General features: G+C 43.6%; 6 protein-coding genes across 10 annotated transcripts; 4 read left to right on the plus strand and 2 right to left on the minus strand.

Moving 5' to 3' along the window:
* Positions 1-17,271: 17,271 nt before the first annotated feature.
* Positions 17,272-205,017, minus strand: ANTXR2 (ANTXR cell adhesion molecule 2). Of its 3 annotated transcripts, none has more exons than XM_090036914.1 (17): positions 203,100-204,990; positions 201,659-201,730; positions 197,743-197,814; positions 189,128-189,209; positions 187,074-187,181; positions 186,899-186,967; positions 186,114-186,194; positions 159,078-159,138; positions 157,684-157,779; positions 146,833-146,902; positions 119,042-119,117; positions 109,942-110,037; positions 98,567-98,608; positions 96,186-96,284; positions 91,907-92,074; positions 88,405-88,485; positions 17,272-19,131 (listed from the first exon to the last, which is right to left on the minus strand). In XM_090036914.1, the coding sequence occupies exons 1-17, from the start codon at positions 203,216-203,218 to the stop codon at positions 19,093-19,095; spliced, it is 1,431 nt and encodes a 476-aa protein (XP_089893040.1). In that variant the 5' UTR covers positions 203,219-204,990; the 3' UTR covers positions 17,272-19,092. The 3 variants fall into 3 exon arrangements, with proteins under 3 accessions (XP_089893040.1, XP_089893042.1, XP_089893041.1); XM_090036916.1 differs by lacking the exon at positions 203,100-204,990 and adding an exon at positions 201,876-201,897; XM_090036915.1 differs by lacking the exon at positions 109,942-110,037 and having other exon boundaries at positions 203,100-205,017.
* A 65,402-nt stretch (positions 205,018-270,419) lies between these two features.
* On the plus strand, positions 270,420-292,627 carry PRDM8 (PR/SET domain 8). 2 transcript variants are annotated; one of them, XM_090036917.1, is made up of 6 exons: positions 270,420-270,674; positions 272,785-272,937; positions 282,734-282,803; positions 286,971-287,191; positions 288,142-288,370; positions 289,039-292,627. In XM_090036917.1, the coding sequence occupies exons 2-6, from the start codon at positions 272,923-272,925 to the stop codon at positions 290,235-290,237; spliced, it is 1,734 nt and encodes a 577-aa protein (XP_089893043.1). In that variant the 5' UTR covers positions 270,420-270,674; positions 272,785-272,922; the 3' UTR covers positions 290,238-292,627. The 2 variants fall into 2 exon arrangements, with proteins under 2 accessions (XP_089893043.1, XP_089893044.1); XM_090036918.1 differs by lacking the exons at positions 270,420-270,674; positions 272,785-272,937; positions 282,734-282,803 and adding an exon at positions 284,787-285,008.
* A 37,477-nt stretch (positions 292,628-330,104) lies between these two features.
* On the plus strand, positions 330,105-357,298 carry FGF5 (fibroblast growth factor 5). Its single transcript, XM_090034759.1, has 3 exons — positions 330,105-330,631; positions 343,793-343,896; positions 354,872-357,298. Exons 1-3 carry the CDS (start codon positions 330,394-330,396, stop codon positions 355,223-355,225), a joined length of 696 nt encoding a protein of 231 aa, XP_089890885.1. The 5' UTR covers positions 330,105-330,393; the 3' UTR covers positions 355,226-357,298.
* Positions 357,299-378,967: 21,669 nt separating this feature from the next.
* Positions 378,968-878,342, plus strand: CFAP299 (cilia and flagella associated protein 299). 2 transcript variants are annotated; one of them, XM_090034761.1, is made up of 6 exons: positions 378,968-379,137; positions 389,155-389,285; positions 584,956-585,046; positions 808,342-808,484; positions 867,943-868,072; positions 878,215-878,342. In XM_090034761.1, the coding sequence occupies exons 1-6, from the start codon at positions 379,027-379,029 to the stop codon at positions 878,269-878,271; spliced, it is 663 nt and encodes a 220-aa protein (XP_089890887.1). In that variant the 5' UTR covers positions 378,968-379,026; the 3' UTR covers positions 878,272-878,342. The 2 variants fall into 2 exon arrangements, with proteins under 2 accessions (XP_089890887.1, XP_089890886.1); XM_090034760.1 differs by lacking the exon at positions 878,215-878,342 and adding an exon at positions 873,965-874,134.
* A 17,952-nt stretch (positions 878,343-896,294) lies between these two features.
* On the plus strand, positions 896,295-929,522 carry BMP3 (bone morphogenetic protein 3). Its single transcript, XM_090036919.1, has 3 exons — positions 896,295-896,913; positions 910,910-911,820; positions 921,478-929,522. Exons 1-3 carry the CDS (start codon positions 896,628-896,630, stop codon positions 921,667-921,669), a joined length of 1,389 nt encoding a protein of 462 aa, XP_089893045.1. The 5' UTR covers positions 896,295-896,627; the 3' UTR covers positions 921,670-929,522.
* A 15,356-nt stretch (positions 929,523-944,878) lies between these two features.
* Positions 944,879-1,016,656, minus strand: PRKG2 (protein kinase cGMP-dependent 2). Its single transcript, XM_090036920.1, has 20 exons — positions 1,016,520-1,016,656; positions 1,014,433-1,014,529; positions 1,011,039-1,011,578; positions 999,891-1,000,057; positions 998,580-998,693; positions 992,972-993,077; positions 990,753-990,816; positions 986,669-986,746; positions 984,367-984,461; positions 977,696-977,764; positions 971,610-971,708; positions 967,083-967,233; positions 957,741-957,877; positions 957,505-957,594; positions 955,691-955,832; positions 954,695-954,858; positions 953,904-954,026; positions 952,882-952,944; positions 949,533-949,599; positions 944,879-948,656 (listed from the first exon to the last, which is right to left on the minus strand). Exons 3-20 carry the CDS (start codon positions 1,011,563-1,011,565, stop codon positions 948,561-948,563), a joined length of 2,352 nt encoding a protein of 783 aa, XP_089893046.1. The 5' UTR covers positions 1,011,566-1,011,578; positions 1,014,433-1,014,529; positions 1,016,520-1,016,656; the 3' UTR covers positions 944,879-948,560.
* Between the last annotated feature and the right edge of the window lie 127,118 nt (positions 1,016,657-1,143,774).

A 1,143,774-nucleotide genomic window follows, 5' to 3' on the forward strand; every position in this document is an offset into this window, starting at 1 on the left:
AGACCTAGCCAGTGGACCTGATCTGGCATGCAGGGCAGATGTAGTGCAGGTCTAATACAGCTACACAGGGGGATATAGAGTGGCTTGACTCTGAATGAGCCATGCTAGGCTTGAGAATTTGGCAACAGGGGAGGGGTAGCAGTTTTAAATGTCACTGCTCCCCCAACACTAAATTTTCCAAACGTTGAGAAGTCCTGCAAGCTGGAGATTGAACACCCAGGTCTTAGTGGGAAGACAAATAAAAGACAGCAGCACACTCTTCCCTAAATTATTAGCTTTAAAGGGTCGATTGACATTAAAATTTTATGTGAAGAACAGAACAAAGGAGCAAGATGTCAAATCTAGTTAAAGCAAGAACATGGTTTTTTCCCCATTTTTTGCCTACCAAACCCATTGAGTGCTTTAAAAGTAGCATCCAACATATTCATTCTCATCCTGATGAGTTTGCTCAATGAGCATGATTTAGGGAGAGTAGATCACATGGTCTAGTGGTCCTTCTCATCTAATATTCATACCGAGACCACAAAAACGAAAAAGATTTTCCATATGTATTTAAGAGCTGAGATTTAACCTTGGCAATTTGATGTTCCCAAAATGAAATGAGCACTCATTTCTGATGAAGGAGAAATGTCAACTCTTGGCATCAGTATGAACATACTGAATCCTCTTCTAAAATACTGGCACAGTCAATGCCAAGGCTGTTATTTGTAAGAAGATCCAATCAAATGAATGTGATGATTAGGGATATATGGCAGTGAGATCTTCAAATGTCCTCCGTGTTGACCTAACTCAACTCCCATTGAAGTCAATGCTAACTCTTAGATGCAAGTTAATGCTGACAATGTTATTAATCCAATCAATACATATTACACAGAAGATACTGATCCTCTGCTACGAGAGCTGCAGAATGGTGGTAAGGGAACAGTAAGACACTTGACAGCTTTCTCACTCTCTGAAGGCAGCAGATAGTCTTTCCACACAAGTGCATTAGGAAGGTGGGCTAGGTGACTTACTCAAGTACAAAGCTCCCACGGCCCTGCTCTGCCAGCTATAGGGCATGACCAGCTTCCCAGCAGCTTATACACATTTGCCTGTGTAATATGATGCTGAACACCACATACCATTCCATTTTAGAGCAATAGGATATTGCAAACAGTAGCTCACCTCCCAGACCTTCTTCCTCCCCTTCCCATGGAATCCTGCCACCAGATGCCACTGCATGCCCCATCGGTCCACCGTGCAGGCTGGCTGGGCTAGGGTTGGCCCTCTGATTACAATTGATTCATATTGCTGCCACCAAACCACACTGCATATCCCCCAAAATTTAAGGGGTTAAATGCTTTCAACTTGGTCTATTGATAATAAAGGATGATGTCTATGGCAGCAAAGTACTTTGCACCTGGTCCCACTAAGAGAGTCCTGGGTGCAATTTGAGCATTTGACACCCGTAGAGGACCCAAGACACTTTGATGATTTTTATAAACTAACAGAAATCTTAGAAAAGTAAGGAGGTTTTCCCAGGAAAAAAAAAAGGGTTTTCAGGGCAAGCTGAAGTGTTCAAGAACATTGCTTTAAAATAATTTCAGCTGCAGTTAACGTGGAGCAAAGAAGAAAGGAAAACCCAAGACAGAAAGGATAATTAATTCTGAGTTTGGACTGCAATTTGAAAGGACTATATTGTGAAGTGACCCTTTACCAAATTATAACTGAATGAGATCTTCATGTAAAACTCTCATTCAGATATAACTGCAGTGTTGCTCTGTGTTTAGAACATATGACTGTTCTCTTCCAACATTAGGAAGTGACCTTGAAGCCAAATGCATCCAAGAAAAGCTGTATATCAAAGTAACACACACCTCTTAGATATCACTGGAGTGTTCTTTTGTAATAAAAGCTCTAAATTGCCCTCTGGTAGTGCAGGTAAAGATGAGATAGGATCTGATGTATGATCCACACAATCAAGCTTCCTGCCACACATGCATGCCAGGAACCATGATTTTGGGATTGCAAATTAGATCCCATCATGCCTTTTGGTCGGTGCAGGGAGAGTCCAAGATCCCAGGCTCCCCCTGCACTGGCAAATAGAAACTCCCATGACTGAGAGCTCCCTCAGCTGACAGGACTCCCCATCCATGGAGGTACACCAGACACCACTACAGCTAGGAAACTGCAGGTCATTCTGTCTCCAACCACATGGGTGCATGGAGCATCCCTAAAGGTGGAAGCCCACATCAGCTACAGCTTCCCTGAGGCTGGGAGCTCTGTCAGCTGTGAGCTCCCAGGATCTAGGGTGCACAAGAGCCTCCAACTGGGAGTCCCAATCAGCTGATGGGGTTCCTAGCCACATGATCAGTTAATGGTGTGATTGTAAGGAGCCACAAAATTATTACACATGTTCTGTGAAATAATTTTGTGGTTTATTTCTCCTTTGATCATGTCATTAATTAATTGAATGTGTAGCCAGGTGAGAATTTAAGATGTTAAATCGTATCTTAAAGTGTAACATGTAAATGGAGCCTCAAAGACCCAGTCTCTACTCTGGACAGTACTCTTTCCCTAACAGAAACTAAACAAACTACAGGGCTTTGGGGTGACAGGGTGTAACACAGTGTCACTCCCAGAGCATTCCTCCTTTTGTAGAGCATGGTCCTACAGGATCCCCAACATCTTCGGTTCCTCTCGATTCTCCTGTGGCCCAGAACACTTGAACTAACACCCTCCGCCCCTTCAGTTAATAAGTCTGAATGGGAAAGCATCTTTGACCCTTCAGACTCAAACCCTTCTCCCCTCTTAGAGACAATAGTGTCACCCTTACTCCAAGGCTTCAGTTACCTCTCTTCTGGGGAGCTCTTCCAGTTAAACTGCAGCCCTCAATCAGTCTTCTCTGGAGGTACCTTATTATCTTCATCCTTGGATTTAAAATGGCTAAGGATCCTCATAATCATCAGAGAGCTGTACACTTCTTCAAGCAGGTCTTTTAAGCCCATTCCAGAGCCTCTTGTCTCTACAGGCTTCCTGTTCAATCCCCACTTGGCAAACCAACATATCCACATGACCTGACTGTTATATAATTTGGTTAATTTTTTCTACCTGGGAAAAAGAAGAGAGAGAAGCTTAGTGACTCACAAGTGAGAGTAGACCCATCACTCCTCCATCTCTTGGAGGGCAGAGAAAAAAAACAGATCTCTTTTCTCCACTGGGTTTGAGCTCTGCTCTGTTTGGGCTGAGTGGACGGAAGAGACAGCAGAAGGCCTGTTGTGTCTCCCTGAGACTGTGTTGCTTGGTTTTGGTGTACATAAAAGCAGCTAAACTTCTGCATCAGCTTGCACCATTGAGACATCTTGCACCAGTAGGGGATAAACTGCTGCTTTGCCATTCCCTGGGCCCCTTCTATCTCTGATTCATCTATCATTAATTTCTGCAGGAACCTGTATACATATATTATGCATTGAACCCCCATTGATTGAAGGGGGGAAATATTGCATCTAAAACAATATTTATTACTACATAATTAGAGTCTTTTTTAAAAACACATATTCCTTCTGCTTGCTCAGCTAACATGGAATCAAAATAAGGCCAGAGCTGTAATGAGATTCACATTTTGGACATCACATTAGTACAATAATGCATTTCACACAGTTGTTTCATAATTTGCCTAATCAAATAAAATGAGATCAAGCATTACATTGTCCAACCTCTCTATTGCAACAAGGTAACAGTGAATGCATCAGTTTTGTAGTTCAATTAATTTCCCTTACACAGATATGTTGGCAAAAGCACATAATTTAATCAGCATTTTACAGTTCTGTCAATAGTTCCAATATATCTAAAGCTTTGACAGAATATCTGTGCAGCTATTCTAAACAAAATAATTGAAGAGTACATGGGAAGAGCTTTGCTGAAGCAGGGGGATTATTACAGAATACTGTAGGTTAATGTTAAGGAAAAAATAAGAAGCTGGTATATTTTAATGACATAGCATTTTGTTGTATCGTTTTTTTTAAAATACCTTTTTCAAATGGACGCTAACCTTTGAGAAGTACTTTAATATAGAATTGTAAGCACATCAAACACAGTTTCTGCATAGCACACTTGGAAACTGAGCACAGAAACAAGTTATTGGGATATTCTTTTGTTACTACATGATGGATAGAAAAAAATGTTCTTTAGTTTACATAATCTCAAGTATGTCAAATGCCACTGATTTGTCAAGGGGCAATAAGGTCTAGTTTCCAGGTAAACTAAAGAAGCACATCCATCTCCGCAAATGCCTTGAAAAGTGATAAGAGAACATGGCATCAGCCACTGAAATTCCTGTTTCTTGCTTTCACACATTTATTTAGAAGAGTGGTGGCTAGCCTGCAGTGTGTGTGCTGCAAGTGGCAGACATAACCTCTGTGTGTGGCCCAAAGCAGATGGAGGAGGGAGCAGGAACACAGTGGCAAATAGGACAGTAAATAGAAAGCAGAGCAACAGATCAGGCAGTAGAAGGGGATCAGAATGGCACTGTGGTCTATATCTGCTATGAATGCACAGCAATAAACTGCAGAGCCTATTGTATTATGCGTTGAACCCCCATTGATTGAAGACTGTATCTAATACAATATTTATTACTCTGCTCTGCAGCTTATTGCTTCTGGGAAGCTCCTGTGTGCACAGTTCACATGTGCACCTGGACTGCAGCACATTAAGCTGGGTTGCAGCAGCCCTGGCTGGCAGGAGGCCTGAAGGGTCAACCTGCCAACCCAGGGCTACTTTAGCTGGGCTTGATGTGCTGTGAAGGAGCTGACTGGGGTATAAGGGTGCTTCAGTATAGGGCTAGCTGACAGGCAGCCCCTGCACTGAAGCACCCTTTTGCCCCACCTAGTTAGCCCAGTGTCTACTTGTGGGCTGCTGTACACAAAAAAACTCTGCAGCAGGTTAGTACTTGCATTTACAAGTACTACCCTGATGCAGAGTTTATTAGTTTCATGCACCCTAATAGGGGTGCACATGTAGGTACTGAGATGTTTACTGTGTAATTAGTTAACTGAGCAGTAAACATCTCATGCAGACATGCCCAGGAAGGTTGTGGAGGTTGTGGCACTCCTGCCCAAAAAGGTTTGCTTTTGTGTTTTAGAAGGTCCCATTTTAAGACTTTAGGAAACTGTTGGAATTTATACCTTAAATCAATGGTTATTGTAACCTTTTCAACCAATGCTTTCTTCTCCTGGGAAACAAAATTAATTTCCCGCGTTAGTTTATAGCAACATAGTTAGCTGTGTTAGTCTGAAGTCAAGTAGAAGGCAGGGTAACTTTGCACCTTAGAGACTAACCAAAGTAGATAGGTAATGCTTTTGTGAGATGAAGCTTACTTCATCAAAATGAGGAAAGAGAACTTTAATGGTATCAGAAATGGGAAAATCATGACCATGTCACCAAATATTAGAACTGTGAGGTGTGCAAACACTAGGGCTGTGTGAAATTTCACTAGCTGTTTCATTTTGACGCTGCTTCAATTCATTCTGAGCTCAAAACAGCAAAATCAAAAAAAAAGGAAGGGCTGCGAAACAGCCTTGAAATGAAATGAGGGCAGACGAAACATTTCAAAAGGTTCAAAATGTTTTAGTTTCAAAGCTGAAGCTGGGCTTGCCTACAGAGAAACAGAAAGTAAGGAGAGGGAGGGAGAAGAGAGGGGAAGGACAGTCAGGGTGTGCCTTAACACACACGCTGGAGAAGAAGCTCCTGCAGGAGAGGAAAGAAAGGCTCTGATATGGTTTGGCTGCCTGAGATGCTGCTGGTGCTGCTGCTCACTAAATTATTATTTTACCTGTTGTTAGTTAAAGTGATAGGACTGAGGCTGTAGGGAAGGAGGAAACATCAATAGGGCACACTACCATGTCGTGTAGCGGCCTCAGCGCCAGTGAGGACATGCCTTAACACACACACAGTCACACGTCATAAGTTTTGCTTGTCAGCAGCTTGAGGTGCAGTTTCCCAGAAATCCCTATGCCTATCTCCTTGAAAGCTGGCATGCTTCATTGCCTTAACAGGGGCTACCATGCCTACAGTTTTCACCCCACTGTGCCTTCACACTTATGTGTGACATGAGTTTTGCTTTCAAGAATTTGAGGTGCATTTTCCCAGAACCCCCTGCACCTATCTCCTTGAAACTTGGCAGGATACATACCTTCAGAAGAGGATACTATCTCTGCTGTTTCTATCTAAATATGCCACCAAATGACAAAGCTATAGGCAGTTTTGTGCTTCCCCATTATAGCCTATGGGTGAAATGTTGAAACAGCATCGAAACAGCAAAACAGTTTTGACAAAAAGAAACAGAACAGTGCTTTCAAAACTAAACAAAACTCAAAATGGAACACTGTCCTGCCAAAATGGTGAAGCAGAAGTTGAAACAAATGGTGCTGTTTTACGCAGCCCTATCAAACATCTACATGTGATTCACAAGATAAATGTAGAGATTTCAAAGAGAAATCCATAGTGTCATAAACGTTTTGCTGTGGTCTGAGTTCTTTGTAATAAAAGAACAGCTGTCTTTCCACAGTCAAAAAAAAGAGTGAAAGCTAAAAGCTAGCATTTTCTGAGGCATGCCTTGAGTCTTACAAGGTTAAGGAACACTACTCTAGAAGCTTAAGTTCATATGCCACTCTGGACTTGTGCCAAAAATAGTCCTCAGCTGACCCAGCTATCAATGGGAACCAGGTCATTTGGGCTGGGGAATCAAAGGCAACTGGGTATGATGCTCCCTCTGTGTGTCATTGGCTAAGAAACAAATGTGCCTTCACCACACTAACACAGCGGTCTGTGGGTTTGGAACTTCCACATTACTGGATGTAATCTTTCTGAATATATTGTAATATATATGTGGTTTGAGTTAAATAATTGTCTAAGATCTCCTAGGAAAAGGATTATTCAACCTGTTTATATTAGATATCTTCACTCAAGATTATACTGTATCTACTCAAATGGACTACAGTACTCTGATTATATAATAGGACCCCTCTAATAATTAGATCCTATAAATGAAAAAAATTATAAATTTTCTATAATTTTCCAGGTACAGAATCTAATTATTGGAGGTTTGCCTTGAATTTGTCCCCTTCCCCCTGCTACAGCAGGGAAAATAAATCTGGGGAGTCTGGTAACCTTTTGCTCTCTGCTTCCCCTCAACTATTTTGCCTGGCAGCTGCTTCCCCCTCTCCTTACTATCAGACCCTGCTCTCCCTGAGCATACAAAAGTGAGGAGCTAATATAAAAACAATAACCTTGAAACTAAACATGGCTGTAGTAATTTGCATATACAGTAAAGCTCTGTTATCTGGCATCCCCTGGAAATGGGGGATGCTGGATAACAAAATATGCCGGTTAATTGAGCGGCCCCACCGCCACTTCTCCCGCTGCATCTGGGGTGTCTTTCCGTCCCTCCTGTGGCATTGCCACCCCTCCCGCCACATCACTGCCCATCCTATGGGCCCATCCAGTGGGACAGGGAGGTAGACCCTGCATGGCCCTGCACAGCCTGTTACGCCCCCAGGCCGCAGGGACTCAGCAGCACAGACTGCTTTGCCCGGGGCTGTCGGGGTTCAGAGAAACCAGAAGTGTAAGATAAAGCGGGCACTTCTGGTTTCACTTTATTTTGCAAGCTGGCATGCCAGTTAGTGGAGCATCCTGGCTTATAAGATGCTGGATAGTGCAGCTTTTACTGTAGTAGCCATGCACTTATTGTATATAGCATTAACACGTTACCTTTTTTGGAAACTGCTGGGCGTTTTAGCACAGGCACTCTATAAACACACTTTTGAGCAGTGCTTTGGCACCTACTTATTTGTAGTACAAAATATCCATGATATTAGTCCAAAAGCAAAGGCTCATGATTTACCACATAGTTCATTGGGCTGGGCCCCACCAGAGTCAACAGCAGTTCAAGCCACGGTGACCCCACAGCTCAGCATTGCTCAGTATGTGTGTGTACTCCAGAGAAGCCCCCACAAAGGATCCATGTACTAAGTAGCTTCTGGTCATGACTGGAAGCAGGTGCCCTCACAGGGCAACCTGGTCTGACTTCACCTCATGGAGGGTGGGGCTGGGGCCACACTAAGCATATGAACCAGGCTGAGAGAGGGGCCAGTGGTGAGGGGGACTCTGCTTAATGGCAATTACCATATGTTTTATTCAGACAGACTACATTAATCTATTCCTGCGATAGGTTTCCACCAACATGTTTGTCCAATATGGGCTATGTGGTTTATTGTCATGATCAGTGTGGATGAAGCTCATACACCCAATAGTGTTGGCTATATTTAATCAACTTCATAGTCGATTTCCATTGTTGAGTACATGCTGCTTTTGGCATCAGTGTAATATAGATTGGGTGTGTCTATACATTCATTAATGTGCCTTGTTTACAGTGCATTAAGTTTAGTATTTGGATAACCAAATATTAAATCAGCGTACAGTAATTGGGACTACTGCACAATAGGACTGGTGCATGGGTCTTTACAGATGCTAAGTGTTCAGTAGTCTAATACTCCTGTAAAGTAGTGTATTAATACGAGTTTTGCCTGACACACTACTGCACAGTATTATTAGGCTACTGTGCAGTTAGCGTCTCATGTAGATGCACCCACAGTGTATTTAATGAGATTTTGTTGTATCCAGTTATAAGACTTCTTTTCCTACGCCAACTGGGGGAAACGCTCATCCTTTTGAGTAAATATGGTCATTCTTAATACAGTATCTTTGCTCCTGGAACCAAAGCACAAGAACATTGAAAATAGAATAAAAAATGGAAAGCAATCAAACATCCATTTTTTTTAAGTCATTTTCTTTTTATGATGTTGGGAAGGAATGTCCTTGTTTATGACATTAATAGTGCATATGTGCATTTTCTTGATATTTTCTCCACAGTTATCAGTCAATTTTACCCTATAATGCATGACACTATACTTTGACATCCAAAAATTTTCAGATAAAAGATATAAAGGTGCCTAATTTGCTAAAAAAAAATTGAAAAACTTGTCTATTCTTTCAGATAGCTACAATAATACCCCTCTTAAGTGATGACAAATGCTATGTAAGCCACCCCTCTTGTCAAAATAGGTTTTTTTATATATACATCACTGTAATATCCGAGGCACAACTTCAAAGGTATCCATGACAGTTAGATATCTATCTTTGAGGTTCTGAACCTGAACACTTTTGCTAAGGCTCTTGGTTGTGACCAGTAATGCTATCTTTCTCGAGTGCTTTTGCTTTGTGAACAAATGTGACTTAGCAGGAGATACTGATTTTTTTGTCACTTAGATCAGAATCTGCAAATATAAAATGCCAGTTTATCATTTTGAAAAGATATCTATCACTTAGAGCTCTATTACTCAAACTGAGTAATGCCTGCCATGGTAGTACTCATGGAATAAGGAACCATTCAGCAAATTGGACCTCTTTACGAGCTAGGAGATAGAACCACTTGGTCAGGGCAGCCTACATATTTTATTTGACCAGAACAGAGGACTTCAGTAACAAATGATTCACCTCTGTGGAACAATCATCAAAATCATCATGGTCCTCCAAATATTAAGCTCCAATCCTGCAAATGTTTATATACGTGTTATAAGACTTTAAGTCGTTGTAGGCCCAAGGTGCTATATGAAAGTAAATTATGTGCAAGTCCGTTGAAGACACTGGACTTACAGCCAGATAAAACTGCTGTACATGAGAGTACAATCTGTCCCCAGGATTCCATTTATGAAAAACAAGTTTGGAAAATGAAGCAGAATAAACAAATGAAAAAAAATAAGTGAGAATTAAATAACATAAATGTGTTGCAAACATGTAGATCAACTGTTTGCTTTTGCATAGGATATGGAGCCATCCATGTAACACGATAGGAATTATTGCAATTTTTCTGCCAAAAAATAAACCACAAAATATAGTGAGTCTCTTGTATCCAAAGCCTCCCATTATATTTAAATAATTATTACAGCAGGAAATTTACAAGTGCATCACAGGACCCACTAGTACCATTAAACAGATGGCACCTACACAAGACCCAAAAATATATAACAATTTTAATTGAGCCAATGCAAAACAGATTTGTGAAATAAAATAGTGCATGCCAGGTCTAATAAGGCACTTACTACAAATTATCACATAAAGTAATTCTACAACATCACAAGAGGTATTTAGGAAACATTCATTAGCAAATGTAACATTGAATTTGCTTGCTCAGATTAATCTCTTAAATTCCTGATACGTACATTTCTACCTGTTTTTATTTTTCTTGGTTGATTTAATTTTTCTCACTTCTTAAGACATTTTATGTCATTTTGATCACATCTTTTTCAGATCCAGGTCTTTGGACTGGATCATTTTCTTTGTTGAAGTCAGTAGCAAAAACACCTATTGACTTCAAAGGGAACCACCTGGGAGCCACCCTGGAGCCTATATCAATAGGTAAATGGGCTTACCATGGGATTTTCAATTTTGTCTTAAAAGAGAATCCAAGGAAGACAATGGGACTGGTTTTGTGGTCCTCTTGTTGGTAGAATTCCCACTGAGGTAAAAGAGGAATTTGGAACCATTCAGTATTTGGGATGATATACAGCGTGGCTCTTACCAGAGCCATTTCAGACCATGTTCAGTCATTTGAGTCATTTTAGTTTTTATCTTGCATCCATTCTCTCAGTTTTCTGCACTTTTCCCTACATGAATTAGATCGTTTGGTGAGGGAAACTTTTGTCTAATTATGCTGCTAGGGCCAAACTGTCTGTGTGATACAACAGTAAAGTCTATGGGTATATAGGTCATAGATCTGCATTCCTTTTTTTGCTATTGACTTCTATACCTCACAGATATTTCAAAACCTAAAGGGTCCCATGACAATCTTCCTGGAATCCCCTTACTCATGGAACAGTGGTGGCCCCATTCCTTCCAACATCGCTCCATTAGAACCATGTTGTCAGCAGTTCTCCTAAAGTTGCCCGCACTACTCCTTCCGCAGGAAAATGAGTCACTGAAATGCATTAGTGCCGCAGGGAATCTGCTGTCAGAACCAGAACAGGAAGAATATAGCTGCTCTTCCCCAGCATACATATACTTAATGTAGAGACACGGATGGCCAGAGAGGAGTTCTCTTGGAACAAAACTATGCCGCCCAGGCCTTCCCAGCCGACCCAGAGCCGGTCGCGGCGCACCGCCACGGTGGAAATGCGCCCGACGGGGGCCGGGGCCGTCCGGGCGGCGGTCCCCAACCGCCCCGCCCCCCCGCAGAGGGGGGGGAGGCGACGGGGATCCGTCGTCCCGGGCCGGCCAACCGAGCCCGCCGGGTTGAATCCTCCAGGCAGACTGCGCGGACCCCACCCGTTTACCTCTTAACGGTTTCACGCCCTCTTGAACTCTCTCTTCAAAGTTCTTTTCAACTTTCCCTTACGGTACTTGTTGACTATCGGTCTCGTGCCGGTATTTAGCCTTAGATGGAGTTTACCACCCGCTTTGGGCTGCATTCCCAGTAAAGGGCCCACAGTAAACTTAAGCCCCACTTGTGGCCACTTATCCAGTAAGATTTGTGCTGACTCTCTGAACAGGAGGAGGGGACTGGGGGGGGGGGGGGGAGGGAATGGATTTTGTGTTAAGTGAGTGTTTAAAGGCCATCATTACCACTGTAAATTCTGAATCACTTTATTGACTTTCAGTTTACACCCAGTAAATCTAACTCCTTGTCTTTGACCATACTTTTAGCTTGCTAAACTGCACATAATAAATAACTGTAATAAGCAAAATATGTTATATTAGAGATGAGTCCAATCCACACCTTGAATCTAAAGGCTCATAAAGTTAAACATGCTCAAAATTCAGATTAGAATTTTGACTCAGATAAAATAATAAGAAATAGAGATTGATTTAACTCAGATTCTGTGAAAGCCAACTTTTGAGTGGTGGTTTTCATTTTAAATTTTCAGTGGTGACTGGGATTTTCATTTTCTTGGCTTTTTGTGTTAAGAAATGATCTATGCTATGGGCTCACAAATCCTCACTTGGCACCTACCAAAACTGATTAGCACCCCCCAAAAAACTGGTGGTCTTCCCCTGCTTAGTAGCTAGTGCTTTACTATGTTTTATATATGTAAATCTTCATTACTGCTACAACTACAGTTGGAGCTAGTTAGAATACTTAAGGACATCCTTAACCCTACTCAGAGAGGCATAGAATATCATACTTAACTTGAGATGTGCCAAAACACGTTGACTCCAATGGGACTATGCTTTACATTAGGGGTGTGCAAAGCGGGCTCTATTAGATTTAGATTCAGCCTGAATCAGGGACAGTGATTTGATTCATTGATTCAGATCAGTCTCCAATTTGATTCAGCTGAATCTGAATCTGAAGATTCAATGCTGATTCAGAGAATAAGTGACTCAGACATAGGCACAGCTTTAAATGTTTTTTCTACATAACTCATGGTATCAGGTGCAGCTCGTGAATGCTGCAATGCTGGGGTGGATGAAGTGTCCCACATGAGCGTGGGGGGGCTCCCCACGTGCTTAGTGGTGAACCCAAAAGTGGACTGGAAGTATTTCTGGTCCATTTCCAGGTCCACCAGGGAGCACACAGAGGGGTCCCCCTAGACTCCCTCCTGGCTCAGCAATCAGCTAAGGGGGGACCCCAGGTGTCCCTCAGACCTAGGAGGCACCAGTCATCAAGCTGGGGGTGTGGGAGAGAGGGGGCCCAGTGCACTCTCTGGTGTACCTGGAGGTGGACTGGAACTGCTTCTGGTCCACTTCCAGGTCTGCTACTGAGTGCGCTGAGGAGCCCCCTGTGCTTCTGTGGGACACTCCATGTGCCCCAGCATTCACAAGCCACCTAGAGGTATGGAGAAAAAACATTTAAAGCTGTGTCTATGTCCGAATTGCCAATTCTTTCCGAATCTCCCTGAATCAATTGGAAGGGTTCCAATTTGATTTGGAGAGATTAAAGGGTCCTCTGATTCAATTTGGATTCGGAGTTTTGGCCACTGAATCGAATCAGGGACCGAAGCTTCGCACAGCCCTACTTTACATGAAATATACTTAAGTACTATCCTTAATAGAAACATATTCCTGAACTGGAACCTAAAGCATTGTACTTTCCCTCATTCTCATTCTCTGTGGTAACAACGTAAAGTGAACTATACATACCAAAATAAATGCTCTAAATATGCATTAAGTTATGCTTTAACTTTAAATCATGGCCTGAGCCATAACCTGTACTCAATGTGAAATATAGATGCACTTCTTAGGATCATGCCCTTAGGGCTTAATCCAGCTCCTTTCTGAGGGCTCAAACTCAACAAAGCACTCAAGCACATGTTTAATGTTGCTCTGGAAATGCAATGGAAATTGGGAACATTCAACAATATGTGGGAGGCACTTTGGTACCTTTCAGAAATGGGCACTATATCCCTAACCTGGAAACTGCAGTATCCACAGTGGGTATCCCAGCCATTACTGTGAGGTTTGACTGCATTTAGAACTTTAATTAAGTAGCACAATATAAAGCCTGTTTGTGGTCTTACCTCCGCTGCTTGGCATTGGTCTAGAAAAAGAAATAAAACAGTTCCACAGAAAACAAGATTATGCCATTTCAGCAATGAGGTAGGTAACATTTAAAACTGCAGGAGAAAACACATTCTGCCTTTCCACTTGTAAAAATATGATCAATATTATCCATGGAGTTTGTATTCTTCTGTAGTATAAGCAGCAATGAAATACAGGTCACAACAGAAGAAATATTCTTCCTGCTGCAGAAAAATTATACTGCAGCTAAAATGACAGCAAGCGACCTCTTAGAGACTGTATTTCCTCACAAACACATGGAAGAGGCAGACGAGGGCAGAATACAACTTACTAGTAGCTTTCCTTTTTTTTATGCATCAAGTAGATCTTAATTACTGGGATATGTTCAAAAGTGAGAAAAAATACAGACAGTAAAATTTTGTGTCACAACTAAATTTGAATACAGCTAGGCACTGGTGCAGTTGTAGTCTACCAAAGTCACAGGAAGGGTATGTATGTATACATGACAGAAAGTGGTCTGTTTAGCAAGATTCTTAATTCTTTCATTTAAACAGAATACTTTTCCAGTTAAAGATTACTGAATATTTTATTTCAAAATCCTTAGGTTAATAGTGTTATTTTTTTAATGAGGCAACATAAAGCAAACTTATATCATTAAAAATATATGTTGGTGTGCTGCTGCATGAAGGGTGGTTGGAACAAAAGAAATAAAGAGCAATCAGTTCACAGGAGGAGAAAGATCATTGCAGATTTATACCAATCACGCTTGGTTTTCATGCAGTATTTTCAACCAGGGATGAACTTGAGTGGTAGCAATCGAAAAAAATTCCCTACCTTTTTACCTTATAAAAGATCAGCCTGAACTGTCTCTTTTTGTTTAAGACCAGTGGATTAATGTTTGATGAAAGCCATAGTTCTTGTTAAATTACAAACGGACTGAAGCAGAACACTTTCAAAATCAGTTTAATTTTATTTCAGATTATCCCCAGCCAATTAAATCCTCCTATCATCAAAATGTAGCAAATAAAAACAAACGCCTCACATTTGGATGTCCTATTTATCCAAAACAAGGCTTTTTATTTTTTAACTATGTGTATAGGTGCCATGATTGTTTATTCAGTTTGGCGATGATAAAAGCCCCTAAAGGACTAACTAGCTGGTCACATTTCTACCTGCTCTTTACATTACTCACTGAAAACTGATGTGCTTTTTTCTTGATGACATTCTCATATGTGTTGCAGTTACTCTTTCTACCTTTTTCAAGACTTGGTCAAAGGAGCATTTGTAAAGTTTGACCCTTTTTAAAAAAATCAAACAGTTTTACTATACAGTGCAACATATGCAGCTTCCAGATCTAGTTTGTTTAAAAACTTGCAACTTGGGGTCTTAAGTAGTCATCTACAGGGAGGCATCATTTATTAACACATTATAGAATCCAACAAAAAGACCTTGATCCCAGCTTTCCATTTTCCTAATATTGTAATTGTGTCCTAACCTGGTATTTCAAATCTGAAGCAATTTTCAATTTTACTGGTAGCATCTGTGTAAGAAACCATTTAGATTTTATTTCCTGTCCCCTGGAATTGGTCATCTCACTGTGTAATTACTTTTGTATCATGTTATACACCCTGGGTATGTTGTAACACTGTTTGCGTAACCAAAGTGTAGAGCATTTGCAAAACCTAGTACTGAGGCAGATTAGCAATTACAGTTATAATGAAAGTAAAATGGATGTTCAGTGTCTGTGCAAAAGGAGGTTACAGGCAAGTGTAATAACACAGAAACTAACATAAAAATAACAAAAATATGAATTAGTCTTTCAAACCTTTACACTGAAATCAACATAGACATTTAAAAATATTTTTAAAAGTTTTTGCCTAATGCTACTCTTGCTGTTTTGCAACATGTAATAACTGACCTTTTTTAATATGTAAATAAAGCCTAAACACATGCTTTAAGTATACATTTCACTTTCTTTCAACACCAAAATACTACATCTCAAATGCTGACTGTGGTATCTAAAACATAATGTATACTATTTAGAAATCTGCACGCATTTTTAAAGTGCACATTAAAATGTCATTCTTATGATCTGTCCTCTGAGTCATATAATGGAAACCCAACGCATACATCCATGGATAAGAGTGCTTCATCTTGAAACAGGAAAAATTACTTAATTACTGACCTGCTAGAATTTTAAGAGAACCCTCAGAATAAATGTGTAAAGGGTCTTACCACCTAATGTCTCTAGCTATGCTGTAATCTATATTTTCTTTTTTCATGCTTCAGAAATAAGATATTGAAACAACAGTGTGCATCTTCCCAAGCAGTTCCCCCCAATGGCATTTTTACACTTCTGGCTAGGCAGTTCAATTATCTTCCTGAGATACCCGTGCCTCTCTTACACAGTTAAAAATAAGTATTAGGTCTTTGGTAACTGGGTCCTCTGTTTTTCAGGAAACGCACAAGGTTTACCTGTAGTAAGCTACACATGGTGTTAAATCTATTGATTATTTGGGGTGGAGGGGGTTCTGAATTATTTTTTATGAGAATATACTGTGAATACTTTTGGGTAGCATGCCCCCAAATTTTATTTTTGGTATTTCAAAAGCAATGCATCTTTAAATTTAAGTTATCAATTTCTTCTCCCCCTTCTCTGTTCAAGACAGGTACTTCACCTAGCATATGAAGCTCTTAAAATTTTCAAGTAAATGAAAAAAATAAGGTGTTATAATACTACTTATAAGAGGAAATCAGTATAGATATTTTAAAATATTTTTTGCTCAGTATCAACTGATCCATGAAAAATTATTTTAATGTGTGTAGTGGCTGGAGTCCTTTTTAATGGCCATGCATATACCACTGTTGAGAACAAGATGGAATAGAATAAAAAACAGAAAACAATGGAGTTTATATGCATATAGATATGTTTGTTAAAAAATATTTTAGACAGGGGAGCTCTGTAGTAGAAAAAATCCTCTTAAATTATTTGGTTTTGCCACCACCTGGAACATGCTGCTTGAAATACAAATGGAATTTTTCACAAGGTAAAAATAGCTTTTTACGTGCACTGTTGTTGGAAAATAAAGACGACCATCATTTGTGCATCTCAAAGTAGATGTGGAATTTCAGTAGAAAAAAAGAAAAAAAATCTGGGAGTATTTTAAGTTTTTGTCTGATTGAGCCAAAAACTTCTGTCTACTCAATTTCGACATCTGGGAGCTGGGTTTGGAACAGCAACTCTGTCTGTTTAGTTTGGTTTTCATCTTAAATTGAAGGCAAAAATGATATACATTTAACCAGAGGCTGAAATAAACTTAAGATTTGCTTACGGTTGATCTACATGAATAAAATCACTTGTACATAAAGATGGTAAATCACCACCCCTTCTCCAAAGAAAACAGGCCTCCCATAGCATTGGGATCAGCGCTGAAATTGCATTTCGGCCAAAGACTACAGAAAGCTCTCTTGGCATTTTCCTGTTGTATTTAAATGGTTAATGCTACATACTAGGGAGATTGGAGCATCTGACAAAGTTTAGATAATTATGGAATACATAGAGCCCACATGACTTAGCTTGTGCCGTGCCTTCTCGGAACAATGTGTGATGGCACTGGAAGGTGGGTCTCTTTTGAAGCTGATAGTGAGGGAGATTGTAAATCCAAAAAAATATCACTTTTAACCTGTGAAAAGAAGTTGAAAAAGACAAAACCACACAAACTTGGATAGGACTTTTATTTATAATCTATGTGCACACATGGCTGTAGATGATGATGCTACCAATGACATAAATAAACTCAAGCGAAATATGTAAGCAAGTGAATATATGTAAAGGCTTCTTTGGGCAGTGCCGCAAATTTGGACATCGACCAAGAGGATTATTTATGTCCCTTGCAATTTCAATGAAAAGCACAAAGGGGATAATTAAACCAGGACGCTTCGCATCGCTCTTTCCATCTTGCGCACATGCATGCCCACCAAATGTGAAATGTTCGCCTTTTCCCCTCAAATGTGATGGTTGTTGAACTTATTTTTAGTGTCATTTGATAAGCCTCCCTGCTCACAGAGAGACATCCCACTGACCCAGCCACTGGTCATTGTCTATACCAGTTCACATCAAAGCAGGCGCGCTTTGTCAGGTTTCGACTCGAATATCCATTTTGCATCTGAAGTACAGTATCGAAAGTGACTGGATCATTTGAGCCTTTTTCTTCAGCTGCTGCCTCCTTCCTCCCCCACAGTGTTTCCGCTCACGCTAACATAATTTGGCATCGTCGACGTGACACGACGCTGGTTTTTCTAAAAAATTATAATACATACATTGTCAATGTTTTCTGATGGCCAGCGCTCCTGTAAATTTAATTTATAAATTGATGAAAGGAGGTCTTTTTTCCACTGCTGAATCTTCACCAATGCACCATGCCCCCTCGAAAACCGAGTAATGCGCATATAGTAATAGGTCATTCAATGTCAAAAGGCATAAAAAAGATGAGCAAAATCTTCACAGGCTGCTGCTTGCTGTTGCCTTTAATTATATTAATTAAACTTTGAAATTCTCATGCAAAGAGAGTTGCTGGCTTGTGACGCTGAAGAGCCCTTGGAGATTCGGGGGGTGGGGGGGGGGAGGGGGACCCTGAGATACCAGCTTTGTGGCTACCGCTTTTTTTAATCTAAAAAAAAAATAAAAAAAATACATAAGCCTAGAACTGCTAGGTATGTTTATAGATGATGATGTTTTATGCGCTACTGAACTCTGAATGCAGGAAAGGGGAAAAAACCACCAGCCACAGTGTCAAGGTCTTGAAGCATCAGTCCCTCAAACTCTGCTCAAGATCTCTGGTTACAGGCTGTCTTCCTGTAGAATAACGCTCTATTAATTTTCTTCCTGTCCCGGGTGCATAATGAAAGAAAGGTGTCTCGAAAAACTAAAGGGCAAAGTCTTGCTTGCTACCAATACCTTGAGGCACCCTGTCTACATTTTGTCATGCGTGTGCACTTTTCAGTGTTAGAATGACAAGATTTCCAGTCAGAAGGTTCCCGTAAGGCACAGTGCGATGGGATACTCAGAAAGATTTTGTGATCTGACATCGCTGTAAGGCAATGAACTTTTGCATTTGCTTAGCCTGGTGGGAATTTTTATCCTCTGCCTATGGCTAATAGTCCCTATTTAAATAACAAATGCTATCTTTGCATCTGAGAGACATCATATCTCAGCTAAAAGCATATTGTGTCCTGAGAACTGGAAGTCTTTTTTTTTTTTTTAAATGATCATTTTTGGTTGTTTTTTCCTCTCCCCACACATGCATACTGGACTCTTTCAAATTACAGGCATGAAAGTCAATGCTCCTCTTCATGTCACTGTTACAAATCACAGAGTGTTAACGTAACGTAGAAAAACATTGGTATGGTAATACTGGCTTGTGGAAGAATCCTTCTCAGCTGAGAATCTGAAGTTAATCCAAGAAATTCAAGGAAATTCTCAGTTGTCTTTGGCAGGCAGAAAAGTGGTAATGCGGCAGTATTTCATTCTTGTAGCCTTCTTTACTGACTTTGAACTCGGGTGAAGTTAACACATCGGCCCTGGAAGAAAAAATAGACAGTAACTTATTGGTGGGTGAAGTAATGAATACAAAGTAAAAGATCCTGAAATGGAAATGTTAACACATTAAATAGAAATAAGTATTTAAAATTAAGAGTTTTGTAGAAATAGCATTGCCATGAAAAAAAATGTTGAATTTAGTATAATGAACGTCATCTAAAGCAGTACATCACATTTGATTTACTAATTTATGATATGGTTTCATAACTGAGAAAAATAAGACGATAGATACAGTCTTCTGAAAACACCTCTTTTTGGTGATTATGATATGCAAGTCTTTTAGTTCTGAATAACTGCTCAATATGTAAACCCAATTCATTTTCTTCTGTTTTGCAAACAATAGAACAAGATTTTGCTCAAAGTTGAAGAGATACCCAGGGACAGACAGATTTCCCATTAAACTTGCTCTGAGTAAACAACATTATTAATAAAGCACTGCTGTTGCTTGTGTGACAGAAGTATTTTATTAATACAATAATGTAATAACCAGAGCAGTGCATCTACCTTCTTCTTGGGGCATTAAATTGAAATGGTTCCCCAAATATCAGGTTGAATTGAATCAAAATATATCAGTGGCCCAATTCATTCTGAGAGTAACTCCATTGACTTCGATGGTGCTAAACCAGGGATGAATTTGGCAAAATCAATTAAAAGGAAAATGGGACTGAGCACGGGGAGGACACAGATTGGTTTTTGTAAGCTTTTTTTTTTCTCTTTTTTAAACTTTTTAATTCAAAACCATGCCCAGAATCTGGTCACTTATCAAGTTGGCTGTACTTTTCACAGAACAGTGGACTTTAAGCAGATCTCACTTTCAAAAAAGCAGTGACTTCTGGTTCCAGAAAGGAAAAGTGAAGGTTATGGTGAAAGTTTGTTCAGGACTCTGTTATAGATAACTTAAATATTCTCTGAAAAAAATAAGGTATCATTAATACTAGTTAGTCACTGCATGGGTTATTTCGTCTCACAGTCCTGCATTAACAACAAAGATATTTTTCTTTTCATTTACCAATTCCTTTCTTTTGGGTAAACTGTAACATAAGATCATAATATAGTTCTAAAATAATGCCTTTGAATCAATTTCAGAGACTTTTAAAAACAGGATTCTAGGCCAACAGAGGTAGTCTGGGCACATCTACATGTACACTTTAATACACAGTAGCCTATTTTACTGCACATTAAAGCACTGCATAAAAACTGTGCAAATACACTAATGTGCAGTAACAGGCTACTGCACATTAAGCTTCAATAAAAAAAAAGCATGTGCTTTCACTACTGCATATTAGGGCAGCCTAATGCACATTTAGGGTGTTTATACATGTGCTTTTGGGGTGTATGGGGGGGCACTTTAATTAACCAGTCTAATTAAAGTACCCAGCATGGCTCATGTATCAGCATCCCTGCACTTCAAAATGGTGGCAGGAGTACTTTATCCAAAGCTCACTGATATCTAAAGCAGGGGTGCCACCATTAGATAAAGCACCCCTGCCATCATTCTGAAGTGTGGGGACATTGATACACAAAATGAGAGAGGCTGCTGCAGCATGGTAATTACTATACTCCAGCAGACTCGATTAATTGAGTCTGCTCCAGTGCACTGTAATTAGCGTGTAGGAGCAGCCTCCCTGCTTGTGTATAGGCACCCTTATTTAATACCTTACATTGGAGGTCCTATATTTAATATGCATTAGGAAAAGTGCATTAATGCATATGTAGATATGCTCCCTTCTGGGAGTAAGCTGATGTACTTCTGCTTTTAAAGACATATTTGATTAAATTATTACTCTTTTACTATTTAATAGAATGGCAAGTACTGGGTTATCAAGGACAATTTGAGTGAAAAATCTGCATTTCTTTATCGTTTCAAAACATTTTTGCTAAATTCCTTTTTACAATAAACATTTAGGAGTATAACACATACTGGGGTGGTATTATTTGGCACCATTGAAGCAAATATGAATGACTGAATAGAATGAGAGGAGTCAATGTCCTCCAAACCAACTGGAAGAATAAATATATAATGCTGCAGAGAACAAAGCAATCTTGTTTCCATAATGCTTTTCTAATGATTCTATGTCCTATCAAAATATATTTGTTATGATAAAATATAAAAAAGAAAATACAAGATTAGATTAATTGTACTACTCCCTAGCTACTTCAGTGTAGATTATGAATGCAGAGAAGATGCAGAGAGATAACCCATAAATGTTCAAAGATGCCATTAAAGGTAAAATAGAAAGGCACTGTTCCTTTCTATATTATATGCTTTTTAGAAATTAAATATAACAAAATGAATGTTGTTACAGAATACAAAGTGTGTCCTGAGCATAAGGAAAAAACACTCTAAACAAATCTAGCAATTTCCACAATGAGACTGACATTAAATAATGAGAGCAAAGGCATTCACAACGAAGTATGATACAGTATAGGCAAAATGCAAGTGAAATAAAATAGCTGCCAAAAGTAGCAAATGGAGGAACCCCAATGTGCCTAGGATGACATGAATCATTGCTATTTACCCTTCATTGTGAAAATCTTGCTTCTGATTGTTTTATGTTGTAGCAACATAGATCTTTAAAATATATTTACTGGTGCATTAATTTATATACATTTTGGATAAATGCTTAGAATATTTTTCCATTTTACATCTGCATTTACCATGTAACTTAAAATATAGTCCAGTAGGGATGATTCTTGTTCAGGTTTTAAAATGTGTTTAAACAAACCAGGTGTCTACTTAAGGTGTAAAATTGCTGTATAAGGTAAAATATGCCACTACAGGACTGCTTTCCTGGAGTCTGGGAGTAAAAAAAAATTAAGACCTAGTGAAACAATTAAAGTATTGTAATGAATTAACTTCATCAGTTTTAAAACCAAAGCAACTCCTTAGTTACAAGGAAGGATGTACTACTGAGTCATAAGAGAGATTTCTAGCTTGTGCGCCAAGTACAGTAAACATGGGAAATTACTGTCTTCTGTGCTCAGTGGGGCAGAGGACAGTTGAGTTTCCATTTCTATTCTCATTAGGATCCCATCAGGAAAGTTTGATTTACCTCTCGTCATGGCTCCATTAGACTTCTGCCAGAAGTAACTTCTGAGAGGAGCTGCTATGGCAATGGGATATCTAATGCAATACCGATTTTGGATTGCTGTGACTCCCTCTAGTCTTTCTTTTCCCATCCTCCACGCCTCGCTGTTTATGGACTCATGGTAGCTGAGTAAAACTGGGTCCATTTTTTGGCCAACACATGACCCTCTTTATACCAATAAACTGAAAGCATGGCCAATTAATACTCTGTCTAAAAACAGCTGTTCTCATAACTCAAAAAAGTATGTAGCTGTTTAAAAAAAAAAATAAAGCAACTCTTTCTCCAAACTAGCACAGAACACAAAATTCATAACCAGTGGATTTGGTTACAGAATTCCTAGAACCAAACTTCATGGAAATTGAAATGAAAATTGAATTATCCAGATATGGAGACTGTAAACTCCCTCTACAGCCAAGCCTCATAGCTTTTAAGCCAACCATAAGCAATACCTAGAGAAACTGCTTGAGTATTTCCCCTCCCACAAGCTTACAATTCTGGCCCATGCTTTCACACTGGGATTTTAACAGATAAGGGATTTGTTAAGCATGGCAGCAAAGTGGTCAAGACATCTTGGTATAGTTACAGTCATGAGCCTGCTCTGGGCTTATGCCAAAGGCCAGTCTCACTGATTCAGCTGTAAATCAGCAGCTAATTATTCAGGCTGGAGTAGTCAAGAGCAGACCAGACAGATATGATGCTGGTCCCCTTGCTCCCTTGTATACTCTTGGCTACAGGAAATTGGTAGGTTTCGGCTATGTTAGCTCAACTGGTTGAGAGGCTCGGGAGAAGCTATGGGCTTTTGTATCTAATTTACGGCATTTGGATCTGGTAAGTTTAGCCTCTGCCTAGAGAACATTTCACAAGCAAAACTATCCTTCCTTAGTCTAAAGGCCTATGCTGGGTTTCTGAGCCCAGAGATGATAGGAGCTTAAGCTACTGATTCTCAACCAGGGTGCCACAGCAGCTGGGAGGTGACATGAAATCTTTTTTAAAACTAATGCACAAAATTAACATTGTTAAATATGCAAACAGTTACAAGTGATTCACAAGAAACCTGAAGATTTCCAATCAGAATTCACAGAGTCAGAAGCATTCTGCCCTGCTATAGTCTTTCTGAGTTCTTTGGAACAGAAAAGGTAGTCTATTATTTTTCCATAATCAAAAAAAAAGTGAAGCTAAAAGCTGGCATTTTTCAAGGGGTGCCCTGAATCTAACAGAGTGTACCTTGAGCCTAAAAAGGTTGAGAACCACTGCTAATGCTGTCATCAAGTCACCAAGCTAGCTGGTATAGTTTATGTATAATCAGGTACTTGCATCCGAAGTAGTAACTTTTGTGGATTTATGTGCCTGTAATTTTATTTTTCTTTTCTTATAGGGAAATTGGTGATTACGGGATTTTAAATGAAAAAAAAAAAAATCAATGTTTTGTGAAAAGTATGATGCCCATGTAAGACAGCTGAAATCAGGACGTTGGAAAACACATTGAAAGTGCTAATTACTTTGAAGGTCAAGAATTCTGTACCACCATTAATGTAACAGGAAATGCTCCATGCCAACACTGTGCAGAACAAGCTTCATGTTTGCGTAATAGAAAGTGACAAGGTGCACAGCTTTATACTGTAGTACCCAGACACTAAGGACACATTAAAGGTACTGCATTAGCCAACAGTAGTGGCTTATAACTGTTGAAGTTTTGTTGTGATTGAATGCTTTTTGCTTGTATTTTTGCTATCTGTTCTTGTCACATTACTGCTATTTGTCAGTAAAACCATGAAAGCTAGCAAACCTGTTTTTTAGATGGGCTGAAAATGTAAAACATATCTGTACTTGCTTCTTCTGAATGTTGTTTTACAGGGCCTTTTCCCCCAAACAAGAAATGGTTGTTAAAAGCAGACTATCATTAATATAGATGTAAGGAAGAATAAATGTAAAGCATACAGATACCCATGTTTGGGTACACTGAAAAACAAAGATTGAATCTTCAGCTGTCACTAACATACAGTCCGAAAGGTTTTCTGGATGGGGCCTGTGCATTATACATACCACTCTGCCTTCATTAACATGTAGAGTCCCCTTGTAGTGGAACCAGAGCTAATTCTCTGTGTTAAGTATGGTGGAATTTGGAGAGCATGGCTAGAGACTTGATTCTACAGTATCTTTCCAAATAGCAGGACAAGGGGGTTGGGGATACATGAGGCGACCTAACCTGTTGTTTAGTATGTAGTAGTATCCTTCAGATTAGTTCTCCTTCATCCTAATGAGATGCAGGAGCCAGAAAGGTTGTAGTAGTTTCTGTGAAGTAGGTCTATGTCTAAGTCCTCCCCCTATTTTCAATGTTGAGACCCCTGTGCCTAGCAAGATGCTCAGGCTGGGTGCTGGGAAGATACAGCACCTTTCACTACAGGATCTCAAAGCACTCAACAAGTTCTAGGTAACTATCAGAACATTCCAGGGCTGCAAATATTAAATAGGAACAAATATAAAGAATGGTATCATCAGAGCCATCCATTGGGGAGAGCAAATTGGGGCTACCACCCCAGGCCCCATGCTTTGGGAGGCCCTGTGGACAGCACCACTGGCAGGTGCCGAGGACACCATTACTCTGCATGGCCACCACACGCTGCCAGCTTTGCACACTGGCTGCTCACCACCCTCCCGATCCGCAGTTCCTTGCCACCCCCTCCACAGGCTATGCCCCAGGCCCCAGACATCCCTAGGGTCAGCTCTGGGTACCGCAGTGCTTATATTACAAACAAGCAAACTTCTTTTTCATTTCCTTGGGTGACAAAGTCTTTAGCAGAATTCACAGATTCCCTGGACTCTGACAGGGCCGTGCGTTCTACTGTGACCTCGAACTTGCAACCTCTGGGCTGTCAACCATGCTTCCTTAGTACCCGCACTTCATCCCCCAATTTGAGTAATAAGAAAACTGAAGCATATGGAAGGTAGAAGTCAGATTCTCAGCAATACTGAGCTTTCATAACTCCAAGTGAAGCTAAAGTGAGTTGCAGGTACTCACCAACTTCGAAAAATCAGGTCTTGTGCATCACATAACAGGCTGAAGCTTCCAAACACTTGTCCTAAACCAGAAGCTCTTTCCTTTAATGGCATGCTGATATTTATTTCATCATTAAAACAAGACTTAAAACATTAAGTTATTTTGACCAATTTGAATATTAGTGAAAGTATATAAAACATAATTTATTTTTGGAAAGCCGCTTTAAAAGCATTCTTGAATGATGGACCTAATAAAAAAGATGAATTATCAATATAGCTGTATTACCACCATCAGCCAGTTTGGTGGTCTAATGTTACACTCATGTCCTCATACCCAATGAAACAATCAATACAACTAATTTAAATTCATAAGTATCATGGCTTGTAAATCATTGGGTCATAAACCTTAACAATACCAACATGTAGCCAGTAAAAAATTGAACTAAATTAGTCTTAGGGCTACAGTAATTAAAAATGAGTAATATTTTCCTGTGGGAGATGGAAGTGGTCTGGATGCACCAGATTCAACATTAAAAAAAATAAAAAATAATAAAGGCCTGACCTGCTCTGTAGATGTACTGAAGGAATTGTAGAAACAGAACACAATGAACAATGAAAAATCGGAAGAGGGAGAGATTTAGACCTAGAAGAACTTTGTGAGGTAACAGATCATTTTAACTGACGTAAAAACAAATGTAAAGTTTCTTTTTATCTGCCTGAGCAATAAAGCTAAATTCCTGTCCTTGCAAGCACAGGGTAGACACACACATTTTATAAACATAGGTATCAAGGTGAGGCATTGGTGCCTTAAGTACCAATGCCAAAAAGTCAAAGCAATGCCTATTGCAACAGCTATATTCCATCTTCCTCTGGGACTCTGTACTATTGTGGCAGATGCGGCATACAATGTAGTTAGTGTTTTGGGGGAGCAGTAACTTTTGGACTGCAACATGTTACACTTTTGGAACTCATCTGTTGACTGGCTAGACAGGGATGAAGACTGCTTTGCTTTTTCTCTCTGTAGACTAAATATTCATTAGCTTCCAAAGATTCATAAAAGTAATACTTCACATTTACATGGTACATTTCATAGCCAAAACTCCTCACTGGAAGAAGTGGATGTAATTCCATTTTGTGGAATTATACCAATTTACGTCATTGAAGAAGTTAGCTCTGTATGCCCAAAGCACTGTAAAAATATTGACTAATTCATCCTTATTATATATCCTTATGAAGTTTTCAGTGAGTTTTCTGCTCTTCTTCATATTTGATGATAAGCTACAGAATTTCTGCCCTTCTGGAATTTTTATTTGTGTAGTACTTTCATTTGTGCCACAATAAAGTTATGGCCTGGACAATCATTTCAAACATGATGTGTCAGTGCTTTCTTTCAAGCATGCCATGGATAATGCCAAAAAAGGCTTTTGCCTGAAATGTGATAAAATCATTTCTAAAGGCTCTTATGAAGTCACACAGCAGCAAAGCCCATCTTCCCTTCCACCCCACCTGGCACTTGAAAACAGCTTTGGGAGGGAAGGAAATATGAGGGTGGAGAATTGCTGGAAGGGAAGTGGGATTTAAATGTTTGACCTGTTAGGTTTGCTCGTAAGAGGTTTATTTCATTCCACTACTGTACTTTTTTCAAGTACATAAAAAAAATAGCATAATTTATGGCTGGGCATCCTTTTTATTATTTTGTATATGTAAAAATATGCATACAGACTGGGAATTCCTTGAAGCAGAAAGAAATGCTTAAATTGGAGACACCTGAAAAATGTTTTGATGGGCTAGCTGCCAAGACAATAATGGCTGACAGTACATCCTGCCTGGATACTTCTGAGAAAGAAGTATTATTAATGCAGATTCTCAGACTGAAGGATCTTGTCAGCTCATTCAAGTGAGAGTGCTGTAGCCCGTGGGTTCTAGACGAAATCCCCAATTCATCTAGGTTCCTAAAGCAAGCCTGGGATATTATATTAAGATTTCCAGGCTCCCCGCTCGGGTGTACCTGTCCATCCCCAGGTTTTCTCTTTCTTGTTGTTTAATTTTGGCTTCTTTACTCTCAAGTTAACAAGATGACATGTAAGGTACTGAAGAAACTGGCTAAGAATTTCAGAACCATAAGCTAGCCTCTTTGAGAACTTGTGGAGGTTAGGTGAGGTGCCCATATTTAAGAAAAGAAAGAAGGAAGATCTGGAGAATTACAGATCAATTAGCCCCACCTTGATACTTGGAGCAGGTACTCAAGGAGTCTACTGTGAAGCACCTAGAAAACAAGGTGATCAGGAACAACCAGCATAGATTCAACAAGAGCAAGTCAGGGCTGACCACCCTAATCTGCTTCTATGATATGCTGACTCACTCAGTGGATGGGGAAAAAGTAGTGGATGTAATATACCTTCAGTTTAATAAGGTTTTGACACCATCTTTCACAACATTCTCATTAGCAAGCTAAAGAAATACAAATGAAATAAAAGTACTGTAAGATGGATACATAACTAGTTGGATCATTGTGCTCAGTGAGTAGTCACCAATGGCTCAATATTTAGTTGGGAGAAGGCATCAAGTGAGGCTCCCCAGAGGACTGTCCTAGGTCCAGTACTGTTCAACATCTTCATTCATGATCTGAATGATGGGATGGAATAAATGCTTAGCAAATTTGTGGATGATATCAAGTTGGGTGGAGTTGCAGACATTCAGAAAGGCAGGGATAAGATTCAGAATGACCCAAATAGACTGGGAAAATGGTCTGCAATGAACCAGATGAGATTCAAAAAGTTGAAAGTTTATATTTGGGAGAGAATAATTGCATTCACAAATACAAACTGAGCAATGATTGGTTAGGCTGCAGTATTGCAGAAAAGGATGTAGGGGTTAAAATGGACTACAAACTGAATATTAGCCAACAAGATATTCTTTTTTGCAAAAACAGCCAACACTAGGTTGTATCAACAAGAGTGTCACTTGCAAATCAAGTGAACTGATTCTGGAGTGACCCTCACCTGGAGTACTTGTGTCTAGTAGAATAGGCTACTTTTCTTGGAATCTTTCAAGAGCAGGTTGGACAGACACTTGGTAGGTATGGTTTAGTCATGGACAATTCTGCTTTGGAGCAGAAAGCTGGAATAGATGACCTTGTGAGGTCCCTTTCAGCCCTACTATCCCATGATATTTACTCCACTCTTCAAACTGCTCTGATTAATTTTTTGTTAATGGTTTTCTTTTTTTCCACAAAAGATTTTGGTTTCAAATTATTACTATGGTATTGCATCTAGCATGTGTTTCACAGAAGACTAACTCACTGATTTTGATCCTCCACCCATTGAAATAAATGGTCAAACAAAAAACAATTTCAAAAGGAGCAAGACTGTAACTTCAGAGTCTAAATTCGGCCACCTTTCTCATCTCCACAGGAACTGAGCACACTACACATCTCAGAGAAGGTGCTCAAGCTCATTTCACATCACATTTTGGAATGCCTCTACTATGCTTTAACTTTGTAGATACGTCTTTTTAAAAAAACCCTGTTCTACAATGTTACTGGAGTATTCTTCATGTGTGAAAGGGCACATTTAAACTAGCACTGTTAACTCTGAGTTTCAAAACCTAGATATTGTAAGCCTACACAAGTCTCTCTCTCCAGTTGTTTAGAACAGTCTACATAGTTCACTATTGCTATGGTAATTTTTATCAACTAAGAATCTGCTTTCCCTCCTCCCCCCACATACATTTTTTTAATAGCACCCTCCATTTCACTTGCACAATACTTGGACTCAGTTTCACTTTCTGGGTGGCATCACAAATAGGACAGTCTAATACACCCCAGAAGCTTCCAGATTCTAACTCTCCTAAAAAAGATCTGTGTTTTTAAGTCTCTTCCTTCATGCAAGACTCAGAGTATGCTGAATGGGAAGCTTGTTGCTACCAATATCTTTTTGACATTGTTAACTTTTGGTATGTAGCATAACAAGAATAATTAACTGTTAGATTTAGGCTAATATTCAGTGACAACAACCTAAATGCCTTTTAAATAAGTCACGGTGGCAAGTATATAAGTTAGGTGCTGAGATGACTATGTTAACAAGCCCTTCCTCAGTGACCCATAAAGGACATATCTACACGTGCATTTAAGCATGCCTAAATTTAATGTGCATTGAGCAATTTTTGGCAGTCGTCTACATGTGCAGAGACTTGGCACTAAAGTTAGTGCCAAATCTCTGCAGCCCTGTCATATGCTCCTAGTGGCTGGGCAGACCTGGCACTAGCGCTGGGTTGTATCTACACATGCGTTAAGGTGCTTAAACTAATTATGCCTACATTTGATACCTGCAGGTATCAAATTTAGGTGCAAGTAGCCTTCTTTCACCCTTTTTAAGGCACATTAAGGGCACATATGTGCAGACGCATGCCTGTAATGTTCATTAAATTAGGCTAATGTGCATTAATGCGTCTTGTGTAGATATGCCCAGTAAGTGCTAAGGGCAGGAGGCATTTACTTACTAGAAAAAGTCCTCTTGCTTTCCCATGGCAGAGTACTATATCACAGAGCAATAACAGGACAACAGTGTGTACTGACATATCTATTTCAGGTTAAGTTGCCAGACCTTAGCCAAGTTACAGCATTTAGAAACTGACATTGCTGATCCTCCCTAACTGCACCCAGCAAAAGCACATCAAGAAGAACTAGTGTCATGTTGCTTGTTCTACTAGGCATTAAAATTATATAGCATTAACATTCCTGTGCTTCTCTACTAGCACCATGCACAGGATGTATTTCACTGCTAAAACTGTTATAATATTACACTCGCCTCATAAATATCTGTTGACAAGCTGGAGCATATAACTGCAGTTTAGTTTATATTTTTTTAGAAATATAGATAGTTGATTTATATATTTACTTTGGAGAGGGGTTACTAAGCACCCATGTTTTATACAATGGTAAACAGTGCTCAAAGTTTTAAATTCATATTTTTCTTTCTTGCTCTCTCAGACTCTCTCTGTCCAATAAAGTCCCTAATGTAGATGGCTGACAAAGCGGGATCACCATGTAACTCTGCTTCATAATTCAATGGGATAAAATATATATGTATACTGCACAAGGTTTGTTGGTAAAACTGCGCCCCTGAAGATGTGTACTGCTATAAGCATGTATGTTTCGGATGCAGCCGAATCACTTAACATGAGATATGTTACACTATTTGGAGTCCCTGCACATACTTTATTATTACATTAGGACTAGGTGTAGACATTTAAAAAGCCAAAGGCAGAAACAATCTAAGCTATGCAGTTTTCTATAAGCTGCATAGTTTAGATTAGTAATGAACAGAACACATATTTAGCCTCGGGCAAATCTCAGATTGGGTTCCACCATTTTTAAACCAGTCTGTGTGCCAAGCTTTTGTTTTGTTATGGGTATAGACTGGTATTGTGTGCTGAACTTCTGTTCTATTATAGGTATAGACCGGTTTCTGATCACTTATACCAGTAAAAGTGTAGTGTCTGTACCTGACCACAGCAGATTGTTGACAACACTCTTCAAGCACCATGCCTGCCAATTGTTATAGCTAGCAATAAATATTTCCTAATTAGAAGGTTATAGAATGCAAGTAAGTCACAAACTGAAGACCCAGTCAGGGCCTAAATAATATTCCATGGACCACCATATTTATGTGAACATTTTGACACTAAGCATCATGTGAAAAGTAAATTGTCATACCGTGTGGCACCATTTTTCACAGAACAGAGCAGCAATAAACCTGCTGTAGTAACAATCATGTTGAACTGTTCAAAGTTTCCAGGATTATTACTCCAGAATGTTACATATAGATTTCACAGATTTCATAGGCATTAGGGCTGGAAGGGACCTCATGTCTATGAAATCTATATGTAATATTCTGGATTGATAATCCTGGAAACTTTGAACAGTTCAATATGATTATATAGTAAAAAAGCTACAGATAACCTTTTCTCTCAAAAAAAGACATAAGGGAGGAAGGAAATTAATTACTGGCTGGAATGTCCCTAAGCACGATGAGGTAATTTTTAATCCTGTTAACAGATTACAGGTAACCTTGTGGGTAGGCTACTGATAAAAGAGGCAGAAACAGGTCTACAGCTGAACCTTTTCTTCACTTGTACTTTAAAACACAAAAACAAACATTTATCCCAAAGTCTATCTGGCTGCCTACAACAGCACAACATAGACTCTCACCTATACAACCCCTGGTGGCAGGACACCACGTGGCAGAAGTGGAGGGAGTGTGCAGCTGAACGCTCTGAGTGGGGGTGGGGGTAGGCAGCACACAGCTGAATGCAGAGCGGGGATGGTGCATAGTCGGGCATGAAGTAGGAAGGTGGGGACTGTGTGCAGGTGGGCAGGAATGAAGTGTCACTGCCTCTCAGGAACAGGGCCGGGGTGGGCCAGGGAACCTCGCTGTGCTGGGGTGAAGGCAGCCGTTCCCCTCTGCAGGGCAGGGAAGCTCACCAGGCTGGTGTATAGCAGTGGCGGTAGCCACCGCCATGTACAAATTTCCCTACTCTACCCTCGCCCCGGCTCTGGTCCTGGAAGGCAGTGGCGCTTCATCCCCGCCTGCCCACAAGTACCCCCTAGGACCAGTCCAAGTACACCCAGGGGGGTACACGTTCCCCCGGTTGACAGCCCCTGATATAATGTATATGTCTTATTTAATGTATGGTCCTCTCATCTCTTTTCATGCCTTGTGCTTTGTTTAATTGTGTTTCATGGCTTCCTTTATTTACTGAACAAGTTAGTTGTCACAGCTGCAAAAGTTCACATTACAGTCACTCAGAAACAGTCGTTGGGGTTTTCTGTTTAGCAACATTTTTGCCACTTGGCCTAAGACCCTTGAAAATGGCCAAGCCTGGCAACAAGCCCTAACAGCAATGCTTGCTACATTTTTTATCTAAATTAAGAAACCATCAAAAAAGTCTTTGTATAACTACAAATTCCAAATACAACTGAACAGTGCTGCTTGTTTTTTCTATAAAAGTGGTTTTCAACCTTTTTTTTGTGATCCCTAAAAAATTTCGAATGGAAGTGCAGAACCCTTTGGAAATTTCAAATGGAGCTGTAGACCCCTTTGAATAGTAAGTGTGGGTATTCACATACTTTTGACTGATTGTAGTCATCTTTTGTGGACCCCTTAGATATAGTCTGTGGACCCCCATGGGTCTGTGGACCACAGGTTGAAAACCACTGCTCTATAAAGGATTTTTTTTTTTAATCTAGGATTTTTTTTGTAAACATGAGTTAGCTGGAAGGACATGTAACTGATTTATTAGCCACTGTGGAATGTGGATGTATCCCACAATTTCTTCACCAAATCTCTGCCCTATAGTTAAAGTTCAGAAGTTTGGGGTTTTTTTAATGAATGTCTGAATCAAAAGAAATGTAGCTTCTGGATCAAAAGTAACAGCATGCAACTGTCATGGACAGAATATGATAGCAAACAGCAGCACCTAGATGTGTTAGCTCTGATTTCATTTCTGCAATATTATTCGAAATACTCCTTTCTGTTTTATGGCTCAAGCAGACAAATACAAGGGGCAGAGAAATAAAGAAAATGGAGATGCTGAAAGTTGTAGAAGCTGTTTGAATATGAGTCTTTGAATACAGAGACTCCTTATCTGAGCCTTTTGAGTTGCAGTGTCAGAAAAAAATATTTCATACAAGAAAATATGCAGCTCAGCTGCAGTCATCTTATCTTAAACTGTTACATTAATTCAAATTTAATTTGATCAATCTATCTTTGGGGAGAGTAGCACTGGTGGGCCCAATTCTCCACTGCCTTTAGCTTTCATAGTCACTTAAGAAAGAAAAATTAAAATGGGCTCAGCTGTCAATCTCTGTTCAACAAAGCTCTAATGCATGTGCTTAAACCCCATTAAAGGGAATGCGACTTTGGCACATATTTAAAATTAAAGTACATGCTTACACTTTTTTTGGAATTGAAGCCTTTCACCTGTGCATCTACATGTGCACCCAACTGCGTAGTTGTTACTGTGCCGTCATTTAGTACTTGCGTTAGCACAATAACCAAGTTACTACAGTAACCAATGACTGCACAGTAACCATCATTACTGCACAGTCCTGGTGGTACACAGGTCATTTTCGACCCTACCATGCAGTAGTGTTGGCGTCACAGTTCATGCCTGCAAATGTTACATCACTGTAGCTTAATGCTATGGGAACATAGCATCTCTTGTAGATAAGCCCAGAGAGTGCAACACAGGTTGGGGGAATATGTTAGTATTCCAGTCTTAGAGTGCTTTATATCTACTTTACTCAGATGTAAATGACAACACTCTATGTTCTACAGTGAGGAATCAGAAGCTTTATCCATAGTATTTTTAGTATGCTGGCAGCTTCAGGAAAATGCTATTATTAACAGCAGATTTTCACCCTACTAATAATGCTTATTTTGTAAACTGGACATATGGACATTTCGACACTGTGACTACAGTGTATAAAACCCTCAAGTACATGTTTATCAGTGGTTTAACCCTGTGAAAACCAGGACTGAGAAGGTTTTGTAGCTCAGTACATCATGCTACACCAAACTCAGAGCCCTTGAAAAAATCCTTACTTTAAAGAGGCAAAGAACTGTTGTATTTTTTAAATGATTCCCCCCTTTCCATAACTCCTTACCTTATACTTAACAGAAAAAAAAGATAAATTTCATCCAGTCTCAAGCACCATTTGAGACTCTGCAGCTTTTCTTCCCACAAAGAGGGTAGAAATCATTGGGACTGTTGGGAAATGTAAATACCTGCCAACGTGAGAATGGTTGCAGCCAACCAGAGAGTGAAGTGAACTCCATCTATTAATATTTACATCCGTTTAGCCTCTAGTGGCCAGCTTTCTTTGGACCAGGTACTTTATGACATATAATAAAAAGAGATGATTCCTGCCCTGATGAATTCTTGATCTAAGTTCAAGCTGATATACTTTATGACTAATCAGCAGATGTACACAGATAAACAGAGGATTTAAGGAAACAATGTGATGGAGCAGGGAGAGTATGATCAGATTATGTTTTGCCTCTATATTCTTGCCTGGAGAGGTTTTTTGGTGATGAAGAAAGGAAGCATTTCTTTTCCTCTGCCACATTTTCTGCAAGTGCTTTATTCAGCAATTCTCCAAATAATCTGCTGCCTTGAAGGGGAACAGTTGTGACAAGCTGCTTCTCTTGTGAGTCAACCTTCCAGGTCTGGATGACGAAATGCAGAATTGGTTGCCTGGGCCCTGGGGTTTGGGGGGGGGGGGGCGCTGGGGGAGGAATAAAACCAGATCTATTTACAGCATCTGCTTCCAAAGGAGATTGCAGCAAATATTTTATTCAGCAGAGTTGGAGGTCTCCTGTCTCTAGAGGGCAGGAGTTTGTTGATTTCCTCATGCCAGGCAAGAATTGTTTATGCAAAGAAAAAGATGAGAAAATATCTTGGAAAGTCCTTGCTTGTGTCTCATCGTTTCTTCAGGGTGAGGCCTCCATTTTCCCATCCATTTGATGCCCTGGCAAGGCATCTACCTCACATGGAAACCCCTTTGGTTCTGTGAGACTATTCAATACTCTGACAAGACTGGGAATCTCTTTTACAATGCATGCAGTCAGTACTTCATCACCCCTTCAAATGGTTGCTACTCCACTTCAGATTTAATTATGGTCTAGCCACCAGGTTAGACCAGGTTCCTTCTCACTGCCAGTTAGAAAAAGTATCTACTTACTTCCTCCAGTATACAAGCTAAAATGACTGAGAAGGAACTGAGAGCAGAAACACCAGACTACCTACTCTGCAGAAATCATTTTATAGTCCTTAGGAAGCACACCCAACTCAGAGTCCCCAGGGCTGGGAAAGGGCACAAGAACATGAACAGATAGATTCACTTTCTGTTAGAAGTTTCCATGAAAGAACCAGCATAGATATGGTGACCATATATCCTGGGCAAACAAAGCTGGTCCCAGCTTCCATAGGCCAGTTCCAGCCAGTTGGTCAAAAACCCTGAAAAGGAGTCTGGTGAGGATGCAGAGGCAGGTACCACTGTTGCTACATGCAAGCAAGACGGGCTGACTGAAGAGTTTCCTCCAGACTCTGTTCTGCAACTTCTGATCAATGGACCAGGACCAGACTGTGAAAGCCAGGACTGTCCTGGTTTGCCAGGGCTTATCGTCACCCTAAGGGTAGAAATCATATGGGAAACAGATAGAAAGTACTGATTCACTTTTCCACCTTCCATTTGTTTATTTCCACCCTGGAATACTGCAGCTCTGTGGAGTTTACTATAACCTTATATGCAAAGGCAGAATGTTAGGAAGTGTGAGATTGTGAGTTATGAGATAATGGAAATTCAGTAGAGACATCATATACATCATAAAAAAAAAATCTTTACAAAACTGACTGGTCACTAATTCCTCATATTCATGAGTACTTCCAGTTTTTGCCAAAGGAAGAAAAGAAATGAGTGTTTCCTTTGGTGCAAAGTGGTCTTCTTAAGTCTACACTGCAAACTAACTGTGGCCTGGCAATAGCACAATCAAGCATTCTGTACTGCTTTTTGCAGGTTTCCTCCTGAACTGGAAGCAGTGTAGCTGTGTCTACAAAGTGTTGCAGGCAGGTCAATAAGCATATGGACAGGCTTACTGGCACTGCCACTCAATCGAGCCAATTAAGCCCATACAGAGCACTACGCAGAGGCAACTGTCAGCTGCCAAGAAGAGCGCAATTTGTTTGAAGGCTCTGCTGCTGGCCACATGAAGTTTGCATTGAGACATGCCCTTTCATTAAATTCAAAAGTTAACTAAAACCAATTCCAACATGTTCTTGTAGGAAACAAACACATTTCCTATTCCCATAACATGAGGTGTCCTGCAGAATTGTAAGGTAAACCTGCTCCAAAACCCGCTGGAGTTTTTCCATTGACATTGATGGAGTGTAAATTGGACTACATCTGTTCTTTTCTAGAACTTAAAAGTGGCAAATAGGTCACACGGGAATGTTTCTCAGAGCTAATACCTCTAGAACAGATCCTTAACAATTTTTTCCCCTTCTTACCCACTGCTTGTGAATACTCCTCTTAACCCTTTACTTTTCTATGCCTTTATTTCCCCAATGACATTTACCCCTCCTTTGAAAAGCACTAGATAAAAGCTACATTGCTACAATTTCTCATTATCTTTCTCCCCTTGTTTAAGATGGTCTCTCTCTCTCTCTCTCTCTCTCTCTCTCTCAGCTATGGATGCACTCACTTGGCCTTCAAATCCAGGAACATCTCCCACATCCTCCCTCTTCTCAGCTCTCTCTCCACATCCCACCTTCCTAAGTCTCTTTACTTTGCAAGACTTAAAGGTTTCTTAATGGTAAATCCAAAAAGCCTTTGCTCAAGAAAGTTCTTCTGGAGTAGGTCCACAGAAGTAAACAAAATAATTTACATTAATTAAAAATCTGGAACAAAATATGTGATAGTATCTGATCCCTATAAATGATAAATGTCTTAAGCAGAGACCGTCTTGTTATATATTTGTAAAGAGGCATGAGCTTTTATGATGTTAAGTAGACCATTTTTAACAAACACTGTAAATTGAGAAAAGTGAATTTTGATAAATTTGGGGAAATGTGAATCCCCTGCACAATGTGCACAGTGTGCAGATGAGTTTCCTTTTTAAGGGAGTGATTTACAAACCTGCCACCACATCAGGTAAAACAAAGCTGTATCATGGTTCTAACAGCTCAGTCTTGGATTGCTTTGTAGGTGGAAAAACAGGCTCAGCAGAAATCTTACTCAGCCGCACAAATACATGCATGCATACTGTATATATATAACAGCCCTCTAGATGCCACTGTGATCCAGCTGTCACTTCACCAACCAAAGCCTTTTGTGGTGATATCCGATAGCTGGATTCTTTGCAGTTATAATGAATTCCAAGTTAATGACATTGACCACTGGGTCTAGTAAAGAATCTGAATGCCAAGCTATTTCTCTACCTCCCAACCAGTGTCAGCTTCCCTAGTACAATGAACACATGTCAAAGAGTCAACATGCCCTCCTAGAATAACCACAGACTAAACCACAGGATGCACAATTAGGCATGTGTTTTAATCCAACTGGATAAGTAATCACAAACTTCTGTATCTGAGGTACAGCCACTATTTGAGTACAAATATTCTCTCTGTTCAGAGCTGTAATGAAAGTAGCAACTTTAAAATCCTTTATGCTTGGGCCAAAGCCTCAAGTCCTTAATATAAACCCCCTTGGAAAGCCACATTTAAAATGACTGTGGAGTAGAGTCCCCCATGGCTGACTAATCTTTATGTATAATTTTCAAATGATGACTAATAATTTCATAAAAGAGGAGGATTTATAAAACTACAGTGATATCAGTATAATACAGCTAGGTATTGTGATGCCTCACACACATCTGTCAGTGTGGTCCCAGTAAGCGTGTTAAATTACTTTGCATTAAATTATGCAACTCTGTTAAATTATTTTGCATTATGTTTATTTGCATTATTATAGTTCCTGGAGCCCTCCTCATTGACTAGTACCCAGAGAGTGAAGTTACACTATGCTTAGACCATACTGGGGAATGCTAAGAAGTGTTAAAATAAGACCATATTGGGCACATCTACATAGTCATTACCATGCTTCCCATGATCCCCTCTTGGCCAAACTGCCCAGTTGTGGCCTTGGCTCCACCATGATCCGCTGGCTGGGAAATTGGCTTTGTGGTCAGACCCAGAGGGATGTAATTGATGGCAGTCACTTATCGTGGTGCCCTGTGACCAGTGGGGTCCCTCAAGGCTCTGTCCTGGGACCCATCCTGCTCAACATCTTCATTAATGATGTGGACATTGGAGTCAGGAGTGGACTGGCCAAGTTCACTGATGACACCAAACTTTGAGGCAAAGCATCCACGCCAGAAGATAGGCGGGTGATCCAGGCTGACCTGGACAAGCTCAGCAAATGGGCAGACGAGAACCTGGTGATGTTTAACACCGAAAAATGCAAGGTTCTCCACCTTGGGAGCAAAAACCTGCAACATCCTTATAGGCTTGGCAGTGCTACATTGGATAGCACTACAGAAGAAAGAGAGTTGGGGGTCATCATTGACCACAAGATGAACATGAGCCTGCAATGCGATGCTGCAGCTAGTAAAGTGACCAAAACGCTGGCTTGCATCCATAGATGCTTCTCGAGCAAATCCCGGGATGTCATTCTCCCCTTGTACTCGGCTTTGGTGAGGCCGCAGCTGGAGTACTCCGTCCAGTTTTGGGCTCCACAATTCAAAAAGGATGTGGAGAAGCTTGAGAGAGTCCAGAGGAGAGCCACGCGCATGATCAGAGGTCAGGAAAACAGATCTTACGATTATAGGCTGAGAGCCATGGGACTCTTTAGCCTGGAAAAGGGTAGGCTCAGGGGTGATTTGATGGCCATCTATAAGTTTATCAGGGGTGACCACCAGGATCTGGGGGAACGTTTGTTCACCAGAGCGCCCCAAGGGATGACGAGGTTGATCAGTCACAAACTCCTGCAAGACTGTTTCAGGCTGGACATAAGGAAGAATTTCTTTACTGTCCGAGCCCCCAAGGTCTGGAACAGTCTGCCAGCGGAGGTGGTTCAAGCACCTACACTGAACACCTTCAAGAGTAAATTGGATGCTTATCTTGCTGGGATCCTATGACCCCAGCTGACTTCCTGCCCTTTGGGAAGGGGGCTGGACTCGATGATCTTCTGAGGTCTCTTCCAGCCCTGATGTCTATGAAATCTATAAAATCTAATGCGCATTAAATGTAGTACCTCCATGTGCCTATACATGAGCATGGAGACTGCAATTAATTGAGTCTGTTGGAGCACAGCAATTGCTGTGCTCCAGCAGCCTCCTGTTTCTCATGTATCAGCGTCTCTGCACTCAAAAATGGTGGCAGGGCTGCTTGAACTAAAGCTGTCAAACGACCTTTGTTCAAGCACCCTCAGTGCCATTTTAAGTGTGGGGATTTTGACACAGGAGATGCAGTGGTGCTTTAGAGTGGCTCTGAGCGCTGCTCTAATTCAAATGCCCCCCTCTCCACCCTCAGAGCATGTGTAAAAGTTCCCTCCATTGTGAGATACTAGAAAAAAGCACATTAGCCTATTTTAATGCACATTAGTAAAAATGCATGGGGTTTTTTTCATGAAGCTTTAATGCACATTAAAATAGGTGTGCATCAAAGTGCATGCATCCACTGTGAGAAGTTAAACGGTTAGAGTTAATACCATTTCTGCCTGCAGAGCTCTGACTTGTAATTAGAGGGCTGATGAGCAGAGGCATGGCTAGAAGCCAGGATGAGGCTCTATCCCTGCTCTGGGGATAGAGTGGAAGCTGGGAACAGTGCATCCTGGGATGCTGGAGGACTGCAAATTGCTCATTTTATCTCCATGGGCAGACTAAAATTACCCTAACTCGAGCTAGAAACCACAGCCCAGAGTGAGCGCTTACCTGAAGTGGTGTAACTTTTGAGACCCTCAAAGAGCACTTAGCGCAAGTTAATGAACTTTAATGTACAGACACTCGCATATAAAAATGCTCTTACTATGGTCTCAATGTAATGTGGAACTAGACCCTCGCTGTGCTAAAGACTCTTCAAACACAGAAATAAAATGGTCCCTGGCTCAAAGTATTTCTAGGTCAGCTGTGAGTTTGTGATGCAAACAAATGGAGAGAAAGGTGAACTTACTAAATTCATTTTCACCTATGACTTGGCACTGGGTTTTCAATTGAGAATTAAAAGGGTGGTGTATTTATCCAAGCTTTCCCTGAGGGATTTGGCCCCTTTTGTTTAAATAAAGTCACTTTTCATCTGCCTGGTTTAGAGGGGGGCATACAGCACTGTCTTCTGCACTCCTCTCACTGCATTCTCCTGATCCCTGGTAATTGCAACAGCCTCCTGCAGGCCCTGGCTCAAGTCAGACCAGCCTTTAGATTGCTGTTTTTTATGCTAGAAGACTTAGATTAATAAACAGCCAACAAAGAGTCTGGGAAATGGTAAAGGTAGCCTACCTTTGTACTCCCTGGTCCTCAGCTGTACTCAAGTAGGCTCAAGACTTTTATACCCTTTGCTTGACAAAAACAGAACACCACAAAGCATCAGAAGATGCTTCATTGCAAAAAATACAGCATATTATGCTGTATTACTGGAAAATTATAATGGGATTTTGTAACTGAGGATGGTATTGTAATGACACATACAAAAGGGTTGCATAGACAACCTCAACACTGTCATTTTCTGACTTCTGAGAGCTCAGCTATACAATGTGAACACATATTCATATAAAAACAACTGTTCACTTACACAAGGCATCATAATTGACTATAACAGCCTGTCACAGGTATAAACTCAGCCTGTAGTGTTTAGTGAAAAAGTGGTCGTGAAGTGACCATGAATACTGGCTTTGTCCAATAAACCTGAATACACAGAAAGAATGAAGGTAGCAGGAGGATCAGAAAAAGAAACATTTCAAAATTAATGATAAGTTCCTGTTTGATTTTTCACAGCAACTTAAATCCAGAATCTGCCCCTTGCTAGTACATGGGCCACTCCCATGGAAATAGCATGACTGCAGTAAGAGCCACATATATATCCAGATACTGAATTTGGCTCTTAATACTTGTTCTCCCCTAAAAACAAAAAACACTGGGTTGGACTACAGTAAAAAAAATGCTACTACCACCGAGTACCACCACACATTTCCAGTCTGCAAAGTGCATCTCTATTACCTATCCTTAAGTGACTGAGCTAAATTCAGATTTGGTACATATTTGTGGCCAATTATACCACATTTAAATTTAATTCATTCCCTGCCTGGAGCCCATATTGCTAAGAAGAAGGGACGCACAGGCAAAAAGTAGTATGTCAGCAGAGATACAGAGACTCTATGTTCACAACAGAAAAGTTTTCCCTGACGTAGCAAGATGGGAGATAGGTAGTATATCCCTGTAAAGCAAGCCACAGTTCCTGTGTATCGTGCCTCTGGCATGTCCTAATTCAAAACCCCCTTCCATCTCAGCATGTTGTCAATTACACGTGGATATAGCGCAGTCACATTAGAACTGCTGAGCTGACCTATCACGCCAACCTGTGGTCTTACCAGTATGGGCAGTTAGAGAATTTATCTGAAAAGACAGTTAAATGTGCTCTGTTCACCTTTGAATGACATCCCTGATAAACAGCCTTCATAGAGCTGTGCAAGTTTCTACACCCAGAGATGTCAGGGATTGGTCATTTTAAATGCACATCACTGCAGTTTTTCAAAGGAGCCCAGTTAATGGGTTATTTAAACAATTCAAAGGTTGAATTTATAAACTAATGAGACAGAGAACCCCCTCTGCAACTCCAAAGTTGGACAATTGGATCACCAGTCATATACATGTCTATGATTTCTATGATATAGGCTGCTCTGACAAGTTTGATGTGCTGAAACCATGAAGCAGATGTTCATTTTCTCCAGATCTATTAAAAGTTTTATGTCCTGAAATTATCTTCAAATTTCTTTCTTTTCCCCCCAAATATTATAGACACAGAAACATTCAAAAATGGAGAAAACATTTTTGTAGGGTGGTCTTCGTGAAATTTTTTTTTTGTCTACTACTAGTTTTAAATATAAAGTATAGCATATATAGCATATGTTTAACACATAGCATATGGAAAAAAGAAAAATCAAATCTTGAATTCCAGGGAAAACTGTCTTGATACAAAAGCTACCACACAGAGAAACTGGTCACTGGAAAATGAAAAAGTAATATATAGAGGTCTTTATTTCTCCTCCTCCTAATCCTGATATAAATCGGGATAACTACCCTGAAGTCAATGGGATTGTATTGTGTAGAACCAGTGTAAATCAGACCTGAATCAGGTTTGGTAGAAAAATGCTTAAATTCATTGGCCATTCTATCGTTTCATTATTTACATTCTTATCCTAGGAGTCAGCAACACAGTGGAAACCATCTGTCTAAGAACATCTGAATAAAAGAGCTCTTTCATGACAAGAGAACAAATATAGTCGAAAACCTGTTAAAATGGACTGTTGTCTGATCAAGGGAGGGGAATTACCCACCCCTTCTAAAGCTGTCACGCACAAGTGTCATGTGTTTGGCACTGTACAGGTTTGAGGGTGCAGTGTTCCTTGTAGAAAACTCATACCAACAACATTAACGTCCAATATGCATTTTCAACCACTCTCCAGAGGCTAGGCACATGGTAAATGCAAATTTCAGTCCATCTTCCAAAGAGGTTTTTTTAAAAATTTTTTTACAGAATAGCATGTTTTAGCTCAGTGCCTTGAGAAATGACTGTCAATGGTATAGGAGTCACCTGTCAGTAGTGAATTCATTGGGTGAAAGAAACCAAATGTCTCACCCCAGACTGCTATGCTTTTGCAGAAGTGTCATCTTACAAAATGCTTCAACAAGATGGGAGGAATGTGGATGAGGGTTTGGCTACTCCTTAATGGGTCAAGAAAAGCTAAGGTCATTGGTATTAGCATTATTTATATTATTACAGCATACAGAAACCCCAGTCAGGGACTAGGACACCTCTTTGTTTGTTTAGCACCTTGCAGACAATGAAAAAACACAGTCACTACACATTATGTTTATGGCTTAATTTTAATCTGATGAGAAAGATTAGCTTAGCTGACAGGAAGTAAATATTTGTGATAGCTCCTTAGTGCAAGGCTGGCTGTGTAAACACAAACGGGTTGATAGTGAGAACCTGTGGCTGGAGATGGACAGGTCTATGTATACCACAAGCTATTTTACTTGGAGAATGTCAGGTCATCAGTAAAAGCACTGGAAATGGAGGGCACAGTGATAGGTATATGTGTAATATGGTCAATAACCAAGCAACATTTCTTGCCAAGAGGTATTGTTGTACAGCCATCCTTATTTTTGAGAGGCAAGGGAAGGAAATGATTAACTTATGAGAAAGTGTGCCAGCGTTGATGAGAATATCTGTCTGGACAACCACAAGTACAGATCCCATTGTAGAGTGCAGCGCTTAATTGATTGGTCTCGGTAGGAATGGTATTTGATTCAGAGATGACTCCTTAGCCCATCTGCCAGTGGTGCTCATATTCTTTCTTTTTGTTATTAATGCATTTCAGTTTTAGAGAGGAGTCTATGTTCCTTATGTTTCGTCTCCACACAGAAGTTAGTGTTTTATTTAAATATTTTTTTAAACCATGTCTAAATCCCTTTGTGGAGGTACTTATTTTTATTAACAATTACCTTATTTTGATTTAACTGAAATCTGTTCCTAGATTGTTTAAGATAACATAGAATATGTCAGACTTATGTCAGTGAGAGCATCCGGATCTACCTTTCACATGGGTTAAACCAATTTGATTTTAAATCATAATTTAGTTAAATAGGTAAAACTTCGCTCATCTATAAACCTGCAAATGAATGGACTATGTTTATGTGACTAAGGGAGCTAAGAACAATTTATCTTAAAGTGTGAATTTCTTAGAATCGTTTATCTGCTTTTGAAAAAAAGTCAATCGGACCCAAATATTGAAAAACAAATATAGCTCTGTAGGATGACTGCTGTAAATAAGTATGCATGTATACAGATCTAGAGCCTTAATATTCCCAGCCTTATCAGGGATTTCCTTCACTGCGAGGTGAGTTCCACTGATTGATACCGAGTCCCTGCTAAGACGACATTCCCTCCCTGGAGGACAGATGGGATTTGAAGGCTCAGGGCCTGTTTACATATAAACATACAAAATCATGCCTCTGCCTTAATAGAAAGTCTTGAAAAGGAAATACATAGCTTGACTACAAAAGAGAAGCAGCTCAGGATGATGCAGGACTGGGTGAAGGGCACACAGATCCTGATCAATACAGAAATTTGCTGTGATGGACTTCCATGGGCAGCTGCAGGATAGGGGTGAGAGTAGATAGAGGCTGGTCCCGACAGGATCCTGATCCCGAGCCTTCCCCCATATGGTATGGTGATCATATATTACATGAGGACATAAGAAGGATACTAATGAAGGTTTGGATTATGCAAAATGGAGTCTCTCAGGAATTCCCAAGGAAGATGATTATGTTCCTGTTTATCATTCTTCTTTATCTTTTACACTGGGACACAAGCTAGTTTTGAACAGATATTTCACAGCATACTAGAAATCAGCAATTTTAAGTTGTTTAAAATAGGAATAGACTAACATGCATATCCTTTTACCTCTTCCATCAAAAATAAAATCATCAGACCATATTCCACTTAATTTTTTAAACCAACAGATTATTCTAAAAGGGAAAACAAAATAATCCCCAAGACACGTGGGCTACTGCATATATCCATATATGTAAAGATCCTTCAATATTAACTGACGAATTACAAGCACAATTGAGCCCACATTAGTCATAACATCTAAACTAAAGTAATGAAACAAGGATATATTAAATAAATATACACCCTTTGCATGGCAACTGATTTTTCTTTAAGACCTTGCCAGTATATTCCTTCCCTTAAAACCTGTGGGTGGGAGATGGGGAATTTGTTTGTGTACCAGGGTAAAAAGGAATATCTTTTATTCAGAGAGAGACTCAGGAAGAGTGCAGTTGATTTCATCAACAGCTGAAATGAGGGACAGCAGCTGCAGATGTTTTGTGCTCACCGGTGGGCCTTCTTTCCTGAGTTCCATTACTGCCAGCAGCAAGCAAAAAGCTCTAGGTACTATCTTTACTCTCCCTTTCTCTCTCTCTCTCTCTCTTTTTTTGAGAGCACTTCCAGATAAATGCCAGTCATTTGGCCAGGGCTAACTCACAGAAGGTACAGCAGGCACAGATGGTACTAATGCATAAATGTAATCTAGCAAAAGGATGCCAACGCCAACCCAGAAAAGGTTCCAAATAGCTGCCGTGCACTTACAGGAATATAGTGATTGGCAAGGTTAAAGCTGAGATTTGCAAGAGCTTACTGTTCCCAAATCAACAATAGACATTCTAAAACAAATGAGCATATTTATTTATTAATTTATAAAATGCACCTAATACCAAGATCTCTGGGCATATGCATAATTCTGAAAAAACACCCTTCCCCAAAACCTACTAAACAAATAATATTGATCAATGTAAAAAAATAAAATAAAAGGCCCTTTTTCTATAAAAGAGACAGATTTTATTCTACCTATTAGGTGGCTAAATAAATTTAGGTGCCTGATTATGATCCTATTCCATCCTCCTCAAGTCCATGAAAAACAACCCAAATGGTGACTAGGTTCTGCTTGTTGTTCTTTGTAACTTAAGTCTTAAGAATAAGATAATGTGGTGGTACAATCGTAGGCATGTTAATGTTTTTTCAGACATCAGAACACTGTGGAAAAGGACCGTACTTGGGCATCTAACAGGTGAAATGGGATCTGGCCCCTTCATTCCCAAACACCCAAGAGTAAAAAGCATAAATGAAAAGATGGATCTTATACAGTAGCCTAAAAGTCAATGGAACACGTCTGTCTGACCAGCAAAGGAAGTTAATCCCAGGACAGAAAGCCCCCATCATAATTGCTCTGCCTTTCCCCTGCATCTCACCTGACTTAATCTGTGGCAGCATTTCTTAATGAGGGAGAAAACATTTCAGACAGCAAGAACTAATTACTTCTATCTTATATGCATTGGACTTAGATGACCTACCTAATGCCTGGAACATACAACATATTTGAATGGATCTACAACTTTTGACCAGGGTTACTTGGCCAAATCTGGTACAGAATTATTTGGTTAAAATCTGGTGTAAAATTACAGCAGTGTAATTTACGCCGGTGTAGGTGCTGCGGGTTTACAGCTGTTCAGGAGTAGCCCTTTGCTCAAGACAAATTGGTTAGTACCTTTTCCCCTGCCATCTAGTGGCCACACACTGTAATGCTACCTGCTACTTTCAACTACCAGGACCCAGGGTCAGAAAGAAGGTTGTCATCCCACTCCGGATCCAACTGTAATTTACTTGGTGTACAAAACTGATGTAAATTACACTGGTGTAAACATGTCAGGACTTTATGCTGCTGGATAGTACACTGGCTGTAGTGCATGCAGGGCAAGACCTAAGCTGTAAGTCTGGAATGGACTCTGCTTTAATTTGTAAAGCACTTTGGGACCTAGAGATGAAAAGCGCTATGCCAAAGCTCAATATTAGGGTCATTCATCGATACGTTTAGAAAATCCAAGAACATCTGAAGACACTAATAGTCAGTTGTCTCCTTCTCAATAATGTTGTCCAAAAAAGGAGTTTAGCAGGAAGATGATAACTGTCAAGGTAACCGTCACCCAGGGAACAAATGGGCTTATCTCTCTACTGGCTTTCAGTTTTGGGGGGGTTTTTTGTTTGTTTTTTTTTCAGATGTGCTAAGCAGGTGAAAAGCTCCTTCTGATTAGGTGGCTTTTTAGATGCATTTGGAAAGGGTATAAATAGCTGCACAAGGTTCCAGGCTGTTGAGAATCAAGGTCAGGATTTCTTAAAAACATACCCAAAAATCACTTGTTTGCTAAGAAGGCATTAAACCCAGTCAACAAACCCTGTGATTCTTGTTTATTTTAGTAACCAAAAGAGAACACTCCCAATTGTCAACCTTCAGACAGCAGAAACACAAGCTGATAAGACAGATTCAGTGTTAATTCTTAGGTGGTTAGAAAATAAAACACATAAACAAAAACATTACATTTAATTTATACTGAGCATCCAACACAAAGCATCTTGACTTAGATCTCTGCATGGAGCTGGCAACAGCAACAAAAGTAGTCGATCACATTGAATGGATCGCATTCCCCATGCCACTTCACCTCCACCTCATTCCTATGCTGACTGTCTATACCCAGGGTTGTATTCTGCAGCAGTTTTCCACCTCCATGGTGCACCACAGAGTTGATGCCAATTCTTCAAGTCAGAAGAAATTTGTTACCTGCAGTACTTAGTTCACAGTCAGATCCTGCCGACTCTTACACAGGTACATGCTCAACCTTACCTATGTGACTAGTTCCCATGACAATGGGATTCTTGATTAGAGCAGGAGTCTGGACTAACAAATCCCAGAGTGAGATTATTCTCAGTGGATAAAAGGCTTCTTAAAGGCATTAGGAGAAGAGAACAAGTGTTTCAATGTATTTTTACGGTGAAAACACTTACTTCATTATTCTGCTTACCCAGAACCAGCCAAGGAACTGGAATTTTTAAAATTAGTATTGTATATTTAAAAAGATCAGAATGATAAGGTTCCTATTAAATTTAGGAAAATGTTATAGTGTCTTGGACTGAGAAAAGATTTTAAAAAATAACCATGCTAAATTTAATTTGGTGAATGTAGTTAAGGAAATGTGGTTTGTAGATTATAATGTAAAAATCAAGTGCTCTGACTGTTGCTATAGCAACTACTTGTTTATTGTACAGCAAACTAAATTGTGAAAATGTGCTGCCTGAAAAGACTTTAAAGTTCACGCTCTCCTCCCTTTTTTTTTTTATTGTTTTAAATGTTTTCATGAGTGTTTAACTTCTGCATATTCAAGGGGAACACCCCCTCACCCATTAAGTCTGTATCAATATTTTAATTTTTATGAAATTACTAGTAATTTAGAACTTGTCCTCTGAAATTACCTGGTAAATTACCACAGCAACATTTAGAAGTAAAGAGCAATGAGGTGTGCACAATTATCTTCTAAAGCTGGAGACATGCATACACTTAAACATGAATTTAATTCTAATCCAGGTAGTTCAGTGACTTTTAAAAACATTACCTATAAATTGTTGCTGAGGATGAGAGCGCTGTTTGCAGCTTAAACCATAATAAAATTAAAGTTGAAAATTAAAAAAAAAAAATCAAACCAATATACTTGTGCGTAAAAACATACTTGCAAAAAAAGCAAGTAGGTTTAATTATATCAATTTCAGATAAACCATTATATAATTTAGCAAGATGTTTTTCATTCACTCATTTTCAAGTACAACAAAACAATGGATATCATTACTCTTTTTTAACAGGGAAACTGAGTCACAGAGCACTTAAATGACTAACCCACATACACACAGAACAGAGCCCTCCTGAAGGCTAGGAACACAGTTCTCCTGACACACAGTCCCATGTTCTACTGCTTGGATTATACTACACTGGTTCTGACTCCATTCTGAGACACATCACCAGCTTTGTTCAAAAGTTCAGCCTTGTTCAGTACTTGTGTTATATAGTGTTACCAAAAGGAGTATTTGTCCAAAAGGAGTTGGTGATTTACAGATAAGCAGGATGTTTTCTTTGGTGAAATCTGTGTTAAGTAACTAATAAAAAGAAGTCCTAAATAGCCACATAACATTTGTCTACTCCTATTAGCTTTGTCTAAAGAATTCTGCTTTCAGTTGCACCTGGGCAAGCCAAGTAAGGTTTTAAATTTTGGGGGGTTGCATACATAGTATGAGTGGTAAGATCTGATCCATAGCTGATATACCATACCCATTAAAGCACAAACAGGTAAATACTTAACACTGTCTACTGGGTTTAATATTAGCAGGGTCAAGACCTTTACATTGCTTCTATGATAGCTGGGCTCTAAACCATGAAAATAATCCTGGATCCAATCAAAATGAGCACATTTTATGTGAAAACCACTGTCAAAGAAAAATCTTTGGTTTCAGATGCCGATGGCAAAAAGGTCAAAGGCTAACCTAACATATTTCGTCATTATAGTTCCGTATCCAAACCCCCCCCCCCAGCTTAAATGTAAAACACATGCACAGTCAATCTCACTTGAAACCTAAAAACACACAGAGTCTGTTCACAGTCATGATTTGCAGTCCTGTAATTATTCATGCCTAGCGTGTTATAATAGGCCACCCTGTAAGCTATAACTTTGGAAAGATTTCCGCCTTCGGTGGAGACCTCCATGCACGCCCAGGAGATATAGTCAGTGATCTGGCCAGTCGCCGACCTCTCCCCGCCGACGGTAAAAGTTTTGAGGTGTATTCGTTTTTGCCGGCTCGTCCGTTCTCGACAAGAGCTCACGAAAGTCTTTAGACCAAAGTTACCTGTATGCTTTGCTTAAAATCTGCACCACGCAGTTTGTAATCTGTGCAACAAAAATAGCTGCATGCTGAGCTGAATAAATCAACTTCTCTTTCTACACCACACGACCACAACTTCCTTCCTACACTGCAATCTCCTGTAGTGTAAGTACCACAAACCCCCTTTACATCCTAATTATTCTGTGAAGGTGTCAAATAAGAGAACAATCTGAATAAGCCTTTTAGCCAAGAAAAATTAAAGGTGGGCATCAATGAGATTTTTGTCTCAGTAAGGTTACAGACAAACTTATTACAGTAAGTTATGAGACTAGAAACTTACTACACATCACTTGCTCTGCAGCAGCTGCCTGTGTGCCCACTCTTACTCTATACTAAGGGAAAGCTAACATAGAGTAACTTAGCTCTGAGTTTAGCTTCCAGTTGCCCTGTCGTAAGAGCAGGCATATGGACCATTACCATGAAACAGCTGCTATGTAATAAGTTCCACTTTCTTTTAACTCAATGCAATTTGTTCATGTGAGCATACCCTAAATTTTGCTGAATCAACAAGCCACTTGAAGGCACTACTGAGCTAGGGTAAAGGCAGCACCACTGGGCTGTGTATGGAATTTAGTTAGTGTTACAGTTCACTAAAAAGGATAAAATGGAAGGGCTCAGAAATAAGTCTAGTGAGGTAAAACTCTGTGGCAGAATAAATCTAGAAAGCCAGAATAAAAAGAAAAGCAAGGCAGAAGCAATGTGGCCACTTTCCATGCTATGATATTATGGAACCAAATTTGATCCCTAACTAAGGACTTCTTAAAATAAGAACATTCCTCGGAAGCTTTTGCAAACCTACTACTAAAGTGTTGTGTAAACACACAAAGTGATATTAACTAGAAAATAGCAAACCAGTATTAAGCATGTGATTTTTCAAAGGAGCCTGAAATCGTTAAGTATCATGGAAAATGGAATCCGAGTGCTAACTCATTAAGATGCCTTGAAAAATCACAGCCTCATTCTACTGCAGCAAAACAGCCAGGTGTGATGGTAGAAAGTATATTCTTCAACAGCACTAGATGGAACTTACAGGGACAGATTCTCTTTCACTTGCACAGAGATAAAACTGGAGTCACTCCACTGAAGTCAAAGGAAACACTCTGGTGTAAAACCAGTGTGAATTAGATCATAATCATGCCCAGTGTCCTTACCTTGCTTGTCTTTTGTATATAGGTATGCCAGAAGTCTCAGACCAGCACATGATGTTACATACCATATGTGCTGTAATACCTATGCACAGGAGGATGAGTTAAGGAAAGAGTGTCAGCCTTAATTGGTGTAAGCTGTCAGGATGGAGATGGACTTGCATGTTTGAAAGTCTGCCACTTGGACACTAAAACAATCATGTGACGGAACTCCTACTCTCCCAAAGGGTCAGATACGTTAAACTCAAATGATAAGGTTAATGTAGAAAGAAATGTTTTTGGTGATGACTACAAGAGACAAGCTGTTTAGAAAAGCTCTCTCAACAAACAGCTGACTTGAGCAAAAGGACCCCTCATTTTTAAACAAGCAAAATCATGAAATCACATTTTTGCATTTTCTGCAATTCCACAAAAATACCGATGATACAGAAAGCTATTTCCACTGAATTCTGAAAGAAATGGACACAAATTGCATCACAATAGAAATACTGAAGTTCAGCTGTAGCTCCATTTGAAGTCTTTCTCATGGGACACACTGTGTCCTCATCCAAAACCTTTAGCTGTATCCAAGACAGGATGGGCAGATGGTCTGCCAGAAGAAATGCTATACTTTTGAGGAGTATATCTACATAGTCATTAGAACCCAAAAAAGGACTGGCTTGCTTTTTTGCCACAAAGTGCAACCTTTGATGGACAAGGATAAAATACGGTCAAAAGTGAAATTAATAGGTAGCACAATATGAAAACCAAACCAAGCCATTTCTTTTCTTTATGGAAAAAATGTGATTTAGTTTAGGGACAGCAGCATTTGATATTTTGAGGTACTTTAGTACAAACTCATAATTTATATGAAGAAAACCTTCTAATCTGGTTACATTTGTGCTGAGGGAAATGCATTTCTTCTGGCACAAATATAGAGAGTTCAAGTGATTTTGAAAAAACTGAAAGCATTTCCAACAAGGAAGAGTTTTCTTCTCTTGGAAAAGCTTGAACATCTGTATGCTCCTGAGGACCCCCAGTGCTCCATTCTCCACCTCTTGAAGGGTACGAGAGACAGCACTGATTCCCTGACAGCCTGCTCAGACGGTGAGCTTTCAGGGAGCCCTGTGGGAACCCTGCTGTGTTCTCACGCCACTGAACCTGCCTTGGACTGGGAGCATCCAAGCTGTGCAATGCACACAGTTGTGGGTCACCCAGAGCTATGAAAGGGGCAGGAGAGTGTTTCCCACAACCAGGACGGTTCCCACTGTGCTGCCTCCTTCTGATGCCCACATGGTATCAGCTAGAAAAAGCCTGTCTGCTACAGGAGTAGGAATCACGGAGCAGCTCTCTATCGCTTCCCTGGCTGTGAAGCATGCCTTTGAGGCAACTTGGTTGCTCTTCAGCGAGAGGGCTGCAATGTTTGAACATGCCTCTCCTCTTGCCACATTTTCTAATACCTGAAATTTTAAGTGCTGGAATTGAACACTTGTCCCTAGTTTCAGCTCATTCTATATCTTAGACTCTGGCTGTCAGTTTATAGGGTAGACTAAGAACATTTTTGAGAATTTCCTGACTTTTTGGTATTTGACTAGAATGCACGATAAAAATCCTATACAGCATTTGTAGGAAGAATAAATTCTCATCTCCCCCCCTTTGATATCTCTACCAGGATATTCTCATTAAAGCTTCACTCAGTACAGATCAGGAAGGAATGCTTATTGTCTCCACCCTGTTTTTTCCTTTCCTCTCACAGACAACTGATTTGACTACACCTAATTAAAAAGTTTTTAAAAGGTGGCATAAGCTTAACTAAGATTTTAATTTAGTTACATAGTATGAGAATCAATCACTACAGACTCAGTGGTGACACTAAGAAAATGCAGTGCCTGTTCCTCCTCCTCCTAGTAATAGAGATAATTACTAGGGATGAGAAGAAGAGATATTGGGAAAGTGTTTTGCTTAATTTTGAACCCAGTCAAGCATCATGAATTCACAACTGGGCTGCAATACTTGAGATAACTGGGCTCTAAGGATGTTTATACATGTGCTCTGGGAGGCATGGGGGGCAAGGGGGAATGCTTTAATTAGCACAGCTCTGAATAAACTCTAGTTCAAAGCATCCCACTGCAATTTTTGTGCTCGGAGATGCTAATACACGTAATGCTGGAGGCTGCTGGACCATGTTAATTTCCAGACTCCAGCAGACTCAATTAATCACATCTGCTACAAAGTGCTGTAATTACAGCATGTCAGAGCAGGCTCCATGCATGTGTATGGGAGTCCTAAGTGCCAGGTTGACATTTGCATTTACCTATGTGTTCAACATGGTTAAGACTTTCAAGAAACGTGTTTTTGTTTTTCAAAAGGTGGAACTGGTTTCTGGTGCGATTGCTACTCAGATTGCTGCTGTCAGGCTAGCTATGCTGATATAGCATAGTATGGGAAACGGGGAAGGAGAAATAAATCAAGAGAAAGGGCACAAAACCAAGAAGAGAAAAATCCTTCCAAAAGCACACAGCTTCTTTAAAAGGAGTAGAAATGAGATAAATGTTTTTTAATATAAATTAAATGGAGGTTGGGCAAAGAGCTGAGACAGTGTAAGTCAACACAACTTCACTCTGTTCTAGGGAGATGCACTAATTTACACTGGCTGGAGAGCCAGAACTCATCCAACAGCTTTATGAGGAGAAGGACAGGTCAGAAATTTTGTTGAAGACTGGAATTCTGTAAAGGCAAAGGTCCAGATCCAATAAACGTTGCAGTGCCTAAGTTTCAGACGTCTAGCTCCCAAGTGAAGTCCAAACCACAGATGTAGGCACATAGTCCCCTTGTACAGTGCACAGGCATCTCAGAGGTAGGCAACTTGGAAGGAGAACCCAAAAATCTGCATGCTCAGCAGGGAGCTTACCAGTTGGAAATGTGATTAAACTCCTGTCACTCTCCAGTCTTCTTCAGATCTTGAGTCAAGGTTAGAAGGGAGACACTTCTATCCACTCAGAGCCAAGAACCCAAGCCTGTGAGTAGATGCTTTCAAATAGCTTTTTTAGGCTAAATATAGTAAAAAAACCTGAGGCTCAATTGATTTAATTTTCACAGATTAGGCTAAACTGAATAAATTGAACTGATAAGCAAGTGAACAGACATGCACTTTTGATTCTGGAAATGCAGCTGCATACCTGCAGTGGTCCAGGCCAGAAGCCAGGAAGTGCTAGATCCCACCTCCCTGGTTGGCTGGAGCAGACCACCTGGGTCAAGGCTAGCCCACCCCACACTGTAGGGGAGGTGGCAAAGCATCCTGGGATGCTAGGGGACTGTGAATTAACTTGAATCTGGAGGGGATTTGGGACAGGAGTTCAATAAACCAATTTAACAAAAATCAGTTAAGTTTGATACTACATCCCTCCAGTACCTTAAACTGGCTTTGGCCATTTTGAAAGCAGTTTATATGCACTGAACTTCTGTTGCGTTACAGATTTGAACCAGTTTCCAATCACTTATACCAGTTTGTGTGTAATTTGTCCCTAGCCTTAAAGAACTAAGCAAATCTGCTGTACCTATTACAATCATCCAGGATGCACAGCATGTTTCTCCTATGCACCTGGTCAGTTCTGCTCTTTATGTTGCCATGTCTTGGGTCTCAGGTGGTGCATCAGGAATGCAAGAACTGCACTGTTCCCCAGCAAAAAATGAATTGGTGCCTTATGCTCATTTGTTCCTGCTCTCTCTCTTCACCCTTGCAAGCCATGGGGGGGGCAGGGGAAGGGAAACTGGGGGGGGGGGAGGAGGAGGCAGTGCACAAGCTGGCTCTTAATATATATATCTCCACATACATTCATTACTATTTTTTTGAGTTCTGCAACTGTGTACCTCAAAAACCTCCAAAGATAGAGAACACAGGTGCTGGGACACCTGTTCTTTCCTACCTGTCATTATTTAATGCACTATCAATTCTAAAAACACTTTCAAATCACTTCATAAAAGCCAGAGCTATTGCAAAGCTACAAAACTCTGAACTCCACCAGGATTAAACATCCAGTCCTTTTTGAGATGGTATGCATATTTTGGATTAGCTTCCAAGAGTTTCAAGACTTCTCTGAGCTATCCAAACCTCCTGTATTTGTTTATAAAATTTGGATTGAAAATCTTACAAATTCAGGTTTTCTTACATTAGTACTGCTGCTGTTATTTCTGGTGTCCTAGCAAGAAGCCGGAAGAATAAACATGCATGGATCTAAGAAGTCATTTAAAATAGTTCAGCTATTTTTTTGGATCCTGGAACATTTACTGAAATATGGAGACAAATATGACTCCCAACTGATTCTTATTTTATCCCAAGAATACTAGCCAGTAAATACTGCTAATTATCACTGCAACAATTAAACACAAACTTTTCAACAGCTTGGCAAGTTGAACATTAGAGAGAAGCAAGTGGAAATGAAACAAAGGCAGCTTCTCTTGTGGAAGCTGGGAACAAACAGTGTCACTCTCATTTCTGCCTTTGAATCAAGCTAATTAAGACCTGCCAGCGGCTTTACAGATATTGAACTTCCTTGCAGCAGTGCTGCTTGTACAAATTATAAAATATTTTACTCTAAAAGGTCTGAAATATTAGGCGAGTATTTCTACCACTTGACAGTATGAAAAAGAATAACTTCACCCTTCGACTTAAATGAAGTTTATGAAACAAGCCACATACTCAGCACAACTTTCACATAAAACTCTCAACTGTCGATTCTGCCCTTGCAGAGAAATTAACACACTGTTAAAAAAGAAAAAAAGTGGCTGCTGTATTGTAAGTGTTACTTCTGCATTATTCACGGTGCTTAATATATTGAGCACTATACAGAAATAATTACTCCTATTACAATCATTAAAATTATTAAATCACACGAACATTAAAAATGCTGCAGTAGGAGAAAAAAGTTGAGAATTTTACAGTTTTGCATTTCAAGGCAAGTCTAAAGGAAAAAAAAAAAAAGAACAGGCCCACTAAAAAGAGACTTGATATGACATAAGTTGTGCACAAATTACATCTTTTTCCCCTCCTCTGAATGACAAATTTTATAACAATTTTATCAAGGAGAGAAAAAGCCTTTTGCACTTGTGTGAATGTCACAAAGGCAGACCTACCAGAAACTTGAAAATGCAGTTCACGTGACTGTGGTAAATACGCAAGATTTTGGCACAATATGGGATACATTTGCAGTTTAATTTCAATAGGCCGTTAAGCTCTTAAACACATTAAGCATATCCACCACTGCTGGCAAAATCTTTCATGTCTTTGACTCTACCACTTTATTGCAGACTGCTCTCTTCCCAGACTTGGAGGCCCCCATGGGGAGTTTGACATGCAGTCAGATTGCAAGTCACTAATAACAGCCTGAACATTCAGTAGTTCTTTTACGCAAGAAGAAAGATGTTTTTATATATATATTAAATATATATTATATACAATGTTTGCATGCATTTCTCTTTTACAGAAAGACACATACACACACACACACACACATACACACACACACATATACATATATACACACACACCCACACCTTTTTTTATACACGCACACAAATGAATGTGTGTGTGTGTGTCTCTCTCTCCATATCTATATATATCTATATATATAAATTTCCGTTATATATAAACATTTCTATTCTGTCTCATATAATATATGGTATAATATAATATGATATAACTGTGTGTGTGCGTGTGTGTGCGTGAGAGAGAGAGAGAGATGAGAGAGAGAAATTTTTATTTCAACTTTCCTAAGTGTTAAATGCACTCCAGCATTAATTGAAAAGTCCACTTTCCTGTCTTTTCCAGACTTTTCAAAAATGCAAAATTGAATGATATAGTTGTTTAAAACTTTGCATTGTTGGCTCAAATGTTATAAATCGGCACTCCTCCACATCTCTAATTTTATGTTTATGTTTCTTATGGTGTGTCACCAAATGTCTTCACAACGAGGTTGTAAACTGGTGTTCTGCTGATGATCAATTATATCTGTCAGACAGACCATGTTTTCAACCTTCACATCTATTTAAACTGTTTCTAAGATCCCCTACTGTAATCACAAAGCCTGATCCATTTCCATTTCTGCATGTGAATCTGCAGATCAAAAGGTTAGCAAGCCAGTGCTTCCCTGCTGTACACTTGTATAATCAGCGTGGACTTGTGGAGAATTAACAATGGAACCATAGTTAAGGTCTATTTCTCATCCTCATCAAGGTACAAGGAGCCCAGAAAATAACAAAATGCAAGTGTGTACACATTTCACATCACTTTTGACAACAACAGACATGATGGTAGATACATCAAATGTAGTAATAAAATCAGTATTTTTAAATGTGCATAGCTTTCCCCCTTCATCTTGGAGAAGCTATTAAAATATGGATTAACAGAAAAGTTAGGCCAAATCTGGTTTACCTCTTGCAGCAAAATATAAGGCTAAGAACCAGATGAGCACAGCAGAAAATGGAAAATTGGAGGAAGGAAAAGCATTATTAAGTATGCTAAGACTATATTATCTGCACCTGTAGGAATGATTAGAGGAAATAACACCCGATTACTAAATGCACATCATTCTATTGTGACACCCTGATAGCTTCTCATTAACTACTGGTATGAAGTTATGGGCTCATATTAACCAGATAAAACTAAAAAACAAAAAAAATGGAAGAATTTATGTGGAAAGAGGTTCTTTGAGCCTTCCATTGCAAAGTGAAATAAATTCATTCTCTTTACATAAAACAAAATACAGCACAGATGAATTTTAACTCAGCCAACCTTTGGATTAGATTAGAAATGCCAAAGATCAAACTCATCCTAGGAGTTTCAAGACTTAGAGAAAGAAAAAAGCAGCTCTAACCTGTATTCAATTAGAAATGCAATAAACTTAAATCATGCTGAATTGTATGTCAAAACAGAAGAATTGCATTAAAAAGATTATGTGGGGAAGGGTGGATGTCAACTAAATTGAACCCCACAAAACACCTTTCCCCTCCTACCATTAGCTAAAAGACTGAAATCTATCTTCTCAGTTGCACTTTCAGTGTGAGGTAGTGAAGCCACAGACATTGGCGATGCATAGGGGGTATATGTGCATCCCTTGAGCATGGCAGTGCACCCCGTGCGAAAAGGCACTGGTGACACTGCTGACGGTGCCTGTGGGTGGTCACCATTCAACACCCCCAAGCCCCCTGGCTGCTGACACTGCCAGTAGCGTCTGCGAGCAGTCCATGATCGCTGCTGGCCACTGCCACCACTGCCACTGGTGTCTGCAGGTGGTTGCTGACCACCAGTTGGCGCTTGCCAACCCCCTCGCCTCCGACAGTGCTGCAGCTGCCTGCGGGAGCTTCCCGCTTGCCGCCACCAGGCTTCTGCCACTGACAGAGCCACTGCCACCTGCAGGAGCTCACTGTGCCCCCCTTACCCCCCCAGCCTCCAGGGGCATGCAGCATTCATAAGCCGTAGATAATTTGTACATTTAACAAGCAGACCTGTCACTTACAGTGCCTGATGATGTGCAGAATGCCTGCTTTGATGCGCTGTAATTACAGCGCATCAGAGCAGACTCAATTAATCAAATCTGCTGGAGGATGCTAAGCAGCACAGTCCAGCCATCTCGGCATCTCATGTATTCAGCATCCCCATGCTTCAAAATGGTGGTGGGGGCACTTTAACCAAGGTAGTTTTGAAGTGCGGGATGCTGAATACACAGGTACTTTAATTAAAGCAGCTTGCTCCCCACCCCGGAGCATGTGTAAGGACACCCTTAGCTAGTGAGTTTAGATTTAGGGATACAAATTGAAAAATTTTAGCCAAAGTACAAAAATAGGCAGACAATTTCCTTCCAAAAATATATTTGTAACAGATTTTCATCCATTATTCCTCCCTGTCTTCTCCCATCACTGCTTTATGTTTTTATAACCCTGGACCTGATCCAGGTTCCTCAGAAACCAAAGAGAAATGAATCAGCAGGGTAAGGATCAGGGCCTCACATTTAATTAAATCGATTTAGTGTTTAAAAAAAAATGAACTGTAGCATTGTCAGTGAATACTGCCTATTTTAAAACTGCACTTTTTCTTCTAGAATCAATACAACTACAATTTTAGTTACATTTTATCTACCTCAATTGTATTTCAAATCCTCAGCCCCCACCCCCTTTTCTTTGTTGCAAAAAAGGTGGATGGGGGTTGTTAAATCAAGATGACCTAACTTTCAGAGATGCTGAGAACTGACAAGTCCTAGTCTTTTGTAGTAGAGTGTTGAGAACCTCTGTGGAGACTTTTCCACTTATAAACAAAAATAAAGGGTCAACACCTTCATACCTAATTGGGCACACCCTGATATACAGGTCGGCAATTTCAACCTGAGGAATTTTAAACTGTAAGTAACACTGCATCATTGAATAAGCATACAGCAGCACTGGATGGCTACAGATAGGGTGTGGTTATATAGCTAAAAGTGCAATTACATTGTCAATATAATTAGGAGCCTAATTGTACAACTATGCTTCGCTGATATATTTACACATATAAGTATGGTAATCATGACTGATTTTAAGGCTCATTGGCTGAAATGGCATGTTCTCCTATCTGACATGCACATCCATTTGCTAAAAGGAAGACTTGCATTGGATCATCTCGAAATTCTTTTCCCTGGGTTTTATTTTATATTAATTGGCTAGTCTACGATTTTGTTTAAAAAACAGACTAGAGTTCATGAGAAATAAATAACAATTAAAAAAAGAAATAAATCCCAAATGCAATATTCTACAAGTCCAAAGAGAACACAGTATAAATACCAGAGGGGAACCATTTGTCACCACCAATGGGGGAATTCACCTCCAAGCAGAGGATCAACATAAGGACTACGCACCTTTTAAGGTCCACTTAACAACACAAAACTGGGTTGAGAGTCAATTGCACACAATATGAACATGTCCCAGCACCTACTAAAGTCACTAGAAATGTGGGTTTTTTCTTGCAATGTGTGCTAGATTGGTGCTATATATGAACAATTCTTACTTTATTAAAAAGTACATATGTAATAACTTGATTTTAAAAACAAAACAAAAAGAACCTTATAGACAGCCCCAAATGAAAATCATATCCCATAGCCAAAGTTAATATGAAAAAGGCAAGGCTGCCTTCCAGAGGGAAAAGCCTGGTTTCAATAAAGACAGAAAAGCTTATGGACTTTTACAGCATAGGATTTCACTACTATGTTTTGAACATGTACATGACAAATTAAACAGAAGAATGGAGTCTAGGCATTCTTCAGTCAGTCTATCAAAAGAACTTGTGTATCTTGCTGAAGCACACTTTAGGGAAATCCAGTGCAAAAATGTAGGCACAACAGTATAATCCTATTCTTGTCATTTGAAAGCAAAAGCCTGATTCTACACCAGTAACATCAATGGGAGATGCATGGAAAGTGGAGCATAAAATACTTGAAAGGATGTCTGCAACTCTGAAGGCAAATAGGCCTCTAAAATAGCAATGCTGCTCATTCAAGTTAGCCAACAAAATCACCATAGCCAGTACTACCTTCAACTAAGATATAACAACTGCAAACCAAAATATTACTTGCTTTGCACAGAAGAGTCAACTTTTAAGTCTATTTAGTACCAGTGCATTAAGTATTGAGCAAACCCATTGTATGATATCAACATAATATGCTTTACATTTAGGAATTCTGACCTGCATGTAAATGAAAGAGATGATTAATACATTAATTTATCACAAGTTATTCAATTCAATTTATTTTAAACAAGCTATGAAAGACTACCAGCAATAAGTCTGTTGTCTGTCATCACCCACCACTTGAAAAAAAAAACCGAACAATACAAAAATGCACATTTTGGGTGTGAATTAAACTTTTTTTTCTTTTTGCTTGAAGGTAATTAATTTTTGCAAATCCATTTTAATGCAAATCTACTTGAATCCTTGACTATTATAAAACTACCGTTTAACATACAGCTGACATAATATGGCATCATAAAACACTTGGGATTTGCAAGGATAAGTAGCAAGACAACCACACCCATAATATACATAGCAATGTGAAAATGTTTATTATTTCCCTTCAGTGAGACACTTCCTAGCCTACAGTATTTAATCATCCTTTACTGTGTACGATGTCAAAAACACTTACCGTACAAGCAGAGATCTGTGTTTCTTTTGCCACAGACAATAAATCTTTAGTGTCTTCTCTTGATACGCCTCACTCCACTTGATCTCAAGAGGCATTGTACATTTCTCTTTTCCTTTCCTTCTTCTAACAAGGACACTTTCTAGCAACTATACAACTTTTCCAGAATGTATGGACATGTTCAATTATTAATATCTGCTGGTAGTTACTTCCTGGGCTGTGGTTTAAAACTCTAAATACAGGCTTTTTTTAAACCTATGTCTTAAAGTGGCCATAAAATTAAATGTAGTCATTCAGCTGGAAAAAAAATCACTCTCAAAAAGTTAAATTCATGGAATCAAATTCACCACTAAAGTTAATGGAGTTGCATCCACTTATATCTAACTTGGTACTTCTCTCCTACCCCCTGCAATTTTATTTCTTATATGAGACTGAAAAATTGTCCACAATTCCACTGACTTAATCAGATGCTGACACTGTAACGTAAAGATGAGTATATTCACTTCCCTTGGCTATGTCAGTATTCCAGGTACATGCTTCATAGTCAGAGCAGTAGCATACAAAGAGGTATTAGTAGCGATAGTTGTAGTAGTAATTATCATCATCATCATCATTATTATTATTAACAACAACAATCATAAAAACTTCCCTCAATCATGGATTCCACAAGGATAGATAATGAATCACAAATGCAGTGAGGTATCCTAAACTGGAAGGTTCACTGAATACAGAATGCAGATTCATTGTCACAATCCTCATGTCTTCTTCCACTGATCAGCCCATAATGTCATGGTAACTTCCTGATCAGATAATCTCATGTAGAACTAACGTTTGACAGTACCACCGAAATTTGTTCCTGGGAATGCACAGAATGGACCTCATTATTAACACAACACATAGGCCGCTGATAGATGTTTATTTAAAAGGCATGAGAGCATCTTATCCATGATCCCAACAATCATGCTTCATGCCATGTTGCACATGTGTGGCAAGACGTCCAATTTGGGGCTTGCAACCTACTTCAATGAAAACAAGATAAGGTCCAGAGAACCATGAACATCTTGGCTGCTTTGGCTTCCTGCACAAGTACTGGGCATTAGCTCATGAAATTGGCATGTCACCTGTTTTCTCAGAAAGAAATATGTTACCTGATTACAGCATTAGTTAACCAATATTAAATTGAGACTTACTCAGGGCACAGCACTCTGTCTTCCCATCTACGAACATGTTGCTGCACCATTAGTCCCGTTTCAAACAAGTAGCCTCATTTGTAACTGTAAAGGAAATGCTTCAAAGACCAGCCGCTAGGGTGTGCAAAAGCACAGCTGGTGCCTGTTCCATCTCCACTCCTAACTGTTGCACTCATTATACCTGTGGTTCACTGCATACCTAAAATAACCAGTAAGGAAGTTTTATATAACAGTGCCCATAACAGACAGCAACAGCTACTGGATTTCAGGTTATGTTGACATCTCTGTTACAGATCACTGCTTTTAAATGATTTACTCCTTGGTGAAACAGACCACAAGTGGTGTTAAGGAAGTGGATGCTTCTCCCAGCTGGCATCCTTAATAGGTAGATCTTCTCCTTCACCTGTGGGTGGAGAGCCACTGACATGGCACCTTCACTACTGGGATCTCTGAATAGCCCAGGAATGTTAACAGAGAATAAATAAGGGGGTAATAAGGGAAGACATGCCTATTTTCTTCCAACAAGACAGTCGCTCCATAACTTGCATGGCCTACTCTTCACAACGTGAGAAAGTGTTAAGAAAATCCACTGAGCAAACACCCCGCCTTGGAAGTAGAGGGGGCCAAGGATCTCTAGGAATGGGTATAAAGGTAGAATGCCTTCATATGGAGAGACATGTATTGGGCCTGAGAGGTGCCAAAAGACCCAGGATCTGTAAAAGCTTCCAGAACATCCACATCCTGGGCATGGGCTTATTTCAAATCCAAGGGGGAGAGGGGTAACTTCTTCCTTTCTCCTTGAGTAAAGCTACATCAGAAGATCCTTTGAGTTTTTTGCCTTTCTGACCCACGCCCCGCAGTACAACAGAGTCTTGGACTACTGAGGGACCTTGTAAAGAGAATTCAGATCTGCAAGAACTGACTTTAGTGGGAGAAAAACTGGGTTTATAAGATCTTCAGAGTGAATTAAAGATAGCGTGCCCTACCTCACTCTTCTAGGTTTAACTTAGCGTATCAGTGTAAATCCAGTTTACTGTAATATTGCCCAACTCATACACAAAATACATATATACACACAACACTGCAGAAACTTCCTTAGCCTGATGAAGGGTTTTTGAACCTGAAAGCTTAATAATTGTTTTCCAACTATTTAAGTTGGTCTAATAAATCAGATTCACCCAAAGAACCTTGTCTGCCTATGTCCTTAGACCAACACAGCTACAACCTACACCCCTATTATACATATATACATTTATACACACACAAGCACATACAGACAGACAGATCAGCAGTCAACATTAGTTTAGCAAATGATCACATGTCACTTATTCATCTGGACTGACTAAAAGGAATATGTCTCTTAAATAGAGAATGACAGGTAGTAATTATTGTAATGCAATACATCCTACTCTAAACAAGGACGGCTGGGATGAGGTGTCAAATGCAGGTCATTAATGCTGACAAGGGCTGGAGCCAGCTGTAACAGCTGTCTCCCTCCCAGGTGGACTGACCCATCTTGCCATAATCCCATCTCCAAAGAAGCCTAACTGGTCACAGCTCAAGCCCAATGCAGAAGGTAAGATAGACATGAATCATATTAAGTATTGTTTAGAACAAGGTAAGCATAAAACCTTCTTGCCATAATACTCTGCCTCAGGGCATCATCCTTTTTTTTTTTTTTTTTTTTTAAATAAACAGGACTTTTCATGGTCCTATCTAGCCTGGAGCAAGATCATTTCACTGGATTTCATTGGGCACAAGGTGAAATTATTCTACTCAATTGTAAATATAAATGGATTTATTAATTAGGTATTTCCATAGTGCTTATTGTCACAGTGCCAGAGCACTATGCTCTCCAACAGGGCTTCTAAAAGCATCTCCTGTTTGTCTCTTGCTTTTTGCAGTATTTTCCAACTTTATACCAGTATTAACATCTACATCATAGTTATGGAAAACTGAGACAGTGATGCTGATACTACCTTTGATTACAAATCCCACTTAGCTATACACAACAGAGCTATAGTAATATGCCAGTTTATACTGTGGCTCTTTTGCACCAAGACTGCCTCAGCTGTTACAGTTTAATTTTCATGTGTTGTCTCAATGGAGAGAGAATCTAAAGTCTCCTCTAAGCACTAATAACCTCCTGTCCCCAGATATTGTGCACAGACCACATAAAAGAGCCCCTATGCTAACATCTTTTTCTGGGCTGTTTAGCCTTCATTAGTTGCTGTTTGCTTCATCCCTCTGAAACCGTCAGATACCATCACTGACTTCATTCTTTATCACTTCCTCATCTTCAGACAACATAACCCTTAGAAACCTGCTGCCCCTCTCTCTTGTGTCTTAATTATTACCACTGTCACTTTGGGAAAGGCCAACTGCTTCAATAGGAAGAGACATGCAGCATTTAGTGAACCTGTAACTTCTGTCTGTGGCACCAGTCCAGCTGTGGGAAAGTGCCCAGTGGTAAGCTAAAAATAGCCATTAGAAGCACAGCTCAAAGCCATTCCTTCCATTTACCTTATTTTCTTCTTTCTTGCCTGCATGTATAAACTTATATTCCCCTTCTCTACTCTGTGAGACTACCTGTTTCATGGGGACAATCTACTGCAAAGTAGGCAGAGCATGCTAAAAGAAAGCAAAGGTTTGGATGGAAACAAAAGCAAAACCCAAGCTATACATACAAGAAACACAAGAGGCAGGGGCATCTTCAGATGATGTTAATTGTCATACAGCCATTGTGAAAATTTACTCCCCAGATACAACATTCTAGCAGTCACTGCTTAACATGTGCTCCCATGTGTGGCAAGCCTACCCAAATAAATACAGGCGATATTAAGATAAGTTCTCCATAATACAGTGAGCTTAAGCTTTAATAACTAACACTGCTCTTTCTCACTTAATAATTGTTAAATAGCCCTTTAACTAGCATTATATTATTTTATGATGTGGGTTATGACATATTGCAAAATGGTTCACATGGTAATCCTTCCCTTTCATAATGAATCCCCCTTTTAACAGGGCAGATTTAATGAATTTAAGAACTGTACTCTACAACTGGGAAATGAAATAGTACCAAAAATGTAAAAATTGTGCTTAATATTATTCTACAAAAATCATTATTGTTTTGGTAATATTTTAAACAAGGGGTGTCAAAGATATAGCCTATGGGCCAAATTCAGCCCAGACTGCTGTATCATCCTATCTGCAATGCTCCTAGAGGGTCTGGGAATTTGGGAGAGCAAGCAGAGGCAGCAGGGACTTCAATCCCTTCATGATTAACGTGAAGTCTTCTCTCTGCTATTTAGCTCAGCCTACATTTGCCTTATTCTTAGATCTGAGGAAGGGTACTTGGTGCCCAAAAGCTCATCCAACAGATCTCCCAAATATACAGCTGGTCCAATAAAAGATATCACAAAAACCCTTGCCCTCTCAAAGATTTATTAAAGCTTGTCCAAAACAGGGCCTAATAGTACAAAAGCTACCAGGTCCTTCAGTTGAGAGAAACAACTGGATATTTTAAGTAGGGTATTGATTGATTGATTGATTAATTGATTGATTCTGAGACCTTAAGAGAGTAGTGTGAGATCCAGTGGGAGTTTGCTCCTCTGGAAAACCAAAGGCTCAATTTTTAGCTGTATTTAGGAAAAGAAGAGACCCAGGAAAATGGCTGGGGGATGTCAGAATGCCAGAGCCACAGCCACTGCCTCTGATTGCACCTGTGAAGTTTCTATCCAGGCAGGACTACTCACCATTGAGGCTTCCACCCAGGTCTGGTTTTGGCACTGTGAGTACTGCAGTTTGCAGGTTCCTTCCAGTGATGGCCAGGTCAGGGTATGATTGAGGTGTGAGCAGTGCTTCCGGTGGTATCTCTCAGGGAATAGGCAAGGGAGTTACAGGAAGAGATGGCAAGGCTCTGTAGCATCCTCCACCATAAGGAGTTCATCATTTGATGCTGGAGGAGACCTCCAGGACTGTGGAGGAAGAATTGGCAGAGGCAGCACTAGAAAAGAGAATGGACAAACTCCCAGGACAGTGGAAGCTGGAAGTCTGTGACCTCTGACAGCAAGCAGAAATTTCCACCTCCACCTGCAGCAGTTTGTCTGGAGAACAGATATGCAGGCCTGGCAACAGAGAGGGAGGACCACGTTCCATTAGTGGAGGAGGACAGGCCAGGCTTCACCAAGGTGGGAAGGATCAAGACAAACACCACCAAGAAGTGATGGATGATGGTGGTTGGAAACTCCTTTCTGTGGGGGATGGAAGGATGCATCTGCTGACCTGATCTGTTGCCTCAGGAAGTCTGCCACTTGCCCAGATTCCAGATGCAAACTGTCACGGAGGGATTACTGAGACTCATCCAGCCCTCTGACTACTGCCCCATGCTGCTCATCCATGTGGGCACCAATAATACTCCCAGGAGACACCCTGAGAGGATTAAAGGTGACTACAGGGCTCCAGGTGCAATGGGCTCAGGTCATGTTCTCTTCAATCCTTCCAGTCAAGGGAATGGGTCCAGGCAGGAACAGGTGCATCCTGTAGATCAACACCTGGCTGCACAGGTGGTGTCACCAGCAGGGATTTGGCTTCTTTGACCATGGGATGTTGTTGCAAGAAGAAGGAATGCTGAGAAGAGATGGTATCCACTGGATGAAGAGAGGGAAAAGCATCTCTGCAGACAGGCTCACTAACCTAGTGAGAATCGCTTTAAACTGGGGGATGGAGACCAAAGCCCTCAGGTAAGTGGGAAAGCAGGGGGCCTGGAGGAAGAGCAAGCAGGAGGGGGCAACAGGAGAGGTACTCTCATACTTCTTGAGAAACCAGGGCAATCAACTAGTTACTTCAGCTACCTGTACATGAATGCATGGAGCTAGGAAACAAGCTGAAAGAATTGGAAGTCCTTGCACAGTCACAGACCTATGAAGTGACTGGAATACCAAAGACTTGGTGAGTTAGCTCGCATGACTGGAGCACTGTCATGAATGGATACAAACTGCTCAGGAAGGACAGGCAGGGGAGAAGAGGAAGACGAGGATTTATACTTTATGTAAAAGTGCCATATGATTGCTCAGAGCTCCAGTATGAAATTGGAGATAGGCCTGTCAAAAGTCTCTGAGTTAAGGTTAGAAGGGAGAGCAACAAGGGTAATGTCATGGTGGGTGCCTGCTATAGACCACCAGACGAGGAGGAAGTGGTGGATGAAGTTTTCTTCAAACAGCTAGTAGAAGTTTCCCAATCACGAGCCCTGGTTTTCATGGGGGACTCAATCATCCTAACATCTGGGAGGGCTATACAGCAGTGCAAAGGCAATCCAGGAAGTTTTTGTAGAGTGCTGGGGACTACTTCCTAGTGCAAGTGCTGGAGCAGCCAACTAGGGGCCATGCTCTTCTTAACCTGCTACTCATAAACAGGGATGAATTGGTGGGGAATGTAGTAGAAGATGGTAACTTGGGCAGCAGTGACTAGAAGATGATTGAGTTCAGGATCTTGAAGGAAAGAAGGATGGAGAGCAGCAGAGTAAGGATCCTGGACTTCAGAAAAGCAGGCTTCTACTCACGCAGGGAACTCATGGGCAGGATCCCCTGGGAAGCCAATCTGAGGGGGAGAAGAGTCCAGAAGAGATGGCTGTACTTTAAAGAAGCCTTACTGAGAGTCAGAAAGATACCATCCCAATGCACAATAAGACAAGCAAGTATGGCAGAAGACCAGCATGGTTTAGTTAACTGAAGAGTTCTCTGCTAAGTCGCAAAAATGAAGTTTATACTAAGTGGAAACTTGGACAAATAAATAAGAGAATTGTTCGGGTATGCAGGTATAATTGGAGTTGCACAGGATGCAGAAAAGGCTGAAGTGCTAATGTCTTCTTCACTTAACAGGCAAGGTCAGCTCCCAGACTACTGCACTAGGCATCACAGTTTGGGGAGAAGGTGAGCAGCCAACAGCGGTGAAAGAACAGGCTAGAGACTATTTAGAAAAACTGGACATATACTAGTTCATGGGGCTGAACAGGATGCACCCGAGGGTGCTGAGGGAGCTGGCTAATGAGATTAAAGAGCCATTCACCATCACCTTTGAAAATTCATGGTGATCAGAAGAGATCCTGGATGATTGGAAAAGGGGAAACATAATGCCCATATTTAAGAAAAGGGAAAAAAGGAGGATCCAGGGAACTACAGACTAGTCAGCCTCACCTCAGCCCCTGGAAAAATCACAAAGCACACCTCAAGGAATCCATTTCTAACCACTTGGAGAGGAAAATGATTAGGAACAGTCAGCATGGATTCACCACGGGCAACTCATGCCTGACCAACCTGATTGCCTTCTATGGCAATTACTTCGGGTGGAGGGCCGCTTACTTAGTTTTGGCAAGCCATCGAGGGCCACATGACAGGCAGCCAGGGGCAGATAGATATTAATTTTCTAATTTTTTTTTTAGGGCTGGATAGAATGGCCTGGTGGGCTACATCCAGCCCCTGGGTCGTATTTTGCCCACCCATGTTGTATGAGGAGAGGACTAGCTCTGTGGATATGGGGGAACCAGTGGATGTGGTATACCTTGATTTTCGCAAGGCTTCTGATATGGTCTCCCACAATATTCTCACAGGCAAGCTACAGACGTACAGGCTGGATGAATGGACTGTAAGATGGACAGAAAACTGGCTGGAGCTCAGAGTAATCAATGACTCAATGTCTAGTTGGCAGCCAGTATCAAGTGGAGTGCCCTAGAGGTCAGTCCTGGGGCTGATTTTGTTTCATCTTCATCAGTGTCCTGGAAGATGGTATACAGTGCGCCCTCAGCAAGTTTGCAGATGACACCAAGCTGGGGGTAGTAGTAGATACACTGGAGAGTAGGGCTAGAATTCAGAGTCGCGTAGGCAAATTGAAGGATTGGGTCAAAAGGAATCTCATGAGGTTCAACAAGGACAAATGCAAATCCTGCACTTAGGATGGAACAATCCCGTGTAACAGTACAGGCTGTGGGCTGACTGGCTGGGCAGCAGCTCTGCACAGAAGGATCTGGAGATGAACAGTAAGGTGAATATAAGCCAGCCAACAGCGTGCCCTTGTTGCAAAGAAGGCTAACAGCATACTGGGCCGCATTGGTAGGAGTGTTTCCAGCAAGTCAAGGAAAAGTGATTATTTTCCTCTATTCAGATGTGGCCTCACCAGTACTGAAGTACTGTGTTCAGTTTTGGGCCCCTCACTACAGAAAGAATGTGGACAAATTGGAGACGGTCCAGGGGAGGGCAACAAAAATGGTTTGGGGGCTGGGACACATGACTTATGAGACGCTGAGGAAACTGGGTTTATTTAGTTTAGAGAAAAGGAGACTGAGGTGGGATTTAATAGCAGCATTCAACTATCTGAAATGGGGTTCAAAAGAAGGAGATAGCTTATTGTCAGTGGTGGCAGATGACAGAACAAAAAGCAATGGTCTATGGAGCAAGGGAAATTGAGTTTAGATATTCGTAAGAATTTTCTCACTAGTAGGGTAGTAAAACACTGGAAGAGGTTACCCAGAGAGGTGGTGGAATCTCCATCCTTGGAGATTTTCAAAACCCAGCTAGACAAAGCCTTGGCTAGGAAAATCTAGTTGGGGATGGTCCTGTCTTGGACTAGATGACCTCCTGAGTTCCCTTCCAACCCTAATTGTCTATGATTCTAAGAAATGGGATGAAACTTGAGATACAGAATACAAAAAAAATCTACGATCTGTTGGAAATGACTGAAGTGGAGAAAGACAGGGGCATTGCTATTTAAAAAAAATACATGAGAGCTTTATCAAAATGCCTCAAAAACATTTCATGAATGGGCAGCTCTGTCTATACACTAATTTCCTCCTTGCATCCACTTCATAATCTTATTTGATATAGTCCCAAAAACCATCTGCAAATTTTAAATACCAGCTAAATCAAGCAAAAGAATTCTTACATTTTTAAGGGACTGCCTTCAAAATACTCAGCCCCCAAAATCAAGCTCCTTCAGACTGCCACATTCAGATTCACATTCAGCTACTTCACTCTGGACAAACCTCAGAGAATCTGCTTTTTGCAGCATATATTGAAAATCTCAAGATTTGTACTCCAGCATAACACGATGGAAATTAGATCTAAGCTAGGAAGCCTGTACTATGGGCAATCTTCAGCTGGCCCCATTCTGTGTATACCAAGAGTGAATGTCTCTCATGGCCATCTGGAATAGTATGTGCCAGGAGAAAAGTGGTGTCTCAGACATTTTAGACCCAAACGATCCAGGCCTTTAAAGTTCAGGTCCTTAAATGTTACTTGAAAACTGAGTCACAGCTATAATATTTACAAGGGGTATGTGAAGTGGGCCCTATTCGATTCAGATTTGGCCCGAATCAGGGACAGTGATTCTATTAGATGATTCAGGTCACAGTCCCCGATTCTATTTGGCCGAATCCAAATCCAAAGATTCAATGCTGATTCAGAGAATCAGCAATTTGGACATAAACACAGCTTTAAAAGTTTTTTCTACATACCTCAAGGTAGCAGGTGCAGCTCATGAATGCTGCAATGCTGGGGTGCATGGAGCATCCCACAGGAGTGAGGGGAGAGCCCCCCTCCATGTGCTCAGTGGCGAACCTGGAAGTGGACCAGAAGTACTTTCAGGTCTGCTGCTGAGCACACTGGGGAGCCCCCTGTGCTTCTGTGGGACACTCCATGAGCCCTAGCACTGCAGCACTCATGCATGCCCGCTACCTGGAGGTATACAGAAAAACCATTTTAAGCTGCCTCTATGTCTGAATCTCTAAATCTTTCTGAATCTCTCTGAATTGATTCGGAGGGTTCCGATTCGATTCGGAGAGGTTAAAGGGTCCTCTGATTTAATTCAGATTCAGAGATTCAGCCACCGAATCGGGCCAAATCGAGTCAGGGTCTGAAGCTTTGCACAGCCCTACTATTTACCCATTAAACAAAAATGCATTGGTTTGGCTTTTATTTGGTCAATAATGATAATGACTAACTTGTCAAGATCTTAAATACTAATATGGCATAAGAGACCTTTATTTCCTATTTGGTAGCTTGGTAGTTTGGCCAGGCCCTTCAAAAACACTAAATGTTGTGTTGAAAGCTGTATATGAAAGTAGATAAAGGATTTAGAAAAAAGAACACTACTGATAGTGGAATTTGGGTTTCAGTAGGTCTTTTATGTGGATATAGCCAGCTGCATGGGGACCACCTGTGACTCTTCAGTTCAGGACCTTCAGAGCTAGAGCATGAGTCTCTACTACTTGAGCTCTGAGACTTAATTCAATAGCAAGACCCAGCTCGAGTGACTTATTTATCTGTGACTTTAAATCACTTTCATTGTCATCACAGGGGGGACAATAAAATACACCCTGCTTGGTCTCTTTGGATACGTGTGCATTGCCTCTGAGAAACAAGCCCTGCCTACTTGCTTCTGTGCTGCACTCTGAACAAATATCATGGGATCTCAGAATTGCTAAAGGATTGCTACAGACATACCTCTTGTGTGGATTATATATGCACACCATTTTTCTTCACATACTGTTTGCATATTACTGTCATACAGGTGTGGTTCTTGATAGTCAGAAAGCTAGCAAGCCATAGGCACATGGCTATTATCTTTTTTGTTCTTTTGGGGGTTTTTTGCTAGATGTACATAAATTTGCATGAACATATGAAATTCAGGCCATTTTTTGAGCTGATGAGGAGATAACTAGCTTTGAAATACATGCCACTGTAGTTCTGTTCCACAGAACAGAGGCTACAGAATTATGCTTTCATCACTGAGCCTAATTCTGCCTCATTTTCTTCTGTTAAGTAGCATCATATTCCCCGAGTGGTTCCTTTTGCCAAGTATGGCACAAGTTCTCCCACTCTTTATATTCTTTCTAAAGAAAAGGCATGAAGTCAGAATGTCTGAATTCAACATCTTTTACACAAACTTACTCCATATTATTCTGCTCCCTTAAAGTCTTCCCCTGTCAGTTCATTATTCATTTTTGTTATTAGAGAGAAAAATATATGTAGTTGCCATCACAATCCTAATAAAATGCCCAGGAAGTTCATTAGTTGCACATGATCTCTGCCCAGAGGTGGATCCAAGGGGAGCAGTGATGCAGACATCCCCTCCCCCTTTCAGTTGACCTCACCATGGAAGCAACAGCTGGGGACCTTTTCAAGCCCCCAAAGCAAAAAGGCCCCCTCCTTTGCCCTCCATGCTCAGCAGCACATCTCCTCCCTTCTTCCCCATCCTCACCCACTGCTGCTGCTGTTCCTGGGGATGTGGGGGTGGGGAGAGAAGAGGCTCCAGATGTGCTCTTGCCTGCGCTATTAGTCTCCATGCAGAGCCAGACTCAGCCAGTGACAACAGCAGCAGCAGCTGCCCTATCCCTCTGGTGATCCCTGGCAGCCCAGGAGCAGACACAGGGGAAGACAACCCATCCACTGCCACTGTTGTTTCTAGTCAAACCTGGTTCTAAGTACAGCCCTGATGCAGCAGGGCAGAAGTGAGTATGTCACTGCTCCTGCTCCCCTCTTTCTGAATTCCTGGATCTACCCATGTCTCTGCCCATATGCTTAGGTGCATTCATGTCACATTATCTAAAAGAACCCATGTCTGCTAATGTATTGCAGCTTGACTGTTAAATCTGTGCCTGAATTTCATTATAAAAATGGTCTCACAACTGACGATTTCACAAGTGATAGTCATCCCCATCACCTTCCCAAAACTCCACCTGGCCACTCGTCTGCACAAACATTTCTCTACTTTGTTTTGTTTTTTAAAGTCAATGAAATCCAGCTAAATAATCTGTAATTATTTGAGATAAAGCAGAGACCAAAAAATTAAATCAGCAAGCCTGTTAATAAATATCCCATATTATAGGCATTTTACAAAAGGAAAAGATTTTTAGGATATTTTACTGGACCAACTATATTGTTGGGAGAGCTGTTGGACAAGCTTTCAGGCTTCAAGTGTCCTTCCTCAGGTGACATATATAGACATTCACACTGGAATTACTGAAGGGAATAAGAGAGACTTAAGGGGCGCACAGAAAGCAAGAAATTCAGTGGGACTTGGTGTTTAGCTTCTTTAGGCTGTTATGCATATCCCTGTCCTAAAACATTAACAAACTTTCTTCTGGGATCATTTTCTACAAGTTCCTAAAGATATCTGCCCGTCGTTTTACAAGCATCCCAACTTTTAGCAGGTTTTATGTTGTGCTATAACACAACATAAAATTATTTCATCTACTTTGGCATGGCATGATATAAAATTATCGACTGCTACCTTGCATTTTCCACGTGCATTTACCCTCTCCTGATCAGTCAGGAACATTTTGCATTAAACAAGGAAATTTACATTTTAAAAGGTTAAAAAGGGTTATGTTTTTCAGTTGAAGGAGCTATGTTAATGGATCCCAAAAAAAAGAGCTAAAAATTCTAACCCCTAAAAATAGTCAAACGGATTTAAATTATAGGGTGTATATTACAAAAACGAGTAATAAAATGATAACATTATGGAAGGCAAATACAGAAAGAAATCTACATCTGTGTAGATCAACCAGAAAGCAATTCTAAAGTACAAACCAGGAACACTAAAACCTAGGAAAAAAGGGAATACAATACTAATGAAACCACTGTCTTCAGAGGGTTTTCTTAAAAATATTCAAAGGCTATAGGTCAGTAAAACTGTTACTTATCATCTGGTTAGCTGTCCAACAATGGTTATTTAATAAAGACAGTGTACTTAACCAATTTAAATTAGAGCGATTGATTTTCACTTAGCATTTGTCCACCACAGTTAGTGAAAGTTGCAAAATTCATTTCAGAGTGACCCCACAGGAGAAGAGTCAGCATATGTAGCCACATATATTTAGTGACAAGAAGCAGCATTAATACTCCATTACTTGTAATTGAATTATTTCTCTTTTTTTTTTTAAGACTATATTTAAATTACATTAAGGTTGTAACAACTATCAAAAGGCAAAATATTCAACATTAAAATGTTACAGCTGACAACTCCATTATATTGCACCACGGGGAACAACTACAATAATGCCACAGCAACATAGTTTTGCTTAAAGATGAGATACCAGCTTGAACTTATTGGGCTTGGGCAGTTTATAGCACAAAAAATTATCTTAGCACAGTTCCTCTTTTTAGAAAATAAATAAAAAGACAGCATATGCCTTTCCTTAAAGATTTAGAAGTATAATCTGAGAAAGTCCCAAAAACAAATCTTCAAGATGTTAATATAGTGCCTATGATAAAATATTACCAAGCACAAATACTCAGTAATTTCAAAATTCTCATAATTCAACTGTTTATTTTTTTCTTAATTTTTAATGGATCCATTAGTTCATTATGGAATACAGACATGCAAAAATTAATTGCCAAAATAATAAAATAATTTAAATTATAGTACAATAAATGCATCTCTTCTGATATTTTTAACATTTTTTTTGCTGTCCACCTGAATAACCACCATGTTCATTTGCTTTCCACTTCCTGTCCTCAACCTTGTCTGTTTGTGCTGCCAAAGCCCTGATTCTGTGATGAATTCTGTGACTGCCACTGAACACAGTAGTCCTAATCCTACTCTTATGCAAGTCAATAAATGCCCATTATACACGTGCCCACTAACTTTCCTTCATTTCCGAATATGAGAGAATATTTGAAGAACATTTCACTGGGTTCCAGTGCTTCCATTCCCTATAGCATTATTTCAAAGGTTTTTGCCTTCTGTTGCATATCTTTGGTGCAGGAGTATTGCCTTCACTTTGCAGCTCAGGGACACTAGCAGACAAGATAAGTATGGCAGTGTGGTAATGGCATTACAACCTTTTTTGCCCAAGAATTTCAAGGTAGGACTTAAGTAAAAGAGAGTATGTCCTCCTCCAAGGTCAAACTATAAATGGCACATTCCCAGTCCCATCTTGAAGCAACCTGGGCTCACTTGCCAACCTAAATGCAAATATATTGTCTGCCAAGCCACCAAGATGTTGTTGCCTTCTCTTTTTTCCTGTTCTTACTAAGTAAGAATGTCTCAGAAGCCAAATGCAGAATTGTAGCTAGTTTCACATGAGGTTAGGTTAACTGATACAGGACTAGATTTTACAAACCCTTGCCTACCTAAGTAAGACAAATTAAGTCACCAAGTCTACTTATGAGACGTGTGACTGCTTGTAGGCTGCAGGATTGGTCTCTCATGCATCAACTGTTCCAATTCTTCAACAAATGATATCTCATTACTGAATTATTTCACCAATGAGTCAATATTAAATCACTTCTTCAGAGCTAAAATGTTGCTTGTATGCCAGCAGAAGATTCCTATGAAACACCTATTCAAAAAGGAAAAATATGCCAAGAACATAAACTGCAATTATGGAATGCATATATGGGACATGCCTGCATGCCCCAAATAGCAGTGAATTAGTTTTCCAGGTAAGGAAAACAGATTGCAGTTTACTGTTTGGATCAAGAAAAGAAAAGATCTGAACAGTTTTAAGTTCAAAGGTTCATTACAGCAAGAATAAAAGAGGCCTATTTGGTTATCTGGTAAGCTTCCCTAGCAATACAGCCGTCTACAATATGACTACTTTTATTATTTTATAAATTCTAGATCAAGCACCCTGTGGTGACCTGAGCTCCTTTCAAGGGTCCCATGGGGTGCCACACAATGTTAGCACTGTTGAGTGTGCAACATGATTCACAAGATAAACCCAGAAATTCAAAGTAGGAACCCACAGTGTTAAAGGCAGACTGGTTATGGTCTTTCTGAGGTTTTTCTTGCAAGGGAAGAATCGCTCTGTTATTTTTCCTGTAGTTAAAAAATAAATGAAACGAAGAGCTGGCATTTTCCAATGGTGCCATTAGGCTCAATGCCTTGAGCCTAAAAAGGTTGGAAACTACAGTTCTAGATCTTCTAGTGTTTCCATTGTGAGGGGACTATGCCACTTCCTGAAATATCTCATTGTCAGGAAGTTTTCAAGATATTCAGCCCCAATTTTCCCCTTTTCAATGACTTTCTATTATCACTGTTATACCCTACAAAGTCTGAACCACCTTAAATAGTTTCTTACTATATGCTTCTTTTTTTCTGTTCTCCCTAAATCCTTTAAGAATGATAATGGACCTTGCAGCTGTGTGAATAACCACGTGGTCAATATCTCAAATGACTCTCACGTTATTTTGAAAAACAGCACTACAACATTTTGACACACTTGCCCACATGCAAAAACAAACAAGGATTCTTCTGGCACACAAACACAGTAAAGATATGTTTGCACTGGAGAGTAGTAATATTCTATAAAAGGAGATTGCCTTACTTTATGGTCCCATTTATTTTAATCAAAGTAAACAGATCATGTGTAAATAAATGAAAGATTTTCAAGCAGGAGAAATCTATAATGCAGTCTGATTCAGAATAAAATCCAAATGCCAAGACTATGTTACAGAGTTTTCTATTCTTGCCTAGTTTATACACTCAGTACATAATTTAATATTTCCTCCTGCATACAGGAGTTTGGTAAACATGAAAGCAATGTTGCTGGGATTTACTGCTGATCCTATATCTAGGGATGTATTATTACTTGTCTAGACAATCTAACTGGCCTACAGTAACTTGTTTAAAAAGATGGAAGAAGGAACATTAACTCAAAGAAACCACTGAAGATGCAAATGAAAATGTTTCTGTTTGAAGTTGGTATGATATAGATGATTATCAGATGCTCTTTTGTGAAACATGGTACCAGCTATTGATCTTATCTATAGACAACAGATCTGCAGAAGAAGAAAATATATTGATATTTTGATAAACAGCATATTTAATAAAAAAGTAATGACAGATGTATATAATTTGCTGTCTACAGGTACACACACATATTATCATAAAGAAATTTAGTGTGTGCCCATATATATGCCACAGTTCACAAAAGAACTTGATGCTTGTAAACATATACATATGTCTACTTACATACATAGATTTCATACAGAAGTGTGTGTGTGTGTGTATGTGTGTGTGTGTGTGTGTGTGTGTGTGTATACACACATACACGCGTAAGATGACCCATATAGCCCAAAAAGAGCATTTGATGCTCATATGCAGACAGCACGTTAAGGGCCATCCAAATTAATAACCCAGATTAAAACCTCTTGGCAATCAATTAAGATTAATGACAGAAGTCATTTTCTATCCCCCGACACCCCCATCCCAGGCTGTGAAAACCCTGGGTCGTGAAACCTTAATCCTGTTATCTGCTGCCTTCTCCATCTGAAAAGCCTATAGATTAACACAGCAGACATTATCGAATTTACAACCAGCCGCTCGGACAGCTGCCCTACTTTCAGCAGTTAATGGAAAAGGAACTAATCTGGTTAAGAGCGTAGGACTAGTTCATAAATCTGGACGCACAGGACAGTTAAAGCTGTCACGTCTCTCCTGGAGAGAAGCAACTGAATTAAACTGTCAGCTTTCTACTTGCTGTTTCTTAAGGGTAGTCAGCCTTTCTGCAAACTGGACTAATGAGATACTCAACATTAACATAAACCACATCATCCTCCACTGTACATAACAGCAGTGCCCAAGATAGGGTATGCATTTTATGATCGAGTATGGTTAGATATATATTGCATAGTCTTCAGTCCCTGGAAGCCGTGTTCTGATTACATATAACTTTTTTTGTTGCAATCTACTACATAAAAGATGCTTTGAGGAAACACAAAAACAAATGTAAGTTAAAGTAATAAACCTAAACCCCAAAACAAGACAACACAGCAACACATGTTCAGTCTGAAACAATTATTGACCAAACCAAAATTGAAAAAAATAAAATGCTCACTTCTACATGCAGCTTAATCTTACAAAAGCAGCCCCTCAAAAAACCCAAACAAAAATAAAACCGTATAACACAGATACAGTATTTGATGGCTGTATAACACATTCACATTGCATTTAGGAAAAGACTAACTTTGTCTCTCTCAGATAGGGCTGGCAAGGCAGTCAGTTGACCAGTCAAATACTGTCCACTGACCAGTCAAACTGACTGCAGAGTTTTTGACTGGTCAAAAATTATAGCAGTCTTACCAAAAAACTACATTTTTGTAGTTTTCTTGACAGAAATATGATTTTTTTATTTTTTTTTACATTTCTTAATGGAAAGTGTTTTCTTTTTCTGTGTATTTGGACTGATTAGCAATTTTTTTATTATTTTAATTTTTTACAATTTTGGACCAATATTTGACTGGTCAAATACCCAGCCCGACTTTCAGTAGGCTTTATTTCCATGTATCCTATGCAAGAGTGGCACTGATACACAGCATGGTCAACTGACTGCTTCCCAAAAATGATTAGCTTCCCCATAAGTTGTTTATAGTACAGTAACTTTAAGATGAGTGCATCCCAAGCTTTAGGGTGACAGCACTGTTGTCTGGACCACTGAGGCTTCAAAATATAATCTATTGTTCTGTAACAGAAGCTGTAAAAGCCCATGTGGCCATAAGAAGTCCACTCTGATTTCAAAGACCTGCTCAAGGACCAATGAAGGCAGCAGTGTTTCCCATTTTTATTATGCAGGACCATAAGTCAAACTGGTGGAAGCTTCCAAAACTGTGATGACACCAAAATGTACGTGTCTATTTATTTAGGTCAATTTTTCATATGACACTTAGAGATGACTTCTGAAGGCTGATTTTAAGCCTAGCTACAGCACTGATCAGCAAAAAAGGTAACATATGCCAAAGTCACAATACAGGCACATTCAAAATTCTCCATAAGATAAAGAAAAAAATGGTATCTGTTAATAAACATTGGCTTTTTAATGGAAAGCAAAAGGCAGAAGATATAGTCCTTAGTGACTGGCAGCTAAGAAATTATGCTGCTTGTATTCTCAGAATTACTTATATAGTACAGGCTGTCTTCTCAAAGACTGAGTGCTGGTTTTTCTAACTATAAATTCAGAGAAGAGGTGCACATTAAGAGCTTACAGGACTGGATCCTAAGTACTAAAATAAAAGGATAAAGTTTGGACAAAGCAACACAATTTACAGTTATGGGGGTTTCCCTCTTAAAAATTGTAGTCGTCTAAACGGACTTGTTTGAACACATTTCTTCTGCAGCAGTTGATAAAACAGTCCTGAGCGGATAAAACATGCCAACAGTTGGCAACACAATAGCTAATTCTTAGTTAGCAATTACTTGTTATGGTTCTTGGAAGTACTTCGCAAAAGGAGACAAGTACTGTTACAGGTACAGAAATAAAGGTATAGATGTGGGAATTGCCCAGGAATAAAACAAGCCGTGGCCAAGCCAAAAATACAATGTCTCCTGAATTTTAGCTGAGTGCCTTACCCACGGAGACACATGACTTTAGGTTTGATAACAACGTCAAGCTCAAATCTGAAAACCTAGGGAAGGATGCAGCAACCTAATTCCTATTGCCATATTCTTGAACACTGAAGTGTATTACCTGGAAATATTTAGATAAGTTGCTGATCTATTTTTGAGGTCTCAAAGAAAGAAAAAAAGAAGTTTAGACCTATATTTTGGATATATAGCTCCCACTGGAAAACAATGAAAGCCCTGAAAAGCCTGTTTTCCTCTGAAAACAATGGAAACCCCAAAATGTAAAATGTTAAGAGAAAGTTTAAAAAATGACAGAAAACACACGCAAGAAAGGAGTGTGCATCTGTTAATTCCCTTTTATTGCACACAATTTTATAACTGTTTTAACAATTTCAAAACATCACAGTCCCTCAGATCTAAAATACAGATAACAGTGTGTTATCCAAGTAAAGGAATATTTAAAATTCTTTTAAAAGAATCTCAGTTAGCATTTGTGAACATGACCATTTCTATGTTTCACTAAAACATATCAGACCTCCCTGTGTACTATAAAAATTAGCATGGCAGAGCCCATCATGCACATACTGAAGTCAAGGATAAAAAACTGTCCGCTGAATTTAATGTTGCAGGATCTGACCCAGCGTCAATATCATCTATTTAAAACATCATTGGTTATGGATATTATTATTAGTAGTAATAATTAAATAAGCATAATAACAATCTAATTATGATTATTTTTCTGAGTCAATCTACATTATTAATATCGCTCAAAATATTATCCACACAAACAAAAAAAACACACATGTATTTTGTACATGTACCAAATTAAAATGTTCCAGGTGATTCACTTCTAAAATAGACAAGAATAAACCAGCAAACTCTGCTGCCTCCAAAGCTTGTCCTTGATATGAATCCCTCTATTAAAAGAAATGTCCTGAGTCTGTTACACCTTCTTCCCTAAAAAAACAGGCTCTTAATTTGCATGTTGGCAGACTCAGTGGCACCACTGTTAAACAAGATGATGAACTGTCCACAGAAACATGCTGGAGTATTATGTAGAACAGTAAGTTATGGACTGAATAGTCATTAATGAATGATTGAAATGAGTGCATCTAGGACTAATCACACTACAGACCAGGGCCTGCAGTTTACTACATCATTGAGAAGAACAACATTCCTGACATTATTCACAAGTGAATATAATGGTACAGTAGACTATGCCCTACAGCTGTGATTCTCAGCCAAGATGCCCTGAAACCCTAGGGTGCCATGAAATAAGATCCTTTTAAGGGTGATGCATATTGCAGGACAATATTAGCACCTTTAGCTATGCAAACACCAACATGTGTTTGATAAACCCAGAGATTTCAAATAAGAATCCATAGTTTCAAAAACATTCTGACCTGTTGTGGTCTGAGTTTTTGCAATAGAAGAGCTACTCTATAATTTTCCATTAAAAAACAAAACAAACAAACAACCCTTCCCCCCTCCAACCCCAAAGCAAAAAACAAATGGAAGTTAAGATCTGGAAGTTTCTGAGGGGTACCTTGAGTCTAATGATGGCTGCCTTGGATAAGAGAGAACTATCTTTTTGTCAGTTTGGAGACAGGTTTTAAGGGGAATGGTGGAGGGGTAGGAATGGAGTTAGCTCTCCCCAGATCACCCTGAAAATCTTTGGAGTGAAACATTTGTTCAGCTTCCTCCCTGTCCTAGTTTACAGTTCTGTATCAGGAGTTGTCAGCTGGAATGTGCTCTAGGGAGTGCAGTCTCTATAGAGTTTTACACTAATTATCAGTCAGGGATGAACGTAGCTAACTGGAGTGGGCAGTTAGGCAAATACAAACTCAACTCTTGCATGACCACCCCCGAGTGGGGACAACTACTCAGGATATGAATAAGCCTCTAGAATTATAGGGCTCCTACAGACGTGCATGGTGCCTGCTCCGATCCACTGGAAATCCAGCGAGTTGGAGCAGGCTTGATTAATCACAGAAACTGATGCACTCCAGCAGCAAAACTGATGCACTCCAGCAGCCTTCCACATCATGTGCGTCAGAATCCCGGTGTGTCTCCATGCTGAAAACATGGCATCAGGGCTCCTTGAAATAAAACATGTTCAATGAGCTTTAGTTCAAAGCACCCTGCTGCCATTTTTTCAGCACCGGGACACGCAGGGACACTGATACACGTGACAGGACAGTGCTTTTGTTTAATGTGGCTCACTAATTAGAACACCCAGTTCTACATCCCAAGCCATGTGTAAAAATGCTCATAGATAGCTTCCATGTCATAGAGAACCATAGTCAGAATCTGACCCAAAGTGTACAAAGACCCTACGATACAAGGTAGTGCTTTTCAAAGAATTCCAGAAACAAAGACATGTCTCTGCAAGCAATTTGCAATCAAAATAACACTCTAATTTATCATTTTAAAACTCTTCAGAAATTAAGACCCCCATTCAAAGCAGACACACTGTTTTAAACTAGCTTAAATATAGGATCCAAATGCACTGTGGCATGCATCTTCCAAAGATGCTGTAACTTTATGGTAATCATCTGCATCAGAAAAAATGACCTGTCCAGCAATGTACAATTTTTACACGTGCAAATGTAACTGGTAAACATAATCATCTAATGTTTCAATTTTTTTTTTAAATAAATAATCTCACTATCTTTCTCTGCCTCTCATGTTTCAATAAGATATTGAAGGGAAGTGAATATATATTCTGTGCAAATATACAATATATAATTGGGCACAACTGTAGCCCAGCCTTGTTAAACAGTTAGGCTGTTTTAAGCAGAAGTCTCTATTGATGCTGATGGGGAGTTCTACTAGGGCTGTGCAAAACAGCACCATTCCGATTTGACTTCCCTTTCAACGATTCAGTGGAACAGTGTTTCATTTAGAGTTTTGTTTAGTTTTGAAAGCACTGTTCCGTTTCTTTTCATTGAAACCGTTTTGCTGTTTTGCCCACAGGTTATTTATGGGGAAACATAAAATGCAGCAGGCAGGCAGATCAGGGGCTCGCCCACACCTCTGGGATGGCTGTGGGGGCTGTGCAAGCCCTCGATCCCCCTGCCAGATGAGAGAAGCCAGGTGCTGCCACCTAGGACGAGTGCCACAAAGATTGCTGCTGCTGCCAATCCCATGTGGCAGCACCTACTCCTCTCCTCCAGCAAGCAGACTGGGGGCTCACTCACACCCCTGGGAGGGCTGCTGCGGCTGTGCTGGAGTCCTCCTGGGAGTGGAGGCACCCGATCTGCCTGCTAGATGACAGACTGGCATTGGGCATAGCCCACACCCGGTAGGATCGGGGCGGCAGGTCCCTGCACAAGCTGATATGCCCTGACCCTGTACAGAAGCTGGCTCAAGGAAGGTGTGGGGCCTGGGGCAGATCAACTAGTGCAGGGACCCTCCCCTGCCCTGGCATCAGGGTGGCAGGTCCCCACACAAGCCAATGTGTCCCGGGCCCCGTACCAGAGCCAGTCCAAGGAGGGTGCGGAGCATGGGGTAAATCAGTTGGTGCAGGCAGGGAGGGGGTAGCAAGCAGCCAGATGCGAAGCCAGCAGCAGCGGTGGCACAGAGTCCGGGGTGGTCTCCCCAATTCACCCCCTAGGTGGCAGCACCTGGCTCCTGTCAGGCAGCAAGCAAATTGGGGGCCTACCAACATCCCTACGAGGAGTGCTGGAGTCCTCCTGGCAGTGTGTCCCCCCAATCTGCCCGCTGGGTGACACGAGCTGGGCACTGCTGGGGCCAGCAGCAGCACCGATCTTCTTGACGCTGGATGGGGGCTATGCCCAGTGCTGGTCTGTCATCTGGCAGGCAGATTGGGGGCCTGCACCCCTGGGAAGACTCCAGCACAGCCCCTGCAGCCTTCCTGGGGGTGTGGAAAAGACCCCAATCTGCCTGCCAGATGAGAGGAGTGGGTGATACCGCGTGGGACTGGCAGCAGCACCGATCTTTCTGGCACTGATCCCAGGCAGCAACACCCAGATTCTCTCATCTGGCAGGCAGATTGGGGGCTCACACCCCTGGGAGGACACTGGCACAGCTCTCGCAGCCCTCCCGGGGGTGCAGGTGAGCCCCTGATCTGCCTGCTTGCTGCATTTTATGTTTCCCCATAATAACTTATTGGCAAAACATTAAAACAGCATTGAAAACAGAAAAACAGTTTCAAACAAAACAAAATGGAACAGTGCTGTTTCACATAGCCCTAATTTCTACTTTAACAAGGGCGACACAGTCTTTCTAATTATTTATTACTTACTTCCTGTATTGTCCACAAATGGTGCACAAATACAAGGGGAGGAAGAGGACAGTCAGTCCCTGCTTCAAAGAGCAGATATTCCGAAAAGCGTTTCAATAAGATTGCTCTTGGCAGTAGGTTACATGATTTTAATATAATTATTGTACTGATGATGACTTATTTGTGAGACCTAACAGGCAGCTGTTCACAATATAGTATCATGTAAATATACATTACCAGTACTGTAAAATTAATTCTGAAGTTTTATCTTGCATACTTGTTCTATGCGACACGTGTTAGCATTACCTTCCCTTACAATAAAAGTATTCTAAACTAAATGGTGAAAATATCTTCTAGCTTTGAAGCAGGACTATGTTTCTTATTCAGACTATATACTCAGACTAAGGATGTTATACAAGCCTTCAATGCAATTGTTTTTATTACATGACATGCATTTTTATGCCCTTATCTCTTGAAGGACTTATGCCAACATGTAGTCCCAATGAGTTCAATGGATTAACCATGTGCATAAAGTCAGTGCTGTGTATAAGTTTTTCAGTGAGTATGAACCTTGACAAAATAGCAAGGTCATTTGAAGCATGTGAAAAACCGTAATGATTTTACATTATTAATAAATACCTCAAAACAGGAATTTCAGAAGAGAAACAATGGCAAGCATACTAATCCACAACGGTACTATCAAACGGTACTATCAGCTTTGCTTAAAGGCTGAGAAGGGTGATGACGTGGTCTGAAGGTTAACATAACCTCCGTTAAAACCAAGATGGTTTTCTGGTAGCTAATTGGTTTGCGGACTAACCCCCACAGCACTGTGGTTCTTTCTTCTCTACCTCTTTATTTCTTTAAAAAAAAATAAATAAAGTATGAATGTAGGGTAATGCATCATTTATAAATTACTTTGTTAGTGTACAAAACAAAACACTGCTTTGAAAACAAAACAAACTCCTACTGTGGACTCCAACATGTTTGATGGAAGCCCTTCAAAAGAGTTCATGGCTTAATGGAGGCTGTTTATGTGGGGACTTTGATCTGTACCTGCTGTCCCCTGTCACTCCCTGGAAACTTGGCGGCAGATGTTGCTGCGTTAAGTTGTCTCTGAAGTGGCTCTCTGCCCTCGTCTCCCAACCACAACAGAGTCAAACTATATTAGATCTCTTTATTTGTGCCCGAGGCATGTTTAAGAGCGCAGCTGTGTCCACCCCCACTCTACCTTTAGTGTTTCAGCCCCCCAGGCGGCAAATGTGAGACCAAAACTGTTCTGCCACTCTTAACTACATCTGCTGACAATCCAGCAGCCTCGCTGCAGGCTGGTGAGGACCTGAGCCTCTGCTCTAAACAGATGTCGGCGACAACCTGCTAACTCACACCTGTACAAGCTTCCCTAACCTTGTGGATTGCTAGCTAAAAAATGTATGACTCTGAGGAGTTCCAGCCACAATCAAAGCCTCTTGGCTTAAACTGTTTGCAGCCCTCTAACTGGGCCACCCTCAGCATTAGCTGGCAGTGCAGAAAAAGCAGGCACTGAGGCTAGAGTGGGGGAAGAGAAAGCTTCCTCTGCTTTGATATTTCATGCCTAAATTTCAATTACTTGATCAAGGACTTTAATTCAGCAGTGAATTCTTCTGCAGATAAGAAGTGCTAGGTTCTTAAGCAATAAAAGAGAAAAAAATCCATTTGTTTGCCTGCTATTTAGCATAACAGCACTTCATGTGCGCGCGTGAGTGTGCGCGTGCGTACACGTGTGCTGGTTTGTTTACTGACTGGAACTCACAAGAGGTAAAGCAACAGCAGATCTGCAGTCAATAACCTATGAATAAATAACAGCATGATTTTCTTTTCTGGCTATAAAACATGCTGCTAGCCAGACAGATGCTGTATTCTGCTGTTCTTAGGTCACAACCTAATGATGATAGCTGTATTTTATGTTTCACCCATCAGTTTAAATTTCTACCACTTCTCTCAGCCAATAGAAGTTGAGACAGATCTTTTTCTGCTTCTTGCAAAGGAAGACATCAGTCACCATTTTCGTGTCAAGCTCACAGAAGACGGAAGTTCAATTTCCTGCTGGTTCTAAAAATTGTCTGTATTTTTCTATGCTGGGAAAGGTTTACAAAAACACCCTTTTCATTCTTTCTTTCCCTCTTTCTTCACAACATCCTTGACAACAATAATACACTTAATTTCCAGCCTGCTCAACTACCATTTAAATTATCAGGACCTCTACTCAACTGTACCCCACTTACCTGGCAAATTATCTAGTTTAGACGCACAGCTGCATTTACTATATTTAACATAGTGTTTCACTGAAAATATTCATATATGAAACTATGAATGGTTATGAAAGAGACATCCCCTAACTCCAGCTCTCCATTCCCTCATCCCACTCCTTCCATTATTACCTCTGCCTCCATTCCAGGTAAAGTATTGTATTGCTTCATTTAAAATAGTTCTAAACATCATCCTTTACTGTCAACAATGAGGTCCATATCTATTCATCTCACATAGCGTTGACATCAGCTTCCTTAATTCTCATACTGCCTCCTTTGGGTGTACTTTATATGTTTCTGGCAGGACCATCTTCCTCACCCTACTCTCTCTCTATCACCTTAAGTATCATCACTTCCACAAGATCCTGTTTCCCTTTCCTTCTCTCCCCCATTAAGCTTTACTTTCCGTGTATTGCAGAGCCCTGGACTGAGTACAAATCCTTAAGTGGTGCAGAATTTACTCTAGCTGAGATTTTCCTCACTTGCATCCAGTTTCCCTTCACCTCCCTTGCTGTACATGTGGGGAGCAAGCTCAACACATCATGGTGTTCTGCTTGTCTTCCCTTCCCACATGTGACTTTATCCTGCCATGTAGATGTTCCCTCTGAACCCATATCACATGAACCAGAAAAAACACACTCTCTTCCTTCAAATACCCCTTAAAAAACTCATTTCTCATAGCTAGCTTTTCATCAATGATCTACATTAGCCCAAATGTTAGATATATTCAATTATTTAATAAACAAAACAAATCAGAATGACTAGCAGTTTTAATAGTTTCAACTTTGACAGAGAACCAGATATGCATCACTGAAACTTCCATGTAAACCTTATTTTGAAAGTTAAGTGATGCACAGGACTTTTGTTGCACAGCAGTGAATCTCACCCCAAAAGCATACATTACAAGAGGCAACTATCACAAAGTCTCACTGTTGTAATCCTTAACTTTTCATATTAACCCTGGACCCTTTGTTCATGACCAAGCTTGTACTATGTTATCTAGAATTTAAACTGTCAACTTCCTGAACAGCTGCCTGCTGGTCTTATTGTCATGAAGTGTCAGGCACCTATGGCTCTCTACAGTTGCTCTTTATTTATAGGCAGTTCTTGGGTGCTCAAGTCTTGTCTTATGTATCTGTGAAGGGAAATAAGGGAACATAAGCCCCTCCCCCTTACTCCAATTATGACAACTACCTTAACAGGTTGCAGCACTGTGTAAAGAATAACTGAGTTACAGCTACTCTTCCCCTGACACTGAGATAGGAATAGCCAAGGCAGGAGGAGGAAAAATATGGTTCTGTTCTACTCCCACAATACACACTAGCCAGCACAACTAAGCCAGAACAAAGCAGGAGAACTAGTCACTACCAGCTAAGGTCTACAACAGATACTTTCTCTCTCTAGAGTAATGAAGGAACCAGAATCTCAACTGGAACTGCTTCTCACAGAGCACAAATACATGGTACTCATTATTCAAGGACAAGTTATTTAAGTCAAAGTCTCATAAAATCTAGTAATGATAGTAGACCAGTGAATATACAATGAGTATGTAATTAAATAATGGTGGGGGTTGCATATTTTTAATCATCATCAAGCACAGCTAATTCAAGGAATTTTACTACATAGGCTTCCTGTTTAAGCAAAAAATCCCCCCTCCCAATCCCTACTTCTTTAATCTGTCAAATCAAAGTAGGATAGATCTACTAAGTTAGTGAGCTATTAAGAAAAAAATAAGAAGCTGTGTCATTTTAAAATAACAGTCTGTTAAAGATAAAGAAATGTGGTATGTAATTAATGGTGCACAACATATTTGAACTGCCGGCAGTTATCTGACTAGGAAAAGGAAAGTTAACTAGAGTTCAGTGCCCTTGTATCATGTGTACTGTTATGCACATAGAACTGAAGACCAATTTAGTCCTCATGTGCTTAGTTCTTGCAGTTGCTACAAATATTCATTTTTCAGTTTGTTTTTTGTAATTAAGAAACTACTGCTGATACCACATGTAAATAACATGCACCTCCATGAAAAAGTGATGCACAAACTCTTGTCTTTCTGCTGCCGTAACGTTTTTTCTGTTGACAGTCGCAGCCCTGGGACCACACCAGAGAGTGTTAAACTTGCTCTGGTGAGGTTGTGTGGCTGAGACCTCCAATCAGCTGACTGGTTTCGGCCCTGGGACTACACTAGGACTAGCTTTCCCTGCTTCTAGAGATGCACCCCAGAGATAACCCAGAGCACATTTCTACAAACACAGAACAGGTTGCCCATTGTCCCACACAATCAACAGGCAGAACAACAGGTGATGACTAAAGCAGCACAGCTGATCCATTTCAACTGGTGAGGTCCATTTATACCCTAGATCAGGTACATTTGTGAGGTACGCTTTAGGTCACTGGGAGGAAAAATCTATGAACAATGTAACGTGTTTCAGATTCTATCCAATTTAAAATTTTCAAAATAGTTACAAAATTTCAGTTAACTGCTGCAGGAGACAAAGGGTCTAGAGCTTTCCTTGGTTTTGGTGTTTAATGTTTTTATTTGTCTTCTTTTAAACGTAATACTGTAAAGGAATTGCACAAGTTTTCTTTAGCTAAGGGGAGAACATGCCCAATGTCCAGCCTTGCTTGTAACTAAAGTCCTGGTTTCACAAAATCCCCTAATGTGCTTATTAAACAAAACCCGGTCCCCTCACCACCTTCCACACTCCCACAGAGACACACACAAACCTCATCTCCTTGCTGGGGTCGCATCAGAGAAACTCTGTCATACTGCCGTCGTAATAGAGCCCACAGTGCATCTAGTCGACCCTGTAACAAGGGAGCAAGTTTACTTCTAGTGTTACAGTGTACACTGGTTCATTAGGATGCATTTATTCAAGAGAGCTACTGTTCTGGGAAATCTCCCAGGGAACTGATTTCCCAAAGTCATGTAAACATGCAAAGTTATACAGGCATAATTTCAAACCACTGTTAAATTGATGCAAAAACCTATGAGGACACCTTTCGTTTAAACCTGTGGTGCTCAAACCCTGCCCAAGATCTGGCAGCCAGTGCTGTGTCATCTGACCCACAGAGCTCCCCCACAGGTCCATGGAGAGCTCTCTGAGCTGTGGCCCTGCACATGGGGCCTGATCCCAGTGTGTAGGGCTGGGCAGAGGTGGTGCAGAGTCCCAAGAGCCCAATCCCCACACACAGGACTGGAAAGAGAAAGATTGAGGACCCCAGAGCCCAATCTCCACATGTGGGACCAGATAGAGGTGGCACAGAGACCCTTGAGCCCAACCCTTGCACAAAGGACTGGGTGAAGACAGTGGAAGGCCCAATCCTGGTACACGGAGGCCAATCTGACACAAGAACTAACCGCAGGCCCATCATCTGGCCCATGAGGACAAAAGGTTGAGCACTAGGCCTGTGTGAAGTAGCAAGTATTTGCTTTGGATTCAGCTGATTTGGAGAACAGTGATTCAATTCGGAGATTTGAATCACCATCCCAATTCAATTTGGCTGAATTGGATCCAAAAGATTTGGTACTGCTTCAGAGATTTGGCCATAGACTAAACAGGCAGCTGACACAGCTGCCTCCAGCTGGTAAGTCTGCTAGGGTTGGGGGACGGATTGGGGCTGGGGCTGGGCCTGGGACAAGCTGCCCAGCCGGAGCAGGGGCGCATTACTTGGGGAGAGGGGCAGGGGGGCCCAGGATGCAGGCGTGGCAGTGCTGAGTGGGGGCTCTGCCCTGCTGCTGCTTGCCAGCTGGGGTGAGGGGCTGGTTATGGGTGCGGCTCGCTCCAGGCAGAAGGGGGCAAGCGGCAGCAGAGCAGAGCCCCCACTCCCAGTGCTGCCATGCCTGTACCAGCACTACATCCTGCTGCCACTTGCCCCCTTCCGCCCAGAACAAGCTGTGCCTGCATCATGCCCCACCATGCCAGCTAGGCATAGCCCCTGCTTCCATCACTGCCACACCCACATCAGCACAGGCAGCAGGGACCCTGTCCTGCCGCTGCTTGCTAGGGGTGGGGGCTCAGACAGTAAAGAAGTTTTTCCTTATGTCCAGCCTAAAACGGTCTTGGAGGAGTTTATGACCATTGGACCTTGTCATCCCTTGGGGTGCTCTGGTGAACAGGCATTCCCCCAGATCCTGATGTACACACCTTAAATATACTGCACGCCCCCCTCCCCAGCCCCAATTCTTCCCTCCCCCATGCCCCTTTCCTCTCCCAAACTCAGACTGACTTACCAGTTAGAAGCAGTTGTGTCAGATGCCTGTTTAGTCTACAGCTGAATTGATGAATCTTTTCTGAATTTTTTTCCCCAAAATCAATTCAGAGCTTTTAATTGGTCCCCTGATTCAATTCAGATTCAGAGATTCAGTCCCCATCTTGGGCTGAATCTCCTCTGAATTGAATTGGCTACCAAAGCTTTGCACAGCCCTATTGAGTACCCCTTGTTTAAAACATGACTAGTTCAGTGTAGATGAAATAGAATTTTAAATACATTTTGAAGCTAAATCAATACATCATCCTTAACACAAGAGTGTTGCAACAGGAATTTGTACCAGCATAATTAAGCAAATACAAGTACACATGTGTGGACAGTCCTGTAATGACAATCAAAGAGAATTCCTTAAATGGGTCAGTGTAATGAGAAATTTGCAGTGCTAAAAGTCCTAGTGAGGGCGGAGAGCAGCCAAGCATTTCAGCCTGCAGCCATCCCCTCTCTCCCATACACAAACTGGGGCTGAGCTCTGGTCTTGGGGAATTAGAACCCTTGCCTTCCTTAGACTGGGGTCACCCAGGTATGGGGAAAAGCACAGGGGGCACTGGTTACATGAGTAAAAGGTAAGGTGTGAATTTAAATTCCTATACCTATGCTAGAATACTTATTCTAAAATAAGAGGCCCCATACGGCAAGTTACATCAGTATATAAGCACAACTGTACATTTTATAGTGTGTGTGTCACACACACACACACAAAGTATGTACTAGTCATCTGGGTGAAAAAAAACATGATGAAGAGAAGAAATGAAATGACCTTATTCTTCTTCTTCTTAACCTTGCCTTCATTAATTTAAAACTTTTATGGTCCTTAAAGATTTTTGCTTAACCAAGGTTGGTGTTGAACAGAGCATCCACCACATCCTTCAATAGCTGTATTAGCTCAAGAACTCAGAACTTAAGCTTATCCACTGAAAAAGTTTATCTCAAGTAAAATGACCACGTCAATACATATTCACTATTTTAAATCCATGCAATGGCTAGCAAAGGAAACCATGCTGTCAAAATGGAAGATTTAACTCTGACCCACAATTAAAAAGAAGAATGTCCTTTAAATCACATTTGTTTATTCAAATGATCATATTCCAGGAATAAATGCATTTTAAATAGTTTGTGCAGATTTTGTAAACTACATTTAGTATTTAAAATTTATTTAGTCCTCTGAAAATGAGATAACAAAGCCATGGTGACTTCATTAAGGCTATGATTAAGGCTACTGTCAAGGAGTATTCAAGTGCAAAGGCCAAGGGGACAAAGCCAGGAGATTTCAGTTCAGTTTTACACCCACTGCTCTTGTAGATCTGAGCATATAAATTAGACCACAATGCAATCAGGATGTTTTTTTGTCCAGTAGTCAGATATCTGCCTGCCATGAAAGTATATATATCCAACTTTTGAGAAGTTGCTTACTGTGGCTTTCAGTTTTTGGAGGAAAATCTCTATTTGATAATACTGCCATTAGCAACCACTTATTTTCTTCTCTTTTAGTCAGGTTTGTATATTCTTTCACTCTACCCCTTTACTTCATGTTTATCTTTTCTAATTCATAATGTCTATTAAAGACTATTTAGCAAAATCACTGCAAACTGTATACAGGAAACGCTAACATTTTTAAAGAGTAGACAGCTGAATATTGAAGTAAGAGCAAATGCCAATAAGAGAGATTGATTCTGCTATTCTTATGTTGATCTGCACCCTACTCTAGGAGTAGTCTCATTGATTGAAGTGGTCATGGTGTAAAATACTATTAATTTGAAGAAATGGTATCAGATTCTGGACTAGATTAGCAAAGACTAAATTTAAAGCTAAAACATGAGTAAAGCCTTCCCCCCCAAATAGTTCTATTTATGTTAATGGGATTATTTGTACAGGAGTAGTATTACTAAATGACACTCTGGTCTTTAAGCACAAAAACATAGCAAAGTTATGCATAGCCACTTGAAGATTAAAAGATTACCTTAATTGGAGTGTACCACTTCTCCTGAATAGCTGGTGAGGTAGGCTTGGATTTAGGAGGTTTGGGTTGAATGGGAATATCTGGTTCTTCTGGTACTGTCACCACAGCATTTTTGGCTTTCTCTAACCTAGCTCCTTCTTCAGTGGATCCTTTATCACCCCAGCGAACCTAAACAAAATGAGTTAAGGGGATTAGAGTGGACATACAGAGCATACCAGATAATAAAATTGACTGAAAAAGCTGTGCATTACAAAATATTTTTTAAGGAAAAGAAAATCATTAAAATGTTCACCAACATTTTCCTGTTTTGCAATAAGCTTTCCTTGAAACATTGTAAAATATCTTTTGTTAGTTCCCAATACTAGAAGAAACAAAGACATTGCTAAAAAGAGGTTGTACCATATGTCAAAGGACAGCTGTGACAGGACATTTGGGAAATCTTCCCTTACTGAGGATATAAAAATATAAGCTCAAGTTGTGCTGAATTTTGAGATAACAAATTTTGAGAGAACTTAATCCTGGTGTTGGTACAGTACACTACATATTACCCAACCTGGACCTGAAGACCACTGTAATTATTGTAGAAAATCCTACATTTTGAGGAAAGAAAGAATTTTCAACAGGATTTAACAAGAGCTGTTGGAACCTGCTCAGAGGCTTAGAAACTTAGTCATTCAGTGAAAGATAGGTGGACAGAATACAGATGAGGTAGTAAAGCATGCATGATAAATGCAATGTATATTGGTGTTTCCCCAATTCACTGCATAGTTATCACCATGATATCAAACATAGAATACATAGGGATATTTTAAATAGGAAGAAAAGTAGTATTACTGCTGATGGTGAAAACAGCACCTATTTGTTTCACAGTGTAAAGCTGCAGAGAATGCTTTGAAGAAACAGAACAGCAGAAATACTGGCTATTCAAATACAACTTCTTGCATCACTATAGAAATCACCATTTATATATTTTAGTGGCAATTTAAATAGTTGTGTTTACTGTACATGACCAAAACAAACAAAAAAATCAAACCATGTGGTATTTTTTCATCATGTTTTCTGGCTTTACTACATTGTACATTTACTGCACAGTAAAGTAGCCTAGTTTACTGAACAGTGGGCATGTCTACACAAAATGCTTAATGCCCAGTGGACTAGAAAGCTGAACTAAGTGCCCATTGGACTAATTCTACTACAATTTAGCAAAACTGTGCTAATGCATAATAGATTAGTCCAATGGACATTAAGTGTCATACAAAAACCATTCACCTGTCCCACATAATACAGTGCAATAACAATCTCTGATGATAAAGGATTCCTCAGATTGGAGACATCAGCTGGAAGAGGGACAAATAAAAGGGGAAAAAAGCAGTTCTCTTCCTTGGGTAAGTAGCTGCAAGCCAACACGCTGCATACAGCTTAACTAAGTTTTAGGGACACTAAGTCAGTTCTGTAAAAAAATCTGGCAAACTACCACTCCTAGCTAGTGTTGGTCTGAATGCCAAAAAAAGAAACAAAGAAAATAACTGAGGCAAGATGCTCAGTGTGCAATCCAGCACTAAACAATTATGCTATACCTGGAGCAGGGAGCTTATGAACCGGGAGAGTTAAAATAATCCTCTTGGTCAGCTTCTCTTGGGAAGAAGCTAGGTCCATGTCTCTTGCTATTCACACTCTGACATGATGGCATCACTATGGCATTGAAAAAGTTGCTGGTGCCAAATCAGAGCTCCATCTAGACTCCTCCCCTGTCTCACCATGGTAAAGGCTCTGAACAACCTGCTCCTTAACCTTCAGCATGATCGGGATGCAACCAGAAAGCACATCATGTAAAATAAGTAAGGTCACCGTAGAGTCCCTTTTCTGCTTTGTACCAATGTATAAAGAACAAGCCAGAATATGTTCCTATTGAAGATAAAAATGTTTGATGAGCATGTTACTTAAACATAGGACCAGTATTTTCTACCACTTACCTCAATGAAGCCCCATAGTTGTCAATGAGGTATTATACCTCATCTGGGTAAAATATAGACTACTGTATCTTGGGAAGGGGATTATTTTAAACCTTTCAGTTAGACTTCCTTAGCTATTTTCTCTTCTCCCCCAAGAATATTCTCACTGGGCATGTCTACACGTTCATTAATGTGCTGTAATTATGGCATATTAAGGTTAATACCTGTAATAACAGGTACTAACTTAAAGCGCTGTAATCAGTGCTACTGCACATTAGCACAAATTAATGCTTTTTTGCGATGCTTAATGCTCATTGGACTAATCTACTGCACATTAGCATAATGCCAGCTGCACTAATATGCAGTAGAATTAGTCCAAAGGGCATTAAGCCATCTCGTGTAGATGTGCCCACTGTAATATTAGAATGTGCTTTCATTTCCAAGTAGACCCTGCAGAGTCATTAAAAAGTACCTGTATCTTTCACTATGATCCTTGGTATTTTCACAGTGTTTTTATAAGGTTGTTAAAATGTATTTTAAACACTGTTAAAACCTTTTAGAGCTAAATGGTGGTTTCCTTATTGAAGAAATAACCTTCTCCTTCAGCTTAAAAGTAGCTTTGCCTATAAGAAACTGAAACTTGTGGACTTTGATGACACAAATATAATATTAACATCCTAAAATCTGTCATGGGTAGAGCAGGCTGATGCAACAACAGAAAGCTTTCAGGCAACTGTAAAACCCAAAGTTATCTAATGATGACTAAACTCTGCCATCATCATGAAGGTTGTGAAGGCAACTTCTTTTCTTAGCTTCTACTGTATTCAGCTTTTGGGCACCATACTCCAAAAAATTCATAGCCCAGTGGGGAGCAACACAATGATTAGAGTTCTAGGAAATACAACTTATGAGAAAAGGTTGAGAAAAGTGAGATTATTTAGCCTGAAAAAGAAAAGACTGAGGTGGGATTTGATAACAGTCAGATACTTCTTTCTGTGACAGCAGGGAATAGGAAAGAAAGTAAACAGTTGTTAAAACTTATGTTAGGTATTAAAAAGAACTTTCTAACCCTGAGGGTAGTTAAGTATTGCAACAAGTTAGCTACAGAGGTTATGGAATCTCCATCCTGTTAAGTTTTTAGGAGCAGTTTATACAAATGGGACAGTTTCAACAGGGTTCATTCATCCTGCCATGAGCAAGGGGGTGGACTAAATGACCTCCCGAAGTGACTTCTAGCTCTGTATTTCTATGATCCCATAAGCCATTTTACTCATTCTTAGGATAGGAAATATTGTTGCATGATAAATGTAATTGTTTTTAAAGGTAATCAGTAGTATGAATGTTTAATTGTTTTTTACGTTTCTGTCTGACTGGAAAATGGAAAGTGCCCTGTCTCCAAGCTGTAAAATTTAAAGACAGCAAATGTGTAGTCTCGCCACAAGTCCATTTAGGAGTCCAGGCCCACACTTTGCAACTTAATTCATTACTGTGTAAAGCACTCGGGTATCCTAGGTTAGAGAAGTGCTACATAATATATATTTTAGCTTTACACTTCTAAACTCTAGGGATTTACAACTAAGGAAAGAAACGTGATAGTCCTATTCTGCTCTCACTTACACATTTACAAACCTACTAGATGTTAGGAACGCAGGCAAGACTGGGCCCAATATGCATTTATATTTCCTGGCTGGGTCTACCTATGAAGATAGATTCTGGGCAGATACTTTGGATATCAACAGTGTTCTAAAATAAAGTTAAAATGCAGGGAAAACTGCCTTGTAAATTCCATAAAGGCTGACTTAATATAAAATCTGACATAAGGACATGCCCATAAGGACACACATTTTTCATTCTGTTTTAATTAACATGGTGCTATCATGTCTCTTCAAAGACAGGCACTGTTGTAGCTGTGAGTTCCTTTGGGATCAAGCCTCTCCTTAATGTCACTATTGTCAGTGTGTCTGGCTGGCCCACAGTTGGAGTACTTATGTTACACTGTAATTTCTTCCAAAACATTCAAAAAGAGGCTCTCACCCTCCTTTTCTCATTAGTTTGATGGAATGAGCATGCCTTTATGCATCCATTTAAAGTTCCAAACAAATGGAACTAATGAAATCAGGTCTTTCATATTTTACTGAGATATGGTTAAAATTACTGTATAGGGTAAAAATGTTAGGAAACTGATGTCACTGGGAAGCAAGCAAACTTGATACAATTATATTTCCAGCATACTTAACAGTCTTTGTTTCCATCAACTTTAGTCACAGAAATCTAATGTTCCAATGCAATAGTATTCTTTTTTTTTTTTATTTCCAAAGAGTACAAACCTCCATTCTTTTAATTCCTCCAACTCCTCGTCCACCATAGTAGGAAGCATCCACTGTTGGCCATTTTTTGGGAGGTAAAGGATCTTCTTCGTCTTCTTCCTGCATATAAATACAAAGACTGCTTTTTTAAAAAAAGGATATACGCATTGCATACAATTATTTTCTAATGTGGGGTTTTATTAGTGCCCATAAATAAAAAAAAATCATAATCTTAAATAGAGAAAGATAAAATTTTAAGGTCACACATGATGAGATGTTTTCCTTGTTACACATGATGTCTGACCATAGTTGAAAAATATCAGACTTTTGGCTCATGGGAAAATGTTACTGATCATCATTAGGAAAGCCCCAATACCAGCCAGAGGTTCTCAATCCACTTGAACTGTACACTGCACTGATTAGAACTCTGTGGTCATGCTGTTCTCCTTTCCAGCAAAACAAACAGAATTCAGTGAAATAAACATCTCTTAAAACATATTGTACTCAGGGACAAACCACAAGTGACACCCCCAGTGAAAAAGGTTTGGATAGCCCCAGTCCAACAGGAAAAGGGGTTGAGAGGTAGATTTCTAATCCCCAGCATATAGTAAACTAAGCATAGCAGATAAAAAAGAAAAAAACAGAGTATAGCTCAAAAGGTCTTTTCCTCTTCCATATGAAATTAGGCATGTGTTTGAACAAACATTTATGAACTTATGTGAATAAGGATATGTGTTCAGACTCCAGAATGCCCAGTTTCCCACTGCTGAGTGATCTGGTCCTCTATACAGACTACAGGGGATTACAGAGTCTTCCTACAAAGGTTCTCCAGAATTCAGAAGCAGTGGAAAGATTGTTTTAGGCTGCAATGGTCTTGAGAATGTGCTGCTAAAACCACCCAAACTCCTTGGTTTTCCTGTAGGCATGAGAAGGGCCAAGACTTGGTGCATGTGAGGATAAGGAGGTAAGGGGATGGTAGAATATGGGGTAGGTGATAATATTTTAGGATTCTATCTACATATCTAAGATCTAGTGGCCAGATTGTAGGAAAATATATTTAAAACAGTACAAGACATTTGGAACAGGGAATAAATGCAAACTCCTGGGTTTGAATTTTGAAAGGCATCTAGGAGAATTATGCACTTAGCTCCCTTAGGCTGCTTTGAAATCCCAGATTCAATAAATATCATACAAATTATTAAATTGAAATAAATACCATGTCTGTGGACATGGTGAAGAATGGAACATAGTGAATACAAAATACACTTTAGCACCTTCAGGCATTATAACTTTCTAGAACGTAGATATTTTATTAATTACTACAGTATGACAGCAATGGCTCCATAGATAAGGTTTCAAATGGGTTTCCATTATGTATCCAAATTAATTCTTCAACAGAAATATCCAGAAACAAGAGAATATCAGACTTAACATAGGCATTTTAAGACTTAAAATAAGATGGCATTTGTCTACCAAATTTGAAAGCCATTAGAACAGAACGCTCAGGAATTATGACAGCTTGAAATAGTGTTTCACAAGTCAGCTAGCTTTCTTTGCTCTTTTAAAAAGAAGGCAAGAAACAGAAATATAAGCATGGTTTACGTAAGTCATATCTAGTATCTAGGAATAAAGATTTATTGATTAAACTCACATTTTAAAGTGTATTATGATTAACTATCAATTTAGACCTTGGAGGATGGAGAGTTTTCCCACTAAACCTGTAATTAAGCTCTGCCTGTAAGGTGAGGTGCATCATAAATAGTGGTGGTCTCACAGGAATTTCATTTAGCAGTGTTTCTTTTTTGGGTTAAGAACAGAGGGTTGAAGATTATTAGCAATTGTTGAACTGACCCAGGCTATTGGAGACACAGGCCTGTTTACCATCTAGCCCAATTAGGTTCAATACCAAGCCAAGGATACTGTCTTACATACTCTCCAAGGCAGTCACTACATGAAGCTCTATTCCTCTGCTGCTCCTGAAGGACTTGACCCACCTATGAAGCTCAGGATGCCCAAAGGACCAGAAGAGTATTTCCTCTGTGATTTGCTACCACTACTGTCACTTGACTCTCCCCATTTCTATCCTACCGCCTCACAAGTCATCAGTTTCTAGGAAGGAACTTCTGCTCCAACATGCATTCACTTCCCAGCTGGCAGATTTGCAGGAGGGTGAAAAAGGCAAGCTATATTCCTGCAAGTTTCAGTAAACCAGTGGGAAGGCAGTGCCTGTCCCCAATCCAAGTCTTCCTCCTGTCTCAGTCACACATCATTTAAAAAGCAAGGAAAGTTTCTACACAAAAAATATGTTGCTAAGGTAGAATTAAAGGTGTGGGTATAATGTAACTAATGTGACTGTTGAAAAGTATGCAATTAACAGGGCCAGAAAGACCCTCATACTATACCTCTTTTGGTGCTGGGGGTGGTGGAGGAGGATCCTTTATGACCTAAAAACAATAGAAATAAATGCATGACTGACAAGAATCACAGTTTCAAATCTCAGAGAATTCCACTGCAAGTTACCCATATTAGTTCACCAACTGGGAACTGCTGCTACAGTTCCCTTGGCTATTGATCAAATCTGCATGGAAAGTAGCCCCAACCCTCTAATAGGAAATAAGATCAACTTGTTGACAGGCACTCTTTGGACAAATGTATCTATCCATTTACTTACTAACTGGATGAGGTTCAGTCATATTAAGTAACTGCAAATGATTTCATCACTGGCTATTAATTAGTTGGTACGGGAGGAAAGGCAGGCCAAGGCTTATCTGAAGACTGGCTAATTTTGGACCAGAGGTGCCTGCCCCTTCATGCCATGCTGCAAGAGAATTTCTGGCCCAATGACAAGCATGAGATGCCTTCTAGTAATTCAAGATCACCTCTAGCCTTCCAGCTTATTTATGTGGCTCTAACATTCCAGATCTATCATTTAAAGATGTAGCTCCCTGACTCTGCTTAAAACAGGATTCCTATGTAGTGATGCAATATGCATGAACATTTTTAGATCACTGCTGGAAAAGGATCTCTACTGTTAAGGTGATTCATTACTACTCTGTACTTATTCATGAGGTTTCTGGCCTATGGATGTTAACAGTCTGAGTTAACACTAATAGGCTGAAGTACATGGCAGAGCATTCTCATGTTATTAAGAAAAGCTTTCTATTACCCTACACAAGGCTTTTCCAATCTTGTTTCAACTTAGTGGTGGCCTTTAATTCAGTGTTATGAATAGAGGGTGCTTGTAGATGTGCTGGGAGGCTGCTCTGACATGCTGCAATTGTAAATGCATTGGAGCAGACTCAATTACTCAAGTCTGCTGGAGCATGCTAATTAGTGCACTCTAGCCAGCCTCTGTGCCTCGTGTATCAGCATCCCCGCATTTCAAAATGATGGTGAGGGTGCTTTAACTAAAGATAGTCAAATGAGCTCTCAAATAGATTTTAGGTACTCAGACCTCCCCTGCTCTTCCTTTCTGTTTTCTTATTTGCATGCATATCATGAATCTTCAAGAGACCCCTCTCTCCCCACAACTAACACCATTAAACTGAAAAAGTTGCCAATACATTATTAGATGAGGGTAAACAGTCTAAATGTCTCAAGCTAAAGTTGGACTCTTTGTAAGGCCAACCTAACAGCAAAAAAAATAAATAAATGCTTCACTATATGGAGAGACCCTATTTTTGGTATGTCCAAATTGTATAGAAAACCAAATAAATACTTGACTGATACAAAGACTAGTTTTCTGTCATGGTACTAAACACTTTTGATTAATATTGGAGGCCAACCTCATAATAATCCCCCACTGTAAACAATCCCTACATAAACTGAATAACCTTATTACAGCATATACTCCACACCCTAATGAATTTCTCTGTCCCACAGTGGTTTGTTATGAGGATTCATAATGAGGTTGTACCACATATAAAATGACTGATCTATAAAACCCCTTAGTAGCGAGTTAAATATGTAAAATACTACATGCATATTATTTCTTCCATCTCCTTTAATTACCTTTAACAGTACCTGCAAATATCCTGAATGAATTCACAGCATCATATGTACAAGAAATACAGATATATTTTTATATCTTGGCCAGTTTAACTTAAATGTTACCACACTCATTTCAGATCATAATGCCAGAATAGCTCTCGTCTTCAATAGATTGCAAAACAAAACATAGGTTTTTATCTAAAAGACAACTCTTCAGGTCCAGAAGCAGTGCTTACAAGATGTGCCAAAAATGATATTTTCCCTAAATATTTGTAACTTAAGGTTGAATTTTTCTATATTCTCTCTCACAACAGGAAATTAGAGCACTTTATAAATATTTACGAGTTAATGCAGGTTATATCCTCAAGAGGCCATAAAGAATTACTGCCTCTACTTCTCAGATGACAAATTGAGGAAACAAAAGGGTTTAAGAACCAGACTTTAAACATATTTAGGTGCTTGAAGATGCAGACATAAATCTAGTAGGACTTACAAAAAAAAGCATCTAGGTACCTAACTCCCAATAAAACTAATCAAAAAGTCAGAACTGCTAAGACCTTCTTTCAATATTACAAAGCGTGTCTAATCTTGATTATTGTAACTCTCATCCCCCTTTATGCTATATTTGCTTTATATGTTATCTTAACATTTATATATGTGCCTGATAAAGATTACAAGCTTTTCAGGGAAGAATCTCTAAAAAGGTTGAGTGCTATTTAAATATATATTAAGTAAAAACAAATAATAATTCTGCCATTCCACTCGTTATAGTTCTACAGTTTTATATTCCTGAATCTCTCCTTGTTCAGACCAGAATCAACTTTATGCACCAAAATGCATATTAGTTTCAGGATGCAGGCCCAAATTCCCATCCATTTTAATGGGATAGGCAGCTAAATTCCACTGAAATCAAGGCAAAAAGACCTTCTTTACTTCAGTGAGCTTTGTAAATCTGTGAGCCATTGCAAGTCTTTCTGCTGACTTCTTGGACAATGGCTCAGACCCTGGAGTAATGCTGCCTTGTAGAATAAACTAGGGATTTAGCTAAAACATTAATTAGATGCATTTCCTAATAGCTTCAGAAGACGAAGCTTGTTTGAAAAGAATCCCATTATTAAGTGACAATAGTGTGAGAAAATAATCTGCCTTGAGTAGCAGATATTTGGCCCTGTTGACAGAAGTGGCACATAAATGTCTGCATCCTTATGTTTCAACAGGCTCCTTGCATGCTTTGTCTCTCTCTCTCTCTTTCTCTCTCTCACACAGAGCATTATCAATACTTCCTTTAGTTTCAATGCTAAAGGTCAGTAAGGTCAATAGAAAGCTGTCCCGATATCTAAATTTTAAAAATTGAGAAACCTAGGCTTTTTTGTAAAATAAAAATTTTTTTCAGATATTTTAAAGGACATAATCAAAAGGTTATTATTTTATTTTACTATTAAATCCTGAACTAAAGAGCTGGGCAAATGTTTCTGCCTTACTAACCATATGTACAGTTTGATTCATTTCCAATTTTGTTTTGTTTTGTCATCACCAACAACCTGAAAGACTGCATCTCATTCATTTCTTTAGTTGGAAAAAGAGAGAGAGAGAGCGCCAGCAAGAAGGAAAGAAAGAAAGAAAGAAAGAAAGAAAGAAAGTTAATAGCTTCAGGCAACAGGCCTTTTGATCTGCTCATTAACACTTTTCAAACGTTCTAGTGATGTGGGCATTAGGAAATGTCAGCACTAGAGCCTGAAGCCAGCTTGATGGAATCATATGTTCTGATATTCAGGGAAGAGTGAAAGAACTGTCAACAGTGAACTGCCTTTAAAAAAAAAACAACAACCTGGTACTGTTCATGGACTGCGGATCAAGTAACATTTTCAGAGCTGGCTCCTGGCAATGATTACACAGAATGCCCAAGTCATCTAAACTGTTGAAAACCAACTGCCTGCAGATAATAGAAAGCAAGAACTTCTGCAATTCTCAGACATTTCTTTTCATTCAGTCTCCAAGATCTTTATCCTTTCTTGTTCTAATTCAAATGATGTCACAGTTTTTTTTCATTGGGTGTTGCTGTTTTTTTGCCCTCTCTGTTGCTCTGTCCCATGAAATAAGCAGATCTGAATTTTTCCCCACCCCTTCTCTAATATTTGGAAGAAGTGATCAATGGTCAAAAATATTTGCATCAAAGCCAGTAAGTAACTAGATGGAAACAGCAATAATAAAAACTGCTAAAATGCTGGATGAGGAGAAAAAGGAAGGATTGAGAGAACACATCATAACAAGTTAAGGAAATGTCTGTCAAAACAAAAACTATGGAAGAGTGTATTTGTTAACATGTATAGTGTAAATTAATGTGTGTTTGGCTCTTGGCATCATTGTAGCAGTAAGTCCAAAGACAACACTTTCAACATTTCAGAAAGGAAACAAATAAACAGCATCAATGGATAGTAAAAGCACATTATATTAAAATGTAAAGCATTGTTGTTTTATTGCTCACGCAGAAATCAGGCTGTTTTGGTTTTTTTGCTTTTACAATATCACATTAATATGCATCAAACACCTTCCTTCATAAAGGGCCAGATTCTCATCCCCTAATTCAGTCTGCACAATACTTTATTCCACAAATATCTGCACTTAAGTTAATAGGTCTTAAAACAAAAGTTCACCACATACTAAAACAGAGATAGACCTCAGCTTCCACTAAGTACTTTGCTAAATCAAAATCTTAGTGGCTGCAGTATCAGTATTTCAACCTTAATATATCATCATGATAAACCACCTTAGTTGCCTTTCATCAGTGGGAAAGGCAACAGGAAAAGAGAAATAACTCATCATCAGCAACTGAAGTTCTTCAGGATTTGGCTGCAAATGCATGTGCACCTCAAGCACCTGAGCTCAGGCCCTAACAGCTAGTGCCGTAACCTACAGAACACATGTACCCCACCTCTCCCAAGGGTGCACAAGGCAGCTTGTGTTTTCCTCAATTTCCTCTCAACTGCAAAATTCCAGAGTGCCAGGAACTTCATGGCAGTGGACAGGAGGAAAACACTGGCAGGCAACTCACCCCCAAAGGACTCAAATTACTGGTAACTACTCTGTTCTCCTTCAAGCACTTCCTGTAGCTGGATCAGCCTCTGAGAATGGTTCTGGCACCCCTTGGTGGCTGAACTACTTCTGACTTCTCACTGCTGGTACCCCTTCACTGCTTTGGCTGCCATGCCTTGATGTAGGCTTTGTATGTGGGTTTTAGGAGGGTGCCCCTGGAGTCCTAGATTGGGCCTGATGGTGCTGCACTCAGCCTAACAAACTCAACTCACTTAGCTTAGCTGGGGTCCTTCTTGCCACTGGAGCCACAATCCATTAACTAAAACCATTTCATGCCTCACTGGGAGTAATCATGGCCTCCAGCCTCTCCTGTAACCACACCCATTCCTCCTGGGTCTTATTCTTTGCAGCTGGCCTCAACCCTGCTTCAATTCTCTGGGCCCCTGACCCTGTCTTGACATCAACTCACCAGGCACTTTTACATTTTTAACATTCCTTGGCTTCAGTCCACTCAACCCACCAGGCCCCTGGGTCCTTGCAAGGCTCTACCTTGGCTTCATCTCCAATGCAGAGTACCTCACTGGTACCACTCTGTGGCCTTCTTCTCCACTTAAGCCACACTCAAATCCTGCAGTTAAGCCAAAACAAAAACACAACCCGACCAGTCTCTAACTCAAGCCTTCAACCCTAACCCGGACTCTACATTACTGGAAAATCCTATCCGCAATAAGATGGCTCCATCCCAACCTTCAAGGTACCTTTCTACATCTGTAGCTTCCTTTCTAGCAGCTTATGCTGACAGAAGCTATTCCTCTACAGCGCTCAGGGTCAGACCGAGTTCTCTGGCTCCAGAGCTGGGTTTATCTGCCCCTAGGCTCCACCCCTTCCAGTCACCTGGCTCTGGTCCTCAGAAATAAGCCAGGGGTTTCCACTCAGAAAATTAATATGAGGAGGACAGTCTTCCTATAAATAAGGTCCAGAGATGGTTGATAAGGCTGATCTGAAATCTGTATGTTTTCAGACATGGTAAATAGTTCTGGAAGGAAGGAATAGACCCTACTGATGATGGGTCACATCTCTGTCACTTTGTCTTTCCTATCTATTCAACTCCATAGAAAAACAAGTTTACTCAAAATGATCAATGCCTTGTCATACATCATAGTATCATTGGGGATTATTCAGTGCTAAAATCTTCCAAGTACTGATGTTAATGCTGCATTTCTTCAGATTGGCCTTCAAAGTGACTTTGAATCTCTTCTCTTGCCCATGTCTAGAGCAGTGATCATTGGTGAGTTGGAAGGATAGGATCTGGTTGTCAAGCATCCTCAGGACATGCCCTGTCCAACAGAGCCGGTGCTGTATATACATTAGGCCTGTGCAAAACAGCATTGTTCCATTTTGACTTCTGGAACAGTGCTTTGTTTCGAGGTTTGTTTTGTTTCATTGAAACTCTTTGGCTGTTTCAATGTTTCACCTATAGCCCCAGACAGCAGCAGCAGCCTCCTGTGATCCAGAAGGCCCACACCCCTGGAAGGACTTCAGCACAGCCCCCGCAGCCCTCCCAGGGGTAGAGGAGGAGCCCCCAATCTGCCTGCCGGATGACAGGAGGCTGGTGCTGCCAGGTGGGGCCAGCAGCAGCACTGAACTTCTCGGTGCTGGATGCAGGCTCCCAGACAGCAGCACCAGCCTTGTGTCATCCAGCAGGCAAAACTGGGGGCTCCCCCACACCCCCAGGAGGGCTGCAAGGGCTGTGGGTTCCCAATCTGCCTCTTGGATCACAGGAGGCTGGTGCTGCCACCTGGGGGAGGGGCCAGGTCCCCAAAAGGAGCTAATTTGCCCTAGACCCCACACCCTCCTCGGGTTGTGTCTGGTGCATGACCCAGGGAAAAATCAGTTTGTGCTGGGACCTGGCACCACCCTGATCCCAAGGCGGTTCCCCGCACAAGCTGATTTACCTCGGGCCCCACACCAAAGCTGATCGGAGGAGGGTGCAGGGCCCAGGGCAAATCACCTCACGTGGGGACCAGTTGTCACCTCGAGATCAGCTCTGGTGCAGGGCCTGGGGAAAATCAGCTCATGCAGGGACATGTCAGCACCTTGGGACCAGGGCAGTGGCAGGCCCACACACAAGCTGATTTGCCCAAGGCCCCACACCCTCCTCTGATTGGCCAGCAAAGCATTACACAACCCTAATAAACATGTTTTCAATAATGGTTGCATTTTCTTGAGCAAGAACACTGGCATTTGTTCTTCTGTCCTTCCAGCTTATATGGAGGAATTTCCAAAGATATTGCTGTTGGTAACATTCTAAAGTTTTCAAATGTTTCTGACATGTCATCCACGTTTGACACCCATACAACAGAGAAGGGATGACAACAATTTAGTAGATGAGAAGTTTGGTTTAGGACCTGATGTATAATCATTGAAGACATGATTTCAGAAACATCCAAAGGCAGTACTAGCAGATTATCCCATTGGAATATTATTATGTTTACTTTTTGGGGAAGTACCAGAATTGGAGAAATCCTCAACATTCTCCAAGGACTGTACTCTAACTGTAATATTTGGAGGAGCTGCTGGTTGGTTTTGATGTCAGTTGGTAAAGGATCTTGGCTTTTTGAGGTTGATGAGTCCAAACTCAACCCACTGGATGCTTCAAAGAAGCAATCAAGAATGACCTGAAGCTCGTGAGGTACACACAACACCATCATCAACATACTGAAGCTCAGTAACACAGATATTAGTTATCTTGGATTTGGAGCATAACCAGTTAATGTTAAAGAGATTCCCATCCATGCAATACTGGATGCCGACTTCCCAGATGGAAGTATAGCTGTGATACAGATGGAAATGAGTGTTGGTGCAATCACACATCCTTGCTTGACTCCAGTTCCAGTAGCAAAAAGGCCCACTTCCAAGCTGTTTCTTAAGATGGCTACTATCAGATCATCATGATGAAGTCTTGGATGCTCACCAAAATTTGTTAATATCAATCTCATCAGGATTTTCCATAGGACCTCTCTGTTGATTGAATCAAAAGGCCTTAGTCAGGTCAATGAAGGCCATGAACAGATCTGTGTTGCTCATGACCGTTCTCCTGCAGCTGTCTTGCAACAAAGATCACATCTACTGTGCTTCTGAATGGTCTGAAACCATACTGGGATTTAGGTACAATCTCCTCAGTGAGGGATATGCATCTACTGAGGAGAATGCAGACACAGATCTTCCCAGCTATGGACAGGAGTCCAATACTGTGATAACTGCTGCACATCTATCTCCTTTCTTGAACAAGAAAATGACTACGGAATCTTTGAAGTTGCGGAGAATCAGTTTATGTTTCCAGATTTTCAAAATGATGTAGTTGGTAAGAGTTTTTACTACCTTGTTTATAAAATTTCAGCTCGTGTTCCAACACGATGATGTATTGTTTTTCATCTACTTAATGACGTTTAAGGCCTCTTGGTAAATTGGTGGATCGGCAAGGTAGTCAGTCCTTAATGGGGTGTTGTGAGATGGCTTTGATGGTACTGTCTTCAACATCAGAATCTCAGTTCAGGAGCTCTTGAAAGTGCCCTTTTCACCATATGTTGATGGTGGAGCTGTCTTTAAAGAATGTCCTTGGCCCAAATACAGCTTTTGTTGTATTGCTGAAACTACACATATCATGGCTGTTGGCAAACCTTTGAATCTCTTTTGCTTTGTCTTCCCACCACCTGTTCTTTTACTGAATTTTTTCTCTGGGTCTCAGCTTTAATGTGACCCTATCATGTGGATCTTATATTCTCTTAAAATAATCGGCTAAAAGCCCCCTGTTATACTTATCCATGTACACATTACACTATGGAACTACAAATAGACATTGTACTTGTCCTGGGGTAAACCATTTTTTTCCTGGGACAAAGTGCAAAAATTCAGATGTCCACATTGTTATCCTAGGATAAATTCTGAAAAGGCTTACAAAAAAAAAGTACTAACAGTTTATCCCAAGACATCACAAACTGCATCTGAACAGTTGTCCTAGGATTGCATCGTTGAATCAATGGCAGAAAAGGGGCAGTGCATTCCAATACTCACTAAATCCTGGTAAGAACAATGATATATATATGCATGCCAATCCTGGGATACCCCTGTTTCAGGACAGAGACATAACTTGTCCAGGGACAAATGCAAGATCTGTTCTTATACTCTGTGACTCCAAATCAGTACCAGGTCCACCTGGAGGTAGGACTTGGAGTCCTAGGTGAACAGCACCTGGAGGATTATTTGCTGCAACCACAACCTATAATATTTTGAGTGAGAGTGGCCCTGGTGCTGGGCTTTACATGAAGCTCAACTGCATCAGAGTGAATGGGGAATGCTCTGAGCATACCTAATGATATGGCCTTTGCTGGGAGACAGGCAGTGTTTAGGTGCCTCCTGAGCTCCATTCTGGAAACAAATAGAGCTTTGGCTATTGTGGGGTGATCAGACCCATAAACATAGTTACAACAGCTCACATGTATTAAAGATACTGCCACTACTTACTGCTCTAACTAAAGCAAAATACTATAGCAGGACAGCACTGTAAGCTGAAGCTGACTTTCTAATGCTGACCATTGGAAAAAGCATTTCTCACATTTTAAGTGTTGCAGTAAGTATGCAAAAGCATAACTCTGAAAAACATCAATTTGGCAAATAGTTAGTGACATGTGTAACTGAATCTGATGTGATATGCATCTCCTTCAATTGAAAAAGATTGATTCTGGGTTTATATAAATAAGAGGTGAATGAACTCTATTCTGACTGACATCCACATTCAGCTAGTCACAAAAAGTTAAACAGCTCTGAGAGCTTTGAAGACCTAAAGGAACATTAGGGTTTCCTGATGTCAATCAACTCAAGGATAAGTATGTTTGTCTTTTAAATAAAATAGAAAGCTTGAAAACTCAGGAACAGGATGAGAGTCAACAGGCCTCTGTTAGAGAAGGCAGCTGTCGAGAAAGGATGTGCTGAACAGTTGTCCTAGGATTGCATCGTTGAATCAATGGCAGAAAAGGGGCAGTGCATTCCAATACTCACTAAATCCTGGTAAGAACAATGATATATATATGCATGCCAATCCTGGGATACCCCTGTTTCAGGACAGAGACATAACTTGTCCAGGGACAAATGCAAGATCTGTTCTTATACTCTGTGACTCCAAATCAGTACCAAGTCCACCTGGAGGTAGGACTTGGAGTCCTAGGTGAACAGCACCTGGAGGTGCTGTAAATAGACTGTAAAATAGACTGTAAATAGACTGTAAAAAAACCAACAAAATATAACTTGAATGTAATCATATTTTTAAGAATCCTGCTCACTAGGGATCTTGCAAGAAAATTCACACTTCAAGTCAACAAGATTTTTTAATTTATACTTTTTTAAAAGGGCTAGACTTTGAAGCCTGGAAAATTTGGTTTTCTGTTGGATGCGAAATGTAAAGTCTGGTGGAAGGTCACAACCATCAATCCTCTCTGCATCATCGTATCCCACATAATACTGTCTTGGAAAAGACTACTTACAGACCTGACACTATAGTTCATACCACTCATTTGAACAGGAATGACGCAATTATTTTAAAAATGAAGGAAATAAGAAACCTTTCTTCATGCTGTGGAAAAACCCACAGGCTAGAGGCTTCTGAAAGACTAAATGACGAAAGGATGCCTTCCTCGAACAATCCTATGAAAGTGGGATGAGAGGCATTCTTTCATTACAGATGGGTTCTCAAGAACCACAGAGCACAGTGGTTCTACTGAAGGTGGAAGCCTTCCGGCTCCACATCGTGTTTAAGGCCTTGCACCTATTTCATTGTTGAGGCTTCACCAGCAGTTTCAGAGAATGCATGGAGAATGGTGATTCCTTCACGGCAGCATTTCCTCTAAGCTGTGCAGTGTGTGCGGCCATGCAGGTGCGCAACACAGCTTAGAGGGAACACTGCTTCATGGCCTTCCAGTAGACACCAATCCTAAACCAAGACCAAGTGGAGGGAATATTATGCTAGACTGCAACATATCAGCATGTCCTTAGGACTGCAGACCAACTGAACGGATAATACCCTCCACAAAAATAAAACCCCTGATGTGAGGAAATGAAGGGAGACCTATTGAAGCATCATTGTTGACTGCTGCTGAGATAAAGACTGTTCATTATTCAGATGAAACTAGATGTAACATGTGCAGGATGAAAATTTAATTTTTTTGCAAGGGATTAATAGAAAAATAAAGGATTTCCAACTTAGACTTCCATAATGGACTACAAATATCAATTTTATTGCTGGTGCTTTTACAGTGGTCCTTGATTTCATGGTAACATCTGCCCACCATTATAGTCTGCAACTATCAAATAAAAGAGGAAAGGCTTTTATCAAAGATTTCACTGAAATATAGCACATCTGCTCATTTAGGAGAAAGCCAATAGGAGATGCACCCATCCTCTCCTTGTTCATCTCTACTTAGATTTCTGTCAGAGAAGCCAGCACTGTAAAAAGCACAGTTACTTGCTTATGTTGAAACTGACCTCTTCTGGGGTTTACAATATACCAATGATAAACCCTAAACTTGTATCTGATATTATATAAACTTTTATATAGCCCATTCTAAACAGCTATCATGCTGGTTTACTACTTATTTTCAAGAACTGTTTGAAAAAATAATCTATACTTCAAGAAAATGTTGATTATGTTTTGTAAAATGATATACCAGCTAGATATTGACATTTTTTTCTTTTTACTTACCACTTTGCAACAAAGAGGCCAGAACCACCAGAAGAGACCAAGAGCCACCAAAAGTAACAGTATAAGAACAGCGATAAGTGCTGCTATACCATTAGACTGTGGAGAAAGGAGAAGTAAAAAAAGACACTGTCATTGGAGAATAATTCTTTTTCAGACATAGCTACACATAGATTTCCATAGAGAAAGTGACTATTCAGTGGGCCCATTTCCCACTGACCTTACTCAGACATAGCTCCTTCAGACACAAGTAGGATCAGGTTCATTATAAGCTGAATTAATGTGAGAGTCAGCTTCAGACACCCTGCAATTTCCCTTTTCATCCATGGGCATCACTATGTCACAAGAGACCCCTAAATAAAGACACAGCATAGACTAGCAGAATTGCACAGATAATGCAAGCAACTACAAAACGGGGAAGATTAGATATTAAAAAGGTATAATTGGTATCCTTTTATTTCACAAACTTTCTTGGCTCTGGAGAATATCAGTACATCAACAGTGTTAAGGATACAACCTCCAATATGCCATATATCTTAATTTGAAAAATTCAAAACTCTGAAAACTGTGTGTTTAACTCTGCATTTTTTGGACCAGGGTTTAAAATAAGACAAACAGTGAGACCAATAGAGATAACAAGCCTGAGTCTCCTCTCACTTACATCAGTGTAAATCATAGTATCTTCATGGAAATAGATGGCATATGTGACAAGAGAATAAGGAATAACATGGAGGCAAGAGGGGTCAGTGGCCTAAATCAAAAGGCATCTACTGTGAAAGTAATTGCTGGGTGCATACATGTGTCCCTACAGCACCTTTGTTACTGCGCTGACATTTAGTACTTCCTTTTGGAAATACAACAACTCTATTATGGGCTTTTATGTTCTAAAAATAAGTCACCTTAACATTCAACCTGTCCTGCAGGGGAGTTAATAAAAAAGAACATAGGAACTGCCAGGCTGGATAAGAATGGTGGTCAATCGAAGCCAGTGCTCTGGACTTCCTAAACTGTCCCTGACAGTGCCAATACTAACCGTTTCAGAGGACGGTGCAAATACTCAGGCCCCCTCTACACGTGAAGCTAAAGGCATGATGGGATCTAATGTGTGAGTCACAAAATCGCACGTCCTACCATGCCAGTGCCTGGCAGGAGATGCGATTGTGGGATTGCACATTAGATCCCATCACACCTGGTATAGGGGGAGCCTGATTCTGGACTCTCCTACCTGCATCAGGAAGCTCCTGCAGGTGGGAGCCCCACATTTCCCAGTTGAAAGGCTCCCAGCCATGGGGGCACCAAATATACCCCTGAGGCTGGAGGAATTGCTGCTACAGCAAATCTGAGTGATCCCTGTTTTCTGGGGTTGCAGAGAAACTCCTGGGGCCAGAGGATCACTGCAGGGGAACACGAGGAACACACATATCGCTGCAGGGGAGTGTTCCAGGATCACCGCAAATCTCTGGTCTTGGGGATTTCCCACACCCACACAACAGCTGCAATCCTCAGGGTCCAGAGGTTTTCTACACTCCAAAGCCCTTGCAAGCAAGCGAACAGGAGAAGCAAACAGGAGAAGCAAACAGTTCAAGTCAGTCCACAGGTTAGTTTGCCCCCCTCCTCTTGAAGGGGAGCTTTTCAGGTAAGCTCTTTCTTTAATTAAGAGAAGCTAACCTACATATATTTTGTCTAAGTAGCTAAAACTCAGCAGTTAGGCCAATACTTAATACTTGTTTACCTAGAATCTAGAGCAAGGGGGAGTTCACTAAGGAGTTTGCCTAGAAACTTTCTCACCTTCTTCCACTGTAAACTTGGTGAAAAGAAGCAGGTAAGCAGGGAAAACAAAGCCTTTCAGGACCAAGGAGCAGTGAACAGGCCAACTTACAGGGGAGTTTAAGGAAGGCCTGCTTGGAAGAGGGTCAGGAAGAGAGAGGCGGAGGATTAAGAGAACCAAAGAAATGTGCCAGAGCCACTGCCAGCTCTTCCTCTGCTTGCACCAGTGAGGTGTCTGTCCAGGCTCACAGTTGAGGCTTTCACCCAGGTTCTGATTTGGTGTTGTGGAGACTGCAGCTTGCAGGTTCCTTTCAGCAACAGCCAGGTGAGGGAGTGTGCAATATGAGCAGTGCCTTATGGTGGTGTCCCTCAGGGAGCAGGCAAGAAAGCTATAGGAAGAGGTGGCAAGGCTATGAAGTATCCTCTACCATGAGGACTCCATCGATTCATGGCTGAAGGAGACATATAGGGCAGTGGAGGAAGGATTACCAGAGGCAGCGCTACAGAAGAAAGGTGGAAGTTGGAAGCCTGTGACCTGTGGCAACAAGCAGAAGTCTCCACTGGCAGCAGTTTGCCCAGAGAACAAATACAGAGCCCTAGCAACAGAGAAGACGCATGTTCCATTGGTGGAAGAGGCCAAGCCAGGCATCCCCAAGGTTGGGAAGACTAAGACCACTACCATCAAGAGGAAGTGACAGGTAGTGGTGGGTGGAGACTCCCTTCTGCAGGGGATGTAGGCATCCATCTGCCAGTTAACCATGCCTTAAGTGGTCACCCAGACATGTGTTCAATCAATTCAGGGCATGATAAAAGGAGAAAATCCAAAAGGTGTAATAAGTTTGTAGCTACTTCCCATCATGCCATTAATTGAATGTGTGGCCATGGGCCCCCATGGCTAGCAGACCTATGCACTCCCACAGCTGAGAGAGACCCCCAGCCACAGGAGCTTGCTTCTTGCTGGTGTAGGGGGAGCCTGGGATCGGACCCCTCCTCCACCAGCAGTAAGTAGGGGTCTGTTCAATTCACAATTTTGCAGAAGTTGCAAGATCTGGTATTGCCTGTAAAATCAACTTAAAAAAAATTTAATAAAAATAAAAAGCTGCCTCCCCAACAGGAACCAGTGGTCCTCATTGCCACAGCTGGCCTCACAGCCCACCTGGGGGGAAGGCATCAGCTGGTGGGGCAACACGAAGGGCAGCAGACAAGATGGCAGCTGCCCCCTCATCCCCACACCAGGACCTCTCTGCTGATCAGTGCTAGGGAACAGAGCCGGTAGAGAACATCTGAGAAATGTGTGAAATTAGTTCTTCATGCCATGACCAACCTGCAAAAATTGTTTAATCTTACCACAATTTAAATGGGTCCCTAGCAGTAAGGCATGATAGAATCTGATTTACAATCCCACAATCCTGCCTCCTGCCACATACTGTGCAGATAATGCATTAGATCCCATCACACCTTTACCTGAATATATAGAGGGGCCCTTAGGGCCAAGTGTTATTTTATCTTTACACCGCTGTTACCTACTTAATTGCATAATGCATGAATGCAGATAATGCAATGCATAAATGCCCCTTTTTTGCACCTACTCAGATTTTATATTCTGTTTCCCCCTGTGGTAAAGAAGAATCATCCAAATAGGTTCCTAACTGCCAAAAGAAACAGAGCAAGAGGAGAAGCCAATGGCTTTTCTGAACTCTGTATTTAATATTTGCTGGATACAATGGATAAAACAGCAGCTTAACAGTTTCTATCCCATTTCAGGGCAGTAATTGTCTCACTGAGCCACAATCCCTCTCCTGCTGGGCCCTTCAAACAAAAGGTAAGAGAAGACACATGTCTATGGGCTATAATGTGCTGGCTTATAGCCTGGTGGTTTGAGCAGCTTGCTGCAAAGCTGGAGGTGCAATTTCTGGGAAGCTGGGGTTCCCCTAGACATGTGCTCTAACCACAAAACTATTCAGCTAATAAATACGAGGGTCACCCTCTTCAGCATTTTTTTTTAAGCAGTTATGCACCTGAGTGATCCCAGCCCACCACAAGGGGGGAAACAGAATCTAAAATCTGTGCAGGTGGTTACAGCCTCATTTATACAATGGTAAAATGCAGCCGCTGGCAAACTCTGCTAACGTGCATGAGACAAGCAGAAATTTTACCAACACCAAGGAGAGAAAAAATGGTGGTGTGTTTTTTGTGCATAAACTCTGTTCAAATTCCAATCAAGGAGAAAGAAAATGTAAAGAGATATGGCTAGATTTCCCACACTTGTTGATATAAAACAAGAGTAACTCTACTGAAGTCAAAGAAGTTACACTGTGGAAAATTTGGTATAAATGGCAACAGAATCGAGTTGAACATTATTTACAACCCATGTTATATAAAGTGACCATTTAAGATGCTAATATTAAGAACTAATGTCCAGGCCTAGCTGCCACTCCTTGTTTTCTCTGCAGCAATATCTGTTTACTGGGGGAGGTTATAAACTTTTAACTCTCTTGCACCAGGCTAACCATCAGCTGCTCAGCAATTAGAATTAGCAGAACAATTCTAGCAGTGACCCATTTCCAGGCAGTTGCCCATCTGCTACTATGGAAACACGAGTTCTACTTGTGTAACACTTCCTTTACTGCAGTGTGTTTAAAAAGACAAAAAGGATGAGCAGAAGTGCTGGCTTTCTTGTCACTGCACATCTGTAGCTATTCTGTTTCCTGTTGGATCTTTGAACCACAAAGTAACAACATGTAAGTAAAGGTGAGAATACCTATTAAAGGAATCAGTACTGTAGCTCTGGGGGTGTAATTTAACAGTTTGCTTTTTCTGTGCACTTTTTATATAGGGTAAAGGTAAATTTTTGGTTTTAATACAGCTGTCCCTTCACCTACATGAGAAAGAGGAAGATAAAGAGAACACCAGTACATTTCATATCATGATGAAGCACTTTCCTATGACTGCTGTGTCTTTAGATCATGGAATCAAGATGTTGCATTGCCAGACACTGATACAAGATTGGGAGATAGGGTTAAAAAAAGAAATAAGTAAAAAAAAAAAGAAAAAGAGTTGCAAATCTTAAAAAGGTTTTGTCTAAGTACCACAATGTGAGCTCCGCTGAATCAGAATCTGCCTGACTCCAAGCAGATTCAGGCTCCCTTCCCTAAAATTTAGTTTGGTTGGACATAACATCAACACCCAAAATTGTTCAAACTCTAAATTTTTCAAGAATTGAAATATACATTTCTTCACCAAGTTAACTGGCTGCAGACATTAATATCTCATTGGAAATCACATGCAATAAGGTCAGCCAAGGAATAAAGTCATTGGCAAGTCAGATGAACTAGCTTGTACTTTGCAGAATATTAATATAATTCACATTACTTTTCTCTCCCTTCAACAAACAACCCCCCCGCAATTCTGCCCTCTGTCTTCACAACTCCATCTGATTTCAGCAAGATTTGAATGTTTAGAAATATAAGAGTAACAGATTCCACTGTTCTTTATATTTACAAACCTGAAAATAAAGTTACACTAAAGCCAAGTTTTAAGATTTAGAGAAAGTTTTAGAGAAATTTAGGATTTTTTTTTCCTTACAAAATATTCTGAATGCCCTTGATACTGCGCATAGTGACCTAGCAAAAATGTATCTTCCTACAAGAACTTAAGTGTTCTCTCGTGCACAGCCACTACTCGAGTTAAGGAAACAAGTCCACACTCTAAATACACTTGTGCCATCGGACCAGGTTCTAATTTGTTTTTTCCTTGTAACCCAATTAGAACACGATTCCAATCAGTAGGATCGAGACCAGCACAGTCTTCCAACACCTGGTTAAAGTCTTGAGATTCCGTCTACACAGGTTCAGGCAGATTGTGCGCCACCACTGTGGTCCCACCTACGCTATTAATTGGAACCCTGTTGTCATGAGTGGATCTAGGATTTTGAAAAAGAGATGCAGATAGTGTGGAGCATCATCACCATGAAGCCTGGTTTTTCTCTGTTAAAAAATCCTAAATTCTCTGATTAAAACCCTCAAAATATGTGTTTTTCTGTGATTAAAATGAAACACCAGTATATATAAAAGGATCAGTTGAAAACTATGTTTTATTGGTATACTTACCATTTTAAAGAAATTTGGAAGCCTACCAGTTCCTCAATCACTATAATAAAATAAATTCTAAATACCTATATATTTTGCTGTTTGATTTTGGTTCCTTTATCATGGAAAAATCACAGCTCCCCCTGCCTCTGCACACCAGGATGTGGATGTAGCTGTGGTTGTCCCCCCAGCTGCTTTGTGGTGCTGAGAAGCCCTGATATGCCAGTGCCCTGCCCCTGCTGGTGCCCCTCACCCCCAAGCCACAGCCCCACCAAGCCTTGCTGCTGACCTTACTCTCAACCCAAAGCCCCTTGTCCCCACTGGTGCCACTCACTCCTGACCCCCGCCCCCCACCAGTGCTTCTCACTCCCAACCCACAGCCCACTGGCCCTGCCAGTGCCCCTTACTCCCAACCTACAGTCCCCCCCCCCCCTCCACCACTGGTGCCTCATTTCCAACCTGCAGCCCCTTGCCCCCCACCAACCCTGCCAGAGCAGGCCCCCAGCTACCAGGGCTACAGGACCCAGAGGCTGCATCCTGCCCTAACCCTACTCTCTGCCCTTGTGGGTGCCAGCCACAGCCAGCCAGCAGCACCTGAGCCCCAGCTACCACACATGAAAGGCAGCAGCTGCTGTAGTTGGGGTGAAGGGAGAAGCACGGAGCCTGGCCTCGTCTCCCCTCTCCTGCCAGTGGATGACATGGCCAGAGTGGAGCTGAGCAGATCCCATGGAGAGTGAGGGTGGGAGGAGGATGTGGGCTGCCCACTGTGGGGCTTGGGGCTCCCAGCCCTGCTGCCCTCCCCCCTAGGTGCATCCACAGTCCAGCAGGTGGGATCTGGCATGGGAGGGCAGCATGGAGCAGGGAGACTTGATGCTGCTACTGCCACTAGAAGCCCTGTGCCAACCACACTGCCATGGTGAGGCACCACCTGCTGGGCAGGCGGGGCATGTCACCTTGGTGGTACAGCTGGTGAGGAGCTCCCAGCAGTGGCGGCAGCAAAACTGAATCTCCCTGCCCCGCTTTGCCCTTCCACGCTGGGTCCCGCCTGCTGGACTGCAGAGGCAGCCCCTCTGTGGTAGTCCAGCCAGGATGCAGCCCTATGCCCTGCTGTCCATGTAGAAATCTGGGGAGGCCATGCTGCCCTGATGCATTACCAATGGGCATGCCTGGACTGTACCCAAATGGTCCCCAAGGCCTGGCCCTCCAACTACCCCCTCCCCCAGTCCCACAAATTTATCTTTATCCAGCTGCCAGGGCTGCTACCACCACCCTGCCTGGCTGTACTGCCAATGACATGTGTGTGAATGCATACATGAATGTGGTGCCTTCTACCTCCCATCACCCTTCCCAGCTCCTCACAGCCCCAAGTAGCCTCTATTCTGGCAGCAGTGAGGGAGAAAATTGACTTTGTAGCTCATTATAATCTACTGGTTCCTTCTGAACTCTTTGTTCTGTAGGTGTTAATGACCCTCTCTCCTTTTCTGCAGTTCTGCTGTCTGTTAGCTGCTCTGCCAACCTACAAGGGAAATTCATGGTTTCTCACTTTAAAGAGGAAAATCCACATTTTTTCATGGGAGATGGAAAACCCGGATCCTTGATCATCATATAACACAACATACATTAAAGGTACGTCTCTTGTTCATATTCATAAAACAAAACAAAAAACAAGCTTCCTAGAGCATCTGGATAGCACATTGAAAGTTATTTCTACATCTAATGTTTACCTGAGTTAACATTTCCATACCTGATTAATGTTTCTCGTTAGAGTAAAAAAAAAAAAAAAAAAAAAAAAAATCTGTTGGACTATGAAATGGGAACTACATTACTAGGAGCAGCTAACAGACAGCAGAATTGCAGAAGAGGGTCATTAACACCTACAGAATCAAGAGTTCAGAAGGAATCAAGTAGATTATAATGAGCTATGAAGTCAATTTACTCCCCCCGTGCTGCCAGTATAGAGGTGTCATGGTCACTGCCAGGCACCAGCACAACCCCTCTCCAGATCTTCCCCCTGGATGTTGTAACTAGATCAGTGAATGACTATACCACAAATGTCTCTTTTGATGTAGTTGTATTTATACCTGCTCTGGAGGGCAGGTCCCTACAGAGGTGGAAGCCACCCAGTGGCCTCAAAGCTATAGTTGCACATTGTAGCAACTATAATGCATCGCAACATACTGAGGAAATAATAACGCAGACTGACAGGCACTGCACATATGGAAAACTTAATTCCATTTCCTGACTGACAGGGTATGGAACATTTAGAAGCAGCAAAAAGATTGGCTGGAGGAAGAGGGGGATTTCCCTGGTTTCCCCTTTATAATTAGATTTTCTGTAGAGAATCTAACTTCAGCAATTTCTGAAGCAATTTTGAAAAGAAGAAATGGTGATGAAAAAAGGAAACCCTGTATATATATTACAGAGCACTGCCAGTCAACCTTTTGGCCCCACAGGCCAGATGAGTGGTGCAAAGCTGATCCAAAGGCCCCAAGCCACCTCCACCCAGCTCTGCCTACTAGGATTGAGCTCCAGGGCCCCAAACCACCTAGTATGCTTCTCTGCACACTAGGATCAGGCTCTGGGGACCCACATTGTCCTTGCCTGGTCCCACATGCTGGGATTGAGTTCTGGGGCCCTGTCCCACCCTTATCCAGCCCCATGCTCCCAGATCAGGTCCTGCACTGCCCGGTAGGCCCAGTCTAATGAGCAGAGCCAGATCTGATCCACAGGCTAGGGACTGAGCACCCCTATTGTCAGGAGACAAGGTTATCCATTTAATCATGCTGGGCAAAACGTGATTTGTATATTATTTGGAAATTTAACATAATATATATGGAAATGTTCTTTCAGCATAGACTCATGCACAGCAGAATGCTAACTAAACATACTGTTGTCTGCCACTTTTAACAGGAAACATTAAATGAATCATTTGACATATAACTGCAGAAAAGTCTGTTCATTAGCATTCAGTTTATCAAGGACAGACAGTCAGCTGAAGTTTCTTTGGGAGCACTGAATTTCTATACGACAAAGAATCTACATTTATCTAGAATGGGGACTTAGGAGATATTATTATATATCCCTACATTTAAATGTAGTTTTACAGTTCTGTTTTTTAACATATTATTGAAGAGCTATAGCTCTTCTTTAAGATTTTCACACCCACAAGGTTATGTGAGGATAAGGTTATCTATACAAGTATCAAACTTTCCACAGTCCACATTAAGTTATGTCCATCATTTACTTACACATTCTGAAGCAGTAATTGTTAATGAGTCAGTGAAGAAAGACTGTCCATTCCAACTCACTTGAACTTTCATTATTCTGGAAATAATAACAATAAAAAAACCACAAGTAAATAAATCAGAAAAGCTATACATAGCAAGGAGGAATTTTCCATCAGTCACTCTTGCTTAAAATAAAGCAAGAAGTATGGTACACCTAGGGTCTGGAAAAAGGGTCTAGACAAAGTTAAAAAGACAACTATTTCCCATCAAGACCCAGAGCATTAAAAGTAGGGGGCACCCATTGAAATTTAGTCGGACACAATTAAAACTAACATGAGAAAGTACTTTTTTAAAAGTAATGCACAGTTAACTTGTGGAACTCATTACCACAAGAGGTTGTAGAAGCAGATAGTACAGCCAGGTTAAAAATGTATTAAACAAAAAGCATGGACATTAGATCTATTAATAGCTATTACAAAGAACAGTCAGATCTGTATCCTCTGGTTGGAGGCATCTCCAAACCAATGACAGTGGATTCCAGAGAGGGTAATGAACAGGGGGTAGATCACTCTAGCTGTACTCAATTCAATATTCTCCCATTAAAGCAGTGGAGGCCAACCTTTTTGGCATGCCTGGCAAATATTAAGCCCTGCTGTCTCCCCAAGTGCCTGCCAAACCCCTTCCCCCACCCAATCTTCTGCTTTGTTTTATTATCCCTACCCTATCTACCACTGTGCTGCCAGTTTCATCCCCAATCTGCCACATGCCACAGACAAAGGCTGCCTGTGCCACTTATGGCACATATGCTGCCAGTTAACAGCCACTGCTCTAAAGCATCCATTCCTGCCACTGTTAGAAACAGGATACTGAGTTAGATGGACCAGTGGTTTGACCCAGTATGGCACTTCTGCAAGGCCACATAGTGCCACAGTGCATCAGAAGTCACAAAAGCAAAAGCATGCACAGTTCTTAGAAAATTCCATAGTGCATTTGCTTTTAGTTAGTTCACATATTTAGCCGTTCAGCTAATATGGAGTTAGCTGCCCAGCTTAGAGAACCAAGCATGGTGCTTTGGGTTAACTTACCTTTGCCTTAGTTTATCTGAATGTAAAATGAGTCTCTTAATAATTAACTACCCATGTAGAAAAGGTCAATATTTGAATCCCAGTTAGATATCCTTGAGCAAGACAGTTATCTGCAAGTATTAATCACTCCACACCCCAAAAAACAAAAAAACAAAAAAAACCAAAAAAAAAATCACACAATGTTCTGAAACAAATTAAAAATTGCCAATAAAAACAACACCATTATCTCTGTTCAATACAAATGTCTTTAGTAATATGTAGCCAGCATAGCTAAAAATGCTGGCTAATTACAAGTGGTCAAGGCTTTCTATAAATAGTGTATAAATATCATAGCAATACACATGGTAAGTGGTTTACATTTTTCAGATTAAGCCTAGAAGAAAACAACACATGGTGAATATTAAATAGAAGACAACTCTTCAACTTCTCTGGATCTGATTCATATGATTCAGACAGTTCTTAAAATCATGGATATAATTAAATAAAAATGTAGATAGCATGATTAGTCATGTATACCACTTACGTCATTTTTTTTGTACTAGCACAAGCATTTTAGTTGATGTTGAGTTTGAAACTATTTTAGCGGATTTCTGTTTCAGGTTTTAGGAAAATTGTATTAAGTTCTTTCTATTACAAAAATGTATTTTAAGTGGTCTGTTTTATGAACTGTGCTGCCAAGTGAAACGAAAAACCTTCAGTTTCTTTATAAACTGGAATGGTTAAACTAGTAAAGAAAAAATAAAACTTGAATTTCCAAAAAGGAGGACTCCTTCACCCCACTCTCTCCCACCTTACACACACTATCCTTTTCCTAAGAAAAGCATAAACCCATGAGTCAAGACATTAAGAAGTACTGTTAACTTTTTTGTTGTTGTTTGTACCTTTCCAGTTTTTGGTACTTTTAATTTTGTTCTGACAATTCTTTCCCGTTCTAGATACATTCAGAAAAGAAAGCACTGAAATACATTCTTCTTATAATATTTCTAAACCATTCAAAAATACACTAAGGGCGCATCTACATGTTCATTAATGCACCATAATTACTATGGATTAAGTTAGTAACTGTAATAAAAGTTACTAACTTAATGCACAGTGCATATGAATGCCGCTGCACATTAGTGCAGATGGATGCTTTTTAAGTGACGACAATGCGCATTAGACTAAATCTACCATGCATTAGCACATTAGTACGGTTTTTCTCAGCCACACGAAAGCACAGTAGAATTAGTTTTCCATGCATTAAGCATCTTAAGTGTCCTAAGAGTTTAATGAGAAATCCTGTAAGGATTTCCAACAAGATCTGCATTCTGGTCTCAAAACCAAATCTGCACTTGGTTTAGGTTTGTATAAGTTTATAGGAGCCAAGGCTTTGATTCACTATTGTATTTAAACCTGTGATTAACTTCTAAGAACAAACCTTAAAGGTGAAATCATGGCTCCCAATTAAATCAAAGGCAAACCATCAACTGTTGTCAGTGAGCTAGGATTGTACCCTAAATACTCAGCTAAATGGGATTAGATTTTGCACATCATAACATGAGCTTTGACCTTAATACACACAATCAAAGTTTGCTCTCCAGGGTCTGGGACAGAAGTTTCATAAAAAGGTTTGACCCAAATCAGTTAAGTTTGATACTACATTCAACCAGGTTTATCTCAAACCAGTTTCAGCCATTTTGAAACTGGTTTATATGCACTGAGCTTCTGTTCTGTTACAGATTTAGACCAGTTTCTGATCACTTAAACCGGTTTGTGTGTACTTTCTGTCCCTAGCCCTGGTCACTGAGCCAAAGGCTCCTGAAGTCAACGGAACATCTATAGTACTTACTTACTGTGCCAAGCAATGCCATGCTAAAATATTCTCCACTGCTCCATATACACAACTTCCCGGACTGGAAGCAATGTAGCCTGCTACATCCAGTCTAATTAGCTCTGCTCAAAGATGCCCCAATTAGCCTGAGAATGCTACACTGCTTCCAGGGGTACTGCCTTGCATGGGTACAAGCATGTCCATAGAAATTATTTTCACTGACTTCAACAGGTTCTGGATCAAGTGCTTTTATACCCCTTTAACTCTATTGGGTTAAAGATGGTTCACAAGCATAACTGAGAGAAGAATTCAACCCACAAATATGAATTAATTGCACAGGATCCTTTATGGCTTGTAATTTTAACTGAAACACATTCAAAGAGGAAAGATAATCCCTCACATTTTCATTTTTTCCTCTTTTCTGGTTTGCCTACTTTAAGCATGAGTCGCACAGTAACATGTGCTACAGAACATAAACACTCCAGGAAGTTCTTCCCTTAGCTACACCCAAGAAAATACATTCATTTCAGCTGTTTCATGAACATAAAAGATGATTTGTCCCTTCACATTTTACAAAGATTTCGTGTAGCAGTAATAAGAATAGGTAGTTAATTCATGGAGGCTTTGCTGCTTTATTTTTCCAGATCTTACTGTGCCCTGCACTCCAAGTTCTGCTGCCAGTGGTTTGTTTTGTGATTTTGAGCAAACCATTTCACCTCTCAGCATCAGATTAAAATGAGTAAAATAGAGATAAAAACATTTACTCTGTCTGCTTTACAAAGAGTTTCTGTTTATTTGTTGGGATAGCGTCTTGATCATATGTGGCATTATATAAGTACTCTCAAGTAGTCTTATTCTGAAAGAAAATCAAGTATATTGTAATTACTTACAGCACATCAGCTAGTAATATAGTGACAGTTCTTATCAAAAGGCACCGCTTCAGTGAGAATGTACCTAATCAAGCAAACTCAGGATTCAGGCCGGTAAGCAGAAATCAAATCAACCTCTCCAATCTTCAGGAGTAAATCAATTTGATAAAACATCACTTTCAGGTTGATGTTGGATTCTTATACATACATTTGCAAAAGAGACCGAGAAAACCTCTACTTCAAAGGAGACGGTAGTTGGCTTATCCCTATTTCAGACATGAAGTTACAGTATGAAGTAAACACAATGCCGATACCAGTTTTTGAAGTTATCATTTTTTTTGTTTCAAATGATGACATTTCTAAAATAGTTTATTCTACATGCATTATGATTTTTTTTGTTTGATTTTTTTAAAAATACAGTGAATCTCTACCTCCCATTCAGAATTAGGGGCACAGAAATCTGTAAAGGAGCAATTATCTTATTCTAATATTTAAAATGAAACCTTGGCTCCATTTAATTCAATAGCAAAATTTCCATTTTCTTCACTGAGGTCAGGGTTTAACCCAGGGAACAAAGTTCTGTAACAGGGGTTAATGAACTTCAGTATCTATACCAGTGGGGCCATAAGCAAGGGGTTCACAGATTGGCTTAAAATAGTGTTAAAATAAGAACCCATTGTAGCTACAGTGATCAATTTTCAAAGGCCATTCATCAAGTAACATGAATTTTAGATGCAAAATATTAGGTTTTAAAAAATCAGAGACCTTGCATTATAATATACACATGGAAACAGGGTTGTTTTTGTTTTTTGGTTTTTGTTTATCTCCAGTGATGCCTGAAATTTATTAAAAATTATATTTTTGGTGCTTTCTCAGCCCTTCTCTACAATTTGAGCCAATCCCACAGTCCTTTGTTGGGTAAAGTGCTCACTGAGGCAAACAGGATTTTGGCCTCACCACTGAATGAGAATGGCTGAATCTGGTCAACAGACTGCAATTATCATTTTCATTGCATCGTACCAAGTTATGGCTGAAAATTCAAACCAGTTTTAGTTGCTCATTCTTCCTATCACTCATTTTGCTTATTTTCAAAATGTGGACATGAAAGAGAATCCGTAGGAATTCCAGGTTTTTCCATCTTGGCAGTTCCCTGCTGGTACTTGGCAATGCTGGCCTTTCTACTGAAACACTTTGTATACATCAGGGCAGTAAAATTTTCTAACATTATTTCATCATCTTCTGTTCCTTTCTGGCAGTTAGTTGATTTGTTCAATGTGCTACCAGCAGTCCAAAACATACAAAACAAAAATGGAAAATGTCTCAGTGACTAAATGCCACTGCCAGATGTAGTAACTGAAAGGTCAGTTGTGTATTCAGGTTCTCCTCTTTTTTTTTTTCCTCTCCTTTCTTTTTCAGCTGGGCTACTGGAAAACAAAACACATCAGCAGCTATGCAGGCAACTGAACTTTTTAGGGACATATTCTCCATTAGGTCTGCAGAATGACTCTAACTCCTAGGAATGCTTACTCACATAGTAATTCATCCACTTTTAATGCTGTATTCCAAACATCACAATGCAAGGCTCCCTGTTTTAGGATACACATAACAGAGCAGAACTCCACCTTTTCACAGCTCATTGTAACACTTACTATCCCAAATCTCCCCATTCTGCTCCCATACATGTTCATTTGCTCCTCTGGGGAAGCAAGAACTAGCTACCTTTGGTAGCATATCCTGAAAGAGTGAACTATTAGCTGATGCACCTAAGTTGAGGTTGTTCTAGCACCACACATGGAGAGACAGCTTCATCAACTTATTAAGCATAATATTTTTAGATTTATCTGAAAACTCCAGCTGTTAAGTTTAAGACTACCCAACACCTTATACGTCCCACTGCTACTGAGAAAGGACATTTTCATCATTTAGTTCTTGAGGCCACAGGAATTTTCCACCTATTCTTTATATAGGATCATTCCATGGTGTGGTGTTGAATATTTTTTAATTTGCCAGAAGTTGGAGGGGTCAGATATTTGTATTTCTCCTGAGACATGTCATTATTTTTTCTAGCAGCAGTTTTTTTGGCTTCTATATTAATGCTGTTCCTCAGGCATGTTTTCCTAGCTGGGACCTGGTACGTCTATGCTGAAGCATAGTAGGCTTGTACAGTTTAGTTAATTACAACTGAAGCTCTGTTTTGTGTTAATAAGCCAGTGTCACAGAAACAACTCTGGAACTTCAGGCTTCCAGCCATGGTTTCTGAACACTGTGCTGCAAACCACCACCTGCATCAGTCATACTGCATATGAGAAAATACTTAACAATGTACAGAAGTGGGAAAATGGAAGTTATTAAATAAAAAGCATCCCTTTTTTGTGGAACCAACACTGATGAAGCTACTTTCACTGTAATTAGGATTTATCATACTTACTTGAATCTAAGATGAGGTGCTCCCCCATCAGCATGGGGGGAAGCCCCTAGTCTTGGATTTGTATATAAAGCAGAGCAGGGAGAAAAGGGGGAGGGGGTAGGCAGCTGCTGCACTCTGACTTTGGCCCCAAGCCCAGGTCAGGGCCAGAGTCAGACCCACAACAGCCTCCTGCCCCCTCCAGCTTCTGCCCACCCTCACCACCTCATTGTCAGACATGGCTTGGCTTAGGCGCAGGTGGGGTTCCCTTGTGGCCACAGAGCACATGAAAACCCAGTCCCTGCCTGGCAAGTCAGCAGCACCAACACTGCTGTATGGCCCAGCAAGGACTGAGCTTCCATGTACTGTGTTCCAGGAGGGAGCAGAGCCCATCAGCATCTGACAGTAAAGGGAACAGAGAGGGGACAGACTGTTGGGATCTGGGTGTAGGTGGGTAGCTGCTGGTGGCAGGAAGCCTGCAAGGGGGAAGAATGGCAGGGCAGAGAGCAAGAGAGCCATCAGACCACCCCCTCCCGCCCAGCTACTATTTTCCCTACTGTAGCTGTATAGTGGGTTGAAGGGGGCAAATTTTAAACAACCCTCAATAATTAGCTTCTATCCCTGGAAAATTATAACAAATGTATAAATTTTGCATGTATAGACTCCGATTGTTGGGGAAATGTCTTAAATTCAGGGTTGACTTTAATTTGAGTAAATGTGGTAATTCTGTTCCCACTGAAATATTAAGACCGCCTTATACCACTCTTAAAACATATATAGAATATCCATATGTCTAAGTGAGAATCGACCCAAAGGTAAAAACTCCCGCTGATATCAGCAAGAGCAGATTTAGGTCCCTTGTGCCATTTGCCAAGTTGGTATTATCAGATTGCATGTTCTCCCAACCTTTAGCTGTCAAATATTGTGACAAAAATCTCAAGCAACAGGCTCACTGAACACATCAACTATCAACTCAAATATAATAAACTAAGGACAACCAATTTCTGTATCAGCTTCCATTTTGATACACAGCTGCAGGGATAAGCCATTTGAGATTTTCATAGGAGTTGATCATACTCTTTTAGTTCCAGAAGCTATAGAGTGAACTCATACAGATAATTATCTCATCCTCAAAACGATGAACATGTCAAAATACAAAATCATTTCTTTCCTGAAATTGTCATGTCTGGAGGATATGAGAAATAGTTTATTTATTTTGATTTCTTAGTACCTATGTATTGTGGGCACTCTGTACTTCACTTGAACTAAATATAGTCTTTAAATTTAAAGTAAAAAAAAAAATGCAGGAGGTATGTCCGTAAACTGCCAGTCCATGGTGATACTAGGAATCCTGCAAAATACTTCCCACATCTTAAACACCCTACTTTCTCAAATACTCAAGAAAAAAAAAAGAGATTTAGAAATATATTAACATTCACCATCTATTAATAAGTGTTTAAAAAAAATAACATGTCTTAGCTTATAACAGATTTAAACACCAATAATGCACCATAACATGCTTTTAAAAAATTACTGTGACTTTTGAAAGTGGGTAGTGATTTTAGGTGCCTTGATTTCTGATTGCTAATTTTCAGATTAGGCCCTTTTTCAAAAGGGTCTAAAGTTGGACACCCTAAGCAATTGGTTATTTTTGAGAATCTCAGCCACAGACTGATAATATGAACTGTTTCTTTCCTTGGACAGACTGCATGACTAAAACCTAAATGTATTTTAGACTTCAAACTGCCTGGAACCAATCTTTAGAGCTGCTCTAAAAACATCTGCACGCAACAAATATTTGGTTGCTAGGGCAAAGTGGTTTTGTAAATCTACACAAATACATCGATCTTCAAGTGACTATTTGCTTCTTTAAAACACTGCCCACAACATGCTAACTGCTTTACAAACACTCTAGGAGGTGGTTTGATCTAGCATTTTCACAACTTTAAGACATCTAAATATATCCAGTTGACTAGCTGTGCATTTAGAAGTCTCTTTAAGAATGCTGCATCCTTTAAAAAGGATGCTGTGTATTTCTGATGTGCGCTGTTACCCATTCATTGATCCAAGTTACATACTTCAGCACAGTTAAAATTTCTTCCCAGACATTTGGAATCTCTCTTTTGCTCAAGCCAAATACCCCTGAGCTAAAGTTGTAAGTATTTACCAAATACGAGCCAAAGCAAAACAGATGAGAAACTTCTGAACAGACCACTGCATAAATTACCATACAGTTGCCAAAGAGCATATAAAAAAACCCCACAAGATTCATTCAATTATAAATAGGAGACCAAAAGTGAGTCAGGTCTTCAACTGGTGTAAATCAGTATAACTTCACTGACTTCAATGGATCTAATCCACTTAAGCACATAGTTGATCTGTCCCACAGTCCCTATAAGTGACTGCAGTAACAACAGTGTTAAGATTACATTAATGTGACATCAAAAATTGAGCCAGTCAGAACATTTTAGGTGAAATAAAGTTCTCTCAAAATGCACTGTTTCATCAAAGCCTGGGAAGAAATGTTTTTCACAGAGAAGACAAGACAGGGTGGAGCAGGCATAGGGGAGCTCTCTATCATTTAATTGTTAGGGAACTCACTAATTTGGAATATATGAAGCCTGCATTCAAGCTGCTGTCCTGCTTGAATAAGAGTAGAACTCTCTCATTTAAATCTGCTCATGCATCCTAGGATGCTGCCCTAACTACCAGACTACACTCACAACACCTCTTCCTAAGGTGGCACACATTTCCAGTGTGAGTAAAAACAAGTTCTCAAAACTTACAAGTTGCAGAGAAACAAAACTGCATTCTTGGGTCAATTCCTGTTATAAACCACAAAGACTCAGGAAACAGAAATAATGAGGTTGCTGTAGTAACATAACAATGGCCTTCATTTGCCCCCTATAATGACAGGTCCAAAATGCATTAAACATCCTGCATGTGTTTTATACAAGTAGGAGAGAAGCAGTAGCAAGAGATAATAAACAGACAACTAAGCTTTGCCGGTTCTGAGCTCAGATTTCAAGGGCTGATTTCCTCCAAATACTGCTGGCTTCTTGCTGTCCGGTGCAGCAGCTGGAATGAGCCACCAAAGGCTTAAGGAAGAGCTATTAGAGTCCCTTCAAGCTTGTTTCTATTATATGTAGCTTGAGGACTCAACAGCAACCATCCCCAATCTTCCCACAATGCCCTTCCCTAGCAATTCTATGCTTGTCTAGTCAACTCCCCCTCAACACAAGCCCATGGGACTTCAGGCACTTAAACTTGAGCCACTGTTTATATACAATTAACTGGTATATGTATCCACCACAGTCTAAATATCACTTTTAATTCTAGTATATAAGAGTTTTCCAGTAGATTAGATTTTTGTAGTTAGTGTTCTACAATAGTAGTATAACATGTAATTTTTCACCTCCCATACCTAAAAATAATTGGTGGTATTTTACTTGTACTTTTCTTTAAAATGTCACTTTCCAGCCAGCGGCCAACCATGAAATTTCTTTTCTCTTTTATTTTCAGGTATTGATGCCCAACTGAAAATATGAGATTATAATAGAACATGTTTTACCATTTGAAACTTCAGTGACCACTATGATAAAAAAATTACCAAAAAATGGATGTCAAACAAGTTCTAACAGGCCCCACTCTTTCTGTTCTTTATGTCCAGTGCTGTTTTATTGTTACAGAAGAGGAATATGGCCTACTGCCATATGTCAGTACAGCTCTGGTCTAAGGAATTTCATACTCTATGAAATACAGCTGACATTTCAATCCACAGTAACCTATTTGCAAAGTATTCATTTGCTCCTTTCTTTATGAGTATCCAATAAAAGATTGCCATTTTATGATCCATTAAAAAAGATGAAAAAATTAAATAAAATTGTGAAAGACATTTGCTGCAAGTAATAAATAATTTACCTCCAATTTTCACGCACTGAAAATTAAACTGGCAACTGCTCAAAAAGTTATTAAAATTATGGTGACTAAAGATATTTTGGAATCAAATGCCAGCATTAAAATAGCTAAAATCCTGTTCACAGCCTTAGGAAAAAAAAATTGTGGACTTATGCATTAATAGAGTGAAATTTGTTTCAACTAATACATCAGTAAAGATCATGTCATTTTAGTCCAGATTTGATACTGGTAAATCAAGAATGCACTGTGTATGCATGTGTATAGATTAGATGGTTATATATCAACAGCACCTGAAGAGTTTTACCAAAATCTTCTCATCCATGAAACTAAATGTTATTTTCTGAGATAGGTACTGACTTTTTGGCATGTTCCTGGAACACATTCATTTAATGGTGCAATGGAATCTGATCCCAACAACCACAGAACCTTACATGCCATCATGATCCTGGACTCCTTTTGCACCAGCAAGTTGAGAGCCAGGTACCCACATCCCAGCACAAACCATGCAGTCCCAGGGCCAGAACCAATGATCGGTTGTTGGGTCCCAGCTTTGAGAGTCTCAAACTAGCTCCATCCCAGGACTGAAACCAAAAATCAGCTACCTTGCCACAAGTTTGATTTAGGTGCAATGGAACCCATCTATAAAAATATTTCAAATATTTTGTGGCCTATCTTTGTGTCTGGGTTCACATTTTGTCATGCCATTAACTGTCTGAGCAAGTGGCTGGTTACTAGTTATGGCACAATTAACAGGTTAGTCACATTGCAAGTATAACATCTGTCCAGGGCCTAAGAGACTACCTTCACCTTATGACCCATCACGATCCCTAAGGTCAGCTGAGAACCACCTCCTGCAAAGACCATAAATGTGCCAAGCCCACTTGGCACAAAGTATAGGAAGTTGTTCTCATCAGTTGCTCCTCAGCTCTGAATGCCCTCCCTCTTGAAACCTGCCAGAGCCCAAGCCTAGGTATCTTTTGGAAGCACTGTAGGACCTTCTTATTGTTTAGGAGGTTTCTATCATATGCTCTCTGTAGTTCCATAAGCTCTTTTCTTATTTTTTAAGTTATTCTCTTCTCCCATTTTAGACTGTCCTGAACATCTCTTGGAAAGGGTGGATTACAGAGCAAATAAATACAATGATAAAATAAAATAATATTCAGCACATGCAGCCATTTTTCTCTATTACAAAATGACATCCCTGCCCCAGGCCTCTCCACCCCCAAGTCACACCATTCTGACAATCTGTGATTATAAAGTGATAATAAATTATAGCCACAGTCCTTTTTTTGAGCTGCTTTACATTGTTAGGGGGATGTAAATGGGACTGAATGGGTATGTTAACATTGCCCACAGATTTTTACCTATGAACAGATATGGAATGGACAAAGTATTGATCTAAGTCAATATTATGTTCTTAATCCTACATTCAAATTTATGGTAGCATAAAATCCATCTAGGTGCATCCAACTTCAGAACAAGGACATACCTTAGTAAATAACACTTGGCACAAAAAATAGCCCTAGTACAAAGAAACTCATCAGTTGCATACTCTGCCACTACCTCCTCCTCTACACTTCTCTGCATTAACATATGAACAAAATATTTTTTCCTTAGTGTAAAAAACAAGTTTTTTGTTTTCTGGTTTTTTTTTTAAATATGCATTTAATAAAAATTTGGAAGATTGTTTCTTACTAACACTGCCTTGTATAGTCACATTTGATGTCCTTTGACTAGTTAGAAGTCACTTTTTTACAGAGGAAACATTGTTTCTTATGTCTATGTAAAACCGGCTCAGTGAAAAAAAATTACAGATTGAAATGTTCCAACCTGAGTGGCTTAACTGAGTACCTAAACCTACATTGGTATCTGAATTAGTGGACTGATTTTCAGAAAAGTGGACTCCTTTCACTAAAGTCTTTACAGTACATGGGTATTCAAAACCTAGGAGAATCAGACCAGTTATTTAGATGCTGATGGGAACAACAGTGACCTTTATAACAAGCCAACAAAGAAGAGTAAGTGTGTTCAGGCACTTCTTGACTTCTCTACAAAAGTGAACCATCTTGCAGGTTTTTAATATTAAGGAAAAGCAGCCTTGGTGGAGCTATGATTATCTTCTCTACAAAGGCTGACAAATGTGGGTGAGAAGTGGTGTTAATAAAGTGGTCTGTCCCCTTAACAAGCAGCAGCCAGCCCTGTGGTGGAACTGCTAATAACGGAGTGATTCTCAGGCCAGGTTGCTGTGCTGGGGGACCAGGTAAATGGGTTTCCCTCCTATTGTAATAACAGGGTTTAGTTTTTATTCATTTGCCTATTTGCTTCCAATTCCTGAGGAGCTCCTCACAGAGTAACACCCCACCTCCCACTGCCTGCTGCCAAAGCCAGCAGGCTAAGCAATCTGAAACAAGCGGATGGAGACTTTGGTCCACTGCTCAGGCTAGAGACCAAAATGACACATAAACCATTAAAAGTAATCAGAAACCAGTTCAAATTTACAACACAGCAGAAATTCAGTGCACATAAATTGCTTTCAAAATGGCCAAAACTGGTTTACAATAAACCTGGATGGATGTAGTATCAAACTTAACTGAGTTAGGTTAAATTGCTTTATTGAACTTCTGTCCCAGAACCCTTCCAGATTCAAGTTAACTCAGTCCCCCAGCATACCAAGATGCTTTGCAACTCCCCTGCAAACCTTCCCTCACAGTGTAGATGGGCTAGCCTTGGCCCAAGCTGTCTGGTCTAGCAAAGCAGGGAGGTATACACTAGCCTTCCCCAGCTTATGGCCTTAGCCACTACAGGCAAGTGGCTGCATTTCCAGAATCGAAGTGAATGTCTGCTCACTTGCTTCTCAGTTCAATCTACACAATTTAGACTAACCTGAAAATATTGAATCAATTCAGCCCCTGACTTTTTTACTGTTTGAACTAGCCATGGCACAAAGAGGGCCATAATCAGTGTTAACCTATAGGCCTTGAGTAGATTACTTTCCCCTGAAGCCCATGGGGGACCTGACACCACATTATGACTCTCTGGGTGCATCTACACAAGATGTTTACTGTGCAGTAGACTAATTAGCTGCACAGTAAAATGTCTCAGCAGCTACACATGCACCCTTATTAGGCTGGAGTAAACTAATTAACTCCATAGCAGGATACTACTTGTAAATACAAATACCATCTTGCTACAGAGCAAAAAACTCTACCACAGAGCAGGTATAGACACTGCCCCAACTGGCTGAGGCAAGAAGGTACTTTATTGTGTGGGCTGCCCGCCAGGTAGCCCTGCACTGAAGCACCATTGTGCCCCAGCCAGCCCCTCCACAGCATGTAGAGCTGGGGTGAGCAGCCCTGGGCCAGCAAGCTGACCCCCACCAGATCCCCTAACAGCCAGGGCTGGTCCACCCCAACTCAGCATGCTTCATTTCTGGGTGCACATTCAAATGGCAATAAACTCTGATGTTTCACATTATTGCTTCACATTAATTGTACATTTAGACATGCCCCCTGGGAAGTACAGAGTGTTATTCCTTAACCAGTGCTTATTACAAAGCCATCCTTAGTCCTGAGTCACAATATGGCTTCGGATGCCTAACTTTAGACAGCCAAGTTTGAAAATGTTGGCAATCATCTGCAATGGTTCAGAGAAACATTAACACATAAATCCCCACACAGATGCCACAAATTTCCCTTTTTGTGTTATGGATGACAACATTTAAGATAGAGAGAGTCCTTACCATTCAGCAAATACGGATAGATCTTGATTCCAATGAAAGAAGGTGCTGCACAGATATGATTCATGAAGTAAGGGACATAAAGTAATATTTGAAGAACAGAGCCTCTCAAAAGCAAGTCTCTCAAGAGAAATGGAGGGAAGCAGAGAGAGAAATACTATATTTCCACAGCTCCTTGAAGGCAAAAAATGCTCCACAAATTGCTTCTGCAGCTTTAATGTGGCAGATGCTTCTTCTCTTGCTGCCTTCCTCTGACCCAGGTAAGACTGGTTTAGAGGACCATGCAATCATATTTTAGCAGAAGCTTTAGCTGCAGCAGGGCACAACGAGCCCCACAGAGCTGTGTTTTAGAACATGCCAGAACTCTGGTATGGGTCTACTGTGCCCAGGGCCACCTGTGCCTAGAAAATTTGTTACTCAATAGCAAACACAATCGGCACCACAGATGGTTAATATTCTACAACTGTGATATGTTTGCTCAGATTCTTGACAATGCAGTGGTTATAAAAATTAATATTGTATTTTTCCCCAAAACAAGATTACCAATCCCATATGCAAAGCCAGTTATTTTATTTTTTTTAAGGAAATAAAAACAAAATTCAGTCTTTTCTTAATCCTCTTTGTTTAGCAGCACATAAAGCTATACCAAAATGCAGGTGCCTTACAACTCCCTATCAGAGTCACAGCATCAAAATCCCTCTACAGACTGTGATGTACTGCATATTCATCTTGTATTTTCTGTATGGAATTAGTAGAAGTATAAAGGGTCTTAAAATATTTCACTGCCTGGCAGCACTGTGAACTTAAGACAGGGAATTGAAAGACAGAAGTGCAATAGCTCTGATCTCATGGAATCATGGGAAACTGCAGTACAATGCTATGAAATGTCATTATTATGTTAAATTAGTCTATTAATTCAGTTCCAAATACTATGGCCACTGCATAATATTAAGCACTTAGTTCTGCTCACGCAGTCTTTCCTAATGCACTGGGAACACTGTGTGCCCTATTGAGGAAAGTGAAGGACTGCATTAGAAATTACTAGTGATCTTAACACAAAATCCATATGTCTTAACAGCCAGTATGCCTATACAAGTCATTGAAGATGTTTCCATCTGTGAATATTTCCCATTAAAATCTAATCTCATCAAACCAAATGTGTTTTTAAAATATTTCTTAAGTTAATATTTATAGTAGACATTCACCCCAGTACTACTGCTTCTAAGTGGTAAACTTCCACAGCCTTCCAATTCAAAATTCCCAAAGTACTTTTTTAAAGACTTTCAAAGTTTTTTGTCCTCTGCGGTCACATACTACAGAGATGGCCAACAAGGAAAAAAGCTGGTAAGGCACTGGTGATGAAGTCACGTGCCAAGCTGATGGATGCCAATAATGATGATGGTGCCTCTAAAAGCACCTGCAGGGACCCAGAAAGCAGCAGCATTGCAGGTGCCCGACAGTCTGGTTAGTCTGAACGGTCTCCACTGAATAATACGTGGAAGGGAAAAGTGTAATTTAAAGTAAAGAGAAGTGTTGGCACAAGAACAATTAGATATAAACTGGCCATGAATAAATTTAGGATGCAAATTAGAAGAAAGTTTCTGACCAGCAGAAGGAGATTCTGGCCTTCAGTGAGGAATAGTAGAAGCAAAAAATCTACCTGGTTTGAAAACAGCTTGAGACGTTTCTGAATGGGATTACTGGTAAACAGCAAGGTTGCCTGTGATACCAGGAAAGGATGAAGAGAACAACTAAAACATCCCTTCGCCTTAAGCTTGTTGGCAGCAAGGAAACACTGCTCTACAACCTAGGAATGAAGCCTTTGTCCTTGATGGACAGTGAGGACCAGCACAAAAGTGACAGATCCATTATCAGTGAAGGTTGACACCATCTCCCTTCAGCATGGCACAACACCTGCTTGTCATAAGGAAGCACATAGACTGCTGCCAAGGGAGCCACCTCCTGCCTTGACAGCCTTGCCAATTATTGACTTGCATTTAGCTCCTTTGTCTGAGAAAAGTGAATGAGTAGGTTTTCAATACACAACATGAGATAAGGCGTGCTGCAAAGATTTAAAAAAATGGATGCTTACCCACTCTTGAAAGAATAAATAAGTGGCCTAGTATGCAAAGGCACTGAGCATTCAATAGCTCACACTGAAGCTAATGACGAGTTTTCTTCTGTGAGCGAGCTTAGACCCAGAAATTAGGAAAAAAAACAAACCACGCTCAGGCTAGGTAAACTTAATTCATCTAGCAAAGCAAAAGAAATTGAACAGCAGTGCAGCAGTTCAGAGCAGGATAGGAAATGCTGAGTGCCTCTCAGAGAGCACTTATCAGCACCTCTATGATTCAACAGTCCTCAAGCCACAATGACAAATTTCATCCGGCTCTTGAGACTTAGCCTCTGAACTTATAGTATGTTCGTCACAAAGCTTACTCTTCCAGCCTATGAAAAAGTGAGGCGTGTTCAAAATAGTACCATTTAAAACAGACACTCCAGAAGTAAGCCTAGTAAAAAACACTAGCTTTCTTTTGCCTCTGATCTTCAGCCCTCTTGTTAGGCTGGAAAAAATAAATAAAAATATACTAAGATAAACACACAATCTTAACTCCAGGCTATTAAATATACTGGGGTCAGGTTTTCTGCTCATGTTAACTAGTGCAGCTCTAAATAAGCTTCACCCATTAATACTACAGAGAACTTTGTTCACCAGTTAGTTATCTAATATGTTTATCATTACACATATAAAATAGTTTGAATGTATGTATTTGTCTATTATATCAATATATATCGTTTGCTGTATCACTGATCTGATTTTTTAAATATATATTAGGCTTTTTTAATAAGTTAAGAAAGTCTGAAAATATAATCTTTGTATTCTCTGTCCATCTGGTGTATGGAATGATGAAATATAAAGACTAATTTTAACTTATAATTGTCATTACGTTCCTAAATAATGTAGCATTGAAAGGTCACTGTGAAGGATGTGTACTGCAGTGTGATTTTCAGCACTTTAATGCATGCATTGATGGTGATGGTATTGTTGAACTGAAAATGCATGTGTTAAAGGAAAAAGAAATGTGCAAGCTTAAAAATAAGTTAATTACACTTTCTACGTAGAAATATAAGTCTGCTCGTCATTCACACACAATACCTTACTCATACATACTTCCCAAAGCATTCACGTCTCTTTTGAGAGAGCAAATGATACTGTATCAGCTTCATTTTTATTTAGCTATTTATTTCATATTTGCTTGAAGAATCAGGCCAATGTTTTTGAAAGCACATTTAACTATACCATATGCCTACTTAAATCATCCCTATCAAACAAGTTGTAGGATGAGGCACTGGTTCATTCTGTTCTGTTTTCCCTCCCTTCACAATGTGTTTATGTATATTTATCCAATTTGTTCTGTTCTTCTTGCCAAATTGCAGGTTTGAGATCTCAACTATGCAGGGGCAGCTGTGCTATTGTTAATGTCTTACAAAACAAAGGTCACAGACTGAGCCCATATCACTAGCACTAATGACAGCTGCATGTTAACCATTATGATGTGGCCCTGGAACGATCAGAGTTCGTGGACCTCCAAAAGTAAGAATAAATCTTACCATGCCCTTTGGGCAGCATGAATTTAAGTCTTATTTTAAGCAGTCATTTTTATGCAAATCAGCCTATTGCAACATATATAAATTAAATAAACTGAAAAGTGATCGCCCCCTCACCCCCAACAACCTCCCCAGTTATTGGCAAACAACTTCAGAAAAACCACATATGAAAAATGAAAATATTTGCTGGCCAGGACTAATCATGTGTGTGAGTGAGTGACTGAATTACACATACATACACACGTTTTGCTCTTAGCTGTAATTGATAAGAATTTCCAGCTGTTCCAGAGTGGGTAGCCATGTATCAAACAAAGAAATATGCTAACACAAGCTGCTGCCTCTTCCAGAAGAAGGTTGTTTCCAAACTCATCTCAGCAACTCCAAATAATGAAACATCTGGGCGGGACTAGTTCAAATGCCTTTTCTTTAGTACAAGGAATCAATCTGCAAAGCTTGTGAATTCAGGCCTATCTGCCCCATGGGTGGCCTAATATATATCCCCTCCTTCCCTGCTGCCTTTCAGACCAGAAGCCAAGAGTCCAAAGTTATTTAAAAGAATGTTTCTTAGGACGACACGTAATTGTTGAAATACCAAAGAGGGAATGCAATAGATGGAGCAGGCTAATGAGATGAGGCACAGGTCCACAGATACAGCTCTGAGACTATACAGCTGGCTTTGAGACTGTCTGTCTAGGGCCACTTCACCAGTGTGTTGTTAATTATTTAAAAGAGAGAACTGGGGAAATGACTGCCACATCTGTCACCCACACACAGGCAGAACCTTCACTCATTGCAGGACCAGATGTGTTTATTCGAAACATATACTAACTAGCTACTTAATGGGTTAGAAATCTTAGCCAGAAGTTAATTAGGCAAACATATTAAACATCAGTCACCTTACAGGACAGCATTGTTGTTGTTGTTGTTATTTTTCTTTTACTCTGAATCAGGTTTCATAAGAGGTCTTATCAGCACCTCGCCCACCAAAAAGAAAACATTAACAAAAACAAAACTATCCTGTGAGCTACTAAGATATGAAGATATGCTTATAAAATCTAGCTACTAACTTTTGTGTCAGTATTACACAAAAGTAACACCCCAGTAGGTCACTGCTTCAAGGATAAGAAATAAGTGGTTGTGCCAATGTTTTAAAAAATATACCAATGTATAGAAGGAAGAAAGGTTCCACCCTTTGTATGTGCTTGCAAAAGTTATTATTACTCAAATACTGCAAAGAATTGGGGCGGGGGGAGGTTTATTTAGCAGAGTCAAGTCAGAAACTCAGAAAAGGAGGATTTGTTTTAGTTTAGTATATGTTATACATATCTCAAAAGATACAAACATTACTACAGCATTTTGCCTGTGTATTGAACGTAGAAATTTTACTGGCCAATATAGCATGTTGTTTTGCACAGGAGATTAAATTTAGAAGTAATTTTAACATTCTGACTTTTAGACTAATGTCACTGAAGGCAAAGAAATGGGGTACAGAAATAATATGTTCTGTATCTCTAGGAAAGTCCACGGGACTAGAAAAGGGAAGTTACTCTCTTTCAGTAACATTAGTTCTACCAGCTATTTTATAAAACACCTTTCAGATTATCTTGAATGGGGAACTCCGTCTGTAAAATGAATTTGACTGGTGACAGTACCAAGCACCTCAACGCCTGCAACTCAACTGTGTATGAGCAGTGTCCCTTTTCCCCTTCTCTTCCTCTTAAATTGAATGCTGGACTTGAATAAAAATTATATTTCAAAATCTGAAAGTGAGCCTCAGAAAACCCATACAATTTCATGTAACACTTTTCATTATCAGGTTTCAACATACTTAAAGAAAGGAAGTACAAAGCAGCAATGCAATAAGGGTGTTGTTCTTTTGATTGTTCAAGGACATTAAAGTTTGGTGCATAAAGCTCTACTTCATTTTTTTGGCAGTGGACCCTTGATTGAATTTTTCCTGTAGGTTTTGTTTTTTCTGCATCTTTACTTTTATATAATGTCAGTAGTGGTCAGTGACAGTCCCTTCTTTATGTACATTATAAAATTGCACGTAATACATTTTAAGCAGACACTCCCAATTCTTCTGTCATTTTCAGCTGACGATTTTCAGCAGTAAGCAAAGCCAGAATAAAGTCATGACCACACAGAACAACTTGGTGTGCTGCAAAAACCCTACAGCCTAGGAGTCATTTAATTCATTCAGTTTTTTCAGGCAGATAATAAGGTGAGACGCCTCCATCAAGACATGTTTTCACTTTTCTTAGGCCTTGTAACAGGGTGGTCTGGCCCTTTAAAGGAAGGCAGACAGCCCTGCAGTAGAAGCCAAGCTGTGGATGATTAGCAAACCATTACAAACCCAAGGGGAGAATGAACAAGCAGCTTGAGCTGGGAAGGAGTATTTGGTTGACTAGAAGAAGACTAAAACCCAGGAAAGCTTTCATCTAGGAAAGGCCAGAACTAAAAGGTTGCTCTTACTGTCTGGGAAAGGGCTAAAGATTTGTCTTACTTGTTTGTTTCGACCAATGATTTTTTTTTTTTTAGGTTATGGGGATTGGCTGATGGGCTCCTAAGTGAACAAAGCCAGACAACAAGGCTGCTGGAACCCAAGCTTGCTCATGGACTACTGTGCAGACTTTTGGAAGTGCTCTTAAAGAGGCAAAGCCCATCTGCATAGCAGCAGTTGCACTGACCTGCTTACCCACCCCAATTCATAAGAGCTCTTAAGCACATTTTAAAGCATGTACTTAATTTCCATTAATTTCAATAAGACTTAAATGTGTGTAGGTGCCCTTTCTATATAGGGTTGTTCTTCTGAATGAGAGGCTGAGTGTAAAAAGCCATACTATCTACTTTGCTTGCCAAGAGTTTGGCCTGTAAACACACACACACCCCGGATTCATCCGTAAGAAGATGGTGTCAAGTTATTAAACAGAAGGAAGAGGGAAAATGAAATGGAACTAAATGACTCCATATAAGGCACACACTTGACAGTTCAAGAGAGTAAAAGTGGGATGTGGAGCTCTCCAGCTCTTGGTCACCAATTTAAATCCTACCTAACTCAGTAGAAGAGAAAAAGTACTGTCACATTGTGACTATTTGGTGACCTTCATAAAAACAAACAGATGTTCTCCACAGTTTTTTGTTGTTGTTGTTTTTTTAATGAGGCAGTGTACAAATCACTCCCTTCCCCGCTTCCCAAAAAAACCACCCAAAACAAACTCCACGCACATACAAGAGTCCATATTAGTGGAGAGGCTGAAGACTAAATGAAATAGAGCCTTAAATACTCTCTCACCCCTCAACTCCCTAAGTCAAATCAGCTAAGACAAATTTTGGTGAATTAATGAGCAATGCATCTGCAACTACTGCTAAATCTCCCAGTTTTGCTATGGGTAAAGACTGAGACCCAGGACATCTAGGTAAAATGTATGACTCACCAACAGTCAATGTGTGTGGCCTTGGAAAAAATATCAGTTAAATCTCTCCGTGCTACTGTTCCCCACCTGTGAAATCGAGGAAACAATACATCCCTTCTCCTGCCCTTTCTCTGGCTTGCTTATTTAGACTGTACGCTCCTCATGGCAAATACTATTTTGATTCTATGTTGTATGAAGCCTCCCATAGTGTGGCCTCACTACCAACTGAAGTCCCACTCAGTGCTGCCAAAATACATAGTAATAATATACTAAGTTATTGCTTTGGACCCTTTCACTAAAACTAAATTTACATGTTTAAACTTCTGGAGAATTGACTCAGAGTGACAAAAGTCAGGGAAAAGCTTTGCTCAAGAGCTGTTAACTCTTCCTAGATTATAGTATGACTGTTACAAACTTTCAAAGACTGAGAAAAAACCATATGGGCACCTAAACTATCATATGTTACCAGAAAAAAACTAAAAGAAAGTGGGTATACAGGTCTAGGCTGCAGGACAAACTGTTTAAGTGAAGGAGAACAGAGACAGACTAAGAAGGAGCTTAGTGGAACCTTAAAAAGAGGACCTCCAATATGGTCCTTATTCAGTCTAGAAGGATTCTATAGGGCTTAATCCCCAATAGGCCCAATAGAAATGAGGAGCAATAGTTACTTCCACAAAGTAAAATACTAGTAGTTTCATCTGGAATTTTTTTTTTTTTAAATTTAGAGAGATAAATATTGTGCCCTGGAAACTGACAAAAAGATTAGCTTTTTAAGTCCTAATTCAGATGTTTTCCAAAATCCTCTGTTTCAAACTACTTCAACCTATATTTTTCTGTATTAAAAACAAATTAGAAGCCTTGTTCCAGATTTTTCACACATTCCCCATGATTTTTTTCCCCCAAAATGCTCAACGGACAAAAACTGAGTTGCAAAGAAATGGTGCAAGGATATAACAAGTGGCCCAGAAGAGAGAAGCATTAAAATGTAAGGACCTAAGGAAGGGTCGTATAAAAGACACACAATGCTGTTTCTGTTTCACAGGTCCTTCTGAACTTCCACAGCATTCACACTGAGTGCAAAACAACTGAAGCAGATGTTGTCAACAGGAAGAACAAAGATTTCAATAACACAAGCTCCTCTTGTTAGCAGTCTGGTTAATATCCAACTAGAAGCATATTCAAAAGTGGCATTTTCAGTTCAAGAATATTTAACCAAGTATACTTTAGCAACATGTAAGATAATTTTCCACTGTTTTTTTTACCCTTTTAGGGCAAGTGGCCATCATAAAAGTTTTTAAAAGAGCTCATTGCTAGTTATCTTCAATGTTTTACAGGATATACATTTTTATCCTTTCTCCTTAGAAACTGATTGAGACAGCAAGAATCCAAAATACATCTAAAATATTTTACCATGAAAATTATATGGGCCCTTTCCAATGATCTTTAGACTGTTCACTATATATTACAAAAAGTTTTGATCTGCAAGCATTGAAAGCTTCACTTAGGGAAACTGAAATGAACCACATTTGTTCCACCCTGTTCCACACTGAACAACTTTTGTTGCACATGAACTTTGTTTTTGAAAAGTGGAATAATGAAAGGACGCTCTTTCCTTGAAAATACCTGTAAGTATGGTATTTTCACAGGAAAAATACAGGCAGCTCAAGTAGGGCAGGGGAGCAAAAACCTATGGCTGCTCCATTAACACCCTAGCTGCAGGACAAAGCAGGCACCACCAGCTGAGCTGAACTCCCCAACCCCTCTTCTCTTCTTGATTTGGGTGTGCAGTCGGGAATACCTGCCAGGTCAGCTGGGAGCTTGAGCCCAGCCAGCATCCAGCTTCAGAGGAGTCTGGCAGTTCAGCTGCAGCAGGATCAGACCCTCTGCTTCCTGCTTTTCATTGTTTACAATACACCCCAACTTCCAGCAGCCAATTTTTGAAAAAAAAAAAAAAAAGACATGCTGTATTTGAGTAAATACAGTGAAACAGAGGTTGTTAAAGTACAGCTAAACTATCATTTCAGGGGCACCCACAATGTGGCACTCTAACCTTCCTAACCCACCAAAACAACAATCACTAAATTTTCTTCATCCTGTGCCTAATGACAGACATAGCCCCACACTAAAGCAAACTTGTGCTGTAGCCAGCCCCTCCACAGCACACTGAGCCAGACTAGAGTAGCCTTGGCCTGGCAGGCTGACCCCCCCAGGGGTCAATGCCAGCCAGGGCTGCCCAGCCTCCAAATTCCTTCCCTACTGCATATTTGCCAGTGTTGTGTTCCAGGTGATGGAACTTCCTACTACATCTCTTGAGCAATTACAGCCCAAGAACTCTGATTTTAAGCAAAATATTTGTGTCAACATTTCTTTTTTTTAAAAAGTATCCCTTCAACTCCTGGTTAGAACTCCTTTCATCAACCAAAATAAATCCACTTTCCATTGGGTGTTTATCCACATAAAAGATTCTTCATCTCTTAGCCAAGTCACACACTGAGTATTTTCAACTTCTCATAGATTTTTCCCTTGTTCTTTCCTGAGATCCCTTTAGCTTGTCTTATATAAAACTTTTGTTAATATTTGAACAGAGGAGCTTAATGACCCCTTAGTTCCTCACTTTTATTTCTGTCCATTCATTACAGACACCCAATGTATATGAGTTTGCATGCATATATAGTCCATGCTCAGCAACATACTTGAACCATGGTCCGTTTTAGACCTACAAGTAATATTGTGAACTCATTGTATTTGAAGTTAGGGATTTCACTTGATCAGCCAGGCTATGTACAGACAGCCCACATCAGTTCAAAAACAGAATGTGTAAAGCAAAGTATCTGCTGGGAAACTGATCAGTGTCATTATAGCTGTATTAAGGGAAGCTCTATGCTTCCCCAGCACACTGTTTTGATTGCAGCAATTCTATAACCTCTGATTCTTCCAAGTTAAACAAAAGCCTCAAACTCTTGTGTCATGGACCAAAACATCCTTGCTTCATTTACTGGAGTACTGGCATAAGGCAAGCAGAATTTTAGCTTTCAGTGCTCATTCCTTCAAAATCTCTTTCTGTAATAGCCCAGGAAAAGACTATGGTATGCACAGAACTCATGCAGATCAGGAGAGGGAACCTTTTATTTCAGTAAGCGTTTACTGAGATTAAAGTTAAATAAAATATATAACATCTGGTGCCACAGTTAAGATTACAAAGTGGTTAATCTTATTATTGCCATCTACTGAGCCAATGTGGCAAATGAAATATAAAATGGAGTCGTAACTAAATTTAAATGGGTGTTTTGGGCATTCTGCCCAAAAATATTGCCGACCCCAATCTAACACAACTGAATGATGAAGGGGAAATCTGCTCTGCACTAGTGGCTCACAATCACATACAACTGCAGCAGGAGAAGCTCTGAGAAGAATGTTCAGACTTCGACCATAAATAGAAGAGTAAATGGTTTTCAAATATTTTATTTTCAAATGTAATCAACTTTTCACAGCATCAACTGTAATCAGTACCTTTACCAGTTCACACATTTGACAAGATTGAGGATCTACACTAGGTTTCTTATCTAGTTTATTCCCACCTATTTACTGCACCCAACTCCATAGTATGCGAGTGGTTTCCAGGAACACAGTAGATTATGTGACAAACATGTATCCTGCGTTTCTCTCCTCACCTTCTTCCCAGGGGTGTGGTATGCACAGAGGAATATTTCATTTTGGATTTTATAACACATGCACACAACCAACTAATGTATGTCTATCCATAGTTCCTTAGGAGTAAAAATTCTCCAGAGGGTAAAGGAAGATACTCTCTCACATAAAGAATATAATCTCCACTCTCCAGGAGGCTCATGGGAGACCAGTACAGTGCAAGTCTGCTGACAGCTAACAGTAAAACAGGGAAGAAGGGAATCGCTTAAAACTTCTCTTGCTATGGAGCCCACACAAGACACAAGCTGTCTTTCATACAGAAATTCCAAAGTTAAAGCAAATGGCAATTTATGCCTGCTGCTGAATCTGGGATGAATAATAAAACTCCACCTTCTTAAACTAGGAATAAGCCTAGTCTTTATTTAGTTCTTATTTGATGTATGTAAGTATGGCCCATATCTAAATCTTCATAGAGTATTTTCTGCATAGGCATGAGTTTCACCCTGAACTCTTAGTTAATGATATGACAACAGCTATGTACTGCTTAAAAATCCCAAGTACTTTCTAGCTTTTAGTAAATGAGATATCTACAAAAAGAAAAAGTTAATTTAGGGGACTAAGGTACCTAACAATTTTGCCTCTCATGAATGTTGTGATGAAGAGGCATTTTGTATGCAGTAAGCGGCATCAGTACACTGCCACATCACCCTTCAGTGCCACATCAGCACATGGTGCTAGCTAAAAAAAAGTATTGTTTTGTAGAAAATGCCAAGCTATAAATCTACAGGCAGTATTCTGTAAGTATCTAACAACTGCAGCCAGCAGCTGGATAAAAAGAGAAGAGAAACATGTTGTGGCATTAATCCAATAGAACCAGTGGTTTGCCAGCCATGCTAATTTACTTTAGGTAAGCTCAATGTAGTTGTTGTACTTTTAAGAATTCATCAGCCTACAAAAATAAAATTGTACAGATCTCAAATAGCACAGATATGATAGAAGCTACCATATGCATACATTTTGTCATTCATTTAAATGGCAACTCACAAGTTTTAGAAATTTCAAAATTAACTTGGTCTAATATTTGGTTGTACTTACTACAGTCCTGTTAAAAAGAACACCAAAACAATCAGCTTCCTGATTGCTGCTACTTTAGCAACTAACATTAGCTCCGCTATATGAGGAATTCCTGGGAGGTATCCAGCAGTAGTCTGAGTTGTGCCAATGGAAAGTCAAGAGTTCAAGTACGTACATTTCTTTCATAGCTGTCAGTCTTCTAATTTGCCATGTACTACTTATCTTTAGGCTAAACCCTGTGACTGCTTCAAGCACAGTGTTTTGGAAGTACATTTTGTATCAGTATATCTTTTGCAACATGGCATGTTGAGCCTGTATGTATTTAATCTACTGTAAGGCATGCATTTGCTAGGAACGTTGCTGAAAAGAACTACCCTGTAATTAGGTAGTTTCTCTGGATTGCAATTACAATATGGTGCGCTGTCTACTTCAGTGACACTTCACAGGCCAACAAGCACTTCTCAGAACAACAAAAATACCGCCTGTTCAAATAATTTACACTGTGTATTAATATATATCAATAAATATTCTGTGCATTTCTTGCTCATTTGGCAGGCTATGCAATTTGCATAGTCTCAGACTAACACTATGTGGTGGTAATTAGCTACAGGTTCAAGATTTGCAGTGTTTATCCAACATTGTGGGCCTGATTTTCAGATGTGTTTTCAACCAGTGTATTCCCACTGAAATGTTTGCTGGGGAGGGAAGGAGTAATGAAACCAATTAACTCATATCTTCCTGATGATAATAACATTTTCCTCATAGCTAAGACAAATCAATGCCATGTACAGCTAAGATAGCAGTTTATGACAGTTATTTTGCTCCAGCTGTAGGTTCACCACTTCAGTTCCACAACTGTATGCCAGCAAACTTCCACTGAACTCAATGGTATTGCACTGGAAAAACATCACCGCAGAATAGTTCTGATGCACTGCCATATCACTCAAGACAAATCAGCATTGTATATATGGATGTAAAAGATTATTTTATAGTCTGTAACGCCTGACACTATATATAGTATAAAGCCTCATCCTCTCTCCCCCAGAGATAACTCAACACTTTTTCCCTCTATTACATTACTAGGTCCCTGGTGATCCAGTCTTTTTCAATGTAAAGGAGGATATAGTGTCAGCCACTAACTGTACATCTCCTTTGAGATGAACCACTCCTCATCCCTCCATTGGGGTTAATCACTTAAAAGTCTTTTAATCCATTTATTTCCAACCCTCCTCCCTACCATGACTATTAAGTATACAAAACAGATGTGCTTCCAATGCTTCACTCTCAGGTTATAGCTTTATAGAAGCTATCAGTTGTTAGTGAAAGCCCTAACTCTGGAGAGCATCTCTGTTCAGAAAAACATTTCCAGTACATGCTTAGCTTTAAGATTATGACTATGTCCCAATTAACTGAATGCACTGAAACGCTTTCCTGAATCAGGGGCCAAGGCAAAGGGAAGTTACTGGGCTTTTTTAGCAATAAAAATTCATCCCAAATCCCTCTTTCCTGATATAATGGTTACTCTCCTCAAGGCACAATAGGGAAGAGAGTCTTCTCCTTCCTCCAGAGTAAAAATGTGACAGCGAGGGGATCATTTCCAGATATTTCTAATTCCTGATTTGTCTGGTAGAATTAAGGAGGAAACTCCTCTCATAAATGCAAGAAATTAAGTTTAAGCTAAAGTGATCTAAAAAGCCTAGGGCATGTTTGATTTTGGGAGGTGAAGGGAAGTATCAGTTCTCAAGGCTGTAGAAACAATCTGTAGCCATGGCCAGTGACACGTAGAATAAGGCTAGAGCTGCAGTTATTCATGATGCTGTTAAGAGACTGCTGCAGTTGCTAAATTAGTGCCTCATTTTATCACTACATGTTGAGCAGTGGTACACATTTTGACATACAATTTCAATAATAGCTTGTAAGTGTCAGAAATAATGTAATACATTTAATAATGAGCACAAAGATTATCTAGAACAGAGCATATTATGCCCTGTTAAAACATAGCTAAGCTATGTAAAACTTAGGACAAGCCAGACCTTTTCAGTGTTTAATAAACTGGTTAAATCTTCATTTTTAGGGCATCATCCAAATCAGTTTGGTCACAGATAACTATTTAAAGCCCATTCCAACATTGGCAAATATACCAGGAAAATAACCCAGGGGGCCTATAGCCAAAACCCGACATGATTACACTGAGCATCAATGGGTTTAATTCTGTCAAAATAAAGTTTTCTCCAAGTACTTACTCGCCACCGTTACGCAAGACAGGTGCTGGACAGAGAATAAACTTTGATTCCACTTGTATTGCTTTTTCATCTGCAAAACAAAGCATTACATGAGCTACATATATTGCACTGCTTAGTCAGATGAGAAACTAGAATGTCTGAATATGATGCAGCCCAATTTTCTTCAAAACACTTTGCCTACTGGTCTGGTTCAAAGTTCATCTGACTTCTAGGCCTTAAAAGCAACTAAAACTCTAATTCAAGAAAGCACTTAGGTGTGTTTATATCCAAATCTCTACAAGACAACAGACAAATCATAACTAAACTGTAAATATAAGCTGAATTCCCATTAAGTTTAAGTATCCTTCAGGATAGTGATAATTTCCCTAAATCACAGCTTTAATGAGAAGGTGCTTTTGCTAATACTGTATTGTTAGAAAGTCACTAATAATTAAAAGACAAATGGCTGCTTCTAACGAGCAGGTGTGCACTCCTAACCTCTACACATTATATTCAATAGGAATTACAGCAACCACCTAAAATGTCATACATTTCTGTGGCATTTCCCATGTTGCAACATCTCTAAGCACTTTCAAAAACATGGCTATTTTATGAAGCACTTATTTTTATCCCAAACCAAAGCTCACTACCATAATATCAGGCTGTTTCTTGCTGGTCTGCAAGAGGAACACAGAGAGAAGACACAAGAAATCCCCTGAGCATTTGTGTAGGAACAGGGTGCAACTGTGGTCCTTCTATACACCTATCTGCATGCCAAAGACCCAAAAGTTTGTGGGAAGGGGTAGAAAAGACTGTTGCTCCAATCCCCATACATGCTGCCCTGAGGCATGCAGGCAATAGGTACTAAGAACTCCAGGAGAGATTCTGACTCTTGAAAACAGTCACACTCATTCCACCTCTCTGGCAATCCTGTTCATTAGCCACGGAAGTACTCTCACACTGGGAATGTTGATTAAAAGGTCCACAAACAGGCAATATCCATTCTGCTGTGGTAAGCCCAGGGCACCTCTTTCCTGCACTTAAAAGGGCCAGATATGCAAGTGCTTAAGAAGCACATTTGGGAAAGGAGTTGTTAAGCCATGGAGATTTACTTTTCCTCTGTATATGGTTCTTTCTTTGCCAACTTGTAATGCTAGAAATGAGTTAGTAGTTGTGTATATGTGCATCTCAGTTGGAGAAGTGGGGTGTGCACTGCCATACGCTTCTGTCTTAATGGTAATTTACATAGATTGTTTTTTATTCCACTGTTATGTCTGGCAGGTTTACTTTTCAGCATTTGGTAATGGTTCTTTACAAATGTTACATAAGACATCTGCCAAAATACAGTATCTAACCCCAAAAGAACCTACAAGCTTACTGCTTGCGCTGCAACCACCCTGACAGGGAACTCCAAGTTAACAGAGGCTGCCCCATACCAAGAGCTGAATTTTATCACTGCTATTCCCACTGAACAATATGCATTAGATCCACTTGGCTTGCAAGTGGTGGGACTTTACTGAGAAAAGTGCTTTGTTCTCTTCTGGCTTTTTTATTTAAAAAAAAAAAAAATCAGCTGCAAAGCATGTGCCAGACATTTTGGTGAAAGTGTGCATTTAATGAAAGAGGACAAAAGGAAAAAGAAGGAAAAATGATAGTGGGATAAAAAGCTATTGGGGCATAGCTGCCTGTGTGATGGGTCCCTGGTAGCATCTTTAATAGGACTGCCCTCCTCTTCTTCTAGCTGCCCATGCTCAGAACACTGCCCCCAGGTTTTAGATTGTCATTCTCTTCTGCTGGGTTGTAGTTTGACTGACTGTCCCTCATACCTCTGATAAAATTAGGTAAAAGGAAAGGAGCCTTGACCAGAAATTTTCTAGCAGATTCTGCCAAGACTTCTGGATGGAGGGGTTTACTGTCTGTTATGCTGCAACCTGTGCTAACACTGACACTGCGGCCACTGGCTGCATCTACACAAGTGGCGGACTGCACAGTTGTTACTGCGCATTTAGTACATGCATAACCAAGTGTAGCATCCCTGGCATGGATTTATTCAGATGCAACTACACAGTAGCTCATTACTACTGCACAGTAGCGTTGCATTATGGTTAGTGCCCACCGACACTACTGCGTGGTAGTGTCTCATGTAGATACACCTAGTGGGATATAATATGCTATTACATTCTGTTTTAATAATATTTTCCATCTACTTTGCAGAGGTATAAGCAATGACACAATATGCAAGGCAGTTGGTGTCAGAGTCCTGCTGTTTAATGGTGGTTTGATAAGCAGCTGGTAATTCTAGAAGAGTTATTAGGATCTGATGACAGGAATTAGTAGTATTCAAGCCACTGCATGTTGGTAGCATTGTCAGCAATAAATACTAACTAGTTAGCTACAGCATTAATCCCCAAAGAAAATGATGAACAATGTGAAGATTGCAAACAAAATTTTGAAATATCTTCATAATCACAAAATACACACAGGTCCCTACTTATTAGCTTCCAAAAGAAATTTTCAAACCACTGTATGACTCTTAAATAGAATCACAGAAGTAGGATCGTAAGGGACCTTGCAGATCTTCAAGTCCGACCCCCCACCTAGGCGGGAGAAAAACTGGACTCAAATGAGTCCAGCCAGGTAGGCATCAAGCCTCTTCTTAAAGACCTCCAGGGTAGGAGCCAGCACCACTTCCCTTGGAAGTTGGTTCCAGCTCCTAGCCGCCCTGACTGTGAAGTGGTTCTTACAGATGTCTAATCTAAACCTACTCTCCAATAATCTGTGTCCATTATTCCTTGTTATGCCAGGGGCGCTAGGGGAAACAAGGTCTCCCCCAAACCCTTCTGGTCCCCCCTAGTGAGTTTATAGACAGTCAGTAAGTTACCTTACATTTCTTTAAGGTAGGAAATAGTTGCTACTGTTATTTTAGAGATGGTTTAACTGAGAGAGAGGGAACTTACATGAAGTGTTAGTGGCCAAAAAATAAGTCAACAGCATAGTGGAAATAAAACCCATGAGTTTGGATCACTAGCAACTATATATACATATTAGGGCTGTGTGAAGCTTCGGTCGCTGATTCGATTCACTGGAGATTCAGCAGCCAAATCTCCGAATCTGAATTGAATCAGGAGACCCTTTAATCTCTCCGAATCGAATCGGAACCCTCCGAATTGATTCAGAAATATTCAGTGATTTGGATATAGACACAGCTTAAAACAAAACAAAACAAAACAAAACAAAACAAAACAAAACAAAACAAAACAAAACAAAAATGTACATACCTCAAGGTACCAGGTGGCTCATGAATGCTGTGATGCTGGGGCGCGTGGAGTGTCCCATAGGAGAACAGGGAGCTCCCCACTGTGCTTGGCAGAAGACCTGGAAGTGGACCAGAAGCATTTCCAGTCCATTTCTGGGTCCGCCGGGGAGCGTACGCTCCTGCCCCACCCCGGCCTGGCAACTGGTACCTCCTGGGTCTGGTGGTGCACCCAGGGTCCCCCAAACTCAACTGGCAAACTGGGTGGCATGGGGGCCCCCCTGCACACTCGGCACTAGACCCAGAAGTGGGCCAGAAGTACTTCTGGTTCATTTCCAGGTTCACTGCCGAAAATGCGGGGGGCGGGGGGAACATGCTCCTGTGGATACTCTATCCACACCAGTATCATAGCATTTACAAGCTGCACCTGGTACCTCGAGGTATGTAGAAAAAACATTTAAAGCTGTGTCTATGGCCAAATCACTGATTCTCCAAATCAGCATTGAGTCTACACATTTGGATTCAGCAGAAAAACTGAACTGGGGACAGTGATCTGAATCAACAAATTGAATCACTGTCCCCAATTCGAGCCAAATCTGAATCTGAATCTGAATCGAATATAGCCCATTTCACACACCCTTAACAAACATCAATATCTGAACCCAGGTTGCCCAAATTTCAGATTATTCAGCCTTCAAATATATTTCTTCTTAATCCAAAAAATTGTGCCAAGGGTAAATAAAATGTATTTTTAGGTAAGCAAAATGTTTTAGGAATTAAAACATATCCTAATGAATATTAGATAACTGTCATTTTACCTACACGCAACACCCATATGTGAAAGAATTACTCCACCAATTTATGAACTGTGGCCATATGTACTATGGAACACAGCAACTGATTTATATAGTCTGGGCAAAGCAGCACTATAGTTCAAGACAGGAAATGAGAAGATCAGTTGCAAGTGAAGGAAAATTTAATTACCCAGTTTGACTTTAGCCAGAACAACTGGGGTAGTACACTTGCTCTCACAAGCACTTCTTGAAGATCTTTAACAAACTGCAATGATCAGCACTTCAGTCCAGGCACAGATTATTTGCAACAGAATAGTGTAAGCACACATGGTGTGTGGTAAAATTGGAATTTGGGAAAAATGAGTGCATTGTATAAATTAGAAACTACTCCAATTCCTTTCGTTTTACTTTTTTATATCCATTCTTAATTCATTTTGCAGCCATTTTGTTTATCAAGGCATTTACTACCAGAGGCAAAAAAAATTAGATGTAAATCTACTTGCTTTTCACTGTCCCTTGAATACTAAAAACAGGAAATGTTACAACAAAGGCTGATTCTCCAATGTCCTGTACCACGTGGAGTCACTGTCATTGGAGGAAAATGAACATGAAACACAAGACCAAATTAAAATGCCAGTCATTTACACTAGTGCAAAATGTGTATGAAAGGCAAGAAAAGGAAATGTGTGCAAGGAGAAAAGCAATGCAGGGCACTGCTTATACTCAGAGCTACTACCACCACTGATAAGGTGGCTAAGCCTCCTGCTTTATGCATAACCTACACTAACAGGAATTTTCTTCCACACGAGTTGCCCCAGCTCCCCACTAAGCTCTGCTGGCAAAAGCCTTTACCAGAATTACGCGGCTATAGGGTATGACCTTTTCACCTCCCTAACCAATACACCATATCTACTCAAATACAAGATGACCATGAATATAAGACAACCTCCCAATAATTAGATTCTATATGTGGAACATCTATAAATTTGTTACAGCTTTCCAGGTATAGAACTGAATTATTGGAGGTTTGCCTTGAATGTGTCCCCCTCCCACTGCTACAGCAGGGAAAATAAAACTGGGATCAGGTAGCCCCCTTACCTTCTGCTACCCTGCAGTCTCTTCCCCCCCCGCCCCCTTTACTATTACTTCAGTAAGCTCAAGGAGAGCATGCTCTAAGGAGTAAAGCTGAAAACATTAACCTGGAAATAAACCTGCCTGTAGTAACTTGTAATGATTTTCCTACATGCAAGTGCCTATAGACTTAGTTCATCCAGAAATGATGCATTTTGTCTCTTTTGAAACTGCTTCAAGGTTTAGCACAGACACTCTACAAACACACTTTTAAGCCACACTTTTGTACCTACTTACAGAGAGTACAAACTATGTATAATATCAGTCCAAAGCCAAAAAACTCATGATTTACCACATTGTTTACTGGTCTGGGCCCCAGCATTTCAATTATGTGCGTGTATGTCAGATATCTCTCACAAAGGATCCACATGCTAATTAGCACCCCCCACTCACGACTGGAATCAGGTGTTCTTGTCACAAGTCCTAGGATCCTCCAAAAATGTATATGCAGATGAGTCCCAGGGCAGCCTGCTCTGCTTCCACCTCAGGGAGGGCAGGGCCACACTAATCATGTGATAGGCTGAGAGAGGGAGTCACAAACAGATTGTAAGTCAGATGTTTGGGACCTCGTATGGTGATGTCTGCCAGACATTTAAGGATAGTTAAAAACAGGAGTCACTGGAAATGGGAAAGGAAGGCACAGCTTAGCTGCAGGAGTAAAGACGAAGTTGAAATGCAGTCAATGTAGTAGCTCACCATGATTGAAAAAGAGTCAGTGCTAAGGTGGACTGGATCTGTAAGCTGGCAATGGGGGTAAAGATCTTACAATCTGTAAGATATTTTGCAGGACACCTCCTGAGATCATGGCAGGTGTTCATGCTGACCAACAGAACACCATGGATTGTGGACCAATCCTGGTTCTACAATATTCTGAATGAGTTCTGCAGCATGTACGGGCTACAGAATGGCGGCCCTGTGACTATCTCTAACCACAGAAAGATACAAGAGGTGGTGAGAGCTAGGAGTATACTGTCACCCATGGACCTAAGCCCCACTGATGGTTGCCAAGCTGTGTAGGAGCAGATTTCCTACAAGGACCTGCAGAAAGACCACAGAGACTTGAAATGGCTGAGAGCCCACTGAGCTGTCCCAGTGAGAGCACAGAGAGGTAGGCCAGCTGCCCTAGGGCAATCTGCCAAGGTGCCACAAAAACCATTGAGCACTTCTTATGGATCTACTCATATGCCAAGGAAGTATGGAAAAAGGTAAATCAACTCTGCAAAATGATGGCAGGGGTCGGTCAGATGGATGACAAGAGAGACAGCACTGTATTGCCATCTGACTAAACACCAGGAGAACCCAACAGTCAGTTTCAATCCGTTCATGTCCTGTGTCAGGAGCACCCTGTGGAAGTCCAGGAACCTTTTGATGTACAAGCACATGAATCTTGAGGTGGCAGATTGTGTTAAAATGGTTCTGAGTGAACTCCAGTCCTACTATTCGAAATCAGTGGAAGAGCATTGGAAGGATGCAGCCAACACCGCCTGGCAAAGGGAGAGTTTGCACAGGCTCTTCAAAGAACCCTTAGAAGGGAAGTGGACAGTGGTAATCAAGAGGAAAACATGGCAACTGGCCCAAGTGACCACTATGATGACAGCAGCAGTTGAGTCAACAAGAAAAGCAACAATGACAGTGAATGAACTGAGATTTTAAACTCCATAATCAGGGCTAGGACTAAGAGATGGCATGACTGGGTCAGAGGAAGGACTGCAGATAGGTGCATGGGAATGCAAGTCCGTGGGTACGCTTATTGTAATGGGTGCACGGGTTTTGAATGTGGATTAAGGTATGTGAAAAAAAATATGCTAGATGATGCGCGTATAAAACTTTCTATGTAAATATATATAGACATGTGTTTTTCAAAAAAAATAAAAATAAAAATGTATTTTAGACTAAGAGTCTCCCCCAGCTAAGATCTAGTGTAGTCTCCATCCTCAGCAGGGACCTGTCCATTGCACTGAGGGCAGGCACCCCTATAAGAATTTGCTATAGCCTCCCAATGGGTGGATCTTGGGTACACAATTTATGGTGATGGAGGACTGCTCTCTGACTCTTCCTCTAGATTGCTCCTATGGCCTTTTGGCTAGGGACAAGCAAGACTACGGGGCATCTGAACTCATCTCTGGGCCTGAGGCTTGCATGCAGGATGCCTGCCCTGAATTTTGGGAGTAGCTGAAGCCCCAGGCTGAAAAATCGGAGAAGTAGCATACTTGCCAGTGGTAGTGCCACACAGACTTGAAAAACTGATGTCTGCTGCTCAGTTGATAGAAATTAGGAACGGAGACATGAAATTATGTATTTTAAAAAATGCATTTACTCATCGTCGATTATAAAGATTGTACCAACGAATGAAAGAAGTGGGGAATTAGGAGAGGGATTTGGGACGGCGGGGGGAAGGGAAGGAGTCATAAAGGTGGTCCTTTGAGTGATTGTGGTAGCTAAACGTGAAGGAGACAAGCACACAGGAGTGCACTACAGTTATTGTAATGGAGATGAGGATGGTGTAGCTGTGGTGTAGGATGGTGTAGCCTAAAATTTATGTTCTCTTTTCCTTGTGATATGTTTCAGAAGTGAAAGTATGTGTTAAGTCCCTGCTACCCAGACCACCCAGCTACACAGGGTTCATTTTTCACATTGTTGAGCAGAACTTTCGTGCAGGCATCAAGTTATTTTTTACCATTATTAAAAATTTTATAGCAGAGCATCCACAAGTCTTCTTTATCAGCCATTATTTCTGTAAATGGTAGCAACAATAAATTAATGGTTTATACTACTGTTCTTTTATTATGAACTCTGATATGCACCTAATATTTGGGCTACAATTCTAACATTTCAGGTATCTTCAAAAATAAAACTAGTATCATAGAACCTATGAGCCATATCATATTCCACCCAGTAGACCTTTAAATAAAAAGTAAGCATCATTAACCACAAGATGAACACGAGCCTGTAATACAATGCTGCGGCTCTTAAAGAGATCAAAACGCTAGCTTGCATCCATAGATGCTTCTTAAGCAAATCCTGGGACATCATTCTCCCCTTGTACTTGGCCTTGGTGAGACCACAGCTGGAGTACTGTGTCCAGCTTTGGGTTCCACAATTCAAAAAGGACGTGGAGAAGCTTGAGAGAGTGAAGAGAAGAGCCACACGCATGATCAGTGGTCAGCAAAACAGAGCTTACGACTACAGGCTGAGAACCATGGGGCTCTTTAGCTTAGAAAAGCACAGGCTCAGGGGGGATCTGATGGCCACCTATAAGTTTATCAGGAGTGACCACCAGTTTCTGGGGGAACGTTTGTCCACCAGAGCACCCCAAGGGATGATGAGATCAAACAGTTCTAAACTACTGCAAAACCATTTCAGGCTGAACATAAGGAAGAATTTCTTTACTGTCCAAGCCCCCAAGGTCTGGGACAGCCTGCCATCAGAGGTGGTTCAAGCACCTACATTTAATACCTTCAAAAGTAAATTGGATAATTGGATACTTATCTTGCTGGGATCCTACAACCCCAGCTGACTTCCTGACCTTCGGGCGGGGGGCTAGACTCAATTATCTTCTGAGGTCCCTTCCAGCCCTAATGTCTATGAAACCACAAGTCTGTTCCACTGTGTTCAAGTCCCTTAAAACCAGTAATGCCAAAGGTGTCTGGGTCCCCTTCTTCAATGTGTTTTGTGACTTGTCTAATCCTTTCATCTTTGCCTGAAGATGTCAATGATTTGTCAAGAATTTCAGCAAAGTGGAAGAGGATCACACTTTGAGACTCGGATGTCTAGGCATTCAATTAAATGGGTGGTTGGTGTAAAGGGATCTGGCCCTATGCATCAATATACCCATCTGTAAGGTATTAAAAATTGTATACATTAATATGTATGTATACATATGTTGGTATATGTCTATACCAACCATACAGTTGGACCAATAATAGATACCATCCACAAAAATCCTTGTCTTTTGCATGCACATGAATCAATTTTGCAACATTCCCCAGTTCTTTCTTTGCTAGTTTTCTTAGGCCTGGTCTACGCAGTTTCAGCAACATACTTATTTTGATTATGGATGTGCTTTTTAGTAAAAGAGCACTAAAAAAACCCCATAGTGTAGACACTTTGATATCAGTATGAATGTACCTTATGCCAGAATAGCTTAATCTGCTTCCTGATCAACAATACAAGTGGGCTAGAAAGTATTCTTATTCCAGTATAACCATGTTCATTCTGGGCAAGAGGTCTGACACTTTAGCTAAACCAGTTTACTTCAATCAGCAAAACATTCTAATGCAGACAAGACCTTAGTACATTTAGGTCTCAATTCAGGGAGAGATTTAATCAGAAGCCACACTTCATGGCTTCATACATGATTTCATACATACAATACACACCTTCTTTCCAAAAAACAGTTGCTGAAAATTGGAGTGCACATTATATGTGAGAAATACACTAAAGGCAGTTTCTGCCACTTACAAGGCAAATATGAAAGTAACTCTGCACACGATCCACACAATCCACTGCTACTCAGTTACTTACTACAAGGAAGATCTTTTGTCCTTCACTCTGCCCTTCCAAAACAAGGTATGAACCTTATTCTAGGGCACATTATGCAAGAAAGTATTGTACTTCCACCCCTACCTGAGGAGAGATGTTCCTGCCATTGAAAGGTGTTACAGGAATTCTTTCTGAAACTGAATTCTTCTCACTGGGTTACCTCCAGGGAACCACTGTTCTCCCTGAGTAGCCAGCCACATACTAAATAATAGGCCTGTGCGATGCAGCTAGTATTCATTTCGGATCTGGTGGATTCAGGGGACAGTGACCTGATTTGCTGAATCCGATCAGAGATTCGGCCGCCGCCAAATAGGCCGAATCTCTGAAAAAAACACGTCCAGCTCTCTGCAGCAGTGAGTGGGGACTGCCCAAGTCTCCAAAACTCTCCGAATCAATTTGGATCTTCTAATTGGTCTCCCAGTTTGATCCAGATTCAGAGACTTGGCTGCCGAATCAGGCCAAATCTCCTCCAAATCAAAATCAGCACTCAAAGCTTCGCACAGGCCTACTAAAAATCTCTACAATGAGGCCAGTTCAGGGTGAGTGGTGTTTAAGTCCCTAGGCCCCTAAGCAACCACAATGACTGGAGGAGACACCCATCAGCAGATCCCCATCTATGCCCCCAATCCATCCTCGCTGCTCTTTACACACATCTCAGCACACTGCTATGCCAGAAAGCCACAAGAGATCTGCTCAGTGTCATGCAGAAGCACACACTCAATGTCACCGAACTCTGCACAGAATCACAGTAATTCCATTACCAGGTGAGGATGCCTGATGCTTTTATACAGAAAGTGGGTTTGCTACTGTATTCAAACTGGTGCAGCATTGACAGTGATGGGACAAACCACCAAAAAAACTCAAGTGTGGCCTAGAATAGAAAGGGGAAGCCTCCAATTTTCAGTCTCTTTATAGAGAATACCAAGAAATCTGTCAATTGAAATGAATTGTGGTGAAGTTTCTAGGCATTATATTCGATTACTAACCTCTGAACCATTCTAGTTCCTTCCTTTATTTTTTTGCTTCTTTATTTTCCTATTTGTATAAAATGGGGAAAGCATGAAAATTCACATCTATAAAAATAAGCATATTACACAAGACCTTTTGCTTATCCTGTATTCACCACAATTTATCTCAGATTGTAATACTTACTAATTATAGTGCCATTTACAGAGTAGGTGCAGGTAACACTATCCTTGTTTCTGCCCAGTTTGAGGCCGCTTCCTCTGAGGACAACTTGAAACTCCTCTGAAAAACAAAAATCATCTGTCAGTGCTTGTGAGAGGGGCCAAATTTAGATTAGCAGAGTCATCAGGGGTCTAGTCACAAAATAGGTTCAGCACAGGTAGTAAGACTTCACCATTACTCATGCTACCTTGTTAACAGGTCACATCTGTGCCTCACACTTGAGATAACTTTTGGAAAGGACTAGAAAGAACTTCATAATGTATAGGCAATCACTTTAGATGGAAGGCTAGTCCCACCTAGCAGCTGCAACGTAAGTGATGAGCCTATCCTGAAATATACGGAAGCTGGATCTTGTACAAAGTTCAAACCTCATTACTTCAATAAGTTTTGGGTCACACCCTCTGACAGCGCTGGATAGAGACTGTCTTTAAAAATCAGTGTGGACGATAACCCTTAAGTTCTCTTGAGTCAATACAAAGTCTAAACCACTGGTTTGATCAAATAACTCACTAAGCTTTGTAATATTTTACAAAACAGCTGAATTAAAATTTTGCAATAACCTTATTTTGGTTGGTTTCAAAGAATGTGTAGATTGCAAAACCATGAAGAGGAAGAGGAAAAAAAACTGATGGGCTGCAAGCTTGAGCAACTTTCTTTATTAGTTGCATAATTTCACAGAATATATAAGCCCATCTCTAAAGAAAAATGCAGCTTTCCAGCTTTGTCCACCATACATAGCAAACGTCAGATAAACAAATAGTGCTAGGACTATATTTTACTTTTGAAAAAAAAAATTAACATCACTGGAAAGACAGAATTATCTTTATCTGCTGTAAGATATATATGTAACTTTAAACACATACTTTGATCTACTGCATTTGACAAGGCAGAAAACTGGATAATATATAAATAAATTAGGTTTGAGACCAGCATGATACATATAGTGTAACACCACACGGGGATATCACTGCAGTATATTTATAAATTGCCTAGGACAGTAAGGTTCAGAACTATAGCAGGAGCTCCTAGGGACTATTACAGTACAACAAAGTATTATTAACAACAATACGTATGTCTGAAATACATGAGAAGAGGTTGAAAAGTTGCTTGCTTGCTACAGCACTGAAAGTTGGTGTTGTCTCAAAGATGTCACACAGCACAGATCACCAAGACTTTAAGGAGTCAGAAAAAAAATTCCCTTGAGGAATCCAAATAAATAAAAAGGACTTCCTGATTCTTCTGTAATTCCTCTTCTTTTAGTTGTTTGATGGAGTTTGATTTCCACATTGTACACAAAAAGGAAAACAGCACTATAACTACTTCTTATATACCTATTTTCCTATTCTAATATCACTTACCTCCTACACAAACACTGGATGGTTCCAAGTGCAATACCTCTGTGCATGACTGTTCCAAGATCTATTGGAGAGAGAATATACAGACAGGAATATGATTTCTGAAGGCAATATTAGCTAAGACCATATCAAATAGTAAAAGAAGGAATAATACACCTGTTTTTCTTAAATCAATGTGTACACTCATAAAATATTGCAAGTGGATGTCAGAGTAAAAGTTTCATCAACAAGAAGGCCTGATCTTGCAAACTTAGACACCTACATAATCCATACATTTTTCTAAAGATTTCTAGAATTTGAGTTAATATGTTACCTTAGGACTCTAGTCAAACAAAATTAATGTCTGGTTTTAGCCTCGGAATTTCTGTATAACCTCCTAACCTAACTTCATCTGGAACCCAGGCCTAGGGTATAAACTAACAGCTACACACAGAAAGACCTGATCCAAAACTCATTGAAGTCAACAGAAGCTTTTCATTGAGCCTCGGAGCAAGGTCAAAGCACATATTCCAAGTTTTGGCATCCTTTCCCACATGGAGTAGAGCAGGAATTCGCAGCATTTTCACGTATACTGGATTTGGTGGAGGCTTTTTCATTTCACTTGAATGACACAGCCACTCATACATGAAACCACTCATGTCATGTTCTACCAGTGGTGAAGGAGACAATGTTCTTTCTATCTATTACCATTAAGCTTAGGAGATGGGAGGCAGAAGACTAGTGGTTCTGGGCTCAAAACCCTTTTTATCAGGCAAAGCTTCAGACATTATCTTACAAACAAGTCAAGTACTATTTCCCCATTTTAGAAGTATGTGAATTTACCAGGCTACAAAAGGTCAGCAAAACAGAGCCAGAAATAGAATGCACATCTTTACTACAGTAAATTCCAGTTTTATCCACTCAACCACACTGCCTTCATAATGAAGGTATCAAATATTTTGGCTAGCCTGAATGCAACCACTGATCTAAACACTCCCAGAAGCAGGTACGGCTTTAACGATGTTTGTGTTTGCACACTTTGGTGGTGCATTGCTCAGTAAATCCAGCCATTGTAGCAAATTCCATGGCATAATGTGCCTTAAATGACCTAGGGTGCAGCAAATTAAAACTTCTGTGAGGATTTTTAGTTTGCTGCCCTAGAGCCGCGGAGTGAAGCACTGAGCTCTGTGCAGCTCACAGGCAGCCTGGCAAGGCAGGCTCCACCCAAGGAAAAAAAGAAAAAAAAGTGGTGAGCCTAATTCCCTCCCCTACAGCCTGGAGCCTGCCTGCCTGAGCTGCATGGGGTCCCTGTGCCTGCGATGGCCCCTGGGACTGTCCAAGCCAGGTGCCTGCAGGTGGGTGCCAACTATCCTTCCATCCTTCCCCCCACCCGCCCCGCAGCCTAGGGTCCACTCTGCCCACCAGCAGTTCACACTCCCTTCCCCACTGCCAGTTCCGGTGTCTGGTATGTGACACAGGGGTTTAAAGGGCCCAAAATTGAAGTGGTGTTTTTAAAAACCCACCGCTTCAAATTAGGGCCCCCATTTCATCTACACATACCCTAAGACTCTAAGTCCCCAAAACTCTCCTGCAATATAGCAAATAGTCATGTAACCCACTGCCAAAATGTTAGTCCTGTTTAGGTACGGTTGCAGTGTTGTGGCCATGATGGTCCAGTAAATATGAGGAGTTGGGGAGGGTTGTGAAAAAGGGTGCTTCATGCTCAGAAGCTTCCATAGCATCTTTCCTAACACAGTTGGTCCAATAAAATATATCACTAAAAACTCTTGCCTCTGGGCCCACTTCAGTTAACTGGATTACTTGCCAGCTTATAATGGATCCTGGGAAGGTCAGGGCAATGATTCAGGAACATTTTCAACTGTGTTCAACTTTGGCCTAACTCTATTCCCATTAGAGTTAATAAGTTTATTACTAAAATCATAAGCAAAAGCAGACTTAGGCAAACATACCACACTTTTCTAATTCCCACTATATATCAGTTTGTGAAAATTAATGTATTTTGGGCTGGTAAGCTTGTTTGTGTGCTCTGTATGGATTAAGGAATGCAAGTTTCTCATCAACTTTTCATCCTGTTAATTATTTCTCTTATTGTTTCACCCGTGTGCTGCTGCTTTCTATTGCTGCATCTCCAGGTCCACTACAAACTGACAATTACAACACTGTTCATGTGCCAATTTCCTTTGTTCTTAAAAGAAAACCAAAACAAACCCCATAAAGAGCAGAAAATATGTGGCTTAACATTACTTATCACTTAACGTGAACAAAAATGAGCTCTGTAAAGAGTTTAAGGTTAAATTCATCCCTTTGGCACCAAGACGACCACAATTCCAGGAGCAAATCTTGGAAAAAGTAACATCAAGTATGAAAAGTGTTTTGGGTTTGTTTTTTTTCCAAAACTGCTATTAAAAATAACAATTGCCTTGATACAAACTTTCCATATTTTAAACTATTTTCATCCTTGACTTGGCTTGAGAAAGCTCCACAAGATCTCCAAAGCATCTTGGAAAAGACAAGGGTCTGGACCTTTGTGATTTCCAGCTGGATTACTTAGCTTATAATAATAAGTGAGTTCACTGATAAAACTTACACAATTCATTTTGGCTCAGAAAACAAAGATACTTAACCCTGCCCTTCTATAATATCCAAAATACTTTCTTCCAAATATTCAAACATCTCCAAAACCCAATGGCCTGTGTTAAGGTAAGATGCAGTAAAACCCATTCAGTTAGGTTTGGGCACCCCTTGTGAAGACAAGGATTTGCAAATGTGTGAGAGTCTGCAAAGAAAAGCTGAAGCCAACAGCTGCACAGGACTATTCACGTGCTCCAGCTGACTCCTACACATCTCAAACGACACTGTTTTTCCAGTGAACTATGAAGGAGCATGGCTACAGCAATAACTGAATGGTTCATCCTTAATCCATCAACCTGCTACAAATGTAACAGGTGCAAACCACCCAGATGCAAGAAATCCATCTTCTCCTCCAAAAGCCACCTTTCTCCTCCTTGAAGCTCCTTCTGTATGTCAACAATCATTTTTCAAAACACACACACAGAGCACAGTGACACAAAAGAAAAAAGAAATAATCAGTGATCATTTGAAACTAGTATTCTTAGGAACCATAATGGGAACAGATTTCTCACTCAGCTGTCTCTCTTAAGAAATAAGTTTCATCTTGCTTTAGTTCTCTAATTTTACCAGAAAACTGAGTGATCCATCAAAGCCATCCTTAAAAACAGGACTCATTTTCCATCAGCTACTGAGTGGAGATAACAAATACTGTCCATGCTATGCATCAGCACATAATGCCACTGAGTTCAGTGGCTTTTCTCAGAAGGGTAAGGCACTTGGGACCATCATGAGAAAATACGAACAGTCTCACAGACAGGAAGTTACAGCCATTCTGTCACCCATGGGAGATGCAACTTATTTTCTACTTTAAGAGGTGTACTGGTGGTTCTTATGCTCATTACCTCTCCAACTCTCTCTCTCTCTTTTTTTTTTTTTTTAAACATTCTTCTCTCTTTCTCCCTCTTTTCCAAATACTATCCCTTACAAGTGAACAAGGTGCACTAAAGCTCCAATAAAAGGCTCAGACCTTTCCTTTTCAAAAATTTAAACACAGTCAAACTCTGATCCAAGTTGTATGTCAAGGTAGCTCTCTGGTGTCACACTCACTGTTAGCTATGCATTTAGGACCTGACCCAACGCACATTAACTCCCATCGACTTCAGCAGGTTTTGAGTCAAGGCTTTTGGAAAATACATCCTCCTCTGCCATGCCAGAAATCACAGAAAGCCAAAGCCTGATGTACCCCTCAGCCATATGCAATAACTATGAAAATTTCATGAACAGCTGATCTATGCTGGCTTTGCTACCTCTAAATTCCTCTGGAACCAAAGAGGAAAAATGGGGAGGATTTGCCCTAGAGCAAACCTGTATTTTCTTGCATACCACACACTCCCAAATAACAGACGCCTTGTTTTTTGGAAGGCAGTATGTAGAAATTTTTGTTTTCCCCAGATATATGACCAACAGTGTGATATGTGATAGAGTAAGTCTTCCCAGAAACAGTGTGTCCAGGAAATATGGCATCCCCAGAGGCAGCAGGAGCCTCTTAGTATAACAGGACAGCAACAAGGCTAGGCCCCAGACCCTTGCAAGGGCAGTAGTAAGATTGTTTCTGTACTGTAAATAGTTTTTATATAAGTTCCTGTAAAAAATAAAGTGTTATTTTCATACCACATGCCTCATTAAGATACTACAGACTGCCTACAGCAGCTCATTTGCCCTGAGCCAATTCAATTGCTGCTTTAGGCACAAGCTACATGGCTCAGACAATAGTAGCTGTGAGAGAATTAACACTGGGCTCCATCCCTGCTGTTTGCAGAGCCAGAAAGAAGGAGCAGCAATCTTGGGAGCCATCTACACATGCTATTAGAATGCAGCAATAAACTCCGGTACATACTGTGCCAGAGTTTATTGCTCCCAGGTGCACCATTTGAACATGTGCCCAGGACTGCAGCACTTGGAGCTGGGTCAGAGCAGCCCCAGTTGGAAGGGCCCAAGGGGGTCAGCCTGCTAGCCCGATGATGCTCTGACCCAGCTCAATGTCCTGCAGAGGGGCTGGCTAGGGTGGAAGAGTACTCTAGTGCAGGGCTAGCCAGCAGGCACCCCCACACCGAAGCAACTTCATGCACCCTCATGTCCAGCCAGCCATGGCAGTGTCTATATGTACACTGTTGCACACAAAAAAATTCTGCAGCAGGATAGTACTTGTATTTACAAGTACTACTCCGCTGCAGAGTTAGTTTCCTGCAATCTAATAGGGCTGCACATGTAGATGCAAGACATTTACTGTGGAGCTAATTAGTGTTCTCTGCATAAATGTCTCGTGTAGACATGGCCAGGGTCTGCCTATTTCTGTTCCAAAAAAAAAACAAAAACAAAAAAAACAAGCTACCCCACTTATGACAGGCACCTTAATTTTGGAGGACTTATTTGAAGGGGGGAAAGATATACATAGCATGCAGGATAAATATGGTAAGTGACAACCATACATGTGCCTCTTCTGCATACCATTTCAGTGACTGAAAAAGAGCTAAATAAATCAGCATGTGAATAATTTCAGAATTTTCTCCCTCTCCTTTTTTAAAATCTAACTTTAAATGCACTTGTAGTGAAAACCTGGGCCTGATAAAAAGTGCAGTATGGCAACAAATCTGCCATGGTAATGTTAAAAGGCAGTCTGTAGCTCTGAGTTCCAATTTTCTGTGGGCCAGGACTACCAGGGAGAATGATCTGGCACTGCAAATCAGCTGGGGCACCTCAACAGTCATTACTGAGAGAAACCTACTTTCTACAAGTTGAAATAATTACTATATAAGGCCATCCTGGAATACGACAGTTGAGTACACTGCTGACATATAATAAATTCAAACTTGATTGTAAACTTACTTAGTAAAAAGCATGCAAGGAAAAGATTCAAGGAGTTGATGTCATCTATTTTATTTCCAGTGTTTCAAGCCAAACAGAGGGGGCTGTTCTGCCAAGCACAAAAACGCTTCCCTTCCAGGAGCTTCCCTGGCTGCCAACTGCCCCAGAAACACATATTTGAAGGGCAGAATCTACTGAAAACTGACTGCTCCCTTCAGCCTCTCTTGCTCAGACCCTTTATCTTTGATGGAAAAAAACAGTGTAGTAACAATGGCAAGTTCCACCAGGCACCAAAGGGAGAAGTAAACATGGCCTGTAGGCTCCGGTTTTGGGGGGCGTTAATTCTGTGTCTCTGGCCAAATCAGTTCTGAATTCTATCAACTGAACATAACTCAATTGTTCAAGGCTGTGTGGTGCTACCACTGACAATTATCCTACCTCCCAGATTCTTCAGCCTGGGGCTTCAGATTCTCACAAACCCATGGCAGGCATTCTACTGGGGGCCCCAAGCCCAGAGGCCTTGTTGTTCAAATGCCCTCTGGTATCTCCTGTTCCGAGCCAAAGGGCCAAAAGAGCAAGCTAGAGAAAAAGTCCAAGAACAAACACTCATCACCATAAATTGTGTAGTTGAGATCCTCACATTGGAGGTATTATAGACTCTCACATGGATTAGTCTGCCCACAGTGCAAGGGACAGGCCTTCACCCTCTAACTACACCGAGTCATTCAAGGTTGAGAAAAAGGGTACCTCCCCTGCCAGGCAAGCAAAACCACCTGTGCCAAAACCATCATCATGGTATCTCCCCTGCCAAGTATACATGCTCAGTTACTCCAGCCAGTATATATGGGCATGAGCTTTCATCTGCTTATCAAAATGGAGGGGACTACGGGGCGCTGCAAATACCAGAACTGGGACATGAAGCCTCACTTCATATAAACACATGGGCGACTGGTGCCACCTTAGTCGGGGGAGGGGGCCGTGACCAATCTCACCGACTGGGGAGGTCCCCCCATGGCTGATCATGCCGCATGGGAAGTGGCCACAGCACTCTCAGAACTGGCCACAGTGCTCCCACTCCCTGGCCACTGACCTAATGTTAGAGAAAACAAAGGACTTTGGTCTCCCTTAGCAAACTTCTTCATTTTCCCTTGTGCATAACAGAAGGGCTCTTTTTCCTAATATATAACTGTCACTCAAGCCAGAGGGTTATGAAGCAGTTGTAGTTAAAATCAGAATCAGGTCTTCCTAAGAAAATTGTGAGAAATTAAAAAAAAAATAATAATAATAATTGCCACTTGTCTGGTGTTGAGGAATAGAAAACTTTCTTTAACAAGTGGGCATCTTAATTCAATTTCCACATCATTAAATCTTCAGTTTTGAAAACAAATACATTTTCTAAAGTCTTAGACCTAGAAGATATCTTCCTACCTTTTCTGAATCTGAAAACTGTAACAATACTTGTATATGTTACTTTCATGTGTAATCCAAATGGCCACTCCAATAAAATTAACTAGACCCTAGTCAGCATCATGCTGCTACAAGGAGAATCATACCAGTTTCACTTTACTGCAGCATGAGAAAGCAATAAGCAGCATCCCATTAAAGTAAAGAAGCTATTCATGACAGACGGACACAAACATGGGGGCTGAAAGAGAGATACTACCAAAGTTACTCAAATACAAGATGATCCTGAATATAAGATGACCTCCCAATAATTAGATTCTATAAAGTCAATGGGAGTTAATAATTAGATTCTATAAAGTTTATAAATTTGATATAATTATCCAGGTATAGAATCTAATTATTGGAGGTTTACTTTGAATGCATCCCCTTCCCACTGCTCCAGAAGGAAAAATAAATCTGAGGTCAGGAAGCCCCCTTGCCTTCTGATTCCCTAGCTTGTCCGGCCTACAGTCCTCCCACCCCCTGCCCTCAAGTTCTTCCTACAGCTCGTTCCCCCTCTCTTTACTCCCTCTGCTCTCCCTGAGCACATTGAAATCACAGGCAAACTTGAAAACACTGATTTTGCAATAAACATTCCTGGACCCGTAGATTTGATTCATCCAGAATTGAAGCAAACTGACCTTTTTTTGAAACCGCTGCAAGTTTCAGCACAGTACTCCATAAACACACGTTTAAGCAGCACTTTGATACCAACTTAAAGACAGTACAAATTATGCATGACATTAGCCCAAAGCCAAAAGACTCATGATTTGATTTATCATATTGTTCATTGGGCTGGGCCCCAGCACAGTCAACAGCATTTCAAGCCATGGTGACCCCACAGCTCAGCATGTGTGTGTACTTCAGATATGCCCCCTACCTCCTCCACCTATTAGCACATTAGCTAATTAGCAAAAGATCAATGTGCTAATTATCCCCACTCATGACTGGAACCAGGTGTTCTTGTCCCAAGTCTTCCAAAAATGTATATGCAGATGAGGCCCAAGGCAACCTGGCCCAGCTCTACCTCATGGAGGGCAGGGCCACACTAATATGCAACATTTTGAGAGAGAGGGCAACAGAGGGATTCTGAGTGACCTGTTTGGGGTCCTGTTTGATGTTTGCCAGACATTTAAGACCAACAAAGAAACAGAAGTTATTGGAAATGGAAGGAAAGGCACAACTCAGCTGTGGGAGTGAAGAAGAAAGTCAAAATGTATTCAATGTACTGGCTCACCATGACTTGAAAAACAGTCAGTACTGAGAAGGACTGAGCACAATGTATTTCAAGCCCCTCCCCAACCCCCCCCAAAAAAACCAAACAAGATGTGGTAGAGTCCTATCAGTATGCTAGCTAGGGATGTGTGAAGCAGGCCCTATTCGATTTGGACTTGGCCCAAATTGGGAACACTGGTTTGATTAGTTGATTGAGATCACTGTCCCTGATTTGATTCAGCCAAATTTAAATATTCGATGCCAATTCAGAGAATCGGCGATTCATACATAGACACAGCTTGAAATGTTTTTTCTACATACCTCAAGGTACCAGCGCAGCTTGTGAACACTGTGATGCTGGGGCGCTTGGAGCATCCCACAGAAGCGCAGGAGGCTCCCCACTGTACTCAGCAGCATACCTGGACGTGGACCAGAAGCACTTCCGGTCCAGTTCCAGGTCCACCGGGGAGTGCGCAAGTGAGCACCTCCCCAGTTTGGGGAGACCACAGGGGGACCACGGGTACTCCCCCCACCCAGACCCAGGAGGCACCAGTCTCCAAGCTGGGAGACCAGGGTGACCCTGCGCACTCCCCAGTAGACCCGGAACTGGACTGGAAGTCCTTCTGGTCCTCTTCCCAGTCAGCTGCTGAGCATGGTGGGGAGCCCCCTGTGCTTCTATGGGATGCTCCATGCACCCCAGTATCACAGTGTTCACAAGCTGCCTGCTACCTAAAGGTATGTAGAAAAAACATTTAAAGCTGTGTCTGTGTCTGAATTGCCAAATCTTTCCAAATCTCCCTGAATTGATTCGGAGAAATTAAAGGGTCTTCTGATTCAATTCAGAGTTGGAGATTCAGCCACCGAATCAAGCCAAATCTCCACCTAATCGAATAGGTTACCAAAGATTCGCACAGCCCTAATAGTCATACTCAAATGTTGGCTAAATGCAATCAACTTTATAGTTGGTTTCCATTACTGAGCACATGTTACTTTTGGCAGCAATTTAATGATAGACAATTACTGAATGAGGTTGCCTTGTATGCAAATATAAGATGAGGAGCTTTTTCCCTCCCTCCCCATGTTGACTGGATGGAAAAACCTTGTCTTATATCTGAGTAAATATGATATTCAAAAAGAAGCCTTTTATTATTGCTACCTTACCAGCAAACAGCATTAATGCATCACAAGTTCAGTATAAAGGGACACACAGCAGAGCTTTTGAGTATAAGCTGAAAGCAACCAAACCCTTGGAACTCCCAGGAAATCGTATCTTATGACCATTAAGTGAATGGATAATCTACAGCTAATTTTCATACTCAAAAGCATTTATTAGTTATGAGAGCCAAACACTTGAGGGTTCAGACAGACAGTTTCCTAAAGTAAAGATGCATGAGATATCCTATGGGCAGATGAGAGCAACTTCATCCCTGGTGTAATGCCACCGACATTAACAAGACTCCATTAAGACTGAATATAGCTAAAGACTTCTTTGCTTAGGAAAATAATATGTAGAACAGCTGCTGAGCACATACTCAGTGGTACTGAAATGGCTAAATTCACTTTTTCCTCTTTGTTGGCTATCAAAACACTTATTCACACACTTGATTTAAAGCATATGGAGCAATCCTAGCAACTTCAGGGAAGCTTAAAGTTAAGCACACACTAAAGAGTCTTGCTGGATAAGGACCTTAACCATAGCCCTACTGCAAAGATTAGGTTCAAATTCAGTTCACCACAGCAGTGCAATACTTGGGATTACTCAACTTCTAGAGGCAGTGTCCTTCATACATGTCTCTCCATAATCATTCTAATATCAGGATAAGCCTGTTGGATTTGGCTTTACCAACTCATTAATACATGGCTCTCTATAATCAAGCTCTTTTTGAACTATAACACATTTTCTAGCTTTTGACCTCTCACTTTAAACACTTTTTATGTTTCAGAAAGTTGCAATCCTATTTGCTTTTTGTTAGCGCCACAGTTCATCATTTATTCATGCAACTGAAACTGCTTAAGGGAACAAGTCATAGTTGTTCATGTATTTCAGGGGCATCTGAAACTCATTGAAAATTTAGAAGTAGACGTTATTAAAAGTATCAGGAAGAAAGCCCCAGCAACTATATTAGTTCCTGCATTTGGGGCCAGTTTCCATTTACTTTTTATTCAAGCTGACTCTACATGATTATTAGGAATGCATGTCTGTGATATGTATCTTGTAACACTTTCTGCCAGAATGCTTCCTTTCTGTAAGCTCATGTAAACTTCACTGCACACTTCATAAAGTATCAGAGTAGTTAGACACGTTATTTAATTTATACAAGATTTAATTCAATTAGAAGTATATTACATAAATACTGTGTGCATCTACATGTGCAATTAATGCACGGTAAGGTTACTGTGCAGTAAAATAAGGCACAGTAAACTGTGCCCAGGAATGTGTCTACACGTGTACCCTGCTGGGTGCTGATTTGTTCTCAAAAGCAGCAGCCTGGTCCAGGGCTGCTCCTGCTCTGCTCCCCCTGGACCATCCAGGGAGAGCTCCAGGCTCCCCCAGGTGTGAGCCAGCAGGCTAACAGGAGGCATGGGGCCAGCCCCAATGTATACAGAGCTGGGAGGGCTGTGCCAGCTGCAGGGGCTGAGAGAGCCATGTGGCTGCAGGGTAGATTAGTCTACTGCTCAGTAAAGCATCTCATGTAGACACTCCAACTGTCAGTTTCTGATCCTGTACACTGAACCCAAAGAAGTTAAAAGCTAAGTAAATTAAAAAAATCATGTTGCGTTAAAAATATTTAAACTGAAAAAACTATACACCTACACTAATAATCACACTCACATTTGCATAAAAAGCAGCTGTCCTTGCAATGAACTGCCAAAAAAAAAAAGCAGGAGCAGCTTAAGTTGCAGTGTAACTTAATGATGGCCCTTGTGTCTAGGCTCTCTGAACATTCCTCTCAGCCACTTCTGATTTCGCTACTGTGGCCTCATATCCATCTTGTAACATATATTTTGTCCTTTTTGTGCAAATATTTTTGCCTTAGGACCCCTGGGTGTCAATGACAACCTTCTAGTTGCCTCATCAGCTCTCTGGACCCAATTCTGTTTTGAAAACAATATAAAAATCAAGAATAATTCCACTGGCATCCATGGACAATGTTACACTGGTCAGGCATCTGGGAACTATGACCATTTTTTTTTCCATTTCAAATCCTAGTCAAATACCTCATTTTTCACAGTTGCCAATCCCTCTCAACACCTTCTTCCCCTATTATTATTCAGAATAAAACTATATGCTCTATAGTAGCTTTACAAGCATGCTGGATACAATTCAGATACAAAATTAATGTAACTGAGCTGGATGGTATTTCATACAGACATAAAAATATTTTTCCCTTCCCACATTTCAGTGCATGGCATGTTCAGAGGCCTTATGAAAATAATACATACTAGTAATGACTTGTGATCGACATAACTGTACATTGTCAATTAGCAAAATATGTTAAGTGTCAATTCATTTCCTGGCATCATTCGATTTTGCTTAGCCCCAGTATGCAGTTCAAAAGTTTTTGGCAGTAGTTAATACCATCAATCATAACTCTCTCAGCATCTGTTCCTCCCACAGAACTGTACTCTAAGTTCAGGATTCTGGGCAGGTCATCATTAGCACAGCTGGATTCTCTTCAGAACAACTGTATAAATGTTCAAGTCTACTTAATATTATGAAAACAGTAAATGGGGTGAGAATTGAATATATCCATTTCCTGAGAAAGGAACAGAATTATAGATTATTGGAGATTTTAATCAAATGGACCATATAAACATTTTGAACAATGCAGGATTTTCAGTGGGTGTTACTCACGACAGATTTATTTCTAATATACATTTTAATTTGTCTTCATTATTGCTGATTGGAAAGTGGAAGCAGTTCCCAAGGGAAATGGGCCTTGACTTCTTTCCAAAGAAGCCAAAGACATACCAAGAAATACTGCAACTTTACTAAGACACTGTAAGTAAAGTTATGTTACTGCAAAAAAGTTCACTATCCATTTCTAAAGGCAAACAAAATTTAGAAATTCTTAAAAAGGACTTAAATACTTCTAAACTACAAAATGGTAAAACATGCAATAGTGATATTGATGCTGCTGTATACTAACTTTCACCGAAAACAAGTGTAGCAGTTGGAGTATGGAAATGTATTTACAGCAATACTCCTGTTCACTGCACTAAGCATTTGGGAACCTGCAGCACTACTTAGTTATATGCTGCTTGCCAGTCCTGTGTACATTCACCAAAATGTGTGTCCAGCAAAATTCTAAACCCTCCCCCACAAAATAAAATCCTCAACCTCCTCTCCCTACCAGAGAAATACCTGAAGCAACTGCATTTTAGTACAATAGGATTTCAAAAAGGGGAAGAGCTCTACCAGGAATTCTTAACTCAGCTCATGGAGGTAGGGAAATCAAAGGATGTGGTAGTCATGGGGAACCTGAACTTCCCGGACCATCTGCTGGGAAGAGCAGTCAGCCAGATCTGACTGCTCACGTAGGTTCTTAGCCAGAATGCAGGACCTCCATCTAACCCAGGAGGTGCACAACCCCACCAGGGGAGATGCCTTGTTGGACCTGGTGCCGACCACAGGAGATGGCCTGGTGAGGGGGCGGCGGGTGCTCAACCACCTGGGCGACAGCGATCATCGCCTGCTGGAATTCACCATCCAGAGCAAGATGGCAAAGGCCTGCAGCAAGGCAGCAGCCCTAGGATTTCAGGAGGGCGGACTTCAGTGAGCTAAGGAGAATAGTCAGGGAAGCACTGAGGTCCCGGAGGGGAGGGGAGCCAGGTGTCCAAGAAGAGTGGTCGCTCCTTAAGGAGACGATCCTCCAAGCCCAAAGGGAGGTAATCCCAACACAGATCAAAGGGAGCAGGAGGGCATACAAGCCCCCATGGCTCACCAAAAGCATCTGGGAATGTCTCCTAGCTAAAAGGGAGGCGCACACCCAATGGAAGGGAGGGGACATCACCAGGGAGGATTATACTGCGGTTGCTCGGGGATGCAGGGGGGCAGTCAGGAAGGCCAAGGCAGAGATGGAACTGGGACTAGCGACCCAGATCAAGGACAACTAGAAGTCCTTTTTGAAATTCATAGGGGGCAAGAAGAAGGTTCCAGGTAACGTGGGGCCCCAGCAGGACACATTAGGAAATCTGGTCTTCACACCAGATGACAAAGCCAACATATTTAACGATTTCTTTGCCTCCATTTTCCTAAGAAGGGACCGGAACAGTCACCCCCCTGATGGGCCCCCCTCAGGCCCCAGAGGAGGCACACCTAGGTCAAGGGTTAGTGAGGAACTAGTTAGGGAACTTCTGGAGGGACTGGATGTATTCAAGTCAGCTGGTCCGAACAATCTCCACCCTAGAGTACGTAGGGAATTGGCTGAGGTCATGGCAGGACCCCCGGCACGGCTTTACAAGCACTCGTGGTGCTCTGGTGTGGTGCCAGAGGACTGGAAGAGGGCCAAAGTAGTTCCCATCTTCAAAAAGGGGAGGAAGGAAGACCCGGGAAACTATAGGCCAGTTAGTCTTACCTCAATGCTGGGCAAGCTTTTTGAGAAAATTATTCTGGCACATATGCACAAGGGCCCAGCAGGGAAGATTATGCTTAGGGGCAATCAACACAAGTTTATTAGCGGCAGATCCTGTCAGACCAACCTGGTGGCCTTCTATGATCAGAAGATGCAGGGGTAGCAGTGGACATGGTCTTCCTGGACTTTCAGAAGGCCTTCGACACTGTCTCTCACCCTGTTCTCATTAAGAAACTGGGGGACTGTGGTGTCGATGCCCACACAGTCAATTGGGTCGCCAACTGGCTGGAGGGCCACACCCAGAGAGTGGTGGTGGATGGGTCATTTTCGGTCTGGAGGGATGTGGACAGTGGGGTCCCCCAGGGCTCGGTCCTCGGGCCCGCACTGTTCAACATCTTCATCAGTGACTTGGACAAGGGGGTAAATAGCACCCTGTTCAAATTTGCTGATGACACTAAGATGTGGGGGGATGTGGGCATGCTAGAAGGGAAAAATAGGCTGCAATCGGACCCAGACAGGTTACAGGGGTGGGTGGATGAGAATAGGATGGGATTCAACACCGACAAGTGCAAAGTGATGCACCTGGGGAGGAACAACCAGCACCATGCTGACCGGTTGGGGAACTCCATTCTTGTCAGTACAGAGGCGGAAAAGGATCTTGGAGTCATCATTGACTCCAAAATGAACATGGGCCGGCAGTGTGGGGATGCAGTCAGGAAGGCCAACTGCACCTTGTCATGCATCCACGGATGCATCTCAAGCAGGTCCAAGGAGGTGATCCTCCCCCTCTATGGGTCAGGCCGTACTGCGCCCAGTACCGGAGTACTGCGTCCAGTTCTGGGCGCCGCACTTCAAGAGGGATGTGGATAACATGGAGAGGATCCAGAGGAGGGCCACCTGCATGATCAGGGGACAGCAGGGCATGTCTTATGAGGAGAAGCTACAGGACCTGAACCTGTTCAGCCTCCACAAGAGAAGGCTGAGGGGGGATCTGATGGCCTGTTACAAACTAGTCAGAGGGGACCAGCAGGCATTGGGGGTGTCCCTGTTCCCCCGAGCTCTACCAGGAGTGACCAGGAATAACGGTCACAAGCTGGCAGAGGGTAGATTTAGGCTAGATATCAGGAGGCACTACTTCACGGTCAGGGCGGCTAGGATCTGGAACCAACTTCCAAGAGAAGTGGTGCTGGCTCCTACACCGGGGGTCTTTAAGAGGAGGCTAGATGTACACCTTGCTGGGGTCATTTGACTCCAGTACTCTTTCCTGCCATGTCAAGGGATCAGACTAAATGATCTACTCAGGTCCCTTCCAACCCTAGAAACTATGAAAAAGTAGCCAACGTAAGAAAATTCACAAATGCAGTGGATATTATGTTCCAAGGGGATGGTATCAACACAACAGAGGGCAAAATACTGCAGTGTTAGTACATCTATACAGCTGAAAGCAGATCCACAAATTGTGACAGAATACAAACAAAACAAAACTATTACAAGGGTTTTCATCCTGTTCATAATCTCACATACACAAAAGCAAAGAAGCATAGAGCTCAAATGCAACTCTTTTCCTAACCTACCATGCAGAGCATATATTGTAAAAACAAAGATAATTCAAAAGCAAAGAAGCATAGAGCTGAATCACAAACTGAATTTTCATGTGTCAAAGGGTACATCACACCCTTCTTGGGGGGCTGGGGAACCTACACATTTTAATTCCAAATAAAGCATAGAATAAGCCACACAAAAAGGAGATGGGGCAAATCTATAGTTCAATCCGTTTGAAAAAAATGCACATGGCAAGTCAGTGCTACTAAGGTAGCAGATAATTAATCCTTGCATTCCCATTATCCTGCAGCCACTGTGGGTTGGGCAGGTTCTGTAGAATAAGCTGGCTGATTGAAATTACATTGACTCCCCAAAGGCCAAAATGCCAATTGGAGAGTGGTAGGACACAGGGAAGCCTCCGTACCCTTCCTTTGCTCCACTCATATTCCATACCCTGGCAAGCTAGAAAGCTCACGAACACAGGATTTGAAGGGGCCTCCTGGCTCTTGAACCTTGTCCTTTGCATTCACAAACAACCACTACCAAAGATTTTGAAACATTATCTACTCCAGGAGTCAGTAACCTATGGCATGTGGACCAGATCCAGCCTGTGGAACCTTTGGATCCAAACTGCAGACATGGGTCTTTGGCAACATTTGGCAGGGGGGCACTGGCTGTGGGCACTCCAACAGGCGATGGGGTTGGGAAGCGGAAAAGCAGTAGCGGTGGCAGGATCCTAGTACCCTCCCACCCATCCACCTTCAGAGAGCGGGGAGGGTCTTTTCAATCCACAGCTAGAAAATGTTGCTTACCCAAATCTACTCTAAACCTTCAGACACTATAACCACAAGGCACAAAACCACAAACAACAAAAACACCCTATAATATGCTACAGGTAAAAAGCAGGACAGAAAAGTGAACTGTTAATGACCTGCCACTGCAATGGCAGGTAAGTCACTGGATAATAGGGGCTCAGATGGTCATGCCCCATGCTACATAGGAAGGCAACCGCCTCCCCCTGCAGTCCTTAGAAATGTGATTTGTGGGTAAAATTCCTTCATGACCCCAAATTTAGGAACTGGTTTGACCCTGAAGGTTGGTGTAAGAGTAACAGAGTCAGTTTTACACCACAGGAGGATCCACCAGTAGCTGGCTGAATCTATATGAGTTGCCTGGTTTTACTGGCAGCGCAGCACTGAGCCACTACACTATATCCCAGAACCTGTCCTGAAGTTTAAAAAACAGAAATTATAACTGCTACTACTACCTTTCTCCAGCACCTCATCCTCTGCTAAAGCATTTGGTTACAAGAATGCTGTAAAATTAATATCTTCTGAGCTTCTGCTCAGCTATGACATGCAAACTCTCCAAAAGAATTACGAAGTATTGTATTGTATTTGTTTTAGTCTGACCAGCTAGAGCACCTCAAGCCAAACCATATTCGAGCCTGGTTTTACATGATTCCACAATGGTTCTATAATGACTAAATCTCCTCCTCACTGGTTGGTTAATTAGGATCATGTTTAAACCGTTGCCATGTGGTATTTTTATGAGTCACCAAAAGTCCCATCAACAGCTTTTTTTTTTTTTCCCCAAACTAACTTAAATGATATTTCCTCCCACAACTCTTAAGCTGGTAAGAAGAAAAGAAAATTTAAAATAAGGGAAAGGTGTTATAAAATGGAACAAAAATGTAATATGCTACCTTTTTCCCTTAGAGACCTGGACTTTGCAAGGACTTGCATAGAGACTTTTACATTTAGACTTTTCATAGAATCATAGAAAATTAGGTTCAAAAGGGATCTGAGAAGGTCATCTAATCCAGTCCCCTACTCAAAGCAGGACCATCCCCAGCTAAATCATCCCAGCCAAGGCTTTGTCTAGCTGGGTCTTAAAAACCACCAAGGATCACTAGATCTGCAAAGGAAAATATATATTCTTATATAATAAATGGCTTAGTTTGTCTGTCTGTCTGACCATAATGCTCTTGGAGCACTCTGATTGGTTAGTGAAACAACCAATCAGAGTGCGGAGCACCGCCATGCCAGCTGGCCCCCCCCCCCCACTCTCATGGCGGTGCTCCACCGCCTCCTAGGAGCAGGGCCCAGGATAGGGAGAGGGGGGTGAAGCCAGCGGCACTGGATGTGGCTCAGGGTCCTGATGGAGGGGGACAGAGGGGACGGCAGGGCAAGCTTCCCTCCCCCCCTCCTGTGATGCAGTAGTGCGGGGTAGTGGGTAGCAGCACTCTGTCCCTGCCCGCCCCCTCCCCCTATCATTCTTAATGGGCAATCCACCAGTTCTATTATAAATGCCTTTGCTTTCACAACTTTAGTTAGAGTTCCATCTTTTTATGTCATTGTAACATTTGGCTTCACAGATAAAAATTCAATGTTCAGCAAAATAGCAAATGTATACAGTGGTCCGCTTAACCTAATTTTTCACTCTCCAAACTCATTCATACTCTAGACTTGTAAATGTAAGTATACACTAAACATTGTAGCAAATCCTGTTCCCTAGCCATTCATTCCACAGCTAGAAAATGTTGCTTACCCAAATCTACTCTAAACCTCTTCTCTATTCCAAGTAAAACTTTATCACCAGAAAGCAAAATATCTGACTTCAAAGTAAAATCTTTGCTTCTTCAGCACAGGTTATTGCCAAGCCAAGATCAGTCTCACTCAAGCTCTACTAAAAATGTGTGTCAAATCCACGGGGTCAATGCAGGATGAAATACTGCACAGCTTCTATGTGGCAGGCAATGATCAGATGTCCACACACTGCTAATGTATGCCCCAGTGTTTCCCATTTTTGCTCAAAGTGTCTTTCCTTTCCAAGAAGGTAGCAAGTAGCAATCAGACGACATAAGTGCATGACACTAACTGTTAGACATTCAATCTGAATTAATTTGAAATGTATCAAGTGCACTCATGGTGAAACAACATTTTGACATTGTGCTCAAGTGAAGCTGTAGAAGAGTAACCACAGAAGTTACATACACCATTGAATCATCTTTTATCTCCTGCCAAACATCTGTACTCTCAAAAGGCACAAAATACTCAATACAATTCCAGCTACTTCCCGAGATTATTTTACTGTAGCCTGTAAACAAAAAGGAAGACAAGAAGAAAAAAACCTGCCACCCCCTTCCCGACCTAAATCAAAAAAAAAAAAATCTATGAGACATATGGTCTTGCATAAAATCACTAGTGAATGGGAACATAATGCAATCTAAAATGAGTGAGAATATTATAATTATGGAGTGTCTAAGTAATGCCTTATTTGCAATCACCGAGGACAGCAAACAATAGATTACAAAACTGCACATGCTTATGGCAGTTTTTTTTCCTCCTCAGCTTGTAAAATGCCTTACTTATAAAATACTACAAAGGTCAAAAATAAAAATAAAAACACAGTTAAAACATTAGGAAAAACACTGATAACAATTAGTCAGAAAAATCTAACTTAAGAAAAAAAAATCACCATTAAGGAAACACTAACTATAATTCAGAAGTTCATCTGAGCATTTCCTTTTGTTAAAATAGTTTACAGTAGCAGTTATATAATGTAACTGATAGCAGTTTAGTAATACCTGACAAGTCAAATTCAAATCATAAGGCACGCACACACGCATATACACACAAATTGGAACCTTGTCAGTTATGTTGCTAGCTGATCAAGCTCACTGTTCTCCTTGAGAATGTTATATGATTTGTAATATGTCAGAGGATGTCAAATTAAGGGCTGCACAAGACTGAAGGGTAAAGCAGAAAGCATTCTATTCCAGGCCATTGAGTCTCTTTAACAACTACATACAATAATTCCCAAAACTATCTACTCATAGTCTCAATCACGTGGAAAAACATAGCACAATATTAGTTCTAAACCTTGCACCAAGTACAGCTAGAATATTAGACTATCCATGTGCATTAGAGAAGAAATTGATATATTCAGAATAATTTTTTTAATGATAACTTGTTGCTTCCCTCTCTCCAGTGTTCAAACATTTAATAGCTTGCTTCCTGGATGCCCACTACATAAACGAACCATATTTTCCTCCTACAGGAAATGTTCCAATTACAAAGGTTTGTAATTGGTAATCAGCCATTTCTTTAAGTTGATTTTGCTCTTGAAAAATGTTTCAGGACCATAGAACGTCAAGGCTATCCCTTCACTGGCATGGACTTCACTTTGCTGACCCTTTATAAAATCTGCACTTTTCACTCATCTGTAACCAAGGCAGATAATTTGGGTGTAGGGGGGAAGCAGGGAGGAAACCATTTAAATGTCCCTGGAGTCAGCAGATAAGCAGACCAGGGAGTGGCATTTCTACAGGGATGTGTTTGTTTATGTCACAAATGACAACTACCTTGAAAAAAAAAATCCTCCTTCTACTTGCTGTAATTGATGTTACTCACTTAACTAAACCATCATAACTGTACCAGTTAAATGCAAACAGTTTAAACATAAATGATTCTGTGCAGTCTAATGATATGCATCAAATGTAAGAGCTCCTGCAGATTTGCCTTTTATTTCAACCAACATTGTGCCAAACCATTTCAACTGAGTCACCTCTTTTGATACCTATCCCATTGGCTTGGCATGTCCCTCATTAACCAACTGATTCCAGGAAGTTTGGAAAGTTGACAACAGTGGAAATTCAGTAATAAATTAAATTCATTTACATGAGTTAAGCCACCAACACTCAATCACAAAAACAATTTAGATTGAAAAGGCTTTGCTTGACACAAGTTTCTAGATGTGTTGAAAGCAAATCTGGTCCAAATGTGGCTTGTAACCCAGATAAAGTGGTTGGAGCACTTTTGCATGTAGATCAGAGGGGTTTAACAAGCATTCTAGGGGTTAAACTTGTTCTTAGAAGGCTATGTTTCTCTACCCTACACCAGCTGGGAGTAGACCTAGGGTAGAGCAGACCTACTCCCAGCTCTGCCACTGACTTTAAGCCAGTCCTTTCATCTCTCCATACCTCTTGTTTCCTTTCCCATCCTTTGTTTATCCTGTCAATAAAGATCATAAGCTGTTTAGGACCTGGTTCTCACCATGTTATTTTTTACAGTGCCAATAGTGTATATCACCTCTGATATCACTATAATCCATGAGTTAACTAAGAATTATTAAATAAACAATATTTTAGACAACTGTTTTCCTTCAATGTCACCAGCCTAGAATTCACTAATCTGTATTATTATAACTTAATGGTAGAGAATATTTTTGAGGAAAGACTAGGAAGAGCATGGGTGGAAAAATGCATTCATTAGACATTCTTTGCTATTATTCATATGAAATTGAATTACACGCAGGGGTTTTATTGACTGATCTTTGCAGTCAGATCAGGCTTTATCCCCATAATGAATGAGGGTTTTACTGGGAAGAGCTTCTACAATTAAGCAGTAAGATTTTATAGCAGTGCCTGCTAATACCACTTTAGCTAAGAGTCTGTCAGCATGTCCATTATGAACCCAATTTTTAAAAGGACTATAACTTGCCTATAAAATTTTGCTCTAAAAAGAAGAAGTTGGCAAATAAGATCTCAGCCTGAGGAAGCATCTTATTAACATCTTTCAGTAATAGTAAGGATGCTTTAAATATTATATTGTATATATCTGTTTATCAGAACCTTGAAAAATTACCATAAAATGTTACCAGTCCAGGCACAAGAACTAGTCTTGTGTCTTTTACTGTAATTAAAAAATTTAAGAATGAACTAAGGACATTATACCAACCCATCAAAAAATGAACAGGCAAACAAATATTCATCCTGAATAAGCAAGTCTTTAACTTAACATTTTTATTCTTTATTATGTCCATCTTATGACCCTAATTAGTTCTTTTCAATTCTTGAGGTTTCCACCAATAAAACTGTTATGCCTTCTCTTCTCCAATTTATCATTTAGCCAGGTTATCATTTTGCACTAAATTCTAATATAGCTAGTCACATAGGCTGGCTACTGACCAGCAAGCAGCCTAACTAACTGCAATGGGGTTACTCACAAAGTAAGATACTACCCAATCTGAGTAGAATTACAAAAATCTTACCCACATTCTAACAGTCCATCTTTGATCAATCCCTCCAGCCCCCAATCATGTGTATTGCTCTTCACTAAAACTTCTTCTAATTTCTCAGTATCATTCTAGAAATGAGACATACACAACTGAATGTAACATAATATTCAAGGTTCAACAGCAGTAGAGATGTATATAGTGCTGTTAACCTCTTGATACCCCTGTATATGCTTGGTGATCCTAACTTTGCATATTTGTAGTTTATTTTTAACTGTGGTGTTAATTATGAATTTCTAGTCTATTTTTTGTGTTTTCAAAGAAAGTTACAACTTATTCCGAAGGAATTATTTTCCCCCTACTTAATAGATACAGTAAAGTAAAAACCTTGGAAGCTGCACACATTCAGATAAAAGTTATATAGTGTAACTGCCCCATTTGCAGGATTTGACAATCATATTACTTTTAAATGTGCATTTTCTCTCCTTTCTTGCATGAAAGGTCCAGAATGATACTACAGAGAAAACCGTAAAAAAAGACTACGTATAAAATAAACAAAAAAAAGAAAGAAAAAGATTTCCATCTCTGCTCTCACTCAGTTGTCATGTTCTTAGTTACTGTAACTAGCAAGAGAAGGTAAAACATTTTAGACAGAGGTGTTTTTATGCTGGTTTAAGTGCCTGGTATATATCAACTTCCTGTTATCTTATCTGATAAGTGTGTGGGGTTGTTTTAAACATGAAATATTTTCTCACTTCCTATATCATGCACTGTTAACCCATTTTAATATGAAAGCTGAGTGATGTTTATCTATAACTGACCACATACATTAAATGCAGTAATTAAAGAGGAATCCACATTTTAAAATAAATGGTACTTTTTAAAACACATGCAATTCCAATTCTAACCCTCTATTAAAGCCAGGCAAAGTTCACTGATCGCAACAAAACGATAGTTTTAATCTATACCCTAATGACAGAATTGTGAGCCTTTTCATTGGTTTTGTTTTCAAAACACTACACATTCAAGCTACATGCTTAACTGTACAAAATGTGCATAACGAAACATTACAGAAGAAGGCAAAATGCAAAATCTGAGCCTAATTTGGAACAGGGTTAGAGTGATGCAAAGTTTGGAATGCAGCTTTCCAGTCATATGAACTACAGAAAGCTCAAGGGACTACTAATCCACATACACCAAAGCAACATAGATTGTTGCCTTCTTGTTGGTCCCCTTCTCATCCAGGGTGAAAATGACTGCAAAGCAGTAAAGCAGTAGATTGGAATCTATGGACAACACATATGCTATGCAGAAGAAAAGAGGGATCCTTGCAGCAGTTAATGGTGTCAGCAAACCGGTTTGATGTGCAACTGTATATCTACGGTGGAAACAACCAGAAAGGACATTTCCAAGAGTGCCTATTCCCCTGCTTGCTCCAAAAAACACGCTCACAAACTTCTCTATGGACACCAGAACTTGGGAGATGGATTCAAAGGGAAGCAGCATCTGGCTCCCAAGTCTGTGCTGTAATCTCTAGAGCCTGCTGTTGCTTCTCACTAGACTGCATCTTCAAGCATGATTAATGCACAAACAGTGTTACAAGTTCCAGTTGTAAACAGAACAGGAAAGCTCACTTCCTCTTCAAGAACAAGCCTGATTCTTAGACTATGTCATGAAAAAGTTTTACTTGTCATTCAGATTTGATCTAGATCAGAGGTGCTCAATCTATACAGCCTGAGGACTGCGTCTGCCCCTTAAAGTGACTGGATCCAGCCTGTGGCATAGGGGGGGTGGGGAAATCAGTACCAAGCATATCACCTCCTCCCTGCCCTGCACCATGCCATTGATCTCCTCCACAGCCCTTCCTACTCTCTCCCTCTGACATTGGCAATCTCTATCTTCCTCTCCCTTCCATGTCCTATACCCCAGGGAAGTGGTGGTCCGTGATGCAGTCAGGTCCCAAGCTTCCAGCCTACTGCTCTTGAGCTCCACAGATAGATGGTTTTGAGACTCTAACTACTTTCCATTTTAATGGAAATGAGGAGCCCAGAAAAAACCTCCTCAAAAAGATCCCAGAATACGATGACTCTCTTTGAAAAGCGTTCTGCGCTCTTACTTCTCTGTATAATCAGCCAGAGCTTAGCATTTCACAAGGGGTGCTCAGCAGCTTGCTAGACAGTCACTAGAACAGTGATTAGTACTCTAGAACTAATTATTACTCTAAATTATATGACACAAAATGGCGTTTTATTAAAAGAAAACTCTTAATTTCACCTATGCACATTAAAAAAGCAGGATTCCATCTCTTCACACGGTGCCAAAATCTCACACTGTGAAAGAAATTAGATGCTCTAAAGCCCTTGTTTTTCTGACTGCCACTGTACTCATTCCGCTTGCTCATGAAGCCATGTTTCCACATAATTATCAGCCAGACTAAATCAGTAAACCATTCCTGATAGGATAACTAACTTGCCTTCAGCATTTTTCTTTTAAGCTACTAGACTTTCTGCTGAGAGATTTATTCATTCTGACAACTCTGTTCATTTAATACTTTGTAAAGTTGAATATTAATAGCGCCAGAAAAGCTAACAGAATTTTGTAAGAGTTATCACTGAACAGAAACATACAAAAATAAAATGCATTGTTTTCTTCAAATGAAACATATCAAAAGAAACTCAGCAGGGGCAAATATATATATGGCCACATCTTTACCAACCGTATAAAGAGTTCTGCTTGGGTAAGGAACATCTCCAAACTAAGTACGGACTACAGAATTTGGGTTATAATTTTTTCTATAAATTGGTCCCCAACTTCACTAAAATTCCTGACCATCATTCTCAGTAACTGCATGTGGGGATCATTTGATCTCAGCAGTATTCCTACCCAGAGCAGGGAAGGGTTGGACCTGATCTTTCGAGGGCCGTTCAAGCCCTTAATTTCTGTGATTCTGTGCTAAAAATCTAATGGTATTCAAACAACTGTTAAGTCCTCAAACACCTGAGAACCAAGTAAGAGCTGAATGTTCTAAATTGTGCTTTAGTTTTCATTGATAAGTAAAAGTTTAAGAGAAGGCCATATAGATTTGCAACTCTCAACAAGTACAAAACCCATCAGGCAACAGACCTTATAGCAGAGAGAACTGCAGAGGCCAAAATAATCATAATCAGGTGTTCAAAAGTGTTCATCAACTAGTAGCTCTGATGAAAAACAACCTCACCCCCATTGAAGTGATTTTTTTAAAGTAAAAATATCTAAAAAAAACCTGTTCAACAATACTTCTAGAAAGAAAGTTCAACAATTATTTCTTTGGTATCATCATAGCCAACTCGAATTATTTTCACAGCAATACCCCAGATGTGTGACATTAGATCATTTATTTTGAAATTTGGTCTTCTCTCTTTTTTCTGACTGCACATATTTTCAAGAGAGAGGAAGACAGGATGCCAACAGATCATGCAGCTTATATCTCAAAGCATTTGAAGCCTGGAAATTATTAGAGCCAATGTGGCACTTCAGGATTTTAAGGGGAAAAATTAAAACTCTAAAACCTTCTTGCCATCACCAAATCCCCAATCCTTTTTTTTTCTTTATTTACCTACAAAAACATAACTGAACTGGCTAAGATGGTGAACTCATTCAAATGAAGTGTTTCACAGTTGAAGTGAGCCACAAATAGCTACAGCCATCTCTTAATCTTTTATTTCTTGATGTAAGTATTTCACAGGGACTCAATAGCCTCAACACAAGTTTTTTTATGGAAAGAAATATGCAATAAGCTAAATCTTGAAATATTTGTTCACACTGCAGTCAGAATGAAAATCTACACAATTCAAGAGCTCGGTTACAGTTTAAAGGAGCAGTCAACCTGTTTAAGCTCCAGAATAGATCTTTCTTAAAAAGTAAAAAGATTTTCCTTAAAAACAGCAGGGGGGGTGGTGAGTTTCTTACAACACCAAACACCTTGGATCTTAACAGCAGTTTAGTACTGGCCTCCCTTAGGATATTTTGAAGAATCTGGCCCTGAAAAACTAAGGACTAAATTACTCTGGGTTTACATAAGGTGCTGGCGAAGAGAGAGGACCCAGCAGGGGTTGAAAACTCTTGGGCAGAAAATGATGGCAAGAAAGCCAATCAAATGGGCTACCAGCAGCAAATGCAACCTCAAATAATTTTTTCTATTTGCTACAGAAATGTTGTGGGCATGGCTGCTAGGAGACGTGTCAATGATCTGTACATCCTAACTGCACCAACTGTAAGCTGAACTCCTAAGGGAAATCCAAAAAACCCTTATGCCTGTCTTTTTTTTTTTTTTTTTTTAATTCCAGAGCTGAAGGAGAAAATGATGGAAGCACCCCTGTTGTCCCTCATGGCTGAACTCCTGGGGCACAGCAGCTTTTGCTGGAACAGAAAAATGTACACTGAGGCTCACTGCACCCAAAGCTCCGACTCAAACCACAGTTTTTACATGCTGGGATTCTTGGAAGCCCAACAATCTAAGCAATTAGGGCCAAATCTCACCTTAGCTCCAATGACTTCAAAGGGGCTATATGACATTGCACCTGCAGAACAACTGGCCCCAAATGCTTTAAAAAATATATGCTACGGTACATGGAAAAAAGGCATTGTCCTAGGCTTTGCCACACAGTACTTACTATCTCTGAAGGAAAATAAATGAGGGGGCCTGCCTGAACATGGCAACTGGCTGTCTCGAGAACATACAAAGAGTCTTCTGAAATGAAAATACGTTAAACAGGGAGTAATTTCCATGGACAAAACCCAGCATTCAAGGAAAAAGAAGTGATAGGTTCATGATTTCATATTCATCCAGTTATAAGTGGAGCCCTTTGTTAAAAAAAATAAAAGGGGGCAGGGCGGAAATAAATAGAAGTGGGATCTATCTTGGGAATAGGATTTCATTCTGCAGTGTATTTATAACCTTACATTTGACATTCAATTTGTACTGCTTTTCCTTCATGAATATAACAGCTGCATTAAACAGCATATGGAGCTTAAAGCATTTACAGCAGCGGTATTCTAACAATTATCCCAAACACATAACATTTACTCCAAATCAAACAAGTAAATTGGTTCCATAGATATGAAAATGTCTACTTGACAGAAGCAGCTAAAATATACAGCCAAATTTCTCATCATATCCAAGCATGAAGTTTCTCCTGCTTTTATCCTTCTACATCCCTTTAAAAAAAGTCACTAGTCACTTAGGGGATGCTTTGGTGCAACATTCAAGTGCAAGAGCAACAGAGGGAACTCAAAGACTGGGTATTTAGAGAGTGAGAACAAGGGGCAAGAACAGAAACTCAGTGAGCCTTCCTAAATACTCCCCTACATATTTCTGTACTCAGTGATGGTTAGTACCATAATTTATTAAATCAGATGTTTCAAGCCATCTCTTTTCACACTTTTCTGAAAAACTGTGCCAGTTTACCAGACCAAAACCATACCTTTAAAAGTCAATCTCTACCCCATCTCCTTGAATTATGTGTATTCCCTTGCACTTGGACTTTACTAACTCCATTCTGAGTCACAGCATATATAATTCAATGAATAGCAGGCCACAGAAATGTATAGAAAGGTACTACTAAGGTAAGAAGATAAGCGCATTATATGGATACCACTGACCTAGGTACAAATTATGCCCAATAAATAAGAGCTGAAGGCTCTCTGTTGTCCCCATCCCCCTCACCCCCCCAAACAAAAACAAACACAAAAAAAAAACCCCACATACTCCTTTTTGGGAGGGGGATTGGAAGTGGTTTAGGAGGCTCTCAGCTCATTACTGAATACTCACAGAATTAATTATTCCTTTCAGTGCTTGGAATCCTCCGGTCACAGGGAAGACCTGATCTTTTGTATCAGCAATTTTTTCAAGCTTCAGGGAAAAAGAAACACAAATAATCTGGCACACCAAACTTGTTATGTGCTGCCTGTCAGCCTTAGTGTCAAAATTCTGTCTTAAAAAGAAAGAGTTAGCAAAATAATAAAACTCTAGAATCCTGCAACACCCTTGCCCTTAGCTTTCCTGTCTGCTTCATATTTCATTGAAGAAGCCTTTCTCCAAATCCTTACTATAAGCTCCTTTATGTACACTTTCCCATTTAAAGAACAACTCTCCTACTTCATTTACATATAATCCCTGGTACTAATTTTGTTAATGATTAGAACACAGCTTACATGAGCACAGCACCTAAAGATTAACTTTCAGTTGATGGCAGACAATAGCCCTTCTTTTGTTTTCTATTACAAAGACCATTGTCCCTTCTCAATTCAAAGATTATCTATAACGACTACTGCAATCTGTGGTCTACGCTGGTTAACATTTTAATAGAAACTTTACCTATATCCTCGGGGTGAGGCAGCTACCAATAAGTGAAATTAATTTCTGATAGCTCTTTTCTCATAATAAAAAAGTGACACCCAGTCATCATTTCTATGTAATGTACATATGTATGAGTATTTGCTTCCTATTCTAGAAATGTTGCACAGTCCCAAAAATAAATTAAATACAAATGACAGCAGCCTTATAAAAAGTTGTAATAAGGCTCTGATAAGTAATAAAGACAACAGTGCAATTACCTGATCTTGTCTAAAATCAAGGACTCCAACACAGTAAACTCTAGCTCCCAAGTTTCTGGCCTTATTTGCCTGTCCCAGGAAAGAATGGAGAAGATAATATATTATTCATAATATGCACATGAATACACAAAAAACCTGAGCTGATTGTAACAAGCAGCTTCTGTTTGGAACTCACCTCTTTTTCTGCATACAAGGGGATCTGACCTTCCAATTTACCATCTGTCAGTGCAATTATTGTACTAGCAGACTTTGAGCCCCCCATTTGTTCAATTTGGATATTAGCCTGAAAATGAAGAATAAAGATGCAAGTTACAATCATTTCTGAATCTATCAACAAGATGTTTCTGATAAATAAATTCAGAAGTCTCACATAATCCAAAAAGCACAAAATAATCAAATCCCTCTCTAAAACCTCCTTCTTCAAGCAATGGCCTCACCACAGCTACCCTCTCATTACTAATACGGAATCCTTTCATTAGCTTTAATGGGAGTTAAATCAGGGCACTAGATTGTAATGAATATAGGCCACTGGAGGCCAACCTTTATGGCAGGCATGCCACAAAATAGCCCTGCTCTCTCTCCAAGTACCACTCCAATCCCTCTGCCCTGCCAATCTGCTGCTCTGCTTTCTGCCTTATGTGCCACACTGTGCTGCTTGCCTCCTTCCTGATATGCCACTTGTAGCACATGTGCTACAGGTTAGCCACCCCTAATTTAGGCTAAGGAGTATGGCCAACATTTTGAATTCTCCAAACACAGACGCCTTTACAGGGGCAGAGTATTCTGAAGACAGATACTGGGAGCATCTACATGCAGGGTGTGAATTACGAGGGAGTTTGGAGGGTCTACAATTTTATTCGGGCATCGTAATGGGCATCCCAATTTTATTTTTTTTCCAGAGCCCCGCCCCTCAAGAGTCAAAGTGTAATTCAAACCTTGGCTACATGAGATGTTTTAGCTCCACAGTAAAATTTCACCATGTACATGCGTGGCCCTAGTAAGCCACAGTAAACTAATTAACTCTGCTGTAGGTTAGTACTTATAAAACACAAGTACTATCCTAAGGCAGAGCTATTCAGCACGCAGCAACATGTATAGACACTGACAGGTCTGGCTCGGGCACGAGTCTGCCAGCTAGCCCCACACTGAAGTGCACTCATGCCCCAGCCAGTCCCTCCGCAACACATTGAGCCAGGTCAGAGCAGCCCCTAGCTGGCAGGCTGACCACTCCCTCCAGGATCCCCTGCCAGCCAGGGCTGCTCCAATCCAGCACAACGTGCTGCAGTCCCAGGCACACATGTAAACACAGTGCCCAGGAGCAATACCGCACCAGAGTTTATTGCAGTATCGCACATGTGCACCCACTGTGTACTTTTTCTGAAAATCATGCCCTTTAAAGAGGCCTCAAGGTCAGCACTGGCACCCCCAAACCATCAAAACTCATTAGTCAGTTCCCAAAAGATGAGTTTGACTTACAAAATCATGAGCAGAAATAATACAAATAACTAGTTATTCTTTTTATTTGCCTTCTAGTTCATCAACTTGTAGGTTTATACTCTGATCACATTTTCAAACTTTTCTCCACAAGCATGAGAACCAGAAATCCGTGTTTTTGTTTCTGTTTTATTTAAAGGAAGCTAAGATTTTCATTTATTCCCTAGTGTAAGGCTTTAAGTAAAATATCAAATATTATTAAACTCATACTAAAATAGCAAGAATTAGTGATACTGCTTCTGGACACCCAAAATTAAGGTAAACAAAATCATTCACCAATCCTGAAAACTTTGGCCTGTGAGTTGTTTTTGTGCTTGTAAGCCAACATATAGATTTATGATGCTCTATTAATATTTTGTAGTACTAACAACAACACTACAAAATATTATGTATATACATACTTAGTTAAGTGTTCTCCTGCATTTATTACTCCTTCCACAGGGAAAAACAAGAGGTCCGTGCATGAGGCCACAGAAATAATAGAAAAGAATCTCCATAAAGCACATCACATGGGATTGCTGATCTCCTACATGTGACTTTTTCATACCTAGGCAATCTTTGCCTGAGTAAAAAAAAAATCACTCTATTTAGATCTTAAAAACTGTTGGATGTGAAAACTAGTTACACAAAATGCAATTAAACTGTATTTAAAGCATGTTGCCTTGTTTTTCTTTCAATGAGGCTGTATGGCCACAAGACCTTTACTGCAACTGTATTGAGAGCATTAAAACTTACTTCTTTTAATCCTTCATGTATGTATGTATCACCTGCTGGCTTCACCTTACTTAAAGCCTCAAGGCCTTCTGTGATTTTGTTTCTGGGGACAGTTAGAAAACAAGATAAATGTTTCAATAATAAACTAAACTTAAAAAAAAATATCACTCCAATAATTAAATGTTTTGCTGTTTTTGTCATTAAATGGTTCTCTCATGACCATAAAATTAAAACATGAAAAAATAAATCATTTTCATTCACGTACACTCTGCATATAGATCAATTTAAAACCACAGTGCAAGCTGTACTGTAGGTATACAACAACAGTCATTCCTAAGTAACACAATATGCACTGATGATGACTTAGAAAGGGTCAAATCCAAACAAAATGTTTCAGATGGAACTTCTATTGCAAGCAAATGGCCAGGTACCAACACAGTCCCTTGGAAGTTATGTCATAAGTTAACTTGCTTGCTTTAAGGTAACTCAGCTTCCAAGAATACCTAAATTGAAAAACCTGATCCATTGAAACCACATATAATCTCTATAAGAAGAGTCACTGAATTATTTACTTTTATACGTAATTAACTGAGACAGAAGCTGGAAGCCATTAAGAGGATGTTACAATGATTAAGTCTTGCTTTCAGAAAAAATTAAAAGTTGATTTTTTTCAGAATGTGCAAGACGGCTTTGTACTTAAGGAAATGAACTGGGATATAAGAGATCTGAGATCAATTTTTTTGGCTCTCCCACAGATTTTGTGTGCGACTTTTGGCAGGTCATTTTACTTCTATGAAGTGGCTTATTTTTAAACTGTTTCTCTATTTTATAGAAGTGCTATAAGATAAATCTATGAATAATTATGAGACACTCAGTTGTTATGATAAGAGGGAAAGAGACAGGGGTAAGAGAAGTATTGTCACAGCAATCTGTAATACCAAAATAAAAATAATATTAAAGAGGGACAAATCCTGAGGTTCCTAGCATTTACTTCGTATTTAGCCTCTGCTAAAACACATTCCTTCAAACCAAGTAAGAAAATAAAATTTGGCCCAGAATATATAGCATATACACATGACAAGGGAAGTCTGTGAAGGTACAAATAAAAAAGTATTTTCAGATTGCATCACACCCTTTCTTGGGGCTAACAAAGAAAGAAAGAATGCATATGCCCCTTTGCCTGAATACCACCCACAAGTCATTTGTTCAACTGATTAGGTTTCTCTGTGTTTGGATGTGTTATTCCATGAATGCAATACATAGATGTAATTTTCAATTTGCAATAAGCAATGGATATCCATGCCGACAGTTAGAATTGCAAAGGAAGAATTTCTTTGTTAAATAAATGGTAGAGAACAAGTTACGTAAGATAATACAATCTGTTTGATCCAAATATTTTACATTCAGCATCTATAGAAACAACTTGAAACTGATTATGTACAAATGCAGATTATAAACCACATACTTAGTGCTTGCCAGAAATGAGTGGCAGCATGTCCACAGGCATTAATGTTCTGCTGCCAGGAAACAAACAGCAACTGAAGTCCCAGTTTTACAAAACAGATTTCATTTTGCAAAAAATAGCTCTTGTACAATCAGTTCAATTCTATTTATCCAGAATGTCTCATGACCAGGCCCCATAGAAATCTCTGGCATCGCTTCTCTGCAATGGCTCCTGGTGAAATCTTTGGCAACCAAAACTGTAGTTTCTGCAGCAGCAGGGATGGGTCACTATCCATCTTTCAGCATGCCAGCAGCCATAGGCTAGTCCTCTCAGAACCCCTCCCAACTATCCACGGCTCTGGTAATCCCCCAAGTTCGGAGGAGTGTATATAGTCACAAGACTGTAAACTCTTTAGGGCATGACTGCTTTTTGATGCATTTGACCTGTACATAATGAGGCCGCAACCTCTGAGTGGCATGCTTACGTACTACTACAGTATAAATAAATAATCACTATAATAATAAATCCTGGAACTCTGTAGGTTTTGCTTGTGATTTAAGTCAGATGGGGGGCGGGGGGGAGAACCCATCAGTAACTTGCAGCCTGCCTGTGTTTGGGCTGAATGATTACAAATATAATATCTCTTCTCAATTCAACATATGTGCTACATCACACCTCTGTCTTTTAGAAAAGGCACATTTCATCTATAATAGCTACCCTGTCTGTTCTTCCTTTTTAGTTTAATAAATATTCCAGATATTCTTCCACAAGCAGAGGCAGGTAAATAGAACCAAACTAACAAGTCCTGCTTCAGTCTCTTCTAACCTTGTTTATCCATGAGATTAGACCAAAGACTATAGGTGAAATACCACCCTTACTGAAGTCAAAAGGAGTTTGACATTAAAATATTTCATAAGACCAAGATTTTACCCCATTTTTTTGTCCTCTCTGGGCCCTTATATGTCTTATCCATTCACAATGAATGTAGTACCTACTTCAGAAGTATATCCACTTATTTCAAAGGGGTTACTCTCAGAGAAAGGGGTTATTACTGGTTCAAGTACTATGGAAGGCAAGTGGAACTGCAGACAAATATGGTTTCCTACGTGGAACAAACCCTGCATTACCCCCATGTACCTCCCCTACCCTCTTTGGAGTTGCATAGTATAAGAATAAAGTCAGAATTAAGACCAGACTATACAACAAAACAGTATCAGAAAGTAATGCAGGCTGTGATGACAAAGAAGGACCTCAGCTAAAATAAATTATAATGTATCAGCATCAGGTATTGACTGAGCATACACAGGAATCAGGATTTCCCCCTTTTCTTAGTCAGCTATGACAGCATAGCTATGACACCTAGAACAGCTATGCAATTTTTAATATGTTCATGTACTAAACTAGTATATGAATGCCATTTATCACCATAAGCCTGGTCAGAGATGGATATACAAATTTTCCCAGTGTTAACTCTGTCTGTTCAGTTTAAATACTCTCAGCAAGCTTAAATGCCCTCACATAGGCCACCAATGCTATTTGCAATATTGGGGCACTTTTAAAATCCCCTTAAAAGAAGGTTAATTGACATGGAGCTAAAAGCAGTGTCGGTAGGCACATGATCTGACAACTCCTAAAGTTATTAGCATGATAGGAATGGGGTAATTTATTTTTAAAAAGCTGTAGGCAGCCTTCTCTTTTGGGATGCAACCCCATCTAACAGCTACGCAAGACAATGGAAAGATCTGTACTAATATGAAAAGAAACTATATCAGTCATTTCTGTATTCAATGCCTGTAATTAAAGGCATATAAGCATAGGTCATTTCAATTTTCCCAAGGCCCTGCTTTCCTGAAATCCTGAGCACTGTTGCATGTATGTGTATATATCCTTCATGGTAGGTGTATTGTGAATGAAGAGAAAAAGGCATAATCTTCAAGAAAATAGTCTTGGAGGATTAAAAACTGAATGGATTTGGTACAAGTTTTTCTACATTGCTGCCTGATATTCCAAAGAGCAGAGCAAATGGCACAGAGAAAGGAATTTCCTTTGCATTAAAATGGGGAAAAACCGTATGTCAGACGCACAGAGATGAGGGAAGAAAATCCACCTGATTCTGAATAAGAGTATATTTAAAAAAATGAAGTGAAGTAACTGTTGAACACCAGTTCCTTCTAGTGAAAAAATATTTATCCTCATAAATCAGTGCAGCTGAAGTCAGGGTTGGCTGCAACTGTCGCAAAAACATTAAGTCACAGAAGTTCAGCTAGACAGAGAATGGGTCTAACTTGTGAATCCAAATTTTTATAAAAAGCTGTGAAACTTTTAGTACTGGCATTCATAGTTCTTTGGACCAAGTTACAATTTTGCACTTACTTTCCACCCACTCAGTATCTACTGAAATCTTGGCATCATTTCTCAGTATAGTTTTGAGTACAGCAAGGCCAGGAACAGGCCTCTGGAAGTAGATTCTGATTGCCAATGACCTTGGCTTATTGATGTGGGAAAAATATGTGGGATTTTTAGATGATAATATTGCTATCACCAAGAAATGTATTAAGAGGTCCATGCATAGTTGGTGGGAAAAATATAATTGTGCCATTTGATTAAAAAGGGGGGGAGATTTTTTTTTATCCAACTTCACACGTTACTTAATATTAGTGAGGCACATGTACAGTACCTCCTAAACAGGGAACTCTCTTTCAACATGTAATTTTTCATACTTCTTTCCGCTAGCAGAGAGGACAAATTCATATCCATACTAGATCTCCTTAACTGGTAAGTTTTAGGTGAAGTGATAACAAACCATCTAATCCAAATGTTTGTCTAACTTGCTCTTAAAAACTTTCAATAATGAAGACTCCACAAGCTCTCTAGGTAGCCAGTTCCAATGCTTAACCACCCTCATAGTGAACAAACTCTTCTTAATAGATAACTTAAATATCCCTTGTTGCAGCTTAAGACCATTAATCCTTGTCCCATCTTCAGTGCCACAGGATCTATCAGCATCCTCTTTAAAAGCACCCTTTATATATTTATACACCCTTCAGATATTTACACCCTTTAGGTATTTATGGTATGCATGTATAAAACATGATTATTAAAAGTGACCTATTTTAGACTGGACAGCTACAAGAAAACGTATACTATAATAGATAAAAGAACATGCAATGACCATGACCCTGATCCTGGAGTCCACTCTCAAACAAAATACTCATTAACTTCTGATAGGAATTCTGTTTGATGTCAGCAGGATTAGACATTACACTTTTATAGTCATGGGTAACAAGTCAAATTTGGCAGAAGCAAGGACACAAAAAACCCACCTATTTGCCAGCATGTAACCAGCCAAAGAAGTACACAATAAATCTTAAATGTTACATGGTCAGCAAAAACACACCTTTTCCAAGCAACACCAAGTACTTTTTCAAGTACTTATACTTGCTATTAGGTTTTAATAAAACTTTTTCTTCAAACTGAGATCATGATTGAGCCTGAAATCCTGACAAAAAAAACCTCACTTATCGGATCACCCCAAATTTGCCAATCAAATTCTAGAACTACAGAGGAATCATTTTTACTAGGTGCACAAGCAGCCCACTCTTTTTGAGAAAAGTTATACTGTGCATTAAGGCCACTTACACACCTGTGGTGGAGAGGCTGCTCCAATGCACTGGAAATCCAGCGTGTCAGAGAATACTCAATTAATCGAGGCTGGTGGAACACATAAATTGATGTGCTCTGGCAGCTTTGCGTGTCGTGTGTATCAAAGCACAGCACACATCCATGCTGAGAAAATGGCAGCGATGTGCTTTGAACTAAAGCGCACAAAAACTTTTTTAGTTCAAAGCACACCACTGCCATTTTCTCAGAACAGAGATGCGCTGCACTGCTGATACACATGACACACGGGTGCCGTGCCAAAAGCACATGTAAAAAAGCTCTATGGTACCATCACTTTAAGGTTAGGTATTTAGCTCTAGAATGTGTTCACATGTGTCAATATAGCTGTGATATGCTGGAAAAGACAGTATGAACTCTATCAAACAAGCAGTAAGAATGTCAACCTTTCCAAGCATAGCAAAACCTGACTAACTTGAATTGATGGCCACAAACTAATTGCCATTTCCTAAGATTTGTGAATAAGCAAGTAATCAAACAAACTCAAACAAATCAATGAGATCACATCATAAAATGGTGCTGTTTTCATTAAAACCCTTCCTTTAGCATGGGCTGAGTAACCTTTTCTACTGGAACTTGCAAAAGTTGCAAATCCTAAACTGCTCATAGCTGTGAGCCCCTTTAATAAATATTTAGAATCATGGTTGTTCAAAGCATGTGTGTACAAAGCATCTTAGCCACAACCATCTATACTTAGTCATGTATATATGGTTACTGTTACTACTATCCACCTTCTTCGTCCTCTTTAGCAATCCCCAGTGAATCACAAAAAGGGTAATTTCCTTTCCACTATTGCATTCACTACTGCATCAGGAAACATTTTGTGACAAAAATGAAACAGAAAGGAACTCAACAATACATGTGTTCCTCCTGTTTTGTGAACAGATTTTCATGAAGAGACAGTATTTTATTTAACTCCACATGACGTAAAAAAGTATTACACAGACTCATGGCTGTGGTGCCAATATTCCAGCTATCCAAACAGAGTGAATTTTACAAATTGTGACCCTTGGTGTCCAATAAGAAACAGGCTACTGAAGACACTGAAAGCCCAACAAAATCATGAGAAAGACTTTAATAGGTGCTGTGGCAGAAAGCCACCTTGGTTTCTCCCCAAAAATCTCTGCCCTGTGACTAAAATCTCTGAGCTGCAACCATTTGATTAGGGTGGGCCCTGCACACAGGGGACAGCACCTTCAGCCTGTCTATTTGGGTAACTTGAGCTGACTGCATTCCTGAGGGAGGGGGAAAACCTGCTCCCTCTGCCTACATGACTTGCATCAATTACCTGGGTGGGGAGTTTCTACCTGGGGAGCTGGAATCTGCCTGGTAACAGGTGATGTATTTCCAATTGGTTGGCTGACAGCCAACTGGGGCTGACCTCCACTGGACCAGGTGAATGAGGTCACAGGGGCTATATAAGTTTGGACAGGGAAGGAGGCAGGCTCTCTCTTCCGCCATGAGGTGAAGCAGCAGCCATGCGGGGGACACAGAGGAGCTTTACCATCTGAAACTAGCTCTCTCTCACCCCAAAACTCATGAGCAAGGAACTGCCTGCCCCCAAAGGGAAACTTCACCTGCCTTTGGAAGATGCTTGTGAGTAAGCTACTCAATCTGATTAGATATTTAGCTGGCAGTAACACAGATGTGTAATCAAAAGGCTACCTCAGCCACACTGTTTGCTCTTTAGGATTTCTAAGATATTGCTCAATCCTGTACCCTAGTTTACCCTACCCCTTGTAATCAATAAAGTTCTCCTTCTTGACTGGTGTGGGAGACTTATTGAGGGGTGGGTCTAAATTATGCCTAAGAGACCCCTTAGGTCTGCGGACTAAGGGAGACTTTACTTTTTGCCCCCTGACTTGGGGAAGTGCCCCAAGTGCCTGTACTGGGTCGAGTACCCATCGGACTATTAGGCCTGTGTTTCTCTGAGGACACAGGGCCAAGACAGTCCCTTCTCGGGGTGGTGGCGGCGCCACGTTACCCCCAGACTAGCGAGTGTGCTCCGGGAGAGGGGTCGGCCAAGCGTAAGGCGCCCCTAGGGAGGCATTCGGAGCCTGGCAGGTGGTCGGGCGCAAGGAGGTGGGCAGCTCAACGCAGGAACGCCCCCTACTGGCCTGCCACAAGTGCTAGAATGGGCTTGAAGCATCTTATGCCACATTCTCAAAAGTCAGTTGGAGTTACGGTTTATAACTTTACCCACCTCTGCATTTGTTCACAGAGCAGATCAAACCTTTAATTCAGTGAGAACTGCATAGTGATTAGAGTTCTGAAAGTCAGGACACCTTCCAAAACAGGCACACAGACATTTAACTTTAAGTATGTATTTTCCAAGTTCCTGTACTTGCCATTATTTTTTAATAAAAATAATAAACCCATTAGGATAAAGTAAGCCTTCATGTTAAACAGTATACTCACTTTCCAGTAATGCGGAAAGACAGAAGTGCCTCACTTCAGTCACCCCACAGTTACTTCACAAATTTCTCAGAAACTGAGAATGTTTTTCATGATTTAAAGTAATCTACCTGTCAGGATGTTATGAAGCAACTTAGCTATTTTTTGAGGGTTTTCATGTTGTTCTGACATGACCAAAACAGTGTTCAGTACATCATTTGTTTGACAGAACAGGGAAAAAAAAGAGTCCTCACCACTGAAAGCAATGCAATTTTTCTCTGCAGGAAGTAACAGTATAATGCAAGATTTCCTCATCATTCTTATGTGACTTTTTCTACTTCATAACAGTCTACACTGATAAAGATGACTTTTGCCTCTTCTCTTTCCTATTCCCTTCTCTGCCCTGGCTCACCACAGTCAGTAATCATTTTTTTTTTTTCTCCAGTCTCTGAAGACAGAGCAAGCTGGCTTCTCTGCCACCATTATTACTACCCAAATCAAATGGACAAGAGTTGTGACAAGGAACTTTCTCAAACCAGAGACCATGAACAGCAAGTCAAAGGCAGATCAGGCTTCTGCTTAAATCATGGAGGTGCCAACCTCCAAATCTTTCAGTTCCCCCTGAGTTTACCTTCTCAAGATTTTGAAATAATAAGGCTGTTTGCTGAACGTTAATAAAAAAATAAAAAATGGTTTCACTTAGCTTGTCCCTATAAAATGTCTGAAAATATTAATTTAGGGTCAAACAATTTGTCTTGAATTTACCATTTTTATTGGACTTTTCCCCATGTATGAATTTTGTTTTATATTAGGGAAAAAAAAAAAGAGCAAGCATCATTATCACCATTGTACAAATGAGGAAACTGAGGTAGAAGGAAGTGAAGTAACCCACCTATGATCACACAGCAAGACAGTGGCATACTTGAGATCAAAAACACAGATCACTTGACATCTCACTCTTATACCTTCTTACTGGACTGCTCATGAGGAAGTTCACAAAAATAGCTCTTATGTAGATGCCTTAAAAACCTTAAGTTTCTATAGCAGCTACCACTTAAAGCCATTAACCATTTTCCTCTGATTTAGGAAGAACTTTAAAGAAAAGGAATAACGCACTAACCTGTCTCCAGTTAGTGGCAGAATGACCTCTGATTTTGTGGAAAACACTATATAGGATATTCTCATCCGGGGGCTTTAAATAAAAAAAAAAAATGTACATTTTAGACAAAGGAAGAGGAAGCTTTGCACAGTATATTCACTCATAACCTTTTTGTCTTACTTTATTAGCTTTGTTTTTATCGTCTAATTTCTAAAGAATATCCTTTCAAACTATAAATGAAGAAAGTGCAAGAATGAAAAATGAATTAATGGGCTTTTAATGCATATATTTCTTGGCCTGGTATTTTGTAAAGTGAAGCAGCAACATTACTGTCTTCTTCCTTGCTTTCTGGGACTCTAGACAAACAAGTTAATCTGAAGGCCATTTAAGAATCAATGCACTTCAATCAATAGTACACTTTGCAATACACCAAGGCTTATTTTAAGTATAAATACACTTGCCAAATTATGAATGCATAAATATCTCAGAGAGCTAAACACCTTTTTTAAATGTACAACTCCAGTCCATGCAAACACAATTGGCTGATTTAGGCATGTTCAAAATTGAGTTTTTGGGTTTTTTTGTGGTGTTTTTTTTTTTGGAAGTTAGGTCCCGGCACCACTTAAAACATTTGAACCAAATTTAGACGTAGTCTAATTGTAGTGCAAGGGTAGTTGCACTGCAATTACATGCAAGAAGTTGCACCCATTCATCCCAGCTCTGAATGTAACTGTTTCATGTATAACCAAGTTCTATGTCCAGTTTCACTCTGCACATGCTTCAGCATCCTTCAGTCTTGAAAGACAGCTCAATCATTTTTTTCAAAAGGAAATGGGTAAGTATATGCCATAAGAAAGCAAAATAGCATTAACATGCATTTACTAAAAGATCACATTCTTTTCTCCCCTGATTTCCATGCATATCTCCCACTCCTGTTAAGAGGAATTATACACATTATGAATGGAAATCTAATACCCTGAGACTAACTGATGCTGTGGCTGGTCAGGCCAGGAATTGTTATGATTCACAAACTGCAGAACTACAAGTATGAGAGAACTTAACATTGTTATTATTGTCATAAGATTGATAATATTGGCATACATATGGTAACTAAATAGGTTAATGTCCCTAACAATAAAAATCTGTGAAATCTGTATGGCTGTATTTCTTCAGTTTGTGGATGTTAATGAGCAATGACAAAAAAAATTTAAAAATAAGTATCAGAGAACTGATAATGTGAATATGTAGCAGATTGCCTGTAGGTTACTCTGAGGCCTAGCCCCTCCATTTAAATTTTGTCTAAAGAAAGGATGAAAAATCAGAGCTCTACTCCTTTTGCTTGCCTCAAGCAGTTACCAAACAATAATCTAGTACTTGCTGTCTAAAACCCTTTGGCTTACACTAGTACATAAAACAGGACTGCAAGAGAAAGCTTCTTATTTGAGAGGCAATTGCTACTAAATGGTTCCCACAAAGTTACAATGCAACTATCTGAATAACCTGTTCACCAAACACATTTTAATTGCATTATCAAAGGGCTCAACACTAAGGTGATGGGTCAGGCCCCATTAAAACATCAGATGGACCAGATCCCATTACATATCATAAGTCTGAAGCCATTGCAACAGTAAGTGTGATTGATACTGCTGTTGCAGACATACATCCTACTGGCCAATCAGAATAGAAAGCAGATGCACATATCACACTAGAATGAACCAATCCTCAGAATGAAACCTGCTCAAATGTTTTCACCACATGCTGAGCCAAACAGCCTCAAATAAGTCTTGGACAGTTCTCAGCTGTTCTTTTCAGAACTAATTTGCTTTTAACTTCAAGGAAAAAAAATAAAGAGCAGCCAGATTCTCATTTATATTAAAGATTCACACCTGTAACAACACAAAGGGGCCCTAAAGCTGATGTAAATGATTTATATTTACAGGGAGCTGTACCTTTAAGAGGCTCTCAGAAGCATCAGTTGAAGCCAGCTGCTGTGTTCATATTGCATAGTGCTGAAGAGTTAGACTGTGGGTGTGGGTAGAAGTGATTTTTGAAACATTTCCAAATGGGCTTGGAAATGTTTCAGCAGGGTTTTGTTTCAGCTGTGACACACATCCAGTCCCTGTGGCATCCCCTTCCCTAGAGCATTTCAAAATTGCTGCAGCTGCATGTGGCCACAGCTCCTCAGCCAGAAGGCACTAGTTCCTCTCTCCCCTATTCCCCCACCATGGAGAGAGAGCAGGGAGCACTGCAGTGCAGAAATAAGCAGGGGTCTAGGAGGAAGCTTCCACACTGCTGAAATCCCAGCATTCCAGTTCCAAATATCCTGTGTGGAACAGACTCCCAGCAGAGATGCTTTAGGCACCTACCCTATAGATCTTCAAAAGGAGACTGGATGCACACCTTGCTGGGGTTATTTGACCCCAGCAGTCTTTCCTGCCCAGAGCAGGGGGCTGAACCCAATGACCTCATGAGGTCCCTTCCAGCCCTGAACTTCTGTGAATCTCCTCTCCTTCCTCTCAGCCATAAAGAGGTAACTGGGACTGGGTCTGGACAGCCCAGCTCCAGCAGTGGCAGAGAAGGAGTCAGAAACTGCCAGGACTCTGGCAGGGAGGGCTGCACCAGCTGCAGCGGGACCCAGCAGCTAGACAGCTAGCACGCTGCCAGCCTCCTCTGTAGGGGCAGGGTGGGGAGGAGAGAGCAGAGCACGGTAGGGTCCTGGAGGACCTATGCTCCCCCATCTCTTTGCACAAGTTTAAAAAAAATGAAACACCTCAAAACAGTACTATTTTGAAGTGCTTCAAAGACATGTACATTTGTACAGCTTACCCTTTGAAACGTTTCAATTGTTACTTCTTTCTGAGCCCAATGAATGAAATAGACTCATGCCAGACTTCTTGGCCCTGAGTGATTACTGAACAGCATTCAGCATGAGGGCCCTTGAGATACATGAGATTCAGGCCTTACATAGTTAAGAATCCCACTTTAGTTGACAGAGTCACCCCAAATATTGTAAAAAAGGAATGCCTCTGGCTGCAAAAGATGGTGCTCTGATGGGTTCATCAACGACAAACAACCATCCTTTTTCTAACACCAAACTTATTTTTTCACCATTACCAGAATGGAAAAACTACTGAGGCCTCATCAGACTTTTTCTTTTAAAGAAAAAAAAGTCAAAATGAATTTCAAAAGGTTTTGTCATCCAGGCTTGCTTTACATAACATTCTGGCCTTTGAAATAATGAAGAAATATTTAACTGTGCAACACTTGTGTCCTCTCCTCATCAGCTAACCCAGCTCAGAATTGCCTAGTGTATAGTTCATTTTCCACTGGAAAAATTAAACTACCACAACATTTTGTGTCTGCATGATATTTTTGTTGAAGGCAAGCATTTCATTACAGTAGTCCCTAGTTATTTTTCAAGAGTAGAGCAGGCCAACATTTTAACATCAACACGTGTTAGAGAAGAAAAAAAGGTTATTTACAAGTAAACTTAACTGCATGCATGCACCAGAAATTCTTAGCCTGGCACAAGCTTTGTCAATACATGCCTGTGCTTGAAAAGTAAATATTTTCCCTTGGTTTTGGACTGGATCACGTACTCACTTCAAATTTCCTGACTTCTTTTTTTATCATGACTATTAACCAATACATTCAGAGAAATAATATATGAGAAATTACTTGTGTTGTTTAGGGGGAGGCAATGATTAAAAATCTAAAAAGATCTAAGAACAAATTAACAAGCTGAAATAAATATTTAAAGATGTACATGTCCTACTATTTTAACTAAGTTCCTGACTTCTTGAAATTAAGTGGGACTTTATAACACCAGAACTAAAATATTCTGGGTTTTTTAAGATTTACAATTAATCACCTCACAAAAAAGTTTTTGTAATATGTTATAATATTGATTAAACAAAAGCCAAAACACAACACATACCTCACAAATCTTTCTGTGAGTAGTTTTACAAAATTATAGATCTCAAACCAGTTGTCTGCTACGCTCCCAGATCTGAAAAGAAAACAAAACAGAGGAGTATATCTAAAATCAGAAAAACACAACAGTAAAGATCAGCTTCAATCTTCCTATACAATCTAATGTTTTCAGGGGATATGGGGGGGGGCAGCTCAAGCTCATCACTGTAAGCCACTCTTACATTATTTCAAATAATCTTCAATAGGATCCCACAGGTCCTGCAACACCATCTTCCTGTCACAGTCTAATGCATGACTTTATACATGTAACATACAGCTGCAGAGAGTAAAGTTTTCCTGTGACACTTAGGGTTACAAATTAAAACAGACGCACTCCCCCTTGCAAGCCCCAGGCCTGCATCTTCTCCACTCTACCCTGAAACTTTGCAAGCGCTCTCAGCAGCACACTCCAAACAAACTTTATCTGCAAACGGGAGGACAGAGACTGCACATAACTAGAGCCGGAGGGGGTGGGGGCTGAACGATTTTCAAGAGACTTCTGCTCTTCTCGCAGTAAACACTGTTACTTGAAATGATTAGCAGGCATTTTTGTCTGTTTCAAACAATTTTTTTTTTTGGCAGGACAAGGCTAAAATCCTCTTGCTCAGTTCCTTTGGCTTTGACAGCATCAGAACATTTCATTTTGATGAGTTAGAAAAACAACCCCAGCCTTTACCACGATGTGAAACAAAACAAACTAAAACGGCACCAGTTAAGTACAAAGATTATATTTAAAAAGCTAGGCCAGGGCAGGAAGTTTGCTTGGCATCAACACAAAATGGTTTCTAACTCATGAGAATGAAAGGTTTGGAGGTCTGCAATGGGAGGGCTTGGGGGACTGGGAGTGGGGGAGGGTTCTGCTCCCTGAGAAATGTCGAGTCCCAGTTCCTATTCAAAACCAATCTGGAAGCATCAAAATCTGGGGCAGAACCAAAAGTATCCAGCGCCTCCCTCCCCTTCTTTGCCCCCCCCCATGTGCTCCAGGCAGAATCTTCCTCCTCTTTCATCCAGAGCCGAGCCAGCTCTTGGCAAAAAGGAGTCTGTTTTGAACTGCAGGGCCACATGGCAGAAATCTCCACCCAAGCCAAAGGCAGAGCAGGCACTTGAGGACACAAGGCACCAGGGAAGGAACCTGCCACCACACACCAGCCCTGCTAGGGTAAGGGCGGGAGAAGCTACCACATAACCCTGCTGCCTCTCCACTTGCTCCCGTGACCCACTGACACACTGACCCGGCGGGGCGTCACCTCCGCGCACCCAGGTGCCTCCCCAGAGCCCTGAAGCCCAGCTACCCCCTGCAGCATCCCGCCCACGGCCCGGGGAACCCTGCGCGGACACTCCACCCCCTTCTCCCGAGCCCCAACCACTGGGGGGGGGGATTAGCCCTCCCGTGCCCCCCCGCTCACCTGTCCAGCACAAAGTACAGGTCGAAGGCGCCGTGGCAGGAAGCGTCCTCCTGGGCTGGAGCCGCTAGCGGCCGCAGCAGCAGCAGCGAGAACAGCAGGCAAAGCCCCAGCCGGGCCATGCTGCCCGCAGCGCGGGCCCAGCTGCGGCGCGGCCGGCTCCCCGGCTGCGGAGTGCGGGGCTGCGGCCGGCCGCGGCGGGGGAGCCCGAGCACAAAGGGTGTGGCTGCAAAGTCCCGGCCCGGCGCGGAGGCGGCAGCCCGAGCCCCGCGCGCCGCGCCGCGCCGCGCCGCTCCCCCGGCAATGGGCGCGGCCTGGCCGCGCGGCGGGCGAGGTGAGCTGTGTCTGGCTGCCTGACAGCTGTGCGCGATCTGAGTGTGTGTCTGTGATTGTATGCGTCTGAGCTGTGCGATCTGTGCGTGAGACGTGTGTGTGTATGTGAGAGAGCGAGCTCTGTGTGTGGTCTGTGTGTGTGAGAGAGCGCCCCGTGTTCGCCGCCCTGTGCACTTCCACGCGGGCTCCTGCGCGCCGATCCGGGCGCTCCCGGCCGAGACTCGCCGCCTGCCTGCCCGGCCTCTCACCGCGTAACTAGAAGTAACCCCGCCGCGGGCCGGGCTCTGCCTCCCGGGCAGGGAGCGCGGCAAGGTCCCGCCCCGAGAGCCTCGCTGGCAGGGGTGGGGTGAAGTGCGTGAGCCCAGCTCCCATGCACTTACAAGGACTCACTCGGGAATCAGCAGAGCGACGCCTGGCTGGGACTCAAGCTGCTGGGCTAATAAACGTATCTAGCCGCCACCTCGGATGGGATGTTCGCCCCCCCTCCCTATGACTCGGCTTTTGTCACTGGCCTCCAGGCTGGGCCTTGCCCCACCTCAGAAACCCAGAATCAGCTCGTTGCCCTCTCAGCCAGAAGTAAAAGCGTGTTTCAGCCAGACGTAGAAGCCAGGCTCGGGAACAAACTGGGTTTTGCTTCAGACATCACCTGCCCACTGAACCAAAGAAGGGCCTGAGCCAGTGATTCTCAACCAGGCGGTCTGGGGAGCTTTGAGGTCTTTTCAAGAGTGCCATACAAGGTTAAACACTTTTGAGGTGTGCAGGCACCATTCACAAGGTAAACCTGTGGATTTCAAGTAGGAAGCCAGGTGTCAAAAACATCCTGACCTGCATACAATGAACTGTGCCAAACACCTTTAGCTCTCCTATGAAATACGAACTTTCATTTCTACCTGAAAGACCTTTTACAATTTTTTCTCCTATGCCTGAGAAAGGGTACTTGTGCCCAAAAGCTTGCAATTCAAGACATTTTTTGGCAAAAATCTACTAGGTCTAATAAAAGATATCACCTCTACAAGTTCTAATTCCTAACCTGTTGTGGGCTTTCTGAGACCCTTACAGCAGAAGAATTGCTCTCTTAATCTTTCAGTAGTCAAAGACTTGAGTGCAAATTTAAGAGCTGGCATTTTCTGAGTGGGGCCTCTAGTTTAAAAAAGCTGAAAGCCACTGACTTGAGTGCTCAGGTTTAAACAGAGGAGCACTCCTGGGTCCATGCAAGTGCTTATGTTTGAGCACATGCTCATACAACTTTGCTGAACCAGCCTGGAGCATCCAACATCCTGCTGCATGCACTCTCTCAAAGCACAGCTGAAATCTGAAAGCCAGTGCAATGTTATGGGACACTGCACTGAAATAACCTGTGATTGACTTCCTACCCCATTGTAAGTGACAGTTTCCCTCTGTCAGCCTCAATGAAGCAAAAGTGCATCTTGACGGGAAGAACTGACTTTGTTTTCTGTTGTTAAAAAACCCAAAACACAAAAATACAGTGCTAAAGGGCTGACATAGAACTGTCAAAGCCAAACAACTGGAAAAAATCATTACATTAGAAACAATAATAGTTTATTCTTACTTGCTTTTTGTTCAAATTTAGTCATTTTTGAAGAGTTAGATAAACATGCTACATTACCGTCGCAACAACTTCCTTGTCAGTGTTGTGCATTTAGTCTAGCTGACTTGTAGATCAATAAAAAGTGCCAAAAGTAGATCCAAACTCTGTTGCCTTGGTTCTCTTTAAACTATAACCACCAAAATGTGATAACAAACAATAGATGGACTTATCAGAGCTAAATATAGAGAAAACATTTGGAACATAAGCTGAAGGCTTCAGTGAACATCAGGCAGTGTAAAAAGCGTCATTTTATACCACAAGAATGTTATGCTTCAGATTTTTCCATCTGTGGTTTCAGATTTTCACAGGCAGTTCAAACATAGTTTATAAATCATAAAATATTATAGAAAGGCTAGCAGGACATCTGAATTATATACTTCAATTTGGTGGAAGATTCTGGCCACTTGATGAAAACACCAAACCAGAAAAGGGACAGGAAAAACCAAAACAGTGGCAGACATGAAAAATCCCTGACCTCAAATTCTTTGTTTCCTCTCCTTGAAATTTCAGCACAATGCTGCACAGCAAAGGCTCAAGAGTCTTTGAAGCAAAAAGAGCATATACGTCTCAGAAACTCCATATGCCACATTATTGAAAAAGCAAATTCCTTGACTTCTTTTGATGTAGACATCAAGGCAAATTCAGCCACAGGTGCAAGCAAACAGAAGACTCTCACTGGCCCCTATAGATTTTGGGTGAGGAACAACCAAAATGAATGTTACCTCTTATCATATATGAAATCATGCCATTCTAGCAAAGCATTGGCTACATAACCCTGATTTTTAATATCAATTTGCTATAACTGTTCAGTAAATTTACCAAAATCCTGACTTCAAGTGAAACACTATCTAAAATGAACATTCAGTTAATAAGATGTATCAGGCAATTGCAGCTATAAAAGGCATATGATACAGCTCAAGAATCCCAAAGATCAAGTGACTTTAATCACCTGACAACTCTTCCCAAATAGAACTGGTCAAATGTTACTTGTGAGTAATTTACCAGATTATTTTTTCCTATCAAGTGCCAAATAAGTTATTCATGCATACACCCTTGTCTTTGTGTAGAAGCAATTTTAGTGCCTTATAGCTATTATGAAACTGAATTTGTATATAAAAATGAATTTAATGGAAAGTATAGATTATGCTCCTTGCAGTCACTCCATGTGTTCCCAGGATGTCAAGTCATTTTACACTCAAAATATTTGATTCCTAAGACTGATGAACACAATCTTATTTTATTTTCATTTCAATTTTTTTTTTGTTCTACTTGGATTTTCTCAGGTTGTTCATTTTGTCTTCAGTGCTTATTGGTGGAAATGATCTCATACCCATTTTTCCCATGGCAACTGTGGCAAAGTGGGGCTCCCCAACTAGTCACCGTGCTAGTTTACCCTCTTGCCTTTGGGCACACCTGCCATGCCTTGTTAATTAATTAGGATATTAAGGCGAGAGGCTGCCCACTCTTGCCCCAATGCCAGGGGACGCCATCTGTGGCTCCGTTCCTCCCCTACACCACAGCCCAAGCCTCACAGATGGCATCCAGATGACAGTGCTCCCGGCCTACAGCCGGACCAAGCTTAGCTCTCATTGTCAGGCCTCAGACATATTCACATTCATACCGCCTTCCTGTCACTAGGACCTCTCACACTCCACCCTCTCTCACAGGGTCTCTTTCATGTGTCAACAACTTGTACTACCTCACTCCCTCTTGGAGCAGGCCCCTTAGGCCATAGGCTTTACCTAGTTCATACCTTAGGTGGCAGACGTACTGTCTTTTGGGCCTCTCCCGCAACCCTCACTGGGGTCGTGGCCAGCCAATTACCCAACCGGGTCTAAGTTTGCCCTGGCCCCTTCCAGGGCAACTATATACACTGTCACACTCTGGGCTCTCAGCCCTCCGGTGGTTCTTCCCCACCACTGGGGCTCCTCATCTCCGCCCCCTTTCTGGGGCCACCCTTCACCGGGCCGTTCTTGACTCGCACCATGACTGGTGTTCTAGGGTCTCATGGGTCTGCTCACTCCCACCATGGACCAGCAGGTCATTGGCTTTATTATAGCTCTTCTTTTCAACCCATACTCAGCCTCCCAGTGGTGAAGGACTTACCGGGGTCACCCTTATCTCTCGGACTCAGCCACCTTACTCAGCCTCTGGCCCAAACTACAGCCTCAGGCATCCAAAGACATACCTTGGTCTACGCCCCTCACATGGGGCCACCCCCTTACTGAGACTCCACACCGTCCCCTTCACTGGGGCTCTGCCTCTCACACTGCCTCCCCTACACTGGGGGTCCAAACCACTGCCCCCTCACTGGGGATCCTCATCTCTGCCCCTCCTCACTGGGGCCACGGGGCTTCCTTCCCTGGTGGGCTTAGGTGGCTGTAGCTTTGCCCGGCCCCAACTACTTTTCCTCGGGGTCCTACACCCCACAGGGCTCAGTTGCCCGCAGCCATGCTTGGCCCCATTACCTCTGCTGTTACATAACCCACCTGAAGGTGAGGGTTGGGGTTAAGGCACCCTGACCCACCTTTCACCAGGGTGATCACTGGCCTGGCATTTCCTGGGGGATCCTGCACCATTGAGAGCCCCACCAGGCCACCCACTTCCAGCAGGGTCTAGTTTTAGGTCATACCCAGGACCAGGAGCCTCCAAACCATGCCCTACAGTTCCTCCCTTACCTCCAGGGTGTTGTATTCAGCCTAGCAGCCAGGCAATGTTGCTGCCGCTGTTTATATGGGCGGCCAGAGATCTAAAGTGGCCTCTGCAATCAAGCACCTGCTGGCTCCTTGGCTCTGCTCTTGAAGTGGCAGGCACCAACAGTGCCCTGCCACAGCAATCCATTTGTAAGTTCTTCCTTTGGTGTTTTTAACTTTCTTTCCTCTAAAAAGCAAGGGATTCTCTTTGAAGAAATACCACAAGCCAGGTAAACACATGTATCACTGACTACTTCAATAGGGCTAATCACTATAAATAATGGCAGATTTTAGCCCCTAGGGCCACATCCAGACAAGCACAACTGTGTGGCATGTAGTGCTGCACATTCAGGCATTCCCTGTGCTGCTACCTTGCAGCGTGGAAGGGGATTTTTGACCCCGGCAAATCACATTGGGCCACCCTTCAGATAATAAGACATTCATACAAGGATGTGAAACATCATGGGTCTTTGATTTAAAAAATATATATATATTTCTCAAAAAAAAAATCAAATGAAAAACTTATCATTTATACCTCTCTCTAAAATTAAAGTGATGTGGCTGGCTATTATAAAAGCATTGTTTACTGCAAGCATTCACAATGGGACTTCCATTATAAACACTGAGATGTAACTCAAGAGAATCCAGACAGTATGAGCACTTAGATAAATGTCACTGATATGAGATAAATATATTGTACCACGGACTGATATTTTTATCCTCACTGAACCTCTAGTCTTTGAATTACCATCTTTCTTGTTCGTACATGATAAAATACAAGAAAAATCCTGTACCAGTCACACCAACGATAAGCTAGCAAAGTTGATATCTTTAACATCCATCATTTCCTTGACACTTCTAACAAAATGGTTTCCCACACTGAATTGATCGTCAAAACAGCAGGACTTCACACAGAATTTTAAATCATTTCCTTGTTAGATGGGACCACAGCACAATTCCACTCTTGTGAGATCAAACAAAAATTTCTGTTTTCCCTGATTTAGTCCTATGAGCTCTATGCAGCTATTTTAACAAATATTATTTCTTATAAAAAGAATGACTCAAGGCTTGCAAGTTATTGTCAGACATTCTCATGTGTCATCACATGCTATAGATTACACTAAAAACCAGGCTTAGTGCCCCGGGGAAATACATGAAACAGCCCTATAATAAGCATATTCTCTTCCCCCCACAAATTTCTTTATTGAGCTTTCAGTACAAATGCAACAGTAGGGTAAGGGACTATATAAGTTAGGAATTTAAAACAGAGTGATGATAATTAGATTTAATTATTCACAAGGTACAAAAATAAAATGTACTTATGACCCAGCCCTGCCGTATTTCTGTGCCCTATGCTGGAATTTGGGTTGTACAAATAGTGAAGAACTGACGTCAGTAACCCAATCTGTTTTCCAATACATGTATACCCCATTGATCTCCAAACCATGTTCAAGATCCACTAGCATCTTCCACAGCCTAAATACTATATAATGATAGCTAGCCCAGACATGACCCCTTGTACTCAATGTAAAGAACGATCTGTCTGTCTCTCTGCTGACCAAAATCTTTGCCCACATTATACCTGGATACACAAATGGCTTTCCCTAGATCTAGGCATGGTTATAGAGAATATGGATGGTCAATAGGAAGACTGTGTGTGTTCATGGCCAATAGGAAATGCACACATAATCCTCCCTCCAGTCCCATAACTCTTCTATTAATGTACTCACCAGAGCTACACTGACAGGCTCCAATTACAAATGGCATACATGGCAGTGTTACCAGATTTGCCCATCACTTTGGGGTGTGCTCATTTATGAGGGATACATTTCTAAGGTCTTTGTAATTTTATCAATGTGCTGCTTGTGTTACTTGTGTTTCTATACAGAGCTGTATATCTCCCTTCTGCAAGTCTTCACCTCCAATGGAGCTATCTTACAGGACTCAGTTTCAATGGGGCTGGGTTCTTCCAGTCACCAAATCAGTAATACACACACAGATTAACGTGACACACCTGACCCAGCCCGATTGATCAGCATGGACAGGCTGACCCCCTCATATGCCAGAAATCAACTGGCAACAATTAACTGCAGTCAGACACAAGCACACAGGTAAACAGAATACCTCTGAATCCAGCTGGGTGTCCAGCTGACACCTGCATGGGCCAGCATTCAGTTCATAAGGGCATGACTGAGCTAAACTGGGTCAATCAGCCTGTACAAGCTGATCCCCTTTTGTGTTTCATACTCAGCACATCCCAATCTTTAGCCTCTTGATGAGCAGACCCCACAGTATTTCTGGGCTTCACAGGGATCTTTAGCTTAGGTAAAAGAAGCATTGCTGCAGAGCAAGTGGGGAAGGAAAAGCAGAGAAGGAAAAATATACTCAGTTACTACCAGCTTGACTATAAAAGTTATTTATTGCTAAGTATATGAAATGTGTAATGGTACTAGTAATAATAGACATGCAAAGGAAAACAAACACAAACAATTACAATACTACCCTAGTTTCATTAAGTATTTGGGGAAACTTAGCTCAAGCTTAACTGATACAATTCAGGTTCATAAATCTATGCCTAGAGAGAAAAAAAAGAAAAGAGAGAGAGAGAGCTGGGATTTCACCAGTCCAAGGCACTCAGATTCTAATACTGACAGGTAAAGTTCTTAGCACAATTCTTGAAGGGAGATGATCTGTTTCTTCCAGCTTCTCGGGAACAACAGTGGATGGTGTCAGAAAAACTTCTCCTCTTGAAGCACTCTTTGCTGCTTTTTTTTACAGATTTTTATAGCCACAGTTCGGCTTCTTCAAAGCATTTTTTTAATAGTGTAAATAATTGTCTTTTCTATTGACAAGGGGTTATCTGGTTTGGAACTTCTCAAGAAACTGATTAACAACCAGGAAAACCATAACTTTTTAAGGGGTAACCAGACACTTAGAAGCCAGCTTGAAATTCCTGTGGATAGCAGATGTACTGAATGGGATACCTCATTGTTTCTTCAGAAACCATAGACAGCTTGCAACATCAGGGTTTGGGATTTTTACCTGTTGTGAATAAACCTCAGCTTAGCATGACTTTTCCAGATCTTACTGTAGTCTTTTAAGAGACTTAAGGCAATTATTGGAGTGTTCATAAACTTTCGTGAGGAGGACTTTCACCAGTCATCCCGGGAAAAATATGACATTTGTGGTCAGGGCTTCAATGGGCTGGATGCTATGATGAACCCTTTACCATTGTTCAAATGTTGCCCATACCCCCTCTGACTCGGTCTTTTGCCTCAGCATTCCCTAACCCAGTGACCGAGTTTTCCTCAATCAAGTTTAAATAGGCCTCCCATAGTGGGACTGGGGAAATGTATGGCCCAAGATGCCTATTAAACTTTACTCCTGCTTAGTTCTGGTTAGATGAGGTGTTGGGGGTGGGGAGGGGTGGGAAAGGTCCTTTTAGAATTGGTCTGATACATGCTGAGCTGGGTGTATGTAAATGTGGGTTGATTACTATTTGGAGCACAGATTCCCCATCATGCAGTGCTCCCCTGCTTCTCTGATCCCAGAATTCACTGTGGTCTTTGCTTCAGGCTTTCTGTTCTCCATCTCTCATGTAAATGAATTGTCATCTGGTTCCATCTTGGATGCAAATGAGACCTAGGGCAGTTGTTTCACTTAGCTGGAGGGCTTTAGGTGCATCTCCTACTGCATCTTCATTGTCTTTCGTAATCAGTTTTTTGTTTAGGTGGCGGGGAGGGGAAAATTCTTTGTGAGTCAGACAGGCTGCATCCTGTGCCAGGGTTCCCCAAGAACATGGAGCTGAGAGGTAACCGCAGAACCTAAAGGGATTGACAGTGGATCTTAGCAGATACAACTTTCTTATGAAATCATGGGGCCTCTACGCAAGCAAGCCATGTGTTTGTCGGGAGAAGCAAACCAGGGATCATCTCCTGAGATGCCCTGTAGCACCACAATGCAACCCACAAGATTTGGCAGCACCAACACCAGAACCAGTGGCCTATGCAAAATACTGGGAGCAGATCATATAGAAAGGTTGGACTGCAGACACGACAAAGACTAACAAGTCACAGGATACTTCTAGAGACTCAGACCTGGCTTTGAGGCAGAAGAAGCTTACAATTGATCCCCCAAGATGTGTATGGATCCTGCAGGCTCTGCATAGAGGGCAGGAGCAGTCTCTTCCACAGAGATGGTAAACAGTTGTTGAAACCATTCTAACTTCTTAGAACTTCAATATTATAGACCAGAATGTTGAAGTGAAGTTGTAGCCATAATGGCCCAGGAAATATGCAAGAATTTTTCATAGATTTAATAGATTTCATAGACATTAAGGCTGGAAGAGATCTCGTAAGATTGTCAGGTCCAGCCCCCTGCCCCAGGAGCAGGAAGTCAGCTAGGGTCAAAGGATCCCAGTGAGATAAGCATCCAAATGTTTCTTAAAAGTGTCCAGAGTAGGTGCTTGCACCACTTCTGCAGGGAGTCTGTTCCAAGCCTTGGGGGCTCAGACAGTAAAGAAGTTTTTCCTTATGTCCAGCCTAAAATGGTCTTGCAGAAGTTTGTGACCACTGGACCTTGTCACCCTTGCAGTGCTTGGGTCAACAGGCATTCCCCCAGATCCTAATGCACATACCTTATGTACTTCCAGGTTGCTACCAAGTCACCCCTGAGCCTACGCTTCTCCAGGCTGAAGAGTCCCATAGCTTCATAAGTCCTGTTTGCTTGCCCTCTGATCATGCAACATGGCTCTCCTCTTGACTCTTTCAAACTTCTCCATGCTTTCCTAAACTGTGGACCCCAGAACTGGATGCAGTACTCCTGCTGCGGCCTCACCAAGGCCAAGTACAGTGGGAGGATGACATCCTGGGTCTTGCTCAAGGTGCATCCATAGATGCAAACCAGAGTTTTGCTCACTTGAGAGCTGCAGTATCGCATTGGTGGCTCATGTTCATCTTGTGGTCAGTCATGACCCCCAAGTCTCTTTCGGTCATGGTGCTAGCAAGTATAGCACTGCCAAGCCTATAAGTATGATGCAAGAGCACCTTGCATTTTTCCATATTGAATACCATCAGGTTTCCATCTGCCACCTTGCAAGCCCATGGAGATTGGCCTGGATCACCAGCCTATCCTCAAATGTGGACACAATTCCCCAAAATGTGGTGTTGTCAGTAAACATAACCAGTCTGCTTCTGACACCAGTGTCCAGATCATTTAAGAAGACATTAAAGAGTAGGGGGCCGAGAACGGAGCCTTGGGGGACACTGCTAGTCACTGAGTGCCATGTTGATTCAGTTCCATCAACTACCACCCTCTGGGTCTGACCTCAAAGCCAGTTCCCCAGCCATCGGGCTGTGGAGTAGTCAAGGCTGCAGTTGCCCAATTTTTCCATGAGGGCATCATGGGACATCAGGTCAAAGGTTTTTTTAAAGTCCAGATGTATGATATCAATCTCTTCCCTTTTGTCTAGGTAATATGTCACCTGGTCATAGAAGGAAACAAGGTTGGTTAGGCAAGACCTACCGACAAGAAACCTGTGCTGGCTATCACTCACAGTGTTGCCTTCTGTTAGCCTGTCAAGAATGGTTTCTTGATAATTTTTTCCTAAATTTTCCCAGAGATTGAAATCAAATTGATTGGCCTGTAGCTTCCCAGGTCTTCTTTTCTCCCTTTCTTGAAGATGACAACTACATTGGCCCTCTTCCAATCTTCAGGTACTTTGCCTGAGCACCACGAGTTCTCGAATATCCTTGTCAGCGGCCACACTATGATGTCTGCCAGTTCCTTTAGCACTCTTGGGTGCAATCTATCTGGACAAGCTGATTTGTGGGGGTCCAGCCTCTCAAAATGCTCCCTTCACAAGATCCATTCCAGTGGTGGGCATATATTCATCCTCACCCTGGTCAGCCCACATCGGTCCTGGGGCCTGCGCTGTTCAACATCTTCATCAGCAATTTGGACAACGGGATGAAATGCAACCTGTTTAAATTCACTGATGATACCAAAATTTGGGGTGAGGTAAGCATGCTAGTAGGGAGGGAAAGACTGCAACAAGACCAGGATAGGTTACAGGAGTGGGCTGACATAAACAAGATGCGTTTCAATACTGACAAGTGCAGGGTGCTGCACTTAGGCAGTAGAAAACAGCACCACACTTATAGAATGGGAAACTCCCTTCTTGAGAGCACCGAGGCAGAAAGGGATCCTGGAGTCATTATTGACTCCAAGATGAACATGAGCCGACAATGCAAGGTCTTGGTTGGCAGGGCTAACCGCACCTTGTCGTGCATCCGCAGGTGCATCTTGAGTAGAGCCAGGGAGGTGATCCTCCCCCTATATGCGACGCTGGTCAGGCCACAGCTGGAGTACTGTGTCCAGTTCTGTGCACCCCATTTCAGGAGGGATGTGGACAACATTGAAAGGGTCCAGAGGAGGGCCACACGCATGATCCGGGGACTACAGGGCAGACCCTACATTGAAAGACTGTGGGACCTGAACCTGTTCAGCCTTCACAAGAGAAGGCTGAGGGGGGACCTGGTGACTGTCTATAAACTCACTAGGGGGGACCAGAAGGGTTTAGGGGAGACACTGTTTCCCCTAGCGCCCCCTGGCATGACAAGGAACAATGGACACAAGTTATTAGAGAGTAGATTTAGATTAGACATCCGCAAGAACTACTTCACAGTTAGGGAGGCTAGGAGCTGGAACCAACTTGCTAGGGAAGTGGTGCTGGCTCCTACCCTGGGGATCTTTAAGAAGAGGCTTGATGACTACCTGGCTGGACTCATGTGAGTCCAGTCTTTTTCTCCCGCCCAGGCGGGGGGTCGGGCTTGAAGATCTACAAGGTCCCTTCCAACCCTACTTCTGTGATTCTATGATTCTATGATTCTGTGTTAGGCAGGGTCATCACTTTGGGCTGGTGAAAAACCAACACCAAGTAATCATTAAGCCGAATGGCTTTTTCCTGGGTGCCGGCAGTCAGCTGCCCCAGTTGGTTTAGCAGGGGTCCAGTGTTGCCCTTGTTTTTCTTTCAATTCCCCACATATCTGAAGAAGGGCTTTTTATTTTCCTTGATTTGTGTAGCCATTTCGAGTTCAGTTGCAGCCTTGGCTTTCCTAGTTCACTCCCTGAAGGTGCAGACCAGTGCAGAACACTCCTCTTTAGTGTTATTTCCTGTCTTCCATCTTTTATAAGGCTCTCTTTTTTGACATAGAGGTCCATAAGTTTCTTATTGAGCCAAGGAAGTTGTTGAGCCCTTTTACCACCTTTCCTGTGGATTGGGATGAACTCCCCTTGTGCTTCTAGGATCGCTTCCTTAAGGAGCAACTACTCATCATGAACTCCCCTCCCTGTGAAATCATGGCCTCTCAGGGCCTCGAGAACAAGCCTCCTGAGCTTATGAAAGTCAGCTTTCCTAAAGTCAAGGACTATTGCATTGCTGGCCTACTTGCCAGCTTTGCGACTGATAGTGAAAGTGATCAACTCACGGTCACTATCACTCAATTCTTAGGTTGCTGATTAAATCATCCCCTTTGGCCAGTACCAGGTCCAGTTGTGCTTAAACTACTTATTTTGCAGGCGATATATTTTATTGGACTGAATGCATGGTTGGGATTGTCTGAGACAAGCTTTCAGGTATCATAATACCCTTCATTGGGTCTCTTGCCTCTTTCATTGTACAAAAACAAGTTTATAGAGATTTTCCCTTCTGGGACTTCCTGTTACCATTTTTCATGTGGGCAGTGTCCATCTGACTTTCTCCAGAGAAGGCTGGAAAAATCTGAGAATAGCTCTCAATAAACATTTAAGATGGAAGGCCAGATCCTTGGCTGATAAAAATTGGCATCAGTCTACTAAAGGCAATGGTGTTACATTGGTTTGCATCAGCTGAAGTTTGGCTCCAAGTTTATAGGGTTTTTAAGCCAGCAAGAAAGGTTAAACAAACTGTATTGTACATTTTCCAGGGACACAGAAAGATTAAAAAAGATTAAGCCCTGACTAGCCTGTGTTTTATCAAATGACCAACAAAAGACAGGCATATTTTAGATAAATATAGATGGCTTCTTAAAATTAATTAAATATAAGAAATGATGACACAACACTGGCCTTTATCTTTCCAGATGCATTACAGTCAACATCTGATGTTCCAGAGAATGCCTATCAAGCATTACCATCAAACGATGCTGAAAATCAGTCGTTAGCACTAAAGAAGTTAGAATCAAGCCAGTCTGAAGCCCTTAGATTTTTGTCTGGTCTGTAAATATCTGTCATATTATCCATCTGGTTAGGAAAGTTGCATGTGACCATCCATATTTTTGAACTGGCTTTGCCTGCCAAGTGTAGATTTATTATAGCCATGGTTTGTTGTTTTCTTGTTTCCAAGTATGTGAACATTCTCATACTCTGTTGCTTTTTGCTGAAGTGGCACATGACTCAAAGAAGTTTTGTTGAAGTGGTTGGAGAAGGCAACCACGTATGTGCACAAGAATATCTTATGACTATTTATGTTCATTTCCTCTGAGGTCCACAGAATGACCTGCCAGCCTTCTTTTTCATTCTAAGAATTTATTAAATTGTTTCTTCCTCCCTCCCGATAGATTACTTGGAAATTCTGAAAATTCTCTTACACAAAAATTTTGAATCCATGAAGTTCTTTTAAATCTTAAAACTGCACCTGTCAGGGCAATCCATATGCATTTTGTGGGCTTCACTTAGGATTTTTGCACATACTCATCACAGATTTGGGGCTAAATTCTGAAGTGATATAAAATAGTATGTATTTTAGACTCCCTTGCAGACACTTTTAGTGGTATTTATACCCAGTCTAAGCTGGTGCAACGTATGTACCAAAGAATCAAAAATGAAGTAGGAGCATGGTTAAGAAACTTGACTGAGATTTAGCTCTACCACAGATTTTCTACATGATGTGGGGCAAATCACTTAATGTCTCCATGCCACAGCTCAATTCCTGTACAATGGGGACATTAATGCTTTCTTTCTCCCATGTTCTTGTCTGCTTACAAAGTGAGCACTAGGAGGTAGAAACTTGCTCTTACTCAGAATCTGTAGATAAACTTTCACAGTGAAGCCCCGATTTCCACTTTGCCTTCTATTTGTAAATAAATAAGATATATTGAACAATTAACAAGGTACATTTTTATCCCTTTTCCTCAACAAGTGAGTTAAACTCATTTGGACATCACTGGACATTAGCAGAATGATTCCAAAGTATTCTAATGGAGATATATACTCTTGTCTGTTAGTTCAACAGCAGTAATTGGAGCTGAATGAAGTCTCTCTAGTTGCTCAGTTTTTAAAGTCAGATATTTTCTGAGTATTTGATGAGAGCTCCTTGACTTCTGTGTACCACCCTCGGAGATTAGCAGGTGGTCAGATCTTCAAAACCCAGGACCCACTTTCCCAGAGCAGAAGAAATTGTCTGTGTTCAGTATGGCCCAGCCATTGGCCTTCTAAGGGAAATTAAGGGCACATACATAATTCTAAAATAATGGGAAGTGATCAAACTTGCATCATCCTAGATATTGCTTCTGCATATGATCTCATATCCTTAAGTATTCATAATATTATTGTGAAATAATTATTATTTAGCCATGTGTTTTAAAACTTTGTTCCTATCCTTATTCCTTACAGGAAAGATGGGAGGCTTCATCTTTTAAACAGTTTTCTAATCAAGTTAGAAACGGAACTAGAAGAGACCTCCTAGGTGATTGAGTCCAGTACCCTTGTATTCACAGGCAACCATTTATGCAAAAGGGTCCACTAGAATATCTACTCTGGTACCTCTTACACATCATAGCCATAAAGCACCCTTACAGCATGCCACAGGTAAAAAGGAAAGGAGACAATGCCTTGCAAGCATAGTCTCCAGAAACTGAAATAGAAACACATAGGGCAAGCACTCTATTCCTATTACTTCTCGGTCATGATCTTGACTTACAGACCCTGCAGTAGTCACCATTGTGGAACAGATAATTTATATGGAGAAACAAATTCCTATTAATGACAGTGAAGATACTGCCAAAGTATTGTTGCTTGTGACAAAACTGAGAGAGAAACTGTAACTGCTCTAAAGCGAAGTTCAACACTTTTGAATGTTTGATTAAAGAAGGCACCCAAACAAATCTACACCCCACTAGTAAAATCCTGGTCCCTCTGAAGTCAATGCCAAAACTCACATTGACTTTAATATGTCAGGGATTTCACCCTTTTTGTTCACGAAGTGGGGTTAGCTACCTTGTACATTACTGTTTTTTTCTGTTTTAGATCAGGTTGGAAAGAGGTGAAGAACTCATCATATTTTGATATTTTTGTTTATATTCTACTGCCAAAACAGATAAATGCAGAGTGGCAGCAAAGCAAATAATGTTTAAAAGCAGGGTAACTGAACTTTCCCAGATTGTTTTAAAATTTATTTTAAAGACATTTTGGTTCATTATTTGTTTAACCACCCTGGACCACTCTTTTTTTCTTGTGACTTCCTCTTTTCTTGTGTAGCTCGAGTGTACACAGGTTTGTACTGCCCTCTCCAATTGAGGGAATTATTGGCAGGGCAGTGTGCTGCAGAGGGACACAACAGTCCAGCGGCCTCCTCCGTCCCCTATAGAGTCAGGTCCAGTCAATCAATTACTTAACTATATACAGAATTTTATTATTATAACAAAACCATTAAAGGATAAGGACAGAGATTATATACATGTACAAATTTACAAAACAATAAACCCTATAATAAATAAATACACACACACACACACACACACACACACACAGATATACACATACCCAGTTATCATTTAAAATACAGATGAACCAGACCAAAGTATATTGATTGGGCAACCTTATAACTTTATTCATATACAAACTATTACATCAAATTATTCACATAAACTGTAAGGTGCAGTCCACAAATATAATCAGCAGTCCTTAGACTACCTGGGTGCCATCCAGGGTAGGGGCCCCACTCCTAAGGTACACTATAGGAAAGGAGGTGGGGGGAAAGGAAAAGGAGAGGAAGATACCAAAGACTCCTAAGCTTCCCCACTATCAACCAGGAGCAGCCCAGGTGGTGCCCTTTCACAACCCTTGGGCATCCCTCCCCTGTGGGGATCCTCTCTCCAGGGTAACTTCCTACTCCATAGTCCCAGAGGGTTGCCTTTCGTTCTCCAGGTCAAGCTCTGTCCCCTCTGGGTTTTCCTGCCACCTGACTATGCTGCCACGGTCCTGGTTTAGGGCCACATGCACCACTATATGTAGTGGGCACTTTGCCTTGTGCTGGGGGTTGGAGACCTGGACAGCCTTGTGCAGCACTGGGGCTCAGTCTGTTCCAGGATCTTCTGGGCAGCGTCATCTGCACTGAGCTGCTGTCCCATGTCAGCAGCTGTAGACCTGAACTACCTCAAGCGGCTCCTAGGGTCTCTCACCCTCCTGCACTGAGCTCCCAGCCTCATTCTGGGGGCTCAGGACCTGAGTCACCCCAGGGACTCCAAAGATCCTGCTCTGTGCACTGGGTCTCTGGCTGCATGCCAGAAGCTGCAGACCCGAGCTGCCTCACACAGCTCCCAAGGTCTGGATGCCATACGCCATGCTGCACACCAAGAGCTTAACCACTGGAGCCGTGCCACGCTCCCTGCTGATAGAAGTCTTCAGGGGCTCTTCCTGGGCTACTGCTTCACCCTGTTGAGCAGCTATCCTCAGCTCTTCTAAGCCCTGCTCTTTTCTGTTCCCGATGAGCACAAGTAGTACCCAGGTAAGAGATAGGGGTCCGGATAGTCCTGGGATTAGGGGGGTGATGCATACACCCTCAGGAGGCTTTAAATGCCTCTACACTAATGCACCTAGTATGGGAAACAAGCAAGAGGAACCTGCCCTCCTGCTAGCTAACACAAACCCAGACATAGTAGGGCTGACTAAAACTTGGTGGGATCAATGCATGACTGGGTGGTAAACATCAAGAGCTATAGGCTGTACAGGCAGGATAGAACAGGGAGGAAAGGTGGGGGTGTGGTGTTCTACATCAAAAAGCAATACACATCCTCAGCAAACAGCACTGGGTCAGAGAAGGGGCAGACTGAAGTGCTCTGGGTCAGAATACAAAGGGGTCGGGGGAAAGGGACTTAACAGTGGGTGTCTACTACAGACCACCCAACCAGGGGGAAGAGCTTGACCGGGAATTCTCAGGTCACCTCGCAGTGGCATTTAAGTCAAGGGATGTGGTCATCATGGATGACCTAAACTATCCAGACATCTGCTGGGAGGAACAGTCAGCCAGGTCGGACTGTTCCAGGTGGTTCCTGGCTGAGATACAGGACCTCCACTTAATTCAGGAGGTGCACTGTCCCACCAGAGGAAATGCCCTGTTGGACCTGGTCCTGGCCACAGGTGACGACCTGGTAAGGGGCCTCCAGGTTCTTGACCATCTGGGTGATAGTGATCATCGCTTACTGGAATTCACCATCCAAGGCAAGGTGTCAACGGCCTGCAGCAAGGCGGTAGCCCTAGACTTCAAGAGGGCCAACTTTAATGAGTTGAGATTAGTGGGAGAGGTGCTGGGGTTCCTGAGAGCAGGGGAACTCAGTGCCCAAGATGAGTGGTCATTCCTTAAGGAGACAATACTCAGGGCCCAAGGGGTGACCATCTCAACAAGAAGCAAGGGGGGCAAGAGTGCCCAAAAGCCCCCCTGGCTCACCAAGGGCATCCGGGAATGTCTGATTGCCAAAAAGGCAGTGTACATCTGGTGGAAGGGGGGGTGCTGTCTCCAAAGAGGAGTATACCTCCTCTGCTCGGGCCTGTAGGGGGGCTGTCAGGAAAGCTAAGGCAGATGTAAGGCAGCTAAGGCAAGTCCTTTTTCAAATATATAGGGAGGATGAAGAAAGCACCAGGAAATGTGGGGCCCCTGCAAGATACACTGGGCAATCTGGTGGTTGTGCCAGAGGAGAAAGCAGACCTCTTTAACCAATTCTTCACCTCCATTTTCTTGGGCAGGGACCAGGCCTTCCCCACCGTGATGCAAGATGGACTCAAGGGGAACGCCTCCAGACCTCAGGTTGGGGAGGACCGGGTTAGAGAGCTTCTGGAGGGGCTGGATGTGTTCAAATCAGCGGGTCCAGATGCTTTCCATCCCAGGGTGTTGAGGGAGCTATCAGGGGTTATTGCAGGGCCCTTGGCACGGCTTTACGTGCTCATGGTGCTTGGGCCAGGTGCCAGATGATTGGAAGATAGCCAATGTGGACCCCATCTTTAAAAAAGGGAAGAGGGAGGACCCGGGCAACTATAGGCCCGTCAGTCTTACCTCAATCCTAGGGAAACTCTTTGAGAAGATCATCAAGGAGCACATCTGTGATGGGCCGGCTTCAGGGATGATGCTCTAGGGCAACCAGCACAGTTTCATTAGGGGCAGGTCATGTCAGACCAACCTGATTGCCTTTTATGATCAAGTCACAAAAGCATTGGATGCAGGTGTCGCCGTGGACGTAGTCTTTCTGGACTTCAGCAAGGCCTTTGACACTGTCTCCCACCCCATCCTCTTTAAAAAACTAGGCGACTATGGCATTGATGCCTGCACAGTCAGATGGATTGCAGATTGGCTGAAGGGTTGTACTCAGAGGGTGGTGGTGGATGGGTCATATTCGACCTGGGGAGAAGTGGGCAGCGGAGTCCCCCAGGACTTGGTCCTTGGACCCACGCTGTTCAATTTCTTTATCAGCATTTGGACGATGGAGTGACAAACAACCTGTTTAAATTTGCTGATGACACCAAAATTTGGGGTGAGGTGAGCACGCTAGTAGGGAGGGAAAGACTCCAGCAAGACCTGGATAGTTTACAGGGGTGGGCTAACAAAAACAGGCTGCGTTTCAATATTGACAAGTGCAGGGTGCTACACTTGGGCAGTAGTAACCAGCAGCACACTTATAAGATGGGAAACTCCCTTCTTGAGAGCACCGAGGCAAAAAGGGATCTTGGAGTCAAAAATGACTCCAAGATGAACATGGGCTGACAATGCGAGGTCACAGTTGGCAGGGCTAACCGGACCTTGTTGTGCATCCACGGGTGCATCTCAAGTAGGGCCAAGGAGGTGATCCTCCCCCTCTACGCAACACTGGTCGGGCCACAGCTGGAGTACTGTGTCCAGTTCTATGCACCCCACTTCAAGAGGGATGTGGACAACATTGAGAGGGTCCAGAGGCGGACCACCTGCATGATCCGGGGGCAACAGGGCAGACCCTACAATGAGAGACTGTGGGGCCTGAACCTGTTCAGTCTTCACAAAAGAAGGCTGAGGGGGGACCTGGTGACCATCTATAAATTCACTAGGGGGGACCAGAAGGGTTTGGGAGAGAACTTGTTTCCCCTAGTGCCCCCTGGCATAACAAGGAATAATGGCCACAAGTGGTTGGAGAGTAGGTTTAGATTAGACATCCATAAGAACTACTTCACAGTTAGGAACCAACTTCCAAGGGAAGTGGTGCTGGCTCCTACCCTGGGGGTCTTTAAGAAGAGGCTTGATGCCTACCTGGCTGGAGTCATTTGAGCCCAGTTTTTCTCCTGCCCAGGCAGCGGGTCGGATTTGAAGATCTGCAAGGTCCCTTCCAACCGTACTTCTATGATTCTATGAAAATTATCCAGGAGCACATCTGCAAGGGACCAGCAGGAGAGATTATGCTTAGGGGCAATCAACATGGGTTCATTAGAGGCAGGTCCTGTCAGGCCAACCTGGTAGCCTTCTACAACCAGGTCACAAAATCCTTGGATTCAGGTGTCACAGTGGATGTAGTCTTTCTGGACTTTAGGAAGGCCTTCAACACTGTCTCTCACCACATTCTCATTAAAAAAATTAGGCAACTGTGGTGTCAATGCCTACACATTCAGATGGGTCACAAATTGGCTAGAGAGCCACACCCAGAGAGTGGTGGTGGATGGGTCATTTTCGACCTGGAGGAATGTGGGCATTGGGGTCCACAGATGCATCATGAGCAGGACCAAGGAGGTGATCCTCCCCCTCTATGCGACATTGGTCAGGCTGCAGTTGGAGTACTGTGTCCAGTTCTGGGCACTGCACTTCAGGAAGGATGTGGACAGCAACAAGACGGTCCAGAGAAGGGCCACTTGCAGGCCCTATGAAGAGAGGCTAAGGGACCTGAATCTGTTCAGCCTCCACAAGAGAAGGCTGAGAGGGGATCTGGTGGCCATCTATGAACCAGCCAAGGGGGACCAGCAGGCAATGGGAGAGTCCCCGTTCCTCTGAGCACTACCAGGAGTAACATGGAATAACGACCATAAGTTGACAGAGAGTAGATTCAGGCTAGATATTAGGAGGCACTACTTCACAGTCAGGGCAGCTAGGATCTGGAACCAACTTCCAAAGGAAGTGGTGCTCAGTCCTACCCTGGGAGTCTTCAAAAGGAGGCTGGATAATCACCTAGCCGGAGTCATTTGACCCCAGCATTCTTTCCTGCCCATGGCAGGGGGTCAGACTTGATGATCTGCTCAGGTCCCTTCCGACCCTACCAACTATGAAACTATATGCTCCCCCCCAGGAGCAGATTTGCTCCTAGTGGGAGCAACCAGGTTCAGGGCTGCTTCCACCCTGAGTGCTAGTTCAGGGGTTGACAACAGGACACAGGGCTGATCCCCATGTGCACAGGGCCAGGGGAGCTCTGCCAGCTGCAGTGGCAGCTGTCTCCTGTCTCCATACTTCCCTGCACAGCCCAGGGCTAGCCAGGAACTGTCCTGTTCAGGGGCAGATCCCAGTCAGCTCTGGGCTGTGAGGAATGTTCTTCATGCAGCCTGGGGCTGGCCAGGAACTGTCTCGCTTCTAGAGTAGGTCTCAGCCAGCCTTGGGCTGCATGGGGAACTCTCCACATGCAGCCCAGAGCTGACTGGGATCTGCCCCAGAATGGGCAGAATTCCTAAATAAAGTACCAACTAAATGCACAGTACATAAAGTTACTGCACAGTAGCACCGGTACATGGCTATTTAGTGACACTTACTGCATATTAGCCTTATAACATTGCACAGTAGGCTATAAGCAAGGTGACTTTACTGTGGAGCTAATTAGGCAACTGCAATAAACATCGCATGTAGATGCTCCCAGATATGGGTAGTAGTAAATAGTATAATTTTAAAATTGGAGTAAAAATCTCTTCTTTCTTTCTTTATTTGTACATAACCCTCTTCCACCCCCTCTAGGATGCTTGTCAATACAAGTCCTAACAAAACCCAATGGCATATTATTTAGCAATGCAAGACACTTCGTTGCCTCCACTCTCAAGCTGGCTCAAATGAGGGGAGTTCATAAGAAGTGCCATACTGGGTCAAATCGATGATCCATTTAGTCTAGTATCTTGTTCAACATCATTCAGGCCCCAAAATCAAATGAGTTGATGAGAGATTTTTTTTCTAGTTGTCCTGTGAGAGGGGTGCTTGACCTGGCTCATGGGCCAAATCTGGCCTGCAGAGCCAGCCATGCCACCCAGCCTGCAAGGATCCCCACAGCTCAGGAAATTTAGCAGCAGGGAAGCTATGGAAGCTCCATGCCACCAGATCCAGCCACCAGATCCAGCCTCATCAAGGCCATTGCCATACAGCAGAATCAGTGCCAGGCCCACCCCCTGCCCTTCTGAATCAGGCCTGGCTGCTCAACGTCCCCTTGCCCCACACCCCTGCCAGTCCAAATTGGAGCAGGGCACCTCCCCCCCCACCCCCCGCTCAGCTGAATTGGAGCCATTCTGTCCCATCATGATGCCCTCCCATCCCCATGCATCAGGATTAGGACTGGGCTGCTTCCCACCCCTCTGGGCAGCTGGATTGGGCTTGAGCTGTGCATCCTCTCCCCTCCCCACCCTCCCAGCCAGATCAGATCCTACCACACCAGTCCCATGTGCTGGATTGAGCCCACCAGCCAAACATAGCCTGCAGGTAGACCTGGCACTGTCCGTCCAGCCCACAGTGTGAAGAGGTTGGCCACCACTGCCTCATGGAATATAAACTGAAAAAAAGTGTGGTTTGTTCCTCAATTCATTTCTTGTATACGACAAATGTAAACAAGCAACAGAGACACAAATTATTTTCTACAGGATTTATAAATAGAGCCAACATTTTGCCCATGATAAACCCAGCTTTTGAACAAGGTCATAATTGTAACTAACTGTATGTACTGAAAGATCAGATTTGTCATTCTTCTTGAGACCCACTTCATAAGAAGTACAGGTAGAGGAAGAGAATGAGATGTGATGGGCTTAAAGCCAACTTCTGTCCCTTTGGTATTCGAGACACTTCTGTAGCATGCTTTCCCCTTAAGGATGCTCCTACCAACACTTAGCTGGAACTGTTCCCATGAGGTGATTTTGGGAGACAAGAATTAAAAACACAACATGCAGTGGCCACACACCATGATTTTCCTGATGCAAGGGCTGCAAGAGGAGGAAAGGCAGGCAGTGGAAAATTTTTCCAACAACTCTGCCTTGCCGTGATGTGTATTCAGTGGTAGCCAGTTCTATCACCTACATGAAACCTTTCATCACCACAGGAGAATTTAAAATCTGGACCTAAGTACCTCATACCAAACATCTTCCTTGTTCCATCACAAGTACTACCTCATCAATGCTAAAGTCTCATATCCTGGAATGGAAGAATAGAAACCAGGATGATTGCAAGAGTTATCAAAAATAATTGCTGACAGGATGATTAGTAATAAAAAACCTTTTATTTTTCATTTACAGTTGTAGCCAAATTGTCTCCAGTCGTTCTTTACCAAAAATAAATAAATCAATAGAGCTAAGTAATGCAGGAACTCTGAAATAATTATGTGTGTATTACATGTATCATCCAGATGGAAAATATCTGTCTAGACAAAACTGAGCAGTTATGCAAAGCACTAAATTCCTGAGTAATCATTTCTATCAGATATTATTAAAAAGTGGTACTCTTATGTTTATGACAGTCTGTTCTACTAATCCATGCTACTGACAGTCCATGCTACTGGTTGAAAATATACACACATACCCCTTAACTAAAAGCAACTAAAAGCAAAATACACTGCACAATGCAAAATGTTAGTAATATGTTTGGACAATGAGAAAAATTTATGAAAGTCATCCAGACACCCTGGACATCTGAGAACTGTGAGGACACTAAGTGTGCGTGGTAAGCAGCTTGCTTATCCTCCCCATCACTCACAATACTTTTTATATACTGGATTATGTTTGGTCCATAAGAACAGATTATGATCTGTCTCACAATCTCACACAAAGTAGCAAGGGTGCAGAAGGCCCCCTGGGTGGTCCTGTGTGGGTTACATCACAGAGGAAAAAGCAGCCTCTATAAAACTGCTACCTTACATTGTGCTCCAGGGAGCAGAGAGTAGGAGGAAAAAGGAAATAATTTACTACTGTCTTTTCAGTTGGTTAGGACATACCAGAGTTAACTGCTAACAGGGTTTCAGTCATTGTCTGGGAAAACCCAGGAAGAAGCTTGGATCCTGAGAATCTCAGTTCCCTTTTTGGTCTGCTCAAGTTGACAACTGGGACTCAGCATAACTTCTGAAGGGACAGCCTAGCTTTAAAGAATATTCTTAACATTGGAACAAGCCTGCTGATCTTTCTCAAGAGGAGATTAGCTATATGGTCTAGCAAAAACCCTAACGGACAGTAGCTCCCCAGAAGGAATAATATACTCCACAAAAAAGGCAACTACATTTCCAAAACAAGTAAGAGACAGCTGAAAAGGAAAAATGCTGAATAGTCAAATACCAAGTCCGACTCTGTATTAATTGGGAGTTTTGTCATTGACTTCAGTAGAAGGGCACAGTTAGGTCCATCAAAAAAGCCTAGAGGCTGAACTCTGCTGTACTTTGGATTATGCTGAATACACAATGTACTAGAGTTCATTTAACTTGACCTCTGAGAGAAAGCAGCATTGCAATACCATGTGAGGGCTTCTTTCCCAGGATTGGGATAAAGAGGGAAAATTACACATGGGAGGAAAACTGTTAAAAACAACTGCTTCTACCAATGTTTGGAGGCAATTGTGTAAATATTTATGCAAAGACAGCTTTGCAGAACATAGCAAGCTGCATCCGAGCTCCCCTTGCCAGTGCGTACATTCAGCAACACAGTTGGATCAACAGCCTGAAAAGCAGATGTGCCAATTTCCTGTATTTGATGATGATGATTCCTAATTACAGCAGAGCTGTGGCAATGTCCTATCCTTGTATGACTCTTAATTTTGTTTCACGACATCAGCTGTGCAACTTTCTTCCGGTGTGCAATCAGTGTTACGTTGCAGTCACGAAAACCTTTGGGCCAACTAACAACACTATTTTGCAACTGCTAACAGTGCTTATTTGGGAGCATTGTTTTTATGTGACAGCATGAAGTGTAATTGAATAATCTGCATACAACAGAGATACCAACTCACAATATGGTTGTAATTATGTTTGCAGCCTGAAATTCATTCCTGCACAGAGAGCCAGTACCAAAGTATTTCTACCACTCACCTGCTTAAAATAGGGCTTAATCTGTGTGCTGGTCTCTTCCCAGCCCTTCAAATCAGCCTGAGAATTTCATCTATATTTAATTATCTAAGGTTCAGTTTTATAGTATGAGTGGAATTTTCTCAGCAGTGATGATTTTACTAAATCCTGCTAATTTCAGGGCTTGACCCAAAGTTCACTAAAATCAGTGGAGAAACTGAGTCTGAAGTCAGTAGGATTTGGATCTGCCCTTTAGTGTTATTTACTCTCTCCTGCCAATTATTTTGGCACTGAACATAAAGATATGCATATCTCTTAGCAGATAGGCCCAGGAAAGTCGGGGTGGTGCCACATTCTACCAACTGATTTATTTGAAAGGTGTTATAAATTGTTCAGCAAGATCCAAGAGTCTCTTAGCAACTGGTGCTGCAAAATCTAATTAAACTTTGAAACACATTGTTTAGACAAAGACCATAGTATGCAAAATGGATAGTGATTCCTACTCCAAGCAGTCTTTCCTTCCCTGCTTTGTTATAATGTAGGAAGGACACCATAGCAGTAGCCATAAGCTATGTGATAAACAAGTTCCTGTTGAGTTGTTTGCAGACTGAGCACTAATAACCACTCCGACATAGAACCCATAATCTTACTTCATAGATTTCATAGATATTTGGGCTGGAAGGGACCTCAGAAGATCAGAGTCCAGCCCCCTGCCCCAGGGGCAGGAAGTCAGCAGGGGTCATAGGATCCCAGCAAGATAAACATCCAAATGTCTCTTGAAGATGTTCAAAATAGGTCTTGAACCACCTCCAGCAGCAGTCTATTCCAGACCTTGGGGGCTCGGACAGTAAAGAAATTCTTTCTTATGTCCAGCCTGAAATGGTCATGGAAGAGTTTGTGACCATTCGAATTTGTCATCCCCTGGGGCGCTCTGGTGAACAATCGTTCGCCCAGATCTGGGTGAGCACCCCTGATAAACTTATAGGTGACCATCAGATCACCCCTGAGCCTGCACTTTTCCAGGCTGAAGAGTCCCATAGCTCTCAGCCTCTCATCATAAGGTCTGTCTTCCTGACCTCTGATCATGCGCATGGCTCTCCTCTGGACCCTCTCAAGCTTCTCCACATCCTTTTTGAATTGTGGAGCCCAAAACTGGATGCAGTACTCCAGCTGTGGCCTCACCAAGGCCGAGTACAACAGGAGAACGCCGTCCTACGATTTGTTTACCAGCATTTTGCTCGCTTTACTGGCTGCAGCATAACATTGATGGTTCATGTTCATCTTGTGGTCAGTCATGACCCCCAAGTCCCTTTCATCCGTAGTGCTAGCCAGCGTAGCACTGCCAAGCCTATAAGCATGCTGCAGGCTTGTCTTCCCAAGGTGGAGAACCTTGCATTTTTCGGTTTTAAACACCATCAGGTTCTCATCCATCCATTTTCTGAGCCTGTCAAGGTCAGCCTGGATCATTCTCCTGTCCTCAGGTGTGGATGCTTTATCCCAAAGTTTGGTGTCGTTGGCAAACTTGGCCAGTCCACTTCTGAAGATGTTGAATAGTACAGGCCCAAGGACAGAGCCTTGAGGGACCCCACTGGTCACAGGGCACCACGATGATTGACTTCTGTCAACCACCAGCCTCTGGGTCTGACCACGGAGCTAATTCCCCAGCCAGCGGATAGTGGTGAGGCCGAGGCCACAGTAGGCCAGTTTTGCTAAGAGGTGATCATGGGATACCAGATTGAAAGCTTTTTTAAAGTCAAAATATATGACATCAATCTCTTCTCCCTTGTCCAGGTGATAGGTCTTGGCTATATTCCTGGGAAAAGTTTCACTGATTATATAAGATAAGGATTTCGGGTAAACAAAACTAGTGTCTCTGTGTACCCAGGTGGTCAACTGAAGAAATGACATAGAGTAATTTAGCCTATGCAGAGCTCTAGGCTATCATGCCAAGGCTCCTTCTGGTACTTGTGGTAGCTTACCTAAAATTAGCTTGGACATCACGTTGTATTATGTATACATACCCTGTGATCCCTTTATAGTCTTGTGACAGCCAGAACCAGAGGGATTAATAAGCAATATATATGTGCTTCTTGGAGCCATTTGGTATTTTGCCTGAACAGGTAATATTAGCCGATATAAAGCTTGTACATTCATAACCTGCAAATGTAATTTGTCTGTCATAAGTTTAACCAAAATGATAAATTAACTGTTTGTGGAACTGACTGGGCCCCATAGGCAAAGCTGTAGCTGCAAGATTAGCTGACCTAATGTTTTTTTGCTCAGGGTTCAGCCTTGATGATAAAACTGGATCCATCCACCTGGCACACCCAACACATTCCAGGAAAGCACATCCCAAGAAAGCATATTCAGAGAAACCTAAAAGGGTTGGGCTTAGGTGGAGCAATGTCAATTTCAAACCTAAAGGTGCTGCATTGTAATTTGCTTATTGGATAAACCCAGGTCTGGGTAATAACTTTTTATAATCATTTTTAATACCTTTCAATCCCATAGGGTAACAGCTATAGGGCAAGATTGTGAGTGGCTCTAAAAACAACAGATTAGCGTAAGACTAGGTACAAAAAGTGCATGCATCAGGTGACCAGCAGAAAGGAGGGAACAGGACGGTAATTACTTTTCCAAGCCTGGACCCGGACTCCCAGTGTAAGTGAGGATCGGATCCTGATCAAGGGACCTTCCCTGGTAATCCCTCTGCCAGCATCAATCGGGGATGCCTGACTTCACTGGAATCACCTGGCATGCATCTGGCTTTGAGGGACTATCGATAAGTTGCCAACCCATGTCTGTCTATCTGTTGTTTTAAACAGCCCAGTGGCTGATACCCTCACAGTGCCCAGTTGGCCTGTGACAGATTGATCTATTTATCTGTTGTTATTATTTAGTATTGGCTCTTTAATACTGCATCATCTGCTTATTGCATTTTTCTTTCTGTTAACTGTTGGGTGTGTAAACTATAATAAATTTGCCATTGCTTTACTCCCAACTCTGCCTCCTTGATCCCAAACCAAACAGCCCCGTGGCTGATACCCTTGCAGCACCCAGTTGGCCTGTGATAGGATTAATACACTCACAGTGCCCAGCTGGCCAGTGACAAGTCTTCATTAATACCTTACATATTTGAAACTTGAGCATTATATATGCATCTGGTCAAGTTTTCAGGACACAAAATGTAAAATATTGAATGATTGTCTTTGGGATAGAAATGTATTTTAGCTGTTTAATATTACCCATAGCAAAAGACCATATGCATTACATAGTAACTTTAGTATTGTGATATTTGATTAGTAATAGCAAATTAATTCACAATCTTCTTTCATTTTACAAGAAATAAAGCTAATTTTATTTAATAGAGATGTTCTATATTTAAAAAAAAAAACTATTGAGGATCGAGATTCTACAACCTCTTTAAGCACTGGAATAAATTACCTGTAGTGATTGTGAAAGCTCCTTCCTTGGTAGATTTTAAGAGTAGGTTAGACTGGAAACTCTTTGGGGCAGGAACCTCCTCTCATGGCTTAGCCTACTGGGGTTTTTATCTCAGTTGGACCCCATCCACAAATATTATTATAGTGTAAATACATAACAACATGCCATGTACTGCATGGAGGCTCAGAGCCTTCCTATATGCTTGACATCTCCCACACACATCAGAAGCCTTGGTCCCAGTTTTACATATCCTAAATGAAATGTATACTGCCACTTAACTGCTGAACCCACACCCATTTGCAGGTACAAATCCTGATCCTAAAATCACACCCATGTAAGAAGCCTCACTGAAATCAGTGCAGGTGTCTTCACAGGCAGGAAATATATTTAATTGGCTATTGACTAACCTGAGTTTTTCCATTTTTTTTTATGTGGAAGCAGCTTTTCTTGTTCATTTCAAAATTATCACTACAAGAAAATTTGACATATATAGTATTCTAAATGTGGGTGATCATATTTCTCAGAAATCCATGCATCTCAGCAGGTGTGCTTGGCAGTATGGCTGCTGAAACAAAATAAGAAACTATTAAATCATTATCACATTCATCCTCTGAGTCAGAAATGTAGGGTGATTAAATCTGCATTCACCTAGAGAAGACATGTTACTTAGATATAAACAAGGCTTGTTAAAGCCAGTTCAAAATAGTCTAGAGGAGAGAAGACTGAGAGGGGATTTGATAGCAGCCTTCAACTACCTGAAGTGGGGTTTGAAAGAGAATGGAGCTAAACTGTTTTGAGTGGTGGCAGATAATAGAACAAGAAGCAACAGTCTGAAGCTGCAGCAAGCAAAGTTTAGGTCAGACACTAGGAAGAATTTTCTCACTAGGAAGGTAGTAAAACACTGGAACAGGTTACCTTGGGAGGTGGTGAAATATGCATCCTTCGAGGTCTTCAAGACCCAGCTAGGCAAAACTTTGGCTGGCGTGATCTAGCTGGGGATAGTCCTGCTGTGAGCAGGGGTTGGACTAGACTAGATGACCTCCCGAGGTCCCTTCCAACCCTAGCTTTCTATGATTCTAAGGTGCATTTATAGCCAGATAAAGACAAGTTTTGATGCACAGATCCTAGAAATGTCCCCTACTTGCATCAAGCCATAATCTTAGCTTCTGCCTGTATGATTTCCTTTTCCAGAAGAACTGCCCCCTTTTTTGATCGATTAGACCACACAATTCCCAGTTCCCGTCCTTCCAAGAATCCTTGGAGCCTATTGCTACTGTGCTTTGAAAGATGATCTGCAGTCACCTTAGAAAAGAATTCTGAAACTTGCTGTGTTACATGTTAAAAAGCAACATTACTTGGCTGGAGAGAAGACATAAGGTTACAGCTAAACTAAATTATCTGGAACTGAGCTACTGATCAGTGACCAAGATTGTCCCAATACTATTTCAATAGGGGTCCCATTCATCAACAAGCTAATGCCTAAGCCTTCCCCCATAAGAAATGAATGATAATCTTTGTACATAGGCTTTCCTTATCATTATAATACATAGAGGTCTCTAATTAGATTGGGGCTCTATTATATAAAACCATACTTTAAGACCATCCCATAAAGCTTACAGTTAAAATGAGCTAGATAGACAAAGTGAGAGACATGAACTGTTATTTTTCTAATGATGGTATGCAAAAGGGACTGAGACACAGAGAGAGTATATGATTTCCAGTTGATAATCTGTTACAGAGCCAGGAACTGAAGATGTATTTTCTGAATTCCAGCCCACTGTCTTACCCCAAAGCCAACTTCTGCAACTCCCGTTATCTTAGCATTGTGATAATAATCAGTATATGTAGCACAGTTCATACAGCACATTTTACTAACTTAATATGAAACAGACTATATAGAAAAACTGCTTTGTTCATCAGTGAAATACAGCTATGTTTGAAGTAAAATGTACAACTATTCTCTGAGAGATATAACTTGTGCACATCTTTAAATGCAGGATGTAGAGAATAACTACAGGAAATCACCTACCATAAATCCACTATGACTAATATCCTACTCTTATGAGCTATGTCATGAGAACCTTAATGAACAAGTGAAAGACAAAGCTGAGTCATCACCACCTTATTGCCTGTCTCTTGAAAAAAACATTTGTGTACACTGACAGCAAGACGACAGTTCTTTCATCCTCGTTTATCTGACGTGGGACCTACCAACACACAACTGCTCCCAGATTCAGCCCATTATATCCATCTGGACAGAGAAAGTGTGACAGGAGTGTGTGGGTGAGACTGTGTGCGCACATTGTGATAAAAATTTAGCAGGGATACAGTCTTCTGAGAGGTAGTGCGAGAAAGAGAAAATGGACTGTGAACATGTACTGTGAAAATAGAAGACTACCCCAAATCCTGACTCACAAGTCTGCTTACTTTCCTCTCCAACTACTTGATTCACTTAATCGTTATGGTGCAAGAACTTTTCAGTCAAGAAGTGCAGTATAGATGACAATGCCTTTTGGCTATTACTGAATTGTCAGGTATGTACATAACTGCCTGAGACAGACAGAAGCATATATCTTTGACAAGACTAGACCTGCCATTCAATAGCAGCCATCAGCAGCTGGCTAGTCTGCCTCCACTCCAGCTTTTCTGTACCACTGCCTGGTGTCCCTCCTGCTGTGCCTTGATGGAAAAACTACTATAGAAGGCATCCTGAGCCTTGAAGTAATATTTTTTTCCTCTTTGGGCCACCTGGCTCCACCCTTTGTTTTTGTCTAGGCCTCAACCATCTTGGTTTTCACCTACTTACAGCTGGACCTCTACGTGGCCCTTTCACTCTCTTCTTTTCTGGCCTTCAGGGCAAAAGGAAATTAAAATTTGCTAATTGCTTTCAAGCACATACAATGTAGCCTCCAAACCTCCACTCACAGCCACTCCTGGTCCTTTGGTCTTTTGAATCATAAAATCATAGAAAGTGAGGGTTAGAAGGGAGGTCAGGAGGGCATCTATAGTCCAACCCCCTGCTCAAAGCAGGACCACCCCCAGCTGAACCATCCCAGCCAAAGCTTTGTCTAGCCAGGTTTTGAAAACCTCCAAGGATATAGCTACTCCCACCTCCCTGGGTAACCTGTTCCAGTATTTTACTACCCTCTTAGTGAGAAAAGTCTCCCTAATATCTAACCTAAACTTCCCTTGCTGCAACTACAGACCATTGCTCCTTATTCTGTCATCTGCCACCACTGAGAATAGTCCAGCTCCATCTTCTTTCAAACCCTTTCAGGTAGTTGAAGGTTGCTATTAAATCCCTTCTTAATCTCCTCTTCTCTAGACTAAATAAACCCAGTTCCCTCAGTCTTTCCTCACAAGTCATGTTCCACAGCCTACTCATTACTTTTGTTGCCCTTTGCTGGACTCTCCAATTTGTCCACAAAACTAAACACAGTACTCCAGATGTGGCCTCATCAGTGCTGGATAGAGAGGAATAATCACTTCCCTTGAGCTACTTTCAACACACCTACCAATGCAGCGCAGGATACCATTAGCCTTCTTGGCCACAAGGGCACACTGCTGGCTCATATTCAGCTAATTGTCCACTGTAACCCCCAGGTCCTTTTCTGCAGTCCTGCTATCCAGCCAGTCAGACCCCAGCCTGTACTGGTGCACGGGATTGTTTTGTCCCAAGTGAAGGACTTTGCACTTGTCCTTGTTGGACCTCATGAGATTCCTTTTGGCCCAATCCCCCAATTTGTCTAGGTCACTCTGAATCCTAGCCCTACTCTCCAGCATATCTACTGCCCCTAACCTGGTGTCATCTGAAAACTTTCTGAGGGTACACTTTATGGCATCTTCCAGGTTGTTGATGAAGACATTGATGAACAAAGCCAGGCCCAGGACCGACCTCTCAGGCACTCCATTTGATACTGGCTACCAACTAGACATTGAGCTATTGGTTACTAGTCTCTAAGACCGATACTCCAGACAGTTATCAATCCACCTGACAGGCCATTCATTCAGCCTGTATTTCCTTAGCTTGCCTGGGAGAATGTTGTGGGAAACTATATCAAAAGCCTTGCTAAAATACACCACATCCATTGGTCTCCCCAAATCCACAGAGCCACCCATCTCTCATCATGGAAGGCAATCAGATGGATCAGGCATGACTTGCCATTGGTGAATCCACGCTGACTGTTCCTAATCACCTTTTTCTCCTTCAAGTTCTTGGAAATGGATTCCTTGAGGATCTGCTCCATGATTTTTCCAGGGATTCAGCTGAGACTGGTCTGTAGTTCTCTGGATCTTCCTTTTACCCTTTCTTAAACATGGGCTGTATATGTTTGCCCTTTCCAATCATCCAGGACTTCTGATTGCCATGAGTTTTCAAAGATGATGGCCAATGGTTCTGCAATCACATCAGCCAACTCCTTTAGCACTCTCAGGTGCATCCCATCCAGCCCCATAGACTTGTACGTGTCTAGCTTTTCTAGGTAGTCCCTAACCCTTTCTTTCACCACTGAAGGCTGCTCACCTCCTCCCCAAACTGTGCAGCCAGGTGCAATAGTCTAGGAGTTGACCTTGCCTGTGAAGACTGAGGCAAAAAAGGCACTGAACACTTTAGCCTTTTCCGCATCCTCGGTCACTAGGTTGCCTCCCTGATTCAGTAAGGGACCCACACTTTCCCTGATCCTTCTTTTGCTACCAACTTACTTGTAGAATCCCTACTCTTCATGTCCCTTGCTAGCTGAAATTCCAATTGCACTTTGGTCTTCCTGACTAGTGCCAGATTTAGGCACAAGCTAAGAAAGCTGAAGCTTAGGACCTCACATTATGAGGGGCCTCTAAGCCAACCCCCAGACTGGAAATGACCACTGACTGGCAAACCATGGCCCTGCAAAGCCGGATAGAGAGGCCATGACTCCTCCCACAGGGCCCACTGCAGCTGTGGTTTAGGTGTGTCCCTGCCTCCACCTAGGGGTGGAGGTATCTTTACCTGTGTTCCAGCCAGAAATTCTGGCTGCGGGACTCTGCACGGTGGTACGCAGTTTGCCGAGCCGCAGCCACTTCTGGACTGAAGTTTGCCGGGCCACAGCATAGAAAGGTTAGGAACCCTTAGCTTAGGGTCCTACCCTGCCATAATCCGGCCCTGTTCTTGACTTTATCCCTGCATGCCTGACAAATGCTCTTATATTCATCCCTAGTTATTTGGTCACGTTTCCACTTTTTATAAGCTTCCTTTTTGTGATTTAATTTACTAGAGAGTGTCCTGCTAAGTCAAGCTGGTCTTCTGCCATACTTACTAGTCTTCCTGCACATTGGGATGGTTTGTTCCTGCACTCGCAGTAAGGCTTCTTTAAAGTACAGCCAGCTCTCCTGGACTCCTCACCCCTTCAGATTGGATTCCCAGAGGATCCTGCCCATGAGATCCCTGAGTGAGTCAAAATCTGCTTTTCTGAAATCCAGCATCTTTACTTTGCTGCTCTCCATCCTTCCTTTCCTCAGGATCCTGAACTCAATCATCTTGTGGTCACTGATGCCAAAGTTGCCAACAGCTACTACATATTCCCCATCAATTTATCCCTGTTTGTGAGCAGCAGGTCAAAAAGAACATGGCACCTAGTTGGCTGCTCAAGCACTTGCACCAGGAAGTTGTCTCCAATAGTCTCCAAAAACTTTCTGGATTGCCTGTGCGCTCCTGTATTGCCCTCCCAGCAGATGTCAGGGTAAATGAAGTCCTACCATAAGAACCAGGGCCTGTGATCAGGGTGTAAAAGTCTCCAGCACACTTACAGGCTGGGAAATGACCCTCTCAGTGGCACAGAAGTAGAAAGACATCTCAGAGTCCTGGTGGACTCCAAGATGAATGTAATTTCATCACACTGATGACTCAACAGCAAAGTAAACTGCACTTTATCATGCATCAGCAGATGCATGACAAATAGATCCAAGGAGGTAATACTTCCCCTCTATGCGGCATTGGTCAGGCCACAGTTGGTGTATTGCATCCAGTTTTGGCCTCATGCTTTAAGAAGGATGTGGATAACCTCATGAGGGTCCAGAGGAGAGCTACTCATATGGTTAAAGGTTTGCAGGCCAAGCCTCTGCAAGAGGAGGCTGAGAGGTGATCTTGTGGCCACCTACAAATTCATTAGGGGGGCGCAGCAGGGAACCAGAGATGCTCTGTTCACCAGGGCACCTCTTGGGGTAACGAGGAACAATGGTCACAAACTGACAGAGAACAGATTTAGGCAAGACATTAGGAAGAACTTCCAAATTCTGGCTACCCTTAGCATGAAGAATGGGCTTCCAAGGGAGGTGGTGCTCTCCCCTACCTTGGGGGTCTTTAAGAGAAGGCTGGATAGGCATCTGGCTGGGGTCATGTGACCCCAGCACTCTTTCCTACCCAGGTCAGGGGGTTGGACACAATGATCTGTTGAGGTCCCATCTGACCCTAGCATCTATGAATCTGTTATACCAATTGCATTTTAAAATCTTTCATATAGATAAATACAATGGAAGCTAGAAAACAGATCAAAAGAGAACTTAATACAGTGAGGGGTAACCAGCAGCAGATCCAGGTATGTGGGAGGGGAAGTGAGGCTCCCTCACTTCAGCTGTACCATAGAGATGCAGTGGGGTCTAAGCTCACTGCTCAGTTAGAACAGACTCAATATGAGAGCTCCACATGAGTAGTGAACTCACCAGCTGATCAGGGTGTGGGCTGGCTGAAGCCCCTGCTTTTTCATGGCTCTGAAGCCCATGGGGGTGAACAGTATGGATATGCACCCTCCCCTTTTTTCATCCTCCCCATTCAATTCAGTGTCAGGGGAAAGGAGGGGATGAGTGGCTTCACCGTCTTGGCCCCAGAGCCCTGAAAAAGCACGGGGTTAGACTAGACTCTCATGCCAAGACCTTACATTCAGCATAGCCAAAGGGCAGTGCTGCTGTGCTGGCACACCCTTTCTGGATCTGCCTGTGGATGTGACCTTTCTGATAGGCACGCCACATGCTAAGTGCCACTCTCTCCATGAGTGCCATTCCAATCTTCTCCTGCATGATCCATTGCTCTGCTCTCTCCCGTGTCTTATCTGCCAGATTTGCCGTGTGCTAAACAAAGCAGTTAGATATGCCACTTGTTGACCATCTCTGACTTAATAGATATTCCTCTTTTTCACATGCTACCGTATTACTATACAAAGGGAACCTTTTTCTCATATTCTCAGAGGATGTTGTCTTGGCCTTTTTCTTTTCCTTTCTATGATAGTGCCTGTCAAATAAAAGTCATGATCCTTGAGCTCTTCTACTGCCACAGGTTCTAATACTTTCCTATCTTCCTGGTATCTCTTCCTTGTTGTCCCACCAGTTCCTTGAACTAAACCTGTCAAAAGTTGACCTTCTTCTCTTTTCTTTTTTGAGAGTTGAGGGCACTCAGCCCCTTGTAGAAAGTGTTCCATGTCTTGCTGGATGAGATATTTTGTTATTGTGTGTATCTGATCAATATAGAATGTAATTTAAAAGCTCATTAGAGATCATAATCACAGTGGCAGATGTTGGTGAGAAATGTGAATTAATTACAAGAAAAAACATGAAGCTATCTGCCACCAAGAAGTTTTTAGTTTGAAAAGACTGTAGGAAAACAAAATGATTTAGGGCACAATTTTCAAAACCATTTTAAGTCAGGTGTTGGCAACCTACAGCTCACAGGCCAGATCTGACCCACCAACCAATTCCATCTGTCTGCAAAGCTGAGATATCAGCGGCAATCTGGCCATGAGGAAAATGGCAGCCAGGTTGGAAGCACATCTGCAGTAATTTAGCAGTGCAAGGAACTGAGGTGGCCTCATTACAAACTGTGACCCATCTTCAGAGTGAGCTGCTCAAATTTATGTTACCACTCCTTAAAGTTTCCAGCCCTTGATCTAAGTGATTTAGGAATCTTAGGCTGACTTTCAGTAGTTCCTAAGTGCCTAAGGACGTGTCTACATGGTAAAATACCATGACCAGGAGCCATGTCCTGATATAGTTGGTATTGTTCTATGCAGGCTGCCATCTAAGCCAGAACTAAGGGCTCTGCATCCATACCGTACTTTGGCTTGGGCTAATTGACTTAGGAATGGACTAACTGGCCCTATCACTCAGCAGTGCTAATTAGCCTGCCTGAGGCATTGTCTAGACGCAGCTATGCTGCTTCTGGTTTAGGAAGTAGCCCACATGGAGTAGGATAGCATGCTTGAGAGTGCTGTTACTAAGCATACGAAATTAGTGGAGACAGGACCTAAGGGCCTTGATACATGTTGCACATCAAGCTGCTTAAATGCTGATCAATGTTACTGCTAGCTCAAATTTGGAGCAGTCACACCTTAAGGCTAAAAACCTTCTCTGATTGTCCCCCACTTGCACAGCTGTGAGCTGCCACTACAGAACTGGTGAGCTGGGATAGGCTTCTACCCTTGCTGTAGGAAGGGTATGGAAAGATATAGGCTTGGGGAGGGTGGGGGATGGGAACATGAAGCTGGAGAGTTGTGGGCTGAGTGTGGATACTGAAATGGGAAGTGGAAAGGAAGTAGGAGTGGTAGAAGGGTGGAGAAATGAAGAACGCCAACCACTGATGAAGAAAAAAAATAGAATTTAAAAAAAAGAATTCAAGAAAAGGAGAAGTAAGTTAAAGATGGTCTCCTGTTTAATGAATCGGGATTTGGGTTTGGGGCGTGTTGGTTGTGTTTCCTTAGATGGCTGGGAGGTGGGAGCAGTGAGAGAAGGCACTTTTGTGGGAGCTATTGGCCCTGTGCTGGGAAGGAAGCCCCAGCTCATGGGGACCCAATCTGGCTCCCTACCTTGTTCCTCTTCCATACCCCCTAAACCCCACTCCTGGACTTGTCCAGACCCTGTGACCCGGCTAGCTGGCCTGTCCTCTGTAGGCTGTTTGCATGAAGTTGCACCCCCCAGTGGCAGGAAGGGGGTTGGCTTGGTGCCAGAACCACCCCCATGATGGTAGAGTTTGGGGGTGGGAGGAGTTTGTCTACGCAGAACAGAAAGATGGAGGAGGGGTTGATCCTGGGATGCTGGAGGATTGAAACTTGGGTGACTCATCTTTCAAGAATGGCCACACATTTAGTGGAAAATGAGCTAGGTAACACAGATCAGATAATAAACTGGCCCTGGAGTGGCTCAACTTTAAGCTGCCTAAAGCATGCTTACAACTAGTTTCAGGTGTTAATGTGTGGGCAAACCAAGGGTTAAGAGCTTCAGGAGCCACCTAAAATTAATGTGTAAAGGCCTTGTTACACAGAATGTTTAGGTGGCTTCTGGAGTTCTTAAAGCCCTGGACTGGCTGCACATTAACACCTTTTAACTGACTTAAAACACTCATTATTCAGTTTAAAGTTACATCACTCCAAGGCAGGATTATCTTCAATCTGCCTAATTTTGCTCATGTTCTATTAATATGTGGCCACTTCTCATGTCCATTCCACCCCAGTTGAAGTCTGCCAGTATCCCAGAATGCAGAGGCCCCTCCTAACTCAGGGCAAGCAGGGACACTGGGGCACAGGGGGCTGGGCATGGTGTCTTCCCCCGTGGATGTCAGGCAGAATGAGCGCCACAACCCCAGAGCACCCTGCAACTGTGGTGCCTCCCACTGCCACCCAAAACAGCTCTGCTCCTGTGGGGTTGAGCACAGCTTGAGCTCCAAAGAAAAAAAGGAAGAGGCCCCTTGGAGCTCAGAGGGAGTGAGCTCCAGGGCTGCTGGCCCTGCTGAAACTGGCACTGTGGCTCCTCACTGAGCCCTGACAACCCTGCTCTCAGCATGGAGCCACCACAGCTCAGTGAGGCCAAAGAGCCCTGGGGAAGCAGCCTGGTCTTGTAGTTCTGTGCCCATTCTGCATTGAGACCAGGTCTGCCAGGGCTTGAGCCTGACAGCCCCACCCTCAGTGCAAAGCCACTGTTTCAGTTGCAGTGAGACCAGAGAGCCCCCGGAAGGCTTCTTCCCTGGGTCTCTCTGGTCTCATAGTTTCATAGTAGCTAGAGTTGGAAGGGACCTAGGTAGATCATCTAGTCCAACCCCCTGCCTTGGCAGGAAAGAGCACCAGGGTCAGATGACCCCGGCAAGGTGCTCATCTAACTTCCTTTTAAAAATCCCCAGGCTAGGAGCCTGCACCACTTCCCCTGGAAGCTGGTTCCAGGCCCTAGCTGCCCTGACTGTGAAGTAGCGCCTCCTAATATCTAATCTAAACCTACCCTCCGCCAGCTTGTGACCATTATTCCTGGTCACTCCTGGCAGCACACGGGGGAACAGGGACTCCCCCAATACCTGCTGATCCCCCCTGACCAGTTTGTAGCAGGTCTCACTGCAAATGACATGGTGGTGGGCTCACTCTGCTTGTGGTGGGAGCAGGGAGTGGGTCCTGCTCCTAGTCCTGCCTCTGCTCACCAAGCCTCTAGTGGCAATCACACTTGTGCAGGTGAAGGACAGTCCAGGCAGGTTTTTCCCCTCACCATGTGACTGCTCCACTAAGCCAGATCATCGCTAAGCTGATTAACATTTGTGCAGCTTTCAGTGCAAGATGCAACAAAGCCCTAAGGCTTCTAAGTAACTTAAACTTCAGGAGTGGAGGCCCCTTCCAGTCCTATCTCCCTAAATACTTTTTATAAAGATTATTACTAAGAAATACTTCCAAGGCAATGTCTGGGGGGGAAAAAAAAACATGTTGTGCCTACATTTTTAGCCCCTAATGCCATTTTTTACACATAGTTGTAACTCTACTAATAAGCAAAGGAAATATGTTTGCACAAAAATGGCGTGACAGAGAATCAAGCCCGTTCCACTGATGTTTGAGTGACAAACCAGGGGACTTTACCATGGGGAACTTTGTCTGCACGCATTCTAGAAGCCAAGGTAAAAATAACATCAGGTTTGGATTTCTGCTTTTAGTACAGGAACTACAGCTGGCTCTCAGAAGTGATGCTACTCTACCAGTTACTGTAGTAAAAATTAAGTCATTTAAATCTAGATTTGAAGACATGCACGGTTCCTTCGTGTTACACATTTCCTTCATGTTGCATCATCACATCATGTTACAGTAATAACTCACTGTCAATTCAGAATTTGGCTCCTTGTCAATTACTACAGCTTTGTGTTAAGAGACAGCAAAAGATTGCTTTTGCTGCCTATAATTTTAGAAGCATATATTAAAAAGTGGTACATTTCTCATGCATATTTTTGCAACAGACAGCAACACACAGGGTATGTGCTTGTAACTGTATGGTGTGAATATCCGCATAAATATACATGACAAAAATGTAATGCAATGGGTTCCATTGAAAAGGCATACACACTGGTGACTTTTTCTTAGCAAGTTAAATCAGACTATTCAGCTTTTTGCCAATGGTACAAATTTGGTATTACTGGACAACCCTAATCCTCAGGAATACAGGACGAGGGTCAGAGGCATAACTAAAAATTTCTGTACCCTGGATGCAGTGGCACCAGAGGCGGTAGCAGCAGCGAGGCCAGTGGCATCAGGAGCTCTCACTCTCTTACCCCTCGTGAGTCAGCACCCAGGAATGGTACCCCTTTCATCCACCTCTAGTTACCCTATTCATCAGGATCTAAAATTAGCCATGTTATAGTCCATGCTATTTTGCAAGTTCTATGGGGCTGAGTCTGACACATTTGCCCATGTTATGAAGTATAGACTCTCACTACATAAAATGTTTTGAATTAAACTGCTCATAATTATGAACTCTTTAATATAAGATTGGTAAAATGAGGCCTCATATTTGTAGACAGTAGCCAGAAACTCTTAGGGCAGAAGCACTCAAGCTTTTTGCCTTGCAGGATGGTCCATGGGCTGCATCAAACCCCATGAGCCAAGATTCATAGATTTCAGACATTTGGGCTGGAAGGGACCCCGGAGGATCATCAAGTCCAGCCCACTGCCTCAGCGGCAGGAAGTCAGCAGGGATCATAGGATCCCAGCAAGATAAGCATCCAAACATGTCTTGAAGGAGTTCAAAGTGGGTGTTTGAACCGCCTCCGGCGACAGTCTATTCCAAACCTTGGGGGCTCAGACAGTGAAGAAGTTCTTTCTTATGTCCAGCCTGAACCGGTCACAGTGGAGTTTGTGACTGTTCAAACAGAGCCCACCTCTGCCCCTACCTGGCCCCACATCCTAGAATTGGGTGCCTGATCCTGTGTGCAGGGTCTGGGGCTCTCCACATGTCTGGAAATGTAGCAGTGAGGAAGCGGTGCCACCACATCTACACTGCAAAATTTCCAAATCCATGGGAAGCCGGCAGGCTGGATGGCATGGCGCCTCTGGCTGGATTTGGCCCATGGGCCAGAGTTGAGCACCCCTGTCCTAGGGATACAGCAATTAGAATTTGAAACCATAGATCCTTTTTTGTGAAGTGACTGATGAGAAGTCTTTGTACAAAGCCTTTCACTTTCTGAAAGATACAGAATCTTTAACCACAACTGACCACATGACCCCATGTCCCAGGTTGCAGATGAGATGCAAACAGATAGGACTTTAACCTGTTGTGGCGTTGTCTTGATCCTTATCACTATCATGAAGTAGAGCAGCCTCAGGATAGCGGTACTTTATGCTCTCTACCAACAGCCTCCAAGGGGCTGTTCAGTGGGATATAAAGTCACTTTGACCACATTCTGTTTTACCAGAAACATACCTTGTACTGAATAACAGAAGCTGGGGTGACAGTAGCTCTGCACCACCCAGAAATTCCTCCCATTGGATGTGTCTAGACAATGCAATGCAATGCATAGACAATTCAGGAACACTAAACCATACCCAGTCACACATCTACACATGTGCCCATGTCAGGCACAAATCTGGAGCCATCCAGGGCTGCTCCTGCCCTTCTCTGCCCTCCTGCAGCAGCCAGGGGAAGCAGGCTGTGTCTGCAGCTGCCCAGGTGCCAACCCCAGGCTGGCATGGGGCAGGGGGGGGACAGTTTCAGGATGGCAGGGGTCTTTAGGGGCAGCCTCAAGCTGGCAGAGGGCACCAGGGAGTAGGCTTGAGCTGGCTGGGGCCTCTAGGAACAACCTCAGGCTGGCAGGGGGCACGGGTGGGTAGCTTCAGGGTAGCAGGGAGCTCTAGGGGTGGCAGGCTTGAGCTAGCAGGGGGCTCCAGGGGCAGGCTCGGGACTCTGTCCTGGGAGCCTGTGGCCAATGCACCATGGACGCTCTTCCCCCTCCACCTAGCAGCAATGACCAGGGCATCATGCCCCATGGGTGACTAGTGCTACCTTGGTCAGGGAGGGCATGTGCCCCCCCAGTGGCCAGTCAGCAACCAGAGAGGGTCCCCCCACAGCCAATCTCACCAACCAGGGGGACAGCTAATTGCATCAACCAGGAAGCAGCCATAGCAGTCCTGGAAGTGGCCACAGTGCTTCATCCAGTGCTCCCACTCCCCAGCCGGTGCTTGCAGTGGGGGCACTGGCATTCCCGCCTGTCACCTAAGCGGGGAGTGTGGCCTGTCAGGGGATGCACCAGCATTCTCAAAGGATGCACATGCACCCCTATGCACCGCCTATGCAATGCCACTGCTGTGTCCAAAAGGTGCTTGCTGACCACCTCCTCCTCCACCCACCACAAAGTGCCTGGGTGGCAATGCACACTACAGACAATTTGCAACAAACACAGAACTTCCCTCCATCACACAATAACAGACACCCCCCTCACAACACCAGACCCCCTCCTTCCCTCCCTCCCCAACAGCACACTCCTTCTCTCCCTCCCTCCCAGCAAGGCACCCCTCCCTAATCCCAATATACACCACCAATAAAGGACCTGCACCCCATGCATGTACAGTCAGCTGGCAGGGGGAGAACAGTGAGGTGGAGGTACCTACAGCATGAATCCCAGGTAGAGGCACCCAGTACCCTGCCCTCTGCAGCCACCACCTTAGGTGTGGATGTCACAGCAAACCCCGCTGGCTGGAGGCCCAGAGGCAAGAGCAAGCACTGCCCAGCCCACTCAGCCCTCTCCCCCTTCTCCTTCATGGGGCCAGACCCAGCAGGGCCCTTGTGGGGAGCTAGCCCAGCCAGCTTGGGGGCCACACAATAGTAGGGCGAGCAGCAAGCAGGACCCTGGCAGGGGGCCAGGCTGCTGGGGGACCAGGAATGAAGGCAGGGGGCCTTGGCCTCTGCAAGTGGCATTGCACCTCCTCCCATGCTAAGCAGGGAGCTAGACGCTGGCCTGCAGGGAGCTGCTAGGTGCCAGAGCTGGAAGCTGGATGGTGGGAGGCACGAAGGTGACCACCAGGGCAAGCACAGCGTCTAGGATGAAGTAACCCTTCTTGGTCACTTACACCACGCAGTGCACCAGAGCACTCTGGTCCTTCTCAGCCTCGACCAACCACTCCAGGAGGGTGAGGTGCCTCTCCTAGAACGTGAGTCCCCCTCCTTGAAAGCAAGGTGTGCCTGGTTCCTCTCCTGCTCCCTCTCCAGGTCCTAGGTTCACCAAGCCTGAGAGTCCTCAAGGCACTCCTGCCCAACAGTGACTAGCCACTCCAGCAGTGCTGTGCAGTCCTGGGTCCAGTGCTGACAAAGCATGCAGAAGGCACCTGCAGATGGTGGTGGCATCCTTTGGGCCCCATCTCCACCCATGGCTAGTGGGTCTCCCCAGCGTGCAGCTGCTGGTCCCGCAGAGAGGGGACAGAGGCTCTTTGTGAGACTTTACAACAGATGCTGACCTGTGTAAGGGCCCACCCAGCCAACTTGCCATGGTCCCTGGGCACCTATGCATGCACAACCCATGAACAGAGGGTGGCTGCCCACAGCCCCTCAGTACAGTGCATATTATTTCTGCCCAGTGTGGGCAGGTAGGCTGCTTGCCACAGGTAGCCTGCCTTCCCTGTAGCCTACCTAGGCTGAGCCAGGGCTGGCCCCGGCTCGGAGCTGCCACAGTGGCTCCAGACCAACTCCCGACCCCACTTTTCCCTACAAGCCAGGCAGTTTGCTCCTATGCCCCTGGGATGATGGTGCCTGGTTCTGGGGGTAAGGGGCTCCCACCTAACTAAGATCCAGAGCTAGTTTTTCCCCCTTTCCCTGGCAGTCATCTCCAGAGAAGCACTCCAAGCCAGCACCCGCACCGTGCGTGGCCTGTGCCCCAAGCATGCTCCTGGCCAGTCACCCAGGCTTGCTCAGATGAGCTGTTTCAGCAGACTAAGGGGTGCCAGACCCACTACACCCTACTATTGCTGATTGGGATGGTTCCCTGGGCACAACGTAGCATGGGGCCTTCATCTTCAAGGGTGCCCCAGGAAAGCTTGCACTTTCCTGCAATGTGTGCCACCTGGAGGAGTATCACTGCCTATGCTGTGAGTGCCTGACCCCCGCACCTGAGGAGATCACAGTTGCCATCGGTGAGTTCCCTTGCATGTGACAGGCCCCTGGCTGTCTAGCGGGAAGCATGCAGGGCACTCAAAGACCTGAACTGCCTGCTGCCTCCATGTGTGGTGAGGGATGGGAGATTCCAGCAGACAAGGGGGAGCTTGGCCAGGCAAGGTAGGGAGGGAAGGGCCCCCCCCACCGTGTGGGGTGCCTGGCTCCAGGTGTGCAGCCCAGGAGTGGGCAGGTGAACTGGCATGGGCATGGGTAGCCACAGCACCCCCTCCCACCTCCTGGCCCTGGTCCCTATGTGGGGCTTACTGGGCAGATGTGGCAGACACTGCCAGCAGTTGGACTCAGTCCCTGGCTGCAGTGAAGTGGTCCAGTTGACTGCAATGTCCTGGGATATCAAACCCTGGTGCCTGGCCACCTGGGCACTGGCCCCCTCTGGGCAGGAGCTGGAGCTGCATAGTGATGGGGCCACTTGTGGCTTGTCCTCAATGCCGGGGGCCCACTGGTGGAGTAGCTGGGGTAGGTGGTGGCCCAAGCTGCCTGAACTGCTGGGTGCAGCCAAGGGTGAGGACTGTGCTGGGACCTGGTGCTGGTGTCCCAAGCAGCCCTGCCCCTGCCCTCCTGTACTTAGTGGGCCCTGGCACAGGCTCCGGTGCCCTCCCATGCTAGAGGACATGTGGCATGTCTCACCAGGATCTGTTGGGCCTAGAATGTGGTCCAGCTCACACGGAAAAGGAATGCTCCTGCATGCTGATGGTCTGGTGGTCCTGGACATGGACCCACTGTGCCTCAGGGCCTCCATCTTTACTTGGCACTGCCGTCTACGCTCCTGCATTTGCATGGCTCTAGCTGTATAGATGTGCAAATTGGCTCTTCTTGCCCTACTGAATTGCCTCTGGACTTCCATGTCCCTCACAAATTGCTATCATATCCATTATATCTTCCTAGGTCCAATTTGGCCTCCAGGCCTGGGTCTCTACTGGCAGTAGGTGCCAGAGGCCTTGGATGGTCAGGCTAGGGTTCTGGGTGGCACTGTCAGGTGGCACATGCCTGCTGGCTTGGGACATGGTGCCCAGGAGGTGGACTCCACCCAGCAGGAGTCATGGGCTCGGGCTGGGAGATCATTGTCTTCCAGCAGTGGCTCTGCAACCATGGGGATGCTGCTGGGAGATGTTTATCTTCTACCATGTGCCCCACAGTCAGGGAGCTCAGGCTGGGACTCCCTTTGGGCAGTCCCCAGCTAGCCATGGGGCTTAGAAAGAGCTGGAGGGGTGAGGCAGGTTCCATCCCCTTTCTGCCAGTGGGGCAGCTAACAGCAACTTAGCTGCTAGCTGCCCCACTGGCAGATCGGGGAAGGGGGCAGGGACCTGCCCCTCCCCTGCAGCTCTTTCCAAGGCCCATGTCCCTGAGGGAGTCAGGGCCAAGAGCAGTAGCAGGCAGCTCCGCCCCAGCATCAGGCAGCTCCTCCCTCCTCCCAACTGTCTCCTGGCCCAGTTCTCCCTGCCAGCCTCTGGTCTAGCACCCAGGAGGAGCCTTGACCTCCACCCAGTGGTGGCAGGGGAACATTGCAGGGCTGCAGGGAACTGGGAGCAAATCTTCTCCCTAATGTATAGACACCTACCCAAAACCCTTACTATGCAGTATTTTACTACACAGTAAAAATCTAGGCTGGAGTAAATGCATGTGCAGATGCACCCAATATGCAACTGCTATATACTACCAGATTGGTACAAAACAGCCAGGGGCACTGTGGACTTGAGGCTTGGCATGTGAACACATTAGCATCTACTGAGAGATAGGAAAAGTATGCTTTCCCTTCCCAAAGGGCTGTTCATCTGAGGTCTCTTGTCTCTTCCACAGCATCAACTGATTACTGCACAGAGGTGTTACAACTTTCACAGTGTTTAGCATGATGGGGTCCAGGTCTATGACTAGGGCTCCCAGGCACCATGTTAATATAAGTGATAAATCATAATAATTCTCATTTCACAGATGGAAGCACATTAGGTTAAGGCCAACATTTTCAGAAAGCCCAGATGTTTTCAAACCCCTCTGCTTAAAAACTAGACTGGAAAGGCAGCATGGGCCTAGTAGGCAGGTCATTTCTCTAGAGTTGTACTGTATGGCCTGAAGGAAGTGCCCATATCTCTGTGTCACTACTTTGTCTATTTAATTTGTATGTTCTTTCAGGGACTGTTTCATACAACATGCATGAGTTGGAGCCCCAAGGCATTACTATAACACAAACTACACCATGATCTATCACCACCTTGGCCTAATATACCATATTTTCTCACTTACAACATGACCTAGAATAAATATACACCTTGTTTTTGAAAGGCAGAGTGAAGAAAAAATATTTGTCCAGAGTTATGGCTGCACAGAGCAGGAAAAGAGCCTAGTTCAACTCACTCCCCCTCTCTTTCCTGCTTAACTAAAAACTGAAACCCTAGCTGCTGCTGAAGACTAGTCTCAATGTGTGGATCTATGATTTTGAAAAGAGCTAAAGAGTCTCCAGGGCTGCAAAATAAGAGGAGAGATACCAGGAGCAGCTAGCAGACAACAAAATTTCCTTAAGAAAGGTTAGCTTGAGACATGGAACATTAAGACTATTAAAAAGGAGAGATGATCATTAACACCTTTAGAGTGAAGAACAGTTAAGTCAATTGACTCCCTCAGTTGCCTGAATAGTAATGCCACTGCTGCTGCATTGTGGGGCAGGAACCCCAGAAAGGATGCTTCTATTCTGGGCAAAAAATCAGATTCCCTGCTTAATCCACACACCCCAATTTTGGAAAGCTGCTTTTTGGGGAAACTGTGTGTGATATGAAAGTAAATATAGTATGTATTCTCCCACAAATGTAAATACTGACATACATATGCAAATAAGGTATTAAAACTGTGGCAGGCTAGCTGGTGGGCTCACCAGCACCCCAGGTTGTTGGCTTGAGCTCGAATGGCTCAGGCCAATTGGTGGGGGCATTTCCCTCACCTACCAATCAAGAGGCAAGAGGCAGGCTTGACCCAGGGATGAAATGAAGAAGAGGACTTTGAGGAACTAATCCCTCAAGCTTTCTCATTGGTCTGTTTTCAGTCTGGGAGTAGAGCCTTCAGAAGGGATAAAAGCCCCATGCCCAGCTTCAGCAAGGGACAAAGGGCTGCAGAAGAGACAGGGGACCTGACTAGCGGGATGGAGCTATTGCCCCAGAAGCACCCTGAAGATGCCTCCACTGAGAGGGAAGCAGCAGGCTGCTGCATCTGAGCCCCAGCATCAGTGCACAGAGTCCAGAGGAAGCTGAAGGAACCTCATGGCTTCATGAGACAATGCAGGTTCCCCCTCCCTGCAAGAAGCATGAGCCCCACGGTGTACAGAATGGTGCCTGGGAGGAAGCTCAAAGGACCCTGCAGCTGTACAAGGCAAAACCGGTCTCCACCCCTGCAAGTGGCAGAAGCCCCATGGTGCACAGAACTGGGAGAGAGCCCCACAGTACACAGAGTGGTACATGGGGCCTGGATGGAGCTGAAGGGACCCCATGGCTGCACAAGGCAGTGTGGATCCTCATCCCTGCATGGAGTCCCTCAGTGCACAGAGCGGTGACAGGCCAGGTGAATGCACAAGGCAGCTCAGGCCTTTCTGCAGCAAGCAACAGCAGAACATAACGACCATCCCAGCAAGTGGGGAAGCCTCCGCAGCCAACCTACCAACAGAGAGACAAGCCAAGCCCATCAAAACTGCTGGGAGTCATAAATTACCCAGGTAGGGGACTGCAGCTCCAAGGAGGAAGAAAAGATGATTTCTGCAGGTCCTTCCCCTTTTGGTGATCAAAGGGGTGGGTGGGGGAGACACAGTTTTGGCAAGCAGGAGTTAAGGGCCCTGTTCATCAGGGGGTGGCTTCATGGTCACTGAGCCATTCTAATCATGAGGGCTAGAGGTGGGTAACAGTGTTTCTTTATGTTAATCTGTACTTTTTCCCTGGCATTATTCCTTCCCTTTGGGCACAATTGCTGTACCATTGTTGTCGTCCTTGTTCCTTATATTGTTGGGACCTTCACTGTAAACTTGCATACTGTAATGTTGTATTATGAGATGCTTATGAACTGCCTTGTTCTGCCTACTAGTGGATCAGTTGCTTAAGGGCCTGCTACAGCATCCCTTATTCAATATTTGCTTTCATTGTGTTTGTTATCCTAACATATTACATTTTATTAATGTCATCTCACTTATGCATGTTTAAACCATTGCTTTATCCCTACCAGGTTTCATCTGCTGACCTATTGTTTAACTTGTATTTTACTGCTGATTGTTTCCTTGCCTGCTACCTGGAAGACCTGCTGAGGGCAGGGGAAAACACTAACTGGAAGACCACTGAGGGTCAAGACCTGTGATGATATAGTGCCTTCATCTGCCATACCCAGCTGAGATTGCCCGACTACAAGTTTAATAAGAGTTACCGTCCTTGTAAACTTACATCTGTAAATAGTATATATATGTACATTTTTAATAAGTTTTATTGATACTGCACTGTAAATGAAATATGTAAATAGTTAAGCATCACTGGGTATCCCTGGTCTTTGCTCTGCAGGGGAGGGAGGTGAGCTGGCCTAATGCTAGGTAGTCACACTCCCACACCACATTCATGCCCTCTAACATCCTTTCAGTTGAAGAAGGGGTACCAGCCACCTACCACCCAGGCAACAAAATAGTCGATACAAATGGCTGAACATCTGTGGACTTAATTGGTTTATCAAAAGTTTATTTAAATATATGTTTGGTCAAATTTTCTCTCATGAATACCTTGTTTGTTACCATGGGAAATTTCAGGTAAGGAAAGGAAGAGCCATCTGTTTTATTTTTGTGAAAAAGAACATGTACAACAGAATGGATTTTTTCCACTGGTCTTTTTTCCACTTCCAGGTTAACAGCAAGTACTTGGCCATTAGATATATTTTCTCCTGCCCTCCATAAACACCTCTCCATTAGAGGGAGTCAAAACTTGAAAGGAAGGTGAGACAGACCAGAAAGGAAAAGGATAATCTATGCCAGCTAGCAAAAGGAAAGTGGCACCAGCTGCAGAATGGAATGAATTCATTCACTTTGCAAGGAACAAATATTGGAGTTCTCTTTCTCTCGGTCTTCATACAACTTACTCCACCCTAGTATTTGAAGATATCTTTACACCACATCCTCAGCACTCTTGCAAAGGAAGCTTTTGAGAATGTTCCACCCATCTGCTCCTGCTTGCACCTAGAAAACCCAGAAATACAGGGCTGAAGCTACTCTGGAGGTATCCATAGTTTCTAGAGTAGCCATGGGAAAATTCCTAAACCAACTTCATCACTGTATTTCAGGTTTGGCACATGTGAGTAGGAGCAGGTAGATGGGACATGCTTGAGTGCAGTCTTCTTTGAAAACACCAGGGACAATTTGTAGGACCCATACACATTAATGTTTTGGGCCTCCATACACATTAATAAAACTACTCTCTGAACATCCCTAGGAAGGAAGGAACTACTACTACCCCTACTACACTAATGGATAGCTGAAGTGCAGAAATATTGAGGTGCTTTGCCCCAGATAACCCAGGAAGCCTATGGCAGTACAAGGAACTAAAATTAGATAGTCTGTGCGCCCAGCTACAAATGAAGAGGGTTGGGTTTGCAACAAAAATAGAAAGAATCACATGTGAAATGTGTTAAAATCTTAGGTGTAAAAACAACATGCAAACTCACAAGATTTGTTTAGCCAACTCCATGAAAACACAGAAGACTGGACTTCAAGTCTAATCTGGATTTTATAGAATAAGCACATGTTGCATATAACAGGCATCACAATTATCTTCTGAGATGAAGGAAAAAGTCTTAGTCTAGAAATAGATATCACCAAATAAAGTGGATCACCTGTGATGGGATATGCCCCATCACAGCTGATCCACTTCATTGGGCGGAACACACATAGCTTGTTGTCCTATCCATTGACCATGCAGAAAAAAAGGACAATATGCTTTCCTGGGAATTAAGGGGCGCAAACCTGCATATGCTGGGAATTCCCATGCAATATCAGCCCCCTCAAATCATGGGAATACCTGTCTCGCTGTCTTGCTTGCAGAAACATATGCCTGGGAATTGGTAGGATGCACGTCCATAAGCAGGCAAAGTCAGGGTTTCCCCACTTCCAGAAACATGCCCCCAGGATTTCCAGGGTGCATCTCCAAAAGTAGGGAAAGTCAGGGCTTCCCTGCTTCTAGAGATGACACTCATGGGATCTCCAGGGTGCTTCACTGTATGGGAATTACCAGGGTACACAGGCCAGGACCCCTCAAGCTATGGGAGAACATGTCACCCATTATCCCACAGGATTAATTCAGGAGGCAAATCATGTTTTACCCAGTCAAGCAAAGCAGCTGTGCTAGGATACATCCTATCACAGATAATCCACTTTATTTGGTGGCATCTATTTCTAGCCTAAAACCTTCTTTCTTCCCAACAGCTAGTTGTAATGCTGACTACATGCAGCATGTACTTGTTCTATAAACCTAGGCAGGTATTTCCAGGACTTAAGAGATGATATCGGAGCTCTCAAACCCTGAAGCACCTGCCTGGAGTGGCTGGGCAGCTCCAGGCTGCCAGTACCCTCCTACCAGAAAGTAAACAGACACCTGCTTCTAAATAGGAGTACAAACTGATACCACATTTGTAAGCCCAATGTGACAAGAGATGCAGATGCCTGTTTGCTTGACCTTTGTGCCACCAGAAAATTTTTTATGGTGGCACAAAGGCTACTAAAGGGAATGTCTGTTTTCACCCTTAGCAATTCATTTACAAACACCAAGATAAGATAGCAACCTCCACATTAAATTATTAGCCATTTTCTCTGCCACAGAAAATCTTTTGTACAGGAGGTGAGTCATGGACATAGTCTGTGTATTGTGTGTTAGGAAAGGTCATGCTAGGCCATCTATTTTCAAACACATGCCCCTATTTAAAGATGTGGGAGAGAGAAAACAAGGCAGTTCATTGGGACACTGTCCAAAATGCAGAGGCTTTTTTACCCTTTATGTTTACTCAACACTTACCTAATGCATCATCCTATGTCATTACTGTATGTGCTGCTCTTTATAGCTCCCCATCCTGCATTATTTATTATTTATTTATTATCATGGTGCAGGTGTTATCCAGTACGACCCAGATGCACCAGCAACTGTAACTCACCTCTTTAAGAACCCCCATATGTCTGTTACCACAACAGCCACACAACCAACTAGAAGCATTGTCAAATTTGCTCCCTTAAGCGCAACCAACAATTGCCACTTATATTTATGCTTTGTAAGGGACATCCCTGAGGCAAGTCAGTTGTATTTGGATCCTGCCACCTTTATTAACAGTCCTTCTGTATTCTTAAGTCATCAGCTAGTCCAGGACTAGTCATATAAGATTTACTTATGCAGGTAGTAAAGGACAATACCTCTCATTTACCATATACACCAATATACAAGGTATGATTCTTTTAAAATGCTCTCTTTAGCCATCCTCCCTTAGTACAGTGTATTTTATCAGGTAGCTACACACTTGCCAGTTTATTTTGCTCCCATTTTCACCCTCCTTTGTCTTTATTTTCTTTTCCTCTCTCTTATGATTGTGGTTTAGCTCATTCATGTTGTGGAATGTAAAACATGTTGTTTATTAGTCTACTTTTGTTTCCTCTTTGTTCATGATGTTTGCTTTCAGGCAGAAAATGCTTGGGGATTTTTTTCTTGCCCCAAACATTTCTTATCACCTTTAAAAAAATTAATCTTGCATTTGTTTCATGACAGTTTCATGCCTCATTAGGGGACACGATCATGACTTTCTCTGCTGGCATTCTTGAGTCGTTTGTTTACTTTATTCTGATACGACTTTCCTTTTGTTGTTCCCCCCCTACCACATTATTCCTAATCCTAACCCATCTTGCTGCCATGTACTGGTAGAACAGATTGCAGATAGCAACAGATTCTTAGCAAATCATTCCCTTGTTAATGAGTATTACCTCCTCAGATGCAGGCAAATATCAATGGTACTAGAACAACTCCGACATCCATGAGACTACTCGTACAGGTAAATGTTTACTGGAGTGAGAGAAAGTTCCATAAGGGACAGCAAGACAAGAGAACTTAGAGCTGAGTGGTTTCATTCACGTTTGGAAGAGATTAGCAACACAAAGGCCTGCACGCATTTCATTCTTGTCTATTTATTCAGTGCGTCTTGCTGGGGTTCCCTACCTTCAGCTTTACCTGGTATAATTCTCTTGACTTTAGGTGGAGGTAAGCAGAGTCTTGTTTTACAATAGCATGAAAGGAGAAGCCAGTGGTTTACAAGTCTAGACCTGTTGCACATCTTTGGATATGTGGACAGCTTATTACCACGGATTTGCATACAAAAGTATTCATCTATGAACAGCTACATCCAGGTAGCAGAATAGTTGTGTCTGACCTCCAGTATTTGAAGATAGCTATAGAAAAAAGCCTGCAGCAGCACCACTAAGATCAGTCAATGATATTATATAATATGTTGTACAATATTGCAGTTAAATACAGATGAGGAAAGGAAATTCCAGGTGCTGACATCTTGAGAATGAGTCATATGATGGCCTATTTTATTATGTCTGGAGATGGCTTAAAGCTTTGCATTTTTTAAATGGGAGATGGGGACATTTCTGAAAAATGTTCTCATGAAAAAGTAATTGTGATTTCCAAAAAGGAATTTTCATGGAAGTTTTGTAAAACGCTTCCTTGATTTTCCACGTATATTTTCAAATATACTTGGTTTACCTAGGTGAATCAATAACAATATCGCAGAACTAAAAGCTGCTATTGAGTCTTTGAAACCCTAAGGTTGTACAGAGAGCAAGGAAGCCACATGAAGAATGGAGCTTCATGTTTGTTTTTTTCATCCATCTAATAAAAAGGCAAATAATTTCCCCCAATAAGAAACAAAGTACCATATAAAACACAGACTAGAATATTACAGTCAGGAAAACTCCTTCTCCAAAACCTCAAATTCAAAAGCAATCCATCTCACTTCACTCCAATCCACTCACCCGTCTCTGACCCGATGGAGCCCCTGGCCCATACCAGCCTCACCTTCCAACCTCATTCTTTATCTCCAAAGAAAAATAAATTATTTCTCCATATTCCATCCCATCCCATCCCACATCCACTCCCTTTTCATTGTTTCTCTCTACCAAAGAACAATGCTGAAGGATGACCCAGGGCAGCTCACAGTCTTTATAAAGCCTGTAGCCTGGCTAGACCCCTCCCCTTTCCAGCTTAGGGAGTGGTGCCCACTCTGTGGGCCAGTCCTCCGTTCTGTCCTTGGCCCCCAGAGTTGGGGGTAGGGCAGCAATGTTAACAACCCCCATTTGGGGAGACAGTCATTAGAACACTCACCCAAGATGAGGAGGCTGCAAGTTCTATTTCCTCCTGTGCCCAAAGGGAATCACATCCACATCTCCTGCTTCCTGCCCAAACCACCTGGCTACAGGCCAATTTTAAAAGCGAGCGGGAGGGAAGAAACTCTCCACCTTTCTTGTCAAGCTGTAACACTTTGCAGAAAAGAATTTAAACATTCTTTGGGCCAGAAGAAGGAAAAGAGAGGGAGAGAAAGACATGCAAGAGTTAGAATAATTGGTGTTGCCTAGCAAACTTACTTGTGAAAGGTATGCATAGGTTCCAGGCCCTGCTTCAGTTTTACACATTTTATGCACAACATCTACTGGACTTCTGAATAAGCAGCTCTTGCCTAACTTTTAAGTGTTCCACATGCTCTTCAGACCCAATCTCTTATTTCCAGTCTCAGCTTGAAGGCAACTAATTAAGCTTGGTTCTACTTGTGACTTTCCCCCACAAAAAAGCTTCCAGTAGGGTAGATCCCTAGGGAATCTATCATAGCTTGTTGCCCAAAGCAAAAGTATTTTTGTTAACAATGGATGACAGTTGCGGGGGATGAGATTATTAAAAGGAAGAGAAAATTTATGATTCCACAGTCATAGAAATCAGCAGGGACAGACATCATCCATATAGGACATGGTTGATCAGGGCTAAGAAACATGTAAGAACCATGTTCTTACCTGGAGAAGATAGGAAGTGGAGGATCATTTTGATTTAACACAGAAATCCATCAAGTTGCAGAGAATTCATTTTGACCCAGTGAATTTGGTTTATACAATACTGAATTTGGTTTATACAATATATTCCTGCTGAACACAGGAAAAGCTGACCTTGACAGGTTGCAACGGTGGGCGGATGAGAATAGGATGGGGTTTAACACTGATAAGTGCAAGGTGTTGCACATGGGGAGGAAGAACCTGCACCACACTTACAGGTTGGGGAACTCCCCTCTTGCCAGCACGGAGACGGAAAAGGATCTTGGAGTCGTCATTGACTCCACGATGAACATGGGCCGGCAGTGTGGGGAGGCAGTCAAGAAGGCCAATCGTACCCTGTCATGCATCCACAGATGCATCTCGAGCAGGTCCAGGGAGGTGATCCTCCCCCTCTATGCGGCACTGGTCAGGCCGCAGCTGGAGTACTGCGTCCAGTTCTGGGCGCCACACTTCAAGAGGGACGTGGACAATATGGAAAGAGTTCAGAGGAGGGCTACTCATATGATCAGGGGTCAGCAGGGCAGGCCTTATGAGGATAGGCTACGGGACCTGAACCTGTTTAGCCTCCACAAGAGAAGGCTAAGGGGGGACCTTGTGGCCTGCTACAAACTGGTCAGGGGGGATCAGCAGGTATTGGGGGAGTCCCTGTTCCCCCGTGCGCTGCCAGGAGTGACCAGGAATAACGGTCACAAACTGGCGGAGGGTAAGTTTAGATTAGATATTAGGAGGCGCTACTTCACAGTCAGGGTGGCTAGGGCCTGGAACCAGCTTCCAGGGGAAGTGGTGCAGGCTCCTAGCCTGGGGATTTTTAAAAGGAAGTTAGATGAGCACCTTGCCGGGGTCATCTGACCCCGGTGCTCTTTCCTGCTAAGGCAGGGGGTCGGACTAGATGATCTACCTAGGTCCCTTCCGACTCTAGCTACTATGAAACTATGAAACACCTATAATCATACATGCACTTTCCATTGTCAGAGGCCATGGATACATCCACATAACACGTTGCCCTCAAAAATAGGGGAGTAGCTCAGGTAGAGCTCTGAACCAATACAATTCATGCTGCTTCCACTGCCTGAGGTAGCTCAGGTATCTCCACACAACACTATGTCATGGTAGCAGCCCTCCCCGCACCGGCCTCTCAGAGTCTCACCCTGCTGCTTTGCCAATTGTAATTGTTTTAAGGAAAGACTGCCTTCCAAGGCCAATGCACTCCAGGCCTTCCACCTAGTTCTGCTCCTCCTCAGGCTCAGCTCTGCCCTGAACAGGACTCCTCTTTTTTCTCAGTTTTGGCCCACTTGACTCAGGGCTCTAACCCTAAAGTACACAGCTTCTGTCAAGGACTCTGACTCTGCTGGCCTTAACTACCTTATGGGCTACAGTCATGGCCTCTTGCTACCCCTGTAGCCACACCCATACCTCACAGATGTTACTCTGTCTTCTTGGGCACCTAGTCCTCTAACACTGCCCTCTCATGTTCCAGGCTCATTGGCTCTAGTCTACCCTGAATCTCTAACACTGGGCCCCTGGCCCTGTAGTAGGTTCAGCCCACCCTAAACCCCCAACTCTACAGAGCTGTTATCTCCCACTGCTTAGCTTCAGCCCCACACAGCCCACCAGATCCCGGTGTCCCTTCTTTAACAGCATAGGATCCACCTTCAGCAAGAGGCAGAAACAGACAAAGCTCTTTAGCTTAGGAGCCAGGCTTTTAGTATTCTGAAGTGCCATCCCTTTTGGTCACATGACTCCACCTTGCCCAGGGGTTTCCAATCAACCCAATTCTCCTCTGATTTACTGCAGTTTAGCCACTGAGCTGCAGTTATCTCCCTCTTACCTGCTTGAAGCTCTTTCTGCTTATACCTGTGCGGTTAGCATTCCTGAAGTCCCCCCATTGCACTTTAACTCCTAACTGTGGCTTCCCCTAGCTGTTTACTTTGCAGCTGAATCTTGCTCAACTACCTATTTGATTGTAACTCTTTGGTGCTCATTTCCTACTCTTCAAGTAGCAGGGGCTATGGGACACTGCTACAGCTATGTAGATACAACCTATATAAAAGAAACAAAAGACACAGCCAATTATGATTGCATCCAAGCTGACCAAACAAGAATTTATGAACATTTGTGATAGTCAAAATTTCAATACTGAAGTTTGAAGTTAAATAGCAAAATTCTGAGATATTTTGAGCAAAATCCCAAATATATTTGATCAGTTGTCTTCTATTTGTATAAGAGGAAGAGCATAATATCATTGGGAGTCACCACTAGGTAGTATTTCTTCCTATTACTGCTTATTTGCTACCTACATGTTACACCCAAACAAAACTGGACCGGAAGAGGGCCAATGTGGTTCCCAACTTCAAAAAGGGGAGGAAGGAGGACCTGAGAAACTATAGGCCAGTTAGTCTTACCTCGATCCTGGGTAAGGTTTTTGAGAGAATTATCCTGGTACATGTCCACGAGGGGCCAGCAGGGGAGATTATGCTTAGGGGCAACCAACACGGGTTCATTAGAGGCAGATCCTGTCAGACCAACCTGGTGGCCTTCTACAACCAGGTCAACAAATCCTTAGATGCAGGGGTAGCAGTGGACTTTCAGAAGGCCTTCGACACTGTCTCTCACCCCATTCTCATTAAGAAACTGGGGGACTGTGGTGTTGACACCCACACAGTCAAATGGGTTGCCAACTGGCTGACGGGCCGCACCCAGAGAGTGGTGGTAGACAGGTCATTTTCAGTCTGGAGGGATGTGGGCAGTGGGGTCCCCCAGGGCTCGGTCCTCCGGCCCTCACTGTTCAACATCTTCATCAGTGACTTGGACAAGGGGGTAAAAAGCACCCTGTTCAAATTTGCTGATGACACTAAGATGTGGGGAGATGTGGGAATGCTAGATGGGAGGAATAGGTTGCAATCAGACCTGGACAGGTTACAGGGGTGGGCGGATGAGAACAGGATGGATTTCAACACTGACAAGTGCAGGGTACTGCACCTGGGGGGGAAGAACCAGCAGCATACCTACAGGCTGGGGACTCCCTTCTCATCCGTGCAGAGGCAGAAAAGGATCTTGGAGTCATTACTGATGCCAAAATAAACATGGACCGGCAGTGTGGGGATGCAATCAGGAAGGACAACCATACCTTGTCATGCATCCACGGATGCATCTCGAGCAGGTCCAAGGAGGTGATCCTCCCCCTCTATGCAGCACTGGTCAGGCCACAGCTGGAGTACTGCATCTGGTTCTGGACACCGCACCTCAAAAGTGATGTGGACAGCATGGAAAGGGTCCACAAGAGAAAGCTGAGAGGGGATCGAGTGGCCTGTTACAAACTAGTCAGAAGAGACCAGCAGGCATTGGGGGAGTCCCTGTTCCCCTGACCACTACCAGGAGTGACTAGAAATAACAGTCACAAGCTGGCAGAAAGTAGATTCAGACTAAACATCAGGAGGTTCTACTTAACTGTCAGGGCAGCCAGGATCTGGAACCAACTTCCAAGCGAAGTGGTGCTGGCTCCTACCCTGGGGGTCTTTAAGAGGTGGCTAGATGTACAGGTTGGTGGGGTTGTTTGACCCCAGTACTTTTTCCTGCCATGGCAGGGAGTTGAACTTGATCTGCTCAGGTTGACCCTACCAACTATGAAACTATGAAAACATTACACTGCAGCAAACTAAACAATGACAGTGCCTCTGATGCTTGCTATAACCTCAGTAATGCCAACTCTCACAAAATAGTTGCAAGACTCCCGATTTCCAAATTAAATTAACCCTAACTTGCAATCTCAGGATACCACCCTCAAATCTCAGGATTTTCCTTCTGGCACATGTAGAAAGCACCCACCTGGTAAGTCTGTGGAGGGGAAGAGGCTAGAGGGAAAGGGAAAGGATATGCAGGAGGGCAGATTGAGGCCCCCATGGTGAGGGAGGGAGGGAGTGGGGAAGGGGCTTGGTTGAATGGGGCCCTGGGCTGGAGTGGGTCATGAGCAGGCAGCTCATCTGGAGAGTGGGGGGCAGGGGCAGCTCTGGCCTGTAGTGCGCACCCCTGGGGGAGACATGGGGGGCATGTGCCCCCCAGATTTGTGTGCAGGGCAGAGGCAGACTGCCCACACTGTGGGCTGGTGGGCTGTGCCCTGCTGCCTTTGTTGCCCTGGGAGCTCAGCCATACAATACCATTGCCACCTGCTGGGTGGGCAGGGGACATAGAGTGCACTGGCCACACAGTGTATTCTCTGCCCACCCAGCAGCAGAAAACACAGTGGTGCCACATGGCTGAGCTCTCAGGGCAGAGCCCCGAGCCCACAATGGGCAGCCCATCTCTGCCCTGTGGGCAACACATGCCTGCCATACCTCCCTGGGGTTGCACACAGCAGAGGGGATCCATGCCCTCCCCCCATCCCCCGCCCATGCCTCTGGATGACCCACCCTGGCACTGGGGCTACATTCACCCCACCTGTGCTTCTACCCCGCTCCCTCCCTCACTGTGGAGACCTTGATCTGCCCCCTTTCCCCGCCTGTACCCCTCCACTTACCATCTGGGTGCTATCTGTGTGTCTGTGTCTCTGTGTGTCTGTGTATCTACTTCTTACTCCCAAGCCACAGCCTCCCCCAGCCATGCTACTGCCTCTCACTCCTGGCCCATAGTACCCTACATCCTGCCAGGGTGTGCAGGGGCCCCCTCTCCCCAGGCTGCAACCTCCCCCCCCCCGACACACACACAGCTCCCCACACTTTCACAAATAACTCCCCTGTACACACACACTTCAAAAGTAGCATCTCATAATTTACATAGCAATCTCTTGAATTTTTTAAGAGTTTGTCTCATGATTTTTGACATGGTGGGGTTGGCAATACTATAACCTCACAATCCTGCAGGCGGCTCCTAATGTTACACCAAGGATTCCAGTGTCAATATCAGTGCACCACTTTGAAAGCAGGCCAGACAATGTCTCTGACTATACCAATGGATTACATCTCTGTTGCTTCTCTGGAAGTGACTGGACAACTTTAGAAGAGATTCCAGATTTAGACTGGAATTGTACAGCTCTGACCCATCCCTTGAAAAGACCTTTGAAGTCATATATTCCAGCACAATGATCATTTCTCCAAATAAATTTTCAGGAGATTTTTCTTTCCAGTAACTTAAAATGAGCCAAGCAGTGGCACCAAACAGCAGCTTCCCTTGGAAGGCTATTCCCCAGTTTCACCAATTTCATTGCATAGAATTTTTCATCATATATATGTCATTTCCCTTTCTTGTTTCATTGCATTACTCATAGTTATAATGAGGGCTCCCAACTGATTGCAACAGTGTGCTGCTTTGTTCCATTGTTAGACCAACAGATAAACATATAATCCAAGTAAAAATGATAAAGCTCCCCTACTAAATCAAATAGTTTTAAAGTTACTATTTAACATTAACTGCTATGAAGAAGGAAGTAAAGTAATGAGAGGAGCTCAAATATTATGAAAAACCTTTAAAAATTAGAACTAAATTAAATATGGGTTAGTAGTTGTACTAGTTACAGAATGAACAGCATATTGTATGTGCTGTGTTAGAGGTATGTTATGAATAACAAAAGCACTGGAGCATTTACATATTTGTTTTCAGAAATCCTGGCAGTTGGATTTCACCATTCTGTGCCTCTTAGCCAGAATCACTAAACAGTGGTACATATGGCTTCTGAAGTACCATATGCCATAAAAAACATTAGCTGATGCCTATACAGATACAACATGCTATACTCCTTATTTAGATTTTTTGCAGTTTTGAACAAAGAATATTAGATCACACAAAACATTGTGCAAGCAGTATGCAGTAAAGTAATACGGTGCAGTCAAAGAAAGCCAATTAAAAGGAATCGAATGATAGATTCATGAATTACAATGCAAACAGTGTGATAATCATATCAAACAGTGATAGTATTTTTCTCTTTATTACAAGGTGGCAGTGTTTCCTAATGCTTAAAGCAAAAAAAAATGGTTATAAGAAAGTTTCTTTTGCTGCACTATTCCCAGTTCCATTTTCTTGCCAAGCCCCAATTCAGAAAAAACATTTACGCTTATTTTTATGCTTCTGCTTAAAATTCCATGGAGGTCAGTGGGAGTTTAGTACATGTGTAAGCATTTTTTGCCTATCTGAGGCTTCATTTTAGGAGCATTATTTAATCAGTTAATCTCCTAAAATGCTTTAATCTATCTGTCTGAAAAATGGGAAAAATAAATAATGTTCATCTCATGGGAGTATTAAAAATTAGATTCAGCATTTTATACATAAACTACTGTATTGTCTTGCATGCCACACACCTACAAATATGAAACACGACTTGTTTTTGAAAGGCAGAATGTAGAAAAAAAAGATTTTTCTAGAGTTGTGGCTGACTCTGGGCATGTCTACATGTGAACATTAATGCAAAGCAATAAATTTCACTGCATATCATTCCACAGTTTATTGCTCCCAGGCACCATGTTTACATGTGCACCTGGGGCTGCAGTATGTTGAGCCAGGTCAGACCAGCCCCAGCTGGCTTGGGGGGTCAGCTACCCAGCCCAGGGCTGCACTGACCTGGCTCACCATGCTGTGGAGGGGCTGGTTGGGGCATGAGGGTGCTTCAGTGTGGGGCTAGCTGGCAGGCAGCTTCTGGATTGAAGCACCCTCCTGCCCTAGCCAGCCAGGTCAGTGTCTACATGTGGGCTGCTACACACAAAAAAGCTCTGCAGCAGGATAATACTTGTATTTACAAGTACTAACCTGCTGAGCAGTTTATTAGTTTCCTGCAGTCTAATAGAGCACACATGTAAACGCTGAGATGTTCATTGCAGAGCTAATTAAACAACTCCACAGTAATGTTTTGTGTAGATGTGCCCTGTGTGACAAAAACTACTCGTGGAAACATAGAGTGTTCAGGAAGTGTGGTTTCCAGGACTTCCTGGTATCACAGACTTTCCTGTGATGCCACATTTCCAGGATGGTGTGGGCACATCTCCATATTGCCCTATGGTGACATTGTTACTGTGCCATGCTTTAGTACTTCCTTTTGGAAGTACCATGGCACATAGTTACTTTAGCTGTTACTTCACCATAGTGGCACACTAAAATGGGGGAGCATGCTGCTACTGTGAAGTAGCTGCCGGGCATGTATAGACTCACATGATCACTACATCACCATAGCACACCATATGGTGACATCGTGCTTTGCTACGACAATGTAGGGCAATGTGTTAACATGGCCTATGTTTCCAGTAGGACTTACATAAGGCCCCCTGACACTTGCTAAGCCTGTAGTAAATGTTTTATGTCTTTACTGTAAATAGTTCTTTATATAAATTCTTGTAAATAACAAAATGTTGTATCCACACCGCCTTCATCAGGATAGCACAGACTGCATGCAGCAGCTCACTTGCCATCTCAGGCACAATCAACAGAGCTCAGGCTATAAGAGGGTTATTTAACACTGAATTCTGCCCCTTGAGCTTACAGGCTCACAGAGAAGCAGCATCCTTTTTGAAACAAGCAGACACTGCGCTTTTATGGCTGCCTATTGCCCCTGCCTTTCTTCCAGTAAGGAAAAAAGAGCCTCCCCATTTAAGACATACACCACAATTTGGGAGGGCTGATTCTGGCAGGGAAGATACATGTGGCATCCATTCAACCCAAAATGCTTCAATTCCATGTAATACTTTGAGATCTTCAAATGAAATTTTCTATCTACATGCTTAACATCAGGTTGCAAACTAGACAGCAGGGGCACTCAACTCATTTGGCCTGAGGGGCTCGATGAATGCCATAGTGTCAGTCTGTGGGCCAGATAAGTGGCATGGGATTGGTCTGCAAGCCCTATCTGGCACACAGAATTGGTCTTTTGGCTTAGTCTGGTATACAAAGCTACATGATGCAGCCTGTAGGGCTCCCTACAGACCCAGAAATGTGATAGGAGGATGAACACAGGCAATATTAACTGCCCCAGATCCAGAAGCAGGGGCACCTCTGCTGCCAAGTTCTGGACCCATAGGAGCCCTTCAGGCCAAATGATACAGTCCCATGGGCCAGATGTTGGTCACCCCTGCTATACAGAAAAAGGAGCAATGGTCTCAAGTTGCAGCAAGGGAAGTTTAGGTTAAATATTAGGAAGAACTTTCTCACTAAGAGGGTAGTAAAACACTGGAACAAGTTACCAGAGAGATAGTGAATTCTCCATCCTTGGAGGTTTTTAAGACCCAGCTAAACAAAGCCTTGGCTGGGATGATCTAGTTGGGGATGGTCATGCTTTGACCAGGGAGTTGGACTAGATGACTGCCTGAGATTCCTTCCAACCCTAATTTTCTATGATTCAATACTATAAGTTATGAAACAGAAATCAAAACTGAAATCACTTTAGACCATTTATTCACTGAGAAACACAATCCTGATTCATTACATTCAGGGGTGGCACACATATGCCCTGCAAGCTGAATCAGGCCTGGGAAGCTTGTGTCTGGCTTGTGGAGCTCCTAAAGGGGTTGGGGAGTTGGGGGTAAGGAAAGTGGGGGCAGGGCCTGCTGCCAAAATAGCTGAATACAGCCCTCTTGGTGCCCCATGTCAGTGATGGGGTTGAGCAACATCTGTGTTAACCTCTGCCACTACTACAAGATCTGGCCAACAAAGAGCCCTGCAGTCTGAATCCAGACCAGGAGGTTGGGTTGTGTTGAGTATAATACCCTTGATCATATCTCTATGATATGTCTGAAATAGACATGAAAATTTAAAAATCATCCATAAATATAAGCCCCGATCCTGCAAGCAGTGATGCAAGAAACGTGAGGGCCTTTCTCTGTATGAATGGCCACTAAGCTCATGGTGCCTGTTCACATGCATAAAGGACTGGACATTGATCCCAAATATGAGAAACTGATCCCAGATCAGCAGCAATCAGCTTCCTGACCAAGGCTAATGTTTACAAACTGTGCAATTGTAATGGTCCCCAAACTCACTAGCCACCCACTGCCACTGCTAATAGCAGTCTAACGAGTATTTAGGACACTGTCATAGATTGTTATTTACTCTTCATACTCAGTTCTTTATTTTTTCCTTTTCTTTCTTTTATTCCAGTTATACTCCGTTCTTTTCTGCTTTCCTATTCCTTCCTCCTGGAATTTTGCCTTGTACTCAAGTTGCTGAACTAAGCTATTATATAAAACAGCTGGGGGCACCAGCTTCACCATCAGCATGTTAAAAGATTCAATGACTGCATGTTATGAGGGACCTGATGGTGTCAGTGTTTGTATTAAGGGAGCTTTGAGCACATTTACTAGGTCAGATCTCTCAGGAGACTTGGGAGACTGCAGTACCTAGTTTATGGGTGAGCTAGGTGCCAATCTGCTTAGACCAGGACTGTCTTGGGTATGCATAAAAAAAGAGAACTGCAAACATCCAGGGAATTTCAGTCAAAAAGAGACACCTAGTGAGACAAGGATGGGGTGATTACTGAGACCAGGGGTATTTTGGATAACAGTCTTGCATCTAAAATCCATTAAGTCCTATTCTAGTTACTTTTCTTTTTTCAGGGGGGGAAAGGGATCTGGCCCCATTGATAACTGACAAAATTCTTTTAGAGCTTTACAAGAAATTCCCACTGTTGGTATTCTGCTCTCATTAGAAGCACAGAACTCCAATTATAGCTAGAGGTTGGATGAAATGTAGCAGGGACATTACTTATTGACCAAAAAATATACTTTGAGTCAGGCAAAAATATTTGTGGATTTGTGCTAAATTTGGCAAAGTTTCAGCTGAAGAAAAATACAAATTGGATATTTTGAAATGTTCTGTTTCAATTTTATCAAAATAAAATATTTTGATTTTCCATTTTGAAATGATGCTGTTGTGGGACTACATTTATTTAAATCTACTAAACTAATTTTTAAAATGTAAAAATAACTTGAGGGGGAAATTAAACAGTTCGTTTCAGGTCAAATGAAATATTGCTTTCAACTGGAAACAACGTTATTTTTCAGCTTTTTTGGCAAGACAACAATTTTGTTGTGTGTTGAGCCAAAACAATTCTATTTTTTGATATTCTGTTCATCCAGGGAACCAAAAAAACAGTTATTCCACAGCTCGCATTTGAACACCATGGAGACAGAGTAAAAAACTATCGTCAAATAGTATCAAGAGCATCTTCAAAGGGAATGTTGCCTTTAGGAAAGAGAGCTCAATAAACCATTTCCCAACACTGAAACTCTTCTTCTGAAGTGTATCATTCTACTTTCTTTCCTTTCTCATTGGTCCATGTAAACATAGACCCCAACCATGCAAATGCTAACATATATGCTCAGACCAAATCCTGCCAGAACAATTACAGCTCATGGTGTGATCAGAGCAGCAATCCTCCAAAGCTGAAGTTACACATGAGGATTCTCTACAGTTGGCCTAGACAACAAAATTCCGGGAACTCTTTGTCAAGTCATCATGAATGTAACAACGGGACATGGGAAAGCAGGTGTTTTCTTGAATACATGCTTTGTACGACTTTTAAGAGTCACTTACATCTTGAATTGGATCTAGAATGAAAGTGTATGCAACACAAATTGTATGTCCTAATACCCAGTATCCCCTGTAAAGTGCATACAGTGATTTAGATGGAAATTCAGAAAGGCTTGGATAACTACAACAAGACCTACACTTGTTAGGAAAGGCTAATATCCTGACTAGCTGCAAACATAAAAAGGCACTTCAAGCCTTCGCTCTTCTCTGTGGGGATATCCAAAAGTAGTGAAAGACAACAGGAATCTAAGTCTGCAGTTCACAGTTGCCTTTGAGGCATGGACTTCATATTTATCTGTCTAGGCAGCCCTGGCACACTGTATGCACTACTATTTTGATTTAACAGACATAGAAATAGCAGCCAAAAAAGGAGGAGGAAGTAAGAATTCACTTATGGCATATTTGAAGGCAAAAGCACAATTCCCCTCCTTTCTTTTGGTGCATCTTCCAACCAGCATCATTTGTCAACTGGTCTCAAACAAGTCATTCTTGCCACTACACAAATCTTGATTACACACAACGGATGGCAAGAGATTTTAATTCAGGGATGGCCAACCTGAGGTACGAGTGCCACAAGTTGCATGAGCAGCCCCTATGTGTGACATGTGGCACATCAGGGAGGGAATAGACAGTACAGCAGCAGACAGTGCAGGGAGCGGAAAGCAGAGCATCAGATGGGGCAGGGAGCACAGGACAGAAAGCAGGAAGCAGAGCAGCAGATAGGGAAGGGAAAGGGATTGGATTCAAGCTCGGGGAGGGCACAGGGCTTAATTTGTGGCACTCCTGCCAGACAGACTGACCCTCACTGTTTTAATTTGTAATAGGTACAGTATAGTGCTTTTGGAGGATTATGAACTGACAAGCCCAAAGACTAACAATTTCTAATCATAAAACATGGTCAGTGTGTGTGGCAGAAGCATGAACTTCTTCAAAGCTGACTCCCATCTCCTATCTACAGCGCACTCAGCTGTTGGCCCTTAGATATGTGATAACAGTTCAGACTCTTCTATCACCTTAGTGCTTGGCCTCTCTTTTAAGACTCCAAACAAGGATGCCAAATACCTAAATGAAGCCATTGAAATGTCATAGAAGTCAAGACTTTATCAGGATTCAAGCAAAGGTTGGCCAGACTTATGAAGAACAGGACCATTCAGTTACATTAATCAGCAAAGGTTGCTTTTTTAATGGAAGTGATATAAGCCCCCAGATAAACCACTGACTGATGGGAGTTAAGCAGTAAGTTGTCCAACCCAGATAAGAGTATCTTAAAACTACTGGAACAGCTAGTACACTGATTCTCAACCAGGGTGCTGAGGCACCCAGAGGTGCCATATGATCCTTTGAAAGATGCCCCAAGGTGTGAGGAGATAAGCCAGGGGTAGATATATGCATGCTCAGGCTCTTCTCTGCCTGGCCACTGCACCTCCCCAACTGCCTGTCCTTCTGCAAGGAGGTAAACACTGTAAAAATAAGGTTGTTTTTGAAATGGTGTGCCACTCAATTCCCAAAAGTTATGGAAGGGTGCTTTGAGTCTATTGAGGGGTGCCTCAAATCAAAAAAGGTTGAGATCCACTAATCTAATACTAGCTGACATGGGAAACAGGATATGGGATCAGGTGGAGATCTGTTCTGATAGAATAGGACAATTCTTCTATTTCTAACAGTAGCAGTAGGTTTGGTTTGGTTTGATAATATGGCATGTAGTTTTGCTTGAAGTTTACCTTATCAAGGTGCTTGAGAACTGTCTTCAACTTGCATGTGGGCAGCAAATGATTGGGCAGACTCTGCAGGAGTAGTCCTAATACCATAAGGCCACATACTGATGGAAGTACATGCTGCAGAGGAAGTGAGGGCTTATGGATCCTCATTAGTTTACTGAAGAACTCCAAGTGTTTGGGAAGCCCTTCCAAGTACCAAGGACACAGTTGTTGCAAGCATGCCTCCCACCTCCTTCAAAAGGTCCCATCCTTTTATTTTCTATTCTAGATTTGAGACATTTCCTAGACTTGGCCTTTACATTGCATTCCCAGAGTACAAGGAGGAAAGTTCACTGGAAAAACCCTTTTTTGATGTTATTTCCAAAATCTGAACCATCCCAAAAACAAATCTCTCCAAGTTCTACACAGAAGCCAAGGTCACTGCTTCCTCCCCTGAAACTACCACAGTTGGAAGGAAGGTCTATAGTTAAGATGGCCAGGTGCCTGATTCAAAGCCTCTTCATGTTGGTTGGTCATATCAATGAGTTTTAGATCAAGCCCTGAAATAAGAAGAAAACAGAGTGCCTGAAATAGTCAAGGTAGGAAGAATCCATTTTGGAAATCTGAAACTCAGCACACAGAGAGACCTAGCCACAGGAATTTGTTGTTGAGCAAGCTGAGAACTGTTGCGCAAATGAAACAACTATGCTAGTATGTGGCAGGGGTGAGCAATCAGGGCACCAGATCCTGAAACCCATAAGGAAGGCACAGTACCTGCCTGTTACAATTCTGAACTGTACTGTAAGGGAACCTCTAATCATCTATATGCCCTCACTGACTTCTTTACTTTTTTAACTAATATTATATGGTCCATATGGTCACATGTCAATGTAGGACCACACACATGCATGCAGTCATTTATCTACCAGTGCACTGCAGCTACAAAGGATGTTAACCCTTTCCTTCCCCAGTTTCAGACAAGCTTCACGTCTCTCGTGTTTCATTACCAACTTCATCCCGCTTCTGCTACATTCTGCTTGCAGCCTCACATGTGCAGCTTAACTTTTGTCTCCAACATCTAAACACAGTGTTTCCTATCTTTCTGGTGCCAGTGGGGAAAGAAGCCATTTTTGAATCAGGCTTGCCTTTGGACTGGCAGCAAACAAATGATTGGCACCGGGGTCCTACTATGCCCTGGACTGTGGCATGCCATTTAGTAGAAAACCTTGGCTAACGCCCACCATCCACACCTAGCAGATGTGCCACTGACAGGCATGCCAGATCTTTTACATAATACAGCTCTGCTGGATCCAGTGCTACTGGGTGGGGGGGGATCCAAAAATAAAAAACAAAGCATGGCATGACTCTTGCCTTTAATGTAAAATTAAAACTAGCTCAGATTTCTGCAGGAGAAACAAATTCATGCAATGGAGGGTAATAAAAGTGTTATCTCCCATTCCCAGGCCCATATTTTATATCTGAGAATAAATCAGGTGGTGTCAGTTTCCCTGCCAATGGAAGGAGGGATATGCCCGGACTTCCCATCTCAACTCCAGCTAATGCTTCAAATCCTAGACCCTTCCCTGTTAGCATGGGGCTTCCCGGGTCCTTCAGGTGTGCCTCAAGTTTGCAGAGCGATGGAAAGAAAAACCCAGGCAAGGAAAATGGATTCAAGGGGTTACTCTGAGGAGAAACTATGGCCCCCCACCCCACTCTTCTCCCCCCACCTGGAAGCCACGCCGGCGGCAAGGAAGGTGCCCACAACCTAACTCGTCCCCTTTGGCAGCTTCTTTTCTCCTACTTGGTCTTTCCTCTTCTGCCCTCCAATGGAAAGAAGGGGACATGTATCCTGAGGAAGAACAGCGCTGCGCGGGCGGAGCCGGCCCTGCCGGCCGGCGCTGTACACGGGACGGGGCAGAGAGCGGGGGGGAGGGGAAGGGAGGGGGGGTCCGTGTGTGTGTGGTCTGTGTGATCGACGTATGTGATCTGTGTGTGTCATCTGTATACGTGTGGTCTGTGTGTGTGATGTGTGTGTGTCTGTGTCATCTGTGTGATCGAGGTGTGCGATCTGTGTGTGTGCAAGCAAGCTTCCCCCTCCCCCCCATACACACAGCCCGCGTCCAGCTCAGCGAGGCCGCCCCCCGGCTCCTGATAACGTGGGGGGTCTCCCACCCCGCCAGGGCTCCCAGCCCTGGCCGGGCAGCTGCCCAGAGCCGACCCCGCGGCCCCCCGCAGCTGCAGCGGCGCCTCCAGCGCGGATGAGGCGGCTCCAGATGGCGGGTCCTGCGCCGCCGCGCCGGCCGGCTGCACGGGGCCGGCCGAGGTAAGCAGCGGGCGCCCCGGGCGGGGCCGGAGGGGAGAGGGAGCCCGGCTGCGAGCGGCGTCCCCCGCGGCCGCCCCGTCCCCGGCTGCGGGGGTCCCGAGCCGGCGCGTGACGGCGCTGGTGGGAGCCCCCCACAGACCCGCTGCACCAGTCTCCTCCCCCTCGTTCCCGCGAGCGCCAAGGCATCGTCCTCTCCTCAAGTGCCAGAGCCCACGGCAAGCAGGTTCAGCTAATACGTCCCAGCACGCGCACACCCCCCGTCGTGCACCCACGTAGACACACACGGCACGCACACACGTAGACACCTATACACACAAGCACATAGGCACGCACAAGCATACAAACAGATTCACATAGATAGACACACACACACATAGATGCATATGCACGCACACAGGCATGCACATAGGCACACAAGCACACACACGAACAAGTGCACACAGACACATACACAGGCATGCATACACATAGATACATATACACACTAACACACAGGCACACACAGTTTGGCACACACACAAGTACACACAAGGGACACACAAACAGGTATGCACACACATGCACACACACAGGCACATACACACATACACACACAAACATGCACACAATCACACACACCGGTATGTATACACGGGTGCACACGCACACATGCACACACCCTCCAGCAAACAGTAATCAAAATGGAGAGCGAATGTAAAATATGTCCCCCTGCCATATCTGTCTCCCTAATCCTGAGAGTAATTCTGAAAAGCAGCATTATACACTGCCTTTATTAATCCCTTACATGGGTAAATGGCATTGCTGACCTACTCCATTGGTTTGTTGTTGTGACATGGTCTTTTCAGTCTGATTAGGGAAATATACATATGCAAAAAAAAATAAAATAAAAATGATGAGGGGCTGCAGGGAGGAGAGACCATTAACATAATCTGCAGTGTATTTCAACCAAACAATTTTCTCTTATGGAATCAAATAACTCCATCATTAAGTCCATAATTACCCCGGGGTAGGCAACGGGTATGCCTCTGACTCTAACATAAGGCACAGAGCATGATCATTTACAAAGCCTTCCCAGGGTAGTGGCCTAATTCGGTGCTTGACACCACTAGATGAATCCCAGCATCACCAGGCCAAGGCAACAAGTTGGCATTTGCCCACCTCAGGAGCTGTTTATCTTACTTGAGATTTCTACCCTGTGTCATTAAATTAATAATTTTTTCCTCAAATTCAAAACCATCTTCCATCCCCTCATAATCGTAATATGCTTTTTATTTTATTAATTAGGGGACCAACAAAGATAATGGAGGGCCAAAATAATAAATTACCCCATGGAACAAACTCATGTCCAGGATTGCAGAATTCTGTAATAGGCCCTGGAGCCTCCTGGGCTGCAAGCTGCCAAGGGCAGGAAGGGGTTAACCAGCATTGTCAGAGATAATTGTTGGCATCAGAGTAAAACTATTAGGGTTGCATTTCAAAACAGGCAATCTGAATGTGTATGTATTTCCTGACTGCTGGGAATTATTCATTGATCTTCTCCCATTTTGAAACATCCAGTTGCCATCAGTTAGCTGGAATGCCATGCCTTTGTATATCCAAAATCCATGTGGCCAGTGAGGAATCCTCAGAATTATGTTTAATTATTTTTCCCCTTATGGTAGTGTAAGAGTGATGTTGTAACATGATAGTACAGAAATTATATGAGAGACATAATTTCTATAGTTAAAATTTAGTTTGAAACAGCTGTTGATGAAACTTAAAGCAGGGTGGGGGGTTCTGTTGGAGTCTGGATATTTTGGAGGAACAAGAAGGAAAGCTTTCTGAGGGGGCCATTTAGGAGGGAAAATCATGTTAAAAAGTATGTGACAGCATTAAATTGCTCACATACACAGAAGACTAATGCAGAACATTTTGCCACTCTTCACACTTTTCCCTCAACCTCTTTATCTTTCAATTGAAAACCAATTAAAGGTTTCTATAAATCTGTTAGCATCCCTTTTATGTAGGGCCCTCTGATGCATGCTATATTGCCCTTTAGATGCCTCTTCCTTTTTTTGTTTTACAATTGTTGTATCAATATAATGCTTCCTTTCTTTCTCTGTCTCTATAGATACAGATATACAAGGAAAACTAAAGGTTTCAAATGCTATTCAGTGCCTCCTCATTTGTCCCGGAGCCCTAACAGTGGTGCCCTTTCTCTTCTGGCTGCTTTTCCCTGCTTCTGGAGCAGCAGTTATGGTAGAAGCAGATGGCTACTGATTGGGTGAGCTTTGTGGCTTTAATACTGAATACTTTATGGAAAAGGACTTTATCATGCTTGGTTGCTCAGAGGAACAACGGGATGAGATTTATGACTAGAGAAAATAAATCTTTTTAAGTTTCAGGCTCCTTCACAACCCATGTCAACTTGTTCTAGCAAAGCCAGCACTAGAATCCTCTGCATCATCTTCTCCTTCTTTCTTTGTATTTTTTTCTTTTTCTTTTTCTCCCAATGCTTAGCAAACATCTATCAGCATTATAAACATTCAGTCACTGAAGCAGCTGAAGTTGTCTCAGTCTTAAAGCCTGCAGTGGGAGGAAAAATGAATTGCTAACAAACAAGCTTCATTGTCATAGCATATGATCAAAATATGTTCAGAACTCAGAGACTCCTGCACAGGCTAGCATATGTGTTATGGGTAATCCTGAAAATTACGCCACTATAAATCCATGTGGGGGAAGGGTTCTGATGATATCACAATAAACTTTGCAATGCATGTGAAGCAGTGTAGCTACCAAATTCTGCTCAGGGAGAAGTGGCAGCCAACCTGCCCTGACTTCGGGGCAGATAACCCAGGTGTGAGACTTTCAAAAGAATTTAGCATTGGCCTCACTCTGATCCCATTTAAGTCAATAGGAATTTTACTATCAACTGCAATGGGGACAGAGTTAGGCTGCAGCCCAGTGCTTTTAAAAATCCTGTTCCTGAAAAGTACAGCTATATCAGTGAACTGGCTACACACAGTTGTGCACTCGGATAATTAAGCATGACTACTGTTGATAGGGTGGGGGAGTAGATGTTGCACACTGAAATAATCCATGCATTCTACTTTTTAAATTGCAGTAGTAAATGTTGTCCTTAACAATTCTTCTCTTTCCGTGCCCCCCACAATTGTTATGCTACATAAGCCACTGTGTTGGAGACATTCCCCAGACTGAAAATTACACTGTCAGTTAACATTCCTAAAACAGGTAACAAACAGGTGACCATTTTGTGTATATCAAACTGGATATCTCTGCCCTAGTAAATGTTTGGGATACATTTTCAAAAGAGATGGGTGATTTGGGACATCTTAATTTTTGGCACTCAATTTGAGATACCTTACATGGAGCCAATTTTCAGAAAGCAAACACTTACTAAAAATGTTAACTATTATAGGAACCAAAGCCCAGGTGCTTAATCACTTCTAAAAGACAGATTCCCATGTTTTCCCTTCTCAGTTCAAGACAATGATTTAAAAATGTTTTAACTGTATTTTCAGGCATTTCTTAAACATTTTTCTAGTGCTCTAGTAAACTCAACTTTCATAGATTCTGAAGCACTTCACCGGTAGATGGAGGCTTTAGATTTAGCAAAGAAGAGCCCATGGTTTGGATTCTTCTCTGAATCATTTGAACCAGAAAGGGCTTTAAGAAACTCTCATGAGTGTCTAAAGTGCCTATAGACATTACTGGGAGAAAGCCTGAGTCTATGCAGATGGGATTTGGAGATGCATTGTTTTCAGATGAAAAGCAGGGAAAGTTTTGTAAATATCAGTGACCAGAGGCTACTAATGAAAAAGGAAATACAACAGGGTTGAGAATGCCTGACTTGTCATGGAAGCGGGTTGTAAAAAAGGTGAGGAGAAGGGCTAGTGCTGTGTGTTTGGGACTAGTCCCTTGGGAAGGGGGAAAGTTCTAAGAAAGCACAGGACATTATTTAAAATATGTCCATAATGGTTTGTGGAACTGGTAAATGAGTAGTGACTTTTGTGCCTCTGTTTTCCTATCTATAAATGAGGATAATTATGTTGACCTCCTTTTAAAGCACTTTGTGAAATACTGATGAAAGCACTGGATATTACTTCTTAATATGCATTCTTCACTTGAATAATTGGGTATATGTGCGTACTTATTAATATACTGGGGACTTGCTTGTAATGTTCCTTCATGGCCCAAGTGATGTATTTCTATGAGCAAATGCTAGAGGAATGCTTTCTATTTTGGCCTTACTTCCCTCCCTTTTTATTCTCCCAAATTTCCATTTTATGTCCTCACCTGCCCTGTCCTCTGTCACTGAGATACTTTCCTCAGCTATCCATTTTGCCCCAAAAGGTGACCACATTTTCATGAACAATAGATTTGAACAATAGTAGATGAACATATTTTACCCAACAGCATGGCCTGCGAACTGGAACTTCCTTGTTATGTTGTTCCAAGAAAGCTAGCATGCAGGGCCAATGAGTTGGGGGTGCACGGGGGTGCACATGCACCCCCTGAGAGCACCAGTGCACCCCTTGTCAGGCCGCATTCCCTGTGTAGCCAGTGGGCAGGGGGGCAGTGCCCCCCCCATGAGTCCTGGCCAGGGAGCAGGGCCACCAGAAAAAGTGGCCGCGGTGCTTCCAGAAGTGGCCATGGAAGTTTCAGAGGAAGTGGTGCAACTGCTTTTCCAGTGAGTGAGATCAGCCATGGGGACTCTGCCCTGGCCAGTGGGTTCGGCTGCCGGCCCCCCGCCCCACCACTGACTCAAGAGGCACAAGACACCCATGCTTGCAAGGCCAATATATACTTCATCAGGCCTAACATAAGGAAGTAGTGTGGCTGGGATAAGTTGTTTCTTTAGGCTTAGATGGATTTTTGAGGTGACTTTTCTCAAATATTTTTATTTTAAGAGTTTAGATAGATATAATAATTGTATAGGGAGGATTTCTGGCTGCATGTTTGACCAAAGGAATAAATAGAATTTCAGGTCTCCATTATTCTCCCCTCACTGAAAAGTGAAACAGCAAACCTGAAGGCACCATCTCTCAGTAAGACTCCACTTCCTGGACTCAAGAATTGAAGCAGCACAGGGAATCTTCCTCCACATGTTGGAGCAGAGATGTTGAGTTGCAAGACTCATGTTCCCTATTTTTTTAACTTTGTCCAAGAAAGAGATGGAACAGGGAAAGCCTCTTTAGTCCAGTTCTGAAAGATAAACTGTAGCTCAGCTTGAAATGCAAGAGGTTATGGGTACTGCTATGTGGTAACTATTACACAGGAAGTCAAACTAGAGAGTTCTAATGATCCCTTCCAGCTTTAATTCCTGATGATTCTCTGAAGGAAGAGATCTCTGTCACTACAAGTCTAGGTACAATTAACCTGCAAAAATAGCATGAATAAGGACAAGTGTTCTATGTGGCTGTTTAGTTTGTGTACCATAATCATCCCCATGGTAACTTATCATCTAAGGAAACACTTTTTATTTAATTAAATTTGCCATTTTTAAAGGCAGTTAATGTTTAGGTATGCAAACACCACAAAGACAGAGAGAGGAAAGCAAGCAAGCAAGCAAGAAAGAAAGAATTTCTTCTTAGTTCTCAGGTCTGCCTCTCTAGGAGAGCAAAGTTAGCCCTAGAGAATTGCCTTGTAATTCCTTCTTTCTCCTTCTATCTATTTCTGCTTTCCTCCCGTCAGTAAGCTCACACTCCTTCATTATGCTTTGCCTTTCTTTCAATTACTGTATATTGTTCACTCATATCTGTGTCTATGTTTAATCCACATCTACATCCACATGTGGCTGCTATTTATGTGTATGTCTCTGTTTACTGGCTGTGCACACATCCCCTCCATTTCCCATCCTGGGGCACTGTCTGATATTGATTAAAGTTTAATGCATATGACAATTTGCCAATAATAATTATGTGCTTGTTTCAATAGACCTGTGCCCTGTCGCTGCTCTTTTGCTCCTAGCTATATTAGTTAGCAAATCAGTCCCATTTAGTTCCACTTTATTGTCCAGTTGTCGTTTGAATTTATTGTTAAATACCTTACTAATGCTCCCCCCCTCCAAAAAAAAAAAAAAAAGAGGATGTCAAAGATCAGGCAAAGAAGCACAATCCCAAGCCTCACAGGGCTGGGATTGAGAGTAGCCTGGATACAGCCCATTGCTTGAGGGTTGTTTTGAAGCAGGTTTCCTGGAGTGGAGCTTCAGTGCCAGATCCAGCCTTCCAACTCTTTACAATGTGGACTAAAATTCCCAGGAAGGACTGAGCTTTGCTCAAACACCACTGAGATGTCAGAGGTAGGACACAGCAATCAACGGGACTAAAGGGAGGGGACAGCTTGCCCAGTCCAGGAGCTGAAAAGTGTCTTGCTTGATAACTGTAGAACAATTCGGGCAGTGTTTCTTCTGGACTCTCCCTTGCTTCCTCCCAAGCTCCAGTCGATCCATGAGGGCTTTGAGATAATTAAGCAGGATTCAAACAGCAGCAAAGAACACCAGTGCAGCTACCTGATTAGGGACTAAGCAAAATGCCATAAAAACCTGAACGTGTCAGGGCTGGTTCAGACGGGCACTGCTGCTTTCCAGCAGGGTGTTGATTTCTCCGGGTGTGACAAGAGCATGTGATTGCATCGCTGATGCTCTAGATTGGGACTGCTTATTTTGGTAGAGAATGGGTTCCCATCTCCACCCCCCGCCTCCCCCTGCCAACAGACAGAATCACTCCCTCGAGGGGCTAGTTGAACTGGCCCTGTGAGACTCACTTTATGATTCTCTGATTCCTCCATATAGCTGTCCGCAGACCCTTTGTCCCATCTTCTAAGTAAAATAACACACGCTAAAATCAAGAAGGGAGGTGTTTATGTATATATGCCATATGAAATATGGAGATTTTACTGGCTTCTAACCCACCTACGAAGTATCTGAGATCCCCCTCCCCCTCCAACACATGTCCCAGATTGGCACACATTTATTCCCGAAGTGCTGGTGCTTGATCCTAGCCTGGGTTAAGCAGCTACGGCAGCCACAGCGACGGCAGCTGGAGGAGCCGCTTCCCCGGCAGACTGGTTTTCTTTGACTCGTGTGTCCAGGAAACTGGCTACACTGCTGTTCTCTTCCTCCGTGAAACGGCACTGCTAAAGCTAGACTGGTGCTTGCTTATTCTCGAGCTAAACCAGATCCACACACCAGGCTAAGCAAACCCTCAGTGACCACCTTGGGAATACCCACTCCTGGCTGTCACCCCACCACCCACCCCAAACACACCTGGGGACCAGAGAGATGTCCACTAGCAGCTACAACAGCAGCACTTGAGCCAATTTCCTGCCATCTAAAGAATATGCACATGTAGGGTGTCCTGACTTCTCCCTCCTCTGAGCCTTAGCCAAGGAGGTTTGTTCTTGTGGCTTCCCAAATCTTGACCGCTGGCGTTTTTGAGGCTCGTCAAGGTACCACTAACTCTTTTTTTGCCCTCTGTGACAACCTTTTATTCCCAGCTGGGCTCAGGCACCCAGTCACCTCCCCAAACAGTCACAGCTCCTTCCACACCAAGCGGGTGTCCGCTGCTGGACCCCAACACAACTTTTATTCTCCAGTTCCCAGGCTGCCTGCAGAAGGGAAACTTTTCTCTGCAATGTCAGCTGGGGTGAAGGCAGGGGGCTCTCGACTGCGGAGTGTCAAAGTGGGGATTGGACAGTGGCAGATTCAGCCTTAGGAAGTTATTATGTATTAATTATTATCGCTCCAGTTCATACAGCAAAGCACTGTATCACTTAAGCAGCGCATCGGATTTAGCAGTGTAAGCTTCCACAGCTTACTTTCCAGGACGGGGAGTATAAAAGCCTGACATCTAACAAATGAGCGGGGCCGCATGTATATTATTATTCAGATACTTCATTCAGACACACAATTGCAAGAGCTCCCAGGCTTTTAGACCCAAATACAGCCTCGCCCTACAACAGGCCATTTCAAGAAAAGGTTTCCGAGAGCTTTGACTGCAGCTGAGCTCTGAACTTGTCCTGAGCATGAGATCCGGGGTATCCTGGGCATTCCTGCTGAGGCCGAAAGGCATTAGGCACAGAACTTGGGGACCTGATCCTTTAGGCTTACTTACAGAAGTAAGCTTTGCTGGCACTGTAGCACGGTGGCACGGAAGCCACAAGAACAAACCTCCTCGGCTAAGGCACGGAAGCACGGTAGTTTCTTTCAGGAGTAAGGCTACACATCAGTCGTTCAGAATCGCTCCCTCTGTCTCCTCTAGAATACCTCCCCTCCGCCCCCAGGATTTACTTTCCCTTTACAGGACATGTAGAAATCTAGACAGCAGAGCAAGGGGCTCAATACAAGGAACAGCTCCACGCGATCAGCTGCCTTGTTCCTAACCCATCTCTGCACAGCCCGCTGTCTCTTGCAGGAATCAGGGAGACCGACCAGCATTAGCTGCAAGGAAGGTTTTTACCTCTTTCCAAGAAGGGAGGGGGTGGGCGGTATCCTCTACAAACCAGAGCACAGAGCTCTTTGCAAATAGTCCTCCCTGCTCCACACCACCTTGGGAGTACTATATCAGTCCAGAAATCTCCTTGATGAAGCGCTCGTTTAATTGTATTCCTCCCAAAACCGTGGCTCTCCTGATAAGCATAGAGCTTCACCTGAACACAGGAGACAAAGCCGCTGTTCTTGCCTTCCGGGCTGGTGCTGTGCTGCAGTGAAGACGCGCCTGAAACCCGCAGTGCGTTTGGGAGGTGGGCACCTGCCCTGTAGTTGCCTCACAATTAGTTACAAGGAGGTTGCTTTTCCGCATGATACTCTGATGGCCTTTACTAAGTGATTCTCTCCTAACTCCCTAACTGCAAAAAATAATCTACTACTGCTATTGAGTCTGCAATATCAAATGAACCTTTGCGAGTGAGTGCTGCCTCGACAGATGTTTGTGAAACGCACCAAACTACCCGACGGTAGGTGATCACTATGATCCATACAGGCATTATGTGTGTATAAATGGGTGCGTTTATATGTGTGTTTGTGTATTGCCCTATACACACACATGCTCATATGTATACGGACATACGTTTATATACACATAATGCCTATATGCATATATGGATCATAGTGGTCAACTACATCCCTGATACATTTATAGTGCACACACACATATGTGTATATATAAATGTGTATGTCAATGTATGTGTGCATATACATGTATGTGTATGCACGTGTTTGTCCTACACACACATATGCACACAGATATAGATATATAGACATAGATATATAAATATATGTATATATCTGCATACCTTTATATGGGCTTTATAACCCATATAAGCCTTCTTTGCACACCCCCATGTATACATACGGTCTAGTTGACGTGTATTAAAAGTAATGAGAGCAGTTTTATAACTGAACTCCAGCCAGACCCTCTTGATGTAACTTGTTCCAGCTGCCTAGTTCAGTTTTAGGCCTTACAGAGCATCCCACCCTGCAGCAGACTGGAAGTAAAACCATGGCCAGTCTCTCTGTTTCTGTGGCAGAGTCAATTGCCCACTATTTGATGTCTCCTTTAGTGTCAAGAGCCGTACTTAGTACCACCAGTTACCTAATCCGAGCACAGCTGGACTGTAACCGGATTGTTCTTCGTGTTGCTCAGAGGAAACAGAATAATACTCCAAGACAGTTCCCAGCAAAACCAACGGGTTATTTAAATGTCGCCTCTCCATATTTTCTATATCGCCGTGTATATGGGAGATTCTTTAGTCAACTTTCTTTTAATCAAGATTATCTTCTGCGGTCCTTGTCATTACAGATACTTTTTTTTTTAATTTGTCACCTAAGCCACATCATAATTTCCATCACGGTGTTCTGAGAATACTCTTCTTACTTCATGAATTTATAGGAAATGCTCCTCTATTTTTCCCCTAAGATTACTCTTGTGAGTAAAGTAAGTAAGACCTATCCTACTAGGCACAGTCTCATTCGCCCTCTTTCTCCCCTTTACGATAAATTAGCATTGATCATTTTCTGTCCCTTTCATAAGAAAATCAAGTTAATCCCTGGAAATTAAAAATTGTATTTTTGTTTTGTGGAGCTCGTAAGCTTTTCAGAAAACATCCCTTTGGCGTTTGTTGCTAAGGTTAAAATAAACGGAGTTTAAGGGACTCAGATTAAAAAGGCTATTCCCCCTCCCCCCCATAAATGTTCCATTTTCAGTAATTTATTCTTTCCTTCTGTGTTTTTTTTTATATTTTAAGACATAGGATTATTACAAATTAAGGGTACCTTCTAGCATGTTACTTTAGAGTCTTGTTTCATTTTATTTTACTGGCTCTTAACTATCTTAGACCAATTCCTCCTGTGGGAAGTTTGCTAGAATAAGGCATACAGGATCGCTTCCGAGGCTTGCCTGGGTGGAAACTCACCTGCTGAGCTCCAGAGAAATGGCTGGGCAATGTCCTTTGACAGCTCGTGCAGTGGGAATTTCATCGCGAATATTATCATAGATGAGCACATTTCTCCCGGTTCTGGATTTGGGCCCGATTCTACTCCTTGAGAGTTTTACCACTGACTTCAGTTTTGGAGCAGGATCGGCCCCTTCAATGCAGAAACACCCCTTTTCTCCCAGAAATCTTGTAGCGTCTGCCCCTTTAGTCCAGGAACATCAAGTCTCTCTTCGAGCAGTGGATATTGCACCTTCCTTGTTTTTATCCCCTGGATTAAAACCCAATAGGGTACTGCAGCGAAGGCATTCGACTTTTTAAAGCCTGGAAGTTGGTTGCTTTTCTCTGAGCTTTTCTCCTTATTTTTTCATGTCTTTAAAAAATCAGTTTATGTGCATCAAAGTACTACTTTGAGAGACTTGGATGATTCTGTTGAATGGGGTTCACTCTGATGGGAGCTTCGGATGCTGAATAAGTGCCCATAAATGTCTTAACAGTGCTTTTTTTTCAATGTGAGGAAATTTCGGCAACTGATATAAAGCCGAAGCAATTTCCACTAGTTTATGTACCGTGCTGTCCCTTCAAATTCTTGCGAATAAAAATAGCGTGTAGATCCCCCCCACCACTTTAATGACTGTCGTTTGGACAATTTATATCACAAAGCAAGTCCTGCATCATTTAAAACCAGGAAGGTTGGAGTTGGGGGGTGGTATCTGAGGCAGGAATTAATGTCTAAATTTTACAGACTCCCATATTTTTAATGTGATGTCAGTCCCTTATTTAGGAGACGGTGGGTTTTGTTGAATTAATAAGATAAACAGTGAGAGCATATTATAAGGCAGCCTTTAATCCTAATGCAAAGAACATCATAATTATGGGGAGGATAAGTGAATCTGAAAGCAGACCTTCCGAGTCCCTGACTGCAGGCTCCACTAGGGCAACAACCGCTGTGTGTCTAGTTTTTAGCTCCCCTGGGCTGTTTGAGTGGCTGGGGGGAGGTGAAGAAGGGAAAACCCCCCAGACCCTGGGCTAAACTGGATACAAGCAAGAGAAGAAAAAGAACCCCCCCCTCCCCCCCCCCCACACACAGAGTTTCTTTTAGCCCACATGTGCCAAACTTCTTGGGAACTATTTTGAAGAAGGTTTGGAGACTGGTGGGGTGGCTTTCCTAGTGCGTGCAGGGGTTCGGCAAGGTGTGACCTTGGCAGTGAGGGCCAAGATCTCCCCTGGCCTCAAACTGCAGCCCCAGGAGGCCCTTTCCAAGCAGCCCGAGGCTCCGGGGGCTCCTTCCTCTTGCTGCTGCTCGGTCCCAGCCGGGCCCTTCCCCAGCGCCTGCTGGCACGGGCAGAACCCACTCTCCTTGTGCAAGACTCCTTGTGCCTTCTCGCTGCCTCGGCTGGGCTCTCCCGGGGTCCCTGGGGGAGGACGGCTCAGGGTACTAGGAAGCTTGCCCGGCCGGGCACCCCGAGGTGAGGCAAGGCAGGGGCTTGTCGTGCCCAGGGTGGGTTGCGGGGGTGGGAGGGTTCGGGCATCGCCAGGGGGAAGGCGGGGAGGGGGGCATAGCCCTCCCCTTTCCAGCTGTTTGATCTCCGTCTCTGTCTCTGTCTCTGTCTCTGCCTCTCCCCCAGGGGCTTCCACCTCCGGCGGCTGCAGCGGCGCGGAGCGGGCGCTGTCCGATCAGAACCAGGCTGCTCTCGGGTGAGTGCTGCCCCCCTCCGCACCCGTGGGTGCGCAGCTCCCCCCTTTGCTCCCGGACCACAGGCTGCAGCTTCAGAGGCGCTGGGAGTGCCCCTTCCCCCGCCCCTGCCCCAGCGGGGTGGCGCCGGCACTGGAGGGCCCAGCTGGCCTTGGCCAAGGGGCGGGGGTGCTCAATACATGTCTTTCTTACCACTACTTTCAGTGCGCGTCACCTAAACCGTATACCTGGGGGTGAGCAAAGAGGGCTTGTAGGGGTTTTGGGTAGGTGCATATGCAGAGATATAGATACATATATCTATAGATCCATGTCTATATATCCATAGCTGTGTGTGTGATAGGCGCATATGCAGAGATGTACCTATCCTTATATTTATAGATCCGTGTCTATATACCTATATATGTGTGTAGGACAAACCAGCCTTGCCCGTGACCTGGGAAGACCCCGGCTAGGCCTGGCGAGCAGGTCCGGGCTCGGCCTGGCCGTGCAGGGAGCCTCGGTCCCGTGGCTGCAGGGCATGCGACCTCCCCCGGGAGCCCCGGCGGTGCGGCGGGAGGGGGGCTGCGGCGCTAGGCAGGAGGCGGAGGCGCTTCCCGGGCGGCGCTGGCGCGGGCTGCAGCACGGGGCAGGGCGCCAGCGAGGAGGCCGGCCCGGAGCGGGCTGCACACGTGGGCTCCTGGCCCGGGCCCAGCTCCCGTGCCTCTCAGCACTGCCAGAGAAAGGTCCCAGAAGCCCTTCAGCCGCGGCTCCCGGCCCAGGGACAGCTTCCCAGCCGCCTCGTGCCCAGCTGCGGGCTGCAAGCTGGGTGGCAGCTCTTCTCACCACTACTGGATTCAAGCAAATAGCCAGGATTTGGGTTTTTGAAGCACTCCCTGGCGCTGGCAGGTCAGCCTTGCAGTGTGGTGTCCCCCGCCCGCTGGGGCCCCTGGGCCACACCGCCTTTTTTTTGCTGTGACCCCCCCACCTCCAATTAATGACAATAATCCTAAAGGGGAGGGAGGAGGAGGGGACAACATATAATACAAGAAATAACATCAAATGAAAAACAAAGGAAATAAAAGAGAAAATGAAATAAAAAAGAATAAAAGAATGAAATGAAGTGAAATGAAATGAGAATAAAGGAAAACTCAAATAAGACAATAGAAGAAGAAGAAAATGAACTCAAATACGATTTCAATCAAATCCAGTCAACATAAAAAATGAAATTAATAGAAAAATACTAAATAAAATGAATTAAAAAATCAAACCCGAAATTAAAAGAAAAAATCGTATAAAAATAAAAATGGAATTAAAAGAATCAAAGCAAACAGAAATTAAAGAATGAAATTAAAAGAAAGAAGCTAATCAAATAAAAATTTAAAAAGGAAATTAAAAGGGAAAACCTAATAATATGAAAATTAAATTAAAAGAAAAAATCAAATCAAATAAAAATTAAAAGACGAAATTAAAAGAAAAGCTCAACTCCCAATGAAATGAAATTCAGAGAAAAAGCAAATCACATAAAAGTAAAAATTGATATGAAAAGAAAAAATCAAATACAAATTAAATAAAGAGAAAAATCCAATCACATAAAATAAAAATTTAAATGGGAAGAAAAATTCAAATTAAATAAATATAGAAATTGAATTCAAAGAAAAATCAAACAAGAATAAGATAAAATAAAAAATGAAATGTAAAATAAAAAAGAAAAGGAGGTAGAATCAGATCTTAGAACATCAAGGCATGGGAGAAGATGCTGAAGCGAGCTGAGGCTCAGGGCCGCGGCCCCGTGGGAGCGGGCAGGGGCAGGGGCAGCCCCCAGGTCGGGGCGGGCGCGGGCGGGCGGCGGGTGGTGGGGCAGCCCCTGCAGGTGGCGGGGAGAAGGCAGGGAGCTGCAAGCCCAGGAAAGAGTTAAAGGGAGGGGACGTGGGCTGTCACGCGTCATTGGGCAGATTATGTGCAGCAAACAAAAAGTGTGTGTCTGTGTGCCAGGCAGTCACTGCATCGGGTCCATCTGTACAAGTCCTGCTCCCGCGCTCTCCCCGGCGCTCCCCCTCTCCCTTCCTCTGCCTCGCTCCCTCCATCCCTCCGCGCGCAGGACAGCAGCACGATCCTGCCATGGAAATACACTGATCCAGGCGGGGGGAGGGGGGGGCAAGGCGAGCCGCTCATCCTTAGCCACTTTCTGCCTCCCTCGCGTTTCGGATTATTTTCTGCCCTCCTTCCTGGTGAGTACATTTGCATGAAGGGGCTGGGGGGCGGAGGGGGTCTTTTCCTCTCTCCCTCCTTAGCTAAAACAAGGAAGATGCAACCAGATCCATACAAAGGAGTCTAAGGAGAGCATCTAAAACAAGAGGGATGGAGAGGAGGGGCTGGCGGCTCGGATCGGGCGCGGACAATGCCTCGGGAGAGCCGGGCAGGGCCAGGCCGGGCTGGGCTGAGCCGGGCGGCCGCCGTGGTGTCATTGTTGCGGGCAGCGCGGCGCGCGGAGGAGCCCCTTCCCAGCATTGTTGCCTGGGATTGCATTTTAATGACCGCGTTCCCGCTGATGCCCGATGTGCCGCTGCGACCTCCAGCACAATGAGGAGCTTGTGGGGAAGGGACTTCTTTAAAGAGAAGACATTAACTCAGACTGGAAGGGCTGGGGGATACCACTGGGAAATGAAAGGCGAGGGAGAAAGATGCATATGGGGCGGGGGGCGGGGGAAGAATTCTATATTCTCCAGGGTTTCTCCCCCCACAGACACACACTCTAAAAAAAGTGTTTTTTCCTACTCAGCAAGTCACTTGCTGGAGGCTCTCATTTTCCTCGCACAAAAATCCACCCCTCTGAAGAGGAAACTTTGCGAGGCACAGGGTGATTAAAAAAAAAAAAAGACAAGTTGCAGGATCGCCCTGCTCATCCATGCCAGGAGGACAAATAAGTCCTAGTAATAATATTCTTCTCCTGTCACCCGTTTTCAATGCTCAGGAAGAATCTCTCCTTCCTGCTCCTTTCAGCGCTGGCTGGGGAGGAGATGGGTGACTGCGAACTCACGGTGGCATAAAGGAGTGGTAAAGGAGGGGGACCCATCGGTAGGGTTGTGTGTAATCCATCTACCCATGGGTTTTTTTAAAATCAAATAATAAACTAAATGCCACTTAAAGGAAAGAAAAGGAAGAGAATAAATGCATCTGATTTTAAATGAGGGAAAAATTCTCTCGCTCTGTTGCCTTTGCTGGCTTTCCAGGCAGCAGGGTCAGCAGGCTTTCTTGGAAGAGCCTGATTGAAAGCTTGAAAGGGGGAGAGAGAGCCCTCCCAACAGAAGCGAGGCAGGATTTTCAGGAGAAATGTCAGGCCGGGGCAAGACAGCATCCCCACAACTCCTGCCACAAACGGCATGCCTAGGCGGGGGAGGGCGGGGGGGACACTTTTTCCCCTGCGCGTCCACTACCTGCACACTTGGCAAGTCACATTTGACTGAATCTCTCTCCCCTTGTTTAACAAGGTAACTGGGATTCACCCTCATCCATAAACGAGCGTGTCGAGGTAAAAAATAATTACCTCTGCTTGCTGCTTTTAATTAAAGTCTCGGAGGGAAAGGGGTGGATTATGGTAATGAGCAGACATACGTTCCCTCTTGTAGACGGGAGCTAAAGGTTAGCTGACATGAAATCAGTGACATTGACAGTCCACTTGAAATCCATTCGCCATGCTCTTCTGTCACACTGAGCCCCGGCCCTCTCTTTAGAAGGAGGGAAGGGGAAGGGGGGGGGAGGAATCCAGCCCTCTTTGCTCTGGAGTATCGTGGATAGCATGGGCCTCGTGTGTGTGTGTGTGTGTGTGTGTGTGTATGTGTGTGTGTGTAAGTAACTCCTTTCAAGTTGTTCCTGGATCCATAGGCTGATCCCCCCCCCCTCCTCATTCTCCTCCTCCTGCATGCACAGAAACCTCCACCTCTGGCTTTCTGGTAGCAGGGACTCTTCAATAGACCCCCAAGCGTCTCCATCTCAATCCTTCCCCGATGGATTTGCACGCCAGCTCCCTCGGGAGAGTGGCAGCGAGCTGCCCGGCAGCTCCCAAGTTCTTTCCATTTGGGAGGATTGGGGTGCGGTAAAAGGCAGAGAGAGGGGGGTGTATCCCACCCTCCAGACCCCTTCAAACAGGGGGCCAAGCTGGGTAAGATAAAGGCGGCTCTCTCGGCCCGCAGGGATGGAGGACGCCGCGGTGGCGCGGGGCATCTGGGACGGGGATGCCAAGACGGTCCAGCAGTGCTTGACTGACATATTCACCAGCGTCTACACCACCTGCGACATCCCGGAAAATGCCATCTTCGGTCCCTGCGTGCTGAGCCACACTTCCCTGTACGACAGCATCGCGTTCATCGCGCTCAAGTCCACAGACAAGAGGACGGTGCCGTACATATTCCGGGTAAGCGGGGCTGCCTGCGCCTCTGTCTGTCCCGGCTGTCTCCACGTGCCCCGGGATGCCCCCGCCGGGCTCCGGGCAGAGGAGCAGCTGCGAGCGGGATGCTTTCTGTGGCAGGGGTGGGGAAGGGTGAAATCACGGCCATCCCTACGCCTACAACCACCACGGCCGCAAAGCTTCTCCGTGTTTGACCCGCATCGGGCCGGATCCTGTTCGCTTTTCTCCACGCTGCCAGCTCCTGGAGGGACTGGCCATGCTGTGGGATTCAACTCGGGCATCACTGAATGACAGCACGTGCATTAAATACCTCTGATGCCCCCCCCCACCGCCATCCACTTCACAGTTGCCAATGTTTGCAGGTGCTACTGCCAGCACCCCAGGCAGCGCTGCTGCTAGGTCTGGTTTCTACGTCCTGTCTTATACAGACGTGATGCATCAGATCAGCCTACATTTCTAGACTAGGAGCAGTACAGAAAGATGAGCAAATGGCTGTGTTTTGTTTTAAATACGTGAACGGATTTACCCAGACCTTGGTCTTTGGGCAAAACTTCCTACATTGGGATTCCAGGCGGGAGGAAAAGTTCCCTGGGGCATCCTAGATGGCGTTTTCTTCTTTCCAGAATCTGGAGCTGACCTGGTTATTGTACATGCTCATCCAAAGGCACTGGGGAGGGCTGTGTGTGTGTGTGTCGGCACCGTGGAGCTTAGAAACGTGCGTATGTGCATGTGTCTATGCGTGCAGGCACCGGAGAACTTAGAAACACGTGTGCGTGTGTGTGCGTGTAGGCACCAAGGGGTGTAGAAACACGTGTGTGTGTGTCACACCAAGCACAGGCGGTGTTTCCCTGCGAGGAGGGAGGCTGACAGTGACGTAGCCGGGCCCAGCGCCTCCAGGCCGGGCGGTGGGCCCAGGGCCCCGGCTCCGCGCTCACGGCCGCCTGGCTCTGCCGCAGGTGGACACTTCGGCGGCGAACGGCTCCTCGGAAGGGCTCATGTGGCTCCGGCTGGTGCAGTCGGCCCGCGACAAGGAGGAGCAGAACCTGGAAGCCTACATCAAAAATGGACAGTTGTTTTACCGCTCCCTGCGGAGGATTGCCAAAGACGAGGAGTTACTAGTGTGGTACGGGAAGGAGCTGACGGAGCTGCTGCTGCTCAGCACCGCCAGGCACAGCAAGATGAACGGTAGGCGCCGGCCGCGTCGCCTCGGACGCCGGGGATCTTCTCTCTGGGGGGCGGCGGGGGCGGGGGTCTCTGAAGTTATGTGCGTTTGTGATTCACTCGGGGAAGAGGTAACACAGCCGGAGAGGCGAGGCGAGGGCTCGAGTGGGCAAATTAGCTTGACTAAATGTTCATTACGCAGCCCACAGCCTTCCCTATTCTGGAACATATTGGACGAACACGATTAGATTAGGGGCTACAATCTGTTAAGTTTCCACTCCACGGGTTCCTAAACAAGAAAGGGCACAAAGCAGCCCAAACAGGGTGGTCGGAGCCGCAAACTGCAGGGCTGGGGCAAGGGGGATAGATAGATAGATAGATAGATAGATAGATAGATAGATAGATAGATAGATAGATAGATAGATAGATAAGGAAGAAAGGGAGAAAGAGAGGAAACAAAGCAGGAAGGAAGGAATGAAGCAAATAAGGGAGGGAAGAAGGAGAAAGAGAGGGAGCAAAGCTGGAAAGAATGAAGCAAGCAAGAAAGAAAAAAGAAGGACAGGGAGAGAAGGAAAGCGTGTATATTACTTTCAAAAGACCTGGGAGGGGGGTCCTGGAGGGCCGGGCGGGGCGGGGCGGGGCGGGCGCTGGCGGTGCTAACGCGGCGGCCGTGCCGTGTGCCCGTGCTGCAGGCTCGACGCCGTACAGCTGCGCGGAGTGCGGCCAGCGCTTCCAGTTCGAGTTCCCGTTCGCTGCGCACGTGCGGTTTCGCTGCGCCAAGCGCCCGGCCGGCCTCGACGGCGGGCCCGACGCGGGCCGCAAGGACAAGGAGGCGGAGGCGCCCAAGTACGGCAAGCCGCTGGGCGCGCACTACTCGGGCCCGCAGGACGGCGGCGGCGGGAAGCCCTCCACGGACTTCCACAACCTGGCGCGGGACCTGGAGAACTCCCCGGGCGGCGGCGCGGCGGCCCCGGGCAAGGCCAAACGGAAGCTGGCGGAGGAGCGCCTGCCCTCGCCGCCCGCGGAGGAGCTGGCGTGCACGCCGCAGCAGCCGCCGCCGCCCTACCGCGGGCCCTACTGCAGCCTGGACGACGGCGGCCGCCTCTTCGCGCCGCCCAGCCCGGAGCCGGCCGAGGCCAAGCGCAGCGCCTTCGTGGAGGTGGTGAAGAAGGCGGCGCGCAGCCCCGACCGGCCGGCCGACGACAAGGAGCGCGGCTCCCCGCCCGGCGGCGCCCGCCTGCGCCTGGACGGCGGTGGCGGCAGCGCCTTCAGCACGCTGCTGGGCGAGGAGCGCAAGAGCGCCTTCTCGCAGCCCGCGCGCTCCTTCGCGCCCCTGCCGCTGCCGCCCAAGCTGGGCGAGCCCTGCCACCCGGCGCAGGAGCCCGGCGGCGCGGGCGGGGGCGCGGCGGGCGGCGCAGCGCGGCTCTACCCCGCCGCCGACCCGCTGGGCGTCAAGCTGCAGGGCGCCGGTGAGATCAACGGGGCCGCCGCCGCCGCCGCCGCCGCCGCAGCCGCAGCCGCCGCCGCCGTCGGGGGAGGGGGCGGCGGGCTGGGCAAGCAGAGCCCCTTCCTCTACGCCACCGCCTTCTGGCCTAAGGGCTCGGCGGCGGCGGCCGGGCCCCTGCAGCTGCAGCTGCCGTCGGCGCTCACGCTGCTGCCGCCCTCCTTCACGTCGCTGTGCCTGCCGGCGCAGAACTGGTGCGCCAAGTGCAACGCCTCGTTCCGCATGACGTCCGACCTGGTCTACCACATGCGCTCGCACCACAAGAAGGAGTACGCGCTCGAGCCGCTCGTCAAGCGCCGCCGCGAGGAGAAGCTCAAGTGCCCCATCTGCAACGAGTCCTTCCGCGAGCGCCACCACCTCTCCCGCCACATGACCTCGCACAACTGAGCCCCCGCACGCCCGTGCACACGCGCAGCCACACACACACAGGCCCACCCGCGCGCACACACCCAGGTACCCACATACTCTCCCCCCCACACGAACACCCACACCCACAATGCCCGCCTGCCGCACTCATACAACCCCCCCCACACACAACACCCGCAATGCATCCCCAGCCGCACCCACCGCACCGACCCACACGCACACGTCCACCCCCACCCAGCCATACACACCCCCACACATGCAGACTCACCCAGCTACATACACACTACCCCAATCATCCACACACACACATTCACACTCACAAATACTCACTCCACACCCATACACACAGACCCACCCACCTACACCTCCACACGCCCACCTCCACCCATGCAGCCACCCACCCATCAGACCCACCCACCAACACTCACACCACCCCAATGCATCCACATACATATACTCCCACATACACCCACCCACGCACACACATTCACACCCACAAATACTCCCCAGGGACCCATACACGTACCTCCCCATACCCACCTACCTACACACACCACCCCATTCATCCATATACCCACCCCCATTCACACACTCATCCACCCCATACACACGTCCACACCCACACATACAGACCCACGCACCTATCTACACGCACACGCCCACTAACACACACATCCACCCACCCACCCACACCACCCCAATGCATCTACACAAACAGCTACTCATACACACATCCACCCACCCACACCCCCATACACAGACACCCCCCCAACACACACCACCCCAATGCATCCACATACACCCACACATAACTCCCCCCGCCCTCCGCGCACACACGCGGTGCATCGCAGCCGGTGGCTAAAGCTGCCCCTCCTCCTCTCCCCAGGCATCACTCGCTAGGCTGATTTCTTTTCCCCCTACACCAGGAGCCTCAGTCCCCTCAAGCTGATTTTTGGCGATGCCTCACTGCTGCTGCTGCTTGGGTGCGGCCGATGTGGGACGCCTGGGTGCGGATCCCCCGCTCTCCCCCTCTCTCCGGCATCACTCGCTCTCAGGTGGAACTAGGACACTTTACACCCGCTCAGGGTCCGGCCCCTGAGCCACGCCGGCGCTGCGGGCTGGCCTGCTGTCCAGGCAGCGCCTCTGCGAGTCTGGGCTCGTGCTGAGGCTTCTCAAATTGGGCACACGTTGAAGCATCTCCGCCCCACCCCCAAAAAGAAAGAAATAGAAAAACCTCTCCTCACTTTGGAAAGTTCAGTCCCTTGCATACATTTCACTGGCGAGACACCAGACTGAGAGGGGCAGGATTTATTCTCCCCTCCCCTCCTTTTCCTTTCTTTTATGTTTCGATGCACGCATTTTCACTTTCCAAAAAATGAATAAATAAATAAAAATAAAAGGAAAATAAAAAGAGAAAAAAGTAAATGATTAAAAAAATACATTTTAAAAAATGTCATATATTGCAGCATATTGATGCATTTGTCATACGTTTCTACTTAAATTATTAAGCACTTATGGTTTAGATGTAATAATAATTATATGTAAGGGTAAATTTTTATTTTAGATATAAAGTAAAAAAGACTGAAGGAGGATGCAATGCTCTCTGCATTAATTGATGACAGTTTGTGTTCTTTCCAAAAAACCCCCCCCAAAAAACAAAACAAAAAGCAAAAAAAGACAAAAACACAAAAAACAAAGGACTTGAATCCATTTGAATTTCCAAGAGGGAAGTGCATGTATCATGAAATGATTATGGACTTCAGTGCAGAATGTCACCGATTCTGTAAATATGTATTTCCTTTTAATACAAAGTGTAATTTTGTGCCAGTGAAATGAAGTCTGAATAGTTACGTGTTTCTTTCATTTCTTTTCTTTTTTCTCCCCCCTTGAAAAGATTTATTAAACTTTATAGTTTATCTGGGTATGTTGGATGCTTTGACAATAAATGACTTTATTTTCTTCAAAGCACTTGGATGTTAATCAGTCCTTTTTGGGGGTTGGACTGCGTTCTGGATTGAAACAGGCCAATGTTATTTCGAGCTGGAGGAGAAATGGATGGATGGTCTCAGAAACAAACAAACAAAAAAAGGCATGCGAGGTGCACTGCTCTCCCTTGGTTTCTGAAGGCAGCGTCTTTGCCCGTGCTAGGAGCAGCAGCGTTTCACCCGGGCGCGAGGATTCAGCTCCTGAAAGCAGCATCTGATTCGCATTTTGAAACATTGTGCTGATGTGTTGGGTTTCATGTTCAGAGGACAAAACGTTTAGACAAGCATGCCTGCCATTTAGCTGACCCTTCGATGTCAGCTTTCTTTTTTCGGCAGGCAGCGATGCAATTAGCATCTGCACAAATGGCTGGAGACAGATAATTTATATAACTGGGTCTATACGGGGAATGTGAGGAGAGTTGAATTGTTTCGTGGCACGCGGGGAGGACTGTCGCATTTGTGTCCCTGGAACATCAGCCGTGAGAAGCCAGGGGGGAAAATCCTTTATCTGAAGGCACAACATCCATAGGTGTTTAAGCGGACGTCTGCTCCCGTGGCTGTGCCATGCCGTTTCAAAGAGGCTGCTGACACTGACCCTGGCACATACAGGCCAGGCAGGCCACCGTGCTCTTGTTTAAACAGGCGCTTTTCATAGATCCTGAAAAAAAAGAATATGAAATCGCCTTAAATACAGCCCACAGACAACGCTCTGAGGCGATTTGCAATGACATCGAGTAGCTTTAAAACCTTGTGAGCCCGGGATTTTTTCTTTTTCTTTTTTTCTGTGTGTGTGTGTGTGTGTGTGTGTGTGTGTGTGTGTGTGTGTCTGTAGGAAAAAAATCTCGGGTCGGAAGACCGGGCTAATTCAGCAAATGGATTAATCGAACTATCGAACTGATGGAATCAAGGTGAATATGATAAATACACACGAACGTGATTGTCACAGCAGCCTTCACACTTCCATGCATCCAGCCCCCCACCCCCCACGCGACTATCCATAGTGTAAATAAACAGCCAGCTGCCACTCCTAGTGAAGTCCTCAGCTAGAGAACTGTCTGTGCACGACTAATACGGCTACAACCTGGATACCTGACACATCGGTAACACTAGGAGCTTTTCCAGTTTGGACTAAAAAGGTAGTGCAACGTCATACACTTGTGATGTCACGGCCTTGGATGCTGCGCCAGCCTCCACTGGACACCCATGCACGGGGCACAGCCAGAGCCGAGCCCACCGCCGGACCTCCGCGGGGCGGCTGCCCGAGAGCCCTTCCCTTGGGGCTGGGAAGAGATCGGCTCGGGGAAACTGACACAGAAGTCGGGACTGCAGGCGAGCCCGGGCGCTGCTGGCTCTCTCTGAGCAGGAGGCATGCCGATCAGATGGAGATTTTAACCCAGCGATACATAAAAAGGAAGGGTTTAGAGATGCCTTTTCCCCTTTCTTTCTCCATGGTTAGTTAATGATAAAGCCCCCCTTCCCTCTCTTCCCTTCCCTTCTCCGTTTTTCTCCTTTGTGTACTATTGTGTCTGCACTTCGGGCTCATGACCCCTCCCCCCCACAAGTGTTCTGCTTTGTGCTCCCCCATCCGAAGTTTTCCCTCCGGACACGTCTGTTTCCCTGAGATCTCCTCCTCCACCCCATCCCAAGCGTTTCCAAGAAGCTGATCCGCAGCTGAAAGCAAGGAGCCCTCTGGATCTGCGTGCAGCGGCTGGTCAGTCTCCTGCTGTCTAACGCGGGGGAACAAGAATCCATCCCGCACTAGTTTTGGGGAGGGGGATAGCAGGGTTAAAACAATAACTAAGAACATCCCAACCTCCCCAAACACACGCGCATATACACACATACACTTGCCTGTGGCTGAGGTTACAGATTCGCTTTACCAAACCTGTGAGTATCCCGGACTGGCAAGTCTCCCGTGGAAAGACCCCGGCTTGAGTGGGACCCACGCTCCCACTGCGTGTGTGCAGCAGCTTGCACACCTTTTACACCTGTGCAAAGGGCACACAGCGTGTGCATAGCCCAGGGTTATCCCTTGGGCCGAGCCCGTTATTCCCAGCTCAGCCTGACCTCTGCCAGGCAGATCTTCCTCTCTCGGGATTACAAAGCAAGGAGTCGATCCCGCAGACCCCGCGAGCTGGGGACCTGTGTTGCTCGCGCCAGTACAGGTTTGCGTAGCTGGACCTGACATCCCACCTTCTTCCCAAGAGCTGGACGCGGAGAGAAGTATGGAGCTCCCTCTTCCGCCCAGCAGCAGTATCCTGAGGCCAAGCCTCTTCCCCAAGCAAACATAGGAGCTGAGTCCAAACGCCTCTTCTCCCCACTGCGGGGAAGTTTCTGGGTGAAATCCTGCCCCGTTGCACTCAGCTACACTTCTGCTGCAGTGAGCGGTGTCAGGCGGATCTCACCCATCACAGATCCATTTCTCCCCAGATCTAAGAAACAGCTTCTCTCTGCGGGAATAATAACTCTTCCTTTACAGATACTTTCTCTCGCGCCCCACACACACACACACACACACACACACACACACCCTTTTCCCAAGCCTGATTGTTCCCAGAGATAGATCTAGCCCCAGCCCCTCCATTACCTGTTGCAAGTCCCTTCCCTTCCCCACTCCCAGCACTGCATAAGCTACTCTCTCCGCAAACCCGACAGCTTTTCTCCGTCCCAGCCGGGTGCATGGTGCAGGAATACATTCCCACCTGTGCAGCTGATTTTTCCCCCGTCTCCTTCTTCTCCCCATCCCTGGAGCGTCTGTGCTTTGGGGTATTTTGTTGAAACCGGGTGAAAACTATTTATTGGGTGTACTCTCTAGCCCTTCCCTCCACAGAACAGTTTTCATGATTGGAAAAGAAACACTGAAGGGGCTGCTGTAAAACAAATTACTCGGATCTAAACAGCAGCTCGGAAAAAAAAAGAAAGAAAAGATCTAACCCGAACATCCCGAGTCCACCCCAAACTCAATTGCAATTAATAACGATTTTTCTCGTCCCTCTCAGATTAAGCCCGTTTGCTTGTGGTCCTGCCCTGTACACACCCGTACCCCAAGCGACATAGACAATCTCGCCTTTCCTAATCCAAACACATCCAAGCAATGAGCCAGCTCAGTCCGCTGGAAAGAAGCAGAAATCAAAATGAGAAACTGGGAGCTCGCCTCTGGAGGAGCTGTCTTGGAAAAGTCTTGACATTTTCCTGGAAAAAAGGAGTTGGGGGGGGGGGGTCGGGGGACAGGGGGTGGTGGTATGACCAGTAAATTACAGCCCAGGTATCATCCCTTTTTTGGTGCTTCCCCTTACATTTATTTTTGCTTAAAGAGGAGAGCTGGGACACTGAATTTCCTTCCTTTTATGGTCGTTTCCTTACGGATCATCCTTTCCCCAGCCCAGGTCCCACGGGGCTGTTTTAACTCTGTCTTCTCTGTTAAGCACATGAACTCAAATGTGAAGGACCAACGAGTTATAATAGAATCACAAAAAATTAGGGTTGGAAGGGACCTCAGGAGGTCATCTAGTCCAACCCCCTGCTCAGAGCTGGAGCATCCCCAATTAGATTATCCCAGCTAAGACCCTGTCTTCTCGTGTCTTAAAAGCCTGCAAGGATGGAGATTCCACAACCTCTCAGAGCAACCTGTTCCGGTGTTTTATTACCCTCCCAGGGAGAAAGTTTTTCCTAATATGTAACCTAAACTTCCCTTGCTGCAACTTGAGCCCATTGCTCCTTGTTCTGTTTTCTGCCCGCACTGAGAACAGTCCAGCCCCATCCTCTTTGGAACCAACCTTCAGGTAGTTGAAGGCTACTATTAAATGCCCCCAGTCTTCTCTTCTCCAGCTAAAATAAGCCCGGTTCTCTCAGACTCTCCTCAGAAGTCATGTGCCACAGTCCCCCAACCATTTCCAATGATCTCTGTTGGACTCTTTTCCATTTGTCCACATCCTTACTGTAGTGGGGGCCCCCAAACTGGACACAGGACTCCAGATGTGACCTCACTAGTTCCCAAAAGAGGGAAAGAATCACCTCCCTCCATCTGCTCCTACTAATACAGCCCAGGATGCGGTTAGGCTTTTTCACACTGTTGGCTCTCTGTAACCCCCAGGTCCTTTTTTGCTGATTAGCCGGTGGGTCGGTCCCAGCCTATACTGGTGCATGGGGTTGTTCTGTTCTAGAGTGCTGGACTTTGCACTTGAGCTTGTTGACCTTCAGATTTCTTTTGGTCCCATAAAGTTCTCAAAAGGCACTGTCTTCCCAGTGCAGGTGAGCCCCAACGAAGCCCAGTCTCCAACTCGTGGGGCACCCAGTGCGTGCGTGCGTGTATTGCAGAGCTTAGGGGAGGGGGGTGGGGGAGAGAGAACTGAAGCAAACTTCTCTTTTTGGTTGCTGGAAATCAGACCCGGCACGGAGAGCAAGAAAGGACTGAGAACACGGGTTTCACGCCAAGAGACGGCGTGTGGGCACACACCTGAATGGCTCGGGAATGAAGGCATAGAGGAAGGCAAGGGGCAAAGGCTGAAGCCAGTGTCACATGCCAGCCTCTGCCCAGGGGTTCCGAGCTGGTTTGCTGTGCTTGGACCCTCTCGCTGCCCTACGCCCAAAGGGAAATGGCCATAAACTTCTTTGTCATAGTAAAGACGGTTCATGTCTTTAGAAGATGGGCACTGAGGGCTGAAATAAGTTCCCAAAGACCATCTGTACATTTAGGCAGTCTGAGAGCGAGTAAGAAGCTAAAGGGAAAGCTACAGCGAAGCCTGGGGGGGACGGGCAGAAAGCTGTGGGGAAGGAAGGTTTCAGACCAGGCTCTCAGCTCACCTCCAGCCCCCGCTTCTTGTTACTGACACGCGCTGCCTAAAACGCTAAACCAAGACAAAAAAAGATGCTTTAATCAGGGCAGACCATCTACCTGGTCCCACCCTCATGGGAAGCATGCGGATGCCTGTTCGTAGCCAGGACCACAGAAGGTGCGACTGACTCTGGGTAGCGCTTTGAGATGTATGTGGCTCCTCAATCTGGCCTAGGCATGGAGATTCAGTGTAGGCGCTGACAACTCCCAGCATTCAAAATCAAGCGTAATCCCCCATGATACCGGCGTCCTTCTGTATTTATTTAGGAACAATAATACACCTCAGGTGCCTTTTCTTTCAGACACACACACACACGGACACACGCGCGCGCACACACTTGCCCAAAGGGGAGCCTCGCTGCAGCCTCTCCGCCCTGCCCTCGGGAAGTCTGCTCCTTGGGCACCGCTGCAGGCTGCCCCGCCCCATGCGGTTCTGGTGCTCCGGCCCAGCCACGGCAGGGCATTGCCACAGGCACCTGCGGGCCGGTCCCAACCCTATTCCTAGAGAAAGGAGACCTAAGTATTGGGGTTCCCCCACGCACTTTTTCTCGGTCTCTATTTCTAGCCGGTTTGCTCGTGACCCGAAGTGCCCCATGCTCCGCCGGCAGAGCTCCATGCCAGGAGCAGGCGGCAATGGCTTTCCAAGGGGCCACCATTATAAAGCGCGCAAGAGGAGTCTGCCCCCGGCCCTGCCAACCCGTTTTCCTTGCACCCTGCTGCTCGTCCCGCTCCCAGGCAGCCTCAAGGGGCTGCAGATGAGCCGAGTGGGGCTGCCCCGTGGGCGTGGAAGTTAAAAGGGTGAAATCCCCGCGGAGCTGAATGGCAGCGCGATGCCGCCGGCCCGGGCTGGCCCCGCCGCCCCGCCTGGGCAGCCCTGCCACCGCCGAGACAGGGTTGCGAGCCGGGGCAGCCCTCCCCGCAGTACATAACGACCGGGCACCTAGAAGTTAGATGAGCACCTTGCCGGGGTCATCTGACCCCGGTGCTCTTTCCTGCCAAGGCAGGGGGTCGGACTAGATGATCTACCTAGGTCCCTTCCGACTCCAGCTACTATGAAACTATGAAACATCCTCATTAAAAAGCCCGATCTGAGCGGCGACGCCCCCGTGACGGGCAAGACAAAGGTGCTGGAGCTGGAGATTTCCTATGCAGGCCCGTTTCTTCCGAGGGAGTGCTGGTGACACCCCAAGGCTGAGCATCCTGACGTGAGCTCAGGGGCTTGGGATGAGAAGGAGCAGGAGAGGCCTCCGGCAGGGCAGTGAAGCACTGGAACAGGCTACCCAGGGAGGTGGTGGAGGATCCATCCTCGGAGGGTTTGAAGACACCGGGACACACAAGGATGATCTAACTGGGGATGGTCCTACTTTGAGCAGGGGGTGGGATGAGATGCCCTCCTGAGGTCCCCTCATTTTCTATGATTCTCTAATTGTAAGAAAGTGACCAGCCAAGTTGCTGTGCGCTGTACCAGGAGTTCTCAACCTTTTTTTGGACCAGGACACATTTGTAAACATCCATGGCCAGTCCCAACCCAGTGCCCCTCACTCCTGACCCGCTGCCCCCAGTCCTCAGTGTGTGGAGCAGGGGGTGGGGCATGGGGGTCCCCAAGCAGCCCCTCACAGGCTGGCATTCTGCCTGCCTGCAAGGGGAAAGCCACTGTTTCTCACTTTTTTCTCTTTTAAAGGAAAATTCATTTTTAAAGTTTGATTGCAACCCTTTCAGAGTTTCTTGCCACCCACAGGTTGAGAAATATTGTTGTATAGCCATAGTGACTCTGTAAAGTTCAGTAACTTTCTCATATTGCTCCCACCAGCCTTGCCTGTACTTACTCCCTTTCCATTGCCCTCTATCAAAGCCCTCCCCTCCTAGTTCCTAGCCCACTGGGAAAATTGTTCTACCTCATACACACACTCCTTCCAACCCAGATTAGTGACTCTGATGGGTGATTTGAGGGTTGGGGGGGAGTAGTTGTGGGCTCTGAAGTTCCATAGAAATGAATTGTCATAACCATGTCCCTGGATATGGTGTGCCCCTACCTTCCCCCTCTCCAACAAGTTTGGCACAGGATCTGCTGGGTCCCACCCACAACCTTTCCCCAGAGCCATTCCAGGAGACTGCAGTGCTGAGTCTGGAGGGGCTGCAGGTTCTGCCCTCTAAGTCTTGTTTTAAGCCCAGGGACTCTGGTGTTTGAATCAACCTCCAGGGAGGGCCAAAAGGCAAAGCATCCCACCCCCCTACAGTCTCCTGCAGCAGGCTTGGTCAGTTTGGGTGCCTCTGCCCCTGTGCTGTGGGCTGGGTCAGCTCCAGCAGGACTTCAGTGTGGATTGCATCCCTCAATGTGATTACTGGGATTGTTTTAGCAGGGAATCAGAGGTGAGATCTTGCTCTATCCATGGGGGATGAATCAGGAATTGACCCATTCCCAGTAGTGGTTGGAGCCTGGATTACTCCCGGCAGGATCTGATTTACGACATCTCAGCATAAAGAAAGTAATCCCTTTCCCTCTGGATTCCTTGTTCATATGTGGGAAGCCCTTCTCCCTCTCCTCAGTGTACCTAAAGAGAAACCCAGAACATGTTTGGCTTTAAGCAGAAAGTGGAAGAGATCGGGAAAGAGCCAAAAATAGCCAAACAGCGACACCCAGCACAGGAAAATGTGTAAATCACCCAGATGGGAAAAGCCTCCTGGCTGTGGAAAGCTGCCAGCGCAGCCAAGCTGGAAAGGAGAGTCAGACCTTACAAAGCATGGCCAGTGAGCATGGGCTTGTAGCCCTGTCTGCAAAGGGAGAGATTTAAACACATCAGAATCAGTCATCTGCATACACATGGGTACTCAGGCCAAGCCTTTCCCCTTAAGCAAAATCAAGCATTGTACCAGCTGTTTTCCCCTTGTTACCAAAGCTTTGCAGCACTGTCAGGCAGCATGGGGCATAGAGAATAGGTCAGCCTTCCCAAAGCCCTGGGGATCTCAGGGCACCAGGCTTCATCAGACTTCATGTTAGGCACAGGAAGATTCAGTGTCTGCTTCCAAGATTAGTCAGAACCAAAGCAGTCCCTGGGTGCAAGGAACTCACCTATTGGTCCACTTCAATGTTGCAGGCCTCTGAGCAAGCTGTTATTCTGTTCTTGTTCGGAGGATTTATTGTAGTTCAAAGTCTATCTATCTGTCTGTCTGGAGAAACAACTCAATGTGAAACCTCACCTAGTTAGGACTCTGACCTCTCTTCTCTGCCACTGATTTGCTCTGTAACTTCTGACCATGTCACTTAAGTCACAATTTCCCCATGTGCCACAAGGGAACAGGACTGAGGCCTCATTTATTCATTCTCTAAGCTACTGATCTGGAGATCCTGGCTTTGCCTTTCCTGGTCCGGATCATGGACAGTTCTATAATTTTGAAAAGGAGGATGCATTATCACATATAAACCAACACACATTTTCCTAGAGTTAAAAAGAAACTAGAAGCTTTATTAATATACTAGGGGCTCAGGGCTGTATTATTCAATTTAAGATTAAGGCAAAAACAAATATAACTTCATTGGAATGAGTTAAAAAAATCTGCAGGGCAGTAAAATAGGAGTTTCCCCAATAGGAGCAGCTAATAGACAGCAGAATTGCAAAACAAAGGATAGCTTGATTGGTGGAGCAGCAAGAGTTTATAAAAAAGAAAAGGTCCTTAACATCTGTGGAATGATGAGTTTAGAAGGATTAGGTAGATTATAATAAGCCATGAAATTAATTGACTCCCCCAGCACTGCCTAACCAGAAATGCTGCTGCCACTGCCAGGCAGTTGGTTTTAATTTTTGGGTGGAGCAGAAATCAAAGTCGGGAGCAAGTGCTCACCCGTCCCCACCCTTCACCCCCTTCTGATCCATCCCTTGTCCTGACCTTTGTCCACTTGACATTCGGGATTTGATTTTCAGAGTTTCATTCTGCTTCTCTTTTGTACTATGTATTACAGTGTATAGGTTTTACCTTTTGCCAGATATGTTTTGGCTGTACTTCTCTGCCTATGCTTTTTTGGTGCTGCTTTGGGAGATAGGTTGTGCCTCTGCTTCTGCATATTACTAGATATGGATATTTTTTCCATTGTGTATGTATTCCTATTGTGCAAATAGCAAAGATGTCTGGTAGAATGGTTGCATAATTGGTTTCAATACATAACACAACAAGCTGTAACTTGTTATTTGTTGCTTATATTGTAGCCAACATCAGTTATGTGCATAAATGGTTTTAGTGCATAGCATCTTTTGGCTGTACTGTATACTTTGTAAACTAATTGTGCCCTCTTTAACTAGTTATTTCTTAAACTGAATAAGAGCTGAAATACTTGGTAGTGTCAACTTCAAGGCTGCTATTAGAGTCAGAAGTTCTCTGCCAAGTAAGGTAAGGAACTTTAATGAGATGCAGTTTGCTTAGCAGGTTGTTCTTGTAGGGGATGGGCCTTCTTTATACTGATTTCTTTTAAGTGCATGGTCATTTTACAGCCCGAAGGGAGTACATTACATTGGGTGTTTGACTTGAAAATAGCCTGATATTTAGAGGCGTTGAGCACCCAGCTGAAAATGTTGGCAACTGCAGGGCTTAAGGTGACTCAGTGTGGTACAAAACACTGAGTGACCAAAATAAATGGAAACTATGAGAATTTTGGCCATAATCTTTCTTCTTAAAAATGGTTAACATGAGGGAATAAAAATCCTAAATTAAGCTTCTCCAAACCATGATATTGATATTAAAATAATAATTTTAAAATATAACGAGGCTTGGTGTTTGAAACTTTCTGGTAGTTGAAACTTTTGGATGCAGTTGGATTACATTTTTCAGCTTTTGTTTTTGCAATTTTGGGGGTTATATACTTACTTTCCTTTTAATGAAAAAGTGAAATTTTCTCCCCCTGCAGAACTCAGGGATTTAGGAAAACACCAAATACTTTGAGATGTAAAATAAAATTGCAACTGATAATCCCCCCAAATATTCCACTATAAAAATCATGCATGAGTCCACCTGCTTTGATTCTACCTACACAAGTTAATTGCAGAACTGGTCTCTACTGCCACAGGGCTGTTCTACCAATTAATAAATGAGTGTGTGTACTGCTCTTTGACTATGTAAAACTCTGCTCTAAGTAGACTCATAAAATAATGTGTCATAAAATAGACATAATCATTCAATCATCATCAGGGAATAATGTTTTATATTGTCAGGCAAACTATGTAAAAATGCCTATATAAAATAAAGAAATCTAGAAGGGCATTTTCAAATTTCCTGTAGCTTCCACACTATCAAAAGAAGTTTCTTAGGGAAAGGAGACCAATCAACAAACAATTCAATTTGCAAAGAAAAACACCTAGTGCCACCTAGTGGAGAACAGCCAGCATCTTGTTATAAGCTCCGTTGCAATAATAACAACAAATACTTGTAACTCACATTTAATATCAAAATTTGAAAATAAAAATAAAATGCTTATAAATGTCAGAACACCATTTTATTTATCAAATCAAAAGTGCAGTTTGTTGCCATGTACTATGCCACTTTAGACGGAGTGTTTCAGACTTTAACATACAAAATAAAATTAGACCTTCAAAACACTGAATAGGAAAACTTGGAAAAAATCCCTGGGTGCTGGTGATTCATTTGGTAGTGCATTCAACATGGGACCTGCAAAGACTTACACATGAGACTAATTTTATGTACTTTGAGAAGTCCCATTAAAGTAAATCCCTAAAAAGGAAAAGGTCCAGCAACATAAGCTGCAGTGAGTTTTTGAGACCATTGATGTTCTTGAAGATTTCTAACTAATGGGAAATCATACAAGCAATCTAATTCTGGCTACTGGGTATGGTTTGGTTCAACCATGCTCGTAGTATGGGAAACAAGCAAGAGGAATTTACCCTTCTGCTGGCTGACACCAACCCAGACATAGTGGGGATCACTGAAACATGGTGGGACCCAACATATGACTGGGCGGTGAATATCAAGGGCTACAGGCTGTACAGGTGGGACAGGACAGGGAGGAAAGGTGGGGGTGTGGCACTCTACATTAAGGAGGAATGCCCATCCTCATCAATTAGCAAAGAATCAGAGGAAGGGAACTCTGAAGTGCTCTGGGTTAGAATACAAGGCAGTCGAGGGGAAAGAGACTTAATGGTGGGGGTCTACTACAGACCACCCAACCAAGGGGAAGAACTAAACCAGGAATTCTTAAGCCAGTTCACAAGAGGTAGTTAGGTCAAAGGACATGGTCATCATGGGTGACCTGAACTTTCCAGACATCTGCTGGGAAGAGCAGTCAGCCAGGTCTGACCGCTCATGTAGGTTCCTAGCCCAAATGCAGGACCTCCATCTAACCCAGGAGGTGCCCAGCCCCACCAGGGGAGATGCCTTGTTGGACCTGGTGCTGGCCACAGGTGATGACCTGGTGAGGGGGCTGCAGGTGCTCGACCACCTGGGCAACAGAGATCATCGCCTGCTGGAATTCACCATCCAGTGCAAGGTGGCAAAGGCCTGCAGCAAGGCAGCAGCCCTAGATACCAGGAGGGTGGACTTCAGTGAGCTAAGGAGAATAGCTGGGGAAGCACTGAGGTCCCGGAGGGGGGGGAGCCAGGTGTCCAAGAAGAGTGGTCGCTCCTTAAGGAGACGATCCTCCAAGCCCAAAGGGAGGTAATCTCAACATGGATCAAAGGGGACAGGAGGGTGCAAAAGCCCCCATTGCTCACCAAAAGCATCCGGGAATGTCTCCTAGCTAAAAAGGAGGCACACACCCAATGGAAAGGAGGGGCCATCACCAGGGAGGACTATACTGTGGCTGCTCAGGGATGCAGGGGGGCAGTCAGGAAGGCCAAGGTGGAAATGGAACTGGGACTAGCTTCCTGGATCAAGGACATCAAGAAGTCCATTTATAAATATATAGGAGGCAAAAAGAAGGTTCTGGGTAATGTGGGGCCCCTGCAGGACACGCTAGGAAATTTGGTTGTCACACCAGAGGACAAAGTCAACATATTTAATGATTTCTTTGCCTCCATTTTCCTGAGCAGGGACCAGATCAGCCCCCCCGCACCAGGCCCCCCTTAGGCCCCAGGGGAGGTGCACCTAGGCCAAGGGTTAGTGAGGAACTAGTCAGGGAACTAGAGGGACTGGATGCATTCAAATCGGCTGGTCCGGATGATCTCCACCCCAGAGTGCTGAGGGAATTAGCTGAGGTCATGGCAGGACCCCTGGCACGGCTTTACGAGCACTCGTGGTGCTCTAGTGTGGTGCCAGAGGACTGGAAGAGGGCCAACGTGGTTCCCATCTTAAAAAAGGAGAGGAAGGAGGACCCGGGAAACTATAGGCCAGTTAGTCTTACCACAATCCTGGGCAAGCTTTCTGAGAAAATTATTCTGGCGCATATGCACGAGGGCCCAGCAGGGGAGATTATGCTTAGGGGCAGTCAACACGTGTTCATTAGCAGCAGGTCCTGTCAGACCAACCTGGTGGCCTTCTATGACCAGGTCACCAAATCCTTAGATGCAGGGGTAGCAGTGGACATAATCTTCCTGGACTTTCGGAAGGCCTTCAACACTGTCTCTCACCCCGTTCTCATTAAGAAACTGGGGGACTGTGGTGTCGACACCCACACAGTCAAATGGGTCACCAACTGGCTGAAGGGCCGCACCCAGAGAGTGGTGGTGGATGGGTCATTTTCGACTTGGAGGGATGTGGGCAGTGGGGTCCCCCAGGGCTCGATCCTCGGGCCCGCACTGTTCAACATCTTCATCAGTGACTTGGATGAGGGGGTGAAAAGCACCCTGTTCAAATTTGCTGATGACACGAAGATGTGGGGGGATGCAGGCACGCTAGAAGGGAGGAATAGGCTGCAATTGGACCTAGACAGGTTACAGGGGTGGACGGATGAGACTAGGATGGGATTCAACACTGACAAGTGCAAGGTGATGCACCTGGGGAGGAAGAACCAGCACCATACCTACAGGCTGGGGAACTCCCTTCTCGTCAGTACAGAGGCAGAAAAAGATCTTGGAGTCATCATTGATGCCAAGATGAACATGGGCCGGCGATGTGGGGATGCAGTCAGGAAGGCCAACTGCACCTTGTCATGCATCCACAGATGCATCTTGAGCAGGTCCAAGGAAGCGATACTCCCCCTCTATGTGGCACTGGTCAGGCCACAGCTGGAGTACTGCGTCCAGTTCTGGGCACCGCACTTCAAGAGGGATGTGGACAACATGGAGAGGGTCCAGAGGAGGGCCACTCGCATGATCGGGGGCAGCAGGGCAGACCCTACAAGGAGAGGCTATGGGACCTGGACCTGTTCAGCCTCCACAAGAGAAGGCTGAGGCGGGATCTAGTGGCCTGTTACAAACTAGTCAGAGGGGACCAGCAGGCATTGGGGGAGTCCCTGTTCCCCCATGCACTACCAGGAGTGACCAGGAATAATGGTCACAAGCTGGCAGAGGGTAGATTTGGGCTAGATATCAGGAGGCGCTACTTCACAGTCAGGGCAGCTAGGGTCTGGAACCAACTTCCAAGAGAAGTGGTGCAGGCTCCTATCCTGGGGGTCTTTAAGAGGAGGCTAGATGAACACCTTGCTGGGGTCGTTTGACCCCAGTACTCTTTCCTGCCATGGCAGGGGTTTGGACTCAATGATCTGCTCAGGTCCATTCCGACCCTAGAAACTATGAAACTATGACATTAGTACTGTGCCATGTTTTAGTACTTGCTATGCATAAGTACTAAAACATGGTTCAGTAACCACTCATACTGCAGCGTACAGTCGGTGCACACTTAGATTCACTGGCTACAGTGCTATAGCAGCATGCTGTAGCCAGGGAGTACGCTGCTACGGCTCTGTAGCTGGCAATTGCGTGTGGACCCACACGATTGCTACATTGCTGTAGCATACCATATGGTGTCATAGTGTGGCACTACATCACTGTAAGGGGACGTGTACAGACACCCACTATGTATACAATACTGTGGCCACTGCTGCTGACAAAATTGTATCTGACAGGCCAGAGAGAAACACTCAATCTTCCTTGGCAATTGCTTGGATTGAATTTACCTTGATAGGGTTTGGAAGTGTGATTACTGGAGAGCACATTTAAGTGCTCTCCAGTATATATGCATCCATTGTATAAACATACATTTGATCCTCTTTATTATTTAGAAGTATTTTTAGAGCCCTTATTATTAAGGCAAGGATACATGGAATATATATCTACTTCATTGTTCTACATGCAGATAGTCGAGTTCTGGTTGTAGACATCCAGGGACCCCGGCTGTTCCGTATTCCTTTGAAATTACTTGCAGAGGTCATATTTAATCTTTGCAATTTGCTTACAGGTTCAGTTCAGCATGTGATAAGTTAATCCTTAAGATCTGTCATGATTAAAATACCATCACAAAGGACAAAAAAAAAAATTCTAGCATGTATTCCTGGAGAGCACATACATTTATGTGGCTTTTCTACACAAGTTCAGTAGTTTAAATACATCACTATGCTAAGGCAACCTAACGTGCAGATAAGGGTGCTAGATTCTTTTTCTGGTATCTGGTGGCGGCAGTATCTGGCATCAGCATCGTAAGTATTCATTAGCCAATTATACATCCTCATCATACCATTCAGACGAGCATCATGTAAATATATACATGATTGGCAGTAGTGTGTTAGGATGTTTGACTGAATTGCTGAATAGGAATTTCTCTTTGACTGATAGAAGCGTTTGGTCATGGACTAAGACTGTTGCTTGTTCACGCTCTCTCAGTTGCTGATTTTGATCTTTGTCTAGGATGTCACAGTGGGTCTGACTTAAGGCTACAATGTAAGTGTCAGTCTTTTGAGGGGTGTTCAGTGAGGTGAAAGGGCTGTGTGGTTTATGTTCAGGTCAGCTTATTTTTTAATTTCCTCAGTGTTTGCAGTGACAGCAATACATTTTAACTTAACAATGTTTTTATGTGCAGCTCTACAATAACAACAACAATAGGGTTGGAAATACACAGATTTTTGCATGGCTGACTGCTGCTTTAAGTTATCCTAAAGAAGGAAGTCCAGGATTCATGGCTTCTTGTTGCAGAGGACTTTTTTTTTTTAAACCACTGAGCTTCTTTAAAAATGTATAATTTGAGCAGCAGTTATAAAAGCGTGACATTTAGAACTTGCTTGGATGATTAATTGTTAGAAATGTAACAATAAGTGGTGGCTAGCTTTTTAACCTTCATGCAAAGTATGAAGGGCAGTCAACAAAATATTTACTCTGCAGTGAACAAATGTATGTGCCACTTAAATACATATGCATTATATGCCATATACAGATAATGAGATTTACTACCACAGCCTTGTTTATGATGTGAATCCTGGCTGCAAATGCACAGTAGAGACTCCTTGTGGAGGGGAACTTCACTGATGTAAGTCCAACAGAAATATCTCCCACGTCAGCCACGTTCATGAGGTCCCCCAGATGGCCCTAGGGTGACACTCCACTGGCTTAAGTTCCATATTCTTATGCAAGTGCAATAACCTAGAGCTTCCCCAAGGCTGCCCTAATTCCAGTGTTAGGGCAGCACAGGAAAACGGTCTCCCTGAGGATAGTTTTTTCCCCCCTTTAGAGAAAGGCATGTCTTGTCATTGGGGTCTCAGATGCTACCCCAATACAAATCATTTTTATTAATAATCAGTAACGGCATGGAATAGTGATTAAATGAAGTAGAGATTTGAGCACTTTTTCAGTAGTAGTTTGAAGGAAAGTCCAAATATCTCCCCTTTCAGTATGGGTTGGTAGTATGCACAAGCAAAACTCATATTTTCACAAATAACAGCAGTGAAACAGCCAGCAGGAACAATCAAGCAGTTTAGCAAATCTGCACTTTCAAGTGCAAACCAGATGATTGCCTTAAGGCCCAATCCTGCTAACACTGAAGTCAATAGGAACTTTGCCTCTGGCTTCGAAGGGAACAGGTTCCCTTCATTAGTAAGCTTCCCTTTGAATAAACACAGCCTACCTTCCTGGCTCCATAAGGACTGTACAACAGATATAGTAGACCTAAACAGCTTTGCTGACAGGGCTTTATGGAGTGCTTATTTCTAACATGCATTCTCATTTATATATACATATTCATGTCATCTCTTGTTTTATGCCAGTAACTAGTAGATGCTGGATATACCAGAGGCAAGATTTGTCCATTAAAAGCCATGTACATGTTTTCTAAAAAATCTGTTGCTTGGATTTTTATTTAGTCTCCAGGAGGATTAGCAGTTTGTTTGCATGTCAGAGGAAAAACACAATCAGTGTTCCTCTTCCATCACTACAGTAAGAGGTCTGTCACCACTTCCATAACAAACCATCATTTTTATAGTATTTTATTCAGGATGTAAAAAAAAAAAAAAAAAATTTACTCTGTGATTGAACTTACAGTTCCGATCAATTGTCCATACTTTGGACAACACTTTTTAAAAGAAAAAAAATAATCAAAGCTATTAATATTTTCAAATCAGCCATTCTGCTTCACAGTAATGTTGTTCATAATACATACCTTTATTACCATTGTAATAGTCAAGACTGATATGCTATGGCAGTGATCATTATCATATTAAAGTGGCATAAGGTGGTCATTCTTCATTTAAAATGAATTTGCATGCTAATGTTTTCCACAGGAAAACCTAATAGATTCAAAATATTTGTTACAGACTATGGATTAAACATCAAAACACTGAAAAAAGAAAAAATTCTCAATTTAAGGTGTTTGGGATTGGCCCTTGACTCACTGATGGTGTAGAGTTCATTAGAGGTGGTTCTTCTATTATTATTTTGCACCACTGTAGTGTTGCTTTCCTCCTCTCTGTCCATCAGTCCTCTGGCTATTCTGTCTGTTGCTCAGCACACCAGGATTGTACCGCTTAACTGATTTAGAGTCTGTGGGGGAACTCTATCTCCATTATGGAATGAAAACATATTTCAAAACCTCAGAAGTTGTTGCGAAGTGGAGTTGTTGTTCCTTGATGAGCTTTTCTCAGGATCTAATTCAGGGTTTTCTTACTACCCAAGATTGGTGGCACAGCAGGAGAGGAGGGACTGGGATGTTATTCCTGCAGGGTTGCTTTTGAAGAACTAAGGGGATGTATAAAGCTAATTTGCATATATTCCTTTGCACAAAATTTCAAACCACTTGCCATTAGAATGTCTTCTTGCTCTCCACTGCACACAAAACACAACCATCCTAGTAGTAGACAGCTAAGAAATAAGGGGGCTGCCATGCCCACAGGTGGACATGATTTTTTTTTTTTTAAAAATACAACTGTCCCCTCAAAATAAGAAAGTTTCTTTTTTTCCCCGCCCCCGAAGATTTTTTAAACTAACCATTTTAATTGCATTTTAAAAAATTAAAACAAACCTACAATGATATTTTTCTGTTTTGATATAAAAAAAAATTACTTTCTTGAAAATATAGTGAGATTTTTCAAACCCGAGTGTGATTAAGCTAATCAATTCACATTTGTAATAGATTTAAAACCTGAAAACTAACATATGGAGTAGATGGAGTTTTCATCATGAAGTGGAATACTTCTCAAATAATTGTAAACATTGGATTTAATCTTTGTTAGAAAATTGAAATGTAATCTGAAAGAAAAAGAAAGATTCTAACCAGCTTTGTTTACAGAAGGTTGAGACAATATTAGTGTATACTGGGCAAAAATCTTAGCTTGTCCAAGAAGTTTCTTAACTTTGTTCTTTTGTTATCCCCATATGAGAGAAATTCACAACAAAAAGAGTGACCTCCTTATTTAACCTAAACCAAATGCCAGGAGTGCAAAAGATACAAACAAGAAAAATCAAAGCTACAGCTCAAATTTGCCCCTTCCCCCTATCCCAGTGTTCCAAGTTTTTTTTTAGTCAGTCTGATTCTTCTCTTGCATTGTGTTGCACTGGTGTAAAACCAGTTGGTTTCAACTGAGTTACTTCTGATTTACACCAAGTTGAGATAATTATCAAACCTACTGTTTCCACCTATGAAGGGCTTGATGTAGAAGGAAACAGCTGCTAGTCTGTGGAAGCTCTACAAGGATAGTTGCTGGCTGCATAACAGCTGGTTGTGTTCCCTGTTCCCTGTTGTTTTCTTCTGCAGAGCACAGTCTCTTCCTCTCCACCTGTTTGGAATGTAGTGAACTAACATGTAGCAAAAGAGGATTTCAGGAATATGGAGCATGTTCAGGACTTCCCCCTCCCCTGCCAAATTCCTTGACCATCAGGGTATGCTCCTTCCTGGCTGACTGGACACCAATCAGGCAAGAAAGAACTTTGCATTGGTCAGCATTAGAGGACTGTAGGTGGACATTCTCTGGTTGACTAGTGCAAAAGAACACAATACTTAAATTTAGTAAATATATAGCTCTAGGTGTCATTTGTCTGAGTAACCATACACTGGTGAAATATTTAATATAGTTAAGTATCAGTAGTCCTTGACCAAATTTCCAACTGCATTGTAACTACAATCTGTCCAGTGGTAGGAATGCTAATGTATACTGTAACAGGGGGCCTTCCTGGGGCTGGTCTGCCATTGGCCTGCCCACCTGTTTCTGCACCATCTGCTCACCTCACTCTTTTGCCACACCTTATTGTTTCTTAATTGCTTCCAATTAGGTGGGAGGCTGCCTGTTCTTGCCTCAATGCCAGGGGGTACTATCTGCAGCTGTGTGTGTCCCATATACCACAGTCCAAGCCTCACAGATGGCATCCAGGTGACAATACCCCTGGCCTACAGCTGGGCCAAGCTTAGCCCTTGTTGTCAGGCCTCAGACAGACATGCATTCATACCACCTCTCTCATGAGGGCCTCTCACTCCACCCCCCCTTTCACAGGGTCTCTTTCATGCATCAAGAACTTACACAGCCTTGCTCTCTTGGAGCAGGACCTTTTGGCCAGAGGCTTTATCTAGTGCACACCTTGGGTGGCAGATATACCGTCTTTTGGGCCTCTCCCACAACCCTCACCGAGGTAGTGGCCAGCCAATTAGCCAGCCAGAGCCAGGCTTGCCCTGGCCCCTCCTAGGGCAACTCCACACCAACTCTCACACATATTGGGTTCCCAGCCCTCTAGTTTTCCCCCTTACAGGGGCTCCACATCTTTACTCCTTCACTTGGGTCTACCCTTACTGGGTCTCCACATCTTCTACCCCCTCACTGGGGCCACAGGACTTCCCTCCTGAGTGGGGGCTCAGGTAGCCATGCCTGGTCCCAACTGCTACCCAGAGTGATGTGGGAGCTAGGGGTTATTGAGGCACCCCAACCCACCTTCTGCTGGGGTGGTAACTGATCTGGTATTATCCTGGAGGCTCCCACTGGCAGCCCCACCAGGCCACCCACTCCCAGGAAGGTGCAGTTTTAAGTTAGGCCCAGGACCAAGAGTCTCCTGCTCCTATCTGTAGGTGTTCTCATACAGCAGCTCAGCCAGGTGATGTTACCTACCTAGCTGCCAGCACCAAATTATTCTGTCTAAATAGGCAGTCATGGTTCTAAAGTGGCCACAGCAATCGAGCACCTGCTGGCTGCTTGACTTGGCCCTTAAAGTGGCAGGTACCAATAGTGCCCTGCCACATATAGCATTCTAAATTATTTCACTTGAAGACTTCAGTGTCCAAACAACTATGGTACCATTTACTTACTACCGTTTGTGGCAAAGTGGGGCTCCCCGCCTAGCCGGTGCTAGGTTCCCCATTTGCCTTTGGGCATGCCTCCCACCTGTCTTGTCCCTCACACCTTGTTCTTATTAGTTAGGATGTTAATCAAGTGGGAGGCTGCCCTTTTTTTTGCCCCAACGCCAGGAGGCATTATCTACAGCTCCAAACCTTTCCTACACTGCAGCCCATGCATCACAAATGGCACCCAGCTGTTAGTCACACCAGCTCCACACTGGGCTCCAGAATCCTCCTGTCAGGACCCCCCTTTGATCCCTCTGCTCAGGTGGCCCACTCTGCCATCATTTGGGCTACTGAGCTCCCTGTAGCTATCTCCCCTCTCAGGCGTGGTCCTCCCAGGACCTTTGGCCACAAAGGCCCCAGCCTCACCTCCAAGGCCAGGTGGGACCCCAGGCCCTCAGCTCTGGGCATCCTTTGCAGTGGGTCCCTGGCCCCTTTTGACCTTCCTGATCCTGGCCCCAGCATCACAGTCGAGGGGGTACTCTACCTCCAGCTTCTCTCACTAGACCCACTTCTTCCCTCATCCTTCCTGGATGTGGGAGCTGGGGTACCATGCACCATGACTGTGCTCCAGGGTCTCACAGGGGACTCTCCCTCCCACCCCCGGAGCAGCAGGTTGTGGTGCTCCTTAAGATCTTACTTTTAACCCACACTCGGCCTCCCAGCAGTAAAGGACTTACCAGGGTCAGGACTTACCCCTCTCTTGGGCTGAGCCCCCTTTATAGTATCATATATAGTTATTAGGATCTGGAAGGGACCTTCCAGATCATCAGGTCCAGCCCCCCTGCATTGGGCATGAAAGACTACTAGGATTGGATCACTCCAGCAAGATGGGCATCGAGACATCAGTGTCCTTGAGATGAAAAATGGTGGCAGGAGTGCTTGAAATAAACTTGTTCAATGAGCTTTAATTAAAGCACCCCTGCTGCCATTTTTCAGCATGGGGATACTGATACATGTGATGCTTTTAGCACTTTAATTAGAGCAGCTCTCAGAGGATTAATGGTTGTTTGTGAATGCAAGGGATTCAGTGGCCCAAGAGGTCTTCTTAAGTCCTGTATGCCTACACCAAACCTTCACCCAATGAGTAAGCATCCTGAATAATGTGCTTCCAGAAAGTAAAGCTTGATCTCATTCAACCTAGCAGCGATATGTGGCCACCAAGCTCTTAAAAATAGAGGAAAGTTAGACTCCTGCTTAAAGAATATCACTGATTTAATACTTAGTCACATTATCTTATGACTAATTTCTTGCCTTGTAGAAGGCATTTTAAGAGCAAAGTGTTATTTACTTGGCTTTTGGCCCAAACTTCAGCCTCAGGCATCTGAAGACCTACCTGGGCCTACTCCCTTCACTCAGGGCTCCACACCACCCCTTCCACTCAGAGCTACTCACCTCTTCCCCCTTCACTTGGCTACCTGAGCCTGCTGGGGATGCCCCAGTAGCCACCACCATGCTTGGTCCCAGCTTTCCCTCTCAGAGTCTTACACCCCTACAGGGCTCAGGTGGCTGCAGCCATACCTGGCTCCAACTGCCTCCAGTTTCATGTAACCCACCCAAAGGTGAGGGCTAGGATTAAGGCACCCCTACCTACCTTTCACCGGGGTGATAAATTAGCCTGGCATTTCCTGGAGGCTCCCATGCTACCAAGAGCCCCACCAGGCTACCCACTCCCTGCAGGGTGCAGTTTTAGATCATACCAAGGACCAGGAACCTCCAATCCATCCCCTGCCCTTGCCTCCAGGATGCTCCAGTAGCCTTGTAGCTAAACACTATTACTACCTGCCCAACAAGTAGGGAACTGAGCTCTTTATATAGGCAGCCAGAGCTCTAAAATGGCTGCCTTAATCAAGCACCTGCTGGCTGCTTAGCTTTGGTTTTAAAGTGACAGGCACCAACAGTGCCCTGCCACACTCTTTTATGAGGCAAGCTCCATTTTCCTTTAGAGGACAAATATGGATGACTCTACTGTGGCCTTGTTCAGTATGCAAAAGTGAAATAAAAAACAGCTGCTGAACAGGAAACAACTGAAATCAGTGGAGCACGCTGCGAACAAATAGTGTTCAGTCATTTCCATATAATCCTGACATTCTCGAGACAACATCTACTTCTTTACAGCTAAATATCGTGTACTGTGTATTTTGTCCATGGACGTGCATATAGTTTATTTTAAGCATGCAATTCATGCAGTGATTTTGCACATGTATCTGAAAGAAAATTATGGTTTATTTATATTGAAGTCTCACCCAGAGACCCCAAGTGAGATGAGGGCCTCATTTGGTTTCAGTAAGAGACAGTTTTTGCCTTGTGATTTAAATGGAAAACAAGGACACTGGGTGGGAGAAAGCAACCATAATTATCTCCGTTTGATGGATTAGGGAAAGCAAGGCACAGAAGGATTAAGAAACTTCACCAGAGACAGGGTCACACAGGGAAGTTGTGGTGCAGCTGAGTATTAAACCCAGGTCCTTAGGCTGGTGTCTCACCACAACAATATTTTTCTTCTGATCTGAATAGCTTAACACAGCTCTGTTTTTATTAGTGGATCAGATAGGTTTATTATGACCACCTTTTTGCATGTTTCCTGGTTTTTCCAAAAAAAAAAAAAAAAGGTTGGAAGAGAAACAATAACTAAAATACGTTAATATCACTAAAAGACTCTACTTAATTTTTTCTTTTCTGTATCAGCTTGTGTGCCAATTAACTGGGATGTTACAAAATATTATGGTTTATTATGCTGTAGACATAGAGTAGATCCTAAAGACATATGCTGTTCCATTTCAAAGGGTAGAGGCTGGGGGAAGGAAGCCTTCTGCTTACATTTGCTTTAAGAAATATATACAGATAATGTACCATAACACAGTTTACAGTTCTGCTAGAGAGAAATCTAACCATCCACTGCTCCCATCCTGCTAGACATTGGTGGTATGGGGAACAGGAAAAAGACAATGTACACATTTTAATCTTAAACTAGTAAGTTCAACCGTAGCCCTCAGAGACACAGTTGTTTTAGTCAAACTTAGTGAATTTTTGTATAGATGTTAGTCAGCCTGAATGTTAATGCTGCATTTATATCCTTACCATTTAAGAATGGAATACTTAACACTGACAAATTATGTCTGGTATTGGCTAGCATTGATACCAATGCTGTGGAAGGGTCTCAGCATTAAAATGCTGACCTGTGGAGGAATATAATATCCCATCCCACAAGCTGAAGGCACTTTGCCAGAAGTGCTCACTGATATCAGTGGGCACTGCATCCAGACTTATAAGCGTCCTGCCTCTGTGTGACCTTTTTTCTCCCACTGTGACACAGCTGGAATAAAAGTGCTCAAGCCAGAACAATCTGAGTTTAAAAAGAGAGAAGTGTGGCTGGATAATCTTCCTGAGGGGCCCTTGGAAACCATGGAACTCATTATTTCTAGGTCTGTCCTCGGAAGAGAAAAGCTGGAAAAAACAAATCCCAAAAGCTCAGACATTAGCAAGGAAACAAAAGAACCTAAACTATTGACACTCTTGGGCCTTTGTGGAAACCGGAGTGGTGTATAGTAGTCAGATGGAGTACTCAAGCACCAGTGTGTGGTAAGTGATGCTGGCAAATGCCTGGTTGTATATTGCATAATGTGGATTGAGTTATTTGGACGTCATTTTTGATATGCTTATACTTTTGTGTTTCGTCATGTGTCTAAATCTTGTGAACATACTGAGACTGCAAGATGCGTGTATCTCTTACGAGGTAATCCTATCAGATGGGTCTGTAGGTGCAAAGAAGGACATAGCACTCAGTATAGTGCTGTCCTTCTAAAAAAGATTTTCAGTATGCTGCTGTTAACCTACAAGAACAGATAGTTAAAATTCATCTGATATTTATTGAATTTAAGGATTAATATTTTCACAAGTATGCCAAGGGTTTTTTTTTTTTTGCAATATCAGATGTTTCAATACATAACATTTTTGTTAAACACTTGTGTTCTATACTAGTCAACCCAAAATTCATGCTTAATCTGATAATTCTAGATAGTTACCAGCCCCCACACCTGTTGCGTTGAATCCTAAGAATTCATTACTCATTGTCTGATTTCCCCAGTGAACTATTAGTGCTAGGTTTTGAACATTGTTTTACAAAGCAGTACCTTTCACATGCTAACTGCTGATGTACTTTGCATGTGCACAAACAGAAGGACATTTTGTCATTTTTCATTCTCCCATGTGGTTTTGACTGTTATAAATATGTTTACAAACATTCTATGACTCTGTTAATATTATAAGATAAATCCAGTTGCACATAAAAATAGCATTATAAACACAGTGTACCTTCTCTACAAGGCCATCTGTTATAAGGTTACTGTCACCTGGCTTCCAGTTGAATTGAGACCTATTATAACATTGTAAACATGCATAATGCTACAAACCAATTGTTTTTGCTATAAACAAAAATCTTACAGTGAGCACATTGTGGCTGAAATTAAAATCACTGATGTTACACACAAGCTTTTTAATAGAGTGGGGTTTTTTGTTTGTTTAGATCATTTGGATTCATCTTTTTTATATTCGAATAACATGCTGTATTTCTTTAAACTTGAATTTAAGATTCAGTTTAACTTTAACATTGCCAGATTTTCTCTCAATTTAAGGGAAAAAAACATCAAAATAAAACATTTACAAAGATGCAGCCTCTGTATGGTACATGTAAGACCTTTTTATTCTTTTTCCTCCTAATACTTAAATTTAAGAAGCCAGCCTTTTTAAAGAAATATTTAATTTTAAAAAGTGTCTCTCTTCTATGCAAATAAATATGATAGTGCTGGTGTGTAAAGAGCAGATGAATAATTCCTTCCACTCTAAGAAGTCAGTTCTATGGTTGTGTTTTTCAGGTAGTTCAGACTAGAAGTTGTGATACTCATCCCTTTTGACCTTGAGCTATAATAATTTTATTTTAAAAGGCTAACTTTCACAGATTTATCTTCTCATTTACTAAAAGTTTCTGCCATATCCAGGTTTGGAATAGTTCTGAATAATTTAAAAGTAGTCTTAGGGGTTTCCAAAGTTACTTAGTATCTGGGCAGTTACAGCTATATCCAGCGAGCATTGAAGCAAGTTGAGGATTTGAAGCTGTAGCTTAATTTAGCTTCTGTTTTTATTTTTTAGTGTTGTTTTACATCATATCTATACCTGAAAGATTTTTAAAATAAAGTAAAAATACTAAAGCAACTGATGAACTCCACTGGTAACAAACAGAGGGTGTCTGACTGACAGCTTGGAAATGTACTTCATTAACATTTCATTGTGAAGACAAAAATATCAAATGTGCCTTGGCTGTGATTTGATTATGTTGTCTCAGCCATGGTGGGTTAGGTCAGGACACTGAGGATGGGTGTCCTTCAAGGACATCCTTCAAGTGCTGTAAGAAATGGCATTCATGAATCATTAGGTGGCTCTTCCCCGTGTTTCGGTGGTGAACAGATACTTCAGCAGCTGGTTGGGGTGATCTGTGCTGCAATTAGTACCGTCTTCGAAACAGCCTGTAGAAAAAAGCCCCAATCACTTTTGATCCTGAAAAAGTCCCTGGTACTTTTATCAAAGATCAGGAAATTAAATCTATCGGGTAAGTAAAATCTCTGTCTAAATTCCTTCTGTGTTTTTTACTGGATACAACCTTCTTTTTCAACTTTTTGTCATAAATTCTTGACTACCGTTTATAGTGATGCTGAACCCTTATTACTATCCATTCTAGGAGTGACTGCATTTCAGTTTCTTTTTTTTTATAGGCCTCAGTTCAGGGAATCACTTAAGCACATGCTTCAGATTTAGTGCATGTGCCATTCCCCAGTACAGAGGCTTTCTGGAATTGGGTCCTTAAGGCCCAATCCAACCCCATTAGAGCCAGCGTAAAGATTGTACTGGGATTTAGTTCAAGCCAAGAACATGGAATGTGCTGCGGAATCCTTCAAGGTTTGAAATTTGAATTGCATTATATGTACACAAGATACATTCTTTGTTCTATTTTCAAAGTTCAGCTTCAAAGTTCAGGAGTTCAGTTTTCTCCTGGGTGCCAGTAACCAGCTCTCCTGAGTTTCATAGTTAGTAGTTAGTAGGGTCAGAAGGAACCTGAGCAGATCATTGAGTCTGGCCCCTGAGCTATGGCCCCACACTCCCATTTGTTTTCCTCCTGTTCCATATGTACCTAAAGAAGGACTCCTGTTGTCCTGGATTCCCATTGCTAATCTAAGTTCGGTCGCTGCTTTAGCCTGTTTTATCTGTTCCCTGCAAATGTGGGCCATCATGGAATAGTCCTCCTTAGGGCCTTCCCCAAGCTTCCACTGTTTATAAGGCTCTTTCATTTTTCTTAAGAGGACTGTGATTTTCCTGTTTAGCCAAGAGGACTTCCCAGCCCTTCTGTTACCTTTTCTCCACATGGGAATGGACTTCTTTTGTGTTTCAAGGATCATGTTCTTAAGGAACAACCACTCTTTGTGCACACTTTTCGCCTTCAGTCCCTAATCCCACAACTCTTGCCCTATTAGTGACCTAAGCTTTCTGAAATTATCATTTTTGAAGTCCAAGACTTCAGTCCTGCTATCCGATTTGTCTGCCTTACATTGGACAGTGAACATGATCGTTTCATAGCTGCTATCCCCTAGACTTCCCTCTATATTTAAGTCAGTCACCAGGTCATCTCTTTTGGCTAGGACCAAGTCTAGCAGAGCATCACTTTTGGTTGGCCCATGCACCTTCTGAGTCAGGAAGAGCTTCTTGACACAAGTCAGGAAGGCTCATGACTGACCTATTAGAACATGCATGAGTGTATACCTTCATCTGGAACAAACCAAAAAAGAAAAGCTATGAGTGAGCAATCAGAAAATGATAGAATTTCCACATTTGTTCACAGCTAAGTTGCAAATGCAGCTTTCTTATGAGGAAAAAACAGAAGATGCTACTGAATTCAAAACCCTAGTGTAATTTTTTCTTAACATGAAGATTTGTAGCCTAAAGCAAATAAAGTCTTCTACTGCAATGTCCATTTCCCAGAGAAGCCCAGCTTGCTCATCCTGTTATACTGCTCTGAATTCAGGTTTCTGCTTTCATACCATCACTGCTGTTTGCTTTGAAAAGGATTATGATTTGCTTATCTGAGGCAAGATGTTGGCCCTGGCATCTGGAGGGATGGAGAGGTCCACACTGTAAGCAGAACCTTCAGGTGGAGTTCCACATGAGTCAATAAATGCAGACAGCACAGCATTGTGCCCAGCCAGTGGTTAGGCAAGAAGCAGGCCCATTTTCCCAGCTTTATCCTATCTCTCCTCACCTACTTTTGGATAGCTAGCTCTGATAGAGGCATGGGATCAAGGTCTGTTTGAAGGACTGGTAACAACCTTTGTGCTTGTGTACTGGTTAGGTGACACTGGGCACATCTACACATATATTAATGCACTGTATTTACTGAGCATTAAGTTTACTACCTGTGATAACAGGCCCAAACTCAAATGTGCAGTAATCGCTGCTATTGTGGAGGAGCACTGACACCCATCTTTAAGTGACACTAATGCACAGTAGATTAATTATACTGAGCATTAGTGTATTAGCATGATTTTTGCTGTGGTATGCTAATGCGCAGTAGAATTACTCCACTGCACTTTTAGTGTCTCCTGTAGGGACAGCCACTCTTCTACTTTTCTGCCCAGTCTGACATCAGCAGTGAGTCTTCATTACCATCAAAGGCAAAGAAAAGGAAAGGCCTTGTGGAATGCTGCACATTCTGTTTTAAGATCCTCTAACCTTTTTTTATCTTTCAGCTTCTAGAAATTGGTGTGTCTGCTTCAGAGCTGGAAGCCTAGAGGGTAAGAGTAGAGTGCCCTTCTTGGACCACTGTGTTCCAGAGTGTTATTTTGAATGCACACTTTCAAGGGAAATCTAGAAACAGAAAAAAATGTATTCTCATTAGCCACTTGGCAAAGAGATTAGCTAGGGCATGGTAGGTCTTGAAACAACTGACTAATTGTGTAACTGAAGTGAAGTTCTCCTTCGGAGATCTATTCCTTTAGTTAGCTTAAGGTAGTCACAGAGTAGATTTTAAACTAGGGTGGTGATAGATGTCCTGCTGTGATAAGTTGATGTAAGTGCCTCTTCTAACTTTGTCAAATATTTCATCTAAATACCATCAAGATGAATATGAAAAATGAAGGAAAACAATCATGTGCTTTTATTTTTCAAATATAGTAGCCCTGGTATAAAATCTATTTCTAATTAAATAATAATTCATAGCATTTCTATAGCAACTATTAATTACTCATGAGCGAATCTCATTTACAGCAGTAAGATTAAAATATATTCTTCTAATATTTAAAGTCCACAATTCGATTCAGGAGTGTGTGGCTTGGCATGCACATTTAAATGGATTAATACATTCTGTAATATGACAGTGATTATTTTTATGACTATTAATAGAAAGCATTCAGTCTGAAGCTAATGCAGACTACACCCGCAGTACTTGTACTTAATTACAGGCAAATTGCATTTTATAAAAACCAGCCACTCTGCATTATTCGGCAGAAGTCTGCAATAACGTTCTGTGACGATATCGTCAACAGAACTGAACAGTATCCCTGCTGGAACACTGCTTGGTAGGACTCCAAGAAACACCTTCCTGATCAGTTCAAGTTTTCAGGGTTTTTTTGTATTCTTCCCGCATTCCACATGATTCATAGACCTGGCAAGGAACAGCTTTGACAGCTTTCAGTTCACATGTATTGAAGCTGAGGAACCTTGAAACAAAGTCCCATTACAATTTCATCCTATCACTTGTACAAACTTGCATTGGCTCTAAGGGAATTCCTAATGCAGGGCTTAATATTGCTAAGCTTGGCTGTGTTATTTATCTAAACACTGAAATCTGTAGAATTAAGCTAACTTATACCATGTGAGGATCTGACTCAGTGTTTATATGAGGGTCTGGCCAGGATGCAGGTGGCTGAGGCTGTGGATAGGACCTGGGGGACAATATGGAGGTTAGCAGGGCAGGGGCACAGGTTACCAGAGCCAAAAGGAGCGTTCCAAAAGACATAGCCTGAGATGTAAGCCAAGGTCAGAAACCAGAGGCTAGAGAACGAGTGGTGAGTTCTAGGGAAAATCCAAGATCAGTGTCAAGGAAGCCAAGCTGAGTCAGAATACCAGAAAAACCAGAGAGAGCAGAACCAGTGCCGGAATTTAGGAGAGACAAAAGAGGAGGGTCAGAAAAGGTTAAAGGCAGGTCAGAAGTCAGAAGAACCAGGGAGAGCTGTGAACGCAAGGCTTGCCAGAACAGACTGAGGCTGTGTGAAGGTGTGCCTGCTGCAATCTATCATCTGGGGTTCCACAAAGAGACCGCGGGTAATGGCAGTGGGCCGAGAGGTGGTGCACCACCATTGTTGGGCCAGGTTGCCTGGCTCTGAGTCAGGGCTTCTGGCCAGGGGTATGGCTTCTGTGACTAAAGAAGTGATATGAAAAGGTTAATGACTTTAGGAAGTTTGAAAACCACTGCTTTACAGAATTGGGACCTGAGCCTGGAATTACCATGAGTCCTCGTCTTGAAGCAATAATGAACAAAAGTAGTCTCATATGTTCTCATTGTATTGTACTCACTGAAGTAATTGAAAAGCATAAAAGCATCTTCCATAAATGAAGGTTGTAACCTTGAGCCCTAAGAGTCCTTAAAAAACACATAGGCTTCATTTATTGTTTATCCCTCTTGTTTAACTTTCAAATTATTTACATACTTCCCTTGGTTTCCACAATATCCCATTGTGATGGCATCTAACTCCTGCTCTTTTAAAATATGTATATTTTTGATGGAGTATTTTCATAACTTGAGTAGTATCTTGCAGCATAGTGAACTAGGTGAGGTACAGACATGCCAGACTCTTTCTCTAAGTATAGAAATCAAGAGATGATGCTGGACAAGTCCTCAAATACCTGGCCAGCTTTCAGTTTGTACTAATAATGGACCATTGCTTTAATAATGTATATAATAATATACATTTACACTAATGTATGTTAAGAATATACTTTAATAATAATCCACTTCTGCAGAGTGTGTATACGGTGCAACCAGAGCTGTGAGCACAGCAATCTGGGGAGGATTTGAATAAGCCACCACCATACAGCTTTCTCCTCACAAAAAATGTAAGCATATTTCATCTTGCATATTTCACAAGTAGTTAAAGTGGGAGGATGGGATCCTGGGATCCTATTCTTTGTAGGTTCTCTGTAGGATATCCGTAGGATCCCAAGGCAAGAAGCTTTTTCTCCAGAGAAATGCAATGTGTGTTTTTCTCTCATGATAAAACTTTCAAAGAATAGTGATCCAGACTAATTTGTTATATTGTCTTGATCATTTTAGAAAAGTTCCAGTGGCAGTTGTTCCTCTGAACTTGCTGTCAACCTCCACACACACACACTGAATTAAAGTAGCCATTTTATGGAAAACATATTAATCAAGTGAGAAGTTGAGAATGAATAATGATTTTTGTTCTGAATCACAATGGATCTATATGGCAGCAATAAATAAAGCAGAATAGCTTGCAAAATCATTCAGCATTTCATGTCAGACTTCTCATAGATGGCAGGAAACACAGTTCATATGAAAAACTGCTTGGGAGTATATCTGAGAGCATGGTTTTAGAGCACTTAATAGTTGGACAAATCTGTCCACAAATCTGATTTTTTTATTAGTGTATTGTGCACACTTGTCTGCTTGACTTGCAAAGGTTCTATCCAGGGTCTTGTGCTGTAAAACCAAGAATTGTTTTACTATGCAGGACTGTGCCTTTGCAAATTTTACATTCAGTTTTAGTGAAGCTGGAATTAAAGAGCTTGTATTTGAAGAATAATAAAGAACTTTCTTTCAGATCTTTTTTAGCAAATATCCTTCCTGTACAAGTTTAAAAGTTGTCACCAAATATTCTACATCTGATCCTGATCTCATTTCCATGTATTTTAGACCAACATACTACCAATGACTTCTATATGACATACCTATTTAACATCTGTGTATGTTTGTCAGTATTTAAGTACTGTTAAAAAGACACCAGGCCACATCTGCATGTATGCATACATGTGCAACTGGTGCATGAATATATGTATATGTGTATGCACAACATGTTTATATGTGTAGGTATATCTATTGCTATATATGATAATCTTTGTTTAAAATAATAATTTAAATAAATTCATTAAAAAGGACCTCACAATACCACACTTTGCAAGTACCTCAACCTGGGGTGTTGCCATTTCTTATATGCTAGACTTTCACCTTCCTATTTAAATCCAATTACATTGACACACACTTTTGCCTTATTGCTCATGCAATTCATAGTGTGTGGACAGTAGCTCTGAGTCACTTAACATAGAGATTAGGCAGCATTCATGACACTCTAAGACAGTTCAACCCTGACTCAAAGCCCATTGACGACAAAGTGAATGTTTGGAGCAGGCCCCAAATGAAGCATGGTAAAGAAATAAGACAGTTACAATCAGCTTAATCAAAGAAATAAACAAAGGTTCTTAAATCAAAGCTGAGGCTGTACCAGTAATTATACTGAGCATGATTTTGTACCTTGGCATGCCAAGCCAGTTCTTATGTGCAGACAACAGTAGCAAAGTTGTGATCTAGACATAGGAGCTGTTACCTGCTTTAAATCTGGGAGAGTGTAAGAGCAGTTATAATAATGAACTTTTTTTGGCTGAGATGGTCTAGTTCAGGATTTCCTAATGTGAAAAGAACTTTCTGTCTTGGCTTTAGTAGAGGCAAAAGGATCAGCAAACTGTCTTAGAAAGGGGAGAATATGTTTTGTGCTCTATCAGCCTGACAAATGGAGTGTCACTCTGAGGTCTCATTCTGCACCATGGCACTACATGACAGTTGCTTTTGTTATATGGAAGAAATATGGCTGCTATCACTAGTGAAGCACATGATGCGAGTGGCTGAGGGTTATTACTCTAGTAATGGGAGAACAAGGGGTGATCATTATTTCCAAGCCTGCAAAACTTCAGCACCATTGTGTTCAGAAAGGGAACCTGTCACTGCCCTATGCATCAGCAAATGCAATCACCTCTGTTAATTTATAGCTGTGGCTGTCCCTAGAGAGTCTGATGGGCCTGATCCATTGCCCACAGGACTTTCCATTGACCTCTGCAGGATTCAGATTAGGCCTTTGATTCTTCAACTAAAAGAGATGTTTTATATCTAAAGGGATCTTTTCCCCTCACACCACATGCTAGCACTGAAATAACTTTGTCTTTTGCCCAGATGGGTATACCTTGGTGAATTATGATGGGAAAGGGAGCAAGCTCCTTTTGCAGCTGCTGGCTATCATCTCTCCTAAAAGCTGGCTTCCCCATAGCCTATAGATTTGCAATACAATATCTTTCCTCCTTGCTAAATGTTATAGTCAAGCTCTGCAAAGCCCTGGTTGTAGTTAAGGCCAAATAGTTCATTATGCGACGGCAGCAGTAAGGCCAATAAAAAGGTATTCTGTAATGGTAACCTGAAGCCCAGACGCAGCTAATTTGTTTCAAAAGCATAGACAAGTTAATTCTCCAGATTTATACACCCTGAAAGCCCCAGCACCTGTTGCAGGACTTTTTGAGTCAGAGGAGATGACACTCCAATGACTCCTGTTGTCTTAAATACTCTCAGCAATGACAAGAATCACTTGGTTGGAGAAAATAGTTGAAAATGCAAACCTATGTTTGGTATTTCAAAGCATGTCTTAGTTTGGGGACTCCTCCCTCCCCACCGTTTCTTCAGGCTGGCTAAATTCCCAGTGTTTTCACAACCAGTTCAAGTCTGTAAGAGTTCTGCTTGCTTCAAGACAGTAGCATTTGCCCCTTAAATGCATTTGCTTGTTCAATTTCTGTGTGGGTTGGTGTTAGCTGGAGGCAATTCCAGTTCACAATTGTATCTGATTTAGGAATCACTTTTCAGACCCAGATTCTTGTATATATGCAGTCAAAACAGAATCTTACAATAGAAGATTCATATGTTGAACAACTCATGTCCTTAAATCATGCCAGTTTATTCTCTTATCTTCTTAATTGGGCAACATTAAAGGAATCAAGATTAACCATTAATAATTAAGTCAAAATCTCCTTTTGCTTCTTTCCTGTTGGCTTAAATCAAATGTAACTGCATTAATTCTGATCTTGCAAACTCTGCTGTGCTTGCACCACAGGACAAATTGCTGGATGTAATCTAAAAGACTGGTGTAAAACTGCTTGAGACCACTTCAAGATGCTGCTTAGTTTTCTGTAAACAGATGGGCAGTGTTGTGTGGTAGATTTCCTATCCCATCCTCTGCTATTCTGCACCATCCACTGGAGATGTGTTATGTCCTAAGCAGAGCAAGACCCGGATCAGGGATGTGAGGGGCAAAGGCAGGCTGTTCAGGGAGGGGATTTACACAGGGATTTGCAGTTCCCCTTCCTTAAAGCATCAGCAGCTGCAGCAAGGGGGGAAGGTGCGCTAGGAAGGCTGTGGAACTTGATCCACTCTCTTGCATCTTTTAAAGACAGAGCTCTGTGCACCTGACCTTCAAAGGGGCCCAAGGTCTGAGGGGTGCTCTTCAGCAAGCAGGAGGCCCAGTTTGCAATCAGCTGGTCAGAACTATTTGGTATGCTTTCTGAACTCTCTAAAAAGGCTTTAAATAGCCAGGGCAATAAGGCTGCTCTTTAAGTTTATTATTGCTATTTTTTTTCAGAACCATGCATGTACAGACAGAGAGACAGACAGAGCAGAGACATAGATGAACAGAATGCTGGGTAGGTGACAGAGACAAGTGAGAAAGAAGTAAGCAGATAGCTAGAAAGACAACTAAGCAATTAGACAGAGGCTCTGTCATTATTAGTTATTTTATTGGTTATGCTGCTGCTGGATAATGCTTAGGCACTGACCAAGAGCAGTCCCCATGGTGCTAGGTGCTGCACATACAAGACTCTATGCTGATTGGCAACTATGGTCTTCTACTAACCATACATTAATATTCTGGAAAACTCTAAAGTAATAATAACTATCTGCCACCACACAGCTTCTGATAGTTTAAACTAAATTCTTTCTAAAACCACCAGCTCTTCCCATATTTAACAAATGCTGGTCATGAGTCAGGAAGCATATTACCAGGCTAGAGGACTGTGGTCTGTTTGAGAGGATATGTCCAATCTGGTGAGATGCTTGCCCTTCTTGCCAGGTGTTGCATGTCTCAGCACTCAGGCTTTGGTAGGGAGGGAATCTTGTATTGACAACTTCTGTCAGGAGTCAATAAGCTGTCATTCAGTCGCCAATAGCCCCAAACAGGTGTTTGCTGTCAATAGGAAAGTCTCCCAGGCTTTGCTTATTGACAGCTCCCATGTCACTACTTAGTGTTTCCATTGACAGGTGTTTCTCTCTATAACCAGACAACAGGTGTTTCCTTGTGTATCCTGCCAAGCGCAAGGGGATCACAGTGGAAAACAAAGCCCATTTGCTGAAACTGATGAGTGTAATTAAGGGCTGGAAAAGCCTGCAGGAGGGGGTAGGAAGAGTAAGTAAGGGAAATTATAGGCAGCAAATCACTGGGTAGCAAATGTAGTTTGAAAGGTGGAAGAAAAAGAGCCACAAGCCTTCTCTGTTTTTTTTTTTAAATCAGCATCCAGCTAAGGGGCTGGGGCAAAGAAGGAAAAGGGAATTTTTGCTTGTTTGTTTTTAATAGATCAGGATTGTTTCAATCTCTTTTCAGAGACCCTGTTATCAGCTGCCTTTGTGTAACACCAGAAACCATGCTGAGCACAAGACTTCTCTGAGATGATATCCAGCCTGATCATGACAAGGGAGGGACATGGGGCTTGGTTCTTTTATCGGCTTCAGTGGGGTTAAACTATGTAGCTTTTATTTATTCTAGCAGTTATGGGAGTTCCAATCTGGTTCCCGCAGAAATTAGTACGAGCCTTACAACTGACAGCAGCATAAATGTGTATGAAAGCAACTCCATTTGCCTTGAGAATCCTTGCAGGCAGAGCTGGATGCCATGGAGCAAACCCAGAGATTTTTTTTTTTTTTCCTGCTGCTAAAACTGATCATTGCAGGAAGCAAAGCCTAGCTTTGCTGGGGCACTGGCTTCTTTAACATTAGTGGAAAATTTTAGATCTCAGCCCTGCTCCTTTGTACCTTTCTTCTCTTAAGAGCATAAAGTTTACTAAATCTTAGAACTGAAATGAAAATAGGCTTTGTGTATGTGTGTGTGTGTGTGTGTGCATGCACAGATGCTTTGTGAGACTGGTTTTCACCAGAGATGACAAACGCAGTGTAGGGTAGGGGAGAAAAAAATAGTGAAGTGTTATAACAAACCACCCATGGTACGGAGGCATCCTGGAGCCATAAATATTTGCTGGGTATCAGGCCAGACTCTTTGACTACCTCTTCCCATACTCACAATGTGCCTGTGGAGCCCCAAAGGAGTGGGCAGGTCAATTACTCCTTCAAGCCCCAGGTCGAGTTTTGGTGGGTGAAAACCAGCAAGGCTCCATCCTGTGAAGGCTGTGGCACTATGCTGCTTTAAATCAGAGGAAGATCTGGCCCTGAGGCAGCACTAATCCATGGGCAGTACCCGTGTATCTTACAATCTGCTTCAGCCCCCTGTCCAGACCCCCAAGCCCTATCCCAGCCACCACCAACAGACCTGTGCACACCAATGTAAGAGAGCAGGGAGTTTTTCCTTCTTGCTCTGTGAAACACTGCTACTCCTGTCTGCACCCCTCTGTACTTCCAGCAGGTAGATGAGCAACTGGGTCCTACCTCTTTTCATGGGAGGAGAAAATGACTGCTTTGATTGTGTGTGTACCTGGGCTATGTACATGAAGCTGACCACCAGGGAGGTTCCAGCTTGTGGGACTGCTAGGCCTGGCAGGCTCTAGGCTCCAGTACCTCCTGCTCTGGCTGGTGCATGCGGCACTGATGCCTTCACCTACCAACTGGCCCGGTAGGAAGTGTTTGAGGCCAGACAGTACCTCAGAGCCAGGTGCTGGGGAAGCCAGGCCAGAGGCAGGCAATTCTACCCTTAAAGGGGTGTTAAGTATGTCCAGCCAGCAGAGCCAGATGCAGGCATGGGTGAACCGGACGGCTGCCTGGGGCCTGGACAGAAAGGGGGTGAAAATGTTTTTTTTTTTCCCTGTTGTCCAATTATTATTATCATTATCTCTGGTGAAGTGGGGCCTGATACTGAAAGTTTGCTAGTGCTGCCAGGAGTCTATATATGGTACTGCCAGCCAGGGGTGTGCCAGGGAGCATGGGCAATGCCCAAAGCAAGGCACAGAGCAGATGGCAGGAGGAGACCTGCTAGATATCAGACACTGGCTGGGAGACAGAGTGGGAAGGACTGGGTTCTCTTCTCTCTCCAGCCCAGCCCAGGAAGGAAGGAAGGGCTGCCTCTCTCACTGGGTGCAGTGCTCAGGGAGCTCCCAGGAGCCAGCCTTGGAGAGCAGGAGGGAGGTGTGGTCCTGAGCAGTGGGGGTTGCCTCTCCATGCTAAGCCCATTGCCCCTCCTAGCTGTTTCCTGCTGCTAGCCCAAGGCCAGGCCAGCTGCACATGAGTGGGACCAGTGGGGTCCCTGTCCCCATCACCTCAGGGCCTCATCTAGCCCATTCCCCACTTCTACCAAGGCAGGATCCCCCCGCCTGCACCATCTCAGCCAGCAATAGATGGGGGCTGAAGGGTGGGAGTCAAAGCCCATTCCCCAGCTGCATTTTCTTCTCTTCCAGCGGGTTTCAGGCCGCTCTCGTGGAGCGGCCGGACCTGCCTCTGCACTGGCAGACAGGGAGGGGCTAGCCTGGGAGTGTGGGCCTGTGCAGATAGTATTGGATGTGTATATGTGCCGGTCTGTGCATCTGCATACGTGTTCACATATACCGGTGTGCCCGTATATCTGTAGGGGTGTGCGGACTGGTGTGTGCATGCATATCTCTGCACATGTGTATCTGTGCTTCTACACATATGCAATATATATATGTGTATGTATAAATATCCATACACACATTTCCCCATGATCTCTACCTACCAACAGATAAACATATCCCCAGGACCTCCTGATCCAAAACTACACCCTGCCACACACATGTGTATGTGTGTGTGTATTGGAGCTGTAGACAAGCATATACACACAAAGAAGCATACAGACACATGTATATAGGGGTGTGTGTATATATACACACACACACATACTCATATATATAGTGCATGTATATATATGTGTGTCTATGTATATATACACATACACGTATAATGCATGCATGAAGAAGCACAGATGCACATCTATGCACACTCATATTGCATGTGTGAAGCATAGGCATAAGCATACACACACAAATATATATAGTATGTGTGAAGCACACGCACATGGGTACATCGATGTGTTTGTGTACACAGACTGTACATACTTTGGTATGCAGGTATGTGCAAACATGTATACATGCAGAGATATACATCTATTTCTGTATCTACATCTACCCACAAATGTGCCTGGGTGTGTCTACACATAAATGCATAGGTATCTCCAGACAAGGTTCTTTGCGAATCTGACATCTTTTATTAGACCAACTTAAATATCTCCAGGCACGTGGGTGATGTGCATACAGCGCCCGCCTTCCCTACACACAGCCCTGCATTAGGCAGTAAAAGCGGGTGCCGTGCACAGACGCTATAGCCGTGCTGTCGGCGGAGGTACCGGCCAGGGAGCCTCGCACAAAACTCCCACTCCTGTCTCCTGCCGTAGTTCACGCCTCAACTCCCACGGATGAGCGCGGGCACCAGAAGCGCCGGATCGATCGGGCTAATAAAAGCGATCACATCTACACACACATCTGCCCGAAGACCCTGCCTGCCTCTGTCGCACGCCCACCAGCCCGGGCTGAGCCCGGCGCTCGCGGGGCCGCACCGCGCACACGCAGCCCCTCCGAGGAGCAGGCGGCAAGGCCAAGCTCTGCTTCTCCTGGAGGTCCGGCTCTGCCCTGCGCTTGTCCTTCAGGGCGGCGGCGGGAGGGCTTCCAAGGGGCAGGCGCCGCGTCTCCGCGAGGCGGCCTGCAGGGGTGCCGGGCACGGCCGGGCTGCGAGGAGCATCCTCCCGCGCCGCGCCGCGCCTGCACCTGCTCTCCACCCGCCGGCCGACGAGCCCTCCGGAGACACCGGCGGCGGCGGCGGCGGGAGCTCTGCCGGCGGCACATCCCCACCTCCCTCGGCCCCTCCCTCCCTCCCCACGCACAGCCCCAGCCCTCACCCCTCCCTCCGCACCCGAAGGCCCGGCCCTGCTCGCGGCCCCCGGGCGTCACCGTGAAGGGGAGGTCAAAGAGACAAACAAACCAACCAACCGAGCAACCTCCCCGGCCCGTGCCCCCACGTGCGCCCGGCAGGCGCTGCCCCGCCCGGGCCCCGCGCTGGGGCGGGAAGAGCCGGCGGCGCCACCGTGCCCATGGGCGCCGCGGCCCCTCCGCCCTCCCGCGGCGGCTGCCGGGCACGGGCGAGGGGGGCCTCCCCTGCGGGCGTGCGCCTGGCAGTGAGCTCACTCGCTCCGTTATAAATATCTCGGTGCCAGCAGCGCCGGCAGCCCCGCGGCGGGGGGCCTGCCTGCGGAGCGCGGCTAGGCGGCAAGATGCGCCGGGGAGCCGGGCCGCTGCAAGGATGATGAGCCGCGCCGTCCTCTGCCTCCTCGTCCTCAGCCGCCTCCTCCCCGGCGCCTCGGCCCGCCCCGACGCGCGGCTCGCCCGGGCTGCCCCTGCCCCCGCGCCCGGCGGCACCTTCCAGTGGAGCCCCTCGGGCCGCCGCACCGGCAGCCTCTACTGCCGGGTGGGCATCGGCTTCCATCTCCAGCTGCACCCGGATGGCAAAGTCAACGGCTCCCACGAAGCCAGTCTCTTAAGTGAGTTGCCTCCTCTCCCTGCCCGCGGCGGGAGGGAGGCTCGAGGCCGGGGCGGGGGAGGGAGGGAGGTGCCAGGGGGCTGGCACGGGCGGGCAGGTGGGTTTGGGGCAGCCGGCCCCTGGGGACGGGGCGAGGGGAATCGGAAGTCGCGCTACCGGGGTGTCTTGTATTAGATATTTGCAAACCAAAGTATTGATTCGATTTGTCCTAGGATTTATTTAACGGCTGGAAGGCACCTGGAGGGACCTAGCGGGGCTCTTCTCCCCCTTTGCCCCCCAGTATTCCCGCTGATCCTTATGCGTATCCCCTGGGTCCTTATTCTTTCCACCGACCCCCGGCCGCTCCAGCGGGGCGTGGGAAGCACGTGGGCCGGGCTCGGACCTGCCCGGCCGGGGGAGCCGCCTGTGGGGATCTCGACTACGCCCGGGCAGGCAGAAAGTTTTCTGTGCGCTCCCCACGCCGAGCCCCGGAGCGGCTTGCCCGTGTGCTGGGAGGGGGTCTCTGCCTGCTCTCCCCTCCTCTCGGCCCCTGCCGCCTCTCCTGGGGCTTGACACTCACACTCTCTCTCTCTCTCCCCTGTGGATCCCGGGCCTTGGAGCAAACTCCCAGCCCACGGGGGCCCTTGTGCAGCACTTGCTCAGCTGATGTGGGCTTTTGGGAGGGCAAGCTTTCACCCCTGAGCAAACACTGATTTCTTTCTGGTGTCTGCAGATCAGATGGGAACTCTATGGGCTGAGAGTGTAGGGGTACACATTGGAGGAGACTAGATAGGTGAAGGTTGTACCAGCATCAATTAGATATAGACTATGTGGGCTAAAAGTCTAGATGTGTATAAGAGAAATGTCCATTAAAGATATAGATGGATGGATAGACAGACAGAACTGTGGATATATGCTATCTAGGTATGAATTATGCAGTGTGTGTGTATATATTAAAACCAAACTATGAGAGAGAATTTACTTCAAGACCATGTGGGTCTACATTTGATACAACCATAGAAATATATATAGCCTCTCTGGGTATTTGCTACATGAATATCAACTGAGCTGTGTAGAGCTATTTTCGATGAAGACAATGTGGAGATACAGTAGACACAGACTGTGGGTATACATTAGAGACTAGATCAGTGGTTTTTAACTTGTAGTCCACAGACCCGCTTCCTCCCCAGGGGGCGGGGGGTCTGCAGACTATGTCTAAGGAGTCCACAAAAGGTGACTATGATCAGTGCAATGTATGTGAATACCCACACTTACAATTCAGAAGGGTCTGCACCTCCATTTGAAATTTCCAAGGAGGTCCACACCTTCATTCCAAAGTTTTTAAGGGTTGGCAAATGAAAAAAAATTGAAAAACACTGGATGAGATAAACATGTTAGGTATGGACTACCTAGGCATATGCCATATGTATGCAAATTAGACTACAGTACATAGATATAAACTATGAAATGTATTTTAGAGAGTGATTATACGGATCTAGTTGAGATCCAGACTGTAGGTATGCACTAGATGTAGATGATGTGAATATTTATTTTCTAGAACTGAATGAGCTATAGGCTCTACATGGCTCTGCATTATACCTGGGTTACCTAGATTCAGACAAGACAGATATATGTGAGATGCAGACAACATGGGTATATAACACTGTGGGCACAGTGACACCTGATACCCCACATGTACAGTATGCACCTGTCCCCATGCCCTGCCAGCTCAGAACAGGAGCTGCCCTGCTCCACAGCCGGGAGTGTCTGACTGCTCCTGGATGTTACAAGCTGGCATGACCCAGGGCCAAGGTAGGTCCAGGAGTGGACAGACAGGGTAGGTACCTGCCAGCCCCACTGCGTTCCTAAGTGGTAGAGGGCAGGGCAGTGATGGGATCACTCCATGACCCTGCCCTGGTTTCTCTAGTAGAAAGCAGCCAAATTCTCCTCCTGCAGGTTTTAGCTGGGCACAGATTATGCCCAGGGCCAGGCTGAGGGGCTGAGGTAGCAGAGAGAGCTGTTTAGGGTGGCTGCAGTTCTGAGCTTGCTGCAGCTGAACCTGACACTGGGCCTGGACAGGTAGGGTCCTTCAGGAGGCTCAGTGTCCTCCTGGTCCTCACTGGCTTCTGTGACACTGCTGGGCATGACTCTCCCTCTACTTCTTGCTGGTTGTGGTAGAATGCCCATAAGGCAGCTTGCAGTTTGCATCTCCTTACGTACCTGTATGCCCAGGGCTCCCTCACCACTCGTACCCCAGTCAGCGAGGGGCCCCAGCAGAAGCACCAGCCCTCCACTCTGCCTCGCCTTCCTCTGGGTTCCTCTAACCCATAGTTTCTTGCTCCTGCTATTGATAGCCCACTCCTATCAGCACATACAAGCTCTCCTTCCTGGCCTTGAAAGCCTTGGTAGGGACCTGACTTCAGATCTAAGCAGTAGCCAAACAGGGTGGAGTGAGCCCTGCAGAACAGCTCTGCACTCACAGAGCAAAGACTGAGCCCTTAACCAGCCTTGAGAATCTATCCAAACAATCACAGAGGAGACAGCTGGCACAGAATTTGGCCCACAAAGGGGAAAAAGTCTAGGAATAGAGGGTGGGATTTTTAAAAATGGCCCATTTTCTCCCAGTGAAAATCAGTGGTGAAATTTCCCCTTTGCTTCAGTGAGAGCACAATCAGAGCAAAGTGAAGTTCTTTGAGAACCGTCACCACTTCCTGTAGATAAGCTTTCTAACACAGCATTTTCCTGTTGTAGGACTGGTACTTCACTAAATCCAGTCGTGAAATACTTTGGGGTTTCCATCATGTTTATTAAGAGTTTCTAACAGCATACAGATCTTATTTTCAAGAGCACTTATTTATTTTTTACCATAACTCATGTATTACTACATTTTTCAGTCTCTTAATTTTCTTTCATGTCTCTCTCCCACTGACTGCCTATTTAGGATCTATTTACTTCAGCTGACCAGGTGGTAAGAGTTTACCTTTTACAGAAACAAACCTCTAAGTTCATTTCTATTACTGTCCACAGTTTCATCCAGTTCATCTTCCATTTTCATGAGTTTGCTGTCTGTTCTATCATTCATATCATTAACAAAAAAGTAGGTAAGATAGGATAGATAAGATAGGACAGTAATACTTTGCACATCTGTAATAGCATATACGAGGTTTGAAGCTTAGAACAGAGTATTTGACCATGCTGGATCTTTATGGAGAAGCCTATCAAGCTTTGGGTTTCTCTCTCAATATTTTCCCTACCTTGGTGTAACCACTTCTCTCAGAGAGTGAACATTGAGGAGGTGATCCAGTACAGGATTTGGTGCACAAGTGCCTGCTTTGGGAAGTTGCTTCTGCAGGTACATAGTTATGCAATCTCCAGAATGACACCAAGATCCAGGTCTACAATGCAGTCATCATCATCCTCTCCCTCTGCTATGGATGTGAAATGTGGGTGACCTACCATAGTTATCTCAAGAGACTGGGGAGGTATCTCTAATGGTGCCTCTAACTAATCCTCCACATCAAATGGGAAGATTGGCACAAAAATGTCAGTATCCTTGCTGAAGCCAATGCTACCAGAATTGAATTAGTGAACCTCAAGCACCAACTTCACTGAACTGGACAGTGTGTGAAGTAACCTGACTCTGACTTCTAAATAAAGTGCTTCGTAATGGTCTGAGCTCTCATGATGGCCAGAGGAAATGCTGCAAGGAGATACTGAAGGTTACCCCAAGAAAATGGATGCTGACATCAGGAGCTGGCTGCCAACCAATTCCAATGGCTCTGCAACCTCAACAGTGTAGCAGCCCATTTTGAGGTAAAGCGTCTTCTCAAAGCCGAGAAGAGAGGGTGGAGGAAGGAAAAGGAGAGAAATCCCAGGCTACAGCCTACTCTCCCCTGCAGGGAGAGGGTTTGTGGCTCAAGAATTGGACTCTTAAGTTAACTCAAGACCCATCAATGAGCTGTGGTAGAGATCAACCTCAAGTCGAGGGACTATGGCTCTGGAAGACCTGAGTTCAAAAACCTCTCTTCAGACTTGTGCGCACTGCTGCATCCATTTGACTCACCTGTATATGGGTACCTGGTCATGCAGGCTGGGAAGTCAAATATGAGTGGACATAATGCTTCCAACATCACTGTTTTGTGTGCTCTTGTTTATAGAAATGGATGCGTCTTTGCCTCATGGGATTTTTTTTTAGCCCCTGGCTCAAACAGCACTGATACTTAGGGTCTGAGCCAAAATTATTTGCCTGTTTTTTTTTTTTCCTTTCTCTTTTCTTTCTTAATTTCCTACCCTTAACTTGGTTGTTGTTCCCTACTTCATATTTCTATTGTTTGAATGAAGCAATTAGATACTTTTTGTTTAAAAATAATAATTGGAAGAAATGCTAATACTACTAATCAAGTAGAAGTGGTAGCCGGACAAGAGGGAGGAAGTTCATTTTTTACTAACAGAGGTTTTGAGTACAGGTCAGACATGCCATTCTGGATATAAAAATGTCAGAAAGGGAGGATGCAGTTGTGATCATGATTTTAACATATTGGCTCTGATTTTTCTCAATTCTGTGGACAATCTGGCCCATGGCAAATAGTTGCATCAGCTTGAGGCAAGTATGGAGAATCTATCTGGCCATGGTTCCTTGTCTTGCATTGCATTGGCACTCAGTGTAAACTTCCTAAATGAAAGGACAATTATGCATTAGTTAATAACCGAACTATTATGGACTGGAAACTATGTTAATATATCTCATTCTGTCATCAAGTCGTCATATTTTATTATTGTTATTCCAACCTTCCAGCTTAACTTGTGAATAGGTCTCCAAAAAAGAATTATTTAATTTTGTACACATGACCACAACAGCCATACTTCCTTTAGACTCAATCCATTTAGTCTTTTCAAGTATTAGTGTTTGTTATGCCTTCTTGCAAGATTATTTAGTCATTGCATCACAAACCAAACCATGGGCCAGCACCATCCTCACACTCTTAAGCATTTAAAAATATGAGGATAGTGCTGCAAACACATGTACAGGACTTCCCTGAGTTGCTCAGGCATGCTTGCAAACTGCTACTCAGCAACATTTCTGGGCTTGGGTATCTTTGGAGTGAGCATGGGTCACTTTTCTGAAAAGTATTACTTTGTGTTTCCTAGAGATGATATTCTTTACGATGATATTGGTAAGGTTTGAGGCATGTTTCCTTGTCCTACATGCATAATTGAAAACTTCATCATATAAGATGGGAGCAGCTGAAGTAGTCATGGTCAAAGAGATGAAAGTCATCAGTAGGGAAGTTCCATATTCCAGTTTGCTTTCCTGCAGCATCTTGAACAGGGGTTAAAAGAGCAAGGTTTGTTACAGAGATATGACAAAGATAAGACTGGAACTCGGGAGACCCGCATTCAGTTCTTGAGTTAACCACAGATTTCTTCTGTGAGATTGGACAGGTCCCTTATACAACCATTTTTCCCAGCTTCCATTTTGAAAACTCATTGTAGTATTTCTTTACATTATGGTGGTGTTGTGAGGCCCCATCATCATTGGCGTGCTCAGATTCCTCAGTAATGACAGTTACAATAGTCCACAGATTAATGGATGGATACCGTCTGTATCTGAAAATGGAAGCATCTCCTTACTACACTAGATGCATCCACCATTCTACATCATACAGGTTGCAATATTTAGGCTGAAAAAGGTTAAGGATGAGACATGTGTATCTGAGTATTTTTTGGATAAAAAAACTAGGTAGTCCTGTTGACATGCATTCCAGGGACCTATTCTGACCACTTTTTAGGTCTGCCATTGACTTCAGTAAGAGTAGGACAGGGCTCCATGTGAGCCATACATAGTGTTCTGAACAGCCACAGGGTATTCTAATACTAAAGTTGGAGGACAGATTGCTGCTGTGCTTATACTTGTCCTGAAGTAAAAAGAGTTGTGGATTCTCTGCAACTGCCAGGTAAGGTGGGAACATTCATGATATTCTAACATAGTATTTGAATATTTCATTTATTTTTTCTCTTTCAAAAGCAGAGTGGAACTGATGTAATTTCATGGGCAAAGTTTGTTCTTACACAGACAGGTGAAGCAGCAAGCATAACACTGTCACAACTTTTTAAATATATGTGTGCATAATATTTCTGTGTGCAATTTCCTCTGGCACAAACTGCACTAGAATCGATTGCGCGGCTTTTCATTCCATATGGTCCTGCAACAAATACTTTGTTTCAAGATAAAACTTAAAAACAATGACTTTTCAGTGAAACCTGTTTTTGGGGGGTGGGGTGCAGACCGTCATCTCATTTAGTCAGTTTTATAGTGATATACCATACCTTCCTGACTGAAGGTACTCCTGGTTTACAGCAGTATAAGATCAGAATGAGCCCCCCCCTCCCATCCCCTCCATATAGGAAGTCAAAATTTGGTTCAATCCACTGAGTTAAAGACAATGGTAGATTTTTGCAAGTATCTGAGGACAGAATTTGACCTTATAGCTTTAAAATGAAACATTTTCATCATTTTAGGAATGTTTGTCATAGTTAAATTAGTATAACTAAGCATCAGCTTTGGGTATTGAATTTGTAAAAGGCATTTCTGGCTTTATTTTGCACCAGTTGCATGGAAAATCAGTAAGAATAAACATTCTCATATTGTTGTTAGGGAGTACAATTTTTCTCTCTCGCTGTCATAATATTCCAACTAACATCAAGGTCTAACCTCTTTTTTGTGGTCTTACAATATTGAGAAGAGAAAAAAGAAATCCTGTAAAAATCCTATTTTGTGTTTTACTATCTCATTAAGTGGCTTTACAAATGACATGTTTTGGATCTATAACAAATTGAAAATTACAATTAAAGGTGTTACTTGATTAATAAATTATGGAGGTAAGTCCCCAAAGCATTGATATCCATTTGCTCTTATTCAAGCATAATTTGGCTCTATTAAAATACACTGGGGTCAGATCACTTCATAGGAAAACCAGGCCCTGACTGGTGGAAGGTCCAGGTGAAGAGAAGGTGAAAATCACAGCTGTACAAGGTGCCTATAGTCTCTGTCCTCCTGGAGGCCCAGTATTGTTTGTCCCAGGTCAATAGGAGATGTTGCAAGCCAGTGGGGGGGGCAACCTTTTTGGCAGTTGTGCGACAAATTAGCCCCACACCCTTTCCAAGTACCACTCTGATCCTTTTCCCTTACCCAGTCTGCTACTTGGCTCCCTGCCCTATACTCCCTGACCAAACTGCAGTTCTGCTTACTGCTAGCAGTTTTGTGTCCCCTACCTGATCTGATGCTCTGCTTTCTGCTCCCTGCCCTATCTGCTACTGTACTGTCTGTCCCCTCTCCAGTCTGCTACATACCATGCAGAGGCTGCCTGTGCCACTTGTGTTATCTATGCCACAGGTTGTACCCCCTTCCTCCCCACTGGATTTTGGGCAAGGAGGGACCATAGGTAGGAGATTCAAAAGACTGACTTATTTGGTCATTTCCAAGACAGCTGGTGAGGTTCCTGTGGAGCCATGACTGTAAATTAAGACTACTTTCCCCTGACAATTTTTCCCACCCTGCACTAGGGATAACCCCTCCCTCATCCTCCATCTAGCACAAGGGAACCAAATTGCAACTTTCTGAGCCAGCAGGAGTAATAAAATTAAAGTAGCAAAAAGGTTCCAACCACAAACATTATGTCTTTTTTTTTTAAGCAATTCTTTGTTTTAATCTGGGGCTGATTGAACAAAACAAAAGCAGAACTAACTATGAAACCCAGCTGAAGTCAGTATGTCTACTTGTGACAGTCTAATAACGCTGATTTTAACTTTGCAGAGCTCTGTCAGTATAGGGAACCCTACACAGCCCTAAGTCATGAGACAGCATCCTGACCTTCCTTTATTTGAGCTGTGACATTGTCTTACTGCAAAACAATGTCATCCTGTACTGATGCAAAGCAATGAAGCAAGCATTGCAATAAGGTATCAAGAGAGGATTCCAAGGCTTCTCTGAGGCTTTTAGTGAAGCCATTCCAAATAATACCTCTTTTGTCTCCCTACTTTCCAGATGCTTGAAGGGACAATTAAATACCTGTCTGTTTACTTGACATGCATTGTGCTGTGTCTCCTGTGGCAGCCCTTGTAGCACTCTGTGGGTGTATCTACATGTGCAATTAACTCATAGCAATAAACTCTGGAGTTTATTGTTTCCAGGTGCAGCATTTACACATGTGCCCAGGACCACAGTACCTTGAGCTGGGGAGGACCAGCCCAGAGCTGATCTGACCCTGCTCAGCATTCTGCAGAGGAGCTGGCTGGGGTACAAAAGTGCCACAGTTCAAGAATACCCAGTAGGCAGCCCCCTCACTGTAGCTCCCTCATATCCCAGCCAGCCCTGGTCACTGGCTACAAGTGGACTAAATTTAGTTGAAGCACACTAGATAACTCCACTGTAAGATGGTACTTGTCCCAAACAGTACTATCCTACAGCAGAGTTAATTAATTTAATAGGGGTGCATGTGCAGATGGTGATTCTTTACTGCAGAGCAAACTAGTCCACTCTGCAGTAAAGCACATATGTAGATACACCCTGTGTTAAGCATTCTGGCAATTCTGCCCACAGTCAGTCTCCTAATATCTCATTTAGACTTCAGGGCTAAATCCAGCCCCTGCCGTTGATTTCAGCAAGAATTGGGCAGGACTGGACTCCACATGAACTATGCACAGGGTCCTGAATGGTTCCATGCTGCTCCACAGAAAAATCCTGGGGATTGCCATTTTAGATCTTTAAAACAATTTTTGGATACCCCTGTTTTGGCAAATAAGTTTACAAAATGCTTCAGCTCAGTAGTAGTAAGATGAATGGTTGTTTCAGGTAGTGGATATGTACTTTAGAGAAGATTCACAATCAAAACACTGGCTCTTTGCATCCTCCATGTTCAAAATGTGGGTCCAGATTTTGAGTTTTGAGCCCTTAAGTATTTCTTGTATGTAGAACTAAAACGGTTTTTGTGTATATATAACTGAAGGTGCCTGGGGCAGCTATGACATATGCGGGCAGTGGCAATTTCTGACTGCTGATGATTGTGTGGCTGCGAAGGCAGTGTTGTTTTGTTTTTTCTTCCAGCCCTCTCCTATGTTAGCTCCTGATGTGCCTGTCCTGGTTGCCCCACCCTAGTTACTCTGCCAGTGGATCCACTGCAAGCCAGCAGCTGTTTATTTTCTTTACATTACCTATTATGCAGGCTCATCTTACTGCATTTGGGGCATCTATCCTATGCTGCTGTAGCAAGAAAGTATGCTTGGATGACCTGCCCTCTGAGACATTGGGCTACGCCTACTATAGCTAGGAGGAAAGAGAACCAGTGAAAGGAGTTACACAGGCACAGTTAGGGTGATATACATGCCAGTCAAGGTTTCTAGAAGGGACAAACCACTGTCATAGTTGTTAACCACGTGGTGTGTAGACTTAGATGGGATTTAAAGCCAGCCATGCCAATGCCTAGTTACTTGCTCAAGTCTTCTAATATGTTGTCACGGCAGTGGCGGCATGATGGTGGCTAGGCTGCTGGCAGTGGCTATAGCAGCTGGGCTGGCAGTGGTGGTGGGTGCCATTCCTGAACCTCCTCTAAGCTGGTACTCAGGGTTGGTGCCCTGGTCACCCACTCCTAGTTATACTACTTCCCTGGAAACATCCAGTTTAATGCTCAGATGAACAGAACATTAAGGTGAGAATTTTACTGATTGCCATTGGATTTAAGCATATATATATGCTCAAGTGCTTTGCTGAATAGAAATGGGATTACTCACCTGTTCAGCTGCAATGCAGATCAGCCATGACATTTCAGTAGCAGAAGGACTGTGCCCATTATATTTTTTGGCCTGCCAAGGTCAAGCTACAGTGTGATGCATTGTGTCCTTATTCACAAACAGGAGTCCAGTGCCGTGGAGACAGAGTTCCACTGAAGTCAAAGCGAAAAGATCCATTTTTAGGGAAAAAATGCATCTGATTCACTTAGTGTAGTGGTACCCAACCTTTTGATCCTGCAGGCCAGATTTCATAGACATTTGGGCAGAGGTTCATCGAGTCCAGCCCCCTGCCCCAGGGGCAGGAAGTCAGCAGGGATCATAGGATCCCAGCAAGATAAGCATCCAAGCATGTTTTGAAGGTGTTCAAAGTGGGTGCTTGAACCGCCTCGGGTGGCACAGTCTGTTCCAAACCTTGGGGGCTCAGACGGTGAAGAAGTTCTTTCTTATGTCCAGCCTGAACCAGTCAGTGGCGTTTGTGACTGTTCAATCTTGTCGTTCCTTGGGGGGCTCTGGTGAACAATCGTTCGCCCACATCTGGGTGAACACCCCTGATAAACTTATAGGTGGCCACCAGATCACCCCTGAGCCTGCGCTTTTCCAGGTTGAATAGCCCCATTGCTCTCAGCCTCTCATCATAAGGTCTGTTTTCCTGACCTCTGACCATGCACGTGGCTCTCCTCTGCACCCTGTCAAGCTTCTCCACATCTTTTTTTAATTGTGGAGCCCAAAACTGGGTGCAGTACTCCAGCTGCGGCCTCACCAAGGCTGACTACAGCGGGAGAATGACATCCTGGGATCTGCTTGAGAAGCATCTATGGATGCAAGCCAGTGTTTTGCTCGCTTTACTAGTCTCAGCATCACACTGAAGGCTCATGTTCATCATGTGGTCAACCATGACCCCCAAGTCCCTTTCATCTGTAGTGCTAACCAATGTAGCACTACCGAGCTTATAAGCATGGTGTAGGTTTTTTCTCCCAAGTTGAAGAACCTTGCATTTTTCAGTGTTGAACACCATCAGGTTCTCATCTGCCCATTTCTCAAGTCTGTCCAGAACCACCTGGATCACCCTCCTGTCCTCAGGTGTGGATGCTTTACCCCAGAGTTTGGTGTCGTCAGTATTAATCAAGGAAGCTAATTTTCTGCCTGGGATAGTAGCACCCTGCTTTGATTCCTGCTCCACAATGCAGCAACTGTGTTGCCATTCAGACAGCAAGGGAAGGGGATCAAAGTGGCACTCAGGGAAGATGCATAGTTTACCTTGTGGAACACCTGCCAAAAAGGCTGGTCCTCACTGCTATAGGGATGCAATTATTTTGTTTTAAGCTACACTAAGGTTCTATCATCATTGATCACTTTTCTGTAGCTCACATCACTACTGTTTGTATCTTTGTATTTGAAGCATAAAACTTTGTGGGGCAAGGGACCAGTTTTTCCTTTATGCTTGCACAGGACCTACCCACAATGGCTTTCTCCTTCCAGATGAGTGCTCAGTTGCCACCACTACCCCATATTTTGCTCTCAATTTTTCTAACAATAGCTTCAAGGGAGCTCCTAAAAAGCATAAAGGTTCTATACTCAGATGCGTGGTGAGGAGTCGGTATGCAAACTGGATTCATTCTGTTGACCTCATTTGGCTCATGGGGCCAGATGACCAGTGTGGTGTGCAAGATCAGTTTGAGTGAGGCCTGATCTGGCATGCTGGGCTGGGCTGGGCTGGCCTGGCTAGGGCTCAATGCGGTGCCTGGCTCCAGCCCCATGTGCTGGATCAGGTACTGTAAACAGGATCCAGCCCCATGTGCAAAGCTATGTCATCTGGTCCATAGGGCTTAGAAATTTGGCAGTGGGAGAGTGGTAGCAATCAGCACTGCCACCACTCCCTCGCCACCAAATTTCTGGACTTGTGGGGAACCCCGTGGGCCAGATGACATGGCTCTGTGTAGGAGATCAGGCCCACAGGTTCGTGTCATGATTAGGCAACTTGAGTCATTCCTTATGCCACAAAAAAGTCCCAATGAAATCAGAAGGAGGATCTGAAGTCTAGGATGCTACTCAGTGGGTAACGTGCTACAGTGATGTAGTGTCGGTGGCCATGAACTGTGACACTGCAGCTACATTGCCATAGCAACACGCTCCCTTGCTACAGCATGTTGCTACAGCGATGTAGTGGCTAAAAATAACTCTGCATTGCCAGCACGGTGAAGTCTGGGCTGTTTACTGTGCTGTCATTTAGTACCTTCAAAAGGAAATACTAAATGATGACACAGTAACAGTGGCACTGTAGGGGCATGTGTAGATGTGTCCAGTGTGAAGTATAAGAGCTTGACCCATCGGAACCTTCCGAAAACATGCGAGTCATTTCTTTAGTATTAATCAATATTTGTTCTAACTTTATTTTCATAGTGTATTGTATGGGTGTACAAGGAGGCTTTCATTTTCATGAAAAGGTTTTCATTTTTGATTAAGTATCGATATTTAAAATGCTCAGCTTTCATCTCCTTTTTTTTTTATCCACATTTTCCTCTGCCTTTGTTTTGGTTAGGATAAAATTATAGATGTGTCCAAATGGTGTGACATGCTAATACATGTTATTCAGCTTCTCTGTACTGGAAAAAATCTGAAATTGCCATATTTCATCCAAATCAGAATTTGTCACCCAACATTCATCTCAGTCCTCCTATCATATTTCTGGTGTAAATCATTTGCAGCAATAACAGCGAGAGACTAAATCCATGTCGACTGTAAATATAGTTCTAAAATAAGGGACAGCATTTGAAACCCATGACAGTCGGGACCCTGGAGCAAGAGGTCTCCTAACAGCTTGTGTTCTTACATAAGAATGATTGGTGCAGTGACAGTTGCACATCTTATAAGCCACATGGTTGAAATTCTTGGCTTTTACTGGTTTGTGTTACAACCTACATGAATAGAACACAGGGTTTTGTGTTCTTAGGAAAAGAGGCCTGTTAGATTTTGTAGAGAAATAGGTTTTTGTTTGGATAATTAGCCTTGATCCTGCAAAGACATAAGCATGAGCTGAACTCCAGGTAGATGAGGAATCCCCAAAACATTGGTAGGACTTCACATATGCTTAAAGCTATGTATGTCCTTAAGTTTTTGTAGGACCAGAGCACAAATGAAGGAGAGATGCTACATGTTTTAAAATCAGTTGCCAATCATTTGAAAATATCCTAAGGTTTTAAAAAAAGCCATCTAGGAATAAACATATATTTTCAATAACCAAAGTAGTATTCATTTAAACATTAATTAATTGTTTAAAACAAAGAAGGTGAAAATCAAGAGTTGGGGGGGAAAAAACCCTGCAGTTCATAAGATTTATTTTTTGTCACACTTATCTGAAAAAGAATGGTGATTTATTTTGGGATTTCTGTCATCCTAGGTATTTTGGAAATATTTGCTGTGTCTCAGGGGATTGTAGGAATACGAGGAGTTTTCAGCAACAATTTTTTAGCGATGTCAAAAAAAGGAAAACTCCATGCAAGTGTAAGTAGAAACTGAATTACCAGTATATATTGTTTATTAAAGGCATTGTGGCGACTTCACCTGTATATTACAGCAAAAAGAATTCTTAGGAGCTTGGCCTTACAAGATGCTCAGCATACCTGTGCCATGATTTCAACAATAAGTGCTTACCGACTTGCAGGATGGAGCCTTGAAAGGTAGAAAGACAGACACTTAAGTGACTGGTAGATATACAGTCTTGAAGCTCTGTTTATATTTATTATAGATAGACCACAGAAGATTTTTTTTTTGTAACTGAGTAGTTGTCATCAAAACAATATGCTCTCTGTTCAATAATATTTTATTGTTATACAGGGGATATATACACACATACATTTTACATAATGTTTTATCCACATGTTCCCTTGATAAAAAGATGAAGGAATACAGACTTCGGGACTAATCCTGTGCCACCAAAGCAAATGGAAATAAAAATGCTGACTTGGCATTTTGACTCAATTTGCTGTGATGAGGGAATGGAGATACCCCATGTATATAAGAACACGTAACAAAGGGGAAAATGGAGAAAATAAAAAGAGGAAAATGATAAGTGTATGTGTATATAACACTCTAGTTCTAGAAAGCACCCATATGCCCTATTCAGGAAGATAAGCAACTTAACCCTTAAGCATAAGCTTAACTTTAAGTACAGCCTGAAGTCCTGTGGGATGTATTTTCCTGAACAGTAGTGTACTTGCTGTCTGCCCCTAATTTGTGGCTGGGGAGTGCTATAGAACAACTTCAGTAGGCAGATGTTCATAGCTGCTTCTTCCACAGCCTTCCCAAAATCTTCATGCAACCAGGAACTTAAGTGGTCCCTCTTGTCCCACTGAAACCAATGGAAGTAGAATCAGGACTTTGCTGAGTGCCCACTTCCAAGTTGCTGTGTGAAATGAGATTCTGATAAGATTAACTGGAATTGCGGGTGCTGGGATTACATCCTGGGAATTTGAGCCTTGGGCCTTTCCATGAGCTGCAAGATCCAGCATGGAAGTGTTACTGCTAACATTTAAAATCATAGCAGTGTTTAACTATTTGGTTTTATTTAAAAATATATTCCCTCTTGTTGGTTTTTCTACATATTGGCCTTCCTGCGGGTTCAAATATGTATATTTTCAATGAATCTATACTTTAAAAAAAAATCAAGGGTACTCTGTCCTTTTTTGTTTTTATTATAATTGGGGATAAGAGGTTGGTCATTAATGCATAGAAAAATCGACACACTTGCTATGCTGATGTTGAAATAACTCCTGCTAAAACTTATATTCTAAAAGCTAAATCCTAAATTCTTTCATACGGAAGTGTCAAACAAACAAGCTGTGATCCAGATTAAGCCCATGTTATGCAAATATTCAGGCTGCTTGGTATATTCAGAATTTGCAGAATCTAAGCCTTTAACAAAAATCACACTATTAGCCCTTATAGTGGTAAAGAAAACATGCCAGATGTGACTGTCACTGAACTGGTTACACTGCCTGTAGTAGCAGACAGCCTAAAACTTTGGGATATGTGAACACCTTTGTTTCCCATTAAACCCAGTGGAGTGTGAGTGCTAAAACCTAATGGTGCCAAAAGTGTAAGCATTTAATTTCTCATTTTAGCAAATGTAATGGGTTTGGGAGTATAACCTTCTGTGGATGGTTAGATAACTTGGAGTTCTGATAGGAAGGAAAATACGAAGGGAAGACAGGAGGAGGAACATGAAGTGAGGGAACAGTAAGAGAAACTTGTGAAAAGGAAGAATGTGCAGTCTCCTAGAGGAGAAATACTGATTTGAATGATGTGGATTTCAAGGAAATGGTACTGATCAAATCATGAAGAATGATAATGGCTAGAAGGCTAGGTACAACATTGGGGCCAAATTGCATATCCAAATATGCTATCTCCACCTTTGAGAGAGTGATGATTAATGGATAGGAGTTCTTAAATTTCACCCCAGCCAAGTCATCTTTTATTAAAATTGAAATTTGACCTTCTCCACCAAATAAGTTTGCCCAAATATAGTGCAGAGGGTAACAGTGGGAGGCAAGAACAGCATATTTCCTCTTGTGAAATGCATGTTTTATGGCCAGTTTTTTGTCAGTGTGTTCTCTGAAAAGACAATAGAAACAAATTAATAACTCAGCACAATGCAGATGAGGAATTGATGCATCATTGGCGTTCTATAGACTTTTAGTAGAAGCAAGATGCTCCAGTGGTATCTAGAACTTGCCATTGCAGTGTACAAAGGGTTGGAATCTAATATATGTATATGGTGCCCATCACTCTAGTATTGGAGCAGTTCTGCTAGGGAAATGCTCTTATCCAGTGTTGTAAATATGGAAGTGAGGCCCACAAGCCCAGATTCTCAGAGGCAGTTTATATTACATATTTTGGGTTTATATGTCAGACAAATTGGAAATGTGCCCATATGGGGTGGGCAGTGAGTCCTACTATGTTTACTGATTTCAAGGTCAGAATTTGAACCTAAATAACTTGCTCAAGATACCATGGTAAGTCCTAGGAATAGGCCTTGCCCCCAAGCCTCCCAGTATGTAAGCTAACGTCCTGACCAATGAATCATCCTCACTTTCTATTCTGTCACCCTCATTCAAACTAAGTGTGAACAGCTACACACAGAGTAAGGTGTAATACAGCATGTGTAAAAGTGACAAAAATATGTCAGAGTAGCCCAGAACTATATTAATTTAGGGTTCACAACTTACATCTGTCCTACCCTAGGGGAAAGAGTGTTACTGCTTCCTCTCCCTATGTGGGGTACAGCCTGGCTTGAGCATAGAAGTCATGCAAATCAAGCCCTGGTCTTTTACCATTTGTAGAAGGGGATACTTGCTACCTATTGGGCTTCTATTTTCTCTTTTTATGAAATTGCAGTAGACAAATGCAGTATGCCTCAGGAAAAACATACCAAATGGTATGATTTCTTTCTATATAAGAGTTGGCCCATTGCTTTAAGCACTGCACATACACTTTGGAAAAATAAGAGTCTTTATAAAAGAAAGATAAAAGCAATTAAATTTACCATAATGGGTTTTCCTTAATTGCAGCTTCAATGCTAAGAGGAGGTAGAAAATAATATTCTCAGAAAGCTCTCAGGACAGGCAAGTAACCACAATGTACAATATATTTAAGAGTCTCTCTCTCCTTTTTTTTTTTAGTGGCATACAGTACATTTCTTGTTCCATTTGAAGTTTGATTTATGTCTCCACACTAAAAAAAATTGAATCAAAACCTCATCAGTGTATGGTTAATTGTCACCAAAAAAGCACGGTGTTATTAATGGACAGCAATTAGGCAGGTCAGACTGAAAGGTTAAGACACATGATTCCTCACTCAGTTGAAAGCAACAAATTTGTAGAAACTTGACCCAAATGTCTAAAGATTGCTGGGCTAAATAATGCAGATAATGCAAAACCAGCATCTGTTGTTCTTTCCTGTCTTGGCAGGATAAAGTTATTTCATGGCCTAATGAGTTTTAAACAGTACAAAGGGAATCCTGTGCCTGTCAGTCACTGCAGCTCTTTGATATAAAAGTCATTCTGATGACTTTGAGCTGAACTGTAGATAAAAGTAATTCCTACAATTATTTGGGGGTCCTTCTAAACCAGTTCTCTGGGTCCTGCTTTCTCTTATCTGAGCAGAGTGCTTTATATTAGTCCCCTTTCTTTTCAATGGTAACATAATTAAATTATAAAATGGTTCATTTTTAAGGAAACTGGATTCAGAAATAGTAATAATCCCAGCAATTATCAGTTCCATGCACAGATGGCTTCCTTCTAATTTTTAAACCCTCAGTTACATTTTTAAATGTTATTGTCATTAAATGGTTGAGCTTTGGTTTGGTCTTGATCTCAAAAGAGAGTCTGGCATTAGCATAAATACAGAAATATTTTTCTATAGGGGTTAAGGTAATTTTCCTTTGTCAAGAATTGTTCTAAATTAATAATTATGGGCCAAATGCTTCAGTCCTCATTTGGGCAAATCTCCACTGAATTTAATTTTAAAATATAATTGCCTTCAGGATTGTTCCCTATGATTGTATCGATATTTCCTGTGGAACACTTTCTGAACACAAGCCAACATTCAGTGACTAGATAATGTGTAAAGCAGAGAGGAGTGGAGCTGGTTGTAATATTTTAGATGAAAAGTTTTATAGTTTCATAGTTGGTAGGGTGGGAAGGGAGCTAAGCAGATCACCTAGTCCGCTCCCCTGTCATAGGCAGGAAAGGATGCTGGGGTCAAATGACCCTAGCTAGGTGGCTGTCTAGGTGTAAATGACCTTTTTTACAAAGCTGAAAACGTAAATAGAACATGAAAATAGAAAATATTCAATTTTAGTGCATTGAAAAAGGGAAAAAAACGGAGAACAAATGACAGTTTTTTGAAAAAAAATTATTGCAAACCCTGCCGAGTCAAAAAAAGCATTCTTCATGAAACTGAGTTTTTCTTCTTGACTGTCTTTTAAAGATACATGTTCATGTACTTTGACAGAGAGAGAGATGGGTATGTACTTGGATAGGCTACTTTCTTGGGAAAGTTTCTGTTGTCTTTTGTTGATGAGATCCTTACTGTTTTACATTAAGTTATTCATAGGAACTCCTTTTGAGGCTGTGATAAAATAAGCAACCTGACATACTAGCTAATGATGTAATCATTTTCATTTGAAGGCCTGAGATGTAATGGTGGTCATAGACTAATTCTGAAGGGAAAGCATTACTATACATTTAAAAATGCCCCTGCAGTTGGCACAAGCTGGCACCCTTTATAGGAATCTTGCAAAAGGGGTACATGGATAAGGAGCATGAACTACAGCATGAGATATGGAGGAAAGGAAGGATATGATCCTATGGTAGAGGTACCAGACTGGGATGCAGGTGATTTGGAGTTGAGATGTGTCCATGTATGCTTTTGGGCAAGCCATTTAAATGTGCTTCAGTGTCCCCATTGGTAAAATGGGCATCTTAACAATTCCCTAGCTCAAAGCGTATTGTGAGAGTGAATTCATTAATACTTGAATGGTCCTGAGATACTATGAGACAAGTCCTTAGCTGGGATCAGCTGTCATAGTTCTCTTGAATTCATCAGATGAGCTAAAATTTATAAAAATTGACAATGTGCCTTGATGGTCCCATGGATCATGTAAATATTGGGATAGACAGCAGTTTGGGGTTTGCTTGGGCAGACTCTGCTCTAGAAGCAGACAGTTTAGAACTATTAACTAAGTCACTGATGTACAGGGGGACCTCCCTTCCCCCCTCCCCCCCTCCCCCGCTGCTGATGGCGTTTGCGGGTGGTCAGCGGTTGCCGCTGGCCGCAACCAACGCTGCTGGCGTTATCTGCAGGTGGCCGCCAACCCCTAGTCAGTCCTCACCACCCTGTCCCCCCTCCTGCCAATAGTGCCAGCGGCATCTGAGGGAGCTCACTGCTTACCACTGCTGCGCACCTGCCACCGCCATGCCCTTCCAAGCCGCCAGGGGCACGTGTCATTTATGAACTAAGCAACTTCAAAGGGTACAAAAACCACTTAAAAATTAATCCTGCTACATTCTTCCTGCCTTCTTGCTTTGCTCACAACATGGCTGCACCACCAACCCATAAATGGGGTTGAATTTCATGATCATTTTCTCTTAGACTTGGGACAGACATTCAAAAAGCCTGAGCCTGAATTGATTCAACCATTACAGGTTAGTCTAACCTGGCTAAGCTGAACTGGTTTGTAACTGGGGTAGAGCAGGGGGAAGCCAGGCAGACCCTTATCTGCTGGAGCTCTGCCCAGGAAGCAGGGGGGCAGGACCAGATCTACTGTGGAACAAAGAGCCCCGCCAAGCCCAGAGAGAATGCTGGGATGCTGGGGGAGTCTGGTTTATCTGGGACAGACATTGCATAAACTGAGTTGAGCCAAATCGGTTAAGTCTGGTACTACATTCAACCAGGTTTATCTCAAACCAGTTTCAGCCATTTTCAAACTGGTTTATTTGCACAGAACACCTGTTCTGCTACAGGTTTAAATCAGTTTCTGATCACTTAAACCAGTTTATGTGTAAAGTCTGTCCCTAGCCTTATTCAACTTTCAAAAATCAGTTCAAGCATATGGATTCCACCTTCAGTCTATAGACTGTCATGTAATATTACAACTAACACCACTAGGCAGCTGGTAAACAGGCCAAAATTGTTGTATCTGACCTACTTACTTCATCTGGAGGAAGACCATCAAGTTGCATTATTTATCTTCATACCTATTTTGTAAACCAAGAATAGGACTCAAAAGTACACAGCCTTATTCTACCCTAATGGAAATCAAAGGGAGTTTTACCAGAGTTTCCAATAGCAGGAGAAAAAAAGGGTTGGAAATAACTAGAAAAACTGAAAAATCAAATGTATGATTAATTTTAAATGAAAAAATGAGGTTTTGACATAGGCTTATTCAAGTAGAAAGGTGTTTTGTTATTGTTTGGAAATATTTCACTGAAAATTCAGAAAGGTCAGCAAAAAATCCCAAAGAAAAAACCCCCAATATTTTTCCTAGAAAATACATATATTTTTAAAGCTAACTCTACTAACCCTTCCATGTAATCTTGCGAAGCATTAAGGGCTGGCCTATAGTGTAGTTTTAGGTAGCCAGAAGGGCACTGTAGGCAAGTCCTAAAAGGAAACAATGGAAGTGCTTTGATAAGACCCAGACAGATAGGTAGAACATTTTATATCACAGAGATTTCAAATGTTTTTCTATACAAGATAGATACACTTAGAGCAGTGACTTTACAGGTCAAAATGAAAATTATAATATGTGCTGCAGCAACACCAGACTGAACAATATAAATTGTTGTACTCTGAGGGAGGATGCTAGCAAGGGCAGTGGTAAAATTCTTTCCCCTTGCTTTCTAAGTGGTAACCAGGTGTTACTTGGGAATCCCAATTCTCTTGGGTTTCCCAAAGGAATTCCATCTCAGATTCCAAAAGACCTAAGGACCCTGTGATCTTTAAATTTCAACTAACTAGTTTCCGTAGGACAGATTTAATTAGCCAACTTAATTATTTTTGTAAAGACAAAACTTCTAGCTATGCAGCCTCTTCCCATTTCTTTGCCTCATGACTAAGGTTGAATACTTTAAGTCTTTTTTTAGCTTTACTGGGCATATGCCTTGAAAGTATTGCTGTAAAACCTCACACTTAACAATGAAATTGTAAGCTTGAATTTCACTTGTTTATGAAGATACATATTAGCTTGTAATAAGTATCTATCAAACATTCACAATAACTTGTATAAAGAAAACTAAGTCCATTAAAAAAGACCTCCTTACTTCAACATCACGTTGTAAAGATGCTGTCATCATTGATTCCAACAACAGTTGAGCAAATGTAATGTCCTAAAACAAAAAGAGCTTGTTCTTTCCATTGATCCAAATCTTGGCAGGAAGCAAAGGACCTGCTTCAGTGCCCTCATACAAGATCACATCAATACTTTTAATTTTTTTGTCTTAGTTTGATGGCCAGATGTAGATTAAGAGGGAAAAATGAAATTCTATGACCTTCAGAACAGACATCCCTTGTACTGAATGGAGCCATCTTGAATCCTTTCATGGGGTCTATCCCTTGAGTGAGGACAGCATTAGAATAACCATAACGTGTGCTTCCAAACCTTGATGTCCCTGCTAGGAAATAGCAACACCTTAACAGAATTGTGAAGTCCAGAAAAAAGTTTAAGTTGAGGGGGGAAAAAATGATAATTTAACAGAGAAGAATATTTCAGAATGCTAAAACATTATGAATACAGGAAGAAAAATGCCCCCCATGCCAATTAAAAGTAAACTTAATTAAGGGCTTAAATCCAGCTGTTTGTTAATTTCAAGCAGTGTTTTCTCTATGTGATTAGCATCAGTGCTTTTAATTTATATGTGAAGCCAGAAACAGAGTAGGAGTCAGATTGTATTGCTACTGTTACTAGGTAGTACTGCTTACCTTTCCCAGTCCAGAGGGAGGTAGGAGGGGTTCTGGTTGTAGGCTAGTTTAGCTGAGTACAGCAAAGCTGTGGGGAATGGGACTGGCAATGGTGAGCAGGGAGCTGAGGGCTGCTGAGTGAGGATATCTAACAGGTGGGCAATATCCCACATCATGGATTCCTAAGGCCTGCTGTATATGTATATGGACCTCATAACCTTTTCTCTGCAGTGCAGGGCAACTCACATTTGTTGACAGTGCAAAGTGGGGAACACAGTGGAAGGGGAACTTGCAGAAATTACTTCTCCCTGAGATGCTTCTTTACCTTAAAAGGTTTTACCATGATGAAGGGTAATCTGGGTCCCTCTTTTTCTCTCCCTTTAGAAATCAGCAGCAAGGAGGCCTCATGTCTCTGCAATGGCTATGGGGCCGCATGAAGTCAGTGGGCACTGCCAGGATTTGCCTTGCTGATAGGGGAACCCAGAATTCAACATCAAATGGTGCTTCCATATAAAAATTGGTTCAACCCAAGAAAAGCACTCTTTAATGTCCTAGGGTGGGATTCACAAGCACAGAGCCCCTACACCTCTTTTCACTTGAAACCATCTGCTTTGAGACACATCTATCCAGAAAGAACACTCTGCTCACAAAATCCTTGGAGACTCCTCCAATGGAATTTGTCTTCCTCAGAAGACAAGAAGCTATCATCTGTGCAGCTCCCTAGACTTCAGTGGGATGCCTCATGCCAGTAGGAGATTCAGGATTGAGTACTTGAATGGCTAGCTAGGAATTTAGCTCCAATCTTTATTTCTGGGAGAAGAATATTCATTCATGTATGACACATCATGGTGGATAATGAAGACAGAGAAAGCAAAAATGCATAATTAAAATGATTCTTCTTTCAAGCAAAAAGCTAAAGGAGATTAAAGTAAAATTGTTATGAAAAAGGTGTCTTACTGGGTCAAGGGCATTGTCATCTGAATTCTAGAAACTCAGCATTCTTAATCAAGATATAGATTTAATGCAGTAATACCAAGCAGGACTGAGTTTTCCAATGGGTTATAAAAATTGTTTCTTTTTGCTTTCCAGTGCTTCAGACTTTGCACTTAGAAACCATTTTAGATGATCTCAGGACACCAATTAATGCTCTCATTATTCAGTTCAAGAAGTGGTGAATCCCTTTGAGCTGGTGTTCAAGAATACCCATTGTTACAGTAACACACTAGCCATGCACTTTGAGGGCTCTGTTTTCGTATGCATTACCTTTTGTCAACAGAGATAGGTGTCCACGCTTTACAGTATTCAGCTCTTCCGTTAAGGAAAATATACTGTGTTTCCATCCAGGCTGATTTCCTTGGCATATGTTTTACAGAGGGCCTGACATTTGATCATAGCAAAACTCCTTTTTACTTTTTGTGGAAGATTAATTGATCTTAGTTCTGTGCTTTTTTTAACAAGTGACTTGTTTTTCTTGGACAGTTTTTGAGAGCAGGTTTGATATTCAAAATTGCTGAGGCTGATTTCCACTCATCATAATAGGAGTCAGTGACCAAATCTTCTCTATATACTTTGAAAAATCTCAGCCCCGCTCTTGAAGGCCTTGATTTTTGCAAAGACTTATACTGTGAATAGTCCATGTGTAAGTCTTTGCTGGATCAAGGTCCAGGGGAGAAATTTTGTTGAACAGGTTCTGGGCTTTTACGCATCACACAACTACTTTTATATATTTATTTTCTGGAAGAGAACAAAAATGCCTCTACACAGGTAGAGTGCAGTCTTGCAGTCCGTACTGAGTTCAGTCTTGCAGTCATGCTAAGACCAGGCATTGAATAGAGTAATAGCAGACATGGATATTAGAATATATTATTTGATATCAACAGAGGTTTAATACTTTAAAAAATACTGTTATTATTCAAATCATTATTATTATATCAATATTATTTCAAAGCATGATTTGTTAATAATTATCAGAGATTTTATAAATGTATCTGACTCTGGCCAGTGCAGTCCAAAATAATGTAGACCTTCAGTAGGATTTGTGCATGCATGAAAATCTATGTGGTCTTACACAAGGCTAGTGTGAATGGATAGCACACAATTTGCATCTCAGGGCACATCTACATGTGCACTTTAATGTTCATCAGCTTATTTTAATGTGCATTAAAGCATCGCAAAAAACATGCTGTTTAGCTAATGTGCATTAAAATAGGGTAATGCACACTTTTCTAGTACTTCACAATGGAGGTACTAGATTTAATGCACATTATCTAAAATGCATTAATGAATGTATAGATGCACCCACTGGGATGTTCAGATTTACTCAGGCTGGCAGTAGGTCTATAGCCACTAGGTTCCATGGGAGTCCTTAGGGTAATAGCAATACTCCAGTGCTGTTTGTAAGGGAAAATGCTTTTGGACTAAAAATCAATTTTTAAAAGGATATTAGGAGACAAAATGCCTGAAGTTGAAAAAAATACAATCAAAACTGTGCTCAGTGAAGCAGTGAAAATCTGCATGCAAATTGCTATTCCAGATTATTAAGCAATGATAGAGCCAGAAAGCAATATGTGTAAGGGCAGGAAATTGGACACACTACAGAGCAAAAAGTAATATTCATTGACCGAGCTGCAGTAAAGGAGATAAAGTGGTATATTATATTTTGTGGGGGATAGGGGAGGAACAGAAGAATGGGAAGGTTTTGTTCCTGAGACAGGTAATACAGTCAAGAATTTCAATAATGGAAACCTAAGGCTTCGTTCTTAACTGTAGAGTTAGAATAAGTGGCTTTGGTTTTTAAAAGCACCAAACATCCTACAGCATCAACAGGAATTGCAAGATGTTCTTCAGGTTTGAAAATCAGGCCACGCAATTAGGCCCCCATCAAAAAGATTTAGGGGATAACTTTTAGGTACACATTGCTGACAGTCTTGGCCCCCAATCCTTACCAGGGTAAGTTCTGGTGACCTAGTAAAATAAATACAGATCTTTCAATAAGCTTCTATTGGTTTTGTTTTCTTAGGCCAAATTCACAGAAGACTGCAAGTTCAGGGAGAGGTTTCAAGAGAACAGCTATAACACATATGCCTCAGCGATTTATAGGACTGAAAAGACTGGGAGAGAGTGGTATGTGGCTTTGAACAAAAGAGGCAAAGCTAAAAGAGGCTGCAGCCCCCGGGTGAAACCCCAGCACATATCCACCCACTTCCTTCCAAGGTTCAAGCAGTCTGAGCAGCCAGAACTTTCTTTCACCGTCACAGTTCCTGAGAAGAAAAAGTCACCTGCCTCCACTCCAGCAAAACCAAAGGTTTCATTGTCTGTGCCTCGGAAAAATCCCAACACTGTCAAATACAGACTCAAGTTCCGCTTTGGATAGCTGTGCACCTGGGCGAGAGCGAGGAACACTTTTCTCAGGAGCTGCTGCTGCTGGTGTGTGTGTGTGTGTGTGTGTGTGTGTGTGTGTGTAGGCATGCGTGCAGGACTGTGGGCGAGTTCTTAGCCTATGATGGCAGAGAGGTCTGTATTGCACTTAACTGCATTAGGAGGTCAGACAGGGAGAATCCCATTTGTTTCAGTTTGATCCCAGACAAATTGCTTTTTGATAGTTAAGAGTGTTAACTGAACTGGAATTCTTCATCTAGCCCCAGGGTGAAGAGCATTATTTCAGTTCAGATGAACATAAAGGCTTTAGTTTTTGCCTTAAATACCATTCTTGTTTTTTCCTACTCTCCAAAGCATTGCAGTGGTACTGTACATTTTGAAAGTATACATTGGAACATTTTAACTTTTCCTTTCCAAAGAAGATACTTTTAATGATAAAATATTTAATGGACTTTTGTGGTAGTTGAAAGAAACATTGAACATATTTTTCTTACTTTAACTTTTTCAATTAAGAACACTTTTTACAGTCATCTTCATATGAGGAATTTGTTCAGAGTCAACATATATGGATTTCTTTTTCCGACTTCTCTTTTTGCTGCACTTTTGACTTCTGACTATACCTCAAACACTGTACATTCAAGTCTGCATTTTTGAACGTTTTATTTCCCTTCTTTTTACAACTCAACTTATTTAAAAAAAAATCTTTACATAGTAATTTATATCAGGATGTTAAATCTTCTTGCTTTTATTTGTAATGGATTTTTTCCTTTGCTGAGGAAGATAATAGGTTTCAAATTTGGGGAAGAGAGCTCTTCTTTTACAAATGACCCCAATCCCTGTTTCCTCTTCTACTCTTTCTTGAACAGCTGGAGGAATAAGTCTTATTCTGTCCATCAAAGTATCACTTGGAAGTCTATGTTTAAAATACCTCTGTCATGACCCTGTGGCATTCCTGCTATTATAGGTCCACAGGGATGGAGCTGCTTTACAGGAGAAACAGAGGGAGGCCAGACCCACTCCATAGGTGTATCAGATAACAGCCATCAATGGCATGGCCCATTATCAAACATTGGCATCATTATATTCATCAAGTAAAACCCTCTCCTGAGACTCCTATTCCAAAGGTAAATTGTTCCTGTGACTACTTCTTCCTTCTATAGCAAAACAATGGGTTTAAAGGCCAGTTATGTGCTTCAGGAATTGATACTAATCGAAGGATGCATGAGCTGTTGCTGACATCCAGCTAGTGGTCCAAATAGTGTTGCACAGGTGTAACTAAAAGCAGAATTGGGTTCCTTGAGTGAGTCCTCAGCTGTTGTAACCTGGGTTAGCTCCATGGACTTCAAGGGAGCTACATTGATTTACACAAGCTGAGCATTTGGCCTGTTATCACTCTACAGGGGACATAGTTCCACAGTGTTTTAATTCATGTGAGTTACACAATGTATTTATTTCATTGTCTAATTGTTTATATACACATCCTACTGAAAAAATGTTTTATTTGAACTTTAAAAAATGGAAATGTGGCAATAAACAATGTTATAGTTACTTGAACCTTTGAAAGTATTTTTTCCCATTAGAGGTAGAGTGGTGTAACTTTTAGAAATCAATAATTATTCAGTTAACTTGTTTTCTATTAACTAATTATGCATATAAAAATACTCACATTTAGCTGTGTTATGTATGTAAAGACAATGCTAGAAATGAAACTCACCAATTAAGCCTTAATAGATTTTAGAATGGCTTGTGTTAGTGAAATTGGTACTTTTGTTAATTGTAGTAACATTTTAGCTGCGTATCAGCAATAACAAGGTCATGCAAAACAGTCATCAATTTTACCAAAAATTGATAAGCATACACATTGTTTCCATTTAAGGCATGGTCTTTCATCCACCATTACTCTGAATGAGCCGAGGGCCTTTTTCCAAACCTTTCATTCCATACAATAAAAAAACCAAGCACACGATGTAGTATTTCTTTTTCTAATAATGGCAATAAAAAGATTTTGTTTAAATGTATCCACTATATGTACTGCTGGTACATAATGTAATGGTGATTCCATAATAAAATATAATTGTGTTTAATTTTAAACCATAGCTGGATGATTTTCTTTCCTTTAGTCGACTCTCCAAGGATCTTCTTACTGAATATGAAAAATGGATGCTGCTAAATTAGCCACTACACATGTTTTTTGTAAGAGGGCTTGGCACACATGAGATAGTCAGTAAAGATTGGAGCAGAATTAGTGCACATGCTTTTCTTGTGCTCCATGCTCCACATATTTCACATCAACACAACCCACTCCCAATCAGTTATCTTGTACATTTATTTTGACTTGATTAGCTGCAGTAAAGTTAAAGCAGAACAACAGTGTATTATGCATACTGGTCCTCATTAATTTCAAAAGCAAAAGCCAAAGTAAAATTTAAAAAATTCAAATTGCACTTCTTATCTCCAGTTTACCAGCCATCCACAATTACATGTAATTAATGCTCAGTGAAGCATAAGGCTACCTAAATTAACTAATTGAATGAGCACATTTGGAGATGACATATAATACAACACCTTCCTAATCCCTAGAACCCAAGGGGTCTAAACCCACAATATGTGGGTGGTTATGTGCAATGTCAACAACCAGTGCTCTATGCACAGGTGGAACAATAACAAACAAGATATATTCAGGACTTTTATTAAATGTAATTGTATTCTAGGACAAAAGATATAAAAAGAAAAGATGCTCAGGCAAGAATGTTTGCAGATACTTGGCATATATGACAAATTACTTTCTTTCTATGTATCCACCTTTATTTCCTCTCCAAATAAATTCAGAATTCACCTGTAATATTTGTGTCAAGTTTTAGTTGCAGTAGGTTCAGAGAAAATGGTTTCTGTGTTCCTGATGTGATAATATATTTAGAATTCAGAGATCACTTTCCTGTCCTTCCCGCTTCTTCCCCCACCCTCCCACCAAGTTTACTCATGAAGACTCCAATCCAGTAAGCACTCAGGCAGCACTTTACTCATGTGATGTGTCCTGGGGAGGTAGCTATAATTTCTACTGAAATAATGCCTAATACTCCCTGTGCAAAGAATTGCTGTTCTTATGGGTACAACCCCTTCCCCTTCCTCACAAAAACCCTCCGGACTTTATTTCCAAATGAATGTTAACTATTGTGCTCCTTCTTTCTTGATGAAATTTCCATCCCTTCATACATCTGGATTTATGGTTAAGATTCCGTGTAAAACACCTTGGACATGTCTACACTAGACCATCACCATAGTGACAAACTACAGTGTCATAGTGTTGGCGGACACTAACTGTGACACTGCTGCTACTGTGCAGTAGCAACAAGCAACTGTGATGTGGCTCATTGCTACGGTACAGTAGGATCAAAAATGACCCACGTGCCATGAGGACTGTGCAGTATCTGCCAGTACTTGCTAGTACTAAATGCAAGTATTAAATGCTTGTACTAAATGTATTTGCTAGTAAGGCTGTGTGAAATGGCACCATTCTGTTTTGACTTGCATTTCAATGGAACAGTGTTTCATTTTGAATTTCGTTTCAATTTGAAACTGCTGTTCTGTTTTGTCAAAACAGTTTCTCTGTTTTGATGTTTCACCCGTAGGCTATAATGGAGAAGCTTGAAACAGCCTATAAGTTCTTCATTTCTGGTCTGATTTAGATGAAACTTGCAGGACTGGTAGCCCCTTCTGTGGGCATGAAGTCTGCCAAGTGTCAAGGAGATAGGTGCAGGGGCTTTAGGGAAACTGCACCTCAAATTCTTGGAAACAAAAAACTCATGTCACGTGTATGTGTTAAGCCACATCAGGGTCAAAACTGCAGGCTTGCTAGTTCCTGTTGAGGCAACAAAGCCTGCCAAATTTCAAGGAGATAGGGACTTTGGGGAAACTGCACCTCAAGCTGCTGACAAGCAAAACTTGTGACATGGGTGACACTGTGTGTGTTAATGCACAGTAGGGTGAAAGCTGCAGGCCTGCTAGCCCCTGCTGAGGCCACGAAGCCTGCCAGCTGTCAAGGAGATCAGTGCAGGGCTTCTGGGTTCTGGGTCCCTGCACCTCTGGCTGCTGACAGGCAAAATTCATGACATGGGTGGGTGACACCGTGTGTGTGTTAAGGTGTGCAAGGCAGAAAGCATGGTAGTTCAAACAATGCTGCCTTTTATGCAGTTTTTCCATCCCTCGCCCAGAGCACTGGGATTGGAAGGGACCTCAAGAAAGAATGACAGTCACTGGCCAGCTACACAGTCAATATGAGAGCAGTCCTTCCCTCCTCTTCCCCCTCCCTCTCCTTAATTTAGTTCCTGTTTCCCTGCAGGCAAGCCCAGCTTGAGCTTCAAAATTCAAAATGTTTAAAACATTTTGAAACATTTTGACTTGCCTTATTTCATTTTGAGGCTGTTTTGAAGCTCTGTTTTGTTTCATTTTTGCTGTATCGACCAATTGAAATTACTGAAATGAAACTGCCAGCAAAATTTTGCACAGCCCTAACTTGCTAGTACTAAATGCAAGTACTAAATGACTGTGCGGTACCAACTGTGCAGTCTGGCACATATAGATGCACCCCTTGTTGTACAGAGGTAGCCAATTTATAAAAGGCAATTTTTATTCATGTACTATAAAAATCATGTTAGGCCACAATCCTTCCCAGATTAAAGCATACTAATTACTGTACTTCACTGCACTACTCATGTGATGAAATGTGGGGTTGATACATCACCTGTCAAAATCTTTCCATAGACTTTAATGGGAGATGGATTGAGCCATCAAGAAGTCTCATACCAATGAAAATTTTCTCCTAAAATATGGAGGTAAGTTTGGGCCCATCACCATCAAGACATCTGCTTTGCTATATTATGAACTATATACAATGGTTCACTGAGACTCAGGAGAAGTCAGAAGACATTTAATGTTAATTTGCTGGTAGATATAGTTTATTCTCCTTGAAACTCTCCCTCCTCCTCCTGCCATACACAGAAGAAGGCATCTCTACAACCCTCAGAGAGATTAGCAAACTTGTAATCTCATAGTTATAAGCCTAGTTCAAATGTGTTTCCCATTAAAGCCTTTGCTAGTCTCTCTGTGGGAAAGTGGAGAATTTATCAGATTTCAGTGCAGTCAGGTAAAATTCTGCTGAGGAAGCAATACAATGCTTCTTTTCTCTCCAGGGTACAATTAAACCAATGCTTCCCTAGCAGTATTTTACCTTACCGTAGATTTTTTTTTCTAGTGCATTTCAAGTCCATAGAGTTTAGGGCCTTTTTAATGGATGACGTTTGACTGTTGTTGTTCCCCTGGCCCCATTCATTCAAAATTCATATGGGATTACAGATGGGTTTTTATTAGATTATTAAAAAAGAGTTTAAGTAAAAATGCTAAACTCTTTGCAAAGTATTAAAAATAAGCTGGTAGAGTCTAAAGAAGGCAGTCCACATGGAGGATGAGTATCTTCACACCTTGGTCTTTAGGGAGCCTGGCTGCCTTAGACAGTCCAGCTGCCAGGGTTTTTCCTGCATGCTGGCTGGCTTCAAAATCCCTCTCCGAGGAGGGTGGGTGTTCTCTGCACAACAATGTAGCCTCAGGAGAAAGATCCACTCAAAATTCATTCCCAACCTTGAATAGGATTTTGGATGCAATGACCAGCAGCAGGGACACAGGCTTCAGCCTTAGCTATACATCACCTAATTCAGCACTTCTTTGCCCTATCCCCCAGCCTGTCCCATCCTTACCCCTTTCCTTGTAGGTTTCCCAAGAGCTGAATTCCTGTTGCCAGGACCCCTCTCCACCTCCCATTCTAGGCTGCTCCCTGTTGCCTATTGAGGCAGTTGACAAGCTCTCATTCTGAGCGAAATCTTTACAGTGCTAGTGCTTAGGTGTCCTGTGTAGAAGTAGGATGTACCCTTGGTTGTAGAGGCATTAAAGTTATAGTTATGTGAAAATAGCAAGGACACAGATTTGTCTCAGGAGCTGAAACAATGTGTAGTGCCAGACTGAGCCCTTGTACAAGCACTAATTCCAGTGGCACCAACTTACACTAGGCCTTAGGGTGGCCCATATATAGGGCCATTACAAACTAGTTATATGTGATGTTGAATAAAGGGATGCTTTTACCAGTAGCAATGTATTAAAGAGTCAGGAACAAGGTTTACAGTGTCTTTCAGTTTTGCCCTCATCATTGGTCTGAAGGTACACATTTCCAAGTATTATTGCAGGTTTAGCTTCTGGGAGGTGTTTACAGAGGTCACTGTCATTGAGTGAATTAGGCTAGGGACAGACATTCAAAAATCTTGAGCCTGAATTGATTCACTCATTGCAGGTTAGTCTAAATTGCACAACTTAAACTGATTAATAACTGGACAGACAGTCTCTGTTAAATCAGGAAATGCAGGCACATGCCTGCAGTGGCTCAAGCCAGAAGCCAGGGGGCACTAGCGCATGCTTGCCAGCTACTGCCAAAGGGTTCACACTAGTTTGCCCCTCTCCTGCTCTCTGGGACACACGAGACTGCAGCCAAAGCCAAAGCTGATACTACATTCAACCAGGTTTATCTCAAACCAGTTTCAGCCATTTTCAAACTGGTTTATGTTCACTGAACATCTTCTCTGTTATAGGTTTAAATCAGTTTCTTATCACTTAAACTAGTTTATGTGTAATGTCTGTCCTGAGCCTTTGTGAGCAAGCCTGCTATCTGCCTTACATACACCAGAATGAACACTACTACTTCCTGGAAGAAGGAGAAATTGCAGATCCAGATGAATGCTGAGGGTGAGTATAGGATATCAAAGTGAAAGGGAAGGTGTTTTAAGGAACAGCAAAGAGAATGGGGCATGGAATTGCACTAGAAGAGCACATGGGGAAGATGAATGGGTAATGTGGCTTCTTTTGTGATCAAGAGAGTCTGAATCCACTCCTGCTAGCAGAGCTTCAAATAACAGCTCTAATGGTTCATGGAAGCCTGGGCACCTCCGAAATGTGGAAGAGGCCAAACAATTAAGTCAGTGTCACAGAGCACTTAGGTGTCCTGCTCCTATAAAGAGTGGAAACTGCTAGGGAAAGAGCCCTAGCAGTGAGTGAGGAGCCCCAGCTGATGGTTACCAGGGCAACCAGAGGGAGCTAGTGGTCCACACCTGCTGGAGGTCAGCTGACCAGAAGGGGGTGGGGCCTGGCCCACATATAAACCCCAGGGCTGAGGCTAGAGTTCAGTTCCCTGCCAGCAGCTAGGGGGGAAGGAGCTGTCTTAGAGTAAGCAAGAGGCCTGACTGTGGGAGCAGCTCCTGATACTGTTGAGGGATGGACTATTCCCTGGTATGGTTTGAATGATATTGTAGCTGGGCAGCTTGGATTTATGTTATAGCCCAGGGGCTTGTGTTTTTTTTTTTACTGTTGTATAAAACACCAATGGCTTGGGTGAGGTTATTAGGGGGTGGAGGAGGCCTCATAGGGGACCCATGGCAGCGTGGGGACCCCGGCACCAGGGAGGATGCAGCATTGGATGTGTACCAACCCTGAGCACTGGGGAAGGTGCAGAGCAAGACTGGGCCTTAAATGGCCTGAGGGCCAGATTGTGATAAGGCCCAGACTGAACAACATCAGTTCTATCTGTGAGATTTGGGGCGTGGTAAAGGGGTAGTTGGAGCCATGCATAGCCCATAAGGCTAGGGTGCCCCAGAATACCCATTGCAGAACAGGACCCACAAGGGGTCCAGGAGCCCACAGGGTCAGAGAGTACAGCCAAAACATGTCCAAGAGAATGTAAAGGCAGCCTTCCTATTATATATTTACCATCAAAGATGAGGAATTGAGGGTGCCCTCAGGGCCAACTTGGCACGGGAAGCAGGCCTTGAGGAGATCATGGCCATCCTGCAGGACCCTGCACCATGACAGTCAGCTTCAAAGTATATACTGCATCAGAGAACGCTGTGGGCAGTATTAATTGTTAATCAAGATTAGTAGTTCATGCACAGTAAGGTAGCCTCATGTTTGAAGACTACACTGAAACAAATGTTAAAGAAATTCATGGTTGAGAGCCCTCAGAACTGGGATAAAATGATACCGCTTCTTATTTGCCGTAAGGAGGGCACCCCAGGCCTCAACTGGGTTTTTACCCTTTGAACTACTCTTTTTACCTCACCTGCTGGCAGGCCTGAGCCTTAACCCCTACCTGACTGGCTGGCTGTGACCAGAAGGTTCTAGATTCCAAGGGACCGCCCTGTCTCTTGGTAACAGTGCTAGGATTCCCTGTTACATGTGGGCTAGGTGCAAAATAATCAGCACTATCACAGTCACATCCTACTATAACTGAGCACTCATTATCAGACCGACTGTAACTTATCCCCAATGAATTGTGCCTGCCTTGTTCCAAGACAGCAGTATATAAAGGCCCTAACAGATGTTATTTGTGGAATTTATTAACTGTGTCACACATTCAGGCAATTAATGGTATCATAAAATGAGAAACCCGTCACAAGAATGTTCTATGTATAATGCTGTAGGCTCACTGTGCACTGGCACGTTGAAAGGGTATCATAGGAAGTATGGCATCAGGGACCAATCTGGGTCCTCGATATTGAGCTTTTTACCCATTGTGTGACAGATGTGGCATGGCAGAGCACACAATTTCTGGGATCAAGGAGAAAATTAATCACATCACAATCATGCAAGTTAATTAACATTACCTGGAACCTAAGAAGTCTAGGGCAAATTGTCACACCACATGCTGCTCAAGTTTGGCTGCAAAGATCCATGTTTCTCAGGGTTAGAGGGCAATACCAGAGTTTCCAAGGCCTTATATAAAGGTTAATAATGTTTTTCTCAAATGTAAGATAGGCCTAAAAGGCTATCCTTTCCTTCCCACCCAAAGGATGCCTGCCTTCTCAGTCCTGAGTACCTCCATGCCACTTGTCCCAGCCAATGTAGCTATCCACACTGTTCCTATATTCCAAGCATGTTCTTCTCACTGAACCTCCATTTCATTGACCCAGTCCCCAATCCTAGAAAGCTAACAGTCTACCTCCTTCCTTAAATGTCTTCCTCTATAGCTCTTTTCTCTGGCTCACATTCTCTAGGACACTGATCCTGAGTTTCCTACTCTCTGTTCCTTTATTTGAGAAGTCACCAGGCATTTGGCAATCTAGTCACTGATTCTCCTAACCCAGAGTACTAGGATACACACTGGACTTTATTTAACCTTGCAATCCAGCCAGCTCTGAGCAAAGCATAATTGCTTAGGCAAAAGTTAATTAGCAATGCAGGGCACAAAGTATTCCATGGCCAATGAAAACTGAACAGAGGGATTTCACTGGGCAGAAGGTAGTAGAACTGTATAAGCCAGAATCAGGGCCCACCTTTGTAACTGGGGCCTTGGGCTTCTCACTGACCCAAGTGGGTAGCCCCTCAGCTGTTACAGATCTTTCAAAAGAAAGCAGCACTTGTGGCTGCACCTTGGCCTTCTCAGAGGATGGCACATCCACTCCCATGAGAAGTGCTTTTCTGGGTGAACTCGTATTTATATCACAAAGGAATCAGACAGAAGTACCTGATTAAAAGAGCAAGGTATAATGGGAGAGGTGTTAATAGCTCTGCCAGGTGTTAGAACTTAAGCTATACTGTAGTTCAATATTTATATGAACATAATAACAGGACTGGTTACAGGCTGATAGGAAAAAGGGAGCTCTTTTGGGAGCCCCATGGGAGGAGCTCCAAGCACTAATGGTATTTGTACACATGGTTGCCCCACAGCACCAGGTCCTTTTAAAAGCGACTGGTGCTGCGGCCCGTGCATTTGTATAAATGGCGAAATGCACATCAGCACTGAGAAAATGGTGGCATCATGATTTTGAACTAAAACACATCAAAGGGACCACCCTGTCTCTTGGTAACAGCGCTAGGATTCCCTGTTACATGTGGGCTAGGTGCAAAATAATCAGCACTATCACAGTCACATCCTACTATAACTGAGCACTCATTATCAGACCGACTGTAACTTTTCCCCAATGAATTTTGTTCAAAAGCATACCACTGCCATTTTCTCTGATGCACATTTCGCCGTTTATACAAATGTGTGCGATGCAGTGCTGGGTGCGATTAATGCAGTCTGCTCTGATGTTCTGGAAAAATGGCAGTGGGGGTGCTTTAACTAAAGCTCATTTGACAGGCTTTAGTTAAAGCACCCCTGCCTCCATTTTTCAGTGCAGGGATGCTGATGTATGAGATGCTCCTAATGCTTTCATTAGAGTGTCTCTCAGAGCTGCTCTAATTAAAGCGCCATCCCTGCAACACACAATCCTAGAGCATGCATATATATGCTCAAGGTGGAGACCTCATAGAATGATTAACTATGCCACATGTGGCATTCTACAGGAAGAAGGGAAGGGTTTTTTTTTTTACCTGGTTTAGGGACCAAAAAATGTCTTGGAGGTTTCAGGGCACCACCACCAGTGGTGGAGAAGAAGGCTGGAAGTAAGGGAATGCAGCCATACCTGCAATGTGGGTTGCAGGTACACTCACCTTTGAGAAATCCTGGATCCATAACTATCTGTCCCCCCCTTTCCAGCTGAGCTGATCACATACAGTCTTTTTATAACATCTGATGAAGTAAATTGTCTACAAAAGCACATGCCATTGCAGGTTACCTCTAAATCATAGTAAATCTGTGAAATGTTAGGCAGTGCTCCAGTTAGAACAGTTAAGAGCAGTCACAGGTTAAGGCTTGATGCCACCTCTGACCTGCACAACTCTGACTTGTCACTAGATGCCTTGGGAAGCAGGGATGTGGCCGGGAGCCAGGACTCTGTCCCTCCTCTAGGAGCAGACCCCTGGACTAGGTACAGAAGTTACACACAAACTGGTTTAAGTGATCAGAAACTGATTTAAACTTGTAACAGAACAGAAATTGAGTGCACGTAAACCACTTTCATAATGGCCAAAACTGGTTTAAGATGAACCTGGTTGTATATAGTAACAGACTTAACTGATTTAGGTCAAGCCAGTTTATGGAACTTCTGTCCCAGACCCCTTTCTGGTTCAAGTTAAATCAAGTTCCCCGGCATCCCAAAATGCTTTGCAGCCCTTGGCTTGGCTGTGCTGTCTGCTCCAGCAGAACAAGATTGGCCCTGCCTCTCTGGTCCCTAGTCAGGCCACAGGGTCGGCCTGGTGGGGGTGGAGCAGCCCCTCACAGGCTTTTTCCCTGCTTGCTGCTGGGGTGGAAGGTGGGGCATGGCCAGACCCCGGGCAAAGCTGGCAGAATGAAGCAGAAGGGGGAGGGGGCTTAAAGCCCCCTCCTTCATGAGCATGGGATATCTACTGGGGCCTGACCGGCGATGCGTAAGGGGTGCACGGGGGTTCATGTGCACCCCCTGACAGGCTGTGCTCCCCACTTAGGTGATAGGCAGAGGGAGCAGGCAGAAGCACTGATGCCCCCCCTGTAGCGCTGGCCAGGGAGTGGGAGCATCGGATATAGCACCGCGGCCACTTCTGGGAGTACCACAGCTGCTTCTGGGAGCACCACAGCTGCTTCCTGGTTGGTGAGTCCTGTGTGGACAAGAGAGGGGGTTTAAACCCCTCTCCCTCCCTCCACCTTAGCCTGCTAGCCCCAGCCAGAGTCTGGCCATGCAAGAGCCATAGGGGAGTGGTAGCACCTTAGTTGGGGGGGCACATGTCCCCCCAGCGACCAGTCAGTGACTGTGGCCAAGCTCACCAACTGAGTAGGGGAGTGGGGGAACAGCTCAAAGATAAACCTTGCCTGGAGTGACATAACTTTGAAATACTTAAAGAATATAGAGCACAGTTAAACACCTTTAATGAGGGACCACTCTCATTTTAAGTGATTTCAGAATAGTTTAAAGCAGTGCTTTTCAACCCATAGGTCATGACCCAAAAATGGGTCACAAGAATATATGTTGACAGATGGGTCCTGGTACAAAAAAGGTTGAGAACCACTTGTTTAAAGGTAACCTGTAACACCATCCTTAGTCTCTACCTGCTGCCTGGCTCTCCCTTATTTCAAGCTAACATGGCTAACCCTCTCTCTTTGTTCCTAGGTGAGTGTTTTTACCTGAGTAGACTATAACTAGGCAGGCAGGCAGCTCTTCTATTGCTATGTTTTGAGAGAAGACCACTGTGGCTGCTGTACTTTACACTGCATGCAGTGGTGATGCTGTACCTTTGCAGGATTCAGAGCATGCCTAATGGAGCAAGCTGTTTTGGAACCTGGGCAGAGTTTAGACACTATTTTGCCTTCTCTCTAGATAGGGCTTAAGCAGGAGCTAGGCAGTTAGCCCCTCAGACCCATTTCAGTGCCTAGTTTACCTTGGCTCTAGGTATATAAATACCGTTGAGGTTCTGAGCCTGAATAACCCATGAATATTTCTAGATTCATCTTTGCATCAACCCTGTAGAGCGATCAGAACTGAGGAAGATAAAAATTCAGCAGCCTCAGATCATCTTTCCCTCCCCTATCACCTCATTTTTCTATGACCCAGTAAAGATGATAATATTTAGGGGTCTGTGACAGGGAGTAAAAGCACCTTAATGTCTATTTCTGGTCTTATTTTATTTTGAGAGGAGAAAGTGTGCTGCTTTTATAGTTTTATTAGTTTATAAATGTGGGTGAGTAGAGCCCAAGGACCTCTACCTGAGAAGCAGAGATAGTTCCCTGCAGCAGCTGCCATGGGGGTATAGTGAGTCAGAAAAGGAGATGGGAGGTTAACTGGTATGTAATCGGTATTGTTTGGACTTGCTAGTGAGGTGGTTAATGCTGATTTTATGGAAACACTGAGAGTGTATAGAGGTGGCCGGTCCTTTCCCCCCTCCCTTCTTCCCTCCCACCAGGTTGTACATAGATGTAGATAGTAAAGAATGTTTAGTCTTTGAATGAATAAAGCGGTGTTTCTCAAATCGGGGTACATAGCAAACTTCTAATGGGTATTTGATAGGAAGGAACAAGACAGCAAAAGTATGTACTAAGCATGCAGAAACTGCTTTAAAGTGTAAGAGAAGTGTCTGGCATTTAAAGTACTTTAAAAATGGCAGATCCCTTTCTAAATTAACCCTTGATGGATGTGGTATTAGACTAAAGTGATTTATGTTAAAGTGCTTTATCAAATAGCTGTACTACATCCATTGAAAATTAAGGTAGGCTGCATTTCCCCCAGAATCCCAGAGAAGCCCCTCACTGGACAGCTCGCTAGCCTCTGCCCAGCAGGCTAGCACCAGCCCAGCCCCCCCACAAACTGGCTGTCACAGAAAGGAGACAGAAAAAACTGTCTCTTCCCTGTGAGGTTGGTTTGGGTGAGCGTGTGTCTTGGGGGGAACAGATTCCCCCCTGCTGCAAGAGCCCCCCTGCAACTTGCTGACTCAGGGTTGGAAGGGAGGTCGTCCAGGTCTGGAGTGGGGGAGAGGGGGCTCCATTTCTCTCGCTCGCTGCAGTTTCTTGTGCAGCTAAAAGCTGGCCAGGCTACCCCATGCTATCAGGCTGCAGCTGTCAAGAGGCTGGGATCAGGGGGTAAATGGAGCCACTCCTGCACATGGGCCTCCTCACAGCTTGCTGTCTTGGGGCTCATGGGGGGGTGAGCTGGGTCAGCACCCTTCCCCCCAACAGCCTCCTGGCAACACTTCACGCAGAACCTGAAGCATGGGGCTGCCCATCTGGCTTTTAACTGCACTGGGAACTGTGCCTGGAGGGGAATGGAGCCCCCATGTCACATGGCCCTGGCTCAGCACCCCACCCCCAACCCCTGAGTCCACAAACTATGTGGAGGCCCCTGTGGCAGGGAGTTCACAACTGCCAGTTAGTGGAGGGGGTGGAGCTGGGGAGAGGGGCCATTCCAGCAGCCTCCTAGGAGGTGTACAGTCAGGAGTGCCTCCCTCCAGCTGGCCTTGGCCAGTGCAGGCCATTTCCATGCCCCCCCCCCTGCCCCTTTTCCCAGATGAGTGACCCTTTCTTATGTTCACTCCCACACTAATCTAGGCTGGTGAAAAAAGACATGAAAAAAGAAAAAAATTCAGTGCTTTACTAAAAGAAGAAGTGCATCAGTTTGACCTGGCTCCCCAGCGCCTCTAAATATTGGGAGCTTCAGTGGGGCTTTTTGATGTTTCTATTTAAGCGGGGCAGGTAGTCAAACTAGAAGATCTACAAGGTCCCCTCCAACCCTACATCTATGAATTTATAAAGGTGATTTAATCAGCTATTGGATAAAAGCACCAAAAAGCCCCACTGAAGCACTCAATCTGTGCAGACACTGGTCAAACTAACGTGATGCCTCTTCTGGGTATGCACTGTGCTTGGTGTGGGGGCATGCCAAGCTGCAAGTAAAGCACTGTTTTTTTGTTTGGGGTTTTTTTCATGTTTGTAACCAGTCCTAGAGCACTTTGAGTAAAGCACAATACTTAGTGCTTCCACCTTGGGCTTTTTGAACATCTGTACTTAGCCAGGGTTAGCCTGTAGTAAGGATATGGTCATGATCAACTTTGATCTCTAAACAAGGAAGGGATCAAATGCTTGTGTTTTTCATTTGCAATTATTGCAGCTCTCAGAACCCAGGAGTCAAGAAGTTAGACCCAGAAATACAAAAATGAAGCTAGGTTTGGTATTACAGAACGTTAAGTGTAATGGTCACAAAGCATGACGATATTTAATATTTATTGATTAAAATTTCTGGCCCATATAACTTTTAATCATATGAGATCATAGTACCTTCATTGGATTTTTGTGGGAAAACAATGAATAATGTTCCTTCCTTACTAAAGCTGAACTCCTAGTAACTTTTGATGTGAAATGTACTGCCTTAAAAGAAGCTGGACTAATATCTTTGGTTTGTCTGAGAGTCACATTTTAAGAACTGTAATTTAAAAAAGATTGGCTTGTTATGACTGAGCCTGAGATCAAGGAAAAACATGAAAAAGTAGCTAAATTCCCTCTAGTCTAAACTGGTCTCTTGATATAATTCTAACTGTGATTCAGATTAGATGTGTTGGAGACTGTGGGGTGTGGGGGTGAGAAAATTAATGTTCTGGGGAATGAGATGTTACCAGCTGGAGAATCATAGAGTAACTTTATTATTCTGTAAGAAGTGCCCTGAAATAGTAGTGGAATCTGGGATGTGAACAATAATTTTGTTCTAATGTGAGGACTCAACCGATCTGGGCTACTAGATAGTTAGTAGTGTGCAATTTAACGTACTCCTAGACATAAACAGCAACGTTAGGAAAAGTATTAGTTCATTAACTATCCTGTGCATCGCTGTTAAAAAAAACTTCCCTTTTTTATTATTATCAAGTTATTTACAACTGTTAATTAACTTGACTTAATTAGGCTTAGTTTGTCAGCACACAGGACATAACACTAACTTACAAGAGGGCTTGCCAACTGTTCTGTGGCTGTAACAAAAGGCTTGATAATTGCTGAGAAAAGAATCATAGACCCTTATGTGTTGCTTCAGTGAAAAGTGAAATTCTTCTTGACCTTCTAACCATGCCTCAAAAAATATGGGAGGGGGGAGTATGTGACAAAAACATTCAAATATCTTTTCCTGTTTCATGCTTGATATTGTTGAGTTTGATCTTCTGAAAATGGTTGGCATGTAGTCAACTCTGACAATAACTTTAGGATTAATGTATAAAGTATTTAGAGCTAAAAGAGATGATATTAACATGAGAAAAGAGGAAAGAAGTAGGTACAAAACATTAACACAATATAAATTATATACCCACTTAGGTGAGAATTGCTACCTTTGGTTTTGGAGTCAGAAGTGAGGACTAATTGTTAGACTCCTAAACAGGTGGTTTTAATTTCTCTTTTTTGTAAGCACATTTAATAACACCCCCCCATATTGCCTTGAAATGTTGTACACAAAGAAAAAAACTATACAGTAAGCCTAATTTATGAATACACAAGGATAGTGCTTGGGTACTGTTACACAGGTTATTTAAATATTCAGGAACCTAATTATTCCTACTATTGTTATACTGGCAATTTAGAGGTCTCAAACAAGATCAGAACCCTGTGCTAGCTGGTGGACAGAGACAAAGGAAGAGGCTGTTCTTGTCTTAGTAGAGCTTGTGGCCTAAATAGGCAACACACATCAAATGGGAGAAAATGTTTACAAACTGATAAGTCCTACATCCAAGTGTGGGATTCCAGCTATAGAATCTCTCCTATATACCGCTGGAAAGTTTTCCAGAATATACTTAATATTCAGAATGTTGATGGTACCCTTATACTTTAAAAAAAAAAAAAAAAGAGACAGAATGTCATGTAAATATAAAGGCTGCTTTGATTTACAATGCTCAAAACCAAAACAACATGAATGACCAGGCTATAGATATGTTATAGCTGGTATCTGGCACACACAGTTCACTTATGTTATATATAACAACAAAGTAAATAAAAATTGAAATAAATTCAAAGTAGAACTACTTCAGCGTTGACACTGAGACAGGATACTTCTACCTTGAGACAGAATAAATCAACAGACCAGGTTTGTGCTCAGCATTTCACGGGAATGAGGATCTAAAATACCAATCCTGCCATTCCCTCTGTGTTCCTTCCCCTGCATTTACTCTACTTCATCACCTTTAGGGTTTAAGCGTGTGATAACATTAAAACCCAATCTGTCCAGGGACAAGTGCAATGTTTCTTCCTAGCCTAAAAGTATTTAAAGGGCTCATTGGATTGATGAGAACTGCCAGAAACTCAGCAGTGGAGAGAATGAGGAAACTAAGGTCTAAATTCATGTAGGGTAAAATTCTGGACTTCACTGAAGACCATGAAGAATCTTGTCATTAGTTATGAAACTGTTGATCAAGTTATGCGTGTACTGAATAATTAAATTGTGGCAGGCATGCAAGTAGCAGCTCAGCTTGCTGACTCAAAAGGGCCTTGAGCCGTTGGTGGGACACTTCCACCAATCAGGTGGTGGTGAAGGATAGACTGCCCCGCCCCTACTCAGGGCGAGGCAAAGAGCCTGGACCTGGGTGAGGGCTATACTTCCCCTCAACATGATTGGTCCTCTTGCAATCTGGGGGCAGAGCCTCCAAAGGGCATAAAAGAACAGAATGCCTGGCACGTGGGCACGCTGCATCAAGGGATGAAGAAGAGAGTGGGACGAAGAGGAGCTGGGAAGAGCTGCCCAGCAGGGCAGAGCAATAGCCCTGAAGAGACTGAAGACCTCCTCACCAAATGGGAGTGAGGAGCAGTGCGGCCCACAGCTGCACCACTGAGAAGCACAACGGTGGTGCACAGTTCAGTGCATGGAGCCAGACCCTGGGAGAAGTATGAGGCAGCTTGGGTCTGCACCCCTGGTGTGCAGCCAGGATTTTGGTGCACAGACAGTGCAAGCGTGGTCAACGTGGGACAGAGGCTCTGAAGCCACATGATGTAGCTTGGGCCTCCAACCCCTGGCAAGAGGCCAGGAAGACTCGGCGCAGGCAGTGCTGCACAGAGGATACAGGAGCAGACCCAGGTCTCAGAGCCGCATGGAGCGGCTGTGGTCTACAGCCCCCCTGGCACGAGGCTAGGCATTTAAAGCTGAAGACTTGCATGGAAGGCTCTGGTCAAAACTGAGACCCTGGAAGGCGGCTTGGGGCCCCAACCCCGAGCAGAAGAGTAAAGCACGCAGTGCACACAGCCACCAGCAGCTGGTAGGCCCAGAGGGAGCCAGAGACAGCTGGAGCCTCAGCAAGAGAGGCGGTAACTCACTGGGAGAGAGACAAGGACCCTCCACCCAGATCCCTGGAGTTGTGAGTTCCTGGGGAAGGGGATTCCCACAGGGAAGGGGGAATCCACCCGGGTTGGAGAAGCGAACCACTGAAGGGGAAGCCCTAACAAAGCTCCCCAAGTTTAAAGTTTGTATTTTGGGTTAAAGGATGTTTTGCCTGGGCTGGGGAAAGCCTGAAGGGCACCGGGGAAGCTTCTCCCTCCCCCAAGGCTTCAGAATACCATAGGCCTTGGGGTTCCTAGAAGAGTTAATTATATTCAGGGGTGTTGTGCCTTATATTTTGTGAGTGGGTGCAGGTTATTCTGTGGTTTATATTTCATGTTATATAAATGTAAGTTGATAAAGTCTGAAATTATTGAGCTATATTGAAATCTTTAATCTAATACATTTCATAGACTTTCATAGATTTCATAGATATTTGGGCTGGAAGGGACCTGGAGGATCTCCGAGTCCAGCCCCCTGCCCCAGGGGCAGGAAGTCAGCAGGGATCATAGGATCTCAGCAAGATAAGCATCCAAATGTGTTTTGAAGGCATTCAAAGTGGGTGCTTGAACTGCCTCAGGTGGCAGTCTGTTCCAAACCTTTGGGGGCTCAGACAGTGAAGAAATTCTTTCTTATGTCCAGCCTGAACCGGTCACAGTCGAGTTTGTGACTGTTTGATCTTGTCATCCCTTGGGGGGCTCTGGTGATCCCCCCACCCCGATAAGCTTATAGGTGGCCATCGGATCACCCCTGAGCCTGCACTTTTCCAGGCTGGATAGCCCCATTGCTCCAAGCCTCTCTTCATAAGGTCTGTTTTCGTGACCTCTGATCATGCACGTGGCTCTCCTCTGCACCCTCTCAGGCTTCTCCACATCCTTTTTGGAATTGCAAAGCCCAAAACTGGATGCAGTACTCCAGCTGCGACCTCACCAAGGCCGAGTACAGTGGGAGAATGACATCCCGGGATCTGCTTGAGAAGCGTCTATGGATGCAAGCCAGCATTTTGCTCACTTTACTAGCGGCAGCATCACACTGAAGTCTCATGTTCATCTTGTGGTCAACCATGACCCCCAAGTCCCTTTCATCCGTAGTGCTAACAGCGTAGCACAGCCGAGCCTATAAGGATGCTGCAGGTTTTTCCTCCCAAGGTGGAGAACCTTGCATTTTTCAGTGTTAAACACCATCAGGTTCTCATCTGCCCATTTCATGAGCCTGTCCAGATCCGCCTGGATCACCCGCCTGTCCTCAGGTGTGGATGTTTTACCCCAGAGTTTGGTGTCATAAATGTTTTGTGTATGTGTGTGTGTATTCTTTTAATCTTTTTCTTAATTTATATCGTAATATTTATAAACTCATACAGTTAAGTTATAGAGTGTGTTGGTCTGGTTCTCTATCAGGGAAAGAAGAAACTGCATGCTGCCAGCAGTTTTCCCATACATCACACCTGCTCTGCCAGAATCCTTCTTCATTTGGAGAAAGGAGTACACAACCAGGTACACCCGGGTTATACAACAATTTGCATTTTGTGTATCAGGATTCAGGGAGGAAAGTACTCAATATTATATATATATGCACTGGGGAGACCAGGGGGAATACTCTTCATAGTGCAGCCAAGTCACTTGGCTTATCTGCTGGAAGTAAGGGTTGGAAGTGGTTTGGTTTTTTTTCTTCCCCTCCCAGCACAGTATGGGATTTCTGTTTTCATTAGGATCAACTGAGTTTTTGGGCTCTTATCAAATGTAACTGGGAGTCATCTGAACTCCTAGACCCCATGGGCTTTGGACTTGCATATAGGATGCCAGCGCAGTAGAAAATATGGCCTGTGGATACTTATAGCCATGGTTATTGAGCTTTGCTCATCTGGATTTGGAATTAAAAAAAAAAAAGGAAAGGGAAGTATTCTAAATAAAAATCATGATCCAGAACTACAGCTGCCTTGAGAACCAGCATGAATACTTGCTGAGGCACAAAGCCTTCTCGGGGTGGGGGTGGGGAGGGGATTGTGAGAGTGTGTGTGTGTCTTTTTGGGGGGGGAAGAGATATATATATATCTTCCCCCCCCCAAAAAAAAATATATATTGAGATTATAATATAAGTTAAAAAGTCAGATGCTAATTTCATATGGAACTGTTCAGCCTTTCAATAGGTTGCTCTAAAAATACATATTTTTATTATGATCTTTTCTTTTCAGTCCATAAAAGACTCACTTCAAGGTAGTGTCAATATAAGGTACCTGGTTTGAATGGCCACAAAGGATATAAAATGGATCATGGGAATGAACCATGGAATACTTTCTTCCCTCCAACACCCTACCTAGCAACCCTTGTCTAAAATCAACCTTTTCTAGGACGCCTTCTGTCTATATAATTTCCACACAAAAATTCTGCTTAAAGACCAGTTTCACCCCAAGTCATATCTAACGCATCTTTACAGCATATGTATTTTTAGACTAATGTGTTGAAAGGCTGAACATTTCAGTATGAAACTAGTATATGACTTTTTAACTTGCCTCTGAACTTTTCTTCTTGTAATTCTAAAAGCCTGTGTTAATTGTACAAGAATCTATTTCTATAGCTCTACAAAACCAGTGGGGGGGGAGGGCATCTAACAGTCTACTATATACCTTTCACTCTATCTTTTCATCTTGGATACTTTTGACATGCATTAAAAGAGTGTTGAACATTGACAATGGGAAACACAAGAGGAGAGATGGCAAGTCTTCTGCAATCCAACTATTTTGGTGATAAAAAGGCCAGTACAAATAAAACCTATAAGATTATTAAAATCCCTCTGCACTAGAGAGCTGGTATCCTATTCTTTTGTCAACACACTTTTCACCTAATATCTGTCAGAATATCAATAGTCTTACCAGCAGGGCAGTTGTTTAACTTTCACTGACATCAATGTCCTTCATCTCTTACCATATCTTTCCTGGAGCAAACTCTTTATTTGGAATCAGCGGGCATCTGCCTGAATAAGAAATCCATATCTTTTAATTTGAGACAAGTCTGGTTGATGCTGTGGCTAAATAAAACCCCATGGCTGCTGCTAGCTTGCCTGCTTCATGGCTTTGACTGCTCTGATGCTCTGAGCTGCATTAATTGTCAAATAGTGTGAAAGAGTAAGAAACAGACATGTAGACACCTCTGAAGAAGGCAATATGGTCAGACCACAGGACTAGACAGACCAGAGTATTCTGGATAGTATAAAGGAATGTAAGGCAAGAGTCATTAAGACCATAGAGGCACATTCTTGAATACAGTAGTAGCCTGCTACTACATTTGTGAAAGAACTCTAATTTAGGGGTTGCATTATAATACAGCACATGTAATATGCTTCTTGTCCCTAAATTCTTCTCTGTCCTCTTGCAAAAATTAGAAGGCTTGTGGTGATGCCCGTGTTGTAGGGTTTCAAGAACAGTACTTGTCTGGCAGTTTCAAAAGATTCTTCAGTGAGAAAGGAAGATTGCTAGTATTGCGAAGCTCAAGAATAATTGCCTTATCAGCTTTATGTGAGTTTTGAAATCTTTTGTGGCACTGCTCTTTTTTCAAAAGTTTCCATCCTTTTAAGCTAATAGTAAGAAAGATCTAAGAACTTGGTGTGTTGGGTTACTTTTAGCATACTTTTGGAGACCTCCATTCAGTAGCATAATCTTTTTTGATGCCCCTTTTCAAGGAACACTTAATCTAATTGACAATTCCATCTGTTTCTTGAATGATTTGCTGGTGATGTGTGTAATGAGAATTTCCTTCTGATTATTGAGGTTTTAAAATGTCATATTGATAGCTTACTTCCTAGAAGTGCCTGAAAGGTGAATGTTGGTACTGAAACAGTAAAGGAAGTAACTTTTTTAATTTGTATGTTTTATCACAATGTTGAAGAGATGGATGGAGGAAATGTCCTTTTAAATTTTGATAAGATGTCTGTCAAATCTCCCTTCAAATCCATGTTTATATGGTGATCCTCTCCTCCAGCTAATAATCCACACAACCAGCACTTCCTGGGCAAGATCCTCTGCTGGTGTAAATCAGCATTCCTTCTAAGCTGTGTGGAGTGTGCAGCCACACAGGTGCGCTCATGCCGTATTGCCAGGCACGCTTGGGTGGCCACGCACACCACACAGTTTAGAGAGAATGCTGGTGCAAATTGATACACTCTGAAATTGGTGGAGGCTATAAGCACAAATTGGGACCTACAAATGGGACTTCTTACTTGCTGATTTTCATCGATAGTTGTATTAACTCCACTTTGGAATCTGAGCCAAGGCGAGAGACCCAGTTAACTGTCACAACAAATCTCTGTTTACGGCCTGTAATCTCTGTTTAAAGCCCTGTTATCTCTGCAATTTCTGCTTAAAGCCTGTTTGCCAAAATATTTTGGTTTAATGGCCTACAACTAGGTAGCTCCAGTGTAATTAAAATAAATTTAATGTATGGGCTAAAAAGTATGGGCAGTTTGAGGTAGACAATGTTTTATATAAAAATGCAAGGCCACCTCGAGGTCTGCTCCCATGTAGGGAACAGATGCGTATCTGGTATCAGAGATAATCTTGCCCTGGAGTGGCATAACTTTGAGCTGCATAATGAATGCTTAAAACTAGCTGCTGGTGTTACTTTGCAGACAATCCTGTGTTAAAAGCTCCTGGAGCTACCCAGAATTACCATGTAACCAGGTTCAGGTATCCACGTTGTAGCCGTATTGGTCTAGAGCGGACGTTTTCAAACTGTGGGCTGCAACCCCTGAACATCTTAAAAGGGGGTCCAAAACCCATGTGCCATGTGCCACCGGTGCTTCTGCCTTTGCCATTGCATGCTGCCGGCACTTCCGCTTTCGTCACTGCGTGGGAGACCTCCACTCGTTGATTGCCCGTCAGGAGTTGTGGTATCACAAAGTTTGAGAACCCCTGGTTTAGAAGCAAAGGGAATCAGAACTTGTGATAGAGCTGATATCTTTCATTAGACTAACTAGATTTTTGGGAAAAAAAAAGAGGTAACAAGATTTACACTCTTCTGGGGTTTCCTGTGCTGTGGTCACTTTTATTGCAATTTGATGAGTAGCAGTAAAAACTGTTTGTTCCCAGGACAGTAAAGACCTCCAAAAAATCCAGGTGATCCCTGGAAGGCCTATACTACTCCTTTTTCCACAATCAAATTGTAAATAAAATGTATTCTTAATGGACTGTGTAACTTCCCTCCCTATCCCTAGCTTGTGCCTCTGGGCTAGCCTTTGCCTTTTTAAAAAAAAAGATGTAGATAATTAGCAGATTCCACTTAAGTTGATTGCTTCCAGGTTGGAAGTTTTCCTGTGCTATCACATGGGGCTTTACTGACATCTGGACTCCCATCAAAACAGGGCCGGACAGTCATTCACACAGGCAGCTTGAGTAGCAATAGCCTTGAATAAGCCTCGATTGATCCTGGGGTCAAGTGTAAGGGCAGATATTTAAAATGGAAGGATGAGCATGGAGGCCTGCAGGATCCCAGGATCAAATACTTTGTCCGGGGGTGACCTGCCCCTACAACAGCTGGTTCACTCCCAGGCTTTTCCCTAGCTTAATGCTACCCGTTGTCCCGCGGGAAGACAACCCGCTGCAGGGAGATGAAAGGGTGAGGAGACATCCGACTATACAAAGCGGGGACTGATCTACAGCTTCGGTAGGTAAGTGCCAGGATCTGCCAGACCGGCACCCCGCAGCAGCTCTCGTGACTGCCCCGCCACAGAGCAGAAGGGCGGGGCTTGTGGCCGGGAGGGCGGGGCCATTGGTAGGTACGCGCGGGGTCCAGCCTGTTAGCGGTTGCCTTGAGTCTAAGCTGCAGGGCATCTACTCCCATCTCCAGCGCGGGACAGATAGGACGGGGTGGGGCTTGTGAGCGGGTGGGCGTGGCCTCTGGCGCATAGTACTCAGCTGCTGGTGGGTGCGGGCGGTGCTTGCACTCAGCCACACGTCCAATAGCGCGGGCCAGTAGGAGAGGGGCGGGGCTTGCGGCCGGGTGGGCGTGGCCCCGGGGGCGCCGAGCGGTTGTTAGGGACGCCGGGCAGTTGCTAGAAGCGCCGGGCAGGCCGGGCTGGCGCCACTGGGATGGAGGGGGATGACGCGGACGCCGCGCTGGACCATGTCGTCACGGCGTTTGGCACGTACGAGGAGTACCTGGACTCACACGTCATCACGCAGGACCTCTACTACCTGGAGGTCAGCGCGGACGTGCCCCTCCACCCTCCCCGGGGCAGGCAGAGCGGGGTGGGGCCTCTGGGCGGGGCGGGATTCTCGCCTGCTTGAGGGCTTCAGAAATCTGTTCCCAGGACAGGCTTGTTTCCAACCTACTAAAAACACCTTGTTTGTGACAAATACCAACTTGTCAGCCTCAAGATGAAATATCGATCTGTTATTCCTCAACCCAGTTGTTCCCAGTCCATTAAAAATAACACTAACACTTAAATACTTGAAATAATAAATACAATGCTAAGTAATACATTAAGAAGCATAAAACTAAGAATGGAACTTAAAAGCCCCCATTAAAATGACAAAAATAACTAAATAAAACTTAAAAGCAGTTAAAATAACAAAAATGCTAAACAAAACTTAAAATAACTAAAGACAAAAACAAAATAAAAAATAAACAATAATTTAAATAACAAAAATGAAATAAAACAAAAAGTTAAAAATAAATACAATAATAAGACCTAACAATAATGATGATAATGAATAACTAATAAAAACCTGAAACTTGTATCAAGCTGTGTCACTTTCAAAGTGAGCTTGTCAACCACAAGCAGATTTGAGGCAGATGACTAGACCTCTTACATGTACACCATGATCCAAGAGGATCATCATATAGGATGGTTGCCTATATTATTATTATTATTATTTTTATTATTATTAGGTTTTATTAACAATAATAATACTCCTTGGTGAGGCCGCAGCTGGAGTACTGCGTCCAGTTCTGGGCTCCTCAATTCAGGAAGGATGTCAAGAAGCTTGAGAGAGTCCAGAGGAGAGCTACGTGTATGATCAGAGGGCAAGAGAACAGGCCTTATGAAGAGAGGCTGAGAGCCATGGGACTCTTCAGCCTGGAAAAGCGCAGGCTCGAGGGGGACCTGGTGGCTGCCTATAAGTACGTAAAGGGTGTACATCAGGATCTGGGAGAACATTTATTCACCAGAGCGCTCCAAAGTAAAACAAGGACCAATGGTCATAAACTCCTCCAAGACCATTTCAGGCTGGACATAAGAAAAAAAATAGAGATTGGAGACCGGTTGTGTTCTGTTGTTTTTCATGGACAGATAGATGGTGTGTGCTCATTCTGGTGCACAATTGTTGCTTGGTAGCTCCGCTTGGTGCCCTGATGGAGATATGTATTGTAGTGTAAAGATATCTCCATACTGGAGATGTTGTACGGGAGGCTGGTGCTTCCTTAGTCGGTGGGGGGGCACATGCCCCCTCAGCAACCAGTTAGCGACTAGGGGGGTGGTCCCCCCACAGCTGGTTGCTGCGGCTGCTTCCGGAAATGCCTGTGCCCGCTTCTGGGAGCACCACAGTGCTCCATTCCCTGGCTGGTGCTTGCAGGAGGGGCACTGGCGCTTCCACCTGCCCCCCTGTCCGTTGCCTAAGCGGCAAGTGCTGCTGGTCAGGGGGTACACCAGTGCTCTCAACGTGCACCCCCTACATGTCACCACTGTATTGTAGGCAGGTTTTGTGCATGATACCTGACTCCCCAGGTATCTCTTCGCTTTCACCTGTGATGCTATATCCTCCCCCCACTGCCAGTCTGTCCCTCATCCCCTGATGCCTCCATTTCCATTTTCACTGACTGGCTGACTCACATGCCAGCCTCTGGCTTCTTTACTATTCCTTGCATCCAGGAAGAGCACACACACCAACTGCAGGTACTTCCTCAGCCTGACCAAGGGCTTTTCAGCCTGAAACCTTGCTATGATATATTTTTGTAACTATTCAGTTGGTCTATTAAAAGATACCAGATTAAATTGATCCAAAGAACTTTGTATGTATATGAATGCACAGCCTGGCTGCTGCCGCTGTTGATGGTGTCTGGAAATAACTGTCTAGAAGACACCATCAGAAGATGGATAACAATAAGCATCAATAATGTCCTGCCTAATTCTAGAATTAAAGAACTTTGTCTGCTAGTGCCATGTCCTTAGACCAACACCCCTGGCACCTGTCACCGGTCAGCTGACTGGAAGTACACAGGGCCCTGGGCACATCTAAGCCCCAGGGCTGGGGCTGGCAGGGAGAGTTCTCTGGTAGTTGTTGGAGAAAAAGCTCCTGCAGGAGAAGAAAGAACGGCTCTGTGACAGTTTGGCTGCCTGAGATGCTGCTGGTGCTACTGTGCTGCTTACTAAATTGTTATTGCCCATTGTCATTTAAAGTGGTGGATTGAGATGAGGCTGTAGGGGAGGAGGAGCCCTCATTGTGGCACACTATCATGTCATGCAGAGGCCCTAGCGCCAGTGAGGGGCACGCCTTAACACACACAAAGTCACACGTCACAAGTTGTGCTTGTCATCAGCTTGAGGTGCAATTTCGCAGAAACCCCTGGACCTATCACCTAGCAGGCTTCATGGCCTCAGCAGGGCTACCATGCTTGCAGTTTTCACCCCGCTGCGCCTTAACACACACACAGTAGCACATGTCACACAAGTCGCACAAGTTTTTCTTGTCAGCATGTTGAGGTGCAGTTGCCCAGAAACCACAACACCTATCTCCTTGGAAATTGGCAGGCTTTGTGTCCACTACCATCTCTGTAGGTTTCATCCAAGTCTGCCAAAAAATGACTAAGTTATAGGCAGTTGCATGCTTCCCCATTATAGCCTATGCGCAAAATGTTGAAACAGCGTCAAAAACAGTGGAAGTTTTGACTAAATGAAACGGAACAGTGCTTCTGAAATGAAACAAAACAGTCCCTTTGAAATGGCGAAACGGAAGTCAAAACAAAATGGTGCTGTTTTGCATAGCCCTATCATATAGGATAGTTTGGATACAAATGATTCTGCCTCAGGCAGGAGATTGGACTAAATGACTTGTGGAGGTCCCTTCCAGCCTGACTTCTCTATGATTCTAGGAACAGGCAAAGAAATGGCTGTGTGGTTATTGAGTTAGCTACACTGCTATAAGGTTCCAAGTTGTATTTTTAGAAACTGCTAGTTGTGTACAGCTATTGAGTTTGATTTGAGTTTACTGGCAGTGAATTTAGGGCCAAGAGGTAAACTGGTTACTGAGATCCCTTGTATTAAGCAGCAGTAATTTAAAACTGATTCAAGAACAAATCTGAATCAGGTTCAACGCTGCTTAAAATGAATGGCAAACCCCCTCCCATTACTGGACATGGTAAGAAGGTAGCTACATTCCATCTGGTTCAGGAGGCAATGTGTACAACACACTTTTTGGAAGCCTTCCCTGATTTGATCTAATGCAGTGCAGACATGCCCAATGGATCCTGCCCAGTAAGACCCATTTCAAACCCTGCACTAAAACACAGAGAAATGATGCAAAAGATCAAGCATTCCTCTGCAAGATTTCATGCCATTTGAATGGTACGTTTTTTTCCCCTTATCATTCATTAATAATGTATTTGCTTTGAGAACTCAAAATTCATCATTCGTCATAAGGATCATTTATGTTTAACTTCTGCTTCAGGTGAAGACTGTAAATCTAATTGCAGCTTCAGTAGCATCAAAACTTGTCCTCCCATAGAGAAAGGACTTTTGAATAGCTGCATGGTAGAACAATAAGCAATCTTTTCAAAGCATCAGCAGTGTCATCATGAAAGAAAAGACAGTCTTTCAAAGATTTCCTATTATTTTACCAGGAACAGCTGTTTGATGAAATTCTAACTTTCTCAGTATCTTCATTTTTTGATACATGTCATAATGCCTGCCTTTTTTTTTGCATGTTTCAAGGCATGCAGGTTTATTAAAAGCAGAGAAAATGTCAAAATACTTCTGAATTAGTCAAAAAAAGTTAAAACGTTTTAAATAGCAGAAATGAAGCTCATTATTTTTTTTAATTCCAGGATTATAGGCAGGACTTTATTGATGCTTATTTTTATCCATCTTCTGATGGTATCTTCTAGACAGTTATTTCCAGACACCATCAACAGCAGAAGCAGCCAGACTGTGCATTCATATACATATTATCAAGCATGACAGGCTAAGATTTGTGCAGCTCCAACGTTAGAGTATGATAGAGCTGAAATTGCAATCTTTCGTTGATTGCCTGTCTAAACAGTTGACACTTGGACGAAATGGTTCCAGCAGCTTGTACACAGCAATGACTGTCATTTTAGAACATCTCTCTAGGGTAGGTCTGTGCTAGAAATGTGTTGCTTCTCTAAGTATACTATATTGACATAGTGCTTCCAGTATGCACTCAGTTTGTCCTGGTAAAACTGGGGCTATTCCATGACTGCATGTTCTTTAAACGAAGCAAGTCATCCTGATAAAAAGGCAAGTCTGCTACTGTAACTATAGCTCTGCTGGCACTGCTATGCTGGGTAGGAATCAAATGTCCTTGTACTCTGAATTGATGTAGCTATGCTGGCAGAAGTCTGTAGGGCAGATGAAACCCCTCCCCCTCCCATCTTTCTTTGGGTCACTTTATCCCATCATTAGCATGGCTGTGTGTCAGGCCTGGTTTAAACTCAGTTTTTATGTGTAATTAATTTGAGTTAAGGGTCTTATTTAGGAGCAGATCTAGGATTTTGAAAGGGGGCGCAGTGGAAAGTTCCCTGTACATGCACTACAGTTGAAGTGAATGCACTCCCCCTGGTCTGCCCTAGTTTTACTGAAATCATTTTGCCAGAATGTTCCCCTATACTCTAGTATAGCTTATTATTGTAAATCATGTTCAGTACAGTTAAAACTGTCCTCACAAGTAGGGTTATCTCAGTATAAAGTTACAGTTAAAACAGTACAGTTTTTATATGTAGGGAAGCCCTAAGGATAGCACTGAGGCTTGTCAGGTCAGGCTTTGTGAATCAAAGTTAGGAAAGAAGCAGTGCAAAGCAGCACTTTAATGACACTTCCTTCTCATTCGTCAAAATGAGTCTGATATGGAGTTAACTAAAAACAACAGTCTGCGCAGTGCTTAACTTTATGGAGCAGATCTGGGCCAGAAATCGTTTAATCTGAATAGTTAGTTTTTATGTAGGCCCTCCATTAATGTTAATATCTAATAATACTGCAGGGAGAAAAATAGAAATGTGCTTTTAGAGTTTCAAACTGAGATGAAAACTCCAAGGCTGACTTCTGCAGAAATGTGTTCCAATGTGTAAGATCCTAACAAGCAGATTCAGTATGCGAATAAGCCTGAATCATGAACAGTAGATCTTGATCATGTCCAGTGCATGAGATGCTTTAGGGTAGATTTTAGATGCCTTAAATCTCCTGACTTTCAGTGAGGCAGACTGGAATGAAGACCTCCAGCAATTATATTAATGAATTATTTACTTGTGTGTGTTGGGGAATTCTATGCAAGTTTTTCCACCTTGTGCTTAGTAGGGGTGTGCACCCATAGTAAGGGTGTATTTGATTTGGATTCGGCCCAATTCGGGGGACAGCGATTCGATTTGCTGATTTGGATCACTGTCCCGATTTTTGAATCAGCAAAACCTGAATCTACAGATTCGATTCTGATTCGGAGAATCAGCGTTTTGAACGTAGACACAGGTTTATATATTTTTTCTACATACCTCGAGGTACCAGGCGCAGCCCGTGAATGCTGTGATGGTGGGGTGGATGGAGTGTCCTACAGGAGCGGGGGGGGGAAGGGGGTGGCGGAATCCATTGCCAAGCACATGGAGTACTCTCCCGCATCCCTGTGGGACGCTCCAGTAATGGTGGGAGACCTGGACCTGGTACCTTGAGGTATGTAGAAGCCAAATCGTTGAATCTCTCAGAATAGATTAGGAGGCTTCTGATTTGATTCAGAGAAATTAATGGGTCTCCTGATTTGATTCAGATTTGGAGATTCGGCCGCTGAATCAGGCAGAATCTCCTCCGAATCAAATCAGTGACTGTAGCTTCACACAGCCCTAGGCTTAGTATGTGGTCCAGAGCTGTTGCACTTGCTTCCAGATTTGCTTTGATTTTGAAATCCAAGTAAAACCTGGCAGCATGCTGGCCATCTCTGAAAAGCTGGCAAGGGTATTTGATTGAGATGGAAGACAAATGTGGTCTTTCCCTTTGCAGTTTACTTGCCAGAGTCTATCAAGTGCCCATATTTAAAAAAGAACTGCTTCCATCTCTCAGATGGCTGGCTCCTGCCTGGCACAGATCACAGTAATGTTTTATAGGTGATAGGGTGGCTTTCCTACATAAGTGCTATTTTAAACATTGTTCTGAGGAGTAAATTAAGTCCTTGAGTTTTTCTTGATTTAAACAGCTAGCCCAGACATGGCCTAGCTACATACAGAAAATGAAGACTCAAATCCTGGGGCTGAGGAACGAAGAGGCTCATGCAGAGATTATTTTCTCTTCTGTCTATGCATTTCAAGCTGTTCTTTTCTCCTGTACTATATCAGAAATGCCATAGTAGTAAATACAGTACAATTGCAACTTACGTGGGGGTTATGTTTCCAGGTCAGCATGTATAGTTGAAATCGCGTATAGCTGCAATCGCCAGGCTCGGTGCTGAGCAGCCGCCGCTGCCACCGGGCCCAGACAAGGCGGCCACCTGAGCGTGAGCCCCCCCAGCCATGCCGGGCATGCAGGCAATACCATGTGGTGCCGCGCAGTGCCACACTATGCACCATTTCCCGGCCAGCCCCAGCAGCTGAGCACATAAAGCTGAATTCGCGTAAGTTAAATACGCGTTAATTGTGACTGTACTGTATGCTTGTTTGTGCCCAAATTAGGCCCCAGTGTGCTGGGTATTACACAAACAACAGTCCTGCCCTGGGAGTGTACAATATGCTGAGGTATTTCTGGGCCTGTTGGAGTTCTGCTGACTCTAGTAGGACTCTGTCTTCTGGGTACAGCAGTTTTCCTGCACATTTATGGATTTTTTTCATAAGATCAGAAGGAACCATTATTGTGATCCTGCAAAACAGGCTATAGAATTTCACTCTAATAATTCCAGCAACTAGCTTGTAATTCCTGATTGAACTAGAGGCCATCTTAAAAGTTCCCTGCTGTAGAGGAACTAAGATAAAAGAAGAAATGGAAGCACCAGACTTAGTCTGTTGAGCACATGGGCAGATCCAGGATTTTGTAATGGGAGTGTGTGGAAGCAGTGACTGGTGCTGCAGGGGAGGTTGCACCCTTGCTCCCAGCTTCTCCTTCCCTACAGTCAGGGTGGGCAGATAGTGCTGGAGCAGTAGCTGGGGACTTTTTTAAAGTACCTGGACCAGGTAAGAATTCTCCCGCTCCGCACCCCTTCCCTCCCCCTCTATATTTGGTGGCACCTTCCTTCCTTTTCCTTCCAATCCCTGCCCCCTCAACTGCTGCTGGCACTTCTTCAGATACTTTGGGCAGGGAGCAGGGGTGAGCTCCTGCCCTGTTGCTGCTGAGCTGTGTGGGGAGCCAGGATCAGCTGGGTACAGCAGCAGCAGCAGTGGCTGGCTCCCCCTTCCTAAGCCTGCTCCCAAGTTGGCGGGGATCACCTAGAGTGATTGGGTATGGAGAAGAAACTGGTCTTCTGCTGCCCCTGCTGTTGAGCCTGGCTCCCTGCTCAGCCCAGCTGGAGTGGGACAGGATCAGCTCTGGATTGCTCCCCCACCCCTGGGGAAGCTAGAGACTGTGAGAGTAGCAGACTGGGAAGGGGGGAGAAGAGGGTATGTGCAACTGAGTGTGGAGGAGAAGAAAATTCTTACTTGATTCATGGAGGGTGCAGCCATGCCACTGCATCCCCTCTGGATCATCCCCTGGCTAAATCAACATGTTGATCCCAGGATGATGTTAGTTATGTCATTACCAAAGGTGGAAATGAGCTGTCTTATTTTGGAAACTGTATGGTTACATCTACAGAGACTAACCAGGTGGAATAAAGCACTGTATAATCCATGCATTATAACAGCAGTTACTGAGTAGGAGCTACTGACTTTTTCCAGCCTAATATGTCAGACCATGGAGGTGTCAAACGTGCGTAGATTAATAAAGTAGGAAACAATAATAAAACATTAATAAGATCTATATTACAATCTTATCTAGGAAGAAAACTTTTACTTGTGATTTCTGAAAACTTTAAGCTTTGGTGGTTTTTTCCTTATGCTTGAAGAAGAGTCAAAAAATCTTTAAAATCTATACGTTGGGGTACCTAGCCAGTGCCCAGAGTGTAGCCATATCCTCTTGGATGCAGGGACTAGTTTATAGGGAGAAAAATGAATAAGGCAGTCACTTCCCTTCTTGGGATTCTGGACCTTTGATTCCCTCACAGGGATGGATTGCTATTGCATGCCACCTGAGGGCGCATCCCAATATGCAGGTGTGTGTTTCCAGTGGCACACAATTGTGCCACTGCTTTGTGCCTTAGGGCATGCCCCTGCATGTGCTCTTTAGTGTGCACCAAATTGTCCTGGATGGGGTAGGAGAGGGTGGGGACAGCACCTGTGCTGGTCCCAGCAGCCTTACCTAGGGCCCTGGGTGCCTTCTGGGGCAGCAGCAGTACTGATCCAGCTGTACCGAGCCTGGCCAGCAGCCACAGCATGGCTCTGTATGGCCAAGCTCTATTTCTGGTGGCTCACTGCTGCACAGATTTGTAGAGCAGAGCACAGTTGCACATCTGCCTTGTGTGGTTTGTGGTGCCACAAACAGGTTTGAGGCACTGCAGACCACACGTGCGCGCTCATCTGGACATGCTCTAGGAGTCTGCAGTCCAGCTTTGTGGCTCATTCAGCTTCTACACAGATGCCCATCTCTGCACTATGTCTTGCTCTCCCCTTTTCTTGTCAGATCACCAGAAAAAAGTGGCACAGTGGTTAGGCTGTCCTGCCAAAGCGAGTAAGAGACAGAAACTGATGTGAGGAGCAACCCTAATTTCCCAGGGGAATTCCACCCTATATGCTACTTCTTTCCTATGTTACCCCTCAGCCATATTTCATTTCCTTCCCTCTGAACTCCAGAAGGGAGGGAAGTATTTGACCTGTTGTGACTCAAACCTGCGGAAGATGCAGTGAAAGTTTGCTCTGGTCTTTTGCCACTAGGTGGAAGCATTAGTTCACTTTTGTGGAAAAGGCCACACTAGGAAAGGAAAACTTGCACATCAAAGCGGATGTAGGATGTGGTTATGATGCTTTACATGACTATATTCTCAAAAGCTAAAGACTTTAAGTAGAAGCTTCACCTGTGTAATGAATGATTAGGATGTACATGCTTTTATTTTCCTTGTTGCTCCCCCCACATGTCTCATACTAGTACCACAGTCCTGGAGGTTAGAAGGGGAAATAAAGGAGTCAGGGAACAGCTCAGGGCACTTCATTATGCTCTTTCTGAATGTGAATAACTCCCAAGCTGCTCCTGATCAGTTCAGCAATGCTGTCTCTTCCTTACACGGTTATAAGCAACCCACAAAAAAAGTTTTGGGCAGTATAGTATTTTGTTGCTGTTGCAACATGGGCAGTTAAAGGGCCTGGGGAGAGACTCTGGACCACTTCCTGATTGCTCTTTTGCTCTGTAGGTGTCTGGAGAGCTACACAGATATCAAGGCTTCTGTATGATCGAGGGACTAACCTCCCTGCTTTTCCCACCATGGGCACCTTTCCCTCTTACTCCCTGACCCTTAACAACCAGCAGGGATACATTTTAGTACATACATTTTGTTGCCAGCGAAGGAGCCACATTAAAGGAATGATCTGTATACAGAATTTTCTCCAAATAAGTTTTTTTGGTTACAGCTTTCCATGAAGTGACAGCAGCTCTAAGTGAAGAAGCTGATTAAGCATGACTAGAAGTCTTTACTTGCCCTTCAGGAGAACCTATGTTTTCTTAGGCTTCATGTGACTCTGCTGTGTTCTTACCTATAGTGGGGATGGTGGTGTTATAGGAGGAAAAGAAGTGAAAGTGCCACACGCAACAACTGCTGCCAGAGGAAGTGGCTGTTAACCTGTAATGATATTTCTTTATTCTTCTCTGGCCACTGTTGAATGGAAAGATACTCCCACCATCACCCCAGCTTGGGATGTTTATTTCTGGTGGTTGGGAAATGGATGCTGTTTTTTTCAGAGTTGAAGCTGACCTTTTCTTGCTCCTACAGAATGAAGAGATGGCTCGCCAGCTGGTGGAGCTGGGATTCCGGGGAAGCGGTGAGGTGCTGAAAAGGGAAGAGTTTGAAGCAAGAAAAGCAGCTGCAGAAGCTTCAAGGCTCTCTGAAAGAACCCAGCAAAAGTGAGTGAATGCTGCAGCTGTATCGGAGGACCATGTTTTGTAGAGTATCCTAAGAATAGGATGGGCTGTACATTGTTTGGGTGAGGTCACATCTTAAGTTTGTATGTTGTGAAGATTAGGAGCTGAAATAAATGTGCTGCAAGATGCCTGCATTTGACAGGTTGCATTTGAATAGCTAATTTCTGAAACCTAAACAGTAACATATTATGTTGGGCCCATCAATCAATTGTAATGAATGACCAAGCAGTATAGCTTTTCCTTACTTGTATCCTTATAACATGATGAACTGGAAAGGGCTGATCTTTAACTTCACCCAGATGTTGTCTGTAGATTGAAGTTGAAGTAAATTGATTTACCTGCTAAAGTAGGGCCCAGCTGCCTTTTCAAGCTGTGGGCTAGAACAACCCAGCTCCAGGCTGGTGTGGGTTGGGTGGCTTCAGTGGTGCATCAGCAGTGAGGGGGTTTGTCTGCACCCATGCTGGGGCTAGGCAGCTGGGAGTTGTACTGGCACAGCTTTTCCCAGTACCCTACATGAGCACAGCTTTCAGCTGGAGGGCAGCTGTGCTGGGGCCAGGCAGGTGGAAGCTGTGGCTGCATTGCTGCTGCTGCTTCTTCCTGTCACCCTCACCCTGCCAATCTTCTTTCTGGCTACAGTACAAATGCAGCTGGAAGTTGCATGGCCCCGGCTCAGTTTCCCATTGGGTGGAAGCTGCGTCTGCACTACAGCCAGGGAGTAGAGGGCTGAGAGAAGAAGCAGCAATGTGGGCAAAGCTGCTATGCGGGCAGAGGCAAAGCCTTGCAGCTCTGCAAGCCAGACCCAGTGGATCCACAGGCCAGATGTAGCTTGCCGGCCATTTGTTTTGGACTCCTGCATGTGACCCTCCTGGGTTTTACCAAAGGGAGGAAACAAAGTCCCTCTCCATTCATCTGCCACAACTTGATTAGGCAATAAATGTATGAAAAGGGAGGCTCCAATAATGCATGGTTTCCTTCCTTTCAAGAGAGGTGTTTCTCCTTTTGGTGTATTTCTTGGGGCTCCACCTCCCCTACATCCATTCCATATGCCAACTGTGTTGTTAAACAAGTGAGGTTTCCCACTGTGAGATCAGTGATTATAGCCTGCGGCCATCAGTATTGGGCCATATGCAGGACCATAAAGTTAAATTTGTAAGTGTCAAGATCTCGGCTATTCCTCTTTAATGTCATATTAATGTCACCAAGTTTAGAGTGATAATGTTATGGGCAAAGTCCAAAAGTCATGTGACACTCTCAAGTTGGACTAATTTTAACTAATGATTGATGTATACTAACACACTTCCAGCATGTCTGATCCTTAAGTATAAAACCCCTCCACGTGAACAAAAGTGCTCGTTGTCTCGCAGCACTCTGTGTCTGGCACTATGCAAGGTTTGGACTCATGTGACCCATTCAGATTGCTGCCAACAGGTCTGCAGTCCTGCAATTCTCTTAACTCTTCAGGCTTGTCCACCCTGTGAGTGAGGACTCCCGAGTCCTCCCTTGACAAGTTTCCTTACTCAAACTCCAGAGCCTCTTGCTTCTCAGCTTACTGGAGCTTGGTGTATTTTCTGTGGTCTCCACCCAGCTTTGCAGCATGGGCTTGGGTCCAGGTTGGAGCACAGAGGCTCTTTGCAGCTGCCTCCCTCCCACTTCGGCTCCTGGTGGTCTTTTGCCACCTCTAACACCTGGCTTCCCTCTGCCTCCAGGTGCTTCTTTTCTGTGTTACTCCCTGCACATCCTCCAATGAACAGGGAGTATGTGCTTTTAAAATGGCATGATGGCAGTGCATGCTGCTCTTGTTTCTCTGCTCCAGTACCTGCAGGTAAGTTTAACTTGTCAGTAGCCCTTCCTGGGCTACTTTTCCTCATGGGCTGGGGCCAATTTGGGTGGAAACTACCCAACTTCCTAGGTAAGTAGCCAGTTGGTTGCTCTGACCGGTGACACTGCACTAAAGGAATTACTCTTAAACAGAGTTAGGACTCCATATTTCATTGCATTTCAGTGATATGGGGTAGCTGTTCTTGTGGACTGAATGTTTATTTCATTGCTATCTGCAGTTTTAATACTAGATTTAAGGACCCAGATGATTCCTTTCTGTGTTAGGTCTCCAAGTCCTGTTGAACGTTGGAACATAGCTCAATTTATTTTGAAAATCCCACCCTTACACTTACTTTGCATGAACAGCATTTAAGCTAGATGGTACCTCCTGATAAGATATCCAGGATTTGTGGAAATAATTTGCTTTAATGCTAGCATCTATAATATGGATCTGAATTAGTTACTGCCTTTAGATAAGTGGTGGCAATCATTTTGACTGTAGGGCTGTTTAATGAGTTTTTGTGAGCTGCCGAGGGCTGCAAGGGTAGTCCCCTTAACAGGTGCTCCACCCCCTGGTCGGACCAGAAGTCCGCCCCATAACCCCTCACCTTTGCCAGTGGAAGTCTCTCCCTGTTTCCCCTAGAAGTACTCTGTCTTGGAACCAGAAAAAACCAAATTGTATACTAAAAGTCAAACACCTACTATAAACATATTTTGATTTTATTACAAAAAATATTTTTGTCATGATTTGTATTTGTATACTGTATATAGAAATAATTGCATAATAACTCAAAAATAAAGTTTTACTCTTGTATACTGTGGGGGTGTAGAGTGTGGTTGGGTGTGTATGTATGGTGGGGTGTAGGGTGATTGTGAGGGTGTGTGGCTGTGTGTGTGGGGAGTCAATAGGGTATGTATGGGTGTATAAGTGGGGGGTTGTGGGGTCAGGGTGTGGGTGTGCTGGGTTTGTAGGGTGTAAAAGAGGGTGTGGGGACCCTCCATACACTCCCCCTCATTGCCACGAGCACTGACCACTGGCGGTAGCAGCAGCAGGGGATCAGTGCTTTTGGCCCATGCAAATGCTACTGCATGGTGGTGCACAGCTCCCACTAGCACTGAACAGGATTACAAGGAGTGCAGCCTGGCTGGCCTGTCTCTATCACATGGGGCTCTGCATGGCACATGTGCAGCTCCTGGCTCTTGCGTACCACTGAGGGAAGCACTGTTCTGTGGAGTTGGCTGCCTTCCTCACCCCCTGCCATGCGGGTCCTAGAACTCCGACAGAAGTAGAGGGGAGTCCCACCCCTTCCTTCTGCCTCCCAGCAGAGTCCCTGGACTTGCATGGCAGGGGGCAGGGAAGGCAGTTGGCTCCATTGTGCAGGGCTTCATTTTGTGGCGTATGAGTGCTGGGAGCTGCACTAGCACCCCGGGGAGTCCTGCATGATAGAGACTGGCCAGCCTGGTCGCGCTTTTTGCCACCATGTGCAATGCTAGCTGGAGCCATGTGCCACTAGGTGGCAGCACCTACATGGGTCATGAGTACTGGCCATTGGTTTTGGGGACTATGTGCCATGGGGGGGAATGTGTGGGTGGTCCCCACATCCCCCACCCTCCCTCACAGCCAGACCCTGCCCACCCAAGCGCCATGCTCATGCCTTCCCCTGGGTGTAGGCTCTGCACTGCTGTTAGCCTGAACCCCACACTATGTACTCCTGCCTAGCTGCCTCTTCCCCTCCCCCTGCCCATGCCACTTTCCTACCTTGTGCCTAGGGCAAGTGGGATGCCAGGGAAACTGAGCAGGTCTCCCCATGGCTCCAGCAGTGGTAGTAGCAGCCCAGAAGCTGCGTGCTGGTTGGGCCAGGGCCTTCTGCCCCTGAGGCTGGGAATGAGGCACGTGGGCTGGATGGGGTACAGTTAGTTGGTGGTGCCCAGATGGCCAATTGAAATTGCCTGGCTGGCCAGATTCAGCCCACAGGCTGTATTTTACCTACCCCTGCTTTAGATATTCCTCCATCATTAGCATCTTAAATCCATGGTTTTCAGCCTCATTAAAGTTGAGGCTCCTAGCTTTTGCTCATTTTTGGACTACAGGAAAATAATAAAGCAATTCTTCTGTTGCAAGAAATCAGAAAGAACACAATAGGTCAGAATGGTTTTGACAGTATGGATTCTTATATGAATTTTTGGCGTTTATCTTGTGAACCATGCACAGATGTTCACGCAGCACCTTAATACTGCTCTTGCACCCAGGTTGAGAATTACTGATCTAAACTAACATAGCTACTAGGGCTGTGTAAAATGAAACATCTGTCAACATTTCAGTTTCAAAGCTGATTCAATGTGTATCAAGCTTGAAACTGCGAAATCGAAATCAACGGCCTTGAAACAGCTTCAAAATGAAACAAGGGCACTCAGAACATTTAGAAAGTTTCAAAATGTTTTGAATTTCAAAGTTTCTGGTTAGCTGCAAGCAAGCCCAGCTAAGGAGAGGGAGGGGGAAGAGGGGGAAAGGACTGCTCTGATATTGACATGTATAGCTGGCCAGTGACTCTGATCCTTCCATGAGGTCCCTTCCAATCCCAGTTCTCTGGAGGAGGGATGGACAAACAGCATAAAAAGTTGCATATCATGAGTTTTGCTTGTCAGCACTTTGAGGTGCAGTTTCCCAGAAACCCCTGCACCTATCTCCTTGAAACTTGGCGGGCTTTTTGGCCTCAGCAGGGGCTACCATGCCTGCTGTTTTCACCCCCACTGTACCGTCACATTGACAAGTGAAATGAGTTTTTCTCTGAATAGTTTGAGCTGCAGTTTTCCAGAAACCCCTGCATTTATCTCCTTGAAACTTGACAGAGTTTGTGGCCTGCACAGGGGCTACTATCCGTGTTGTTTTCATTCGAGTCAGGAAATAAATGACAAAGTTACAGGCATTTTCATGATTTCCCATTATAGCCTATGGGTGAAACATCGAAACACATGAAAACAGTGTTGAAACAGTTTCGATGAAATGAAATGGAACAGTGCTTCAAAACAGTGAAGCAAAACACTGTCCCTTTGAAATGGTGAAATGGAAGTCAAAACGAAACAGTGCAGACCTAATAGCTAAACCATAAATATGTGAAAAAAACCACCAATGTGCCAAATTGTGATGAGTCAACAACAGTATTCTCCAACCTTTTTAGGCTGGAGATCGTTTTTGGAATTTAAGAGGAACTGAAGATCGACCCCAGCACCCACCCCTAGCCCCACACCTTCCCTCACTGCTGGGGTCTCGATCGCTAACCCCCCCATGGCAGTGAGGGAGGGGCAAGCTCTGCACAGCTGGGGGGGCAGGGGACAGAGCTGTGAGCTGGGGGGGGCACGGGGAGGGGGGGCATGCAGCCCAGGGTGGGTGCGTGCCCCTGGTTCTGCACATGGGGTGGGCTGGGCTGGGGCCAGGGCAGTGCCAGGCTCTTTCTGGTTTGGGGGGAAGGGGTGGCCAGCCCCCATGTCTTTGAGTTGTGGGAAGGCTGCGCTGGGCTGTTCCCACTGGGCCTGGCCTGTGATATACTCGGCAGTGGCACTGAGAGTGAGGATTGGGTGAGCTACAGCCTCCTCCCCCCTCCCCCCCCTTGCCCCGTGTGCAGATCCAGGGGTACATGCCCCACTGTGCCCTCCCGGGCTGCATGCCCCTGCTCCCTGCGCCCCCTGAATGAGTCACTTGTGGTTCTGTCTCCTGCCCCACCCTGGCTGTGCGGGGCCTGCTGCCAATCCCCAGCCACCGGCACTGCCCTGCATTTGGTGGGGACACGTGCGCCCCTGATGTGTGCATGGCACAGGTGGCTGCTGCTGTGGGCTGGGCTTTGCACCCTGAGCCCTTCTGCATGTGCCCCCTGGGCCTCTGCCCCTTCCCTCCCTGACCAACTGACCTGCTGGACTGGTGGGGTAGGCTGTGCATGCTTAGTCCCCCAGTCCAGGATTGACTTCATGAGGCTCTGGGATCCACCGGTTGATTGCGATTGACTGGTTGGTGACCACTGGTCTACAGAGTGAGAAATGGCAAGAGGTTCCTTTATCAGAACATTGACGTTCGAACATACTAGTCTTCTGTCAGTGCTAAAACATTTTAACACAAGGACAGCTACCCTGCAGTGCTCCCTGTGAAATATACAAGCAAAAAACCAAATTTGCCCCTAAAGAAGGGATGTCAGATTTACCTGTCCCCATGGGCTGGATGAGTGGTAGCAGTCTGGTCCACAGGCCAGATCAGCACCTTGGACCTCTACTCTCTCTACATGCCAGGTCCACTGCACATGGCTTCTGTTTTGGGTGCTTTCAGATTTGTACTGCAGAGTGGTCAGATTAGTCAAGGTGTGTGGCTTGGACCTTACAGTGGCTGGAACAGGCACTGCCTATGCCTCAGTCCAGGAAAGGCAGGTACTGCATGTAATATAGATCCTGGATCAGCCAGAGCTCAAACCCTGCTGCATGTGGTACCCCTTCCAGGATCTGTGCCACATGTAGCACTCCCCCTGGCTCTCCCCAAACTGGGCTAGGTCTGTACTACATGCATCTCCCAGTCCGGGGCAGCACTGAGGGCCAGATGATGGGGCTCTATGGACCAGATTTTTGACATACCTGCCTTAAATCATTGTAGGAACAATACTTTGACTTCCTCCAAGTATTTATAGGGAGACTAGACTTCGATAGCAGAGCTAACTCACAGGTTTTTAGGTAGGTAATAAACTTGCTCTCGGAATATAGTCCCTTGTATTTGACAGTGCAGAGATTCTTCAGTGGACATTTAGGTTTTAGAATAAATACAGTAAGACTTTTTATTACCATAAAGAACAGCCAGCTTTAACTTCTTCCCACCAGCTGGATTTGTTTTCTAGCACAAACTAAGGGCTCCTATGCAAGTGCAGGGAGGCTGCTCTAGCACACTGGAATTCTAGCACATTGGAGCAGACTCAATTAATTGAGTCTTCTGGAGCGTGGTAATTACCATCCTCTAGCAGACTCCGGTGTCACATGCATCAGTGTCCCTACACTGAAAAATGGCAGTGGGGAGCTTTAAACTAAAGCTTATTTGATGAGTTCTAGTTCAAAGCTTTCCACCACCATTTTTCAGCACAGGGACGCTGATACATGTGATGCTCCAGGCGCATTTAATTAGTACAGCTCTTAGAGCTGCACTAATTAAAGCGTTCCTTCCTCTGCTTCCTGTAGCACGTTTATAAATGCCATCAATGTCCAAAAGTCATATCCCAGTATTTTGAAGTTCTTTTTTAAAAGTTTGAGCTTTGATTTTGTGAGAAAAGTCTCTTTTACTTTGTTTCAAAATTCTGCTCAGAACCCTGGATATGAGTTGAAGGGAACTTTACTTTTAATATAATCTCTAGTGTCTTCCTAGGCTCTTTCATGTAAAATGATTTAGGACATTTGAGAAGACATATCTTTTACATCTGTGATGTTTGGTGCCCTCTTCCCTCTCCTCCTCTCCGTCACAGCTCAGCGTAACAGGTTTTATTGGTTATTGTTAGGAAGTGTGAGACACTTTTTTGGCTCCTACTTCAGATGTGATACCTGTGTGCAAGGGCCTGGGCACCAAGAAACGTAAGGCAGATGTAGAGCAATAGTGCTTTTAAGGCCCAACATGGGAGTGCTTAGGTGCTCCTTTTCTCTCAGTAGTGCTGAACAAGGTTGTCTCCATTTGCAGCTGATCTTTCCTTCAGATCTAGGGCACAGGGATGACTGGAAAGTTTAATCTCCTAAATAGCAATTGGAGCAAATTATGCTGAGCTTTACAAAGACTATAGAAACAGTGTGCTTCCAACAGAGGAGAGATATTTTAGAGGAAATATTTGAAAAGTATTGAAATTTATGACCATTCTACCACCTTTTTTCATGTTATTGTATTTGGGTATTTAAAGATTTTAAAGCAGATCCCCCTCCCTTTAAGAAAAAGCTCAAAAAACTGTAGAGTAAAGCCATCTAGCAGGAGAAGTTCAAGTCTGGACACAGCTTTAATTCATTTTTTGCCCTGTCATGACTATTGCCTTGGTTTGCAAAGTGAATGTTGACATCTGTCTTCGAAAGAAAGCCCTTGGGTGCAGGTTGTTCCTTTTGTTTTTGTTTTGTTTTACTTCACTTTCTTCACTTGGTTGGCTTTATCATTCTTCAGTTTAACCCCCTTTTAACTTTTTTTGTATTACTTTAAGGAAAAAAGTATAAGACAACCTTCTCTTGGAATTTGTTGACATTATGATGTATTGCATAAGTTAATGTATCATTGTTCAAGATAGCACAAAACTTCACTGTCCACTTAATTGTTCATTAGAGATATCAAAAGTAAAATGGATTTGCATTCGTTATGACCAAATTAAAGCATTCTTAAGGTACTACACTTTAATGGCTTAAATTGCTGTAGTGAAGAAATATGCCAGAGATAAGTTACAATATGCAAGTGGAATGCTAGTGTGTGATAGATGTTTGGGATTCTTTTTTAATGTGACTAACTAGAATTTTCTTGCTCTGAGTATTTTGCTGTAGGTCCAAGTGGTGCCTTTGTACAATAATGCCAGAAATGAAATAAACAGGAAAGTGCAAATTCCCAGTGTGATGGTTTTTTGTCGTTGGCAATTTTATTTAGTACTGAAAGGAAAAAGTGATGTTTGATAAATTTACTGCCAAAACATTAATCACCATTTTTATAAAATCTGTGGTCTAGGAACATGTGCTGCATACTTTACACTAGTACTGCACTTCATTCAGTATGGTGGTCCACATTGGTTCCTTGAAGTTTGGGCTTAGAATTTTTTTTTAGTATACTTTTCTTAAGAACATGAATTGCTAGTTGTTTTATATTTGGAGCAATCTACTTTTTCTGGATCAGGGAGGGTTTTTAATATTAAAATAAAAATACAACATTCCTTTAATTTTCTTCCATGTAGCCCATTAAGCTTTTAACTGTCTCCATCATATACTACCACTCACATCAGAACCAGTGAAGTACAGGGAGACACTCATTGACTTCAGTAGATTCAGGATCGAGCCTAGTGGTCAGCCTGTGTTCATTCAGATCTTTCTTTTAAAACTTGTGCGTTCCCAGAAATCATTCAGAGAGATTAAATAAAAGTAGTTTAATAGATTTCTTGTTTTTAATTTGTTAATTCTGCATCTGTGGCATTTTCTTCCTGTCTCTTCTCTGCCTCATACTAAGCATTCTAAGCCTTATACAGTTTTTCACCCCCCAGAGGCCTGTTATACTATGGCTTTTTTGTTTCTTTACTGTTTGTTGTGCCATACATTGGGTTATATACCCTCTGGTGGTGACATTGGGCCCAATTCTTGATTCTTATATGACTGCTTTGCATTTTTCTGGTTGTGCAGAAGAAGTGGGATTCTACTAGAGACATCCTTGCTCATGATTCCTCTGGAGCAGAATCATCACTGTGTAGTGTAGAGCCAAAGCCATGGCTCTGCATTGTTCTTTTCAGTGTCAAAGCTTTTCTTGGAGGATGGGGTATGTTTGTTTCCTGAAGATTCTTTGTTGGTGTTTGGGACTTGGATGTGAATGAAAGTAATTTAGATAGGATCAGCTTTATTTAATTTACTACTTGACAGATACTGATTACAAGCTGAGAATGCTTTTCTGCTGCAATGTTGTCTGCGTTCCATATATGGAATTATTCTCCTGAAAACTCTTGACATTATCAGTAGACAAAACTATCAAGGAAAAGCATAGCTCATACTGTTTTTCCTCAAAACACCAAATTTGGTTGGATACAGCGTCTAAGTGTATGTACTACTGCAAGATGATTTTTCTAATGACCTGAGTGTAAAAATATAGAAACCTAATGTATGGAAACTGTAAGGAAACTTCTTGTATTGATAACTAGAATGGAAATAGAAGTGAGGTGAGGAGAGAGAAATTTTTCTGCATTGTAGGAATTATAACAGGGATTTTCACTTTGATTTCCATTAGGAGTTAAGTGTATGCCTTTAAACATTTTGAAAATCTCCACCTATGTGCATGTCACATTGTTGGCTTAACAGCATTTTGTTCAGCCCCATGGAAGAAGTGGTATTGAGAATGACCTTTAGATTCTGGAAGGTAATGTCAACATCTCTTAGATTTTGGTTCAGTTGTCTGGGGGAAAAAGGCCAGGGGGGGATAACATTTTCAGCCCTAGCAAGAAAATCATTATAATGGTTCCATTTCTCAATACAGAAATAGGTTGTAGGCAAAGCTATATGGAAGTACTTGTGCCTCGAAGAGGGGGACAACAAGAAGTAATACTAGCCAAAATGGAAGCTTAAAAAGATGACTGAGGCTGAACATTTTCTGAGTTTCTCATCTGGTTTTGTGGCCATGAAGAACACCTGGCTTTTAGTATGAAAACAAATGTAGAGGAAAACTTTGTCTACTCAGGGAAATTAGTGCAAAGTAAGTAAACGAGTGGGTAGCATAGGATGCCTAGCACACTAGCTGCTCTGTGTTAATTCCCATGTGATGTGGACAGTGTCACACCTTCACTTTCTGTGTAGTCACACCCTAATAGGAGTGTTGAGAGTATAAAGGTTTACCTCTGGTAGCCCCTGTTAGCCCCTAGCTGGCAAACTTATCTGACCTTCTGATAAAAGTTCAAAGTGCTCACAAAGTTTTGGTGAGCAGCAGGGGTTTGCCTTTTTATCTGGGCCTCCTGGTGCCATCAAGTATCATTAAAGGTGAAGTAGCACTGAGGGAGAGAGACATTTCAGAGTCAATGCGTCACAGAGAGAAGATATGACACTATTTTTACTCTTTCATGGTACTACAGATTCAGGAAGACAGCCTTCCAAATGTGAAGTGATAAGTCAGAATCCTAACATTCCTTTAAGCAGTTTTCAAATTCTGCAAAAGTATTTGGTAGAGACAAACATGCCACTAACAAGGCTACGTTGGTTGCTTATCACTGACATGAATGAGTACATTTACCAGGCCTTGCAGCTGGTTTCATTAAGAAGTTGTACTAGATACATATTACAAGATACATCCACCTAGGATCATAATTTTTTTTTCTAATTGGATTTCCAGTAGGTTGAAGATTGTGCCTTTTCATAACTTAAATTAGGGAAGCTGTCAGTTTCTTCTGTGTGATAGTCCTTGTTTCTCCCCCCACATCTTCCTCCAACTTTTATTAGGAGTAATGGGATATCTGGGGTACAACAAATGCAGTATTGGACCCTGCTTGACTTTTCAAAATGGTACACATCTTTACAACACAATGCAGAAAGGGAAATGGGATATTTGCTTTATTTTTTTCATGTGCTCCATCAGTGTTCTTCTATACGTGTCACTTCTGTACCCAGTTTTTGCATGTGTCATCAAAACATTGTACCTTTGAATCTGGCTGCACAAAAGATTGTGCCTTTCTGTAAGTGTTACGTTTGTCCTAGAGGCTTGATAAATAAATGACTTTACAGCCACAAGTATGGGAAAGTGCTGCCAGACTGACAAGCACAGAATATATCGGAAACATAACGTAAAACTATACCTGTGTTGGCACTAGCAGATTCAACAGAATGTAACTTCAGATTCACATGTGCAGATTCAGCACATTCACATATCTCACACTAAGCTTCCTTTGTATCTGAGTTCAAGGAAAGTTTTTCCTGTTGCAGCAAAGTTCCATAAATTCTGTGGCAGCAGTTTTCCATGTAGGTTTACCTGTTAGGTGGAAAGAACCATTTTTTCCAGTAGAGAAAGATGTGTTGAGCTTTTAAATTCATTGCCTTTGATCCTCTTTCAATATTCTTATTAGGAACTTGTAATTCATCAAGATGCTATGCCATTGTTTTGTGTGTCATTGTAATAATTTCTTTCTCATGCACGCACACACCTTCTTCTGTCCTCTCTTCTTAATCAAATGGAGAGATGATGTCATGTGGGGATGGCTTAATCAGATGATCCTGCCTTGAGCAAGGAAGTTGACTAGACAGCCTCCTGAGGTCTTTTTCAGCCCTAGTTTTTATGATTTTCTCTTCATTTCTCCATTGCCTGTCCAAAGGAAGGAGAAGTTTGGATTTTAATGTCTCTACAGGGGCAGGTGAGACAATTGGATCTAATGTATGACTCCACAATCATGCCAATTGCCATGCATGTGTGGTTCCCCCTGTACTAGCAAGAAGCAGGCTAACATGCCTAGGAGCCTTGTCAGTTGAGAGGCTGCGAGCTGCAGGGGTACCCCACGCACCCCCACAACTGGAGATACAGCTGCTGCTATCTTCCAGCTACAGGGGAGTATGAGGTGCCGAGGGCTGGGAGATTCCAGTACCTATGGTCTTCCAGTCCTTGGGTATGCAGGGAGCCTCTGAGGCTGGAAACCACAGCAGCTTTAATGTCCCAGCCCAAGGGGCTCCATGCACTCCCGGGGCTGGGAGATTACAGCCACAACTACTGGAATGCAGCCAGCACCCAGCACCAGGAGACGTGTTGCCAAAATGCAGAGCTGGCACCTGTTGGGACCAAGAATCCCCTTAGTTGCAGGACTCCCAGCTCGGCCTAGGCATGGTGCATCCTTGTGGCTGGAAGCCCACAGTTGACAGGGCTCCCAACCACAGGGAAGACCCTACTACATATGCAAATTAAAGCTTGATGGCAACCAGCTGTAAAGTTAGTAGAGGTGTGCAAAGCAGGCCCTATTTAATTTGGATTTGGATTGGGCCCAAATAGGGGATAGTGATTTGAATTGTTGATTTGGATCACTGTCCCTGATTTGATTCGGCCGAATCCGAATCTAAAGATTTGATGTTGATTCAGAGAATCAGCAATTTGGACATAGATACAGCTTTAAAAGTTTTTTCTACATACCTTGAGGTAGCAGGCATGGCTCATGAACACTGTAATGCTGGGGTGCATGGAGCATCCCACAGGAGTGCAAGGGGAGCCCCTCCATATGCTCGGCGGCGAACTTGGAAGTGGACCGGAAGTACTTCCAGTCCTCTTCCGGGTCTGCCAGAGAATGCACTGGGCTGCCCCCCTGCCATGGCTCCCTGGCTTGGCAATCGGCCATGGGGAGATACTGGGTGCCAGCCCCAGACCCAGGAGGCACCAGTAGCTGATCCAGGGGAGTGGGGGGGGAGCAGGGGGGAGACCCTGTGTGCTCCCTGGCGGGCCTGGAAGTGGACCGGAAGTGCTTCTGGTCCACTCCTGGGTCTGCTGCTGAGCATGCTGGGGAGCCCCTTGTGCTTCTGTGGGACACTCCATGTGCCCCAGCATTGCAGCACTAATGAGTCCCTGCTACCTAGAGGTACATAGAAAAAAGATTTAAAGCTGTCTCTATGTCTGAATCTCCAAATCTTTCCTAATCTCTCCGAATTGTTTTGGAGGGTTCCAATTCGATTTGGAGAGATTAAAGGGTCCTCTGATTTGATTCAGATTCAGAGATTCAGCCACTGAAGTGAGCCAAATCGAATCAGGGTTTGAAGGTTCACACAGCCCTAAAAGTTGGTACACATTTTTGAAGTCTAATTTTACATCTGGTTGGAGCTTTTTATGACATAAGTACTTTAGACATGTCGCTGATCTCAAGGTAATGACACAATTAATTACCCAGGTAATTGCGCAGTACCTGTAATGGGTAGAGGTAGCCTCATGCGTTGGCTTAACACTCCAGTTAATTTTAGTGGGAGTTCCGTAGATTTCATCGATATTAGGGCTGGAAGGGACCTCATAAGATCGAGTCCAGCCCCCTGCCCAAAGGGCAGGAAGTCAGCTGGGGTCATAGGATCCCAGCAAGATAAGCATCCAATTTGCTCTTGAAGGTATTCAGTGTAGGTGCTTGAACCACCTCCAATGGCAGGCTGTTCCAGACCTTGGGGGCTCGGACAGTAAAGAAATTCTTCCTTATGTCCAGCCTGAAACGGTCTTGCAGTAGTTTATGACCGTTCGACCTCGTCATCCCTTGGGGCACTCTGGTGAACAAACGTTCCCGCAGATCCTGGTGGTCACCCCTGATAAACTTATAGGTGGCCATCAGATCACCGATCACCCCTGAGCCTGTGCTTTTCCAAGCTAAAGAGCCCCATGGCTCTCAGCCTGTCGTTGTAAGATCTGTTTTCCTGACCTCTGATCATGCACGTGGCTCTTCTCTTGACTCTCTCAAGCTTCTCCACATCCTTTTTGAATTGTGGAGCCCAAAACTGGACGCAGTACTCCAGTTGCGGCCTCACCAAAGCCGAGTACAAGGGGAGAATGACGTCCCGGGATTTGCTCGAGAAGCATCTATGGATGCAAGCCAGCGTTTTGGTTGCTTTACTAGCCACAGCATCGCATTGCAGGCTCATGTTCATCTTGTGGTCAATGATGACCGCCAAGTCTCTTTCTTCCATAGTGCTAGCCAGCGTAGCACTCCCGAGCCTATAAGGATGCTGCAGGTTTTTCTTCCCAAGGTGGAGAACCTTGCATTTTTCGGTGTTAAAAACACCATCAGGTTCTCGTCCGCCCATTTGCTGAGCCTGTCCAGGTCAGCCTGGACCACCCGCCTGTCTTCTGACGTGGATGCTTTGCCCCAAAGTTTGGTGTCGTCGGCGAACTTGGCCAGTCTGCTCCTGATTCCAATGTCCACATTATTAATGAAGATGTTGAACAATATGTGTCCAAGGACAGAGCCTTGAGGGACCCCACTTGTCACAGAACACCATGATGAGTGACTGCCATTAATTACTACCCTTTGGGTCTGACCACGGAGCCAATTTCCCAGCCAGCGGATCATGGTGGACCCAAGGCCACAATTGTCCAGTTTCGCCAAGAGGTGACCATAGGATACCAGACTGAAGGCTTTTCTGAAGTCAAGATATAGGACATCGGTCTGTTCTCCCTTGTCCAGGTGATAGGTCACCTGGTCATAGAAGGAAATGAGATTGTTCAAGCAATACCTACCCGCAACAAACCCATGCTGGCTATCCCTTAGGATGTTGGCGTCGGCCAGTCCATTAAGGATGGCCTCTTTAATAAACTTTTCTAAGATCTTCCCCGGGATAGAAGTCAGGCTGATGGGCCTATAGTTAGCTGGATCCACTTTCCTCCCTTTCTTGAAGATAGGGAGCACATTGGCCTTCTTCCAGTTTTTGGGCACTATACCAAAGCACCAGGAGTTTTCAAAGATCCATGCCAGGGGCTGGGCTGGGCTATGATGCTCACTAGCTCCTTGAGTACCCTGGGGTGTAGGTTGTCAGGGCTAGCAGTATCTAGCTTCTCAAGATGTTCCTTCACGAGGTCAGCATTAATGGAGAGCAGGGGATTTCCCTCGCTCGGACCTCCCTGTCCCATAGTGAGCATGGGCGTCCCATGGGACTGATGAAAGACCGATGCAAAGTACCCATTTAATATGTTGGCTTTTTCCTGGGCGTCACTTGCCCCATCTGCTTCAGCAGGGGTCCAGTGTTGCCCTTGCTTTTCCTTCAGCTCCCCACATATCTGAAAAAGGACTTTTTATTGTCCTTGATGCTTGAAGCTAGTTGGAGTTCAGTTGCAGCCTTGGCTTTCCTGGTTTGCTCCCTGCAGGACTGGATCAGTGCAGAATAATTCTCCTTGGGGGTGAATCCCATCCTCCATCCTTTGTAGGCTTTTCTTTTTAGCCTTAGGAGGTCTGATAGGTCCCTGGAGAGCCCGGGAGGCTGCTGTGCCCTCTTGCTGCCTTTCCTCCAAGATGGAATAGACTTAGCTTGTGCATTGAGGATCACTCCCTTGAGGAGCAGCAACTCTTCTTGAACTCCCCTCTCCTTGGGTTCATGGTCCCTTAGGGCCTTACTGACAAGCCTCCTGTGCTTGTCAAAGTTGGCTTTTCTGAAGTCAAGGACTTCTGTGTTGCTGACTAGCTTGCTGGCTTTATGGCGGATGGTGAAGGTGATCAGCTCATGGTCGCTGTCACCCAGCTTCCCATTGATCACTAGGTCGCCGATTTCGTCTTCCCCAGTAGCCAGTACCAGGTTGAGCACCGTTTTGCCTCTTGTTGGCCCATAGACTTCTTGAGTCAGGTAGAGGTCATCATTGCATGAGAGGAAGTTTTGTGACTGCTTGGTTTTTGCTGAGTGGTCCTCCCATGAGATGTCCAGGTAATTGAAGTCACCCATGACAACCATGGTCCTGGAGCATGCGGCCTCATCCAGTTCCTGGGCAAACTCCTGGTCAAGCTCAGGACTTTGGATGGGAGGTCTGTAATAGACTCCCACCGTTGTGTCCCCTGTGCTGTGTTCCCCATGGATTTTAACCCAGAGGGTCTCCAGTCATCCACCCTGGTCACCAAGATCAGCTTGCAGGGACGCTTAGCTTTCCTTAACATAGAGCGCTACACCCCCGCCTCTTTTAACTACACAATCCCTCCTGTACGGGGTATAGCCATCTATACCCAAGTTCCAGTCATGGGTTGAGTCCCACCATGTCTTCGTTATCCCTATGACATCATAATTATTTGCATTGAGCAGAAGGACAAGTTCCTTCTGCTTGTTTCCCAAGCTCCTGGCATTTGTGTACAGGCAGGCAGGTGTCCCCTTGGGGGCTCTTGCCTTGCCCACAGATTGTACTAGGGCTCCCTTAAGTGCCTTGGCCCGCTGGCTTTGCAAGGGTTGCTCAGTGGGCCAGCAGTGACGGTAGTCCCCCTGTCCCTCAATGGGCTTAGTTTAAAGCCTAGTGGAGCAGGTCAGCCAGTCTGGCTGAGAAGAGCCTCCTCCCCAGGGGAGAGAGGTGGAGACCATCTCTTCCCAGCAGCTCGCTGCCTCTCTTGTGAAAGAGTGGGCTGTGGTCATGGAAGCCAGAGCCTTCCCGATGACACCAGCACCGCAGTCTTTGGTTGACTATGTGGATCCTCCTGTCCCTCCTCAGCCGATAGCCTGAGACTGGGAGGATCGACGAGAACACCACCTGTGCCTCCAGACCCTTTAGCCGTGCTCCCAAATCCCTGTAGTGCCTCATGATCCAGCTGGGAGCGCTCCAAGCCGTGTCATTGGTGCCCACATGAATAAGGAGCATAGGATAGTGGTCTGTGGGCTGGAGGAGCTTTGGAATCTTCTCTGCAATATCCCAGATGCAGACCCCCGGGAAGCAGCAGACTTTCATACGTTTCATAGATTTCATAGACATTAGGGCTGGAAGGGACCTCGGGAGATGATTGAGTCCAGCCCCCTGCCCAAAGGGCAGGAAGTCAGCTGGGGTCATAGGATCCCAGCAAGATAAGCATCCAATTTACTCCTGACGGTGTTCAGTGTAGGTGCTTGAACCACCTCCGCTGGCAGACTGTTCCAGACCTTGGGGACTCGGACAGTAAAGAAATTCTTCCTTATGTCCAGCCTGAAACGGTCTTGCAGGAGTTTGTGACCGTTCGACCTCATCATCCCTTGGGGCGCTCTGGTGAACAAACGTTCCCCCAGATCCTGGTGGTCACCCCTGATAAATTTATAGGTGGCCATCAGATCACCCCTGAGCCTACGCTTTTCCAGGCTAAAGACTCCCATGGCTCTCACCCTGTTATCGTAAGATCTGTTTTCCTGACCTCTGATCATGCGCGGCTCTTCTCTTGACTCTCTCAAGCTTCTCCACATCCTTTTTGAATTGTGGAGCCCAAAACAGGACACAGTACTCCAGCTGCGGCCTCACCAAGGCCGAGTACAAAGGGAGAATGACGTCCCGGGATTTGCTCGAGAAGCATCTATGGATGCAAGCCAGCGTTTTGGTCGCTTTACTACCCGCAGCATCACATTGCAGGCTCATGTTCATCTTGTGGTCAATGATGACCCCCAAGTCTCTTTCTTCTGTAGTGCTAACCAACGTAGCACTCCCGAGCCTATAAGGATGCTGCAGGTTTTTCCTCCCAAGGTGGACAACCTTGCATTTTTCGGTGTTAAACACCATCAGGTTCTTGTCCGCCCATTTGCTGAGCCTGTCCAGGTCAGCCTGGATCACCTGCCTGTCCTCTGGTGTGGATGCTTTGCCCCAAAGTTTGGTGTCATCGGCGAACTTGGCCAGTCCACTACTGACTCCAATGTCCACATCGTTAATGAAGATGTTGAACAGGATGGGTCCCAGGACAGAGCCTTGAGGGACCCCACTGGTCACAGGGCACCACGATGCGTGACTGCCATCAATCACAACCCTGTGGGTCCGACCACGGAGCCAGTTTCCCAGCCAGTGGATTGTGGTAGAGCCAAGGCCACAACTGGCCAGTTTGGCCAAGAGGTGATCATGGGATACCAGATCAAAAGCTTTTTTGAAGTCAAGATATATGACATCAACCTCTTCTCCCTTGTCCAGGTGATAGGTCACCTGGTCATAGAAGGAAATGAGATTGGTCAAACAAGACCTACCCAGAAAAAACCCATGCTGGCTATCCCTTAGAATGTTAGCCTGGGCCAGTCCCTCAAGGATGGCCTCCTTAATAAACTTTTCTAGGATCTTCCCCAGGATAGAAGTCAAGCTAATGGGCCTGTAGTTAGCCGGATCCACTCTCCTCCCTTTTTTGAAGATCGGCACCACATTGGCCTTCTTCCAGTCTTCGGGCACTACACCAGAGCACCAGGAGTTTTCAAAGATCCGTGCCAGGGGCTGGGCTCTGACGCTCGCCAGCTCCTTGAGTACCCTGGGGTGCAGATTGTCAGGGCCAGCTGACTTGAAGGTATCCAGCTTCTCAAGGTGTTCCTTCACGAGGTCAGCATTGATGGAAGGTAGGGGATTCCCCTCACCCAGATTTTCCTGTCCCATAGCAGGCATGGGCATTCCGTGTGACTGATGAAACACTGACGCAAAGTACCTATTTAATAGGTTGGCTTTTTCCTGGGCGTCAGTTGTCAGTTGCCCCATCTGGTTTAGCAGGGGTCCAACATTGCCCTTGCTTTTCCTCCGGCTCCCCACATATCTGAAAAAGGACTTATTGTTGTCCTTGATGCCTGAAGCTAGTTGGAGTTCAGTTGCAGCCTTGGCTTTCCTGGTTTGCTCCCTGCAGGACCGGACCAGCGCGGAGTAATCCTCCTTGGAGGTGAATCCCGTCCTCCATCCTTTGTAGGCTTTCCTTTTAGCCACAGGAGGTCCGCTAGGTCCCTGGAGAGCCAGGAGGGCTGCTGTGCCTTCTTGCTGCCTTTCCTCCATGTTGGGATAGATTTAGCTTGTGCATTGAGGATTGCTTCCTTGAGAAGCAACCACTCTTCTTGAACTCCCATCTCCCTGGGGTCATGGTCCCTGAGGGCCTGACTGACTCCCTCTTGAGCTTGTCAAAGTTGGCTTTTCTGAAGTGAAGGACTTCTGTGTTGCTGACTGACTTGCCAGCTTTATGGCGGATGGTGAAGGTGACCAGCTCGTGGTCGCTGTCACCCAGCTTCCCATTGATCACTAGGTTGCCGATTTCGTCTTCCCCCATAGCCAGTACCAGGTCGAGCAGCGCTTTGCCTCTCGTTGGCCCATAGACTTCTTGAGTCAGGTAGAGGTCATCCACGCATGAGAGAAAGCTTTGCGACCGCTCTCATTTTGTTGAGTGATCTTCCCAGGAGATGTCCGGGTAATTGAAGTCACCCATGACAACCAAGGTCCTGGAGCATGTGGCCTCAGGCAGTTCCCGGGCGAACTCCTGGTGAAGCTCAGGACTTTGAGTGGGAGGTCTGTAATAGACTCCCACCGTTGTGTCCCCTGTGCTGTATTCCCCACGAATTTTTACCTAGAGGGTCTCTAGCTGTCCATGCCAGTCGCCAACATCAGCTTGCAGGCACATGTAGCTTTCCTTCACATAGAGAGCTACACCCCCGCCCCTTTTGTCTTGGACTTCCCGGACTAAGGGGTCAGAGTGGCAGATTGCCTCCTCAGTCCCCTTCAGGATGGAGTCTCCCACAACAAACACCTTACGTTTTGTCTTGGGGAGAGTGGGGACGGTAGCTGCAGTTGAGCCTGTGTTGTCTGTGGGAGCTGGCAACTCACCAGGCTCTGCTGGAGCAGCAAGAGGTGCGTACCTGTCACCAGAGCATATACATTAAGTTGGCTACTTATTAGAATGTTCTCTTGAAAAAAATTTATATTATAAAAGCCTTAGTTTGTCTGTTCATAATGCTTTATTCATGCTCTGATTGGTTGTCTGAAACAATCAATCAGAGCCCAAGCTTTGGGACAGGAATTGGTGGCTGTGCTGCTATGATGGTGGTGATCAAGTGGGGGGCCTGAGGCGATAGCGATGGTGGATGGTTGGGGGGTGAGGGCGCAGCCTGAAGAGGTGGGGAGGGGGACTAGGCCCAGGGAGGGGCAGATGCAGACCTCTGTCCCTGGTCGTTCCCTCTGCCCATCATTCTTGATGGATAAGAGTCATTCTTGCTGGCCTCACCCCCTACGTCGTGTGGTGACAGTGACAACAGATGCAGGGGGGGGGTTCAAGGCCCTGGCATCGTCCTAAAGCAGTGGGGGGAGGAGGGGGAGAGTGACCATGGGCGCAGCCCTTGTCCTGGCCTGAAGCAGCGGGGGGGGGGGGGGGGGGGGCAGGCGACCGGTTCTGGGGGGAGGGGGAGACCGAACCCAGCCTGGCCCAAAGTGGTGGTGGTGGGGTGAAGCTGCCCTGAGGACTGGACAGAGGGTTGGGCAGTCAAGACCAGCAGCACTGGCCTTGGCTCCCCCACCCTGCTCCCTGAAAGAGGCAGAACAGCAGCATGGGATGTTAGGTGGTGGCACTCCATCCTAGCCCCCTCTCCCCCCTATCATTCTTTGTGGGCAATTGACTAGTTTAGTTATAAAGTTACTTATCTTGGCATTGCCAATTATGGTCTATATCCTCTGTACAACATGCAAAATAACTTTTTTCACATCCCTGCATGAGTTCCCTCATGAAGAGAGAAACTTTCCATTTTGTTGAGTTGGTTGGATGCTTTCTGAATTTCTGTGATGACAGATCAAATGTTTGTTGCGTCTTGTAAAAGAATGCACCTTGTAAAGGCATGTGCTTCTGGTAAATGTTACCATTTCTTGTGGTAAACAGGCATGCAAAGACCGAACGCTCACAATGCAAATGTCCAGTCTGGTGCCAATATGTTAGGGCAGCTTGACAGAAACTGCTGTCTGGAAGGAAGCATCAAAATACCCAGCCCATAAAAGAAGCTCTTATTATGGTAGGTCTTTTTGTAGCTATTTGTAGAAATTTGTAGCTATTTGTAGAAATGTCTGATTGTTTCTACATACAGAAAGTTTTTCTGAAGGCCTGGACTTGAGAGCAAAGATTTCAGAAACCATAGATCACAATTCTACGAGTAGGGTGTTTTTTGCATCTGGAAGTTTGTTCTGTGGCAAAGAAATTTTCAGAACTAATTTTCCTTCAGGACATTATCACAGAGCTAAGGAGTTAAAAGTTACTTCTCCAGCTATATGATAGTCCTCTTTCAAAGCCAAGGGGTTAAGACAGCTTGGCTAAGTGGATATGATTTTGTAGGTAACCAGGTCATGAGTGAGGTAATCTATTTGAATATATTGGAGCTTACTTAACTAGGGAAGTGGGTGCCATTGAAGTTATCTGCACTGTACCTTTGCATTAAAGCTATATAGCTGCTATGTGGTGTTCAAGCTGCATATTTACAAATCGTTCTTCTTTCAGTGGGGCATCATGAGAAAATGCTGGTTTGAGGAAGGCAGTGCTTTATTCATTATTTTAATGACATATGACTACTTCAAGCTATGGTAGACTCCTGTAGCGTGGCTCTCCGGAGGCCATGTCATGATCAAGTAAAAGGAATTACTCTGTGGTATGGACAGACATTTGAAACGTTTCAAGCAGTCTTGAAATGCCTTTGATACATTTCAAAAGGCTAATGTACAGGTTGGATAAAATGCTCTTAAGTGGGACAAAAATGTACCGAAAGCGAGCAGATACTTTTTTGTACTGTTTTGTTCTGCCTTTATGTCTGTATTGTAGGTCAGTCCTCCAGCATCCCACAGTGCAGTGCTCTTCCCCACCCCCACTTCCTCATGGTCCCCTGCACCCTAGCTACTATCCCTACCTTCACCTCTCCTGCTGGAACTAGATCTGATGGTCTTTGGTTGTGTGCAGAGCAGATCTGTAGGTCACTGAGGCCCCCTGTCTTGCCCCTTGACTAGAGAGCATGCTCCTGCTATATAGTTCTGGCAATGCTGAAGCAGTTCCACCAGAGGCAGAACAGGAACTATATGACTGTACACATTAGAAGCTATCCATTATTTGAAATGTTTCAAATGTTACCTCTGTCCTCACCCATGGTAACTCCTCTTTTCCAAATGTATTGCCTCCACAAGGCATGTTGATGCACTGCTTCAGAGCCCAGCTATCACTAGGGCTCTTGAGGTAGAAGCATTTGTTTGTATTCCAAGTGCCTAGTACTACTCAAAACTGGCTTTGTGAGTGCATTTCAAAGCATGCACTTCCTACAGTGAGACTCTAATAGTAACTTGGAGAATAAGAGTAACATTGGTAAGAGCCTTCCTCCTTTATGTTTGTGCAGCATATGATTCTAATGGTGTTAGAAACATCTGTAAGTTGGTAATAATTGGAATGGTGAGTTTGCCACAACCAGAACACTTCCTGTCTGTGTTTTTGATTATCTAAACACTAACAACCTGCTTCATTTAATATACACCAGAAGCATTTTATTTTAACTTCAAGTCTTTGCTGAAAATAAATCAATAGGCATAATCAATTATCCATGTTAAATTTCAGCCACATGATGGGTCATTACTTATTGTTTCCTGCATTGTTGCTTGTTTGGCTTTGAAATTCCATTGGCCATAATTTTTATATTAGGGATGCATTTATAAATACCTTTTTTAAAGGTTAGTAAGCTATTAATTTTGTAAACAACATGTTGTACACCAAATCCCCTTATGGAAACTATGTGGGTGAAACTAAACTAAAACCATTCACCAGAATGAATTATCTTAGGGAAAAGATTGAAGACAGAGACATATGAATACATGTAGGAGAACGCTTTTCATAGAACAACCACTCCCTTTGTGACCCCACTAACCTCATGCTCACGGGGAAATTTACAAAATATCATCAAAAGGGAATCTGGGAATAAACGTTCATAAGGTGCCTGGACACTAGAAATTAAGGGCTGGACCCTGATATTGACTTCCTGGCATATTTTAATATATCTGACTTCAGATAAACTTTCTTCATGCTTCAGGTAATAATGACCCTCTCCCCTTTTCAAAGGTCTTGATCTTCCACCAATCAAACTGCCCTTTCTTCTGTGATTTGCTTGTCCTCTACCCCTAGAAATTTCTCTCTTTTCCAATTTCACAGCCAAGTAGACTGTTTTTAGTCTTTTGTGGTACCTGCTTTTTTTTCAGACTTGAAGAAGAATGTCTTGCATTAAAAAAAATTGTCTAAGTCTATCCTATCCACACAAATGGTGTAATAAAAGATATCCCTCACAAAAATCCTTGCCTATTGAATATGCAATGCTGCAGTACATGATCTTTGGCTAACGGGTTTTTTACCTTCTTTGGAAGGTTTGTGAATTAAAGCAAGTGCACTTGAAGCAGCTCAAATAGAAGTGGCACAAATTTGAGCCAGGGCTTTTTACTTCAGCATACATGTCTGTACATACACTTTGGTGTGGAGTAAATTGTGCTACTTGGGGCAAAATAATCCTGCCTGGCTACTCACTTTCAGGAGCTTTTTGGGGAGGAGCCTCTGGGAGGAAGATGGCCATACCCCTTCCTGTCCCAGGCTGCTGCTGCTGGTTGCTGCAAATTTGGTCTCAGGAGCTTCTGTGGAGAAGATAGCCAGGCCCTTTCCTTCATGTGGCTACTGCTAGCTGCTGGCTTGGTCTCAGAGCTTTTGAGAGTAAGTTGGCTGCACCCCTTCCTGCCTTGGGCTGCTGCTGCTGCTGTTGTTGCTGCCCCCTGCATGGGGGCGGGGTCCACTGCACTGCACCATACCCCAGCAATGCACCCCCGTTTCTGCACCCCTGTTCCAGCCTCCTGCCCAGCCCGCCGCCAAGCTGCAGTTGGGGGACAGCCTGGGGAGGGACCCCTCCTCCCTCACCATCACTGCTGGAACCTAAAGGTGCCTTGCCTGCCCCAGGTGCCTTGGTAGGCTAACTCCCACCTTCACCTCCACTTTCACCAGAAGCACACACTGAGTGGCTGAACTGGATGGCTGTTGCTGCTGCCGCCGTTGTTTCTGCTGCTGCCCCCCTCAGGAGAGAAGGAGATTCCGTGCTGCATCACCGGACACCACACCTGCACTGGATTACTTCCTAATTGACTGACTGCTCCTGCCCTCCCCCACAGCTACCTCACAGCATCTGATCCTGCTTTCTTTGCCTGCCTACTGCTGACCACCAGGCTGGAGGTCTGAGTGGCTTCTGGACAGATCTTCAACAAACAAAGCCCCTCCACTCCTCCATCCATCTTTTACATCTGCCTCAGCAGCCTTTCCTGTGTGTCCTTGCCCTTGTGTGGTAAATCCTGTGGTCCATTCCCTCTGCCCTGGTGTTTGTTGTGTGGCTGAGTTAAGCCAGCTCAAGTTTCCCCAGCCCTTGTGTGTGTATATGTGTGTGCGTGTGTTCCCTCCCCCCACATTCTTAAAGCATAGGCCTCCTGGTTTTTTTCCTGTGGGGCTGTAGTTCAGTGAGCTTCAGCCCCCTTCCTACCCCACTTCTCCCCCGGAACCCCAGCTTGCCCCTATTAGATTCACCAGCCCCACTGGATATTTTGTTTTTCTTCTTTGTCTTCCCTGTCCTCATGTGAAGCAATGGCAGGGCAGGAAACTTCTGTGGGGGCTTGCCCCCACAGAGTTTCCTTTAGCCCCCACTGTGGGTGCATATTCCAGCCAAGCCCCTAAGGGGATGCGTGCCTCTGCAGCCTCTACCCTGGAGGCAGAGTCTGACCAACCTCTTTTGAGGGTAGAGAAGCCTGCAACCTCTGCTGCAGGGGCAGGTGGGACTCCGATAGGGCCAGGGGGTCTTCCCTGGCCAGCCCCGCCCCCCCTCGGAGGGGTTCCCAGGCCCCCTCTTCCATCATCATGGACCAAGGGCAAAGGCAGTGGAAAGGGCTCCTTTCCAGCCTCTTCCACAACTAGAAGTGGGAAGGGCAAGGGCCCTGCTCCCAAGCCTAGACCACCAGTGCCTGAGGGAACCAGGTGCACTACACCAGCCAGCACACCCACTCAGCCTGTCCCTGGTCTTAGCCCCGGCCACACCAGCATGGCCCCCCCACAGGGGGAGCCACAGCTATGCACAGGTAGCTGCAGGGAGACCTAAAGCTGTGGGGCCTGAACCTTCCACTGCCAGCTCTTCCAGTTCAGGTGGCAGGGCCCCCTTCCCAGCACTCACCTGCAGGCATGGGGTGAAGTGCCAACTGCCCAAGCTGGAGAACCTGCACTTTGACACCTGGGTGCAGGCCCTGGCTCAGGTAGTGGGGCCCCCCAAGATTGTGGTGGCCTCCCACTTTCATGGCAAGGGAGTCTTTTTCCTTGCCTCAGAGACTGATGCACAAAAGGCAGTGGAGAAGAGGGCTCATGTTGGAGGGTGAATACGTCCCCCTTGAGCCACTAGAAAAACTGGGGACCAAGGTGGTCTTGAGCTCTGTCCCTCCCTATATCTACAATTGGAACCTGCTCCCCCAGCTCCAAACCATGGGGAGTTATCTCCCCGGTGTTGGCCCTCTCACTGGGGTGCCGAGACCCTGGCCTCCACCACATGCACTCTTTCCGACGTCAGGTTATGATCCAGCTGACGGCGGGAGCACAGCTGGAAGCTGAAGGGTGCCTGGCAATTCCTTATCAGGGAGCCCTGGTGAGGATTTTCTATACACTGGGGGACCTGTGGTGCTTCCTGTGCCATGCCCCAGGGCACCTGCATCATGAGTACCCGATGGACCAGGCAGGAAGGGCATCCACAGGTCCCACTGGCAAGAAGGGTGCCCCTACCATCAGCACCCCTCCCCCCCCTCAGGTTTACCTGGCACCCCAGCCACAACTATGAGCCCTTCCCCTGCCCCCCCTGCTGTGAGCTAAAGGAACCCTACCACCTAACCAAGTTTGGCAGAGTCCTGGGGAGGACAGCAGCAACCAAGGCAAGAGGGTGCAGGGCTGCCCCACTCCCCAACCCTCACCTTCTCCTACTGGAGCCTGTCTACCTGAGGACCATCCCATTTCTGAATAGGTGGAGGTCTCCTCTATGCATAAAGGCAAGAGGAAGGCCTGGGCACAGCTGGAGCCCTCTTATGTGGAGGATTCCTTTCCCCCTCCGAAGACCACCACATGGGGGGAAGGAGTGGCCCGGTCTCTGGGGCCGCACACCCCACCCCCGGAAAAGATTAAATGGGTGATGCCCATGGAGGGGGCTTTAGGGCTGCTATATAGCCCCAACAGGAGCCCATGGAGGAAGCCCCTAATTCTGTTGACCAGGGCCTACCCCATGAAACCATGGCCTTGGCCTACCCAAAGGAAGGCCCAGCAGTGGAGCTTCCTCCCTCTGATCTGGGGGATACAGAGGCCCTGGGGCTCACCCTGGTGCCTTCTGAGGGAGGAAGTCCCCTTTCCCAGGACCCCGAGGCCTCAGTGTTCCCCTCCTCTATCCCCTCCTTGATGATGGAAGATGTGTACTGCTCCTTAACATAGAGAGTTACACCCCCACCTTTTTTCCTACTCTGTCTTGCCTATACAACCTGTACCCCTCAATGCCTACCGCCCAGTTGTGCATAGAGTCAAACTATATTTCAGTTAAGCCGACTAGGTCATTCTGTGTGCTAACAAGTAAGAGTGTGAGCTCCTCCTGCTTATTCCCCATACTCCTGGCACTTGTGTAAAGACATTTTAGCCCCCCATGGGGGCTTTTGGTGCCCCTTTGCCTTGATGATTAGTGTGCCCCTTAGTGCTTACCTGGTTAGGTCCGGTGCCTTGTTTGTGGCTCACCAACCCTGGGTTCTTGTTGACCACTGGTTCCCTGTCCCCCGTTGAACCTAGTTTAAAGGTCTTTGGAGGAGATCAGCCAACCATCCTGATGGACTACTCCCTGATGGACATCTAGTGTGCCTGTCACCCTACCGACCCCCCCTGTCTTCACCTATGTGAGGGTGGGGGAGGAGCAGGCATGCCACTCCTGGTTGAACCGGGTTTATATCTCTTTGCTGCACTTTGCCTGGGCCCACTCCTCTGGCATCCAGCCGACCTCTTTCAGTGATCACCACCTTGTCTGGGCCCAGGCCATGCTAGGGCCTGGGTGTCCAGGATCAGCCTACTGGCATTTCAGTGCTAGTCTGCTGGAGGATGTGGACTTCAGGGAGGCCTTCTGGGAGTTCTGGCTAGCCTGGCAAGAGCAACAGACAGCTTTCCCCTCAGCTTGGAGATGGTGGGATGTGGGGAAGGTGCGCATCCGGCTTTTTTGCCGCAGCTCCACTCTGGGGGGGGGCCACACCCGGCAGAGAGAGGTGGTCTGGGAGCAGGTTGAGTGGGAAGTGTGAGAGCTGGAGGGGTGCAGAGAGTGTCAGGAGAGGCAGGAAGAGTTTCGTGCTCTGGACGGTCACTGTACCTGCAGTGTGTTTTGTCTGTTCGCGCATCCAGCTCATTCAGGAGATGGACCACAGGTCCTGCTTCTTCTATGTCTTGGAGAGGAGCTGGGGGCCAAGAAATACCTCACCTTGCCTTCTGACGGGTGATAGCACCCCCCTCATGGATCCAGGTGAGATGTTCAAGTGCACGCAGGCCTTCTATGAAGAGCTCTTCTCCTTGGATCCAACCAATGCCAAAACCTGTCAGACCCCATGGGAAGGACTCCTGGAGGTCAGCATGGGTTACCAGGATCTGCTGGAAGCTCCTCTCACTCTGGCTGAGTTTTCGGCCCCCCTCCACTTGCTGCCTGGCAACAAGGCACCAGGCATTGACAGGCTGACCATGGAGTTCTGCTGGGCTTTCTGGGATGTCCTTGGCCTGGACCTTATCATGGTCAGGGCCAGATCCGAGGGAACTGGGGAGCTACCTCTGTTGTGCCAGGGGCTGTGCTGACCCTCCTGCCGACAAAGGGGGGATCCCCACTACCTGAGGAACTGGCATCCCATGTCCCTCCTCTGCACAGACTACAAGGTGGTAGTGAAGGCCATCTTGCTGCATCTGCAGTCCGTGCTGATGGACGTGATCCATGCTGACCAGATGTACATGGTGCCTGGACATTCCATCTTCAACAACCTGTACCTAGTTCGGGACCTCTTGGAGCCAGTGCGCCAGGAGGGCCTGTTTTTCATCCTCCTATTCCTTGACCAGGAGAAGGTGTTTGACAGAGTGGATAATGGGTACCTCACAGGCATGCTGCAGGCCTTTTGGCTTTGGGCCCCACTTTGTGCAGGGTTTCCAGGTGCTGTACACCTCTGCAGAGTGTTTGGTCAAGCTCAACTGGACCCTGACAGAGTCCATCCTGTTCAGGAGAGGGGTGCATCAAGGCTGCCCAGTGTCAGGCTGGCTCTACACCTTGGCTCTGGAGCCCTTCCTCATTCTCCTGCGGAAGTGGGTGTCAGGGTTGATGCTCTGGGAGCCGGCAGTGCAGCTGGTCCTGTCAGCATATACTGACAATGTACTTCTCATGGTACAGAATCGGGTGACCTGGTGTAGGTGGAGGCCTGCTAGGCATTGTACTCAGCAGCCTCCTCTGCCCAGATCAGCTGGGTCAAGAGCTTTGGCCTGGCAGTGGGTGATGGGTGGAAGGTGGGCTTACTCCCACCTGCACCCCATGGGATCCACTGGAGTGCGGGCTCACTGCTGTACTTGGGGGTCTACCGGTCCACCACAGACCCCTCCCCACTGGAGAACTGACACCAGCTGTAGGCAAGGGTGGTGGAGCAGCTCCAGGCATGAGTAGGGCTCCTGAGATGTCTGTTCCTGCATGGGAGAGTGCTGGTGCTGAACCAGCTGGTCCTGTCCATTCTCTGCTTACACACCGTATCTGTGCCCCCTGAGGTCCTGGCGGGACTCCAGAGATAGGTGCTAGAGTTTTTCTGGCTGGGACTGCACTGGGTCGCTGCAGAGCTCCTGAGCCTCCCCTTGCAGGAGGGCGGCCAGGCCTTGGTTTGCCTGCGCAGCCAGGTCTTGGCTTTCCGCCTTCAGGCCCCGCAGCGAGTGTTGGTAGCAGCACAGTATGGGGCCAACTGGGGCACGCTCCTTGGATGCCTTTGAGGACCAGTGGGTGTGGCCCAAGGAGCTCTGCTCGGTGTCCCCTCCAGAGAACTTCTTTTCACATTTTGAACCTATGACCACCACGACACTTCTACCCTTTTCTTCCTTTGTTGTCCCACCAAAAAAACCTGCCAAACAAACAAAAAACCCAAAACAAACAAAATGCCCCCCACAAATTATCAGTCGTATGTTTCAAACTCTGGCCCCACACAATGGGGGCTGTTAGTTAATTAGGTGGGCCTTAAGTCCCATGATCTATGGAAGATACAAATAGACATGAGCTTTTGGGGCCTGGCCAGTTGGTACCTGAGGACACTACCCCTTGTGCCAGCTGGACTGCTGAAGCAGCCCTGAGAGTTCCCTACACCCTCTACTCACTCCAGCAGTCTGGCAGTGGGGGCTGCTTCCTGGCTGTGACCTGCTGTCATCTGTGGCAGCATGTGGCTCCAAGGCTGCATGCCTGCCAGACCTGGGTGGGGACTGCATGGCCATTAGAGGCATCTGTACCTCTGGGCCAGTTACCAGTGGGCTGTGGCAGCACAGTTGGCCTTTGTGTGGCACTACTGCCATGTGTGCCACTGCCCAGCCATCTGGGAAGCTATTGCCTGGAAGATGTTCTTGGTATGGTGGCCTGCTTTGAACTGTCAAAGCTTGTCCTCCTGGCCCCAGTTGGGGTCAGGAGGTCATCTACCTCCAGCTGGGGCCTGCCACTTGCCTCACTAGCAGGAATTCTGGTGTTGCCATTTAAAAATTACAAAATCCCCAAATCACTCTTTAAAATACCCCCAAATTTATGCTTTTCCACAACTAAAACAAAAGACTTCTAGACATACACACATAGATAGCTATATCTATATATACAGAGAGAGAGAGATGAAATCAGCTGGGTAATGTTTTAAAGCAATTTGGAAGCCTGCCATTGCCTCTGTCATCATAATAAAATACATTCTAAATATCTATAGTTTGGCATTGACTTTTGGCTTTTTTGTTATAGAAAAATTGCAGCTGCCCCTACCCCCTTCACTCACCAGGATGTGCAATGCTGAGCAGCACTGATATGCCAGTGCCCCTAACTCCTGGCCCTGTATGTGGGTGAGCGGTTTGTGGGGGGACATATGGGGGCACTGCTCAGGAGGGGTGGGTCCCCTGCCCCCTGCAGGGCACAGCCCCCCCACAGAGCTCACAGACTGCTCCCTCCACAGAGCCACAGCCCCAAAGAGGGGCCAAAGTCCCCCAACAGGAGCCCACAATCCCTCACCAGATGTCACATGTCCCCCCACAGGGGCTATCACCCCCTCCCCTGCAGAGCCCATGTGCCCCCTGCCTGACTCCAGCCCCTGCTACCTCCCGTGCTCCTGCCCCTGCTCACTCCCCCAGTCCCCCCAGTCATTGCCCTGCCTGGCCCTGCACTCACCGGCCGCAGGAGCGGCTGTTGGGGCCACTGGGGCCTCATAGTACAGCCCCCCCACACAGCACAGAGGCATCCCAGCTTGGCAAGGTGCTTCAGGCTGTCAGACAGCTCGGGGCCACTGGGGCTGAGGAGTGTGGGCTGTGGTATAAGGCTCTGAGTGCTGCTGGTAAGTTTCAGCCATGTTGGTGGGGGTGGGGCTGGGCAGGGAAGTGATTGGAGAGCTGAGGAGAGATGGGGAAATGAGGGAAGAACTGGGGAGAGCAGGGGAAATGATTGGGGAGCAGGAGAAACGAGGGGAGAGCCAGGGAAATGGGGGTTGCTTTTAATTTTCAGCATGGGGAATGTTTTTTGGTTCCTACACGTGTGTCTTGCAGCATCTCAAAGGGGTTTGAGATGCTGCAAGAGGCACGTGCACGCTCATCTGGATATACCCTTAGTGTCTGACGAAAAGCCAAGTGAAATCAATGGGGCATCTTCTATGGATCAAACCCTTGGTTCTAAAAGTGTTTCTGGACAAGTGGAAAATAATTTGTCATTTTAGTTCAATTGCACACACTGTAATTTTTATGCATCTCTCCATTGAGTTCTACACAAAAAAGGCAATTTTCAGCATCAGAAAATAGTTTCTTGCTGAGAGTAAGGACATTTTCCTAGTTGTAAAAAGGTTCACTATGGACCCATTGGATTAAAAAAAATAGTTGAAGTTGAGAAAATAGACATAAATTACCATAAGATCTTTAGGGCAGAACATTTGTATCTGTGTTTGGTGCTTAGCACAGTGGGGTCCTACCTTTTGATAGCCCCCTAGGCACAACCAAAATACAAAGGAAAAGTCATCATAATGCTATACAAAACATTCTAAACATAGGAGAGGACCAGATCTGGCTCATGGTCCTACTTCCAGATGTGCAAAAGCATTAAGAGTTGAAAGTCTTTGACAATCCTCAATGCCCGTATTTAATTTCCTTAATGTTTTATGCTGTGGACAGGGGTACATCTTAAATCCTGCTGTCCCCTGAAACCTATAGAACTTACAGGGGGTATGAACACTTCCTATAGTAAAGAGTGGACTCATGACTAGCTATCTTAAGCCAGCTGCTTGCAATGGGCACTGCTAAAGTGCTAGGCCCACTAGGTGCTGGGAAGTAAGTTTAAAATGAGAAGATTTCTGCTCTGGGATGAATGTGATTAATGTGTGGCTGCGCAACTGGTGCTCTGCTATTTTACATGTTCGTAGAGTTGCTCCTGAGTTTCTAAGGGGTAACTTTCCCCTGAAGTGGAACAACTCACATTAGTATTAAGGTATTTGTTGTATGTCTACTCCACTCCTACACTTCAGTAAAGTCATCTCCAGAGTACAGATGTCGAGGGTCTGCATCCTCAGCTCTCCTAGGAGGTATTTCTTCCAGCCAGGAGTTTCAGCCCTTGAACACTCTTCTCCTGAAGACAGATATTTAAGCTCTTTCATACCAACCCCTCCCAGACCCCATATTTTAGTAAAATACATATGGAAGAGGACGTACTGGTACTTCCCTTTTATGCAGCTGTTCAGTGGTAGAAGTACTCATCAAGAGGTGCATTTACACATGCGATTAATGTGACTGAATATACTCTGGCTCAATTTGAGCTGCAGTAAACTAATCCCAACGTTACTGTCTACATGTACACTTAAACACAGTAATTTACTACCTGTGTCTGATGGGACTTCTATCCTGGAGTAAATTAACCTGTGCACTAATTGTGTGCATGTATAGATGGTGATGCTTTACTGTGCATTAAATTAGTCTAATGTGCAGTAAAGTGTACATATAGATGAGTAAATTCAATTTCCTCCCCTACCTAACAGGATTCAAACCTACGCTTCCCAGGAGAGTGCTTTAACTACCATGCTCTGGGCTGTTCTGGGATCAGGGCTTTCAGACCCTCCAGTGGAAAGGGTTCAGTATACAGGGAATAATTATATATGCATTGATCCAAGTTGAGTGTAAGCCTGATGCTGTAGCCTAATATTTAGGGCATTTGCCTTGAGGGGGAGGTCCTGGGTTCTAGTCACTGCTTGAATGGCTGTTTAATGTGAATTACATATACTTGCTACATACTAAGTAGCCATTGGATGGAACACAGAAGTAGCTGTTGGAACTGGGCCTGGAATCCAGGACTTCTCCCTCTGTAATGACTGTCTTAAATATTAGGGCAACTACTTATGCTCTCACTCTCCCATTCTCTAGGCCAGTGAATTTTTAGCTATACCATGCAAAGTCAACCAAACTTCAAGAGGAGGGTGAAGAGTCCCCAGATTACCCCAAAACAGCCTGGATCCTGCTTAGAAATGTAGTTTTGAAACTCCTCAGGCATAGGAGAGAATTAGACTGTGGTCTTTAACATCCTGGGTGGGTGGTCTCTCAACTGAGTTATTGGTTAAAAGCAGGGACTTGGGTTTTCCATTTCCCATGGAAAAATGTGGAAAAAAACTGATTTTCCCTTTTAAAGAAGAAAAACGTGTATGGGTGGCAATCATCCTGTCCTGCGCCATGGGCCAAGGCCAGGGTGGTTGCATGCTGCCTCATTTCTCTGTGGCTCATCCCATTTGGGCTGGGGCTGGAGACACTGCCCACTTGGGGTGGTACTGGCAGCAGCTCAGTGCAGGAGGGAGGGAGGGAGAGTGTGCTGCACCCCTGCCCACCAGGCCAAGCCACCCTCTGGGTAGGGTTGGGAGCTGGGATGGGGGAACTGCCCAGCTGGGGTGGTGCCTGGGGCCAGGGCACTGTGGGTGAGCATTGCCCATCTGCTGTGCCGGTGGTTGCTGCCCCACAGCTAACCACACTGCTGCACCATATCCCACTAGCCCGTGTCTGCAATGGCTGTTGGCAGCTCTGCTGGGGGGGGGCAGGTTGGCACTGGAAGTGGTGGCTGGGGGCATACTGTGTGGGAGAGTGCAGGGAGGGGAGGGGAGGGGAGGGGAGAAGAGGAACAGCACAGCTGCCCTGAGAGCCTTGCCTGGCCCAGGGGGTCTTGCTAGACTTGCCTGCCCCAGGATGGGCTCCTGGTTCCAGGAATCACTCAGGGGGATTATAATGGGCTGGTGGGGAGAGCTGGGGGTGGCAGCAGAGTCTATGTGTGCGATGGGCTGGGGGTGGCAGCAGGGAGGACGTGTGTGTGTAAGAGAGTGAGAGAGAGAGAGATATGCAGGGGGGAGGGGGGAAGGTATGTTCTGGGTAGAAGCAGCATCCAGAGCTAGGCTTGGATCCTCATTGGCCTGCTAAAGCAGCCTGTGCAAGGGGAAGCTGGCCTGGAAGGGAAGAAGTTTGGCCAGCCAGAGGTAGGCCCAGCCCAGTCTCTGATCTGTAGCTGGACCTATGCCCTGGTGAGTGAAGCAGGCAGGGAGAGCTCTGATTTTCTATGATAAAAAAAAACAAAATCAAACACCAAAATATATATGTATTTAGAAAGTATTTTTTTATAATGATTGAGGCATTGGTAGGCTTCCAGTTTGCTTCTTAAAATTGTAAATATATCAATAAAACATTGTGTTCATTTGATACTTATATATATAGTCTGTTTTCATTTTAATTGCAGAAAAACACGGATTTGGAGTTTTTAAATCAGAGAATTTGGGATTTTTAAACAGAGAGAAGCAGGATCCCTGGTTATAAGGTTGCCATTTTTTGTATCTGCTTCTCCTCTGAGGACACCCACTGGATTGCATTCCTCAGGCGATGGGAATGACCTACTTTGATCTGGACTGTGCTTACATGTGAGGTAGGTATTAAGCTGCTCAGACCTATCAAGACTAAGGTTCCTTTTCTAAGCCTAGAAGCAGAACATTGGCACATATGGAATGTTAGTATAGAAAAACAAAGTGCCTCTAGAATAAGGTGGTTTGGAATATGAGAATTACAGTTTGGATTTGGGCACTTAAATGTTGTCCAAGTCCATTATTTTGGACCTGGATATGAATCACCAATAGAGACAACTTTGAGGAAAAACTTCTTATCTTCATGATTCTTGCTCATGTGTTCACAGCTACTTCCATGTATATTAGATGATTCTAAAAATGCAAAATGTGCCATCAATTTCCTCTTAAAGAAACAAGTAGGTTTAATAAAATTCTGCATATGGATTGCATAGAAAACAAATGTATTTCTACATAGGTTAAAGGTAGTTCCTTCTCCTTCCTCTACCTCATTTATTCAACCTACATAAACGAAACTTAAAAGGGAAAAATAATAATGTTGCTTTATTTCAGCATTATGTTGTATTTTGGTATCGTAAATCCTCCCACTAAAATATAATGGAAAGAATTAAACATTTATTAGCATTCTAATTCTTTCCATGTATTTTGGTGGCTGGAAAGACAGGAAATGCCAAATCTCAAAGCAATTATACTTGTATAATGTTATATGGAACTTCTTTAAGTGAAAAAATGGGTTTTAGGGAAGGAAAGTTCGTGTGTGTGTGGTTTAAAATCTGTTCTTTCACAACAAGGAAGGAAGAAAGAAATGGAATTACTGGAGGTCTTTAGTGGAGATTCAGTCTTTGAATTTACTCTTTGACTGTCTCTTTAAATTTTCCTTCTGGAATGGAAATTGGGGCTGTTGACACATGAACAGTGCTGACTACACATGCTCAGTACTAAATGCAGCTTGCTTGGTGTCTGCTCTGGTTCCTGGGGGAGATTTTCAAAGGCCAAACAGACACCTACTCTGACGTTCGAATGGCTTTTAAAATTCTTTCCCTGTATGAGAGTCAGATTGTGGCTGGTTATTAGTGGGAATGGTTCTTCAGGGACAGGCAATAAGACAGGGGCTGGCAAAATATGGCCCATGGGCTGGATCTGACCCACCAAGCACTTTCATTCAGCCTGTGGTGCCCACCAACAAATTGTGCCCCATCCAGCTATTCTGCCCGTGAGTGTGGGAGCAAGGTGATTATGTGTACACATGCCCCAAACATACTGTACTGCACTTTGCTCTCCCCAACCGTTGCGGGCGGAAGGGCCTGGCCAGGCCAGCAGACCACTTCCAGGTGGGGCTGCTGCTGCAGCCCTAGGGGACCCACTCTGCTTCCCCTTCCTCCAGGTTGCTCTGGGCACCAGACAGGGAAGGAGCAGGGGTGGGGCTGCAGCTGGGTGGGGGCAGGGGCCATGGGGCTGGGTTTGGCAGCAGTACGAAGTGCGCACCCGGCGTGTTGGTGGCAGCATAGAGTTCAGCTGGGCATCACGGTGGGGTGGAGCCAGCTGCCTTTCCCACCAGGGCTGCGCTGCACGGGAGGGAAGCCTCAGGAGCCTTCCCCTGCAGGGCAGAGAAGGCAGCCGGCTAGCACTGCACATCACAGAGAGAGGCACAGACCCTGCTGGGCAGTCTGTATCGCTGGTGCTCCCCACACTCACATGGGAGGGAAGTCCTAGTTTTTGGAGCCACCTGCCTTCTCGGCCCTCCAGAAGAAAGCACCTGCAACTTCCCTCCCATTCAGTGCAGCCCCAGTGGGGAAGGCAGCTGGCTCCAGCTCCTGGTGCTTCCTTCCCATGTTGTGAGATTGTGAGGAGTGCCAGTGATACAGACTGGCCAGTGGAGGCTATGCCTCTTGCTGCGATATGCAGTGCTGGCTGCAGCTGCATCCTGCCGAGCATGAGTACTCTGCCTGCTGCTGCTATACCATGAGGGGAGTGCGGGGAACCCCACACAACCACACCCTACCCCCTACACAGCCAGCCAGACCCCCTTGCAACTCCCCCCCACACACACCCAACACCTCACCATACATACATACACAGACACACCTCCCCACACCCCACCAGACAATCTCCCACAATATACAAGACTAAGAATTTATTTTTGAGTTATTATATAATCCCCTCTATATACAGTATGCAAGCACAAATTATGGCAAAAATATTTTTTATATTAACTTAAAATATGTTACAATGGGTGTTTGACTTGTAGTGTATGATTTGGGTTTTTTCTGGTTCTAAGATAGTTTCATAGTAGCTAGAGTCGGAAGGGACCTAGGTAGATCATCTAGTCCGACCCCCTGCCTTGGCAGGAAAGAGCACCGGGGTCAGATGACCCCGGCAAGGTGCTCATCTAACTTCCTTTTAAAAATCCCCAGGCTAGGAGCCTGCACCACTTCCCCTGGAAGCCGGTTCCAGGCCCTAGCCGCCCTGACTGTGAAGTAGCGCCTCCTAATATCTAATCTAAACTTACCCTCCGCCAGCTTGTGACCGTTATTCCTGGTCACTCCTGGCAGCGCACGGGGGAACAGGGACTCCCCCAATACCTGCTGATCCCCCCTGACCAGTTTGTAGCAGGCCACAAGGTCCCCCCTTAACCTTCTCTTGTGGAGGCTAAACAGGTTCAGGTCCCGTAGCCTCTCCTCATAAGGCCTGCCCTGCTGACCCCTGATCATACAAGTGGCCCTCCTCTGAACTCTTTCCATATCGTCCACGTCCCTCTTGAAGTGTGGCGCCCAGAACTGGACGCAGTACTCCAGCTGCGGCCTGACCAGTGCCGCATAGAGGGGGAGGATCACCTCCCTGGACCTGCTCGAGATGCATCTGTGGATGCACGACAGGGTACGGTTGGCCTTCTTGACTGCCTCCCCACACTGCCGGCCCATGTTCATCGTGGAGTCAATGACGACTCCAAGATCCTTTTCCGTCTCCGTGCTGGCAAGAGGGGAGTTCCCCAACCTGTAAGTGTGGTGCCGGTTCTTCCTCCCCATGTGCAACTCCTTGCACTTATCAGTGTTAAACCCCATCCTATTCTCATCCGCCCACCGTTGCAACCTGTCAAGGTCAGCTTGTAGCCTATTGCACCCTTCTAGTGCACCCACATCCCCCCACATCTTAGTGTCATCAGCAAACTTGAACAGGGTGCTTTCTACCCCCTCATCCAAGTCACTGATGAAGATGTTGAACAGTGCGGGCCCGAGGACCGAGCCCTGCGGAACCCCACTGCCCACGTCCTTCCAGGTCGAGAAGAACCCATCCACTACCACCCTCTGGGTGCGGCCCTCCAACCAGTTGGCGACCCATTTGACCGTGTGGGCATCGACACCACAGTCTTCCAGCTTTTTGATGAGATGGCAACCCCACTCCCAAAAGCAGCATTTCTGTGGAGGGGGAGGGGAGGGACTTCCAGTAGCAAAGATCAGGGCATGGGAGGGATGCCAGTTGCCTTCCCCACCAAGGCTGTGCTGGATGAAAAGGAAGACCCAGGAGCCTTCCCCTGGGGGGTGGAGAAGGCCAGTTCTAGTGCCTGGGGCTTCCCTCTCATGTCATGCGAGTGCAGGGAGTACCGGCGATACAGACTGCTGGGTGGAGGCTGCACCCCTCGCTGCAATGTGCAGTGCTGGCTGGAGCCACACCCCACCAGGCACCAGTGCCTGTGCTGGGCACAAGCGCCCTGAGTGCCCCCACCTGCTGCTGCTGCCGCCAGTGGGGGTTGTCCACCATGAGGGGAGAGCAGGGGGAGTCCCCACACCTCCCACCCTCCCTCACACCTATATGCTGCCTACCCAAACTCTGCACTACTGCTGCCGCCGCCCCCTCCCCCGGTGCACGGGCTCCATGCTGCTGCGAACTTCAGGCACCCCTGTTGCTTCCCTATCTGCTGTTTGGAGCAACCTGGAGGTAGGGGAAATGGAGCATGTTCCCCAGGGCTGCAGTGGCAGCAGCAGCACCCCACCTGGAAGCTGCCTGCTGGCCTGGCCAGGCTCTCCTGCCCACAAGGGTGCAGTAGGGTGTTTGGGGTGCATGTACACATGGGCACCTTGCTCTTACCTTTGATGGGCAGGAGGGCTGGGCAGGGCACAATTTGTTGGTGGGTGCTGAGGGCTGGATGGAAGTGCTTGGTGGGTCAGATTCAGCCCATTGGCCATATTTTGCCTGCCCCTGGGCTAGCAAGGCACGAGACCTACGTACTGCCTAAGGTGAGGGGTTCAGGAATGGAGCTAGGTAGATGCCTCACCCTCCCATTCCAGCTCCCTCCTGGCACCTTCCACGAAGTGGCTCTGGCTTCAGGTCTGTGGAAGGCAGATCAGCAGTGATGCTGTGTCTGGGTGGCTGTGGCACATGGTGCACGGGCAGTGGCTAGCAGTAATAGGAAGCTGTGGGGGCTATGTCTTGCAGAGTCATTAATCCTCTCAACTTTTTGCCAGCAAAAGTCAGTTTTTAAGTTGCTGCTCGCCACCACATAAGTGGCAAAAAAAGGAGGCAACATATCTCCCAGGGTGCAGAACTGGCCAGTTCCACTTATGCTCGGATGGGTGCATTGGTTCAAACAGGGTAGAGACAGCATGACCTCTTCCCTTGGCCTCTTCCCCCTCCATTTTGGCCCACACATTTGGTTGGCCACATGTGCAGGAGCAGACTGTATAATTTTATTCTAAGAATGTGATACTTTGTGCGGTAACCTTACAGTATTATTACACATTACAATACATACATGCTAATTCTGAGGAAGGTATTAAAGTCAGCATGTATATGAGCACTGCACATTAAGGGTTAGTACCCTCACTAACATGCACAGCTCTGATTGCCACTAGAGAGCTGGCAAGCTGGAACATGGCTAGGAGCTGCCAGGTCTGGCTGATGGCTGTCCAGCTCCTTGGTTCTCTCCACCCACCTCTTCCTCCCTGCCATCCAGTCCCTAGTCATCCACAGCTGCCTGGGTCCACAGGGGGGTGGTGTGGGGGAGCTTGGAATGGTGCATCCTGGGATACTGAATACTGGAGGACTACAAATTGCTGGTATTGGCCCCATGGAGCAGACTGATGTTACTGGAGCCTGAGCTGCCTGACATCATCTGGAGATAATCCTCACCTGAAGGATGTTCAGAGGGTGTTTAGTTCATCTTTTCATGCCTTAACCTGCAGATACTCCCATCTTAAGAGCATTTAACACATGGGAAAGGTAACATCTAACAATACCCTTAGACAGTGACCACCACAAAATCCTAGGCATGGGCTGGTGTCTTAAAGACACAATTAGGCTTATAAGGACATTTTGCTTTTTTGGATTTTAGAGTTTTGTAAAGTATGGGTATACCACACTTGTTCACTGAGGTTTGAATTTTGAGAGGAAACTTAAGGGAATTGGTTGCCTATCTGTCTAGCTCCCTTATTTTCTTTTGAAAAATTAATATGTAGCATATAAAACAAGATCACACCCAATCTTATTTCCTGGCCAAGTATCCTTGAAGAACTATTACTAATCATGAATTGAAACTTTTTTATTTTGCAGTTTTGGAGAAGTATGGTTAATTATTTTCCATCTTAACACATCTCTACACTTTAAATTCCTGTTGGGACTAGAAGGTGAAGAACTGCAGTCATGCACTGAGTTTTTCTCATGGTATTTTTGGCTCAACCTGAAAGAAGAAGTCCTTGAAATGTCACGAGAGCCTTCTAGAGTTTTCTAACCCACTTTGCACTCCTATGGATAGCTTTATATATACATGGATAGTTTCTTTGATCTGAAGTTCTTGAGTTTTGCTTATTGCTGGATAAATCTAACTCGGGTAAATAAAATCAACTGCTAAAGCCTTTGCTTAAAAAAAAAATCAATAGCCATTGTGGCCCAGTGAAATAACTTGCTTGAAAAACATATTTCACTTCTGTTTAGCTTCCACCTACTTTCCTGCTCCTGTAGCTTCTTGAATCAGTTAATAGGAAACCTATTCCTGAGCCTCAAACTTAATTGCAAATAGAGGCAGATTTTTAAAAAGCTCATTAACAGAAAAATGGAATAACGGTCCAAAAAAAATGTCAAGAGCCATCTGTATCTCAACAACATCATACAGACTTAGAATATTGAGAAGAGATGGAAAGGTTATAACTCCTGGTTGCCTTTGATTACCAGACTTTTCACATGGTTTCTTATGCTGTTTCTACTTTATATATATAAAATAATACATGTGCTAAAGTTTTTTGCTTGTGTTGCACTTGTTCTGGATTGGGGAACTTCCATCTTCTATGTAAAGCCAGCTTTTTGCGTAAGATATTAGAATGTAGATCAGTTTTGTGAAGCTCTCCAATAAAATTTCAAGAATAATCAGAACTGCCAGAGATTCACTTTCTACTTGAAAGGTGTTAATGCTCTGGACTGTTTCTCTCCAGTGTTTTTAAACTCTTTTTTCCTGCATCTGATTTTTATAAAGCTAATGTAACCTGCTCCTAAAGTGTTTCCCAGACCTGAAAGCTGAGGCCCTCTCTGGGAAAATGAATCTGATCATATTTCCCTCGAACTTCTGCTGCTTCACAAACATTCACAATTGTCTAGATCTTCCTAATAATATTCCCTCTCCTTTCTTACATGCTTTGATCAGCATCAACGTAGTTAATAATGCTGACATCAAGTATCCTTGCCATTTGTGTTAGCACTGTTTGATTTGAAACAGGCAGTTTAGAGGGTGTATTTCACACTCGTAGCAAACTCAAGCAAATGTGTTTGTGATCTGAGTAGAACTGTTGCATATCCAAGGTTTTCTCCCAGCCTTTATTAAATAGACACTCTAATTAATAATAATAATAGTAATAATAATAATAATCTGAAACTTTGAAGAACAGTTTAATGTCTGATTTTTGTCCTGTTAGGTGGTTGGGAAACAGTGTGCCAAACTCTCTTTTCTGCATACACCATCTGAAGAAATGTGTTTTTGTTCCTTTCTACTGGGCAAAGGGCAAGAATTATTTGGGTCAAGAGTGCTCAACATTTTTAGCCTTCAGGCACCCTTTGGAAAATGCCAGTTCTTAGCTCTCATTCATTCTTTGACTATGGGAGAATAATAGGAGCAATTCTTCTGTCTGAAAAGCCACACAAAATATTTTTGACACCATGGATTCCTATTTGAAATCTCTGGGTGTATCTTTTGAATCACATGTAGGTGTTTGCATGCCAGCACTGGCAATGTTGCACAAAACCCCACTGCACATTTAAAAGGATCTTATGTCTGTCCCAGCCACCTGTGGAGGGTTCGGGATTGAGAGTGTGGTCGAGGGTAGAAAGGAAGGAAAGGTTTATTGATTTAACAAAAACACAGCTATCCACAGATAACAAAACAACAGACAGACAATAATAATTTGCATCAGCAACTTACCAGCAGTCCCCTCTGCCTGATGTGTGACAAGTTTTTCTTCTGCAAAGTTCAGTGAAGTTAGGCATCCCCGATCAGCGCTGTCTGAGAGGCACTGAGAATGACCCTGGTATGCAGTTCTCGGGCTCCTCGAGATCTACTGTCCCACTGATCCAGGTTAGCAGCTAATTAGTAGTCCCTTTCACAGAGCTTCATCTTCCTTCTAAATGATTTCTGGATGTGCCAGCCAATTTATAACTTCTAAGCTATGCTGATAACTTACAGCCATTCAGATTCTTTTTACTTCAACTGTCCTTAGACTGACCAATAGCAGTGAAAGCCTTGCATAAGGCTTCTGATAAGGTTAATTTTAACTACGTCACAGGGCCTACCATCGCTCCTTCTATAAGGCTTTGCTCAGTTTACTAGGCCTTTTGCTACATACAAGGCCTCACTACATTTTAGATTTTAGTTAGGCTCTTAGCAACAACATATAGCTTAATATGAGGAGGAGCTGGTGAGCGTCATAGCTCAGCCCCTAGCACAGATCTTTGAAAATGCCTGGCGCTCTGGTGTAGTGCCTGAAGACTGGAAGAAGGCCAGTGTGGTGCCTATCTTTAAGAAAGGGTGGAAAGTGGATCCAGCTAACTATAGGCCCATCAGCCTGACTTCTATCCCGGGGAAGATCTTAGAAAAGTTTATTAAAGAGGCCATCCTTAATGGACTGGCTGACGCCAACATCCTCAGGGATAGCCAGCATGGGTTTGTTGCGGGTAGGTCTTGCTTGACCAATTTTATTTCCTTCTACGACCAGGTGACATACCACCTGGACATGGGAGAAGAGGTTGACATCATATATCTGGACTTTAAAAAAGCCTTTGATCTGGTGTCCCATGACCTCCTCATGGAAAAATTGGCCAACTGTGGCCTCGGCTACACCATAGTCCTTTTATGACCAGATGACCTATCACCTGGACAAGGGAGAACAGATTGATGTCCTATATCTTGACTTCAAAAAAGCCTTCGTTCTGGTATCCCATGATCACCTCTTGGCGAAATTGGACAGTTGTGGCCTTGGGTCCACCATGATCTGCTGGCTGGGAAATTGGCTCTGTGGTTGGACCCAGAGGGTAGTAATTGATGGCAGTCACTCATCATGGTGTCCTGTGATAAGCCTCAAGGCTCTGTCCTTGGACCTATATCGTTCAACATCTTCATTAATGATGTGGACATTGGAGTCAGGAGCAGACTGGCCAAGTTCGCCAATGACACCAAACTTTGGGGCAGAGCATCCACGCCAGAAGACAGGCGGGTGATCCAGCCTGACCTGGACAGGCTCAGCAAATGGGCGGACGAGAACCTGATGGTGTTTAACACCGAAAAATGCAAGGTTCTCCACCTTGGGAAGAAAACCCTGCAGCGTCCTTATAGGCTCTGCAGTGCTACGCTGGCTAGCACTATGGAAGAAAGAGACTTGGCGGTTATCATTGACCACAAGATGAACATGAGTCTCTAATGTGATGTTGCGGCTAGTAAAGCAACCAAAATGCTGGCTTGCATCCATAGATGCTTCTCGAGCAAATCCCGGGACGTCATTCTCCCCTTGTACTCGGCCTTGGTGAGGCCGCAGCTGGAGCACTGTGTCCAGTTTTGGGCTCCACAATTCAAAAAGGATGTGGAGAAGCTTGAGAGAGTCCAGAGGAGAGCCACGCGCATGATCAGAGGTCAGGAAAACAGACCTTACAATGACAGGCTGAGAGCCATGGGGCTCTTTAGCCTGGAAAAACTGAGGCTCAGGGGTGATCTGATGGCCACCTATAAGTTTATCAGGGGTGACCACCAGGATCTGGGGGAACGTTTGTTCACCAGAGTGCCCCAAGGGATGACGAGGGCGAACGGTCATAAACTACTGCAAGATTATTTCAGGCTGGACATAAGGAAGAATTTCTTTACTGTCCGAGCCCCCAAGGTCTGGAACAGCCTGCCATCAGAGGTGGTTCGAGCACTGACATTGAACACCTTCAAGAGTAAATTGGATGCTTATCTTGCTATGACCCCAGCTGACTTCCTGCCCTTTGGGCAGGGGGCTGGACTCGATCATCTCCCGAGGTCCCTTCCAGCCCTAATGTCTATGAAATCTATGAAATATCTCAACAAGTGACAGAAAAACCCTTGGTCTAATCTTCATAGAGCCTTCAGCAAGCACCTTTATCACACAGACATAATTTTCAGCTGTCACAATGTCACCCTGATTTGAGAACCACTGATTTAGTCTGCTGGGATTTTGGTTTTAGCCATGTTGGTCTAAGGACAACTCAGGCAGGCAAGGTTTTTTGAGTAGATGTGATATCTTTTATTAGATCAACTGAGCAGTTGGAAAAAATGTCCTTAGCCAGCTTTCAGGAATAATCACCCTTCTTCAGGCATAGGAAGTCTCTGCTGTCCTTTAGGAACGACCACCCTTCCTGGACTCCTATTTCCTATCCTTACCTTTTGTCTTTCTAATTTCTACCTATTTACATTCTCACTGACATCCTGCCACACTTTTAGTTTCTCTCATTCCTGGGACTGGAGATCCATGGCCTGGTGCCAAGGTAGAGCCACTTAAAGTTCTCTTGACCTACTCATCCAGGGAGGGCTCCTGGTCCATGTACATGAGGAGCTACTTGGCCAGGGCTTTGCAGATCCAGACAGCCTGCCACTGTACAGGACTGGGGCTACCAACATCAGCAGGAAAGGAGGGGATACAGGTATCTGGAGTGTATACAAACACAGACGCACAGAGAACACAGGCAGCCGGGGTCACCCTCCCCCCACACACACACACACACTTTGCACTGGATGGCCATGCTTAGGATAGCCAGCTGGTGACTTGTGGCCATGAGGGCACATGCCATAGCAAGCCACTGCCATATCAGGTCCAGGTGGGTGGCTGTGGTGTCCCCCAGCCTCCAGAAAGACTCACAGTGGGCAACAAGCAGGACCTGCCTCGGTTCCTGGGTCTCTGTTTGCTTGGGTGCGGAGGCTGGAAAACAAAGGCATGTGCAAGTCATGGTGGCAGGGGATTGAGGGCATGATGGCCCATGCCCAGCCAGTCGGGGCCCATATCCATCCCAATCAGGGGTAGCTTGGCCATTCAGCTCTATTCAGAAGTCTTCAACAGCCCGGGGAGCCCACAGGGCACACTGGGATTCATGCGAGGGTCACCCTACTTGCTGAGCTCAGCTTGTGCAGGAAAGCACTGGACCTCACCCCACCAAAGGGCTAACGCCTGTTTTATCCTGTCTCAACCTAACCTTGGCTGCTTAGAGTAAAGCTCAAAAGTTAGAGTGCTTCTGCCTTAGGCTTCTTGAATGTCTGTATTTAGCCCATGCTTTCTGCATAGATACAATAAGTATGACTTTTCAGAAATAGTTTTCTTCCATAGAACTGAAAATACATACATGTTTTCATTTTATACTGAATGTTTGGAGAACTAAAGATGCTTGACCTCCAGTGTGAATGAGCTAACACAAGTTTCTGAAATAGGAAATTAGAAAAGCAAATAAAATGTAAATGAATCACAGTTTATGTGGAGCAGAATAGGGGCCCTTCAGTTCATGACACACAAACCATAATATGTGAAGCTGAGTAGCTGTTTGATGAATCTAAGCATTATGTCCATAATATGTTTACTTTAATATAATATTAAATGTTTTTTGTAAAGGCCCAGGTGTGTTTAGGCAGCTTTTCACTGTAAGAAGTGAATTTGTTACATTAGCAGAAATGTTTTTTCACCTGGAAATGGGCAGTGACAATCAACATTCTCTGCTTAAGAATGAATCACTCCTGTTTGTTTCTTCTCTGTTTTTTATATTCTGAATAGTTTTGGGAAAAGCCTTTCAAATAAATAAATGACGTGTTTAACTAGGTGTTGCAAAATATTTCTTTTTTGTAGGGATTGTTTGTTTTTTTGCAACAGTTTAATCTTCTAGCAAATAAACCAGAGTCTAGGAAGTGATTTGCCTATGGATTCTTTCAGCTTACAATTCTCCTGCATGGTTTTTTATGTCCAAAATGCTCCCCCTTACTCTTTCCTTTTCAAAATTGCTTTGATAGTGGCTTCTTTTGTGTACAGAGTTGCTAAAGCAGCAAAGCTCAAAGCAGTAAAAATAACTCAGTTTTCCTATTATACCCCACCTGAACCAGCATCTTCAGAGAGAGTTGGAATTCCATAACTGTTTATAGTAAAAAAAAAATAAATGGTGAAGCACACCCCCTACTCAAGCGTATCGAGGACTTGAACTTCCTCCGAGAGTCCAATGTGGAGCTAAAACAGTCCAACTAGGTGAAGTGAAATCGGAAGGGCAGGTGTGTACTGGTGGACTGCATAAGACTTTGTCCTTCACCAGTGAATGGAGCTACTTCCATTTATGCTAGCTGAGGTAGGGTTGCGAACCCTCCAGATTTGTCCTGGAGTCTCCAGGAATTGGATATAAATCTCTAGGAGACTGCTGAGAATCACCTAGCAGATAAATGAAAGGGTATTCATTAAAATAACTGTTAAATGTTGAATTTGATTTATACAGTAGTCCAGGAAGTTTTTAAAATGTAAAAGTAATATGCATAAGCCTTCTTGACATAGAGTCAATGCACCATAATAATCCATAACTGATATACATAAGCACTCAGGCATGTTTGTGTTGTGTGTTGTAGGCACATTGGCATTCTGGAAACCTCCCAGAATAGAGTCAAACAGAGTTGGTAACCCTAAGCTGAGGATCTGGCTAGGGCTACTTACTTGGACACATGCTTGAGAGTAGTTCTTTTTGGTTGTCCTGGCTGTCAGTTTTTGCTAAACACAGCTCTAGCATACTTGAGCATCAAAGGAGTAGGGGCTTCTTTGCCCACTATGCCACTCCTCTTTCATATCTTTATGTTGGAGGTTCTTGCTGTGTGAATTATAATTGTATATTGAAATTCTCCTTAAAGGGGAGCTGACATCTACTTGGCACATTTCCATACAACTTCCATAATGCTGGAAACACTGGTTCTATGTGTCATCAAAAGCAGAGAATGCTATATGCTATGTCAGTGCCTCCTGACCTGAGAACTCATCTCCCTCCTTCCCACTGGTTAGTGCTGCCTACCAGAACAGGAATGGGGGTTATGTGGTGTTTTCATTTGTCCACCAAACATACTGACTGCCATTGAATCCAGATATACCTGCTTTAGGGAACCATTTGGCAGAGATTAGAGTCTTGGATGTAAGCAACCCCTATTAGGGTGACAATATTTAGATCTTGGGGAGCACTGGATTTGCAGCTGAATAAAGCTGCTGACCACAAGGTGGAATGATATATTAAAAATAACATTACAAATGCTTAGGCAAGCAGTTTTCTAACAAGGTCATAGTGTTGTAAAGTATAGAGCCCCTTGTGTAAGAAGAACAAGATGTAGCCCACCAGCTATTGTCAGGAGATAAAGCAAAAGCAAGATCTTGGAGATGAAAGAGTCAGCAAGAAAACAGAAGAAACCAGCAAGTGACCGGAGGAAGCCAGGGTCAAAGTCTTGAGCGTGAGCAGAGAGGCATGTAAGTGAATGAAATGCATAGGCAATTCCATACTAATGAAGTAAACAGAGGTGGAGCTTGAGATGGGAGGAGAAATGGATGGAACAGAAGGAGGGATAAAGGTGGAGTAAATGTTAATGAACATGAACCAAGGTGTATAAAATGTGAAAAGAACAAATATTCAGTGCAGGTCTCCTGGTTCACGGGCTGTGCGTCTGTGAGCGACCTTTGCCCAAAGCTGCCTCCATTTTGAACAAAGCTGTTGCGAGCAATATGTGCTGATGTTTGATCCCTACTTGATCTGGCTAAGGAGTAACAGGATCCATGAGCAATTGGATCGTTGCCTCCCTAGTTGTTGGGCACTGCATAGAGTTGGGGTCTAACAACCCCCATCTTTCATGTTCTTTCTCCTGTGTACCTTTTAGCAGCATGTGTGCATATCAAGTGGAAGAATGGGGCTAAATTCTGGTCTTGCTTATACTGCCATGAAATCCCATTGGAGTTAGGAGAATTCTGGAGAGTGTTGGAGAAGAATGGCCTTCATCCACAGTGTGTGGTGCTGGGGTGTATTTGTAGCAAGATATAGTAATATGCATTGCAATCAGAGAGAGATGACTTTTAATTCATTCACATGATTTAGTCTGTGGGTATACAGCTGCTGTTCCTTATCATCTTTCAGTAGCCTAGGCAACTATGTCTGAATAAAAAGCCACCCTTTTTTTTATTCTGAGTCCCAAGCTAAAAACAAAGATTTAGGCTACTTGGGGAAAACTTGATGGTCTGTGATATAAATCAGGGATGTTCAGCTGGCAGCCCATGAGGGGTTAATGTATGGTCCCCAGGCTTCTACGCAGCCCCTGGTCCCCACCCAGCCACTGGTCCCCACATTGCTCCAGCTGAAGCAGCAGCTAGGATCTTCAGGCTCCTTATCCTTTGGTTTCCAATTTCTGCTTCTGCCTCAGGGAGCTGGGGAAACCTGTGGCTCAAGATACGTGTGTGGCATAGTACAGGCAGGGAGCCTGGGACTGGGGAGCAGAGGGAGAGGCCAGCTTATATCTGTGTGTACTGCAAGGAGGGAGGGGGGGATGACACACCCATGCAGCCTGTATCTTGGAGATCCCATGGCTTGTACTGGTGTGGTCCCCATTAGTGTGGCCCATGGGATATGCGGTCTCTTTGTGCTTAGAAATTGGACAGCCCTGATCTAGATGATCTAGTGGTCCCTTCTACTTCTAATTTCGAAGAGGCCATCAAGTCTAGTTGGTGCAATGTTTAGATTCAGTTCTTGTAGGGAAAGAGTGACATGATGAGTACTGAGGAAGAGATGTGTGGAATCCTACAGTAAATGGGAGAATTCAAAGGGAGATAACTCACCACCAAGAAGCATAGAGTTAGTTCTGGTGGAGTTTTGTTTGTTAAAAATTCAGATTTCTCAGTAAAGTTATTTGGGAAATTTGGTGGTCACACCAGACAAAGCTAACATGTTTAACGATTTCTTCGCCTCCGTCTTCCTAAGTAGGGACCAGAACAGTCACCTCCCTGCTGGACCCCCCTCGGTTAGTGAGGAACTAGTTAGGTAACTTCTGGAGGGACTGGACATATTCAAGTCAGCCGGTCCAGACGATCTCCACCCTAGAGTTCTAAAGGAATTGGCCGAGGTCAATGCAGGACCGCTGGCACAGCTTTACGAGTACTCGTGGTGCTCTGGTGTGGTACCAGAGGACTGGAAGAGGGCCAACGTGGTTCCCATCTTCAAAAAGGGGAAGAAGGAGGACCCGGGAAACTATAGGCCAGTTAGTCTTACCTCAATCCTAGGCAAGCTGTTTGAGAAAATTATTCTGGCACACATCCAGGAGGGGCCAGCAGGGGACTGCATGCTTAGGGGCAACCAACACGGGTTCATCAGTGGCAGGTCCTGTCAGACCAACCTGGTGGCCTTTTACGATCAGATCACCAAATCATTAGATGCAGGGGTAGCAGTGGACATAGTTTTCCTGGAATTCCGGAAGGCCTTCGACACTGTCTTTCACCCTGTTCTCATTAAGAAACTGGGGGACTGTGGTGTCAACACCCACATAGTCAAATGGGTCGCCAACTGGCTGGAGGGCCTCACCCAGACGGTGGTAGTGGATGGGTCCTTTTCAACCTGGAAGGACGTGGGCAGTGGGGTTCCGCAGGGCTCGGTCCTCGGGCCCGCACTGTTCAACATCTTCATCAGCGATTTGGATGAGGGGGTAAAAAGCACCCTGTTCAAGTTTGCTGATGACACTAAGATGTGGGGGGATGTGGGCACACTAGAAGGAAGCAACAGGCTACAGTCAGACCTAGACAGGTTACAAGGGTGGGTGGATGAGAATAGGATGGGATTCAACACCGACAAGTGCAAAATGATGCACCTGGGGAGGAACAACCAGTACCATACCTACAGGTTGGGGAACTCTCCTTTTGCCAGCACAGAGGCAGAAAAGGATTTTGGAGTCATCATTGACTCCAAGATAAACATGGGCCGGTAGCGTGGGGAGGCAGCCAGGAAGGCCAACCGTACCTTGTCATGCATCCACAGATGCATCTCAAGCAGGTCCAAGGAGGTGATCCTCCCCCTCTATGCGGCACTGGTCAGACCACAGCTGGAGTACTGCATCCAGTTCTGGGTGCTGCACTTCAGGAGGGATGTGGACAACATGGAGAGGGTCCAGAGGAGGGCCACTTGCATGATCAGGGGACAGCAGGGCAGGCCCTATGAGGAGAAGCTATGGGACCTGAACCTGTTCAGCCTCCACAAGAGAAGGCTGAGGCGGGATCTAGTGGCCTGTTATAAACTAGTCAGAGGGGATCAGCAGGCATTGGGGGAGTCCCTGTTCCCTTGAGCACTGCCAGGAGTGACCAGGAATAACGGTTACAAGCTGGCAGAGGGTAGATTTAGGCTAGATATCAGGAGGCGCTACTTCACAGTCTGGGCAGCTTGGATCTGGAACCAGCTTCCAAGAGAAGTGGTGCAGGCTCCTGCCCTGGGGGTGTTTAAGAGGAGGTTAGATGAACATCTTGCTGGGGTCATATTCTTTCCTGCCATGGCAGGGGGTCAGACTAGATGATCTGCTCAGGTCCCTTCCAACCCCACAAACTATGAAACTAACTATAAATATGCCGTGGTTTTTGCCTTTCACCCAATCAATGGTGAGCAGTGGAGCTGCCGGGGCCCCTCAGCCAGTCAGCAGCAGGGGAATCCTCAAAAAGAGGAAGATTAAAGGAGCTTCTGTGCAGCACACTTCCAGTGTAGTTTATGGGTTTAGATCAGGGGTGGGCAAAATACAGCTCATGGGCCACATCTGGCCCACAGAGGGGCTTTCTCTGGCCTGCAGCAGGTCTCTTGGTCCCTCCTGACCAAGGCATTGCCTGGTCATGGCGCATCCTGCTTCTCCTTTGGCGCACAGCAGGGCTGGGGCAGCTCTGCCTTTCTAGGGGTAAAAAAAACTGCAGAAAAAAACATGAAGCAGTGTACACTCAGGCAGCATGCACTGCTGAAAAACAGCTGGGCCACACAGAGCTGCACTGCAGCTGCTAGCCAGGTTCTGCCTGGTAGGATCACCATGGCTGCAGCTCCTAGAGGCCCCCAGCACCCCAGGTAAGGCTGCTGGGACCAACATATTGCTGGCTCCAGCCTCTCCTATGCCACCTGAGGCAACTTGATGCATGCCAAAGTGCACATGGCACAGGCATTCCCTGGGGACACTACTTGTCCCTGTGGAACCGAATGTCCACACATGTCTGGACATGCCCACTGAGACACTAGAGGTTTTAGGTCTTTTGAGAGGAACCCAATTCCTTTGGGAAGGTTTTGGAGGTGAAAAAGGAGGTTGGATTGCAGACCTGGCAGTTGGGAAGTTAGACACTAGGCCTGTGCAAAGCGGCAAGTATTCAATTCAGGTTTGGATTTGGCCGATTCAGAGGGACAGTGATTTGATTTGGTGATTTGAGTCACCGTCCAACTTTGATTTGGCTGGTGAATTCGGAGATTTGGTACTGATTCGGACATTTGGCCATAGACTATAATGGGGAATCGCTAAACTAGCTACAACTTAGTCACTTTGCCTATTCAGATGAAAACAGCAGGGATGGTAGCCCCTTTTGAGGGCATGAAGCTTCACCAGGGCCCCTCTGCCAATCAGCACTTTGGGGGGGAGCACATGGTGAAAAGAGCAAGATTAAAGGGGTTACTGAGCAGCACACTTCCAGCACAATTTAGGTAGATTCCTACCCACAACCATAAAGCAGTTTGGCGGAAATAGACTTTCAAGGAGATAGGTGCAGGGGTTTCTGTGAAAGTGCCCCTTAAACTGTTGAAAGAAAAACTCATATCAAGATACATAACATTTCTGGAGCTGTAGCTATAAGATCCAGGAGTGGTGATGGTTCTGTTCTGGGGGTATTGTGGGGGTACTGGAGATATATTGGCAGGTTTTGCATTTCTTGTCATGACATGGTGTGGATACATTTGGTGTGTTTTGGGCTGTAGGAAGTTTGCTTCTGGTGATGAGGTTAGCAAGGTTTGGTGCTTGTTTGAATTTAGAAAACACTTTTCACAGACTAGCCTATGAACTTCACTTCATCAGCCTCCTGGATACAAAAACTTATGGACTCAATATAGACATTGGATTTATGACACACTATAACCTGCCTGACATCTGACTCCCTAGGTACCTCTCTACTTTTACCTGCTACATCCCCCTTCTCCCCCACTCCTTCCCTTCCCAGCCTGTCTCTCACCCCCAATGGCTCAATTTACATTTTCACTTACTGGCTTTCTTGCATATAAGCCCAGCCTCTTACTTCTTTACTATTCATTCCATCCAGGAAGAGCACACACTAACTGCAGATGCTTCCTTAGCCTGACAAAACATTTTTAAACCTGAAAGCTTGCTAAGGCGTATTTCTCCAACTGTACAGTTGGTCTAAAAAAAGTATCAGATTGACCCAAAGAACCTCATCTGCCTTGTGTGTGTTAAAGCAGAGTTGGATGAATGTAGCAGGAATGGTAGCCTGTAACAGGGGGCCTTCTCCATGCCAGTTATATCATGGCCTGCCCACCTGTTTCTGGGCCAACTACTCGCCCCTCTTTTGCCTGCCATGCCTTGATGGAAAACCGATTCAGATGTTACCAAGTTGGGAGGCTGCCCATTTAGGTCCCCGATGTCTTGGGGTGACATCCATTTTGCAGCTCCATACCTCTCCTACACTGCAGCCCATGCTTCACAGATGGCATCCTTCACCCCTTCCAACTGTGGTCCCCTCTCTGGGACCTTTGGTTCCTTCTTAAGCTATGGCTCTGCATTCAGGCCAGTTGGAATCCTGAGCCTCTTTCTCTGGGTATTCCTCACAGTGGGGCCCTGGCTCTTCAACCATGTTTGTAGTGGCTGGAGGTTATCAGGAGCCCCCTACATGCCTTTCACTGGGGAGGTTAGTGGTCCTGGTATTTCCTGGGACTGCTGCACCACTGGCAGTGCCACCAGGCCTCCCTACATTGGCAGGGTAGAGTTTTAGGTCATTCCCAGGACCTGGGGTCTCCTCCTTCCCCATCACCCCAGTCCATACCTCCAAGTTCATTGTGGCATGGGAGCTCAGCAGAGAGGTGTTTTTCCTCTGCTGGCTGGTGATAAACTAAACTGTCACCTCTGGCTCTGAGAGTTGACCATTAAATGGGTTGGAAAGCAACTATAAAAACAAAATAGGTGCAGGGTGAAGAGGGTGGCACTCATTCCGTTGCATGTGGAGGTTGGGGAACCCCAGCAGTAGGAGGTTCACCTTTAGGAACACCAGCTGCTCCACCAAACCAGGATCCAAGGTGGTGCTGTGGGGTGTCACAATATCAGCAGCAGTACTGAACACCCTCTCACTTGGAACAATGGTTGGTGTACAGGAGAGGTGTTCCTGGGCAACCATGGCTGAATCCTGCCACACCTGGCTGCAGGTTGCTCAATAGGCCAAGTGGTTGCAGTGCAACAGCTCCACATCCTTGGTGAGATAGGTAGCCAGCGAGGCCTCTACACTACCTGCCTGAAGGTGGGATCTGGTGCCCCTGGACATAAATTAATGTACGTTCCAACATTTAACCTCTAACACTTTTGTGTGTTTCGAGAAAGTTAGTTCTGAGAGAGAGAATGGTTTAGAGTGTGAGCTGGTGTAGACTGGCATCTCTTAGTTAACTTCAGTGGACTGCGCCATTTTTTACAGCAGATGGTCCAGCCCAGAGGATGTTGAGGGAGTGGGGGAGGAGGCCCGGTCCCCCCTACCCCTGTTGCTGCCATGTCAGGCCAGGCTGGGCTGGGCCCGCTGCACCCCCTTCCCTCCCCCCACTGCCACCACCATGGGCCAACTTCTGCTCCCACCTGAGGCTTGCTTCTCCTCCCCACCCCCACATCGGACCTAGGCTGACTCCTCCCTCCAGCCACTACCACCACTTCATCATGCCCACGCCTCCTCCCACCACTGCTGCATTGGCCCTGTAGTCAGTGATGATGAAAGGGGGGAGGGGTGGGCAGAGGACAGCATCGGTGGCCTCATCTACCCCACGGCATCCCAGCCTCACTCCCCACTGCACTATTGCCGACACCGCCACCACCTCCAAGGAGCAGGGGGGTGAAGCCACCCCTCTCCATTCCATTGTTGCCGCCTGCAGGGAGTGGGGGATGCTGGCCTCACCTCCCCCCAACACTCCGTCTTCTGTATCCCCACCACCATGGCAGCACTCTGCCACACTGCCACCTCTTGTTTGAATGTTTATTTGAACTCTGATTGGCTGTTTCAGTCAGCCAGTCAGAGTGCAAATAAAGCCTTATGGACAGCCAAATTAAGGCTTTTACAATATTAGAATATTGCAAATAGAATTGTTTCTCTTAGAAAAGAGATGAACAGGGAATCTGATAAAAATACATAAAATAATGGACTTGATAGGGAAATAGGGCGATTCTGTTCTTATGTTCTCAATATAGTGAGTTGATCAAGTATTCAGTGTTCTGTTTTGTGCATGTTCAGGGTGACCTGTAGACCTTGTTGGGAACAAATAGTTTCTTACCTGTTCCTCAGAGCCTGTGTTCATTCAAAGTGAATGTCTGTCTATTCTTCCTGGTGGAAGCTTTGTGTTGAGTTATATCCATTAAGGAGGTTCTGAAGTGTTGCTAAATCTTGTGGGGGGAAGCTTGCAGGGAGTGGGGTTGTAAATATGGTATAGTGTGGTCAACATTTTTTTCTTTTGCTTTTACCATTTTCCCTTGGTTTGAAAATATAGACATGTAAGAGGTCTACCTTGCCCTCATTGAATTAGGGCAAAACTGAGGAAGTGGAGGCAAAATGATAGGATTAGGCAGACAAGTTTCTTTGGGTAAATATGATATCTTTTATTAATCCAACTGAATATTTGGAAAAGATTGTTCTTTGCAAGCTTTCAGGAGCAAACATACTTCTTTAGACATAGGGAGAGTCTGCTGGTGTTTGTGTACTCTCTTAGGTGCAATAGAAGCCAATATACAAAATGCAGGATTGTGGAAATGTAAATGCGTGGCAGTGGGGATCAGAGGCCATGGGAGACCATAGGTACGAGACAGATGGGGGGAGGGGAGGAATGTTGACTTGGTGATAGAATGTAGCTGGTAAAATGCAGACAGGTTACCTAAGGTTATCAGATGGCAAGCAGGTTATAATGTAAATCCAATATCTACATTTAGTCTGTGAATTTTTTGTATCCAGTAGATTTATGAAGTGAAGTTTATAGGCTCGTGTATGAAAGGTGTTTTGTAAATTCTCTTTGAGGATTATAAATGAGAGATTGGAGAGACAGTGGTTGTCTTGTGAGAAGTGTGTATCTACAGGTAATTGGGTATTTTTGTCTGATAGATTTTCAGTGTGCATTCATTCTGGTATGCAGTTATTGTTTTGTTTCTCCTACTATTTTGCACCAGGACATTTAGTGCACTGGATGAGATGTATCACATTTCTGGAGGTGCAGCTGTAAGATCCAGGAATGGTGATGCTACTGTTGTGGGGTGTAGTTATTGTGGGAGTGGTGGAGATGTGTTGGCAGGTTTTACATTTCTTGTCCCTGTATGGTCTGGATCCATTCAGTGTGCTTTGGTCCATAGGAAGTTTGCATCTGGTGATGAGACTGGTGAGGTTCAGTTCTTGTTTAAAGACTAGGATGAGTGGTTCTGGAAAGATCTCTTTAAGAAATGGGTTTTCTTTTATCAATGGGTTGCAGTTGTTTGAGGATTTTCCACATAGGTTCCAGGGAATACTGGTATGTCACAACTAATGGTGTGTGATTTGTAGGGATTTTCTTTTTGTACTGCAGCAATTCTTCACGTGGTATCCAGGTAGCTCTTCCAAAAGTGTGATCTGTCTTTCTGGAGGAGTGTTCTTGTTGAGTGAAAGCCCTTTTGCGATTTGCAAGATGATGATCATGGGTGTTCTCAGTGCAAATTGAGTGGTATCGGAGGGCTTGGCTGTATGTTACAGCCTTCTTGGTGTGTTTAGAGTGATTGCTGGTTCTGTGTAGATATGTATGTTCGTCTGTGGGTTTCTTGTATATGGTGGTTTGTATTGTACCATTCTGGATATTGATCATAGCGTCTTAAAAAGGAGATGTTGGTGCTGGAGTATTCGAGAGAGTCTGATGGAGGAGTGATGGTTATTGAGTTTGTGATAGAAATCAATCAGAGATTGCAGGTTTTCAGTCCAAATGATGAAGATATCATCTATATATCTTAGTTATAGCATGGGTTTGATGGTGCAGTTCTTGAGGAATTCTTTTTCCTGGTGGCCCAAAAAAAGGTTGGCATATTGTGGGACCATTCTAGTGCTCATAGCTGTGCCCATGGTGTGGAGGAAGTGTTAGTTTTTGAAAGTGAAGTTCTTATGTGTGAGGATGAAGTGTGTAAGTTCAGTAATATCTTTACATCTGTACTCCAAGTTGTAATCTTGCTCTTGTAGATATGTAAGACAAGCTTGGTGTGGGATGCTGTTATGTAAACTGGTAACATCTATAGTGGCTAGGAGGGTATTGCTGGGAATGGTCTACGGTTTTAAGTTTCTGTAGAAAGCCTGTTGTGTCTTGGACAAAACTTGGTCTTTGGGTGATGAAGTTTTAGGATGGATTTGATAAAACCTGGTATTTCCTCAGTTAGGGTTCCATGGTTGGATATTGTAGGTCTGCTTGGAGTCCCTTGTTTATGGATTTTAGGGAAAATGTTAAAAAGTCCCTGTGTTGGGTAATGGTGGATCAGTGTCTGTAATTTTTCTTGTAGTTCTGATGGAAATGATTTTGATGGTAGTTTTGAGTTTTAAGGTGAAAAGGGGAGTTGGATCTTCCTCTAGTTTTTTGTAGAAGGTGGTGTCGGATAGCTGTTTGTTGTCGTCTTTTATGTAGTCTTCACAGTTAAGGATAATCTATAGCTCCTTTATTTGCTGGTTTTATTACAATTTGGTGGTTGGATCTTAGAGATTCTATGGCCCTTCTGTCTGAGAGGGAGAGGTTGGTGGTGTTGATTATTTCATTGTTCATTCTTTCCTTGAAGCAGTCAATATAGCAGTTGAGGTTTGACTTTCATCTACTGTGAGGTGTCCAATCTGATTTTTTGTTTTTGGGGGGTTTATCTTTTCCTTGATGTTGTCATAGGATCAAGTGTTGTTGGATGTGGATTCATTTTGTTTGGGGAAATATTCTTTGAGACAGGAGTCTGAAAAATTCTTCTAGTACTCTACATTGTAGTATACTATTAGGGTATTTTTCCAGATAGAAATTAAGGCCTATAGAGAGGACAGATTTTTCGGTGTTGGTAAGTATGGGTGTGGAGAGATTGATAATATTTAAGGGTTGACTGGTTCTTTCAGTTTCATTGAGTATGAGGTTGGAATGTTGTAAAGTATTGGTGTTGATTCTCTGATGGTTGTTTTGTGGTTGGGAAAATTGTTTCTGTAGTAATTGGTTCCATTTCTTCTTTTTATGTTGGATGGATGTTGTAAAAAATCTTTGGTAGTCTTTTTGTAGACACTGTATAATGTTTGGGAAGATATCCAGATTTATCTCTCTTAAATTGTTTTAGCATGTGTTGATTTCCTTCTTGAGTTGATTTCTTTTGGAGTAGGTTATGTGAAGGAGATGATTTATAAGTTTTTCTGAAGTCGTTCTGCATAGTTGTGAAGCATATTTGGAGTTGTGTGTAGTAGTCAGAGGACTGTAGATGTTCATTCTTCTGGGAATGATGTGTTTCTTGCATAGGCTTAGAAAATATATCTTGCTGTTGAGTTTGGCTTCTTTCTTCTTCATGTAGGATTATACATCTATTAAGAGACAAACAGAATCCTTGCATAATCTACTACTGGCTGTGAAGGCACTGAAATCTGTGATTTAACTATACCAGTGGTCACCAACTAGTTGATCTCAATTGACTGGTTGATTGTGGAGCTTCTGACAGTTAATTTCAGTCTGTCAGAGGCTCCATGATCAAAAGCGGCAGGATGCACGTAGCTGGGCTGAGTCACAACCCCTGCTGCCTGGGTCAGGCTGGGTGAGTAGAGTCAGAGCCCAGGGGGCTTGTCCAGGGGTTGGGGCTGGGCAGGGCAGGGCAGGGCAGGGGTCGTAGATCCTGGGGTGCCCTTTACCTACAAAAAGTCATCTTCATCAAAAGGTCGGAGACCACTGAGCTATATAGTCCATGAGAGGCAACGTAGGCTCCAAGGGTTATGTTTCGAGTCAACACAAATAGGAAGCAAATCAGACAGTACGGGGCCCCACTCCCAGATACAAGGAAGCCAGCAACGGGTTCAGCGGGGGGGGGAGAAGGGGTGCTGAGTGGCCAAACGCGCCGATTTGGTGGCGGATTTGGCAGTGGGGGTGTCAAGTGGTTGGATGTGAAGCTGGCAGTAGTGTGGAGTCACCACAGCTCTTCTACTCAGCTCCATGGGGCCCCCCAAAAGTTTGGGGCCTGGGGTGGTCACCCTGAGATGCCCCCACTAGGGATGACCATGCCCCCTTCTCTGCTTGCTTGGTGGGGGGGCAGGGCTAGGCAGCACCTGATGCTGCCAAGATCAGTTGACAGTCTTCATGGCTATCATGCTTCTGTCATCCCATGTCAGCCAAGCTAAGCAGGGTGAAGGGTGGGGGAGCTCAGGCTCCCTCCACTTGTGCTTGCTCGGGTCTTGGGCAGGCTGGGGCCAGGCCCAAAGAGCATGAGCTTCTGCTCCCCCATCCCTCACTCCCACCCCTAAGCAGCTCAGCTGACAGTCCTGGAGTAGCTCTCAGCCCCAGGTCCTGCCTGCCCATGGCAGTCAAGTTGGGCAGTGTTGGTGGGCAGAGAGATGCAGAGCCCCCACCCTGTGGGCCTGGCCCTAGCCCCCCCAGACCCAAGCAATTACAGCCGGGGGAACCCTGTGCTCCCCTGCCTCCCTTACCTTTCCCCCTGCCCTGCCCAGCTTGGCTGACACAGGCAGGCAAAAGCAGGGCTGAGAGCCGTGTGGGCTGTCTGCTAAGCTGGGCAGTGTCCAGGGTGGGGAGCAGAGGTTCTTGGCCCCAGCCCTGGACCTCTCCTTAGACTTGAGCAAGCAGAGCTGGGGAGACCTGCATAGCAGGGGCCTCTGCTCCCGCAACACCTTCCCTCCCACACTGCCACTGGTAGTGTAGCATGAACTGAACTAATGTAGCTGATGTTAAAGTGTAATAGTAGTAAAATGTAACCATGTTAGTTTTGTCCTGTAAGTAACTTGAAAACTCCATTTTGTATTCTTTTGTTTGACATAAGTGAACTCTGTATGCCTTTTTGGAATGAGTGTATGTGAAAGGGTGAATGGTGAGAATGCCATAAAGATGGGAGAAAAGATTTAACTGTTTATGTAAGCAATAAGGAAGGCACCAAATGTAAGTTACTGGTCAGTAAACTAATTAATGAATGGCTGAAGAATCCCTTTAAGGCCTAGAACACAAAAAAGATAATGAGGAGGAGGAATGCACCCATCCTGCCAGATGGGCAGCAAGGCTGAGATACCAACTGTGGGAACCAAACTGACCTTGGGCTGAGATAAGCTGAAGATGGAGAAAAACAACTGCAAAAACAAAAGCTGGGTATGGAAAAACCCCAAAGCACTAAAACAAAGGATACCAACCCCTATAAAAGAAGACTTTGAAAATGGCAAGTTGGGTGAGTCTCTCTCTCAACTGCTGTTTCATCAGAGCACAGACATGTCTGTTTCACCCTGCTCCAAAGCTGCTACAGAATCTTTCTCTCTCTCAATAAGGCCAGGGGTTGGACACCCAGTGCCATTATTGAACAACTGCAGCTGGTAACTATAATGTCTGAATGAAATGGTTATTTTGTGTTTGTGTGTCTGTGTGTAATGATGGGCATGATAATGTGTGTGTGTCTATATAAGTGGTGTGTCTAAACCTCTATGTCTAATTCATGTAATGAATAAATGTGGCATTTTGCCTTTTCCTCCTGTATAAGGTCTCGCTCTTAATTTGGCAATTAAAATTTAAAATATCAGTAGACTCAGGCAGGACACAGGGCTGGGGAGCAGAGGCTTTGCAGTCTTAGCCATGTGACAGCCCAGAGGGTAGGGTGGGGCTGGCCTGACTCTGGGGAGCAGACAGTGCAGGCATGCAAAGGATCATGGGATCCTGGAGAACAGTGAGGTAACTTATGTTAAGAGAATAGGGGACAGAACTTTGATAAACCGGTTTAACCTAAATCAGTTAAGTCTGATACTACATCCATTTTGGTCCATCTTAAACCAGTTTCAGCCAGGTTGAAAATAGTTTATATGCACTGAACTTCTGTTCTGTTACAGAGTTAAATTGGTTTCAGATCACTTAAGCCTGTTTATGTGTACTGTCTGTCTCTAGGCAATAAGGACAGTAGAAACAATGCTGTTCCCTGACACTAAATTGTTTACTTCGCACACTAAGTTTGCACTTCCTCTTTTTGTGCTGGGCTTCTGTGTGAACATACCTTCCAAAGCCTTCTGCATCATGTACTCAATACATTCTCCTTAATTAGTCCCATACTAAAAAATCTCATAACAGAGAAGCATTCATATTCTACAAGGCCACTTTACAAAAGCACGCTGCTAAACATTACCTGGCATTTATGTTTGTTGTACCAAAACAGAATTATCTTTGTGGTTTTCAGAACCCTAATATATCTAGCACGCTCAGATTCTTGCCTGGTATGAATCTGCATTGATCCATTGATCTTTCTTTTCCTGATGAAGGAGCAATCCATCATTTTCAAACAGATTACAAGTGTCTGAACAAATTTCTCAGCAGTCACAGATGAAATTCAAAGTGAGGATTAATGATAGACAGAGTCTTTTGGTTCAAGTTGATATCTTTTATTAGACCAACTTGGAGGTAGGTTGATGTTTCTAGCAAGCTTTTGGATAACACAGTAGTATCCTTTTTCAAGCCAAGTGGAGTGCAGAAGGGGGTGACTCCCCCGTGTATACTGGGGAATCTGTCAGTAGTCTATGCAAGTTGATATGGCAGTTGAAGTACTCTGAGGCCAATCATACATTCTGCATGGGGGAGGATTTTTTTTTGTGGGTTATGATATGGGTATTCAGTATGGTTGGGGTTTAGGTAGACTGTAGTGAGGAAGATAGCTTATGTCTCTGTTCAGTCCAAGATCTTTCATGTCCACAGTGGTGATGATGTTGCATTCATGGGCACATCTTTTGACGGTGTTTTGTAGATTTTCTTTGAGGATAAGGACTTAGAGATCTGACAGACAGTGGTCATTCTGGAAGAAATGTGCCCCTACAGGCAATTGTGGGTTTCTGTCTTTGATGGATTTCCTGTGTGCATTCTTCTGTGACCGCAGGTTCTGGCTTGTCTCTCCCATATACTGTACTTACTGTCTGATCATTTTATGCATTGGATGAAGTATATCACATTCTTTGATGTGCAGGTATAGGATCCAGGGATGGTGATGGTTTTGTTTTCTGGTGTAGATATTGTGAGGGCTATGGAGATGTGTTCACACATTTTACATCTCTTTTCCAGGCATCGTTTGGATCCATTGGTGGTGATTTGGGCTGTAGGAAGTTTACCTTTAATGATCATTCTGATGATTACTTCTGGCAGATGTAAACTTCCCACAGCCCAAATCACCACCAATGAATCCATACCATGCCTGGAAAAGGGATTGCCTTCTAGTAGTTCAGAACTGGAAATTACTCTGCCAAATTCTCAAAACCACTCAAAAGTGTAAAAAAAAAAAAAAAAAAAAGGGGTACCTTTTCATGAAGCTACTAGTAACATCCTCCATTGGGCTTTCCATTATAGGATACTTGGGATTTTAAACAAGAGACCTCTAAGATTTTAGCCAAAGCATAAACAGAAGGTTCTGCATTGAAAGCTCCCTCTGTAGGATACATGCCAGGTGATGCCGAATTCTTTTGTCTGTGTGGAAAAAATCAATGGGATATTATGCACAAATTTTCCTAATGTCAAATTTCCTGAAAAACCTGTCTTTCCCTGGCTAATACTCCTGATATTTTACTTTGACTCATAGGTCTTTGCTTTTTCTTCCCTTTCATCACACCTAAAGAAAGTGGGGGGGAGAGGGATGTTCTGCTATATGCTCAACTCCTTCTGTAATCCATTTTTTCTTGTTTTTGCTCCTGCTTTGATACTGGTTATTACTTAACACTCTTTAGCATCTAAGTGTTCTCCTCCAATGACTGACTTCTGTTTCTCTGCCTTGCCTCTTTTCCTGCCTCGGGGATTTAAACATTACTTATAACTCATGTTTTTATTTTCTTTTATCAACAGCTTTTCCAATTTAACCCTATTCTGGTGTATTTTTACTTTTTCTTCCCTGGTCCTGCCCTTCCCTCCATTCCCCCCTCCACATGGGCAGGAAATTTCACGAAAATCTGTGTGTTGGTGGGTGGGGTTTTTTTTGGTTTTTTTGGTAATTTACTCTATAGAATTGTAGGCAGAGGAGAGAAGAAAAATACCCCCCCCCCGCCCATCCCTGTAAATTTCAGTTTTGGACTCAAGGCAGGCTTCTGGTTTAGTAGAAAACTATAATCAATCATTACATACTTTATATGAGGAAAAATAAAATGTATAGCGACACAATCTATAGCTTAGGGGTGCTAGATCAATTTACACTGTCAGCAGCAGGAGATGTACTTATTATGGTCCTTATTTGACCACATGGAAGTTCAAGTGGCTTAGCATGGGACTGTTTTAAAGGACAGTTCTCTACAGAAACCTTTCATAGGGGTTATTTTAGTGTTGGAGACAAAAGGAGAAATCATGTTTAGTCAACAGACAAAGCAAGCTGTATCTGTGTGAGATGACTAATGTGTGCAGAGTGCTTATATGCAGAATGAATAGGAAGAGTGACTTGTTTCATTTTATTTCATGCCACGTGTTCCTTCAGCCAGTGGGAAAAGGACAATTTCATGCCCATACTCATGGGAGCAGGGAGCTCCAACCTACCCATTACCTTCTTGCATCTTCTCACAGAGCAATCGATCCAAAGCAGGGCAAGCCAGCTCTACAGTTCCTTAGGGAGGTACTGTCCTATCCAACATGAACCAAGGAAAGGCATAGATAAAAAAAACTCAGGATGTTATCCTGCAGGCACCTATTCATCAAAGCTCCTTACTTTGTTGTTGTTTTTCAGGAATCTCCTCAAGCACATGCTTAAATTCCACTGAAGTCAGTGGCACTTGAGCATGTGCTTGGCTGACTCAAGGCAGTAGCTGGTGTCTTGTTTTAAAATGATTTTCAGCATATTGGAGGAGGGATTTGGAGCCTTGTGTTTCATACAAATGCTCGGTCTTTCCCCTGTTTTACACATATGCAGTGTTTTGCACATAGTGACACTGCTTATGTTTTCACATGTGCAAAGGACAAAAAACATTTGCTGCCTCTGACAGTTTTCTGTCTTGCCCTGTAATGTGCTGCCTTCCTTGTACTGTGTTTTCATTTCAGATGCCTTAGTGAACTCTGATTCATACAGGGATACACCCGATCTGGGGAAAAAAAAGGCAAAATAAAGTTGCTTTGCTCTGTTTTTCAGCCTATACCACAAACAAAGAAAGGATACTATGACTGATGAAAAATACAAAATGTACTGTTACTGAATTATGTGGTTAAGAATAAGACCAGCTGCTTTCAAACTCTTTTGCCCCATTTAGTTGGTGTAACCTCAGTGCACAGAGTGCAAAATCACTCCCCAGGCTACTCGTGTTTAATTGGTAACACCTTTTAACAAACAGCTTAGGAATAAAGCAAATGTTTTGAAACAGTGTAATACATAATAAGGCAACATGTGATTAAAATTCAGTACATTATCTCTCTATTTTATTACCACAGGTGCACAGCAATCACTGATCAGAGGCATGCTGTGGGCAAGATTGCAATTAATTGAAAGCAATTCTATTTATACACCTGCACTCAAAAGATCTTGAATGTAAAGACAGGATGCCAGGTAGAGACACTGAGAAAACAGCTATCGCTACACCAACACCATTGTAAATTAATAGCTTCCTCAGGGGAAATTCTTTCAAAAGGTACAAACAATTCTCAAAACAATTTTGCTGTTACCCCAGAGATCCAGGTGTTCAAAATATTTAAAGGAACTATACAAATAGCAGCAAAGGCTTTCCTCACTGGAGTCATGTCATTCTTTCAATGATTTCAGTGATCAGACCAGGGTGTTTTTGCTAAGAAATAAGGAAAGAAGGCAGAAGAAGTGCATTTGGCACTGATGAATTTTTTTGGAAAGGTTGTGTTTTATCAGAAAACTTATTTTTATTTTGTTTTCTTAAATCATTTGTTATATATTGAATCTTTGACTTGTGTTTCCTGGAGATAAGAACTAGAGCACACATCTTGACAGTATAATAGACCTAAGGCTGACCCTTGTTAATGCTTTTAAGTGGTGGTAGAGACATTAGCAGCTTATGCTGCTTTGAAATTGCTATCCAGGTTAGGATTCCAGGGTGTTGGAGCACATCATGAGGGGAGTCATACTTGGTTGTATATGCTGCATTCTGCTGTAGGTGCAGTAGGCAGCACGGGCAGCATTGGGTCTTACTCACCAGCTTCAACAAAGAGCTCTCTGAAAGCCATGGGCATGACTGCTATTTGCATGTTGCCGGTAGCGTAACTAGGATGGGAACTGGAGCAGCCCCTGTAGTCACTGACTTGGGGTTGGCAGTGCAATTGGAAGTGATCACTGCCCATATGTGTAACAGCTACGCTGGGTGCCCAACTGCCTTGTTAGGCCTCTGGTAGTTACTTCTTTCTTGGGCAATAAAACAGGCTACTTTATTGTATATCTTCAAATGGTCTCCAGCAGTTCTAAAAATCTGGAGTTAGAAAAGATGAAGACATGGTGGGAGGAAGCAGCTAATTAAAATGGTTCAGGTAATTTGCTGCTTTTCTGATGATAAAGAACTAGTGTAAATGGGAGGCATTTGGATATGTTTTCCATGGAGCAAAAATTTCCATCCCACCCCAGATTTCAAATAGATAATCACCAAGTGCACATTACAAACCTGGAAGGTTTTCTAGACCCCAATCTTGCAAAACCTTAAAGATATGCTTAATTTTAGCACTGTGAGTATGCACACGAAAGTCAATGGGATAGATTTGCACATGCTTATGTGTACCAGTATATGAAGTATCTTTAAACAAAAACTTAAAAAAGAAAGTAGAGTCATACATTTGTACAAGACTTGGCAGGGATTCTTAACCCCTGACTTGCAGGTCTGATCCGGCCCCCAGCACTATTATCTGGCCCATGGGGCTCCCCACAAATATGAAAATTTGACAGTCAGGGACAGGACCTATGGGGAGCTCTACAGGCCAGAAAGCATGGCCCTAAGTGTGAGGTCCTGGGGCCAGATCTCAGAGGCACCTGATCCCAGCATGCAGGGGTGGTATGGGGCCCTAATCATGGTGCACAGTGCTTAAGCTAGCCCATAGACTGGTCCTACAGTGCTCAGTTGGCCCATAGGGACAAAAGATTGAGCACCACTGGACTAGGATAATAAATCCTGTATGGATGGCATTAATATTCTGACTGTAACACATGCCTTTCTCTAGTCTCTCAGTTCTAATGCTCAAAGGGAATTTACAAGCCATCTTTCATAGACGAGCCTACAGACTTCACTTCATAAATCTACTGGATACAAAAAATCATGGACTAAATATAGACATTGGATTTATGGCAGAGAGATGGCAAGCAGGTTATAATTAGGGGTGCACCAATAATTATCTTGGCTGATTATTAATTAGCCATATCGGCTGATACTGATCCAATACCAGAATGAATGTACACCAAAAATCTATCAAAGACAAAAAAAACAATTACCTGTGGGTGGACACTTCTCACAAGACAACCACTCAGTTCTAATCCTCAAAGGGAATTTACAAAACACCTTTTGTAGCTGAGCCTATGAACTTCATTTTATAAATCTACTGGATACAAAAATTCATGGACTAAACACAGACATTGGATTTATGGCACTTTATAACCTGCCTGCCATCCAATAACCCCAGGTAACCTCTCTACATATTACCCACCTACATTCTGTATTCAGGTCACCATTCCTCCTCCCCTCATCTACCTGTGTTACACCTATTTCCTCCCATCGCCTCTGATCTTCACTGCCACATATTTGCATTTTCACAGACCTGCATTTTGCATATTGGCTTCCATTTCATCCTGGGCTAGGGACAGACATTATACATAAACTGGTTTAAGTGATCAGAAACTGGTTTAAACCTGTAACAGAACAGATGTTCAGTGCACATAAATCAGTTTCAAAATAGCTGAAACTGGTTTGAGATAAACCTGGTTGAATGTAGTGTCAGACTTAACTGATTTGGATCTAACCCACTTAAGCAATGTCTGTCCTAGACCCCTTCCTGGTTTAACTTAAACCAGAGTCCTCCAGCATCCCAGATGCTTTGCAGCCCTGGGCAGGGTTGTCTGCTCCAGAGCAGGGCTGGCCCAGCCCTCTGCTCCCTCACAGCATGGGCCATAGCCAGCTTGTGGTATGCTAGCTAATGCTGAGAGGTGTCTGTGTAAGGCAGACAGGACAAAGGCAGACAGGACAGTGTCCGCTTAGGGCTTTTTGGAGCTAATCAACAGATCAGCAGGTAATGTCCCTCCTTTCCTTCCTTGGAAAAAGTTGTTTAAGAAGAGCTTGAATTAATGAGAGAGGCTTTTGTTTTCTTGATGAGGTGCTAAATGCTGTGTTATCAGCTCCCTGCTGGTTCCCTTCCTGGTCAGGAGCAGTGATGGAGGGAACCCCTCCCTAATCAGAGCATCCTGCCAGGGCCTAGCCACACCCCCACTCAGCTCAGCACTATGGAAGAGAAAGGAGGGCTGCTCTAGCCCCCACCGACTTCTAGCCTGAGGCACTGCAGGCATGTGCCTGTATTTTTTGAGTCCAGAGGAAATGTCTCTGCACTTGCAGACCAGTTCAGCCTAGCCAGGTGAGACTAACCTGCAAAGATTGAATCATTTAGCCTCAAGGTTTTTTGAATGTCTGTCCCTAGCCCAGGAGAACACAAAATAACAATAGACTCTCCCTATGCCTGAAGAAGGGTGTTTGTGCCTGACAGCTTGCAAAGAACAATTTATTTCCAACTACTTAATTTGTTTAATAAAAGATGTCACATTTACTCAAAGAACTTTGTCTGCCTATGTCCTTATACCAACATGGCTATGACCAACACCCCCAACTATCCCCATGCACCTAGGAACCTAGCACAGTATTCTGGATGCTACATCACAGGCCCCAAAACTGGAAGTTGGGCACAGTAATGTTTTACTTCTAGGCATCTTAGTCCTTCTAGCATCTAGCACTGAGTAGCTTTTCGTTAAAATGATTTGGAAACATTGCAGGAAAGATACTATATGAGTATTAGAAGCCAATAAGATTAATGTACAGGATGATCTCAGCAACGCAAATATAGAGATCCTAGCAGATGTTTTACTCTGCAATTAAGATAATCACATTACTATTAACAGTGCTACATATTAAATTAAATTGATAGCACAATAATGTAACAGGAGATCTACAAAGATATTGTATATATAACATGGCATGTGTGGCATGTCAGGATGAGTGATTTTTGGGATCCAGCATAAAATTTGTCAGATACTGGTCTTTCAAGTAAGTTAACATCTGCCAGGGACCTAAGATGCATGTATCTCTGTCTGGGTGGCCTAGCACCAAATAATGCATGTTTCACTAGTTTATTTTCAGTGTAGCCTAGATAATGCCAACTTTAAGTTCTGTATACCAAAATAATGCTGTCCATGTGGGAGTATCTTAATGCTTGTGCAGAAACATGAACACATACAAAGACAGAAAGCCATATACTCTTTCCTCACATGCGCCTTTGTAAATGTACAGGAACCGTACTTGCTTTTGTGCAGTAGTTTCAGCTTTTTAGTGCTGTCTGTGAGAAACAAATAGGCCCAAGCTTGTGTATGGTATCTTGAACTTTATTTAGGGTGAAATCCTGCAGCCTCTGAATTCAGTTGGAGTTTGGCCATTGGCTTTAGTGAGGCCAGGATTTCCTTCTTGGTGGGTTTTTTTGTTTTTTTTTTGTTTTTTTGTTTTTATTTTTTTTTACACCTTTAATTATAGGATATATTCCTTTGCATTGTCTTGGGCATTTCTTGGAATTGCTATCTGTAATTTCTATACATTTATTGTTTTAAAAATAAACTTTTTTTACCTTATTTAGTATGAATGCTAAACAAGGCAAAACATTAATTTATATTAAAGTTGCATGCAGCACATGCAAATTGTTTATTGTCAACATAGAAAGCCAACATACTGTACCTATTGTCATTTTTATCTTCAAGCTGATTAGATATGGGGTTGCTCTTCAATATAATTAGGACATTTTCTAAGTCTAAGATAAAATTAGTGTTGCAGTTTGGCACAACAGCTCCTTTTGTATTTTCTCTTTTACAAATCAGCCATCTGGAGCTGAATTAAATACTTTCAGAAAGTTTCTGCAGCTGTCTTGCTATACAAAATTCACTTATAAATACATAGTGCATTACACTACAGTTTACAACACAGGCCTTGATTTAGGAGCACATTTAAATACATGCTTTACCATATAGCTTTAGGCTTAGCTCACATATTTTTTCTGAATCGGGGCCTAACGGAAATAAAAATAGATATTCTTTTCATATGTATATCTAGTTTTCCTTATACTCATGAGGTACCTGGGCCAAAGGTATCTAAGCTGTTGGCTGTTGTACTTAAACTTAATGTGTCTGCAGGCTTTAAGGACCCTGTCAATCATGGCTGGGTCTGCACTTAAATAGACATTGTCCTGAAAACAATATTCTGTGCCCCACCTATTTAATATTCTGTTCCTTATGATACGCCATGAGGTTTCTGTGGAAACCAAAACAAATAAACCTGTATGGTTCAACCTATGTCAACCACAGAAACGTATTTCAGATTGTTTTGCAAAGCTTTTTATCTGAGTACTTTATCATTTGGACTGTTTTAAGGTCAATTGGAGCCAAAGCAAATATTCTTGTCTGAACTTTACCCTTAAATAATTTTTCTGAAAAGTTTTTAATAATGTTAATTATGTCTTGCACTATTTGAAAGACATCTTGGAGCCACATTTTCAATCTCTGGTTTTATATTCCTCAAAAGGTACATTTACAGTGCATTGCAGTCACAAGCACTAGTAGTTAAACATCTACCTGTTAGTGATCAGATATCACCTATAGTCATTATGGTGTTTCTATGCATAATTTATGGACACTAAATTCAGCTTTTCTTTACACACTTTATACCTTTAATCAGCTGAACTGATTTTTTCTTTTTACATAAGCTGCAATCACACCTTTGCTTGCTCAGTAAAGATGCTCCTTAGTGACAAACTCAGGGTAATCGTAGGGAACACAGCTTGTATGATTTGATACTGCCATGGACATCTGTGCTTGAAGGGAGAAATTCAAACGCAGAAGAATTCTGGCTTAGGAGAACTGTTCAGATTCCAGTTGGAATTTCGAGCCTGGTTTTTTGAAAGTTGATAGGTGCCTGGAGAGGAAGATGCCTAATGGGATTTTCAGAAGTATTTTTTAAAAATCCCACAGGCACTTTATTATAGAAAGTGCCACCTATAGAGTAAGATGCCACTCTGCCCTGTTTTCTGTTTTATCATAGTAGGAGTTAGGTATGTTGAAAATCCTACTGGATGTCTATTTCCACTTTTAGATTTAAAATTATGGGCCTTAGCATAGAATTTCAAAGTTCCATGTCTCCAAGATGCCTTGCTGTTTGAAGCTAATGCTTATCTTCCAAATTTACCCACAGTAGGAGTCCACACCTGAAATATTTAAAGCAGGAAAGATTTTTTTGTTTGTCAAAGTCAACCTTTTAAGAGAAATCTGACTAGCTGAAATTCATTGCTGAGTTGTTCTGGAGTAAAGCGCTGAGGTTATTCCATCTTTTGTGTTAGCTGCAGGTATGATACCACTTTTTATAATATGGGAATTAATGCAAGAAATCCATGCAGCAGGGTATATATCGGGATGTAAATGTAATGCTACCATGTTAAAAGGGCTTGTCTTCTTATTTAGGAACATATCTAAAAAGTAAAGTTGTTTCAGATTGGCAGCTTGTTTTGTGTATTGTCTGTGTTCTAACTGATTACAGCCAAATATGACAGATTGTGTTAGCAAGGTTATGGCCATGGCTGCTTATGTGCAAAGACAAGCTTGTCAGAGTGATAAGGCACTCTCAGTTGCACAGCCCTCAAACATTCTGAAGTTCTAGAATGGGACCTAAACCCTGAAAGGGTTTCTAGTTGTCCTCACTTTGAATATGATTCTTTCCGTTTATACTGTATTTCTCTGTGGAAAATACTTTTCAGTCAGAAAATAGGTTGTCATTAGGGCTGTGTGAAATTTTGCTGGGTATTTTGTTTCGATGCTGTTTCAACTCGTTTCAAGCTCAAAACAGCAAAATCAAAATGAAATGAAGGACTTCGAAGCAGCCTCAAAAAGAAATGAGAGCAGTTGAAATGCTTTGAAACTTTCAAAATATTTCGAGTTTCAGAGCTGGGCTAGCTTGCAGGGACACAGAAAGTTAGGAGAGGGAGGGTAAAGAGGAGGGAAGGACTGCTCTCATATTGACATGTGTAGTGGGCCAGCAACTGTCATTCTTCTCAGGTCCCTTCCAATCCTAGTGCTCTGGGGGAGGGACGGAAAAAACAGCTGTGCCCTAACACACACACAGAGTCACAAATTTCACAAGTTTTGCTTATCAGCAGCTTGAGGTGCAGTTTCCCAGAAACCTCTGCACCTATCTTCTTGAAACTTGACAGGCTTTGTGGTCTTAGCACGGGCTGTTTTCATTTGAATCAGGCAAGAAATGACAAAGTTATAGGCAGTTTCATGCTTCCCCATTATAACTTATGGGCAAAACGTTGAAACAGCGACAAAACAGCAAAACAGTTTCAACAAAACGAAATGGAAAACTAAACAAAACTCAAAATAGCGAAATGGAAATCAAAGCGAAATGGTGCTGTTTTCCACAGCCCTGGTTGTCATGGCTTATGCGCTGAAAAGCAGAACAGCTTCATACAAAAAATGCTTAGAGATTTAACCATAAACTTAAATCTTGTTTTGTTAGGATAGAAATAGTCTCATGAAGAAGGTCTTCAAAAGATCCTTTGGCAAGTGCAAATTAGTGTGTGGTGCAGAGTAAGAGAACCATCAATTTGTCTCTGCCTATCTTCATTCACGGTGCCTGTTGCTATGGCCGTAGAGTTATATTGTGATAGCATCCGATTTCATTTAAAAAAAAAATAAACTCATGATAAGCCCCATAAAGTAAGTGGATGATATAGTCCAGGTTGCCTGTGCAGTCTTAGCTCTGCCCATAGTGTGCTTTCATTATGACAGTCTTTAATTATAATATCACGTGCCGTTTTTCAAATAGAATAGTATAACATGCTGTATTTTCTGTCTGCAATATAAGCATGTAAACACATAATTTTAAAAATCCGTATATGTGTGCATTGTTGTAAAGTTCCACTGTAGATTTGGGCTAAAATTTTTAGAAATAACTGAGTATTTTGGATGTTCAATATGTTCAACTTTACAGAAGCCTGATTTTCAAAAGGTTGAATACTTTTTGAAGACTGAACTCCTTTAAGGTATATCAAGCTGGACACAGAATTGTTGGTCATTTCTGAAAAATCTTAGCCCAAACATTTTTATATGGTTCTCTTATTCTTATATGTGTATAATGTAGTCATAGAGCTATATTATCTATTTTTTATTAAAATAAGATCAGAAAATGATGCAACTGCTGTCACGTGTGCAGTAGTACTGTTTTCTGCATCTTCTCCAGTGTGGCATCTTTATTTTCAGTCTTTATTGAATCAGCGTTTGTAGCCTTAGTAGCCTTGCCACTAAAATTGTCTTTTTCTCAGATTTAAATTCCATACCGAACATCTCCTTGTTTCTGTATCAGTTTTCTGCATTTTACTCCTGCACATTTTTTCTTTGGAAAAGGGAATCTTAAGCAAAATAGATCTGGAATGAACCTCAGGAAGTCATTTAATTTATATTCCTCTTGAAAGCAGGATCACCCCTTTTTAAACCATCTCATCCAAGTGTTGAGCCTAGCCTACTCTTAACTACTTTTAGTGATGGAAATTCTACAACCTCTCTGGATATTGTGCTTTATTTTGTTTTATTTTGTTATTTGATTTTATTGATTCTAGTTGCCTTTTACATTTTTCTGTTACTCTAACTGTAAGCCATAATTAGTGCAACTGAATATATTCTGTCTCAGTTTCAGCCAAAGAAAACTAATCCTGATGTCAGTCTACACGTGTGTTTAAGCGCAATAATTACCTGCATTCACAGATAGCCCCATCAGATACAAGTGGTATCTGGTAGTGAAGTAAATTAGGCTACTGCACCCCAATTGTTGTGTAAGTGTAGACAATGATGCTTTACTCTGCAGAAAATTAGTCTGCTGTACAGTAAAGCATCTTGTGTAGATATGCCCCCTGAGTCTTTGTTGGGAAGGGTGACATATACATGGCATAACTCAATCAATCAATCAATCAATCAATCAATAATTGATCTGTTTCAGTGCTTAAGTATACTCATAGTTAGAAGGTTCTTCCTAAAATCCAACATAAATTTTCTTAGGAACTCAGAGTCCCAAGAATCTGTATAACATTACTAAGTGGAAACTTTGCCATGTATTCTTCTACCTTTAAAGACCATGGCTTAAGCAGTATTTTCAAGATAAAGTTCTTTCAACTGTTTTGAGTTCAGTTAACAAGTAGCAAATGAATCTGGATCTGAGTTATTTAGCAATGTTTAGCTCATCCAGAGTAAAACAACCAAGGAGATTTATTCTTTTTATTTTACAAAGTTGAAACTACTTTTATATGATTTTAAGAAAAAGTTACACATTACAAACAAAGATGGTACAAGGGGGGAATTTAAAAAATCATCAGGTTTTTTTCTTTTTCAATTTGAATTTTGATATTTGAAAAAAGTTTTTCTTGCTAGATATTGTATTGGGAAATAAGGTGTGGCAGAGCATTTGCAGTGCCCGCCACTTTAAGGGCTGAGTCAAGCAGCCAGCAGGTGCTTGATTGTGGCAGCCATTTTTAAACACTGGCTTCCTATATAAATACAGCAGTTTGCTGCTAGCAGGGAAGGCAGAAACATTGCCTTGCTGAATTGCAGCAGGAAAAACCAGGAGGTAAGGGCAAGAGCTTATGAGGGTGGCTAGGAGGCTCCTGGTCCTGGGCATTACCTAAAACTTCACTCTGCTGGGGATGGGTGCCCTGGTGGGGTTCCTAATTCTATGGAAACCCCCAGGAGATGCCAGGTTAGTTACCATCCCGGTATCGGGGTGCCTTAACCCCTAGCCCGCACAACACTGTGGGAACAAGGGGGCCAGGCACAACTGTGGGCACCTGAGCCTCCACAGGGGAGAGAAACTCCAGAGCCCCGAAGGAGAGGGTAGATGTGTAACGCCGGGGGGGGGGAGGGGGTGATAGTGAAGGCCTGGAAGTAGGTTGAGTAGGACTGAGGGTAAGTCTGAAGGGCAACCCAGAGAAAGTGTTCTGAGTAGGGCTGTGGGACAGCCTGAAGAGAATCACAATGGCCAACCCCTGGAAAGCAAGTTGAGAGAAGTGTGGAGCCCCAGAAAGGGGGAACAGAGGGCTGAGAGCCCATGCATGGGGCCTGGGGCCCAGTGTGTTACAGAGGGCTGGGAGCACAGTGTGTGGGGCGAGGGACCCAGCATTTGTTTCCGTATGTCTATGTAAAGCTGCCCCAGGAGGAGCTAGGGCAAGCTTGGCCTAGGTCAGTAACTTGGCTGTGCACTACCTGTGTGAGGGTCACAGAAGGGGCCCAAGAGACTGTACATCTGCCACCCAAGGTATGATCTGGGTAAAGCCTATGGCCTATGGAAGCCACTCCAAGAGGGAGCAGAGTGGGTCAAGTTGTCAATGTGAGAAGGAGACCCTATGAGGGGGGGTGGAGTGTAATAGGCCCTAGTGAGAGGAGGGTGGAGTGAATGTGTGTGAGAAAGAGGCCTGACAGTGGGGGCTAAGCTTGGCCTGACTCTAAACTGGGAGCATGATGACACCCTGGATGCCATCTGTGAGGCATGGGTTGCAGTGTAGGGCAGGTTCGGAGCTGCAGATAGTGCCCCCTGCCATTGGGGCATGTCTCCCACATTTTTACCACCCATTTTGAGAACAGCAAAGTTATGGCAGGAAAGACTGGGTGGACTGCCCCATAGACAGGTGGGTGGGCCGGCATGAGACCAGGCCTTGAGAGCTGCCCCTTGTCACATAAGGGGGAAAAAATAGTCTCCCCCCCACACACACTTTTCTCCTTCATGATCTTGAAAAGACAATGTTGACTGGTTGTAGTTATAATAGAAACCACATTTTTATTGTTTGCCAGGAATTGCTAACAAAACCAAACACAGTAACTGAACCAAAAACCTTGATCCTTTTGTAAACTATGGAAAAAGAATCATAAGGTATGAAGTACTTTGTAGGCAGGTCATCTAGCAATGGTGTGTGATACCAGTGCTCCAGAATCTGCATTGGCAACCCATTGGTGTCTAGGTAGAAAATAAAGTGTTGGTCTACATCTGAAAGACCTGGTACTTGCCTACCTGGGAGATTGCCTTTTCTGTAGTAGTAGTGCAAAGCTTCATCTGTGAGTCAATAAGAAAATGGCATAGAGTGCACCCTCAGCAAGTTTGCAGATGACACCAAGCTGGAGGGAGTAGTAGATACATTGGCGGATAGGGTTAGGATTAAGAGTGAGCTGGACAAATTGGAGGATCATGAGGTTCAACAAGGACAAGTGCAGAGTTCTGTACTTAGGATGGAACAACCCCATGCACCAATACAGGTTGGGGGCTGACTGGCTGGGCAGCAGCTCTGCAGAAAATGATCTGGGGGTTACAATAGCAAATAAGCTGAATATGAGTCAACAGTATGCCCTTGTTGCCAAGAAGGCTAATGGCATATTGGACTCCACTGGTAGGTGTGTTGCCAGTAGGTCAAAGGAAGTGATTATTCCCTTCTATTTAGCACTGGTGAGGCCACATCTGGAGTACTGTGTTAAATTTTGCCCCCCCCCCCCCACAAAAAGAATGTGGAAAAATTGGAGAGAGTCCAGCAGAAGGCAACAAAAATGGTTTGGGGGCTGGGGCAAATGATTTATGAGGAGAGGCTGAGGGAACTGGGCTTATTTAGTCTAGCGAAGAGAAGACTGAGTTGGAATTTAATAGCAGCCTTCAGCTACCTGAAGGGTGGTTCCAAAGAGGATGGAGCTGGACTGTTCTCACAGGATAGGGGTAGGGGTTCTGCAGCAGTAGAAATGATATGAAAGGATTCTGGGGGGTTTCATTGTGGTGGCAGATGACGGAACAAGGAGCAATGGTCTCAAGTTGCAGCAAGGGAAGTTTAGGTTAGATATTAGGAAGGATTTTTTCAGTAGGAGAGTAGTAAAACACTGGAACAGATTACCCAGAGAGGTGGTGGAATCTCAATCCTTGAAGATTTTCAAGACCCAGCTAGCTTCAGCTTTGTCCTGGATCATCTAGTTGGAGATTGTCTTGCTTTGAGCAGGGGGTTGGACTAGATGACATCCTGAGGTCCCTTCCAACCCTAATTTTCTATGATTTCTATGCCTCTGTGACTACAAACAGATGTCACATTTGTAAGTGGATAAACCATTTTGTCCCAAGACAAAGTGCAGTTGTTCAGATATGCATGTCCATTGTCCCAGGATAAATCCTAAAAAAGTTGAAAGAATAAATACTAACAATTTAGCCCAGGACATTGCAAAATGTGTCTGAATGATTGTCTGAGAACTGAATCATTTAATGAATGGTAGAAACGTGGCAGTGCATGCATGGCACCAATTAATTCTGCTGCAAATTGCAGATTCTGATAAAATAAATATTCCAAATACAGAAGGTTTACTGTAATGAATGCCTAAATCAGCAGTTTAATGTACTGGATTTTAATAGAGTTGTTTAGATATACACTGTTCTAGCAACTACAGCATTTTGCACTAACATTTTTGCACTAATTTTGCATTTTACACTAACATTTAATTAGCCATATTCTCAGGTAGTGTGCACTAGCCGTGACTCAGTGTAACTGTTTTAAACCAAGAAAGAGAAAAAAAGGAACATACTTCTCCTGTGGTAGATCATGGAAAATAAGCCTCAGGCGCTTTAACTGATGTCCATAAGAATGATCCTAGTTCTCCTCCTTGTCCAAAACATGGAAAAGTATTTTGCAGGTTCCATGTATCAAATGATCTGATTGACATAGACAGTTTCTCTTCCAAACTTTCAACCAGTTAATATGGGAGGGGGGAGGGACCCACTCCTATTCTATCCTTGCAACTAGAGGTTCTGTTACGAATGTATTAGTTATGGAAGTAAGAGCCAATACTGACAGCTGTCATGCAACAGAAACCGAGACATGACATAATATTTGTCAGGGACAACAAAATCTCCCAGAAATTTAAAGAGAAGATCTGCTGACATTTTCAAAAAGCCTTTTTAGCATTAGGAGCATTGGCATATACAGTACACGAGAGAAATGTTGTCCAACCCCTGTCTACATTATGCTTGAATCTAACCAATGCCATGAATCTCATACTTCCAAATGCATGAAAAATATTCTAAATAAACTGACTAACCCTGAACCAGTTTAGCCAGAAGAGCAATTCACTCATTTTTGTGCTACAGATCAGTAGTTTTCAAACTGTATTCTGCTGAACCTTGGGTTCCATGATAGGTCATTTGGGGTTCTACAAAGAGGCTGGAGGTGATGGCAGTGCGCCACTATTGGGCTGGGTTGCTTGGCTTTGTGTCATGTCACAGGATAGGGGTAGGGGTTCTGCAGCAGTAGAAATTATATGAAAGGATTCTATGAAAGGGGGTTTTCATTGTAGCCGTGTGGTCTAAGGGTATAGGCAGGCAAAGTTCTTTGAGTAGTTGTGATATCATTTATTTGACCAGCTGAGTAGCTGGGAAAAAATTCTTAGCAAGCTTTTGGGAACAATTATCCTTCTTCAGGCATAGGGAGTCTCTTCTATTCTGAGACTCCAAGGAATGAGAGAAGCTAAAGGAGTGACAGGATGTTACATTCTTACTGACATCCTGTCACACTTTTAGCTTCTTTCATTTCTTGGAGTCTCAGAATAGCAGAAACTTCCTATGCCTGAAGGAGGGTGATTGCACCTGAAAGCTTGCTAAGAACTTTTTTCCAATTACTCAGTTGGTCTAATAAAAGATATCACATCTACCCAAAGAACCTTGGCTGCTATGAAAGGGCTCTGTTATTTTTAGGAACTTTGGAAAACCACTGCCACAGATAAATGTTTATGCTCATCATTCTTCTATCTTAGTCCAGAATGGTTATTTTTCTCTTCCCTCTAAACAGGGGAGGCAGAATTTAAGATCAGAATTATGATGTTGCTTCTTTATCAGAGATCAAAAGTTACCAGGCTGTTTGCTTTCTGTCTTCAGGTGAGATAACAGCACCTGTCAAAATAGGAATATTTATCACTGCTGTAAAAGGAAGAACCGTATTGTTGTTACCTTAGAACCACATATGGTATTCTTGCTGGTTTATATCAGGCAACACTACTTCCTAGCAACACATCAGCTCCTCTGCCCACTATGCAAACTCCTTTCTAGCCACTTTCTTTGGGCCTTGCAATAGCTTTCAGAACAAAGTTCTTCCCTTTAACTTTCTTCTGTGTTCTTTTGATCATGTCTTCTTACTTTCTGAGGTCTTCGAACTTGTATCCGTTTCTCCTTTTCCATTGGAACCTGTCCTTCATTTCCTTCTCTCCTTTATTCTGTTCTTCATTTCCTTCCTGTATCTTGACTAGCATTTCTCTGTGACTCCTTTTCATCTGCCTTCCAGTCAGTTGTAATTTTCCCCCCATCTTAAAAAATTCTCCCTTGTCCCTACCTCCCTTCTTAAATATTCACTTTATCTCAACTTCCCTTTATGCATATCCCCTGAGCAGATTAAGGATTATTGGAACCTTGATTTCTCCAACCCCTTGGTTTCTTTTGCCCCATATCCTCCTGTGAAACTATCCCTGTTGCAGTTTCTAGTTCCTTTCTAAATGTAATACCTGGTCCTCCATTGCTTTTCCCAATTCTACTAACAAGTCTTCCTCCCTTTATAGCTCACTCTCTGTATTCTCTTGATTCTGTTGTATCCTTTTTCCCCTCTTAACTTATGCTCATCTCTGTTCTCATGTTTGCTATTATGATTTTAATACTAGCAGCTTTCAGATCTACCTCTTGCCTCCAGAACTCCTCACCCTCTCCTCAACCTTTCCTGTCTCAGAGCAATCTCCCTGGATGTTGTACCACTTACTCAAAATAAATACATCATATTATCTAACCCACTATGTTTCACCCTTCTTTCTTCACCCCCTTTGAGTGGATGAACAAGAGCTGTCATTCACAACTTTATGGTAATCTGGGCTGCCTCTCCCTCTTTGACTTTGTTAGAGCATATCCAAATCTAGTCTCTTATTCCTCTACATTGTTTCTATTATATGCTACTTCCTCACCACAGACCACATAACTGCTTGCTTTGAGTCCTCCTGTTGACTCTTCTTGCATGTATCTTTTCCTGCATTTATTATTATTTTATGAGTGTTCTGGTTACACCTGAAGTGCCCAACCAAGATCAGGGCTCCATTGTGATCCTATCTGAAAGAGATTAGAGTTTAAAACCAGAGAGATGAAGACAGATAAAAAAACTATTTGATATTTAGTACTTGTATGTGTTATTATGAGGTGGTGCTCTCCACCACCCTGGAGGTTTTAAAGAGGAAACTGGACAAGTACCTGGCTGAGGTCATGTGACCTCAGTGCTCTTTCCTGCCCAGGGCAGTTGGCCAGACTCAATGATCTACTGAGGTCCCTTCTGACCCTAAGAATTTGTGAAATCTATGAAATGTCAGACCCAGTTTTTCTTTCTTTTGGTGTAGCATGGCATTGTCTTAATTGCCTATATCTTCCTTTTTCTCAATAACACTTGCATTTAAAAGCAGATTATCGTGGCAAGAGAGAGAGGGGGAGAGAGAATATGGATCCACAGTAATCAATTATGTAGCTCTCTGCAAGTTTCTTTCTCTGATAAATCCCTATTTGGGCTCAGTATTTTAGCTATGCCTGACATTACTACTGCCTTTCTAGGGGTTTATAACTTGGCTATTAAATTTGCTTGAGGCTTAAACTTGGCATGTAATTTCCCAGCTTTAATGATTTTTTAAAAAAAGGCAAAAACCAGTTTGCCTATTATTTAGTTAAAACCAGCCAAGAACTACAGTCATTTGGCTGGATCTTGGGTAATTTTTTGGTGTGCTATTCTAATTAAAAAGCAGTTTTGCATTGAAAAATGAAAAAAAATTAGGGCATTTGTGCTCAATTAAGTCTAGGTCCCTTTTGTATTTTATGTCTATGCATGGGATAGAGCTCAATTTTCTTAACCTAATAAGAAGACAGGGATCCAAAGCTATGTGTTCAGTGTCAATCACATTATGTAGTCTTCTGTTTTTAATTCTGCACTTGACATATGGGGAGAATTGCAGCACTCAAAATGTGTTCGGGGGTAATACACATGTTGCCTCCCCAGTGAATTAACTTTAAAGCTCAACTGTGTCTAAATATATCTGTGCAGGTTTCTCTCTTGGAATTTCAATGATCTTCTTTTCTTTAGTCCTTCATAGGATGAAATCTTATCCCAGTGAAATCACTGCCATTGATTTAATTGGGGTCAAGATTTTACTGAGAGGCTGAACCTAACATTACTGGGCTGAGGGGTGAATGCAGGGTGGTCCTTAGAGTCTTACTAAGTGTATTGGACTTCGGATCAGATCTTTACTTTTGTACTTGCAGGCCACCATTTAAAATTAACAAGGACAAATGTGTAGGATATATAGAGACGTATCTATTGTATGTATCAGTCCATATAATACAAGTTGTTATGATCAAACTGTTAAGTCTTCATGATCTTGTACAGTAGTGCAAATAGGGATGGGTAAGTGGGGCACCAACACCACATGCCAATTTGGAGCGGGGCACAAGAGTGACAGCTGCTGTTATTGCTGGCCTGGCTGCAATAGGGAACAGAACTTCCTAGGTACACCTCTGATTCTGTAGTGATGCAACTATAGCAAAACCATTGTAACTTTAATGTTGTTTCATTCAGGATTACAATGATTACTAAAGATTGTAACAGGTGGATCAGAACAGCTGATATATGCTTCTGAGCTGCAGCTGTCCCTCCCCTTATAAAGTGGTTAAAAGGTATGTTTATCCATTACCCTTACATGGCATAGATCTCTTTTGCAATATTTATGTCAGTTGTGCATAACAATTTTATCTTAATTCTGTAGTCTGCAAGTGATCATGGCACAATAAGTTAGGGCTAGAAGATAATAATGGCAAAGATAAATTTAAAGACTTGTAAATTTACTTGATGTCACTGACTTAAGTTGGTACCTTAATTTTCCATCACTATACCTTTTTTGATCCCAATTAATTTTACAACTGTCTGCCTTGATTAGTTTCAGTAGAGACATTCTGGATTTTATACCTAGTATAGCATTTTATTAAAATCTCATTACTTGTATTTTGCACCAAAGCTTGAGTCGGAATACTTCCAACATGCAGGGAATTTGGATGTGATTTGAACTATATGGCTCAAGCCCATCTCAATTTTATTTTTTATTTTTTCAGTAACATCTGACATCTGTATAGCATTTGCTTAGGAGTTGATCCTGATCTGTTGAGGTCATTGGGGATTTTGCTTCTGACTTCAGTTGCAAGATGACAGGGCCAAATATCCAGAAGACTCAGTCCTTTTGAGGACTTACAAACTTTTAGCAGGCAAGACAAGGAAGAGGAGGACAAAGAGAATAGCAAGAATGAGGGAGAGAACAGAATATGATTAAAGAAAACAAAGCTGCCTATAGATGCCCAGTTTCAAAGCTCCTGTAAATCAGTATTATTCCAGTGATTTTTCTGTAGAGCATCACTGATCTGGAATGCTTTTGGAATAAAAACCATTATACATATTAATAATAATGACAATGACAAAAGCTTAAGCATCCATATTACTGCCAGTGGTTAAAATACATGGAACTTTTCACAATCTTTCAATCAACAAAAACTATATATCATCATAATCATATATGTAGAAAATATTAAGCCACTTGAGATTTAGTAAAATTGGATGTTAAAAAAATCAGCAGTATTAATTTAACCTCTGTATAAATAATCCTTGTTACATGCCAGTAGACGAGGTGGTGGTAACCTCGGGCTACTTAGCATGAAAAGAAGCCTTTGGAAGCGAGAGCGGTCACTCCATTTCAGCTTTCCCCCAAACAACAAAAAATGGACAAGACATGCTACAGGAATAGACCGCTGCTAAGCTAAAAGAATCTGCAATTCTCTAGATTTCAAAATTGTAAACATATGAATTTTTAAAGCTGTCTTTTTGCTCTAACTCCCACATACAAAGTTGAAAGCATAACTGCCTGTGTTTCTTTAGTTGCTAGCTAGATAGGGTAGCCCCACTCACTTCTTTCCCCACCACCTGTGTTTACATTGAGGCCTTGGCAGTATATGACCTTGCAGCAGTCCTTCACTCACAGCTTTCAGTTTGCTTTCAGCCATGGCAAGAAACTCTGTCCCTGCACTTTCACTAGCTAGTACTGTTCAAGTGTTGATTTAGGAGTCCTAAGCTTGGAATTCAGTATAAATCAGTTTGCTGGACGCACTCTCCCACTGGAGAATGTTGCAGAGACATCTACCCAGATCAAAAACTGGAATTGATTATGTCTGGCAAATGCTGTTAAACTTTGTAAAGGGATTTTTTTTTTGTTTTCATACAATATTTCCTTTTAATGGTCTTACATCCTTGTTTCACCATTCCAATCTGTCAGTCTGATGAAAAGCAAAAGATTAACATTATAAAAGTATTGAATTATTCTATAAATTACCCAGCGAAAAAGGCAGTCAAATCTTCCCTCTGGCCCTCTGGAAAAGCTCATAGGAGAGGAAAACTGGCTTGAAAAACTCCATGAGAAGAGCCTCACAAAACTGCTGCTGCATTCACTCCTCCCAGTCTGAAGAGAAGTATTGGCTGTTTCACATAGAGGGAGGAAAGTATTTTTATAAATGTGCAGATCCTAAAGCTGGAAAAGTTCCTTCAGTTCCTGCAAAGATGCCTTTTCCCTTCATATTGTTTCTGTGTCTATTCTCCCCTTGTAACCTCTCTCTTTGAAAAATCAAGCTGTCATTGGCTTCCTCTGCTGCACCTGCTCCATCTTCTCCCTGTGAAGGGAATATATGGCAGAGGCATAGAAGTTGATGCTGCCCTGGGCAGAATAAACTCCTACATTGACTATATCTGGTGATCTGCCAGTTTTGAATGCTGCATGCTCAAGAGCATCTCACTTTGTAAGTTCATGAATCTGTAATCTGCAGACTCCTGGCCATTCAGTATTTCATTGAAAGGGATTTTTGTAGGCTTAGTTACACTTTTCTTTAAAGCTCCTGCTCTACTTTCTGCTAGGTTTAGAGTTTTTCTGTTGCATTTATCACATTTGTTTTCAGAAGTAGAATCAGAATTACTTTCCTCTTCTGAATAAAGTGTGGCAGTGGTAGCAGAGAAGTAAAAATGTCAGAAATGGAAAAAGAAGGGATGGGCTTTTTCTAATATGCTGGGTTTGCAACCATACAAAATGGGATACTATAAAAGAAAAGATCAGAGGAAATCAGATAAAATAATTATGTAGTTCAACAAGTATAAGTTTAATTTTTATGTGCTTTCAGTTGACAAGATTGTGCATATGGTTAAATTATCCATTAACCTCTTAGCAAGGGTGGGACCAAAACTCCCACCATTGAGCACTGATGCATTAAAATTAGTGTTGAAGTTGTTCTCTGAGGCTAAGAGATGGGATTGTTTTCCTTCATTGCTGTGATTTGGTACACAGTTTTTCTGAGAAACATCACAGCATCAAATGAGTTTATCATCTAAGCATATCAAATTATTTTGGTTGATATAAATGAGCCAATTAACTCTTGAATGTTGGAAACTGATTCTGTGTGCAGCAGCAGTGGATCCTAGTGGGGGAACTTCTTACCAACTGATACTCCTGTAGTTTTGAAGCATTGTGGCATTTACTAAGTTTGCTCCATTTGCTCAGTGCTGCTCTACTAATGGTGAAACAAAGTCCCAAATAGTTGCAAACATCAATTGTATACTATGCCCTTCTTTCTAATACAGTTTAGATTGTTTAGATTTATATTGAGATAAATATTTTATAGTCTTAGACAGAAACTGTCTAGCTACATTTTGAGGAAGCCTTACTTTGTCAGTGTGTGCTAGCCTGCATCTATGAGCTTCTGGTCTATTGGCCTTCCCTTTCCAATCATCTTCAGTCACTAGTGGATCTGTGATTTCAAAAAGTTGGATACAGATAATGTAGTAGAGTTTGAGCTGTGGGTAGCACACTTTTACTTCATCATAGATTCATAGATTTTATGGGGTTAGAAGGGACCTCGCAGATCAGCAGGTCCAGCCCCCCTGCTTTAGGCAGTAAGACAACTGGGGTCAAGTGACCTCAGTGAGGTGACTGCCCAGTCTCCTCTTGAAAACCTCCAGGGTAGGTGATTGCACCACCTCTGGAGGGAGTTTATTCCACAGTCTGGACACCCTGGATGTGAAGGAGTTTTTGTGTTTGTGCCCTGTGGTGCTGGAAGGGAGGCAGGGGAGTTTGAGGCTCTGGCTGGGCAGAGCAGAGTAGGGGCAGGATGCCGCTGCAAAGTGTCACCACCAAGGGACATATTAACCCTTTCTGGCTCTGCAGTCATTGCAACCCTGCCACCATGGCTGCAATTGAGAATTCGAAGCCCTTAATTTGGCAGTGGCAGCTGCAGAGGCAAGGAAGGGTTAACTTGGGTTTTGGTGGCAACACCTGACACCTCCCCTCACATCAGTCCTGTCTTCCATGTGGAGCAGAGATGAGAGGCTGACAAGAGGACTCCTTATTCTGCTCCATGCTGCTGGATCCTCAAGCTCCCATTCTTTTGCCTCCACTTTATTGAATGCCTGGGCTTATGCCCTGGGTCTCCACCATTGCCTTTGCTACTCAGAGGAGGGGGTCAAAGGAAAGGTGCAACTTCTCTACCACAGTGCCCCTTCTTTCTCTTCCTTGCCTGTCCCCCACTCTCCCCGCATGGATTAGTCGTTGTTTTCAGTATTAGAGTTGAGAATTAAACTGAAGTCAGCAATCTTTCCCATGTCCAGTGCTCTGCCTCAGAGACACGTTAAATGATACTCTATTCAGACAACTGGATCCTCATAACATATTCCTTCCCCAGTCCTCACCCCAGCATCTCAGCCTTTTAACTTTCCCAAGACCTCCCGTCAGAATTACCATTCATTTTGTGGAAGCCTGTCTCGGGAGTCCTCCATATCTCAACAGGTCTTACAAATATATGAGCTATACCTGAGTTTTTGTTTATAGTGTCTTTTTTATCTTCCTCCTTTGTTTCACCTTCCCCTTATTCACTTTATTTTCTTGCTCAAGATGTTATTTCCTTTCTCACAGAAAATCCTAAAGTTATATTCAGAACCAATCCATAAAACAACAAATACGGCTTACTTTGACTCTGATCACATTGCTTTTATAGAAGAGTGGTTGCTCCTCAAGGAAGCGATACTCCATGCACAAGCTAAATCTATTCCAACACGGAGGAAAGGCAGCAAGAAGGCACAGCAGCCCTCCTGGCTCTCTAGGGACCTAGCGGACCTCCTGTGGCTAAAAAGGAAATCCTACAAAGGATGGAGGATGGGATTCACCTCCAAGGAGGATTATTCTGCACTGGTCCGGTCCTGCAGGGAGCAAACCAGGAAAGCCAAGGCTGCAACTGAACTCCAACTAGCTTCAGGCATCAAGGACAACAATAAGTCCTTTTTCAGATATGTGGGGAGCCGGAGGAAAAGCAAGGGCAATGTTGCACCCCTGCTAAACCACACGGGGCAACTGACAACTGACGCCCAGGAAAAAGCCAACCTATTAAATAGGTACTTTGCATCAGTCTTTCATCAGTCCCATGGGACGCCCATGCCTGCTATGGGACAGGGAGATCCGGGTGATGGGGATCCCCTACCCTCCATAAATGCTGACCTCGTGAAGGAACACCTTGAGAAGCTGGATACCTTCAAGTCAGCCGGCCCTGACAATCTGCACCCCAGGGTACTCAAGGAGCTGGCGAGCATCATAGCCCAGCCCCTGGCATGGATGTTTGAAAACTCCTGGTGCTCTGGTGTAGTGCCCGAAGACTGGAAGAAGGCCAATGTGGTGCCGATCTTCAAGAAAGGGAGGAGAGTGGATCCGGCTAACTACAGGCCCATTAGCCTGACTTCTATCCTGGGAAAGATCTTAGAAAAGTTTATTAAGGAGGCCATCCTTGAGGGACTGGCCCAGGCTAACATCCTAAGGGATAGCCAGCACGGGCTTGTTGCGGGTAGGTCTTGTTTGACCAATCTCATTTCCTACTATGACCAGGTGACCTATCACCTGGACAAGGGAGAAGTGATTGATGTCATATATCTTGACTTCAAAAAAGCCTTTGATCTGGTATCCCACGATCACCTCTTGGCCAAACTGGCCGGTTGTGGCCTTGGCTCCACCACGATCCGCTGGCTGGGAAACTGGCTCCGTGGTCAGACTCAGAGGGTTGTAATTGATGGCAGTCACTCATCATGGTGCCCTGTGACCAGTGGGGTCCCTCAAGGCTCTGTCCTGGGACCCATCCTGTTCAACATCTTCATTAATGATATGGACATTGGAGTCAGGAGTGGACTGGCCAAGTTCGCCGATGACACCAAACTTTGGGGCAAAGCATCCACGTCAGAAGACAGGCGGGTGATCCAGGCTGACCTGGACAAGCTCAGCAAATGGGCGGACGAGAACCTGATGGTGTTTAACACTGAAAAATGCAAGGTTCTCCACCTTGGGAGGAAAAACCTGCAGCACCCTTATAGGCTCGGTAGTGCTACGTTGGTTAGCACTACAGAAGAAAGAGACTTGGGGGTCATCATTGACCACAAGATGAACATGAGCCTGCAATGCGATGCTGTGGCTAGTAAAGCGACCAAAACACTGGCTTGCATCCATAGATGCTTCTCGAGCAAATCCCGGGACGTCATTCTCCCCTTGTACTCGGCCTTGGTGAGGCCGCAGCTGGAGTACTGCGTCCAGTTTTGGGCTCCACAATTCAAAAAGGATGTGGAGAAGCTTGAGAGAGTCCAGAGGAGAGCCACGTGCATGATCAGAGGTCAGGAAAACAGATCTTACGATGACAGGCTGAGAGCCATGGGACTCTTTAGCCTGGAAAAGCGTAGGCTCAGGGGTGATCTGATGGCCACCTATAAGTTTTATCAGAGGTGACCACCAGGATCTGGGGGAACGTTTGTTCACCAGAGCACCCCAAGGGATGACGAGGTCGAACGGTCACAAGCTCCTGCAAGACCGTTTCAGGCTGGACATAAGGAAGAATTTCTTTCCTGTCCGAGCCCCCAAGGTCTGGAACAGTCTGCCAGCGGAGGTGGTTCAAGCACCTACATTGAACACCTTCAAGAGTAAATTGGATGCTTATCTTGCTGGGATCCTATGACCCCAGCTGACTTCCTGCCCTTTGGGCAGGGGGCTGGACTCGATGATCTCCCGAGGTCCCTTCCAGCCCTAATGTCTATGAAATCTTTCCTTGTTACCCCGTCATTCATCATTTGTTTTTTTCCTTCTGCGTATATGCTTTTTGGGTGAGGGGCTAAGCAATGTCACGTTTTATAATTGTATGGCAGCTAACACAATGAGGTCCAATTTTGTTTGAGATGTGGGCTGCTTCTGCAATTACATATATACTGTAGAAAAATATTTTGAGGGTGATTATATTATTCTGTGTATCGTATAACTTTTTCATCAGATCATGATTAGCAGTGTGATATGCACCCGTAGGGATTTCACTATGGCATATTGCAGTGCTGTGTAGGGATACTTCAGGTATCTCTGGCACTGGAAATAATCTAACAGTGTTAATAGAGGGCTCTGTCCAGACTGTTTAGCTTTACTGGGAAATGGCATGTTAGTCTGGGTAGAGCATTGTGCTTACATGACCATATTTATTCCAATACTCACGCTAGCTTCTGTTTTGTACTGTGTAGACAAAGCCTAAAGTAGCCCACAGGAAGCCATATGTCCGGAGAGGTTTTGGCGAGCCTGGCAAGAGTTCAACAGCTGCTGCTAAACCCAAATGTGATTTAAGTATGAATGATCCTTCATTCTGCTCCTTGGAATCTGTATCCTAGATAGGTACCTGAACCAGACATACTACTGTTGTTGTCACATTGAGGAGAGTAGTTGCCAAAAACATCAGGATTGATGGCTCTTAAGCAAATACATGTTACCTGCCAACCATATGCTAAACATCATTTCCATGTTCTTGCCTATTACGGCTGTAACCAGCTGTGTCAATTCACTTGTGTCTATGGCTTATCCCTGGGTAGAAACTAGCTGATTTTTCCTTATTATTAAGCAATCACATGCTTGCTTGTGAGGGACAGGGTGTGGGGCAGTAGGGACTGCAAGCAGAATGATCAAGCTCAGCAACATCTTGTTGTTGTTTCTTACCTCCCCTATTAAAAGGAAGTAAAAATTCCCATTAGCATGTTGTGTATCTTTGCATGAGACAAAATTTGTCCAGATCTCAAGATAACTGCATAATTTATTTATTGAGTCATTACTTGACTTGTCTGTAGATAACTTTATCTCTGGTATATTTGCTTAACTTTTGATGGAATTTCTGTGGTATTCAGAAGACCTTTTTTGATTGAAATACAGACAAGAAGCTTCTGTAAAAATAAATATATTGCACTGTTATACAGGTTGCAAATCAAAACCAGTGTGTTAACACCTCTATAACAAACACATAACTCGTAAGTATTGTACAATAGCAGGCAAACAGATGGGCATGGCTATAGGTAGCCAAAATATAATTGCATCCTGTGTCCATCAAGTATGGCTGGTGAGGGCAATAGGCCGAGAGGAATATCAAAACTGCAGTTCTGCACTGAAGCTGTATACCTGTGGTTAAAATAATGAGTTACTGCTGTTCCAGTTCTTAGCTGGAGTAACTTAAAAATGAATAGAAACATAGTAGTTTCTGTGGATATATGCAATGATGTTGTGCTCATACAGAATAGTGTATGGTACGATATAAGAAGGGTGTAGCTGTGAACACATACTTTAAATAAAAGAAATGGGAGGGAGAGATAAAGCATCTCTTTGAGAATTGGTAAGCATGTGGTTGGGAGACAGAGGATAGAACTAAATAGTATAACTAACAATTCAGAAAATGGTATTTTTCAAAATTAGCAGGTCCCTAATCTAGAAACATAACCGGTCCCATTAAAGTCAACATGATGATACATATGCTTATATATACATGTACTTATGTAGCTTGCTAGATCAAGGCCTTAAAACATTAGGCTTTTCATAGAATCATGGAAAAATACAGGTGGAAGGGGACCCCAGGAGGTCATTTATTCTAGCCTCCTGCATCTGGCAGGATCATCCCTGTTTACACTATCCCAGTCAAATGTTTGTCTAACCTTACTAGCGTTGAATAGAAAGTAAGAATGACTTTCAGGTGATCCTCCTGTTAATACACTGAGTGAACCTATTCAGCCAGTTACATATCCACCTTACAGAATTTTCATTTAGACTGTGTTTCCTTAGCTTACATATGAGAATGTTATGGGAGACAGTGAGAGAGTCTTGTTCAAGTCAAGGTATATGAAATCCACTGTTATCTTTTTATACACAGTGCCCATCATATTATTGAAGGAAATCAAGTTAGTTAAGTATGCTTTTGACAAATTCATATTGCCTGTTTTTTATCACCTTGTTATCCTCTAGGTCAGGAGTTCCCAAATTGTGGTATGCGTATCCCTGGGGGTATGCAAGACATCTCTGAGGGATACACTGGAGAAATTACGTAACGGAGGATTAAAGTTTCATCATAATAATAATTGGAATTAAAGGGGTTAAAATATAAACTGGTAGGGGTGGGTGGGCAGCTGGTAAATATGGCAGGGAGTATGCAATAAGAAAACGTTTGGGAACCTATGCTCTGGGCGCTTAAAAATAGACTCCTTAATAGGGGTGCGTGAAATGGACTGTATTTGATTCACATTCAGATTCGGCCTGAATCAGGGACAATAATTCGATTAATTGATTTGGATCACTGTCCCTGATTAGATTTGGCCGAATCTGAAGATTCAATGCTGATTCAGAGAATCAGTGATTCGGCCATAGACACATTTTTAAATGCTTTTTCTACATACATTGAGGTACCAGGCATGGCTTGTGAATGCTCCGATGCTAGGGCAGATGAAGCATCCCACAGGAGTGTGCCCCCACCATGTGCTCAGCGGTGAACCCAGAAGTGGACCAGAAGTAGTTTTGGTCCACTTATGGGTCCGATGGGGAGTGCTCTTGGGGCCCTCCTGTGCCCCCCTGGCTCAGTGATCAGCTATGAGGGGACCCCGGGTGACCCCCCAGGACACCCCAGTCACTGAGCCGGGGAGGAGGTGGGGGGGGTCCCCTGTGCACTCCCTGGCAGACCTGGAAGTGGACCAGAAGTGCTTCTGGTCCATTTCCGGGTCTGTTGCCAAATGCGCTAGGGAGCCCCCTGTGCTCCTGTAGGATGCTCTATCTGCCCCAGTATTGCAGCATTCATAAGCCACCTGGTACCTTGAGGTATGTAGAAAAAACATTTAAAGCTGTGTCTATGTCCAAATCTCTGAATCGATTCAGAGGGTTTCAATTTGATTTGGAGAGAATAAAGGGTCTCCCGATTCAATTCAGATTTGGAGATTTGGCCACCGAATCAGGCTGAATCTCTGCTGAATCGAACCAGGGACCGAAGTTGTGCACAGCCCTCTTCCTTAATGTTATGCTCCACTATTTTTCCATGTCTCATGATTAGACTGACTAATATGTAATTCCCTCGGTCCTCCTTGCTCCTCTCTTTTCAAGATGGGCACAACATATCCCCTTTTCCAGTCTTCTGGAACCTTACCTTACCTCCATGGAGTCTCAGAGATAATACCCAATGCCTTTACAATTGCCACAGACAATTTCTTTACAATTACCATAGCCAATTGTACCACAGTACAATTATCAGTACTCTAAGATGAATCTCATCTGACCTTGTTGACTTTATAAATTCATCTTGAATTCTTCCCCCCAACCACTGCAGCAGGTCAAGCAGTATCAGCGGGGTAGGCATTAGTGGGGAGCAAGCACAGGACAGGGTGGGGGTGGCAAGTGGTGTGGGAGAATCGGCATCAGGGGACAAGGGGCAGAGGTATGGCCACTTGGTCAGGATATGACTTCTCTAATATCTGCCTCTCCTGCCACTGCTTTCTATGATGAATTAGTGGGGAGAGTGTGTGTGTGCGCAAATTTAAGATGACCCCCAAATAATTAGATTCTTTACATGGAAAATCATAACACAATGATAAATTTTCCATGTAAAGAATCTAAATTATTGAGTGGTCATCTTAAATTCAGAGTTGTCTTGGATTTGGGTAAGTATGGTATACTTGTTTTTCCCTAAAGCTGATTTTTATTGTGAAATAGCTTTGTTCCTAGATGTAGTCCACTCTAAAGATTTTTCAGGACTCAATCAATTTCTCTCAGAAAATCAGTTTTCTCTTCAGGATGCCAGTAGTCAACAGGCAAGGCTTGTAAGATTTCTGAGAATTTGATCAGAAGCTTGTATTAGAGATAAGAGAAGCTTTGCAGTGGAATTAGCGCACAGTGAGAAATGTAGTGGAAAATTGGATAGTTGTACAATAACTAAATGAGCAGAAAAGGTTGTAAAATGGCTCAGTAACCACACAGGTGGCAACTCTATCTGGAAATATAGAATTTTAGGTTGGCATTTATGATTCATGAAATCCTTTTACCGTAATTGTCTTGTATTGAGACTTAGGCTGAAGGACATGTTTCAAACATAGGTAGTATTATGTCATGGCTAACTGTTGTCACTTTTTGTGGTATACATTGGAGAGGATATTATATACTTTCAACAGAGAAGATTTTTTTTCCAAGAATATCATGGCCTGTGCTCTTCTTTTGAAAACAGACTTAATTATTCTTTGTTTAATCCAAAAAGAGCCTATGAAGATTTGTCATGTAGAGATGTTTCATCTAAGGTGATAATCTACAGCTCTTAAAAATATACCTTATAAGATGCCCAAAGTAGCTAAAGTATCTTAGCACTGAGCTTATTGAACACAATCTGCATAATAAAAGTGACCAAAGGAAATTAATGCCGTTGGTTCTTAAAGAAAAATGATGGTAAAGGTTGATATTTTGTTTGTCCAATAGTTATAATCAAGTGCATGCCACAAAAAAATTAAATTTTGTTGGAGTCACACTTTCTGTGGGATCTGCCAGGTTTCCTGGTTCTTCCAGCTGTGTATTTAATTGTAAAACAAGTTCTTCCTAGCAAACTGTACTTATTACCCATGTGATCAAATTACTGTTTAAAATGAACTTTCTTTTATTGTCCCATCAGTCATATATTTAAAATGTAGTCATATTACTTCTCTATTACTCTGGATACCTATCTACAAATTAAAAATCACAAATTAAACAACCCTCAGAAATACTGGTGTCTTCCTATGTCTTCTTTACCAGCCTTTGAGAAATGGAAGTGCAGTAGGGCAGTTTGACCCTTTAAGAGGAAATAGTCATCCCTTTTGAAGAAGCCCAGCTGTGGGTCATTTGGATAATGAGGGAATGTCCCAAGAGAGAGAGCAGAAAGGTAGAAGAATGTGGGGGAACAGTCTGCAAAGCAGAAGGCAAACTGAACAAGCTTGCAACATGGAGGAACCAGGCTGTATTGCTGGGTTCAGAGCCAAAGGGCTCGCCTCCTAGTGCTTTGGGTGGATGAAAGGAATGGCATAGATATAGTGTATCTGCACTTTAGCATGGCTTCTGACAAGGTCCTGCATAAATTTTGTATAAACAGATTGGAGAAATGTGGGCTGAATAAAACTGTTATAAGGTGGATAGACAATTGGCTCAATAGCTGCAAGCAAAGGGTCATTCTTAACGGGTCCATGTCAGAATGGCAGGAGGTTTTGAGCAGAGTCCCACAGGGATCTGTCCTGGGCCCAGTGCTGTTCACTGTGTACATTAATCATTTGGATGATGGAATTGAGAGCTTCTTGAGCAAGATTACAGATGACATGAAACTTTGCAAGCATTTTGGGGGACAGATTAGGAAACCTGGGCTGGAGATAACACAGTGTGAAATTCAGTGCTGACAAATACAAGGTGCTAGACCTTGGGAAAAGTAATTAAAAATACAAATATAGAATGGGTGACACTTGGCTGGATGGCAGCACTGTGGAGAAGGATCCAGGAATCTTGGTAGATCACAGACTTAATATGAGTCTGCAGTGTGACACAGCTGCACAAAAGGTGACTGTGGTTTTGGGATATATCAGTAGAAGCTTTAGGTACAGCACACAGCATGTGCTCTCTACTCAGCACTAGTTAGGCCTCATTTTGTGCATTTTTGGACTCAAAATTTTTAAAAGGGATGTGAAGAAGTTAGGGTCCAGGGGCAGGGACAAAAATGTTAACGGGCTTGGAAGGCAAGTCATGAGGAGAGGTTTAAGGAAGTAGGTATGTTCAGCTTGCGGAAAAGGTGTTTAACAGGAGACATGATAGCAATCTTCAAATACTTGAAGGGCTGCCATAAAGAAGATGGAAAATGCCTTTTCTGTCTCTTGCTGCAGAGAACAGGACATGGATCAGTGGCCTGAGGGTGCAGCAAAGTAGGTTTAGATGAGATATCAGGAAAAACTTCATTATTAGAACAGTGAGACAGTGAAATAGACTTCCTAGGGCAGTTGCGGACTCTCTATCCCTGGAGCTGTTGAAGAGGAGGTTGGATAGACTCTGGTCAGGCATGGTTTAGGCGTAGGTATGCCTGTATTCTACCATGGGTATTTCCTACACTCAGGGTCAGACGGACCACCATATTTGTGGTCAGGAAGGAGTTTGATGGTCAAATTGGTATGAGCTGGGAGTTTTTGCCTTTTGCTGTAGCTGTGACTATGGTCCTCATCCTGGGATCTCTAGAGAATACATCAGCAACCCTTGCAGCAGCAGGACCTTGGTAGCCTTGGTCCCCCTGCTTTACCTGTGGCAGATTAGGTTGCTATGTCTTGTTTTGTGTCAGGTTTGACTATATAGTTTTGCTAAGAGGTTAGACAGTGGATTTATAGATGATGTTTTGAATAGGGATGATCGTGTCTCAGGCAGGGGTTGGACTAGATAAACTCTTGAGGTGTCCCTTCCAGCCCTGCTTCATTATGATTCTGTGACTTCATCTTGGAACTCAGAGAAGTTCCACTTAATACCACAGGCTTTGTCATTTCTGCCTTGGCTTCTGCTTTTGAATGGCCTCAAATTGGAGCCCCATGGAAAATGTGTTACAGCAAGCTAACTTTGAGGTGACTCCAATGTGGATAATGATGGCAAAGGCTTGTTTCGGATAGAAAAGATTGCACTTATCTTGCCAGGTTCAGGCAGTAAAAAATGTGTTCTTGAATACATCTGTTACTTGAGAATCCTGCTGTAGCTCAGGAGTACCTGTTCCACCAACATGTCCTACTGCATTCTTTAGACTGCCAAAATTACCTGAGTCTTATGCAGATTGTAGCCAGCTGCTCTCATCCAAACCAAGTGCTTATCAAGGCACCAGATTGTTTTTCCCTTTGCCCTGGCTGGGTCAGGTGGGAGGCTGACATTGTGCTGGCTGTTGCCTACATACAAAGTACGCTGAAGAACATGGGCTCACGATATTGAACAAGAGAAGCAATGTTAGAAATTCCTGTGGCACCCCACAAAAGAACCTGACCCTTTGGGGAAAAAGAGCAATTCCTTGCAACTGTGTTTTGGATACCGTCAAAAAGGTAAAGAACAGAAGTGCCAAATGGTAGTTCTGTCCATCTGTGCTAGTGTCCACCAATTAGCTAACCAAATATTATGGTCAGATAAATCAAAAGTTGTTGACAGATCTAAAGAGATCAACATGGGCACTCTATATTCATCTATTGCTACAAGTGTGTAGTCACAGCCTGTCCCTGTTCCACTCTCTTGGCAGTCTCTGAATCCGATGACTTACCACTATTCCCATTTCTTGGTGTTTCAGGTACACTTCCTGGTGAAGATTCTGCATCTGACACCCTTCTGGATATTAAGAAATCACATTCCACTGGTCCAGACTCCTGAGCCTGCAGTTGCATACTGTGCCTGGCTATCAGTGGTCTGGTTTCCTATTTAGAGCCTTCAGGGATAATGTGGCAGTTAAGCAAGGAAACCCAGGCTTAGCAATGGAATTTCTTATGTACACATACTTTACTCTCATAAAAGCACATGAGATTTACAGATATCTGGGAAAACAAACTCCTGAACACAATCCCTTAGCCTGGCCTCTTCATCCCTGTGAGTCTTGGGTTTGGTTTGAGTCCTTAGTCCAGGTAGCTTTTCTGGATGTCTTGGCCTAACCAGCTTGCTTCTGGTGACATAATGGCCCTTATTTTGAGAAAAACAGCTGCATTAAGAGCTCTCTCCTTCAGTTAGGTAGTGAGGCTGCTCTCTCACCTGGACTATACTCTATACTATGAAGTTTTGTCAGGAGAATTCCCATGCTTCTCACTGATTGCAATGGTGGACTCAACAGCTTTTGCCTTCTTGCAATGGGGAAAGCAAAGGGTACACTGTGCTCTGGTGGCATAGCTGATTAGTGGAACTGCCAGAATTCATGGAAATGAACACACTTGGTTTACAGTCTACATGTACGTTTGAGTGCATGTAATTACTCCACTGTAGCGGAGTTAATTACTTTACTGAGCCCTAATAGGGGTACACATGTAATCTGTGATGCTTTACTGCAGAGCAAATTAGTCAGCTCCACAGTAAAGCACATGTGTAGATGTATCCACTGTCAAAAATAGGCTGTCCGTATTAGGATTTGACTGGTTTTCAAACTCCCCTGAATGTCTTCTGTCAAACTGTGGTCATCAGCTGACAATCAGTTTAATATCAATCTCAAATCCTTCCTATAATCGTATAGAGCAGGGTCAAGGAAATATGAGCACTTGAGAAACTGGGGGTGCATCTACATGAGATGCTTTACTGCATAGCTGACTAATTAGCTCTACTGTAAAGCATCACTGTCTACACGTGCGATGCTATTAGAACATAGTAAACTAATTAATTCCACTGTAGGATAGTACTCCTGACACAAGTACTGTCCTACAGAGTAGTTACATGCGGCAAAATGTACATGTAGATGGTGATGGGGCTGGTGAAGGTGCTACAGTGTGGGGGCTACCTGCCAGCTAGCCATGCACTGGAGCACCCTCATGCCCAAGCCAGCCCGTATGCAGTATGTTGAGTTAGAGGGGAGCAGCTCTCGGCTGGTAGACTAAGCCCCCAAACTGCCTGCCAGCCAGCACCGAGCTGCTGTGGCTTAGCATGGTGCGGTCCCGAGCGCACATGTAAATGCTGTGCCCGGGAGCAATAAACTCTGATGCAAACTATGCTGAAGTTCATTGCATCACATTAATATCACATGTAGATGCATCCTGTCAGAGTACTTTGACAGAAACTTATTTTGCCTATAAATAGTGCATTTACTTTGGGACATTATAACTGCAAAAAAGATCTAAGATCAATAGCAATTAAGACCATGGCAAGATACTATCTATTCAATCAAAATCTAACCAGGAAAATAAGATGTTAAAGGGAAATATTTGTGCATCCCTTTCCACCTTTGTGTTTCTTAATACCTTATTAATAACGCCATCAGCAATCTATGTGGTTTTCACTTCTGTATACGGCAGGTACCCAACAGCAATATGGAGATCTTAAATGTGACCTCTTATGCTTTATATGGATTACGTTGGTACAGCACATCTGACTCTCATATGCTCCATGCATTTGGGAAGTTAATTTACCCTAACACTACTGAGGCCAGTTTTTTGGAATCTAATCCTGGCTAATGGTTCCAGTAGAAGCATATGGTTTATAATGGCTAGAGATGAGTTAACCCAAATTGAGTCATTCAGGCAGTGTAGTGGAGTGGTTAAGATTTGCCATTTTCATATTAGAGATCTAGTTCTCCACTAGCTGTAACTAAAAACAATGTATGGGACCTGGTTGACAGCTTTTTCTGATCTTCTATGTTATGGCAGACTCCTACAGTAATAATAGAATCCTAGAATCATAGAAGTCGGGTCGGAAGGGACCTTGTAGATCTTCAAGTCCAACCCCCTGCCTGGGCAGGAGAAAAAACTGGGCTCAAATGATCCCAGCTAGGTGGGCATCAAGCCTCCTCTTAAAGACCCCCAGGGTAGGAGCCAGCACCACTTTCCTAAAAAATAAAGAAAGTGAGCTGTATGGGAACTCAAGTAGCACGTGGATGGGAGATTTGAACTCAGATTTCATCTTGTTTAACTCAAGGAACTTTCCTCTAGTGCTTAGGCAATAGGGTGATCTCTTTCTGATAATGTACTCTACCTGCATATAATTTATATTTCAGAAGTCATCAGGTGAAATGTAATAATATGGTTACAGGACACAACTTTTGATTTCTTTCCTCCAATTTTGGACAGGCCTCAATGGGCCTATCAGTTTGTACAAAAAATGTATTGGGTCCTCTCACTAGCCATATCATGAACTGAGATGCCCTTCATTATGACTGAGATTTCCTTGGTGGAAACAGCAGGAAAATTATTGCAGTTGACTGCTAAATGGCCGTTCTGGAATCAGAAGCCATAGGTCTTTCTCCATGCATCTTTTCCTCTATAAAACAGGACAAACTGCTGCAGACTGATTCTGTCAGGCTGGCCCTTCTGGCATAGGCTCAAGGATTTATTTTCCTGATTAAGACCTTTCTATAAACAAGAATCTTTCCATTGCAAATGATCATAGATCAGGGGTTGGCAACCTAGGTCCCACAGGCCAGATCCAGCCCCTAAAGGGAAGGGATCTGGCAGATGGTAGCTCAGATAATCAGCAGCATGTTCCACTCACAGCTGCAGAAGAGGGTCCCAGTGCCAGCTGTTTCAGTTTATTCTCTCTGATGCAGCAGAGGGAGAACCCCAGGCTTTGAGTGCCTGCCTTTTTCTATCTATTCCCCTTGTAGCATATGTTGATCACTACTTGGTGTCTGGCTCCGGCCATAGCAAGGGCTGGGTCATAACCAGCAGCCTGTGATGGCAGAAAGGTTGCCAACCCTGTCATAGACCAAAACTTTTACTATCCTTGGAAGTAATTTAAAACCATCATAGTGTTTGAGAATTTTACTAGGAGTAGACTCAGTGATCATTTTCTCTGTTTTATTTCTATGAGTAACTTAAACACATGAGTAAATACCTACAGGCAAAAACATATTCATTAATAATTTTAGTTTTCTGTATATCTTTTGGAGAATCTGACCCTTAGCTTATATATTAGTATAAAAACCTGAAGAATGTGTTTTTTTTCCCCCTGTTTGAATAAAAAATAAAATATTTTGATAGTCACAAGCAGTTTCATAAATCAGGCATTTAAAGGATTATTATAAGACCTGTGTTTATTCATTTCCAGCCCCTTTATACAATATCTCTGGTGGTTCTTGGACAACATTTTTAATGATTTAAAGAACCTTTTGATCTCCAGTGAAAACATTACAATGCACTTTAATAATTAGTACACTTTAATTGACTGCTTGAGTTGCTGTGTTACAAATACAGTATCAATATCAGTGTTTGCTTTTTTTGTCCCAGTATCAAAAGTTGTAGGCCAGATTGCAGTTAAAAGCTATCTGGCACAGTTAAAAACATTCTTTATATTCTCAGTGGTACAGAAGGTTTGGTTTCTTCAAGTACTGGAAATGATGTCAAGCTATCAGTCACTTCATCTTTTTAGTACATTAAAGCACTTCCTTTCAAACAACAGTTTTCTTGCAAACACTTCATGAACATTGCAAATTAGGGTTTATATTTATGAAATATTATTGTTGAAGTAGCTTATAGATGTTTCACAGAATTTTATATGATTTTGTGTGCCCAATGTACAATGTCATTGATTCTCTTGTTTTATTGTCCCTCAGTAAAGTGTCCTTTCCATAAAAGTAGATCACAAACTTCAGGGTTTTTTGGGGTTTTTTTATTTTAATTCCTAGAAGAAATTGAAAGTCTGAATCTAAAATGTATGCAGCAGTGTTAAAACAGTAATGTATTTAGGTTATATTTTAATATAATCTTGCTTTATCTTCCAAATGAAGTTTTAGCTGTGTGGTTATATGATGTGGTACATGAAAGGGAGCTCCTTTTGGAACATGTCTGGAACATTCACCTGAGGGTGTGAAAACTATGTATTTGCTTCCAGGCTTATGTAATGTGGAACATCACCACCTTGGAGTTCACAAATTCAATTCCTGAATTATCTTCTATCATAGGAAAGGAAATGTTTGGTGTTTGAATAGCACATTGCAACACATACACCACAAGTTTTGCTGTGGAGATAATTATGTGGGACAGACAGTAAAGGTCTGCACTGTTTCTCAGATGTATTTTAATTTTTTTAAATGCATAGTACCCTGAACAATGGGATAGTGTGAGAACACTTACTAGTTTCTGCTTAACATTTGTGTTCTTTATGAATACTTTCCTTGATTTGTGGGTGTTTCTGTCATACCCATCTATGAGCTAGTCTTTTTGAGGTCTTTATGGCTAGGGATAGACATTCAAAAAGCCTGACCTTGAATTGATTCAATCTTTGCACGCTAGTCAAACCTGGCTAGGCTAAACCAGTTTTGTAACCAGACAGACATCCCAGAAATGCAGGCAAATGCCTGCAGTGGCTCAGACTAGAAGTCAGGGGGCAGTAGAGCAGCTCTCCCTTCCTTCCACAGCATGGAGCTGATGAGGGTGTGGCCAGGCTCAAGTAGGAGCTCTGATTAGCCCAGCAGGGAACTGATAATAGTATTTATCACCCAATTAAGAAAACAACATAGGGATATTACCAGCTACTTGTTGATTCTACCTGTCTACCTGTTGATTCAGGACCGTCAGCATGTGGTCTGCTAGCTAATACCTCCTCAGCAGGGCAGATGGGAGGGTGGAATTCCTGCTTAGCAAGGAGTGGTGAGGGGAGCAGGGAAGCAGTGCACATTCTCTGGAGCTCCAACCAGGGAGCAGAAGGGAGTGGCCAGTAGGGCTGTGTGAGGCTTCAGACAGAGCTTTGGATCTGGAGAAGCTTTGGATGCGTTGGCATCCGAAGCAGCATGTCTGGATTGAGGCACTGGCTTTCCGAAGTGGTTCAGAGCTTCTGAAGTGCTCCAGAAAAGCTTTGGAGCCAATTTGGAGATCTGGCCATAAGGTATAATGGGGAAACAATGAAATATCTATAACTTTGTTGTTTTTTGTCTGATTTGGATAAAAGTTGTAGGGATTGTAGCCTATGCTGAGAGTATGAAGCCTGTGAAGTTTCAAGAAGATCGGTGCAAGGATTCAGGTTGAACTGCATCCCAAATTCTTGAAAGCAAACCAGATGTCACGTGTATGTGTTACATCATGGGGGGGGGGGGTGAAGACTGCATGGATGTGGCCCCTGGTGAGGCCACAAAGCATGCCAAGTTTCAAGAATATCGGTGCAGGGGCTTGGGGGGCACTGCATCCCAAATTCTTGAAAGCAAAACTCATGTCACGTCTATGTGTTACACCACAGGGGGGTCAAAACTGCAGGGTGGGTGGCCTCTTGTGAGGCCAGAAAGCATGCCAAGTTTCAAGAAGATTGGTGCAGGAGTTTGGGGGGAACTGTACCTCATGCTACGGACAAGCAAAACTCATGACATGGTGACACTGTGTGTGTTAAGGCACAGCAGGGTGAAAGCTGCAGGGATGGTGCCTGCCAGCTGTCAAGGAGATGGGTGCAGGGGTTCTGGCTTCTGGGGCCCTGCATCCCTAGCTGCTGACAGCCAAAACTCATGACATGGGTGCTTGTGCAACTGTGTCTGTCTTGGGGCCTGGGAGACACTACTGCAGGCCTGGCTGCTAAGCTACTGTGTTACCAGTTACCAATCAGTCATGATTCATGCAGGGACCAGCTCAATACACAGTAGCTAGCTAATGTAACCAGTTATTTACCATCAATTAACACCTACAAAATCAGAGAGTAAGGAGAGGAAATAATCAATACAGACAATCAACTGCCCCAAGACAGAGACAGTCAGTTGCACAAGCACCCATGTCATGAGTTTTGTCTGTCAGCAGCTAGGGGTACAGGGCCCCAGAACCCTCCTGCACCTGTCTCCTTCATAGCTGGCAGGCTTTGTGGCTGCAGCTGGGGCTACCATCCCTGCAGCTGTTACCCCGCTGCACCTTAACACATGCAGTGTCACCCATGTCATGAGTTTTGCTTGTCCGCAGCTTGAGGAGCAGTTCCCCCCCAAGCCCCTGCATTAATCTTCTTGAAACTTGGCACGCTTTGTGGCCTGAGCAGGGGCCACCATCCCTGCAGTTTTCACTCCGCTGTGCCATAGCACACACAGGGTCATCTATGTCATGAGTTTTGCCTGTCAGCAACTTGAGGTGCAGTTCCCCCAAACCCCTGCACTGATCTTCCTGAAACTTGGCAGGCTTTGTGGTTTCACCAGTGGCTACTTCCCCTGAAGTTTTCACACCCCTGTGATGTAGCACACAGATGTGACATGAGTTTTGCGTTCAGGAATTTGGGGTACAGTTCCCCCAAACCCTATACTGATCTTCTTGAAACTTGGCAAATGTTATTCTCTCAGCAGAGGCTACCACTCCTGCAAGTTTCATCCAAATCAGAAAAAAACCAACAAAGTTATAGATATTTCATTGATTCTTCATTATATCCTATGGCCAGACCTCCAAGGCGGCTCTGAATCTTCGGAGCTGCTTTGGCTGGATCGAAGCAGAAACCCGGTCCAGAGCTCTGGATCAGATCCCTGGCATCCGAAATGGCCGGATCTGAAGCTGGATCAGATTGCTGCCGATTTGTACAGGCCTAACAGCCAGCTCTGCTGAGCAAAGAGCCCTGCCCAATCCAGTGAGCCTGCTGGGATGCTGGTGGTGTCTGGTTTATCTTAAACCGGCATGGGGTCTGAGACCGACATGGCATAAACTGGTTTGAGCCAAATCAGTTAAGTCTAATACACTACACTCTACACTCAACCAGTTTATCTCAAGCCGGTTTCAACTATTCTTAAACTGGTTTACATGCACTGAATATCTGTTCTGTTACAAGTTTAAATCAGTTTCTGATCACTTAAACCAGTTTATGTGTAATGTCTGTCCCTAGCCTATGGGTACTATGGGACCTGTCACAATTATTTCTTTCTTCATAATTTGCCAGTGGTGAACAGTGCTGTGACAAAGAGGATAAAAGCTGTCTTGAATGAGCTGAGAATGTTTTAAAGCAGTATCTGTCCCAGTACAGTAGTAAAGGATTATCCATATACACATTCTGTTTGTAACAATCACAATGTAAAGAGTAGCCGATTAATATGGCAGGCTGTTTTAGCTTGAATTTGAATTCCCTAGGAATAAGTCTGTTTCTATTGTCCCTAAATTTGCTAGATATTGTATGCCTAGTAAGAACCACTTTCTTCATTGGTTCTTCTGAATGGGTCTCAGCACAGTTAACTAGAATATATCTAGGAAAAGTTATACCTAGTGCTAGCAGGCCAAATTCACTGTTGGTGCAAACCAGAATACTTCAAAGGAAGAATGTCAGTTTTGCGCTCTAAGGATCCGACGGATGGCTTTTCTTTAGATCTGGTGGTGTATATTTTTACTGCCTTTTGTTGAACATGTTACTTGTAGATCTAGTTGATCTGACATGCAAGGTGCATCTGTCCTGCCACAAACAAGTTCCCTTTTAGGCTATGTCTTTTTATAGTCCTGGGTATGACAGTAAACTGCATTTAACTGGAGGGCCTGGTGGCACAGTAGTAGGGCTAATTGTGGCAGAGTAGATCCGTTAAAATCCTACAGTGTTGCAGCCTCCAGCGTACTGTATAGTGAGTATAGGGTATCTCAAAATCCTAGCGCCCACCACCTTGTGGCTACTCCTTGGGTAGAGATAGACTAAAAGACATCACTCTGACAGAAACGCACCTTCGCTGAGGTGTTAGGTAGTCAGCAGCATTTCTTATCTGTTGCTGTCTGGCAGAAGCTACAGCTGTTGAGGCACTGAACATCTGGACTCAGTCTAGCGTTTGGATCCTGTTTTAGTGGTCTAAAGGAAGGATGGTAGTTCTTGGGCAGCCTTCACTCCTCCATACTCTTGCCTTTGCGTATGCATTGAAGGTCTTGGTGTGATAGTTGTAAGACTCTGTACAAGCAGGTTCATCAGGCACCTGACTCGACCTCTCATATATATGTGTGTATATATAGTAGTTTTCTCTTATTGACATAGGATACTCTACTTGAAAGTTTATAAAATCAGAAGAAATGCTAAAAACTCCAGATTAATTAATTTATTCTGCTGAGATTACATCAATTCCAAATGGCTGCTTTTAATATTATTAAGGCAAGCAGTTATCAGAGAAGCAAATGACGAACCCTGCTACAGAAGAGGCTTTTCTCTGCATTAATACTGTGGGGCCAGTGTTTAAACAGGGCTTTTCAATTGAAAGTGAAACTTTTAAAGTTTTGCAATAAATGTGGGGATGTGTTCCCGCTCAGGAGCTAATCCAAAATGGTAGCCAGGAGTCTGTAGTTCTCCCAGGACTCTGCAGAAACCTGTACTGACTTTCACTTGTATTTTAAATGATAGCACATTAGGAACACTGCAAGTTTGCAAGGAAGTTAGGAACTCTCTTGAACCAACTTACATGAAGAAAGTAAAAGGAGAGGGAGACTTATGCAAGTGGGCATCCACAGAATTGGTTCTATGCATAATTTCTGCAGTTGGCATTTGTATCCAGTGTGAAGAAGTACTAACAAAAAATGAAGATGAAACAGCTGAAAAAGAAATCAAGCTGGGAGAGCAGTGGTTCAGGAGCAGCTGCTCCCTGCATATAAAAGAGCCTGGGGCAGGACTGCACGGCACGGACGCGGAGATGGGAGTGAGAGGCATCTCTTCCATGAGAGAGAGTGGAGAGAGGACTATGGAGTTGGGGAGATTCCAGAGGTCAGTGCCGTATGCCAGAGAAGGCTGGATGAAGGAAAAAAGCTAGGAGTCTCTGGAGTATGGAAGTAGACTTGAAAAAAAATCACACAGAGAAGAAATAGAGGTGCGGGGAAGAGAGAAGTTGCGAGAAGCAGAGGTGGAGTGGATGCTCCAGAAAAAGAAAGCAAGAAGTGAAAAACAAACAAACACACTGGGAGATTCTGGTTTTGATTTTGGTTTTGTTTTCTTTATTGACTGTTCCTTGAGGGGGTTTGATTGTAAAATGAGGAATAATGCAGGAGTACCCACACAAAAAAAAAGAGAGAGAGAAAAATTAAAAATTGAAAGTCAAAACTTCTGGATAATTCAAGAAATGAATTAAATCAAAAAGTTAAATCAAAAGTTAGTTTGATTATGTTGTATATCAGTAAAGAAGAAACTGCATAGAAGGTGTTTATGAAAGACTTAAAAAACAGTTTATGAAATTGTTCCTTTACACTCACAACTAACACAAAGGATAATAAAGAGAATCGTTCAACTACATAATACTGTGGTTTGAGTAATAATCTAAATTTGGGTGTTGGGCAAGAAAGACATTGGATAGGTTGGGCCACTAATAGAAACTGAAAACTTGCCAGTAGCCTACTGTGGCAATAATACCTCCCGACTAATAACGTAAAAAATAATAAAGACATGGAAGGCGAGAATCGGACTCAACGCAGGAGAAGATAACCAGGGCATCTGGAGAAACCATCACATGCAGCAACACCTTGTAAGAGCAACTGTCTCTTACCAGTATTTTGCCTGGGAAAATTTTCCATAGCACACGTTGTGATGACACTCCCTATAACAGCAACTGCTACATAGGAGCAACATCACATCTGAACACTGAGTTCTTCTAAACAGGTCATAATCGAGCCAAAATGTAGACATTTTTACCTATCATTACTTCTCATTTGCATAATCTTTTGTTGACATCAGTAGAAACAAAGGATAGAAAAATATGTCACCAAATTAAATGGATTCAGTGCTGGGATATGTTCCACCATAGCAGATCTGTTTCATTGGCCAAAATACACATTGCCTGTTCTTCTCCCCATTGATGCTGTGAGACAATGGGTGACATGTTCTCCCAGGGTGACAAGGGGCATTGACATCTGTTTGCTTGGCTTTTGTGCCAGCATAAAAAAAATTATCGTTTCCTTGTATGTGAATGTAAGATGGGGAGCTTTTTCCCCTTTAGTGATTGGAGGGGAAAACCTTGTCTTATATTCAAGTAAATATGGTATTTTTAAATATATAGTAATCATTGTTTGCTGGGCAAGGGTCATAAGTGCTGAAATCCTTCCCTTTTTTTCTACAGATGATGGATACAAAAATAGACCTGATGGTCTTGGAAAGTGAAGGGGTTTATTTCACATTGTCATTTTCCCTTCCCTTTGGTTACTGTGGAGTCAAAATCCAGGATCCATTTGTTTGCATATCCTCATTTCTGTTGCTGAAGGGACCCTGGCTAGTTGTGATAACTTCAGCTTTGGGATAGGTTTTTTTTTTTTTTTGCTGTTGCTTAAGTTCTCCCATCCACCCAAAGAAGAGAATGTTCAAGGTCACTCACTTCTCAGCTCTGGTGTGTCATATTGTAATGTAATGCCCTGTTAGTCTAGCCCCTGTGTGACCCTACTTCATACCTCGTTCTGTCAAAATGTATACATAACTGAGTGTGAAAAGGCAGAGAGAAATCAAACAAGCGTATTAATGACAATGCTACATTCAAATTTATAAAACTGAATTTTTTATATGAAAAGAACTTGAAGGGTTCTAGATTAATAATAAGAGACAAAATTATGAAGATTTCACATTCCTTAACCATTTATTTAAAATTTATTAGGAGACAAAGATAAAATATTTGAATTGCAAGAGGTTTACACTTGCACTTTATAGCCAGGTGGCTTGGATTTGAATTCTTGTGGTGGCAAATATCCAAAATTGAACAGATATAGCGGAGTATATGTAACTGTAGCTGCTCAATGTTACAATGTAATCCCTGAAATGGTTTCACCTAATCAAACATTTTCCCTCTTTTCTTAATAGAAGCTTCACTGCACCATAAACATATTAATTTTTATTCACTTACTAGCATTTGCTTTTAATGCATTTAATGCATTAATCAGTTCTGATCAAAAACCACAATTTTCTCCACTAAGAAATCTTATTATATATTTGTAACACCTGATATTTTATGAAAAGCATTTGAGTTATTGAGATTGGTCTGGATTTTATAAACTGGTTGTAAAAACATGTAAAATCTCTTAATTTAAGATATATTTAAGTTCTGAAAATTAAGTTATCAAGCTGCATTTTGATTGCAAAGTACTACCTTTTATATGGTACAACTTACATTTTTTTCAGGATTAATTCTTGTAATCATAAATGACTTCATTTTCTGTGACAGCTGAGACATGGAATAAAGTAGTGAATGCCTTTCCATTGCAATCCAGAGGTATCATTGCATCTCATCTAGACATTAGCTTCTTTAAAATACTCACCTTCAGGATTGATGATAATGTAGCTATTGTAGCTGGAAAATAAGAATTTTTCCTGCAGGTATTTTTTTGTTTGAAATTTACCCAGTAAGAAATAAGTTTTCCCACAAAAATACTGAAAAAAATGAAGTGTGAAAGAACCTAGTTTTTCCTCCTTTTTTAGTCCATTGTACCTGAGGGATTTTTACTAGTTTTATACAGTATGACTCTCCATTTACACACTTTTTATTCCAAGATAGCTTATTACAGACAGCTTGAACTCCCTCACAATATATGCAGACTTAATGCAGTAGTCATACCAGAATATGAATATCTATATAGGAGGTTATACCGGTATAACTGTAACTGTATAATTTGAAACCTTGTATTATACAAAAATACCCCCCCAAATAAACCCCCAGATCCCTTGCTTGGGCAGGTTAGATTACTTAGGCAGGTCCAACACCTAGGATGGAATAGTTGTATCTACAAATACAGATTGGTGAAGGACTAGCTTGGTTGCAGTACTGCAGAAAAGGACCTGGTGGTTACACTGGACCATAAATTGAATATGAGCCAGCAGTAAGCTTTTGTTGCAAAAAAAAGCCAACGGCATACTGGGTTTTGTTAACAGGATCATGGCTTGTAAATTATGAGAAATGAGTCTTTTGCTTTATTCAACATTGTTGAGGCCTCTCCTGGAGTACGGTGTCCATTTTTGATTATATTTATGGGAAACATGATTTATGAGGAGAAACTGAAAATTAAGATTATTTAGTACGGAGAAGAGGAAGAAGGAATTTGATAACAGTTTTCAAATAATGGAAGGGTAATTAGAATATGTAGGTAGACAGTTTTTTGTGGCTGTAGTACAAAAGACAAGAGTAATGGTCTTAAATTGCAGCAAGATATATTTAGATTGGAGAGTAGGAAGAAATTTCTCACTTTGAGCATGATTAAGCACTGGAACAGGCTACCCAGAATGGTTCCAGAATCTCCATTTTTTGCACACCTTAAGGAACAGGTTACATATACACTTGACTGGGATGGGTTAGTAAGGGACAATCTTGCCTTGAGTAGGAGATTGGATTAGATCTCCAAGTATCTGTGAGTAGCTTTTATAAATCAGCATTTAAAAACAAAAATACAAAACAAAGCTGTGCCTTGGATGTCAGAATGTTCCTTTGCATATCTATGCAAATTCCTTAAGAGCATAAGAAGGCAATATCTTTTTTTCCAGGCAGTGTTTATGATCTCTATAGGACATATTAAAAATAAGTAGTCTTTGTACTGATGCAATTTACACTTGAACCACTTACATCTTGAATCATTCCAGATGCAGAAGGTGAAAATAACACATGCACATCTGGGAATTCCTTCCTCTCCTAATTGCAGATGGTAAATGGGGAAGGTCCTATTGCTTCTCACTTTCAGGGAAATTAAAGCTTCCAGATGAAGGTTGTATAGAAAACTGTTTCCCTTGTCAATAAGAATTTATCCCATTTATCAGGATCAGGGAATCATTTAAAAAGAATAAGCAGCTTTACTTTACTTTAGCTTTTGTTATGTACAATGCAAATGAAGTAAGTCTGGTTCATATGGGCAATGTGCTGAATACCAACAATGCATATTCGCTGTATTAAATTATCTCCAGTTCTGTTTTAGGAGTCAAAGTGTGGCGTCATTAGCAACTTTCTTTTCTAGAACCCAGAATTCCTTTTTTGGTGTTCTTTCTAATTTCATGACAATTGGGATGTAGTCAAGATACAACTGGAGATGATGTAACACTGGGACTATGCATTGATGATACTTAGCAGGAGTGTCTACACGAGATGCTACGTCACCATAGTAACAAGCCGTGGTGACGTAGCTTCTTGTATGGCAATGTAGTGTCGGCAGACATGAACTGTGATGCTGCAGTAACAATGAGTTACTGCACAGTAGCTTGTTGCTACTGCACAGTAGGGTTGGAAGCATAGTACCAACTGCACAGTGGGGTGCACATGTAGATGTGCTCAGCAAGTCACATTTCCTATAAGAACTATTACAGTCTAACATAATCTTGGAAATTTATTTCAAACATCCCGTGTCTGCTGTAAGCAATGTTTTTAGGTCACAGAATCTTCTTTCTTCAGATTGAGGTGAAAACCTCTGCCAGATCCTAAGCTATCTTTTGGTTGGCACTCTGAACTTTTACATTTGTTAACATTCAGCAGGCAGTTAAATGAGTTTCCTCAAATGGCAGTGTTTGCAGTTTTAGCTTCCATCCTCATATAGCTGGGAAAACCTCCTCACTCATCTTACAATGCCCATCTTATGGAATGATTTCTTTTTGTACCAGTTGGGTTACTTGAGTTACCTGCTTTGCTTTCATGGCTTCACTGTAGGAATCTGGATTTAGTTATAGAATTACACACTGTAATGCCACAAGTACTTCAGGGGATGTATTAATTTAGCTTTTAAGTGTTCAGTTAATGCTTAAAGGTGAAATGTTACTTTTAAAAGTGAAAGGTAACACTGATTAAAAACGTAAGGTGTTATTTTCTCTCTAACTTTTTAACTTCCAGTTCTCCCATTTCACTTTTCTAGGGGAACATAATGAAAAACTGTGAGAAGAAAATGTGGGCATTTTGCCATACTTCCAAAATGTTGAAATTGCCAACATATTTGTGTGTGTGTGTATGTGTGTGTGCGCGCGCGCATGTTCTTGAGACATTTAACTTTCTTTTGAAAAACAAGCAACCCATTTAAAGTAAAACAATATACTTGAAAACCTTTACTGTTGAACACTTATTTCTGACTGAAAGAGTTTTGTTGAAGAAGACTAGATACATATCTCTAATGTAGAACTCTTCACAGGGGAGGGCTGAATAGGCACATATGTTAGTTCTGGATGAGTGAACACTGCTTCCCCCTTGCTCCCAATGAGTGCTTCTTGTGTATATCCTGCTCCCACTCCACATGTAGCACATCCAGAAATGAAGTGGTAGAGCCACTCGAGACCATGGGGGAGGGAGAATGAACATAGGCTACTTCAGATGGATGGCTAAAGTAGCAGTTTCTCAAATGACCTTGTAGATACTTCACAGCCTGGAGAGTATACCCATCTTTGAGGTTTAAGTGGTACATCATGAGACACGCACACAAATTTAGGTTTGTGTCAAGTTTGCTTTAAGAACTTCTGTCACTGGGGAGGTCCTGACCATTTGAGAAGGATTTTAATAGTTTTTCTCATACTCATCAAATAGCAGTGTTGACATTAACATCTTCTGTCACTAAGGATTTCCAGCTCTCCTTCAACTATAGATCAGGGATTTTTTTCAGCTTAAAGTGTCCTCTATGTATGTGTAATTGAATTAAGATTTCAATAAATCATACTGTTAATCTTTTTTCCCCTTAATCAGTCCAACCTTTACTTTTCAATGTTTGTGAAGAATGCTATGATTCTGTTTATGATTTAGGCATGTTCCTACACTTCAGTCTAAGTTGCTTGAAGGAAAGATGAGAGCCTTCATTCTTTTGAACCATGCTGTGTTTTAGCTTTGAAAGAGGAGGTCACAGTCCTCCACCTTTTAACTATCTATTTTTTAAGTCTAATTTTATGTCCAAGATACAGTTGAACTATGTGGGTTTACTCTTACCTTCAGTTGGATGATTTTTTATACCATATTATAGGTTGAAATTTTCCCTGTCTTGAGACTGAGGGCTGGCTTAGTAAAACAACTGCATCTTATGATTAAAGTATGCATTTCCATGTTTTTGTGGGTGATGGACAGCAGTATCTGCCCCTTTTATTTGTGGATTTATTTAATTTGTCACTTTAATCACCAAACTCAATGAGAGCCTTTTTATTCTTTGTATTGTTGACCCTCAGATGGATTCTGAGAAGCAAGGTTCAAAAAGCCCAGCCCCACCAAAATTAAATATTCACAATATAAAAATATTTAAAATTATAATAGCAAATTCAGTAACAAAATACAGAAAAGATATAAATGACTAAACAGTGCAGATAAGGAAAGGATCAAAAATAATAAAATGCACTCTTATCTTAAGGCATGCAAATCTTATCAGTATTTGAAAGCAATTTAATCTTAAAGTGTCTAAGTCCTAAATCTTTAAAAGCCTTTAACAGTCTGTTAGAGAAACAACGCACTTACCTAGGTTTAAAAGATGATGTTGCTAAATAGTGCTAACAAGGCACATTTGCAAATGGGCAATTCAGCAAGAACTGTACTTCAAGACTGAAAAGCAAAAGCCCCAAAGTGGACCGAGTTTGTATATTCTATTGCTTAGCTAAAATATAGAAAAACTTATTCAATAAGGTAAAACAAATGTAAAAGGATTTCTAATAGGTACTATTCTAATTAATAGTTAAAGGGCTACTATTCCCTATATATTTCCTATATAAGGTTTATCTTATCTAAAATTAGCCTTATCTATCATCAGAGTACTGAATGTACTTAAGGCAACCTTGCAGCCTTTACCTCAGCTTTGTTCTACATAGTTAGTTGAGTTTCCTTGTGACATGCTCTTGCCTGAGAATTTCCTTTACCTGTTCTTCTCGTAACAAAACTGTAGTAAAGTCACATAATTTGATCTATTCTATCCTATTATTAAGCATCTTATGAGCCTACTATAGTCTACAGTATTGAAATAAAACATATCCCCCCCTGCTCTTTTGCACTCTACTCCACTTCTAAATTTTGGTACAAGCTGTTCTGAAATTCCAAAAAATCTACTCCACAATCTATTCCCAATGCTTACTGCACTGAGATCAGGAAATACTGGAAATCTTGTGAAAGAATCTAGTTACATAAAGGATCCCTTCCTGTATCTTGAAGCTATATAAACTATTGTTTAAGTTGTAGAAAGAGTCCTGAGCACATGATTCTATAGGAGTACTGGTGTTAATCCTGGTGTTTAGGCAAATTTCAGTTTAGGTAATTATATCCGCGTCTCTGAAATCCTCTATAGTTACAGTTGGATACAGTATTCTTTACTTCCTGTTGTAAACTGGTGCCTAGAGTTAATATGTAGTGTGAAATAGATGCCACATGTTTCCCCAGAGGTTGTTCAATGTCAGCTTCAGTGATGGGTGGAAAATGTAATCTCATATTTGCTAAGTTTATCTCCTTTCAAGTGTATGCTTTCCTTTATTTGTAGGTAAGCTGTGAGAATCAATAGATATTTGTGTTTTAAGATACTTTAATGAAAGTTAGAGTAGAAATATAAAATTCATCATTATTTATTTTTACAAGACCAAAAAGATTTGGAAAAGCATCTGGACTTTTGGAAGCTTCACAGAAATGAATCTCTTAACCTGTTAGAAGCTTACATCACTAATGCTCATGCATGTTAAATAAATAAGGGACCAGATCCCTCTGTTGTTTCTCAGTTTTTATTCAGTTCTGATTTAGGCGAAACTTGCAGTTGATAATGAAGACAATTCTATTTATACCAGGAAATAGCAAGAAACTGTAGGGACAAAATCAGGAGGGCAAAGATAAAGAACAACCTGCATCTGGCAGAGGAGGTTAAGGACAAGAAGAAGAGGTTCTGTAAGTATGCTGGCCAGAAAAGAAAGACAAAGGAAGCCGTGGGTCCCTTGTTAAATAGCATGGTAAAACTCTTAACAGCATATGCAAAAAAGGTGGAGCTACTCAACAGCTACTTTGACTCAGTCTTCACACAAAATGTAAGCTGCAACCAGACACCTAATAAGGATTATTTGGATAAGGAAGGGGACAAACTGAGGGATAAGATAACAAAAGAGACAGTCAAAGAAGTTTTGATGGGTCTGAATGAATTCAAGTCAGCAGAACCAGATAAGCTTCATCCTAGGGGTCCTGAAGGCACTGGCAGAGGAGATCTTGCAGCCATCAGCAAGTATTCATGATATTGTGGGAGCGGGCTGATGTACCAGAGGACTGGAAAAGGGCCAACCTATTGCCCCTTCTTAAAAAAAGGTAAGAAGGGGGACCTGGGGAACTACACACCAGTTAGCCTCACCTCAGTACTGGTGCTGGGAAGTTACTGAAGCATATCCTAAGGAAAGCTATTTGCAAGCTCTGGAGGAGGAAAGGCTGATTGCAAATTGCCAGCATGGATTTATGAAAAACAAATTGTCAAACAAACCTGATCTTTGACAAAAGTAACTAAGTGGGTGGATGAAGGGAATGCTGTATATACATTGTATCTGGACTTCAGCAAGGCTTCTGATAAGGTCCCACATGATCCTCTCATAAAAAAATTGAAGAAATGTGGGCTAGATAAAACTATTATAAGGAGGATAGATTACTGGCTCAATAGCCACAAACAAAGGGTATGTATTAATGGGTCCATGTTAGAATGGCAGGAGCTGTCTAGTGGAGTCCCACAGGGGTCTGGCCTCAGCCTGGTGCTATTCAACATGTTAATTAATGATTTAGATGCTAGCATAGAAAGTTTCTTGAGAAAGTTTGTGGATGAGACAAATTGGGAAGGATTGTGAACACATTGGAGGATATGAGTGCAATTCAGAAGGATCTTGAAAAATTGGAAAATTTAGCTAGATCTAACAGGATGAAATTCAGTGCAGACAAATGCAAGGCACTACAACTCATGAGGAATAATCAAATCACAAATATAAAATGGGTGACAAATGGCTAGATGGCAATTCTGTGCAAAAGAACTTGGGCATCTTGGTAGACCACAGACACAATATGTGAGTCTGTAGTATGATTTCAGGAAAAACTTCTTCATGGTAAGTGTGGCCAAAATTTGGAATGCTCTTCCCTACCTTGAGGAGTTTAAGAGACGGCTGGATAGGCATCTGACTGGGGTTATCTGACCCCAGCACTCTTTCCTGCCTAGGCAGGGGGTCGGACTCGATGATCTGTTGAGGTCCCTTCCGACCCTAGCATCTATATAATCTATGAATCTATGAAAAGGTGAATGCAGTTTTGGGCTGCATGAATAGAAGCAGTAGGTGTAAGACATATGAGGTGATAGTGCCTCTCTACTCAGCACTGGTTAGGCCCCATCTGGAGTATTGTGTGCAGTTCTGGACTCCACATTTTAAAAAAGATATGAAGAAGTTAAAGAGGGTCCAGAGGTGGGAAACAAAGATGATCAAGGGCTTGGAAAGCAAGTCATACAAGGAGAGGCTAAAGGAGCTGGGCATGTTCTGATTGTGGAAAAGGCACTTTAAGAGGGGACAGGATAGCAGTCTTCAAATACTTGAAGGATTGCCATGAAGAAAAGCAAAGATACCTTTTGTCTTTTGATGCAGAGAGGAGGACATGGACTAATGGCTGAAAGTTGCAGCAAAATTAATTTAGATTGGATATCCAGAAAAAAACTTCATGGTGAGGCAGTAGAATAGCCCATCTAGGGAAGTTGTGGATTTTCCATTTTTGGAGGTGTTCAAGGAGAGGTTGGACAGCCACTGGGTGGGGATGATCTAGGCATAGCTATGGCTATGTTCTACTATGGGTATTTCCTATGCTTCTGGGTTTTGCTGGTTCCTAACCCCCACCCCCCCATCTTTTTTCTGCTATGTGTCAGGGTGTTTGGAAAAGGATGAATTTTAATCTTGATGATTGGTGTTACTCCCCGTTCAGTGGTGTTGTGCTAGGGTGACTTGTTAGTGCAAGGATATTGGGGCTCCACCTCCCCTGCACCCCACCAAGTGCCAACCCATTGTTACTCTGGTGTTGCACGGTTGCAGTATTGTTACCAGTTGTCATCTTCCTCTTGAATTGTAGGTCTGCTCTCTCTGCAGCCGGATTTCCAGGTCTCTCCCTCTGGTAAGTATGCTGACTCCTCCAAATCATTTTGTGGGAGCAGCTCCTCACTGGGAGGCTGCCACCAGCTGTCTCTCCAGTGATCTCCGTTCCCACCGCAGCATTCCATTGGCTGCCGGGGACTTACTTCTGGTATTCCAATTGGTTCAGAGTGTGGGGCTTTTATCTCTGTCCTGCTGCCCCTGCTGGCAAATCGGCACCGGGACATGCTTACAAAGTGCATCATGTCAGCTTTTTTCTTCACTCCATCTCCGGACTCCTGTTGCCTGCAACATGGGACACTGCAGTTTTTCTGGTACGTTTCATTGCCTGGTGAATCTGCTGCCAGTGCCATGCTTGGGGTCTTCAGCAGGTTGGGTTACCACTGATGAGGTTTGCAGCACAGCAGTCTTGCCCTTGCCACCCCATTCCTGTGGCTCTGTGTGTTGAGGGGCTGCTGGCGGTGCTTGCGGTGCAGCGATCCTGCTGCTGCCATGCTCCCGCAGCTTGGCATGCTGCGATGCTGCTGGTGAGCTCTGTGGTGTGTGGTTTTTGCTGTTGCCTCTGGGTCCCCATGGCTTGGTGGTTCCCTTGCCCCTGCTACATCCTGCTAGGAGCAAAGCCTGAGGTACCTGCTAGAGGGTCTTGCCTCTTTGCCCAGGGTCAGGCATGGTCCTCTACCCAGGACTTCTTGAGTGTAGATTGACAACCTCTTACAGAAGCAAGACATTGGCTGCCATAGTTCTCCTGCTTTACCTGTGGCAGGTTAGGGTATTAGGTCTATGTTGTGTCAGGATTGACAGTAGTTATATATAGAGTTTAGATTATGGTTTTACGGGATGGTTTGGAGAGGGATGATCCTGCCTCAGTCAGGGGGTTGGACTAGATGAACTCTGGAAGTCCTTTCCAGACCTATTCCTCTAACTAACTCCTGAGGTCCCTTTCTGCACTATTTTATATGATTTGAAGTTGTACCATTTCACTGCCTTACCCTTTTTTTCTGATTTTTATCCTAAAATTATTTGAAAACTTAAGGAAGGAGATTGTTCTATTGAATAATCACCTTCAACGTTTAGCTTAATTTCTAATATAAATATTCCTGGCTCCAGCTTCTAGTTATTAGTTCTTATTTTGCCTTTCACTATTAGATTAAATAGTCCTGCAATATCTGGTATTTTCTCCATGTAACAGTGCTTATATACTGTAATCAAATCACCTCTCCATCATATTTTTATTAATTCGAGGTCTACAAAAGATAACATGCAATGGAAGGTGGGATTATATATTCCTGAGAAAAGGGGACTGAGAGTCGATTTGAGACCCTAGCTATCAATACCCATATATCAGCCTCTGAAACGCATCTTCCAGGCATCTGTCTGGAGTCATTGTGAGGTACTCTAACAGTTGCTAACTTGTCAATGGGGATAATGTAGAATCTGGCCACACTGAAGATGGCAATGTTTTTTCACTCCCATCCAGTACTCAGTAATGTTATAGTATTAATACCAAGTTCCTGCACAAATAATTTATGTATTTTGGTTAATTTTTGAAATACCTCTCCCTGGCTTTAGGTGATTTTATAAGTGTTGACAGTAGCCAAATACAAAAGTCAAAACATATGCCAAAGCCATTGTATTAGGTTGCTCATGTAATGCACTGTGGATCTGCTAACATCTTTCCTAATGCTACCAAACTATTTGTTATCCATACACAAACATGCATACATATGCACCATGGAGAAGGCAGAGTGTTGCTGCGCTGAGAATATGTATGTAGCTGAGCTCCAGAAGATTAAGACTGGGAAGCAATTTCTGACCCTGTACAATTTAGCTGAGTTTCTCCCTGCAGAATGGACATCAAGACAGGTGGTAGATTAAGTGGGCGGGTCCCAAGCCATACACAGTTCTATAGAGAGCCTTGAGCAAAACCCTTTTTATAGAAAGAAAGGTATTTTTCTAGGTAGAAACATATTATTTGCTGTGTGATCTGTATTAGAATTATGAAAGGAATTATGTGTATCTTATTACACTTGTCTCTCAGAGAAATTTTATTTTGGATTTAGAAATAAATTTTACATCTTGCCAATTACTTTAACAATAGCTTGCTTTCCAATGTTTCACTCATCAATAAATTTCTTTAAATACACACATTTCCTTTTTCCCACTTCAAAACCTATTGCACTTGGGTCTCATTGTGTCAGTTTAATGGTCTACACCAGTATGAATAAAGAACAGAGATAAGGTTAAGCTACCTTGTCAGATACATGGGATACTACACATAGTCCTGAATTAAAGTACAAGTTGTGCAGAAGCAAAAATAAAGGGTTTTTTTGTTTTTTGCCTCACTGGATCAAAAGTGATATTTTTGCCTATGATGATAACCTGTTGTAGAATGTGTCCACGTAACATCATAAAAATAAAATGTAGGAACAGTTTGTTCAAACACTAGGCCTCCTGAGGTTAGGAACATTCTCTTTCTAGATACTTGTTCATAGAAGAATTTGTGAAAGTGTATGGAGTCAGCTTCAGCATACATACAGTTATTAATTTATCTGATCAAGACTAATTGGAATAAACAGAGTGTTTAATCTTTACAAAAAAAGCTAACTGCTTGAGAGAAAAAAAATTATGTGGATAAACGGAATACTTCTTGTTTGTTAACCTAGCCTGTTATTTTGTTGGAAAGTGCTGTCACTGCAGCAGTAAATTTTGTTCTTCTGGAAACTGTTTAGTTTTTGTGGCATCTGGCAGCATCTTCAATTGCATATGATAGAAATATAATTCAATTCCATCTGTTTCACACGTGCATTCTACTGAAAGCAGGGCACAGATGCAAGTTTATTTCCGATGCTCATAAATAAGATACCAACAAAACCCACAATATCAGGGCAGTCTCTTCTGGAATGAATTTTACCATCTTAACCACAGGAAGCAATTGAGTTATTTTTTTCTTTATTTTTTTTCCCGCCAAGTCGCCTACATACTCATTGTGGTACATACATTTTTTGGGTTCCTTTTAAAGCCTTTTTTAATTTACTTGAATAACCAGATGAAAATGGATCATAGTGACTTAAAAGAAAACAGGAAAATTACTGACGATAACGCAGCTGTTCAATTCTGTTCATGCTATATTTGAGAATATTAAAAGTCTTCTATTGAAGAAATGCAAAAGATTAGTTTGTAGAAGTATGGCAAGCAGTGTTGTTACCAGGATTAATGCATTTTTGCTTGGAACAGCAGCCTAGTATCAACTATTCCCCAGGAGGTTTAACCCCAAAGGGGAAGGCATATTTAAAGGTGTGCAGGGCTATGTAAAAACCTGACTGGCAGAGGTGATGATCTCACAGTGAGATTACCAGGTAGACATCTGTACCTGTGTGAAACCATGTTGTCTTCAATACGGCTCAGCATCAGTGAAGTGGGGTACTCTATTTGAATGGAGCTTGTCATAGAACCAAAGTTTTAGTGTGTCCCTGGTTATGCTCTCTTTCCTAGCAGCCTCCTAGTTTTGGTGTTGTGCTTGTTGTTTCTGGAGCACAAATGACAGGCTGTTTCCAGTGGCAGAACGAAAAAATTAATAAAATACATTGTGGTACCCTTTATCTCTGTAAAACAAACAAAACAAAACAAAAAAACAAATTAAAACAGTAGACAATTCATCATTGCTGCTTAGATGAATAACTAGTAGTATTCTAACCTCTGCTCCCTGTTTTTATTCACCTGGTTTATCCTTTGTGTCTTGAACTACATGTCAAATGGACCTTTCAGCCTAGCCAGATCACAGAGCTCATTAACATAGTCCTCCCTGGGAACTGCAGACCCAGTTAACTTCCAGGATGTTTTATACTGTTTTCAGCAGTGTTTTCCTGGGCACTAGCTAATAATATGTTTACTGTTTACATGAGAAAATTCTAATGTTAAACTGGGATAGGAGCTTGTTTTACAAACTGTCACAAAGCCTCTGCACTGCTTATGTCACAAATGCTGCTATTTTATCCACAAGCTGCTTGCTGTTGCTGAGAAATCCTGATTTTAATTTTCATTGTGTTTTTAACATGGCTCTCGCACTGATGTTCTAATCCTATGATTATGCAACAAGAAATTCTCATCCTGTAAACATTGCTAGTTCTTTGCTCTTCAGAGTGCTTTGAAATAAAAGATCCATCATTAATGGATCATGTCCCAGCTGTGTTAGACACAGAATTGCAATCTATGAACTGCTGCAATAATTGCATCCCAGCAGGGCAAGGTAAATAAACCAAGAATTTTATTTTTTGACATCCCTTTAGCTACAAAATCTTTCCCAAATCTTAATCCCAAATGTGAAGTTCATGGACACCTTTTGTCATATACTGTATTTACTCAATTGAGGTTTTTCCCGCCATTTAACAAACACACTGTGCCAGGTAGCAGCGTTTTCTTATACACTATGTTCTTCCCCGTAAGCTACTTCCAGCACTGGAATCAGACTAGCTGTGTTTGTGCAGACTGATTATACCACCACTCAGCTGTGCTAATTGACCTACCTCTAGCACGGTGTGATTACAACTGCACTGCTTTCAGTTCAAGGCATGGTCCTCATGTGAGCACTGCAATGGATGCAGGGGTGCTGCTGTCTGGCACAGCAAGTTTGTGGTATAGAAATATCTCATATATCAGGTCTGTGATTCCATAATTAAACTGCTCTTTGAAGGTCCAATTGCAGAGTCACAAAAAGACAAACCTGGAAGGGACATCAAGAGGTCATCTAATCTGTCCCTGCCTCAGTACAGAACCAGTGGTACTCAGGCTCTGGCCCCTGGAGCTATGGGGCTCCTCATGGATCTGGAAATTTAGAGACAGCAGGGGCATGGCAGCATGAATTGCTGTTCCCTGCTGCCAAACTTCTGGATCTGTGGGGAATTTAACAGGTCAGAAACTGGCCTTGTGCACTAGATCAGGCCAATGTGTGGGGTCACTCTGTGACATCTCCAGGCATTCAGGGGCAGGTTGGCACATGACCAGATGAGGCATGTGGGATTGGGCTGGTGTGTGGGGGCTTGGTTGACATGCTGAACCACACCTGCAGACTGACCCTACATGGGATAAAGCCTGTGGACTAACCCAGCACCTCATCCAGTCCATCAAGCTGGGAAGTTGGGCACCACTAACAAAACTCTTTTTGTTGAGTTGCTGGTGTAACAAAGGTCTGCCTCAGTGGTGGCTGTGATTACCCCTTGGTGGCCACTAAGCCTTTGTTTTCCCTGATTCCTAGGGCATACTCCCATTCCACGCCTTGGTACAAATATGTATTTAGAAACAGGAGGTTGCCAGGGATTCCTCAGCAAGATCTCATCTGCTCATGAGCTATAGTCTAATTGTTCACTGCCTCAAGGACTAATCTCATGGTCTCCTCATATCTCCTCCTAGCCATGCCCAAGCCTCGCAGATGTTACCAGTCAGTTATCACCAATCTGGGCCCTGAACTCTCTAGCCTCATCTCAGCTCCTCTTTGAATTCTGGGCTTCCTATCCCCATCTTTTTAGTGTGCTGGCCCTCTAGTCCCATCCCTGCCCTTCTCTGGGTGTTGGGTTCTTTATTCCCATCCATCTTGGCCCCTACCTGGGCCTGTGGCTCCTTAGCCTCTTCTCTTCCCTACTCTTGAGCTCTGGCCTTACTCCCAGACCTCTTTGTCCTTCCTCTGCCCTGTTCCTAGGTTCTGTTCTTACTCCCAGGCCTCTGGCCCTGCTCCTGGGCCTATTGGCCTCCACCTCAATATAGTCCTCACAACCACGAATTGCTGGGACCTCCACCTCCCCTTAGTCTCACCCTAAAATGCCAATGTTACCTCAGCTCTAAGGCTCTATTATCCACAGACATTCTGCATGTTCCACCGTAGTTAGTGTCTGTAGCTTGCACAGTAGCTCATCCTTCCATAGCTTACAAGGCCAGACTGCCTGCCTCAGCTCAGCCCTGAACTTATACTTTCTAGGCCTGGCCCCCATTTGATCAGGTGCCTTCCCTTCAGTGCCACCTGAGCCCTGTCTGCAGCCTTTCTCCCCTTAAAGTAACAGGAGCACTTAGTTCCCTGTTACAGCTTGTCTATCAAGTTCTTGATGCAAAATATTGCGGTTCGTTTCTTTTGGAGGCTCACAAATAATAATTCTCAGGCACACACTATTAGCAGCACAAAAGGTGTATTTGCAAATAGGGTCAGAGCACAGACAGAAAATCTCAAATTGCTCCACCCCCGAGGAAATCTGCAGCAGGTACTATATGCTCTCCCTCCTGGGCACGTGTGCAGAAACAGGAACTCTTACAACTCATTTCCGGTTCATACAAACATACATGTGATCACGTCACTTCATCCGTCGCATGTATATTATAATTAACTACTTAAGTATGCGGGGCGGATAGGCATATATGCATCAGCTAATTACGCACGCTCAGAAAGCTCTCTAGGTCACCAAGAGTTGAAATTCCCCCCCCCCTTTCAAGGACACAGTCAGTTGAATTCCAGCTTCTGTAATCTGCATGTGAAAGTAAGGGGGAGAGAAAAAGGGAGTGATTCTTAGCATAAAAGGTCCTTGGTAGTGTTTCTTCTTATCAGGTACGAGATGCAAACTGTGCAGTTCTAACAATACTCCATTTACAATATTTCTAACATTCTTAAAAACCTCCTATGATGGAGACAGGGTACATCTACCTACCCATTTGCTGCGGCACCAGTTTACTCACAAGTATATTATTCAGGAGTAAATGGTGCTGGGCAGGTGATTACACATGCAAGGAAGTGGAAGCAGATTTGCTGCCAATCTGCTCCCATTTCCCATTGCTTCCACTGGGGGGAGCTCCAGACTCCAGTTGCAGCTGACAGCCCTCTTTAAAAACCAGCCCTGTTCACTGCTTTCTGGCCAGCCACTTCCCTGGTCAGTAGCAGCATGTGCAATGCAGGAACAGCACATCCATCACAGCTTCTGCCTCCCTGCACCTTGGCTGCTCCTGTACCTGACTGATGACCAGTGCCCTGTGACCCTGCTGGCAACTGCGCTCACCCTGTTGGCCCACTGCGCTGACCACCAGCTAGCCCACAGCTGTCTTACAGCTCTCAGATCACCTGCCCACCTGCTACGTGCTGTCCCAGGGCTGTGGCCATGCCCCTGTCACTTCAACCCCATCCCCCTGGCCAGACCCTGGCAGAGATGCCAATAACAGGTTCCAAGATGTCACCATCAGGGCTGCTGTCACCTTCCTGGGCCTCCACCCTGCCATCTCTGGGCCTACCAGGCCAGCCAGGACTGGTGATAGCATGTTGTGCAGCACACCTGGGATGACAAGCAGTGGTTGGAGGCCTTCAGGATGACCCAGGCCACCTTCTGTGATCTCCTGGAACAGCTCTGGCCACACCTGGAGCAGCAGGACACCGCCCTGAGGCCCCCCACCCTGCAGACACCTGGCTGGTCCTCACTGCTAAAGCTGCCTGTGCCCACCAACCTGCAGTATGTTGGCCACCTGTTTGGTGTGAACAAGGCCACTGCCATGGAGGCCATCCTGTAGGTGTGCAGCACTCTCCAGGACGTGCTGGGGGACACAGTGCTCCACGTACATGATCCCCTGGCAGTGGTGGCGGGATTCCATGCCCTGGGATTCTTCCAGTGCATCAAGCCCTGGATAGCAACCATATTCCCATCACCTACCCAACCCATGGAGACCACCTCGATTACAACCAGAGAGGCTTTCACTCTTGGATCACCGAGGTGCCTTCACGCATGTATGAGCCCGCTGGGCAGGCAGTGCCCATGATGTCTGCATCTTCTGGAACTCCAGCCTGCTGGGCCTGGTAGAGAGTGAGCTCTTTGCACAGGGAGTGCTAAATCTGCAGCTGGGTGCTGTAGTAGTCCCATCCTTCTTCATCAGGGACCTCACCTACCTGCTTCTACCCTGGCTCATGTGACCTTACACCAGCCACCTAGGCCCTGACCAGGCTCACTTCAACTGATGCCTGGGCTGGACCCATGCCTTGATGGAATGCATCTTTGGCCACCTCAAAGAATGCTGGTGCACCATCACAGTCTGCCTCAAGTTTGCTGTGGACAACTTCCCCTATGTCATCATCACAGCCTGTGTGCTGCATAACATCTGCGAGGCCCAGAGGGACCTCTTCCATGAGACCTAGGCAGAGGAGGTGTGGTGCATGGAGGATGCCTGGTAGCAGGAGGACCACCTTCAGTGGCAGCAGACGTCCCCCCTGCTGAGGCCACAAGAGAGCCATGCACCTACCAGCTGGGGCCAAGGCACTGGGTGCGGGAGGCACTGGCTGACCACCTCCTGCAGCACTGCCTGCTCTAGCCGGCCTGCCTCACTGCCCAAGGACCCTCCCACCCCCCTGCCCACCCCCAGCACCACACTCACTGCAGACACATCTCAGAAGAATAAGTGTTTATTTCCCTCACATCAACCAGAACCCCCTTCCCCAAACAACCAAAGCCCTGCCTCCCTCTCCCTCCCCTACAAACAGAGCCCCTCCACTACCTACCCACCCACCAATGATTTAATAAAACCAAACTTCTTCCCTATGAAAAAGATGTACAATGTCCTCTATATGCTATGCTGGGTTGGGGGGCATGGGGTGGGGGCACCTAGTGGGCAGAGCCTGGAGACAGTTCACCAGTACCCTGGCCTCTGGCCATTCTCTTGTGGGTGTGCATGCTGCAGTGAGTGTGATGTGTTGGGGGCTCACCCAGGGGTGATGGCAGCTGGTGCTCCCCTGGCATGGGTGGTCTCCCCCTTTGGCAGGCAGTATTCAGGCTCAGCACGGCTAGCATGTAATCCTAGCCCCACATCACCACCAACATAATGAAAGGAGAATTGTACAACTGTTATCAGAGCACACAAGATAACATTCAAAGCAATATGGCATATTTTTGATAAATGAATTCCTTGTATGGTTGTCCAGTTCAAGCAAAGGATTAGATTTTGATATCATTGACTAACTTTCCAGTAGCATAGCTGTCAGTCAGAAATGTGAAGTGGGACTATAAAGTGGGAAGGAATGCGGTGAAAGAACTATTAGTGCATTTGCCAATGATTGTCATTCTACTTCAAGAATTTGTGGAAGAACACTCCTGTCAAGATACATTCAAATACTGGATGAATTGTTTGGAAATAGTCAATACTCTCTTGTGCTTTATCAGGACTGAATGTGAAGGCAACTGGCATGAGCATTTCCATGCCTTTGATGAAACGCTTTCACTGATAGCTGTACATGATCATACCGATTACATGAGCTGGGGTCCAGTCATGTCTTGAATGTATGAAAACTATGAATGTATGAAAGCTGAGAACTGCATGGACATTTGGAGATTTGGCGGATTCCTTTGTGCAACAAGTGTTTGCCATCTACTCCAACATGTGCAGTCAAGTCACCATTGTCTTCTATCTATCAATACATGTAACCATTCATAAAGGCAAGCACAAGAATATTAAAGACTCAAACAGCAAGGCTGATCCACAGATTAGCAGTAGATCTCTTCTATTACCAGCATCATGGAGTAATTTCATATCCTTGCCAGAAAACAAAGAAAACCTAGTTAATTTTCTAAGTGAGGAGCTTCTTAAAGAATCATGCCAATGTCTCTGAAGTGAACAAGTGCTCATTGTTGGTGATTTCACTGATAGAAAAGCAGAGCACTCCAGTTTATGTGATGTTTTGTAATTGCATTCAATTCACAGCAAAAGAGGCAGACACAAGAATGCTCTTACACTGCAAACATGCTGTCAGCCAGGTATACTCCTCTCTAGTATTCTGTGATGACACAGATGTACTGGTTCTTCTTCTATGGCATAAACATGTACCTAAGGTTTGGATTAAGAGAAGAAACCCAGTAAAATTTCAGGTCATGATATTGTATCAGAATTACCCGAGCCAGTCTGTGCATCTAGTTGGAGTCCATACTATCACTGGTTGTGACACCACCATCTAGTTTTGTGGTCATGCTAAGAAACCTGCTTGGAAAGTGTTCATTCAACATCCATATCTATTGGCAGGCTTAGAAAGTAGGCTTGATGTTGATAAGGATTTGTACAATTATGTAGAAAAGTTTGTTGTGTTGCTGTATCAGCCATCAACATCTTTGATGATCCTTCTTGATGTTAGGGTGAAATTATTCCACCAAGGAAAAGCTCTGGATAAACTTCTACCTACATATGACTCCCTTGTGCATCATGTATGTAGAGCCACTTATCAAAGTTGTCATGGGAGACTTCAACTATCCTGACATCTCATGGAAAGAGAGCACTCAGCCAAATCTGATTGGTCACAAAGCTTCCTCACATGCATGGACAAGCTGTACCTGTCTCAAGAAATTTACAGGCTGACAAGAGGTAAGGTGCAGCTGGACCTGGTATTGACCAAAGAGGACGATCTAGTCAGTGACTTAAGAATCGAAGGGAAGCTGGGAGACAGTGACTGCAAATTGATCACTGTCAGTATCCATTACAAACCTGGCAAGTCAGTCAGCAATGCAGAAGTCCTCAACTTCAGGAAAGCCAACTTTTATAAGCTCAGGAGGCTTGTTATCGAGGCCCTGAGATGCCATGATCTGACAGGGAGGAGAGTCCACGATGAGTCGCTCCTTAAGGAAGTTATCCTTGAAGCACAAGGGAAGTCCATTTCAGCCCACAGGAAAGGTAGTAAAAGGGCTTGGCAACCCCCTTGGCTTAATAGGGAACTCATGGACCCACTGTGTCTAAAAAGAGAAACTTATAAAGGATAGAAGACAGGAAACACAACCAAGGAGCAGTATTCAGCACTGGTCCGCACCAGTAGGGAGTAAACTAGAAAAGCCAAGACTGTAACCCAACTCCAACTGGCTACATGAATCAAGGTCAATAAAAGGTCCTTCAGATACAAGGGAAGTTGTAAAAAAACCAAACAAACCATGATCTTGTGGGGGGATTATTTATTTTATAATAAATAAAATCGTTGTGGCCTTGGCTCCACCACGATCCGCTGGCTGGGAAATTGGCTCCCAGAGGGTTGTAATTGATGGCAGTCACTCATCGTGGTGCCCTGTGACCAGTGGGGTCCCTCAAGGCTCTGTCCTTGGACCCATACTGTTCAACATTTTCATTAATGATGTGGACATTGGAGTCAGGAGTGGACTGGCCAAGTTCGCCGATGACACCAAACTTTGGGGCAAAGCATCCACGCCAGAAGACAGGCGGGTGATCCAGGCTGACCTGGACAAGCTCAGCAAATGGGCGGACGAGAACCTGATGGTGTTTAACACCGAAAAATGCAAGGTTCTCCACCTTGGGAGGAAAAACCTGCAGCATCCTTATAGGCTCGGCAGTGCTACATTGGATAGCACTACAGAAGAAAGAGACTTGGGGGTCATCATTGACCACAAGATGAACATGAGCCTGCAATGCGATGCTGCGGCTAGTAAAGTGACCAAAACACTGGCTTGCATCCATAGATGCTTCTCGAGCAAATCCCGGGACGTCATTCTCCCCTTGTACTCGGCCTTGGTGAGGCCGCAGCTGGAGTACTGCGTCCAGTTTTGGGCTCCACAATTCAAAAAGGATGTGGAGAAGCTTGAGAGAGTCCAGAGGAGAGCCACGCGCATGATCAGAGGTCAGGAAAACAGATCTTACGATGATAGGCTGAGAGCCATGGGACTCTTTAGCCTGGAAAAGCATAGGCTCAGGGGTGATCTGATGGCCACCTATAAATTTATCAAGGGTGACCACCAGGATCTGGGGGAACGTTTGTTCACCAGAGCGCCCCAAGGGATGACGAGGTCGAACGGTCACAAACTCCTGCAAGACCGTTTCAGGCTGGACATAAGGAAGAATTTCTTTACTGTCCGAGTCCCCAAGGTCTGGAACAGTCTGCCAGAGGCGGAGGTGGTTCAAGCACCTACGTTGAACACCTTCAAGAGTAAATTGGATGCTTATCTTGCTGGGATCCTATGACCCCAGCTGACTTCCTGCCCTTTGGGCAGGGGGCTGGACTCGATGATCTCCCGAGGTCCCTTCCAGCCCTGATGTCTATGAAATCTATAAAACAAATGGAGCAGCTGATAACCGACACCCAGGAAAAAGCCAATCCCCTTAATGATTATTTGCATCAGTCTTTCACCAGCCCAGAGAAATCACCCTGCCTGACAAGATTCAGGATGACCAGGGTAAGGGCAAACATACGCCCATCATTGGCATAGATCTTGTGAGGGAACACCTAGAGAGGCTGGACAGCCACAGATCAGCTGGCCTGGATGGATTGCATACAAGAGTACTAAAGGAACAGGCTGACATCATAGCATGATCACTGGCAAGAATATTCAAGAACTCATGGTGCTCAGGTGAGGTACCTGAAGATTGGGAGGGGGCCCAATGTGGTGCCTATTTTTAAGAAAGAGAGGAAGGAAAATCCAGGGAACTACAGGCCAATTAGTTTGACCTCAGTTCCTAAAAATATCTTGGAAAAAATCATCAAAATTGGGGAACTGTGGCTTTGACAACCTTATGGTCTGAATTTGGACCCAAAGAGTGGTAGCTGATAGAACTGAATCAACATGGCACATAGTAACCAGGGGTGTCCTCCAGGGCTCCTTTCTTGGACTTGTACTCGTTAATGTATTTAGAAATGATCTGTACTTTGGTGTTACAAGCAGACTGGCTAAGTTTGGTGACAACACCAAACTCTGGGTAAGTGTGGTCACACTTGAGGATAGGCTGGAAATCCAAGCTGGTCTTGACAGGCTCGCAAGGTGGGCAAATGAAAACCTGATGGCAATCAACATGGTGGAATCCAAGGTACTCCCCCTCAGGAAAAAAACCCCACATCATACTTATAGGCTCAGCAGTGCTACACTCGCTAGTACCATGACTGAAAGAGACTTCAGGGTCATGATTGACCACAAGATGAACATGAGCCACCAATGCAATACCACAGCTGGCAAATGAACAAAACCCTGGCTTGCATCTACCAATGCATCTCAAGCAAGACCCAGGAAGTCATCCTCCTGCTGTACTCAGCCTTGGTGAGGCTGCAGCTGGAATACCATATCCAATTCTGGGCTCCTCAGTTTAGAAAGCATGTGAACAAGCTTGAATGAGTCCAGAGGAGAGCCACACACATGATCAGAGAGCAAGAGAGCAGGTCTTATGAAGAGAGGCTGAGAACCATGGGACTCTTCAGCCTGGAGAAGCACAGGCTCGGGGGTGACTTGGTGGCAGCCTGTAAATACATAATGTGTGTGCATCAGGAACTGGGAGAACATCTGTTCACGAGGGCACCCTAAGGAAAGACAAGGCCCACTGATCACAAATTCCTGGAAGACTGTTTTAGGCTGGACATAAGGAAAAAATTCTTTACTGTCTGAGTCCCCAGAGCTTTGAAGACTCCCCCCAGAGGGGGTGTGAGCACCTACTCTGGACACTTTCAGAAAACACTTGAATGCCAGTCTTGCTGGGATCATTTAACCGCAGCTGACTTCCTGCCTCTTGGGCTGGGGGCTGGACCTGATGATCTTGCAAGGTCCCTTCCAGCCCTAACATCTGTGAAAGTCTCTGTCATGGGACAGGGTCTTTAAGGATGGTGTGATCGCTTAAGGCCCCTCAACAGTGTCAATTTGGACTGCTGGGCACCCTCAGTTCTCTCCCGCCATGTCTTTGATGGAAATATGAAAATAGGAAAGCTTCCTTTGGTCTGAATTTGGACCCAAAGAGTGGTAGCTGATGGAACTGAATCAACATGGCACATAGTAACCAGTGGTGTCCTCCAGGGACACGGTTTGATGGACTCTGACCCCGTGGGTTCCCGGCCCTTTGTGGATCTCATTTTACAATGGGTATTTCAGGGTACCCTAGCCTATGGGCTATATGCGTGGCTCCAACCACCCCTTTACCATGCCCCAAGCCTCGCAGGTGGTACTGGCATTGTCATGCCCAGGCCTCATTATAATTTGGTCCCTTGTCCTCACTGTGCTCTCCACAGCCCATGTCTCTGCGGCCCTCGGCGCTGGGCTCTGTGCTCCAAAGTGCTGCGCCTTCTCTGGCGCCGGGGTCTGTGCACCCCAGATGCTGCACCTTCTCTGGTGCCAGGGTCCCCACACCACAGTGGGCCCCCAATGAGGCCTCCTCCTTTCCCAAATAGCCTCACCCAAACCACTGGTCTTATAAAACGGCAAACAAAACATAAGCCCCTGGGCTATAACACAACACAAACTACATAAAAGTGTGCTCAGCCCCTCTACATTACCTGGAGCAGAACCCAGTCAGGCCTCATCCCTCCACTTACTACAGGAGGGCTCTTTCTCCCTTGGCCACCAGCAGAGAATGGCCTCTTAGTCCCTATCCTGGGGTTTATATGGGCCCAGGGCCCTGCCCCTTCCAGCCAGCTGACCAGGTGCAGGTGCAGGCTAATTTTCTCATTAGCTGGTTGCCATGGCAACCTGCACCTGGGCTCCTGTAGAGGGAAGAGCCCTCTTTGGGCTCTTCCAAGGCAGTTTCTGGTCTTTTAAGAGGAGGCACCTAAGTGCCCTGTAACAGTCTAATTTGGCAAAGTGTGCTTGAACCTAATCCACCAGTTTCATCATCTGACCAGTGTGGTTGGCAAGCTGAAAATGACAGTTATGCTGCTGTCTTAAACATACTTGAACCATTATCAGCAGAATACCTTTGGATAACAGGTTGCAAGTGCAAGACAGAATGTGCACTAGAGCTGTGTGAAATTTCTCCGGCACTTCTGTTTTGATGCTGTTTCAACTCATTTCAAGCTCAAAACAGCAAAATCAAAATGAAACAGAGAGCTTCAAAACAGCCTCAAAGTGAAATGAGGCAAGTTGAAATGTTTCAAAATTTTTTAAATGCTTCAAGTTTCAAAACTCAAGCTGGGCTTGCCTGCAGGGAAAACAGGAACTGAAGTAAGGGGGAAGGGGAAGAAGGGAGAAGGGATGGGGAAGGACTGCTCTCATTATTGACTGTGTAGCTGGCCAGTGACTGTCATTCTTTTCTGAGGTCCCTTCCAATCCCATTGCTCTGGGGAGGGAAGGAAAAACTGCATAAAAGGCAGCATTGTTTAGACTGCCCTGCTTTCTGCCTTGGTGTCAGTTGAGTGAGGGCGCACCTTAACAGACGCAATGTGTCATCCACCCATGTCACTAGTTTTCCCTGTCAGCAGCTAGAGGTGCAGGGCTCCAGAACCCAGAAGTCCTGCACTTATCTCCTTGACAACTGGCAGGTTTCATGGCCACAGCAGGGCCTAGCAGGCCTGCAGTTTTCAACCCCCAGTGCCCCAAGACAAACATAGACTCACAAGCACCCATGTCACGAGTTTGCCTGTCAGCAGCCAGAGGTACAGGGCCCCAGAACCCAGGAGCACCTATCTCCTTGAAAGCTGTCATGCTTCATGGCCTCAGCAGGGCTAGCAGGTCTGCAGCTTTTATCCTGCTGCACCTTCACTTACACACACAGTGTCACCCGTGGCACAAGTTTTGCTTGTCAGCAGCTTGAGGTGCAGTTTTCTTCGAACCCCTGCATCTATCTCCTTGAAACTTGGCAGGCTTTGTTGCCTTAGCAGCGGCTAGCAAGCCTGCAGTTTTGACCCTGCTGTGGCTTAACATATACATGTGACACGAGTTTTTTGCTTTCAAGATTTTGAGGTGCAGTTTCCCTGAAATCCCTGCAGATATCTCCTTGAATCTTGGCAGGCTTCATGCCTTTGGAAGGGACTACCATTCCAGCAAATTTCATCCAAATCAGGCCAGAAATGACAAAGTTAAAGGCTGTTTTGTGCTTTATAGCCTATTATAGACTATTGGCGAAACGTCAAAACAGCAAAACTGTTTCGATGAAACGAATTGGAACAGTGGTTTCAAATCAAAATGAAATTTGAAACATAATGCTGTTCCATCAAAATGTCGAAACACAGGTCAAAATGGAACGGTGCCGTTTTGCACAGCCCTAATGTGTGCTCCCAGCTGTGAGTGTTATGAGAGAGCATGTTGCAATCTGTATAATAAATACAGGTATTCAGAAATGGATTTAGAAACAGAATCAGATGATGAAGAGATCTGGAAAACTGCAGTTACCATTGTATTACTGTTGTATTAATGTTATATATACCATTGTATTACTTCTATATTACCATTGGATTAGACTATTGCATTTTCTTATCACCTCAAGGCAAACATATGTCTGTATGTTTTATTGCCATTGAGTTACGTATTATTAACATCCGACTTATCTGCATTCTGAAATAAAAAATAGTATTATTTTATTCAGTATAACTCCAACAAGTAGGCTAGCCTGAGTTATATTTTCAGTACTGCAGGCCTGCTATGAAATTTGTAGTGATAGAATTTGTGAGGTTTTAGTATTAGAGTATTGTTTACTAGGTTGTTAAATTACATTGAGTCAATGCATATATGCTAATGTGTCAGTCATGTTGGAATTCAATATAGCTACCAGGATGGAAATTTTATGATTGATTCTCTTGGTTCCTACAATGTTGGTTTCATCATTGGAATTAACTTTCTAACTATAGCAGGAGCTAAAATATTGACCAAACCATGAACTCATGGCAGCCATTTTGGATTCCAATATGACAAAATTACGTTGTCAATCTGTCAGGTAGTGTGTGTATACTACTTGACAGATTGACAACATAACTTTTCTAACAGGAGTAGTCCACCTCTATCTGAAACACACCGTGGCTGCTTGTGGCATTGAGTTACCTATGACAACAAAATCTAGACAGGGGTAGGCAGCGTTTTTTAGCTGGAGTGCCAAAAAACACCTCAATGCCTACCTTGGAAGGTGCTGGAGTGCCAGCATGCCAAAAAAACAAAATGAGGGCAGGGGGTACATGGCAGGATGCCTTGCTTGTGCCTCTTGCCCCCCACCCAAAGTCTCTTCCCCCCCAGTCCTGCTGCCCCTTGCCCCCCACCCAAAGCCCCTGCCCCCTAGCCCAGGCTCTGTGGCTGTAAGCAGCTGCCCAGGCTGCTCCCAGCAAGGCTTGCAGCATTCCAGCAGTCGCTGCCAGTATGGATCTGATGCTGGTGCTGTGGAGCCTGGCACGGCTGTTTGCAGCCTGCCTGCTGCTTGCTGAAGCTGCCCAGAGCCCAGGCTGGCTACAAACAGCTGCACCGGGCTCCAGAGCCCAGTCTGTCCGGAGCTCTGTGCCAGAAGCAGGGGAGAGACCAGGGTTGTGCTGCCTCAGGCCCCTCCCCCACTGCCTGCTCTGGGATGTGTGTACCTGCACCGGTACAGAGTTGATGCCAGGGGTCTGGAGCCTGGCACAGCTGTTTGCAGCCTCCCAGATGCAGCCAGCCCTGGCTCTGGGTTGCAGCCTCCCAGCTGCTGCCAGCTGGGTAACTGGGATGCTGCAAGCCCTGCTTGGAGCAGCCTGGGCTCCATCGCTGGCAGCAGCTACCCAGAGCTGGGGCTGGCTGTGGTGTGCTGAGCAAAATGGCCTCACATGCCATGTTCAGCGTGTGTGCCAGGGTTTGCCAACCCCTGATCTAGACCTTATTGGTCAAATTATACCCTCTGTAACAGGGAGGCCTGCTTGGGGCTGGTGTCCGCGTGGCCCACCCACCTGGCCTTGGGCTAATGGTCTGCTTTCTCATCTGCCATGCCTTGATCTTAATTGATTAATAAAGTTGTTAATTAAGTGGGAGGCTGCCCATTTTGTGCCCTGCTGCCAGGGGGCGCTATCTGCAGCTCCATTCCTCCCCTACACCACAGCCCAAGCCTCGCAGATGACATCATCATGATGTTCTCTTACACGCCAGTCCCACACAATGGGGCCCAGAATCCTACTGTAGGACCCACCTAGGTCCTACAGTAGGACCCTTCAGGCAGACTCTGCTGCCATCATACTGGGCCACATATCTCCCTGCAACTGGTTTCCCTTTGGGTGTGATCCCCTCACTGGGACCTTCGTCTCCTCTAGCCCCAGCCCCCCCCCCAGCCGGTTGGGGCCTCAGGCCCCTGGCTCTTGAGTGTCCCTCTTGGTGGGCCCCCTGGCCCTTCTGACCCTCCTGGTCCTGGCCCCCACCTGGGCCAGTCAGGGGCAACTCTGACAGGCCTCAATATATGACCCTTACTCTTTCCCCAGGGTCCCCCTCTCTGGGTCCTCCACAGATGTGGGGAGTTGGGATACCTCACACCATGACTGGTGCCTCAGGATCTCACAGGGGACTCTCACTTTCCCCCCAAGCAGCAGGTCCTGGTGCTACTACTGGTGTTATTTTCAACCCACACTCTGCCTCCCAACAATGGAGGACTTACTGGGGTCAGGACTCAGCTCCCGCTCTCTCTGGCTGAGCCTCCATTCTCTCCTCAGTGGGCTCCACATCACCTCTCACTTCAGATCGCTGTCCCCCCATCGCTGGAGCTCCTTATTGCTCATAATGCCCCCTTTACTCAGGGTCTTGGGGCTTCTGTCCTTGGGTGGGCTCAGGTGGCCTTGGCCATACCTGGCCTCCAACTCTCCATCTTCAGGTCTCGAATCCCTGCAGGGCTCAGGCAGTCTCAGCCATACCTGGCCCTGGCTCCCTACTCTTCTCCTCAGAGCTTGCACCCACATAACTACCTCCAATGGAATACAAACCCACCCAAAGGTGAGGGATAGGGGTTAAGGCACCTCGACCCGCCTTTCACCAGGGTGATCACTGGCCTGGCATTTCCTGGGGACTCCCACACCACTGGTAACCCCACCAGGCCACCCACTCCTGGCAGGGTGTAGTTTTAGGTCATGCCCAGGACCAGGAACCTCCTTACCATTCCCTACAGCTCCTCCCTTACCTCCAGATGAACATCAGCAGCCCCCTGGCCAGGCAGTGTTATTGCCTGGCCTCCAGGTAGCCAAACTACCTTGTTTATATGGGCAGCCCTGAACCTAAAATGGCTGCCTTCATTAGGCACCTGGTGGCTGCCAGCTCCAGGGCCTTAAAGTGGCAGGCACACATAGTGCCCTGCCATACCCTCCTATTAATTGTTAGTGTTGATCACAGGTTTTAGTGAAAAACAAAAGCAGTATCATTTGTTGTTGGTATTCCTGCTTATTGTTTTTCATGAGATGCTACCTTACTAACTCTGTTGAAGTCTGCTCTCAGAAATGTCATTCTCTTCCATAAACTCCATCATTTTCAGGTTTTCTGTTGCACTTATCTTCTACCTTTGCTTTTTCAGCCAACTCTTTCCTGTTGGCTAGAATCAAATTTAAAAGAGCCTCCATTCCCATTGCTTTAGCTACTTTCTGCTTCAAAAAATTGTCCTAAACGCACACTAATGACTCACTGGACCATCTGTTTTCTTTTGGATTACTTTCTCCAGGAGTTGCTTTTGGGTTTCCTTTTCCAGTAGATGTTTGTATAGCACAAAATCTACAAAAGGGATTGCTTTCCCAGTAGATGTTTGGATAGCTAAAAAACCCTATTTACCACCAAGCCCTATACTTAGGATGGTGCTGTTAGTTGTTCAAAGAAACCCTTGTCAACCCAATCTTCTTTATATTGCAGTCACTAAAAGAGCCAAGCCATGATGAGATGTTAAGGTTTCAGGTTTCTTAGCCAAAACCATAAATGTGGGACTTTTGGCACAACAACATCTAGAATGATTGATTCATTTTAGTTATTTGAAATAAAACAATCATTGAAATATCTCATTTTATGTTCATAAAAAGCACTCCATGGTATATCCATATAGATTGAAGTTTACTCATATAAATGCTTTTGAATAATGCAACTAATAACTTTTTTTCAGCCTAAATATTTAGATTGTAAATGTTTAAGCAGTCAGCAATCCAGCCTATGTCTGATCATTAAGTATATCTCAGTTGGCCTCTGCTTCACACTGAAGCCACTTATTAACTTTTAACATACAGCAAAATACCAGTGAAATATTTTAGGGTTACTGGTGGATTAACAGAACAAATTCAATTGAAAAATTCCCAATATCAGACACTTGGATTTATTTGAGGGAGAAAACTCTTTGACACACTTAAATTATGAGACTTTTAGGTTATCTGTAGTTCAAACACTTACCGGTAAGTACTCTGTGCTCTACAGTGTTTACATATTTTTGTTTAGTCAGTTTTTCTGTCTTCTGGACTATGCTCTCCAAAGAGAAAAACACATTCTTTCACATTAAATGGAAGATATGATGGAGACTCATAAAGAAAAGGGTTTTGACCCCAAAACCTAGAAGGGTTGAGATGAAAGTCTTAATTTCTCTATTGCTATTGCAGGAGTGGAAGTCTTCCTCCTCCTCTTTTTCTTCATCACCATCATCATTGCATCTATTTTTATCTTTTTCAAAATTTCGAAATCTCATTTATAATATTATCAAAACATTCTAACCAGTTCTAAAGATGTTTGAAGTACCCAACATTTTTTTATTAAAAAATTAAAAATGCAAAAAATGGAATTTCTAATGAATAATCTTTTCAAATTTAAGCCTTTGAAATTTAGGTCTTTGGAATGTAAGCCTTTGAAAAATTTCAGCTAGATAGTTGAAGATAGCTTCTAGATAGTTCTATATAGCTTCTTTTTTTTTTTTTCCAATTGCCACTGGCAAAAAAAAACCCTCAGCTGTCCACCTGGTAACTTCATATTCATAGTCCTCTTTCATCTGGTCAAATGGAGGATTTTGAGTGTTTCTAAATTGTTACCCAGACTGAATATATTTGGCCCCTTTTTTAACATGTGCTGTCACTTACCTCCCCACCCTCTTCCTGCAGGAAAAGTGTTAATTCAAAAGGTTCTTCTGATAGAGCACTTCATAGAATTTTTGAAGAGCATGGGTTTTTTTTGAAAGAGTAGAAGATATTCATTTTCTCAGAGGATTCACAGAATTCTGTTTAACTTTTATCTTTGATTTTTTTCAGAATCTTTCTCCAGCTTTTTGCCTGGTTATTGATGGTACAGTCACTTTAAAGTTTCCTGACTTCCCCCAGAGGTTACTCTGTTCCTAAGTATCTTGACAATTCCTTCAGACTTGTTCTTGAAGTGGATAGCAGATTCAGGCTAAGTACAGACAGTCAAAAAGCCTGAGGCTGAATTGATTCAGTCTTTGCAACTTAGTCTAAGCTGCAAAGATTGAACAAATAAGCAAATGAACACACATTCAGTTTTGATTCAGGAAATGCAATGACATGCCTGCAGTGGCTCAAGCCAGAAGCTGGGGGGCAATAGAACATGGCTCTCTGGCATGTAGCCAGCATGGGCTGTGTGTTCACTTACTCTTCCTGATGCCCCTGAGGTCTCTGGAATTTGCAGTCTACAATCATAGCAGAAAGACTCTGCAGGGTTGATCATCACTTCCTCTTCCTGCTTCCAGGAAATCTTACCTGCCTGGCTTTTTGCACAGGGAATGCAGCTGGTACTGGTACTGCTAAAATTCCCATGCTGGTAACCCTATGCAGAGAGCCTTGGCAGTGGCAATGAAGAGAAAGAAAATCTGTCACTGGAACATCATGCCCCAGGCTCCCTGGGACCCAGTGCTGGGAACCTGTCCATTTCCCCCTTCTCCAGATATGCTGCTGGGTGCAAGGCTGTGTTTGAGTGAGAAGACTCAGGGGGGTGCCTCTTTCTACTTGCCCCTTACTCCTTAGATTCTCTGCTGGGTTCAGAGCTGCTCCTATGGTTGGGCAGAGGCAGTGCAGGGGTGCTCCTGCCATGGTAAACTGAGTCCTGGGGAGGATTCTAGTGCACCTTCCTAGTCAGTGGCTGGGGCTTGTGCCTGATTTGCCTCATCTTAGTTAAGCCACTGTTTGCTTATCTGTTACTTCTGGTTGAGTCACTAGGCCAGAGAAAGAATTGGAAAAACTTAGAGAACATAATCGGTGCCTTACTGGATCAGACCAATGGTCCATCTAGCCCAGTGTTGAATATCTGAGAGTTACAGGAGGAGTTGCTTTAGAGGTATAGCATTGACCTGGGTTATATCTGTCCCCTGTTCATTACCATCCCTGGTCTCCAACCTCATTGATTTTAAGTTGCCAGAAGAAACATCTCTGACTGATTTATTTAACAGCAATCATAAATCTATTGTTCATGAATTTTTTTAGCCCCTTTTTGAGCCTGGCTATACTCTCTACTTCTCTAACCTCCTGTAGTAAGGAGTTCCAGAAGTTAACTATGCTCAGCATAAAAAAGTACTTGTTTTGTTAGTTTCAAACATGTCTCCTGCTGATTTCAGTGGGTGCTCCCTAGTTCTTGTATTCTGGGACTTGGTGAATAACAGTTCCCTATTCCTTTGTTCACACCTTTCATGATTTTATAGATCTCTAGCTTATCCCTCTTCAACCTTCTCCTTTCCAAATTGAAAAGTCCTAACCCTTTTAGTTTTGGTTGCCTTTCTCTGTACTTTTTCTGATTCAGCTACGTCCTTTTTGGTATGAAGAGACCAGAACAACACACAATATTCATAATATGGGCATACCATGTATTTGTATAGTAGCACAATGATGATCTCAGTTTTGTTTTCTGTTTGTCTCTTAAAGTTGCCCAATATTTTATTGGCCTTTTTGGTCACCAGGGCACACTGAGCTAATTTTTTTTAGAGAACTGTCAAAAATGACTTTCCTGAGTTGTAACAGCTCGTTTAGAACCCAGTATTGTGTACATGTAGTTCAATATTTACAGAGAGAGAGAGATAAATCCCTCTCAGATATCCTCCAGCCCTGGAATTAGAGGAGTCTCCAAAGACATGTGAGATACAATTCTTGCTGTGAAGCAGAAAGAGAAGGAATTCTATTTTTCCCCACATTCCAGGTGAGATTTTTCAGTTTTGTAAATGTTGCTTACATTTCTTCTGTGAATCTACCTCTTGATTTTATTTTTCAAAAACCTGAAAATGATATTATTTACTTGGGTTGATGAAACTGAAAATAGATTGTTTACAATTTGCCAGAATTCTAAAAAAAAAATCTGGTTTTTTTCCTTTGTTACTGGATTGAAAAATCAGTTATTCATGCAGCCTAAATAATAGAATCTTATTGTTGGGTTCTACTACAGATTTAATTCTCCTGATACCACATATAATATCACCTTTATAGAAGCTGGTTTGTGATGACATTTATCAATGCCTGTATGGAAATTCTTCTAGGCTAGTCTAAAATCCAGGCAAGTTTGAAATTATAGATGAAATGAGTAAGAAGAAATACTTACCAGTAATTCAGATTTTTCAAGTATATTATTGTGTATGTATTCTGTCTCAGACAGCCTGTGTACACATGTTGAGATGATTTGCAGGAATTCTGTTGGGTTTCCTTTCCTAGAAAAGACAAACTTAGTTGGAGAGCCTTGAATAGATATTCAAATACAGAACCTCTGAAGAGGAAGGAGCTGGGGGCCCCTGTGCACACATCTCTGCCTGCTCTGCAGTCTCCCACAGTCTGCCTGGAGATAGATGGCAGCAATGCACAGGACAGCCTGATAGACTGACCCAGACTCCTTAGGGTCAACCTGTGTTTTCCTGCAACATATAAGGATTGTAATTGGGAGATATTCTTCTCCGTGCTGGTTAGAGCCAGTAGAGTTTGATGTGGCAGATCCTTAGTTTGTATAAATGTTGGAAGATATTCATTTGTACCATCTGAATACCTATGGCTAAAGGATGTGGAGATTCAGAGTAGAAAGTGTAGAACTTTAGAGCACCTTTGAAAGAATCTCAAGAAACTCCAGGTTGCCATGGCACCCTGTTTGAGAATCACTGTTTTAGATCCTTGGATAAAGATTAAGTAGTTACAGTAGCTAAAGTTACTTGTTTCCCGTCTGTTCTTTGCATGAAGAATTGTGCTCCTTTTCTTTTCATGAGGATGTTACTACCATATGCCATAGATTTATTACCTTGAAATCAGACTTCTTTTTTTGTCTGTATCTCTTAAATTGGAAAGGTTAACTGATGTAGGATGTAGTATCCCTAGTGTAATAAGACATGTCACCACACCATATGACACTAATGCTTCCTGGTCTTTGTTGAAGGGTTGTTGCTTTTTTGTTAGAGCTTAAGGAAATGTTTTGTGATCTGCCAAGCTTGAAATGTGCCTCCTTAAAGTGCTTTTTTCTTATGCTGTAATGCTACAATCTCAATTAACACTATAATTAGAGTCCCCTGAATTTTAAAAGGGAAATGGTAGCCTTGACTTGAGAAATCAGTATCTCCCTGTCAGGAAAACCTGCATTGTTTTACCTAGGAAGTGTACTACAAATCTCATTCATTTTTTTGTAGGCTTTTAGAGGCGAGACAGTAAATAAGTATGGATATCTGAGTGTTAGTTATAATAAACCTGTTCACTCATTACTGTGTTTTATATTTTCAAACATTTATCTTGGGTACTACAAGATAAATGGAGATAAGCTTGTAGAGTTGTAACTTTTTGTATGGTTTGTGTCTAAAATTTTGAAAAAAAATGACCTGGTAATTGTGATTTGTCTATGCATGAGCACGCGTGCATGCATTCACATGCACACACACAGGCACGCGCGCACACACACACACAGAGTCTATATAGATGTGTGTGTGTATGAAAAAGAAAAAATCATCTGATTATATAAGGCAAGAGCAATTCCACATTTACAATTTATAATTTTATTCAAGTTATATAAATAGAGCTCCCATATATGTTTAGTGGTCATAAGTGCTTTAGGTCTTATTTTCCAGGTTTCCTGGACAACTGCATTAGTGCATTCGATTTTCTGTTGCTCCACCTGGTTTTAGAGGACCTGGAATGGGATCTCTCAGGTGTGTCTACACATGCACTTTAATGCACATTAGCCTATTTTAATGCACATTAAAGCATCACAGAAAAACCATGGGCTTTCCCTAGTGTGCATTAAAATACGCTAATGCACCTTTTTCTAGTACCACACACTGAAGGTACTAAATATAATGTACATTACCAAAAGTGCATTAATGAACATGTAGATGCACCTCTACAATCTAAAATAGACCAGGGCATTGTGCTATTTTTAACTTGGGGGCTAATTTATTTATTTTTTTAAATTGAGAATCTAAAACAGCTGTCTTTATAATATGGGGGCGAGGAAGAATAATGGTAGCAACACAGGAAAATTTGGGAGGGAGGTTTTTAGGAGGTACACATGTGAAGATTGGCTCTTTGTTTATCAGTCAAGTAAATCACCTTGTTTCTTTAGCTTTTCATGCCTACCTCTTGCCTGTTTCTTGTTAATCAGTATAATAAAAAAGGCCTCTGTATTACTGTAGAACAGTGTAGGCAATTATTTGGTTCTGTGGGCCACATAGGGAGTTTTGCTGAGCTGCTGTGGACTGGGTCAGCACCCCCCTGTTCTGCTGTACACAACAGCTCACCAAAACTCCTTATGTGGGATGGGCATGTAGGGAGTAGAGTCTGGGAGCGGGATGGACGGGTGAGTCTGGTTAGAGTAGTGGGATAGTGATAATGTGGATCTGGGACCCTGGGGCAGAGCCATGATTTGCTGCCCATGGGCCCCTGCGATGGGTGGGCACCCATGGGCTGGGGCATGCAGGGAACGGATTGCAGCTCTGCTCTGGCCCAGGCCTTGTGCTGTCCCCAAGATCCTGGGTTTGGCTCTGTGTGCAGCTCCCCATCTGCCTGGCCATGTGTCCTGCCTACACAGCTTGTTGCTGGTCTCCATGGAGATCCCTGGATCACAGGGCAGTGATAGTACAGGGCCGGGGCAGAGCTGCAATCTGCTCCCTGCATGTCCCTGCCTGCAGAACAGGGCTGTGGCCCAGCCTCAGCTCCATGCTATCACCATGATCCTGGGGTTTCCATGGAGACCAGCTGAGGCCCAGGTGGCCAGGCCATGTGGCCAGGCTGACATGATTGGGCTGTGGGTGGGCAATAAGCTGTGTCTGGGGCTGACATCTTGAGGTGGTAACAGATGGTGCTGCGGCCAGGGCAGAGCCACAATTCACTCCCCACACAGCCCTGCCTGTGGATCCCGTGCCCATCACAGGGGTGTGTAGGCAGTGGATCGGAGCTCTGCCCTGGGCCCCAGCTCTGTGCTGCCACTGCTCCAAGATCCCGGGGTCTTCTTGGCCCTGGCTACCAATCTCAGTCCCAGATGCCACTCCCCACCTGCCCATGGTCCTGTCCAAGCCATGCAGCCAAGTACTCTGCCGGTGTGGGTCCTGCCTCTGGCAGTGGATGTGAGGCATACTCACTGGAGTGCCCAGGCATTGGGGCTGGGGCTGGTGGCTGTGGCAGCTTGAAGGAGCTGCCGCTGCTGGGAAATAGAGTCTGTCTACCATGCCACCTCAGCTCCACTGTGCACCTATGGCTGTTGGCTACAGAAACTGGTATGCCTTAACCTCACTGGCTTAATAGGCTGCTCAGTTCAGGTGGATCTCTGAATATGCTCCTTTCAGTATGCTTCTTTCCAAAGTTGTTCATTCTTTTCTCAGTAAGAAGGATTTGTGTTTGTTTTCCATCACTTTAACTACCTCAGATAGCTTAGTGGCTCTTACATTTGGCCATTCTGCAGAAGTTTTAAAATTGTGACAAAGCCTCCCATTTTGTAAAAACCAACACCAAAATAATCCTAAAAATGGGGATGTTGGGATCCCTCTATTTATGAGAAAGAGAAGAGGTTTTTACTTGTGTGGTGGCTTAGGTTTGCTTGCTTGTTTGTTTTGTGTCTTGCTTGTTCATTTTTACACGCAATGATCTTGTAATTAAATGTCCACCTTTATGGAATTTGTTTTTTGCTATAGGATGCACATACATACAACTGTATAAATTCCATCCATCAATATTAGTTTCAAAATGGTATAGCGTTAGGTATTTATGATTGTTTTTTCACTGTGCATTTGAGATTTTTCAGATAACTGAACTCTTCAAGAAAAAGAGTGGGCCTTAAAAGTGTCATGGCATTTAGTGCCAATGATTATTAACTTGAAAAGTGTCACAGCACTATTGGTTTTAAAACTGGCTTGTCACAAATGAGATGATTATTCTAAATAAGAGCATGTCACTTTGAGGGCCAATTTCAAATAGAAATAGTGAATAGCGAACAGTGCAGGAATAATTGATAGGCTATTGAGTAATGATGACAGGATCTAGTTTCTTATGGTTAATTTGGTCAGTTGATATTAAAGCAAATTGAAAACTGATTTAAAATTTTCTGCATTGAGGCTTCATACTGCCATGTATGATTATGGCATTTTCCAGCAATGTGGTTTCAGTTCAGGAAAACACTTAAGTAAGTGCTCAAATCCAAATGCTTTCCTGAATTGAGGTCTGTGACAGGAGATTCAGAAATAGAAATAAGTAAATATTTTTTTTCATGATTTATATCAGTCACACTTTATATATAAATATCCCTCTGTGAAATTGCAGAATGTCACACACAGCTAAATTGCTGCAATTTTACTATAAATACTGTTTGGTGGCCTGAATTTGGTTTTTAGCTGTCTCTAGAAGTTATCCCAAAACTGTCACACAACTTGGCATACTTTGGACAGATGGCAATCTGTGTTCAATAATGACTTTTAACAGAGCTGCTGTATTAGATGAACTATTTTTCAGTTTTAGACAGAGTGATTTTTCCCCCTCAAATTAGGGTTGAGGTGATTGGTGCCACATCCTGGATCAGTTTATATTGCATCTATCTGTGTTATACTTACAGCCTATTGTAATACGACTTTAACAATTCTTCTCAGTCATCTTGGCACTGAGAGTGAATTTTACACTTCTTGTAAAATTTCACACCAAGCTATAACACTGACAGAATCAGCGAAATTGAGAGAAACATGAACATATGCCAGGAAATACCCAGTAGGTTTTGTTTGTTGTATCTGATAAGTGGTTGTATGCTTAATAGTAAGACCGTATTCCAGTCAATTTCATGGCCTGGTTCTCCTGATGATCACAGAGTTCAGCAAAAATTCAGCCTCACAGAGCCTCAAAGCAAGCTACCTCCATTTTTCCCATGTTCCAGGGCTGGATAGCTAAGACACAAGCTTTTCATTATCTCCTTCAGTTGGTTGGTCATGATAGTGTTCCCCTTTGATAAACCCCAAATGAAGTTTGGATTTGGTTCAGCAGACTTCAGTGTAGTGTCCCTCGTGTTCCACCCAAACGGTTGACCTAGCTTTAATAGAGTCACAGAGAAGGGCTGGTAAACTACAGTGGGTATAAAATGCTGAAGGTCAGATGTCTACCTTTTATTAAAAAGTGAGTCTCTACTGACATTTTGGAGTTCTATGTTTATTGCCTCTTACAGAGAGAATTTTGTCATCTGATAAATAATAAGCTGTTTGTTTAGGCCTGAAAGCTCAGCCTGGACTCTCTAGTCAGACTTTGTTCTTTTTAGCTTATGCACCATCCTCAGTCATAAGGATTCCACAGGCCAAATTCTACCCTTAGCTACATCTGTGTATGTCCTTATTACTAATGATATTGCACCGCAAGCCTGTAGTCAAGATTAGTAACTCATTTCTAAGCATTCTAAAAGCACAAAAGAAGATGCAGTCCACATCTGAGAGAGCATATGTTTTATTCTACCCTCATATATCCCTAAATCACCCTGCAGTTGACAAAAGCTTTGAACATAATTTGGCCCTGTACATGAAACTTAGCAGCTCTGTTAATGTATGAGCCAGGATAACATCTGTCATTCTCCCAGCCTTTATGTGGATTTTGCAGTAAAGCCTGATTGTTGTCATGGAAGTAAGCAGATAGAATTCTGAATACACGTAGGAATAAGATATGTGGAGTATTAGCATTTTATACTTACATACTGATTATTGAAGGGCTAGACTGGGACTCTTTTTGGCTGCCCCATGTTAACATGAAGTAAAACTGCACTGCACCAATGGAACATAGCATTCCAAAAATACCAGTAGGAATATGCTGCTGCCTCTGTCTCTGTAGGAAGGTGAAACATGAATTTCCTAAAGTAGCTGGCTAACTTTGCTTGTGTGTATGTGGGAGGTGGAAGAGGTAGAGAGCAAGGGAAAGGGGGTGGATGAATATGATGATATTCACATTTGCATAATAGTTGGATTTGTAAATCATAAGACTCAGGAAAAATGTGTATATTCTATAAGGGATATCAGCTCTTTGCTCTTCTCACTTGCCTGGACTGGCTGCTATTTCTCCCCTCTAGCTGACAGATTTTTGTTTTATTTTCTCCATAAGTAAAATATCAGCTAATAGTGCTGAGCTTCAGGCCAAGACAAATGTGGCCATTGGCCATCCTATTTGGGAAATCCATTAATTTTGGCAGTCTGTGCCACTAGCACAAGGATGCTTCTTTTTTGGATGTGCAGAATATGCATTTGCTCTGATGAAGGATCCTCCTTCCACTCCTGCAGGCTGGGATAGGAGGAAAGAGCTGCTCTTATACAAGACTGTGTGTCAATAATGTTGAGATGCTTCAAACTCAGCTTCCAGGTGAAACTCCTTCTTTCAGGCTGTGCAAGGGCACTTGCCTCTCCAGAGCTGGTAAGATTCCACTGAGGGACTGATGTGGGAAATAGGACCCAAAAATGAAAACCCAAAAGGTTGAACAGAAGGGAGCTCATGTCCTAAATATGGAGCAGTTCCATAACTGGATACCATGGAAATGTAATTCCTTTTTGGTCCTTTCATAGAAGACTGACCTTTCCCCTGTTCCATGTAGAATCAGCACCAGTTGCTTTCTGGGTTATTCTGCTGCCACAGTGTTGTGTTTTTAATTGAATCTTACATTATCCACTCTTTCCATATGTGCCTGGAACTCCCATTAATTTAGATAGGAATTGGGTATCTGTCTGGAAAGAATGATCTTCTAAATCTGCAAGTCTATATTTAAAAGTAATATAATGTAAACATTAATTACTCTTTATCACTGTTCATTTTAATATCAAACTGTAAAATCTGTCAGTGATTTCTGGAGACATTTAATATACCTGAAATAAAATTCTGAATAATAGTTTTCTGAAAATTAACTCATAGGACAAAAGCACTTTGGATAAAAACAAACAAATACATTTCCACTATTAAAATGTAACCTTTTTTCATTCATCTCATACTTGTAAAGTGCTATATACTTTTCAATCAAACTTTCCAAAAACAAAACAAAACAAAAAAAACAGCCTCAGCTAGAGACCAAGCAAGAAAGATGCAAGTTCCTTAGGTTTTCTGTTAAATGTCTAAGTAACTGAAAAGAGGAGTGTATAATGGTAACAACAGCCTAAACCTCATAACTGCAGCACCTACTATACTTGTACATATAAATGCTGTTAGTGACAATTACCGCAATAGGTATCCTTTTCTGTTGGTGAAAAAAAAATCTAAATAAAGGTTTTTTACATTTGTGTAAATAAATGGTTGGGTACAGTGGAGTTGCAGATGTGTAGAGGGCTTAATTTTGTTAATGTATTTTTCTCTATAGAAGATCTAATGGGCAGATGGCATGTACTAAAATGTTAACACTATTAAAACTTGTAAGTTCAGAGTCTGCAGCTGCTTCTTTCAGCAGTTATGCTGAGCACCTCTTGAATTAAAGTACTGTGTGTATAAAAAGCTAGAGATGGGCTCGAACCAAAATCTCTGGTAATCTGAAATCCTGAATTTTGAGATGGTGGCATTTTGGAATTCAGATTGGTATCTGGATCTGAATTTTACATCCAGTTATCCAGAACTTTGGGTCTTGATGTCCCTGAACTTATGAACTTTGAGATCTGAGTTCAAAGTATATGTGCTGGGTTTGGCAGGATTTTTTTTCTTTCCTTCAAAAATGTAAGACCACAACTATAGCTGATTTGCTAGAATTAACATCTGCAACAGTTAATTCTGTGTGGAGTAGTATTAATTGCATTCCTTAGAGGAGTAATGTTCCTTCAATTATTTATGACCTGATAAACTGTGTTGCTAGTTACCCTGTTTAAAAAACAAGCAGCTTTTTTAGAACATACTACAGGCAGAACTAATACTCACACTCAAGGGTCAAGGTTCACCACTTGAATTAGGTAAGCCGCTCTGGCTGAAATAGAAAACCTTTTTAGAAATACATTTTTAGTATGTAACACGTTTTATAAGTAAAATATAGCTGAAAATGTCTGTAGCCTTTAATCACACTCCACAAAACTACAATAAAGGAAATGGGTTTGAAAGTTTGGATCTAGTGTTCTCTGTTGCAGAACTAATTATTCCACCATCAAATAAGTGTTGAGTCTCTTCAGTCCATGTATCCTGGAATCCAATAAATCTTCACATTATTTCCTCACTTTCAACCCAAACTGCCTTTAAAATGCTCTGAAACAAGCAACAGATTTACCAACACTTTTCAGCACATATTATAAGCAAATAAGAAGGTTACGTAGAGTAAATTAAACCAAGATCAGAGTTGGCAAAATAAAGGAGGTTAGAACATAATAACAGCTCTTTTCATTTTAATAAATACAATGCATTCTTATATAACAAAAGGAATTTTAGATAGATATTTTTGTGTCTTGGAATTAGTTCCATAATTTCAATGATTTGTTGCACTGGTCTTCTGAGACAAAGGCAAGGAACCCAAAATATAATTTTTTTTGAATTAGCATAATTTTGGATCTAGAATCAAATGTTGCAGTTCAGCCAATCACTAAATGAAGCAGTTTAAGTCAACACTTTCATTTTTATTCAGTTAAGGAGGAGAATAATTTACTATTGACAATTTTTCTGTAAATTATGTAAGATTCTCTAGTTTCTACTCTAGATGTCATAATGTATAGATGTGTTAGTTTTCAATTGCTTGAAATATAGTCATCAGGGAATGTTCACAGGTTGGTGAGCAATGGAAATAGTTTAGCACAGAATTGTGGAAATTAGTGATGGAAAAGACCAATTATCCCCTGTGGCAGGGCACTGTAGGTGCCTGCCACTTTAAGGGCCTGAGCCAAGCAGCCAGCAGGTGCTTGACTGTGGCAGCCATTTTAGATCCCTGGCTGCCTATATAATCAGAACAGTTTCTTACCTGGCTATAAGGCTTCATAGAACATCCTGGAGGTAACGGCAGGAGCTATAGGGGATGGTTGGAGGCTCTTGGTCCTGGGCATGACTTAAAACTGCACCCTGCTGGGAGTGGGTGGCCTGGTTGGGCTCTCAGTGGTGTGGGAACCCCCAGGAAATGCCTGGCCAGTGACCACCCCAGTGAAAGGCGAGTAGGGGCACCTTAACCCCAGCCCCCACCTTCGTGTGGGTTGAGAGTAAGATCTGTAACCAAGCACAATGACCTGCTGATTCAGGGGGGCAGTGAGAGTCCCTGTGAGACCTTGGAACACCAGTTGTAATGTGTGCTAAGAATAACATCAGAAGAGAATAGGCTATGTAAACTTCTGGAAGTGCCTGGGCCTGCTGGGGAGAGACCTCGCAGGGCCACCGGTGCTCCCAGGAGCACCTGAGCCAGGAATGAGGAACCCCGTTCCAGAAGTGCAGGCAGGAGGTGAAGACACCACTGAGGGACTTGACTGGTCAATGCTGGAGCCAGGACCCAAGGGTCAAAAGGGCCAGGGACCCACCGTGAGGGATATCCATGATAAACACAGAAGCTCAGGGTCCCGACTGGGCCTGTGACAGGGTCAGGACTTATGGAAGCTGGAGGTCCCCATGGTTGGAGGCCACAGCTAATGGGCAAAGGCGACGGTTTAGCTAACTGCCTGGGATGCCATCTGCGAGACTTGGGGTGGAATGAAGCCACGGATAGCTCCCCCCCAATATCACGGTGCAACAATGGGCAGTCTTCCACCTTAATTAACAACTTTATTAACTACCAATAAGGTGTGGTGGGCAAGACAGGAGGGTGGCAGGGCCAGAGGCAGGTGGCCCTGCGGCTAGCTAGGGATACCTACTTTGCCACATCCCCCAATCATACAAGTGTATTTTCAAGTGCTTTTCTTCCAGATAGTTGCAAATGGCCTTTAGCAAAGAGGCTTCTAACACTTCCCTTGATGACACTGTTCCACATTCTACATTTCTCAGCTATTTTAGCATCATTTTTCTTTTTCTTATTTTCATCTCCCTGCTCTTTATGCCTACTTACATTCATTGTATTTGCAAAAGAACCATGGGGGTGGAAGGGAAGCGTTTTAACTTAGGACTTTTCAGATTTTTTTTTTTCTCACACATGGTTATACTTTATCCTCATAGATATACACTGTGGAAAGAAGTGTGCTGCTGGAACGGTATTCAGAGAAAAAGACCAAATGAAAAAGATCAACCACACTAAGTTGTAGAAACTAGCACTTGGCTTGTGTCAGCCTCAGTAACATAATGTAAGGTAGGCAAGCAGAGCAAATGCCACAGGTGCTGCCTTAGGGGAAGGGTAACAGAAGGATGAGGATGAGGCTTCTCACCTTGCCGTCACACCCTCTATGCAGAAGGTTTTGGTTAGGTCTCCAAATACATTTACAAGACCAGGTCTGCAAAAGATTGGCTTATAACACAGAAAATAAACATCATAAAATTAAAAAGTGATTTTAAAATGAATATCTGATCTGAGACATCATTTTGAATCTTTACAAAAAGACTGGCAAAAGCATGATGTTCACATCAAAAACTATTTGTTTGATTTAGTGGAAACCAAATGAACATCACATAATACATCTTGTGAGGTGTCATAAATACGTACATCATTAGCACTGAAAAATTAATGTAGAAGCTGAACTCAACTGGATGGTAAAAGCATTATAACTTACTGAAGAGAGAAAGTGTATAAACTGTCAAAAACAAAAAAGGATTTTGATCAAAATCATTGTATCACATGCATTGGGTGTAGACTTTTCTACTTCCAGAGTGATGGTTGAAAAAAGTGGAACTGTTTGTCAGCTAAAATTATGTACCTGCTCCAGGGTCTTGCAGGACTGGGATATTTGTGATGTTTGAGTAAAAGAAGATTGCAACTTATATATTAACTGAAAGTATTTACTTTTAGTTTGATTTATGACAAACACCAATTGGTCTTCATCATTTTTTGGAATTTTAAAAAGAAGCAGTAACCATGATGTTCTAGAGTTGAAACGACTTTAATTGTAATTTTGGTTGTTTTGACAATGGTGGTACTGATCAGTAGGGCTATGAGAAGTTTCGGTTCCTGATTCAATTTGGCGGAGATTCGGCCCGATTTGGTGGCTAGATCTCCGAATCCGATTAGAATCAGGAAACCCTTAAATCTCTCTGAATTGGAACCCTCCAAATCAATTCAGATTGGGGAACAGGCTGGGGAACTCCCCTCTTGTCAGCACAGAGGCGGAAAAGGATCTTGGAGTCGTCATTGACTCCAGGATGAACATGGGCCGGCAGTGTGGGGAGGCAGTCAGGAAGGCCAACCGTACCTTGTTATGCATCCACAGATGCATCTCGAGCAGGTCCAGGGAGGTGATTCTCCCCCTCTATGCAGCACTGGTCAGGCCACAGTTGGAGTACTGCGTCCGGTTCTGGGCGCCGCACTTCAAGAGGGATGTGGATAGCATGGAGAGGGTCCAGAGGAGGGCCACTCGCATGATCAGGGGACAGCAGGGCAGGCCCTATGAGGAGAGGCTATGGGACCTGAACCTGTTCAGCCTCCAAAAGAGAAGGCTGAGGGGGGATCTAGTGGCCTGTTATAAACTAGTCAGGGGGGATCAGCAGGCATTGGGGGAGTCCCTGTTCCCCCGAGCACTACCAGGAGTGACCAGGAATAACGGTCACAAGCTGGCGGAGGGTAGATTTAGGCTGGGTATCAGGAGGCGCTACTTTGTGGTCAGGGCGGCTAGGATCTGGAACCAACTTCCAAGAGAAGTGGTGCAGGCTCCTACCCTGGGGGTTTTAAGAGGAGGCTAGATGAACACCTTGCTGGGGTCGTTTGACCCCAGTACTCTTTCCTGCCATGGCAGGGGGTCGGGCTAGATGACCTACTCAGGTCCCTTCCGACCCTAGAAACTATGAAGCTATGGAAAGGTTCAGAGATTTGGATATAGACACAGATTTAAATGTTTTTTCTGCATACCTCAAGGTACTGGGTGGCTCATCAACACTGCGATGGTGGGGTGGATGAAGCATGCCACAGGAGCGCGGGGGTGTTCCTCAGTGGGCTTGGCAGGAGACCTGGAAGTGGACCAAAAGCACTTTGGATCTGCCAGGGAGTGTGCAGGGGGGCCCACTGCACCCTCCCTGACTCGGCAAGTGGTGTGTCCTGGGTCTGGGGGGCACCCAGGGTTCCCCCATGACTGATTGCTGATCTGGGAGGGCACAGGAGTTCTCCCCAGTGAGCTTGGCAACTGGAAGTACTTTCTGTCCACTTCTGGGTTCACCATTGAGCACACAGTCCCCCTACCCCCCATGCTCCTGTGGGACGCTCCATCTACCCCAGCATCACAGCATTCATGAGGTGCACCTGGTACATCAAGGTATGTAGAGAAAACATTTAAAGCTCTGTCTATGGCCAAATCACTGATTCTCCGAATCAGCACTGAATCTTCAGATTCAGATTCGACCCAATAGAATCCAGGGACAGTGATCTGAGTCAATGAATCAAATCACTGTCCCTGATTCAGGCCAAATCCAAATTGAATACGGCCGTACTGATCAATATCACCAGATACGTCTGCATTCTCTTCCTCAATAAACAGACCTTAAGAAATCTGAAAAATCTGACTTTCTGTGCAAAACTTTTCTTTCTTGCTGCTTAATGCAAGGTTTACATTTTACTTTAATAAGAACTTTTGTGTTTGTTTATTCATTCAATTGCTTGTTCTTTCCTTTTATTTTTTAATTTTAGTGTCAGGGTCAACTAATTTCATTATTGCAAGGGACTCTCTAATCATCTTTAAAGGAAGTTACAATATTTAATTTGGTCCTACTTAGCACCTGCCCCTAATTTAAAATTAAAAGGAAATAAAACAAAAATAATGTTGCATTTCAACCACTGTATCATGTTATAATGTCACTAAAAATGTAAAAATAATGAGATACCAATAAACCCCACAAAATAAAATTTAGATGAAAATTTGATATTCCATTTTCATCAGAAAACCCTTGTCATGAAATTTAAGATATAATTTTTTTCACTCTGATTTAGAATAAAAACATTTTAAAACAATTTTGAGTACTGCCCAGCTCTGATACTGAGCTGCATAAAATTAAACACTGATATTAGACATTACTGAACACCCATCATCCATCATAAGTTTTGATCTCTGGTTTAATTCTGAGGACTGAAAACTAAGAATTATCTAGAGGGGCAAGGCATTTTGTGATATCTTTTATTAGAACAACTGTATTCAAGCATCTAATGCCCAAGAGCTTGTTCAACAGATTTCCCACTATATATGTGTGGCAGTAGGTATTGTAGGGCTTGCTACCACTGCCCTGAGCTCATTTGCCTACAGGTGGCGACAGGGTGGACCTTGGCTTTGAATCACCTCATCTGCCAGGAAGTTAGTTGCTCTTACGTTTTCTCACCTGCCACGACTTTGCTGACATATATTCCCAGGAGGCACTGCCCACGGTGATCCTGCCTGGTCTCGATCCCTGTTTCTTCTGTGGGGCTCCAAACCTCCCCTTTACCCCAGCCTAGCCTCTCCAGATGTTGCTCACCAAATTCTTCTGCAGCCAGGCCACAGTGCTGCCTGTTGTGGTCTTATTTGGCCCTCTATCCCAGGGTGACCTTTGGACCAGATCAGAGCACCTTTGCTTTCCCTGCTTCTAGAGACATGGCCCTGAGATCTCCTGGGTTCATCTCTTGAAGCAGGAAAGTTGGCGTTCCCAGCTTGCAGAGACACACCTATAACAATCTCCAGAGTGACAAGCAGGGAAAGCCAGGCAAGTGTTGTTGGGGCTTGAGGGGCATGATCCTGTGCAGGAATTTCTGGGGTGTGCAGGACTCGGCCCTTTAAGTCTGGGAACACCTGCCTGAGTTGCTTGGGAAAGTGCAAGCATCTTCAGGCTGCCTGTGCTCTCCTGGCATAAAGTAAATAGATATCCACCAGAAGAAAGTAGTACAATTTATTACTAACTTTGGCACAGCCACATTGTGGTGCAGCAAAAAGCATGGACATGTATTTGCTGTCACTTTGTGCCACCAGAAAAAATATTATGGTGCCACAAAGGCAATGCAAGACAACATTTCCACTCTTTATGAGGTATCTTAATGTTCTCATATCAATTCTCTTCTAAATATTTTAGTATTCATTTACATAGCAAAATTAAGGCCTAATACTTCTTGTACAAGAGACACTTTCAAATATGTTATGTTCATGTAAATAATTTTCATGGATATACATAGTTGGAGAACAAGAGAAGGTGAAAAATTTGCAAGATCTACTGGATTTTGCTTTTCCCAGGTTTGGAGTGAGAGATTTTTTTTCACAACCCTGAAAACTGTCGTTATTTGACTGTCATTATTTGACCACATAGTTGGTGGAATTACTAGTCAGGTCAAAGATTGAATTATAGGTGGTCTCTTCAGATTAGGTTTGAGAGAAATAAGTAAAATGCAAGACAAGCTTTAATCCTTTTTCTTATGTTGTGCCTATGTCAGGGTTAAACAAGAAGATGTAAACTGGGCACCTTTCACCACTATTAAATGTACATAAATTCAGAATACAGGAATGAGAGAAAAGACAGCAAATTTTCAGGGATTGATACTCTATAATATAGGATTAATTTATAATGCATATATAATGCATAGAGGTGCTTGAGAGGGGGATGCCATAAAGACCCTTCCAAATTAGGAGCCTGCAAATAGGCTGTTCACAGCTGTAGTCCTTGGCTCAGTTTTTTACTTATACCATTCAGGAAGTTTAAAAGGACCTTAAGACCCTGTTTAAGCTCTTTGATGCTGCCAGAGTAGGTCTTACTGTGAGAATCTGGGCACCTATCTCACATAAGTACAAGGACTGCATTCTACTGAAAACTTGTATTGCCCAAAAAGTTAGTCTTAGGTGGAAATTTTATTTCACTTTCCCTTTTCTTGAGTCCATTCTCTGGGAAGCAAATGATCTTTCACAAGGTAAAGCTGAAGAAGCTCATGGGGACTCCAGGAAACAGCAGACTGCAACAGTGCTTGAAATGGATATCTCCCTGGACTGTAAATTCTCCTAATTTTAACATAGAACAATGCAATTCTTTCAGAGCAAGTTAAATTTTGAGTGCAGACAGTAAACTAACAAAACAGTGGTTCCAAATTTGGACATAATTTTTCCCCCACTTAAACATTTTTACCTCATTATGGTTCAAAAAGACTGAAGAACTGTAAACAGGAACCAGATGCTATGAATCCTTAACTTTTAATGTTTATTTCCTTTTTAAAAAACTACTGATTTCTAAATTAGAGAGCATTATTTGCTGCTAATTACCAGAGTAGTAGAATATATGATGAATGAAGTATGGTATTAGGGCAAGATTTGCTTCTTGACAAAATTTCAGATACAGCTGGCCAGTGAACTTGTTTTAGACTATAGTTAGAGGTTGAGCACCAAGCTACCTTTCAGCATACCTAGTAAAATTGAAGGTTTATATTTACAAGTATACATGTAACACCACATGATATCTTAATAATACAATTTATTTAGTTTAATGTCTATTCTTCTTTTATATACTGCCCTTCCTAAAAAGGCTCTGGGTGGCTTACAATACAAGACAAAAATACTGAAACAAAAAAAAGTATTAAAACTAGGTATAATAAAAATTTTTAGTACTATATATTTAAGAGTTTGGGCCAGATCCTCAGTTGTCATATTCAATACGACATCAGTTGAAATCAGTGGAGTTTCACTGGTATATATCAGCTGAGAATATACCCTTGTATCTCAAAATTAGATTTTTAAATAAGTGCTGCTTATCTCCTTTTCTGAATTTGAAGGTGTGACTAACAAGACTGTAATTAAATAAAAACTGGGTCCATTACAAAACTACTGTAACTTGAGTTAAATGAACAGTGACGTCAAAGGGCAAGGGCTTGTTATCCTAAGACAACAGTATTACATTTAGAGTGAGAACCTTTAGTTTGTTTTGAAGATTATATTAACAAATGCCCCCAGTCTTACTGTCTTGAGGCACTCTACTCCAGTGGATCTCTGCTCCAGAACTCCACATCTATATATCTTCAAATACAATTACATCAATTTTTACCTAATTTTTTCACCTATTTCTTAAGCCACCCATCTTGCACCTGAAGTAAATACTAGTCCTTCCCCGCCAATATTAATTCACTGAACAATTAAATGGTTTCTCTATCTGCAGCAGGGTAATAATAATTCTGGTAAAATAAGAAATATACAGGCCGGAGTTAACAGAATGCTTAGCTCTGATTGACCAAGGGCCATTATTATCCATCAATTCAAAGTTGTCCCAAGCATTGCAACTGTGAACAGTAATAGCGTACCTTATTTTGTCCTTAATGCATTTTGCAGAAAATTAGACTTTAACTCTTTGGTGTTTACAGAAAGAACTAAAAGGTTATTTTGTAGATCAGCCAAGGAAATGATACTCCCGTGTAAGTGTAAGCACATTTTTGTTCATAACTCTCTAGGAATATAGGAAAACATTCTCTCTAATGTGTAGGTGCTGACAGTGTTGCAAAATCATGTTCTCCCAAAAGAAATAATATATATTGTGAATATGCATTTCTATACATATTCCCTTGAATGGATTTGTGCCAAAATCAGAGGGGAAAAATATTCACCCTGCACTTCTATACCCTGGAATCCAGATCTAAACAAAAGAGTCAACTTAACAAAAAAAATCTCAAGCTGCTCCCTATTTCATCCTCATGATAAGTATCCTGCATAGAGATCCATTGTCAGGTTTCACAGTGTACAGCATTTGCTTTGGCAGTAGTCTCAAAGCTTTCAGAAATTTCTGGAATGTTTTAGGCAGCAGCTGTGAGCCTCAAGTAGAGGTGGTAGTTATATCAAGTCATAGCTTGCAATGACTTTTTTCCTACCCTGAGCCTCCAAATAACACAAATGGTCTTATTGTTTTTTACTTTGTGATGGATTGCTTGCAAATATTTTCCCTTAGTCGTAGCCCTTAAATATTAACTTATGATAGCATTATTCATATGAATAAGCAAGCAGGGTTTGGGCCTTAAGTTTTGTTGAAATAGATAGGCCATATTATTGTTCAAGTGTTAGTTCCAAATGCTGAAGTTGTCCATATTATGTTCTCTAAAGATCCAGAGTAGGAGTGGACTATTTCCACCACATAATGTTAAAGGCACCAAAGCCTCCAACCTTCATAGACATCCTGGCATTTTTAGACAAGATAGAAGGTATTTTATCTCACAAAACCTGACTACAACAGATGCATCTCTTTCAGAATTGTGAAAGGATCTGTGAGATTTTTGGAATACTTAAAAAGTCTTTAGCCAGAAGCTATCGCTGCTGGGAACATCTGGGGATTCTAGTGGGGCTATGCAAAACAGCACCGTTCTGTTTCAACTTCTGTTTCGATGTTTCAATGGGACAGTGTTTCATTTTGAGTTTTGTTTAGTTTCAAAACCATTGCTCCATTTCGTTTTGTCGAAACTGTTTTACTGTTTTGACACTGTTTTGACATTTCTCCCATGGGGAAGCATGAAACTGCCTATATCTTTGTCATTTTGTGATTCAGATGAAACTTGCAGGGATGGTAGCCTCTTCTGAGGCCATGAAGCCTGCCATGTTTCAAGGAGATAGATGGAGGGGTTTCTGGGAAACTGTACCTCAAGCTGCGGACAAGCAAAACTCGTGACATGAGTGACACTGTGTATGTGCGTTAAGGTGCAACAGAGTGAAAACTGCAAGCATGCTAGGTCCTGATAAGGCCATGGAGTCTGCCAGTTTTCAAGGAGATCGGTGTAGAGGTTTTTGGGAAACTGCACCTCAGGCTGCTGACAAGCAAAACTAGTGACATGGGTGACACTTTGTGTGTGTTAAGGCACGCCCTCACTGATGCTAGGGTCTCTACATAACATGGTAGTGTGCCACAATGAGGTCTTCTCCTCCCCTACAGCCTCAGCTCAGTCCACCACTTTAAATGACAACAGGTAAAAAAATAACTTAGTGAGCAGCATCTCAGGCAGCCAAACTATGACAGTGCCTTTCTTTCCTCTCTACAGGAGCTTCTTCTCCAGCAGCTGCCAGAGAAGTCTCCCTGACAGCCCTAGCCCTGGGGCTTAGATGGTTAGGTGGTAGGGGTGTTGGTCTAAGGACATGGCACTGACAGACACAGTCCTTTCCTTTGGGCCAATTTAATCTGGTATGTTTTAGCAGACCAGCTGAAGAGTTAGTTAGAGAAATATATCTTAGCAAGTTTTGGGTTGAAAAACCCTTTGTCAGGCTGAGGAAGCATTTGGATTTGGTGTGTGTGTGTACTGTTCCTGGATGGAAGGAATAGTAAAGAAGCCAGAGACTGGCATGCAATGCAGGCAAGAAAACCAGTCAATAAAAATGGAAATGGAGGCGTTAGGGGGTGAAGGACAGGCTGGGGTAGGGGAGAACAGGGATGTAGCAGCACAGGTAAAAGTGGAATGGTACCTGGGGAGTCAGATGTCCAGCAGGTTGTAGTGTGTCATAAATCCCTGGGAAGCTCTCCATTTGGCTCTGAAGTTCCCTACTATGAGGATCACCTGGCTAAGGAGGGCATCACCAGTGTTGAGGGTCTCGGTGGCCTCAGGGAAGGGCTTCAGAACCACCAAGATATGGGAGATGCTATCCCACTCAGCTCTGTTAAGGGGACTGCTGGTCCCAATCTTCCCGAGCAAAGCCATCTCATGGATGGCCTTCTGTTGCTCCACTCGCCTCTCAAGCATCAGGTATGTGGAGTTCCACCAAGTCTCCACATCCTGCATGATTTTGTGCAGTACGATGTTCAGCTCTGCTTCTTTGTCTTACAGCATCTTGCCCCTTTTGATGCTCTGGTGGAAGTAGCCTGCCACCTTCCTGCATTTGGAAATGGGCTTGCTGGTGGTGCTGGTGCCATCACCAGCAGCCCTGTCCCTCTCCAAGGCATCTCTGACTCTGAGGTGGAACTTGCGAGCCACACAGTAGATGCCAACAAAGTTGGTATCACGGACCCTCTTGACCATATTGGCCCCATTGTTGGTGACCATGAACCCGTGGGTGAGCTTGCCCTGCCCAATGAGCCACCCCTGTACCAAGCGGTTCATGTCTGCCATAATCTCTGTTGCTGTGTGGGACTCATCCATCACCTTGAAGGAGAGCCCACCAATGGCCTGACTCACAGTGCCCTGTGAGGGAGAGGTAGATGTAATCTCCACCCCAGATGTCCGTGGTGAAGTGTAAGGCCTGTGGACCTGTTTTGCGCAGCTCCTCCCTCAAGGACTCCCTGCATGCCTCATACAGGGAGGGCACCATTGTGCAGCAGGAGGTGCTGAAGGTGGTGTGTGCGGGCTTTTGGTAGGATGGGGCCACGAGTGCCATGAACCACCTGAACCCTGGCTGCTCAACTAAGCAGAAGGACTGGCCATCCAGGTGAAGCATGTCTCCAATGCTCTGGGTGACCTCGTTTGCCTTCAGAACACGCCCCCCCCATGTGCCCGCCTTTCCCCTACTTTTCCAGGGTGGTCTGCCTCTGCTTTGTGGGGATGGGGGCTTTGGAGCGAGAGGGGGTCTTCCCTTTGGGCATGCTCCCACTGGTGCCAGGCTGAGGAGGAACAAAGGCAAGGGGGTGGTGCCTGCAGAGATGTATCAGCATCCCCATGGTGCTTGTGTATTTTGTTCTCTTGCTCCAGCCGGTTTTCACTCAGCGGTGCCAGCAGATAGCATACATGGGATCATCAAAATGGGACCATAAAAATGATCCCAGACTACACTACCCACTCAGTTCTGGGGTGCAGGTGCATGTGTAGATGCTTCCTTTTCGCCCTCCCTCCTCAGCAGGCAGAGGCACAGCAACAGGAGGAGCGGAATCAGGTGAGCCGCTTGCCCCTGCAACCTCTATCTCATCCTCCTGTGAGGTGCCTTCTGGGGAAGGAGACCAGGATTTAATGGAAACTTGAGGGGTGTTGAGCACAAACTCAGATGATTCCCCTCCTGTCCTAGAATTTCCCTTGCAAGGACACTCAGATCCAGATCCAGCTCTTCTTCTGGCACTGGAAGGCTCAGCATGGGAAGTGAAATGGAGGTGGAGGAGACTGTCATGCTGGTGCTGGTGCTTGTTGTCATAATGGTGGTAGGTGGGGGGTTATGGCTGGTGCCCTTGTAGAAGATGCAGTCAGGCATGGGCAGTGGCACTGCTCCTCTTTCCTTGCTGCTTCTAGAAGCCTCATCCCTGCTACTTGTAGGAAAGAGTCTGCATCTCAGTTTGGGGGGAGGGGAAGACAGGGAACTTGCATCTCTCTCTCTACTTGCTTTTTTGCCTCTCCCTGAAGGCTTGTCAGCTGCCTTTCCACCATGCTTCATGGTGTGTTACATAGTGTCTTATATTTATACAAATATATAAATGTATTTGCATTCCTATACAAATTCTATAAGGTGTGTAGTGTGTGCCTCAAGATAAAAATGTATCTGTTTCTGGAAGACACAGTTCAGTAACTGTCAGACCCCAAGGCAGAAAGCAGGCCAGTTCAAACAATGTTGTTTTTTATGCTGTTTTTCCATCTCTCTCCCAGAGCACTGGTATTGGAAGGGACCTCAGGGAAGGATCACAGTCACTGGCCAGCTACACATTCAATATGAGAGCAGTCCTTCCCTCCTTTTCCCTGCTCTTTCCCCTCCCTCTCCTTGCTTTCTGTTTCCCTGCAGGCATGCCCAGCTTGAGCTTTGAAACTCAAAACATTTAAAAACTTTCAAGACATTTTGATTGCTCTTGTTTTGTTTTGAGGCTGTTTCGAAGCCCTTTGTTTCATTTTGATTTTGCTGTTTCGAGCTTGAAACAAGTTGAAACAGCATCGAAACAAAACAGCCAGTGAAATTTCACACAGCCCTTGCTCCTAGTACTTTGGGAATCTGAATTACCACCTCTGAGCAGCCCTAACAGTTTGGGAGCTGGACTTAATATCTAGGGGCTGAGGAGACCTGTTGCACTTCAGTGATGCTGGCATCTCCGAGTGAGGTCAGTGTATCCAGTACATCTCAGCAGCCCACCTTTCCCCCCCTCCAATCATATGTGTAAGTGCTAGTATGACAAGACATTTCCATGTGACACTGAGTCACCTTCAATGCTTCTTTTGGGTAGGAGTTCTAGACAAAGCCTCTGGAGTTGCTCCCTGCAGATACCTTAGAAACTTATTTGCATTTGGTGTCTTTTGTAACTCCTGGTGTTCAATTGTAGCAAGATTTAAATGGTCTCACTTTATGCCAAAACTGAACATTGCCAAGGTTGATGTCCTGGGTAGGAGCAGAAAAGTGGTGAGTATTATCTTTCTCGCTCTTTCAAATAGCTCTTTTGGATATTGTCTCCTAGACCAAAGTATCAAGCAGATTTTCAGAACAGATTTGGTGACAAAAAATTTTAAAAGTAGCAAGTGATTTGGGGTGTTTTATGTTTGGATGCCAAACTTGAGAAGGGCCTTGATTTTTCAGAGTGGATGCTGAGCATTTTCTTAAAAGCTGGTGCATTTAAAGTGTCTTAACTCACTCTATACAATTCCCTTTTCTGCTGCAGTTTTAGAACAGCCTGTTACTTAAAGATATTTTAAAGTTATTATATGAGCCCAATATTTCTTAGTTTATCAGCTCATAACGATGATATTGCTAGCGTTTGTTCAGAACTCCTAAGTTTGCTCTGAGGCTGGTCAGGTATATGAAAGCATCTCTTCAGATAGTGTTCTCTATTTTTTTCTAAATTAATGTTATCAGAAACATCTCTGGCTGGCTCAAATAGGCTTCCTGTAATTGGCTATTGAGTCATAGCTAAATTGCATAAATCTGAAACAAAAGCTAGATTATCAAAAAAATAAATAAATAAGGTGTTTTGCTTCAGGCATATAGGCTGTTGATGGCTGGTATCCTAAAGGTGAGACTGATATACTTTCTTTCATCTGGTTTCCAAATGTTAGGTCAAAAATGTACACTGTCCTGTGTTTCCTTCTTCCTGTAGCCTCTAAGAATATTAATTTTTAACCTTTATGTGAAAAATAGCTGGGAGGTTTCAGGATAATGATGACTGGTTTCACTTCAGAAGATTTGCATTTGTCTTCATGTTTATAGTCATTACATTTTGTAGGCCCTCCTACATATATTTATTTATTCATGATTTATTTTTATACCCTGCCTTTCCTCTTTCTAAGGAATAAAATCATGTAACAAAGTAATAAGCTATGAATATTTCTTTGATCTCAATTAAAAAAAAATCAAAACAAGTATCAGTTTTTCAAAATTAAACTCCATTTAAAAATTATTTTTTCCCTCTCGGGTAAATTCTAACCCAGCTGCTCACCCCACCTCAAAAATGATTTTTTTTTTCTTTTCAACTCTGTCAAGATGATTTTATTCTCGGGAAAAACACAGCCAAACTTATACAAACATTCCCTTCCCCACACTCTTTGAAAATCCTGACTGAAGGTTCATGTTATAAGTCAGCAGCATAGGAAAATGTATTTGACTAATGATTATTTTCAGTTTTCTTTATTGTCTTGGGAGTGTGGGTTGGAAGAAGGTAAAGGGAATGTATTTGTACCTACACCATACATCATAGGACACTACAGAATATCATACCTTATAGAACATCAGCCTCTGCACAAACCGTGTGCATGAGGTTCATTGATGGGGCATAGGTTGCTCCCCTGTCTTCAGGTTACAGGGTACTAATAATATTGCTCTTTTTCAAGTCTTCAGAATAGCCTTTGCCAATGTACCTGCTTTTTCCACTGGCGAGAAATGGAACTGTAGAGAAAATCAACAAGTTCTTGGCCTGTCTCATTCCTTCTTTGGAAAACTTTCTCAGACTAGTATGGTTGTAAAAGGCACTTATATTATAGACCTGTATCTGGAGTCCTGACTACTATGAAATTAGAATGTCAGCCTTCATTTGAGAACAAATATGTCTTGTCTTCATGGATGTAAAAAAATGCTGGAAAATATGAATCCTGTGTAATTCCTGCCTGCCTGAGTGGCAGACATAAACATTTGTTCCAAGAAGTGGTAACTGGCTTGTTCAACTTTAGTCTGAAACTTGATATTTGTAACATACTGATGGTGAACTTTGGACAACAGTAACAGGTGTTACTATATGTATTTATTTATTAACCCTATCCCAGGACACTTTGAAATAAAATAAAAAAATGTCTATATAAAAGGCATATCCTAGTTCAACCAAGGGTTGGATTAGATTCAGGAATCACTGGGTGAAATCTATAGTCTGTGCTATTCAAGACATCAGAATAAAGATTTTAATGTTTTTTTCTGGCCCTAAACTCTGAATTGCTCAGGGTCCATGACTATACCTCTTGAAGTCAATAGCCCATTTTTAGATTATTTACATGGAAGCAGAACTGGCTTTAAAAGTTACCTTATCTGTGCTTTATGTATGTGCATGAGTATATATATATATATATAAACGAATAGAGCACTAAATATCCAGTATCACCCTCAAGCATTTTATGGCACTTTGTCAGAAGAAGCATGTCAGTGCAAATATAGACATTCCAAAATGTAAGCTATTTCAAATTAAATAAAAGCTTTACATCATTCTAGGGTTGATAGTAACTGAAGCATGCAACAATATATCGAGATACTTTGTACAATTTTCTAATATAAGGAGAAAAAATAGAATAAAGATTATTGCTCAGAAAGAAATACAGGCAATTTGAATCCACTCCAGATAACTAGTTTACAAGTATCCCTTAGCTGCTCTGTACCCACTATTTCTCAGGCCATTATAATGAATCTTCATACCTTTTTGGTTTAAATGTAAAAAAAAAAAAAAATTGCTAGGTACTCAAAACTGATTACAAGGCCCAGACTAAATCTATAGCAGCCATACATCTCAGCTGCACATGATTGAAGATTGAGCCCTAGTATTTAATTTTAATTACATTTGTTTTGTTTTAAGAGCTAAATCAAAGAGGTGACTTGTGCATTTGCCTGGTTTCCTGTGATAATGACATGACAAAGTTACTTTCTTTGGTCTTCTGCTTTATGGTTTAAAGAAGCGGAAATACTATAGGAAGACATGGTTGTGGGTAAAAAATCAGGTTTTTTGGCTGTCCAGGCTAATTTTTTGAAGACATTTAAATTGGAAGAAAAACCTTAAAACCGAGTCTGTTCACTGAGGTTCACCAGTATGGTGTGCTCTTTATGATCCGTAGAGCATGGTGGATAGTCTACACTGTTTTTCCATGTTTTGGAGATTTTCAGGTTCTGTGAGTTCATCTACACTACTGAATATGGCATAAATTTTGTGCCACCAGATGATTATTGAAGCCCATGTTGCTTCCTAACTCAGAAGCAATACAGCCATGACCACACATCAGGATAATTGTTAGTATTGCTCAGCACTGCTCAGTAGCCTGTCCAAAGGACCATGCAGATGTAGTTGTGCTGTGCTCCAGTGGAGGAGGCAGCTTGTGTGGAGCTTATTGTGTAGACATGACCTCCTTTTTCTCATCAACATCACCATTAATCTTGCCTTGGTTCAGTGTTCTGCAGTTGCTCTTCACCCTGGTGATGATTTCAGCTAGGATGTCAATAGCTAGTAGTTTTAGCTTTTGAGGCGATATGAGTGTATTGTCTGGGCTACTGACAGGTCAGCACAGGTTTTCTCAGCAACATTCCCCATCAGCACTTAATGTGTATATATATTGGTAAGAACAGGAAGATTGCTTCCGAGATTTTACAAGTAAGTACCTGGAGATGGAGATGTGGTCCATAATGACTATCTGGATTCAGTTTAAGGGGGAAGCCACTGAGCAGTTTGGTACCATTTACTTCTGCCCAGTTGAAGGTTAGATTGCAGAATTTGGCAGACATGGTATGCTGCTTAGGTGGCAAATGAATGAATGAAACCAGAAGTAAGGTACCTGCTAGCAGCCAGGTCATTTTCCACCAGGTTATCAAGTGCTTCCTTATGTCATGCTGAGATCTGAAGCTTGATCAGGAGGAGTCTAGGATGCTGGTAATACCAGATGCCATTACAGACAGGGTTGGTTCCCCCTACCCCCCCCAGCTCTTCAATTAGCTTACTTGGAGAAGGGAGCAAGCCAGCAACCTGGTCAGCACCTCCCCCTTTTTGAACTTCATTGCATTGGGCCTCCAATCTGCCCTGGTTCAGTGTCAGAATTCAGTAACACTGGAATGAATGTGAGTTTTTATGCTCAAAGGCAAAAGTTAATTTGAACAATGTTAAATGCTTGCCATACTCACTGATGACCCCCACATAACATGTTCTGAAAGTAGCACAGAAATGCAATAATACAAATCCACAGGACTGACCTGTTTTGCCATATGACTTGCTTGGGCATGGTTGGTAGTCTCTGTGGACAAGAGGTCCAGTGGTGAAATAAGATGGGTGTTACGATTACAAAGGGGATACAACAAAAAAAATTGCTGGGAAGTTCTGGGCCCATAATATACTTGGTTTAAGTTATTAGTCCATTACATTGATTATTAAATTATCTCTGAAATTTTTTGTTAGTGAGGAGAGAAGGGAAGTAAGTTATATTATCATGAAAGATTGAAGCACATCATTGATTTTTCTACCACAATAATATATCATACATCAATTTCCCCCTGCCCCCACACACAAAGTATATTTTAACAGCACTTATATGGAGTATTTTTTGGCAAAGAAAGTGAAAAAGTCATTACATGAAAAAGAACAGAAGACCAGAGCAAGAGATGGCTCTCAATTCTCCAGACAATAAACTTCATACCAACTCCGCTAATACCTTCTAAATCAAATTTATAAATCCCCGGGAAAGGGGTGAGGTAGTTTTTTATGCATCAAGGACCATAGCTGGATTCCAACCAGTAAGTTCTCTGAGTCTAGAAACTGTTTGCTTTCCTTGGCAAATAGGAAGAGGGGGACTTTCCTTAAAAGGTTTTGATTTTTGATTTTCAGTACACAGTGATGTTTCACAGCTTTAGTGTTTATTCTTCATGACACATATCAGCGCTATTACATTTCATACTTTCTACATTTCCTCTTTCTTAATAGAAAAAATAATTAAAAATATGAATGTATCACTAAATCAGTTCTCCAGGATTTCTAGTATTAACCAGCTCTGACAACTTAAACCTATGCACTGTGAAACAGCTACAAAAACACAGTTTACTGCTCAAAGTATGATCAAATGCATCAGGGAGTCCTCAAGAAATAAAATTGTTCAAAATGATGGAAGGTGGAGTCTGTAAATAAATAGAGCTGTATGAAATATTCACAACAAGTATTTGCTGCTCAGTGAGGTTTGGTAAGAGAGATTTGCCTGTGTTCAATAAGATTTTGTTGAGTTTAAGGTTCAACTTTCTCTCCCTCTGGAGGCCTCCTTATTTCAGTATCAATCACTAGGTTAGAACAAATCTAATCAGTTTTGTATTTGCCAACAAAAATATTCATTAAGGAGAAGGTTAGGCATGCCTATTAGTTACCTAAAAGTAAAAATTCTTTCAAGAAACTTGTAAGTGAAACAAAAAAGAAACAAGCAAAAAAAATATCCACAACTGTTAAAAACCCAGGAAGCTTTGAGTTTACAGAAAAACAAGGCACCCCAGAAGTTGAAAGAATGCATATTTGCAGTTAAAACACAACAACGATTGTAACTCATTCCAAATGTCCATTCCCAGAGCCAAACTTGACTGTTATGGTTGGGTACAGTAGTTTCAAGTATTAACGGTTACCAATAAACCTAGAATGCTTTATATTTAACTATATACAGGTAGCATAGCCACTGTCTTCTGTTCACCATATGATGTTCCTAGAAAATTTCAGTTAGACAAATATCTTACCAAAAGCAATAACTCTCCACTCTTCTTTGCTAAAGGCCCAGTTCTAAGAGCTCCTGAGAGCGCCCAGTATCTTTTTGGCCCGCTGAATTTCTGGTTGGCTGAACTTGTACTGTATTAACTCTATTAGCACTTAGAAGTATGTCGACTTCACAGCATTTCCCACAGAGGTAGGCCTTATTTCCTTCTTGGCAGAGAGCTCCCTATCACAGCCACACATTGAACCTGCTATGACCCCAGTTGACTTCCTGCCCTTTGGGCAGGGGGCTGGACTTGATGATCTCCCGAGGTCCCTTCCAGCCCTGATGTCTATGAAATCTGCTCCAAATGTTATCCTGGCTCTGTTCTGTCCATAAGTGTCCTATCTGTGCCAGTATCCTGTTTACAACCCTCCCTACAGTATGTCATAAATATATTTTTTATTTTCTGTCATATAGTCTGCATTTTATTTCCAGGATTCTAGATTAGTGGGCTTTGTATTTCTCCTTCCTGTTCAGTCCAAAGTGAATTTGTGAGTTTGTGTTAAACCAGTTTTTGATTCCTGAATTAATGATGCACAGTTCATAATCTCTCAGGCCTTCTTGCCTTGTATCTTGACAGAAACCATTTTCTTCCGTGTTTTAGCATAGCGCTTGGTGTTGACTTTGGAACTCTGCAGTTTCCTTGAAAATACTTAAATATCAAGGTGTGATTATGTACATGTGTGAATGTTAGTAGCTATATGTCTATTTGATGATAACTGTCAAAATGGAGAGCTGGGTTGATACCCCTTTGAAAAATTGGCTCTTAACCTGTACCTTTATTCTGTTATTATTAAAATGGTACCTTCTAATTTAGTATTACTATTTTAGACTAGCTGAACTACATGATTGTTTATTAATCACCATTTTTAGTATGTTTTACATTGGCCCTTGTATATGGAAGCTTGTGTCATTCAGAAAGTCAGTGTCATTCACAAAAATCAAGAAGAAATTCCATCAGTTTTGTGATGCAGTCAACACAAGTTTACACAAATTTGAACTACACACCTTGGACAAAATCAATCCAAGGTACAAACCTTTTGAAATGAATAGAGTTATAGCTAAGTTTCACCAAAGGTGAATTTTGTTCTTACAACAACAGTTACAGTAAAATATAATGATCATATCTGGAATTAACAATAATTCATAGCAGTAGTGGTGGTAATAAAGGATGAGGAGTGGTAGGAAGCACCAAGTACTTCTCTCATTACTAAATATAATAGTAGAAAATATCTAAGATCCTGAACCTATAAAGTTCATGAGTTTAGTTCAGTGTCTCTGTTGATGAATAAACTGATAGGACTATTAATCATGGATTAAGTTAAGTTTGCATAGACATTTTTGCGGAACTGACACACATTTCTTTAACCACGCTCCTTCTTGTTGTTGGGACCAGCCTAAACATAATATGCCCTTTTGAATTATTAGAAACTATTGTCAGTGTTTAAAAAGCCGTTTGTCTGCTCTACTGTAACCTGAGTTGAGCGATCCTATTTTCATGTCTGCCATAAAACAGGATTAAGGATTTAATAGGAATATTAAATACAGAGGCAAATACAGGTGTAAGACTTCTGGCTTCCTTCTCATTTGCATACTAGCAACCAAGTAATTGAAGTAGAGAATGGTCAGTCAGCCAAGCACAAAGAAATGAGAACAATTAATTCAAGTATGTTTCATTTCTCCTTAGAAGCATAGGGTTTTTCCCCCATAAATTGGATGCCGCTAATCTGACATTTGCTAGGTAGAACAAACAGGTGTGGACTTTCTTTTTTTTTCAGCTGCAGTTTAAAGTACTTTTACTAAAGTCTTTGTCAGTAATCTTAGGTATCTAGGTTATAGCCGTATTGGTCTAGAGGCAAAAGCAAACAGACTAGTCCAACTTTTCTCTGAGCTTAATCTGCATATAAAATGAACTGTTCTAAACAGGAGATTTTACCACAGCTTCAACTTTCCTATCAAATATAAACTTTCATTTCTACCCAGAAGAACTTTTACAATCTTTTCTCCTATGCCTGAAGAGAGGTATTTGTGCCTGAAAGCTTGCAATTAAAGATTTTTTTTTAACAAAAATCAAATGAAAGTAATTGCCTAGCCATCAATACATTTTGCAGACAGTGTGATCTAGAAGCTAGACTGCTGGATTGGGGAGTCAGGAACACTATGTTGTATTTGTGGCTGCCACTGATCTGATGGTATTCTTTTCTGTGCCCCAGTTTGCCCACATGTAAGTTGGGACCAGTGATGCTTACCATCTTTGCAAATTTAGGGATGAAAAATGCTATTGGAGGGCTAAACATCATTAGTTCCTTGCAGAATTCTTTGGATGCGAGATTTATCTAAGGACTGCAAGATCAGGGCCTCTGTTTGGGTGGTTAGTTAAATCATTTCATGTTGTGGGAGAAAGGTTGCAAGTGTATTGGGGCTTCTTGTTAAATTATTCTCTTGGATTATTCAATAAGTGGTCTCCAGATCTTGATAAGTATCTCTTATTTTTTAATGTATAAGTTTTGTCATTACTAATAATAGTCCAATTCTAAGTTTTATTTTGCTGCCAGAAATACTGTCTCATGCAGCAAAAATGCTTAATCATTATAGAAACTTTATTTCCTTTAAAATGAATTAGTGTTCTTATGTGACCAAAAACGGTAAAAATTATAAGGCATATCTTATAATATGATACTATATTCATGAACATTTCATACATTTGATGCCTGAGTTTCTTATTTTAATGTCTCAGTTCTTTCATACTAATCACTTATGAAACAATAATTGTAACATTATTAGAGGCTTCAACAACCAGATTCATACACTTCAACAACAAAGTAGTCTACACTCTGAAAAACTTTTGATTCCAGGTATGACTTGAAAACATCAGCTGTGAATTCAGAAATACAGTAGGTGGCCCTAAGGCTACATGCCTTTGGCATCATTTTTTTCATAGATTTCATAGATGTTAGGGCTGGAAGGGACCTCAAAGATCATCAAGTCCAGCTCCCTGCCCCAGGGTCAAAGGATCTCAGCAAGATAAGCATCCACACGTTCCTTGAATAAGTCCAGAGTAGGTGCCTGCACCACTTCTGGATGGAGTCTATTCCAGGTCTTGGGGGCTCGGACTGTAAAGATATTTTTTCTTCCGTCGAGCCTAAAATGGTCTTGTAGGAGTTTATGACCATTGGTCCTTGTTTTTCCTTGGGGCGCTCTAGTGAATAGACGTTCTCCCAGATCCTGATGTACACCCCTTATGTACTTATAGGCAGCCACCAGCTCCCCCCTGAGCCTGTGCTTTTCCAGACTGAAGAGTCCCATGGCTCTCAGCCTCTCTTCATAAGGTCTATTCTCTTTCCCTCTGATAATGCACATGGCTCTCCTCTGGACTCTCTCAAGCTTCTCAACATCCTTCTTGAATTGTGGAACCCAGAATTGGATGCAGTACTCCAGCTGCAGTCTCACCAAAGTCAAGTACAGCGGGAGGATGCCATTCTGAGATTTACTTGAGAAGCATCTGTAGATTCAAGCCAGAGTTTCATTTGCTTTACCAGCTGTGACATCGCATTGGTGGCTCATGTTCATCTTGTGGTCAGTCATGAACCCCAAGTCTCTTTCAGTGATGCTAGCAAGTGTACCACTGCCCAGCCTATAACTATGCTGTGGGGTTTTTTTCCCAAGATGGATTACCTTACAGTTATTGGTATTGAATGTCATCAGGTTTGTATCCACCCACTTACTAAGTTTATCCAAGTCAGCTTGGATCACTAGTTTGTCCCTGGGTGAGGACGCTATGCCCCAAAGTTTAGTGTCGTCGATGAACTTAGCTAGTGCGCTTCTGACACCAATGTCCACATCATTGATAAAGATATGTCCCAGGGGAGCCCTGAAAAGAAGAAACACTTACCTCCCGCAGGGAAGAGCGGGCCATACTGAGGAGAACCAGTGGCACGGTTCATCAGCCACTTTTATTGCCAGCTGGCAGCGGCGCCAGCAGATGACGTCATAAAAAACCGCCACCTGTGGATTTAAAAGCCGGCGGTGGTGAAATGGCGAGAGAGGCGACTGGGATGCTGAGGGGTGAAGGTGCTCCCCAGCCAATGTTCCAGGGAAACCGACAGCCCCAGCAGGGGTGAGATGGAGAGCCCTGAAAAGGGGCTCGCCCCACGCTGGTGGGGCCCACCACATTGACCGGCAGGGCAGCCAAGAAAGAGAGGGATGATGTTGGGGGACCAGAGATGGTCTAAGATGGTGGACCTGTGAATGGGGTAGGCGGAAGCCTACACCCAGACCCTTTTGTTATTTTTTCTCTTCATTTTTGTTGTTGTTGTTGTTCTTGGAGGGTGCACGGAGGGCATCTCCCCACAGAAAGACCCTCCATGGGTCCAGGGCTACGGAGAAAGGTTGAGGCTAGTTTGGGCAAGAGCCTCAGAGGAGGGGTAAGAGCAAAAGTGGAGATAATTGTATGTCCTGTGATCATCGGGAGTAGCCGAGCCGAGGAGTGGGCAGGTGACCCATCATCCAGCAGCTGGGAAGATTGGTGCTTGGTTGGGGTGTAGGGGAGGTGGAGCACCAAGAACGCCTTCAATGAAGCATACCACGAGTAGCGAAAAACCCCAGAAGGAACCCCACTTCAGGAACATATAGAGTTGACCTGTGGGAGGCGACTGTCAGAGCTCCCCTCAGGGTGGAGCGTTACCCAAAGCCTAAGTTCCGTCGACACACCCCTCAGATGGGGCTGGAAGAACACTCGAAGGCTGCCCATGACCACCTATTCGAAGTCCGATGGGGGCAAGATGTTAAAGAGAACTGGTCCAAGATCAGAGCCTTGAGGGTGCCACTGGTCAAGGAGCACCATAATGGTTTGCTGCTGTTGACTACTACTCTCTGGGTCTGACCTCAGAGCCAATTTCCCAGCCATTGGACTGTGGTGTAGCTGAGGCCACAGTTGGCCAAATTTCCATAAGGAGGTCATGAGATGCCAGATCAAAGGCTTTTTTGAAGTCCAGATATATGATGTCAATCTCTTCTCCCTTGTCCAGGTGATACGTTACCTGGTCATAGAAGAAGATAAGATTGGTCAGGCAAGACCTACCCATAACAAACCCATGCTGGCTATCCCTCAGGATGTTGCTCTGAGCCAGATTATCCAGAAGGGTCTCCTTGATAATTTTCTTGAGAATCTTACCAGGGATTGAGGTCAAGCTGATTGGCCTGTAATTCCTGGGATCTACTTTCCACCCTGTCTTGAAGATGGGTACCACATTGGGCTTCTTCCAGTCTTCAGGTACTTCACCTGAGCACCACAAGTTTTCAAATATTTTTGCCAATGGCTGGGGTATGACACCTGCCAGCTCCTTGAGTACCCTGGGGTGTAATCTGTCAGGACCAGCTGACTTCAAGTTGTCCAGCCCCACAAGGTGATACTTTACTAGATCAACACTGATTCTGGGTATAAATATGACCTCACCCTGGCTGTCGTGCATCTCACTAGGCAGGGTGGTTCCATTGGACTGATGAAAAACCAACACGAAGTACCCATTAATCAGGTTGGCCTTTTTGTGGGTGTCGGTTATCAGCTGTCCCGTTTGGTTCAGCAGGGGTCCAATGTTACCCTTACTTTTTTTCTGAATCCCTTCATAGCTGAAAAAGGAGTTTTTGTTACCCTTGATATGTGAAGCCAGATGGAGCTCGGATGAGGTCTTCCCTTTCCTGATCTGCTCCCTGCAGGTACAGACCAGTGCTGAGTACTCCTCTTTGGTGGCAATTCCAGCTTTCCATCCTATGTAAGTCTCTCTTTTGAGGTGTAGGAGGTCCTCAAGTACCCTGGTGAGCTAAGGGGGTTGCTGAGCCCTTTTGCTAACCCTTCATCTGAGATGGGATGGCTATCCCTTGTGCTGTCAGGATCGCGCCCTTGAGGAGCAACCACTCCTCTTGCATTCCTCTTCCTGTCAAGTCATGGTCCCTTAGGGCCTCAACAGCGAGTCTTCTGAGCTTGTCAAAGTCAGCTTTCCTGAAGTGAAGGACTTCTGATATGCCAGCTTTGTGATGGATAGCAAAGATGATCAGCTTGTCGTCACTATCACCCAGTTTTCCATCGATTCTTAGGTTACTAACTATGTCATTCCCTTTGGCCAGTACCAGATCCAGCAACACTTTACCTCTCATTGGCCCATAGGCTTCTTGAGTCAGGTAGAGCTCATCACACACGTGAGGAAGCTTTGCAACCGATCAGATTTGGCTGATTGCTCTTCCCATGAGATGTCTGGGTAGTTGAAGTTTCCCATGACAATCATGCACTGAGAGCATGCAGCCTCAGCCAGTTCTCTAGTGAATTCCTCGTCCAGCTCTTGTTTCTGGTTAGGAGGTCTGTAGTAGACTCCTACCATAATGTCCCCTGTGCCACGTTCTCCATGTATTTTAACTCAGAGAGACTCCAGTCATGCTTCCTGGGTCCCAATGTCAGTTTGGAGGGACGTGTAGCTGTCCTTGACATAGAGAGCTATACCCCTTCCCCTTTTATCTGCACACTCTCGCCTGTACAGGGTATAGCCATCTATACTTTTTCTGAGCAGGGACCAGATCAGTCCCCACACTGGGCCCCCCTCAAGCCCCAGTGGAGGTGCACCTAGGCCACGGGTAAATGAGGATCTAGTCAGGGAACTTCTGGAGGGACTGGATGTATTTAAATCAGCTGGTCTGGATGATCTCCACCCCAGAGTGCTGAGGGAATTAGCTGAGGTCAAAGCCTGGCATGGCTTTATGAGCATTTGTGGTGCTTTGGTGTGGTGCCAGAGGACTGGAAGAGGGCCAACATGGTTCCCATCTTCAAAAAAGGGAGGAAGGAGGTCCCGGGAAACTATAGGCCAGTTAGTCTTACCTCGATCCTGGGTAAGCTTTCTGAGAGAATTATTCTGGTACATGTCCATGAGGGGCCAGCGGGGGAGCTTATGCTTAGGGGCAACCAACATGGGTTCATTGGAGGCAGGTCCTGTCAGACCAACCTGGTGGCCTTCTATGACCAGGTTACAAAATCCTTAGATGCAGGGATAGCAGTGGACGTAGTCTTTCTGGACTTTAGGAAGGTCTTCAACACTGTCTATCACCCCATTCTCATTAAAAAACTGGGGCACTGTGGTGTCGACACCTACACAGTTAAATGAGTCACCAACTGGCTGGAGGGCCGCACCCAGAGAGTGGTGGTGGATGGGTCATTTTCGACCTGGAGGGATGTGGGCAGTGGGGTTCCGCAGGGCTCAGTCCTCAGGCCCGCACTGTTCAACATCTTCATCAGTGACTTGGACGAGGGGGTAAAAAGCACCCTGTTCAAATTTGCTGATGACACTAAGATGTGGGGGGATGTGGGCATGCTAGAAGGAAGGAACAGGCTGCAATCAGACCTACACAGGTTACAGGGGTGGGCGGATGAGAATAGGATGGGATTCAACACTGACAAGTGCAAGGTGATGAACCTGGGGAGGAAGAACCAGCACCATACCTACAGGCTGGGAAACTCCCTTCTCATCAGTGCAGAGGCAGAAAAGGATCTTGGAGTCATCATTGATGCCAAGATGAACATGGGGTGGCAATGTGGGGATTCAGTCAGGAAGGCCAACCACACCTTGTCATGCATCCACAAATGCATCTCAAGCAGGTCCGTGGAGGTGATCCTCCCCTCAGTTAGGCTCCGGAGCGGTGAGAGACGCGCGGGTGAAGCCCCCTGCGCCCCCGCTCCCCCGAAGCCCCCCAGACACCCCCTGAGAAGCCACAGAGCCCCCTGCCAACTCCCAGCACAGCCGGAGGTAAGCGGGCTTGTGGTGGGAAGGGGTTAACTTCTCGCTCCCTGGGAGGAGGCTGGCTGTGTGGAGCTGGGCCGGGTCAAGCCCCCACCCAGGACCCTACTTGGCCAGCCCCCCAGGGAGCCACGTGACCAGGCTGCGTAAACAGGCACTTGAGTTAGTGTGGAGTTCGTGCAGGAGAGGGCGTGGGAGGGCACGAGACCCTGCCTGCGACCCCCCCAGAGTAGTCAGCCCCAGCCGTAGCCAGCCTACCAGAGGCATGACACAGATGGGCACGCGCCGCACCCGTCGGGTCCCCTCAGGCTCTGTGGCCCCCCCCCATCAGGCACCTCAGAGATGGGCACCCAGACGGAGCCCATGGTTCCAGGCTCCACACAGACGGAGCCCCTGGCTCTGGGCTACGGGGCCTGCCTGTCCCTTTTTCAGGCTCTGGGGCCTGGGAGCATGGCCACCTCCCCTTGCGGGGTCTGCTCCCTACTGGAGTCTCTGGCGTGCCAGCTGGAGGAGCTCCAGGCCACAGTCCAGAGACTGCGTGCCATCAGGGACTGCGAGCAGGAGATAGACTCCTACTGCCAGGCCCTTTTTCCCTGGGAGCTGCAAGGTAGAGCACCGTCTCCCTCCAGGACTAAGGAGGACTCTGGGACCTCCTGCTCTGCCCAGTCAGGGGCATGGACCAAGGTGGTCAAGGCCCCTAAGGCCCGCCGCACCAAGGCCCCTCCCTCACCGGATCTTAGCAACAGGTTTGCACCTCTTGCAGCCCCAGCAGAGCCTGCTCAGTTGCCAGCTCCTGCAGGCAACCCAGGCTCAACCGAGTTGCCAGCTCCCACAGGCAACCCAGGCTCAACCACAGCTACTGCCCCTGCTCTCCCCAAGACAAAATGAAAGGTGTTTGTTGTGGGAGACTCCATCCTGCGGGGCACTGAGGGGTCAATCTGCCACCCCGACCCCTTAGCCTGGAAAGTCTGCTGCTTCCTGGGGGCCCGCATCCGAGATATTGCGGAGAGGATCCCACAGCTCCTCCGGCCCACAGACCACTACCCCATGCTCCTTATTCATGTGGGCACCAATGACACGGCTCGGAGCACCCCCAGCCAGGTCATGAGGTGCTACAGGGAGTTGGGAGCGGGGATTAGGGGTCTGGGAGCTCAGGTGGTGTTTTCGTTGATCCTCCCAGTCTCGGGCTATGGGCTGAGGAGGGAGAGGAGGATCCACACAGTGAAACAAAGATTGTGGAGCTGGTGTCATTGGGAAGGCTTTGGCTTCCATGACCACAGCCCGCTCTTTGGCAAGAGAGGCAGCGAGCTGCTCGGAAGAGATGGCCTCCACCTCTCCCCGCTAGGGAGGAGGCTCTTCTCAGCCAGGCTGGCTGACCTGCTCCACCGGGCTTTAAACTAAGCCCGCTGGGGGATGGGGGGACTACTGTCACTGCTGGCCTACTGAGCAACCCTTGCAAAGCCAGCAGACCAAGGCACTTAAGGGAGCCCACCCCTGCCCCAGCCCTGGCACAATCTGTGGGCAAGGCAAGAGCCCCCAAGGTCACACTTGCCTGCCTGTACACTAATGCCAGGAGCCCGGGCAACAAGCAAGAGGAGCTCGTCCTCCTGCTCAGTGCAAAGAATTATGATGTCATTGGGATAATGGAGACCTGGTGGGACTCCACCCATGACTGGACCATGGGTATAGAGGGCTATACCCTGTACAGGAGGGATCGTGTTGACAAAAGGGGCGGGGGTGTAGCTCTTTATGTGAAGAAAAGCTACATGTCCCGGGAAGCTGATGTTGGCAACCGGCATGGACAGCTAGAGACCCTCTGGGTAAAAATTCGTGGGGAATACGGCACAGGGGACACAACGGTGGGAGTCTACTACAGACCTCCCACTCCAAGTCCTGAGCTTGACCAGGAGTTCACCCAGGAACTGACTGAGGCCGCTTGCTTCAGGACCTTGGTTGTCATGGGTGACTTCAATTACCCGGACATCTCGTGGGAAGATCACTCAGCAAAATCCGAGCGGTCGCAAAGCTTTCTCTCATGCGTGGATGACCTCTACCTGACTCAAGAAGTCTATGGGCCAACGAGAGGCAAAGCACTGCTCGACCTGGTACTGGCTATGGGGCACGACCAAATTGGCGACCTAGTGATCGATGGGAAGCTGGGTGACAGTGACCATGAGCTGATCACCTTCACCATCCGCCGTAAAGCTGGCAAGTCAGTCAGCAACACAGAAGTCCATGACTTCAGAAAAGCCAACTTTGACAAGCTTAAGAGGCTTGTCAGTCAGGCCCTTAGGGACCATGACCCCAGGGAGATGGGAGTTCGGGAAGAGTGGATGCTTCTCAAGGAAGCGATCCTCAGTGCACAAGCCAAACTATTCCAACATGGAGGAAAGGCAGCAAGAGGGCACAGCGGCCCTCCTGGCTCTCCAGGGACCTAGCGGACCTCCTGCGGCTAAAAAGGAAAGCCTACAAAGGATGGAGGATGGGATTCACCTCCAAGGAGGATTATTCTGCACTGGTCTGGTCCTGCAGGGAGCAAACCAGGAAAGCCAAGGCTGCAACTGAACTCCAACTAGCTTCAAGCATCAAGGACAACAAAAAGTGCTTTTTCAGATATGTGGGGAGCCGGAGGAAAAGCAAGGGCAACGTTGGACCCCTGCTAAACCAGAAAAAGCCAACCTATTGAATAGGTACTTTCCATCAGTCTTTCATCAGTCCCATGGGACGCCCATGCCTGCTATGGGACAGGGAGATCCGGGTGTTGGGGATCCCCTACCCTCCATAAATGCTGACCTCATGAAGGAACATCTTGAGAATCTGGATACCTTCAAGTCAGCCGGCTTTGATAATTTGCACCCAGGATACTCAAGGAGCTGGCGAGCATCATAGCCCAGCCCCTGGCACGGATCTTTGAAAACTCCTGGTGCTCTGGTGTAGTGCCCAAAGACTGCAAGAAGGCCAATGTGGTGCCGATCTTCAAGAAAGGGAGGACAGTGGATCCGGCTAACTACAGGCCCATTAGCCTGACTTCTATCCTGGGGAAGATCTTAGAAAAGTTTATTAAGGAGGCCATCCTTGATGGACTGGCCCAGGCTAACATCCTAAGGGATAGCCAGCACGGGTTTGTTGCGGGTAGGTTTTGTTTGACCAATCTCATTTCCTTCTATGACCAGGTGACCTATCTTGACTTCAAAAAAGCTTTTGATCTGGTATCCCATGATCACCACTTGGCCAAACTGGCCAGTTGTGGCCTTGGCTCCACCACAATCTGCTGGCTCGGAAATTGGCTCTGTGGTCGGACCCAGAGGGTTGTAATTGATGGCAGTCACGCATCGTGGTGCCCTGTGACCAGTGGGGTTCCTCAAGGCTCTGTCCTGGGACCCATCCTGTTCAACATCTTCATTAATGATGTGAACATTGGAGTCAGGAGTGGACTGGCCAAGTTCGCCGATGACACCAAACTTTGGGGCAAAGCATCCACGCCAGAAGATAGGTGGGTGATCCAGGCTGACCTGGACAAGCCCAGCAAATGGGTGGACGAGAACCTGATGGTGTTTAACACCGAAAAATGCAAGGTTCTTCACCTTGGGAGGAAAAACCTGCAGTATCCTAATAGGCTCGGCAGTGCTACGTTGGTTAGCACTACAGAAGAAAGAGACTTGGGGGTCATCATTGACCACAAGATGAACATGAGCCTGCAATGTGATGTTGCGGCTAGTAAAGCAACCAAAACGCTGGCTTGCATCCATAGATGCTTCTTGAGCAAATCCCGGGACGTCATTCTCCTCTTGTACTCAGCCTTGGTGAGGCCGCAGCTGGAGTACTGTGTCCAGTTTTGGGTTCCACAATTCAAAAAGGATGTGGAGAAGCTTGAGAGAGTCCAGAGGAGAGCCACGCGCATGATCAGAGGTCAGGAAAACAGATCTTATGATGATAGGCTGAGAGACATGGGACTCTTTAGCCTGGAAAAGCGCAGGCTCAAGGGTGATCTGGTGGCCACCTATAAGTTTATCAGGGATGACCACCAGGATCTGGGGGAACGTTTGTTCACCAGAGCGCCCCAAGGGATGACAAGGTCGAATGGTCACAAACTCCTGCAAGACCGCTTCAGGCTGGACATAAGGAAGAATTTCTTTACTGTCCGAGCCCCCAAGGTCTGGAACAGTCTGCCAGCGGAGGTGGTTCAAGCACCTACACTGAACACCTTCAAGAGTAAATTGGATGCTTATCTTGCTGGGATCCTATGACCCCAGCTGACTTCCTGCCCTTTGGGCAGGGGGCTGGACTCGATGACCTCTCGAGGTCCCTTCCAGCCCTGATGTCTATGAAATCTATGCGACACTGGTCAGGCCACGGCTGGAGTACTGTGTCTAGTTCTGGGCACTGCACTTCAAGAGGGATGTGGACAATATGGAGAGGGTCCAGAGGAGGGCCACTTGCATGATCAGGGGGCAGCAGGACAGGCCCTATGAGGAGAGGCTCAGGGACCTGACCCTATTCAGCCTCCACTAGAAAAGGCTGAGGGGGGATCTAGTGGCCTGTTACAAAGTAGTCAGGGGGGACCAGCAGGCATTGGGGGAGTCCCTATTCCCCCGAGCACTACCAGGAGTGACTAGAAATAATGGTCACAAGCTGGCAAAGGGTAGATTCAGACTAGACATCAGGAGGTGCTACTTCACTGTCAGGGCGGCTAGGATCTGGAGCCAACTTCCAAGAGAAGTGGTGCAGGCTCCTACCCTGGGAGTCTTTAAGACAAGGCTTGACAAACACCTTGCTGGGGTCGTTTGACCCCAGTACACTTTCGTGCCATGGCAGGGGGTCGGACTTGATGATCTGCTCAGGTCCCTTCTGACCCTACTAACTGTGAAACTATACATGTGGCCCAGTCATAGGTGGAGTCCCACCAGGTCTCTGTTATCCCTATGAGGTTGTAGTTATTCATGTTTAGCAGAAGGACCAGTTCCTCCTGTTTATTCTCCGAGCTCCTGGCATTGGTGTACAGGCAGGCGAGTGTCCCATTGGAGCCCCCTGCCTGCCCTTTAAATCATTTTGGGACTAGGGTAGGGGTGGGTTCCCTTAAGTGCCTTAGCCTGCTGGATTTACAAGGGTTGCCCAAGGGGTTGTAGTGGCAGTAATCCCCTTAGCCCCCAGCAGGGCTAGTTTAAAGCCCGGTCGAGGAAGTCTGCCGGTCTGGCTGAGAAGAGCCTCCTCCCCAGTGGAGTGAGGTGGAGGCCACCTCTCCTCAGCAGACCACTGCCTCTCTCACCAAAGAGTGGACTGTGATCGTGGAAGCTGAAGCCTTCATGTTGACACCAGTGCTGCAGTCTTTGGTTGACTACCTCAACCCATCTCTCCCTCCTCAGCCCATGACCCACAACTGAGAGGAGCGAGGAAAAGACCACCTGTGCCCCAACCCCCTAAGCTCTGCTCCCAGAACCCTGTAATCTCTCATAACGTGGCTGAGATTACTCCGAACCATGTCATTTGTGCACACATGGATAAGGAGCATAGGGTAGTGGTCGGACAGCCGGATAATCAATTATAAGTAATGACTCTGGGGTCCGAGCCTTCTCTGCCAGTAGAATATTTGAAACTTCAAGTAAAGCTGCTTTATGTTGCTTTGTTGCCTCAGTGTTAAACCAAGGCCTTCTTACCTAGACTCTGGAGGATTCTTACTGCTTAGGAAAATCATCATGTAATGTAGACCTGCACACTTGCTACTGTACTGCTTTCTTCAGCCTTCTATTACCAGCATTTAAACTCTTCCACAGCCATGTCTTTTAACAGAGTGGTATAAGAATCTGAATGGAAAACAATAAAACAGAAAGGATATGACCAACACACCTCTATGTTGGAGTGAGCCTCAGCAGCTGTTGCTGTATGTAAAGAGGCACTTTGGCAGCCAGAATCAAGTACAGCCATTTTCAGTTTACTCAGCTTTAGGCAGAAGCCTAACTTGGTGGCCGTATGCTCTTCTAGAGTTAACATCCTAGCGTTAAGTGTAGGATTTTGCCAGGTATACATTCATAGCCAGCATTTTTTGTTTTTATAGCCCTAAGCAGAATCATTTCTCTTGTTAATTTTTTCCAATCTGAATGCTGAATTGGATGCTATAAGGTCGTCATAACCTTTTGGTTCTGTAAGAGACCTATCTTTCAGATCCTTAGAAGAGCCTTGTTTTTGGTAGCTTTTTTGCTGAAATGGCAGTACATCAAAAAACCCGTTCACCTTTTTTTAAATTTTCCGTAGGGAGAATCATTGTTCTGTATATAGTGTTTCAATTTCTGCTGATTTTTTTCCTGAGAAGTGGAAAATTGCCTTTCTTTCCCTAACCTCTTCTCTTTCCAGTTAATCCAAGAGATGACTACACACTGTATGATTTCACAGTCTTGCTGTTTTGCATGCTCACTTGCTATCCTACCCACTCTTGCTTTCATTTAAAGTAGACCAACGCTGCTAAAGTTTCAATTTCTAATTCAGCTGCTGTTGAAAAAGTTCACCTCTGACATTCACCATATTATTTAGATCAAGTGGCATGGAGACTCGCATTTATCCAGAAGTTGATCTGGTTCATTTGGAAAACAGAGAATTATTTTTCCTTATAAATGATACTTGCCTGATATGATCACTCTGTAAAGCCCCAAATAAAATTCCTTTTTTTTTTTTGATTTCTAGATACTATTCTTTCCTTCTCTTCTACTTCCAAAGTGTATCTTTTTAGGACAAATTTTGACAAATACATTTAATTAGCTAAGCTAGAGCAAGAGTCCCTTTAATTCTTTAGCTAACTTCAGTTTCCTAAAAGATCTTGTCTTACTTCCAATGAAACTAAGGGGAGATTTGCCATTGAATTTAAAACAAAAGCATAGTATAGTTGCACGTGTGTCTTGCCTACCAGCTTGAAATAATATCTTTTCAGTTTAGGAATTTTGGTATTTGCAGTTAGGAACAGGAGGCTGGAGACAACTTGGCTTGGGCCTCAAATATTCTGTATTTTCATGAGTCTCTGATCAAGTGTGACACAAAAAGATAAAAAAAGAGGGTCTGGCAAACTACAAGCTGGCAGCCTTACCTCAGTCCCTGGAAAAATAAAGGAGCAGGACCTGAAGGAATCCATTTCTAAGCACTTGGAGGAGAAGAATGTGGTTAGAAACAGTCAGCATAGATTCACCAAGGACAAGTCATGCCTGACCAACCTGATTGCCTTCTGTGATAAGATGACTGGCTCTGTAGATGTGGGGAGAGTAGTGGATGTGATATAACTTGGCTTTAGCAAGGCTTTTGATACAACATTCTCTAAAACAAGCTAAGAGAGTATGAGTTGGATAAATAAACTGTAAGGTAGATAGAGAACTGGTTGGATGATTAGGCTTGAAGAGTAGTAATCAATGGCTTGATGTCTAGTTGGTAGCCGGTGTCAAGCGGAGTGCCCCAGGAGTCAGTCCAGGGCCCGGTTTTGCTCAATAACTTTATCAACAATCTGGACAATCAGGTGTAGTGCACCCTCAGGAAGTTTGCAGGTGACACCAACCTGGGGAGAGTAGTAGATATGCTGGAGGGTAAGGCTAGGATTCTGAGAGACCTTGACAAATTGGAGGATTGAACCAAAAGAAATCTCATGAAGTTCAATAAGGAGAAGTACAAAGTCCTGCACTTAGGAAGGACCAGTCCCATGCATTTGTACAGGTTGGAGACTGACTGGCTAAGCAGGAGTTCTGCAGAAAAAGACCTGGGGGTTACAGTGGACAATAAGCTGAATATCAGTCAGCAGTGTACCCTTGTTGCAAAGAAGGCTAACAGCATATTTGGCTGCATTAGTAGGAGCATTGCCAGTGATTATTCTCCTCTACTGGGCACTGGCGTGTCCAGTTTTGTGCCCCTCACTACAGAAAGGGTGTGAGCAAATTGGAGAGAGTCCAGTGAAGGGCAATGAAAATGGTTAGGGAGCTGGGGCCCATGTTGTCTGAGGAGAGGCTGAGGATACTGGGCTTATTTAGTCTAGAGAAGAGAAGACTGAAGGGGGATTTAATAGCAGCTTTCAGCTCTCTGAACGGTGGTTCCAAAGAGAACCAAGCTAGGCTGTTCTCAGTGGTGGTAGAAGACAGAACAAGGAACAGTGGTCTCAAGTTGCAGCAAGGGAGGTTTATGATAAATATTAGGAAAAACTTTCTCATGAGGAGGGTAGTAAAGCACTGCAAAAGGCTACCCAGAGAGGTTGTGGAATCTCCATCTTTAGAGGTTTTTAAGGCCTGGCTAGACAAACCCTTGGCTGGGATAATCTAATTGGGGCTGGTCCTGCTTTGAGCAGGGGTTGGACTAGAGATGATGTCCTGAGTTCCCTTCCAACCCTAATTTTCTATGATTCTATGATAAGCTAAAGCTCATTTAGTTAATGGACAGATCCTGTCCATTGGAGAAACAGCTACATGTCTTGCTGTGGCTATTTTGCACACTACTGATAATACCAAAGGACCATAAAGTTGGTGTAGTAGTTGGTTGTGGATGGATCATCACAACAAAAGGTCATCCTTTTCCAGTGGCACAGAACTAATAATGGCTTCTGTACTTTCTTACATTTGGGAGCCAGCTCAAAGTATTAAATCTGCATTAACATATGTCTCATGCAAAACCAGTCAAGGAACAGGAGATTACAATGATGTCTTAAAGTTTAATTTGTGGGGAAAAATCTGAGCTATTGTTAATAGGTAAGAAAAGATACTGAACCCATTCCTGTTAACTGAAGGACTGATTGCAAATCTCCCTCCATGCTTGTATTTCCTAAGAATTAATATGAAGTGTAATGGTTAACAATCAGACAGCTTCAGGAAATACACTATTGAAAATTAAAACATTTGAATTATGTCTTAAAAGCAGTGAATGCACTATGAGAACAGCCACATCATATTTATGGTCCTGGTAGTTCAGTGTATAGCAAGCTGTGAACCTCTTCCATCTGCTCAGAGCCATACCATGGCCCTATTTCTATACGCTGTGTTGCAGGATTTAATATTGACTATTAGGATTAATAGGTACTAGTGTCATCTTTATTGCAATGTCTGCATCTGCCTACCAGACTAAGCATTTTGAACAACTATAAGCCTTTTTGTTCTGTATTTGTACAGCACCTAGCACTACACAGATCTGGTCTATGACTGAAGCTTCTATGTATGACCATTATACAACTGTCATGATGATGACAGCAGAAAAAATATTCTGTTATTGCTTACAAATTTTAAAACAAACAAGAGATTTCCCCCCTAGAAAAGCTAATTTAAGCATTTGTAGTTGCCATTACTAACAAATACAAAATATTTCTAAATCAAGATTAAACATTAAAATCCTATAACAGTCTTTTTCTCAGCTTAAATCTTCCACTGAAGTCAGTGGAAGCTTTACCTGGATACAGACTGCATATTGGGTTCTTTATCATTAATCCAAAAGGTATAATATTCAGGACAAAGTTACCGCTTGATACATAGTAAATTACATTCGCCCCATTAGGAAACACACTGAAATACTTTTTTATGATCTTAGCAGTGGTTTTTTATGATCTTAGCCCAGAACTGATAAAGGGACTTTTTTTAAAGCTTGTGAATGTTGGATAAGTGACAGGGCCATGTTGCTGGTAGCTCTGTTAACTATTTAAAATATTGGTGCCAATGTTTTGTCAGGTGTGGGCTTCTCAGCATAAGCCAAAGCTGTGATAACCATGGAAACTATTCAAGTGAAGTGTATAAGCAACCATAATATTTTTTTAAAAATCATTTACTCCACGGAGTTTCAAATGTCATGTAGTAAGTGTAGTTTTTACAATTACTTGTTCATTTTATTAAACAATAAAATATGTGGTATTAAGGTGCTTACAAAGGTATTTCCTGTACATTAGATTATGTAAGTAGCAATCAAAAATTTTATAACTGATTTCTCAACTGAATGCATGCCAAGAATGTTAGAATGGTTGAGAGTTTAAGCTTGCTTTTAAATAGCTTCCTAATCCAATTACTTATTGTAAAGGATAGTTCATTTTTAACTCAGTCATATACTGTAAAAGTGTTTGAAAAATGAAAGTATATATGGAACAATATAGAAACAGATTGTATATGCATACAGCCAAGGTCCTAACAATGCATCTGGGCACTTCGGGCTGCTGTCACACACGGGTAAAGCAGTGACTTCCTGTTGCTGCTGCCCCTGGCATAGTTTTACAGCTGTGACAGCAGCTAATTTTTCCACTTTGCCCCCACATCCTGGGCAGCTGTCCTGGTCACTTCACCCTAGTTATACCACTGCATGCAGCTCTGCTACAGGTAGTTACACATGTAATTACAGACCATGGTGATCTTATAGTTAAGGAACTGGAGTTCTGCTGATGGCAGTAGAATTATGACAGGGCTCAAAAGCTCTCGAAAAGTCTTAAAGCTCATAAGCAAATACTACACCTAAATCTGCCATTTCATATATCATATATATCCGTGTGTGTGTGTGTGTGTGTGTGTGTGTACAGTAAATTTGCAGCATGCTATGTGCTGGGGGTATGAGCTTTTTCTTTGTTGCAGTATAGAATAGAATTAAGTCCTGAACACAGCTAATAAAAATGGTTTAACATTTGCAAGTTAAAGACCTTGCAACGTTCATCACTTCTCACTCAAAATGACAGTGTCTGCTTTGCTGATGTTATTACATAAGCACAGAAAAACTCCTGGAGATGCAGAAGATATTTTTCTCTTTCATAGATTGGGGTAAGCACGGTCTTACTTTTAACTTCTTCAGATATGTCCATTAAAGCAGCAAACACACTTAATGCTGTAGGTTCTGTCAGAGACCAGGGAGAGCTTGATTAGTGCTGATGAAATTCATGATTCCAAGAACCTCTTGGATCTTAGAGAGCTGCCTGGGGATGCAAAGCCGCAAGCTAAATGTTAGTGTAGATAATCCTGTACTACACCTTGGGAAATTATGCAATTATGTGCCCATGCACTTTTGTGCATAAAAGGTGTGACCACAAATAATTGCATAATTTTGCATAACTTAACCTGGGTGGGCTCTGTGCCTCCACCTCCACAGGACTCCTAGCGCTCCAACTGGGACCCCATGTGGAGGCACCAAGTGCAGTGGTGTGTGAGTGGACAGGTGGTGAGTGGGGAGGGGAACATCTGCCTGCAGAAGCAGGGGTGGGTGTGAGGTTTGTGGGTGGATGTGGGCCCCACTGCTACACACTGCCCCCCTGCATAGTGCACAGCCCCTTCTCCTGGTGGCAGCAGCAGGTGGTGGGCTCTTGGGGCGCTCATGGCCGTAGCAGGTAGAGCCCCCTGGCAACACATGGCTCTGTGCTGGCCCAGCCTGGTATGCACCTTCACACCAGACCATGCCAGCACGTGGGGCTTGTGGCACTGCAGGTGGGAACTGTGCACCATCTGGCCCAGCTCCAGCAGGAAGCCCCACATGGAGGCACAGAGCCAGCGTGGCCCAGCCTGGTGGCACGCAGCTCCTGCCTGCAGTGCCACAAGCCCAATGTGCTGGCACGGAGCCAGCCCAGTCTGGTCTGAAGGTGCACGCAAGGTTGGGCCAGCTCTGTGCTGCCGTGGGATGTCCCTGGAACTCAGCACATAATTTTAAATTTTTGTACACATCATTTACTTTGGAGATGGGAAAGTTTCCCATGTAACTATGGAAGAAACCACACCACTGAGAAACAGATTAAATCCGCTTTTCTAAACTTTGAAACCACGTAACAGAATATATATATTAAAGAATCGTTGGCACTTGTGTGGTCTACATCATCATAATATCCATCTTGTAAATTTTTCAATTCATAGCCTAATATGGGGGAGAGCGGGATGGAACCAAAGCCAGTAGTCTTTGTCTTGCCTTTGTATGGGGGCACAGAAAAAGCTGCTACTGCCATTGGCATCCTGACAACCGCCACTGTCCCATGTATCATAGCTGCCTTGCCATACCTCTGTTTTCAGTGTACTCTTCCTTATAGGAAACTGGTGAATCAGAGAAATGCTAGCACACCCATTTTTCAGAGGAACATGAGACACACAAAGTCTGAGTGATTTATTTACGGTCACAAAGGGCATCTGTGGTAGAGCAAGGAGTTAAACACAAGTCGTCCAAGTCCTATGACCCCTAACAAGTAGACTATGCATTTTGTAAGGTAGGTGTACATTATATACAGAATGTGAAAGTATGTAGGAAGGAAATATTCCCCTTTAACTAGTGCTGAAGCCTTTTGACATGCATAGCCATGAAATGCTTGACTTTAAAGTGTTAAGTGTGTTGAAACAAGCATATTTTAGGGAGAGGTACAGGGAGGAATTCAGTCTCAAGCTGGTGTTTGTATCTATGTTAGTGATGAGACAGGTGTTTGGATGTAAGTCACAGTTGTTTTGCAGACTTTTACATGAGAATGTTCACTTTAGCCAGACTTTCTGCTAGACTGGAACATACAGTTTACTTTTAAAAACTACAGTGGGGCCATTAGATGCTCTTCTCCTTATCTCAGCCTGATAAAAAGGATTCTTCAGGCTCATAAACTCTCTAAAGATTAAATTGATTTGTTCTGTTTCCAACTGTGACTCTAGTGCTATTAAAAAAACAATATGCAGTGTAAGATGTAAGATAATCAAATAAACAAAACCCTAGGGAGCCATAACAAAATGAAAAAGGGAACTTGGCCCAATCAAAATAAGAACCAAGGAATACGAACCTAGTTCAAAAATACATCATTCTTTCCTTTCATATGCAAACATCCCAGTAGTTGAAGGCTGAATAAGCACCCATCAGGAGGTACAGGGAAAAGACTTCTGAGCTGGAAAGCTGGGAAGATGTGGAGAGTTTTCCTAAATAGGAGGAAGAACTAGCGTAGGCCCAGCCTTGCTTTATGAATTGGGTTGCGTGAGAATTGATGGTGTCATAAGAGATACGGGAGGTATCTTACAAGTAATGTATTGATGGAAATAAAAACAGAATCCAACAGTTGATTCCAGTAACATCTCTCTGAATGTCTTCAGACTTAGGCAAAGCCTCAGATCTCTGGGGGTCTTTCTGCCTTCACAATCCAGCTGCAATGAACTCAGTTCTCACTGCTCTGTCTTCTAAGTGTGTTGTGCCAATGATGGGATTGGGAGAGTTAAGGGAAGGTAAAATGGGAAATCTTTCCACCTGGAAGGAAAAATAAGTCAATTAAAGCATTTTCTTTAGCCCTCCTCTGACAAGCTCTACCTTTCCAATTCAGTTTCTTTAGAAAAGATTTCCACTATTTTTTTCTAAGCTCTGTTGCTTAATTTTAGCAATATGCACAACAAAGGGTCTCATAGTGAGGATGCTATGTGCAACTAACACTTTCCCCTCTCATCTCATACAGAGGACTATAGTGATAAGAGCATTTTCTGTCACATTGTTAGAAGTACTGTTGTAAACCCCATTCTAGAAAGCTGCAGTACAAACTGGGACATATAGCTAGGGATCTACTCAATTCGTGATTTTGTGATTTTTGTGGAAACTGAAAAAAGGCAGGTTTTGCAATCACTGTGAAAAATGGCATTTCCCAGAATTTTGCCTGGAATTGCTGAGGAAAAAAAAAGTCTAACTAAAAACAAAATGCTGGCTCCCCAGTGGGAGCCAGTAGCTTCTGCAGCCTGGCCCCTCAGCTCACTGGAGGGAGGGAGAAAGCCACCAGCACAAAGGAGAGCAACCAAGATTGCAGCTACCCTGTCATCCCTCCACCACTGATCAGCTGAGGGGGCTGCCTTTTGTGTGGCCCTGCCCTTCTCCACCGATCAGTGGCAAGGTGTGGGGCCACAGGAAGGGCAGCTCTTTCCAGCAATCAGTGGCAAGAGATGGAGCCACATGAAATGCAGCCCTCTTGGCCAGGCAGCAGTGAAGGGCAGGGCTGCCTGATGGGGGAAAGCTTGTTGCAAAAAAGGCTGTTAAAAAGGTGCTGCAAGCGACCCATGATTTTTACTTCACCTTCATGCGCTTTAAGTAGATTCCTACCTATAATACTATTTAGATAATTAAAGCACATGTATCATGTTCATCCTTTTATACATGCAGTGTAAGGAAAGAGTATTAGCAACAGTGAAAGGATGGATTTGTGATTCAGGCAGTGATGTGAAACTCTAGTACGAAACTCTTCAATTAATGTTTCTGCCATTGAATTCCTTGGGTAAATCATTCAGTCTGTCTAAGCTTTAAGTTTCCAGTCAGTAAAATGAGGGTAATAATTTTTTCTTTTCTTCATCTGTTCATCAGTTTGGATTGTAAGGTCATCAGAACAGGGAGTAGCTCTTGCTGCATATTTGTACAGTACCCAGCACCTTAAGGTTTTAATCTTGGTCTAGGCCTCCAGGGTGAATTGTAAAATAAATAAAAATAACACTGAATATTCTTATGAATCATTAAAGATAACTAGGGTCCTTTCTACAAAGACTGTATCAAATTTGCTTTGATATGGAACAGATGCAAGCAGGATCCAGGGCGTGCCACCATGGTGCAGTAAGCAACGATGGCTGTGCTACTAAGAAATAAGCCATACCCCCTTGCACCCATGGCACATGGCACAACTTTGCAGAGTAGCCAGTATGGCATGGCCTTGGCACTATACTTAGGGTCTTCTGGTGCATTCGGAATGCCACACTTAGCTGTCTACAAACTTGTGTGCCTGAACACATGCACAGAGGGCCTGAGTAGCCAGGGCTTATTTCTTGGCAGTATGCCTAATCTCACTCAGGCTCTAGTCCCTACATGGGCACACAAAATGGAATGAGAAATGTCAAGGAAAGGAGATGCGTTAGATACCATGACCTTCATGCTATGCCCATGAAATCAATGGGAGCCTTTCTGTTGGCTTCAGTAGGCAATGGTTATAGATGTAACCTTCTAGCACAGTGTCACCAGGTAGTTCTAGAAGGCTTTTAGCCTTCCACTGTAACTCCAGTGATGTGTGTCTAAAAATGTGTTCTTATGCAAGCAGAAACATAATACTATCTTTGAATAAATGTTGACATTGTCATTCAGCTGGAACTTACTAAAAAAATGTGCATGTACCGAAGTCTTTAGGCTGCCTCTTGTCATGAATTTGCCAAGGAGAATGCTGGCTCATAAAAAGTGTGCACATTGTAAAAGATCTTCCAACTTGCATATTGAGAAATGGAATGAATGATAGGAGTGGTTCTTGGGGGTGAGTGATAAGCACATTACATATTATAGTATATATGTTAGACTGTAAGTATACACATAACTTGCTGGCTAATAATTAAACACAATTTAAAACTTTTTCTTGGTTTATCAACATTGCTTTTGCCCTGCTTTTCAAGGGCAGTGGTAAACTGCATGCCTATGTGAATAAGCAGAAGCACCTTGGAGTATTTACATGCCAGTGTAAACATTTGTAACCCTGCAGCTTTGTAAAGGACTTAATCCAGATTTTTGAGGAAGTAACTTCTTTTTTGTATTTATTTAAACAAGGTTTTTCAGGTCACTAAGTATTAAATAAATCTAGTTAAATAGGAGTTGTGCACAGTGGAGAATGGAGAGTTCCCTTACCACAAGCTTTTTCTGCAACGTTCACCCATTCCATCCTTGAGAACACTCTTATCTACTCCAGCAGGAAGATGGCACAAACATTCACGTAGGCTTCATGAATTCCTAACTATTCACACCCCAAATCTTTACCCTGTTTATGTGCAAGGGAACTTTTGCAGAGTGGAATGTCCTTGTTCTTTACCTCTTCAGTGTTGTCTTTAGCAGTAGCCAATGCTGAGTGCCTTAGAAAAATATGTAAAACATCCATTATACATGTAGGACCTTGCCTATAAGAGAGACTTAAATTAAACTGATTTTGAACCACTTGTGGTAAATCAGTGCAGACTAAAGAGCTATAAATGATATCTGGACATTTTTATTCAATGTATAGGCAGGTTTTTTTAGTTTATCTCAAAGCAGTTCCCTCTTGACTTACGCTACACTGAAATAAACTTAGTTTAAAGTAATATAAGAGTGTCTCCACAAGATTTTACACTTAAGTAAACTATAAAGTTGGTTTCAAATTAACTTGTGTGGTTTTCCCATGTTGACAAGCAGTTTGGAAAGTTGGAGAATGAGCAAGAGAAACTAAGAAATGAGCTATGAAGGGCAGCTAAGGTTGTGGACAGATGTATAACTCCTATATCTGTTCACACCTTTACAGTATTATCATCCAGGGTAAAGTGACCTAAATGGTTAATTTATGAAAATGCATCCATTGACTTAAATTGGGCTCTGCAGGTGAATTCGGCCTACGCATTGTGTAATATACTAATAATATCCATAAGAACTGACTGATGAAAGTGAATTTCTTTTTTCTTAGCATGAACACTGGTGTAGCTGGTAAATTGAGCTTGAGCACTGTGAACAAGATGTATCTTTATACTTAGGGAAATAAAATGTTTATTGATCATATTCTGACAAAGTGTCCTTGGCGGTCTAGATGGATATTGGCTGCCACTTACACAAACTTACTATGCTCTGTCTTGTTCATGGTTGCCAGTGGCTTTTGGATCCAGCAGTTTTTGCATACCACAAGGTTGGGGCTTTGCTTAGCAGCAACAAGTTGTTCTTGCTATCTGGAGCTCAGCTAAAAAACAAGTGCAGAAGCTCTAGAAACCTCTCTGGTGGCAGTTAGAATAATTGCAGTCCAAAGCACAAAGGAGGGTTGATTGTAATATGTAACAATAGCAATGGTAAAAACAGATATGGTTTTATAAAAAATATCATGCTGTAATAGTCATATTAGTAAGTTAGCCATGGGTCATTACTAAACTTAATGAGCTAAGAACTGGCAAACATGGCAGAGCCATATCAGCTAATTCTGCAACAAGCACATGGATATTTAATGCAGAATTACTCCACCCACATAATCAAAGAGGACTTGCTTATTTGCCCATAGACATATTTAGGGCTGTGCGAAACAACACCGCTTCGTTTCAACTTCCATTTTGCCATTTTAAAGGGACAGTGTTTCATTTTGGTGTTCGAAGCCCTATTCTGTTTCATTTAGTTGAAACTGTTTTTGTTTTACTGTTTTATGAGGAGAGGCTAAGTGACCTGAACCTGTTCAGCTTCCACCAGAGAAGGCTGAGGGGGGATCTAGTGGTTGTTTACAAACTAGTCAGGGGGGACCAGCAGGCACTGGGGGAGTCCCTGTTCCCCTGTGCACTACCAAGAGTGACAGGGAACAATGGTCACAAGCTGGCAGAGGGTAGATTTAGGCTAGGTATCAGGAGGCGCTACTTCATTGTCAGGGTGGCTAGGATCTGGAACCAACTTCCAAGAGAAGTGGTGCTGGCTCCTACCCTGGGGTCTTTAAGAGGAGGCCAGATGAATACCTTGCTGGGGTTGTTTGACCCCAGTACTCTTTCCTGCCATGGCAGGTGGTTGGACTAGATGATCTGCTCAGGTCCCTTCCAACCCTACCAACTATGAAACTTATTTCAATGCTATTTTGACACGTTTCAATGCTTTGCCCATATGCTATAATGGGGAATCATGAAAATGCCTTTAACTTTGTAATTTCTTTCCTTATTCAAATGAAAACAGTCGGGATAGTAGCCACAAAGCCTGCCAAGTTTCAAGGAGATAGGTGTGGGGGTTTCTAGGGAACTGCACCTCAATGCAGGCAAAAAAGCCAGTCAGTGAAAATGGAAATGGAGGTATCAGGGGGTGAGAGGCTGGGGTAGGGGGGAAAGGGAATGTAGCAGGTAAAAGTGGAGAGGTACCTGGGGAGTCAGATGTCCAGCAGGTTGTAGTGTGTCATAATTCCAATGTCGATATTGAGTCCATGACTTTCTGTATCCAAAAGGTTGTTGAAGGGAAGTTCATAGGCTCATCTGTGAAAAGTGGTTCATAAATTCCCTTTGAGGATCAGGCCTGAGAGATTGGAGACAGGTGGTATTCTTGTCTTTGATAAATTTTTGATGTGTACTCATTCTGGTGCACAGTTGTTGCTTGGTGTCTCCTACATATTTTCCATTAGGGCATTTGTATTTGAAGATATCTCCATACTGGAGATATTGTTGGCAGGTTTTGCAACAACTGCACACCAGAATGAGTGCACACCGAAAATCTATCAAAGACAAGAACACCACCTGTCTCCAATCTCTCAGGCCTGATCCTCAAAGGGAATTTACAAACCACTTTTCACAGATGAGCCTATGAACTTCCCTTCAACAACCTTTTGGATACAGAAACTCATGGACTCAATATCGACATTGGAATTATGACACACTAGAACCTGCTGGACAGCTAACTCCCCAGGTACCTCTCCACTTTTACCTGCTACATGCCCCTTTCCCCCCGCCTCAGCCTGTCCCTCATCCCCTGAAACCTTCATTTCCATTTTCACTGACTGGCTTTCTTGCCTGTATTGTATGCCAACCTCTGGCTTCTTGACTATTCCTTCCATCCAGGAACAGCACACACACCAACTACAGTTGCTTCCTCAGTCTGAGAAAGGGTTTTTCAGCCCAAAAGCTGGCATCCCAGGCAGCTAAGCTGAGCTCACTTGGAGCCTGACAACTCCTCTGCAACCAGCAAGCCTCAGGCCTGTCAAAGATGTGATGGGTCTGAGCTTTCCCCGGCCAGCACTGTGCATGAGTATGGTGGCTGGAGATTGTAAGGTGCCTCCTACCTGCATTTCACCAGGGAGATGCTCAGTTCTGGCATTTCTTGGGAGTTGCCATGCGACTGGCAGTTCTACCAGGCCTCCCAACCCTGGCAGTGTTTAGTTTTAGTGGTCATGCCCAGGACCTAGGGTCTCCTCCTTTCCCATAGCCCTTGGCCATACCTCCAAGTTAATCTTGGCATGGGAGCTCAGCAGGGACATGTTCTTCCCTGCTGGCTGGTGATACAATGAGTGCCCCCTCCAGCCCTGAGAGTAGGGCACTTCATGGTTGTGAAACCTAAGGGTTAAAAAAAAAGGAAGCATGGATGGCGTGAGGAGGGTGGCACTCAACCCATCTGCATGTGGAGCTTAGGGAAGCCCAGGAATGGAAGGTTCGCCTTGAGGAACACCAACTGCTCCACCAAACCAGGATCCAAGGAGGTGTGGTGGGGGGTCACTTCATCACCAACAATGCTGAACACCCTCTTGCTTGGAACACTGGTCTGTGGACAGGACAGGTGTTCCTGGGCAAATGTGGCCAGATCTGACCACATCTGGCTGCAGCTTGCCCGGTAGCCCAAGGGGTTGCACAGCAGCAGTTCTACATCCTCAGCAAGCTAGGCAACCACCAAGGCCTGAGCGCTACCTGCATGATGATGGGGTATTGTTGCCGGCACAAGGTGCCCGAGGGAGGCAACAATTGGGTTCGTTGCCCGGTGTGCGTCGCGCCAAATAAACACACTGGGGGAGAAGCAGACAGAGTTTATTTGAGCTCAAGTAAAAGGCGCAGGGAGACTGTATTGTCTCAAATCCTGCACACCTAACCCTGCAACAGCGAGATCTTTATACCCCGGTCAGTTTCACTGTCAGTGTTTTTCCCCCGCTAGCCCCCCCCTCCCTCCTCCCTTCTCTCTCCCAGCGGTGCCCTTGCATTCCACAGATAACAGTTTTAGCTCGCCTGCTTTCCAGAAGGACAGGAGATTTGCAGGCGCCTGAGAGAAAGGGTTGCAAAGGTTGGGCAAGGGGGGGCTTTGGCTCATCTGAGCCTGGAGCAGAAGGACTTCATCGACACTCGTGGTCTTCCATCCCTCTGAGTTACCCAGGGTTATGCCCAGTGTCACCAACAGTATGATGTCTTTGGATCCCATCATGGAAGCCATGCCCTTGGCCCACATTGACAGGGCCTGTGGTGGAGGAGGAAACTGGCTGGTGAATGGTGTTCTGGCATGGGAAAGTTGATCCCCCTCTTCCATGTTCCCTGCCTGTGCCCTTCTGCTTCCCTGACTCTGTTCACCAGCACCTCTGTCCAGTTTTCCAGGGTTTTGCTGCTGCATACTCCCCCCTGCACCTTGGGGTCACACATGGCAGCCAGCATGTCAACCGTACTGGACCACAAGGGATCAAGCTTTCCTGATGCCCTCCTTCAGTTGCTTCACCAGTGCCTGCATGTCTGGGGACAGTGGCGTGCCTCAGCCAGGAACATTGATCCCCTGGAACTTCTCCATTTGGTTCTGAAGTTCCCTCACTATGTGGATCATCTGGCTAAGGATGGCATCACCAGCGCTGAGGGTCTTGGTGGCCTCAAGGAAGGGCTTGAGGACCACCAAGATCTGGGAGATCATGTCTCACTCAGCTCTGTTAAGGGAGCCGCTGATCCCAGTCTCCCCAAGCAAGACCATCTCATGTATGGCCTTCTGTTGCTCCACCAGCCACTTGAGCATCAGGTATGTGGAGTTCCACTGAGTTTTCCTGCATGATTTTGTGCTGTGGGATGTTCATTTCTGCCTGTTTGTCCCAAAGCATCTTGGCCCCCTTGATGCTCCGGTGGAAGTAGTCTGCATTTGGAAATGAGCTTGCTGGTTCTGCTGGTGTTGTCACTGGCAGCCCTGTCCCCCTGCAAGGCATCCCTGACAATGAGGTGCACCTTGTGTGCCACACATTTGATGCCAATGAAGTTGGCATCACGGACCACCTTAACCATATTGGCCCCATTGTTGATGACCATGAATCCATGGGTGAGCTCGCCCTGCCCAATGAGCCACCCCTACACCAAGCGGTTCATGGACCCCATAATCTCTGTCACTGTGTGGGACTCATCCATCACCTCGGCTTGAAGGAGACTCCACCAACAGCCTGACTGGTTGCACCAGTGCGCTGTGAGGGAGGGATCTGCATGATCTCCACCCCAGCTGCTCCAGATACCTGAGGCAGTGTAAGGCCACCTGTGGACCAGCTTTGTGCAGCTCCTCCCTCAACTACTCCTTGCATGCCTCATACAGAGAGGGCACCACTGTCCTGCTGAAGATGGTGCATGTGGGAACTTAGTAGGATGGGGCCATGAGGTCCATAAGCCACCTGAACCCTGGCCGCTCAACTAAGGAGAAGGGCTGGCCATCCAGGGAAGCATGTCCCCAATGCTCTGGGTGACCTTGTTCACCTTCGGAACACACCCCACTTTGTGCCCACCTTTCCCCCACTGTTCCAGGGTGGCCTGCCTGTGCTTTGGGCAGACAGTGGCTTTTGAGAGAGAGGGGGACTTCTTTTTGGGTATATTCCCACTGGTGCCAGGCTTAGAAGGAGCAAGGGCAAGGGTGCTCGTGTGTTTCGTTCCCTTGTCCCGGATGGTTTTGGCTTGGCAGTGCAGGCAGATAACATTTGTGGGATCATCTGCCAGCTCAAAATGATCCCATACCACAGTACCCCCTTGCTTCTAGGGTGCAGGTGCATGTACAGATGATGCCTTTTCCCCCTTCTCAGCAGGCAAAGACACAGCAACAGGAGGAGTGGACTCAGCTGAGCCACTTGCCTCCACGACCTCTACCTCAGCCTCCTTCAAAGTGCCTTCTGAGGAAGGAGATCTGGCTCTAGGGGAAACTTGAGGGGTGTGGAGCACAAACTCAGCTGATTCCCCCTTCCCTACCCAGAATTTCCTTCACTGTGGCAGTCAGATCCAACTCCAGATTCAGCTCTTCCTCTGGTACTGGAAGGCTCAAGCTGGGAAATGAAATGGGGATGGAGGAGTCTGTCATGATAGTGCTGCTTGTTGCCAGGTGTTGGGGCAGGGGTTATGACTGGTGCTATTGGAGGGGCTGCAGACTCAGGCAGTAGCACTGCTTCCCTCTCCTTGTTGCCAGTAGAACCGGAAGCCTCATGCCTGCTAATTGTAGGAAAGAGGCTGCATCTCAGTTTGGAGCAGAGGGTCGGGGGGGGGGGCACTGGTGGGACTTACAGCTCTCCCTCTACCCCCTCTTCTACCCCTCCCTGAAGGTTTGCCAACTGCTTTTCCAGCACGTTTCATAGTGTGTTTGGTGAGCTGGAAAATCTGTGTGTTCTTCTGTACTGTAATACGTATTTATTTAATATATGTAGATGATTGAATGTATATATTTATGTCATACATGTATGTATTTATGTAATAAATAAAATATATAAATGTATGTATGTGTTCTGTCTATATTGTATATTATAATATGCAATATATGCTGTGCTTCCCTGCACAGTGAATAGAATGCATACTGTGAGAGAAGGCACAGATTTCTTTTCTGGGGGGAAAGAATCAAAATAGACTAACAAAAACAAAATGAGGATTTATGGGGAGGAATACATTGAATGGAATGAATATAATAATAAAGGGTATTAGGAAAGGAAAAGGTATTGAATCCCACTTGCTAGGAACAGACTAGCCAGTAGGAAGTGATAACCTTTCTGATGCTTCTGAACTGCTGGAGGACACAGCTCAGTAAGCTGACCCCAAGGCACAGGGAAAGCTCAGTTAAAACAATGCTTTTATGATGTTTTTCCATCCCTCCCCAAGAGTACAGGGATTGGAAGAGACCTGAGGGAAGGATCACAGTCACTGACCGGCTACACAATCAATATCAGAGCAGTCCTCCCCCCTTTTTCTCACCCCTCTACCTAGTTTCTGTTTAGCTGCAAGCAAGCCCAGGTTCAAAACTTAAAACATTTCACAACTTTCTAAACATTTTGAGTGCTCTCATTTTGTTTTGAAGCTGTTTCAAAGCCTTTTTTTCGTTTCAATTTCTCTATTTCAAGCTTGAAACGCCTAGAAACAGCTTCAAAACAAAACACCCATTGAAATTCCACACAGCCCTAATATTTATTTCTCAAATTGACTTCGTTAGCTTCAATGGGATATTGATTGACTAGGTGGTGACAGTCTCCCTTAAAGATTTCATTTCAAATGCACAAGTTTCTCTGGTGTTTGAATACATTTTTGTTTTCATTTTTGCATTTTGAGCTTTGGAGGGAGTGGTGTTTTCATATGCTATGCTAAAAGCTGAAGATGAAAAAATGGCAGTAGTACTAAGAATCTGAACAACCTGTGCTAAAGCAGTTCTTCTATCCACATTTTCCACATTATTAGTACTTTTTCATTGAATTCAGTGGACTGCAGATTAGGTCTTATGTGCTTAGTTGCTTCCTGAAGAGCAAAGCATATAATTTTATTACATTTGAATAGGGTTAGGCTGATCTAAATGCCCAGTCATGCAGATGTGCTTAAATCACCCCCAAATGGTGCACTAGATGTAAGTTCACCTGAGTAGATGCACCAACTTAGACTAAGATTTGGTTAACCTGATATAAGATAGGCTTAACCCAATTTCATGATCACCTGTATGTGTTTAGAGCACAGCCCCGGGGCTGGGAAAGACCAGCCACTCACCTCAGCCCTGGGGCTGTGCTGTTCCCACCCCTCCAACTCTGCCTGGACTATTTTTATTTCCCCAGCCTCCTCCTCCACCCCACAGAGTAATTCCTTTCTCATGGACCCCTGCACACCCCCTTGTGCAGGGCGTGAGCCAGGTTGTGACTATTGCCCCGGTGGGTTCTATTCCCTGATATTAGTTTGTGAGAGGGAGAGGTAGACTCGTAAAGGTTCCAGAAAATTTTATTTGATCTCTTACTTACGCACCACCGGTGTGGATGTGGCTGCGCAGGCGCTTACACTTGGATCTGTCCCGGTTCAGATGAGGGACGAACAAATGGAAAACAGAATGATGAATCCGAGACCGAAAACGACGATGAATGAACGGTTAACGAACGGTTGATATACGAGATACCCGAGTGCACAGATGATTGCCTATGGTTCCGGGGGCAGGAGAGGCTGTGGGAAGCTGGCCAGGCCTACCCACTGAGCAGTGAACACTCTGGCTTCTCCCTGGGTGGAAACTCTCAACCCTAGCTTTTATAGGCCAGATGACAAGCACAATTTTAAGCCCCGATTGGTCACATTTTCACGCTAAAATGTTTGCGGGGTTTTTCCACAGGGGACGGGGTTTCCCCAGCACATGGCCACGGCCATGCAGCAAGCCAAATAGGGGCATTCCAGATTGTGAGGAGAGTGCTGACAGCCTCTGTTGCTGGGTAAAGCTGGCAGAGTCCAGCTGGAGCTTGACACCCCTATCCCTCCATCCCAGCTGGCCCTCCCCTCACCCCAGGTTACTTGTACTGGTTTCCCCACGCAGCTCCTGGGAGCAGTGAAAGGCTGGACACCTCACTTCCAGCCTACATTTGGGCAGCTTATGCCACATGAATGCAGACTAGGTGCATCCATAGTCTGACACAAATTAATAAGTTTATGTGAATATATGATTAACCATGCCTTGTCTAGGAATAGAACAGTTGGTTTGGTTAGGTGTAAAATAATCATTTAGATTACTTAAAGCAGATGTGCTCAACCCCTGGTCCACAGGCCAAATTTGGCCCACAGCACTATGTCATTCAACCCATGGGAACCCCATAGGCCAAGACCCTGCACATTAGACTGGGGGCTCAGGGTGGCATGGGGCCCAATCCTGGCAGGGGCAGCACAAATCCTGATCCAACCTACAGATTGGACCCACACCACTCATATGGCCTGCAGGGCCAAAACCTTTAGCACCACTGAATTAAAGCATCAACAAATGGAAAGAATTTATAAAGGTTTGGCAATTTCTCTTCAGCACATCTTGGTTAGTGTTTGATTTCCAATAATGATTTGTTTAAATTGCATAGAATATATTATTTTGTAAGGCATATCAAGCATTTGTTTGGAATAGTTTAATAAAAAATATCATGCCCTTTAGGACAGGAGTCGCCTCTTTTTTACAATATATGTCTGAGCAATACCTAGCACAATAAGGACAGGATCCTTGATTACTGGTGCAATCATAAGAAATAATTTTCTCTATTCTTTTCTAGAACACTAGCAAGTGCAGGCAAGGAACTGAAGGACAATTTTTTGAAGGCGCTGGCAGAAAGGGAGGAAGCCAATCGTGGTGGGAAAATGTCTGTAAGTACATTTGTGGTGGAAATACTACAGTAATTTTTAGTTTGGAAGAGCTAAATGTTTTATTTCTTTGGAACACATTGGATTATTAATGAAAGCATTTATTTATTATCTAGTGTCATCTGTAGGAACTCTGGTAACTCAAGTAATGCACTTACTTGAGTCTATACACATGCTCCAGGGTGGAGGTGGGGTGCTTTAATTAGAGCAGCTCTGAGAGCTGCTCTAAGTAAAGCACCTGCAGTGTCACATGATTCAGCATTCTGTGCTTCAAAACGGCAGCAGGGGTACTTTAACTAATGCTCATTCAAAAAGCTTAAATTAAAGCATCCCCATTGCCATTTTGAAATGTGGGGGCACTGAATATACATGACGTGGAGGCTATTGGAGCATGCTAATTAGCATGCTCCAGCAGACTTGCAGCAGACTTAATTAATTGAGTCTGCTCTGATGCATGCTAATTAGCATGCATTGGAGCAGAGGTCTATCACATGTATTAGGTGTCCAATAAGTTTGTTAAAGAGATTCTGTGAAGACCAGAAAATGACAAATACTAATGACAAGTGACTAATTTTTAAACAAAATTAGTAGAAAATACAAACCAGAAATCTGCAACCAGATAAAGTTAACAGTAGTGATGAAAGGTATCTTGGAAACTCTACTAAGGATATGACAAGAGAACACCTGGCAAAAGCCAATATATAGTCATTAAAATAGGTAGCAGGGCAAGCTCAGGACACATCTTTTTTGATGCTCAGATGGGTTGAGGTCTCCTTGTCTTTGTTTTGAGAAGACTGGTGGTGTATGTGTATGCATGCATACAAGTGCATGCGCACACACATGCATGTGTTGGGACGTAGGGTTTTGGCTGCAACAGAAGATTGTAAATAGGAGGTGGCAATATGACTTGATTTAAAGTGAAAACGTTAGATGGATATTGTTGAAATTTTGGTGTCAAGAGGGCTCTGATGTTCCTTTAAGAACCAGGAAAAAGTGGGGTCTGCTGGCCCTAGCACCAGGGGGAAGTTAAGTGGGCAGTAGGAGGTGAGAATGTTTCAATGATTAAATCATTTTCAAATGGTGGGTTTGTCAAGCCTTTGTGGTACCATCACCAGAATGATTTCAAGAATTGTAAAATCAAGCCTGCCTTTTTTGTCCTTATTTGGTTTCATCATCTCCTCCTGAGCTCTGTGGACAAGGACAATATGCAGTACATTTGGGATAGTGGTTCAGAAAGAAATAGGCCTTATACTCAAGAAAGCACCACCATTGATTTGTCAGCCCTCTGAGCAGTAAGGTACATATATTTGTTAAATAAAGGCAGATAGACTGCTGTCCAGCCATGAAAGAAATGAGTGTGCCATTAAAACAGAGATGCATGGTCTCAGTTCCAGCTCACCTTGCAATATGAGTCAAAAGGCCTCTGGTTATGTAACAGGATTTTTTAAAACAGTAAATATTATTACAAAGTATTAATTACATGCCTAAATATAATGAATTACATTTAATTTGGGGTTTCAGCTCTAGCTCTGAATCTCCTGGATTTTCCCGGTGACACCTGATTTTACAAGTGACACCCGTAACATGCTTATATGTAAATGTACATTAGAAATGTTGATGCAGAACATAAATATGTTGACTAAGGTAATACATTTAGACAAACAATGTTATAGCATTTTTTCTTTTGTATACTGAATTAGCTGCCAGAAAAGGAATTCCCTTTGGATGCAATGTGACTCTTGATCTTATACATAACACCTGTATCATTAATTGGGCTCTATGAAGTTGAAAATGTATTTGTGGATATGCTGAGTCCAAAAGACCATGCAGTCTGACTACTCACCAGGCCAGTCTCTCCATGGAAGAGACTGTCTGTTTGCAAATATAAAACAGCCCCTAAATAACAGTTATATTACAGGATTTCTGGAGCTCCTCATTGAATGAGAAGCTTTTCTGAGTGAATTTCTCACCTCATCAGCACACCTTACACTTAGGCCCAAATAGGTATTTGGCACATATGCTGCCAAAATTAGCTATTTAAGTGGTATTCTAGGCTACTGGAATGTATTTTATGTCCTATTTCCCACTCCAGAACTGAATTTGCCTTACTGCACATGCTCAAAAGGGATCCGCTCCAGCTACTTATACCTGTTGTAATCTTATTCTAACCAGGAAGGCACATAATTTTGTGCACGTCTCCAAAATTTTACTTGCAGTAAAACCATACCTAGTTAGTTGGGCCCTGGCAGTCAATCCACTAGCCTAGAAGTTATGGCATTTGTCTGGGCAGTGGGAGACCTAGGTTTTTGGTACTCCTTAGTCATAAGGCAGGACGCAGGGGTTGAACCTCTATATCCTAATTCTGAACAAAGTGTGCTAACCATAGTCCATGGGATAGGCAGGGCGAAGAGCACCCTCCATTCCTTCCTATTGTCGCTGGTCCCCTGGACAGCTTAGAGCGGAAAGTACATGGAACCAGGAGAGTATGTCTTCTTTTGTGGTTTAGTGAGATGTGTACTACCTTGGAAGGGCAAAAACTGTCCTGCTGCTGTTTATCCATTTTATCCAAAGAGTATTAATGTGAAATGCAGGAATACCACTAGGTACAGGAGCCAGAACCCAGAGCTTTCTCCCTTCCCTGCCCTTCTCACTGAGCTACCAAGTAAGGCTTCCCCTCTTGGCTACCCAGTGTTTTAACTTACCTGTTTTTCTTTAACTTAACACAGAGTTACATGCCTTCTAAAATTTGTGTAAGTGATGTGAAATGCCCTCTGCCTGTCTAAAGGTGGAGCTGGATTCAGAACAGTAAGTTAAGGAAGGATCCTTCCTCACGTAAGGGTTGTGCATGACCATGGAAGTTAGTACAGTTCCAGTCAGAGACCCAGGAAGCAGATCCTGCACCACTTATTTACAAATCTCCTTTCCATGTATCTTACTTTCACAGGTCCTCTTTCTGTCCAGCAAATCCTTGAGGAAGATGTGTATAAACATGAACTGGTCTTATTAAAAGTAACTATATCCATTTGCTTAGTCAATAATTCCATTCAAAAACTATATCCAAAAATTAAAAAAGAAAGTAGTGGTTAGGAAAAAGTAGATTCAGAAGGTCAGTGGAGTGGGAGTTAGGTAGCTGTTTATTTCTTTTGGGTTTGAATCTGAAGATAAAGAATCTCTTATTTTCATGAATAAGAATTCACATAAATTCCAGGTGTAAGCTAATGTAATTATCAGACATTCTGAAGACAGATGGTTTTTAATATATTCACACAGGTGTACATTTACAATACCTAGACCTCACCTATGTGCTGTTACAGTCAAAGTGACTGCTCAACAGATAGGTCACGTGCAGTAAACCTTAAGAAACTGTGCAGTATATAGGGACATATTGTCTCTCAGAGTAAGTCCCATAATTATTGGATATGTATGTTTGGGATATGGTTTAGTTAACTTACCCTCTTTCATTATTACTACAGTGATGGGATATATGGATAGAATTGGATTAGAGTGATACTGAAACACTTCCCTGGTATAATATTCGACGTTGCAAACTTTAACACAAACATCACTAAGCCTTGCAAAAATATTCAGATACTAGGAGCAAGTAGGTGGAATTTTCTTGGATACAATGAAAACCAGTAAGGATCTTCCAGCTTTACTGAGGAGAAAACCAAAACTAGAATGTGTCCTTTCCATCTTTATGCTCCCAGGAATTGTGATTAAGTGATTATATGAATTTCAGACTTGGCAGAATGGAACTTGTTGACACTTATTTTCTCCACTGAATGCTGACTCTGTAAACAGCTACATAGCCAAGCTATTTTAGCTTTGAAATGTGTATTATTGAAGCTGGTATAAAACCATTGGTTACAGCTCGTTTCTTCAGAGCCATTCAAAGGAACCACTGTAGCTGACTTAGAAAAACCTGTGAATTAGTCAGCTTCTAATATACCCATTTCCTGTGTTGAAAACTATGAAACATAAGATTGCATTGTATATGACCAACAACATTGTGCTGACATGATCTTTTCCCCCTTTACTATTTTCCAACATCCATAAAGCGTTCCCTCTCCAGAAAAAGAAAGTATTGTTCAAATGTTTGTTTCCCCTTTTAATTGAACCCATGTTTGTCCAATTAATCAATCCCTATGGAAATTACATAAGTCATGCAGGTAATCATAATTTAATTTCAAACAAATCATTTCTGTGCTTGAAATATAAAATGCATATCACATTCCATTCTACTAGAAGCAGTACAGTATGAGTGAAGTAAAACTTTGCATTTTGTCAAAATAGATGTAATCTTTGTCTTCTATCAGTACAAGGAGTAACAACCCTGATTTTCTTCAAATTTAAAGAAAAAAATTAATTTCTTTTTTGAGTCTAGTCTTTTGCTATGTGGGTGTATAGGCCTTGTCATAAGTTCCTCCTTCAGTTCAAATCATTATATCATTGGTGAGCCACGGATTTGTGTAAGGGCTTAGATAGGCTTTGATAGCTTTGTAGGGTCTTGTTCAGGCACCCTAAACTGATGTGAATTTCACTCTCAGTGACTACATTTTTGAAGGAGTTTGTGTTGGCCTTTCTTTGACCAAGAAGACTGTGTGTATGTATGTGTGCACACACACAAACACACACATATAGTATATAAAGAATACAATCTCTCTCAGAAAGTATGGCATCCTTTCTCTCTTATGGTTGATGTACTCTGTCTTGGCTCACATCAGCAACAGGTATAACTGACTGCAAAGAGTCAAGAGATGTAGAAAAATATAATTCTACTATGGCATTCTTAGCAAACTGACTTATCTACTAGTACTTGTTAAAACTTGTTGCCATGGAAGACTCACAATGTAGCAAAGCCACTAGACAGGGAACAGGTCCAGCTGTGGAGAGCCTGTGCATAGAGTTTGAGCACTCTGTTGTGAGGTCCATGCCCATGGTAGACCCAATTCATTGAAGTGGAGGAAGAGAATGGGCCAGGGAATGTGGCCATTAGATCATGAATCCATTGGTCACCCAGAATGACTATTGAGGGAGCTGCTGTTTATTCATGCTTTGTTCTTTCCAGGGTTTAGCAAATATTGCCTACAAAAATAAGATTATGATGCAAGCAAGGGATGCGACATAAAAATGATATGTAGTGCTCTTAAATTGTTATATAATCTACTCCAGAGAGACATTCTACATCTAGAAATGAACTGAATTAATTACATGGTGAGATACTTAGCTATATACTGTAGTAATATTAGTATTTCAGTATTTAAAAATTGGTTATAATGTGATAATTTTTTTTGAAAATCTTATGAAAAGGAAACCTAAATTTATGTAAACGTGCATTGTAGATTATTATGTGGAATTACAAATCACATGACTATACATTATGCATTTTCTGGAAGAAATTTGCAAAACTTACTTTAAAAAGATTGATATTGGCAGGGCAAAATACATTTCTAAGTAATGTCTATCTCTCATACTGTTTCATACTGAACTTTATCTCTCTGGTTTCATATTGACCAACTGGATCAATTTGCCAGTATTTAACTGACTTGGTATGCACATATGAGACTATGTTATGAAAATGTATTGGTCAGTTCACATATGGTGAAAGCTGAGACAGTATCATTGAGACCATTCATGTGACTGTGACACATTATTTGAATATCTTTGGAAGGTCTAGATTCATGTAGAAGTTGAGTTGGGGCTGGGTATTTTTATAAAATTAATGTTATTGATTGTTATAAATATCAGTGTGCTCTATTCAGCTTCCATTGAAGTTGGCATGCTTGTTTTCATTGGCTTCAGTAGGAATTATTTGATCTGTATAAAGGCAACTGAAAATCTTGGTGGGAAATGATTCCATATGTATGGAGGTAGTGTATGGAAGACTCCTTTAAAAAGTTTTAAAAGGTTTATATGGACTTTATTTTCAATAGGTTCCTTAAATACATCAGAAGTGGTATTAAATATGTTTTATTTACAAATATCATATAGTCCAGGGTAGAATTCATGGTAAGTAAATACATGGATAATACTATAAATGTGACCACAGATCCGAAATATGTATATTACTATTCGGTTTACAATATTTGTAGAATAACATTCAGGCATATTTAAAGGCTAGCACCTCAACTGAGAAAATTTTGCTCCAGCAGATCAGCTTCAAGAAATAATATTCTCCAAAGACTGAAAACTCCCTAAAGTGGGTGACAGTTTGTAGAACTGTAAAATCTCATCACTGAAAACAGAAATGAAGGTGATACTCTATAAATAATCCAAACAAAAATGAGGCTTGCCTCCTCGTTCCTACAAATCATCTGTCAGTTACAAGTTGTAAGGATTTATGTCATTTCAGAAGACTGATCCTGAACAGCAGAAAACTGAGATAAATACATTTTAATAATTTGTATTTGATAAATGATAAATGTTTTTTGACTTTCATTTCAAAATAATATCAGGAAACATAAAATACAGCTCATTGCAGAAGAATTTAATGTAAACATTCATATCCTTCTTACCCTTGTGAGGTAGAACTTTTCCAATGAATGCTGCTAGAGTCTTTTCTTCCAGTTGGCTAGTACCCTAGAATTTTCTCACTTACTCGTCAAAGTGTATTGTGTCTTCATGAAAGTTCAAGCAGCATGTTATTGATTCAGGAGTATGTGAATGGCAGGGCTTAGCAACAGGGATGGCACAATTCCAGTGCTGATAGTCAACACAGGAGCCACCTCAGGTTTTACAGAAAACAGGGCTTTCAGTTGAACTACTGAATCTTCTTTTCAAAATGAGCATGCCAAGATAGCAACTAGTTACTGTTTTGATGGAATTTTCTGCCTCTCACAGCCCAAGGCCTCTGAGATGCAAGTTTATTTCATAGATTTCAAAGATTTCATAGACATCAGGGCTGGAAGGGACCTCGAGAGATCATCGAGTCCAGCCCCCTGCCCAAAGGGCAGGAAGTCAGCTGGGGTCATAGGATCCCAGCAAGATAAGCATCCAATTTGCTCTTGAAGGTGTTCAGAGTAGGTGCTTGAACCACCTCTGATGGCAGGCTGTTCCAGACCTTGGAGGCTCGGACACTAAAGAAATTCTTCTATGTCTAGCCTGAAAAGGTTTTGCAGTAGTTTGTGACCGTTTGACCTTGTCATCCCTTGGGGCGCTCTGGTGAACAAAAGTTCCCCCAGATCCTGGTGGTCACCCCGATAAACTTATAGGTGGCCATCAGATCACCCCTGAGCCTGCGCTTTTCCAGGCTCTCAGCCTGTCGTCGTAAGGTCTGTTTTCCTGACTTCTGATCATGCACGTGGCTCTTCTCTGGACTCTCTCAAGCTTCTCCACATCCTTTTTGAATTGTGGAGCCCAAAACTGGACACAGTACTCCAGCTGCGGCCTCACTAAGGCCGAGTACAAGGGGAGAATGACGTCCCGGGATTTGCTTGAGCAGCATCTATGGATGCAAGCCAGTGTTTTGGTCGCTTTACTAGCTGCAGCATCGCACTGCAGGCTCATGTTCATCTTCTGGTCAATGGAGACGGGCGGCTAGGATCGGGAACCAACTTCCAAGGGAAGTGGTGCTGGCTCCTACCCTGGGGGACTTTAAGAGGAGGCTTGATGCCTACCTAGCTGGGCTCATTTGAGCCATTTTTCTTTTCCTGCCCTGGCAGGGGGTCGGACTTGAAGATCTATAAGGTCCCTTCCGACCCTACCCTACTCCTACTTCTGTGACCCCCAAGTCTCTTTCTTCTGTTTCTTCCAGCATAACACTGCTGAGCCTATAAGGATGCTGCAGGTTTTTCTTCCCAAGGTGGAGAACCTTGCATTTTTCAGTGTTAAACACCATCAGGTTCTCAGGTTTACCCACTTTCAGAATAACTGTTTTGTAGACATGTACTATCCTTGCAAACTGAGGTTCTTTTCTTCAACAGCTTTTAGTTTTGTATCAGTCACCAAAAAGGATATCAGTGTAAAACTGGGAAAGATCACTTGTGAATCCCTTAATAAAACTTACACATTGGGCAAGATTTTTTAATTATATATATTCAGGTATCAAAGATACAGCTTGCAGGCCAGAACCTGAGTGCAGAGCTATATCATCTGCTCACAAGGCTTGGATTTTGGTCCTGGGAGGAGTGGCAGCTCTGGGGAGCGGTGGTGCGGGACTGAGTGTGCGTACTCCCCCTCCCTTCGAGAAAATCTGCGAGGGAAGTGTTGGGGGGAGGGGCAGAGCAGGCTGCCACTGTGGGCTAGGGCTGGGGCCAGGCCAGCACCAGGCTCTTCCTGGCAGGGGTGGCCATGTTGCACTCCTGTCTCAGATAACTGGAATTTTTAGATAACTGGCACCCCTTTTACCCCACTCATGTCAGATAACAAAGCTTTTATTGTATATAGTTTTATTATATCTATATATCTATATCCATCTATACACACACATTATATCCACGAAATAGTTATGTATTTGAAATTATATGGTGCTTTTATGGACAATAATTTCACTATACTACACTACCTTTCCTTACTGGCAGCTCCTCAGATGTTTCAATGCTAGTTTTACCAACCTGCAAATTTAGAGTGACTACTTAACCCTATTAAAACCAGTTTCAACATTGAATTCAGTGTAGCCAGACTTTTACTCTATCTGTATGTGGTTGCACTGATCATTAACAATACCTTCCATAACTTTATTGCAGCTTTTGGGAGGGGGAGAAAATACAGTAATTGTCTGATTAGTTTAAAAAAATAAAAAAATAAAACAGTAATTGGCTCTGTGCCACCATAACTTAATTTCTACTATTGTGGACATGTTGACAGTGATGGCTAAAGACCTGGGACCATATCCTCTCTGATACAAAGCTGTAAATTTAGAATAATAGCTTCTATTGTGAATTGATACACCAAGTAACTGGAAACTAATATTGACCCTTTTTATAATTAATGATGTTTTAAGCTGCGAGCACCAGATTTTCAAAGGTATTTTAAAGCACAAAGATAAAAATGGTCTAAGTAGGTTTCACAAAAGCACCACAGCAACTTAGGCATCCAACTCTTATTGTAAGTCAGTGGGAATTAGACACTGAGCTCACTTTGGTGCCTACCAAGTTTTAGAGAAACACCTATCTGTAGCTTTAAGTGCAGAAATACTTTTTGTAAAACTGGACCCATGCACACTGGTAGTGCTCAACAAATAACCCATTAATGCATAGTTTAATTGAAAAAAAAAATTTTCTGAACAATATTGTATGCATTTTAAAAGTCTTTAACTTCTTGCATTTAAATACTCTTCATAGACCATTACAAGGCAAGCATTTTTGTGGGTGATATATTGTACTAGACCAACTGTATTGTTGAGAGAGATATAGAAAGGCTTTCTGGTCCCCTTCCTCAGAACTGTCATTCCAGTTGTATAACTGTAGTTCTTTCAGTAATGTTTAAACTGTCTTTCCTACAGTTTGTTTTCACAAGACTCTCAGCTGAAACCTAAGGAAGGGTACAGGGTTGCCTGAGAGCTTGTCTGTGTCCTTTTCAGTGATACCACTGGTCCAATATTACCCACAAAAAACCTTGCCTTGTTGCCCTAAGAACCAGGGAATATCTGGTTCTCCTCCCAAATGGAGAGAGAGCAAACAGCAGAGTTAATATTGCCTTAAAGTATGCTTCAGTTTTCTCCAAACACGAACCTATTTATCTCCTCCAAGCGAGGACCTATTTATTAGGGCTGTGTGAAATGGCTGTGTTTTGTTACAGTTCGAATTCGGAGGAACAGTGATTCATTTTGGTATTTTGGATTGCTGTCCCATTCTGTTTTGGCTGAGACTGTTTCGAAACTTGCAGAATTTGGATGCTGTTTTGGTGTTTTGGCCCTTGGCTATAATGGGGAATCACAAAACTTCCTATAGCTTTGTCATTTCTTGCCTGATTCATATGAAACTTGCAGGGATTCTAGCCCCTTGTGAGGTCATGAATCCTGCCAAGTGTCAAAGGAGATAGGTGCAGGGGGTTTTGGGAAACTGTACCTTAAACTGTTCAAAGCAAAACTCATGTCACTTGTGCGTGTATAAGCAGGGGTGAAAATTGTAGGGATGGTAGCCCCTTCAGAGGTCATGAAGCCTGCCAGGTTTCAAGGAGATAGGTACAGGGGTTTCTGGGAAACTGCACCTCAAACTATTCAAAGCAAAATTCATGACATGTGACTTTGTGTGTGTGTTAAGGCACTATGGGATGAAAATTGCGGGGATGGTAGCCCCTGCTCTCACCCTCACAACTCCACTGCAACCAGTAACCCTCTCAAAGGTCTTACATGTCTGGGCTTTCTCCAGCCAGCAGTGGCTGGAGGTTATCAGGTTATCAGGTGCCTCCTACCTGCCTTTCACCAGGGATGTTCACGGTTGTGGCATTTCCTGGGGCTGCCATGGCACTGGAAGTCCCACCCAGGCTTCCCTACCCTGATAAGATGAAGTTTTAGGTCATGCCTAGGATGATGTGGGTCCTGCTCCTTCACATATAGCCCCAACCCTTATACCAAGTTCTTCCTGGCATGGGAGCTCAGCAGGAAGATGTTGTTCTTCTTCTGCTGGTTGGTAAGAAACTAAACTGCTGCCTCCAGCTTTGAGAGTGGGGCATTAAATGGCTGTCCTCATTAGCACCTGTCCTGCCACATACATAGCTGCTCATACGGGCACGAGGCCTGCAAGGTTTCAGGCAGAGTGGTGCACGGGTTTCTGTGAAACTTCACCTTAAACTGCTGAAAGCAAAACTTGTGTCACTTCTGTGTGTCAAGGAGTGTAGGTGGGAGGCGGATGTTGCAGGTAAAAGTGGAAAGGTACCTGCTACCTGGGGAGTCAGATGTCATGCAGGTTGTAGTGTGTCATAAATCCAATGTCTATATTGAGTCAATGAGTTTCTGTATTTAGGAGGTTGATGAAGTGAAGTTCATAGGCCTGCCTGTGAAAAGTGGTTTGTAAATTCAAACAAGCACTGAACCTTGCTAAGTGCATCACCAGAAGACAACTTCCTACAGCCGAAAGCATGCAGCATGGATCCAGACCATACCATGACAAGAAAAGCAAAATCTGCTGTGGCAGCAGGGAGTGAGAAGAACCCCTGAAGAGAATAAGTGCTGGGGCAGGCGCCCCAAGCACGAGTACTTACCAAAGGACCCAGCAAGAGTAAAAGAGCAGGACACGTGGGAAGCAGGAATGGTCTATTTTATTAGCTCCTGCTGGTTCTGGTTGGCTGGGTGTGGGACGGAGAATACTCAAAACCCACACCCCACAGCAACTGGAAGTGGAGGAGATGAAAGTGAAAGAGAGAGGGAGACTGACCAGCAGATGCGGAGGAAGCTCTGTGGAGGAAAATCTTTATGCTAAAGGAAGAATAGTGAACACCATCCTGGGAGGGGTAGAGGGATGAAAGAAAGGAGCTTTCTTCGTGTGAGACTCAGAGGAGTCTCCACATTTACCTGAAGTAAAGGAGTCCAGTGAGGTGACTGACGAGACCCAGAAACGAGCAACCATCACAGCACGGAGCCTGCAATAGAAGAAGACATCAAAACCATGAGTGAGGGTAGTGCAGGTAAGAGCACTTGTCCAAACAGATGCTCTGAGCCCTGCAACCCTCTGAGACACACATCTGTACTCTACAAAGAGTAGCCTGTCTGTATCTAGCAAGTAACAGCTGATTGAGCCTATTAGAAGGGAAATGCAGTAGGAGAGTCTGAAAAACCTTAGCTAAAGGAAAGGATAACAGCTGAGTAGGGTGGCTAGCCTCCTTCCTTCTTTTTTGATTACTACACCAAGTCATGGCAGGAGAGATTGGGTAGATAAGCTAGAGTAAAAAGAACCTTCCCATAAACCTCAGCTGTGATACCCAGATACGCAAGCTTCAGAGAGCTCTAAACCACCTGGCACATGAGTAGGGAGTCAAGTCGGGTAGGGATGCTCTCACACTTGCCAGTGTATCTCCAGTACCCCCCCCCCAACTGTGCACCAGAATAGTATTACAGATAAGAATACCCAACTGCTTGTGGGAGTACATTTATCACAAGAAAACCACTCTGTCTCCAGTCTCTTAGTCCTGGTCCCCAAAAGGAATTTACAAACCACTTTCCACAGATGGGCCTATGAACTAATGGACTCAATATAGACATTGGATATATGACACACTACAACCTGCCAGACATCCTACTCCCCAGGTAGCAGGTACCTCTTCACTTTTACCTGCTACATGCCCCTTGCACCTCCTCCCCGCTCTCCCAGCCTGTCTCTCACCCCCTGACACCCCAATTTACATTTTCATGAACTGGCTTTCTTTCCTGAATTGCATGTCAGCCTCTCACTTCTTTACTATTACTTCCATCCAGGAAGAGCACACACAGAAACTGCAGATGCTTCCTCAGTCTGGCAAAGGGTTTTAAACCTGAAAACCCGTGCCTTGCAGATGGCATCCCAGACAGCTAAGCTGAGCTCAGCTGGAGCCTCACAACTCCACTACAGCCAGCAAGCCTCAGGCCTGTCAAAGATGTGATGGATCTGAGCTTTCCCCAACCAGAACTGCATGTGTGTGGTGGCTGGTGGTTATAAGGGACCTCCTACTTGCCTTTCACCAGGGAGGTCCTCACATTTCTTGGGGGCTGCCACACTGCAGGCAGTCCCACCAGACCTCCCAACCCTGGCAGGGTGCAGCTTTAGGTCATACCCAGGACATAGGGGCTCCTCCTTCCCCATAGCCCTCGTCCATACCTCCAAGTTCACCCTGGCATGGGAGCTCATCAAAGAAATGTTTTCCCCTGCTGGCTGGTGATGCAGTGAGTGCCACCTCTAGCTCTGAGAGTGAGGCATTTAATGGTTAAATTTTTTTAAAAAAGGAAATAGGTGCAGATGGAGGGAGGAGGGTGGCACTTACTCTGTCTTCATGTGGGGCTCAGGAAACCCCAGGAGTGGGAGGTTCACCTTGAGGAACACCAGCTGCTCCACCAAACCAGGATCCAAAGAAGTGCAGTGGGGTATCACAACATCCCCAGCAGTGCCGAACACCCTCTCAGAACACTGGTCGGTAGACAGGACAGTTGTTTCTGGGCCAGATCCTGCCACATCTGGCTGTGGGTTGTCCAATAGGCCAAGGGGTCACAGTCCACCAGCTCCATGTCCTCACCAAGATAGGTAGCCACCGAGGCCTCCATGCTACCTGCCCGAGGCTGGGGTATGATGCCTCTCACCCCTTATTGGCAGCAGTTGTCATGGAGGAGACTGGCTGGTGCTGGGAGTGCTGGTATGGGAAAGTGGATCCCCTTCCTTTTCCCAGCTGCCTCCTGGACTCTGTTCACCAGCACCTCTGTCCAGTGATCCAGGGTTTTGCTGCTGCTTAACACTCCTCTTCACCCTCAGGTTGCACATGGCCACCAGTACATGGACTATACTAGACTGCAATGGAGCCAGCCATTTCTTGATGCCCTCCCTCAGCTGCTTCACTAGTGCCTGCACCTCTGGTGACAGCAGTTTGCCCCAGCAAGGAACATTGAACCCCTGTAATTTCTCCATTTGGTTCTCAAGTTCCCTCACTATGGGGATCACTTGGCTAAGGAGGGCATTACCAGTGCTGAGCATCTCAGTGGCCTCAAGGAATAGTTTGAGGACTACTGAGATCTGGAAGATGGTATCCCATTCTGTTTTGTTAAGTGGGCCAGTGATCTCAAACTTCCTAAGCAAGTTCATCTCATGGATGGCCTTCTGTTGCTCCACCAGCCTTTCCAGCATGAGGTATGTGGAGTTCCACCGAGTCTCCACATCCTGCATGATTTTGTGTTGTGGGGCATTCAGTTCTGCCTGTTTGTCCTGCAGCATCTTGCCCCCCTTGATGCTCCAGTGGAAGTAGCCTGCCACATGCATTTTGAAATGAAATGGCTGGTTGTGACGCCACCATCACTGGCAGCCCTGTCCCCTACAAGGCATCCCTGACTATGAGGTGGAACTTATGTGCCACACAGCGGATGCCAACAAAGTTGGCATCATGGACCACCTTGACCATATTGGCCCTATTGTCAGTGTTCATGAACCCGCAGATGTACTTGCCCAATGAGCCACCCCTGCACCATGTGGTTCATGGCCACCATGATCTCCATTGCTGTATAAGATTCATCCATCACCTGGGCTTGAAGAAGAGCCCACTGATGGCCTGATTGATGGCACCAGGGCCCTGTGAGGGAGAGGTAGGAATAATTTCCACCCCAGCTGCTCCAGATGTCTGAGGTAAAGTGCAAGGCCACCTGCAGACCTGCCTTCCACAGCTCCTCCCTCAAGTACTCCATGCATGCCTCATACAAGGAGGGTACCACCTTCCTGCTGAAGGTGCATGTGGGCATTTGGTAGGTTGGAGCCACAAATGTCATGAGCCTTCTGAACCCTGGCCACTCAACTAGGGAGAAGGGCTGGCCATCCGTAGCAAGCATCTCCCTGATGCTCTGGGTGTTCTTGCTCACCTTTGCAATATGCCCCCCTTTCTGTCTGCCTTTCCCCACTGTTCCAGGGTGGCCTGCCTCTGCTTCTTGGAGATGGGGGATTTGGAGTGAGAGGGGGACTTTTTTTGGGGCACTCTCCCAGTGGTGCCAGGGTGAGGAAGAGCAAGGGCAAGGGTGTGGTGCCTACTGAGATGCATCAGCATCAGCATCCCCATGGTGCTGAAGTGTTTCACCTCCTTGATCCGGCTGGTCTTACATTGGCAGTGCAAGCAGAGAGTATGTATGGGATCATCTGCCACCTAAAAATGATCCCAGACCACACTATCCCTTCGCTTTTGGGGTGCAGGTGCAGATCCTGCCTGATCCCCCTTCTCAGCAGGCAGGGGCACAACAACAGGAGGAGCTGACTCAGCTGAGCCACTTTCCTCCACAATCTCAATGTCAACCTCCTCTGAACTGCCTTCCAGGGAAGGAAATCTGGCTCTAGGGGAACTTGGAGAGGAGTTGAGTGCAAACTCAAATTCCTCCTCGGTCCCCAGAATTTCTTTTGCTAGGGTGCTCAGGTCCCCTGCTTCCAGCTCCAGCTCCTTTTCTGGCACTGGAAGGCTCAGGCTGGGAACTGAAATGGGGGTGGAGGAGACTATCATGCTGCTGCTGCTTGTCATGCTGGTGGTGCTGGGGGTTATTATTATGGCTGGTGTTACTGGAGGGGGTGCAGATGCAGGCACTGATCCCACCTCCTTGCTGCCACTAGCACCAGAAGCCTCATGCCTGCTAGTGCTAGGAAAGAGGGTATGTCTAAGTTTTGGGGGAGTGGAAACATACAGCTCTCCCTCTGCCCCTTCAGGTTCTCCTGCCAGAAGACCTGGTATCTGCCTTTCCAGTATGCTTCACATTTCATGTGCTGGAAAAAATGTGCATCTGTGTGAGTGTGTGTTAATGTATGTGATTTCCTGCAGTGCACAGTGATAAGACAGTGCCAGGCAAAGCACTGCTTCTTTTTGTTTGGGGGAGGGTGGAATAAGAACAAATAGCAGGGTTTTGGGGGAGGAAAGAGTTGCAAGTGATAACAATAGGGAGGGTAGGCAAGGGTAAATAGGAATGGATTGGCTATGACTTGGTAGAAAGGCACTACCAAGCTGCAAGCTTGCTCTCTGCTGCTACACAAACACAGATGCAGTTGCAAAATGGCAGAGAGCAGTTAACAAACAGTCTTGTATGGTGCTTCTGTGTCCCTCCCCCAGAGCATTGGGATTGGAAGGGACCTCAGGGACAGATCATTATCACAGGCCAGCTACAGACGTCAGTATCAGAGCAGTCCTTCCCCTCCTCCTCCCCCTTCCTCTTCTAAGTTTCTCTTTCCTTTCAAACCTGCCTCTGAAACTGTCCGAAACATTTCCAAGACATTTCAGATGGATCTGTTTCATTTCAGAGCTGTTTTGGAGCCTTGCATTTCATTTCGGATTTGGTGTTTCGGCAACCAAAATGACCAAATGTGAAATGGAACTAAACGAAACGGCTGCCATTTATTCCCTCCAAATGAGGACCCATTTATTCCCTCTAAACAAGGACCCAGTTAACTCTTTAATAAATCAGTTTTATTAAGCACTATAGAGTATTAACTCCAAGCATGCATATGGATATAATCTTAGTAAGAAAGTAATTGAATATTACCAGTCCTAATAATACATGACTTGAGAGCTGGGCAGGTGTCCCAGAGCAGGCAAGGTTCCTTGAAGAGAGATCAGATGTTTTCCATTCTCAGGCATCATTAGGGTGAGGGAAAGGGGAGGAGGAGAGGGGAAGAGAAAGGGAAGGAGAGAGAGAAGGGGAAGGGAAAAGGGGATAATTATAAAGAAGTTTTTCCTTATGTCCAATCTGAAGCGATCTTCAATCAGTTTGTTCTCATTGTTTCTTGTCTTCCCCTGGGGTCCTTGATGAACAGATGTTCTCCAGGCCTTGATGTATGCCCCTGATATACTTCTAGGCTTCCACCAAGTCCCCTCTGAGTCTTCTTTTCTCCAAGCTGAACAGTCCCAAGTCTTTCAGCCTCTCCTCATATGTCCTGTTCTCCAGACCTCTAATCATGCACATGGTCCTCTGTTGGTTTCTCTTGAGCTTCTCCACATCCTTCCTGAAGTGTGGCACCCAGAACTGGATGCAGTACTCCAGCTGCAATCTCACCAAGGCTGAGTTGACTGGGAGGATGACATCCTTAGTTTTGCTCAAAATGCATAAGTAGATGCATGCCTGTGTGTGGTTCACTGTCCCAGCTACAGCATCGCATTGGTGGCTAATGTTTATTCTGTGGTCTATCACAACCCCCAGGTCTCTTTCAGTTGTGGTGCTGGCAAGCGTAGTACTGGCAAGCTTGTAAGTGTGTTGTGGGTTATTTCTCCCCAGATGGAGCACTTTACATTTCTCTGAATTAAGCGTCATCAGGTTAAGATCTGCCCACCTCGCAAGCCTGTCCAGGTCCGCCTGTATTGCCAGCCTTGTTTCACTAAACCAACAGTGGACAGAGCCACTCAAACGCACATAGGAAGACAGGCACTGCCTGAGTATATATCCAATTTAGTCAGGGCCAAAAAAGGGCTATGTAGACAATTAGACCAAATTGCTATTCTGTTGCCATGTGGGTAATGGGCATCTCTGGATGACAGAACTTCCCCCTCTGCCTTCCCCTCCCACTTTTCAGCTGACCAGAGTCTGATGCTGGCCAGCAGGATCTGAGGGGCCCATAGCCCACTCTCAGGTTCCCTAAAAGGGACTCACATGCAGGGTTCCCATTGGTAGCAATGCTCACATTGTCATGGAGAGAGCTCAGCCACCTCAGGAGAGGGCAAGTCAGATATTTTCACCCCAGTTCCTACACAGTGAGCTGCATGTCATAAATAAGTTTGTGGTGCAGCATCTGGGGAAGCTAACTCGGGAGAGACTCTTTAAGACTCCTGCCATTGAACATGACTGTCTGTGTGGGGGATTGTGACAGCATGTCAACTCTTGCAGGGAGGCTTGGAATCCATCCAAAAGAAGTGGAAGGACCTGAGATGGTGGAGATTTCAAGACAAAAAGAGAAAAGAGAGGATGATAAAGGCCAGGAAGAGGGAATAATAATTGAAGAATGAGATACCAAAGAAGGAAAGGCACCTCACAGGCAGGAGACAAAAACTAACAATAACTAAGAGGCAAAAAAGGAGTGTGCTGCCATGACCAGCAGCATTCAGGGTGAGGCAAAGTAGGGAAAAGAAAAATCTCAAAAGGACTTGAGAGAAGTAAAGAGTGAGGGTCAGGGAAGAGGAAAGAGTTGGAGGGTGAGGGAGAGAGGCTTTGTTGTGGGGCAGGAGAGAGAAAAGGTGAATTAGAATAAAGTTGGCAAGAAGAGAACCCATAAAAGAGTTACAAATTTAATTAGGGCCTACTTTGAGGCTGATCTTGAGTGAAGAAGAGATTGAGAAATGAGAGCAGGAAGAGAGGGTGATGGAGGAAGGATAGTGTCGCAGAGCACTCAGGTGCCCTGCGCCTGAGAACAGAAAAAGCAGCTGGGGAGAGACCCCTGGTGGCCAGAAGAGAGAGGCCCAGCTGCCAGTTACCAGGGCAGCCAGAGTAACAGGTGCTGGTTGCCAGGACAACCGCCGGGGGGGCCAGCTGACAGGAAGGGGCAAGGCCTGGCCTATATAGGCAGGAGGCCAGGAGAGCAGTTCCCCTCTGGCGACCGAGGGAGGAGGAGCTTGGCTAGTACAGATGAAGGGGAGAACGCTGACTCTGTGAGCATCCCCTGGTCACTGCTGGGGTTGGAGTGTTTTTCCTGGTAGGGATTGAATGTTGTTTGACCAGATGTCTAGCTTTTTATGTTATAGCCCGGGACTTTGTGTTTTTGTGTTTACTGTTTTGACCAGAGGACTGGGTGAGGCTGTTAGGGGTTGAAGGAGGCCTCATAGGGACTCCACGGTAGCATGGGGACCCTGGCACCAGAGAGGGCATAGCATTTGGGGTACATTGGCCCCATTCCCAGAGCAAGGGGGCAGTAAGAAGCCCCAGAGCAAGGGGGGTAGTGAGGAGCCTGGAGAGAGGGCCACAAGGAGTGAGAAGCCCCAGAGGAAGGGGGCAGTGAGAAGCCCCAGAGCAAGGGGGGCAGTGAGGAGCCCAGAGAGAGGGCCATGAGGAGTGAGAAGCCCCAGAGCAAGGGGGGGGGGGCAGCAAGAAGCTCCAAGGAGGTAAAGAAGAGGGCGAAGTTACAATAGGGCCCAGGTCAAAAAAACTGACATCAGTACCATCTGCGAGGCTTGGGCTGCGGTGTAGGGGTAGAAAAGAAGCTGCATATAGTGCCCCCTGGCTCCGGGGCACATGAAGTGGGCAGCCTCCCACTAATTACATCAGTCAATTAATCAATTAAGATGAAGGCATGGCAGGCAAGTAAGCAGGTGGTTGGCCCATAACAGGCGGGTGGCGTCACCCCTAGAAAGGCTCCGGTACTGATACTCCTGTCACAGATAGGTGCTTACTGAAGAGTAAGTATTTGAGTGATTCAGAACTTATGAGCAGGGTATGTTTGGAACAACACCCATGCAGGGAGCAAAGCAAACAGAAACATGCACATCCGGAATGTTTCCCTTTTCTGGTGAAGAATGGAACTTGGACAAAGATAATTTTCTTTTTGCAGGACATATTGCCACTGTGTATATAGTAATAAACAAGCAGTAGTTTTAGGTTTAGAAAATATATTTGTTAGTCAAGGTCACATTCTTTGACAAGATTTGTTATTTAGATGACCTACTGGTATAAGGTTAAAATAGAGGTAATACTGAACTGCTGTAGATTATGAATTTTTTTTTAAATGCAGTTATTTCAACCACAGCAAGAGTCTTTGGCTGGGACATCTGAGTGTGTGGGCTTTTGTCCTGCTTTTTAAAACTTTTGAGTCAAGCCAGTAGTTGTTTTGTATGCATTAAAGGTGTTAAAGACTTCAAAAAAGACACAAAGTTTAAAACATTGTAAATATTAGCAGAAACACTAAAAGGTATTTTTATAACAATTTCAAAATTTAGTTGTTAAGTCAGGGTCCTAAAGAGTAGCATTTTTATTTTATTTTATTTTACTTTTTAATAATAAGTGAATACAAGAGCCAGACTAAACAGATGTTGGTGGGACTATTTCTGTAAGTTGCATATCAGTATAAATGCTCATAAATTTCAGATTGAAGAAATTGTTTCAGTTTAGGTTTCAGTGATGAAAAAAATAAGTAACTTATTATCTCAAGTAGAAGTGGCAAGAAAAAATACCTTTATTAACAGAAGCGTCAGGTGAAGCAGTTTCCCCTGCTTCTGGTACTCTCCTTCAGTGGGTTTTCATGCCAGGTCAGCCTCTGCTTCACATCCTAGAGGTGTAAATTAAACTCTGTTTGTGGACCAAGTAAACCAGTCCACACAACCAAATGGATTTGGCAGTGTTTCATATGTTACCTCAATAACAAAACTTCAGTGGCAGCTGCAGGTAAGCGCTTCTGGAAACCCAATCCTCTTACCAGTGGTGACTAAATAAAGGTTTAAGGAAAAGATTTTCCAAGACCAATTTGGGGTTGAGGCAACCTGTTTCCTTAGGTTCCTTTTAAAGAGCTCATTCTTGGCTGCCCATGTTTACATACCCTCTTTTGAACTTGGTATATTTTATGCTTATTTAATTTGCTAACTTGTCTTGAAGAGATGGGGATTTTATATATGGTTTTATATATATATTAACAGGGAGAGTAATTAGAGGATGGCCTTTCCTCCTTTGTCACCAGTGTGCTGTACTTGCTTCAACTTCATGAGATATAAAATGTTTACTCCAAAACCCATTAAATCTAGGCCTTTCATTGATTCCAGTGGTTTTAGATGAGACTCTGTGTTTGCTGGTGGCAGAATGGGATTATGACATCCTGGGTCCCTAAACTATACCAAGTTTAAGAGGCCCTAACCCACCAACTCTGCCCCTGGCTGCACACCCACACCCACCCACCCACTATGCCCCTGGTGTACCCACCCATTCTGCCCCCACTGCACACCCACACCTGTAACCCAAAAATCAGACTAATGACAAAAAGTTAGTTTCTTTTCAGTGGGGTAGTTTATTGCTAAGGGTACTGGGGAGTAAGACACTTATCAGAGACCATTAGCTTATTAAAAGTTGTGTTACCCTACCACACACATACTCACATATACATGCACTCTTGCAGGTGACACACTTACATAATCCCAAGGGCATTGTAGATACAGATGGCCAATCCCTATTCATTGATGGAGCAGGGTATCCGACCTGGCATGCTTAGGCACAGGCTCCAGTGCTGAGGCAAGTTCCCAAGTCATCCTCTCTCCTGCCCCCTTTTATACAGTTTATGTTGCTAGGCAAGATTCCTGGATGCTTCTTCTTCAAGCATGCACTGCTTGGTTGGTACATAACAAGTTCCCCCTTATCTCACCAGTCAAAGCTGGTTTGGAGCTGGTTCCTCTTTATTAAGGATGTTGTGCAGACAGTTGAGACAGTTGGCATTCAAAACAATCTTATCTTTGGTTACAAAAAAGAAACCACGGCTTTCCATTGTCCATGCCACCTGCTTCTTCTTTATTAGTCATATATACCACATTTGTACACTTTGTTATATGCTTAACCTTATACAATTTATATTATGATCTAAATTTTATAAATTTTCCCCTACCTACGGGCTAAACACCTACCTTCCCACTAATGATCCCTGACTGCACAACTACACCCACAAACCTTATACAATTTACATTATGATCTAAGTGTTATAAATTTTCCCCAACCTACTGGCTACATTCCCCACTTTGAGGCTTGGGGAATATTTGTTCCCAAACCTCACAAAACAAACATACAATTACACACACACACACACACACACACACACACACACACACACACAAAATAAGCAAACATAGTATTGTTACAATACTACAAAGCAAATACATAATATACTATAATAATACAAACTAAGCAAACCTATAATACTACTACAATACTGTAATACAAATATCAATAGAGCAGCCTAACAATACTAATAATACAATAGCGATATTGTAACAAATTTGCTCATACGACATAGGAATGTGCCTTTATAGATGCTGGAAATTGAAACTTAAACATTCACTTATTAGGTAAGCGGAGCCATAGGCAGCATAGGCAGCAACTGATAATACCAATACTGCCTATCAATATTCCGCTTAATCCGTCAGTCCAAATAGCATGCGATTCTGTCCAACGAATGGCACAGAACATTTCCCCCCATTCCACATGGCTTAGTAATGATAGCTGCTAGGTGATATACTTGATAGACATTACTTGCCTGTGTGGCAAGAACAGTTTCCTTTTGAAGTTTGAGTTGCACCTGCTGCAGCTGGACAACAATACCTTGCCAATTACTAAAATTGGGATACGGAATATTAGCAGTCCAATTTAGAGGTAGGTCTATATCTACAGTTATATTCTGCTCATAAGTTGCAGGCCAAAACAAAGATATGTTTGACTTCCCGTGGTTAGGACAAAGGTCACCTCTCTGGTTCCCATCCTTCATAAACACTCATCCGTGCCATTCCCAATGTTCGTACCATTAGGCCATGAAGCCAGAGCAAACCCTTCCCAACAGACTTGATCCTTCATAACTGCCCAAGAATAAAGAGGGATTGTTGTAATATAAAGCAAATCTGGAAGCGAGGTAGGCCATCCTTGCCATAAGTTTCCTATCCCTACCCAGACTCGCTGAACATTTACAAGAGGATTGCATATAAAAAATCAGGTTCTCTTCTTGATAATAACTTCCCATAATTTCTGATGGACAGCTGTTGCAGAGCACTCGGGTGCCCTGTGCCTGAGAGCAGAAAACAGCTCAGGAAAGACCTGGTGGTGGCTCAGCTGCCAGTCACCAGGGCAGCACAAGTGCTGGTTGCCAGGGCAACCAGTGGAGCCAGCTGGCAGGAAGGGGCAGGGCTTGGCCCTTCTTAAGCCCAGGTGTGAGGCCAGGGGGGCAGTTCTCCGCTAGCAGCCAAGGGAGAAGGAGGTCTGCCAGAGCAAGCAGAGTAGAGAAGCCTGATGGCCTGAGCAGCTTCTGTTTGCAGATACTGGGTGAAGAATTCCCTGGTAAGGATTTGAATGATGGTTAGCCAGATGACTTAGATTTTATGTTATAGCCCAGGGGCTTGAGTTTTCTGTTTGTAGATTTATAAGACTGGAGGACTGGGTGACGCTATTAGGGGTCAGAGGAGGCCTCATAGGAGCTCCACAGTAGCATGGGGACGCTGGCGCCAGAGGGCGCAGTGTTTGGGGTGCATTGACCCCAGCCCCGGGGCAAAGGGGGGCAGTGAGATGCTCTGGAGCAAGGGGGCAGGGAGAAGCCCTGGAGCAAAGGGGGCTGTGAGAAACCTCAAGGAGGAAAAGGAGAAGGCCAAGTCACAGTCGGGCCCAGGTCAAAACCATGTCAGTACCATCTGCAAGGCTTGGGCTGCGAACCAATGTCTTCAGCACCTAAAACCTGAAAGATAAGAATACAAACCCACCTCCCTGGGAAGTGTTATCTCATATTTTTTTAATTGTACATGGTGTACCCATTTTCCCTTCAGCCCCTTGTTGATCTGGAACACCATTGGGCCAGCTATATTAACAATGGAATATGGACCTTCCCAGTGCAGGCAATCAGGAGCCTTTTGGCTTCTGCAACTGTTAGTGCCTCACAGTTTGCCATAACAGCAAACCTAGTAGCCCAGTCTGCCACACAATTTCTCAATAATGGACCCAAGTCTTTGGCCATAGCCTGTAACTCAGCCCCAGTGACTAGCACTGTAGTTGTAAAAGTATGAACCACTTCCCCGTCCTTATCCATCTGTTCGGTAACACAGGTTGTAGCCTGCACCTATGGAACCTCCTGGCAGAAGATGCCCTTGTATCCCTCATCATCCATCTCCCCCCAGATGTCCCTGTCCCATCCTTCCACTTGCAGCCTGCACACAACTCCCTGCAACACCTGTATTTCAGCTTGCAGCCTTTGAACAACCTTTTCATCCCCTTGAGCCACCTGGCATTGCTGATCTAACATTGAACATTTGTTGTTCAGGATGGCAGCCTGAGCTTGTGCCACCTGAGCATGAGCCTTTCAATTGTCCTTCTCCTATCGCTCCCTCTCCAAATCGTCTGAGAGCTGTATTTTCCTTAAATGAGATGTGTCACATTCCTGCATTGCTTTAACAGAGCCTTCCCGTAGAAGCCACAATAGACCAGATATCTGCTTTGTATCTGAGGGACTGGATAGTGAACCAAACTTATTGAATGTGGCCTCCAAAGCCTTCAGGCTCACCCCATGAGGGACCATCTGAGAGGACCATGGGTTTGGACCGATGCTCTGAACAAGAGCCCTCACTTGTGTCGGTTTGTCCAACAGATCCCACTTATCTCCCTCTTCCTTACCTCCTTTGTTCTTTTTATTATACAATGCTGTGTTACCATTCACAGTTACCAGTCCGAGATTGCACCTGGATCCCCTTGCCACTCCACAAACTCAACTTGGGAGTGCCTATCCCAAGGAACCAAAACCAGGGGTCTGTTCGGGAGTGCCCATCCTGAACTCCCCAAACACAACTCATGAGTGCCCATCCCGAGGAGCCAAAACCAGGGGTCCGTTTAGGAGTGCCCATCCTGAACTCCCCTGCCTCACCAAAGGATCCCCAGATCTCTTTAACTCCCCCCCTGCCCATATTCTCCACCAGATGTAACCCAAAAATTAGACTAATGACAAAAAGTTAGGTTCTTTTCAGTGGGGTAGTTTATTGCTAAGGGTACTGGGGAGTAAGACACTTATCAGAGACCATTAGCTTATCAAAAATCATGTTACCCCACCACACACACACTCACATATACATACACTCTTGCAGGTGACACACTTACATAATCCCAAGGACATTGTAGATACGGATGGCCAATCCCTATTCATTCATGGAGCAGAGTATCCGACCTGACATGCACAGGTGCCAGCTTCAGTAGTGAGGCAAGTTCCCAAGTCATCCTCTTTCCTGCCTCCTTGTATACAGTTTGTTACTGGGCAAGATTCCTGGATTCTTCTTCTCCAGGCATGTGCTGCTTGGTTCCCCCTTATCTCACCAGTCAAAGCTGGTTTGGAGCTGGTTCCTCTTTATGAAGAATGTTGTGCAGACAGTTGGCATTCAAAACAATCTTATCTTCAGTTACACGAAACCACAGTGTTCCATTGTCTTCATACCACTTGCTTCTTCTTTGTTGGTCATATACACCACATTTATCCACTTTGTTTTATGCTTAACCTTATACAATTTATATTATGAGCTAAACTTTATAAATTTTCCCCTACCTACCGGCTAAACACCCACCTTCCCACTATGGCCCCTGACTGCACAACTACACCCACAAACCCACCCAGCTCCTCGCTCAACACCCACACCCATCCACCCAATCTGCCCCTGGCAGCAGAAATGCACCCAACCACATACTCTGCCCTGGCTGTACACCCACACCCACCCACTCTGCCCCTGGGTGCACACCCACCCACCCACTCTGCCCCTAGCTGCACAACCACACCCAATCCACTGCTCTGCCCCTGGTACCACCCGCACACCCACCCTCCCACTCTGTCCCCAGCTGCACACCCATACCCACTCACCCACTGGGTCCACAACCACACCCATCCACTCTTCCCCTTGCTGTGCACCCACCCCCACCCCTGGCTGCACAAATAATACATAGACCTGTACTTACCCACACCATGAACCACCACGACACACACCCACACCAGACACACACCCACCCCCTACCAGTGGCTCCGTGCTCCCCGCTGCTGCAATGCAGCCGGGCCATGTGGTAACAACAGTGCCAGCAGGCAAGGAGTGTAATTGCTGGGGGTGAGCAGGCTGGGCTGCTGGGTCCTACTGCCCCTGACTCCTATCAGCTTTGACAGGAGCCAGAGCAAGTCGATACAGTTTTAAAGCCTAAGGGTTCCTTCTGCCTCTGCCTCCAGCTCTGGCTCCCTGCCTGAGGGTGTGAGGCCCATGCAGCCAATTGCTACCCGCGCTCTCTGGAGCGCATGTGTAGTTGGCCCCAAGTGTTAAAGACAGATGGAATTACTAAGCCTTTTACTGTATTAGAATGATAGATAAGTCACGATAGCACTTAAAACACCATGGATAATATAGATTGCACTGTAAATAAATTTCTGCTAAAATTCTAATGTCTAATGAAAAAAAACATTAGAAAATGATAATGTGATTAAACGTATGAAAGCTCAATTTCTGTTTTCAGAGTATGTCCAATTTTACTCCTGCCCGTAAATAGAATAGCCACTTGCCACCTCCCTGCCATTGACACCGCTGCAGCCACTTGTGAGAGCTCTCTGCTCCCTGCTCACCACTGCCACCACCTGTGGGCAGTCGCCGTGCCCCCCCAGCCTCTGGGGGCATCCGTCTTTCAAGCTTCATAGTCATTTTCTTTATATTTCATTCTGTAAATATGCCCCCAGTATTGTTTAAAAATGTATAGACATGTTCTAGCAGCCATCCAAACACATGTACAAATAAACTTCTATCAATTCTCTTTAGAATACGTTGTAAATCTTTATGACTCTTCAGCCAAATGGAAAACCGCATGACCACATGACTTAATTCCCTTGAGATAGTGAATGTTATTCCTGTCAGGGTTTTTTTCCATTGCCATTCATCAGTTTGAGGCTTTCATCTCCTTTTTAAGTCATGGGTTTTCAAGAAGGGGTGAAATTACACCTGTCAGTAATATATGTTCTCATTACTCCATTATTCTGTCATTTTACAAAAAGAATTACATGCAGATATGTCCCACCATAGATACAGAAAATACTCTCACTTACTTTAGAGCTACTCTAAATATCTGACTCTTCATTATCCTCAGGCTAGAATGGGAAATTTCATCTACATTTGAAAACCAGGCAGCAGTGGGGAATACATGCCTTTGTAATTATGTCCAAAGTAATATCTAATCTATCTGCCAATGCATGAGCATAAAGGCTGGATTATGAATGCACATCCTTTACATGCCATCCAGCATCATTTCAGACACATTTCAGGCTGCATCATTCCTGTCAAACCCAGGCTTTCTTCTAAAAGTAATGCTTGACCTAAGAGTTGCTAGGGTTCTCGGTTTTTTCCTCCAGTAACTAATTATCCTGTTTCTCTTGGTTTTTTCCTTGTATACTGGGTGAGTTATCTTCTAGAAAAGTAGTGTCATCAGAAAAATCTTAAAATCTTAGTCTTCCAATATAGCTGTGTTCAGCCATGCAGTTCTATGTTTTATACTTTCTCCCATAATGAAGTCAGCAACAGCCCATAAGACAAGCTGTATGGCACTATATTCTCGATCTTGTGTTTAGTTGAACTGAGACTCGTGGCCATTTGGTTTTATATTTACCAGAGAGCTATCCTTAAAGTAACTTGTGATTCTCCAAATTCAGCCATCAGGAACCAGATTGACTATTACACTATCTACTCTATATCATAAGAAAATTAAGTTCTTCAGAAAAATGCAGAATATGCGGAAGAGTTGCTATCAAGTGACCATAATTTACATGCAGTAAGACTGAAGATCAAACTAAAGAAAAACAAACCTCCTGAATCATTAATTACATTGGCAGTAGAAGGCTACCAGGTAACATATTACATTATCAATTTCAAATTGAACCAAAAAACACATTATAGGTGCCACAAATTGAGGGTCACCACAACAGCCATAGCTCGTTTCCAGACAAATGTCAAATCAAGTTAATAAAATTGGACTCAATTTATGATTCCACTTAAATTCAGGACCAGCCCGGAATATGGCCCTTAGCACAGTTGTTGTTTTCCTTAGTTATACTCTGATAGCCTTTTGGTTTCAAATAACACAAATAGTGCACCTGCACAGCTTTGGTTTTGCTTAAATGGAGAACTAAGTTAATGTTTTACCAAGTGCAGGTCACACCTGTGCTAGTACATTGACAGGAGTTCAGATTAGAGCTACTTGGTGGCAGTCATCTAAGATTCAAACTCTGATGAACAAATCTTCCAAGGCTGTCTTGGAAAAGCTTGCAGAGCCACTGCCATTCACCCACTAACCTCAAGGTGAAAGGGAACCTGGAAACCTCCAAGAATTGTGTTAAACTACCATCACTCTCCAAAATCCAAAATATATCAAGCAAAGGGACTAAAAAGGCTAATTTGGTGCTGTGAAGAACAGCTAATGGAATTTTAAGAATCAGACATCTGTTAGAAGTGGTAATCTTTTCTGAATATGTTCACCTTAGTAACTTGAGTCTTCAAGACAGAAAGCAGGACACAGAGCACACACCAGAGACCTTCACACATATATGTTTCTGTTATCTTTACAAGTCAACAGATATGTGGGATGAACAGTTTTATCAACATTCAGCTATTCCAAGGTATCTCATTTTTTATTTGTTTTAAAATCAAAGATGTGGGGGAAGAATATAGCTATATCTGAAGATCAGTAAAATATGAATTTTTGCTCATTTTCCTCTTTGGGTAAAGTGAAAATTAGGGTAGGGGGGAGGGGTTCTGGTTCCCTGTTTGGTTCTAAATGAATGTGTGTCATTCATAAGTGGATGCAGGATTTTATAAAGGTGGGCGGAGGAACAGCAACCAGTGCTAGGCATGGCTGTACTTCCACATCCAGCTTCTGCCTGCCTTAGTAGGCAGACCATGACATGGGAGCAGCAGTGAGGGACTTTTTAAAGTCCCTGAATCAGGTAAGAATATCTTCCCATCTTTGCTCAGTGGTACATTCCCTCCTCCACTGACCACCACAGCCATTATCTCCACCTGACCTGTAGGGAGCTCCTACCCTGCTCTAAATAACTTCTGTGTGGAGCTTGGCTTAGTCTGGGGACAGCAGTAATGGTGGTGCTGGTGACAGGTAGGGTTTGCCCTCTCTGAGCCTACTCCCAGGCTATCATAGATTCGTAGATTGTAAGGGGCTGGTAGGGACCTCACAAGATCATTGGGTCCAGCCCCCCTGCACTAGGCAGGAAAAGACAACTGGTGTCAAGTGACCCCAGTGAGGGGACCCATCTAGTTGCCTCTTGAAGATTTCCAGGGTAGGTGATTGCACCACCCCTAGAGGGAGTTTATTGCACAGTATGGGCACTGTAACTGTGAAGAAGTTTTTCATAGTGTTAAGCCTGAAATGGTCTTCCAGGAGTTTGTGGCAATTACTCCTAGTTTTCCCCAAGGGTGCCCTGGTGAACAGTTGTTTGCCAAGCTCTTGATGAATTCCCTTGATGTAGCGGTAAGCTGCTACTCAGTCCCCTTTCAGCCTTCTTGTTTTTAAGCTGAAGAGTCCCAAGTCTCTCAGCCTTTCCTCGTATGGCTTGACTTGCAAATCTCTGATCACAGGGATGGCTTTTCTCTGGACTCTCTCAAGCTTTTTCACATCCTTGTTGAAGTGCAGTGCCCAGAACTGGACACAGTACTCCAGCTCCGGTCTCAACAATGTTGAGTAAAGTGGGAGAATCACTTCCTTAGTTTTGTTTGAGATACGTTGGTTGATGCATGCCAGAGTATTGTTTGCCTGCTGACTATAGCACTGCACTGATGGCCCATGTTCATACTATGGTCTGTTACCCCTAGGTCCCTTTAAGTCGTGGTGCTAGTCAGTTTGGCACCATAGAGCCTGTAAGTATGTTGGGGATTTTTCGTCCTCAGATGGAGCACTCAGTGTTGAACTTCATCTGGTTCCAATTCACCCAACTCTCCATCCTGTCTAGGTCCACCTGAACCTGCAGCCTATTTTCAAGCGTAACCATGCTCCCCCATAATTTGGTGTTGTCCACAAACTTAGCCAGTGAGCTCTTCATCCCCACGTCCCAATCATTGATAAAGATGTTGAAAAGCACTGGATAATGTACAGTTCTCGGCGAGGACAATACAGATCCATTCATTAGAACTCTCTGGGTCCTACCCCATAGCTAGCTTCCTACTCACCTAACTGTCAAGCAGTTAAGCCTGCAATCCTCCAATTTCCCATGAGAACATCATTACATACCAGATCAGAGGCCTTTTGGAAGACTACATATACAGTGTCATCCTCCTCTCTCTTATTCAGGTGGTGAATCACCTGGTCATAGAAAGAGATGAGATTGGTAAGACAAGATCTGCCTGCAGTGAAGCCATGCTGGGTGTTGTTTAGAATTCTACCTTCTGTGATCATATCGCACATAGACTCCTTGATTCATTTTTCCAGAATTTTCCTTGGGATAGAAGTTAGGTTAATTGGCCTATAGTTGCCTGGGTCCTCTCTCCTCCCCTTCTTGAAAATGGGCACACTGGCCCTCTTCCTGTCTTCAGGTACCTCCCCCAAGCACCACAATTTTTGGAAGTTTCTCCAGGGGTCCCACGATGACTTCAGCCAGCTCCTTCAGCACTCTCAGATGAAGTTCATCCGGTCCTGCTGACTTATAAATGTCTAACTTTTCTAACTCACCATGCCCATTCTTAATCTTATCTACTATGATATTTCCTTTATTCTGGTGAAATACTGAAGCAAAATAGTTATTCAGGAGTTCAGTTTTCTCCTGAATGTCAGTAACCAGCTCTCCTGAGTTGTTAAGCAATGGCCCCATACTTCCATTTGTTTTCCCCCTGTTCCCTATATACCTAAATAAGAATGTCTTATTGTCCTTGATTTCTGTTGCTAGTTTAAATTTTTGCCAACTTAGCCTTTCTAATCTGCTCCCTACAAGTGCAGGCTGTTGATGTATAGTCCTTCTTGGGTACTGTCCCAAGCTTCCATTGTTTGTATGCCTCTTTATTCTTTTTCAAGAGAGCTATGATATCTCTAATAAGCCAATAGGGCTTACCAGTCCTTCTGCTACCTTTCCTCTGCATGGGAACAGACTTCTTTTGTGCTTGGAGGATTGTGTACCTGAGGAACAACGAGTCTCCATGCACTCCTTTCAACTTTTGTCCCTGGTCCCACAGTGCTTCCCCTATTCCCATAAGCCTGTTGAAATTTTCTTTCTTAAAGTCCAAAACTTGGACCCTGCTAACTGATTTTCCTGCCTTGCCACGGACAGTGAACATGATAGTTTCATGGTTGCTGTTGCCCAGGCTATCCTCCACATTCAAGTTGCTCACCAGATTGTCTCATTTGGCCAAGACCAAGTCTAGGAGAGTGTTACCTCTGGTTGGCCTGTGCACTTCCTGAGTCAGGTAGAACTCTTCAACACAGGTCAGGAAGCAACACGACTGATCCGACTTGGCCAGTGTTCCTCCCAAGAGATGTCACCCATGACGACCATATCCCATATGTGTGCGGCCTCTGCCAGTTCTTGAGAGAACTCCAGCTCAAGCTCCTCCCCCTGGTTTGGTGGTCTGTAGTATACACCAACAGTTAGGTCTCTCTCACCATGTTCCCCCTCCCATAGTTTGACCCAGAGGGTTTTGAGCCACTCTTCTTTGGAGCCAATGTCAGCCTCCAAGGAGGTGTACTTCCCCCTCACATAGAGAGCTCCATCTCCACCTTTCTTCCCTACTCAATCCCTTCTGTGCAGAGTATAGCCCTCTATGGATTTGTTCCAAGCATGTGAGAAGTCCCACCAGGTCTCTGTAATCCCCACTAGATCTTAATGCTGAGGGAGATTGGGCAGGGAGGAGGAAAACTGCCTGTTGCCATCACTGCCACTGTCCCTGGTGGAGCCTAGCTCCCCATGCAGCTTGGCTAGAGAAGCTGCCATGATCTGAATAAGCAATGCAACTGTACAACTACACTCCCTCAGAATATGCTCTAGGCCTTATTGATATTGAAAACTGAACAAAAAATCAGTTCTTGCATTTCTTTCAGACTGAAAGTTAGTAATGTGAATGTCCCTAATCCAACATTGGAAAAAGTACTCTAAAAGCTATCATACAGTAGCTGTGGTACAAACCAGAAATTTGAGTTCATAACTGTTGGTGAAATTATCACATCTTATAATTTAACAAGGAGCTATAATTTTTTTTCATTCTCCAGGTTTGACTCTAATATTAATCTCCTTTAATAGTAGAAGATGATTATAATGTATTTCACCACTTTTTTCAGCCTAAGGCCAAAAGAAGGAAAGCACAAAGTTGCAGAGCAGGGTGGAGAGAAACCTTAGGGAAAACAGAGTGAATGAGGAGAGAATTTTTTTTTTGCCCCTGCCTATTTCTCTGTAAAATTCTAAAGTTCTCACTGGGCATGTCTATACAAGATGCTACTGCACAGTGATTACTGCACATTTGTTTAGTACTTGTATAAGCAAGTACTAAATAAATGCACAGTTACCAGAATTACTGCTTCAGTAGCATCAGTGAACATCTTTTAAGTGATGCTACTGCGCAGTAGCCTAATAATACTGCACAGTAGGATATTAGTACTGTCTGTGCTGTAACACACTAATACACAGTATTTGGCTACTACTCAGTCAGCATCTCATGTAGACATGCCCACAGTGTCTATGGATGTAACTGAGATGAGCAGGTTGTATTTTCAATATACATTAGAGCTAAATTCTACTTTTATATCAATGGGACCTGCAAAGAGGTGCATCTGAGGGAAGTGTTTCCCAAGTAATCATTGGAAGTGACACTGCATGTGTCTGTACGGATAGAACTACAGCAACTGAGAAGTGTTAAAAGCATACATAGATTTATCAGAGAAGTAGCTGAGAATTACCTGCTCTACATGATCAAAAGAAACTTCTTGTCAAATAGTATTTCTTTCGTTGCATCTTCCTGTGCGGTAAGATCTTGAAGCCTTCACAGAATTATCCCTGCCACATATACAGTGTTACATATATGTTATACAATGCATTTTGGAGTAGGTGGCAGGAGGATTAACAGGAAAATTATATAGTAGTTTGTGATGTGATATATATACCCCGCTCTTAGGCAGGCATTCTTTGGACCTGGGTTATAAAGAGAAAACTGAAAAGCTGTGGAAGGACCCTGGAGAGGAAAAGAATGATTGTCCAGCCACAGGTGCAGGGAACAAGTAGAAACCAATTATATAATTTATGTAGACAGACTGTATTATGGAGATCTGCCAGCTAAGGACTGTGTCTGGCTAAAGCAAACTATCATTTGCTTTTATTTTATTTTTGCCAGAAGAAAACCATGTTCCTGATGCCCCATTTTGGGTCCAGTTGGAGAAATGCTCTGTACAGGGAGTCCTGTACTTCTTACACAGGTGTATTTTATGTCCTTTTGGCTTGTTCTTTCCCTTTTATGATTGCCTCAGGCTTAGACCCAGACAAGAAACCTAGAGGTTCTTCACACTATTCAGGGATGACTGCTACTTTATGCTGGGATTCAAGTCTTGCTTAGTGGGAAAAGGGACTATGTTTGGGAACTATGCCCTCAGAATAAGAATCAGAATTTGGCTTATGGCAGTCAATGTTTTTTTAAAAAAAAATCTTTAATAAAGTTAGTGATTTGTGACTACTTTTATGTTTGTTGACATTGTGAATTATTAAGTGTTGTTCTCATGGTAATGTGAAAATGACTATGATTGTTAGAGCAGCTGACTTTTCTCCCTAGGATTTTGAGCCTCTATCTTAACTCATTGGGCACTGAGACTTTATTTTACAATTCTTGGCCTTCACAGTGTCTTCGTACACTTAAAACACAGAACCAAACCAAACCAAACCAAACCAAACCAAACCTGCTAAACTAATTAATTGCAAAGTGGCATATATATATATATAGAGAGAGAGAGAGAGGGAGAGAGGTATTATAAATACCAATCTTTTCTTGAGCAATAATTTTCCCATCTGACAGGCATCGTCTCTGTAGCTGCCAATATTCTTTTCCTTCCTTAAGGGAAGTGTTTGGTTCCTTTGTTTTCAAAAAGGGTAAAGTAATATATGTAATAGCCTCCCCTCCCCCACAAAAAAAAGGAAAAACAGTTCATTTCCCAGCCCTGAAGAAAATACTTCATGCTCAGTGATGCACTGAATGCAAATGTAAGATTGTTTGTAACTTCCAGTATTTTAATTTTGTTCTTAAGTTTCAAGCAACTCTATTTTCTTATTACTGTCATTTTAAGGTCCTTTTGGCTTGTACATAGGATGCTGTAGTTCAGTGGGCATGACACTAGACTAGGCATCAAGAAATTTGGGGTTGACTCCTGGCTTAGCCTCTGACATGCTTTAAGTGAGGTCTTTTCTTTTTGCCCTTGATTTTTTTATCTTGTGCATTTAGAGTACGAGCTGAAGGAAGGATCATCTCTTGCTAAACCTGCATCTGCAGTGCACAGTACAGTGAGGCCCCACTCTCATTGCAGCCTCTAGGTAATCGTGTGATATAAATAATTACTAATAAGACCAAATTAGTCAACTCCACATAATTTTTTCAGCGAGGTCCATCAAAGACATCCACAGATGCAAGCCTAGTTCTTTCCAGATCATTAAAGAGGTAGGCTCAACAGAGAAAAGAGACTGAACAAACTGTAACTAAAATAGTGGAGCGGAGGTGGAGAGGGAGCAGGGTGAATTTAAAGACATTGGTGTTCTTGCTTAGATTCTCCCCTGTAGGCCCACAGGCAACCCACTGACACCTATGTCATGCATGAAGCTGTTTCCAAAGATCGGACACCTGCACACATAACAAGGGCTAACTTGAATGTTAAAATGCACAATTCGCTCTTTCAGTCATAGTAGCAGATAAAATGTTTTTCTAAACATGCATACACTTTCGGCACAGACAGACGTGCCAATTTTCACCTGATCTGGCCCCAGAAAGCAAGGATTGGTGTAACTTATGGTGCTTTCTGCAAAGTGTCATGAGTTAGACCAGGGAGCTGCATTTCTGTCTGTGCCCTTTGGGTTTCAGTTAATCAAGATTGTGTCCTACCTGTGCAAGACAGAACTGAGATCTTTTTTGCATACTGTGGTGACTTAGGGAATTAGCTCGTTATGCCTCTTTATTCCCTCTGGAATATAGGGCCTTCTTATGCAGTGATCTTTGCTTCTTCCTATGTCATTTTAATAATTCTTCATTCTGCCTTTATTTCCTGTCTCCATGATATCCTTAGGGAACATGTAGACATTACACTCTAGATCAGCCTAAGTAGAGTTAGGTTGATGTAAGTGCTGAACTGTAGATTCATAGATTATAAGGGCTGGAAGGGGCTTCAAAGCTTTACCACATCCTTGTTGAAATGCGGTGCCAAGAACTGGACACAGTACTCAAGCTGTAGTCTCACCAATGCTGAGTAATGTGGAAGAATAACTTTCTTGGTTTTTCTTGAGATACATCAATTGATGCATGCCACAGTATTATTTGCCCTGATGGCTCCAGTGTTGCACTAGCAGTTCATATTCATACTGTTATTACCCCAGGTACTTTTCAGTCATGGTGCTGGTCAGTTTGGCACCACCAAGCCTGTAGGTATGTTAGGGATTGTTCATCCCTGGGTGGAGCACTTTACACATCTCAATGTTGAACTTCATATGGTTCTGATATGCCCAACTTGCTAGCCTGTCTAGGTCCACCTGTATGTGCAGCCTATCTTTAAACATGACCATGCTTCTCCCATAACTTGGTGTCATCTGTGAACTTGGCCAGTGAGCTGTTCACCCCCACATTCAAATCATTGATAAAGATGTTGAAAAGAACTGGACCAAGTACTGACCTCTGAGGGACACCACTGGCCACTTCTCACCAGGATGACACACATCCAATCATTAGAACTTTCTGGGTCCTACCAGAGGGATATGTTTGGGGAGTTTGGATCAGGCAAAAAATGGCTGCCCAATTTAATTTAACCTACCTACAAACAGACCTTATACTTAGATCAATCTTACTAGGGTTAGGTCAATCTATGTGCCATTCTGTGCATATCTTTAGAGAGGTTAAGTTGGGCAAAAAAATGGCTGGCCTGATCTAATTTAGCTCACCTGAGAGGTGCACTAAGTTAGATCAGGAACAGGTTAGCTTGATCTACTAAATATCCATATGTGGTCAAAGCAGAACCCCAGGGATGAGAAAGATCAGCTGCTAACCCCAGTCCTGGGGTTGTGCTTTTTTACCAATTCCCCCTCCCCTGCACCCCTGAATTAATAACTTCTCTCCCATGGACCCACCAGCATGCCCCAGACCTGGCAGCCTTCCCAATACCACTAATCTCCTCCAACCCCCCCTCCCCCAGAACTGCTAGCCCTTTGATCCCACTAAGCCCCATAGACCTGATAGCCTCCCTCCCTGAATCCACCCACCTCCTCCTTCACCATGGCTTACTTAATGTTTCTGGCATGGCTCCTGGCACCAGAAAATGCATGCACAAGCAGGGACCCAATCTATGACCATGCCACTTAAAATAAACTGTGATCATAGATCAGGTCCTGCAAATGCGTGTATGTGCCTTTAATTAGTCCCAGTGCTTCTTGGCTTGGAGGTTCTATTCTTATGCCTGCATTGTAATGCAGAAATTAGGTTGTTACCTACCATAGGTTGTCAGCCTCTGAAGTAGATTGTTACCTACAAAAGCTCATGCCTCTATGAACCACTAAGTTCTTATAGTACCACCCTGTCTACCTACCCTGTTATAAACTGTATTTAATATAAGATGACTCTGATTATAAGACAACCCCTCCCCCCGATAATTCGATTCTATATATGGAAAATGTATATATTTGTTATAATTTGACAGGTATACGAGCTAATTATTGGAGTTTTGTCTTGAATTTGTCCCCTTCCCACTGCTACAGTAGGGAAAATAAATCAGGGGAGTCAAGTAGTTCCTTTGTCTTCTGCCTTCCCCAATTTCTTCCCACTTCAGCCCATTTCCCCTCCCTACTGTCAGATCCTGCTCTCCCTGAATACATGGAAGTGAGGATAAAATTTGAAAAATGCTGATCTTGAAATAAACAAAGATTTAACAATTTGCATATAGGGCCCACAGACTTAGTTCATCCAGAATTCATGCAATTTACCTTTTCTGAAACTGCTGCAAGTTTTAGTACAGGTACTCCATAGACACATTTTTAAGTAGTACTTGAACATCTGCTTATATAGAGTACAACTCAGCATGATATTAGTCCAAAGCCAAAAGGCTGATGTTTTATTTTATAGTTTGTTGGTCTGGGAACAGACTCAACAGCATTTCAAACCATGGTAGCCCCACATCTCAAAACTGTTCAGTATGTGTGTGTAATCCAGATATGCCCCCACAAATATCAATGTGTTAATTAGGCCCTCCCTCTTTCCCCCCCTCCACTCATGACTACAACCAAGTGTTCTCGGCACAAATTGTGGGATCCTCCAGAAATGTATATGTAGATGAGGCACAGGGCAACCTGGTCCAGCTTCACCTCATGGAGGGCAGGGCCACCCTAGTCATATGTGCCAGGCTGAGCAAAGAGGCAACAGAGGGATTGTAGGTGAAGTGTTTGGGGTCCTGTTTGGTGATGTTTGCCAGACATTTAAGATTGGTGATAAATAGAAATCATTGCAAGTGAGGAAGAAGGCACAGCTCAGCTGTGGGAGTGAAGAGGAAGTCAAAATATGTTCAGTGTAGTAGCTCACCATGACTTGAAAAAGAGTCAGCACTGAGAAGGACTGAGTGCAATCGACTTTACCATATATATCTTTGTGGTAGATTTGCCCAATATTAGTCAGTGCTCAGTGTTAACTGCATTTAATCAATGTCATTGTTTCCATTACTGAGAACATGGTGCTTTTAGCAGCAGTTCAAAGATAGACAATGTATTTAATGCAGTTTCCTTGTATGTGAATGTAAGATGAGGGGATTTTCCCCCCATGCTTATTTTGTATTTGAGTAAGTACTGTAGTTCATGTCTTTTCTGTATGTGCAAACATACTATGTCTCTCTTCTTTAGTTGTTTTTATTTCTACTGGTTTCTTTTCATTTGTTTCCATAGTACTTTGTTTCTGCTGTTTGTCTTATCATTGGATGTTAAGGCAGCTGTTTATGAAGACTTGGAATCTAAATAATAAGGTCTTGATAAGTCTGCAGGTTTAAGTATTATACAGGAAAACAGAATTTGCATTGGTGTTTGATGTATCGAGTTCAGTTTGAAGGGTAAGGTTTCTGTTTCTCTCAGTTGGCTTCAGGGTTATAAAGGCATGTCTTGCTTTTGCTATTCTGGCATCAGTGCTTTTGTCCATTCTACCTGTTTTGTTTACAACGATGAAAAGATACATAAGGTGCCAAGCCTTTTTTATGTCAGTCCCACAAATTGTTATTGATGTTTCTTACTGTGTGTTGCTTTGTGATTCTCATGGTTTTAGCTGTGTGGTGTTGATTTTCAATCCCACCAACTATGCGAGGCCTGGAGGTCATTTGCTTTGGCCTGTAGGTCTACAAACATGTGGGACAAGAGGCAGATGTCATCTGTGCGGTCAAGGTACTTAAAGCTCTGTGTAGATGTCCATTGTATTCCCCTTAGGTTTGGAGGGTCAGGTGCTTGTTTTGTTTGTGTATGTGTGATTGTCTATTGTGTTTGTCTGTTTTCTTTTGGTATTTCATGTTGCCAAATCCAGTACAAATAGGAAAATCGTGGGTGGTAATATAAAATACCACTCTCTGTTGCTGCTAATGGCTTGTGTATGTATTGTTTTATTTCATAGGTCATATTTTTATTGTAGCTCTGAACTATATTTAGAAATTTCTATGGGGTCATGTAGTGGCAAGGTGACTTCTTTAAGACTGTTATAGCTGCAGTGTCAAAGGCCGTGTATAGACGAAATGAGGGGCATGTGTACACAACACTTTAAAGCAGGTAAATTGCTTTTGCACCACTTTAATGGTGTTGGTGTTTGCATGCATCAGCGGCATATTGCACAGTAATTCCAGCCGCTGTAGCAAATTCTGCAGTGTTATGCACCTTAAATGACTTGGGGCACAGCAAACTAAAACTCTTCCAAAGAGTTTTAGTTTGCTTCCCTACAGCCATGGAGCAAAGCATCAGGCTCCGTGCAGCTCAGGGGCTCTGCAGGAAGCCCATGCAGGCAGCCTGACAGCAGCCTGGGAAGGCAGGCTCTACCCAAGAAAAGCGGCGACCGTAATCTTTTTTTTTCCTTAGAGCCTTCCTGCCTGAGCTGTGCGGTGGTCGGTGTGTCCCTCTGCTGCTGCAGTGCCCCTCAGGACTGCCTGAGCCGGGTGCCTGTGAGTGGGTGTCTCCTGGGGGTGGAACTTAAAGGGTTCCCATACACTCCAACACGCTGGAAAACCAATGCATCAGAACAGACTTGATTAATTGAGTCTTCAGAAGTGCATTAACATGCTCCAGCAGACTCTAGCTTCACATGTATCAGCATCCCACTGTTGAAAAATGGTGGCAGGGTGCTTTAAGCTAAAGCTCATTTGATGAGCTTTAGCTCAAAGCACACAATCACCATTTTTCAGCATGGAGGATACTGATACATGTGGCACTTGGGCAGTTTTAAATACCACGGGTTGCTAATTAAAGCACCCTCATTCCTCCCATAAGTACATGTAAAAATGCCAAAAGTTGCTGTCTTATCTGTGCATGATATCTCGTATCTAAATTGTGTCTGTTCTTGTCTGTCAGTTTTGAAACAGCTGTTTCTTGTACTTTGTCATAAATAACACAAATAAATACTTCACCTGAGACTGACAGCATCAGAATGGCCCTCCATTTATTACATTGATTAAGGTCTCTTTTTGCCAGTTTTACTATATGACCGGTTTTTGACTGATTTGTTCTTTTTTTCTTTCTTAAATCTTTTAGAAAAGGACTACCAAAATGTTTATTATATTCTGTAAGTCTGCTTTAAGGATTTCTATTGGAACGTTGTTTAGAAACCTGGTGCTGTCCAATTTTTAACCATTTAATTGGCTTCTCTACTTCTGTTTTACAGGATAGATTATCACCTTTTGTACCTATGGGTGGTGTTACCATTTAAGAACTAACTACAGTACTGCCTCAATAAATTTAATTGTTTGATATATTTAAGTTGCCTTTATTTTTTTAGGCTGGTCCATTGGTTATTCTGATAAACAGCCTTATGATGTTATACTATTTCTTGATATCATTGTAAATGGAGGCCTTCTGAGGATATGCTGCTATTTTTACTCTTTTTTTTCTTTCTATATGTTTTAACCTCTGTGTTTTTGTGATATATTCCTCCAGTTGGAATTCAATTCAAGAACCAAATTTCTACCCAGAACTTCTGCTGAATTTTATCCACATAACATTTTAATGTATTGCTTTGCAATAGGTTTGATTTAGAGCTTGTGATCAACATTACTTTGGTACTATTGAATCTGAGGAATTATTTTAAAAAGGAAAACACAAAATGATATTTCAGTATTCTAGGTCAATCATAAATAAAAGTATAAGCTGTATGGTACTGCCCTAGAGGTGATATAGATGGAATTTCACTTGTTCTGGAAAATACGTGACTATTTTACTTCAGTGGGCATGTCTATATGTGCACTTAAATGCGTATTAGCTTATATTAACATATATTAAAGCATTACTAAAAAAACAGTGTTATTTAGTTAACCAGCATTAAAATAGGTTCATGCACATTAAACATCATTTAAAAACTGTGGGCTTAAGGCATGTGGGGAGCCTACTCTGATGCACTGGAAATCCACTGAATTGGAGCAGACTCAATTGAGTCTCCTGGAGCATGGGAATTGACATGTTCTGGCAGCCTTCCCCAGCACATATATCAGTGTCCCCATGCTAAAAAAATGGTGGTAGGATGCTTTGAAATAAAACACATTCAATGAGCTTTAGTTCAAAGCACCTGTCTGCTATTTTTTTTCAGCTCAGAGACAAGCGGGGATGCTGATACACATGACACACTTTAAATTGGTGTGGCTGCTAATTAAAGCACCCAGCGCTGTGAACCACAGCACATGTAGAAATGCCCTGTGTTCTTTAATTAATATGCATTAAGACAGGCTAATGCACATTTTCCAAGTACTTCACAATGCGGGGTGTCTATACATGAGCAGAGAGGTTTTGATGTGCTGTAATTCCACCACATCGAAAGAGACTTGATTAATTGATTCTGCTGGAGCATGGCAATTACCATGCTCCAGCAGCCTCCCATATCTTGTATATCACCATCCCCGCACTTCAAAATGGTGGCAGGAGCACTTTATCTAAAGCTTGTTTGACGAGCTTTAGATAAAGGGCCCCTGCTGCCATTTTTAAGTGTGGGGGCACAGCTACATGAGACACTCTGAATGCTTTAATTAGAGGAGCTCTCAATCCACTCTAATTAAAGTTCCCTCCTGACAACTCCCAAAGCACGTGTATAAACACCTGGAGGTACTAGATTTAATACACATTAAGTAAAGTGTGTTAATGCATGTGTAGACATGCCCAGCAAGACTAAGATTTCACCCATGAGTTTAGAAAAATTCATTTCTATTGGATTCAACTTTCTGGAAGATAATACTGTGTGCAAGTGGTGGCATAAAAAAGCAAGTTGAAGAAAGAAAAAAGTTTGAACTGTCTTTGTTTCTAAAGAAAGCAGTTATTTCCTTTCCTTTCATATCACTCCCCTCCAGCCACTTCTTTCTGTTTATCCTACTTTCTTTCCAATCTGTTTCCTTTTTTTTAGACATGTTTTTAAGCTCTTCTATGCTTAAACCAAGTATATCCATCATCTGTGCTGTTGCTTTACCAATGAGCTGGTGCTGAATCAGCACGCCCTAAGGCATCTCTAAGTCAACAGGCTCGCCAAGGGTGCTGTTTCTGGCAAGCCAGTTTAGCGTTCCTGAGAGGCTATCAGATGCAGCTGTGGTAGTCATAAAGGCAGAAAAAACAGATAAGTCTCTTGAATCCTGCACTTGGAAGTAAAATGCCAAATCAGCAGGCTTGGGAAGTGTGACTTTACAGATGAATCAGTTAAGGTGTATGTTTTTTTAAATACAGGTATCCAGGAATTTATGCTAGAATTTTTAAAAGACCTGTCTCCAAAGTATGTTGTCTTCATACATGCAACTCTATTGACTAGGAGAAAAATGTAATGAATACAATAATGTTTTGCTGTCTAAATCAGTGTAGTTACTCACTTGGCTTATTTTTACTTTGTTTGCTAGAAGCAAAACATTATCACAATCAAATGGTAACATGGAGTAAACTTTACCATGAAGCTCTGCTTGTTTTAAAATAATTGCTCCAGTATTAGATAGCTGATATCTTCAAGATGTAGTAATGTATAGCAAAACTGAGTGACATGGAATTTAAGGAAATATGTAAAATTAAAATAGTCATGAAAAGTCATAACATCATAATGTTTGATCCTTCGTTGCAGACTTAGCATTTTCTTTTAATTAAAAAATATTTTTTTAACTAAAGAATCCCCATTGTGTTCCAATAGAAGGAGAGTCTATTCACATTTATTGCACATAAATTTATAAGAAAATCACAATTTTTATCAACAAAAAATTATTAACCATAGAATTTATGAATGCTTTCTATGACAGATCAATTAATTTAAGGCCAAATCTGACTGTATATTTTTAAATCCCCAGTGTACTTTACAGTTAAAACAAAGCAACAGATTGCAGAATATACAACATTCTGAGACTAACAAAAAGAACTGTTCTCCACTAAATTGGAGCTTAAATTGTAGTATGAGGTGTGTGAAGGGGAAATTAGGTGGACTAGCATGGTGTGGAAGGATAAAATAACTAAAGTTGTAAAAACAAGTAATGAGAGTTTTTAAGTATGTCAGAAGCAGGAGATCTGCAAAGGAATCAAAAGTTAAAGAGACCAATTGAGAAAGATAAAAGCAATGTTGAAAATTAAATGATTCTTTGGATCAGTCTTAAGGACAGAGACTGCTGTGGAAATGCCTCTCCCAGTCCTCGTCTTTTTCTGCAGTGAAGGTGAGCTACTGTCAGCCATTGTGGTATCAAAAATAGTGCTGGAAGAAACTGCTGCTTAAGTGTTTGTCTATACAGTGGTGTTCAGGAAAGTGATTTTGAATTAACATTTAAATTGGATTTGTTAAACTGTGTTACACTGTGGAAACCCTTATGAGAGCCAGTTGTCTTGGTGTGCTGTGACCAGTAGGGTCCCTCAAGGCTCTGTCCTAGGGCCTATACTATTTAATATCTTCATCAATGATGTGGACATTGGTGTCAGAAGTGGACTGGCCAAGTTTGCTAATGACACCAAACTCTGGGATAAAGCATCCACACCTGAGGACAGGAGGGTGATCCAGGCTGACCCTGACAGGCTCAGGAAATGGGCGGACGAGAACCTGATGGTGTTCAACGCTGAAAAATGCAGGATTCTCCACCTTGGGAGGAAAAACCTGCAGCGTGCTTATAGGCTCAGCAGTGCTATGCTGGTTAGCACTGCAGTTGAAAGGGACTTGGGGGTCATGACTGACCACAAGATGAACATGAGCCTTCAGTGTGATGCTGCAGCTAGTAAAGCAAGCAAAACACTGGCTTGCATCCATAGATGCTTCTTAAGTAAATCCCGGGATGTCATTCTCCCGGTGTACTCGGCCTTGGTGAGGCCGCAGCTGGAGTACTGCATCCAGTTTTGGGCTCTGCAATTCAAAAAGGATGTGGAGAAGCTTGAGAGGGTGCAAAGGAGAGCCACACGCATGATTAGAGGTCAGGAAAACAGACCTTATGATGAGAGGCTGAGAGCGATGGGGCTCTTCAGCATGGAAAAGTGCAGGCTCAGGGGTGATCTGGTGGCCACCTATAAATTTGTCAGGGGTGCTCATCAGGATCTGGGGGAATGTTTGTTCACCAGAGTGCCCCAAGGGATGACAATATCGGTCACAAACTCTGCCGCAACCGATTCAGGCTGGACATAAGAAAGAACTTCTTCACTATCTGAACCCCCAAGTTTTGGAATAGACTGCTGCCAGAGGCAATTCAAGCACCCACTTTGAACGCCTTCAAGACACATTTGGATGCTTATCTTGCTGGGATCCTATGACCCCTTCTGACTTCCTGCCCCTGGGGCAGGGGGCTGGACTCGATGATCCTCTGGGGTCCCTTCCAGCCCAAATGTCTATGAAATCTTAATTAAAATACCTTTATTCAATTTAGTTTATTTCACTTTCAAATTGAAGTAAGCTAAAATGAATTAAGGCAACTTCTATTCAGAATTCTCAACCCCGTACAGTTTTAGTCATCTACTTTAAATTTATGCTCTCTAGGAAGTTTCGATGAATTTCCCTAAGTATACCTGACTAAACAAGCTTCTAAAAAGCAGTAAGTCACCAGACCTACATAGCCTTAATCAGAACTAGACAGGACTGTATGGAATTTGAGAATGTCAGCAAGCCGGGTGAATAGATATTACAACCTCAAGTGAAATTAATTGTCAATATATGCAAAATACTGGGAAGCCTGATACAAGTTATTAAAATGTAATACTACAAATAAGTGCCTGTTTCATCCAGGAACATTTCTGTTGCGCCTCTATCATTTTTGGTAGAGGGGGTGCACATCTGTCCCCTCAATTTTTCTAGCACTGATGTCCCTGCCTGTTTCCCAACTCCATTTCATTTCCAGTGAGCTGTATTGTGAGTGCCCTTCTGTAGCCTGTGACCTACAACCTACAGCTAGATCTTTGCATCTGGAAACTTAGATGATTTGATGTGGTTTTCCATCACATTCTCTTTAAAAATCTTGGTGACTGCGGCATTGATACCTACACAGTCAGATGCATGGCAAATTTGCTAGATGGTCGCACCCAGAGAGTGGTGATGAATGGGTCATTTTCAACCTGGAAGGATATGGGCAGTGGAATCCCCAGGGCTTGATCCTGGGGGCTATACTGTTCAACATCTTTATCAGGGATCTGGATGTGGACGTGGAATGCACACTGTCCATATTTGCTGATGACACCAAGATGTGGGGTGAGGTGGGCACATTGGAGAGGAGGGACAGAATCCAGCTAGATCTAGACAAGTTACAGAGGTGGGCAGATAAGAATAGGAATTCAACGCAGACAAGTGCAAGGTGCTGCATCTAGGGAGAAGGAACCAGCAACACACCTATAGGTTGGAGAACACCCTTTTTGTCAACATGGTGGCAAAAAGGGCTCTTGGAGTCATTGTTGACTCCAGGATGAACATGAGCTGCCAATGCGAGAAAGTGGTTAGTATGGCTAACCATACCTTGTCGTACATCTACAGATGCATTACAAGTAGGTCCAGGGAGGTGATCCTTCCCCTCTATGCAGCATTGGTCAGGCCACAGTTGGAGTACTGCATCCAGTTCTGGGTGCCGCGCTTCAAGAGGGATGTGGCTAGCTTTGAGAGGGTCCAGAGGAGGGCCACTCACATGGTCAAGGGGCAGTGGGGCAGGCCCTACGAAGAGAGACTGAAGGGCCTAAACCTATTCAGCCTCCACAAGAGAAGGCTGAGAGGGGATCTGGTGGCCATTTACAAACTCACCAGGGGGGACCGGCGAGAATTGGGGCAGGCTCTGTTCCCCCAGGCATCACCCAGGGTTACTAGGAATAATGGCCGCAAATTGTTAGAGTGAAGGTTCAGGCTGGACATCAGGAGACATTACTTTACAGTTAGGGCTACCAGCCTCTGGAATGGACTCCCAACTGAGGCGGTACTCTCTCCTACCTTGGGGGTCTTCAATAGGAGGCTGGACAGATATTTGGCTGAGGTGATATGACCCTGGCACCCGTTCCTGCCTGGGGCAGGGGGTCAGACCTGATGATCTGTTTAGGTCCCTTCTGATCCTAAGCACTATGATACTATGACTTCCAAACCACCAATTAATTGAGACTTCTTTTTCTTGGAAACAACAGTGTCCCTGTGAACCTTCCCCACCCTCCCGCCCCTCTCACCCCTCCCCAAAAGCCAATCTGATCTCATCTCTTGGATAGATGACAATTACTACCTCTACTTAATAAAGATGCCTATGCATTGTCCTGCAGAATATAGTGGAAAGGCAGGAGTTGACTAAACCAGTATTCATATATTATAAAATGTTAGGGATTAATGTTGGTAAATGGGGTGTGAGAGGTGTCAGATGATTGTATGAGACAAGTTACATTTGTTTAGATCACAAAAGAGGAGTTTTGGGGGAAGTAAAAAACTAAAGTCACTCCCAGCATATTTAATGAGACTTGCGTCAAACATAAATTCTTACCACATCCTATTGTTTGGATTTCTTTGCTAGTTCTAAAACACTGCAAGTTGATCTACACCTTGTACTTAAACAATGAACTATTTCAATATTTGTAGACAGTCAGACAGATCAGGGCAGTGCAACTTTGTATCTGGTATCTTGCATTATTAGCACATTAGAATAAAATAGAAGAGGCTTGAATTGAAAAACGTTCTATATTCCTATCTTAGATTTTTCAGTGTACCTTCATTTGGTGAACACTTACAACTATCTGTAAAAGTGATTGAATCCAATTGTACTGCTGTGTAAATAACTGAAGGGTTTGCTTTATTTTTATGACTGCAAATTTTGTTTAGTCAGAAAAAATGAGTTGCATGTTACTTATTAACCAAAACCCATTGCATAAGCTTTTTTAACAGCTGAAATTAAAATAAAGGCTTAAGCAGTTATAAAATAAAACCTTACACTTCAGAGATTGAAATACTAGAGGTATCTTCACCGAGGCCACTGGTGTGCTTTAAAGGAGTTTTTATGGCCTCATACAGAATTATGGGCTATATTCCAATGTACAGGGCATGACAGAAAATTTTCCTCTTTGCTTGGTTTGACTCTGAGGGAGGTAATTTGTTTTGTTTTGCCTGTTTTTTTTTCTTTTGAGAATTGCTGTCTATCTCTGATTGCAGGAAAGTAAACCTGTTTTATATGAAAAAAAACCTAAAAGGAGAAAATGGACATATAAAACAAATTAAAAGAGAATACTGGAAAATTTAAAAATAATAAAGTTAAAGTAGATGTGCCCAAGTGCCTTTGCCCTCAAATGAGCAAATAATTTAACCAACTTTAAGCGCTTAGGCCCTGATTCAGCAAGGAATTCAAGCACATACATACATAATTGTCAAATACAAGAAGAACTTAGATCTCATGGGGGCTACTCGTGCTTAGAAATGAGGTTTGGGTTTTAATCATCTTACTGGTTTCATGGCTGTGGTCTTGACAGGATTATTTACAAGGAGGTGTTGAGCACTGGAGGTGAGTGAGCATGAGAGGGGAGCTGGAATCTTAGGGTATGTACAGACTTACAGTACATACAGATTTAGGGTAGGTACAGACCTAATTACGGATAGGTCCATCTAAATGCCCACCTGAGGAGGTGAACTAACTTAGATCAGAGGCAGATTAACCTAATCTAATGAATGCCTACATACATTTGGAGTGCAGTGTTGGGGCTGGGGAAACTCAGTCACTCACCCCCGCCTCAGGGCTGTGCTCTTCCTACCCCCTGACTCCAACTGAACTATTTTTAGCACCCTGACCAACCACCCACTCCCATATGGACAACCCTGCACAGACCTGCCACCCTTCTGGACCTACCAACCCGCACTCAGGACATGCTAGACCCGCCCCCCAAATTCTGTCTGCCCCTCGCCTCACCCCAAGTGATTTACATTGAGTTTCCCATGAGGCTCCCAGTGCGGGTGAAAGACTGTCCATACCACTCCTGGTCTACATTCATGGAACTTAAAGTAAACTGCATGAATGTAAACCAGATGCAGGTGTGTATGCTGTAGGCACCCTTTCTTGCTGCAGGGACTCAAAAATGTCCCTGCCTGCTGCTGCCACAGCATGGCCTTTCTGCCCCAGTTGTTACAGAAGCACTGGAGTGTCTCCACTAAGTTGGCATCTAGGCTCATGCCCCATTCACCCTCCCTCCCCCAGTTATGTTGCTGTATTTGCATGTTTCAAATTAAGCATGTGTTTAGCTGCTTTTCTGAATTGAGAACACAGAGATCAAGATGGCTTTTAATAATGGATTCTAATGAAAAGAAACAAGTTGTCCATCAAAGTGCTTTACTTTTAATAATCTCTTAATACATTTTTATTGGGTTAAAAATGTTACAGAAATCCATTTTTCCTGAGAGAAACCTGCTAGAGTAGAAACAGGGGACAGGTAGCAGAGCTGCTCATTCACCACATGCAGGCACCAACTTTGCAATCTGTACTCAAGTAACTTCTTAGTGTCTGTGTCTAAGAACCACAGAGTACATCTACACATGCAACTAATGTAAAGCAATAAACTCCAGAACACTTTAAGCTAGAGTACACTTATCCCAGACCCAGCATCTACACATGTGCTGGGAAAGCACCAATTTGAGCCATGGATGGAGCAAGCATGGGCTGCCAGCAGGCTCAGGGGGGTCAGTCCAGGGCTCCAGGTGGTGGAGGGGCTAGTTGGGACACAAGAGTGCTCAATCTGCAGAGCCATGTGGGTAGGCAGCAGGCAGGGGCCTGGCCCTCTGCTGTGTGGTCTGACCGGGCTCAGTTTCCGTGGTCACCATTTACACTAGTGTTTGATCACAATAAATCACTCTGCCATATGATAGCACTATCCCCAACACTACTATCTTATGGCAGAGCTAATTAGTTTACTGTTCCCTAATACTAGTGAACATGCACGGTGATGCTTTTCTGCAGATCTAATTAGCCTACTCAGAAAGTGCCTGTGTAGATACACCCACAGGCATATGATTGACTTACACTGTGCCCTAGGCAGTACATGTTGAAGGAATTGTGGGAAATATGCCTGTCAAGCAGCCATCTCAAACTGGTTTTTGACAGTAAAAAAATGAGACAACATCCTCCACCTTCCCCCCACAACAGCAAACCAGGACTGCAACTCCTGCATCATGTGCCACTTCCACTATTGTATCCTCCCTGCTTCTGCAGGCACAACCACTCTGGGAAAGGTGCAAGGGGAAGGCAGGATAAGGGACAAGAGGGAGAGACACCTCATAGCTCCATTTTAGTGCCTCTTCCCGACCCTTAGGGCATGACCTTTTAGGGTAGGATGCTTACCCACCCATCATTAAGGAACTGCAAATAACAAAAGAGTTTCAAACCTGTAATAAGCCAAGCCAGAAAAATGTTACTATGTTAGTTCATTTCATGGTATTTTCTGACAAAAGAAAAGCCTGTGTTTTGTTATAAGAGAAGTAGAGTATAAAAATAGTTCTTGTAGATTTGCAAAATGTTTAAATGGATACATGATAGCTCTGTCCCAGGCTGTTATTAAAAGGTCCCAGCCAAAACTCACTGCAGTCAGTAGCTAGGCTCCCATTGACTTCACTGGCTTTGGATCAGGCCCTGAATAAACCACAGGAAGTGATTTTCTGACATGGTTAACTTCTATAATGGAGTGTGAAACAGGTCATGAAAGGAAAGCATGTATGTATAAAGCACATCCTATTTCAAAGAGCTGTACTAAGCCGTGTTAATGTGAAGTCAGATGGAAGGTCAGATAGAGCTGCACCTTATAGACTAACTGAATCAGAGAAGCATAAGCTCTTATGAACAATAGCTAATATTAGTATCTGATGAAGTGAGCTCTTGGTCATGAAAGTTTATGCATCTCTGATTCAATTAGTCTATAAAGCACATCTTTGTCCTATTTCAGAGTTTTCTTACATGTGAACAACTGCACTTCTGTAAACTTCTTGCATCAGTCAAAGGGTTTCCTTTTAAAACTTAGAAGTATTTTGAATTCCTGTGTTATTAGCCGGATATTTCCCAATGTTCCCTTTAAAACAAGAGCAGGGCTATTTTTGTGTCACCTTTTTATAGTTTGTGATAGCTTCGTTATAACTCATTCTTTTCTTTTTTTTGTCTAATTCTCCATTCATGATGATTGGTGTTGAGGACAGAGTAACTCTGAATAATGTCACAAGCTCTTGGGTTTAATGTACAGAGAGATAAAATCAGGCATGTTTATCCCTTCCTTCCTGCATTTCCTTTCTCTGTAATTAGGAAGAGTTAATGCTTGTGGAATAACTATATGCAGTTCTTAAAACAAAATAACTTACCTTGAGTGTAAATTAATTTTATGCAGGAAAAAAAGGGTCTTCCTTTAGGTGATATTCATGTAAAATGGGAAGCATTTTAAAAACAAGATCTGCAATACTACAGGTTCAAGATGTGGCTTAGCGTATGCAGCTGCATATAGCTGTAAAAGGGTATAAAGACAGAATACCTATAACAACACAGAGGGGAGAGAACAGGATAGGGTCTATAGCACTCCTATAGACCCTGGCCTGCCCACCTGAGTAGGAGAAGCCATGACTCCAGTCCTGCCTTGAGCCGGCAGCGTAGCTGCACCAGTATACACTATAACCACTTTCTGCCACATGTTTGTCTCTCAGAGAAAGGGACTCATGCAAAGCAGTGAAGGAGCCTGTATATTGTATCAATTGAGGATTATATTGTAGCTGTACTACATGTCCATGTACAGGGCAGTGTTGGGCTCAGTTTGCATCTGCAGGGAAGGGTGGGATGTCTGTGAAATCTACAGAAGGCTCCAAACAGTATTTATGTGTGACTTAACTATGATGTTTTATACATTGGCTGTGTTTTTAAAATTGTATAAAGTTTTATGGGTAACTTTTCAATTTGGTCAAACTTGAAAAAGGAGAATGTTTCATAGGAAAATATATATATTTCTGTAAAGTTGTGTTTTCTCTCATGGATCACGTTCAAAGAATCTTTGCCACAGGGATTTAATGACTTCATCATGTCATCAGGGGCAAAACTGTAGATATGGCAGGGCTTTAAATTTACTTCTGTTCTGACAAATGACTCCATAAAAATGATGTGAAATTCTATATTTATTTTGACTAAAGAATTTCCTAATTAAAATAATTTAAATATTTATGAATAAAGTTCATTAACTGTTGTTATGGTGGCTTTAATTGCAGTGCGTGTTCATGACTGAAGCTAAGTGTTGAAGAAGAATGAATTTAAGAGAACACAAGAGACAGGGAGAATAGAAAATGGGGAGGAATTGTGGACCAATAAAAATGGTACAGTGAGACAAAATGGCTATAATACAGTTGGAAGATGTTTGACCTGTTTGCAGATCTGGCTGAGGCCAGGTATATGGAGTGGAACGGATGCTGACAGACTAGTAAAACTTTCATAGTGAATGTACAGGCATACCTCGGAGATATTGCGGGTTCGGTTCCAGACCACCGCAATAAAGCGAGTCACATGAATTTTTTGGTTTCCCAGTGCATATAAAAGTTATGTTTACACTATACTGTAGTCTATTAAGTGTGCAATAGCATTATGTCTAAGAAAAAAACAATGTACATACCTTAATTAAAAAATACTTTATTGCTAAAAAATGCTAACCATCATCCGAGCCTTCAGCGAGTCGTAATCTTTTTGCTGGTGGAGGGTCTTGCCTCGATGTTGATGGCTGCTGACTGATCAGGGTGGTGGTTGCTGAAGGTTGGCAATTTCTTAAAATAAAACAACAGTGAAGTTTGCCGCATCAATTGACTCTTCCTTTCACGAAAGATTTCTCTGCAGCATGCAATGCTGTTTGATAGCATTTTACCCACAGTAGAACTTCTTTCAAAATTGGAGTCAATCCTCTCAAACCCTGCCGCTGCTTCATCAACTAAGTTTATGTAATATTCTAAATCCTTTGTTGTCATTTCAACAATGTTCACAGCATCTTCACCAGGAGTAGATTCCATCTCAAGAAACCACTTTCTTTGCTCATCCATAAGAAGCAACTCCTCATCCATTAAAGTTTTATCATGAGATTGCAGCAATTCAGTCACATCTTCAGGCTCCACTTCTAATTCTAGTTCTCTTGCTGTTTCCACCACATCTGCAGTTACTTCCTCCACTGAAGTCTTGAACCCCTCGAAGTCATCCATGAGGGTTGGAATCAACTTCTTCCAAACTCCTGTTAATGTTGATATTTTGACCTCCTCCCATGAATCACAAATGTTCTTAATGGCATCTAGAACAGTGAATCCTTTCCAGAAGGTTTTCAATTTACTTTGCCCAGATCCATCAGAGGAATCACTATCTATGGCAGCTATAGCCTTACAAAATGTATTTCTTAAATAATAAGACTTGAAAGTCAAAATTACTCCTTGATCCATGGGCTGCAGAATGGATGTTGTGTTAGCAGGCATGAAAACAACATTATCTCGTTGTACATCTCCATCAGAGCTCTTGGGTGACCAGGTGCATTGTCAATGAGCAGTAATATTTTGAAAGGAATCTTTTTTTCTGAGCGGTAGGTCTCAACAGTGGGCTTAAAATATTCAGTAAACCATGTTGTAAACAGATGTGCTGTCATCCAGGCTTTGTTGTTCCATTTATAAAGCACAGGCAGAGTAGATTTAGCATAATTCTTAAGGGCTCTAGGATTTTCAGAATGGTAAATGAGCATTGGCTTCAACTTAAAGTCACCAGCTGCATTAGCCCCTAACAAGAGAGTCAGCCTGTCCTTTGAAGCTTTGAAGCCAGGCATTGACTTCTCTCTAGCTATGAAAGTCCTAGATGGCATCTTCTTCCAATATAAGGCTGTTTCGCCTACATTGAAAATCTGTTGTTTAGTGTAGCCACCTTCATCAATTATCTTAGCTAGCACTTGCTGCTTCACCTTGCACTTTTGTGTTATGGAGGCGGCTTCTTTCCTTAAACCTCATGAACCAACCTCTGCTAGCTTCAAACTTTTCTTCTGCAGCTTCCTCACTTCTCTCCGCCTTCATAGAATTGAAGAGAGTTAAGGCCTTGCTCTGGATTAGGCTTTGGCTTAAGGGAATGTTGTGGCTGGTTTGATCTTCTTTCCAGACCACTAAAACTTTCTCCATATCAGCAATAAGGCTGTTTCGCTTTCTTATCATTCGTGTGTTTACTGGAGTAGCACTTTTAATTTCCTTCAAGAACTTTTCCTTTGCATTCACAACTTGGCTAACTGTTTGGCGCAAGAGGCCTAGCTTTCAGCCTATCTTGGCTTTTGACATGCCTTCCTTACTAAGCTTAATCATTTCTAGCTCTTGATTTAAAGTGAGAGACGTGCAACTCTTCCTTTCACTTGAACACTTAGAGGCCATTGTAGGGTTATTAATTGGCCTAATTTCAATATTATTGTGTTTCAGGGAATAGGGAGGCCCGAGAAGAGGGAGAGAGACGGGGGAACGGCCGGTTGGTGGAGCAGTCAGAACACACACAACATTTATCAATTAAGTTCGCCGTCTTATAAGTTCACCGTCTTATATGGGCGCGGTTCGTGGCGCCCCAAAACAAGTACAATTACATCAAAGATCACAGATCACCATAACAAATATAATAATAATGAAAAAGTTTGAAATATTGTGAGAATTACCAAAATGTGATACAGAGACACAAAGTAAGCAAATGCTGTTGGAAAAATGGCGCCGATAGACTTGCTCGACACAGGGTTGCCACAAACCTTCAATTTGTAAAAAACGCAATATCTGTGAAGCGCAATAAAGCGAAGCACAATAAAATGAGGTATGCCTGTACCTGTATTTACTCATGTACCATATGCATCTTTTCCCAAAAAATCAACCCTCCAAAAGTGAACACTTTTTCCCACCAAAATAAGAACATAAAGATGTTGTGTTGCAAAATGGCTACTAGTTTGTTTCTCAGCAAGCAGGAAGGAGGGGTAGAGTCCATTGTTGACCCTTTCAGAGCTCTTCTCAGTTTGCTGGCTGAGAGAGAAGGTGGCAATCATTTTGCAATGTAGTCTTTCCATGAAAAAGCTAGCTCTAGACCATAATCCTGGAAAATTATTTTCTTTTCTATATTTTGCTTTCCAAAAACAAGGTGTATGTCTTGGGGTTCTGTGCCATGTGAGAAAATGTAGTTGTTGCTGTCCTTGCAGCTTTGTGGTTCTTTTACTTCAGAAAGCACAGAAGTCTAGCTTCTACAGTGAAATAATTTTCTTGTGTTGGGAGCTAGGGGTTTTGGTATGGAAATTATTATGGTGTCTCAAATTCAGGATCATGACCTAAAGAGCATCAAGAAGATGCAGAAGGAGAATATAGAGAAGATGGTAGGTGACAAAAGTATTGCCTTAAAACAGTAATCTTAAGTGAAAGCAGCAGAGAAGACAATTACAGATGTTTAAGTTAATTTCATGTCTAAGATGGTTTGATCTGAAAACTCCTATTGGTTGTACTCACGCATCCACTCAACCACTGATAAGTACCTGGCTTCGCTCTTAACTCTTGAACTAAAGAAACTTACTTAATAAGCTTTACTGAAAAAATGTTGATAGTAAAATCACAGCTATATGCATAATAGATGTTAAAGTAAAGCCATAACTTAGTTTGACTTTACCTGGTGAATGGTTTGTTTAATAAAGAACCACAGCTGTAGAATCCTGGGCAGATAGCTTTACAAGGTCTGGCTGCTTTTAATGAAGAGCCTTCCTTCATTATTATACTGGTAAGAGTTGGGGGAAAACAAAACATATCCCAGTGTTGAGTTATGCACTTGTTGAGGGAACTTGTTTGAGAAGGGGACCGTGAATTAGGACTGTTCTTCATCCATGGATGAAAGAACACAGCTTTTCTGTTACAACATGCTTGTATCAGGAAGTCTCAAATTCTCTAAAACAAAAGTGTTACAGTATAAAACCAAATAGGTACCAAAAGTTTATAAAAACTTTTTTTTTTTATAAAAGTCTGCTTTTTATTTCAACTAATTAAACTGAAAATGAGAATATATGTCATTGTCAGCAGCTGGTAACAGATACAATATAATGTACAGTAAAGGAAAGAATTGATAGACAAGCATTTTCTTTCCTCAGCTCTGGAAAGAAATGATTGTCAATGCCTATGTATTTTCTTGACACACTACACAATGGTGGTGTTTGTCTTTGGTCTCTAGACCTAGGACATTTAGTATTGATGGGACCTTGTTCTGTAGAGGTAATAATAAGGTGGTCAGTCATGCAACTGAAAGATCAAGTTTAAAGTTAAAATTAAAGAGGAATTCCCAGCACTATTGCATTTCAACTTTATGTAAAGACTTCCATTGCCCAACCCTTTTCCCTGTTCATGGGCACTAAAGGGAGAAAGCAGGGTTGACATGAAGGATATGAACATGTGTAAGGTGACCTCGACAAGTCTATTTAATAGGAAAAGCCTATTTTCCCTGAACTGTAAATGCAAATAATTAAGGATATGAGTCTTTGTCCTCTTGGCCTCCCTTTTTTTTTAAAATTCCAATCTGACTTTGAGCTTTTTTATGAGATTTCATATTACCTTTTGCTTCTATAGGAAGCTGTTTTGCAACTAGTGCAAATGTTGTTGAAATGTAACTATATAAGATTTTTATAGCACTTCCTTGGCATCACCATTGTCTTTGGATATGTTTTTCTACAACATTGTAATGTTGTATTTTTATATCACAGGAATGAAAAAAAAATCCTTATTTTGGGTCAGATTCTGCATCATTGTAATGAACTTGGATTCATGAAAGCTTGTGCTCTCACTTCATATATTATTTAGTTAGTCTATGAAAGTTCATATCTACCCTACCTTCTGAAATGGAAATGTACTTACTTCAGTGAATTCAAGACCTGTCCTAGTGAGAAATCATTTTGATTACAGTGGGCATGTCTACACATGATGCTATGTTGCTGTAGCAACGTGCTATAGTGACATAGCATCAGTGGTCACCAACCGTGATGTCACAGCTACATAGCAGCATGCTTCCTAGTTGTAGTGTGTTGGTATGGCGACATAGCAGCTAAATATAACTGTACGCAGTTCACATGACACGGTATGGGCTGTTACTGCACCATCATGTATTACTTCCAAAGATAAGTACTAAATGACGGTGCAGCAACAAAGGCACCATAGGGACACATGTACACATGCCCAGTATGACCCAAAACATTTAAAATACAGGCTTAGCCCCTTGAGATTCCAAATTCTTTGCAGGAAGAGTGAGTCTGTCTTATAGGAGTTATTGTCATTCACTATTGAAATCCTTTGCAGGAGAGGTGGAATGTTAATGTTCTTAGACTGCACAAATGAAGTAGATACTTGTAATGTTGTGATTGTGTAGTCAGATGTGCAGTTGCCTTTTTGCACCCAATAGCTCACATGCTGCCAAGGATATTTTTGCCTATTTTGTTAGCAGCCAGATAAAACATAAAGATTATCTTGGTCACAAGAGATTTGTTCTAATATCACATGTGAATGAAAGATGGTTCAAACAACAGAGTGATCCTTTCATAGTGAAGTGAAACTTTATCATTTAGATCTAGAATAAATCTACTGCACATTAGCATCCTAAAAAATGTACCAGCACTACTGCACAGTAGCCCCAGTTACAACGCCTTAAATTAGTACCTGTTATTACAGATACTAAATGAACCATAATTACAGTGTAAATTAAAGAATGTGTAGATGCACCCACTGGGCACAGCCACACATGCAAGCACATGCGCTTGCAGCAGCTCAAACAGAAGCAGTGTAAATTTGAGCTGGGGCTTTTTGCCCCAGCACACGTTCTTGGACATGCACTTTGTTGAGGAGCAAATTGTGCAACTTGGGGCAAAATAACCCTGCCTGGCTCCTCCCAGATGTGCAGCTAGGGGGAGCTAGGGCCTGGGGCCAGCACCTGTGTTGTTCCTAGCAATATAAAAAGCTGCCCTGTTCTGGCCCCAGCAGTACAAAAAGCTGCCCTGGCAAATAGCTTAGGGCTACTTGCTTTCAGGAGCTTCTGGGGCCCAGTCAATTGGTACCTGAGGACACTACCCCTTATGCCAGCTGGACTACTGAAGCAGCTGGGAGAGTTCTCTCGGAGAGTTGCAGTCTGGCAATAGGGGCTGCTGCCTGGCTATGACCTGCTGCACACCTGCCAGACCAGGATGAGGCATCTGCCCCTCTGGGCCAGCTGCCAGTGGGTTGTGGCTGCAGGGTTGACCTCTGTGTGGCACTACTGCCATGTTTGCCTCCTCCCTGGCCACCTATCGCATGGAAGATGTTCCAGGTGTGGTGGCCTGCTTTGAACTGTCAAAGCATGTCCTCCTGGCCCCATTTGGCCAGGAGGTCATCCACAGCCAGCTGGGTCCAAGGTGCCAGCTCTGAGCAGGCAGGGTCCTGCCACTGGCCTCCCTAGCAGGAATGCTGGTGTTCCCTATTGGAAAAGTGAAAAATCCCTGATAAAAACAATCCCAAAGTCACTCTGTAAAATATCCCAAAATCCATGTTCTTTCACAATTAAAACAAAAGACAACTATAAAGAGAGAGAGAGAGTGAGAGACAGAGGGACAGTGATCAGTTGGGCAGTGTTTTATTGATATATCTACAGTGTTAAAGCACTGGCTGTTGGGGGGCTATGGCCACACAGGTGTTACAGCTCCGCAACAGGGGCCAAATGGCATCTACCACCCCCCCCACAAGGCCCACATGCCCCACCCTAGCCCATTAATTGGTGCCCCACCTGATCCCATCCCCTGCCAGCTGCTGCAGCTCCCCCAATGGCTGCTGCCCACCCAGTCCTACCCCCCCACTCTCCCATACCCCCCAATGGCTGCCCCACCTGGCCCCACCCCCCCACTTGCACCCTCAGACCCCCATGGCTGCCTCCCCAGCCCCAGGCACCAACACGTTAAAAAAAAAAAGCCAGAAAAAAACAGGGAAAAAATGGGGAAAAAACCCTCTACTTACCCCAGGGGCAGAGGTGGTGGGCTCAGGGCCTCCTGGTAGAGCCCCCCTGGGCAGCACCAGTCAGGAGGGCCCAGGCTGGGGCCACTGGGGCTGTCCCTCTGCCCCCCTGCTGCGTGGGCTGGGACCCAAGTGATCCTGATGGCAGTTGGAGCTGCTGGTAAGTGCCAGGGTTTTTTGTTTGTTTGTTTTTTAAATTGAGCATGTTGGGGTGGGGGGCAGGGAGTGGGGGCCTTGGGGGGCTGGGAGGGGATAGGGCTGGACAGGCCAGGGGTCAGGGGGGCTTGGGGGGTAGGCGGGGGGTGAGTCCAGGCACTGTGGGGATTGGGGAGGCTGGGATCAGGGGCCTTGTGGGGGCAGGTGAGAGGTCAGGCTGGGCATTGGGGGGAGCTGGGGCTGGGCACCAGGATAAGAGGCCTCAGGGGGGGCAGGCAGGGGGTGGGCCCGGGCATTGCGGGGATCAGGGGGCTGGGAGAGTGAGCGGGGCTAGTGGCGGTTCCCCCCATAATCCCCTCCCCCCTCCTCCAGCCTCGCTGACCCCTTACTCACCAGCTCTGGAGGACTGGTGCTGAAGCATGCTGCTTCAGCACCAGGGTGAGGGGCCAATCATGGAGACGCTCTGGCAGCAGAGTGTCTCCTTGGAGGACCCAGCCTCCAGTTTCCTGCTCTGCTTTTTTAAAGTTCAGGTTTTTTAGCCACCTGGATATCCAGAGGTCTAATTTTCTCCCAGCACTGCAGTGCCGGGAACATTTTTTGATTCTCGCATGTGCCTCTTGCCCTGTCTCAAAGGGGTTTGAGACAGGGCAAGAGGCCTGTGCATGCTCGTCTGGATGCAGCCATTGTGTCCAAGTCATCATCTGGCAAAGAACCTTCAGTGTTCTGAAACCAAAATGTATCTATTACTAGCTGAGTCACTCCTGAAGTGTAGAAATATCCTGGCAAATGCATAATGCAGTGCAAGAATACAGTTCCATGCACTTACTCATTTGAGTACCTCTGCTTACAAGAGAAGTCCAGTTGAAGTTGTTTACTTAGAAAGAAATAGCAGTCCTGCAAAATACTTAACTGACTTCAATGGGATTTCCTCTGTGCGTAAGTTTATTCTTGTATATATGTATTTATGGAACTGGGCCATTTTTTTATAGTGGTTTTTAAAATATTTTACCCTACATATTGTTTTACCGAATTAAAAAGGCAAATTAAATATTTATTCAGTGAATAAAATAAGCAAATAATAACTGAAAAAGAAAAATTAAGAAGTTAGAAAGCAAAAAAGAGGTATTTTAGAGATTTTTTTAACCAATTTTTACAATAGGGTGTCAAGAAACAGAGATTAAGTTGGTGTAGAAATCAGAGAGATGGATTCATAGATTGTAAGGCTGGAAGGGACCTCACAAGCTCATAGATTTCATACACATTAGGGCTGGAAGGGACCTTGGAAGATCATGAAGTCCAGCCCCCCACCCAAAGGGCAGGAAGTCTGCTGGGGTCATAGGATCCCAGCAAGATAAGCATCCAATTTACCCCTAAAGGTGTTCAATGTAGGTGCTTGGACCACCTCCAATGGCAGACTGTTCCAGACCTTGAGGGCTTGGACAGTCAAGAAATTCTTCCTTATGTCCAGCCTGAAACTGTCTTGCAATAGTTTATGACCGTTCGACCTCGTCATCCCTTGGGGCACTCTGGTGAATAAACATTCCCCCAGATACTGGTGGTCACCCCTGATAAACTTATAGGTGGCCATCAGATCACCCCTGAGCCTGCACTTTTCCAGGCTAAAGAGCCCCATGGCTCTCAGCCTGTCATAGATTCATAGATTCATAGATGCTAGGGTCAGAAGGGACCTCAATAGATCATCGAGTCTGACCCCCTGCATAAGCAGGAAAGAGTGCTGGGCCTACATTACCCCAGCTAGATACACATCTAGCCTTTGCTTGAAGACCCCCAGGGTAGGGGAGAGCACCACCTCCCTTGGGAGCCCATTCCAGACCTTGGCCACTCTAACTGTGAAGAAGTTCCTCCTAATATCCAATCTAAATCTGCTCTCTTCTAGCTTGTGGCCATTATCGTCGTAAGGTCTGTTTTCCTGACCTCTGATCATGCACGTGACTCTTCTCTGGACTCTCTCAAGCTTCTCCATCATTGGGTCCAGTCCCCTGCACCAGGCAGGAAGGACAACTGGGGTCAGGTGACCCCAGCAAGGTGACTGTCCGGTCTCTTCTTGAAGATTTCCAGAGTAGGCAATTGCACCACCCCTAGAGGGATGTCCATATTCCACAATCTGGACATTAACTGTGAAAAGCTTTCTCCTAATGTTGAGCCTGAAATGGTGTTCCAGGAGTTTGTGGCCATTACTCCTGGTTTTCCCCAAGGGTGCCCTGGTGCACAGTTGTTCACTGAGCCCTTGATGTACTCTTCTGATGTAGCAGTAAGCTGCTACCAAGTCATAGTTTCATAGTTTCTAGGGTTGGAAGGAACCTGAGCAGATCATCTAGTCCAACCCCCTGCCATGGCAGGAAAGAATACTGGGGTCAAATGACCCCAGCAAGATGTTCATCTAACCTCCTCTTAAACACCCCCAGGGTAGGAGCCTGCACCACTTCTCTTGGAAGCTGGTTCCAGACCCTAGCCACCTGACTGTGAAGTCCCCTCTCAGTCTTCTCTTTTTCAGCCTGAAGAGTCCCAGGTCCCTCAGCTTTTCCTCATATGGCTTACTGTGGAAGTCTCTGATCATATGGGTAGCCCTTCTCTGAACTTTCTCAAGTTTTACCACATCCTTGTTAAAGTGTGGCACCCGAAACACAGTACTCCAGTTGGGGTTTTGTTGGAGATGCATCATTTGATGCATGCCAGAATATTATTTGCTCTGCTGGCAACAACATTTCACTGCCAGCTCATATTCATACTGTGGTCTATTATTACCCCCGGGTCCCTTTCATTTGTGGTGCTGGTCAGTTTGGTGCTGCCAAACCTGTAGGTGAGTAAGGGTTATTTATCCCCAAGTGGAGCACTTTACATTTGTCAATGTTGAACTTCATCTGGTTCTAACTCACCAAACTTGCTAGCCTGACTAGATCCACCTGTATCTGCAGCCTACCTTCAAGCATGACCTCACTTCCTCATAACTTGGTATCATCTGCAAACTTGGCCAGTGAGCTCTTCACCCCCACATCCAAATAATTGATAAAGATGTTGAAAAATACTGGGCCAAGCATAGACCCCTGAGGGACACCACTGGCCACTTCTCGCCTGGACAACACAGATCCATTCATTAGGACTCTCTGGGTCCTACCATATAGCCAGTTTCATACCCACCTAACTGTCTCACAGTTTAGCCCACAATCCTGGTGTGTGTGTGCTGTTCCTGGATGGAAGAAATAGTAAAGAAGCTAGAGGCTGGCATGCAGCTCAGGCAAGAAAGCCAGTCAGTGAAAATGGAAATGGAGGCATCAGGGGGTGAGAGATCAACTGGGTTGCGGGGGGGAAGGGGCATGTAGCAGGCAAAAGTGGAGAGGTACCTGGGGAGTCAGAAATCCGGCAGGTTGTAACGTGTCATAATTCCAAGGTCTATATTGAGTCCATGAGTTTTTTCACCTAGGAGGTTGATGAAGTGTTGTTCATAGGCTCGTCTGTGAAAACTAATATTATCCCCCTTGCTGCCAGTTATGTGTTTCCAAAGCCAGGCTTTTAATTTTTTAACCAGGCTTTAGTACTGACCTTGTAGGCTAAGTACAGACAGTCAAAAAGCCTGAGGCTGAATTGATTCAGTCTTTGCAGGTTAGTCTAAGCTGCAAAGTTTGAACCAATAAGCAAATGAACAGACATTCACTTTTGATTAAGGAAATGAAGCCACATGCCTGCAGTGGCTCAAGCCAAAAATTGGGGGGCACTAGACCACAGCTCTCTGGCACATAGCTAGCATAAGGTGTGTGTTCACTTCCTCTTCCTGGTGCCCCTGAGCTCTCTGGGATTTGCAGTCCACAATCACAACAACAGAACTCTGCAGAGTTACTCATCACTTCCTCTTCCTGCTTCCAGGTGCTTCTGGGATTTGTAGTCCATAGTTACAGCCAGCACTAAGTAAGCCAGCAGGACAGGACAGCTCTGTACTTCGGGGAAGGTGAGTTTAACCCCCCTCTCTGGCCCAAGACCCCAGCTGGGGTTTGCCTGAAGAGGCCACTGAGCTGCCCTCACTGCTCCAGCTAGGGAGTAGAGGGGTAGGGCCAGCCCTGCTCCCTTAAGCACACAGCATAGTCCAGCCCAGAGTTGAAAAGCATGCTGGTATGATGGGGGACTCTGATTTAACTTGAACCAGGAAGGAGTCTGGGACAGAAGTTTTATAAATTGGTTTGACTTAAATTGTTTAAGTCTGATATTACATTCAACCAGGTTTATCTTAAACAAGTTTCAGCCATTTTGGTTTATGTGCACTGAACTTCTGTTACAGGTTTAAACCAGTTTTTGATCACTTAAACTGGTTTGTGTGTAACTTCTGTCCCTACCTAGACTTTATGTTTAGCTTTTCCTAGATTGTTATAAAACAGCTCCATGCTCTCATGATTTATCACTACTTATCAGCCTATTGTGTGTTACAGCTGCTTTGTAGAAAAATGCCATTAACTCCAGTTGCAAGAAAAGAAAAAAAACATCAGTATAGCACAGAACGGAAAATTGATCAAAAAGATAGTGCCAGTTTAATATATTAAGTCTATGCTAGATTAAGTTATGAATAAGGTGTTTTAGGGTTCAACATGCTCATAATATTTTTATAATACAGATTTTGAGAATGCACCCATTGCTGGTAATCAAAAGTGGGTTGTTTTGGTTTGGCAGTGTTATAAATAGCAGTCATTTTTCTATTTTGTAATTATATATAATATACAAATCAAATTTCACTTCCCTAAATCCATAAGCATACTTTCTAGACACAGGTCATACAGTGTATATACAAATCTATGTTTTCCATCTTTAAACATGCTGGTAAACTATATCATGAAACAATTGTTTTATAAATCTACCAATCTTGTCACGTTTTAGAATTATATCAGGGTGTATTCTACTATGTACAAGAGAAACATGCATTTGAAAACAGTATTATCATAGTATAGTTCTTCTTTATTTATTTTATTTTTTAAATTTATGCTACTGTTTATAATTGTATTGCAGTATGCAGCAAAATATCACCTGCCTCTAATACCAACCTATTATATCATGTCCAATATTTATGAGGTTGTGTTTGATTTTTTAAGTGGAAAAACAAACTTTTGAATAAGGCCTTACTAATAACGGAGATTGTGAAAAATTAAAATAATTTTACTTCCTCAGGACATAATTCAAGAGCAGGCTGACCCATAGAGGTTTGACTGGACCACCAGCCAATCCTTTTTACTGTAGAACAACAAATAGGCATTTTTAGGGTCTTGTTCCCAAGAACTGTCTTGCCCTTGAGGATGACCGACAGATTCCACTTCCTGTCCTCAAGGAGTTCTGCTACCTATGTCATAATATTTGAGTCTATTTTCCCTTGCTGACTGACTAATAAGGCTGTGAACAGCAGTTTAAAGTCATGGAGTTGCCCCTATTTCAGAGCCAATTATCTGGATGTGACCTAGGAAGAACACAGAACAAGCCAGAATAACTGAAGCAGCAAGGTAATATCTTCAACAGCACACCTGCATATGAGTTTCATTTGAGAACCGTAAGGACCATATTCTGTGGGCTGCTGTCACTAGTTTATAGACTGATTTTTATCATTGCAGCTCTACAGAAAATAGTGACGTCGCTTGTGACAGTGGTGAATTTGGCCATACTTTCCTGAATGGTTATTCTGCAAGCATTGTGTTACTATCAGTTGTTGGTCCGACCTGATATTTTTTATATGTTTATACTATCAAAGTCTGCTTGATAAACCAGTCATGAAAGAAGCCGTTTCACTTGTACAATGGGTTGGAGAGTTTCTAAAATTATTTGGACCATAAGTTAATTAAAATGGAGGATTTCAACTGCCAAACCACAACGGTGCTTTTTAGTGTCTGTAATTGTGCTTTGAGCAGATGCAAATGCGTATGTTCTGCATCTGTGCTAGAGAGTTCAGCCCTGACGTTCCTTCATCCCATGCAATATTTATGAAATAAAAGGTGGGAGGTGAGGAGAAAGGACTGGAGATACTTCATACAGATGGGATATTTAGTCAGCTTGGAAATGCTTCCACCATGGTTTCATTGCTCAGTAACTGTTCCTGGGCACCTGTGTTCAGTTTGAAGTGATGACTAGTTCTGATTTATCCTAATCTCACATCAGCTAATTACTCAATGTCTGCTGTGGAGGACAAGACTGATAGAGGAGATGCTTAAAGGCACAAATTAGTTAGGTGCCTACCTATCCTTTTTGCCTTTGCAAAGCTCCCTATTAAGGAGGAGGCTTAAGGATGTAGCCTAAAATTTTCAAAACTGTTTAATGGCTTTGGGTGCACCCTCTGTGATTTTCCTTTGAAGGGGATTATCAGTAAGTGGATGCTCAGTACTTTCTGAATATCAGACCATGTTGTAGTGTCTCAAATTTTTCACCAAAAAGCATTAGTTGCTGTTCAAAATGCTGTTAAATGATTTGTGTCCTTTTCCAAATCAGTATGAATAAATTTATATGTATCCAAACAGAACTGCTTTTATTTTTTTAAGGTCAATAAAAAAAAATTAAAGAACCATAATACATTTTAAGGGGTTTTATTTTTAATGAGCACCTGCAGACAATAAATATGAAAATATTTTATTTAAACTTTTACTGGGAATGTACTTTTCTCTTTAGTTGCTGTAAGCTGTTGAGAACGAGTTGATAAGATGAAACCAGGCTTAGTTCATACCACCTGCTTATCTTCTTAACTGAACAATAAAATAGGATAGATATGTTCTTAGTAATTCTCTGGGTCACTTAGTTTTAATCATTACTGATTGTCCTTCTGGTTGCTTCCAGCATAGTTGAAACACAGCAAAGTTGTAAGTCTAAGTAGTAGTTGTTGCCAAGATAAATGTAATTGACTTGGGTGTTAAGTAAAAACACTTCAAGTAATGTCTGCTTCCTTAAGAGGTGTTTGTTACAGGATTCTATATCTTTCCATACCCTCCTTGCTTTTCAGCATGTTCCAGTTCATAGGTTTAAATAATGTGTTTTAAAAGTTGTATGTGAGGTATGTCAAATACTTAACAGCTAACACCATTGCAAATATGTACCACAGAACAGTAAGAAATATGAATTACTAATCTGGTTACTGTACAGATCAGAAATCATGCCAAATCTGGGTCTCTCAATTTTAACACACAGGGGGTAGCCTATCTCATTTGCCTGATCTATAATGTTATCAACACTATGCATGCAGTTTGGGTGCACCTTCCAAAACTGGCCCTTTCACTACTCTGAAATCTGAAAACCACGTGACACCTACAGGGATCAAAGGACAGGTTCAAGCTAATACAAGGATCAGAAATATGTATTTGGAAACATGTAATAGTGCTATGTGCCAAAACTTCCTTGTTCCGTTTAGCAAGTTTCCAAAATCGTAGACACAGCCACTGGCTTCTCCCAAGAGGACCCATGACAGCTGCCAATAAATGGGAGAACAATAAACTGGCATATTTAGATAAACTCTTTCAGATTCCAGCTCTGAAGTCATTTGAATAACACACCAGATTTTTATAAATATCCATAAACATAGACATTATTGCTATACCAGAATGCACTGGGTAGATTTATAGCAACCAAGGTTCTGGATTCAAACTAAATGAGAAAAACTAGAAAAACAGACAGATATAAATGACAAATTGCTATATATTTTGAATATCACTTGAGAAGAAGAATGGGGAGAATTTCAGAGCACAATGGAAGATGACTCTGGATGGATAACCTCCAAAGGGAACATATCTCAAATGTTCATAATCATGAAAAAATTCCGACAGGAAAAAAATCACGTACTTCTCTGTTCTAATAGTCCCTCACAAAATGAACTCCCATAACCTCTGACTGGTGGTGGGGATGTGGGCAAGTAGTTTTACCACATATTTCTTCTTGAAAATGCCCACAAATTCAGATAATTTGGTCACACACATATAGAACCTTTCAGCAGACCTTGGACACATATTTTGATTTTTTTTAAATCAGTTTATTAGTTTCCAGAAGGAGCACCCCCAAATAAAATAATATTAGCCATCTTGTAATATCAAGGAAATACATCACCATACTATTGCTTGCAAAATACAAAATACAGGTAGTAGGAACAGTTCAGATGAGATAATCGCAATGCTGTTTTGAGAAGTGTTAGGTCATAGCTGTTGAATGACTTTTAGAGTGGAAGAAACAAAACTAGTTATAACTTCAAACTGAAGCTGCACTGAATTACATCTAGAAGAGTACCAATCTTCCATTTATGTGGTTTTTGAATAATACCTGCATATTTATCCAAGACTAACTTGGTATGCAATGGCTGAGTTTTAATAATAGGCGGTAAGCTCTTTCAGGCAGAGCCTGTCTTCTTGTCTTCTCTGTACAGCAGTTAGAACAATGGGCCATGCTTACTTGCTACTACAGTACAGATATCTTATAGCATATACTAGTCTTTCCTGTTTTTTAAATAACCTGTACATCGAATATTTGCTGTCCTGAAGCAGGACAGCTCCTGGCCAGACCCTGACTATGCAGGGAAGCCTCACTGCATGTGCAGAGGGCTGGGCAAACTCTGCAGCACCAGCTGTCTTCTGCCCCATGCACATGAGATGGGGGAGGAGGCATCCTTGGGCTGGTATGCCCCTATCTCTGCATGCCTCAGCACGGGGGCTCTGCTACAGAGCTAATCTATTGCACAGTAGAGCATCATCATCTACAAATGCACAGCAATTACTGAGCAGTAGATTAGTTTAATGCACCATTTTCTAGTACATGTAGATACAGGTACCAGAAACCGGCACATTAGAACCACAGGTGTAAACACTGATCAGGACTAAATTGTTCCTGGTCAGCCTAGGCAGCAGGGGGCAGGTAAGGCTGTCCCAGCTCAGTGGGACACTGGGTGCTGGCCACATGGAGATCAGGACCCATCCCAATCTCCACAGGGCAGGGAAAGCAACTGCCTTCCAGCCATATATAGATCTCTGGGGGGTAGAGAGACAGATGTTGGGCAGCTGGGACAGCTGTCCCTACCCCAAGGAGATTGAGATTGGGAACAGTTGCCCGACAGCCAAGACAGCTCTCCCCCACCCTGCAGAGATCAGGACCTGCCCCAGTGCCCACTGCCAGTCTGGAGCTGGCACCCATGGGAGCCTGTATCTCCCCTTGGCTGCTGAAGGGGACAGAGCAGGGTGGGAGCAACCGTAGACTGAATTGCTCCTATCAGAAGCAAATTTTCTCTTGACAGGTGCACATTTAGATGCTTGCGGGGATGCAAATTAATGCACCTGAATTTTCTGCACAGAAATCAGTTGCATTTGTAGATGTGCCTGGTATAGCTCAGATGTGACCACCAAACTTCTGAACCCTTCTGTATGCAAACCAAAATCTTGACAGGATTGAGAGCTGCAGGACACACAGCTTTTGAAGTACATATGTTGCAGAGTTAACTATCTGGAAAGAGCAACCCCAGCACAAGTAAAAGTTTGTTGTTAATTTATTTAGCATAAATAACAAGCAAGAACTGAAGACAATAATAGAAAATAATAAACAGTAAAAAATAATGTTTGTATTAAACTACAGCTTTTTCTTCAAGATCCATGTTTAAGCTGGATGGGGGCCACATGTGCCCCCAGAACTCTTGGAGTATTTTAATATTTTTATCCCGTTGTACTTATTTTTGTCTTAGATCTTTACAAGTATCAAGGTTGTAGGATGTTGTGTTCAGAGTCTGCTGGCTTTAAATATTAGTCTTGTGAGAGCAGCCATTCCTCGGTATTGATAGGTATGCAAGAGTCTCTTTTTTAAATGAAGGAATCCCATATCCTCAGTAAATACACTGGGTGAAATCCTTCTCAAAAAGTCTATCCTTATGAAGCTCACCTTCGACCCAAGTTATCCTGAATTTCTGGATGTTACCCCACAATATCCCCAGGTGCTCTTCGAGCATGGCTTGTGCATAGGTAGCACTTTATACTTAACTCTAAGATTTACAGTCCTACTGAATAAGTGAGGATGTACTGATAACAAAAAAACTGAATCCCTGTTGCTGTTTGTAGGAGATATGTCACTGACATGCCAGCTCACGGTTTCTGCAGTATTAGACACCTTTCTATTACTGACTGCTGTTTCAGGGCAGTAACTTAGTATTTCTTAAGCAACATAAGATTTTCTTATTCTTTTTATTCCCAGCAAAGTGGAAGGGTTATTCTTCCCTTTTGGTTCTGTGGGTCATAGATTTCATAAACATTAGGGCTGGAAGGGACCTCACAAGATCATTGGGTTCAGCCCCCTGCCCAAAGGGCAGGGAGTCAGCAGGGGTCAAATGATCCCAGCAAGATAGGCATCTGTAGCAGGGCACTCAGGCTACTTGTAGAACAGGGATAACTACCCAGGTGCAGGTTGCTAGACCAACCAGAGGGATATAGTGACAGGAAGGGGCAGGGCCTAGTTCACATTTAAACCCCAGGGCTGAGGCCAGGTAGGTAGTTCCCTGCCAGCAGCCATGGGGGAAGGAGCTCTCCCAGAACAAGGAGAGGAGAAAGGCTAGACTGCAGGTACAGCTCTAAGACTGGGGGAAAGATAGAGCACCCCTTTTGTGGCTGGAATAAGGTTATAGCTGGGTGGCTAGGCTTTATGTTATAGCCCGGGGGCTTGTGTTTTGTTTGCTGTTTTGATTGATAGTTTGGGAGAGATTAATAGGGAATGGAGGAGGCCTCATAGCAGTGTGAGGACCTGAGTGCCAGAGAAGGTGCAGCATGGGGGGGTCAGTTGATCATGAGCGCCAGAGAAGGCACTGCACTGGGGGTCTGCTGACCCCAAGTGCCAGTGAGGTGCAGGATAAGACTGAAGAATGTCAATTCCATCAGCGAGGCTTGGGGCATGGTAAAGGCGTGATTGGAGGCACGCATAGCCTATAAGGCTGGGGTTCACTGAAACACCCATTACAGAATGGGACCCATGTACAGCAGGAAAACCATGTCCAAGAGGATGGAAAGGCAGTCGCCCTATTATATAGTTAACATCAAAGGCATGGCGGGCAAGAATTGAGGGTGTTTTTTAGGCTAACTGGGCACAATAAGGGGGCGTTAGGAGAGATCACGATGACCCCTAGGACACCATCCTGTTACAGCATCCAAGTATTTCTTAAATGAACCCAGAGTAGGTGCCTGTAGCACTTATGGGGGGAGCTTATTCTAGGCCCTGGGGACTCGGACAGTAAAGAAGTTTTTCCTTATGTCCAGCTTAAAGCAAACTTCTAAGAGTTTGGACATAGTCTTCCCATGGGGTGCTCTGGTGAACAATCATTCTCCCAGTTCCTGGTACACACCCTTTGTATATTTATAGGTTGCCATCCAGTCACCCCTGAACCTATGCTTTTCCAGGCTGAAGAGTCCCATGTCTCTCAGCCTCTCCTCATAAGACCTGCCCTCTTGTCCTCTAATCATTCGCGTGACTCTCCTGGACTGTCTTGAACTTCTCCGCATCCTTTTTGAATTGCAGAGCCCAGGACTGGACATACTATTCTAGCTGTGATCTCACCAAGGCCAAGTAAAGTGGGAGGATGACTTCCCAAGTCATGTTTGAAACGGGAAGATGGAGGCCAGAGTTTTGTTTGCTTTGCTGGCTGCGGTGTTGCATTGGTGACTCTTGTTCATCTTGTGGTCAATCATGACCCCCCAGGTCTTTTTTGGACACAGTACTAGCTAGCATAGCACTGCTGAGCCTCTAAGTGTGGTGTGGGTTCTTTCTCCCAAGTTGGAGCACCTTACATTTCTCAGCATTGAATGCCATCAGGTTTTGATTCACCCTCCTTGTAAGCCTGTTGAGGTCAGCCTAGATTGCCTGCCTAACTTCTGGGGTGGCTGCACTTCCCCATAGTTTGGTGTCATCAGCAAACTTAGCCAATCCGCTTGTAATATCCGAGTCCAGGTTATTTATAAACATATTGCAGAGTACAGGTCTGACAACAGAGCCCTGGGGGATGCCACTGGTTATAGTACACCAAGTTGATTTGGTTCCATTAACTATCACTCTCTCAGTCCATCCACAGAGCCAGTTCCCTAGCCATAGGGTCCTGAAATTGTCTAGGCTGCAATTTCCCAATTTTTCCATGAGGACATAATGGGACACAAGGCCAAAGGCTTTCTTAAAGTCCAAGAATATGATAGCTACCTCTTCTCCTTTGTCCAGGTGATTATGTCTCCTGATCATAGGAAATCAAGTTGGTCAGTCAAGATCTATCTGCCATGAAGCCATGTTGGCTCTCTCAGTATATTACTTTCTGTTAGGATGTTGGTAATGGGTTTCTTAATGATTTTTTCCAGGATCTTTCCAGGGATTGAGGTCAAGCTAACTGGCTTGTAGTTCCCTGGATCTTCCCTTCTCCTTTTCTTGAAGATAGGCACCACATTGGCCCTCTTCCAATCATCAGGCACCTCATCCGAGTGTCACAAGTTCTTGAATATCTTCACCAAAGGCTGTGCTATCATGTCAGCTAGTTCCTTTAGCACTCTTGGGTGCTTTCCATCCGGGCCAGCTGATTTGTGGATGTCCAGCCTCATAAGATGTTCTCTTACATGATCAGTGGTAATGGTGGGCACAGGTTTTCCCTTCCTCTGGTGATCCTGGCATTTTTCAGGCAGGGTGATCCCACTGGGCTGATGGAAGACTGATGCAAAGTAGTCACTAAGAAGATAGGCTTTTTCCTGAATGTTGGTTAGCAGCTGTCCCACCTGGTTTAGTAAGGGTCCAATGTTACCAGAGGCAGGGTCTAGGATCACCTACATCTCTAAACAGCAGAGGATCTATGAACAAAGTCACCTTCCCTCGTGCACTTCCTCTTGGATTCCTTTTCTCTGTAATGTTCCTGAATAACCATATTAGACCCCAAGCATATTTATTGTGGCTATCCTCTCATATGCCTCTTCAAAGACAGAGAAGCGAACATGCACAGAAAATGGTGTAGTCTCAGAAGTTGTCCCTCTTGACATTTTAAATTCAGAGGAGGTCTCTGAGCAGGTATTGGATACTGTGTATTCTTGGGGGAAGCAAAATATCTTTAGTTCTTTGGTATCTCTATCCTTGTTTGTTGCTGTGTGTAACATGGACTCAGGCAGGAGCCCTGTTACGTAGGCAAGATTGGGCCAGACTGACCCAATCATGAACTCTGCCAGGTGGGGAGAATTATACACCTAAGGCAAGACTGGGTGATTAGCCTGCCAAAACCGGCATAAAACCAGCAGTGGGACACAGACTAATTGCCTTCGGGCATCACAGAGAGGACGAGAGAGGAGCTGTGGGGAAGAGGATCCAGGAGGGAGGATCCACATTGCAGGATCAGCTGGAGCCTAGACCCACACTCTACTTATGGGGAATCCACAGGAACGATGGTGAGTTGTGGGGAAGATCAGAGTTGTGGTGCAAGAAGCCGTGGTTTCTGCCGTGGGGTGGAGAGAGCTGGCGAGTGGCAAGAGGGGGTGGCAGGAGGAGCATCCCCTGCCCAGACCCCAGAAGATGCAGGGCAGGAGTTAGCCACAGTTGCCACAGCAGGGTGGAGAGAGCCAGTGAAAAGCGAGAGGGGGCAGTGGGAGGAGTGTACCCTGCCCAGACCCCTGAAGTTGTGGCACAGGAAGAAGCTGCAGTTGCCACAGCAAGGCAGAAAGAGCCAGCGAGAAGCAAGAGGGGGCGGCAGGAGGACCGTCCCTTTCCCCAACCCCTGAAGTGATCCGGTAACAGGTAGACTGTGAAGGGAGACGGATGCTGGGGGTTGAGAGGGTGAAACCTGGCTGCAGGAGAACTAGTGAACCCGCATGCTGGCTCCGCGTGACAACAGAGGCTGGGCGGTATCCTTAACAAGCCACTAAGGAGGCAGTTAGTGGCAGGAAGCCCAGCTGGAACCAAACAAAAAAAGTTTTTTCTTTTATTCTGCTCATCCTCTGTGAATATGGGGAGCAGACAAGGATTCTAATATAATAACTGAGAAGTCTGGAGACTCCCTTCGCAGGGCAAACGGGCACGGAGGGGTTTCTACGGGCACAGCCCAAGTGACCAGAACGCGCCCCTCACTTACCATCCCAGTTGTGGAGCCAGGGATCCTCTTCAGAATACAGGGGTGATCCCAGGAACAATGTGGACAAGCTGCTACCTCCATACTGGTTTTCTGTAAAAAGAAAGAAAGAAAAAGCACTTTGATTATGAAATAGACCAAGCATGGTCTTTCTGCAGGTACTAATTAGCACACCATCTCTTTCCTCCCCATTTTCTTAACAAGATCGAAGTCAGGGCAGGTGAGAACCCGGGGATCCAGCAGTACCCTACACAGACATGCTAACACCGTGGAATGAAAAAAATAGCATCAACCAAAAAAGAGAAGGAACAATCTGTATGATCACAAGAACTAATCAGCATGCTTGCAATTTAAAATTTTGAAGTACACTCTTAATACTGTGAAAAGAAGTTGAAAGTAAGAATTTCTCTGCCAGCAGCTTGCAAAACTTTGGACGTGGTTTCAAGTATATGGTAACATGAAGTGCTCTTTTTTTTGCTCAAGAATTATGGTCTCCTGAACGAAGTGCCAGCCCCAGTGGACGATAGTCTCACTGAGGGCTACATTTTGTTAAGCATACAGCCAGAGGATACCCTTCACAGCACAAAGGATTCCTGTGCCACACTTTTCCTTTGGGAGTGCATAAACCTGCAACAAAGAGAGAACAGACTAGATCCTGGCATTATTCTGGCCAAAGAGTAGCACTGAGCAGTTTCTTCTCTTACAGGTTTGCCGGATGTCCTAGAAAACTGACGTCTTCAAAGGGAAGATCCTCTTCATGCTTATCTTTAGTTTCTCAATTGGTACCATTATGTAAATGACAGGACTACTAAGAGCTGAGGGACTACTGGGAGTTCCCACTCTCTTTAGAGCCCCCACTCTCCCAGTAATCCTTTGACAGGGCAACATTGGACCCCTGCTGAACCAGATGGAGCAACTGACAACTGACACCCAGGAAAAAGCCAACCTATTAAATGGGTTCTTTGCATCAGTCTTTCATCAGTCCCATGGGACGCCCATGCCCACCACGGAACAGGGCAGTCCGGATGAGGGAGATCCCCTGCCTTCCATTAATGCTGACCTCATGAAGGAACACCTTGAGAAGCTGGATACCTTTAAGTCAGCTGGCCCTGACAAGCTACACTTCAAGGGTACTCAAGGAGCTGGTGCATCATAGCCCAGCCTCTGGCACGGATCTTCATAGAATCATAGAAGTGGGGTTGGATATGCCCCACATATCTGAAAAAAGACTTTTGATTGTCCTTGATGCTTGAAGCTAGTTGGAGTTCAGTTGCAGCCTTGGCTTTCCTGGTTTGCTCCCTGCAGAACCGGACTAGTGCAGAATAATCCTCTTTGAAGGTGAATCCCATCCTCTATCCTTTGTAGACCTTTCTTTTTAGCCTCAGGAGGTCTACTAGATCCCTGGAGATCCAGGGTGGCTGCTGTGCCCTCTTGCTGCCTTTCTGCCGAGATGGAATAGAATTATCTTATGCATTGAAGATCACTCCCTTAAGGAGCAACTATTCTTCCTGGACTCCCCTCTCCCTGGAGTCGTGGTCCCTTAGGGCCTCACTGGCAAGCTTCCTGAGCTTGTCAAAGTCAGCTTCCCTGAAGTCAAGGGCTTCCATGTTTCTGACTGACTTGCCAAGCTTTATGGCAGAGGGTGAAGGTGATCAGCTCATGGTCACCCAGCTTCCCATCGGTCACTAGGTCGCCGATTAGGTCATCCCCAGTAGCCAGTACCAGGTCGAGCAGCGCTTTACCTCTCATTGGCCCATAAACTTCTTAAGTCAGGTAGAGGTCATCCACGCACGAGCAGGAGCTTTGTGACCGCTCAGATTTTGCTGAGTGATCCTCCCATGAGATGTCCGGGTAATTGAAGTCACCTATGACAACCATGGTCCTGGAGCATGTGGCCTCAGCCAGTTCCCTGGCGAACTCCTGGTCAAGCTCTAGACTTTGGGTGGGAGGTCTGTAGTAGACTCCCACTGTTGTGTCCCCTGTGCTGTGTTCCCCACGGATTTTAACCCAGAGGGTCTCCAGTTGTCCACCCTGGTTGCCAATATCAGCTTGCAGGGACGCATAGCTTCCATGTAACTCTATGCCCTAGAGAGGGCTAATATGGTGTCCATGAGTAAGTTAGTCTCAAAAGTGAGTTTGGTGGAGTGGGCCACTGATTTATGATTAAAAACTTCAAATGACTTGGGTACCTTCCATGGAGTAGCACTATGATAGATGGCCACTATTTAGCCTGTGGGCTGGAAGAATGGATGTAGGGGGACAGCCATCCTGATGGAGGTGCTTCAGACTCCATTCACAATATCCCTGGACATTCCTGTTTGGAGCCTTACTGTGTGAGCTTTGTTCAGAGGGTACCTTTCTTGTTATTTCCCAGCATAGGCATTACTCAAGTAGCATTGCAAACAATTCCACAACACATCTTTTGTCAGTCAGAGTACTTTCATTTAACTGTACCAGCAAGCAGTACCACTTGACTATATGAAATAATGGAGTACAGCGGTTTGTATTATGTAAATATTAAGATCAGTATGAAGGTGTGGCCCCACTCACTGCAGCACTGCTGTCTAGGTGGCCAGTCTGTGGTCAGATTGGCCAGCACCACGCAGCCAGAAGGGGATCTGGGGATTGGTCCAGTGCTAAAAATCTTCCAGGTAAAAGGAGCTGAGCAACTGAGCCACAGGGAGGGGGGAGGGAAGGGGGCTAGAAGGAGGGAGCACCTGCTATGCCTCTGGAGGCTCTCCCTATGGCCAGAGCACAACTGGCATAACCCTGCAGAGGCTGGCTGCCAGACAGCATGGCAGGAGTTCAGAGAGCACCTGGGGAACCCCCATGGTCTCTGAACACTCACTTACCTGTGGTGTTAAAGTTGGAGACCCATCCTAGTGCAGGGAGCCCCGGTGAGCCAGGGGATGCCATGGATGACTAGATGCCTGAGAAAGAGAACCCAGGCATCAGCAAGGGAGTGACCACAGATGGGTCAAAGGGTATGGACCTGACTGTGACCCCACCCACATGGGACTTCACCAGCAGGTACACCCAGGGCAGCTAGGATGGGAATAGGATGGCTCAAAGGGCATCAGCAGGATGCTCTGAGGGGAATAACCTGCCTGGGAACCCTTTGGTTCTATCTGCTGCATCTGAGCAGTTATGAACCCAAAATCCCCCAATGTGGAAGTTTCAGGACTATGAGGGTCACATGGACATGAGAAAATGCCCCACGGGATAATCCAGGCCTTCTTTGGCTCAGTGTCCTATTTATTCAACCATGGTTCTGCTCCAATGTGTACTATGGCAGTTCTCAGCAAGTTTGTATTCATTTCACGCTTGCCAACCTATCTCCTCAGGTGATGAAGACTGACCATAGAAAGTGAGAGATATATGAATAACTGAAAAATGATATCAGTTGTGGAGCTGGGTGGGAATTACCAAGTTAACAATGTAAGTATATATACATACATTCCTGCAAGAGTTTTGCTGAAACATTGACTTTTTAAAGCAAATATTTTGGGACTGTTATTACAGGAAATAAATTTCATGGTGTTTTTAACTTGTACCTATAAAAAGCTAGAAAGGATACTGAGTAGACAGTACTAGTCTGGTGAGTGGGCCCTGCAGCTGTGTTGGCTTCAGAAATGTTTTGCATGTGCCATTCTTGAAGAGCAAATAATAATAAAACCCCAACCCTGTCATCTTCTAAAACCATGAGAAATTTTTCTCTTTTTTTTTTGTGTAACAATGGTCTCAAATATGGCTTGCATTTTTCCATTAAACATTTGAAATAATTACTATAGACTTCAACTCCAAGAAGCAGCTGTTCAGAAAATCAGGCGTAAAAAGAGGCCAACAATATTTTCAAAGTGAAATTGCAATTATGTAAATTCCAGCTACTGGAATTGTAAACACGGGGGCCCAGAAGAACAAAACTGGAAAGCTGTCAGCTGTATTGTAGAGGAACGCACACTTGAATTACAAGGAAAACTACAGTTGGCAAGTCACTTGCTAGCATGCAAATCAGCTCCCTGATCTGTACCACTTGTTTCTTCTATTTTGGTGTGGGACTCAAGTGGCTGGAAGTTTTTGTCTTTAATGATTTCCTTTTGCCCACCCCATAATGAACGGCTGCACAAAGTTGTACTACACGGTTCTGAGTATGTGCTGGACAGTATTCAGTTGAGATGAAAAGAGAGACACTTGATCTAATATTATTCCATGATTCAGTGTGTGCATTTCAAGGATTTTTTTGTAATAGTCTTTGAGCAAATGAAGAACAAATTATTGTTACAATCTGATACTGACTGACCTTTCATGAACTATTATTTCTATCAACTTTTTAAATCATTTTAAATAACTGTTTGCCATAGATTGTAGCAAATAAAATTCAGTGTTTATATATAAGCATCCAAAGCAGCTGCAGCCTAGAAAGCTAGACTTTTTTCATCCTTATAGCTGTTTGACTTCACTTGGTGTAGCTGACAGGAAGTTGACTGTGGAAGTACTTCAGGATATGCCTTAAGACTTACATTATTATTTCTCCAAATCAGATGTTTTTCTGTCTCTGTATTGCTTTTAGAGGTAGGCCCAACCTAGAACAGTGGACCTAAGTAAACCAAGCAGTTGTATCCAGAGGGAGGTTTAAATTCAGGTTCTGTATCATATCAACTTAGCACAGGGGAGCAAATACATTTTATAGCAACGTAGAAACATTTGCTACCGGTTACCTTGTCAGTCGTTTACTATGTGTCCTTTGACTTACAATCCCAAGGAAAGAATATGGGGTGTCAGTGATATTCTTATTTTGGTTTGTTTGTATAGAGATTTTTATTTGATGTGTTTCCAGTTTCAAAATTGTTTAAAAATGTGTTTTGGTGATAATTCCATTTTACTATTATACTTTCCCCATTGCTAGGTGAAATCTGCAGAAATATTGGAAGGCGCTGGAAATAGTCTGAGATCCCTGGAGAAGAAGGATGAAAATGGCTTTATAATTTACCATATCATGGTGCTACTAGAAATGCCCATATGTCTGGTGGACACGTGTATAATAGTTACTGTAGATATTTCATTATGGCTTTAAAAAACACACTGCAAGAATCAGTAATGGAGTGGTTTGTTTAATATTGGCTTTAATGCCTGTGTATGGAAAAGTAGCAATAGACTCAAGTTGCTCTTATTCAACCATGCAAAATATCATTTAGGCTTGACAAAAATAGGCAAATAGCTATCATCTGTATTCTTTTTTTTCCGCTGATGCTACTCACCATTCTCCATGAATCCCCCTTCCCCTCCATGCAAAAGGTTAACTTTTGGGTGCAATTTAAGAGGCAGCAGAAGGTTTTCAGCATGTAATTGATATCCAGTGGCATCGACAGGAGTCAGACCATACTTGCTGTTGTATGTCACTTTCTAAGACCATAGAGTTTATGATAAATGTTAGTGAATTTAGCTGCATAGAACTGCTTTGGAGGAAGTATATTATACAGAGAAAGAAAGTAAAAGCATAGAGGGCCAGAATCTTCACTTCATTTGAAACCACCACAGCTACACAGAACTTGTACTGATTTACATTAAATGAGGATCAGTTTATAGAGGTTAAGCCAGTTGTCTGTATTCACAGGGAAGTCTGGCAGAGTCAAGGAAAGAACCTTAATAGTAAGACATGTGCCTTGATCATAAGGCAGATCTTCTTCCATACATGTAAAACTCCAAGCATCCTTTTAAAAAGGCATCTCCTTATAGCTGCAGCTTTTTATGTGAAATTATACACACGTAACAAGACACCATAAGTGCAACAAATCAAGATAAAAATGGCTATTGTGTGCCTTTCAGTGATTCAGCCACATGCTAGGAGTGGTGGTTTTGACGGATGCATGTTTCTCTAGAGATTGAATTTAGTGCATCAGATTTAGATTAGATTTGAATTTTCTGAGGTAAAATGCCAAGGCTCCATCCATTAGCTACCCAACCCATGCTGTCTGCTTTAAAAACAATGTGATGGGAAATGTGACCCAATGCTTGGGAATTGAACTATTGCCAATAGCACTGTAGTGTTACATTCATTATGTCATACCACACACATCTGATAAGAGAAGACATAATGCTGTTGGATAAGTTCTTGTATACAAGAATTCTATAGGTCAAGTAAAGAGAGCTGTTTTTTTATTTAATAACTAAGGTATGCAGGTGCTAATTTGAACCATATGTATGCAAGGTCAAAGCCAAAGTGTATTACACTACAACAAAATGAATGCTTTGAGTTTGTGGGGGCTTTAGGGGATTGTTTTTAGATTATTTTTTATTTATCAAAGTATATAATCAGTGTATATTAAACCCTCAAAACTTTTGTATCTCTTGCTTATTGCATTTTAGTGCAGGGATCCTTTCTGTGATCCCTCCACTTCTCATGAGTCCCCTCACCATTATTTCATTTGAGAACATATCTCTGAAAGGGTTGAATTGAAACTGAAGTAGCAACAGGTTCTCTCACTAGACTAGATCTTATTTCCATTGAAATCATTGCATTTAGCCATTGATATCTATCAACTCTGGTATGGATTCCTTATGATGCCCGAACAACTTCCAAAAAGAAGTTTTTGCATCTCATCTTAAGTCAACAAGAACCAGATTTGGACTTTTTAAAATGCTTGAATTTAACATAGTATTATGGACAAAGGCTGAGTCAAAAAAATAGGTTTTGCATTTTGTGCTGTAAGTACCAAGAGTCTTCTTAGAATGAGTCCTAGGACTTTTATACATTTGCAGGGAGTCTGGAATTCCAGCATGTCAAAGCAGACTTAATTAATTGAGTCTGCTGGAGCATGGAAATTAATGTGCTCCAGCATCATGTGTATCTGTGTCCCTGCGTTGAAAAATGACAGCAGGGTGCTTTAAACTAAAGCTCATTTGATGACCGTTAGTTCAAAGTGCCCTGCTGCCATTTTTAAGCACAGAGACACTGTGATGCCCTGGGTGCTTTTAATGAGCATGAGCTGTGCTAATTAAAAGCCGCCCTTCCCCCACCTCCATCTCCTAGAGCACATGTATAAACGCCCCTAGATTCAAGAGGCAATTATAGAATAACCTGCTTTTCATACACATACAAGTTTCACTTTTGGGGTTGACAGTTTCTAAGTTGCAGTGGAATGTGTGTTATCTGTTATGTGAGGTCACGATTGTGGAGGATAAAGGAGTTAGTAACTCAGGTAACCTTGAATTTGCCTTCATTTTCCCCAGAGATCCAGCAAAGACGGTAGACATTGGGGCACAGGTTTGCCTCTGTGACATTTAGGCCCCTGGTAGAGATGCAAGTAGAGGTCTGATGGAATCGGATGCAGGGCCCCCATAATTGTTCTTCCTGCTATGCCACACCTGCATGGCAGAAGGTATGACTGTGAGGTCCAGCATCAGATCCCATCACATCCTACTACCAGTGCAGGGGGAGGCTGGGATCATGATCCCTCTACACCAGCAAGTAACAGGCTCCTGCACCTGGGAGCCCTGTTGGTGGATGGAGCCCCCAGCTACAAGAGCACATGGTTCACTTCCACAGCTGGGAGCCCACTGGGTCACATATTCAATTAATGACATAATAAAGAACCAGCCACATAGTTACTACACATTTTTGTGTGATAACTTTGTGGCTTATTCTTTGTTTTATCAGGTCATTAATTGCATTAACACATCGCCAGATAGCAACTTAAGACGTGATTAACTGGTTACTCACATTTTAGTGTAATGTGTGCCAGAGACCATACACTCAGAACCAAATGCTGTTTGTTTACACTTGGCAACTTTAACCTCCAATGTTAGAACAGAAGTTCAATAACCAGCACTGCAAATTATGAAAACCTGTCAAAAGTCACAAATCCACAGTTGCTTCCTTATCCATTCCTTCCACAGAAGATGTCCAGTAGGTTTGTCGCAAAGAATTGTCAGTGACACTTACATCTTCTGTTTATTTCTTCAGTTTGCTAGTGGAAACAGAATCATTCTGTACAATGAGTTCAAAGCTAATGTTCTGATGAATGTTTTCATAAATCCTCTGTTGGAGGGACAGCGATACATTTAGGCTTTACAACAATTAACTGAAACTATGATGATGGCTTTAATGAGCAGTTATGAGACATCTTAATAAAATTTTAGATGTATAATCATGGATGTACAGACAAATACAGATGAGTAGCGCCTTACAAATTAGCACATCAACATAACATTCAGTGCTTCTGGTCCCAGACTTGAGTTCTATTCGTCTCTTCCGTTTTCTCTTACCTCAACATTCTGGAACATCCACGGAATGCTTCTTTGTTGTTCTAACCCTTGCCAGATGACAAGAATGACATCCAAGTCTGCACAACAACTACAAGTGGGTTTTTTTGTTTTTGGGTTGTTTTTTTTTGTATCCATGTTGCTTCATTTCTTTCTCCCATTGTTTTCAGTGCTATTAGGAAGTCAGCCAAGAATTTGCTATCATCCAGAGCAGCAGTCATTTATGATTTTCAAAACATAGTTTTCTATTGGCTGAATCAGTAGAGTTGCAGGCCATATAATTGCTAAAATATATAATCAAGCTCTCATTGGTGAGTTTAGCAAAGCATAGTCAAAGGATCCTTTAAACACTGGGAGGGATTCTGCTGTTGTATTGAAGGGTTGACAAAAGGCAAAGGATAGTTCATGTGTAGAGTGACCGTACATCTTGGTTTGGCTGGGCCAGCCCTGGATTTCAGAGGCTGTCCTGGTGTCCTGGCCGTTTGCCTAAAATTGACGCAAAAGTACCAGATTGGTAGCACCACCCTGCCCACATGTGCCTGGCCTGGCTCCTCCTGAGCAGGGGCTGGAGGCTGGGGTGGTGGGGAGGGCTGGCCTTCGCTGGGGTAAGCACCACAACTCCTATCTAGGCTGGGGATTGGCTGGGGCATGGCAGACTGGGCGGAGGGGGTTGGGGCTCAGTCACCTGTGTGGGACAAGCTGGGATGGCTATACATCACCAGCAGCCTCGTACCCTGCCTGGGCTGCATGTGGTGGCCTCAGGCGGCTGCTGGCAGTGGGAGGGAGGTGCTGTGTAGCCACACAGTGCAGGCTGGGGGCTCGGGAGGCCCTGCACAGGGCCTGCTACCAACTGGTTCTAGCCTTTGCATACAGGAGATGAACCTAGCTGTGGGCCTCCACACTGTCCTGTCTCAGCCTGCTCTGCCATGAGGGCTCAGCGGGCAAGTAATGCAAATGTGTGTGTTGCACTCCCTCATCCCAGATTTCCTTGCCCTATCCTGGATTTTTTTCAAAATAATATGGTCACCCTGTGCATGTGTAGTGTTATGGTTATTTATACTAGGAAATAATAGTACTGAGTTGAAATGTTATAATAGACATCACAGTCCTGCTGAGTTTGAGAAACAAAAAGGAACTGTGTTACTGAGAAAATAATATGGCCCTTAAAGTCTGTATAGGGGAGGGTTAGTCAAAAAGGCTGCAAGGTATATTGTATCCAAAATGGATTAAAAATATCCAGGGATCCATCTAGCATGGAGAAAAAACATGTGAATGCCATGTTGAAAATGAAACACTCTCTGTAGTATAAAATCAGTTCATGAGACCCTGTAGTCTACTGGATAGTTTTAGGGATGGGAAAAGCCTTTCTATTTTTCACAGCTGCTACCATACATGCATGTCTCTCTCTTCTATATAAATATATCTGTTTTGCTTTCTAGAATGCTCAGTTTGCTTATGCCTAAACTATATGCTCTTTATAGACACCATTTTATTGACTCTCTGAGCAGTTGACTGTGAGTCACTCGTATATCCCTCAGCTCTTCCCTAAAACTAGATAGTATTGTAGCCTGGGTACACCCTGGGGGTGTGCTCTGTCCTCCAATGATAGTGGTGGTGGTCAGGCAGGGTGCCAAGGAACGGGTCAGCTACTGGAGCAGCTTCCTCCCCTCTCTATAGAGCTAGGCCAAAACCAAGTACTTAACTATTTACAATTTATTACAAGAATAAATACAGATGCTTAAAATAAAACAAAAAATATTTACAAGGCTTAACATATAATATTCCACAATTCACATATAATACCAAATATGAATCAAATAACTTACAATGTATACAACACAATTGACGCATAGGGAGAGTAACTTAACCATAATATTTCTTTAAACTTTCACAAATAACAATACCACTATACACACTGAGACATTAAAACACACAAACCATATAAACCCCCTCTAAAAATACCCCTAGCTATATAGCCCCTAACACGACAACCTCAAATATGGAATGCACTCAGCACCTCCCCAAGGAGTTTCTCTGAAGCCCCTCCCCTTTAGGGCCCTGGGATGTGGACACACCCCTCCCACAATGGAGGGTGGAGGTGGCAGACCCTCCTCACCCATGTCAGCCTCCCCTGCAGGGTCCGCTTCCCCATTAACTCATGCTTCCTTTCTGGAGAAGTCAAGGCTCATCCCCTGGTGGACAATCCACAAGAGCCTCTCCCCAGAGAGCCTTCGGCTCTCCTCAGTGGCCCAGTGCCCTACACTGGGCACCCAGGGCACTCTGTCTCGTGGGAGTCAAGCAATTGCAGGCTCCAACTCCCCAGTCTCACAGTGGGGGTTCTCCCCTTTCCCAGGCCCTGCTCTGGGCACCAGGGCTCTTTTAGTTAAAAGTAGAGCTACACTGTGGTCACTCAGCTTAGGGCCAGGGCTAATGTGAGCAGCCACAAGCTGGTTCCAAGGCGGTTCTCCATGCACTGACCCGAGGATGGCCATCTCTGGAGCTCCTCTCTCCTCACTGTCCCTCGCCATCTCTCCAGGCTGCTGAGCACACTCCCTTTTTATACTCTTCAGGGGTTCCACCCCCAAAGTTCTCCAGACCTGGCTAATGCAGTTCTGATTCAGGTCCAGCTATGCCTTGCCCCCTCCCTTCAGAAAAGAGTGGTGCATTGCTTCCCTTGTGCTGCCTCCGGATTTCTGGGGAGCCTTCACCAATCAGACCCTTGATCCTGGGACTCAACCCTAACCCAGCCCTTTCATTTCTTCCTCGTGGCCAAAACTGATTGGATTTGATTTTTTTTATGTCAATAAAGGAATTGAGAATAAAATGGTCCTCAGAAAAATTTGTCATGACTCAACCCCCTTCTCCCATTTCCCAACCAGCTTTCAAAGCTGCTTCTTTAAGGAGCCATTAAACTCTTCTGCATAAACAGACACTCAACATGACATGCTTTACTTGCACACAATAGAAATATGTTGAGGAGGGAGGAAAAACACACACAAAAGCCACTTATAAAGTGTCCCAGGAGAATTCAAGCCATCCCATTCCAATACCCCACCTTTACATGGGTTTCCCTTGCTCAGTACAGGGGTTAAAATAAAAGTTCCTTCACCTATGTGTTCTGATTAACAGCACAGCTGAAGGTGGGCAGGGGAGGAGTGACAGCCCCTGCCAGTAGCTCTCCAGTTCCCCTTGCTGTCAAGTGTTGGCAAAACAAGTTCCTGAGGCACCTTTTTCACCTCTGGATAGCTCACCCTGTGAATGTGAAATGAGTCACATGGAGTGATAATTCCTGTCAAGCAATATTATCTGTTCCCTGATGGAAACACTATTTGTTAGGCACCTTGTTAGTAACAATGCGAAAGGGTATGTGACTAATTACAGTGTGAGAGAGAATCTGATTGCTAATAGGCATATAGGTTAAATCTAAAAAGTGAAAACATTGGAAATTGCTGGAATGTGGACTTCATACTTTTTTTTCACTTGAATGGAGTAATACTTTGAACTGACTCGCTTTGAATCTTAAGGAAAATTCTGAGAGAAAGCACAATAGTTATTCTACTAGACTAGTTTTTCCTTTCTGTTTTCCTTTGGGGAAGAGCTATTTTTTAGTGCAGTTATCATACTTTTTGTGGGCTGGAAGACGTATTTTTAAAGGGTGGAGTCTCAAGTTTTCTTTGTATCAAACACATTCAACATGATTATTACATGAACTAAAGATTGAATGATGAGGTGAGCACCAGTGATACAACTGCTTTTAATTTACCATGATTGGTAGCTTATATAAAGACCAACAAACCTAATGAAGATATAATATGTGTTCCACTTGACATTAGTTATATTTTTTCAAACCAGCAATGGGGAGTTATTTTATTTTTCTGATTTACCTCTGCTCGCTTATCCAGATGTAGAAGCAACACCCTTCCGCATGGACCAGTAGTGGTATAAACTAATAATATCCAGACTTTGACATCCACCAGCTGTACTGCTTATTCAGAGTTAATGTATTTCCTTTCATATACACATGCCATTGAAAAAAAGTTTAAATACCTGTATACTAAGTCAGGTGAACCTCTACTGAACCGCACTATTAAAATGCCTGTATCTTGGAATCAAAGAAAATAACTATGGTGGCCTTTTCCTAAAGTCATTGTGATTTACAGAGGCAGATCTGTTCCATGTCTGTTTTTGGAGCAAGTTTCTTTACAAATGTTGCCTGTATAGCTAACTACTCACAGCTGTGTAGTTATCATCTGTATCAAAGTCATAGCTCTTTAAGTGACTATTTGAATAGTAAATATGCTATCTTCTTCATCCAGGCACCCACTGCACCATGATATAAGGAGTTATGGTTCAGACTCCTTAATTTCTTACCACCACAGAAAATAAGGTCAGGACTCCTCTCATCCTGCTCCTATACCTTCATTAGGACATACAACTTGTTCTTTAGCATACTTCAGATGATCTCTGAAACTATAGTATCTGCAAGAGTATTTATTGGTTAGAAGAAAAGCATCAATTCAAGTAATCTATTCCAGAAATCAATCCAATTCTAAAAGTTGTGTATTTCACCTCTTACCCTTGCCATTTCAATCTTCTGGGCAAGAACATTGTCAGTGTAGATGACCTAATTCAAAATTACAGTATCCAGCTTGGATGGTCATTTTTTTGCAAATGAGGAACAACTCAGTTGTGTTTGCCACAAAATGGTATAATTAGGGTTGGACTTTGATGTCACCCAGTGGAGTTAAACTGAATTTAAACTAATGTAATTAGGATCTACATCTGGCTCTGACTATCCAAAGATTAGCTCTCAGCAAAAAGAGACTGGTTCATTGACACATTTGTTTTCTGGATTTGAGCAATGATTATCTGTGTTGTCTTCAAACACCCTTTCCTTTAACAGTCATGCAAAAGATAAAACAAGACAAGGCTTTGTGTTTTATTGAATTTCCCAGCTGGGAACATGTGTTCTGGTGCTCAGACCGATGGAACATCCAGTTCATCTGCCAGCTTTTCCACAACTTCTGTCTCAAAAACAGGATCACAATATCCTTCCATGTCTGAAGTCTCTGCAGCTTGTTTCTTCCATCATGATAGATTAACATATTTTGACTTGGAAGGGCAACAAATTTTGCTGGTGGGAGGCAAACCTTTCTTGAGACAGATTCATGCTACTAAGCAGGAAAGAGCAGTCCACTTTTACCTCTTTCTCTACCTGTTCTGTTTTGGATGGCTTGTTGTTTAGTTTTGTTTCCCTTCAATATAGATGAGGTTCAACTGGTATCACTAGCATCTTGTGATGTCCTCACTGAAGGAGTGAAAATGTTCAGAAATCTCATGATTAAAATATTTCTAATAGGATTGACTCTCACCTTTTCCCCTGTTTGGCTAAACCTCTGCATGATTTGAATATAGTCTTTAGCAAACTAATTGAATAATTTTTTATGAGCCTTTGGGAAAGAACTTATTTTACTATCTGTCTCTGAAAACGGCGTTACCAGGGCATGAAGTCAGAAGAGCTGGTCACATTCAGGGCTTAATGGCTGACTTCTGCAAATATGTTTCCTCAAACTGCACAATTTTCCAAGAGAATCCAGAGCACCTGATCCATTTGGGAAAAGAGCTCTGAGCTACAGCTGAAATAAGAATGAACATTATGTAAAACTACCACATTTGTTTGTGGCATTTCCAGGGAAGTCTAGGGATAGATCTGTCTCTGCTTAGAGACTATATAATTAAATCTGTTCTAATTTTGTAGGCTTAACAACTCTCCATCATCTACTGCAGTACGGGTATAGATCCTGGGATAGTCAAAAGGCTCTACTACTTGAGACCTCAGGGTAACTTCATTAAGTTGTTGGGTCATCCAAGATGGAGGAAGATACGGTTGATCCTCGTATAATCTCAGACAAACATTTCAATACATGAAGTAGCATGTGTTCTACTAAAAATGGTAATGACTTTCTACAGTTTACCATCTTTGATGCCAAAATGCAGGAAAGTTGACATTCATACCTGAGGGTCATTATTTCAGGTTATTTTTAGAAAAACTATAAATTCCTGTGTAGTAAATGCTATTTTTTGTCTGTGGCCAGCATGAAATGTTTTTAGCAATCTCATTCAGGTCCTTCGTTGACAAATTCTGCAAAGGACAATGTATTACTGTTGACACTAATTGTCATTTTGCTGGAAAAAATAAGGAGTAAAGTGGTATTAACTCTTAGAATCATATAAAATTAGGACTGGAAGGGACTTCTGGAGGTCATCTAGTCCAACCCCCTGCTCAAAGTAGGGCCATTTCCAGCTAGTTCATCCAAGCTGAGGCTTTGTTTAGCCAGAACTTAAAACATCCAGAGATGGAAAGTCCACAGCCTCTCCAGGTAACCTGTTGCAGTGCTTTACTATGCTCCTAGTGAGAGTTTTTCCTAATATCTAACCTCAACCTCCCTTGTTACAACTTGAGCCCATTGCTCCTTGTTCTGTCATCTGCCACCACTGAGAACAGTTTAGCTCCATCCTCTTTGGAACCACCCTTCAGTAGTTGAATGCTGCTATAAAATCCCTTCCCAGTCTTCTCTTTTCTAAACTAGTAAGCCTGGTCCCCCTAGCCTCTCCTCATAAGTCATGCGCCCTACCCCTGTCACCATTTTTGTTGCCCTCCACTGAACTCTCCACCTTAAGTGCAGGACTTTGCACTTGTTCTTGCTGAACTTCATGAGATTTCTTTTGGCGCAATCATTGAATTTTTCTAGGTCACTCTAAATCCTAACCCTACCCTCCAGTGTATCTACTGCTCCCCCCAGCTTGGTGTCATCTGCAGACTTGCTGAGGGTGCACTCTATGCCATCTTCCAGGTCATTGATGTTTCCATTTGTGTTCATACACATCAGGGCTTGGGGAGGAAGAATAGAGTTGCATTGTATATTTTATTTGGAAAGAGTATTTTGTTCCACAAGGCTAGAAATCTAGCTGCTTTACCAGGGTTAAAATTCACATTCAAAACTTGGAAAGAAAGAACTGGACCTCACTTAACAATAAGATCTGCAAAAGTGAGTTGAAATGTCCAGGATAAATATATTGTGGAACAAAGACATGCATAACTTGCTAGCTTATGCTCTAGCATTTCTAGAAAAACAGATGTTGGCCAAACAGTATTTTTCACAAAGGAATCTCAAATCAAAATGTTGATGATCTTATTTATTTATTCGGCTAGAGCTTTTGAGGGACATTCTGCTCTGAGCCACACCTGTGTAGCCCATGAAGTCAGAGAGAGTCAGAGTAACTGACAGCACAGTTTGACCCCACAACGCTGAATCTCACTTCCTGTTTTCATGCTTTCACACCTCTTTAAAGAAGGTAATAACAACATATCAAAATTTAAAAATTACCTTATTTTTTCTTCTCCTTTCATTTATTCACATCAAGTATGCGAATCCTTTTTCAGGTCCCTCAGGGTCAAATTTCCCATTTTAACTCCTACTTCATTGTTCTCATTGTTACATTTGTTTATTCCAAAACTAAACTTGGCCCTTGGGCCCAGTTCATTGTGGCTGACAGATCTCTGACCATCACAGAAGCTGTTCTGCTTTTTGCTTCTCATCAATTAGAAGAAGAGAAATGAGAGATGCTGCTTTCCCTATTCCTGAAAAGAAGCAGAAGGAGCAAAATGACTTCCTACAACTTGACCCTTCTGTAGCCTACTCCCAACACACAACCTGCATTGGTTTGTTACATGGTGAGACTGTACTTGGCCCTCAGATAAGAGAAGCTGGATGGATAGACCTCTAAATAGCTATCCTCCATATATGGTGATGCAGTTTATCCTAATGATGAGAATTTTTACTGTGACTGAAAGAAAAATTGAGGAAAGAGGATATTTTCATGTTTTGTTCTTGCATCATTTAGGGAATGTGTCAACAAAAGACCACCTGCATCTATTCATTAGTTACGTGGTGAATATTGAGCCATGAGCAGTCCCCAGTGCAAGTTCTTTTCTTCATGTTGAGAATCAGACTCTAAAGAACTGCCTTCCTTTTATATTTCTCTCTCTTCATCTGGAGATATCTCTACATAATCATTTTAATATGTATATGTAAAATCAGCCTACCTAATCACTCTGATAGTTTTCTCTTTTGATGGTGCTGGGAATGTGGGTCACTAGATGTTTCCCCTGCCACAAGGTGCGTGTGTGTGTTTGTGCAGGGGAGAGAGAAGTAGAGCTTGAGAGACATCAATCATCTTCTTTCCTACACTATGGAAGAACTTAGTCTCAGATAGGCCCTTCTTTCCTTATTTCACAGAGTATCTCTTATTAGCACTGGTTCCCTCTTGTTGGGCATTGAGAATATCAGCAAATTTTTAAGGGTAAACGAGTGCTGGGGAAGGCAGGTATTTTTGCAGGAGTAAGTGTGGGTTTTAGTTAGGAGTAGGAATCTGTCATACTGTGGGGGATGAGTATCTCATAGGAAAACACACTAAAAGGGAAAGAAGCATGCATGTGGAAGCATTTGTCTCAACTGTGGGAACAACTGTGAACTAAATGAGCCAGGTGTTGCCATCAATGCTTTGTGATGGTGATTTACTGGGTCCTTAGAAAAAGCAAGTACCAGGGTACACAGTGGCATCCAAAACTTGGATGATCAGAAAATAGCATAGCACCCAATATATATTTGAAAATCAAAAGTAGGGCAATTTTATATACAAGGATGTGAAATGTCACAAGATTACAGACTGAAATGACACTAAATGTCTTCTAATGGGGATTCTTTATGTAGTAGCGCGGGATCCTGGGGTGGCTGTGATCTCCCCTAGTGCTCCCTACCATGCCAATGTCGTACTAAAGCACCCTCACATCTCGCCCACCACGTCTTTTATGTTAACAATGTATAAGGGAGGCTGCCTTTTGTCCTCTCTGACATGGTGCTCTGATGTATCTCGGTCTCGGTTCTATTTTGGGTGACTCGGTGCACCCCAGCCTTATGGGCTATACGTGGCTCCAGCCACCCCTGTACCATGCCCCAAGCCTCGCAGATGTACCAGATGTTGTTTGGTTGATTTCCCTCTCTGCGCCGCAGGGATGCTCTCTGGCTTGCCTTGTAGCCTGCGCTCCTACTGGCACTCTCTGGCTTGTCCCCTTTTTGGGGCTTCTCACAACTGTCCGCTCGGGGGGACTTCTCACTTTAAGGCTCAGGTAGTCTCAGCCTTACCTGGCCCCCTCCCAATCCTCTGCTCCCCTTCTCAGGGCTGGAGTCAGTGCACCCCAGAATATTGTGCCCTCTCTGGCACCAGGGTCCCCATGCTACCGTGGAGCCCCTATGAGGCCTCCTCTAACCCCTAACGGCCTCACCCGGTCCTTCAGTGTAACAACAACAAAAAAACAATAACACAAGCCCCTGGGCTATAATGCAAAGCTAAACCTCCTGACTAAAAGTTCTTCAAACCACACCACGTCTCTCACCCGTGCCACTAGCAACATTCAGGCCTTATTCTCTTTCCCACATTCAGGGCCAATTTCTTTCCCTTAGTCAGGCAGTACTCCTTCTTTCTGGCTACTAGCAGAGAGAGAGCGCACTCACAGCCTCCAGTCTGTCTTATAGTAGTCAGCCCTGCCCCTTCTGGTCAGCTGACTCACCAGGTGTAGGCCCTTAGCTCCGCCTGGTTGCCCCTAGCAACCAACACCTGTGCCCATACTGCTGCTCTTCAGGTAGCAGGCACCTTAGCGTCCTGCTACGCTTTACATTAGGCATCTATCTTACAGTCACTCACAGCTGAGGTGATGTTATTGACACAGCCTATAGCATCAGTAACATAACATATAATCCATTCTATCTCTTGGCTGAAATATAGTGAGCACTGTTTTCTGCTGTTTGTGTGAAATCTCTCTAGTTGGGTCCCTATCTCTAAAATGACCATAGAAGGCAGAGAATCTCTCAGAGCATCTGCTATCACTTCTTGAGAAAACAGTATGGTGTAAAGGCTGGGAAAGGGTCATGGCCTTGTAAAAGGGAGCAAGGATGAAGTGCTTTTTTTTTAAATCGGTGGGCATGCCTACATGTGCACTTTAATGCGCATTAGCCTTTTATAACGTGAATTAAAGCATCACTTTAAAATGTGCTCTTTAGTTAATGTGCATTAAAATAAGCAAATAGGGAAGAAGACTGCTTAATCTGCACATCACAGAGCAACAGTCTCACAAAAGCACTATCAGATATGCAGGGGGATACATTTCCAGCCTCTACCTCCCCTATGCAAAATTGAGGTTATTTCCTACCTACAATCTTTGAATTCTCCTCAGCCTGAAGAAGGGTGTATGTGCTCAAAATCTTGCAAAGAAAATAACTTTTTTGCTATTTTTAGTTGGTCTGATTAAAAAAAAGATTTCCTCTGACCCAAGCGCTTAGTGTATCTCTTTTTCTCAGACCAACACGGCTACAAAATAGATCCCTTAATATTAGTTAATGCACATTAAGCATCACTTAAAAACCATGGTCTTTAGTTAAATGCACATTAAAACAGGCTAACGCACATTTTCCTTGTACCTCACAATGGAGGGTGTGTATACATGAGTGCAGAGCCTGCTCTGATATGCTGGAATTCCAGCACATCGCAGCAGACCCAATTAATCAAGTCTGCTGGAGAGTGACAACTACCATGCTCCAGCAGCTTCTTGCTTCTCATGTAACAGTACCCCATACTTAAAAATAGTGCAGGGGTGCTTGAAGGAGCTTTAGCTCGAGCACCTCTGTCACTGTTTTTAAGCGTAGGGATGCTGATACATGAGATACTACTGGTGCTTTAATTGGAGCAGTTCTTGGAGCCACTCTAATTAAAGTACCACCCCCTAGCCCCTGGAGTACAGATAGAAGTGCCAAGAGGTACTAGATCTAATGTGTGTTAATGCATGTATAGATGCACCCAGTGATCCCCAGCTTCCAAAGCTGTCCCCTAGGGAGCATTCACAGCCAATGCAATGGAGAATGACCCTGAGGTTCCTTCATTTTGTGTCAAGGAACAGATTGGTCCGTGGGTGGTGCCAGGACTGGGCCTGCATAAAGATGGCTTACCCTTGCTCCCTCCTGACCTTGAACTATGTCACATGCAGTTCAGTTGCTTCTCTAGATTCAGCCTTTTATCTCTTTAGTTTAAGTATCTATAGTAAAACTGCAATTACTGAATTAAATTATCCCTGTAAATTATCATATAGGATTCATTTAAACACCGGTTGTAAAAACATCCAGTGTTTCATCTAGAAAATGCCTATCTTTTTAGGTAATTGCGCTTCACCCCCTAAGGCAGGGATGTCATTTGATATGTGAATGAGATTGAAATAACCATGAGCCTTGTTATAAAAACACAAGAAGAACTGACTATTTGCAATTAGGGTTAGCATTGTACATGGTAAAGCGGCCTCCATGTGTCAGATTTTGATCTTCAAATCATTCTGAAATTATATCTCTGGGAATCATCACCCCATTTAATTGTTCCTGACTAGAAATGCATAAAATTCTAGCTCCCCATATTAGCAATCAGGTTTCCATCTTGAAAATATATTATTGTCCTGGTATTAATAAAATAGTTTAGTTAATTAAATAGAAGATATGATCACTTACCACACTTGTATATACACTGGTAACACAACTGGCTCATAAAGACAAAAGAAATACTCATAAATTGTCATTTTATTACCAATTTGTACCATTTATTTTCACATGAAAAGACCAGGACAGCTGAAATAAGTACTTGGGGGAGATAACCCTTCTCCCCCTTTATGTCCTGCATTATTCCCTTACACTCTGTAGCACCATAAAACTTCTCCATTTTGAAAAGCTGCTCCAATTCTATCCCCAGCGGCCCCAAACAACAATAATTTTGCTTCTGGCTGTCACTTGATATTGAAAATACAGTGTGCTTACAGTGGAGCTCTGGAAGTCACACATGGAGTGCATTCTTTGGAATCTTCTTTGTTTTATCATTGCAGAACAGCCCACAAAGATTTGTATTATTGCACCTGAATAAATAGTGCTCTGCATTTCACCCATTGAGGTCAATGCATAAGTCTTGCAAGGGGGACATTCTTCAGCTCTTTTCCTGCCTCTTCTGCTGAATAACAAGAGCCTGAGCACCTATGCCAGCTGACCGGATGTCAACAAGTGCATGTTTTTTATTTTTATCTTGAAAGGCCAGCTGCCGGCCACCAGTAGTTTTATGCACAGCAGTATTTTTCTAGCAAATAGGAACAGCATCCATCTACACAGTTCACAGTTACAACTACCAGCATCATTTCAAAGGGGTGGACTTGCCAAATTCTCTAAATATTTTTATTTCATTGTAATGCATAATAACAGGTGTACAGTGTAGTTGCCAGTTTCTTCACGCTGGCTGGGGGAGTGAATGAGTGTTTTGCCAAGAAAGAATGGTATTTAATAGATATTTTAAGATGTAAACTGATAATAGCCAAACGCACACATGTAAACAGAGGTGCATTTCCTACCACCCTGCCTTCCTTTTCCATGTGATCAGTTGGACAAGAAAAATACCCTCCATGTAAAGTATTGACAAACTGCTTGAACTGATTGGGGATGTGTAATTTTAGAAAATACTTTGTCTTATATTGTTCCTATTGTCTTCTGAACATTTGACTTTTCCTGGGACTGTCAATATTTGAGTGAAAAGTCCCTATCATACAGTTCCACCATGACTGTAGGGCAAATGTGTGCTTTTAGTTAAAATTCTAAGTGAACACAAAAGTCTGATTTCCATGATCTTGGCTGTAAAACCTTTTGGGGCTTACATGGTCTGACTACTGCTGAGTTGAAGTCTGATTTAAGAGCCAAACAGTTTTTTTCTTACATTGTTCCCATGGAGACCAGACATTTGTACTAGTCAGGCTGCATTGCCAAAGTCCAAACATGAAATCACACCTCTCTCAAATCGGTACTAGAGAAGGTTATTGGACTCTAAAAACTCAAATGCACATGTTTAAATAGGGCTAGTGTAAATCTATTCTTGCACCCGATACCCTATGCAACCTTGGGTAAATTTACCCCGGAAGGGGTATATTTACATGTGTGCACACATGTGTGCACAGATTAATAACATACATTGTATGTGTGTTTCTTGAAATGTTAGAGACATTTTGAAGTAAAAATGTGAGGCAGAAATTTAAGGCAGGCAACCTGAAAAGAGGTCTCATCGTGTAATTCATGTAAGATATATTTTCCATCAAGTTGATTAGTACAGGATCAAAAGTAACTCATAAATTATAAACCATGCTAATATTTTCCCTTATTCTTTTTCTTACCTTTCTAGATTTTCTGTCCTTTGCCTATCTTGTTTGCATCATGAACCAGCTCCATGTCATTCTTGAATCTTTGCTTCATATTCATCTTCACTGGAATTCTCCTGGCAAATCCTGTACCCTGGAAATAAAGGGAACCCTGAAAAGAGCAGTAGGGCACATTCAGGTTTTGTCTCCATTACCTCACCTAGATGTTTAGATAGCATTTTTCTTATTGGGATCCTCTAGCTACTTGTAGCAATAATGTTATACATTCAACCAGTTTTAAGAATCAATCATATCCAGGATGGCTAGGCCTAAATGATGAATTCCCTGGTTGATAGTCAGGCATCTCATGCATTATGGATGTTCTGTGTATACAGTGAGGTCCCACCCTTGATGGTTCTCTTCTTACTGTAGCATGGAAAGCCTCACACAATTGTAGCAAAGCAAACATACTGAAAACATTAATTTTTCAACTTTATTTCTAAAAGTATTCTGTGACCTTTTTAACCTTTTGTATGTGGGGGTGTGGAATATAAAATTGATCATTGAGAGTGTAGTATAAACATCTTTTCTCATCAGTGGAAGATATAGCCACATATCTGAGAATAACATCTGGATATTTGATATCAGTGTTTTGGTGCTTACATCAACCTTGTATTTCACTGACGCAAACTTCTGTTCACACATTCCAAACAGGATGAAGGAATTGCATTCTAGCTTTTGTGTCTGAGGTAGACTGGTAGAGAGGAAGGCAGAGCTGTTACAGCCTAGCAGAATTTTGCTGAGCCGTTCCACCTGAATAGGACACACCTAAAGTGAGTTGGCATTGCTTTGAGGTGAAACTTTCTCAGCAACATTCCTTCAAAGAAACACTACATACTGCCTCTTGCGCTTGTTTCTGAGGTCATACAAGCCAGATATTTTGAAATGACTGCCACTCAGATTTGAATACCAGAGAGTTCTTAGCCCTAAGTCTGAAAACCTTTTGTGTGAAGATCTCAGAACTTAGATGTTAATCCTTAGTGCTTTTCATTACTGTTTGTATCTCTTTGCTTATTTTCCTCATTCTTAGTGCTATAATTTTTAGCTTATTTTTAAGACCAGGGGTGCTGAACCTCTGGCCCATGGGCCAAATCTGTCCTGCTGAGCCATGAAATCCAGCCTGTAGGGCTCCCCCACAGAATGGAAAACTTAGCAGCAGGGCACAGTGGAAGCTCTGTGCAGCTGGCTCTAGCATCCCCTGGGCCATTTCAGTGAAGTGGAATCAGGGCCGGGCCCCAACTGCACACAACCAGATCAAGCCAAGCTGTTCTTCCACTCCTCAGCATGTCTGGATTGGCCCTCGCACCTCCCACCACGCATCTGAATCGGGCTGTTCCCTCCCCTGTATGTGTCTGCACTGGGGCCACTCTGTTCCCCTGCACTCCCTTCATATGTCCGGATCAGGGCTGCCCCATCTTGCCCAGCCCTATCCATGCCCCATGCATCTGGACTGGGCTATTTCCTACCCTCATCCCCCGCACATGTGTCCAGATCAGGGCTTCTCCACTCTGCACCCCTTCCCACCCCATGCATCCAGATCAGGGCCACTTTGTTCTGCCCCTGCCACTGGTAGATGGATCAAAGTTAGGCTGTGCAACCCCACATAGCCAGGTCAGGCTCATCTGGCCTGCAGGGGAAACTAGCACTGCCCATCCAACCTGCAGGGCAAAAAGGTTGGACACTGCTGTTTTAGACTGACTGAATGTCACTAGTTTGATGGGCCCAGTAAGATTCCCAGCGTGTTTTATAACCATCAAGCAAACATCATGAAGCTCATTAGCTTTGGGGAGTTTGTTCAGCAGAGTTTGGAATCCTGGCAAACAATCCACTACAGATCTACAAAAGGCAACAGAATGATTTATATTATTGATATTGATGTTCGGTGGTGAGAGTTACTATGCGTATTTCCTTTGTTTACAGTGATGATATAATTAATGAGGAATGTCATAAGGAAAGCAATATAGCCTAGAAATGAGTTTTAGCAACCACTGCTAGTGATATGCTGTAAAAATTATATAGTAACAGGTAAAGTTGTCTTATAGCCAGATAAACTGAACAAGACCTATACTGTGGGATCAGTTCTGAATTGTTCAGCACCCTTTAAATGCTTCTTAAAGTCCATGAAAGTTATGATGGAATATGATGGGCACCACGTCATTTATTTTTCAAGTTTGGTTGGGTGTCCCTTCATTTGGAAACACAATTTAGCTTTTCCTGTTTTCTGTGGAATAAGCTACCAAATTTCTTCCTATACTAGTTCTTGCAGTTCTTAAACAAGACTCTAATATAATGGCACGCTATCTTTTTAGACTGAAGGCACTCTTCAGAAAATGCAAGCTCTTACCTTTTCCTCAGTTTTTGATTACAGAAAAATAATAGAGCAGTTCTTCACTTGCAAAAAAACTCAGAAAAGACCACAACAGGTCAGAATGTGTGGATTGAGCCACAGCACACTGGTTGAAAATCAGTGCTCTAAGAAGTTTATTAATGATTGACATAGAGCATCTACATTAGGAACTGAATATATGTGTTGATTCAAAAGGTCTGATTATCTGTTAAAATACATGCATGCATCCAGTGGTGCAGATATTCAGTAGAATGTATAGCTGTCCATTTCTAAGGACAGTTTTCAGTCATAATTGCATGAACCATGTAGACGGACAGTTCACATAATTTTTTTTTCATGGGTATATTAAGAAAATTAGAGTTAAAAACCTATAAAATATATTTTACAACCTAATACTCTAAATCAGAAGTTATGTTAATTTATGTAAGATAAAGTCTTGCATATCCATCTTGCCAGGACCTTTGGGGTTTCAGCCTGAAACTTTGGTATGCGTAGGCAGCTGACCAAATGCCAGCCCTAGCTCATCCTCCTATGAGGTACCTAATAAAGGACCAGGTTGCCTGGGGAGACCAACAGGAACCAAACAAGGCTGACTGGAGGGCTATGAAACCTTCCTGCTTCCTGCAGGGCCTTTGTCCCAACAACAGTATTGCTTGGTGCAGCTGCTTAGGACCCTCCTGCTGTGTGACCTCAGTTAAACCTTGTTACTCCCTTGGATTGACTGCTTGTTCTGACTGTGACCCAGTCTTGACCTTGACTTGACGTCCTAGAACTTGGATGCCTGCCTGGACTTGACCTTGACTTCCACTCTGGTAACCCCCTGACTCATGAACCACTGAGGCTGATTGCCTACTCTCCGGTGAACCCTTACATTTCTGCTTTTTTTCAAGGCTTTAGTTTCAGAATCTATTTTTCCCCTGAAGGCATCATTATACTATGTTATAGATTAATATGATATAAGTCCTTTTTCAGTCAGAGAATCAAAAATACAGTTTATATAGTTTTCAACTGTTTTTCATCTGCTGGGGACAGCCCAGGATTTTCATTTCCGTTACATGCCATGTTCTATTCTCAGGATGTACTCCTATTTAATTTTGAAAACACCCTTTCATGTAACGAGCGTTATTGTATATATAATATAGAGCAGGGGTGTCAAATTCACCTTGAGCCTTGGGTCGTGGGCTGAATCAAATCACTAGGTTGGATCTGCGGGCCAGTAGCAGCTATAGCAGTGTGCTGGGGATAGCAGTGGTGTAGGTCTCAGACCAACAGCGGGGTTTGAGTGGTGGTGGAGTCCTTATTCACATCCTTGCTTCTACCATCTGTGTCTGACAGGGCCCAGGGAGTCTAAATTTTGCAGCAGGCCACAACCCACTAGCCCTGCCCCACAACTCCTAGTAGTCTGCCAGACTACAGTGGGCCACATGGAACAGTTATGCAGACTGGATCTGGCTCATGGGCCATATGTTAGACCCCCAGGATATAGAAGGTCAACGCATGTAAAGAAGTGAAGTGAAAAATGACTTTTCCAGGATCAAAGAGTGTGTCAGTCTCCTGACTCCTACAGTTGTGAATGATCATCTTTGAACAGGCACAAAATGTCATGCAATCAGGTGAGAAGGAACAAAAACTGATACCAGAACAACTGAAGAAACATTGCCATGAGAAGAGTGGACTCACATTGGAGTCGGTGTGATCTGAAAAAGAGGTCAATCTCTTTAAACATGGGTAAACTTCACATCTAGGGGCTTTGTATTCTGCTTTGATATTTTATTAACAAAACAAAGGATTTTTTGCTTAACACAAGCAAAGTCCTTAATGTTTACTTAGGACATTATTTAATCTAATGTTCAGCTGTAAAAAAGGATGAAACCAACAGGATTAAAATTATTTATGCTGGAATTCCTCACTGAAGAGGTCACAAATGAGATTTATTTCCAGCAAGATGGTGGCCTTCCACTGTAAATTTCAAAGAATAACATGAAATATATAGGCCTCCCTCCTCTTCCCACCACACATGCACAGAAAAACTCCAAGGGAAAATGAAAAGCTCAGCAAACAATTCCTGTGCTCTGAAGCTGTTCTCCCTTCTAAAGGAAAGCTTGTTTTGCAATCCCACAGTATTCAAGCTACACAAAGTCTACAAGGAAATATGAATCACTTCCATAACCCTTAGGTTTTCTCCTGTCATGTAAGGTTTTCACATTAATCTATATGTGAAACAAGTTTAAACCATGGAAGACCCATACAACCAGTAGCAATATGAGCTCCATTGGAACTGAAAGAAAACTTTCTAAGGCAGGGGTCAGTAATCTATGGTCTTTAAGCCACCTTGCAGAGAAGTGCTGGCTTCAGGCACTGTCCCTGTGCCACCATAGGGAAAAACTGCTCAGTGGATGAGTCCTGGCACTTGCCTATCTGCCCCTCTTTGGCTTGAATTGGGTGGCCACATCCCTATGAGTGGGAACATGTGCCTTGCAGACCCTCAAGGGCTTTTGAAGTGCCACAAAATGCACACAGCACACATGAATAGGTTCACCAATTCGATACTAGGAACTCCTGGTTTAAAAAAAAAAAATGGGGTGAAAGAAAGCAGCACAGTGCACGTGGCAGCAGTGTGTGCTACCTGAAACTAGAGCCTGCCTGGTCAGAACCACGCTTCAACTGCCAACCAGGCTCCATGTGCCTGGATTATCGCCACTGCAGCCTCAGGAGGCCCCTAGGACTCCAGGTAAGTTTGCTGGGGCCAGCAAAGGTTTTGGCTTCAAGCTTCCCTACCCCACCCTGGGGCAATTTTCCACACACCAGAGCACGCATGCAGGGGCATTCTCTGGAAACAACTAGCAACAGCACAAATACGTGCTGCTGCTATTTGTCCCTAAGGAAATGCTCATTCACACTCATAGGGATGTGCCTGGTCACTCCATCCCACAGCCTGAAAAGGTTGTCAACTGCTATTTTCATAGTTTCATAGTAGTTTCATAGTTTCTAGGGTCGGAAGGGACCTGAGCAGATCATCTAGTCTGACCCCCTGCCATGGCAGGAAAGAATACTGGGGTCAAATGACCCCACAAGATGTTCATCTAACCTCCTCTTAAACACCCCCAGGGTAGGAGCCTTGTGTAACTGTGTGGTGCTCCACTGAAGCACCAATGTCCATCCACTGTCAGGTATTTCCCTTTTCCCCCACACCATGCAAACTCATGTCAGGGGACTTTGTACCACAGGGCAGGGCTGCATTTTATCAAATTATGGTGATGTTTTGGTGGGAGAGCAGTGTACATCTCATGAACCTACGGTACTACATTTTGCCTTCTCTCCATGCATGGATCCTAAACCTTACTAAGATATCTCCATGGCAACCAAAGAGAGGGGGATGGAAGCTGCTATATGCATGTAATCCAGAAATTTGGATTGGTGGTCGATTATGTACATCTAAAAGCTTGAAGTTGTGTACTCAGCTCAGTGTGCAACATATATGCTTGGACTAAAATTGAAGACATTCAGCTGAAATGTTCCTCTGTAAAATGTTGATTTAGAAGTTTTATTCAGGTGGGAGAGTTAAGTACAGATGTATCTGCAGAAGTCTGTAGTTTACCCAAAGTCATTGAGAGATTTCCTATTTCAGTTCTTTCTTTCAAATAGCTGTATACATTCTCCTTTTGAAAGCAATTGGTGCAGTTAGATTTAATGATGTTTGAAGTTGTAAAGACACAATTTACTCAAATTGTTTAAGAAATTTGCTAGCTCTTAAGGTAAACTCAAAATTCTGTTTACATGTCATGTATAGAGAACACATACACACACAGAAATAACACAGAGCAACACAGATCTTGTTTTAGTCTAGAATCTTGGATAAGCTCAAGCAGTGTTTTGTAATAGAGTAACAATCATCCTGGGTCAGTTTACAACAGTGAAATTTGCTGTAGTTAAGACACCAGGCTGCTCTACAAGGCTACAGAGTCAGAGGAAGAAGGACACAGAGAAAAAAAAGCTAAGACAACCTGGGCTTGGTGGCTGCTCAGGAGACTACCTGACCTGCAGGAGGAGAAGGGAGGCAGTGGGGTCTGGAGTCATAGCAGCAGGTGCTGCTAGGAGCCTGGCCTGTCCTGGCCGGGGAAAGAAGAAGAGGGACCCAGGACCAGATTCTTCTCCTGGACCAGCTGGTGATGGCCTTGGAGGACTGGCTGGTGGATGCGCGGGTGTGGTGGGTAAAGAACGTCACCTGGCAGGACAGGTGGTGGGTGGAGGACATGGTCTGTGAGGATGCACAGGACTGGGCAGACCAGGAATTCAGCATGCAGTTCCTGGTCCTGGAGTGAGAGCATGTAGAGGCCCTGTGCAAGCAGGGCACATTCATGGCCAGGGTAGTGCAGGCCACAGAGGATGACTGCCAGGTGCTGGATACCATCCTGGCCCTGGCAGTCACCTTCATGCTGCCCACTGCCCAGCCCCCAAACCTAGCCCTGCCTGTGCCCTGGCAGCTGCCCGCTACCCAGCGGCTGGGGTGCTGGTCACCTGTCCCTAGGCTCTGCCCCTTAGGTGCCCCACCCCATGGCTGCATGCCCCAGAATGGCATGCACACAACTGCAGCAGTTTACCTGTAAATATTTTGCACCAGGAAGAAGGTGTTTTATGGGTGGGTAGGGCGGGTGGTGGAGGGGCTCTGGTGTTGGGGAGCAGCTCAAAGTATTGGGGAGGGAGGGGCAAAAGGGGCTCTGTTTGTTGAGAGGGAATAAAGTGTTTTTCTGAGAATTGTCCACAGTGAACATAGTGCTGCAGATGGGCAGTGGGGTGGGGGGCCATGGGCATCTGTCCAGGCAGGCTACAGTGGGGAGTGCAGAAGGTGGTGGTCAGTCAGCGCCTCTCGCACCTGGTGCCCTGGTCCCCAGTGGTGGGTGTGTAGCTTGCCCTGGGCCTCTGTGGCAAGGGCCCACTGGGGCCAGCAGGAGCCTGGGGTATTGGGCATTGCTGCCAGGGGCAGAGGCTGGAGCAGCCATGGTGTGGGGAGACACGCTGCAGAGAGAAAGCCGTCACGTGCTGGTCCTGACCTCTGCATGCTGCTCCCAGCCAGAAAAGGGGCTGGCCAGGAGGCAGAGTTGGGCTGTCTTGAAAAGATGGCTGCCAGCTGCTTGTAGGTGTGGCTGGAGCTGGGGGCTCCCCCTGGTGGCAGTAGGGGACCACTGCAGGGCTGCAGGAAGTCCCTGCATGTATAGACGCCTGCCTGGGCGTGTTTACTTGCCGGTAGTTTACTGGTCCTAGATCAAATGCACATATAGACACTCCCAGTCTCTACTAGCATTGTCAGCTCTGCCAGTTCCTTTAATTGCTTAATCAGTGACTCTTCCTCAATTCTGTGTATTTAACATTTTAAAAAACTCCTTTTAACTACTTAAAGGAAAAATTATTTATTGGCTTGGATTTGTCTACCTAATAATTCTTCCACATAAGTAGTGCCTTGCATTTGGGCTTCCTTTGCAGCTAAAAGTTTCACAGTGCTTCACAAACATCATTTACTTTAACCTCACAGCAGTGCTTTAAGTTGGTAACTGAATAGTATCATGCCTACTATGACCAGAGAAACCACAAGTGTGATTTCCCAATCTCAGAATGAGTCAGTGGTAAACAAGGTGTCAGTGTTAAAAGTGAGGAAGCCAGATTCACAGTCCCCTTCCTATTTGGAAATAATTGCATTTTGTTAGGGTCGGCCTATTATAAAGTATCCAAGTGAGCCACCTCCAGAAAACAATTTACTCTGCCTTAATTTTATATTCTACATAAAATCACCAGGCCGTCCGAGCTTGTGCACTCTTATAACAGTAAGTAACCCCTTTTGTTTGTGCATACAAACATTGGTCCCAAAAAATTAGAGACAGTGTGGTTTAGTGAAAATAGTGCTGGGCTGAGAATCACAGAACCTGGATTCCTAGTGGATCATCACCTAACTTTCTGTGTGGTCATGGGACAGTTTCTTAAGCTCTTTGTGTCTCTCTTTCCTCTCACAAACTTTGCATATCTCATCTATTTAGACTACAAGGTCTTTGGAAAAAGGAGTGGCTTTTAGTACATGGTAGTATGTGTCCTGAAAACAAGTTCAAGAATCTAGGTACTGAATATTAGAAACATACTGAATTATAGTACACTGACCGTGGCAGTTGTTTAAAAGAAGTCATCATTTGCCAAGAGTTACCACACAGTGGGCGCATTTACATGAGACACTATGGTGCAGTAGCAACGAGCTATTGCACTCGAGCTCATTGTCACGGTGCCATAGCATTGCTGGGCACAAACCATGATGGTAACGCTATTCTGCAGTAGTAATGAACTACTGCACAGTAGCTCGTTGCTATTGCACAATAGCTTTTAAAAATAACTTGTGGCTATGGGACTGCACAGTAATGCTAGTTACTGCATAGTCATTTAGTACTTAGTTAAGCAAGTACTAAATGACTGCTCAGTAACAACTGCACAGTCCCTCACATGTGTAGACACGCCCAGTGGTATCCAGAATAACTCACTTATCCCTAATAACTGTAATGTCTGTTGCAAACAGCTGTGACAATTCTTTTTTTTTTATAGCAATCATGGTACATGTAAAGTCCTTCTATTAAGGTGTCATTTAAGTGATCACTGTCATTAAACACAGGAATTTCAAATCAGTTTGGGGGAAAAAAACAGACATTTTTTGAAGTAACAGTCAATGTCAACTCAATCCTTTGTCAGCTAAGATTAGGGAACTTCCCTGGTGCTATAAAATGACAAGTGGTATGTTGTTAGCTGTGCATGTATTTAACCAACACAGAGTTGAGCCAGGAAACACCATGGGATTTGCTAGGATGGGTTTTTTTGTCCACAAAAAACAGAATATAGTTAATGGAGTGAATAATTGTTAGCAGAAACGGTTTACTTGTAGCGGTGTTGGTGGGCTTGAAAGCCTCAGCACTTAGATTATACCCCTTCTCACTCCCACCTTCTTTTTTGGGAGTTGGCCATGTTTTGTTGGGAAGTGCATATTGATTCCTGCTGAGCTCCCAGCACAATGAGCCCATACTGCAGTTTTGCAGGCACATGAACTATAATGATGATAAACAATGAACTTGCCAATACCGTATGATTAATCAGCTTGTTTTAAGAGAACAGAAAGTGCCATGTGCCTGATACCTACTATCTCAGGGAGGAATCATTTACCTTCTTTGTATATGGTCAGATTCTGTTCCCCAAAGATTTACTGTTATACAGCTGGAATGCAGTTGAATGTAGCTGGAATGAGAATTAGTCCTAGATGTGCTGCCAGAACATACCACACAGAACAGGTGGAAAAAGAAGGGAAAAAAACAGATATGTCTGGTTAGCTGTGCATCATTTAACTCTTCAGATGCTAACAACTAGTAGAGTTTATCCTCAGCGATTTTGTTCTGTAGGAGAATCATTCTTGGATAATTCAAGTTCCATCTACCCACTGGTGCCCCATTTTAACAACCTTCTCTCTCCCTTTCCTTCTGTTCCCTCCCTCATCCATTCTTCAAGCTGAGCCCTATACCTTTCATAGGCTTGGTGTGGCCACTCTCATAGACTTTTTAAAAGATCCTTTCAAATTCAACAGCATTCCTCCTCATTCCACCAGCTGTTCTTAGCAGAAGGCCTTCTCTTTAGCCCAGGGTTGCTCTGGGTTTCACTCCAATCAACCTCTGCCCCTCTGGCATGGAAACATGCTGCCTCCCTTTGTTGTTCTCATTTTGAAGAAGTAGGTTTGAGACCTGCCAGAAGGGTAGGAAACCTCTCGCTATGAACCTTTTTTCAATAAGAGCACAGTCCCTCCTCCATGACACACAAACTCCTAATTGCCCCAAATTCTGGGAAGGAGCTAATCCCTAGGTTGCATCCATTTAGGATTTGGTTAGTTTCCTTACAATAAGTGGAACAGCTGTAAGAAACATAGCCTCAGGCAGGGAAAGTTTTTCTGCACAATGCTGTATAAGAGTTTGATTTATTGTATTCTGTGAATTAATTGTTGCATAGTAAACCTAAAGAATTAGAGGTTTGGTTTCTTGTACTGTGTCATTCCTTCTGCAGTACCACTGATGAGTAGAGACCCATTTAAATTGTGATTTCGTGTTTTTCATTGAAACTGTGAAAAATGATAGTTTCAGTGACCACCGTGAAAAATGGCATTTTCCTTGATTTTTGTGCAGAATCACTAGGGGAAAAAAACTTACTAAAAATAAAATGCCTGTTTTCCAATGGGAGCCAGTGGCCTTTGCGGCCCAGCCTTGTAGCCCACTGGGAGAAGGAGAAGCCACCAGCACAAAGAGAAATAGCCAGGTTGGCAGCCACTCCCTCTGCTACTTATTGGCAAAGAGGGCTACCTTTTGTGTGGTTCCACCCCCTCCACCAATCAATGGTGAAGGGTGGGGCTGCATAAAAGGCAGCTCTCTTGGCCAATCAGTGGTGAGGTATGGGGCTGCCAGGGCCCATTGGCCAAGTAGTGGCAGGGGGGTCCACCACAATAAGCCTGCGAAAATGGCGGCTGACACCATGACTGGCCTGCAAAATTGCCTATCTGCCACCTTGAATAGTGTAGGTCTCTACTGATGAGATAAATCAGGCAACCAAACCTGTCTGATGACCATCAGAGCTATCCAGGCCTGCTATACCAACATGATGAAGGATGTGTTTAAGTGTGTTTTAGGAGATTGTAGGATTTTGTCACTGTGACTAAGTGCCATTTAGTTTTAGAAAAGAACACATAAATGGTTGTTTACAATAAATTCCTTATAATTGTTTTCTGTATATAAAATAAGGGCTCTGTCTTGTTTATTTGGTCCACAGTTACGAGTGTTCGTAATAGACCTTTTTTCTCTTCCTCTTCCAACCTTATCCAGCGAATAATTATAAATAGGAAGGCTTAGTCCAGGCCAAATTTTCTCAGGTTGTTGGATGCTTCAGAAAACTGATCTCAAGTATACTTAAAGGGCATGCTGGGTGCTAACCCATTTTTAGAGTTTGTCTTCAATTGTGGATACAGAGCACTTGAAAACCTGATCCTGATTTCTTGCCAAAATCTGGTCCCAAAGGATCTGCCTTGGGTTCATTCTGCAACTAAGTTAGATCACATAGATGACTTCTTCCTCTGGGCAATAGAACCGATGCTGTGAGGTGTTCAATAATGACATAAATTAAAATTGTTCCAAAGTGAAAACCTGAATCACTTGCTATAGTTAGTTTGTGCTAGGATTAGCTGATTATGTGATATTTAATTTTACTAGATATTCATTTACTATGCTATCCTTGGATTGCAACACTCTGTTGACAAGAAAAAAATGTTTAAAATAGGAACCTAAAATATTGAGACCATTGATATTTCATAATTCCTTATTTTGTGTATACATATGCCTGCAAGATTTTTTACTTTCCTTTTCATTTAATAAATGTTTTCACCTACCATAAGCAACTGACATACATGAATTACCAGCCTAAAAGACACTATTTAAGTATCCTTCTGTGTGCAGGTATATTTGCTAGATATATGGGTAGGAACAAAGAATGGATCAGATTTTCAAAATTGTAGCCTCCCTTTTTTTCATCGGCAGTTGAATTACAGGTGGGAATCAAAGTAACCAAGCATCATTCAGACTGCAAATTCTAAAGAGGGAAAGAGACAACTACTTCATTTTGCAGCTGGAATTCATTTTGTAGGTGCAAAATTGCACCTGCCAAAAGAGAGGCCAGCTCTCCTCTATCCCCGTATGCTGCTAGCATCTATAGTTTACCAAGATGAAAGACAAGGAGAAAATTATCTTTGAGAAGAGGTTGGGGCCCTGTTGAAAATTATTCTTGCTTGGGTCTCTTAAGAGTCTTCCTTACAGATCCCTTTGAGAGCTTTTGTGGAATAAAACAAATTTTGTATTGTAATATATTTGTTTCTGGGCAGTTTCTCCTACTTTTACACTGCCTGCCAACTTAAAAAGTCATCCAGGCAGATGATTTACGGTCAATATAACTTACAGCTAAAGCAGTATGGGCCTTGACTTTTGACTGCTTTTCCTACAGTTATATCCTGTTCAGTTGCTGACTTGCACTATTAAAAATTTCAGTGACCCAAAAAAATAAGTAATTGAAAACCCCATAGATCATACTGCTTGCTTAGACCAGGGATATAGTTAAATAGTATTTTCACTGCATTTCAAATGCAGTCTTGACAAACTTGTCAACATGTGTTTTGAAATGCTTTCTGAAAATTCATATTTTGCCTCCCTGCTGTTCCCTGCCAGAGATCTTGCTTTGGCTCACTAGCAAACACTCATTCCTGCACTTCAGAGCAACTAAAATGGAAGGAGGAGGCAAAACATTCCAGCAGAAATAGGATGTACAAAACCAGGACAAGGAGATTGAGCCAATGAAGATACAGCTGGATGCCTAGGTGCTTACACCCACTGAGCTTCCTGTCTCCTTACCAACCACATTCCCAGCTTCTTTACCACCACAACATTTTTGGCATCCCCTCTGACTGAAATAACTCTTCCTCTCTATTTACCACAGCAAACAACTCTGGGTTCTGCATCACTTTTGGAAGTCATGTAGACCCAAAGTTTTTAAAAGTGTCCCCATATGTTGAATGTTTCCATTTTCTGGGTGACCAAATTATGGCATGATTTTGGGAGGAATTAAGGATCTGTAACTCCCACTGACTTCAGGTGTCTTTATGGCTCCTTTAAAAGTCACAGTCTAAGTGATTCAGGTAGGGTACCCAAAATGATTGGACATATTTGGAGATGTAGACTTTAATATATTTTTTGGAATAAGATAAAATGCTGTTCTGAGGATTAATTTACCACTGCTTGGAAAGTGATTTAAAATCCTTAAAAGGAACATGTTAGAGAGTTGCCATATTTCTATGATTATTATATTCTATTCTGTTCATAATTTTACATTTTATTTAAATTTTTTATTTCTAAAAATCTATGTGTAAACTACTACAAACAATGGCATTCACAATTGATATAGCCACTAATGAGCAGAGTTATATCACTCAGTGTTATGGTTGGCTAAAGATCAAAAAGTCCTCAAATTGTGAAAGCGGCGTGCCTCTTCCCAAGCCTTTAATTATCAAGAAAATATAATTGTTGGTTACCAAAACATTCTAGTGGATTCCTAATGCTACATATTGTATTCAGTATTTTTCAAGGCACTAAACCCTGGTGAGGTTTTTCATTAATCCTCCTTTGGTGCAGTTATTAAAATGGTAGCATAGACGTTGTTATTCTCACATGATAATGGAAATCAAAATTGATAAGTTTCTTCTGAAAAATCATTCAGTGGTTGAATTACAAGCAAAAAAAGATCAAAAGGTGGAGGAATGGTGGCATTGGTGAATGTGATAATGAAAGAGAAGGGGCAAAAGCTTTCAAACTGAAGAAGGGGAGTAAGAAAGGTGCAGTAAGATAGGATCAGTCCCAGGAAAATTTTCATATGGAAGAAAAGAAAACAACTAGTCAAAAAAATAAAAACTCCAAGGTCCTAATTGTCCATTGCCCCATACTTTTGTAGACACTAGACCAAGGGTGTCAAACACATCTGGCTTCACAGACCAGATGAGTGGTGCAGGACAAGTCTGCAGGCTAGATCGGGCCCCCAGTCTGGTACCAGATCTAGTGTGTATCCTGGAGTGGGTGCCATGTGTGATCCTCAGCAGCCAGTCCAAGAGCGCACCGCACATGGTATCCACTTCAGGACCATGCTGCACATAGCACCTGCTCTGGTCATTTTGGGACCATGCCACATGTGGTATCTATCTCAGTACACAGTCACCCTATGGTGGATCTAGCACATGTCCTGGAATGACTAAAATCAGGGCCACTCTCTCCAGGACTGCACCTCTCCTGCTTGGGGACTACGCAACCTATATCAGCCAGCCACTCGGGCACTTCACTGGCTGCTTCAGGACCATGCTGACCATAGCAGCTGCTCTGGACTATGTGCTGAAGTAGGTACTGCATGGGGCATAATTGTGGAATGACCAGAGCAAGTGACATGTGCAGTACAGTCCTGAAGTGGATGCCACATGTAATGCCATATGATGGAGCAGCTGGAGCGAGTAGTGTACTGGGTCATTTAGTGTACACTGGGTCAACTTGGAGACCAATGGGCAACACTGGGGGCCAGATGATAGGGCTCTGCAGGCTGTATTTGGCCCATGGGCTGTATCTTGGACACCCCTGCACTAGACAAAATGTAGAAAGCATGATTCAATTAAAATAAAACATTCAATTAAAAATGCATTCACACTCATGTTCTACTGTAGAAGATATAGATAGGGTAAGGGTAGTGGGTTTGACTTTTCAGTTGGTATAGGCAGGATTACATAAAAGAGTACATAAAAGATTGCAAATGAAGGGGAAAGAAATAAAGTGCAAAAGAGGTTAAAAAGATGGAGTAGAATAAAAATAAACAACGATATACCAGTATCTAAAAATGTGTAGAGATAATATTGAAGAAATGTGTAAAGAAAATAACAATTAGAAAAGCAATAAAAAAATTAAATATTTTAGAGAGTGTAAGAAACTGGCGTTCCTACATTATGCAAAATACAAACATGGTATTAAACAATATGGATATTCCCCCCTATACCTTACTACTAAGCTCAGTGCAAATCAAAACTGTTTGGTTTTATCTTGATTGATCACATTTCTCTATATATTTTCCTACTTTTCCTTTTATTAAATAAGAGATTTGCTTAGGTTAATCAGTAATAGCATGTTGTCTTGGTCACAAAATTACCCACCTTTTAAAGTCAGACCAGAATACTCCAGCAAAGATGATATTATTTGATCTCACCAACTCATTTGCATCTAAATACTTATAGGAACAGAGTAGACATCTTTACTGAAATAGTCATAGCTGGTAGAATAGATAAATTTAGAAATGTAACTTTTACATAGTTATTACCTCCCCTCCCCTCCAATTAGCACAGTTTCCAAACCCCCTTGTCTTTAATGGCATGCGCTTCATTCTGGTTTTGTTTTACCAAACAATCATGTTAACATAATTACACCAGAATATGTTGTAAAAAAGAGCCTTTTTAGTAAATAAGTGCATTCATGTAGCATACACTGTACAGGTGGCAATTCTGCTAATACAGGTACAGCCACTCACTAGGAAACCTATCTAAGTAACTTCCTTTTTTAGTAAGAATAAGGAGAAGTCATTTTTACAAGCTACTTTAAGATATAGAGTAATTTTTACATAGATTTTCAGATACTAACCACTGAATTTTTTTTATGCTGTTTAGTCACCAAACTAAGAGCCAGTTCTCCACACAAGTCTGATTGAAATACCAGGTGTTCATTCTGCAGACTGAATATTCTGTGCATAGACCAAATTACATTCTTTGCACTTACCTAATCTAATGCATGTGGTGACATCCACATCTCAGTTAGGTACCTCGTATAGAAAGCAGTTACTAGAGATGAGATATGACTGAAAATACTCCCATAGGAATTACCAGGGTTAGCAGGAACACATCCAGATCAGAGCACAGGTAGAAGGATGACACTTTTTAATGATACAGTTAGCTGCAAATCAGTCATGTACACAATAATGCTGCTTAGCCATTCATAATTAGAGTTCTAGCAAGAAGCTAGAATAGTGGGTAGAAGTAGTGTCTTAAATGGTTTAGCTTTTGTTTGCTAGGTACTTTCTTTTTACAGCATTTCCCTAATTACATCCACTACATATTCCAACTTCCCATCAGAAAAATCAAGATACCTGTCTTGCATGTTGGAGAAGAGAAAGGCAGTATCTTGGTCTCTGAAACACGTTTACTATTAAATTGACATCAGAGACTGCTATTGGTTAAAACTGACCTTTGAAATATCATGTATCTAATAATATTAAGCATTCATAATAAAAATAATTATGTTACATTATAATACAATCCACTTGTTATGATATTTTGTCAGAAATGCTAATGATCTCTAGAGATATTATATAATTTAATTACATATCAATTTTTGTCTTCATTAGCTAAAAAAATGAACAGTTAAATTATGTTGATTTAGATGGATCTAATAATTAAAACAATTTTATTCTGGTACAGCAACAATTTATATGCATACGTAACTTCATGCATGCAGTTAGCTCCACTGACTTGGGCTACTGCAATGCAGAAAGTTATGCACATGTGAAAGAATATCAAAATATTCTACTGCGGTTTACAGCTGGCACAGAATATTCATTAGTATCCTTGATTAGGCACGAAGGTTTCTAATGAAGGAGATGTTAAATATGTACATAGCTTTGGGTTCCTAAAAAAAAATGTAAAAGGACCTTTTTTGTGATGGGTTCAGGGAGTCAGTCTTTCATATGGAGTTTTACTCAAAAAATGACTTTTAAAATGGGTTTTCTGTCTCACCAAATCTACTCTCTGTGTATCTTCATTGTAACATCTGCCTCAGGTCAAAAACTGATTTTAAATGCTTTCTGCTTCTGCTCCTGAAAAAACCTCATACAATGGGGTAGAGACCTGAAATATATTCCATCTCACTCATCACCAACAGGTGAGTTAACGAAATTTCACTTAGAAGACTTCATTCTGCCCCACTCCAATTTAGAACAATTGAGATTGTACATGAGAGCAGAAATTTGATTGACTATTTTGTATTGTTGGTGATAAAAGAAAAAAGTCCACGTTAATTTTCAGATCTTATATAGAGTTCATGGGGCTGGCAACTAAAAAAAAGCATCTGTTTTAGTTATAAATGGAGGAAATCTGATCTGGAAATCACTGAAACATCATAAACATGAAATCTATAATTTTGAATGCAGAAACCCATTTTAAAGGAAGAAGATCAAACATTTAATTGAATAATGTTTCTCTTTATTCCTACCCTTTGCTCAGGTTAGTTCCTAACCTTGGGGAAAAAAGATTGTAGCAGAGAAAGACAATTCTTCTTGCACCACCTGGCTAAACTGTGGTTTATGAACTAAAATGTTTAAGAGGTTACATTCTAAGATACCAAATTTTCAAACTACCTGCTTTACAAAATAAAAGAGAAATCCCTTAGAGCAACCTCTAGTTATTTTTTTTTTGTATTCAAAATTATGTTCACAAGCTTTTTCGTTCATGGTGCAGGAAAAAGTTGCTAATCCATTAACTATTCATTATTATGCAATAATAAGAGTAAAATATCAAACCAACTTCTGAACAAAGAATCTCCAAGTCATATTAAGAAATCACAAGATATTTGCAGGTTCTCACATTCAGGGCTTTTGACCTGATTTTTAATAGCGCCAAATGTTTTTTGTCAAGAGACTTGCAAGTAAAATCTTGTCTTGGGGTTTCATATATGTTTTCTGTTACTGACTTTTGTATCTTGTTTGTTCAGTTCATAGGTCAAGATAAGCTTTTCCAACTGCCTTCACTGTAAACACAACCTTTTTCATACATCATCATTTTACTGTAGAATCTGGAACCAGAACAAAGTTAGAAATTGTGCATAAAGCAGAATGGAGTCCAGCCTGCTCTTTAACAGGTGTACTGATGCTGCAATACACACAGTAGTCAGAGCTTGGTTTTTGTGAATATTAACTATGCCCTGAGGGCATAAAGGAAGCACATGCCACAAAGTTAATGAAACACGGCATGGGTTTCTTGAGATAACTGCTAGTTTGGAGCATGTGGCAAGATACTGTGTCTAAGGCCAGGAGACCTGAGCACCCAGGAACACTGGTAATCTCCCAACAGCCTCTCAGGTGTTAGTGTGCATATGTATTGCTGCCCTCTGCTGACTAAAATGTTGGGCCTGCTTATATGAGTGTGTTTATGTCATACTCTCTCATCACCACTGAACAGGGCATAGAAAGAATGTGAGACAATATAGTAAAGATAGGTTTTCTAGGGTTCAATTAATGCCTATGATCTTGAAGATTAATTATTAAATAATCCTGAATTCAATCTTTATTCAGTTGTATTTTGTAAAAACATATTCAGTTCTGATTCACACCGAATCCAAAGTGTGCCCTGCTCTGTGGCAGAGCCAAGACCTAGGAAAGTCCCACAGTTGCCATAGCATCTGCATAATCCCTGGCATCACAGGGCAGTTGTACACAGATTATTTGACAGCCACAAAGTTGCTGGCAAAAATCACCACAATCTAAAAGTGGCTTGTGCCCTGTAGAGAAGTTGTAATTTGAAAGTCTAATGAGGATGGCAGAGCAAGAACAAAAACTAATTTGTTCTGAGCCATGTGATTCTTATCTCTCAGTTTCACAGCTTGAAACATCAGCGGGCCGATCAGCTGGCTTCCAATGTTCCTGTTTTCTAAACATGTTATTAATTATCTTTTTTCTACATCACAATCCACTGGCTGGAGAATTGGCTTCAAAGTCAGACCCAGAGAGTGGTAGTTGACAGAAGTCAGTCATTGTGGTGACCGTAACCAGTGGAGTCCCCCAAGGCTCCGTCCTTGGGCCTATCCTTTTCAACATTAATGACGTGGACATTGGTGTAAGAAGCGGACTGGCTAAGTTCACTGATGACACCAAACTTTGGGGAAAAGCGTCCACGCCCGAGAACAGGATGGTGATCCAGGCCGACCTTGACAAGCTCAGAAAATGGGCAGATGAAAGCCTGATGGCCTTCAACTCCGAAAAATGCAAGGTACTCCACCTTGGGAAGAAAAACCCATGGCATACTTATAGGCTTGGCAGTGCTACGCTTGCTAGCACCACAGCCAAAAGGAACTTGGGGGTCATGATTTACCACAAGATGGATATGAGCCTGCGATGTGATGTTCCAGCTGGCAAAGCGAGCAAAACTCTGGCTTGCGTTCTTAGATGCTTCTCTAACAAATCCCAGGATGTCATTCTTGGCCTTGGTGAGGCCACAGCTGTATCCAGGTGGGCATACTGTATCTAATTCTGGGCTTCACAATTTAAAAAGGATGTGGAGAAGCTTGAGAAAGTCCAGAGGAGAGCCATGTGCATGATTAGAGGGCAGGAAAATAGACCTTATGATGAGAGGCTGAGAGCCATGGGACTCTTCAGCCTGGAAAAGCGCTGGCTCAGGGGGGGACCTGGTGGCTGCCTATAAGTATATAAGAGGTGTACATCACTGGGGGATCTGGGGGAACACCTGTTCACCAGAGCACCCCATGGGATGACAAGATCAAATGGTCACAAACTTCTTCAAGCCCATTTCAGGTTGGATATAAGGAAGAAGTTCTTTACAGTCTGAGCCCCCAAGGCCTGGAACAGACTGCCACCAGAGGTGGTGCAAGCACTTACTCTGGACTCCTTTCAGAGTCAATTGGACATTTATTTTGCTGGGATCCTGCAACTCCAGCTGACTTCCTGCCCAATGATCTTCCGAGGTCCCTTCCAACCATAATGTCTATGAAATCTATGAAATAAAGGTGCTTTTTTACCAGGTCACTTCTATGACAGTAAATGCTCATAATTATGGGCCCTATTCACTACAGCATCACTTCAGTTTTACATGGTCAGAATGCCATTAAAATCAGTCAAGTTACACTGGCATAACATGGTGGTGACTCAGACTCTTGGTAGAATACTATCTCATTTGGTGGTAAATTGAAGAATTACTGCCAATGACAACTTGGGATACTAAAATCTCATGAACTAGTGTCACTGCAGAGATGTCAATACTACAAGCCTCCTTAAGAGTGCCTATAGACCTGCTCATTTGTGTTCTCATTAGAAAACATAGGAGCAGACTTGTTTAATCAAGTCTGTTCCACATTATAATTAGAACACTCCAGTGTTGCCTCATCATCATGTGTATTAAGCCCCTGTGCATTTCAAAATGGCCGCAGGGGTGCTTTATCCAAACCTTGTTGAATGTGGTTTAAAGTGTCCTGTGGCCTTTTTGAAATGTATGGGGGTCAGTACACGTGACAGACCCTCCCACTCCCCCCCATCCCTGAGTTCATGTATAGGCAGGCTAAATGCCCTGTCTCAATTCTCTAGTGTTAGGAAGTTCATCGTATTTGATATACCTTGGAAGACCTATTTATTTTCAGATCTCTGTATTTAATTGCAGAGGATTATTTTTCCACTGTCAGGAGTACATTTACATGAATGAACATCCCTTCTTACTAAGTATTTTTTGAGTGTGTGCATTGTCAGCTTTAGGCACACAGTGCAGATCACCAGATGTGAAAGGCTGGTATCTACTGTGCTGCTTCAGCCAATTACTCAAACCCTAATATTTTTGCTTCTGAAATTAACCACTCTATGAATTATACAAAAGGAAATGATCAGCACTGACAGCTGACTCTCTTAAATGGAGTGTAATCAAAAACATCATTAAAATATGCCTTGGAGTTCTCTGTTCCGCAGTGCTGACACTCAGCAAGTTTTGAAGTTTTATTAGCAAAAGCATAACCTTCCTAAGACATATTTTTCCAGGTAGTGTCCTGTCTTATTCAATATATCTATGTTTCTCCTCCTCTGTTTCTAATTCTTGGGCATTGCACCAATTGTGCGTATGTTTTGGAGATGTCCCAATCAACTCAAGTTTGGAAATGGATGCTTTGTACTTTGCTAAGGAATATGACATCCTTGACATTCAGCTGTGGATACTGCATGAACTAGGTGGGGAGTTCAGCACAAGGAAGCAAAAAACATTTACATAATTGTTAATGAACAACTTCATGTCAATTTTGATTGTATAATGAAAAAATATTACAATCTGGTTTCTGTCTGTTACCTTGATCTGGCAAGCCAACAAACTCTGCCCTACTGTGCACTGCTGATAATTGCAGATCATGCAATGTTGGGTACAAATGTTTTGTCTGGTTCTTTCATTTTATGAGGTTGAGGCACTCAAGAGATCGGGAGTGGCTTAGCTTTATTTCTCAGGTGTAGGCTACAACCTTTTTAATATAGTAGTTCTTGCCTGTAGTGTTGTCCTTGCCCGTTGAGAATTCTGCAAAGGGATGTGTCTGCATTAAGTTTAGATATACATCCCAAACCACTCATCTCCCCACCCATTTTCTTTCTATACCCTTTCTCATCCCCATGCTTTTGAAGATGCAACCTTTAGCTGTGTCCATCATTCTTTCTGCTTTTTGTTCAGTGCTTTCTTCAAAACACTTTTGCTCAAGAACTCTGCAGCTACTTCTCACTTTAAAGGAACAATGCTTTAAGGCTACAAACAGATACTGCATTTGTCCAGGGATAAATCATAGTATCCCAGGAAGAAGTGCAATCATTCAGATGTCCATGTCCGTTGTTGTAATGAGAACAGATCAAAGCCCTGGGCCTAACTGATCAAAATTGGAGAATCAGTGATTCAACCCCTGAAGCTTCAGGGAGACAGGCGCCACCTGCAGTGGGCCCAGATCAGTGCCCTGGGCCTAGCTGGTTCTAGTGGGGCAATTGGGGCTATCAATCCGCTGAGACCCAAGGCGAAATGCCTCCCCCTCCCTGCTCCCAGCCTTTAAAAGTTAGGCCCAGCTCACATACTCTGTTCAGGCAAAGACTCAGGTATTTGTTCCTGATTCTCTGTGTGTTCTTGCTTCACTTCTCAGATTTTTGGCTTGATTCTTTGTACACCCTAACTTTGGCCTACTCCAGCCTCATCTCTGATTCCTGGCACACCCTGACCTTGGCTCTTGGGATACCCTGACTGGCTCCTGGTGGATGCTAGTTTGGTTTTGGTTTCTGATTTTTGGCTCCAATGCCTGGGATACCTTCACCAGGCTTTGATCCTTGGTATACCTTGACTCTGGTTGTGATCTCTGGCATACCGGACTCTGGCTCTGACTTCTGCTGTACCCCAGCTTTGACTTCCACTTCTGGCTTACCCTGATCTCAGCACTGATTTCTGTTTCATCCTTACTTTGTCTACGACTCCCAGCTCCCTGGAAACCTGGTCCTTGGACTTCACCCATGTATCAAGTGACTTTTCCTGACTGCCTACACCTCAGTCCCTAACAGTTGTTCCAGGATAAATCCTAAAAAGGTTCACACAATAAGAAGTACTGGCACTTTATACTGGAATATCACAACATGCATCTGGATGGATGTCCCAGGATTGCATCACTGACTCAGTGGCAATTGCATCATTGAAAAGTGGTAGTGCATTCAGCCACTCATTAAACCCTGATGACAAGGGAGATGCTTATGCACAGCTATTTCAGGTTATTTCTGTTCCAGGACAAATACGGGCACTAATCACATCACAGGATGGTCTTCTTGACTCCTCCTCTCCCATCTTTCCATCTCTAAGCGTTTATTCCCAGCATTTTATTTGCACTAGGAGCTCCAACCATGGATTAGAATTCTGTTGTGCTCCCCATTATACAAGCACAGAACAGAAAGGTGGTCTCTGCCCCAGAGTTTACAAAGAATAACACAAGAGACAACTGCTGGACACAAATGGAGCAGGAATATAATAAACAGCAAGTTGGTGTTGTTCAGTGTGGTAGGCAGTGGGGTCAGCACTTTGGCACCTTACCCAGAATCAAATTTTGGTAGATGTCACAGAAAACAGGAGGGGTTAAGGATGGATTTGAAGAAGCCTAATCCATGGATATTTGGTGGGAGTAAGCACAAAGAAAAGAATCTGAAAAATTAGCAAATTGATGCTGGAAGCTTAAACTTAGCTCATAAGCTCCCTAAAGATCACAGACCTGATCTTCCTTAGTTTCCTTCAGGCTCCACACAGATTATGTTCTACCTATTAGATGCCTAAGTGAGTTTAGATGCCTAACTGTGATCCTATTCCACTCTTTTTAAGTACCTGAAAAACTACTAAAGCAAGAGTTGAAAAGGTCCTCTTCCACCTCCTCTTCACTTCTTCTTGTGACTTAGTTTGATGGGTAAGATGATGGTGCTTTACAAACTTGACATGCTAGCATTTTTTTCAGGGACTTGATCAAGGTGGAATGGGATTGCATTTAGATGCCTAAATCCAATTAGATGAAATAGGATAGCTTTCTGTTTCTCTTTCTTGCCACAACAGGCAATGAGTACTTCTTCTATGCTCTTCTAATTCTCCAGATTATTACTTCTCTGCCTGCATCCTGATTCAGCAACATACTTAAACAGATGCTTCTTTAAATGCATATGATAAATCCTGTCAGTGGGATTACACACATGTTTAGAAGTAAGCACAGGCTGATGTCCCTTTGCTGACTCAGGGTCTGAATGACTGACCCTCTAAAACTTATCAAATCTTTTCTTAGCTAGGGATTTATGAACAAAAAAAAGTTGGTTATCAGCTAAATAGGAACCATCACTGTTCAAGTTATAGTTATATTGCCACAACATCATGAAGAAAACCTCAGAAGCATTCAAAAAGGAGAATGATTTAGGAGAACAAGGTAGAAAATAGAAACCTTCTTATCTGGTTAAGTTCTGGCTTGAACCGTTCTGTGAAGCTTTTTCTTCCTGAGTCAAGCAATTGGTATGTGGCATGTACGGCAGATCTGAGCTGGCACGCGTTCTCCTTTATGTTTTTCCATTTCTTTATTAATTAAAATATTTTTAAGGCTGTCTGCATTACTCACCAGTGGTGGAGGCTGAAGGCAGGCAGCTAATGTGGTTTAAAATAAACTTGGCATTTTAAAAGAGATAATTATGATTGATTTACATTGCAACACTCTATGTAACTCTTCATCACTGTTCAGGATCATATGGGCATTGATATTTCTTTTATATTAAAGGATTTTGCCAACTCCAATAAGCTAAAGCTTCTGATTGATTTGCCTAGGCTTTGGATCATGTGCCAGGTGAATACAGTTTTTTGTTGCTCAAAAACACTGTCTGTGAATGCAACTACTGATGAGTAAATCTCAAGATTTAATGACTTTTTTAGTCTAAATAAACACCCCAAGGTTTTGAATACTCTTTTTCACCCTCTTTCATGTGCCTCTCCCATACCTCTGAAGATGGATGCAATCTTTTCAGCTATTGGGCTCTTCAAGAGGAGACTGGGGGCATGTCCAGACAAGCACATATGTGCAGTTTGTGGCACTGCAGACCAATCTGTGGCACCACAAACTCTACATACTGCAACTGCAGGCATTTGCTGCTCTGATAATTTGCAGTTCAGTGGGGTTTTTTTACACTGGGATAACCCCGGTGTCAAAAAAAACCATGGCAGAAAAAAGCAGGGTAGAACATGTGGTGGCAGTGTGCACCACACGAAACCAGAGCCTGGCCAGCTGGAGCCCCACTCCAGCTACCCACCAGGCTCCTCACACCCAGCTCACCACTGCTGGAGTCTCTGGGGTCCCCTAGACCCTAGGTAAGGCTGCTGGGGCCACCCAGGGCAACTTGTCGTGTGCCAGAGCATGCATGCAGGGATGCTCCCCAGGGACAAATAGCAGCAGCACAACTTATCCTGCACCCTGGGAGGTCTTGTTGCACGTGCACACTCATCTGGATGCACCCTGGGAGGCCTTGTTTCCTTGCAGATGGTGTACTTAAAACTATGCCCAGAATTTCTGAAGAACATCTTCTGTTTTATATCCTCTTTGAATGTCATTAGAAGAACTTAAACTAGAGAAGTAAGGGCAAAAAAAAGGTTAAATGACTTGCTCCAGCTCATGTATAATTAATGACAGTATTCTTATTATTTTTAGCTAAGCCGTTTTTCATTGTCACAGTTTTCTTATAACTTTTTAACCAAGTATTTATGTACTCATACATTTATATATGGCTTCAAAATGTTCTCTGTGGCCAAAATGACTTTTCTATGATCGTTGAGCTTAAAACTTCTCAGGCTGATCCTGAGGTAAACCAGAAGTAACTTCCCTGAAATAAATGAAATTCTTGCTAGAAAAGTCAACTCGAACAGGGACTTGTGACCAGTTTTCCAATATCCCAGGATGCACTAGTCCCCACCTACTTGGAGAAGTTTCCTTATCATACATGTACTGAAAGAACTAAAATGCTTTGCTCAGAAAAATAACAGTACAGAGTTAGGCAGATACACAAAGGTAGGATGAATATGATTAAAAAAACACAAAAAATGTCAAGACATCTAGTGTTTGCTGGCATTGTGTGGCAATTTCTCTTTACACATATACCAAGACATGTATATGGGAATATACAATAAATAATGGTTTACAATTTTCTGATTACAAGGAGCCTGACTTTCTGGGTTCTGTCAGGTTGCTATAGTTATTACCAAACTTTACTGACTTTAGGTGCAAGTTATTTTATAACAAGTTTTTGTTAGACTTAAACCTGTTATCACTGGCTGCTATGGATGCCAGCTCTCTCCATCTGCTTTCTCTCACCATCCCATTTTTATGACTGCTATGATAAAACCAATTAGCAAAGCAAAAGAGTTGCTGGTTTCACAATCAGCAAATAGCCATAAATTGTTATTCCATATTTTAGGTGTCTGTGTCTACCATTATAGAAAAATTCTGGTGGTTCGAATTCATGACCTCCTGAGGTCCCACCCAACCCAAATTTTCTATGATTTTATGATTCAGATGACCAAAAGTTTATAGGCTCAAAATTATATTTCCATGTTATTCTTTAGTACCTTCAGCCATGTTTTTGTATGCAATCCAACATCCTTTGGACATTCCATGTGCCAGTGAAATAGATTACATTTGATTGATTTTTGCCTCATCATTTAATTATAAAATCCTCCAGATTTGCAAGCATCCTGTTATATTTATCATAAAGAGACTTCACATCGTGTTTCCTTCTTGTAATGTACTCATTAAAAATGCTTTTATTATCCAAGAATTTCCTTGCTTTTGAACATTATTGCTGCATGTGTATCTTGTTGTGTGTGGTGCACAGACACTCAGCAGGAAGTAGTGAGGGAGACCAATCTGATTGGAAAAGAGCCAGATGAGAGAAGATTTGAAGGGGAAATGACTCTGTTTCATGGTTTTCCCTTATAAAGTTCATTGCTTATTTAGAGAGCAGCCATAGGTGCTCAGAGTTTGATGTAAACACTATACACCTTGACTACTCAGTTAAAGATACTTGTGCCCTTTTTAGTACGTCCTGTCATTTATTCCCCAGAACTACAAACCAATTTAAGAATGCCAAATAAACAAGAATTGCCAAGGCTTTTGCTGGTATTTAAATAGTCAGAGGTTCCAAGATAGCAAGATGAACAGCACAGCTGCTTGTATTAGTCTAAGATCATACTTGGCTTCCCAAACCCTCTGCATGCAAAGACTTGTCAAGTTGCAGGTGCTATGTGCTTGCCTCTCAAGGACTTACAGTGTTGAAGAATAGAACCATTCTTTTTTTAACCATCAGTTTTACACAGCAGTTTACAGCAAAGGTGATTAGAGGGCAAATAAACTGCAAAACACAGTGCCTTACAAAGATGGGGAGATACCTATAAAGAAAAGGGAGGCTTAGCTGACAGGCAAGTAATTCACGAAGAGGAAATCAAATATTCAGCTGTTGTAAATTGCCATATCTCTGCCAAAGTCAGCTTCTGAAATTGGGAGTTGGGTTCTTAATGCCAGGTTTACACTTGAAAGATTCATCAACCCAGTTGGGCTGGAAAAGTGCATGATTTTTTACTTTTTTAACATATATAGTTAGACTAATACAAACTTTAGTATGGATGTAGATATATAGATACATTGATACTAAGGTGCTTTATACTAGTACAGCTTATTCCATTTCCCTTATGGAAATGCCAATAGATGTACCAGCATAATGATATTATTGTGGTGTATTCCATTTAGCATATTTACTCAAATATAAGATGATTTTTCACCCAATCACCAAAAGGAAAAAAGCTCCTCATCTTAGATTCACTTGCAAGGAAGCCTCACTAAATACGTTGTCTATCATTAAATTGCTGCCAAAAGCAGTATGTTCTCAGTAATGAAAACCATTTATGAAGTTGATTAAATGCAGCCAACACTGAGAATGACCATAAAACACAAGATACTAGGCGCATCTACATGAGATGCTACGTCACCATAGCTCATCATTAAAGCAATATAGCATCAGTAGGCATGAACTGGAATGCCAATGCTACCATGCATCAAAAATGGCCCATGTGGCGCTGGAACTGTGCAGTAATGGCAGTTACTGTGCAGTCGCTGCTTAAGCAAGTACTAAATGACTGTGCAGTAACAACTGCGCAGTTTGGTGCACATGTAGATACCCCCACTAATGGGAAATCTGTGGGGGGGCGGGGCTCTTTAAAAAGCAAGCAAACAAGCAATTGCTTCTCTGGGAGAGAACTAGCACTTGCCCTTTAGATATTGCACTACCAACCTGGCACTTAGAGAAGCCAAGTGGCAGATCAAGCTCCGACACCTTCCCCGCTCCCTGCTGCCTGCTGCCAAAAATCCTACCACAATAATAAGTTGGTGCAGCCTATCTGAATAGGATACATAGTAGTGTCCATTGCCCTCAGATGCTCCTCAGCACTGACTCTTTTTCTGGTTATATACATTGAATACATTTCAACTTCCTCTTTCACTTCCACAGCTAAGCTGTACCTTATTTTCCCATTTCCAATTATTCCTTTCTTCACCAAACCTTAAATATCTGGCAAATATTACCAAGCAGGGCCCCAAACAATTCACCCAGAATTCCTCTGTCACCTCCACTTTCAGATTGTCCCATACGATTAGTGTGGTCCCACCCTCCTGGCTTCATGAGGTGAAGCTGGACCAGGTTGCTCTCCACCTCCTCTGCATATAAATTGTTGGAGGATCTCAGGATTTGTGACAAAAACACACAGTTCCATTAGTATGGGGCTAATTAGTAGAGCTGTGCAAAGCTTTGGGTGCTGATTTGATTCAGAGATTCAGCCTGATTTGACTGCTGAATCTCCAAATCCAAATCAAATTGAGAGACCAATAAAAAGGTCTGAATCAATTCGAAGCTCTCTGAATCGATTCAGAAATGATTTGGGGAGCTTCAGAGCTTCGGGCAGTTCCCACTTGCCGCTGCAGGGAGCTGGATCTGGACACCGTGCGGGCAAGTAGGGGGCTGGGTGGGGACTGGAGGAGGAGGGAAGGGGACTATGGGGGGACACCCACCAGGCCCCATCCCCTGCCTACTCCCCCAGCCCCCATGAGCACCCCTTAACCCCTGCCTGCTCTCCCAGCCCTGTCAATGGCTGCCCTGCCCAGCCCCAGCCTCTAGCTCTTTAAAAAAGAAAAAAGAAAAAGCCCCATACTCACCAACGCCTGCCAGGTGGGTGGGTGATCCCTGCTGCACCCCACTTCCCTGTGCTCTGTGGGGGCCTCTGCCATGAGCCCCCATCCCCTGCCTGCTGTCCTAGCCCCGCCCCATGGCTGTCCCACCCGGCCCCAACTCACGGCTCTTTAAAAAAAAACAAAAAAGTCCCACACATCAGCTGCTGCATTGGCCATCGAGGTTTCTGTGGGCTCATGGCAGAGCCTCCCCATGCAGCACAGGGCTGGGGGGGGCAGCAGGGATCACCCCACCCTCTGCCTGGCAGGAGCTGGTGAGTGCCAGGAGTCTGGGGCCAGGCGGGGCAGCCATTGATGGGACTGGAAAAGCGGATGGGGGGTTCGATTTGGACATTCAGCCAATTCAGCAGCATCCGAATCAGATTTGGCCAAATCAATTCAGGACAGTGATTCACTGAATCAAATCACTGTCCCCTGAATTGGCCAAATCTGAAGCGAATACTAGCTGCTTTGCCTGCTAATTAGCACATAGATCCTTTGTGGCAGGTATCTGGAGTACACACATACTGAGCAGTGCTGAGCTTTGGGATCAGCGTAGATTGAAATTCTGTTGACTCTGGTGGGGCCCAACCCAATGAGCTATGCAGTAAATCATGAGCTTTTTGGCTTTAGACTAATATCATGCATTCTTTGCAGGGGAAACACCATGTATCTGGGTCCATGAAGGCAATTATCCTTAAGCTTTCCCAGGGATAACTGTTCTTCTGGCATGGTTTAAAAATATGGAAAATTATTAAAAAATTATAAATATATAGAATCTAGTGATTGGGGGGTTGTCATATATTAAGGGTTGTCTTGTATTTGAGCAAATATGGTATATACATACTTGAGCAGAGGATAAGTTGGGCTTATCTGAATAACAGAATGCCATTTCCAGGTTGTTGCCCATTCTAACAAACATCGGTTTTCTGCATGTCAGTGTAAACTGCTTCAGTGCAAAACATCTATTGCAACCTAGCTGTATACTTTGTAACTCTCTAACTTTGTACAAACTGTGACGGCAACTGTCTACTTCTTAACCACTTTTTTGTTTAACTGCATCAGAAATAGTGAAGGAAATGAGTCAGTTTGGGAGCTGCTAATACCACAATAAACAATGCACGTTTAATACAAAACACTGTCAGTGCTGTGGGATTAGCAGACCCCAAACTGCCTATATGTATGAAGGAAGATGTAGGGAGACTTACGCAGGGATGCGTGCCTCTATTGCAGTGCTTAGCCCTGCTCTGTTGGGGTTCACTGCATGACTGTAGATATAAGCTGGATATTGGTAAGCTGGGGATCAGCCGCACCAAAGCATTTTTTGTTCTGTTAAACTTTCTGTCCATGCACTGCTGGCATCTTTGCATAAGCTGATGCATTTCATTCAGTACTTTGGCCAATGGGATTTGGTAGCCTCTACAGAGTGCCTGTGTGGCCTCTCTACGGCTGGCAAGAGGAAAAGTTCTTTGCTTTTCTTTCATGTAGAGCTTAGCCTGGCTACTCAGTTGTACAGGGCTTAGTACCTAGAGAGGTGGTAGAGGTAGAAAGTTTTTAAGAGCAAGTGGGACACACATTTGGATGAGATGGTTTAAACAGGCATAATATGCCTTGAGCAGAGTGTTGGACTAGATGATCTTCTGAGGTTCCTTCCAGCCCTGTTTGTTATGGTTCTAAATGGCCCTGAAAATGTAACTCAATACAACAGTCTTCCAGTTAACACGAGGCAAATGTATCTGCGGGAAAGGTGGCAAAATAAACACTTTTTATCGAACTTGTACTATCTTAAGTTACATATTATCAAAATTGTGTTAAATTCTGTTACAGTAAACAAAAAAAGTGCTTGATAAAATGTTTGCCTATCTTATGTGATGTACTGTAGCACCTGTTCAGCCTACCATAATGATAAGAGGGAAGGACTTTGTACCCCATAAATGTTATGATTTGATATGAACACTGGCATAGATATTGAACTTTAAAATAGTTTAAAAGTGTCTCAGGAAGAGTTCATTCCATTTACTTTCTGGCCTGTTCTAGTTTTATTGAATGCAGGTTGCCAAAATTTTTCTTCAGTGAGAAATTTGCATAATTTAAGAACTGCATATGGAGACACATTAAAGAAATGCTCCTACTTTGTATAGCCACAGTAGTCCAAGGCAGGTGGGAAAACACAGCTCACCTGCAGCCCTGGCAGGCCATCTCCCAAGCTCAGTGGAGATAAAGAATATGAAACGTCACACACTAATCATTCTTCCATTGGGGCCAGACTTCCTGGGCTGCTAAGCTGACTTCAGGGTTTTCCATCGTGTCTGCAGCCAGAGGTTTACTGCATTTGACCTCCAGCTGTCCTCCTGGATTGTTAATTAACTTCTCTCTGATCATACTATGTCTATGTTACCATATATTAAATGCAGCCAAGCCTCACTCAATGAATCTTGGTGAGGGTAACAAAACAGAGCTGACAAAAATACATGCTACCATGACATCAGTGATTTTTTAACACTATAATTTACAAAAATAGGTAACAATCAGCAAAATCTGTTTTATGACTGTCTAATCACAAGGTAGAAGGGTTTTGATGGTATAACAAAAGACTATTTTATACAAATGATAGAGGTACTCAATCAAGTGGTGAAATATTTACTTAGCTGCAAGCAATGGACTTCCTCGTAAACTCTCAACTTCTCTCCTATTCATCCAAAGTTATTGTATTTTAAACTGTGCTACAGATAATGACTTATAATAACATAATAAAACATTACACAAGTTAAGTTCCTGGTATCACACAAAGAAGAGCATTTAACCTTATTTTTACCATCAGTTTGAGTGACTGAAACACTTCTATGATTGCTTTAAACTCAGTTTTAAAATGTGGGACAGTACGTCTCAAAGAGCTAGGCCAGTCTGTGATATTCTGTAGCATGATTCCATAGTGATTTTCTGGTCAAAATGAAAAAGAGCAAAAAACTGGTCTATAGCCCAACAGTGAAGGGCACTGACCTGATTTGTCAGAAGCTTAGGTTTAAATCTGTGGTCTGAATAGCAAAACGGGAACTTAAAACCATCCCTCCCAACTCCCAGGTGACCCACTGAACTATTGACTATTTTAGGATAGCATGCTCGCCCATTTTTTTGTGAAAATTTTCTAAGGTCTCTTTTTCATTCTATATTGGAGTGAAAACAAACCTTGAAACCTCAGATGGCTTTGCAGCGTGGAATTGTTTTCTGGCCAGCCTTGAAGATCATAAAGTTGAAGTCAGTGTAGTCTTTGTATGCACAATGTTAGGGCCATTGTAAAACTGAGTGACAGAGGCACTTCCACTCTGATGATTACTTTTGTTCTGAGATCCAGCACTGTATATCTTGGAGCTGAGATCCATTTTATATTTCAGGTTAAGTTTCATATCAGGGAAAGCCTCTACTAATCTGCTTTTAAATGAAATGTTGTTTAGTCTTCTATTTAACAACTCCCTGTATAATACAGTAACATAACTAGGGGTGGACAAACATGGCATCTGCCCCAGATGTGGACTTAGAGGAGGCATGAGAGTGAAGGCCCCCTGGAAAGTCTGTGCTGTCATGTTCGCAGCAGTAATTGGGAGTAGAGACTCTCTCATGAACGTCTACTTCAGCCGTCACTTCTCTCACCACCGAATTCCCTGCTATTTATTGCTGTCAAATATTGCATTTGGCAAAACTCAGAACTCAAAACTCCAGTGGCTGCAGGAATGGGGTGCAACAGTGCCCACCAGATTACTGAAACACTGGCTTATTACTTAAGTCTTTCCTGTAACGCATCCTTTACCCATCAAACATGCTGGTGGGAATCCTTACATTAACTCCCATAGCAACCCCTGCTTCCACTGGGAAGCTCTGATTCAGTGATTTACAAAGACATATCTTACTTTTAAATTATGATGTGACATAATTTTGGCTTGTGATTGTCCTGCTTGGCAGTTTTACATTAAGATATAATTATGAGCTCAGAACATAATTGTTACTATTCATCATCAATCTATCAAGCAGTAGATAAAATGCTTTTGAAATAAAGGAGGAAATGTTCAATAATTGAAGATGTATAAATTATTTGATCAACAAAAGCAAAATAACAGATTTTTTTCAATGTATAGTGATGTGTTCTGTTCATTAGGTATTGTAGTTTTGGTCAAAGTATCTGGTGGAACTGGAACTGATAAAAAGTTGTGCAGCTCTGTCTGCTGTTAAAAAAAATCTTTTGATGAGGGAAGAACTTCTTTGAAATCTTCTGTTCCATGGAAGATATTGTAATCTCTTCTTTTCATTCTCTATTATTGATGACACATCTGCATACATTATTATAATACAAACAGCAATAACAAAACCAGATTAAAAAGGACATACAAAGGACAATGCTAAAGTGTAAGAAACAAATAGACCTAATCAGAAATTTTCCGAGGAAAGCTTTTATTTTTTTTTCTTTCAGAAATCTATTATCTTCAATTTGAGGGAAATATTTGGCTTTGACTAGTCACCCAATTTAAAAGTTTTACAGAAGAAAATGTAAAACTGTAAAAATGTCCCATTTTGACATTTAAAAATAATTATGTGATGATTTTAAATTTTTCATTTTAAAAATGTATTTAATTTATACCAAAGACAGTTGAAGTGGAATAAAATAAAATGAAAATGAAATATTTTGAAAGTATCAAAATTAAATGTTTTGATTACATCGATCAAATTATTTCCAGGATGGTTAATTTATAAGCATGTATGAGATTTCAAGGTTTACTCCTATTGATGGACCAGAAAAAGTTTCAAAATCTTGAAAATAATTTTCTAGCTCTAGAAATCAAGTGTTTTCATCAAAGTAGCCTGAAGTTTTCAAAGACGTCTTTAAGGAATGCATTTTATTTTGTAAGTGGGACATCCGCATCTTTACCACAGAAGATTTAAAAATCTCAGGCATAGGTTTCACCCGATCTTAAAGTCTCAGCATATCAGTGAAGAATCGAGACAATACAAAACAGTCTTCTGTTGAGCTTTTCTATTTAAATTGGTTGAACACCAAATGCTGTGTAAGTTAGACTTTTAGGTGCTCTTGCCTTCTTCTAGCAGCTGATGCCCACTCTTTTAGGTCCTCATCCAGGGCCAAGGAAATTAATGGGAATCTTTCCATACACTGCAGCGGGCTGTGTGTCAGCCCTTTAGATTCCCTAACAAAATGACAAAATGGTTGGTTTTGAGTCAAAGGAATGCTGATAGCTCAGCAAAGAAAGTAAGTGCGAGGACATTATAATTCCTGAAAGATTTTTTTTTAATTGGGAAATAACACAGGACCCAAATGGATAGAGTCACTGGCCACGTCTACACAAGCAGCGGGCTGCACTTAAGTACATACTAAAGTACATTGCCGCAGTTTTTTCCCAATGCCTACTGCGTAGTAGGAATGAGCTGCTACGCAGTAGCTCATTACTACTGCGAAGTATCATCACCGCATAGTTAGTGCCCAGCAATGCTATTGCGTGGTAGCAACTGTGCAGTATTCATTGCTACTGTGCAGTAGCATCTTGTATGGATATGCCCACTGTCTACTCTTTAAAGAAATTGTTTCCCTTAATACTGCACTGGCAGCAGTCAGTCACTGAATTAAATCCATGAGTTAACTATAAAAGTTCTTGAAGATAAGTTTTTTCTTTAAAAATATAATTTCCAGGCTAAATATTATTGGGGGGGTTTTTGAAAGAAAGAAACGTTTCTAAATAAATAAATGTATATAGGAGATATATAAAATCCTCAAGGCAAAAAAAGAAAAGTTTACTTTTACAAACAGCTAAGGTGCTTGCTTTGTGGTGAAAACTAATGCTAAGGACATGTCTGAACACTGATACTTTTCTTCAATAGAAAAAAAAATCTAATGATCATAATAGATATGCTGTCATAACTCATTTATTTAAATGGTTGTTTCTGTACCATGTGGCTGTTTTTTTCTTGGTAAACCATATCATCCTTCTAGATGAAATAGACAATATCACCTGAGGGAACTGTAACTCTGGGCATATCCATTCATGAAAGTTCAGTTTGTGTATAGATTGATTCTCTAGCCTAACTGGCAACACATCATAAAAATTAGTTTTTTGCATAATACTGTGTTTATTTGGCTTTTGGGAGTTATTACATATAGTATATCACTACAGTAACTACGATTTGGCATTATCCTGGGACATCTGATAATCCAATGAACATAACTGATTAAAAAAATTACAGTTCCCAATGCTTGGCAGCTCATTCCTAACAGGATTTGTACAAACTTGTGCTGGTAAAAAGCTTCGGTTAATTAAAGCCCCACCCAGCTCAGTTATGATTCAAAGATGTCAGCCAGTTCAAGAAATGAAATTATACACTGATCCTCATCCTTACATAGGCAAAATCCTCAATCAAGTCAATGAGAATTTGCCTGAATATGCAGTACAGGGGAAATCCTTTAATAAAAGCAATCTTTACTATAGACCAGAGATATAAAAAGAGAGAGAGACAGAGATGGATATATCTATATCTATATGTATTTATATCTATATATATTGATATGGATATATATAGATGGATATAGATATATAAAGATACACACCCACACGATTTATAGCATATAAATATATGCTATATATTTAACTTACGTAACATATATATCTACCATATAGTAACTATATATTAATCATAAATACATTAACCATATATTTGATTTATAAATTTGATTTATAGCAAAGATACGTAAGCCATATGTATATTTATATGCATATTTATAATGAAAATTCAGATAGTTTCAGGATAACGTGGGAATGTGGATCAGATAAAGACCCTAAATAAAAATGAGTGATGGACAAACCTGGATAGCTTCTGATAAATAGCTATGATTATCCAAAGCTTAATTGAACCATGAACCAAGGAAATTCTAGGAATTACAGACCATTCCACCTCATGGAAGGAATAAACAAAATTCTAACCAAGTGTAAAATGGTGTAGCATAATATTTGTTTAAGTATTACCAGGTGAATCCAACCCAAATGGCTTCTGTTAGGGAAAACTCTGCCTCATAAACTCTTAGTTAATAGAATTGTAGATGCAGTTGACCTGGAATATTTGTTTATTTGGATTTGCAAAATGATGTTCACAGAGTTTCTTCTAATACTTTCCAAAAAACATCCATGGAAGCTGAGGGAAAGATGTCTTCATTGAAGAGATTGTACAGTTGCTTACAGAGCAGAGAAAGGGTGACTCACTGTGGGAGCCCAGCTTCCTCAAACTTGGATGACACCTCAGTGAAGAGTCTTATTCTTCAAAGCGCTAAATACCAGAGTGACTGGTGGACTGGTTGAAGAGTATCTTCAGTATTACTTGGCAGTATATTTTTGTGAAGGTACCTACAAACTAAATTAGATGCTTAAATTCCATCACTCACATTTTGAAATTTTGGCCTACATTTAAATAATATCACTTGTGGAAACTGCCATTTTAATGAAAGGAACATCTGGCATATGTTCATACAGGTTCTGAAAAGCGGCCACATACAGGAGAGGAGTGGGATGAAGAATATTCTTGACCTGTGCTAGATTCTGGAGCGCTGACTTGACAAACCTATGGGGGCACTGAGGTCCATTTATACTAGTGGCAGTACTCCTTTCTGAGGAAGAATGCAGTTGGTCAGTCCTGGCATTTCTAACAAGCAATTAATTTCCAATTTTCTGTGTTACAGTTTTCCTTTTTGCTCTGCCAGTCTTATGTGTTGTCCATTGGGTACTATGGGATACTGAAACTGCAGCCAAAAGTCTGAGCAAATATGTTATGGCTTTGAAGCATGTACATCACACAGGTACTGTCTACTGGCTGAACACACACAGGTTTCCTAGTTAATGGGTGGCTTGTTTTTAAATATTCAGTTTTGTGCAGGAGATCTATGACATAGGCGTTAGATTTCTTTCTGTAGAGAGTGGTTTATTGGGAGCTCACTGGTTTTTCCAAATGCCACCTACATTAATCAGAGAAGGAGGTTAGGTACTGAAAGACTGCAGCTTTCATGGAGGCCTTGTAGCTTCCTTGTGCAGTAAGCTATATGGAACTGTGCTACAGACTTTATTCAGGCCTGGAAATAATGCAGAATCTCATAAATCATTTATTTTTGTAGGTGATTGTCGCTGGTAGGTGTTGTAAGTCTTCGGCCCCTTTCTAGTTGGCGCCTTACTCCCTAGCGACGTCAGAGTGAGACCACACCCTGCGGCCACCTAGATGGTTCTGAGCACTGCCCCTACTTTCCTGCCATGACTTCAATATTGATAGATGGGGAGGCAGTTCCCTGTTGGTGGTCCCAGAGAGGTCATAGCCCTGGTCTTTCTTTGTGGGGCTCCAACTCTTTAGCTCACCCTTACCATATCCACAGCCTGGGAGGGCTCTGCTCCCTGTAGTCTTCCCAGGGATGGTCTCTTCTCACCTGCAAGGCCTGCCCCAAGCAGGGTCAGGTATGTTTGGCCATCAGTTGCTCCTGAATTGACCCTTTGTCTTCAGACCAAACCACAGAGAACTAAACATGCCCCTGCCTGGGGTAATGATAACTTAGAAGGTTCTTCGCTCACGGCGAAGATGTTCAGTGTCTGCCGATGAAGTATAAGGGGACTCTGGCTCCCCAGAACCCCTCTGCCTCCTTGGGATGGGAGAAGGAATCTTCATCTGTCCCTCCAGTTACTTTTCCCAGGGACCAGCAGGCTAGGAGTTAATCACTCCTGTTCCCTCCACCTGGTGGGGGTCGTCTCTTTTCCGCCGTGCTCTGGGCCAGTCACTGCCTGCTTCTCCCTCTTCACCCAGCCGCCCACTGGGTCTTGCGGTTGCTCACTGCCCTTCCCCACCAGGGTGCCTGAATGCTCCAGCGCAGCCTGGTCTTCGCCTGTGACTGCGGGGATGACCTCCTTCTCCCTGCCATGCCCCTCCGGCCAACTTCGGCTCCCCAAGCTCAGACCTGTTGTTCTCCCCACCGGGGTTCCCTGGCAGATGCTGGGGTTTCTTGCCCCACACCCAGCTCCACTGCTCCTACCCGGCTCCGCCACCTGTGTCTCCCCGCCAGCGTTCTGCCTCTGCCTCTCTGTGCCGCTGTCCTGCTTCTCCCCACTCGGCTCTGCCACCCATCTCTTGCTAGCAGTGTCCTCCTCTCCCTCTGGGCAGCTGGGTGTTTCCCCAGCTGCCTTTCGAGCAGCCTGCACTGCTTTTAGGCCCCGCCCCCAGAGCTCACTGATCCACAGGCTCAGGCAGCTGTGGAACTGCCAAGCCTGTGTCGGCGTGTTCTCGCAGCTGCTGCTCATCCCAGTCCCTGTGGTGAGTATCGGGGCCTGTCAGGCGGGATCACAGGACATGTTGGGAGGGAGGCTTCTGCCTCCCCTCCCACAGTGATTATGACAGGAGGATACAGGATACTGAGCATTTGAGCATCAAAAATGGGGAGGAGTCAATGACATTGCTCTTATTACCTATTCATTAGTGCCAGGACAGGTTACTTTAAGGGGATATCCTGCCTAATGTTCTATGATTTAATGAGGCTGTGGCCTGTTAGCAAAATTCCAAATATCTATCCCCATCCTCTTTGGTCTTTGCCATGTCCAGTTCCCTGTTCCTGAGCTGGACTTTCTTCACACAGCTATCATCTGAACACCTAAAAATAACTTTCTTTTTACTTAGTCTTTGGGTCTTTGGCTTGGTTTAATTACCACTATAGAATCTAACTGAAGTATAACAATTATTGCCAGCATCAGTCGCATTGCATTAGCAACAACAGTGATTCAGTCACTGAGATTCATAAGCCTTGGATTAATTGGATTCTATTTGTGGCTTTTTTTCTTCTTGGAATTGAGCCACAGTTATTAGGATTCAGTGAGAGAGCACCTGTCCTATAAGATTAAAAAAAACATAGTAAACATTAATTATATCCTTTCTTTTTATTATTCTGTGGGTTTGGAACTATTAAGCCTAATACAGCTGACTTGCTTCTTTGCTTGTGATTTGTTTGGTCATGTCAAATAGCTGAGGCTCATCTGTGAATGACATTGGCAAGAGTCTGTGGTTTTATCACTCAGTAGAGCCAAGTGGAAAAAAAGCACATTTTGTTCAGTAGTAGGCAAACTAAAAAGCTAAGGATGTTGAAACAATAGCTGGTAAGTACAACTCTTAAAATTTCCAGTAAATGCAACTTTTTTACCCCTGCTTTCAACACATTGATGTATACTTGAAATGCAGGCAATCTTAAATGTTTATGAAGCCAATAAAATGCAGCTATGATCATTCTGGCAACATGAACACAAAGCAAGTTCAACAAGGCTAGTTTATAAACTGAATCTTCTGCAGGCAAAAATGATAGTGGTTCTTAGGGCTGGTTTGTCCTCCGTATACTGTTCATGGTAGCAACAATTATTGGCACTTTATACTTGGGAAGTACAATACAAAGTTTAACAATAGCTCTGTTAGATAATACTCTTGTAATCTGTATTTATTTCACTTTCTTTAATATCAGCCCTGAAGATTCCAGTATTTCTGAAATTTTAGGAAAGTAAACTTGTGTATCTTCATTTGTATAAATCATAAATTGTCTCCTATTTAATGTATGGCCTACCCTTTCCTCTTTTTGGAGAGGATCTCATTGGTGCTATTTTATCTTTCTCCCAGTTTATCTTCTGTTTACAATAAAAAATGATCTGTATTTATAACCTTATCACATTTTAAAGAAAAATATATCCGTTTCCTGTTTATGTCAGTGGTATTTCAATATGTCTCAGGTCTCATACCTAATATACCATTTCAAAAAAGAAGACATCTTCAGGTTTTGGCCTGCAGATGGAGTACCTGATTTACTCAAATCCAGGATGTTATTTTCCCCATTCAGCATGGGAGGGGGAAGCCCTTTGTCTTATATTTGTATACAAGTGGGCTGGGTCGGGGGGAGACAGGAGGCAGCAGCTGTGACTTTGACCCCAAATCTGCAGTCAGAGCCACAGCTAATTGGCCTTTCCCGGTCAATATACCACTGTAATAGGGGGCTTCTTCAGGGGTAGCCATAGCTCCTCTGAAGTCCCCTTAGCCCTTACCCATTCTGCTCTCTGTGGGAAGTTGCCCCTTCATTCACCCACCACGTCTTTATGTATCTCACTTTTAGATAAGGGAGGCTGCCTGAGGGCTTCCCAAATTTGATCTTGCCTTAAGGGCTAATTGCATGGCTCCAGCCACCTGTACACCACACCCCATGCCTCGCAGGATGTACCCGCTTGAGCCAAAACAGTCGGTGCCTTGCACACTTAGACCGAGCTGTTGTGTTCTAGCCGTCTTTTGTGGCCGACATATAGGTACTCTTGGCTTCTCACTCACAAGAAGTCTCCCTTAACTTTCCTGCCACGTCTTGATCTCAAAGAAAAGGAATAAAGAAAAGGTAGGTTCCTGTTATGGTAAAGACTACTGTAAGCATGTTCCCATCAGTGGTGTTTCTTAGAGCTCCACCTCCCCTACACCCCATCCAATTGCCAACTGAGTCTTGATGGCTTGAGACATTATAGCTCTCAGCAAGATGTAGATACATCTTTCTTTGTCTTTAGTTTTCTCTTATCCCTTTTACAAGGATAGGGACACTATTATCAATTGATCTGCCGTCCTTTTTATTTTAACCTGACAGCTCAGTCCAGCATAGACATATAATCATTCAAAGTTACCCAAGTCACTTAATTAATTTGCAGGCACAAAAATATGGATCTATCATTTCATAAATAAGAAAAATAAATAATGATCCCCCAAAATAAATAACAATTAATTCATCATGCTTATCTCCACTCGTATCAGTTTCATTATTAATTCAGTAAGAGGGTTTACCCCATATCATATGCACCTGTAGCTTGAGGTTATCCCACCTTCTTAGTGTTCCATCAACTGTGTCGTCTTAGTTTGCTATAGGGAGTTCCATTACCATTTAGAGCCAGGACCACTTCTCAGTATTTTCTGACTCACTATACCCTCTTGTAGAGCCTTGGTCCACTGAGCTTCATCCTGAGGCATCCCCAGTGTCTTATCCCAGGGTTCCTGCCTTTTTGTATCTGGATGTGAGTGTACAGGCAAACCTCATAGCTCCACTGCCCTGCACCATTAGGAATTGATATGGCCACTTACCTGGGTTATGTCTGGAGTGGTCAGTGCAGGCGTGCTGTTCTCTTCCTTCTCTCTGAATGGCTTTCTAGGTCTTTTAAACACTAGCGATGGGCATAGGTGTTTACATCACCACCTGCCCGATTCTTAAGCCCCAGAGTGCATATATTTACAAATCATGGCATCGGCACCACACACCACTCCGTCTTCACCAGCTCCACACCTGTAGGTAAGGACCAACCCTTTCCTGCCAGACAAAATAAGCAGGTGGTCAGCGCATCAGCCAAGCTACTTGACTCCTCATTGCTACAGGGGGTACCTGTATACTTTGTCACTTGGCAACAGAGGTATTATCACTTTCTGATGTTCATTCAACCTTCAGTGTGGCCTATTCCAACTGGAGACTTTGCTTCTCTCGGCTATTCTCAGGCACAGCCTTTCTGCCTGGAATCACAGACTTTTCCTCTTCTGGGCCTCAAATCTGCTAGGCCCACTCTCAGCCCCTTGCTGGGCTCCTGTACTCCTTACTGGGCCCCTAGGCACCTCCTTCAGTGCTTAGTCCCTTACCCAACCTCCAGACTGCCTCAGGCTGTGCACAATTGGAGTTGCAGTTAGCAAGGGATGTGAAGGATAACAAGAAGGGTTTCTGAAATATGTCAACAACAAGAGGAATATCAGGGAAAGTGTGGATCCATTACCGAATGGGTGAGGTAACCTAGTAGCAGATGATTCAGAAAAGTAATGCCTTTTTTACCTCAGTCTTCACAGGCAAGGTCGTCTCCCAGACTACTTCACCAGGCAGTACTGTTTGGGGAAGACAGAGGTAAAAAAGCAGCCAGCAATGGCAAAAGAACAGGTTAGGGACTATTTAGAAAAGCTGGACATTTACAAGTCCCTGGGGCCCAATGCAATGCACCTGAGGGTGCTGAGGGACTGGACCGATGTAATTGCAGAACTGGCCATTATCTTTGAAAACTCATGGCAATGAGGAGAGGTCCTTGACAACTGGGAAAGGCAAATATAGTGCCCATCTTTAAGAAAGAGAAGAAGGAGGATCTGAGGAACTACAGACTGGTCAGCCTTACCTCAGTCCCTGGAAAAATCATGAAGCAGGCCCTCAAGGAATGCATTTCTAAGCACTTGAAGGAGAAGAAGGAGATTAGGAACAGTCAGCATGGATTCATGAAGGGCAAGTCATGACTGACCAACCTGATTACCTTCTGTGATGAGCTCTGTGGATGTGGGAAGAGCAGTGTATGTGATATACGCTGATTTAACAAGCCTTTGAGTACAGTCTCCCTCAACATTCTTGCAAGCAAGCTGAGGAAGTCCAGGTTGAATGAATGGCCTATAAAATGGATAGAAAACTGGATGAATTGTTGGGCTCAAAGGGTAGTAATCAATGGGTTGATGTCTAGCTGGCAGCCAGTATCATGTAGAGTACCCCAGGGGTGGGTCCTGGGGCCAGTTTTTCTCAATATCTTCATCAGTGACCTGGAAGATGGGATAGAGCGAACTGTCAGCAGGTTTGCAAATGAAATGATGAAGATGGAATGTAAGGCTAGGATTCAGAGACCTCAACAAATTGGAGGATTAGACCAGGAGAAATCTCATGAGGTTCAACAAAGAAAAGTGCAAAATCCTGCCCTTAGGATGGAAGAATCCCATGCACCAGTACAGGCTGGGGACCAACTGGCTAAGCAGTAGCTCAGCAGAAAAGGACCTGTGGGTTACAGTGGACAATAAACTGAATATGAGCCAACAGTGTGCACTTCTTGACAGAAAGCCTGATGGCATACTGGGCTGTATTAGTAGGAGCATTGCCATCAGATCATAGGAGTGTTTTTCCCCTCTATTCAGCACTGGTGAGGCCACATCTGGAGTACTTCATCTAGTTTTAGGCACCTTGCTACAGAAAGGATGTTGACTAATAGGAGAGAGTCCAGTGGAAAGCAATGAAAATGGTTAGAGGTCTGGTGCACATGACTTATTAGGAGAGGCTAAGGGAACTGGGATTATTTAGTCTGAATAAGAGAAGACTGAGGGGGGGATATAGTAGCAGCTTTCAGCTACCTGAAGAATAGTTCCAAATACCATAGAGCTAGACTGTTCTCAGGGTGGCAGATGACAGAACAAGGAGCAATGGTCTCAAGTTGCAGCAAGGGAATTTAGGTTGGGTATTAGGAAAAACTTTCTCACTAGGAGGGTAGTAAAACAGTGGAACAAGCTAAACCAGATGGGGCAACTGACAACTGACGCCCAGGAAAAAGCCAACCTATTAAATAGGTATTTTGCATCAGTCTTTCATCAGTCACACAGGATGCCCATGCCTGCTATGGGACAGGGAAATCTGGGTGATGGGGATCCCCTACCCTCCATCAATGCTGACCTCATGAAGGAACACCTTGAGAAGCTGGATACCTTCAAGTCAGCCGGCCCTGACAATCTGCACTCCAGGGTACTCAAGGAGCTGGCGAGCATCATAGCCCAGCCCCTGGCATGGATCTTTGAAAACTCCTGGCGCTCTGGTGTAGTGCCCGAAGACTGGAAGATGGCCAATGTGGTGCCGATCTTCAAGAAAGGGAGGAGAGTGGATCCGGCTAACTACAGGCCCATTAGCCTGACTTCTATCCTGGGGAAGATCTTAGAAAAGTTTATTAAGGAGGCCATCCTTGAGGGACTGGCCCAGGCTAACATTCTAAGGGATAGCCAGCACGGGTTTGTTGCGGGTAGGTCTTGTTTGACCAATCTCATTTCCTTCTATGACCAGGTGACCTATCACCTGGACAAGGGAGAAGAGATTGATGTCATATATCTTGACTTCAAAAAAGCTTTTGATCTGGTATCCCATGATCACCTCTTGGCCAAACTGCCCAGTTGTGGCCTTGGCTCCACCACAATCCGCTGGCTGGGAAATTGCCTTCGTGGTCAGACCCAGAGGGTTGTGATTGATGGCAGTCACTCATCATGGTGCCCTGTGACCAGTGGGGTCCCTCAAGGCTCTGTCCTGGGACCCATCCTGTTCAACATCTTCATTAACGATGTGGACATTGGAGTCAGGAGTGGACTGGCCAAGTTTGCCGATGACACCAAACTTTGGGGCAAAGCATCCACGCCAGAAGATAGGCGGGTGATGCAGGCTGACCTGGACAAGCTCAGCAAATGGGCAGATGAGAACCTCATGGTATTTAACACCGATAAATGCAAGGTTCTCCACCTTGGGAGGAAAAACCTGCAGCACCCTTATAGGCTCGGCAGTGCTACGTTGGTTAGCACTACAGAAGAAAAAGACTTGGGGGTCATTATTGACCACAAGATGAACATGAGCCTGCAGTGCGATGCTGCGGCTAGTAAAGCGACCAAAATGCTAGCGTGCATCCTTAGATGCTTCTCGAGCAAATCCCGGGACGTCATTCTCCTCTTGTACTCAGCCTTGGTGAGGCTGCAGCTGGAGTACTGCGTCCAGTTTTGGGCTCCACAATTCAAAAAGGATGTGGAGAAGCTTGAGAGAGTCCAGAGGAGAGCCACGCGCATAATCAGAGGTCAGGAAAACAGATCTTACGATGACAGGCTGAGAGCCACGGGACTCTTTAGCCTGGAAAAGCGCAGGCTCAGGGGTGATCTGATGGCCACCTATAAGTTTATCAGGGGTGACCACCAGGATCTGGGGGAACGTTTGTTCACCAGAGCGCCCCAAGGGATGACGAGGTCGAACGGTCACAAACTCCTGCAAGACCGTTTCAGGCTGGACATAAGGAAGAACTTCTTTACTGTCCGAGCCCCCAAGGTCTGGAACAGTCTGCCAGCAGAGTTGGTTCAAGCACCTACATTGAACACCTTCAAGAGCAAATTGGATGCTTATCTTGCTGGGATCCTATGACCCCAGCTGACTTCCTGCCCTTTGGGCAGGGGGCTGGACTCGATGATCTCCCGAGGTCCCTTCCAACCCTAATGTCTATGAAATCTATGAAATTTCTATGAAATCTAAGTTACACAGAGAGGTTGGGGAATCTCCATCCTTTGAAGTTTTTAAGACCAGGCTAAACAAAGCCTTGTCTGGGGTGATCTAGTTGGGGATGGTCCAGCTCTGAGCAGGGGTTGGACTAGATGACTGCCTGAGGTCCCTTCCAACCCTAATTTTCTCTGACTCTGTTTCCATGATCATAAAGCTCTTTAGAATTTTTTTAAAGAAAGAAAAAAGAAAATACCTGATTTCATCCTATTCATTTACTCTCAGAGTTTCAAAGAAACTTATCTGTTGGGGCAACCACCCCAAGAAAATGTTCTATGGAAGGCTGTTATTTTTATTTTTATTAGTGAGCTCAAAATTAGGGATTCGGTGCTAACTGCCTGAGTACAAATTGCTCTCTCTGACTTCATGTAAATTCAAGTTCTGAAAGCGTTTTTACCATATTTTCCAAAAATAAGATTCCTATTTTTTCAGTATTTTATTGTTGTGGAATAACTTTGAAGAAATGAATCCATTTACTGTTAACTTATTTCATACTGGGGGATTATTTGACCAGGGGAAAACATGCATTGTGACATTTCAATAAAAATACAAGTAGGACACTAAAGGAATGAAAGCCTTAATCTTCTGGATCAAATACATAGAAAAGATGTATTTTTGAAGTTCTTAGTTTCAACTCTTTACCCTTTAAGGTGATAAGTGAGTAATTTAAAGTGCCAATTGATCTGGGTGGGAAGTGGAAAGCCACCATAATCCAGTTAATCACAGAGTACTGGATGCTTCTTTGTCAGTGCTAAAGCAACTCAAACACTCACATGCTCAGCTGTTACTCTTTCACAATGAGTAGTACAGTTGCCATTAAGAGCCAGCAAAAACATCCGTCGGGTTCATTTTTCCACCAAATATTTTTACACTTCTGCACTAATAAATATAAACTACCCTGGCTGGAACAGACATGTACAATCCTCCTGATTCTTATAATACAAGAATCACAGATTTAGTTATAGTTCTGTTCTGGTTCGTTGTTCTCAAATGTGAGTTTCTGCTGTATTAAATGTAGATCCTTCATTTGTTCTGTCATTAACCCTACAAAAGTCAGAACCAGCAAGAAGAATCAAAAGCCAAAAATCAAATCAGACTAAAATGCTATGAACTTCTGATATTCTGCACTGCATAAACAGCATTACAAGAAGTCTGGGTGTATTGGTTTATTGGTTCCACTTATGTTACACACACCCCAATTGGAATATTGGAGAAGTACATGCTCAATGACAGTGCAACATTGATTTGTTCAAGCTTAAACTTTTGAAACATTTTGACATCTGAGGAGAATAAAAATTATGTGCTTAATAAAGACATTTTTATTTTGGTCTTTTTTGGATTTTGGATTTTATCCATTGATGACTTAAAATATATATAATCAGTAGAAAAGAAATATGCATGTGAAAAATGCCTACTTGCTACTGGTGCATTTAGGAGAACAATTATAAAGCATACTTCAGTTCTCACGCTAACAATACATTTATGCACTAAAAAGCTGCTGTTTCAGTAGTGATAGCTAAATAGGGGTAAATAATAAAGAGCAATTGCATATTCAATCACTTTCTGGTTTAATTGTATTTTGGCTTAATTTTCCATTCACTTGACATAAAGAGGAGTGTTGCCTTGACCACATGGTATAGCATCAAGCCATTGTTTGGAACACTGTATCTAAGCTCTTTTTAGGAACTTGCCAAAAAGATTACTGAGCAATAGACATGTTTTTAGTGCTGCATAAGGCTTATGCTTCTGAACTCTCCAATATTTATGTTTGACGTCAATGGGAACGTTGCCTGGACAAGGTATGCAAAATTAGAACCAGAGTTCTGTTTTCTCCTCTAAGCATCAGTGGGAAGTTACACATGCATATACTAGATGTTGAATGTTGTAAGTCTTACATGACATTAAAACTGTGGCTGAAGGAGTATCACTGGACTAATATATCAAGGGGCTACTCTACCCAGTGTATGTTATACCTGTTTAGGTCTTGTCTGTCTACATCTGTCCCAGGGTACTAATTTACTCATAGCAAACAGGCTTCACTGCTTGCCAAGTAGAACTACCCTGCAGCTACCCTGTAATAGCTGCATTTCTGACCATTATTGATCCTGGTGTCATTTATATCGCTACACAAAAATGATTACATAGCGGGAGGGGAGGAGGAGTGGGGAGGCATTCATCTGTCCAGGACCCAGTGCAGTAGCTCTCATCATGGCAATGGAAAGATCTGCCAGGTCTGGAAGTTAAAGCACTAAGCAGGACTTGGGAGACTCCATTCAACTCCCTGTTCTACCATGGACTTCCCATATGACCTTTGGCAAGCGAACTGCTTTTCTGTGCTTCTGTCTCCAATTCATGAAATCAAAGGATATTAGTATTTCCCTACCTCCAGAAGGTAAGGTGATCAGGATAAATACTTGAAAGAGTGGGAGGCTCTCAGGTATTCATTTGATGGGAGTTGTATCCCCTATGATAGTGGTTAAGAAAGCTTTCCAAAGGTAATCCAGATACCTTACAAGAAGCTTATCATGATTATATGAAGTTTAACCAAATGGGTCTAAACATTCTGGGTTAAGAAATGATGCTGGAAAAGTCAGGTGAATATATGCTAAGCCTTGCTGGCCTTGCACATACCAGTAGTCCTGTTGGTTTCAATAGGGCAGTTTGCACAAATAAGGCAAGCAAGACTTGGCACCAGGTTGGGCCTTAAAAAATGTCTGTATTGCAGCTGACTTGGAAACACCATGAGAATAGTTTTGTTGAGGTCCTCAGTTATTCCTCTAGCGAAACCAAGATGTACACAGGCATATAAAAATAATAAAAGCAGTGATATTTTATTGACTGTTAAGAAAGGTTTGGATCTATTTTAATTTGATTCTGACTAGTTCATTGGCCCTCCAGAATATGAATATGCCATACTGCGTCAATTAGGATTGTGAAAGATGCTCTTCAGCCTAAATGAGTGCCAGGCTAGATTTGGTTTCACTTCCAATTGTCCGGCTTAGTTCCCGGGTCTCCAACACACATTTTGGAAGTTGCCTAGGACAACTTCCTGCAAGTCAACGGGTGTACATTAACTTGTACCTAATGCAGTTTTAGTTATTGATCAGTGATTCAGCTCATCACCTGTAAAATGGAATGATATTTATGTTGTCAGTCCTTTCTATTAGCTTGTAAACTCTTCTAAACAAAGGTTGTCTCTTCAGAGTGTTTGTGTAAAATAAAAAATGCTGGGGCCTTGATCTTGTTTAAGCTACATTTCAGACAACAGAGAAGAACTGTTTTCTACTTGAGAATACCAGAGCAAATTCAGAATGTAATTCCATTGGTTTGAATGGAGTTATAATACTGCAGTTTTACATTGATGTCACCAGCTGAAAATTTAGCCTATGGACTTTGTTTTGCTTAAAAAGCAATACAACTCTTGAATTTCACTTCATTTTTAACACTACTTGTAGCATTTGCCATTGAAAAACATCCTCTGCTTTCCACAGGAATCTGACTATCATGATTATAGCTTAATCCAGTCTTCTAATTAGTGTGATTATGTTTCTCTACGCAGATGTTCTGGAAATTTGCATTGTTGACATCAACAACATTTCATTTTATTTTTTTTAAAAAGCTCAATTTAATTTTTTTTAAGAATTATATAAACAAGAACACGTGTGTAACTAAACAGTATTTTCCCCCCAGAACCTCTTGGAATTCAGTCCTTCACTTCTGGGTGGTCACTATAGAACTCGTATTTTATGCAGTGGGATATATAGTAGGACCCTCTTATATAAACTAAAATAAAATGGAATTCTGTTTACAATTAAGTCATTTAAGCTATCATACCACAATTGTCCATTGCTTCCTGTGGTCACTGGTAAGATAATCTCCTGTTACAGTGACAACTTAGGGTTCTTCTTAAAACAGAAAAGAAATTTAAGAGTGGCAGAGGGAGCTTTTATTTTGTGTGGTGTGGCATTTTCGATTTTGAACACATATGGCAAAAGCAGCGTGTAAAGTCCCTTCACACTGCAAGAAAGCCCTGCATAGTGTAAGATGGATTGTACTTGATTATCTCTGATTTTGCTTTTGCTGGGGCAAGGTAAGCAAACCTGCAGCTGATTTCATATAGACAATTTAGCGTTGCATCACATTCATTATTGTGACTCTTCATGTTGCCAGTTTTGCTGCTCTAAAAGCTGCCACTTCCACATGCTTTCCTTGCACAGTTCCATGCATGTCTATGCATGGAGGAAAAGGGGCAAAGTGCTACAGTGTGAATTTTCATATGCCAAGTGAAGAAAGTCTATTTTGGTATCATAAAGACAGGAACATGGATGCAAGAAGTTACTGCTCACTACTAGTTATTTTAAACCTTTGAGGGATTTTAAGAGGGAAGGCACCACTATCATGCCCCAAAAAAACAGACATGGGTTTGGCCTGGAGCCAAGTGAATGGTTCTAATAAAAATCTAAACCTGGCTAAATACTGGGGCTTTAAGTCTGCCAAACCACATTCCACAATGGCATTTAATGTTTGGGTTCGAAATAGCAGAAATGTTAATCAGTCCCACCAGATCCTGTTTTACTAGACTCCCTGAGAGCCCTAAACTGACCCCCGCCTCTCCTTTCTCAACTTGTTTCAGGGATTCTGACCCACAGACTGGGAACCATTCATAAAATTCTATTTTTAACAGATGCCACTTTATATTTGGACACACATTAGTGCCAGCAATCTACTGGGGCCAGGGGAGCTGCAGATTCTTCAAATGCTGTGTGCATCTCCTCGCCTGGGGAAGGCTGTGTCTGTTCAGTTTTATATATTTGAAGAGTTAAGATATCTGTTCAGTTGTAACACTCTATACCCCATTTAGTGTCTGGTTTTGATTTACTTTTTTCACCTTCTTAAGGATAAGACCTTTAAATGCTTATCACTACACTCAGCACTACAGCCCTATCTTTTCTTTGGCCTACTGGTGTCATAGAATGAATGGCATAGCATCTACAGAAAGCCAGGACTTGGATGGATACTAGATGGTTATTGCTCAGGCAAAACAAGATTGAAATAATGGTGGTAGGTTGATAGATCAAAGAGTATAATTAGGAAGTTCTGCACCCTTGACTGAAGGCATGCATTTCCATTGTTTATGCAGTTTCACAATTCACAGTCTTGTTACATACAAGGGTGCTTATGAATGGTGTCTGCTGAAGGAATTCATTTCACTTTTCCTTGAGGAGATTGGAGTTTTTATTTTAGATGTGTTTTGGGTGCTTTGATTTCTTCCAGGATATACTACTATAATGCACACTGATTGGGCATTTAGGAATTTAAATTATTGCAAAATGTAACACTTTCCTTGTTTACAACACAAAGCACACCACATTGCTCAATGATGTGTATTGGCTTCTAGGTATAATATAAATTTTAGATGTGGAATGTGGTTCCTGAAGAGAAGATTGTGCATCCACTAGACTGTTACCATCCTTGTTATCTACAACAGCACTCAGGCTCAAACCCCTCCAATTTCAGTGAGAAAGCTGAAGGCTCAGATTATCAGGACTCATCAAAGACTTTTCCTCAGATAACAGTAAAGAAATAGTGTCCCTAACCCTGAGAGGAATGAAGGAGAGAGACAGCTTGGAGCCATGCCATGCTGCAGTCTATTTCTGGATCAAAAGTAGACAATAATGACAGTTAGACACAGGAGATATTGCTTCAGACATAAAGTACAGCCATATATTGGGGGAATCTTCCCTTCCTCTGGTTTCTGGGATGGATCTGTCTCATGTCCACTCTGAAGAATACTGGTAGTTACATTCTCTTATTTTAAAAAAGAGGGAAGTTGATTAAGGGAAAAAATGGGTACTGACTAAGGAAATCCAATTGCTTCTTTTGAAGAGTATCATACAGTTTTGTAAGAGTGTATTGTGCAGGATGAAATTGCAGCTTGGTAAATCATGGATTTGTGTAAGGGCTTAGATAGGCTTTGATGGCTTTGTAGGGTCTTTTTCAGGCCCCCTACACTGATGTGAATTTCACTCTCAATGACTACATTTTTTAAGGAATTTGTGTTGGGCTTTACTTTGAACAAGCAGAATACATGTGTGTGTGTGTGTGTGTGTGTGTGTGTATGTGTAAAAGTTTGTCTTTATGAAAAACGGATAGATACCAGGACTGTCTTACTGTCTTTGGCCTTTGCAGGTTCATAAGTTTTAAAATGAAAGGGGCAACTGTGATCATCTATTCTGACTTTTCTAAATAACACAGGCATTGAATTTCACCGAAGGATTCCTTCATCATGCTCTATAACTTGTGGCCTTTTGTTCCTTACTGAAAAAAAAAGAATGCTTCTAAGGTTGTGTCTAATGTCTTTGTAACCTTTATAAAAAGATGATCACCCGATCAGGTATCACCCGAGAGCACCCCATTGTCAGCAGACAGGAACACGGAGGCAAAGAACTTGTTAAAGAGATCTGCCTTCTCTCGCGCGTCCGTCACCAGCTGCCCTGCCCTGCCCTGCCCTGCCCTGCCCTGCCCTGTAGGGGTCCAATGTTACCCCGAGACTTTTTCTTGCTACCTGTATACTTGAAGAAGGACTTTTTGTTATCCTTAATCCCAGAAGCTAATCTAAGCTCCAGTGCTGCTTTAGCCTCCCTTACCAAATCCCTACAAGCTCGGGTCAGGGAGGTGTACTCCTTCTTTGTCCCTGCCCCCTGCTTCCACCACCAGTACGCTTCTTTCTTTCCCCTCAGGCCAGCCTAGATATCTGTGCTCAGCCAGGAAGGTTTCTTGGACCCTTTTCCTGCCTTCCTGCACAGTGGAATTGCATCCTGCTGCACCCCAAGGATAGCCTCCTTGAGGAAGGACCACCATTCCTGGATCCCCATACTAGCTACACCCTGGGCTCCGAGTGTCTCGCTGACTACTGCCCTGAGCACATCGAAGTTGGCTTTCCTAAAGTCAAGCATTTGCGCTGTGCTAGTTACCCTCCCCATCTTTCTCCGAATAGCAAACTGGATCATTTCATGATCACTGTCCCCTAGCCTCCCTTGTACTAGCACATCCCTCACCAGGTCGTCCCCAGAGGCTAACACCAGATCCAGTATGGCATCTTCCCTAGTGAAGACGAATATATCCTGTACAAGGTGTAGGTCCTGTACGCATGTCAGGTACCTTTGTGAGTGGCTAGACCTGGCCGACTGCTTCTTCCAGTTGGTGTCAGGGTAAATCATATCACCCATGACCACAACATCCTTTGCACTCACGGCCTCCCCCAGCTGCCTGGAGAATTCCAGATTCAGCTTTTCCTCCTGATGTGGTGGCCTGTAGTAAACCCCTACCACCAGATCGCTCTCCCCCCGCCCTCCTTGAAGTTTGACCCACAGGGTCTCAGTTAAGCCTTCCTCTGGTCCCATTTGGAAGGTAGAACTGGTATACTGTTCCCTAACATAGAGCGCAAACCTCCCACCTTTTTTCCCCTTCCTATCTCTTCTAAACAACCTATAGCCCTCTATGTCTAATGCCCAGTCAAATGTTTCATCCCACCATGTCTCCACTAAGCCAACCAGGTCGATTTTACTACTTGCAAACAGGAGAGCAAGCTCCTCCTGCTTGTTCCCCATGCTTCTTGCATTAGTGAAGAGACACCTTAATCCCCCCAAGGGTGATAGCGTAGAGAGGCCCAGGAAGGATGCAAGTCCACTGACTGTTAGTTCAGACCTAGTTAAGGATTACCTGGAGGGCTTACCAAGTCGGCAGTCCCGGATGACCTTCATCCGCGGGTGCTGATGGAACTGGCTGGTGTCATTGTGGAGCCATTGGCACGGCTGTTTGAGGACTCCTGGTGCTCGGGCCAAGTTCCTGAGGACTGGAAAAGGGCCAATGTGGTCCCTATTTTCAAGAAGGGGAGGAAGGAAGAGCCTGGGAACTACAGGCCAGTGAGCCTCACTTCTATCCTGGGGAAGGTCTTTGAAAAAATTATCAAGGGCCACATTTCTGAGAGCCCTGCAGGGGAAGTGATGTTGAGGGGTAACCAGCATGGGTTCGTGCAAGGCTGATCCTGCCTGACTAACCTGGTCTCTTTCTGTGACCAGGTAACAAAGAGCTTAGATGTGAAGGAGGAAGTCGATGTCATCTTGGACTTCCAGAAGGCCTTCGATACAGTGTCCCACCCAGTTCTCATGGGCAAGCTCAGGGGCTGGAGCATTGACGAATGCACAGTCACATGGGTGGCAAACTGGCTCCAGGGGCGCACCCAGAGGGTGGTGGTGGATGGGTCAATGTTGACCTGGGAGGGTGCGGGCAGCAGAGTCCCCCAGGGCTCGGTCCTTGGGCCGGTGCTGTTCAACATCTTCATTAGCGACCTGGATGAGGGTGTGGAGAGCACCCTGTTCAAGTTCGCTGATGACACCAAGCTGTGGGGTTAAGTGAATACACTGGCAGGCAGGGACCGCATCCAGGCAGACCTGGATAGGTTAGAGAAGTGGGCAGATCTGAACAGGATGCGGTTCAACAAGGACAAGTGCAGGGTGCTGTACCTGGGGAGAGGGAACCAGCATTATGGTTATAGGTTAGGGGCTGACCCTCTCAGCAGCACAGAGGCAGAGAGGGATCTTGGAGTCATGATTGACTCAAAGATGCATACGAGTCGCCAATGTGATGAAGCAATAGGCAGAGCCAGCCGCACCCTGTCATGCATCAATAGGAGCATCACTAACAGGTCCAGAGAGGTCTTGCTCCCCCTCTATGCAGCGCTGGTCAGGCCGCAGCTGGAGTACTGTGCCCAGTTCTGGGTGCCGCACTTTGAGAGGGATGTGGAGAACCTGGAGAGGGTCCAGAAGAGGGCCATTCATATGGTTGGGGGCCTCAGTGGCCAGCCCTATGAGAAGAGGCTGAGGAACCTGAATCTCTTCAGTCTCCGCAAGAGGAAACTGAGGGGGGATCTTGTGGCTGCCTACAACCTTATCAGGGGCCAGCAGCAGGGACTCAGGGAAAGTCTGTTCACCAGGGGCCCCCTTGGAGTCACCAGGAACAATGGCCACAAGCTGAGGGAGGATAGGTTTAGGTTGGATATTAGGAAGAACTACTTCACGGTAAGGGTGGCCAGAGCCTGGAATAGGCTTCCCAGAGAAGTGGTGCACTCACCTTCCCTGGAAATCTTCAAGAGGAGACTGGATAGGCACCTACCTGGGGTCTTATGACCCCTCCCACCCCCAGTGCTCATTCCTGCCCATGGCAGGGGGTCAGACTAGGTCCCTTCCGACTCATTGACTCTATGATTTTTTGTTATAACAAGTTTGTCTTTTTTTTTTTTAAGGAACTAGAGCCATAAACGTACTTTTATAAATCAGTGTATTTCACCTGACTTCAGCGGAGGTCTGCAGATTTAAACCTTAAAAGTGCACACAGTCTTTATCGAAAACTGGGGATTAGGTTATTGATTCATGCTGATAAATCCATAGAATCACGGGATTGGAAGTGAACTCAAGGGTCCTCTAGCCCAATCCTCTGTAGGAATGCTACTCCTAAACCATCCCTGACTGATGCTTCTCCAGTCTTCTCTTGAAAACCTCCTCCAGTGGAGGAAATTTCACAACTTTCCTGGGCAGCCTGTTCCACAGCCTCTCTATTCCAATGGCAAAGAAGGTTTTCCTGAGATCTAATCTAAATCTACTTTGCTAGAATTTAAAGTTATTGATAATTTAAAGTTATTGTTGCACATACTTATGATGGATGGTGGGAAGTTTAATTTTTTTGGAAGGACAGAATATGGAAAAAATACCACTATACACTGTCATTCTAACTATTTAAAAAAACTGCAATCCTTGATATATTGGTAGGAGTTTATTCTTGAAAAGAAATATCTGAAATGTCAAAACTACCTGCTCTGTCTTCATGTGGGTAGAAAGCTGAGTGTAAATCAGCCTTGCTATTTTTTTATTTTCTAGCTACTGAGTTTTGTGTTTTTCCAGTTAGTTGTTTTTGTGATTTTTGGAGAAAATCTACTCACCAGCCAGTCATATTGCAGTGTTTCTGAATATTTGGGTGTTATGACTCTGTTTTTCATAGCATCGTCAGAATATTAAAATATTTTAAAATTATATAAAATCCAGTAATTATGAACAGAGAGGGTTTGAGTTGGATTGTTTGTGTTCTTGCCAGTAAAGAAACTGGCCAAGAACATTTTGCTCCAGCCATCCTTTGCTTTTCCTCCTTCCATCAAGCCAGATAAGTACTCCATCCATAACGAACATTCAGCTTCCACCATTTCCATACTTTTGGACTCTTAAAGCCAAATTTGCATTCCATCCAGCAGGACCAAGGAGGTCAAAGATTTTACATAGTCTTAATATTAGGAAAATAAGCCAGGTCTAAACTTCAGATTTATTTAAACTCTTCTGCTAAAACTGAAATGTTGATACTGATCATTAAGATGGAAGGAACCCAATTGGGGTATAGTTGTTCTTCATTTTCTTCTAGGAAATAACTACTCATTTCTCTCCTTTTACCTTTAAAAACAACTGACATTGTTTTTATTGTAACTTCAGTTCAACCGTTGTCTAACATATTGTGAACATAATTCAGTTAAAAATATTATCCTGAAAGCTGTTGATTTCCAAATAGGCTCTCTCTCACTTCAGAAAAGAGACTTAGTATTAAAATGTATCCCCAGTTTGGAGATGTTTCAAACCAGAGCTGCCATCTTGGAGTCAGTCTTCACCTGCCATCTTGGAGTTGGTTTTCATACTCGCATCAATTGGAATATCTCCATTTAAGCTAACATGACTATTCAAGCTAAATAAAGCTCATAAATGCTGCACTGAAACAAGGCAGACAAGATTCTTTGGGTAAATGTAATATCTTTTATTAAACCAACTAAATAGTTGTAAAAATTGTTCTTTGCAAGCTTTCGGGTACAAACACCCTTCTTCAGACGTAGGAAGCGTCTGCTGGTGTGTTGTGTTTTTTTGGATGAAATAAAAGCCAACATGTGAAATGCAGGGCTGTGAAGATTCAAATGCATGGTAGTGAGGATCAGAAGCCATGGAAGACAATAGGTGCCAGACAGGTAGGTGAGGGGTGGAAGGCAGGAATGTTGACCTGGAGATATAACGTAGAAAGGTTACCTGGGGTTATCGCATGGCAGGCAGGTTACTGGAACAATGCCTTAAAGGGTTCTTTCCTGTATCCACCTCCTACCAGCTCTACTCTTTGGGCTACTGTAGAAAAGGAACAGGCTCTCCCCAGATTCTTTGTTGCATGGCTCCTTTAGCAAAGTTGGCATTGCATTCTGGGATTTCTGAGATTGACTGTCCCTTAAGCGGGGACAGAAGCTAACAGGAAGATATAAACTAGCTAGAATCTGGCTGTTAGTACTGAAATATGTTTTCTGGGAGGCTTATTAGTAATTGAATCTGAGTGCCTTGCTACACATTAATTTTGGGTGGCTCCTAGAGTTCTTAACACCTGGTCTGCACATTTCCACCTGAAACTACTTATAAGTACTCATTAGGCAGTGCAAAGTTATACCATTTCAGGGCAGGATTATTTCTGATCTGTGGTACCCAGCTCATGTTACACTAAGGTATAGTCACTGTAGGCTACACCTAACCTGCCCCACTTTCCCAGTGGCCCAGATTGCACCCACTGCCCCCCGCCACTACCCTCCACAGCACTCCAGATCCCCATCCCCTTCTTCACTTACGTGTGTTGCCCGTGCTGTCTGTGGGGAGCAGGCAGGAAAGAGTTAGCCTGCCTACCCAGATTCTGCCACAGCTGCTGCTCTTTGGGCTGGGCTTAGTTTGGAGCAGTCACATGTTAAGCCCAGCGGGGTCCAGAAGGACCTGTAAGGTAAGAATCCCCTCCTCCCATTTGGGGCTTCCCCTCTGCTCCCTTACCCTCCAGGCTTCCCCTCCGCCCCCTACCCAAAGAAGAGCACTGGTCTGGCAGCAGCAGCAGTGGGGACCAGGCAGGCAGGTTAACTCTTCCCTGCCTGCTCCCTGCCCCAGAAGCAGGTGGGACAGAGAAAAACCCTGAGGGTTAGGTGGGGAGCCCTAGGGATGTGTAGTGGGGAGTGGGAGGACTGGGGGTAAGCCCCGAATGGGGGGGGGGGGATTCGTACCTTTCAGGGTCCTCCTGGATGCTGCTGGGCTTAACATGTGACTGCTCCAAACTGAAGCTAGCATTAACACTGATCAACATTTGTGTGGCTCACGGTGTAGCATGTAACAAAGCCCTATGAAAGTGAAATAGGGCCTGAGTGTGCTTTCATGTTATTTTAGCACACTGAAATATTCCAGTAAGTGACCTGAATTGCAATTTAGAAATGCACTGAGTCAACAAAATATATACTACAATTTGTGCCATCTGAGGGTACTGGCATTCTATGAAAGAATTTGTGTCTTGTAGAGTAGATGATGGTTCTGGCTGAGGGTGCTTTTTTAAAAATGTTATAGTCAAATCCATTGCTGCCAGCTCTGAGGCGTTGATGCCAATCGTAACACCGTGGCAATATATTTGAAATTGAAATTGACAAGAAGTGTTGCAAGATATCCTGAGGCTTTAACATTTCCCAAACCAGATTTGGGAATAGTCATATATTCAGTATGTGCGTTTTAATGGATGTAATTGGAGTTCTCTTCAACTCCTACAGTGGGGATATGCATTTTTTAAAAAGTTTATTATAGGCTACCATACTTTACGTGCCTATGGTTATTAACTAAATAACTAATGTAACTCGCATATTAGGAAGGAAGCACATTAGCTTTGTGTATACAAGTGGATGATGCTGTCTTCTAGTAGTTTGAACACATAGAGTACATCTACACATGCCCCTGACTGCACAGTTGGTACTGAGCAGTTATTTAGTACTTGCTAAAGCAAGAACTACCTGACTGTGCAGTACCCACCAGTAGTGTGCAGTCCTGGTGGCACACAGGTCATTTTTGACCCTACTGCACAGTAGTGGCAGTGTCATGGTTAGTGCCTGCTGACACTATGGCGTCATAGTGATAAGTTACATGACTGTAGCTCATCACTGTAGCAACATAGCATCTCATGTAGACTCTCCCACAGAAGATAAGGAATCTATTGCTATTCTCAGTGGAGAGAAAGCTCCTTTAGCTCAAGTAATAGAAGTGTTATTGCAAGAAAGAAGTTCTAGTCTCAGTGTCTAAAATAAAGATGTACGATTTATGCACTGCAGTAATAGAAACTCGATAGATTGTGACATTGATAGACTTGAAAAATGTAATTTAGAACAAAAGCACAAAGATTGTAGACACAAGTAACTAGAAGAGAGCTACCTTTCCACCCCCACTGATTATTTTCTGGTATGACATTACAATCTTCTAGGTAGCTGAAGTGGTTGTGCTGGGCTGCTGGCTGCTTTTGAGGACAGAAGGTTTCTTCAGGATATTCTCTGTTTACAGGGACTGCTTTTATATTACTTTTACCTAAGGCCTCTAATCTTCCTGCCCTGCTCAGTGAGCTGCTTGCCAACTCCTGATTCTACTGTATATTTCTCACAACAGGGGTTTTCGGCCTTTAGTTTGTTTAAAAGAAAAGGTAAGGGCAGAGAAGGGAGGGAGACTTCCACTGAGGGGCCAACAAACGTGGAAAGAGGAGAGAAAATGAAGCAGTGAGTAATATAACACAGAACAAAATGTTGAGGGAAAGGAGAAGCCACTTTTCAAAGAAAGAAGTGGAGGAACTTAGATAAAGGACAATACTGAGGAGAGAAAACACTAGACAGAAATGAGGAAACACTTGGAAATGAAGGGACATAGTGAATCAGAGCCAGACAGCGAAGAGGATAAAAATATGAATGTAAAATCAAGAAAAGCCCCAGTGTCTGGCTTGCAATTTGGTTTAATTTACTTTTCTGGTATTTGCCTGGCCAGTCCCAAGTTTTAACAAAATATTTTTTGGGAAATGAACCTCCTGCCAGTAAAGGCATTATCTTCTTGCAGCACCAGTCTTATGCAGGAATCGTGGTTTTCTCTGTTTAAAAACCCCAAATTCTCTGATTAAACCCCCCCAAAATCTGTGTTTTTCCACAATTAAAATGAAACACCACTATATATATGTACTAGTTGAACACAATGTTTTATTGATATATGTACAATTTTAAAGCAATTTGGAAGCCTACTAGTGCTGCAATCATTATAATAAATTAAATTCTAACTACCTATATATTTTGGCATTTGATTTTGGTTTATTCAACATGGAAAATCAGAGCTCCCCCTGCCTCCCTTGCTTACAAGGATGTGGGTCCAGCTGTGGCTGTCCTCCATGTTGTTTTGTGGTGCTAAGCAGCTCCTCACTCCCAACCCAAGGCCTCTGCCTACTCCCTACTCACTGCCTGCCTGCTGCCCCAAGCTGCCTACCCTGGTTTAAATCATGGCACAGCTCCCAGCGTGGCAGTTCCTTTAACCTTGGAGTTTCCCCCGCATGCCCTGCTGTCACTGATTGGTGGAAGGGCCCGTTGACCCTCCCATGCACTGCTTACTTCTAATGGCTGGGAGGCAAAAACTGTGATTTTAAATATGCCAGTTTTTCCTTTTACCATTGGATGGGAGGCAAAAACCATGGTATATTTAAAACTTTGTTTTTCGCCTCCCAAATATCAAGAGCAAGCAGCATGTGGCAGGGCTAACAGGCCCCTCTGCCAGTCACCAGCAGGGGGTGCACCAAAGGAATTCCAAGATTAAAGGAGCCCCTGCACTGGGAGCTGTGCAATGATTTAAACCAGGCCCTACAGGCTGGGGGTAAGTCTATGGGCCAGGGAGCAGGTGGGGAGGGTTGAAAGGCCATGGCTTGGAGCCTGTCCCTGAATGAATGGGGCCAGAGCCTGAGCTCCAGTTAGCCCAAACTGGCCCTGTACCATCGTGGGGGGGAGGGGCAATGGCACAGGGGTAGTCCAGGCCACAATTTAAATGAAGCCCTAAGGCAATGCTTAGGGGAGCACAGTATGAGGGCACAACTCAATACAAATATTTATTTTTATATAAAGATATAATATTTATTTTATATAAAATAAAATATGTGGGCAGACACTGCCCCTGCCTGCACTGCTGCCAGGCACTGGCTGTAGCTGTGCTGCAGTGCCATGCCCTCCACCTTCTAGCAGCCCTGAACACCCTGTAGTATCTCCTTGACCTTCCTAAGAGCCCCTGGCTGCCCTTGCAGCCCCCTGCCTCCCCAGAAGCCCTCTAACAGACCCTGCTGCTTGGCCCTTGGTGGGAGAGCAGCAGGGTAGGGAGTCCCAAGCCTTGCAGCAGGCAGCCTGCATCCTTCCCTCACCCGTGCCCACCACAGACTCTGCTCAGCTCTGCTCCAGCCATGCTGCTCACGGGTGTCGGGGTGGGCAGGGGCAGGAGGCAGTCTCTGTTCTCCTTCCTCTGCTCTGGCCACAGTAGCTGCCACCTCCCATGCTCAGCAGCGAGGCCCTGGCTCTATCCAGGCTGCAGCCCCATGCCCCACACCCTCCTGTTGGTGCAAAAAACCAGGGGCGGGGGGGCACATGACTCCCTCATGCCCCCCTGATGTGTCACCAGTGGACTTACATGCATGGAGCTGCTCCCACCACCCTATCTAGCTGTATTGTCAGCCAGGTGTGTGTGTGAACTCACATGTACATGGTGCCTCCTACTTCTTCAGACTCCAACTGCTCTTGTGCTGCTCCCCCAGTCCCAAGGAGCTCCTTGCAGGCTGAAACTCTTCCAGCCTGCAAGGGGAAGCCCATAGTTTCCCACTTCAAAGGAGAAAATCTGTGATTTTCTCCTTTAAAGGGGGAAAATCCATGTTTGTCCACATTTTCTGCACAAAATGGAAAACCCAGCTCCCTGCTTACAGGAGACCTGCGAAACAAAATGTTTCTGGTGCACTGGATAATACTCTACAAATGCTCTAGGTTTAGGGATCCTGCCTGCAGAGACCACCTTTGTCCATTTCCATACATTTGTGTTGCTTGCACCTACATGAGGCACTTTTATTTAGGATGGTACCAAGTAAGTTACTGGACCTTAAAAGAAAATCCTTTATATTGTAACCTTTATAGAGCTGTGACCTGCCCTTTGACACCGTTGGTTGGAACATAAAGGGGAAAGTAGTTTCCACAAGGTTGCATGTCCCATGCCCTACCCTAGTGGATTGTAATTAGGGCTGTGTGAAACTTCGGTCCCTGATTCAATTTGGCGGATATTTGGCCTGATTTGGTGGCCAAATCTCTGAATCCAAATCAAATCAGAGGACCCTTTAATCTCCCCAAATTGATTTGGACAGTTTTGGCGATTCAGATGTAAATACAGCTTTAAATAGTCTCTCTACAGACCTCTAGGTAGCAGGGGCTCTGCACACTGCGGTGCTGGGGCAGATGTAGCATCCCACAGAGGCACAGGGTCTCCCCAGTGTGCTTGGCAGCAGACCTGGATGTGGACCAGAAGCACTTCCAGGTGCACTGGGGAGTGTGCTGGGGGCCCCCCGCACCCTCCCAGCTCAGTGACTGGTGCCTCTTGGGTCTGGGGGGACACCCGGGGTCCCCCTGCAGCTGATTGCCAGGCCAGGGGACTACAGGGGGGGCACCCCAGCACACGCTTCCCGGCAGACCCGGAATTGGACCGGAAGTACCTCTGGTCTACTTCCAGTTTCACTGCCAAGCACGCTGGAGAGCACCCCATGCTGCTGTTGGATGTTCCATCTGTCCCAGCAGCACAGCGATCACAAGCTGTGCTGTTACCTCAAGGTATGTAGAAAAAACTTTTAAAGCTGTGCCTGTGTCTGAATCGGTGATTCACCAAATCAGCATTGAATTGTCAGGTTCGGATTTGGCCAAATTGAATCGGGGATAGTGTTCTGAATCAACAGATCGAATCACTGCCTCTGATTTGGGCTGAATCCAAATTGAATAGAGTCTGTTTCACACACCTCTAATTGTAATGGAATGAGTTGAAGCTCATCTTTGTCAGTCTTCGATACCTTGAGTCGAGTAGCTGAGTTTGTATAAAATGGGCATGTCTACACACGTAGACATGTTAGGATGACGTTGTTGCTGCACAAGTGATTTAGTACTTCTTTTTGGAAATACTAAATCACAGTGCAGTAACAGCCCATACTGTACTGTATGTGTGGCACATGTTTATTTTTAGCAGCTAATTCGCTGTAGAGGTGTGCTATACTGAGGAAGTATGTCACTATGGTGATGTAGCTGCTGGTCACATGTAGATGCCTGCAGATGCTACGTCACCAGAGCACATTGCTATGGCAACATAGTGTCACATGTAGACGTGCCTAGTGAGAAGTAATCAGCTAAAAGAGCAAATTACTTTCCCTTTACAAACTTCACCAGCAACCTGTGGCCTGTGAAGCCTTTGGATCTTGTCCATGGAGCTGGAACTTCGGTGCTGATTAGCAGCACGGAGAAGTGGCAATGGCTTTAGGTCCGAGTCCTGGTCTTCTTTGGATGCAAGCTGGGTCATGTCATTCCTGCTCTCTGCTCTAGAAGAAGAGTGAAAATCAGGGATGGAACTGTGACTGACTCTTCCTACTATGTTTGTAGCTCCCTATACCCCACTCTTTGCATAGGATTCCATAATGATCTTGTAACAAACTTTATTTTTTGTTAAAATTAATTTTTAATGGCTCTCTGAAATTCTCCTTAATAAGGTATCCTATATAACTGTTAAAAGGCAGTTGCAAATAGTGCAAAATTTTAACACCTTAACTTGAATAAAAGATATTTTTGATACCGTGTGTACTGAACTTAGTGTACCCACTTCATCCTTGGTATCACCCCAGTAAAGGTACTGGGATGATGATGGGTGAATTTGGCCTAATATGCAGTATATGAACTTCAATGTGTCCTGTCTTGCGGTTCCAGTTCTTGCTTCCTAGAACTCTCTCAGGGTCATTGTAGTAGCATGAGTATAGAGATCCAATTTTACACTCAGTAATTGCAAATTCTCCAGTCATTTAAAACTTAAACATCTTTGAAAACAACAGCTGATTTTGACATGACCAGACTATAGTAAATTTTTACCAGGCACATGTGTGTCTCTTGAGACTGTTGTATTTCTGTAACTTGGTCAGACATTATGCTGAGTCACTCATAATGTATGAAACAGAAAGGCTTTGCAATTATATATGCATAAGAATTGTAACGGTGCTAAAATCTAGTATTTTTACAGTGAAATCTGCCATATAAATCTTATAGTGTTTAATTTGACATTTTTATGGAGGGAAAACGCTCACGGAATTCAGTGGAAGTTTTGTTTAAATAAGCACCAAAAAACTGAACCATTTTTTTAAAACTGATTTTATTTATTAGTGCAAGGAATAATACATAACACACTTACTTATTATCAAAGTTGATGGGCCAGACCCAACTCCACCTCTAAATGGCATTGCCATAGGTTTTAGGCATTTAAATCACTAAATGTGATCCTGCTTGACCTTGCATGGACCAGAATTCTGTTAAGATGTCTATATTCCTATGTGTGTCCAGCTGGGTCTGAAAAAGTTCCTAAGAGTCCAAACTTGGCTTATGATGCATGCTCAAAAGCAATCCAATACAGCTACTACTTATGCTCTGTTACGATCCAAAGTTGTCTGGAACATACAAAAATTGCCCATAAACCATCAGATTTGTAGTCAGAAAAAACTATGACTGGTAGCTGTTTGATGCAGCAGTAGCTATCTTTTCCCCAGTAACCTAACATGTAAGGCACTTGACCAAGACATGGAAAACCTTGGCTTTAGGTCTACTTGAGCCACATAGGTTTTGAATTCACATCTCCCAGTTCCAAGGATGCTGTTCCACACACTAAGCCATGGACTAAGTACTGCATTCATCCGTACTTCTGAAGCTTCCCCCACCCATCTCTCCTCCCCCAGGTAGCCAATACCTGTCCCCCAATACTGTTTGTGGAGCTTGCATTAAATTGGAACTGAGCAAAACTACACAGCCCATTTCACCAGGCTATAGATCCAACCTCCCTTGCTCACTCTTCTTCTTGCCCCATAACTCTTGAACTCCTGGCTGTCCAGTAGTACAGCCTCAACAGGCCAGGTAGTGGATAATCCGAGCCCTGCCTAGTAGTGGGCTGGTACTTTAGACACAAGTATTTTATCCTGGGAAATGGGAGATGTGGATTCATCTATACCTGTATGGTCACCTCCTGACTTCAGCAATGTTCTGTATGGACCTTGAGCACTGAGAATGGCAGGATTAAGATTTAACATTTCTTGATTCCTATTATTACTGTGATTTATACCATATGCCAAATTTATGACCAGGGTAATTCAGGGAGAATTTATTTGAAATGTACTTATTTATTAATGGTGGGTCTCAAAGTAACTACAATGTATTGTCTGGACTTTTCATGGGGGTTATGTATCATAAGGATAAATGACCTGTAGTTTTAGGGTTACATTTGTAAAGTGGGGTCTTTGTATCATTCTTCTGCACAGAAACCAAGACATTCACATTATGGTATTTTATAGGCAGAGCTAAAAAGCACTAATAGCTGCATTCAGGCACATAGCACACTGGCTTCTGTCGTTCATTCCACATAATGCAGTTGGAATTTAGTATTATAAATACTACCATGTATCTCTATCAAATACTTCCCTGTTTTGCTTCTTTGGTGCAAGACCACCTGGCCAACTTGGCTGTGGATTTGAATAGGACTAACTGAGGGAACTGAAGAAAAGTATGTTAAAACTAAGTGTTGGTCCAGTAAAATAGCAGTTAATTAGAGTGGAAGTTTCAGTTCCCACCGCTGCATCAGCCACCATCTGAGGCCCTTCTTGTCTATTGTCTGTTTATTATACCTTTCAGTAGCACACCAGAGATGTAAATCCAAACTAATTACTGTTTGACAGTTTATTAGATCTGGGGTTGTCAACCTGTGGCGTGCCTGCCACAAGTGGCACAGGCAGCATCTGTATGTGGCACGTGGCAGATTGGGGAGGGGGCAGGCAGCAAAACAGCAGAGAAGAAAAGAAACAGAAAGCAGAACAGAAGATTGGACAAGGAACATAGAGCAGGGAGCAGAAAGCAGAGGACAGATAAGTCAAGGGGATTGGGTCAGAGTGGTACTTTGGGAAGGTGCAGGGCTAATTTGTGGCAAGCCTGCCAAAAAAATTGGCTCCCACTGTACTACAGTGAAAGCTGTGTTAACTGGCATTCTACTAATCCAGAATACTCTATTAACTGGAATTTCCAGCCAGCCGGCCAGCTGAGGGCCACAGCTTTGAGCCTCAACAAACTGTCAAACTCATGATACAGTATCTCACAAAGAGTTATGGCTTATACAAGCAACTAACATTCAATCCTTGTCATGCATCTTTTTTGAAAATATTAATTGATTTGTATTATATTTGATATTAAACATAGGAGTTAAGCACCCAGCTCCTACTGAATTAGCCAGAAAGTCTCTGTCCTTCAAGATCCTGAAATTCCCCTAGCCTTAGTGTTAAGGGGGATTTTGTTCTACCCATTCTGTTATTCACACATTAAGCCAAGAATAAAAATGGGTTAATCGTATGAAATTCAGTATATCCAATTTATAAACAAAATATTTTACATGTGAAAAGCAACTAGCTGACAGAAATAAATGGACAACAGAAATGGCTGGGGGATTCAAATCCTCAAACAGTTGCAACCCATACTAGAAGAAGACCCAATTCTTAAAGACATATTCCCAGAATCAACCATCCTAGCTTTTAAACAAGCACTGAACCTTGTAAATCTCATCACCAGAAGCAAACTTCCTATGGTCCAAAGCACACCAAGTGGATCCAGACCATGCTGGGGCAAAGAATGTAAAACCTGTCACACATCTCCACCACCTCCGCAATTACTACCCCACAGCAGAACCATCAACGTTCCTGGATGTTACACCTGCATCTCCAGAAATGTAATATATCTCATCCAGCGCACCAAATGCCTTGACGGAAAATATGTAGGAGAAACCAAACAACAACTGCATAGCAGAATGAACACACACCAAAAATCTATCAAAGGCAAAACTACCCAATTACCTCACAGGGCATTTACAAAGCACCTTTCGTAGACAAGCCTACAAACTTTACTTCATAAATCTACCGGATACAAAAAATCATGGATTAAAGATAGACATTGGATTTATGGCATACCTGCCTGCCATCCGATAACCCCAAGTAACCTCTCTACATTTTACCAGCTACATTATATCACCAGGTCAACATTCCTCCCCCTTCCCTCCCCCCCCACCAACCTGTCTCACAGCTATTGTGTCCCATGGTCTCTGATCTTTACTGCCTCACATCTGCATTTTCACAGACATGCATATTGGCTTCTATTCCATCCAGGAGAACACAAAATAACAGGCTGTCCCAGTGCCTGAAGAAAGGTGTTTGTGCCCAAAAGCATACAAAGAGCAATTTTTCCAACTATTTAGTTGGTCTAATAAAAGATATCACATTTACCTAAATAATCTTGTCTGTCCAATGGCAGCTGTCACTGATGTTTTGGCCTCTTTAGATCCTTGAACATTTGTTTTCTCCAGCTCCTCTTCTGGTGTTGTCGTATAGCTTGGTGAAATGTGACAGTAAACACACACAGCCTGTTGCCACAGTGAGAATAAACAGCCTTCTCCATTATCCATCAGTTTGTAAAAAAGAACTCCATGTGACTGGGCAAATTTTTTTTATGAAGAGTTATCCAAAAACAGAGGGAAAAATAATGAAAAGAATGGAGCAAAACATTAGTTTATACAGTAGATAGCTGTATTTCTTCCTGCTGAAACAATAATACAGAGGAATTCAAGCATGAATACAGAAGTGATTTCTATGCCTAAGAGTTTGTTGAAAGACAATGTAAGTGGAAAGTGCTGATGTATGAAGCAAATACAGGCTAACATTAAATCTGCACATGTCCAATTTACCCTGTTTTAGAGGGAAGTATAAATGGCAGTTTCAAAATTGCTTGGGTGATTAAACACATTTCCCATTAATGCATTAATTATTTTAAAACATTCAGCTATTGTGCACAGTTGGCATCTCCAGTTCAAATCTCCTCATTTACTTTCTCAAGACTTGTTTTTGGACATTTAATGCCCACTACCTCCCTCCTTCACCTCTATGTATCCAGGCTGTTTCCTGACTTGCATACCATATTCTCTAGGGAGATAAAATTCACTGTCCGGGGCAAACTGTGGGTTAAGCTTAAGCTGCTAGATGACCCAGCTGGTCATCTGGGAGTTGGCGATTTCCAAAATGATACAATGGCATCCTGGGCTGGTGTATCAATGCAGCCTCCAATTATTTTAACTTATAGTTTAAACAGGAGGTTTCTGGGAACATCAGTGCAGAGACTGCTCTGCATGTACTCGTCTGTTGAATAGATTGCTCTCCGTATCTCACTGTCTCAGTTCCATAGGAAAGTATGGAGGAGGAGGTATGGCAAGATTGCTGTTCACCCTGCCTGCTCCCTTTTAGCTGGTTTTCACACTAGGGCAGAAAGTGAGCTGTCACAGGGTTGGTTGTTGGAATTGACTTCTGCATGAGGGATGTCAGAGCTTTCCTGCAGGTCATCCCCATCATGCCCTATGCAGGGCTATGTGCAAAACTTAGCATCAGGTGCATATAAAAACAAAAGCAAGAAACTTTTGGGAAGAGAAGTAGCTACATATGGAAAATCTCTGCAGATTTTGCTTTCCAGCTCTTTTTAAAGGACCTACAGTCCTTCTAAAGTTGCTCAGTACCCCTCTCACTATATTCAGGATCTGGAGTCTCAGTTCATTCAGCTTGATTGAACAGAACACTACCTCCTGTCCTACAGGGAACAGAGGGAATAGGGGTCTGGAACACAGTTTTTTCTTGGCTGGATGCCGTTCCACATCATCTAAAATCTTGTTTGTTTAAAGTTTTCGTGGGTCTCCAGAGAGTTTTTGAAAAATGACCTTGTCCTATTTTTAAATCAGGAATCCATTGTTTAGTGGTTTAAATAATTGTTTAAACAAAAAGATAATTGAGGCTAACGGCAAAAGCAGTAGTTGCTGAAATAGTTCATCCAGCTACAACTCTGTTTGGGGCAAACTGTGGGCTAACCTGAAGCTGCTGAATGACCCAGCTGGTCATCTGGGAGTTGGCGATTTCCAAAATGATACAATGGCATCCTGGGCTGGTGTATAAATTTGGGGTTAGCTTTCTTTTTCACTGCATGAGAAGACAGGCAAGTCTTTTGAGTATTGGGTGCTCTGTCAAAAGCCCAAGCTTTTAGAATCAAGCAGCATCATGCAAATCTCAGCTTTCATGTAAAAACAAGGTAAGCTTGTACTTTTTATAGCTGCCGAGAAAAGCTGGAGAAGGTGACTAGAGTGAACCATAAAGGTTCAGAAATCAAGAGACAAGGGAAGTCAGAAATTGTTATTTTTGAAAACCTGATTGTAATTTCAATTATTTCATAATTTTCTGGGCCTGTTGTATGGTTATTGAATACTTAGGGTTTGCAGTACTAGATATGGAAAGGCCAGGGCAGAAAAAGGCAGAAAAAAGTTAAGTGACTGCAAGAGAAAAGAGAAAGATTGGGGTGAGAAGAGAAGTGGCTGACACTGAGAAAGCAGGGAATCGTCACAGCTGGAGCCTAGAGTAAAGGTACAAAAATATTACGAGGAAAAGGAGATATTTAGGTTACTTTTCTCCCTGCAGGAGGGGAATCAGGGACCAGAATCATAGTGTCACAGAATCAGTCATGCTGGCTGCCTATATACATGCACTTTAATGAAAAGTAAACTAATTAGCTGTGAAGTAAAGTGTCACCATCTACATGTGCAGTGGTATTAGGCTTCAGTAAACTAACATATGCCAGCATAAGATAGTACTGTTAGAGACAGTACTATCTTATGCTGAGGTAATTTATTGCCATTAAATTCACATGTGGATGCTGACTGTGGGCATAAATTGCACCTGGTCAGCACAGCCAACTGTGGCCAGAATCCTGCCTGCCACCTAGCCACACGGCTCTGCACCTTCAATATCTCCATGCCCGAGCCAGCCCCTCTGCTGCTCGACAGCACCACCTGGAGCCTGCTGCTGATCCCCCCCATACCTTCTGCCAGGCCAGGCCTGCTCCACCCTGTCTCAAATTGCTGCCATCCCAGGCACATGTGTAGATGCTGCACCTGGGAGTAGTTTACTCTGGCTCAAACTGGTCTGGAGTATGTTGCTTCACATTAATTACATATGTAAATACATCCAGTATGGTTCTTGCCTGGGCTGGGCTGACAGCAAGGTTTATTCAAAAAATGCTACAAAAACACTGAAATTTATAACCGTGGCTTAGGGTATGATCTGTTAGTGGGAGATATGTTTACAAAGGGACTGGCAATCAGTAAAAGATTTAAAAAATAAAGGGCAAACTTTATTCAAAGAATCCTAGAAAATGCGGGTTGGAAGGGACTTTGGGAGATTATCTCTAACTCCCTGCTCAAAGCAGGACCATCCTTAACTGGATCATCTCAGCCAAGGCTTTGCCTAAGCATGTCTTAAAAAACCTCCAAAGATGGCGAGTCCACCACCTCTCTAGGTAACCTGTTCCTGTGTTTTATTACCTTTTAGCAAGAAAGATTTTCCTAATTACTAACCTAAACTTCCGTTGCTGCAACTTGAGCCCATTGCTCCTTGTTCTGTTATCTGCCATTACTGAGAACAGTCTAGCTCCATCCTCCTTGTAACCACCCTTGAGGTAGTTGAAGGCTCCAGTTAAATCCTCCCTCAGTCTTCTGTTCTCCAGACTAAATAAGCCCAGTTATCTCAACTTCTCTTCAGAAGTCATGTGCCCCTGTCCCCTAACCATTTTCATTGCCCTTTGCTGGACTCTATCCAATTTGTTCATATCCTTTCTATAGTGTGGGCTCTGAATACAGTACTCCAGATGTGGCTTCACCAGTGCTGAATAGAGGGGAAGAATCACTTCCCTTAATCTTCTGGTAACACTCTTGCTAATGCAGCCCAGTATGCCATTAGCCTTCTGGCAACAATGGCACACTTGATTCAAATTCAGTTTATTGTCCATTATAACCCCTGGGTCCTTTTCTGCAGAGCTGCTGCTTAGCCAGTCACTCTCTAGCCTGTACCATTGCATAAGTTTGTTCCATTCTAAGTGCAGGTGTAGCAAAGCACTTGCAGTGCTTGCCACTTTAAGGGTTGAGTCAAGCAGCCAGCAGATGCTTGATTGTGGCAGCCATTTTAAAAATACTGGCTGCCTATATAAATACAGCAGTTTGCTGCTGGCAGTAAGGGCAGAAATATTGCCCAGCTGAGCAGCAGTAGGAACAATCAGGAGGTAAGGGCAAGAGGTTATGGAGATGGCTGGGAGGCTCTTGGTCTTGGGCATGACCTAAAACTGCACCCTGCTCATGATGGGTGGCCTGGAGGGGCTTCTGATAGTGTGGGAGTCCTCAGGAAATGCTAGGCCAGTTACCACCCCGGCAAAAGGTGGGTAAGGGTACCTTAATCCCTAGACCCCACAGCACTGTGGGTACAAGGGGCCAGGCACATCTATGGCCACCTGAGCCTGAAGAGGGTGTAAGATCCAGGTAGGGCCAGGCACAGCTGCAGCCACCTGAGCCTCCACAGGGGAGGGACACCCTGGAGCCCTGAAGGAGGGGGTAGATGCATAACCCCAGAGAGGGGCCAGTAGTGAAGGCCTGGAAGTGGTTGAGTAGGGCTGAGGGTCAGCCTGAAGGGCAGGGGATGGTGGTGGTGCTGAGTAGGGCTGTGGGACAGTTTGAATGGCAGCGCATGGGCCAACCCCCTGGAGAGCAAGTTGAGAGAAGTGTGGAGCCCCAGAAAGGGGGAATAGAGGGCTGGGAGTCCAGTGTGTGGGGCCAGGGGGCCAGTGTGTGTTTATGTAAAGCTGCCTGGGGAGGGGCCAGGGCAAAATTGGCCAAGGTCAGGAACTTGGTTGGTGACTACCTGGGTGACAGTCACGGAAGAGGCCCAAGGGACTATATGTCTGCCACCCAAGGCATGATCCAGATAAAGCCTATGGCCTATGGGAGTTTCTCCAAGAGGGAGCAGGGCAGGACAAACTGTCAATGCAAGAGAGACCCTGTGAGATGGGGTGGAATGTGAGAGGCCCTAGTGAGCAGAGGGTGGAATAAATGTGTGTGTGAAAGAGGCCTGACAATGGGGGCTACGCTTGGCCTGACTCTAGGCCAGAAGCATAATGACACCATGGATGCCATCTGTGAAGCATAGGCTGCGGCATAAGGGAAGTTCAGAGCCGCAAATAGTGTCTCCTGGCACTGGGGCATATAACGGGTAGTCTCATGCATTTTGCCACCCGTTTTGAGAACAGTAAAGTCATGGCAGGCGAGACTGGGTGGACTGACCTATAGGCAGGTGCGTGGACTGACATGAGACCCAGCCTCAAGAGGTACCCCCTGTCACAGCAGGATTTGGCACTCAACCTCATTAAGCCTAATGAGATTTCTTTTGGTCCAATCCTCCGAATTGTCAAGATCTCTCAGGATCCTAGCTTTATTCTCCAGCATATCTACTACTCTCCACACTTGGGGTCACCTGCAAACTCGCTGAGGGTTCACTCTATCCCATCTTCCCAGTCATTAATGAAAATATTGAACAAAACCAGCCCCAGAACTGACCTCTGGGGCACTCTATTTGATACTGGCTGCCAACTAGACATTGAGCCATTGACTGCTACCCTCTGAGCCCCATGATCCAGCCAGTTTTCTATCCACTTTACAGTCCATTCACCCAATCTGGACTTCATGAAGCAACTGTTGGCTTCAGTGGATTTCCACCAGGGGTGAATTTGACTAAGACTCTTTAAAAGTATGCACTATTAGGTATTGCTTTAGTATACATTTTTATACCTGGGTTTCCCAGGATGCTATTGCTGCTTTGCATAGTTCCATCAAGACAAAACATTTTTAAACCAAGTAGGCCTCATTTATTGGTGCTTTCTGTCACAGGAGTCAAAGGTCTTGTTCTGTAATCTGTCACATCTATCAAGATATTGGGCCAAATTCTATGCCCAGTGCAATCAGTGGACTTTACTCCAGCAAAGAATTTGAATTCCACGGTTCTAGGGAATTATTTTGATAGGTGCTGACTTCAGAGGGAGCTGTGAGTGCTCAGCATATCTCAGGATTAGGTCTTGAATGCTTGTTTACTTTGTGTGCTATAGTTACTCTGAGGGCTTGGCTTTCAGAATCTGTGAAAGGTAAAATAAATTACCACCAACGCTGCTTGCTTTCTTTCAAACAGAACACATTCTTTTCAAGTTGAAATATAATTATGGACTCGCCAAACATTTTATTTAGCCAAACTGAAAATTATGCTTTCCGCAAGCTACTTTAAAGCCAGAACTTTTTTTTTTTTAAAGAAAAAAACTAATTATAGCAACAGTGTTCATGGAGGAGGTCTGCTAGTACATTGTATGATACATTTTGACAGCTGCTTTTTACTGGAAGATTGTCAAGACCATCAGAAAAAAGTGTTTTGGAATGCTTAAAATGAGTGAATACTAAATCTGTAGCTGCAGTATAGCCATCAGAGATTAAATGGATTTCTTTAGTGCTGTACCCATTGCTTGCTTAATAAACTATATGTTATATCACTGATTTGTCAGTGGTTAATAGAACATTCATAGTCCTATTTGGGGTTCTACACTATTTTCACAGGCTTTACTGAAATTGTAAAGGATGAAATTGTACCATTATGGAGAGCATACCAAAACCCTTTGAAAACATTCAGGCATTTCAGATGTTTCTAGTTTTAAAGAGCTGGCATGACAGGTTCATTGCTTTACTCATGGTAAATAGATTGATGGATATATCTTTCTTAATTGCTCTAATTTCCCTATCTTTAACCCTGTCCTCCCTCATAGTAAAGCATGGTCAGCCTGAATTTTCTCAAGAAAATTCCTTGCTAGGAACAAGTTTAGAGATATGAAGGGGGATTGTAATTCTGCTTTATGCATAGGAAAATAACCAAGATTAATAATTGAGCAAAACAAAAATTGAAAGGCAGAATGGAAAAGTAGGGAAGAAGAAAGGATAGAAAAGCAAAAGGACTGACAGAACCCACTTTTCGGAATGTGACCTTGATTATTTGCACCTGCAGACTGCATTTAAACACACAAATCAAGGATTTAGACACAGGCCAGGTATAGACATTACACTTTATCAGTCTAAGTGATTGAAAACCGGTCTATACCCGTAACAGAACAGAGGTTTGGCACACACAACTGGTCTATATCCACAACAAAACAGAAGCTCAGCACACACAGACTGGTTTAAAAATGGCAGAACCTGGTCTAAGCTTTGCCTCCCAGCCCCCCGCCCCACCAAAGGGCGAATGTGTGTTCTGTTCACTACCAGTCTAAACGGTGCCACTTACAGGAAACAGTGCAACTTACATCAGTTCCGCCTTGGACTTTTTAAATGTCTGTACCTAGCCACAAAATGTCTAGCTCTGCTTCCATAGTATCTGGCTATATGTGCAAATGTCCAGTTTATAAAGGAAAATCCCTTCAGTCTATCCCTTCATCCTCCCATTCCCCTCGAATTCTTTCTCCTTCCTCCCCTGCCCACATCTCCACCCACCTGTCACTTACTGACTCCTTCTCTTCTGTGTCTTCTTCCTCACTCATAAAACACTGTTTCACCTGCAGAAGAATCTCTCTTCACACACATACATATTTCCTTTCCCCACCCATCTCTCCCCTGTCCTCCAGGTAATTTTCTTTCTCACTTCCTCAGTACTGGAAAGTCAGACAGGGCAAGCTGACTTACTGAAACTGAATGGTTTGAAATTGAGATGGGCCTTGGGTTCATTTCTTCTTTTGTGATAGCAGAGCTAAATGTCAGAGTGCTATATGACTTCACCTGTTTGGGTGTGGGGGAGCTTGATGGGGATTTGAGCCTCTTCACTCTTCACTCTTGTCTGTTTTTGTTCTGGAGGGATGAAGCAGGCAGAGTTTTGTTAACTGATGAATTTCTGAATACTCAAGGGAGCCACATGTTGAGCTGCATTTTAAAACTGCAGTTAGTGGGGCAGAAAAGTGTATCTATTTTCATATGGGGACTTTTTACCATCTTAAACTTTCCCTGACCCTGGTGAAGGGTGCATGAGCCTGAAAGCTTTCAGAATAAGATTTTTTTTTTTTTTGCAATTTCTCAGTTGGTCTAATAAAAGGTATTATTTTGGAAGCGTTCTAGATTTTTGCATTTCTGTTTTCCTGTGGAGGCACAGGGATGTTGCCCAAAGATCCAAATCCATGATGTTAATACACTGCATGGTGTTACAGAGAGGTACACTTCTTCCCAGTCCAGAAGAGAAAAGATGGTGGTTATTTCCACTGGGGCAGCATGTTTGATGTTTTCTGTGATCTTTCCATACCCAACAGGCTCCAGCAGAGTCTGAGATGAACAGAACTTCCCTGATTTTTGAAAGATGCCTGGGTTAAAATACGTTGAGGTAATAAAGGTTGCTAAAACATGGCAGTAAGGTGATGATTTCAGGTGAAGAGGCAGTACAAGTCAGTAGCTGTTATTGGCTGCTAGGATTCTGCCTTTAATAAATTCCTTCTTTTTCCCCCAAATACTTTTTGTGCTATTTTTCAGATATTTATGTAATCTGTTTCTAGATAAACAGGTTTAGGATCAGTTGAAGGGCTGTGTATCATGTATCCCTGGATAAGAAATTACTTCTGCTAGGGGATTAATCAATTTGGTTATTAAAAGAATCCTTAGAAAATATTTTCTTAAGGATTATTTTGACCAAATTCATCCCTAGTGAAATTCTGATGAAGGTAGAGGGGATGCACACCCGATATAAATTTTGCACAAAGGCCAAATTCAGCAAAATACTTACACATGTGCCTGATTCTCAATAGCAGGTGTATACTGGTCAGGCTATAAGTATCAAATCCCAAAGTACTAACTCTAGCAAAACTTCCATTCATACATATCAGAGGGGGTGTTACCTAATAAAGCATGGACAATCTAGCCCTTTTATTTTCCTTTGTGTCCGTACCAAATAATACCAGGTTATAAAATATGTTTGAAGGAAACCAACAGAAAGTTTCCTTTAGTTTACCTCAGTTGTTAGGTACATTCTAGAATTTCTTTTAACCTGATTTAGTTTTAATTTTATGGCTTACATTTGAATTTCCAAAGACATAGTAAGGGCCAATCCAAATTGCTGGGTTTTTTTATTAATAGCCATTTTTTTTACTATTTCTTAAATACTGGTGATGGGGATTTTTCAGAAATGTTTAAACTATTTAGGAACATAAGTTCCCCTTGCAAAAGTGACTAAGGTTTTACATGCCCACAATCCTACTGATTTTCAGAGTCTAAGGTTTATAAGTACCAGAGTTGAAAATGGGACTTAAAACTTGTCCACAAAGAGGAGTTGGGCTTACAGTTAGCTATGGTTTGAAGTTATAGTGCACTAAGTACACTGAACAAACTCCTTGTGTTCTGCACACTAAGGACATAAACAGGCCTTACATTTCTACTGGGAAAATCGCTGCTCTCCCAGTAGAAACTATGAACATATATGCTTTCATTCAGTTTCTCCTGGAGAAAACATGCTTCCTTCGGGGGAGAGATCCTCCAGGTTGACACCTGAAAAGTCTCTCCTGTGAGAAATTCTCTTACAAGAATACATGCTTGTATACTGCTCCATGTCCCTCCCGATCTGATCCAGGAGGGTGGTGGAGCAGCTGCCTTCTGATCCCCACCTCTTCCCCATACTAGGGTCTCACAGATCTGCGAAATGGGTACAGGCCACTGCTCCACTGCCCCACTTCCCTCCCACTCTGGTCTTGAAGTGGAGCAACAGGGCATTGCTATGACACTTCTCCAAATTGGGGACTGCCCAGATGCCTGGCAGATCTCTTGTTTCTCTTGCAAGAATGCACGCCTGTATGCTGCTCCACTCCCCTCCTATCCCAGTCTGGGAAGGGATTGTAGGAGCTGCTGTTGCTCCCTGCCTCTTCCCCAGACTGGAGACTGCTATGCCTTGCTGTTCCTTCTGCTCCAGTACCAGAGGCTACTTCCTGCCCATTCCCCAACTATGGGTCCCCAGTCCAGGGAAGGTGCAGGAAATATTTCACTGCCACTCCCCACACTTCCAGGATCACCCTGGGGAAGGCACGGAGAGTGGGGGAGAGAGGGTGGCAGGTAGACATGAGTGCCTGTTCATACCCTAAGAGTGCCTTTGTCAAGGTAGTTAACTTTCAAAGTGGAGTAAACTACATTGCACATAATGAACACTAGGTGTGTGTGTCCATATAATGAGTTAGAGTAACTACTGCATTGTGCTCACACCTTCGCTTATTATGCATTAACTTCCATGTTTAGCCCACACTTGGATTCCTAATGCACACAGTGCTTTCCTAAAGTTTTATCTTCTATGCTTAGTTTTATCTTCTGTGCTTAGCACAATAACAAAATACAAAATAGGATAGACATCTTCCCTTCTCAGAGGAGAACATTATTTGACCTACACACAACAAAATGCACTGAGAGAGCCAAAGTATGTTTCTGATTTTATGTCTTCTTTAATTACTTGTGGTGGCCATGGGTTAGTATTTGCAGGCTTCCTGGAAAAAAGGAGCTGTTTGCAGAGACATTTCATTGACTTTTTAGTACTTTTCACTAGAGAAAACTGTAATGAAATTTTAAATGGACAGAACCATCTGTGAAGGACATTATAAGTACAAGCCTTAATAGCAGAAGAACTCAGTTCAGGTTACATTTTGAACATTGCCCAATGTTCAAAATATTAAATATTTATATTTAATATATAAATACTGTCAGGTACAGTTGCTTATTTAGGTCACCAGTTTGGTTTTGACTTGCTGTGAAATCGATCTCAGAGATAACATTTTCCACTATAATGATTTTGACATTGATTTTACAGTTTTGTTTTGGTCTATTAGAAAACTGTACTTCAGTCATTCATCAGGTAGTTAGACCTGCGCACTGCATTTAGTCCCTTTGCACTTAAATTAGATTCCCATTTGCAATCTTCATATGGAAATTATGGAAATGTTTTCATTATGACCCCAAGCACAATAACACAGTTCAGCTGAGGGAAGTCACGCAAAGAAAAGGAAAATACCAAACTTCCAACTGTCTTAAAGATGGATTCCAGCTCCATTTAACTTACACATTACTCATTTCCACAGAATCTTAAAACCAAAGAAAAAGGTTTAGCATGCCCATGCAGCACTAAATTGTGAGTTGGATTGCAGACCAAGCAGGAGATTATAGGGCAGCAAAAACAACCTTTCTGACTTTTTGCACAAATTAACCAGAGGTATTGTTTAGGCACATAGAAATAGTTCAGGTTTCCTTGCCAGCTTGCTTTCTCCCTGGAGAAAGTGGGTAGGAGACAGGAACAGGTGAAGACTTTGTTCCACCCCTGCCTTGCTGGCTAGTATCAAGCCAATTTGGGAGGTATTTTAATTTGGTAATGGTATGGGGATACAATGATGGAGGTCTTTAAGTGTGATATGCAGGACATTCACATTTAAGCTTCCAACACTAGGACATTCACATTTAAGCTTCTTGCATTTTTGCTCACCTTTCACCTACATCCGGAGACTTTATCTTGTTGCCAAACAAAACTGAAGTCTACCCTTTAGAGTCCATGAATTCTAACTTGGTTCTACTGCCATTATTTATTTGATGATGTAACCTGCACACACCTTTCTAACCTGCTGTATGACAGATTTCTTTTATGTATCCAGCCTTGGTCAAGTTAGATTAAGAACAAGCCCTTGTGTCCTTTTAATCTGAGTTCACTGCATGTGTCAGGACACAGTGGGTTTCTGATTGTTGAGAGGCAATTGCCTAATATTGACAAATCAAGGGCACACACAGAGGAAGCAGAAGTGTGTTACTGGATAAGTGACTTGAATGAGTGATGTGGGGCAGAAAGATGTAGTCATTGGTAGTTGTACTGCCTAGGGTGCAAAGAGGCTGCTAAGAAGAAAGCCTGCACACACATTATTTGCCCTGTCCTCTTCTTGGGGAAAAAGGCAGGAATAAGTCTGTCAAAATTTCCATGTCCTAGCATTAAAAAGTGGTGTGGTTCATCTTTCTCACTCTTTCCAAAAATTACTCTTCTGGTTGGAAACTAACTGTAAGGATTTTCAGTCCAAACTGAGTGCTGTCACATCCCATTTTAAGGACTCTTTCCACATGTCATTTGCAGACTGTTTGAGAATATGAATACTATTCAGGGATCAGCAGCATACAGCCCAGAGCCCAAATCTGGCCTACAGAGCCATTGGATCCAATGTGCAGAACTTCTGACCCAGCTACTGCCATCACTGCCACTTCTCCCTGCCACCTCGCCAGGTGGCAGAAGCAAAGCTCCCTCCTGGTATACCCCCTTGCATTTCTGTCAGACTGCAAACTCTATGTGACTGTAATTGCCTTCCCAGATCCTTTTTCCCTCCAAGATGACCTAAAATATGCTGACACATAGCCAACAGTAGGTATTGCCCTAACCCTTGAAATGCAGTCACATTAAACTAGCTTTCTTTAAACAGGGGTTTGTGTACTGCATCTAACATCTAAATCAGTGATTCTCAACCCTAGGGTGCTACAAGATCCTTTGAAGGGTAATGTAAGGGATAAGGTGTGATAAGCCAAGTGTGAGGAGAAAGTATATAAGCACAAGTTCAGGCTCATTCCTACCTGGCAGTGTTCCTGCCCCCACTGCCTAGCCTCTCTGCAAGGTTAGTTAGTATTTCAAATAGGGTGCCTCTCAATTCACAAAGTTTGGAGGAGTGCCTGTAGTCTAATGAGGGATGTACTGAGCGTAATAAGGGGTGCCTTGAGTCTAAAAAGGTGGAAAACAACTGTTCTAGAGGGTACATGAGAGGAAGGAATGGGAAAGCAAAAGACAGGAAATGAGACGCATAAGTGGAGGAAAAGGAAGAAAAAGAACAGAATTCTGTAATAATGCTTAGTTTGTGAGAGGTTGCACTGTGATTAAAGTTGCTTAGAGTGTTACTTTTTATTATGTGTAACAAAATCAGAGGCATAATGAAGCAACTGGGCACTTCAAGCAGCTGCCACATACAGAGGCAGTGGCAACTTACGATTACCACTGCACCACTAGTACAATAGTACATCTGAAGTGGCAGCCATTTTTTTCTGCCCATCCTATGCATCCCTCCCACCAACCCTAAGTTGGTTCCCAAGGCAGCTGTCCCAGTCACTCTGCTCCAGTTATGGCACTGCATAGAATCATCTGGCTGTAGAACAGTAAAACAAAACTTGATAAAGAACATGTAATCAAAAACCTTGAAAAACATTGTTGAAGACAATAAAATAGGGAAAAAGCAGGAGAGTGGACAGCCTCAAAATAACAAGGAACAAAATAACCTTTCTGGGGCCATCTGATGGATGCTGGTCAGTAAGCTACCTGATAAGGAGACTGGGAAGTTATAAAAGAGTAAGAGCCGAATGTCCTGTACATTTTTGGGGCATCTTCTGCAGTTCAAGCTAAAAGGAAGTTGCCTGCACTGGGAGCCTCACTGAGTGCAGACAGCCTTCCAGGAATTCCTAAGGAAAGGACAAAAAGCACAATTTCCCACTTGTTGTTGCTTTTTAACCTAAAGATCTGTAAACACTTGCACTTTTTGTTCAATGACATAATAGTGCAAAATCTGGTCTGTGTCTGTATCTGTAAATCTGTTTGCTCCTGTTTATTACAACTCCTAGAGAGTTAAAATACAAACAGAAAGTTCACACATCAGTGAGATTCTGGGAAGGGCTGTGTTCATGCTAGGGTGGGAATCTTGAGGGGCCAGGATTAGACCATTGAACAGGCAGCTGAGCTTGGTAGTTGGGCTTGTTGGGAGCAGGTGCTGGACAAGGTACTAAACTTTGGACGCATCTACATGTGCATTTAAGCATGCTTAAATTTAATGTGCATTAGGTTAATGCGCATTAAACAAGTTTTCACAGGTGTCTACCTATGCAGAGATTTGGGACAAACTTTAGTCCCAGGTCAGTCCAGACCTGCTATGTGTCCCTGTAGCCACTGGGGACTACAGGGCTCCAGCTCCAGCCTCCAGACACATGGCTGCCAGCATTTGGCAGCCATCTTAAAAGCACACCCTCCACACTGTATATACTTCCTGTCTCATAAGAACTCCCTCCCCAACACACAGAGCCCCTCCACCACCCTCCCTGCCCATCAACAACAAAAAACCTTATGCCCAAACTGAAAACTATGTACATCAGTCTCAGTCTCTGTCTGAGTCCTGGAGTGGGGGGCCATGGGTGGGGTTGTGCAGGGTGCAGAGCCTGGCAGCAGGTGGCCAGCACCCAGGCTGTGGACCATTCCCCCATAAGTATTGGGGTGGGCCATGATGAATACCAGGGCCTCCTGTGGGTGGGGAGCAGTGGAGGCCCTCCAAGGCCCAGGTGGGGGCCTGCTGCAGAGCAGCAGGTGGGACCCAGGGGACCTGTGGGGCTGAGGCCAGGTGTGGTGGGGTACGGACATGGGCTCCACTGGTCAGCCCTGGCAGGCCACCTGCTGCTGGAGCAACTTGACACGGCGCTGCACCAGGGTCTCCAGCTGGGTCCAGTGCTCCTTCTGTACCCAGTCCTATGCCTCCTCCCAGGCAGTCTCCCAGGTAATATCCTCTGCCTCTTCTGTGCCTCCCATGCCTGCTCTTATGCCTGTTCCTGTGCCAGCCAATTCTCCACCAACATTGCTAGCTGCTAGGGCAGGACAGTCTAGTCCCTGGTGTGGTGCTGGCACAGCCAAGACATCCAGATGGCTCCAGTGGTGCGTGGTGGCTACCCTGAGGGAGCATTCCTGCAGGGCACTGCGGCCTCTCCCCTGTATCCAGAAGTTGGCCCTACAGAGGCTAGAGATAGAAGCCTTTTGTGACAGTTTGCAACATTTCAGAGATAAGGTGCTCTGCACCAGGGGCCCTGCGCTGCCTGGCATCCAATCAGAGGCTGGCTATGTGCTGGTGCCCAGGGACCATGGTAAGTTGTCTGAGCAGGGCTGGGCCCAGGCAGCTGCCAGATAAGCCCTCTGACCCTGCTTGCTCCCATGGGGCCAGCAGCCTTCTGAGCACTAGCCACAGGCAGCCTGCCTCCCCTGCCCCCTTTCCAGGGTCGGCCAGGCCAGGCTGCTGGCAACACCTACTGCCATAGCTCCAGATCTCAGCCCCCACCTGTATCTCCACAGGTCAGCCACTCTGATGCACTGCTGCCCAGCCCATGATGCCCAGGCTCAGGCCACATGGAGCTCCCCAACAACTGGAATGAGGGGCCATTCCCTCTCCCTCCCCATAAGGGGACCTCTCCAGGGAGGCTCACCAGGGACAGGCTTCCCATGCCACCACTGTGCCCCAAGCATGCTCCTGCTGCACGTGCCCTGGGCAGTGCACAATGAGCTGTTTGTGCAGGTGGAGGGATGGAGCCACTATGGAGGTACTGATGATCCTTCTGGTGTCCCAGACACACCTGTGCTCCTGATTCAGGACCCTGAGATAGGAATGTGCAGAGGGCTGTCCTTCAACCTTTGCTGCTGCCTGGAGGCCTACCTGTGGCAGTGCTACCTGTCCCTGCCTCCCACTTCCAAGGAGGACACTGATGTCTTCCTTGGCATCTGAGAGGCCTGTGTCCACCCAGCTGTGGGGACATGGGCAGCTCAATATAATTTTGAGCTGTGTCCCACCTGTAAGGAGGAACCTGGGGCCAGAGGAGTGCCAGCAGGCCAGGCAGGAAGTGAGGGCCAGGATTGACGGGCAGGGCAAGGACTGGAAGGGCTCTTAACCAGTGCAGGACTTGCAATGTGTCCAAGGCTGGTGAGGCTGCAGAATCAGTGTGGGGCTTCCCATCAATTATAGTGTCTGGCTGCACCCTGGGTCCTTGGCCTGCAGTGTGTGGTGGGCTGGTGCTCAGCCAGATGCCTCTGCAAGGAGGAACTGGTAGTGCTGGTGTCTTGCAGTGACATGGCCAGCTGCTCCTCACAGGAGTGTGTGGAGCTGGGCTGAGGGCAAAGCAGCCACTGTGTAGGGCTCCCTGAGCTGCCAGCAGATGCAGCAGCTGGGGAGGAGAGTGCAGCAGGGTGCTGAAGACCCTAGGTCCCCTCCAGTGACATGTCACCAGAGGTGTCAGGGCAGGGCATGGGTGAGAACAGGGCACCCCTGCTGGTGGCATTCATAGGGGTGTGGCCAGTCTCCTGGGGTGCCAAAATGTGGATCAACTCCCACATGAAGGGCGTGGTCTTTTGGGCATGACCAAACTGGCAGCTGAACTCAATCACAGCCACCAACTATGCCCACAAGATCTTGGCCTTCATATGGCACTGCCACGCTCTCCGGGAGTGGCTTCACGTGTACATCCTGCTTGATATGGCATCATAAATGTGGGAGCTTGAGCTCCTGCCCTGCTAGAATTTTCTCTGCATGTTGGTGCTGCCCCAGAGCTCCCCAAAGTTGTGCACCTCCTCTCAGGTTTAGTTGGGGCCTGGGCACTCGGGATGAGTGGGTGCATGTGGGTGGGGCTTGCACTTGACAAGGAGGAAGTGGTGGACATGATCCCCACATTGTCTCTCTGAGCCCCCACACGGCTGCCCCTGCAATGCCAGCCCTGAATGCCTTCCAGCAGCACCCTGGACAGGGGCATAGCCAGGGACTGCAAGCCATGCAGCAGAGACGCTTCACCACAGTGCCTACAAGAGACAACTTGGTGTGAACAGCAGCAAGGAGCAGGTGCTGGCTCTACTTCTATAGAGAGCAAGGCAAGAAGCCCTGAGGGGAATCTCAGGGCTGGGCAAGGGACTCCGCAGGCTGTAGCCTTTTGCAACACTCACCTGTGGCCAAGGAACATCTCTGGCTAGTGGATAGGATAGGCAGAGGCATCTCGGCCCTGCCCAAGGGGGCATACCAGGCCTGCTGGGCTCCTATACAGACCAGCAGTCCTGTCCAGGCTCCTTGTGTGTGTGTCCCAAGGCACTACATGGCTGCAGGTTTTTATAGCCTACAGCTAAGGGCTGCCAGAGAGCAGCCCAGCCCTGGGGGAAGAGAGGTGACCAGCCAGGAGGCCTGGGACTGGGCTCTGGCCAGCCCACTAGTGGCTGGGCAGACTGAGCACTGAGGTCACTGTGTTAATGTGCTTTAATGTGTCTACATGCACAGAAAGGGAGGAAAGTGGATCCAGCAAACTATAGGCCCATCAGCCTGACTTCTATCCCAGGGAAGGTCTTAGAAAAGTTTATTAAAGATGCCATCCTTAATGGACTGGCCAACGCCAACATCCTGAGGCCAGCACAGGTTTGTTGTGGATAAGTGTTGCTTGACCAATCTCATTTCCTTTTATGACTAGGTGACCTATCACCTGGACAAGGGAGAAGAGATTGATGTCATATATCTTGACTTCAAAAAAGCCTTTGATCTGGTACCCCATGATAACCTCTTGGCGAAACTGACCAATTATGGCCTTGGGTCCACCATGATCCGCTGGCTGGGAAATTGGCTCTGTGGTCAGACCCAGAGGGTGGCAGTTGACAGAAGTAAATCATCATGGTGCCCTGTGACCAGTGGGGTCCCCCAAGGCTCTGTCCTTGGACCCATACTGTTCAACATCTTCATTAATGATGTGGACATTGGAGTCAGAAGCAGACTGGCCAAGTTCGCTGATGACACCAAACTTTGGGGCAAAGCATCCACGACAGAAGACAGGAGGGTGATCCAGGCTGACCTAGACAGGCTCAGCCGATGGGAGGACAGGAACCTGATGGTGTTTAACACAGAAAAATGCTAGGTTCTCCACCTTGGGAGGAAAAAAACTGCAGCATCCTTATAAGTTCAGCAGTGCTACGCTGGCTAGTACTATGGAAGAAAGAGACTTAGGGGTCTTCATTGACCACAAGATGAACATGAGCCTGCAATGCGATGCTGCAGGTAGTAAAGCGACAAAAATGCTGGCTTGTATCCATAGATTCTTCTCAAGCATATCCCGGGACATCATTCTCCCCTTGTACTTGGCCTTGGTGAGGCTGCAGCCAGAGTACTGTGTCCAGTTTTGGGCCCCACCATTCAAAAGGATGTGGAGAAGTTTGAGAGAGTTCAGAGGAGAGTCACGTGCATGATCAGAGATCAGGAAAACAGACCTTACGACGACAGGCTGAGATCTGTGAGGTTCTTTAGCCTGGAAAAGCGCAGGCTCAAGGGTGATCTGATGGCCACCTATAAGTTTATCAGGGGTGACCATCAGTATCTGAGGGAAAGTTTCTTCACCAGAACGCCCCAAGGGATGATGAGGTCAAATGATTATAAACTACTGCAAGACCATTTCAGGCTGGACATAAGGAAGAATTTCTTTACTGTCCGAGTCCCCAAGGTCTGGAACAGCCTGCCATCGGAGGTGGTTCAAGCACCTACATTGAACACCCTCAAGAGTAAATTGGATGTTTATCTTGCTGGGATCCTATGACCCCAGCTGACTTCCTGCCCTTCGGGCGGGGGACTGGACTCAATGATCTTCCGAGATCCCTTCTAGCCCTAATGTCTATGAAATCTATTAAATCTATAATGTGCTTTAACTAATTGCACCTAAATTTGATACCTACTTTTGCAGGTATAATTAGGTGTCATTAGCCTAAAATTGCCATTTTTTAAGGGTGTGCACATTTTGAGCCTTAAATCAGGCTAATGTGCATTAAATGAACACATGTGGATGTGCCCTTTAAGAGCAAGCCTCAAGGCCCCAGGATTGAAGAACATTATCTAAATTTTGTTTGGATTCCAGAAGCTTAAAACAATAAAGGACTGGGTGAGCAATGTAACAACTGGCAAACAGGATGTGCTTCATCCAATACACACATAGCTGACAGTGGTAAAAAATAGGGCTTACAGTCAGGAGATTGGTCATGACTTTAATTATGTAGCTGTTGCTTATGGACCTGCTAGCATATGCGTATTCTAATAGCACTACATTAAAATATATCTTAAACCTGGGTCATTTATCTGCAGTTTTGTATGCCAAACTAAATTCTGTGTAAAGCTACCTGACCTCTCAGATTTGTTCCCCACACTTAAAGGGGATGCTGATTTAGACATGGAAGTGCAGTATTACCAATTTCTTCACTTGATTTTACAAGATATTTTCTTGTAACTATAGAAAACATAGTTTTGTTATTCTCTTATAACCTATGCCTGTATTTCTTTCTCTTTTTGATTATAAAATGGATTGCAACTGATCTAAATGCAGCATTTCTGTGCGAGTAAGGCTGCTCTAAATGTTGTTCCTGTAACAGGAGATCTGATGCTCAAAGACAGCCTAAATCTTTCAATTTATCTGGAAATTTTACCTTGAAAAATTCATGCATGGTTAATACAGTTAGTTAAAAGGAAATCCCCAGGCTTTTATTTGAACTGTGCGTAACGTTTCCTGTGGGCCTGTACTTAAGTGCACTCAGGTGCACAAGTAAATTCTTGATCAAGAGCCACACTTGACTTGACTTCAAAGTGAAAAAATAAGGGAAATGAAGAAATCGTCTGTAGATGTTTATATTTTGGTGAATTTGAACAAAATAGCTTGTGTATATATAGGACCCAGGCTGGCTATTATGCCAGCTATTTCTAAAAACAAAATCATGTACGCAAACAGAAATATGGACTTTTTTTATTGATGTGCCTAGCAGTCACTGTGCTGTTAGGCTTGCATTAAAACAAGGATTTAAAATGGAGATTCCTGGGTGCATCTACACATGCAGTTAATGTGAAACAAAAAGCTGTGGAGCAGTTTGAGCTGGAATAAACTACTCCTGGGTACAGCATCAACTTGTGTGCCTGGGACAGCAACAATTTGAGCCAGGGCAGAGCAGACCCAGGCTGGTAGGAGATACAGGAGGCCAGTCCCAGGCTCCAGGTGGTTGCTTTGAGTGGCAGAGGGGCTGGCTAGGGCACAAGGGTGCTGAAAGTACCTAAGCGAGAGGCAGGAGTCTGGCCCCTGGCTGGCTGGGCTGACTGAGTACAATTTTTACCTGTGGTCAGTGTCTACATATGCGTTTAATTGCAGTAAATTACCCTGGCATAGTACTATCATATTGCAACGCTAATTAGTTTACTGCTGCCTAATGGCATCACACACAATGGTGACTCTTTACTCTGCAGCTAATTAATCTACTTCGCAGTTAAGTGCATGTGTAGATGCAGCCCCTGGTATTCTCCAGAAGTAATGGGTCTATTGCTGTGAAGCCTCACACAGCATTAGAAAATTCACTAATTCAAAAGGTCACACAGACAATGCATTCTTCATTTCTGTGTTCTATGCCTTCTAGGTTTTAAGGAAAGAAATGTTGTTTGTCCTCTCTCCTAAATTTTGAAGAAGAAAATCCTTTACTTCTGGGTCTCGCTGAAATTTGTCCTTGGCAGTCCTACTTTTTGTTGATGACTCTCTCTGATTCTCTGAGCATATTAGGGTATCTGGGTATATTATGGTAGGCCTGCATGTCACCAAGGAGTATCATGCAAAGATCCCTGTTCTGAGCTTTGAGCAACTAACTCAGGCATCAGAAGCAGTTTAGCCACGCTAATGAAGTTCTCTTCCAGGGCTACATCCCCTGCAGCTGTCCTGCTCGAGTACCTGCAGCACTGCCACAGGCACTAGGCAGCTTGCCCTACTGCTATATCCTGTTATTTTAAAGAACACTGGCATATGAAATAATGTAGTTTGTATATCCTAGATATTCTTTCCCTCTTACTTCATTTGGTATTCCCTGGTATCCCTTTCTTCCCTCTCTAGGGATGTTTGCATAAAAACAAGATCCTTTTTCTTAGCAGCTTATATTCCTGCTGACAATTCTTTGCATGAAGTCATAAATCTCCTATATTCTTCACTTGAAATCATAAGCCATGCCAATCAAGGAATAGATTTTGGTTTCAGATGAGCAGTAAAAGCAAAATCAGATTACTGCTGGACAAACAAATGATCTTAGCGTAATAAAGGAAAAGACATTTTGAAAATAAACCATATGTTTGCAAAAGTGGTATATTCTATAAGCATTTCTGGTGAAACTGCTGGTGTTCTAGGGGGTTAGGGCAGTTTTTGTCTGCTGTTTTAAACTACATGCCATACTAAAGTTATTGACTGATGAGCTTTTGCTGATACAAGCAGGAAGAACAATCAGAGTTACTAGCTGGATGCTGTTAGAGATGCCATTAGATGGACTGAAAGGCAGACAGACTTTTATCAGGCTGGGTTATTGTTCTTCATGTGTTTTATATTGTATAAGGAACACACACACAAAGCAGTTTATAAAGAAAATCTCTACATGCGTAGCTTTGCTCAATTTGTTTGGAGACTGCAATACAGATAAATTGACCTCTTTGTCAATATGACTTCTTTGACAGGTCATAGAATCATAGAAAAGTAGGGATGGAAGGGACCACAGGAGATCATCTAGTCTAACTCCCAGCCTGAGGCACAATCATCCCTATCCAAATCCTTGTCTAACCAATTATTAAACTATACAGTTAAGCCTGCCACATTCCCTAACCTGGCATAGCTAAAGCAGGAAGTCCATGGTGGTTATTGTATTGTTTCTGCAAGGGTTGTCAGAATACTTTTGGGAGATCCAGGGAGTATCTTTCTACTGAAGTGGTTGCACTTCAGTCATGGACTTCTCCAAGAATGGATTTGTACACCACTGCTCCACCATGGGTAGTCAGCAGGGTTGGAACTTGGGGTCCTCAGCACTGACTGGATGTGAAGGAGTAACTCCATTTCATGATAGCAATAGTAGACTGGACCAGCTACCACAAGGGGATCAGACAGCGAGGCATGCTTTGTCAGTGTATTCTCTTGGCTCAGGGGTTGTATCAACCACAGCAGCATACCTAGGCCAATCTGTGATTTGCCTCCAGCCTGTAGTTAGCTACTGTTAATATTGAAATTCCTTTATTTTCATTCTGCTCTTGAAAGTAAAGGTCAGCTCTTTCCAACAGCAGCATTTCAGCAGTGCAATCAGTGCTTTCCAGCATCATGTTGTGTGTAGCACCACAGAGCATGGTACAGTGCCATGGGTAGCATGCTTGGGAGGTCCACTGAGATTTTCTTAGTGACTGACTGCTGTAATCCGCAAAGGCCATGGCTGAGGAAAAGGGAAGACTCTATAGGCCTTTTCCTGAAGTGGAGGGAGATCCAGAGCACTACAAGGCAGTGTGAACCGAGAGCCAGGAGGTACATTTGTACTTTGTGCAGTGACCCAGTGCTGTAATTGCAATGGCCCTGGTCTTTGTTATCTTTGTTGTCTTTATCTTCATCTTTGCCATCATCTTCATAGTCAAGGAGTGCCTAAGGCTCACCGCCATAGACTACACTAGGAACTATACCACACAGAGCAAAAGGACAGTTTTTGACCTGAAACACTTACAGTCAAAACAGTCCTCCTCCTCTGTGTCCCATCTGTCTCTCGTGAACCTCAAGCTCAGTAATTTGACGGAGAGTGTTTCCAGTATTGCCAACTCCAGTCATCCAGAAATAATGACTCTGGTTCCCAAAATCACAAAAACTCTTCAAATAATGCATTTTTTATCTTGTTGTTTAGTTTTTGAACTCGAAAAGTTTTTGCATTTTCACTTTTCTCTGCCAAACCATGATAGCTAAAAAAGTATGTATTTCTTTAAATAAAAGCTGAGATTCTTATGTATCACATAACTTGAGGAGCTTGAGTTTGAAAGATCAGCTTCAAGCACCTACTTCAGGAGACATTTGGATGTTGATCTTGCTGGGATTCTTTGACCCCTGCTGACTTCCTGCTCCAGGGGACTGGACTCGAAGATCTTCCAAGGTCCCTTCCAGCCCTAATGTTTATGAAATCTATAAACAACAAACATTGCAAATATAATAAAATCATGATGATATGTTTCCCTGAGGGTTCTTATAGAAACTGCCTAGAAAATTAAAAGAAATAGAAGAAGGGATCACTGCCATGCAAATAGCATTACCTTTTCCCATGCCTTGTGGGTCAGGACATGCTGACCTGTACCCTGGGGACTGTGGAAGAAGCAGCATACTTTGCAATTAAACAAAAACCTCTTGAAGTAGAATGCAGCATTAAGGCATAGAAGTAAAGAGAGAAAAAAAATTCCAGGGTAAGCTGAACAAATCAATCAGGAGCCTATCACTCTATATATGCGATTAACAACAAGAGTTTTTACAGAGAGGTACTTAGTAGGGGTGTACAAAATGGGCCGTATTTGGTTTAGATTTGGATTCGGCCTGAATCAGGGACAGTGATTCAATTAATTGGTTCAGATCGCTTTTACAATTTGATTTGGCCGAATCCAAATATAAAGGTTCGATGCTGAATCAGCGATTCAGCCATAGACACAATTTAAAATGTTTTTTCTACATACATTGAGGTACCAGGCGCAGCTCATGAATGCTGTGATGGTGGGGTGGAAGGAGCATCCCATAGGAGGATGGGGGCCCCCCCCTCCCCCAGCTTGGCGATTGCCAAGACCCAGGAGGCACCAGTCTCTGAGCTTGGAGGGCATGGTGGGGGGGCCCCAGCGCACTCCCCTGCAGACCCGAAGATGGACCAGAACTTCTTCTGGTCCACTTCTGGGTCTGCCGCTGAGTGCACTGGGGAGCCCTCACCCCATGCTCCTGTGGGACGCTCCATCTGCCCCAGCATCTCAGTGTTCATGAGCCACCTGGTACCTTGAGGTATATAGAAAAAATATTTAAAGCTGTGTCTATGTCCGAACCATCAAATTTTTCCAAATATCTCCGAATCGATTCAGAGGGTTCCGATTAGATTCGGAGAGATTAAAGGCTCTCCTGATTCAATTCAGATCTGGAGATTCAGCCACTGAATCAGGTCATAGAATTATACAATCATAGAAGTCGGGTTGGAAGAGACTTTGTAGATCTTCAAGTCTGACCCCCTGCCTGGGCAGGAGAAAAACTGGGCTCAAATGACTCCAGCCAGGTAGGCATCATGCCTCTTCTTAAAGACCCCCAAGGTAGGAGCCATCACCACTTCCCTTGGAAGTGTCAAATCCCTGCCAAATCGAATCAGCAATCGAAGCTTCGCAGAGCCCTAGTAGTTAGTCATGTTAGTCTGAAGTCAGGCGGAAGTCAGGGCAGGGTGGTACCTCAGGCTAAGTTTATAGCACGTTGGGGTCTGGAGCAGCCATGATGCCTCCTGGTGGCTCCGCCACTATGCCCTGATCTGTCCCTAGGGTGCCCTCCCTTCTTTTCATTCTGGCACACCTTGATATAATAAGATTAAAAAGGAGGCTGCCCATGGGTCTTAACATGGGCCCAAGTCTAGCTAAACCCCCACTAGGATTCCCCATCATCCTACTGGTCTCTACTATACTGTGCCCAGGCCCCTTGCCACTACAGGGCACCTAAAGCCTTAGGAGCTAATTGTGCAGCTCCATTCCTCCCCTATAGTATGCCCCAAGCATCGTGGGTGTTACTATGATATTGTTCACCTGTTGGGGCTTCAGCCTTCTCAGCTGCTGTCCCTTTCCTCTTAGCTAGGCCTTCTAGCCCAGGCCCATTGTGTTGGACCTGGCTTTGAGGGACCAACACTGGTCAAGCCCTTTCAGGCACTGGGCCTTGGCCCCTGTGGCCTCTTGCTCTGCCCTGTTCTGGGCTGTACACTCACTTGGGCTTTAAGCCTGCCCCTGGCATGGCTCAAGGTTATCACATGCCCCTTGGGCACTAATGGGACCTCCCTATTTTGCCCCTTACAGTCCCAGCCCAAACTGCTGGCATGACTTCAACACAAACACTAAGTCTCTGGGGTATAACATAACATGTAACCCGGGTGCACCCAACTATGTGCTCCCCCCTCCAGATAAAAGGGATAGGTAGCTAGGCAGAAGTGCTGTGAGAGGGATCTGTAACATACCAGCCACTTCCCTCTATTCCCTATAGTCAAGCCAGAACCAGGAAAAGCTTAACTATATACAAGTTAATTAATGTTTACTAGGAACCTTAAAAAGTTAGCTATTAATATACAACTGATACAGATATTTACAGATTTATAAGAAAGTATTGGTAAATATCTACAACAGGTAAGTATAGCTAGGCAGATAAATACAGGTATCAACAGGTAAGTTCAGGCAAGAACAACAACAACAGTTAGATACAGATAAACCTTAACTTGCTGACACAACCCAGGGCACACTGGAGGATAACAATATATGTATATACCTATATATCTATTCTAATTTATACAAGCCTACATCTGTCTGTCCGTAATGTTTTATTTGTGCTCTGATTAGCTGATGGAAACAGCCCATCAGAGTACTCTAAGTGTGGGGGAGTGATGCCATGATTCTGAAGCTGCACTGAAGACTGGCAGTGCTGGCCTTGGCTCCCCCATCCCGCTCCCTGCAAGAGGTAGAACAGCAGCAACATGGGGCATTAGGTGGCAGCACTCCATCCCAGCCCCCTCCACCCCCTGTCATTCTTGATGGGCAATTGGCTAGTATATATATATAACTATTTACAAATAGGAGGTGCTAGTCTTTCCCCCTCCAGGTACCCATGTGGCCGAGACTACTGGGAGTTCCCCTAGGGTGCCGAACCCTGGCACCCTCCTTGGGGGAGGAGGGTCCCAGTAGCTCCTCAGTCCCAGATCTCTTGGGATCCCCTTTCTGGGCTTCCACCTCTGTGGGGACCCATTCCCTAGATACTCATGGATCTGGAGAGCAGGCCAGATGGCTTCCCAGAGCCACAGGTACCTTGTCAGGTCCACCCAGGGCCCTGCCTTCTGTCCTCCAAGGGCTTGGGCTTCCTCATGCGGGTCCCTTCACCCAGGCCTTGCCTTCTGCCTTCCACTGGGGTTTGGGCTGCCTCATGTGGGTCCCGACACCCAGGCTTTGCCTTCTCCCTTCCATTGGAGCTTGGGCTGCCTTGTGCAGGTCCCAAAACCCAGACTGCCAGACCTCTGTCCCACCCCACTGGTGCCTCCTGGGTGCCTGGCTGCACATCGGGGGAAGGGTTTCAAACACAAGTGGTCTGGTGCCGCTCCCAGGGTTTGGGATGCTGTGTACCACCGTGTGCAGTGAGTCCTTGGCTGTATGCGAAGGGTATCAGACCCAAGCCACCATGTGCAGTTCCCAGGGTCTGGGGGCTCCGTGCACTGCCACATGCACTGGCTGCCCAGGAACCTGAGCTGCCTCCTGCAACTCCTAGGGTCTGCCCAATGCACCTCTCTGTGCACCGCTGGGGCTGTGGCTGAAGCCACTTCCTGCTCCAGTCCCACTGAGGGGGTCTTCCAGGGCTCTTCTGGGCTACCACTTCCACCCCCTAAGCAGATCTCCCTAGCTCTTCTTAGTGCTGCCTGCTTCTTTGTCTCCCAACACATCTGCCATGTGCTCCTTTTATTCACTCTGGAGGCTTCGCCTCTGAAGGCTTGCCAGACCTGCAGGATGCAGACTTCAGTCAGGTCCTGGAGGCTCTTTGTCCCCCGACCTTTGGGTAAGGGGTGGGGCCAGCCCCACCCAGCCCTTACCTGATTGGTGGATCCACCAATCAAAATGAAGGTTTTCTGAGCCTGTTTGAGCCAGGCTGATTTAGCAAGCCTGCCACAAACATAAAGGAGAAGCAGCTCTCTGCCCCTGTAAGAGGGAAAACCTTCCCTCACCCCTTGTCCCAGCCCTGGGCTCCTTGTGAGATCCCTGAGCCTCACTGGTCCCACAGGTACCCTAGCCATCAGTCTAGCATCCCTGGGGAGCTCTCCTGGGCAGTAGTTCCTACCCTTGTGGCTTTCAGGACTAGCCTAGATTGCCAGCTCAGGCCCTAGGCTTATATGCCTCCCAGGGCTCTGCCCCCTTCCGGGCAGCAGAATACCCTCGGCTTCCTGCAGGCACCTGCTAATTGCCTCATTGCCCCCTTGCCATAGTAACCTGCAGCTGCTGCCCCCTTCTCAGCCTGCTTCACCGGGCTACTTCTTTCTTAAAGGAGCAGAGCCCAAGGCTCTCTGTTACAGTACAGACATTCAAAAAGCCTGAGGCAGAATCAGTCTAAGTTACACAGTTTTCTGTAAGTATTATAGTTTTGATCGGTAGCAAACAGAACACACATTTGCCCTTTGGTGGGAGGGTATTAGTCTTAGACCAGCTTCCGCCATTTTAAACACAATCTGTGTATGCCAAATTTCTGTTCTGTTATGGGTATAGACTGGTTTTGTTTGCTGAACTTATGTTCTGTTATGGGTATAGACTGGTTTCCGATCACTTCTCCCAGTAAAAGTATAATGTCTGTATTTGGCCTTAGAGACTAACTCATTCAAAAATTCATAATCTTTTATAGGCCACAGCCTACTTCATCAGATAAAGTAAGGGCATGTTTTATTTGAAACCTGAAAGAAGTGAGGGACACAGTGATAAAATTTGTGGATAGGGATGATGTAGTTGCTCTTCTTTGCATGTGCAAAAGCTTGCTTCAAATAAGGCCTGTTTATATTCAGCAGATGTATTTTTAGAAGTATGTCTGTGAATGTCTTCAAGATTTGGTGTACTGTATTGTATATGATTAGGGTATGGTAATGTTTACATTTTTTCTTTTGCTCTCTGCCCCTCCAACCCCCTCCCCCAACCATATTTCTTTGCTAAAGAGAAACAAATGAATGGTTTTTCATAAATAGAGTATTAAATAATGTTTCCACTATGAATGACACTGACATTTCCTTCATTAATGTTAGTCTTTGAGTCTTCTGAAATGTTTTAATGCTCCCATAGCAAAGCCAAACAGCAGCATTACAGCATAGTTTTCTCATTCTTTGATGTTCGAACACTGCTATCATTGGACAAATGTCTAAGGAAACAATGAGGATGTGAAGAGGAAATCCCTGGAACATTACAGATCTTGAGAGAACTTCCTGTTGCCCTCAGTTTTGCACCAGATGAGCCATTCGCCTTCCATTTTCACAATATGGCAGGACACCATATACTGCAGTTTTGACTATTGCTTGTCTGGAAATAAATGTGCCTTGGCAATAAAGTGTTGACTTTTAGATTTGTTTAGAAAATAGAATTTGGAACAAGGCCTGAATGTTAGTAGCCTGTGTCACAAGAGAACAGATAGTCTTGGCTCTTGGTATGCTTCAGTAAGGAGTGGAATTACTTAGCCCTGAAGAGCTAGAAAACCATTTCATCAAAGAATCATAGATCCACAGATTAATTCTACAACATTGAGCCATGAAGCAAGTCATTCTTTACAGTGGATTCCCATCCGCTCCTTACTTGCCTGCCAGAAATCCAGTTGGGTGTTCGTGCTGTTTCAAGTAGCATCTGTACCTGCAAATTCTTTTCCACTGCTATAACTATGCAGCTAAGAAACCTGTCAACCAATGGCAGCAGAATTTCTGAAGGAGCCATTTTGCTATGGGTAAGGAAATCCAGCAGTGACATCCACGTGAAAGAAATGGGCCACTGCATATACACTTAGATTATAGAAGATTGTGTAGTTAAAGAGAGCCTGTCCATTCTGTAGGCTGTGAAACCTAAGCTGTAATGAAATTATGTCCTTGTACATTTCCTGGTAAAAAGTCCTGTGGGGCACAGTTCTCCCCTCAGTTACATGGAAGTTGCACCTATATATCTGAAGGCAGAAAGAAGCCAAGTTCACAATATGACTTTAAAATGATGGTATGACTTTATAATGGCCCATTTTGTCTGCAGATTCACTTATAGATAGGTACTTAACTAGAGGCTTTTGAAAAATGTAGATTTTCATCGCTCACCACATTTTAGTTTTGAAACTGACCATAGAGTACCCCCCCAAAAATCTCTAAATTGCTTTCCCACAGTAATAAATTCATAATTTAGAACTGCAAGTTGACCAGGTTGATAGCCTTCAAGAATAAGCCACTTTCTGGAAATGTGGATGTGAATTAAAATGTTGCAGTACATCATTTTAAAGCTCATTTTCTCATAGAAAAAAGCTGTAAGGTTTTTATCCCTTTTAGACAAGCATGTTGGGTTCTATTTTACTCCATGTGGCTGAAACAGCATTAGGATTGCTATCTAAGACTCTGGGCATGCAAACACATACCCCAGTGTAACTTACATTGCGTTTGTGCACCAATATAAAATTTAGCAGGATCAGGAACAGCCCAATGTGCAGCTCTCCCAGAATAGCTGCACTCACTAGGCAGCTATTACTGTCTCTCTTTGAGGGACCATAGGTTTGCAATTAGTAGCCTGTTTGCCTTAAACAAACACCTACCCTAAAATAAACATAGATTAAATTTAAGCCAGTGCAATTTATGCCAGTAGAATTAAACCTGATTCTTTCACAGGAAATTTTCCATCAGTCTAAGTTTAAGAGTTTGTGCCATCTATCTTCCACTTCTTTACATTGGTGTACTACTGATTAGTTGGGTGTAAATGCCATGTCCATCCAAGGCCTGAGTTCTAGCAACACATTCTTTGTGCATGACAAATATAATGCATGAAACAGAAAGAACCAAGCAGAATCTACAGATTACAGCATTGTGGTATGAAAATTTTAAAAATGCACTATCCTAATGATAAGCTTAGTAAAAATGATACAAAGCTGGTTGGGTTTCTCAGGGGTGGTTTTTTTTTGTGCTTATTTTGGATGCCTTTTGGTTGTCCAAAGGAAAGCAAGTACTGAATTATTTGAAAGTTCATAGATTTTGGGGGACCTCACCCACTTAGGTCCCCTTAAAATTTCCAGCCTAAATTCGTTGCTGCTTCTCCTTTTATCAAGGAATTAACTGTTTAAAAAAATCCTGAAGCTTGTCAGCCCATGTGGTGCACATGTAAGTCATTAAAGATGTAACTTTCAAGCAATCCCTTTGTATGACAGATCTAGGACCAAATGTGTGTGAGTCCATGGAAGAGACTCAGTCAGCCAAAATTATAGGTTAGCTGTAGTTTTCTCTTTTTTTATTCATGGAAGAGTTTTAATGTGGTCATGGCACGTAGTCACATGATTTACAATCAAATGGATTAACCACTGACTTATGCCTCACATAAGCATTATAAATCCACATGCATACCTTCCAGATGCACGGCAAATGCAATGAGGCATCTTTAAGATGGATTAGTAAAACCATTTTCAAATCGAAATATTCACATGGGACAAAATCCCATTGAAACCATATTTTAACAGGAATTGCCTAATTGCAGCAAAGATGCGCTTGACAGAGCCATACAACTATTTATAGCCAGATCTGTCTTTTTTTTCCCTCCTTCCAACCACATTTGCTGCAGGATTCTTCTGGTTAATTGTGGGCTTCTGAGGCTTTGCATGAAGACATCTGCACAGAGGCACACCCTGTAATTATATGGGAAAGGATCTCTATCTTGTGATTTTGTTGATATTTGTATTTGACTGGTATTCCTCTGAACATGATTGGGAAGGACTCATTGTTTTTGCTAGGTTGGGACAAGTGATTGACAAAAATCCACAAAATGAAAAAAGGGAAATCTTTATATAGAACTGTAAGATTGTTTAAATTAAGAGCTTTATATTTACCTTGAATGCTTTTATAGATTAATTTGTGAAATTTTCCAGCCCTTCCAGATGCCTTTGATTGGAAACATTTCTGATATTAATCCTTCTCCAGTGTCCTCAACGTATGGTATTGCTATTGTAAGCTGCATCAGGTTCACTGGCAATCTAACTTAAGTTCTTTGGCTGCTATCATAAAATGCTCAGAACTTAAGTCAGCATAATGGTACTTTTATGATCATTACTTTTACAACAGATTATTTCACCTTTCCAGAGAACTGTTTGCCCCTTTCATGTCTTGGAATGCTGCACTAATATCCAAGTGTGTTTTGCTACCATACTCATAGTTCTCTCACAGTGGCTATAGGCCTTGAACAAAGTACATGTATGAATTCAGATTTAATTATGCTACATTAGTCACAAATGTTTTTGAGCAGAGGATGTAAGAACCAGGTGCCCTTGGACCTGGGAATGTTCCATACAGCAAACAAATGCATTGCCAATAGACACTGGAAGTGTAAAATACACAAGCAGGTGAAAAAAAGGATTGTTGTGGTGATAGTTCTTTGCCCATAATTCCATTCAAATAAAAGTGGACTGAGCATTTGTATTCTGGGCCTAATGCAAACTTAATTAAGTTAATAGGAGTCTTTTGGTTGATTTTGGATTTTAGATCAAACCTTCAGGAACCGTTTTTGTTTGGCTTTGTTTTTACTAGCACTTATTTTTAATACCATTCTGTGGCATCCAGAATACTGTTGTATTGCTGTTGTAGCCATGAAAGTCCAAGGAATATGTTAAAAGAAAGATTCTCAGGTGTGAGAAAGGTTTCCCCTCCTAAGGGACCACTTTCATTTACATAATGGATTTAAAAATAAATTGTTCTATGTGATATTTAGCTTGAGCTGTATCAGCTTCTTTCCCAGACACAAGGTAGTGCATTTTGTCTCTCCCAGCTATGTAGTTAGTCCAATAGAAGACTCTATTAAATGACTCTGGGTTCTCAGCTAGCGTATTTAGAGACACTTAAGATAAGGGGATAAGAAAAGGTTAAACCTCAAAATGGAAAAGTTAACAATGAATTATGGCCCAAGGGAAGTTTCATAAGTTCATCTAGAATTAGTGTTAAGCATGCTGGGAGATTTGAAAATGGACTCGTGCCATGAAATTTTGCTCTTCACACAGCCAGAAATTTTTCAGTGATCTAAACATCAGGTATGAAATAGGTAGACTTAGTGCCAGCCACAGATTCAACTCCAAGCAGGTTTAATTAAAAAATGCATCTTCTTGAGCTTGATATGTTGAGTTCTGTTCAGTCTTTTTTATCATGGGAGTCTTTTGGAGTAGAGCTTAAAAGCAAAGTTCTTGTGCATGTGTTCAGTATTAATAATTTTTATTGCACTTTTTGGGAGGCAATCCCTGTTGTTTTTGGCCAACACTTTCCCACTCCCACTGGGTGTAGTGTACTGGTTGGTCACTGGCTGCCTATCATGGAAGTGGATGAATATCAGTGGTGGTAGGAATTTGTAAAATTCTGGAGAATGAAAGATTCTACACATATATAACTCAAGGTATAATTAAGATCAATAACTATAAGGAAACACCTGATTTTTATTACACTTTTTCAGCCCATTTTTGGCAATAATAGTTTAGGATAAAAAGAGAAACTAAGTGCTGTATCCAGGTGAAACTGAAGAAGAAATTTAGGTAGTAGAATGTAATTGTCCATCTTATATTTGTTCAGGATACTACAGTAAACTGTCCTCTAGGGGTCATATTTGATGCCTATTTTTATTCAGAATTTGGACATTGACACAGTACTTTTTAACTTATAAATTAGAAGTAATGCACAATCCTTGACCATAACAGTTTACAATCAATGACAAGACTCTTGCATTGCACAGATTTCTGCATCCCCACTCTCCATGATGCAGGTTCAGGATTTAAGGCAAGACAAGCATAAACAAAAGAAGGCACAGACTGATGTGAGAAAGGAACAATGTAGAGTGATTGTTCAAAATGATAATTTTGTAGAACATACTTCTGGAATAAAGGAGGGTTTTGTTTTAAAAATACATCTAAGAGTAGGCAGTAGCATTTACAGTTAACTTAGACCAATTTACTCAGATCTGAAAAGGAGCAATGTATCACTAGTTGGTTAATAAGTATTTGAGAATGAGAAAATCCTTCCTGGTCTCTCTAGCATATGCTAATATTAGATACACATACATTGTACACTGCACTTAATTTTAAGCACTGAGGTTGCCAAGCAACTTGTGTGAATGTTTTAATAAACAATATAAAGAAGGGGGCAGGGGGAAGGCACGACAGACTTGACTGAGTGGAGAAGAGCTGAACTGCAATACAGCCAGATTTGTTCAAATATACTTCATGAAGTGCCAGAAAGGAGTATTCTTTAGACAGATTGGATTGTTTTGAAAGATCACTCATAGAAGGGGAGAGAGTCATTAAGTTTCCAAAACTTTTCATTCTCTTTTGAAAGGCCACATGATTGCAAGAGGTTATTGCAGGTGGAAGTGGAGAGTGGAATTTCAATAAACACTCAGCATTGGCCTCATACAGCTTTGATTGAAGAGAGCGGAGACAAAGTTATGCTTTTGCAAAGCTTACCTTTACAGTATATTGTCCAGGATCAAGCAGATATACTTCTGAAGTGGCTTTTAGTTAAATTTTCAAAACCAAATAACAGGTTGATTAATTTGTTTCTGCATTAACAGGAAAGAGTGAACCAGACTATACCAGCTAAGAATCCTCTCCCAAAACTTCCCCCAAATTTAAAAGTAAGGCCATATTAGAACTAACTCTCACTCTATACTCCACTTTTTTTCTTTTTTTTTTTTGAGGTTTGGATAATTTGGTGGACCTTTTCTGCTCCTGTGTTTCAATTTTGTGCAGTGTATATAGAACCTAGAGCATATAGCTAAAAATCAGCAGTTGTGTGCATTTTCCTTATCTAAAACTAAGCCAGTCAAGATTTACCCATTATTATCTGGTAGAGATACATCCTGTAATTCTCTCACACTTTATAAGCTAATTGTATATAGAGTTATTTTATGTACATTTGTGTAGAAAGCCTCAATGAGATCTACAGTGGGTACTAGAGTAAGTGTTGTTTATTGTGATGGTTAGTGCATTACCCATCTGTCTAGAATTCAGCCTTCTCTGCTTTGATACCGTTTTACCAATCCCACGATTATTTTCCTTCCCATCTTCTTTTTCTTTCCTTCTTCTCCCTAACTCTATTGTTCATCAGAATAACTTGATCAAAAGCTGGTTGAGTGACACTGCTATTGGGGAAAAGCAATTGTTAATAAAAATTGCGGCTTGTATTTTGATCTGAGTCAACACCTGTAGTGCCACTGCTTTAACGAGTTAAGGTTATGATAGGGTATGATAGGGTCTCAGAAAACCGTATTCTAGCTCATATTGACTAGGACTATGACCTTGGAGTTGTTTTAGGTATCCATGGGAAGTATATGAGGCAATAGAGTATTATCAACCTTTGCTGTCTCTCCCCAGGGAGAGAGAGTTGAGCAGTAAGGGTGTGCAAAGTGGGCCCTACTCAATTCAGATTCATTCCAAATCAGAGACAGTGATTCAATTCGTTGATTCAGATCACTGCCCCTGATTTGATTCAGCCAAATCTGAATCTGAAGATTTGATGCCAATTAGGAGAATCAGCGATTCAGATATAGACACAGCTTTTTAAAGTGTTTTCTACTTACCCTGAGGTAGCAGGCATAGCTCATGATCGCTGCAATGCTGGGGTGCATGAAGTGTCCCACAGGAGTGCAGGGAGACCCTTCGTGTGCTGGGTGGCAAATCCAGAAGTACTTCTAGTCTACTTCTGGGTCTGCCAGGGAGCATGCTGAGGGCCCCCCCTGTGACCTCCTGGCTCGGTGATCGGCCACAGAGGGAGCCTGGGTGCCCTCCCCAGACCCAGGAGGCACCAGTCACCAAGCCGGAGAGCATGGGGTGGGGGCCCCAGTGCGCTCCACGCTCCCTGGTGGACCCAGAAGTAGACTGGAAGTGCTTATGGTCCACTTCCAGGTCTGCTGCCAAGCGCACTGGGGAACCCCCCATGCATCTGTGGGATGCTCTGTGTGCCCCAGCATCACAGCATTGATGAGCCCCTGCTACCTAGAGGTATGTAGAAAAAACTTTAAAGCTGTCTCTACATCTGAATCTTTCTGAATCTCTCCAAATTGATTTGGAGGGTTCTGACTCAATTCAGAGATATTAAAGGGTCCTTGGATTCAATTCAGATTTGGAGATTTGGCCACCAAATCAAGCCAAATCTTTGCCAAATCAAAGCAGGGACCAAAGCTTTGGACAGCCCTATTGAACAGTCCACAGATTGTATTGAGAAGGTGCTTTCAGGAGGGCATGAAGCAGAGTATTTCTTCCAGTTTGAGGTGGTGAGAGATGGTTCTCACCATTTTGTTAATCTTGCTATCCAACAGAAAGGAAGCATGCAGATCTGCCCAAATGACTGAAACTATAAGTAATTCATTGCCACTATGCAGTAGCATCGGGAAAAAAACATGCAGCAACAGTACTGCGCATGTCAGTTGATGCAGTGCACAGTCATTTAGTACTTGCATAAACAAGTACTAAATGAATGCACAATAATAACTGTGCAGTCCACCTCATGTAGATGTAGCCAGTGATTGCTAAGGCTACTCAGAAATCTCATTGGGTGCATCTACATTAGTGCTTTACTGAGGAGCTGACTAATTAGTTCTGCAGTATAGCATCACTGTCTACACATGTGCCTGTATTAGGGCATAGCAAATTAATTAACTCTGCTGTAGGATAATACCATCTGGGACAAGTACTGTCCTACAGTGGAATAGTTATATGTGCCAAACACATGTGTAGATGGTGACTGGGACTGGCTGGGACAGAAGGGTGCTACGGTGTGGGGGGATGCCTGCTGGGGTGACCCCCCAGGCTCTCTGCCAGCTAGGAACTGCTCCATTCCAGCTCAACATGCTGCAGTCCTGGGCAAACATGTAAATATTGCACCCAGGAGAAATAAACTCCAGCATGAACTGTCCCAGGGTTTATTTCTTTGCATATGTAGAGGCACCCATTGAGATCTGTTGTCTTAATTTAATTACCCAGAGTTGTTTCTCTCAGCCCCAATACATGGCTTTCAGATGGCTGCAGGTTAGTTTTCTTTACTATGCATCAACTAACATCTTTGCAACTAGCATTCTAGGGGCCCAGTAGGGTGCATCTTAAAATGAGCTTTTGCAGAACAAAAAACAAAGCTTTGATGCTGTCTCAGAGACTCTTTTGAGAAGGCAGAGATCAGGGGAGCTATGTCATTTGCTCTTATTGCACTGTCAATTAACCATTATTTTTAAGAAGTTTTGTGGCCTACTGAATGTGTAAGTCATATTATTGGTCCAGACCCTAAACTGTGCCTTAAATGTATTTTATATTCTGCTGCAGAGGAAAAATACGAAGCAAACAGTTCAGTAATTTAATATCCATTTTGTATGGCTAAGCAAAGCTTCATCTTCTTCTTGAGTCACTGAGTGATGCGGCCACATAGGAAATAAGATTTTAGATTTAAACAGGTGTTTGCTTTTTTCCATTTAATTATGGAATTCTTAAAAAAAAAAATTAAAATCATGCAAATGAATCCTTTACTATTTTTACAGTATTTTTCTCCACTGAAAAACAAATTATATAAACAGACTTCTAAAAAGAAAACCCCTTAGAACTAGGCAGAGGAAGTGTTCCTCCAGTAGAATTTAAAATAAAAAAAGCAGCACACCTGCCTACATCTGGTTTCCCTACTACACATATCTCACACAGGCCCTGTTATGTGAAGTTGCTTCCAAGTCAAACAAGTAGCAATTTTTAAGTAGCACCTAAAGAGGAACTAGGGCAGCCCTTGCCAGCAAAACCCCAGACCCTAAAGGTTCCTGCTCTACAGGCTTTATTTTCATTTCCCTGACCCATTTGCACAGAGTTGTTACTGATGGCCTGGCCTGCCTCCCTGTACACAGCAAACCAATAATAAACAGAGGCCAGCTGACACCCCTAGACACCTGCAGAAAACTTTACAGTGAGTGATTGTTTATCCCAGAGGAAAGAGTTTAACTGAGGCTTGGTGGGTAGGCTTTCCAGTGGCTTGCTGTTCACACACATGCACATATACACACACACAACCTCACTGAATTTTACCAAGGGAAGTTCTGGGGCCCTGAAAGGTGGTGTGGCCAACTACTAGAAAAGAATTATTTTTAAAAAGGGAGAAAGAAAAAAATGACTATCATATGAAAAAAGCCTCTTTATCCACCTACCTGTTGTCTCTGAAACCCTCTCCTTGATGGAAATCTAATTAGTACCATGTTTGGGAAGGCTTTGAGCAGCTTCTTTCACTAACTTTTTAAGGCATGCCCATATTATTCTAGTTTCTCATGCCCCAGCTACTTATATATTCATAAATTAGATGTTTGCCAGTGCAAATACTTTGCTGCCCTTCTGATGAAGCAGGTGTGTGGATGTAAACTGGAAGAAAAAAAAGCCTTAAGAAATATTTGCAGACTTTTGAAAAGTTGGGATTCTTGGAAATAGCAGTGAACTTCTTTTTGTAGATTTTCCTGAATGAAATCTTTTGATAATTTATTTCACAGTTTATCTATATAATAATTAAGAGCTTTTATAACCAGTAGCAGGATGAATAGATATTTATTCTTAAGTGAGTTCAACTGAAGGGTGACTTGAATTCCTTTCTGTTCTCCTGGTATATTTATTTCCTTACATTAAATCTGGGGAATCACAAGCTGTTGATTACTGTCACCAAATTACTAAAGATCATGTGATCAGCTGATTTTCTCTGTTTAAAAATCCCAAATTCTCTTTTTAAACCCCCCCAACTCCTTGTTTTTCCACAGTTAAAATGAAATGCCACTGTGTATGTTGGTATCAGTTGAACACAATGTTTTATTGATGTATTTACAGTTTTAAAGCCTACCAGTGCTTCAATCATTCTAATAAAATACATTCTGAATATGTATATATTTTTGTGTTTGAGTTTGTTTTTTTATCATGGACAATCAGAGCTCCCCCTACTCCTTTCACTCACCAGGGCACAGGTCCAGCTGCAACTGCCTCCCCATCCTGCACCCCACTGCTTTGCGGTGCTGAGCAGCCCTGATATGCTGCCCGTGCCTATGCCCCTACCCCTGCCCATGCCACTGCAACTCACTCCTGAGCCACAACCTCCCCATTCCTGCTGGTGCCCCACACTCCCAACCCACTGCCTCCTGGCCCTGTCTGTGCCCCTCATTCCCAACACACAGCACCCCGATTCCTGCTCGTACCACTCACTCCCAACCCACAGTCCTCCACCTCCCCTGCCCTGCTGGTGCAACTTACTTCTGACCTGCAGGCCCCTGCCCACACCTCCAGCAGTGCTTGAGTCCTGGATGCTGCAGCTGGAGCAGACCACAGACCCCAGCAGTCTCCCCCACCCCTGTGGGATGCAAAGCTGGGCAGAGTCTGTGGGGGCCTAGGGGGGCAGGGGAGAATATGGGCTGTCCACTGAAGTGATCAGGGCTTCCCATCCTGTTGCCCTCCCCTGGGGGACCTGTGCAGCCTAGCACAACTCCATGCCACTGCCACAGCTGCTGCTGGGCAGGCAGGGGGTGCCATGCTATGGCAGTGCAGCTGACACAGGGCTTCTAGTGGTAGCAACACCGAGCCTCCACTCCCTCCTGCTCCAGGGCCCACCCACTGGGCCACAGAGGGGAGGGCAGCAGTGCAGGGAGCTCTGAGCCTCACTCCAGACAGCCTGCAGTCTCCTCTGACCCACACACAAATCTAGGCATGTGCCCCCACATTTCCTTCTTCCTGTGAGTGCAAGCAGTAACAGGAGGCCATCCCCCCTACCACTCCCCAAACTAGCCATTTGGCCCTACAGCCACACAGTCCCACCCTCGCCCTGGATACCATGCATCGCCCCCCCAGCCCCAGCCGCCAACCCTGCCCCACTCCCTCTATCGCCATGGGGAACTCAGTCTGCCCCCCCCCCCCCATTCTCACTTTCTCCCACCCACAGACTTACTTGCAGGCAGCTGAGAAAGCTGCTCTGCACACTGCCTGGCTGTACTCCTTGCTGTGTGCATGTGCACATGCACACACATGCATGTGGCATCTCCTGCATCCTGCTCCACCCAGCCCCAAGGAGCCTCTTGCAGGCTAGAACTCTGCCAGCCTGCACAGGGAAACCTACAATTTCCTGTGTCTTTCTTCTTCAAAGGAGAAAATCCAATGTTTTCTCCTTCAAAGGAGAAATTCTGTGTTTTTTCCAATGTGAATGGAAAACCAGGATCCCTGGTGGTCAGCTACTATTAAGACTGCCTTGGCTACCAAGCTCTGCATACATCCCAATATTCTAAATGTGCTTTGGGGCATACTGGAGATCATCACTGGCAGTGTCTTTGTCCCTCTGCTGTACCTGTGCGGGTTAGGGGTGGCAAGGGCTTGTATGGGATGGTTTGGATAGAGATGATCCTGCCTTCTGCAGGATGACCTCCTGAGGTCCCTTTCAGTCCTACTTTTCCATGATTTTTTGCCCAGTCTTTTCAGTTTATTCTATTGTCCATTTATCTATTCTCAATACCCTTCTCTCTCTTTTCTTTGTCTTGCCACAGAGGGTAGAGGTAGATCAAATCCCTAGGCATACAAACTGGTTTTTGTTTGTTCACTTGTTTGTTTTGTATCTTTCCAAAAGTGAGAATTTAGTGAGTGCTCAGGAATGTCTTCACTGCCTCTGTGCTGCTAGGAAGTACATCTGACTAGCTCACTTCTGCTGTCTGCACAAAATTCTGGAACTAGAGCTATGTGTTAGCACCTTAGTGCAGCACCGAATGCAAGCCAGCAACCGTACCTGAGAGGGAGCCTGAGAAATGTGCTGCGGAACATACTCAAGAGTTTCTTTAAGGTTACACTATTTTATTTCCAGAATTTGATGTGTGTGGAATGGGATTGAGAAGATGGGGTGTGTATTGCATTGGCATGGCCAGACAGGTGGTGTAGTCATGCCAAAGATTCTCCACGCAGGGAGCTAATTTGGAGTAGCAAGTACATTGTAAATTCACACTCATTCTTACTGGGTGCATCCACACATGCATTAATGCACCTTTTCTAATGTGAGTTAAATTTAGTACTTTCAATTTGCAGCTGCACTAAATGCACAGTAGCGCATTTGCATGCTTTTTTAGTGTTGTTTAATGCACAGTAGACTATTTTATTGCATATTAGCATAATGTCACGGTTTTTTACATGACACTTTAATGCTCAGTCTAATAGCAAAATAGAGCACATGTAGACATACCTACTATCCGTTAATTTCCTCAAATCCTCAGATACTACTAGGGAACTCCAAGCTCCTTGGATAAAAAAGGAGGAGACAAAATATTGTTATGATTGCCAATAGCAACGCTAGCATCATTTGTCTGATTTCATTGTGGGGTATTAATGCAACACAGATATCTATGATCTTAGTATTAATTAGTAACCTGGCACTGAGAGATACCCAAGTCTACCACTAAATCTGTGATACTCAGGAGGGTTGGGACTAAACAAAGACTAAGTTGCCCTTTTCCCATAATGAAACGATTTATTATTTCACTTATGTTTAGGGTGTAACTAACATTTCAGAAGTTCTTAAGTGACCCAGGTGCCTACTTCCTATTGATGCAGGTGTTGTTTATCCTCAGTATGTAGGTACCACAGGGACTGGGGTTTTAATTATTTCCTAATTCTTTCCTGTGCTACCCTCCCTTCTCCTGACCTGCCCTTGCCTACCCCTGACACAGAGGGTCAAATACAGAGGGTCCTGGGAGAAAGATCACGACACAAGCCCAAATCTGGCATGTTTATCTCAGCATTTGTGCACCAGAAAAACAGTTATGTTGATTACCATGGTTCCTCTAGCATATGGAGGCTGTTTTACAAAGAAAGTTTAGAACATGTCTGCTTTTAATCTTTAACAGTACATCCATTAGCTGCCATGTATTAACTCCCCCTGTGGACACTTTTGCCATGCAGTATATATAAGATAGCTTACCTTGCCTAGATACTGAAATAAGTTACCATGCACAGACACTTTTGGCACATGGATATCGAGAGTGATCACATGGGACATTCGTGCAGAGCAGCTGTTGCTCTGTAAATTCACACCCCAGCTTACCATGCACTATCTTCCTTATGTAGCCAACCCTTTAGTTAAACATAAGGAAAAGGCCCAATCTTCAGTACTTTCTTTCCATTCTGATTAAGTTATAGTACCTAGGTTTATAGTAAGATGGATTTTAAAAGGAATCTCAGTAATGTTTTACACTTGCAAATATGGTTTTCCTGTAGTAGATGAACTATACACAAAATTTCTGGTGCTGTGGCGTCCTGTAGAGAAATATACTCCTATGGGATGTGCTGAATAACTCATTCGTGGCATTGCCACTTTTGTGGAAAGCAACCAGCCCAAACTCATGCCAATAAATCTTCATGCCACATCAGAGTATATGCACTTTGCAATGGATTTTTTGCATGTAAATTTTGTCCCTGGTGCCCAAAACTCTACATGCTATCAAGCTGGAAGCTGGGTAGAAAGAACCCTTTGAAAACCTGATGCAAAATATTTTACTACAGAGTTATACCTGATATTTCCCTTTGAAAACTTTTAGTGTAGAAATGATACACATGCTGATGTGTAATTTACCTTCAGTTTTACTCCACAGTGAATTTACTCTGTGATATACCTAACACATGACCACCTCTCTCAGACAGGCAGCTTGAAGTACATGCTATTAGGGTGCTTGAGCACTAGGTGGCAGAGAACCAATTTTCACTGAGCTATCTCTGCTCAGAGGCTACCTCTGAGTGAAACTGACAATGGTAGCAGACAAATGAAACACAAAACAGAGTAATTTCCTCCAGAGTAAATTTACATCTGACTTCTTCAGCAATAACTTAACGCTGGTGAACATAATTAATTCTAGAATAAATGCTCTGCATCATTTCATAGAAATCACAGAAAGGGTTGGAAGGGATCTGAGGAGGTGATCTAATCCAACTCCCTGCTCAAAGCAAGACCATCCCCAACTAGATCATCTCAGCCAAAGCTTTGTCTAGCCAGGTCTTGAAAACCTCCAAGGGTGGAGATTCCACCACCTCTCTGTGTGCTCTACTTTACCTCCAGAGTAAATTGAAAATACACTGGAGTGAACTTATCATGTGTCTGCACCATTATGGTAGAACTATTCATTTTATTGGCAATAGGCTGTGATGTCAGAAATGTAAGACCGTAACTTGACTGATGAATTAAGCAGCAGGAGTAGTTAGCTGATGACATAAATAGTTCTTATTCAAACAAAGAATATCTGCAGTAATGACTCCACAAATTATTAGCTAAGTACTTCGCTTTTTGCTAAAATGATCTTTTCTACAGTTTGTTCAGGTGGCATAGTCCATGATTAAATTTAAAGTAAATAAGTAAGTGGGATTCCTCCAAAAAACAGATGCATGGATCTGCAGGCGAGTGTGATTTTGGAGAGACTGAAACCTAAACTGCAGAAATCTTTACCTGGAGCTGACCAAAAAAAAGAGTAGTTGATCCCTGTTTTTTTCAAAACTGCAGGCAAGTGCCAAACTCCTAACAGTGTTTCTCGTCCATGGTTCTCGTAATTTCTTGTGCTATTTCTCTGTCAGCACTGACTGGCTAAAGGCATGTGTTTGTAAGAACATGACATATGCAGAAATGTCATACTGAACTGAATCTGTTCTATAGTGTTTGTTATGTTGGCATATGGGAGTTTCCTTGCTAATTGTTGTATCCAATCCTTAAGGGGATCTGCTCAAGAAGCTCTCACAGGCTGCAGTCCTAAGCCACTCAGCTCTATGCTTTGTGATGTTTTCCCATATTGCATCGTGGAAACTATAGGAGTAAGGGAATTTCTGTGATTCCTCTCCGGGCATCTATACATTTTACCAGCATCACTTCTGAGCTTCTGTCAAGCAGCATGAAGTGAGTTCTGAGCATGACAGATGGCACAAAGGTACTAGGAGATAGGGAAGCAGATGGATTTGCCTTTGTGGTTTCAGGACGCTTGAAGTCACTTGAAGCTAATGGACAAGGAGGAACAGAAATAGGTGGATGAAACTGAGCATTTGGTTCTGGAGAGTGATAACCTGGAGTGGCGATGGTCATGGAGCTCTGCCCCTAGGTTCAGTCATCTCTCAGTAACTGCTAAGGCAGTTGTATAAACTAGGTCTGTAGCACTCCTAGTATGTACCTATCAGTATCTTGCCAGTTGGGTGCTGGTCAATCAGTTGCTGAGGCTGTTATTAAGAAGATTTACAAAACTGTGGAGAGGAAGAAGATGCTAAGTAGTAGGGCGGTGCAAAATTTCACCTAGCATTTAATTTCAAAGCTGTTTTGATGTGTTTCAAACTTGAAACAGAGAAATAGAAATGAAACAAAAGCCTTTGAAACTGCTTCGAAATAAAACAAGGGCATTCAAAATGTCTCATAAATTTTGAAACATTTCGAGTTTCAAAGCCACTCTTACTTTGCTTCAGCATCAGTCCCAGCCAGCAGCAGCAGCCTCCTGTCATCCAGCAGGCAGATCAGGGCCTGCCTGCACCCCTAGGAGGTCTGTGGGGCTGTGCTGGACTCCTCCTGGGGGTGCAGGCCCCTGATCTGCCTGCTGGATGACAGGAGGCTGCTGCTGCTGGCTGGAGCCAGTGACAGCACTGATCTTCCCGGTGCTGGGTGGGAAAAATATCGAAACAGCAGAACAGTTTCAATGAAGCGAAATGGAACAGTGCTTTCGAAACAAAGCAAAACTCAAAATGAAACACTGTTCTGTCGAAATGGAACTCAATGCGGAATAGTGCTGTTTCGCACAGCCCTACTGAGTAGCATCCTAAATCCTGGCAATACTCTGGAGATTACTGAATACTTCGTATGAATGGGATTCCTGAACTACACAGGGGTTAATTATAGAATCATAGAAAATTAGGGTTGGAAGGGACCTCAGGAAGTCATCTAGTCCAACCCCCTGCTCAAAGCAGGACCGTCCTAATGATATGACACAGATGCCTATTCTTTGCATATCTATCCCAGGCAAGGGGCTTTATCAACAGGAAGGTTATTTCTCCATGGTGATACAAACTGTGATTGATAAGTATTAATCAGGGTGGTCTAGAAAAGTGCACAATGCCATTCATTTTACAAATTCAAGCCTGCCTGCTTGAATGAGTAATGGAATATTTGTTCCTGAGACTGCTATGGACATTAATGGAGTTATGATTCCTCCTGCTAGTCTTGAAACCCAGATCCCCCTCTGCTTTCCTGGGTTCTTAATTCTTTCACTGAGCACTTGGACGAGAGGAAGACACAATTTAATTTTGCACTGAGTTGTTACAGATTGTCAGTGGAGTGCTGTTTTGAAAAAGTGAAAGGCAGGTGCACGAAAAAGTTTGAAGTTTCTCATCACAACGTGTTTCACCTGCAGTACTTTTTACATCTGCAGAGATCCTGGAAGATGTACAGCAAAAAGGCTTTCTGAACATTATTGATTGCTAAAGAAGGTGCTTTTGCAAAATGTCTCAAATGGCAAGGAAACAGGGTCAGAGATAAACTGTCCTCCTGATCTGAGACCAGAGGGTAGACGTCATCAATGTTCTGTAACCCCAGAAATATGCTTGTGTTTTACTTGGGGGGGAGGATGGCAGCAAGGAATAGGAGATGCTCTGTTTTCCAGGGCACCTCTTGGAGTAATTAGGAACAATGGCCACAAACTGATGGAGAGCAGATTTAGGTTAGACATCAGGAAGAACTTCTTTACAGTAAGGGTTTCCAGAATCCGGAATGGGCTTCCAAGGGAGATGGTGCTCTCCCCTATGTTTGGGGTCTTTAAGAGAAAGCTAGACATGCACCTGGTTGGGGTCATCTGACCCCAGCACTCACTCCTGTCCAGGGCAGGGGGTCAGGCTCGAGGATCTGCAGAGGTCCCTTCTGACCCAAGCTTCTATGAATCTATGACATTTAAAAATATATATATTGGTATGAGAGGACATTAGGTCATTTATGGTTTGAGTTGTGCTTCAATGAAATCATTCTGTACTGTACTAAAGTGAATTATTTGAGCTAAACATATGCAGCAAACTGCTTTATGAATGAAAAAGCAGAATAATTCATTATAACAATGAAGTAGAAGAGGACAGTGCAAACTTAAATAGAATGGAAGCTGAACAAAGGAGTGCCCAAAATCTCCTTTAGGTCCTGGGCTCAGAATTGTTGATGGAAATGGTGTTTGCAGTATGCTGTGTTTTCTATATTTTGCATTATTTGGAAGCCAGGAGTACAGTACTTGACCTCAATAGCAAAACATGCTCCATTTCACCTGTTTGCCCCTGGATTGTCTTCACTGCTTTCTTTTGCATGGCCATACACTCCATTTCAGTCCTTTGAGCATGCTACAGGAAATCATCCCTCTTCAGCACTTGCTGCATGGCCCTCAGTAGTTCTTGGAACAAATCCCCTCTGGCTTTAATTTTTTTTTCTTGTAGAAATATGTCATCGTCTATGTGGGAGATAATTCCCTCTGTTTGTGCAGGCCATGTTATCACAGGTGCAAAGGAAAATCAGGAAAAGCACAAAAACTCATAGTCCCAGTTCAGTAGCATAACAATGTGTGGGTGCACAAGGCATGAGCTGTGGGTATGGCTCAGGAAGATGTGCCAGAATGGAATTAACATGGCACCTCATCCTGCCATCCCCTGTTCCTCCCTTCCTTCCAGCACCCTGCATCTTCTCTACAGTGGCTCCAGCAGTGGGAGGGAGGGGTGTCTCTGGGGGCACCAGATTGCCAATGGTGGGGGGGAACAGCAGCTGATCACTGAGCCAGCAGCTGGCACTTTCAGGAGGTGCACGGCCAATGTCAGGGGGCGCACATGCACCCATGTGCACCCCCTATGCATCACCAATGGATCCCAGCAAGATAGTCATCTAAGTGTTTCTTAAGGGAATCCAGAATAGGTGCCTGCACCACCTCTGGGGTGAGTCTATTGCAGGCCCTGGGAACTTTGTAAAGAAGTTTTTCCTTATGTCCAGCCTAAAATGGTCTTCCAAGAGTTTGTGACCATTGGACCTAGTTTTCCCATGGGGTACCCTGGTGAACAGACATTCTCCCAGTTCCTGGTGCACACCTCTTATATGCTTATAGGCTGCCACCAAGTCACCCGTAAGCCTATGGTTTTCTAGGCTGAAGAGCCTCTTCTCATAGGGCCTGCTCTCTTGTCATCTAATAATTCATGTGGCTCTCCTCTGGACTGTCTTGAGCTTCTTCACATCCTTTCTGAATTGCAGAGCCCAGAACTGGACACAGTATTCCAGCTGTGGTCTCACCAAGGCTGAGTAAAGTGGGAGGATGACTTCCCAGGTCTTGTTTGAGATGCATCGGAAGATGCAGGCCAGAGTTTTGTTTGCTTTTCTGGCCATGGCATCACATTGGTGGCTAACATTCATCTTATGGTTAGTCATGACCCCAAGTCTCTTTCAGACATGGTGCTAGCTACCATAGCACTGCTGAGCCAAGAAGTGTGGTGTGGATTCTTTCTCCCAAGATGGAGCACCTTGCATTTCTTGGCATTGAATGCCGTCAGATTTAGATCCACCCACCTTGTAAGCCTGTCGAGGTCGGCCTGGATTGCCAGCCTATCCTCTAGGGTGGCTGCAGTTCCCCATAGTTTGGTGTCATCAGCAAATTTAGCTAGTCCGCTTATAATACACAAGTCCAGATACTTTATAAACACATTGAAGAGTACAGGTCCAAGAACAAAGGCTTGGGGGAACAAAGCCAGTCCGCTTATAACACCCGAGTCCAGATCATTTATAAACACATTGAAGAGTACAGGTCCGAGAACACAGCCACTGGTTACAGTGTGCCAAGTTGATTTGGTTCCATCAACTATCACTCTCTGGGTCTTTCCATGGAGCCAGTTCCTGAGCCATTGGACCATGAAATTGTGTAGGCTGCAATTCCCCAATTTTTCCATGAGGACATTATGGGACACCAGGTCAAAGGCTTTCTTGAAGTTCAAGAATATGATGTCCACCTCTTCTCCTTTGTCCAGGTGATACATCACCTTCCAACCATAGAAGGAAATCAGGTTGGTCAGACAAGATCTACCCACCACAAAACCTTGTTGGCTATCTCTCAGAATATTACCTTCTGTTAAGATCTTGGTAATGGTTTACTTGATAATTTTATCCAGGATCTTTCCAGGGATCGAGGTCAAGCTAATTGGTCTGTAGTTCCCTGGATCTTCCCTTCTCCCTTTCTTGAAAATAGGCACCACACTGGCCCTCTTCCAGTTATCAGGCACCTCACCTGAGCACCATGAATTCTTAAATATCCTTGCCTTAGGCTGTGCTATAATGTCAGCTAGTTCCTTTAGCACTCTTGGGTGCGTTCCATCTGGGCCAGCTGATTTGTGGATGTCCAGCCTCTTAAGGTGCTCCCTCACAAGATCATTGGTAATGATGAGCACAGGTCCACCCTTCATTTGGTGATCCTGCCTCTTGTCTGGTGATCCCACTGGGCTGATGGAAGACCGACACACAATAGTCATTAAGGAGATTGGCTTTTTCCTGAGTGTCAGTTATTAGCTGCCCCACTTAATTTAGTAAGGGTCCAATGTTACCCTTGTTCTTTTTTGACTTTCTACATAATTGAAGAAGGACTTTTTATTGTCCTTAATTTGAGTGCCCAGTTTGAGCTTGGTTTCAGCCTTGGCTTTCCTAGTTTTCTCTCTACAGGTGCAGGCTAGTGCTGAGTACTCCTCCTTAGTGGTGTTTCCTGTCTTCCATCCTTTATAAGCTTCATTTTTAGGTGCAGGAGGTCCCTGAGTTTCCTATTGAGCCAAGAGATAAAGACAAATGCTAGCTAGTATGTAGTGCTAAGAAAGCTAATTTGCCTTGCAACATGAGTGTCAAAGTAAAGCCCCATCTTTGTTTTAAAATCTTTTATAACATAACAGAATATCAGCACAAAATATGCTGCAAGATAAATAGGATTGTTCTCTTTGTGACTTACTGTCGAAAAGCCAGATGCCTTACAGTGCGATAACACCTCTATGCATTTAAACATCTTCGTAGCCTGACTTTGACTGTTTACATCAGGAAATCTCAACTGTATAAAAGACTAAGTTTACTAATGAAACTGAGAGCCAAGGTGCTTTTTCTAATGATAATTTCTTTTTATGTACCTTCTTTACTTGCCCCAACAGTGCCTCGTAGACACCAGCTACACTCTGGTGATTCCTCTCCAGCTGGGATTCAACATGTATCTGTCCAAAGAGGGCAGTCAAATCTAGGGCCTCTGCAGAGACCTATACAAAGAATGGAGAGGAACATGGCTGCTAAAATAATTATGTGACTAAGTGTATGAACTCACTTTTATTTCATATCAGAAAAGGGTGTTTCTGAATGTCTTCCAACATTTAAATGGAGAGGTGACATCCATCAGGGTATCCCAAGAGCTGGGAAAATAGACAAAGGTGGGATGATCCAAATGTGAAGCAATGCGGCATGGAACAGTAGTTGTATGGCTTCCAAAAGCAGATTGCTTAAGAATGAAACTATACAAACCTTAAAGCAAATAAACACACTGCAATGTGGAATCACTCCTGTTGCAAGGAGGATTACATATTAAAACCTAAGATGCCAACAAATTTATTTTACAAACAGGTTGTGTGTAAATGCCAGGCACCTTAAATTAATAAAGCTATGCCAGTCTCACATCCCCATGTAAGCAAGGCCTGAGTGAGATAAATATCTTCTGCTTTTCCAAAGCCAGGTGAAAAAACAAAGAAAACTGACCAGATTGTGCCCTGATCCGGTAGTTGCAGATGTTCTAACGTTATGCACTTCACAATAAAGGCAATGGGATTCCCACATACATAAAAAGAGGCGCACACAGGAACCTTTGCAGGACCAGTGTCTTGATACTAAGAGTGTAGCTCTGAGGGCTGAAAACAAAGTGAAGGTCATGCTTTGCTGAATTATTATGGTTTTGTCCTTTGAAGCAAAAATATTGTAATTTGTGAAACTACATGTTTAGAATGCCAGAGAAAATCTAGTTTGAAAATACATCGTGTATTTCTCTACAGACTGGAGTTGTTTGAAAGAAGCCAGTAGGGCTCAAACATGGTAGCATAAATTAAGCATTACCCACAAGAACATATACCATTAATCAAACGCCCCATGCATTATAATCCACACCAGATTATGAGAGATTATATATGATCGTGTTGTGCCATGTGACATGCTCTGTCCCCTTCCGCTCCCACTTGAACCAGAATTAAATATTTCTTTCACCATAAAGTATCTAAGATTTATTGTGTAAGGTAAAGAATTCAGAGGTAACATCATAGGAGTATTTGTATTTAAGAAAATTAAAATCAATTAAAGGCATATTTTTTAAGTATATCTCATGTTAAATTTTCTCCTCAGGTTTCTCTCCCAGGACCTGATTCAATATTATATGGAACTTTGATTTTTAATTCTTGTTTCTTTCTTTCTCTCTCTCTTGCCTAACAGGTACAGTGTCACACATCTTTTGTGAAGTGTACCTTTAGACTCCCTGAAAGGCTTGCAATGTTTTAGTAGCTTTAAATGAAGTTCAGTCTCATAGCAGGGTTTCAGAAAATTGCTTGTCACCTTTTTTATTAATTCTTTTCTTTTTAACTTCAAAACTGATACTTTAACTTAGTTTTTTGGTTAGGCAGAAAATCGTGAATTACCTTATACCTGCGTTTCTTTTATTCTCACATTTCTTCATGTAAAAGACTTGTTTACCCAAAGAGTTAGTCTGGAATAGCTATTTCTGATGGGGATGGTTTATTAATCCTCCACCATGGATTACCCACGAATTAATCCTCCACGTGGGTTTTCTTAGTCGAGAATTAGAGCACCCTATTCCAAATTAGTTTAACCTAAGTCTCACAACCATCTTCTCCCCGCTGGAGCTGAAGTTCTTGGTTTATCTGAGAAAAATCTGACTTCTGCATGCATTTGAGCATAAACTTTCTGAACTAAATATATATTTATGACACATTATAACCTGTCTAACATCTGACTTGCCAGGTAAGCACCCTACTTTTTTACCAGTTATTCTTATTCCCTTCCCCCACCCTCTCTCCTTCTCTCATCCATTGATAACAGCTACATTCATTCCCCTTCCTCTCCCCCCACCCCCAACTGACCACCTCAATTTACATTTTACTTGACTGGCTTTCTTGCATATGTACTGGCCTCTGGCTGCTTTACCACTCCATCCACGAAAAGCACAGACCATCTGCAGATGCTTCCTCAGCCTGATGAAGGGTGTTTGTACCAAAAGCTTGCAAAAAAGCAATGTTCCAACTGTTTGAGTTGGTCAAATAAAAGATAGTGGCTTTACCCAAAGAACCTTGTTTGCCAAACCCACATCATACCTGTAGGCTCAGCAGTGCTTCACTCACTAGCACTATGCCTAAAAGAGATTGGGGGTCATGATTGACCACAATGCAATGCCACAGCTGGCAAAGCAAATAAAACTCTGGCTTGCATCTACCAGTGCATCTCAGACAAGACCCAAGATGTCATTCTCCTGCTTTATTTGGCTTTGGTGAGGCTGCAGCTGGAGTACTGCATCCAACTCTGGGCTCCACACTTTTTAAAGGATGTGGAGAAGTTTGAGAGATTCCAGAGGAGAGCCACATGCATGATAAGAGGTCAAGAGAGCAGGGCATATGAGGAGAGGCTGTGAGGCATAGGACTCCTCAGCTTGGAAAAGCATAGGCTCAGGGAGGACTTGGTGGCAGCCTATAAGTATATTAGGGGTGCACATCAGGACCTGGGAGAATATCTGTTCACCAGGGCATCCCTAGGGAAAACAAGGTCCAATCGTTACAAACTGATGGAAGACTGTTTTAGACTGGACATAAGGAAAAACTTCTTTACTGTCCGTGTCTCCAGAGTCTGGAATAGACTCTCTCCAGAAGTGGTGCAAGCACCTACTCTGGACACATTTAAAATGTGTTTGGATGATTATCTTGCTGGGGTCCTTTGACCCCTCTGACATTACTTTACAGTTAGGGCTGCCAGGCTCTGGAATGAGCTCCCAAGTGAAGTGGTGCTCTCTCCTATCTTGGGGGTCTTCAAGAGGAGGCTGGACAGATGTTTGACTGGGATGATATGATCCTGGCACCCGTTCCTGCCCGGGGCAGGGGATCGGACCTGATGATTTGTTTAGGTCCCTTCCAACCCTAAGTACTATAATACTATGATATCCCGGCTGACTTCCTGCCCTTGGGCAGGGGGCTGGACCAGATTATCTTGCAAGGACCTTTCCAGCCCTAATGTCTATGAAATCTTTGTAAGCATGAAAACAGTCAGCTATTCTAATTCACTTAACACCTCGGCATGCACATGGAGGTGCTGAGCAATTTTGAACAGATGACTGAGATTTTGTACAGAGCACTGGGAAGCCTGATCCTGAACTCAATTAAGAATTTGATCTGAAGGGACATGTCTACTCTGTCATGGTAGGAACCATGCTAGGGACCACTTCGGAGAGGCATGGTGCACCCATTTCCCTGCATGCTACCTCTCAAAATGGATGTGATGTAGTTGGCATGTGCCTAGTGTCATGGTAAGGTGGTTACATCACCACCTTACTACCTCCAACATTATGTTAGGGAGGTAGCATACATAGAGGGGCAAAAGCTACTCAACTACAGTGTTCTCTACCACAGTTCTTAGTAAAGACATGCCCTAAATGAGTGCATGCAATGAGTTACTGAAGGGCACACAGGAAGCAGGTGTCAGAGACAGGAACTGAATCTAGATCTTCATCCAGTGGCTGAACCATCAGAGCAGCCCATTTTTTGATATCTTGCTAACTGATTTTTGATATCTTGATAACTGTTTATATGGACTAAAAACACTCCCTAATCTATGGTGCCTGATTCCCATCTGCCTCAAACACAAGCAGATAGGATTCAGGTTTTTTTTTTAAAAAGTCTGACCCTGCTATAGTTGTTCAACACAAAGAACTCCCCCTTGCCTTGGTAAAAGATATATATTATATATAAGTTACACAAATGCACACATTATATTGTAAAATATATTTAGTGACTGTAGCACTGGGCCTTAAGTAATGATATTAGCATCTGTGTGGTCTAAACTTAATGTTATTCCTGCAATACCAATATGAAATAGGTCCCTGTGAGCATTAGGAACCACAGAAGAGATGAGGTAGAGCACATTTCTGCTTTATATTACTGCTCATTTTTTGTTTGACTATTTCTGCTAGCTAAATAGAGTATCAAAGATCATTTCTGCATGTCATGGCATTCCAAGCTTTCATCCATCAATGCTTTTTCGGGTTTATGGAATCCAACATTTAGATCGTAAGAAGTGAAAGTCTATACGTGATGTTGTACTAATTAAAATGGTCAGAGCTTGAAGGTATTTTAAGTGAAGAAAAACCAAAACAAACATGCATTTCACATTTTTTGTTGTGCGCTAAAATTACAGGGTTGGTTTTTTTTTTGTTTGCACTTTCCCTTCAACCACATCCTGCTTATTTTGGATTTATTAGAAGAACTCAGGAATCAAGTCAGCTATCATCCTGTGCTTATTCTCATATGCCTTGTTTTTAATTCTTTTGTAAGGTTATAAGTAGGTAAAAGTTTTGTGTTTTCCAAAGACCCATTTGAGCACAGGAAAATCAAACTGAGGTGATAGTATGTGTATTACAAGTTTTGGGGAAGTCTCAAACACAGAATGAGAGTATAGTATTCCCAAAGAAAGCTTGTGGTTTTGTACACAGCATGTTACAGGTTCAATTTACACCCTGTGTTACTAGAGTGCTCCAATACATTCTTTTAAAAAATGAAGCCACACATTACACCAAAATAAAATTTTGCTAAAGGTAAAATCCAAGAATATGGCTACATTTTACACTGTATTCACTCTTGTGCTGGCCAAAAGAACAAGGTCAGCAAATTACTGCTACTTGCAAAGCAGAAATGTTAATAGCAGAAATGCTAATAGCATCTGTTTTAAAGATATGGATGTGAGCGCTTTTCTCTGACTACCATTGCCCACTGGTATTTCTATTAGATGTAACATGATCTTCAGGTGGCAGATAAGGCCAAACCCTATGCAACAAAAATAAATTGTTACTCATTAAAAATATATTTTAACTTGTAATGTATTTTAAACCTGCCTCTCTCATTCAACTGGTGTTCTGGCCTGTGGAGCCCCACCTGTGATACTGTCCACGTGAAAAGAGCTTCCTCAGTGATTTAATAATTGACTCCTAAATATTGTCTGTTTTTGCTTTCCTGCTATTTACTTTCCATTCAGCATACTTCAAAATACATCTGGTCAAAGACTTTCTTCACCAGATGGCAGGGCTGGCCCCCTAATTCTCCCATATTCTGTCTTTTATAAGTGCATTTCACCTGAACATATATCTGCAAGAGGGGTTTCTGAGTAACCTGACTCACAGATTTTACACTTTATTTGCCATCCTTTAATCCCCAATTCAGCAAAGCCTTTGAGTTCGTGTGCAAGTCTCAAAGCCCATGCTCACAGGCTTTGTTGAATATTAGTGGATATAAGCAAGTGCTTGCAGCAAAGTCCATGCTTCAGTGCTGTGCAGAAGTAGAGTGGTTGGTTTCGGAAGCATTACTTTCTGCTATTCAGAAAAACAAGGACAACTTCTGTTACATAAGTTAGTTCCACAAGGGTTTAGTTTAGCCTTGTAAAGTCCTGCTTACTTTCTGGAAAAGAGAATATTGGGTTGTTTTGGTTTGGTTTTTTTTACTGGAGAGGGAAATGCTATTTTTATAAAGAGATATAAGATAAAAGGCAAATGACAAGATTTTGAGTCATTAAGATTTTTCAAGGCATGTTTCCAAAACTAGGCTAATTGATTCCTCCTGGGGTTATCTTTTGCTCAGCAGGTCAAAGGCCAGGGTCAAAGGCCTTCATGAGCCTTGATGGCCCATCTGGCTAGTCTGGTTAAGATTTCTGAAGCCAATAACACTCCAGGGAGTGCTGGAACATGCATCACATATTTATCTCCATGTAACCATTATTATTGCATTTATTGGTCATTTTGGATTCTTATGCCATTACTCTAGGCACTATCCTTCTAGCCCTGAAGTGATTAAGAATTCCAACTGTGTTGGTTTTTTCTCTTTATTGTTTTTCTGTGTGAGTGTTGGTGTTTTGTACCGTTCCAGATTTACAACAGTAGAACTTACAAGAGTTCAGTTATCCTTAGAAGTGGCATACTCAGTACAAGCTTCCTTGCACACCCAGAGTGCCTCCAGCGTGTTCTCAAGGAACCATCTTCAGTTATCCTGTCTGCTGACACTGTTAGGAGACATCCTAGTCAATGTCTGTTTTGGTGATCACAACACTTTATAAATGAAAAACATGAACAAATGTACTCGGGAGATTTTTTAAAAGTGCAAATTAGAGTAACAGAAGCACTTCTGACAATTTTACTCATAATTTATATTAGGCTTGAAAATCCTACTTTTATTTAAAGTAGGCAAAAACCACCATTTTTTTTAATTAATACCATTATTAAGAATGAATTTGCAGTATGAGAGTCTCAAAGCACAAGCTAAATCTATTCCAACATGGAGGAAAGGCAGCAAGAAGGCACAGCAGCCCTCCTGGCTCTCCAGGAACCTAGCAGACCTCCTGCGGCTAAAAAGGAAAGCCTACAAAGGATGGAGGATGGGATTCACCTCCAAGGAGGATTATTCTGCGCTGGTCCGGTCCTGCAGGGAGCAAACCCGGAAAGCCAAGGCTGCAACTGAACTCCAACTAGCTTCAGGCATCAAGGACAACAAAAAGTCCTTTTTCAGATATGTGGGGAGCCAGAAGAAAAGCAAGGGCAACGTTGGACCCCTGCTAAACCAGATGGGGCAACTGACAACTGACGCCCAGGAAAAAGCCAACTTATTAAATAGGTACTTTGCATCAGTCTTTCATCAGTCCTATGGGACGCCCATGCCTGCTATGGGACAGGGAGATCTGGGTGATGGGGATCCCCTACCCTCCATAAATGCTGACCTCATGAAGGAACACCTTGAGAAGCTGGATACCTTCAAGTCAGCCGGCCTTGACAACCTGCACCCCAGGGTACTCAAGGAGCTGGCGAGCGTCAGAGCCCAGCCCCGGCACGGAACTTTGAAAACTCCTGGCACTCTGGTGTAGCGCCCGAAGACTGGAAGAAGGCCAATGTGGCTTCAAGATCTTCAAGAAAGGGAGGAGAGTGGATCCGGCTAACTACAGGCCCATTAGCCTGACTTCTGTCCTGGGGAAGATCTTAGAAAAGTTCATTAAGGAGGCCATCCTTGATGGACTGGCCCAGGCTAACATTCTAAGGGACAGCCAGCACGGGTTTGTTGTGGGTAGGTCTTGTTTGACCAATCTCATTTCCTTCTATGACCAGGTGACCTATCACCTGGACAAGGGAGAAGAGATTGATGTCATATATCTTGACTTCAAAAAAGCTTTTGATCTGGTATCCCATGATCACCTCTTGGCCAAACTGCCCAGTTGTGGTCTTGGCTCCACCACGATCCGCTAGCTGGGAAACTGGCTCCCAGTTGTAATCCAGAGGGTTGTAATCGATGGCAGTCACTCATCGTGGTGCCCTGTGACCAGTGGGGTCCCTCAAGGCTCTGTCCTGGGACCCATCCTGTTCAACATCTTCATTAATGATGTGGACATTGGAGTCAGGAGTGGACTGGCCAAGTTCGCCGATGACACCAAACTTTGGGGCAAAGCATCCATGCCAGAAGATAGGCGGGTGATCCAGGCTGACCTGGACAAGCTCAGCAAATGGGCAGACGAGAACCTGATGGTGTTTAACATCGAAAAATGCAAGGTTCTCCACCTTGGCAGGAAAAACCTGCAGCTTCCTTACGTTGGATAGCACTACAGAAGAAAGAGACTTGGGGGTCATCATTGACCACAAGATGAACATGAGCCTGCAATGCGATGCTGCGGGTAGTAAAGCGACCAAAACGCTGGCTTGTATCCATAGATGCTTCTCGAGCAAATCCCGGGACGTCATTCTCCCCTTGTACTAGGCCTTGGTGAGGCCGCAGCTGGAGTACTGCGTCCAGTTTTGGGCTCCACAATTCAAAACGGATGTGAAGAAGCTTGAGAGAGTCCAGAGGAGAGCCACGTGCATGATCAGAGGTCAGGAAAAGAGATCTTACGATGACAGGCTGAGAGCCATGGGACTCTTTAGCCTGGAAAAGCGCAGGCTCAGGGGTGATCTGATGGCCACCTACAAGTTTATCAGGGGTGGCCACCAGGATCTGGGGGAACGTCTGTTCACCAGAGCGCCCCAAGGGATGACGAGGTCGAACGGTCACAAACTCCTGCAAGACCGTTTCAGGCTGGACATAAGGAAGAATTTCTTTACTGTCCAAGCCCCCAAGGTCTGGAACAGTCTGCCAGCGGAGGTGGTTCAAGCACCTACATTGAACACCTTCAAGAGCAAATTGGATGCTTATCTTGCTGGGATCCTATGACCCCAGCTGACTTCCTGCCCTTTGGGCAGGGAGCTGGACTCAATGATCTCCCGAGGTCCCTTCCAGCCCTAATGTCTATGAAATCTATGAAAGAGTTTTGCAAATATAAATGGATTAATCCTCACAATATGGGTATTAGAAAGCAATGTGAACTCCAATTTACTAAAAGGAGAAATGGGATACAGTAAGGTGATACAAATTCCTGCGGATTACACAAATCTCCCAATTTTTAACCTTGTTCTCTGAATACAATGCTGCTTTTCTTTCTTTCCCACCCCTTTCACTCCTGTTCCTTTGTACTCAGGTTTTGTTGTTGTTGCTGTTGTTCATAACTTTTTCTGTTTTGGGATACACGCTGGTTGTCTTCTCCAGGCATCATAAAAACTTAGTCTGGTCATGGGCGTGGTTCTCTTTCATACTGAAGCACCTTACATTGCTGTAGCAGTATAAAGAGACCTTAAAGAATATGGAAGTATGAATTGTGTCCATTTTTAATATCCTGTTACATTGCTGGAGCCACATAAATTTGCCTTGGTGAATCAGGCCATCGTGTTTTCTTCAATGGTGGCCAAAAGGAGATTTGTGATGTATATTCTCCTTATATCTACAGCTTTTAGTTAAGCAGTGTTTTCTTTACAGATTCTGTGTGTGGCAAACAATCACACACTTTCTCATTAATTTGAATTAGTTGAATGAAAAATCCCTTAGGGCTCTATTCACTTCAGGAATTTATGCTGCAGGCTGAGGTGGATCATTGTGTGACTAACTGGGTGTGTACTATACCCAGTTATTGGGACATGGTGGCAAAATGATTATGGCTTTTATTGTGGCAATTGTGGGATGAGTTCAAACTTCCCTGTGGATTCATACAAGAGCCTGCCCCCAGTCAATATGTACCCGGTGGTATAGGCTACAGAGTGATAGGTGGCTGAATGTGATGCTAGCCACATTACTCCCTTGTACTGTTAGCTGCAGGCACTGATGTGCCTTAGGTCTGCTAGCTCAGTAAACTGCTAGGCTCAGCTAGGCATTTGGCTATGCCCGCCAGGGCCCTCCCAACATTTAAAGTACTTTTCAGTATAGAAAGACTTGTGCAATAGTGTGTAAGGGCCATGTTGCCAGGGACACTTAGCACTTATTAAATGTACTTGTCCGGATGCTCAAGCAGGATAAAATGTGCTAAGTGCACTCCTATCATGTCATATAGTAGTGAAGTTAATGCATGTTCCTTCCAGCTGCTACACTGGCTGCTACACTGAAGCTCCCTTGTGCCCCAGCCAACTCCTATGCTGCACTTTGAGCCACAGGGATAGCAGGCTGACTCCTGTGGCCCCATGCCAGCCAGGGCTGCTCTGCCTGGGCTGCACATGCTGTGCCTGAATAAACTGCAGAGCTTATTGCTCCTGAGTTAACTGCTCCCCGGCACTTGCTCAAACAACACACCTAGGAGCAATGAACTCTGGAGCAATAAGCTTCACAGATTATTTAGATGCCGTAATTGCACATTTAGACACAGCCCGATTCTTACTTAATATCTCTCAGACATTCTGCAGAGGCTGAATACATGTTCTCCATAAATTTGGACCCCCTGGGGTGTTACTTTAGGGAGTCAAAGTTGACTCTTAGAGCATGTCCCAATAAGCATGCAGGCACTGGTTTGTCCTGGGTCAAATAGTAGTGGCACAAATATGTGTTGCTGCTATTTGTCCCTGGTCATGACCCTGAATGCATGCTCCGGTGTGCAGCAAATTGCCCTAGGTGGGGTAGCACCTGTGCTGGCCCTAGCAGCTTCAGCTGGAGTTCTGGCAAGGCTCTGGCCAGCCAGGCTCCTTTTCTGGCAATGCACGCTGCTGCTGTGTGCACCACACCACTGTTTTTAGCAGCTTTTTTTTACAGGATCTCCCAGTGTGCACTTGCAGGGGCGTGCCCAGGGACAAATAGCAATGGCACAAATATGTGTCGCAGCTATTTGTCCTGCAGGAAAGACACGCCTCTGCCCACATGCACACATAAATACACACTCTTAGAGGCTCAATTAACTCTTGATTAGTAAGCCATAAAATAAATACCCCTTCTACAGCAAAATCCTGGCCTCTGAAAAAGAAGCTACCTTGGCATTTCTGATAGGCACTGGCTTAGAAGCAATGCTTACTGTATCCCAGTATGCCACTACTCGCACCACTTCCAACATCAATATTGGAGCTGGCATAATATCTAATATAATTCCAAATGTTGCAGCCACGTTTTTGAGACATGTCTTACTTTTAAAAGAAGGAAGTATGTGTTACTTGTTCTTGTGGGTGAGTCATTGCTTTTCAATACAGCCAAAGCTTTTTTTAGTCATAATTATTGTCCTGTTTGCACAAAATATAGGAGCAAGCATTGTATTTTCCAATTTGCAGAATGCTGATTTCATTCACTTTCAGCTAGATAAATTAATTACGTGACCCCCTTATAAAACCAATATCACTGATGTGTGGCTGCAGGAATGTGCAAGCTGTTATATTCCAATAGGCTAAACTAATGATTGGAAAAATCAGGCACTACTCCGCTGATCTTGGCAGAGTTCACATCTATTTATACCATGGGTGCTCAACCTCTGGCCCATGGGCCAAATCCAGCCCACAGGGCCATAAAATCCAGTCCATGGGGCTCCCCCACAGATTGGAAAATTTGGTAGTGGTGAGTGGTGGAAACTCCACTTGGCCAGCTCTAGCCTCATGTGGGGCATTGCAGCGAAGTGGCATCAGGGCTGGGCTGTATCCCCACACATCCAGATCGGGCCGGATTGTATCCCCACTTGCCCATATGTCAGGATTGCGCCACTCTGTCCTTCCCTCCTGCCCCCCACCTCCATGTCCAGATTGAGGCTGCCCTGCCATGCCCCACTCCACTCATCCAGCCCAGGATCAGCACAAGGTCATATTGATTCCCCTGTCCCCTTCAAAATGTGTCCAGATTGGGGCCACTCCACTCTGCCCCTCCCCACCCCATGCATCCAGATCAGGGCCACCCTGCCCCCACAGCCAGATTGGTCCCACAGCCAGATTGCCCCTACAGCCAGATTGGTCCCATCAACTAGGGGAGGGACCTGGCACCATTAATCCCTGACACCACCCATCTAGCCCACAGAGTGAAAAGTAAGGCTGTGCAAAATTTCACTTGCTGTTTCATTTCAACGCTGTTTTGACTCTTTTAAACTCAAAACAGGAAAATTGAAATGAAATGAAAGACTTCAAAACAGCCTCAAAATGAAATGTGTGCAGTCGAAAGGTTTTTAAAGTTTCGAAATGTTTCAAGTTTCAAAGCTGGGCTTGCTTGCAGCTAAAGAAAAACTAAGGAGAGGGTGGGGGAAGTGGGGGGATGGACTGCTCTGATATTGACTTATGTAGCTGGCCAGTGACTGTCATCCTTTCCTGAGGTCCCTTCCAATCTCAGTGCTCTGGGGGAGGAATGGAAAAGCAGCATAAAAAGCATTGTTTGAGCTCAGCTTTCTCTGTCTTCACACTTACAAATGACACAAGTTTTGAACAGTGTCACAGGGAGGATACAGGGGACAGACCCTGGGGGCCAGAACATAACAGGGAAGGCAAGGAGAGAGAGAAAAAAATGGTGAATCTCTTACCTGCAGCCAGTGCCACAGTGAAACCAGAAGTGGTGGCGGGACCCATGCAGCTCGGTAGCCGCATTTTTTTAAAACTGTGGCCAGCTGTGGAAAGAAGCGAGAGGAGCCGGCACGGAAGCATAAGAGGAGTCACGGGCGAAGGAACAAGGGGAAGACCGGAAGGCGTGTCAACAGGGAAGGTATCCCCGGAACCCCAGTTAGGGGTAAGAGGAGGCAGGACTGCCTCTCATGGGACAGAAGTCTGCCTTGAAGCCCCTTGCAGGGAAGACACCAGCGATGGCCCAGAGAGAGAAGAGGTGGATGCATCTCACTCAGACAGAGGATTTAAGGGAGAGGATCCAAGAAATCAGGAGGAAGAAGGTGACAACAGGGATTGCCCCCGAGGAAGAGAGGAGAGTGACAGAACTTGAGGCATCGAGCCAGGTGGGATCAGTGCAGGTTCGGAAAGGCTCCAGGAGCAACCCCAGGTGGGGAATGGAAAGCCTAAGCAGTGGGAGGGGATGCAGAAGACAGGCTCCAGCTGCATAGAGCTGCCCAGCGGGGGACACAGAGTAGGCAGAACTAGAGGGACCACCAAAGGGCCAGCTAACACACAGGTGGTATGCAGTACAGAAGGGAGAAGGTGGTAGCTGCCAGGCATATGCATACACAAGACAGGGCCAGCTAGAAACTCTCGAGGCCAGGCTAGCCCATTTGGTATAGTCAGGAGCCTACTGGTATTGATAGTGTTCCTTCTTTTGTTTCTTTCTTTTTCCCACCTTTGGAGGGGTTGGGAGGCCTGTCACATAGAGCCCTAGGGTTGGCTCAGTCAAAGGAAGAGTTTTGTCTTAGAGGGAATCGAGACAACCGTGTAGACCCATAAAGGTATAACTCAGATTTGGGGGTTGGGTTAGATCTAATATGTATCCACAGGAGAGCCCAGAATACCAATAGGCAGGGGTCGGGCCGAGAGACATCAGTGACTTGTTTTGGCTGGGTATTAGGGAGAGGTGTAGGGGAGGTTGGAGCCTCGCAGAAGACTGCCATCTAGAGGTCCCAGATGCGTGCGAGGCCCAGTAGTTGGACCCCAACACTGAAGGAATACACAAAGTCGTGGCAGGTGAGATTGGGGAAGAGACTACCCCAGGGTGGGACTTCCATTCAGCAAGACCACAGAGACGGAGCAATGGACATCCCTATAACATCCAAAGCCGGGCAGCACGTGACCGGATGATCGAAGCCCGACGGGTGCAAACAGTTTGAGGTGCAGTTTCCCAGAAACCCCTGCACCTATCTCCTTGAAACTTGGCAGGCTTCATGGCCTCAGCAGGGGCTACCATCCTTGCAGTTTTCACCCCACTGCGCTTTAAAACATACTGTCATATATGTCACAAGTTTTCCTTGTCAGCAGCCTGAGGTGCAGTTTCCCAGAAACCCCTGCACCAACTCCTTGAACCTTGGCAGGCTTCATGGCCTCAGAAAGGGCTACCCATCCCTGCATGTTTCACCTGAATCAGGCAAGAAATGAGAAAGTTATAGGCAGTTTCGTGCTTCCCCATTATAGCCTATGGGTGAAACTTCGAAACCGTAAAACAGTTTTGACAAAACTAAATGCAACAATGCTTTCAAAATTGAATGAAACTTGAAATTAAACACTGTCCCATCAAAACAGTGACATGCAAGTAGACACAAAACAGTACTGTTTTGCACAGCCCTAGTGAAAAGGTTAGGCACCACTACTTTATACCAATGATGAGGGTAGGTTTAAGGCACTGGGAGATAAGAACTTCCAGGTCACACATAAAAGTAGATACATAGCTTATTTGTGCCCTCTATTTCTTATATAGAGATACAATGTTATAAGCTCTACAGAGTAATTTATCTTGCAGGGCTGAACTACTATATTTAAATTTCCCCTTAAGGCCCAATTTAAAGTAAAAATACTTGTTTTGCCCTTTCAGTGATGTTAGCATGAATTATGGCAACACTGCCATCTTCTTAATAGAGTTTATTGTATTAGGTTTTTCTGTGTCAGCTCTGTACATCACAAAATCCTGTCTGTCTAACAACATCAAAAGTAGTTTTAAGTGGATTTTTGATGGGTCAGAAGAATTGACATTTTTTCAATGAAGAAACATTCCAAGGGAAAATTCTCAACCATGTACACTCAGCAGGCAGCTGATTACCAGCAAACAAATATCTATATTTGTTCTCATATCAATAGAATAAATGAAAATTTATAGCAATAGATGCTGTGGTAAAAGCTAAAGAGGAATGTGGAAAGGAAGTTTTAAATTTCATTTCCACTGATTTTATTAAATTATTTTAACATGAAAAGCTTTAACTGCTGTTGAACATTTCGGGGGAAAACAAGCAAACTTATAAGAATCTCCTCTGAAGCAGAAAGGTGTGGCAAAATTCAAAAGTGATAGAACATCTTAAGAAAATTCAAGCACACTCTTAGTTTTATGAATGAAAGCTTTATAGGTACCTAGAAATGAGTCACAGAACCTAAAATGAAAAACAATGTTGACAGGTGAGACAGGATCAAAAGCATTTAGTTTTGAGGGGGAAGCCTTTATCGCGGCATTTTTTTATTTCTTTTTTTTTGATATTTCGATTGCGTTTTTGAAGTTCAAAACATTCAAAACAAGTTTTGGAGGTTTTTTTGATGAAAGACATGGTGATTGACTCTACTGGAGATCTGTATTGATATATACTTGATTATCTGTGAATACCTATTTTAGGAAATTAATTTTACTATTAGAAGGGAAGTGAAAGATGTCTTATGTTTTATGCTGCAGTTAACATACTTTGCAGTTTTGTATTTCCATGTGTATTACTGTACTATATAATGTAATAAAATTTGCTTGTTTAAAACTGTAACTTGTGTTTTTTTAAAAGATGATGACTCAGTTGTTCATGTATTTATGATAAGTTTTTAATATTTTGTCTAAGTGCAGATGCCACGTACAATAATTGCAGTGGTTGCCAGTATTTTTATTTCTCATTGTAATATAATATTTTTTTTCACGATAAAACTCATGACTCAGATAGGTGTATCTCAAGCCGGGATGGAGAGAAGTAGGTGTTATGGCAAAGTGGCTGGAGCTGTCATGCTTTTGAAAGGTTCCTCTGGCCCTACAAGACAAAGATGTTTACAGCAGAAAAACTACAATAGTCACCATGTGTTTTAATGGAATTAAATGTGACTGTGGTAGAAAATGGAAAAGGAAAAGGATCTCTCAGCAATTTGCTAGAGAAATCATTATGCTGTAGAAGACTAATTATGCTAAATTAGAGAATGGATTTTTAAAATTCCATATTATAAGGTACCATTTTCCTCTCTACAGAAGGAAAAAAAATGCTCAGATTTCAGATATGGAAAAGAACTTGTGCATCTCAGCTATCTGAAGTCTATGTACTCAGCATTCATGTTGTACTTACACAAAAACCAGATGGTAAGAATTGTCAGTCATCTAAGTTACAAAAACCCCTATCTACTGCTTTCTTGCCTATTTTTTGCCTTTTACATTGTGGAAGTATGGAGAAAGGATTGTCTCAAATCTCCTGCCAAACCTTCCTCCTCTAGTATGGAAGATAAAACCAAAGAAAAGGTGAAGAAGCAGAAAAGAAGAGGGAGCAGCTCAAATGGAATAGCATGAAAAGCCATCTCATCAATGCCTTCAGTCCCTCTCTTAAGAACAGCAGCCATGTCCACCTTACTCCTCTAGGGACTCCAAAACTAACTTCTCAGAGAGACTCTCAGAGGGCGCATATACACAAGACATTTATCGGGGAGTTGTCTCTATTAACTGTGCAGTAAATATCTCAGCATCTACACATGTGCCCCTAGTAGGGTGCATAAAGCTAATGAACTCCACAGCAATATAGTCTTGTAAAATACAAGTCCTACCCTTCTGCAGAGATTTTCATGCACAGCAGTACACATGTAGATGCTGCCCTGCCTGGCTGAGGCACAGAGTGCTTCAGTGAGGGGCTAGCTGGCAGGCAGCCCCTGCGCTGAGGCACACTGTGTCCCAGCCAGCTGCAGAGTGACACATGGAGATGTGGGTGAGCAGCAAGCCCAGGGCTGCTCCCCTATTTTTGTGCTCTGCAGAGCCCATATACAGATTGAGGAGCGCCCAGGCCTGAGCTATCTGCTCCTCCATCTCCACATGCTGCTTTGTGGTTGTCTGGGGTGCAGTGTGCCTCATCGTGTGGACTGTCTGCTGACTACCCCCCCAATGAAGCACACTGTGCCCAAGCCAGCCACTTCGTCCCCACACAGCACATAGAGCCAGGTCAGAGCAGTCCTGAGCTGGCAGACTGACCCCCTGGGTTCCCTGCTAGCCTGGACTGCTCTGACCAAGGCTCCATGTGGTGCACATGAATAAACTTTGGGGCAATTTGCTCTGGAGTATTTTGCTCCCTGGTGCACCCTTTGAACATGCACCTGGGAGCAAAACACTCCAGAGCAGTAAGCTCCAGAGTTTATTTGACCACTTTAATTGCATGTATAGACACACCCAGCAAGTAGGAGTGGATTCCTTTTCTAGGCCAGAATTGCTGCCAAAGTATTAGTGACCTATTTCCACATTTAATTTATTATTGGAATGTATGAGAGCAAAAGTTGGACTTGAACAACAGATGCCTAAAGAACATGGACCTCAGAGTCCATGGGACAACACTTTGTTTGGTGACTTTCTCCTCCACCCTATTCTCCTGTTCCCAGTTACTGCCAGTCCTCCTCTTTTTATGGACAATCCTTTCATTTTTTTCAGGTCCCCAACTGTTCCTTCCACTCTTCACACACGGAATTTTCCCTGCAGGCTCCTTTTTCCATTCCATCTGTAACCTACCTAACCAAATTGTAGGAAAGAATGGCTCAGATTAAAATGTTTTTACTCACATTTTTTTTATTTCTTATTTACATTGTTTTATTTTGTATTTTTTTCCAGTCCATAATCTTCATCCGTGACCGAAATTCTCGTGGTCAGGAGGTGTCAGCATATATTGACTATGCACACAGGCTGAAGACTGATGAATTTGAAGTGTATTTTAATGGAAAGAAAAAACTTCTTCCAAGGCACACTGATCTGAGGTTTTTAACTTGCTTTTCTTTTTTTACATTCTGCATTTATGAAACATGTATAGTTAAATATAATTACATATGAAAATAGTTCATAAAAATGCTCTTCAATAAAAGGTAAATGGTGAGAGTCAGACACTGTTCCCAGATTCAAAATCAAATCTCAAGAATGATCCAGGTAATTTGAATGGAAATACTTTTGATTTACTCAAGTTGCTTCTAAGAGCAGAATTTTATGTGAATAACACAAATAGAATGTGTAAATATGATGTCATTTTCCAGGGAGAACTAAATATTTAGGGTCAAATTTTCAAAAGCACCTAGTAGTAGCCCAATCGTAATTCCAAAGATATTGTGGAAATTGTACTTGTTTCATATTTCTTGAGCTGTGTTGCAGGTCCTTGCAAATTTCACCTCCCTATGGAGTCTAAAAAACAGTGGTTGTGCATAAGCCTACATGTGCAAACACTTTGAATCTGGCATGCTAAAAACTTTCTATTGAATATTGTCAAGAAGGTCCTTAATGTCAAGGCCAGAAGCCCTCTATGTCAAGAATGGCTACATATCCCTTCAAATTGACATTGGCACCCAGGAGGGATGACTGGAGTCTCTATGGGTCAAAATACATGGGGAATGTGGCACAGGTGACATCATGGTAGGACTACAGACCTCCTAACCAGAAACAAGAGCTGGACCAGGAATTCACCAGGGAACTGGCTGAGGCTGCGTGCTCTCAGTGCATGGTTGTCATGGGAGACTTCAGCTACCTGGACATCTCATGGGAAGAGCACTCAGACAAATCCAATCAGTCGCAAAGCTTCCTCATGTGTGTGGACAAGCTCTATCTGACTCAAGAAGTCTATGGGCTGACGAGAAGTAAAATATTGTTGGACCTGGTACTGGCCAAAGGGGATAACGTAGTCAGTGACCTAAGAATCAATGGAAAGCTGGGTGACAGTGACCATGAGCTGATCACCTTTACTATCGATTGCACAGCTGGCAAGTTGGTCTGCAATACTGAAGTCCTTGACTTCAGGAAAGCAGACTTTGACAAGAACAGGAGGCTCATTGTTGAGGCCCTAAGGGACCATGACTCAACAGGAAGAGGAGTCCAAGAGGAGTGGTTGCTCCTCAAGGGAGTGATCCTGACAGCACAAGGGACGGTCATCTCATCTTGAAGGAAGGGTAGCAAAAGGGCACAGCAACCCACTTGGCTCAGCAGGGAACTCAAGGACCTCTTAAGCCTCAAAAGAGAGACTTATAAAGAATGGAAGGTTAGAATTACCACCAAGGGGATTACTCAGCACTGCTCCATACCTGCAGGGACCAGATCAGGAAAGCCGAGACTGCAAACGAGTTCCATCTGGCTTCATATAACAAGGATAACAAAAAGTCCTGTTTCAAATATGTAGAGAGTTGGAAAACTGGTAAGATTCTCAAGAAAATTATCAAGGAGACCCTTCTGGATAAGCTGGCTGAGGGCAACATCCTGAGGGATAGCCATGAGTTTGTCGTGGGTAGGTCTTGCCTGACCAATTTCATCTTCTTCTATGACCAGGTGACATATCACGTGGACAAGGGAAAAAAGCCTTTGATCTGGTGTCCCATGACCTCCTCATGGAAAAACTGGCCAACTGTGGCCTTGGCTACACCACAGTCTGATGGCTGGGAAACTGGCTCCAAGGTTGGACCCAGGGGTAGTGGTTGATGGCAGTGAGTCATTATGGTGCTCTGTAACCAGTGGCATCCCCCAAGGCTCTGTCCTTGAACTTGTTCTCTTCAACATCTTTATCAACGATGTCAACATTGGTGTCAGAAGCGTGCTGGCTAAGTTCACCAATGACACTAAACTTTGGGGCATAGCGTCCACACCTGAGGACAGGCTAATGATTCAGCCTGACTTGGATAAGCTTAGTAAGTAGGCGGACGCAAACCTGATGACGTTCAATACTGATAAATGAAAGGTACTCCACCTCCGGAAAAAAAAACCCACAGTATTCTTATAGGCTAGGCAGTGCTACGCTTGCTAGCACCACTGCTGAAAGAGACTTGGGTGTCATGACTGACCACAAGATGAACATGAGCCACCAATGCAATGTCACAACTGGTAAAACAAACAAAACCCTTGTTTGCATCTATAAATGCTTCTCAAATAAATAAAGAGAGGCTGAGAGCCATGGGGACCTTTAGTCTGGAAAAACACAGGCTCAGGGGAGATGTGGTGGCTGCCTATAACTACACAAGGGGTGTTCATCAGGATCTGGGAGAACATCTGTTCACCAGAGTGGCCAAAGGAAAAACAAGGACCAACGGTCATAAACTCCTACAAGATCGTTTTAGGCTGATCATAAGAAAAAATGTCTTTACTGGCCAAGCCCCTAAGACCTGGAATAGACTCCCTCCATATGTGGTGCAGGCACCTACTCTGGATTTATTCAAGAAACACTTAGATGCTTATCTTGCTGGGGTCCTTTGGCCCTAGCTGACTTCCTGCCCCTGGGTCAGGGGACTAGACTCAATGATCTTTGAGGTCCCTTCCAGCCCTAACATTTATGAAATCTATGAAATTAATGTCCCGTGATCCTCCCACTCTCTTTGGTCTACATGGGGTTTCTCATTATCATGATTTACCCTGAAAACTTGTCTCAAATGGAAGGCCCTTAGGACCCCCTTTACATGTGTAGGTAAAGGCGTGATGGAATCTGTTGCACGATCTGCACAATCACATCTCCTGTCCTGCCGCATGTACAGGAAACATGACTGTGGGATTGCAAATCAGATTTCATATAATCATAGAAAATTAAGGTTGGAAGGGACCTAAGGAGGCCATCTAATGCAATGCCCTGCTCAAAGTAGGACCATCCCCAACTAGATCATCCCAGCCAAGACTTTGTCTCCTTGTGTCTTCAAAACCTCCAAGGATAGAGATTCCACAACCTCTCTGGGTAACCTGTTCCAGTGCTTTACTACCCTCCTAATAAGGAAGTTTTTCCTAATATCTAATCTAAACTTCCCTTGCTGTAACTTGAGACCATTTCTCCTTGTTCTGTTATCTGACAACACTGAGAACCATCACACCTTACTGCCAGTGCAGGGGGAACCCAATACAATAGTGTTTTGATTCCAATAAGGACATGGGACAATGTATAGCAAAATGGAACCCTGAATTTGATTGGACCCTGCCTGTGCTACCATCCTGCAAGAAAGAACGAACTAATACCATTGGCAATTTGGAGTAGAAGACAAAGAACTTCCACGACAGACCACATTTCATTAATTTATTTTACAAATCGTTAAACTGATACCTTTGCTTTACTTTGTAAAAAACAGGCATTGTGAACAATTCTAACAGCAATGTTACACAAGATTATTGCCTGCGAATAAGAACTAGGAATAAAATATATTGCGTATAAGGGGGCTTCAACAGTTTTAGTATCAACAGTGACCACATTAATAATTTTGCAATGAACATACCAATGCCACAGAAACAAAACATGACCCCCATATGCAAGTGTGTGATTATGTTTGTATGTGTAGTCAGTGCTGGTGAATTTTCCTACTGTTTATTTACTGGATGCAGTTAAACATGCTGCAGTTCCCTTTCTTTACACTAGAAGGGGTCAAAGTACCTGTTTTAACCTTTTTGCTCCAGGAGGATGATGACTCTATTTGTTGATACTAACCACTTTATTACTGGAAACTATAGTGGATACAATGTTGTGTCTACAGAGTATGCTAAAGTTCTTTAGTAGATTGATACTAGGTAGGGCTGTGCGAAATTTCGCTTGGTGTTTCATTCTGAAGCTGTTTCGATGTGTTTTGAGCTTGAAACAGCGAAATCAAAATAAAACAAAAGACTTTGAAACAGTTTCAAAACAAAACAAGGGTACTCAAAATGTTTCAAAAGCTTTGAAACGTTTCGAGTTTCGAAGCTAGGCTTACTTGGCTTCAGCGCTGGTCCCAGCCGGCAGCAGGAGCCTGCTGTCATCCGGCAGGCAGATCAGGGCCTGCCCACACCCCCCCAGGAGGGCTGTGGGGCTATGCCAAGCTCCTCCCAGGGGTGCAGGCCCCCAGTGCCTGCCGGATGACAGGAGGCTGCTGCTGCTAGCGGAGACCAGCGCTGGGTGCAGCCTGCACCCAGCGCCAGGAAGGTCAGTGCTTACGCTGGTCCCAGCACAAAACAAAATGGAACTGTGCTTTCAAAATGAAGCAAAACTCAGAACGAAACACTGTTCCATCAAAACAGAAGTTGAAGTGGAACAATGCTGTTTCATTTCAACTTCCATTTCACTGTTTCAAAGGGACAGTATTTTGTTTTGTCATTTTATTTCATTTTGAAGCACTGTTCCATTTTGTTTTGTTGAAACTGTTTCGCTGTTTCAACGGGTTTTGACATTTTGCCCATAGACTATAATAGGAAATCATGAAAATGCCTTTTGAGGCTACCAAGTTTCAAGGAGATAGGTGCAGAGGTTTCTGGGAACCTGCACCTCAAACAGGTGAAAGGAAAACCCCTTTCACTTGCTGGCAGCAGCAGCCTCCTGTCCTCCCGCTACAGCCCCGCAATTCTCCCAGGAGTGCAGGCCCCCAGATCTGTGTGCGGGATGAAAGGAGGCTGCCGCTGTTGTCTGGGGCCAGTGGCAGCAGCAATCTTCCCAGTGTTGGACATGGCCTGCACCCAGCATTGGTCCCAGGCAGCAGTGGCACCTTCCTATCATCCCACATGCAGATCCAGGGGCCCGCATCCCCAGGAGGAGTCTGGCACAGCCCCATGTTTCAAGCTCGAAACATGTCGAAACAGCTTTGAAATGAAACACCTGGAGAAATTTTGCACAGCTCTAATTGATACACAGCCTTCTTAAAATCACCCTTACAGTGTTCAGACAGCATTCACCTTTGATACACAGCAGTTCAGTTTAGTCCTGCTTGTTCTGTATTGAAGTGTGCAAGCTGCCTCATTTAGTGTATGCCTCAACTGCTGTTTTCCTGCTATGAGTTAGAGTAGCTGAAGGCAGTTCATGAACAACTCTATTAATTTCCATCACTGTGGCCAATAGCACAACACATTCCTTTCTGTATTATAATGTCGCTGTTTTTAACTTGGGCTTAATTATAGTTGTGCATGCTATGTCATGATTAGAGCTACCCCACACAAAACTCTGCACCTGAATTACCCACCTGAACTTTGGAGAAATTCAGATGTAGTGCTTGCCTGTCCACTATCACTGTCAGCATTGCCTGTGCAGTTCTGGTCACGTTACTCAGGAGGCCCCAAAAGAAACTTATTGTTTTAGAAGATGTAATCTGATGGAAGAGTGTTAGTTGTATCACATTATAGTGCTTCATTAAACCTCTTTCCATTTTTCAAGCAGTTCAGTGAGGGCTAACTTTTTTGGCAAGCCACAAGTTAGCCCCACACCCTCCTCAAGTGCCAGTCTGATCCCCTTCCCAATCTGCTGCTCTGCTTTCTGCTCCTTTGTTTTTGTCATGCAACAATTCTCACATAAGTTCTGTATATTCAGAGGAACAGAGTTTCCTTCTGATCTTGTCTCTTTTCAGTAGCTTGCAAAAAAAATAACCAAAAAACAAAAACTGCTGTCCACTTTGGGTGAACAGAAAGAAAAGATAAACTTTAATTCCCTCCAGCTAGTATTTAAGGAATGTAAAAATATGATCCACATATCTTTACTTATTTATTTGGCGAATGCAAATCCATGAAGCCAAGCAATAGCAATAACTTTAATGGTCTCTCTTTAATAAAATGTCCTCAGTAAATTATTTGGGATGTAAGTAACAAGCACAGCATTCTTCCTACAAATGTAATGAAAACCTATAGGCCATAAACAGTACATGCTTACTTAAGGAAAGAAGCCACACCTGGTACACAGGATACATTCGAGTCAGGGCATGCTATAGTTAACATGATAAAGACTGATACTTTCTGCACTATTAGTTCTTTTAGTATTAATCATATGGTATAGTCTCCTAAGGAAAGCTGCAGTGGATAGGCTGTGGATTCTTGTCTTGTCTTTCTCCTGTTTGTACTGCACTGTGAATCCAGAGCCCATGAAGTCAAACAAAACCAGTGAGCAGGCAAAAGGATCTAATAGCTGTTACTGCCTGTCTTAAGACAGGTTCTTGCATTTGCACAAGAAAGAGAAACACAGTCTTGGAACAATTAAGCCCCCTTTCTTTAGAAAAGCTTGTGTAAAATAAACCATGATACAATACAGAGAAACACTGCACATACAACTTTCCCTAGTTCAAGAGCCCCTAGCATACTACACAAGACTCAAAGTACCCCAGACAGGAGAGTGGCCACTGTAATAGCTCTGCAACTCCCTATAGCAGAATAAAGGAATTCCATTTAATTGCAGCTGTTGGCTCTTAAGGAAGCTGGTTATCCATTCACCTGCCAAAAAAATTAACTTTTGGTATGAACTAGAAATGCCTTGGAGTCAATGGGATTGTTAAATTCCCAGTCCTAAAAACTGTACACATGCAAAACTCTCACTGCTGTAACCAGTCCTAAAAACTTTACACATGCACAAGTCAACCCTGCTGTAACACCAAGGGCTCACATGGGATTTATATTAGGAAAGAATTTTGCCTATAGACTTTCAATGCTAACTTTATGTAAGGATCAGGAACTATTTATAATTATACAATGATTATGAACATGTATCTGAGCACAAGTAAGCTATAAATATATATTCTCTATGCCAGCATATCTACATACATACATGTTGTGTACAATATTGGGCCTTTTGGAAATATTGTTCTTGGTTTTGAAGCAGGAGAAATTTAATACGGTCAAAAGGCTGATGGATTTAAACTAAAAGTTTCAGTTTGGGTACAGATATAGAAAAATATAAATTATGTAATTAAAAAAAATAAGATGGAAATTTGGAAGGCTTTTTGTGTGCTCAGCACCTCTGGAAAGCAAACAACTGAAAACTGATTAAAATGCCTAACTTCAGGAATCCAAGTTTGAAAAGTTTGGCCTGATTTAAATCTCATAATACTCCTGTGACATGATGATATCATTTCATAACATTTTGCCTGAACATCCTTTCATCTTGTTTAAGTTTGCTTCCCTACTTTGCACATGCACTTTCCAGTTATGTGCACAAACAAACATATAGAGCTATTTGCATGAGGAATTACAGTATCAAAGAACCCACACAAATATGAACACAAAAATGTGCATGGACTTCTTTTAAGTTGTTGAGATCTGTTGAACCAGCTCTCATAGCGTATGTGTTTATCATGGGGTTGGGGGGGTGGGAATCAAAACTGTTGTGTATATTAGGACAAATGTAGTTTAACATTACTGTATTTGTCAGTAAGGTAAAGAATAAATAGTTTCTCTTTGGCACGTCATATGGTCCTTCTGGCATTGGAAGACTCCTTGGAAGCAATATCTTAGGATTTTCTCATAACTTTAAACAGTTCTGGTGTCCATGGTTAAGAATGTGGTGTTCCAGCTATCCTGTCCTCGCCCTTTTCACTTCCTATCTGTTCCACATTCAGTGGGAAATAGAACCCTTTGTACTTAACCAAACCTTTACTTTCATTCACTCCGGGTAAGAATTACAGTGACCAGTAGCCCAACTTATGGAAGAACAGTGGACAAAAGCAAAGGTGGCCTCTAATTGTGGCATAGGTCTAAACATTTTTAAATGCCAGGTTTGCTGAACCTCAGCTACATGTTCCAGAATATTTTCAATCCTTATGATGTGCTATGCATATAATATAAAAATGATCAATCCTTTAACTAAATTAATTACCATATTTACTCAAATTCAAGATGATTGCAAATTTAAGGTGTCCCCTTGCAATAATTAAATTCTATATATGGAAAATGTGCAAGTTTGTTGTAATGTTCCAAGTATAGGATGTAATTATCTGAGGCTTATCTTAAATTTGCCGCCCTCCCCATTGCCATAGCAGGGAAATCAGCAGCCCTTTTAAACATTTACTCTTCTGCCTCCATCACTTTCCCCCCCTGCAGTCTGCCTCCTCAACCCCCACCACCTGCCCCACACAGCCTCTGACTCTTCCCCCTTCTCCCCAAAGCCTCAGTCTCCCACTGGTCCCTACAGTCCCTTCCCCACCCTGCTCCCTACTGTCATGCCAGGTCATGGGTAACCATGTCTAGGGGGAGTGTACCAAGCCTGAGTGTAGACAAGCCAGGAACCAGGAGATCCATCTGAGCAAATGAGTCAGAGATCCAAAGACTCAGGCAGAGCACAAGGTCAGGAAGCTAGCCAGGTCAGACATCCAGAAAACCAGAATCAGGTCAAGCATCCAAAGGATCAGGCAAAACTTAGGATCTGTGGGTAAGCTGGGTCTGTCAGGAAGCCAGTAGCAACATAAGCCAAGGATGCAGCAATCTAAGTACAAGGCTGAACCTTGTTGCCCAGACATTTCCTCTTCTAGGTTAGTGGTTTATACTGAAAGGGGTGAAGGGTCATCTGATGTAAGCTGGCCACTCCAGTAACAAGGAGATGGTTATGTGGCTAGGCCCAGATAGAGGGTTCTGGCCACTTGTGTCCATCCCACTGTTCTGCTGGGGAGGTGGGAGATTGGGCTGGGCAGCTGTGCCAGGCAGGCCAGAGCCCTGGGTTCAAGGCCACAGCCTAGCACCGACAGCCAGTGTCCCCTTCTTCCTCATCCTGCCATCCCCCAGTAGGCAGGGGATGGGGATGGGCAGGGCATCCATGTTGGCTTGTCCTGCTACTTTCCCCTGCCCAGGGAGAGGCAGGCACAGTGGATTTGGCTGATTTGAATGGGGACAGTGATTCAAATCACTATCAGTTGAATACAGATCAAATACTTCCCTATTCGCCCAGGCCCACACTCTGGCATATCTGTTCAAACAGCCTCAAAATTCTTCTCAGCATACAGAAGGAATTAGCAAATTTGGAGAAACAGTTTGATTCGAATCTTGATATGTACTTTTGGTCATCTGGAACTGAATCACAGATGTTTGAAGTTGCAAGAGGAATTAGCATCTGCCCCAAAGCTGTCCAAAGATTATTCTTTAAATATGGAAATTAGTACTTCCCATTGACTCAGAATTTCCTCCTTTGGTGCAACACATTTTTTCATTAGCTGTATGAGGTTGTCAGAAGATATTAAACCTGTTTGTAAGTGTGGGTCAGATCAAATTCTTGCTCACAACCCAGGATGAAAGTTTTGGACAATTAAGATTTTTAATGTGGGATTCATTTTTTAAATCTACTGGGTAATACGCAAGAGTCCTGTACTTGATCTATATAGTTCCTCAGACTTTCTTTGCCATTTTATTGCATTACTCCATCAAGGGAGTATTATTTATGTGTTATGATCCTCATTTGGTTCTAGTTTATTAAATTAAAGGAATGTGTTCAGCAGTAAGTTAGTACTTAAGAGGCTGAACTGAAACATGGACCTGGAATCTGGATTGTAATTGGATCCATTCCCTCTCCGCTAATTTATGTAATCTGATGAGAAACAAGTGTAATACAATTTGTTCAGACAGAATGTAGAATGTTCCCTCTATGGAACCAAACCAAACGTTCTGCTGAAATAAGAGGATAGCAAATGAAAAGAGGACATTATTCTATTAACCCATTAAAGATAGCAATATTGCTGTAGCAGAAAAAGCCATTGTGGAATGGTGAATACTAATCTAAAGTCAGTTGACGTCTGCCTGGAAAAAACTACCATTTAATCACTTCTGTTAGATGAAATCATCATTGAACAGTATGTTGTAATACCCTGTGTAAATTAAGGTTAGCTGTGTCCTCGAATGATATTTGATTCTATAGCTCTGTCTGCACCCCTACCTCCCTTTGTCATTATATTTCCACTGCAGATTAACAGAAAAACATATTTTAGATGCATCCTATTCTAATGTTTCAGAACCACATTCTTTTTGTTCATCTCTTTCCTTGCACATGCAGAATTTTGAATCAGACCAGGCAATGTAACCATATCAAATCAGGTTTGGCATACCCATGCCAGTTGCTCATCAGACTTAAAACCATTTACTGTAGAACAGGGTTGTCCCACTGGCAGCCCACAGGCTTCATTCAGCCTCTAAGGGGTTAAACTGCTGCCCCTGGACTTCTGCTCTAGGTGTTGCTCCCCCCTCTTCTTTCTTGCTGCTGCCACTGAAGTTCACTGGGCTTCCCCTCTGCCTGTCTTCATTCCTGGGAGGCAGTGCAGAGTAGTGCATCACCTGGGGCTTAGGGAGTATGTGGCCAGAGGGGACCAGGGGACCCTACACAGCATCCATTTTGGTGCAGCACAGCAGGAGTCACTACAAAGCAGGGTGGGAGGGAGGGCTTACTATTAGCTGTGGAGACTGAAAAAAAATTTTGTTGGGGTAGATGGTGATCCCATACAGATCTACTTAGTTCTATCATCAATGGTTCTATTGGAGTTATTGTAAATGGAGGGCATGTTATTTCCAGGTGCTTTTAAAGCTTTTTCTCACCTATAAAGCCCTATTGGCCAAGTTGTATCCTCTGGTATGTTCCCAAGAAAGGAATGCAGGTCAGAGCATGGACTGGAAAAAAGCCTCTGTAGTAGGTCTACTACTCCTGCTGTGCTCATGTGTGCAGGAAATGATGGGGATTGAGCACAAGTTTGACTCTTTCTCCTTCAGTATCCCAGCCAGTGTGGAGGAGAAAGTCAGCTATGTCAAATAAAGGGCTGCCATAGCTTAACTTCCTTCTGCTATGGGGATGTCAGCAGAGGGACTATGGACTACATTCAGTTACTTGGCATGCCTAGCAAACTGACTTTCCTATGTAGTAAAAGCGGAGTGGACACAAGACACACAGCTCTGCTTTATAATAAATCATTTGAATCCAGGGTAAAGTTACCTCTTGAAAAATATGTGGTAACTTTACTACACAGGAACTCCATCTACAGAGGCACTAACTTTACTTAAAGCATGTGTCATTGTCCACTTCCTTAAATCAGTTTCATTCTGGGGCATTCATTTGCTCAATGCAAAGTGTCTCCCTTGCCACCTAATGGGCAACCACTGAAATAACACTATTTATAGGCAGCCAGCTTGGGGAAAGCTGGTCATGTCTCCATGGAGTACATTTTCTACAGATTAAAATCAGAGGTAAATCACTCCATCATAATCGTGTCATGTGTCTGCAGCTTGTGTAACCATTCACTCCCTGCTCTGTCCCTCAGGGATCATGATCAAGCCCTGTGATTTAGATCATGGCTGTTTTAGAGCTCACTGTACACTTTCTAGGATATTTGCATGCAAGTGAGAAATGCAGTTTACTATTCCTTGGCATGGATGACAATGGGTTGGTGTCAGAACATCTTCTGTCCTCTGAATGAACTCTCATTTAGTGATTTCCAAAGTGCTTACATTGTGAAAAACCTGAATATTATGGTTGATGTTGCTGCCCCTTTATTGTTAATTTATTCTCCATGTGCAGGGCTGTCTGCACATACACAGAGAGCCACATGGACTAGGGCTGTGCAAAGCTTTGGGTGGAGATTTGACTCGGAGGAGATTCGGCCCAATTCGGGGGCTGAATCTCCGAATCTGAATCAAATTGGGGGGCCAATTTAAAGGTCTGAATCAATTCAGAGCTCTCTGAATCTTTGGAAAAGATTCGGAGAGCTTTGATGATTTGGGCAGTCCCCAGTGGCTGCAGCAGGGAGCTGCGGCTGACTCCGAGCTGGTAACTACTAGGGGCAGGAGAGGTGGGGACTGGGAGTCTGGGGTTCTTCCTTAAAGGGCCAGAGGAGGCCCAGACAGAACACCCGTGGGGGGCTGGGGGAGTGAGGAGGGTTGGGGGGCTTGTGCAGGGCCTCCCAAGGAGTGGGGGGAAGTAGGGGGGTAGAGGGGTTGCCCCCCCCCCAGCAGCACCTGCTGAGTCAGGCCTTTTTTTAAAAGAAATGCCGGGAGCTGGGGCAGGCGGGGCAGCCATTGCTGGGCTGGGGGAGGGGTGGGGGGTGGGCCTGGCCTGGCTGATTCAGAGATTCGGAGATTCAGCAGCAGCTGAATCACCAAATCAAATCACTGTCCCCTGAATTGGCTGAATCTGAATCCAAAGCGAATACTAGCCCTTTGCACAGGCCTATCATGCACTCTCCTTTCATGTTTTCTTGGAGTGTACCCAATTCTTTACCACATTGCCCTGTAGCAAAATGGAGGCCCAGCACACCTACCCTCCCTTCAGAGTGCCATCTATACCTGGAAGGACGTTGAGAAAGCAGCTTTTGTTCTCTGCAGAATGCTGGGCTAGTTTTTATATTGTCCACACAACTGGGGAAAGCTCCTTATTACCTATCCCTGGACAGGAGAGGACTAGACAAGACCTGTCCCCTAACTGGCAGGAGCTCTCATACTGTTAGCGAGGTACTATGAAATAATTCAGGACAGAAACAGCCTGTTTCTTTAAAGCTGTGCTTCCCAGGAAATGCTTTCTAAACCTGTGAGAGAAATTCCATTATAATAAATTCCATAATAATGTTTCATGGAAGGGAACCTTTCTGATCACACAAAAGGAAGAATTTCATGAGGGCAGAAAAGTATATTACTGCAAAAAATTAAATGTATTTTTTTCTGCAGTTTATCATCACGCTTTGCTGTTTTTAGAAAACCATCAGTCTCTTTATAATTTGCTGATCTCTGACTTTCTGTGTTTGAGACTATTGCCCCTGTGAGACTAACCATTTCCAGCTACCGCATTATGTCATATTTGAGGATGAATTGCAGATTCACAGAGCAATGATAGATCCATAGAACAATGACACAAAGTTTGACATTCCCCAAAACAAGTTACAAAGACCATTTAAGTGCTCTGTGATTTTCACAACGTAAGCACAAAACAATTACCACCTTGATGTATACACTTAGCTTCTGATTCATCCCTGTATGCGTGTCCATGGCTTTCTATCAAAGAGAATCTGAGACCCAGTGTCCAATTCTGTAGCCTTAATGCAGGTAAAATGCTGCTTTGAAATCATTGGAGTTTTGTCTGTGTGAGGAGTTTGGGACTAGGTTCATCAACCAACATTTTTCAGCTTTAGGGCCAAGATTTACCAAAATTGGTTTTGGCCTGACTTTGAAGAGCACTGACCACCCAGAAGCTCCTATGAAACCATTGGGAGCTGCTGTAAGTTCAGAACAGTTGAAAATCAGCAGTATTTTCAGAACTGAGCCATAGCTACCATTCTCTTTGTCTTTGAACATGTTTGTGGGTACTCAGCTTTTTAGGAAATGTATTTATATTTATTTAGGTGCCTATATTTGAATTTAAGAGCCTAGCTCTGTGTATCCAGAATTTAAATTTTTGGTCATTTTAAAGCTCTTTGGATACTAGCTCATGAGAAATAAATGCCTAGAAGTATAGAAGAGAGTGGTATCTAAAACTCGCTGTTGGGTATACAGGACAACAAAATGCAAGTGAGGAGGGTAAAAGTATAAGGAAAACTTAGATCCCATTGAAATCTAATGTGTTTGGATGAAAATTCTGCTTTTGCCAACTTAGTAAATGTTTAAACTGGAGAAGTTTGCTTCCACATCTGGCTTGTGTTTAAATACTGTAAATATCCCTTCTTTCTCTTTTATTTTCAATTTTTTCAATGCAGATTTTCAGTTTATATAATAAAAAACTAATTCACTTCAATGGATAGATGGACATTCTCTGCCATTGAACAAACTAATCATTTGCATCTGAAATAAGGAAAAAGAACTTCCCAATTAACATTTCAAAATGGGAAAAATGTATGCAGAAAAAAATAAGTATCCTCTGTGTAAATACAATATTGTAATCACCCAAAAAGTACAGAACAGTAACATTTTTAAATGACAAACAAGTCAAATGCTTGTTTAGAATGTGATTTGAATCATGACTTTCATGTAAGATTCACTTTGAAAAACAGAAATGATTCATCTCTGTTTACTTGTGTGAAGACAGTGTTATGATGCACTGACCGATGTATGAGGAAATCACAAATCAGATCTAAACATAATGATTTTTTTTCTCCTACTGATTCTCTGAGAATAAAACAGAAACTTTACAGAAATAATTTGCAACCATCTGCATCCACTTATTCATAGGCAGCTGTGTAGGACACAAGATTCAGGACTATATATAGAATACCTGTTACACAATGAATCCTTACTTTGGCCTACAAACCCTACAGCTTTTGTTCATTCTTAACATTGATTAGAAATTGCATTGAATTGATTCTGAGTCCTGACTGTGGATACACACCAGTGTTCTGAGACAGCCATTCATCAAGCTGCTTTTAACCATCCCATTATATCCTTGTGCTCCTCCCATCTATTTGCTGCATTCAGATCTTGTCTCTCATAGGGCACATCTACATCTACATGTGCAGTCAGTTAGTACTTGCTTTAGCAAATACCAAATGACTGTGCAGTCCCAGCAATGCATGGGTCGTTTCCGACCCTACTATGCAGTAACATCGGCGTCGCAGTTCATGCCCACTGATGCTACATCACTGTAGCAATGAGCTACGTCACCATAGCTCATCAACACAGCGATGTAATATCTCATGTAGATGTGACCTTAGAGTACAAACTTTTGGCACAATTCTGGCCTTTTGTTATGAAGATTTAAATTCCCAGCACAACACTTACACAGCACTGAAAAAAAGATAATAGTAACAGTGATTACTGGATCTGGCCTGTATTTGGAAAGCACTTAATTGCATACTTAAAGAGTGCAAAGTACTTAAAGATAGGCTTCATTTTAAGCCCATGTGTAACAGGGCACCAATCCTGAGCACCTCTTATGGTCCAGAGAACCTCTCTGGACCTTAGTGTACTGGGAGACTCACTGAGAAGCAAAGGACTCATTGGTGTGCACAGGCAGGGAGTGCGAAGATGCTGACATCTGGAGAGGACATGACAACCTCCATGCTTGCCACAAAGAGAAATTAGGTCATGAGACCTCGGAGCTGTCTCCTATTGGCCAGGAGGAGCCTGGCCAGAAGATGAAGGCTGCACCCGTTCAGTGAGAGTTGCTCTCAGAGAGGGGGAAGCACAAGCAAGAGAGAGTTTGTGCGAGACACATGTGGAGGCACTGGACTGATAACTGGAGCCAGACTACCAAACCGAGATGAAGTGGAGATAAGTGGGATGCCAAGGACCTGAAAACATCCCCTGGTGATGATGCTTGAAGTGTTAGCCAGGGAAAAGACTTCCAGAGCTGGTAAGGTGAGAAGTTTAAAAGGCTGTATGCCTACAACATTGAACTTGACATTGAAGTATGGGCCAGTGAGTGGTAGGCTTCTGCTTGATAGGGCCAGCCTCTGCCTAAGTCTACATAAGGACCTACCGATTTGATGAGAAATATAGATTAATCCCAGCTGGTCAGCTGGGTAGTTGATTGGACCGTTAGATAATTGATAAGTAAAATGCAGATGGACTTTGAAGCCTGACATTCAAGGCATGAGTTTCCTGAAACGAAGTTAATGACCCTAATGTGAATTGATTTAATTGATCAAACTGGGGAGGGAATATTGATTAATTAATGTAGTTTGAGAAAGAAGGGTGCTGTTGTGATGAAGGACTCCAATTAGAGGTGTGAGCCTTCAAGTGACTGCAGGAAAGAGTGAGTCAGGTAGCCACTAAGAAGACCACTGGTTCGTGATCTAGCCTTAATATCATGTCCATGGGACAATGAGGCCCAGAGCTGGCCACAGATCAACACCTAGCTGGATATGGTACAAACAAAGTGTAAGGAGGGAGGAGCCCTGTAAAGGAAGATCAGGAGACATTTTGTTCACTACCAGTAATGCACATCTCACCTCTCCTTATTCTCCTTCTTCAGTTCAACATCAAGGTTTGGTGGACAAGCAATAACAGGGGTAATCATGAGTAAAGAGAAGTGATAGTGAATCTGTCACCATCAAGTACTAAACTCCCACATGTTGCACAATATACAATCAGTATTTTTCACAAATTTTCCAGTGTGAAATTGTGGCTCTTCTCTGTCAAGTTAAGTTTGTAGCCTGAGCAAGATCTCTCAACATCCACAGATGTTACAGGGCAAAACTTAAGAACAGGAGTTAGCATAGCTGGTACTTGTTCTGGTAGTTCCATACAAGTAAACAGCCAAGCAACTCTTTACAGCTAACAGTGTTTCATATCCAGGGTTTCTCTTCAAAAGCCTTTGCAGTTTGTTTCTTGCCCATTGGTCTATGTTGGGGTGCTCAACCCACAGCCCATGGGCCAAATCTGGCCCTCAGAGCCATGGCATCTGGCCCAGAAGACTACCCACAGGTCTGGACACTTGGCAGTGGGGGAGTGGTGATACTTAATACTACCCCCTCTCCTGCTGCTAAATTACCAAGCCCCACACTGCTGGATCAGGGCCAGGCCACACCCTCTCCTGCTGTGTAGCCAGATCAAATCCTGCCACATTGGTCTTGTGCATGGGATGGCCCCCACAGATAGACCAGGCACTATCCATGTGCTACAAGGCAAAAAGGTCGAGTACCAGTGGTCTATGTCAGATGGAGAAATGTTGGGTTTTTCTTGAACCTCCTTCATTTGGGCAAGAAAATTGTCAAGAGCCCCCATGCCACATCTCAAGTTGCTTGATCTGTGGTAGAGCAGAAAAGCATGCCTCAACCATTGCAAGATAGGGCTACCAAAGCCATTTCTGCAGCACTGATAGAATGGGAGCAGCAGCAGCAGCTCAGCTATGGTGCTGGGATATTGAGATGGCTCCTGCCCATGCCAGTCCAGCCAGGCTGCAGCCCTGGGCCCACCGTGGGCACACAAATCTGGGGGGGGGTGCCCCCCATGCCTCACCAACAAATCACCTGTGCCCCCCATGCCACCTCAGATGTATCATCTATGCATCCACCCCACCCCACCCCATAGACTTACCTGCAGGGAACTGCAGGAGCTGCTCTCCATGCTGCCTGGCTGCCATGTGCATGTGTACTTACAGGCATGCACATGGCACCCCCCCATCTGATCTCCCTTCTCTTGCTCCCCCCAACCCCAAGCAGCCCTTTTCAGGCTGGAACATGGTTCCACATTTCCCATGGTTTCCCACATTTTTCTCCTGTAAAGGAGAATCCATTTATAAAGTTTGTGTGTGACCCTTTCATATATTCTTGCACTCCATGTTTGGGTTTTGACTCACAGGTTGAGAAATGCTGGTCTATTCCAAGGAATACTGCTGCACACTATGGCTCTACAGCATCAACAGCAAAATTCTTAGGGTTTGCACAACTAAGCTTTTGTATCAGAAGAGTTTGTATTCTTTTACCTTTTCTTTGCTTCACAGCTAAGTAGTTTCTAGTTTTCTCAGGGTGGTAGGTCTGTAGTTGTTCTTCACATGGAACCTACTTCCTATATGGCTGGCGACAAATAATTTTGCCATTGGTTGTAAAGTTGGCATCAGCTACAATCCACATCTGTCACATTACACTTTTACTAGTATTACTGATCTCTGTTTCTTGGCTTTATTACTAGTAAGTAGCTAACACCAAATGAAAGTTCTCAAATAACTTTTGATTAATAAAAATGAAAATCTCTCATAACCAGCCCTGCATCTTCTCCACTGAGGCCATCTTTCCCCCTAACTGAAGTTAGTGCTGAAGTAGAACTACATGTGGCATCAAGTGTACACAAGACTGCACAAAGTTATATGAATGTGCCCGTAAGCATGATGGCATGAGAGAGGACTATTGGAAAAGAGCAGCTCTGCCCTGACAACTCCAAAAGAACAGACTCTGTTGGGGAGCAGGGAGATCTGACTGGAAGTGGCCAATGCACAAGCCTCAATAGGCTTCATCTGCATTATATATTGTGCAGTATTTGGGAAATTTAAAATTTACTGTATGTACCAAGGTGCAAGGCTTAGGGGCTGAAGCCCAGCTGCAGGATGTTAGAGGTTAATAGCCTGCCTGCCTAGGAGCTCTGAGCCAACTAATGGGGTTGATTTGCTGGCCCTGGAGGAAGTTAAAAGCTCCCAGAGAAATTACACTGGAGAGGTAGGAAAGCTGAGAAGAAAGATAGCACTGAAGCACTCTAGTGAAGCCCTTGCTCTGCCCAGGAGAGGCAGGATGGAGGGTTCTGTTGATGTTTTGCTCTTCTGTTTTGTTTGAGGTAAGAAAGAGGGAAGGCTGGTTCCTGGGCTTCACTGAAAGAGTAACAACCTGGTACACCATATTGTAAAGTTTGGGGAAATATAAATATATGTAAAGACACTCAGGATCATGAACGCATGAGAAAGGCGTAATGGAGTGCACAGTTGGTTTAGTTATTGTTGTTGTTGTTTTAATGGAAACCCTTTGAAAAATAATTTTCTTTCAAATTGTAGACATATGCCTTGTTATGCATTAGCACCATTATTATATGCTAAGCCCTCAATATGGGTCTACAGGTCTAATAAAACATACATTTTTTGGAGCAGCATTGATACAAATAGTGTTTTAGTCAAAGTTCTGATAGCCTGTACACACGTGAAAAGAATATTCCCCACCTCGTTTTTTATCTGCTTTTAGTGCCCAGTGAGAAAACAAATGGCTTATAGCTCTGCCAAGTGGTTATTCCAGCCTTCATGTTATATAAAGCAGAAAGATGGGTTTCTATTTGTCACTTAAGTTTGTATGTTCTTCTCAATAATATTTTATTCAATTCAGAATTGGATAGAAACCTTTTTCCATCTTAGCAAAGCTTGAACATTTCTCCCCATTCCACATCAAGAGTAACTGAAGGCCTTTCAAAGTTTCTCATGAAAAAGAGGACCCTCTCCAGAGCAGCCAATATCCTAGCAGTTTTTGTGAGGTGAATCTCTCTCCTTCTGTTGGAGCTGTGTCACGCTGTTTAAATATTCACTGTCATCTTTATTTGAGCCTGGGTCTTCCACATCTTGTGCAAGTGCCACTAGGCTATATAATCTTTCTTCCTCTTTCTGGCCCTATGAATATTAAATATTCAATATGAAGTAGAACAGCTCCAAGATCTAGAGAGTGACTTTCTGACATAATGGAAAAAACCAAGGTTGAAGTTCCTGCTTCAGTGCCTAGATATTTATTTAGACCAAGTGGAATACTTCCAAGAGAGTAGAGCGAAGCAGAAGATCCAGATGTCCCCACCTGATTTGTCTGGGTGGTCAAGAGTCTGACCAGGGATGTAGAAGACTGAGACTCAAGTCCTTGTTCTGAGTCAAAGAGCAGTTGTTGTTATGACTTCATCTGAGAAATACGAATAACAGATCTATTTTTTTTCCACAGGACTGTTGTAAGTCTGAGTTTGCAAAGACCCTTTGATGAAATCAATAACATAAGTAGGGGTGGGCAAGAGGGGCAATAGCCCAGGGTGCCAAGTTAGGAGGGGCACCAGAATTGCCCCCACCCTCACAGAGCCTGCACCTCAGCTTTAAGAGCAACAGAAAGGTAGGCAGAGTATATGATGGTGGCAGCAGCAGTTTATCTGGGGACTGTTTAGGAGTTCCCAGCATGTGTAAGACTGCTGTGTTCCCTCTCCCCACCCTCCTCCAGGGTTTGCCCAAGTTGCCAGCTTTGTTCGTTATGCCTCTGGATGAAAGACCAAGTTAGGCACCCAATTCCCATTGAAAATCCAATAGCAGTTGGGCAGAGTCACTGTGGCCTCAGGAGCACATACATAAGTCTCATTCACTTTAAGACAGGGCAACTTAACTAAAGCCAGCAGAGGAATCTTTATAAAAGAAAAATAAGCAGGCTTGAGTCTCCAGATATTTTTTTAGTTAAAAAGGATGTCATGTCTAGGAACAGTCCTCCTTGTCTGGTATGTTACTCTACTCCCCAAGCCCCTGCCTACTAACATGAAATAAAGTATGCAAAGCTGTTTTCTGAATCTGTTTCTGTTAAGTTCTTCCCCTGCCTTCTTGGTCTCTGAACTAATCTAAATCTCCTCTTCTGTTTAACTGGGCTGATCAGGAGCTAACAAAACAGCACATGTCTAAGTGGTTCCTTGATTTATGGAGCCTCACAATACTTTTTCATGTCTCAGTTTTAAATGAAACTAGCAATAGCATTTGACCCAGGCTCTCCCTGTGCAGTCTGTGAGGCTGGGATGCATCAAGATGGTCACATTCACACTGATCTCACCCAAAAAGTTACATGATCTGGCTTGAGCAGCACAGGAACAGCTCTTCTGGGTTTCAGTGCTTGCAGCAGTGTCTATGCCGGAGGTTGGCGGTGGCTCAGCACAATTCTCAGCAGCTTTTCAACTTGTCTTTTATCCTGAGCTTAATGGTCGAGTGGCAGGGAGTTCCCAGGCTTTTCCAAGTGAGCCTAGAGGGGCTTGTTCAGCACAGTTCAAATCTCTCAGCTCTAGTAAATTCTTCTGGTGCTTTTCCAGGCCCTGAAGTATGAGACCAATTTGTGGAAATAATGTAATGTACTGCTGTAGTAAAGACACAGTACATCTGCATATGATGACAACTTAACTGCAGGTACTGTATGGGTCCCACAGGTTATATTTATTATGTCTCTGAAAATGACCGCAAGCTAGAAAGGCTGCTTAATTCTTTTCACTGGTAATGCATTTTTTGTAGTATGTGTTTTCCTTTACTATGAGTTTTTAAGAGGATTTTTTTTTTTCTGTCCTTGATTAATATCTGGAGACTCTGGATTTAGAATGACATTCCAACCTGATCTAGTAACAAGGCTTGGATATGAAACAGAAGAGAAGAGAGCCAAGCTGGGGTTCTCACCATGCCAGAAATGCATTGTTTCAGTGCTCTGTCTGGGTGATGCACCTGCACCTACACATTACAGCTGCCACTGAGAAAACTTTCCTGAAATTCTGCTTCTCATTACATCCCCAGATCAAAATGTTCTTTATAATGACACCATCTCAGGCCAGCTCCCTCTCTAGCACTGATATACCATGAGGTTTGTGGAGTACTGATACCAAGCTCTCCAAAATGTTCAAAAGCTAATATGGATTTATGGACTTCTGTGAATATGCAGATCACATATGTTGTAACCACATAGAAATATTTCTTAGAGAGTGGCTGCAGGCAAATGGGATCTAATTTAAGGTGGAGAGGGAAAGGCAGTTTTCGTGTTCTGAAAAGACCATTGAGCAAGAATAGCTACACTATTTATTGTAATTGTTTGGAAAATAGCTAGACAGGCAGGCCTATTCTGGAACTAAAGGGCCTGAGTGTTAGGCTAGTAATAAAAAAGTTGGGAGTTCAAAACTGGGTGTGGGTAAGTGATCTTTAGGTAGTAGGAAGAATTTTCTCACTAGCAGGGTAGTAAAACACTGGGACAGATTACCTGGAGAGGCTGTGGATTCTCCATCCATGGAGGTTTTTAAGACCCAGCCAGACAAAGCCTTGGTTGAGATGATTTAGTTGGGGATGGTTCTGCTTTGAGCAGGGGGCTGGACTAGATGACTCCAGAGGTCCCCTCCAACCCTAATTTCCTATGATTCTATGAATAGGGTATTTTTTCCCATAGTACATTTAATCTTTTTTTCTCAAAAAAGCCCTGAAAATTTTAGTCAGTACTAAAACTGAAAAGTTGAAATTTGGTGAAGAAAACAGACCCTTTTTTGTTGAAAGAGAGAGAGAGAGAAAGATTTGATTTATGAAATCCTTATCAAGATAAAAAAACCCAGTTTTCCATTTTTCTTTATGGAAATGAGATCTCCACTAAACCAGGGGTGGGCAAAATGCAGCCCGCGGGCCGGATACAGCCTGCCAAGCTATTCTATCTGGCCTGCGGGGCCCCTAAAAATTTAGAAAATTAATATTTATCTGCCACTGGCTGCCTGTCATGCTGCCCTGAACGGCTTGCCAAAACTCAGTAAGTGGCTCTCTGCCCAAAATAATTGCCCACCCCTGCACTAAACCATAAGCACAAGGTAAAAGTTAAGGTGTTTCTTTGACTTATTAAGGTCTAAGAGGCCTACCCATCTGGGAGAGTGCCTTTCTACACAAGTGGTGCTGTGACACTGGTGCTTAGCAGAAGTGCTAAAGATATCGTCTCTTTTCTTTATAAGAAAAAAGACAACTGGACAGGTCATTCTCAGTAGAAAAAATAATACATAAGAATTCACTGTTTCCTCTGCCTAGTCTGGACTAGCTTAAACCTGTTGGCCTTCAGAGCAGAGACATAACTAAAAATGTTGGTGCCCTGGGAGGCAAGAGCAGAGGAAGGAGGATGCAGGGTGCTGAGCTCTTACTTCCTTCCACAGGGGCCACACCAGCTGTGACGACAGCATAAGATTCCCCAACATGAGCCCCCTCGGCACATGGGCTGTGGCAGTGGTGCAGACACCCCAGAGGCTGTCATTCTTGTGCACCTATCTCAATCAGTGCCTAGTGGTGCCATGTTCATCCACCTCTAGTTATGCTACTGCTTCAGACCACAATGGGAAGAATCATGGGATTTCTTTTTTCTGGGGAATAACTGCTTTTTATGAAATCTGCCACTGCTTCTCTTAAAGTTAGTAGTTTATTTTTAAGGACGTAGAGCCTGGATCAGGCACTTTTATATACATTAAATCAAAAGAAACACTGATAGGATTCCTTGCTTAATTCTATGCTAATTTTTCGTGTGTGTCCATCTGCACATGTCTGCAAACATACTTATGAAAGGATATATATAGAAAAAATCCTAACTACATCCAAATTAAGAAAGTGCAGAATGAATGGTTTTCTATGCCTATATGAAAAAGGCCTCCCTTTGAGAGTCATATAAATAAATTCAATGTGGTTCCCATCTTCAAAAAAGGGAGGAAGGAGGACCTGGGAAACTATAGGTCAGTTAGTCTTAGCTCAATCCTAGGTAAGCTTTTTGAGAGAATTATCCTGGCACATGTCCACGAGGGGCCAGCAGGGGAGATTATGCTTAGGGGCAACCAACATGGGTTCATTAGAGGCAGATCCTGTCAGACCAACCTGGTGGCCTTCTACAACCAGGTCACCAAATCCTTAGATGCAGGGGTAGCAGTAGACGTAGTGTTTCTGGACTTTTGGAAGGCCTTCAACACTGTCTCTTACCCCGTTCTCATTAAGAAACTGGGGGACTGTGGTGTCGACACCCACACAGTCAAATGGGTCGCCAACTGGCTGGAGGGCCGCACCCAGAGAGTGGTGGTGGAAGGGGCATTTTCGACCTGAAGGGGTGTGGGCAGTGGGGTCCACAGAGCTCAGTCCTCAGGCCCGCACTGTTCGCTAAGATGTGGGGGGATGTGGGCATGCTAGGAGGGAGGAATAGGCTACAACCAGACCTAGACAGGTTACAGGGGTGGGCGGATGAGAATAGGATGGGATTCAACACCGACAAGTGCAAGGTGATGTACCTGAGGAGGAACAATCAGCACCATACCTACAGGTTGGGGAACTCCCTTCTCATCAGTGCAGAGGCAGAAAAGGATCTTGGAGTCATCATTGACTCCAAGATGACCATGGGGTGGCAGTGTGGGGATGCAGTCAGGAAGGCCAAGCGCACCTTGTCATGCATCCACAAATGCATCTCAAGCAGGTCCAAGGAGGTGATTCTCCCCCTCTATGCGACACTGGTCAGGCCACGTCTAGAGTACTGTGTCCAGTTCTGGGCACCGCACTTCAAGAGGGATGTGGACAGCATGGAGAGGGTGCAGAGGAGGGCCACTTGCATGATCAGGGGGCAGCAGGGCAGGCCCTACGAGGAAAGGCTACGGGACCTGACCCTATTCAGCCTCCATAAGAGAAGGCTGAGGGGGGATCTAGTGGCCTGTTACAAACTAGTCAGAGGGGACCAGCAGGCATTGGGGGAGTCCCTGTTCCCTCGAGCTCTACCAGGAGTGACCAGGAATAACGGTCACAAGCTGGCAGAGGGTAGATTTAGGCTAGATATCAGGAGGCGCTACTTGACAGTCAGGGCGGCTAGGGTCTGGAACCAACTTCCAAGAGAAGTGGTGCTGGCTCCTACCCTGGGGGTCTTTAAGAGGAGGCTAGATGAACACCTTGCTGGGGTCGTTTGACCCCCCCAGTACTCTTTCCTGCCATGGCAGGGGGTCGGACTCAATGATCTGCTTAGGTCCCTTCCAACCCTACTAACTATGAAACTATGAAATGTATCAGAGAAAAGGGAAGGAGAGCCAATACTTCAACAAATACCTTCTGTTCAATGCACAGGGAGTTGCAAGTATAGATCCCTCTACATGTGGATTAGAATGTGCCTACCTTTATAAGTATTATATGTAACAGCACTATTCTGTAGTATATTTAGCACAGTTATCAAGTTCTAATAATTAATTTATATTAAAGTATATTACACAGGCAAAGAAAAAGCAGTCATTACATCAATTATATAAACAAAATAAGCAAGAATCCACCTTGAAACATTGAGGAGATTGATTAAACAATTTTAAATTTTTTATTATTAATATTCAGGATTGCTAGACTCCCAGAATAGAATTAACTGCCCTGTGAGTTTACTTTTTATGCTGTCAAGCCTGTGTACAGTATGTTGCATAATTCCAAGTTCTTCCTTTGGGGGTGATTAATCTTCGTTTTCTTTATAGATAGCTCTCCAGTCTTTATAGGAGGAAAGTTTCTTGTATTCTTTTTCCATCATTTATCCTCCCAAGTTCTTTCCTTTTCCTTCTCCACTGTTGTCAGTAACAATATTATTCCACCTATCATTCTGCTGGTGGAATTCATGTCTAACTTGATCCGCTCTTTCCTTCACACAGAGTGCATCTACATATGCTGATTTAAGGTACATTAACCATTTTTAAGATGTGTTAAGGGCAGGGGTATACACATGTGCACCGTTAACGTGCCTTAAAAATGGAAATTTTAGGCTATTTATGCCTAAATTTGATACTGCAAAAGCCTAAATAGTATTGAATCTCATGAGTTGGCCTTATAAGATGTCACCTGAATGTAATGAAAAGCAACTATTATCTGCCATATTCATGTCTATTACCTTGGGATACAACTTTGTGAAGAAAAGCTGCCTGGACTGGAGTTGAAAAACAGATCTTTTAGTCTTATAATGACCTGAGAAATGGAGGTATATTGATGTGGTTCACTTACCAGGGTTTGAATTCAAATTCCTCCTGAATTTCAAAGATGTCTGTACCATAAGATTCTGGTTATACTTTGTTTGTGTTACTACTTTTAACATGTAAAACTAGATTACAACATTTTGAAAATGTAGCTGTATATGTGCGCCTAATATATGAAAGGTTTGTACTTAGGTTACAAACAGGGACTATGCATCTGCTCTAGAATAAAAAAAGAAAAGCAATGTGAGTAATCTTTATACCATATTGCTTTATTAGTATCACAGATCTGTCACATTGTTTGGATAGAAAAGGAGCAGTTGATTGCAGTTTTATACTATATCAACTGTTTGCTCTGTTGCTAAAAGTACATTTAAATGAGATCTATCAATCTTCTGAATTGATAGCAGATTTATTATATGAAAGCTAAAAAAAACCCCCTGTTTTTAATATAAATATGAACATTTATGCCATTCATGCCATGTTGTAGTACTTCACCCCAACAGCTGAAATAGATATAAGAATGTGCTGGATTAGATTTCCAGCAGTGAAAAATAGTCAGCATTGTTTCCTATACAGAACATAAATATTTAAGTTAATTAAAATTTATCAATTTTTTTAAGGATGGATTATTATAGTTAGAATTGTCAGGCTTATTTTGGCATTTATAGAAAAGGTCTAATTTTACAAACATATGAACATTAACAGCCACCAATTACATCATCAGTGGTGGCTGGATAGTCAGACCATGTGTAATATTAGCAAAATTTCTCTCCTTATAAGCTCTGAATTTTGATGTTTCTGTAAAGCATATGATGGCTGTCTATCTTCCCTGGCAGGTTTCACATCCTGCGTCTAAGTTGTGATACACAGCAATCACTTGGGAATGTTTTGTTAAGATTAAGGTATACATTTCATATAAAGCCTTAGGGCCAACCTGCTTAGGAGAGATCCTTCCAAATAGATTTTCCCCCCATTGTGGTTTAGATCTTTCCTGAATTAAGCTATTTTTTTGCAAATACATGCAAAAAAGTCTGTAGAGGGAAGCTTGAACTTATTCTCAAGTTGCTGAAAGTTTGCAGTGTGTTTTTTGCATGCAACTCCTCCCCCCACCCCCAATTGACATGTTGTAATCTCGCTTATTTCCATATTTTAAAGCTGAGGTCATCCTGACATAGATAGAAGTCCTGGAAACATTCCAAGGTGGGAGGCAGAATGGAATTTTGAAGCTGTGCCTAAGTAGTTACAAGCTTTCTTCTAAAGTTCAGTAGTAGTTATATTCGTAGGATACAAGATTTCTGGGGAAGAGTATGGTGAAATTGGCTACACTAGCCAGAAAGCCTCCTAGTTTCCATGCAGTCTTCTAGTATTGCCAAAGTGATGGACTGAAGCAGAGGTAAAATAAGAGGTATTTTATTTATTTGTTTGTTTACTTATTTATTATTTTAATTTCCTACTGTACTTTAGACTATGTCAGGAGTGGAAAATTATTTTGGGTGGAGGACCATTTACTGTGTTTTGGCAGGTCACTGATGGTCACATGGGTAGCCCCACCCCTTGATATATGCCCCACCCCCTGGTCTCCATCTTGGGACCAGATGTCCCACCCCCTAACCCCTGACCTTTGCCACCAGAAGCCCCTCCCCTTGCCCCCTGGAAGTACTCCTTTCAGCAAGGGGGTTTGCCATCTTGGAACCAGAAAAATACCAAATGATATTCTAAAAATCAAATATGTACTATAAAATTCATTAATTTCATTTCAAAAAATATTTTTGTCCTTATTTACATGTGTTTGTGTAGAGTACATAGAAGTGATAGTATAATAGCTTAAAATGAATTCTTACTCTTGTATATTGTAGGAGGGTGGGTATAGGTTTTTGGGTATGTGGGGAAGGATGCGGGTGTCTACGTGGGATTTGTAGTGGGTGGATAGGGATGGGGGGTATGGTTGTGTGGGTTTGTGTGGATATTGTAGGGGGCTGTGAGTATGTGGAGAGAGGTTTGTTGCTTGCGTGGAGGGGGAGGGTTTGCCCACAGCCCCTCCCCCCCACAGCAGGCGGAGCCCCCACCAGCTCTCCTGCAAGCCTAGGCTCCACCAGTATGGGCCCTGTGCTTCTGCTTGCTGCCACTTCTCCCCATTTGCCATTGCTGTCCTTCTCCTGCCACTTCCACTTCTCACACCCCACTCTCCACATCAGCACCACATCCCAGCTGCTCCTGCAGTCCTGCCAATGCAGCCAGGAGCCAGGTGGTGCCAAAGCCACCAGTGGGCAACTGGGAGGGGGAGTGGGGAAATGGCTGTGGCAGGTGGGGGGAAGGGGCAGCAAGCAGATGCACAAAGTGCACCAACAGCTGGGCAGGATCATGGGGCCCAGACCATAACCAGGGCCAGCACTGGCAGGGCCCAGAGCAGGGTGGCTGGAGTGTGGGGTCTGGGCTGGCAGGGGTCTATGGAGCTGGGCTGGCTTCTCCTCTCCCTGCTTGAGCAGGGCAGCCCGGCTCCATACAGCCCCTGCCAGCCCAGACCCCGCACTCCTGGGCAGAAACTGATGCTTGGCATGGAGGAAAGTGGCCCCCCCTCACCACCACCAGACAGTTTCAGCTGTGTCCACCTGGAGCCCTCGCCATGCCAGGCTGCAGTACAACTCCTTCACCACTGCCTCTGTGCTGCCCAGCACGGCAGCACTAGCCATGTGGAGCAACTGCAGGGCAGCTCACAAGTGGCAGTGAAGGAGCCACACTGCAGCCAAGTGCAATGCGGGCTCCCTGGTGGCTGCAGCTAAAACTGCACGGCAGCAGTGAGGGGGAGGGGCCACTTCCCCCCCACACTGAGTAGCAGTTACTGCCCAGCTGCTACTGCCACTCAGCCCCAACGGGCAAGCCCGGAGCTGGCATGGGGCCCAGGCTCATCAGCAGCAGTGGGACAAACTCCTGCTCAGCATGGGAGAAAAGCAGCCCCTCCCACTGCCAATGCTCCCTGGTGCAGCCACTTCAAGCCCACATGGGGCTGCCTGTGCCTGCTCTGTGCTGCTACCATTGCCCCATGGGGCAGCCGAGAGGCAGCGATGATGCAGCAGAGACATGGGACAACCCCACATGGGATCTTGGCAGCTGCACCAGGAAGCACCAGCCATGGGGAGGGCGGGGGATACTTTTCTCCTGCACTAAGCAGCAGTATGTTCCATGTTGCCATTGCTCACCCCAGACAGGCAAATGCGGGGTCAGGGCTGCATGCGCTCATCCCTGCCTGTACTACAGAGCTGGTGCAGGGGGGCCTGGGAGCGAGCGAGCATGTGGGAGCCAGCAACAGTGGGACAGGAACACAGGGCCCATACTGGTGTCCTGGGGCCAGCACCAGTGGGGCCAACAGCAGGGCGGCAGGACCACTGGGTCCTGGCCAGCAGGGGCTCTATGGAGTCAAGCCAGCTCCCCCCTCTCCCTGCTGATGCAGCCCAGCTTGGATCTTCAGACCCCTAACAGCTTGTGTGCTGTACTCCTGCTGCCCCGCTCTGGGCCCCACTGATGCGAACACCGGCATAGGCCCCGCACTCCCGCATGCCAGCTCACTTCCACTCCCCTCGCCTCCACCACTGCTTTCCCTACTTTACTGCCCATCCGACAGCTGCTATGCACTACGTGGTTCCCAGCTGCATGGCTGGACCATGGGACTCAGCAGGATCCAGTCTGGCCTGGCCCCAAGGACTGGGGCGATTGCCCATGGTCCTCCCCTGCCTTCCTGCCCCACACCCCTTCTTACCTGTATTTCCCACTCCTGCATGAATCCCAGGCCAGAAGTCTCTCCTAGACAGGGGCTTCTGGCTGTGGGGGGAGAAGGCAGATGGGTCTTGCCGTTCAGGGTCCTGCCATAGCTTCCCCTGGGTCCTACTGCCCCTGGATCCTGTCATCTTTGACAGGCAGCTTGGGGCATTTAAATGTTAATTTTCTAAATTTTTTTAGGGGCTCTGCAGGCTGGATAAAATGGCCTGGTGGGCTGGATCTGGCCCATGAGCTATCTTTTGCCCACCTGGACTATGTGCACTGAAGAAAAAAACAAGACTCTTTGCCCCCTTACCTTTCACCTCCAAGTTATATTGTGTTCTACTGAAGCCATCAGACAATGGTGGGTAATGTGATGTTCATACCAATGCTGGTCTGCCCTACAACTCTGTCCTATAATGATGAAAAGAATGTTATGGGAAATACTATTACCCAAGAAATTCCAGAAGATTAATCAAGATACAGGGTTTCTCTTTTTCAATGGAGATTTTCAGAGCTGTTTTTGAGTGCACAATTCTATGTATTTGGTATCTTCTATACATTGGTACTTTGTAGACTTCTTCAGTGCCTAAGGAGATTATAGTTGAAAAGGAAGAAGACCCTTTGAAGAAACCACAGAAATAACGTCAGAGATATATGCATATATTATATGTGGCTGGGAATTCATGCTTTAAAAAAATCCAGATTTTCCAGTTTTGGACAGTTAATCAAAGTTTGATCAAAGAAGCTGATTTATTCATGAATTGGAACCCTGCTTCCTTCAAAAGGGAAAACATTTAAGAAGCTGGCCTAACTCCACAAAACAGAGACATATCAAAATCAAACTAGTCACGCTTGCAACAATACTTCAACATTTCCTTTACTAACTTCCCTACCTGTCTGTCTGTCATTTAGTCCCTGAAGGTCTTCCTGCTCATAACTGCATAGTATGGCTTGGATCCAACAAAGCCCCTAAGAACTACATTCACTGTGACTAAAGTATATCTTTAAAGTTAAGGATAGGCTTAAGGGCCCAGATTTTTAGAGGTACTTAGTTAACTAATGATGTAGGTAAGTGTCTAGTAGGATTTACAAAAGCAATTAGGGACCTAACTCCCATTGCCTTTTTTTTTTTTTTTACTCAATAACCTCTTATCTGCACCTTTAGGCACTGTAAACGTTTTGCTCAATTGTGGCCTAAGGTTCTCAATGTCCTTCATCCTCTGATCTTTGGTTCAGACCAGGGAAAGAAAAAATGATTCACCTACACAAGGGAAGAAAGAAAAAATGGTTCACTTAAACAACTTCTGGGCAAATGGGGCTGTACACAGCACCAGCCATAGGCCCCGGGGGCTGCATGCTGCTTAAAAGGACCTCCTTCATACTGTTCCCACCATGCTTGAAGCCCTGTCCCCTCAGACCATACGTGCCACATGGGCAGCCCACTCTAAAACACAGGCAGTCCAGTTCCCCCCTGCCACACATGCAGTATCTCTCCCCCCCACCCCGGGGCCATGTACATTGCTCAGGCAGTCTACCTGCAGCATGCAGTATGAATAGCCTGGCTTCTTCCATTACTGAGAATGCACCATGTGCAGCCCAGCACCCTCCTACACCATGCACACAACACAGAGCAGCTTAGCCCCTCCTGCTGCACCTTCCCATCCTGATGAGTGGAAACAGAAACCAGAATCCAGAGGAGGGAGGCGGAACACAGAGAACCTGGACACTGTTGCTACAACAGTAATGAGCAGAGTGGCAGCATGTTAAACTTTGTGGGACACCTGTAACGCATGAGCCATGTTTTGGATTTAGCACAAGACCTTTTCAACTGTGCAGACTTTTATTATAGAGATTTGTAGTACTGGCTTTCTGTTCTCCCTACCAGCTTTTGAACTTCTGAAAAACCAAATAGAAAAATATATGGTGTACTAACTAATAATTATACCTTAAATCATAGTACCTTAAATTGTACTTGAGCATAAAAGAATTAAGTCAGTGATGATATCTATAAATGTCTGTAACTTGTGTGTAACTTCCAACAGGATTAAGTGACACTCTTAATTGTACAATTGGTATGAACTATGCATTCTGTTGTTCCTTCAGCAATTACATGAACTTTTTTAGCTTTTTGCTTTGGCTTCAAGATAAAGCTTATTGGTTTCCATGCCTATAAATAATCATGCATTTTTTCCATTTTTGAGGTGGAGAAAACTAATAAGATAATAAATTTTCAGTGATTACTAAATAGCTTCTGGAGTCTGACAGTAATTTCATCATTTTTTGGGATCAGGCCTATAACCCTGAGGACTTAAATTTCCTTTCTTTCATGATTTTTTTTATTAATCTTGCCCTTCATCCTCAAAATGCAAATGTAGTACAATAATAGCTCAAAAGAAATCTGCAAATGCTGGGAAGTTTGCATGGAAAAAAAACAAATCTCATTACCAGAATAATTCCTAAGTAGTACAATGTGGAGAACCTTTACTGACGCCCACTAGAAGTGGAAGCACATTGCCCTTCAACTTGGCACTGTAATAATGCAGCATGCTTTGCCAGTAATAAACATGTTAAGTAATAGAAATTGAAGCTGAAGTACAGTTTGCGTACTAGCTGTGGCTCAGCTTAGAGTGTTCTTCAAGGCGACCTACCACCTTCAACTCTTTAGTTTAGAGGCATAGCTTGCAGAGGAAAAGTCGGGGAAAGTCTAAGGGCACGTCTAAATGAGTGTGCACACGCCCCTTGCAGCATCTCAAAGGCATGTGTGGGAACAAAAAAAATGTTCCCTATGTTGCAAAGTTGCAGTGCAGGGGCAATATTAAACCCCTGGATATCCAGGGGTCAAAAAATACCCTGGCAAAAAAAAGTTGGGCAGAGCATGGTCCCTGACCAAGCTCTGAGGCAATGGAGGCTCAGGTCCTCCACAGAGCTGCTCTGGGAGCCAGCCAGAGTGTTTCTATGGCTGGCCCTTACCCCAGTGCTGAAGCATACTGCCTGCCCGTGCAGACAGTGTCCCAGCCAGGTGGAGCTGGACCTGGGCTCCATGCCAGTAAGTAGGAGGAGGGGACCATGGGGGAACCCCTGCTGTCCCCATCCCCTGTCTGCTCCCTGAGCCCCCCCCATCACTGCCCTGCCCTGCCCCCAACCTGCTCCTTGAACCCCCCGGATCACTGCCCCATGTGGCCCCACCCCCTGCTGATTCCTGCAGCCTGCCCGACCACTGCCCCACCCAGCACCAGCATCCTGGCACTTTAAAAAAAAAAAAAAGCCCCACACTCAGTAGCTGTAGCAGCAGCTATTGGGGCCTCTGGCACCTCATGGGAGAGCCCCCCCTACACACACCTCTATGGGGTAGCAGAGGGAAGCAGGGGTTGGCCTCAGCTGCCTGGCACCTGCAGTGCCACTGTCAGATCCCATGGGTGCTGTGTGGCTCAACAGGGTGCCACATGGCACCCCACACTGTCTCACATCTTAGGGCCACTTGGGCTGCATGGTGGGGGCTCTGCCATGAGGCCCTTGAGGCCTCAATGGATGCTGCTACAGCCAGTGAGAGTGGGGCTTTTTTTTTTTTTAATGCTGCTGGATAGGGCAGCCATCAGGGGGCTGCAGGAGCCAGCAAGGGATAAGGCTGGGCAGGGCAGCAATCTGGGGTGCTCAGGGAGAAAGTGGGGAGTGAAGCTGGGCAGGGGGCATGTGGGCCCTGCAGGAGTCATGGTAGCCCCTGCAGGGGCCATGTGGCCTCTGTTGGGGGGGGCTGTGGCCCATGTGGGGGGCTGAGCCCTTATGGGGGAGCTGTAGCCCTGTGGGGGGGAAGTCCATGTGCTGTGCAGGGGGGCTGTGCCCTGCAGGGGGCAGGGGACCCACCCCTCCTGAGCAGCCCACCCCCACACCCCATTTTTCCCTATTCAGTGACCCACAGGGTGCAGTGGAGAGCTAGGTTTTTACATTTATTTTAATGCTCTTGAAAGCTATGCTGAATGAGAAGTTCTGATGACTTAGGGCCAGATTTTTAAAGGCATTTAGGCACCTACTCTCATCTATTTTGATGTGTAAAGTGGCAAGGCAGAATGGTATCCTGTAATAATAACAACATTACATTGTTATAGAGTGCCTTTTCTCAGGAACTCTCAATGTTGCTCACAAGATAAGTATTATTATGTCCAGTTTACAGATGAGGAGTCTGAGACACCAAGGTGATAAGTAACTCATCCAAGATCACTCAGCAAGCCAGGAGTCCCAGGCCAGCCTGTCTGGGCATGGGAATTAGATTAAGTGCTAGAATGCTTGGTTAGCATATGAGATGTACCTGGATTAATGCCTGCATTCTCCAATGAGTGGCAGTACTCTTTATTTCCAAAATTCCTTTCCCAGCAAGATGGTATGTATCATGGTCAGACTGCACTATCTCACCATAACTTCAGACAGGTAATGGCAGAGCCAAGGGGAGACCCCAGGTGTCCTGAGTTCCAGTGCAGTGTTCTAGTGACTAAATCACATCACTTTACATAAAAAGTGCTGTACTGTATTAGGCAATGCTGATAGTGTCAACTTCAAGGTTGCCCTAGAGTGCATACCCAATAACCATCAAAACTAAGCCCCTTAGGTCAAACACAGGCAGCTGTTCAGACTGACCTTTTAAACTCTGTTTGGAACTTATCTAAGTATGCTGGCCTTGAGAACAGAAGTTTGCTAGATAAAATCCCACAGTTCTCTATTCCTAACTTCCAGCCCTTTTGTGGCCCCACTTTTCTATCTACTACCTATAGAGCAAGAGAAGTGGACTCTAACTAACTCTGAGAAGGGATCCACAAAGGAACCTGCAAAATATCTTGGTGCTATATTCAGGAAATAAGGAGGACAATGCAGATGCTTCTGCTACAGGCTACAAGATGTGTTATAAAGGGCACAATGGCAGAGCTGTTAAAGCATCCAACTGTGACCTAGACATATAGGGTTTGAGACTTTCATTCTAAAAGCCATCCTAGTTGAACCAGCTGCAAATGGACACATGGTCATTTGGTGTGGGGGTCAAATGTGACTAGACATACCTGTTGTTGGGTACAGAAATAGATATGCCTTAATCATGGTAGATCAGTGGGCTGCTAGGATCAGGTGGACCTTAACAAGGCATGGTACACATCAGGAAAAGTAGTTCAGGCTGGTCATAGGTGACATCAGAAGTTTGGAGTTTGTTGATTTATTGGCAGCTGTTTGAATTATCTCACCATTGTGGCATGTTGTTCTTCTCTGCTCACTATCTGTGGCACACATATAAGTTTTTGTAGGGATGAAATGTTTTGCCTAATTTAGTCTTTGGGCTGAATGCTGGGCATTTGCCTGAGGCATAAGATATATGTACAATACATCCTAAAGCAGACAAGTCATGCCACCAAGTAATTTTGCAAAGTAGATGCCTCAGGACAGCTCCGAATAGGCATCTCAGCATCATGTTCAGGCTGTGTCTCACAAGAGATGCCTACAAATCTGAAAACCTGTGAGCATGCATCGTAGGTAAGGTTACCAACTGTCAGTAACTTTAATGACAGTCAGTAAAAAATCAGGCTAAAAAAGACTGTCAGTAAATTCAATAAAAAATAGGTGTCAGTACAAACACTTAGCAGCCACAGCTTGACTGAAACTCTGACAGATGTTAGAACATAGCAGCTATACCCTTCAGAATGCATTCTCTCAGCCATGTGCTGCTGCTATTGCATCTCAGGCTGCCTGTAATATTGCTGGATCAGAGGTATACTTCTTTGGGGGGCTGTGCCAGGATAGGAGGAGTGAAGTTAGCAGAGGTAAGGCTGGAGAAGTCCATTGGAGGGGAAAGCAGGTTGCACAGTGAAGTCAGGGGCATCAGGGTATGGGGATGAGTAGGGGGGCCCTGGCATTGGGGAATGAGGCAGCACAGTGTAAAACTATTGCTGCAGTCAAGAATTGCTAGTTGCCAGTCCAAGAATTTTTTTAATGTAAACTTTTTACTGATAACCTTTTTTTTTTAACTTTTTTATTATGGTTGATGTTAAATATGTGACATGTCAGTAAAAACAAGTTTGTCAGTAAAAATATTGCAGATTGTCAGTAAAAAAAATTCCCTGGTTGGCAATCCTGATAGCAGGGCTTATTTTTTGGTGGTGTTCCTTGTCTCACTCAGCAGGCATTGTTGGCATACTGGTGTTATATGATATATAGGAGGTCAGAGTAAATGATCCAGTAGTCCTTTTGGTGTAAATTATATGAATTTATGAACAAGACCCAAGGAAGAGGTGGTTGAGTGAGCTGAATACAACAGAAGCTATCATGGTAGCCTAATAAATACAATTTTATATGGCTGTTACCCTATAGATTCAATCTCATGACTGAACTCTATGCAGCAACAGGATTGTGTATCTGAAAGAGAAACTCTTGCTTTTATGTTGATAACTTCAATACACAGTAAGCTTCTCAGCAGGTGCCAATTAGTAAAGATAACATAGCTATACCACTACCTCAGGGGAGAATCTGGTCCCATTAAATTATTTTAGAACACAGCCATCCTGTGTGAAGTTCATAAATGTACATTTTAAAGGGTCAAGAAAATGACTGAACATTGGAGTAGAGGTTCAACAAGTATTTTAAATGTAGTGAGTTCTGTCTTATTGGTCAACCAAAGTTTCAAAGATATAGATATAGAGAGAGATATTTTAGAGGAATGTAAAAATAGAAAAATAAAAAGCAATGTTCAACATGAAAGATACCATAGGACTTTTAGGACTTCATAAGTCTTTGATTCATATAAGCTAGGGCTGGAAGGGTCCTCAAAGGATTATCAAGCCCGACCCCCTACCTGTGGCAGGAACAAGTGCTGAGGTCATGTGAACCCATCCAGGTGCTTGTCCAGTCTCCTCTTGAAGACTGCCAAGGTAGGGGAAAGCACCACCTCCCTTGGAAACCCATTCCAGATACTGGCAACCCTAACCATGAAGGAGTTCTTTCTGATCTCCAACCTAAACTTAGTCTCCATCAGCTTGTGGCCATTGTTTCTGGTTATTCCAAAGGGTGTTCTAGTAAACAGAGCATTCCCTGATGCCTCCCCCTCCCCCCTGTCCCCGGTGAATTTGTATCCTTCCACAAGATCCCCCCTCAGTCTTCTCTTGAGGAGGCTAAAAAGGTCCCTCAGCCTTTCCTCATAAGGCCTTCCCTGCAGGCCTCTAACCATACAAGTGACCCTCCTCTGGACCCTCTCAAGGTCGTCCACATCCTTCTTGAATTGTGGTGCCCAAAATTGGATGCAGTACTCCAACTCTTGATGTGGCCCAGACTACTTCTGGCCACAACATTCATGCCCACATGGACAAGGAGCATGGGATAGTAATCAGAGGGCTGGATAAGATTGGGAAGCCCCACAGTGATATCTCAGATCCTGGCTCCAGGCAGGCACGAAACCTCCCATGCCATGAGATCCAGTTGATGAATAGGCCCCTCCATGTCTTTCATGGCCCACCATGATGACCCAGCATCTCTTCTTCCACCTGCCGGGTTGTCACTCAGCCTACATGGTTGCTGTGTATGTGTCTTCCCCTGTGGCTTCCTCTGCTGCATCATCCTTCATCACTTAAACAGTTGCAAAGCTTTGCAAAGCTCCTTTTTCAGACCTAAACTAACCATTTGTACCTAGCAACATAGGAATGAAAGAGACTCCATGGATCAGCAAGTCCTGCCCTCTCAAGCAACCACATCACATATCAAGCTCCGTCTTAAAACTGATTCTGCTTTTTTGTTACTTATATGGATTTTAAATAGGTCATTGTCCCCTCCCTGTTATCCTCTGTACCCCCTATAGCATATTTTCTTACATAAAACCAGCACTTTTCCCCCAAAATTCAAGTACTGGAAATTGTAGAGTGCATTATACTCAAGGAAATATGGTAACAGTTTCTGACACTTTAGCCTCTCCCAGAGGAAAGCAAAAGCGAAGCTACACATGCTGCACAGAGATTCCTTGGTAGGCCTATGTGAATAGGGAAGTATTTGATTAGGATTTGGAGTTGGCCGATTCAGAGGACAGTAATTTGATTTGGAGATTTAGATCACTGTACTGAATGGATTCACCCGAATCAGCTTTAGAAGATTCAGCGCTGATTCGGAGCAATTCAGTGATTCGGATCAGCTGGGGAGAGGCAGGTAAAGCAGGCAAGCTGCAGGTTCTCACATGGCTCCTCTGGCTGTGCCTGCCTGTCCCCAGGCAGGGCGAGCCATGGGAGAAGTCCCCATGGCTGCCCTGCCCAGCCCCAGCCCCAGCCCCAGCCCCAGCCCCAGCCCCAGCCCCAGCCTAGTCCTGGCACTTTAAAAAAAAAAAGTCCTGAACTCACCAGCTGTAGCAGCAGCAATTGGGGGCTAAGGACACTCATGGCAGTCTCCCCGCACAGCATGAGACAGTGTGGGGAGTCAGGGATCACCCCCCACCACCCCCTGGCACCCACACAGCAGCTGCCCCATGGCACGGGTACAGTGTGGCTCAGCAGGGCGCTGTACACTGCCTGCAAACTGGGGCCACTGTGGCTGCTGGGCTCTGGCTGACACGTGGAGCAACCCCAGCTCCCAAGCAGTTTGCAATGCCCTGCTGAGCCACGCTTCACCCACATGATGGGACAACTGTCATGTGGGTGTCAAGCGGGGGTGGAGGCGCGATCCACACTGCCCCCCACTGCCCTGTGCTGTGCAGGGGGATTCTGCCACAAACCCTCAGAGCCTCCCCCCACAACTGCCACTACCAGAGCCAATGAATGTGGGGCTTTTTTTTTTAAAATGCTGGGAGGCTGGCCTAGGCAGAGGATGGGGCAGGGCAGCCATGGTGGCTTCTCCTGAAGCTTCTCTGGCTGTGCCTGCCTCAGCCATGGCAGGTGGAGCCACAAGGGCTATGCCCTGCTGCCACTTGCCCAGATGGTGCAGGAAGGGGTGCAATGCAGGCATGGCTCACTCCGGGTGGCAGCAGAGCAGATCATAGCTGCCACTCCCAGTGCTGCCATGCCAACATCAGCACTGGGAGTGGGGGCTTTGCCCTGCCACCATTTGCCAGCTGGCACTGGAGGCATGGGATGCAGACACAGCAGTGCAGGGAGCAAGGGCTCTGCCCTGCTGCCATTTGCCCCCTTCCACCTGGAGTGAGCTGCGTCCACATTCTGCCCCTCCCCCCACACACACCCTGGCTGGGCAAGCAGCAGCAGGGCAGAGCCCCCACTCCCAGTGTGGCTACGTCTGCATTCTGCACCCCCCTCATCTCCCTCCCTGAGTAATGCGCCCCCCCACCCCAGTTGGGCAGCTTGTCCCAGCCCCAGCCCCAGCCCCAATCCCTCCATCTCCCATGCCCCTTCCCTCCCCAGCCCTAACAGACTTATCAACTGGAGGCAGCTGTCAGCTGCCTGTTTAGTCTATGGCTGAATCTCTGAATTGGCCAAAACTTTTCCAAAGCTTTTCTGAATTGATTTGGATGCTTTGAATCGATTTTGAGCTTTTACTTGGTCTCCCAATTCATTTCAGATTTGTAGATTCAGTCCCCAAACTGGCCAAATCTCCTCCAAATTGAATCAGCTACTGAAGTTTTGCACAGCCCTATTCCTTGGCTGTGGACAGTTCCCTCCCCCCTGCCCCAACTCCTTCCAAACTCTTATGGAAAAATCTTTTTTTTCATTATATTTTTTTAAAACAAGGTGTATATTTTGGGGTGGGGGCATGATGTATGGAAGAAAGTATGGTATTTCTGAATCCTGTAACATAGGTTTTAATTTTTCTCAATCACACACAGTGGATTTCAGAAGAAGAGACTGGGGCAGATACTTGAAGCACTTCTTCCCCTTGTTCCCACTGCCACAGCAATGACCCCTCTGTGCAGAGGAGCCGAGCTATCGTTTTGAACTGTTGTGACATCAGGCCATTCAAGCCGTTCTACACCCATAACTATATGGCAGTTTACACTATATTCTTTTGTGTTTCAATTAGTCTCTCCAGACTATGGTGTTCCATAGCCTCACAGCTCTCGCTGTTAATATTGCCTGATAGTCATTAAGTTTACCTCCATGATATTTTATCCTGATGCATTAATATGCCCATGTGCCAACTCAAATAATCTGAGCCTGATTTTCAGGCATGCTGAGCATGCACACATCTTCAGATCATGTCAGTGGGAGCTTCACATGCTCTTCAGCTTTGAATATATGACCCTCCCTCTTGTTCCTTTTTGTGAGGGAAAAGGGCAATTTCAGAAACAGAACCAAAACCGGAGGAGGAGCCCCCATGGAGCTTAAGGGGTATCAGGAGTCAGGGGAAAGAGAAAGAATCCTCTTTCCACTGACTGTTACTGGGTTGGCAGTATCTCTATGAGATCTAAGAGCTGCTCCAGCATGTCATTTAAGATGTTAAATAAAATCAGGCCTAAAGCCAATCTCTCTGCGCCCCACTGGCCACCTTCCATCACTTAATGTTTTGTGTTCATTGTTACCCTCTGTTTACATGGCAAGATTCCTTGTACAGAGGACACACCTGTTTGTTCATTCTCATTGCATTAGCACGCCAAGGCAGGATTTTGTCCTTCTGTATAGTTTTATATGCATTATTGTTTTCTTTTATTATTAAAAGTGAATGGAAATTTGCCAGGGATGTGTCAGGAGTGACACATTAACTCAATCTTTTTAGAGGTGTCACATAGCACCTGGCATCTTCATAAAATTTCTATTGAATAAAAACAAATGAAGGGATTTTGATAGCTGTGAAGCAAAGGACAGATGCATCGAACAGCTCCTTTACTGTTAGTGATTGGTAGGATCTTTTAAAACACATGCCATTAATCGTTAGCCTAGATTTGATTCTCTTGGAGTTGTTATACTCTGGCTGCATCTACACAAGACACTGAGTGCACAGTAGCATTATGTGGCAGGAAGCATGATTCACACAGATACACAGAAGTTTAGGGCTAGAAGGGACCTCATGAGATCATGGGATCCAGCCCCACTGCTCTGGGCATAATGCAACGCTACTGCACAGTAGTCTTGGGCTACTGCACAGTCAGCATCACAAAAAAGCCATTCCTTGGCACAGCTGTGTAGTAAGTCCAGTTATTGCACAGTCATTTAGTATTTGTTTATACAAATATTAAATGACTCCACAGTAATAACTGCGCAGTTGGCATCTCTTGTAGACATGGTCTCTGTGTGTGATTGTGGGCTCTTGTGGTTTCCTCTTCAGAGGTGAAGTAGCTTTTAAAGAGTTCAGTAGACATAGAGAAAGGTTTTACAAGTGATCTCAGTGGAGCCATGATTTTATTTGTTCTGTTTCTAGGATTGTTGGGAGACATGCAGAGAAGAGACTTTCTTGTAAGACCTTTAAAAACATGTTGTCTGTTGTTTCCTCAGGTCTGTAGCCCTGCTTTCCTTAAACACACCCAGTCTGGTCTGAAACTGTGGTCATTGAAAACTGTCCCTTTGAGGAAAAAATGAAACTGCTGCCAAACTCACTCTATTCCACAACCACAGCCTAGAAAAGAGGTGTTCAAATCATTTTGCCTCATTGGTCAGATCCAAATTATGGGGCTCCCTGCAGGCCACGTGCAGTGCAAGTGGTGGCATTAATCCCTTTGGGCACATCTACACGTACGCTTTAATGAGCAGTAGCCTATTTTACTACACATTAAAAGTCATGTAAAAAACTGTGATTACACTAATCGGCAGTAAAGTAGGCTACTGTGCATTAAGCATCACTTAAAAACCATGTGCATTTGTTACTGTGCATTAAGGCACCCTAATGTTAATTTCTTTAGTACTTCACTTTGGAGTTCACTGTACCATTTTCTCTTGCACTGGCAGATAGTAGGTGGAGGTACGTGACATTAAATTCCTGGGTTCCTGAGCTATGCCAAAACATCAGGGATTCATATGTGGTTTGTAAATTCCCTTTCAGGATCAGGCCTGAGAGACTGGAGACAGAGTGGGTTTTTTTGTGAGAAATGTGCCCCCACAGGCAGTTGGGTATTCTTGCCTTTGATAGATTCTGGTGTACAGTTTGTGGGGGTACTGGAGATTGTTGGCAGGTTTTGTGTTTTGAGCTGTAGGAAGTTGGCTTCTGGTGATGAGGTTAGGTTAGCAAGGTTTGGTTCTTGTTTGAATTTACAAACCATTTTTCACAGCCGGGTCTATGAACTTCACTCCATCAGCCTCCTAGGTACAGAAACTCATGGACTCATAAACATTGGATTTATGACACTACACGCTGCTGGACATCTGACTGCCCAGGTAACTCTCCACTTTTACCTGCGCTGCTACCTTTCTCCCCCCACCCCAGCCAGTCCCTCACCCCCTGATGCCTCCATTTCCATTTTCACTGACTGGCCTTCTTGTCTTCATCGCATGCCAGCCTCTGGCTACTTTACTATTTCCTCCATTCAGGAATAGCACACACCAACTGCAGATGCTTGCTCAGCCTGACAAAGGGTTTTTCAACCCAAAAGCTTGCTAAGATATATTTTTCTAACTATTCAGTTGGTCTGCTAAAACATACCAGATTAGATTGACCCAAAGGAAAACACTGTCTGTCAGTGCCATGTCCTTAGACCAATACCCTTAGCACTTGACCAGAAAGATGCAGAGCCCTGGGCACATCTAAGCCCCAGGGCTGGGGCTGGCAGGGAGAGTTCTCTGGCAGCTGCTGGAGAAGCAGCTCCTGCAGGAGAGAAAAGAAAGGCTCTGATACAGTTTGGCTGCCTGAGATGCTGCTGATGCTACTGTGTTCGTTCTCATTATTTTATTGCCTGTTGTCATTCACCCTCTCTGGGTAACCTGCTCCAGCGTTTTACAGCCCTCCCAGTGAGAAAGTTTTTCCTAATATCTAACGTAAACTTCCCTTGTTTTTTGGGGTTTTTTCTTTGCAAAAGTATTTCTTTATATATATATAACTCCACCTCCAACACTCTACCAAGTGGCCCTTGTGGTGCACTTGGCAGCTCAAAGCACAATAAAAACCTGTTAAACAGTTCGCACCATGCAACCGCACAAGTATCCCTATACCTGTACCCTCACCCACTGCCCTCCTCAAAGGAGCTACTCCTGAAAAAGTCTATGCCAGACTCTACCAAATGAGGTCTGCCATTTCTTTCCCATCATACTCTTCTGTCTTTCTGTAGTACCAATACATTTCACTTGGACTCCACAGTCAAGGACTGTATTAAAATGGGACTAAGTGTCTATTTATGAGCAGATTTCTGGTTTTCCATAGTGCAGACCTGAAGCAGGAGATAAACTGGTTGAAATGCGCTGTTGGGGCCCCTTGCTGTCTGGTCAGGTGCCTGTAGAGTACCCCTTCCCTGGTCAGGTTTCTGATACCTGTCATCACCAGGAGGAGTGCACAGACTTTCTTCCACACCTCCCTGGCGTATGGGCAGATGATCAATCATTTTTGCCTGCCAGCACCAGGTCAGCCTCGGGCAGTTCCGTGGACCTCTCTGCCCTGTGCTGTTTCTCCATGCCTGAATGGGAAGTGCCTGGTGGGCTTCCTGCCAGTTTAGGTCTCTGTGCTTCTTTTGCAGGTCCCTGGGGAAGATTTACTACCACACAGCCTGGAAGCTGTTACCAGGTAGTAAGTCCACCAGTGATATGGTGTCTCTTACCCTTACCACCTCCCATATCTTGCGGTGGTTTATCAGGGTTGCTAGGGTAGCATCATGCATCTCTCTAAAGCACTTCAGGATCTCATAAAACCGTGGGGGGGAAAACATGGTCTATGGGCCCCCGTTAGCCATTGCATGCACTTGCCACTTTCACAGCAACTGCCCTGCAAAATACTTAACAAAACTGACTCTTTTAAATTCCCCCCCATTGCCAGTTTGCAAACCAAGCTCATATATTTGGTCCAGAGGGAAAGGAGGACATCTTGCATTCCTTTACCTCCAAACCATTTTGCTTTGTACAGCTTGGCCCTCACCACTTTCTCCCATGTGGAGTTCCAAAAGAAATCACACATGGCTCTCTGGATTCTGTGAACTACTTGTTCTGAGGGGGGAAAGACTACAGCGGTGTGTAGCAGCATCAGCAGGACCACCGTCTTGATCAGTGCCACCTGCTCCACCATTGACAGGCAGCATGATTGCCATAGTCCCAGTCTGGCTTTGCCCTCTATCTTTTCCCATGCCCTCTGCCCCGTCAGCTCTGGGTCAAACTCCACCCCAAGGATCTTTACCCCTTCCTGGGGGACAGACACCCCCATGGGCAATGGGTCTTTGAGCTTACCCAGTACTATGCAGGTGCTTTTTCTCACATTGAGCTTGGCCCCTGCTGTTGCTCTGTATACCTGGGTGTATTGTAGTGCTCTTTCCACTGCCCCTTTGTCCCTGCATATGATGTTTGGGTCATCCATGTATGTGAGGACTTTTGTCTCCTCCCTGTTCCTCCCAGGGATTTTCACTCCCCTGATCTGGGAGTCCTGTCTGAGTAGTTGTGTTAATGGTTCCATTACACAAATAAACAGGATCGGGGAGAGCAGGCAGCCCTGCCTGATGCCCAATTCTACTGCAGTCAGGGCTGTCAGGGGCCCCTTCAGCAGGACACTGCTGCTCACATTGGTGTACAGTGCCTTTATCCAGGTGACCAAGGTTGTGGGGACTCCCATCTTTTTTAGTCTCAAGTAGGAAGTGATGGGATACCCAGTGGCAGGCCTTCTCCAGGTCAAGGTTCAGCATAGCGACCTTCTGTGCCCTCTCCCACTGGTACTGGAGTGTATCATGCAGCTGCATCAGAGCATCATGGATCTGTCACCCTAGCACTGCACACACCTGGTCCTCGTGGATCACTGTACCTATAACAGACTTAAAGCACTCAGCCAAGACTTTGGCTGTTAGTTTATAATCAAAGTTCAGGTGTGTAATTGGGTGCCAGTTCCTCATGGCTTGCCTCTCCTCTTTCTTGTACAGAAAGGTTATGAGGCCTTCTTCCATCCCTGCTCCCAGGTTGCCCTCCTGCAAGCACTCCCTATAGACATCCAGCAAGTCCAGGTCCACCTGGTCCCAAAAAGCAACATAAACTCTATGGGCAGGCCATCTGCCCCCGGAGTCTTACTGTTCTGGAAGCTGCAGAGCGTTTTGCTGATCTCCTCCAGCGTCCACTGCTCTACTAGCCACTGTCCCTCGTCCTCACTGAGGACCTGTGTGAGCCTCTGCAGGCAGTTCTGCATTGCCCCAAGGTCCTCCGGTCATGCTGTGTAGAGCTCCCAGTAGAAAGCTGCCACCATCTCCAGCACCCCCTCGTTCAACTGGTGCTCCGCTCCATCTCTGTTTACCAGGCTGGTCATTGCTTCTTAGTTTCCTTTATTTTGCTAAAATAAGCAGACCACTCCTCCCCCTCCTCCACCCAGATCACTTCTCCTCATAACCCTGTTCCCTGTACCAGGCCTCCATCTGGGACTTCACCTCCCTCATAGCCCCCCTCACATCCCAACTCTGTAGTCTGCGGTTGAGGCATTCTTGTTGTCTTCTCTGGAACCAGGCTCACCTCCTTCCAGCTTTCTGGAAGAAGTCCCTCGTTCTCTCTTTGACGCTGGCCCACCACTGTGTGTAGTTCCAGTATCCAGATCTGAGAGTTTTCCATCCTGCATGGTGCTGCCTGAACTCCTGCTGTATCTTCTCATCTTCCAGCAGAGTCACGTTCAGTTTCCATATGCTCTTGCCTCTCTTGGGCTGCTCTTCCATTTCTGCTTGAACTGTTAAGAGGCAGTGGCCCGAGAAACAGACCAGCGTGGATTTGGCCTTGGCTAACTTCCACCCTTTTGGGAGGAGGACAAAATCCATGCGTGATTTGGATTACCCCAGGGGGTTTACTCAGGTGAAATTTCTCCCTGAACCTGTGGCCTCTTTGCCTGCATTCACCAGGCTGTGTTCACAGATGAGCTACTGCAACAGCTTGGAGGATCTGTGCAGTCCTTTCATTTGGCCTCCACTTATTTTGTCACCCACTTCAAGAATGCAGTTCACGTCACCTGTGATCATCACTGGTTGGCCACTGGGCAGTGCTACCGTCATGTTCTTGAGGACGGCATGTTTCACTGTCCTGTTTGCTAGTGCATATGCATTCAAGAGCTCAAAAGTCCCTTTTTCTGTTTCCAGGGTGATTTGCAGCAACCTGCCTCCAATGATTTCTCTGTGCTGCAGGAGCCATGCTCTGTCTCCATTCAGGAGCACTGCAACCCCTGCTGCCCAGTCCTCACTGTCCCCAGACCAAAAGGAGGGGCCATATTCCCACATCTTCTTGAAATCCACATAGTCTCTAGAACTGGGCAGGGCACATTCCTGCAGACAAAGCTTGTCTGCCTGCAGTTGCTCCAGGAGCATTTCTCCTTCCTTAGCATGCTTTTCATATTCACTGAGGCTATAAGGATCCCCATGAGTAGAAATGTGCTGGGGGATTGCATCTGGAGCTTTTCCATTTTCATTGTTTAAGTTTAGGGGTTTTCAGGCTATTTTCCTTCCCTGCCCTGGCTTTTCCCTCCATTTGTGTGACTCTTTTGGGGTGCTGTTGCTCCTCCTGCAGTCTGGACTGTGCTTGAGGGGCCCTGCTTCTCTTCCTGTGGGGGTGGGGGTAGATCCAGGGATTCTGGTCTTACTCTAGGGGCTCTAGGGTTTCCTCCTCTCCTGTCTGGACTTTCATATCAGGGCCTTCACTTCCTTCTCCCTCTTCTGAGGTACTATTTAGGTCCCTGCCTTGGGAGTTTGGGATCTCCCTTTCTCTTTCCTCCTTTCCTATCCTTTTCATTTCTTCATTCAGTTCATGCTTCCTCACCTGTTTGTTCAGTTCCTCAGTCATCTTTTCCAAAGCTACCATGTCATGCTGCACACAGGATTCTTTCTCCTTTTTGGAGAGCGGTCGCTGCAGTTTGAGCCCATTGCTCCTTGTTCATCATCTGCCACCACTGAGAAAAATATAGCTCCATCCTCCTTGTAACCACCCTTCAGGTAGTTGAAAGCTATAATGACCCCGCCCCCTTAGTTTTCTCTTGTCTCAACTAAATAAGCCCACTTCCCTCAACCTCTCCTCATAGGTCATGTTCTCCAGCCCTCTAACATTCCCACTAATGCAACCCATATGTTGTTATCCTTGTTTGCTACTAGGATACACTGTTGGCTTATATTCACCTTATTGTCCATTATAACCTCCAGGTCCTTTTCTGCAGAGCTGCTGCCTAGCCAGTCAGCCCCCAGGCTGTACTCGTGCATGGGATTGTTCTGTCCCAAGTGCAGGACTTTGCACTTGTCCACCTTGAACCTCATGGGATTTATGTTGGTCCAGTCCTTCAATTTGTCTAGGTCACACTGAATCCCGTTTTCCCTAACAACTAACTCAAAGCTTCCTTGCTACAACTTGAAACCATTGCTCCTTGTTCTGTCATTTGTCACCACTGAGAACAGTCTAGCTTCATCCTCTTTGGAACCCCCTTCAGGTAGTTGAAGGCTGGTATTAAATCCCCTCTCAGTCTTTTCTTCTCCAGATAAACCCACTTCTCTCAGCTTTTCCTCATAAGTCATGTGCCCCAGTCCCCTAACCTCTTTTGCTGTCCTCTGCTGGACTCTCTCCAATTTTTCTACATCTTTTCTGTAATGGTGGGTGTAAAACTGGGCACAGCACTCCAGATGTGGCCTCACCAATGCTGAATAGAGGGGAACAATCACTTCCCTCAATCTTCTGGCAACACTCCTACTAAGGCAGCCCAGGATGCTGTTAGCCTTCTTGGCAGTGAGGGCACACTGTAGCCACATCATGTGAGGGCACACAACATCACAATCTTGTATAACCATAACACTTTTTTTAACCTAATGGTAGATAACAGACCAATACTAAGCACAGCTAAAACCTGTATATGCACAGTAGCCACTTGACAAATTAAACTGCTTTGGTTTTCCAAAGCACCGTGACAAATCACACTCTAGCATGGCAATCACTCGACAAATGCTATTATTTCAATCAGGACTGCTTCAAGTTCAAAAAGATCTCTTTTACTTGAAAAAAAGTAGCGTGTTCCCATCTAACCATAAGGCCGTGACATGCAACTTATTATAAAACAGTGGTTGGCATGGCATCAGGCATATGTGCTCCATTACAGTGTTATGTCCCACTGAGACATTGACCTTGTTTGCACCAAAAAGCTATGAACGGACTGACAGGACAAATCTGAGCTAAGTATGTTGCTACTTTCTCGTGTTTAGCAAGCACATGAAGAATGCCTATTTTCCCCCCTTTAAAATTATTATTATTATGCTACTACTGAAGAGCAGAAATCAAAAGCAGGCCATCTCTCATGGAAAAGGGCATGGCCGTTCATTTTTTTTTCTCTATACTTTATATCCTTCGTTGGCCTCCATCTGCGCTGTCAGCGCCCATTCTTCTGCTGCCCAACTGTAAAAGTTGGTAGTTAAATTACAAAGAGGAGAAGTGAAGCCAGATAGTTCATATCACAAATTCACAGAGCTACAAACTGAAAAAGTTGTTGAGCCATCATTGTTTATAATTAGGTTTTGACTGAATTCCCAATCTGCTAGAGGGAACAGTTTTGTCTTGGTGTATGTGTAGATGGGAGAAGAACAACAAAGAATTGAATCAAGGAATCCATCCTTGTCCTGAGGGGGAAAAAATCCAGTATAGTGTAATCTAACCCCATGGGATGAACGGTGGAGCCAAAACCGACACAAGCACCTTTACGCTGTGCTCTCTTCAACTGCTTTTGCTGATTGAAATGCTAAATGGTAAGTTTGGGCTTTGAAATTCTCTGTGCCTCAGTTCACCCATCTACTAAACTAGCTCTAATTATCCTTGCCTTACTATGTTACAAGGGTGTCAAACAACTTCATAAATGTTTGCAAAGCAACCTGAGACTCTTGGATGAAATATTCTGTGCAGGTGTCAGGTGTTTCTATGATGTTTGTTACCCTAGTACCAAGACAACAACAAACAGTGGGTTTGAGCGCCTTTGCTAATATTGCCATGGTCTGGGAGGGTATTTTCTCCCTCTCTGCCCACCTGCAAGACTAGATGTGGCTGATGAGAGATAAACCCGTCTTACATTCTTCTCTTTAGATTCCCAAACACAGCATGCTACTTGTTATACTTTTTACCAGCTATTTGTCCTTAAAAATAAAATCAGCATTCTTTTTGCAGCTGGACTGTGGGCACTGGTAAGTCTCTGCATTCTCCACATAGCCAAGTGCCTTACTGTATACTATTAAAATTGTCCTGGAATGTTTGTAATCAATCTAAATTAAATAGTAGAAAAAAATTAGGCAGCAAACGTTAACTTTTGGCATTCTGCACCGTTCATCCAATAGAATAGGGGTGTGTGAAATGGGTCATATTCCATTCCGATTTGGATTCAGCCCAATTCAGGGGACAGCGATTCGATTCATTGATTCAGATCACTGTCCTGATTCAATTCAACTAAATCCAAACTCAAAGATTTGATACTGATTCAGAGAATCAGCCATTCAGCCATAGACACTGCTTTAAATGTTTTTTCGACATTGATTTGGAGGGTTCTGATTTGATTCATATGGCTATGTTATAGAAACCTGGATCACTTAGTCTCTTCTCAGATGCCAGGATCTCCAATCTCCTGATCATTTGATAGAGTACATTTCTTCTTTGTGGAGGACCATTAATGAAACTATGATATTAATTAATGTCTGTCCCAAGATCAATCCACTAGAAACTTTCCTGTTCCCAAAATATCACCATTTCAACACTACCCATTGTTGTCATCATTGTAGCCTGTTCTTTACTGCCTTCACAGTATTTGTACTAATCACTTTTGTACTAATCACTTTGATTTGTACTAATCACTTTTGTTAGCACTTTTGTTAGGACTGGATTTATGACTCAGCTATCTTGTTCTGAGCAGACCTAAACCCTCAGACTGACCACAACCTCTCCATTCAATAATAGCCAAATTTTATTGATACACAGTGATAGCAGATAAGAATGCAAACAATTCTATATCTACCAGTCCTAGAGCTGCACAGAGTCAAGATATGTCTGGCCAGTATGTGAGCTTCACTCTGAGGTTCTGTCTTGAATTTCAGATGTCAGCAGCCTGAAGGTCAGAAGCCGAGGCCCATCCCCCTCCCAGTGGGGTGGGTGAGACGGGCTGGTGGTGTGCCCTCTGTCCATGGTGGCCTCAGGTTCCCCTCTTGGGGAACCTTTGCTGCTCTGAAATCCTTCCTTTTGTATCTTTTCCTCTCTGTGATGACTCTTTATTTTTGGGCATTGCTGGTTGGTCTCTCTCTGGTTGTCATACTATCCGAATTCTGTCCTGTCAGTATATTCTTTTGTTTCACAAGCCCGTCACATGTGCACATCCTAATTTAGACTTTGTCCTCCTAATTTGGTCTGTTCCCCATAACTGGAAATCTCAAGGGATCTGCAGCTGGGCACTGTGACCTGGTGCCATTTTATGTCATGTTATGAAACAGTGTGGTATATGTCTTTAATTTCCCAGCCTGTGTGTCTGCTTGCTGCTTGCATGTAAGACACAGTGGGCCTCGAGGAAACTTTCACAAACAGCCTTTTTAGAAATCAGTTAACCCTTACCTATTGTCCTGAAGCATTTTTCTAATACATACAGTGCTGACCCGAGCAGGATGCAGGGCCTGGGGCAAATCAGCCCATGCAGGGCCCTACCCCTGTTCTGATCTGGGTCCTGAACCTGAAGAAGCTGCCACCACCATTGGCAGCAGCAGCACTGGTGGCAGGATGAGGGGGTAGTGAGCAGCTGGATGCAGAGCCGCCACTCTGCCCAGTTCCACACTGCTTATGCTCTGCCCCACTCCATGCGCCCCCCCCCCCCAAACATGGGGCAGTCACTCCGATTCACCCCCCTAGGGATAACCCTGAATACCTACTTTACCTACAAGCCAATTCCCAAAAGCAAACCAATTTCTAGCCATAAGCCCTCTTCCTTGTCTTAAATAATATTTTTATGTGGTACTTTATCAAGTGCTTTATTAGTGTTCATACAGATCAGACCTATAATATGTCCCTTGTCTGGAAAATCAGTTATCTTAGTGAGAAAAGCTAGTGGATTAGTTTGGAAAATCTAGCTTTGATAAACCCATGGTGCATTTTATTCTGTTACTGTTTATCTCCATGCCTTTATTTTTTCCTTCAAAATTTGTTCTAAAGCTTTGCGTACACCTGAGGTCAGACAAGCAGGTCAATAACTGGCCAAATCACATTTTTGTCCCATTCTTAAATACGGGTACTACATTTTCTATTTCCTAATAACAAAGTGCCATCCCTAAGCTGATAGATTTATTTTAAAATATTTGCTACTGTACCGGAAAATTCATAAGCCTGTTCTATTAGTAACCTGAGATGGAGATTATGCTGTCACCCCAGCTTGGGTGAATTAAGCTGTTTGAATTTTGCTTCAGTCTCTGCTGTGACAATTCTTATTTCCCTGCTCTCATTTCCATTACCTGTCCTATGGTTAACAACATCCTCATTACTGAAAAGTACAGCAACTGTTGCACATAGTTTTCAATTCATAGGTAAATTGTCTTTAAAATTTACCTCATCCTCATTGCATAGCAGTCACACATCTTTTTCCTCCATGGTCCTCTTTTTGTTTATATAGATTTAGCAAAGTCTAACTCAGCTTGAATTTTGGCAACTCTTTTATCTTTATATTTCTTGTCTTCTAAAACAGTATCTCCCTTCCCTACAAGGTTTTTCTGCTCTCTCAGGATACAACTTTTACATTGCTTTTGCAGCCTCAACTGAAATTCCAAGGTTCTCACTCTAGTTGACTTCACTAACTAGTTCAGACTTCACTAACCTGAGTTCACGTGTCATTACAGGCAGACTTTCTATGTGGCACATGGCAGATTGAAGAGGGAACAGGCAATACAATGACAGATAGGGCAGGAAGTAGAAATCAAATTTGGCAGGGAGCGCAAGACAGGGAACTGAAAGCAGAGCAACAGATTGGGCAGGGGAGGTGGGTTCAGAGTGGCATTTGGGAAGAGTACCGGCCTAATTTGTGGCATACCTGCTAAAAAGGGTTGGCCCCTAATGCTTTAGTTTGGTGTTGGTCCTTCTTCATTCAAGAACTTTATTTGGTGATCTTCTTTTCTTTCTCTTTTCATTTTTTTACAGTGGAACAATTTACCATAGTTCAATCCAGACTTATTTTCTATGACTAGCTCTTCTATAATACCCTCACAGTTTAAGTCTAAGTAGCATCATTTTTGTTAGTGCAATGGATTTTAGACTCTTAGGCCCCCTCTACACGTGCTGGTAAAGGCACGATGGGATCTAAAATACAATTCACATAATCGTGCCTCCTGTCATGCCACAAGTGTGTGGCAGGAGGTGCAACTGTGGGATCGCACATTAGATTCCACTGCGCCTTATTGCTGGTGCAGTGATCTCCCCACCCCAGGAGTGCAAGAAACCCTCAGGACTGAAAGATCACACCCAGGGCAGGGGCAATAGCTGCTCCAGCAATCCTCTGGAGTCCCATACCCCTGGAGTGGGGAAGATCACTTTGTGGCAATCCTCTGGCCCCAGGGTTTCACGCACCCCAGAGCCCTAGGGATCATGGCAGCTGTGATACCCAGAGCCTGGGGGTTTATACTGGACATGGTGCACACTTGCAGCTGGGAGCCATGTCAGCTGATGGGGCTCCCAGCCACAAGGGAGACAGGTGCAAATTAAAGCTCGATTGAGGTCTAACATTATGGCTGGTTGGAGCTTTTTATTACATGACAGCTACTTTGCACATGTAGCTGGTCTCCTACTTACCATTATTTCCTTGTGTATTGCCATATCCTCATTTACCTGATTCTGCTCTTTCTGTATCCTAAAATACAGTGTGGTGATTACTTATGCCTCTTCTAAATGTCTCCTGTCATTTCTCTATTTAAGCACTTATAATCAGTTGTGCCAGCCTTGATCTCAGAAAGCTATGATCTCAGGTACTCAGATGATGAATGTCCATTGAAAAGAGTCCTCTTTTTGTGAATACTTTCCAGTAGTTGAACATCCATTTTTTTCACATGGCACCAATTGTTCAGTCTTCATTATCGTCTCACAATTTCAACTTTCTTCTCTAGGCATCAGAAGAATTCCACTGAAGATCACTTGAGCTTCCACTGATATGGTTATTGCCGATCTGTTTCAGCAGGAATATGGTCATGCTATTTGTCCAAACATGAAAATCAACTACTGGACTATTCCACACTTTCTTTAGGATTCTTAATAGCCTGAGTTTCATATCTCATGTTTTAGCTTTTGGCAGACAGCACACACTATTTTTTGGATCAGATCTGGTGACAGGCCTGCTGTTTTTTCTTTACAGGAAGACTCCAGTCATATAAATTTGTCTCCTCTTAGGACTGGTGAAAATCTCAGGTCATCTCCCTTTCATTTTGCCTAATGTCTGCAGATCATTCTGCCTTCTGTTTTCCCTCAAGATTCCTGTTTATGATCCTCATTCTTCCTTTGACTTCAACCCTGGCTATTTCTACTGTGTCCTCTCCTACTCTTCTCAGCTAGCTGCTCATTTCTTCTTCCATGCCATGCTATGTCATCTTCTGTTTCTTCCTGTTTCTCCTCCATATTCTTCACTGCAAGCCTGTTCCTCAAACTTATTGTTCATTCACTAGCTAGCCACTTCTCATCTTTCTTGTAATCAAACTGGAGAGAAAAGGGATAACTCACAGACTGAAATTTCCCTTTCTACGCTGTTAAATGCAGCTTCTGCCCTTACAACATCAACATTTTTACAATAATTACCACACAGCCACTTGCTGATTTTTAAGTTGAACTATTGATTTAGACTCTATACAAAAAGCCTGGTTCCTGTTTTCTACCAGGTTTCCCAGTGTCTGTTAGACAAGTCATGAAATTCCAGATTTGATTCTTCTTCCACATCCAAAATGCAAAGTGAAAACAAGGAATACAGGATCAAGAATTCCTACAGGCCGCATCTTTGGATATGATATACAGTAGGGCTGTGTAAGGCTTCGGACTGTGCTTCAGTTCCGGAGAAGCTTCAGACACTTCGGCATCTGAAGCAGCATGTTCAGATCCAAGTGCTGGCTTTGTTAGGGTTTCTGAGCTTCTGAACCACTTGGGAAAAGCTTTGGAGCCACCTTGGAGATCCAGCCATAGGGTATAATGGGGAATCAATGAAATCTCTATAACTTTGTTATTTTTTGTCTGATTTGGATGAAACTTGCAGGGGTGGTAGCCTCTGCTGTGAGCATGAAACTTGCCATGTTTCACGGAGATTGGTGCAGGGGTTCAGAGGGAACTGGACCTCAAGCTGCTGACAAGCAAAATTCACGACATGGGTGACACTGTGTGTGTTAAGGTGCAGCAGGGTGAAAACTGCAGGGATGGTAGCCCCTGCTGTGGCCACAAAGCCTGCCAGCTGTCAAGGAGATCAGTGCAGGGCTTCAGGGTTTGGGGGCCCTGCACCGCTGGCTACTGACAGGAAAAACTCATGACATAGGTGCTTGTGGAACTGACTGTCTCTGTCTTGGGGCAGTTGATTGCCTGTATTGATTTCCTCTTATTAGCCTGTGGTTTTGTAGGTGTTAATCTTTGCTAATTAAGGTTGTTACAAGTCATGAGTTTTGCCTGTCAGAAGCTGAGGTCCAGTTCCCACCAAACCCCTGCACCTATCTTCTTGAAACTTGGCAGGCTTTGTGGCCTCACCAGGGGCCACTACCCCTGCAGTTTTCACCCCCCTGTGGCGTAACACATACACATGACATGAGTTTTGCTTTCAAGAATTTGAGGTTCAGTTCTCCCAAACCCCTGCACTGATCTTCTTAACACTTGGCATGCTTCATGCTCTCAGCAGAATATACTACCCCTGCAAGTTTCATCCATATCAGACAAAAACCAACAAAATGATAGATACTTCATTGATTCCCCATTACACCCTATGGCCGGATCTCAAAGGTGGCTCTGAAGCCTTGGAGCCACTTCAGCCGGATTGAAGTGGGAACCCCGTCTGGAGCTCCAGATTGGATCCCTGGTATCAGAAGTGGCCGGATCCGAAGCCGGATCAAATAGCTGCCTACTTGCATAGGCCTCATAAACAGTTTATAAACTAGAAAGAGGGATTTCTGCTCTGTTACAGAATTGGATTAGATTCAGGCTTAACACCACAGGTGAATTTCCAGACTGACCTATCTAGGAATTTAGCAAATGATAAAAACTGAATCAGATTGTAGAACAGATTGTACTCTAACTTACTATATATGTATAATATGCAGTATGTACATGAAATCTTGAACAAAATCCTCATCCTTTATTCATTTGTTATTGAGGACTCCCTTTATCTTTAAAAATGAAGGCTTTCAGGAGCATGGCTGGAATCTCATAGACATTCTGGCACATTGCACAGACTAGAGAGCTGAGCAAAGTGCAGGAAACCATTATCCTGAAGCTAATTAACTGTTTCCTCCCTCAGAAGACTAATTTCTTTTTAATGATCATGGGGAAATCTTCACAGCAGGACACTGTTTTTTTTTCCCCAGAAGTAATGGAGGGCACCTCCTGTTTTATCTGGTAATGGGTTTCCGGTTAAGCCATCTTCACTTGTATGATGTGTCTAGTTACTGAATTACATCATGGTGGAATAAAACAAATCTGTGGGTATAAAGCAATGCAGATGGGTAGAGAAAAGTGAACAAAGAAATCACATTTTCATTAAACAGTCCATCAAAAAGGCTTATTCTAAAGTTTTAAACAACCCATACAACAAGTTTTACTTCTCATAATACTTAAAATGACCACCCAGGAGCATTCGATAATCACAGGTAGATAATTAATTAACTTAATCAAAACTAAGCAGATATTAAGATTGATCTGATTTGATTTGATCGTACTTGCAGTCTTGTCTTTATTCATTTTCTGTAGAGGTTTCTGTGAGTAAGGTACACTAAAGATCCAGGTGTACCTTCTATTTGTAGAGTCCTGTTTGATCAAAAGCATATTCTCAGTGGTCTCATTTTAGATTGTTTTGGTCCAGCTGATTTCAGTGGCAAACTTCTGTAAGACTTCTTTTGTAGGTTTGTACATGCAGGTGTAAAGTCCACATTCTATTTACTGCCATTTTAAGGATCATTCATATGACCAACAGGGCTGTCCCGGGGGGGGGGAGCGAATCGGGGTGACGGGGTGACTGCCCTAGGCTCCACACTTTGGGGGGCCCTGCAGAGCTGGGCAGAGCGGCTGTGGCGACTCTATGGCACTGCTTCCGGCTTCGCGTCCAACCACTTGCTACACACCCCCACCCCCCACCGCTGACATGCTATTGCAGATGGTGGTGGCAGCTTCTTTGGGTCCGGGGCACGTGGGATCAGAGCAGTGGTGGGTCCCCACATGGGCTGACTTGCCCTGGGCCCCGCACTCTGCTCAGGTCGGCTCTGATGACCAAACAATGTAACTGAGAATCAGGCCCAACATTTTGCAGTCTAAGTTGAAAAAGGAGCAAGACACATTTTAACAAAGGTCTAATGTATCCAGGTACCAGGGGTAGCTGCCACAAACAGGGGCAGCAGTGACTTCCAGTTTCCACTGCACCGGTGGCACAATCACATGACTATGGCAGTAGCCATTCCTTCCCTTCCCCTAAGTCAGCACTCAGGATGGCTACCTCAGTCACCTTACCCTAGTTACACAATGCATTTTAAACCTGGAGTCCACATGCCCACGCAAAAGACAATAGTCTTGTGAAAGACAAGAGACCATAATCTTAAACATTTCCTGTATTTCCATCTTCTTTTATCTCATAGTATCTACACTGAAAGAATCAAAACCAAAGTGGTTTCTTTCTTCTCTCCTGCTTTTTTTAAAATAGAAGATAGTCACCCAGTCTGAAAACACAAATAACAATATGTTACTTAGGTAATCAGTCAAATACGAATGTGCAGGTACACTCAGCTGTGTCACAGTAGGCAGTTCACAAGCAATCTGAGCCTGAAATATCCTGGCAGGAAACATGTTTTAATTAAATGTGAACTGTGTTCATATTGTGCAAACTGCAATCTCTTTGTTGGACAAGATGGAAACAGAAAAAATCACTAAATTTAGCTGAAAAACTATTTGCTATGAATAACTGGGTTCATAGTTGATGTGAGATACTAACCTTTCTAATAGTATCCTGATGGACAAAATAGTAAAGTGAATGTATCATTAATATTTATCATTAATACGTCATATTCATTACATAGATAATAAGTTCTACCTTTGTGGTGGCGGATATGCAACATACTTACTTGAATATAAGATGGTCCCCCAACAATTAGATTCTATATATGGAAAATTTATAAATTTGTTATAATTTTCCAGGTAAAAAATCTAATTTTTAGAGGTTTCACTTGAATTTTTCCCCTTCCCACTGCTACAGCAGGTAAAATAAATCTATGGGGCAAGTAGGCCCCTTGCCCTTTCCCCCTCAACTTCTTCTGCCTGCAGCCACTGCCCCTTCCATCACCCCCTTCCCCTCTCCACCCCAACATCAGATTCTGCTCTGTCAGAGCACATGGAAGTGAGAACCAAATTTAAAAACACTGGGCACATCTACACAAGATGCTGAATATGCAGAAGACTAATTCTACTGTACATTAGCATGACATACTTTAATACGCAGTAGGATTGCAAAAAAAATTAACCTGCACTAATAGCCAGTAGAGCCAATTAGAGTGCAATCTGTCATTACAGATACTAAACTTAATGTGATGTAATTATGCTGGCTTAACGAACATGTAGATGCACTCACTGACTTTGAAATAAACATACTATAATTTGCATATAGTATCCATTGACTTACTTCATCCAGAATTGATGCATTTAACCTTTTTGAAACTGCTGCAAATTTTAGCATGCACTTTAAAGCAGCACTTTCATATTTGCATAATATTAGTCAAAAGCCAAAAGGCTTATGATTTACCATATAGTTCATTAGGCTGGGTCCAAGCAGAGTCAACAGTGTTTCAAGTCATGGTGACCCCACACTGCTCAGTATGTGCATGTACTCTAGATACTACCCACAAAGGATCCACATGTTAGTTAGCCACCACTCAAGAGTGAAGCTGAGGGTTCTTGTCATGAGTCCTGGGATCTTCCAAAAATGTATATGCAGATCCTCATGGGAAACCTGGTCTGACTTCATGGGTAGAGCAGAGCCACATTACTTGGCTGCAGAGGTGACAGAGGGATTCTGGGTGTATTGTTTGGGCCTGTTTAGTAGTGCTACATGAAATGACTATGTTTTATTTCCATTTTGGATTCAGCCATTTCAGAGGGACAGTGATTTGTTCTGGTGTTTCGGATCACTATTCCATTTTGATTTGGCCAGATCTGTTTCAGAGTTTCAATGCAGTTTCAGCGCTGATACGGAGATTCGGATTGGCCGGGGAGAGGCAGGCACAGCTGGGCGGCTGCAGGTTCTCCTGTGGCTCCTCTAGCTGTGTCTGCCTCTCCCTAGGCAGGGGGAGCTGCGAGAGAAGCCCCCATGACTGCCCTGCCCGGCCTCATCCCCACTCAGCCCCAGCTTCCCGGCACTTTAAAAAAAAAGAAAGCCTCACACTCACTGGATGCAGCAGTGATGATCAGGGCCTCTGGGGGCTCATGGCAGAGCCCCCCCATGCAACATGAGGCAGTGGGGGTCAACAGGGATTGTCCCCCCCCACCTGGCACCCACACAGAAGCTACCCCAGGGTGCAGGTGCATCATGGCTAGGCGGGGCACTGTGTGCTTTCTGGGACCGAGTGGTGTCCGGCTGCAGCTGACGGGTGGAGCTGCCCCAAGTCCTAGCCAGCATGTGGCGTCCTGCCGAACCGCAATGCACCCACTCCATGTAATGGCTGCTGCATGGGTGCCAAGTAGGGGCCTAGCTGGCTATCACTCCTGGCTTCAACTTAGGTTTACAGTTAGTCCCAAGTGCTGCCAGCTGGCTCTGGCTTCAGCTTGGGACTAAAGTTAGTCCCAAGGGCTGATAGCCATGTGGCCAGAGGCTGGAGCTCCCCCCGGTGGCTGCAGGGGCACCTGGCAGGCTGTTCTGACCTGGAACTAAATTTAGTCCCAGGGCATCTGCACATGTAGATGCCAGCCTATTCTCGCTTACAGTACTGTGCAGTAACCTACTTTAAGCCATTGTAAATGCATGTATAGACACACCCAGAGAATATTTAACTCTAGAACTAAGCCCCAGCTGAAACATATGGCTCTTCAGTGAGCTGGGTTTGGTTTCCAGCCTGTGCTTCTCATTTTGTCCACTGATTTTCTGTTATGCACTTTTCTTATTTGGTATCTGTCTGCTTGACACAGACGAAGCCAGATGAGAGCTCACTACCACCAAAAATACATTAAAAGAAGAAAAAGAAAGCAACAATTCAATAAAAAGTGGCAGTGAGGGTACACAGAGATAATTCTTGGTTCTTACTTGCGGTCCACAGATCTGTGATGGTCCATGTGGCACTCTGAGGTGGTCTGCAGTGCTGTTTCTGTCACATTAGTAGTTTTAAAGCTCTGCCACTATTCAATAGTTGTAACCCTATACCTGAAGCTTTTCACAGCAGTAATACTTAGTATGCTAGTACCCCAGGGCCCCAACTTTAAGCATTCAAAAAATCTGGGAAAATTTTCCCCGTTTTGCTGTCCTGGTTGAGAAATTTATCCAGAACCGTGTGTACATCAATCAAATGCTAAGGCCCTGAAAACTGGAGAGCTTGCAGTGCTGGCACTGTGCAGCTGGCAGGGAGGTGTGGTGGGGGAGAGGGTGGAAATAGGAGGAAGCTTAGCATACATCTCAACCTGCCCTACAGCCTCCCTGGGCACATGCTTCAGTGCCAGGCATTTTTAAAAGCACCTGGCACTGTGGCACATGCAGTTGTATAAGCGGTGAAATGCACATCAGTACTGAGCAAACAACAGCAGTGCACTTTTGAACTAAAACACATCAGAGGTTTTTTTACTCTGGGAGAAAAAGTCTGAACATCTGTATATTCATGGTTCCTCCCAGGATAGCAGTGACTTTCCCAGGAGAGTGCCTGTAGAAGGCCTTAGTTTACCACAGGCTTTCCCCCTCCCCCTGCCCCTCTCTGTTCACACAAATAATAACAACATCACAACTACTGTAGTTCCAGACTCTGAGCTCTTAATTGTTTGACAGGGTGTGGGATTGTGACCGATGCTAACCCTGCTCTCTGAGTGTTTCTGTAAAGGCACCCTGCTGCACAGTGTTGGCAGGGAGGCAGACTGCAGAAAGACACAGGAGTTTGTGATTTTAACTGGCCAAACATTGTGGATTTGGTGATGACAATTTAACTTGCCAGACTTTCAGATTTTTATGACACTGATATATTGCATCTCTTGTTCAGCAGGAACTTCACAAAAAAAATTTCTTACCCATGATGAGGTACCCCCTTCAGAAATGAATATTTAATTCATTCTTACCCCCTCCCTTCCTTCCCCCCATCAAAACAAACATATAGGATCCCTTTCTGATGGTCTTGCTATAGCTGCCACCTCCCAGTGGATCTCCCTGGTTTCAGTGTGGGTATTCATGGGATACAGAACATTTTGGCTTGAGTGAGAAGGTTGGAATCTGGCATTTCATTTGGAAGGATGACATCCATTAATGCTATAATATGTCTGTTTTACTTGTTCACAGCTTTTATAACTGGGATAGAAATATCAGCACTTCAAACTCCAGTCCAAATTACCAAGTGATTGCAGAAAATGCCTGTGGATTGCTCTTCAAGAATAAATGTGACAGGAAAATAATAAATGTGGATCCTAAGGTAATTTTTTTCAATGTTTCACGTTTCCTTTATGCAAGGCCACTTGACTGTAACTCTGTTGAAGTCCAGTTGCAAACTTCCTGTGTATAAGTATGCATCTTATATTTAATATTCACTCCTGCTCTCTAAGTAATAGTCCTTCTTTATTAGCACAGCTCGCCTCTGCACCCTGTAAAGAATAAAACTGACCAACCTCATTTATACCTGCAAGTGTCTAGCCTCTGCTTTTGTGAAGGAAGCTATGTAAAAACCAATAGGACTATGCAGCAAGACCCCTTCTTCAAAAGGAAGCTGGAATGAGAGGCTTACAGATTCACACTGTCACATACTTGCTTGCTAGGTAATGTTCCCTTACCAGTCCTAAGCATAGTAGTACAGGGGTGTAACTTGGAATTGAAGAAGTAGCAAAAAATTGTTTTGCAACTCTAGTTAAACTTCCTAAAATCTGCTCTGTCCACTAAAATATGCAGTCCCCTTTAGCTATTTATATGGCTACGGCAGCTGCAAGAGAACCTCCCATCTTGTTTCTCCCCACATCTACCTCAATCTCTGCTTGGAAAAGCAACACATAAACCTCCCTGTCTTCTTGCCTTTCTATCCAGCACTTCAGCATCACATGAGGAGATGAAAAGAAGCGTAGTCCAAACTCCTACTTCTGCACTGAGTGAAAACTGTACAACTGCCTTCTCTCTGACTAATGCCTTCTTTCCTTGCCTGAGCCCATAACCTGAAGGGCAGTTGTTGGGAAGGAGCCTCAAACCCCTAAAAGACAGTCCCACACACCAGCTGTGGAGGCCCCAAATTGTCAGGGGAGGTCTATTCACTCTATGAACCAAGGTACCCTTTTCCCAGGTTATCACTCCGTCTACCACCAAAGGCCTTTCATCTACCCAAGCCCCCTATAGTCAGAGACTACAGGATCTTTCTGTTGCCATTCCAGCTAGCACAGGCCTCAGGTCAGTCTCCATCCTAATGCTGCTGCCTCCAAAGGAGTTTGAGTAAAGTGCTGAGTCAGAGGACACCTAATGGGACTAACTGCTTTAGTTGATGCACTTTAGTTAATGCACAATAAATCTAGAACCTCCATTGCGAGGTACTAGGAAAATGTGCATTAGCTTGTCTTAATGTACATTAACGAAAGAGCATGGGGAACTTTTACACATGCTCAGGGGTTTGGAGGGGGTGCTTTAATTAGAGCAGCTCCAAAAATCTTTCTAATTAAAGCACCGACGCATCTCATATATCAGTGTCCCCACACTTAAAAATGGCAATGGGGGCGCTTGAAGCTTGTTTAATGAGCTTTAGTTCAAGCACCCCCGCTGCCATTTTTAAGTGCAAGGACACTGATACATGAGATGCAGGAGGCTAATGGAGCACAGCAATTGCTACACTCCAGCGGACTTGATTAATTGAGTCCACTCCAACACGCAGGAATTCCAGCACATTGGAGTAGCCTCCATGCTTGTGTATAGGCACCCATGGATTTTAAGTGATGCTTAATGCGCATTAGCCTATATTAATACACATTAACTAAATAGCGCATTTAGTGATGCTTTAATGTGCATTAAAATAAGCTAATGTTCATTAAAGTGCATGTGCAGATGCACCCAATGGAATGTAGGTAGGAACTAAGAGATTCTAGAAGGGCTGGTATATTTGGATATGGGATGACTAAAGGATTGGAGGAGTGACAGATTATGGGACAGATCAATTTAAGTGTGGGAAGGGTTATAGGGTATTTTGCCCAGAGAATATCACAAGAATGTGGCAAGATACAGGGTTGCTCCTAGTTAAAATTGTGGTAATATATGACTTGGTTTTCTGGGTCCCAATTGGTCCCCAGCTAATTTTCATTTCTGAAGTGGGTACCTCATCATGGGTAAGAATTTTTTTTTTGCAAAGTTCTTTCTGAACAAGAGATGCAATATGTCAGTGTCATAAAATCCAAGAGCCTGGCAAGTTAAACTGTCATCACGAAATCCACAATGTTTGGCCAGTTAAAATCACAAACTCCTGTGTCTTTCTGCAGTCTGCCTCCCTGCCAACACTGTGTAGCAGGATCCCTTTACAGAAGCACTCAGAGAGCAGGGTTAGTATTGGTCATAATTCCACACCCTGTCAAACAAATAAGAGCTCAGAGTCTGGAACTACAGTAGTTGTGATGTTGTTATTATTTGTGTGAAAACAATGAGAAGGGTAGTAGCTCAGCACCTCTGAAAGACAGGGCATTAATTTCTGTACTTATACATGGTTTTCTGTACATGACTGCAAGTAGTTGAGCTTGAAACTGTTGACCCAATTGATCTGTCTGAAATCTAAAAGGTAAATCCAGACAAATGCTTCCTGCTCTTGCATTATGTTTTATAGAGCCATAATACAAATGGATCTTACTTTAATTGTCTACATAAAGCATAAAGAGAAATTAATTGATTGATACTGAATTTAGGCTACCTATCAAACAAAATATCGAATATGAAATAAAATCTGTGCATGTGTTTGTGTGTGTGTGTGCATGTACACACATTCACACATGCTTAAAAATTACTACTTCGTGTGTGTACTTTGGCTTGCTGTTTTGCTTGTGTCAACAGAGAGCCATAAACAGCCCAATGCTAATAAAATGTTCTGATTGTACTGGAAAAAGTAAAGCACCTTATGTGGCCTGGCAAGTGTGCAACCAAAGAAAAGAGGGAGTCATAAGTGTCTCAAAATCCTCATGGAAAGAAACCCTGCCAAAGGATTGTGGCCTTGAAGACCAAAGTGATTCTGACAGTGTAAGGGTTAACACTGGTTTAAATATAATTAATGTATTTAAGCATACATGCAAAAGAAATGTATCCATATGTGCTCCCTCTGGTGGATTTATGTGTCATGTGCATAGCAAAATGCCTTTGTCCATGGCACAGTAGTATTTGCAATTAAACAAGAAAATACTGGTGCTGGAGTAAAGCACTGGGAAAAGTGATGGAGGATTTATTGTTATGAACAAAAAGAATGTAATCAGGTGACATTGTTATAAACCATAGTGTATCAGTGAAAACAAGTATCAACAGGACATATACATGCTCTGCTTTTTCCTAATAAAAAAGTTTGATAATTCTATTAAAGCTAATATGATATTTGGCAACAGCTCCACTGGAAGGAGGATAGGGTTCCTTATTCCCTAAAACTGAAATTTTATTTAAAGATCATTCAGTGAAACATTTTTTCCAAATCAAAATAAATGGAGGGACAAAAATCACCCCAACTATCCAAAGTTGGATTTAGGATACATTAATTGCTACCAGTTCTCTATTAGGGTGATGTTATGACTGAACAGACAACTGCATTGCAAAGGTAAAGGTGTGGACTTCCAAGGAGCCTAAGAGAATTAGGCACTGAAAGTTCAAAGGAGTTGGGCATTTCACTGCATTAGGCTGCAGATGTCCCAGTCGGAAGAGCTGTAGTTTATGTAGTTATACACAAAGCAGAGGGTGATGGAACCTCTCACTCAGCAAACCTGGTTCCAGTGATAAAAGGGAAAAAGTATGGATTCCTGAGATCACTTTTGAAAATCACTATTATGACCAGTGGTGTCATAAAATCATAGAAAAGTGGGGCTGGAACAGATCTCTGGAGGTCATATAGTCCAACCGCCTGCCAGAAGCAATATCATCCCCTATCATCCCCCCCCAAACCATCCCATACAAATTCTTGTCTAACTACATTGTCAACCCTGCTACACAGCCACAAGGTGTAACATGCCACATGCCACAGGTAAAGCAGGGGACCGTGGCAGCCAGTGCAAGGGTTTTTAAAGTACCAAGGAAAAGGGTCAAATTCCCAACTACAGAGAAAAGAAAAAACCCCCATAATCCATACCAAGTCTGGTGCTATTTAAACCAATCACTAAGATGAACAGAAAAAGCAAACTTCTGACAGAGGTCTTGAATTCCAGCCAAGTGTACCAATCTTGGCAGAATTGAAGTGGCACAAATTTAAGTTCCTTCTTCTGTTTAAAAATGCTGCAGTGTCCACAGGTTGCTTGTTTGGCCTTAGGCCTTTTTACATGTATGATGGTGTGTAACTTCACAACCCTGAACCTGTGGGGTTCTGCTGGATCTCCATTGATTGCAGGGCCTTCATAAAAACTGACCTTCTTGTTTTAAAGCATTGTCCTCAGAGTTGATCCTAGCAACCACTTCAACTTAGAGTCAGCTGGCCAAGAAAAGAAAGAGGAAAAGAGAGAACAGAGGCAATGTATACAGCTCATGTAGAAATACCCAAACTAACTTTTACCTAGCTAGCTCATGTAATACTAAGAGTAGCCACATTTGCCCAGAGCTCAGTGCAGACTCATTGCCTAAGCTTTTACTGTGCTTAAGTGGGTTTTGCACCATGCGCTCTGAGTTCCATGTGCTTCTATTATATTGCTAGCAGTATCCAGACTACCTAAAATTAACTGAGATTTGTCTACTCCAGCTGCAAGCTCAACAATGACCACAACATAGACATACCAGTTAGTCTCTGTTCTTTCCTGAATCTCTTCTGGAGCAGTGCTGGTCTCCACTCCATCCTCCATGTCTGAGACCAAACTTTGCCTTTAGGCTATCCCAAATTCTTCTTCCAGGTTGCACTGAAATAACAGAGAACAGAAATTGGCCCAAGGCCACCACTGCTTATGCAAGAATCTTCTTTTCTGCAGCTCTTCTCATCTGGAATGTCCATAATCTCAGTCTCATCAACTCTCTATCTCATTTCAAATCTTAGCTGAGAAAAAAAAAATCTTCCTCATTTTCACCCTTTTATTTCTGATTTAATATACTAGTACTTACCTAACTCCGTGATTGTTACTTAGTATTGTAAAATATTTGAAAACTATGTGAGACAAAGATGTTACATGCTACTGAGTTGAATGTAGGTTCCCCAGTCTGAACCATAGTTGAAGGCTATTTAAGTTGCCACAAGTAATTGTTGGAACAAAATGGATTATAACCTTTATAAACAATGCTCTTCTGTAGTGAATTGATTATATAATTCTGCTCTGATTGCCATTTTTAAATTTGACATCTGAAGTCTTTAGAGTATAGATTGAATATGACAAACACCCATGCTTTGGTTCCTCTCAAAAACCAATGTGAAGTAAGATGGGCAATAATTTGTTTGGGTTTGTACAGAACTACACAGAACTAGGATGATGGTTTCTTTGAAGTTCTTTCCATGAAAGATGGTTGCACATGAATAGCAACAGTATGAAATATCAAATTATATGCATTTTAAAATAAGTGCATTGGTTTGTTAGAAAGTCAAAAATGCATACTTAAAAATGTGTTTGGTTGCATTGAAATTGGGCCACTGGTCTAACTTCCTGCAGCTGTAGAACATCTGTAATGAATAACTAGATATTCTTTTTCAGCATGAAAGATATTCTTTTTCAGCACTTACAGAGCCACACCCAGCTAACACTTTTGCTCACTTCTGATAAAAAACAACATTATATTAGTACCACCTCAATATGTACTGTTTTGTATGTTGCAAAGTATAATGTAGCATAAGGTACATTTATGAAAAGCTTCACAAGACCTATCTGTCTCAGGTTCCAATGCTGAAATCAAGAGGAGTTTTACCATTGGCTTCTATCAAACAAAGTTACTTTAATCTTCAGTTCTTTTTTATGAGAGCCTTTCTTTTATTACTTGATAGTATGAGGATTACTGGCGACAAGATTCAACAAGATAAATTAATATTCCTAAATGAAATTACACTTATCATGTGCATTAATCTTCAATCAAGAAGCCCTACACCAATCCTAGCTAGATTTAGTGACTTCCATGTTTCAGAGGAATGAAGAAAAAGGCCATAGCAACTTTTCTCTTTTTGTTGTTTGGTTATCTATAACATTCTATGTTTCAGGGTTACCCAGGAGACAACACAACTCGGACGCCAATTGAAACAGATCTTTACCTCCAAGTAGTAATCTATGACCATGTCCTCAGAAGAAAGATCTAACAAGTTTATTGGATCTTCCTTCAAACATCTGTTTACCAAGTTAGGCCATTGTAATTGTAAGAGAAATAAATACATTTGAAGAGAACTTCACCAGGTGTGGGACTGGTTTTGTACTATAATGGAAAGGGTAATTTTTGGTCTGCCTGAGAATTGGATTGCACTGGACTCTGTGATGGCTGCAAAATAGAAAACCCAACCCTGCTGTGCCTGTTCTTACCCATGGGGGTATCATTATAGACCTAAATATCAGTCACTGTTCATTCCAAATGCCCTGGGCCACATGACACTGAAAAGGTGCCTGGAAGGAATGCATGAATTTGTGGCACAAACGCCTCTATTCTGCACAAACCAACAAAATGGGATGAGAAGGAGAACACAAGAGTATTCACAAATAAGACGAATAATAGCAGAGAATTCAGAGTTCCTCTTGAAGCTTCCTGTTAAGCAATGTGGCTCCTCTTTCTAAGGCTGGACACACATGATACAAATGAGCCTGTATCCTATGGAGTTGGCCCTTTGGAAGGCTACCCTCAGACTAGTCCCAAGAGGTCTCTCCTTAGAGAACAGTGGGTATTTTCAGTGCTCTAGTGAGTAATTGAAGGCACTTTTCTCCTCTTCCTGCTTTCACACAAGCTCTAATATAGTTTGTTATAGAAGCTGCCTCTATGTACAAGGATGCAAGTTTCAGCATCAGTTCAGTGGCTCAAGGGACTCTTATCTGTTTTTCTGCATATATAACACATTTGGTAGACACAACAGTGGACACCTCCATCCTGAGTAATATGTAGTCACTTGGTGAGTAGAGAATAGAAGAGAGGGAAACCACTGAACTAAACAGCAAAAAAACAAAACAAAAACAGGTAGAAAGTAAAGAAAGATGATTAGGCAGACAAAGAAAACAATGAGATAGGAAGAAAACTAAAGGATGAAGTTCAATGCAGCCAAATACAAGGTACAAGACTTAGGGAAGAATAATTAGAAGGACAAATACAGAATGAATAACTGGATGTTCGTACTGCTGAGAAGGATCTTGGGATTGTAGTGGATCTCAGACTCAACATAGTTAAGTAATATAATCCAGCTGCAAAAACGGTGAATGCCATTTTGGGCTGCATCAAGAGTGTGCGAAAATGGGGTGTGATGATGCTACTCTGCTTGGCATTAGTTAGGCCTCATCTAGAGTACTAGGTACAGTTCTGGACTTTCTACTTTAAACAGGATGTGGAGAAATTATAGAGGGTCCAAAGACAGGCAGCAAAAATGATAAAGGGTTTGGAAAGCAAGCCATATGAGAAACTGAGAAAAACTAAGCAAGTTTGGCTTGCAGAAAAGGCAAACAATGAATTGCATCAGTCTTCCAGTATCTGGAAGGGCTGCCATAAAGAAGAGGGAGAACAACTTGTTTTTCTCACTGCAGGCACTAAGATACATAGCAGTGGCTTGAAATTGAAGCATAGTAAGTTTGGATTAGCTATCAGGAAAAACTTCTTCACTGTTAGAACATTGAGGTAGTAGAGACTGCATAGGGAAGTTGTGGGCTGTCCTGCATTGAAGATTCAAGAAGAGATTAATTGAGCATTGATCGGGGATGATTTGAGAGTAGGAATGGTTCCTGGATAAAAGATTTTGCTCCTTTACTTAGAGTCAGACCAATAATCACAGGTGGAATTAAGAAGGAATTTTGCCCGATAGTCAAATTTGCATGGATTTTATGAGATTTTGCCTTCCTCGGTGGCACAGGGCATGATCCTCTTCCATGATCCTCTTGAGCATATTTCAAAGACTGCTTCCTATCCTTGCAATGATAGGATACTGTCCTGCATCAACAGAAGATTTACCTGTGGCAAGTTAAGATGTTGTTGATGTTTCACACATTACCCCTTGTAATTGTGTAGGAGGGCTGTTCCTGAAGGTTTTAAGAATAGGTTAGGCAAACACTTGTCTCAGATGGTTCAGATACAGTTGATCCTGCCTTGAGCAGTGTGTTGGACTAGATAACAACCTTAGGTTGCTTCCAGTCCTACTTTTCTATACATCTATGTAATCAAAGACAGAAAATGACTGAGTGAAATTCCACTGGCTTTGTTGAGTAGGAGGACATATTCCCATAATGGTTTCTCTTGGCCATAAATCCATTAATCTATAACGGGCAAGATAAAGGAAAGAAATAACATGACTAGGCTGGGCCTCATCACAGGGTGGGGTTTATCCATCAGTCCATCAATCCATCACAAACATTACTCTTTGAAAAAGGCTGGGAACCTCTGATTTAGCAGTTTATGTAGTAAAAGGCCCTTTACTAAGAAGAGAGGAAGTGTTCCAACAAGTACAAAGTGAAAGTTGTTACTTCAAAGCTGCAATAATTTGTGAGAGAGGCTGTTTTCTTTCCAGTAAAAAATTAAATACAATTTCCATATATAATAAAATGACTTATAATAACATCTTGCTTTTATGGATAACACTTCATCCCAAAACCCTATAAATGTCACAAGAGATAAGCAAATTTTACACCATGATCCCTTCACTCACCACTGAAATGCAGCCAACTCTGGGATGAAACACTCCAGTGCATTGTAACATAACACACCATCTTAGAAATGCACTATTGTGACATATTACAGATAAACAATATATGTAGTTAGCATTATATTTATAGTTTTGTTTCAAAATCATTATTGGGTTTTTTTACTGGGTTATTATTATTTTTCCCCCTAGTTTTGCAACATGACATACATCTGTTACGCTATGCATCTTGAGACTTATACATAGAAACATAAACATCTTACAATGCATTTTATCTGGAATGTTTTTTGAAAAAAGGCTTTGTTGATTTGTAATAAAAACATAAGGCCTGATTCTCCCTCCACTCCTGCTAAGGCAAATCAAAAGTAGCCTGTTGAAGTCAGTAAAGTTACACTTGTGCACTCATGCAAGTGACAGGTATTTCGAATTAATACACAAAGGGTGCTTCTACATGTCATCCTACATCACCGTACCAATGCACTATGTCTCCATACGACACGCTATGGTGATATAGTGATCATGTGAATCTACACATGACTGGTAGCTACTTTACCACAGTGGCATGCTCCCCTGTTTTAGCATGCCACTAAGGTGAAGTAGTGGCTAAAACTAACCATGTGCCACAGGCATGGTACATTATGGGTGATTACTGCACCATGCTTTAGTACTTCCATTTGGAAGTTCCAAAAGGAAGTACTAAAACATGGTGCAGTAACAGCATCACCATAGGGTGACATGTAGGTACACCTAAAATGTACATTTTATATCCATCCACCTTTATTTAGATCTTTCTATATCTTTCTGAAGGAATTTGGGCAAAACACATAATCTGAATCATGATGCATGATTATCAGAAGAAGCCTGAAGTTTGGTCCTGATTAAAAGCGTAAAGTTTCCCTTCAGACAAATTAAAAACTGGTGATACCAAGGGAAACACAGATGTGTACATATATCTCCCAAATTCAAATGATGGTTTTATACAGGCTTTGGTTATAGGTGGTGGGACCAGTTTATTTCTTTCACGTTTTTTCCCACATAAATTTTATCCTTTACCCGGATCTCTCCACTGGTTTCCTTCCATGGTCACTGTCCTGTCTTCTTGCTTTTGCCTGATTCTTTTCATTTGTGTCACCATAGCATCCACTTATATCTCAACTTGTGTCTGTACTGACCATGTGGTAAACTCTTAAGTGGAGAATGGGAGGGTTGACCTTGCCTTTCGTAGCATGCTGATACATTCCAAGTGAAGAATGCTCTCTTCGCAAGTACCCAATCCCTGGCAAGGGTGATGGAGAAGTTAGGACAGGGTGCAGTGATTCCTGGAAAGATGATAAATATCCCAACAGTCTTTCAGTGTCAGTGGTGCAACCCCAGCAAACCCATTTCTCTGTGCCAGAAAGCTTTCTACCACATTGACTTCCTCACACTGTTTCATCATGTGCAGACCTGAGGAAAACAGATTTCCCTGTTAATTTTTCTTGCTTTTGAGATAGCATCCTGGGTTCCCATACACAGGACTCAGAGAGATGTTGTTCAAAAAGAAAGTCAGGGTCCAGTCTGAGCAGTAGCCCCCTTTTCTGAGGCACATGGACTCCTAAGTGTCCCCATGATGAAGGTTTCTTCTCCACCAGATTCTCATGGAGGCAGAGAAAGACCTTCCGGAGGGGTTCAAAGGGAGGTCCATATGATGCCAAAAATGGCAGTGAGGCAAGGCTCCCACCTGGATTTGACCAAAGCAAGACCTGGAAATAGCAAGGTAAGTGAATTTCTTTTTCACTGTTTTCTACTATAGTACTTCCCACCAAAGGCCGTTTACCCCAGTGGGCAGCAAGCACTGCAAATGAACTGCAAAAGGGAATGCAGTTCTCTGAGCCTCTCCTGAAAGGTTTAATATTTTTTCTTTTCAAGGTAGAGAAGACAACACTCCCCACCCCCCACAGATAAGTGGCAACCAGCAGATAAGAAGTTTGTGAGAGAGAAAATGAACAAAGGTCATTTTAATTGGTATATTTCTGGTCTAATCAGATCTTAAAGTTCTAATAAATCTAAGTTGGGAATGTGGAATGGAAATTATCCTAATTATCTGGAAGGTGAAGGATATTATCCAAAAATAAAACATTATAAAAAAAAAGAGAGATGAAATAAAAGTAAATAGAAATAAACTCCCAAATATGCGGAAATCATTTCTCCAAGGTGAATTTAGCTTTCTCCACCTTATGTCCCATAAATCAACACTTTTGATGTTGCTAAATTACCACAAGATTAGGAGAACACCATGCCTGTGCCTGCAGGGAAGCAGAAAGATATTTGGATTCAAACAGGCTTTGAATTGCAGCCTGTACATATTCATGTCATGATCAGAGAATGTACCACTGAAAGAGGAATAATTGTCTTGTGTGTCTTTAAAGCCATACAACTGAGGTGCTTGTAAAAATAGCCTCATTCTTTGCAATTGACTCTGGCCTCCATAGGAGTTCTGATTTCATGTAGTTTTTAATTTGAAACAGGAGTCTAATCAAAAGTAATAAAAATAAAGTAAATATGATTAAGAATGGAATTTACTAAATTTACAAAATCTCCTACTGCTCAGTAGACCAGTGGAAAGAGACCACTGTTGGAGAAGTCTCCTTTCCAACATAGCCCATGGGTCAATGTCATGGTCCTTAAAGTAACTGATAACATTAGTATCTTGCATGCAGTCAGATTAAAAAGTAGAACCAAGAGAATGATAACTAATTAAAGGTCTGAAGTGCTAGAATATAACTATAGTCCCTATAACAAGGTTAATTCTTAAAACATCTCAATAAATAATCTAGCCTCAAGGCCAGTGTTGAGCACATTAAATCTGTCCCTAAGCATTTTTTGTCTGTCCCCACCACATTTCCTGCAATCTAGTTAAATTTCTCTGACAAGGAGGGTTCCCTAACAGCTATTTCAACACTTTAAAACTCTTTTAAATAATTTCCTATTTGAAAATCAACCACTGCATCTTCCCAGCATCATGTCATTTTGCTGTCAGCATAGACACACAGTCAGAATGACATGCCAAACATGTGGTAATCAAGGAAATAGTTTTCCAAGAAATGATCACCACATGAAAGCTCTTTGAATGTCCCTGCTGCACTCTGTGACTTCTTAGTAGAAATGAGCATGCACTTATTTAGCCTGAAATTACGGCCTGTGATAAATATAAGGGGAATGGAAATTGATCCAGTCTATTTTGAAGAGAAAATCCATGGATTATGACAGTTATTGAAGATACAGGACAGGGTGCACTCAGCACAACAGGACAAGAGTTTATATTAAGCATGGATGGGAAAAATAATTTTTCTGTTTATATTGCACTAGGAGTGGGCCTGTACAAGCAGTAGTTTTACTAGTGGCTTTTTTATGTGTGAAGTATATTTAAGCTTGTTACAGGAAGTTAAGGTCTATAAATAATATTGTGTATATATTATGGATTCTAGGGGGGGTCATCTGTAGAAAATTATATTTTGGTTCCTTTTATGTAGTGCTTAAATCTTGGATCTTAGTAATAGTTTTACAAATGTGAAGCTGAAAAGAAACATCATATTTCTGGTTAACATCTCCCTCTCCTTGTCCCACTTTGTCCTGCCTGCCCCTTTTTGCTACTCTAAGTCAACTTAGACATGAGACATTTTAGTTTTGCATGCTATAATACAATATAACATTATGTACAAAGGCCCAGACCAAAAAAAGCCCAAAAGCCCAAAAGCTTGCCTATATCTATTCCAGTTATACAGTTTGTCCAATGAAAGATATCATCCACAAGAATTCTTTTCTAATACTGTGCAGAGTATGACAGAAATTACCCTTTTTGTTCCTCAAATGTCAAGCTTTGACTGTTTGCCCACCACGCCTCCAGTCCCCAATTTTTCTCATAAATGAAATTCTGGTGAGATAACGTGATTGCTGAAATTGGTTTCACTTAATTTTTTTTCTGACCTAGTCTATGAGCAACCTTAAACAGAGGCAAAAACTAGCAGCAGTGTAATGACGTGGCCAGTCATGTGGAGCATAGGAGCAGTGGTGGCTTCTGGTTGCCACTGCACAACCATTACTGAAGTCACAATTGTGATCATGATTGTGAATGAGGCTGCCAGTGGCAGCTGATTTTTTTCACCCCACCAAGTCAATGCTCAGAGCAGCTGTCCTGAGTCACTCTGCCCTAGTGAAGGCCTGGAAGCTAGGCCCATCCTTGAGCCTTAATAGCTGGATAACCATAATAGTATTTGAGGACTCTCAGTTCATGTCTACACATTGCTGTACAGCAATGTTGCTACAGCACCATGCTTTAGCACAGTATGGGTGGTCACTGTGCCGTGGCACACTGTGCGTGGTTAGATTTTGCTGCTATGTTGCCATAGTGGTGTGCTATACCTGGGCGCCACACTGCTATGGCAATGTAGCTGGTGATCACATGTAGACACATGTGATCGCTACGTTGCCATAGTGTGCCATACAGGGACATAGTGGGTCGCTATGTCACCAGAGGGCGATGTGTAGACATGCCCTCAGAATCAAAACTGTGGCAGTAGCTCACAATCAACTCATGTCCACAAAGGTGAGCAAAAGAAACAAAGAATGGAAGGTACAAATAATTGGCCTCATCTACAGTAACCAGCTACCAAGATATCTAGTGGGATACAGTATTCCCACAATCCTTCATTTTATGTACATATTCTGTCCCTGCTGTCAAAAGTGTTCACAATTATTGGCCATCAGTGAAAGCATTTTATGGAATAAAATCCTATTTCAACTCTGAATTTCAACATACAGGAAAAAAATGAATGCAGATTAAAATAAATAAAATGCGTGGCCGACTCTCTGAGAGGCAGGCAGGAACAAGCACTGCAGGCCAGGCAACAGTTCCCACTACAAAGAAAACAAAAACACAGGTGCAGAATGTACTCAAACCATGCAGATTAGCCCTGTGTATAGTACACGCTATTTACAAGAAGAAAAACATCACTCTTGTTATTTGGCCATCATTACCTTGAGGCTTGTTTTATCCCCTCTCAGCTGAAAGTAGAATTATCCCAGTTCCCACAGCAAAAGTGACTAGAGAAACATATGACGGTCAGGCCCTTCAGAAGAGTTATGCTGAGAAGTCACTCCCAAACAGTAGATAGGTGTTGGCCACCTGAACAAACAGAAGACAGATCAAGTGCCACAATGAATGTATATAACAACAGCCTGGTACATGCTTCTTCACACTGCCCTGTCCAGAAGAAGGCTATTCTTTGTATATAACAGTAACCCTGGGAGCTAAAAAGGGTTAAACAGAAAGGAAATTTCCTCTGTAGAAGAAAAGTGAATACTAGCTATAGCCAGATTCATTCTGCATGTTGTAATATTGCCCTGGCACACTCTGTACTGTGCTTATGATATATTGCTTCAAGTTTGCTCCTGTTCTTTTTTTTTTGGAAATAACATAATATAAGAAAGGAAAAACTCTAAATGACTTGGCCTGGGGAAAGCAAGTCACACTGACTTATACTACTGGATTTTGATGGGGTAGCAAACCCCAAAAAATAAATGAAGAAAAGGCTACGTCCTGGGCTATGATTCATGCTGCAGGGGAGGGTTGTTTAGCTTCTGATTTTTGTGTGGAACTGGCTCTGTGGAGATGACAGTGTGGAACTGGGCCTGGTACCAGGCAAGCTGACTGAGGCAGATACGCTGACTGAAGATGCTGTAGTAGTAGGTCTGTTAAAGTAGATTTCATGTAACCAAACTAGTCAGCAGCAGGGGCCTAGACATGAAGACTTCCCTGGAGTGAGTGAGGACTGCCACCTCCTAGAACCCACTGTGCTCTCTGACTTCAACTGCATTTGTGAAGAAGGTGTAGATGGGGTGGAATCACTGGGAACAGGAGTTCTAGGGCCACCAAGACTGCCACGAAAAGGCAGAGCTCCTAAATTAATACTTCACATTGGTATTCCAGAAGGCCCAGGGAACATGGGGAAGCCTACAGACAACATGAAATCAATCCCAAATAGGTGAGGGTCCTCATAGAACAAATGGACATTTTCAAGTCTGCTGGGCCAGATGACCTACATCCAAGAGTCCTGAAAGAATTGGCTGAACTCATAGCAGAGCCTTTGGTGAAGATATTTGAAAAGTTGTGGGACTCGGGGGTGGTCCTGGACAACTGGAAGAGGGCCAATGTTGTGCTCATCTTTAAGAAAGGCTGGAGGGATGACCCTGAAAAATACAGACCAGTCAGTTTGACTTTGGTCCTAACAAAAACTTTTGAAAAAATTGTTAGAATTACAATCGCTTACAGGGTATTAAGAAATGCCAGCATGGCTTTGTGGAGGGTAGATCATGCTTGACAAACCTGACATCCTTTTACGACCAGGTAACTAACCAGCTGAACAAAAAACATGAGGTAGACATCATTTACTTAGATTTCAGTAAGGCTTTTGATTCTGTCTCCCATGAAATTCTACCAGTTAAACTGGATGGTACTGGCCTGGACCAGTGAGGTAGGTGGATAATGGTCCTAGAGATTAGTAATCAATGGGAGGACTGTCTCCAGTGGTGTTCCACAGGGATCAGTGCTTGGACCTGTGCTTTTTAACGTTCTTTGGATGAGGACATGGAATGCTCTATGATTAAATTTACAAATGATAGCAAGCTGTGGGGAAATGCAGGCACACCAGAGGATAGGGTAAAGATCCAGGATGACCTTGACAGACTGGTTCTATGGGCTGATTGGAATCAGATGAGGTTCAACAGGGAAAAGGCCCAGATCTTTCATCCGGGTAGGAAGAACCTGCACCGCAACTATTGGATAGGCAGTAGCCCAGTGGCTGGCACAGCATCTGAATGGGACCTGTGCAAGGAAGTCACCAGCAGAGCAAATAGAGCTCTGGCGTGCATCAGCCAATGTGTCACCAACAGATCCAAGGAGGTGCTTCTCCCTCTCTACTCAGCATTGGTGAGGCCACAAGTGGAGTACTGTGCCCACTTTTGGGAACTGCACTTCAAGAAGGATGCGGAAAAACTCAAGAGGGTGTAGAGAAGGGCCAGCCACATGATTAGGGGGCCTCAAGAATAGGCCCTATGAGGAGAGACTCCAGGAACTGGGCTTATTCACTCTGGGTATGAGGAGGCTGTGAGGTGATTTGATAGCTGCCTACAAATATGTTGGGGGAAACACCAAGATCTGGGGGAGCAACTCTTCAGGAAGGCACCTCTTGGGAGGACAAGGATCAATGGTCACATCCTAATAGAAGGAAGATTTAGGTTGGCCATAAGGAAGAACGTCTTCTCTGTAAGTGTAACTGGAACCTGGAACACACTCCCAGCAGAGGTGGTGCAGTTGCCATCCTTGGAGGTGTTCAAGAGGAGGCTAGATAAGCACCTCATTGAGCTAGTTTGAGCTCATTAACCTCCTGCCTGTGGCAGCGGACCAGACTCAATGATCTTACATGTCCCTTCCGGTCCATGACTCTATGACTCTATGACTGGCAGTTATTGAGTGGGAGAGCTGGTTGTACCCCTCATACATTGATAGGGCTAGGGCTGTGTGAAGCTTTGGGTGGTGATTCAATTCGGATAAGGTTAGACCCAATTCGGTGGCCAACTCTCCAAATCTGAATCAAATCAGGGAACCAATTTAAAAGTCCAGATTGGGTCAAAGCTCTCCAAATCAATTCAGAAAAGATTCAGAGAGCTTCAGTGATTTGGACAGTCCCCACCTGCTGCAGCAGGGATGCAGGCTCTGAGCTGGTAAATAGGGAGTGGGGAAGGGGGGGGCTGGAAGAGGGGGGAGGGGACTATGGGGGGACCCCCACCAGGCCCCATCCTCTGCCTGCTCCCCCAGCCCCCCAATCATTGCCCATTTCTCCAGCCCCTCCCCCCCATGGCTGCCCTGCCTGCCCTAGCTCCCAGCCCTTTAAAAAAAACCCTACTCACCAGCTGCTGCCTGGTGGGAGGGCAATCCCTACTGCCCCCCAGTGTCCCATGCCACATGGGAGGCTCTGTCATGAGCCCCTCAACCTTCCCTGCTGTCCCAGCCCCCACCCCGCATGGCTGCCAGCTCCGGCCCTTTAAGAAAAAAACCCCAAACCCCCTCCCCTGGACTTACTGGCTCCTGCAGAAGCCTTGGGACTTCTGGGGGCTCATGCAGAGTCCCCCATGCAGCACGGGGCTGTGCGGGGAAGCAGGGGATTGCCCCCCACTGGGCAGAAGCTGGTGAGTAGAGGCTTTTTTGTTTTTAAAGGGCTCGAGCTGGAGCAAGCGGGGCAGCCATGGCAGGGGGGCTGGGAGAGTGGGGGGTCAGGCTTATGGCAGAGCCTCCCACATGGCATGGGGCAGTGTGGGCAGTGGGGATTGCCCCCTCGCCCGGCAGCACCCGGTGAGTACAGGGGTGTAGTCCAAAGAGCTGGGAGCTGAAGTGAGTGGGGCAGCCATTGGGAGCAGCCGATGAGGCCTATGTGATTCAGAGATTCCACTGATTTGGCCGAATCAATTAAGGACAGTGATTCGAATCACCAAATCGAATCACTGCCCCCCTGAATCAGCTGAATCCGAATCCAAAGCAAATACCAGCCACTTTGCACAGGCCTAAATTCATTTAATTATGCAAAAAGACAGTTATTCTCTTTTCCCCAATAAGGAGCATGTTTGTGATTTGCTCTTCTCCCTGACTTCTGTGTGGTTTTACAAAGGGAAGAAATGCCCTTAAGGATACCAGGAGGGTGTCTCAAATGTTACATTCTTAATCCCTCAGAGATTTTGGGTTGGGGTTGAAGCCAACTGTTTAGGTATTTTGAAAGAGACTGCTTAAAGTGAATTAAGGTTGGGTACACATGTGCATTACTGTGGAGTTGACTAACCCCGCATTAAAGTGTCACCATTTACACATGCAGCAGTATTATTAATTAACTTCACTGTAAGATAATACTGTTGGGGACAGTACTGTCTTATGGCGGAGTACTTAACTCTGTGGAAACACACATGTAGATGGTGACAGGGGCTGGCTGGGGGACAAGAGTGCTAAAGAGCGGAGGCTGCCTGCTGACTAGCCCCACACTTTAGCACTCTCATGCCCCAGCTAATCCCTCTGCTGGCCAACACCAACATCCAGAGCCTGTGACTGACCCCTCCTCATGCCCTGTGCCAGCTCAGGTCTGTTTCACCCTGGCTAAAACTTCTTGTGGGGACAGTACTATCTTATGGCAGAGTCATTTACAGCACAGAAAAACAACCATGTGGAGGTGACTGGGACTGCAGCAGTTTGAGCCAGAGCAAAGCAACCCTGGGCTGGCAGCAGGCTCGGAGGATCAGCCACACAGCTTCGCAGTTTTGGCACTCTTGTGCCCCAGCCAGTCCCAATGCCACCAATTAATTTTTAGGGGCCCCACGGGCTGGATAGAATGGCCTGGCGGGCCACATCTGGACTGTGGGCCGCATTTTGCACACGCCTGGCTTAAAATGTGACTGGGCAATGCATAAGTGCCACAAAGGCAAATAAGGAACATGAAAGGACCTAGCCTGAAAGTAATTCTAGATGGGTAACCTGCACCACTGCCTCCAAGGATAACACAATATAACTCAACTGAAAGGAGGAATACTCAGGTTGTTGTCTACCTAGCCAAGATTTCATTTGAGATATTCTGAACTGTAAGTGCTGACTCTGTGGGTACTCTGCACGCCCCCCCCAAAAAAAATAGTGAGTGCCATGGAGCCACTTGCAGGATAAAAAAAATTATAAAGCACTTTTGTGGAAGCAGCAGCACATGACTTCAGCCTGGCTCTGCAGCTTCGGTGGGGCTTTTGGGGGCTTTTAGCTAAAGCTGATTCAATCAGTGATTAGATAAAAGGTCCTACTAAAGCCCCACTAAAGCATTTGATCTTTACAGATGCTGTGGAGCCAGGCTGAATTAACTCACTGCTTCTTCTGGGTATGTGTGGGGCTCAATACCACTTTATACCATTTTGGGGAGGAGGATTATGCCTGCAAGCACCCACTGGCAAAAACCAAAGCCAGCACTTATGCTTTGAAACCCAGTTTTACCTCAGAGAGACACATGGAGGCTGACTAAACTTGTGTCCTTGCAGTTGCGTTTCTGTGAAGGATCATTATGGCATAATTTGACCCTTTTGCATGTTTCCTATTTATTCTGATTGTAAAAAAAGTAATAAAATATCTGCAGATTTCTCATATTTTATAATGGTAAAGTTGAAGTGTTGTTGTAGTCATGAAAGTCCACATTTGGTTTCACACCACAGTTTGGTTTCATGACACATTTGGTGTCACTGTCACTAACCAGATTGCCTAATCTACTGCACTTGTTATGTCTTGTAATGGCTCCTGATAACTACTAGTTCACAGTTCTCCTCCATCCCTCCAAGCAGACTGTTTGCATTTACATGGAGACTTCTCTCAGCTATTTAGCCCACAATTTTGTCCAATGACTCTCTGAACTATATGGTTGGTTCAATAAAAGATATCACAAAAAATCCTACCCTCTTATACTGGTGTTATTCTAGGGTGTTATTCTAGGGTCACTCTGCTGAGTTTGTTGGAGTCACCCTACACTTACCTCTACATATGAGCAGTTACATTTCTTCCAGTCTCTATGTTTTTTAGCTTTGCATGCTTCTGGGGCTGTCATGTGCAATGACTTGTGCATTGACTTAGACATGGTTCTTCCATTTGTGGCCAGATGATATGTACTCTGTGCAGCAAGACAGATGAGTTTATTTAGATATTCCAAAGAAGCAGTTCAGGAAGTTGGACTCAACTCTGAGACTTGAAGCTGGTCAGTGTATCATAGTGACGTGTTTGTCTTGTTTTTATAAACACAGGAAAGGTGGGTAAGCTTTTATTCCACTCTGTTGCTTTGATTATGTTTTTGAATTGCTGCATTTGGCAAACCAAAGCAGTGATGTTTTATTTATTCAGAGAAAAAAATAATGCCACTAGTAGTCATCTCTATTAAAAATTCAAAATATGTATGAAACTGCCACCAAGTTCAGACTAGACCTTGCAACACCCTAGTCATTTTTACTGGTCTTGCAGCAACACAGCAACCCGCACCTTAACTCTTCATTTCCTCCAAATGACCTGGTTTTACTTTGTCAATTGAAGCCTTCCAGGGTCTCTAAGACCATGATTGGATTTGGTACCAGATCCTTGAAAGTATTTGAGTGTCCAATTCCAATTGATTTCTCTAGTGGCATACAAGGGCTCAAATCCACTGCCCATTTGTGCCTGTCGTAATGATAGGCCAGAATTGAACATTTGTGATTAACACGTTATTGCATTTAAAGGGTCAGAAACTTACCTGGTGCATGTAAGCTGAGCTGAAGTCAATAGAGCTACATCGATTTGTAGTGGGCAGGGATCTGATCCAGCTATCCAACATGATTTATACCACCCTAATAGCATACTGTGTCACATATGGAATCCTATCCTGATTAAGCTTTATGGCTAATAGAGAAAATTATGCTGAATGAGAACAAGATTAGGCCCTTTCTGCCTACTTTACTTTAAATGAAGAATACTACAAGGCAGTGTATGTTGACTTTTAAAGTGCACCTTCTTTTTTCATCGCTTAGGGCCACTCCCTGAGACTGTTCATGATACTTGAGTCAACTGTTGTATCAGGAAAAATCTCTCATTGGTTCTCATGAGAATTTTACCTTAAGTCAAATGGGAAGAAAAAAAGAGGGCTAGATCATTTGCTGAAGTAAAATAATGTCAAGAATTGAAGTCAAGGGGACTGGCATCATTTAAGTTGGCTGAAGATTTGGCTCTAAGTAGAGACCTGACTGTCAGGTTTTACCCTCTATTGATAAAATAAAAGAAACAGGCTTGCTGGAGGATTTGTTTCTGAGAAATAACTAAGAAGCATTGATTGGTTTCCATGTCAATCAATTCTTGGCACCCTCTATGCATCCCTAAATATATGTATGCTTAAATCTTACACAGTGAAGGAACTTTTAGTACCCTGCTCCCCATCCACTCCCATTGCACACCTGTCTAGGAATCAGGCAAAATTTAGCTCATAGAAACCATCCTGACACAAGCAGATGTGTTTTGTTACAGCCAGCTGCTATTAGCCATTGCTAAGTAGTGACCTTTGGGTTTTGTCCAATCTGCAGGTAGGGGTTACCTTCTTCCAAGTGCTGGCCCTGATTCATCCTCCAGTACAAGTGCTGTTGATTTATTTCCAGGGGTCCTAAGTGGAACTCCTAAATGAACCTCTTTGGCTTACACAGGCTATACATTTAGCTCAGTCCTCTGCATATTTTTTTTAATATATATAATAGATAAGAACTAAATGGAAACCAGAAGAGACTGCTATCCCATCAGAAATTAGCACCTCTTTGTTCATGGAAGGAAGCACATTCAAACATATTGAAGTGGCTAGGCTCCTTATGAAATTACTAGAGTAATTATGCTGTTCAACCTATTGCTGTCAATGGGCAGTTAGTGTCCAGCCTATGGCAGAGCTCTCATTGACTCTCTTGGGAGACAGACAGAGGCTACAGTTTGTATTAGAAAAGCCTAAGGGGGTGACAGTTCAATTCTGGAAGTAGCACCACTATTGAAATATCCACAGAGAACCAAACCACATTTTCTTTCCAGAGCCCTTATTACCATTTGTAAAACACTGTTGAAGAAATCGAGCTGAAAAGGTTACCACAAGACATTTTTATATGGGGAACTATTATGAATCTAAACCAAGCAACCACAATTTATTCAAACCCAAATATTTTATTTTAAAGGAACTTATTTTCTCACTTTGCCAGGTCTCCATGCCTCTCTCTCTCTGTCTCTCCCCGCCTCCTTTTAATGTGCCCTTATCTTAGTAATAAACATTGAAAGAAAAAACATAAACCACAGTTGCCATGATAGAAAAGTGGTCCGTCTGCCAGCCAGCCAAAGATGATTATGTACTGTTCAGAGTATTCATGATGAATGCTCAGCTATTCATGAACATTTTTCCCCCCCAACAAACTGCGAATTGCAACCTGGTTCTAGAACTGGATGTGCTGCTGTCTATGCATGAGTATTTAAAAAAACGGATGCTAAATTTGAGTGCTTCCAATCTAGTGTATCCAAATTGTGACACCTTCTAAGGAAAGGTACCAGGAAAGGTACCAAGAACACCAGGCTTAATAACCAATCTCTCTTCTTCGAAACTGTTCTCTAACAAAAAGGCCAGATTCCTCCCTGCATCATTCTCCCAGTATCACTCGAAATGCAATAGGGCAGTTTTGGCCCTGAATGTGTAAAGATTATATACTGAAACTGAAGCTTTAATCTGCTCCCATTTAAAGAAGAGATTTTTCAAGGCAGCCAAGGTGCTTAAGAATATTAGTCCCAGACACTTTCAAATGAGACTTGAGGTTTTAAATCAATTAGGTATTTTGGAAACTCTCCCACTAGTTGGTAGCAAAATGCCCAGTGGTTTCAATCACATTTTAGAGTCCGGTTTTCAAAATAAGACATTTTGGTCTTTTTGGTACCAAAAAGGATGATGACAGAGTAAGACCCCAAGAACTTACAGACCCTTTACTCATGAAAAGCAGTCACTATTTCTATGAGTAGTTGTACTCAGCTGGAGGAGAGAAGGAACAGTCAGGTACTAAGATTGTAAATGAGAGTCTGCCAACTGCCATTGCCCCCCTGCTCCCCCCCATTCTCATCCTGACATTATAAGAGCTGCCTTAACGAAAGACCACACTTGCTTTGTTTATTACTATAACCTGCAATATTTTCTGTAAAGAATAAGGATAAATGTATAGTCATGTAAAATATGTCAAGCAGAGTACAATTAATTATTAGTGTGGGTAAGAAATTGCTATCACAAAGTCACATTAATTTGAAGTAAGGTTAGGTTCTTTCTGCCAAAATTTTACCTATGTACTAGGTCATAACCAATAAACCCTACATTTAAGATTTATTTAAGCAGAAGCCCTTAGAGCTGGAGGGATTAGCTAGGGACTATTGGACCACTCCACACACTCTAGTTCACTGGCTGGGATAAAGTTCAGGCCAGCAGTGGCTTGAACTCACTGTCAGCTGTGCAGCGTCCTATGTAGAACAGGTTGATGATCTCATACCACCACAAGACCATGCCATGAAGAATTACCATGACAGTTAGTAGAGTACAACCTCATTATAACAAACCCTGCTTATAACACCTCCCCCACCACCACCTTTTGACAGTCCCTGTAGAAAGAACTAATTTTTATTATCGTGATTCTGCATATTAACTAACCCTACTATAGTGGGTTCATAGCATCTGACACAGTAGGCAGTAGCCTACAAAAGCTCATGCCTCTCTGAACAAGTCTATAAGGTGCCATCCTGCCTTGCCTTCTGCCTGCTATAGTGAACACCCTCTTCTAATGAACTTTTCTCCCAGTCCCACTGAGAATTATGATAATGAGGTCGTACTGTATTCACCAATTGCTTGTTGACTGTCTCAGCAGAGAATCCATAGGAATTAAGCCTTCTCAAACTGCATTTCAGTGGGTGTTCTGTCTCAGTACACCAGACTTAGCCCAATAATTATTGTTTGGGGACTTAGAATGCAAGCAACACAGAATTACAAGCTATGGGCTTTCTTACAGTCGATTGAAGTCAACGTTAAAAACTTTCTCTTCAATTCAGGAGAAATAGAACTAGAATTTATGCATATGCGCAGTGAGAGACACTTCATCTCCTGACATCTGGGGTACAGATCACAGCTACTATTAGATTGGTACACAGGAACCGTATACGAATTAAGGACGGGTGGTGCCAAACAACACTATTACACATTCTTGCAAACTGCTCTGCTCAGGCGGTAAAAGGGGGCTGCAATTCAGTCAGATTTATATGGCCAGTAGAGGAGTCGCCCTTTGGAATGGAATTCACTGCTGATATGAAGGTGATGGAAGCAGCTTCTGTGTCTTTTGCCATTGCCCTAATCTAGCATCTTGTCTGGGCTGCTAGGATAGTTCCCGGAACTTCCATTCACTTCTGACAGCTCCACTGTACTCAGATGTAATCCAGATGGCCAAAATGCAGTCCAGTAGCTATTTCGCTAGAACTTAGCAACAGTCCACAACCAAAACATGTAAAAGCAATAAAAGATACAGTAAACAATAGAAAAATAAAACTGTTTCTTCACAAAGCTGTTCAACAAACTTTTGTTAGATTGATTTTTCAGACAAAGAGACCCCTAGCCAATGTACTGTGCATTAGAATTGGTATGGTCTATTAAGGATCAATCTGTCTATATTAATAAAATGTATTCTATTGCCACTAATTTCATGGCATTATTCTTTGTCCTTTATTTTCGTCATTGACATCCACTGAAGCAGCAGCAACAGGGCTACAGATTCATGCTCTGATGATGCCAACTGCATCAGCCAATTGTGCTGACAGCTTAGGCAAGGTGAACAAAACAGGCAGGCTGATACTTCATTCTCCCATTTCCTTCTCCAGCTTTACAATTTTTCGAAACCGTTTCTGAACTGTCTCTTTTAAGCAACACATACTAGCACACTGCTGTAGGATCGTACAAGCAGCTGGAACCTGACGTTAGCTTAAAGGACCTGCCTTTTATCTGGTCTTTGGATTTTGCTACGCAAAAGCTTTAAAAAACCCAGAGGGTGTCTCATAGCTACTTAGTAATATCCATCATGGGTGATGAATATGCTTCAGTAATTAATGTCATTTAGAGATGCACAGCAAGGTTTTCCCAGTGCTGCTCGCTTCTGTAAAGTTCATTTATTGAAAGCCAGAAAACATTCTTCTCCCAAAACCATTTACCATTCCACAAGATGGCAGCACAGTGATATGAGCTATGAAGGGCTTGATTCTTACCTCACAGATATACAACAAGAATTGCTCTCTTGAAGTTTGGGGTGGTCAGGCTAAACTTAGGGAAGTCACTATCTTTTCATTTTGATTATATGGCACTCAGCAAAGGGACTGGGCACTCCTGCACCACAAATGAGAGAATAATGCATCAGTGTGCTGTCAAAATCAGGCACAGAAAGAAGTTAACTATAGCCATGTATTGAATAGGAGGTGCACAGTCAAGCCCTGAAACATTTAAGCTCCCTTCTCCTTTGCAAATGACCCAACTCTAAAAGCATTTTTCTTTCTCCCTCTGCCACACCTCATATTTAATATGTTGCTTGTTTGATATATTTCAGTTACAGATCTTTTGGTCTCCCAAGACTAAATTCTGTTCCACACAGTAATCATTAAATGTATAGCATCTACCAAAGTCTTGGCTTAAAGGAACAGAATTGAGAAAGAATTCTCTTTCACTTATGTAGCCCTGTATTTCTCCTATATTCAGAATAGGTTCTGAGTACTGAAATTATTCATCCATAGGAGTGGATTCTACTTCCCCCTTCAGAACCACACAACTCAACCTGCCAATTTCAATGGGCAGTACTTACAGCATCTCTATAATTGGACCTTCAGCTCCCCAGGCTAAGGGTCTGGCTCTCCATCATTTCAGTGGGAATCTTAACCTGTGCTAAGACCCTCCACTTGAAGCATATATACCTCTATGCAGAAAGCAGGACTTCTGACCTGAACAGATATAGATAGACATGGGACACCACAAAACAGTTCCTGCTTTTCCTCTACAGATAATGACTATAGTACTTTCAGGCCTAGCTTCTAGCCTCTCCCTCCTCCCCAGTCTCAGAGGTGTTGAACTGATGCTTTTTACATGTGGCTTTTGTGACACATTACATATATGGTGCAATTAACTGGTGAACTGTGCAATAAATTTAGACCAGCCACATGTGCAAAGTAAGCAACCATCTCCGGAAAGGCAAGGCTGTAAGCACCATCAACCACCCCCACTTTCACTGCCCAGTCTTGGGGCTAGCCACTGGGACAGCCAAGAATGTAAGTCAGAACCAGAAGGAAAGCAAATATAGGAGGGAGGCTAACTCTATGGTCTGGGGAGGAAGGCATTACCCTGAAAGTGTTCATACATCGTACTCAATGACTCTCTTGTACCAAATGCATCTTAATGTATGCCTGCAGTAATGTCATGGCACTAGCTTGGAGTACACATGAGTAACAAGGGAGATCTGACCCAATTAAGTTGCATGAATGCAAATGTGACAGGACTCTGGCCTGCAGTATACACAGTGGACCGAAAGCAAGTGCAGCACCAGACCTTAGTATGTCCACCTTTGTATGTAAGCTGGATGCACGACGATTTCAGATAAGGCTTGACAGGGGAATGGGTTTGTGACAAGCAGCTGTAGAATGCTGATGCATGCACAGATGTAAACCTTTTTTTTTCTTTTTTGCTGTAAAAATAAGCACTTCTAACTTTTGTGTGTTGTTATATTTGTGTGTTTAAATCCTTAACATTATTGTCACATGAGGCTCTAATGCTTGTAGGGAACAATCTGGTTTAAGAGACATTGCAGCCAGATGTGATGCTAGGCACATCACTCCCTTAAATGAGGTGCCATTGGATGCAGAAACTATTGTGCCTTAACCCTATGCCTAGGAGAACTTTATCTATACACCTTTTGCGCATGTCTGTTCACACAAATGTATGCACACAAATGCATAAGAGAATTTTTTTTTTCAGACATGTCTAATGCAGTGGTGCTCAACATTTTGACTCTGCAAGCCAGATAGATGAATGGCATGGGGCTGGTCTGTGGGTCAGACGGGATCCCAAACACCGAGAGCAGGCTCTGGGGCCCCATGCTGCCTTCACCCAGCCCCATACACCAGGAACATGCTCTGGGGCCCCATGCCACCTCCACCTGACCCTGCATGCTCGGATCAGGACCCCTGTTGCCCTGCATGCCAAAACCAGCATACAGGGCCGCAGCCCACTAGGTTGCCCATGAATCCAAGGGAATCTTATGAGCTGGATAACAGTACCAGGGGCCAGATGTGGCTTGCAGGCTGGGAGTTGAACAGCCCTAGTCTAACACAGTGCTTTACAAACTTTTTGGACCAACAAACCACAGTCAACCCTCAAATTCCTTTTGGACCACAGTCAACCCTCAAATTTCCTTGCAGAGAAACACCTCCCCATATCATCAAATTGTTGATTAAAAGCACTGCAAAGGCCTCAGGGCTCAGTACAATCTCTGAATACCCAGTAGTCCACAAACCACAGTCAAGGATCCCCTGGTTTTGGGGTGCTTCAGTAAGTGCCACTCCTATGAACACCAGACCCTTTCAACATTGTTTGTTTTAGGCATGCAAAACAAAGAGCTTTTGAAGCTCTTGTCTTTCTCTTTCCCTCACTCACACATGCTTTTTCTCATTATGAGTGATGATGGCTAGCTACATCAATAGCTATTTGTAGCCAAAAGATTGAATCCTTAAAAGCACACAGGAGTATTCAGCACCCAAATGACTGGAAGCTGGGGTCTAGTTCCCTTATACAAATCATGTGTAATGTGTGCCTACAATGGAATGACCACTAGCATGGGCATTACAGTCTGCCAAAGGAAATGGTACATGCTAGAGTGTAGATGTGAGGCCTACCTTGCAGAAATACTGAGGCTTTTGTGACACATTACATATATGGTGCAATTAACTGGTGAACTGTGCAATAAATTTAGACCAGCCACACGTGCAAAGTAAGTATCACACAAGTACCTGGCAAATCCAGCCACACTTGCAATTTCATTATCACATGATAAAAATGACTATAAAAAGAGCCAACCAGCTATCAAGTTAGTGCTTGAAAAACATGTAACAACTCTAGAGCTGGTGTCTAGCCAGCCTGCATTTGAACATGTAGCAGGGCCCCCAAGTGATGGATCCCAAGCTCCAAAGTGTAGCAGGCTTCCTGCCTTCATCTAGAGAGCTGCCTGCTTCCCCTCAGAAGTGTGGGGTACGGCTTCCAGCTGGCAGTGCCAGGGCTTTGCTGCAGAAGGGAATCTAGAAGGGGCCTTGGTGTGTCCTGGCCTGGTGTGTGCAGGCCGTGGGGTGGGGGGAAGCAGTTCTCCTCTGGGGAGAAGAAGGCAATGAGCGAAGTCCTTGCTCTGGCCCTGCCTGCACAAGGGGGTGCCCGTCTGTATCCAGCTCACAGCAGGGGAGGGAAGCCCCAAGGTTTTGCAACTCCGCCACAAGGAGGCACCAGGCTCAGGGGGGTCTGGTCTCTGGCACACCCCAAGACCTGCAGCTGGGACACCTTGGGCTGCTGGGGGGGTGGTGTCTGTGTGTGTGTGTGTGTGGGCACAGCCACCCTAGCGCCAGGAGGAGGGGCCGTGCCCCCCCAACACACACACACGCACACACACGACGCGGCGCGGCATGGTCGGTGTGCAGGACGTGTGGCTGCACCCCAGGCGGGGCTCGGCTGCCCGCTGCCTGCCACCTGCTCGCGAGCGCGGGGCAGGCAGGGCGGCTGCCGGGCAAAGGCGGGGGTGCGGACAAGGACCCCCCCCCACCCCATTGCCTGCCCCCGATTTCGCACTGCAACTTGGGCTGGAGGTGGAGCAGCCCCTGTCCGCTCCGGCTCCCCTCCTCCCCGCTCTGCTGCCCGGGGGCATCCCTAACGTGAGCGCCTTGCTCCTCCCGCCGCACTCTCCGCGTGTGCGCGTGTGTAGACCTGCAGTCAACTTGCCTCTTCCACCGCGCGCGCGCGTGTGTGTGTGTGTAGCTGCACAGGCACCTTGCCCCTCCCGCCCCTCCTCCGCGTGTGCGTCCCTCGACGTGCGCGCACAGCTGTGCGGAGCGGCCGGCCGGGGGTGGTCTCCCTCCGCCTCGCCGCTCCCTGCGACCGGGGCCGGACAAGAAGGCGGCGCGATTGGCTGCGGACTGCACAGATCAGCGCTGGGGCTCCCTCTCGCGCACACGCGCGCGCACACGCCGCCACCAAAACCCGGCGGGCTGCGCCTGCCGCCCCCAAAGCCAGGCAAAGGCTCGGAGCGAGGGAGCGCGCAGCCCCGCAGCCCTGCCCCGGGACGGGCCCTCTTTGCACGGCTCGGCGGGGCAGGTTTATCTGAGGGGCTGTGCCGCCCCTCGTGGCTCGGGGGCGCCGGCGGCGGGATGGCCGGGGCCCCCCGCTCGCTGCTGTGCCTGTGCCTCGGCTGGAGCTGCCTGTGGCTGGCGCTGGGGGACGCGCTGCGGGCGCATGTGGCGGGGCTGCGGCGCAGAGCGGCGGCGGCGGGGGACGCGGGGCTGCCGCCGCTGCCGCCGGGGGACAAGGTCTCGGAGCACATGCTGCGGCTCTACGACCGCTACCGCGCCGCGCCGCCGCGCCCGCACCCGCACCCGCCCCGCGCCGCCCCGCGCCAGGGCAACACCGTGCGCGGCTTCCGAGCCCGGCCGGCAGGTGAGTGGAGTCGGCGCCGAGCGCGGCAGCGGGACGCCCGGGGCACGAGCCGAGCCGTCCCGCGGCTTTGGTCGGTGCCGGCGGGACACGCACACAGGCTTCAAGTGCCCCTGGAGATGGACGCGCGCGCGCACACACACACGCGCGCGCGCGCGCTTTAAGTGCCACCTTGAGACGCGCACACACGCACGGGCTTTAAGTACCCCCTTGAGATATGCACACACACGTGTACACACCCTCCTAGACTTCCACAGCCCCCTTGGCACACACACGTGCGCACACAGGGTTTTAGTGCCCCCTTGAGACAAACACACACACACTTCACATCTCCCGTTGGCTCACACACACACACACAGGCTTACACACACACAGGCTTTAGGTGCGCACTGGACACACACACCCCCTGGAGATCCCCCTTGAAAGAGATGCATACAGCCCAGACCTCAAGTGTCTCTCTGAAACAATTTCTCCAACTATTTAGTTGGGCTAATAAAAGACATCACATTTATCCAGAGAACCTTGTCTGCCTGTGTCCTTAGACCAACACAGCTACAGCCAACACTCTGAAACACACACACACACACACACACACACACACACAGATGTCCATGCACACACACACACGAGCTTTAAATACCTTGTGGCTTAAGGCACACAGGGACTTCAGATCCCCCCTGGAGAGGGACACACGTACACTTCAGATGCCCCCTCGAAATACACACAAAGGCTTTACATAACCCCCGGGAGACACACCCAGCACACAGCTTTAGAGATGTCCCCTTGAAACAGTCACATGGGGAGGCTTTACATAACCCCTTGAGGCACACAGACTTGAAATGCCCCTTTGAAACAGGCAGTACTTACCTCCCTCATTACACAAGCCTAATACTTGCCTTGTAGTGACCCCTTGCAAGTGTGGGAGTCTCTCTCCCTCCCACAGAGCTGAGACTTGAGAGATTTCTAGTCTATTGTTGTGGAGGATTTTTTTTAATGGAGGGGTGGAGGGAGAGGGGAAGGTTGCCTTTGTAGCTGGCTGCTTTGTAATTGAGAGAGCAGTTGACACTTCATCCTGTGGGCCTGGGGGACATGGAGCAAGCATTGGTGTTATGCATTGGGGGAAGCTTAAATACCTGCAAAAGAGGAATGCCCAAAAGAACAAAAAAGCAGAGGGGAACTGGTTTACCTTGAGTATGAGATTTCTTATTCCTTTTGTGAGTTTGGTGTCTTGTGCAGGGGTGGTTAAAGAAAACGTGTCTTTATGGCAGAGACCTTACCATGCCGTAATTGCAGTGATGTGGGTGTGTAATGCTGTAAGGAAACACAGATACAAGTGCTGAGTCCTACCAGAGTTTACAGAGATGGGGATTTGTTTTTCAGGCAATATTCATTCTACTTTGCAGCACAGATTCGGTTGGTTGAAATGTATGACTGAGCAAATCTCCCCCATGCTTTTTATTTAATAAGACTTGAATGCCCATAGATTTCGGGTCACAAATAATTATAATTTACAATTCTGCCCCGCAGAAGCCAAGGGGTATTTGGCTATTGATCTTAATGAGAGGTGGAGCTGGTCCTTAATCTTTAAATTTCTCCCACTATTCTTCATTTTGCTCAAACCACTGCAAAGACTGTGCCAATGCTCAAAGTTGTGCAACTCTTGAAAAAATACGCTTTTCCAGTGCAGTTCCTAATTCACACTGTCAAGCCAAACTAAAGCTGCACGCTCCTCTGTAAAAAGCATGTGGATTACCTATAAATAGTTGGCTATTGCACTGGAAACTACATAGTTTTCTGTACTGCATACAGTTTGAAGATTTAAGAAAACAATTCACCTAACATGAGCCCATACTAGAAAAGGAAATAGGTTCCAATTCTTCCAGGACTTAGGCACCTGTCCACTTTTACCACCATCATACAAGCACTCCCAAGGACTCACACTGAATGTGCCTAATGTCCAGTAAGAAGCATACCTACATCCTGAAAAATTAGGTCCCTAGAGTATGCACTGAGCATCCCAATGATTGTACCAGGAAGAAGAAACAAACAGACAGTGGTGGTTGCTACATCTTGACACTATACTTTTCTGGTGTAATGCATATTGCACATCAAAAAGATGCTTTAATGAATGCTTTATTTCATTGTTACCATACCTGTCTCTGTTTCCAGTGTTCTTATCCCTACCAGACCTGAGTGCCAAATATTATATAACACAAGACTGATTCGCCAAATACCATAGGGGATTTTGCCTACTCAAGGTTTTTGTAATCAAAGAGATTTCCAGTGTAATAAACAGCAGACTGGACTCTGGTTTGTATAACAGGAAGTTTCAGATAGTTGACTCTTGTAACCTTGTCTACCTTGCATAGGCCGCGGAGTGGGGTGGGCCCTCTCGACCAACTTTTAGCACATTAATTTATATAGCCCACAAATGCACAGTTGTCATTCTGGTTAAAATTGTATAGCTATATTTTACTGAATGGCTAACTAAATTAACATGCTAAAAGTTGGTCAGGCCATGGCCTGGGTGGCCTACCTCGTTCCTCAGCCTATGATCCATTGCTCTTGTAGCTGTTTGGTGTATCTAATTCCCACTGTTACAGGGGTGGAGGCACCTTCACTGACTGCCCATCTTGTATGCAGACCAGCCCAACCTCTTGCTTCTTTACTTTTCATTCCATCCAGGAAGAGCACACACCAACTGCAGAAACTTCCTCAGCCTGACAAAGGGTTTTTAAACCCAAAAGCTTGCTTAAATTTTTTCCCCAACTATTTAAGTTGGTCTAATAAAAGATATCAGATTCACCCAAAGAACCCCGTCTGTCCATTTTCCGCTGACATTAAGAGTTGCTTTATATGTGATAGGATAGTAAAGTTCCTTTGGAATCTTTTGGGTTACTATACATAAATATAGCTATAGATGAAGATACACATATCATTACTTACTTAAAACTGGTTGTAGCAAAGGCCTATTTTCCGTTTTAAGTGCAGTCATGCATTGTGAATAGTTCCTCTCTGGTTTTCTGTTAGTGTGAATTATGCTTCATTCAGTATAATCAGGCTTTGGTTTTAGACTGACATGCAGCTGTAAACCTGTCACAATTTAAAATCCCTTCTTACCAGAAAGTATCTGTCTGAGACGAAACAAACATCTCTGTGCTGATTTTGGCATGACTTGTCAGTTCACTAACCTTTTGCAGTTAACTTGTTGAACTAGCGCACAGTTAGTAATGGATCACTGAATTGCTTGACTCAGATACTTTTTTTAAAAACAGCATGAAAAAATGGACTTTGGGCTTTTATGAAGTAAAGTCTAGGGGTAAAATTGTCAGAACCATGAATCAGGCTCCAAATCCACTTAATGTTTGGGAGTATCAAACTATTTACCTAAGTATGTGTGGAGGATGGTAGCCCACCAACCCAGTGTGTACCAAAAGAAACAAATGTCATTGACAAATAGGAGAGAAGTCCCATATCCCTGGACTATGCTGTCTTGGGCTTTGAACAAGACAAGTCACTTAAAAGGCTTTTAATATGTAATCTCTGAATGTGAAATGCCAGGAATCCAACTTGTTTTGCAGCTCTAAAACTCTATGGTATCTCATTAAGCTTCTCTGTCCTTACTAGGATCTGAACGAGTCTGTTTTAATGAACACTTATTTTTATTATTGTGACTGAGTGACCTCACAGCCTTTTTACAGATAAAAGTCCCCAAGAGGTCCATGAGTTTTGGCTGGAAGAGTCAAAAGGGACCTAAGCTAAGCCCCAGCTGTCAGTGTAACTCAGTGAGTAACTGATGCTTAACTTTCTTAAGGTCTCTTTGGAAACCCCAGCTTCTAAAAGCTAGACTGAGTGTTGTGCACTAAGGGCATTGTTCAGCAATCAGTGTGTCATATGAATGTCACATTCCTCTGGGACGTAAACAGTCCTGGAAACATCCACCACCTGTATACTACTGCTATGTCAGCCAATAGCAAGTGTTTGCAGGGTAAAGCCCTTCATTCTAGAGCATGTATACCTGGGGTACGTAACAGTTACAGGGTTCCAGTGTAGCTACTCTTATACAGTTTCATGTTGAGTGACAGCAAATATCTACTTCTGGAGTCATGTATTCATTATCTTAGCATTAGTTTCCATATGCAGAAGTGGGAACTCTTCTCATTGTATCCGTTTGATTTCTGTGGCCCTGACTGCAGTCAGTAGCAAGGTACACTAAAAAAAGGAATGGTACAATCCAGGACGAAGGATATTTGCCCCTTTAAGCACACCTGATTAAATGTAGTTATTGTTCTAAACCTAGAAGGCCTTTGGTTGGATTCCCACCTCTGTGGTCTTTCTGATTATATTTATACTGTTACTTGACTGTGGGTGGCAGCAGTCCTATAAACACACTATTCACTAGCCCCTTTCTTCCTCCCCCCATGCTTTCACAGTTCAAGTGCCAAAGCAATAAATTTGAAGTGGTTATAAGTTTTTTGACACTTTTATAAGTATTTATGCAAAATGTTTAACCAGTTTGGTGTTGTCTTAGCTTTCCCATAGGATGCAGCAGCTCATTTGAGAGGTTATTGATGGCAGAAAAGTGCATTTCTGTTAAACCTTAGATCAAATGTTCAGGGGGGAAAAGATGTCTTGTTTTTCACTTGTGGTTAAATGCTTGGCTAAAAATGCAATGGAAATAGAACATTAACAGTATTTCCTTTTTGAGATAGTTTGTTTCCAGATTCTCTTCTCAAATTGTCAGACATTCTCTGTGTAAATTTCAGCTCTTTCCCCCCATTCTTGTTTATAAGATGGCATTGACTCCACTGCCACTGTTCTCTCAACAATATACACATCAAGAAAACTCTCAAGGAATGATTCTATAACCACAGGGCAAGCAAAAGTCAATGACAAAATTCTTCAGTGTCATTGATAACTGAAGGCGGTATGTGGCAGTTAGTACTAGCAGCCCTAGAACGGGAGTTAATGAAAAGAAAATTTCCACTTGTCTACTCAGCAGTGTAACCAATAATTTTAACCACATATTTCTAAGAGGTAAATTGATTTTTTCCTGAAAACACATTTGTCAAGTGTAGCTGATTAGAAAAGAAAAGACATATGGAAATTGTTGAAACGTTGCTGTCCATAACACTTGCCTTCATTAAGGACTTTTGGCTTCTCTACAGTATTGATAGCATGCAACATAAGGGAAAAGTTCTTTGCTAGACTTCCCAGCTCACCCAGCTGACAAACATTCTGGACTTTATAAAGATGACATATGTTAAGCAGTGAGTCCAAAGATTGGTAGGATTTCTTGCAATGGTACTTAGTTTTTTGCGCCAAAGAAAAGAAATGGCATCACTTTGGAAATCTGGAATCTTACAAAGGACAGCTGAAAAGAGAAGAAAAAATAATTAATGGAAACAAGTATTGAAACTATTGCTAAATGGATAATTTTCCCAATTTCTTATGGAATTAGGAGCACAAGTTCACTGCTCTTAGCTATGTTTGAAAATCCCAACCTGTACTGACATGAAATCCTTCACTCACAAGGAAGAACCTTGCAGAGAACTTGACTAGCTTAGCAAGTAGTTATTTTTATCACAGGTCTTGAACACTCTTCACATGTTTATTTTTTTATTAAAGTAACAACAAATTAGTCTTAATAATTAATTGTTGAGTTTTATACCACTTATTAAAAATGGACCTTTTGAAATCCATCTCCAAGTTAAACAGAAGTACATGTTAGTAAACAAATTTGATCTAGTTATGATATATTGAATTATGGTCTGGCGCAGTTTCCTTTCATTGATTTGAATGGGCTTACTCCTGATTTATTTTGACATATAAGACTGATCCAAATTACCAACAATGGATATTCAGCCCTTGATTGTCAAGAGAACAGATTCTAAATGTATTGTAATGGAACATTCATGGAATGAAATGTGCAATCTTGACTCAGCTGAAACTCATTTTTTTCAATGAGTCTTTGTCTCCAGACCTCACAAATGCAAGCTATTCTATAACGTGTGTGTGTGGAATGGGGGTTAAGGACATATTAAACCAAAACTACAAATTTCCTGTGTATGGCGAGAATAATCCTGACACTAACTGTATTTTAACTTAATGTATATGGGTGAACAGCCTTTTCATAATATTAGTTAAGTACTGTAGCCACACTATAAGCACACACACACTTGCACCCACATAGATGCATGCACATGTATGTACACACATATACATCCCGTATCCCCCACCCCCACCACAATTTTTAGCAGATTCCTAAGACTGGGAGATATCATTTGTAGCTCATGTAAACCGGCATAGCTTCACACATTGCAATGGAACTATGCTAATTTACACCACTAGAGACTCTGGCCCTGGCTATAAAGTTACAATGCAGAATAGATTGCATTATAACTTTCAAAGACAGGACTTGTAAATTGCAAACAATGGAACATTTACTGCAGCAGCATTGAGGGACAAGCTGCTGAAAATTGAGTCAATTTAAAAAAGAAAAATAAGGTTAAAGTGATTTCCAATGTTACACCTGCCCTGAAATAATTTTTGTGGTTTTACCATTGTGTTTTCCAATTTTTTTTAATGATTTTTGTTTCCTTTTTATTGTGGTGGGAAACACCCAGACAAACAAGGGAAGCTGAGTACAGTTAAACAGACTAATGATTAACTTACAGTCAAAAAAATGGAAAAACAATACAAGACAGACAAAATATTATCCCCACCCCACCTTTTCTCAGCTGGTGTAATGCTGTAGGGGTCATTTGTCACAACAGCTGTTTACAAACATGCAAGCCAACATGTCCTTGTTTTTAGAATAAGTCTACTTGTGTAAGTTATGCTATTCCAGTTACAAGGCTACCACAATCCTTCTTCTTGTTAGGGTGCATTATATAAGAATTTTTAAAGGTGAAACACTGTGAATTAAGAAGACAGGTCCCTGGAAACATCCTTGTGTGGAAATTGAGAAGAGGTGATGCAGGATGAGGACTTGCAGGATCATGCCCAGGATTTGAGGTTTGATTTACATTGGCATGTGTTGCTTGCTCAGCTGTAATGTTATATACAGAATATTTACATTTGTTCATGGTCCCCAATCCTTCCCTGAAGTTTATAAGGCAGGCAACATACCAGCTGAGGCATTCTTCTGTTCTGGGCAGAGGCTATACAGGCTTGACTCTCATCTCACTTGTGCTGGTTTTAACACAAATTTGACACTACTGACTTCAGTGGACCTGTTCTTGATTCTGTATCTATGTAAGAAAGCAGCCTTTTCTGTTGAAAAGGAAAATGTAATTTAAGATGCTTAATATCACTATATACTACATCACAGTTTGCTTGCAATGGATCTAGTCTGCTTCATTTAGGGGTGTGAATCCACATAACTGTGCTGGTATAAACCAGAGAAAATTTAGCTCTAGCTGTCTATCACGCAGTAGTATAATCACCCTTAAAAATTGTGATTAAAATCTACAAATCCAGATACAAAAGTCTACATATTTTTACAAAGATGATTTTTGTGCGTGTAAATATACACACATACACAGTCATATAAATTTAACTTCAGTTACTTTACTTGTGTATTGCAATACTCAGTTAGCATACTTAAGAAAAAAGAACATAGTTCCTGGATGGGTATAAACCACTTATTGTTTTCAGAGCAGGCATGGCTTATCTATTTAATGTGTTAAAGGTAGAATACTTACTCTCTGAGCAATACATTTATGATATGCAATATGCATATTAAAATCCTGCCTACCATAAAACAGCTGATGTAAATTAGGTACTGCGCAGGTACATTCACCATTTTTCAAAGCTCTTAATCAAAGCTACTATCAACACTAATAACAGGGAATTATATATATTACTTTCAGTTAGTAGTCATCAGATTAACATTACACCTGAAACATCATCTTTCCAAATAATCTGGCTCTCAGATGACAGTTTTTGAAAAATTGCAGAAGTGCCATATTTTTACATTCATAATTTAAAGTTACCCAGATTAGTGGAACAGGGAAGGGATTACCAAAGATGATAGTATTGCAGGGAAGCATCAAAACTTGTTTTTTGTAGCCTGAAATGTCCGGGTTTTAGTTAATAACAAATATTTACAGTTGGACTAAAACCCCATGATAAGAAGGTTTTACAATGGAAATGCTGGTACATTCTTAACTATACACTGCCACAAGTGCACAACTTTAATATCTAATTTAAACTATGTCTAATGATGACTATATAACTAAATAACCCTCATTATTCCATCCCTTTTCACCCATGGGAAAGATTTGGCAGTCCATAAAAATGTCAGTATATCCTCTATAAAGGTAAACACACCACATGTTCGTGGACTTGTTCCAACTTATTGATGTATGGGAATGCCCCTTGTAACATGAATATATGTTTATGTGGGTGATGTCAGTTTTCACAGACCTGCTGCTTTTTCTTACAGTACCTTTCATGCTGGCAGTGGTAGCAGGTAATACACACAGCTGTGAGTTCTTTGTGGTGTTAGTGCAGCAAGTACCATCATGGGTATTGAGTAGTATATTTCCTATTCTAAGTATGTCTGAATAAACTCTTATCTCATATAGTGCCACACAGTAACTGCTGGCAAGTGCTGACTTGATTAAAGGTGCATCTGACAACTATAAGGAACAAAATATGTTTTAATAATATTTTCTGGAAGCTTTTCTGTTGTAGATCTTGATCATCTCTGTGTAGCCATCCCTTTCTTTATCCTCCTCCCCACCCCACCCACTCTTAAATTTAGGGAAGGAATGCAAACCTGATGCCACTGAGTACAAAGAAGTCAGGATTTCACCCAGGAAAACTGAGACATGTGGTGACTTGTGTGTGCTCACATGACCAGCTGAGAATGCTGGCCAGTCCAGGCTGATGTCCCATCTACTGAACTGTGTGTGCTACCCTATAGTATATTTGCATGAATACAAACAATAAGACATGTTTGTACAGTACCTCCCTGCCCTGGTCCATGACAGGAGTTCTAAGCCTCTCCCACAGTGCAATCAGTCAGTTATCATAACAAGTGTGCATGAGATCTGTCTTATCTCTTGCAGGTTCCCAAGGGCTCAATACTACAAGGATTAAATGCCAGACAAAATCTTCAGCACCCAGTAGCAAAATCTAGCTACTGTATTGAGTTGTGTGTATGGGAACAGGGATTTATTTTTAGCTCAGACCTCGTAGCAGCTAGATGCTATCAGAGTTTTCATCTTCTTGTTAGTTCCCCATTTTCACCTTGCTTGCTACCTCCTTAAATATTTTTTCTCCTCATTTGTTCTGTATTTCAACAATGCCTCTATATGCATCTCATGCAATGACAAAAGTAAGAACTGGTTCTCACCTGAGTTAATGAAATTCCCCTTGCTTGTGTGTAGCAGACAGGATCAGACCCAGTGAATGCAGGTCATGATGGAAAACCTGTTGTACAGCAGATTGGAGGGGGATTGTCATTCAGTATGCATTGGCCTTATTTGCCATTGCATTGGACCTAGCTTGGTGACATGCATTTGTGCAAAGGGAGTGTAAAATGGCACCATGTAAGAATGGGATGTATTTGTTTTATCTGCAATGGAGAGTTCTGTCATGGTGCTAGAACTCCAGAGTGCTTAGGTGCTTTTACCTGTCTAGTGCTTTTGCTTCAGACAAGTAACCCCTGTGCTTGAGGTTGCAGGTAGATTATATTGTATGTAAAAAAAATCTTAAAGTCCTCTTATTAAGCATCAGTCTGGCTAATTGGAGAGTGCACTAAACTATGTCACAGGAAAGCAGAACTTCATTCCTGGCTCTTTCAGAAGTTTGCTGGGTGACCTAAGTCTTGATTCCTCTCTGCTGGTGACCTGCCACACATCATGTTTCCTCTGTGTGCCTCAGTTTCTCCATCTAAAATAAGAAGACTGATATGGAGATCCTCTAGGAAACACTTTGAGAGATACTGGTGAAAAATGCTGTATAAGAATTAGATATTGGTATTAGCAATGGTACTTGTCATTCTGCCATGTGACTGAGAATCAGGCCCAGTGCTTGTGGTTTGGGGTTTTTTAAGTTATTGTTCAAAGAAATCTCATCTCATTCTGAATAATGATGGGGCCAATGTCTCTGGCTGGTGTACATCTGTCAAATGATACTAAAGTCAGTAGAGAAAGGCTGATTGACACCAAGGACTGATCTTGTGCATTAATGTATAAAGGGACTAGTAACTACAAGACTGTGGCACTGTTACAGGTTCTTCTGCAGCTCTGTACTGTGGTGTTAATAGTTTGAATTGTAGCATCTGTAAGAGCAGGTGTTTAGTAACTTCCTGGTATTTCCTTTGGTTTTAAATGTGGATGCTTCAATGTCAAATGGATTAATGTTTTACCTGGGAAAAAGCTGCAGAAATAGATACTTTGTGGCTAACTCCTTCACTATATCTTCATCCTTTAAAAATTGTTATTGAAATTGGTCTGCACTCTGAAATCATCTCTGTTGTGTGCTGAATCAGTTTGACTCTATGCTCCAAAGGGATAGCAACCCATTGTTTTGTGTGTATTTCCATTTTAAGATAATCCTTAAACCAAACTGATACAAGAAATCAGTGGCAACAGCTAATGATTAGCCTGCAAGTGTCATTAGTAGTCAGGAGACTGAATTGTTTTATCCCTACCTCTGCTTGTTTAGGCTGCCTTACTCTGGGCAGGCTAAGCCATATGAAGACATTGCCATCTACTGGTAGTTTGTGACGTTTGTTGGCATTCTTAGAAAAATTACCAGGATTTCAAGAATCTGGTTTGGCTTCTTAGTCAGAGAATATATTGCTCCTTTTGTTTCTGTGTGGCTCAAACCAACTAGTTTTTCTGTTTTGCTCAATAAACAAGAACAATTTATTTTGTGCCCCATTTTCTTTCATTCCCAAATTCTGAACTTTCAACAGTTGTTATAAATATCTTAATCCCCAAAAGAAAACCAACATTTGTGAGTCAACAGATTAAAAAAAAATCAAACAAAGAACTTCCTATAGTAGACACACTGATGGCACAATAATTGCAATTCTGAATATTTTGTCACAAATGATTTGTTAGTTATTATTTACCCTGCAGTACTGAATACGAACCTCAAAAGAACTCAGGTGCCTAGGTAGTAAGTGCTTCATAGATACATGAGAAGAGACTGCTCCTGCCCTGTTGTAAATCAAATTTTGGTCCCTTGTATGGAAATTTAGGATTATTTCAGGTAATGATTAATAGACAGAAACTGAATGACTTTGATTCAGTTTGTCTAAGCACCTGAAAACTGACCTATCTGAACCTCTTGTATCCCCCAAATCAGTCTAGAAAGAATATTGAAGCAGGTCCTCTTTTCTGTGAGTCTCAACAATTCCTGTTGTCATAAATTTGCATAAATAATGATCCTTTTGCCTTTGCAGAACAATAAATATAATATAATAGAGGTTTTCCATCTTGTAACTGCTCTGAACCCTGCTGTTCCTGAGAGTTTCCTAGCAAAAAAATGAAAGCAAGATGGAATTGTTGATTTTCTTAATTTTTTTTTCATTTTTTAAATTACATTGATAGTTAAACCAATTAAGAACCTTTGGATAAGAACCTGAAAGCCCAGGATTCCCTCTGAATTAAACATTGACCAACTTTTTGAATATCAACAGGGGGAGGGGGTTCGGTTTTTGTTCAGCAGAAGCATTTGGACAAAGGTTCTGTATCAGCTGGTATGTTCTTTATTGAGAGGCCTGTTCATCCTTATTCCTGTGGGCATTTCTGGAGTTTATTTTTGCCTGTTGTTTTTTGGGGGTTTTTTTGGATGGAAAAATAAGTCTTGGAAAAACCTGTGCAGTGAGATCCCTTCCTCAGATTCAAGAGAGAGTTTTGACATGTCAAGCTGTCAGAACAGCTTTTAACTGGATGTCCCCTGGTTGTTCCACTATTCTGGGGGTTTTTCCAGTCCTTCTGGGGACTACACATGTTCTGTTACAGTTTAATTTTCCATACAGCCCAGATTTGCAGCTCTCTGGTGTTCTTTAATGTCAAAAACTATGTTTTGCCAGTTTGACCAATGCAGAACTAATTATAATTTGAGCAGGGAACATCATTCTTTTGTCAAAACATGACATTTCTGATTGTGACCCAAAAGAACCAAACACATTCTTGGTTAGGCACAGGCTTAAATGCCATGGTGCAACAAGTCCTGGGTTGGGAATATGGCCTTAGGTTTGTGAAAGATACCTGTGGTAAGACTGACTTCTTTAGTTTCACAGCTGTGGAAACTCTTCTTTCCACAGGATCCTGCTCATTGGCACATCCTGAATACACACAATTATTGCCTTTGGCTTATAATCTTCTCCACCATGCCTACAGGGAAGAGGGTTTTTTGGCAATAAATGTCTATCTTTAAACTCACCTTGAATTGGATATCGTGCTTTCTTCAGCTGCCTTTCTCTCTTCATTCATGCAGCTTGTTCTACTTCCTGTGGTGGATGTAATTTAATGTAATGAATTGGGTAAGAAATTACTGAGTCTACATCCAGATAAGAGAGAACAATAGTAGTCTGACTGAAAGCCAGGAGACTGTAAAACTAGTCCTGATGCCACTGGCTTATTATACAGCACTATAAAATAATATGGATTATCCAGGTGTGAAAAAATGGTGTGGTTTTTCTTGCTCTGCCTTTCACCCTAAACCTTTCAAATGACTAGACTCTGGCTCTTGGGGTGCTAAATCAAGACATTCCCTTCTGGTCTTTCATTTTTTTGAGGTATACTGCTTTTACTTCCATACTGTTTTTTAGCAGTGTTCTAATTTGGTGCTTGTTACTGTGCAGGTCTCTCATCAAGAGCCTATTTATACATAGAGGGGTGACTGTACAAGTCCTCCACTAGGTTGTGTAGACTATGTCATGGCCCCTTACATAGCAAAACACTAAACAAAGGGCTTCAACTTTAAAACCTGGCATTTTTTATTAAGTACAGTATGTTAAACTGAGCAAGCAAGCATAGCACACTGATTTACAGCTATAACTATACCTATTATGCATACATACTGAAGCTTGTAGATAGCAGCTATGCACCAGACAAAAAAATCAGCAAGGAGTTTCAGGTCTCCATCTGTAACATATAGGCACACCATAGAGTGAACCAGGATGAGATTTTTCTAAGGAGGCACTGAATTCAGTGAGATTTGGAAAGCTACTTAGGCTTCTTTGGCAGTCCGAACCACTTGTTCAAGAACTCCAAGGAAAGTTGAGGGCAGGGCGGGGAGGTAAGCCCAACTCTTCCAATTCCTGGTTCATCCCCTTCCCCACAAGGTGACAAGGCCATCCCATCCTCCCTTGGTGGGAAAATACTTCCCCCATTTCAGTAGGACCGTAGCCCAATGGTAAGCCTAGTGCTGTGAAGCTGAAATGAAGCTGATCCAAAGTCCAGTGAAGTCAGTAGTTCTTCTATTGATCACTATGGATTTTGGATCAGATCTAAATTACAGCCATCTGTGCTATGCCTCTTTAGGATGGCCTGGCTTGGCAATTGTCTTCACATACATTAAATTCACAAACACTCCATGCTCCTCATTGTGACTCCAAGAATGTTTGCATGTGCTTTTTGCTATCCTTAATATATAGCCATCATGCTTCTTGTGACCTAGATTACTTCCTGACTTCAGAAGGGTGATGTGTTTATATCATGTAGTGGTGGGTTACATATTAACTAGTTGTCCTTAGCTTGGAATTATTGATCCATTCTTTTAGGTCTAGTTGTAGCTTCTATGATGTGAATATTTGTCAAATGGGAAATGAATGGTAAAGTGTAGTTTAAATTTAAAGGCTGGAGTCGGCAGAGACTGTATATTAAAAAATAACATCATGATCCTTTCCCACTCAAGTGAATGGGAATTACTCATGGGATCAGTGAGTAAAGTACAAAGCAAAAGGCCCTTGGGTCTTTTCTTGTTGTCAACGTTTCCAATGTTCTTATGTAAATATTTATTCTTTTAGGGAATCCTGGAAGTGAAGAGCTGTATGTTTTTAATCTAACCTCCTTAACCAAGTCTGAAAATATCTTGTCAGCTTCATTTCATTATTACATTGGGGACCTACTGAACATGAGTTGGAGTTGTCCTCAATCCAGAGGCTGCTCTCGTCATGGAAGCAGGAAACCGAAAATTCAGATAGATCTCTTAGTGTTTAGTTTCCCTTCTCATGGGAACCGAACTCGGACTCTGGGACACTTTCTAATTAACATCTCTGCTGCTTATCGGGATGATGTTTCCTGGCAGTGGAAGGACTTCACTCATGTCTTATGTGAGGCAAAACAGAATGACGAATTTCTCATTGGTGTCAAGATGGCCTCAACTAGCCATTACCCCTGGAGAAGTATGCCATCCAGCTATGAACCCTACATCCTGGTCTATGCCAACGATTCTGCCATTTCAGAACCAGAGACCGTTGTTTCTAACTTTCAAGGACACCAACATTCTCTGTCTGTGGGCTTTCCTAGACGGGAGAGCCACTCCAAGGGCAGCCTTACTGAACAGCGACAGAAGCGCTCCACCAATATCTTGTTGCCCTTGCAGAACAATGAACTCCCGGGCTCTGAATACCAGTACAATGAGGGTGAAAGATGGGAAGAGAGAAAATCCTACAAAACCCTGCAGCCACGCCTGGCTGAGAGGGCCAAGAGTAAGAAAAAGCAGAGAAAGAACCAGCACCAGAAGAGCCAGACACTCCAGTTCGACGAGCAAACCTTAAAGAAAGCCAGGAGGAAGCAGTGGAATGAGCCACGGCACTGTGCGCGGCGCTATCTCAAAGTGGATTTTGCAGACATTGGCTGGAGTGAATGGATTATTTCTCCTAAATCCTTTGATGCATATTATTGTTCAGGTGAATGCCAGTTTCCCATTCCAAAGGTATAGTATATATTTTTTTCTTTTACTTTATTGCTCCTCTGTCTCCATGGAACAGGAAAATGTATCTAGGTTTTATGCACTACAAACTTTTTTTTTTTGCATCAATAAAATCCAGCTGGACTCCTATTAAGTTCTAGAATGCAGTAAATAAGTAAAATCTTTTTTGCCTGATTTTTAAGGGTAGTTGTTAAAACAACTACTATGAAGTAAGAATCAGTTTACGCAAAGTTATAAAAGCAAAGTTATATGGAAGAATTATTTTTTGTCCAGAGTCCAAACATGCTGTAAATTGCTAATAGGATAGTAATAATGTGTGAACACATGACCATCCTGTTTAACAAAGCATAGTAAATGACAGAGCCTGGAAATGCTTATGATCTAGTACTACACAGAGTAGTCTCCATAGAAATCCAGGAATGGGACTATTCAAAATAGTTAGTGCCAAACTTAGCAGTAAATGCTTGCAGGATATGATCCTAAACCTGCTCTGAAAAAGTGAGTTGTTGGCATCTCCTAAGTGGACTGAACTCTAAATATAGGCAAATTAAATCAGAAAGGTAATAACTGTTTGCCAAAGAGCAGGTCTGCTCTGCAGTAACATTCCTAGCTATGACTAAGCGTGATGGGGCTGATCCCGGAAACTGTCCTCTAGAGAGGAAGGATCATTTGATCTGCCCCTATGATTGATACAAATGAGCTTGCCTGCTTAAAATCAGTTGTCCGACTTGATGTGTCATGTAACTCTACAGGAGTCATACCAACACCTGTTACCCTAATACAGCTGAAGAGTGGGACCCACTAAGAAACAAAGACCTAAAATGAGGGACGCACAAGAACTATTCCTACAGGGTATTTAGTGGATGTAGGGACTATTATTTTTACTGTGGCCTCATATTCCACCTGCTTTAGCTCTAATGAAACTAGCTATGAGCAGTACAAGTAAGCTGACTTTAAATTTGTATGGAGTTTTGGTAACTTTGGGACAACAGAGAATGGCACTCTATAAAACAGAGACAGATTATTATAATACAGCTAATTTGGTTTGCTATTAGCCTCATCAGGAAGTGTGATCAGGACAGTTGCTTGAATCAGGTTTGCCCCTAAATCTGAAAAGACAGTCTTTGGTTCTTCTGCTTTTGTTAGGCACACAGAAGGAAAACGATGAGATTATTTTACTACCATTGAAACACATTCTGCTGTGCCTTTTAAGCTTCTCTCTCAAAGTGGGTACAGCTTTGCTCCTTGTTTTATGATTGATTACCATCCACACTTTGTCATAGCCCAACGTATGGGTTTGAAACAAACCTTTCACTTTAACAGAAATTTGACCTGGACTTTTTCCATCCTAACTCTAAGGGCGTTAACCAGAGTGATGCATGGGGCACTACTATAATTTAAAACTGTGTCAGCACTTCCCATTTCAAGCTTGTTTATAAGCTTTGTAATCTCAAATGTAAAAGTCTGCTTTGCTTTGGGGATAGATCTTGGCTCAGGAGCAAATAATTCTTAGACGCATACGTGCACACACACAAAGCACTACCTGAAATAAATCCGTTTGGTTAGTTTATAGGACTATAAAAACAAAAACAATATTAAAAAAAAGAATGATACAAGCTGCTTATTTTTGTCTAAAACTGTTCTACCCTTTAAATGAATCTGTGTATAGTGTGAGCCATGTAAATGGACTAACAATTGAAGGCAACAAAGCCAACGCTGAAAAGGTCAACAGCTGGTTATATTGTAATTGATAAGCATTGAAGTCAATAGAAATTGTCCTATTGCCTTATATGCACTGTATATAAAAGAATACATTCTCCTCAGTAAACACCACTGCACTTGATGTGTCAGCCCCACTTATATAGTTAACTATACCAGTTCTTTATATGCTCTTTAATATGAACTCATTCTGTGAGGTTCTGAATATCTCCTTGTAGGTGCTTTCAGTGGGAGTTAGGAACCAAAAAAAGTGAGCATCTGGGCTTTAGTGCTGTTACTTCTCAGTGAAGTCAATGGGAGCTGAGGCTTCTGAGCAGCTCACAGGATCTGGCCTTTGGTAGAGTGATACCATTCCCATCCTCTTTTAGCAGTATTCCCTCCCAGTCAAATTCATTTCTGTATAAAATATTTTCTTTCTGCCAGTCTGTCATTCTTAGCATCTGATGAAGCAGGTCATTGCTTATGAAGGCTTATGACTCTCTCAACCAGTTAGAGGTGGTGCTACCTTACTGTACCTTCTGCCTTATTTCTCATCCCCTAAGTAAGATACCTTTCTAAAATTGGTCTTTATACAAAAATATATATTTAACAGATGGGATTGTGATGGCTTTAAAGAGGGAGCCATTTCTTTGTGGCAGGTAAATTGCATCTATCCAAAGCGAGCCTATCTAAAGCCTACTGAATGGGAAGACTATCATTGATTTCATTGGACTCTGGATTGAACAAATGGGCCTAAAGACATGCAACTTCTGGAATGAATGAACTTTCAATATGCCTGAGTATATATTTTAAAGTATATACTGAATGCATAAGTATATTCAGAGGTGGGGGTCAGAAGCACCTAGTACTGGCCTCCTGTATTCATTTCAAGTCAACAATCAGGTTACTAGCAAGTATTTCTGTCAGTTCCACTCAGAGCTAATTGTAAATGCCCATTAATATAACAAAGTGAGCTAGTTTCTCTTCAGAGATCATAATCAATTTTTAAGATATGGAGGGTTCAATAGCAAAAGCATAAAGTGCCTTCTTTGAGGGACACCCACTGACAAACCCCAGAAAAAATAGCCAATGTACAGGCAAACCCACTTAATGCTGTTTCGCTTAGTGCTATTTCACTATAACACTCATTTTAAATTGATACCTGATTTCACTTAGCTCTCAGCGAGTTTCATTATAACACTCATGGTCACCATCTTGAGTCATTAAAAACAATTGCAATTGCCATCTTGGGTCATCAGATACTTTCAGTTTCATTTAATGCGCCTTTCATTTAACTCTTGGTTTTCAGGAACCAATTAAGAGCGCTAAGAAGGGGTTGCCTGTACATTTTCTTTGCATGGCACCTTCTTGATACAGCATCCAGAGGGTCCCTTAAACATTTCATAGCCCAGGGGCCTGATTCCAATGGCCTTGTACCTCAGGCAGTGAAAAGTAACTGCCACATAGGTATGAACTCCTCTAATCCTGATCTGATAGTACTTTACTGTGAGTACTTGGTTCCTCAGTGGTTTTGAGGGAAAGGGAAGATTAACTTGTTCTAATGCTTTGCTGTCTGAGAGTTTAAGTTATAGAGAGATGCAGTGCTTACTGCCCTCCAAAATGGAGTTTTGGGTATGAACAAGTATATCGTTGGAGTCATTTCAAAAGGTGGGGCTGCTGATTGGGAAGGTGCAGCAGCTGATATGTTCTAAGTTACCTGGGCAGAAGTGCAGAAGAGGGCAGCGGCTGGGGGAGGAGGGATACATATGAAGCAAAATTTCTCCAACTTCAGCCTTGGATGAAGTGGTTTTTGAGCTGTAGCTGTTCTGCTGTTGTCCCCAGCTCGTGTAAATTAAATTGCTAAAACATAACAACCTCTACCTGGTTCAGAGTGAGAGTTCTCTTTTCCATTTTTGAAACAGTTCCAAATGTACATCTGTCCATACCCTTTTGTGACCAGCCCATTATGTGACTGAAGCATTAGTTTCACCTTTTAAATTTCCTATCTTCAGACAGTTTGCCTAAAAAATCATAGTATACTATCAGGCTTCTTTAAACATTTAGGTCAAACTCATCCCCAGTGAAAATAGGTGCTAATTTGCTGAACCTCAGAAGTATTTGATTGATTTAAATCAGATATTAATCCTTAAAACTAAATACACTGCATTGTAATTTTATTATTTACACTGCAGTTATTCCTGGAAGTCCTGAGATTAGTTCTTTAGAAAAGCTTACAATCCAACTAGACAAGAGAACAACAAATATCCCCATTTTTCAGTTGGACAAATAAAGCAGAGAGAGGTTAAATAACTTTATCTGTGCCAGGCAGGAAGCCTGTGACAGTCATGACCAAAATCCAGGACTTGTTCAGCTAGTCCAGTACTATAAGACCATCTTTCCTCTCTAAATATTTTATAAAAGGCTTGGTCATAAATTTCTTCTTCATGCAAAACTCCCAAAATCTGGATATCTGAGGCATGTGGGACTGGACCGTGAGACAAGGGAGAGACATTCAGAAAGCCTGAATTGATTCAATCTTTGCAGATTAGTCTAACCTGCCTAGGTTGAACTGGTTTGCAACTGTACAGACATTGCCTCCAGAATGAAGAAATGCAGGCACATGTCTGCAGTGGCTCAGACTAGGCGCCAGGGAGTGCTAGAGCCATCCTCCCTTCCTTTCTACAGTGCTGAGCAGAGATGGGGCATGGCCAGGTCTGGGCAGGACCTCTGATTAGGGAGGGGTTTAAACCCTGCCTCTCCACCTCCAGGCCTGTACAGTACCAGACTTTTCCCTGCTCACTGCTCAAGGGGCAAGAGTGTTGCCAGATCCCAGTCCCTGGCTTGCAGTCTGAGGCAAAGGGGGCGGGGGGGTGTAGTCCATGCATCTGTTGATGATACTGAACTTTTCAATCTCCTTCTCCCTGCTTCTTCATTCTTTATACTCCCTGCAAACCTGACAAGCAAGGGAGCCAGCAGGGGCTGATAATATAGCATTTCTCAGCCCATCAACAAAACAAAAGCCTCTCATTAGTTCAAGCTCTTCTTGAACAGCTTTTTCCAAGGAAGGAATGGACAGACATTACCTGCTGGTCTGTTGATTAGCTCCAAAAAGCCCTAAGCAGACACTGTTCTGTCAGCTTGTCCCAGTGAAATTGGACACACACACACAAACACCTCTCAGCATTAGCTAGGATACCACATGCCTAGGGTCCATGGGGCTGGGGTCTGCACTGTGGGAGATGGGAGGGAGGGAGGGAGGGGTATTCCTTCTTGAGTGGCAAGCAGTGGGGGGTGGGGGTGAGGGGGAAGCCAAGCAGACCCTGCTGTGCCTGCAGTCTCCATCGGAGCTCTGGCCAGGGAGCAGAAGGTCAGGGCCAGCCCTGTTCTCTGGAACAAAGAGCACAACCTAGTCCAGCCCAGGGCTGCAAATTATCTGGGATGCTAGGGGATTCTGGTTTAACTTAAACCAGGAGGGGGTCTGGGACAGACATTGCATAAACCGGTTTGATCCAAATCAGTCAAGTCTGATACAGGAAACGCTCATTATTTGCAGGTTTGGCATTCACGGTTTAAAATATTCATGAATGCCAAACTCACTTCTTAAATACACTTAAAGGAGCTCCTTGGGAGCTCCGTGCTTGCAGCTGCTGTGCCCCCGCTGCTGCCGCCGTGCTTCCAGTCACAAAAGCAGCCATGCCCCCCCACCCCCCAGCTGCTAGGAGCACTGAGTTCATGGACACAGACAGAGTTCATGAATTCAGTGCCTTATTCGCGGATTTCACCGTTCATGGGGGATACAAAAACGTATCCCCCAGGAATGGCAAGGGTCACCTGTACACATTCCACTGGGTTCATCTTAAACCAGTTTCAGCCATTTTGAAACTGATTTATGTGCACTGAACTTATGTTCTGTTACAGGTTTAAACTCGTTCCTGATCATTTAAACCATTTTATGTGTAATGTCTGTCCCTAGCCTTAATGTTATTTAAACTTTGAGATCTGGGAATAATTTTGTATTTACTTTGCCATGCACACACAGCTTACTGATGAAAGCAGATGACTGAATCCACTTCATGCTTTCGGTTCCATGAGGGACAACTGCAAAATTCCCATTGATTTTGGGGGGTCCAAACTGTGCTTGTTGTGCACATCTGTAGTGTTAAAAACTTAATCTTTTTGTATTATGTAAAACAAAATCCACTTGTTCTCCAGTGGGAATGAAAATTCAATAAATGAAAAGAAGAAACAAGCAACTTCAGGGCCATTTAGTACTCTTGATCTGTGCAGACAACTCCCGTTGACATTAATGAGACCTGCAAACAGCATCTGCAAATTGATACTGTAGCTGTCAGGTTATACCAAAAATTCGTCTTTGCCTATGGATATATACTGCTCCCTTGGCGAGGGAGAAATGAGCTCCACACAGCATGGGCCACTAAAGTTGACAACCTGTTGGGTAATTAACAACAGATGTGTCTATTTCCCCCCACCTCCAAATTTTTGGCTTTACCATCTCCCTGATTTCAATTACATGGTTTGCGTGCTGTCAAACCCACATGTGCTGGACTTAAGGAATACCATAGAGCGACTTATAGAATACCATAGAGCGTACTCTCCCAGGTCAGGAATTGAAAGTTTGTAGCTTACATCATTCTCCCCACGCCTAATGCATCTCTAATGAAATTCAACTAGGCAGCAAGTCTCTCAAGGATGCATGCAGCTTAGCAGGTGCAGCCCTCGTCACAGCTGGACTCCTTCACAGACTTGGCCATTTGGAGTTTGCTGGGTTTCAACCTTGCACCACTCCCACTCCCCCATCCAATAGAAAATCTCATGTGTGAAATCTCTGCCTGCTTTTCATTAGTTGGAACTGGACAGAACAGGCTGGCTTGCAGCAAAGATGACCTCACACCTCTTATGCAGGGCATATGCCATTTTAACTCTTCAGGGCAAGATTTTTAAAGCTCAATGAAGTTATACACTGACTTTAAACAGACAGATTTACTCCAAGGCCTGAGTGCCTTTTCAAAGAGAGCCTCCACACTTGGAGGGCTGAAAGAGTATAGAAGAGTATACATATTTAAAAAGCATATAGATTAACTCAGTACCTGATAAGGGCCACATTTATTGAGACTTTTAGCTAGACAATGATCCACTGAACCAAGCCCACACAGGTGACAGTGGGAGCATAGTGTAAAATGGATATTGGATAAGTGCATAATTCAGTTAACTGCATTAATGTAATGCTCCTTCCAGTTCATAACCTGTTGCTTACACTAAAACAAACATCAGTTACCTGCATACCTGTTAAGTGCAAAAACTGCTTCAGTGCATTAGGAACTCTCAGCCTCACTGTATACTTTGTAATACAGTTGTACTCCATGTAAGGGCATGATTTGAAAATGACTAGGACCTCTCTGTTTCAAGGCTTCTAAAGCAGCCTTGAACTGACTAGATCCTGTCAATTCCAGCAGGCTATCAGAGGCTAAATGCACTTTGTGAAACCAAGTAAGGAGCCTTAATTAATTGCAACGAGCGTAATTCAGAATGTTTCTGTAGGTAATGAATATTGTCTTATACTGGTAAGTGCAAAGCCTTTTTTCAGTCCTGAGCACCATTAGAATCAGTACGCAGAAAAAGCTGTACTCAATTAAAGTTTTGAGTGTTCTGCCCAAAGAGGGAAATCAAGGACTGCCATTTTAAACCCCGCCCAAACAAAGTCAGTTCTATTGAACAGCCACAGCAAAACCTCAGCCATTCAGGACTGGCATGCTGCCTCAAGCCAGTGAATTGCTGCTTTTCTTTTTTGTACAATATAATTATGTCTGGCAATTTCAAACTTGACCAAAGGAAGCCACAAGGCAGGTGGGAGGGAAGAAAATGCACACTCTTTAGGAAACTGAAACAGAGTCACAGGGCATCTGAAGATAAATTTAGGGCTCCAAAAGGGATGAACTAAATATAAATATGGAATATTGAAACTTAAAAATTCCAACCCAGTAAACATCATGGATATTTATCAACCTGATATTTCCCCTTCAAAATTTGGTCTGAGCATCAGAGATCTTAGGAGACGTAAGATAATGTGTTTCTCTTGACTTTGTGCAGAAGGCTCATTCATAGTAACACGCATGGAGGAAAAATAGAGCACTACCTTATCGTTTACCTCATTCTGTGAAAGTTCTGGAACTTTAAAAAGCTCAATAAAATGTGTTGAGGAATAACAAGTTTTCATAAAAACAAAGTTATATGGTAAATCATAAGCTGAATATAAGCCAAAAGCATCCTGGGTTATATTAACAGTAGTATTCTCTCAAAGCAAGGGAAGTGAATCTTCCACTCATTTCAGCACTAGTGAGGCCTTCCCTGGAGTACTGTGTCCAGTTTTGGGCCTCACACTTCAAGGAACATGCATTTTACTTGCTATAGTTTTTACATGCATTTTACTTGCATTTTACAAAGTTATAGTTATCCTTTCTATAGGACCTGCAAGCCTGGATTGCAATGATTTTGAAAAGGTTTTTTTCAGATGTTTTGAGAAGCTGCCAGCCACAAAAAGAGAACTCTTGTTAGGATTCATGGGTTCCTTTTTTACATACTCCATCAGTCTGTTGCAGTTATATTCTCTTTTAAAAACATTATAATTTTAAGTTTATTGAACTTCACTGCAAAAAACTAAAAGCAGAAGTCAAGTTTTTGTGTTCAAAGACTAGATCCTGGTCTCAGGTGGTGTTTGGTGCTTTTTGCAAAGCTCTGAAGCTCTCATGCATTTGATACCTCAATACCTTTGAGGGTCTGTGCCTGAGCACGCTCACTCATCATTACCTTACAGTTAAGGGTGGAATGCTCCACGCGTTGCTTACCCTCTGCAAGGACAGGAATACTTTGAATATTTTTCTTTCTACAGATGACATCTGTAGCACCACATTCAAACTTGCTTCTTTCAAATAGAAATGCTGTTTTAGTGCCACATTTTGTAGCACCATATGTAACTTGTAGATAATTGTATGTAATGCTACAGAGGGTCTCGGGAATCTTCAGCATCCCACAGTCCTCCACTCTCCCTTCCCCAGCCTCCACAAGGTAGGGCAGGAATACAGCTAGCTCCTTGACTACCTGCCTAGTTATGACAAGTTGTTCCAGAGCCCTTTTGCTGCCACTCCTGTGGAGACACCAGTAATCAACATTTGGTAGAAGTACAAATGAATGCACAAATGAGTGCACATAAATCCATTTAATTTGGACTGATTGGCATATGGTAGGTGTGCAAAACAAGTTAATGAGCACGCCAACTGACTGAAAAGTAATGGTATAATAAAAGGAGCCATTACTTTGAGCTATCCAGACACTCATAATACTTCATGCTTTTCTTACCACCCATGCACCTTGCCATCTCTCAACAAGTTACCCTTGTTTTGCATGCCCAGTGAACACTATGTTCATGCAAGAGTTACTTCCTTATTTTTACACCTAGTTAAACTAGTCTCATGACTAAGTTAAAGTTTGCATGTATCAGACATCTCTATTTAAATTTATATCAGTATGGAATATCTTAGCCTATCTACATGTTATAGAACACTCTCCAGAAGAGAGGCATGTCTCTTGAAAGGGCATACCAGGCAAGAATTTAAGGGGCAACCTGATTCCTTTCAAAAAAACCAACCCCCCCCACCATTGCAGTTCTAGGGCAACAGTGACACCCAGTGGCAGTCAAATTAACCCAGGCTTTGGATTCCCTGTAGCTATCCCAGGGGATATATTCTGACGACTTAAAATGGACTAAATTTATTTAGACACTTGGAATTATGTCAGTCACCCAGTCATTTTGTCTCTTTAAGGTCTTTCTTCAGGGAATTTTGTTACATTGTGTCACAAGTAGCTCAGCATAATAAAATTATGTGGCTTTCGATAACATGCATTTATCTTTTTTTTCTTACCCACTTTTTTGGCCTTTTTCTGCAGGCTTTGAAGCCATCAAACCATGCCACCATTCAGAGCATTGTGAGAGCAGTTGGGGTTGTTCCTGGTATTCCTGAGCCATGCTGTGTTCCTGACAAAATGTCTTCCCTCAGCATCTTATTCTTTGATGAAAATAAGAATGTGGTGCTTAAGGTTTACCCCAACATGACAGTGGAGTCTTGTGCATGCAGATAACAGCCCAGAAGAAACCTTTGAATTGTTTAACATCATCTTTTGCAATGTTTTTTATTCCTATATTTTTGTTTGCACTGCCAATGCATTTCATTCCAGAAAAAAAAAGAAAAAGGATATGAGCAAAACTGAATAAGAAAGAGGACTAATGTGAAGAGCAAGCTGAATGGAGATGTCTAGGTGGGGGGAGGGAGGAAGGGGGGAGGCGTAAAACTAATTCACCTTTGAAACTGACTGAGAAGCAAGATTTGGCAACTGGGACTAAGTATTTCTGTTGAAATACAAATGAAAAGTGAAATTTTATCAAAGACTCTTCAAGATGTTTTTAGAACTGTCAGGAGGACATGCTGATTTATTTTTGTATGAGGTTTTGAAAATGGCAGCAGCTGTTCTATTGTTGGCCCCATTTTTCTAGTGATGAACGGGAAGGGAGTTTAAAAAATATGTTATACAGTTTGAAACCAGGCTTTCTGCCTTCAATTACTGAACAGCTCAGCAAGTGCTAAATAACCTAAGCAAACCTGACATCCTATGAGCCTTAGAAAATCCAACATAGACATTTGTTTCTTTGATGTGACATATCATTGATTGTACCTGTATATTCATTTTTGTTTAGCATGTTCTTTGTATTTCAGCTAATATGATGCCCCTGCCCACAGTTTAGATAAGGGCAAATCACAGCAGTGTTGCATGTGAATTCGTAATGTCATACCAAAGCTTTTGTTTCATGCCACAGAACAGTAAGAAACTGGTCATCATATAGCCTGGTGACATGGAGGTATCATAGCTCAGCATCACAGCTAAGCAAATAATTCCTAACAAGCATGGTAGAACATGGATAGTTTGTGGAGTTATGTTCTATAACGTTTCCAAAGATGAGGGTTTGTAACCCTGGCTGAGGTGCTCAGGGCCAGGGGGATCATATATAGCTGTAGCAAACAGCTGCATAGGACCAGTCCACTGTTCCAACTTATTACTGCAGCTTTGATATTAAAAGGCACCATTTCTCCAGGCAGCTATAGAGGACTGATGTTGAACTTCAGCTAAATGGAGATGCCCTTTCAAGTAAAAGCCACAGCAAACAGCTCTGTGGCTCACCTGTTACTTGGCAAACCACTACAGATTGAGCAGGTTGTGAACTGCCCAGATAATAATCTGGGCTGTAGTAAATTTGCTACTTATACAGTCCATGAGGAAATGACTGATGTCTTAAATTTGTTATGTGAAATTATTTGCATAACTTGATCCACAGATTGATTGGGAGGACTTCACTGTGATGTTTTGACCAACATTTGGTCTGCATTTGCTAGTCTTGATTGCATAGGTCACATAGCATTGTTTTAGTTCCTATACTGGACAAAAGTTGCTTTTAGGCCACATCTAGATGGCAGAAGTACCACGACCAGCAGCATTGCCATCAAATGCATCACAAGAGTTCTGTGCACCACACTGCTCAGGCCAGACGCTGCACAAGTGAGTAGAGTTGTAGTGAAAGATTAATTCACACTGCTGCTTCCAGGTTGGACAGCAACATGTATGATGTGTTTAAAGATGCTACTGCTGGGCTTGGTAATTTACCAGTCTTGGCAGAGCCTCAGAACTATGTGTCTGGTAAAGATACTCAAACTGTCAGTTTAAAATATATACCTTGAGAGCTTTCTCTCACAAATGCCTACAATATGCTGTTTCAGTGAACTGTCCTGTCACCAGGTAAAATTGGCAAAATGAATCCAGCATGGTGTAAAACAACTGCAGAGAGCTTGGCCCTTTATTCAGGGCAGCATTCACACATTATTTGCCCAGCTCTGCTCAGGCAGAGGTATTATGCCAGTGGACATGACCTAAATATAATAGCACTTTTTAAAGAGACTCCTATCTCTCAAGAACAATTAGCTTGTGTGAAAAATTATTTTGAACAAATTTAAGTAACTTTTTTGTGAAACTCATCTCCACATTGACTTTAGAAACCAGATGCTGGTCAGAAAATATTCAGGTTCTCTACACTGAGAACAAATGAGTACTCTTGCTGCTTTCAGAACAACTAAGAGCTATACTACAGTATCAATAGATTCCCACTGCACTGAATGCAGCAACAATACATTTTATCACGTAGACACCTACCTGCAGCTTCACTGCTATTTCAAGATAGCATGAACGGTTTATTCTTAATGTGCCATTTGGTCACTAATACTGTTGTGTTTGCAAACTTGAGAAATGTGTGTGCACATATGTGCAAGAGATAGGGGATGTGGAAGAGAAGAAGGAACATATCCTGTAGTGTCTATAATGTAACCAGGCAAAGATCCACTAGAAGTCAGTGGGAGTGCTGCTGAGGTGAGAACTATGGAATAAACCCAGAAGAATATAAAGGCTTCCTGATATAAACCCCTTCCTGATTTGTGCAAGTGGTGTGCTTCTGGGGACAGATTCCCAAATGGTGTAAATCAATATAGCTCTGTTGGCTTCAGTTAAGCTGTAACAATTCTCACAAGTTAAGGATCTGATTTCTTAAAATTCCAACTGTTCTTCAGAGAAATCTTGGCCTACAGAGTAAACTGTAAGAAAGACTCCCTTTCCAGAGACCTCATGGAACCTGAAGTCTTTAGGACCACAACTGTCAATAAACAAGGAAGTGTGATGATATCTGTGCTCATAAGCCATGCCTATCTGGATTCTCTGTCATTTGACCTCCTTCATATAGAAGAAACATTTTAAATGAAATGTGGTGTTTCACATGTGTTTGAAAATTATAAAAAATTGTATTTTGTGCTGCAAACAGAAGACAGTTGCAGACAGAAAGAGCCTTCCATTCCCCAGAAACAAAAAGGCTGCTGAACAGCTCTTGTCACTCAATAACAAAGAAAGCCTGTATCTACATGTTATTCTTTATGTGTGTGATCTTGTGAAGAGAGACTTGCTTTAAGGAGAGTTCAGAGGAACAAAGTACACAAGTGTCTGCACTCTGTGGGGATTACCTACAATTTCTTTGGTGTTAGTCCAATCCTTCATGCACTGAAGTCTTTGGGAGTCTGCCACTGACTGTGTGATTGGCAGTCGCTAATACATGGTAATTTTCTCAAGGAAAAAAGGAGACTGTTTTAATTAAGCTTCTTCAGCTGCAAAGAAATCCATATTTTAGAAATTAAGTACATCAATAGCTGCTATTTAAACGAAAATAAACCTAACCAAATCTAATAATTAATTACAAGGAAGAAATAGCTTTTGTACAGTTTTATTGGGCAGCCCAGGAAGTGTGACAATAATTCCAGTGTCTGTCTTTAGGTTTAAGTGGCAATTGATTAGTAGCCATCGCTTCTTTCCAAATCCTGTCCCTTACAGCATGTTTAATCATCACCACAGGCTAAGTTGTTTTAAGATACATGCACTTCAGTTTCACTAAAGATAATGTGGGAGCTGCTCACCTTACTAGAAGGCTGAAGTTAGCCCAGAGTTGTTTTTGTCTATCCTACAAAGAACACTGTAATACTGACAGTTTATATCAAGTGCTACTTTAAGGATGACTTGCCATTCCAAAGCATTCCAAAAGCCTGCAAATATTAACAGTGGTTCAACAGTAAGGAATTGTTATGCAGTTATCTCAAATTATTTTTGTACATATATCGCATTGGGGGAGGCAAAAGCATTCATATACTTTTTATTAAAGAATGGTGATTATTTTTTGCTATTGATTTAATTCGCCTCAAATGAAGAAAAGGACTGTTTTACCAAGACAGAAATTTCACTTCTGTTTGCACAAGTGATAATGGGAATTCTCAAGCAAAGCCTGCAATGTACTGTTGTAGGCAAGAACTGGCCCAGTTCTTACTATGGTGTAAAAAGTGAACACAACACATTAGGCTGGTGTGATTTAGGCAACCAGGAGGTGTAACTGGAGACAAGACAGCTAGTTATCCTGTAATGATGCAAAAGGAAGTCTGTGTATGGCCTGTTGGAAGAAAGGTCATTATGTTCTTGGGATAAATACAGTACAGGCTGAGAGTGAAAGGAGGATAAATTCATCCTGTCATGATCTACCTGGATAGGAGGAGAAGGAGGAGGAAGAGAGAGCCTTAAATGACCCCACCATTAACATTGCGGGAGTCAGCACAATTTTGGCAGTATTAGTTATTCTTTACCATGCCCATTGCTGGTGTGTATGGAGACATTCCAGATCTTTCTTATGTAGTGGCTCCAAAGACATGCTGAGACAAGGAGAGGGCCAGTCCATGCAGAACGGTAATAGAAGATAAATATGCAAGACTGCACACCCAACCTCCTAGCATCTAGGAATGGGGTAGAAAAAGAAGGCCACAGCACATTCAGAAATAAACCATTGCATACAGGTATTCCCCAAATCAAATATATATCCACAAGAGGACTTACAATCTCTCTCTCTCATGCACGTGCACACACACACACACACACACACACACACACACACAGAGCCATGCGTATAGCAGCTAAGCATCACCTAGCAGACCCATGAGCAATGCTTCTCTCCTGACCTTTGCCTGTTCCCTATTTATCTTCAGCACACAACACAGCAGTTTGTAGTCCCATTAGCTAGTCGTACTCGTGTAGCTGTGCCTTATTCAACTTACAAAACTCCAGGTTCTTGCTTCCAGTTTATAGACTCACTGACAAAAAAGAGATTTTGGGTGCCTAGCTCCCATTGACTCCAAGAGAATTAAGTGCCCAAATATTCTGGGTTTGGTATGAGGAACTTTGAAGGAGGTGTAACTGAGAGCAGTCTAGTCCTAACTCACTTGTGTCACATACTGTCTTTTAACTTACACCGTTTTTATCTGAGAACCTGGTCCTGCATTTTGATCATAGAAAATAAAAGCAACAATAAAAATATACTGACTACTGTATAAGTATTGGACAGTATTGGATGGACTATTGACATCCACAGCTAGTTTAATGGAACTGTCTAAATTCAACCTTTATTAAAATTGGTGGAGGTATAGCAGGTATGAATTTATTTTTACTATAAAAAATGTTTTCATCTTCTGTAGTAGGTTTGCTTATTTGACACTGATGAGCTCACAGAGAGACATCAAAATGCTAGTTTCAAGGTTTCATAGCAGAGCAGGTATGGCCTTGGCTGCTTAACAATCTGTTTCTTTCCATTTCCGTAACACAGAATATGAAAATCAACTTTCAAAGGGTACATCAATTCTTCAACTGGTTTTCAAACAAGAAAAGCAGTAGTCTTGCTATTGGGTCTAGTTCAGATTCTGAAAAGTACAATACAAAATAAGGGAAATTATCTTTGAGGCTCTTAAACGTTCGCCCCCTTCCCATATTCTCAGTTGTTCCAGATCATGCCATGGAGACATATATATATATTTCAAAAATCCATTTGTTTTCTACTTCAGTGACCTTAGAATCTCAGAATTTCATTTCTTTAACATTACCCTCACCATATTTGTAGCGAGAAAAAAATAAAGCAAAGCTCTATGCTCATGTACTGAAAAAACCCATAGTGACATAGTGCTCTAAGAAGCAGTGCAACTGACTATTCATAATGGGAGCTTCCTTAGATAAGTTAAAGCATTTAGCTAATTGTCCTATATAATTCAGATTGCTTTAGCTTTACTTTTCCTTCCCTGAAAATCAGAGGCACACAGGAAAATGGAGTCTTTGGACTCCACCAATAAGATGCAGGAATGACATCTCATAAAACACCTCTTGAAGTTAGTTAAAAGCTTTTACCTGTAATGATTAGAGGAATCCTTTTGTAACAAAGGATGTTTGCTGCTTCAAGAAGTTCACAATTTTTTAATGGTGGATAAACTATAGAAAATTAAAGCTTTGAGTTCAGCAAGAGAAAACTAAGAAAACAAGTCTTGATGAAGGCAAAATGCACTGAAATTAGCAGGGTTATTGATTTCTTAAGATGATCATAATTCAAGTCCATGGCATTTTCTAAAGGTCTAATTCCATGGTTTGAGGCCCCTTCTGTTCTGCTGGTGATAATCAAGGATGAAGGAAATGCCACTCCTACAGTTCTTATCCACGTGAATCTTCCCATTAAAGTGAATAGGAATTTTGCTATTGGCCACCATAGGAGACCAATGGTACTCATCTCTGTCAGAGACTAGAACTGGCTGTGCTACCAACTTCATTTACGAGGGCTGCAGGAAATTCTTTGACCAAGGTGTTTGGCCTTTCCCCAGCTCATCTCTACCAAAAGACTCTGGGGAAACATCGAATACTACTACTGACAGGAGCATCTTAGCTTCAACCAGTAGCTAATGTCCAAAATTTGTTGTCATGTATTCAGGCACATAACTAGAGTTGCTTGGTACAACTGATTTGGGCAAAATTCAGCTTATAGTGTAAGTGGGTACAGCTCCTCTGAGTTCAGCTAACCCCTATGACTTGTTTACAAATATTTTGTCATATAAAAAGGAAGTTTTTTGCAAACGTATTATGACCAATTTTAATTAGATGCTAATTTTCACTGTGATAAATCCACTGACTTCAAAGACATTACTCTGGTTTAACTGAGATCAGGATCAGGCCAGGCCTCTGAATTCAAAAAGCCACACTACCAACAAGGAAGAAAAATAATCACCTCCATTATGCTTTAATATGACAACTCATACTTTCTAGACATTCATAATGTGCAATGCCCATAATTTTACCATAACAAATACATTCTTCCTTATCAAAAACCCACTCCATGTAATCATATATAAGCAAAAAAGTTTATTTTGCATTTGTATTTTTAAATGAAATCCTCTGAATAAAGTGACATCTATCATTAGCCATTTGTTCATCACATGGGAAATTATTTCTCTTTGTAACTACATATCAGAATGGATCTTAAAATGACTTTTCCAAGTATTTATATTGCTCTGACAAAAATCCTATTTAGTCCGCTTTCCTTCATTATGGTAATTTTATGCATTGATAAATGGCTCTACCTCCCTGCTAAAAAGTGGCATCTAATGTCAGTGCAGAATTTTTGTGGCTAACTCAAAACATGGATAAAACTATACAAATGTGAATTTTGGGTCAGAATTTCAAAATCACATAGCATTGGCTTCACTTTGATCTCAAGTGACCATTTGGAAGTAGACTGAGCTGTCAATGCCAAGAGTTCTTGGAAACCCCACCCTTCTAAGGTAAATGAGGAATCTCATAGGAAGTGTAATATATAGCATGAAGCATAAACAAGCTCTCCAAGAAATGTATATGCGTGTCTTCACGTATGAGAGTAGTCCCATTAAACCCAATGAGACTATTCCCCTGAGTAGAATTGTAAGGTAGGCTGTTTTACCCTAAACAGATGTCATTGAGGGACCTAACTGATAGGTTGTTGAGCCCCTTCCAAGGGGTGCCAAGTGCCTCCAAAGTTCCCTTTGTCCATGCAGAGCTGAGTGCAGGATTGGGGGTGCAATGCCTTAAACCTCCCATCTCTTGGCAGAGGCTCAGCAGACTTTGTCCTTTTATCATGCTATCCTCTTCTTGTAAAAATAACCTTTGTAAATGCTTTCAGTTTAGAAGTTAAAGCTTGAATAGTGTCAGTAAGAAATAAAAACTGCAAAGAAAAACCCATCTTATTTGTATATAGAAAGAAACTTTTACAGATGCTTTTAATTTATTTTCTGACTATTATTCTCTTGTATTCTAATATTTCCCTCTTTCAACATTGTTAAGGCAAAACAGTTTTCACTAGAGTTGCCAGATGAAATGATTGGTCAAGATCACAAGAACACATTGCAGTGACCCTGTGAAGGGCATGTTTCACTACTGATGTATGTATACGCTTGCCTGGTCCCTTCCATAATGGAAACCTTTCATTACAAATGATGAAAAAATAATAATAAAATCACTATATGTGACCTTTCATTTCTTCCTTTTGTACTTGAGCCTTCCAAGGAACATTTATGCTGTGCTTGCTTGTGATGTGTGCAGCACTTGGGAACACAGTGATCTCCTGCTTACATTTGCAAAGACAAGCCAAGCTGAGGTTGCTTTTATAAAATGAAATAAAGAACTAGTGGGGAGTGGGTACTTGAATTTGAGTTAATATTGCCCGGTATGACAATAATACACTACACAACAGTTGTTGGGTCTGATCCAAGGCCAAAAGACGTCCAAGAGATTCTGTTCCTTCATTTCAGTGGGTTTTGGATTTGACCTAAAAATACAATGTGAGAGAGGGTGTGGACACCTATTGCAGCTCACCAGAATGGTGAACTAGTCTTAAGTGGTTTTTGATGTGGTCAGAACACAAGTGTGTTTTATGACTTCTTTCCCAGAACAGTGTTGTCTATAACATATGGCTAAGAACTTGGGATGAAAATATTCATATTTGCATGGGAAAAATATGGAAGTTCTCATGGTTTCTGCCTGGCCCTTATACAAGTTCATAGTTAAGACTTTTTTCTTCCTTGAGCCTTGTAATTCCTTTACTCTGCAGAGCTCAGGGCTCTGGTGTCCCTGTTCTCCAGATAGTGAATAAGGGCTTACTGGAATTTGCTTGTAACTCTGGAGACAACATACTTTACTCCAAAGGGAGACACACAACTTCTATAATCCCTAAAAGTTCACTCACCTGGTGAGGAATGCCTCCAATCTGGAAGAAAGCATTTTATGTCGTTTTCAAATACCTGGTGGGTGCACAGAGACTATGGTAATGGGTGACCACAGGGAACCTAGATGGATAAACAATGGGTTCCAGGCTTGTCCAATTAGTATCATTTCTTTTCAATAACCCCTTTTGCCCTAGATTGAGAGGAATTCACCTCAAGTGCTCCTGCTGGCCAGAGCTGGGGCAGCATGGAAATCCTGTATCTCCCTTGTGAAGAAAATCAAGTTCAAGCCCAGTACACAATGGGAATTATTAACCAACTAGAACAGCTACCTCTATGGCCCAAGAACAATTTCATATAGGCAAGGGGTAATGCTCCACAATGTACATTGGGCATTGGGCATTGGGTTGCTTTCCAACAAGATGTCAGTTTATGTAAGTGTTAAATGGTCTAAACTTTTTTTTTAAAAGATTAAGCAACCAGGTCAGGAAAGTAATATAATATAACTCCTTGGCATCTGTACACTGCAATAACATCACATATAGTGTTGCTGGATGTGTTCTAGAAATACGTGACAGGACTGAGATTTTTTTTTAATGTTGTTTTTGTTTAGCAAGATAATATGGAAGACAATGTGCCTGGGGACTGCCTTGACTTCTCTAGTTACTAAATAGATTATTATGCAGCTGTGCCTCATGCTATCAGGCCAACAGTTTAATAGGAATATTCATTGTGTCCTTCAACATAACTGGACACAATGCCGCTCCGTGCATGTTCTGAACTTTAAAGTTACATTTGCTAATAGTGGGTTGGACATTCAGCTAGCGTAAATCAGTAAAATACCAGCCCAATGAGCTCAATGAGACTGTAGCCACTGACTTCAGTGGGCCAGTATTTCATTTCTTACCTCAATAGGGCCACACCAATTTATACCAGCTGGGGATCAGCAGCAATAAATCAGCATTTACAATGAACTCATATTTGGGAGCTCTATAAGAGGGTGTCTTAGCAGAAAACAGTGCAAATGTGGCTGAAATCTTGCATGTACCCCTCAAAATAATTGGGTCAGGCTATAGTATTGGAAGGGCAAATAAAGGATTCAGAGTCTTTCAAGGAAATAATAAACTACCCTTTTCAAAATTTACATGTTTAGAAGCCTATTGTGGCCCTATCCTTCCTTGTGATATGTCTTTTTTCATTCTCTTGTAATTAAACTGGTCACCAAACTAATTTTGGAACTGGTATCTTATCTCAGTCCTGTGAGTTCTAGAGGGCCAAAGAAGAGAGGGCTCAAGAGAGAAAAGTAAAATTATTGGCTACTTGAGAATCCTTTCCTGGCTCAATGTGCTCACCCACTTTGCAACTGGCCTTGAAGGAAACCATTTTCCCAAACACTTACTCCCCTTCCATCCGCATATAAGACGATCATGGGATTGACCTGAAGTATGGGAACTGATGCGAGGAACCTGCAATACAGCAGTGAACAGGTAATCCAGGAAGATGTTGGAGAGTGCTGGGGACAACTTCCCGGTGCAAGTGTTGGAGAGAACAAATAGGTGTCGTGCGCCTCTTGACTTGTTGCTCACAAACAGGGAAGAATTGGTGGGGAATGTTGTAGTGGATAGCAACTTGGGCAGCAGTGACCACAGGATGACTAAGTTCAGGATCCTAAGGAAAGGAAGGCAGGAGAGCAGCAGAGTAAGGACCCTGGACTTCGGAAAAGCTGACTGACTCACTCAGGGAACTGATGAGCAGGAGCAGCCCCAGGGAGGCCAGTCTGAGGGGGGAAAGGAGTCCAGGAGAGTGGGTTGTGCTTTAAAGAAACCTTACTGAGGGTGCAGGAATGGGCCATCCCAATATACAGGAAGACTAGCAAATATGGAAGAAAACCAGCTTGGCTTAGCAGGGAACTCTTCAGTGAGCTAAAACACAAAAATAAAAGCTTACAAAAAGTGGAAACTTGGACAAACAACTAGGAAGGAGTATAAGAGCACTGCTTGGGCATGAAGGCATGAAGGGATGAAATCAGGAAGGCCAAAGCACAACTGGAGTTGCAGCTAGGAAGGGACATGACGAGTAACAAATAGGGTTTCTGCAAGTATGTCAGTAATAAAAAGAAGATCAGAGAAAGTGTGGGTCCCTTACTGAATGGGAGGAGTCAACCTAGTGACAGATGATACAAAAAAAGAGTGAAGTACTCAATGCCTTTTTTACCTCAGTCTTGACAGGCAAGGTCAGCTCCCAGACTACTGAACCTGGAAGCTCAGTTTGGGGAGGAGATGAGAAGCCAACAGTGACAAAAGAACAGGTTAGGGACTATTTAGAAAAGCTGGACATGAACAAGTTCATGGGGCTAGATGCAATGCATCTGACGGTGCAGAGGGAGTTGGTTAAAGTGATTGCAGAGCTTGTGACCATTATATTTGAAAACTTGTGGTACTTGAGAGAGGTCCCAGACAATTGGAAAAAGGAAAATGTAACGTTCATCTTTAAGGCAGGGAAGAAGGCGATCCGGGGAACTTCAGACCAGTCAGCCTGACTTCAGTCCCTGGAAAAATGAATCCATTTCTAAGCACTTGGAGGAGAAGAAGGTGATTAAAAACAGTCAGCATGGATTCACCAAGGGCAAGTCATGCCCAACCAACTTGATTGCCTTCTATACTGAGATGACTGGCTCTGTGGATGCAGGGAGAGCAGTGGATGCGATATACTTTGGGTTTAGCCAGGCTTTTGATGCTGTCTCCCACAACATTCTTGCAGGCAAGTTAAGGAAGTATAGGCTGGATGAATGGACTGTAAGGCAGATAAAAAACTGGATGGATTATTGGGCTCAAAGGGTATTAATCAATGGCTCAATGTCTAGTTGGCAAGTGGAATGCCCCAGGAATCAGTCCTGGGGCCAGATTTATTCAATATTTTCATCAAGTTGCAGCAAGGGAAGTTTAGTTTAGATATTAGGCAGAATTTTCTCACTAGGAGGGTAGCAAAGCACTGGAAAAGGTTACCGAGAGAGGTTGTGGAATCTCCATCCTTGGAGGTTTTCAAGACCTGGCTAGACAAAGCCTGGGCTAGGAAGATCTTTAAGCAAGGGGACTAAGACCTCCTGAGGTCCCTTCCAAGCCAAATTTTCTAAGATTGTATGATGTCAGTCTAGCTGAGATCCAGCTAAGATAGAGCTTATGGTGAGGAAATGGAGCCTTAGGCCTTCCCCTCATCTTCTGGTGTGGGTTTCCATAGCATCGGTTAATAGAAAGAGGTTAGTGGGTTGTATAGGAATGCAAACAGTGAGAACAGAATTCCTAATCTCCTCTTTTCCATTTCAGAGATTTGTCAAACCACTGTGAGAAACCTAAATAGCATCCGAAGATTATAGCCTAACTTCTGTTCTTGGTGGTATATGCAAAATTTTTACTAATAAAAGCTTTAGAGGTCCTATTAAAAATGAACTGGTACAGTGGCACAGCTGTCACTGCACAGCAGTAGCTATCAGTAAATACATGACTGCTTAGGGAACCACTAGCTAGTGATTTTTGGCCAGTAGTAATATTTCATGAATCAAAATCTATAAATAAAAGCATTGTCTTTCCCTGAAATGAATTCATTTTATCTGCTTGTTGTCAAAAGTATTGTTCTCTATCTATAACATTTAAATGTAGATCTTACCACGTGCGTGGGGACAAGGCTTATATTTCAAAGAACACAGGAAAACAGACGTTTGATCTGTGAAACTTAATATAAAACTGTTTTCTTCCTACCACATGGACTTTTCATAAGCTCTTTCTGAAAAGATGCTTCCTTTGTATTTTACTTTGAGGTGCCTTTTTCTGTAATGCAGATCAGAGAATCCCCTTCTCATAAATGAGACTTTTTAGCAAGCCACAAGTTATAGTGATTTCCGAGGGAATTTGGCCAGGAATTGCTGTGTCTTTTTGAAATATTATCGTAACCAGGGACTGCTGGTTTTAATTTAGAATATATATTTTTAACCTGCCACAGTGTTCAAGTTTTGTCATTTCTTTCCCCTCTGATTTCTGACCCCCACAAAGCTTTCCCTCTGTCTTCTATTTATTGGAAAAAAATTGTGCCAATTTAGGCACAGAGTTTCTGACTTCTACAGAAAAAATATTATGCAATACTCAAAAAGTAGATTGAAAAATTAGATCACCAGTATGTATAAACTACTATAGGTCCAGCTACATCAATTTACATCAACTAAAAATCTGGCCATTACATACACATAGTGCTCTTTATGCCAGCAGATCCTAAACACTTAAAGAAAGTAAGTATACTTGAGGATCACTTAATTTAGCATGGAAATGCAGCCACCTCTGGGGTAAAAAATGAAAACTATGAAAATGAAAACTCAACACAATTCAAGAGGCCTGTCACAGTCTGAGAAATCAATTTCCTTCCCTCTTAACATTAATCAACAATTTTAGGAGTCCATTTGGTTAGAAAATTAATTGGACTAAAGTTGAATTCTTGCTCCATCTAGCCACTTGCCTATCTATTGCCTGCTGTCCCTAACCCCTGCTTCCCCCCTGCACTTACCTTCTTAGGTAGCTCTAGCTCTGGGAAACTCAGCAATAATGGCTCCCACCACAGGCAGCCCCAGCCCCAGCAGACAGAAGCAGTGGCGGCAACTTAAAGCCTGGCTGAGGTTGGGGTTAGGGCCAGAGCCAGAGCCAGAGCCAGAGCCAGAGCCAGAGCAAAAGTAAGCAGTGGCCGGGGAAGGTGGTAGGGTGGGAACAGGCAGGCTGTGCAGGCTCCCCCATGCTTCCACTGAGGGCGCACACGGTGGATCTGCCCCACGCTGTCTCTCCTTCACTTCCCCCATGGTGCACCCCTTCCTGAACAGCACAAGCCACCCTGGCCCAAGACAGGTGATGAGTCAGCTCCATCTTTGCCCCAGGCCTAGAGCTGGAGGAGCCACAGCAGCCACCTGTCACCTCAGCTGGTTTTTGAAGGCAAGATTATGCTCTCTCCTTCATGTTGGCTGGAGGAAAAAACTTCATTTTGGATTCAACTAAATATAGCAACTCTGCCCTTCAATTCTGCTTTGTGACAAGGGAATAACACCCTCCCTTACAGGGGTGCCACAAAGTCCTTAGATTCTTTAGATAGACCTTATCCACCACCTCATGGGCAGAAGACAGATAGGAGGGAAGGGAAAGGTGACTGATTTTTGTTCTCAGCCTTACATTTGCAACCAATGTGGTGCCTATCTTCAAGAAAGGGAGGAGAGTGGATCCGGCTAACTACAGGCCCATTAGCCTGACTTCTATCCTGAGGAAGATCTTAGAAAAGTTTATTAAGGAGGCCATCCTTGAGGGACTGGCCCAGGCTAACATCCTAAGGGATAGCCAGCACGGGTTTGTTGCGGGTAGGTCTTGTTTGACCAATCTCATTTCCTTCTATGACCAGGTGACCTATCACCTGGACAAGGGAGAAGAGATTGATGTCATATATCTTGACTTCAAAAAAGCCTTTGATCTGGTATCCCATGATCACCTCTTGGCAAAACTGGCCAGTTGTGGCCTTGGCTCCACCACGATCCGCTGGCTGGGAAACTGGTTCCATGGTCGGACCCAGAGGGTTGTAATCGATGGCAGTCACTCATCGTGGTGCCCTGTGACCAGTGGGGTCCCTCAAGGCTCTGTCCTGGGACCCATCCTGTTCAACATCTTCATTAACGATGTGGACACTGGAGTCAGGAGTGGACTGGCCAAGTTCACCGATGACACCAAACTTTGGGGCAAAGCATCCACGACAGAAGATAGGCAGGTGATCCAGGCTGACCTGGACAGGCTCAGCAAATGGGCAGACGAGAACCTCATGGTGTTTAATACCGAAAAATGCAAGGTTCTCCACCTTGGGAGGAAAAACCTACAGCATCCTTATAAGCTCGGCAGTGCTACGTTGGATAGCACTACAGAAGAAAGAGACTTGGGGGTCATCATTGACCACAAGATGAACATGAGCCTGCAATGCGATGCTGCGGCTAGTAAAGCGACCAAAATGCTGGCTTGCATCCATAGATGCTTCTCGAGCAAATCCCGGGACGTCATTCTCCTCTTGTACTCGGCCTTGGTGAGGCCGCAGCTGGAGTACTGCGTCCAGTTTTGGGCTCCACAATTCAAAAAGGATGTGGAGAAGCTTGAGAGAGTCCAGAGGAGAGCCACACACATGATCAGAGGTCAGGAAAAGAGATCTTACGATGACAGGCTGAGAGCCATGGGACTCTTTAGCCTGGAAAAGTGTAGGCTCAGGGGTGATCTGATGGCCACCTATAAGTTTATCAGGGGTGGCCACCAGGATCTGGGGGAACGTCTGTTCACCAGAGCGCCCCAAGGGATGACGAGGTCGAACGGTCACAAACTCCTGCAAGACCGTTTCAGGCTGGACATAAGGAAGAATTTCTTTACTGTCCGAGCCCCCAAGGTCTGGAACAGTCTGCCAGCGGAGGTGGTTCAAGCACCTACATTGAACACCTTCAAGAGTAAATTGGATGCTTATCTTGCTGGGATCCTATGACCCCAGCTGACTTCCTGCCCTTTGGGCAGGGAGCTGGACTCGATGATCTCCCGAGGTCCCTTCCAGCCCTGATGTCTATGAAATCTATGAAACTTCAGAGCATTTTGAGCTCTCCAGCTGTTTCTAGATGCTCAAATTACTTGTCTAGGCTGTGTTCATAAACAGAGATTTACATTCTTTTCTTTAGGAAGTGGACCTAACCTTGGTGACAAATGTATTTTTTGCCTCTAGACTGGATTACAGTGGTGCTGTCTGAAGCTACTCCTACACCTGAAAAATAAGGGCTGCATCTGAAAACTGTTTTGAAATTTCATCTGGTGTAGAATGTATCTATTTGTCTGCTTAGTGCTCTGTCCCCCAGGGTATGCATTACACCTGTGTATCAGCATCTGTACTGAACCCCAATCCATTTCCAGATGCAACACAAGGTGTTGATTTTGAACAATAAAGTACTTAATAGAATGGGTTTCTTGATTTACCCCTCATGTTCTAGCCCATTTGAGATCATCTGGGACATGTTAGCTCCCTAAAATATTCTCTGAAGGCAAAGTGTTCCCACTGAAAGGTCTAAGGCACGGGATTTACCCCTTTTTTACAACAGAGGATGAACTTCAGGGCATGTTATTATTTACCTCATTACTATTTACACAGGGCTTTTAGGAAAGATTGACAGAAGTTAGAAAGCTCTCAGGAAGAATAGTTTAATATAGACATCAGGTCAACTTGCATTCGTTTTAGAGCTCATATGTCTGTAGAACCGAGAAGATGCATCATGTAACTTAAATAAATATACACATAAATTATTTAGCCACCTTCTAAATTACTCTAAGTTTTTACATACAACATGTGTTGTTTTGAATTTCTTGCTTGAGTTAAACTAAAACAAAGTTCATAAGAAACAGTGTTGCTTTACACAAAGAATATACATGTTTCCCTGGCTATTGTTGGTCATGGAAAATAAAATAGTAGTCACATACAGCCAAGAATTCCTTCAATCTATTTCTATTTAAAATGAAATGTTTATTTCCTTCTAGCTGGTTAGTTACCTTGAATGCTCAAATGTTCTGCCTTACTGACTTGGGATGGATGGAATTAGAAGAGTTAACTATGCATCTCTCTGTGCCTGTTAAAGCATTGATTGCTTGCATCATTTCAGTAAAATACTTACCCATGTTTTCTCTGTCACCATCCGTTATGTGTAGCCAGTGTAGTTCAATCACCACTAGATGGAGTGCAGATCTTAGTCCTGAGAAGAAACACAGCATCATACTACTTTTTAGTTCAATACTCCACTGTAAGTAAGAGCAAGATTTGATCCAATACATATTGTGGCAATCTTTTAAACTGCTACCTAATATAAAACAATAGCCATCATGAGAGAAAGGTCAAAACCACAAGATTCAGCGTGAATTATAATGATCATGGCTTGGCACTGTTGAATTTTGGGATCATGTTTTTTTGACAATTAGAAAAATTCAGATCTGTATCTGGGTTTCTAATACAGAGAGTTTCACAGCTGATAAGAAATTTGACTTAGATCCACCTTGCATTACAGTGGTATTCAGAATACCAAGGTTCAATGCAAATGCTTTATTATTTACCTATAATATAACTCCTATGACCTCTTCCTGTTCCTTTAATTTGTATCAGTCAAACAGAATTTTAATGGACATTGAAGTTTTTTTTCCATTGCTTGAGACATGATGCATTGATGAAACTTCTAGGCTATGCTGATTGTTACCAGTTTGTACGTAATTGTTTTCTAAGCAGCTATTACTTCCCATTTTAATAAAATACTTTTTTTTTTTTTTTAAGGATGCCCATTCATCATACAGTCCACAGTGATGTCAAATGGACCCTGGAAAAGTAACCATAACTTTGCACCCATCAGAATAAGTAGTATGTGACCTTTCTTAAAGAATTGTGAACCCTTAAAAAGATGCTTTGAAACACAAAAGCATTACCCATCTAAAAAAAAAAAAAGCGCCAGAAGAAGGTGTGCTGGAAATACACATTTGTAAGCCAACTGAACATGCCTATAAATGGGAGAAATACCATCTGCATGGGCATTTTAAGGACTGGGGGTTTCCCTTTGCTGCTTTTTTCTTACACGTGACTATTAAAAGTCTCCTTCTCTGAAGTTGCAATAGAAGAGTAGCTAAAAGGCTGCTATGTACAATTATAAGGTGGAAAGGAGTGCTGGTAGATGGAAAAGCCCTCAGAAGATCATTTAGCTCCTGCAGGACCATCTTTGTCTAAACCATCCCAGACAAGTGGCTTTCTGAACTGTACTAACAAATGTCCAGTGATGGAGATTCCACAGCCTCTCAAGAAAACTTGCGCCAGAGTGCTTAGTCACCCTCATAGTAAGAAACTTCTTCAAAATATGCTTTCCACTAAATCCAAAATAGAAAATACACTGACCAGTGTAGACTGAAACAGCTCTGACATACCTGGAAATGTAAAGCGTTTTGGTTCAGATGCCTTCCTTTTCTTTTAGGCTTTTATGATGTAAGTTGATTGGCTTTAGTGGAGTTATATTAGCAAAGATGTGATTTATTTGGCTTGTATTTCAATCTGCACTGAGTCATACTGTTGATAAACCGTTCTTTGCTGTCTTGCAGCCCAATAAGGAGTAGAACAAAGGAAGACAATTCACATGTCAATCCCAAAAGCAAAATATAAATGTTATCACAAGAACTTAATATCACAAGATGCCTTTCATGTTCAAAATCAATATAAAATCACTGGGCCCAATTCTCATTTACACTTTTAGTTTATCTACAGAGGAACATTTTCATTTAGTTACAAGCTATTATACTACTATTGTCATACCATTATAACTGCATATGGATACTCTTATTTTCCAAGTGGAAGTTCCTTTTTTCCTCATGTGGGCTCTTGTTTTTTGGTTTAGCAAGTCAAGATAAATCAAACAGATAAATGTATGTCAGAGCAGAATAAGGGTGCCAATTGACTCCAAGATGAACATGGGCTGACAATGCGAGGTCACGGTTGGCAGGGCTAACCAGACCTTGTTGTGCATCCACAGGTGCATCTCAAGTAGAGCCAGGGAAGTGATCAAGTAGAGGGGGAAGTGATCCTCCCCCTCTATGTAACACTGGTCAGGCCACAGCTGGAGTACTGTGTCCAGTTCTGTGCGCCCCACTTCAGGAGGGATGTGGACTCTTCAGGAGAGGGTCCAGAGGAGGGCCACCTGCATGATCCAGGGACTACAGGGCAGAGAAGTTCCAATGAGAGCCTGCAGGACCTGAACCTGTTCAGCCTTCACAAGAGAAGGCTGAGGGGGGACCTGGTGACAGTCTATAAACTCACTAGGAGGGACCAGAAGGGTTTGGGAGAGACCTTGTCTCCCCTAGCGCCCCCTGGCATAACAAGGAATAACAGCTACAAGTTCTTGGAGAGTAGGTTTAGATTAGACATCCATAAGAACTACTTCACAGTTTAGGGCGGCTAGGAGCTGGAACCAACTTCCAGGGGAAGTGGTGCTGGCTCCTACCCTGGGAGTCTTTAAGAGGAGGCTTGATGCCTACTTAACTGGGATCATTTGAGCCCAGTTTTTTTGTCCTGCCCTGGCAGGGGGTTGGACTTGAAGATCTATAAGGTCCCTTCTGACCCTACTTCTATGATTCTATGCAACGGTTGCTCCACACCCAAGTCCTGGCAGCAGTGACCTGTGCTGCAGGCTTCTGCTTGCCACCATGCTCACTGTGCTTCTTTGCCACAATGACTGCTGCCTGTTTCAGGTCAGCCTCGACCCTGTCCACCCTGCTGTGCCGTGTGGCCACATGGCCAGGCTCACCACCCCACCTGTGGCCCCCCACAACCCTGGGCTGTTCCCTACCAACCCCTGGGCTGCCACCTGGACCCCAGCAGGGATGATGATGATGATGATGCTCACATGGATGCCACTATGGGTGCCTTCCACAAACTCCTGGGGCTTCAGTCCCACCAGCTGTGGGCCCACTGTGCCAGCCAAGACTGGTGGCTCCATGTTGCCCAGCACACCTGGGATGATAAGCAGTAGGGCTGTGCAAAGCTTCAGTCCCTGATTCGATTCGGCAGAGATTTGGCCTGATTCAGTGGCTGAATCTCTGGATCTGAATTGAATCAGAGGACCCTGTAATCTCTATGAATCTATTTGGAACCCTCCGAATCAATTCAGACAGGTTCAGAGATTCAAACATAGATACAGCTTTAAACTCTTTTTCTACATACCTCTAGGTAGCAAGGGCTCTGTGAGCTGCAGTGCTGGGGCAGATGGAGCGTCCCACAGAAGCACGGGAGGTTCCCCAGTGCACTCGACAGCAGACTCGGAAGTGGACCAGAAGCACATACATTTCATCTCCTGGTCCGCTGGGGAGCACACGGGGGCGGGGGGGGGAATGCCACCCTCCCCCGGCTTGGTGACTGGTGCCTTCTGAGCCTTGGAGGGCACCCAGAGTCCCCCTGTGGTCAATCACCAAGCTAGGGAGGGGGACACAGGATGTCCAACATGCTCCCTGGCACACCCAGAAGTGGACCAGAAGTACTTCTGGTCCACTTCCGGGTTTGCTGCCAAGCACGCTGGAGACCCCCTTGCACCCTTGTGGGACGTTCCATGCACCCCAGCACCACAGCAATCACGAGCCACACTGCTACCTCAAGGTATGTAGAAATTTTTTTTTAAAGCTGTGCCTGTATCTCAATCACTGATTCACTGAATCAGCATTGAATCTTCAGATTCAGATACAGCTGAATCAAATCAGGGACAGTGATCCGAATCAACAGATTGAATCACTGCCCCCGATTTGGGCCGAATCCAAATCCAAATTGAACAGGGCCCATTTTGCACAGCCCTAATAAGCACCTGGTGGACTCCTTCTGGATGACCTGGGTAACATTCCAGGAGCTATTCAACCAGCTGTGCTTGCACCTGGAATGGAGTGGCCCACGACCATGCGGCCACCACTCCCCACAGAGACTCAGCTAGTCACCACCGAGCCAGCCCCACCACCTGGCTGCCTCCCACATCCCATGCCCCTGTGCTGCAGGCACGTCCTGAGGCCCAGCAGCACCCATTGTCACAGGCAGAGCCCCCATGGGCCATCAAGAGAGCTACAATGGCATCCTACAATGGCATCCTCCTTGATGCCAGGCACCATGTCCATGCAACTGCTGCTCTGGGGCTGCCCACAGGACCCTGCCCTTTATGTGGCAGCTGGATCACATCCTCACTCTCTGGAACCCTGGACTCAGCTATGCCATGTTCTCCAGCATGGGTGACCTGCTGGAGCCTCCACCACAGCCTGGCAGCAACAACTCTTCTCAGAGGGAAGACCTCTTGGGGTATCAAACACAGGTCCTGGTGTACTCCCTGCTCCTGGCCTCATCCAGATTCTCAGGAGCCTAGGCCAGTAACTGCTATGCCAGCTTCAAGTGAACAACTCTACTTAAGAGAAGAGCTTGGGGCTGGCACCAGCCACTATGATGAGCTCCTGCTCCTCCCTGGGGGGGGCCACTACTCAGACCAGCAGGGACCATGTTGCTCCACCCCGGGACACCAGTGGCAGCTACACCTCATCACCACTGCAGGGACAGACTCAGGCCACCAGGGAAGACTGCCATGCCTATCTGGTAAGCATCAAACAGAGAAGAAGGCCGAGGTGGGGGAGGGGGGCAGAGACCTGGCCACTCAGGCCTGCACCATCTCTGGACTGCACACCTGGAGCCAGGGGCCCCAAGTGGAGGCCCTCCCCTCCCTGCCCCACTCTGCCTGGCCGAGCTCCTCCATGCCCCCTGGGGTCCACCCCCCAGAGCAGGCAGGGAGGCGGGAGGCAGTGCAGAACTTAATTGAGCACCCAATGCCCTCCAAGCTATGCAGCAAGGGCCCTGTTGCATGCAGGGAAACTTGTCAATAGCAGTCCTCTTTGGCTGCAGGGGTCAGAGACTTGTAACATAGGCAGAGGTACCCCTTCAAATGGCAGCATATATTGCAGGGAAGCATGGGGTTGCCAGGGTGCCATCAAAGCTCAGCGTCTCATGCCAGGTTTTCAGGTTTCCCTGGACACCTACTGTATTAAAAAAGAAGCCTTTAGGTAGGCATTTGAACCCATCTTAATGCCCCTTTCCACTGAAGTGTAGCAGGTGCCTGCAGCACAGGGGCACAGGATGTGGGAGGCAGCTGGGTGGTGGGGCTGGCCCCAGGGGCCACCACTGGAGTCCATGAGCCTGCTGAGGCTGGCACAAGGCCACTGCTGTGGGACCCAGTAGTCACACACAGGCTGCAGGTGGCACAGGCCACAGAGGCATGCCAGGGGTTTAAAGACCAGCCTGGAGCAGGCAAAGCTCCGTCCCAGCTGTGGGGCTGGAAAAACCCATACCCTTGAGGCAAGCCTGAGCATGGCCCTGTGGTGGTGGGGCTGACTGGGAAGAGATTTGCTCCCGCTCACCATCTACATACAGTCAGCTACTGCACAATAACTATTGCGTGGTTAATTGCAGATAGTAAACTAACCAGACAGTAGACTGTTACTGTGCAGTAACTGCCTACACTTTGTAAACAGTGATGCTTTACTGCCCAGTAAATTAATCTACTGTGCAGTAAAGTGTCTCATGTAGATGCACCAACTGTAATATAAAGAGGCCTTTAGGTGGGCATTTGAAGACATCTTAATGCCCCTGCCTGCACTGTCAAAACAAAACCAGCCACGGCAAGGGAACAAAACACGAGCACCACTGGGATACTGATGTGTCTTCACAAGTACAACCCCCTTACCCTTGCTCCTCCTCAGCCTAGCACCAGTGGGAGCGTGCCCAAAGGGAAGTCCCCCTCTCACTCCAGATGGCTATATTGAGTCCATTAGTTTCTGTACCTAGGAGGTTGATGAAGTGCAGTGTATAGACTTGTCTGCAAAAAGTGGTTTGTAAATTCCCTTTGAGGATCAGGCCTGACAGATTGGAGACAGGTGGTGTTCTTGTCTTTGATAGATTTTCTGTGTGTGCTCATTCTGATCCGCAGTTGTTGCTTGATGTCTCCTACGTATACTCCATCAGGGCACTTGGTGCCCTGATGGAGATATGTATTGTATTGTTGGCAGGTTTTGCACGTCTTGTCATGGCGTGGCTTGGATCCATTCCATACGTTTTGGGCTGTAGAAAGTTGGCTTCTGGTGATAAGGTTAGTCTAGTAAAAGGTACCAGATTGATCCAAAGAATTTTGTCTGCCAGTGACATGTCCTTAGACCCCTAGCACCTGTCCCCAGTCAGCTGACCAGAAGGAGGCAGGGCCCTGGGCACATCTAAGCCCCAGAGCTGGGACTGGTAGGGAGAGTTTTCTGGCAGCTGCTGGAGAAGAAGCTCCTGCAGGAGAGGAAAGAAAGGCTGGTGCTACTTACTAAGTTATTACCTGTCGTTATTTAAAGTGGTAGACCAGGCTAAGGAAGGGACCTAGACAGATCATCTAGTCCAACCCCCTGCCATGGGCAGGAAGGAGCACTGGGGGTGGGAGGGGTCATAAGACCCCAGCCAGGTGCCTATCCAGTCTCCTCTTGAAGATTTCCAGGGAAGAGAGAGCACCACCTCTCTGGGAAGCCTATTCCAGGCTCTGGCCACCCTTACAGTGAAGCAGTTCTTTCTAATATCTAACCTAAACCTATCCTCCCTCAACTTGTGGCCATTGTTCCTAGTGACTCCAAGGGGCCCCTGGTGAACAGACTTTCCCTTGAGTACCTGCTGCTGGCCCTGATAGGATTGTAGGCAAGATCCACCCCCGCAGTCTCCTCTTGTAGAGACTGAAGAGATTCAGGTCCCTTAGCCTCTCCTTATAGGGCTGGCCACGGAGGCCCCCAACCATATGAGTGGCCCTCCTCTGGACCCTCTCCAGGTTCTCCACGTCCCTCTTGAAGTGCAGCGCCCAGAACTGGACACAGTACTCCAGCAGCTGCCTGACCAGCGCTAGATAGAGGGGGAGCAAGACCTCTCTGGACCTGTTAGTGATGCCCCTGTTGATGCATGACAGGGTGCGGTTGGCTCTGCCTATTGCTTCGTTGCATTGGCAACTCATATTCATCCTGGAGTCAATCCTTAACACACACACACACAAAGTCACATGTCACACATGTCACGAGTTTTGTTTATCAGCAGCTTGGGGTGCAGTTTCCCAGAAACTCCTACACCTATCTCCTTGAAACTTGACAGGCTTTGTGGCCTCAGCAGGGGCTATGCCCCCTGTTTTCGTTTGAATCAGGCAAGAAATGACAAAGTTATAGGCAGTTTCACAATCCCCCATTATAGCCTATAGGTGAAACATCAAAATAGGTTCGACAAAATGAAATTACATGGAAGAGTGCTTCGAAACAAAACATCATAACAAAACCCTTCAAAATGGGAAAATGGAAGTCAAAATGATACGGTGCTGTTTTGCACAGCCCTAGAAACCATATAAACATAAGATGCACACCAGGCTAAGTCAGCTTTATTTGTGCATACTCAAATAAGGGTTAAACAAGCTATACAATTGCTCTTAAAATAACAAGCAGTTTACAGTTGGGCAGATCTACATTACTATGTGCAAGAAAATCTATCATACTGCATTTTTCTTCATTTAAAAATATATGTATATATTTTAAAAAATTACATATAAATAAAATGAAAAAATACATTCAAAAACACTTTACAAAACTCCCAACAGGATCATTTTGATTATAGTAAAAAAAAACAAAAACAAAAAAACACAGACATGTTTAGTGCTCATCTAAATCTTGCAAATAAAACATGCTCTTTGGTATTGCTAAATGGTACTAGTTGCTAATGCACATATCTGAAATTCACACCCTCAGGGCTCTGCTCTACTCTTTGGTTGTGCCTGGGCATCACTGTCTTGCACCGGCCTTTGTTGGCAGCACAGTTCCTAAAATACTTTTGCAACTAGGTGGATAAATTAAGCATTTAAGATGCACATTATCTTCTTCTAAGCGCTTGAATCAACACTTGTACTAGTCGATTGGAAATCTTCTATCAATCCAATTTAGATTGTGGTAATAACAGGATATTTGTACTCTATCAATTCAATTTAGATTGTGGTAATAACAGGATATTTGTACAAAACAATTAGACTTACAAATAAAATGGTCACCACTGTGCCACAAAAAATAATGAATTAACTCAGCGACATAATGGATCAACCCAGCCTCTATCCATCTTCCTGTACAGAAGTAGCCTGTATTCAACTTTCCCCTGGGAACTTGTCAAATCAATGGCTCTTATATGATGCCTAGGAGGTCCTCCCATGCAGACTATTCCAGACCAAGGTGAAAAGCAAGTTCAAGAGCATTCAGCAAGTAAGTTCTGCTCTCAGCCCTACCAGTGAAGCTAATGTAAAATTTGGCATCGACTTTAATGAACATAGGATCAAGCTCCTTAACATAAAGCTCCCACTGGAGCTTTATGTTACAGGGAGAAAGCCTCTTAAGAGTGGCACTCTCAGGACTATTAAGGTTGTATAGGTGATCAGCCCTTAAACTCTACCTGGCAGCCAATGTGCAACCACAGCAGATCCTAGAGTATTCACATCCCAGAGTACTCAAGTGCTTTCAGTGAGATGCTCCATCCGGTCTATGAGTTAATGTAGTTTGCGCCAACTTCAGGCTCTGAGTGGCTTTAAGGTCTGCCTCTGTTTATGATTGGGAGATTTATCAGTTCCTAGTAGAGCTCTCTGACATCTTTAACCAACCAACACAATGTAACAATAGGAAATATCTATTTATCTCCATAGGTGTCACATCTCATGCCAAATGCAGCATACATAATAGGGGCAGTTCTATGGGATGTTCTACCTAACAACATAAAAGAGCAGTCAGTGATTCTCACTTTATTTTTCACGGACCACTTGAAAATTGCCCCTGCTGATTGTTCTACAAATCAAAGCACACAAATCATATTTTAATATCAGTAGATAAGTACCCTTACAAGATATTCTTGATTGTTTCACAACCTTTCTGTGGACCACATGAATGGAGCTCATGGACCAGTGGTGGTCTGCAGACCACAGTTTGAGAACCTCTGCTTTAGAGACTTCTGTTTTTTTCAGCTGTAATATTTTGAAGAAAAATGGTACAAAAGACCCTAAAATTTAAATGAAACTCCCTCAACATGTGGATGAAAATATTACATTTGTACTAGCTACAGAGGTAGTCAAAATTTTTCAATTTTCTAATGTTCCTCAGTGAATTCCAATTCAGTGTTTAAGGGGAAACACTGCATGTTATAAATCCACTAATTCTTTTAAACGCTGATAAAATGTTAAACTCACATTTTTAAGTATTTTAGAGATAGTCTTTCGGTTTAAGCAATGAACATAGGACATTCAATCCGCATTTCAACTTGTTCTTTTCCTTGCTTTGATAAACTCAGGCATTTGCAAAAATACAATAATTAAGCAATTATTGGTTCAGAACATTTTAAATCACCAAACATAAAGTAACTGGCTTTGAAGAGTGAGATTGATTTTTTTTTGTTAGTGTGTCTGGATGGTTATTAACTTCCTTTAAAGCTAGGTAGAGCCTTCTTTCCAATATAAATTTTACATTCCCTGTCATGATTTCATTCACTGATTACTAGACACTTTTAAAAGGATTTTTAGATAGGAGAAAATACAAAGAACACTTTCAAATGATTTGTTAGACAGAATTCCCTTAATCAAGGAAAACAAAGATATGGGGTTAATCTTATTTCTCTGACATAAGCATAGCTCAGAATCTTCCTACAGGAACATGCCTCCTTAAAAAAAATCATGTTACTCAGAGGTTGGGGTCTCATTCTTTCTGAATGCTTCGTGGATCTAAAAAGTAAAATCTTGCCTCTACTGCAGCCAATGAGTTTTATCATTGATATGAATGGGGTCAGACGTCACTTTGTATTCTCTATACTAACAAGAAAACAAACAAACTTCTGGAAAAACAATGGAGTATGCTGTATTTATAAAAACCCTTTCCATTCTGGCCAAAGCTTATTGGCTTGGAACAGCCCCATCTAACTTTTCATTATATATAAAGCAAGTCATTAAAACAAAACACTTAGCTTGAATGCAATTGTTTGGAGAATGAGCACTACAGACACCATCATAGGACAACTTTTACAAGTTACATACCTCATTTCTTGTCTATACTTCCATTTGTCCTGTTGTAATCTATTTCATGCAGTCAAGCTGGTACAACACTGGATTAACACTGACAGATTGTTTCCACAATGAGGCACTTCTAGCCTTACCCCAAAGTCAAATCAAACATTATTTTTATGAAAAAAATATTTCTTCCATGTGCTTCTCTTTCTACATAATGCTGCCTTCAAAAAATGAAAAAAAAAAAATCAAGTATGCATGAGGGTTGTAAGAAGTGACATTTCAGAAGCTTAATTCCCACAGTTAGATACCATTGGTCTCTTAAAACTAAAGACGTGCTTTAATCCTCATAATCAAAACATGGTCCTGTCACTGGAAATACTGCTATGCTTGCATCCAATCCTTAGTGACTGATCTTGCTCACAGAGGCATTTCGAAACATTTAAGTTGTCAAATTAATTAATGCACTTCTAATAAGAGGTAGACGTACAACATGGTCTAAACTGCAAGCATGAAGGGATGTATTTTGCTCATTGTGCTCTCTTTTGTTTTTCAAGGAACAGAATATTTTCCACCAAGCTATTATGCCTTGATTTTACTAAACCAACTAGAGGGAGGAATTATGATTGATGAGTATGGTCCTGATATCCTGTGTTCTACAAGCAAATTATTAGCAAACTTTGTAGCATCTTTCAGAAATCTTTATCCCAGCCTGAAAGCTCATCTGGAGGGTGTCCTTCTTCAGGAGGATAGGTGTCAAAGTAACTGAAGTCTGTGGGTCCAGCAAGCTAGGACATCAAAAACAAAAACAAAAGGATGCTTTAAATGGAATGAGATTTCAGTCACATTGTGCATGGTACTGTATTGCTATCAACAGAGACGTAAAAAATTAGTGCAAGATCCAAGACAAAGATTTTTTAAACAGAAATACATCATTCTTCTTTCAAAGTAGTCACTAACTATGACTTAGTACAACACATACAAAAGGTGAACCTCATAACTTAATATTGCCTTTCAAGACAGTACTCTAAAGTATTCCCAAATATAACACCTGACCTAAAGTCAACTGACTTCAAAGGCAAGATTCACCAGGCCAACAGTGAATACAATTCTGATTCAAATATACCTTGTATGTATCTAGTAAACCACTGCACTTTGGTTGCCACACCAACTATTTAAGACATATTTCAACATTGTTACTTATTAATTGTTGTTGTTATTGAAATAGCTGCCTCTACTTTATCAGCAAAATTCTATCATTTTAAGGTAAAGAACAACAGACTGTTAAAACAGAAAACTGGTTTAAGATAATGTTGCAGTGTAATCTGAATAAAAAAATTGTGATTTTATGCCCTGTACTGTCAAGGCCACCCAGCATGCAGCTATTTTATACCTACTGTCCCAGCTAATGTGGTCTTCGCCGCCGTGATTCCACCCAACACAATTATTGTGAGAGTGGAAAAAACCTAATGCAAAATATGTAACCAGAATAAGAATTTTATTTAACTGGCTCTGTTTTTTGTTTTTAATAAACTTATTTAATGTCCGGTAAAAGCAGTAAGATGCATTTAGTATTAGTTATTACTGTATAGCGCATACTGAATTTTGAAGTGGAACAATACTAGACAAGTAAAATAGTTGTTATTATAGAACAGGTTTAATACCTCTCTTTTTAAAGGTGATATCAGCTTTCTCATTCTCAGTCCCTCCCAGTTGAAACCATTCAGCCACCTGATAAGAAAGGGGAAGATATCAGCAGACTTTACTTTAGGGGTACAAAATTTGTAAATTACAAATTTAATGTGAAAGCTCTGTTTAAAATTACAGTCTGCAAAAGGTCATACTATTACAGTTGCTTCTGTGGCATGACTACTAGGAGCAGAGAAGCAAAAAGTCTTTCAGCAATATGTATTTTATATTCAAGGGAAGAAGGGAATTTCCAAATCACTGTATTCACTTAAAATTAGGGCTGTCAAATAATTTTAAAATTTGTTCACAATGAATTGGGCAATTGAAAAAATTAGATGCAATTAATTGTGATTTTAATCGCAGAGCTAAAAACTCAAAATTATGCACTGAAAAACTCAAAATTATGCAAAATTACACAGGTACTTTGTATGGTTGGAGCATGGGTGTGGGATGTGTGTGTGGGGAGAATTTGTGAAAGTGTGGGGGCCATGGATGTGTGTGTGTGTGTGGGGGGGGGTTATACCCCAGGGAGGGGGTGGTCCTGTACACCTTGTTAGGATGTGGGGTACTAAGAATCATGAGCGAGAGGCAGCAGCAGGGTTGGGGGGGCTGTGCCTTGGGAGTCAGGGGTACACACATACACACAGATGCATAGATACATACACAGACACACAGCCCAGCAGGTAAGTCTTAGGAGGGAAGGGGTGTAGAGGAGGGAAGGAATGGGAAGCAGATTGAGGCCCCCATGGTGAGGGAGGGAGTGGGATGGGGTAGGGGCTGCGGTAGGTCCTGGAACAGAGCTGTGGGCAGCTCTGTCTCTTCCCTCCCCCATGCCCCTTTCCTCCACAGACTTACCTGCTGGGCACTGCTCTACACACTGCCAGGCTGCATTCCTCACCATGTCCAGGGTGCAGCTGCTCATATGTGTCTGTGCATGCCACCTCCCCCCACACCTCCTGCTGCAGCTGCCCGGACCCCATGCCCAGGCTGCCCTGTGGTTCCTCTGCACTGCCACTGCTGCCCTGTTGGGCAGCCCACAGGTGGTAGTGATGGTGGTGGAGCAGAGCCTGGGTGTGGGTTCCAAAGCCACGTGCACGATTAACACATTAAAAAAATTAATGCAAGAACCAATTAATGCATTAATCATGCACACTAACTGTGATTGACATCCCTACTTAAAATAAGATGTCAACATTGTACACCTAAACAGCAAATAAAATAGTTGAGCACATGCACAAAAGCATACCAACAACTGTGAAAATTACAGATGGACTTTACCACTTTTAATAGCTTAGGACTGAAAAAAGAAAAAGAAACAAAAAACAAAAAACCACAACCTCAGAGCTGTTAAACTGCCAAACCCCAACTGGGGGACAGAGATACAAAATAAAAAGATATCTTGAAAACAGTATTAGACCTAACTCATTGCATGCTGAACTCAAAAGAAAAACTCATCAATTTCAGTGACCAGCAGATCAGGCCCTAAATTGCCACAATAGTCTAAAGTGACAAGGGGTTCACTTGCTTTAACAGAAAATCTCTTTTCAGAATTTCAACATTTCCTGTTGTAAATCATTTGTAATAGTACAATATAACTGTGATAAAAATCACTCATGGGTAGCAAAGATAAATGTGGGGACAAAAATAAAGAAGGTAGCTTGTAAAAAAAGGTAGATATGAGAGATGATGATGATACAGCCTCCTGGCATATAACAAAATGAATAATTTATATGAAAAAAATCCCACTCAGCTCACACAGAGTTTGAGTGGAAGAGTGCCAGAAGTTATCTTTCTGAAATGCACATGAATATGACAAACCTTTTTTTACTCCACACTCAAATTTCAACTTTTAGCAAGTACTTCTACACTGCAAGCAGAAGCAGGATTCCAGAACACTTAGACCCACCCAAGCTAACTTGAGCACTAGAAGTAAAAATGTGATAGCATAAAAATGTGATAGCATGGGCATTAGGCTGAGCTAGCTGGTTACATAAATATGTGAGGTTCTACATTTTTACACCTCAGACTGCCTTACCTTCAGGACCAGTGGCTCAAGAGGTAGATTAACGCTAGGTAGATTAAGGTTGGTACTTCTATGCATAATATTCCAAAATCACATCTCTTAACTGTAGTGGGGACCTATTCTGACTCCATGCCTCAAAGGGTTTTTTTCTACCTATGCAGACTTTTTACTGTCTTTAATTTTCCCTGAGCCTGAGGAAGGTGGTGGGCCAGAAAGCTTGCAGAAAAAGATGATTTTTTTTTAGATTTCTTAATTGGTCTAATAAAAGGTATCATCTCTGAACCAGGAGTTCTAGAATTTTGCATTTCTTCTTTTTCTCAGACCAAATACCTCCCTCAAAGGTTTTGAAGATTTCATGAGAAGCAGATTTTGAAAATTTGTCTTCAAGAGCAAAATCTGAAATACCTACTGAAAACCATATGTGGCACTATATGAAGACCAATGCTGGGAAACAAAAACAACTGTATCATTACTAAACAATTTATATTCATGCAGATGAAAAATCATTATCAACCCAGCAAGTTGATGAATATTAAAAATGGGGTAGCAATAAAACACCCTAAGAATAACCTAAGAATATTGGTTGAGATTTTCATAGGCAGTCTGGTGGTTTAGACACAAAGTTAAGTAGATTTTCACCTAAACTCACTGAATTGCTCCGACTCTCTTAACTATTATTCTTAAGATGATTTACAATTCGTTTTCAGATCAAATAGTAGGTAGGTCTGGAAAAGCAGATGATTCTGATACTACCACAGGCATCTCTGAGAGCAGGATGAAACCCCTAGACCAAGGTCCCCTAACATATCCTGTAAGAAGTTACACTATTCTATCTAATCTATTCTGGGATTTTATACTGCTGGCTATAACAGTAGTATCTGAGTTGCTTCCAGATAAAAATCAGAAACAATAAACAATAAACTTCTGTGACTTCTTGCTTTGCAAGGCTAAATCTTTATTTGGTACAGGCTTTATTTTTAAAAAAGGAAAAGAAAAACCATATTAAAAAATAAATACTTCCCATTTTGAAAATAATCAAATCATTCCTCAGCATTAAGAATGAAAATTAGAATGAAAATTCTTCCCCTAGGTGGTTAACCAAGAATAAGTGTAAGCTGCATATTTTGTTTGTGATCATGAATGAATGAATGTACAAAACATTTTCTAACAAAAGTCATAAAAAATCAACACACATCCATAAAGGGTTTGCACAATCTGGGTCTAAAATAAAAGGCCTTCAAATACCTCTAGCTCCAAATGCTTATCTCTCTAAGCTTGCTCTTCCCAGATCTCTCATTTACCTGTGTCTCTTAATATCGTTTATTCCATTCTTCATATTTCCCAATCTTTCTGTAGGGTTTTGCCTTAAAAAAAGAAGATATATACATGTATTGAAATATTTTCTAATAAAGATTTTTGCATTCCTTAAACCCTACTTAATTCAGAAATATTATAGAGAAATAATAAGTTGCAAAAATTCTTTATTGTGCATACACATTTTGCATTCCAAGCTATTAGCATATATAACTCTTCATCTTGGACAGGTAGACAGGTGTTTGCATGTGATACATAGCCTTGTGGAGTGAGTAACTAGGTGTTAGTCACATAAAAAAATCCAACCCTGAGCTTCTGGGGTATTACACTGTGGAGAAGGAAAAGTGGAATGGGGGTTAGTATGCAGGAAGTATACTCCTATCATTTATTTATTATTTGGAATAGACCCTGTTCATTAGACACAGAACAGAGAAGGGATGGCAAGAGCCAGAACATTTGCTGCTGTGCAGATCCTCCTCATAACCACTACATATACAATGTGTCCTGTTCACTCTCCTCCAGGTACTGACCAGGCTAAGCTCTGCAGAGCAACTCCACAGAAGCTAGGAGGTCTTAATCAGGGGAAAAATTTTATAACTTATCCTAGATCTCTCAGATCTGGTTCTGGAGCAGTGTGCTGACTTATGCTTAGATGTTTTGGAAGTTTTTAACTTAAATCCCTTTTTCAAGAATAGCTTCAGGCATTCAGGTTGTTTTCAATGAACTGTCAATCACTTTAGAAAAATCACATATTTAATTATTGAACACTGTTATATGGAAACACCTTAGGATGTCATAATAGTTTCTAATTTAGGGAAATCTAGAGAACCTCAAAATGAATCTGTAGTATCTTTAGATCACAGACACATAAAAATACCATCAAAATAGGTAATGTTAGAAAACACAAATAATTGTAGGTGACAACACTTACCACTCCAGTTCTGAGCTTGAATTCTGATTAAGTATTTTATCCCCCCACCATGGCTTTGATATCATTTGCCCCCTATACCTGCAAAGTCGGCGAATCAAATCCTCAGATCTCCTTGTTACTTTTCTAGGAAAATCCAGTCTTTCAATGCCTTTTAGAATCAAATTATAGGTCATCATTTGATCAATTCCAGAAAATGGTGGACTAGAGAAAACAAGAAAACAATATGATTAAAAGACACTCAATGAATCTGACAATCTTTTACCTAGAAGAATATCTGTGCTTATGGAAAAAAATTCTCTTTCCTTAACAAGTTGCATTAGTGACCATTTAAGATATGAAGGGCAAATCTGCTCAGAGCTGGAGAACACCAGATTGCTGGATAGTGGTCCCTCGTTACGGGGATCAATCTTTATTGCTACTTCGAACTTTTTCAGGGTTGTTTTAATTTAAGCCATCTCAGCACAGGGTCTCTGGTAGGACTTTATGCCACTAGCAAACCCATATAGATGTATGGAGTTCTACCATACCCACTCCCGGATATAATACAGCTCCTCTACACAAATCACATACCTTACCTGTGGGAGTGGCTAGCACAAGAGTCAATTCATCTGCTCAATGAGAAAATTCTACACCAGCCACCCTGAACCTTCCCATTGACTGAGGAGAGTAAAGGAACCATATTTTTATCAACATCTGACTCCTAGTTTAAGGGTATCTGAAATTCAGCTATTTCTGAAATTTGGGCAGATAAGATTCAGGTAAAAGGAAAAAAGAATGTGTAGCATTTTGCAAACCTAATATTAACACGGTTTTTTAAATAGATATAAAAGTAAACACTGACAGAAATGATTGCAAAAGCCTTCACTTACTTCCCAGTAAGGAGTTCATACACAAGAATTCCAAGTGACCAAAAGTCCACGCCAAAATCATGGCCTTTGTTCAGAATGACTTCAGGAGCCACATACTCAGGAGTGCCACAGAATGTCCAGGTTTTCTGCCCAGCTTCAATCTTCTTAGCAAATCCAAAATCAACCTAATAGGACAGACACTGTGAACTTCAGAGATGTTTTGCCTAAAGAGTCTCTGTTCTCTTGATTGTTTTAGTAGTTCCTGCATTTAAATTTCAGGGAGTGCTGCAGTTGAGATAATTACACCTGCTTACTATGAAGCAATTTCAGCCAATTTCTTAGCTGTGTTAGCAATATCATGGTATTGGTAACTGAATACTATAAAATTATAACCCCTGTTTACATTCATCTACAACTTTCTGAACGATTATCCTTTTGGGTAGAAATATTCCATGTTTGCTTTCCCTGGCATTCAGCATTAACACCTCACTTAGATGAATGAGGAAGTCCACTGTCCTCAGGAGGTATGTTTCAGGCTTTAAAAACACCCCAAAATTGATTTGTGTTCTGATGCCCCTTTCTGGTTTGCTGCCACAATCAAGAGGACCAAGGATTCCCCCCAGCACACACTTGTTTCTATCCTCCACTTCACCAGCTATAGGCCCAATTCCTGCTTTTAGCCTGAACCAGGAGCAATTCCATACCTACTTTGCTGTCTGAGAAAAATGGTTCTCCCCTTTCCACTCCTGCACAACAGTTAACAGTCCGGTCACTAAGGAGACTGCTTAGGGCTTGGACCTTCTAAGACTCCTGGTCCCCACAGTCTAGAACTGCCAAGTTACTATGTGTCTCATGAGGTCAGGACATCTTTGCTCTTCCCCATGCATCCCCAAGTGACCAGGAATATAAACTTAATGTCAGAACTCTGGAGCAATTTCACATTCTACCTGCCTAAATCCCTTGTATGGATACTGTACAGCCTTCTGTTTTATATAAAGACAACTTAAAACATATTACCAATTTGATATACCCTTCACCATCCAAAATTAAATTTTCTGGCTTCAGGTCTCTGTAGATAACTCCTTTATGATGCAAATATTCAAGAGCCTCTGTCACGCACCCAACACAGAACTTAGCAGTGGATTCATCAAAACTGCCTCTGGAACAGAAATAACCATTTTCCTTGCAGACTGAATTCTGTTTTAAAAGTGCTTGCCCCATTAAATAGGTAACAGCCTAATGCCCAGAATACTAATAGCTTTTTTGCATTAGCATGCAACGAGATCCTTGATAGCAGTTTGTCATTCATGTGACTGAAGATCCAGCCAAATGCATTTTTATAGATTTATGAATCATCGCATATGTTATACATCAGTTGGCTGGTTGTTCTAATATTTTACGTTGACGTAGCACCTTTCATCATGAACAATCCCATAGCCCCAGACATGCTTTATGCATATAATGATCATTTCACCCAATAATGAAAAGCAGCCATTGTTCAAAAGCATATAGCCAAGCTATACCACAGTATGAGAGTGTGCAAAAAAATAGTATTGCAATCACTTGAAACACCAGGTGGCAGAAAGACAGGAGGCTCTTCATTACCCCAAACTGGAATTTGGCCTAGATAGTTCTTGCAAAAAGAGGAAAGATTTTTCTCGATAAATGCTCAGTTTTGCATCCTCTCCAAGGATGGTACTTTCAACAGCAAAAGAAATCTAACACCATTTAAAGGCATTAGTAATGACTCAAGAGTACCACCTGTCCAAATTATGAACCCCAATTCTGCAACAAGCTGTTCCTGTCCCCTATGAATTCAGTGTTGATCTCCTGTATAGAAGTATTCCTCAGTCAAATTATACTGGCGAGAATTGGGAGAGATTGTGACTCAAAAGCTACAATCGCTATGTACTTCCCCAATACACAGTGTGCCTGTGCAAGTGATCTCTGCTGTGGAATAGCTCAGCTTATACCAGTTTTGTTCTGAGCACTGGTGTTGAAGGAACTGGGGTCATGCTCATACTTCCTCCTTGTCCTCCTCCCAGTCCTTTATCTACAGAGGGATCAAGAACTGTTATCAACCCTTAAACAGGAAGCTTCCCCTCACCCCTCTGACCACTCCCAATTGTGTGCATGCAAAAGGCTAATCATAATGAGACACTTTTAGTAAGAGTAGTGGTTTCCTTACTCTTCTCTCCCTCTAGATTGTGCTTATGGAAAAAACATTCCTGATGGGCAATTCCTTAGTTAATAGTATATTGGTGGATGATGCCAGTCCAAAAACCCAGAGAAGGAGAGAGCTTTGTCTAGGATACAAATGATGTTTCCTTAGCCAGTGTAGATCAGGCCACATTTGAAAGTTAAACAAGAACCACTGTTTTGGCAGGAGAGACAGATAGCATGCGGTTGTAGTGGTTATTCTATTTAAATCGAGTTCCTATAATGTGTCCATCTGAATGCTTTACTGAAGATGGTACAGGTCTATTCAAGCAAAAATCATCAAGCACAGGGTCATATCTGCACTTGGTGTGTGCCTTTTGCACATGCTAGTAACCAATTTGTGTCCTTTAAAAAAAAAATTCCTGCCTCTGAATCAGACAATCAGACTACAACTGTCATGACTAAATGAGCACTCTCAATCCATGTGTAGTTGGCTTAAACATACAATTTACAAAAGCTCCCCAAACTGCACATGTATATTGGGCACATTGGACACACATTGTTTAGAAAATTGAGCCCTAAGAGTCTTTGTATATATATCTAAACATTTTTAAAGGCCACATACATCCACAAACTAACTGCTGCTTTTCATACTAAAAATCTGTATTTACCTGTCCCTCAGCAAACTCCACAGTTCTCCTCCAAGGCAGGCCTCCAGTAGCATGTAAACATACTTACTGTCCTTGAATGTGCGATACAATCTATGAAGAAAAATAACAGCAGTGCATATGAAAAGCAACATATAATGAGAAATTTCTGGGACTTGTTCTCAGAACTCATGCATAGCACTCAATTCTTAAAACCATCCATTGCACTGATTTCTTTGAACACATTAATAACTACTTACTTCACAATGAATGGAGAACATGTCTCTTCTAGGATCTTCTTTTCAGAGTAGATATGCTCTTGTTGCTTGGTATCCACTACATGTTTCTTCTTTATACACTTCATGGCAAAAGCTAAATTTTCATTTTTTACTTTGACCTGAAAACAAAAATGATAACAAAAAAAAAGCATAATTGTTTATTAGGGATAGGGAGGATATCTAGTTAAAGTATTGGACAAAAATTTAGGAGATGATTTCACCTCCAGTTTGTCTGCAGAATTCCCCCATATGACTTTGGCAAGACAATAAAATGTCTGTGTGTTAATTCTCACTTGTAAAATGAGGATAAATGCTCCTTTTATCCATCCTATATATATACAGAATGTCAGCAGTTTGGGAAGGACTATGCATTTCTAGCACAGTGGGGGCCTACTCTTAGTTAAGACTGCTACAGCAGCACAAACAGCAGTAGCTGTTTTTAAAGAATCACTTCAAATGATTTACCATTGCAGTGAAACAATATGTAAGACATAATAAGACAACGAAGAGAGGGTGACTGAATGTTCTTCAGTCTTCTTGGAACTAGCAGAGAGGATTTTTTCATAACAACAATTTTCTCATGAATTCTCAGGTGGAAAGTGGAGGTACGTCTGGGATTTTTCTTATGCAGGTGATGGTGTAAGAATGGCTTTAGTAACAATGTTTTTCCTGTGAATAATTTCAATACACATTAACCACGCATAAGAACTAGTGGCCTAATTATCAGCTTTTTGTGCTTAGTATCTTTGTGCTTGAAATCCATTTGTGGATTTAAGCATATTTGTCCTTAAAATCCATGGCTTATCATGCTTAATAAAGTTGTCCAGCTTCCATTAACTTACTGTTAGACTCAGTAGTCTGTAGAAGGACTGCTCATGGCTTTTTTTTCAGGTGCCTGCTACTGAGGCACAAGGGAATGGAATTTAAGACTGCACTCTAATGAGGCTCCCCCCCTCCTCAAAACACAGCTGTTCATGCAACTGAGTAGGGCCCAAAACGGCCATTACAGGGCCGCAAACAAATTGCTGGATGTTCCAAAAGGTAGTACAGCTCAGAGCTGAATTGCACTGCTTATAGCTGCTGTGGGGCACACCAAGCAATTCTAGCAATGAAGAAAATGCAGTCTTCTAGAGATTATTTAAAGTCCAGCTGGATTTTCTTGGCTTCTTCTACCAGGACCCTCAATTCAGAGAGCATGATGCAAATGGACACAATAGGAAATTTCAGTGGCACAGGGATTGATGGATATGTACACTTGAAAATACAATCCTTCAAGCAGCATATGTGAACAGGCAAGACCATGGATTGGTTCCTTAGGGGCAAAGTTAAAGAGATTTAACAGCTGTTTCCTGTGCTACAGAATCCTCCCTGCTTGTGATACACAACAAACAAATGCAAAGTAGCCCTTCCTTCCATGAGCAGAAGGTGACCACATTTTCAAAATATAACTTTTATTTTCACAAAACACTCAAAAGTAAATTTACTTTTTTTTCATTTTGCATGTGTGTATTACTGGTGCTAGCTGTTGATCCAAGAGGGGCAATGTGCCTCTTTTTCTTTTTTTTCTTTTTTGGAATGGGGGATCTCTTCTAGTAACTTAGGTCCAATTCAACCTCTTATGCACCTAAATGCAACCCGAAACTGGATGTCCATGTCCTTGAAAGATGTTAACATATCTTCATGTGTAATGAACCATCAGCTTTAGGACTAAGGCACAAAAAGCAGCAGGGGAAAGGAAGCCCCTTTTAGCTTTTGTGTTAATTTTGTTTGAGGAACTTGAGCATGGTAGACTAAGACTGCATTTAGGCACTTAAGTGAATTTAGGTGTCTAGCAGGTAGAATACAATCTGGCTCTTAGTTTTCTAAATAAATCCATCATGAATAACCAAGGGAAAATAGCATCCTTTATTATTCCTTTGCCCAAGTCTATATTCTAATAATGTCAGTACAAATAACATTTTGCTTTGCTTCACACATTATTCCTTCAAGTAAATTATTTTTTCACTGCACTGTTGCTATAGAGGAAATTGTATTTGGCATAATTTGTCCAGAGAAAACATTTTGTAGTTATGCAAACAAAGCAAAAAGATAACTCATAAAATGAAAAAGGAAGACCCTGCTGATGTTCTGATAAAAACTCCTCTAGTGCCACATAAAAAACAGGGCATATGGGTCATTTTATCTAAGCAATGTTCCAGAGAGCTATTTTTACTTTCTGGATGCAAATCATATTAAACATAGCTTGTAAAAGCTACCAGTATGCATATTTTACAGCTTTACACTGAATCACTTCAGCTACAGTGTTACTTATTTTCCAAAAGTTTTACTCTACCAAGGTTAAATTTATCTCTGTAAAACAAATAAGTAACCTGTGATTACAATTATGCTTCAAAAAATGGCATAAACCAAGGCATAACAACCAATTTTAACACACTAGATGGCCAGGACAGTGGCAGTGGCTGGGCCTGACTTGGTGGCACCTGCCATTTTTGCACCCCTTTACTCATCCATGTCTAGGTAAGCTACAAGGTATAAAGTAGAGATGCAAAAGTAATGGAAGGCTAACCAAGGAAACTAAATTGGTTTATGACAGGTACTTTTTTTTAACCAATGAAGGAGGATAAGCAGTGTCAAGAAAGCCCTGTGACATTCCTGTGAAAGCTACATTTAATGGAACATGTAGTTTTCAGGATGATGATGTTATGCCTAGCAATGTTTAACCCAAAGCCAAACAGTACTATTACAGTTTATACCGGGGTGGGCAAAATGCGGCCCATGGACCAGATGTGGCCTGCAGGCCATTCTATCCAGCCCGCAGGGCCCCTACAAAATTTAGAAAATTAATATATATCTGCCCCTGGCTGCCTGTCATGCAGCCCTTGGTGGGTTGCTGAAACTCAGTAAGTGGCCCTCTGCCCGAAATAATTGCCCACCCTGTTTTATATGCTCAGAATTAGACGCATTAGATAAATTAGATAACAAAGATTGTTTTTCAGATATATAGGGAGTAAAAGGAAGGCCCAGGATAGAATAGGACCACTACTGAATGGGCAAAAGCAATTGGTGACAGACAGGGGGGACAAGGCTGAACTCCTCAAGAAGTTCTTTGCCTCAGTGTTCCTAAACAAGGGGCAAGACAAGTCTTACAATGGGACTGTAGAGGGTCAACAGCAGGGTGCCAGACTACCAAGCACTGACCCTGAGATGGTGCAGAGTCATTTGGAAGGACTGGATGCATTTAAGTCGGCAGGCCTGGATAAGCTCCATTCGAGGGTACTGAAGGCACTGGCTGATGTCATTGCACAGCCACTGGCAAGAATATTTGAGCACTTGTGGCGCACAGGACAGGTCCCGGAGGAATGGAAAAGGGCCAATGTGGTCCCTATTTTCAAGAAGGGGAGGAAGGAGGATCCAGGCAACTATAGGCCAGTCAGACTCACCTCCACCCTTGGCAACATCCTCAAAAAGATTATTAAGGCTCATATATGTAAGAGCCCAGTAGGAAAAATTATGCTGAGGGGAAAACAGCACAGGTTTATAGCAGGTAGATCATGCCTGACTAATCTAGTCTCTTTTTATGACCAGGTTACAAAACACCTGGACGCAGGAGTAAGGGTAGATATCATTTACTTAGACTTCAGGAAGGCCTTCAATACAGTATCTCACTCCATACTGGTGAACAAATTAAGAGGCTGTGACTTGGATGATTATACAGTCCAGTGAGTGGCAAATTGGCTAGAGGGTTGTACCCAGAGAGTGGTGGTGGATGGGTCGGTATTGACCTGGAAGGACGTGGGCAGTGGGGTCCCGCAGGGCTCGGTCCTTGGCCTGATACTGTTCAATGTCTTCATCAGTGACTTGGATGAGGGAGTGAAGTGTCCTCTGTCCAAGTTTGTGGATGATACAAAACTGTGGGGAGAAGCTGACATACCGGAGGGCAGGGAAGACTACAGGCAGACCTGGACAGGTCGGACAAATGGGCAGAAAACAATAGAATGCAATTTAACAAGGAGAAATGCAAAGTGCTGCACCTAGGGAGGAAAAATGTCCAGCACACCTACTGCCTAGGAAAGGACCTGCTTGGTAGCATGGAAGCAGAAAAGGATCTCAGAGTCCTAGTGGACTCCAAGATGAACACGAGTCATCAGTGTGACAAAGTCATCAGCAAAGCTAACTGCACTTTATCATGCATCAGCAGATGCATGACAAACAGAACCAAGGAGGTGATACTTCCCCTCTATCAGTGGGGGCACTGGTCAGACTGCAGTTGAAATACTGCATGCAGTTTTGGTGCCACACAAGAGGGATGCGGATAACCTGGAGAGGGTCCAGAGAAGGGCCACTCATATGGTTAAGGGCTTGCAGGCCAAGCCCTACTAGGAGAGACTAGGGCACCTGGACCTCTTCAGCCTCCATAAGAGAAGGTTGAGAGGTGAACTTGTGGCTGCCTATAAAGTTCATCATGGGGGTGCAGAAGGGAATTGGTGAGACTCTGCTCACCAAGGCGCCCTTGGGGGTCACAAGAAATAATGGCCACAAGCTAGCAGAGAGCAGATTTAGATTAGACATTAGGAAGAACTTCTTCACAGGTAGAGTGGCCAAAATCTGGAATGAGCTCCAAGGGAGGTAGTGCTCTCCCTTACCCTGGGGGTCTTCAAGAGGAGGTTAGATAGGCATCTGGCTGGAGTCATCTGAACCCAGCACTCTTTTCTGCCTATGCAGAGGGTCGGACTTGATGATCTATTGAGGTCCTTTCCGACCCTAACGTCTATGAATCTATGGCGCTCACTCCTACCCTAGGCATCTTCAAAAGGAGACTAGATAATCACCTAGCCAGGGTCGTTTGACCCCAGCATTCTTTCCTGCCCATGGCAGGGAGTCGGACTTGATGATCTGCTCAGGTCCCTTCCAACCCTACCTACTATGAAACTACGAAGCATCTGTATTAGCCATTTTATTAGCAATATTAGTAAAAAAAAAAAATGGAATGCGAAATGGATGAGGTTTAACAGGGATATGTACAAAGTCCTTCTTCTAAGTAGGAAGAACCCTCACCACAACTACATGACAGGTGGTGATCCACCGGCTGGCACAGCATCTGAATGAGACCTGGGGGTTCAATCGACTGGAAGATGACTATGAGCCAGTAGTGCAATGCGGTCACCAGGAAAGCAAATAGAACTCTGGTGTGCATCAGCTGTTGCGTCCAATAGATCCAGGGAAATGCTCCTCCTCCTCTGTGTCCAGTTCTGGGCAACACACTCAAGAAGGACATGGATAAGTTCAAGGGAGTACAAAGAACGGCCACCCACATGATCAAAGGTATGGAGGATAGGCCCTGCAAGGACAGACTCAGGGAATTGGGTCTGAGTAAGAGAAGGCAGAAAGGTGACTTCTAGGGCTGCATGAAGCTTCAGTAGCTGATTCGATTTGGAGGAGATTGGGCCCAATTCAGGGACAGAAACTCCAAATCCAAATAGAATCGGGAGACCAAGTAAAAGCTCTGAATTGATTCCAAGCATCCAAATCAATTCAGAAAAAGATTGGGAAAAGATTGGGCTGATTTGGAGATTTAGCCATAGACTAAGCAGGCAGCTGACAACTGCCTCCAGCTGGTAAGTCTATTGGGGTTGTGGGAGGGGGGAGTGACTGGGGCTGGGACAAGTTGCTCAGCTGGGGTGGGGGGTGCATTACTTGGGGAGGGGCGCAGGATGTGGGTGCAGCAGACCTGCTACCACTTGCCCAGTGGGGGGGGGGGGGGGGGAAACAAGATGTGGGCGTAGCTCACTCCAGGCAGAAGGGGGCAAGTGGCAGCAGGGCAGAGACCCTGCTCCCAGCGCTGCTGTGCCTGCATCATGATTCCCCTCTGCCACCCCCAGCAGGGCAGAGGCAGGCACAACTGGGGGAGCCACGGAAGAAGCCCCCATGGCTGCCCTGGCCAGCCCATCACCAGCCTGGCCTCTCAGCCTCCCAGCACTTTAAAAGAAAAGAAAAGAAAAAGAAAAAGGAAAAGAAGTCCCACACTCACCGGATTTGGCAGCAGCAATTGGCAGCCTCTGAGGGCTCATGGCAGAGCCCCCCAGGCAGCTGGGAGCAGTGGAGGGCAACAGAAATGCCTCCCTCTGCTTGGCACCCATGTGGCAGTTGCCCCATGGTGCTTTCTGGGAGCTGGAACAGCTCCAGCAGTCAGCTGGAACCTGGCAGCACTCAGCCCCAGCGGCCCCGGCTCCCAGGTAGTGTGCAGCACTCTGCCATGCCTCGTTGCACCCACACCATTGGGCAGCTGCCATGTGGGTGCCAAGAGGGGGCAACCCCCACTGCCCCCCCACTGTGTGGGGAGGCTCTGCCATGAGCCCCAGAGGCCCCCAGTTACTGCTGTCAGAGCTGGTGAGTGCAGGGCTTTTTTTCTGTTCTTTTCTTTTTTAAAGCTCCACAGTCATCGGCTCTGGCAGCGGTGATTGGAGGCCTCTGACTATTCATGGCTGAGCCACCCCGCCATTTAGCATGGGACAGTGGGAGACAGCAGAAATCACTTCCTCCCCTAGCACCTGCCACCCATGTGGCAGCTGTCACATCATGAGCGCAGCGCGGCTTGGCAGTGCACCACACACTGCCTGGGAGCTGGGGCAGCCCATGTGTCACCCAGACCCTGGCAGCACTCAGACCCAGTGGCCCCAGGTCCCAGGCAGTGTGTAGTGCCCTGCTGAGCCACACTGCACCCGCACCATAGGGTGCAGTGGGTGCCAAGCTAGGGGGGTGATCCTCACTACCCCCCACTGCACAGGGGGCTCTGCCACAAGAGCCCAGAGGCTCCAATCACCACTCCTGCAACAGGTGAGTGTGGGGCCTGTTTTTCTTCTTTTTCTTTCTTTAGTGCCAGGACTAGGCTGAAACTTGGCAGGTGATAGGGCCAGGCAGGGCAGCCAAGGGGGCTTCTCCCACAACTTCTCCCACCCAGGGAGAGGCAGGCACAGCTGGAGGAGCCACAGCTGCCCAGCTGTGTCTGCCTCTTCCTGGCCAACACAAATCACCGAATCTCTCCGAATCAGCGCCAAATCAATTCAGGACAGTGAACTAAATCTCCGACTTGAATCACTGTCCTCTGAATCGGCCGAATCCAAATCCTAATTGAATACTCCCCTATTTGCACAAGCCTAGTGATTTGATAGCCACCTACAAGTACATCAGGGGACAACACCAAGATTTAGGTGAGCAACTCTTCAGGAAGGCACCTCAAGGGAGGATGAAGACCAATGGACATAAGCTTATAGAGGGTAAATACAGGCTAGATACAAGGAAGAACTTCTCTGTAAGGGTCACCAGAATCTGGTACACACTCCCAGAAGAGGTGGTACAGTCACCATCTTTTAAGGTGTTCAAGAAGAGGCTGGACATTAGGGCTGCGCGAAGCTTCAGTTTGTGATTTGATTCAGAGAAGATTTGGACTGATTTGGAGGCCAAATCCCCGAATCTGAATCAAAGCACTAGAAGCTTAAACTTTCTGAATCAATTCGTAAAAGATTTGGTGATTTGGAGGACAGTCTTTATGGGGAAACAGAAACTTAGAAGAGGAATGGGGAGGAGAAGCAGGGGGGGAAGGACTGACATCTCTAGCTGGCCAGTGACTGTGACTTCTCTTTGCCAGAGGTGCAGGGCCCCAAAAATCTGCTGCACCTATCTCCTTGACAGCTGGCAGGCTTTGTGGCCACAGCAGGGCCTAGAAGCCAGGCCTGCAGTAGTTTCCCTCCCCCTCCCCCCACATGCCCCAAGACAGACACAGCCGCACAAGCACCCATGTCACAAGTTTTGCCTGTTAACAGCCAGAGGTGCAGGGCCCCAGAGCCCCCCTCCACCTATCTCCTTGACAGCTGGCAGGTTTCATGGCTGCAGCAGGGCCTAGCAGGCCTGCAGTTTTCACCCCTCTGTGCCTTAACACTAACACACACACACACACACACACACACACACACAGTCACCTACGTGATGAGTTTTGTTTGTCAGCAGTTTGAGGTGCAGTTTCTCAGAAATCCCTACACCTATCTCCTTGAAACTTGGCAGGCTTCATGCCCTCAGCAGAGGCTACCATCTCTGTACGTTTTATCCAAATCAGCCAAAAAACAACAAAGTTATAGATATTTCATTGATTCCCCATTATACTCTATGGGCAAATATCTGAATCGCTCCAAATCTTCCAAAGCTGATTCAGCTGAATTGAATCAGAAAAGCAATTTGAATCTGTGAATTGAATCACTGGTATCTCAATCATCTGAATATGAATCCGAATCGAATAGTTCCCTATTTGGACAGGCCTACTAGACAGGCACCTTGTTGCGCTTATCTGATCTCAATTAACTTCCTACCCATGGCAGGAGTCCAGACTTGATGATCTTACAGGTCCCGTCCGGTTCTATGATTCTGTGCATCAGCTTACCAGTATATTTTACCATTCCATGATACATATATATTCTGTATATAATACATGTGGTGTGCTATATGTTAAGGGTCAACAAATTTTTACAAATGTGAGCCACTGCTTGAGACCCAACTGACACCACCGGCTTCCAATCTCCCTGCACCACCACCCTACTGCCACCCGAACCCATGCTGTGGGTTGCTATTATGCCACCCCCAACAGAGCTTCAGTTTACCATATGTCACACATAAACATGGCTAGTGCTAAATGGAAATGGTCAATTTAGCAGAGAATGGTCTATTCTCTGCTAACTCTTACAAACACAACACTTCTGAACCCACCAACACCCAGAGTTGTGACAACTTCCAGGTTCTGGAATGAGAATAAAGAAGGGAACCGGTCTACTTTCTCCTTCAGCTGTATCATCTCCAAAGAGATCTCCTTGGTCAACTGCCCAAGCAGAAGGCAGACTGGAAATGCAGAACATGGCCTTTAAGTTGGCACCTGCCATCATGTGTCATCAATACCCTCTCCCCATCACCATGGGCTGCTTTAGACCTTTGCTGGTGGGATCCAAGCTCTTCAGAGGCTGGATCCAGCCCAGAGGCCATAGGTTGCTAACACATGATCTATATGGTACCTGCTTGACTCAGGACAGTGCAAAGAAATGGACATTACCACATTCCATAAATTCAAATGAATTATTTTGAAAATAATGTATGGGGTCATAGGGAGTCTCTTTTTGCTCAGTCACTACATAATTCTTTTTAGTTTAACGGGTTTATACGTGTATATAATGTAGCAAAGATTTCCAGATTATGTACTATGTAGTCATGAGGCAGCAGCAGTCAGTAGAACAAACAAACATTCTGGTTAAAAACTATTTTCAGATGTTTAAAACAAACTCTTACAAGTTCAACCCTTCCGAACCCACCAACACCCAGAGTTGTGACAACTTCGAGGTTCTGGAATGGGGATGAAGAAGGGAATTGGTCTACTTTCTCCTTCAGCTGTATCATCTCCAAAGAGAGCTCATTAGTCAAGAGCCCACAGGAGGATCTCCTGCACAAAGAAATAATGTGTTTTAGTAAGTTGTCCTCCATAATCAAATTATTATCTTACTGTTCTTTCAAAATATCCTTTCAAAACAAACCACTGACTTCTGACCTGCTTTCTTCATCCTGCACAATTACTATTCCAGTAAGTATTTTCTTGCCACCCTTCTATTAGCTGTAAAATCAGAACTGAAATGCTATTAAAGATTACCAGGTGACAAAACACTGACAATTTAACAGATAATTTAGCAAATAATTTAGCAAAACACTCATCTGATTTGAAGGTAGGTGACTACATTTTCCTGAGGTGGCTAACAATACTCCACGGTGATTAACGTTAAATACCCACATTTGTCAGTTTTACCTTCAGCTGAGCTTACATATTGTTCTTATATAAAATGTTAACATGAGCAAGAAACAGGAAGAACGTGTTCTTATAAATGTGCTAACTGCATGGTTAGGGCCAGACATTCAAAATGCCTGAGCCTGAATTGATTCAATCTTTGCAGGTTAGTCTAACCTGGCTAGGCTAAACCAGTTTGCAACTCCACAGACATCCCAGATATGCAGGCACATGCCTGCAGTGGCTCAGGCTAGAAGCTGGTGGGCACTAGAGCAGCCCTCCCTTCCCTTCCATACTGCTGAGCTGAGGGGGGCATGGCCAGGTCCCAGCAGGATACTCTGATTTGAGAGGGGTTCCCCACCCCCTTCTGACCAGCCCAGCAGGGAACTGATAACACAGTGTTTATCACCACATTGAGAAAACAACAGAGGGACATTACCACCTACCTGTTGATTCTGCCTTTATCTTGTCTGCCAAAGCATGAACCATAGCTAGTAGGGCTGTGCAAAGCTTCAGTAGCCAATTCAATTCAGAGGAGATTCAGCTCAATTTGGCAGCCAAATCTCTGAATTTGAATTGAAATCAGGAGACAAATTAGAAGGACTGAATTGAACTGGAACCTTCTGAATCAATTCAGAAAAGATTCAGCGCCACTTCAGAGATTCGGCCATAAACTAAACAGGCAGCAGTCCTTGACACTGGACACAGCTGCCTCCAGCTGGTAAGTCTGTTGTGGTGGCCGGAGTGGGGAGTAAAGAGGTGTTGTGGGGAGCAGATCAATGCCCCCATAGTGAGGGAGGGATTGGGGCTCAGGCTGGGACAAGCACAGCCCAGGGAGGGGGTGGGGCACCTCGCGCTGCTGCATGCTGCCAGTTCGGGAGCTGCTCATGTGGTGGTTTGTTTGGCAGCTCTTGCTGCTGCTCCCACCACCAGTCCAGGAGGGCATGGGATGTGGGCATGTGCCCAAGATCTGCGCAGGGCTGGGGCTGTACCAGACAAAAGGCAGAAGGAGCTGGGAGTGGAGGCTATGCCCCTCTACCGCTTGCCCAGCCGGTGCGGGGCTGGCATGAGACTGAGCCACTGCACTGCCTCCAAACAAGCAGTGGCATCGCTCCAGCTGGGCAAGCAGCAGCAGGGCATGTGGGACAGGGGGCAGATGTGCCTCTGGATCAGGGTGGGTGTGTGGTGGAGCAGGGGGGGTATGGGACAGCTGCGAGTTTTGGTGTGACACATGCCCCTCCCCCCAATGCCCTGCTGTTGCTCGCCCAGTCAATTCAGTGTAAGGCCAGTGCAAGACTGAGCCCCTGTGCTGCCTCGAAAGTAGCAGCAGCAGGGAATGTGGGGGAGGGGAGTGTGTGCCTCTGGATCAGGGCAGGGCAGGCAGAGGAGTGGGGGCTGCAGCGAGTTTTCGGGTTGCACATGCTCCACCCCATGCCCTGCTGCTTCTCACCCAGCTCATGCTGCCGGGCTGCGCTCTGTGGGGCAGGTGGAGCCAGGGTTACACTCTGGGCAGCAAGACCCAGCCACAGCCTGGAGCACAGCCCTGGCTCTACCTGCCCTGTGGAGTGCAGCAGTCAGCAGGCAATGGGAGCTAGCCTCCTGACGTGCAGCCCTGGCTCTGCTCACCCCATGGAATGCAGGCTGGCAGCAGGGTCTTGCAGTCTGGAGCACAGCCCTGGCTAGGGAGGGGGTGGGGCAGCTCACGCTGATGCATGTCACCAATCCAGGAGCTGCTTGCATGGTGGTTTTTCAGCAGTTTGTGCCATTGCTTCCACTGCCAGTCTGGGAGGGCATGGGGCAGGGGCATATGCCCCAGGATATGTGTAGAGCAGGCAGAGCTGGGGCTGCCCTGAGCAAAAGGTGCTGGAAGCGGGGGATATGCTACTTGTGCGGGGCTGGCACAAGACTTAGCCACCATACTGCCTCTGGACAAACAGAGCACAGTGACAGGAGCCAGTCCAGCCTCCCCACACCTCATGGATGACCAGCAACAAGGCACAGTGGGGGCATGTGCCACCCAAAAACTTGCAGGTCTGGCATGAGGCTCAGCCATTGCGCTGACTCCAGATGAGCAGTTGCTTCGCCCTGGCTCCACCCGTCCCACGGAGCACAACCCGGCAGCAGGGGCTGGTCGAATGGCAGCAGGGCATGGGGGACACGTGCCTCTGCCACCTGCCACATCCTGGTCTGGAGGCACATGGCCCACCCCACATGCCCCGCTGCCACTCGCCCAGCCAGGACAAAGCTGCTGCTAATCCAGAGGCAGTACAGGGGCTCAGCCTCGTCCTGGCCCTGCACCAGCAGGGTGAGTGGCAGTGGGGGCATAGCTCCCACTCCCAGTGTCTTCTGCCTTTCACCCCACATGGCCCTGGCCTTAGCCACTCCGTACAGATCCCAGGGCACACTCCCCTGCCCCATGCCCTTGCAGACTGGTGGCAGGAGCAGCAGCAGCCACACAAGCAGCTCCCAGACCGATGACAAGCAGCGATGTGAGCCACCCCACCCCCTCCCTGGGCAGCACTTGCCCCAGCCCCGGTTCCAGCCCCAGCCTCAATCCCTACCTCGCTGTGAGAGCACTGATCTGTCCCCCCCTCCACCCACACACACAGACTTACCAGCTGGAGGCAGCTGTGTCCGGCATTGAGGACTGCTGCTTGTTTAGTCTATAGCTGTATCTTTGAAGCGGCACCGAATCTTCAAATCCAATTCGGCCAAATCAGATCAGGGCAGTGATTCAAATCACCAAATTGAATCACCATCCCTCTGAATCTGAAGCAAATACTTGCTGCTTCACACAGGCCTAGTAGCCAGCATGTGGCCTGCTAGCTAATGCTAAGAGGTGTCTAAGGCAGAGGGGACAGGGAGGGGAGGGGGGCCACTAGGGAGACACCTGCAGTCTCTGCCGAGCTCCAAGCCAGGGAGCAGAGGGGAGGGGCAAGCTCTGCTGTGGAGCAGAGAACCACACCCAGCCCAGAGAGCATGCTGAGGGAGTCAGATGTAACTTAAACCAGAAAAGGATCTGGGACAGACATTGCATAAACTGGTTTGGGCCAAATCAGTTAAGTCTGATACTACATTCAACCAGGTTTATCTCAAACCAGTTTCAACCATTTTCAAACTGGTTTATGTCCACTGAACATCCATTATGTTACAGGTTTAAACCAGTTTCTGATCACTTAAACTGGTTTGTGTGTAATGTCTGTCTCTCGCCCATGTGTCCAGAAGACATCTTTTAATATTAAATAAAGATTCTGCAATCAACATTTTAAAGCCTAATGCAGAGAGGTAAAGACCTCCTGAGACATTGTGAGTGCTTTCAGCTACTGTCATGTTTAATAAAAGTAAAGGATACTGAGCAGATTACAGAGGCATTGAGCACACCTCAACGAGATGGACCCCAACTTGGAAAGCCAAGCTACCAGTTATTATGCACCAGTTCCTTTACAACTTGGCATAAACTGAAACTGGAGGTGTATTTTCTGTTCTGATTAGCATTAACACACACACTCCACAAATCAGATTGTTCCTTAAAGTTCTTAGATGAGTTACAGTTGTTCATTGTGGTTCTAAACAAACATTTTCATGTCACCACTATACTGAAATAGCTAAGCACTTCTGTTTGAAAAAGCAAATTATTTTTTAAACTGTAACCCAGCTTTATTTTATTACTTTTTTCTTTTTCAAACAGGTCTAATAAACAGTTTGACATCTGCCACCTTTCTGACTGAGAAAAAATGTTAAAACAGAATTAACACATGCTCATTTCCACAAAGACAGACAATTTTACATTCTCTTTATGGACCTCATAAACCAGACCATCCTGTATTTAGCTCTTCGCTTGGAAGTCGAGATGCTGAAACTCGTATTTCATTATTTCAGAGATCTTTATTCATAATCTAACCATCTGTGCTTTTAATAAACAGGTTATAATAGCTAAGCATTGTCCCTACTGCCTAACAAAATGATGCAATCAGGATAGCTATCACACATATTTAGGATCTCATAGTAGAGACACATCTGACAAATTGCATCAGACTTACTTAGCTTGTCTTCTTTCATCAGCACGGGTCAGATTAGCCACATAACCTGCAAGGTATGTTTGGAGTTCTTCAAAGGTTCCAACTGTCTGGTTAAATGTTCTAAAACCACAATGAAAGAACATTGTAAGCTGCTGAACTCACACAGCAATATTTGCATATTTTTCTTTAAAGATGTTATGGAACAATGTAGCTACATATCTGTATTTCCCTTACTGCTATTAATTGTCTCCAAATAAATGAACACACATGAAAACCCAGCTCACTTTCATGCATGCAGTGAAGTTCTTCTCCCTCTGCTTTCAAAGTAAAAGATTTACTTTGATCATTTGTTCCTACTTAGCAGTAACTATGATCATGGTACATAACACCGATCTTTCTTAGTGCTCATTTACTGTGAAAGGATGAGTCACCACTCAGAAAATATTAGCCTCTAATGAAGGCCTTTGATTGCTATATCATGCTCAATTCTTCTGTTGGTTATTTCCAGTATAGCACAAAAAATGATTTACCTAGTGGAGCTATTGTTTTAATCTTTGGGTTTATTAAATATACGGAAATTTAATACACTCCAAATCTCAGTCATTCCCCCAGTGGGAAATAACTGTATTCGTTTCAATCTAAATAGATATTACTAGAATTATATAGAGCCTTCCATCCCAAAGGAACTGAAACTAAACAAATTTATAGAAACAATATTGTGGGATCACTTTGCTAGCCATCTATATGCAATCGTGTTTGGGAGAAGAAAGCGAATAAGAGACCTGGGCACTTGATACCCAAAAGCTTGTCCGACAACTTTCCCAACTACATAGGTGGTCCAATAAAAGATATTACTAAAACTCCTTGCCTCTGATACATTTCCTGGACCATCACAGAAACAACAACACGCCAACATTACTAAGAGTACTCAGAACAAACGAAAAAGTGGAATATATATTGTGTCCAAATCCTGGTGCCTATTGTTTGAGTCAATACTATGTAGCTACCCAGGCTAGAATTCAATTAGAATTCTAATTTAACATCACACTTCTTACAGTAAGTGTTGCAAGCTGTTTAAAAAACTCAGTGGGTCTGGACTTACTTTTAATTTTCATTAAGATCACATATTCTAAAGCATAACATACCTCTATACTCATATGTGAACAGATTACATCCACGTGGCATTCACCTCCACCAATTTAAAGCTACCGCAGGTAGCTTGAATACTGGGAACAGTGTAGCCACAGCAGCACAGAGCTTAAGATGAGTTCACCACCCAAGTATTTGCTCCTTGGGCAGGCTTTCTAGTTGTTATCTTATCCTATGTTGTTCCATATATATACCACCAGGAGTACCAGAGCTAGCTTGTTTGAAGTAGCAACTGCAGTGAAGACATGCTCTCTGCAGCTCTTATACATGATAAATAGGGCCTTCCCCAATCAGTAGTCCCAAGGGACTAGTCACAGAATAAGGTATTAGTCAAAGTAAGGAAGGGTGACAGCATCCAGCCCTCAGAAAGGAAAGAATGCCACCTTTGGAATCCTCAGCATCATTCCCTAGAGCCCTTCAGCCCATCTTGGAGACCTCTTTCCTGGGCTGACGCGTATGAGTTGCAGTCAAGTGGCACAACACAATTGCAGGCATACATCGAACCTTTTTCATGACAACATGGTTTCACCATTCTTTAAAAAGAGCTGCAAATTATAACCTTACTTTAGGTTATGTAAACAAGTATTGTACGGGATACCGTACGTTGTAAGCAAATACAGAGATTCGCTCCTCAGGAGAGGTTGGGTTTGTTTTGTTATAGAACAGGGATATCCATCTTCTTAGCAGTCAGGGGCTGCATGCCCTGTGGGCCTCACCAGCAGGGGCCACATGCACCAGCGTGCATACAAGCCCTGGGGCCCACACAAGCCCCAGGCCTCCCAATCGCTCCCCTGCTGCACCAAGCATGAGGGTGCTTCCCCACTTTTGCATCTCATGTCCAGGTGCATGGGTGCAAGTGCCTCAGCCCTACTTTCATTTCCATGGCCACAGGTTCCTCCACTGTACCATGCCATGCTGGCACCCCATGACATCAGCTTCCCTGATACCACATGCTGTGTGATGCTGCTAAGCCCCCTGCCTGGGGTGGGGCAGGAATCAGAAACCATACCAAGGGTGAGCCTGGAGCCTCTGACTGCTGCTGCTGCAGTAGCCAGAGTGATGTGGTGGGAAGTGATGGCTAAGCGGAGCCCCGGAGCTACAAACTAGTCCGCTGCAGACATCATAAAGCCCATGATTAGACAGTTGGACAGCCCTGTTATAGATGTCGACCAAGCAGCTTCCAAGCTGTGCTCTGTGAGGCCACACAACACTTAACATTTTTTTTAGAAAATGGGTGCCTTGTCTTCCATCTGCTTCGACAGATGTCCATTTCATTTCATTCAAAATACATGCTTTCTTAATACAACTATTCTATGTAAGCCTCTTATTGTAGTTTATTGTACAATTGTAAATGGAAAAGGGTGTGGCAGGCCAGTAGCAGGTGCTCCCGTGCCAAGCCACTCACCTCATTGCGCCCAACCACCTTCCAGGCTTCGGGTGCCTCCCTAGGGACACCTCACACCTGGCTAACCCCCTTTCTGGAGCAAACCCACTAGCCCAGGGTAACGTCGCCACCACCCAGAGCCTGGAGTGATCCTGGCTCTGTACCCCCTGGTAAACACAGGCCTAGTAGCTCTTGAGGGCACTCAACCCACTTCAAGAACTTGGGGTGCTTCCCTTGGTCTGAAGCACAAATAGTGGTCTCCATTAGTCAGCCGAACCAAGGCATAATCTAGCTCCTCTCCCAATAAGTCTCCCACACTAGGCACAAAGGAGAACTTTATTGGTTACAAGGAGTAGGTTTGGAATCGGGTACAGGGTAGAGCAATATCAAATCCCATAGAGCAAGCAGGGTGGCTGGGTAGTCTTTGTTCACGCATCTGAGTTACTGCAAACTATATATCTAGTTAGATCTCAGGTAGTTTACTCACAAGTATCATCCAGAGGCAGGTGGAGATTCCTGCTGGAGGCAGGCAGTTCCTTGATCATGAGTTTCAAGAGAGAGCAAGTTTCAGATGGTCCAGCTTCATGGCTACTGCCCCTTCTCCTTAACTTATATAGCCCTTATGACCTGATTTACCTGGTCCAATGGAGGCCAGCACCTATTGGCTGCTAGCCAACCAATTTGAAATCCACCACTGGTTGCTGGGTAGACTGGCATTGCTCAGAAAAAAAGGAAACCCAAGCCCCTCACCCAGGTATGTGATACCAGTCACGTAGGCAGAGGGAGCAGGTTACCCCGCCTCCCTCAGGAATGTACCCAGCTCAGATTAAAACTCAGGGTTACCTAAAAAGCTAAATTGTGATATAGCAGAGTTTATGGGGAGAGACAGAAGTGGCATTCTGCCACAGAGGGCATAAGAATCTCTGTTACGTGGTTCACACTATGAAAAACCATGATAACTCTCAATTTACCCTGTGGTTAGATCACATAACAGGCCTTGTAAAGTGTCGGCAAGTGACAGAGGAAACGCATGCCCTCAATACACAATATATGACTGAGGATATATTCAAAGACCAGACAGATTCATAGACTGTTAGGGGCAGGAAGGGACCTCACAGATCATCAGGTCCAGCCCCCCTGCTCTAGGCATGAAGACAACTGGGATCAAGTGACCCCAGCAAGGTGACTGTCCGGTCTCCTCTTGAAAATCTCCAGGGTAGGTGACTGCACCACCTCTGAAGGTAGTTTATTCTACAGTCTGGACATGCTGACCGTGAAGGAGTTTCTCCTGGTATTAAGCCTGAAGAGGCCTTCCAAGAGTTTATATCCATTGGTCCTTGTCTTCCCTGGGGGTGCCCTAATGAACAGTTATTCACTGAGCTCCTGATGAACTATTCTGATATCTAGCCCCTATCTAGTCCCCACTCAACCTTCTCTTCTTTAGGCTAAACAGGCCCAGGTCCCTCAGCTTTTCCTCGTATGGCTTGCCTTGCAAGTCTCTTATCATATGGATCATCATCTTACCTTTTGCAAGTGTATCGCACATAGACCTTTTCTGGACCCCCTCAAGTTTTTCCATGTCTTTATTGAAGTGTGGCACCCAGAACTCACTAGTGCTGAGTAGAGTGGGAGTATCACTTCCTTTGTTTTACATGAGATGCATCGGTTGATGCATGCCAGCATGTTGTTTGCCCTGCTGGCCACTGTATCGCACTGACAGCTCATGTTCATGCAATAGTCAATCTTTACCCCTAGGTCCCTTTTGGCTATGGTGCAAGTCAGGCCATCATCTTCGATCCTGTATGTATACTGAGGGTTGTTTGCCCCCAGATGGAGCACCTTACACTTGGAAGTGTTAAACTTCATTGGTTCCAGTCTGCCCAACTCTCTAGCCTGTCCAGGTCCGCCTGTATCTGCAACCTATTTTCTCGTGTGGCCACACTGCTCCATAATTTGGTGTCATCCACAAACTTGGCCAGTGAGCTTTTCACTCCCCCATCCCAATCATTGATAAAGATATTGAAAAGCACCAGTCCAAGCACAGACCCCTGAGGAACACCACTGGCCACTTCACATCAGCATGACACAGATCCATTCATGGAAACTCTCTGGGTCCTACCCTGTAGTCAGTTTCCCACCCACTGAACCATCGAGCAGCTGAGCCCACAATCTTCCAGTTTTCCCACAAGGATATTGTGGGCTACTAGATCAAAAGCCTTGGAAGTCTAGGTATGTAACATCTACCTTGTCTCCCATGTCCACATGGCGAGAGACCTGGTCGTAGAAGGAGACAATACCTACCCATGACAAAGCCATGCTTGCTGTCATTCAGAATCTTACCTTCCATGAGTGTATTGCACATGGATTCTTTAATGAGCTTTTCCAAGAATTTCCTGTGATAGAGGTTAGGCTGATTGGCCTATAGTTGCTTTGGTCCTCCATCGTCCCCTTCTTGAAGATGGGCACAAGGTTGGCCCTCTTCCAATCCTCAGGGATCTTCCCTGTGTGCCACAAATACTGAAAGAGCTTTGCCAGGAGTTCCACAATGACCTCAGCCAGCTCCTCCAGCACTCTCAGATGGAGTCCATCTGGTCCTGGTGACTTATGTCTAGCTTTTCTAGTTGGTATTGTACCCACTCAGCATCCATAGTGTGGAGGCAGTCAGTCCCGGCATGTTCCCTATGAGCCTTACCTCACTTGACTTTTCCCATGGTCCGGTAAAATACCAAATCAAAGTGGGCATTCAGGAGTTCAGTTTTCTCCTGAATGTCAGTTATCAGCTGTCCCGAGGTGTTAAGCAGGGGTCCACACTTCTGTTTGTTTTCTTTCTACTGCTTACATACATGAAGGACTTCTTATTGTCCTTGACTCCTGTCGCTAACCTAAACTCAGTCACTGCCTCGGTTTTCCTGATCATTTCCCTACAAGTGCTGGCCACTAAAGTATAGTCCTCCTTGAGGACCATCCCTAGTTTCCACCGTGTGTACATCTCTTTCTTCTTTTTTAAGAGGACTGCAATGTCCCCATTAAGCCAGGAAGGCTTGCCAGCCCTCCTGCTACCTTTCCTCTTTGCAGGAACGGTGTTCTTTTGCACTTTGAGGATCACATCCTTGAGCAACAACCACCGTTTGTGCACCCCATTTGCCTTCCCTTCCTGGTCTCTCACCACCTCCCCTACTAATGGTCTGAGCCTGTCAAAGTCAGCATTCTTCAAGTCCAGGATTTCAATCCTGCTGGTTGATATGTTGACCTTGTGGCAGATGGTGAACCTGATAATTTCATGGTTGCTGTCTCAAGCCATGCACCACCAGATCTTCTCCCTTGGCCAAGACCAGGTCTAGGAGAGCATTACCTCTCGCTGGCCCTTGCACTTCCTAGGTCAGGAAGAGCTCCTCGATCACAGTCAGGAAGCTGCATGAATGATCTGACCTAGCCAAGTGTTCCTCCCAATCTATGTCCGGGTATTTGAAGTCACCCATGACAACCAAGTCCCTTGTCCAGATCCAGCTCCTCCCCTTGGTTTGGTGGCCTGTAATAATGCCCACAGTTTACTAAATAGTAGCATGGTACTTACTCTCGGTCTATAACAAGGCACTCCACGTCATTTTCATCTGCAATAATGTTTGCTGATCTGACATCATCACTATGAACAGAAACAGATTATTTCAGAAGCATGTCAAAATCCAGTGTTCTTTTGCAGCATTCTACACTGTTCTGGCAGGGTTGATTTTGCCCTCATTTAAAGATGAATTTTGAAAAGCAACTCTTCAGCCTGTAAGTCCTGTGCATGCTGATCTTTCCCTGGGCAAATATCACTGACCCAGTCACAATCAACTTTGTTAACCAGAGACCAAAAGACATGATTCTGAAAAAGGACATTTCCCCATTCACTTAAAATATTGTTTGATTTAAAATTTGCCTATCCCAAGTGCTCATTTTCCAGATCCCGTAAAAGTCAATGGCTTTCTTTTCAATTATTTCAAGGAGCTGCTTTCCAAGAAACCTGGAAGTATATGCAACTACCATAAAACAGGAAATGTAAAGTCCTTTTTTTTTTTAATAAAGAATATAATCTACAGAGAGAAAATAGCATGTAAGGTTCCATCTCTAGCCTATGATTTACATATTCACATAACATTAGCACATGGGGGGGCTAAGTATAAATTTGATTAGTAATTTCAATATTTGTACATTTCTTTTTTTATTTATTCAGCCCTGTAAAAATTCCTGAGGGATTTTTTTTTAATCCTACACATCCTTTTCTAATTGAGATTTATTCTTACAAATAGAAATCTGAACAGCACGCCCAGGATTTATTACCAGCACTTATTAACAAACTGTAAAAATGTAATATATAAATGTGAAACTAAACAATGAATATCAATTCTAAGCTGGAGTTGTTTTTTTTCATTGATTTTAACTGTATCAATATATCTTTGGGAGTTAATCTTCTGTTATACAGATTTATGCTCAGTTTAAACTGTGGGGAGGAATACATGAGAGTTAACTGTAAAATATTTACTTCCTATATAAATGTATGTGTCTATCTGGCAGATGTAAAAATAGAAGACAGACTTTCTTCTCAAGGACATGAGAAGAACTAAAAGATACACGTTAGTTATGACTAGGGATCTTGTTTTTTCTGTTTAAAAGCTGCAAATTCTCTGATAAAAATCCCCAAATCTCTTAAAAAAACCCAAATCCACATTTTTCTATAATTAAAATGGAACAGCACTGTATATATAGGTATCAATTTAAACACAGTGTTTTATTGATATAGTTCAAATTTTAAAGCAATTTGGAAGCCTACAAGTGCCTCAAACATTATAATAAAATAAATTCTACATACCTATATATTTGGCATTTGATTTTATTTATTTTTTTTTATAATAGCGAATTAGAGTTGTCCCTGCCCCCTTTGCTCATCAGAATGCTGGTCCAGCTGTGGCTGTGCCCCCATGCTTTGTGGCACTCAGCAACATATGCTGGTGCCCTCCCCCGGCCCATGCCATTGCCCCTCAAGCCCAATCCACAGCCCCCTGCCCCTGCTGGTGCTCCTCACTCCTGACCCACAGCCCCACCTGCCCTGCTAGTACCCCTCACTCCCAACCTACAGCCCCCTGTCTCCTCCCCCCCCCGCAGCCCTACCAGAGGGGTCCCGCAGCAGCCTGGCCCTGAGCACACTCACAGGATGGTAGTTTATGGAGATGTGGCAGGGACAGCCTCCAGCATGAGAAACACAGGTGGTGGCTGGGGTGTCACATGATGCCCTGCACCGCCAATTGGGGCTAGAGCTGCAGTGTGGAGGGCCAGCACCATGCTCCACAACACCACCATGAAACAGAGCATGGCTTTGGCCTGGCCACGCTGTGGGCAGCAGGAGGAGGGTGAAGGGCTCCAGGTCCTGTCCCACCTAAGCTGAAGCATGGCAGCTGTGGTGGTTCTAACTCCTGTGGGTGGTGGCAGGGCAAGTCTGGCCCTAGTATGGGTTAGAGGAAGGAGGGCAGGATGCCTATAGTACACCCTCGCCCTGGGCTGGGACTGCACCCCATCAGGTAGCCTCAACACAGCCCCCCTGAGCAGTGTCTCCCGGCTGCTCTGCGCCTGTGAGCATGGGCACTGGCCCTGGTGCCACTGGCCCAGCCACGCAGCTCCCTGCCACCCCTGAAGGGTCCCCCTTCCCCTTCCCCTACTGAAGGAGCAGACACCTCCCCTGCCCTGCCACAGCCCCAGTGCCCAGACACCTTCCCCCAGTGCTGGCAGGCACCCCCCCCAACATCCATCCACTGCATGCACTCCTGCCCCACGCACATGCCCCCCCACAACCCTCCCTAGACAAGCTCTGGCTCTCCAACTCCCCATATACTTACCTGTATCCAGCTGCTGGGGCTGCCCCCACCACTCCGTCTGGCTGTATCTGGCTGTGTGCATGTGCACACACATGTGGAACCCCTGCTTCCAATTGCCTTCCCCCACTCCCCTCAGCAGCTCCTTGCAGGCTGGAAGACTGCCAGCCAGCAAAGAGAAACCTATATTTTCCCACAGATTTCTTCTTTAAAGAGGAAAATCTACATTTTTCTCCTTCAAATGAGAAAATCCGCATTTTTCCACAGCAAACAGAAAACCTGGATCCTTGGTTATGACTCCCCAGTGGTACTTGAGAACCAAAATTTAAAGAGTTACATCTTAAGGAAGACAAATGCTAATATAGGATGCCTATACATGAGCAGACTCAGTTAATCAAATCTGCTGGAGTGTAGCAATTTACTGCACTCCAGCAGACTTCCGTGTCTTTTGTTATCAGCAACCACACACTGCAGAATGGTGGCAGGGGCACTTTATCTAAAGCTCATTTGGTGAGGTTTAGATAAAGTGTCCCCGCCACCATTTTGAGGCACAGGGAAACTGACACATGAAACACACTGGGCACTTTAATTACAGCAGCTCTCAGAGCCACTCTAATTAAAGCACCCCCCACTCCACTCCAGAAGCACATACATAAACACCCATAAACTTTAGCCTAGAAGCCTACAGAAGAAGCAAAAAGATAATAACACTTTCATCTAAAATGTGCCTGACTTCATTTGCTTTGGCATTATGAATAAAACAGATCCTGAATGTGTCACCTGGAGAAGTAAAGGAAAAAGAAATCAAGACCTGATTCTCATGAAAAACCTGGAACTGTTTTCACAGAAGCAGCAATTTGGCTTACAGATCATTGAGGATCCTGGTTTTCTCTGATAAAAAAAAAAAATCACAAATTCTCTGATAAAACCCCCAAAAACCATGATTAAAATGAAACAGCACTATATATAGAGGTATCAATTAAACACAATGTTTTATTGATATATTTACAATTTGGAAGCCTACCAATGCCTCAATCACTATAAAATAAATTCTAAATACCTATAAATTTTTGGTATTTGATTTTGGGTTTTCTATCATGGAAAATCTGGACTACACCTGCCCCCTCAGCTTACAAATCATAGGTCCAGGCCCCTCACTCCCAAGTCCCACCCCCCCCCCAGGCAGCAAGGCCAGAACAAACCCCATGGGGCGGGGTGTAGGCTGCCTGATGTGGACTCAGTGGGGGCCAGTTCTCCACTGCTACATGCACTCCCAGGGGGAGCATGGGGGACCCATGCCCCACAGATCTTTATGCAGGGCAGGGGCGGGCTGTCCCTGTCAGACCCAGGCTTCCCACCCTGCTGCCCTTCCCCAGGGCCTCCACAGCACAGTGGGCAGGACCCTGCATGGCAGAGCAGGGCTGGGCGGACAAGCTCCTTGCTGCTGTGAGATCCACGCTGCCCTGGTGAAGCATCCCCAGCATGCCTTGCAGCAGCAATCAGCAGGGGTAGTGCCCTTCGCTGCTCCAGGGAGGAAAGGGGATACCTCACTATAGTGACACAGGCCTTGCAGTAGCAAGGAGCCTCCCTGCTCTGCCCCACCATGCTGGGTCCATCCCACTGGGCTGTGGAAGCCGGGGGGGGGGGGCGGTGTTGCATGAACTGAACTAATGTAGTTGATGTTAACATAAAATGTAATAATAGTGAAATATAACCATGTTAGTCTTGTCCTGTAAGCAACTTGAAAACTCCATTTTGTATCCTTGTGCTTGACATAAGTGAATGAACTCTGTATAGCCTTTATGTATGAGTGTGTTTAAAAGGGTGAATGGTAAGAGAATGGCATAGAGATGGGAGAAGAAGATTTAACTGTTTATGTAAGCAATAAGGAGCCAAATACAAGTTACCTGTCAGTAAGCTAATTAATGAATGGCTGAAGAAACCCTGTTAGGCCTAGGGTACAAAGAAGATAACAAGGAGAAGGAATGCACCCATCCTGCCAGATGGGCAGCAAGAACACTCCAAGGCTAAGATAAGCAAAAGACAAAAGAACAACCACAAAAACAGAAGCAGGGTATGGAAAAACCCCAAAGCACTAAAACAAAGAATGCCAATCCCTATAAAAGAAAACTTTAAAAATGTCAAGTTGGGTGAGTCTCTTTCTCTACTGCCATTTAATCAGAGCACAAATGTACTGTTCACCCCGCTCCAGCTATTATCTTCAAACCTGCTATCTTCAAATTATCATCAGCTACTCAACAAGCCCTGGGCTGATATTGACCAATTATTGCTGGTAACTATATCTGGTGTATGTGTGGAAGAAATGGTTGTTTTGTGTATGTGTGTGTAATAATGTGTATGATGATTTGTGTGCATTTGTATGAATGGCGTGCCCAAACCTCTATGTCTAACTCATGTGATCAATAAACGCGGCACCTTGCCTTATCCCCCTTTATAAAGTCTCGGTCATGATTTGAGCAATTGACAATTAAATAACAGGGTCAGCAGGGTGGTTGGCCCCAAGCCTGCATCAGGCAGCCCATACCTGCCCCCACCCCATGCACAGATCTGGGTTTTCTGTTTCCCATGAAAAAACAGAAAAATGTGGATTTCCCTCTTTACCCTCCCCTTTCCCCTCCAGGAGTGCAGGCAGCAGTGGGGAGCCTGCTCCCCTGTCCCCCCAGACGCGCTGCCTGCAGCCCCATCCTGCTCCCTGCTGAAGCCTGGTGGCCATACATTCTAGTCCTGGGCTCCAAGTCCCACACACTGCTCAACTAGGCAGAAGCCCCAGCCCTGCCTAACTCCTTCCCTATGGGGGCCTCAATCCCCCGCTCCACTCCTTACTTGCAGGAGCTGCTCTCCAGGCTGCCTGGTGTCTATATGTGCACATGACACCCCTTGCCTGACTGCCCTCCTCCCACTCCCCCATCTCTTGCAAGCTAGAACTCTTGCCAGCCTGCAGAGAGCTCTTTAAAAAAGTGCAAAGACAATGCATTTCTCTTAAAATGAAAAGTCCATGCTTTTCTTGGGTAAAGAGGGAAATCCACATCTTTCTGTTTTTCCATGAGAAACAGAAAACCCAGATCCCTGCAGATCAAGCATTTTCTTTACTGTTCTGTGCTTATTTCTTGTTACACGGTCATTTGCATGGGAACAGCAGCTTTGTTTAGTAACATGGGAAAGTTTTCTACTATATGTAAGCCTAATTAGGTCTCTTGCCACTCCCCCCGCCCAACTTGGTAGAACCTCTCTACATGAAATGCCACTGGGATACGTAGCCTGTGAACTGCAGGGGTCCCAGTGCTTCCCTCCATGGTGACAAAGTCCCCTGGGGCTGCGCGCTAGCTGCATGGGTGCTGCTCCAGCTCTGAGGCAGCACCCACTGGATCCAGCAGTGCATGGGTCACTGGAAGCCTGGGTGTGCACAGGTAAATTTGGGCTTGGAGGGTTGCCAGGATCCTGTGTACCATCCCCACCACTTCCCTGGGAAGGTGGCAGGAGGGTGGGTGGATATGCTGGCAGATGGAGAGGGTGGTGGGGATGGTGCATGGGGCACCAGAAGCCTGCCAAGCCCAAACTTCCCTAAGCACACCCAGGCTTCCAGCACCCCATGAGCTATCCCCACTGCCTTCTCCAGATAGGGCCCTTGTCACATGAGAAATATTGCTGTAATTTGTTACATAGCAAACAAAAATACATGGGATGCATTTTAGTTTGCTATATAAAAAGTCATTTAAAACTAAATACGCTAATGAATGGGTACACTGTTACAAAATTTAATCATACCATGCCACCAAACATCTACACTGTTATGCAATTAATTCATTAAAAAGGGCAATTAAGCTACTAAAAGGGGCACTTTCCTCCTGTGTACAAGAGCCCTTAGTCACGTGTACAAGGACCCGCTTATTCTATGACTAAAAACAACTCACAAGGTCAGACTTCTGACAAAATATAAATATATATTCCTAAGCCTGTGTTTACACGTGGACAGCTTTATGTAGCCTTTTTGAGGGGGAGAAGTTTTGACTCTATTAAAGTATTTCGTCAAAGGATAACTAAAAATTCGGTATTTAAAGAAATACTTTTGCAGTAAAAATTTAATCAAAAAGGTTTTGCGAGTTTCATTTAGTTTTTATTAAGACTTTAGGACCTATTTGGACCTACGAACAGTGTGGTCACTGACTTTTTTTTCATATGGAGCCAAGAGCACATGGCAGCTTGTCTTAAAACTGGCTATGCAAAAATGTATTGGTATAATAGCATATTCACACATTGCCTTTTTTCAAACATAACTTTACAGTCAAAACAAAGATGATCATAAGAAGTCAAATCAATAGCATATTTAAGTGCCTAAAGAAACAAACCAAAGAGCATGAATTAAACATTGTGAACCAACCTGATCAGAGCCTTTTCACCAAAGTAATCCCCCTTCTGCAATGTTTTAATCAACTGGGGTTGGGCATGACCATCAGTACTTTGGGTAACTGTAACCTGGGAGAGGTAGGAACAAAAATTCCACAGTAAGTCATGTTTTCATGTGGGTAAAGAAGACACAAAGCTGCCCAACTTCCCTTACCCTGCTCTGTATTCTTCATAGACTTCTGAGTCTTTACAATGCTTCAGCAAAATTTTCAAATAAGCATAATACTAAAAAAGCTTAGATTTTAATGGTGGGGGCAGGGCTGTGGGGAAAAAAGTATATTATTACCTAAATAATATTAATGCTCTAATTTTAATTTCCATGAGGTGTTTTATACTTCTATTTAAAAGCTTCTAGAAATGAACATTTAGCTTTTAGGGCTGCTGTAGCTGTGATGCTCCAGGAAATATGACAGAAGCAAGGTTTTTTGGTAATACCCCCAGATAAAAACAATCTTTTAGAGACATAAAAGCTACCTTTACAATATTTTTCTCCCACATTGGTTCTTTAAGGTCTCATGCCAATCTAATAGTTAATGGATAATGGGTACTGATTTATTCTTTGGGGTAAAAACTAAAAGGAAACTGACACTGATTGAGTAATATAATAGGCTGGTAGCTTATAGATCCAGGTACCAAATAGGCCACTGCTTCTCAGTTATTTCACAAATTGAGTTTTTTCCAGAGTTGTATTTATGTTCTAATTTTCTGGAAGACCAAAAAGTCATAATGGGCTTATTTAAACTAAAGTAACATGTCACCATTCTGAGTATGAAGAGGCATACATTTCTAGGCAGTGGACATTTCTGATAAATCTGAGAATTTTCCATGGCTAGAAATCTCTCTTGGAAGGGAAGCAGTACAGTCCACACTCCCCCATTTCCTGGAGGGGGGAGTGGTGGCAGGGAGTGGCTCTGCCATGCCTCTCCCAGATAGGAAACCTGCTCAAAAAGTCTCTGGATTTGGAAAAGGGTGCAGAGCACCAAACTGGAAAGTTCCCAGTCTATGGAACAAACAGGGAGCAGCAGAGTAGTGCTCTGCACCTTCTTCAGACTACTGTGTCCCTGGTGTCTGAGGGAAGCAGTAGCTCAACTCCCCTGTGATCAGGAGGAGTCGAGCTGCAGGGAGTCCCCCCTGTCTGGGGAAGGCACAGGGGAAGCTGCTGCTCAAGTTCTCCTGATCAGTTGATCTAGCTGGGGATGGTCCTGCTTTGAGTAGGGGGATTGGAATAGATGACCTCCTGAGGTCCCTGCCACCCCTAATTTTCTATGATCACAGAAGAGTCAAGCCAGGGACAGATACAGGGTTTTGTAAAGGAGGGTAATGAGCAGCAATCAGCACTGCAAGAGTAGATGCACCCCATGCTCCCAGCCCACTCCTCCCTGCCACTTTTCCCCACTCCCTAACCAAGGCAGCAGCCTGTGCTTCAGGAGCCTCTGGGGACTTTTTAAGTCCCAAAAGCAGATGAAAATCCCCCCTACTCAGAGGCTGCCCCTTCCCCTCCTCTTCCCCCTACCCCACTCCTGCCTGATTTCTCTATTGTTTGGGAATTGGGATGCTCCAGAGCCAGCCGGGCTAAGCAGAGACTGGGCTCAACTAGGGAAGGGATAGTGGCAACAATGTGGCTGGAGAATAATTTCTCCAACACTGAACAGTCACAGCATGGGAAGGGGAATCCCCTGGTCATCCCTGCTGCTCTTGTTCCCATTCTTAGATGAGCCCAGCCCCCATGACTTTGAGTAGGAAGAGGAAAGGAGACAGTGGTTTCAACTGCTTATGGAGCTTTAAAATTCCCTGAAGGTTCTTATTGTGTGGTCCAATCCAAAAGAGCGGTGCACCACGTGACTGCACACCCTCTGGTTCTGCCCTGGAGTCAAGCACATTCATTCCGCAGAAACTCTCTCTCAGGAGAGATCTTCCAGCTGTCAATTTTTATCCCAAAAATGGCATATTTCCTTCAGGAGAAATTGAATGAATACCTGCATACTCCTAGTTTCTACCAGGAGAGCTGCAACTTTCCTGGTAGAAACATAATACCTGTACATGGCATCTGACTATTTAAAAGGACTTAAAACTGGCACAAGTTACATAACCCAGTGTACAGGGGCTGTATTTTAAATAACAGTCAGGTTTCTCACCCATGAGCAATTATAATAAGCAACGGACTCCAAAGGACTTAACAGCATCCTAGATAAAATATACTGATTTCACCCAACAGGATCTGTTTGGAAAACACATTTGTATTCTGCAATTTAAGATTCAATTTCTTTATATATTACCTTTCCTTTGGCTAATATAAAGAAGGTACTTCCTTCCTCTCCCTCACGAATAACATAATCTCCTTTGTCATAGTATTCCTGTTAAAGCAGAAAAAAGGTAATAAAAGGATAAAAGAATATATAAATCTGCATTATGATTGATTTCATTCACCCAAAATGACATCATCCGCCACTTGAAAAGACAGCACATAATACTTCTTCACATGCAATTATTTTTAAACTTCCTTTCTGTGTCATTTATATCTAAGTAAATCCTCTCATCTCTCATACTGAATCAGTGACTCTCAAACTTTTTGGACTCATGGCACCCCTTGACAGACTTCAAACACATCTTGGAAAATGTCTGTTCTTAGTTTTCACTTGTTTTTGACTACAGAAAAATAAGAGCAATTTTTCTGTTGCAAAGAACCCAGAAAGATGATGATTTTAACACTACAGTTTCCTATTTGAAATCTTGGAGTTTATCATCATGTGAATCATGTTTGTACACCTGAGAGTACTAACACTGTGTTGCACCCCTGAAAGGATCTCAAGGCACTCTGGTTGAGAATCACTGCTCTAAATGAATGACATGATACAATGAAGCATTCCAGATTTAAAGGATCCCAGCAAATGTATATTACATAGTAGGATAACACTTTACATCCTTAGACATTACTGTAAATATCCCTTCCTGATAGGTGAAGCTGAGAAAAAAAGAGGAAAGAAAAGTCATTGAAAGTACCTAACACAGGACTTACAGACAGAATCAGGAACTTGGTAAAGGTGAGATGATTCTTATCTCATATGTTCCCAAAATGTCATCTTCTGCTTCTATTCTACCCATGATCCCAGCCCTCATCACTCACTTGTTTAATTTTCAAAAAATCTTATTTATGATTTCTATCATGTTTTCTTGCTTGTACAAAAAGAGATATCTGAGATATCTTTCAAAAGTCACCACATCACCTTTCTTTAAAAGACTTCTATGGGTACAGACAGAAGTGCAGCTCCCTGCTGTAAATGAGAATGCTTTGCAGAAATCATTCTGGGTTTCAACAACCCCCCCAGACTAAATAGAAGTTGACTGTTGGTTCTGGGGGGGAGGGGAATCTAGCTGTTGGCTACCAGCCTATGGTTGGTTTTCCCTAGCAACAGCCACTCCTGTCTCCCAGCCTGACCCTGTTACAGAGTGGGAGTGGGGAAAGGGAGGGGAGAGAGCTCATTCTAGGGGTTCCCCAGCTAGCACTGGAGGGTAGGATGGGTGAATGTGAATTGCAGCCCTGCACCTTGGGGGAGCTCCAATACACCCACCCCACCCTTCAATGAGGGCTGAAACAATGAGGGCTGAAAAAAAACCCAGAATGAACTCCCTCCATTCTCTTTATACCCTCCCATTCTGAAAGCAGCTCAAGGCTGGGTGGCAGTGTAGACAGAAGTTACAGAAGATTAGGGCTGTGCAAAGCTTCAGTCCCTGATTTGATTTGGTAGAGATTCAGCCCAGTTTGGTGGCTGAATTTACAAATCAGATCAGGAGACCCTTTAATCTCTCCAACTTGAATCGGAACCCTCTGATTTGATTTGGAAAGATTCAGACAGACACAGCTTTAAATGTTTTTTCTACATACCTCGAGGTACCAGGTGGCTTGTGAATGCTGCGATGTTGGGGCAGATGAAATGTCCCACAGGAACGTGAGGGGGCCCCCCAGCGAGCTCCCTGGCAGACATGGAAGCAGACCGGAAGTAGTTCTCGTACACTTTTGGGTTCACTGCCAAGCACAAGGTCCCCCATGCCTCCTGTGGAATGCTCCATCTGCCTCACCATTGTAGTGTTCATGAGCCATGCCTGGTAACTCAAGGTACGTAGAAAAAACATTTAAAGCTGTGTGTACGGCCAAGTCGCTGATTCTCCAAATCAGCATCAAATCTTCCATTTCAGATTTGGCCAAGTTGAATCTGGGACAGTGATCCAAATCAGCAGATCAAATCACTGTCCCCGATTCAGGCTGAATCCAAAACGAATATGGCCCATTTCGCACACCCCTACAGAAGATGCTCTGTTTTGAAATGTCTTCATTTGACCCCTCATGCAGCAAGAGTTCAGATTTTTGCCTTATCAGCCATTTTTAAGCAGTCTACAACCTTGCACTTGGGTCGGTCATGGCTACAAACTCCTTTCTGTGGCCAGATCAGGAGAAAATTGTCACTTCTGTCTGTGTCCTTTGTTCTGTGTTGGTATAGAACCTTGCACAATGTTATGCTGGTTTATGAATGCAGATGCTAGGTGTTACCACAATGCAAATAATAAATAATATAGTTACTTTTACCTTGTGCCCAAGCACACATTGGTCAAAACTGTGGATTTGAACCTTTAACTACAGTGGTGCTGATAGATGCCTCCCTAAATACATAGATTTGGCTTGTTTGATATGTTAAAGCCTTAGGCTACATACAGATGTATAAGCACATGTGGTTTGCAGCACCACAAGCCTCTTTGTGGCACTGCAAAGCCACACTTGGCAAATGTTAAAATATGCCCTGAGCTGCAAATTTGCAGTACAAGGCCAAAAGTTACTGCCAGGATTTCCTGGTAGCAACCCCGCCCCCCCCCCCCCCCAAAAAAAAAAAACAGAAGAAAAAGCAGCATAGCACATGCCCAACAAGTGTGCACTAGCACATATGGAAGCCAGGCCATTCAGCCAGGCCTCCATGCTGCCAGACCTGTGGCCCTGCTGCTCCAGGCCACTAGGTAAGACTGCTGGGCTCTGGCTGAAAAGCTGGGAGGAGCTGGGCAAGAGTAGTTTGCCTGTTGTGAGACAATTTGTTCCACAATGAAGGACCTGTGCAGGGGCATGAGCTGCAGCAAATTGTGCCACTGAAAGTGCACACTCCTTACGTGTGGGTGTGGCCTTGAAGTCCACCTTTCCATATGGAAAGTAGTTCAAGACAAACGGAAGCATTATACACCAACTTTGCACAAGTGTAAATGACTGACATCAGAGAATCAAGCAGTGTAAATTTGAGCTGCATGCTAATCCAGAGGGATTTTAACTTCTTTTATCTGTATATTTCACTTCTGTTAGATGCTGGAGATACCACAAACTAACATTTATTTTTGATGCCACTAAATTTTATTATTTACTGTCGGCATAGAATTCCTCTCTGATAGTTCTACACATTATATTAGAACCAGATTTTCTTCTTTAAAAGAAAAATATTGTCCTCCTCGGTAAATAAAAATTTTGAAATTAAGATGAATTATGAATTTGTACCATCTGTGATAAGGTTATGTTGCATAGAAAACAATCCCAGGAGAACAGGGGAAGCAAACCTATCCAAAATGACTCTAAAATTGAAATCTCTGGAGGTGCAAAGCTATAACTATGTCATCATTGCATGTCCTTGATAAACTACAAAGGAAGATTTCCATGAATTGCATATTGAAATCTGGAGCCATAATTTAGATGCAAGTAAACAAAACAAAGCAACAAAACCAACAAAAAAACAGATCTTAGTATATATGTATTTCTCAATGGATTATTACTTCACACTATATTTTATAACTGATGGAAAATGACTTACTAATAACCAACAGTACAAGGAGGCTTTATATGAAGTATATTCTATAACCTGATAGTTTACAGATATATTTAGCTTGAAATAAATTTTAAGCCTCTCATAATTTACACGCAGACTTTCAGTTCAGGTAAACAATTTCAACTCCATTTTATTATATGAGAATTACAAATGTGACTAATGGTGATTACATTCTGGGCTCCGACGTCTTAGAAAATGTTCTTACTAAAGATCTCAGGCACTGTTATAACAATAAAGGTTGTCAGAACTGCAGTACAGATTGCATTTCAGTTAGAATAAACTTATGTCACATGAAATTCCTGGATTCTGAATATGAATTCAAGTGTGATTCTACTTGGAACAGTGTCTTCCAGAATTGCAGCAATTTGGCTCCACAATTTATTGTGCCAGTTAACAGTAGCCAAATAAAGTTAACTTTAGAGGGCTTAAAACTAGAAAGACTCTGGTGCTGATTATTTTCAAAATACGTTTGCCAGATGCACTTTAGCTTAATTTTAAAATCTCTTACCACTTCCAAGCAATCGATTATCTTTGTTAGCTTATCTTCAGGTAGGTTTTTCAGTAGGGATACACTTCAAAAAATCAAGAAAAATGCACACTTAGTTCAATTCATGATCTTTCACGCTTTCTCCAAGATCTTATCCCCACGCTGTGTTTGTAGAATTCATTTTACAAAATAGGAGCCAAGATCAGTACCCATTTCCTCCCAGTACAAACCAGGAAGAAATGGTTGCCATCCATGGACAGTGATTTACAATCATTTCATGTTGGTATAAGCAATTATCCAAATACAAAGTATACAACATGTAACTGGATAGTTCAAGTACTAACCGCACTTACTCTTTGTGGGATCACATCCTGTTTAATACAAAGGAAGATAAAAAGATAGGGATGAAGTTGCTAGTTTTAAAAATCTTCCAAACATGCACTGAAAGAATAAAAACCTCTAGCCAAATCATGGGCCTAATTTGAAAATTAAACACGTGAATCACAATCCATTAGTTCAGTGTCAAAAACAACCCATCCTAGTGCCATTCTAGTGCAAATCAAATGTATTAAAAACACTGAAAATTACAACAAAGGAAGATTGACTGTTTTGTTGCAACTGTTATTAAGAGAGAATCCAAATGCAGTAATAGCTTAATGATATTACTGATCATAAGATGGGGAAAAAAAACCACAGAAAAGATGCTTCTCTGAGAGGAGGACTACAGCCCAAAAAGATCTAGAGAAGAATACCAAGAAGTCTGAACCTAGAATACACCTTATACAGAGGCAAACTTGGTATCTTATTTTGGAACTATATATAAGTGATATTTTTTTTTGCCAGAGAGAAAATAATAAAAAGGAAAACTTTGGCTAATTACAGGCACAGCAATTTAAACACAAGTTTCCCTCACTTTATGCTGTAATTCATTCCTGGAAAACGGCGTATAACTAGAATTCAGATAAAGGGAGCCCACTTTTTCAATGTAACAAATAGGGATACATTCCAAGACCTCAACTGTACTGATCCCCAGACTCATTTCTAACATTTTTATAAGACAATTTTATTACTCACCAAAGGCAGAGAGTGATAGGAGATAAGCTAGCAGGATTTTTAAAGCCATAATGGGGATGGTAACTACATAAAACCCGTGTGGCAGACAAGTGAGGAGCACAGATCCACACAGGAGACTATATTTTGTACGTGTCACTCCAACAATGCACCACACAAAGCAGCTGACTGCAGGCTATCACCACACCGATCGCATAAGAGCGTATTTACCTTGCATATAATTTATTTTTGGTATAAAAAAGGGCATTGCATAGGAGCGAATTCATACATACAGAACCCACATAAAGTGAGGGAAACCTGTATTCTCTTATTTGTTTAAAATAATGTTATTTTAGTTTATGAAAGGTTAATTTCTAAAATGAAGAGTAATAGATTTTTAAAACTAGAAAAGATCATTGTAAGCCTCTAACCTGATCTCTTGCATCACACAGGTTAAACCATTTCACCTACCATTTTGTGTGTAATGGAGGGAATTACTCTCTCCTGACCAATTAGTGAAAATATTCAATCCCAACAAATTGTATTTAAAATACGTCATATATTTAGAAAAGACATGCCATTTTGATTTAAAGTATCCAAGATGTGATGAATTTACCATTTTCCTTAAGAATCCACTCCAACAGTAAATTACTCTGGTGCTTAAAACGTTTTGCCTTGTTTCTCATTTAACGTTTTTTTACAGCCTGAACTTCCAGCCATTCCATCTTCAGTTTGCTAACTTAGAGCACAGCCCATATAAAATATATTTTGTCTTTTTTAACATATCAGAAAATTGTTTATGTGGGTGCACCTACACAAGATGCATAGTAGACTAATTCTACTGTGCATTAGGGTCTCATGGCAAAAGCTATGCTAACACACAAGTGCACAGAATTAGTGTAATGCACATTAAGTATCATAAAAAGACCATGTGCCTTTGCTACTGTGCAGTAGCACCAGCTCCTGCACATTTATGTAGTACCTCATATTAGAGGTACTAAACTTAATGTGCAGTAGCAAAGGAGCATTAATGCACATGTAGACACATCTTGTGAATTGAAAAACATACAACACTGTGAAATACATGTACTACTGAACTGTTGTACTGGCTGCGCTATTACCTCCAAACAGACTGCAACAAGAATAATCTGTGTACCTCATTTTGTTACCTGGGATGTAAACTGCATTACCTTCTGAGAAAATTTCTGTACTGTTCTTGTCTTGTTTGTGCTGTCCTTCTCATGATGTTCTGAAACACCTCTCTGTCCAATGCCCATGTTTTAACATTTGTGATAGCTTTCAGAAGACCAGAACAAAGAAACAAAAACAAATTTCCTTTAATGATGTGTTGGAAGATACTACAATATTATGATATGGTACTATACATATTGTGCAATATGGGCCAGATATTCAAACATTCCACAGCTGAAACCAGGTTTTCATGACAGCATAGCTTCCATGTCTAGACATCTAAATCATGCCCAGATATTAATAAGTGCTGAGAAACATGCAGTTCCCATATAACCTGAGCTGCTTTGAAAGAAAGCTATTTAAACGGGAGTTAAAATTTAATCCTGATTACAGGTGCTTGAAAATTTTGGGTTATATTGTCAATAAAAGAGCTTAAGAGACACAAGTCATCATTGTTTAGTTTGGAGGTTTAAGCGCACAACAATTTGGCTAGAAATTACCTCTAAATTAGACTAAATATAAAACATGATGATTCATACTTTAAAATACGTAGTAGACAAAGATCTGCAGGATTAGGATTTTTCTGAGTTATCCCGTGATAGGACTATATAATGACAAGTACTGGATTTAAACCTCCTAGAAATGCTTTAAGACACTACAGAGAAATTAAACTAATAATAGCACATCTAAAAGTCATATCCTGATTCTGAAACCAAAGGGGCAAATCCTGAAGCGCTATGCAAAATCTGAAAGTGCTACATAACCTGACAAGGTGGATAAATGTAATTTAAACACCGTTTCCTTCTTAAATATAACATAATCAACAATTTTACACAGGCTATGGGACATACAAATGAGACAGGATGTTAAATATGCTGAAAGACAATATCAGAAAAAAACCCATAAAATAAATGATTTTGTACCAGGAACAAAGGGATGTTTTTATTTAGAAAGAGTAATGCATCACGTATAAAGTCCAAGGGCATACATCACTTAAGGGTTCCATTTATTTCCTAAACTCCTTGAACTCTGATTCAAACTACTAACCTTTGTAGTTAGTTCAGTGGTATGGGTAGATTCTCAGCTGATGTATATCACTGTCTGTGGATCCAAACAAGTTTTTTTGTTTGTTTTACCTCTGTCCCAAACAACTATTCTTGCTTGATCTTGATAGGTGTATTTCCACTCTCGTCAGCTGGGACTCTTAACCTAGTTTCTTTAATTATTCCCCAAGCAACCTTTACAGTTTTAAAGAAATTGTAACCTATGAACCACAATGGGAAAGGAAAAATACACTGTGCAAAGGAATGAGGTGTTACTGTTTCAAGTTTGTAGTTTTTCTTGAAGAGTCATAGCACAAATGCTATCGAGATTTTGGGCTGGAAATACTCTCATCTTCCTCTTTTGTTCAAAGCTGGCTGGAAAGAGAGTTTTACTAGGCCACGAACCCATAATCCCTGTTCACAGATGAAATTACTAGCTACTTAAGTAAAGAGAGTGAAAACACCAGAAGACAATACATTTGAGTTATTGTAGTGTTTTAACTATTCAAAACTCTGTTCTGGTTCTCAATAGGTTTCCTCAAAACCAATCAATATTAACAAAGTGCTAAAATAACATGACATCGCAATATGCAAAAACACTTATTTTGCAATGATAATAGTATGAAGTCCATGCAAAGGGGAAGAATACAGAACAAAATTAAATGCAGCAGTGCACCAGTAAGGACAATAACCACCTTATCAATGCAGTTTTGTTTAGCATGCAGCAACAGAGAGAGAGAGAGAGAAAGTACATGTAATCATTTCCATTTGCATAGTCAGTATATTTAACAAAATGCTTAAGTACTTTATATTGAAGGCAGAGAAAAGGACCAACAAGAAGAGAAAAAGGAAAAAAAACTTCAAAAAAAATATATATACCAGAAGACTAAATTCTGTTCCTATTTACTTTGATGTACACTGAGATTTACACAAGAGAAAAGGCAAGTAGAATTCACAGAATTATTGAAAACTGACCAATGTGTACTGACCAAAGTGGAATGGTATAGTGGGAGCACATTGAAGCTTAGGGATCAAGCCCATCAGTACTAGCTTGATGTTTTTCTCCCACAAAACTGTTGGGGTAGTAGAAGAATGATAGGATGAAATCTACACACTGTCATGCAGGATGTCAAGACTAGATAACCTTTAGAGCTGTGCAAAGCTTCGGTCGCCGATTCAATTTAGCAGAGGTTTGGCCCAATTCAGCAGCCGAATCTCCAAATCCAAATCAAATCAGAAGACCTTTTAATTTATCCAAATTGAATTGGAACCCTCTGAATCAATTTGGAGAGATTCAATGACTCGGACATAGACACAGTTTTATATGTTCTTTCTACATACCTAAAGGTACCAGACAGCTTGTGAATGCTGAGATGGTGTGGCAGATGGAGCGTCCTTCCAGTCCACTTGTGGGTCCATCGCTGAGCACACGGGGGCCCCTCCCCCATGCTCCATCTGCCTCACCATCTCAGTATTAACAAGCCACACCTGGTACCTCAAGGTACGTAGAAAAAACAGTCAAAGCTGTGTCTATGGCTGAATCTCTGATTCTCTGAATCAGAATCAAATCTTCAGATTTGGATTTGGCCAAATTGAATTGGGACAGCAATCCAAATCAATTAATTGAATCACTGTCCCCCAAATCAGGCTGAACCCAAATCAAATACAGCCCTCTTCACACACACCTAATAATCTTTATGTTTGCATTACAGTGGGCACATCTACATGTATATTAATGCACTTCTGCTCATGTGCATTAAATCCAGTACTTTCAATATGAAGGCATTTTTACACATGTTCTGGGAGGGGGAAGGGGAAGGGGGACAGGGGGCACCTCTGAGAGCCACTCCAATTAAAATGCCCGGAGTACCTCATGTATCAGTGTCCCTGCATTCCAAAATGGCAGTGAGGGTATTTTATCTGAAGCTCATCATATGAGCCTTAGTTAAAGCACCCCCACCACCATTTTCAAGCTCCTGGATCATGTACAGGCACCGTGAGGTACTAAATAAATGCATATTAGGCTGCGCGAATGCACAGTAGTACAAGCACGTGCTTTTTTAGTGATGCTTAATGCTCAGTAGCCTATTCTACTGCACATTTATCATGTTTTTTTACACACCACTTTAATGAGTAGTAAAATAGGCTCCTGGGCATTAAAGTGTATGTGCAGATGCACTCAGTATCATCCAAGGATTCTCACAGAGGTCAGGCCCTCTTGCTCTAAGCATAACACACATACATACAAACAGTTTGTAGTCCCTGCCTTAAAGCATTTGCAGCCTAAATAGACAAGACAGAAAAGGGTGTCATGGGAAAGGGATGCAGGGACAGGTACAGTGACTTGTCCAAGTATACACAGTAGAAGGGAAAGAAACACAACTCCTAACTTCCAGCTCAGCACCCTACCACTGTACCAAACTGCACCCCATTGTAACAATCCTTTCCAGACTTTATATCCAACATAATCCCATAAATTTCAGAATATCTCTAGTTAACTGTTCTTTATTTACTCTTAGCATAACATCAAAGTGTTTTATCCAGTCTGTATTTAATGCCCAGAAAACACTTGGACTTTGGATTAAAGGCTGTTCTCAGTCACAACAATGTCATCTACAGGCAAATTCAGATGCAAAACCCATAAAAACCAACTCTGTTCAGTGGAGCTACTCCAGATTTACACCAGTTTGGGAAACAAGTGCAGAGTCAGACCTGTTATCTGCAAATAAGATTAAGGAAATAACTGAAGATGTAACTGACAACTACATTTCTTTTACAGACCCTGAAGGTAAACAAACCCGTACGAGACCAATAGGTGTTGACAATATTGCAGTATGTTGTACTAAAGAAACAATTATTATCGTGTATAACTGCTAGTCCCTAATCAACCTGCTCTGATGTGATGTTCAGCATAAGTCAGTCAACTCTGCATTACATAATTTTAATGACCATTCTAAGCTTCCTGAAAGACAACGATTACTAACACATACAAAGCAGGTTGCTGCCTGTGAAACCTAATGCCTCGCTGAACCAATTAATTTCTAAGAGGCCAACCTGCCTTACCTTCTGCCAGTCTTCAAACTAATGTGGCTAACCACCTCTGCACCTCCAAATGCCCAGTAGTGAAATTTGGTGGCATACCTAGGCAGTTATACAAGCAGGTGGAAAAATTCCCCTCAAATCAATGCAGCCACTAGCTCAATCAGTGGGTAAGAAGGTCATAAGCCCTGTATACTGCCTGGGGCAGATCAAGTGCAGAATAGAAGGGCTGAAATGGAGACAGCAGAGGCCCCCTGCATCTCCTCCCCCAGTCCCAGCGGTCCTTTCCCCTTGCATGCTCCCTCCCCCCAGTCCTGGTGCTGCTACCCACCAGGCATGTCTTCCCCTGCCAGGCCAGTCCAACCATTAGGCAAACTAGGGGGGGCGCCTAGGTTACCACAATTTGAGGGGCACCAAAATTATATGCAGAACAAAACAACAGGAACATCATTCTAAATAACAGCCCTGGCCAGCTACAGCTCCACCTTAGTCTAAGACCTTTGGTTTCATAAAGAGAGAAAGACCTCTGAAAAGATCTCAGAGGTAAAAGTTCATTCTAGACTTCTTATTTTCCTCTATATTGGAAATGGTGGGGGCACCGAGGTACACAGTTCACCTAGGGTGCTAATTACCCTTGTACCAGCCCTGTTCCCCCCCAGTCCTGGCACTACTTCCCACCATGTCTCCCCTCAGTCCCAGTGCCACTCAGCTCCTGGCTCCCCCCAGGCACACATGGGGAGAGTAAGCTGACTGGGTCAAGCGCTGCATGGGCAGTGGCAGGGCTGACAGGACAGGGAACTCTCTGTCCCATCAGCCCTGCTGCTGCCCATGTAATACATGCCCCAGTCAGTTCCTGCTCCCTGCCTGTGTCTGAGGGGAATTGGGAGCTGAACAGCACAAAAACCGGGGACACAGAGCTCTCTCATCCTGGCACAGCTCAGCTTCCCACTCCATGGGAAAGCCAGGAGTTAAGCAGCACTGGAGTTGCGGACAGCTCCGCCCCCAACCTTCTGCTGCCTAGGCTGATTGCTGTGTAGGTAGCAATCTACACAGTGCGCTACTGCATAGTAGCTAATGCACTGTTAATCTAGTACCTGTATTTGTTAGTACTAGCAAACAATGCATTAGCCTAATTTACTGTGCAGTAAATCCCACACACTTGTAGACGCTGATGTTTTACTGTGAATTAGATTAATTTAATGTGCAGTAAAGCATCTTGTGTAGATGCACCCAGTGTGTATTTGGCCGGCAAGAACAAACTAGAAATACGCAATAATCTTTCTAAAGTCATGTTCAGGAAGGGAGTATGTTTGTGAACTGGCATTATTAGGTCCCCAGGCAGAAATAACTCAAAGAAAGAACTATGTTAGCTCATTGGAAATGTAGTCAGGGCATTGATCATATATTAAACATCATATCATAGATTAAAAAACAAGTTCAAAGTGAACCTGGACATAATGCAGACCTTATAACAATACTTGTACTTTTCACTTTTGGTAACATTGTATCAATGAACTATGTATACCTTTCACAGAGGCTGTCCTTGTGCAGTTGTATAAAATGGCTAGCTCACCAAATGCTGTCCACACAGGGATTGAGGAGAGCAGCTTGTTCTGCTGAAAAACTTCCAGCCTGCCCTCTGTCAAAAGTCACCAGGATAGTAAGCATTAAAGTCATGTTACACATAGAAAATAAACAACAAACCAACAGACTCCTGATGTCCTGACCAACTGAAATATCAACACTGGACCAATAATGTAAAAATAAGGATTTGAAATAGGAATATGAACTATTGCAGAGAGAGGGAGAGGGAGAAGGAGAAGTATTTTGTACTCTCTGTCCCATTATACAAGCCATTAATGAAATACCTAATAGTACAGGACCTGGAACATACCCTTGTGGAACCTCTCATCATATATTCTTTCAGCTTTAGAACTGCCACCCATCCATTCATGTATCCACCCCAGTCACTCCTGTATCAGCTTACTGAGTCCTCCATCACTCTAGCATGGACTATGGATTTTAAAGATGGTTATGTTTAAAGATTAAATGCCCAAGTTCTGCCCAGCATGTGACAAGAGAAGAGCACTCCTTCTATGTGTGGATCTAAAGTGTTCAATGTAGGCCAATATAAGGGTAATCAATGCAAAGGTGACTTATTTTGCTTGAGGGACAGTATAAAAGTGGACATAGTAGAAGCCTATATGTCAGGATACCAAAATTACATTATTTCAGAGCTCTGATGTGTAGGATGATAAAGATGTCTAAACTACAAGCTTGTCTTTTCAAAACGGTAGTTTAAAATGTTAAATCTGAGATTTATAAGCTCAGAATTTACCTGCCAAGATTGTGCTCAGAGAAATTTTATAAAATTCTTTTATAATAATAATTACAATAATAATTGTTATTATTAGAATGTTGGCAAACCTTTCACCACACAGCAATTTTCTATATTTCAGATTTTACTTGCTGTTTGAATTAAAATATAGAAAAAAAGATATGACAGAACCTGCAATATTAAAATAATATAACATGCCTTCTGTACCCCTTCACACGAATGAAGGAAGCCCATAACACACTAACTCAAATCTGTCCAGTTTTGCAATGATATGATGGTAAAATTTACAGAAGCACTCACCACTGACAATTGAAGTCAAGGTTAAATCTCCCACTGATCTAAATGGGACCAGTTAGTAAGATCAATGGAAGCAGTTAAACTAATCCCAATCTGTAAGCAATATTTGCTGTATCTTCCACATATAAAAGCAAAATGAAAGTGATAACATCATAATCCTTGCATCATCTGCTAATATAAACACATGTAAAAGGTACCAACCTGCCAACACAAAAATATGGTTGCCCGGCTCTCCTTGTTTGATGATATAGCTCCCCTGCTGGTATGTTCTCCCATACATACATTCTACCATGTCTCGGATCTGCTGAGGGTCTAGTCTCTTGAGAAACAGATTTTTATTCAGGGCATCTGCAATGAGTTTTTTCTCACTGGTATAAAGCAAAATCTTGGGTTACTTAAACTTAGACTCAACAACACTGGAGTTAATTGCACTTTTGTCTCAATACATAGTCCACTGGTTATGCAAGTTATTTACTGATTCAGCAATAATATGTAGTACCCTCCATGTCTCAGGTATATTTTCCCAAAAGTCTAACATGCATTTTCTCTTACTTTCTAATCTCCTAAAAAATCCCAAAAACTTTTCAATAGATATAAGATCTATAAGTGTTGTCAATATTCAGACTTGACCACAGGGTCAAGTCTGCGTATCTGCCTCTTGCTCTGTGTGTGCTGGGGGGAGGACGGGGGAGGGAGGCAGTAGCATGCAAGGAAAAGGAATGCATAAAAAAACAAAAAAATCTTATGAATAAATGCAGTAGTTTGCTACACAGCATGCTGTCAGGCCTACAAGAAAACAGAAGTGTCACAAATCATAGAGAGCAGTGTTAAATATCCACTGGAGACTGTTTCCCATGTTCCTGGAAAGTGACACCTACAGTGATTCCTTCCACATTAATAAAAATAAAAGATTCCAACAGCCTCGGGACACCCTGGGAGATCACTTTGCCAAGGATGTGTTGAATCAGGCCTTCAGGAGGAAAGATGTAGAGCCTTATGGGAGTAATAGGCTGAAGCCTCTAGGCTCAGCAGAGCTCTGAAATCTTCAGGAAAAAAAAAAGCCTTTATATCTAGGGGAAATCCACTCTGCTTTCTGCCTTCTCTCTGTATGAAACCAGAGCTCCTCCTGCCCCTGCCAAGCCAGCATCCTCCTTCTTCACAGGAAAAGGACAACATAGGGCATGTCTACATGTGCATTTATGCCAGCTTAAATTTACTGCGTAGTAAATTACTATGCAACAAAAAGGAATCGGCTAGCACCTACACATGCAGGCATTAAAGCTCATTAATGCTGTGTGTGGATTAAAGTTAGTCCCAGGTCAGTCCTCACATAGTGTTACTGCACAGTAAGGTGTTTATACATGTGTTACTGCACAGTAACTAATCAGGCATAAATTTGATACCTGTATAATGTAGGTATCAAATTTACACTCAAGTCAGCATAAATCACCATATTTACTGTGCAGTACAGGTGTAGACGCACATCTATACTGCGCAGTAATTTTGGTTACTGCACAGTAAATGTGCACATGTAGTTGTGCTGAAAGAGTGGTATTTAATGTTGATTCCAGAGTTAATTTCCACTGCAAATTATAATAGAAAGATCACTAATTTAGGACTCCAACCACTCCCTGTCACCACCCATAAAGCCATACAGACAGGAAACTGGTTCTACATGCTTCCTGAAGAGCCCGAAGGAGGAAGAGACTGGTATGGATACCTTTTTTCCTCCTCTCCAATACATCAGGACTTTGGTGATGAAAGACTACAAAACAGAAGACTAAACCCCAATCCGTGTGCAAACAAGCATCTTGTTACTATTCAGCTCTTTTGCTGTCTACAGCCCAAATACCTCCATCATCTTCACAGCATCTTTGAATACAGTACTCCTGGATATAGAGCAATATGCTAATATTATACAAAAACTGAGATCCAGATGTCTGCCAAAAGCAGAGTATTGCTGCCCAGTGTGGTACTATAAAAGTATACTTGTAATGATCACCAAGTTCCCAGGTGGGTCACAGGGAATAAGGCATAGTGGACATAATGTTAAGATGTGAAATGAAATAATTTGATATACCTTTGAAATAATTTTCAATTATAATTTGAAATTGAGACAGGTATGTAAGGCAGGTATTATAATCAAGTAAAGCAAATTAGAGGAGAACATGATCTAATTCAGCTACCTTTAGTAGCTGAATATTGGCATACCAGGGGAGGGAAGAGGACAGAAAATCATTATTGGGTAAAACCATTCAGGAAAAAGCTCCCCTTCTCCCTTAAACATACTTACAGGTACAGGGACTGCAATGAGGTCAAAGGCTGAGTGAGTGTAGATGCCATACATACTTTCTGTCCCTCATTGCTTAAAAACTAAAACTCAGAGCAAGAATTCAACTTGGAAATCATCAATGTGATATAGAGAACAAACTCAATCCTTCATATTCAGCACTAGCTAGAAAGCAGCTTTGAACTCATGCCAGAAGGAAGATGCAATAAATTGAATGGGACAATAATCTGGGTTTTCTAGACCTGCTATAGTGTGCAGATATTTATCCAGACCTAAAATGGAGGGCAACCCATGTCTTGAAGTCCCTGTGATATTGTTATGTATGCACGGTCAATCTGCTTAATGAAACAATCCCTCTAGGACTTGCAGAAGCCTCAAAGGTCCATACTTGCATGGATTCATAAAACAACATAAAGCTGTCTCTATGACTGAATCATGTGGGAAGATGCTTAGAGGACAATATAACAGTGAATGATCACTTCCCATTACAAGATTGATTTATTTACCTTATTACTCATAGCAACCTTGAAAATGAATAACAGCAACAATAAGAGAACAGAAAACAAAATCAAGCAGGGATTGTACATACGCACATGCTGAAATAGAAACCCTTAAAATGTAAATGGTCCCTAAGGTAATACAGAGATATTAGAATATAAGCTTTAATTTCATTTCCTGTTTTGAAAACCTTATTTTGTGAACACGCTTTTCCTCTGCACATAATAACTGAATCAGACAGAGGAAGATCTAATAGTGCAAATACTGATGTGCCTACAAAGCCATCTAATTAGCTATGGAATATGCAAGTATACTGTTTGTTGCCTTCTGAATGTGGTATGCCAGACAAAGAGTTAACACTTTCTCACAAAAACATCAAGCCATATTTTCTATTGGTATATGCCAGTGTTGCTCCCCTGACTTCAGGTACACTAGGTGTGAAACTGGTCCTCTGAGAGAATAGGATTTCCTGTGCAGGGATTTCTATTTTGATACCTACACTGAAATGTGACACTTCAATATAAAGGTGTGTTACGCCTCTTGTGGGACAATAGTTTCACCTATTAAACTGCTTCTGTGAAAAACAGTGCTTTGAGAAACAATATGCTTGACTGACCCCACGCTCCTAATCTAGTAAATACTATAAGAGAAGAGATCATTACCATTTCTGGCACAGACATGTTAAGTGCTGCTAGTGAGTTCAGTAGATGGGGTAACTATAATGCAACTTCTTGGCAAGTGTCCAGAAGAAAATGGTGGATAGCAGAAACTCCTCTCTCCAAAACATTGGTAGTCCATGACAACATTTATATACTTATTAATGAATTAAGTGGGGTTGTCAAAGATCTTCTATTGATATTTTTCATTACAAGAATGTGCTTTCTACAGAAAGTCTTGATTTTTCTTTTTTCTTCTTCTTTTTTTGAAGTCCCAAAGCCAAAAACCTTTGGTCAAAGTTTTTGACTAAAAAACTTTTCAGTATTTTAATTTCCCCTGAAAAAATATAAAATATTTTCCAAGCTGGAAAGGGAAGCACACTAAATAACTTGGTTTTTTAAACTGCTCTAAATGCAAGTTACAACAATTAAAGCTATCAAAACTATTTGCTATCATACATACATACGTAGCACTAATAATATTCATCTAAAAGTTGCGATGCCTTTCAAAAAGAACATTCATAGACGCTCCAAACCATAAAGAACTCCGCTGCATTCAAAAGGAGTTAACATAATTACTTTGTTACAACACAGTGGCATTTATTTTTACAGTTGGTACAGACAGTGACTTATGTTCTGTAACAACTTGATCTTAATGTAAGTTCAATAAAATCACAAATGTAGGACCCTCTTCCTTCTGAAACAGCTCCTTCCTTAATTGGGCAGGAACCTTCCGTACACATCTTACCCATAAGTGAGACTGTAGTCCTATAAAATTCTAACCAATAATAGCAATACATATTAAGCTATAGACTTTGCTGCTTTAATAGACAGCCACCATCTGGATTGGATCTATTTAAGAAAACAATTATGACTCAGGGAGAATGTTGTCTTTTGTTGCCAAAGTTATGGGTGCTTTAAGAGTAAGACATCCCTGATACAGCAACAGGTATAATAATTGTTACCAATATTTACAACATTCTAATATCTATAAATTCAATTGCACCTTTCCTCTTAACTTTCCAAAATATTTAGTATAGCATGGTTAACCCTTACTATACTTGCCAAAAGATTATTTTTCTTCTGAAAAATCTAAGCCATATGTGTTTCAATATTCTTATTTATGGAAGAAAGAGAAAATATATAAACATGTTTCTTTTTATGTATACTTTTTTAAAAAAACGCACTGTGTTTAAGTTGAGCATGCAAAAGTTAAGATATGGCGGAATTATGTACCTTAAAACTTGCCTCTTTTGCTTATGTTGTTTAATAGAACATCTATATATGGCACTCTAACATTCAAAAATCAGCTATATTTTTACTTTCATATTTGTCAGTGCAATTTTGAAAAGCAATTCTTCTCTTTGCAAAGAACATATGGAAAATATTCCATAATGATAACTATCCAGGCATAGTTTTATATTTACTTAGCACTAGCTAATGAAACAAACATAATGAATTTAATATTGCTTCCACATTACATTTACTTGGGACAATCATTAGCTGACAAATGGAAGGCAATTCACTGTTTACCGGCTTTATGAGACGCTGGAAGAGAAAAAACAAGTTACAAAGAAAATTAAAGTGTGTCCAAAAGAGTGAAAAAAAAGAGAAAAGCATTGATGAGAGAAATAAAAAGGGCAAAAATAAAAAAGGGGGAGGGAAATGGAAAAAAAACCTCAGTAATAGAAAAAAGGCCTGATCCTGATTCTGATCCTGTTTCAGTCAGTGTCAAAATAACAGTTGACTTCACTGAAGCCAAGATCAACATGAACAAAATAAGGCTGTAATCCAAAACTCACTGAAATCAATGGGAGTTCTTTCCATTAGCATCAATGAGATTTGGGTCTGATCTTAAAAGAGGCAAAATTATTATTGGAAGGAAAAAAAAATACATTATTCAGCTATGTGATAACAAATGCCTTCAGGAAACATAAAATGGGAATGATATACTATTAAAATGACAATGTTTTATACGGGCTTGTGCCTTCATGTGAATTAGAAACATGTAAATGAATCAATTAACCAATACTGAAAAAATGCTTTGCCTACATCAAAGACATGCTTTGTATTACTCAAACGAGCAACCTCCTGGATTAGTAAAGGATTTTTTTAAAATAAGCATTACTAAAATAAAACAACATGGTTACTGTTATGAAATCCATGAACACAAGTTAGTTTCATTAGATATTTCTCCTTACCTATTGAGATTCCAGCTGTTCCTTCAGGTGAATGCTTTGAGGATTCTGTCAAGTGTTGTAAGCCTAAAATAGGCTGGTAGCCATGATGTAGGTCACGGATGTGCATATACATCAGAAGTGACCTTTCCCTCTTGTGAATAGAAAACCTGCTGTTTACATGACTATGATGACAGATTCAATTTGTGCATGCATTTCACCTAATCAAGGACACTGAGATTTTAGGTCATGCTTTGACAGTTTAATTTATTTATTGAGAATCAGAAAAGGAGGAGGCAGAAAGAATGCGATTGACTTTATTTGAATGGATTTGTGCAGCTTGTCTGTTTTGTTATGAAGTACATTATAACGGTGTATATTCCTCTCTCTCTCTCTCACACACACACACACACGCACACACACACACACGTTTTTTTTTAAATCAGAGAATTTGGGGTTTGTTTGTTTGTTTTATCAGAGAGCATGCAATTTTTAAACAAGGAAAACCAGGATCCCTGATAGTCATTGATGCCTTCCAAGACATATGACTATAAAAATCCTTTTGACCTTCTGTCAATAACATATAAACATAGTTGAAGACCAGTTTCTCAACCTGAAAGATCAGGCTTCTTTGAGACATTCTTACTCTCTTTGTCAATTTATAATGGAAATTATAACAACTTCTGTCAATTTATAACGGAAATTTTTCACTTTGTTTCCACATTCTGGAGTTAACAGCGGTGGCATAAAACACAAGGACTAATTTCAATTTTCAATTTTTCTCCTTTATGTTATTAAAATAACATAGTGCTATTTTAATAAAAGTAGTGCTATTTTCCAGTACTTATATCTCCACCCCTTTTCCAGGAGGAGCAATGACCATGAAGAAAACATCCCCTTCAAAACTGGAACTAACGTTACAAGGTTAAAGGACAAGGCTCTTCTTTAGTCTGTTAGTTGTTGGGTAAGCATTAACTTAGATTTTACACTCACTTCATTTCAGGGCAGACTCATTTAAAGCAAAGTGATTTATATCACCAATTTTAATCATGACATAGATCAGTATGAGAGACACTTTGATTTAAATCTGCAATATAACTTTTGTTCCCATATCAACATTAATGGTTGTCAGACTTTCTTTAGGAAAATAACTCAAAACTATATTGATTTATAACTAAATGTATCCTTGAACCTCTTTGTACTAACCAGGAGAATTCACTGTCCATTTATTACTTAAAGCGGTTATGCAGCTTAATATGCATTATTTGGATTCTTAAATTTTAAAATTGGTGTTAGAAGACATCTATTGATGCATGTCTTATTTATGAGGTGATAATCAGTATTTCTAACCACAACTGAATATCAAGCTGTTTTTTCCAAATTATGGAAATTATAATTTGAATAAAAATACTCAATTTTTTTTTAATGTTTTCATTAGTTAAATAGAACTTCCTGAGTTTCAAAGAAGAAAAGCCCCCTTATCAAAATATGTTTTGCATTCCAAACAACGGATTTATATTAAACATAGGAAGTGCCCATGAAACTAATGAGCTGAACTGATGATTTTTGCTCACCATGTCCTTCAAGTTACTAGAATTAGTAGATCCCATCCTTTCATGTCTCAATTTTTATTTATAAATTATCTGAAGAAAACAAGATTTTTCTGCTTTTTTTATTCCAATTGGTGTCTTACTTAACCTTTATGAAACTAGTTGCTGAATAAAGGTGTATCAACTGAAGTTTTTAAAAAATAAAATCCTCACTCCCTAGTGCAAAAGAGATTGCTTCTTGTCAAAAGCTGGTTTAGCACTTCAGCAAAATTTGATCCCAGGTGCTTAGCCCGTATGTCCAGCCATCTGAGTGGTCTACCAATCTTTATATCTTTGGGAACAAACAGGTACTGCTAAAGTTTATTCAATATAATTTTATTAGCTTACTGTACTTTTAAGCCTCGATAAAGTTTTCATAATTTTAAATAACGCTGTCCTTTAAAATATTTAAATTTTTAAAACTGCACTTTGTTAATCAGCTGTTTTGAACCACCCTACTTCATTTGCAGTGCTCTGAAATTAGCAGCATGACGTAGTTTTAACAGCAGTTACAAAGTCAATTTCTCATAAATGATCATAAAAGATTACTCGGAAAGATTCCAGCCAGGCAAGAATGCAATTTAGGCTATGGAGCATGGTTTAGCTGGCAAAGAAAGCAGAAATGTCTCAGTCAACTGAAGGAATACAACTGAGCTCCACTGAAGGCTAGGGGTGTCACTCTGCCACCTGCTAAGAGATTCCCCTTGTAGCAAAATCCACAATTTTTCATTTCTTTTTTTTTTTTAATTTATTTCTAATTCATTCCCTCCCCTTCCCCAACCATTTCCAACTTTTTCTCTCCCTCTCTATTCCCTACAGGTAAGTATAAGTGAGCTCAGACTTAGGATAATCTTTAACATTTTTATTCTGGTAGCAGATTTTTGGTTTTAGATATCCACTGTTTTAAATTGTACAATTATTAGGTTTGTATTGATTGTTATTGTTTTATATTTTATTATTGTCATTTTTGTATTGATTTTTATTGTTTCATATGGATATTGTATGGTTTAGGCCTGTGTTTGTAAGTGAACCAAAGTCACGTCGAGTTTCCATTTTATATGCCAAGCCTCCATCTTGTGTCCTCTGCCTGAGCATCCCATGCTGCACCTGTATGAGTCATGTACCCCTCCCATGCAAATTGGTACCCATATGAATGAGAATGATTGGGAATGACTGAAATACAATGGTATCTCTACTGAATGGCCTGTAACAACTGGGCCATCACCTCACATCGATTCATCCAGGAACCACGGACCTCACCCAGGAACAGAGACAAGAACCCAGCATTTGAAAAGCAAAAGACCCTGCAGAACCAGCAACTCTACCATTGTACCCCACCATTACAGACACCCAAAACTGCACATCTCTGCATGAAGCACACATGCTCAGTATGCCAGGGGCCGACACTTGCCTGGGCATGCCTCCTGTCACTAGGGTCACACAAGGTCTGCCCCTATAAAAAGGGGCAGTGAAGACAGACCCAGTGGGATGCCCTCTCCATCTGGACCAGCACCATACCATACCACCTACCCACCTAGAGGCCCTGCTAGCGACCCCCCTCTGGACAACACCTACTGGACAAGGACCCCTTTCCAGCCTGAGATAGGCTGGACACTTACCTGCACACTTCCTCCTACAATATGGACTTTCTCTCTCTCTCTCTCCCCTCCTGGACTTCAGCGGACTTCAGCCCCTGCACCAAGCCTCTCTAACCCCTGCTGCCAGTGCATGTGTGTGGGGGGGGGGGGAGTGGGGTGCAAGGGAACCAATAAGACATTGTGTCACCATCTCCCCTGTTCAATAAAACCACTGTCATTTGCAACCCCGAGTTAGGTCATGTTTTACTGAAATCCAGTCCCTTCCGCATCTTAAATTCCAGCCTCGTTCTCTCTCTCTCCCCTCTAAGCTCCAGCCCCCCTTCCCCTGCTAGTTTCCCAATCTCCTCTCAATTCCATCTGCCCTTTTCTGCCTCCTCTCAGCCTCTCCTTGCTTTCATGCTGTCCCTGCTGCTTCTCAGCCTCCCATGCCATCTACTGCCTTTTCCCTGTGACTCTCTACTGCCTTTCTCTGCTTTCCCACTGCCCTGCCACCTTTCAGTCTCTCCTGCCGCCTTTCCTGTGATTTTCTGCTGTCCATCTCTCTATTTTCAGTCTTCCCCCACACCTTCTGTAGTCACCCCCACCCAGCAGCTTCCCAGCTCCTCCTGGCTGTCCTGCAGTTTTCTCCAGTTCCCAGCACCTACTGCCGCTCCCCGCAACTTCTCTAGCTGCCCCAGAGCCATCCTCTGGCTCCTCACACCTAGAACCCCTCTTTAACACCCACACTTTCCCTTAGTCCCATTTTCCCTTTTACCTTTTCAGCTCCCCCATAGCTCTGGCTCCAGTCCCAGCCTCTGTGCCAGCATGCTCCCCTGTTCTGCAGGCTTTGGGCATTGTCTTTTAATCAATTAAGGTCAATTAACCTAAAGTTACCCCTGAGCCTCAGTTCCTCAGCCCAGGCCCCTCTAGTCTACTAGTTCTAATCCCATTCTGGTAACGTTCACGCCCAGCAACTTTCACTCCCTACACTTCTACTTTCTTACCTTAACCTTTTCCCAGGTATCCCAAGTACACCGAGCACATACATACATACACATCACAACAGCCAACTTAGGAACTCACCTGTGCATATGTGCAAATTAGTGAATACACATATATATACATATATAGATATCACTGTGTGTGTGTGGCATATGAATTAGTAATCCACGTATGTGTATTGGATGTGCAGGTGTTGGTAACTGGTAACTGATTCTGTCTGAATTTGGTGTGTGTAGCATGTATGGGCTTAAACTGGTGATAGGTGTGCACAAACCTAGACTAGTTATTTTGAACGTGTGTGTATCTGAGTTGCTAGTGTGAGTGTGTATGCCTAGTAGGGGTGTATGCACCTAGTCAATGTATGTGTACTTAATTGATTTTTATGTCTGAATGTGCAATTGTACACCATGCACTCATGTCTAACAGCACAATATTGAGATCCTGAGCATTGGCCTGACCTCTCAGGTGGTAGGAGCAGCTGTAGCTAGATTCTGGCTGTGCTGTACCACCAGCTCAATGAAGAGAGAATCTTACCCATTAAGTTTACCCAAGGAGACTTATTTCACAAGTTTACAATTAAATTGTATTTTTCTTTGTTCTATTTTCCATCATTCCCACAGGCTGAATCTGACCTTCTTTGCCCAGCACAGAGCTTCTCTGTTTACTTAGCTCTCCATGATATGAAAATCACAAGCTTCTGGGCATTTGTATATGCCATGGTGGTTTACTTTGGTTTAATTCTCCCTGAATTGAAGTGGTGGGTCTTTAAAAGCACCACTTCAATTTAGAGTGAAGTAAACCCAAGAGTCGGGCCTGACCCTTACCTGCCTCTCCAGCAGGAGGGCAAGGAAGGTGAGCCGCCGGCAGGTGGAGCAGTCCCTGAGCTGCAGGGGGGGTGGGCTGGTGCTTCCCTCCATGGCAGCAGCAATGCCCCTCAGGCAGCACTAAACCACCTTGGAGATGTTTTATTTTGCTGCATCCCAAAGTCATTTAACGCACATTATACCTCCGACACGTGCAAACAGCCTGCCATTAAAGCGGTGCAAAAGGGCATTAAGCTGCTTTAAAGGCCAATTTTGTGGTGTGTACAAAAATGTCCCTAGAAACTATAGCAACAGTTGATATTCAGAAGTCAGACTTCACTACTGAGATCTGACAGTAGGAAAAGCCAGACATATTTTCATTAACTGGCTTTTATTTTCACTGAATTTTCATTTCATTAAGGAATTGTGAGAGTGATGCCATTTACGTTCACCTATTCTGGAAAAAACACCAGTGTTATTAGCTGTAGCTTTTTAACAGTTGAAGATGACTCAAGCTGGACCCTCTAAGCATGCTATACTTAAAACTGACTGATCACAAAGTCTAGCATAACAAGTCTAGCAGTCTGGCATAAATTCAAACATGAATACTTAAGAAAGAAATATGCAGGCAGTGCACCTTCATTTATTATGAAAGTGCCCTGTGGGGAAAAAAAAGAAGGAGTTCATTAGAGAGGGTACCACTGCAGTGGCAGAAAAAACAAGGCAGAATGTTACAAATGCTCTGGAATGAACTCACCTGGAGTCCTTTCTGACTCTTGCTTTTTCAAAGGAAAACCTGGGTTGTTTACTCAGATCATACATCCTAGTTGTTGGCTCTGCAGAAACACCTTCCTTAGCACCTCTCCTCCTGTTAGCAGAAAACGCATCGGAAACAGTTTGGTTGAGCCTCTGGGCCATTCTAAATGGTGAAGAATGGAAGGAGTTCCCTCCTTGAGTGTTAACAACATCTTGTAGCTTGTTCAGCTGGATGCATTTGCTCTGGAGTTCCTCGGTGAGTTCTGCTACGGCTTTCGTTTGCGTAGCTAGCTGTTCCTGTAGCTCTGTGATATGATGTTCGCTCTCACGTAGCTCTTCATTTTTTCTCTTCAGCTCCCTTTCAAGCTCCAGCACCTTGCTTCTCAGAACATCAGCTCTCCCTGACACACTGATGCCCAGGGCAGGGTCTTTCAGCAACTTCCCATTGCCAGAATAGCTAATGGAGAAGTTTGCTACATGTCTCTCTGGCCGCTTCAGATGCTTGTGTTTCATTGATCCATTTCCCATTTTGTCAAATGACCTGGCAATAATACAAATTGTGGATTTTAATTAACTCTGCAACCAGAAAAAAATATTGGGTATGCTCAGATGACAGGCAATAAGTTGAACATGTAACTGGTCACTGAAACTCAGATACCTTGCTATTTTGAACTGTGTAAGGAGTGGGAATTACATTTGAAACATTTCATCCTTTTTTATTATTATTATTCCTACAAGAAATGTGTATAGAGACAGTAGTTCAAATAAAAGGTCCATATTATCTGCTGCTCTTTGTGGACAATCTAAGGGTAGATATCGGAAGATTCACAAATGAAATTGATATCAATCTAGTAGGGATAAAATAAACAGTAACAGCAGAAATATGAACAGCTTTGACTTTCCTGTACTACTGAAGCAAAAAATAAAAAAGCGCGATTTTTTTTTTAAAGAACAATCTGCTCTATCTTCATATTTAAGCAGTAGATAATCTAAATTCATACAGCACCTAGCACAACAGTATCTTGTGTCCACAGCTTGGGCCGCTGTGCATAGCTATGGTACAAATAAATAAATTATGATAATGCATAATTATTGCATATGCAGCTACTATGAGCTAGCTGATTCCCGTATAAATCAGGACCAACTCCAGCATCTGCTTGCTAGAGCTTCTCCAGAGGTATTAATGCTAAGAGCAAGCACTGGCACTGTACCTCCAAGTATCTTTCACTAATTTAAGATTAGCTCAGCTGTTTTAGGTTAACAGTAGCCACTTGAGAAAGTGTGGTCTGACCTATTTCATAGGGCATTGACCTTTGATAACTCTTACCAATTTCTGGTGCCTGAGGCCAAAACAGAGTGGTCAGACTTATAACAAGAGTTCCTGTATGTCATGAACTTATTACAGCAAATATCACAGTAACTCAAGAGACTAAGAGGACTTCTTCCATCTTTTCCACCCTTAACCCTTTACACATTTCTCTCAGAATTGTAGGATAAGTAAGAATGTGATATTTGCTACTTGAGACAGATATAACTATAAACTTGTTCAATAGTTTTGTTAGATGCATCTCATTTCACAATTTGCCCAAACTTTAGTGAGAAAAGGAAGGAAAGAAAAATTCCAAATTGATCTCTCATAGTGAATCTATAAGGGGAACTGAATCCTCAGGATGCAGTAAAAACGTAAGCTTGCTCTTTGTTCGTTTAACTCATAAATTAAATCATGAACATTTGTTTGTATTTTGCATAGATCAAGAGACACATATATCAAATTATAGGACTGTAAAATACAGTAATATAAGTCCTCAAAATGAAAGAGGTAGCCATCATTGCCAGTGTAGCAGACACAATAATCATTATTCCCCCCAGCCCCCACCCTTTTATTTGATTAGGATCAATTTGTATGAATTGTTCCTAGAACTTCTAAAAAAACATGATGTAGATTTTAAAACTCATGAGTCAAAGGTGGTCAGATAAGAAAGTTAAGTCTGCCCACAGGTCAGGCCTGCCATACACAACAGCGTTGCAAGCTTCCCTGTACTGTTCTACTAAAATGCTTTTATTCTGAAGGTCCACCCTTAACAAGAGAAGAGAGCCTATGGGTGCATCCTGGTGAGGGTGCACATGTGGTCTGCTGCACCTCAAAGCAGTTTGGGGCACCACAAATCCTGGTGTCAAAAAAAAAAAAATTGTGCTAAAAAAAGTCACACGGTGCATGTAGCAGCAGCATGTGCTGTCAGAAAGGAAGCCTGACAGGGCGGAGTAATACACTGGCTGCCAGCCAGGCTCTGAGCAGCTGGCTCAGCACCACTGCTGCCCCAGGAGGTCCCTAAAACCCCAGGTAAGCCTGCTGGGGCCAGGATGTGCTGGGTCCCAGGCTCCCCTACCCTACCCAGGTCACTTCGCCACGCAATAGAGCACGCATGCAGGGGAATGCCTGGGGACAAATAGCAGCAGCAGAAATCTGTGCCGCTCCTATTTGTTCCACAGAAAATTCACACCCCTGCACATGTGTGCTCATTGACTCACTCCCTTTCAGGGCAAGACTAAAGTAGAGAGCCCTGCAGTAGTTCTTATGGCCCCAGCCTACCTGCTGCCATGCGGCCCCCGTGCATAGCTTAAACGTGGTGAGACTTCAGTAGTTGGCAAAAACTTGTACTAGCCCTCCCTGTCAAGTGAAATTTATCAACAATGAACAAAAGTTGCATCATACGGAAGTTATTAGGAGTGAAGTTGTGCAGGTCATCTGAATCTGAAGGATCCAATGTTATAGTCTTAAGCAAGCCAATGGTAACACTTAAACAAGGCAATGGTAATACTATGTCCCATAACAATGGGACATAGCAAATCAATTACAGTGGGAAAAGAGCAATAAGAAATGAGCCCTCAGACAAGAGCTAGCAATCAGGCCTGGCCTGAAGTGAAACCCAAGGAAAAAAAAAATTCAAAACAAAGGAAAATCTGTTAACATTCTATGTATATTCTAATATGAAATTCTGCTTCACTGTTAAGTCACTTAAATTTTTCTTCTTTAGCAGGTTAGAGTTTTTATCTGGATTATAGTTTTACAAATTATACAGCTGACACTCTGGGCACGAGAGCTCACATTTAAGCTCTTTGTTTGTTTCCGTTGTGGCTTATAATTTTTGTCTTTCCAAATGTTTCCTTTCAGTTGTGTTATATGTTGTGTTAATTCCTTTTGTCACCATTTCCCTTGACATTAACCTCATCACATTTAGAACTCAGATAAGTTAAGCAAATAGGCACCATGCTAGTAAGTGACGTTTAGTGTCAGTAAGTCTTCCCAGTTGGTCTAATAAATGGTATCATTTTGGAACCAAGAGTTCTATTTTTTGTATGTCTACACTGTAGAAATAAAGTTGATCTATTCATACCTCTTAATGAAATTCTAAATTAACATTATCAACTCAGAAAAGAGGCTTGAGGTGTCAATGAAGATAGTTCAGCTGAAGACCTCTGCTTGAGGTAAAGCTGCAATTGAAAAAACAAACTACATGTTAGGATGTATACAGAATAGAGTGGAAAATAATATGGAAATATTGCAATGCTTTTATAAAAAAAGAAAAAAAGAAAAAAAAAATCAATGGTGCTCCCTCATCTAGATTGAACTCTGCATGAAGTACTGACCACATCTCAAAAAGGATGCTGCAGGGGTCGGTGACATTTACAGAATGGCACTAGGGGCGAGGACATGGGAAATCTCTTACATAAAAAGAGAAGGTAGAATTGGATGCTTTACTTCACAAAGGGAATAAATTAAAAGAAATAAAATAAAATAAAAGCACGTAAAACAATGAATGCCCTAGAGTAGGCAGATTCAGTTCTGTTCTCCCAGACCCATAACACAAGAGCAAGAAGAGTGCCAAGGAAAAAGACAGCAAGTTAAAGAAAGAAAGAAGGAAAAACCTTTCCAGCCAGTGCACAGTCCCACTGTAAAACTCATCACTACAGGAAGTTATATGTCCCAGAAACCTAGTAGGAGTCAAAAGGCATTGGCATTTATGTGGATAAGCCGCAGTTACAATAGTTAAAGCTAACACAACCTTGAAAACCTTATGCTTCATAGCTTCATCTGATCTTTAACAAATTGGGATTTGACTAAATCCTAAAGTGGGAGATAGATTATAATGCACCAGCATACTGCAGAGGTTTGCAGCCTCCTCTGAAGCACCTGTCACACAAACTCTTTCCAGCCCAGTATCTGAATCTGGTCCAGCTTGGCAGTTCTTATGTTCTTCACAGGCTGTTCTCCCCTGGACCAACTCACCCCTCAGCCAGGGCTCTCTCATTTCCTTCAGTGAGGTGAAAAAAAACAAACCAGGAGGTTTGTCCCACCATGATTAAAACTCTAGTTTTATCACTGTAATACCACCTTAAAGCCACTCATGTCAACCCCAGAGACAGAGGCAGACCCAGCCTGAAGCTCCCTCTCCCAGGCACAAAAGCAGAGGGACAGTGGTGTGGAAGGCCTAGCAAACCTCTCCCTTGCACCTCCATGTAAGGAGCAGTTGCACTGTGGGTAGGGAACAGAGCTGTCCTTCCACTCTGCTGCTGGAACTGGTGCCAGGGCTCCCAGGACTTGGAGGAGCAGGGCAGTCCATCTGCACCATGCCACAGACACACTGAGGGTGTACTGCACCTCTCTAGAGCACGGCGCAGTCGTGTCAGAGGACACAAGCTCTTTCCTCAACCCCCAAATCCCTCCCTCCTAGGGCTTCTGCTGGAGCAGAGCCTGCTCACACACCCTGCCAACCAAGAACTGTGCCCTTGCAGCACAACTCAGCAGGAGGCAATAAGGATGCCACACCGCTTTATGGGAAAGGGTGCGGAAACTTTCCTGCCCCACTTGGACCAATGAACATGCTGGAAGTTGTGCCCAGCTCCAACATCACAGCCTGCCCCAGGTGCCACCCAGGGTAGGTGCCTAGTTCCAGGCAAAACATGTTAGCTCTCTAGCAGCTCAGGAGCTGTGACACTGCTCTTCTCCCTTACTGATACACACAAGCACATGTGTGTGGAATTGCACCATACCTCACATACACACACTTGCACTTGAAACCCCCCCCATACTGCACACACTGAAGCATCTCACGCACACACATGCACAGGCACACACAAGCCCAGTCTCCCCCTTGATCTCTCCCTCTCACGTATGTGAAGCTCCCCCCCCCGTATTGCACATGCTCCGTCACACACACACACAAGCCCAGTCCTCCCCCTGTACTGACCACACTCCCACTTGTCTCACACACACACACACAAGCCCAGGCTCCCTCTTGATCTCTCTCTCTCACATACACACACACTTGCACGTGAAACCCCCTCCCCCCCGTATTGCACACACTCCCACTGAAGTGTCTCGCGCGCGCCCACTCTCCCTTTAATCTCTCTCCCTCACACACTCACACGCGCGCGCGCAGTCCTGAACCCCCCGGCCCGGCCCGGCCCGGCCCGGCCCTACCTGCCCGGCGGGTGCAGGCGGCCGCGGGGCTCGCAGGGGCGGGGAAGCGAAGCCGACGCGGCGCCTCCCGCTCCTGCCGCTGCTGCAGGGGCAGGCGGGAGGGGCGGGAAGAGGCGGAGGCGGCTGCAAGCCTTGCCCGGCCGCCCTGCGCCACGAGCCCTCTGCGCCCCCCCGCCGCCAGCACGGGCCCCGTCGGCCGCCGGGGCAGGCAGGGCGCGGAGCCGCGGGGCTCGGGCTGCGGCGGAGCGATGCTCCAGCCGCCACTCGGGACACGGCGCTGCCTTGGCCGCCTCCCCGGCGGGACCTGCTCCGGCCTGAGTCTTGGGGACAGCTCAGAGCGGAGCCTCCCCCCACTCTGGTGCCCACAGACCCGGCTGCGCTGGCCAGCGGTTTGCAGAGCCCCCGCACGCCCTCCTTCAAGCACAAGTCGCGTTTTTCTCTCCACGGTAGCTTCCACCAGGCGTTATATAAGCCGTGAGGGTTTTAAAACGGCACGGGTGTCATGAAGCTCAAGTTGTGTCCTTATTCCCAGGTCCTTTTTCTGAACCAACTTCAGCCTCATACCCCTGTCCCCCTCTGACCTGGAGTCCTAGGCAGGCCCTTCTTACCCCTGAGCACCCCCAGCGCTCCCACTCCCTTGCCCTTAAACTACTATTTCTTGAGGGGCCTCTCAGCTCATTCAGCTGAACCACCTGCACAAAACTGCCTGTCTGCTTCTGACTTAAAGCCCTAGGCAGGTCTTTCTTACCCCTGAGCACCTCTGGAGCTCTTGTTCCCACTCTGTTGCCCTTAAACTACCTGTCCTAGAGGGGCTCTCTTTAAATCCACTGCACCTTTTTTGTCCTCCCACCCCCTCAGTTGAACCTCCTACCCAAAACTGTATTGGTGAACTTTATAAGGGGTCAGAGCCAGGGCATTGAAGGGAACAACTTTTGCATGGTCTCTCCAAGACTTTCTAGGCGGGGAGGCTTCTATTGGATACCATCTTCGCTCCACTGACAGCAAATTTCCCAACAAAACCCCTATTGAATCAGCTCTATGTATGCGGAGAATAGGTATGGCACGGCCCAGGTCAACATGTCATTTTTATAAATTATTACAGGTAATTTCTTCACCCATCCTTTCAAGACCATGACAATTTTGCTAGTATATGAAACTTCCTGGAACTGAATAGACACCAGAGGGTTCAGTAAGACTAGTATAATAATCACTGCCCATGATTAAAATAAGGAAGTGTCCTTGTAAATGAACTATGACTAACAGGAGCATTCCTATGAGGATTGTATATTTTCTTTCTTATAATTTAGTTTCAATTAAAACTGACGAAGTTATAAATAAAATATACTGTGTATTTTTTACTGCATGTTTAGTACTTCAAAAGGCAAATATTTCAGGGTGATGTGCTGAGAAGCAGGCAAAGCAAAATATGTCACAAAAGCTGCTTGCTTTATATAATTAAGCTGCTCTACTGAAAAAGAAGACTACTGGTCTACTGCCAGATACTGACAGAGCCTTTTGTACCCAACCAGTGTGAAGCAACGTGCAAAGATCCTTCCTTTGCAACATCCTTTTGCAAGGCTTTGTCAAAAAAGTAGTCCACAAGCTCAGTGTGAAAGAGGTAGTCAAGGCTTAGAGTCACAGGCCTCTCAGTGCATCCTGGCTTATGAAAATAGTGTGCATGTTTCCTCATGCATAACTGAGCTCTGGCAGGAATTCTGTGTGCGCCAACCAATCGTACAGAGAATAGCCCAGAACTATAGCTGAATATGTTCTAGCATATTACAACATCTGTCAACTACTGGCTAGCAATGACTACAATAGAATTATTGGCACACTCCCAATCCTGCCCCTATGGAGAACATTCTCCTCTGACATAATGCTACACACTCTGCTGAAGTCAATGGAATCATTGTGTTGACCATGGTCAACAATCTGTCCTATTAACTTCAGTGAACCCCTGGAGTTTCAGTTTATTTTTATTTAAGTTGCTATTGATTTCCCAAACTATCAATAATGTTCATCATTTTTAAAGTACAGTGTTAGCCAACAAAATAAAAAACCCTACTGAAAAACACAGTAAGTATAATAATTCCAATAGCAATTTCATTTTGCAACCTGAGGGACCAAAGATTAAAAAAAACAGTATACATATTAAAGAATTTAATGGTCCTTAGATCTTTGATCAAGAAAATCCAAAATAACAAAGTGTGTCTAAGACATTCATATAAAGATTTTAAGAAAAGGAAACAAATCAAAAGTATTAATGCAACTCTCTTCCCAGACCCTTCCCCCCTTCCCCCCCTTCAGCTCATATAAAATAAGCTTACACTAATATTTTTAAAAGAGGGTGCTTTGGGTAAAGTTCCTGAATTAGAGATCTGATTTTGAAAGGCACAGACCCTTTGAGGCTCACACTGACTTCTCCAGAAACCTGCAGGGTTCTCAGCTTTGCTGAAAAGTTGGGCCATGTATTTAAGTATGGATTTAGGAGCCTAATTCTGTACCATTAAAAACAATTCCTGGTCCTGGAAGCATAAACTAATCTGAGACTGGCATAAATTTCACTTATTCTTGTTGGCAAGATGCTCAGAAGCTTTGTCTCAAATTTTAGACAGTGTTTTAAGTCTAAACAATACAAGCCTTAAATAGTCTTAATTCATTGTTTATATGAACAGATTCAACACCATCAAGTTGGCACTATGTCTTTATGTACCAGATCTGAATGTGACTCAGTCATAAGACTCAGTTCTGCTGCCACCTGCCCTACTGTAAAGTTGTGGAGGAATAAGCCTAATCTAATGGTATTGCTTTCGCAGCCACTACCCACAGGAGATCTGTATCCTTCTATTTTGATAAAAGTATTCTTTCCTCCCACCATAGTCACAACTGCTAATATTTCCTGCCCATGTTTTTCAGTTACCCCATGATCACTAAAATGAGGATTAAGCTATATATCAAATTTATTTCAGAGGGACAGGAAAGTATCCATCCAGGATGTCACAGAGATCATGCAGGTCTGTGAATTCAGGCCAAACTTTCCAACTGTGGGTCACTAAAATTAGGCATCAGATCATTATATGGGTGCTTGAGTAAGCATCCCAAATTTCAGAGGTGTTGAACATCAACTGAAATGTCTTATTTATATGCTTACACATAGTTTTAAGTTAAAGTCACTAACTCCAAGCACTCATTCCTGAATATTTGGCCAAAATATTTATTTTCATGTAACCCTCACAGTCTGTTACCTGTACTATATGCTTAGAATAAACACACTTAGGCACATGTTTATCTATAGTAACATTAGTAATCTCAAAATATGTACATCTCTACCAAACTGGATCCTCCAGTGAATCACCTGAAAGCCTGGACTGAGAGGCAAATAGATCTAGTGGCCACATAGTACCATGAGGTAGTCACCACTTGGGAGGCTGGTTTGGAAATGTTCTTGTATGTTCATTGCATTTTTCATTGTTATTCATAATATGAATCTATTGTGCTAGCCTGGCTCTGTACAAATATAAACTCCTTGCCTTTACAAGATCTAACAATCTAAGTAGAAAAAAAAAAATCTAGATGCAAGAAAAAAATACAGCTACAGAGAGATGAAATGATTTGCCCAAGATCAAACAACAAGTCAACAGCAGACTTAGAAGTGGAATCCAGGTTTTCAATAGTGCTTACTTTTCTTATGCCTTCTGTACCTTGTACTTATCTATAACCAATAATTAAACAGTGTAATTGCCAGAACTGTTGGAAAAATCTCTCAACAGAATGCTGAATATGTTTACAAATGTTCTGAGATGTTGCAAACTGAAAGGAAGTTATTTAAGGACACAGAATATGGTGGAGAGACATAGCCCAAATGACTACAGAGCCCTCAGAGCAATATTTCTAGAAACGCTAAATTGTACAGTTAGGTAAATTCCTGAGAACTGCCACAGGAGAAAATATTTTAAGATCATTTTCTTCAGCTCCCCAAGGTACTTGCGTTCATATCTGGGGTTACTTTGCTTGATCTCGCTTTAGGTGCCATTGTTTGGCACCCACTAAAATACAAACTTTGAGTAATTACCACTTTCTAAATTCTAGTTTTATTTCTTCCTTTCGTCTCAGGCCTTTGTCAGAGCAAGTTAATGCATGTGTTGTACTGTGGAACAAGATTTGAATAGGCCAGGCCACTTTCTAATAATGCCATCTAACATACCATGCACATTAATCATCATTGCTTTTCATTAATTTTACTCTCTTTAGTCTATGTTCATTTGTATTAAACTGTTAATGAATTTTGCCAGCCTGAGCTTTGTAGAATCAGAATGTCAGACCTGGAGTCTGAGATTTAGATGCAGAAAAGGAATTGAGATGCTGTGGCAGGGCGCATAAATTGGGCAGCTGCTCTTGGAAATGGTCACATGTGGAACGTCAGTTCCATTTCTGAAGCCTTCACAGAGTCATTTGCACATGAAAACAATGCTGAACTATCCTGTCCCTCATGTACTAAACTTGGAAATGCAGCAGGGAAGTCACTCAGAGGGCAGTCCCTGCCTCAGATCTAAGGCTCCTAGAGGCAGAAATTTCAAGAGCAGAGTGGGTAGTTTCTAGGTTTCGTGTGTGTGGGCTAGGAAGAGGAAGGTAGGGTTAGTTCTAGAGCAGTACTTCCAAGAGCAATGAAGAACCAGTATAAACTCACTCTCAGATGCCTAGGGCTAGGGACAGACATTCAAAAAGCCTGAGCCTGAATTGATTCAATCTTTGCAGGTTAGTCTAACCTGCTTAGGTTGAACCAATTTGCAAGTGTACAGACATTCCCTCTGGACTGAGGAAATGCAGGCAGATGCCTGCAGTGGCTCAATATAGAAGCTACAGGCACTAGAACAGCCCTTCATTCCCTTCTACAGTGCTGAGCTGAGGAAGACTTGGCCAGACCCTGGCAGGATGCTCTGATTAGGGAGGGATTTAAACCCCCACCCTGCCTATACAGGCCCAGCCTTTTCTCCGCTCACTGCTTATTGGGTGGGAGTATTGCCAGCCCCCTGCTAGCACTCTGATGCAAAGGGCGGGGGGCATGCACTGCTTACATCTGTTAATGATACTGAGCTTTTCAAGCTTCCTGCTTCTTCATACTGTCTGCAAACCTGGTAGGTGAGGGAGCCAGCAAGAAGTTGATAACACAGCATTTATCAGCATTAAACAGATTTTTCCAAGGAAGGAATAGAGGGACATTGCCAGCTGACTCATTGGTGATGTGTAGGGGGTGCACATGCACCCCCTGAGATTGGCGGTGCACCCCTTGTGAAAAGCACTGCCAATGCTGCCAAGCAGCGCCAGGAGGCCTACCCCCGCCACCAACACGACAATGGCTGCCTGTGGGAGCCTCCGCTCACCACCACACCCCTGCACAGCCAGCACCACAGCAACTGCATTGAGGTCAACTCATGGCTTCAGAGCTGGTGCCACTGTGCAGGGTTCGGCTTTCTAGACCATGATCTGTACTTCTAGGATAATACCTTGCTGGGATGGGATGGTCTACATCTCTCTCCAAAAGGTAAGAGTCTGTTCTCTTATAGGATGGCAGACCTCCTACATAGAGCTTTAAACTGGCTTCATAGGGGGATCAGGATGCCAAGATTAGGATGAGACTGGGTAGGACACGCCATGACCCGCACACTGAAAATGATCAGGTAAGTACTAAGGGACCCACTAAGAATCAGGATAGGGCAATACTAAGGGCACCTATAGTCGGGCTTATATGTCTCTGTACTAATGCTAGAAATACGGGAAACAAGTAGGAGGAACTTGTACTTCTGCTTGCAGACAAGGATCTTGATCTGGTTCGTCTAACAGAAACCTGGTGGGACCCTACCCATGACTGGGCAGTGGGTATTGAAGGCTACAGGCTATACAGGCAGGATAGATTGTGGGGGGAAAAGGGGGGGCATTGTTCTATATGTTAGGGAACATTATAAATCTTCTGTAATAAAGATGGGGACAGAAAAAGGGCACATCGAAGTCTGGTGGGTCAGATTACAAGGGGGTAGGGGTGAAAGGGACTTGGTAGTGGGGGTCTACTACAGACCCCCACACCAGGAGGAAGAATTAGACCTAAAATTCTTGACACAGCTCTCAAAGGCAGTACACTCAAAAGACCTAGTTGTAACAGGTGACCTAAATTACCCAGACATCTGCTGGGAGGAGCAGTCAGCCAGGTCTGCCCGTTCACATAGAGTCTTAATCTGCATACAGGGCCTGCATCTAACACAGGAGGTATGCAGTCCCACTGGGGAGATGCCTTACCTGATTTGGTGCTGGCCTCAGGGGAGGACTTGGTGGGGAATCTACAGGTACAAGGTAACCTAGGGGATAGTGAGCACCAGTTGATAGGATTCACTGTCCAGAGTAAAGTGGGAAAGACAACTAGTACAGCAGCAGTGCTAGACTTCCAGGGGGCCAACTTCAATGAGCTCAGGAGACTGGTTAGGGTGGGACTGGGGGGTAATCACATCTGTGAGATAGGAGTCCAAGAAGGGTGGGAGTTCTTCAAGGGACTGATCCTACAGGCATAGAGGAACACCATCCCAGTACACACAAAGGGAGGCAAAAGAGCCCAAAAAACTCCTTGGCTGAGCAGGGAAATCCAGGAAAGCCTTCAGAGGAAAAAAGCAGCCTTCAGGCTGTGGAAGCAGGGAGCAGCCATCAAGGAGAAGTATACCTGCTTGGCTCATGCTTGCAGGGAAGCAGTGGGGAAGGCCAAAGCAGATACAGAACTCAAGTTGGCAGCAAAGATTAAGGACAACAAAATGTCTTTAAGTACATAGGGAGCAGGAAGGCGGCGTAGGGTAATGTAGGGCCGCTACAGAATAGACTAGGGCAACTCGTAACTGATAGGATGGAAAAAGCAGAGCTCTTTAATAATTTCTTTGCTTCTGTTTTTCTGGACAAGGGTACAAACACACCTCCCGATGAGTCTTTAGTCTGGAGTGAGAGTAATACCAATCCACCAATGGTTAGCACTGATCTAGTGAAGGGGCACTTGGAACATATTTAAGTCGGTGGGCCCCAACAATCTTCACCCAAGGGTACTAAAGGAATTGGCCGATGACATAGCAGAACCAGTGGCACAACTGTTTGAGCGCTCACGGCACTTGGGACAGGTCCCAGAGGACTGGAAAAGGACTGGAAACATGATCCCTATCTTCAAGAAGGGGAGGAAGGAGGACCCAGGTAATTATAAGCCAGTTAGCCTCACCCTCTATATTCTTGGCAAAACTTTAGGAAAAACCATAAAGGATCACATTTGCAGGGGGCCAGTGGGTAACACAGCATTAAGGGGCAACCATCATGGGTTTATAGCAAGCAGATCCTGCCTGACTAACCTGGTCTCTTTTTATGACCAGGTCACAAAGAGCTTAGATATAGGAGTGTAAGTAGATATTATTTACCTGGATTTTAAAAAAGCTTTTGACACAGTGTCACACACAATTCTTACAAGCAAACTGAGTAGCTGTGATGTGGATTTTTTCACAGTTATGTGGGTGAAAAACTGACGGGACGCACACAGAGAGTAGTGGTAGATGGGTTGGTTTCTCCCTGGAGGGATGTCCTTGGACTAGTACCGTTTAATATCTTCATTAGTGATCTGGATGAAGGGGCTGAAAGTACCTTGTCCAAATTTGCAGATAACACTAAACTATGGGATACAGTAAGCACACAGGAGAGTAGGGAGTGAATCCAGGCAGATCTGGACAGACTGGGGAAGTGGGCAGATCAGAACAGGATGCAGTTTAACAAGGATAAATGCAAGGTGCTGCACCTGAGGAGAAAGAATCTCCAACACACTTATAGACTAGGAGGTACCTACCACAACAGTGGAAAGAGTTCTCAGAGACCTGGCTGATGCAAAAATGAACATGAGTCTCCAGTGTGACGAGGTAATAAGCAAGGCTAACCGTACTCTTTCTTACATCAGCAGGTGCATCACGAGCAGGTCTAGAGAAGAGATAATTCCCCTCTATGCGGCACTGGTGAGGCTGCAGATAGAGTACCGTATTTTCACGCATATAGTCCGTGAGCTATAAACATTTTTACAAACTTGACAGATGGGTGCAGGCTATACAAGTGTGCGGGCTATGCAGAGTCTTTAGAACAGCATAGCCCGTCCCTGCCAGTGGGCTCCAGTGGCTGTGCCCAGCAGAGTGTGGCTGGTGGCGGGGAGCAGGGCTCACAGTTTGTCATCCCTCCCCTCCCCTGCAGAACCAGCAAGCCCAGCAGAGCCCACACTTGCGGCCATGTCTCGGGGTGTGGTGAATACACGGATTATTTTATGAAAATACAATTTTCCGCAGGTTATACATGGGTGCGAGTTATATCAGCGTATGGGCTATGTGCATGAAAATACGGTACTACATCCAGTTTTGGGCGCCACACTTCAAAAGGGATGTGGACAACCTTGAGAAGGTTCAGAGGAAGGCTACTCGTATGGTTGAGGCCCTGCAGGTAAGACCCTATGAAGACAGACTGAGGGACACGAATTGCTTCAGCCTCTGCAAGAGAAGGCCAAGAAGTGATCTTGCGGCTGCCTACAAACTCATCACGGGGCGGGGGGCGGTCAGCAGGGAATAGGAGACACTGTTTGCCAGGGCGCTCCTCGGGCTTACCAGAAATAATTTCCACAAACTGAAGGAGAACAGGTTTAGATTGGATATAAGGAAGAAATTCTTTATGGTAAGGGTTGCCAAAATATGGAGTGGGCTTCCAAGGCAGGTGGTGCTTTCCCCTACCTTGGAGATGTTCAAGAGGAGATTAGACAGGCATCTGGCTGAGGTAACTTAACCCCAGAGCTCTTTCCTACCTGGAGCAGGGGGTCAGACCCGATGATCTACCAGGTCCCTTCCAACTCTAGAAATCTATGACACCACTGCCACTGTCTGTGGGCAGTCACTGTCCCCCACCAGCCTCTGGGGAAATGCATCGCTCATCAGCTGACTTCTTGATTAGCTCCAAAAAGCCCTAACTGGACACTGTCCTGTCTGCCTTTGTTCTGTCCCAGTCCCAGTGAAATTGGAGATATACAGACAAAGACACCTCTCAGACTTAGCTAGCATATGCCAACTAGCGTCTGTGGGAATGGGGTCCATGCCGCTGGAGATGGGAGTGTGTGGGGGGTCAAAATCCCTGCTTGAGCAGCGAGTGGCAAGGGGGAAAGCCATGCAGACCCTGCTGTGCCTGCAGTATCTGCTGGAGCTCCAGCTAGGGAGCAGACGAGCGGGGCTAGCCCTGTTCTCTGGAGCAGAAAGCACAGCCCAGCCCAAGTCTGCAAAGTATCTGGGATGCTGGGGCATTCTGGTTTAATTTAAACTAGGAAGGGGTTTGGGACAGACATTGCATAAACCAGTTTGACCCAAATGAGTTAAGTTTCATAGTTTCATAGTAGCTAGAGTCGGAAGGGACCTAGGTAGATCATCTAGTCCGACCCCCTGCCTTGGCAGGAAAGAGCACCGGGGTCAGATGACCCCGGCAAGGTGCTCATCTAACTTCCTTTTAAAAATCCCCAGGCTAGGAGCCTGCACCACTTCCCCTGGAAGCCGGTTCCAGGCCCTAGCCGCCCTGACTGTGAAGTAGCACCTCCTAATATCTAATCTAAACTTACCCTCCGCCAGCTTGTGACCGTTATTCCTGGTCACTCCTGGCAGCACACGGGGGAACAGGGACTCCCCCAATACCTGCTGATCCCCCCTGACCAGTTTGTAGCAGGCCACAAGGTCCCCCCTTAACCTTCTCTTCTGGAGGCTAAACAGGTTCAGGTCCCGTAGCCTCTCCTCATAAGGCCTGCCCTGCTGACCCCTGATCATACGAGTGGCCCTCCTCTGGACTCTTTCCATATCGTCCACGTCCCTCTTGAAGTGTGGCGCCCAGAACTGGACACAGTACTCCAGCTGAGGCCTGACCAGTGCCGCATAGAGGGGGAGGATCACCTCCCTGGACCTGCTCGAGATGCATCTGTGGATGCATGACAGGGTACGGTTGGCCTTCTTGACTGCCTCCCCACACTGCCGGCCCATGTTCATCGTGGAGTCAATGACGACTCCAAGATCCTTTTCCGTCTCCGTGCTGGCAAGAGGGGAGTTCCCCAACCTGTAAGTGTGGTGCCGGTTCTTCCTCCCCACGTGCAACACCTTGCACTTATCAGTGTTAAACCCCATCCTATTCTCATCCGCCTACCGTTGCAACCTGTCAAGGTCAGCTTGTAGCCTATTGCACCCTTCTAGTGCACCCACATCCCCCCACATCTTAGTGTCTTCAGCAAACTTGAACAGGGTGCTTTCTACCCCGTCATCCAAGTCACTGATGAAGATGTTGAACAGTGTGGGCCCGAGGACCGAGCCCTGTGGAACCCCGCTGCCCACGTCCTTCCAGGTCGAGAAGAACCCACCCACTACCACCCTCTGGGTGCGGCCCTCCAACCAGTTAGCGACCCATTTGACCGTGTGGGCATCGACACCACAGTCTCCCAGCTTTTTGATGAGGACAGGGTGAGAGACAGTGTCAAAAGCCTTCCGGAAGTCCAGAAAGACTACATCCACAGCAACCCCTGCGTCTAATGATTTGGTGACCTGATCGTAAAAGGCCACCAGGTTGGTCTGACAAGACCTGCCACTGATGAACCCATGTTGGTTGCCCCTGAGCATGCATTCCCCCGCAAGGCCCTCCTGGATGTGTGCCAGGATAATTTTTCAAAGAGCTTACCCGGGATTGAGGTAAGACTAACTGGCCTGTAATTTCCCGGGTCCTCTTTTTTTCCCTTTTTGAAGATAGGGACCACATTGGCCCTCTTCCAGTCCTCCGGCACCTCACCAGAGCACCACGAGTGCTCATAGAGCCGTGCCAGGGGTCCCGCAATGACCTCGGCCAGTTCCTGTAGAACCCTAGGGTGAAGATCGTCCGGACCAGCGGACTTGAACACGTCCAGCCTCTCCAGAAGTACCCTAACTAACTCCTCGCTAACCCCTGGCCCAGGCGTGTCTCTCCCAGGGCCCGAGGGGGGCCCAGCAGGGAGGTGGCTGAACTGGTCCCTACTTAGGAAGACAGAGGCAAAGAAATCATTAAATATGTTAGCTTTGTCATCTGGCATGACGACTAAGTTGCCCATCGTGTCCTGCAGGGGCCCCACATTACCCGGGACCCTCTTTTTACCCCCTATGTATTTGAAGAAGGACTTCTTATTGTCCTTAATCCGGGAAGCTAGTCCTATCTCCATCTCTGCCTTGGCCTTCCTGACTGCCCCCCTACATCCTCGGGCGACTGTAACATAGTCCTTCTTGGTGATGACCCCATCCCTCCATTGGGTGTATGCCTCCCTTTTAGCAAGGAGACATTCCCGGATGCTCCTAGTGAGCCATGGGGGTTTATGTGCCCTCCTGCTCCCTTTGACCCTTGTTGGGATTACCTCCCTTTGGGCATGGAGGATCATCTCCTTAAGGAGCAACCACTCACCTTGGACATCTGGCTCCCTTCCCCTCTGGGTCCTCAGTGCTTCCCCAACAATCCTCCTTAGCTTGTTGAAGTCAGCCCTCCTAAAGTCTAGGGCTGTTGCCTTGCTGCAGCCCTTTGCCACCTTACGCTGGATGGTGAATTCCAGCAAGTGATGATCACTGTCTCCCAGGTGGCCCATCACCTGCAGCCCCCTCACCAGGTCGTCACCCGTGGCCAGCACCAGGTCCAACAAGGCGTCTCCCCTGGTGGGGCTGTGCACCTCCTGGGTTAGATGGAGGTCCTGCACTCTGGCTAAGAACCGACGTGAGCGGTCAGACTTGGCTGACTGCTCTTCCCAGCAGATGTCTGGGAAGTTCAGGTCCCCCATGATGACCACATCCTTAGCCCTCACTGCCTCTGTGAGCTGACCTAAGAATTCCTGGTCGAGCTCTTCTCCCTGGTTGGGAGGTCTATAGTAGACTCCCACCGTTAAGTCTCTCTCCCCTGGACTGCCTTTTACTCTAACCCAGAGCACCTCAGAGTGCCCCCCCTCTACCCCCTTGCTAATTGACGAGGAAGTATATTCCTCCTTGATGTAGAGTGCTACTCCTCCACCTTTCCTTCCTATCCTGTCCCTCCTGTATAGCCTATAGCCCTTGACACTCACCGCCCAGTCATGCGATGAGTCCCACCACGTTTCTGTGATCCCCACTATGTCAGGGCTGGTGACAGCTAGGAGGAGGGCGAGTTCCTCCTGCTTCTTCCCCATACTTCGTAAGTGTGATACTACATTCAACTGGGTCTATCTCACACCAGTTTCAGCCATTTTGAAACTGGTTTATGTGCACTAAATTTATGTACAGGGTTACACCAGTTTCTGAACACTTAAACTGGTTTATGTGTAATGTGTGTCCCTATCCTAGATGGTAATCTATGTATGCAAATACCTGGTTTTAAGAACGGCAGCAATTTTGCTGAAGTCCAGCACTTAGTCCCCTTATAACAATAACGGTTTATGTTGCTCTGTGCCAGGCATTTGATTGAGTCTTGAAGGGGGACTAGCAAAACTGAGCACACAGGTTCAGTAGGTTCAGGTGCAATAGTCTGGGGACTGGTAATAATTCATATTTCATAACTATGGAAATTTGATTTTAATAAAACCTGAATGAACTGGATATGGAGAGGAAATGATGTGTGATCTTGAGTTCAGAAGCTAAATCTTTGTAAAGTAGCTATTAATCACTGCTAAAGAACCTCCTTCCCCCACAAAGACAACCTCTTGCAGAAGACAACAGTGGTGCTTTCTCTTCAGAAAACTGTTTTGTATAATATGGTTATTGCCCTGTATGGGATTGATTGGGTCAATAAGCAGGTGCCTGAAAGGACATTAAAAGGGAGATCTGTGGATGCAGCAGGGAGAGGATATCAGAATGGTCAAGGAGGCCAGAGAAATGGCTTGCTTTTCAGACAGGGAAGATTTTCCTTTCTTCTCTGTGATGAAGCTAAGGATCTTATTACACAGTAGTACTGAGCAGCTCCTGGACCTCTTAACCCCTGCATTGTCTGCACTTTAACACCTTAAAGCAGCTTAAAGCAGTCATTATGGGTGCTTGTACATGTGACAGTCGTCACAATGTCATTTGCCTGGCTTAATGGCATCACACATTACATGTGCACCAGTTTCGGGGGTTTTAGATGAGTTTGCAACATGGCAAATTAAACTACATCCAGATGTAGTTTAGTTTGCAACATTGCAAATTGCAACAATGCAGCTGTCAGCTCACCTCACAGCTGTGGGAGGGGTGGGCAAGCTTCACAGAAAAAAAAGGATTGGCCCCCTTGCCACTTCTGCATTCAAGAGGCATCTGCTGAAGGCAGAAGTGGCAAGGGGCCCAATTCTTTTTTTTTTTTCCCCTCCAGTGGAGCCTGCCCAGGGGGCAAGCAACTGTTCCCTGAGCCTGCCCACTGAAAGCCCACTGGGTGCTGCCCCCAGGCAGGCTCAGAGAACAGTTAGATTGGGCCAGGTGCTGCCTTCGAGCTGGGGCAGCACCTAGCCTGCTAACAGCCCACCCAGGTGGCCCTGTGTAGCACCACCACTATGGAGGGAAGGATCGGGGACCCTGCAACTCAGGTGCTGCCCAGCCTACTGGCAGCTTGCCCCCCAGCTGCAGGGTGGGGCAGGCAGGCTCTGCTGAAAGCAGAATTGGGCCCCTCGCTTCTGGTGCTTCTAGCAATTTGTTGCGTCTGGCTAGACATTGGGGGCCATCCGGAAGAAGGATGGCTTGCCCCAGGGGCAGCATGGGTGGGGGGAGGTGAAGCAGGGTGATGGGGGGGCCTGGGAGTGGAAGAAGCCAGCAGGGATGGTCTGCAAGATACTGGAAGCCTAGGCAGACAGTGGAAGAGTTGGAATGGGCCCCTGCAAGCTTGAGCAGCACCCAGACAGCTAACAGCCCTCCTGGCTGGCCCCAGGAACACCGCCACCATGGATGGAAGAATTGGTCCACCCACAGTTCTGTGGCTACTCAGCTCACTAGCAGCTCATTCCCTACCTGCAGGCAGACTCCAGCTCCAACAAAGAAAAAACAAAAAAAGGATTGGGCCTCTCACCATAACATATCAGAAAAATTGAAACAGTGGGGTTCAATTAAAAACCCACAGTTTCAATTTAGGGGGCACAGAATAAAGTGCTAAGAACTAAGCCCCCATCACATGTACAAGCATCCCAATCATTAAGTGGCTCTAAGTTATGCCACTCCAGGGCAGGATTATGTCTTGATCCATACAACCCAGCTCCTATTCAATTAAGGTGTGGCCACACCCCACAGATGTGCCACTCAATTTAAAGGTGCGACTGTTCCAAACTTCAGGTTAACATTAAGTTGATCAACATTCCTGTGGCTCACAGCATAAAGCGAAACAAGGCCCTAAGTGAAACCCGCCTCACTAAATATTGTTAAAGACCTCAGATGAGGTATCCCAGGCTGTTCAAACTCACCTTGTGCCCTAGGCCAGATCTGGCCCACAGGGTTTCTTGAAGGCCAGATCCAGCCCAGGGCACAAAGAAGTTGAGGCAGCAAGGACAGCTCCAACTATAACCCAGGGCACAGATGGCAGCAGCTCCAATCATGGCAACAGCTCTGCCTCTGGATATGCAGTGGTAACCCCATGCTAAAGCCAGAGCTGCTGCTGCTCCCTGCCCCATCCTACAACAGCAATTCCAGCTCTGGCTCTAGCATGAGGCATGCAGCAGGGGCTGGCAGGTGGGGAGGTAGGGCCACTGCAATGTGGACCAGCAATGTGACTGGAGGGTGACCAGGGCTGTATCAGCCCTTGCTCATCATTCTGCTATGCATCGCCATGTCTACTTGGGTCCTTGGGCCCTGGCTTCTGTAGCAAGCCACTCACCCCCAACCATGCCAGTAGTCCAGTGGGCAAAACGAAGCACCTCTGCAGACTTGATCCATCTTGTAGGCCAGGTGTTTCATTCCCTTGAGGTATACTATGCCAAGTTTTTCTTTGATTTTCTTTTTAAATTTTATTCTTATTTTCTTTCTGTTTCAGTCTGTTTTATTTTTAACAAGACTTTTGTTGTATGGGTGATTCAAGCTTTGTGCTCTCACTGAAGTCAAATCTTTTTAAAACAACTTCAAAAGAAGAGGCCAGAAAGCAATAAGTATATCTGAAACCTGAAACACCACTCAGTCTCAGGTTTGGTCTACACTGGTGTACTTCTGTCAGCACAGCTTCTGCTGGAAGACACAAAAGATGCTGCAGCCAAGCTGTCAAGAATACATGGACACCCACTTGGTTTCTGTCAGTCCTGCATGGGTCCTGCTAGATCCACAAAGCTCCACTTCATTAGTTGGGCCAGATGAAGGAAGTGTGCCCTAGGAAGGCACAAGCTGTGAAAGGGGCTACAGCAGCTCTCACATGACATGGGTATGTCTATATGCACCTTCTGCCCAGGGACAAGGTGGAAGCAGGCAAGCTGGTTTCCTCTGCCAGCAAAAAGAGGGGTGCTTAATACTAAAGGGAACTGTGATTGTGGGCACACTTGTTTTTGCCAACACTGGGTGCATGTACAAATTCATTAAGGCACTTTTGCTATTGAGCATTATATAAAGTATACCACTAGGTGCATCTACACATACACTTTAATGCACAGTAGACTATTTTACTGTTCATTAAAGCATCATGTAAAAAACTGTGACATTATGCTAATGTGCAGTGAAGTAGCCTACTGTACATTAAGTGTCACTAAAAAAGCATGCAAATGCTATACTGCACATTAGGGCAGCCTAAGGCAAATTAATTAGTACCTCCAATGTGACGTACTTAATTTAATGTGCATTAGAAAAGGCACAGTAATGCATGTGTAGACATGGCCTTTAATGTGAGGTACTAACTAAATGCATATTAGGTTGCCCTAATGCACAGTAGTGAAAGTAAGCTTTTTTAGTGATGCTTAATGTGAACTAGCCTAATTTTACTGTGTATTAGCATATGAGCAAGTTTTTTGCCATGACACTGTAATGCATAGTAAAATAAGCTACTGCACATTAAAAAACATGTGTAGACACACTTACTAGATAGTCTGCACTAAGACTATGTAGTGTTGATCATCCCTTCATCAAAACAGCATGGGTTGAGTTGTCTTCACCCAATATTGGATATTGCAAATAGCTATACAATACAAGGGAAGCAACTTACAGATCATATAAGAGTTCTTAGTTGTTGGGAGTCTAAGTGATTTGGGAGGCTTATCAGCAGATTCTCACTGATTCCTATCTATAGCAGAGACAAGCATCTTTTTTTTTCAAGTTTCCCAATTCAGATTATCCTAATATGAAGTGCCTTCTCTGCAGGCTATCATTCACAGTAGCACTGATATTCGTCCTTTGCATTACCTCTTGTCTTGTTATATGATCAGTGTGCGACAGCCTGCAACACACTGGAAGTACTTCATCCCAATTTGAAGATGGATAGCTTTATTGGGGAAGTGCAGCCAAAGTCAGGTATTACAGAGTAGTGTCCTAAGGAGAATATTTTGTTTTCTCAGTGATAATGAAGCAATGCCAGTGGCAAGGCACACAGCCTTTTATAGTGGACATTAGTGGAAATCAAATTTCTACTGAGGAGGGCCCCTTAACTTAAATTATAACTGATTTTAAACTCTCAGCTGCAATCTAATGTGGTAATGAACATAACCATACCCCAATTAAGACATTCTCACTGAAAATGAGGCAGGAAGATTATGACTAACACAGATTTTCCTTACCCTGAAACAGCAAGAAATCTGGCTGTTTAATATCAATAGGGAAAAAAAGCCCAACAAATTATTAACATGACCCAACTTTTGCATCTGCATCAAGAATTAAAGAAGAATAGGCCATAACAGTCTGTAAGTGGAAAATTGTATCGTGGGTCCAAATCAATTATATATCAAATTAGATCCAGTCCAATAAATATAAAGAGGTATTGTGAAGCTTTTCTATGATATCCCATGAAACATTAACAGGAAATCCCAGCTATTCCTGAGGCTATTCTTTTATAAACAGAGTGCAAGCTTCTCTGTACAGGGCAGCATTTAAATAGTTAAGCACATTTTGATACAGTTGAATGCACTGCACATATTATACAGCATTGTGTGCCCTCTGTGCTACGTAGAGTACATAGAGGGCTGGATGCTGTAGAGTCACCCAGAGAAGATTCTTGGCTAATCCTCACAGCAACAATCGCCTGGGGAGAAGCTGAAGGTTTGGTGAAGCAAGCTGGGGTACCATTGATGATAAAATAGGAGACTGTAGATAAGAGCCACATGTAAGATGTCATCAAACCAAGCAAAATATCTCACCTCCGAGTCCTGTCCCTTCTCAAATTACCAGGGGGAGAGGTTCAACCTAAAAGGCCAACTGAGGTTGGGAGAGGGCATTTCCAAGAGAAGCTAGATAGAAAATAAGAATCATAAAAAATGCAAAAGAAATAAGAAAACAGGTGAGCAGCTGAGAAGAATTAAAAGGGGATGCCAGCCATGCTTGGAGAATCCCTGATGGCATCCATCCACACTAGAAGATGTGATAGCAGGATTCAGGCCTAAGGAAGACCCAATCTAATGAGGGATCCTAAAAACACTACACATAAAATGGCCTTGCACTACCTCGGGCACTCTGGGGAGTCAAAAGCCATACAGATGGTTGTACCTGAATTTTGTATAGGGTAAAGAGAAAAAGCAGTTGCTAACTACAAAAAGACATGCATTGGAATCTTACTGGTCCACAGATGATCTGGAGGTAAGCATTACAAAACCAATATAACCAGACCTTTTTTAAAGGCAAAAAAAAAAAAAAGAAAAGTTTAAATCACTCTGAAAAACAACTTGGCTCTCATTTTCCATTATTCCCTGGGCAGTATACGAAAAAAGGGTGGCTGTAAATAATTATTAGGTTTTGGTGCATAATTCTTATTCTTACGTTCTCAAACCTCTGTTAATTTATCTTTTCCAATTCCAGTGCTGCATCTATCACAAAATTAATCTGAAAACCTACTAGGGCTGTGCGAAATGGCACTGTTCCATTTCAACTTCAGTTTCGAGGTTTGGACAGAACAGTGTTTTGTTTCAAATTTCATTTAGATTCAAAACAGCTGTTCACTTCATCAAAACAGTGAGGCTGTTTCGACGTTTTGCCCGACCATCGGGCTGGGGAAAGGAACTCAGCCCAGCTGTACCAACTTCCCACCCCCAGCCCCATTGAGCCCAGGCTCAATTCCCTTCTCCTGCACTGCGATTGGCTTCCCGCAGCCCAGTGGTGGGAGACAGGGAGAGCCAGGGCTCTACTCCTGGCTGCTGCTAGGAACACAGCCCTGGTCCTCCCCAGTCTCACACCACCTCGCTGCTGGCTGCTTTGAAACTCGAAATGTTTCAAAACTTTTGAAAAGTTTCAACTAGCCTCTTTTTGTGTTGAGGCTGTTTTGAAGCCCTTTGTTTTGATTAGATTTCGCTGTTTTGAGCTCAAAATGAGTCTAAACAGTGTTGAATGAAAACAGCCAGCAAAATTTTGCACAGCCCTACACAATAGGGAGAAGTAGAAATTTGCAAAGATCTGCCTTTGTATTTGTTCTTATATATTAAACTAGAATAAACTCGATGGTTCTAAAAAATATTGTTTTTCCTTGTAGCTGTGCATCAAGCAGCTAGGGATTTATATAATACCACTACCACTTCTTTCCTGTTTCTGGAAATGTTTTTAAATGTCGCTAAGGAGTTTAGCTTTTCATTTGGTAGCTAGCCTGATGCAACCTAAAAAGATGCACTTACCTTAGAAATACTTGCAAAATATGTAACCTACTTAACATGCCTGGTATAATGTACAACATGTGAAAGATAGAGAGAGAGCTGGATTCCAGGCTAACTGACTTAGATAGGCTTCGGATCAGATTTGTAACAGCCAGTCGGTGTGCGTGTAATTGCCAGCCCACACAATAGTGTCCTCAGTGGCCATGTGCAGTTCCAGTGGCGGACTACAGAACTTAGTCAGTGGGTAGTTATCAACAATATGCAACATGAAACGTGTTTTGCCACAGCTAGTCAGGATTGTTGCAAAGTCCCCAGTGGTGGAGGTCGGCTGCACACAGACTTTGCCCTGTCCAGAACCTATTCAGCAAGGCCCACTGACCACATGGCAGGCTGAAGCCAGGTGGGCAGACTGCAGGGTCTGTGAAAAGCAACTTGTTTGGTGGTAACATTGACCTCCATTCCTCACACCAGATGGTAGATGTGCAGCAGGTGGATTTAAGAGATTGTCATGGATAGTCTAGTTGCAACAGCCATTGGATACAAGGGGGAACAACGTTGCTCAGGGCTGAGAGCCAGGATGTAGGGTTCAGTTGGTGAGAGACTTGTAATGAAAACTAGCAATTGAAGGCCAGGTCTTCAATGTAGCTCCATGAATGTAAATGGAAAAGTGCTAGTTTATAGCAGCTAAGAAGCTGGTTTTTAGTTTCACATTTATCACTGGTAAAACATCATTGATTTAGGCAGACAGGTAGACTTACCGCAGATGCCTTAATAAAACAATACATCTCCCTTATTCATTTAAGTTGTCCTAGTGATACCCAACAGATTACTCAAGTGAATAAGACAGGCATGTTTGAGCTTGAGTCATAATATATTTAATAGTTCACAGACAATCAAAAAGCTATTTGCCAACCTTTTGTTTTAGGAAGATTGTGTACATTACTGCAGCCTTCCTGACTGACCTGGTTTAAAAAAAAACAACTTGAAATAACATAGTATCCCATGCAGGCCATTTGAATGGTGCTCGTAACAACTGTACTACAAGTCAATAATTTAAAGGCAGTTATTCAAAATATGTGGTTTGTGGACTTGTGGTAGTCCCATGGGCCGCTGATGGTACTAAGCTCCTTTCCTTCCAATGCTTAAAGGTTTCTTGAGGCCCTTTATACACATTGAGACTTGATGGTAGGCTTCTCAACTAAAAATGTTGGAAATTACTGGTTTAGTGCGTCCTTTAATACCTTTTAATCTTTTCATGCTTTTGAAAGGATAAAGCTGACCACGTTAGCCGTTACAATGCTTGCAGCAGCATCTCTATTTAGAGGCCAGGGTCTGAGCATTTTGCAAGACTGCTATATGCAACCTTCTAATCAATACAAATGATTTATTACCAGGATGTGACAAGGCAAGTTCCATCAAGTACCATGAAGACATTGGGCTTCTTCCTTAAGACATCTATTACTCCATAAGAGGCTGATCAAATAGTTGTTCTCCATATGGACCAATCCATAGAAATCAAAGGACTACTTTAATGAGTAAAGGCTGTACGATAAAATGCAGAGGTATCAAGAAGGCCAATAGACAGACACCCTAATAGTGCTTTTGGAAAAAAATGGAATTAGATTCCCAATATTTTGCCAAGAAGCTGTAGAACAGACTTTATTGCCTGTAAAATTTGTTTTGAAGATACAACTTTTTTTTACTTTAATTGTTCTCATCTTTCATGCTCCTTTAGAAAACATAAAAGTTTTCTGTACAAGTAAAAGCATCCACAATACTCATTCAATTTCCACTGCTGGGGCCCAATTCATCATGCACATGCTGTATCTGAAAAAGGAAGCATTTCTATGCATGTTCTTTGTATAATAAGTATTTACACTTATAATACACCAGAGAGTCAACCATTAAAATGAGCAATTTCTATAGTTATAGCCCAAAAATCTCCAGCTAAAAGAAACATCCCTTCAAAGCCTGCAATTTCAGCGCAATCCAGGAAATATAGTAGTATGTTTTATGTTTATAGTAGAGCAAATTTTGAACGCCTATTTAGTAGAATTTGTCTTTGTGGCTCTTGCCTTGTGGAAACTCTAGCTTCCTGGGATTAATCTACATGCTACACATGTGTTAATAAAGATTTGCTTTCTATGTGGAACACCTTGCTTGGTGTTCCATGATGATTCTACATACAGCAGTGAAGTTGTGGTATGATGCTGGGAGAGGCCAGTAAGCATATGCAGCATCAACTCAATTGATTGCATGGCAATAACCTTGGAGAAAAATGTAGGCCTTGATTCTTCATGGCACTGAAGCATGTAAGCAGTCCCACCCTAAACCAGGCTTAAAATATAGAACGTTCATGCCAAATTGGTCCTTGCAGGGGTGGTAGCCTGAGAGTACTGGCCTTGGTGGACAATTCCATTCTGGTAAGCATAGAAAAGGATGTATATCTAGCCAAATACTCTTTTCACTTCCTTGAATAGCCATCTGATTAAGGATGGAAGAGGCAGTCCTGTCGTTTCTAAGAATATTTTTAGAAGTACCCTTGGTTTTCCTACCAAAAATAAAGATGCATCTATTAGCCCAGAAGCCACTGAATGCAAGGACTGTGATACTGGTTCAGATCTGTTGTTTATTTAGTCCAGTATCATGTTTTTAGCAGTGGATATTACTAACCTCTTTAGAGGAAAAACCAAAAAGCTCTGCAGCAGCCACATGTGAAATAGCACAAGGCAAACTGAGCTCATAGGCAGCAGAAGGCCAGGACTAAGAGGACCTTGCAGCCACCAGGTCAACCCCAGGCAAGCCTATGGGGCCTTGCAGCCACCAGGTCAACCCCAGGCAAGTCAACCCCCCACCCCCAAATGCAGGCAACACAGGCACAGACTTCAAGTGGTTGCAGGAGGGTGGGGGGGAAGGTACACGTACAGACAGTCAACAGCCAGAGCCTGCAGGCAGCCAGGAACTCAGCCCAGCCTGGCCCTGTGTGGAGTAGCACCCAGCAGGTAAGTGTATGAATGGGAAGGGGCACAGGGAGGGAAAAGCATGGGGGAGGTGCAGATCAAGGCTCCTATGGGGGAGGGGGTGAATAGGGCCCTGGGGCAGGTCCTGGGATTCTTGAATCCAGGGGGGCTACCACTGCTATGCACACCCCTAGGGCAAGCACAGGGGGCCCATACCCCCCAGATCTGTGTGAGGGGCAGAGGCTCCTGCTGCTGCAGGCTGTGCTCCACATCCCACTGCTGGTACCCCAGGAGCGGCACAATGCCACATGTCTCCTGCACACTGGCTGCACCACCTGCCCAGTAGTGGGAGGCACATAGCATCACACAGATGCCGAGTCACTGGCAGTGGGGCATGGAGCACAGCCCACAGCAGCAGCTGCCTTCATGCCATACACAGATCCGGGGGTGGACACACATCCCCTATGCCTGCCCTGGGAGCGCATGCGGTGGTGGGATACCCTCATGCCTCTGGATGAGCTGCCCAGGCTCTGAGTTTCCCATGACCCGCCCCAGCCCTGGTGCCCCATTCACCCCTGCCTCGCTCCCTCCCTCACCACAGGGGCCTCAATCTGCCCTCCGCCCCTTCCCCATGACAGACCTACCTGTTGCGGGGGCCACTAACCCCCCCCAATAATATTTTCTTCCTCTGCCTATGACTGAGCTCCCAATGACTGCTGTACACGCAAGGCAGATAGAAATAGCAACTAGGAATGGGCAAAACCTAAGCCCAGATTTGAAGCACTTCACAAACACAGCAAGTATGGAGTTGAGACATCCTGAGTATAAAGAGTAGCAGAGCACAGGATCCAAAGTGCTAATATTTGCATGATCCCTGTGCACCTAAACAACTGCCTCCTGTGCAAGTATTGGCTTACTTTCCTTGAGGCTTTTGCTGCCTGCTGTTTAGGAGAAACCACAACAGAGCTAGCATCCACAGCCTTTCAGAGCTTGCTTAGATAAGAACTGCAATATTTTATTCTGGATCAGGCCCTTAAGAAAAAACATATTTACTCTCACTGAGCTATTCGACTGGCTTTTGGATTTTCCATTGCTCCTTCCATAGATTTCTGAACTCCCACTCTTCTCCTCACCATCATTTCATTTTGGGTTAGGGATTTATTTCATAACAGCAACATAAAAATCAATCTATTACTCTTTATCAGGAAGAGGGCCACTAAGCCAGGTGTATTCTTAAGTCAAATCAAACATGCACACTACTCCTATCAAAATACGTGCCTGAAACCAAGGGGAGATTTTGACGCAAATAGGTTTTTCCCTAGCCAAATTGCATTCAGTTTCACAAAATATCAGCATTTTGCATCATGGACCACATTCAACCTAACAGTGAACAACAGAAAGTCTCACTTCCCCATATTAGCAGGCATGAATCTATATAGCACTGGGGCAAAATTATTAAAGTTAGGTGATGGCAATTAGATTTCCACTGCATTCATTTTCCCTCAAGATCTTTATCAAGGAGAACCATTTCAAATCCTCTCTGGGCTACACTGCAACACCACTGTCAGAGGCTACCATGGGAAAGCACCTTCCTGTTTGAGAGCAAGGACTGTGTAGTAATTAGCACTATAGCTTTGGAGTTGTGTGGCTTGGGTTCAAGTCCCTGTCATGCCATGGCTTTCTGTGTAACCAACTGCTTCAGGTTTCCATTTGTACAACAGGAATAATACTACTTCCCATCTGCCTCATGTGCTGGTTGTATAGAGAAATATTTTAGAGTGTAAGGGCATGTGTAGATGAAACAGAGGCCCTAAATTGAAGTGGTGGATTTAAAAAAAAAAAACCCACTTCAATTTAGGGCCAATTAGACCATGTGTCATATACACACACCACTGACTTACCTGCCTCTGGCAGTGGGGAGGGGAGGGCAAGCCGTCAGTGGGCAGAGAGGTTGCCTTGGGGGGAGGTGGGTGCTTCCCTCCACAGCAGCAGTGGACCCCCACAGGTGGCACCCTCCCACAGGCACCCAACTCGGGCAGTCCCAGGGGGTACTGCAGCTGCAGAGGGAAGCACCAAGTCCCCCACACAACTCAGGCAGGCCTGTGGGGGGCAGGGAAAAGAGAGAGAGAGAGAGAGAGAGAGATCAGCTTTCCCAGGCTCTGCCAGGTTGCCTGAAGGACTTCCTGTAGAGCCATGGAGCTACACAAAGCCCAGTGCTTCACTCCGCAGCTGTAGGGGCAGCAAACTAAAATGCCTTGAAGGAGTTTTAGTTTACTGCACCCCAAGTCATTTAAGGCACATTACACTACCAAGTTTCCTACAGCAGCTGGAATTTGCAATATGCCACTGAGGCACGCAAACACCAACACCACTAAAGTGGTGCAAAAGCATTTAGCCCACTTTAAAGTGTTGCGCACACATGCCTTGTTTTGTCTACACTCCTGGTAAGGTGCTGATAGGGCCTATATGTATGCCCTCTGCAAGAAAGATGTATTTACAAGTAGTGGCTGGGACACATCCCAAAATAATTACACCCATGCAGGTGTTACAACCAGGGTCTGTGCCATGGGCAGAAGCAGGAACCTGCGTGGTAGCAGGGGCTGGGCTGGCTGTGGCAGCTGGGTCATTAGCAGTAGTAGATGCTGTTCTTGCACCCCCTCTAAGTGATGGTTGAAGCTGGTGCTCCAGTCACCCACCACTCATTACACTACTACATCCATGACTCAAAGTCCTGGAAAAAGAACACTGCAGCAGTGACTGAAAGGAAAGAAGTAGAATCAGAGGGGTTGGGGTTAAAGGTTTACATCACTTTAAGGCAGGGCTAGGCAATATTTTTTGCCAGGAGTGCCAAAAAAACCCACAATGTCTATCCTGTAAGGTGCTGGAGCACCAGCATGCCACAAAAACAAACACACACACACTGGGGTGGTGGGAATACATGGTAGGATACACTGCACATTTAATGCAGTTAATAATCATAAGTGCTGGGTTTTTTGGTTGGTTGGTTTTGTGGGGTTTGTTTTTTTTAAACTTAAAATAAATACCAGATTTTAAAATTCTAAACCTGGTGACAATAAATAAAACTGCCTTTGTACTTACTTGTGATTTTTTTTGTTCTTGTTAAGAATGTTGTGATATGAGGGGGGTAGAGAGGAACAGCAGGCACTGGGGGAAGTCACCGCAGGCAGCCTGGCCTGGCCAGATCCTTGGGAAGGCTGCAGTCGGACAAAAGCAGGGGGCAGGCAGGGAGTGGGGGCTGCCCCAGGGCTCTGCAGACTCAGGCCACAGCAGGGGGGCCCAGCAGCAATGGATTTGAGGCCCAGCCAGCCTGCACAGCTCTGCAGGGATGGGGTGCAGTTACCTTGCCTGTGAAGGGACATTGCCTGGCTGGGGCAGGACTCTAGGATCAGGGGGCTCCCTGCTTGGCCCCTGTGCACACCAGGTACAGTGCGAGTGGGAGCTGCAGCCACAGCTGCAGACTGTTCCCCTGGGCTCTGGGAACAGCTGCCACAGGCAGTGTTCAGGGCTGAGCCAGCCAGGAGCCTGCAGTGCAGCCGCTCTGTGCAGCGCTTGCCCCATCCCTGTGGGTTGGCAAGGCCAGGACCCAGGAAGGCTGGGGCAGCCATGGTTGCTGTTCCCAGGGCCCAGGGGGCTCCCACAGCTAGGCCCTTGCACTGGGGATGACTCTGCCCTGCTTGCACTGTGCCCAACATGCAGGAAGGCCAGTCCTGGAGCTGTAAGCCCCCCACCAAGCCTGGCATCCTGCCCCAGCCAGGCAGCACCCACTTGCATACAGGGTGTCTACAGCCTATCCCTGCAGAGCTATATAGGCCAGGCCCCACCATGGGTGCCACTACCACAGTTTGAGCTTGCAGAGCTCCAGGGTAGCCCCCGCTTCCTGCCCAGACCCTGCCTTGCTAAGGGCCCAACTGGGCTGGTTTGCCCATAGCACCTCCCCCCACACTGCTCAGACCCTGCCCCAACTGTCTGGCCCCAGTACTCAGCACCCCAGTGCTGCCCCAGGATGGGGCATAGAGTAGAGTTGCCCAGTTAGGGGCTTGAGGCAGAATTAGCCCAGGGTTCAGCACAAAGCCAGACCATGTATAATATGGGAACTGGCAGGAACTGAAGGACTATATGGCTAGGCCATTTTGTTAATAGCAAAGCCTGATAGCCCTTTCACCAAGGAGATAACTAGCCTAGTATTTCCTGGGGGCTCCCACACCACTAGGAGCCCAACTAGGGCACAGTTTTAGGCCATACCCAGAACCAAGAGCCTCCTGCTCTTACCTGCAAAATAGCCTATGCCACTCAACCAGGCAATATATCTGCCTAGACAAGCAACAACAGTAAACTAGGTTATATACCTAGTGTTCCCAAAAATGGCTGCCCTCATCAGGCACCTGGTAACTGCCTGTCTCTGCCCTTAAAGTGGTAGGCACTCAAAGTTGCACTGCCACAGCAAGACAAGTGGAGTTCCTTGTTACTATATTGTACAAGTCATTTGAACCTAATATGATGAGTGAACGTCATCCGACAAATGGAGAATTGTGCTCCATGTCTTTACCTCCTACCCAATTACATTCAGGCTCTGACTTGACTTCAGATCTGATTACTAAAAGCTCTCTCACCAGCTGGTTTACAGTGCCTAAGGTTTACCCAAGAGGAGGTATATATACTTTCCTCTTTCCAAGGCAGTATCTGGTTTCCAGCAATTTGTTTCTATGGGCCCCAGGGGACCCTCAGCAATATCTCACACAACCAGATGTTAAACACAGATTTTCCAGGTAATATGCTGAATTACAAGGGCTTTTTTTTCTTTTCCTCTTTCACTTTGTCATTATTTGAAATTTGAAATCTCTTACATCTCTAAAGAGAGTGATACTGGGTGTGTCTACATGTGCATTAATATGTTGTTGTTACTGCGCATTAAGTTTAGTACCCATAATAATGCATGGCATTTCTGTGATGCTTAATATGAAGTAGACTAATTCTACTGCACGTTATCACAGCTTTTGCTATGACACGCTAATGCACTGTAGAATTAGTCAGCTGCACATTGTTTCGTGTAGACAATGCAGTTACTAAGAGCACATTGATCTGTAAAGACTTAGGCAAGAGTGGCAAAGATATTCAGGCAAGTCCCCTACTCCCACTGAGTACAAAAATGCCCCTACTAAACACTGCTTATGACTGGCCTTACATTCAGGTAGATCACCTCTCTTTAAAAGGCCTTTGATCATTTCTGTCAAATAAAAAAACCAACAATAATATATTAGTACCCACTGTACTGCTTGTCCCATGCTATGGCCAAATTATGCATCCTTTTTGTGTACTTGATTTCAAGGAACTCAGCGGGATTTGGTGACACAACTCAGAATGATGTGGGGTGCCCAGATTTGACACAAGAGCAGACACAAAAACACAGTGCTCCTACTGGACAGAAGATTACATGTTTCCATATGAAGTTGCAGCCACAGCTCACATACAGGTCCCAATGTACAGTGATTTCTCTTGAACTGAATAGACTCTTGCTTGAATCTAGTACAAAGCCTGTAGCCTGAGGGATGTGAGTCACACTTCAAAGTTTAAGACTAGGACAGAATATAGGCCTTCATTTTGCATTTGGTCATATTAGGAACATACCATTCAAGACACATGCCTTTTATGGTGTCTGTGGGCAAAGCGTCTCCTTCAAATACTTTTCTTTTCCATGCTAGTAATCTCCCTCCACTTTTACTTGACTTACTGGAATCATTGCACACTGACATTTGAAGAGCATGAACGATGATTAGTAAATAAGGAATTTTCCATATCACTGGCATGGACAGCCACTGTACATCAGAGAAAGAAAAAATACAGGATATTGAAGTTTAAAATGATGTGTTATTCTCAAGAAATGAGAGCATTTTTCCTATCCTTTTTACATGCAAAAATTTATTTTGTAAAATATGTACTTTACATATATTGATTTGCATGACAAGAAAAGCTGTTATGTCCACTGCACCCCACATCCATTAATACACAGAAACATTTGGGTGCTTGATTCAGAACCAAGAAGTGAGAGAAAACTATTTGGGGAAACTATTAGCTCACCCAGTCCACTTCTCTGCCATGAGCTTTCTTAAAAGGAAGGATGAGTCAAGAGATTAATACCTTGGGACAGAGGTGGGTAATTATTTCGGGCAGAGGGTTCCTTACTGAGTTTAGGCAGGCTGTGGAGGGATGCATGGGTAGCCCCACCCCTTAACTGGTGCCCTACCCCCTGTTTGCCATCTTGTGATCAGAAGTCCTGCCCTGACCTTTACCACCAGAAGGCCCTTGCCCCCAGAAATACTCCTTTCAACAAGGGGTTTTGCCATTTCAAAACCAGACAAATACAAAATTATATTTAAAAAATTGAACATCTACAATGCTCATTAATTTGATTTCAAAAAATATTTTGTCCTGATTTACGTGTGTTTGCATAGTGTACACAGAGGTGATAGCACAATACCTTAACATGAAGTTTTACCCTTGTGTATTGTGGGGGGGTGGGAGGCATGGAGGGGCGGGTATAGGTTTGTGGGGGGCTGTTGGTGTGTGGGTCCGTGAGGTGTGGGGGAGGGTGTGGGTGTGTGGGGGTTTTGTGGGGGGGATAGGTGTGGGCGTGTGTTACAGTGGGGTGAGGGAGCATGTGAGTGTGTATGTGGATATGTCGAGTGGTGGGTATGGGTTATTTGTGGGGGGCTGTGTGTGAGGGGGTGTGGGTCTGGGGGCAGTGTATGGCAGTGCAAGGGCTGGGGGGGTGTATGGTGGAGTGTGCATGTGAGACTCGCCCTATGAACACACACACACACACACACACACACACACACACACACACACAGAGTCTCTCCCTCCCTCATTGGACACATGCAGTTCTCCCTAGCTTCCTCCCTCATTGCACACACACACACACACACACACACATATACACACAGCCTCTTCCTCCCTCATTGCTCTTCCTCCCTACATGCACACACATACACGCATGTGCATACACACATTCACACACACCTGCCTGCTCCTAGCTCTGGGGTACCAGCATAGGCCCTGTGCTCCCGCAGTCTGGTGATGCAGCTGGGGGACATGTGGTGCTGGAGCAGCTGGGAGGTGCGCAGGAAAGCAGTGAAAGCTGCAGCAGGCAGAGATTTCCGGTTGTGGGGTGAGTGTGGGAGTGGGGGCTAGGGGTGGGGAGGGGCCAGGCTGGCCTTGCTACTGAGTCCTACCAGCTTCCCTTTGTTCCTACTGCCCCTGGCTCCTGTCATATTTGACAGGCAGCCAGAAGCAGATAAATATTAATTTTCTAAATTTTTAGGGAACCCGTGAACTGAATAGAATGGCTTTGTGGGCCAGATCCAGTCTGTGGACCATATTTTGCCTGCCCCTGCCTTAGGAGCTAGTCAGGGGCATGGATTTTGGGACCTGTGTCCTCAAAGAGCCAAAACAATTCTGTCTAAAGTCAAAAAGATTGCAAGAAAAGGCAAATAGTTATCAGGTTATTCAGCCTTGTTCTAGTCTGTGTATACTCATAAGTGGAAGAAACTGTACAATCACTGTTCCCTGAGTATATAACATTATAAAAAATGGCACTATTTTTTGGAAAATAAAATGTGATTTATGATCATTACTGTTTCTGCTACAATAGCATCTAGAAGGGCTACATATATGTGTGTATATATATGTATGGGTATGTGTAGATGACAGAGCACCTGAAAATTTTAACACAGCTTTTCTTTGCAGTACATTTGTGTTTGCACAACACAGCATTTGTGTTTACACAATGGTGCTTTTGAGTGAGTTAAGCCTCATGTGTCATTCCCCGCAGATTTCAGTAGGGGGAGTCAAATACCAATTTACCCCCTGTAATGTCCTCCTAATGTATTACAGCAGGAGGTGCATGTAAACCACTTGGCCTCCCCAGTCCCCAGCCCCAGGCTCTTGCTGGGCAGTCCTGACTCTCACTGAGAGTCTCCCGTGAGCACAGTCATGGTCACCCCAAAATCCTTGTCACTTCCACCCGCCAATGCTCAGTTGGTTTAGTGTCTCTCTGTCAGTATGCGTCCCAAAGACCCCATCCCAGTCCCAAAATGAAGCCATGTGACTCCTCCCCTCCCATCCCACCGTGTTACAAATATATGTGTTTTTTCTTTTTTTTTACTATACCTGCTATGATAACTGCTATGATATCTTGTTACGTTCAGGGTTTAGAGTAGTGGGTAGGTGGGTGTTTGTTGCTCCCCGGTTGATGGGTGATTGCTGTCGATGTTGGTGGTGGTGACGAATTCTTCCAGCTTTTTTTTTCTGTTTTTTTTGGACTACATTCCCATCATTCCTGAGCTCATTGATCTTTGTACAGTTTCCAGTGGGGCCTCCCATTGGAACCCTCCCATTTCCTGCCCAGGTACACTGTCAGTCTGTTTGTGTAGTGCCACATGTGGCTTTCGTGAATTGTTTTATAAATGTTTTGGGGTTGTTTTTGAAAATGTGGGTTGCTGTTCGACTTGGTCCCCCACCCATCTAGCCTGCCAAGACCGATAATAGTTAACCTTCTCACCCACATGGGGGGGAAGGGGAGAAGGCTCATGCAGGTGGGTGATGGTATGTAATGTCCCCCTCCCCCAAACCACTCACAGTCTGTAAGCAGCAAACCCCTAGCCCAGTCCAGATTTTCTCCCCCTTCCCCTTACCATCCTCCCCTCCTTCCTGCATCCACAACACCACATGCTCCTGCAGACAGACACAGATTTAAGGTGTAAATTAATTTATTTTAACATAACCAAGAGAAAGAACAAAGCATTCCTAGGTGTTGGTGTCAGCAATATATCCTGCCAGACAATCACGCACAAGAGCTGTCCTACCAGCCTCTTGCTGAGGATATTGCCTTGGTCTCTGTGCTGCCGCCGCTGCTCAAACACATCTCTGTTGTCTGGCCACCCTCACTGCCTGTCACCCTTCTTCTTCCCATGACTCCTTGAAAACCTCTCCACGGCTCTCACAGATATTGTGCAGCATGCAGGCTGCTACTACAAAGGTTGTGATATTTTCTTGCTCCATGTCGAGATGGTACGTAAGCGTCCTCCATCATCCTTTCAGTTGGCCAAACACACATTCCATGGCCATCCTGCAACTGCTCAAACCAGGTTCTGTGGGTCAGTGACCCATAAGGCTTCATGAGCCAGGGCTTTAGGGGGTACACAGCATCCACTAATATAACCGGGGAAATGGCAACACCATGGATCACTGTCTCGATGCCGGTTGCGTAGTGTCCCTTCTCCATGAGGCCAGGCAGAGGGGAATTTCTGAATACATGTGCATCATGTGCACCGCCAGCCCACCTGGTATAAATGTTCATGAAGCCACCCTGGTGGTCCACCACAGCTTGCAGGATCGTGGAGGCATATTCTTTCCTGTTTGTGAAAGCCTGCCACCTCCCCACAGGGCACAGCACTGGGATGTGACTGCTGTCTAAAGCCTCCATGAAGTTTGGGAGCCCCTTCTCATTAAACCCATCTGTGATTTGCTGTGGATTCACCAGATGGATAATTTTCTTTGCAGCGATCCCCTTGAGCAGCTGGCATACCCCATGATTTGTCAGCCTGACCATGCAGGCAGCCACATTGAATTGGTTCACAATGTAGTAGAGGCTAGATGGGCTGGCCAGTTTCATAATGGCCATTGCAACTGTATTGTCTGATGTTAGTGTCCTGCCTCATGATGTGGGGCCCCAGCATTGAAACAATATGATAGGAGGTCTCCCTTTTCATTTGAAACATCTCCAGCCACCGCTCATCATTTCAAGTAGTCAGCATGATTCGCTCCCACAAGTCCGAGCTGCCCACACTGTGCAGAGTCTGGTCCTCCTCCAGTTTCTCAACAGAGCTTTCCTCTGTGTATTCCAAGTCCTGTGGATACCTGTATCTTCTTCTTCTTATAGTCATTAATGGTGTTAAACCAGGAATACAAATTGCCAGTGAACACTCTAGCACAGTTCCTATCCTTCTCAAGTGTTGCGGCAGTAATCCCCAGATAAACAGCATTTGAAGAAGCAGTACTGCCATCTCCTCCTCCTCTCGCTCACCCATGTCCTCCATATTCTCCATGTCAGAGGACTCTTCATTGCAGTGTTCTCCATCATTGCATATTTCATCCTCACTCTCCATTTTGCCCCTCTCTGTCACCAGTGGCTTCTCACCGGTCTGCACCAAGCAGGGGGCAGGGAGTGTAGGGTGTTGTGTGGTCTGGAGCCTGGTGTAGCTGCTTTTTCAACACTTTACCCCAGCACCCCAGGGCATTGGGACTTTTGCTCATCCTTTCATCTTGAGCTTAGCAGCCACTGGTGTTCTGATGTAATCAAGCTTGCAAACAAAAAATGTTTTGCCTACTTCTTGCCTGATAATGTAGGCTACCCAAAACTTTTGCCACGTTAGGGAAAACAGGACATGTTTCTGTAATAAAATTATTTTGCACAAGCAAGCAGGTAGGTATTGATTTTTTGCAACATTATGGGCCATTGAACAGCCATCCCAAAGTACAATGACCTTATTTACCCCATCACTAGGTCTTTTTTGTTGTTAAACTGGGTGCTTCATCACCTTTGGGTGTTTTTACACTTACAAGTAATGACTTCACAATCCTTGGAATTTTCCTAGACCCTCATGCAAGCACACCCTGAGTTTAAAGGTGCCCTTCCCCCCCAAAAAAATTGCCAGCCCCCTTTCAGAAATTGGTTGTGCTGTTGACCACAAACTGAGACCATGTCTCAGAAAGCCAAGGCCAGCAGTATGGAGCCAAGGGCCCAGGAGGCTGATACCCCCAGTACCTGTGGGCCCAACTGGACCCAGAAAGAACTGGATGACTTAATCGACATTTGGGCAAAGCAAAGGATTACAGACAGGCTGGAAAGTAGGAGTAATAAGTATTTATATATTGAGATTGCAAAAGCCATGCAGGCGTGAGGGCACAATCATGACTACACCCAGGTCCAGTGCAAGATCAAGTCCCTGAGATCACTATTGTATAGAGCCAAAGATGTGAACTCTCATTTTGGGGCAGGTCATACAATTGCTCCCTTCTATGACAAGCTGTCCATCATTCTCTCCAAGGATGCAGGGGACAACCATGCATGGAGACTTTCAGCACTGGGGTTGAGCAGGAGGAGGAGGCGGCAGCAGCCCCTCCTGAGGGTGAAACCATGAGCAGTATGTCTCAGCTGTACAGAGACTGTTCCATGCTCCCTGATGGCCATGAGTGGCAGGAAGAACCTCGGGCACCATACACTTACTGCCACTTAGCCCCATTCCATGGACTAGCACAGATAATGAAGTCGAGGAGGTGAAGGGTCAGGAAGAAGCCCATGCGGCTGATACATCATCTACTGTTACCAAGACCCAAGAACATGCTGGACCTGGTAAGTCTCTTGTAATGTGCCTCTTGTCAGAGCCAGGCAACTCCCAGGTTCATGCTGGCAGTTCAGGGTCATAGTGGGGTGAAGGCAAAGAAGCACAAGTAACTATAATAGTGTATTGCAAACAATAAAACCACATGGTTTCCTGGCTTCCTGTGTCTGCCTGCATATCCACCCTTACACTGCTTAGTTGTGAAGGTGGATTTCGTTCATTGTTTGGGTTCACTGTTCATTTTTCCTGCTGCTTGGTGCATGGTGCTGGAGTCGGGGGGGAAGGTTGGCAATCTTTCTTGCAGAGGTTGCACCAGAGGTAAACAAGGGGGCTTCCTTGGTGGGGCACAACACACAAGTGCTGGCATGCACACCAGAATTTTGCAAAGTCACTTTTGAGGCCATTCTTACTGCTTCTCATTTCATCTCCCTTAGTTGGGCGAAGAAAAGTAGGGCTGTACGAGTCTTCGGATCCCGCTTCAGATCCAGAGCCACTTCGGATGCTTCAGAGTCTGAAGCAGCATGTTTGGATCAAAGCGGGGTCCCAGCAATGGTATCTGGAGTGGGTTGGGGGCATCCAAAGCGCTTTGGATCCACTTCAGATGCTTCAGACCCGCTTCAGCCATTTTGAGGCACAATTTGAAGAAGGAGGGAAAGTGGCGGAGGGACGGAAAGCAGTGGGGAAGACTGACATGTGTAAGTAGCCAGTGAGAAGGGTTTCTCCCTGGCTACCTTTCCAGTGGCAGCGTCTGTGGGGTGGGACTAGAAACAGCATAAAAGCCTGTGTTCCAAGCCCTTCTGTGCCTTTTTCAGCTCGTTCCCTGTCAGCAGCTGTGTGAGAGAGGAATGCTTGAACTGAGACTTGCCTGCTCCTTTTTGTTGTTATGAAAGAGTAGTTAGGATTTAGCTTAGCTTAACTTAGCTTAGCTATTCAATTATTACTAGTATTACAATTCAATTTATTTCTTTGACTTTATATTTGCTCTTTTTTTTTTTCTGGAAACTTTACAAAAAGAAAGGTGTGTTTTCCCAGCCAGTCAGCCAGTGTTATCTATCACTGTGCAGGGAGGCACAGATTGCTTGCACGCGCACACACACACACATGCACGCACGCATGCACACACATAGACAGAGACCCACAATATAGAAAAACAATCAAAGCACAAGAAGACAGACAAATATTCACAGGAGAAGAAGACACATGGATCATATATTGAGAGTACAAGACAAGACACAGATATATTATTTACAGAAGAAGACACACATCATATATTGAGAGCATAAGACACAGATATATTATTTATAGGCCTGTGTAAGTCAGCAACGATCCAATCCGGCTTTGGATCCAGCCACTTCAGATGCCAGGGATCCAGTCCAGAGCTCCAGATGAGGTTTCTGCTTCAATCCGGCCAAAGCGGCTCTGAAGCTTTGGAGCCACCTCAGAGATCCAGCCATAGGGTATAATGGGGAATCAATGAAATATTTATAACTTTGTTGTTTTTTGTCTGATTTGGATAGAACTTGCAGGGGTGGTAGCCTGTTCCAAGAGCATGAAGTCTTCCAAATTTCAAGAAGATCAGTGCAGGGGCTTGGGGGAAACTGTACCCCACATTCTTGAAAGTAAAACTCATGTCACATCTGTGTGTTACACCACAGGGGAGTTAAAACTGCAGGGATGGTAGCCCCTTGTGAGGCCACAAAGCCTGCCAAGTTTCAAGAAGATCAGTGCAGGGGTTTGAGGGTATACTGCACCTCAAGCTGCGGACAAGCAAAACCCGTGACATGGGTGACACTGTGTGTGTTAAGGCGCAGCAGGGTGAAACCTGCAGGGATGGTGGCCCCTGCTGTGGCCGTGAAGCCTGCCAGCTGTTAAGGGGATTGGTGCAGGTATTGTGGGTTCTGGGGCCCTGCATCCCTAGCTGCTGACAGACAGGTGATCCCCCTAGTGAGGAAACTTGAGAACCAAATGGAAAAGTTCCAGGGAATCAAAGTTCCTGGCTGGGGCAGACTGCTGTCACCAGATGTGCAAGTACTGGTGAGGCAGCTGAAGGAGGACATCAGGAGATGGCTGGATCCCTTGCAGTCCAGTACGGTCCACATAATGGCAGGCATGTGTGGCCTGAAGGTAAAGGGGAGCATGTGCACTGGCAGCCCCAAAACCCTTGATCACTGGACACAGGTGCTGGTGAACAAAGTCAGGGAGGCCAAAGTGTGGAGATGTGGAAGAGGGAGATCCACTTTTACCTGAGCTGCTACATCCCCTTTCCCCACTACCTCCCACCCCAGCCTTCATTTGCATTTTCACTGACTGGCTTTCTTGCCTGCACTGTGGGCCAGGCCAGCCTCTGACTTCTTTACTACTATTCCGTCTATCCAGGACCAACCGCAGGTACTTCCTCAGCCTGACCAAAGGGTTTTCAACACAAGATAAACCATCACACACCATGAATAACATCATATGTCCAACACAACACAACATTGTTACTTGTTGCTGTCTTGACCCCACCCAGGGTCAAGACCTTGACCAGGAGTTCACCAGGGAATTGGCTGAGGCTGCATGCTCCTGGTGTATGGTTGTCATAGGAGACTTTAACTACCCAGACATCTCATGGGAGGAACGCTCAGGTAAATCCGAGTGGTCGCAAAGCTTTCTCTTGTGTGTGGATGACCTCTATCTGACACAAGAAGTTTACGGGCCAACAAGAGGTAAAGCACTGGCAACCGGGGATGACCTAGTCAGTGACCTAACGATTGAAGGGAAGCTGGGTGACAGTGACCATGAGCTGATTACCTTCGCCATTTGCCATAAAGCTGGTAAGTCAGTCAGTAATACAGAAGTCCTCGACTCTAGGAAAGCTGACTTTGACAAGCTCAGGAGGCTTGTCAGTGAGGCCCTAAAGGGCCACAACTCAAAGGGGAGGGGAGTTCAGGACGAGTGGTTGCTCCTCAAGGGAGCAATCCTGGATGCACAAATGAAGTCCATCCCATCTCAGAGGAAAGGCAGCACAAAGGCACAGCAGCCCCCTTGGCTCTCCAGGCAACTGGTGGACCTCCTGCGTCTTAAAAGGAAGATCTACAAAGGATGGGAGGGCTGGAACCACCACCAAGGAGAAATACTCTGCTCTGGTCCAGACCTGCAGAAAGCAAACCAGGAAAGCCAAGGCTGTGATGGAACTCCAGCTAGCTACAAATATTAAGGACAATAAAAAGTCCTTTTTTAGATATGTGGGGAACCAGAGCAAAAGCAAGGGTGACATTGGACCTCTGCTTAACCAGATGGGGCAACTGACCACTGATGCCCAGGAAAAAGTGAAATTGCTAAATGGGTACTTTGCCTCAGTTTTCCACCAGTCCCATGGGATGGCCCTGCCCACTGTGGGTCAGGGAGGCCCAGGTGAGGGAGATTCCTTGCCCTTCATCAAAGCTGAACTCATGAAGGAACACCTTGACATGCTGGATACCTTTAAGTCAGCCGGCCCTGATGTCTTACACCCAAGGGTACTCAGGGAGCTGGCAAGCATCATAGCTCAGCCTCTGGCATGGATCTTTGAGAACTCCTGGTGCTCTGGTGAAGTGCCCAAGGATTGGAAGAGGGCCAATGTCATGCCTATCTTCAAGAAAGGGAGGAAAGTAAATCCGGCAAACTACAGGCCCATCTTAACCAATCTCATTTCCTTTTATGACCAGGTGACGTATCACCTGGACAAGGGGAAAGAGATTAATGTTTCATAGTTAGTAGGGTTGGAAGGGACCAGAGCAGATCATCGAGTCCGACCCCCTGCCATGGCAGGAAAGAGTACTGGGGTCAAACGACCCCAGCAAGGTGTTTGTCTAGCTTTGTCTTAAAGACCCCAGGGTAGGAGCCAGCACCACTTCACTTGGAAGTTCATTCCAGATCCTAGCCACCCTGGCAGTGAAGTAGCGCCTGCTGATGTCTAGTCTGAATTTACCCGCTGCCAGATTTGTGACGGTTATTTCTAGTCACTCCTGGTAGTGCTTGGGAGAACAGGGACTCCCCCAGTGCCTGCTGGTCCCCTCTGACTAGTTTGTAACAGGCTGCTAGATCCCCCCCCTCAGCCTTCTCTTGTGGAGGCTGAATAGGTTCAGGTCTCATAGCCTCTCCTCAAAGGGCCTGCCCTGCTGCCCCCTGATTATGCAAGTGGCCCTCCTCTGGACCCTCTCCATGCTGTCCACATCCCTCTTGAAGTGCAGCGCCCAGAACTGGATGCAGTACTCCAGCTGCGGCCTGACCAGTGCTGCATAGAGGGGAGTTTCACCTCCATGGACCTGCTCAAGATGCGTCTGTGGATGCATGACAAGGTGCGGTTGGCCTTTCTGACTGCATCCCCATACTGCCGGCCCATGTTCATCTTGGAGTCAATGATGACTCCAAGATCCTTTTCTGCCTCTGCACTGACGAGAAGGGAGTTCCACAGCCTGTAGGTATGGTGCTGGTTGTTCCTCCCCAGGTGCATCACCTCGCACTTGTCAGTGTTAAATCCCATCCTATTCTCATCCACCTACCCCTGTAACCTGACTAGGTCCAGTTGTAGCCTTTTCCTTCCTTCTAGCGTGCCCACATCCCCCCACATCTTAGTGTCATCAGCAAATTTGAACAGGTGCTTTTTATCCCCTCATCCAAGTCACTGATGAAGATGTTGAACAGTTTGGGCCCAAGGACCGAGCTCTGCAGAACCCCACTGCCCACATCCCTCCAGGTCGAAAATGACCCATCCACTACCACTCTCTGGGTGCGGCCCTCCAGCCAGTTGGTGACCCATTTGACTGTGTAGGTATCGACACCACAGTCCCCCAGTTTCCTAATGATAACGGGGTGAGAGACAGTGTCGAAGGCCTTCCAAAAGTCCAGAAAGATTATGTCCACTGCTACCCTTGCATATAAGGATTTGGTGACCTGGTCATAGAAAGCCACCAGGTTGGTCTGACAGGACCTGCTACTAATGAACCCGTGTTGGTTGCCCCTAAGCATAATCTCCCCTGCTGGCCCCTCATGGACATGTACCAAAATAATTCTCTCAAAAAGCCCAGGATTGCAGTAAGACTAACTGGCCTATAGTTTCCCGGGTCTTCCTTCCTCCCCTTTTTGAAGATGGGAACCACATTGGTCCTCTTCCAGTCCTCTGGCACCACACCAGAGCACCACGAGTCCTCGTAAAGCTGTGCCAGGGGTCCTGCAATGACCTCAGCTAATTCCCTCAGCATTCTGGGGTGGAGATAGTCCAGACCAGCTGATTTAAATCCATCCAGTCCCTCCAGAAGTTCCCTGACTAGATTCTCACTGACCCTTGGCCTAGGTGCACCTCCCCTAGGGCCTGAGGGGGGGACTCAATGGTGGGGGGGAGTGATCTGGTCCCTACTCAGGAAAATGGAGGCAAAGAAGTCATTAAATAGGTTAGCTTTGTCTTCTGGTGTGACGACCAAATTTCCCAGCATGTCTTGCAGGGGCCCCACATTACCAGTACCTTCTTTTTGCCCCCTATGTATTTAAAAAAGGACTTCTTGTTGTCCTTGATCTGGGGAGCTAGTCCCAGTTTCATCTCCACCTTGGCCTTCCTGACTGCCCCCCTGCATCCCCGAGCAACCGCACTATAGTCCTTCCTGGTGAAGGCCCCTCCCTTCCATTGGGTGTACGCCTCCTTTGTAGCTAGAAGACATTCCTGGATGCTTTTGGTGAGCCATGGGGGCTTTTGCGCCCTCCTGATCCCTTTGATCTGTGTTGGGATTACGTCCCTTTGGGCTTGGACGATTTTCTCCTTAAGGAGCGACCACTCTTCTTGGACACCTGGCTCCCCTCCCCTCCGGGACCTCAGTGCTTCCCCAACTATTCTCCTTAGCTCATTGAAGCTGCTGCCTTGCTCCAGGCCTTTGCCACCTTGCACTGGATGGTGAATTCCAGCAGGCAATGAGCACTGTCGCTCAGGTGGTCGAGTACCCGCAGCTCCCTCACCAGGTAATGACTTTAAAAAAGCCTTTCATATATCTTGACTTTAAAGAAGCCTTCGATCTGGTATCCCATGATCACCTCTTAGCTAAACTGGCTAGCTGTAGCCTCGAACTCACCACAACCTGCTGGCTGGGGAATTGGCTCTGCGGTAGGAACCAGAGGGTGTTGGTCAATGGAAGCCAATTGTCTTGGTGTGTGGTCACCAGTGGGGTCCCTCAAGGCTCTGTCCTAGGGCCTATACTATTTAACATCTTCATCAATGATGTGGACATTGGTGTCAGAAGCAGACTGGCCAACTTTGGTGATGACACCAAACTCTGGGGTAAAGCGCTCACGCCTGAGGACAGGAGGGTGATCCAGGCAGATCTTGACAGGCTCATGAAATGGGTGGATGAGAACACCTAATGGTGTTCAACACTGAAAAATGCAAGGTTCTCCACCTTGGGAGGAAAAAACTGCAGCTCAGTTAGCACTACAGATGAAAGGGACTTGGGGGTCATGGTTGACCACAAGTCTGATCGCTCACGTCGGTTCTTAGCCAGACTGCAGGACCTCCATCTAACCCAGGAGGTGCACAGTCCCACCAGGGGAGACGCCTTGTTGGACCTAGTGCTGGCCACGGGTGATGACCTGGTGAGGGGGCTGCGGGTGATGGGCCACCTGGGAGACAGTGATCATCGCTTGCTGGAATTCACCATCCAGCGTAAGGTGGCAAAGGGCTGCAGCAAGGCAACAGCCCTAGACTTTAGGAGGGCTGACTTCAACAAGCTAAGGAGGATAGTTGGGGAAGCGCTGAGGACCCAGAGGGGAAGGGAATCAGATGTCGAAGGTGAGTGGTTGCTCCTTAAGGAGACGATCCTCCATGCCCAAAGGGAGGTAATCCCAACAAGGGTCAAAGGGAGCAGGAGGGCACATAAACCCCCATGGCTCACTAAGAGCATCCGGGAATGTCTCCTTGCTAAAAGGGAGGCATATACCCAATGGAGAGATGGGGTCATCGCCAAGAAGGACTATGTTATAGTCGCCCGAGGATGTAGGGGGGCAGTCAGGAGGGCCAAGGCAGAGTTGGAGATAGGACTAGCTTCCCGGATTAAGGACAATAAGAAGTCCTTCTTCAAATACATAGGGGGTAAAAAGAGGGTCCCGGGTAATGTGGGGCCCCTGCAGGACACGATGGGCAACTTAGTCATCACGCCAGATGACAAAGCTAACATATTTAACGATTTCTTTGCCTCTGTCTTCCTAAGTAGGGACCAGTTCAGCCACCTCCCTGCTGGGCCCCCCTCGGGCCCCGAGAGAGACACGCCTGGGCCAAGGGTTAGCGAGGAGTTAGTTAGGGTACTTCTGGAGAAGCTGGACGTGTTCAAGTCCGCTGGTCCGGACGATCTTCACCCTAGGGTTCTACAGGAACTGGCTGAGGTCATTGCGGGACCCCTGGCACGGCTCTATGAGCACTCGTGGTGCTCTGGCGAGGTGCCGGAGGACTGGAAGAGGGCCAATGTGGTCCCTATCTTCAAAAAGGGAAAAAAAGAGGACCCGGGAAATTACAGGCCAGTTAGTCTGACCTCAATCCCGGGTAAGCTCTTTGAAAAAATTATCCTGGCACACATCCAGGAGGGCCTTGCGGGGGAATGCATGCTCAGGGGCAACCAACATGGGTTTATCAGTGGCAGGTCTTGTCAGACCAACCTGGTGGCCTTTTACGATCAGGTCACCAAATCATTAGACGCAGGGGTTGCTGTGGATGTAGTCTTTTTGGACTTCCGGAAGGCTTTCGACACTGTCTCTCACCCTGTCCTCATCAAAAAGCTGAGAGACTGTGGTGTCGATGCCCACACGGTCAAATGGGTCGCCAGCTGGTTGGAGGGCCGCACCCAGAGGGTGGTAGTGGATGGGTTCTTCTCGACCTGGAAGGATGTGGGCAGTGGGGTTCCGCAGGGCTCGGTCCTCGGGCCTGCACTGTTCAACATCTTCATCAGTGACTTGGATGAGGGGGTAGAAAGCACCCTGTTCAAGTTTGCTGATGACACTAAGATGTGGGGGGATGTGGGTGCACTAGAAGGGTGCAATAGGCTACAAGCTGACCTTGACAGGTTGCAACGGTGGGCGGATGAGAATAGGATGGGGTTTAACACTGATAAGTGCAAGGTGTTGCACATGGGGAGGAAGAACCGGCACCACACTTACAGGTTGGGGAACTCTCCTCTTGCCAGCACGGAGACGGAAAAGGATCTTGGAGTCGTCATTGACTCCACGATGAACATGGGCCGGCAGTGTGGGGAGGCAGTCAAGAAGGCCAATCGTACCCTATCATGCATCCACAGATGCATCTCGAGCAGGTCCAGGGAGGTGATCCTCCCCCTCTATGCGGCACTGGTCAGGCCGCAGCTGGAGTACTGCGTCCAGTTCTGGGCGCCACACTTCAAGAGGGACGTGGACAATATGGAAAGAGTTCAGAGGAGGGCCACTCGTATGATCAGGGGTCAGCAGGGCAGGCCTTATGAGGATAGGCTACGGGACCTGAACCTGTTTAGCCTCCACAAGAGAAGGCTAAGGGGGGACCTTGTGGCCTGCTACAAACTGGTCAGGGGGGATCAGCAGGTATTGGGGGAGTCCCTGTTCCCCCGTGCGCTGCCAGGAGTGACCAGGAATAACGGTCACAAACTGGCGGAGGGTAAGTTTAGATTAGATATTAGGAGGCGCTACTTCACAGTCAGGGTGGCTAGGGCCTGGAACCAGCTTCCAGGGGAAGTGGTGCAGGCTCCTAGCCTGGGGATTTTTAAAAGGAAGTTAGATGAGCACCTTGCCGGGGTCATCTGACCCCGGTGCTCTTTCCTGCTAAGGCAGGGGGTCGGACTAGATGATCTACCTAGGTCCCTTCCGACTCTAGCTACTATGAAACTATGAAACTATGAAACTATGAACATGAGCCTTCAGTGTGATGCTACAGCTAGTAAAGTGAGAAAAACACTGGCTTGCATCCATAGTACTCAGCCTTGGTGAGGCTGCAGCTGGAGTACTGTGTCCAGATTTGGGCTCCACTATTCAAAAAGGATATGGAGAAGCTTGAGAGGATGCAGAGGAGAGCCACACTCATGATCAGAGGTCAAGAAAACAGACCTTATGGTGAGAAGCTGAGAGTCATGGGACTCTTCAGCCCGGAAAGGCACAGGCTCAGGGGTGATCTGGTGGCCACCTGTAAGTTTATCAGGGGTGCTCATCAGGATCTGGGGGAATGTCTGTTCACTAGAGCACCCCAAGGGATTACAAGATCAAACGGTCACAAACTCTGCCGTTACCAATTCAGCCTGGACATAAGAAAGAACTTCTTCATTGTCTGAGCCCCCAAGGTTTGGAACAGACTGCCACCTGAGGTGGTTCAAGCACCCACTTTGAATGCCTTCAAAACACATTTGGATGCTTATCTTGCTGGGATCCTATGATTCCTGCTGACTTCCTGCCCCTGGGGCAGAAGGCTGGACTCAGTGATTCTCTGGGGTCCCTTCCAGCCCAAAAGTCTATGAAATCTAAAATCTAAGAAATCTATGAAATCTAATTCCTTTATAAAAAGAAAGACTTTGTGACAGTTCCGTTTGGGTATCTGTGATGCTGCTGCTGCTGCTACTGGTGTTGAGCCAGCTAAGTGTTTTTACTTCTTGTCATGTAAATCTGAGGACCGGGCGTGAGGCTGTAGGGGAGGAGGAGACCTCAGTGGGGCACACTGGCAGGCTTTGTGGCCTGGCAGGGCCCAGCATTCAGGCCTGCACTAGGACACATACAGCTGGCAGGCTTCATGGCCTGGCAGGGCCCAGAACTCAGGTCTGTGCTAGATTTAACCCCACTGTGCCCCAAGAGAGATGCAGTGACCCAAGCACCCACCCACATGATGAGTTTTGCCTGTCAGTAGCTTGGAGTGCAGTTCTCCCCAAAACCCCTATACCGATCTCTTTGGAACTTGACAGGCTTTGTGGCCTCATGAGGGGCTAGCATTCCTGAAAGTTGTACCCAAATTGGAACTAAAATAACAAAGTTATAGATATTTCATTCATTCCCCATTATAACCTACAGCTGGATCTCCGAGGTGGCTCCAAAGCTTCAGCGCCGCTTCAACCAGATCGAAGCAGCAAACCTATCCAGACCTCCAGATCAGATCACAGCCATCTGAAGCAGCTGGATCTGAAACCAGTTTGGATCACTGCTGACTCACACAGGCCTAAAGGAAAGTGATGTGTCACTCTCCAGCAGCTTGGCTTGCTTTTTTGCAAGCCACTAATCACTTTGCAAAGTCTCCCACCAGGGCTCAAGTGTTCCCAGGCTCTTTGGCTCATCCTTCATGACCCTTGCATTTTCCCTAGATGGAAACTTTGAATATGCCCTTTTTCAAGATTCTTTTCACGCTCTTTTCCAGGCAGGTGCCAGGGACTGTCTCCTTTGCTTTGGAACACCAAAGCTAGGCTGGGGGGTGGGGGGCGCAGCATGCGATTTAAGATCTGCTTTGCTTGCACACATACCCAGGGACTTTGAAAACTTTTCTGCCTTCTTTTTGTACTCTATTTCCAGCCCAGTGCTAGAGTGCCTGGTTTTATTTCAACACCAAAATGAGGCTGCTGGTATGTGGAGGAAGTTAGCCTTGCTGAAGGACGATAAATTGGGGGAGCAGAGGTTGGGATGTGCGTTTCCTGTATCAATGAGGGAGGTTTAGGCACGTGAGGGATGACAGCACAGTGGGGGGAGAGAAAGACTCATCTCAGTCATGAGACTTGCCCCTGGGGGGTACAGCAATGCGAATCCAGGGTTCAAGAAGACTGCAGGCTGATCAAGTGGTGTGCAGTGAAGCTTCAAGTGCTATTTCATGCGCACACCTCATGCTATTCAAAAGAGAACATGGTCATGTGCTACATACAAGTGAAATCTGACACTTGCCTGTGTCCTGAGGGTGGCAGGGTCATCCCTGGGGGGCGCACAAATACAAGTGACCATCCAGGGCACAGTGCTTTGAGGTCCCCACAGAGATAGGTGAAGCAGGTGGGGAGACTCCTCAGTGCCACCGCTGGCCTCGCATCCAGACACTTGCCAACTCCCCTCCCCCGCCAGGATGGCATGCAGGATTGGCTCTGCACAGGGGTGGGGGGTGCTAATTTGGCCAATCCCCTGCACCAGTGGCATACCATGGGTGTCCGGGGTCCAGGGGACAAGCCTGGGGTGCCACCACCCTCACTCCCATGTGCCTTCTGCAGCAGTTTTGGCAGTGGGGGGGAGAAGAAGGGTGAGCAGTGCGGAGTGATGGCACCCGCTTTGCACCTGCCAGTGGCGCCCCTTCGCATCCATGCCTGGTGCAGCTGCTCCACCCGCTGCCGTCAGTACACCTCTGCCCTGCACCCTGATAGGGTCATCTCTGGTTGGGGGAGATCCATTGTTTAGTTCAAAGTTATTGTAAATGGTGCTGGTGGGATTTTATGGGCATGAAGGAAGGTATGTGAGGTGCACAAGAGGCACCAGTACAAATTCTGATGCTCTTTCTATCCTCCCTGCCTCTGGTTTTTAGATCCTCTTCCACTGCTAGCCACAGGCTGATCAATCACTCTTGGTGTGAAGAGTGAAAAAGAAAATGGAAGAAAGAGAAGATGAAGAGGATGACAACATTTCTTTCAGGATTCTCTCAGCAACTGAACTATTATGCATTATAATTATAGTTGACTTTCATCCTGACTTATATAGACTTACAATATAATAAAAGGTAATACTAATAATAGGAGTCAATAATACTATTTATTCCAGTAGTAATATACTAATAAGAGTTTGTAGTAATAGTAATATTAATGAAGATTTATTAATGGTTGTAGGAGGTCACTGGCATGCCTCCTGGAGCCGAGTTGTCTTACTATAGATGGTAGTGTTTTGTCTTTCAGAAAAATTTCCTGCCATGCCTTTGATGATATGGGAGATGGATGTTGAAACATTCTTGGGGAAACAAAGGGTTAGTTAGGGGCTCATGGTGTTGGCCGGTCTTTGCAGGGCTCCACTATCCCCATACCCTGCCCTAACCACTCCGGATGTTCCGGGCACATTGGTATTGGCCTCTAATGTTGACGCTCCACTCTTGGTGTTAAGGACCACTGATAGGAATCTCCCTCCTCCTTCAGCTGCTTTCCCTGTTCTTCCCTGCATGGGTTCCAAGTCAGCCACCTTTGCTTCTAGTCCCACCCTTACCTTCAGGGTTGGGACAGACTCACTCCCCCATTGGGAGTAATCTCATCCATGTCTTCACTTTCTTCAGTGTTCCTGGAGTGGTTAACTTTACTCACCAGCCAAGCAGTTTCCTCCATTCCTGCACCACTTCTCCCTTGCAAAGCAGCCTCTTTGCTGGATCCCTCCAGGTAAGTCGAGAAACTGGCTTTTCCTTTTAGCTCCAGGGTTGGTCCTCTATTCCTGTGTTCTCTTCTAGATTCTTTCTCTTCTCTTCATTTCTCCTCTCCTGTCACCTCCTGAATGCCCTCTTGGCATCTCTTAAACTCCCCTCTTGCCCAGCTGGGTTTGCCCTGCCTGCCTGACCCAGCTGTTTCCTCCCTCCTCCTTTGGCGCAATATTTCTTTTTCCTTTTCACTGCAAAGTTCTTCTCCAGGGCTCAAGCCCCAGCAGCCTTTGATCTGCCATGGCACCAGCTGGTTCCTTTATAATTGCTTGGAACATGGCATTTCTCTCGCCTAGGCTCACCACGGTTTTCCCTGCCACTCCAGGTAAGTTTGGTTTTTTTTGGTTTTTCTCTTACCATTCTTGAGACAGGACATTTCAGTCACCCTGTCATAATGGTCAACAATAATTGTACTGGTTCAATTCCTTACCACAACATTTCAAAGCAGGTGGATCTGCCTTATCAACCCCACCCCCCCAGCTTTCTCATGCAGCATGCATACCACACATCACACACATCCTTGGCCTCCACCATATATATATATAGTTTCATAGTTTCTAGGGTCGGAAGGGACATGAATAGATCATCTAGTCTGACCCCATGCCATGGCAGGAAAGAGTACTGGGGGTCAAACGACCCCAGCAAGGTGTACATCTAGCCTCCTTTTAAAGACCCCCAGAGTAGGAGCCAGCACCACTTCTCCTGGAAGTTGGTTCCAGATCCTAGGCCACCCTGACCGTGGAGTAGCGCCTCCTAATAGCTAGCCTAAATCCACCCTCTGCCAGCTTGTGACTATTATTCCTGGTCACTCCTGGTAGTGCTCGGGGGACAGGGACTCCCCCAGTGCCTGCTGATTCCCCCTGACTAGTTTGTAACAGGCCACTAGACCCCCCTCAGCCTTCTCTTGTGGAGGCTGAACAGATTCAGGTCCCATAGCCTCTCCTCATAAGGCCTTCCCTGCTGCCCCCGATCATGCAAGTGGCCCTCCTCTGGACCCTCTCCATGTTGTCCACATCCCTCTTGAAGTGCGGCGTCCAGAACTGGACGCAATACTCCAGCTGCAGCCTGACCAGTGCTGCATAGAGGGGAAGTATCGCCTCCTTGGACCTGCTTGAGATGCATCTGTGGATGCATGACAAGGTGCGGTTGGCCTTTCTGACTGCATCCCCACACTGCTGGCCCATGTTCATCTTGGAGTCAATGATGACTCCAAGATCCTTTTCTGCCTCTGTACTGACAAGAAGAAGGGAGTTCCCCAACCTGTAGGTATGGTGCCGGTTCTTCCTCCCCGGGTGTGTCACCTCGCACTTGTCCGTGTTGAATCCCATCCTATTCTCATCCGCCCACCCCTGTAACCTGTCTAGGTCCGGTTGTAGCCTATTTCTCCCTTCTAGCATGCCCACATCCCCCCACATCTTAGTGTCATCAGCAAATTTGAACAGGGTGCTTTTTATCCCCTCGTCCAAGTCACTGATGCAGATGTTGAACAATGCGGGCCCAAGGACTGAGCCCTGCGGACCCCACTGCCCACATCCCTCCAGGTCGAAAATGACCCATCCACTACCACTCTCTGGGTGCAGCCCTCCAGCCAGTTGGTGACCCAATTGACTGTGTGGGCATCGACACCACAGTCCCCCAGTTTCTTAATGAAAACAGGGTAAGAGACAGTGTCGAAGGCCTTCCAAAAGTCCAGAAAGACTATGTCCACTGCTACCCCTGCATCTAAGGATTTGCTGATCTGATCATAGAAGGCCACCAGGTTGGTCTGACAGGACATGCCACTAATGAACTTGTGTTGGTCGCCCCTAAGCATGATCTCCTCTGCTGGCCCCTCATAGATATGCGCCAGAATGATTCTCTCAAAAAGCTTGGCCAGGATCGAGGTAAGACTAACTGGCCTATAGTTTCCCAGGTCCTCCTTCCTCCCCTTTTTTGGAGATGGGAACCACATTGGCCCTCTTCCAGTCCTCTGGCACCACACCAGAGCACCACAAGTGCTTGTAAAGCCGTGCCAGGGGTCCTGCAATGACCTCAGCCAATTCCCTCAGTACTCTAGGGTGGAGATCGTCCAAACTTAGCTGACTTGAATACATCCTCCATATATATATATATGCTATAGACTTATGTTATTTAGACTTATAATTGTACTTTGATTCCTTATGATGAGAAACCAGAAAGTGAGTATAAGGCAGATGATTGTCACAGGGTGGGGCCCAGGAGTGGCCGTGATCTCTCCTGCACCCCTACCGTGCCAAGTTGCCCTTCCAGCACCCTTGTCTCGCCCACCATGTCTTTGCGGTTTATGTAATATTAATGGGAGGCTGCCTTTCCTGGGCTTCTCGGACCCAGTGCTCTTGCCCTATACGGATATCTCTTGGTGCACCCACCCTAGGGCGTCGCGTGGCTCCTTCCGCCCCCAATACCACGCCCAAGCCTCGCCGGTGTTCCGGACGTTCTCATGTCTCTATGTACGTGCCCTCCCCAGGGCTTGTCCGGTATACGCTGCCTCTCCGGGGCCTCTCTGATATACGTGCCCTCTCCGGGCCTTTACCCATGCGCCCTGCCCTCTCTGGGCTCTTGCTCGCGTGCCCTGCCCTTCCGGGCTCTTTAGACTTGCCCTCACCCCTTTCAGGGGCTTCCCAATCGACTCGCCTTTGTTTGGGGCTTCTCCTGTATCCTCGTCCTCACCAGACGCTCTGATCTTATGCTTGCCATTTACAGGGCCTCTCCTGTATACGCGCCCTCTCCGGGGCCTCCCCAATATACGTGCCCCCTCTGGGCTTCTAATCACATGCCCGCCCTTCTCCGGACTTCTCCAATGTGCGAGCCCGCCCTTCTCCGGGCTTCTCCAATGTGCGAGCCCGCCCTTCTGGGGCCTTTGAACCTAGTCTGCCCTACCTGGGCTCCCTATTCCCATATTCACAGCCGCTCTGTGGCCTGCCTTGTGCTTCTCGCGCTCCCCTGCCCTCACTGGGGCCTATGCCTCGCGCCTTCCGCACTCTCGCCCTCACTGGGGCCCATGCCCACAATTCTCACGTTTCCCACACCCTTTCGCGCTCTCACCCGCTCTGGGCCTCGCTCACGCACTTCCCGCACTTGGGGCTCAGGTGGCCTGTAGCTGTGGCTAGCCCCCTGACCCTTCTTCTGGGTCATATACCCAACTGGGCTTTACTCCCAATAGTGCCCCCACTGGGTTGGGACACCCCCTAATTCCTCCCAAGGTCACCCCACTGGGGCTGGGGTTGGGACACCCCAAAACGCCGTGCCTCATCCACAGTGCCAGCTCTGGCACCAATCACTGTGCCCTCCCTGGGCACACCCCAAAACACAGCACCCTCTGCGCCACCAGGAACCCTCCCTCCGGTCTGCTGGGGTGCTCCCCTGAGGCCTCCTCCTTCCCCTACAGCCTCACCCAGTCCTCCGGTGATATGCAAACATCACAACAACAAACATAAAGCCATGAGCCCACCGGCTGTAACACAAAATCAGCCTACCGGCTATAACACTCCATGCCACCCTGGCTCCCCGTCAAGCCTCCGTGATAGAGGCCTCTCCATCCCATCAACCCGCAGACGCTCAGGCAGGCAGGCAGGCAGCCCAGCCCAGCCCAGCCCAGCCCAGCCCAGCCCTGCCCAGCCCAGCCCAGCCCAGCCCTGCCCTGCCCTGCCCTGCCCTGCCCTGCCCTGCCCTGCCCTGCCCTGCCCTGCCCTGCCCTGCCCTGCCCTGCCCTGCCCTGCCCTGCCCTGCTGCAGAGCTCCTGCCTCTCAGCCTGTCAGAGGGGAACTGCCTCTGGCCTGGGCCTGGCTGTTTATAAAGGCCAGGCCCTGCCCCCTTTCAGTCAGCTGACCCAATCAGTTACCTAAGCAACTTTCAGCTTGGCTGCCCTGCTGATTGGCAGCCAAGCCCTATTACCAATGCAGGTAGCAGGCACCCTAGTGCCCTGCTACAATGATTATGCACCCTCCCTGCCTCTTTCTCCATGGAGGCGGGGAGGGGGGAGAAATGCCCATCTCCTGGTTCAAGCTCCAACTTAGACCCCTTTATTCCCACACCTGGGCCTTCTGGCTTGTGGAAAAGTACTGAATTCTGAGCTTGATTCTGCCCCAGGAGAAGGGCAAGGCTTTCTTCTTGCTCTCCTCCTTGGTTGCTGGCCATGCCACAAATGCAGCTGAGGCTATTTTCAACAGGACACTATGCAGTATAAAGTATATCATTCAGGGAACTCATGTTCATTGAGTGACAGTCCTCTCATTAGCCTACTATCAAGTGACTGTTGCTGTAAACAAGAATGTAAAGAAATCCGTAATGAATGCACACTGAAGTAAATATATACATTATTACGAATTATTACAAATTATTAATTGCCTTTACACACTTTAATATTTGAGTTGTTTATGACCACTAGTACTGCTAGGGCTTCTCTTCTGTCTACTTGAATTGTTGCACAAGTTCTGCAGATCCATTTCTTATTATTCTTGCCCTCCTCCTGGTTGCTGGCCACCAGTACTGCTGAGGCTTCTCTTCTGTGTACTATTTGAATGCAGAGGCTTTCTTCACAAACTTTGGCCCAAGCATCAGCTCGAGAATGGTAAGAGTTGCACAAGTTCTGCAGATCCATTTCACATTATTCTATCCCTCCTCCTGGTTGCTTGCTCTGTTTGCTAATGAGCATATTATGGAATTGTAATTAGAGGATTGCCGCTGGGCACAAATACGGAGGCTTTCTTCTTGGTTGCTGGCCAAGACCTCAAGCAAATTCCCTCCCAGGGTCCAGGTAGTAGGCCCAGGCCTCTGGGCTTACACCTCTGCCTTACACCTCTCCATTGCACCCTTGCAACTTTTAAATTGTTGCTGGTCACAAAGCAAGCTGTGCTATGACCACTGCAGTGGCAGAAGTTGAGGCCTGAGTTTCTTTTCTGAATTGCAGAAGCTTTCTTCTTGGTTGCTGGCCAAGACCTCCTGGATCTGGGTAGTAGGCTTTTTGCCTCACTTGCCCACCTCTGCCTTACACCTCTCTGTTGCACCCCTGTAACTTTGGACTCATTGCTGGATACAAAGGAAGCTGAGCTTTCTTCACTGGCTTCAGCCTGAGCATCAGCTTGTTAGAAATATTATTAAAAATGCATTATCAATAGCAGATTTAGAAAAAAAAAAACACAGCTGCTACCCCTCCTTGTCTCCTTAATGGGAGAGGGAAGGGGGGGGTTGGAAATTGAAGGGAAAAACCACCAAAGGCCCTTTGTACTAAGGTATCACTCCCTCTCTGTCCTGCAAATTTACTATCTCTTTGTTACACTAAATCACACTTTCTTTCATGACCCCCACATTCCTAGGCTAAGATAAGAGCAAATGCCATTTTTGCCTTCAGATTGAACCTTGAGTAACCTTGGGTCCCATCTACGCACGCGTGATAACCTAATGCATATTAAGCCTACCCGCCCCGCATACTTAAGTAGTTAATTATAATGCACATGGGACGTATGAAGCGACATGTTTACATATATGTTTGTATGAACCGGAAATGAGTTGTAAAAATTCCTCCTTCTGCACACGTGGTCAGGAGAGAGGGGATAAAAGCCTGCTAATGATTGTGCCCGGGGGCAGAGTGATTGATCTTTTGTCTCTCTCTCTGACCCTATTTGCAAATATATACCTTTTGTGTTGCTAATAAAGTGTGTCTGTAGCTGAAAGTTTTTTTCCACCTCCCGAGAAACGAACCACGATTTTTAATTCAACAATTGGCGCCCAACGTGGGGCTTCTCGAGGACTACCCCGGAATTCAGTGATGGAGCACCTCCGGTACCAGGGATTTGTGCACACCGAGCCGACTTTGGACTCGCCCTGGTATTTGAGGTTTAAGTCCAAATATCCGGGAAGTTAAAGGAAGTATCCTATGTAAATTCTGAGTTTCTGGAGAGGCAGACACACTTTGGAATTTGGATCGAGATCTCTGGGGTATCTGAGTGAGTATACGAATTCCCTTTGCCCAATCTGGTGTACGGATCTAAAACAAAGGATGTGTAAGTTTGCTGAGAAATTCTAGGCTTAGCTCTCATTGTAAATCATCTGTTGTTGAGATCTTTTTGGTATTTGGTGTGCATTGGGCGCATTTTTGTGGGCAAATGGGTACGAATAGCTCTCGTGTAGAAAACAATATTGATACCCCTCTAAAAGTCTTATTACGTCATTTTAATAAATTTGCAAGGCCGGCCGATTATGGAATAAAAATGAAAAAAGGTGATTTAACTAAGTTTTGTCAACTCGAGTGGCCAACATTTGGGGTCCACTGGACCCCGAAAGGATCCTTTGTGCTAAAAGAAGTGATAGCTATCCATGAAATTGTTATGCAAAATGGGTATTGGAATCAGTTTCCTTATATTGATTGTTGGTTGTGGGTGGTTCAAAATCAGCCACCTTGGATTAAGAATTACTTAGCAAAGTCTCATGTGATGCTTGTTAAGAAAAAGGCTCGGGGGGGGCCGCCTGTACTTCCTGAGTCTAATGAGGGGGGGGATTCTGAATTGGCTAAGTACCGGACCCGTGCTCCGGTTGCCCTGTCGGGTAGCGAAGATGAGTCAGACGCCTCCTCGGCATCCAGTCCTTCTGCACCACCGCCCCCTCCCTTAGAGAGACCACCACCGATGTACCAAGGCATACCTAATGAGTTAGAGCGTGAGCCTCAGCCAAGTGCCTCATCTGAATCAGGAAATAAGGGTTATTATTTGCGCAAGCCTGTAGAGTCACAGCCGGTGTTGAACTGTCCGATGCGAGAGGTTATTGGGGAAGGAGGCACTGCAACTTTTGTCTACACCCCATTTAGCACTTCAGATTTATTTAACTGGAAGAATCAGAGCCCCTCTTTTCGTGAAGACCCTGAAAAGATGAGGGATTTGTTTCGATCTATTGGGCAGACTCATCGACCCACTTGGGCTGATGTCCAGATGATGCTCCAGACCCTCCTAACCCCGGAGGAGAGGAGATTAGTGTTAGGTACAGCAGAGCGTATTGCGGCAGCCAGAGTTGAGTCAGAGGGTGCTGCTGGTCGTACTCTGCGTGATACCTACCCTGTAGAAGAGCCGAGATGGGACAATCATACTGCAGAGGGCAGAGAGCTGAGTGCACGGTATTTGGGAATTATAGTGGAAGCAATGGGAAAGGCAGTGCCTCGGATTACCAATCTGTCTAAATTGTATGAGGTGAGACAGGGAAGAGAGGAGGATCCCTCAGCTTTCCTTGGGAGGCTGTATGAGGCATTTCGCAGGTTTTCGGATCTGGATCCAGAAGCCCCAGATAACCAGCGCATGGTAAATCTTATGTTTATTGGTCAATCTGCTGCTGATATCCGTAAGAAGTTACAGAAAACTGAGGGAGGTGCTGGGAAACTGATTTCAGAGCTGGTGGAAATTGCATATAAGGTGTATGGGAATCGTGAGCAAGTGCAGGAGCGCAAGGAGGATAAAAAGGCTCAGCGACAGATGGCAGCACTAGCAGCTGCTATAACTGGAGGGAACCCTGGAAAGGCTGGGATACAGAAGAGGAAGGGAGAAAGAGTGGGAGCAGATGTTTGTGCTTATTGCAAGGAGAAAGAACACTGGAAGAGGGAATGCCCGAAGTTGAAGGAGAAGAGAGAGGGGGAACCGAGAGGTCACCTCATGCGGTCAGAAGACAAGGGTGAGGATTCAGAATGAAGGGGACAGGGATCTAAGACCACTACCCTTCGGGTTGGAGCCCGAGAAGATCCCATGGTAACCATTAGGGTTGGTGGCAAAAACTTTGAAGCCTTGGTGGATACTGGGGCTACATTTTCAATGATTCCAGAAAAAACCCCCTGTGCAGGAACTAGTGAACAGCATGTACTTGTAGAAGGGATTGAGGGAATGCAAACTCGACTCCCTGTTTGTAAACCACTCCTCACCAAGGTGGGAGACCATTTGCTCGAGCACTCCTTTGTGTATTCTCCAAGTTGCCCGGTTGCACTCCTTGGGCGGGACTTACTCACAAAATTGCAAGCTGAGATCTTTTTCAGAGACAATCAGATGGTGGTCCAGCTACCTGTCAAGCAGAGCTCGAACTATCAGATGGCTCTCTTGGAGGACCGACGCCCTGCAGTAAGTCCAGAAGATCACATGACTGGAGTAGACCCCTCAGTATGGGCTGATGGAACCCCTGCGCGAGCTAAGTTCGTCTCCCCGGTAAGGATTGTACTCAAGGATGGGGAGGGGCCCGTTCGGGTAAAGCAGTACCCACTCAGCCGAGCGGCCAGAGCTGGACTCAAGCCGTTAATAGAGAAATACAAGAGGTACGGATGGCTAGTGGAAGGGTCTTCACCCTATAACACCCCCATTCTTGGAGTGCCAAAGGCAGATGGGGTCTCATACAGACTGGTCCAAGACTTACGGGCAGTAAATAAGAAGGTCCTTTCAGACCATCCTGTAGTCCCGAACCCTCACACGATTTTGACACAAGTACTGGGGGAAGCTGAAATATTTTCAGTGCTAGATTTGAAAGATGCTTTCTTCTCTATTCCTCTTCACCGAGAGAGTCAAAAATTGTTTGCTTTTGAATGGGAGGATCCAGATACTTTCCATAAAGCCCAACTCATGTGGACAGTTCTTCCACAAGGATTTATAGCAGCCCCCCATATTTTCGGACTTGCCCTTCAGAAGGACTTGGGGGAATGGAAGGGATCACACCCCGCAGTGACTCTCCTCCAGTATGTGGATGACCTGCTAGTTGCAAGCCCAAGCTTGCAGCTCTGCGAGGAAGCCACCAGGTCACTCCTAAACACTCTGGGAAAAAAAGGATATAAAGTCTCTAGAGAAAAAGCCCAAATATGTCAGCCTGAAGTCACATTTTTGGGATATAAGCTCTCAAAAGGAGTCAGAGCCCTGAGTGCAGATCGCATACAGGCGATTCAAGGTCTAACCCCACCTAAGTCACCCAAGGAGCTGCGAGCATTCCTAGGGCTAACTGGGTTCTGTCGACTATGGATACCAGATTACGGTGGGAAGGCTAGACCACTGTATGAATCCCTGACTAAGGAGAGTCTCACTAAATGGAAATGGAATAAAGAAATGCAGCATGCTTTTGATCTGCTGAAGGCAGCATTAACCCAGCCCCCAGCCTTAGCCATCCCAAACAGTAAAAAGCCATATCGACTGTATGTTCATGAGAATCGAGGGGTTGCATCAGGGGTGCTGACACAGCCATCGGGCCCGACCTGGAGACCCGTGGGATATTATTCAAAGGTTCTAGATCCAGTTGCACTCGGGTGGCCAGCCTGTCTTCGGGCTGTGGCAGCCACAGCAGTGGTTGTTGAAGAAGCCCAGAAGATAGTCATGGGTGTGGATATGGAAATACTCACTCTTCATGGAGTTCCCCAGATCCTAGGGACTGAGGGAGGGAAATTTCTTAACCCCTCCAGACAATCACGGTATGAGATATTTTTGCTCTCTAATCCAGGACTTACTTTCAAACATACTACAGCCTTAAACCCTGCAACCTTGCTGCCAGAGCCAGGGCAACCGACGCATGACTGCCTTGAGGTCCTGAATCAGACCACGCAGGTGCGACCTGATCTTGCTGAGGACCCAATTGAAGACCCAGATGTTGAATACTTTGTGGACGGCTCCAGCTCTGTCATCGATGGAAAAAGACGAACAGGATGTGCAGTGGTAACCTTGGATAAGGTAGTATGGAGGGAGTCATTGCCGAGCTCATGGTCGGCACAGGCCGCAGAACTCACTGCGCTCACCCGAGCATTACAGCTGGGGACAGACCAGCGAGTTAATATATACACTGACTCTCGCTATGCTTTTTCTACAGTCCATGCGCACGGACTATTGTGGAAAGAATGGGGTTTCATTACTGCCTCTGGGAATAAGATTGCTAATGGCCCCCAGATTATCAAACTACTAGAGGCACTCCACCAGCCTAAAGAGGTAGCAGTCATTCATGTGCGGGCCCATGGGAAGGCTGCTGAGAAAAAGCATAAGCTTGGAAATGCAAAGGCTGATGCAGCAGCAAAGGAAGCTGCATTTATTGGGGGAGAAGCGGAAGAGGTATCCAAGCAGGCTATGTCCCATGCCATATGGCCATACGTTCAGGATTTAGTCCCACAGTATTCCCCTGAAGAAGATAAATTTGCACAGAAAGCTTGTGCAGAAAAGAACTCCCAGGGGTGGTGGATAGTACCAGGAGGGAAAGTCATGATACCCAGGCCATTGCTTCGGGAGGTGCTGCAACAGCTCCATGCAAGAACCCATATGGGAGGTTTGGCCATGGGTGATCTAATGATCCACCAAGCAGTAGCCCCAGGGCTATATGTAGAAGCTCAGCGCATTGCTACCAGGTGCATTACATGCCAGAAAGTAAACCCTCGAAGGAAACCCCCTGTGCCAATGGGAGGTAGACCCTGGGCAGCGTACCCTGGACAGGCATGGCAGATTGATTTTGCCGAGCTCCCACGATCCCGACATCACGGGTTTTTACTTGTCATGGTAGACCAGCTCTCTGGTTGGGTCGAGGCTTGGCCCACCAGGACTGCCACTGCAGCTGCAGTAGTGAAGTATTTGTTACAGGAGATCATTCCCCGGTATTCCCTGCCTGAGTCCATCGAGTCGGATCAAGGACAACACTTTGTGGGAAGAGTGGTTCAAGAAGTCGCACAAGCTCTCAAGGTTACTTGGAAACTACACACACCATGGAGACCACAGAGTTCAGGACAAGTGGAACGCATGAATAGAACTTTAAAGACTTTGCTCACCAAAATCTGTATTGAAACACGCCTTAAGTGGCCTCAAGCATTGCCGCTAGCTCTTACTTGCATTCAAAACACTCCCCGACGGGGCCTCAAATTGACCCCATATGAAATTATGTTTGGCAAGCCGCCTCGAGTCTTACCTCCTGGGATGCGAGAGAATGTAACTTTTGAATTAGGTAATAGTGAACTTCATACATATGTTATTGCCTTGCAGTCTGTCTTGTTTTCTCTTCACAGGTATGCAGCCTCCTTTCAGCGTCTGCCTTTAGATGTACCGGTACATGACTTCTCCCCGGGAGACTGGGTCTTGGTGCAGCGGTGGAAAAAGGAGCCTTTGACTGAGAGGTGGAGTGGCCCTTTCCAGGTACTTCTAACAACCCACACCGCTGTAAAGATTACTGGCCATGATCGTTGGATACACCATACCCGTGTGAAACGACATCCACAAGCGTCAGAGGACAACATCTCCCAAGACGAACTCACTCCGGAAGCTGAGTCGTCTTCGGAACAAGAAGCCAGCAAGTGGAGCTGTGAACCTACTGGTGATCTCCAAGTGCGCCTGAGACGGCTTAATCAAAGCTCAGAAAATTAGACAAGAAAGTAAAAGGGAAAATATGGTGGGAATCTTAATGTGCCTTGTTGTTATCTGCATAATGAAAGAAGCAGAATTGAGCAGCCTTAACCGCTGGCTCACACCCTCACTTTCCCAAATTGCTCCCCCAGGGACAAATTTGTATGTTGATATGATGGAAAGAATTGCAGGTACTTTTAATCTTACCAACTGCTGGGCCTGTGGGGGGCTTCGGGAGGCCAGAGGCCAGTGGCCTTGGAGGGCTTTTCCTTTGGCCCCGAAATGGCTAGTAAGTAGTAAGGCAGATGTTAAAAGTACTAGTCAAAAATGGGATGAGAACCACAGTTGGGAACTTTCCCAAGTGGCGTTAGGAGAGTATTGCATCAGTAATAATGGTACAGGAAAAAGGTTGGGACACAGCCGTTGCATATGGACTTTAAAAGTAAGGTGGATGAACCTTACAAGATTAGAACGGCTTTATTATCCTAATAGCCCAGGGTGTAATCGGCTAGTGTGGCAGCATCCCAATGGAACAATTGTGTGGTTTAATAAGTATTGGAGTGCCACAAATCAAAGTGATGATCGGACAGATTGTACAGACAAGAACCAGGATGGGCTATGGGAATGTTCCATGAAAGGAGGCCACGCAGTTGCTGGTCCTTTGGGTCCAGAAGGAGGCTTGGGGTTTCCCGAGATGCCCTATGGTTGGGCCCCTCCAAATGCCACCAATAGAGAAAATAGGGCCTTAAGAGGATACTATTGGATTTGCGGACGACGGGCCTATACAATACTACCACAGGGGTGGACAGGAACTTGCTATATGGGAGTAATTGTACCAGCTTTCTTTTTGTTACCGTCTGAGGTTGGAAATAAGCTAGGAGTCTCTTTGTATGATGATTGGAAAAGGGCCAAGAGAAGTATTGATGTAAGTTTGACACAGGGTAGCTCCCAAAAGTGGAAGAAGGATGAGTGGCCTCCTCAGAGGATTATTGAGTATTATGGACCAGCTACATGGGCTAATGATGGGAGTTGGGGATACCGGACACCAATATATATGCTGAATAGAATCATCCGGTTGCAGGCAGTCTTGGAAGTAATTACTAACCAGACCGCCACTGCTCTCGAGTTATTGGCCCGACAAAGTTCTCAGATGAGAGCAGCCATATACCAAAATCGGATGGCCTTAGACTATTTACTTGCAGAGGAAGGCGGAGTCTGCGGAAAGCTCAACCTTTCTAATTGTTGCCTCCAAATAGATGACAACGGGAAAGCAGTCTTAGAGATTGCCAAAGAGATTAGAAAAATAGCCCATGTACCAATACAAACGTGGGAAACCACATGGAATAAGGACTGGTGGTTTCAATTATTTGGAGGACCCTGGTGGAAAAAGGTAGGGTTTGTGCTTTTGTGTGCTCTAACTGGTTTGATTTTTATCCCTTGCCTTATTCCTTGTCTCACTAGATTGATAACCACCACAGTAGAAGGAATGCAGGTCGCAGCAGTCCCTCTAAAAGCACAGACTGCTGCAAAGGTCATGGTCCTCAGAAAAATTCCTCGTAATTATCTTGATATGCCCGAATGAAGTAAAGATCAGAAAGCATCTCGAGGGGGGATATTGTTAGAAATATTATTAAAAATGCATTATCAATAGCAGATTTAGAAAAAAAAAAACACAGCTGCTACCCCTCCTTGTCTCCTTAATGGGAGAGGGAAGGGGGGGGTTGGAAATTGAAGGGAAAAACCACCAAAGGCCCTTTGTACTAAGGTATCACTCCCTCTCTGTCCTGCAAATTTACTATCTCTTTGTTACACTAAATCACACTTTCTTTCATGACCCCCACATTCCTAGGCTAAGATAAGAGCAAATGCCATTTTTGCCTTCAGATTGAACCTTGAGTAACCTTGGGTCCCATCTACGCACGCGTGATAACCTAATGCATATTAAGCCTACCCGCCCCGCATACTTAAGTAGTTAATTATAATGCACATGGGACGTATGAAGCGACATGTTTACATATATGTTTGTATGAACCGGAAATGAGTTGTAAAAATTCCTCCTTCTGCACACGTGGTCAGGAGAGAGGGGATAAAAGCCTGCTAATGATTGTGCCTGGGGGCAGAGTGATTGATCTTTTGTCTCTCTCTCTGACCCTATTTGCAAATATATACCTTTTGTGTTGCTAATAAAGTGTGTCTGTAGCTGAAAGTTTTTTTCCACCTCCCGAGAAACGAACCACGATTTTTAATTCAACAAGCTCAAGTTGCACAAGTTCTGCAGGCCCATTTCATAGTCTTCTCACCCTTCTCCTGGTTACTGGGCATGTCCCAGCAAATTCAGACTGGGGTACATGTCTTCTGACACCCACCCACAACTCTTTCTCCTTGAGGCTTCTGTCCTTGAGTTTCTTCTCTTACTTGCAGAAAGAAGGAAGATTTTAAATAAATAAGGATATCAGGAAGTAGTTTAAATAACAGAACATAGTTTAAATAAATAAGAATAACAGAAAGTAGAAAGCCCCCCCACAACCTGAGGGGGTCCCTCCCTCCCTCCCTAAGTTTTGTGGCCAGCAAAGATTCAAAAGTTAAAATGTAATGGAGATTACCATGGCCCAACTCAGCTAGCCAGCTGAGTCAGGCCAGCCAGCCATACATCTCCACCTGAGGGGACCCCTAGGGGACCATGATTGAGGGCCTCCACCTGAGGAGGCCCCTTTGGGACCATGCCTGGGCCCCCCGCCTTGACCCCATTGTTTTCCTGCTGTGAAATGTTCAGTAGCCAGGAAGGTGTGCAGGATGCCTCCTGCCTCCCTCTCCCCCATCCACCCACCCGCCCACCTGGGGGCCCCTCCCTCCATCCCTAAGCTTTGTGGCCAGCAAAGATTCCAAAGTTACAATGTAATGGAGATTAGCATGGCCCAACTCAGCCAGCCAGCTGAGTCGGGCCAGCCAGCCATACATCTCCACCCGAGGGGGTCCCTAAGGCAGTGGTCTCCAAAGTGGGGTGCACGCACCCCAGGGGGTGCACAAGATGATCCATTGGTGTGTGGGAAGAAAATGGTAAAACTTATATTTATATAAATATACATATATTGGGGGTGCATGCTCAAAAATTTTTTACTGATAGGGGTGCGCGATCCAAAAAAAGTTTGGAGACCACTGCCCTAAGGGACTGTAGTGGTAATGCTTATGTTCCAGCGCTAGCCTCTTCTTTCTGCTATTGCCCAGGCTTGGGCCCCCAGTGATATATTTCTACTCTTTCCTGCCATGTCTTGATTATTTTAAGATGTTATTAGTCAGGAGGTGTTCCTTATTTTCTGCCACAGTTGGACACTGGCAATCTACGTGGGGATTTACTTGGGTCACAACTTCTCCTGTGATTCTTCCAGATGCCACCCAAAATTTAAGTCATTGATTGAATCACAGTCTTATTTGGGTTAAATAATTTTCTTTTTTTTTTTGTGATTTATTTTTACATCTATAATCAACCCACAGCTAGACAGACTGTGTTTATTGTATGCCATTCAGGTAAATCTTAATTTTAATTTCAGAAATATTCATCTGGATCCACTCTCATATAATATACAGTTTAACATAATTGTAACTTAACAGTTTGAACTAAACAAGGAATTTTTACTTTTTTTTTCCATTTCTATCTTTATCGTACAGGTCACCCTGTCTCCAGGAGAGATCTTATCTCACCAGATCTCTCTGTGTACTCCTGCTTCTTTAAGGGTGAGGGAGTAGCTGTCACTCAGGCTCTTTCTCCCCTTAAACCCTCTAGAGCCTGATTGGCTCCACTAAATGTCCAAGCACAATAAAAGAAAACAATAAACCGAGCTTTCACTATAACCTGAAAGGCAGACGCTTTTCTCTCCTTGCCGCTGTCTTGGCTGACGTTACTTAGCCGTTCAGAGTATTTTTTTTTTTTAAGATGAATACTCTTCACCAGCAATTCCCAGGTTAACAGGATGTGGTCGAGCTCTTTCCTTCAGTCAGAACCAGTCCTCAGGGTTCTCTCCCCACCAGCAGCCTTTTCGGGCTTTCTTCTGCTGAGTTCTCTCATTCCTCTGTCTATCAGCGCACCGCCCCTCCTGTCCCCTCCCCTCCCCTCCCCGGGCTGCTCTATCTTCATGGAAACCTGCTGTGGAAATGGCCTTCTCCCTCCATCTTCTCTGCTCCCCTCCACTCAGACTCATTCCCTGAAGTAAATATCTTACTTTTAGCTAGTTCCTCTTCACAAGGACTGTGCCTGGGTGCCCCTACCTGAGGGGACCCCTACCTCCCTACCTAAGCTTTGTGGCCAGAAAAAATTTGGAAGTTACAATGTAACAGCAATTAGCATGGCCTGACTCAGCCAGCCAGCTGAATCAGCCATACATCTCCATCTGAGGGGGCCCCTAGGAGACCATGGTTAGGGCCCCCCGCTTGACACAGCCATCTTCCTGCTAGGACATGTTTAGTAACCAGGAAGGGGTACAGAATGCTTGCCTCTCTCCCTCCCTCTTCCCCGCCCACTCACCCACCCAGGTTCTGGTGCAGAACATTGTAATGCATTGCTAAAGTCTTTATAGAATTGCTAAAGGCTAAAGGCCCTGGGAGGTCCATGCTTGCCTCTGGGGGTGCATGGGTTTGTTTAGTCTTCTATCTTGCAACAAATGCTGGCTGCACACTAGGACCAGCCAGGAATTTGACCTCCCTCCATCCAATAACAGTCCACTCTGCAACTTTTCAGTAATGCTTGACTCCATAAAAGTCATGCAGTCATCATCTCTCTGAAAAGCACCCCACCCACCTCACATTGGACATGCATGCCATATAGACCAAAAATAAAACACTGCTGGGTCACAGCCAATAAAGAGGAAGGGCCAATAACCAGTCTGGCTGCCTGCCTGCCTCCCTCCCTCCCTCTCGCCCTCCCACCATGCAGCCCTCCATCCATCCATATCATATCAAGGGAATACTCAAGGGACCTTGGGAGCATATTGTGAATGGGTGCTTTACTCTATTGTATTGTGTTTGCCAGCAATAGCTGTACTGTAAAAAAGTATATTCATCAGTTGACTACCAACGGCATTGTTAAGTAAAACAAAAATGTGTATACTGTTTTAGCTTTCTTGTGTTTTCTCAGTTGAATTTCATAGATTTCATAGACATTTGGGCTGGAAGGGAACCCAGAGTATCATCGAGTCCAGCCCCCTGCCCCAGGGGCAGGAAGTCAGCAGGGATCATAGGATCCCAGCAAGATAAGCATCCAAATGTGTTTTGAAGGCGTTCAAAGTGGGCGCTGGAGCCGCCTCAGGTGTCAGTCTGTTCCAAACCTTGGGGGCTTGGACAGTGAAGAAGTTCTTTCTTATGTCCAGCCTGAACTGGTCACAGTGGAGTTTGTGACCATTCGCTCTTATCATCCCTTGGGGTGCTCTGGTGAACAGACGCTCCCCCAGATCCTGATGAGCACCCCTGATAAGCTTACAGGTGGCCACCAGATCACCCCTGATCCTGCGCTTTTCCAGGCTGAATAGGCCCATTGCTCTCAGCCTCTCATCATAAGGTCTGTTTTCCTGACCTCTGACCATGCACGTGGCTCTCCTCTGCACCCTCTCAAGCTTCTCCACATCCTTTTTGAATTGCGGAGCCCAAAATTGGATGCAGTACTCCAGCTGTGGCCTCACCAAGGCCAAGTACAGCGGGAGAATGACGTCCCAGGATCTGCTTGAGCAGCATCTATAGATGCAAGCCAGCATTTTGCTCACTTACTAGCGGATTAATTGGAATTCAATTTATTGTGAAAAAAATAAAGATGAGGAACAAAAAATTCTGATTTGTATTTGCTCCTGCTTGATTTCAGGGCATGGACCTGGGAGCGGGGGAGCAGTTTGCAGCTGGCCAGGGGCGGGAGTGCAGTATCTTCCCAAGCTAGACACAAAGTTGTTCAGGGCACATATTTCAGATTGTCAGATTGGTTGGCTTCCCCTTCAGACATCTAAATAATATGTCTGGGGTTAGCCATCTGCTGCATAATACTTCTGACCTCTCTATAGGGAGCAGAGTGCTTTTCGAAACCCTGGCTTTGGCTGATTAGCAGCTCCCTGCTTAGTTGAGACCCATCTGATAAGTACATGCCAATATCTAGTGTAGGAGAAGGAGGTATTACACATTTCTTGAATTTGGATGAAAAGAATTTCTCCCACAATGATGCTTTCTTTGAATACACTTGAATACACTTGACTCTGAGAGACCTAGAGGTAGCAGAACAGATTACTCCGGGCTACCTCGTGAGTGCTGGTCCTCATTTCCCTCTCACCTTTGCCCTGTCCTTTGAAAGAGATAGCAAGAGAGGGCAAAGCAATCCTGAACAAAATTCGATGAGCTTCTCAATGGAATGTGATGAAGTTCAAAAGGTTTGCAATATTGAAAGAAATCATCTAACCACTTACTCCAAAGTTTCAAACTACTTGCAAAAAACTTACCTTTATGGTGATGCTGCAGCTATCATCGGAAGCTATGTCCACTGCAGTGGCAGCACATGACGGGAGGGATGCGGGGGGTGCAAGGACAGGAGGGTACATGGGCAGGGGGAAGGACATACACCATAGGTGGCAGGGGGGGTGCAAGAATTAAGAGGGGGGAAGAAAATTAAGGAATTATTGTCCTTCCCCATTTAAAAATAATAATAAATTTTTCTGAGCGGACCCATCCCAACCTGAACCTATGGCCACTCCACTGTGTGCTGTGAGAGAGGAGGGAGGGGTGAGGAGTGGTAAGGGTAAAAAAGAATATATAGCAGCACCTACTGGCTGAAGGCTGGAACACAGCGCCCCCTCGTGGCAAAGGGGATTACTTAGAAGTCTTTGGAGTCTGGCTGTTTGCACAAACAAATCCACAGTTGGAGCGGTGTAACTGGACAGTGCCATAAATTAACACATCTTTGAGTAGTGTTATTTTAAGGTGTTAAATGGACTTTAGAGCAGAGGGAGGTCCCGAGTCATGAAAACACAAACGCTGTTGCGTCAGCATAAATAGGAAATATTGTTTCGTCTACACATGATGTGTGTGTGTGGTAAAAGAGCTTACAATTTAAATAGCCAAGATTGACCAGAGTTTGGCATGGAAACATACAGGCACAAAAAAATTAAGTTCCTCACCCAAGATCAGCATAGCAAAACACTTAGTAGATACAGACATAGAATCCATGTCTCTGGACTCCCAGAATAATGCCCTGTGCACTATTAGATCACACCCCTCACTCTGACCACCACCAAATGCTTGCCACATCTCATACCTCATGTCACATTCTGCATCTCAAATTTATTTTTATATTCATTCAATATCCTGAACTATACTGGTGCTATTAAATCACTTCAGCTCTATCAGTGGTTTAAGCCAGCAGATAATTACTGATACATGGATTCACCTTTTACTGAGCAGAGCAGTGTCTGTGTTGATACTGCCTTGAGTTGTAGTTGTTCTGATTTCAGTTGAGAGAGGCAGCTAGATGTATTAGTTTGACAGGTGAAATTGCTTCGATTTGCTTGCTAATAATTATTGAGGGAAAAGCTCTCTGCAAAGGCAGCTCCTCATTATGGATTTTTTTTATTACACCTCAGTTTTTAATTTTCCACAAATAAGAGCACTGGGCAAAGTTCATCAGGATTTATTGCCTGTCTTGATTTATAATCAACAGGTTGAATGGCATTGCAGGGTTCTGAGCAGTCTGTTCTATTAATCAAGATAATAAAAATTTATAACATTATGGGGTTTGGTGCAAAAAGGAAATTGAATTGCATCCATATTTCCAAACAGAAAACTTCACCCTACAATTACACAAGGTAACTGATATTTATTTGCTAGTGTTTCTGAAATAAATGACTGCTTAAACAAAGCCTCTCAGTGTCAGTTCATGAATCAAGCTAATTTGTACTAAGCCAACACACTTGCCAGTGGCACTTTCCTTGGGTGATAATGCAGTGGCATTAGCAAACTGCAACACAATCAGAGGCCAATAACTTGATATAATACCTGCACGGAGCCTTTCTCTTTTTAAGAAACAGATTGATTACTTCACTCTTCTGCCAATGAAACATTTCTACAATCCCCTTCTCCCCATTTTCTTGAAAGATTTCAATTTTTTGTCAAACCCCCTCAATTGCAAAAGGCTTTCAGGCAGGATATTTTCAGGTTGCTGGAAAAATCATGTTTTTGGCTTTTGTGTGTTTCAGGGTTCCTGAGGAAAACCCCCTTAAGTGGTTTAAAAATGAGAAATGTCCTAGGGATGGTCTAGCTGTGATTAGAAAGCCATATTTTGTTGAAAACATTTTTTCACAGTGTTGAACAGCTTTAATTGGCTGAGAAGGAGCAGTGCTTAGAGCATAGTGCTCTGAATTGAACTGATTCTGTGCACCTTATTACACCAAAACTCACTGAAGAGCCATTAAAGTAAATAGAAATACAGCATTGCGGCTGAGACCCCAGGCACAATCTGAACCCACAGAAAGATGCAAATCATGAACATCTTTTCTACCTGCTTGTACCTGAGAGCAATTCTTTCCTGTATAAAATGGTCTATAAAAAGGGAGGGAATTTGCATATCTCTATAGCATCAATGGCAAACCGAACCTTTTGAATATATGTTTAAATGGAAAGGAGATGCAGTAGCCATCTGAAAGAGTGATCCGATAAAGAAGAATAATTAGGAGCAGTTAAGACAACACGGATGAAATGAAATATATTTTTTCAACACCTAGTTCAGGCATTTGAAAGCATTTTTAAGAAATGGTTATGAGGAAATTACAATATTTTTCATATTTATTTATTCACTTTTCCACACAGTGGCTGCATCTACACGAGACACTGTGCAATAGCTGATTGCTACTGGACAGTAGCTTGTTACTACTGTGCAATAGCTCATTACTACTGTGCAATATTGTCATGCAGCATGAAGCATGAAGCTACGAAACTGTGCAAACTATTGTACATTAGTAATGAGCTACTGTGCAGTCAGCATCACCAAGAAGTCATGCAGGGACACTACTGTGCAGTAATGCCAGCTACTTGTATATCCAAATACTAAATGACTACACAGTAACAACTGCGCAGTCAGTGTTTTGTGTAGACGCCGCCAGTGGTCAAGTTACATAAAGTTGTATTCTCTTGTGCAACAACTGCCCATGTCATTGTTGAGACAAACCTGCTAAGTTTCTGGGGAAAATGTCCCATTTATACAGATGACAGCAGCTATATTTTCCAAGTTAAACATTACAAAGGCTCTAAATTCTGGTATTTAATGCATAATTTGAGTGCTCAGCTGGGATCAGGAAGGGTGATGTTTCCTGTTATGGTATCATAAAACACTTTTCAGGCATATTACACGTGTTTTATGCCTTCCTGTGAAGCATCTGCCATTGACCATTGACGACTAGCTATTAGACTAATAACTCCACAATCATTCTTACTGTCCTTCAGCAAGTGAAAAAAGATGCTTCAAAAGCCAAGTCTAGGGACATCAAGATAAAAGTGTACGTTTTCAGGTTGGTTTTTTAAATGATTTAATGAATGCTTTATTTTTTTAAGTTATATTTTATTTGGCACCAGGAATAAAGTTAGTCAAAATAATGAAGAGATAAGCTGGCTATAAACATTATTGATGAAATCTTGTCCCCAGTAAAGTAAATGGAAAAACTGCTATACATGTTAATGAGATCAGGACAGCACCTTACATTAGCATTCAAAGGCCAAGTCACACAATATTCATATGGTCAGTGCTCTTTCAGTTACAGGTCTCATTTTTAAGCAAAAACTGGGAAACCCCTGATATTATATGTGTTTAAACATGCTTATATCTGAATAGCTTATTCCCTTCTCCCACAGAAACCTCTATAAACTATTAAAAATTGTGTTCATACTAAAAGGATTGTATGACTTTAAATAGGAACATTTAAAACAAGAGAACATTTGGGTAGAGAACTACATGAATCATAACTAGCTAATATAGCCTTTAAGCCTCAAGTCACACAAATATGTAGGTACCCACCTCATTTTAATCATGTGAGCCTGGATCTGAGTTACAGTCTACTGCTTAAATAGGAACAATGTCCTGCATGATAACACGGGCTATATTTGCCACTTATGTGTCATTAACCTGTAAAATATTAATCCATGTTTACCTCCACTGTCAATACATACGTACCACAAGATTCATCTCATAATGTTTTCAATTAAGCTCATGATCTCATTTAATAAAATCTTTTTCTTCACTATCCAAGCTGCCCATGAAATATGCCATATTATCCTTTTTAATAATTATTATGATTTATTTTACCCCAAGCCTGAGGCTGTAGAGAAACAGATGGGGAGGGGGCTTGTACTTATTCTGTTTGATATCAAAATACACACATACATTAAGTCAATTTGTTAAGTACCAGTGCTGTATCTAGTACTGACCAACAAAATGTAGCGCCCCTCTAGACACTTATGAGCATTAAAATGAACTGAGAAACCTAGTTTATATAATAGATGGTAGGATTAACAGGGGAGAAACTGTAGAATCTCTTTCACTAAAAGCATCAAGAGCAAATCAGACAAACAGTTGTCTGGGATGGTTTAGACAGGGATGTTCCTGTCTTGAGCAGGTGATGTTGAAATTGATGATCCGAGGTCCCTCTCAGACCTATTTTTCTATGATTCTGTGATTTCTGTGCCTCACAGAAAAAAATGGAAGATGGTCTTGAATTAACAGGCAATGAGTGTATTAATAATCTATACCATGTTGCCCAGTACCATGTAGGGTTGATTCCTACACAAAAGGGAAAATATTCCAGGCCTAGGGGACAGAATAGAGATGGCATAGAGATAAAAGGAAGGATAAAGACAAAAGAAAAGGTAAGAAGGGACTTCACATGAGGACTCTGGATCCAGATTTGGTAGTCACCTCCCTGCTACCCTGAGTTAGGCTCCTACACTGGTGGTGGGTGGAAGTACAGACATACAATAGCTGTGGCTGGGTTATTGGCTGGTTCTAGGCAGTTGCTCTTGGGGACCAAAGCATTAGCAGTCTACTCTTGTCATGAAGACCCAGGTTAGGAACTGCAGTCAAGAACCAAGAGCCATGAGGCAAGGTCAGAGCCAGACATCCAGAGATGAAGCTAGGAATCAGAAGCCAAGAATAAGATGAGGCTCAGCAGTACAGGGGACTAGGGCTGGGGGTGGAATTGAGAGTAAAGAAGGAAACAGGGCTCAAACAGGGAGACCAGACTGGGAAGCAGAAACTCAGGAGGAACTACAAGCTGAAGAGCTCTGAATAGCCAAAGAACTGCTTGAGGAAGGGACCAGGCTAACAGTTCCTGTCCAGACCCCTGCAGCCAACAGGACAATCACAAATAGCTGCAGTCAATCTGGGATCGAGAAGCTCCTGTCAGGCTGGCCGGGAGCCCTTAAACCTCATAGCCCCTCACTTACTGTGTGGGGGATTTTTGGTACCAAGCACACACCATGCTCATGGTGTCACTCTTTTTGCTCAGTACCTAATGCTGAGATTATTCATGCGGGACATGGAAGCCCTGAGTTCTGAGCTCAGTTCTCCTGCCACCCCTTCCTCCCCCCCCACCCTGGCCATGAGTCTTGTCCTCTTGGACCAACAGGGCAACTTCAACAGGAGAGGTGGAAAGTACCACCATTTTGCCTACAGCATATCCTGCTGGTTGTGACAGTCTCCTGAAAAGCAGGTGATGTGGGTTGGAATCCCCTGAAGCTGAAGAGGGCCTAGGACCCAGGACTCTTGTATGACTTGTGTTGAGCTGCATATAGAGGAAACCCTCACTATTCGCGAATGCCAAACCCGCATCTTAAATATACATTTCCCCTTCCCACTAGCACAAATATTTTAACTACACTTACAGGAGCTCCTCGGGAGCTCCATGCTTACCCCCGCTGGGCTCCTGCCACCACCACCGCCACCACCACCGGTGGGCTCCCATCATGACCAACACAGCTGTACCCCCTCCAGCCCCCCCAGCCACTGGAGGCAGATTTCGCCATTCCCGGGGATCTCAAGATCAAGTTGCCTGTATGGTCTCAGTGTCACACAGTCATTAGGTATTTTCATATTGCAGAATTTAGCACAATGAATTCATTGCCTTTGTTATTTTAAAGGCAGGAGAAATAAGGGCTAAATTCTGAAGCCTTTATTCAGTTTTTTTACCCGCATCCTTGCAAAGTTTCTAGCTTCTTCATCTTTACTGTGTACTGCCTTTCTCCCTGGGTAAGGGTTACACACTATTCTCTGCCAGTCAGGGTGGAGACATGCAGCCCTGGGTGACTAGCCTTAAGATGGAATGCTCAGACTTAGTCAGTACACAGGCAATGTGGAGTATAAGCAATAGAAAGTTGTGATGTGTGCAATTTTGTCTGATAGAATTAAAAAAATATATGTCCAGAATGAAGTCTTATATTTTTCTGTATAAACCTGAAGTGGAAGTATGAAGTTACACTGGTGTAAAATTGATACGAGAACTGTATTCCACCCACCTTTGGTATGAAATATGGAATATAAAATTATGCGATGAAGTCTTTTACTCCCCTTTAAAATCCACTATATCTACTGCTCATAAAGAAACAAAAATATATGCATCCCTTAGAGACAGGGTCCAGAGAGTCTCAGTGCATGCTCTAATACACAGTTAATGTTTATTACCACAATTGGTTCGACAACATCACATACACTGAGCCAATTAGGATGGTGTCAGATGAGGAAGAACCTAAAAGTGTGTTACACTTATATGTGACTAGTGGAGAGTTCAGACAATCAAGATGATATCACCAGTAGGTTATAAAAAGTTGTTACAAAATTGTATTTCCAAAAATATAGAAACTTTTCATAAAACACTGTGAACATTGGTGAAAATTTCTATTGAGAACTTCTAAAAAAGGATATGTGGTTTGGAGGGGGGAAAGGGGGCTGCTTTGTATTTTTAGTAAAAGAAAATGTTTGTTATGATCTAGAATGTAATTCTGATTAAAATTAAATGGAATTAAAATGTCACAAACTTTTCTAGGGGGAAAAATAACCTAAAAATCAAAAAATCAACGCCCAGAAAATGGGTCTATTTTGAACCTGGAAAAATGCAAACAGGTTCAAAGTTTCCTACAAATCTGTTTTTTGACTAGCTCAGACACCTGAGTTGCTACTGTATTCAATATCATAACTTAATGAACTACTTGGCCTAATTCAGAAGTGGTGCATTTTAAGGATTCAGGTCCCCTCCTGCTAATCTTCACTGTGAGTGATCCTTTACTCATAGGAATAAGTATTTACACAGCCAGGCTTCTATTTTGCCTGGTAAGCCAGATCTTCAGCTAATGTAATTCAGCACAGCTAATTTAGAGCCACTCCAGTTTACCTCCATTGAGGATCTGGCCCTGTGGATTTATTTTCAGACTATATTGTTATTATTACTGATTATTTGTATTACTGTAGGACACAAAAATGAACCAGAACTGCCTAGTAGAAGACACTGTATAAATGTAAACCAAAGTCATGGTCCTATACCTAAGAGCATAACATTTACATACAAGACAAGAAATACTGGATATAGAAACAAGTACACGAAAACAATGAGTTAATATTAGTCAGCATGACAGACAGCAGTCTCAGCAATAGAATTGAGGAGGAATTTTTAGACAAAACATTTTTACCCCTCATCAGAAAATGTCAAGTCATCAAAACAGAAACTTTGCCCTGGACACATCAACTTTGATCAAATCTTTGTTAGGAAAGACTTCAAATCCAAGGTCATCGCTGTAGAGAGAGAAACACCTCAGACTAGTCCAGAGTCTAGTTTTTAGGACACTCATCAGGGAAATGGGAGACCCAGCGACAAGGTTGCCTTTCTCCTAGTTCCAAACTGAACAGCCTTGTCACCAGGCTCTGGCCACTCTAGGATGCCATTCAGGGATGACATCCTGCTGAAGCTTTTCTGCTGAAGGTTTTCCTTTTTATGGAAACCATTAATTATTCATTAGAGCATCTGCATTTCCTATGTCACAGGTCAGTTCTCCCCACCCCCCACCCAAAGAAATACAGGGAAAAAAACACTCCCCCCCGCCCCCCCCCCCACACACACACAAGTGTTCTAGTTTCATCCTGATGTGGAACAGCAATGCTTTGGAAATCTTGCAAAGTTTTTTTCTGAAAAACTGTTTCGTGCCCAGTGTAGCAGACAGTTGTTAAGCTTTCCATAGGCTTCCAGAAAAAGAAGAACATAAGGATACTGTGTTTCTTCCCAAGTGCAAAGGGCAGTGCTGAAGAAAGCACTGGGGTGCCTGTTTGAGGATTTTTTAAAAATGAGCAACAGGGGGCTGACATCACAGGCCAGTCCGAGGCATGAATCAGAGAGGTCAAGTAGGAAGTGGGGTGGGAGGGACTTCTTTTATTGGACTAACTACATATCTGGGAGAGATGATCTTAAGACAAGTTTTTAGCCACAATTTATTCTTCCTCAGGTCACTTGTAAATGAAAACTTGCAGCTTGTCTGATATACAGCTATATGGATCTTGGGCATTGTCACAATTGTCAAAGCCAGGAAAACCCAAATCAAATGGCTGCAGTTTTTTCCACTGGTACTCTGTGTACTGTGTTCACTTAGAGCTAGAAAGCATGTAACACACCCTTACTGACTCCAGAATCATAAAAGTTTCCCCTCCTGTGTCCTCTTATACTTCTGTGCCTCTTTCTTGGAAAGTTTTTCTCCAGCTGCATTCAGAAAAAAAAATATTACTTTTTCTCCTGCTGACATCAAATAAATGCATGTCACCTGGCTGGATGTGAACCTGCCTTTCTCCTTTCCAGGCTTCAGACAGGTACATTGCCAACATGATACAGGTGTCTAGCACAAGAGCAGGTTAAACAAACTGAGATGAGAAGGGCTTTGCTGCTCAACACAGCCATTTCACCAACCACCTGCGCATCTGTGAGAGACATTCTATTTTATTTGAAATGCTGGAGGTGTTTTAGCAGGTGTGTTTCCTTTCCACAAGACTATAAAAAGGAAAGGTAAATTTAAAAAGTGTGCACAAAGTTGAGAGAACAAGGGTGAAACAGTTTTGGGTCTCCCTAGAGAAAAATAATGCCTACTGCCAAAGGGCTCCAAATGCAATGAAGAGCCCCAAGTGCATCTGTCTGCCCTTTTCTTTTGTATCTTAAGCAGAAAGGACCAATGGGTCTGTGCCAGTACGAAGCCGACAGACACCTCACTATGATTTAAAGCAGAGCTGGTTTTATGCAGTGGCTGGAGAATAGAGTCTGACTATGAGACACTCACATGTCCCAGTTTGTCATCAGCATTAGTCTGCTGAAGTCAGGAGGGTGACAGCCTGTCATGAGAATACTGGGTTGTTGTATAGCCTAACTTTGTGCACACCGTTAAGTCAGTAGGGTCATACTAGCATCAAAGTGGTTTAATGGAGTGGTGAATTAGGCATACCGAGATATTTACATGGCCCCTGTCATGGTAATGTCTGAGCACCTCATGGTCTGTGGTGCGTTCTTCCTCACAGCATCCCTGCAATGCAGAACAGGGATATTATCTCCATTTTACAGTTTGGGAAACTGAGACACAGGGAGTCCAAGTCATGAATAAAGGGACATTAGGGGCCTGACCTAAATATCTCTAAATTGCAGGCCCTACGTGACTTGGCCAAAGTCATACAGGAAGCCTGTGGCAGAGCTAGGAAGAAAACCAGTATCTCCCAACCCCATGTTAGTACCCTCTTCACTAGATCATCCCCTCTCCCAGGTCTGTACTACAGATCCCAGTGCCTTTAAAAGTAGTTCACAATTGGGAGGCAGGTATTAGCCAAGCCGACATATATAACCTGGCTAGTTGACAGTCCCTCCCTCCAGTGAGCAATAGACTGGGGGACAAAACATCTGCTCCACAGTCCTGAAGTATCACATCAGCCTAGATTCCAGCTAAACTGTTTTAGGAAGGAGGCACAACTAGCTGAGTAGGTTGAATACAGCCATCCCAGCACAATGCTGCTTTCTCTTGGCAAACAGTACCAAATTACATTTACTTCCTAGGCACAGGGCCCAGGTTCCTCTCAGTAACACACCAGTGAAAATCTCAATTAATTCCACTGACTTTGCCAAAAAAGATATATATATATATATATATACACACACACACAAAAGTACACTTCAGCCTACTCTGCCTCTCCTTTAATTTCTGGCCTTATCCAAACTGGATCAGGAAATCATTCCTTTCAAGTTTTTAATTCCTCCCTGAATCAGATAACAAAGGCAAGTTGGGAGCCAGGCATTTAAAACTAATCCTTCCTTAGAATTCAGTGAGGGACAGGTCTGGCTTAGACCAAAGGTTTGCGTATAGCCTTGCTTTTTAACAACCCATCTTCTCCTGTTCCTTCCCACAGTGACGATAAAAGTGCTGAATTACTGATACAACAATTATTTCCCTGGCGACAGACTAACATCCAAATCACTTTACCATGATTACTTTGCAGAGTCATGAAAGAAGAGGAATTAGGTTGTACACCAGCACAAGACAACAATATTTTTCTCCCCACACATATGTCCTCAATAGTATCAGGGCATAATAGCAGTACTGGCAGTTTCAGAGAATTTGCTCATAGATCATTATACAAGCTGGTAGTAGTTGCACTATTCTCCTTTAAGATGGATTTGGTGTCATAGATTCATGCCTTCTGGACTTTCCTAAAGTACAAAGTCTCTTTAAAGATCATGGAATTTTCTAGGACCATATCCCTTCTCCTTTTCCTACCTGGAGAGCCATCATCAAAAGGATAGAGCACTGGATGAAAATGTGGGTGTTGTTCTTGACTGTGCCACGGGCCTGTCAGGTGACCTCATACCCAGTCACTTCCTCTCCTTGTGCCCATCTGAAAGATGAAGGTAGCAAGAAATGCTTTAAGTCTTATGTATGAAAGTGGTACATGCACAACAAAATGATGTGATTAGGACAATCTTGTAATTCTTGTGCTCCCCTGGGTTCAAAGACTGCAGTGCAACATGGCCCTGGAAAGGGTGGAAAGGAAAGCTACTTGTATCTTTCCAACCCCTTATACACATGTGCAGAGACCATTCACCATCTGAGGCCCTAACCACATTCATAGGAGAGTAGGTCCAGTGACAGGGATTATCTTCTTTGGTCCAGGTCTTCCAGGCATTGGAAACAAACATGAAACTACAGCTGAACCGGAGACAGCTTGAGTACTCCCAGCTCAAATGAAGCTTGGCACAGGGTTCAGACCTTGCAAATTTGTTTAATGTTTTGCCTGTTGCACCCTGTTCACTTTCCATTTCAGAATGGGTCTGTTCTTCACAGCATTACATTTTCATTTTTTTGTTCAGTGCTGACATCTGGTGGCTGAGGGCACAATAACAACCGCCTGGGAGTGCCTAACAGCGGTTGGCACATAGAACTGGCCAACTGTTGCCTAATTTTCTAGTATAACTCTCCTCCACAGAATATCTGGGATGCTGGCCAGAGCAAAGTAAAATAAAATAAAGAGAAGCACAGAGCTGAGTTGAAAGGATACGCATTGACCATTCTAAAATGCCTGTTTATGCTAATTTATCTTTTTTCCTGGCCAGGAAGTAAAAAAGCAATTGTGATGTGCAGATTGGAGGTACATACCCCTTTGTGTTCCCATTCTGGAACATCATCCTGCCAGTCTCTTGCCTTCTCTGAACTCAGGTTAGGGACCTGCTCATTTTGCACAGAAGAGTTACACTGCATTGTGGATGGCATCACAAATAATCTATCATTTAGGTACTCTGAGAGGGATCCCCTTATAATCATAACTAATAATCATTAAGGGCTGCAGACAAGGATCCCCTCAGCTCTATTTAAGAAATGACTTTATTATTACTACTACTTTTGTAATATGGCCCTGATGGTCTGCTGTCTAGTGTCATGCATAGTCCATTGCTTCTTCACAACATGGTTGTAAAATGTGTTTCATGAACATTTTAAACTAAATCTGAACAGAAGAAAATAACCATTTGTGGCACAAGGCAGAGAAGAGTCAGGTGCTGTATATCTGTGGACCTAATCTAGATGGTAAATATTAATCACATCCTCATTGTATATTAACATAATAGGGATATGCATAGCAGGCCCTATTTGATTTGGATTCGGCCCAGATCAGGGACAGTGATTTGATGCATTGATTCAGATCACTGTCCCTGATTCAAATCTGACCAAACTGACCAAATCCAAATCTGAAGATTTGATGCTGATTCAGTGAATCAGCAATTCAGACATAGACACAGCTTTAAATGTTTTTTCTACATACCTTGAGGTACCAGTGCAGGTTGTGATCGCTGTGATACTGGGGCACATGGAGCTTCTCACAGGAGTGCAGGAGGGCCCTCCACATGCTTGGTGGTGAACTCGGAAGTGGACTGGAAATACTTCCAGTTCATTTCCATTCTGCTCCACCTCCAGGTCTGCCAGGGAGTGCACTAGGGGCCCTCTGTGCCTCCCCGGCTTAACGATTGGCTGCAGGGGGACCCCAGGTGCCCTCCTCAGACCCAGGAGGCACCAGTCACTGATCTAGGAAGGCGTCGGGGGGCCCCCTGACATGCTCCTCAGTGGACCTGGAAGTGGACCGGAAGCACTTCTGGTCCACTTCTGGGTCTGCTGCCGAGCGCACTGGGGAGCCCCCCTGCACTTCCGTGGGACACTTCATGCACCCCAGCATCACAGCACTCACGAGCCACCTGCTATCTAGAGGTCTGTAGAAAAAACATTTAAAGGTGTCTGTATGTCCGAATCTCTGAATCTTTCAGAATTTCTCTGAATCAATTTGGAGGGTTCTGATTTGATTCGGAGAGATTAAAGGGTCCTCTGATTCAATTCAGATTCAGAGATTCGGCCACCGAATCAGGCTGAATCGAATCAGGAACCGAAGTTTCACACAGCCCTGCAATGTAAGTGCAAGACAAAAAAATCTGCTAAGGGCTGGATCAATCCTGCCTGCTAAAAAACTACACTTTGCTTCTCCTTAGACAAAAATGGCCAGTGCATACAATAGTAGTCTTTCCAAACATACACCCTTTCCAAGTGCAACGTACTGTCCCTAGCAGCCTTATCTGAGGTTGTGGGTGGCCTCTGGGAGCTGCAGCTGAAGCACTCCTGCAGCAGGAAGCCTGGCCGGCAGCTGAAATTTGGTTCCAGCTGGCCAACCCCCGGTTTTAGGCGGTGCATGCTGCAACCACATGCACCGCCCTGGTTTTTTTCTGTATGGGTTTTTTTGACCTTGGGATCTGCCAGGTTCAAACCTCTCCCCACACTGAAAAGTAGCAGTGCAGGGAAGACTTGCATGTTTTGTGTGCAGCACCACAAACAGGTCTATGGCACCACATACTACTACATGTCCATCCTCATCTGGATGTGCCTGAGTAGTCCTGCCAGCAGAAAACTGCAGGAGGGTGGAAGGAGTTACACAGGGGTCTTCTGCCAGGAAGAGAAGAGGCTCTCTCTCCCAATGCATCAAGAATTACACATTTACACTGAATATAGAGGACACCATTACCACAGTTATTTAGGCCATAAAGTCTTCCCTCTCCACATGATGAAAGACAGTAACCGGATAGTAACAAACTAAAAGAAGGTCACAGAACTATCTCAACCCTCCAAAATGTTTTGCCCTTTTGATCCCCTTAATTCACTGCTCATGCTCTCTATTCTTTGGGACTTACCTGTTTCATCTACTTCATTCTTTGAAATAACATTTTCACCTTCAGCAAATTTTATACACCACTAAGCTGGAAGCAAGATTTTTTTTTTCCCTCTCATGCTCTCTCCAGGGGTTGGCAAAACCAGTGCCTACTTTTTTTAATTTCCCTATACCTCCATAGACCATTGACACTTTTAAGGGTCTGTCTCAGTTTGTTGCTCTGGAGTTTTTTTATATATATATACACACACACACACTGTATATCATTATCTGTTGCATTATCATCCTATGAGGTAATAGCTTGGATTATTTTTAGTATTGATATATATAATGAGTGACATCAATGTTCTTGTTGTTTTACAGGCCAGCAAGCAGAGAGGAGCCCTCCTCAAAGGAGCCTGCTATCTAAATGGAACAGATAACACCTTGACATTAACATCTAGACTGGGGCTATTAAAAAGGAAAGGAAAAAATAGAATACACAGAATGAGGTAAGCCTATACTAACACTGAGAAAAAACTAGGGCAGATTCTATGAGAAGAGATTATTTCACTGCATTCTCTATAATTTCACCTACTTTACTTTAAATTCATAATCACCAATAAAAGTCTAAACTTTATGGTGCTTTTGTAACTGAGCTACCTTTTAAACCAGGCTTTTTAGTTAGCTGTATTTATGTGACTGGCCTCCATTTACATATACAATATATATGTAAATATTTTATATTTCTCACAGAAACCAAAACATGCAAGTTTAACCAAGAAATATTGTACAACCAAGCGGTCCTCTTTAAAACAACATGCACTGTGAATAAATCCCTGTGGTCCTTAGAGTTCAATAGTCTTTTTGGCTAGGGACAGACATTCAAAAAGCCTGAGCTTGAATTGATTCAATCTTTGCAGGTTAGTCTAACCTGGCTAACCTGGCTAGGCTAAATCAGTTTTGTAACTGGACAGACATCCCAGAAATTCAGGCACATGCCTGCAGTGGCTCAGGCTAGAAGCTGGGAGGGACTAGAGCAGCCCTCCCTTCCCTTGCACACGCTGAGCTGAGGGCAATGTGGCCAGGCCCTGACAGGACTCTGAATATTCTTCCCCTCCTAAGCAGCCCTGCAGGGAATATGTATCATCCCTAACTCAGTGTTTATCAACCCATTAAGAAAACAAAGCCTCTCTCCATTAACTAATGGAGCTCTTCTTAAACAGGTCTTCCAAGGAAGGACATTAAGCTACCTCCAAAAAGCTTGTCTGCCTTTCGTCTCCCACAGCCTGGGCTATAGCCAGCATGTGGTCTGCTAGATAATACACAAACACCTCACAGAAAGGCAGAGGGGAGGGGGAATAATCTCTGTTTATCAGGGGGAAGCCAGGCAGATACTCTGTGCCTGTTAGTCTCTGCCAGAGCTCCATCCTGGGAATACCACCAGAAACCGCTGTGACTGAGAGCGAGTGAGACACCTCTTTGAGTGACAGCTCCTTCCTTGATTCCCCTGAGGTGGTTTGGTGTTAATATGTTGCTGCCTTATATAATCAGAAAATAATTACATCTTTTATTCTGGATGCATTTCACTGGCTTGCAACAATTATTTGCAATATTTGAGGAAGCATAATGCCAAGCAAGGCTGGTTGAGTGTAGGCAGCAAAGTGGCAAGTATTCACTGTGTGAAGCAGCAAGTAGTATTCACTTCAGATTTGGGTTCAGCTGATTCAGAGGGAGAATGATTCAATTTGGTGATTCGAATCACTGTCCCGATTTGATCTGGCCCCAAAGATTTGGTGCCAATTTGGAGATTCGGCCATAGACTAAACAGGCAGCAGTCCTCACCGCGCTGGACACAGTGCCTCCAGCTGGTAAGTCTGTTGTGGTGGGCGGAGAGGGGAGAGAAGAGGTGTGTAGGGGAGATCAGTGCCCCCACAGCAAGGAAGGGATTGGGGCTGGGACAAGCTGCCAAGTTGGGGCGGGGGGGCACAGGACTCAGTGAGAGGGGCTCCCGCCACTGCACGCCACCAGTTCAGGGGGGCATGGAAGTGGACGTATGCCCCCAGATCTGTGCAGGGTGGGCTGGGCTGGGCTCCAAAAGGCGCTGGGAGTGCCCTCCCACCACTCGCCCACCCTCACCACACCTCTCGGACAAACTGTGGCTTCATCTCGGCTGGGCAAGCAGTGTCAGGGCATGGGGCTGGGCACATGCACCCAGATCAGGGAGGGGCCAGGCAGGAGTGCTCCACTGAGCTCTGCATGGTGAGCAGAGCCAGGGCTGCACTCCAGGCTGTGGCTGGGCCTAGCCGCCCAGAGCACAGCCCTGGCTCCACCCGCCCCATGGAGCACAGCCTGGCAGTGGTCAGTTGGAACTAGCCTCCCAGAGCACAGCTCGGCCTAACTGTGCCCCCATGCCTGCGCCCGCACCCATGCCCTCCTGGACCAGAAGCACGCGGCAGCTGGCAGTGGCGGGAGCCCCTCTCCCTGAGTCCCGTGCCCCCTGCCTCGGCTGGGCAGCTTGTCCTAGCCCCAGCCCCAACCCCAATCCCTCCTTTCCTGTGGGGGTGTTGATCTGCCTCCCTCCCCCTCTGCCCACCGCAACAGACTTAACAGCTGGAGGCAGTTGTGTCCAGTGTGGTGAGGACTGCTGCCTGTTTAGTCTACGGCCGAATCTCCAAATTGGCACCGAACCTTTTTCAAATCAAACTGGAAGCCTCCAAACTGATTTGGAGCGTTTAACTGGTCTCCCAATTCAATTCAAATTAAGAGATTCAACTGCCAAATCAGGCCGAATCTCCTCCGAATCAAGTCAGCTACTGAAGCTTTGCACATCACTAGTTGAGTGATTTAAGTACATAAAGTGGAAATCAGGAAAGCCACATTCTGTTCCCTACTCTGGTACAGCCTTCTCCTGTAATCTTGAGCTGGGCATTCAGGCTCTGAGAGCAGCTTGTGTAGACATACCTGAGCCAGCTCTGAAACTCCTGCCCAGGTACTGATAGCATGGAGCTGGTAGCAATAAAGCTCAGTGTGGGCAGGTTAGCTGCTTAAATATTTACCTTGCCCCTCAAGGCAGTTTTCAGCCCAGACAGGTTTATAAGTAGTTTGGCATATCTACTAGGCCTACGCGAGTCAGCAGCAATTCAATTCGGCTTTCGATCCAGCTGCTTCAGATGGCCACGATCTGATCCAGAGCTCCAGACTGGGTTTCTGCCTTGATCTGGCCAAAGTGGCTCCGAAGCTTTGGAGCTGCCTTGGAGATCTGGCCATAGGGTGTAATGGGGAATCAATGAAATAGCTATAGCTTTGTTGGTTTTTGTCCAATTTGGATGAAACTTGCACAGATGGTAGCCTCTGCTGAGAGCATGAAACCTGTCAACCTTCAAAAAGATCGGTGAAGGGGTTTGGGGAGAACTGTACCCCAAATTTTTGAAAGCCAAACTCCATCACGTCTGTGTGCTACAACACAGGGGGACTAGAACTGCAGAGCTGGTAGCTCTTACTGAGGCCATGAAGCCTGCCAAGTTTCAAGGAGATCGGTGCAGGGTTTTGAAGGAACTGCACCTCATGCTGTGGACAAGCAAAACTCATGCCATGGGTGACACTGCATGTGTTAAGGTGCAGCAGGGTGACAGCTGCAGGGATGGTGGCCCCTGCTGCAGCCATGATGCCTGCCAGCTGTTGAGGAGATTGGTGGAGGGCAGTTCTGGGGCCCTGCACCCCTAGCTGCTGACAGGCAAAACTCGTGCCAAGACTCTCTCCATCTTCGGGCAGTTGATTGTCTGTATTGATTCTTTCCTCTCCTTAGCCTGGTTTTGTAGGTGCTAATTGATGCTGGTTAAGTCATTATGTAGTAGCTAGGTTCTGTGTATTGAGCTGGTCCCCGAGTCCCTGGCCCCTGAGTGAATTATGATAGATTGATTGGTTACTAGTAACACAGTAGCTTTGCAGCCAGGCCTGCAGCAGTGTCTCCCCTCCCCACCCCAAGACAGACACAGTCGGTCCCACAAGCACCCATGGCACAAGTTTTGCTTGTCCGCAGCCTGAGGGGCAGTTCCCCCCAAACCCCTGCACTGATCTTCTTGAAACTTGGCAGGATTTGTGGCCTCAGTAAGAGCTACCATCCCTGCAGTTTTCACCCTGCTATGTTGTAATGCCTAGACATGACATCAGTTTTGCTTTCAAGAATTTGGGGTGATGTTCCCCCCAAACCCCTGCACCAAAACTTTGCCTTCATCTTCTCTGCAGATTCTACCACCCTTTTCATTTCATCCAAATCAGACAACAAACAACAAAGTTATAGATATTTTATTGTTTCTCCATTATACCCTATGGCCAGATCTCCGAGGCGGCTCAGAGTCGGCTCTGAAGGTCTTCGGAAGCTCCGAACCACCTAATGAGGCCAGCACTTTGACCCAGACATGGTGCTTTGGACCCCAAAGCATCCGAAGCTTCTCCAGATCCAAAGCTCTGTCCAAAGCTTCACACATCCCTAATGTCTACATTTGCTACAACCATGCCTCTGACTACTATAGACAAACTTTTAGGGCTAGACCCTGTTCCAGCCATTAGGCTCCTAAAGTTCACCTCTCTGAAAGATCATGAAGACACGTACTTTTATAATACACTATCACCTTAGCCTTCAGACTTGGTCACAAAAAATCATCAAGCAGGAGAAGCACCCAGCCAACTTTCAAATTCACTGCTTTTCAGGGAGTAGAGCAGAGTAGAATAGGATCACGCTTAGGCACGTGATTGGTAAAATATTATCTCTTCTTCATTTCCCTACATGTAAAATGGAGATCATGCCCTTACTGAATGGGGATGGGGAGGTAGACGGCAGGTAGGAGAGAAGCTACTAAAGAGTATGAGGGGTTCAATTATTTGGGAGAGGGGGCGGGGGGCTTTAGGTAACATAGAACAAAGGGCTTCATTACTTTCTTCCCCCAGAAAGACTGAGCAGGCATACAGGATCCATTTACACTTATCCAAGGCCTAAGTTGTCCAGAGTTGTGCCTCTGCATAAGGATGACCATATGTCCCATTTTGTTGTGATAGTCCAATATTTAAGCTCTATCACAGATACCTGCCTTTTTTTTATTTTTTTTTGCAATATAGGCTATTTGTCCTGTTTTCTTTTGCCAGTTGATTTTCAATACTTGTAATAAAATATTTATTGTATCTTATTACATAAAAATAAATGTAATTGCATTTTTTTCTTTCCCTCCATTTCACAATAACATCCCAACATTTTATGACTTGCTTTCATTTACAATAGGCAGTGACAGCATATGGTAGCAGCTTGGGGAACTACCTACCCACATCAGGTGCACATGCAATGCGTTGTTAACTCCTTCATGTGAGGTAACTGAAGTTATCAGTCATGTTTGCTATAAAATATTATAAAAATTCACCTGTTCCTTTAATGAAGACCTACAAAATATACCCTATATACAAAATTTACCCTTCAGAAAGGGATCTTGGAGTCATTATTGACTCCAAGATGAACATGGCCGACAATGCGAGGTCACGGTTGGCAGGGCTAACTGGACCTTGTCGTGCATCCACAGGTGCATCTCAAGTAGAGCCAGGGAGGTGATCCTCCCCCTCTATGCAACGCTGGTCAGGCCACAGCTGGAGTACTGTGTCCAGTTCTGTGCCCCCCATTTCAGGAGGGATGTGGACAACATTGAGAGGGTCCAGAGGAGGGCCACCCGCATGATCCGGGGACAACAGGGCAGACCCTACACTGAAAGACTGCGGGACCTAAACCTGTTCAGCCTTCACAGGAGAAGGCTGAGGGGGGGACCAGAAGGGTTTGGGGGAGACACTGTTTCCCTAGCGCCCCCTGGCATGACAAGGAACAATGGACACAAGTTATTGGAGAGTAGGTTTAGATTAGACATCCGCAAGAACTACTTCACAGTCAGGGCGGCTAGGAGCTGGAACCAACTTCCAAGGGAAGTGGTGCTGGCTCCTACCCTGGGGATCTTTAAGAAAAGGCTTGATGCCTACCTGGCTGGATGCATTTGAGTCCAGTTTTTTCTCCAGCCCAGGTGGGCGGTCAGACTTGAAGATCTACAAGGTCCCTTCCTACCCTACTTCTATGATTCTATGAAAATAATGTAAGTGTTTTCAGAAAGACACATCAGCAGCTGACAACAGCTAAGTTATATGCCAGAAGACTTTTGGAGCACATTTTCCAAATGCTCATAGCAGCTGTTGTAACATTACTCAGCACCTTTGGACAAAAAAACCACAAAGAGGCCAAAAGAAGTAAGTGTGCATTCCAAGCATTTCAGAATTTTTTGTTAAGCAAAACACAAAAGCCAATCAAATTTTCACTAGTCTAGTTACCATTCTGTGAGTCTTGGAAACAGTTTCAGGTCAAGTGATTATACATCACAATTAACTTATAAACTCTACTAACCTAAGTTTTCATCTGCTCATACAAAATCCAAAATAATAGTTTGCAAAACATTAGCTTCTTTATCAACAGAAGTGTATTGTGATTTGAAGAATTGCTCATTTATTACAAATAAATGAAAAGGAGTAAAGGCTATTTCCTGTTCTTGTACACTATTTTCTTCCAATTACAGTATTGCCAACTCTCATGATTTTTGGTGTTGTTGTGAAAGTCTATGCTTTGGAATGTGAAAACCTTAGTTCTGCAATTAGGGGAATTAACACAAAAATGACTCAGTTTTCTTCTCTACTGGGTGAAACATCTGATGTGCAATGTGCATGTCTCCAGCAAGTGATTGAGAAGTACTCTCTTAGAGCTAAGCTTTCTGCAATTTGTGCAGACAATACCTACACTAATTTTGGTGGTGCCAGATGTGTGTGGAAAAACAATTTGTGGTGAAAACTCCGAGCTAAATTAGGAAAAGAGATTTTTGGTACTGGCTGTGATATTGTACATAACTGCCCCCAAACAGCAGTCAACTGTCTTCCCAGGGACTTGGAGAATTTTGCTGTAAAGGTTTATATATACTTCCACATCTACACTGTACGTATTCAAGAGTTTAAAGACTTCTGCTGATTTGTCAATCTCAAGTATTTAAAATTTCTAGTGCATGGAAGTAAACAGTTCTTGTCACCGGGACCAGCACCAGAAAGAATTTTGTTGATTTTTGATGGGCTTAAAGCATATTTCCTTTCTCAAGACAAATGCCCGACACTGCTAAAAAAAGTCTTCAGTGATCCTAGCACTAAACTGCAGCTTACTTTTGCCAGTAAACAAACAGCCACATTTCAGAATACTGTAGAGGCAAATGAGGAAAAACGATTTGCTGGTGACTGAAGTCATGCTGTAGATACATTCTGTGCAAGATAATTTAACAGAAAGGCTTAGAGAAAGATTTGTCACAGAAAAGAAGAACCTACTGCAGTCTCTTGCAAATTGTGGACAAATAAAGGAAGAAGAATTTTACAATAAAGTCAACAATTTTTAGACAACATGCCTGTCTTACCTAAAGCACTGAAAGCCTGTCTTTGAGCACAGCAAACACTTAAGTTGGCCCTGCTGAGAAAAATACCACTGTGGGACTAGATACAAGATAACCTCGCTACATGTCACACTAGAATGCCCACTTTAAGTATGTTGGATGAGAATCGACTCTTTGATGAGTGGGCCAATGCAAAAATCGATCATTTCTCATCACCCTTCTGACTGAAACCATCAAATAACACCCATTGCTGAAAGATAGGTGAATGTTTTTTAAGATATGGACAACAAGGCAGATATAGCTAAGACTGTGAAATTTGTTATGTTTGCCAGGCACTGCAGCCCCTGATGAATGTGTCTTTTCAATAACAAATGATGTGTGGTCTCCTGAAAATTCACATCTGAATGTCTCCATCATGAAGGCTATATTGTCTGTCCAAGTTACTTTTGATGTGGATTGTACGGAGTTCTATGTCAAGATGATGCAAGACAAATAAACCCTCCAAAATTAACATCATCAGAGAAACACAACTGGAAACGAGCAACTTCACAGCCCAGAGGATAGCAAGACAAGGAAAAATATCAGTAATTACTTTATTAGTTACATACTTTGACTGTTAATGCTATTTGTAAGAGGAAAGCTACTGTATCGCTTAACTTCTAAAATCAAACCCGCTCATAGTTTCATAGTTGGTAGGGTCAGAAGGACCTGAGCAGATCATCGAATCCGACCCCCTGCCATGGCAGGAAAGAGTACTGGGGTCAAACAACCCTGGCATGGTGATTGCCTAGCCCAAATTCTAAGACAGTGTACAGAACCTAACATTTACAGTTGCCAATTATAAATGACGAGATTCTTCAGTTGGGAGTCAGAAAGGCAGGCTATGTTATGATGATCTGAACTAGGGGTGCGTGAAGCAGGGCCTATTGGATTTGGATTTGGATTCGGCCTGAATCAGGGACAGTGATTCAATTCGTTGATTCAAGTCACTGTCCCTGATTCGATTCAGCTGAATCTGAAGATTCAATGCTATTTTGGTGAATCAGCAATTTGGACATAGACATGTCTTTAAATGTTTTTTCTACATACCTTGAAGTACCAGCACAACTTGTGATCACTGTGATTCTGGGGTGCATGGAGCTTCCCTCAGGAGTGTGGGGATGGGGGGGCCCTCTACATGCTCAGTGGCAAACCCAGAAGTGGACTGGAAGTAGTTCCAGTCCACTTCTAGGTCTGCCGGGTGCACACTGGGCCCCCCCCCCCATGCCTCCCTGGACTAGCGATTGGCTGCAGGGGGACCCCAGGTGCCCTCCCCAGACCCAGGAGGCACCAGTCGCCGAGCTAGGGTGGTGTGGGGGGCCCCCTGGCATGTTCCCCAGTGGACCCAGAAGTGGACTGGAAGTACTTCTGGTCCACTTCCGCGTCTGCTGCCGAGCGCACTGGAGAGTCCCCCCCCATTCTGTGAGCCACTCCATGTGCCCCAGTATTGCAGCACTCATGAACCACCTGCTACCTACAAGTATGTAGACAAAACTTTTAAAGCTGTCTCTATGTCTGAATCTCCAAATCTTTCCAAATGTCTCTGAATCAATTTGGAAGGTTCCAGTCCGATCTGGAGAAATTAAAGTGTTCTCTGTGTTGATTCGGATTTAGAGATTCAGCCACTGAATCGGGCCAAATCTCCACCAAATCAAATCAGGGACCAAAGCTTCACGCAGCTCTAATCTGAACTAACTGCCTTTCTAGTTTTCTTTTAGTAATATATCATGCCAACCTTTACTCTAGTTCGATGGCATACTATGGAAAATGGTATGTAAAAAATATATTCTTCCTCCTTTCCCTTCCTCTGCCCACACTCACTGTAGTGTAATGAACTAAGTTCTTAAAATATTACATGTTATGCTATAGCTAGAAGGTGATCCCTGTCCATAAAATTCCGATCTGGTTCTTGAACCTCCTTCTGTTTATCTCCATCCATTCAGGAGTGTTGCACTTCTTGGTTTTGGTTTGGCCCATCCAAGACAAGATTAAACTATGAAATTTATAACCCCAAATCTAAGATTGGATTTAAACCCATCCTTCTCACTGCAAGATTTGGGGATATTCTGCCCTACTGTTTTAGTTTCAGCCCATCTCTAGACAGAAACCACATAGTCAGACTTAACTATGCTGCATATCACAATGCTGTTATGGAAGTTAATTATTGCATTGTATACAGTCTCAATAAATCATATTATTCTTCTCTCTTGTGCTCATTATGTAATCATTGTAGTAAATAGCAGCTGCTTTCTGCTGTCAGTGTGCTACCTCATTAGCCTACAGTTAACTCATATATATTCACTTAAAACAGTGCTGTGTAATCTGCATGGATAAACTGCACCAGTAGGATTAAGCAGATTTGAGCTACTAGAAAAAGAAGAATGGTATAAATGCAGTAGAATTTGTTATATAGTGTACCTTTTGAATGTAATGGTTGTTTTCAGATACAAGCCCTGATCTTGCAAGATCAAGGGAGTTTTGCTTTTGACTTCAGTAAGCCAGAAGTCAAGCCCAGAGTGTTTTGTGTATTTCTGTGTGCACTGTGATGAGAGAGGCTAATATTTACCTTCACTATACTTTGGGTAAGGGAAAATTGGTTGCAGATGCCTCACAGCTGTGCAGGATACCTTTGTTTCATTGGGAACTCATTGTAAATCTGTTACTTATAATGTATTTGGTCCAATGGTTTTTAATTTCGAGAATGGTGGGAACATCTCTGCATATGACCCTCATATATTACCATACAAGAAGTGGTTTGGTTTGGGTTTGTGATCTCTTGGGGAAGCTGTAGATTTATTGAAGGTCTGTGTTACCACAGGGACTTGGGGGAGTTTGATAATATATCTTTCACTAATTATCAAAGCTGTGAAGGAGAAATCGGTAAAAATGGGAGCTAAAAACAACTCTATAGGTCTGTAATAAAAGAAAGCTATATTAGATTTATTTTCTTTCTTTTTCTATCAAAGTATTTGATAAAGTTGAAGTTTAATTCTTAGAAATGGGAAAAGGGAAAAAGCTTAATTCAAACATATTTTTGTTGTAGAACTAGTTGTCATGTCTGAGTTTTACCTGTCGGTTAGAGTGCCGATGCCAGCAAAGCAAAAGACCATAATAACTTAGTAAGGACGCAGGCCATAAAGACCCCTCAGCACTAGTAGCCTTTATTTCTTTGCTAAAAGAAGCATTGCAGTTGGAGTTTGTTAAAAGTTTGTTCTCCATACTTAAGGAGCTTGTCTGCAATGATAAGTATTGCAGGTGCCAATCATAAGGTTGACTTTTTGAACCCGCTGAGGGCAGCCAGATGAATAATGTATCTAGGTCAAATGAATAGGTATCTAGGTCACTGTGTAAGAACGTAATTGGCAGTCAGTAAATATTCACAATTGGCATGAAGTAATTGGTCACTGCTGACTATAACTAAGAGCAGATTCCCGCAATTAAGTGGAGAACTTCAAGCACACCAAGGAGACAGAGTCAGCAGATTGGCCACCTGTAGACATCTCCCCGCCACCGACCTTCATTTTGGCGTATTCGTTTCTCACCGGTTCGTCTGTCCTTCTCGTCAAAGAGCTGTCGGAAATTTACTGATCGAAAGTGCATTATAGTTTTTCCCTGTGCATGAGCTGTTGACCAGTTCTGGGACTATTGACTCGGGCAGCTGCACCTAGCCTCCGGGTTAGAAAGCAAGGGCTCGGCTCAGGAACCCTGTAAACCAACAGACCCCTTTAGACCATTCTGTTTTATGCACTGTAACTGAACAAAGCCAACTATCCTGCCTACACTGCGACCAGCGGTAGTGTAAGTACAATAAACCTTTCATACAACCGATACGCTTCAAGCCCCCTGACTCCTACTCGCCACTACTCCCCACCTGTCTGGACATCTATCCCTTCTGCGCCAAGCTGGTCGTGCCGACCCAGGCTCGCAGGTCAAGGGTACGCTGGTTATGTGGTGCAATGCTAGTGAAAATAATGAAGTCTTTCCAAAGCAGAGTTCAAATGCCCACTTTTAACAACTCATTTTACATTTCATTTCTCCTTTTTATAAACTGCCACTGGCACAAAAATACATACATACATGAATGAACAAAAAAACAAACAAAATGAACACTGTTCATACAGTGAAGGATAATGTTATTGAAAGCCACTAGAAAAAGAAGGGGGAAAATTTCAGTGAGTGGGCAGCTTGCATAGACAGCAGAAAGCCGGGGTTAATGGGGCTTAGCTCCCACAAACATGAGGGAGTGACGGCAGCACAGAGGGCTCCAAAGCAGCCCAGTCACAGGTTCTGGGCAGCTGCAGCAGTGGATGCACACAGACACAGACACACAGCTGCATCCTGCACACAGTCAGGATTGTAGCCCAGCGGTGTGTGGAGCACTTCCCATCACAGCAGGCAAATCTGTGAAGGGGAAAGGTATGTGTGGAGGGCAGATCAAGGCCCCCACAATGAGGGAGGGAGTGGAGTATAAGCAGGGTCAGGGGTGAATGGGGTCCTGGGGTGCAGAGGGGCTCCTGCTGCTGCAGACACCCCAGGGGAGGAACAGGGGCATGTGCCACCTAGATTTGTGTGTGGGGTGGAGGTGGGCTGCCATTGTGGGCTGGGGCTCTGCACCCTGCTGTACAGGCACATAGTGTTGCATGGCTCCCAAGGCACAAATCTGTGCACAGTTCTGGGGGGCATGTGCCCCCTGTGTGGTGTGCACAGCAGCAGGAACCCCTCCATGCCTCTGGACAAGCTGCCTGGGCTCTGATTGTCCCATGACTGCCCTGGGGCCCCATTCACCCCAGCATCTGCCTCTGCACCACTTCCTCCCTCATTGTGCGGGCCTTGATCTGGCCCCCATGCCACTTTCCTCTCCCCCCACCCCACCCCTCCACAGACTTACCTGCTGGGCATGGGGGTGTGCACACATGTGTGTGTGCGCGTGTGATCTCCCCACACACACACAATAATATTTTCTTCCTCCACCTATGGCCATTTCACAGCATTACAAAAAGGTCTGAAAGTACCATATTTACCTGAATCCAAGCTAAGGTTCTTTTCTCCTTTTAACATGTGGAAAAGTGATTTGCATCTTGGATTTGAGTATGAGGAAGTGGATGGCGGGCAGGTGCTGTGGTTCCTGTCCCTGCCTCTACCTGGGGTTGGGGAGCAAAGCAGGTGGATCAGGAATCAAGGGGAGGTGCAAGTGCACCCCCCATTTCTGATTTGCCTCTGCTTGCACTATTAGTTGTCTTAGTACATAGAGGCCTAAATTCTATTTTATCTTTGTGCACTTAAGTGACATTTAAATATTCTTGTAACTGTCATTTTTGGGTACCTTCACAATGTTTGAATTCCACAGAGCCAACTCATCCTGTGCTTCCACACTGAGCACTCAATTAATCCCCCTTGTCATCAAGCATTTTTCCCACTCTGACAGAAACAGAACAGAATTGCTGGAGAGTGCTCTGGGCAATGTCTGGCCAGTGGCCTGGTGGTTAGAGCACTTTACTGGGAAGTGGAAGACAAACTCAAACCCTTTATAAGTGGCTGTGGTGGGGGATTGTTTTTCCTGTTCCCTAGGAAAATGGTCTAGCCACTAAGCTATTGGGGAAAAGGTAGAAATACACAGTGATCTGCCACAGTGAAAATTAAATCCAGATGGTGTTTAAGTGCCACAAACTGTAGCTGCATGGCTATATAAGGGCTGCTAAGATATAGAAAGGTAAAACAGAATATGGCTCATAGTCTACGCCACTGTTCTGTAGCAGTTAAAAGCTGTGCACAGTAGTAATGCAAAAGCCTCTGAACACATCAGGGAAACAGTGTGGTTGGATGAACTCAAGGAAGCTGGTGTCAAGCAGAAAGGGGCACATGGCAGAAGGATGGAGGCAACTGTATAGGACAAACTCAAGATAAAAAGATCTGCCCCATGCAGGTTATTTATTTATTTATTTTATAAACAATGCCAGCAGTCTTCTCAACCATTTTAAAACAAGCCATGGAGACACAATTTAATACCATCCATAGACAAGTGCTCAAACCTGTTAAGCTGCAGTCATTAGATGGAGGCTCCCTCATTCCTTTTGAGCAATGTCTGTGCATGAGTGGAGTTGTGACTGGATTTCAGTGTACAATTAAAACCTAACTCATTTTTTTTTCCTTTTAAACGTCAGCCAGACAGTAACAATTTCAGAGCAGTTTTTCATGCTGCACGGCAATTAGTTGCAGCAATAAATATCCACCCTTCACAAATTTCAAGTTCAACATTTGCTTTTTAAAGGGCATAAGCATGGCACACGCTCTTGTTGTGTCATTTCACACAGAAAAATTTCAAAGATGTATTATAGCTAGGCTGGGATTAAAAGAAACAGTCCACCTTCCAGATTCCAAGTTATTTGCATCTGAATCCATTTTTTTTCTCTACGTGTCTGTGTAGATTTCCCTTGATTTATGCGGTATATACATTCCCGGGGAATGGTACATAACTCAAATTTGCATAAAGCGAGCCCAGTTTACAATGAAACAGATAGGGATGAATTCCCAGGGTGGTGAGGGAGGGAGGGAGGGAGGGAGGCTGGAGCTAGGGAAGGGGCGGGGAGAGGGGTGTGGCACAACCCAGTGGTTGCAAGCAGGTGGTGTCTGCCGCTCCTGGGCCTGCAGCAGAGACTGCACTGGGCTCTTAGCGGTGCTCAGGGTGGGCAGCAGCCCCACTCACCCCACTGCTCCACTTCTCTTCAATTGCTGCAGCTCCTGCTACAGCAGCCCCAGGAGCGGCCAACACCAGCTGCCTGCAACCACTGGGCTGCACTGTGCCCCAAGCCCCACAGCACGGTGCAGCCCAGCAGCTGCAAGCAGGCAGCATCCGCCGCTCCCAGAGCTGCAGCAGGGGTGGGCAGCAGCCTGCAGTGGGATTAGAGCAGGTTGGGGCTGGCAGCCTCTGCAGACTGGGGTCAGCAGCGGCACCAGGCTCTTCCCAGTGCTAGGCAGCAGTGCTGGGAGGGCAGGTTGCAGGGAGCTATGGCGAATTTTGGGGTGGCAGCAGCCTCCCTCCCATCACTGCAGCCCACCCTGTGCGCTGGGAAAAGCTTGGTGCCAATGCCGGCTCCAGCCTGCTTGTCCCGCTGCAGATAGCTGCCCACCCCTGCTGCAGCTCTGAGAGCAACAGACACCACCTGCTTCCAGCCGCTGGGCTATGCTACATGGCGGGGTTCAGGGCACGGTACCCCAGGGGAAGTGGAGCCCTGGCAGGTTCGGAGCATGGCGCAGCCCAGTAGCTGCAGATGCAGCTCCCAGAGCAGATGCAGCAGGGGCTGCAGTGAGTGGGGCCCCCACCCCACGGCCCTTTCCCCTCCCCTCACAAACTCACCTGCTTGGGGAAGGGAGGACCGCACCTCTGCCAATTGCAAATTTACCTCACATATACACATTTTAATTATAAAAAGGCTAATTGCATAAGATCAAATTCGCATAAATCGAAGCCACATAAATCGAAGGAAATCTACATGCCTTGGCCCCTAGTTCCTCGAGTTCTTCCAGGCAGTATCACAGTATGAAGAAAATAATCATATTTATTTTACTAGTAAGACTGCAGCCTACAACTTGTTTGTATACTACCAAACATAAGATTTGATGCCCAGGAAGAAAAAATTCATAACAATATTTAAAAACTTCACTGTTTCCTGATCTGTAGCACCAATGTGTGGCATTTTCTTTGAGAATTACTTTTTTTGTTACTCATTATTCATCATTTTCTTGTTAAAATTTTCCTTTGTTCAATCAGGAAGAATAAAGAAACAAAATGTAGCTGAAGAGACAAATGACATGATTGAAATATTAAATACCAAGAAGTCAAAAAAGGATGACTTTCAAACAAACTGTAGAGGGAGAGTGGGAGGGGGAAAAACATTCACTAAACTATTCGATAAGCAACCTTCAAAGAAAATTAGGACCAGTTTGTGCTGTGAGGTCAGAATGCTGTTATAACCACAATGATCGGTTTGTGAACAATCCACTAATTTAAAAAAAAAAGAGCTAATATGTTACCATTATCAGTGCTGCCAATCCTTGTGATATTATTTCAAGTTTCATGGTATTCGGTGGTTTTCCTTATACCCATTCCCGGAGTCCTTCAGTTTCTTTAGCTTTCATTAAAAACAATACATTTTCAGCCTTTATACTTGCAGAGAAAAACCTTGAAAAGATGGCCCTAAGTGTTCAAAAAATGAAGGGAAATAAAATTAAAAACAAAAAACATGAAGTCTGGATTAATGTCAGGAGTTCTAGCTTCACTTCATGATTTTTTACTATTATTATTATTCCTTGGGGTTGATAATACTGCATTATTCATTGTAGAAAGGAGAAACAGCTCTATTAATAGTTCTGCTTCACCATCAAAATGTTACCATTCACAGTAGCCTACAGATACTCTGGGCCAGATTCTCAACTAGTGTGAACTGCGTAGCTCCATGTACCTCAGAGAAGCCATTCTATTTCATACTATGTGAGAAGCTTAGCAGAATGATCCATAGTATTTATATAAAACACTTTCTACCTCAAGATTGAAAGCACTTGATGAACAAATCACTCACATACACCCAAAAGGGAGATGGTTCTAGGCCATCAGTTATTTGCCTCATCTTTCTACAATGTTTGAAAAAGCTTTGCACCAGATACATGCCATGTCTGTTTAGTTCTGTGGCTTCATGACCTACAAACATCTCAAGGAATCCATTACAGTTCTTTGGCCATGTAGTAACTGTATGCAAGTCTGAATAGAAAAGCCAGCAGAACAAGCTACACTAGGCAGTAAATATTAGGAAAAATCAAGCAGTTGAGCCTGCACATGTCTTTTTTAGTCATACATGTTAGGGTGATTGGGTTAGGTTATGGTGGATTAGTAGGGAGCACTGGATTTGCAGTTGAATAAAAGGCATGACCTGTGGCCTAGCAATGCTGCTAACCACAAGGCAGAAATAAATTATATAATAAAAATATATTGCAAGATGCTTAGGCAACCAGATTTTGCTTATGAATACTTATGCTAAGCCCGCCATTTGCTTATACTAAGAAACCATCTTAACTGTGTCAACCATTTTCTGAGGAAAAAGCAGCAAGTGAATCTGTGTGAGTCTGTGTGCTGTGAACCAGCTACTGGAAAGGAGATAAGATACAGGAGCCCAAAAAGGGTGGAAGATGGTACAATCTGAGACAGAAAAACAGACCAGAATGTGGAAAACAACACGTAATTGGTAAGAGAATCTGATATGAACGTATGCCAAAAGGTGAATGGTGACTGGTGAAGAAGCCTCCAGAAGCTTCCAGGTTTTGGTCAAAGTCCACCCATTGACTAAAGAGCAGGAGTCAAGGTCTTAGACATGCGCTCATAGCAAAAAGGCATGTAAATGAATGAAATGCATAGGCAATTCCATGCTAATGAAGCAAACAATAAACACAGGCAGAGCTTGAGATAGGAGGAAAAAACAGATGAAACAGAAGGCGGGACGAAAGTGAAGTGAATGTTAATGAGTATAAACCAAAGTGTAGGAAGAAGCTATTGCTCAGGGCGGTTCCCCGTATTCTGTCAGTGAGGGAGCTGGTCTGAAGCGGGCTCTATTCCAAGTAAAGCTGTGGCGAACAATGTGTGCTGGTGTTTGCTCCCTGCTCTGCTCTGGCTAATGAGTAACAGGATCCACAGGTAATTGGACTGTCATCTCCCTAGTCATTGGGCGCCCCATGGAGTCAGGGTCTAATAATACACATATGCAATTCCCTTGCTGAATTAACCAAAAGGCTCTAAAGAATACAGCGAGCTTTATGCCAAACAGATTCAATAGCTGAATTCCCTTTGCAGCATTTTTTTTAAAATGTATCATTAAAAATTATATCACAATGGCCCACCATCCCTGAGCCTGATGGTACAAAATGTCACCACACTACAGAGTAGGAATATTTTTAAAAAATTGTAATTGTTAATTTATATAACAATATTATTAAAGCAAGAGTAACATTTTCAGAAGACAGCACTTACAGACCTAAAGGATTTAGGCACCTAAAGATGCAGGAAGGTGCTTGTTTAAAAGGCCAGGAAGCATCTAAGGTTATGCCTACCTTGTTAAAGGGTGTACCATCATGAGGCACTAGATCCTAAAATAGATATAATATTGCCCCCCTTAACATGCCACTCAGCACATGCCAATAAGCTTGCTTTCTCAGCAGTGTTTGTTGGTATGGCCTGGCACTAGACTAAAATAGGTGTAATACATCTATTTTAGGACACCGTATATTTTGCTCAGGCCTGGCAGGATTCACTGCGGTACTCTGGAGCATGGTTCTTTGAAAGGTATAGGTGTCTAACTGAGAGTCAATGGGACCTAGCTGTTGAGCCTGCTGCGACTCTTTTCTAAACCTGACCAGCAATGTATCTGCATCTTTAGCTGCCCAAATACCTTTGTAAAACTGGTCTTTCCTTAGGCAATTTTGATTTTTTTTCCCTGTCCAAAAGGAAGTCTGAAATCATACCTGCTCTTCCATCCCCCTGCACCCCCTCATACTCTACCCCACCTCAGAGCCCTGTCATTGTTAGTATCTTGGATGTGAATTTTGCAAGAAGAAAACAAAGCTGCTTTTTGGTTAGTGGATTTATGTGAAGGGTTTATTTTGTTTTCCATAGACAAAAGGGCGATTGGATTAGAAATGTGGTGGAAAAAAAGAGCACAGATACCCAGAAAATGCTGCAAACTGCAACCCTAAAGCTGTATTCACTTTGACTTTTTGATTTTTGTTTTGGTTTTTCATTATTGGTTCTATGTTTGGTTTTTAGGCTGTTTCAATTGCCAGGTTTTTTAAAATAATCTTTTAGTTTTTCCAATGCCTATCCAAGACTGCATCAGGCACTTTTCTACCAGGTTCTGTTCACAGAATTAAAAAGTCTCTACCTTGTACAGACAGGACAAAAGGTGGGACAGAGGAAATCTCCTTTTTACAAATGAGTAAGTAAGGCTCTGAGGAAGTAAGCCTCGGGTAAACCAGGATATCTATGACAGAATCATGAATTAGACCCAACTGTTCAGAACACCAGGCCAGTGTTTTAGCCACGAGAACATCCCTCCTCTTAAAATAGAAGTATTATATAGTTACTAGCTCTGAGAAAGAAATTCTCAGATATCACCACATCCCTGCTTAGGCCTGCATGGGAGTACAGGCTCATACTCCTCACTCACGTGAACAGGCCACAAGGCTACACACAAGGACTGAGAGAAGATCAATACCACATCTATGCAAAAGGATGCATTTCTGGACGTCTCTTGAATTTGGTATCAGCCAAGGTTCTTCTTGTTGCAGAAAATATTTTTTGGAACAAGAATCTAATGACAATTCTTTGGATAAATCTCAAGAAGATGTCAGCCCCCCAGTGATCCTGTTTGCTACTATTTTTATTTGATAAGCAGATTCTTATATTCAGGTCTAGATTTGAGAAGTGATCTTCAGCGATTCATGGTTTTGAGGCGAGGGGCCCTCTTCGTCAGGTTGGCTCACACTAGCATTTCTTTGGCAGGAGGTCTGTAAATGTTTTCAATTAGGTGAAAAACAAAACCTCCAGAGAGCATGGCTTTAACCCAAATAAAACCTCTCCTGAATATCATTTTTTCTGCATCAGGAAAGTGGTTGAGACAGCTGCATCACACAGGTGGTACTCCAGGCAGTAAATTATACTGCTTTTATAGATGGCTTGAGACGCATGGTCTCTGAACAATTAATTTTACCGCTGCAGCTTTGACCTGAGAGCACTTTTTATCACTGCAGAAATTTCTTATCAAATTCTCATGTGCAGGTGCAATATAAACACTTTGGGGAGAGACTCAGTGCTCCTGGCAGGTACAATTGGGAATGAACTATAGAGGAGACAAGGGAACGGAGGCAGAGGCAAGGGACAAAGCAAAGCTCACCCGAGCTTTAAAAAAAAGGCTTTGTCTGATGAGTTTAAGGGGCTCCCTTCTCACCCAAAACATGTACTAGGAAAATCATGGCTTTTGCTTAATTGGTCACTGATGAAAAGAGCTTTACAGATCTGTCACTATTGTACACTTACAAGTGCAGCTGCACTGATTGCTCAGATGATTTTACCAAGGAGAGAGAACAGTGCAGTCCACCCAGTTATACATCATCATCCCTTGAACCCATCTAAGGAAAAAAAAAAAAAAACAACCAACTTGCTAGCTATGGCCCTGATCCTGAATTGAGCTTTGTGTAAGTGAGGCTCTGGAACCTCTGTGACTTCACTGGGGATCTGCATAGGCAGAGGAGTCTGCCTGTACTGCATGCATTGCAAAGATAAGGCTTTAAAACTGCTAACATGGCAAACTGGTCTTTACTAGCTGGAGTTCAGTCTCCATCCTCAATTGGGGAAGCCCAAGGGGAAGAATCTAATGGGGGAAGATTTGTTTAGTCTCTTGCACCTGGAAGTTGGAGAGAGAAAATGCTATAGATGCATTTAGTTCAAATCCCAGGAAAAAAAACTACATAGTAAAGGGGCTGGGGAATACATGACCCCCTAATTTGTAAACCTTAACAATCTTTTAATATTCATTCTTTTTTAAGGGTATGAATTTTTCCATTAGTATTTTTCTTTGTTATCTTATTGTGATCTTATTAATTAGTATTACCAGTGAATGAAATTTCAGACTCTCAATGTGTTTTATAATTAATTAGTTCAAGATAATAAGTACCTTTCGGAGATTATTACTGACTCCATTTTTACACATAGGTAAGTTGAGGCAGAGATTCTACAAAGATACACTCCAGGATCCCCACAATAATCAGTGGGAACTAACCACAATACATGAAGATAAGGGCATGGGCAAGCCTTTGCAGCATGTGGTCCAAGGTGAATTACCAAAGGTCAGTCTTAGTCAGAGGCAGAGACTCTCTCCTGCTCTGGCCACATGTCATGTTGTGTGGTAAAGTTTTATTGTATCAACTTCATGCATTAGCTAGACTAGATGCTAGCAACCTTCTGGAGCCATGGGCTGAAAGAACCTGGCTTGTGTCCATGCTAGGGCAGTGTTTCAACCTGGCTTCTGCTTTGTTCTTTTCCCATTGCCATTTCTTCCCCCTCCTCAGCTGGGGCATGGGTGCAGCTTCTTGCTGTGTGGCCCCAGTGTGGGTGTGGGAAAAGCCCTCCCCGGCCCCCCCACTGCTAGACTGATACCAAACTTTTGCCACCAAAGCCCTCCCCAGCTCTGTGGGCTGGATCCAGTGGCTCTGTAGACAATATGTTGCTAACTCTTGAGCTAAAACTAGCATGAACAAAAATACGGTCAGTTCAAGTTACAGTGAGAGTTACAGTGAGGGTTCAAGCAAGAATTAATACACAGTATAAGACATCATAATCATGTTACTGACATGGGCAGCATGTATTCTAGATGCCTACAAGCCCATCAGTAGCAGTTGGTACACATAGCAGTGTGTTCTGCAAGTAGGACGGAAAAGGCTGTTTCTTTCATGTTGTCCCATCATTTATAAATAAATAAAATGCCCTTTAAGAACGATTATATGGTTTTTAAACAGCTAAAGAGATTGGAGGTATTTCCAAGGTTTAGTCTACACCGTAGGCCTTCTGTGGCTATAGCAATGGTGGCAGTGATGTGGTGGTAAAGCCCCTTAAGTCAATGTACCTCTACTAGCAGAAGAAATTTTCTCACTGCCAGAATTGCATCAATTTCCTGGAATGGCAGAAGCTCTGCTGCCAGAATTATGTATCCACCCTGAGGGGAAGCAGGGGAGGGGCTGGTTGGCACAGGTAGGTCAGCTAGAGGGTGTGATCTGTTTACACCTCTGCTTGCCAAAGCAAAGCAGCACTTAAGAAGAGACTCAGGAATGATGTAGCACTTTGGCACCTCTCTCCATTCCCTATAAGTAGTGGACACTATTACATGCAAACCTGTCATAAACATGGGAATCTTCCAATCTACTTGATCAAAGGCCAGAAGCACTTTCATGCCTGTAACATGAGAAAAATTGGCCAAGAGCTCCACACTCACAACTTTACAGTTAAATTCCACAGATGTTACTGAAAGCAAAACAAACCATTCTCTGTTGAACTGTGAAGTCATGTGAGCACACTGTGAAAAAAGGATCAAATCAAGAGATGGCCACATTATAGGACTCCTCAGAATTAACATGTGCAAAGCTAACAAAAAACATGGCCCCCTTAACCAGTGATGGATGAACATAAAAGTGTTCAGAAATTCAGCTCCTAATCTGAAGTTTTCATTTCACCCTCCAAAGCTGTTTTATCCGGCAAACTGATTTGCAAGAAAAATGTGCAGCACATTGCAAGTACCACTGAAGTTCTTGCGTCTATTTGAGCCCTTGCATCTTTCTGGAATCAGGAAGGACAAATGAGTATATTTTTCCTTTAGAGTTTACCTAATTTCTTTGGGCCTGGCTGCCAGTAGCCTAACTACTCTCAGGTGGCCCCAGTTGCCTGCATGGGCAGGCAACTGCAGCTCTTCAGAGCCCAACAAATTACACAACAGGAAGGGTAATTCTCTGTTTCACCTTGGGCTTCTCACCCCTTGTTCTTAGTTTCCTAGCTCTTACCTTTGATTCCTAGTTCCCCAATCACAGGGTTTTGCCTGATTGTTCCTAGTGTCCTAGCCCCTGCTTGTTTGTTTTTGGTTTCCTGTTTCCCGGATCTGGCCTGTTTGCTTCCTGGGATCATCCTTATTCCTCATTTCTCCCCATTGGCCCATTGTGCTCCAGACTCTAGTCCAGTCCTCTGATTGCCAGCTCCTGCCTCATGGCTTAGCCTTGACCCATGTCCTGATCCCATACAGCTACAGAAGCCTGCTCAAGACCCCCTAGCTAGCGACCCTAGCCTGGACTTCTGCCTCCTAAACTTGGCTGATGGCTCTATCCAGGGTGAGGGCCTAAATCCTGGTTCTTTACTGAACTTGGTCTCCTGACCTGCCTGGCTAAGTATAGACAGTCAAAAAACCCAAGGCTGAACTGATTCAATCTTTAAAGGTTAGTTTAAGCTGCGTAGATTGAACTAATAAGAAAGTGAACTGACATTCATTTTTGATTGTCAAAATGCAGGTGGATGCCTGCAGTGACCCAGGTCAGAAGCCGGGCAGTGCTAACACATGCCTCCCTACTCAGTTGAAGCAGACAGCTTGGGCTAAGTCTAGCCTCCCAAACCTGGAAGGGGAGGTGTGATGAGGGGCTGGTCATAAATCAAATACTTATCATAGGAAAAAAGACCAAGCAGAACAAAGAGGAGAAGATAGCAGGCAAACGACGCTTCTGGAGCAGTTGCTCCTTTAAGATAGAAAAAATCCCCAGGAGGGGCAGTGCAGCATGCGGAGAGAAACAAAAGTGAGATACAACTCTGAAGAAAAAAAAACTGGAAAAGACTGCTGGGATTGGAGTATCCCTAGAACCAGACCCCAGTGGAAGATAAGACTCAACCAGATACCATTAAGCTGGTGAAGTAAGTTGGTCTTTAAAAAGAAACATATACTCCGCAGGGGAAAGGATCACCGGCCGAAGCTAACGAAAAAGACAGAACAGTGGCTGTTCTTCAGGTCCCAACAAAAGTTGAGTTTACTGGGGGGGTGTACATTGAGCTGAACCAATCGGGCTCTAGGGGGTTTGAGAAGAGAAGGAGCCTGAGTGACAGCTACTCCCTCACTCTTAAAAACAAAACAAAACAAAAATGGGAGTATCCCAAGGAATCTAGTGAGACCAGGTCTCATCTGGAGATAGAGGGAATTTCAAGAAAAAGACAGATATGAAACAGAAAAAGTATCCTGGTCACGTTTGAATGGTTCAGTTACCTTTACCCTAAATTGTATATTATCTGAGACTAGATCCAACTAAATAATTCTAAGGTAAAAATTAAGAGTTACATGCAATGGTGGGAAATAACCACCATTTGTTTGACTGTGAGCCAGTTAGAGATGTAAAAAAATAAATAAATCAATAAACAATAAAGAAAATTATATAACGCAAATAAGACTGATTCAATCGATGATGTGATTTTTGGGTGTCACCTGAGAAATTTAGGAGAGGTTATAACCCAGATAAATCTCTATGTAGATTGGCAGCGTCCAACTGCAGAAAAGAAATTTAAGTAACACCTGACTAACAACATCCAAATTTCCAAATTAATCAAGACATGGCAGGAAAGAGTTGGAATATATAGCAGGAGTCCCAAGACTGGGCAATCTGAGAAATAAAGGCTAAAATAAAACCTTAGACATAAGTGATACCATCACAGGAGGTTTGTGGGAAGATGAAAAGCATCCTGGGATGCTGGGAAACCATGAGTTAACTTGAATCCGGAGGGGATCTGGGACAGAAGTTCAATAAACTGATTTTCCCTAAACAGTTAAGCCTGACACTACATCCATTCTAGTTTATTTTAAATTGGTCGTGGCCTTTTGAAAGCAGTTTATGTGCAATGAACTTCTGTTGTGTTACAGATTTAAACTGGTTTCCAACCACTTACACTGCTTTGTGTATAACTTCTGCCCCTAGCTCCTGTTCCTGATCCTCTGCCTTCGGTCTGGACTCTTCCTTCCCAGACCTTGTCTGTTCCTGACCGCACGGGCTGAGATCCTTCAGGGTCCACATTCCAGTTGTGCCTGGCATTCAGTTTGTATGACAAGCTGCTAATCTGTTTGACCAGCATGGATCACAGCTCCCAGGAAGAATCCTCTGCATCAGATAACAGCCACAGTTCCAGGCAATACTGAACCAAGAGATAAACCAGGAGTTCCTTCTAAGCCTGTTGAAAACAGAGCAGTGAGTAATAAAATATTGCAAGCTCATATTTGCAACCAACAAATAGGGAATTCTCCTTCAATACATACCTATATGCATTTCTCTCTCTCTCTCCCCCCTCCTGCTAGTTAACTGTTCTGCTTCTACCTTTGTTTGTCCTACCCCCATGTGGCCAATGCCACTCATATCTTCCTGACAGTTGGCTTCCTGTGCATGTGTTCAACCCAATAGCTAAGTAGCTCCTGTCTCATCAGTGAGTAAAAGTGCTACAAACACAGAACAGCATTCCCTTTTCATCCCCTATTAACTCTCAGCAGGTGCATGTACAGCAGGAGCACAGCCTTAACCGATGATTTATAAGACCATTACAATTTAAAAACGGTCTACCATCAGACTTATATAGGCAACATTTGTATCAAATAAATGTATCAGTGGCTTCCTTGCTCAGGGGAACTTCCCTGTAAGTGTAATTGCAGTTCAAGCATTTCAAGCCCTGAAGCAGAACCATCTACACTGAAATATGTAGTTCCCTCAGTCAAGCAGAGCATCTGATCATTTCCCAAGAAACTGAGGTACATCCTGCAACAGGTTGGCACTTCATCCTTCCCTTTAATCCTTATTCTGTCTCTTTCTTTTTAGGCATTTATTTCATTCAGTTCTCCTGAGTCCCCATCTAGTTGTCTATATCTTTCACTCCAGAGTAACCCAAGAATCCCCATCAGTTGTCTCCTGCTACTCCATCATACTAGCTATTAATGCTTATTTTTGTAATCAATGGCAGATTAATACTGGTAGCTGGTAGTCAGCATTAGGATTAAACCTTGGATTAAATATGCCCTGGACACAAGGCATTTCACTAGTCAAAGTTCTTCAAAATCCTCAGAGAAAAGGTGCTACAAAAGTCCATATTACTACTACTGCTAATGAAACGCTCAAATTCTGCTGGTAGCCATAGTGGCGTCTGATGGAGTTCTGCAGTCATGCATATCTACCATGCTTTATACTCCCTTTATTATGCAATAAAGGCTTTGAGGCCCTGCCTCAGATCAGAGGCAAAATCCATTGTGATGGGCATGGTGGAGAAACACACTGGGAGAGATGTTTCCGACTCAGAGGGCTTACACTGGCTAAATAGGTGAAAGAGTGGGAAAAGAAAGACAGCTTGCCTGTGGTCACACAGCAGGTCAATTACTAACAAAAGAATGCTGGTCTCCTCATTCCTAGATCACTGCCTTATCCTCAGTCCCAACACATACCACACCCCCTCCACTTTCTGATGCTTTCCAGAATGCTTCTCTGGAAGTGTTCAGCCAGATTAACACAGCCACAAGGAGTCTCCAAAATTTAAACCAGCCTTGCAGAGTTCTGCTCAGTCCAGGCAAGAAATTCTGTCAAATAATGACTGAGAGGCAAGAATCTTTCATTGGACCAACTCTATAGCTGGGTGGGAATTAGGCAAGCTTTCAGGCACCACTGTACCCTTTCTCAGGTTTCAGAGAGAAGCAGACAGAGCAGAGCTAAATAACAGATGGAACAAGTGACTTGCGGCTGTGGCAGTGACCTGGGCGTGGGGGCAGGATTGCTCCCGGCCCGTGGCATGGCTCATCTTTTACGTGCAATACTGCTAGCATTACCCCCGTGACCCTCATTTGGGTTGCGACCCAGGGTTGGGAACTGCTGAGCCAGCCAAAGGGGTTTAATTGAAAGTCAGAATCCATAGAAATTGAAGGGATGTACAGTTTAGTGTGTTACCAGCACCCACACATAGATTGTACTCTTCTGTCTATGTGAATGCATCTGTTTTATATGGGACAGTAGGGCTTTGACTCTCACTTCACACTAGTAAAATGATTCACTTTGCGGGAGTTACTTTTGATCAACCTGGTTTCAGAGAGAGGAGTCAGACTGTGAAAGCGGCCCAGTGTGGTTCAGGACCATCACTATCTGGAAGTCTAGTCCCCGAGGAAAAAAACAAATGTGTACTAAGCCCCTACATTTGCAGCAATGGTTTAAACAAGACAAATTAGGTTCAAGAAATGAGTTTGTTGGATAAGTGGGCCTTCATAGCCTGATAATAAGGGTATATCTGCCCTGCCTCAGGACTGCAGTAAGTTGTGCCACTGAACATGTTTCATCCTGAAATGGATTTGATGGAGCTGCAATTAGGCATATCCCAATAAACTTTGCTCTCTCAGGCTGTGTTATGGTGAACAAATACAACTGGACTTGTCACCTGGAAAGCTGAGAGGCTAAACATGGAGGCCAGCTGCATGGGGCAGGGGGAAGGCAGGATACTGGGAAATAAATGACAGCTGTTAAAATTAAAATCTCCCATGGACAAACCATCCAACAACAGTGACTTACATATGCAACTAACCTAGGCAAGATTTCAATTAATGATATAGAAGCAAAGGCTGTGTGGCCCATTCTAACTCTATTCCTTCCCCCTATCAATTCACTCACTTCTTTGATATAGGATATGGTTCACTGTAACCATATCTGCTGTGCTAATGTGAAGTATCATGCAGTAATACAATGTGACACAATGAGGTGGGGAAAGATATTTTTCAGGGCAGGCAACTTCCAACATAGATTTTTTTTAACTCTCAAAAATGTTTCATATTGTGACTCTGCCATCTATTCACATGAAATGCATCTGACTGGAATATTTTCAAGTAGCCAGAAGCAATGTAGGCTGCAAAATGAATGTGGGGTGTGGTGGGGGAAGGGACTTAAGAACTGGATTTTTCAGTTGTTTGGGAAAGTTGACAATCCCTGGCCAGAACTTCTTTAATTCAATCACAACAGACTGGCAACTGGGTCTGTGGTTATCTGCATCACTGCGCATAACACACTAATCTGTAAAGAAGCAGCCCTGGGGAGCTTATGGTCTAACACACCATTTCCTCTGCAGGGCTGTAGCACTATGGTCCCAGAAGAAATCTGTGTAATATTATCTCCTGCTGTTAACTCCAGTGCTTTCTTTCTCATGCAGAAGCCAGGCCTCTTTCCCTCTCCCTCCTCTCCAGGATAATGCAATTACTGCCCTCCTATTCAATATTATTTGCAGAAGGTGATGAGCTAAGCCATCCCACAGAGAATGTTTTTTCCCAGAACTGGCAAATACTCTAGCCAAAGAACAATTCCCCTGAAAGGAAGGTGTGTTGACTCTCATCATGCCCCTGATGAGGTCCTGGCTTTCTGTGATTATTAAGGCACAAGAATTGGCACTGTTTAGGATCTCAAATGTTAGTGCTCACATCTGGGTGAATTTTAAACCAGCCCACAGGAGGAATTACATGCTGGAACATGGTGGGTTATTCCACACCTGTCCTTTTCATACACATTCCTGAAGCCAGAGGTGTAACTTAAGGTTTCTGCCCTTGGCAACAGTGACACACTGGGCAGGGGCTGTGGCTGGGCTGGTATTTTTTCACCTCCCTTCCCCCTCCCCCCGGAAGTTGGCACCTGGGGCTGGTTCCTACTTACCCCTCTTACCCTAGTCTAGGGGTGAGCAAAGTAACTATGAGTTAACCAAAGTCAATTAATACATTTTTGTGTCTGACAACTTCACCAGTCAAAGAAATCTTTGTATTGCTCCTTGGTCCATGTGGCCTCCTCACTGTGCACTCTCTCTGAACCTTGCCATGCTAACTTTTGTCTCAAGTATGCTATTCCTACCAATCATAATGCCATTTACGGAGACCTTATGACCCTCTACCGCAGCAAAAATGCATTACGTTTTCCAGTGAAACACCTCTGGTGTCAAAGACAACCCCAAGGGCTATTGATGGAAGCCATGTCTCCCAAAGCAGATGCAGAACATCTACAAACATAAACATTGTTTTGCTAAGGACCCTGGGCTAGGGACAGAAATTACACATAAACTGCTATAAGTGATCAGAAATTGATTCAAATCTGTAATACAACAGAAGTTCAGTGCACATAAGCCACTTTCAGAATGGCCAAAACAGGTTTAATACAAACCTGGATGGCTGTAGTATCAGACTTAACTGATTTAGGTTAAAAAAATTTATTGAATTTCTGTCTGCAATCCTCTCCCAATTTAAGTTTACTCATAGTCCTCCAACATCCCAGGATGCTTTGCACCTCCCCTGCAAAGCCCTCCTTTACAGGATAGGCAAGCTAACCTTGGCCCTAGCTACCTGCTCCAGCCAAGCAGGGATATGCTATAGTGCTCCCCAGCTTCTGGCCTGGGTCACTATAGGCATGTGACTGCATTTCTGGAATCAAAAGTGAATGTCTGTTCTCTTGCTTATTGGTTCAGTCTATACCAATTAGACTAACCTGAGAAGATTGAATCGATTTAGCCTGGGGCTTTTTGACTATCTGTACTTAGCCCTGCTGACACAGCAAGCTGAGAAAAATATTTGGCAGCAACCAGCTACCCCCAAATCCATCCCACTCCCCTCCCCACCCTTTCCAAGTAGTAGAAAATGCTCCCTTACCCCCGCCCCCCTCCCCAGCTATTTAGCTCATTTAGGCCTACACACATGTGTATGTGTAGCAAGTTCAAGCCCTCCAACCCCTGACTCAGGTTCCCTGGGTACCCTCACTCTTATCTCACCTGCCATACGTGGATGTATTTCATTGCTTTGAAAAGGGAGGCTGCCCTAGGATCCCAGAGTGAGCCCTCACTTGCACTCTTGCCAGCAGGTCCCTCCCAGACCCTGCAGAATCCAGTCCTGCCCCTCAATCACGAAGTGGGCCCTCCTGGCCCATCCATGCCCCAGAGCACCTATTACCTTAAGGGTTATTTGTGGCCTCCTTCCACCCCTACAGCCAGACCCATGCCGCACAGAAATTACCAGTTACCACTTCAGACTTCCTCAGGCCTGCAGTTGGGGCTTCAGCCTTCCTGGCTTTGGCCCCTGTTATCTGGCTGCGTCCTTCTTAGCCTAGGTCCACTGCACTGGACCTGGCTTCTAGGCTCCAGTCCCTGTCTCACCCTTCAAGGGCTCTTGTTGTAAAGCCCAGGAGCCCAGTCCCAGCATATGGGGCCAAGTGAAGGCGGCACAGGTCCCTGAGGCCCCAACTATAGCATGAGGAGCTGAGCAGAGGTGGCACAGGACCCTGGGGCCTGATCCTGGTGTTTGGGGGGGGGGGTGTCATGGGGCCCAGTCTGAATACATGATGTCTGAATCAGCCTACAAACCAGCCTTATGCCATTTATCTGGCCCACAGGCCAAAAGCATTGAGTGCCACTGGTCTACAGGGAAAATAATGGCCTTTGGGTGACATGCAGGATGGTCTGTATAAGGAAGATATCACTGTCTGGTAGTGATCTGTGCTAAGAGCTGCTCCTCATGTAGTCTCTCCCAGCCTGTAGAATGAGCCCTACAGCCTACTATCAGCCTTTATCCCTATTTTGTTTACTCCCCAACTCTTCATTTATTTCTCATTTTCAGCACTAGAGGGCACCATTTGTCTAGTTACTGTCATATCTGCATCAACAACTTCATGGGAAAAATGAAACAGCAGCCAACTAAATTGATTTGCAGGGTTAGGCAAGAGGTCAGAGGACAAAGAAGAATGTCCTGTCTCTAGGACCAAAACAGAAAGCTTGGACAGACACCAATTTCCTTTAATCTTTGAAGAGAAGCATATTCCAGGCTAGGTAGATCCCAACCCAGAATCAGTGCAATTAATGTACTGTATACTGCAATTCATCTCACTTTTCATAATTTCAGTGCTCTGTAAGAACATTTATATACGTATTAAAAAAAAAAATCAATATCTTTCTGAGAAAAATAAGTAACAGTATCCAGGACTACCACTCCCTTGCTCCAAGAATACCAATGACAAGAGAGAGCGCCTTGTAATAAGATACCTGATAGTTTGTTAGAGTAAATAGAAGACATTACTTTCCAACATTTTGATGGTGAAATTCACATTACGCAGGGCAACAGCTTATAGGGAAGGAATACTGTGGGTATGGCTACACATGAAATTAATTTGACTCAAACTTTAGCGCAGCTCACAGTGTTTACACATATGCCCAGAACTGCAGCATGTTGAGCTGGGGTGGTGCAGCCCCAGCTGGCAGTGGGCCCTGGGGGGGTCATCCTGCCAGCCTGGGGCTGCTCTGACCCCACTCAACATGCTGCAGAGGGACTGTCTGGGGCATAAGGGTGCTCCAGTGCAGGCCTAGCCAAGCAGGTAGCCCTTCACTGTAGCATTCTCATGCCCCACCCAGGCCCACTGAGCAGCTACATATGCACTGCAGCAGAGTGCCATAGGATAGGACTTGTGTTGGATAGTAATATCATATAGCAAAATTAATTAATTTATTCTGACCTAACAACACTGTACATATAGACGCTGATGCTTTACTGCAGAGCCAATTAGTAATTTCTGCCACAAAAGTCTCATGTAGACACACCCCATATGTACTAAATGGGCATATGCACTAAAGTCTATTTTAAACTAAAATAGGGCCAGAGTAGTAGTGTAATGGGGGGCGGGGAGACAGCAAGAAGTCTGGGTGCCAATTTAGAGGGGCCAGCAGAAAGACCTCTGCTTCAAATACTCAAGGGCAACCTTTAAACTTCAGTAAAAGTCATTCTGTCTTTCAACTGCCACTGAATTTGTGGAGAAGCTTAGGAAAATGCAATACTTCTTGTAAGCAAAAATCTAATAGTATGGACCCCCCAATACAGCAACTTTCTTGGGTACACTTTTTCCATGCAGTGCTATATTCAACCTGACAAAGCATTTTGTTTTAATACCAACTGCTTGGCTTTCGTGAACAGCAGGCCCCTGCTACATGTGCAGCTAAAGACACAATGGGATCTAATGCATCGGTCACACAAGCACACATTGGATCCCATCATACCTTATTGCCGATGCGGAGGGAGCCTGGGATCCTGGCTGTGAGCCCCACAGCTGAGAGCGGGGCCTGTGCTAGGAACACTCCCCCTGCTGTGAGTCCTATCAGCTTCAGGGAAAACACTGTCGCAACTACAAGCCTCATGAGGTGTGAGGCTTGCAGAGGTGGCAGTGTTCCCCATGCTGCCCCTGCTGTAAGCCCTGCATCTTATGAGGCTCACAGGGGGCAGTGTTCTTCCTGATGCATGTGCTACAGCTGCAACTGCTGCCACCACTGCAAGCCTTGTCAGCTGTGGGGCTGGAAGCCCCTCAGTTGATGGGGCTCCTAACCACAGGGGAGCACTTGGCACATGTACAATGAATGGCGTGATTAGAACAAGCTAAAGTTATTGCAACTTATTGCTTGTTTTATCTCACCATTAACTGGTTGAACATGTAGCTGGGTCACAACTTAAGGCATGATTGCCTGGTTAATCATGCCTTACGTGTAACATGTGGTGGGACCCAGAATGGTCTGTATTTTGTTTGATAATCTTCTTATAGAACTGTTCTCCTTATTCCCTTTACAGCCACTAGGTGGCCCTAATGCCCCTTTCTGAGCAAATGAGACTGCCTTTGCATCATTTCTCAGACTTTCTCTCCTGCAGACTGTGTTTACTGCACGATTTGCAGGTCCCTGGGAACACTTGTAAAATTGTTTAGTTTATGTTGTCACATCTGCTGAATCAGCCAAAAGAGAACAATGGTGCAGTAAAACATGGAAATGAAACAGCAATACAGTTGGGAATGTTATTAGCAGCCCTTTGCTTTCCTTCTTTTCTGCACCTTTTTAAATGAAAGGTAAATGTTTAATTTTAAAGCTTAGTCCTTTGGGCTTGTGCCGTTCATGAAGCTGTGGGATGGCACGTTTCCTGAATGGACACATGGAGTTGAGAGGCTACATGAGTTACAGATTTTCGCTTTGTGGGAAACACTGAGCAACAGTTATGACTGCAAGCATTAATCATGGGTTGGTAATCCACAGAATCTTTGGCTCCAGCCCACAGCTGTGTGGCTCTGGCAGCATTCAGCAGCTTCAGCTGCAGGCAGTCTTCCCATGCCATTGTAGGGAGATGAGTGGCGATAGTGGCCAGGTCCTAGCACTCACCTGCCTCCAACTCTGCTGGATCATTCCAGCTCTTAGCTGGAAAGGTTGCTCACTGTTGGACATTATTATATAAGTTTCTAGGAACCTGCAGAAGTACTTCTCCAAAAGTAAAGTCATTCAGAGCAGAAACTTGTCACTTTCTTGCCAAAAGTCACATTGTGTAGGTTTTCAGCTTAACAGCACACTCCTTCCACTAATACAGCTCTTCTCATAGCCAAGTACAAGCTGTGGGCTGTACTGAATCTTTGGGATGTGAAGGCTTACCCATAACAGAAGTGTACCTATTGAAAAGCAACACTAAGACATTAAGGACTTCCAGTGGGTACAAGTTCTCTCTGTTGACTTCCATGGGATCTATGACAATTAGTTTTAGACAAGGTTTTATTAGTGCTTTGCTAAAGAGAAAGAAAAGATTTCAGCATTCACAAGGCATTTTTTGCCAAGTCAGGTCAAACTCACTGAACTTAACTGGCACAGTTTTGACTGGCACAAAGGTTTTGGGGTTGCAGATCCACAAAAGTGGCAGTGGGGTTGGTATTAGGGCTGTGCAAAATAGCACCATTTTGTTTCGATTTCAGATATGTTGTTTCAAAGGGAAAGTGTTTCATTTTGCTGTTTCAAAGTACTGTTCCGTTTCATTTTGCCGAAACCATTTCAACACATTTCAGCGTTTCGCCCAAAGGCTATAATGGGGAATCACAAAAATGCCTATAAGTTTGTCATTTCTTGCCTGATTTGGATGAAAGTACCTGGAATGGTAGCCCCTTCTGAGGCTACAAAGTCTGTCAAGTTTCAAGGAGATAGGTGAAGGGGTTTCTGGGAAACTGTACCCCAAACTGTTCAGAGCAAAACTAATGATGTGTAACTGTGCGTGGGTATGGGTGTGTGAGGCAGAACAGCGTAAAAACAAGGTTGCTAGCCGCTTCTGAGGCCATGAAGCCTGCTAGCTTTCAAGGAGGTAGGTGCAGGGGTTTCTAGGAAACAGCACTATGTCACAGAGTAGGGTCCCTAGAGATGGCCATGATACCCCTAGGATCCTATGACCATGCCAGCTCTAACCTGCGGGCAACCTTCCCTTCTCACCTGCCACCACATCTTGTTGGAAAAGATAATAGATAGGGAATCAGCCCTCAAGCTTCAGCTTAGTCACAGTACTAATGCACCCCAGAAGGTTCTTGGACACCTTGCTGGGATCTGCTCTAAGTAGGTGTCTCAAGGGGACACCCTAAACCTTATGGGCTAGATGCATGGCTCCAACCATCCCTTAAAATACCCCATGCCTTGCAGACAGTATAATTGATATCATCCCAGTAATGAGGTCTCAGGCTCACTCTACCTTCTATTGTCAATGGGCTTTCTATGTCCCCCTCACTGCACCCTCACTGGTGCTGGGGCCTCTACATGATACGGTAGCATGCCCCAGTGAGGTTTTCTCCTCCCTTACAGCCTCAGTCTGGTCCACCACTTTAAATAACAGGTAAGCAGCACAGTAGCACCAGCATCTCAGGCAGCCAGACTGTCACAGAACCTTTATTTCCCTTCCTGCAGGAGCATCTTCTCCAGTAGCTGCCAGAGAACTCTCCCTGCCTGCCCCAGCCCTGGGGCTTAGGTGTGCTCAGGGTCCTGGCTCCTACCAGTCAGCTGACCAGGGATAGGTGGTAGGGGTGTAGGTTGTAGCTGTGTTGATCTAAGGACATGGCAGACAAGGTTCTTTGGGTCAATCTGATATCCCTTTAGTAGACCAGCTGAATAGTTGGAGAAATATATCTTAGCAAGCTTTCAGCTTGAAAACCCTTTGTCATGTTGAGGAAGCACCTGCAGTTGGCGTGTGTGTACTGTTCCTGGATGGAAGGAACAGTAAACAAGCCAGAGGCTGGCATGCAATGCAGACATCAGGGGGTGAGGGACAGGCGGGGGGGGATATAGTAGCGCAGATAAATGTGGAGAGGTACCTGGGGAATAAGATGTTCGGCAGGTTGTAGTGTGTCAGAATTCCAGTGTCAATATATTAAGTCCATGAGTTTTTGTACCTAGAAGGTTGATGAAGTGCAGTTCAGATACCTTCACAATATAATACAACTGCCCTGATGAAAAATATGTAGGAAGCAGCAAGCAACAACTGCGCACCAGAATGAATGCACACCAAGAATCTATCAAGGACAAGAACACCACCCGTCTCCAGTCTCTCAGGCCTGATCCTCAAAGGGAATTTACAAACCACTTTTCACAGACAGGCCTATGAACTTCACTTTATCAACCTCCCGGATACAAAAACTCATAGACTCAATATAGACATTGAAATTACTACAAGCTGCCAGACATCTGATTCCCCAGATACCACACCACTTTTGCCTGCTACATCCTGCTTTCCCTCCCTACCTTACAGCTTGTCCCTCACACCCCAATGCTTCCATTACCATTTTCTCTGATTGGCTTTCTTGCCTGCATTGCATGCCAGCCTCTGCCTTCTTTACTATTCCTTCCATCCAGGAAGAGCACACACACCAACTATACCTGCTTAAGCCTAATGAAGGGTTTTTCAACCCAAAAGCTTGCTAAAATATATTTTTCCAACTATTCAGTTGGCCTACAAAAAGATATCAGATTTGTTCATCCTAGAGCGGTGGGAGAAAGCTGCAAAGGGGGCGGGGTGTTGCAAGGAAACATAAATGATTCGTAAGGGGGGGCACATGCCCCCCCACCATGGCCAGTGCCCCCCCAATGGCCAACACTGCTGTTAGCAGGGTTGATGCCCCCCCTGACAGGGCCACTGCTGTTGGCGGCTTCTGCAGGTGTCGCCTCACATTCAGGAGGCACCAGTCACTCATGCAAGGGCAAGCAAAATCATCTAGAGCATTGGGGAGATGCTTGCTGTGGATGGCCAGCCATTCTCCTTAGTTGAGCAGTCAGGGTTCAGGCAGCTCATGGTGCTCATGGTCCCATTGTATAAAGTGCCCGCATGCACAGCAGGACAGTGGTGCCCTCCCTGTATGAGCCATGCAGTGAGTACTTGAAGGAGCAGCTGCACAAAGCAGGTCTGCAGGTGGCCTTACACTTTACCTCAGACATCTGGAGCAGCTGGGGTGGAGATCATGCCTACCTCTCCCTCACAGTGCACTGGTGTGACCAGTCAGGCTGTTGGTAGGTGCTCCTTCAAGCCAAGGTGCTGGATAAGTCCCACATGGCAACAGAGATCATGGGGGCCATGAACCGCATGGTGCAGGGGTGGCTCGTTGGTCAGGGAGAGTGCACCTGCAGGTTCATGGTCACCAACAATGGGGCCAATACAGTCAAGGCCGCCCATGATGCCAACTTTGGCATCTATGTGTCACACAAGCTGCCCCTCAGAGTGAGGGATGCCTTGGAGGGAGACGGGGCTGTTTGTGAGGGTGCTGTCACAGCCAGCCACCTGATTTCAAAATGCAGGAAGGTGGTGGGCTACTTCCACTGCAGCATCAAGGGGGGCAAGATGCTATGGGACAAACAGGCAAATCTGAGCATCCCGCAGCAGAAATTCAGTGGAACTCCACATACCTGATGCTTGAAAGGCTGGTCAAGCAACAGAAGGCCATCCATGAGATGGGCTTGAATGGAAAAGATTGGGATCAGTGGCCCACTTAACAAAGCTGAGTGGGATACCATCTCCCAGATCTTGGTGGTTCTCAAGCCCTTCCTCAAGGCCACCTCAGCAGTGGTGATGCCCTCCTGAGCCAGGTATCCCTATAGGGAGGGAACTTGAAAACAAAATGCATAAGTTCCAGGGGAATTGATATTTCTGGCTGAGGCAAGCCTCTGTCACCACAGGTGCAGGCGCTGGTGAAGTGGCTGAAGGAGAGCATCAAGAAATGGCCAGATCCATTGTGGTCCAGTATGGTTCACATGCTGGTGGCTGTGTGCGACTCAAGGGTGAAGGGGAGCATAGGTGGCAGCAAAACCCTGGATCACTGGGTGGAGGTGCTGATGAACAGAGTCCAGGAGGCAGAAGGGTACAGATGGAGGGACATGGAAAAGGGGGTTCCAGTCGCCAGTACACCATCCACCAGCCAGTGTCCTCCTCCACCACAGGTGCTGCCAATATGGGCCAAGGGCATAGTTTTCATGGTGGGGTCCAGAGGCATCAGAACCCACCATCAGGCAGACAGGCAGTCAAGGCCTGAGCACTATCTTGCTGAGGATGTGGAGCTGCTGCTGTGCAATCTCTTGGCCTACTGTGCAAGCTGCAGCCAGATGTGGCTAGATCTGGCCCTGGTTCCCTGGGAACACATGTCCTGTCCACCAAACAGTGTTCTGAGCAAGTGGGTGTTCAACATTGCTGGGGATATTGTGACACCTCACCACATCTTTTTGGATCCTGGTTTGGTAGAGTAGCTGGTGTTCCTCAAGGTGAACCTCCCACTAGTGGGGTTCACCTTGGGGCTTTTGAGTGAGAGGGGGGACTTATTTTTGGGCATGCTCCCACTGGTGCCAGGCTGAGGAGGAGCAAGAGCAAGGGCGTGCTGCCTCCTGAGATACAGTAGCATCACCATGGTGCTCATGTGTTTCGCTGTTGTTTTGCTCCCTTGCCCCGGCTGGTTTGGGCTCAGCAGTGCAGGCAGGTAGCATATGTGGGATCATCTGCCAGCTCAAAATGATCCCAGATCACACTACTCTGTCGTTTCTGGGGTATGGGCCCCCACTCCCCCTTAGCAGGCACAGCAACAGGAGTGGACTCAGCTGAGCCACTTGCCTCCACAACCTCTACCTCAGCCTTCTCCGAAGTGCCTTCTGGGGAAGGAGACCTGGCTCTGGGGGAAACTTGAGGGGTGTGGAGCACAAACTCAGATGATTCCCCCTCCTTCCCCAGAATTTCCCTTGCTATTGCACTCAGATCCAGATCCAGCTCCAGCTCTTCCTCTGGCACTGGAAGGCTCAGGCTGGGAATTGAAATTGGTGTGGAGGAGACTGTAATGCTGGTGCTGCTTTTTGTTGTCATGGTGGTAGTGCTCAGGGTTGTTGTTCTTAGGGAAGGTGTTATTGAAGGGGATACAGACACTGCTCCCATCTCCTTGGTACCACTAGCAGCAGAAGTAGCATTGCTGCTAGTTGTTGGAAAGAGGCTGTGTCTAAGTTTTGGTGAGGACAGAACCTGGAGCTCTCCTTCTGCCCCCTCTTCTGCCCTGGTCAGAAGAGCGGCCACCTGCCTTTCCAGCACACTTCATGTTTGGTGTGCTGGTAAATGTGTGTGTGTTTCTATAATGTAATGTCTGTATTTATGTATGTTCTGTACTACTGTATATGTTGTACTTTCCTGCACAGTCAATGCAGACTTTTTTTATGTGAAGAAAGAATTACAGAGAATAACAAAAACAAAAAGAGGATTTGGAGGGAGGAAAACATTGAAAGAAATGGATTAGGAAAGGGTATTAGGGTATTTCGGAAAGGACTGGATCCCACTTGCTAGGAAAACAGAATCATAGAAGTCGGGTTGGAAGGGACCTTGTAGATCTTCAAGTCTGACCCCCCGCCTGGCCAGGAGAAAAAAACTGGACTCAAATGAGTGCAGCCAGGTAGGCATCAAGCCTCTTCTTAACGATCCCCAGGGTAGGAGCCAGCACCACTTCTCTTGGAAGTTGGTTTCAGCTCCTAGCCGCCCTAACTGTGAAGTAGTTCTTGCGGATGTCTAATCTAAACCTACTGTCCAATAACTTGTGTCCATTGTTCCTTGTCATGCCAGGGGGTGCTAGAGGAAACAGTGTCTCCCCCAAACCCTTCTGGTCCCCCCTAGTGAGTTTATAGACAGTCACCAGGTCTCTTGTGAAGGCTGAACAGGTTCAGGTCCCGCAGTCTTTCAATGTAGGGTCTGCCCTGTAGTCCCTGGATCATGTGGGTGGCCCTCCTCTGGACCCTTTCAATGTTGTCCACATCCCTCCTGAAATGGGGCGCATAGAACTGGACGCAGTACTCCAGCTGTGGCCTGACCAGCGTCACAGAGGGGGAGGATCACCTCCCTGGCTCTACTTGAGATGCACCTGTGGATGCACAACAAGGTCCAGTTAGCCCTGCCAACCGTGACCTCACATTGTTGGCCCATGTTCATCTTGGAGTCAACAATGACTCCAAGATCCCTTTCTGCCTCCGTGCTCTCAAGAAGGGAGTTTCCCATTCTATAAGTGTGCTGCTGGTTTCTACTGCCCAAATGCAGCACCCTGCACTTGTCAGTATTGAAACGCATCCCGTTTATGTTAGCCCACTCCTGTAACCTATCCAGATCTTGCTGCAATCTTTCCCTCCCTACTAGCATGCTCACCTCACCCCAAATTTTGGTGTCATCAGCGAATTTAAATAGGTCACCCCATTGTCCAAATCGCTGATGAAGAAATTGAACAGTGCAGGCCCAAGGACTAAGCCCTGGGGGACTCTGCTGCCCACTTCCCCCCAGATTGAATATGACCCGTCCACCACCACCCTCTGAGTACGACCTTTGAGCCAATCTGCAATCCATCTGACTCTGTAGGCATCAATGCCACAGTCACCTAGTTTTTTAATGAAGATGGGGTAGGAGAAGGTGTCAAAGGTCTTGCTGAAGTCTAGAAAGACTATGTCCACGGAGACACCTACATCCATTGCCTTTGTGACCTGATCATAAAAGGCAATCAGGTTGGTCTGACATGACCTGCCCCTAATGAAACCATGCTGGTTGCCCTTGAGGATCATCCCTGAAGCCGGCCTATCACAGATGTGCTCCTTGAGGATCTTCTCAAAGAGTTTCCCAAGGATAGAGGTAAGACTGACGGGCCTATAGTTGCTCGGGTCCTCTCTCTTCCCTTTTTTGAAGATGGGGACCACGTTAGCTATCTTCCAGTCATCTGGCACCTGGCCCGAGCACCACGAGCGCTCGTAGAGCCATGCCAAGAGCCCTGCAATAACCCCAGCTAGCTCCCTCAACACCCTGGGGTGGAGAGCATCTGGACCCACTGACTTGAACATGTCCAGCCCCTCCAGAAGCTCTCTAACTCAGTCCTCCCCAACCTGAGGTCTGGAGGCATTCCCCTCAAGTCCGTCTGGCATCACAACGGGGAAGTCCCAGTCCCTGCCCAAGAAAACGGAAGTGAAGAATTGGTTAAAGAGTTCCACTTTCTCCTCTGGCGCAACCACCAGATTGCCCAGCGTACTTTGCAGGGGCCACACACTACCCGGTGCCTTCTTCATCCTCCCTACATATTTGAAAAAGGACTTTTTATTGTCCTTAATCTTGGATGCTAGTCCTAGCTCTATGTCTGCCTTAGCTTTCCTGACAGCCCCCTACAGACCCGAGCAGAGGAGATATACTCCTCTTTGGAGATAGCACCCCCTTTCCACTGGGCGTACACCGCCTTTTTGGTAAGCTGGCATTCCCGGATGCCTTTGGTGAGCCAGGGGGGCTTTCGGGCACTCTTCCCCCCCTTGCTTCTTTTTGGGATGGACTCCCCTTGGGCCCTGAGTATCGTTTCCTTAAGGAACGACCACTCGGCCTGCACACTGAGTTCCCCTGCCCTCAAGGACCCCAGCGCCTCACCCACTAGTCTCCTCAACTTGAAGTTGACCCTCCTAAAGTCTAGGGCTACCATCTTGTTGCAGGCCCTTGACACCCTGCACTGGATGGTGAATTCCAGCAAGCGATGATCGCTATCGCCCAGGTGGTCAAGAACCTGGAGGCCCCTTACCAGGTCATCGCCTGTGGCCAGGACCAGGTCCAACAGGGCATTTCCTCTGGTGGGACTGTGCACCTCCTGAATTAAATGGAGGTCCTGTATCTCAGCCAGGAACCTCCTGGAACGGTCTGTCCTGGCTGACAGTTTCTCCCAGCAGATGTCTGGGTAATTAAAATCACGCATGACAACTACTTCCCTTGCCTTAAGTGCCTCTGCAAGCTGGCCTGAAAATTCCCGGTCCAGCTCCTCCCCTAGGTTGGGGGGTCTGTAGTAGACCCCTACCGTCAAATCGCTCTCCCCACGGCCCCCTTGAATCTTGACCCAGAGCACTTCAGCCTGCCCTTCCTCTGACCCCATTCTACTGGCAGAGGATGTGTATTGCTCCTTGACATAGAGCGCCACACGCCCACCTTTCCTTCCTTCTCTATCCCGCCTGTAAAGCCTATAGCCCCTAATGCTAACTGCCCAGTCATGGGATGAATCCCACCGCGTTTCTGTTAGCCCTATGATATCTGGGTTTGAACTAGCTATTCTGAGGGCAAGTTCCTCCTGTTTATTCCCCATACTGCGAGCATTGGTATATAGGCATTTAAGGCCTTGCAAGACTGTGTGCCACCCCCCATTTAGGGAGACTGTCTGGACCCCCGTTCCTTACCTTAGCACTCCTTGCCTTTGTCACCTGTCTTGCTCGGATGGCGTCTCCTCATCTTCCTGCGGCCCCCTCCCCCGGCGAGGCTAGTTCAAAGCTCACATACGAGATCAGCCAACCTGGAAGAGAAGACACGCTTGCCTTTAGGAGAGAGATGAAGCCCATCCCACCCCAGCAAGTCCCCCGCCCGAAAGCATGGGTCATTATCAAGGAACTCAAAGCCTGCCTGGCGGCACCAGCTGCATAAGCGCCGGCTGACCACGCCAATGCAGGCCTCGTGTCGCCATCCCCGCCTACTCACCGGAAGAAGAGAGGAAAATACCACCTTTGCCCCCATCTCCTTCAGCTTGTCTCCCAGAGCCCTTCATAATCCTTAATAATGCGGTCAGGGTTGCCCCTGGCTGCGTCGTTCGTACCCACATGGACGACAACCATGGGGTACTGGTCTGCAGGTCGGATGTAGGCCGGGATCCTTTCCGTGATGTCCCTGACCCGAGCCCCAGGCATGAAGCAGACCTGTCATGTCAAGGGGTCGGGCCGGCAGATGGGACCTTCCAGTCCTCGTAGGATGGAGTCTCCGATGACGAGGACCCGGCATTTCTTCCTCCTGGTGTTTGCTGTTTGCTCTCCGCCCATTCTCTGTCGTGTGGGGAGTGGCATCGTCCCCACCAGAGGCCATTCCATTGTCCTCCTCCGTCACAGCTGCCAGGGCATAAAACCTGTTCCCCAGTTGAACCTGGGGAGCTTCCACCACTCTAGGCCTAGCAGCTCTGGATTTGGGCACCTTCTTCCACTCCTGCGTTGGATGCGTCTCCTGTGAGGGCTGTACAGTGAGCGACCAGGCCTGCAGAGAATAGAAATAGGCATCAATTTCGTCCTCTGCATCCCTGATCCCCCTCAGCCTGCTCACCGCAGCCTAGAGCTCGCTTACCTGCTCCTCCAGGGCCCTAAGTCATGCCCAGGAGGGACAGGCAAGGAGACTTCCAGGCCCCCCCCAGGACCCCACCGAGCCCCCTCCACAGACAGGGGGGCAAGGGGCCACCGCACCATGAGCTTTGTCTGGGTGGAGGTCTCAGAAGAGCCCACGGTAGGCGGCAGCTCCGCATCTGCATCACCATGCCTGCATAGGTGCACTCGCTGCTTTGCTCCCTGGAGGTGCCACTCTGTGCAGCAACCTTGTGCCCACCTTAAGCGAACGCTGACGCAAATGCCCTTACAGAGCACGCCTGTTTGCGCACACTGCCCACGCGCACTGCCCGCACACGGCTCGGGAGCGTGGCTCGGGAGTGCAGCTCCCTGTCGGGCTAGCTAAGGTGGCACTGAAGGGCTTCCCCTCTGGATCCACTGCTGTGCCGCACCCTCTGCCTCACTTACCTTAGGGGGAATCAGCTGTTGCTGCCCCCACCACTGTCTCCTCTGCTGCTGCTGCTACCTCCACCACCGAGGTAAGGGGGTACTTGTGTGAGTGGCACACATGCACCCTGCTCCCTCTGCTCCTGCTCCCCAACTGGTAGAACAGACTAGCAGGTAAGAAGTGAGAGCCTTCCTGATGCTCCTGGAGGACACAGCTCAGTAAGCTGACAACGGCACAGCTCATTTCAAACAAGCCTTTTATCAGTCACTGGCCAGATACATGGCCATCTTAAAGCAGTCCTTCCTCTCTCTTCCCCATCCCTCTCCTTAGTTTGTATTTCCCTGCAAGCCTGGCTTTGAAACTCAAAACTCTTTGAATTTTTGAAACGTTTCAAGTGTCCTCATTTCATTTGGAAGCTGTTTGGAAGCCTTGCATTTTGTTTTGGTTTCAGTGTTTTGAGCTCAAAACCCCTTGAAACTAAACATCCACTGAAATTTCACACACCTCCAGTTGGTATCTCCTTTTACTCAAGACATCAGTGATTACAGTCCTCACCCAAGATGTGGGAAATATAGGTCCAGTTCCCTGCTTTTGTTGGGAGACACAGAATGGATTTCAACCCAACGCTTCTCTCTCTCAAGTGCCAGGGGATGCTCTGAGGAAGGGCCATCACAATCTCTCCTACTTGAGAAACTGAACTTGAGTGTGAGAATCTTTCTGGGTTGGTAGCCAAGACTTTTCACCAGGGTAGAATGCCCTGGTCCTACTCCTTGATCCTGGGTCTTCTGTTCATATCATGGGGAGTAGTGTCAGGAGGAAGAATTGAGCACCCTACCTCCAAAACATCAAAAGTCCCTCAATTTGAGGATGATGTTTACAATGGCTCATTGATGGGTCTTGAGGTGATTTAAGAGACCAATCTTTAAGCCATAAACTCACCCAAAAAAGTTGAAGGTCTTTCCTCAAGGGAGAGCAAGCTGTGGGTTAGGATTCCTCTCCTTTTCCTTCCTTTGCTCTGTCTCCTCTGCTTCAACAGCAAGACACTTTACCTTGAAATGGGCTCCTGCTTTGTTTAGGTTGCAGCACCAGGGGAATTGGTTAGCAGCCAGCTTCTCCCAGCTCCTGATGTTGGCATCTGTTTTCTTGAGATATGCCTTCATTTTGTTCTTCTAGCATTTCCTCTGGCTGCTGTGAAATCTCAGGTCACAATCTGGAAGCAGAGCATTTGTTTTAAGAGTTAAGAGTCAGGCATCTGCACACAATGTCTAGTCTAGCAAAACTGGTGCTTGAGGATTACTTAAGTTAAATCCTTAGGGTATTGTCACAGAAGACGTGGGTTCGAAGCAGAGAGAATTAAATTCGAGTCTCTGGCATCACAGGTAAGTGATTCAGTGCTCAAGCAATCAGGACAGGAGCGTGCCGCTACTTCCACTGTGAACATGGCTGTTGGTTGTGTTCGTCTGACAACTTCAAAAAACAAAGCATTTAGGTGTGGGTCAAACGGAAGTATTCATATCAAACTGAAAAACAATTGCTTTGTTTTTCATTTTGACATGCACACAAAACCTTTAAACAAATAATTCACTAAAACTAAAAAAAACTGCAAACTTATTTTTTACTGGATCTTTCTTTTTCCCTCCCAGTTTGACAGCTGAACAGAAGAATAAAAAAACCTAATGATAATTTGATAACAGCAGAGGGTCTGGCCTATCTACTGTAAACTGGAGTGATAGTCAGTTAGAGCTTCCACTAAGTTCTGCTATACTTCAAATTCTCTGGTTTGCTGTAAGATTTCCCATTGCAAGAAAGAGTACATTGCTCTTGGAATTATTTAGAAAAGAAAAAGAAAGAAAAGAAAGAAGGAGCCAAGATATTAAAAAGAAAATAAGAGCTGTTTAAATCCATACTTAACCCCCTGCCTGGTTTTTAAGCATTGAGCACCCGGTTGCTTAGAGATAATGGATTTTCAATGCTTGTAACAAAACAAACTAGTGCCTAACTGAATTTATGATCTGAAGCCTCAACCCAAACCACCTCCTAAAACTACTTACTCTGTCTGAGCTTCTTGCCATTGCCTTTATCACTGGCCCTTGCCCTTTTCCTTAAGGCCAAAAGAAAAAGTTTTAACTGCAGCCCCCTGCTGATTCATGGCAATGACTTTAGCAAGTCTGACTTGAATTCAGCACCTGCCACATCTCCCAGGGAACAATACCAACATCAGCTAGTAAGCAAGCAGCTGTCACTAAGCACAGTTCATGAATAAAAGACAAGAAAAAAAAAAATCACACACTTCAGGATAAAAATAAAAAAATCATTACAGAAAATAATTAAGCAACGAACAATTTGCACACACTGGCTCATCTCCACAAGCAGGGGCATGCAGTTGCTGCAAAGAAAAAAAAGCAGCATCATTAATTTGTGCCGCTGCTTTTTGCCTTGGCGCATGCCCCTGCGCTTGCAGTTAGTATGGGGAAAAATACGCTATGTCAAGTAGGGGAGCAGCCTGACCTGGGTTCCTGGGGGGCCTCCTGGGGCTTCAGCAGTGGCAATCCAGGCACACAGAGCCTGGCCAGCAGCTGGAGCATGGCACTAGCTACCCAGGCTCCAGTTCCAGGTGATGCCCGGGACACAGGGATCTCCTGGTGTCAAAACCCCCCGCTGAGCTGCAAATTTCAAACTCAAAACAGCGAAATCGAAACAAAACAAAAGCCTTTGAAACAGCTTTGAAACAAAACAAGGGCACTCAAAACGTTTCGAAATCAGGTTTACTTGGCTTCAGCACCAATCCTAGCTGGCAGCAGCAGCCTCCTGTCATACAGCAGGCAGATCGAGGCCTGCCTGCACCCCCGAGATCTGCCTGCTGGATGACAGGAGGCTGCTGCTGCCAGCTGGGACTGTCAGTGGGCACAGCCCACAGCCCACACCGAGCACCAGGAAGATTGGTGCTCCCACTGGCCCTAGCTGGCAGCAGCAGCCTTCTGTGATCTGGGGGGCAGATCAGGGGCCTGCATGCCTGGGAGCAGTATGGCAGAACCCCAGATGTCCTGGGGGTGCGGGCAGGCCCCACCTGTCTGCCAGATGACAGGAGGCTAGTGCTGCTGGCTGGATCAGCGGCAGCCTCCTGTGATCAGTGGCAGCACTGGCAGGAGCAGGCTCCTGTGATCTGGCAGGCTGATGAGGGCCCCCCGCATCCCCGGGAGGGCTGCAAGGCTCTGCTGACTCCTCCCAGGGATGTGGGGGCCCCGATGTGCTTGCTGGATGATGGGAGACTGATGCTGCTGGCTGGGCACAGTCTGTGCCAGGAAGAAGATCAGTGCTGCCATTGGCCCCAGATGGCAGCACCAGTCTCCTGTCATCCGGCAGGCAGATCAGGGGCCCGCACCTCCAGATGAGTCCAGCACAGGCCCACAGCCCTCCCAGGGGTGCAGGCAGGCCCCAATCTGCCTGCTGGATGACAGGAGGGTGCTGCTGCCAGCTAGGACCAACATGGAAGCCAGTAAACCTGGCTTCAAAACTTGAAACGTTTTGAAACCTTTCAGTTGCTCTTGTTTTGTTTTGAAGCTGTTTTGAAGGCTTTTGTTTCATTTTGATTTCACTGTTTTGAGCTCAAAACACATCGAAACAACTTCAAAATGAAACACCGGGTGAAATTTCACACAGCCCTATCAGTTATTTACCAGGGGCCACATGTTATGTGGATGTCTGTAAAGCATAAACTTTTTAATGCAATAATATATTGTAGGTAAACATCTCTTTGCACTTACTGCTGCCTTCATTTCCAGTAGGCTCCTTTCCCTTCACCACTGTGAATTTCAGTTTGAAGCCGAGATGGATTCTGTCACTAAGGATCACCTTAGCTAACATTCCTGCTAGCACTTTCCCCTACACTGATTTGTCTGTCTCCCTCAGAGATCTGCCAGGGCCTGATACTTGGAACAAGATTATCACTCTTCTCCCATTCACAATGCACACGGCCTTTTGAGTGTACGCCGGTACGTTTCTACCTGGCTAGTATATTTTATGCTCAGAAACATGAAGTTTGATTACTTTTGCAGTGCTATGTGGAGCTACAAATTCTATTGCTCATAAAATAACCCAGCCAAAACTATGGTTTTCTGTGACAGAAAATGGTTTCTATTCTTTTCTAGTTTGTGTCAGTTGTTCTGTTTTCCTCTCGTTTGCCTCCTTTGCTTATTTGCTCTTTGCCTATTTCTCTCTTTCAATTTTTTCCTACAAGCTGTCCTTTAAACCAAAAAAGAAGTCATTATTGATTAAGCTTGATACTTATGATTAAGCAAATGTGATACTTATGATTAAGCAAATAAGCATTCATAACTAGTCATTTGACGAAAAAGTTGCCAAAGACAACTGATATTGTTTGCAAATGAGCATACAGTCAGTGTTATTCTGCAATACACTTTAGAAAAAGAGCTTTGTCTTTGGAGAAGCAAAGCAAAGTGAAGAAAAAGGTCAAGGTCCAAGGACCACCTCAGCCTAACAGCCCATTGGTGTAGTGTGGTCAGGGCACACTGCTTTCTGGTAGTCAATGGCACACAGAGGAGCACTGTAGCTTGTATCACATTTGGCTGCCTCCAACTTCCCAGTTCAAAAGACTAGGTGTCTGTTTACAGCTTAGCCAACTGGAGTTGGCTTTTGGCATAAATGCAGAGTGGAGCTTGAACTCATACCTTCAGAACCATAATGACACCCCCTAATGACCCTGCCCCCTGTTCTCCAAAGTTCAGCAACAGGTAAGAATGCAACAAAATCCACTTTTGTTTATATCAGTGTTTTAATTCTAAAGCGTGTGACTGGCCACCCTCATTCAGTAGCAAATATCCAATAGTGAGACACATTTTTTTCCCCCATGCGTGAGCAGAAAGATTAAGATAGAAAGATTTGATTCTACCACTTGTAAATACAATTCCTGGTTCTCTTCTCCGCTCAAACTTTCTTGTATAATTTTCAAGACCATTTTTATCTGTTTTTGGTGTGTTTGTTTTGAAACTTAGCACTAATGGTTCATTATGGAAATGATACTGCCCATCAAAATATTGTTCCTTGTAGAAGTGAAGTTTCAGCTAAATATCATGTGAAAACATTTCACCTAAACTGGAAGCATTGTTCATCCAAATTCTTTAAACTAAAAACAGTCATTTTCATCAAAATAAAACTTTCCCCAAATATCTTCCCCAGAAACTGGATTATTGCAGACAGAAGTAGTGAATACCTTTAAGTCTTCAATATTCGGGAAGAACAGCTTTTATAGGTTACTTTCATCACCCATCAGCAATGCCCTACTTAAATTACTACCACCAAGGTAAGACTTCGCACTTTACTGTGGCCATCCAAGAGGCAGCTGTAAAGGTTGAAAGAGCATTTTCACTTTGGATACACAAGTGCCCTCTCTTTGAACACCCCGTTCAAATTGTCTAACCTTTTGGTTGCAGAGAAGTGATTGAGAACTTGAGCCCTACAGATTCAAGAACTAGATAGAAAAAAAAAAGAAAAAAAAAACCTTAACTATTCTTTAAGATACAGTTTTAAAGTCAATCTCATTACTTGTGGGGGAAGCAGACTCATTTTTGAGCGGCTAGTATTAGCAAGACTGCATATATTTTGAAATTGAGAGAATATGGGTGAATACATAGACTTGTTTTTTTCCACCCTGAGAACTTACCCAGAGCAATAAAATGCGATTGTACTGGTAACACACCTTGTTTCCAAGGTCAAAATACTTTTTAGAGATTTAATTCAGTCTCATGCTAGTTGCGCAAAGTGAAACTAAAATAACCACTTTTCAAATGAAAAAAATGCCAGGCAGGGAGGTTGAATGACATACCTATAGCCATAAGGAAAATCTGTAGAAAAGATCTCATGTATTCCTCCAATATAATCATTCAAACACTTCACTTCTCTTCTAAATCCCAACTTCTCATTCAGAGCCCTTGACTTAAAAAGATCATGTTGTTTCAGCATAGTCCCAGAACATTCTGATTTAAAACTACATGTAAAGAAATATGGCCTTACAACAATCCATTCCTCATCTTTACTGACAAGAAAGAAAGCCAACCAACAAAAAGTAAGAGTATCCTTCATTCATTTACCAAATCACCACTTTACTTTTCTAATTGCTGAGGAAGAGGAGGTCAGTCTCATCCTTCCCACCTAAGCTGCTTCCAGGGATCCACACAGGACACAAGGGCTTCCACATTGGAAACATATCAGTACTCAGAGCTTAAATGAATACTTAAAAGCTACCTTTTCCCAGTCCTCAACACTGCAGTTAGGGCCTGTTTTTTCAAAAGGGGTCAGCCTACTACATTGCCTGCTAAGATCAAGGAGTGCTGAGTAGGTTTGAAAAACTGGAGGCAAATATCCCTGAAAGGTAAAGTAATTGGTGAATGACATATCAACCCTTCCCACCTCTTGGCTATTTATACCACTACCACACTTCTCTTCCCTCCTCCATCTGATTCCACCTCCAACATTCTCTAAAGATAGCCAAGGCTGTAGGGAACAGACGGTTTAAGGTAAAACCCAATTCAACATGAAAAGGCAAATCAGCTACCAGCTTTAATTCACATTTCCTGCCTTCCACTGAACAGTTTTAACATAAATATTGAAACAAATAAGAGCTGTTTAGTTACTGGACTAAATTCTGCCTTGTTTTAGACTCTGGGGTACATCTCGACTGAACTGTGAGGACAGTAGGTCAAAATATGGCTTAGTTACTGGAATCTCATAGAAGAGATGGATTAGTGTTTATTGGCATTTCCTTAAAAATATTAAATCTCTCACACACCACAGGTAAAACAAACAAAACAGGGTTGAGTTAGGTGTGGGCATTCCCCACAAATTTTAAACACACTGTTCATACTGCTAAATACATCAAGACAAAAAGTGTTAAGGTGGTGACCTTAGTGCCTCCCACATACCCTTGGAAACATGCCTCTACAGTCAGAGATGATTTTAGAAATATCAGGGTGACACAGGTGCAGTTTAGCCTTACCTGTCTCACTGAGGGCAAGGCGCGTTTCTTTGCATATGCTTTCCCACATGATTCACCCTGTTCTGACTTTGCCTCGGCTTTCATTTCCTTCACAAAAGCAGACAGGACAACCTGGAAAAAAGGCCTATATCATGAACATTTGCAGGCAAGCATTTGGAAAGTAACTATAGGAATAGCAAGGGCTCTAATCAATTAGACTAGCTGAAAGTGAGCTTTAGCCTATGTGCTTGATAAAAGTGAGACAACCTAGTTTGTTGTGTACTGATGCCTTCTAGAAAAGCACAGTTTTTCTGTCTGGTTTTACCCTAGAGATTAAGAGTGTTATCAAACCTTTGCCTAACACTCCTGCACAAATCCAAGGAAGGTTTAAAAATAAGACTCTACTTGCATAGGAGCTAAGCGGGCGTGTTTCTTTTAATAAGCACCCATTTTACAACTGCCATGAGGCTCCGGCCTTGCTGTGACGGAGCAGAGCTGCTGTGAAGAGTCTATGACACCCCTCCCTCTTGAAGGTGGTGTGAGAATAAATATATTGGCACTTATGAAACAGAAATGCCTGTGGGCTTATGTCAATGCCTGAAAGAGAAAAGTAGTATCTATACGACTTTGTGTTGTACTTACATGTTTTCCTGTATACTACATTTTGAAAAGAAGCAAGAAAGAGCAGGGGAAGGAGTCTCTTGTACTCACAAATAGAAATTCCTCTGGCCTAGAGCCATGTCTAACCTTCAAAATTATCATGAGTAGTTCTGATCCTGTACATGACTGAGTCTATGGCAAGGCTTTCAATGGCTTCCCTAGGATAGGTTCAGGTACTGAAGTCCTCCAAAGCTCATTTGAAGGTACATCACCATTGATTTTTCTAGGGATGTGGAGGAAGGCCTTGATTGAACTGGATACTGAAATGTTTTCCTAGTTTGCAATCAAGTGTGTACTTCTAGACCCTTCTATAGGACCACCTCATATATTTAAAGTTACATACATGCTTAAGGTCCAATTCAAAAGCTGTTGAAGGACTTTGAAAGTGAAGCAAACTAGGGGGGACTTGGAATGTCTACATTTCTCTACATACAAAGCATAACCATCTCACCTGATGCAGACCCCCTCCCAAAAATGAGTACAAGTTAAACACCATGGTGCAGCCCTAAACATATGCCAATAAGCATGGCCAAGGAAAAGCTTCTATAAGCTGTGTTGGACATGTGCTCCAGTCCACTATAAAAATAATTACATTGCCTGGTTTGGGGTGGTTTAGCACAGGTGGAGTGGGAGGGTCACATTTTGCATCAGCAATGCCGTCTGTAGCCCGGAAGTAGTACTTTAAGTCAGTGGTTCTCAACCCTTTTTGTACTGTACTTGCAGGAGAAGGAGGAAACAGATACATATAGCTACGCAATGTACTTGGCCAACTGGCTAGCATTCTACTGGTGTACTTTTTTAAAAAGCTTAAATATTTTCTGAGACAGCCAGCCTCAGCATGGTATGCCAGGGCTGAATGAATCCAGTTGAAGAGCATTTCAGAGAAGGAATGTGCCATTCTCAAGACCAGTAGAATTATCATGAAGGTAATAGAGGAGACAAATTCAGCTGGTAAATTCAACACAAGTATAGATCTCATGAAGCTGATACTAGCTGGATTTGCATTTTCATTTTCAGCATTTTAAGAGCTGTCATCCAGGTGGATTTAAAACCTACCTCCAATTGCCTTCTTGTATTAGGATTTTTAAGCTGTGACCTTTACCATGGTGCCCCCTTCTGATTACATCAAC

Source organism: Crocodylus siamensis, chromosome 2 (genome assembly GCF_052110815.1).
Source record: "Crocodylus siamensis isolate JL-2025a chromosome 2, ASM5211081v1, whole genome shotgun sequence".
Taxonomy (NCBI): domain Eukaryota; kingdom Metazoa; phylum Chordata; order Crocodylia; family Crocodylidae; genus Crocodylus; species Crocodylus siamensis.

Coding starts and splice junctions, on each gene's coding strand:
- ANTXR2 (XM_090036914.1), bottom strand. CDS start 203,218: ATGGCCCGGCTGGGGCTTTGCCTGCTGTTCTCGCTGCTGCTGCTGCGG. Junction 187,182..189,127: donor TACATGAAGGATTAAAAGAA/GTAAGTTTTAAT, acceptor CTTCATTTTCAG/GCTAATATCCAAATTGAACA. Junction 92,075..96,185: donor GAGGAATTAAAAGAATGGAG/GTTTGTACTCTT, acceptor CATTTTGTTTAG/GTTCGCTGGGGTGATAAAGG.
- PRDM8 (XM_090036917.1), top strand. Junction 282,804..286,970: donor CAGAACCAGGCTGCTCTCGG/GTGAGTGCTGCC, acceptor CTCGGCCCGCAG/GGATGGAGGACGCCGCGGTG. Junction 287,192..288,141: donor CGGTGCCGTACATATTCCGG/GTAAGCGGGGCT, acceptor GCTCTGCCGCAG/GTGGACACTTCGGCGGCGAA.
- FGF5 (XM_090034759.1), top strand. CDS start 330,394: ATGATGAGCCGCGCCGTCCTCTGCCTCCTCGTCCTCAGCCGCCTCCTC. Junction 330,632..343,792: donor CCACGAAGCCAGTCTCTTAA/GTGAGTTGCCTC, acceptor CTGTCATCCTAG/GTATTTTGGAAATATTTGCT. Junction 343,897..354,871: donor AAGGAAAACTCCATGCAAGT/GTAAGTAGAAAC, acceptor TTGTTTTCTTAG/GCCAAATTCACAGAAGACTG.
- CFAP299 (XM_090034760.1), top strand. CDS start 379,027: ATGGAGGGGGATGACGCGGACGCCGCGCTGGACCATGTCGTCACGGCG. Junction 389,286..584,955: donor TCTGAAAGAACCCAGCAAAA/GTGAGTGAATGC, acceptor ATTCTTTTCTAG/AACACTAGCAAGTGCAGGCA. Junction 808,485..867,942: donor CCAAGGCACACTGATCTGAG/GTTTTTAACTTG, acceptor ACTTGTTCACAG/CTTTTATAACTGGGATAGAA.
- BMP3 (XM_090036919.1), top strand. CDS start 896,628: ATGGCCGGGGCCCCCCGCTCGCTGCTGTGCCTGTGCCTCGGCTGGAGC. Junction 896,914..910,909: donor CTTCCGAGCCCGGCCGGCAG/GTGAGTGGAGTC, acceptor TTATTCTTTTAG/GGAATCCTGGAAGTGAAGAG. Junction 911,821..921,477: donor GCCAGTTTCCCATTCCAAAG/GTATAGTATATA, acceptor CTTTTTCTGCAG/GCTTTGAAGCCATCAAACCA.
- PRKG2 (XM_090036920.1), bottom strand. CDS start 1,011,565: ATGGGAAATGGATCAATGAAACACAAGCATCTGAAGCGGCCAGAGAGA. Junction 954,027..954,694: donor TATGAACTCCTTACTGGGAA/GTAAGTGAAGGC, acceptor TGTTTTCTCTAG/TCCACCATTTTCTGGAATTG. Junction 948,657..949,532: donor TATCACCTTTAAAAAGAGAG/GTATTAAACCTG, acceptor TTGATGTCCTAG/CTTGCTGGACCCACAGACTT.